General features: G+C 41.5%; 21 protein-coding genes and 6 long non-coding RNA genes across 66 annotated transcripts; 11 read left to right on the top strand and 16 right to left on the bottom strand.

Moving 5' to 3' along the window:
- Nucleotides 1-17,487: 17,487 nt before the first annotated feature.
- Nucleotides 17,488-98,593, bottom strand: USP32 (ubiquitin specific peptidase 32). Of its 6 annotated transcripts, none has more exons than XM_055719810.1 (34): nucleotides 98,500-98,593; nucleotides 75,533-75,660; nucleotides 67,253-67,358; nucleotides 66,538-66,656; nucleotides 63,070-63,229; nucleotides 52,432-52,563; nucleotides 50,806-50,913; nucleotides 49,910-50,025; nucleotides 49,464-49,526; nucleotides 47,488-47,571; nucleotides 44,645-44,706; nucleotides 44,425-44,527; nucleotides 42,449-42,641; nucleotides 41,090-41,265; nucleotides 40,200-40,340; nucleotides 36,757-36,916; nucleotides 34,337-34,491; nucleotides 33,509-33,590; nucleotides 31,677-31,751; nucleotides 30,911-31,049; nucleotides 30,522-30,627; nucleotides 29,689-29,862; nucleotides 29,017-29,191; nucleotides 28,227-28,378; nucleotides 27,377-27,488; nucleotides 26,578-26,789; nucleotides 24,953-25,137; nucleotides 24,457-24,543; nucleotides 23,449-23,569; nucleotides 22,698-22,889; nucleotides 21,806-22,097; nucleotides 20,899-21,332; nucleotides 20,460-20,552; nucleotides 17,488-19,907 (listed from the first exon to the last, which is right to left on the bottom strand). In XM_055719810.1, exons 2-34 carry the CDS (start codon nucleotides 75,593-75,595, stop codon nucleotides 19,734-19,736), a joined length of 4,746 nt encoding a protein of 1,581 aa, XP_055575785.1. In that variant the 5' UTR covers nucleotides 75,596-75,660; nucleotides 98,500-98,593; the 3' UTR covers nucleotides 17,488-19,733. The 6 variants fall into 6 exon arrangements, with proteins under 6 accessions (XP_055575785.1, XP_055575772.1, XP_055575777.1 ...); XM_055719797.1 differs by lacking the exon at nucleotides 98,500-98,593 and adding an exon at nucleotides 97,837-98,008; XM_055719802.1 differs by lacking the exon at nucleotides 98,500-98,593 and adding an exon at nucleotides 97,837-98,007 and having other exon boundaries at nucleotides 36,799-36,916.
- Nucleotides 98,594-115,363: 16,770 nt separating this feature from the next.
- CHCT1 (CHD1 helical C-terminal domain containing 1) lies at nucleotides 115,364-123,509 on the top strand. The gene is made up of 5 exons (XM_055704604.1): nucleotides 115,364-115,441; nucleotides 116,216-116,344; nucleotides 117,645-117,832; nucleotides 118,352-118,451; nucleotides 123,375-123,509. Exons 1-5 carry the CDS (start codon nucleotides 115,364-115,366, stop codon nucleotides 123,507-123,509), a joined length of 630 nt encoding a protein of 209 aa, XP_055560579.1.
- Nucleotides 123,510-133,260: 9,751 nt separating this feature from the next.
- Nucleotides 133,261-155,184, bottom strand: APPBP2 (amyloid beta precursor protein binding protein 2). Its single transcript, XM_055719739.1, has 13 exons — nucleotides 155,003-155,184; nucleotides 144,960-145,048; nucleotides 143,658-143,809; nucleotides 142,971-143,094; nucleotides 138,270-138,438; nucleotides 137,462-137,551; nucleotides 136,900-136,967; nucleotides 136,711-136,816; nucleotides 136,217-136,341; nucleotides 135,827-135,912; nucleotides 135,262-135,452; nucleotides 134,680-134,845; nucleotides 133,261-133,811 (listed from the first exon to the last, which is right to left on the bottom strand). The coding sequence occupies exons 1-13, from the start codon at nucleotides 155,141-155,143 to the stop codon at nucleotides 133,558-133,560; spliced, it is 1,761 nt and encodes a 586-aa protein (XP_055575714.1). The 5' UTR covers nucleotides 155,144-155,184; the 3' UTR covers nucleotides 133,261-133,557.
- A 7,788-nt stretch (nucleotides 155,185-162,972) lies between these two features.
- On the top strand, nucleotides 162,973-190,667 carry PPM1D (protein phosphatase, Mg2+/Mn2+ dependent 1D). The gene is made up of 6 exons (XM_055719719.1): nucleotides 162,973-163,595; nucleotides 170,000-170,228; nucleotides 172,664-172,788; nucleotides 183,070-183,260; nucleotides 184,055-184,297; nucleotides 189,227-190,667. Exons 1-6 carry the CDS (start codon nucleotides 163,133-163,135, stop codon nucleotides 189,779-189,781), a joined length of 1,806 nt encoding a protein of 601 aa, XP_055575694.1. The 5' UTR covers nucleotides 162,973-163,132; the 3' UTR covers nucleotides 189,782-190,667.
- Nucleotides 190,668-191,499: 832 nt separating this feature from the next.
- On the bottom strand, nucleotides 191,500-193,386 carry LOC129736756 (uncharacterized). Its single transcript, XR_008733776.1, has 2 exons — nucleotides 193,298-193,386; nucleotides 191,500-193,163 (listed from the first exon to the last, which is right to left on the bottom strand). It is a non-coding gene; the product is annotated as an uncharacterized LOC129736756 (long non-coding RNA).
- Nucleotides 193,387-193,486: 100 nt separating this feature from the next.
- On the top strand, nucleotides 193,487-563,709 carry BCAS3 (BCAS3 microtubule associated cell migration factor). 14 transcript variants are annotated; one of them, XM_055719601.1, is made up of 27 exons: nucleotides 193,488-193,724; nucleotides 195,143-195,230; nucleotides 198,032-198,086; nucleotides 200,079-200,154; nucleotides 202,066-202,172; nucleotides 211,704-211,785; nucleotides 220,909-220,981; nucleotides 246,082-246,189; nucleotides 250,315-250,391; nucleotides 263,196-263,272; nucleotides 264,977-265,060; nucleotides 271,448-271,618; nucleotides 281,517-281,610; nucleotides 303,157-303,290; nucleotides 314,681-314,945; nucleotides 331,765-331,915; nucleotides 339,274-339,318; nucleotides 345,998-346,122; nucleotides 346,763-346,928; nucleotides 348,107-348,207; nucleotides 363,731-363,831; nucleotides 367,462-367,658; nucleotides 369,002-369,099; nucleotides 540,079-540,246; nucleotides 547,035-547,100; nucleotides 548,680-548,737; nucleotides 562,828-563,709. In XM_055719601.1, exons 2-27 carry the CDS (start codon nucleotides 195,160-195,162, stop codon nucleotides 562,862-562,864), a joined length of 2,787 nt encoding a protein of 928 aa, XP_055575576.1. In that variant the 5' UTR covers nucleotides 193,488-193,724; nucleotides 195,143-195,159; the 3' UTR covers nucleotides 562,865-563,709. The 14 variants fall into 14 exon arrangements, with proteins under 14 accessions (XP_055575645.1, XP_055575630.1, XP_055575637.1 ...); XM_055719632.1 differs by lacking the exon at nucleotides 548,680-548,737 and having other exon boundaries at nucleotides 540,079-540,293; nucleotides 562,828-562,965; XM_055719639.1 differs by lacking the exon at nucleotides 562,828-563,709 and having other exon boundaries at nucleotides 540,079-540,293; nucleotides 548,680-548,697.
- LOC129736753 (uncharacterized) lies at nucleotides 315,152-320,652 on the bottom strand. The gene is made up of 3 exons (XR_008733771.1): nucleotides 320,509-320,652; nucleotides 318,534-318,631; nucleotides 315,152-317,804 (listed from the first exon to the last, which is right to left on the bottom strand). It is a non-coding gene; the product is annotated as an uncharacterized LOC129736753 (long non-coding RNA).
- On the bottom strand, nucleotides 559,130-577,334 carry LOC129736751 (translation initiation factor IF-2-like). The gene is made up of 2 exons (XM_055719700.1): nucleotides 576,825-577,334; nucleotides 559,130-559,834 (listed from the first exon to the last, which is right to left on the bottom strand). Exons 1-2 carry the CDS (start codon nucleotides 577,250-577,252, stop codon nucleotides 559,738-559,740), a joined length of 525 nt encoding a protein of 174 aa, XP_055575675.1. The 5' UTR covers nucleotides 577,253-577,334; the 3' UTR covers nucleotides 559,130-559,737.
- On the bottom strand, nucleotides 573,203-576,828 carry LOC129736749 (collagen alpha-1(I) chain-like). Its single transcript, XM_055719691.1, has one exon. It carries the CDS (start codon nucleotides 574,547-574,549, stop codon nucleotides 573,590-573,592), a length of 960 nt encoding a protein of 319 aa, XP_055575666.1. The 5' UTR covers nucleotides 574,550-576,828; the 3' UTR covers nucleotides 573,203-573,589.
- A 98-nt stretch (nucleotides 577,335-577,432) lies between the features above and the next one.
- On the top strand, nucleotides 577,433-587,857 carry TBX2 (T-box transcription factor 2). Its single transcript, XM_055728603.1, has 7 exons — nucleotides 577,433-578,527; nucleotides 579,154-579,421; nucleotides 581,860-582,006; nucleotides 583,146-583,222; nucleotides 583,305-583,474; nucleotides 584,727-585,340; nucleotides 586,223-587,857. The coding sequence occupies exons 1-7, from the start codon at nucleotides 578,163-578,165 to the stop codon at nucleotides 586,667-586,669; spliced, it is 2,088 nt and encodes a 695-aa protein (XP_055584578.1). The 5' UTR covers nucleotides 577,433-578,162; the 3' UTR covers nucleotides 586,670-587,857.
- Nucleotides 587,858-617,674: 29,817 nt separating this feature from the next.
- On the top strand, nucleotides 617,675-652,017 carry TBX4 (T-box transcription factor 4). Its single transcript, XM_027806305.2, has 8 exons — nucleotides 617,675-617,830; nucleotides 618,716-618,810; nucleotides 630,701-630,820; nucleotides 632,593-632,740; nucleotides 645,069-645,221; nucleotides 648,767-648,855; nucleotides 649,385-649,626; nucleotides 650,998-652,017. The coding sequence occupies exons 1-8, from the start codon at nucleotides 617,675-617,677 to the stop codon at nucleotides 651,618-651,620; spliced, it is 1,626 nt and encodes a 541-aa protein (XP_027662106.1). The 3' UTR covers nucleotides 651,621-652,017.
- Nucleotides 652,018-663,034: 11,017 nt separating this feature from the next.
- LOC114016033 (uncharacterized) lies at nucleotides 663,035-676,334 on the bottom strand. The gene is made up of 3 exons (XR_003560294.2): nucleotides 670,397-676,334; nucleotides 669,017-670,102; nucleotides 663,035-665,254 (listed from the first exon to the last, which is right to left on the bottom strand). It is a non-coding gene; the product is annotated as an uncharacterized LOC114016033 (long non-coding RNA).
- A 42,781-nt stretch (nucleotides 676,335-719,115) lies between these two features.
- Nucleotides 719,116-784,430, bottom strand: BRIP1 (BRCA1 interacting helicase 1). Of its 5 annotated transcripts, XM_055719518.1 has the most exons (21): nucleotides 784,271-784,335; nucleotides 783,637-783,719; nucleotides 782,679-782,807; nucleotides 781,769-781,880; nucleotides 781,099-781,293; nucleotides 780,693-780,820; nucleotides 779,682-779,819; nucleotides 772,992-773,285; nucleotides 772,285-772,506; nucleotides 771,538-771,737; nucleotides 767,898-768,030; nucleotides 767,226-767,377; nucleotides 766,518-766,689; nucleotides 766,235-766,372; nucleotides 765,626-765,787; nucleotides 742,074-742,233; nucleotides 741,194-741,315; nucleotides 727,627-727,739; nucleotides 725,181-725,263; nucleotides 723,184-723,510; nucleotides 719,116-722,444 (listed from the first exon to the last, which is right to left on the bottom strand). In XM_055719518.1, exons 3-21 carry the CDS (start codon nucleotides 782,769-782,771, stop codon nucleotides 721,573-721,575), a joined length of 3,816 nt encoding a protein of 1,271 aa, XP_055575493.1. In that variant the 5' UTR covers nucleotides 782,772-782,807; nucleotides 783,637-783,719; nucleotides 784,271-784,335; the 3' UTR covers nucleotides 719,116-721,572. The 5 variants fall into 5 exon arrangements, with proteins under 5 accessions (XP_055575493.1, XP_055575486.1, XP_055575480.1 ...); XM_055719511.1 differs by lacking the exon at nucleotides 783,637-783,719 and having other exon boundaries at nucleotides 784,271-784,430; XM_055719505.1 differs by lacking the exon at nucleotides 784,271-784,335 and having other exon boundaries at nucleotides 783,637-783,761.
- Nucleotides 784,431-784,755: 325 nt separating this feature from the next.
- Nucleotides 784,756-804,278, bottom strand: INTS2 (integrator complex subunit 2). Its single transcript, XM_055719534.1, has 24 exons — nucleotides 803,951-804,278; nucleotides 803,241-803,379; nucleotides 802,402-802,504; nucleotides 802,047-802,160; nucleotides 801,222-801,352; nucleotides 800,951-801,124; nucleotides 800,223-800,449; nucleotides 799,301-799,426; nucleotides 798,732-798,803; nucleotides 798,522-798,636; nucleotides 797,801-797,869; nucleotides 797,211-797,345; nucleotides 796,543-796,719; nucleotides 795,735-795,843; nucleotides 794,752-794,856; nucleotides 794,102-794,266; nucleotides 793,711-793,912; nucleotides 793,041-793,166; nucleotides 791,316-791,505; nucleotides 790,145-790,387; nucleotides 789,010-789,117; nucleotides 787,573-787,678; nucleotides 787,225-787,401; nucleotides 784,756-786,374 (listed from the first exon to the last, which is right to left on the bottom strand). Exons 1-24 carry the CDS (start codon nucleotides 804,241-804,243, stop codon nucleotides 786,205-786,207), a joined length of 3,576 nt encoding a protein of 1,191 aa, XP_055575509.1. The 5' UTR covers nucleotides 804,244-804,278; the 3' UTR covers nucleotides 784,756-786,204.
- A 135-nt stretch (nucleotides 804,279-804,413) lies between these two features.
- MED13 (mediator complex subunit 13) lies at nucleotides 804,414-863,947 on the bottom strand. Its single transcript, XM_027806287.2, has 30 exons — nucleotides 863,108-863,947; nucleotides 860,969-861,203; nucleotides 850,955-851,123; nucleotides 836,287-836,432; nucleotides 835,004-835,201; nucleotides 833,889-834,083; nucleotides 832,783-832,945; nucleotides 832,475-832,585; nucleotides 829,783-830,466; nucleotides 825,601-825,817; nucleotides 824,569-824,653; nucleotides 824,077-824,198; nucleotides 822,768-822,858; nucleotides 822,372-822,586; nucleotides 821,624-821,820; nucleotides 819,500-820,416; nucleotides 817,804-817,971; nucleotides 816,433-816,656; nucleotides 815,677-815,866; nucleotides 814,704-815,169; nucleotides 813,816-814,035; nucleotides 812,976-813,167; nucleotides 812,608-812,831; nucleotides 812,008-812,150; nucleotides 811,620-811,778; nucleotides 811,342-811,527; nucleotides 811,004-811,152; nucleotides 810,581-810,754; nucleotides 809,263-809,363; nucleotides 804,414-808,541 (listed from the first exon to the last, which is right to left on the bottom strand). Exons 1-30 carry the CDS (start codon nucleotides 863,171-863,173, stop codon nucleotides 808,409-808,411), a joined length of 6,540 nt encoding a protein of 2,179 aa, XP_027662088.1. The 5' UTR covers nucleotides 863,174-863,947; the 3' UTR covers nucleotides 804,414-808,408.
- A 204-nt stretch (nucleotides 863,948-864,151) lies between these two features.
- On the top strand, nucleotides 864,152-867,817 carry LOC129736701 (basic proline-rich protein-like). Its single transcript, XM_055719453.1, has one exon. It carries the CDS (start codon nucleotides 864,776-864,778, stop codon nucleotides 865,775-865,777), a length of 1,002 nt encoding a protein of 333 aa, XP_055575428.1. The 5' UTR covers nucleotides 864,152-864,775; the 3' UTR covers nucleotides 865,778-867,817.
- A 1,923-nt stretch (nucleotides 867,818-869,740) lies between these two features.
- On the bottom strand, nucleotides 869,741-897,024 carry LOC106631232 (uncharacterized). 2 transcript variants are annotated; one of them, XR_008733730.1, is made up of 4 exons: nucleotides 896,447-897,024; nucleotides 895,654-895,694; nucleotides 872,532-872,674; nucleotides 869,741-870,619 (listed from the first exon to the last, which is right to left on the bottom strand). It is a non-coding gene; the product is annotated as an uncharacterized LOC106631232 (long non-coding RNA). The 2 variants fall into 2 exon arrangements; XR_001334772.3 differs by lacking the exon at nucleotides 869,741-870,619 and having other exon boundaries at nucleotides 872,201-872,674.
- On the top strand, nucleotides 879,865-888,640 carry LOC129736711 (uncharacterized). Its single transcript, XR_008733731.1, has 3 exons — nucleotides 879,865-882,538; nucleotides 885,634-885,843; nucleotides 886,157-888,640. It is a non-coding gene; the product is annotated as an uncharacterized LOC129736711 (long non-coding RNA).
- A 221-nt stretch (nucleotides 897,025-897,245) lies between the features above and the next one.
- On the top strand, nucleotides 897,246-906,446 carry RNFT1 (ring finger protein, transmembrane 1). 2 transcript variants are annotated; one of them, XM_055719446.1, is made up of 9 exons: nucleotides 897,246-897,372; nucleotides 899,280-899,639; nucleotides 900,019-900,095; nucleotides 900,699-900,799; nucleotides 901,428-901,581; nucleotides 903,277-903,435; nucleotides 904,283-904,348; nucleotides 905,192-905,293; nucleotides 905,455-906,446. In XM_055719446.1, the coding sequence occupies exons 2-9, from the start codon at nucleotides 899,321-899,323 to the stop codon at nucleotides 905,587-905,589; spliced, it is 1,113 nt and encodes a 370-aa protein (XP_055575421.1). In that variant the 5' UTR covers nucleotides 897,246-897,372; nucleotides 899,280-899,320; the 3' UTR covers nucleotides 905,590-906,446. The 2 variants fall into 2 exon arrangements, with proteins under 2 accessions (XP_055575421.1, XP_055575415.1); XM_055719440.1 differs by having other exon boundaries at nucleotides 899,280-899,693.
- A 3,339-nt stretch (nucleotides 906,447-909,785) lies between these two features.
- RPS6KB1 (ribosomal protein S6 kinase B1) lies at nucleotides 909,786-926,603 on the bottom strand. 2 transcript variants are annotated; one of them, XM_055719380.1, is made up of 15 exons: nucleotides 926,364-926,603; nucleotides 923,136-923,185; nucleotides 921,944-922,064; nucleotides 921,513-921,581; nucleotides 920,939-921,086; nucleotides 920,239-920,296; nucleotides 919,121-919,221; nucleotides 918,122-918,212; nucleotides 917,827-917,917; nucleotides 917,412-917,519; nucleotides 917,048-917,110; nucleotides 916,137-916,214; nucleotides 914,377-914,484; nucleotides 913,662-913,774; nucleotides 909,786-913,101 (listed from the first exon to the last, which is right to left on the bottom strand). In XM_055719380.1, exons 1-15 carry the CDS (start codon nucleotides 926,433-926,435, stop codon nucleotides 912,864-912,866), a joined length of 1,509 nt encoding a protein of 502 aa, XP_055575355.1. In that variant the 5' UTR covers nucleotides 926,436-926,603; the 3' UTR covers nucleotides 909,786-912,863. The 2 variants fall into 2 exon arrangements, with proteins under 2 accessions (XP_055575355.1, XP_055575362.1); XM_055719387.1 differs by having other exon boundaries at nucleotides 926,341-926,576.
- A 111-nt stretch (nucleotides 926,604-926,714) lies between these two features.
- TUBD1 (tubulin delta 1) lies at nucleotides 926,715-936,098 on the top strand. 5 transcript variants are annotated; one of them, XR_008733698.1, is made up of 10 exons: nucleotides 926,715-926,867; nucleotides 928,109-928,303; nucleotides 928,905-929,052; nucleotides 929,506-929,722; nucleotides 930,266-930,497; nucleotides 931,299-931,463; nucleotides 932,166-932,306; nucleotides 932,832-933,015; nucleotides 934,020-934,748; nucleotides 935,802-936,098. XR_008733698.1 is itself a non-coding variant. In XM_055719398.1 (9 exons), the coding sequence occupies exons 2-9, from the start codon at nucleotides 928,132-928,134 to the stop codon at nucleotides 934,120-934,122; spliced, it is 1,362 nt and encodes a 453-aa protein (XP_055575373.1). In that variant the 5' UTR covers nucleotides 926,782-926,936; nucleotides 928,109-928,131; the 3' UTR covers nucleotides 934,123-936,098. The 5 variants fall into 5 exon arrangements, 1 of the variants encoding a protein (XP_055575373.1); XR_008733697.1 differs by having other exon boundaries at nucleotides 926,782-926,936; XR_008733699.1 differs by lacking the exon at nucleotides 932,832-933,015 and having other exon boundaries at nucleotides 926,772-926,936.
- An 8,489-nt stretch (nucleotides 936,099-944,587) lies between these two features.
- On the bottom strand, nucleotides 944,588-1,015,432 carry VMP1 (vacuole membrane protein 1). 5 transcript variants are annotated; one of them, XM_055719422.1, is made up of 13 exons: nucleotides 1,015,321-1,015,420; nucleotides 1,010,843-1,010,971; nucleotides 1,006,434-1,006,535; nucleotides 1,003,954-1,004,086; nucleotides 1,001,558-1,001,648; nucleotides 999,196-999,306; nucleotides 986,336-986,503; nucleotides 981,545-981,676; nucleotides 966,743-966,823; nucleotides 962,788-962,904; nucleotides 960,236-960,297; nucleotides 948,835-948,937; nucleotides 944,588-947,516 (listed from the first exon to the last, which is right to left on the bottom strand). In XM_055719422.1, the coding sequence occupies exons 3-13, from the start codon at nucleotides 1,006,507-1,006,509 to the stop codon at nucleotides 947,373-947,375; spliced, it is 1,218 nt and encodes a 405-aa protein (XP_055575397.1). In that variant the 5' UTR covers nucleotides 1,006,510-1,006,535; nucleotides 1,010,843-1,010,971; nucleotides 1,015,321-1,015,420; the 3' UTR covers nucleotides 944,588-947,372. The 5 variants fall into 5 exon arrangements, with proteins under 5 accessions (XP_055575397.1, XP_005439775.1, XP_055575402.1 ...); XM_005439718.4 differs by lacking the exon at nucleotides 1,015,321-1,015,420 and adding an exon at nucleotides 1,013,678-1,013,714; XM_055719427.1 differs by lacking the exon at nucleotides 1,010,843-1,010,971 and having other exon boundaries at nucleotides 1,015,321-1,015,432.
- On the top strand, nucleotides 1,013,726-1,015,229 carry LOC129736703 (proline-rich protein 2-like). The gene has a single exon (XM_055719458.1). The coding sequence runs from the start codon at nucleotides 1,014,434-1,014,436 to the stop codon at nucleotides 1,015,208-1,015,210; it is 777 nt and encodes a 258-aa protein (XP_055575433.1). The 5' UTR covers nucleotides 1,013,726-1,014,433; the 3' UTR covers nucleotides 1,015,211-1,015,229.
- Nucleotides 1,015,354-1,016,726, top strand: PTRH2 (peptidyl-tRNA hydrolase 2). 4 transcript variants are annotated; one of them, XM_055719476.1, is made up of 2 exons: nucleotides 1,015,354-1,015,502; nucleotides 1,016,067-1,016,726. In XM_055719476.1, the coding sequence occupies exon 2, from the start codon at nucleotides 1,016,086-1,016,088 to the stop codon at nucleotides 1,016,602-1,016,604; it is 519 nt and encodes a 172-aa protein (XP_055575451.1). In that variant the 5' UTR covers nucleotides 1,015,354-1,015,502; nucleotides 1,016,067-1,016,085; the 3' UTR covers nucleotides 1,016,605-1,016,726. The 4 variants fall into 4 exon arrangements, with proteins under 4 accessions (XP_055575451.1, XP_055575448.1, XP_055575446.1 ...); XM_055719473.1 differs by having other exon boundaries at nucleotides 1,015,438-1,015,502; nucleotides 1,016,071-1,016,726; XM_055719471.1 differs by lacking the exon at nucleotides 1,015,354-1,015,502 and adding an exon at nucleotides 1,015,773-1,015,947 and having other exon boundaries at nucleotides 1,016,071-1,016,726.
- A 1,701-nt stretch (nucleotides 1,016,727-1,018,427) lies between these two features.
- On the bottom strand, nucleotides 1,018,428-1,052,323 carry CLTC (clathrin heavy chain). Of its 2 annotated transcripts, XM_055719362.1 has the most exons (33): nucleotides 1,051,990-1,052,323; nucleotides 1,042,999-1,043,206; nucleotides 1,040,622-1,040,890; nucleotides 1,040,120-1,040,281; nucleotides 1,039,192-1,039,305; nucleotides 1,038,655-1,038,828; nucleotides 1,037,615-1,037,812; nucleotides 1,036,749-1,036,949; nucleotides 1,036,011-1,036,163; nucleotides 1,035,585-1,035,707; nucleotides 1,035,181-1,035,318; nucleotides 1,034,892-1,035,056; nucleotides 1,034,591-1,034,771; nucleotides 1,033,381-1,033,544; nucleotides 1,031,574-1,031,699; nucleotides 1,030,858-1,031,000; nucleotides 1,030,211-1,030,445; nucleotides 1,029,745-1,029,867; nucleotides 1,029,503-1,029,648; nucleotides 1,029,153-1,029,336; nucleotides 1,028,619-1,028,811; nucleotides 1,028,018-1,028,175; nucleotides 1,027,636-1,027,800; nucleotides 1,027,435-1,027,542; nucleotides 1,027,140-1,027,307; nucleotides 1,026,841-1,026,990; nucleotides 1,026,451-1,026,582; nucleotides 1,026,175-1,026,285; nucleotides 1,025,285-1,025,455; nucleotides 1,024,785-1,025,006; nucleotides 1,023,652-1,023,672; nucleotides 1,020,620-1,020,695; nucleotides 1,018,428-1,019,443 (listed from the first exon to the last, which is right to left on the bottom strand). In XM_055719362.1, the coding sequence occupies exons 1-33, from the start codon at nucleotides 1,052,029-1,052,031 to the stop codon at nucleotides 1,019,319-1,019,321; spliced, it is 5,049 nt and encodes a 1,682-aa protein (XP_055575337.1). In that variant the 5' UTR covers nucleotides 1,052,032-1,052,323; the 3' UTR covers nucleotides 1,018,428-1,019,318. The 2 variants fall into 2 exon arrangements, with proteins under 2 accessions (XP_055575337.1, XP_055575343.1); XM_055719368.1 differs by lacking the exon at nucleotides 1,023,652-1,023,672 and having other exon boundaries at nucleotides 1,051,990-1,052,322.
- LOC129736712 (uncharacterized) lies at nucleotides 1,045,100-1,051,968 on the bottom strand. The gene is made up of 3 exons (XR_008733734.1): nucleotides 1,051,186-1,051,968; nucleotides 1,049,197-1,049,422; nucleotides 1,045,100-1,046,805 (listed from the first exon to the last, which is right to left on the bottom strand). It is a non-coding gene; the product is annotated as an uncharacterized LOC129736712 (long non-coding RNA).
- A 2,104-nt stretch (nucleotides 1,052,324-1,054,427) lies between the features above and the next one.
- Nucleotides 1,054,428-1,069,108, bottom strand: DHX40 (DEAH-box helicase 40). 3 transcript variants are annotated; one of them, XM_055721108.1, is made up of 17 exons: nucleotides 1,068,906-1,069,108; nucleotides 1,068,481-1,068,626; nucleotides 1,067,985-1,068,104; nucleotides 1,066,584-1,066,814; nucleotides 1,066,317-1,066,383; nucleotides 1,065,614-1,065,745; nucleotides 1,064,122-1,064,221; nucleotides 1,063,568-1,063,654; nucleotides 1,062,876-1,063,058; nucleotides 1,062,252-1,062,332; nucleotides 1,061,424-1,061,581; nucleotides 1,059,160-1,059,274; nucleotides 1,058,763-1,058,871; nucleotides 1,058,337-1,058,431; nucleotides 1,057,710-1,057,779; nucleotides 1,057,091-1,057,319; nucleotides 1,054,428-1,055,209 (listed from the first exon to the last, which is right to left on the bottom strand). In XM_055721108.1, the coding sequence occupies exons 1-17, from the start codon at nucleotides 1,069,042-1,069,044 to the stop codon at nucleotides 1,055,073-1,055,075; spliced, it is 2,199 nt and encodes a 732-aa protein (XP_055577083.1). In that variant the 5' UTR covers nucleotides 1,069,045-1,069,108; the 3' UTR covers nucleotides 1,054,428-1,055,072. The 3 variants fall into 3 exon arrangements, with proteins under 3 accessions (XP_055577083.1, XP_055577079.1, XP_055577090.1); XM_055721104.1 differs by having other exon boundaries at nucleotides 1,054,428-1,055,212; nucleotides 1,068,906-1,069,107; XM_055721115.1 differs by having other exon boundaries at nucleotides 1,054,428-1,055,212; nucleotides 1,068,910-1,069,106.
- Nucleotides 1,069,109-1,086,584: the final 17,476 nt, after the last annotated feature.

Genomic DNA, 1,086,584 nt, shown 5'->3' with positions numbered 1-1,086,584 from the left:
CAAATCTACAGCAAAAGCTATTCAACTTAAAAACCAGTAAAAGACAGAAAGGTGTGAAGTGGGACATTCGGTTTTCTTTTGTGAAGGCAGTTATGGAAAAGTAATTTGCTGTTCCGCAGGTAGCTTCAGGTGCTGATTTTCACCAATTTTGTCTATGCTACATTTGGCATGAAACTTCTTATATTGTGAAGACACTAGGAAGCAACAGTAACTCCTGAAGAGCAAATAGGCAAGCTGTGATAATACAGGAAAGGGTGGGGGAAGGAACAGCGATATTTAGAAAGACCCAGAAAGAACAGTATTTTCCCACTTACAGAATAGTTAATGCAGAACTTTGCTAATACATTTCACATATGTCGGAGTCAGAGCTGAAGACTACTCTAGCTCCTGTGACTGAAAGCTGGAGTACAATAGAAACTGAAATAACCTGGAAACTAAAATTGTCTAGAGGTATATGTTTCAAGTTTAAAACAAAGCAGGTCTGAATCAAGTCAGAGGTAGAACATTATGTGGATTGCAGACAACCAGGTGTATGAACTGATCATGTTCATGAGTGCAGAGACCAAAGTGTTTTGGGAAATTATCAAAGTTTGGATGTAGCTTTGCTTATAAGAACTCCACCCTTTGGAAGCACCTTGCATTTTGGATTAGGGTTTGCCTGTAACGGCTGTCATGGTACACTCCAGTCACCATAAGGTTGAACAGCAGCTAAGGACTCACCAGGCTTCGGTAGGTCCTCTCCATTTCTAAATATATAGCAAGCTGGGATTACATGGATTTGTATAATGCATCCAAAAATCAATTCTTTTCCAGTTTTGGATCAGACCTTGATTTGAGTGCAAGCTTTCAGAGGCCTGAGAGGTGAAGAAGCAGATCTGCTGTATGAACACAGGTCTGGCTTCACCCTTTCACAATCATCTGGCAATTGGTTGGGGGAGCAGGGTCAGACCACAGGAGGGGCAGGCACAAAAAAAATTCCTAATACAATATGTTTTCAGCAAAACATTTTCTCAGGAAGCAGAAAGAGACAGGGAAACCTAGCCATTACTCACGAGATATATTTACATTATCCACAAAGAATTTTAACAAGCTTGCCAGCTTCATTATATGGTCAGCTCCTCCTGCTGACAAACACAAGCTCAAAATGCACTTTTCTTCCATACAGAATTAATTTTCCATGATTGCTTGGGGAAAAGAATAAAGCTTCTTGGTTTTTCCTTTCTTCCCTTGCCCATCCAGAAGTGGATTTCACAGGAAAGACAGCATTTGCTGGCAGAGCCACAGCCTTCCTGTTAAACAGATGTCATATAGCAAATCCATGTAAAACATCCCTCTATCCACCTGTAGTCAATAAAAGGGTACAGAGGAGCCTACCTAGCTTCCCAGATTGGGAAGTTTAATAAATGTGTTAGTACTAGGTGTAACAACAACAACAATCCAGAGAGGGGGAGACCTGTTGCCTAACACTGCAGTGTGTGCAGGAGATAACACCCCACCACAAAAGTTACGGTTGGATTCAACGATCCTAAAAGTCTTTTCCAACTGAAATGATTCTATAAAGGATTGTATGAAAAATTATTATGCTTGGAGATGTGAAGCTTTTTTTCAATAGATTTAAAAGTGTGCTTAGTGATTTTCTTGCCACTAAGCACTACAAATGACATGGGATTTAGAGACATTACAATGACAGAGAAACAAATGCCATGGTAGCTCTGTACAGCCAGAGGTAGCTGTGGAAAACGTTTCATATAGGAGAAAATCATATATAAATTATAAAAAAATAAAGGAAATACAGACTTTACTAGTAAATTAATGTGTATCTATGGAAAAGCCAATAAAATTCTAGCTAAGATGCACCGAAGAAATAACACACAAGGAAACCGAGACTGGCAGCCTCCTGCCACACTGCCCAGCCTGCCGGGCTGCTCCCCGCAGCACAGGGGATGGCATGGCCAACCACAATCTGGCGGGATTCTTCCACAAGAAGCATCTAGAACCCACCTCACTCATACAACACGACTCTTGCTGCCTACAGAGCCTTACAAAAGCATCTGTTCCAACATGAGGTGATGCACCCATGAGGCAGCAGCCAAGCTGCCCATCTGAGGTATCCTGCACCCCAGGGCAACACTCTGCCTGGCAAGTCTTTGTGCACCTTGGGTTTTGTCAGTGTTATTTCCTCGTTTGTCGTCTTTGCAGGCAGGACTGACTCACCGTTTTGCCATTCACAGGCTGTGGGAAGCAGCAGCGTGGCTGGGCTGGGGCCTCTCTGAGGCGGGCATGGTGGACAAGCTGCAGCACTCGCTGTCACCAAGGCCGGGTTCAAACGCCAGGCAGGGTATCCCTGCCACTGAAAAAATGAGCTGAAAGGAAAAAAGAGGGGGAATGTAAGGAAAAAAAATGGGAGAAAAGAGAAAAAGACCTTTTCAGCACAGCCGGGGGGCAGGCTAGGGGTAGGCCCCCACAGCCCTCACCTGGTGCTGGCCGCCATTTTCTGAGGGTGCCTCAGGCTGAGGGGGGCCCAGCGCGCCCGGCCACCGGAGCCCAGCACAGCCCCCGCGGCCTCCCCGTGTCGGGGTTGTACCTCGGGTTTCAGGCGGCAGAGGCACGCAGCAAACATTTCACCTCCAGGAAAACACCTCAAAAGCTGGGCTGGTGGGGGCTGGCTGGGGACCCCAGCGTGAAGCGCCCGTCAGGGGCGGCGGGGAGGAGGGTGACATGTCCAGGCCCCATGAAGGAGCTGGCCAGCACCTCGGGGTCACCAGGGTGGGGCTTGGTGCCCATCGCAGGGCAAAAAGCTATGGAAGAAGCTGGGAAGGGCCACAATGGAGACGTGTGGGCAGCGGCCACAGCGGCCAGCTCCGGCTGCGTGAGGCTGGGGCAGCTTGCCTTCCTGGGACCCTCCACTCAGCACCGACACAGCTCGCCCCAGCCCACCACCGAGAACGGGAGCAGGCAGGTTTCATTATGAAGTCTAAATATATTTCCTAAAAATAACCCCGCTTGGGGCTTTTAGTATCAGAAATAAATCCATATATACCGATAAAACCTGATTATAATTAGTCACACAAGTAAAATTATGAGTGTAATTAACTACAACAATTAATTGAAATGCCTTTGGGACATTTATTTCCCTCCTCACAGTTGAATGCAATTTGCATTTAGAGTTATATTATACAAGGCATAAGATTGTAATCAATTTGGGTTATTTTATTATCTTTTACCTATTAATATCTTCTGAAATGATTTAGACATCTAGTACGGTTCTGATTAAAAAAATTCAAACAGCTGACACTATTTTAATAAATATGGGTTTTGTTTTCCTATAATCTATCTCCTCCTCACTAAACTTTTCCATGCGCTTTTTATGATATGAAGAGAACATTCACAAAAATATATATTATTTTCCATTGACTGAAATTACCTTCCTAATGTCAACACCCATTCACTTCCCACATTACTGAGACTACTCTCTGTTCCCAGCCCATGGGAGAAAGATCTTGATTGATTACTTTCCAGATACGTGCGGTTATGAAGAATTTATGAGAGAGAAAGGAAGGCAGAAGTTTTACATTTTGCTGATTGTGCCGATGTTGAGATTAAGCCCTAAATAAATCATGGTCATTTTCTATCAAGAATGGTATATCTTGGAAAATCTAGAATCATTTGAGTTTGTTGTACGTTAAACGCTCAGCATTACACACAATGCTTTCTTACATGCAGTAAAACATAATGTTTTATGTCCTGGAACCCAACAGTCACTTCTGAACCTATGAATAATCCTGGGAGGAAAAGAGTAAATTCCCTGAGGTAAGGGAAAGCTGCTGCTTAAAAGAGCAGGATAAAGACCCAAAGTCAGCCACCAAGGTGCTGAAGTCTTCCTCCAGTTCTTTCACACAAAACTCACTGCAGCTGATGGCTCTCCATGTAGCACTGCATTCCGAACACATATAAATAAAAGGGAGGATTCTCCACTGATTTCCACATCATCAGAGAATTTCAGTGCTCCAAGTCACTGATATAACACAAACATTTTGGGAACTGGCTGTTGGGACAGTCCCGGTCCAAGGGGTGTCCCTGTGCAGAGAATGCTCAGATGAAGTCTACAAAGCAAGTTGTAAGCAGGAAAACTGCCAAAGTTCCATTTACTTCGATGGTTTTACAACAATTTGCTTGGCAGAGAACACAGTGTCTTATCATGTGCTGCAAAAAGGACTCCAGTGTCACTCATATGAAAAAAAACCTGAAATGGGTTTCTATTGTCCTGATTGTTAATATTGCAGTGCCAAAGCATAAACGGGAAGGTTTGGTTTATAATCCCACAGATATGAATACAGATGTTATGGAACAAGATTGATTTATTTAAAAAACCCCAGCTATTAAAGCTCATAAAACACAAATGTTCAAATTACATGGAAACACATTTTAAAAGTTAGTGCAATTTCTACTACAACCATAGAAATGTTTTGAGATTGTGACAAAGAAGGGTTGGTAGGACAACAGGCAATCCACAGTTGATGATTTGCAAATGTCTCACATAAAACTCATTAAAAAGAAGAATCACATGTGGCCATTTCTCAGCAAGTACCAAATGACCTCGGTAACAGATTCAGCCTCAAGAAAGAGATGTTTGTCTGGCAAAACCTTGTGGCTTGTTTTGCTCACACAAGGTAACACACGTAGGAAGTTTATAAAAGATCTGTGCAACAGAAGCACCTCTAACAGTTAAAATTTGTTTACAAACGAAAAAGAGCACGCACAGTAAGCTATATGAGATGGAATTAACTCTTCCAGAAGTCATTCCCCCAGCTGTTTGACTCAGGTGTATATGGTTAAGTCAGTCTTAACTTCTCCACAAGATAGAGCTGCCTAGTCTTCGACTTTCTGGCTAAACAAACTAAATAGAGGCTTAAAAAAACCAAAAAAGACTGAGATAAGGATAAAATAACCCAAACACACAACACAGGAGAAAGTAAAATTTTACTTTACAAATGTTATTTTGCAATAGTTGCCCCCAGCAGAGCCTACAGAAGTGGCAGTGTAACCTGCTTCTCCATTTAGAAAATCAGGAAGCACAGTATGATAATAAGATCTGCTGCTTGCATGGGCAGAGGCAATAAAAACTTCAGTATCAGTGCCTGCTTTGCCGTAACTTACTGCCAAGTTCCTGTCAAGAAAGCTGGAATGGAATGATTAACACATCCTGCACCCTCATTATAGAGCATTCAATTATCCCAGGATACTCCATGGCAAATAGATCATTTTCATACAGCACTGTACCACGCTTTCAGCCCTGTACACTCTGTAAAAGCTTGGCCAGCAGTGGTCTGCTTTTCTGCACCTGATCCGGAGGGCTTGTATGTCTTTTTTCTTGTCTTCAAACTTATCTGAAAGGGCGTTTCAGAAAGACAGGACTCTTACAGCAACGCTCTTAACACTCCTGCGTTAGGATTATTCAGTAACTTTTATAGGAACCTCCTTGCAGCACATTCTCGAGCATCAGTGCCATTTGTTCTTATTAAGAGGAATTTAATCATCACTGATGACTTCTAAGAGTACTTGACCATCAGTAACATTATTTCTAATACTGGAAGGGCAGTAGTTTCCTCTCCTCCCACCCCTTGCTCCTATTTAACCCTTTAAAAAAAAAATCCCACTCAACAGCATACAGGAAAATGCAGCATTATCAGTCTTTCATATGAGCAAACCAGAGATGTAATACAACCCTTGACTCTTGGAATTATGCCTTTTCTGGTAAGCTGGAGAAGTTATAGGAACGGATTAAATGGACAGAAGACAATCATAAGGCTCCAGACTTCTGTCTGTACTGATATAGGCACAGATGCACATCTATATACATCAGTGGAAGTAGTAACTCATGAAATAAAAGGAAACGGCAAGTATATTTCTAAAATGTAGGAGGACACAAGATACAGGGAGGAAATTGTAATATACAGCTACATCATGCACAAGAAGGAAAAGTAAAGTTTTAGGAGTAGGTAGCTGTCATCACCTATGGCTGAAAGACTCAAATCACATATAAAAAGTGCTATTATAAAAAGCTTAACTAGATGCAAGTTATAAATTGGAATGCTAGCAGCATTCCAGAAACCCGCCTGCTGCTCCTGCGTGCCGTGTCGTGATACAGCAGTGTGGGTTCATCAATTATCAGTTCATTGGCTCTCTGCAAGATGTTCTGGGACAGGGACCTGGAGAAGCAGGACAAAAATTGACCAAAATCAAATTTTTGTTCAAAAAGATGAAGGTAAATAGCAAGCCAGACTGGAAGAAATTGTCTTCCACCTAAACTACTACAATAGCAACATATTTTTTTTTAACCAACCTGTAACAATTTCCATTAGAAATGATTCTATGTTCATATTTGCTTCAATCTTCATGGGGGTAGGAGGCAGGGAAGCCAAACACCCACAGCTAATGAGACTTATTATGATGATGGGAATTTGACTCTTTTGCCAGTGTGCAGTAATGTGTGCTGGACTCCTGAAGGTGGGTTCTTATTGCCTCTACCAGACACCAGCATAAAACCAAGATTTGTAAATCACTCTGAATGCCACTGCTCCCCCCAGACCACATCTTCTCTAGAAAGCTGCTGCCCACTGTTCCTCTTTCCAGAGTCAGGCATTTGGGTACAAGGCATCGATAGCACTTTAACCCAAATCAATCTGGAACACTATTTGTTAAAGTGGGATGTTTTTTACAAATTAAATCAAAGTGATTTATGGTGTGAATCTGCAACCCAGGCAGGATCATCTACATAAAGGCCAAAGGTCCAAAGCTGATAAACTGAAGCACACAGTCAGGGAATGACCTGCCACATGAGGGTCTCTCCAGCAGATAACTGCAAAGACTGGACAAAAAAAGATAAATATTTATTCTGAAATAAAAATTCAATTAGAAACCTGACAAAAGAAATCAAGTCCCATACAGCGTACAGCACAGCACCCAGAAATTAACACAGCAACGTAGCATACGAAGGGAATGAACTCCTGCAAAGCAGAGAGCAGAGCTTTACAGTCACCCTGCTAGCAATTGCATCATGTGCTGTGACAAGTTAAAGTATCAAATACATTTTTCAGACTGACCTTACAACATTTATCAGAGTGCTGTAGCTTCGAGGCAAAACACATGCAAATCACAAGGCTTTCTTCAGTTAAACTGTGAGAGTAGATAGCACCAACCATTTAAAGAACTCCAGCAGAAATAAAGACTGTGGGGACACTTGGAAACTGGTTCACTCTCAATCTATTCACCCTGAGCCAGGGCATACAAATGTGGACGTGGAAAAACTACAAATAGTACAGATAGTACAAGTGACCTGCCTATAACCCACTCAATTTTCAGTATTCCAACTATTTGGGGGATCTAACCAGTAAAATTACTGGAAATATTTGGTACTACTTGCAAGGGATTGTCAACGTAACTCAGTTCAGCTAGGGTAGGTATTCTACATTAAAAGTGATGTGGTAAAGGCAACTGCAGGCAGGTCTCTGAAATTGTGCAGCTTGTTCCCCAGCTAACAGGACAGAACAGCCAGGCAAAACACTTCCCCCCAGAACCACCACCATCCTCCCCCCCTCCCCTTCCCAAAAATATCTGGCCACTCTCTGCAAGTATTCTTCCTCAAATACCTTCCTGTAATCTTTTATTTTAAGCAAAATATATAAACAAAAGAAAATAATGTCAGTGTTTTATTATTGTACACATGAATCCAAAATACACATTATATTAATCACCAAAATAAATTATTGTACCGGTTTCAAATGGTGGGAAACTTCAGTTTGCCTTGCATTCAGATGGAGAACATTTTATAGTAAGACATCCCTCTGGGACAATATACATTTTCATGGATTCAGTTGAAAGTTATCATATATTTTTTTCATATTAAGGCTGTGTACATTAAATTTAGGACTGTGGGAAACAGAAAAAGAGCCTGATAAGAATCTTAAGTTACCATTTAATGCAATAGAAATGAACAAAGCCATTTCCAATAGCTCTTGCAAAAGCCCCTTAAAACAACAGCTTTCCACAGATGTCTGGAAAAAAATAAAAAAGCAGATATCTGTCCAGAGAATCTATTTTCATATTTGAATGGCTGTAGTCTCTTTCTTTAGGCTAGTAACTCTGTGCATGTTTCCAGAAAGCACTTCACAGCTGAAATGTAAAACAGAGAACACAGCTAAGAAAACACTCCCCTGTCTCTCTTTTTCCTCACGACAGAGCAAAGAAAAAGTAGTTTTGTTTAACAGACTGGAGCAATCTGAAAAATCAGAGCTCAGGTTGCGTACGTGTCAGCTTTTCCATCGCTGATACTGTTTCCTTCAGCTATTCTGCATTTATTTTTAAAAGGTCATTAAGCAAGACACAAAAGGTGAAGTGCAATGTTACAGATTTATAACCTGCCCCAGCACTTGTTAGACAAAGGGTCAATCTGCCTCAAACACAAAAGCTGAGGTAAAGGAGGCGTCTGCTTTCTACCCTGAAACATCAAAGTCCAGCAGTTAAAGCGAGCAAGACCAAACCCAGCTAAGAGTGAAATATATTAGGAGGGGATATTCACATCTGTGTTCTATCCCTTACCTTCCTTTAATCAACTCTTAATATATGTTATTTATTTATTTGAACTCTACCCTTCTTCACACTCAACTTGTCTTTTGCTGCATTAGACTACCTGCCACTCACATGAAAGAGAAGGCAACTTTAAAATATAGCCAGTATTTTTGTCCCAGTCAAATCAAATAGGTTAAACAACAGTCCAAGCTTCTTATCCCTACAGATTTTTTGCTAAAAGCTAATCATTCTTCAGGACACTTTTAAGTCTTACTGCTTTAAAGTGCTGCTAGTTCACCTCGTGTCTCATTAAGCAGTCAAATCTCTGGATTACGCTAAAAGCAAAATTTAATGGCTTCTTTGATTGAGTCGCTATTTGCAAATATCACCTACACTGAAGGCAATCATAGTCTAGCTTATATTTCATTCACAACCATTTAAAAAAAATATAATTAGAGGAAAAGGTAAGAAGTTTAAACACCCAGTCTGACATCTTCTTTCACATCTCATGGTCAAATGGGTCCTGTGATATGCTGCCAACCTTTTATCGGAACGTTTCCACTAAAATTCTCTTTGTTACAAGTTAAATACTGGGGCTGTCTATGCTCAAAGAGGCTGTGGGCCCAAAGATTTATTCCCTTGCGTATGTCTTTAAACAGGAACATTTTTATATTCAAAACTGAAGATAAAAAGGCAAGACCACATGGCTAGCATACATTTACAATTCACTTGCTCGTGAGCAAAGGCATAAACATGAGCGTGTGTTAACAGTCAGTATGCATCATTTTGGTCTTCCTGTGTGGAATCCTTTCCTGCCCCTTGAAGAAGCATGCTGATACAAAGTGAATGGTTTTGATTTAAAAGTCTCCAAAGGGGTTTTATTTCACATCAAAAGGAAAACGTCACCTAATGAAAATTCATCTAACTTTCTGTTCTGTTTGCTGGTGGGTCACAAAAGAAAACCTCCAGCACCCAGGTGAGGCATTAAGCCATGATTCAAATTGCTGCATGAACTTTTGAACATCAGAGCTTAAAAATTCAGCCAGGTCTAGCCTTGTGAGTTTGGAAACAAGTTTAAATCGTAGGAGAACTCAGGCTGGCAGGGCCTGCAGAGACCTCCAGCCCGGCCCCTGCTCAGAGCAGGGTCAGCCCAGGCAGCTGAGGGGCTCAGCCAGGTGGTTCCTGAACTCCAGGGACAGAAACACACAGCTGCGGTGTCAGCCCGTCCGCTGCCACACTGCCCTCATGGTGAGCAACTTTCTCCTTGTATCAGGTCAGAACTGCTCCCACTTAAAATTTCTGACCGTTGTCTCCATCCTCCTGCCACCGAGGAGGCTGGCAGCACCTTTGCAGTTACCCCCGTGTCTGTCTTGAACCGGAGGGGGCTCGGGGGAGCGCAGGCTGTACTCTAGATGTGGCCTGATGAGTGCTGAGCAGAGAGGGGTAATCACTTCCCTCGATCTGGCCAGGCTCCGGGTCCTCTTCACCTTCCTTGCTGGCAGGACACGCTGCTGGTTCCTGCCGAGCTTGCTGTCCTCATCTTTAGTTTACTCCGAGGCTGCATCGCATCATCGTGTGCGTCTATCTAGTTCCAGTGCTGAGCTCTTCCTCCCTGCCTTGGGCAAGCCTTCAGGCACAAATCCCGTATGCTCTGCCCTCCCCACGGCATGCTCCTGCCTGGCACTGGCACCCAGCGTGGGCAATTGACAAAACATCAATGGAGCGCTGCGGAGGAGGGATCTGCCTAACAATGCAAGGGCCAGATCTCTGTCCTCACATTGTTCCTTGCATTGTCTCGTTACTCCAAACATCGTAATACAAACATCATTTGTAAGGCTTTCTTAATTTGTCACTGGTGGTGCTGGATCCTGTTTCTGGCTCTGAAGCAGCAGCTTTCCTTTGTTGTTATCCAGTACTTAACTAACACACGCTCTTCAGTTTTCCTGCAGTTTCTCATTGGGAGGCCAAGGTTTATTTATAACCCATATAAATATTTTCTCCAACAAAATGCTGCATGGAGTGAAGGGACAGTTTTTAATCTGCAAACCATCTCAGCCATTGTGTGCTACGCATAAAGAAGGTTTAGATGAATACCGTCCTTTCTATATCATATTTCAGCAAATTTTAAACCAGATTACCCACGTACTCAAAGCTACTGAAATACCTGGCAAAACTACTCTCTGATGTTAAGATTGAGCTAAGCCTGTTGCCTCAAACTATTTCTTTGATGTCAAACATAGCCAGCACACAATCCACCACCTTTCCAATTTGTCAGTTTAGTTCTTTTCTTCTACCTCAGCTTGACCAAAAACCACTCAAATGGATGGTGTAAAGACAACGTATGTTGCAAAATACTTTGAGGAAATAAGAAGCTAGAGAAGAGTTGGTAAGAAGAAGATACGCATTTGCAGAAAAGATCTGAAAGTCTAGATAAGATGACCTGGCTGTGACAGAATACTAACAAAGTAAAAAGAAAGTCAGTCAGAAAAGAAAAAAAAAATATCTTCATTTAAGCTTTTTTCTTTAATTATAAAAATATTTGGTTTTATAGCAACTGTATCAGCAAGCATTAGGGCATGCCCAAATTCAGTGATGACACTGCTTTGAGCAGGAGGCTGGACTGGATCACCTCTTGAAGTTCCTTCCAACCTGAATTATTTCATGATTCAATAGTCCTACGCAAAAATATACACCGCAATATTATTTTATTTCTATTAGGTCTATGTTACACTCTGTGGAAAAGGCAGATGGTAGAAAACAACCCTGAATCTTTCAGTTTGAGCAAAACAGCAATGTATCTGTTTCTTTCATGAGGGAAAGGGAAATCTGCCTTGGTAAGGCCCCCAAAATGCTCCCTGTGCTTCCCACTTCCTGGAAAAGGGAAAACCAAGTTATTTTAGCATGTTACACAGAACTGAGAAACAACCTACTAAGCAATGTTGAGAGGTATACCACTTCCAAAACCTGGAAAGCACAGCCATCACACACATGAGCTCCAGGAGCATTTTTACTTTGCACCCAATCAAAATCTGATGCTGAAAAAAAATTTCAGCAGTACTAAGATAAATAATATTGCTTAACCGAGTACAAGGAGTCCTGTATTTTCAGAGATCAAACACTTTAACAAAGGCTGTGAAGCATCTGCTGCTATTTTTTTTTTTTTTTTTCCAGGGAATGGAACTATACTAACTCTGATAAACAAAAGCAGCATGTGACCCAGCTAGGGACATCTGTTTGCTCTCTAGTTGTGATTTTTAAATACACTGTTAGAAGGGGAGGTTCAGTAAGTCAGGTAATGCGGGACAGGAGATTCAGCTGCCTTTGCCCTGTTTTGACAATTTTATACAGACAAGAGTCACGAGTGGCTGGAACCAGCACTGAGGTGACGGTAAAAATATGATGCTAAAACAAAAATTATAATGCAAGCAATTGTACCCTTCTTCAGGGCAGTATTTACTGCTGGTCTTATTTTTTCTTCCTTTAAAAAAAAAAACAAAAACAAACCAACCAGAAAACCAAAAAGAAAAGAGTGAATTCAAGCTAAATGTGGAGAGACAACTAACTTGATGCTTTGGAAGAAATCCTACTCATCAGCACATAGGTTTTCATTTAAGTCAAATCGCATTTGTTTAAACAAGAATTAAACATAGCCACATGGTTGGCTTTAAGGAGAGTAAGAGGCTAAGACGACTAGCTAAAGACTAAGGAAAACATCAGAGTCTGAGTTACCAAGAACTGTTAGGTATCACAGACTGTGCTACTAGCTGGAAAAATAATACACACACCATTCCTTGAAGCCATGTGATCTGTTTGTCTGGTCGCAAACGCCAATAGGAAAGTAATTACTTTGATGGAAGCCTCCGCAGCGGTAATCAGGCTGGAAACATGCAGTGGGATGGCAGCTTCGAACCCATTGAAAGGAAGCATTTAACTGTTAGAGACCTCACTGGAATGATCCTAAATAAAAATGAAAGTTGTCTTTTGCCATTATTTTTCCTCCTTTGTTTTCTACCCTATCAATTAACAGAGAGAGTCTGCTGGATGTGCTTTTGCACAAAATGGATGGTCTTTTCGCAGTTATTTATTTACCTTTCTTTTCATCTTAAAATGAGTATCCATACATGCTTTTCTTGTCTCTGCACTTCTCACAAGCTTGAATAAACGCAGGAAAGCGGCCTGGGTTGGTTTTATCCCCGTGTCCGGTCTGGGGGCATCGCTGCCACGCAAGATGCAAATGCTGCCAGCAACTGATTGCATTAAACAACGATTAATACAAGATTAACAAAGTAATGGAAGGTTTCCTTGTCATTTTCCATGAAATCCAAATAAAAGACTAAATTGGATTTTCCAGTAGCCTTTCAACTATGCCTTTAGCTGAACAACCACCTGAGCCTACGCCGTGGCCTGCGGACACCCCGATGTCCTGCTCAGTTGTCTTCCCTCAGAGCCTCTTTGTTTGCTTGGACAAAAGGACTGAATTGCAATAACTAGGAAAACTGCTCAAGTCTGTCTTAATGACAAACATTATTTAATCCCCAAAAGGCAAGAATCTGGAGTTTGTGTGTCTATATGACGAAACAGCCAGGATGTCACCCACCTGTTTTAGGTTTTTTGTGAGCTACTAAGACTCACAAAGTGAGCAACTATCATGAGCAAGAGTCATCATTTCTGGAGTATACACATACACTCAGAAAATTTCCATTTATATTAAATCCAGAAGCATCCTTAATATATTTTCTAGTTTGTGGCTCATTTTGCCAAAGGGACCTTACCAAACATTGCTTTTAATTTTCACAAACAGGAAATCTTTTACACATGAACAAGGAAGTTGGAGGCTTGTCCCAAACAAAAGGCACAATCTTCCAAGCTTCTGTCAGGTTTTCATTTTCCTGAAATGATACATCAGCAAGCATGGATGACTGCATTTTACTAACTGCTTGCTTCAATTTACTGGATCTAAGGGGAAAAGTGTAACAAAAGCTGCAATTAATACATACGCTGACGGCCCGGGGCCCTCAGCCAGCCAGGCAGCTGTGCCCGCAGTCCGTGTGCTTTCTCAGGACACTTAATGGCCCTGATCTGTAGATAATGAATAAACCTATGATACAGAGAAAAGCTGCGACACAATCTCCTGTGCTAGAGTGCAGGGAACAGGAGGATACATTCTAGCTGTAACCAGCAACTCCAGAGCAGATGCAAACAATAGATAAAGATGAAGAGTACTTCTGGAATTGGGCTTTTAAGATTTAAGGGGAAGTGACAGTGGTCAACTCCTTTTGGTAGCAGAGCATTCGCGGGAGTTTATCCATCTGTTTTTTCCATCACGCTGGTGGACATAAAGGGTTTTTGCATAAGCAGGTACTCTCCCTGCTGCGTCTTTCACCGTCTCTCCCAGGAGAAAAATCAAAAGCCATTCTGTCGGTGGACTTTACTGGAGGTTTAAAGGAAGCCTACCTAACCACCTTCAAGAGCAGGCCATATATTTTTAGCACTTCAGACACACGTAAAGGTACGTGGGCAAAATTCCAGCACAGCTTGTTTCAGAATTGCTCCCATCTTAAAAAATCCTAAATTCAGAGAACCCTTATCTGAGATGTGTACAGTTTTGACCTGGGAAGTAAAAGGCATTCAACAGGAGAAAATAGCTACATTTTTTTGGCAGTGATATGATCCCTTCATCTTTTTAATGGCCCTTGATACACTTCTGAATCAATAAAAACTCTACTACTGAAAATATCACCTGCAAACATTTTTGGTAATTAGAACTTTAATTTTTTAAAAATTGCATTTTCAATACCTAAAAGCCTTAACAGAGGAAATTCATGATAGGACCAGCCATAGATCATACTATTTGATTCAAATTACATTTTCAATATTGAAAATGTACATATCACTCAAGTGACAGTAGAATTATCACGCTTGTGAAGAGCGTCCATTGTGAACGCTCTGAGAATTTATCATGAGGCAGTGAAGACAACTGCACTGAGCAAGTGACATCACTTAATGCTGCAAATACTACAATTGCAGTTGATAAAGACAGCAAGAGATGGCTTCATTTCCAGAGACTGGCATCATCCTTGGTGATACTGATGCATGCTAATCCTTGGCTAAATATCCATTTAGAGTCTTCAAGGGTCATAAAATAAGAACAATAGTTCATTTCCAGCTAAACATAACCACACTGTTTTTGGAATCATTCAAAAAACAAACATCTCCAAGCGATATGTGACTCCTGACAGACTGGCTCGCTGTGGACTTTGGTCCAGTTGCCAACTCAACCAGATTTACTTCCTTTTTGGAAAAAAAAGCACAATTGTAGTTGCAGTAAGTCTCTCATAATCAGTGTCTGCTCAGAGGAAATGTCTCAACACTATATACAGTCAAGAAGAAAATACGTGAGCAAACACTCACAGACGTAGAAGCTGCATCAGAAATGTATCAGCACACCAAGACCGTACATGCAGTACCTTCAGATCCTTGTTTCAAAAGCACTGCTTCCAAAGCAAAACGTACATAAGGGATCATTTCACTTCTGAAACAGATTTGTTTCTACGAGGAAATGTCATTAACAGCAATACTGAACAAGGGATTCTACTGAGAAAATATGAAACTTACCTTTTGTAAACAACAGAAGAGTTTCAGATGAAAATACAGTTCAGGTACAGTCTGCTTATCAGTTATTGGAGTTACTGGTTCCTTTCTTCCTTTCTTCTCAGAAATTCCATGACACAACAATTGGATTCACCTTCTGAGGTTTTTTTATTACTTCTAACCTGCAAGCTATCTGCAAGTGCACATGTCCAAACAACAGCAAGATCAATTTTGACCTCTTAGCCATGCATGTTTGTCTTAAGAGTTGTTAGCCCTCTGGTGACCAAGTGAAAGATTTTCGCCTTTGACTTTCCACTTTGTTAAGGTAGCCCTAAGACTTGCATCAACTAAAATCTAGCAGTAGGATGTGTCAGGATACTGGCATATGTTAAAATCGTCACAACAAGCGTGCATCATGCATGGAAAAGATTCTAGATGAAATCTCATATTCAACTCTGAGGAAAAAGCCCAAATATTTTCTCAGATAAGAGTATTCTCTTCCTTTCCTTTTTAAATCTTGGCTTTATGACCTGACACAAGCAGGGAGTGTTTCCTCTAGCAGTAATGTATCAAACGAGCCACATCTCCAGTAAAATTTTCCTTGCCAAACTCAGTTTATATCCTGAGCAAAATTTTCCCAAAGACTTTTAGCCATTAGCATTAACCTTACAGTTATCTGGATTCACAATGAAGAGTGTCTTCCTAAAAAGCCATTGTTAAGTCTCTGTTTATATGATACTCCATCTTATTTCTGCAGGTGGTACCAGAAAGCGGGCTTCACAATGGCTTCAAGTTTTTCCCTTAATAAGAAAAAGAAACCTAGTGGAACCTTTGCCATAACTTGCAAAGAAAAATAAAGATAACCAAACACATCACCCCCTGTATTGACCCCAGCCACAACACAGGGAACAGTTCTGTGAGCCGAGGCATACTTTCACAAGTTAGATGGAGCAGATGACCTCCTTTTTCCCAGCCCAAGTTATTCCGTGATTTTACAGACCTAACAGGTTACAAAACAACATCAGAGGAAACAATGACCACCTGTTACAGCTTGTGACTCTTCCTTTAGCGACAGGGAAGAATTTCCTTTGCCGGCAAATGTAGCAGTTTCATTCCCCACCTAATGCAAACTGCTGTCTGGAGACATCCAGGCGCCTGCCCTGCAGCACTACGGACACTGTACTTCTGGGCCTGTTTTTAGAACTATATTTTTTAACTTGCATCTTTCCTTTTTCCTTCTGTGTCTTTTGTATGAATCATACATTGAGCATGCTATTTTTAATCTCATGAAAACAGATATTCTGCTTGACTTAAAATGCCTATCGATCAATTATACAAGCACAATTAAACGCTTATGTGCAGAACTACTAAGTGTCATTTACTTCAGATCCTATTGTAACATGAACAATGTTAAGTCCAGGTGAGGCAAAACCCTGTGCTAATATGCAATATGCAGATGATTCCCACTGCAGACAAACATCTTATTTTCTCACTTTACCAGGTCAGGAGTCAGTTTTATCCTGAGCGCAGCATGAAACACGCTGCCTGCAGAGCTGCACTGCCCCAGCTCCAGCTGAAAGCCAGAAGTCAGCCCATGCCACCATTCAAAGATTTGTCTCCTAACTTCCTATCAGACCCTCCAATGATGGAATCTTCACATGATTTTCTTATAACCCCATTATTTCTGGAACATTTTGAAGAAAACTTTTTTTTTAATCTAATCTCTTAAACTAAAAAAAAAAAAAAAGCCTTACTTACCACAGCATGAGAACCTGGAATAAAATTATTACAGCTTGAATATTAATTGTCCAGTATACTTACTAAAATTAAGCAATTAAATATTTAAAAGATACTACATTCCCCACCCCCACCCCCCCCCAATAACCTGCAGAAGGATTCTCAAGGGTAGGTAAGAAAGGACCTCACATGCAGCCACTGTGCTTCTAAGTCATCACTGAACTCTCTTCAGATCTATCAAAATTGCAACACAGAAAAATGTGAGAACTGCTAAATTAATGTGGTTTAGCACACTAGTTCTTCAGACTTATTTATAAGGAAAGGTCTCACTCTCATGTACACAGGCACACAGTTTAAAGATTAAATAGGCTAATTCTAAAAAATACTGAACAGGATGATCTCAAAAGGAAAACAACTTAAAACTCAGAACAGCTAAAATTTCTTGGTACTTCGTTCTATGCTAGACAAACTGCAAAGAACTGCTGTATGCGCACTCACACTTGTGGATTGACAAATACATATAAGCTTAATGAAAACAGTACAGAAACGTCAAAGCAGGTAAACAGCTATTAAAAATTATCTGACAAGAACTGACACTTTAATCTGCATCCACAGTATTTAATTTGTTTGAATAATATAGTTACAGATAAACAGGTTCACTCCATATACAATTACCGATACCTTTTTTTAATACAGCTCATATTCCAGTACATCAACACTATTTTATTTACAAGGTATTTATGTACATTAACATCTTTCTAAAGTCAGTGCATTGTCAATAAGTTTTATACAATAATTTACAAAGTGAATGTAGTTAATAGTTAACTTAATAAATTTACTACTAATTCATGAATTAATTTAATTTAAAAAATTAATTACAACCAATGTAACAAACACAGAAGATCAAATAACATTAGTAGATTGTGCTACCTGCTTAAATAAAACATTTTAAAGTAAATCAGTTGAAAATCTTTCACTTTTCATGGAGTTTGCAGAGGGAGGAGTAGACAAATGGGCACTGAAAAAGCTTCTAACCTAGAAATTCACAAGTCATGTTTGTTTTTCTTCAGTATCAATGTTTAGATCACTTTAAAGATAAAAGACCGTATAGGATAGGGAGCAACACTTACAAGTAAGAAAATACTTATTTTGGAACTGATCTGCTGCCCTCAAAGAGGCACAACCTCCAATAAAGGCAAGGGGTTTTTTGCCGGAGCGAAGGCAGCAAGATCAGCTGATACAATTTCTGAAATGGACAGAACTCGGATCTTTCTGGAAATTATAAACTTACTGGTAGGTTTGTCATTCTTGTAAAACACATTAAAATGAACCCAAACATTTATTTCAGAGATCAACCATGTAAATATCAATTTTGTTAGTGAAGATAAAAAATCTAAAGAATTTGGAAGATAACACATGACAAAATTAGTAAGCTGCTTAGACTCAGCTGAAGAACAAAAGGCCAAAAGGCTGAAACTTTTATTTTCATTCAGATATGCAAAAAATTTAACACTGAAAATGTTTAAAGAAATACCTGCTCAAAAAATAACCATCTTTTTTCCAGTCTCTGCTAAGACTCAGTCATGCTTTCCTTCATGCATTAAGCCTGTTGACTTAAAAGAGCTTGTTGCAAGGGCACGGAAAGCAATTCTGGTTTAATTGCAAGTATATGCATAACCTGTCGCAAAACCAGAAAATTTGAAAAGGCAACCAAATTTTTGGGAAAAAAAAAAAAGAAGAAAAAAAAGAAACTCCATCAAATTATGAAACGAATGGAAAAAAAAAATATCCATCCATGAATGCTACGATCGCTACCTGACAGCCACAGCTTCTTATTTGTTTGAAATACACAGTGGATAATTCACAGCCATTCACTCCAGAGCCCTTACAATAACAAAAACAAACTATGTTTTTGAATTTAATTATATGAATTTTTAAAAGTGCAAATTCAAAAGCAACACCAGTCATGAAACATAAGCTCAAGCATCTTTCCTTCCAAAAGCTGGGAACATTTTGTGCAATGTGCACATTTTAAGACACCATGCGTGTAATCACAACTACTCTCTTCAACCTGAAGTTTCTTCTTGAGGCATCTCAGAAGTCTGAGACAGCACTCTTCAGGCAGAAAAGCCATTCCTGAAACATGTTGATCTGCACAGCCAACACACAGAGAAAACACAATTATAATAAACCATTCAAGTGTAGAAATTAATCTCTTCTCAAATTATGATTTGGTTGTGCTCCCAACATACAGAAAGAAAGCAACTGACACACATTAGTGGTGGCAAAACCAGAAGCTTCTCTTACTCTTGATGATAATTCTTTAAGTTTGTGCACTTTTCCTTCTCTTGCTTTCCCTGTTTTGCCAATAAAATGCAATAAAACTGCAGGAAAAAGGAGGTAGCAATATCATGTTGTCCAAAAGACAACACTACAATTTTTTTCCCCATTATCTTAAACCTAAAGAGAGCCTTAGGGGTTTGTTAGAACGGTTGGTAAACTCTGCACTACTTCATTTAGCTCTTATTTGGACTATTTAATTTAGCTCTTATTTGGTCCTAGTCGGCTTTTCTCAAACCATTTTATTTAAAGGCCAATGGCAGTCTCAGCCTGATGTCTAACATCAGAAATGTTTAGAGCATGTAGTGAGATAACAGAACAAAACAATACTATCTTTATATTAACTGCTGTTTAATTAGGGGTTTCTTTTTGTGCTTTCAGATCACAGGGTACAATAACTACACTTAGGTTATCTGTTTCAGTGACATTTTTGCCAAATTTAAGTGTCAGGATGTCATCCCTCACATTCTCAAAACAGTCCATGGAAGACCATCTGCTTACTGTAAAACACAGTACTTCTTATAATCGGACTCAAAATCTTCATCCATGCTGCTCGTGTCTGCCATCTTTTTGCCATCTATCTTTGGCAGAAATTGTGCATAGTCTACCCCCTGCTGCTCGTAGAAAAGAATGTAGGCAGAGTCGGTGTCGATTTCATCAGGATGCAATTCCTGAGAAAGAGAAACAGTGTCTCAAATATGCAATGGGACAACTGCGTTACCGTCACTGAACTTAAATACACACAATAACTTAAAATACACACAACTGCCCTAGAAACAGTATTTTTAACCAGCCACTTACAACAGGAAGAATCACATTTTCTGTCTCCCTTATTATAGCTATCAGGCGCCGTTATTTACTTGAAAAGTACGGCAGATTTTATAGTGATAAATGCAAATACTTTGAAATGTCAGAACTTAATTATTCAGTAATTGAATACAAAACTGCTAGCATCATGAAGAAATATTCTTGGACTTCCATTTTTAGTCATTTTTCCATCTTTGTACAAAATAAGCATCTTTCCTTAACCACAGTAGCAGCTGATGAACAGATGTTAACTTGAAAAAAATTTCATGTAGAATTTCAGTTAACAATTTTAATATTTATCCGACACAACTTTTGAGATACTTATGATTTCAAAGAACAGTTCTCACCAGATGTAAATTTCTTTGGCTCTAGGTAACCAAGACAAAAATTATTTGCGACAAAAATAAATGGTTTACCTTACAGCTACTGTCATTGTAGCAGTACCACTTGTTGTTCGGGTTTTTGGCATAAGTGACGTAATGACCCCCTCCCATAATTCCTGAATGGCACTGAAGAAAATGAAGAAGAAAATAAATTCTAGATCAAACATCAAACCCCAGAATTCACAGAATACATTCTTCACAAATCATGATCTTTAAGTGAACAGTGCTTCATGACAATTAATACATCTGGAGCTGACTAACTTTATATATTTAAGCAGAAAAAACACTATGCAAAGATACACTTTTCAGTTGTACTTAGTTTTATGGCAAATTTACATGCTGACAATGGCCCTGCTTTGTTCTTCTCAATAGTTCCCTACTTTCTGTAGTGAAAACAGTAGAGTAAATGCATTTAGTCAAAACTAATGGCACGCAAAGATAGTTTACTTCCATCAAAAAAAAATCAACTTACCGAAATTGCATATAGATTGTAAATAGGGTTAACGCACACTTCTTCTCTTTGGTCATCTGTAATATCATCCTCGCTGTGGTTATCAATTTGACCGTTGATACTGCCATTACTATATGCATTCTGCTCACAGATGTATCCGTTGGCTAGAGTCATCTCATTGTCCTGAGCAGTATATAGTTCACTCTGGCTACCACCCAAAATCTGCCCTCTGGTAAGAGCATCACCTTGATTAGAAGTAAATCTCTGCTCCTGGTCAGTACCGTTCTCTTTACTTGCATCCAGATTTTCTTTGCTACTTGACAGTTTGTTTTTACCCAGTTGTGGTAGCCGCAGGCGCCCTTTACCTCTTCCTAAAGTCCTTGGGCTACTATTTGGGCTACTGTTTTTACTTGAAGGACAACTGGCTCCACTCTTCCTCCCCAAAGATGGAGATGCTATAACAGAAAACACGTGGACTACTAAGATAGGTGAACTTGTAGTCTACTTTTTTTTAGAAGTGTTTTTTTCAATAACCAAACATTGAAACCCACTGTTTTGCTACAACTAATAAGTAAGTACATAGAGGTAAAACTATCTTTGCATACACACATACATCCACCTATAAACCGAAATTTAACTCTCTTATGCAGGATCACATTCCTCACTCTTAATCCAGCCCACTTACACAAGCAGACAGTGCCAACATCTACTGTTACTGCATAATATTTTTTTTCCTTTCCTTTTCTTTTTTTTTCATTTAAATTATAAAGCCTCACTAAGCTTTCTACGGCACACAATAACAGAAATCGGAAACAAGCATTTCAAGGTAAATTTTGGCCGAAGAAACATTAAAACTATGTTCATAATATAATTTCCCCCCCCCTCCAATTTATCAGTATTGACTGAAATTTCCCTAATTATTACCCACCTTTGATATTATTCAAGACAGTAGTGTTAAGGGAAGATGGACTTCTGTTCAGTGTATCTCCTTCCCCAGGTGGGTAAGTGATCTGCAGATCTGCTTTTCTAGACTCCCCTTGGAGAGTCCGTAGTTCAGGAAGGCTGTCAACCTGAAGTGTTAGCTGCTTTCTTTGAAACTGACTTGGATCCCTTTGTACCAAAAAGGCACTTGGGTCAAAATTTTCTCTGGGAAATTTAACAATTTTCTGAGATTTTATCCAGCGTCCATTTACGAACTGAAATCTTTTCAGGTGAATGATCTAAGGAGAAACACATGAAAGAAAATTAAAGGGGAACAATTACATCACACTGAGTAATTTCACTGTTTAAAAATACTTTTTCATGAAACACACACATTTTTATCATACGCTGATAAAAAACCCCAGTAATAACGCTGTCTGTTACAATTTGGATTTTGGGATCAAACTGGTAAAATATGGAACTAATATTTTCATGGGGAAGTGACGGAAAAGGTTGCTTCAATTCATTGATCAGCACCGCACGTTCGGAATAACCTACCGAATTTGAAAAGTGACAAATGCAGGTGTTACACAGCTATATAAAAGATCAGGTTACTGGAAAGACTGCCTGAGTGTGAATTCTATGTCAGAACAGATGACACAATGCAAAACACCACCATTTCTTGTAATGTATCAGCTAAAAAGATTCAGAAGGATCTGAGGCTTGCTTTATTTGCCTGCATTACAGAAATGCATGAAGCAAACTACGTCAATACCCCTCCTGAGACTGTGAACAAAAGCAAATCCTACTCCGAACAAGGAGACATACCTAGCAATTGAAATTTGTGATCAATGTACTTTGGTTTTGTTGCTGTAGAGGAAAATTACACAAGCTCATACCAAAATTGGGGGAAGTCTCCAAAGATCCAGTTTTTTGGTGGCCAAACAATGGGTCTTGCATTTGGAACAGTAGTACATCTCATCCTCCCCTAGTTCTTCCTCACTGGTGAAGGCTCTAAGACAACTATCCAGATTGATGGGCTCTGCTTGGGCTCGTCGGCTTTGTTCAACACTTTCATGTTCTTCCACAATCTGAAGTGAGATAAAACTGTATCTGACTTGGAAACATATACATACTGCTCAGAGGAAGCCTCTATTCACAGTATCACACAAATATCATCATATTAGGTTTAAAGATTAAAACTAGATGCACTAAGTTTTAGCAGATACTTTATTTCAGTTATGAAGAGGCAGACATACAAATAACGCACTGTCCTTATTCTTGGGTTTTGCTTACAAAATTATCCTTAAAGCACAAGTTTATAGATTCATCTCACAAATTTGAACCGCTATTCTAGATTCATTTGCCTATAGGCTTACCTTTTGATATGTTTTGTTGACTGTCTATAGCACTGGTGTGCTTAGAAAATTTATCAAATTAACATATTTTATAATACATTGTGGAGACTAGATCCTAAGCAACACACAACATGCAGACAATACACTGTTGAGGTTTCTTAAAAGCTTCCCTTCCACATTACGGTCACGTAAGAAGTCTAACATTAAGATATTAATGTATCCAGAATGTGGTGAAATGGGCTGTGCTTCAGAGCTATTAACAAACAACAAAGGGTTTACATTGAAATTTTACCCGTTCTTGTGACGTCTGGTAGCGCAGATGGAGTGCTGTTGGATCCCAGTCTACAGCAATGTAAGCATTCCCGACACACGCTCTATCTTCTGTGCACTCAATTTTACAGCCACGGCAAAATCTAAATCAAGAAGTTAGATGTGGTAAGTAAACTGTCCAATAACTAAGTTTTACATTACATCACACTTCAATTCCGCTCCTTATTTTTTAACATATGCACTTTCAAAGACACAGGCCGTGCCTCCAGTGTAAAAGAAGAGGCATTTTTATAAAACAATAATCAGTGTCAGTTTGCTGTTTTAATACAGGATTTGAGAAATGGAAGCAGTTGGGTGAGGCTCAACCATCTACCTGTGTATAATGCTGACCAAGCCCACCTACAACACCCAAAAACTACAATGCTCTGTCTCCACACGTCTTTTACATCATGATAGCTAATGTACTTGATTTATGCAGCTGTAAGAGACTTTTTTTTTTTTTTATTTTTAATGAATATATGGCCTGAATATCTTCCAGCAAGGCTCTGGAATTTTTATTAGCATGTCTTTGTGTAGGTAAAAACCCAAGCACACTTCCAAGGTGAATTTCTAATTGTCTGTTGTAGTCCTTACTCTTCAAATGGCACAGGAACTAGCCAGGGTAGATCATTTACATCTAAAAGTTTGGCTTCATATGAAGCCCCTACAAATCATCCAAATATGTACACATACGTGCATGCATATATATATACACATGCACACAGAATATTGTAAGGGGTTAGAAGGTTTTTGATAATCACATCTGTCTCCTAATTTAAAGTTTCTGTGTCAGCATGGAGTTCAGCTCTCCAAGGCATAAAAGCTATATTACAGTGAAAGTCTGCCATGTGAGAGTTTTGCCTAAATTAGATTACAGATTCTTATTGTTTGATATTACCTCTGAAGTCTGAAATGTATCACAAACCCATTACCATAAATTACCTTTTTGCTGGAGTGATTCCCTCCCTTAAATCTAAAAAGGACAATTTACCTGTACCACGGACACCAAGCACAAGAATTTCCATCCTTCTGAACAACCCTTAGGGTGAATGGATACTGATACCCCATGCTATCATCACTGAAACAGAAGAGAACGCAACGTGAAAAGTGAGCACTCATTCAGACTGCCAATTACCTTCCTTCACTATCTTGCTATGTTTACTTTAAAAAAAACCAAAGAAAAAATTGCCCTCAAAAATCACAATTTTTATTAGATTGTGCTATAAAAACAAGACTTGCCTTTACTTCGCTCCAATTTGTCAGATACAATTAACTATCAACCACTGCATGACAATAAATCAACCGATTTGTGTAAAGCCAACCTTTAAATGCAGCTAGGAGGTACAGTACGTTTACATTAATTATTGCCATTATTATGAGAAATCATAGCTGATAAAGATGAAGGTGAATATAGTTTTAAACCTTGTCACCAAGTCTAAGCCACTGTATTATGTCATTCAAGCCAAAGACCGAGATGCCAGACTCACCAGTCCTGTGCATGATTACTGGCTTCCTGAGGCGGGAGAGGGCTGGCCAGCCTGGAAACCTGAATCCACACTGCATCATACAGGTCTCTCTTCCGTGTATGAACCGTACAAGGAACAATTAGTGGCATTCCAAAGAGACTAGGACGATTCTTCTGAGATGAAAGAAAATATAATTCTGTCCGCATCTGTGTATGTGAAATAAAAGAATGACTCAGATATGAGTATGCATTAACACACGTTACCGTAATTACTAGGATGCTGACCTTGTTACTTATTTCAGGCTTTGGCAATTAAAATAAAGCATTAATTCTCTATTGAAAGTACCCTATTTCAACATTTTTTTTCCAGTATTAAATACTGTAAATTTTGATCACTGACTTACAACTTTTTTGTGCATTTTATATATTAAGACAATGTTGTTTAGGTATTAGACGACATTAAACGTAGATCTGTAATTCAACCATGTATAATATTTTATATTTTGTATAATGTATATTTCTTTTCCCATCACATGGTAATATTGTAATGAAGACACGCACCTAATGATGCTAATGCCTGTCCCCCAGATGACCCCTACACTAGGCAAGCCAATGTTTGCTAGAGAAAGAACACTTATCTCTAAACCTAAAGGAGACACTACAGATTTGTACACAACTTATTCCAAACAGACAAATTAACCTTCATGCTACATCCCCCATTTATAAGGAAGATTTAACACACCAGTTTAATGACACTGAGGTACAGCCAAAGCTACTACATTCCACAAGTGTTATACAGGTAAGATTATTATGCATTGGTAAGATTTTTGACAATGACAAGCACGGATTTTTGGAACAGCTTCCACAAACCACTTCCACTGGTTTTTAAGCTGTATGACTAAAGCTTGTAATGGCTCAAAAGCATTATACCCACGCCTACAAGATTCTGCAAAATTTGAATCAAGGTAACAGTGGTAACAGTGGTTAGTGGCCACTGCTTGAGAGAATAAAGCAAAAGGCCCCGTACAAACACACGGTGAAGAGGGCAGTCAAATGGTCTCCTGGCCCATATCCACCAGGCTCTAAACACGACCAGGCTCTGAAGTCTGGACACAGTGCATACAGAACACGAGGCTGTCTGAGGTGTTCAGTCATCCAGCATTGACATTTAGAGTTCAACTTCAGCACTGATGCTTTTACAAAGAGTAGTTCACACCAACAGAATGACCCAGGAATGTACTATATAGCTTCACTCTGTTTCCGTGTAAGAAATAAGGCTTTTCCACATACTGGGAAAGAAATGCATTTCTAGTAGCTCCTCTAATTAGAATTTTTTCTGCTCAAAGAGTCTGGAACATTTAATCAGGGAGTTAGTGAACGCCCAAGTATGTATCTCAGCATTAAAGAACTGGGAAGCATGCCAGTACTAAGGAAAGAAAAATACACCAACGCTAGACATAACCATTTAAATTTACAAGAGTTGTGTTTCTGTAGAACTTGGCGCCCACTTAAGAGGAAAATGTATTCACTCCCTCTTCTTAAGAAATAAAGATTAATTTATCATACGGACATTGAAAAAAATCCTCACTGGCTTTCCTTCAAAGTGTGTTATGTGAACAGTTTATAACAAATGCAAAATGTACTAACCATTTTCCTGTGGACTGCAATTATATACCCTGTACAGGGACTATCCGAGAGCACGGGCACGTGACCGTTGAGAGTCCAGTTGGCAAGGTTACGCTCTGTTCCACATGGCACTACAGTATTTGGCATTCCGTTTGGAATGAGGGTTGGTTTAGGAAGGTCCCCATTCATCATTACGTTGGGTGCTCCATTAGCTGGTGGCCCAGTTGAGACATCTGTTGACAGACGATTACACCCTCAATTATCTACAGTAACCAGAACTGATCACATGATTTTTATCCTTTCCACCCTGTTCAATGCATTTCAGGAAATATCTTCTACTCTCCTTAAGACCAACATCTAACCTTTATTTGCCTACAACTTTGCAAAATCAGAGCATGCAAGAGCAAAGAACAGCAGAGGTGTTTACAACCCATATAAGAAACCACAAGCAATAAAAGCAAAACCACACACCACACTTCCAATTTTTTACTTGTCCTGCCTTAAAGCCAATCCACAAGCAATAAAACATTTTGTTCAAGACATCTTGCGTCTTGAACTGAAGTAAGTATATTGCAACCTTCAGACTGCTATTCTGGGCATGATCCTAAAAAGGATCACAGATCATCAGTAAATGATCTGAGACTGCACACAGCTCCTTTGTGGATCAGAACTCTTATTTGTCTTGTCTTTAATCTTTAATGTTTACTTAGTAATAAGTAATAAGGTTTTCTCATGAATGTCTCCAGTACGTAAGCACTGTGCATTTTAAGTGAGGATTAAATGCACTTAAATAAAGGAAAATAAGTATGTTTTGCTTTACCTGTCTGCACAGGACTTGATGCTGATGTAGGGGATCCTGGAATTGGTATTTCGAATGCACACAAAAACCCACTCACTGATAACCGGACTTTCTGGTTGTCTTGAGGAAAGTTCTTCAGCAAAAAAGGGGAAGTTAGTCAGACCTGCATATACTGCTATCCGTGACTCTGAATGTGTTCTGTTCTTTTGAAAATAACGTATCTATCAGCTCATCCTTCCCCTCCCAGCTGCTTTCTTGCACCTCTCCAGAAGGAAAAAAGGAAGCCAACAAGGACACTCCTTTGCAGATCTCTGCACCAAGACCTGAAAGAGTTATTACTGGTTCTCTAAACAGACTGACAGCCCCTAGTTTCAAGCAGCTTTAATCATATTTAATGAGAGCAAAAAAATGTACACATATATACATATGCACTATGCAGAACTAAGCCAGTCATTACTTATGCCTCCGATATCTTGAGCGTTTAAACTCATCACAGCACTCTAACTTGAGATTTATTACCTGAAGATTATTTTATCCTTTTTTTCCTAAAAATATCAGTAGTAATCAATTCAATTAAACTTCTGCAAGCTTCTACATCACTAATAATTTTGTTTACAAGTGGTTTATTTTGGTTCAGTTTAGTCTGATTTTATATCTATTTAAAGCAAGCCAAAGCATAGTTTAAGAATGAAATAGAAGTTCATATAGAGCTATAGCTAAGCTGACTTTATCATACTTTAAGTTAAATTATTTCGCAGTTCTTCTAAACAAAGCTTAATGCCAAAAAGATGGTAGTACGCCACTGTACACAAATAACAAACAAAACCACCAAAGGTATGCTGCAGCAATACTTAATTTTTTTTCTTCTTACCTTTATATTGGAGCTATGCACTTCTGCAAGTAGAATCTGTTCCGGTTTCAGCCCGCAGAGTTCACTTAACTGTTTTTTCAAACCTGTATACTTTTCATCCATGTTCAACCTCAAGCCGTATCGAACAGGAGTAGTACCATCTAATTTAATTACTTTAAAGGGGAAAAGAAACACACTGGTCAGCAAACCAGGAAAGTTTTAATGAGAACAATATACTACAGCTACTTACTTAGTAGAAAGTATTTTTTCCCCACTTGAAGATATGTTTTTTAAATATTTTTTTAACCAGTTCAACTTTCAAGGCTTGAGACAAATGTCAGAAATCTCTTGCCGCATAGGCAGTAGAAAATGGTTTCAAAATCTGTTTCACTTTTTTATCATCTTTGCTTCTTTGCCCACAATACATCAGTTTTTCATAGCATAGTTCATGACCCATAAAGTAATTTGTGTTTGTAGACTCCCCCCAGCCCTTCTTTTTTCACTCTGTGCAGATTTAAAGACAACCTTCACGACACAGTGAACAGAAGGAAAGTTCTCAGAATCTCCATTTTGTATGTTTCTGCATTAAGTCATTTAGTCAAGACTGAAATGGGCCATCTATGCTCTATTTTTAAAGGGTTTACTTTAACTGTATTCCAATGAAAATCTGGGTACTCTATTATATTAAAATGGTTACACTATTTTTAAAAGTACCACACCAACGAAATCTGGATGTTTCCTAGATGTTCTACATATACAATTTTTATTTTAGCAATGACAAGTTTATAGGGAATTAAACGCTACTACTCACCTGTAATTTCTAGGTGCATGTAGCTATCCATTGGCAAAGGCAAGGATAAAAAATTAAAAGGGTCAAATCTAACACTTATATGTCCACAAGTTTTACATTTTACTTGTGACTTCAGCTGCCCATGAAATAAATCCACAACAATGGATCTGTTTCTTCTCAGATGGTTTTCCCAGGCCTAAAGTGAAGTATGACACAACACAAAATTAGAAACTGAAGACTATTTGCTTGAACTACAGGAAGTAGTTTCATGGGAAGTCAAATGATTTCCATAGAAGTTGTTTACCAATTTCTAGTAAATAGGAAGTATTTCATTTCAACATGAATAAAGAAAAGTTAATTCAATTAACACTATAATCAAGGTACAACATCATTTAAAGTACTTCTGAAAGGACCATCAGGTATCTTGAAATATTTTGATGCTCCACAATTCTGAAAAGTTGTTCAAAGTGACTGTGAAGTATCATCTCTATACCTTTATTATAATACCTAAACCTCATTTTCAGCTCAAAGGTGAAACCGACTCCTCAGATCAGAGATATAACAAGTTCCAAAAGACAGCAGAGTCCTGAAAAAGTACTGCCACAGCCAGCCTCATCAAAAACTTAGCAGCTTAGTACTGTAAGGAAAAAAAAAAGTAAACAAACCCTAGCCCCAAAAAGTTTTAACTCATACCTCTGCTGCTACTTCCCAGTCTGGTCGACCATCACTGTCTTTCAGTTCAACATATGGCTTATCATGAACTCTGTTCAAATCCTCATGAAGACCATCCAAAAGAAAAGCCAGAAGCTCCTGTGAGTCTTGCTGTTGAAAGCCATTAAATCTTGGTGCATATTTTGCTATTGTCCACTATAAAACAAAAGCCAGAAAGTTATTTTAACGTCATGTAATAAAAGCTGTAAGAATAAATCAAAATATTTTAGACAAGACACCTGCTGTCAACGAGCACAAATTCAATTGCCAGGAATTAAAGATAACCCTCTACGCTTTCAAAACAGAAGACCATTCACAGGCAAATGCATAATCTTTTGTCCATAACAAGTGCTATAAAAGCCACATCTTATACCACAACCTCTGATTCACACCATGTAACTCCTCTGAACTTACAACCACTGAATCATGATTATATTCCACAGAAAGCGGCTCAAGTCCTGAGCACCAGGACCGATGAATCCTGGCCTCCTGGAAATGTGCACCTCACCCCTGCACAGCCCCTTCCTGAAAAACTCCCCTATGTTCCTTACAGGTGAGAAAGCAAATTCTGTGACCCGTTTCAAGTAACATCTGTGATAACGAACTGCCCAGGATACGGTCACTGGCTTCACAGCCAACTTCTAACACTTGAAACCTGTGTCCAAGTTTCCTTCCCTTTCTCTAGGGGAGATACTGATTTGAGGCCAAGAGCCACTACAATACAGGTAACACCAGGAAAAACTGCATTAAATAATTCCTGCTATTCACAGAAATTCTTGCTTTCCATCTTTAAAAAACACACATCAGAGGCTCACCCGCAGCTTTAACGGTGCTATATTCTTCTGAGTTCCGCTCCACAGCTCCTGAACCAAATCCCCATAGCACTTGGCCATGTGTCCTTTCATTCCTATTGGATTTGTCCTAGAAACCAGAAGTAATTAAGGCTGTACTAAAATTTAAACAAAGTTCATGCATAGGGATAAACAAGGAAGTGCAAAGGCTTCTTGCTGAACTGTTTTAACTCTCCCAGAAACAAAACAGGTTTCATTTTCGTGTATCTAATCTAGTATCTGCTGTAAAGCTGACAGTTGATAACACTGAACTTAAGAGGATTTATTCAACGTGTCTACTTCTGAAAGCTGGAACTCATTTTAAAGAAATGTTACAGCATCTAAAATGCCAATGGTCTCAAATAAAAAATTACCTGTTAAGTTCATAAAGATGTCTTCCAGAGATGAAATACCTTGTTAGAGGTTGTGTATTACTGACACACTGGATGCTGGAGTTCATGAAGCATGTGTTACCCAGATTGCTTAATCCAGTAGCACCCTTTTCAGTAGGAACTGAAAAAAGAAAACATAATTATACCAATTGTGCAGATGTAAACAATTCAGAATGGTATATCAGTAAAGTTAAGAATATGACCCTTTCACAGTAACCAGTTCAATTTAACCTGCTCCCAATTACAAGACTACAGCTGGCACAGATGAAACAGAGGACCAGCCTGTTCAAAACACCTTCTCTCTCTACTTAAGTTAATAGAAATTGAGGTATTTTGTTGGATCTGATCCACCACGGACCTCAGTACAATCCATACAAACTATTTTCAGTTTGTATGGATTCAGTAAACAATTATGGTACTGAAATTTCTGGATTGATTTGTTAAAATCTTAACTATTCCTTACCTTAAAAAAATTTCCCAGATAATAAACACAAACCTCGGAATTTGTTATGTACCATTTGCTAGTGCTGCATCTGAACATCTACAAATTTATCTGTCTATACATCCAACACTTGCACATTTCCAGCATCTAAGTTAATACAACAGAAAGAACAAGCCAAGCAGCACAGGTGTAAAAGACCTCTTCCGATGCTAAGCGGGCTTATACTAAAAATAATTGTTTCAACATAATATAGCCTCTCGGATTTCTCTTCTCATCATAATTCAATTACTATGCTGAAACACTTACCTTTATGTCTGTCTATTTTACTGCTGTTTGCTATAAAAGACATCTCTTCCGGCCAGCTCATGTCTTTGTTTCGAACTAGAAAGAGATATGGTATAAGGATTTTTTAAAATTCTTTGTTACTTGCTCCAGAGAGCTTATGCAGCTGAAGAGGTTTAATTAAAATTTTCTAATATTTAATTGAGAATAGAAAATTGCTTATTTTTAGTTATTATTTTTGCTAGGTTTTATTTCATTGTTTCCAATCATTATTGGAAATCATTCTAATACCGGCATCATTCCAGTAACATCTTTAGAAAGCAGCCTTGAGACTTCCAGTGGATTACAAGTTTTCAGTACTTATTCTAATATTTAGTATGTATCCCCCAGATCTGAACAGATCTGTTCACTTCATGAGTGATCACTAATATTTTTTGTTGTTATGAATCACCAAAAGATTGAAGTGCATTTCAAAAGAGGGACAAAATATATCTGTTTCAAGATAAAGCGGGACAAAAACCCACAAGCTTTTCTAAACTAGCTTTACCACCGCCTCTCCACAGGTCCCCTCTGTAGACCTCCCCCTAGCATGGACACAAGCATACAGTGAAGTGGCTTAAAGGACATGGCTGAATAGAGGAAAAGGGAGTAATTTTTCACTAGATTGCTTCTCACAGCCAGCTCCTCAGATAGGTGTCAAGTAGCTGTCCACGGGTACGGCAGCTGGCATCACAGACAGCAGAAAGGCAGGCTGGTTCTTTCGTGGCAGTGCTGACTTAAAGCCTGTTTGTTTACTGAACGACAGCCTTGGGGTTTCACCTGATACAGCAAGGTGCCGTCCCTCTCCCCTCTCACCACATAAATTCCCATTTCTTCTCTTGTGTCTGGTGATTAATGCAGGCACACAATGAACTGCATCATCCACTCTACCAATTTTAACTTGATTAAACGTGAGCTAAGCCAAATGACAAAAGGGATGAGTCCTTCCAGCACACCAGCCTGAGGTGCAATATAAAGCTATGTTAAGTTAAACTTGTACAGACACAACGTCAGACCCAGATTTCTATAGCGCCTCTGTGATGTAAGGACAATGACAGAGTGGATTAAATATGTATACTTCTGTTTCTCGTATACAAAAATTAGCCAAAAGGTCAAACTAGGCGAAAACTCAGCTGATCTGTGCACCCTGCTACCTTGGACAAAGGCTTAATATACTTGTGACTGACAGCACTGCCTCGCGTAGTAGCGCATGGCAGGAGTATGAGACACGAGAGACATAAATTGAAACAAGAAAGGCTGAGATTGTTTACAACGCCTTTTTGCCACGACAAGAGTCAGTCAAGCAGTCAAGTCCAAATGCATTAGGCTCTCTCCAGATGTGAAAATACAAGCAGCTTCTAATGAAAATCTTAGCAACAAAACTGACATGGACCGAAACACGCTGTTTTCTCCACCTTTTGCTTTATGAGTAAGAATGTATACATGCAAACACTGTAACCTGAACTCTGGTAAAACTAGTGAAAGAAAAATCAGATAATGAAAAAGCCTCAGATGCCTCATACCGCTTTTGTTTAATCTCTGGTATTTTAGTTATTACTGTAGGAATAGTGGATTATTTGAAGCTTTGGTATTTCTTCCTGTATTTCTTTCAATACATACATAGAAACAGACATCTATTTACACATACTCTTCATTCTCAAAATACTTCCAAAACAAAAATATTTTGGTATTAGGCCTATATATTTGGGTAGTTCGGGCAATTACAGAAACAGGTACTATATGCAATTTATTAACCATATATATACTTATATAAAACTATCAATTTTTAGTAAAGCATTTATAGGCCCTTTTTATACCTTCTATTACTAAATGCTGCTCATCTTGGATTTTAAGATACTCCAGTCTGTGATCTTCATCATCCAGCAAAGTAAGATAGTTCTGCAGAAGAAAAAATAATCATATAGTTACTACTTCTAGATTTAAAATACTCTGAGGATATTTTAATCTCAAAGCAATGAAATTAAAACAGTATTAACAATTTCTTCACAAAAATGAGAACACCAGTTTTTTACCTAAGTTAATTAAATACAATAGTTCACTGATCTCCACAAGCATCTAGTTCAATGCTTTAATGTTAAGTGGTATTTCTTTAGAATGAGAGAATTACACGTACTTAATGGTTTGGAGGAATGCATTCTGCTTGTTCATTGTGATTTGTTCACATGCACATTTGAAAAAGATCCTGGATGGCTGCTGGCTTCTGTGCCAACAGGAGCCTATAGCATCACGTGTGGCACTGAAAGAATATACTTCTATTTTTATTTAAAACAGTTTCTATGAAATTTCCTATCAAGCCTTTCAATAGGTCAACGAACTGCTAATTTCTAAATACACCACAAGATAATTAAATGTTTATCGGGCTAAAAGGAAAACAAAAGATAATTTTTCTGGGTTACGAACATTTCACTGTTTGGAGTGCACAAAAAAAAAAATATATCTAGAAAGCAAGTGGCAAGAGTTTTCCAACCTGGGCAGTTAAACTGCAAAGGGAACTTACATCCACTTGTTTTTGGGTTTTTTTTCTGTGCATGTACATGTAATAGTTTCTAGAAAAAAAAAAAAAAAAGAGATATACAACATCCAACAGCTGATTAAAAAAAAACACAACCCAAACCCAACATTACCTCACTATTGTATAACCAGAGGCGCATATCTTCTTCTTTTATACGTAACCTCTGGGAGAGATATTCATGTATCTCCTTAATTGTTTGCATTCGACTGAAGCAGCCAGTGTAAGCCAACACTCTTTTTAAAGGAGCATTCGGTGAAGGTACATTCCCTGGATTCACAATAATAAGAAAAGGGCAAAAGATAATGTACATACCCATAGGCCAACTGAAATCAGATCAGTAACTTAAACACTATATATACAATAAGCATATTTTGTCAAAGTAGTACAGAGTTCTAGTGCTTCTGTATATGGATAAAATAATGAGTTAGATTGAAAGGTAGTTGTTACTAACCCCTAGGGACAACAAATTTGCTATCATAAAGCAGACAGATTTACCTCCCTTCTTACCAAAACCTGGTAGAAAATTGCTCCCCAAAGATTCTCATAGAAAATAAATAACTTAAAAGAAGTTTTAAAAGACTGGACTATTCTGTTAAAGACAGAGTATCAGGGTCAATGGCAATTTTCAAAATAAAGGACTTCAAAATTTTATGAGAAATTAAATAAAAAATAAGGTAAGAGAAAATCAGTCTGACTGTTCTTGGAAGCAGTGTGACTTTGCTTCAGCTCTTCCATGGAGATGAATACTGATCTGTGAAGATGAAATCAGCCTGGCAGTTTCACAAGAAAAGTATTCCTAATAACTAAATTTCTCAAAGCATATTCTGTGAAGATGCCTAGGATTTTCACCAGAATTTCTAAACAATCTCATGTTTACAACACAAATTAATTCCATCAGTTGAGATTGTTGCTCTTTTCCATAATATGAGCTCATCTTTAAATAAAACATTCACACAAGAGGTGAGACCAACTTTACATGCTTTATTCCTTGAGCTTCCTTGGTTTAAAATTAGGAAGTTTCCAGCTCCTCAGAGAGACAGGTCTATAACACATTCATGAAAAACTTACTACACAGCCAAACCCAATCGGGTGACTGCATTGCTTAAGTAACCACAGAAGTGACACTGTTCTACTTTCACTGTCAAAAGAGTAAAATAAAATAAATAGTACCATATGAAAAGATGCAGTATTACATGCAATTTGACAAAAGAGTAAAACTAAATTGTAATCATCAGTCAGTAAAGCATCAGTTTTGCCCCAGTATACCAAGCAAAGTACTCATTTTTTTGTAGAGAAAACAAAAAAGCATTTTCTGAGATTAGGGATCAGAGGATTAGTTGTAAGATTACAGCAAGAAAGCGTATTTGAAAACTCAAAAAGATTAATAACTGATTGGACAAATAAATTAGTGCAGAGCAAAATAATTCCAAATCAAGATCAAATTTGGCACATCAGAAGATTCTCTTTATTTGAATTTGGGCATTTTAGGATGTCCAAACAAAGCACTTCCCATTTTATTAGGTCAAGTAGGAAAAATTAATTTGGGTAGCAGGCAGTTTCTGTAGCGGATCTTGATCGAGCAGGCAGCCGCTATCTACATGTTAAGTTTTAGATTCTACTGAAGCAGTGAAAAATGGAGCATCTGCATGAGATTTTTAAACATAGGTTAACACTAGCAAGACTAAAGGATTTAATTTTCCCGAAGTCAGGTGAGCCCATTTCTGGACATATGTTACTGTGGATGCAGATATACATCGGTGTGCATCCAAATGCACATGCATGTGAACATCATTTATTTCTTCAAACCTCTTGTGCAAGGCAAGTATGCAACTGTGCACACAAATGGGTAACCAAAAACAAAACCTGCAACACTTCTCAGCTGAAATGTGAAGCTGCAATCTAAAGACTATTCTTACAGCCCATTACTCGTACAATCTTCTGGCAAGCATTACCATCACAATTATGGCACATATATTTCAGTTTGAAGTTTACACTTTCTACAGTATTGTCTTTCTGAACTGCATCAAATAACAGCCTTCATATTTCATTAACTCTATCGCTTTCTAAAGAGTATTAAACAATTTGGGGCATTAAAGCCTAGCTGGCCAAGTAACTCGGAACCAACTGGCTGAACAATGATTTCATTTATTCTAGCACTGTACTATCAGATACACACACAGAGCCCAATGCACAGGTGCATCTATTCTATGGCTACAAAATTAATTACCAACAGGAATAATGAGATCTGCCCTTCTACGCTGTTTTGTTTATGCAGTGCTCATTTTTCACCTTCAGCTCACCAATTTATTTGCAGTAACTATGCAACTTAACGGACTTCATTGAAAATGCTCCCTCACGCCTCTTCCTTCCAAGAGAAGATAGCAGGAAAGCCTTTAAATCATTACCAAATGCTGTTTGTGCCTTACAGTTGATTAGCTGGTGTACAAGCACAGTGGCAGCAAGCTTCTACAGCTGTGGGTCTCGCTTTCTTAGAAACTGCGCACTTGTATTCTTGCTGCATTCTTAAGTTACCTCTAGGTAAATGCTGAGGAAACATTCTCAGGCTCATCATACCCATATTCACCCAGATGTTGGACTGCTGCGTTCGAGTGGCAGGCTGCTGTCTCAGGAAGAGCAGATAGCGAGGAAATAACTCTAGCTCAGGCACATTTGTTTTGCTGTTTTTGATCACCTAGTAAAGATGTTTAAAACATATTTTAGAGACCGCTGTTCAAACATATAGGAAATCCCAACAGGAGCAGGAAGTAATTGTTAAAGCAGATGATTAAAAATATAAACAATGTTTTACTAGGAGATGAGAAATCTTCTGAACTTCTTACGGGGTGTCTTAGGCAAATATCCACAGGAATAACAATTCAGTGATTTGTAAGGCCTTTTTGAAGCTTATTAGTGGCAAATTGTCAAAAGCAAACACCATACTCAGTGGAGCACAGCTTCCTGTGCCATACTATAGAAAAAACCCCCGAAATATATATTCCTGAAATATATGTGAATCTACAACGAACCTCAATAATTCCACACTGTGTATACTTCAATATAAAAGTTTCACAATTGTTGAAAAAACACGAGCTGAATAAGACATTTGTTCTGAAGTTTCTGAACTATGAGCTTGAATTAAAACCTTTGTATTGCAAGTTTGTAGACTGAAACTTATGCTGACAAAAACAGCTGAAACTACCCCAGAATACGACTTGCAGCTTTTCAGTCACCATTTTTACAAAGATTTTGTAGATCCATGCAAACATAGGCATACATAAATGGCAGGAATGTTCACTATTTTTGTGACCATGTGAAGCAGGAGAAAACACTCGGTTTAAGATGCGAGAAACAATAAAATGCACTGAAGTAGCATTCAGTTACAACAAAAGCAATATGATGACATTTTCTGGAAAAAAACAACATAATAGTCCCTTACTGTGGGGTGGGAAACTGGGACTGTAAGTGCCTGTATAGATGGTAGTAAGTAATCAAATGGGCTTTAAGAATTCAAGTGCTCAGATAACCAAGGGTCAAAGCGTTGCTTAATTATGGACTGTAAAGCTACAGCTTACATAGGTAGTATTTATATTTTTCTGCAGACAGGATATCCAAACTAAAATTCTCTCATTCTGTATAGATGTCTCTCTTCTAATGACCCTATTGCAAATATCTCAAGCACATTAGTTTATGTATAAAGAGATGTGGCCTTTCCTGTATCACGAAAGGTGTTGTTTCCATGGAGAATGTGTGGGAGAAAGGTAACAGAAGCCAGTGATTTTTCACTGTAAAATAATTACCACTACTATGGCTAACAGACCAAATCATCAAAAATCATACAGCTAACTCTCTCCATTTGTGACACTGTGTACTTGCAACACCAATCACCAAATCTCTATTGCTACCATTAAAAAATAAAAAAAAAAATTCAAAAAATCCCCTCACTTCCTTTTTTTAAGTGTTGTTCCTATAAGAGACCACCTGACACAGAATAAACCAACCACTATACGGAATAAATATACTCAACAGAAACTGAAGAAAGTTCCCAATGTTTCTAAGTGAACAGACCAAATTACATTCATTTTTCTTGCCTCTAACATCAGCCTACTTCTCTATAAATTCAGTTTTGATAATTCAAGGCATGCCAGCTTTAGCTCCAAATGATTATGACCTGTTAATTGTTTTGCAATATTACACACAGAGAAACAGAGAGATAGCTCAATAAATTGTGAGCAAATTGTATGATTCAACAATGGCTACTGCTATATAATTACTGCTTCTCTCTCACAAACAGTTACTGTTTTAACTGCAACCAAAAAAAAAAATATCTCATTGAGATAACACAGACTATTGGTCCACTTAGTCAATTCCTTTTAATATATGGCACTTTCATATTTGAAAATTATATTCTGCAATACATTCCGCATTGAGCCCCAAATGAATTTTTATTAAATATTTTACAGCTTTAATATATAAAATACTAGTGTTAGTTACAAAAAGTAACTTTGGTTCTTCAAGGTGTTTTTTTTTAAATAAACTGTTATGCAAAGAAGTACAAATACCACCTTATCTTTGATAGGCTCTTGCTAATTAGTTAAATTTTATTACAAGGCTTTAAGTGACTACAGGTAATTAAATAATTGTTGATATAAAAATGCAGTATTACTGATTTATAAATACATTTTTCTTACACAATTAAACACTTCTGTTAATTGTCTGTAAAACTATTTCACAATTTTATTGTGATTCATTGGCTTTTCTGCTTACTATCAAATGTAAGAAATGTGAAAATTCAATACATCTGAATTATTTCCTGACAAATAAGTATTCCTCAAATTTGGAGAAGTGTTACTGATTTTGTGCAGAAGGAGAATGGTCATCACTTGCCTCACCAGTAAGATTTTCTGGTACTCATTAGAAAAAATGCAAGGCAATTATCATAATACTAGAAGAAGAACGACACAAAAGAACTATTTATTTTTAACAAACGATCTGCTCAAAATAACAACTGGTATTCCTATGGTCAAAATATATAATACCTGCAACAAAATTCAAAGCTGAAGAATTAAAACAAGATGGGACCAACTGGATGAGCATATCAGATGAGATCCCTTTTGGTGAGGTCTTTGCTTTTAGCACAGAATACAGTTGACCATGATTGTGCTAATGCAGCCTTAGACAATAGATGCCAATTCACTTTTAGCATCTATTTCTTGAGGAATTACTTATGATAAATGCTTTATTGAAAAACCTTTGACTAAAAGCTGTACAACTTCACCAGTCTGTGCAGTACTCAAAAGCTGATATGCTCATACACAAATTCTTTTTAGGAATAACTACTCCTGCAGCTTGTAGCTACAGCTCAGAAGTGCTTCTGAGCAACCATTTTAACAAAGAAAAGTCTTAGTTTTCTTCACTGGGATCACCTATTGCTATCTGCTTTTTAGATCATCACCAAATGTTTTCTATGACACTGAACTTGAAGGACAGCAACTGTTAACTTTCCCCCGCTTCCTGAAGTTGTGAGAAAGGCAGGCGTTTTCAAAGCTGCAGGTGTCTCAGTTTTAACACTATTGTTTTTGCAGAACAGTTGAAAATTTATCTTGGCTTTTAAAGACGAGTGTTTTGATGCCAAGTCTTTTAAACTGATCTCAAGTCTACTTTTGCCTGCTTTAGTAATCATGATCATTTGAGCAGCATTTCTGTCCTCTTGCAGTATCTCCTGGGGATTATCTCCTGGGGATTGTGCCGCAAACCTCCTGGTAAATATCCACAACTTTCTATCCATGTCCATTTCTGAGACTGCTTTTTCCCAGCTTGCTCTTCAAGACTTTTCATTTAGACTACCCATTTTGAATGAAATGGGAGATGACCATAAAAGATTACCTTGTGCAACTGGCAGAAGCTTGGACACATTAGGTTGTTTGTATTATCTTGGAGGTTATGGCAAGTTAACAGCATCTATAATCACAACTTACCGGCCTGGGCAAGGACAGATTTGCTCCATACCAATGGTAAAGTGCTCTCCAGACTGGTTCTGGTACCATTATGTAGTCCTTTCCTTCAATCAGTTGTGGAGATCGCTTTAATCTTCCACCCTCCATTGTTAACGATGCAGCCTTTAAACAAAAAGAACTTTGTCAAATCTCAAGTGGAAAAAATAGCATGTAGCTGCAATGATTTTAATTCATGATCACAGAAGGCTTTTTAATTATTCAAAAAAATTTAAGCAGCAATTTGCAACTGCTTTTCACACTGAAAGATGGTATTTAAATGTAACAATAATTAAAGCTCAAGTTTCACTATTTACTATTTCTCTAAGTAGTTGTCTGGTATAAAATTCGTACTATGTTTCTTTTGTCACCTATGCTGACAACTCATATACTGCATAGAGAAATCCAATCTATGCTCATCATTGATGGTGCTGGGCTGTGTTTTATGTTTTGTTTGCATAAACACTGGGAAAACTGTCAGTTTTGTTTTACTATTTAGTTAACTATTTTCTGTTTTTATACAACAGCAATAAATACTTGTATTTAGATTGAAAATACTGAAGTGTTTAATCACTAAAATATTTTAAACTTAATGCTTAAAGCTGTGTTTTCATATGTCTTTTTCATTTATAAGTCTTGTTTAAGAACATTTTGAATACTTGTCTTCCCACAAAACACTCAGTAGTAGTAGCCTCAGAAGAGGAACACAATTTTTTCCTCTTAAGAGTAAGAAACTCAAATTTCGTTATATATTAGCACTTCTTCGTCATGTAAGTAAGCCACTAGCTGAAAAAAAACCCACAAACATAAAAAGCTGTGATAGAAGTATGCTAAAAGATACTTTTCCTACATTGACATCACTCAGATGTATTTACCTTCACTGGTTCTTGTGTTACTAGGGGTTGGTTATCAATAGCTCCTGGTTTCTGAGGATTAAGCTGTAGCAAAGTACTCCCATTGGTTCCAAGGAAACACTGGTTATTATTGTCCGAAGTATTATGCTGCCTAGCAAAGCATACATCAGTCCCTGGTGTGCCAGGGTAAAGAGTATCTGTAACAGAATACAAGGAAAAACAATAAAAATCCTCTGTTTCAGTTCATGACTCCATAAACCATAAATGAATGAGTTAAATTCTTGTATCCTTTTTCTGTTTGTTTTTAAAAAAAGATTGTTGAAGAAGTTTGCTCACTTCAGTGAAACTTGCAACTCTTCCAAACTACAGAGTGGCAAATTACAGAGTGACAAATTATTGTCAGAAAAGGTGACGAAGAGGATATATGATATCCAAATACCAAAGCAGATTATCTACACAAATACCTGTTTGAAAATAGCTTAACTAGGTTTGCCGGTACAAATGTGTTTAGCATCTGCTCATTATCTGTTGTTTGAATACCAGACTCCTGAAAATCTTGTATACAAACCTGAATATATATGAAATAATGCCCAATTTTTATTTTTTTGTCCTTGAAAAAGAAGATGTTTATATTCTGATAAAATCTCCTTTGGTTATGCAGAACACTAAATCTAAATTTCACGTTAATAAAAAGAACAAACTTATAATGTAAAACTTGTCTCCCTTCCTGCCCTTCCTCTATCTTCTCCAACACCCACCCCAAAAACAATCACAGTAATTTATCTATTTTAAATTGAAGTTACAGTTTTAAGACACAGATTTTAAAATACCAGATGCAACATTCAGCTGTCTTGTAAGAAAAAACCCAACATCTCAAATTCTCACAAGAACAAAAATCTCTTCTTTCAAAAGATGGCTCCTAGAATCTGCATAAACTCATTTAGATCACATGCCCGGTAAAATTGTAAGCATGCTTTTCCGATTTTTTTTTTCCTGCTTCTTTCCTCTTTGTAGTATCTGAGGTCATCTCGTTGGAAGACATAATACAATGCCCAATTAGGTATGACCTAGAAACAACTTAATGTGAAGAGGGGGGAAAAAAAAATCCACTCAGAAAATAAATGATAGGAGAAAAACCATCTTGAAAGCAATTCTGGAAACTACTCATAGCATAAAAGATGAATTGCTGTTTAAGCAAAACTGTTTCTTGTTTATCCACCACAGACTAAAAAATCCTAGTAATTCACCAACGTCCACTTGTAGGCCACTACTGCAATCTAAACCATGTTATCTTTTCGCCTGGAGGAATCTATGCGGCATGTAGTTTTCTCTAAACCTGTACTACATTAAACCTCCAAGGAAATAAGATGTTATGCTTACTGCTGCTAGTAGTCTCTGAGGCTTCTGATGCAGTAGAAATATTATCTGAAAACTTTTCTTCTGTTGCACTGAAGTAATTAAGACCTCCCATTTTGTCTTCTCCCTGTTCTGAAGTATTGGCTGCAGCAGCTATGAGCGAATTCTTACCTCCACTCAAGACAGACGAAGGCTCTATCACAACAGGGTTTGCATCCTAAAATTGGTAGGAAGTAGAAAAGTTAATTATAAGCCGATATCAAAGACATTTAGCACCAGCCAAACCAATCACCAAAATTCACAGCTGCATGACCACTTTTGTATATCACAGTGCGCATTATAGGAAAAAACATTTTCTACACCTACTGATGAAAAAACTGCAGAAACTAACAGTCAAAATTGTTAAACCAACTGAATAAACTCTGCCGTACAATATAAAAATGGTGAAATACCAGAATTATTTTCTCTATCTAGGTACATAAAAAGACAACCATTTTAGACAGCTGTAACTAGACTAAATATTTGAAGATTTGTCGTTGTTGAATTTCATGGGATTAAATGAGAACAGCTAGCACAAGATCAAAAAAAACCCCATGGTTTCCTCAAACCTGCAACAATTTAGTCTTCCCTAACTTTGTTTTGAAACAAAGTTCCTTCGTCTCCTTTGGAGAAAAGAATTTGCAAATGCAATCTGGCTCACACTTAGGCAAAATATAAGTGGAGAAAAAAAAAAAAATATATCTGTGTCCTCCACCAAGAGTGTAACTTGCCTGCCCAGTACAGACAACATGTAAGAAGAATCCTACTCAATTTATAGCACCAGTCACAATGAGAAACAGCAAGAAATGAGAAAACAGAAAAGGGTATTAACTGAGCCTTAAGAGAGGAAAGAAGAAAATCCACGCAATAAACATCACTATAACAACACTGAAAAAAAGGGATGTTTCCTGATTTATTTGTCCCCTATTTATCATGTAACTAAACATTATATCTTGTCAAATTACAAAACTGTGCATTAAATTGAGATGTATAAAATAAGGCTAAAATGTATGTTGGAATTAATGTAATAATTTCTAGAGTTTTACGGAAATTCTGAGTGTCCTCTTTGCTCAAGAGGCAGACAGAGTGACTAATGGCATTGTGCTATTATGCAAAGGATTAGGTATGAAACCATGTGCACAGCTGAGTGCTTATACTATGACGAGGATTAAATTAACTAGTATTTCAGGTATTTAAGCCATCATTTGTCCAATTCACTGTGCACAAAGAAAAACTAATTACATGGTTAGTTAATGCATACACTGCAGTTTTCTGAGTATTTTTAGTTATTTGATTTTATAAAACAACTCAAATACTTACATGATTACTTATCACTATATAAAAAAACCTTTTGAGAAATAGTTTATTTCCCTTGTGTAACCTGCAAAAAGTATTTATCACCACCTCAAATTTTATTAAATACGTTTTCTTTTGGGTAAGTTCATAGCCATGCTTTAACTTAAATATTTTAGTTGGTGGGTATTAAAAAGCACCCTAGAACAATACCCTTTTAGTAGGACTGCTTTGATCACCATCAGGTACTGGACTACTATTCTCCATTGCCTATAAATCCAGTTATACCAATTCTCTCCTTTATTTTTCCAGAAAATACAGTGTGTATTTGTGGCCTAAGTGAAGTCAAAACCAAAACAGGTAGCTCTATTATCAAATGGATCAAAAGACTTAATGGGAGCACTACTGTGAGACTGTATTTTTATTCAAAAAATATTTTGACATGCAGGAATGATGAAACAAAGTACAGGAAGAGATGACAGTTTAATGAGATTATAGTGAAAAGCTCACCATGTGACAATGATTCAGCAAAACAATTATTTTCCACTAAGAGACAGGAGTTGTTTGATTTCAAGCATTATTGGTTAAGCAGTCATTGGCTGCAGACTTTTTTTCCATCAACACATTCACAGAAACCCTTACTCAGTATATAGTAGTATTATACTTACGTATTTGACATATTCTTTCCACTGGTGCCACCACGGCATTGCAATAAGAAACCAGCTGTGCCCTGGCTGAAGACCATACCTGCTTTCTCTTTCTAACCAGCCTCTGTACGTAAAGAACAAACAACATGAAGTATCAGTTGAAACAAGGAAACTACAGTCCTTTTGAAAATATTCAAAGGTGATTCTGAAAACCATTTAAGATTCTGAGCAAAACACGCACCTAATAATCTGTCCTTCCTCTTCTGGAGTAGCAGGTCGTAGCCCCAAAACTATATGACACACCTGGAAAAAGAAAGTAATTCTTATTAAGAACTACACCACTATGAAACAAACATTAGGTAAACACAAGAAAAGAACAGCTAACGAAACCATTCAGAAAATTCTTTTCAATTATATAGCAAGACTACCTAAAATTGAACAAATCACTAAAAAAGAAGTGTTTTGATTATGATATTCACAACCTGTTCCCTCTATTACGACAAAAATACCAAGAATATCAAAAGCCCCAAGACAAATTAAGGTGAACAGAAAATGAATTTTCATTATTTTCAGGTCTGAAGCACATGCTATGAAAGATCACAGCAACTGACACGGATCAGACATACAAAAAGTTAAGATGCCTGTACGTACTGGAGAGAGGTAATGAGAAATTGGGAGATTACAAGATGTTAGAAGAGGATAAGCTGAAGGTTTAAAATAAAAAAAATGCAAAGGGGAAAACTGGGGAGAAGTGCTTATAAAAGGGACTGAAAGGAAAACAAGCACATGAAGAGACTGAGGGAGAAGTTTAAAGCAGGCCAACGAACCAGTCAACACTGAGAATGCTCTCAAAATTGTAGAACACTCTCTGAATGTCTGATGCTTTTTTCTTCTTTTTTTTTTTTTTCCCTTCTTGAAACAAACACAGAAGGCACCATCCCCTAGATGGCTGCCTGATCTGGGTGGAGTTTTATTCCGAGTACACAACAACAGCAGTCCCTGACGGGTAATATATTACTCCTCTCTTCCCAGTGAAACCATCCTGGCCTTGGCTGCAGCAATGGCTGGGGCTGGTTCTCCCAGCAGCATCCCAGCCACTGGGCAAGCAGCAGGGAGCAGAGGGGAACCGACTCTGCAGGGGTCTTTGTTTCCCATTGCAGGAGGAGGGTCTGCTGTCTCGTCTCTGAGACTGTTTTCAAATTGGTTGCTGCTCATAACATGATTTTTAGTCTTTTCTTTATGTCTCTTTTGAGGCTATCAATTTGCATCTCAGCTGGAAATTTCTAATGACTGGTGAGATATCTTATTTAAATTTATATTACAGTGTGAGAGACCATTCCACATTCTGAATAAAACAAAGACTATTAGCTGCTGGGAAGCAACAGATTTTCCAGCACACACAACACAGCTGGCTCTGACATTTCTTTTTAAATTCATGTAACACTGTGCTAGTATCAGATTCTTCATATAAACTAAACCCGCTACAAATAAACCAATTTGTTGACAAGCCGTCCAAGGCACTCTACTCAGACTACTTAGCTTCTCTTGTCTGCAGATGAGACACACAAGCTCATGACAGCTCAAATGAATGCCCAGACAAATCAATGGCAGACTCTGTCCTGCACGAGTATGCTGTTGAGCCCGCAGCATGAGAGTGCTTCATAAGATAAAGTTATCAAAGGAAATAAAAATCTAAAATGAAAATATAGCAATTTTCTGCCAGAGAAAAAAATACTGTAAACGAGACCTCCAACAAGCAATGTGTAACAATGGCAACGTGTAATCATCATTAAGACAAATATATTAAATGTTCATTCATTCTACTTCAGTATTGCATAGCTACTTGTTAGTTCATCAATATTAAGTTATGATGATGGATAAGGATAAGGATATATAATGCTAGACAGTCCAAAAATAAAGACAGCCCTTCCTGAGAAGGTTGCAGTGTAAGCAAAACCTGATGCAATTAGAGATAAAAAGAATTTTCAGAACTTTCTGATTTTATTCTTTTCAGCTGTGGTGCAGCTGATGGTCTTCGAGTACTCTCACTCAGTCACCCTTAACTTCTTTACAAAGAATAGTTCAAAACACAATTTATAAAGTAGTCTAGGGTTATAAACGGGAGAATCAGGAGTATGCTAGTCAGACATCCTCTCACAACAATTTAAAAAAAAACAAAAACAAAAACAAAACCCACAGCTTCCCTCTGATGAAGTATTTTTCTGGTACAATCTGCCTCATAACTAATCAAGTTTCACTGGTAACGTGAGAACGGAGCCCACCAGTTCTCCCTGGCCATCCCTGGAAGAACTGAGACTGTCATACAGGGCTGGAGGTGAACATTAGATTAGGACAAATCTTCAATGCTCCATCATTATTTATTACCATTATTATTATTATTATTTAAACTCAAAGTATCAACCTCTATGAAAAATGGGTAAGGAACAAACTGCAGTGAACGAAAATACTCTCAGGGGGTCATTTTCTGCACAAAGTGAGCCAACACTAAAATATGACTGTTTTAAGAATTTACAAAAATCTAACTCAAGCTTGATTACAACCAAATCGTATACACACTTAATCCTCAGCTTTGCAACACAATAGTGATATGAGATCACAGCTTTCAAGGACTGCTTCATTAAGAAAGCAACAAAAGGTTCCTTAAACGGCGTTAACCAAAAATGTGAAGGGAAAGCAGTTGTAGAATTACTGATACCTTTTCTCATTTCCTGTGTCACTTCCTCAGCAAAGATTTCCAGGAACAATTGTTTAAGAACACAGCCTTTTTCTAATGAAAAATATAACTGCTGATACACTGGATATTTCATTTTATGAACAGTATTGTTTATAAACATTCACTTTATCAAATTAGGCTTTAGGCATCTCCATACACTGAAAAGAATAGTAATCAAATAGAGAATCATTCCATCAAGGTAATGCACAATTGCAAAACCACATAACTCAGTGAAATAAACAAAACCATAAGCACGTTAGCACAAATGCTGATGCTGCAATTCATGGCCACGCAAAAAGCTCATGAGTTAGTGACCACAATTTTCAAGTTTAAATTTCCTCTAAACATACCTGAAAAAGCAGATTTAAAAATTCATTGGCAAGTGCACTCTTCACACTCCATATCTGGTAGTCCTCCAGAGTCAGGTGTCCAAGCTTAGTTGAAGGGAAGAGAATGGAAAGGGAAAGGAAAAAACCATCAAGCTATTAACCTATTTCTATTAAAATGTTAATTAAATGTGTCATTACAAGGCATGACAAAGCCAGTGATTTGACAAAAATTTGCATCTACCACTGATAATAAAATTTAATCCAATGAAAGAAGATAAAACAAGTTTTAGCATAACACATGTAACCTAGAAAACCAAAAAGCTTTGAGAGTACAGAGGACAAACTACACACAGGCTGTAACCTTTGCTCCAGCTCTCCATCATTCAGATTTAGTACTCATGCTCAACTGCAGTAGTCATACCTTCCCACACCACGAAACCATCAGAAGCAGTATGTGACTGGTCAGGGCAATCACTTTGCACGAAACAAGACTGAGACAATCTAAGACTCTGATTGTCCAAATAAGCTCTGCATATACAGATACTTGATCCATTCAGAAACCCACCATCTTCCTCTGTGGGCTGGGAAAAACTATTTTTGATCATCAAGTCCTTATGATCTTACCCTACAACACAAGTCCTATTGATTCTTAATCACTTGCAAAGTTACAGTAGTGTTACCACTGACAAGAGTCAGAGGACCTTGTGATTTTCAACCATACAGTGAATGGATCAAGCTAAATTGCTTATACTGTAATATAATTTATAGCCATTTTTACAGTAGTGGCAGTTACTCCACCTCTTCTTACAGACCATTTTCTCCAGAGTTCACACAGGTCAAAGCTAACATGCAAAGAGAGGTTAAACAATTTATGTAATTACTGCACCATCAGCTCTTTCCATCACTACATTCATGATGCAACTATGAAAGATATTCTGAAGACTTAATCTTCTTTCCCAACTCTTTGTGGAAAGAAGACTGCTATACACTTCCTTATAAATGACCCATTTAAAATAAACAAATAATAAAAACCTCAAAGGATGAAAGAAAGAGCTCACTGAAGCCATATTTTCTACTGCTTTGGCAATGAAAAAATTATAATAAAATATTTGCCCACCACTTTGTTGGAGTACAAGCAGGCAATACAACTATTCAAACAAGTAATTAAGCATTCCTAGACATTCTTTAAAGTTTTTCTTAAATTACTTAGTTTCCAGACACACATCTTAATTAGTGAAGTAAAGGATGAAATAATGGAAACAACTTCCACTATATTGTTTGCAGATGGTATCTTGAAAAAGCAAGAACTTAATTAAAGATTTACACACAGCTAACTATAAAGCACAATATAAGCTACTAAGACTTTTTTCTGTGTGTCACGACAGTCGTGACATGTCTTCATAGTTTAATGGATACTTAGGTCTGAAACAATATCATCATACTAGTTCACTGGTTGTATATAATGATACTGCAAACAAAGTAGTTTGAAAATGATAATGCATAAGTTACTACTGAATTAATACAGTTCTGTTCCAGCACAGGAGGTGTCTTTATACAGCATAAAGTATAAGGTAAGTTAATTCATTACCCCTTGTTTCACATGAACAATGATCTTGCAAAAAAAAAAAAAACAAACCACAAAACAAAACAAAAAACCAACCACAAACAGTTTCTCTAGAACAAGTCAAGCATCAGATTTAAAACTGGTATTAATTATGCATAGCAAAGCCTTGCAAACAGTATATGCTTCAAATTAATTTCATCTGGATATGTATTTTTGGTTTAGTCTCACGTATAAAAATGGCTTATAAAATTGAAACATGTTCTTTCTCTCACAGAACATGGAAAATCTTACTGGAAAACTGACATTTCTTGAAAGAGATTTTTCTATTGACGCATCTGCTTTAAAGAAAGCACAAGATTTTACTTTCTTTTTTATAAATCAACTGAAGATACTAGGGTATAAAAATGACAAAGAAACAAGAGCAAATTCCTACCTTTGTGGTATCATGCATATTCAAAATATCTTCTACAATTTCAGATAAATCCATGTTCAATTCCTTAGCAAATAAAGGATTAGAAAACAAGAGTTAAATTCTCACAGCACTCTGGAGCTGCATGTGTTTAAAATAAAAAATGTAACTGTAAGAAATGTTGATGATACCTCTATATAATTCACAACTGAGTGCTTCCAGACAGTTGCACTCCTGTACCTAAAGTTTCTTTATATGAAACAGACTACATTACAGTCAAATCATTCTGATTTGGTTAATGGCAGGTCAAAGTTAAGCGAGGCAAGTTACATCCAGTTATCAATACTCCTAAGCTAAAGTAGTTCAAAAGGAAGCCTGTATTTCACTGAAACCAAACAACATTCACATTCCTACTTTTGAGGATGACTTTAAGGAACAGAAGCAAACAAATAAAAACCAAAATAACGTACAGGTATTTTATCAGTACGGTTATCTTTCCAGACTTCCAAAAGTGCAACAACCATTTCTTTAAGTTCAGTGCGAGACAACACACCATCCCGGTCAATGTCAAAAACCTTGAAGCAAACTGAGAAAAAAGGAAATTACTTTTTTATGTTAGAACTACACAACAACTACTTTTTATTTCTTGCAGAACGTAAGTCTGCAGAGTCACAAGAACATGATTTAGTGCTGACAGTTTTGATGAGGCAGGATGCATGTGTGGTAGTGAGGAAATGGAGCAGCTGTGTTTAATAAACTGAAATCTAGATTCCTGCAATTCTGTGCTGTGTTTTCTAATGTGACATAGCAGGGAACATATGTGCATCCAGAAATTTCCAGTGAATGATAGCTTTTAAGTTGCAGCAATATGGCTTTGGAAAAGTATGGCACAAAGGTATTTCAAAACACAAGAATCTTGCAGGGAGCCAGCTGAAAACCGAACAGTAAGCAAGCCAGAACATGCTATTAACCACAAGACAATCAAATAGGACATTCACTTGATATAACATATAATGAATAAGTAAGTGTTTGCACTTTCTATACTGAGATACACATTTCAGCATCACAATGCAGGACACTGCAAAACAACTTCTGAAATATATTTTTTTCCCTGAAACATGTTGATAATTTATATGAAGCTATGAATAAGTTATAATACATACAGAATTATGTTTCATCATTATTGATAGAAGGAAGCCCTGGTATTTAAAAATCCTTTAATTTTTTAACTCTTAAAGTCTGTCACCTTTCACAGACACACACTTGTTCAGCGGAAAATATTTCTAAAAACGTGGAAACAACTAAACTTCAATGCTCAAACCAAAAAACTTCTCTAAAATTAACAGTTAACATTTTGCATACTTACACTTTTGTCTTTCTGCCAAGGGTCCCCTGCAACATGCTGAGAGCCCACAGGAAATTTCTTTAAAATCTATGTGATTGTCTCGGTTTTCATCAAAAGCATTAAACAAACCTGCAAACCACAAAAGCATCTCCTGTTACAGCATCTGGCTGAAACAGCTGACAATCATACTTTATATTTACATGAAAGGTTAATTGTTAACATCTGCAAAAAGAAGTATAAACACTTATGATTATAACTAATTCTTCTAAGTGTAATAAAGATATTTAAGCACTACTAAGACCATTTTTAAGGTGAATTAGATCACTCATGTATGGATAAACAAAGCCAGGGGCTGGGTCGGGGATGGAGGTGGGGGGGGAAAATGAAGAACTCTGAACCTTATTCTCACACCTTCCTCATAATGCCTGATTTATAGACAGTACATCTAAACCAGTATGGCCAGGACAAGCATTTTACAAAAGCTAAAGAACCAAAATAGCAAAAGGTACTCAGATGCCAAATGCTTCTGCTTTTCCAAAGCACCTGATAGAAACTCCTACGAAAATCACTGAATACCATTACAAATCTGGCCCTAAGTGAGTGAGCAGTTTTAGTTACCAGTCTTCAAAGGATTTAAGAGTTCTATTCATTCAGCACATACTTTTTTTTTAGCCCATAGATATTTTTTTGTGTGTGACAATGACTCAGTTGCACTATCCACAGAAGACATACATAATGACCAGAAGCTGATCAAGTTTAAGTTTCCCCATAGCACCTGTGTAAATTTCTATCACTAAGTAGGTAAAACGCACTTAAAAGCAAAAGGATGTGGGGATATATCCCTATTGAACTGAACATATGTTCTGGTGTTTTAACAGATTGCATCCACTGCAAATAAATTTCCCATCTTCTAGTTACTGCTGCCACTTGTCAGCAAAGCTGACCATTCAGTGACAAAAAATTCCCACTCTAGAACTGCAGACAAAAACTAGCTGTAAGCAGAATGTTACTTCGTGTCCTTAAGTTGTGCAGTAAATGGCAATTAAACAATTGCAACCTCCAGTTATTACCAGAGTGGCTTCAACTTGAAAGACCAGCTTGGTTATTAATATGTCTGCATTGCAACATACACATCTCCTGAACAAAATCTTCCTTAACTTACACTATTAGGGAAGATCATTTCATTGACAGCATGATACAACTTCTGACTTGCATGCTGAATTGGCATTTCAGAGATGAAACACGTTTGTCAGTTTTGAAAAGGTCTCCTATTTTATCTCATTCAAGGACAGCAGTACATTTTGTCACTATAGAATCTTAAGGAACCCAGTGAAAAGATTTAAGCAACTACAGGGCAAATTATACAACCAAGTTCAACAAATTTCCTGACAACTAACAACAATGTAACACACAGAAGCATCACTTCTTTCGTCATTCCAGATTTCCCAACAAACAGAGATTGCTCAGGTCTCTTGTCTCATTTTCAAACATTCAGAACTCAGTGAAATGAACTCTGTAATTTAAACTTAAAATAGATTTTAAACCAGGCCCCCTTTTAAAGCTGTAGAATTTGTACATCAGTAGACCATCAGGTACTGAACACCACAGCATCATCACTTCCTTGTACATTTGACCAAATTTCCATACCTTCGCTCAGAGATGGATGAATAGGAGGGGAAACTAAGGGGGCAAATGTTTCTAAATCAAAACGTCCAGTTCTTGATTGAGCTTTTAGCAGCCAGTATCGTTTTTCGAGATCGATGATGTCAGATTCTTCCACTGTATAAACAACAGAAGTAAAAGAATATTTTGGTAGTATCTGGACTGCATTAGAATTCAGTACCAAATAAAAATGCAGCATTATTTTGTCACAAAGAGAAAAATTATGTTAATCCTTTTTTTATGCCTGACACCTGCATATAAAAATTAAAAATATGAGCAATAAAGGTCCAATATTACCTTCTTTATCTACAGAATCATTCACCATCTAGGAGTTCAACATTAAAAACACATCATCACAAGCACTTAGAAATAAAGAAATGAAATCCCATTGCTAAAGGCTCCACAGTCTTCATTTTCACATATTTCTTCCTGGTGAATTGAACAGGTAGATTTTATGTGCAAAATCTTACTTTCCCAAGGTATCCAGTATTCAAGTCTTCTAAAAGGATGTGAAGTAGCATTTAAAAAAAAAATCCCAGAACTTTTTTAGAATAATAAAAAAAAAAATTAGTACTTGGCTGCTCTTGAAGAATTCCTATTTGAAATTTTTAGCCTTCTTATACAATAATAAGGCTAAATTATAATGTGACATTTAAACACTGTATCTCAGCAATAATTTTTTCCAAATATAGAATAGCTTGTTTTACTTTATTATTTATACTACAGATGCACTTAGAAACCCAGTCAACATTGGGCAGTGATTATACAAACCTAGAAGACACTTTATACAGAGGAATTTACAAGCTAATTTAAAGAAGGGGGAAAACCCCAAACCCCAAAACCAGCAATGAGGAAAACAAGGTGCTAAGTAAAGGTTAAAAAAAAAAAATACAGAGGAAGAACTTGTGTTTTCTTTCAAAACATTACATACAAACATCAGTCTCCTTATGCTTTATCCTTCAAATAAAATAAAATAAAAAAATAAATATTAAAAAATCATTACATTTCTGCTCAACAATACTTTTAACCTTTTTACATATGCAAGTGTGTCAAAACACTGCTTTAGGTCAGTGCAAATTAACTGGTTCTCAAATAGATATGTAATGACAAAGCTGTCTATATTAAGAACCACTACGTGTGATCCCATTCCCAGATGGTTCTGAGCCTTTAAATCCACGCCAGCTTTCTAATAGGTTTAACTTGAGCTATTTGGCCTGGTTTAGTCTATAGAAACAATAATAATCCTTTAAGGCTTAACAACAGAAGAGACCCAAAAAGAGTTGTATGTCAAATTGAAATTTTATTGATTTATTTTCTTATTTCTGTCATTGAGATTAGTAATTTACTGAGAATAGTAATTTAGCCTAAAAAAACCAACACAAAAAACAAAAGCAAAAAAACCCGAACAAAACAATAAACATGAACTAGTTGTCATTACCCAGCAGGCAATTCATATAATGCATCAAAACAAAAATACCATACCCTTATCAGCAGAAAGTTTGGGAAAATTTTAATGAAAGATTAATAACTGAAGCAGAGTTGAAGAAGTGGAAGGGGTTTGCAACTTCCCGCAAAATATTTTTAGCCAGTCTAACTAGAAAAGTCACATCAGTGAAAACATCCTCCCTTCCCTCTGCCCATTCCGTACAATCACTAGACAGCCTTGTGTGCAGAACCCCCACAGCCACGCTGGCGTCCTAGGGTCGCATGAAGCTAATGTAACTTCAGGCTGTGCGGAGAAAGTTTACCTTCCCCCTTAACCCCAGGCACCTGCCGCAGCATCCTGGCTTGCACCGTTATCAGCTGTCATGCACTTACATAGTGAGATAAGAGAGCTGGTCCAGAAGGAAAACCGAACTGTATTCCTTTCTCCTCTCCTCCTCCTTCCTAGATGAATCGATTCCCTTGTCTGCTTTACCATCTCCTGGCTCTGGGTCATGTTGTAATCAGAATGGTGGAGCTGGAATGGGCCCTTTAAAGGCCACCTAGTCCCACACCACCCCACACCCCCTGGCAGCGAACAGGGACACCTTCAGCTGGACCAGGTTGCTCAGAGCCCCGTCCAGCCTGGCCTTGGATGTTTCCACAGATGGGGCACCCACCACCTCTCTGGGTAACCTGTGCCAATGTCTCACCACACTCAGCACAAAAAATTTCTGAATCTGTCCTCCTCTAGTTTAAAACCATTACCCCATGTCTTATCACTACAGGCCCTACTAAAAAGTCTGTCCTCAATACATAAGGAAGCAGGAATCTAAACATATAAAGGAAAATTATTCTACTAGAAATCAAGAAGGAGAAATGCAGTAGTTATGTCTTTGAAGATCAGCCTACAGAAATGTCATAGGTGCTTAGGACTGCCACAGATGTCAGCAGCTTCATGATCCTAAGCAGAACAGCCAAGCGACGTAGAACTGCATTTGGCATGTTCCAAGAAACACAGGGGTCTCTTCACGATTTAATGATGTACCTGCCCCAAAACGGTCAGCATGTCACCAGAGGAGAGAAAATCTACCAAAATACACTCTCACTCAGGCTTGTTGCCTCTAAAGGTATCAGGATGCTACAGTACTGATATGAAAGAACTCGCAAGACATGACATTAGGACTAGAGTACTCGTATTCCACAGGAAATACAAGGAAAAGTATATTCATGGAGTTTCAAGAACAGAAATAAACAAAAAGAAAAACAACAAATGAAAGGTAAAAGATGCTTTATGAGACAGAACCTTAAGTACACAAAGAGAATCACAGTACTATGATACTACCTAAACAACTGCATATAAAGGGCAAGTTTGTACTGTCATTTAGAAGAACTGCAAATATACATTATTACTCTCATTAGCAAATACAAAAGCATTATGCTAACTCTCCTGAGCATGAGCATGTAAATCACTTTGTTTCCTTTTAATCTACCTTTGTGACTGGGAAGAATAACAAAAGTGCTAGTTGCACTTCATTCTTGAAATGATGCCACACTAAGAATATTAAAAAAAATAAAGAAGGTCACATTGTCTTTACTGAAGAGTAAATCTGCAGAAACTTGGTTTCACTGGCAGGTGCAGTATTTACTTTTAGTAATTAAGAACTGAAAGATTGTTTTATTTTCCCAGAGAACCTTTCTCAAATATCTATAGTAGAAGCTAGTTGTACTCCATTTTTTAAATTGTAATTCACAGAGAGCTTCTACAGTGCTAATTTTATTGCTTTATTACATTAATCTCAGAAAAGAAAGGTTATCAGAAAGCATCTTATCTGCATTTCTGTCAAGCAGTGGTTGAAATTATATGGTCTTCTAAAAGACAAAGAATTTTCAAATAATCATCTTCAAAAGAAGAGCCGATAAGTATTAGCGTAAGTGTTACATTGATATCATAGCCAATGCAGGTCCCCTGTACTGACTTGCTGCAGAAGAGCCTAACATTTTAGGAAGTAAAACTGACAAAGTAGTAAATAATATTCTTCACACTGATTAGACTCACACAACATAGTTTAAATACAAATAAAAATGTGACAAAAGAACACTTTTTGTTCATAGTAACAATGAATTGCAGCCCACTGCAATAGTTTCACTTACACAAAATACAGAAATATTTATTGGATTAAGCACACATGAAAGTTTAACTGTGCCGTTGAAAAGCCAGCTGTTACATAATGTGATTTCTACAGAGTGACCTCTTTGCTCAGAATCTTGTAAATCAGTCTCAGGATATATAGTGTACCATCTATTCCTCCATAAACCCAAGTTAAAAGAAATCTCTTGTGATTTATGATATATACATATCATCATATTTGTTATTGAAGTTTAAATGAAGCATGATAAAAGCAGACTGCACTTTTATCCGAACATAATGTGTACAAAAAAAATTGCCATATTCTAGAGGGTTTACATTGGAAAGGTAAAATCTTTTATCCAAGTATAAAATTTCTTTCCTGATGCCTGTTCAAATCACAGCAGGAAGTATGAACTGGGCTTTCATTCAGTAGTTCAAATTTTAAATAATTAGGATTATTTTAAAAGACGTATCTTATATAAAATATAGCCCCAAACATCAGAACAGAGTGGCTTTCTAGGCCAGTAAGTATTAATTTTTGTCAATTAAATACAACACAATTATTTGAGGTCACATGGAAATATTATGCACCTGTGAAATTTAACCATATATATGCTATTTTAGGTCTCTCTCATCACTTGTCCATTAAAAATATGAAAAAACTTTTGGATCTTTTGGCTCTGTAAAATTATCACTAGTATTTTTTAGTTCAATCTCTAAGAATTAGACAAGTATAATCAGCGGGATAACGTCAAGTACACCTCAAGCTACAGTCTTCATATTGTAAAGGAAGAATAGGCAAACATTTTCAGTAAAAATACGTATTTGAGTAACTCTACTGAAAAGAGTTAATTTAAAACCAGCTGCCACACTGTGATTGGCAGGCAGGTTGCATGTCAATGAAAAACACTAAAAAAAGTATCCTTCATTTTAATGCCATTCCCATGACATATCCACCCTTCCTAAATATTGCAGCAAGCCATGAATAATCCTGTCTTAAAAAAAAAATAATTAAACATGTGTTTTCATTTCAGTAACTGTTTATTACAACTCTTTTATAAGACCAGAATTAACTAGGCATTTCAATATATTTTAAAACTTTCATTTCTACCCACCTATTGGTACAATCCTCTCTGGTTCACAGCAGAAGCAGCATACCATATTCCCAACATTTTAACTGAAGCTTGCTTTGTTTTACCGTTTACCATGATATCCTCCATGCAAAACCCAGTCCCCAGCTGCCGAGGGAGCCCTTCATTGCGCAACGGCTGAGTCAGAACCAGAGACCAAATGACTGAACACCAAACAGGGTTTCTGACTAAGCACACTTGTTTGTCACTTTCAAATGAACACACTGAAGACTCTGGGACCTGGGTACTGAGAGCTGCTTTGCAAGATATAAAATAGCCTGGGAACTAAGAGGATAACAAAGTGGCAAGATGCAGATTAAGTGACACTGAGGCTTTTTCTTAGTGGCCTTGTCTGCTGTAATACTTTCATCTTTCCTTTGTCCTTATTGAAAAACACGCAGAGACACACAGAGAAGGGAATATTGTAACTTCAGCCAAGATCCTTGTTTGTGTCAGACACCACTATCCAGGTGTTTACCTAGCAGAACACAGATCACCAGTGCCTTAACATGAGAACATGTACAGAAGTAGTATTAAATACTGCAGTTCCTCTCAAAGTAAAAGTGTTCACACACTTGGAAAAAAAATAGCAGAGAATAAAATATGCTCTTAAAGGCACCTTTAATAAATCCATAACCTTCAGAATTGCTTTCTGTTGGCTTCCATGCATCATTAAGAGACGGCTTTTCAAGAGTGGATACCACAACTGAAGTGGGCAAGCACATACTTAATATCCAGACAGCCTTTTAACATGAGCAAAGTTAAGTGATCACTTCATTTCACTTCTCTTTTACAGACTCACATCTTCAGCTTACCATAAAGCCCTACAGGTTTATAAACCCATCTCTGCCAGAAAAGGTTACTTCCACAACATTCAGTTTCAATTTTATACTGTTTCAAGAAATCACTCTTCCATTTCAACCATGCTGTCTGGTTATCCAGGGCTTCTCTCATTTACTAGGCTAAATTAGCAATAACTCTATGTTCTAAAATATAATTATTGTACTGATTACACACTGTCTTAGCTGCATCTTGGTACGTAAGAGCTGTCAGAAAAAGCAGGAGCATTTTGATGAAATTTTCTGACAACTGAAGAGAGTCTCTTCAATTCAAAGGAGATTTAAGATGCTATTTAGTAAGAACTCAGTGACACAAAAACTGGGCTCCAAAAGAGTACAAATTACAGAGTCTGTCAGTTTGAAACCAGTAACATCTCTGACAAATGGGATTATTTTCCCCATGGACTGGAAACCTGAGCATGTAAGCCCCATCACATCACAACAAAATGACACAGCCATTAAAAAAAGGGCAACCACCACCTATGTTGCTGCATCAGCATCTCCAGCTGAGTGAAGGAGACCAATGAGGTCTCACCTGGAGTCAATATGACTGCAACCCAAGGCTGAGATGGAGCACCTTAACTGAAACAGACTTGAACTGGGCTCATTTTACTTTGGCAAAAAGTAAGACCTATTTTACAGGTAGGATGGAGTCAGTTTTGTTCTGATACTTAAAGAGAGTGCACACTACCCAGGGAAGGCAACAAAATGACATCCTCCAGTGGCTGCGAGCTGTGGTATTACTGAATTACCCCATTAGGACTTAAGAGTACCAGAGAAGATTAGGCATTTAGTTTGTAATTATTAAGTATGTATAATGATTTGGGGGAATATTCCCCTATAGAGAATTTTAGTGTTAGCAGTAGTCCCTGACAGGATTTATCTTTGATTTACATGCTTTACCATAGTGTTATTCAATACAATGGTTTAAAAATAAAATAGAATAAATTGAAAGGTACCCAATCATACTAAGAAACTGAGAAAATCCAAATGGCTGCTAGTTGGTCAGTACTCAGGCTCAGGAGAGACTCATATCCCTGAAACTGTTTTTTAAGAACAAAAGTCCAAGAGAAACTTAAGTTATTTTGGTAGCTTTCAAATGAAATGATTCATATTTATGATTTAAGTGAAATGGAACAAAATTTGATTAAAAGCAGTAAGTGCGTGCAGCTTCCTGTAACTTTAAAATTTCTTTTCTAATTATGTGTTGAGAAATATAATTAAAGTCATCTGCATACCAAAATAAATGTTATTTACAAATGAAAAATCAGAATTCCTTTGTTTCCCTGATAGCTTGGCTCATTAAACAAATTTAAATGGAGTCACTGATGCTTTGCAATAAAATGTTCGCTGTCTGTTCCTAAATCAATGTTAATAACTTCCACTATTTTTATCACTGCAATTTTTCATGTCCCTGACACATTATTCAGGATGTTTAACGGGAAGCCCACTGAGTGGAGGTAAGGCTTGGGAGGAGGATCTGAAGCTTGAGCCGGGAGAGGGCGTGCTGCAACCCAGCCAGAGTCCTGCAGCCAGGTAAGGAATTGCTAATTGCACCAGCAAGTTTCGCAAATTAGTCTTCATTTTACAGCAGAAATTTTAAAACCTTCACTCTTTCACTGCATTCTGCTAACAGTGTTTGCCTAGGTTTACTAAACATTATTTCAGTAACTACTTCTCCCCAAAGGCAACCATTATCCTAGGTAGAAGTACTAAAAACAAGCCTTCATTTAAAGAAAAGGAACTGTCACAACAGCTCTTACTGGTTTACACATTCAGCTGTGTTAAGAATACTTCTGTACTGAATTTCGTACTTTTTGCTGACCTGATTAGACTGCAATTACTTCCAAGTGCCCAAGCATTTATCTTTACTTTTGCATCTGTTGTATGAGATTCCTATACTGTCTTGAATCACAAGGGAAATCATGGAATACATCATAAAGTATTTGTCCAGACCTGGGGGAGGCGGGTTAGTTCACCAGTTCATCTTCCTACTATCTTAAATTTCAGTTATCTGTATCTGTCATTTGAAAAGGTATCGGGCTGCAGACATTGTAACACAGCACAACTACTTTCTGTTTTTCTTATTACAACATTTAACTGAAAATAATAAAAATGCAGTAAAAATCAATCTTTTCTAGAGGTCCAAACATAACTGTATTATGAGCTTTCCAAATTTGCTTAAGGATACTAAGTCTGTTGACAGTATGCAGTTTGAAACATTTTACAGAGTCAAAAATACATGTAAGTTATGTAGTTTTCTGAAATACAATTGAAAGCTTGACCTCAGACCTGACATGCACTTGAAGATTCAATAATCACTTCAAACATTCTCAAATATTTTATTTCAGGTTTTTAATCCTAGCAATGCAAAACTTGAATTTTCACTCAGTTCTACCTTCATTACACTCAGCCAATGGCTTGTAGAAGTAAGCTATCACTAAAGAAACAGAAGACCACCAACTACTAGAAAACACTGAATTTCTCAGTAGTCTGATGCAATATACAGCAAAAGAATTTTATTTTTTTTCAGAAGTTAATTTTTTTTCCCCCAAGAACATAGGTTGTGTTGAAACACCCAGCAGAGACCCAAACTCTGCAAACATAACTCACAAGTCTTTAAAAATCTAGTAACTTCTCCAACAGAACATGTAGCCATATGAAGCAGCACATGGAAAAGAACAACCACGCATACAAGTTTCCTAGAAAAGAAAGAAGACTAAACATTTCCTTCTGTAATTTGGTTTACAGTATCAGATGCCACTATACACCAGAGTGTTATGAAATTACCATAAACCAACTTGATCATAAATTAAAACCAAATACAGGAGTATTGCTTTAACTTCTGACCTTAAAGTATGAGGAATTGCAAGATACAGCTAAAAGACAGTGAGCTGATATCAGGACTGGTACTTTCAACAAAGATAATGGCTATGCTGAGGTAGGATCACTGAGTCTGCTATGAAAATTTAAAGAGCAAGACAGTTGCTTCATGAAGGAGTCAGTATACTTAAGAGCAATTAAGCAAGAATTGAGATTGTACAGTTGAAGATGTCGATGAGGCAACTGGAAGTTAGAGGGGATAATAATCATTAAATGGAAAACAGACTACACTCCTGCAGGTGTGCTCCGGGAAAGATCGTAAGGCTGAAATAGTAGCAGAGACACCATGGTTAGTTGATAGATCCCTGCAACCAAAAAGGCTCACATTTAAACTGAGATGCTCGATGCAATTTGACTTTGAGACTGATGAAGTGAGTGAGATTCTGTTAAGACAAAGGTAGGAGAAATTTGAGATGAAAAGATGAAAAGACTCTCTACAAAATGAAAAGAAAAAACCCCACCTATTACAATAGGAACAAGTATGACATGGAACCATCTGCACAATTTTTTTCCAAGAATTGGAACAGATTTTGTTCCCATTCATTTTTTTCTAATATGCTTCTCATCCAGTCTCCTTAATTTTGTTTTTAATTATAGCACTTCAGTCTTAATTTCTCCAATTCTTTCTTCAAAAAAGTTGAAAAAAGAAAGGCTTTCTTCTTGATACAAGAACATAGGTATGGGCTGGCTAAAATAGAGTATTATGCTCTTCAGTCTAAAGACCATTCTTTCTTGAATCATTTATTTTGCACATCCGAAACAGCTGGGAATACAGTTGAGGGCCTTGCTGCAGATGGTAACAGTAACAGGTGTATCAAAAACAGAAGTAGGGAGAACAACATTAAATCTGAAATAAAATCTATTTAAACAGTAGCTTTTTTTATTATAAATCTCAGTTTCAGTATAAAAAATTTTTTCACAAAATGCATAGTAGAAACTGTTGAGAAAAAGTTTCCATTTCAAAGCATTAAAAAAAAAAAAAAAAAGCAAAGCAAGCTCTGAGGTAACATCCAGAGGTTTAAGCTTTCTTTGAACACTTAGGGCAAAGGAGACTTGACAAGGTTGGAGGCATGGCAGATCTCAGTTTGATACAGCTGGAGAGATTTTTCCCAGGGCTGATGCCTAGGAAATTCAGAGGGTTGGTTGTTTTTTTCAGCATACCTCCTCCTCCACCTTGTCTATTAGACCTCAGAGTATTTAGTGGTCTTCTGTAACCTCCATGTCTACTGCAGTCTGTCATGTAATGCAAATAAATTACCTGCCTATAAACTTCTAATTTTATTATGCATTTTCATTTCAGATGGTCAGAACAGAATTTTAACGCTCAGATTTAAAACCAAGAGAAAAATCTGTATGTTGCTTTATTCAAGTAAAACACCCATTAAAGAGATTAAATGCCATGCTGACACCAACAAAGAAAATTATGAGAGTACATAAAATATAACTAGATTGCTCAAAGCACTTGACATCTCAATAGCAAACACCCTTCTCCCAGGGATACCAAAGTCCCTTAGATGCTTTACTGTAATGTATGCTTACATTATACTTGCACATCAAGTATCAGCCTTTTGTTTTTACATTTAATTTAAAAAACAGCCGCTCCTTCTTTTACATTAATACAGACATAAGGAAGCACTTGTACTTTGGAGATTATTCCTAAATGCAAATTCTGAGGAGGCTTCTCTTTAGTTAATTTAGTTCCCTGACTAGATCACATGCCAGGAATATTACTTATTCTACTGCAGAAAGCAAATTAAAAGGTAATACTTATTTTTGAAACTACCATTATTTTCAGAACCCTCAATAGTTTTACGATCTACTCTATCTATAAATATAATATAAAATGAGTATTAATGTCAAGTCACTTTAGATAAATTTAGTATTTGTCAACGAGAAGATATTTTCCTTTTTAGTTTTTATTTTTCTTAATTTACTTGGTAGCAAACTTCTACTAAAAGAAGTGTTGTAATCTCAGTATTGTTATCTCTTAAAAATAATGACCTGCGGTGTCCTTGTACATGACAATGTTTTACATGTCACTGCACAAAAAGCAGAGAACGAGTTAGCACAGAGAAGAAATTTATCTCACTGAACAAATTCCACATAACTCATCAAAGTAGTGAGGTTTAATGAACAACTGTGGAAAGGCAACAGTTTGTGTCTGTGAATTTCAAAACAGTTTTAAAAAGGCACATAATAACAAGCATCATTTACTTACAATGTGTGACTCCAGCCAGGGTTTGATAGAAGGTAGGGGTATCACTATCATCAGTGAGTGTCACATACACACCTCCAGACAGCAGCCAACGGGAAAACGTGAAAGCATCTTTGTTGTGCAGCAGCCAAACCCTGAACTTCTCATAGTTTACCTTTTCACCCTTTAAGAAAAGTAAGAAAATGTGAGCTGTTTTTCTCTGCTTTCTCAGTGCCAGTAAACAGGAACCATCCAGCTGTATGAACAAGAACTGGGACAATCTCCTATAAAAATAAGTACTAAAATATTTTTTTTTTCTTTGGAGTCATGCCTGTTTTTCTATTTCATTCTGAAATAGAGCACTGGGAAGGAAATTAGACTCCTCATCTCTCTCTGCATTTCAACCACCTACTCAATGTGGCCTTTGGAAAGTAATTTACTCTGAACCTCAGGTTAAAGGGATTAGATGAAAAATAATTAATTATGACTCAAAATAACAGAGGCTATTATTATGAATTTAAATTTATTACAATAGATAAAAGCACTTATGTGCCAAAGAACAGATGCTACAAAATCATAAACATTCTGTTATATCTGAGCAAGTATACAAACTCTTTATGCAGAAAAATTAGATTTCTGCATAACTAATGGTATGATTAATCGCTGCAGTAGCATGTCAATTTTTTGCCTCTATTGACCAAAACCCACTCTGGAGCGTACATGTGAACAAGACATTCACTCCTAACTCAGTCTCTCTTGCTGGATGTCTCATGGAACTGCCTGTTCAGAAATACACAAAACCCACAGATTCACAGAGTTTAAATGATGGAGAGGCTGTTTAAAGCATTTAGCTCAATGGTTTCCAAGCTGTGGCCATGAAATCATAGGGATCAGCAGACTAATTTCTACAAAACCTACAAAACTAACTAAAATAAAAGCAAACATCAGTAGCCAAACTTGTTAGATGGAGATCCTAATCTCCATGAAAATAAACAAGGGTCTGCAAAGTGAAAGAGGTTTCAAGTAACTGATGATTTGAACCTCCCTAATACCACAGAGCATTAAACTTCACTGAATTATACCTTAACATGGTCTAACAATTTGCATTTGCCACGGACTATCTGCAACTGCAGAAAACTGAAAATCCACTACTTCCTTTGCCAAGTTGCTTAAATGGTTAATTACCATAACTGCTAAAACATTTGCTTCATATTCCAATTGTAGTGGATTATTTCAGGATCCAGATACTCATTCTTTTTATGCCTCTCTTTCCTAGATTAAAGTGTGTTACATTTTTCTCCAATACATACATGCAGAAACACCCCAATACTTCTACCATAGACTTCCACGTGGCTGTAATTCAAGGAAATCAAGATGCGACATTGCTATTTCATCACCAATTTAATCTGTATCCACATGACTGACTGACAACACAGTCCTAACCTTCCTCTTACCAACACTGATTCTGACTCTTCATCCCTTCTCTTTTGTGACCACAACCACATTAGTGCAGTCATGTGGCAAAACAGATCTAGCTGAAAAATAACCTACAGGATTAGAAGCTACAGAAAAAGGGCTTACTTCTCAGCCAGATCAGTTTCCCAATCCAGTTCATCAAGGTATCATATAAATACTTGAACCAGCACAAAGGCAGGAGAATGAGTGACAGTCAGGAACAGGGTAACTCAACAACATGGACTTTACAGGGTTTAGCCCATAATGGAACCACTTGCTTAAGCAGAAAAACCTCAACTGCCAAATCAACAGAGAAGAAAAAAGCAGCCCACTTCTTGGTTTGGGGTTTTTGTTTTGGTTTGGTTTTGGGTTGTTTTGTTTTTTCTCTAACAGTTTGGATCAGAGGCAAGATCATTTTCTTACTGCCTGCTCCACTCTACTTTACTTTCCCTCTAGTTTTTGCACTGCTTTCTGTAAATGCAGCAAGAGCCGTGCCATGTTTCACTGTGACTCTGCATCATTCCAATTGATTAGAGGAACGACAAGGAAGAAGAGGGAGAGGAAAACTTTGGACAGGGGCTAAAAAGCATTTGAAACAAGCAATGTTTATAGCTGAGCCATGATGGAACTTGAGCAACCCCAGCAATACAGGTATCACTGAATTTGTTTCCTGTATTTCAGAAACAACAGCGAGGAAAACTCAGATTTTAAATCTTCTATTTCTAGATGACTACATGCAGTAATTCTGAAGAACAGAAGTACCTATAAACATCATCCTTGAAAGCATAAACTCATCCACCATACGGCAGGAAGGAAGGCCCACAGCAGGAACATTAAACTTTCTCACTCTCCAGCAATGACCTAGTATGATTAACAGGCCAGTAAATCCTGCTGAGTGGGTTATTACACTATTTTCATTTAAAAGAAAAATCAATATACAGCATTTTCTTGAACAGGAAAAATGGTACAAAGCCAGATTGATACTTCTCTTCCTGCGAGTCTTCATAAAGTATTTCTGGATTTCTTGGACAGTGTGCAATTAAATTTTAGGGTACAATTCATCACATCATATTGATGGGAAATTATAAATAGGAAATACTGAAGTGGGTCAGCTGCAGAAACTGGACTGCGGTATACATATGATTTATGATTTCAGCCAAGAACGAAGAATGTAATCATTGCCTACAAAGCCAACACGATACCGCTGCCAGATTAAATGAGTCTGCCTCAGCCAATGGCCACAACCAAAGTTATCTTCAATGAAGTACAGTAACATTGAAGGTAATTAGGTAATCTGATATGCACAAATAAAGATTCTAGTCAATCAGTTTTTCAGTGGAATGTATAATAATGAGTAGATTTTGCTGATGTATAGTCCTCTGATAACAAATGAAGTGACCAAAGCACAACCTGATAATTCATCAGGATCAGTAGTGCCAAAGAAGTACCTGTGAATATTTAGAAGTAGCAATAGCCTGTTTTAGAGGAGGATTTCAGCAAGCTTCATAAAGATTACATCTCTCAAAGCACCTGAAGCATAAATAAATGTTGTAGCTCCTGGCAGGCAGTGAGACAAAAGTAATACTATAAAACTATTATTTTTAAGCAACCACTGCTGGCAGGCATTTTTAAATCCAGGATGCAGATTTTCTTTCCCTTCTCAGGTCTGTGTTCTAGATTTCTTCCCCAATTGCAATAAAACGTTCACACTAATGAATAAATTTCCACTAGCAATATTAGTATTTAAATTTACTTGATAACATGATTACCCTTGGGAAATTATTCTTTTAAACTAGCACAGTAAGTACAGTACCATGGAGAATGCCTACATTTATATACCAAGCTGCTATTCACATCAATACAAATTACATGCACTATTACAACATAAAAAACTATGAGCTTTTACCCAATTTAACAAGGTCAGTTTGTTCCCGTACATGCACAAGCATGCACACATCAGAGAAAAAAACCCCAAACTACTCAATTTAATTTTCGCTTTTTTTGTAAACGTAGTCGGATAAAACCTGTATGAAATACCTCAGAGAAACATTTCTTGAGTGACTCTGGGACCTTCCCATCAACAACGTGCAGCATCTTCTCCATCTCTTCACGGACAACATAACTCCCAGATTCATTAGAAAAGAGACTGAAAATGTCTGAGAAAGTAGAGATATGTTTAAGCAATTACAGTAGTTACATTTTTCAAAGATTTTGTTTACAACTGGCTGAGAATGCCAAAGGCATTCTAGTGCAACAACTAAAGGACTAAAAACTTCGGTTGATTCAATTTCAATATAGCTCAACAAAGTTTAGGTTAAGAAATAGCTCCTTTTTCTTTTAGCATTGTCCACTAAACAAAAGGAAAATAAATACTATCAAGTCAGATTAACAAAGAAGACAAAACAACAGAAGTCAGTAGGCAGATGCTTTCATTTGTTTTGAAAAATATCAGTGCTGTTCTCCTTCCTCTGCCCACATACAGCGATCAACAGTCTTTCTGTAGGATCCTAACACTTACATTCATGATGATTTACCAAATATTTCATTTTGGTGAGTACAGAAAACAAAAATGCACTGAATTTCATAATATACAGCTTAAAAATGTCTAAAAATATTTCTACCTTTATTGGCAAATGTATTTTACATATAAATATTGGGATTTAATATACCACAATTTGTTCGCTTTATATAAGTGTATTTTACACTCACTATTGAGTATCCCGTTGTTACTGTTCTAAGTTACATTGCTTACATTTTGCTTTCTCTTCCTCTCTGCCTCTTGTAAGAAGAACTAATCCAACTATCAAGTTATTGAAGTGCAGCCCCTTGGATATTCCTCCAAATGAACAGTAGATAACCTAGAAGAATAAAATAGAAAAGTTAACCAGAAAGTTAACAGGGAGAACAGAGATGTCAGAACTAAAGCAACAACTTATACAGACTCACCTCACATTCAGCTAAACACAGTTCTAATATTAATTCTGTTACACTTTGTAGCATTTCCAGTACTGATAAAATAGCCTTGCCAGGATCTTTTATTTAGGGAAAAACAGGTACTTTTAATGAACAGCAATACATTTAAAAAAAAAAAAAAAGTTAGAATCCTCCAATGAAGACAGCTTCTTGCTTGCTCACTGGTGTTATTTCCTCAGACTACTTTATCAAGATAATAAAGATGAAATCTCCTCTGGATAGTCTCAAAACCATCAAGATGTTGTTGGAGTATCAAGTGTTTCATTACCCAGTCCCAGGAGACGCACTTCCAGTTAAGCCATCAAAAACTACTGCTTCAAAAAGATGTGACAGACAAAAAAACCCAAAACTTTCAGTCAGCTGTAACTTACTATCTTAACTTCACAACTGTTGCTAGAATGACCTTTCCAGTTTAGTACCCCACTTTAACAATAGCATTTAAATCTTTCTTCCAATAGAAAGTAATAGAAATCAAGCCGCCTAGTCAGAAGTTACTCAAAGATCCACACCAGAGCAGCTGCCAGCACCAACACAGCCAGCGGAAGGGATGAAGCATTTACCTTTCTGCACACTTCAGCTTAACTCACTCAACAGCATTTTAACAGTGATTCAACAGTGATATATGAGGTAAGAAGGAAGTAAATCATTTTAGGACAAACAGCAACTACTTTTAGTAAACAAGAATTACCAGCTCACTTATTCCAATATATTACTTCATCTTGCTTCCAATACTACAGAGCACAAGTGAAAATACATATGCTGTATTGCTCTTCAAACACAGACTCCTGCAATCCCAAATCTATTCCTACAAGCACCAGTAGTCTAACAGTACCACAAAACAGAAATCTGCATTAGGTAGTAGAATTTAAAGCAGTTAGAACGTATCAATTATTCTTACACTGAAGAATTATTTCAATGTCTTTGTCTTATAATTTGATTTTCTTATACGTATCACAGTGAGCATCTAACCATAAAGGGAAAGCATTAAGTCTAGCTGATGGGGAGCTATTACAGTGGAAGACCAGAACAAAGTGATTTGTCGCTGATCACAGTTCGGATAGCAGACTTATTTGCCGAACTTGGGTTTTATATAACTTTTTCAGAGGGAAAAATAAAGGAACAGAGATCAACTTCTATTAAGAAAAGTGTTATGCACATTTTAAATTGTATTTTCTTTGCTTGCATCTGAATTATGTTCTAAATAAACAATATTAAAACCAGGACATGCACACACAGTTATGCACTGCTTTTTAATTTTTCTCCAGTAAAGCCCTGAGTATAATCTTTATAGGAGAATTTAGCCAAATAGCAACAGCAGCAGACTTCAGAGGTTAACAGAGCTTCAGAATTATTGTGGCTGGATTCACTATTTTGTGTATCACCCACAAAGCAAAGTGACACATTAGTAAGCCATGGGATGAAACTCCACAGATCTTAACTACCACCCTCTATCTCTTTCCCCCATCTGTTTTTAAATATATGAACTACAACCAGACACAATCCTAAACAGCTAAAGCAATATTTTTAACTTCTTTTGACCTCTTAAGCTCTGTTGTGTCTTTTTTCCCTTTGAAACTACAAACGCTTGCATAATAAACTTTAGGGGTTTTTTGCAAGCCTACCAAAGAAGCCATGACACATTGGGGCCCCCACAGGCAAAAATCCACCCATCTGCAGAATTAACACACTATTTATTTTTTTTTAAGCTTCCACCATAACCATCAGGAAACATTTACATTCACAGATGATTAGAAGGCAACAGTGAGAGATGGTATGTGCAACTGGAGTGACACTTGTCTTCTAGACTATTAGCAGTGCTGGAAAAAGTGCACACTAACATTAACTTAAGTGTGTGACATCCTGTGAATCTACCTAACAAGTTACAGTTTTAAACACATCAAAACAATCTACTTTTAAACCATCATAAAACAAAATCACTACAGGGGTGTAGAAATTCTCATGTCAATTAGGACGTTTAAAAGTTGTTACAGCACAAAATCTACCACTGTATGAGGAACTCCCACAAACAGCAGAAACAGGATCATAAACCTACTGGATGTATCCAGTGAACACTCTAGTTAATAAATTTCTCTTTGAAAAAAACACGGGAATAATTCTAAACCAGGTTTAAAAATATAAATCAAAACTACATTAAAGTACAGTTAGAATTTTACCTCTTTGCAGACACCTACTGCCTACAGTTAATTTTCTTTTATGTACTTCCATCTTCTGTCTCTCTCAACACTGTAGTTTAACTGCTGTTTTAAACCACTGCTAGCTTTTCCCCTGCCCCTAGCCACTCATTCCCACCCACACTCCACTTCCAACATCTACATTTATAAACATCTACAAACAAACATTCATGCAGCACAACTATGAATGAAATCAAGGGAGCCAACCTGGGTCTGAACTAACCATTTCTATTATCAGGTTTCATTAATCTAGCCCAAATTAGGTGACCTCAAGGTGAGAATAAGTAGCCAGGATTAAGTTGACTGTGAAACTGGTACAAAATAACTACATAAATGACATTTCAAATATTACAAGAGAACTTCTATACACTACCATGTGTAATCAAGTGCAGTCTGTTATCAGTTGTGCCCTTCAAAGGAGTCACAGAGCACAACACTACAACAAAGTGTAATAAGGAGGGATCCACTTCTCAACAGGCTGAAATCCCCTTGCAAAATGTGAATGCGTGTCTCCCAAAATAAGACTGGAAAAAAATTTACCATCACACTGATGCAGATCTATATGTCAGGAAATTGTTCACCAATGAACTAACAGCTGTCAATATTTGTTATTCTAACTGTAAGCTAAAAAATCAGTAGAGCACTTCAAAAGAATCTGCGTCTTTTATACCGATAAAGAAACATGTAGCAAAATTTGTTGCCAAAAAGGTTTATTTACCTTAAAACAAATAGCTGAACACTGGAAAAAGACATAAGAGAAAGCAAAATCTTACTGCACTGTTAAAAAGAACAGCTTTTGAGATCATCTGCTGACCACTATTTGTTATTAAAAATGAAAATTTATCTTCCTTAGCAGTTTAATCACTTTCAATAATGTTTCATACTAAATTACTCGTAAATCACAAACTGACAGTAATCTGACACTTTTCAGAGACAGATCTGAGTAAAGATGGAAACAAACTGACAGCAGTTAGAGGAAACCTCTGTAAGCGGGTGCAATAAAGTCACTAGGCAGCTCTGAATCTGTAGTTTTTCCTATTAAAAAAAGGCAGAAGAAATCAGCTGAAAATTCCCAACAAATATATTATATGCCTAATAACTTCCACATCTGCAGAGGCTGGCATATGACTCCTTTGAATCTCTTCAGTATAATGTTGTAGGGCTCAAAAAAGAGCTTCAGAAATGTCCAGTGACAAAGGTCAGACAGATCTGTGTTTCCTCAAGTTCCTCAGCTGAAACGAGCTGGGATTCAACAAGAGGTTCACAAGGTTAAGTGAAACAAGAAGAAAGTTACTGCAACTAAAATCCCTCTTTCTATCCCCCTCTTTGCCCTCCAGTAACAGCAATCACAGTGCAACAGCCAGAATCCTCAAGCACAAGTGAAGGGAAGATGAAGAAAGCTGAATACCAGAGCCACGGGAATGAGTCACTGCTCTTGGTATCTCAGGTGTGGCTTCCACCTCAAGTGAAAATTAAGCCAGGACTGGGAGTGACCAAATAAAACCAGCAGTGGGCCTGGCAAGGGCACAGGATAGATCTGACTAAGCCATCCAGTGCTGTAGTGGCAAAAAGAAGAGAAGGAAATACCTAACACAGACTAACTACATTAATTTGCAACTGCCTTTTATGTTTTGGGTATAACAAGGTGCCTTTCCAGCAATAGGAAGCAGACTAGCAGAATTCATTTGCAGAAGGCGTTCTAGACAACCTCCGAAGAAGCATCAAGCAGCAAAGTAGTAAAAAATTCTAAAATTTTGTTCACCTCTCTATCACAATTATTACCAGACATAACACTGAAGCAGATTCCCCGAAGACACTTACCTCAATATAGTTCTCTGTATGTTACCTTCCATAAATCCCTTCCTTGTCCACCCATCAAGCTATCACTTTTCATTGCTATCCACTTAAGAGTATTAAAAGAAGTCTGAAGGCAAGTAAACGTAAATGAGGCCGATAATACAGAATGATCTAATTCTGCAGAAAAATTATGTAGAACCTGCAGTTTCATTCCACTGTAAGACACAGTGCTACCTAAATACATTAACTTCCCATAGGGTGCTCAGATCATCCTCTTCTATTACTGAAGTTTAATACATTTACAAATGCTTCAAGGGCTAAATTATTAAAACTAAATTTGTGCTCTATTTGCCACAATGATTGTATATGCTTCATGGACAATGTCATGGCAGAGATCTGAATTCCACACTTTCTACATCTAATCATTCTGATTTCACAAGATGCCTTCAAGGCTACACCACATATGTAAGCAATTTACCTTTATATTACATTGGAATCATTACTTTTTTAAAACTATGCAGTTATCTCTGCCACCCATTATAGTTGAAGTCTTAATATAACTAATTTTGATCAAAAAAACCCCATGAAGAGCACAAAACAGAAGGGAATTCTTACATTTCAGATTAACAAGACTTGCAAGACCAAAAAAACCCAAATTGAACAAATGAGAAATCACTGTTTTTCTTCTATAAATTCTAATAAAATAGTAACTTTTCCTTACCCTTTATTCTCCACCACTCACATTTAGCCCTTCTATGCTTTGAGACTTTTCTAACAGCTATTTCATAAACCAACTCAAATAAAGCTGTATCTTCTCTCCATCAATCTGAAAGCACATTTGTAACTCATACCCATTTCTGAGTTTTTCCACTTGCTTCTGTTGAACTCTGTACATCTCAGTTATGACACCAGCTGAATACCAAATATTACATTTATACATTATTTGAACATAACACATTGACTGATCATGATACAAACACAGAAAGGGAATTCTATGGATAATGTCCAATGTATTAGTATTTAACATAGGTTATGTAATTGCAGCCATAGGCATCTAGCACTACTTTGAATTTAGCTGCTTAATCATTCTTTGGGAAGAGTTTATGAACACTGAATAGTTATATCACAGTATATAAGGGAGATTAGTTTGCATTTCTAAGGAAGGAGCTGCACAGTTTTTCACCTTAATGTGCTATTTGGAAAACTTCTAATAAGATGCACCATCAAACTATGATGCAATTTTGTATTGTCCAAAATTACTTAATATGGTTACACCTTTACTTAAAATAGCCACACCCAGACAGTATGATAGCAATTTTCATTTCCGCATGTACAATTTAGTATAATAATATGGTACACAATCTTCTTTTTTTTTTTTTTTTTTTAAATAAAATTTCAGTCTGATGTGTTGTGTTTCATGGATAACTGAAGGTATAACAATCTGGTTCCTCTTCTGTTAAAAACAGTCTATACAAACTGTTCCCTTGAGGTCCAAATCCCTGGCCCTGTGCCCATACACTCTAGAAGTAAGCCTGCTGGAAGAGTAGGAGAGGATGCTCAAGGCATTATATTTTGGCTCCTTTCTCTACAGCATATAAAATGTCCTGAATTCTTTCCTGATTTTATTCTTATGACCCCTCTTCTCTCCCAGCCCTTGAGAAGCCTGTGTTCTTGTTCTATTGGCAGCCTCTTCAATGTGTCCTTCGTGTCCGTGCTAGCATCATCCCTCTTCTCTTTGCATTACTTAGACTGCTGCTTGTTAACCAATTAGGTCACATTTGGAGAAAAAGATGCACTGACATTTAACTACTTAGTAAGTATCACAGAATGCTGTGTATAAGCTGTCTCACAATTATAATATATGTAGGTACATATAAAAGGTATAAAACTAATTAGTCATTGAAATGACTGCACAGGCCAAAGGTAGGAGGTCCTTTCTCAACGTTCCTCTCCTCCTCAGTCTAAAATACAAAGCTACTAAAAATGCTTTCTTGAAATATTATCACCTCCTGTGGACAATATTTTTTATATTAAGGTGCCTACAACTGCATACGGTAATTGCATTATTTCCTTAGATTTAAAAGTAATTCCCGTGTTCATACATCTCTCCACTAGACCAGCTTTCCTGCAGTTAAAACAACGCAAAGACAGCACATCTCAGTTTCATTTTATTAATATCTTCAACTCCATTTTTCCAAGAGATCCTTTCAGAACATTACTGTCCTGAACATTTAAAAAATATTTTGTGTGCATGACAATCATGCAAATTGTTTGACCAAAGTTCCACTGGCTTCAATTCTCTAGTTTATGTCCCTGCTTTAAAACTCTGTGTTTTTAATTTAATGAATTCCTGAAGGCCTATCACTACTCAGATATGAAAAACTATTATTCAAAACAATGCAGAGAAGACAGCCCAGCAATCTGAGGCTCAAAATGATCAGTTTTAATGATTGAAAGGCTGAAAACTCAGAGCAAGGCTTTAAGCTGCCTGATGACTTTGCCTGCCTTTCCACATCCTGAAGCCAGGAATTAAAACACATCTCTCAACAGTATGAGCAGGATCAAATCCGAATTTACAGTGTTCAAGCTCACAGATATGACTACTGCATTGCCTAAATATGAATAGTGTAAGTACACAGTAATTTGTACCAGAATTCTGCGATGTCATCAAAATGGGCACATCGACATCAAAAAGCAATTATAATTCTTCCATTAATTTTATTTCACCACCAGCAAACCAAGAACTGCAGTATAACTATAATGAGCGTAAAAAGAGATAGTCATCACTAAAATCGTGTCTTTAAGGGGAGATTTTAAAAAAATTAAGCAGAAGGTAGCCAGCAGACGTTTGAAAACCCAGAGTCTCTATTTGTCACCAAAAGTTGACTTCATGCAAATCAGTAATTTGATCCTTAAGACTGGTATAAAAGGGATAAAAAAAAAGTACAAGTTAACTCACAAAGTAAAATTCTTAACATATTATATTATTTCAAACCAACTGTATATGGTTTGGGATACATTTTTTGTTTCGTTTTATGGGCTACTAACAGTCAAAGCATCCAGACGACACATACAGAAATGAATACTGAAGACCTGTTTTAAGCTACGGGCAGATCATATACTTTAATTAGATAGCACTAACACACATTGCAATTTTTCCTGTTAAGTGCTTGAATACCCACATTAAAAAGGAAAAAATAAAATCAAACTGTTAACTATATCCCCCTCTTTGGCAACACTTAGAAAAAACAGACAAAAGAATGGATAAATGGTTAAGCTTAGAAAAAAAGTAATTCTACCACAGCGTTAAAACATTTAGCAATGCACACTTCACTATTCACATTATCTAAACAATACTAGAAGACTTTTATGCTGCCTGTGAGGTCAATAACACTGAAGACACCAGAAATAGAAGCTGTGATTAGAAATGACATGGAGCAAGATATCATTTGAAAGGTTTGTCTAATCTTTTTCCTCTCTACCAACAATAATTTAATTTCTCTGTCAAGACAGAAGCAACACTATGAAAGAAAATAATCTTTCAAACATTAATATGCATACAGAATTTATATCCATGTAGCATATTTTGATTCTGGGTATTCTTCAGTTCATTTATACATTTATTATACATGAAATTATTGTTAAGAGCTTGTAGAGATTAATATGCACTTTAGAAAACAAAGTAAAAGCCAATGGAATCTCAGAGAAACCAACAGCAAGTGTAACTCCAGAGTAAATAAAATCCTCCATTATAATGGCTATATAGAGTGTTAAAATTTCCCATTTTACCTCCCCAAATCTACATCTGGACCTTCAGGTTTATTCAAAGTCATCTGCCACTTATTAGTTGGGACAGATCAGTAGCTCAGTCAAGCACACATCACTGACAACCCATGATCCAAGTCTGGAATATTATCTTCAGATAGATAATGTACATTGTGATATTGCAGGCAAAAGGGAAATTAAATCATATCATGTATCTGTAGAGCCATATTTGTGTGTGCACATCTATAGGTGTACATTATCAACCACGTATGCCTCCCCAGAAAACCAGCAAGTTTATAGATTACCTCAGCAACTTTTGGAGGGACTCCATCACCAAGAACTTCCCTGATGAAGCACTGTTGAGTCATATAATATGAGAGTCCACAAGTTCTCTTGAAAGCATCTTTCAGTCGCTTTAGCTCTATGTCTGTAACTGTTGAGTGAGGAGAATGAAAAAAAAAATTTGATCAGTAAAGATGACATAGAAATCTAATACCTTAAGGACTCTCAAAATCCTATATGCCTTAATTTCCCTTCCCAATAAAAAGATAAGAAGAAATTAAATGCATGATTTCACCTAAATAGTGGAAAATCTGACTACTACAAAATGAGATCTGATAATCGAACCTTCCCCAAAAGAGGGAAGTGAAGTAGACCTAAGGTTACCATCAATGATTTTAACAGTTCACTGCCTAAGTTTTCTCTGACTACAATAGCATATTACAATTTTTTCTAAATTAAACACCATTATTGTCACACAAAAGGAAAATAAGCTTGCTTTATGATCAATTTTACATTGCGTGTAAGCCAGAGAAATGATCTGTAGCCAAAAGTGATGAATATTATTAAGAGCAGCTCCAGCAGCATGCTTCAAGTAGTTTCATCTAGCAACCAGTCTACCTTTCTGTATATAAGAAAATATATTTAATCACCACTTACATGCTCATAAGACAGTACAGCGAAGCATGAATTTGACAGGAATACTACAGCTAAACTTTGGACTAAATGTATTTCTTCACCTAAGATTATCCTGCACAGTCAAAATCTTCTTGCCAGCTAAAATCTGTTCAAACTTGTTCACAATCTGTAAATGTGAAAAGTTTCATGACATCCCATTTATACTTGCACATGAGCTTCCTGAAAAGCAGAGACTGCTTTCAGGTTTTACAAGCATAAAGCAACCTTCTAACAAAGTGTTTAAGAAGGGAAGTATCTCACTGAACAAAACAAGTCCTTTGTCAAAAATCAAGTTGCAGAGAGTAACACACCATGACCTGGATCCCATGTAAGTTAATACATAGTGCAGAAAGACCTATTTACCACCTAGAAGCCAAAAGAAATGATGCTGTACATGAAAGCTGTTTCACTGTATTTATAGTAAGGCATTTTCCTTACCCTGATATAACAAGCTAGACAGAAACAACGCTGACATGGCCAAAAGCTTGTCAAGCTTTTTGTTAGCCAAAATAAAACAGAACACTTGAGAGCTTAATCCAAGCACTCTCTTTAAAACTTCTACATTTCAATTAATTCATTCATCAAAAAAAAAAAATTACTCCTTAAAAGTAAATCACACTGAAATACTCGTCCCTAATTTTAATCCTAGTCAACATTGAAACAGACTAATGTCTTCACTTAACAACTGTGTTTGAAAACAGAAATCAGGTTATGGTTCTTTTAAAATTTTGTTACAGATTCTGGGTATTTTTGAACAGAAAAAAAATAAAATCAAAGGATCTAAGAAACAAACCTGAAGTATGAGCCACACAGCACTGGTGCCATTAATTAGCAGGGATTTGGCCAAAGACAGACTCAAGATATTCTCATCACATAGCTTGTTTTAATAAAACAAGTTTACTTTAATTATGTGGCAGAAGAATGTTGGTATAACTGTTACCTGGCTTATATGGTGTTTAAATTCCCCTATTTCACATTAACATCTGTCCACAGAGTCATTTTCTTTCTTTGTGTCTTTACATGGGATGCTCTAATGAATGCTCAAACACTGTTCGGCACACCAAAGTTTTCCTCCAAGATTTTCCCTAGCTAAGGTGAAACAGACTCTCAGATACAATATTTACAACCTGAAGCAACATTTTGAATTACAGAAACAGGAAGAAAAATGAAGATTCTGCAAAGAAACGAACCTTCATGCCACAGCATTTCCTCCAAACCCTTGCAAGAAATTAACAGAACTTCTCAATCAGAGGGATGCTTCGCCTTGTCTCCTCCACACCCCCTATGTACAACGAAACTACAGCAACTTTTCAGCCAACAGGAACAACTCCCCACCACATCTTTGAAGAGTAAAAGCTTGGGATTGCTAAGAGGTAGCTTCTGGCTTCATTATTTTGGCAAGGTAAAGCAACAACCTAGACCCTACACAAAATCTAGCAACAGTTCTTTGAAGAAAGCTGATTTATTTTGTTATATGCATGTGCACGCACACACACAATTTTAATAAAACCAGACTCTACGAACCAGGTTTTTTTCTCCCCCTCTGTTAATTTTTTTGAACTACTCACCCATTAATCCAATCTGGTTTGTGGTCATTTGGCAAAAAAGTTTATATGCAAACAAAGCATTAACTAACCAGATGCTTAAAGCTTTACACATATTATAATAGACTTTCAAGTAACATGATTATTTCTTACTGTAAAAAGAAGCTTGAAACATACACAACATATACAGCCACTTAATAGAACATTGCGTCATTACCGGCGTTTCCAGGTTTAGTTTCCTGGCTGCACAGAAAATCCAAATAATTTTCACTAGAAATTTTGAGCAAAATTATTTTTTTCCCCAACATTTATTTATAACTACTCATTTTGTGTCCCTTGATCCAAGTCCTTAAAGCTTCTCCCCAGCATGACATCATAGCGCAGAGCAGCAGAGGCGGCTCTGCGTGAACTCAGATGCACATCAGCACAGTGCTGTATCTGTGCTGCACCAGCAATCCCCGCAATTTCGGGGCAGAGCAGTTTTGCACAACTCTCGTTACCTTCCAGCTGCTGTCACTGCTGAGCCGACTTGCTGCAAAAGCACTTCGCAACAGGAACACAAGTACAATCTTGCTGAGTTATACTTGTGTGCAAGTTTCTTCTAGGATTAATTAAACAAAATACAACAGCCCATTGCCACGTAAAACTTCCAATTACTGTTTTAATAGAAAATTTTATTTATCCAATAAAAGTGATATGTAATAGGCTAGAATATGAAGTGATTTTAGTCAGTCAAGTACCTTCATAATCATAAAATTTACTGGCCCTTCCTTTGAGATTTACCTGTGCTAACAGAAATTAAAAGTAATTTGTAATCTGACAACCTTAACCGCAGACCATATTAGTACTCCAGAGATATTTTATGTAGCACCTTACATTCCCAAGTGCATGAAACATCGTATGCTCCGAGTCACTGAAACGCAACCACCTTTCTGGTGACAGAACTGCATAAAGCAGTTACTTCTTGCGCTAAACTGACGCAACAAAGAGCAGTGAATTAATTTAACCCTGGTAGAGTTGCTGTTTTGCAGTGTTGCAGGACAGAGAAGGCCTCTAAGCAAATAGGTCTCACTGTATTGAGTAAAGAAGACAAGCAGAGCGATGAAACTTTGACCGACTACATCTTGGGAGTAACGTGTACTCCCAAGAGCACTGCAGGCAGCAGTCATCACTGCTTCCTAGAGCACCCACGACTGCCAAGTGTGTACTTCAGGCAGTGGTCAAGAATAGGAAATTGCCACACATACATAGCTACCGTGAAACACAGAAGTGACAGAACTCCTACTGAAGGTGAGGAGAAGGTTGGGAAGAAGGCTTGTCAATCAACACTACCAAGGCCTTCAAAAAGAACTGTCAATTTATCATTTAATAGTAGATAAGTTGATACTGCTAATCGACGTTACATTTCAAGATTAAGTTATTAGTGCTAGAGACCACTAAATATTATTGTTTGCATGCAGAAACTACAAAACAGAGCATGGAATTACAGGAAAGGTAATTACTTCCATTCCTTCCTCAGCACACATTAAAATGACTGATGCTGGCCATTTAAAATTATCTGCAAAGCTTTGTAAAAGTAAGTTCATTATACATTTAGATCCAGGCACATGGAAGTACTACTAAAATCAGCAGAGTATAAATCAAAGATACTATCAATGTTTACTGTGAGTCTGGAAGACAAATAAACCATTTCAATACAAAATCCCAACACCAAAGTACCAATTACTCAACACAGAGATATAACATGACGGCATGTTGAGAGGAAATAAAACTAGAGTCTTAAATTATGCAAGTAACATTTCTAGAAGCAATACATCTATTACTATAATAATACTAAAGATTAGAATACTCACATTCCCACAATTAACCTTTTTTCCCCCTCTGTTCCACAAGTTCTATGCAGCAAGTATCACAGACCATGGAGATATTTTTAATCCCACCTTCAAATGTAAATGTACGTCAACAACCCTGTTCCCTACACTGACCTAAGTTCCTTCATTAAGTATATTAACTTTTTCCAAAGGCACTGTCTTACCAAACACCTTCAGGAGACAGATGTCTACAAACACCTAAGAAAAGTCCATTCACAAGCTGCTCTCACTAGACAGTTAAGACAGACACTACACTATCAGATACAATGGTGCATTCATAACCTGAGAGTTAAAAACAGAACACGTAAGACTTCCCAAAATAAGTTTATGGTAGTCAACACAGCAAAAGCCATCTCCACATTTCTCCTGCCAATAATAGGTGGCACAACCTCAATATTATTGCAGAGAACGTAATGCAATTGGAAATGCGCCCCAAATTCTTTACACCTCAAGGCTATAGAAGCTTACTTTTTATTGCAAGGTTCCAATTCAAAATAATAAAAGCAAGTTTCAATAGCCAGATACTGTATTCTAATTCTAAAAAATGTATCTGCCCACTTCCAAAAACCACTGCTGAAACAAACAGTCTTTTCCACACAAGGAAAAGTCACAGGCTATGTCATTCTGTCAAGGTAACTTTACCAACACAAACCTCTTCAACGCTGCCTTAGTTGGGCAGTTTCAAATAAAGTTAAAGACAGTTTAACAGAAGATCAGTGCTGCATCTAACTCTCTAGGGAATATTCCAGCTCCAGTTTTCTTAATAAAGTTTAAGTGAAACCATGCAGTCTCAGCTAAAAATGTCACTGCAACTTAAAGTAATTGTAACAAACCTTCAGCTCATCCAACTGCTGAGGTTTTTTTTAGTTTAATAGTGTTACTTAAACATAATGATGTTTATATGGATTTATGACTCTACTATTTTTTTTAAATTCACGTCTGTCCAGGTAATGATTTGTGTAGGGCCTTCCAAAACAGTTCCGTACTGGAAACCACCCTCTCTGCACTGCTTTCACTCCACATATTTATCACCACGTCATTCTGGAGTTTTCCTTTTAGAATAACACTGTATCTGAAACCTAGGTGTCCAGCTCTAGACTTAAACCTTATTTTGCCACCCATATAAAACTGACTTGAGGGGATCCTCACCACCTGTGTCACTGATACAAATGGCAGCTGCAGGGAATCTGTCTCAGAAAAAACACATTAAATTTATGTAGAAGCCTAATGTTAGTATCTAATGTTCAGAATGTGGGTATCTATGTTCCACTTGAAAAGGAAGGCAGGGAACACAGCTGAAGTTACTGCCCTCCTTCTTAAAACTAAGAGGGGTGTGTAAAACCAGGGTTAATTATCTAAAGCATTTACTGTCTAGTACTCAAATTCTGTAATATTTACATGTGCTTAACCAACTACTCTCAAATTTAAAGCCTGTTGTATAAAAACTATAGCCCAAATAGTGTACATAAAGCGATATATCACAATGTTTCTCTTCAAGCAGCAGATACTATTCTTTTTGCTAGCCCTTCTGTAATGTTTTACTTTAACTTCAGATGTACCCGAAGTTCTGTTTAACTAAACTAAGCTGGAGGAAATCAACCCTCAGAGTGGAGCTTTGGCAAGTTTTACAGTTTTACATTCTCTGTTCACTTGAGAAACTTTTCTTCCCACATCCTGTACCACTAATCCCACCCCCATCTTCTTGTCTTTATCTTGGAAAGTTTTAAAATACATTGTGAATAATGTATGGTTCAATGTACAGCACAACCTCTGTCGCTTCAAGACAAAGGTCATACTGAAAAGCACAGGACAACTTTATGCAACAAACATCTGTGCAAAACTCAGCAAGTTGGGAAGCAAATACTTGTCTCAGCAAAAGTTACTTGGATGTTACAAGACTGCTAGTGAAATTTATTATGAGTCATCATAAAAATATGACTACATAACTAAATACACCTAATATTGATACTTTTGTTTGTTCACTTCCTGCTTTGGGAAAAGAGATAGAAGAAAATGGTTATATCAAAGCCAATTCCTCAGTAATCAAAGTACCTACATTGCAATCTTCCTTAGAGACTCATGAATCTAAGCTAAGGTTTGTACAAATTACCTCAATAGTAGGTTTTAGTTAAATACTGTAAGAAAGTAGTTAAAATCTGCCTTTTTTTTTTTTTTTTAATGATGCAACATTAGGAACACCACTGAGGTCAAGAACACAAGAAGCGCCATGCACCACAGTCTCTGCTTGGCACAAGTAACTAGCTTGCACCTAAAGCAAGAATGAACAGAGTAACTTACCTTCCCATCTTTCAGCACATGGCTCCTTTCCAACACCCTTGCAAAGAAGTTTAAAGATTTACAGATGCACTGAAGGGAAGCAACATCAAATATTACAAGCAAGCACTGCTGCTTAAGTTGCAACAGTTTACATGCACATGTTAAGCATTACAAGAAACAAATACACATTTTGAAGGGAGCTTGTCTAAAGGTTAGAAGAAGCGGTTAGTCAGGCTTAATGAATTTGTTACAGCTTATATAACATAACTACTATATACCTTGTCTGTGACATGTGCAATGAGAGAGCGCACAGGATATGTGTTTTAAATTCCCATTTACTATTTATTACGGAAGTCAGACAAGCCACCAAAATACCTTCCCTTACAATGCTTCTTCCCCTGCCCTTCAAAATCTGAGCACAATGATGTAAAATGCTGTGGTGATAGAGTATGAGATACAAAACGCAGCTTTCAAAAAGCATACAGTTGTCTGTTGGACTAAAGAATAAGAATAAAAGCATAGCATTTGAAGTCTTTTAATACTGCCTGACATTCAGGCAAGAGACACTTAACCTCTCCATGTCTTAATTGTCTCAACACTAAAATGAATATAAGTTCCAGCCTACATCAGACAGATGTTTGATAAATGATCTAAGATACTCTGTAAAAGTACTATAAGCTACTACACTGAGAAGCTGCTTTAATCAATAAAAAGGACAGAATCCCAATAGTTTAACTTAGGGTAGGTGGAGTTAATCTGCCATGGCTACTATAAACCAACAGCCAATGAACATAATCTATAACAAACTAGACACAGAAACAACCCATGTACCTGTCTTCTTTCCTTTCACCTTATTAGAGAAAGTAGTGACTGCTGAAAACAAATTAGTGATTTGGTAAGCTTGATTTACACCAGAATCACAAAAGTAACGTGCAAATCATCACTTCCATTAGTACATGTAGCAGTAACAGCACCAAAAAGCTAATAAAATCTTTATATCTCAAGAAACTAAAGTATTTCATTTGGCTACATGAAAAGAAATTATTCTAGCTTACAGTTGACCAGCCAAAAAAAGGCAAATCAAGGCAGAAGATCACAATGTAGTGGCAACGCTGGAAATCAAAACAGGAAACAAATTACTGCATAAGCAGGAAGAAAAAAAACAGAGAGGATGAAAAGTTCAGTTAAGGTGAAGGATCAAGAAACGTTGAGCTCATCTGACTAAAGTATCTTACAATATATCCAGTAGGGCTGGTACTTTTTCCCAGAATTGTAACCATCAAAATGCCCACAATAGACACACGTGCACACACACACAAATCTGGATTTCCAGTGTCACTACTGGATGAAAAACAGCTTGCTATGTCAGTGCCTTAAGAAAAACAAAATAAAAACAACAGAACCCCCCCCAAAAAAACCACCAGCCCTGCAGCTCTCAAGTATACAAAGTAAGCAATAATTTGCAACCATCAGCATAACATTGCATTTATTCTTTACTAAAAATAACTAAACCTGAAATCTAATAAAACAGACAGCTTGATCACCCTTCAGAAAGCAAGCAAAATTCACCTACCTCAAGCTCTTCCTGACTTCCAGCTCAGGTTTTAATAATTCCAATATTTTGACTTTTAAGCAACAATTTTACAGGTTCAATATCAAACTCACAGGGCATATAATTCTCTAACCAGACAATTATCTTCCCTGTAATCACTTGCTCAATATTTCCCCCAGGAATCCCCATCCTAGTTATACATGGAAATTTTATTACTTTTTTCATTAGTCTTTATTGTGACTTAATGGCTGCGGTTATGAAGATGTCAAGAACCAAAGCAATTAGTAAAAAGCTTCAGAGGTAAAAATGTGCAAGTGAACATAAAGGATGTTTGGGAACAACCCCAAATAGGAAGAACAAGCTACAAAATACAACTGAGATAAATGAACCAGCTATGACTAAAAAGACAACCTCCACACCCACCCATCCCTGCCAAAAAGAAATCCACTTGAGAATATTTTGGGGGAAAGCACATACAAAAAAATCCTGCCTCCCCTAACAAAAAAATGAATCTACCCTTAAGGAATCTTTCATAACCAGAGCATCAAAACTGGCACCATTCAAATTACACAGCACATCTTGCTAAAGACTTAACAGTCTTAACATTACATTTACTAGTAAGAGGAATTTAAGGATAACAGCAAAAAAGTTTTGGTGGTGTTTTTTTTTTTTTTTAAAATCAAATTATTCAATCCAGTTGTATTTTTTCCTCCTACCTATTCTTTGGGTTTTGGCAGTAGTGGCTCATCCTGGGGATAAAGCTTTTCTTGGTTCTATTAGACCTAACCATAATGCATATCAAAGGTTTAACATCTTGTGTGCGAAGAGCAGAAGAAGATTTAGTTATTACAATAGGATTTGCCAATTTTCTGTAACATGAATACTTAGCATTTATGTGACGCTTTTAATCTTCAAAGAGCTTACTTCTCACAGTTACCATCGTCAAAAAGAACGCCATTAAGCATTACTAGCCTGTTTTATCCATCTGTAAGGTATCTCCATCAGGGCACATAGTCACATTGCTATTTTGGATTATGTTTGCTTCAAGCACAGCTAATCAGCACAGGTTCTGTGACAACCCTCCCCATAGACTACCGTGGATAGGAATTGCTACATAATAGCCCCGACAGTGAAATAATCCTCCCACCATCTGAGCACTTAAATCTTATTGGCTATATTTTATATCCTCAAGAATTAAAGGAGCCTAGTTTTATATGCTTACCAGTCCAACCCTGCAAACCACAGAAGAAACCTGAAAGAACCTGAAAATTCAGAAACAACTGCAGATCACTGAAATAACTTTTCATGCGTACGACCACAAATTTAAGTGCAACAGACTGCAATATTAGGGACAAAAGCAATTACTGTTATCAATTAAAGAACTAGTAAGCTCATTCTCAGTGACTGAATAAAGTGATTTCTGGCCCTGATTAATCACAGGATGCCATAGTCAGAGTACTTACCACTTCTTCCAAGATGAGGTGCTCTCACTGCTCTAGATACTCTCAATAAATCATTGCTGACCCTGGAGAAAACACACTCAGCTAGCTGACCAGCACAGCCAGGCATGGAACCAGTACATAAAAAGACAAAAGGAGGCAGAGGTGCAAGTTTTAAGTGGTTTTAAACACAGAGCATAAGCTGTCTTGCAGCAACAGCACCAAGAACTCTGAACTCCCCTCCAAAAGACAGAAGCATGGACAAAAATTAATTGTGGATTAGGCAAACCCTAAAAGTAAGCAACCCTGTCTGGGATGCCTGCCTTCACCTGAACATAATCATCACCCTCTGCCCAGTTTCCAACCTCTTCATTCCTCATTTTTCTTTCATTTTCCACTACTATTTTCTTCTGATGCTTCTTCGTAGTTTATGTAGTTTGTACATGATTTCATAGGAAGATGGCTTTCACTTTCAATCTTCCCAGTACTTAGACTGGACACTTAGTCCGACTTAGATTAGAAACAAAACTCTGCTCTTCTGAGCTGTCCCATCACCAGTCTTCCTGGCAAATATACTGAAAGTTTGTATTGTCACAGGTGAGCAGAACAGCTTCTGTCACAATTCAGAAAAGCTGCTTCCACTTTATTACCACCATGAAAATCAGCTAGACATCCATGCTTGTTAAGACAAAAATAACAATGAAATTATGTTATATAACTAATCTCCAAGAAATAAACAGCCTATTAAAAAGAAAGCCAAAGGCACATGCCAACTATGTAAATGCAAACAACACATAAGAACCTTGCTACAAAATAAACTGGAATATAACAAATATTTCACACCCTGTCTCCAAACAGTGCCAAAGATACCAAATGCAGCTATACCATGAATTGTTCTTTAATTAAAAAACAGTCTAAGCCTGAAATTTTAACATTATCTGCAACTTCTGCATAGGAAGGCAGTGTTTCCTGTAGCTTTCGGTGAGGACAAAAGGCAAGGAGTTCTAATTTGCAACTGCCAATACAGTTCCGATCAAGTATTTACTCAAGTATTAGTCTTTGGCAGTTAAAAGAACCAACTTGGTTAAGCATAATACTTAAATACAAGTAAAGAATAATAAAAGATTCAGATAATATTTACACACTACTAAATCTTAATCTCTAAAGTTAGAAGAAAAGTCAAGTGTTTTGGCACAAGCACATTACACACATGTACATACATACAGCTGATGGCCAATAAACGGCTCTATTTCAAGCTTTCCTATTCTCAACTCTTGGGGATACATCTGCCTAAAATACAATCTCAAACTCAATGCAAAGTGAACTAATTTAGGGTCGGTCACATACTTCTGTCTTCTGTTACACTGTTATAAACACATGATAACAAGTTTACTACACAATCTGTGAATGGCTGAAAAATAAAAGCATCACAAATAGAGACACTAGTTTATTCAGTTAAGAAATAAAATAAAAACTAACATGTGGTTAGTTCTGGGACCCTACTACATGTTTGGTAGACCACCAAGAACTGAATCAGAGAATTTTTTTTTTTTTTAACAGACAACAGCAAACCATTAGTGTCACTATTTCCAAATTCCACTGCGGCATCTCCTGTCAAGAGAATTCTCCATTAACACCCCAGGACTAATATTTTGAAGAATTATCCTGAAAGAGGACATACTAGTTTTAAGAATATCTGTGGTCTATTAAAAAATGAATCTCTAAAAATACTCCTCATCAGATGCACACTATTCCTAAGGCCCTACACTTAGAAGAATGAGATAGCATATTTAGATACCCCATGTAACAGCTGTATGGGAAACCACCTTGCAGTTAATTTTACTGCCACTGACCAATTTAGATTGATGCAATGACTCAAATTTCAGTTTTGTATAAACACACTGTCCATTGTTTCACAGAAGAAAAACAGAAACGGTATTAGAATGACTTAACACCACAGAGCTAAGATGCCCTGAATAGCATCAGCAGTTGGAATCTCTCCCTGAATCCCTGAAGAGACTCACAAGATATCCCCAAGGACAGTACTGTCTCTATTAGAAGCAGTACATTTACATAATAAATTATCAACATTTTATATGAAGATATATTTATCAAATTTTTATATTCTGCTTTTTAACCTTTATTCTTTTAATTCTCTGACTTCTGAGGAGATCTAGCCAGTGTTCCATATCGAAATTAGTGTGTATTATGGTTCCTTCCTCTTTTAACCTATCTACATGGCAATGCACTCATTATTTAAAGAATAAAGTAAGTTCACACAAGATATTTACACAACTGCGCTTTAAGCAAGGTGATGAGAAGACAAAGCTGAATTGCAGCTAACACAAAAACATGGGGAATTTGTCAGTGGCAAAAAAGATCTATTATAATTCTTTAGGAAAATAAAAATCATGTTATTAGCTGCAAGATTGGAAAACAGGGACCAAAAAGCTCTCACATCACTTTTCCACTGATAACAACTTTCATTAACATCCTCAAAGCATACAGAGCAGGCTATACTGACTGCACTAACTGCTGCTGCTGATTTTTCTTAAGAGCAACACTGCTTCAAGGTCTGTGAGGTGCAAATCCACTTTTCTAATTTTTAAACTAAAATCCAGGATTTAGCTGTATCACAGTTAGGGAAAACATGGTAAAAATCTTTGCAAGATCAGGAAATTTCCAGTGCAGAGTAAGATTTTGTTTCTGGACTACACTTAACAACTAGAAACACGGATTGAAAGGAAGTGCTTCTTCAGCCCTAAATAGATTCATGATGCCATATTCAAGTTCATTTTTAGAACTAATTCAATCTGCAAAACTGAAGTTCTCATAATTACTATCCCAATACTTTCAGTTCTTTCTCTCTATATCCACAGACTTATTAAATCTGGCACTTCCTGTTCTGCTTGGGTTTCTGAGTTCCTTCCACATTTTTTTCATTCAAGGTTTCAGAATTTTAGAATAGATTTTCCAACTACTGCATTAAAATTGATCATTTGAAACAACTGTCAAAAAAATCCAGCTAAATCAGTCTTGCAATCATTTGCAGAGCTCCACTGAGAGAGCAGCATATACCTGTTAAAGTACTTCAGTTCATGACTTGCTGCCAAAGCAGTCTGCCACAGGACAAAACCCGAGCATTTCCATTATCACTATAAATTAAGATAAGGAATATGAATTCAAAGCACAAAAGAAATTTAAGCATACATTCCACATTAAATAGTTAACATGAAATTAAATTGTATGAGTGGATGACAACTGAAAGACCAGCACTAACAAAAAGATAGATACAATGTGAATAAAAAAAACAGCTTGTGAGGAAGAATTCAAAAGGGCTTGTAATAGGTTTTATTTTTAAAGGACAAAGAATACATTTTTATACAGAATGCAATTATCTCTTATTTTGGCCTGGTGACATTGCCTCTCGTAACTTCTCAGTCCAATCCAGACTCTAAACTAAGCAAAACAGCTTCAAAGGACCTGGACATTAAAAAAAAAAAAAAAAGAAATGTTATAGAAGACACTGAGAATTAGCTTCACTTTCCCTTTGTAGGTGATGGTTAGAAGCAAGTATGGCACTTGGACAATTGGTGTGGCTGCCTCACTCCAGACAAGTTCTACGCTGCTTTTCTCTGCAGCTCGTGACATGCACCTGCAGCGTACCTGACGAGAAGTTAAATCCCTTTTCAAGGTACAGAATGTCTCACTGACTGTTTAAAACCACGCTACAAGTCAAAACTGAAGTATATAGCCATGTGGAAAGCCTGATGGTATTTCTGCCTGTCTGACCAATGCATCCAAAGTTCCCCATTATGAGTAAGGGGCTGTCTTGTTAGTTTCAACAGCATCCTTGTCCCAGAAACTCTGGATGGTTTGCAGCACATTCCACCTTAATGCACTGGTGAACACATTAACCTATGCCAGTTATGAATACCATTCCAGAAAAGAGATCATTATTTTGCCCCAAATACACCACATGGTTAGCACAAAGAATTGTTAGCCCCATCAGCACATTTCCATGTGATAAGAGAGGCTTGTTATGTGTTGCGATAGGCTAAAAGGAAAAGGGAGAGGAGGATTTAAACACCCTAGAGATCATGGCATGTCACTTGATATGCCAACTCACCCTACCTGCGATACCTAATCACTGTAGTGGAGGTAATGATTCAGGTAAGTAACTATTTCAGTGCTTTCACTATTTTTACATTAAGTACATAATAGGAAATAAACCCTGGTCATTACAAACTGCCTTGATTGTCATTTGTCCAAACCTTTCTCAGACATATCCTGTTTTGCTTCAGAACCAAATAAGGGCCATGTTGCAAATGTTAGCATATTTTTAAAAGAAAGTAATTTTGTTAAACTGTTAATATTATTTAACCAAGAAACACACATCTCTACCTCCTAGAACTCAGCCACATGTCAGTATTACACTAAAATAACGAGCATAATTTACTTTGTTTCTTGTCATTATAATGAATGACTTAATGGTCTACACGGAAAAATGCTGTGATTGATTATAACTTGCATCAGTTTTTAAACAGATATGGTGAACCACTAAAAAACTGTATGCAGACACATTTTGTTTAAAACCAAGATTTGAACCCAGCCTATACCCATGAAGAATCAGAAATCTAGAAAAGCTTTTACACTAGTTTAATAAAACTGCAGTGCAGAAAGATGTATTCTTTCCAAACATGTCCCCACCTATAAGGACTACACCAACCCTACTCATTAAAAAAAACCCCACTCTCCGACGTGTTAAAATTCATTACGTAAAGAAGAAACGGTAAGTACTATTACACAGCTAAGCTGAAAACACTAAAGCTATACACAGTCATCACTAACAAAGGAAAGATGTCCCTGAAGAAATCACAAAAGAGAAGGTACATTAGGATTTTGCCACTCTTTCAGCAAGCAGGGTATTTTTATTCCAGTAAGTGCCAGCAATAATATAGTATTCAAAGTTTTGTGAATTAGACCCTTTCAAACTCTAAGGCAGAATCTACCTTAATGGATTTTTCTTCTACATTCATCTTTGCCTAAAGGCTTCGTTGTATCATTATGTAAATGACCTTTTCATATGAAAATTAAATGTTAAAAGATGCTTTTTGTAGTTCTTCACTACTGCAAATATCACATGGACACTCACAGTAATTCAGACTAAGTATAACTTAAAGAAAAAGTAACTGCTTCAAGCAATATAACAAATAATGAAATAACTTGGTTTTAAAATATTTAAAAATTTAAAGTCTTATTTAGAATTAACCTTAAGAACTTACTTTCCTATACAGAAAGCTAAACTAGGAAATGATCAGTTTTGTTATGAACAATACCCAAGACTAGATTGTAAAATGCCATTCCGAGAACATGCATGCAGAACTTGACAACCTGCATATATACCTCCAGCACACTTCCCATCTCCTTGGATGCTCCTTGTAGAACACAGCTAGCAGTCAACACCTACAGAGAGGTTGGGCAGTTTAGCCTCCACTGAACACCAAGCCCCACATATTATTCAAAACCATTCTGTACGTTACCACCAATTAGTTTAGTGCTGCTAGCTACCTAGGGTGCAGCAACTGAGTGGATAGCAATCACCATACTCATTACAAAGGCAAAGACTTACCATTCAAGAGCAGGCAGAAAAACACTCACACTTCTTCTTGTCATTAAGAACACAACCTCACTTCACAGGTGTCTGTAAGTACCTAACTCTATAAGGTTCTGTGGTGAGACACCAAATGTTTCTTGGTGCGCTTCCAGCCCCTCAGTCAGCAGCAGTAAAACAAGACCACACCTCCCAAGCCAAGGAGGAACACAGCACCTACCTGGCCAGCAGGACTTAAGTGGATGCAAAGCTCCCCACCAAACAAACATCTAAATTTAATAGACTACTGTTAAATAACCCAGGAGCCCTAAAAAAGCCAGCTGGGTAGCTCCAGTTAACAATAGACCATGAAATACCTTAAGTCAGTGGACAGAAACAATTCCGGTATTTGAAAATGCAGCATTTGTTCTACTCCTCCTCCATTTCTGTATGCTCACTATATTTTGAATTTCCTCTTGAACCAAAAAAGAGCAGGAGTATTTTAAAAATAATCAGTAGCTAAGTCATACAGATACTGTGATAAGAGCTAAAGGACATACAACTCATGACACCTACCTGGCATCCCTCATATACCACATTATTTAGAACACATGTATGAATTCACAACCTAACCAAAAATATACTCCATTTTTAGAAGATACTCTGTCATTTTTTAATGACAGATGTTAGAAACATCTGTTTTCTTCAAACAGAAAAAATTCATTGTCAGTCCTATTACAAAGCAGCAGTTGTATGATAACCTTAATTTATAGAATTAAATAGACATATCATGCCTCACCTAATTACATTGCTTGCTAATGCTATGTTCTGTTTTATTGTCACAAAGTTTGTCATCCCTTCACAGGCCCATTTTTTGAATGTGATATCAATTTTTTTGAGTACTATGGAGCTGAATGCCTGCCTGGCTTACTTTATGAAATGAGACAGTAGGCTGGCTTCCCTTTGAGTACAGGAAGGGGAGTGAGGGTGGTTTTACTCATTTCTCCCACAATGCCAGCATCCAGAAAGCCGGATACTGTTACAAGTCAAGTATAACAGGACTCAAGTAGCCCCCTCTTTTCTTTTTTCCCCTTTCACATTTCATTAGAAATACTTCATATCATTTTGAAAAGCTTCCTATTTTCTATTTTTGTCTTGTTTTCTCTGTAGGACACTGTCAGGTAGATTTAGGACCCTGATGTTGTATTTCATAAAAATAGGCTTTACAAAATTCAAGATGAACAGAAATATTGCATAGAATTTATCAGGCTGGAAAGTATCTCAGGAGGTCACCGAGTTCAACCTTGTGTTTGAAACTGGGTCAACACTGAACTCAACCCAGCTTGCAGAGGGTTTTGTCCAGGCAGGTCTTGAAAACCTCTAAGGATGAAAGTTCAACAGCTTTCTCTGTGCAGGTATATTTAACAAAGCAAACAAGAAGCCACACAAAGCCTGCTGTTACAGGAGTAAAAACTAGAAACTGATTAGAGAGAGGTGATCAAGAAAATAACTGATTTCATCGATTAACATACAAGAAATAAAGCAGAACAAGCAACAGTTACATGAGCTATGAGCTATATGGGCATATAATCTATGAAACAAACCTACTGAGTATTTGAGTACTCAATTTTAGTCTACATCAATACAAGAAAATACATCACAGATATAATAGCCTGATAGTGTACTTTTTGTTTATATCAAGATGTTTAACACTCAAAATGAGGATTTGTTCAGCTTATCCTTTAGTTTCCAACCACCGTGGCTGGAATGATATTATCTTTTTACACTCATTTGGCAGCTTTCCTTGACCACTTTGATTTGAATCTCAAGTAACGTGCTGACAGAACAAAAATGCATCCAATGTTATAAGACTACTACTACTTAAACACAAGATTCACCTGTTGAAAGTGAGAAACAGAGGACTCCTAACACTTACTGAATCATATTTCAAGGTTCTAAGAGCTCTTTGCTTTAAGATGTTTCTTGTTTATGAAATGCCTACATTGTTAAACCCTCCTTTATCAGACTTACGTCACTGTGTGCACATCCAACATTTCAGCGCTTACTCGACAACTCCCTGCCATGCTCGGAACAGCGGGACTTGGGAACCACCAAGAAGTACTAAAAACCTACTAAAAGGTACACGATCAGCTCCTTCAGAACTGCAGCACACAGAGAAGCCTCAGCAGAAGGCAACATCTTCTTCTAACCTTTAAGTTTGCAACTAGTATTTCGTAAAGAACTTCTAAAGACCGCAAAAGGCTTCTCAGGAAAGGAAACTTACTTGACTTAAGTTCACTACACCAATGTTCCTCATTTCCAATAGGAAATAACTTGAGCAGTTAAAAGTAAGAAGAGGTTGAAAACCACTGAGTACACTTCTTTAAACTTGGAACCTGACGTAGAAGAGGAGAAAGTGGTCACTGCAACTCAGCAGATGAAGAATTACAAATAAACAACTCCTAACAGTAGCCTCTTTTCAGCAGTTCATGGAAGTTTAGGTAAAATTCCCCAAGTCACCTGTGCATTGTAGTAAGTGTTCAGCAGAGACTGCTGAGGTATCCTCCCAAAACAAGCATCAGAACTGAATGCCAAAGTTGTGAAATAATTACTGTGAATTTGAGTAGCTACTTGCAGCTCTACGGATTTATAAACAGGAAGTGTGAAGCTATGCATTCATACCTGCTTTAATCATATGACAGAGCCCTAAAGCCATCAAATACCGGCTGACATAACAAGTCTTGCTGTATAACCTAGACCGTCTCAACAGTGGATCCATTCATTCTGATAGCTTCAAAAAAAATAAGAAGAAAAAGAGGGCTGAGAGAGATCTAGGCATTTTCAACACATGCAGCTAAAAATTCAAAACTCCTTAAACAGAAGGACACAGGTTTATACCCCTAGAAAACAACACACCCTGAAGAATGTTCGCCTACCTATGGAGTTCAAGCATGGTTTCTCAAATATGAGAGAAAAGAAAGTAGAACAACTGCCTTCATGGGATATAGAAAGAATAAAACACTAAAATGGTTCCCCGATCACTTTTCCTAAAAATGCATCTGGGGTTTATTAAGTTAATTTCATAGTCTGGAGTAATAAAAAGTAGTCTTCTGTGGGATCAAAGGCTGAGTCCATGGATTTTGTCACCAGGTTGAGATCAAGACAACCTCAAATACATTATTATATATTTGCACAAGTTTTCCATCACCCTTTTGTCAGATTTATTACATCTGTACATTTGAGGATATTAACAATCAGACATCAGATATACACGCCTTGATTTAAATAAAACAAATGTAGCTATTTTTCAAATTCAATCAAGACACAAAAGGTCATTAGCAAGATTTATCCTCTGCCCATCACATAACATCAGTCATTATTGGAAAGCATACTAACTAATATTTTTGTGGATTAAAGCAAGTTTTCATTGCTTTGACAGGCTTCTTGTTCTTCAGTTGGTAGCATCTTTGAGATTACACAAATAGGAAAGAAAACTGTCCTCAGAAACTATTTCATGACCTCCCCAGAAGCAAATCCTACGAAATTTATACACCTGCAAGTTTTGCCTCAATATTAGCTGGCATTTTAATTGCACATACATTTTTGAAAGACGGCACTATTCTTGTTCTTTCTTTTTGCTCTTTTTCTCAGAGATAATTGTACACAGAACATAATGTAACAGATCTATCAGATGCCACTCTTTTCTCCAAACAGTACTCACTGACCACACTGACGCTGTGGCAGTTCCCCCTTCTTCCATCCCAGCATACATGCAACAAAAATTTTACACGCCTTCCACTCTGGCACAAATTTGACAGATCCATGATTATTCACTGACATTTCTTTTAAGTGGTTACCCGACAATATTTAGCATACACAAGCTGAAAATGGCCTGAATTAGCATGACCTTCCCCAAGTGGCATTCACAGAAACTTTAGCAATAGATCCTATAATTTCTTAACTTCCAAGTATCTGCATAAATTTACACTCTGTCTGCAATTATGTTTTGAAAGTTACTTAAGCAGAATACATTAACAGTCACTGGAAAATACAGTTCTTAGGGAATCTGAAATAAATTGGCCATCAATACTCTGTAGCCATCTCTCTCCCAGGGAATCCTCATTAAAATACCCTATACACAACACAGCATAGTGCAGAAGCTGCTGTGTTGGAGCTCGTACAACAGTAATAGAAAGTTCCTCCTTTTATAAAGTTTTATTGGCCCGAAGACAGCTCTTTAAGAAATCAGGTGTCAAGGCTGCCAGCAGAACAAGTAAAAGATAAGGCAGACTTTAGAATGCTACCTCCCAGGCGTAAGGCAAGGCCCAGCACTAGGCGTTCTCAGAAAGAGCGAGCAGCCAGCCAGCCGGATTAACAGAATGATAGTAGAGGCGTCAGAAATCAGAGGCACACGTCGGAAATGTTACCAAACCAAAAAGGGATACTGAGCGAGCTAGGGAAGCCTGCCTGACTTGCGGTACTGCCCTAGGAAGAAAACCACTCTTGGAGCTTAGGGCTAAGAAAAAAGTGCAACAAAGTCAAGAACCACATTCACAAACTTAAATTTGATAAAGTAACCAAAAATCTTATGCCCAGTTTGGAATGAAGCACTTCTTTTACTTCACCTATAACAACCTGTCTGTGAATTTCAACTCCTTACAAAGAAGCCATGCTCAGAAGGAGGTCTAAGGGGTCAGGAAGAGCTCTTCCCTCAAGTTTGGAACCCATACCTTTTCCACAACAACAAAGTAGTGCCTCTGGCTACTATAAATAAGATGACCGTAACTTGGGAATATTCATAACAAGAGAAGAGATGCCTAAAATAGCATCCCTTACTTCTCACTCCCAAACTACACAACCGGACAGAGATTTCACAAGGCACAAGGGAAAAAGGAAGACTAAAAAGGCTCAGTGTGACCTGCACTGGTGGACACAAGACAACTTCATCATGCCTATCCACATGGCCACGTCATCCACAGCACAGTCAGCTGTCTGTGTGAACAAGCAGAAAAAAAAAATTGCAGTACCATTTCATGCTCAACACTAGACCGCTCTCAGGCTTTCATCTCCTTGAATAGAAGTTACATTTTAGCTACCGTTATTTATATTGTGAGCGTTTAACCACAAAAACTCTCCTCACCTTCACAACCTTTGATTACTCCCAAAACGGAATTGCAATAAATAAAACTGTAGCCATTCACAGCTTACAAGCCTTATTTTCTGAAGCTTACAGAACCAGCAGCACTTATTGCATTTTTCCCCAATATTCTGGGAATCTGAAATTAAAACTAGCGTCTCACTTTCTGAATCACATCTAGATTCTAGATCAGAATGTTCTGAACGATTACTACTTCTGCAAGTATAGTTCACCACTATCAATTACATATGAAGAACTCACAGTTGAAGAATTTGTACAGTATCACCTAATATAAAACTTTCTTGCTATTTAACGACCAGGACACAACATTAGAGAAGGCAGCTCTAATTAGATATAAATGTATTTGGCTTTCTTTTTTTTAGTATTTGTGTTTATCCATTATCTCTGTTTGTGTCCACAGAAATGCCACAAGTACCAGCATGGTTCTGTGCAAGTAAGAATGGCCTAACAAATAATGTTTTGATAACTAGCCTGTTTTATACACACAATGATTCACTGGTTAAGTAAACAACATAGTTATTTAGCAAAACATCAATTTATATTAGAGAGCCTAAAACAACCTTTCTGTTCTCCTACAGAAAAACAGTATTAAATGCCTCATACAGATAGAATAACATCAAAGAAAAATACTACATTCACTATGCAAGAAATAATTTTAAATAACTTGTTAAAAAAATCAATCTTATTTTTATGTCAAGTAAACTTTTAATTGTGAAACATCCAGATGAACTTCCTAGATTTTGAGGCAGTGTACCAGTTTAAATCTAACTTGAAAACTCAAAACATTTGGTTTTTCTTATTTACGAACTTTGGAACATATGTCTTGACCAAACAAATATCTTTTCCACCAAAGAGCTTATTTCAAACGCTTCTTGTTATAGTCAACTTCACGCCTCTCCAAGCTACACTTATGAGTCCAGCTCCTCTAAAAATACATATAGCAATGCTTTTGAAGACTTCCTATACTTTCACTAGATCTGAAATTCTTCAAGGCTACGTTTAAAATCTGTACCAAAAGTGAGTTTGAATTACGTATTTGGTTCTTCTGCTTGACAGTATGTTGCTCCATTTCCTATTTGACATGGCACCCCTCAGAGGTTCCACCATAAAAAAAAATAAATTAAAATACTTAATAAAAATCCCATTTCACATCAATTCGTTTGTCCTTCAATTAATGCTCAATGTTTCCTCCCACTTTTCCTTATCAATCTTTACATGCTTTTCAGATACAAGTAGAAATAAAAAGGGCAGCCACATATTGGTTTGAGCTTACAAATTTTATCAGTGCTTTAAATATCAAACAGGTGAACTGCTTCAACTGTCCGTGCTGCATCACATGAACGCACAATAGGGCAACAATTATAAAAAAACAGCCTTCCTGCAAACCATTTACTGTTGAAAATTACTGTCCCTCTTTGTCCTTGGACTTGGATATCAGTCCTGGAGCAAGGTAGCTGACAGGGTGTAGCTTGCCCGTCGCCTCGAAGCCCTGCAGCTGCGAGTATTCAGCATTCAGCTTGTTTATGTTTTCCCTTCACTAGTTCCTCTTTAAATTCTCCGGGAGCAATCTAGAAACGGACTAAACCAGCAACAGATATAACAAACCACGCCGAGCTACATCCATCTTCCCACCCAGAGATGCAGATGCGCGCTCCCTATCGCGGGCAGCGCCAAGTAAACATGAGGAGCCGGCAGGGACGAGCCATGGGCGGCCAGCGCGGTAACTCCTGTCACAGCGGAGCGGCAGGGCTGCCCGGCGCCGCCTCCCAGCCGCGGGCACGGCGAGGCCGAGCCTGCCGGGTGGCGGGAGGGTCTGGCGGCGACAGCGCCCGCCGGGTGCCCCGGCCCCTCCGCGCGCTCCCTCAGCGCCGGGCCGCGGGACGGCACCGCCGGGGGGGGCGGCTGCGACTGGAGAGACCCCCCCGCAGCGCTGCAGCCCGGGCCCCATTATTAACGTAGGGGAGATAAATATACATATAAATAAATAAATAAAGGGGGGGGGGAAGGGGGGGAAGGGGGCGGGGAAGGAGCCTGAGGTAGAGGAACGGCGCAAGTGCCTCCGCGCCGGGGTCTGTCATGGTGGTGCGAGGAGTCACCAGGCACCGCCACGCCGCCCGCTGACAGGGGCAGAGCGGGGCCCGCTCCCGCAGCCCGCCCCCCCCCCCCCCCAACGGATCACTCCGCACCTTCCCCCCCCCACCCCCCAACACGCCCTCACCCCTTCGCAGGGCCTCGTCGTAGCTGAGGAAGCCGATGCGGGACTCCTTGGCGCCCATGATGCCCCTCAGTCCATGGCCTCCCCCGGCGGCCGGCTGGGCGCCGCGGAGCCGGGCTGCGCCGCTAGCGACTCCGGAGCACAGGGCGCGGGCGGGGGGGGGCGGGGCGGGCCGCGGCGGCCGGGGGGAGGAGGCGGCCGCGCGCCCTCCCCGCTGCCGCCTCCATGGCGGGTCACGTGAGCAGCCCGCCGCGCCGCGCCACGTGACGGGGAGGGCCGCCCGCCTCTCCCTTGGCGCCCCCTAACGGGCGCCGCGCGCTTCCCGCCTCCCCCTCACGGCCCGCCGAAGGCGCGCGCCTCTCCCTCAGCCGCCGGCCCGGGCGAGCCGCTGCCCGTCCCTTGGGACAGCGGGGCCCGGCGGCGGGCGTGCAGCGCGGCCAGCGCCTCAGGCCCGGCCTGGGGGCGGCCAGCCGTGCCACGGAGGGCCCGGGAAGAGCTCTGCCCTCACGCCTCAGAACCTGCCGCTCGCCACCTGTCAGCGCTCGCCTGGGTGGGCGGGCAGGCACTGAGGGGGTGCGGGGGAGCCCGGCGGAACGGCCTTTCCCCCCACCCCGGGCAGTGCGGGGGTGGCGGTCCAGCGCCTCGGCCCTTCAGCCCCCCTCGTACCTCACAGGGGCTGCGGCTCTCCTCAGCAAGTCCCCGAAGGAGATGTCCTGCAGGTACGGGGTGACGGAAGGAAGTTCCTGTTCCATTAAAATGTCTTTTCAATGTCTGAAACAGAAACACGGACTGAATCGTAAAAGGATCAGAAATACCTCTGTCCTTTGCTTGCTCTTGAACATGTTTGGTTTTAGTATTCAGTCCTATACTTGTACAGAACGGGAGGTTTTCCCAAATGGCTTTGTTACAACATTAATCCTGGTAACGTACCCTGGGTCACTCCCAAGCAGAAAATAAGGACTTTGAAAGAAAACACTGATTTCCAAGGGCAGCTTGTTCCAAGGATTGTTCCATGCACAGAAACAAAGCTTGTGAAAACACCAGTTGCGAGTCATTCCCCGATTTACAGTTTCCGTACTGAATGATCTTACCACATCAGAGCTGGAGAAAGGTCAAGCCAAAGTTACTTTCATGCTGATGTAAGGTCACACGTAGGTATTTTTATAGCAAACATTCCAAACAAATTTCATCTCTGATATGCAAAGCCAGGAATGCTGCTCACAGAGAAGCTAGCTTGAAGGCCAAATTTCTCCTCACATAATGCTACTCAACTGCAAAGACACTGCAAATGAATTAAGCTTTGTAAAGCCTCCTTGCTTTTTTTTTTCTGCCATCATCTGAATTGTTTATCATCTTAGATCTGTGACAAAGAATATAATTATTACACTCAAGCATAAAATCTGCCACAAATAACCTTTTGTCTCTCTGGAATATAGACTATGACGGTGAGGGGGAAGCTTAAATGCTTTTAAAAATTATAAATTAAACCATTGCAAACATACTTCACCTACCAGTCACTTGTTACATACTTATCTTTTAAAGAGGTTATAAGCTCCCTTGCAGCCTCTTACTCTTATGCTGCCTTTACATATCTCTTCTCAGTGTAGTCCCCCACCCAAGCAGCTTTCAATCTAGATACAATATAAACTGTTTGGAAAAAAAAATCGGAGAGAATTAATTCTACAAACATGGCAACAGGTCAATCAAAAGCATGTCAGCAATATTAGAAACAGCTAGGGAAGTCTGTTTCATCTTGTGATTAAATAAAGTATTCCAAACCCTAACGATGGCATTCTTTTTGCCATGCTCCATTTGTGATGGACCACTTTTTTTAAGTATTAACTCACAGCTGAGGAGACATGGTTTAATTCCCCACTTCACTGTGGTATTCCTTTGTGACCTTATGTCTAGTAATAATCTTTTAATGTTTTGGTTGCTCCTCTGAATTGCAAAGATAACAATAGAGAGTCCCATTTTGCTTGGAACAAGCTGCGCTGGGATACAGCCAGACCCAAACTGCCAGAGCAGTTACAGAAAGCAATTAGAGCAGGAAACAACTACAATGGTGTTGTAACACAGCTTCACACCAATTTCTTCTAGTTTTCACGCCAATGTCTCCAGGACTATTTATCCTTGCCTCGCCTCCCTTAAGTCTGTTACTTTCAGTAGGTTGTATTATTAAACAGCAACAACCAAAACCCAAGTAACGAGGCATACCACAGAACTGACATTAACACTCCCAGGCCTGTTTCCTCAAGATGCATAGAGGTGAAGGAATCTGCGGGACAACAATTGCTGTTCAATGCTATTGCAACCCCCACAGTTTAACTGCTGTCCTGCATCTCCTCGATTCCATGTAGCAACATGGATGAATTACCAGCATCCCTTTTAGTATATTTACGGAAACCCATAGTTCTCTTTTCAGATTTCAAAAAAGCCTTCCACAAGTTAAGCTCTTCTAATTGCCCCTCTCTAATGAAGTACATCAATTCCACCAATTCTTAGCAGACTCACTCTATGCCAGTTTCAGATCACTTTTTCAAGTATGGATAACCAGACTTTTACCCCATTTTCAGCTGAGGCCCCACCATCACTTTGCAAAACTATTCCATTTTTATCTGTTAGGTCTTGACAGAGCCTCCACTTGTAGCACACACAAACCCTGTTCTCAGGCAGCAAAGATTATTAGGCAGTATAGGTTTTTAATGGCAACTGGTTCACTTGGCAAGTCATGAAAAAAAATGAATGTCTAAAATTACAATTACAGGTCAGATCCTGCCACCAGCTTGAAGTATAGTCACAAACAACGGACTGTATTTGATGCAAATGAGGAGGCAGAAACCTCTAGTGAGGAGTTCCTTCCTCTAGAAGGAAAATGGATTGGAATGATGGTTAATAATGATGGTTAACACCTCAAATGTTTTTTTAAATGCTCTTTCCAAAATGGTTAAAAGCATGTATTACTTTCAAGCTTGCTGGTTTTCATAGCTAGCTAAGTTTAGACTTACCCTATATTTTTGTACATTTTTAAAAATCCAAACTCAAGTGACATCTCTTCCATGTCCCAGAGATACAAATGATGTCTAACAAGCAGTAAAATTTTGTTTGAAGAGTGCTTTAAAATAATTTGCTTGATCCATTGTATGCACCATAGCTTGTGCCAAATTTAATAACAAAGATATTCTAGAATGGAAAAAGTCAGACTGGAGGTTTACGATGGCAGTGTCTTTGTTCAGATTAAATTAGGTATGTTCTCAAAGGCATTGAAGGAGGAACCTAGAGATAAGACTTTGTATGCTAACCATGATTAGATCTGGCAGTAAGTTTTTAATGAAGCCTTGTTGGGGAGCATAAGATTATAGATGTTGCTACTATTTAAATATTATGTCAAAGGAAAATCAAATTAAGATACAGTGAATTTATATTTGTATTAGGTGAATTGAGCTCTGCTTTTCTAGCAGAAAAGGGCTATATATGCAAATCTAACTGTAACTGGCCACGTGTCCTTTTGATTGCTGTGATTTATTTAATTATTCACTAATCACAAATCAATTCATAAGCACTTCCCAAATATCTTTTAAGTGTCTTTGCATCATTGTCAAGTATCTGGAAAAACAGACATTGCCTCCTGCACAGAAGCTGCAGGAGCTTGCAGCAACGTTACCTTCTTGGTAGAGCAACCAAGCTGTCATCCTCCTGGTGACTGGGGGGAAGAAAAGTCACACAGACTTCAGCTGAGGCTGACGTGGGCATCTGCTAGGGAGAAAGTGTTTCTTGAAACATTTGCATTGAAAAGGCCTGAACTCAACAGAGATAACCCAAGTAATTGTGGAACTGCTGCAGTGAATCAAAACCAATTCTGAGAAAATCAGTGTAAGTCCCTAGGATTTCCTGATTTAAAATTCACTGAGAACACATACCAAAAATGCAAGTTCTAGGCCTTGCTCTGTTTGCTTCTAAATCTCTGCTCCTCTTTCCCCAGTATCTGTCTCCCCACCCAAGGGTATTATTAATTTTTTAAGGATCAGTTGATTTTTGCAAACTACTTCAAAACATATAAATGTATTATGCTATTCTATGTAAATGCTGCACTCTATTCTCCAGAGAAGTTGCAATCTTTATGTTGAGGATGATATAAAAAACTGCAGGCTACTCTTTAGTATTTGTACTTAATACAAAATTAGAAAGCAGGGCTGAAGAGTTTTTCAGCACAAAGATGAAAAAATACCAGAGAGCTAAAACTAAAAGCTGAAACTGCCATAAGTGTTGTATAGGAACTGGTAGCCCAACAAACATAAAAATACAAAATAGCACGAGGGGGTGAGGAACTGATAGAATAATAGGAAAACTCATGTCAAAGGCCTAGGTCAAATAGAGCAGAAATGATCTAAATTTTGCACTTCCATAGAATAGTAGCCCATAGCACCAAAGATTCTCTAACTCTCCATATCTCATAAATGTGTCCCTATAATTATTACTTAGTTGCAATGTTTTTGTGAAGTAGCTTAAGATTATTATTATGGATTATTTAAAAAAAGGAAAATTCTGCTCAAACAGACTGCGGGATGGGTCATTTTCAGAAATTTGTATATTAGGAACACAGTAAGGGAGTTTTCTGGGTTTTTATTACTCCAGCAAGTGAGCTTCCGGTCATCAAAATCAATTTTGTGACTAAGAAAATACATGAGCGTGCGAATGCTCAATCAATCATTTAGGGTTTAAATTTTTAGGTGTCAAATTTCAGCATTTCAGTTTGCCCTCAATTTAAGAAATGTTTTTCTGCCCTGTTGTGCTACAAGCAAGTGGAGGCACGGAAGGGAAGTCCACCTGTGGCATTTAGACTTGATAAAACTTTTTTTTTTTTCAGAGAAAAAACCTAAACCTGAACAAAACCACAATCCCACACTAGAAGCATATAGAAAACTTTCTCAAACGATCACAGTTAGAGTAGAATTTGTAATTGTGTTTAATGGAGTCTGGCCAGGCAAGTCCTACTCACTACAATAGCATTTATTCTTTCAAGACATTTATGTACTTTTGAAACGTAGATCCTAAACCTCCAACACAGACACAGCTAACAGAACTATCTTCACCCCTCAGTCTGGACGGAAACTTGGTAAAGGACTACAAGAGCCAGTTACCATCTGTAAATTTGCATTTATTGCCACCAGTGAGGATTTGAGACATGGTGCTAGGCACTGTAGAAGCATGAGACAGCTTTTACCCCTTCCTGGTTCACAGACAGTCCTGAATGGAGCACAGCACAGCACGTCTCAAATATTTGGGAAGGGCAGAAGGGAGGAGAGATATCAAGGTGCAATAGGAGTATTCGTTCACTGCACACCTGCAGTGTCTTTCTAATTATAATGAATTGATAAGAAAAATACCTTGAATCGTTACCTGCCAATCTAATTTTGATGGTATCAGAGGGAGAGAGGAAAATATAAAAGGCTTCCTCAAAGAACTACATATGCAAATTGCAACTTTTATCACATCCCACATTTTCTAGGAAACAAGTGGTTTAGAATAGTAGTCAGAGGGTGACATTAACTACAGATCTATATGAACTCAGAAAAAAAAAAAGAAAAAAATAAGGAACAGATTCTTACCAGGACCCTCCTATATCGCCTTGTTATCATCTAAGCTGTACTGCCACTCTAATGCCAGCACAAACTTTGTAGTGGAACATGGCAGGGCAAAAGGCTGTGGCTTTTATGGTCAAAGTGAAATAAATAAAAAAAATAAAAAAAAAAAAAGAAGAAAAGAGATGTAATACAGATTTCAGTTTTAAAAAGCTCACTGTAACTAGCAGCAGCAGGTAAGAAAATAAGTTCTTAACATTATCTTCTTTCTCAGGAAGCCCCACCCTATTTCTAATAAATCTTGTGTTTATTTTTTAACCACAAACACTCAAACAGAATTTCTGCAAACCCAGTAATCACCCCCCTTGTTGAAGGGATGTGTTAATGAATGCAGTGCTCACCAGGGTTGGAGTGTGCTGTAGCCAGGGGACTCTCAGTGAGATGGTTTGGATTTTCCCTCCTTGTTTGCAGCACGAGGGCACTTAGCTTTGTACATCTGCCCTATGGATCCCTACTTCCCAGCACTCTTATGACTTGTTGAAGCACTTGCCCTTCTCCACCCACCTCAACACGACTGCCTCTGCCATAACAGCCAGGCCCTTCACCCCTGGGCTGGCAATTGTCCCCGGCTACTTCCTGGCAGCAGCCGACACTTCATACCTTCCTCCTTCCTGATGAGGTGATACCATATAAACAGGGTAGGGAGGCAGGAGAGAACAGCATGTCCCTCTGCTGCAAAGGGCTGAGTTCTAGTGACAGTACAGTGTGGTGATGACAGCCACTGCTACATGGGCAACAGTGACAGGAGACCTGCTATGTACACCCATGTGTGGCAAACACCATACCAGTGTGGCAGGTTGTGGCATACATGGGAAAAGGGGTTTGTTTGGACAGCAGTGCCCAGTCCTCTACAGGAAAAGGCAGCAAGGGAAGTGGGAGCATCCCACAGGCCTTATTTGAGCTGTGGACTACCTCTGTATAATTTTGCCACCCCTTTACAAGAGAATTAATTAATATTTTTGCTGAGCCACTTCCCTTTGGATGTTTTTGTTCATGGAGTTCATGACAGGTTTAATGCCACTCGGAATCACTGCTCATATTACTACTCAATACATAATTTCAGCTCATGTTATTAATAGTGTTATCTACACAACCAAAGAAAATGAGGTATGTCACACACATTCTTAGCTATTTTAAGATTTGTGGGCAAGTGATCCCCCACTTTTATTGCAGTTGCTTTCGAAACACACAAGAAAACACCATAAGGCACTCCCCACTCTTGATGTTCTCTTAAGTAAAGCTCCCCTGTGTGTGGAAGTGTGACACAATCACACTTGAGGCCCACAAAGAACAGTATAAAACCTTTTTTTTCCTTGCAGACTTTGCTGACAGGCCTCCAATCCAAAAGTAACGAGGTACCTCAGCTAATGAAAGTCACAAGATAAGTGTAATGCAATAGAAAATTTTATAAATATCATGTCCTTCCTTTTCTATCGACTTGTTTGGTTATGCCATGTACAGGGAAAAGTGTGATAGAATTAATCAGCCTGCTGGAGTGAACACTAAAGGAACAGATGAGCTTTGGCAAGGCTGTTGCTAGCATTGAAAAAGACAAACTGTGACAAAAAAAAAAAAAAAAAAAAAAAGGCAGGCCTAAATCCAGAAGCATGTCATTCAGAAAGTGAGACATCCTATGATTTATCAACGTAACAAAAATTGATGGGAACATAGATCTCCCATTTCCAAGCGTTGTCTCTGTGTAGATTAGAGTAGTATCTGTCATCAGGAAACAATGGGAAAAGAAATATGTTTGATAAAAGCCATTCTGTACTCTCTTGTAGACAGAAAACCACTGTGTTGTTGGAATGGAAGTAAAGGATTTCTCTGCAGTACCATCTTCAGCAGCAAGAGAAGTGTTGTGACAAGAGGAAGTGCAAATAATTAATAACAGAAGATCAAATGAAAGGAGTGGCTTTGCAAGAAGTGACTAATGTTTACTTTGTTTCAGAAAAGTCTAAACTGCACTGCAGAAAGAGGATGCTTGCATCGCCCCCAGAGTGCAACAGCAAACCCAGTGCACAGCAGGCAGTGGCTTACCACTGTGGCACAATGGGGCAACTTTCCCTTTCAAAGAAAGAGCTGCTTTCTTCTCGGCTCAACAGCTGCTACACACAGGGTCTCCAACATCTTAGCAGTTTGATTGTTGTATATAGAAAAAGCAATACCAAAGCATAAAACATCTAACAACTCCATGAACGTTTTGCCAGCAGCTGATACAATGGAAAGCACATCTCAAAACAGCAGGGCAGCAGAGTAAAACAAAAACTGTGGAGCCAGTACCATCATGTCGTTTGGCACATCCTTGCACTTCCCTTAATTCTGTTTCAGATCTTGGAAGGGCAGGCCGAAGCATCTTATTTGCTAATTAAGGTTTCACACAATTCAAACACTGAACAAACAAAGGACATCCCCAAACAGAGAAACCTGCCAGCCTTCGTGACCTTGCCAACAGACTGATGTCTCAGTTCAGTGCTTTCACAACACAGACAGTAAGAAAGCTCTGGACAAGTGCATATACAAATGTGTATGCACATGCACACGCACACATTTTTATGCTAATATGCACACACTACCACTGATCGTGATCCAAAAGTTACACCTCTCTGTCTAAGGACACTCCAAACACCCTACAGACAGAGGTGAAAAAAGAGACATGAAAATAACAGACCTCTATGTTACAGTGTCAAATGACTAATGACAGTAATTAAGGATTTTAAAAGTTCTTTACCAAGCAGCATTACCTAAGATAGTATCATGCCTGTAATCTGTCCAGAGTCAATGAAGAACTACTGATCAAGCCAACAAAAAAAAAAAAAAAAAGTCTGACGGCTTGCCATCTGCTTAAACCACTACATCACACCTCATTCCCCTAAATACAGTAATAAGCCACAACAGGATGCAGATGACCAGATTGTTTAGCTGTCATTTCAGCTGAATACGCAGTAGCTGTTGATGTGGTACAGTGGACTCTCAAAACCAAGCATGACATATCGCTGCTGGACAAATAGCTCCTTCAAGGTTTTGCCTTGCCATTTTTGTGGATTGATTGTACCCATGCAACAAAATAAAGCATTAGGGGATAATAAAAATTTTGCCTACTATATCAAGTATTTGCATGTGTTTTTATTATATAAAACATACTGTTAAATGATCCAGAAAAGCATTTGGCACTGACCCTCCCTTTGGTTAGAGGCTCAGCTACTGAAAGAATAGCTTTTGGCCCAGCAGCTCCTTTCAGCTCCTGTAATAAAAATTAGACTTGGACTATTGAGTAGATTCTTGAACCGATTTTTTAGCAATAGAAGACAAGTTCAGAGTAGCTGGGGGTTGCCAGATTGTTGCAGCTTGAAAAAGAAAATTGGTACATTACAGGAAGGGAGCAATTTGAAGTTCTTATAAAGCACTTGGGCCCCACAATGATAGGCAAGAGTTTCTGCACTCATTTCTCTTTCTCTTATCAGTTCCCAGCTGTTTCTTCCACTGTCAGGTAGTTTCAATTTACCCTTCCATTTTTACCCACACAGTTAACTAACAGCTTTCTAGTTGAAATTCTGCTGTTTTTAGTGATGAGGTACCAGCTGTGCATCCCTGCAAGCTGGTGCATGTATGACCTTGAAATTTTCTGTGTAGCCAATCAGAAAATGCCTTTAAACAGTGTTCCCTATCTCCAAGAGAGCATCTCTCAGTTTTTAGCATTAGATGTATATCACTATATAGCATACAAAGTGTTGTGCAAACATTAGCCAGCTAATACCAACAAAAATCACTCCCCTCCAAACCTGTACCCTGTTATTGTCTAAGTAACAGTTCCACCATTTCACTGAAGCCAGCCTAGGGAGTTCTTTTTGCCTGCTCCTCTGCAGGAATATTAAAACAGAATGAGAATGAAGATAGTTGTTAATTTTATGTCACAGCTAGGAAACTGAAGGTCTTCAGATCACACTTTCTCCTTAGTCTTTTAATTGCAAAATTATACTTCAAAATTTGACGCGTTCCTCACCTCCCTATTTTCAAGCTACTAGCAAGCAAAATCAGACACATTAAAAATACTTTTTTCTCCTAATCTGCAGAGCCTACACAATGCTTCAATTTCAAATAGGTGAAATACTGCTAATTACTAGCATATTCTAACAGTCCTTGTGATTTTCCAGAGCGCCATGTTAAACTAAACCAAATTATAGGTCAGAATGTGCCAATCTTTTCATCATTATCACTAATTCCCGTTGTGGTTTAAGCCCCCCACCCCCACCCCCTATGTGTCTAACCAGGTTCTTTGAGCCTCGGGCTAGCATTGCTCAGCCACCCCATAATTATTCATCACACTAGATCCAGCAACAAGACATTCACAGCATGCTCTTCTCACATTTTGTTTAAACATTAGGTACAATAGCAGATACTAGAAAATTGAGACTTTGAGGCAAGAGACACAGGAATTTGTGTGGAATCAGATGATTAACAGAATTTTTCATAAAAATAAGGGGTAAAAAAAGATTCTTAAGCAGACACAATGCCTTTCTTCTTTTTCTGGATAAACACTAATCTAGACCCTAGAATACTCCCACTTCTAGATACGATGCTTAGTAACCTATTCCTAACTTCATGTTAAATTTTAGTTAAAATAATGGAAATGTTCCCTAAATAAGTTACACCATGACTTCCTGTGATCCTCTTCCAGGTCCTGCAGTTTTTGCCTTTGCCATCAGCCCTACATTATGTCTGCAATGCATTGACCAGCAGTGTCCCAAGACCCTTGCCTGGCATCCCAAGTCATTTGGCTCCACCATTCCCTGCAGCCATCCAAAGCCTCTTTCCTGGCAATTAGACTCCACCTTCGAGTCCAGAGGAGGGTCACAAAGGTAATCAGAGGGCTGGAGCACCTCTCCTGGGAAGACAGGCTGAGACAGTTGGGGTTGCTTAGCCTGGAGAAGAAAAGGCTTCAGGGAGACCTTATAGCAGCCTTCCGGTACCAAAAAGGGCCTACTGGAAAGCTGGAGAGGGAACTGTTTACAAGGGCATGTCATGATAGGGCATGGGGGAATGGCTTTAAGCTGAAAGAGGGGAAATTTAGATTAGATATGAGGAAGAAATTCTTTACTGTGAGGGCAGTAAGGCACTGGGACAGGTTGCCCAAGGCAGCTGTGGACACCTCATCCCTGGAAGAGTTCAAGGCCAGGTTGGACGGGGCTTAAAGCAACCTGACCTAGTGGAAGGTGTCCCTGCCTGTGGCAGGGGGTTGGATCTAGATCATCTTTTAAAGTCCCTTCTGACCCAAACCACACTATGATTCTAAGATAGAAATGCATACGCCTATGTCTGCATAGCACCTAGCACAACAGGATCTTATCATCTAGAGCCCTGGCTGTGAATTATACAAGCAGTAAATCATCAAAACCAGTTTTTTCTGCAGATTAATGTTATGTAAGTTATGCCTGCCATAAAGCATAAACAGCATAAAATGCACCTCTTTGCATTCCAGCATGTTGTGGAAGATCATAAAAGCACTTAATATATTATTTAAGCCATTTAAGCTAGATAGCACAAGTGCCATAATTAGCAACAATTCTCCAAATCCCCATATGCCAGACGAAGGATCATGTTTAGCATTTTCAGGCTGCTAGGAGGGAATCAGAACATTGCAGAAATTAGATGGCATGCACTGGTGTTATTTTGTTTCTTCTGCCTATCTCAGCAGAGCCTACGTTTCACTACAGCTACCTCACTGCATCATCAATACAAGAGACTGAAACCTATCATGTAAAAAAGGCAGGCCTATTTTGCTTTTATTATTTTCAACACAACAGCGTGTTCAATCCTTTAAAAAAGAGAAATTAAGCCACTTCTCTTGATAGCTACATTCTGTATGCTGGAGGGGAATTTCCTTGATTTTTTCTTTTCTTTTTTGAATAAAACCAAAATTCTAAAAAAATGCCCCCAAAACCTGACTTACTCTGGAAAATCCATGAAGTGAAGTAAGTGTTAAGGTGGAAATTTAAAAATACTCCAAGCGCTAGCCATCCTTCTTGCATACAGGGTCAGGCACGGGGCAGCATGATGCAAGGCACAGGTAGGGGAGCAGGAGAAAGACAGGAAATGCAAGGCAGGATTTGCACGAAAAGGGCATCAGTGACAACACAGGGATGAGACCCTAATAATACTAGGAGCCTGCACTTCATTACCCCTTGCAACCCTGGGACATACCATGTGCCCAAAAGCCTCATCATACTGCGTGCCAGCAGGCAGCCAGCCCAGCAGCACCGGTTGCACTGGGAATCGTAGCCAGTCTGACACTTCAGTGGAAAGAGCAAAATTACTGGAGGCAGATATCAAAATCTTCTAAAGAAGCAGGGAAAGAAGATACAGATTTGAGAGCCTCTGCCATAAAGGGAGGCTTTGGAATTGAGGGTACCATGAGTCAAAAAGGGGAGAGACCTGATGCAGACAATCTCCTGGCTCCGAGCCCCAGTTGCTCCGACCAGTTGCTATTTTCTATCCTCTTCATAAGCGCAGATACAGCATGGCAAAATATTTTGCTCATTGAGTTTGTTCAGAGAAAAGCCTCAAGACTGGGAACAAAAAACAGGACAGGAGAACCCCTTCTGGTGGCCTGAAATTTCTGTATTGCAGAGAGGAAAGTCCCTTTTTATGCCTCTACTGTTTTTATTATGTTATGATTTGTTTTATTTTTTTATTCTTCTCCATTGCAAAGAAAGGAAAAGTCTCATGGGAGAGCAGCTGTTTGCTAAGGAGGGCTCACGGCATGCCCAGGGCAGAGCTGTGAACGTAGGGCACAGGGCATGCACAGGAGATCTGCAAGCTCTTCACTTCATCTCCCCAGCAGAGAGCTGTGTGCAAGGGGGCTGGCACTTTGCCCTCTGAACCAGCACAGTTTTTCACAGGAGTTAGTTTTCTTTACCACTAACTGAAAAAAAGCATCGCCAAGTTCTGTACAGCTTCCCCAAAGGCATCTTTATCCTGATGGGCATTTCTCTACCAGGTTTCTCCCTCTCTCTGTGCTTCAGGCTGTTTTCTTCCATTTTGAGACTAGGAGAGCAATTTCCCTGGCTCCCAGAGCAACTGGGTTTCCCATTTGGTTATGCCCACCTTTCCCCCATACTGTCATTTTTCAAGCCCTCTCTTCCCTCCCAAGCAGTGCTTAGTTCTCCCATCTCTCTCTCTCTCTCTTTTTTTTTTTTTTTTTTTTCCCTCCTTAACTCTGTGTTGTGGGCTCCTATTCGGCTTGTACATTCGGTGCCTCTCTGCACATTCTGCTAATCCCTGTGCAAACCCCTGCCACATTCCCCAGGCAGAGCTGACCTTTTGGCACAGCCATACCAGTCTCACAATTTTCCAGGCTTCTCTGATTCATTGCTAAGATGGTAGGTAAATTTGTTAGCAAGGGGAAGTGAGCAAGGCAGATATCACCTAGGGCAGCTCATATTACATGATCCAAAAGATTAACAAGTTAAATTATTTTCAATATTAAGACATACCAAACTTGTTATAGATTTGATTTAATAAGCAGCAAAGGGATGGCCTTATTAACATATCATTAACAATACCCATTTTAATTTGCATAAAAACCTGAAAACTTATGAAGCACAACATGAAGGAAAGCCTTTAACTATCCTGTTTTTCATAGGCTGCAAGCTGCAAAGTATGGAGGAAGCTGATAATGCTCTTTCAGTTCCTGAGAACTTAAAGCTGCTTAAACAGTTATATTACAGTAGCAAACATCAGTAATAAGCTCACTAACAGCTGGCTGAAAAGCTGAAGAGAAACATCTGCAAAACTGTTGAAGCATAAAACAATGTAGGAACACCTGAAGATAACATCAGTTGACAAGGAGGTGTCCAGCCTGTGAGGTTAGTCAGCAGTAGCTTTGGGCACTGTGGAAGTTTTGGCTGGCTGTGTCTTCCAGTATGGGAATACTTGGAACACACCTGATCAGATTTTGCAAGAAGTGGATAAAAGAAATGCAGATGTATTTGTGGCATCTACACATCACCGGTCACAAATCGTGGTTGGGTTCTTTACCATGTTAATTCAAACAAGTGATTCAATGTGCAGCTCCCAACACTTACCAAAAAGGGACACCTATGGTATATTAAGATGCCTCTAATAACGCCACATAGAAACAACAACTAGACCCAAATTATCTTTCAGATCTCTCCCCCCGATACAAGATTTATTAACTTGAGCTGTATTTATTGACATACAACTCCAGGGAGAAGACAGGTCTCCAGTTGGCTGTGAAAATTTTCACCATCCTTAAGCACCACAAAAGGAATTTCCAGATCCAATTAGAAAACCCTCCGCCCCTACAGTCTGAACAGTTGTGCTGAGTATCATTAATCACTCTATCAAATGAAGCATTCACCATCCTCCTGGTAAAAGCAGGTCACTGAAAAACAGTCCTCATTACAATTCCTATTTACTATTACAATGCAATACACCTGGCAATGAAGTTTGGTTTTTATGTTTAGCTAAGCCATGGGTACATGCAGTTGGTTTAAGTATAATGTAAAATACCTGTATATTTATCTGCTTTGATCAGCTCTCCTTCCCTGTGACCTACCAGTAAATAAATACATCAGATGCCTGCATACATTATATGCAACCTTACTCATCACAACACACATGGTATTCATGCTAAATCTGCCTAAAACAGCAAATAACAGACAGCAGCATAAACAGAGCATCTTCACAACCGTTTCCTTTTTGGCTACATGCCTACTCTTGCACTGGAAGAGCTGCTGTACTAGAGAAGTCAGTTAATGTTTGCACTTGCACAGTTCCTGGAAGACTAAGGCACTCAAACAGTAGAAATTAATATTCACAAAAGACCTGTCAGGGGAAAAGGAAAAGTTTTCCCTAAGGTGCACTGTTACAATACAGTGTGTTTGACTGGCACTTAGGCTCTCTTTCCTTCATGGGGAGAAATATAAGACACATATTCTGTACTCCTGACATTTCCCCATCCAATTAGAATATTGTTTCACAGGTCTTCTGCCCATAAATAGACAATATGATCCTATAGATCTACACAGATGTATGTGGTCTGGTTTATGCCACCTTCCAACATGATAGGTTTCAAAGTAGAAAGAAATGTTGTCTTCCAAAGCGACAGGGGCTGGGATAGAACCACAGATTTCTGAGGACTCAAAGGCATGTCTCATGCCTGCTCTCGCAGGAGGGGACTCATCCACAAGACCTGACATGAGGAAAAAAATGAACTGAAATCTGACTCAGTGCTACCAAGAAAATTCAAGAGACCAGGAAGGATCATAGCTTCAGAGGTCAGAGTACAGCTTTGAGCATTATTGTACATTTCAACAGTGAAAAAAAAGCATTTTGCAACCTCAGCTGTTCAGTCTCCTGCTCTGCCACTGTACCAAGTAATGCCAGAAAAGACTACTAAGGTTACTGCTCTGCTGTGAACCAGGTTAATGGACAACTCCTAAAAACAGTGAGATCCTCAGATGAAGGCTGGCCAGGGAAGTCCCTCTATACCTCCTGCTTGTATATGCATGGCTTTGCCCGAGCTTTGAGTGCAGCACACGCTGAAAGGTAGAAGAACAAAGACTGGGATTTTCAAGGGGAACTCAAGGCTTCCTTCATCTTCTGAAACAGTGAAGTGTACACATAAGAAGCCAAGAGAGCCACTCTATGCTGCAGTCACATGCTATGTGGAAGCTGTAATCTCACAAGGACACAGATATGGCCATGCAAATATGGGTTATGCCTATGCTAACAACTGGTGTATGTCCCTAGAGCTCCTAAGCGGCTTTTAATCTCGCTGCTAATGCGTGTGAAAGCTTGTGCTGAAGAAGCTTCATTTTTCTTGTGCTTCTGTTAGTCAGGAACGTGCCACCCTTTCATATCCTGAGTTGAGAGGTGAGTTCATAGGCTGGCAAACTTCTGGGTTTAAATTTTTGGAGGTGAAAAGGAGAGGAGCTGCCTGTCACACTGGGCACAGATGTCACAACTGCAGGCAGCAAGCACAGCAAGAGGGCAGTTGGTTACAGGCATTGAGAAACCAGCTGCATTTTCAACATCCTCTTCAACCAAACCATCTCTAACATAGTCCTCACAACACTCAGGCTGAAGCAACGAAGTACACTCATCCGTGCTATCACCACTGCTTCACTCTGCATAGCTTACCTTGCGTTAAGTAACATGTAACATACCAAAAATTCCTAGTATAGGTTAAACAAGTTGTAATATACCTCAGATGGTCAAAGCAAACCTAACTGCAGAGTGTTAGAAGGCAACTGTCTTTGTGTCTGCTCAGCACCAGCCTGTGTAAGGCTCCTGTGTCAGAGAGCTGACAGCAAGATTGCAGACATGGGGGAGGAAGAAAGCAGACACAGGAGGGAAAAATGCCACAAACATCTAAGAGGAGAGCTTGTCTTGATGGATTTTTGTCATTATTGAATTAAATCATGGATAAAGGCCAAACTTCCCTAAGACAGCCTGAAAACAAGAACCTGTCTCTGTTTCAAGACCCATCAATAGGTACTTTCCCAAGGTTACTACCTGCACCGGGCATTTGGCTCGGCAGGTGTTCAGCATCGCCAGCTGCACAGAGCAACACTTGACCAGAAGTGTCTGAGCTTCTGCCAAGAGCAGCGCCAGTCCCTCCACAGAGCCATGCCCAGGGGGACCTCAGAGAGAGGGGGCCTTTGTACAGCCCTCGAGATGACTCCCAGTGCCAGAAGTGACCTGGCACAGGAGCACAGCTGAATCACAGCTGCAGCAATTACACTAATTGTCCAAGGGACAAAACAATTGCACTTGTCTGACTGGTCAAGGCATGAGGGGAGCCCAACACATTTTTCTTTGTGAAAGCATTTCGCCGTGAAGTAAATTTCTGAAACAAAGTCCCTGTAACTACAAGTCTTTCCAGAATTCTTCCTGGCAAGTGGAATTTATTCCTTCTAAAAAGGAGAGCTTTAAACAAGACGTTACCCAGGAGAGTGAGATCTCATGGCTGTTGGCTCTCACCACCATCTGCCAAGGAGTTAACACTGAATTTCCTTTACACTGGGATGGGAATTGAGGCCTCAAAGTCAACCAGCTCCCTGAAAAACACCTACAGTGCAGCCCAAGGTCCCTTTTCCTGGTTTCACCTCTGTTCCTCATCAAATGGGACTGCTTCTGTTACAGAGACCATCCCTGGTCCTATGTGAGCCAGAGTCTCTGGCCCCTGCCTCAGGGCTGGTGCTTTCCTGCAGCACAGCTCAGCAAATGCAGTGGGACACTTGGAGAAGGGCCCATCTTGAACTTGCTGGTGCACAAGCTGTAGAGGAAAACTGATTGCTCATGCCAGGAGCTGCACCCACACTTGCAGATAAGGAGTGTGGTGCACACTGCCATGTGTGTGACTCAGGAAGAGCTGCGCTTTGTACCACCTTCAGGGGCCAAAATAATGCAGACTGATGCATGGTTACAGGCGCTGGACTTGCTCCAGGTGCAAACCCAGCACCAACAAATAGCCCAAGAGACTCCACCAAGCTCCAACAGGTGCAAACAAAGCAAAGCAGGGGACTTTTCCCTCCCATTGTCCACAGAAGCCACTAGTAGCATTGAACATCCTGACGACTACCAGCAAGGGGAAAATCCAGGGGTTTCTGCTTATATCTTTAGGACCACAAATCAATGGCAAAACTGATGGGGAGAGGCGACACTCTACTCCAGAGGGCCACAGTGTTGTGGGGCTGGAGGGCCCCAGCTGTCTCCATGGTTGCGGAGCTCTGAACCGGTGTCTGGGCACCCCAGTCTCCTTGGTCACCGCAAAATGTTTCGGTCCAGACACAGCTCTGTGGCAGTTTTCCCTTCCAGCCTGGTGTGAGTGGGGCCCCGGGCAGGGGACAGGGCGTCTGTGTCCCATGGAGGAGGCAGGCTTTAAGGATGAAGTGGATGGAGCCAGGGCAAAGGACAACAGCAGGGATGGCACTGCTGGCCAGGTGAGCACAGGGAGAGAGGTTGGCACATAGCAAGAACAAAGCAGAATCCAGCTTCAGTTTCGCCTCTGAAATGTGGTTTGGGATCAAATTTGCAGAGAAGTAATCTTCTCAAGGGAGCAGAACATGTCAGAGAGGAAAGGACTTCTCTTCCTACACACTTCAGCATATTTTAAAAGGCAACATAAGCTTGTGTTTAAGTCAGTTATATAAGTGTTGCTTTCCAGAAGATGAGTGGAGGAGTTACCTACACAAACGTTGACACAGGGAAAACAGCCACTGCCCTTTGCAAGAGAAAATATCCCTCTCCCCAGACAGTGAGGTGCAAATTCAATAGCTGAACGTTTTATTTTGTTTCCAGTGTGGCTTTGCAGCAGGTCAGCCATGGTACCTTTGCCATCAATAGAAGCTGTGTATGGAGCAGTATGGCGTTACAATGAACCCATTGTAACCACTTATTTCCACTGAACAAGTAACTGCCAGCCCATATTTGAATAATGCTATTAGGAATGAGTGGTCATTGTTTACCTTGTAATTTATTGGAGGCAGGATCTCCAAAAAGGACTTTCAAATAGGCACCTAGTTCTTATGGACTTTTAATGACAATTTAATACCTAGTTTCATTGAGCACCTCTGAAAACCCAATGTGAAATGATTTAGCAGGAAGAGAAACACTCCTGAGCCTTAGGACAGGATTTGTCCATAGCAGTCTTTTAAAGAGAGGATGCAAGATCTGCACGAACTGAAAGACTAACCTGTGGCTTTGGCAATTTGTAGACCACAGAGAAGGATTTGGCTGGCATGACGAAGGAGGCAGCCTTTGTAACGGGCAGCGAGAGTGCTCCACCATGCAAGACCCTGCTCATCTGCTGCGCAGACGGTCTTGATCAGGACACCTTCAAAATTGTGAGATACTGAATAGAATTTAGCAATAGAAGTCGTCGGTGGCATCCCAGGTTCTCAAGACAAAGGGAGCAAATAAAACCCAGGATTTAGCAGAGGGAGCAAAAAAGCAGGACAAGGCACTTCATCCTGTAGCCTTCTTCCATGTCTGAAAGTTTTTGCCTCATCACTATTTTCCAGTCATCAGGACCATCATACCTTTAGTTTAAAAGAAAAAAAAAAAGACGCCACCAGACAAAACCACAAAAAAAACCCCCAACCCAAACAAACAAAAACAACATAATCACATTTCACATATATAGTTCAGTTTTTCAGAACAAGTACTGCTACATTATCATTTCACATGATGCCACATGCTCCCTGGCTATGGTGGTTTGGTTCCTCTGCATCACTTGTACTGCAGGCACAGAGCTCCACCTGATACCATCCACCCCCACGGTGGGATATGACTTTCCTGTCCCTGGTGCATCATGACATAAACATGCAGAGGCCCAGTCAAGGCCCAGTGCATGTGGCAGACCAAAAAAAACCCAACCCAAAACCAAACCCAAAACACACACACAAAAAAAAGAAAAAAGGGAAAAAAGAAAAAAAAAAAGGGAAAAAAGAAAAAAAAAAGGAAAAAAGAAAAAAAAGGGAAAAAAGAAAAAAAAGGGAAAAAAGAAAAAAAGGGAAAAAAGAAAAAAAAGGGAAAAAAGAAAAAAAGGGAAAAAAGAAAAAAAAAGGGAAAAAAGAAAAAAAAAGGGAAAAAAGAAAAAAAAAGGGAAAAAAGAAAAAAAAAAGGGAAAAAAGAAAAAAAAGAACCACTAAAAACCAAGGCACCCAGACACAGTGTTTGCTCCTACATCACATGCATGCAGATGCTTGCAACACATCCAAGGTTTGGCCACAGAAAGAGGCAGCGTGAGAAAAGCAGTAAAACAGTTTCCTTTTCCCCCTCCCTGCAGAACAGCAGCTGTTTTGTAGCCTGAAATTTATACCTCTCAGCCTACAACATTAAAAAGGAATTCCCAGTCTTGGAAATCCCTCAATTTCCTTTTCATATCACCTTCAGCACACTTTGCCCAGGGTGTCAGCAGCCCTGGGACATGCAGGAGCGACTCCTGCAGTGATGGGAGGGCCTAACAGAGGTCCTGCTGAACACCCGTGTCAGCTTCCCCACTGTCGACACAGGAGACACCAAAACATAACACTCCTTCAGGGCTTCCCAGCCAGCGATTTAATTGGTTTATTTAGTGAAAAGGAATGCTCAAGACCTGGATTTAAAATGCTGAACACCTATGCTAACCCTTTTTCTTTACAGTGCAAGGACCTTTTCAGACCCTTTAAGAAGTCGCTTAGGAAACTGCATTTACCGCAGCACCTCCCCACAGAAAAAAAAAAGAAGTACACGAAGAAAAGTTTGACCATAATCGGGGACCGCATGGATCTGTTTCTCCAACAGTACTGCAGAGCCTCGCAAGTCAAGCACTGGCAGAAGGGTCTCATCTTGCCCGGCACCGGTAGTACTGCACTGGTGGTGCTCCCAGCATGACAGGCTCCTGCCCCTGCTGCTCCCAGCAGGCATTTAGACACATACTTTGGCCCTGCATTTCCAGGCACTGGAAATCAGGTTGGGTATCTACAGGAGACTTGCATAGCTTGCTCTAACTGCCAAATACTCACAGATCTTGCAGGTAATTTTAGCAGAGGCCATGTGGCACCTAGTCCTGCCCAGCACAAGGCCAATTTCAATGTGCTGCCCATCAGCAACATCCCTTTGCAAGTAAAGAGGCTCCTAAGTAGCCACCTGAGTTAAAAAATAACCCTTCCCGTGCTTAGGGAAGAGCAGTTCTTTCAAAGTTTATGAGCTTTGGGGAGGAAAAAAAAGAAAGAAAGAAAAAAAAAAAAAAAAAAAAGCTGTGCAAAATGTATGTCAGTGGTTACACTCACCAAGCCAGAACTAGGGAGCAAAATGAAGAAGTTGAAGTTTGTATTTACATGTACAATCTATCTCTTTCTTTTCCCAAGGATGTTGTGGCAATTTGTCTCCCTTTTCTCAGAGATGGATGGAAAGCAACTGCAGAACCTATATAAGTACATCAAAAACAACCAAATGGATAAGTTTCTGGTAAGCAAACAGGAAAGTTAATACCCCATAAGGTGTTTCTGCTGTAGTAACTTTAAGGGGATAACTATACCATGCAGCTTACATTGATCGATCCATGTCAAAGGAGAAGCCTATTACCAAGAAGTCTGTTTACCTAAGGGACACAAATCCTGCAAATGTTGGCAGTTCTTACTATAACATGGGCACTGAGCTATGGCAGCCACCCACAGCTTTCCCTGGCTAGCTCTGGGAAGCTGAGCTGGTGTCCCCAGCACCGTGATTTACAATTTTTGGAGCTGTTTGCTGATCTCATGTTTCCAGTCACGCTTTACAGACCAAATCTGATCCATAGTTTTATCTGATGATGTAAGAGTTAAACTCTGAAACAAGCACCTAGTTTAGGTAAAGGCTGTGTTTGCCAAAACAGAGTTCTGTACCTGGGCACCAGCTATACAAAGGCAGTAAATAGTAACGAACTGTTTCCCAAGAACACCGACTCTGAAGGGTTAACCCATTTAAGCACACTTATAGCAACCATAAACATATCTCCTGAGCAAAGGCTGAGTACACCAGGAAGTTCAAAGGTCCACAAGAAACACATACTTTAAGAAGTTTATTAAAAAATAATTAAAACAGATCTACAATTTAAAAAAAAAAATCAACTAGGAAATTGTTTGGAGTAAATTAGAAAACAGCAGCAGGCTAGACCTTGTCGGGTTACTGGGACACTGCTTGCTTCATGTCAAAAAGGGAGCTGTGGTCATTTAATAGCTGGCAGTGATAAAGCCATAAATAAGTTTGAGGCTGCAGGTAAACAGCTCTCTACTCCAGTTAGAGAGAAAGGGGAAAGCCAGCCGTGCAGTTTCTGCTTTTAGTTTATGGGGAAACAAAACCATCGATTTATTTTTAAGGCTCTAAAGAGATATTCCAACAATAAGGAAATCAAACCTATTGTAAAGAAAAAAGAACCCCCACACAAATTCCTGTTGCTAGTGTGAGACGCCCGTGATTAATTGGGAGACGTTAAAAAAGCAACTGGCAGCGCCAGGAGGCAGGCGGCAACAGGCGTTCCTGCTCCCTTAAATTTGTGAGCACTGCAGAGAGGGAAATTGAGCTCCATTTCCAGCACAGCCCTTCTCAGAGGCTCACGGAGCCCAGGACATGACCTCAGCTAAGGACAAGCTCTGCTCCTCCTGCAGGGCATGTGGCTGAGGGCAGCTCCCCATTGCTACCTCCAAACAAGTATTAAAAAGCAAATACCACACCCCTCACCAAGCCACCTTTCCATCCTTTTGCTCCCCTAAATAAAAATCACAACCAAACCAGACAATTCAACATCTTCCTTTCCAAGGAGAGGGAGGGGGAAATAAATAATAAAACAAAAAGCCAAAAACCAATCAGTGGGTGACAAGCATTAGTCACGCTGCGTCGTGCGCTATTGGGATGCACCGGCGTGTGCTGAGGAGTGTGCACCAACCTGCAGCCAGCAAGAGCCTGCCAGCTAGGGCTGCACAGCGCTGGGGACAAGGCTGCCTCCAAAAAAGCTGATAGAAGAAGCAACAAATTCTGCTGTTATGTAACTGTTGACAAATGCCTTTTGTTATGCAAGACAAGTGGGAGAAAAATAAGCATCTTTGCCCTTTGTGGGAAGGGAACAGCAGTCGGCTCCCTGCTAGAGCACAAACAACAGGCTGTGGATCCAGGGGGGACCGGCACGCTCAGTGCAACAGAAATAGATTATTTGCAAATGCCTTGTTATTTAGATGAGTGAGCATAAAATTACAGATTCAATATTTAATTAGTAAGTGATGGAGGTTGTCACCATGATAATTTGATAATTTTGTGAGTTTTGTTAAAGGAGAGAGGCTAATGAGCAGCCATCCACTAGCCTTGCTCATCAGTCATCTTAAAATTAGGGATCTAACTTCTCCCTCCCTCACATTTGGGCTTTTAGGCCTTTTTTTAAAAAAAAATAAAAAAATAAAAAAAAAACCCCACACATCTGAATTTAAACACTGGTCCCAACCTTGGTTTTAGACTTAGTGAAAATACCAGACCAGACTCATTTCTTAGCTTAGAGCTAGAACAGAGCATCATTTCCCTTCACAATCTTCTGGCTCCTGTACACTACTGAAAGCTGTAGAAATCAGCCTGAGAAGAGTAAAGAAATAAATCCTCTCAGCTCTCTGAGGCTCTGGGAAAGAGGTGTGGTGGGTTTTGGTTTTGTTTTTTAAAAAAAAGCCAAACTGCATAACCAGTGGCAACATGAAAATTGTTTTTCTCCAGAATTGCATAGAAGCATGCACAGCATAGGTGCCGGCTCTCCATCCAGCTCCGTGGTACCATCCTACCACCCTTCGAATGCTCCACGCAAGGACCCATCGTCACCCGCAGCCATCCTCCCAGCGCAGAGTCCCATACAGCCACAGTGACATCCAGCGGCAGCGCACACCAGTCCACAGCACCCCCCCGCACCCCGGGGCGTGGGGCTAAGCAGCACCCGTGTCCCCTTACATATGCCTGAGCCACCAAACCGCACTGTCAGCTGCTACCTGTCTCCCTAAAATGCCTGAGAAATGACATTTCTCTCGCTAGCATGCTCAGTAGGGTTCTTGCTTTAAAACACGTATTTTAGGTGCTGGGGTAGACTGGGCTGGGTGAGTCAGGCTGCAGAAATAGCTGAGCTGGGCATCGGTGCAGGGGAAGAGAGAGAACACAGAAAACACAGCTTTGTAGAGGCCAGCAGGACTCGCTGCTGGGTGGGATTAGCCTCCGATCTCAACTGCAAGGAACAAATGCTTTGCAGGGTGAGGATTCAGGCAGACAGTACAGTCATTGCTCAGCTCACTGCTGCTGCCACCCAACAGGACCATGGTTAAGCAAGAGTTATTGCCCAAGCACGAGTCAACGTATAGTGTTTGCTCATATAAATATCTTTAAAAGTGTTTTGGTTTTTGTTTGTTTCTTTTTTTTTTTTATATGCTGCCCTTCTGAAAACCAAGATTCAGTTCAAGAACTTAAAGAAAAAAAAAAAAAAAAAGCAGCTTTACATCAGCTGGGGGCCTCAGCAGAGATACAAGAGCCATGCAGGAACACCTAGGTCAAAGAGACAGTCACCACCAACACACCTGCAAAGTCACCGCCCAGTGGGAAGAACAACAGATGAGAGGCACTCACATGGTCAGCGTCATACTGGCACCAAGCAGGAAAAACATTTTCCTGCTCAAGTAGAGCCATCTACACATGGCCTTTTTGCAGGAGGATCAGCAGGTGAAGACATGATCAGTGGTGGAGCTAGAGGAGCTGGGCAGGTTGAACTGCTGTCTCAGGTAAGAGACATGGGAGTAGGGAAAACAGCAGCAAAAGAAGCTACTATAGCATTAGGCAGTAATAAGGAAGACGACATCCCTTTGTTAGCCCACATCAGTTGGCATTAATTAGTGTGTCTTTACACAGCAATCTGGATGCTCAAAACATAGCTGTGGTTTGCCTTTGGGCCCTCCCTAGCAAAGCCACACACACTTGTTTTGTGGAGCAAAAATGCAGACCAACCTGTAGCAGGCATGTTTGCTAACCAGAGCTACTGGCAGCCTGTTTAATCCAGCCAGAACTTCGGCATACACAAACCCCAACGGAGGAATGAGAAAGGGACATTAAAAGCAATTGCTGACAAGATCAGTTTTGCCACAAACAGGTGCCACAGTCTGCATGCAGAAGGAGGATTTGTCCCACGTAAGCCTATTTTCAAGCTGCTAAAATGCAATCACATGTCCTGTGGGAGTTCTCATGTACTCATAACCAACTTGCTTTTTATCTCATTTTCTCCCCAGTCTTTCTATTTACCTCTAAAAAAGTCCAATCTGGTATGTCACAGCTCTGAGGGAGCACTTCAAATCCAAATTGATAAACTAAAAGTCAAAAAACAAGAGCTAGCTAGACAGCGAGATCTGGGAGGCTGAGTAGGAGTCCCACACTAACCTGCCGGCTGCACGGCTCCAGGCAATCCTCCTCCGCTCGTCTGCTTCCCAGTAAGAACAGGGAAAATACAACCCAACCAATTCTTAGGTAGATAAATGCACCAGAGACACAAAGGGCATGAAATACCAAAAATCAGTGCAATTGAAACATAACAAACATAGCAAGGATTTGGGATTGCTGGTTGCTTGAGAGCCTGGGTGGCAAGCCATGGTGTTACTATAGATTTCTGGTGACAAGCTATTGGTGGGATTGAACCATATTCAGGATCCACCCAGTAAAGTTCATAGAGGACAGCTTGCGCACACCAGTATCAGCTCCTGTAGGAGATACAGCTTCCCAGAGGAGTTATGCCTTCTGTTTACTTTGTGGGTTTTTTTTGTTTTTAAGGTTCCCAGATGACTCCAGAGTCAATGGAAAGACAGAAATAATGTCATGCAGTATCATCACCTGAACAAAAAAGCAGGGAATAAAGACAGTCTCCATGGTTTCCTGAAACAAAAAAATACTGAAATACATGCAGCATCATAGCAACAAGCTTTGACCTAAACAAAATGAAAATGATCCTATTTTAAACCACGTGATCTTATTTATTATTATCCTAGAGCTTCCTAGCAGCTGTGCACCAGCATTGAGACCTGATTGCCGATGTGTAAGTATCAGACCTACCTTTACTACTTTGTTCTTTTTATATAAACTCGTAGGGGAAGAACAGCGTTCCTAAGGAATCAGGCAACTGCTCCTTTCCTTACTATGGCAGAAGGCCTCTTCTGACCAGAGCAGAATCTGCATTTACTGCATTTATTAAAAATATAAACACAAGCCCTCCGCATGTTGCAGTTGTACTGACCAGGGAGGAGAGAATGAAAGAAAAAGGGAAGAGACCAGCATACGGAAAACATTCTGGTAAAAAAAAAAAAGAAGTTGCATAACTTTTACACATAAACTTGCCATTTCTAACTGTTCTAGGCAAATAATGACCACGAGCCTGCACATACATCAGTGTTCTTGGGAGATGTAGCAGCTGCCATCCATTCATCCAGGTCGAGACAGCTGCAGCCCCGTTCAACTGCTGCTGCAGGAAGAGACTCATCCAAGAGCTGATGCTTCAGGACAGGAGTAGTGAGAGCAGAAAACAGTAACAAAGCTGGCTGGTTTGGGCTTCAGGTTTGGCTAGATTTGATTTACAGTGGAATCCAGGTTTTAAGAAAACAACAGAAACAGCAATAACTTGGCATAAGAATCTTTTAGTTTAACCAGTAAAAAACAAACCAACCAACCCAAAGATCCATCCATCCTTCCTTCCTACGTGCTAAAAATCAGATGGTGGGTAGGGGGCTTAGGTATTATCTTCAGATCTGAACCCAAGCAAGACAAATCCCCCCTAGATCCCTTTGGAAGGGCAGATAACACAGTCCATTTTTAGAATCAAGACAACAGATTTCCTTTTTAAATGGTATCTTGGATCACATCCACAGACCTTGGCAAGAGACTAACGTCCCTGGCTGCGCTGCCCATGAAGGCACCACTGCCAAGTGTACACAGAAAACTGTTTGGGAGAGGTTGTGAAGGAGGATGCCATGTGCTGCCTTCACCGGGCAGCAGATTTGGCTTCTCACGTTGGGTTTCATTGTGCGTAAGAGCGGATACTTGGGTGGTGCAGACCTGGTTCAGTAGCAGAATATGAGGAATTTTCTTAGAATAACAGAATATTTCTTTCAGCTTAAGGTTTCTAAGCTTTCTCCATAGCACATATTCTATAAAGCAAATGTAGTAGCACATGTAGCTGCATCAGAAAAATACTGTATGCCCTCAAAATGTCACACTTATGTAAGACAGAACTGAGCAAGATTAAAGCCTGCTTGACTTGGATTATTTTACAATTTTTCCAGTAGGACCTGAGGTGACTTAGAAGTGACAGGAAAGCTCTCAAGGAAAATTGAGCTCTGCCAGAAATAACCTCACAATTTCCCGACCAGATGACATTGGGCAAAGAGAAAAGATTTCACCTCCAAAGGTCCCTGCTCTGAACATACAAGGAGAAAATGTTTGGTGTAAACTACAGGATGCATCAGTACCACTCATGCAGTATTACAAGGATTGCTTTTTCCTGCTGTTTAATTTCGGAAGCCGACAGGCAGCGGTGCTACCAAAGCAGACTTGCTCAGCTGCAAGGCTTGTAGCCCTCAACGCACATTTCCTATCTCGGGCTGTTTGCTCTTTTCCATTTAAATGGAGCATGAGGGAATTCATGGAAGTGTTGCACAACCTTGGCTTTGGCTCTTAAGGAAACGAAGATTTTCATGTATTTTGCAAAGTGTCCATGCGTAGTGTAGAACCAAAGAAAAAAAAAAAAAGGCACAAGACATTACCATTTCCCCCTTGCAAACCACAGCCTGAAGAGATGCAAGCAGAAGCTGCTGTTGGCAGTTAAGTTCAGGACAGTAAAGCACATGTTTTGTGCCATAGGAAACAGAAACACTGTTCAGTGGGAAACAGAAGATGTCAGGAATAAGCAGAACCTGTGCTGCCCCCACAGTCCCACAGCAGTGACGTCTCATGGCAGCTGGTCACCCCAGGACAAGACATCCTAGGACAGGAGCCGTCCCTGCCAGAGACACACTAGACATTCCACCAGCCACAAAGAGCTCCCCATGCTTCAGGAAGTCCAAGGGACCATTTCTCTTAATGCTTAAAAAAAACAAACAACAACAAAACAACCTAAACCACCCACAAACAAACCAGCCTCCCCCCAGCAGCTTGCCTCAGGCCAGTTTTATGGGAATCGTGGTTACATTTTGCGAGCATGAGGAAGACTGCGATGATCCTTGCTGATGTCAGGGTTTTGGACTTTGCTCAGACTAACCAGAGGAAGAAAGTAATTACTGGGAAGCAGCTTTTACCCAGCTCGATTTGCCAGCTCCCCATAAATCAGCAGTACAGCCTCATACCTCTGTTTTCAACACCTGGTTACCTTTACCTGGGCAAGAACAGTTTTTGGGTTGCTGCTGTTAATTCTTCCTTCATACCAGCTGAAAGGAACAGACTTTTTACTGAGCCTCCTCTGTTGCTGGTTTGTGCTTGGCAGTTTGGCTTCAGCGCTCCCCAAATGTCAACGTTTCCCTCGGGAAAAGGGCAAGAATTGAGAAAGTTGCCCGAACATGCAGATGTCCGGGGACTTACATCTTTCATCCATTTACATTTGCATGGATACAATGTATTGGGCAGGACCACAAAGGGCACTGCCACAGCCCTGAGGATTTCAGCCTCACCACCCCTGGAGTCATCCTCATTTTACAAGAGGTGGACCTGGCGCAGAGAACTTACCCGGGTTCCTCAGGGTGCAGTGCCTTTGAATTGCATTTGCTTCCCTAGCAGCTGGATGAGCGTTTGAAGGCATTTTTGCCTTTCAAAATTGAAATTGCAGACCTGTGAAATGAGGAAAGACCTCTGCCTGACACACTCAAATGACTCAGAACCTGATGGTTTAAAAAAAAATATAAAAGCTCCTCTTAGAAATGCTGATTTCCAACCCATCCTGGGCTCAGGCAGCCACACGAGACTCTTGCGCTGTGACTGCTGACTTGTATGAGACACTTTGTGTTCCCGTGGCTACTTCAGGGCAGGGGAAGACCAACACGCAGGGAAGGATCCGCATCTGCCAACTAATGAGGGCTCCCACCCTCCCGTGGTTTACGCTTCGCAGGTACCCAAGAGGCTCAGTCAGTTGCTGCAGCAGCTCACAACCACCATTTCCAATTTGCCCATAAACGCTGGTATTAAAATTTTCACTTTGTACCCACAAGAGCATCCGAGTATTAAGGATTACAGCAAGTGCACAGATGAAGGTGAAGCAACGGGCACATACAGTGTATCAAAGGTAAGAGTCTTCAGAAGTGCCGTTAAGAACCAGAAACAACTTCATCATGTCACACTCTCCTGGAAATGGTCTCAGACTGCCCCATCCCAGAGAAACGTGGAGGCTTGGGAGAGGTTTCCCTGGATCTGGACATCACAAGACACAAGAGCCACCACCCCCCCCAAGTCTCACTGAGGACCTACTCTATAGACCAGAGGGAACTAGACCGGACCCGTCTGCTCCCGAGCGCAGGGCACAGACACCCGCCTGTTCCTTCTCCCGAGGCCTTGCGGCGTGGCTGGGCTACAGTCCCCTCCCAAGCACTTGTAGCTGGAGACTGGAGGCAGCCACACGGCTCTTCACCAGCACTGAGCTTGTAGGGAAATTTCCAGATAAACAACCAAATTGCCAACAAGTGAAGAGGGGAAAAAACCAGAAACAAAGCGAGCCCTGGCACCCCTCCCCATGCAGATGCTCTTATGAGAGTACACGCCTGGGAACTGGGTCTGGTCCACGGAACAGCCAGAACCACCTCCTCCTTGCAGCTCAAGACACTTCATCTTAAAACTGGTGGTGGGTTCACAACGCTGCCGAGCACAACTTCCTCCCTCAGCCAGGGCAGAACATTCTTTCCTCCTGGGTGTGTGCAGAGCTGGTTCTGGTTTTGCTTTTAAAAACAACCTTATTACAGTCAACTACCAACAGCCAAAGGTATTCTCGCACACAGACACTACCACACTGACATGGTGCAGCTGGAATTCCTGAACTATAAATACCACTTCATCTATGTTGGGAGTGCATCATCTAAAGAGTCTCATTTAAATAAATAGCATAAAAAAGCCTAAAGCCATCAAAACCCACAGCCCAGTTTCATTAAGTGCTTCTGCTTTTTTATTTAACTGCTGCAGTACCAGAAGATCCTAGGTGATAAAGCAACCACATTCACAACTCAATAGAGTATTAAACACAAGATGAAGGGGCCAGCCAAAATGAAAACACCCCCAAAGCTGTATGACCAGCCATTTATGGAAACCAAATCATCTTGCCCAAGGAAAATTAGTTAGCCAGGTACAGCTTCCTCCAGCAATAATGGCAGTAATGGCATCAGAAGTTGTCCAACCAATATTTATTGAGGTTAACTGGATAAACCAAACACTTGCAGACTGACTGCACGACCTGCTCTCCTTACGGTTTATTAATTAAACCGACAGCACTGCAGACTGCCCTCACACTCCGGGGGGCGCGCTGCAGCGAGTAGTGAAGAGGTGCAAGCTGACAGCACAGGGGACTAATCCACCCCAAGGTGTGCCGTTCTCCCCTACCAGGAGCCAGCCTGGACACACGTCAGAATTAAGGTAATGTGGGCAAAATAGCTCAGAGGAAGTGATGAACACAGACCAGACCCGCTGCAAGCCCCAGAAGCTCCGTTCAGATCGACTCAACCTCTAGCCTTGCTCTAACATACTGTTAACGAGTAGATACAGCCAAACACCCGCTTTTATACACGTTACAATAAGGTGGGGGCAAGGGGGGGGCAGTGGGGAGCCAGAGGGCAGGTAATTTGTTGAGAGCAAAGTTTTAACTCAATTCAATGCAGATACTTCAAAATGCGGGAACACTATATTTATTAGGTCAATATTTCATTTTAGCAATACAATTACAGAATATCACAATGCTGGTTACAAACATAGTATGGTTTGATGGTTACAAATAATGTTGGGCACTGCAGTCTGAGAAGTAGGATACGAAACGTTAGTCTTGACACGACAAGTAGGGTGGTCTTCAAAGTCTAGTAATGATCAAGATACTTTTGTATTAATGAGCGTGGCACTACAGGTAGAGATTCTGGTTTAGAGGTGGATTTTGTATAAGTAGTTCAATTTATACAGTTATACAGTTCAAGCAACATTTTTTTAAAATGCTATTAAATTAAAATCCCCTGTAGTTCAATAAAGTATAAAAATAGTACTGAACCTGGTAATATTCAATAAAATGTAGAGTTCATTCACATCATTAAGTAGTAAAGAAATTGTAAAGTTGTAGTTACCATGGCAATATCGCTTCCCATAAAGGAATATACATAAAAGAAAAAAGTTACACATATGGTACCTGCGACAATTATTTAGCGATCCAACACTGAACTTGTGCACCACAAACCAAGTTTCTAAATATCTCTATATATTTATATAGTATATATCTTTTTCATCTTAAAATTTACTTTTTTTTTAAAAAAAAAATGTGCACTTCAACAAACTCACTAAGGCCACTCATGCTATAGATACCTAGGATTGCAATGAAATATTGTTAAACAAGACCCTAGAGCACGCACCTTTATATCACTGAAGGGAAACCTGTTTCACTGCCTAAAACATTCCTGAGATTTAGGGACAAAAGCATTACACCAGCGCCGCCAATTTTCTATATGTAGTTTAGTTTATTTCTAGATAAAGGAAATTTCTTCCCTGCTTCTCACAGAAATCCTCGCAAGGCCAAGAAACACAACGTGCAACAGGCCAGTTGTGTCAAACACGGAAACACCCACAACAAAGAGCTGGATTTACAACTAACATTTGGCCATTAATTTTCTTTTTATAAAACATAAGGAAAAAAAAGGGAAACTATGACCTTTAGATAAAATAAGGTTTCCGCACAGGCAGCGGAGGGAAGGATCTCCGTTTAAAGACTGGTAACAGCAACATCTCCACCACGCTGTTTGCTGCTAGCCTGCGAAGTCAGATCTGATCCATGTAAATCAAGTAAAGTTTTTGTCAATAGCTTCAATCATGTTTTAGGCACAATGCATTTTCCTTTTTGTACTCTACCAATACGTAGGACTATAAAAAGGAAATCAAGTTAAATGTGCATTTTTTGTACCATGAGAAGCAGCGCAATGGCACCTTTAGCAAATTTCTGACTGCAGCACGTGTAAAGAAAAACTTCATTTTTAAAGATACAAAAGAACATCATTGTCCTAATAAGTTAGAAATCAACAACAAAACCCCTTCAAAATTAAACAAGAACTGTGTGCAAAAAAAGGAAAAAAATATCTTAAACAATAGGTATAGGTATCGATACAGAGTGCATATGAAGACGGGGATAGTCAGACACTAGGACAGGCAGACACTTACTGGTTGGAATTAAAACCTTGCTATAAAAGCAATCAAACAACTGTTTGGGGCCAAATAGTCACTAGCTGTTTTACTTCAAGTAGCTGAGGGATAGATTTATTTTCAAGTATCTTTCTGCAACTTCCCCTTTTGTTAGCTCTTGAAATCTTTGTGTGCTTTTCCCCTTCCATAACAAGTCACCCAGAACAGCCCCAGCCCTAAGAACGGTGCAGAAATCCTGACGCCACCTTCCTCCCTCCCTTTACCAGCTGCAGTGTTTGCGTAAAAGAGGACAGTCAAGTTACCGACTCGGACAACATTGTGCTGAAAATAAAATATTAAGGGTTTAATTTAAACAAGGAGTTAAAATAGTTTACCTTAAGGTGACACCTGTCCTGCCCACTTGCATCCAGTTACTCTGATGTGATTACTTACCTTCAAGAAAAACCTCGGAAGATGCCTTTCACTGGGCTTCCACTCACAGGACTCCCTGCTTAATGCCAGCACCAAACACAGCACCTGCCCAGCTAACAGTAGGTGCAGTGTGCGTCTATAAAATACCAGTAATTAATTAACTTTATATAGTGTTTCATAGTTGGCTACTTGAGTCACAGGGGGCACGAACTCTCCCAGCGTGCAAGGCTACATGTGGCCCCCATCCCAGTACTTATGTTCAGGTGTGCACCTGCTCTGGGGGTGGGGGGGGATTCCCAGTTCTGCCTCCAAGGGGAGCGAGGGAGGTGCGGGTTCACGTCGGTAAGTGCCACACTGGAAAACTGCACAGTATGGACAACGCAGGGGATCACACCTCCACTCCTCTAGCTCTGCCCGGTGCAGAAGTCATGAAATACTGAAGTAATACTAGAAGAGCTACTCCAGCCACATCGGCACGGAGGGACATGTCATTTACCTTCCCCTGACGTCATCCAGCCGGGCTCCTACTTTCTCAAAAATATCGAGCAACAACCTGTAACAGCAGGGACAGTAACGGTAATCAGCAACTAATACTGCTGCATTTCAAACAGTCTCCAGGTGCCAACACAGACACTTTCTGAGAAGATTTAGGAGATAGAGAACAAAAAACCAGAAAGGCAAGTTTTATATTATTACATGAAGAGTAATTATTACATTTGCAGCAAGGATAGCATTAGGTGAAGGTTTCAAGCTACAGCATGCAGAGCAGGCAACAGAGCATTTTGTAGGCAGCTGCAAAGCTGTTCTGCAAACTTCCTCTGCTTTAACTTCAGCCATCGGCCCCAGCTACCTTTTTCCACAATTTATGTGCCTTGGCATGACTGGAATTGCAGAGATGCTACAATGAGAAGTTCAACCCAAGAGTCAAGTCAGGGTTTAATTCAGTCACATGAAAAGCACGCCGTAATCCTCCAAGGATCACTGCAACTCCTCTCGGCCAAGTCACGTTTCTTGGCCAAAGTTCACTATCAAAGAGAATTCCGGATGACTTTTAGAACCTTAATTCCTTCCAGACAAGCCAATGCACCACAGTATAGAACAAGCCGGTGAAGTAGCTTTACGAAAGAAAGAAAGAGCACATCCACCCAGCAAGATCTGACAATAAAGCTACTGATTAAACAAATGAATGAACACACTTGGTTATCAGATAGAAGCGCAACACCTCCCTAACATGCCCCATGTTGGAAGCTCATCTGATTGCTTGAACTTGAAGGCAAACCACGAAACACGTACACAAACTAGAACTGAAATAACAGCAGTGGTTGGTGCAGACCACTTTCACTGGCATCAGTCAAAATAATGCTCCTCATCCCAAACAAAACCTTGAGATCTTTGAGATTCCCTAGGCAAAAGTTAGAAACGGAGACCCAAGACTGGAAACCCTGAGCAAATAAACGGTCTCCAGGTAATGTTAAGTGTAAACCCATGTACCCAGCCTGAAGCTTTTAAACACTTCTGCAGTACAGAAATGACACGACTTCTTTAGGACAATTTTAAACACTCCTTCCCTGCCTAAATTCTGACACTAGTATTATATACTCCATTAAATGTTAAATAGTTTTAACAGGACTTCAGAAAAGAAATCGTTAGTAATTCACCAGCGCCCTGCTGTATGGGCATTCAGGGATAAAAATGTTTTGCCTTGCAGTTAGCTGAATTTGTTCATAGTACCTAAAGCAGTCATAAACAAAAATTGCTACAAATAAATTAGATTTAAATCCATGCACAATTTTAAGTTGGATTTTCATCGAACAGCCGTTGAGAATATACTGCAGTCAAAGTCTTAATACCACAGGGTTTTTTCTATGCAAATACTTCTTTTCACGTCAGTGAAGATAATCCAAGTATGCAATCATTAAATCTGCATCCACTAATTACATAACTGCGTTTTAGAGTGGTATTATCCAGCCTTTCCCCAAAAAATGTACTTGAAGGCACCAGTATATGAACTATTGGCCTGTAAAATTTCAGTTCTTCGGAGCCATTAAGCTCGAAGTCGTGTCTGAAATTTCAATTTCTTCCTTGCACTCCTTGAAGACCATCAAGCAGCTCTCCCTACCCCAAACCTAATGAACAAATCAAAAACCAGACCCCAAACAAACCATCCAGTCAAGTCCTGCAGGAGCCGTGCTTGCTGAGCCTCAGCTCGCACCGACCCTCCATGGCCGAGTTACAAACCCCTGAAAATAGGGGGGGAAAAGGGAGAAACCCCCCAAGTGACAGAATCCTAACTACAGGAGCACTGTCTGTGCTGCTATAACAAGAACTGAGGTAACAGCACTGCGTTGTTTCTAGCTTGCTATGTTACACAGACTTTCAAATGAGTATCACCTCAACATTAAAAAAAAAACAAACAAAACCAAAACCAACACCCAAACCAAAAAAACCACACGACAAAGCAGCCCCCCCAACAGAAGAAAAATTAAGACAAGCTAGTGAGATAGGCATTGTTAAAGGATCTTTACAGCTGACTTCTGCTTTTTAAATTAATATAAAGGAATCAGTTTCTGGTTGTACTATTGTTTAATGTAGAAATGAAGCATCACAAAAAAAAAAAAAAAAAAAAAAAAAAAAGACCTGTTGTGCTTTTTGGCATTTTCCGCTGACCCCTGCAAACTGTACAATAAATTGTGTTCTCCAGAAACATAAAATTGAACTGGATTGCAATACAAAACTATTAACTGGTATAAACAAGTTACTGCCTCTATTATTAGAGTAAGCCCATTCAAAAAGGAAAAACAAAACAATAAAAAAAATGGCTGCAGCAAATAGTCAAGCATTTCTAGTTTTTGCTTGTGGCATCGACATTAATATTTGTATAAGCTTACTAGGTAAAGACATGCCATCGCAACTGCTAAAGAACGTTCACTTCCTAGTTTTGTATCTATTACATGAATATAATTTTGCACTGATCATACATCTAAATGAAATAATTCTACTGTAAAAGTGAATGCAGGGGCAGAAATATTAAATTAAAGCCACTGGTCCAAAAACTGTTTCTAGCAGGCTGGTCCACTTTTGATTTTCCTGGTCCTGTTCAGAAGATTAGCACTCTCGGTTGGTACCAAAGAAAACTAAGGTTGCTGGTCTACTGGATCTTCTATCGCTTATGGATGAACACTGGTCCAGTTCAGGATATTAAAACAACATACAGTGGCGACTTGCTCAACAACTTATCGTGGTTCGCAAAGAGTATGTTGCTCTCTAAAGCGGTTCTTTGCCACTTTTCTTCATAAGGCAGCAGCCAAGGCTAGGGCATTCTCCCTTTTCTCAATATTTACGATTAACTTTGCTACAACGCATACAGTAGAAAGACCTTTCTCGTATAACTTCTTATAGTACAGCATTTATTCTTTCTATGCATCAGAAGAAAACTCTTGATGAAACCTTCTATTCATAATAAGAATGCAACTCCTTTGAACTCAAACAGTTTTATTTAATGTTTTCTTGCAGACTTTCTGCAACGTTGCTTCTTTAGAAAGAAGAAAGAAGGGGTTTTCAGGAATACCAAATGAGCCGAACTAAACATGCCATACACATGCTGATAAGAATTTAACACACATTCATCCGTATGGGCACTCTTCAGTAGACTGGACCAGTGTTTCAATGCAAATTCCAGCCCCCAGAGAACTACATGGTTTAGATTTCACAGTATGACTTTTCCCCCTGTAACCTGGGGGAAAAAACCTTAACTGGTTAATTGACCAAGTTCTTAGCTGCTTTGTCCATCAGTGTTCTGAGACATCAGAAAAGACTGGACCACTTCTTCAGTGGATTGAGGGCTGGTGCTTACGTCCTCCAGAGCATCTGTCACTGAGAACTGCCGATCCCGCAACCGGTTCCAATTGGCCAAAATATTGTGGTACTCAAAAACTTTCTCATAGTTGCCAATGGAATTGTACAGTTTAATGAGACCTCTGTAATCATATTCAAGTCCACTGTATCCTTCGCCAAAAAGCTTCTTTCCTAAAGAAATCCAAAAGTAAACAAAATTAAGAGGCAGTCCACCCATGTGCTGCATCTTACTTCACACAGCATTTTCAAAGACAATACGAACCTTTGTGTTACGGCAGACCATCGCGTTTTTCTTATGTTAAATCAAGAACACAAGCAACATGTGAGCTTCCTGGACGAGGGTTTGAGTTCTATCTACCTTCTCCTTGGTGGGTACTGTAACTTGTCCTCAGGGACTCTACAATCAGGCCACGAACTGCACTGTGGCTTTACATACATACAACCTACCAGTCACATCATGAAGGCAGTCATTTTGTATCCCAATTTCACTCTGAATTCAATTTAAAGTGAAGTTGGTTTTCTGCCTTAAAAACATAAATTCTTCTGTAATGCACGGTACATAACTGTACGAAGAAAGATTGTCTCGAAACTGAGCTACAGCATGGCCCAAAGATGCATTTGATTTGGAACTCTTAAGTTCATTGCAAGTGATAATGGGCAAGAAAAACATTTAATGATCGTCAGGCTGATGGGCACAACAGTTTTCCATTTCTTTCAAAATTTAACCACATTCCGCACTTAAGTTCTAGCCCCAGCAGCAAAACCTAGTCTGAAGACGAACACTCAAGCTTCTAATTAGTTGGTTTCCACATGCTTTCAAGCGTGAATTCTGATAGAGTGCTGAAAATAATACTATTCCAAAATTCAGGTCCCAGAAGACCATTCAAGAAAAAGCATTATGTTTAGATTGAAAACACATACAAAATAAAACATCCTGCATTTCATTAAGCTCTTTACTAAAAACTTTAACATGCTTTTTAATAATGTTTCCTGTAGTATTAAACGCACTATATAGTCACATATTTTAAGAATCACCTACCAATTGCTATGGATCGCAAATAAAGCTTTTCAGCATTTTCGTATTGATTCATGTCATAGTTATAGAGAGAAGCTAGATGACCCACTGACAGGGCAACTTCATAATCTTCTTGACCTAGAAGCTGCTCCTTAATCTGAATTGCCTTGATGTGCATTTCTTCTGCTTCCTATGGGGATGAAATTCACATAGGTCAGTCAGACAGCACTCACCATGCCTCAGGAAGGAGGGGGGGAAAGGAAGGTTTGAAGAAACATAGTGGCTAAATAGTCTGTAACTATTTTATAAAAAGGCAAAAAGTAAGAAAGCCAAAAGCAAATCAAGTTTTCCAAATCCTTAGTTAAGTGGATCAGCAAATAGTATCACTTCCTCTGTTGTCAAACCTGCCATCATCCCGTCTCTCAAGGCACCATGCTTATTAATGGATTACTTTTGCGCAAAGCTTTGGAGAGCTGAAGTTTTCTAACCATAAAGCTACCAACTGAAGGTATGAACGGTGGACATGGAAAATCATCCTTTGTTGTGACAGATCTATAGATGTCTTGCAGATTTTAAGTCAAGGCTACTCCATCAATACAATCTTACCTTAAATTTTCTCATGGACTGATACAGTCTCCCAAGGTTGCCATAGTGTTTTGCTGTTTGTACATTAAACTCCCCGAAGGCTTTTTTAGCTAACTGGAGGGAGGACAGATGCAAGTCGTGAGCTTCTTGAAGTAACCTCTGCTCAGTCTCCTTGTTGTGACAGTCTATTGCAATCTCCTCCAGGATAAGTGCTGAGTACAGGAAAGAAAAACCAACGTTACTGTGTTCCAAACAAAGAGATGTTAACTGTAGGCAGCAGGGAGCCATCTACCCAAGACATCTCAGAAGACATCCGATCAGGCTTTGTGTTTATTCCAAACTGTTTTCAAACAGGTATGACCAGGTATCAAGCTCCTGCCATGTATTTCTCCTCTCCCTTCCCCCTCAAAGTCTTTCGGCTAAGTTTTAAAGAAGTTCTCTTGTATTTTACAAGTGTGTTGACAGAGAATATTGAAGACTACAGATATTCTAGAGTGACCTCCACATCGCTTCTGCTAGGGAACAGGATAAACAGATCTGAATGGCTGATTTCAAACTGTCCCCGTAACGCAGTGAAGGGTACTACCTTTAACTCTCTTTGAAGATGCCAAGAGAAGATGGTCTTCTGGGAGAATGTGAGTTATAATGCCAATAGCACGTTCAGCATGGAATCTGAAAGAGTTTAAATATATCATAGAATCATGTAGGTTCCAGCGCTTGACCACCCTTTCAGTGAAGACATTTTCCGCAATACCCAATCTAAACCTCCCCTGGCACAACTTGAGCCCGTTTCCTCTTGTCCTGTCGCTTGTTACTTGGGAGAAGAGACCTACAGCTGACTGATAAAATACCAGAAACATTAACACAATGAACAGATGCATTTAAATGCTAATTTGGAAGTCTGTATCGTTAAAGAACATTTTTCACCACTTACAGTACTAAGTTTGCTGCCAGTACCTCAAACCCTCGTACTCACAGTGCATTGTCAAATTTTCCAGAGCTGTACTGGTGAACATATGAAGAGTAAGCCAAGTCTTCATGAGCTGTGGCTACATGTATATTTTTACCTCCAAATACTGACTGCCGGATATCAAGAGCTGTCTGAAAGAGTTACAAGAATACCATTTCTTCAGTTAATACAGGAGAAAAGAAAAAAAAAAAATTGATCTCATTGTTAAAGGGTGATGGTGGGGGTGTAAATCTACCGGCTCTGAAATTCTGCAGGCATATACCTACATACTTGAAACAGTAAATACATAAAAACCACTTAAGAGTCAGGGGGAAAAAAACAAAGAGAAAGCAAACCCCACAGTTGGGGGTGTTTCAGTGTTTGGTTAAAGAACAAGCACTGTGGTAATGAAATCAACTGCTATCTGTCTTCGCGAATTAACTGCATGTGGGTTTCAGCAGAAACACCTGAGAAATTAGAAATATCAAGAGAAACTGAAGACATTGAGTCCGGCTTCATACCTGATAGATTGCAACAGATTGGCATATGTTGTCTACGTTGAGCAAGTAAAATCCATAGTCTAGTAGCGTATCAGAGTATTTGGGATGCTTAGCTCCAAAATGCTCCCTGTAGAAACACACTTGTATTACAAATGGAGGCAAGTTAAGTGTAATTTTAAACGTTTGTGGGGCTTTTTTAATGCTACTTACCGGGCAAGGTATACTGCATGTTTTATCAGCTGTTCAGCCTTCTTAAATTCACGTTTTACAACACAAGCCTAAACAGGTTGAGATGAAGCATGTCAAGAGATGCACAGAGAGCCCATCTCCTCCAGATACGGGCACAGTTGCTAACTACTATCTTTAATTTCAAAATATCACAGTTACTAAAGAACTTCCCTGTTATTTAAGAAAAGGGTTACAGATAACATTAGTAAATTTGTATTTTATTCTGCCATAAATGTCTAACTAAAGGGCTAGTACTGTACCTGGCCTAGATCAAACAGGGGAACAGGCCACCTTTTAATGGAATGCTCTCAGGTTAACTTTGTCACGACATTCACTTGAACCGTTGCAACTCAGCTGCAGAAAGGAAGAAGAAAAACCCCAAACCCCCTCCCTGGTCTGAGGTGGCCCAATTAAACACAAAGAACAAGCCATAAAGCTCATGAAACAGAAGTGGCTACCCAAGTATTCTAGAGGTGCTACCTATCCTCACCCATTCTTGGTAGCAATTTATTTACAAAAGAAACACGGAAGATTTAAAATTCACCTTTGAAGCTTGTCGTAAAACATCCACTACTACTTTTACAGGCAGGCCAACTGTGATCTCCTTCATAGCTTCTATACACCATTTATAAGCCTGTTGAACAGAGAGTTACCAACACAATGTTGCAACACTAAGAAAAATATTACTTAGCTCTGAAAAATATGCTAGCCATTTAATTACAAAAATTAAAAAAAAAATACTGTTTAATTGCTTATGTGTAACGAACTCGTTCAGCTATGTCTTAAAAGACAGACTTAAAGTGCTCTTAAGGTTAATACTGAATGTGTAAGTATTTTATACTAGCCTAAGGCACATATTATTACAATGATTTTTACAGACCAAAAAGTGTATTTTATAATCTTTAAGTAATCCTCACAATTCCTATTGCATAGGGCAACTTCCTCGTCAACGTACTTAGGTGCCAAAGAAAAACTGCAGTTTATACAACAGTTACGCTTATGACAGTTTTTATAAAATGGGTGCGAAGAATCATTACCGTGTTCTGCTATCTGTTTTCACCTATTGGAATAAGCTTCTTATTTCATTTACAGATGACCAACACATACTACAATCTATCACACATCATTATTTAACATTGGTCAAAACACCATTAAGAGCTGATAGACAAACTCAGAACAATACAAAGAAAAAAAAAAGTAAATAAATCAAGTATTCCTCTGGTACTGCCACACAGGTACCACAAAAGATGAGGAACTCCAGCTAGAAACATAGCATGAATACTGAGCCAGTCATGGAACATCCTAGCAGATTTCATAACCAGTTTTCTGAAGAAAAACAAAATCCCACTCACCTCATCATAGTGGCTCTTGGCAAAGAGCAGTGCACACAGCTCCCCGTAGAGCGCTGCTTTGTTTGCTTGCTGACCATGTTTTGCAAGTTTATCCATGTAAGACTGAGCAAGTTTGAATGTTTCTTCTCCCAAGTGATATTTACAGTTACCGTTTCGAACATGCAGCAACCTTAGGAAGATGTAAAGAGATCTAAGCAGTGTCTAAGCCATCTCAATACACAGCAGTGCCACGGATCTGCAGTTCGGTGTTATGCATACAATAGGACTGGGCTGTCATCCCAACGAAACTGCACTGTCTGAATTCAGCAAGACACAACTATTTACAGAATATCATTTCAGTACACCGTGCTTTGTCTCTTGCATGGCAAGAATTTTTACTGTTGGAGATGTCAAATGATTTTATGTCTTGATACAGTTTTGTATATCCAGTGTTTGAACCACTTTGGTGTGGTGGCTTTGTGTTTTATCCATTCTTCTCAATAATATCTTCTCATAAAATCCATTCTTCTCAGCACTGATAAAACCTGGTACTATACAGTATTAAATCCCTTCTACCTCCTTTCCAGAGCATGGTGAACTGAAACAGACACTTAAGTACAGACACAGCTCATTTTCATGCATCTCTGCACTTCTTCCTCAGACCTTAAGCAGCACAGTGCTTTGCAAGCAGGCACTTTTTGGTATGGGGGTTTAGAGCGGCGGGAGAAGGGGGTGTCTTCACAAGAGATTCAATCCCATTCATTCAACATGGTACCAGCGCTGACTTGGCACCACCACAGAAGACCTGCTCTGCTGACCCAGTTCACAACAACTCGAACACACCTCTCCCCCGCCCTGCCCCGTCTCCTAACCCGCTGCCTTTCCACGTCAAGGATTAACACAAGCTTCATGGAACAACAGCCGAATGCAGACAATAGAACACAGCCTTATTGAAACATACTCTTGTTTCTCTAGAGAATTAACAATTTCAGCTTCTGGCATCTATTTAAAACAAAAGTAAAGGATTTTTTCTTTCGTTAGCGTAGGCTGATGCTTATTTACTTTAAAGGCATACATTAGAAATGTGTGTATTACCATATTCCAAGCCTAAAGGGCAGAATTGTATTCCCACCCATTGCAGGCTGAGGAGAGACAGCTGTTCCTTCTCTACTGCAAATGCCTGCCATCTAGCACACACGAAATTTTGGTAAATTAACATCCATTGTCCCTCCTGGAAATCTGTTATTAGGCAATGAGCAATAGAGATTGAAAAACATCAGGCAAGCCTTCACAAATCAGAAGGACAACATAACACAGGAAGAGAAATACACGAAGTGAAGCAGAACGCAATGCTGTGTGGCAGAGGCTAAAAATCTTATAATGTGAGCTAATGAATAGGTACGGCATTTTATACCTTTTGTGATACATTATGATACATCTTCCAATAAACTGCTTAGGGGGGAGGAAGGAACAAGCAAGATTTTTGATCAGATGTTTCTCTTCTCTAAACCTCTTTCCTGTTACCATGTACTCCTACCAGAGATTTAAGTTATTGTAGCCATGCCTCCTGCAATAGCAAAGTAATACATCAACATTTACCCTGTAAATTCAGCCGGCCTCTAACATAGCCTCTTCCTATGCTTTCCCATTGAAATGTATCACAAAACTCAAGCACTAAGAAGAAAGGAAATAAAGTTCACATTTTCACAAGAAGCGGGAATTTCACATTTCACAATAGCGGGAATAGCAGGCAAGCACGCAGCAGATGTGTATTAGCCATGCAGACAGAACATCAAAAGAAAAACCTTCAAAACCCCCCTGAAACGAGCTACATAAACATCAGCTTTCCAATGAGAAACAAACACAGCAACATGGCTGAAGAACAGGGGAAAAAAAAAAGCAACAGCCACATTTTTCCTTAAATAAGGTTTGAGAACTAAACACTACGTAGGAGCGCACTCTGTTCTTGGTCAGAGGCAGCAGAAAACTATCTAACATTCAAGCAACAAGAGACAGGAACTTTAAAGAAACCAGAGAGAAAAACTAAGCAATTACAGTTTCCTTAAAGAGGGAAACTCTTTCGCCTACACCATTCAACTGGGAGCTGCTATGCAACATCAAAAATACGAAGCCCAAATCCCATGTAATGGTATAAGCCAGTAGGGATAGTACTGCAATTTAGATAAGCGCCTGGGAAAGATAATATCCAGTATCTGGATGCTTCAGTGATAGTGTCTGAAAACAAAGAAATCAACCAAAAAACCAAGCTAAACCTAACCCAATCCTCTAGGATAAGCAGAGTTTGTGTGATCCAGTTTTGAGTAACAAAAAATCCTTTGTTAATCCAAAGGAATTTTAGAAGATAAAGCCAAGAGGAAGAAAAAATGCCCTAGGACATTTATGCTAATAGCTATGAATCTTCTTTGATGTCTGCAATAATAGCTCTTGGGGAATAGCTCCCCTCCCCAAATAAAATCATCCTCTAAGAGCATACAAATGTAGCCATGTTACACAGCAGCTTAGGAAGTCTAAAAACACCAGAAAAAGCCCCAAAATCAGCAAAATGTGAGATAGTGAAGTGGGTGAAGTGGGAGAACCACATATTTGTGCCTTACTGTTCACATACAATAATGAAAGCAAACCAGAAGGCGCGCACCACATGCAGGAAAGTAGTATACAAGCCTGTAGATATCTCAAGTCTTTCATTTTCTCAAGTTTCTCCATATAATTTACTACTGCCAGTACAAAGAAACACCAAATTATGTCTAAATAACACAAAACTTTAAATGTTTTTTAAACTGCGCTCTATTAATAATGCAATATATTAAACTCCCAGAGATAAGACTTTCTAGTTTTTAGAATAAGAGCAGCTCTTTTTTTAAGAGTGTCATATTTTCAAAAGCTGGACTTAAATTTTGATCTTTAAGATCTCCACTGAACTCCAGTGCAAGCACAGTGGTAAGAACAAGATATTCCACAGTCGGGATTAGAAGGTAACAACAAGAAGTTTATCTCACTGCCTCATGACTTCAAAGCCGAGTATAACTACAGTGCTCTCCCACAAAAAGGTGGTTAGATTTTACATACTCAGCACTTCTGAAGTGTTTCAAATCCTCGCTATTTGATACATTTCCAAATAAACGATGCTGTTATTCTATTTTTTGGGAGATGCCTGGACATAAAGCAGCGTCTCCTCATTCACAGCACTGCCCAGAGGGACTTGATGTCACACGCAGGCCCATCAGCCTTCATTACGAGAACAACGGCAGTCTCTATCCCAACAGAATTAGCATCTCCAGTTCAGAAGAGCTCATTCGAACACAGGATGGTTTTTCCTAGCACAAAACTAAAGTCTTCTTTCTGTAATTGTGTGGGCTGTACGCTGTTGTCCAACAGGGAGAGTCACCTTTTTATTTTTCCCCCTTTGTTCACCTTCTTTCCTATTTGAAGAAGGGGCAGGAGTTTATTTTGTAGGCAGCTTCTCCAGATTGTCAAACAGCCCAATGCAACCAGGAAACTTTTTTTTAGATTAATTAGAAGGCAAAGGACCAAGTACTAACAGCTGTAGTACATCCATAGTTCCCCAGTTCTAGGAAGGTGTATATATGTGTGCCCAGTCTTCTCCTGGCATCATCTTATTTCTGGAATGAAAGCCAGAGGTAGCTGCCAGGGCAGAACAAGGCAGAGCAGCAACCGTTGCCATGGCCCTCTGCTTGGCAGATAAAATAAGCAGCTACTGGCAAAGCCTATTTACTCTTCGTATTTGTCCAACCATAAACAAGATGCAGGGTGGGTTTTTTGGAGCAGTTTTCCAAAACAAGTTTTGCCCTATATTCAGATAAATACAGTATATACTTTGTGGTTCATTACAACAGCTAACAAAAAAATAATCCTATTTTAACTATGCTCACTAGCACACAGGTATTCGAGCGCATACCTGTAGCATGCAAAAGAGGTCAGTTGTTACTGACAAAAACAACCTGGCTACTTGCTGCAGACTGCAGCGGTACAGCACACACCTAGAAACACAGAAGGAAGAGCAGAGCAACTAAAAACTAGAAGTGATAATCACCAAGGCCTCTGTGAATGGAATTTGAACCTCAGTGGATCCCACTACAAGCCCGAAGAAACAAAGCAGATAAACCCAGATGCCTCCTAAAAGCAAAACTTCTTTTTCCAAAAGTTTAAGCTGTGGCTGAAGGTGTCCGCAAGAACTGTGCATCTAGATATTTACCTAATCACGTAGTTAAGTAGCTCAGCATGGAGCTAGAGAATTCTTTGGATCTGGAATCAGGAAACCTATGTTTTCCTTTTATTTCTGCTCAACTGTATTTATACCAGTTGTGTTTGGATTTGGCAAATTCTTCTTGTAGTAAATATAATTTCAACAAACACCAACACATAACATTCCTTCATGTGCAAACACCCTTGGGAAAACGCTCAAGGTGCTGTATCATTACTGTCCAGCACCTGCTACCCATGACACCACGCGGAAAGGCAAAACGGTAGATTTTTTCATTAAACTCTGCTGCCAGCTGACAAGTGAAACCTCAAGGATCAGCGTAAAACAAGCACCTTCTGATCCTCAGCTCTAGCCAGGAAAGCACTGTGCTGCACCTGAATACTGAAGGGAGCATCTGAAGCTTGATGGCTCTGGGGCAGCTGGTAACACATTAATGTGTATTTCACAGTAAGACATACAAGAATTAGAGGTGAGCTCACCTTACACAACATTCTACGGCACGAAACCAATGAAGGATTTCATCATGAAGGGTGCATAACTGAAGGCAGGAAAGAAATACCTTCTCAGCATCACTGTACCAGCCTGCATCTGATAGGAACCCCCCTGGGGAAAAAAATAAAATAAATTTAAAAAATCAAGGACAAACAGAATTTGAGCAGCAGAACACCTTTTTAAGAGAAAAAGCGTTTGCTCAAGTCTTGGAAGAAGACTATTTATTTCACAGAACTGCATACTACATACGGAAGCCCTGTCCAGGTTAAACCCTGCAGTGCTGAATTGAAAAGGGTAAAATGTAAGAGTAGAAAAACTCTCCTTCAGTTAAGGATGACTTTTTGGTACTACGTAGTTTTCCTACAGTTTTCTGTCAAGAAATACTTACCGATACTAAAATTCTGCAAAGTTTTAAGGTTAAGCATTACATCCGCAAATAAATTTTAAATCTAAAACATCTGAAATACCAAAGATAAGCCTATATATTCTTAGAAAGAAAAATATATTGGATTTTAATAAAGACACCAAGTACTTTTCTGAAAGTTACATTCAAAAAAACACACGTTGTTTAAAAGAAATTACAGGCATTAACATGAAAAAAATTTAGCATTAGTTAACTGAAGCTTGCATGAAAGAAAGTATCACACTTTAAACGGCCTATCATCACCAGTTACCTAAAACAAAACCGATCTGGATTGCTTTTTCTTTCACAGCAGAATCCGATTCTGCTATGTAGGAGCACCGTCTACTGAATGAATAGGCCAGTACAGAAGCAACTTTTACTCCATGGTCCATCAAAGCCTGAAAACAGTGATGAAGCAGATGTCTGAAACAAAAGAAAACAGAATTTGATTACACATGAAGTTTTTAGAACACTGCAGTCAGTTGGCTCTTGAGTGCCATGAATTCAAATGAGTAGTGATTCAAAGAAATAACTCCAACCCTCTCTCAAACCAAAACCAGATGAATACAAGTATAATTGTCGATCTCAAGGCTAATGGATTGCACTTGTTGGATTATCCAACAAATAAAGTGAGTGTACACAAAGTTCTTTACAAGGACACCCTCCAGTGCAAGCAAAACACAAGCTACCCACACCATATTAAAACTGGAAAACCACTTTTTTAGCTAAAACTTAGAGGAAGGGAAGCCTTAAATCCACCCTCATGCCACAACTCCCACAGAAACTGCAGATAAATGCACAATGACAAATCCATTAACATCACACACACGCAAACAATGGCAGAGAAGTATGTCTAAGACTCATAGCTTATCCCGGTTAAAAAAAATCTGATCTAAAAAAGTCAAGTTCTGAGCATAACACTACAAATTGGAATATTTAATGATGGGAAAACTCTTTAAACTGGGGCAATCCTACCAGCCTGATAACCCTTTACTTAGGATTTGCTACAACAGCAAGAAACAGGTACTTTGCCACTGCTTGGGGAATGGCTGGGCATTGATCAGTTGGTGGTGAGCAACTGGGGATTTTTTTTTTTTTTTGCATGTCTTGTTTTTCTTGTTTGTGCTTTTTTCCTCCCCTCCCTCTTTTTGTTGTTTTCTTTTTCCTTAATTATTAAATTGCCTTTATGTCAACCCACGAGTTTTCACACTTTTACCCTTCCAATTCTCTCTCCCATCCCACTGGGTGGGTGAGCGAGCGTCTGCGCGGTTCTCAGCTGCCTACCGGGGTTAAACCATAGCACAGCAATAACAAAGAAAGCACTTTGGGGGCCAACTACCACAGATGACTTGGTACATTTATGCAGAAGTTATGATGGTTTTATTTTTTTTTTTTGAGACAAACAGAAAGATAGAAACTAAAAATAACTTCAAGTTACTTGAAAGTTCACCTGTAAATCTAAAGAAATATTCTTATGGTTAACAGACAGGCTAGCAAGGCATCTTCCAAATTCAAAACCTAGATCAGGAGGTAAGAGCTGAAACCAGCATTATTGATAAATTAAGATACCTACCTTTTATCTAAAGCTCGTAGCACCTTCGCAAAAACTTCTAGCTCGCAAAATTCACTACCCAGCTGGCATAAGCGACCCTGTTGGTAAAGCTGAAAGAAAAATATAAATAAAGTTTAAAATTTAAGACTGAGTTCTTCTGGGAAATTTAACTTAATAGTAAAGAGGACTTCTGATGAAATCTAGACTTAAAAGTATTGAAATACACCAGACTAAGTAGCAATAGCTCCACTATCTCCACACAGGAGGAGAACTTTACTGTTTAAAAACCAAGCACACAAGCCATGAGAGCTCCATAAGTGGTTTCAAGGGTTTTTTTAATCTATGAATGTATTTTCAAGTGTCTATGCCCACCTGTATCACCAAAACACCGCAACACAAGGTAGAAAGCCAAGACAAAACCAAGAAACCCCTGAAGTCAGCAAAAAAACCAATAGCTTCTCTGATACCAAATGCTTTGAAAACATGTTGAACTGACACAGAATCCAGCATCCAGCACTGCAAATAGATTTTATATTATATATAAATAAATATATAACTAACCCTCAAACACACAAGTTATGCAAAAAAACCTCACCAATACCCAGAGCTAAAGACAGGCATAAGCCCCAACACCATTAGTACCTGAACTTACACAAGTAATTCCTGTGTAAGTAAATAGGAAAACTCAAGTGAATCTGTTCATGCATTTATAAGAAGCAATGGCTAGTTTTATACCCAAACCGATTTGTGTCTGCAGATAAGCAAATATATCAGTTGACTTGTTCATTAAAAAACCCACCAAAACCACCATGGATGCAGTTCTTTATGCAAAGCACAGTTAAGTTGCAGAACTATCTGCCATGCTATGCTATAAAAACGAAGAATTTACACAGGTACAAAAGTGACTGTAAAAACGTAGGTCAGAAAAATCCATGGTGGGCTATTAATTCCTGGTGTCTTGAAGCCCCTGAACCCCAGGTACAGCACTGGATCCCACAGGACTGGTGCAGCACAACCATGCGTTAGTTCAGGTGTTCCAGAAAAAAAAGCACACCCCTTTTGTTTTTTAATAACAAAAATAATAACATCTTTCTATGAGGCAGTAACTCCCCAGGGAAAAAAGGAGAAGCCAGTAACTCGCATCTCACAGGCGCTTCTCTTGAGAAGCTGCACCTCAACACAGGCCAGCCAAGATCCATTCCTGTCCTTTCATGGGCACTGCACAGCAGAGACACCAGAAAACTGCAGCTTAACAGCAGACGCAAACCAGACTATACACTTGCATTTCATGCCATCGTGAGCATGCAGGTAAAGCGCTGCGGTGTTGCACTCCGAACAGTTATTCAGAAAACCCTGATCTGGAGCCCATATGCTAAAACATGGAACTGCACACTGCCAAGGCAGGCATGCCCACACCCAGAGCAAGCCCCGCGCTATCTAAGCGGGTTTTACAGCTACCAGGCACTTTGACGTGGAGTGCAGCTACCCTTACTATGTGAGCAAGAGCAAGGCCGACAGAACACATTATTTAGAGATGCTCAATTACAAATATAGATTTAATGCAAGTGTTAACATTGCTCGCGGGTTTAATAACTTCTAAAAACCTGTTATTGGTAAGCACCTTGGGTCTGGTTCACCTTTTTCTTCACAAACACTGGGAGCAGATGAATTCGTGTTCAAAACACAGCACTGATGCTGAGAACATCTCCAGCCAGAAATTTACTTTTAGTCAATTCTTATAAAAGCACAACACTGATTTTACAGCACAGCAAGTTTGTTATTTTAACAACAGAACCTAAAAAAAAAAAAATACCAAAAATACTTTGACCTAATAATGTCGATTGCCAGAAATGAATGTTTTCCTTTCAGTCGTTTCTTTCACTGGCAGGGGGAAGTCTTTTAAAAAACAGCACACGTTTGCATGCAAAGTTACTCCTCAGATAAAACAGTGCCATGTCCCTGTACTTCAAAGGGATCAGAGTTTCTTCTGAAGCTATATTCTCCCTGGCAGTGGAAGAAAATACAATCTGGTGTATTTAAAAACTACAGTCATGGTTGAGTGTTCTCATTTTCTCCCACACGGCTGTCTAACGGTAACTGTTCTATGAAACCTAAAACACATTTTCTGCAATCAAAAGAAGAGGTTAGTACATCTTGCCTAGTATTCCATGCTCAAAACTGAACAGGGATACCTTATCAATAATTGATGATACCATTTCTGGAAGAAACTAAGACACATAGCCAAGCTATTTTACTAGAGATTTAAGACAATCAAACAATTTTTTTGATTGTTTGATCAAAAAAACAAAATCAAAACCCCAAAACCAAATGTTTAAAAATTAGGCTTTCAATCAAGCCCATTATAATTTCCTCTTATCACCTTGCAGTGTTAACTACAAATCCCAGATTACTCTGGTACTAGTTTACCAAATACTAACCCTAGTAAGACTTCTTCAAATTAATATATTTAAGAAGTTAAACACATTTTGTGATGTGTTCACTGTTACATGCGATTCTTAAATTGCTAATAAATAAATGCCCTGGCTGGGTTGAAGGGGAAGCCCCCAAACTACACTCGCAGTTTTGATACGTCAGTTATTCCAGGCACATGTAAAATTTGGCTTATGGCCCAGAGGTCCGAGCCTGTTATCTGCACATCTCCTACCCCAATTCAAAGGTAAACACTTGCACCATTTGGGCATGCAAAAAACCCCAAACACAAACCAACTGATTTTTCACAGGTATAACCAGAAATACAGAGAAATACAGTATTCCTGGAACGTTTACCACACCATTCACCCCTTCCCTCGACATACTGGCAAACATTTTAAGGAACTCACTCAGCTTGGAGTCTTTTGAAACTGTTGTAGCTGTTACAGCAATATTTTCAAACAAAATTTGACATGGAAATAGTGAGTATACGTCAAACTGTAAAGCAATTCCAGGAGATTCAGTAACGCTTATTTGTTCATTGAGAAGCAATTGCAAGCACTGAAGAAATGGTTCTCTTGTTAAAGCTCCAGAGAGACAGAATTCCTGACCACAAGCCTTGCTACATAACACAAAAAACAAAACAAAATAGTGATTCAAGAAAAACATGCCCTGACAAGAATGGCAGAGGTTTGGACTTCTGAAGAACCATTCTTTTCTTAAGAAACAAATGTCTTTTAGACACAAACCTAACCTATTTGGAGCTTAACAGAGATGTCTTTTTCTTTAACTATGGAAAAATTAATGAAAGCCTGCAATACAACTTGCAACTTCATCAGCTCACGCTGACACATCAGTTCTGGCACTGAAGATGGGAATCAAGGTATAAATTTAATATACAGCCATATTATTACATGCACGCACAACCAAACTGTTTTGCATAGCTGTGAGAAAACCACCACAATCCTCCTCCAGGACCAAAGGCTTAATATTTAACCCGTAACACATCCAACTGAACATTCAAAGGCCGCGTATAGTGGAGTCCCCAATGAAACATATTAGTAACATTAACCTGTAAAATATCTCATTGTGGGTATGTAGTTCTGTTAAAATTCTTGTCAGATTTCTTGCTCTCTGGCTAGATTAAGCTGAGCTCTAACTGCTTCCTAGCAACCCCTTGAAAATAAAGACAAAAATATGTTAAATTTCTAGCAAAAGCAAAGCCGTAACACAAGAGAAAGAACTATAAAATATTTGTGTCACCAGCATTCTCAGCTGTTTCACTGTGTACAAGCACAAGATAAAAGACTTTCTCTAAACCTAATGAAAATAAAAAAATCATTTTTAAAGCAGCTGGAGATTAATTCTAAGCAGTTGTAAAAGGACCCTCTAAAAGACAAACTGCAGCATACGCAGTTGGAAAACTATGCCCTTATTGCTCCAGTTTGGAAAAGGACTGAAAAATTAATGTAGATATTTCAGTAAGAATTAAAGGTACAAGGAATTCCCCAGCACTTTTAGTAAAGTCTAATAATGTAATGTGGAATATCATGCCAGATGTGGGAAATGCTATATACTTAATCAATAAACATCAGTATTTGAGAAAAAACTTCCGATGTAACCACAATCTTCCTTTCCTACTTAACAAGGAAGGAAGGAGGAAGTTTCCTGAGTGTCAGTAGTGTGGTGTTGACAAATGATTCATTAGACATGGGTAGGGGGGCAACAGCCTTAGAAAATAATCTGCTTGAAATTTAGGTACACTTCATTCTTTTAAATCAATTTCAAAACCACCTACAAAGCCTCTGGACAAGCGCTGGTTCACATGGATATTGTCTGGGGCATTAAAAAATGCAAACTTTACAGCTTTTCTTTGAAAACATACTGCCAATTACTTTATGAACCTCAATCAAATAAATAATCAAGGAAAAAAACCCCAACCTTATTGAAAAAGCTTAACTTTAGAGACAACTTTTGGAGCCTACCACTTTCACACACAGCACACTTCCCATCTGCCCATTCATGCTGCTTTGCGTATCATAGCAGCAAAGTATTTTGTTTCACGTCTAAACAGAGTCCAACCTACGGGATACGAAGCCTTACAGTCACACACATACATGATTCTCCGCAGCAGTAATGGGGAAACCCAATTTGCTTTGAAATTAAATCAGTACAAAGGAAACGAAATGGAAATAGGAATTATTATTTCAGCAGCAGCTGAACACCTCGGTTCATGATATGACCTCATTATCTGAATTAGGATGAGTTCTAGTGTCTAAGTAAGACTCAACAACAACACTGATAAAAATGGGGAATCAGGATGAGAAAACATGCCCCATAGTTAGAGGTTCAAAAAGACCAAACAAAAAAGAAAACAGAAACCCAGTTACATGAGTTAGAAGAATGGCAAGCAACGACAAGAAGTTTCAAACCAGTAAAGACATAAGGAAAGACGCTTCTAATCTAAATTTGGACTATAGAACCAAGGCACGTGTTAAAAAGTAATAATTGGAAAAAACCTCATGAAGTTTCACTGCGAGGTTTTAATTTAAAAAGGTGATACAGAGATACGACTTACTTCAAGCAGTACTCAGCAAGTCCTAACTGCACTGAAGTCTAACCAGATGATCAGAACAGTTGTACGTGTGTGCGCGCACACGCGGAAATCATGATCGTTCCTCACACATACACAATTAATTTCTGTCCCCCAAAAATAAAGCAGCATGAGTATAATTAAGTCTCTGTGAAGTCACACTTATCGGTCACAGCAGAAGTCCTATAAAATCCAATCCATGTGCTCTGGGATTTTTTGCCTCCCTTGTAACACTGCTCGCTTGTGACCTTGTTTGCATCACTCTGGTCAGAAAACCTCAAAATCAAAGCAGCACAGCCCCACTCCATTTCACGGGTAGCTTATCCCCATCACTCATCAAATTACCCAGGAGACCGAAGCCTTGGGACAAGCTCGTTCTATTCTAATTTACAGAAATCATGCTTCCAGTGATTCTTCATCAGTAAAAAACAATCTCTGCTGCAATGCAGAGAATGGATTTTCTATTGCTTGTTGTGAACAGTCAGCAAATTCCTGTTTATTCATTTTGTTTGGTTCAGATACCTAGATATAACACCAGAGCTTTTATTAGCCATGCTTGTTCTTTTTCAGATTAGCAGAATACAGTGAGGAGACATGATATTGCAGCTACACTCATTAATATAGAAGTTGGAGCTATTGGGATCTAAACTCAAAATCCAGTATTTTGATTGACACCAAGGTAGGAGCACGGCAGAATTATCTACCACTTCAAAGAGAATGTGTGATTATAACCTCTTGGATTTTGCCTAAAAATTTTAATGCATAACAAGTCAGCATGGTGCAATTACTAAAGGTTACAGGTCTGCACTAATAAAAACAAATTAATGTCATCTTCAATTGTTCTTGTGGTTAATGATCTCATCAGAAAACATTCAAATAACATTGGACCCAAATGGGCCAAATTTTAAGAAAAATCAGTGTAAAAAGAAAAACACGCAGTCCAGAAAAGACTTTCCAGATGGAGAATAAATATTGGATGAAACTCCTTGTTAGCCAGCACAACTCGAAGATCAGCCTGCTAGTGCGTAACTGCAACAAATACCTATGGCAGAGAACACTAAAGCTAATGAAGCAGTATCTCTTCAGAAGCATCATGAAACCAAATAAATGAGATAATTACACATAATAGCATATAAAGCTGAGGCACGGGGAAAGAACTGAATTCTATGCAAGACATTAACTGAACAGTCATTGGACTGGATAGTTCAACGTCTTATTTCTGTCAACAGAAACTAGATTCTTCACAAGAACTCCCTCCAGCAGAACACTCTCCCCAACAAACTACAAAATATAATACTTTGATTTTCCTTTTTTTAAAAAAAAGTTCCAGTTGTCACCTATTTTTTAATACAGAATTTTGGCAATTGCAAATGCTGCCTACCTGCCAGGCATGTCCTATTTTAACTGAGATCCAGCATGTTTATTTCTTTGGCTTCTAAAAAACTAGGCATACACCTACCCACCCACCCCCGCAAAAAAAACCAACAAACCCAACAAAACCAAGGAAAAGAACCTAGCTAGTTCTACTAGCAAACAACACAACCAGGATATACATACTGGCAAAGACACAAAGGAAACAAAATATGGTAGGTGTGCCCGTTTTTTTCCCCCAGATGCAGTTGTTACTCGTAACAATACCAGTTATTAAGCTCTTCAGAATACAGCTGTAATTAATAAGATATTTAAATACTTTTTAGCACAAACACAGACTTGAAAGCTTCCGGGACATCCTTACAAGCATTTTGCTCTGCCTCTATTATTTTTCCAACGGTTGCAAGGAAAAGTAAAATGCCGCTTGAAAAAACAACAACCACCCAGTAACACCCTGGTAGACCAGTACAGGTTTGCTGTTTTCACTACAACCATCATTATTTGATATTGCCTTTTTTTAAGCTTTAGTCATTGTTTATGAATGCTGCAGAAAGGTAACCGTGCTTAGCATTTGGAACCTGCCTGCTCCCATCACCTTGTAGCCAAACCTACTCCCTACCAAGTCTGCAACACAGAACATTCTGCAACTATCCCAGGTTGAATTCCTCACTGCAAACTGTAAATGCACTGGTTTATAAGGCATGTCCTAGAAGTTAACAATTCTGGAATATGCAGAATCAAGAGTAACTGGATTTGTTAAGGAACGGGAAATAAAGGCAATATATTACAACAATAGAGCCAAACACTGGATCAAAGGGTACCCTGGGGGAAAACCTAGGACCAAGCAACTCTTCTAGCATTTTCCTCCCTTTGAAGTAAGAGCACATTGACTATCTCTGCTGCTGTAACAGTATCGCACCCTGCCTATGTCATCTTCATCAACGTGAATGGGTTGGCAAACTGCAAGATTTGTAAATATTAAGCACGAAGGCTCGTATCAATGAGTCTGGTAAAAAAAGTTTCGCATGGCCACAGCCAATTAACATTTGCTTATCAAAACAAAAATTGACTGATACTACCTTTTATTTTTTTTGAAAAATCAGTAACAGTTTCCCCAGCATCACAAACCATGATTAATACCTGGATAACAAACCATTAGTTACATGTGAAAGACCGCAAACACTTTTATTCCTTTTGATAATCTCAGAAAGTGATTCTCTATCTTTCTAAAGGTCTAAATGCAACTATTATTCATCACATCCTCAATTACACATCACTTTTCCTCAGCTGTATTTAAAGAGTAAGTACTATTCCATCTGATTCTATCAACTAGCTCACACCCCTCAACAGAGCAGCAACCACCACCACCACGTAGTCAGAACGAAGATGTAAAAGTCTCATACTTTGTCTTAGTTTAAAGACTGTTAGTGACTTCAGAAATTTTACTTCTGCTTTGAAGAACTTGATGGTCAGGACGTTACTGAATGTGGCTCACCAACCTGAAATGGCATTCGATACCCACAGGGTTTTGAAAATCACTGTATGCAGAACCGAAACAGTAAAACAAGCACCACACAGAAGAGTGGAAGGAATGTCCAAAGGTGCGATGCTGTCCCCAATCTAACCTAACCAGCTACATCATTTGCATTGCAGTAGCCAGCCAAACACAGAAGTCAAGAACCAGTTACGGAGTGTTGCACAGGTGCACCGAAAAATGCAAACGCTGTTCCAAAAGACTTGCAATCTGGGCTAGGCTTCGAGGCACTCACTGCAGGCAGACATCTCTGCATACAGAAAAAACACCATTTAGTAAGGACTGAGGACTTCCTCTCAGCATCCCACCCAAGGTTTAGTTACATTTACATGTAAGCTAATTTGAATGTGACTATTAAAGAGTATAGGCTCTCCTACACAGAAAAGATTTAAAAAAAAAAAAAAAGAAACAGAAGTGAAGACGTGGAAGACCAGCCTACCATTGGCAGCAGTGGCAAAACACTCACTGCACTGCATAGCCTAGGTTTATTTATTCTGTAGGTGGACGTTTCATAGATGTCTATTTGTGAAAGAAATATAGGTTCAACTCACGTATTTCAGATTATCAAACACTGTCCTGTTTCAAACACAGAAATAATAGGAAAAGCAACGCAAATTACTGTCATTAAGAAAAGTTATATGGGCTAGCAATAAGCACAACAGAAACATTATTTTGAGGACAGGTACCCAAGCACATTTATCATCATCTGCCCAACGAGACAGCGTACCAATGTGCACAAGCAGAACAAACAGAAAGTCTCTTCAGAAGTCAGACATACCGCTGGGTATCGTCACAAGGACTTTCTGTTTTCATGCTTTTAAAAGCCACAGAGCACTATCCTTTTGTGTGAATGAACATCAGGACAGGCAATGCCAAGAAAGTTTATTCATTCATGGCCATACCTACTGGCAGTTAAAAATAAACCCCAAAATATTCTTCCACGTTGTTAGTTCCATACCTTTAGTCTTTATGTGACAATTGCCATATGTCAGTGGCGTCATGACCTGTGACCATGCTCATACGTGGTAGAAAGGGGCTTCCACAGCTCTCAAATACATAAGGCACACAAATAATGGCCAGTACACAGAAACGTACGTGCCTCTTCCAGCAACGCAGAAGCAACTTCCCCGTCCCTGGAGATCAGCTTGCCTTACAAATATTACTACTCTGTATGTGTAATGGGCCACTACCCCTGGCTCAAAACGATTTGTCTAAAGAATTACTTCTTTTAGCACATCCTAGATTTTTAGAAATTAACTGGCAGAAGAAGGAAGGGTTATCTCCCATCTTAGGTTTTTTTTTTTTGGGGGGGGGGGGGGGGGTGGGGTGGTTTTTTCTTCGTTTTTTTTCACATTGTTTCGCTCCTGATGAATGCTCATTTCAGCCGTTCCGCACTCGGATGAAATGCCTATTTAGTGGACAATAGGAATTAATGGACCATCTCAGTGTACCTTCTACTCTAACTCTGGGTATTTTCGAGGCAGCTGAATGAGAAACAGCCCTTTCATGAAAGAATGATTCCAGGCTAATAAACTATATCATTAAAGGAGCCCCAATTCTTTTCATCTGGCTCCTACCAGACCATTAAAGAGGCTAGAAGAGCACGGCAAACTCAGCTCCCTCTACCACTGACATCACCTTCTCCAACACATTAAAAGCAAGAGGGGGAAAAAAAAAAAAAGGGAAAAGGAAAAAAAATAATCTATTCCAACCGCGAGAGCTGGCTGCCCCCTGCCCCCCACCGCCCCCAGCGCTCAGGCGGCATCTCCCGCCCGAGGGCCTCCCCCCGCGGCCCCCGGGCCAGGCCCCTTCCACGGGCCCCCGACCGCCCCCCGGCCAGGCGCCCGCGGGCGGAGGTAGGGGGCAGCCGCAGGCCCCCGGCCCGGCCCCAACCCCCCCCCCCCCCTCCAGCCGCGGCCCCACGCAGGCCCTGGCTCCCCCCGCCCGCCCTTCGGGCCCGGCTCCGCGCCGGCGGGGGGCGAGGCCCCCACCCCCTCCCCTCCGAGCCCCCCGGGAGAGGCCCGGGGCCTGCGGGAGCGCGCCCCCCTCCCCCTCCGCCCCCGGGCCGCTTCTCCTTCCCGCTCCCCGGGCCCGGCCAGGCCCGGCCCCGCGCGGCCCCCGCCGCCCCCCCCGCACCTTGTAGTACACGTCGAACTGGATGTTCTCGGGCAGCGAGCGGATGTCCCGGCGCCTCGCCCGCCCGTAGCTGTCCACCACGGCCGAGATCGCCGTGTTATAGAGCGTCTCGGGCACCCACTCCAGCTCCACCGCCGCCATCTTGGGTGTGCGGAGCCGCCTTCCCCCACCCGCCTCCCCCCGCCCGCGCGCCCGCCCCACCTCCCGCGCCGCCTCCCGCGCCCGCCGCCGGCCCGGGCCCGCCGACCCCCGGGGCTGAGGGCGGGGGAGCGGCCGGGCTGCGCAGAGGGATTGAGAGGGAACGCGGGCTGCGCGGCCCCCGGTGGCAGCGGCGGGGAGAGGCGGAGCGCGGCGGTGCGCGCTGCCTGGTGGCGGGAGGGCGGCCCGGCCTTCAGGTGACCGCCATCGTCCGGCGCCTTCCCCGGAGCCAACGCGGGCCTGGGGGGCCCCGCGGCTGAGCCCCCCGGCTGCCAGCCCCAGGGCGGCCCGGGCTGTCCCCTCGTCCCCGGAGAGCCCCGGTGAGGGGGGCCTTGGCGGGCGCGGCCCCCGCGGTGACCGGCTGAGGGGGCGCTAAGGTGACCGCGGCGCCCTGCCCGCCCGGGGGGTCCCCAGCTTCTGCCTCACCAGCTGCTCCCGCCCCAGCGAGCCCCTGCCCCCGGGGTGGCGCTGGGCTGGGTCAGTGTCTCATACCGGGCCGTTCCAGGCGGGATTTTCTTCCTCCTGTGGCTCCCGCGCCCCCCGCTAGGGCCGGCTGGGGTGGGACCGCTTGGGGGAGCCCAGGCTGGGGGCAGCCAGCGGCTCAGCCAGCCCCGCGCAACGCGGCCAGGACTCGGAGGTTACTATTCGGTGTGGGTTTTGATCCCACGCTCGGTTCGCATCGCTCAAGTTTGGCAGCTTCCAGCATGCTCTTGAACAACTTTCGTTCAAATAAGGGTTAAATACTTTGCGTTTTTCAAACTTTTTATCACACACGTAGATAGAGGAAACCCAAGCCCTAGATGTACTAACCGTGCTAAGAAATATTTCTCCTTCTGGCAAGTCTTATTTTGGTTTTCTTAACTTATGTAGGACTGCGACTTCAGCTTATTGTTCATTCCTTTTTATTTTAAAAGTTACAGGAGGCAGAGCTGCTGCTGTTTCACTTTGGGGATTGTTTTTAATAATAATAAATTGTTGCTATTCCTCCCCCTGTTTTGTGAGAGGACCTTATTCTTTGTCCTTTACTTGCAGAAAGAAATGTTATGGGGTGGGAAGAAAGGAATGCCACATAAACAGACCATGGGAAATTGCTTTGTCTTTTTGTTCCTTTTGCCCATTAGTGGCTTCAGGTTTTTCTTTTCTTTTCTGAGATGGTGTGGATTTTTTTCAGTTGAGGAAAGACAGCTGGTTTCTATTGGCAATTAGCCCTCCAAGAGGCAGAGGCTGTTTACCCCAGTTCCTTTCTGGAGAGCTGGTGTGGAAGGGTTGGAGGCCTATCAGGAGAGGACAGATAAGGCAGCTTTCCAGGGCAGGAAGGAAAGAGTACTGAGAATACATAGAAAATGGTAATTCTTGAACTTTATAATCTTTATTTTGCTTTAAGACTAAGTATCTACCAAGATTTCTGAAGACAGCAGCTAAAGTAAACATACTTTCTGAGACAGTGCTGTGGTGGTGGACTTTATCTTCCTGATAAGTTACTACATCTTGAAAAATAGCTAGGCTACACCTTTCACTGTCCTGTAATTTTTTGTAGACAATACTATAGCGTGCATATTCAAGGAGAAGAGATAAACATATCTATGAAAGAAGGACATGGTGTAAACTCTCCCTGGAGTATATTATGTATTCAGCCTGTAATTCATTTTGGTAGAGCCTGAGGAATAATCTTTATGACAAATGTGATTTAATCTCTAGGTAGAAATAAAATGTAGATATAGTAGCATTTGTTATTTATTAGTGCTGAATGGCTTGATGTATTTATGTATTGAACAACTTGGTGATCTTCTATTGTAGATGCAGATTTTGTTCTTAAAGGCATTACTAGAGAATTGGCAGATTCAGTGTATGTGAATTAAACATGTTAAAAGCATTAAACAAATACATGGAATCGTGTTGAGATAGGAGGTAACCATTCAAGGTACCATAGTAGCAAAGCAGACTTAAAAAAATCTGTTCAATTACAAAACTGGTTAGCTCTCCAAATACTTTTAAACTTAAAAGGTATACTATTTGTTAAATGTTTTTTTTTTTCCTTAAGCTGCATTGGGAACCTATTAGCAAAATGGCTCCATTAAATGATGTGCTTTTCGCATGCGTAAATTATTTTAATGCAATTACTCATTAATAGTTGCAGATGTTAGAAAGCCTTTCTGACTCCAGTACTTGTTGGCAGAGGTTCTGTTGGATATTCTTATCTTTGTTGGTATCATTCTCTTTTCTTTTGTCTTTTTTATATAGGGAAACATGTAGAGGACATTGACTAAACTGCCTGTGTCTGAAAGCGAAGTGGTAATGTGTGGTGTTTAAGCAAAAGCAGTCAGTCAGCCTGTCTTCTGTAATCTTGGCTTTTGAAGATGCATCTGGGTATCTGAACAACTCACATGTAAAGCGTATGGAGTGCAGTGGCTCTGTAGGTCTGTGCATCGTTGTAGTGGATGGGGGGTGCAGACAAGCCTAATAATGGGTAAATGCATCAAGAAAATCTAATCATAGTCTTTTGTTATAAAAGCTGCCCCTAGAGATCAAACGACCTCTTGGTTGTCGTAATTCCCTCTGTTGAATAACTTCATATAGAAGAGACTTTACATCTGCAAAGGAAGGTGGTTGTGTAATTTCAACAGAATGTGGTTGAAGACTGATGTTTGTCCTGCACCACTAAAAAACTCAAAAGTCTTAAAAAAACAAATAAAAATTGCAACCAAGTATTGGTGCCAAGTTACTATTTCTGGACAACAGTGAGTTGCTGAAATTCGCCTCTGCTAGTGGGGGTTGTTCACATGAGTGTTTCCAAACCTGTATGTAGACCCATGGTTTCATGGCTAACAAGTCCATTTGGTCGGCAAATTACTGGAGAAAGTAGCAGGGTTGACTTTGCCTCACAGTTTTTGACTCTGGCTGAGCTGTGAACTGGAGAGGGATTTTGGTGGCAGTGGGTTTTTCCCAGCTGTGCATGCAGATTCATATTTCAGCCAAATTAGGAGCTGTGCATTTGTTAGAGACTGTGCAAGAAGCAGCAGGATTGCCTCTTCTACTGATACATTTTTTTCACTGGTGTGTTCTTGTGTCAGGTTAAGTCACTTGCAGTTTCACCTGGCTTATTTTTAACTGGAATTAATTAGAAAGTGTTCGCATAATGAGCATTTTTGGTGGATAGGTATAGATGCTGAGTTTTTGTCAAAAGGTAGCGATTAGTGCTGGCGAGTCCTTCCATTGACCCAGTGAGGAACTGAGATGGGATGCATGCCTTTTATATGCCTATCGCAAATCATTTTGGAAATTTGGTGTAATAGTGCAACTGCTGCAATTATTCTGTTGTTTGCAGGTCAAAAGAATAAAGAGGGCTGCATAGTTTGAGATGTATAAGTGAAAAATACTAAACAAATGCTGTCTGTTTTGCAGGAGTAAAGTTCTAGAATGCCTGGATGAAAAAGATGGAATCTGTTTCATACGCTGCCAGTGCGAGACTGTTGTTTGCCAGCTTTCGGTAAACAGAAGGTTCTTGTCGAGAGCAAAAATGTGTTTGTGAAACTGATGTGTTAATAGAGGTGAAGTTTAGTGCAAATGTGGCTCAAGATTCAGGCTAACTCATCAATGGGAGATTGGGATTTGGATTACAGTCTGGCATATTTGGGTTTTTCAGATTAGACCAGCGGTTCTCGTTTTGTCATGGTTCAATTATGAGCTTGTATAAGTGAACGGTTTTATTTTTTTTAATTACTATAGCTGGACATACTTAGTGGAAGGAAAGGTTCTAAGAAAACAATAAAAACCCTGCTGAATTTTCCTGCAATGTGCTTATTTTGAAGTGGGAAGGAAGTGAACTGACATGGATAACATATGAACCTACTATATCTCCTTGATGTGGATATTAAAGGAACCTTGAGAATAGTTTATGGGGAAGTTGTTGGAGGCTTCTAATTTTAAATTCTTAACAGGAAATCATTAAACTGTAGAGAAGCCAACATAACAGACTGTTGCTCTAAAACAAGAGCTAAATGCAGAGCATTCACTTGAACTTGTCAGATCTTATTTTTAGTGCTTTTTTTTTCTTTCATGTTTACTGCAACCCAGATAAATAGCTTTTCATTTTTGTATTCTTTGAGTACATCAGTTCAGCAGTCACGTTCTGGATGAAACGTTAAAGCAACGCCGTGATGGTCATAGCTCAGGGAATGGGAAGAAACTGAGGTTGTCCTCCATCAGACCCAGAAAGCATGAACTCTTTGCAGGGTCGGGTCCTGCACTCCTTCACTGTCCAGGGAGAATCCTTTAAAACTGGGGATACTGTTCAGTTTTAGTTTGTTCTGTTACAGGAGATTCTCATGCTTGATCTGAGACTGTTGCTGAGGTGACTGGCACGTTTCACGTAGGCTATGCAAGAGCCCTGAGAGGTATAATAACCTCTGGTTGCCACCAGCTGAGTTTGTTGAAGCTTACTTAGGAAGGAGAAGGATTATTATGTGGCCGTAAGCATCGAGGCATGAAGGTTAGTCACCACAGTCAGCTGACAGGCGAAGAAGGCTGTAAGAATGGAGGTTTGCAGAAGCCAGATGGGCAGGGCTGCTTTCTGCTGTGATTAATAAGTTTGTGCCCAGGTTATGAGATATTTATGGATCTGAGCTATTGATAGCTTTGTATTTTTCATCTGTCAGACAAAATTAATCATGAATTTTACAAAATAAAACTTTGTGTAGCTTCAAAGCGTGCTACTGGAAAAGAGCGGGCAGGATGGCCGCTGGCTGCGGTGTGGGTTAGGGCAGAGCTGCGTGCACCTGTCAGGGCGCTGCTTATTGCCCGGTGTGGCTGAGGGCGAGGAGCGCTGCTGTGAGAAATGTTGGTGTGTCTGTGCGAGCTGCTGCCCTGCCACCCCTGCAGAGGAGGTAGGCTCGCTTATTCACTCGGTGGAGTGTAGATGTGTAAAATGTTCAATTCCAGATTCACAGGAGGTGTCGTTTAAGGAGCAATGTCGTGCATTGGTGCGCAGCACTTTCTTCTGTCTCTGCTACGATGCACCTCTCCTTTTTGCAGTGTTTGAGCTCCAGGCACCTCACCTTGTCCTTCTTGTTCCTCTTTGCAGGGTTTTTATTTTCCTCCTTTTTGCTTCTCAGCCTTTGAGCCTGTGGATAAGTAATCCTCAAAGGTACCTGGTGAGATCACCGATGGTTGTATCCAACAGACTGCATGATCTGTCAGCAAACATTAGGAAGTAAAATAATTCATGGGAGTCATGATGCTTTTCTTCTGATGTCAGCTAACCGAACAGATTCACCTGGGTTTAAACTACAGCTGCTTCATTTATTTTGGCTAAAGATGGGGCCATTCTTTTTTCAAAATGTAACTATAAATTAACAGAAGCCTATTTGAGAATTTTTTTTGTAAACTACAGTTAAAAGAAAAACTTTAAAACTTTTCATCCGCTAAAGAAATTGCGACCTTTAATTTTGAGGAATGATTTGAATTAGTTGAACCAAACCAAGCCATAATAATGCCTGTACAGCCACTCTGAAATGGATTTAGTTCAAGGACTGTTAGCCAGAATGAGAGCGAGCTATCATAAGGGTCAAGTAAATATCTGATTGTATTTGGTTTAGAAACACTTTATGTGGTTGTAAATCTTTTTCTATTAAAAAAAAGCCTTTAACTTTGATGAGCCAATTAGCCTAACTTTTGTGTCTGAAATAGCTGAGAGACTGTGGGCAGTTTCTGCTTCGAGTTTGGCGAGAGAAGCACCCCCCAGTTTTATATTTGAGTGAGAGGTGCATGAAAAAATGCTAAATTGCCCTTTGGTTATTGCCTGTTAATTAGGTCCTGGAGCATGGAAACTGCAGTGGTGCTCTCCATCAAACTTCATGTTTATTAAAATTCTTTTTTTCCTGCATCTTCAACTTTCATATACATGTTTCTATTTCTGCAAGCATCTGGTTTAGTTGAAGTTTCTTGTGAGCTAAAGGACTTCAGGAAAAATTAGGAAATATGGTTTCAGTTGCTGGAGGATCTGCTCGTTGTGTGCCCTGTAAAACTTGAAGCACTTTTGTTTTCCGACGGCGGTCTTGGGAATGTAGTTGTTGCATGCGAACCCATCTTTAATGTACTGTAATTTGATTACATTCGTGAGTGTAGCTATGATTTATATATGATGCTATTGTCTTGATTGTAAGAGTTGGTATTGACAGAAATGAGGCGCTTTATTCCGCTTGAAAAGACAAAAGCAATACTTGGACGTAAAAAGAAGAGACAGAAATCCCTTACAGTTTGAAGAGAAGTTGCTTCTACCGTAACCAATTATTTTTTCCCCTTTGTTTCATTAACTTCTTTACAATTGCCAGACTACCTGGAATATGTTTACATAAAGCATAGGGGGTAGGAGTTCAATCTGTTTGCTTCTGTTCCTGGAGTAGCCTGTGATTTTCCACTCTGGATTGTTCAGGAAGGTATCACCTGTACTGAACGGCACCGATCCTTACGTAGCACTGTCTCTGGCTACGTTTATTCAGCTGTGAAATAGGGATATTGTACTTTTTGGAGGTCATGGACTCCATTTGTCCCTGTGATGGCAGAGATCTGACAGTATGATTTTGTCGTTTTGTCAATAGTTCCAAGTCAATGTCCTTGTTTTCTGGCTACGTTGTATTAAAAAGTAATTGGAAAAAAAGTCTCTTCAGGGTGTTGTGGGTGTGCAGCGGTGAGGGTGGCAGCGGGGGCTGGCAGGCCGTGCACTCTGCTTTGTGCCTGAATGAAGAGAGACACAGCGATGCGTTGTGGCCTTCGGGATGGTATAAAGCTCAAATTGGTCTTTGTCTCCTTTACGCACTATACATTTCATCATATATGTGGCAAATATATAAAATACTCTTACAAAACTTGATGGGCAGATTTTTAAGGCAATTCTATATTTGGCTGATGATTTAATGATTGATGGTATAAACACCTGTAAAATAGGAAGGGATAGTTATCTTATTGGATTAGTGTGGATTAATTCATTAATGTTTGCAACAGGTTTTCAAATCCCTAGGTGCTCTGGAAATTCAAAGCTTTGTTGATATATTTCTTATTTTTTTTAAATACGGTTGACTTCAATGTGGTTAATGGAAGGAAAACCAAAGTACTTGCAGGACTGAAGCCAAACGATTATTTCTGTTTTACTGACAGTGGAAGGGCTTTTTCAAAGTTCGGTAATGGCTGCAGCCGCTTCGAGCTGGTGGTGGGAAGGAGCTCTGGGAGCTGGTTGTGGTAGGAGATCGCAAATAAAACATTGTCTGGATTTTTAGCCATAAAACTGGAATGCACAAACCCATCCGGTGTAAAGGGAACATCTTAAATATGCATAAGCATAAACTGTGCATCAGAGTGTCCTGCTGGATGTGCAGTTCCAGGGAGGTCACTGGTGGGATTCCATGCTGTCCGAGCAGGAAAGCTGGGCTTTCAGGCCAGGAGCAGGGAAAGAGTAACGGGGGCTGGAGTAACACGCTGGGATTCCTGGAGCAACGCGGGGACTCCTGTGCTTCGAGTGAGTAGCGGGTGCCCTGCTTGGAGCAGGGGAGGTGTGAAGGCAGCGGGGGAGAGGCGCGCCCCCGCGGGAGGGGGGCAGGGGGGGCAGAGGCGCGCTCCCGCGGCTGGGAGAGGCGCGCCCCCGCCGGGCTCCCGCGGCGCACGGCTGCGCGCCCGTCAGGGGGCGCCGCGGTGCCCGGCGCCGGCCCGGCCGCCCCTTCCGCCGCGGCGGGGGCCTGGCGGGGCGGGGGCGCGGCAGGGGGCGCTGCGGCGCGGGGCCGCCGCTGCCGCGGGGATTGGCGGGGGCGGGCGGCGCGGCCGTGCCCGAGTGGCGCCGCCGACGTCAACAATAGTCCGCGGCGGCGGCGGGCGGGGAACCATCGCGGGCGGGAGCGGCGGGCGCCGCCGCGCCGAGCCGGCCCCCGGTCCCCGTCCCTCCCCATGGCGGGGCCGTACGCGCTGGGGGTGAGCGTGTACTCGGACCAGGGCGGCAGGAAATACATGGAGGACGTGACCCAGATCGTGGTGGAGCCCGAGCCGGCGGCCGAGGCGGAGCGCGGCGCCCCGCACAAAGGCGCGGCGGCGGTCGGGGCCCCGCGGGCTGCCGAGCCCCTGGCCGAGAGCGGCCGGCGGCGGGGAGCGAGCCCGCGGGCGCCGGAGGAGGCGGCGCCGCCGCTCGGCCCCGGCCCTGGGCCCGGCTCCGGCCGGCGGCCGCGCCGCTCCGTGGCCTTCTTCGCCGTGTGCGACGGGCACGGCGGCCGGGAGGCGGCCCAGTTCGCCCGGGAGAACCTGTGGGGCTTCATCAAGAAGCAGAAGGGCTTCGGCTCGGCCGAGCCCGCCGAGGTGTGCGCGGCCCTGCGCAAGGGCTTCATCGCCTGCCACCGCGCCATGTGGAAAAAGCTGCGTAAGTCCCCGGCGCTGCTGGCGCCCTCCAGCCGCCGCCGGGCCTGGGCCTGGGCCGCGCCGCGACCCCCCCCGCGCCTCCCCGCGGCCGGCCGGGGGGGACAGCACCCCCTGTCCCCAGGGCCCGGCGTCCCGGAGCCGCTCGTTGCCCGGCGGCCCCGGGAGTGGGACGTGCCGCCCCCCAGTGGAGCCGCTCCGTGCCCGCCCGGGGAACGGCGGGCCGCCGTGCCGGGCGCTCCGGGGGCAGCGGGGGGGTGTGTGGGGTGGGGTACGCGCTGCGGGGCGGGGGGCTGCCGAGCTGCGATCTGCTGGCGGCGCGTTTCAAGCCGGGTCCCGACATTGGATTTTTTGGGAGATTTTCGTCTGGCTGCCGTGGGGAATTCGCATGGAAATCCCCCTCGGATTTCCCTTGGCCGCAGTATCTTAAAAAAAATAATTTTAGCAAACTGGAATGTGCTGGGATGGGACAGTGTTTGTCCCCGGACTGTGCCTGGATTGCAAGTGTTCCCGCCGGGCCCTGCCAGAAGGATTTGGGATGTGGCGGGTCCATGGGGAGGACTCGTTCAGTTGCATTGTTTGAGCATCGCAGAGCAGCAGCGTTACCTGGCACAGCAAACCCGCTGGGATGCTGAGGGCGATGGAGGCTGTTGACTTGTCTGCGTAGGGCAGGGGTTGGGCCCTACGTCGGTACAGCTGAGGGGTGAGAGGGACCAGGCCGGGGACCCTGACCCCTCTGGTGCTCTCCCTTCTCCCCCAGATGAAGCCTGACTGCAGAACTGTGTTTCTGAAAGGGATTTGTTTTTTCTTGCTAAGGCGGCAGTAGAGCATGGTGGTGGTTTGTATATCATGTGCAGAGTGTGTGTGTTGTGTATGCGGTCGTGTATCCGAAAGCCCCAGAAAGAGAAAATACAAGAAGCGAACAGCATGTGAAGGCAGGTGGGAGTGGAAGACTAAAATCGGATCAGAAAGGTGGGGATGCTGACAGCTGGGCGCGGGAGGCAATCGTGGAAAGCAAGGAATTGCAGGCAGAGCACCACCCTGGGGTTTCAACCAAGTGATTCCTGGGCGGGGAGGGATTACAGTGTCAATACAGTTTCGTTTTCCTTTTTTCTTGAATAGCAAAATGGAGAAGTTGTGCAAAGGTCAGATACTGAAGAGATGCGGGGGAAAGGAACGGCCAGGTTGTTGGACAGAAAGGAAAGGGTGTGAGATTTAGGAGCACCAGAACTTGACCAAAGCCTTGATGCTGGGGATAGGGCAGTGAGTGGCACGAGATGCCCAGAGCTGCAGGCTTACACGGTAAGGAGAAAGATGTGTGAATAGGGGAATGGGGCATGGGGGGCAAAGATAAGTTTAGTTTTCTAGTTGTAGTACCCCTAGTCTGTTGCTTGTCACTGTGTGTGAATACAAAACGCAGAGGTGGAGCGAAGTGACAGAATGCAGGAAATACTATTTTAGTAATGAGTGTTTAGTACTGGGGTTGTGGAACCCATTCAGATTGTTGTGAGAAACAACGTAGCTCTGGCTGTGAGCATCTGATAACAGCTTTAGGTGGGCCCTGTAGTAAGTTTCTACGTCGCATGTTTGGTCTTACAGACTTCCGCTGCATGTGTACAACAGCTCGAGTGTTACGGGACAGAAGCATTACTATGTCTAGTTTATAACTTATTATACTGTGTTACAGAATCCCAGTGCGAATTCTACTTTCAGTACATAATTTTCCATATTAGCATATGTAGACCAGATTTGTAACTGTGTGTTGGTGACACTGTGGATATGAAAGGGAGACTGGGTATTTTGGTAGCCTGAAACGGGGGTGGGAGAACAGTTTGGCTGTTTGGTGTAAAGGATGGAGTTGTTACTGCTTCCAGTCGATGGCCACGGGCAGAGATGCTGGTACTTGGCGGTTCTGTCAGCGCTGGGAAGCTGTGGGGTCATCCCAGTGGCCATCTCGTACGATAGACAGGAAGCTCACTGATTGTAAGAGTAACGGAAAAATTAAAACAGAAAAATGCCCCTTCGTCATTGCCGATAACTTTGGGCATTAATTATGAAGTTCTCTGTGTGCTAAAGAGCTCCTGGAGTATAAGTTCCTATTTGAAGGCCTGTTACTCAACTGGCAGGGGTAAGAAAGGTATTTACAAGGAGCATATGCGGATCAGAGGTCCCAGATTTTGATGTGACTTTACTAAGGATTGCATAGGTTTATGTTTCTTTGGCAATTCATTATTTGTATAGCCAAGAGCTTGTTTGTAAATGTTGTATTTAACTTGATAGTATTAAAAACGTTTTTCAGCACTAGTAGGTACCATTTAGAAAGAGTTGTGTACTTCTTCTTTGGTTATAACTCTTCCCATTAAATTTAATTGAAGCAATAAAAATCAAATAATATTTTCATTTCTTGTGTAATAACAAGGGTTTTTTTGTAATTCTGCTGCAAAGCTGTAATTTCAGGATTATTCTTAGAAATGTTTAAGAGTTTATGTATGTGTTCTTACCTGAAAAGCACCTGGACCACTTAAGGCAGTGCAGATTTTCAGGATAATGTTAAATTTTTAGGGTCTGTTTCTGTATTAAAAGTTTATATAGTGTTTAGGTTTTGAAAGTTTTATGAGAATTTTAGAATCAAACTAATTTGAAATGAGGCACTGTGGTTTGACTTAATTATGTAAGAACAGTGACGTAAAAATTAAATACATGTTTATCAATTTTTGATCCTGAGAATAATTCTGAATCATGCTCAAAGAAAGACAGGAACAGAACTTCCACAAACATGCTCTGGAGCAGTTGGTGCGTTTTGTATCACACACCAACAATTGCTTTTTAGGCTGTGCCAAGGTTTGGTTTTTTTTCTGTCACAGATGTGGTATCCAGCTGTAGGATCCAGGTTTTGCTGTAACAGATCGACAATACGGGACGGGTTGTATTAAACCAATTCTTACCCCTCTCTCCAGCCTCCCCACCAGAAGAAGGGAGACAAGAGTAAGAAGTTACTGCAAAAAAAAAAAAGTTGTGTAAACAACTTGCAGTCCTGGAAAGCTGCATGGACTTGTCTCTTGCAACTGTCTGCTGTTGTAAGGAACAAACTATATTATAGATCCGATGGCTTCAGATACTGCGAACAGGTGCATTCTTTTTCTTTTTTTTCTTGGAAGAGTGGGAAGTGCATCTGTTAAACTGGAATACGTGGTATTTTGTGGGCAGGGATTGTGAGAGTCTGTAACGGGCAATGTTGTTAGTACCCTGCTAGGCACATTGTGGGTTTACCTCCTACTCCCCATGCGCATCTGCCAGGTCTGTGCACTGCACTGGTTCATAAATGGTGTGATTTTCAGATCTAAAGCCCCCAGCTGCAGTGGAGTCGTGTCCATCCTGGGATGTATCGATGCTCCTAGTACATAGTTTAATAACTCAGGGCTGTAAATACAGAATTAGGGACATAGGCCCGCAAGGAAACTTTGACTTAACTTTGCTTTCCAAGAGAGCTACCTAGAGGTATTTCTCTGTTGCTAAAGTTGCTGAAGTGGGATGTCATCCAAGGACGTTTCAGGTCTGTTTTTGAAGTGTGAATTTTGTTTTGAGAGCTTTGTTGTAATTTCAGGATTTCTTCTAATGTGTCAACTTCTTGTGCTATGAAAAATGGGCAGTAATTTCCTCTGAGCTTATTGAAGCTAAACTCAAAACTGGATGGCATTTAATATTGTTATTTTGAAGGGATGTTACTAATGCCAGTTGTGTGCTTAAGGAAGAGCTTGTGTTTTTACTGGAGCTGGTGTGGCCAGGTAGGGAAGGAAGTGTTAATGTCTGTTTTTAAATAAGAATGGCAGCTGGAGCTGATGCTTCTACCAAAGGAGGAGTTTAACAGGGTATTACTCTTAACTGTTAATTAGTATATGTTCTCCGTTAATTTGTTAGAGGAGAAAATGCCTTTTGATCATATCTGATCGTTTGGACTATTGCTGTATCTTATAAAAGAAATGTAGGGCTTTTTTTTAAAGTCAAAACTGTATTTTGGTTTGTATCATGCATCGAAAGACAAGAAAAAGAATAGTCTTTAAAAACAGCATTTGGCGCGTTTTTCAGCATCATGGTAGTATGTAGGAAAGGAATTGAGCAAGGAAGAAAACTTTTCTTGATGCTAGTGTCCCGTGTATGTTTGTTTTTAGGGGTGTGTATAGTTTGCACTAAAAAGTTCTTTATTTTTTTCGGATGGATAAAGGGAAAGAAAAGGTGCAGCCAAGTCAGATGTCACGAAGCAAATCGCTTTACACTTCCTGTCCTAGGCAGCAGGTGACAATTTCAATTTGCCCGCTGACATGCCAGCTACAAAACCAGTAAAGTTACAAAAGTGAGCGAAGGGTAGTGTTTTTCAAGTGGAGGGGAAAAAATGTTTTAGAAAGATGTCTTACAGCTGAAGTTACAAGATTAATAAAAACGTGCTCCTGATATGCAGAAGAGTCAGGTAAGTGACTTTGATTTTAATACTTGAACTCAGAAGAAAACCGGGGAGTTTTGACACTTGTGTTAATTTCTGATGAGACACGATGTCTAAAGAAAGGAATATGCTATGCTATATGTAATACTTATCTCTAAACAAGAGCAAGGCAGAAACTAAAATCTCGTGATGATAGGCAGATCTAATTTCTAGTTCTGCTGGAGCCTAAAATCTGAGGCTGCTGTATCATTCTTTCTTCTCACAAGTGGGTGATTTCACTCTCTATGCTCTTCATTCCCATAAAGACTGATTTGACTCTCTAATATATTTTATTGCTATTGAGGGGTTGTTACGCTGACAGAAACTCATTAGTTGCAGCTTGTTTTCTGTTAAGTGCATGGTTGAAGTCCTTATTACCACTTGGCTTCCTCCCTCATTTGCTTTCCATTTGGAATGTGTTAGTTTTAATATCCACAGTAAAAATTGCCAGACACAGAACTTCCAATAAGCTGATTGAATGTTTCTGGTTTTTGGGGAAAAAAAAGAAGCTACTCCTAGGGCGAAAGTGTATTTTAGTACGTAGAATGCAAAGCTAGTACTCTTGTGTTAAGAGCTTAGATGTTTAGATTATGCTGGATATCTTGGTAGCTAACACTGAGGAAAGGCAGCCTTTATCGTCATGCTGTCTATGAAATCCCGCTGCTCCTTCAGCACGTCTTCCCTGTCTTCTCTTTCTTGCCTCGGGCATCCGAACATCGTGCAGTGGCACTAGAACTCAAGTTCCTAATCTTTTGCTTCTGCCTAAAACATCTGAAGTTTAAAATACCCATTTTCACAGAGAGGAAGGCCTATTTGTGTTTCGGTTTGTGTGTTTGTTGTGCCATAGGAAAATAAATAATATAGTCCTTTGGCAGCCTGGCTTGGGTATTTCCTGCAAACTGCATGTGTATCACAGTGGAATTTTTATGTTGTTCTGTGTGAGCATGCCTTGTGAAGTGCAGAAGATAGAATGTGACAAGGAGATGAGTCTCCCTTCTGAGTTTGTCTGAAGACGTGAGTGGGTGCAGTGAAGAAGAAACATGAGGTTGCTGTTGACAGTTGAAATCAACCGGTAACTGGCAACTTGAGTTGTGTTTTCTGAAGGTGCTGAAGTATAGAGGAGGGCTGGCATGGCTAATCTTTCTTAATTGGGGTGTTGTCTCAGTCGTTCTGCATCGTTTTGGAAGTAGATGAACTTGGCTGTGTAGACACAAAAACAGACAAGAAAAGAAAAGGCACAGAAGAGAAATGTGGATTGGACATGAACAGGGGAGAGCAGTGTAATAGGAAATTAACATGTTTTCAGGGCAGAGCAGCTGAGAAAGGAGGTTTCCCTAACCATGCATAGTTCGTGCTAGTGTTGGTATTTTGAATTCAAAGGATAACTTGCAGATGTGATGTTGAGTTATACTTGAAGTCTTCCTCCAAAAGGAAATGTGAATAAACCAGCTGAGATGTTACTCAGCTTAAAATGTTGTTCGGCATATAAAAGTAAAATAGCATTTTCTTTCCTTCCGAGGTGATTGGCAATGTCCAGACAAAATGACCTAATTTATAACGTTTCCACCCCTTCGGGCAGAGCAGTGAACAGTAGATCTTAACAAAATGCTGGTTCGACCCTGTTCAACACTCAAGGAGCACATCTTCCCCCATATTCTTCTAGTGATGCTTAGAATATTAAACCAGGGGAAGCAGTTTTTGAATCCTGTCTTGGTGCTTTGATGCTGGCTTTTTATATATATGTGTGTCAAGCTGTAGCTAGGGGAGTGATGTTACGAAATCAAGGGGGACCCGAGGGCACTGGCTTGCCTGGCCATACTGTAACGTTACACAAGCCTCTGACACACCCTTCATCTTGATCTTCAAAACGATACTGGTTCCACAGAATTAAAACCAAAAGTATTTTTATTTGCTTTTTCCTCTCATTGCAGCAGAGTGGCCGAAGACCATGACCGGTCTCCCAAGCACGTCAGGAACTACTGCCAGTGTGGTCATTATCCGCGGGTCAAAGATGTATGTTGCTCATGTTGGCGATTCAGGAGTGGTGCTGGGAGTCCAGGATGACCCCAAAGATGACTTTGTGCGAGCTGTGGAGGTGACACAGGACCACAAGCCGGAACTTCCCAAAGAAAGGGAGAGAATTGAAGGCCTTGGGGGCAGGTAACTGCTTTTTACTTCAGTTTTGACTTCTGGGTGCTGTCTGTGTCTTTCTGACTGAACTAGGCTTAAGGTTGCTTGTTTTGGGGGGCAGGGGGGGTGAGCAAGCTGGTGAATCTCAGTCTATTTATATTCCTTCCCTGTCTGGGCTCTGTTTTTTGTTTTTTCTAGCTTGTTGAGGAATGAGTTAGTGAGCCACTGTTACACTGTTGGGCTTTTTGATAGTGCTTTATGTTATAAACAAAATTTTAATTTCCTGGTGGATCGTGCAGCTGAGGTGTGGTTACAATTCTAAATGTTAACTGAAAACTTTGAAAGTGGAGATACTGATGTTTGACCTATTCTACATTAAATTCTGAAGAATCTGGGGGGGTTGCCTTTACATATATATGTATGAGATCTGGAATATCCATTTTGTCAAATGGTGGAAACACAGCAGTTTTGACACAAAGTAGTTTCTTACGCATTCTGCATTATTCCTGAGGTGACAATGGCAGCTGCTGAGTAGGCTCTTCAAAGCTTCTGTTTAAGGAACGTAAAAAAAATTACTAATCTTAGATTTGAAACAGGGTACTGTATTGCTGTGTTAAAACGTACGCTTAAAATGTTAGAATACTGCATTTTAATGCATATCTTTGCATTAGTAATTTTTTCACTGTCAGGAGCTGGCAGATGTTCTGACATCTTTGAGTTGTGGTTGATGCGTGTTCCCTGTGACTAAGGAGGAAAGCAGGCAGGTTTGTCAGATGGCACTAATGTTTTGAGACAAACCTCAGGGCTCGCATTTGGCGTAGCTTCACAGGAGCTCTCTGTTCTCGTGTTCTACAGTACCGCACCAGATGGATGGGCACAGTTTCCTTCTCTTAGCGGTTCAGAGGCAGAGATCACTGAAGGTTTTCCTGTTGACATCATTCATTTGAGAACCCTGTAAGCTCATGAACCTTCAGATATTTGTACCTCTAGCAGGTGGAAGTTGATCAGTTAGCTGTATTGGTGGCTTTCAGAAAGGGTAACTTGCAGATTTGCCAGGTTAGTACTTGTAAATGTATAGGTTTCTGAGTTGCGTATCTTGGAGACTGAAAGTCTTTGAAGCTTCAAAGATGAATTCCCTGGAACTTTGTATCAACAGGAAGGGTTAGATTTTATTTTAGTTTAGTTTAAATCTTTGCTTTTACTGGTTCTCCTTCTGTTTTTCCCAGGCTGGCTGTTGCAGGCTATTGTGAGGCAAATAGTAGGAGTGAGGTGGTACCATGCAGCTACGCTTATTAAAATCTCATTCATGAAAGCACATTAGGAAAAGTTAATGGGAGAGCATGGTTTCGTCTTTCATTAAAAATGGTATTTTTCATAGTAACAGTCCTGGAGTGTGGGATGAGGTCTTTCAGATAAAGACTGCAGTTAGCTTTGTGTGGTCATCAGTTGTACAAGTGGATAAGATCTGTTTTTAGGATGTGGTGTTTGTGACTTTGCTGCACTGTGCATGTGCAAGGATGGAGCTAAACATGCCCTTGTTGTTAAGGCCTTTGAAGTCTCAGGAAGTGCATCTTGAATAGCTTCAGTATGAGGAATCTTGCGGCTGTTCCAGAGCTGCTCGGTTTCTAATTACCAATGGCTGTTCCTTGGAGAAAAGCTAGCTTTGAAGTATCTAGTTCTTAACTTGGTTGGGACCAAGCTTTGCTAATTCCTTGTTTCATTCCCATTTCTTCCTTGATGGCTCATACTCTCTCTGTTCATTCTTCCCAGCTGCCCCTGCCCAACAACAGCTGCCTGGTTTACTTGCTCTGTAACTTCTTCTTTGACCCTTCTAATGCCATCTGTGAGAACTAAAGGTGGTGCTCAGTGCCTTAGAGCAGGTGTTAACATTCAAACGCAGAGCTGTTTCTTCCTGTCTCCTGCTTTCACAACACAGCAGCTATGAACAATTCCTCTTTTATATCTGCCTCATGTTGGTGCACCGCTAAAGAAGTCTCTACAGAAGGCGGCTCCTTTCTCTTATGTTTTTTCAACTAGACTTTGGTGCTCTTTACTATCAAACTGGCAGAAGGAGAAGACCGAAGGAGGAACTACAGGGTATTTCCACCCCAGTGAGCTGATGCTGATGGTCCTCGTCTGAGGAAAGCAAATTCAGTTCTGCTTTTAAAAAAGATACTCTTGCATCTGGTTGTTGCAGCCAGGCAGAATTTCTTCCAGGTCTTCGTTCCCCTGCTTTTTCTTTTCTTCTGCCCTTTCTCACTTCTCCCTTGGGCTTAATATGGAATGAAAGTATCAAAGTGATACCGTATGTTTTGAAATATTTATTTGTGCTGTGGACTTCCCTGAGGGTGCTGTCATTATTGTCCATATTTGCTGTTTAACTGGTTCTGTGTCCATTGAAAGCAACTTTCATGCTTTCATTTCCATTCCTTTTTTTAACTCCTGCCTCTTTCTGATGTTTTTAGTGTGATCAACAAGTCCGGTGTGAATCGTGTCGTTTGGAAGAGACCTCGTCTGACTCACAATGGCCCTGTGCGCCGCAGCACCGTCATTGACCAGATTCCATTCCTGGCAGTTGCTAGAGCACTTGGTAAGTCATGTTGGTGTTTGGAAAGTGAGACAGCACTGCATACAGGCCACCAGAACTGAATTATACCCTATTATATTTTAGAGGGATTTACTCACTTGCTGTGATTACAAGGGCTTCTGAAACCTGGGCCTTTTAAAAGTATTTTTAATACAATATGGATTTTGTTTTTCAAATCAAGCTGTAGAAGGTGTCATTGGTGAGTGAAGGACTTGCTCTACAACATGCAGGATTTTCAATGTCAGTCCTACAAGGCTGGTGCTTCATTTCTGTTGCAAATAAAAATGCACAAAGCAGTATGTGTTTCCAAGATGGAGAGTATATTTATTGTTTTCTTACTGAAATAACAGGACTGTAATTTTTGACTAGGTGGTTGTAAGTTTTGCTGCATAGCATCCAAATTACTCTGGTCTTCCTTTTGTTGTGAACCTGTTTTCTTTCAAGGCTTAGCATAGAATGACCAAAGGGTCAACTGTTGCCTTTGTGAGAGTATTAGTAATGGGAAACTATCTTTGAGGAACACTTTATTCAAAGGACAAAAAGGCATTTTAAAGTACCTAGCAAACTTGGTATGAGTGGTTTTGGGGAAGTATTTAGTAACTTAATCCTTGGATACTAACACTCATGGGCAAGAGGTGTCTTCTGCTCAGTTTTTTTCCTTAAATTCCAGTGCAGAATTCCAGTGTTCTGCAGTTCATTTTGTTTCTGTCCTCCGTTTGCCCCAGTGAAGAATCCTCTGTCCAGATACCGCCCCCAGTATAGATTCAGTTTTTTTGTAAATGTGGTACATGTTTTTACCTGTGAAAACTGTTCTGTGACTTAATTTCTTCTTGGCAAGCTTGACAGTTATGTGGCTGTGTTGTCAGTGTTCCTAGATCAGCTGGCAGTGTGTCATGGGAACAGTCTGTTCCTGGGACCATGATCGTCTTGATAATTGCGTAGCATTACTGTGTCTTATTTCAGAGGCAGTGCTGTCTGTTTCACATGGGTCTGTCCAGTGTTAGGAAGAATTTTGCAGTGATAACTACCATTGTAAAAGATAGTTATATATCAAGCAAGGAGTCGTAGGTGGCTAGGTGGCTGAACGGTGATCTTTTAATAAAACCAGAACTTTAATTTTATGGACATTTTTCTCTGTTTCTTAAAAGCCTTTATTATGTTATATTTTAGGCAAGATAGATGCTTATTTTATGGTTAGTAAAACTGACTCGAGAGTTTGAGTAAATCCTTTGGAGTTAATAAATGAGTAGCAAACAGATCTTCATCCACTGAGCAACATGTACCCCTCTGCAAAAAAGGGGAGAAGAGAGATGTGTTCCTCCTAGATTACAAAAAACATAGGCTTAATTTTGATGAATCTTTCATTCCTGTGATTGCGAGTTTGTTGTCTAAATAGCTCGATGACTTTCGATTCAATTCCTTTTAGCGAGTTCAACACAAGGGTTTGGCTGGGTCTTGTGTGCAGATGGGAATTCAAGGAATGATGCATCTGTTAGCTCCCTATTGCATTCTTTTCTGTTACGTGGATGAAGAGGATTACTGGAGAGTTTAAGGTCCAAGAAACAAGAGCACTTATCTCTTTAACATATCTTAGTTTCAAAAGCAGATTTGAAAGCTTAAAAAGAGGGTTTGACATCTTCAAATCATGGAGAAACAGACTTACAACGTGACAGTGCTTCAGTGTTTGCTTGCTCAGGGAGCCTCCGTAGCCTCTTCACATGCACTTCTGAGGAGGTATGACAAACCTCCTGGAAAAAGGAACACAGCTGCTTCGCTCCGTAGGACCCAGATGGTGCACAGACGCTCACAGTTTGGAAACAGGATTTAACTTCTTTCTGAGGCCAACATGCCCATTACGCTGCTTACAAAAGACCTACCATGACTAAAGCCATTTGCATTCATGCTGTTGAGGCCTGCTCGACCTCTTGGCTGGTTCCCAGATTGCTACCCTGGTTGGCACAGCACTGCTGTGTTGGAGCCTCTCCAAGCAGAGTAATAACTGTCAGTGTTGACGTATACTGGTTACCAGTACTCTAGTCAATCCTACTAAGATGTAGCACAGTGATTCTTTTTGCTAAGTCCAAACTCAGTTGTTGTTCTTGATAGAAATCCCATACAGATCCCAGACTGGACAATAATTTTGAGTAGGAGAGCAAGAAGCTCTTGACACTCTGCCCTGCACCGTGGAGAGAAACTTAAAGAGTTGTGAATTTACAGTCTTTAAAAGCGGGAAGATTGTCTGATGAAACCCCCTAAAATTTAGAACATGGGTGTCTTTTTTAAGTTTGTCTTTCTCTTACAACACTTTGAAGTATTTTGGTGTAGTCTCATCCCTCACCCATTCCTTAAGTCTAGCACTCATTTTAAGGAGTACAGCAAGGGCTTTAGAAATAGCAGGAATAAAAAAACACGGTGGAAGAGTATTGCATTGGTCAAACATTTGGACAGCAGGAGGAATACTGGTGCAGTGGAAGTCCTGGCCAGATCAGTTCTGTTGACATTCCCTGTACTGTTCTGATTGTCTGCAGTGTCTTTCTGCCCTAAAACAAGCATTTGTGGTATGCACTTTTTATTACTGCTGCTTCTTGCAACTGTAGTGGCTGCATTTAAGTAATGTTTGATTTATTTATAGCCCCATAACAAGTCAGAAATACTTAGGCTTCATATTGTCTCTATAAAGTATCTGTATGCTGCTTTTACTGTATCCAGGTTTTTTAAGTCTTCTATTTTAAACTGTAGCAGAGTATTCTGCGTTTTAAGTATAGCTACTTCTGCTAACCTTTTCTGGGTGATGAAAACATCTTTCTTTATACCAGTTTGCCTTGTAATAGATACTTAAGAATCCCGTGCAATCTCAGAACTGTTCATGTCAAGACTTGCTGCTCAAGCTGATCAGAAGAGCATTTTGTTTCCTTAGAGTGTAATCATTTAAGTCAGTTTCCTCGCACCCCTAGTTTCATGGTAACTGTCCATTTTATATGCCTGTCTCTAAAACAGGTGTGAGGTAACTCAAATTACTTCAATCCCCTTACATAAGGCAAGGCTATGAGTGTGCAGATCGATGGATACCATGGAGCAGATGCTCGGGGGCAACAACCCATCATGTAACTTGCCCGTGTGTTTCGAAGGGTCTGTGCGTGTCATTGCATCGCGTGTTAGTTATTGTCTCCCTGCGGAGACAGTAACTCCGTGTGGCACTTGGGAAGGTGGTGTAGGCTCCTGTGAACGTGCTTCCATGTGCATGTCTTGGGGAAAGAGTGCTGAGAAAGGAAATAACCTGCTCTGGGCTTGTATAACACAATAGCCAGATACACGCTAGCAGAAAGGTTACATTTCAGCTATGTTGTCTGTCTAAATTAAGTTAGACCTGCTTCTGGGATGATAAGCAAAATAAGTGTGTAAGACGATGTATGTTTCATTCTCATTGTGGAAAAAAGGAATTAAGAGTTTTGATCTTTGGAAACAGATTTTGAAGTAAAATCTGGCTGTGGGTGTAACTTTCAGAGACAGTATACAAAGTAGGGGGAATATAGAAAAACTACAGTCTGAGCTTTGAATATCTTAATGGTATAACTTGCAACAAGGACAGAATGTAGAAACAGGTAGACAAATGGTGTGATTAATCACTGAGCTTTGTAGGTTGTAAGTGTTAACTTAAACATGTTGTAGTTTAAGTGGCTATTTAAGTTCTTATCCCCAGCTGTCTGCCAGCCTGATTAAGTTGACTGGTAATGCATGGTGTGATGGCAGAAATGGGTCTTGATTGTTTTTTAAATCATATGGGATCTCTCTTGCTGGTAAATTAGTTCAGGTCTAAACCCAGTAAATCTTTTATTGACTCTGTTCCCTCCTCCTCCCCTTTTCTTGGGAACTAATCTAGAGCCAAGATCTGCAGCTGTCCAAAGGGTTATGTGGTAAGGGATTGCCTCGCAGTATTGTAGCTGTTTGGTGTCTGTGTGGGGCTTTAAATTAACAAATGATGAAACCTGAACCAAGAACCCATAGTTAAACAACTCACTCATGTGGCAACATGAAGTATCTTTTCCCTTCATGTGGAAATATAATAGACTCACCCCTATACTTCAGGTGGAATGGCCTTTACCATACAGAATTGACTTCTCCTAAGAACATGAATTTCCTGCTGACCTCTTAAGAAGAGTTATGTACCAAGCAGTGAATGTTCAATGTATAGCTGCTATGAGAAAGCTGGCTCTGACAGTGCCATGGAAGCTGTTTTCCAGAGCAACTTACTGGGTGCCAGAATTGTTTTGTGAAGCTCTCTGAACATGCATACCATGAAACCCTAGAGAAGAGGGTATGGCTGACCTCAAATGATATAAGTAGGCTGCTGTATAAGGGTTTAGGGTTTTTTTCCTGCATTTAGCTATTTTTTTTTAAAGTTTACCAAATAGAATGGGCACAGTTGCAACACAGTGTCTGCTTCTCAGTTCTTCCTTCCTGCTCACTTGTAGGTCTCACCATGGAAGATCAATCATGTTGAATTGCGTAAGCTAGTAATTTGTATTTGAGTACTGCAAGGCATTTTCCAGGTTTTAGTGATAATTGCTTTTTTCATTTTATCTATGTAAAACCAGACAAACCAGATGCATTTGGGATTCTAGTCTTGTCCTAGGGATGTCTTGCTCTAGCTCGTATAATCATCTTACCCTCAAGACAAAATATATATATGTATGCCTGTACAAAATGCAGAGTATGTACTTTGTGGGTATCTGTTACATGTCATATGGCAGTGTGTGTGGGTCCATGTAGCTCAAGTAAGAAAGTCTGGGGCTCCCCCTTACCCCCCTTGGCAGATGGCAGGTCTGTACACATGCCTCTCTTGCTCTCTCTTCTTAGGCAATGTAGAAAAGCAGTAATAAAACTTTTCTGCTAAAGGCAGAGCTTTATCCAGGTTTGGTCAGTGCATTCTTCTGCTTTACCCCTTGTTTTCGGCTAAGCAAATGCTGTCTAGGATTGTCTTTTGAGGCTTGAAATTCCACCTTAGTATTCATTTGAAGGATTTAATTCAAGGCTAGAAATTGTGAGAAGCTTTTTCTGTGCCATTTCAGCTCCTCACCTCTACTTTTGCACACTAGTTCTTGCAGGCTTTTCTCATGCAACGTGCTCTGGCGTAGCCCTAGACAAACACCTTTTTTTTTTTTTTTCTGTCTTGCCTGTGATTTTGCTAACTTACAAGCAGAGATGAGCAGTCACGCTGAAGACTGCCTTATGAGCAGCTTTTAATTCACCACCCATTTAAAATGCAATCATTTGTTTAATTTGCTGTTGAAATACAGTTCTTCTGCCTGTGCTTTCCTTTTCTACATACTGTTGAGGGGTGGCATTCTTTCAACAAGTTTGACTGAAGTAGGATGTAAAAGAAGCTCCTAAAAAAAGTACTCCTAAAGCAGCAGTGGAAGTTTTAAAGCCTCAAGTGCTTATGTGTTAAGTTTTCTGCTTGCTGATACCTTCAATTTGTCCCCATCCCTCATCATTCCAGCGTTGTGTGAATGGGACATTGCGTTGCACTCCACTTTACACTGCTGTGAAATGCCCTCTTGTGGCTGTAGGACTGGGTTGCCATGAGTTCTGCTGAAAATGTTTCCACCCCAGCTCGGTCTTGAGTGGTTACTGTCTGGATCCTTGCTGATATTTGTCTCGCTTCCATTGGGAGTGAAAAAAGTCCTGCAAGTCGTCTCTTTGTACTAACAGACCTCTTAGATAAAACTTTGATTTAAAAAGATCTGGGATTAATCAAACTGGGTTTTTGTTTTGGACTGACTTATAGAAGTCAACTTTTCTTTCCTCTATTAAAACCAAAAGATATTTTTGTATTTGAAACAGCATGATCCAGAAACATAAATGAAAGACTTGATTTATATGACTTCTGGACATACTTTTGCTGTAAGAAGGCTTTGGGCTTAATTTAATCCAGTCTACTTACATGATGGGTGTTTTTGTTTGTAACTTCAGTTACTTTCCTGGCAGCAGTTGAAATACAATACAAAAAAAAAAAGTTTTTTTATTGTATTTTAAAAGGTAATAGTAAGCAGGTAAGATAGACTGCATTTTGATATATTCTTACAGGTAGGTAAATAAAGTTTCCTGCTCCTTTATGATTTCAAACATCTATTTTTCTTTTTGTAAGGTGTAGTGTCATTTTTGTGTAGACCTCTGTATATTATTCTGGTTTTGAGTTACGACTAAGAAACAGATACGATTTTTCTGGAAGATATGGAAGGAATTACACTATTAACATTGGTTTGGAAAAGAAATATGCAAGCCTTACACCAAAAGAAATATTCCTGGTCTGTAGGATTTTGGAGAACAAGATTGTTAAAGGTTTTGTGAATGTCTGGGTTTTAATTCAGAACAAAAATAGTATGGCTCAAAGTCAAGTCTGAGAACCTGGCATTCCAGTTCTGTAATACTAGCCTTTGGCATATCACATCATCTTGCTATCTTGGCTTCCCCGTCTGCTAAAGGGTCACTTGTCTGTCTTCTTGCTTTGGGACAGAATTAAAGATTTCAGAGCACTTTGAAATGCCTAGGAAAAAGTGTACTCTGCTTTTTGGCTTACTTCCATCTCCCTTTTTCTTTCCCAGAATTGTGACAGAGGGTGCCATGTAAAGTGACTCTTCCCAAGTTTGTCATATATTCCTCAGCTGCTATGGATGCTGTGCTCTCCAGCTGGCCAGAGAAAGATACGCAGCTGACATTGGTATTCTGTCTGTGCAGCAGCTCTAAAAAGCATGAACTTAAATCTGTGGTGCTCTGCCCTTTAGGAAAAAAAAAAAAAAAAAAGTACCTCACCCTAGTGCCGTGGGTTGGCCTTTGCTGGCTTGGAGTTGAAGGATCTGTGAGAAGTATTTTTTGAAGTGAAATATTCTTTATGCAACACTCTTCTACCAAGGATTACTAGCCAGCTTGATTAGCCTGAGTTTGTGGGTTTCTGGGAGTAGACTGGTAGATTAACACTGAAGGCAATTTTCCCTGTTCTTTAAGGCAGTCACAAGTACTGTTGTTTCCTTTGAGGCTGAGGGAGGAAGAATCTGGATTTTTCTATATGCTTCAGGCTTCAAGCATACTCTGTAGAAATTTTCCTGGCTCAAAGAAAGAAGGTTTGGGTTTTTTTTTTTTTCTTTCAATTTGTGACATCTAGAGCTCCATTTAGCTTTCAGTAGCTCAAGAGTTGCCTGGAGTTGGTCAGTTAATACCTGACTGTGCTTCAATGCTGTTCCGTCGTACAACTTTGTAAATAAGTTATTGTGCATTTCCTAGCTTTTTGAGATTGAATAGATGATGAGTACAGTTGAATGTAAAACTCATGATGAGTCTGTTCTTGCTGTACATTTACAGCAACCTTGGAATGCTGCTTTGACAAGAGGTGGTGCTACAAGAGATTATTTCAAAGAATGCATTTTGCAAAAAAACCAACCCCAAACCAAAAACCAGCACGTTTAATAAACTTAGTCTTTGAAGCTGTGAGTCCTTGAACTAGTCTAGCTCTGCTTCAGCAGTTGCTTTCAGGAAAAATTACTTTCCTCTCGTGATGTCTAATTTTCTCTCTTTTCTTCACCCCCCTCAGTTAAGAATGATGATAGTACTGTAGAAGTGTAGCTTAGTTGCAGACTTGCACATGGACTCAGCCAAATATGTGGACTACTACTATCAGGTAGCCTGGTGGTAGTTCTAAGGCAGACCCAGCTGTGAAGTCTGATGTCAAGCCCACACCTCAGTGTAGGGTTCCAGTGTGGCCCTCAGAAGGGCAGCTTGTTGTGGAGGAGGGACACTGAGGTTGGAAAGCTTTCAGTGGCAGCTAGGAAGGTTGAGGTCCTGGTCAGGGGTTTGGCCTGTGATTTGTGATGTGTGGATTCATCATGTGTGTTCTCAGAATCTGTGTGCCCTTGAGGAAGTTTTTAATCCTTGGAGTCCTCCTTATAGCCAGAGTGGTATTCCTGATTATGCCCACGAGGACCTTTCTTCCCCTTGGAGGAAGAACCTCTGAAATCAGTACGATTATCACTCAGCTGTTTTCTGGGGAAGAGCAGCAGATGGGCATGATGACACGTATGTAGATGAACCAAAATTAAATAGCATCAGGTTATTTTTATCATACTGCACAGTATTTTTAATAAAAAATATGATTCAACTAATAACATTTGTCACTCCTAAATGAGTATGAACAAACTAGCAAATAAAAGCATAAAAATATTATGTGTGTTGGAAACGGATGCTGCCACCGATTCCAAGATCTGGTTGTTGTAAGATCCCAAGCTCTTGTTTATTTTACCTGCTGTGTCTGTGATAGACATGATGTGAAGATCACTCAGTGCATGAAGACTTTTTGTGGCAATTCATATACAATAATTGCTGTGCTGGAGTTCAGCTCTTCTGTTAGAGTATTGATCTCGCTGCCAGCTGGCTGGCTTTGTTGAGTCTGTGGAGGGAGAGTGCACCTCTATACAAGCAGGCTTGGCTTTTAATTAGCACTTATTAGAAGCATGTGTTTCTGCTTGCTGCTGCTGCAATGAAGGTGAATTGGTGCTTTAATGAGGATGGACCATCCTGCTTGCTATGGTGAAGTGGAGTAATTGAGTTGAAGTATTCCCTTTCCTGATTCTGGAGAAGTCTTTTCAACTGGTTGATAGCTTAAGGCAAAGCTAATGGAAGGAAGCAGGAAGACAAAAAGCTGATTTATTATCTTTAAAAGGGTGGTGATGGATGCGGAAGAAGGCTACAGGCATGCTTTCTGAAGCCAGCAAAAAGCAGAGGGAAAAAAAACCCTGACAAAACCTTACTCGTAAACTGGAGTTTTAAGCTTCTGTATGCTTTTCAGTTCTGACATTTTAATCGATTTCTACTTCTAAAGCCATGTGTTCTGCACAGGAAAATGTAGCCAGTGCTTGCAAATAATGTTACTTTTTGTTGCTTGTCACTATAGGAAGCTATTTACGAACATAAAATAAAAAGGAAGAAGAAGGTGTTAGTGCAAATTAATACCATTCTTGATTTAAAGGACCAACCTTAGAAAAAGGTTTTATTTTTTCAAGTATACTTGATAAATTAAATTGACATAAATTGATATGGAAGTGCATTTTTCTGATGGAGTGGTTTTCACTTGAGGATGGTTTGGAGGAAACACTCAAACCAGTAGTTGTTTTGATTTGAATGTGTTAGTCTGATTCAATTCGGGCCATTGTTACTGGTGACATGAAGCCAAATACATTTGCATAGCAAGAAAGATTTAAAAATAGAAAGGTTTGCTGCATGAGGCTTTGCGAGGGAGAAGCTTTAGCTCTCATTTTCTGCTTTCCTGCTGGAACCCAGGCACTACTTGTGTTCCTGTGGCTACTTTCCAACTCAGAATTTGGCACATGGTGTTCAGCTGGAAAGACGCTCTAACACAGCGCTGCATGGCTTTGAAAGCAATGCTAATGCTGTGGAAGGAGGAGGAATGGGAAATAGAAATGAGGAGAGGCTGAAGCCTTTCCCCTATTCCTTTGCCCTCTTCCTTTGTTTCTTCTCTGTGGCACCTGCATGCACAAACACACGCACAGCAAGATATAACCCTGGTTTTTTTGTATTGCTTGTGGAGGATCTCAGGTTTTAAAGAAACAAAGGGCAGTTTAGCAGCTTGAGTGTGAAAAGATGAGGTTTTTTAGTTTGCGGGGGTTTTTTGTTGTACAAGCAGGACTTGGTAGGGTGTGCAGGGCAGTGTATCATAGTGATGCTGATATAAGTCTAATACTGTATATGACATTGGGAGGAGAAAAGGTAGTATGTGATTCCGCCCCCGCCCACAACCTAGTCCTAGAAACTCTACCGTGTACGAGACAGGAGGATTCTGCTTCCAGTATTTCAACTACCAATAACTGAAAGGGCAGATTTCTGCAAGTTTGGTGTGGGTTCAACAAAGTAAAGGCTTTACTTGTTTGACATCTGTCATTGTTCAGATAGGTTTTACTTTAGAAAACAGTGAAACCTCAATATCCAGGTATTAAGGTACTACATTTCCCCTTTTTCTGAAAATGTTAGTTTCTAAGAGAGTAGAAGGTCTTCTATAAACATAGGTTTGTTTGAATGTGGTTTTATTTACGTTGCTACGTATTAATAAATATGCTTGGAAAGCAGCAGCAGATCAGTGATTGTGCTGAAATTACTTTGTATTACTGTTGGGGATTTGAGGCTGGTGGTAATTGTTTTCATGGGAACATTTTTCTGTAGTTTCCAGGATTGGTATTTTCATGTGTAACAATTCAAAAACATTTTCTTCTTGGCTAGGTGACCTTTGGAGCTACGACTTCTACAGTGGTGAATTTGTTGTGTCTCCTGAACCTGACACTAGTGTGCACACAATTGATCCCCAGAAGCACAAATATATTATCCTTGGCAGTGATGGACTGTGGAACATGATCCCACCTCAAGATGCTATCTCCATGTGCCAGGATCATGAGGAGAAAAAATACTTCATGGTGAGAGCAGCGGCAATAAGTCATTGTGCAAATTTAATACTTTTTTCTTCTAAAAATTGCTTAGTGTGGCATGTATGAACAGTACCTAACTGGTGGTGTTTAGGCATAGTCATAGTTTTGCCACAAGACAGATGTAGTTACAATGTGGCTGATACTGTGCTTGCGTATACTGTCAAAACCCATGCATGTTAACAATCTTTAAATTATTTGGTGACTATTTTTGGGAAATTTGACTACCAGGATGGTATCTGTGAGTAATAAAGATGGTAACATGTTCCTTTTCTAAGGTGATTATACAAAATACTGTCTGAAATTTAATTCACGTTAAGATGCGTGTTACAATGCAGATAACTGTTTATTGTTTTTTACACTATTTGTACAAAGTCTGAATTAAATTTTTCTCTGGTTTATTTTAAAAAACAGTTTGAGAATTTATGTAGTGGAGCATCTGAGCATCAGATACTAAATAGTATGTAACCCCCTTGAGAGACTTTTAGAAAGACTGTAGGATGTTATGGCCAGGCTATTTATGCAAGTCACTGCATTGGTTTTATGGTTTAAATCACTCATAGATACATGGATTCTACCATAAACTGATTTTAAAGTTACATTTCACTTAGAAGAAAGATATATTTCAATGGATACTTCCTCTTGTGTTTCTGAATCACATCACTTTAGTACATGATATATAGGAATATATCTCAGGCTGTGCCACATAAACTGTCCACCTTCCATGTATAAAGTGAAGTGGACCTGACTGCTTTCTCTCTCTGTCCCTTTCCTCTAATGTAAAGGGAGAGCACCGACAGTCTTGTGCCAAAATGCTAGTGAACAGAGCGCTCGGCCGGTGGAGGCAACGCATGCTTCGTGCAGATAACACTAGTGCCATTGTAATCTGCATCTCACCGTTGCAAGACAGCAAAAGCAACTTGGAAAATGAAGAAGAATTGTATCTCAACTTGGCAGAGAGTCCCTGCTATAGCAGCCCTGATATGAATGGCATGACACCCTCCCGCTGCTGTACCCCACCTGTCAAGGTAATGGGTTTTTTTCAGTGTTTTACCGAAATGTTCCACTTTTGAGTGTGGAGCCCACTAAATAAGTATCAATATCCTTTTTCTCGCCCTAGTAGTCATTTCTTTCTGTGTAGCTCACTGCGACAGGTGGGACTGGCGCCAATGGTGTAGTCAGACCCTTGCCAGTAACTGAAGTAATACTTTTAGAAACTACTGGGCTGTCAACTTAAACCACTATTTAATGTTGCTTTTGGTTTTTGGGTTTGGTTGTGTTGGGTGGGTTTTTTTCCTAACTGCAGTGGACTAGGCAGTATGTATGGCTACATAATACATTTCAGTTGTAGGACAGTACTTGACAGCAATTACCTGACCATGTCCTCAGTACTTCCATGTACAAAGCTTTGGAGACTGGATGAACATTTAACGTTTCTTAAAAGACTTTTGAACACCAAAGGCAGAGTATTAAATTATGAACTTCAGACATACAGTTTTTGTAACTCTTAAAATCCAGATCATTTAAGAATAGTTGTTGATCTCTATTCCCTCCTTAACATGTAAGAAATTATTACTATAACCCTATGCCTATAGTTTGCACAACTTTAAATGCACTGTTTCTGAAAGGTAAGTTTTCAAAGATCCTCCGCAAAATCAGAAGTAGGCTATTGAAAGGGAGGACTCAAACTGTGGGGATCAGAAGTTTAAAAAAGAAAAAAAACCCCAACACATCTCTTTAGAGAATAAGGTTGGGCTACGGTTTTCTTTCCTACCTTGCCATGTACTTCTGTAGCTTGCACAGGTGATCAATTTCAGACTGTTTGTAGATGTGTTCTTATTCTTGGTGTGGTTGGGTTTTGTTTGGCTGTGGTGTTTAGTTGGTTTTTTTTTTTTTTTAAGGTAACCAAAGGGATGATGTATTCAAATGCCCATTGCTGTAAAGAATGTTTTCTTTCTGGATCAGGAAAACTTATTATCTTCCTCTGGTTGATTTAATGGTCTTTGTTAGAGGAAAAGACATTATAATACAAGGTCTTCCTTCAGGTTAGAAGTTTCAACCATTAACAAAAAGCAGAAGTTGGTATTCAGAAGTTGGTGGGGATCTTTTTGTTCTAAGAACTACAGTGTAGTTATGAGTGGATGTTTGCTTCAGTAACTACCAGCTGCTTCTGATTTAAGTAGCTGTCCTTTGATGTTCTGCAGTATCTTTGGATAACTCTCCTTTGGGCAAAGTGAAAAGAGTAAAAATTAAAAAGGGAATCCTTAACATTCCCTTGGTAGAAACAAGCTGCTAATAAAATGGCAAGCTTAAACTTTGTCTCCTTCCTTTACATCCAGTGTAGCAAAGCATATGAAAAGAACTTAAAATCTAGTAAAATCTTGAGTGCAGAAAAATTCTTTGCATTCTAAATAATCCTGAACTTTTAAAGTTGTACCATATGTTTTGTGTGTGATCTATTATCAGTACTCACTGAATAAACATTGAGCTGTATTGACTGCAAGATGTCCAGGAAGCAGAATTTCTGGATAAGGACTTAACCGGAAAAAAAAAAAATATTTTTTTCTCCTTAAGATTCCCTCTCCCCATTGATGCAGATTCTGTTAACTGTGATATGTGAATCTAGATAAATTGCAGCAGGCATTCACAAAGAATGAAAAGATCAAAACTTTAGACAACTAAAAACTTTTGTTTGCCATGTAGATAAGGCCTTACATTTTTTTTGCTTACTGTGCCAAACGCAGAAGACATTTTTTACTAGCTATGGGTCTTCATTGATAATATATGTATAAATTCTATTTTAATGCAAAAGTTATCCCTCTTTTGGATTAAAATAGAACTGGTGTTGCCAATTTAAAAACAGATACTATTTTCTTAGTACTTGTATTTATTAAGAGTACTAATGTAACAGAGGTTTCTGCTTTAATAACAACTATCTAGCTGTCCTCACAGACTACCTGTGATTATCAGAAGTGTGAAAAGGAGGCTGAAAAGGTCATTGCACCGTTAGAACAATTTTGAAATACTTCAGGAAAACCCAAATGTCTCCAGGCAGATCATAATAAAGGAAATGTCTTAGCAGTTGTGTCTCCATGTATGTTTTTTTTGCAAAACAAAAACTTTGTGTAGTTACCTGTAAATATATTTGCTAACTACACCTAAGCAATATTATCTTTTTCACAGTACAAAGAGGTTTAGCAGTTAGAGCCACAAGGAAAAGAAAACCCCATTTCCATAAAGTTTGGTTATGTAATGGCTGGACTGTTGGCTTTTCATTTATATAGCAGTCTGGCTTCATGGGAGCCTTCTAGGTAAAACTAAGTGCATGCAGGAGCACTGTTGGCTCAATGTTTTCTTTAAAATTATGTGAAACATAATAGAGGCATTTGGGACTCTCCGCAAAAATGGTCAAATACATTGTTTCTTAGGCCTTGCCTCAGACATTAAATGGTAGCCTTATAGCAAGGTGCCAGTTTTCTTATGAAGCACAGCCACATGACTATTTAGGAATATGCTTTTTGGAATTTTTTTTTCTGATGGTGGTAACTTGTGAGAGATTCAGGAAGTGCCCTTATTTCATGATACTTTGTGATCCTAGTGATACTGTCAACCTCATGGGAGGGAAAAGCCCCATTTTGTTGATTACACAAAAGGAAGTATAGCAATAGATGACTACCCATTTGCAAAACCTTGCATAAATACCTTGATACATAGAGCTACAGGTAAATACACTTAAATTTAGGTTGGTAATTAATTCATCTTCTTACAAAATTATTGTTGAATTTAATTGAAAAGGAATCATCGTAGTTTCTGTAAAGAAACCAGAGGTGATTCCCCAGATCAGTTAGAGCTCCTGGAGATTGCGGCAGGATTATTGCCCAAAGAGGACAGATCAGCAAAAACACGAGGTGGCAACAGAAAGGATATTCGTGCCTGTTACCTTCAGAGAACTGAAAGAAGCACGAATAGCCTTGACTCTTAACAGCTGCTACCTTCCAAAACAATTAATTTGGAAATGGACGGAGACCAAAGTTTCTCAATTAAACAGAAGTATTTCTTAATTGCATATCCTTCTGGCAACAATTACTAATACCAAATCAATATTCCTGAGGCCAGTGATAAAATCTGATTGGTTAGATTGCTGAGAAATGAAATTTGTGATTCATGTTTTATTTTTCTTGTTTTGTTACATCACTCTTCAGCAGTCCATCTGACTTTGTTTGGCTTCCCTAAGCCTTGTTCAGTCTCATCTAATTCGTACCATGCAAAAGCTGTTGGCAATAACAGCCACAGTGTTACGTGTCTTGCACAACAAAAGCATAAAACCTAAGTCGTGGCTAGAGACGCAATTCCAAAAATTAAATTGAGCAGATTAAGTAGCATTGCCAGAGCTGTTCTCTGTGTGTTATCCAGCTTTCTTAGGGGTTCTGCAACAGAGGTGAAGAATAACCTCCAGAATACCATCCATAAAGGTCTTTTGTCTTGTGTTGCTACATATAGGAAGAAAGTATTATCTAGATGGTTTTACTACACATAGGGAGAAACAGGGGAGTAGAGGGGAGTGGAAGACTACGTCTAGATGCTAGAAACAATTCTGATTATTTTTTCTTTTGGTGTGCATTTTATTAAACCTTAATATTAGATTTTTCAAAAGTGCTGAGCAGTCATCTCTTCTTGAAGTTGAACTGAAGTTGTTCTGGGTTGTGACTTCAAAAGCATCTATTTATTCACCTGAGATGTTACATTGACTTACTTCCTGATTCAGCTGTGTGTGCATTTGAGTTTTCAGCATAGTATTTTCTTAAAACAGTTATCATCATTTGCCTTACGTTGATGGTATGTAGAGTAATGCGGCCTTGAAATTTACTTTTGAAGGACTTGCCAAGTAACTAGGGATTTCTTCACAATTAAATCTTTAATAAGGTCATAATTCATATCTTTAGGGCACTGCATAAATACTAATTTTCATAATCCCCCTGTGGATAGTGAAAGCAAGTATTGTCCCCATTTTCCTATTGGTAAAACTGAGAACGAGGCAAAAGCACTTATCAAAGGCTGCAGGAGACATGAGTAGCTGAAGGTATGATTAGAGTTCAGAAAGACCCTGGTTCTCAGGGCATCGTATTAAGCAGCTTCTCTTCAACATACAGAATGACTGCGCTTCGTGCAGAGTGGCTGGATGTGCTGGGAGGAATGGAGCTGCTTTCTTTACATGTTGTAGAGCATAAAGCTAGGCAATAAAATGTGTTACTTCACATAGCAAACAGTAACTATTCTCAGAATAGCTTTGTCCGATGCTCTACCTTTCTGTATGCAATCAGGACACCTACCATGAAGAGTTTGTCAGTGTCCCTGATAATCTGGTTATGCAGTAACTAAGACTTCTACATGTAACAAAGGTCAGAAGACTTTTTCTGCTATTTCCCCCAATAGTGTTTGGCTACTGGTGACATGTAAAATCCTCAAAAGGCAGTATAGGTGCATATATCACAGTGTCTGAAGGGGGGAAGTCATGTCCGCATGCTGGAAAATGCTACTTATGAGAATCATAGCACAAAGATTGCAGGCACTGCTACATGGCTTCCTAAATTAACAGCAGATGCATGCAGATTCCTGAGCATTTTATAGCAGCCAAAGGGAAGGTACACAGGCTGAGTAAGTCTGGGCAGCCCTCTGAATGAAAAGATTACACATCTGCCACTATGAGACACTTGCAAATTGGATGACTGAAGTAAATGCTTTTATGAAGTTGGTGTGCACAAAGTACCAAGTTCAGACCCACAGTCTGAATTAGTTTTCACCTCTCAGTGTGGAGAAAAGATAACTGTTTTGGAGTAGGATTCTTCTGTCTCTGACAAGGTTTAGAGAAGTTCTGTCCCACACTATCTCCACCCTCGAAGGATAATGCAGGTCAAATAATTATATTTATGCCTAAATTTTTTTTTCTTTTCCCTCAGCTTTCAGAAGATGATCCATGGCCACGACTGAATGCTTCTGAACCTATTCCTCCCCTCACACATAGCAACATGATCTCGGAAAAATACTTAGAGCTGCCAAATGAGATTGCCAAAAGCAATTTACCTTCATCAGGAGCCACCCCAAAGGATTCAGGCCCACAGGAGGAGAAGTGCAGCAAAGCGTTGGCTTTGAGGATACATGAATCCTACAATAATGGTTTGTCGGTCAGTCTCTCCCCTTCCAACTCCGCAAATTCAGGCACGGACCAAAAAGGCTTCAAGGTGTCCAGTAGTGGCCAAACAAAAGCCCAAGATGCAGAGAGGACACCCACAGCAAACTTTAAAAGGACATTGGAAGAATCCAACTCTGGCCCAGCTATGAAGAAGCCAAGACGTGGCCTGAGTCGAAGCATTAGTGTCCAGCCAGAAGGCATGTCCACAACTCCACAGCGCAAAAACTCAAACAAGCTGACCATGCGACGCAGCCTGCGGGGTCAGAAGAAGCTCAGCAATTCACTCTTCCACCCGCCCAGGAAAGCAGTCTGTGTTTGCTGAAGGGCATTTGTGTAAGGAAGTGTATTTTGGTCTGGTTAGAATTTTAAAGTTGGTGCAGAAGTTTGAAAATCTTCCTGTTTATCTTTTTTTAAAGTAGAAACTTTTTTTGGTATTGAACAGCTTTATCCCAGCCTTGTACTTGCTTGTATTATAACTGTGAATTTTGTAGATGTGTAGGGTATAAGTTACTGTAAAATGTGTGTAAATTTGTATTCCTTCATATAAATGTAGTCTCTTTTTTTCCTTGTATAATTGTTACAGCGGGGCTAAACCTTGTTTTAAAGAAAAATAATCCTTTTTGTTAATTTACTAAAGTCATGAATTTGTATACGCTTCTTGTGATGAGAATTTCACAACTTTTTAACTAAAGTAAATTATTAAACAGAATGGAAGATATGTATTTTCGTAGTACTATACGTTCCACCTGAAGTGTGTCTTTTAGAGAATACACTAGGTCTATATTTTTTTTTTAAATTTTAGATTTCTCTACTCAGAAATGAAAAGTATGTGGAAGCAGAGATGTTGAGTCTTGCTTTACACAGCTCAATGTCAATTTCTTCATGTTAATTAAACTACTATGCAGTATCTTATTTAGTTGTATTTTTTGTAACATTAATCGTCAAAGTATTTAGCAAAAAAGTGTGTGTTTTAAAACTCCAACTCCCAAAAGCATCCTATAAAGCCATTCCCATCCCTTGTTATAAATGATGGCATTTATATCCAGGCATAAAAGTATGCCCTACGGAGGCATGAATTCTCTGCTATTCCAATATTGATGGTGCTGCTAATACCTTTCAACATAAGTTCTTAAATTATTTTATGACTATTTTCATTGAGTATGTGGACCATGTGTATGTTCACCTAAATAAAACACATGAAAACTTGATGGGGGTGCATTTTTTTTTAATTTCAAGCTTAAGGTCTGTTGAGCATATTTATATTTTGTATTAATTAAAAATCTAATAATTACTCTCCCCTTCACAGTGGCTACGTGGCTTGTGAAACAAGACATTGCACATAGTTTTATTACGGAACTGATCTTGGCACTTTATACTGACCGTTTAACTGTAGCAATATATAACCTGTGGGGTTTTTTTTATTTTTTGGGAAGTAAAAGGCCAGTATTTTATTCCAATGGCTAGGGTGGTTATTTATAGAATCTTAATTCTTTATGGCTGGAACAATAAAAAATGGGTTGAAATCAGGCCTTCTATCTATGTATGTTACCATGGTTACAGAAATCCTAGGGGGAATCATATGCTTTCTGAAAATGTACAATTCTCTTTCACCCATCCTGCGAATGCAGCACTATCTTACAAGATAAAAGTAACAGTCTGTCCAAATTGCATCCTTCAAGAATTTATTTCTGTGTCCGTGGGCTGTCACTCACAGTTAACAATGAAGTTTTGCTCTAAGTGATGTTGAAATTACACACCATATATGGCAGGAAGTATATAGAGGCTAACGGCAGCTATCTGTACTTCCCTAGCAACAATCTTTGCAATGAACGAAGACAGTAATTGTCTGTTTTCAATTTTAACTCATGACATTCAACCTTTTAAAAAATATTGGTCACAATAAAGGTGCAGGTATAGCACATTAGTTAGATGAGTGTCTGCATTGCTACTACTAAATATGCAAAAGAAAAGACTGGAGAAAATTTCCCCAGGTTTTTTTGCTCTCATAGAAGCAAAATTTAAATGTTAATCAAATTCTGCTGCATTCATAAATGCAAAAATCAAGTTTTCATCAAATTCTGCTGCATTCATAATTGCATATCTTGTTCTCCCACATTTCCTCTCAACAGTTCTAGACTTCGGATTCTCCAGCTGCTGCGGCAAACATTGGCTTTTTTTTCACTCTTATAAATCTAACAAAACCTACAATTTTTCCTGGGGTAGCTGCTGAATGACAGAAAGCATTCAGTGTTTAATGCTCCTCTGCAGTACACATAAACTTACTTGCCGATACAAACTGGCAGCAGTTTACTCTTGTGTACGTTTGCCCACCTACATATCATTTGACTCAATTATCAAAGCTGAGACAGGGAAGTGTGGGAGCTTACAGCTAACATGTGAACACAGTCTCCTTTTGGCAAATATCAAGTCTGAGTTACACCAACTTTTTTTGTGTGTGTGTGAAATAATGCTCCAGTATGTGCAAAACCACAGTTCTGCATCATCAAGAAGATGCTGAAGGCATGCATGACTTGCATCGCCCTGTTACACCTTCCAAAAATATTTGTAAAAAAGCCTCTAGTGCTGTTTTTTTCCAGAGGACAATTCTTTTGTGGGGCAACCTTGGAAGCTATTGTTTTAAATTTTTTGCAGGGCGAGAGGAACAAAGAATGGTTACTCTTTGCCAACAGGTACTCTGTGGAGAAGCATGCTGTGTTACACTCTTCAGTAATTGTTTAATGGTTTTAGTATGTAGGTGATGACTTGTGGCCGCAGCAGTTGGGGTGGATGCCCAGAGCAGGTCACTGATCCTGGCTGAGGTGCCCGCTGCCTGGATCTGCAAGCCAGAGGCCCGGGCTCCCCGATAGAAACCTGACCGGGTGCGAAAAGGCAGCTCCTCGCCTCCAGCACAGCACGTTCCCCTCAGAAACGCGTGCAGTGCCAGACACCTGCAAACATCCCTCTGCCTGGGGCAGCGCTGCCAAAACCCACCAAGCTCTGAGGGGAAACCCGCTCCCCCCTGCCCGGGGCTGGTGGCTGTGAGGGCAGCGCCCCCCTGAAGCCCCCGAGGCCCCCAGGCCCCTCAGCTGCCACCTCCCACTGCCTGCTGGGATGCTGGAGTGTAACTCAGAAATGCAGATGGGTAACACAGACATACAGAACCGTTTGATTGTTTTGTGCAGGACGTAAATTGTATACATTACAAGTTTAGGCTGTAATCAGAGAGGTATGCAGTTAGCTAATATTTGGGGAAGGACACTGGAACAATTAGGCCTTGAGGAGACAGTTAATGAGGATACTTTGAGGATACTTTGGCAACTTGGCATGAAAACTCAAGGTCTGTGTACCCTTAACTGAACTACCCTTATTATCACTAAAAATCACACCCCTAGGTCAAAAAGACCCTTGCTCAGGTGAAGACCTCTCCCCTGAGCATAACAGAAGCCATATTATAATTATATGTAAATTATACATATACAAATATATATAAATATACAAATCAGTGTAAAGAGGATGGATTTGGGAATTTACTAATGCCGCAGTCTTTGTGTATAAGTACATCGCGGGAAGCCCCACTTGGCGGGCCTGTTTTGTGGAATGCTACCTGGTCCCCAGCTCTGCGCAAACCTGAAATAAATAAGCGATGTCTCCATGAACGTGTGAAAACTGACTTATCGCACACCGGTCCCCAGCTCTGCGCAAACCTGAAATAAATAAGCGATGTCTCCATGAACGTGTGAAAACTGACTTATCGCACACCGGGCCACACATACCGCTTCTCGAACAAGAGGACTGTGCCCGCACCGAGCCCCACACCGAACCCGTACCGCCGCCTCACCTCACGCCGCCGTCCAACATCTCCCGCGCACCCGCTGTACGTCACCACACAGGGCCGCGCGTCAGGTAAACACACTGCGTGTGGGCGGGGCCTGGCCCGCCAATCAGCCCCGAGGCCCTGCCCCCGCCCACGTGCGCGGGACTGACGCGGCGCCTCTCGCGAGATCCCGATGTAAACAAAGCTGCGGGTGGGGGCAGCGCCGGCTGCCGCTCGCCTCTCAACCGAGCTTTAGGACGCAGCCGCCCTCCCTGTCCCTTCGTGCCCCGCCCGCTGCTGGGAAGCGGGTCCGGGGATTGGCCGGACGCGGGGCGCAGCCCGCCTTCGGGGCTGTGTGATTGGCTAGCAGCGGGTAGTGCGCTGAGTGTCATTCCCCGTGGGGGTCCCAAACACTGTCAGTGAGGCGTCGGGCGGAGGGCAGCAGCGGCAGGTGAGGGCGCCGGGCGGCAGCGGGACCCACGCCCCCTGGGCCGAGCCCTGGGCCGGGAGCGCTGGGGCGGGCTCCGGGGGCGCGCTGGGGCCGGCGCTGAGGGCGAGTGTTGGGGATGTGAGGCCGGGCAGGGGCCGGCGCGCTGAGGGCGGGCGGGGGGCGGCGGGCAGGGCAGGTGCCGGCCGCCAGCCCGGAGCCTGTGGCAGCCACCGGCCGAAAGGGGCGGCCGGCGGGCGGGGGTGCCTCCCCGGCTGGCCGCGGCCTGATTCACGGGACGGCGGGCGGGGGAGAGGCCGGTCAGGTGAGCGCGTTTTGTTGGGGAGTTGCTCAACAGCGGGTGGCTGAGGGTGCCCGGGGCTTTGCGGCCGCCTCCCGTCAGGGTCGGAGTTCCCGCCCCGCAGGGCTCGCGCCGCCGCCCCTCAGGTGCCCACCGCAGGTGCCGACGCGGGGCGGGAAACGTGCACCGGCGGGCGCGGCCGTCCCGCCGGCTGAAGGCCTTGTATGAGGGGATATTTTATCCCTTACGTGCCATTTGTTTCCTTCTCAGGTTGCTTGGCATGTGTTTCAAACTTCAGTTGTATTGCTAATCGTTTTGTTATTAATTTCCGTGGGGCTGTTTATCCCTGCCTCGCCTGATGAGGTGGCCCTGAGGAAGACACCCAAACGTGACATGGGGCTGGTAATCAGCACCGCGCTGGGGATCTGTCTTTTCCTCTTGCTTCACGCACTTGTTCTTGTTTTGAGGCTGGGAGGACAGTGCCGTGGCTGAGTGGCGGGGCTGAAGAGGTGCCAGGGAGCTGTGACGCTCCTCAGGTGTTTTCTTGCCTTTAGGAGTGTTGCACTGAATTCTCACATGGAAAGCAGAAGTGTGAAGAAAAACTTGAAGATGACAGAAAAAGCTGACATAGAAAAAGCAGAATGCGTTCCCTCACACTTTTTGTGTTCACTTCAATGTAACCTGTTCCAGATTTTCAAGAGTACAATTCACTGCGGTTGTGATTGTACATGATTTATATATAATTATTTTCTAAGACTTTATTTTCTAAGCTCTTTAGTAAATAATGGTCTCATATAACAGTGATGATACCTGTGTACCTGTACCGCTGTCTTTAATGTACAGTTTGAAGAAAATTTCTGCTTTATCATGCAGGTCTGCATTCTTTCTTTGCTTTCACATGCATTGCAGGAGCTGTAGTGATTGAGATACTGAAAAGAGTTGTTTGGTTTGTTGTTGGTTTTTTTTTTTTCTCAAAAGTGCTGTACATAGTGTAAGTGTAAGACATAGTGTCTTACAGGTTACTGTAAGTTAAATTTCTTTCTTCAAGAGGTTTTTATCATCCTGAAGAATATGTCAAGAACTAGTGTAATAAATAATCCTGATACAAATTATTATTAAAAAGCAACGTGTTTCTTCATAGGTATCCGCAAAGAAACGATGGCGACAGAATCTCCGCGCCGCCCAAGTCGATGTACTGGAGGAGTGGTGGTTCGCCCACAAGCTGTCACGTAAGCATGTTCTAGAAGAATAGCCCTTACCTGAAATGTTTTTTATTTTCTTGTGGAAGAAGAACCTAGCCTGAATTTTCTTTCAAAGCCAGCTCTTGAGGGCTTGTGTTGACATTATGGTTTTGTTACACTGAATATTTTTCAAATAAAACAAACAGATGTTGCATTCCTGTCTCCTATAGAACTGTGCAGGTCAAACTCTTTCCCTAAATGGGATGCTTTTCACTTATACTCCAAAATTTTCAAACTTGTACGTTTTAAAGATTAATATATTGCAATGTTTTGTTGTTTGTTTAAACAATTCTGCTTGCTGTACAAACACTACACTAGCTGTAGATCAATGATTACAAATCCTTAAGCTGGAAGGAGCATGTGTGGCGTGTTCCTTTCTTGCTGTTCTTTTTAATAATACCTTGTCACAGAGGTGCATGTATGAAAACATACAAGCCTGTCATTAAAGTCCTTCGGTAAGTAGAATTGTGGATTCTAGGTGGGTTTTTTTGCTTAGGAGAACAAAACTAAGAACAGGGGAAGAAGCTACCTCTCTCCAGTCAGAACACGAAAGACCATTTTTTTTGCTTGGGCATCTTTATTTTTCTTATGTTCACATAAAAATACTTTCATGGCAAAGTAAGACAGTCTAGAAGATTTATGGTCTTGATTCTGTCTACTAAAGGATTTTTCTAGCAGTTTTTCTTTCTGGGTATGTTTATACTGCTGAATTGTTGCTGCAAAATAGCACCATATTGAAATGTTCACTGGTACTATCAATTTCAGTGGTTATCAGTTTGCCACTGAAGGTAGCTGTGTATTTTAACATCAAAATTCACTTTATTTTTACTAGGCAGCACAAGAAACCAATCTTCATAACACAGAAAGTTGTGTTGAAAGGTTTGTCTTGCAGCCATGGGCTAGAATAATCATTGTTTTATATTGCAGAATTCCTCAACAAATGTATTTCTGTTTGTAATGACCTTTTCTACAAAATATACTTAAAAATGTAATAGAAAACCACTGTAAGAATAAGACTTATCTAATATTTTATTTTATCAAATATGTTGGCCTCTTCTTGAGGTACATCTTTTCACCTCAAAAATGTCAGTCTTTTTGATGAGAGTTTGTGTTTGTTGAGCAGCATGAAGCAGCATTCTGCTGCTTAAGCTTCTAGATTCTTACTGAGGGAAGGGTTTATTTTTTGTTTTGGTTGTTTTTAAGCTCTTTAAAGAGATCTTCCTGGACCTTTTTTAACTTCAGGAGAGATTAGAGTGCATTGAAGGAAACGTTTCCCAAACATCAACTTTGTTTCAAGATGTACTTGGAGTGAGGGCAGGAAAAAAAATAGTACTCATTTCATGACCTGAAAAATGAAGACGGTATGACTCTTGCTAGTAGGCATTCCTATGAGCACTTCAAAGACTGTATTTAATACTATACCTGTAGTCAGATATTACTGCTAGGTAATAAAGGGCTCTGAAGGTATACAAGACAGTTTTGGTGACCTACATAAAGAAGAATTGACACTAGAAACCACAGCTAAAGCAGTAAACCAAACTTTAATGCAGTAATCCTTGAACTGCTGAACAAAATCTGGTTTTGTCATGAACTGGAGCAAGCTTTCTAAAATTTAAAACTTTATTGTTTAGATTTGTCTCTGTTTTCAGAGATGAGTCAACCAGTTAAGCTGATTCAGGTGTTGCAGCATTTGACTTCAAGTATCTTCTCCATCACTGTGTATAGGGCAGAGTACTTAGTTCTTCAATACTTAATACTCCAATTTCTATTAAAAGAGTCTTAGCACAGTTTCAGAAAGCACAAAGAAAACACGTGTACCTTTAGATGTCAAGAGGCTAGATTTCCTAGTTTACAATTTTTTCTCTTGGTTGGTATTGGAAATCTTGAGTTAGTGCAGGAATAATTACTACTGATATAAAAACTAATTTGGGGGATGCTGAAGCTGTTACCTAAAGAGTTAATTTAAAAAAAAAAACAACAAACCAAAACGTCTTGGACTTTATGAAGATAGTTCTTATTGCCAGCATGTTTCAGTGTTACTTATTACAGAAAGTGCAAACTTTTTGCGTAGTTTCAACACCGTCTGTCTAATATAGTCAACCCACATTGTACATTGCTCAGCAGTTACACAAGAGGCTCACCACTCATGCTGGGGAATGCTAATAAAAGCATTAGTTTAAATGTACCAGAACAAATGTATTTTGCTATATACTATTCTAAATCATTGCTGCTAATGAACTTCCAAGAAGGAATAAGCTTCCCAAGCTATAAAATATTAGCTGAAAATACCTCTCCTTCCTGTTCTTAGTTAGGGTTTTGTTCCATCTCGTGCTACCACTTACTGCATCGTTGTACATAATACATACGAGGTCTTAAAGTTTATTTGCCCCACAAGGAGAACTCCAGCCCTTAGATTAAGTCCTCATCTTCATGTTGTAATGGCCAAATCAGATAGGAAAATACTGAAGAATAATTTCTGAATGCCTGTTCTACTTCAGTCAGCCACTCAGATGTGGAGAACATGGTTTCTTTCCTCACTGTTGCCTTTTATGCTTTTCCTCCAAGCAGTTATTTCATAAACAGGTATTGCTTAGCTTTTTACAGACTTTTATGCTGCTATTTATATCATCAGAGTTTTTGGCAGTGTATTAAGTAACTGCATTGCATGCTTAATATTTTCCTTTGTGCTAAAGACTGTATGTGTTTTCTTTGGTGATGTGTCTTATTTAATATACTCATGACCACTTCTGAACTTCTGTGGTAGCTGAAATTCTCCTTCTGTTTTCAAGGGAACAGTCATACATGGAAAGTGTTGTTACATTTCTTCAAGATGTTGTGCCACAGGTATGTCTGGATCTTTAAATATATTTTTTCAGTGTACAAAGCAGTTGAAGTCTTTGTTGGGTGGACCAAAGTATCATTGAAACATAAAGCCAGATTTTTTGGTTTTTGAATGTGAATCTTGAGACCAGGGTTTTAGAAGTGTAGGCTGCATACTGTCTGAAGATTGGGCCTACAGATTTCCTCTGATAGGTCATAATTAGAAGGAGAATTTTAGTTAGAAGGGAGTTGAAGATTGCAATATAAATAGCAGGAAGAAGATTGCAGCCTTTTCCTACAATAACTTTGGCAATGTTATATAGTAGGGGAGGGGAGAGACTGGGCATAACACTTGCTCTGCCTCTTAAAAAGACATTTTTCTGGGTTGTAGTTGGAAACCTGTATGTGAACCCTGGCTGGACTGGTGTTGGAACAACGTGGTAGACACCCATTGTCACCTTAGCTTGTATCACTGGCTGAAAAGGGAAAAGTTTCTTTTGCCTTCTTTAGTCCCTTCTTTTTATCTCATTTCCTTAAATTGCCTCAGAATGTCCTGGCTGCTTTGGGACTGTGGAGCTCTGCCTAAGCTGTTGTTCTGCATCGTGCTGAGTTTTGCAAAACAGACGTCCTCCCTCTGCTTTTTTAGATATCCTGCCCCCCCCCCCCCCCCCCCCCCCCGCCATTTCTGGGATCTTCCTCTCTGGACAGTAACTATGATGCTCGTGTCTGCTCTTTGTCATAGTTTTCACAGGTGCCAGCAGCATGAAACTGGAATGGTCACTTCTGTGTTGCCCATGGGCCCCTTGGTAGCAGAGGGAAACTAATTTTGTTACTCTTTGGGAAAGCTGTGGTCTGTAGCGGAGGAGCATTGCAGCTAATTGTCTGTAGCCTCAGGAAACTATCATGATTCTTATTTGAAGGATTATCTTGGTTAGTTAGTCATTAATTTCCTCAATAATAATATAAAAAATATTTCCCCTTACTAATACCAGTTTGTAAAATGCATTTTGGGATCATGGTCAAAATTAGAAATAGTCAAAGTTTCATTTAAAAGATTGCTGCATTCCACACCCGCTCCCATTTTCCCCTCTCTGTAGTTAAAGGATACAGTCTGTGTTTTATTTTACAAATCAGTTTGCCTTGGAAGCATGGAATGTGATTTGTTTTGAAAAGTAATACCCACACTTATTTTTTAAATTTGTATTTTTACTTCATGTTATTGCTTTTCTGGCATGTATAAAATGATTATACAAGCTCTTTTCATATTTAATTCAAAATACTGCACAGTATTTTGTTATAATTCATTTGGAACTGATGGTATTTCTACTGTAGCTCACGTTCTTACTACCATAGTTTCTCCTGAGAACTGTAAAACAAAATTTGGAAATACTGTAAGTCTCCTTCACAGTTTCTTTTTGTATCTCATCTTTTTATGGGCATCTGTAGAAGAAAGAACTGAAACATGAATCTGTTCTACTGAAATTACAGTTTATTCTCTTTTAAATAGCTGTATTAAAGATGTCACAAATGTGACTAAAACGTGTCAGTAAAATAAACTATGTAGTATAGGTCTCTCCTCAATCTTGCTTACAAAGCTTTTAAGTGAATTAAAGAGAACTTTACAAGTAAAAATGCCTCAAGTGAGAACCTCCAACATGACTTTTAGAAGCAGTGTACAACTGCTAAAGTTAAAGATTGTAGAAGCCACTGTATTTTAGTTGACTAAATTGCTGTAAGTCATGTGGCATTTCTAGCCTGCTCCAGAAGGCTTTTTCTTATATATGTCTTGTCATTTCTACGTTAGTATGTATGTTATACTTCCTGAATTCTGTTTAGTATGGTATAAGTTGATTGTGGAACTGTTCATTTTTGAAACAAAACCTCACAGGAATACTGGTGACAATAACATACATGTATCTCTTTTTGTGTTTTAACTTATATTCCCTCCTGCGGTCTACGAGAGAGAAAAAAGGGTATTAAACTTGTACTGTTTCAACCCTTTTGCTTTTTGTGCAGGCCTACAGTGGTACCCCACCAGCAGAAGAGAAAGAGAAGATCATTTGGGTCAGATTTGAAAATGCAGATTTGAATGGTATGACTTTGTTTTCTCTCACTTATTTTTGTGATTTTTTGGGTCCCCGTACAATAATTTCAGTCAGCTTTACCAGTAAACATGGTTGACTCAGAATTTAGTGTATCTAGAAAAGGGAAATGAAATACTTAATTTTAAGTGAATAACTGCATTTTTGTTGAGTATTTACCAAATAGAACAAACAGGCCTTGTGACTTCATGTGAAGGCAAAATAACTGTTGCTTAGGAAGAGGGGCAAATACATTTAAAAAAAAAAAATAATCCATATTTTTTCCTTAAGGTAGTTGAAAACAAAGCGTAGAATTGAATTTCTTTTGTCTATTGTTTGATTTCGAAGCCAGATTATGTAACTGTGAATCCAGTCAAGGTCGCAGATACTTTTTCAGTGGTGTGATAGAGTTTAGAGTAACCTAGAAAGGAAGAGCAGTTGGACAAAATGAGCAGGAGATTCCATGATGTCTTTCAGGAAAATACTAGAGCAAAGCCACAAAACAGTCGTGAAATGTCATTTGTTTATCACTTCCAGAGTATCTTAATAAATCATCAGCAAAGACTACTGACTTAGTGCAGAAAACAGATCTTGAACCTTTTTAAGAGAAACTGGTGACTGTTACAAGCCTTTGCGCAGAGTGTCAAGTAGATCCCCACTTAAGATCTGAGCTGTTTTATTTGTCTGTCCTGGTTACCTGTTTTTCAGTAAGGTTAGGGACTAAATGAGAGCTGGTTGAATGCTGCTGTCAGGTAGTTACTTCTTGAATGGCTTGGAGCTGCTTGTGGCGTGTGGTATGTGCTCTTGTAGCTGGGCAGCTAAGGGACCTGCCTTCTGGAGAGCATTGGATTTAAGTCTTCCAGCAAACTGCTGTTTCTTGTCTTGTTTTCCTGTCTAGAGCTGTATGGTAAAGGCTCATTCTGGTCTCAGGTGAAGTAATAGCAACCATAGCCAGAGCTGCGATGGGGAATTTTAAGCCTTTGCAAGGGGTTAATAGGGAAGATTATATGTTTTCCAGCTGTTGAAATGGCACAGAGGCTGGCACTTCATAAATTCAGGGTTATTAGAACTAGAAAAGACCTATCAATGTGTACATGGCATTATGTCCAGCTTTAGGCTAGTTAAGGTTGGTTTGTTTGTGGGTTTGTTTTCCTCGCATGTTTGTTTTTGAAAAAACCTCTTTAGTTTCTTTTCTACAGCATAACAAAACCCTTTAGAATATCCTTTAGAATTCTTCATATTCTGTTTAAATTTATTTTTAAGCAGCCTATTGGCTGATTGGGCCTGAACACATCCTTGTTCACCATCCTAAATATCTCCTCTCTTTGATACTTACATGCTTGCGGTGAGCTTTTGTTCATTCTGTCATGGTTGAAAATGTAGTATGAGGGCTTTACTTAAGAAAGGCTTAATATTTTTAATTATTATGTCCTGTAGCACTTTTCTTCCTGGGGATTTTCTTCTTTTGGTAAGGTTGGTGTAAAGATTAATTACATAGTATCTAGAAATAGTTTTGACCAGTCTGTGCATTTGTAATTTCTGTATTTGTTAATGTTTATTTTGTTGGTCCTTTGCAAATTTTTCTCGGTTTGAAAAGTTTGCCATGTTTTACTCATCACTGGAGAAAGAATTGCAGAAGTTTTTAGAGTATTTAGTGACAACACAAATTGTAATCCAGAAAATTTTTCTCCATTGCTTTGAATTTTAATGCTTTCTAACCTCTTTGAAACTTTAATGATTCTATGATTGCCTAAAAGAATATATTTCAGTATTGTTCCAGCATAAAAATTTAAACGACTTTGCTTGTTTTTACTTAAGACAACAGAAACATGCATTGAGAAAACACCATCTAGTATAACTGACACCAGCCACAGTTGATCTGAACCTGTTAATAATTACTTTGATATTTAAATCCAATTTAGATACATCAAGGAATATCGAGTTTCATGAAATACATAGCACCGGGAATGAACCACCATTACTGCTAATGATCGGATACAGCGATGGAATGCAAGTCTGGAGCATACCTGTAAGTAGAGAGTTCACTTCGCTTCTGTGCCAGAGGCTTTTTTTTTGTTTGTTTGTAATGTTGTGTTATTACTTTAATATTTTACTTGTAATTTTTCCTATCGAAGTGGAAAGAGTCAATGTTTATCGTCAATGTCATATGGTTTGTATGGAATATGCTTATTTTAAGATTAATACTGAGCATAGGTCAAACGTGCATTCATGTACCTTCAGATTTGAGGGCTTTTTACAAAACATTTCTCTTTAAGTAAATTTTCAGAGTCAAACTGGGAATAGTGTTTGACACTATGGGGTAGTTTGTATCCCAGAAAGGACAGAAATCTTTTTAACTTACAGAAATTAGTAAGGGTAGAAGAATATGAAAAGAATTTGTTTGTCCCAGGAATGCAAGTATGACAGTATTAATAGTATTTTACAATCACGTTTGTCATGTACATGATTTGCAATTTTAATTTTATTAAAGTCTATGTATGCATATGGGTTTGATTTCATGCTGTCATACATACACCCTGCAGTTTGTGTTTCAGGGTGGTTTATGAGCACATGGTCTTAATTTGGGGAATTTCCCCCAAATTTCTTGAAATTACAGAATAAAGTTTAATACAGTAGGTCATAAAATTCTTAACTTAAAAAAAAAAATTGCTCATAACACCTTGTCCTTCAAAATAATGTGGAGAGCATGGAGTTTTTTCCCTTTGTAAAATACATTGTTTTTTTTAGAAACGTGTTTTGGGTTTTTTTTTTTTAGTAACTTTTTGGTTAGCTATGTAGGACATGTTTATATACTAGCAGATCAGCATAATAGAAAATAATGTTAATTTGTACATCAAATTGAGTTTCACTGAAGTGTGGGAGAGTTCCATTTTCCCCCTCTTGATTGTATATTGTTAGCTGGAGATGAGGAAAAAAAAAAGCAAACAGCTGAGCTTCTGCATTTGAAGGATGGTTTAATAGAAATGGAGTCAGACCTAGTATACTTTACTAAATTTCAGTATTTAGTAACTTTTTACTAAAATTTATGAACTTTAACTAAAATTTAGGAACATTGTAACTATAATACAGGAAATTTTATCTAATTGTATGTCCTGAGAAACTGCGTCTAATCCTAATTTTCATGGCTTTTTTTTAGTGGAGTAAAACGTGCCTTTGGATTAGCTTTGTATTTTGTGATTTTAGAGCAAGGACGTGTATGACACAGCAAAGCTAGCTTGCCCACTGTGTTTTTTTTTAAATTTGGGTTTACAATGGAATGAATTTGAATACTGTGAATGGGTTTATAGTATGCAGTTAGTTTTGTACACTGTTTTGAAGACTGATCAGTTTTATAGGAGCGTACAAATCAGGTTATTAAAACGGTTCAAAGGGCTTTGCTTTGGTCTTCGAGGTGTATTACAGAAAACAAACATTAGGTGTCACTAAGATACTGAGCTAAGAGAGGAAATAACAGTTACTGCAGTATCAGCAGTTAGAGCGCAAGTTGATCAATTAAGATACTGTGAGTAGTCACATAGACTTAAGCTAAAGAATTTTTATAAAACAACTTCCTTTATCCTGCTGAAATGTTCTTACCCAAATGAATGCGTGTTTTCTGACAAATGTGTGGAAGCACTTTGGATTGACGTGGGGCTTGCCCTGGCCATTCTGATAAGAGCAGCTTTGTGTCTAGCAGGTTTTTTTTTTTCCTCTGTGTGTGCATGTAGGTAACATGCCCTTGCTTTGTGGTTGGGTGAGAGTTCTGTGCAACCTTTGTAAGTGACTTTCTGTGTCCAGATGAAAGAGTGTCTCTGTCAGAGCTATCTGTATCAGTGCCCTTGAGAAATGCTATGCGGGATGGGATCTTACATGTGTAAGGAGAGCAAGAACGGAGTTTCAGTTCTTTGGTACATGAACAGATTACCTTGGTGTAACCTGTTCTGCAGTAACTGTCTGCATTTAAACTCCATACCGCGTGGTACACTGGAGTAAACATGAAGTTGTTTGTTAGTAAGCTCCATTAAATTAATGAGTTAAACTACTTTGTTTATCCTGGCTTATGTGTAGCTTACTGCTAGTAGAAGGTAGCTTATACACATTTCCTAGTGGGAAAGAAGGGTTTTCTTTGGGCTTGTGGATGTTTTTTGTTGTTGTTTTTGGTTTTGTGGGTATTTTGGTTGGTTGGTTGGTTTTGTTTGGTTTTGTTTTTTCTTTCTTGTGTCTGAATTAGTCACAGATTAGGCCACGAATACCTGATGTTACCTTCTTTTTCAGTATGACAATACCACTGGTATTTTTTTTTCTCCAGTGTATTTTTTAACTTCATAATTCCTAGATTTTGATAGTATTTAATATTTTAAGAAGAAAAAGAAAAATGAAATTTCAGGACTGCTTCTCTTAGTGTCATTTATTTTGTGCAGAGGTATTTTTAATTAGTGGGGAGGAAGTACAATGAAATGGAAACAATGCCAAATATGGGAATATTTTACCATCCATCTTGCCAACTGTAGAGATACTGCATCACTTTGTCAGCCCCTCATTAGTATATTCTGTGAAATTCTGAGACCACATCCAGAGAGGTACAGCTTTGACCTGTGCAATTTGTATGTGTTAATATAATTTCAGTGTTGGAATGGTTCCTTTGTCAAACTCTTGTTGGAGAGTTTCTCAGAGTGATGGTCTTTAACATCGATTTTAAATATGTTTTCAGAGCAGGGTTTATATATCCAACAAATTTGGAGGTAACATAACCTGGGGTTTTTTCCACATTGTTTCTCCACCTCATTTTTTGCTTACTTAATCTGAGTAAAATAAAATCTGGCAGTTATGTGACTGACTTAATATTTAGAGTTTACTTGGCAACACTTTTTTGTGTCCTTTGGTATTATACAAACCTTTCTTCTTGATCTTGCCGAGTATTTAGCTTGTAATTAAGCAATGTTATTCCAGTTAAGAAAAAAGCCCAGATCTCCATAGTTTAAAAACCTTTCAATCTGAAAAAACAACAATTTGACGTTTATGTGAAAAGCTACTCAGTAAGGCTATTATCTGTAGCATTGTGCTTTTTATTCGTACAATTGAACCTCTATTCAGCACTTAATAAAGTAATGTGTTGCAGGCAGTCCAGTTTGTGTCTGAGTGATTATGAAGTGTTTATGACAGCTTCTAAGCTGACACTCTCCGTAATGGTGTTACATTGACTTCTAAACACCTTTGCAGTCTGCCTCCAGGAGTGTGTGTCTCTTTGCAGTCTGAGTGGTTTCACATTAACATCTCCTTGGAGTAAGATCTTTGACTACAGAAGTGTTACTTGCAAATGGAAGATACCATTAGGGCTGCTTCAAAGGACTGGAATAATGTTTGGACTGCTGGGTGCTGAAGTAACGGCTGGGGTTTTGAAGTGCAGCGTCTGAATCTGTATTGCATAAGAAGCGGAAGGTGTCCATCCAAGCGACTTTTCTTTGATCTTGGTTTTGAAATAGGGGTGGGAAGGTTAAAAGTGTTCTTAAAATATGCCTCGCTAAGTGGGGAGAAATCAGGGAATATACAGAAGTATGACTAGAAGTTCCTATTTGATAATTGTGCTGTGTAGTTTTGTGTTTTATTTGGAATTTGTTTTTCCCTTGTTCCCAGTTTCGTGTTTCAAATACAATTGGAACCAGTTTCTGCCTAATGTGGTTTCCAAGTATCTGTTCTAGATGTTCCTGTTCAAGGAAATGCATGTTGGCTGGTTTTGTGACAGATAATTTTTTTGCATTGTATGCTGGAAGTTTCAGAAGTAGAAAAGTCATCTTAATGATTCATACTACAATTAAAAAAGAGCAGTCAAGTTTGAGTTGAATAAAGTAGGAACTACCAAAGGGAACTTTTAATAACAAATACAGATGTATATTTAACGAAAAATACTTGAAGGCTGTGGTATAACAACGCTGCCAGAGACCTACGGGATGTGTCAGCCCATGTGGTAGGTGACTTCCATGTGGAGACCTCTGGAATGCAGAGGACTCGTTGGACAAGGATGGCATCACACACTGCTGTTTCTCCACTGCCAGACCTTATATTCCTTTAAATGCTGCTGTCAATACCATGATTTTGAAGTTGTTAAAACAGTGGTTGTACAGCAGATGGTGAGTGCATGTGGATGTATAGATGGGTGTATATGGTGAGTCAGACATGCCAGTTCCATTTTGTTTTCTCAACTGTTCATCAAAAGCCCCATCTGCTGGGGTTCACTGTGGTAGTCTTTGTAATTCTTTCTCCTTTAGTTCTTCCCCCTTTTAGTGCTGGGAAAAGGGCTAGTCACTTACCACATAGTAAGCTGCAATTCTTCCTCTGTCCAGACCTCCTCCTGATAGAGGTACCACTGTTAAGGCTTGTATTAGTCACTTGGAAAAATATAGTAATGACCTGACCTAGTAACCCTGAAAAATGTCTAAGGAGTTTACAAAACATCTATGCAAATTGTTTTTTGAAGCTTTGATTTTTTTTCACTGAAGATGCTAGCAATGTGTAAGAAATTTTTTGGTTTTATGCTCATTAAGTGACTGCAGCACTGTTGGAAGGTGTTTTTTTCCAACTGATACCATTCTCTACACCAGCTGGGAGAAAAACCCATGTGCAGCAACCTCTGAAAAGGCTGCGGTGAGATGTATCAGAAGAGTGCAAACAGTATTTCATGTAGCTCATCCTGGCTGGGGTTGAAGCTAAAATGAAAACTCATCAAGGGTGTTAGTATCTGTATTCTACCTGCTTCCAATATTGTCTGTGGTCTTTGTGTAGAAATGAAATTATAAAAATCAATGCAGAACTGTCCCCCAACTTAGAATTTCATAGGGAGCCTATGGCCTGATCATGCTAAAACTCCTCAAAATGTATGACAAAGTGAGAACGTTGAGGAAACTAAACAAAGCCATTCCTAAGCTTTTATTATTTTTAAAATTCAATTAGCGTTGTCATAATTTTAAATGGTAGGTGCAATTTCATACTTAATTCAGTCACTAGAGTAGACATCTGTAACATTCTTTGAGCATCTAAATTCTTATAATCTGTAGATAATTACAGAGATTTGTTTTCAATGAAAAAGCAGACTGTTCAAATTTTTAAACTAAAATGATAAAATTTGTCCTTTTACTTACAGTCCTTCCTTACTCTGTCAGTAGTGAGAAGACTAGTAGTAATCTTTAACCCAGTAAGTTTATATCAAACCATATTTTGTGGTGGTATCCGTCAATTCCTTATTGTCATGTTTTAACATCTTGTAATATCATCTATATCTTATTTAAAACATGGAATATTAACAAAACCCCAAACTTCCCGGTATCTTCCCTGTGTGATGTGACAGTTCATAATATACAAGCAGTTGCCTTTTATATAGTTGCACAGTAGTTTAAACATTGAATTTCAAACTCAGTTTTGTTTCAGTTTGGTGTATGTTTGACTTCCCACCCCCCCCCCCCCCCCCCCATGTGAAAACCATTTTCTATGGTTGGAAACTATTAGTTATTCTTAGTGTGAACAAAACTTCTTTTGTTCTGTTTTTTTTTAATGGGTGCAAACTGGTATGCTCCAAACAATAAAGCTCTGTCATCAAAAATTAAGCAGTGCTCCAGAGTTCTGGTCTGTCACATTTTAAGCAGTAGCTCAAGATGTCTAAGTGGACATATCTGTCATTATTGGAAGAGAGCGAGGAAGACTTCACTGGGGGCCGGGTTTTGAATTGGCGTGTTCTTTGCTTGCAGCCTTCCATGTAGGTCTGGGGCTTGTGGTTTGGTACCAGGCACTGGGAAAGCTGAACTGCTCCATCAGACCAGCTTGGAGCCATCATTTTGGATTCACTCTTTCACAGAATGAGTACCTGAAGCTGCTTTTATAGCTTAATATCCAATTCTTAAAACCTGTTTGAAAATATTCTTGGCTTTTGGAATGGGAAAGAAAAACTTTTAAGAGCTTTGAAAGCTGCCACAGGGACTTGCTACTTAGCTGGATCAAATCCAAAATGGCAGCCACAGCCTAGTTTCTTCACAGGTGCTTTTTGAAGAATTTAGAGCTCTGTTTTCAATTCATGAAGTCTATTTATATTTTGTCTATGCTTATGAGACTGTGTAGCTCAAGGGACTGGTAATGGGATGTGGAGCCTTTTACTCAGACTTGCCAGCCCACATCTCACCCAAACTGGCAGTGACAAAGTTGTTAGCCATTTAGCAATGGGGCTGGGCTTCTGTTAAATGTAGTTCCTTGTCCCACTTCAGTTCCTAGTGGAGTAAGTTTCCCATTTGGAGAAAAGATGGGCTGTCTCAGGAGTGAGATAAGGCTTGCACTGGCAGGAAGATAGACTGTATCATCTCTCTACTCTGAAGATGGTGCTTTCAGTTTAAATTGATACATGTGCCCTCAGCAATGGTAATAAAGTTTTATGTTTGATATAGATAAATGAAGGGCATTAGCATTAACCACAGTTAATTCAGAATTTTATAAGACTGCAAATAGCAGAAGCTTCCACTGGTGGTAGTGTTTAAAAAAAGTTAATTATAAGTCAAAGAAAATCTTGAACTCTAAAGCCCTAATGTATTTTTCAAGTCCAGGCAAACCAGAGGAACAACCAAGCTTTTAATAATTCATGGCATTCAACAAGGTCCAATGCCTTGTATGATCTCCTGTTTCTATAGAAGTTAAGGACACACAACACTTTTCTTAAAGGATTTTTTTTATTATTATTTTATGGAGCTATAGTAGGTTAAGTATTAGTGTTTTAATCTGATCCATATTGTAGTGTCATGTCCAGATTTCTTGTAAATGTTTTTTATGCCTTTCACTGAATTTGGTTTTTTCTTTGTAAATGAGATGCCAGTGGTTGGGTGGCATCTTGTATTTTCATTACAAAATCTGCAGTGGGGGTATGCTCCTTTTTGGGTCCCAGGAGTCGGCAACTAAGTACGTGAGCTGCACAGATGGCTGAAGTTATGTGAACATTTATTTGCGTTTTTTCTTAGTTTTACAAAGTTTCCCCTTTCATGGGGGAAAAAATATTCTACACAGACTAAGAGGAGAGGAACTGTTACACAACAGTATTAAATATTACAGTGGTCTCAGAACAGAAGCTAACTACCTATGATCTTGTCTTCGATACTGTCAGATCCTGTGGCTTTGGTTAGTCCATCTAACCTTTCTTTCTGTAATGTCTCCCCAGTATAAAAGGATAAAATAGTTATCTTTCAAATAATAAATATCAATTATTAAAAAGTAAAAGCATTATATGCATGAAAAGAGCTGGGCTGGGATTTACATGCTAGGTGCTGAAGTACAAATTTCATTTACATTTGTACATTTTTAGGCTTTTCTTTGAAAGTCTCAACCTCAGGTTCTACAGGTCTTGGCATCACAGGCTAAATAAACACGCTCTCTGGAGTTCAGTCTATTTAAGAGCAGAAACCGAGTTAAGAAGGTTTGGCCTTCTTGGTGTATCTTACTTTTGGGACTATAACTTTATTTGAAGTAGACTGGAGTTAGAGCTGATGTGCTGGCATAGTTAAAAAAGTAGAAGGAGGTGACTGAATGGGGTTGGATTATTTTATGTGAATCACTTCTTCCATACTTTTGTTATGCTAGTTCTTTTCCCTCTTGTTTTCATTCATAGCCGTTGATGTGCATGCACATGTGAAACAGCATTTTCATGATTTGGGGGAAAAAATCTTTAATTGCCAATAATAATAATTCCAAAGCTTTCTATTTTTCTTCTCCATTTTCTCCTTTCCCTTTTCATAGAACTGGTGTGTTCTGATGGATAGAAAATGTGCTGCTGTCTTAATCTTTTTTCATCTCTTTATTTTTTTCTCTCTCTTTCTTTATATTTTCTCATTATCTGCTTAGCACTGCTCTACTTTTTTCCAGACTTTTCCAGATGTTTTTATCTATGTGCTTTTTTTTTTTCATGCTGCACTCCAAACTCATGCTCAGTTAGAAACAATCAGCAAATCTTTACTGAGTTGATCTCTGATCATCGTTCTTTTGTCTTGTATGGAATCTGATCAGCAAGCTCTTCAGAGCAGAGGCCTCTAGCTATCCCTGAGGGAGGATTAAACTTGTTTTGCAAAAGCTGGAGTACTACAGTGTTGTTCAGATGATGCTGCTAGCTGGAGGAGGAGAATCCGCTATGATTGGAACATCTGCCTAATAAAATAAGAGCAGGGTAGACTGAGGGATTAATACTTATATTGATTACAGTTTTGAAATTGTTGTGTCCATCAGGAATAATTCTGATCACATCGTTAATAGTAGTGTTGATTCATACCAATGTGGAACTGCTAGCTGCCTGCAAATCTAAAATGGCTAGGAGTGTTACTTCCCCACATTTGTGTAGCTTGAATGTTATTCCAGGCATAATATGGAAAAGCAGTAGTTCTCTACATTCTGTGTTTACTTACCATGTATGGAATGATGGGCTACCTCTGTACTGAACAGTGTTTTCAAAGTATGTTTATGAAAGACTTGTGCTTCAATGGGGTAAGTTTCATTTTGCCCCCATTATCTAAAGGAATGATAATAAATAATGAGGCTTGGGGTTGAGACCGGAAGTGAGCTAAGAGTTTGAAGAACTATACTTATGATTTGTTAGTCAAACAGTAGTAGTATTTTAACTTTTTGAACGTGTGAGCTGAAGTGCAGAAACAAGTGGGAACAACCATAAAATGACATTTCAAAAAGTTAACTTGTATTTATAGTTTATTGATTCATAAGTACCTTGTTTCAAATTTGTGTTCTCTTCTGGTATTGTAAACTGCTTGTTTGGCAAAACTCTATGACACCACGTTGGCTACGTTCGTAGTCTCATTACGTCTGTTAAGTTGTTGGTTATTTGGAAACGAGCTTTGTAATGTTTGCCATTTTCCTGAAGTTTGACATTCCATATCAGATCCATTACCAGGCAGTTATGAAAATGCATTCTGACTGACAATTTACAGGAAGTCTGGAAAGTCTTCTTAACTACTTCTGATTTAATTTTGTCAAGATTGCCATTAGTGCCAAACTTAATTAGTTTGACACCCTGTTTTTAAACAGAGTTTTAACACCTGAAGAATATGGAATGTACCAATATATCAAATCCTCTGATCTTTTACCACCAGTGTTTGCTATTCTTGATAACTGGCTGCTTAGCATTTTTCTTAGAAGCATGCACTATGTAGAATAAATGCTTATGGTTTGGATTCCTTGAATTTTTGTGAATTTTAATCAGCAGTCAACTTCAAGTCTTGTTTCTTCTAAAACACATGTAATCATTAATAGTAGGTATTGCTAGTATCTCATTCATGTGGTCCAAGGCGTATGTTTTTAGAGGCAGGCCATATTTATTGCTATAATTTGTGTTATTCAAGACCTCCAAGATATATTCTCATTTAGAGGAATTGTGGATGGTTGCTTAGAAAGGCAATGTCTTACCAACTTACTTTCTTACCTACGTTTTGTACAATGTCTTTCTACCAACTTTCTTACCTACTAAATCTATATATTTTTATACTTTTTTTTTTTTTTTACATTGTATGTTAATAAGATGCATGTTTTGCAGATCAGTGGTGAAGCTCAGGAACTCTTTTCTGTCCGCCATGGTCCAGTGCGAGCTGCGCGGATTTTACCAGCTCCACAAATCAGTAAGTATATATGGTTTGTAATTAAGCATAACTTTTTTTTTTTGCACATCTTTGTCCAAATCACTGCTACAACCTGATACATAGATTTTTCTATTACTTTTAAGTGGTCACCTTCATAATGGCTTTCTACAAGTATTATTTACGTCATTTTTATCTTCCTGCTCTGTAATCCAGCACTTTCTGCAGTTTTATCTTCAGATTTTAGCTTGGATGCTGCTTCTTTTGTAGTTCAGAGGATTTCTAGGAATATTTGTGCTAGAGATCAGTCCAGAGATGTTAAAGATTCCATTTGGAAACACTGATTTTCAATATTTTATTTCTATAAAATAATATTGAAATTGGTTTTTTATACCAAGTTGGTGATTGATAGCAGTAGATGTAAAAATTATCAACATTTGTTAAAAACTCCTGTTATGGTGCATTGTAAAGTCTATTAACAATGTGATGCCCTTCTAAACTCTTATACTTAAGGAAGTATGTATCCTTTAAGAAGGATGGTATGTTTTGTTTGGTTTTTTTTAATACCCATCTAGGAGCTGAAACTGAAACAATGTAAGTAAGATAATGCAGGAAGTAGTTGATCTAAGTAATATACTTTGTACAAAGAGAAAGTGTCCTTTTCTGATTATTTAAATATTTAATTTTTGAAGAAAATATTTTCTGAGTTGTGAAATGATCTAAATATTTTACTAGTGCATGCATTAAGTTTAGTAATTGCAGCTTTTAATGAGACTTTTAAAAAAGGCTGCTTTTGCACTCCAGTAAAATTAACAAGACAATGAAATCTGTTTTTTGGGGTGGCGCTAGCTTCTCATTTGTTCCCCTTCTGCTTATTTTATGTAAACCTTATGCAAACACTTTGACCTTTTTAGTGGTCGAACTTTTATCATCATCCCTTGAGTGCCGATAGGCACCTCCTCTTTGTTACTGCTTTAATACTGTTTTATCAAGTTCTAAGACAAGCTGCTTAGTTTGTTTACTGGGATTGTTTCAGAAATTCTGAGTTAACCCCCTGGTAAAGCTTGCTGCAGAATTAAAGCAACTATGCATAAACAAGCAGATCCCTTTAAAAAAGTACACTGTTCAATCTAAACACAAAATCTAATTGTAGACTTCTTAAAGGCCTAAGATCTGTTGGTGTCTTGGCTCATTTTTGGTTTCAGCAACGTTTTGCTTATCTACACTTCCTGTAAGTTCAACTGGCCAAGCTATTCTCTACAGCTGCTGAGTATTCTAGTTTAAATTGGTTGCCATTTTTTGCTTCATGGATGAAAGGAGTGTACTTAGAGGATGATCAAGGCTTCTTTGGATTATGCTGGATTACAAATTTTAGTGGTATATTATGAATTAATTAGTGAACTCGCAAAAATGTAGCCTAAAATCTAATTGTTTAAATTATTAAAAAAATAGTAAATTATAATAATTTTGAGTGTTTCAAAGAAAGTAAATTAAGAAAGTTAAAGGTTTAATGGACATATTTTATATTGTCTCAGTGATTTCCTGAGTAGAGAAATATACAAAGTAGTGTACATGTGGTTCTGTAATTCTATTATAGGTTAAAGTAACTTAAAGCAAAACACTTCACAAGCATGTGCCTTTTGTACTGTTTATGGAAACACTGAATAATTCCTGATGAGCTATGTTTTTTTGCTGTTATGCGTGTCATTAAGTAATGGATGTCTATGCCCATTCTGCTTTCAAAGGAAAAAAAGGAGAAAGAAAAACCTGTAAGTTCTGCTTTTCTGATAGTAAAATAGTGCTTTCTGCTTTTTCAATCTAGTAAGTTACACTGCTTATGAAGTCCTTCAAGCAGTTACTTTCTGTCTCTTAAATTGCATATATTTAGCATCTGACAATGATAGTTGTTGCATTAGAAAACTATTCAAATTAGCTCCTATTAAATTAAGCCAAACCTTTTAAAAACATGTTTTGTTCTCTTTTTACATGGCTTGGTTTAAATAAATCTTTGATTAAAAGTACATGAATGTATCATTGACCAGTATCTGGAATCAGATAAAAGTAAAGCTGTAATAAGAGGCCTTAGATAACTAACACATGAGCTTTAATGATTCTGAACAAAATAAAAGGAATTTGTAAAGGAGAAGCTGATTACCATCAGTAGGCTCAAACACTATTTTACTGTGTGAAGCTGTAAAAAGGGAATTATTGAAAATAGGACTCTCTTGGTGGATGGATTTGGCACGTTCCTAGAAACAGATCTCAGTTTGTGATAAGAAGCTCATTCCCAGGTGTGAAAGGAAAGCTCATGGTTTTAACTTGGTGACTTTACAGTAGCAGAACTTAATAGTTTGTCAACTATTTTGTTGAAATGCTCTAGTCCTTTGATGTTAGATCCTCTGCTGCATCATGCGCTTCATAGCATAATAAAGCATTGTTTCAAAAGTTATTTCATACAGGTTTATTTCATGCAGGCTTACTGCAAAGGAGGCCTCCCCAAATCTGATTTAGCAGGTTGTAAGTGGTCCTAGTAGCAGGAACATGGTGCAGTATCTGGAGCTGGCCTTGCACGCTGCCAGCTCAGATCTGGTGAGGTTTATTAGTTCAGGCTCTGTGCCATGCTGGAGCAGTTAAATGGCTCCTGGAACTGTTCTGACCTGGCAGCTATACTGCAGCATTCATGCAGGGTTTTGTCTGAGCTGACAAACCAGGCAAGATCTGACCTGGCCCAGTGCTACAGTGCTTTGATGTCTCTGTGTCCGTGGCATGGTTGGTCTGCAGCCCGTATAAGATGTCTGTAAAGAATTGAGAGATTTCTGTCAGTAACGCTGAAAAACGTAGACATTAACTCTTCTCTGTGCACAGAGAATATCTACTGTTGCTTTTGACAGTAGATGCAGCTTTGATTATTTTCTAGAGCTTGCAGTATAAATGGTCTTTTTGGAGGCTGAAGTTTTACACTGTGACCAAGTTTCAGGCTTAAGAGAGGAGGTAAAGTTGCGTAGCTAACATACAGGGTATGAGAACATCTCTGTCTGGATGCTGTCAGTCTTAGGAATAAAAATACAAAGTCCTGGCACTTTGCGTGCTACACACTGCATTATCTGCTGAGCCATCTGGTTGGCACAGCTTTTTAACTTGCCTGGCTCTTCTTCACTTTCAAATATGTATGCTTTGATTTGAGTACTTACTTGTATGTATACAGGGGCCCCGTTTGCTGGGCTCTGGATTTTTCTGTCTCTTCAGACAAAACAAGCACACGAAGATGTGTCTGAAGACAAATTGAAGCAACTTTGTGATTATTAGAAGGGAGGAAATATTAAGTGGTAGATACAAAAAAAGCTGGAACCCTGTCAGTTAATTTTAGCTACTTTCCTCTGTGAAGAGTCAACGGTTGGTAACATCATTGTAGTGAATAACAGTGTGAGAACCAAGCAAAACTCAGGGTGTATTATCTCTCTCCATTTTATGATTTGTGATGCTCTCCCTGGTACTCAAGTTACTCTGTTATTGGGCTTCCTCTCACAAAATACCTAATGGCTCTATTTAGCCACATTGACCTAATTATTCATATTTTTTCTTCAACATGTTTTCTAATTTTTCACCACTTCCTCTACATGATGCTTTCTTATTTTTCTGAGGTAACAGACTACGTGGATGTGTACATGTAGAATTGAAAAGATACCAAGTTTGAGTCCTGTATATTGTTAAGTATTCTGTCTTGGATATTCCTACATTTGTCTTTTGCTTTTTTCTCTTTGGATTAGCATTTCTGTGATACTTACAGAGACATTAAAAATATTACTTGCTTAGGTTTTCTGTATGTTCTTTGACCTATTAAGTCACAAATAAGAAAGACTGAGAATTCCTTTTTTTTTTTTTTTTTTTTTTGTCTTTTGAACTTCATTTTGAGGTCTATTGCATATTCTGAAATAAGTGCTAAGAAATAATACATTTACATTGGAAGAATGTAATATAGGTTTGCTTTTCTTTTTCCTACAAAATCAGAATATTGCTGCTTTCTGAAGTGAGTTCGTGCTAGTCTCCCGTGTTTCATTACTTATCCCAAGTCATTTTACAAAACCTTGGCTACATACCTGCTTTCTGCCTTGTGCTATCCTGTTTATTAAGGTGGGCTTGCATAGTTTAAAAGTCAATCAAACTAGGAGAAGCTGCAGGAATAGCGTTGTATGTGGTAGTAAAGGGTACACGATGACAGACTTGTGTGTTGAGGTTTAGATCAGTCATTGTCTGTAAAACCTATTTCCATGTCCCAGCATTATGAAAATAAATTCATCCAGTGAACTGAATTAATTTATTGCCATTTTCTAGATTATGCTGCTTGCAGAAAAGATGATATAATAGTCCTGTGTCTTTCAATTAATTTGACTGCTTAGTCAAATTTACTGGTAAGGAAAGGAAAAAAAAAAAGCAAATAAGAAAGGAAATACATTGGAGGTACTATGTTTAAAACAGCTATGAACCAAAGGAATGTTAAAGATGAAGGGTTGAGAACTAGAATTAACATGAAAAGGTAAAATTAATTGGAACACAGAGTAGTTTTGCATTTGAAAATCTAAAACTGTTGAAAGCTTAAATTTTGCAGCAGATTTATCTCTACTGCTTACATCTTTGATGTTGGTAAAATAAATTTGAACCTCAAAGCTGAGTCAGCTTTATGTGCAGGTATACTGAAGAGAACTCTAATATTTAGGTTGCTTTCTAAGGGAAGGCAGATGTGAGTTTTGTATGTTTTCAACCACTTGGGTGGCTTAGTGGTTTTAAGTCCCTGAAGGCCAAAAATAATTGCATAGCATGTATGGTAGGGGAGCTAGCCCTACAAGCTGAACAAGCAGTAGCAGTTGGTAGATTTGGGTTGGTGTGAGTTGGTCCTGCAGGTGTGCATTTAAGTTTTGGTGTTTTGTAACTGTTATGTGGGTTGTTCTGGTATAATGAACGTTAATGTGTATGGATTATAGAAATTACAGAACAGAATTCTCAAGCATAACAAGTAAGCCTTTTATAGATATTACAGGAAAGAATTTTGGAGCATGACATTTCAAAATACTAATTTCTTTGAAGCTGTGTGGACTGACCTGTATGCCATCATTTCAATTCTAGCCACATCACGTCAGTGCTTTAGACCAATACACCTTAAGCTTTCACCATCTTCACTGATATCTTAAGAGGTCTTTTGAAGAAGATTCAATCAAAATACTTCTATCTGTCTTCAATTAATGTGTGACTCCAGAATCATTAATCTCTAGCAGATGTTTCAAGGTCATCTTTTTTTTTTTTTTTTTTTCTTCATATAGAACCTGTGTAATTATCAGAAAATAAAACTATGGTGCTGTGCAGGAAATACAACTTTCTATAAAGATGCATAGCTCTGTCTGACAGAACTGCCAAGATAATGTTCTGCAGCCACCGTTGCTTCTTGCAACATTGCTGTCTGATCTCAGAAATGGGAGGGTGGAGTGGGCTAAGGAGGCAATAGATACGGAAATCAGCTGGTGTTGAAGGGTGTTCTAGTGTACTAACTTTTGGTATGATGCAGGTACTGGAGAGGGACTTCGAAACTTGAAATGTCTGGGTGATGCTGGGAGTGAAGGGAGATAGAATAATGTGATGTTCATGGTCTATAACATTAATCTAAAGGAGCACCTGAAGTTCTGGGATGAGGACAGCAGTGGCAGTGCCATTGATCAGGCACAATATTGAGTAAAGCAGTTGCAGCTTATCTGTGCAGGAAATGGAGCATTTATAGATGCTACCCTGAAGCTGAGCAAAGAATTCACACACTATTTTTAGCACTTACTTGAGCTTTTTCACTTCTGTTTCAAGTAGCATGTGCTTTTTTGCATTTGTGTTCAATAACAAAGCAGAACAAAATGCTACTAATTAAGAAATGTTAAGAAAAATTATTATTTTCTTTTTTTCCACTGGAAAGAAGCAGCAAGATAGGGAGGGATAACAATATGTAGTATATGCCTAATGCATTTCCAGATAACTGGTTGGCTGCTGTGCTGATGTGGGGCAGGACCACAAATGCAACACAATTTTCAAGTAACAGATAGAAATAAGAGGGGTCTAGTTGAACAGGAGGTACACTGCGTTATTAAATGGCTGTGATGGAACTTGATCAGTGGAATTACATACTGGAAAAATATACTCCATCGTGCATATATGCCATTGCTAAATAGGTCAGAAGCTGACGTTTATATGGTGCATTTCTTACTGAAGGGAAATGAGGGTCCTTTTCATAGTTTTGAGTAGCTTTTGAGTTCCTATGGAAATCACTGGGTTTTCATTTTTATTCTTCAAAAGGGTGTGCTGCTGCTGCTGTTGTTGTTACTATTATTATTGGCATTATTGAGAGGCCTTACTAGGCCCAGGAGATACCTATTCACAGTTTCGTCAGTACAGTACATAAGCTGCTTTGAGCTTATGTGTGGATAACCTTTTGACTTCATAAAGTTCTAAATGTTGATTTGTATGAAATTTCATTTAGCCACAGATATTTTTTTTTCAGTTTTAAGTGTACTAACTGGGTTTAGATTTTTTTAAAATAACATATATCATTTAGCTAAATGGAGCTGTAGATAAGGTGGTGCCTTGTTGGCAGGAAGGGCAGTTTTCATTACTTTAATTGTGTGATTTGTCAGGATTTTCAGCTTTTTATAAATGCTGTAGTGTTATATGACAGAATTAAAAGGATTTAGAATAGAAGGAGTTTAAGAAAAAGACTTTGCAACAGGATTTCAATACTCTTTGTATCTGAGGGATTTAGCTAGCTGTTTTTCATTTCAATCATCCTGCTGCATTTTGTTAAACACTGTGTGTGGAGCAGGTGTGTACAACGTCAGTATATCGCACATGCAAATAAACACAATTTTACAAATAAAATTAATCTGCCATAACTTGGAGGATTAAATCCCAGGGCAGAACTAGAGAGGGTTGCTGACTCCATTAAGCATTGCAGAGAACAGCACATGTCGCTTTTTGCAATCTCATGAATGGGACCGCTATTAACCTGATTTAATACCCTGCAGAGTCCTCAAAATAATGATCTTGTTCTACAATATTAATATTTACATTCTGAAAGTATATATTTGAAGTAGCAAATGGATATTATTATTTTTTTTAAATGAAGGCCTCAATCATTACAGACTGAAATCAGAAGTTTAAGCACCTATTGTATAAATTTCGCAAATCTGTACTGTGGGTATTAAAAACTGGTATTCCTTTTGATATTGTGCTGTTGTTACCCTTTACTCCTCACCACCTTTCTTCTTCTTGTGCCCTCTTCCTTGTTGTTAAACTTAGAACTAGACCATAAAGAAACATATGAATTCATGTCCTGATATATCCTCGTGGGGAAAAAAAAAAAAAGAAAATACAGTTAAATACTTAAGGTAAAATCCTGGCTCTGCTTAAATCAATGTCGGAACTCCTAGTAGTCAGCATTTCACCGTTAATGCTGAGAGACTAGCTAAGTGAACAGAAACAAATGGAGTTCATCTGTTACTTGTACTAAAGAAAACAAATTGGTTGCCAGGTTCAGACTATAGGTTTCATTTATCAATTTACAGGTCAGTACATACGGTACAGGTATGACTCATAAAAGACCTTGGAATAATAGGAATAAAAGGAAAATACATTTGGAGCTACTTGTAAAGCTATTGTTGATGGTGAAATTATTGACGTGACCCATTTGATGTTATAAATACCCAAATGTGTAGGAGGGAAGACTTATCCTTGTACGGATGAGAGTACTGAACAGTTTTTGTTACAAATTAATTGCAGGTACCTGAGTTATTAATAATTAACAGAGTCTGTTATGTGAAAATTTATATTGTTAATTGTTGTGCCTTTCTGAATAATTGATTTAGTGCAGCACACCAGTATTTGTGAATTAAATTTTGAACAGACTATATCACTAATATTCTTTATAGATCAAAGGGTTTGGTGTACACTGGAGAAAAAAAATAAAATTCCATTATTCACCACACACACGCATAACTATAGATAGATAATTAAAAAGGCAAAGGTTGAAAGAAAACAGAGGAAATTTAGTAGTGGTGGTGGTAGTGGTTTTTCTGTTATTTAAATTGGGTAGAAGCATACGCTGAAATTCAGTAGAATGTTCACAAAGTAGAAGAGAGATTTTTGACTCAATTTTCGTTTTATTTCTGTTTACATAGCAATAAGGTGAAGTTTTAAAAACCTTTAAAATCCCATTTTAAAAAGTGTGGTGTATTTAACAATTTCATGGTTCTGGAGTGAAGGTGTGACTGCACTTTGGCAAGACGAAGGACTGGTTTTAATTGCCTAGCTCTGGTGCCAGCGGTGGCGGCACACATGGACCCCTGGGCAGGCAGAACTATCTCAGCGGCTGAACTGGAGCAGAGGACAAGCCCATGCCAAACTACTGCTGGCGCTATGCTGGTTGTTGGTGAAGCTAATCTTAAAAGTAGATTAAAAACACTTAAAAGTGTTTTCACTTTGAGTGAACAGTAGGCATACCCTGAGTCTTGCTGGAAGTTGCTGGAGATTGCTTTCTTAGAGACTTAAATCGCATGGTGGCAAAACTTACTAAAGACTAATTTCATCTTGTATTTTCTTAGGTGCAGGGCATGGGCTGTAAGCATGGCCGTGCTTTGGGAAAACACCGGCAGCCCCCCTTGTCACGTGCTAAAGAGTGGCTGCTCTTAAGCTGCGCTCTTACAGCTGAGGCTGTTATACTCCATTTATACCTCAGTAGTAGAAATTGGAAACCAATGTATGAAACCCATGCAGAGCTGATGACAGCCTTATTACAGACAGCTTTTATAAAACAATGAAAAATCAGCAAGCGTTAGTTGTTACAGTTACTGAATCCTTAACCCCAACTGAAATTAATAGAAAATAACTCCAAAATCCTGACCAGATTTTGCTACTTGTTTTGTTACTCATTGACATCTCTTTCAAAAACAGTTCTTCTGGTGTTCATGACTCTGCCTGTTATTTTCATTTTTATCACTAATCTTGTACAGGCTAAGAGTTGTATTATGTATCCAATATCCTTCCAATATGTTGAGCCCCCACAGCATACACACCTGTATTTTGAAAAGTAACACAAATTGTAGATAGTGAATTGCTTTTTCTTGTTTTCCCTCTTATTAGGTGCTCAGAAATGTGATAATTTTTCTGAGAAGCGGCCTCTTCTTGGTGTGTGCAAAAGCATCGGATCTTCTGGGTAAGAATGTTTTTTGTGAATAAAGTCTTATGTATAAAATGTAATATAATCTAAAAACCCCCAGTAGATGACATTTTTAAAGCTCTATTCCCATTTTGCTCATGGGATGACGCTGTGAAGTGCTCTTCAAGTTTGGGTTTTTTTTCAGTGTGTCAGCACACATTTGCCTATGACTTAAGCTTTTTTAAAAGGAATAAAAAATAGAGACTCTTGATATAAAATAGATGAAGAGGTATTTTACATTTATTTTGCTCTCAGTGTGATCATGATTTTATGATTAGCCTTTTCAGATATTAATTCTGGACAGATTTATTACTGAGAAGTGTCTAAAGCAGTCACTGTGTCTTAAAAAGTAATTAAAGATGCTTTCAACCAGCAGTCATATACCAAATGAATTGCAAGCACCAAGCAATTTCATTGTTACAGCCGCTCACTGTTTATTAACAAAATACATGTTAAACCTAATTCTTTGAGTTGGAAAAATAGCTTAACACACTTGTCCTCTGTGGACAGTATTGTTCTATCACTCATCTTATAAAAGAGGACCTTAAGATATTTTATGTGCGTTTGATATGTTAATTCAGACAATGCAAATGATTTACAGCTATATCTACAGGAAAATATTTGCTTTTCGAGGGTAATCCTCTACACAAGCGAATCAAAGCGTAAACAGTTGATGTAAATCTTCTTACAGTAGTAAGCCTAATCCTGTGCTGCACCTTTTTCAATTAAGTATTTAATTACTCTGGGTGTGGAGGCAGACTATCAAGTCTGTAAATTTCTCTGTATGTATTGTTACTGTGTTAAACTAGAATATTAATGTTAGCTGACTTAAATGTTGAAAAGAAAAAACATATAGGGCAGAGAACTGAAATGTGTTTCTATTGATTTTTTTACAACTTGCAAAACTATTTGTGGTGACTTTTCTCCTTTTTCCCCAGCTCTGTAAGTGTATGTAACCTCATGAATAACTTTTTCTAAATAAGAGTGCATGTAACCAGAGATGCAATTAGTGCTCTTGCAGGAGTTTCTGTCTTAATCTAAACAGTGTATTTATTTATGTAAAGGATATGTTGGATGGAAAAAAACTTTCCTTCATACCCTTGCTTTAGAAGTTGAGGTATCTGAGAAATGAACAAACTATAAAGATTATTATTTTCAGTTTGTTATTGTATTCCTCAGTTAATGAAAATTAATTCAAAGATTACTGCTAGTTTCTGCTATTTTACAAAAAAAGCTCATACGTTTTCAGAATGAATGGATAGGTTTGTGTTACTACTTATCAGTAGTTAAATAGCTACAAATAGAAGATTTTAAATCGGGCTTTCCCGTGACCAGAAGACTGACTAGCACATCATTAAAAAAAGGGACTGTGCCACAAGCTCTCGCTTACCCTTTTAATAAAGCACCAGTTTGCTCATGGTGGTAAACCTTAACAGAAAATTCTGAAACACTTTCTTTCTACCTTTACTGTTCATTGCAATTTATTTTTGAAAGAGTTCTTACAAATTACCTATTTTGTCAGTAGCTTTCTGGTTAAGAGTTCTTTGATAGTTTGCCCTCAACTGGAGTCACACTCCTTTTAAATTGGCTCAAGTGTCACACTTGTTTTTTCTTCAGTTACATTCATAGATCATTTGATTACATTTCTATAATGACTGTTATGCATAAAAAAGAACCTGTGTAGAACACTAAAATAGCTGTGTTACAAATGGCCTCTGAACCTGAATCACAATTATAGTTCTGTTTTTAATTTGAATTTTTTTGCTTAACATTGTTTCCTGTATATCTTAATGGTTGTGGACAGATGAAACACCTTGTTTAATCATATCTGAAGAAAATACTACGTTTATTCTAGAGCGTTTATTCTAAAGTGCTTGATATTTTCACTACAGTCATCTCCTCACCTACTCTGGAGATTGTTGGCTATGGCATGAAATACTGCAGCTGTCAGCATGCTACAACGAAAGGGCAGGTAATAGGGAGCCTATTCTGCCTACTGAAATGGCAGGAGAAATAATTGGTGAAATGAGGTAGCACTGACACTAAAATATTTCCCATTGAACAGAAAGGTAAACAGAGGGCCTAAAAGACTGAATGATTTTCTGAAAAGCAACTAGTTCAAAACAAACCCAGGAGTGAAATCCAGTCTTCCAACACACAGTCTGTTATGCTGATACATTAAACTACATTGTCTTTCTTTCATTTAAACTGGTAGAGATTGGACATGGTTCTGACAACAGCACTAGTGTCCTTACCTTTGCAAGACGTCATCTCACAAGGAAACAATTCCATCACTACAGCCTCCCTGCTCTTGTACCCATCCTCACTGGGACACCAGGTTGTCACTTTTTTAGAGGAGAAATGCGTGACCTGAAGTGCTTCTGCTACTTCCAACAGTCCTCTGGGTTTCTCCGATTCAGATTTTACCCAGGTGATTGTCTAAAAATCTGTCAGAATCATTACCAAGGAGAATGATTCTGGGGCAAAAGAAGTTTGATCTCTTCAGCCTTGATGATCATTTGCATTTTCCTTAGCAATTCTTCAGAATTTCTGATTTATGGTTGCTCTGCTCAAATTTGTGACAATTATTACTCTTTTTTTGGAACATCCCCAGTAATTTTGACATTTCCAAATAAGGTGGGATTTTTTGTTTTCTGTTTATTAATAAATAAGGGGTATGGTTAACATTTTGGAAGATTTGGTGGCTGACACCATGACTTACTGTTGAGGAATATTTCTGGACCCTGCTGTGTCTGGAGGCAGTACTCTAAATTCTTTTCCCTGGCAATCATTTATATAGAATCTATTTTCAGCAGCTCTTCTAGAAAGTACTTTGAAGTTGTTAATTTTTTTGGATGGAAGGTGAAGAATAAATGTATTTTGCACCTGACCTGTGATAAAACCTCAGTAGGTTATTGACTCTTCATTACAGTTTAGGAGTTGCTGTAAATTATCGCATGCTATTCTTGATCATAAGAAAACATGTTAGAACTATTACTTATATGTAATATATATTGTAATACATACATATATAGATTTTTAAACATATATGTTAGAACTATACGATAGGTGAGTGATTCTACTTACAAATATGTTGATATGCTTCATGATTTTGTGGTCCTGTATGTGTGTTCAAATGCATAAATTTTTTTGAGAAATTTGAATTAAGCAGATATCAAAATGTCATGAGCAAGTTTTAAGTGTTAAAGATGCTGAACCATTGAAGGAATACAGATCTGATAAAATATAGTTTTTATCTAGATCCACTGCACTGTCATTTAATCATATTTTATCTTTCAGGTCTGTTTGAATGAGATATTGACACATTCAAGTTAGGAGCTGGGATTTCCTGGTTCTGACCACTAGTCTGCATTAGTGGTTACCATCAGGAAATTCTTCTCTTTTCCTTTAGCTGTAAAGTAAATACACTATAATGAGGGAAATATGATAAAAAGGTATTCTTTTTAATGTAGAACATTTATCAATCTGGAATCCAAAGAATTTTCAAGTAGTCATGAATTAATAACTTCAGAAGTATCATTTATATTGAATAATTTCAGTATTTTTAGCTGTCTGTCTAATGTGCCATGTACTTTAATAGCAAGAATTTAATGAGTAATTTTGTGTGTGATAAGATGCTAGGACTTCTTTCCTTCATTATGGAACAAAGATAGTTATGAAAATAATTTATGCAAAATAATGTTCGCCTAAAATGAATATTTAGATTTATGTTTCATTCCTGAAAATATTTTTGTTGTTATTTGCACAGTGAAAGGTCTCTTTGGTAACTTAGTAATACAATAGTTTACCATGAAGATCCCCTAATATTTTACTGAATGACAGATTTTTGACAGGTCTAAAAATATCTTATTAATTTTTGGTATGTCTCCCACAGATTTAACAATGTATTTACTTAGAAATCAACTTCTGGGTAATTTGGTGTGGGGGTTGCATCTCTTTTGTAATGTAACCTAATACCATAGTCGTTGAAATAATATATAACTGATAAAACATACGTACCTTTGAATATCAGTATTAAGATCTTAAGGTTAAGTTTAATATTTCTTAATTTTAGATTTTAAACGCTTTGTGGAACCTGCCTTAAAAAAATTTTATTGCTTCTAAAACTTCAAACTTGGCACTTTGAAACTAATACCTGGCATGTGCTTTATGTAAAAATTCTGTAGAGAGCTATACAGCACCAATCTTAATCCTTGTATTCCCCTCAATGAGTATTTTACCAGGGGAGATTAAATCTGTGTTTTCTCAACTTTTCCCTTGTATCTGAGTTTCTGACTAGGTTTTGGTACACACATTTTTGTATTTTAAAAGTCAAATTTTCCATCTAGTAAAACAACTGAAATGTGTAGCATGGGGGTTGGACTAGGCGATCTTTAAAGGACCCCTTCCAACCCAAACCATTCCATGATTCACTATATAATCTTTTCAAAACAATAGTTTTAGAACCCCCGAAGAAGGATGCAGTCTTGACACTTAAATGGGAAACAGATTGTGTTTTTTGGCTGACACTACTGTACTAGTTTAGATGTTGGTTCAGTCAACTTCAGTCTTAGATTACAAGATTTGCAAATTAAAGGAAAACCAAAAAGGAACATTTGCAAATTTTGTGGAGATTTGTAGAGGCATGCTTACTTTGTTCATGGTGATAAGATAAATAAATCTTTATACACACACAAAATGAACTGTTGGGTTTTGGTACAAGTTAATGAATTTTTTAGGTGGTGAAACATCAATCTGTAAATTGAGAGAATTCCACCACCACCGCCACCCCTGGCAAAACAACAACAACAAAAAGTAGTGGTGGCCGCAAAACTTCATGGCAGACCTAGTGAATATGTGATGTTTGGAGCTACTCAGTTTAAAGATAATTGGGTGAGACCAATTGCATGAAATGGAAATATCTTCCTGTTTTCCACGTATGGGTTGTTGAAACCATAGTTTGGAACCTACTGGATCTGTAGAACACCTTCAAATACACCAAAATACATGCTTTTTGTTCTCCTTGAATTTAAATGTACTGATACCTTTAATTTAAGTAAATGCTTCATATTAGCTAATTGAGAAGTTTGAGGGGAAATTGACCAGTATAATTTTGGTTTATTTTAGATTATTAAGAAAGAAGACATGGTTTAGAGAGTGATTCCAGATTTGCCTTTCAGTAGATGATATAGGTTACAAGAAAGCTAACAAAATAGAGCTGACCATGCCAGTAGGAAAAAAAACCCCAAAGGCACATATGTAGGTGCAGAGAAAAGGAGAGGGGAGCAGGGAAGACAGAGATGAATAACTGCAGCATCCTACATGTGAAACCACCTCTCCTGAGTACAGAATGTTTTAAATTCTTTAAACCCCAGTATCTACCTTGCCTCAAATGCCAAGTGTTCTGATGACTCAAGTGTTTACCCCATTGTGCTTAATTATGAGTTACCAAACTTTGTTGCTACTCTAAATTTTTTCTTTTGTTTTTCTTTTTGTTTTCCTTATTAGCTAAGCAGTTTATTGTACATAGGGGACAAAATCCTTGTAGTGAAATGCATACCAGCCTTGGTAATGAATTATATCAGTAGAGCTGTGGTTTTACAGCAGGTTAGGCTTTAGACTATAGCTCTGTGATTCACTGACAAGCAGCAAAGAGAGCTTAAAATTCCTACTCACCTGTGCTTGTGCCGCTGCCTCTGCGCTTCTGCTTTCTGCATCCCTGGGCTGCATCACTTCGGTTGGTTGTAGAACCATACAGAAAAGGAGATGAGAGGAATAATCAAAGTAAAAAACAATGCTCCAATTTTGTTTTTTAATGCTATGGATTATTTCAGTCACCTGGCTTACAAACAATTGCATGCAAAATTGCAAGGTGCAACTGACAACGTAGTTGATTGTAGCATAAAGGTGGGAATGAGCACAGAGGATGGAATTTCCTAGGTTAGCTTTGCTGCTAAAGCTGGTGAACTGTTGTCTCACTCGCTTGCTATAATGCTCTATTCTGTTGCCCATCCCTCTTTTAACAGAGCAAAACAAAGAAGGTAGAAATTCTGTAAGTGATTTGTTCCAGCAACCATGTTTCTGGATAGCAGTATTTCATCTTTTGTTAGTGAATCATTCAGGAGGAGATGGGGGTGGGGTGGGGTAAAATCTTGAATATCTTTTTGAAATGCAACCCAGATCTCTAAGCCAGCCTTAAAAAAAGTATTTGACACTTTGGTACACGTTTTGTCCAAATAGCCAAATATAGATGCATAAAAGCTTAGGAATGTATGAAATTCTTATGTAGGCATGTATGATAATCAGATAACTATACAAGGTATAGCTAATTGAAAGATCAGTTACAGAAGATTAAAAAGTAAGAGCTTGAGGCTAGTAGACTTTCCAACCTTCTACATTATGGAGAGTAAAGGACCTCAGTCAGTAACCTATGCAGCCAGCCTGTGGCATGTGTTAGGTTTCTAGCATGTATTTTTAGAAAGACATGTGAATTTAATGATGTCAAGTGATGGAAAATTTTGGATGACTTGAAGAATTGGATGGAGGTCATTTAAGGGCATAAGAAGCAAGAGGTCATCTTTTTTAATCATAGGAGGAGAAAGGAAATAAGGGCAAGTTAAAGAAGGAGGAGTGGTTGGAGCAAACAAAATGTGTATCTTTGGCTAGCCAGCATTTTTTTCCCCCTGCTGATCATTTTACATGGCAGCAGACTTTCAGGAAGCATGCTTTATTAACATCGCTACTGTAGATTAAAACCTACTAACTTTAACACAAGTTTAACTCGGGAATGTGTTTGTAGGAATGTTAAGGTTTAGGTAGAAAGCAGCTTTACACAAGTAAGAATAGAAGCAATGCAATTAAAGCATTATATTTTCTCACATCAGTATTGGAAAATCACAAGACCCAGTTCCTTATCTGGCAAAGTAGTTAGTTAATGCTAGAATCCAGTGCCCAGTTCTAAGCGTATGTGGCTGTTAATATTTAAAATTAGCTAGCTGTGAAATGATTTGTCAGAGGCAAATAGCAAAGCCTTCTGGAAGGATCACCCAAGAGAAGGAAATTAGCAATGACGAATGAAGTTCTTGTTCACAGTTCTCACGCTGCTCAGAGTAACTCTCCCTGAAATATTTTTACTGGAATGCCGTTGCAAATGCAGTGGTTATGCCATGGACTCACCTGGCTAAGCCAGAGACTGAATATGCAGTTGAGTGTATAAAGGGTGTATCCACTTAAAATTAAATACGGCGTGTTTTTTTCATATCACACATAAAAATGGGTTGGACAGATGGTTATGATTTTCCATTGTATTTGACATCATGAAATAGGTTTCATGAAGTTCATTAAATATTTGTGGTCTTTTATTGAGGACTACACAAAATTCAGTCATAGTTTTAATCCCTAGCCTTATTTTTTGAAGACGTTGTGGACATATAAGTTTAAATTTCTAGAAAGGAAACTTAATTGGTTTTGTTCTAAAAAGTATAGTAGAATATTTTAAGTTGGGTAAAGCTCACACGTTTCTGTTATCTTTGAAGGATTCTGTCCCAAAGGCTCTTGTACTGTTGCAAAACTGTAAAACATCATTAACTGCAAAGTGTGCCATCCAGTCAACTGCCTTACAAAGATATCCTTCCGTTCTAGCAGATGACAAACATTATTCTCTCTGGTTATTGCAGGAGAAATCAGTTTAATCTTAACAGGTTGTGTGGTAGCTTTTAAGATTCTGAGAGATGCAACCCCTGAATAAAGTAGTTTCAATTCCTTTTAGCCATGTTGGATTTGATTGTTGTGTTAGGTGCTAAAGATATTAGTGTTCTTCATCTTAAAAAGAGCTCTTTGAATCCTAGAATTTTTTCTTGTAACTTATTTCTAAAATTATATTCATGTCCTTCAATTATTTTTGCAATGTTGAAGTAATGTTTACTGGTATTTCTGTATGTGTTCTCACAGATTAAAATTTTAGGAGACATGGCTTTAATGGAATAAAGTAGTGTTTCTACTTGTAAATACCGAGGGTAGGAAAGAGCTGTTGTTCTTCTGATATACCAGATACTTGTCTGAGTGAACTATAGTAAGAAATAACCTTTGAACTGTAATAAACTGTTAATCTTGGATCAGAATTGGAAGGAAGAAAATGAGTATTAGGGGTCAAACTTTGACCAGTTGGTGAGAACCATGGGTAGTTTTGACCTTCTAAAGCTTTGATTTATTAAGCTGTAAAAAGATAAACCTTTTCTAAGCGATCCTTGGGATAGTGTGGATGTTTGGGAGAGCAGATTTCCGAGCCGAGGCATAGTTTCATTTTACTGCTGTTCCAACCCCCCGTGCGTGTAATGATACGGGGAGGAGATGGAGGGAAGGAAGTAGCCGTTTGCTAAATGCATAGCCAGACGAAACCAGCTGTAGCACATACCTTCCTTGAGTAACTTGTCAAAAGAAGCACTACAGGGAAAAGATAATGCACAGCGCCATTACAGGCAAAGCTGCTGGTTCCAGGGCCACTTTAAATTCCACTTTAAATTATTAAATACTGTAAACGCTATAAACTTAATTAGAAGAGGAACAAACTCTACAAAGATAAATGTGTTTTCAATATGTTTCTCAGGGAGGGTACAGTAGAAACCAGTGAATGAGAGGAAATTTATTTCTGGCAGCACTCTAGACATGGAACTGTGGTTGAACTTTTTACCCTAATTACGTCCCCACTAATGCCTGCAGCGGTCTGGAATCAAAGTGGCCCTTCAGGCCCTGGAAAGTCTCTGATGTGGCGAGCGTTTGTTGTGTGATGAGGGTTACTTAAGAAAAAACGGAATATTGTGACAGGATTTTTCAAAATTTCTCAGTTACCACCCACCTCACTTGTTGCCTACAAAAATAGAGTAATTGTTTGCATCTGTGTGTTTTTGTCTGTCTTAGAAATAACTGTTATAAATCAATGTGACAGACCCAGAGAACACTTGAGGATTATATTTTCTTTTCTTATATGTGTTAGGGTTATTTCTATGTTATATACTGTAAGAGGGATTTAAAGTATGTTGAAAAATAGTTAGAAATCTCAGGAATATTTAAGTTGTTCTCTTTTTTCTGAGGATACTAACACCATCAGATATTCAGTTCTCAATCAATTCCAAGAAGATGCTATTTAATATGTTTTTTCCTATACGACGGCTGTCACTTCATGTGCGTAGCTTGAGCAGCTAATTGCAAACTGCATTAAGGTACAGCCCTTGTATCTCTATTGTTACACAATTGCTGCCACTTGAGTGATTCACTACAACTTGGCGGTATTTGAACTTTGCATCTGTTACTAAATGCTGTTTTCTGTTGCACAGTGGTCTCTCTGGAGTCCTCTTTGCCCTTTTTCTTTTCTTTCCTTCCTTCAATAATATTTAATATACAGAGGAAATACCAAGGGAGTTTGCTGAGCTCAGGCATTCATGTATGGATTAGATTCTGTTAAATCTCTGAAATACAGAAAAAGACAAAACACCGTAAGTGGAATCCATTAAAAAAATTCAGATATAATTTTTTTCTTTCCTTTAGTTCTGATCTGTTTTTTTGAAGCAGAATGAATATATTTTGGTAGCTTTAAACTCTTAAATCTACAGATAATTTAAAATGCATAATGCAGTACATTTTCATCAGTAATTCAAAATAAAGGTTTAGAAGACTCCTTTATGATAAGCTGTAAGGCATGTTCTTCAAAAAAGATCTTGCTTAATCCCCTCTTTCTTTTAAGTTCTGACTACATGATATATTCAGAATATCACCTAAGAAGACCCCTTACTGCATTTTTCGATGGTTGTTCACTAACTTTGTTTTTTAAATTAATTGTGATTTAAATTATTAATAGAATATTTGCACAGTATAATTATATCATTTTACAGATGAGGCATTAATAGAATAACACTAAATGTTTTAATCAATTTTGCCTGCACAATGTGAAGGGCCGTATCTCCCATTTCAGCATCTGCTCTATTAGGTGACTGTCTCTGTGGTGAGAATGCAGTTACAGTCTGTGTGCCTTTCCTTAGGAATTGTAAGTCCTCCTGGAAGGACCAGCCACGTTTAACTATGAAATTCCTCCAAAGTTCATGAAAAGTGATCTAGTAAAGGAGGTGGCCATATCAGTGGCTTCACTGAGAGAAAGGCTTTAACATAAGCTAACACTTTTTTTGATGTTAAGCGATTCATATAGGATCTCAATTTTAAGGCTAGTTTAGAGGAAAGCAGGCTATTCGATTTGCTATTCACAGGGCTCCTTGTTCAGAGTAATTCTTTTCAGGTGCTATTTCATAAGTCCAAACCAACTTTCAGTGAGTTCAGTTACAGTGAAAATTCTGCACGTTTCTAGAACGTGATCTGCTGTGTCAAGTCATAAAGTAAATCAAGATGTAAGAACATATAATTAATGGGCACTTGTGAAAATGTTGGCCTACCTGATGTGACCAGAACCTCACAGAGACTTTGTTGTTCACAGCACTTTAAGTGCTTTAACCATAAGATCTAAGCTTATCTCTGCTTGACTTCAGTCATATGTACTCTAAAACCCTCTAATTCTTTCTTGGAAATGGGATTGTTTCCAAGCGTCTCAAAAACTGTAATTTGAGCCATATACTAGCATATAAACAATTAAGGTTTAGTAGACTCATAAGCAACTGAAAGATGTCTTATAATTATTGCTGTCATGCAATTTGAGGCAGAGGCTACTTAATACAAAGGTGATGAAGTGTTGCACAATCCCATTAGTTTCTGCTTATGTTGTTAATGACACCAACAGCAAACCTATTTTAGATAAAACAGGTTGGTACATGGTTTTGTGTTTAATGTTGAATCCAAAAAGTGGTTTTGCATGGGGGTTGGGATGGCGGGGCAGGCAGGTGTGGAGCTGCTTGCTTAATTTGGCCTTTGTTGGTAGTGATTACATGGGAGATGAGGAGATGCCAACAGGCCTGTCAGGGCCGTGAGTCATAAGGTAAAGCACAGAAAAGAAAAAGGAAATCTGAAATCTAAAGAAATTTGTTACAAGAATCAACAGGAGAAAATATTTGGTCCTTCATAATACTTTCAGCATGTTAACAGTTGCAATTAAAGATGCCTTTTAAATACTCATTGTTAAATACTCAGTCACACACAAGCTGGGGTATTTAACATATGTATATTGCAGAGGAACATGAGGCTTTGACAAGAGCTGAGCAAAGATTTGGTCTGTGTTTTTGAAGAAGCTTTGTAGTGCACTTTAGACAGATGAGTTCTGTTGACTGGCAGATTGGTTTTAGGTTTTGGTAGAATTCTTTGTTAAATGTAACCAATAATGACTCAAATATATACTACTAGTGTACATGTGCTGCAGGAATCACCTGCCATCTATATTAACTATGCTATCATCTGATATGCCATCGATCAGAAAGTATTGTCAATAAAAAAAAAAAAAAAAAGCCTGAGAATAAAGAAAGAAATTTCAATATTGATTTGGAATTTTATACATATTGGCAGGTTAAAACATTTAGGGATAGCTGTGGCTGTAAGGCTGTAAGTGGCTCCACAACAAGCTTTGTTTGGGTCCTACATGTGCTTGGTGAAGTGTGGCTGGAGCTGAGATATGTCAGCATCAATTTGCTCTGTGTTGTGCTCCCAGAAATCTGTTATTTTTCTTTTAAGCTGTGACATTTGTGGCTGTCTCTTGATACACAAAAATGTTCTACATTTTTTGATTTTTGTCCACCTTGTGTGATCTTGAAGACTAGTGTAGCATTTATTGTAATACAAATCACACGCATTTATTTCAGTGGTGAGTTCTGCTTCATTTGACAATAGGAAGCAGGACAAGACAACTCTTAAAAATAATTTCATTCTATATTTTTGGAGGAAACATGTCAACCAGATTGTAAGCTTAATCAGCTGACACAGAAATGTTAATCTTTGATAGAGGTGTGACCAATGCAGTTGTATTCTACTCAGAAGTTAATTGTCACTCATGCTCTCCAAGATTTACAGAATTGTTTTTTCCAGTTAGGTGTATGTTCATAGAATGATCAAGTACAGCCAGCACAGGTTCGTAACTTTTGTATAAAGGGGCTGTTTAGTTACACACAAGAACAAAATGTAGTCTGGAATATACCAGAAAAAATTACTCTGATCTGAAAAGTGGAGCTCCAGATGTACTTTCCCTCAGTGATAGCTATGGTCAAGTAAGCTTTGTAGATAAACAAATCTCTTGAGATGCCGCTAATCTTCCTATATTAACTAACTCCAAATATGATGGGACAGCTATGTTTTGTAACATGTGGTATGTCTCAGTGAAGTGGAAAGTGTGTCACACTCTAGTCTCTCTGCAAAAGCATGCCACAGCTGAAAAGCCAGCTTGTGCTGTATTTTACACTTCAGCGACAGGCATGCCACATGCCATAGAATGAAGCAATATAATGCAACTTGCTGCGGTACATAAAGGTGGGTTGTAGGCTATTGTATGGCTTTATTTAGCTTCATGCATTTTGACATTTAAAAAACAAGCAACAAATCTAGAAAATCTCTTCTGATGATGAGAGTGAGTAATGTTGTTACGGGCAGAAAACACAATAGTAGAAACATGTTACATACTGCTGGTAATGCAGAATGTGGGAAGAGCCATCTGCTGCCAAAACTGAAGAGTAATTTGGTGATTGCTAAGCACTTTAGTATTTTTAAGGATTCCCCTTCCCTTTTCTCTTTGAATTGATGGTACTGTTCTTGTACTGTCTGTTACAGTAATACCAATATCTGGTAACACCTCTTAAATTTTCCTCCTCTTGTTGATATATGACACAGTCTTTCTGACACCTCAACTACAGATAGGAAGCAGATGAGCTATTGATTTAATTGAACAAAAGTGGACATAATAGTTGTCCAAAGTACTCAGAACTGAAAACCTCTGTGATCTCCATCAGTTCAAAACAGCTGTTCCAGAATTGTCAGGAAAAATTGTGATTTCAGATTCTTCCCCCATACAGCCTCAGTAGTGGAAACAACTTTTCACTCTACATTCTGTCAGGGGTTTTGCCTGTCGTAGGAACTGTGGTATGTGATTGAGGGTAACCTCATTGTATCAGCAGTGGCATCTGAATGTTCACCCGAAGTTGCAGATGATGGCAGTGTGCAAAACTGGTGAGGGAATGTTTATTTGCATTGCCCTTTAGTAGGCTGGTTTATTATTTACATTGACATTAATGTTTTGATCTTCATTTATTTAACGCAAAATTGTCAGCTCTCTCAACTTGTTCTTTTCCTGTGCTCTGTGTGACAGGCATTTTGCTGCATCTTTTCCACTGACAGAGCTATGGTAAACTTCAGGAATGGGGAGGGTTTTTGTTGTAGAGGCTGCAGCAGAGAAGCCTGTATCTGTCAGCATCCAGCTAATCACAAATTTGGTGTACGATACTGTGCAAACTGTATAGTGGAAATAGCTTGCCTTTACCCATAGTTAAATAGGAGTCATTGTACAAGAAAACCCTCATAAAATTACATGAGTAGATACCCTGAAAGCGCCTGCATGTGAAGTTCAGAGTAGTGGGTACTCAATTCAGGTAACTGTATTGAATCACTTGTGAACACTTGATATGCTTTTAAAATATTTTTTGTTGAGACGGTTAATGCTCTTTGTCTACAGAAACATATCTTAAACATAATTATACTTGTTTTGATCTTTCAATTTTAAGTAAAATGTTAGGTATTATTATTTAATATTGATACTGGTTTGGTCTTTTAAATGAATGTGCAAAGCTTTATAGAGTGGTAGATCTCCCTACAGCCACCAGTCTGTTTTTAATGTTATTTTCTTCATTTGTTTAAAAAAACCCCAAACCTCAACCCCCCCGTCCCCCACCCCCTGCCAACTTTAAGTAGCTTTTATGTGGACACTCTTTTTATGTTAAAGCTTTGTTCCCATCTCTCTCTTTTCCCACATTTATCTCTTAGTAGCATTAAGTATAGCTGTATTGCACTTTTAGATTAAACTCAGAACAGTTTAAAAACTGGTATATGCTTTCTATTTTGTTTTAGAAGCTCATTTCTTTGGTGATAATTTTCATGTATTGTGATCTCTTTAAAGAAACAGATGCAGTGTATTAAAGTAGTAGAAAAGTTGTATGCAGGGTTTTTTTCTTACAGAAGGCTATATTAATTTCCAGATGAATTTGCTGATACTAGTTTTCTTTTTTCTTGTATGTAATAATTTTGTACTTATCAACAAGATGGAACATTCTTAAATATTTCTAAGGGAAAACTTTCTATATATTGCTTATAAAAAAGGGCTTGTTTTCACACCTTTTAAAAAGAAATAGCAACATCTGGAACTATACAGTTCAACATAACTACAGGTTTGGCCCATAGTGCTTTGCTTTGAGCATTTGACATGTGTCTGAAATTCTCAGATCCGAACTTTAAAAATGGGCTGGAAAGTGTTTTTCACAGATATGAGACTTATGTATTGTCTACTAAAGTTATGATGTCTGTCTGGGGGGGAGTCAATATTAAATACGGTCTTCCAGCATCTTGCGGCATTATTAATGCAACACAGTTTCCTCTTTTTTTTCCTTTACCACCTGTCTCCTTCCTCTAGTGTGTTTTGGATTATAAACCTTTTGAATTAGGACTTTTCTTGCTGTGTGTTTTTTGTGAAGTGCCTTGTATGTTCGTGCCACTGTGATAAATGCTATTTGTGGTGCATGTGTGTAGTATGTCCATTATGCTCTATTGTTATGGTAAGTGGATGCACTTGATCTCCTGGAGGGGAGTGCTGGCCTTGCCACTTACTAGTGGCACTTGACAACTGATTCATGGGATGGTAATTAGAACAGCTTCGCAGGGATCTGTATATCTAACACTCTCCACAGCAAATATCAGCTGGTGAACTGACAAATAAGGATAAAACAGTGGGGAAGAAGCCAGCTTTGAAGCCAACAGAAAACAGGGTAAATACTTTTTTTTTTTTTAATGAAAAAAGATTTGATGGAAGAAACTGAAGCTTACCATCATCTGTAATAGAACTGAGACTGAAATATGTGTAGACAGAAAACAACTTACATTTTCTCCTCAAAATCAGTGAATTCCAAATGTTAATTCATTACCTTAGCTAGCCATATGGAGAGTATAGAAGTAAACAGCATAGCAGTTTGCTGGCATGAAATTGGCTTTTAATAAAAAGTTCTTTAATCTTCTAAAGGTAGACTGTTGCAAACGTTTTACTTAAGTTAGATATCTTTTGCCATAGCTCTTCAATTAAACTGATAAGAAGTTAACAGATTATAGAAATATATGTGATTGCCCTTGAAAAGGATAGCGTGTACAGGGCTGGGTAGAACATTTTAAGACCACTTCCAAATGGTGACATATACATAAGGATAGATATGAAGAATAAGACAAAGAAATTACTTGCTTTACAATAAGCTTATTTTAATGTGCTGTTACCATTAACTATTCTTTGAACTGAGTTACAAAGCTTGTAATCATATGGCAATATAATATATTTAGTTACAAGCTTTGCCTTTTGATGAAATTTAACTTAAGAACAGTTTTTGCTAAAGGTGAAATGTACATAACTTTGGCTTAAATAGCTATGATATGACATGGTTGCTTAACACACTTGCCTGCTCTGATTTATACCTGGGCAGCTAATTATGATAGTACAAATTTTCCTGTAAGCAACAAAGGTTTATACGGTACCACACCTTGCAGTAAATGGTAGTGATTTTCACCTGAGGATAGGGATTTATGTCACTGCAGAGACAGAAAACAAGATGCTGGCAGTTTTCCTGCAGTGGTTTACAACCTTCAAGACCAATGTCAAGCCTCAGGTTCTCTCACAGACCATGACCTGAGTAACGCACGGAGACAGAAACCAGTCCTTCCTGAGTCGTTTAAACAATTAGACTCTACACTATGAAGAAATGCCTTCTTTATGAAGTAACAGAACCAAAATACCATCCTTGAAATCAAAAAAGTAGAAGGGGAAATTATTTATGTGTTTTTTTCACCATTAGCATTGCTAAGATGTAGGTATCAAGGCTTTAGATACTGTTTTGATCTTTTTCAAGAATTTTCATTGAAAGGCTTTGAAAGAAGTGGTACCTCTGTTCCGAGTTCTTTGCACTGTTTAGCCTACCTGATAGAATGTTGCACAGAAACTGATGCATGTTGACCTCTTATGTTTCCTTTGTTCAAAATAATAGTGGTTTACTTGCATATTGTACAGACAGATGGCTATACTACTTCTTGTCTAGTGGTCATTTTGGCACCATCACACAAGTCCCATCTTTTTTTTTTTTTTTTTTCCACACATGAGCAAACAGGGTAGGGTTTGTTTGGTATTCAGGCTGAGACTTGTAGTTTACCTGTAACAAAGTGGTTTCTGCAGAGTTGATGACTTTCAAAAATATGTTTGTTATTTGCCTGTGAGACTGAAGATGGTGAGGTAAGAGGGTAAGATGGAGCTTTTTTACTAGACCGATAAGCTGATAAAAATATTTGAGGAAGATGCAGGAGTAAAGTTTGTGTTTCTTGGTATTTAACACAAATATTTTAGTGTTATATCAAATAATTTCCTTCCTTGTATTTAAAGGATTAGATTCAGTAACATGGATCTAAGATTGGTACAGGTTTTTCTTATTTAAAAATAAGTGCTTCCATGCTTCTTGCAATTTGTGGTACACTTAAAATGTCTCTGCTGCTTTGTATTTCATTGCTGCACACACATTGTTGGGAAGTGTCACTTTCTCAGAAATCTTACTCTGCTTTTCCTGACTTTGAATGAATCGGCTAAGTACCATGAGTGAAAGTAAGACACTTACTTGCAGTTGAGTTTTCAAGCTTTTATTGTGAAAAGTTGGTTTGCAGAGAGCCAGGGAGCTTTAGGGCACTAGATGATGAAAGTCTTGGTGAAAGTCTTAATGAAAGCTTATTCTGTAATGGTGTTTAAGGAATAAATAACGCAATCCTTGATTTTTTTTGTTTTATGTTAAAGCTTTCATTCTGGTATGCATTCTCCAGAAAGTAAGTGAGAATACTGCAATACTGAAGAGAGCTCAGAGGGGGACTGCAAATATGCACTAGGGCTGGAAAACAAACCTCACAACTTAAAGCTTAGAAGTCTTTTTCACTTTATTGCAGATTAGACTGGATTGCTTTGGATGGTTACTGACTTATGCAAAAGATAAGTGAATGCAGTGAGCTTTTTTTGTGTTGTGACAGAGACATAAAGCTGAAAAGCAGAATATTACAAATTCTGTCTTGCAATAAGAAGTAATTTCATAAAAATAAAATTATCTAAATGTTGAAACAACTTACCATAAAAATAGAGGACTCATTGTTGCTCAAAGACTTCTAAGACAAGATTAGGTTGCTTGGTAAAAAATAATTTCTTTGAGCTTCTGGGATGTTTTGTGCGTGGCCTGGAAAGAGAAGATGATCCTTCTAGTATTGAAATCTGTTAATCTGAGCAAAACTTCTTCAGGGGCCTTGAGGAGAACAGAATTGCCTTTGTGGTCTCAACATGCTAATAATATTACTACAAAGATCATAATCAAATCTCATGCTTCAACTTTCCAGTGTAAAGGTTCAGGAAGGAATTTTTCCAATATACAATTAATTAACTCTGTACTGTGTACTCTGTTTTTGTTTTGCTTTTCTTCCCCTTCTGTGAAGCATCAGACTGGCCACAGCTAGAACAGGTTACTGGATAATCTTAACCACTGCGCTGCGGTTGAGAAATTTGTACTTGCGTCAGTGTCAGAGTCCTCCTTCCACTATAGAAATGGCTTTTTCTTTACCAGTAACTTAACTGTAGATCTGATGCTTTATAGAGGAATTTTTAAAAAATCTTTCTGGAGTAGCTTGCTGTACAGATCGTTTGGGCATACCTTGTCCAGCCAATTCCTTTGACTTGCTGCCACTTTTCTGTCTCCTGGCCCTGTACGTGACATGCTGTGCTGTATCAGGGCTGAACTGCAGTAAGGCATTTGAGCTAGGTATAAGAACAGATATCTAGGTGAAACTTAATGGCCTGCATTAGACAAGCAGAGTAGGTGATGTAATAGTCCCCTCTGATTTGCAAATGAAATAAGCTGTCTTTTGTAAAATAAGTTCTGAAGCTATATTCCATTTAAGGCACCCAGCAACTTAATGCTTACAGAAACATCTAATTTTTTAAAAATTATTATTATTATTTTTAATCCTACAGGTTTTTAAAGCTGGACCTAGTAGTAAGAGTTCATTGTACTATTCATTTTTTTGAGTCACCAAAAGTAATTAAAAAAAAAAAAGACTGGTTTTTTGTGTTGGGTCTCCTGAGCATGCAAATTGTTGCACATTGCATGCAAACAAATAAAGCATCGCATGAGGAATACGTTAGAATAATGAAGAGTGGTACTGGTTGGCCATAGTAGAATGAAACGTAAGCCTGGGAACATGCAGTGCAATAACAGATGTACACTAATGATTAGATTTTTTAGGAACAGTGAAAAGTTGTGGTTTTGAAAACTAAATTATACTTCAGCATAGATTGGTAAAACCAGTCACCTGACCTAGTGCTGAAACACTGAAATTTTAATTTTGTTGCGAAACAGAACTTTAAAGATAACAGTAAAGTCATGATAAAAAAGTCTGGCTATTATTCTTTAATTCATCATTTTATTTTTATGTAAACTAGTGGTAATGGTATAACTGTATGATAAAAGTCAAATTGTTTTGACTCGCTGTCTGAAGCTGGTTTAGTGACAACTGTTATATCTACTGATCTGCATAACGTGTGCTAGAAGGCTTGAAACTTCTCCAGGTTTAAATGTTGTTAGCCTTTCCCAGGAAATGTAATTCCAGTGTGTGGATTTGGCACTTTTTGCTGTAAGTTGGTACTCGTGTGTAAGGAAAGCAAGAATTGGCCTCCAAGGTATGGAAGTAGCATTTTCTAGCTGCTAGGAAGCAATATTCTCTAGTTGCTGCAGTAACAAATACCATTTTAGCCTTTAATAAAAGAATCAGCTGTACTTTCTGTAATTTTTTGGCATATCTGGACTTTTTGTATCTAATTTCAGAAGGTAACGGACACCGTTCTGTTGAGGTCAGTAGAGATTATATTAGGCTGCTCCTGTGTACCGTGCAGTAACTCATACCGTTACACAGCCCAGGCCCATCAAATTCAAATAAGAATTTGTTGCCTGTTGTTTAAATAACTTGCCAAATAATACCTGGAAATATCAAAATGGAAATAGCGATTAAATGAAAGACTGTTTTGTCATGTTAGATCCAAGTATGCTGATGAGTGGAAGTTTTTTTATGCTTTTTCTCATTATAGAAAACTCTTTTATGTTACCCTGCACATCAGGAAGGTCAATGCATGATGGAAGAAGAAGAAATCTTTTTCTTTCTTTCTTTTTTTTTTTTTTTTTAATGTGGAAACTATAAAAGAGAAAGAAAGGGATCATTATACGAGAAGACCTGCTGCTAATATGTGCAATATTTGTTGTGAATAAATACAGAAGGAAACGGCTTTGTAAGGGTACAGAACAAGGCAGATGTAATTCTTCATGTAATTAGAGAAAGATGGAGCCCATTGTGATACAGTTCCAACAGGCGAGAGGGACATGCAGCATACTACAGAGTGGCACCTTAGACGAGGATCAATTTATGCGTCGCAGCTGGAAATAAACTATTTCCCTTGTTCTGTCATGTGAAGTCAAGTTACCAAAAAGAGACTGGGTAGAGAATGCTGTAGTGACTGCAGACAGCTACATTGCCTTTACTAGAGGACAGCAAGGCATAAGAACTGAATCAATAGGTGCTGAAGTTAACTAATATTTAGAAGAGTTTTTTGTGACAAGCTTTGATAGGCTGTTCATAATGCTGATATTGCTTAGAATCCCTCCAATGTCATGTTCTTGAAGTGATAGCTTTTTCGATATTTGTTAGCTCAGTCAGTGTACTCTTCATGTGATCTCATTGGTAAGTTGATAGAATTTCACCTTTTTTTAAAGTTTTCATTCATTTTGTCATTCTAATATGTTAACATTGGCTGTTAATAGTAATTAATTGACTGACAGTTTTCCAAAAGAAATGTGCAAAGCCTGTATAAAGGACTACAGGTGATAGAAAATATTTTTACTTTAACAACATCCTGTACAAAGGTTGTACCTATTATTTTAGCAATTTTATTGCCATCTAAAATGTGTTATGATGCCATAACTTCTGTCATTGTTCCCAAGTGACATCATTGTGTATGTCGTCAAGCTTGTGTTGTATATATGTAGAAAAATAAAAAATAGATAGGTGGAGATGCTTCCCTTGATCTCGTTTTTCTGAAGGTTCTAGCCCTATCTTTTGTGAAGATGGTTTAAAATACACAATGATGCACTAAGTTGGCCAAACAGCTTCCATCCTGAGATTTTTTTTTTTTTTTCTTAAATGTCACATTTAACTGAAAAATGCCTCATATAAAGAATGCCTTATGGAGGCCTGGTGGTCAGCTTTTTCAGCAAAAGCTCTATTTCAATTTTATGCATCTCAAACTCACTCCCCCCTGCCCCGTGTCTGGACTCATGAGACCATTTTGTAATTGATGTCCATTTTCTCTTTGAGTGGGATGTTGTTCATCATGGGGCAGAGTGCGGAGAGGCAGCAGGGAGGAAAGTAAACACTTGTGAGCAGGCAGAGTAACATAAGGCACAGAAAAAACTGGCCTTGTGTTAGTTCCATTAGTCTTCTCCTTTTTTTTTTTTTTTTTTCATATAAAAAGTGTGTGTGTTTTGCACACTGTATTTGTCTCTGTATGCAAACATTTTATACAGAGCTTTTACAAATTGTGTGACTCATAGCTAGCAAATCTGTGAAGAGGTGATAGTTATGTCGTGATGCATAAGCACAGATGTAGTCAAGTGCCAGCTGTACAAGGCATCTGTTATTTTTCTTCCTGCACTGCCACAGTCAAATAGAAGAAGACCCAAGAGCCTGAGTATATTTGTATATTTATTAATGCTAACATTTTGAAGTTGTTGGTGAATGTGTCTATTGCCCTTGAAAAAGTTGTTGATATCTCTGCATTAAGCAGCTATTTTAAAAACCAAGATACATAATGAAAATTTGTCAATAATATGTGGGAGTAATTTGCAAGAATTTTATTTGTGACAGACTTCACTTTTTTACCAAACTGCAAAAACCAGTATTTTCACATTCCTGTCTTAATCTCTCCCCTTTACATAATCATCATTGGTACACTGAAATGTGATTGGAGCCCTTCTCACCAACGAGACGTCTGTGAACCTTCAGTCCCACAGTTTATTAGGAGAAAAAAGTCTCCTTGCTTTATTTTCTCCCAAACGATGGTAGTTGGTTAGCATAAGCTAAGATAACCCTTCAGCTAGTATATTTCAGGAACATTTACTTACAGTGTCTATATAATCCTCTGATTAAATGAATATGCATGACTACTCCTGAAATAGAGCAGGATGCAGTAATTTTAGTTTTGTGCAATTCTAAGGTTTTGAGAACTTCCAGTTGTCAAGGGATGCTTTTGCAAGTTTGTGGGGCACTTTCTTGCAATCTGGTGGTTTTGGTGGTGGTCTGTGGTAGTTTGGATACTTACGGTTTTCTGAAATTGAAATATATTCATGACACTAAATGTTATTTTTCATTCTTATTTTTAATATTTAATATGTGTGTATTTGATAATTTAGTGAAGAAAATCAAGAACAAAGCATTTTTCTTAAGTGAATTTTTCTAGAGACCCTCCAAAGGACTCCAGGATGTTTATTGATGATAATGCTTTGTCTTACTGAACACAGTAACTTTATTTTGTATTTAAATGGGGAATCTTGCTTAGTGTAAATCTTCCTGCTATGTAGTAACACATAGCAGAATAATGATGTGACATATGTGGTGTGAATGTTATGGAAGAAGGGGAAACACATTCATTCTCTGCTTTTGATCTTGATTGATTTGAGTTCTAATTCTCCTTAAATAAGGAGTTAAGAAGTTAAGATGTCTAGCTTTTGAAACCTGTACCTAGGACTCAGTCTAGATTTTTAACTTGAAGAATGTAAAGGGAACACTGTAATTGAGTCTGACTTCTGCAGTGTGGGCCATAGAAACCCCTGAATTCCCTGTTTCAAGAAGATTGGGTATTAGGAGTAGTTCAGTGGGGGTCATAAGTGTTAGAAAAAGCTGCATTGTGCTACAACTCTGTGGTGGCAAGCCAGTTCTAGCTTTTGCAGCCCTGTTGCACATCTTTTATCGCTCAGTTCATTTGCTTCTACTTCCATTCTTGCCTCCGTGCTTGTTAGACCTTTCACCAAGCCCTTTCGGTGAACTAACCTGGGGGAGAATTCCCTCTAGAGGAGAAAGAAAGGACAAAGTGTTATTTTTCTGTTTATTTAGTACACTAAAATGGGTCGATATAGAATCCATTGCATATCAGAGGCTGGGTGAGGAAAATATATCAAACCACTGAGCCCAAGCTTTTGACATCACTGAAATGAAGGAGGGAAGGATAGCTCTTGTTATTGCTTATGAGTAGTGTAGGCTAATCAAGGTACTGTTACTGTTCTTCAAGTGCCATGACAGAGAAATGAATCCTTAGATATGTAGCTATAACCCTCATTCTCCTGTTCTAGAAGAATTGATCTTCATTGAACGATGAATGAAAATCCTTGATCTTTATTCCCCGCCCACCCCCCCCCCCCACCCCCCCACCCCCCCCCAGCAACTTGAAATTATGTTACTGAGGCTTGATCAAAAAAGAAAGTGATATTATGGATCTCAGCATTGTACCATTACTCATTTAGGTACACAGCTTTTGTATTAGAATTTATAAATGTAAATTATGCTAATATAATGAATGTTGTGTCTAATGAACTGAGAGTACTTAGTAGCAAATGAGGTTTGTAACAGCCATTGCTTTGAAAAGGGAGAGGAACTAAAATAACCAGAAGAAAATGGTAGAGAAGTCTTTTCTAGTGACTGAAACTTTTTTTTTTTTACCTTTTCACCTTTGAAAAGATTGCCAGAGAAAAGAGCAAGTGCTTGTGCTTCCACCCTTTTGTCTCATAGTCAGTGGATAAAAGCATTTAGCCAAAAAAATGGGACTTTCCCAGGAAAGCATCATGGGCTATTTGAAGACTCATGATAATGCTGAGTGTGTGTGCTGCCAGAAACACAAGCATTATGGAACAAGAAGGGACTACAAGTGTGACTTTTTCTGGCTATTGGCATTTGTTTCTGCTGCTTAGGTCCTAGGAGCATCCTCAAATGTATTTGACCATGTCTGTGTATTTACTTCAGAAAATAACAAAAAAATCCCCAAACATGCATATTATTTTCCAATCATGGATTGTGGTGTACCATGGAATTAAAGGAAAAATAACATTTGGAAGGAGGACTTTTGAATTGGAGCTAGGTAGAATTTCAGAGTACTGAGCTAGTCCATGATACTTCATTATTAGCAATTGAACTCAAGTTGTGTTTTTTAGCCAGTGTGGTTTAAAAAAGCATTGGTCAAATGGTCTTACCATGATCAGCCAAAAGAAAGGTGTGACATAGTAATTATTCATGTGAGTGACAGGATTATTACCCATAATTTTGGTGGTGCAATAAGTACTAAAGGTACATACTCTTTAGTTGTAGTTACGTAGTTAGCTGTATGTCAAGTCAAAATGGAACTGTTCACCACAGGCTTATATGGAAATAGTAATCGGTATCAATTATGCTAATATGATTTTAGCTATATCAACTTCTGTGATTTCTGTTTTGAAATAAGAATCTGTGTACGCTTTTATCGAAAAAATATTTTCCTGTAAATGGTAAATGTACTTAAATCAAAAAAAGTTTGTACATAGACCTTGCTGTGGTTTTCTGTGTTTTCTAGGAGCAATGAGCTTTTAATGTAAAGTGATGAGACTTGAGTCTCACTGTTCTAAGTGTTTTTGAAGGGCCTTTGAAGTGCTTAAAAGTAATAAATAGCACCCTCTAGTTATTAGCTTAGGTATGTGCCTAGAAAAATGTATATTTTGGGAAGAATTTCAGTAGGCAAAATGTTGAAACTTATTTTTCTATTATTTCTTTGACAGTTGTCTTTCTGTGCATATATTTTATATTGTTTCTCTGCTGCATACTTATTGAATGTAATATTTTTATTATCTTGAGGCATCTGAGGTAAACAGTTGGCATTTTTACTCCAGTTCTCCAGAAAATTCTCAAGCAGCTTGAGCAGATCCAAAAGACAAGTGTTGTGTCAGGAATTGTGTTAAACTCTGTAAAATAAAACAGATATGGGCAAGGGGAAACACCCTCTTTTACCAATACTTAGTATGTGTTTGTACAGCTGGCAATTTGTGCTCCTTCATATTCGTTGACCTAGAAGTAGCCAACATTTTAATGCGTTCTTGGAGGGGAAAAAAGGTGTTATGGAAAAGAGCTGCCACATCAAAGCCTCTCCTCAGCTTGTAAAATGGTTTCCACCACTACCTTCCTCAACCCTATCGGAACACTCAGCACTTTCTCCCTCTCAAAAGAAAGCAAACCTTTTTATTAAGAAATGGCCTTGAGAGTTTTATTTATATTAAAATGATAAAAGTGACACAAAGCAGTTGAAAAGATCTATATAGTTCAAACAAAAGTCCATCAGAGATGTAATCTAAGTTCTGTGTAATGTGTCTCTATCAAATCAAGTCATATGTTTCAGCTGTTGCATAGAGTAAAGTAAGTACTCCTTTTAGGAAAGTGTTACTCTGCGGAATATTTTTTAAATAACTTGAATGTAGTCTAAAACTTCATGCTTATCAAATGACTTGTATTTTGCCTGTCAGAACTGCTGTTCCAAACTTTTATTTGTGACACAGGAAACTTAAGTGCATGATAATTAGTTGCACAATACAGGTTCTTGACCATTGTGGATATCATAATTCAATTTTAATCATACCTTGCCTTAATGTAGAATGTTTATATTAACCCTTTGCTCTCCAGCATTCTGCTCAGACTGCTGGATTTTTCATTTAGCATGCTAGATAATATGGGGCAACTGAAATAATTTTGAAATAATTTTACTAAAAATCCTTCTTCCCATTAAAATCTTTCCATTTTAGCACAAGCCCACCTTACTGCTGTGTGGACCTTTATTCTTTGCGAACAGGAGAAATGGTCAAGTCCATACAGTTCAAAACTCCTATTTACGATCTGCATTGCAATAAAAGGTAAGGATGTTTACTATACATTCTTTCTGTGTTAGGACATGTAAAATTTCGGTAACGAATACAACTTCTGGTGTATTTTCTCCCTGACTTTATTATTTTGACTTTCCTGTAAGCACAGCTTTAGTTTTCCACCTCATAAGTAATATTTCAGTTTGAATATGACAATATGCTTCTCCAGTGGCTTTCATTTAAAAAGCTCAAAACATTTTGCATGTGAAATCATGTAAGCCTCTTTTGGTTGTGATGAGGGTGAGCAGGAAACATTGGAAACCACTATCATCCACCTACAGATGGAGAAATGGGATCATCAAGAGTTTAAATAGTATAGAGCACTAAAGAGTTTGTGTCTCCCCTTAGTGTTCTGTTGTTCTGTCATATATTGCCTTCCTGTGCATCCAAAAAATTTGTAGTGTGCAGGCTGTAGTTTACAGGAAATAATGTTGCTGTGAGTCAAATAACAAAGCTGCATCTCTTAGTTGGGGTAATGTCACCTAATTTCTGAGGGAAAATGCTTAGAAGGCTGAGCATCGTCGGGTTCAATCACAATAGAATCTGTTTCCATAGAATCCAGAATTAACTTTAGATCTTCATCTCTCCAAGACACACAAAACTGAACACCCTTGTATTTACTGGATCTTTTTAAGACAGAAGAGAAAATCCAGGATCCCTACATGGGGATCTTGATGATCCCTTGGCACTCCTGGTGACAGAATTTGATGCACTGACTTTGGTCAAAGTCCATGGTTGTGCTGCTTACTTGAATGCTTCCTTCCACCCAGTTACTACTTTTTTAGTCATTTAATGTCTTTAGGTGACTTATGGAAGTTGTTGAATATGATTGCCATGTGAAAGGTAGAGCACTGAATGAAGAAATTCTGCATTTCTGTGGCAGTATGTGTTTGCTGGAATTGATGGTCCTTCAGTAAGGAAGGTGGCATAGTAACACAAATCCTTAAAAACAAAACATCAGAATGATACGTTTTATGTGCCTGTTTCGTATGGCAGTAGGTAGCATGCTTGCATATATGAAGACCACAGAAGAATATGAGCCTGTATCAAACTCATGCAACTAAGGAAAGTTAGCAGTGTTTGAGATCGGATGGGGAAAAAAAAATAATTCAAAAAACCCCAACCCTGGAAGCCACAAAGGTTTTAATTTGTCTGTCATTGTACCATCAAAATCTAAAGATTGACTACATGAGGTCAAGTAGAAATTACAGAAGAACAGTAGTACTACTGAAGAACCACCTTTAATACCACTACTAATTAATAATGAGGAAGATACTTTGATGTATGAATGTTTAAAATAGTAAAGGATGGTAGTTTCTGTTATCCCTGTCAATCTGCTTCTTATAGGATGTAGGTGTGATTATTATATAAAAAAATAGCTCCACTGAAGTGGTTTTGTGCTAAGAATAGGTCACTGTTCCTTTAAAAGCTGTCAGAAGTTCAGTACTTATCTGTGCAACTGTCCCTTGAAAAATTTAAAGTTCCCTTGTGTACACTGTGATGATAGTAAATCTTTCCAGTCTGGCCTCCTAGCAGAAGAAAAATCCAATTGTAAAAACAGTCAAAAGGCAAATCATCATTCAAAGTTTCTCCCAACTAGAAAGTCTTTCCAGGTGCTAATGTTTCTTTTCCTAAGTGGTAAAAATGGAAAAGCTACTTCAAAGCTGTGTGGCTGTATCCAGGGTAGCTGCTTTTCTGGAACATATCAGATTCTGTTGTTATCCAAGGAAAGCTCACTGTTTCAGATTGAAAATGCATTAAATGTGGCCAAGTGCAGTGCTTATGGTGCGTTAACTGTACTGTAGACTAATGGAGTCCAAAATTTGAATTTAAAAATAAAACTTGAGTTGGAGAAGGGAGAACTGTTTATTATTTATGTATTTATAGTCTAGAATCATCCAACTGGTAGGTTTCATTTATACAGAAAGACAGCACATCTTCAAAGAGTAAAAAACAAAAATCTACAGTATTGGGAAATAGTACAATCAAATATACATAGGTGTTCTATATGTACATTAAATTTGCGCGTCCATTCAAAGTCTTTCCATTTTTCATTGGTTAACTTTCTTTTAGGCCTTGTGGAAGAAGTTAGAACTGATACATTTTCTGCTGTTTTCTCCCATGCAGTTTAAGCAATTGGAAGATAAGGCGTTTATCTAAAACTATTAATTTGTCCAAAACTAACATTCATTTATACATGCAGAGTTTATAACTTTTAAAAATAGAGATTTGTAAATTAGAAGGGGGTGGGGAAGCATCTTTTTCACAATGAGAGTGCTACGAGCAAATAAGAAATCGTATGTTCATTTCTTGTATGACTTAACACATCTGAATCCCTCTTTTTGAGCTACGTGTTCTGCCCTCTCCTTTTGGCAAGTCAGCTGCTTGCTCTGAAAGCGTACATGTGCTTCCCGTGCTGGGTCTGCAAATCTGTGAATATGAAAGACTTTTATCCAAAAATGTCCATGGATTTCTGCCTTCGTTCCAAGAATTTGTACTTCTTGTTTCTAGATAGAGGCATACTGATAAACAGTGCCATGACAGAGTCCCAGGGCGAGAAGTTATAAACCAGAGTCCTGAAAGAATTTGAGACAGAGACCACTTACTGCTTTAACTAGCTTCTGTATTGGATAAGTAGAAAGTGGCTAGTATTACACCAGCCTATTGAACAGGCTTCAGGAGTCATCTTGGGAGCTACAGGTGCAATCTACGTTATTTCACAAACGTGTTGGTAAAAATAATAGCAATATTAAATCGCAGACACATGGATAAATCATGCCTATTGGAGGAGCATTAGTACAGTTTTCTAGGTGGAAATAATGACTTAAAAACTTACTTATGTGTCTGAAAACATCAGCAACACGTGGGTAAGGTGTATGTTTTGATTTTAGTGTAGTCCTTCACCAAAGAGTCTTAGAGGTAGTGAGCTCTCCTGGGCTAAGGAGGAGGTGTTCTTGTGGCTAAGCAGTTAAAAATAGGACAAAAAAAAAAAAAAGGAGGCGCTATTAGCTGGTTTTCACACTGATGGAAGATAAGCATCACCCTTTACCCAAGGATGTTTGTTGAGACTGATGTAATTCATCGTTTTAAAGATTATTATCCTATACTGTAATATGTAATCATAATTTTCAGATAAAACATTTAAGTGTGTATTTTTAATTGAGAGATGTGATTATTTTTTTCCACATCATAAGCTTTACAATTAAAACTAATGGAACAGCATTTAATAATGCTCCACATTGTCAGCCAGTTAAAAAATATAGGTTAATATTTTTCCTAATGAGAGAATAATCAGATTCTTAACCATGTCATATTGCCAAATGTTCCAGATAGCTAGTAGGTTATTATCTGTTTATTTGTTGGCCTCCTACGTGATTCTTTCATTTCAAGAGTTTAAGAACTTTGTTTTGGGAAGCTGTCAGTGTAGGAGAAGATGTATGCTAGTTCTAAAGCTTTCAAGATGCTTCGCTTTCCAGTTTGCATCTTTGGCCTCTCTTAGATTAGACAGTGCAGTATTGCATGCATAGTGATCACGTGGCTTTTGTTCTTTATTTCAAGTAATGAACAGGTATTTTACAATAAAAGCGTGTACATGTACAAGTGAATACATAAACATACACCTGTAACTTTGCTAATTGACACAGATTCTGCTTCTCTCAACTGTTTTAGTTTGTTGGTGTTCTTGGTATGAGAACATCCCCCACCCCCTGCTTTTAGTAAATAAGATGGTTTAATAAATTTGCAATGAGGTGGGCAATGGGATTATTTCAAATTTAGCTTGTGTTCTACTGATTGTTGATTTGATTGTTATTTGAGTCATTGAAAGTAATTCAGGATCCTTGCAATTCCATTCTTTCTTTTTAATGGAGCTTTTACTGCAGGAGGTATATCATAAATATGCTGTGTTGTTCTGTATCAGATCTGTGTACTTCCTGAAATGAAGGTTATGTGGTTGGGATGAGAGAGAATCCTCAATAACTGCCACGTATTGGTAACCTGGCAGTTTATCACTGTAGATTCTATATTGATGCTTTTGAAATAATTACATTTAGATATTGAATCTTTAAACCAGTGCATTTAATGTTTAAAGTACACATTCTATTTCTGTGTTTTCAGGATACTCGTCGTAGTCCTGCAAGAGAAAATTGCTGCCTTTGACAGCTGTACTTTCACCAAAAAATTCTTCGTTACAAGTATGTATACTAATTGGTTCAGTCTTCTTGCTCTAGTGGTGGAATGAGATAAAACAGTGTGGGTTTTTTTGTTTTTATTTCTAAATCCTCGAAGCAAGTCTCCATGAACTCATTCTGAGTTTAAGGAAATCTGTTGCTTCAAAAAAAAACGCAGATGTTGCGCTGTGAATCTTTGGCTCTTTTGCATATTTATCACTGCTTTAACTAGTTTCTCACTGTTGGGAGGAGCACCTACACTGACATCCATAAGTAGCTGAAAAATTCTTCTGTTCGTTTTGCACAAATATGTGCAGAAGTTTCGGGTTTTGAGTTTCAGCTTTTATACATAAGCAGCAGCTTGCAAAGGCGTCAATAGTGATTCCTTAGGCCTTTGTTTTCTGTAATGTGTCCTTACTTTAGCAGGCCCCAGAGCTTGAGCAGGTCAATGAAGTGTTACAGTAGAAAAACTATAGGCAGGTATTTGCCTGCAGTTGCTTTCACATGTATCTTGAGCATGAAGGAACAGTTTGCTCAGAGTCCCCTTTATCCCTCTGTACCCTACAACTTCCTGCTTAATAGAAGGCAACAGATTGTAATGGGTAAGGTGTTCTCCAAAAGCTGTTCCTCTACTGTAAGCGTCCCTTTGCTGCCTTAACTTCTGTAGCACAGTAACTGATATGGTAGTAGAGAAAAACGGTGTATTTTCTACTGCTTGTGCTCTGCTCTGTCACAGGACGTGGTTAGGATTAGCGTGTCATTTACCTGTTCCCAAGATTGTGTATGTTGTAATGCTAAACACCCAGGATTCACCCCAGAAAAAAAAAATATCCAAGAAGTTAGTGACTAACGCTACTGTCTATCAATTAGAATAAGCTCTTAAAATCTGTAGGTTACTGAGGGATCATAATTTACTTAAGTAGGGTCACAGTTTTATTGTCAGTGTCTGAAATTTTCTGGATGTATTTTCATTCACGGTTGGGAAAGTTTTATTATCTTTTTATATTATCTGTGTATTAAAAGAAAAATCTAGTTAGGAGAAGCTGTTTCTTGTAATAGTTTGAAAAGCAGCTTTATGCAGTAATATTAAAGTTGCCAATAGGTGTCAGTTTCTTCCTATACATGGATGTAAGATACTTGGGTTCTGCTGGGGTTTGGTGATGAGAGCCAAACGGGAAAAGGGTTGTCTATGTCCTTCTATTCCTCACTCCTCCTTTTTATCCCACCACGGAGAATTGGGGTACAAGCCTTGCTTTATTTTAGATCAAAAGTAAAAAAAAACTCCATTAAGTGTGTATTCTGACAATTCTTGTGCTCTTCTAATTCCAGTTATGGTTTGTTGTTGTTTTAAAAAATGATACTGCAATTTGTTTTTAAAAATTAATCCACTAAACTTTATTTTGAGGAACAGGGGTATCCTATTCCTGACCATAACTTTCAATTTGCAGTGCATTTTTGTGGGACAGCGGTGGAATTTAAAGAGGATAAAATAAAGCTTTTGGAGATATTTACCAAAATATTTGAAAATCCAAACTCCTGAAATGTCACTACTCACAGTGTGCTTCTCCAGCTGGGCTGTGTTTTTTAATATGAGAAGCTCAAGGCATTCTGAAACTTTGTTCTGGTTTTGGGGTTCTAAAGCTCATTTAAAGACACCCCTCGCTTTGCACTGGGCATTTTGGAAAGCTGCAGGATGTAGCAAGCGTCTGGAGCTGCTGTGGCCAGAGCCCTGCCCCTGTCTCCAGCCCAGCTTGCCTATGGACAGTGACAGGGTGTGACTGGGCAAAAAGATACGTGCTTTTTTGCTAGACGAATGGATTTCTTGGACCTGTGCTGGTGAAGAGTTGTCTGGAGCATTTTGAAGCTTAGTTGTTTCACTTAATAGCTTATGCTATCGAGCGGGTGTTATGCTCTGGCATGTTGAAGGCTGCAGAAAAGCTTTTGTCTGAGCTTTCAGATTTCATATGTGCTGAAATCTCTTCGACATAAGAGTATATCTTTAGAGGCTTAAGTTACTCGGATGTGTTTGAAATGTGATGTAAACGAGCTACCTAGTTAGCTGCATAGATTTTTGATAGTCAGCCAACTGGCCAGCAACTGAGCTCTTTCGCTCTTTCGGTGCTGCTGGGGTGGTTTTTTGGTGGTTTTTTTTTTTTTCTTTTTTAATTTAGGAAAGGGCAATGTCAGTTTAAATTGGGAAAGTAGAAATCGCTGAAAAGGAGGCCTGGTGAAAGGTCTTATAGGCCTCTTTGTTTCTATTATTGGAGTATCCCTGCTCTGTGGGACAGTCTGCCCACAGTCCATCTGGACCCATCCTGGTGCACCTCAGCTGGACAGTGGCAGTGAGAATGTCACTGGCTGCCCAGAGAGTTTTTCATCATGAAGAAGATTCTCAGCTGTGTTATCTGACTGCTTTCGGTCAGAAGTGATGGCATAAAAGGTCAAAAAACCCAAATGAGGATCACTGGCTCTTTGAAGACATTCCTGTTACTGTGTAAACCACTGCATAGAAAGTCTTTTTTTCAAGAAGATTTGGTGATGATGTGAAAATCACATCTTCCATCCATATCAGCTAAGTGGCATGGGAGCCTCAGAACTTCAATGAAACAGCTAAAAACCAAACATAATTAAGCAGAAGCTCTCATCCACTTTGTTGACTATTTATACATAGAAATTAAATGCAGAATGTACTGTTAAAAACAGTGTCAGAAATTCTGAGCTTCGGTGTTCCTCAGAAATGCTAATGCAGCTGTGTTGCACATGAGTAATATTTGTCTTTCTGTTTTTATTTTTGTGGTTAATATATTGTTGTAATAAATATACTATAAAATATTCAGGATGTAGAACATGGTCAAGTTCATGCTGCTGTTGTAATGTTTAACTCCTGCATTTCCTGATTTTTCTTGAGCAAATTTTACATAGTACTAATCTTTTTTTTTTCTGCATGTGATTAGATGGAAATGTGCTGATTTGACCTGAATGGCAGAGAGCCATCACATTCTATTTGTGTACAGGTGCTCCCGTCTTGGTGTCTGAAGTTAAGACAGGTGCTTGAGCTTGAAGGGAAAACATACTGTAGGTATTGTAGAAAAATTACCAGGGTACCCTATAATATACCCTAGATAGTATTCTCATTTTCAAATATCTGCTAAGGAAAGGTATAGTGTCAGTCTGCAAAGAACTCATGTCAGTAACTTTCTTAGGGCATTCTGTTCTCTACTGTTCTTATACTTGAGCCAACTCCATCTTGCGAAGAAAGGACTTGCATCAAGAGGAAGATAAAGCTAAACAGTAATTTTGCATCCTGCACTGTTTTAAGTACTCACGTGGCCAAACTAAAAAAAAAAAAAATTCATTTGGTGCTTACGATAAAAATGTGTTTCCTTTGGTAATTGTGATTGTCAAGGTGTGGATTTAAAATAGATTTTTAAATAGTTATGTGTTTTATTGTGGTTCACTTAAGATTTCCTTCAGAGCCTTTTTCTGAACACTGCATATGATTGAACAATCAGAAACGAAAGTGATGTACAGGCTTTCCCCCCCTCTACTTTGCTCTAAACAATAGATGCGAAAAGCTGAATTTCATTGATTTCTATTACATCAGTGCTTCCTCAACCCTTCTCCAAAAATGCTTACTTAGTGCAACATTGATGATTATGAATATGGCCTGATGGATAGTTTCTTCTCTATAAAGAATATCCTTCCCACCCCCTGGGCCCTAAGCAAAGATTATCACAGATAACATCATGCATGTGGCATCATCTTTGTGTCCGATAACTAGTGCTTGCTCAGTTTCTCTGGCCCTTCCACTCCTCATATTGATATATTTTCCATCCATTATTCTCTAGGGATGAAGACAGTTATTGCAGCCATTAGCTGGCACCACATTTCTATTGATGCTGTACAGCTAGAGCCTTAAGAGGTAATTTTCCAGATTTTAGTCAGAGTACTTTATTGTATATAAAGTCTCAAAAGACTTGCCTAACCACAAGCCAAAAGTTATTCAGTATATGTTAAATGCACCCCACCTGCACCTCTCAAAACAAATACAAAAAACCCAAACCTAAACTCTAATCTGCAGTTTGGGTTTGGTATTCCTGTTTTCACTGACATTCACATGCAAGAAATAACATAGTGGTTTCAGTTTGTCACAGGTCTGATCTGGAAATCATCTAGAGTTTTTTTGTACATTTTTGTTAGCTTTGTTAGAATTCCTTTTCCCTGATCAGCACAGAGGGAGCAGTTTGGTCTCTTTGGTTTGAAGTAAAAACACTGGATGTCTTATGAAAAGGTTTAATGCCTGAAGAGTCACATTCCTTCAGTTCTGTTTGTATATTTCCCTTCTCAACTGTGATCAGTGAGTGGCATTTATCCTGGCTGTCCCACACAGTATAATAATTGATAGGGTTCCTGTACCTGTGGAGGGAGACTTCAGTTTAGATCAAAAGTTTTTTAAGGCATATATTTTCTTGATCAGTGAAGAGAAGCCAAGTATGTTCCCATGAGTTGTTTATATAAGCAGTTTTTATTTTTATACACACACACATATATATATATATGAATGCTCACCTCTTTGTGTCATTTGTAACTGTCTTCCCTGAGAAATGTTGATTTGATCTTACCTTTACTTTTTAACAGTGTTATTTACAAAAGTGTTTTTTTCTTGAATATGGGAATCAGTGTATCAGTGTTACAGGGTGCTGTTGAAATAATTTTTTTAAGGGTCTTTAGATGGTAGATTCATGGAAACATATGTCTTCATTGCTTAGAGGGTATTTTGCTATATTGCAGAAAAGTATAAATACAACAGAAAAATTGTGTGAAGACAGAAAGCAGGCATTGATACCCAAGACATATATCTATCATATATCTTGGGTCTGACAGTTTTAAAAACCATGTGTAGAACAGGAAGTGCTTTCTGTTTCTGTGTAAGTTATTTTTATCTAAAGGACCCAAATCCTTAATGTTAAAGGCCAAAACAAAGCCATCTTACTCACATTGTCCTGTACAGAAACAACAACCTCTATAGTAACATTATAATTGATCGTTGTCCAATTCTCTGAACAAAAAAAGAAAGTAAACCCAAGATTAAAACATAGTTTGCTCTGGAATCAGCCAAATTTGTGCTAAACTAAACAACCAAGCCTAATGAACATTAAAGGCCACAGATATTTTTCGTAAAAGCTCTGGTATTGGTTTTAGACCTGTAGAGTAACAGTAGAATACTTAAAAATGTCATGAGAGAATTTACAGAGACCTCCTTTCCCTGTTGTAATAATAGTAGTAGTAATAATAATAATGGCAACAACAATAGCAGTGGTGATGATGAGAACAGTAACAACTAGAAGAATCGTGAGCTGTGGTCCTTCCCCCAGCTTGTGTGAGGAATTCTGTTCTTCCGATGCAGAACAGCACAAAATGCACCTCTTTGCATGGCTGGGTCTGTTGTGACCATGATGTGTTATGATTGTTGCCCTGCAGAGGTGAGTGATGACAGCATGTCATAGAATCATAGTGTGGTTTGGGACAGAAGGGACCTTAAAGATCATCTGGATCCAACCCCCTGCCACAGGCAGGGACACCTTCCACTAGATCAGGTCACTCTAAGCCCTGTCCAACCTGGCCTTGAACCCTTCCAGGGATGGGGCATCCACAGCTGCTCTGGGCAACCTGTCCCAGTGCCTTACTACCCTCACAGTAAAGAATTTCTTCCTCATATCTAATCTAAATTTCCCCTCTTTCAGCTTAAAGCCATGTAGCATTTGTGGCTTTACTTTTTCACTGTATTTCCAGAAGTGGAACTTTTTAGTGTTTTAATAATGATAATGTCACTATGATTTAAAAAAAAAACAACAAACAAACAACAAAAAATAAAGGCAAGCAGGATTTCACAGTAGGTTGCATCCTGCTGGTTTGCTCTTTTGCTCAGTTTTTATGGGTGATACTTAAACAGAAGGAAGTACAAGAACAATAGAAGAGTTTTGCAAGGTATATGACAGTGTGAGAGTAATAACATTTACATAGGGCCTTTCATCTAGAAGAACCCAGAGGAATTCATAAACAATATTACTTTATACAGTTTATAAACAAATAATTTTGGTTTGCTCGGTGATGCAAAAAAAAAAACCAACCACCCAACACCCCAAAACCCAAACAAACAAAAAATATTAGATAAAACAACTTATATGATTTGTTTCACTTGGAATAAACAATGCTTTTGCAACAACAGTATCACTGTACCCATTATTTATTGTACATTCCCTTTCTATGCTCTCTGTCATGGATTTGTTTTCTGGCTGCTTTGGATTGCAAGACTTAAGAATGTAGTTTTGTAATTTTATTACTACAGAGTGCTGTATGTTTCATAAGACCTAGAAAAAAAAAATCACTAATTGGTTATAAGCTACATGCAGTGACTGAAAAGCAGCATAGCTTTAGAGGTTATTGTAGCTGTTTATTTAAAAATACACAGCTTCACAGATTTTTAAAGTGATATCTGTCAAATACTTCAGATGATTAAAGGCACATAATTTTGGTTGAAAATTTAACGAGTTTTAGAATTTGCTCAGAAAAGTGTGCTTAAAAACCCTATGCACTTAAGATGGCATATGTCATAAAACCTCTCCACACACTGAAACAGAAAAACCTTGTTTTTCCAGTAACTGGCTCAGGAAGGTTTCACTTAGTTTTGCCTTAAGATGTAGGTTGGCCTTGGAGACCTCTGCCTTAACCAGTATTCCTCATATTTACTGGCTGTACCCTATCCCAATGTCATATTCATCATACTCAAAAGCAATGCAATTTCTTCCATGGTTTGGGATTAGAGACAAAATCCTAAGAAGATTTTTATAATAACATTGGCCATACCCACATATTGTATAAACACTCACACAAAGAAGTAGCTTGAATTAAAACTGGACTACATTATGCATTCCTTACAAATGAAAGGTGTGGAGTATCCATTAAAAAAATAAATTACAGTAACAATGAAGATAATTCTTAAAACTAATACCTAAAAAGGATTAATATGTATCAGTGCAGAGAAAATCAGAGAGAACTGGGGAAAAGCAAGCAATGAAAATTATGGAAAAAGGAAGTTTTCGTATTAAGCTGGTGGGGGGTGGGGAGGGGGAGGGAGACAGAAAAGAACTCACAAAAATGTTTTCCATTAAAAATTAAAAACAAAGTCAAGATACAGGGAATGAAAGCCTGGCAAGTATCAAAAACAGATAATTTTTTTTTCTGAACTATAAAAATAGGTGTAGGGAATAAGAGTTCTTACAATATGCTGTGAATTTAAAAAACAACTGGTAGTGTCTTAACATAAGCATGTTGGGATGTGTTTGAAGAAAATCAGTGTTGTTCTTGATGCTTCTGATTTGGCTTTTTCATTCCATTAGCTTTATTATTTGCAGATTAATTTGCAACACATTGCTATATGTCATTTTACAGTTTGTTTTAGTGAGGTCTGAGAAAGAAGTACAGCTGTACTCTGGGTAAGGAGCCATATTCAGTTATGAGTACCTTGTTAAGTAAACTGAAAATAAGTTCTGACTTAGCTCAGACAAGTTCTGACTGTTAGTGTCAGATTTTTCTAGAGAGAAATGGTGCCTTCTAGTGCATATTTAGGTCTGAATACTTTGCCATGATAAGATAGTCTTTGGCTTTTCATTAATGGAGCCATTGAGGCTGTGTAAGATGTTTCTGAAGAAGGACCAAGTGAAAAAATTGCAGCCTTAACTCTGTTAGTGCTCGCTTCTGGGGGAAAAATTTTATTAAAATTCTGGCCCTCCACCTGCATTGCTTTTTGGTTTTTTTTTAAACAGGTCATGTTGATGTGTATTATATTTCGTATATATGCAGAGTCCCTTAGAGTACATATATCATCCATACTTCATGAACGAGAAGGACACATATATGAAGCACACCCAAAGATATTGATTGGACTTGTAGCAGTATCATGGATAACAGATGCACAGCTCTGGTCCTCCTAAAGAACCAAGCTATTAAAAGCGTCAGTGCCCATAGACTTCTAATTGCCTGTGGGATTCTAAAGATTGTGGCCTTGGATGTGAAGCAGCAGACTGCCAAGTTTTTATGGATGTCAGGAATCCCTGCAGTCTTTAGCCCCAACTCTCCATGGCAAGGTGGTCTTTTGGGTTTATATATATATACTCATATATAAAAAAAAAATTATATATATATCTCTATATATATATGTCGGGGGTGGTGGTGTTAAACTTTTTTCTCATGAAAAAGCCATGAAGCTTGATGTAGAGCTGCCTCAATAGATATGGTTCAAGTGGCGTGTTTTGTGATTTACTGGCTTAATCCGTTATAGCTGACATGACTTTTAATGGCCCTGTTGCTCTTAGCAGTGTTTTCCCAATGCACTGTTTGTTTAAAAGCTAAGTGGGAGGAGAGGAATGTGTTGGTTTTCTCGTCTTGGCTGCTGTCTATGTATTCACACTGTCATTACTGAAGCTAGAGGATGAGCTTTTGACAACAATTTAAGATGGGACTGGAGTCTTAGTTTTCTGTAGGAGCATAAACCAATGGAAAGATCCAGAGTCAGAGAAGTGGAGATTTACGTGAATTTTCAGAGATGAGTAGAGGTGGTGATTTGGTTTATTATGGTTATGTGGATATGAATCTCCAAAGAGTGGTAGAAATTTTTGTAAAGGTAACTGAAAAATAATGTAAAATAAACGTCGTCTTTTTGCTGACTCATCTAGCAAACATTTGTGTAGCTCTTTGGAGAACTTTAAGTAACTTCTAGGATTCCTGTATTCTCAGTAAAACCAACTATATAAAGTCAGCACAGCAACAAGTAAACTAAACCAATTCTTGAATCCAAATAATCAGAAGCTATATGCTTATCTCATACTATAATTTTATAACTCAGTTATTAAAACAAAAAAATATGGGAAGAAACTAAGAAATTGTAATGCTGTGGTACCATTTTAATGTAGGTAACACTTGCATCTTGGAAATAGGAAAATCAAGGCACAGAATATGAGGTTGCAGGGTGCTGCCCGTGAAATCCTCGGCTGTTAGCAAAGTCCCTGTTCAGAGGGAACCTGGACCCCATTTCTTATCCATCAGCATTGCTTGGGCCAGCACCGACTGGAGTTCTTGGGCATAGGAAGTTAAGTTAGTAGAAAAACTTGCACTTTGATTCAGATTTTCAAAATAGTTGTTTTCTACTTTTGCCTTTTCACAGCTTTAAAGTAGTGCGTCTCCTCGGTGTGTGATTAGAAAGCACAGAGGGAGAGAGTAACTGTGTGCTTAAAAATTTTTGAATTAGTTTCCAGTAGGTTTTCACCTATATTTTTGTGGGTGATAGTCAGTAAAGTTTATTCTAAGATCAGATGTTTTTTAGTACTTGCTTGATTTGCTGTACTTTTGGAAGGACTTTCCCTGAGTGATCTTTTCTTGGATGACCTCTCCATACTGTCATTAAAACTTGGAAACTTCAGTCTTCTTGACAGTTAGTTCTGCACTCTCATTATGTTCATTCCTATTGTAAACACGCTAAAGTTGCTGCTGTTATTGCTTAGAATGGTTTTTTCCTCAGTTGTTTTGAAGTTTAGCAGAAATAGAAGTTAATCTTTAAGAGAGTTAGGCTGGTAATGATTGGATGGCCAAGCTTGATGGGTCATGCTGTGTCTGTCTTTTCATTTGCCTAGTAGATGATGTTCTGCTGACTCCAGCTATTTTTTTGGAAAGCAGAAAAACAATTTGCTTTTCCTTCCCATAAAGTATAACCCTTTGTTTATCCTTGTACTGCTGCAGTTTTCCAAAATGCAGAGACTTGCAAAGAAAAGAAAGGGAGGAAATAGCTCTTTTTTTTATGCTTTTTTTTCATACTGGCGAGTAGAGTTTAGTACTGACTTGAATTGTTGACCTCTATGGAGGTTATTAATAGAATTGGCTGATTTGTGTGTGGAGCTGTGTCTGATCAACTGCGTCCAGCTCATGAACAAACTACCTACAGTGGGGTTGGTGAAGACAGTTGTAGTTTCTTGAAGTAACGTTTTTATTATTTGATTAATTTTTCATTTGAAGAATAATACTTTTTGCATTTCTTCATTTACTTCGGTTCACTGAAGTAATTGAGAACAGCTCCCTTTTCCAAGCAAGACTTTTCTTTTTGTTATGTGTTGTTGAGTTGCTCGGGTTTTGTCATTACAGTGCATCTGCTGGCTGATACTCCTTTTGTTTTCCACTGCAAGGATGTTAGGAGGTGCTTGCAGGGTTTGGGAAACACAAGTGACTGATTCTGAAGTCACTGTAGAGATTTATATGATGAGGGCTATCACCTGATAGCTTTTAATGCTCTTTCTTATACATAAAAGGGAAGAAAAATAAATAATTTTTGGGGGGTGTGAATGTCTTTACTGACCCAGATAAGAATTACCGAAGCAGAAGTTGGCATTAAAACCTTAGTGGTCCTGATCTATAATGTCATCGGAAGAACACATTTGTATTTACAACCTAGGGTTGTCTTTACAACCTTTTTTGCTTGCTTTGTTCCTTAAGAGGCTCTGGCTACCCACATTTTATGCACTTCTGGAATGCAATAACATTTGTGGCATCATCTTTTCAGAATTAGTTTTCCTTCCTGAGATCAAGGCAGTGATTAGGCCTTACAAAATATTCACTTGGTTTTGCTTTCCTGGCCTGAGATGGATTTAATTGGATGAATTGCTGCTTTTCTCCTTCCATTGCTTTATGACCTTTGAAATAGCTTGCTATGATCTTTTGAATTGTGCAATACCTTCACTGCTGTGCTCTAAGAAGTGAAATAAAGTGCTGTTTTATCTTAGCACGGACAGTATAGCAGCTGTTCCTGCATGAGCCCAACAACGTGCCGTCAAATGTGTCTTGAAGTCTTGTCAAATGTCAGTTTAAACTTACACCTACATGCTAGAGTTAACACCCTCCCACACACCTTTTTCACCATTTGGCAAGCATTGAAAATAATGCCATTAAAGTTTTAAAAGTCTGTTGTCCTCACTAAATTTTCTGGGCTGTTTTGGGGCCTGTTCAAAAAGACCCTGGTATTTGCAAAAACAATGTGGCAAATAGGTTTGCTTTTTCTCACTGTGGATGGCATACCGGTATCAAGAGCTGGACTGTTGAGTTGGGTTTTTTTAAATATAAGTTGCTTCTTAGAATGCTGTGTAGCATTTTATGCAATAAATTGCAGTTGGTTATATGTGTTCTTCTAATACGCTGCTTGCCTGATCTCAGTGCTCCTTCTGCCTGTGATACAGGATCAGCTAACCAGGGCTCCTTTAAATCAGACACACATGTCTGTAAGTTTTTAAATGTTTTGTTTCTTGGCCAACAAGTGAGAGAATGTGAATTACTAAGTTGTCTATATTAGCCTAAGAACTGATGAAAACAGAGATTAACCATTTGCTTGATAGTCCCCTCGTTCCCTCTGTTCTCTCCCCCCCTTATGCAGTATTTCTTCTTTTATATATATATTGTAGTGTACCAGAACAGATTTAGGTCTAGTAAATGGCATTACGCATATGGCTGGCAGTCCTAGTTCACTAGCTTAAGTTTGAATGCTCAAGCTCAAATCTTGCAATCAGAGCCCTTATTAGTGAACAGTTTTGTGGCTTCATCCGTGTGCCTTCACTATCTGAACTTTCAGACTCTTACCTTGACAAAGGATCCCAGTGAAATCAGCCTGCTGGAACCACGTTGCACAGATGTTTAACAGTGTCAGAGCTCGAATACTAAAGTTCAGATACATCAGTAGGGTTTCAGGGCTAAATACAGCCAAGGGTTGTGTTTTGATGTAGGAATAGCAGCCGGCCGACCAAAAGAGCTTAATCTAAAATGAAGCAAAACAAGAGAGGAAACAGGACAAAGAAATAGGACAGTAACAGCCATTAGGATGAGGGTCACCATGCTACTTTTAATTGTGGATTGCTTAAGCTTTTAATTTATCTTTAAGCATTATCTAAATGTTTTCAATAATTTTAAATTCTGTATTTTTAATGTTAACTGTTCATAGTGTGATATTCGTGGTTGTTGGTTTGGGGGGATTTTTTTGTTCTTTAGGTTTTGTTTTTTAACTCAGGCTTCATGTATTAAATGGTGTTTAACATGAACCTGATTCATTTTAAGCCTTGACATGTTTTGGTTCACAGCTACGTTCAGTGGCTTTATAGTATAGGTAATTTCACCTTTTAATACTCAGGAATAGCACTCCATCTGAAGTTCATCTTCATGCCTGTGTATGTATCTATTTTTAATGATAATACAAAGGTGATGAAAAGCAGGTGAACAATAGAAACTTTGCCACTAATTTTAAAGGAATTATGGGTTTTCTCTCTGTGTAAAGTTAAGTGTGTGCAAAAGTATTTTGGGAGGCTAAGGGCTTGTATATAGAATTATTAAAAACAAAACCAAAAGCACAATACACCCTTTCATGCCACAGAAATGTAGAAGAGCTTGAAGTGAACAGACACTGTTGACCAATAGAAAATCAAATCAAGAAAAATTAATCAAAATATGAAGATACAGAACCAGTCCTGCCAAATTTAAATATTCCCGTCACCCCGCTGTACCAAAATGGCATTAAAAAAATGCAAACATAAGGAGAAACAAGTATTTACACATAATTAACTTTTCAAAATAGCTCATCTAACCACAGTCTTATCTTTAAGAACAAAAATGCATGTATTTACTGAGTGATATTAGCAATTGAAAATTTTGTTTAGACTTTTTGTTTTCTTGGCAATAAATAGAATTCTTTGTAAGAAGTCATTAAAATATGTCTTAATGTTGCCGTTCAAAAATTTTCAGGCTGCTATCCTTGTCCAGGGCCAAACATGAATCCTATTGCTATTGGAAGCCGTTGGCTTGCTTATGCAGAAAATAAGGTAAGGAAAGGTTTAATTTCAAAAAATACTTGGGTTCTAGATTTCATTCAAACTTTTGTATATATATGAGGGGGGGAAGAAAAGTCTCGGAAAAAAGCTATGTGAAAAAGATGATCTGTAAGAGGAGTTGCATAATGATGACAGACCTTATCTTTGAGGCACATTGTGCTTTGATACTTGTATCTGTCGTATCTTTACTCTGCACATTTGATTTAAGCTCATGAACTTGGAAGGCATAAATATGTAAGTAGTATAGGCAGGGAAGACCGCTATCAACATGTGTTTTCAGTAAGGTCACTCAATAATCAACCCATTTTGCATTTTAAAAGTTTAAAGCACTTAATTATAGACACTTCTGAAAGGTAGGCAACTGAGGATTCCTGAGTTCTGTTTGGGGAAACTGGGTCTGGACAGAGCCAGTGGGTTTGTCTGCAACAGCTCAGCAATGCACTTTGTAGATTAGGAAACAGCATTAAAATGTCCACTTTTTAACACCTTTGCTGAAAATGTTAGACTCCAGGAAAAAAATGAGTGTTGATACTTTTTCTTATTTCTAGAGGCAAAAAAAGAAAATAGATCCCAAGCAAAAAAAGTTACCACTCTTTTCACCCAGCCCTAAGCCAGAGAAGTGATTGTGTATTTAAAGCTTGAAGTGTTTGAAAACTTTAAATTCAGCTTCTAATGCCTTATTTTTATTGCAAAGCAGATGTTTTTTCTCCCTTTCACCTGTGGCTGGAATAGCTGTTTCTAGAGCTGAACCAGAAATTATCAGAGACAAACTTGAGAAATGTATTTGTTGTTACACCTTTTCAAGCACAACTGATTTCTCTCCAAATTCAGGCCTGCCTTTCTTTTAATGCCACGGTGATGTGGTTTTGTAAAACTTAAACAGTCAGCCTCGGATTTAAAAAGTACTGCTGCCAAAAATATAAGCCACTGATCAGCAAAAGAATTATATCACAAAAGGAGTTTAAATTACTTGTGTGTTCCCGAGTGTATTCACTGTGGTCTTCCCCTTTCTCCCTAGTTTAACTATATTTTTAATTTTCTTTTAGCTAAAGTAGTTAAACAGACAGCATGTTCTGTGTGCAAGCAACAAATATCTGCAGGTTTTTGCCATTTTATTTAGTCAGAAGCACAGCTTCTATTGCTAGTTAGGGTTCAAAGGCAAAAACTGCTTTTGTAGGTTGATGGCAGGTAGAAGAGTCTTGTTTTGATTTATTAATTTTGAAGGAAGGCAATATAGAGTAAACCCCATGTACGTTCCTTTAATCTATTAAATGTAAAGTTTAAAGTAGCTCTTTTCCTTTGTCATTTCTTTGCTTACTAGTCATAAAAAGGAGGGGAAAGCCACACTTGGATTCTTAGAATGTCTGATATTTAATGTTACATACACATGGCTAAAGCTTTTGATTATATTTATTTAAATTTATTTGTGGTATTGCTGCCAGACCAAAAATCCCACCATTTCAAAGTTTATGAATTCTTAGTGACTGCTCATCTTGTAATTGAAAACTGGAGTTGAATATGCGACAGTCTGGGTGGCACCCAGAAGATTATAAAAAGGGGTTAAGTGTCTCAGCAGGGCTTTTTGCTATTTGTAGGAAAAAACACAACACTGTACATGATAAATAAGAGCTATGGTAATGGGTTATGGGTTTGTGTAGTTTAATAGTAGTTACTTGGTTGCTGTCTTTCTTGTAGCTGATCCGATGCCATCAATCCCGTGGTGGAGCCTGTGGAGACAACATTCAGTCTTACACTGCCACAGTCATTAGTGCTGCCAAAGTGAGTACATCATCTGCTGCTGGGAGAGGTTATCATGTAAGATAATTATTAGGTTTCCCTGATGAATTGTACTGTGTGTCATCACCCCCAAGTCCCCAGTTCACAAAAGAGGAAAACATAGTAAGAAACATGCTAGCATTAGCACTGTGCCTGTAGTCCTGATCCTGCAAATCTCTGAGTAGCCATTGTTTTACGCAAAGTATTCCTGTCGTTCTGAACTGATTTTTGAGACATGTTATTTATTACAAACAGCTACAGTTATTCTTGTTAGTGACCCCTGGTATAGGAAAATCATAGTAAAATGGATTTGTGGAATGACTAGTCATAATATTAGAAGCTTACATGATTAGAAATCAACATTGTGAATTATTAGTTGTTTAGCATCATGAAAACTGACTTTACAAGTGCTTGGTGTTTTTTGGACTAAATCACACTAGCATTATATGTTTTAATCTCTCTGAAGGATGACAGCGCAGTACTGGAGCTAATTAATTACCTGGCAGATTTCTTTGAAGGTTAAGAGTTTATTAATGACTGTTTACATATAGGTTCCACTGCCTAGTTTTCTTAGTTCAGATGACAGTATAATATCCCTCTGTTTTCAGAGAAATGTCTGGGTTTTCATAGTATCAAAAGAAGACCGTGGCTTGGAAAATTCTTAAACGAGCCAAGGAGTATGTGGAACTGTTGTTTTACTATTCCCCCCCCAATGCTGCTCCTTTCCTTGAGGACTTGCCTGCAGCTTTTTGCCAAGTAATTTCTTTTTCTCACACACATACACACACACAAAGTGAGTTTTGGCATTGTCTGGCAAACTTCGTGCTGATTACAAGCTTTCATTGTAACCACTAGCCTTTTCATTTCTGATATGCACAACAAAACAAACCTAATAATAGGAATTAAATGACAGCACAGAACAGAAAGCTCAGCGTCACTGAAGAAAACAACAGTTACAAGAACCCACAAAAAGAGACATAGGGCATGCCATCTCATGTAAAAACAAAATAAAAAAACAAATATATTCCATCAGCATAGCTTTGAACACAATCTCACTGTGGCTGGAGGTGGAGAAAAGTCACAGTTTTTTACATTGTTGAGGAGAACTTGAATTGCTGCTCCTCTGAAGACGTCGGAAATTTGCTGTTTCTCTTTCCATACTTTCATCATCAGGGAAAAAAAAAAAGAAAAAAGAAAAAAAAAGGTGTGTGTGGGAAATCTCCCCAAACTCCTTCAATCTCAGCATCAACATGTTTTCTATAGCATAGATAAGTTTGAAAAACCAACAGGCTTAGCATGATCAGCCACAGTTTTGAACAGATGTGGTAAAATCTTACAAACGGATCACTGTGATGCCAAAGCCAAGGCTGCTCATGACTGAAGAAGAACAGGCCAAAGCTTTTTTAAACCATATAATGATTGTCAAAGCATTCCAGTAGGCATCGAAGGCTAAGTAAGCACCATTCTGTTGTAACTTTTTTTGACAGACTAAAAAAGTCTGAAAAAAGAGGACAGCTTTTATAGCCCTAACCTCTAAAAACCGTGGATAACTAGGTTTCAAAGCCAGTAAGGACCAAGGTAATGATCTTACCTGCTGAGTGGTGCTAGCCAGGGATCATAATCCAGAAATTCCCACATTAAAGTGAACGTTTGCAGCACTGAAGTAGTGATGTTGTATCATGTGAATAGATACTGAAGATAAAATGTGTTTGTAATCATAGGAAAGAGAAGGTTGTTAGTCTCTCTAGAGTGATAAATAGTGAAAGTTAGGAAAACGAATAATCACAAAGGCACAATCTCTGTCATGCTTTTTATTTTGCATAGCACGTTGCTTTTGCTCTGGACTGAATGTTAGTTGTTACTGTGATAGACAAGATTAATACTGATACTGTTTTAAGTATTCACATGATTTGGCTCTTGAGCATATCTCAGCCTTACTGTATTGATTTGTTACTCATGTCCGAGTGTGCAACACTAAGTCTGAAATGTTAGATTTTTTACTGATTTCATTTAATCTTGGTTTATCGACTGGCAGGTTTTCATCTCTGATAACTGAAATGCTTTCTTTTTGGCAAATACCTACTCCAAATATCTGTTGTTCTTTGTCCATCTCATTACCTCACCATAAACGTTACCCCTTGCTTAAATAAGACAATTTTTAAACCTCTACTGCTGTTATATCCTATCTGCCTGCAATAGTTTGTAATTTGCTTTGATCGGCAGAGGTATTGGATTTTTTGGAAGTGGTTGTCCTTTCCTGTTCCCTACAGTGTTTTTTTTGGTTCAGAAGCGATTCCATAGAAGTTCTTGTTGAGCCCTGTTATCTTAAGTTACAGCATTTTCTCTGTTTGGGTTCCAGTTTCTTTATTGAGGGAAGTGAAGGAACCTTCATATAGAGAAGAATAAAGCCGAGAGCAAAGAATAATTTCAACAGGGTCACTTTTGAGAATTACCTTTCAGATTCTCCCTAGAAGGTCTCAAAGGCAATACAGAATATTTACTTTAATGGTATTCTCTTTGATGATAAATATTTTTGAGTGTCCTGGTAGTGAATAGTGGGTTTGTCCTCAGTGCGTGTACTGCTGTGTACTATACTTGATGCAGAAAATAAATTATGTCCTTAATCAAATAACTTGGGAGTCAGAAGCTCCTCTGGTAACTGAGAGCACCAAGTTCCAAATTGTGGTCATGTTGGAGTGTGGTGTTTACTGATGCCAAAACTCTTGTTCTGGTAACATTATGAAGAATTCCTTTGTATCATCTTCCCATTTGATTTTATAATTTCTAGAAGGGTTTTATTTTGAACATTGAACTTTTTCCTGTTTTTCCTTAGATGCATCTTGTAAGAGCATTGCTTTTTGTTGTTGCTGGAAAAACACAGACATTTTTTCTTCGCTCGATCTCTTACTTTAATTACCCCACATTTGTTTGGTGGCTCTCTGTCTGATCTTGTTCTAAAAAGCTTTGGTAATTTCTGTAATTTGACCAAGCAGAAGATTTCTGGAAAGAGAAAATGTGTGAAGATTCCAATTTAGGTTAATGATTAGCAAAGGCAGAAACTGATGTGTTTGGAAAAATGAAAATATTGTTACATGTGGGATAAAGATTCTTTTCACTCTAGTTGAACAAACACGGTAGAATGGATGCAGAATATCTTTTAGAATAAACCACTTCATTACTTAATAGTATTAGTGATGGGAGAATATTCAGGTGCTTGGTTTGAGATGAGCATCCAGATGTGAAATGGCTTGTTGTAATTATCCATATTGATCCATTTTTGGATGCAGCAAGGAAGGGGAATTTAGGAAAAGACATTCTTATGTCTCCATGCTTGTTTTTTTTTTTCCCCCCTATGTCTTGTTGAAGAGAGGTTTGGTCCCACCATGCCCCTGGGTGAGTCAGGTTTCAGCTCACTCTCCGTTCAAGTAGTGCTCATGCAGACCTTCCCCATCCTAATGTATCCCAAGCGGTCACACTTGCCATGCTGTTTGAGATCAATTTCCTAACAGGTTTCTCCCTGTTCTGCCTCTTTGCAGAGTATGTGGCAAGAGCGGGGAAGGGAAGGGAAACATCTTTGTGAGGCATGAGCATTTCAACAAACATTTAGTTTGAACTGGAATCTATAATTGATAGTATGTTCATTTTGTTCAAACTAACCATTAGGCTTTCACATCTTTGACTACCAAGCCATATTTCTGTGATATCTCTTTCTGCTTTCTATAGATTTTTCATTTGTAAAGAAATAAATCATGTAAAATGTGTTTATTATGAGAAACGGGAACGATTTTGTCACTAAAAGGAGTTAAGACCTTTGTTGGAACAGAACAGCCTAACAGGCACCGAATGATGCATTTTAATTTTCTCATCTAATTAAAGTTGTACTTGTTTTTCAAATAAATGAGGTATGAGTGCATACAGTTATTTTAATTAAATGTATGTTTTTCTTCATATTTGGATGAATGAGAACAGTCTTATTTTAGGGTACATGCGAGCATACAGATACATTGTGTGTTTGTACAATGTGCATCATTACTTACAAAAGGAACTGGATCAAGTCTTTCAATTTTATTTCTAAGAAAATTTCACTGGGTATGCATTGGCAGGTTCCCATGACAAAGGAACTGGGACAGTGCAAACTTTAACCTTTTTAATTTTAAATTTATTTGGTCTGTCGAATGCCTAGCATCAAATTATAAACCAAGTTCTTCTCACCTCATAACTTCTTTAGTTGATTCTTTCTCCATATCTTTTAATCCTGTAGTGGTGAAGTGATTTAGCAAAGGCTGCATCTGTTTTCTCTTGTTACCTGATAACTTCTTAATGAGTACTAACAGCTTATGTGAGAGCGAGGTCATTAGCTCTAATGGATAGAGGGGACAGCTGATATGGCATGGGAAAGGTTAAAGATTACCAAAGAAGTTTTTGGAAATATACACATAGCACAAAGAAGTAAGTGTCGTAATGGTTTTGCACTGATATTTCTGAGCTAATGGCATTGGCCACATCTTTGTACACCTATTACTTCTCAGTAGTCCCGCAGTCACAGTCTACCATGTAATGGTAATGCATTTTGCTAGATAAACATGTTAATTTTTTTTCTAGAGAGCTATAAATATATATTTGGCACTTCGTCGTACAGTTTCTCTAGCTAAAACATTAAAAACATTTTCTAAAATAGGCCAGTTGCAGTTCTTGGTCTTTTAATTTGCATAGGTATTTTGCCATATAGTACTTCTGTTCGGATTTTTTTTTTCCTGCTGTATAAACTACCAGTGCAATTTAAATGATTGTAACTATTGGCCAGAAAACTGCCTTGTCAGTTTTTGTAGGGAAAGTTGAAATACGTTCTTGTGATGGCATTAAGTCTATTTTAGGTCTATTCCGCTGATACCATTACCTGGTACGTTTTTCAGCCTTCTGAATTTGCCACTGTTAAAATTTGTTTTGTTCTCATTTGTTGTGTCTGAGTATTAAAAGAAATAATAAGAAACAAATGGCAGGATATTACTAAAGACTTTAAACCCCAAAGACATTTCTGTGATAAAGGCATGGCTCGATTTTAAGTGGTAGTATCTCCATTAGCATTAATGGGGTAAGTACATCAGCTGAGGCATCTCAGAGGTTAATCAGGCTTCCTGGCTGGATATTGCCATCAATACAGTGTGGCGCCTAATTCTGTTGGCCCTTCAGAGGTTTTCCTGACAACACACTAACAGACTTTGTGTAAGTCATTTCCTATGAATTATTAAAACAAACGTTTGGCTGCTAATTGATGAACACTAATGTGTTTTCTAATCACTGCAGTTTGAGATTTTAGCACTAAACAAAGCAATTGCAATTGATTTGTGGCTGCTTCTTGGTTTCAGCCTGTGATCCGTACGGTTTTTTTCCTTTTCAATTTAGCAGGCAGCTTAGCTTGACTTTTTAGTTAAGAATTGGCTTGTTATAGTGTCATTCCATTCTGATCTCTTTTGCTATTTCTTGTTTATATTGCATAATAAATCTGCTCAGTTCTTTATAGGCAAATAAGGCACAGTCCTTGATTCAAGGAGAAAATATTTAAAGTTGTAGTTTGGGTTGGTTTTCTTTAAATCTGTATCTCTCCTACTGTGTGCACTCTCCCTCTTTCTCCAAATAAAATAAAGCAAAATAAAAACAATCTTCAGCATCTTTAGATGATAAAAGCTGGTGCAATGAGTGTTTTTTCAAACCCATGTCTGGAAAACATGCAGGCTATGGAAAGTCCTGTGATTTGTAATGGGATATGTGTGTACTTTGTATAGAGTTTCCCTTCTGGTGCCTTGAGGATGGCTTCTTTAATTTTGCTGGGTTTGAGTCCCATGTTCAGTTTTAATGCTGCAAAAGGCATAATTGCTGAGAAACAAGTGGTTCTGTCCTGTCTATCAGAGGCCAAATTGCTTGTCTCTTGCACTTGTGCGGAAGGCATAACTATTTCAGTATTAACCATTAGGGGCTACAAGTATTGCTCTATATAACACTGCCCTCCACACACACCCATCTTGGCTTTATTGTTTGATTCTTCTAACTGTCTGTGCTCTGTGCCTCTTGTAATAAGTAACTAATAAGTTAAAGAGAGAAAAAAATCGTAACGTTTAGGCAACATAAAAATATTTCTTTTTTCAAGAATTTTTGGAAGCATTTAATTCCAAAACAAAGATGAATACTTTACATTGATAAGATGCTAATTTTTTCCAGGGTATTTCTGTTATATCCAGCCTTTTGCAGTTTATATATCACTTATAAAAACATTTGTTTTGTGTTCTTCTGGTGTGCATGATCTACTTATATTAATGGTGTTGAGGAAAAAATTCAAGATGGATCCACAAAACAGCCCTAAACATTATTTATTGGTTCTCTTCCTTTTTATAGACGATAAAGACTGGACTTACGATGGTGGGGAAAGTAGTTACGCAGCTGACAGGGACGCAGCCTTCAGGAGCAACCGAAGAAGAAATTTTAGCTCATAGCAACATTCGTCGAAGTCCTCTGGTGCCTGGAATCATCACCATCATTGATACAGAGACAGTTGCAGAAGGGCAGGTAATAGAGTTCGCACAGAAACCAAATATGCATTCGTTTTCACAAAAATCTCAGGAAAATGTATTTTATGCTTTTGAAAATGAAAAATAGATGAGATTTTTGCTAGGTCAGAAACTCTTACAGACACACGCAGCTGTGATAAAGTCGTATTTGGGACTGAAATTAAGCCAAAATATATATTGTCCTTACAACATATTTATGTGACACTTTGACAAGATCAAGTGTGAAGTGTCACATTTTGTCTCTCTAACACTTGTTCATAATTGACATTGATTTATGCTGATCAGTTGAAATGTATATGTAGTCTGATTGCATTTATTAATATATAATGTGGCTGGAAAATGTGGTTGTCTAGAAATACGGTGACTTGTTGAATTCCAGTTTAAAAAAGAGGATGAGTGGAGTTGGATATTAAGTATAAAAACTTACAATTTTACATAAATTTGAAAACTAAAATGTGATCAAGCATGATGCTGTTTTGTGAGGCATATGCCCTGTTTTACTAGTAATATACAGTACAGTGTGTCAGGCAAAATAATTTGTTTAAAAAATCCATCCCATTATCACACAAACTTTAAATTGGTGTTTTGTACTGTCTTTATGACATAGAAGATATCTGTGCCTTTTGTGTTTGTTTCTATCAGTCATTTCAATTTTACTCTGGTCCTGGAGGTCAGTGTTTATGCAGGACTCCCATACACTTCATTATTCTTTAACTATTTTATAAAATTGTTCTCCTTATGTTGACACTTCTTGAATTTAAAAAAGAAAAATCCTGTATTTTTTCTCGTTTTCCTCCTACCTTTCTGATGCTTATTGCAGGTAAGTTAGTAAGGTATTAATGACAAATCAGTAGTCAAGTTCTTTTCTTTTCTTACCTGAGAGTAAAATGAAATGTTTTTCTTGAAAACCAACAAAACCTCCAGTATGCTGTTTGAGCTGTGGTTGTGCCTGAGAATTAGTTTTGGAAGTACTTAGCCAAGTAATGTTGCACTGAAAAGTGATTGTTCATACAACATTATAGGCCTTTTCTTGCAAAATTAAAAGAAAAGAAAAAAAGAGAATGGAAAAAAGAATTTATTTTACTTAAGGTCTTAGAGTCAGGTCTTAAAATAAGTCTGTTGGCCATGGGGTTTGTTTTTGTTTCCTGGAAAAAAAATGTCTTTTGGCTCTTTTTATACTGCCAGGGGAAAAAAAAAAAAGAAAAAAAAGAAAAAGGAAGAAAAATTCTGCTTCATAAATTTCTCATGAAGCCTTGTTTAATGCGGTCATTATTTCTGATGGTCATTGTGCTTTGATTCTTCTGCATAGGTCTAGGGGAAAAAAAATGATATATCTTAGGTTTTTAAGTCTTGTTATGTATGATTTAGAGGTTTTATGAACTTGTCCTCTGACCTTAACAATAGTAGGGAGCTATCAAGCCTAAAGGGCACTATAGAAAAGTAGTTGTAAAAATGATAACATTTGCCTTGTCCAAATACTGCTGCTGTAACATAAATAAGCCATCAGTTCTAGTAAAATATTTTTTGTCTTGAATCTCTAGGGAAGGAAGCTCTAAATTAGATATCCTAATTGTTTGTATGTCTTCTGTTTGTATTTTTGTGATCTGAAGTTTTAAAATGCTATTAAATTAATAATTTATTTTCAGTGCTGAGCCTTACTTTCAGAATTAGCACCATTTTTTTCCCCCTGGGAAAAAATGAAAGAATCTTTTTGCATTGTTAGATTTTCGTGGTCCAGACAACTTTTTAACAATCTTTCCTTACTGAAATATGCATCTAGCAAAAAGAAAGTTGATTAAAAATAAATGGTCTAAATAAAGAATGTCATTCAACACTGCCCCAGTAAAGAACCTTCTGGTGTAAGGGGTGTCGGGTGTGCTCCCAAGCCCCACTGAGTTCCCGTCCATCACTCCAGCTGTTTCCACGGCCTTTGTGCACACAGCCCTGTTGGAACACAGCAGATTCGCATTTTGGTAGTTGTGTGAATCGACTTGTCCCAGGGCGCTTGGCAGGGATCCGGTGCTTGCGTGCTGGCAGAAGGAGACAAGCATGCTAGTTTGGATGGCACGTATTTGTTACTGGCCGGGTAGTCCTGGCTACTTTTTAAAGCATAATTCAGTGAAGCTTCAGTTCAGGAAAGCGTTTCAGTGAGCCTGACCTTTAGGTGATGTGAGTATTCCCACTGAACTGAATGTGATTGCTCATCTACTTCAGCATAAACTCGTGGTTAAGCATCGTGCAGGTTGGAAATCCGTGCGGCTGTTTGAGCTGCATAGATCTTCCGCATTGCTTTAATTTCTGCAAGTGTTTTATTCTGTTGTGGCAAGCTGGTTTGATAGAAGTCATCCAAGCTACGTTATGGCTGACACTTCGGTTGAACTAGAGAAGTGATTGAGCAGGTTGATGAGTGCAAGGTCCAGCCTCACCTGTGGTTAAGAGAAAGTAGTTGCTGCACAGCAGGATCACAAACGCCTTGTATAGTTTGGCCTCTTTTCTTGATGGTGTGTGGCAGTGATTTTGCCAGTCACTGGTTTTATCATCCCAGTTTTCAGATTCCAGGTGGGAAATAAGAGGTCTGGGTGGGTACAAAGAAACACTTGGCGGCATTCCTGCTTTCTTCTACAATGAAGATGCCTTTTGGAATATTTAATTTTTGCTGGCCAGGGACGCTGCTGGGTGTCTCTGCCCGTTACCAGCGTTGGTCTTCCTAAACTGACTAGGAAACCACAAGCATTAGTAATGCCTGCCGAGTGCTTTCTGTGCTGAATTCACAGTTTGAAAGCCTTGAATACTTTTCATCATACTTGTGTGTGTGTGCATGGTTTTCAGAGGTTGTCAGCCTAATCGTAAACGAGGGGAGTTTCAGAAGCAGAAAAGAGTTACTTTCTTATCAACAGACTCCTCGTGAGAAAGGAATACCTCACCTCTTTCAGGTCAATAAAGATTTCTATCTACCTGCACAGCCTAACAAAGAATTTGGGTGTTGTAATGAAGGAAAACATTTCCCAAGTAATAAAATATATCTTTAAGATAGCATATAGTAAAAAAAAAAAAAAAAAAAAAAAAAAAAAAAAAAAAGAAGATGCCTGTTTTAAAAAGAGAGGGGAAGTGGAAGAAGATGACAGTAAATGTAACTCTAAGGCAAGCAAGCATGTCGTTTTGAAGGAGAAATAAGCACTTTTTCCACTGGGAATTAGGATTTTGTGTGTGTGTATATATATATATTTTTGTGTGTGTGTATATATATATAGGCTTGCAAAGTAATGATGCATGTGCTTGTCCATTGACTTTGAGCATAGCAACATAGATTTTAAAGATGGAGTGAACCGCTCTGTACTTGTGTATGAACATACAGATTAATTTGCCAGTAGAACAACTGAAGGAACATGTTTTGGACATGACCCAGAAGGACTAACTAAATCTCTACGTTTTCACCAATTTTTTTTTATATCTGCTGTTTCAAAGATACCCAATATGAAGAATGCGAGATGGGAGTAAATGCATTTCATGAAGTGTACTGGGCTACCATGGCAGAGGTTGAAATGCTAGCTTACCCCTGAAAAATATACAACTAAAGACCAAAGAAATCTTCTAATGTAATCTTGCAGGATTAAATCTGCAGGGAAAGTATTTTTAATAAACCTTATAAATGTAGATATTGTAGTAAAGTCTCAAACCCAACAGTTGTTTATATGATAGCTCCTACCTTCATAATTGGTGGTACTTTAAGAAAATCTGAATTATGGGGTAATTAAATGCAAAGGAATGTGGAATTATTGAAGTTGGCTGTCATGATGTATTTGTAAAGGGAGTCAAAATAATTATCGAGATGCCCAAGTAACTTTGTGGTAAACCAAAATATGTTAACAAGGTTGTGTGCTTGTTTAAACTTCCTTCTAATGAAGTGTTAGCGAACTTTTCAGTTAGATGTAATGACTATTTATTTGAATCTGTTAATTAGTTGAAATGGATAAAACTAAAGCTGTACAGATGTCCTCTTTTGCCGTAATTGGAATTAAATGTGTAAGACTTTAGTGGCTTGAGTTTTAAAGAAAAATTATTTTCTTTCGACCTTTGTTTCTGTATTCTTAATTAATTCACCAACTAGGCCACCCACATGTAGTCTGCAATAATGACCTTTCTCAAAAGTGGCCAGTTTTGTGACTGAATGTAAATCTTTTAAACATCTAACATTTAGTTGACAGAGAAATATGTGGCCATTTAAAAATACAAAACTTGATTCTTAGTGCTTTTGATAGAGCAGTGTGATTGATGAGATATCATTGTGTTGCTTTCACAGGTCATCCAAAACTCATGAAAATATTTGAGGAAATATTTTTAAAATAACTTATAAAAATAGGATAACATGTTGATCTTTTTATGTTTTAAAATGTGATTGGTGCTTTTTTCTGTTCCCTATTAACTTTTTATTGCATTAAAGAGGAATTTTCAGAAAAAAAGTTAGACTGCTGCAGTTTCAAAAGTTCATTTTCATTTCGTAAGGAGTTGATAACAATTGAACCAAATGAAGATGTTTATCAGGAGCAAGAATTGTTGTGAAACTTTGGTCTAGAGGAAAAAGAAGCTAGAAGAATAAAGTGTATTCAATAATAGAACTTCCAACTACATACGTAATTCCACTGGTCATTAACACCAGTGCTTTTATTTATAAGAACGGTTTCACAAAGGTTAATTTGATGTTCTGATGCTCATATATTTGGCATCAATTTTCTTCACTTTTTATATCTACGTGTATTACAGAAGAATTCTTTTTATATATAAATATAAAAAGAGCAACAGGATTCCCTCAGAGCATAATACTGTCTGCCTTACTTTTATTAAAGGAGATCTGTTTTTTGTCAAGAAGACATTTTTGTCTCAGATAAATGGTTCAGGCTGAGCACAAGGCTGTTTTGAGTTTATGCTGGATTCTATTAAAAGGAGTGCAGTAGTTAATGCCACAGATCTATCACTTTTAGCCCTTTTCCACTGATGTTTGACCTTAGCTATAAGTTGGGGGAGGCTAACTGGGGGGGTCGGTGTGGAGGGGGCTGGTTTTTGTGCATACGTCTTAGGAACTGAAGCAAACACTGCTCTTAACTTCAGCTATTTAAATCAATGGAGATCTTAATAAGTGTATATACAAAGATTTCTCTAGTATATAATACCCATATTTATAAATATTGCCAAACCTCTTTGTTATTACGACGATGAGATTATTCTTTCTTAATTTGATTAAGAGTAGGACCTGCGTGATTAGATTTGTGTCCATTTTTATTTGTGTTACTTTCATGTTTTATTTAAAAACATGTCTCCACTGGGATAAGTGGTGTAATTTGCCTTGAAAGATTAAAATAATTGAAGTCATAATTACTAGTGGCTTCTGTTCAGCAGTATGGAAAATACAATGAATGAAGAAAAATATGGCATAGGAGAAAAAAGCTTTGGCTTCAGCTATCTCTTGCCCTCAAAGCAAACACTGTTTTCTGATAATAAATGTAATGATCCCCTAGGTGTTTTGTCTCTTTCTGTTTTAGAGTAAGATAAAGAGGATTTGATTCATCTTTGATCAACTATGGTGTTCTGTTGAACTCTAATAGAGCTGGCTTGAGAGCTGCAGCATTGGCTCAGTGTCTCCCGCTATGGACTGGGTTGGCTGGGCAGCTTTTTTGAAAATTATGTTGCCGCTCTCTTGATAAGATAGTATTTGGGCATCAGAAACAGGCTGAATGCTCATTTACAAGGCCGTTTTGGTAGAAGAGCCTTAGTGTTTTGTTTCTTGTTGGTTTTTCTTAAAATGGTGTTTCTATTTGTAATGGTAGGGAACTCTGCAAGGAAGATACTCAAACATCCATATGAACCTCAGTGACTATGCAATTATAAGAGTATTGCTAAGATTTATGAACCTTTTTCAATGAGAGACTCTGTACGGTCTTTTACTCTTAATAGTAGAGTGGTTAGAGGCCACTGCCTTGGAGGATGAAGCTTGTTTGGGATGAAAAAGATTGCAGGCTCGGGATTCCTGTGGGATTTGTATGTTCTGTGCATTGGGAAGCTGAACGAGCTGCTTCCTTCAAGCTTTTTGACAGCACTTGCATGCATTATTAGGCAATTTGTACCACTGTTTTGACTTCCAAGAAAAATTTCCAACTCTACTCTTTTCAGTGGTAAGAAACCATAAACTGGCCGAAAGGAACTAGTTGTACAATGTGGGTATTGATTTAATGTGCCATTTGTTAGCCGACGGGCATCGTTCTCTCCAGCACCTTTGCAGATAGCGTCTTCCACTTCTCCCTTGGCAAGAAGTGGCTTCTAAAACTTGGGAAGCCTCCGTGGCAGAGCCTTGAATACTTCTTCATTCCTGTACAGCTCCAGTCTTCATCCTTGTCTACGTGAAATCTGTGCTATTTGATCTATTTAGATCTATATAAACCCTGTTGTACCAGGGCAGTTATATCCATTTAAAGGTCTCTAATACAGAAAATAATGTATTCCCATATAAAGCATCTCGTGTTATATCAGCATAATTTTGTTTTCCTTTAGGTTGTATACGATGGTGAAAATCCTACTATGATTTTTAAAGCTATGGAAGTTGTAAATTGCCATGTGAACCAGGCTTTTCTTTTGTGGCATGTTTGGAAGGGATGTTTCCAAAGAGGCTCCTCTTTGGTTGATGATGTAGTTAAGTCAGCTGCTGTAATTCCTTTGATATTTTTTTTCTCCCTTCTTTGTAGTGTTGAAATTGTAAAAAATGATGTATGTTTTCCCCAACTGTCCATGGCAAAAGTGCAAGGGAAGGACATGAAAAATCTTGCAGTGCAGCCTATAGGTTTAAATAGAAGTTGGTGATTTTAAAACGGTACTTTTCTTCTCTGTTCCACAAGGATATTTTTTTTCATGTTGATTTTAAAAAGATGAACATTTTTTCCAACTTCATCTTACCTTGCACCAGCAAGTGTTGTTTCCATGTGTGTGCTTCAGAAGCAAGTATTTCAGTTCTCTGGCCGCAGTCGGTAGGGAGTGACAGATATCAGATGTCAAGAAAGGAGGTGATGTGGCACCATCACAACCTGAGTTTCAGATTCTCCAGTATCCAAGGATCTGCAATTTTCTGAGTAATGAAGGTGCTTTTTGGGGTTTTTCTTTTTTACACCCCCCCCCCCCCCCAACTTGGCCAATGCAGGATACTAACATAATTTTACTTGAGTCTGAAAGCTCTGCATGAGTCAAGCTTTGGTGGCAGGCGAGGGTTTTCAGGATCCACAAGCTTACAGTTGCTTTTCTTTCATTCTCGATGGGATGTTATGCTGACAAGTTCTTCTTCCTTGTATTTCTATCACAAACAATGGAATTGTATAACAGCTAAAATAAGGACTGGTTTGCTGTACCTGAAAATCAGCTTTTACAGTGAAAAGAGATTTTTTAAAAAGTCCGTTTAGATTAAACACAAAGGGTGTTTTTCCAGGAAGGTAATTTTAAGCAGTGATTGAAAATAAAACATTTCAAAGTGTGGAGTCAGTTAGCATAGCATACAAGTAATAGATTTGGGCTTTAGTGTATTCTCAGATTGGTATGTCTAAGGTGTTTCACAATTTTTAATGTTGTCAGATTTTTGCTTTGTATCTTCTTTCCAGAGGAAAAATATTTAAAGGTTGTCTTACCATCCAGAGTGTTCCTTGTCTGTTAAATAGGGGTTTTATGTTGCAGGGATGACAGCAGTGGTACATTTATCATGAGGTTAAAAAAAAAAAAAAAAAAAGACCATGCTGAATTAATCCATTTTACAGTCTGTAGAAGATGATGCTATGTAACTTTTTAAGCAATGATTTAGGTACTGTTGATACCTCCCCATTTCTAGATTAATATTTTTTGTTTAACAGACTAGATTTAAAAATAAAAACCCCAACTTTTCTTTCTTTTGTAAAGCTGTTTTATGATGCTACTTTATCATTACCGTGTATCTTTAATTAGAGCAAAATGTTTAGGATAAGACTGGGTTACCTAAAAGTGGAAGCTGTGAAAAGATGTATAGGAGTTATTTAGTGCAGTTTATATAGGCTGAGAAAAGAACACTGTTCCTTTGAAAAGCTCTTAGGAAGATCTCCAGACCCTTTGGTTAGTGGTTCTGGAATAAGCACGAAATGCTGACAACGGAAAGCAAAACCATAATTGTGCTTATGTGACAGTGCCAAGTAATTTGAACATTTAAAGTAAGTCAGGCGCAGGCCTCTTCATCCATATTACGTGACTTCTTTAAACACTTAAAGATGATTTCTCTTTTTGAAGCATAAAAATATCTTCAAATTATTCTGATATCTGTTAGGAATAGGAAGTATTAAAAACCTTTCAGATTATCTTTGAAGCAGCAGACAAGTTGAAATGGGAAATTTTGCGCTATCTTATTAAGAAGGTGGGTTTTACTTACCACAGAAACTCTTTCTATTAAGTCCTTTTCTGACAGATCTTTCTCATTATTTTACTTAATTTAGTTTTTAACATGATGTAACCAAGGAATAAAATAATTTTACAGCTCCTGCATATGTTTTGTCCACATATCTTTTGGTTCTCTGCCACAGATCTAAGAATATATTTTCCTTTTCGTGCAATTAGATACTGTGTTCTTTTGGAGGTCCTTTTGTAAGTCTTCACAGTCAGCTTTAGTTTTGACTGGCCCAAGTAGTTTTATCAACTTCAAATAGCCTTTTGTTTAAATAAAATCAAAAGCTTATCCTTTGTCCCTTTCTCCAGAAGATGTTGCGCAACACAGATCTCAGTTCAGATATTTCCTTTTCCACTTAATTTCCCTCTGTTATGAAAACTCTCCTGCCTCATAATTGCTTTCTTGTTCGCAAGAAGGTATTTTGCCACAGCATGATTTTTTTGGTTTTTTTTTAAGGGGTTTTGGTTAACAACCTTTGTAATACTGTTATTTAATGTCCATCAAAGCAAATTCAAGATGGAGAAATTTCTTGTTCATTGCATATTCTGCACTGTAGCTGCTTTCATATGCGTTCCCAGTCCTTAATATTTCTTGTGTCCTTTGGAAATCCAGATACCTCAAGTCCATCACCACTTACTAGCAGGATGCAAGCTGTGGTGTTCCTGCCTATGTAACTGATGGAAAACAAACCCGCTTTCTTCATCTGGGTTTGTGGTCCGTTTTTCCACTCGTTTGCCATGTATACTTTGAATCCCAAAGAAAATACTGATTTACGTAATGGTTAAATATTCCCTTTTCTTTGAAAAACTCTATGCTACCTCTTGGGTTTTTTTCTGTTCTGTGATTTTTGTTATTGCTTAGAGAAAATAACGTGTTGTTGACAGTTAAAGACCTGCCCGTGTGCTTCAATGTAATTACACCGATCCTCCTTACCTTAGCCCAGCTGCACACTGCTGCTGAGTCTGGTGGAATGGGAGCTCCTGTCCATGGGAGAGTGGAATGAGCGAGAGACTCCTGTCACAAATTTATGAATAATAGGCCTTCTTGACTGTAGGCATACAGAGAGGTCACAACCCTTGCTTCAGCCAACGGCAGTGGAAACTGTAAATGTAGCTTCCTGGTGCACTGCCTGCAGACTTCTTTTGTGATAAGCTTCTGTGCAGCCATTGATGCTTTGTGTAGCAAACCAGTAATACTTTGCTTTATTTTAATAGGATGAATAAATAGAGAATCTAGGTGTAAAGTGTATAATTATTTCTAGTTAATAGTAGATTATTTGAGCGTGTCTCTATCTAAAAAAAATAGATTGATTGTGTTCAATTCACATGCAGTTATATTGCTAATTCATGCCACTGTGTATATTTTCTAAAACAACTCCTGTATCAGTAAGTTAGTATTTTCTCTTAGGCATATTTTTACTTCCTAAGCTTCTTTTGTCTCTATTAATATTCTGCAGGTACTTGTCAGTGAGGACTCTGATAGTGATGGTATCGTGGCTCACTTCCCTGCACATGAAAAACCTATTTGCTGCATGGCTTTTAACCCCAGTGGTAAGTTATTTTACTGTTTTAATGTGATAATTGTAAACAAGATGAAGACAGTAGAATGTCACAGGTATGTGTTCCATTGCTTTGGAGGAATTGCAGGTACCATTCTAACACATGCAGGTATCTCCTCGCTGCTGCTAGGACTTTTGACCTGCTCTGTTGAGTGTTGACTGTGCTGTACACTGGTTAATTTGGTTTCTCTGGAAATGTCAAACTTAAGCTATGTGAGAAGATTGTCTGCCACTTTGAATGTAGCAGAAGTATTAAGGAATTATCTTCTCTTGGGTATCCTGCCAGCCAGGTATCCAGGTGTTCTGATACGCGGGTATCCAGAGGATCAGCACATGTATTAAGTTGTACTCCTCCATAAATGAAAATAAAATGAATCATTTCACTGGCACTGCTTCTTAAGGTAACTTACACTGCCATTATGTGTTTTATTGATGAAGAATTTGTGATTCTACCCTCTTTCCTGAGTGAAATCAACTATAATATGAAAATACTTTTAAGAAACTCCTCAAAGTACCTATTTCTCTCCTTTCTCTTGATGAATGAACAATGACCGTGGCAGCAGAGATAACTACGAATCTTGTCTCTTAATAAATCTTAACTTGACAATTAACATGTCTATGATTCTACTTATGGGCAGGGAAAAAAAAAAGGTTTGGTTAATTGCAGTAGTAATCAATGAAACAGCCAGAGAATCAACAGCTTCTACTTGCCTAAATCAACGGTTTCTAAAATATGGCCATGAAGATCCTGAGGATGAAGTCACATTTTAAAGAATAAAACTAAATGTATGTCACTTACGTTTTCACTTTTACTGACCAGTTGGTCTTATTCTGACATCCCATCTGTTCTGTCAGAACTCTTTAATAGTGGTGCACAGTTCACAGCATTTTCACTGAGGTTTTGACATAAAAAAACTGTATTCTCATCTGGCTGAACTTTCTTCTGATACTTAAAGAGATTTTTCTGTGGAACTTTATGTATTTGACGGAGAATCAGCTATGCAGATTCCAGAACAGTAATATTTTTGCTTTGTACTCTGGTAGAAAGGTAATACCTAGAGTTGAGCAGTGCTAATTAAGTGAAATAAATACAGCTGCTTAACTTAGAGTGCTTTATAGATACTAATTAAATGTCTCCTTAAGACAATTTTTATGATTGTACAGATTTAAGGAAAATGGAATGTTTATGCAAGACCCAATTAACTTGTTATTTTTTAAATTGAAGGATATATTTGCATATTATTGACTTACTCCTATTATAATTAAGCTCTTTTGGTTTGCTCAGGTACTAACATTACAATCCTTTGTATATGATATAGCTGACTGTTACCTTATATCTAATGGTGCAGTAAGATACTTAATGGCAAAATGCTTTTTTCTAATTGCTGTTATTTTTGACTGATTGCAAATTATATATGTTATGAGATATTTGCAGGAGGGATGACTCACAGCAAGGTATTGAATCATACCGCATGTTCTGGGTACAGCAATATCAAAACAGTTGAAAACTCTTACCTCAGCTGCCTACACTCTGAAAGCAGCACTTAACGCAGGACTCTCTATTCTTTATTTAACATCAAGGCAGAATTTTGTTTGAAGCCAGCGTTGTTAGTAACATCATCTTAATCCATTATATAGTGGTATTTTGCCAATTAAACTGATCTCATTACTAAGCAGAACAAAACAAGAGGCGGCTTTTGATACTGTCTTCATCTATTGGCTGGTTGTAGTGAAAAAACACTTATTTCAAGCAGTGTATGTGATGCTGCACGGCAGCATAGCAACTACAGACTTATGCTGTAAAGGCAAACAGGGAACACTGATCTGTTTCAGTGTACTATTTTATTTTCTATGACTGATTAAATAGCTTAATTTCATCATGTCTTAACCCAAGAGCCCCTGAGCTCCACAGGTATTCAGGTCTGTAAAAACTTACAGGATTATGTTTGAAAAAAATCTAAACCAAAGCCACCACTACACTGGAAACCACTGAAGGTCGATGGATATGGAAGATGGTTATATATGAGTTTTGTGTAGTAAACCAGTAGAACAGTGCCACAGCCACTTTAAGCTGTATTTTAAAGGTATTGGTTGCCAGTAGGATACCTTTTTTGTTTGTTTGTTTTTCCTTTTCATGTTTTCTTACTGAACAAGGAGCTTTCTAGAGATAAGTTAATTGTGATAAATAATAGTGCAGAATTTATGGATATCATTGTGAAAACAGCTCCTGGTAATACATTGCTTCAATATAGTATTATCAGAAAACAATCCAGTGGGAAGGAGAGAGACTCACTAATTGTCAGTAAATGACAGTCATATTTTTTTCCCTGATCTTTCTTTTTGAAACCAAGAAGAAATCCTTTACTGCACTTACACTGTCCAAGATATGTTACTGTGGGCCTGATTGAAAGTCTTGCAATGGCAAGACTCTGGCTGGTAAGGTGTGTGTCTTTTGTTTGTTTGTCTTGCTTTGGTTTTGAGGCTTTGAGGCTTTGAGGGTTTTTTTTGTTTTTTCCTCCCAGCATGTTAAATAATCTCTGTGAAGTTCTGAGCTGGGTTCATTGACGAGGAGAGCTTGCTGTATGCATGCTCTTTTACCTTAGCTGCATTACAAAGCAAAATCCTGCAAGAACAAGCAGAGGTGTCTCTGCATAGCATTTCATTGTGCTGTATAGACATTTCTGTAGTAACTTTTGCTGGCTTTTAGGTCTACCTTGTGTTTAAATTTAAGGCAAATCTGTTGAAGTTTTTTCTGGTTTTGAGGTATTCAAAGAAAGAAGAGACAACATATAGTTAGTGGGGGGTTTTTGGGTGGTTTTTTTTTTTTTTTGTATTACATGTATGGATGCTCGGAAAATCTGGTTGAATAATAAAATAACAACCTTGAAATATCATTTCTGAGTATACTTAGGGGGCACCATAGCTGGTTTTTTTTTTAATGCTGCCTAGCATGTCCCTCTATACCTCTTCCAGACCCTTATGTTAATAAAAGCTTGCTTGAGTCAGTTGATTTTAGGGAGACTGTAAAAGTCTCAGTCAGAGACATATAGCAAATCGTGTTTAACATTAGAAAAGGGGGAAAAAAACCCCAAACAAACCACCAACCATAAAGGAGAAAAATTGCAGTTCCTGGTAGTTTAGGTTTTCTCTGTGTTTTTTCCTGTGCACATCAAATTTTAGTTTTCAAAAAAAGTTGTGATTGTTTACTATGGGGAGTGGGTTGCTGGGTTTTTCTGGGGAATGGAGGGAAGGGGAGGGTTTATACTGCAGCTGAAAATTTGTGGCCAGGCATCTCATCTGCAAAATCCCTTAGTCCTATGGAATTTCTAAAAGTCGGGACCCTGCATATATTGTTATTGCCTCTCTGCTTAACATTTTTCATTTTAATAGGTAAGATATGTAGTAGTTCAATAAAAGTGAAAAAGGACTGGTCCTCCTTTGCCATTTGTTGCTGATTGAATCTTTGGGAAACAGACATGAAATGCTAACTGGGTCCTTATTCTGGTGGTAAAAATAAAAATTATGATGTGAGTTTCCTTAATCTGTTCTCTTTGCCAGTTGTGTTGTCAGCTTTGGTGGCAGAGTTTCTGCTGGCCAGTGGGCACACTTCCTGTATAACATTCTTGTTCTGTTTCTGGAAGTGTGCTTAGTACGTCCAATTCCAAGCTTCAAGTTCAGGTGACTTGGCACTGCTGCTTGTTTTCTTTTTTTCCTTTTTAATTGCTAGAATATGAGTATTTAATGTATACTTTTCTTCCACAGGAAACTGACACAGTTTCTCTATATGCTTTATTATATGTCAAAATAGTGATTTATTTATATAATGCCATATATGCCAGGGATTGCTTTTGTGACTTATGTGAAGATAAGGTCCCTCTTTTGAAGCACTCGTGTTTTGATATTTTTAGACATCCATCCAATATTGAATAAATCAAATAAATATTATAGTAATAATTTAGCATTGCCAAGTGCCATGGATGAGATGCTGTCTATTAACAGGAAGAAGGGGTCTGATTTTGCAGTATATTCGTTTAGTAAGTAATGCATACACATGGTATTTATTTATTTTTTTACCACAGCCCCTTCCCAAGAAGGGACGCTTGCACCACAGTATGTGGCGAGGATACTTGCATGTAAGAGGAAGGAGCTGTGGGGCCCTGGGGCAGGTGATGACCAGAACTGGGCTCTTGCCAGCAGAGTAATTGGTGCAGCTAGGAAATGGCCAGCAAGCCAGATGAATTTTGCAGGGAGACGTGGCTGACAGACCGTAGGCTGGGTGCCGCAGATACACAGAGTCTTGCGAAGTGCAGTCACTGGCTGTATTTTGATCCTAGCACTGTTTTGTAGTTGACTGGGAGAATAATAATAATATTTTTTCAACCTAATTGAGAAGGATCCATGGTCGAAGAAGAAAATCACATCTTTTAGGCGTACAGAAACATTTGCGAGGGAAATGAGCTGCGTTCTGAGAATGGTTCGTTCATATTTGAACACCCATCTGATCCTCTGTGCGAAGCAGCTGCTGCAGACAGTCAAGAGCGCCATGTCCACTCCTTCATTTCTCAACAAAGGAAGGCAGCTTCTAACTTTCAGGGAGACTTCAAGCCTTTTAATAAAACTTTTCAAGATGAGAATAAATAGTAAAAGGAAGTGAAGTAATATACTGATAGACTGGGGACTTTATTAATGTCTCTCTGGCATGTATATTGATGCAGTGGAAACAAGAGGCTTATATTTACAAAGAGACTCGAAGAACAGTTACTTTAATTCACTTATTAAATGAAAATCACATTACGCTTTAGTGTGGATAATTTTACATAGTGTTAACATACCCTTGATTTATCTTAGCTTGAATATTCAGTTTTGGATGAATTGAAGGCCAATTTACAGTGGACAGACTGTCCAGACAAAAATTTACTGCTGTTACTAATTCACAGTAGGTAATTCAGATTAATTGCTCAGACTGCATCTGTGTAGATATGCTCCCAGACTTGCGCATCATATTTTTTCCTGGTTATATATTTTTTTCTGAAGAAAATCTTGATGCCTTTTTGTTTGGTCCAGGAACAAAGCCTGTCTTTACAGGATTACAGTCTATATACCTTGATCACACAAGAATAATCTCGGGTGTTGTTAGCTACGTTGAGTTGCAGGTAATTTCACCTGCATAATTTCCTTTTTTTTGATGAACATAAGTGCTCTGTTACCATGGCTTACAGGACAATGTAGCCTTCCACCATTTCTTGGAATGGTGATTTGACTTTTTCCAGGCTATAGATGTAAGACGTTTAGAAATGTCAGTTGTGTACAACCAGTAGCAATTGTACAACAGTCACCATTGTCTGTTACACATTGTCACACAGCAGTATTAACACTGCGGTCTGTGTTTATTATGGTTGAGTTTTTACCATAATTAAACTACAGCCTGGATAAAAAATTTTGGTAAATATTTCCTTGGTTATTAAGTTGGTTTTTTGTCAGTGCAACATTATGCAAGACTTTGTCATTAGGAGATTTTAAACTTTTATATGTATATAGTATTTATTTTTATATATTTAGAAATTAACTTACATAATAGAAAATCCAGGTACAAACCGTTTGCAGAATGTTACAGTTGTCACGGTATCACAGAAGAATCCTATCTGCTATGTACTGTAATAGACAAGAGCTTATTCTGCCAACTCTGAATGAAGGTGCCCTGGACTAAATTTTGGTACTTCCCGAAAGGAAGGAATACACCATAGGGGGTTACTTAAATTAAGATGTTTACAGAAAAGCCTCCAAGCTTTAAACATGTTGATGATAGTCTGCCAGGAATTCTAAGTGTATGCCAGGTCTGAAATGGGGAGAGGAAGGGAAGGGATGAAATGTTACCAATTAGAATTGGTTGCTCGATGGTAAACTGGATTAGTTTAAACTAGAGAGTGTCTAGACTGGAGACTGAAGGAACCATACAAACATCCTCGTTTTTCATTATGTTGTATTAGACGCTGTGATTTAGAAAGGAGGAAAAAACCTCACCAATTCTGATGTCAGCCGTAGTCCATTAAAACTAATTCACTTTGTTCCCTCTTCCATTGTAGGCACAGAGATGATTGCTAGTCACTGTTGTTAAAAGCAATAAATACACTGGGCTACACAGACCTCTGGCATGATCTGTTATGGAAATTTCTGTGTACGGCTTCATTCAAATGTTTTGGTTTATTGCTATTCCTTTTAATATTGGTCCAAGGTATCCACTGTTTTACTTTCATGTAAGGTCCTGGGACTGGAGCAGAGTTGTGGATGCGAATATCCTGAATTGAGACGGCACTGAGAACTGAGGCTTCAGTGTGATTTGGGAGGCATTAGGTCTGCTGCATATTTTTTTTTTTGTAAGACGTTTCAATATAGAGCCCTAAGGGTATATATAATATTTGGAAGTTGGATTTCCACATGTTTAAAAGGAATTTTTATTTTTTAATGGAAATATGCCACCCCTCCCACCCACCCCAAAAGAAACAAAGTGTTTAGTTTCGGAGGGCTGTGGGGTGCTATTTCTTATCTTTTTATATACCAGACCTGGAAACTGAGAAGAGGAGGATGTTACATATTTGAAAAACACACCAATGTGCTGTATTTTTTTGCAAAATACAATTACCTATTTTTTCCTCTACACTCAAGGAATATATTCCAAAATAAATTGGAAATTCTGGCTTTCTCACTACCCTAACTTTTAATCATCTGATTCTTTATTTATATCTACAGTTCTAAAAGGATGTGGCCTGTTTCCCTTTTCTGAATGGATTTTTTTCAAGTATGTTCAGGTTCCTGTTTCCCTATCTAGTTAGTATTTATAATCCTGTGCATTCTGGAAAGGTATTTTCATTGATTGTTATAAAGACATATTAAAAAATAATGTATTTTTTTTAAGATGTATGAATAAGTTTTGGGAGGTCCGTAGAACAGCATAAGCTTTGTGTTTCACTCCTCTATATCTAGTTCTTCCATGTGATTTTGTAATGCATTTCTAAATAGTTTCTCGAGGCATAGTTTCTAAAACATTAATCTTCTGCTCACTGGATATATTTAAATGAGCTCTGGACTGACACACATACAAACATGTATTATACATACACAAAAATATTCGGTTCCTCTTGTGTGTCAGGAAGATTATGGAAAAATTATACAAATGCTATCCGCTGCTGGTATGTGTTCTAATGAGAAACCACCGGCAAATAGTTATCCATTGTTTGCAGACCGCATCTCAAAGGAAAAGTTAAAAATACAGTAAAATTTACATGACGGAATAACACTGCAAAATGAACTCAAAAGAAAATACGGCTTGGTTGACTAGCTGGCATGCAAGCTGTGGTGTATGGCTTCTATTCATAGAAGTGAAATTAAAGGATGCAGTTAAACACAGTTGTGAAACGTCCAGTCCAACAGCTGCATTGAGTTTGTTTTTCAATTTCTAGTTGCCTTTCTTGTTTATTAGCTGTGACTCTGAGGTCAGAATTAAAACAAATATTTTAATGGCAGCATTTATGATGTTGGCAGGGAGCGCTATGGCTTAGTCCTGCGAGTTGGACAAGACTCGATCTGGGTGGTGTGAGGTAGTCCCTCCAGACTTGAAACGGAGTCACGATTGGTGAGACTTTTCAAAGTATAATGTCTGTAAATCACACAACTGATAAGCATCCTGGAATTTGCTTTTTAGTTCTTTTAGGAAACTGGACATGCTTAAAGGATTTTAGTTTTAGGAGGCCAGAAGGGAGGATGCTTTTATAGATTTTTACCATGTTAAAAACTAACAGGATTCCACTCTTCATTTTGACAGATCTAAGGTATAAAGGCCTTTATGAACTGTGATAATTAAAACCAACTTGTGTGTAAATTATACACATCTATTCATACTATAGAAATTGTTATACGTGCTTTTAAGAGTAATTTTAGAGTCTTTGGGGCTGTAGTTTTATTTCAGTAAATTGTCTTTACTTCACCACATGTAAAAGCAAATTATAGATGTTTTATTTGTGCTAAAGCTGAATATTAGTTGCTAAATACGTTGTTGTCCACACTTGTGTGAGTTCAGTACTGCCATAGATAATACCATAAAAATAGAATCCATAGGGAAGGAAATAAGATCAGTGTTTCAGAAATCAGTTCCAGACAGATAGGTTTTTACCTTATATTTACTATTTCTGTTAGCCAAATTTCATGATAAACTTTAAGTTTCCCCTCCACCCTCTAGGAAAAGAGACAATGTTACAGACACACCAAGCTTAATTAAGTTTTCTGAACAGTGAAGCTAAAAGTATCAATTTTTTTTTAATTTTAACTTTTTATTTAAATGTGGAATGTATATATTTTTAATATATAAACATTTCTCACTACCATTTTGAAGAAGGTAAAATATAAATTATTTGATTTCAAGAGTTACATAGATCAAGGGTTTAATACAGATTACACAACAGCAGAAGATACAGAATTTCATCAACAGACCTGGATGTAACTAATGACCCTTTCTTTTAATTCTGCCTGTACTTTTTTTTTTTTTTTTAGGGTAAAAGGTATTGCCTACAGTAGTATCTTTTTCCTACAAAATGTAGCTCCTGTGGGACAGAAATTTTGAAAATACTAGCTGAAAAAGGAACTTACTTTGCATTATTTGGAGTCAGTGTTGTAACTGACATGCATTCTGTTTATTTGGTATGGTTTAGGGTCATAAAACGAGGATTTTCTAGGATTTATAGAAATATGAAGCACAAGGATGAATATTCTTTTTTAGGTTGAGTTATTGATTGGACTAGATTTGAGACAACAAATAAATATGTGTTTTACCCAAGGAAAGCCTCGTTCTAGAGATACTGAAAGAGAAAAGGAAGTTGAATTGTGTATCAAGGTGTAACTAACAAATCACAATTTTTACTTACCATGTTTGAGATTTTGATTCCAATAAAAACAGTGAAGATAATGATACAGTCAAATTTTTAAACAGAAATAATGTATTTTGTGATTGTAAAACTTCTGATTGACTAAGGAAGTGCTTTCTAGTTAAGGAGATTTTTGTCGCTCAAACTTAGATGTTTGTCAACATGAAAGTTTTTACCTAACAAATGTGTGACCAAACTTGATGTTTTCCTTTCCTTTCATCTCTAGGAGAATTTTTTATAATCAATAATAGGTATTACAATTAAAACAAAAATTTACCCTACATTAAAATTACTGATCACTGCACACGTTAATCATGTGTCTTGGCAAGCTTTTTGTATGATATATGGATGATAGCTGTGGTTTATAGGTTAAATTTTAGATGGCTGGTGACAGTTTTAATGAACACTTTAAAGTCTTATTCATTTTATTGTCTCTAACATAATTTCATTCTGTGCAGTTTGCTAGTTAATGGATAGTCTGTTCATTTATCTAGTGCATGGGTCAATAAGTTTCTTTCTCCTCTCCCTGTAGAGGGGAGGGTGGGCCAGATCCTCTCTAGCTTGCAAAGGAAGGTATGTTTTATATCACTTGCTCTCCCTGACATACACGTTGTGGGATCACAGCTTTAACAGCAGTCCCACAAATGAAGGGTACTGCAGGAATGCACGCAGGCAGCGTGTGCTGTGTGTGCTGCATATCTGCTGCCTTCTCTCCCAGGCAACACTAGCTTCTTTTTTTTAAATATATATATATATAATTTTTTTTTTTAATAATGCTAGCTTCATAAGACAGAAGGGAAGCTACAGCCTGCCTGTATTTTACACTGTTCTACACCTTGGCATATGCTGCCACAGGAGAATTTCCTATGAAAATTAGGTAGAAATGCCATTTGTTGCCTGTCACAGTTAATGCATACATTTCAGTGGTGTAAGTTGTCTTAGTCAGGATTGTGGTGGAGTCAGTGGCGGTGAGGCAAGAAGAGAATGTGCTTTATAAAACTGAGAAATCTCCGTGCTTTCTGGCTGCTGGATTTGTGCAGCAGTGCTGTAAGTGGGTGTTAGGGTGAATAACCTCTGTGTCTGAAGTAAAATCCCCCCCCGCCTCCAGTTGAACTCTGGTAGGATTTTTCCAGGCGGTACGCTGAGTTTCTGCCAGGTTGCTGAGATACTTACTTCTCAGCCCTTATAGAAATTTGAGACAGTTAATTTTTGTTTTTAAAGCTGGCACCATTCCTTATGAACATTTAGCAGGGTGCCAGCTATCCACTGTGGCGACTAATCACACGGCTGTATTTCCTCTGATTTTATGTATGTCTTCTCTGCAGTTGAATTGGGATAGTCTTATACAAGGAAAGGACAATTTCTGGCTTACCCTGAGAAACAGAACCAGGCTATCCATTGCTGAAGATAAACTATATAAATCAGACCTTCACAGGACTAACATACTTATCTGGTGTTTTTAACTTTTACACAGAAAGGTACTTTGCAAGCTTTGTACTGATTACTGTAATGCTTTTTGGTCACAAGGTCTTAAGGATGCATTTGTGCGAATAAGGGGAACATGAAAACACGTATATATTATTATATATTACCCCTAAATTTTAGATACCTCCACTAAATCTGGGGTTCAAATACCAAGTTTGATTTTGGAGGTTGCTGAGCCATCTGTTACTGTTCTGTCCATCTTCGGTGGAACTGAGTGCTGCTGTTCCTCTGTAGTTCCACTTTCTGTAGAAGCCTCAAGTTATGCAAACAATGTAGCAAATAATTTTGGAGGTTAGGTTGAAGTACCGAGGCAAGCAGCACGGGAAATAGGCTTTAGGTCTTAATTTCTCTTTTTCTGTGATTAATCAATTATCTGTGATAATTGGCTGTGCAGAATCTGAACTGGCCACAGCCTTCTGTTCTCCATACGCGGTCTCTAATGCCTGTCCTGCCAAGGTTTCCCAAGGAGGTAGTCCAGGCGCTATGGACGGTGTGGTTCTAGCAGGCTGCTGTTCAGAGGCATGTGCCTTCTCCTTTCTCTCTTCTGTGGTGTATTTGGCACAGCCTTTGACATGAATTCCTTGAAAAAGTCATAGTTGCATAGTAACTGTAATAGTACAAGCCAGTAACTTATTACAGGACCTCCCAGTTTCCCATTTTCACTTTTGCTCTGAGCTGGGACTAGCCTGTTTGGTCTTGGACTACAGCATTAGACACTGCTGACGAGCAGCAGAGCCATCCTTTCTTTGCTTTTACTCCTTGTTACTGGGAGCATACCTGCAAGTGTAACTATTGTATTTGTTTTGGGAATCGGGTTAAGAGTAGAAGTTTGCACATCTATTTGAAGTTTGTTTAAATCTTATTCCTTACTCTTATTGTGAGGTTTGTACCTTGTTTCTCAGTTAAGCTGGGGAGGGATGACTTCACTGCCAAGAACTATATGTACAAAAAAATCTAGTTAGGTGGCTGTGGGTAGCCAGGAAAGATGAGAATTATCCTGTATTTGAATTTTTTTAGAGGCTGTGCTTCAATTGCCAATTTGTTAGGCAAGTAACTAGACTTACAACCTCTGAAAAGGACATTTTGTTACAAAAGCTTAGTGGTGGTCTTCTCTTGGGGCAGTGTTTTTCAATAAAATCTTTCCTCTGCACGTCTTAAATGTAGGCTTAGAAGAGTTTGCCAGCTACAGTGTTCTGTCCTGGCGTCTTGCTGTTTTAGAGGGAGCAATAGGTGCAATATTTTTCAGTACAAGCCCTTAAAAACAAAGTATGATAATTAAGTAAAACGTCAGTTGTAGCTAAGTACACCTTCACTTTGGCAGTAGCACCAACTCTTAAATTGGTGGATGGAGGAGGTCCATTCTAATACCTGTCATATATATAATTTACATACATTGCATAGAGGGGTGTGAATTCATACAGCTACCTTGCAAGTTGAGAATGGGATGTGGTTTTGGACCAAGATAGCTTCTACATAAGGCGGGAAAGATACAGGATGTAAGACTTGGTCCTTGCGGAGTTAAAGGCAAGGTGGTAAGAAAGATTCCAAAGAAATAGGTTTAGGGAGGAAGAAAGGAGTTCTCAGTGAACAAGAAGGGGGAGACTTTTCAAGCTGTGGTAGTTGGCTGAATGAATGGTGGCATAATTCCAGCAGTGCAAGGGAGAGGGGATAGAAGAGAAGTCTGCAAGCATTATAGAAAAGAAAGAGCAGAAATCAAAGCTGTGGGTGTGACTTCAACCTGGGTTATTAGGAGAGGACAGGTTAAAAAGAAAGGGTATGTTGAAAATGAACTGTAAGTACTTCAAACTTTTAGCATTAGGGGTTGAGAGTTAATTTTAGGAAAACTGAAGGATTGAGAAGCTGTCACTCACCTAAGGTCATGCAGTAACTCAGTGCTAGAGAAGAATATTACTTAGGATCCCTGATGGTTAATCCATTGCTGGAACCAGTAAATGACATGTCAAATTCAGTTCACTTTTGTACTTTGATTTTGTTGTTGTTTAATTATGGTAAATTTAATGTCAAAGAGAGACATTTTTCAAATAAAGTAATTAGTAAATAGCTAAACAATGGTGCTGTTTTATAAATACCTGGGGGTTTTTTCTTTTCAATATGGTAAATAAATGATCTGCTTTCCAGGAGTGTTACTTCTGCCAGCTTAGCAGCTGAGAGCTGTGAAGTGCAACACATCTAAAATTTTAAATAATTACGCTTCCTTGGCTCCAGAAGAGCTTTTCCATCCATTAATAACAAGAAAATTAATGTTGGACCAGCACTAAAACAGATTAAACTGTGTACCCCTTTGGATGCCTGACTGCACCTTTAACGGACCTGAAATTCCTCTGATTATTTAAATGTTCTATATTGAAATGTGATGGTGGCCTTGAGTTAATAGTTAAAGAGGTTTAAATTGGAATGTCTCTGCAGAAGGTTTTCCCATTGATCAGAGCAAGTGGGCAGAAAAATACCTTATTTGATTGTTGGGAAGCATTTATAGTTCCTCACAGATTAACAGAATATTTTTTTTTTCCTTTCTATTTTTCCTACCCAAGGTGTACAATCAGACTTTTATTAAACATGTAGATTAGTTAAGGTTTGATGACATCTTTTGCAGTGGCAAGTGCTGTATAAGCTGATTTATTGCAGTACTGATATGGCTGCAACCAGCACCTCGCCTGTGCTTGGACTCTTACAATGACTGCAGCTTTCTCCTCAAGTTTGCAAGATTAATCTCGTTCTGGAACATCTCCTTCCTGGATATGTCATCTAGAGTAAAATGAGCTGTAATTATTTAAAGACATTTGGTTTTTCTCTGTTTATATTAACAGTTGCTTTTCAACTTTAATTACTGCCTTTGAAGACAAATGTATTAAAATTAATGTAATGGCATCATATTCAATGAATTGCAATTACAAAGATTGTGTGTCTATATCACATATGCTGGGCCAGAAGGTGAGAAATAATTTATGACCTATAGCTTGCTAGCACTGCTTTATGGTTTGTTTGTGAAGGAAGAGTGTCAGTAGTGAAATTTTTTAGCAGCAAAAGTGTAAATAAGTGGAGTGTACAAAGAGAACATCTAGTCTGTTTCAACACAAACTGTGTGTTGAATGACAACAAACAAATGGTCTCATAGTGATTAGCCAGGTTGACATCAATGAGAATGCCCTTTTCATGAAATAATTTCAGTGCTGTTTTCTTCTCTAGTTTTTAATTCAATTTGTGTATGTTCTTTTTTTTCTTCTTAAATGCTTCCCTGTAGGAAACTGATTTTCATTTTATAGAAATACTTGCCCAAGTCTAGAGCATTTTCTACCTGAACGGTGAAGACTTTTAAGAATTTCCTAAATTTTCAGTATATCTTAATCATTTAAATTCTTTTTTAAATAACTACTACACTTCAGATAGCTATGATTTAGACAAGTATTGTTTAAAAACAGGTTTAAATAAAATCACTCTCTGTTTTCCATGAGTTTAACTCTGGAAGCACACAGAACATGATTTTGAATCTGAGAAGAGATGCATATGAAATCCTGTAATCAGTGCATCATGTCATTTGGGTGGAAGAAATTTATTTAAAAGAGAGGGCCAGCGTGGTGATTTGCAGTGCATTAACTCTCCTATTTTTAAATTTCAGAAATATATGTTATCAATAGCTTAAATCCATTGCTACTTCTTAGAAAACTTCTAGATATGTAGGTTTTTTCTGATCTAAGAGTGTAACCTATTATCTCTAAAGAAATTTTCCCCAAATCAGGATTAAGTAGTAGTTAGTGGCAGAAGTTGCTAGCAGTTTTGAATAGAGCCCATTTCCTCTTTGAGGAGGGAGAGAAGATAGGAAATGTTTCTCTGTCATCATCAAATTGATGTCTTCATGCAAATAAGATACTGGACTGCTGGCAAAGTGTGATTAAGTCATTGTGCTTCATCACCTACCTTTTGCTGCAGACAGAAGTCACATAAATTATTTATTTCCATCTATGTACCATTTATAAGCTCTTTTCATTACTACCAAAAAGTCTTGCTTTGATATGAGGCCTTGAGGAGGATGGTCTTAGGCCTCCTATTTTTTTTCAGTATGTCCTGCTTCTGTAATGTTTATAACGATTTCAGTGATTTTTGTAGTCTCCTATTCCTTGCGTCTAAAAGAAAGGAAATATTAGGGTTTTCGTTTCTTTAAGCATTAAAAATGTACAGTTGTCCTAATCTAACATTATCCATGGTTGCCCTCTACGCTACTGCAGAAAGTTTCATGGTTTATTGAAGGATGGTTTCTTAGCTTTCTTTTTAGGATCATCTTTTTGTAGAAATTTTAGTCACCTTTTTACAGCAATTTTACATTTTCTTAAAATTTTTCAGGTAAATAAAGTGAATTTTAATATAAAGCTCAACACGTGGGCACACCTGTAAACGTTGTTTATTTGGGTATCCCTGTTTCTGAATATACTCTGTTTGGATGCATGACAGATTTATAATTAAATCTAAAATATATTAAAATTATCAAAGCAGTCATTTAGCACAGCAGGCATTGTTAATGAGTTGTTAGCTTCCTTTCAGATTAAAGATGCAAAAATGGATAAAAAGGGTAGAACTATTTCCTCTCTTTAGTGGCAAAAGTTCTGTAGACTTCAGGGAGGTCAGCATTTTACCCTCTCTGTAACTTTGCTTTATTGTTATTCCAATGAAAAGAGGAAAACATGATAATAGGTTTCAGCGGTGAAAATGTTTACTGCAGTCTCTGCAACTAACAAACCCCAAAAAGGCTAACATGGTGTCTATGGATTCCTCTTGGAATTACAAGGAGTGTTAAAAGAAAAAGGGAATCTGTGCCCTTTGATCTTTTGCCCTCATTTACCCAGCTGTCCTCAGTGTGTGTCCTTTAGTTTTGGGAGGGAGAAACCCATCCTGATAAAGTTTTCATATTTATTGGGCCATCAGCTGTAGTCAGACAGAGTTTGAAACTAGTGAATAGATTTTTAATATATAAAGCATACAGCTGAGCCATCTGTTGGACATGGGGAATGTCTGACAGTTTCCATACATCCACCCCAAGCTCCAAATATTCAGATTAAATACATAATTGTCCTAAGCATGTAACAGTGTATAGAGTTCTCCAAAGCACAGTCATATTTATTCACATAATATTTATTCACAATTTTTTTGGTTGTTTTTTTTTTTGTTTTCCTTCTTTTGACTTGCTAGGTTTCTTTAATATTTATTTTTAAATATTTTTGATATCTTTATTCATGTTTCTTTTGTGGTGAATTTTTTTACTTCAATAGATTTTCCTTATTTAGTTACATTTTTTTGAGACCAAATTTTGCAACTGTAGTGTGTGTGTTACACTTGGAAGTGTACACGGGCTTAGTAGCATTCATGTTTGGCTGTATTTTGACTAGCATCAGCCTCAGAGAGGGGTTAAGCGAGTATAAATAAAGCTACTGTTCATAGGTCAGGTCATATGTTTCATAAAACCATGGACCATATAAACTTTGTCACATCTTAACAAGATACGTATGAGACTGGTTTTGTGAGAGAGCTGCAGAGGAATAGAAATCCGTATAATTAGCATGCAGAAGGTAGGAATGCCAAGGAAATGTGTATGGACTGAATCAGGAGCCACTGCAAGTCGGCGCGGTTCTGCTGAGCTCTCTGATCCTGTAATTCGGAAATCTACAAAGCATAATACGAGTGTTGCATGGTATCTATGCTCATTTTTTAAAAATACAATCAGAGAAATTGTTGATATTTTTTGTTGCTGTTCATGTAAATAGTGTATCTGTGCAGTGGCGGTGCTGGTCTCTACATGGCTATGTGTGCATGGAGACGCAAGTTGCATTCCTAAATTAAAGTGTATCGGTATGTTTCCTCCATGCAGATGCATGCCTGCTTTGCTAACGTTTGTGCCCTCCGGTGTTTTTAAAACAAAGCTGATGCAGCTTGAACGTGTCGAGTTGTTGGGTGTGTAATTACAGAATGACAATGTTTTGGAAAGTGGAAAAAACCTTGTGTTGCTCTGAAAGACGGCTTTATTTAAAGTGAAGTTCCTCATGAAGCTGAAACCCAAGGTGAAATTGTGTGTACTTCATTTGTATGCATATAATAAACAACATGCAATTAGATAGGTGTTATAAATAGGATGTGGTGGAGATGCTTGGGCTACTCAGGTTTCCTAGATTTTATAGCAAGTACCCAACCGAGATGTGCTGCTCTCTAATTTTGCCGTTTGGGCTAACCAGCTGACGCCTAGTTGAAAAGAGTTATGTTCCTACAAGGCCACAGAAGCCCAAGTATTCAGTCTCCGTCTCCTTTGGATTGTGGAGAACTCTGTGTACCATCAGCAACTTCAATCCCACCCTTTAGGCCAACCCTCATCTATCAAACCCGGGCTGAGAGCGAGCGAGAGGAAGCTCCCAGATAAACATACAGCAGCGCCTAAACTCCTAATCACTCTGGGCTTCCGCTTCCAGGCCCTATAATTAGAAGTCCTTCTTTTCCTTGTATTCCCAGTTGACGCAAATGCTTTTTGTGGCTTGGCACCTCATTTAGGGCGTGGGCTTAGTTTATGGCCAGGCCAGAGTCTGGTTTAGTCTTCTGATACTGCATAAATAGCTCTTAACCCACAGTCAACATCTGTACTAGTTTTTCCTTTTATGCGTGTATTCTCTGTATTTTTTAATGTTACGCTCCTGAAAGAAGCTTATTGTTTCCCAAAGAGAATGCATGGAAAGTAGGAAGCTGTAAATTAGGGCAAATGTATCTGTCAGGCAAAACAAAGCATCAGTAATTATTGTTTTTTTTTCCACCTAGGATATTTGTTCCTCTTAAACTGTATTTTAATCATCTCGGTGGATTTGAAAAACCACACAGTAAAATAGTCATTAATTTCACCTAGCTGCACCCCACATATTATGGATAAGCAAAATCAGGATTTTTGCAGTGAGATACATACTAAGTAATACCCACCTTACATATAAATGTCCACTGGGTTCTGTGTATGCAAGACTTTCAATTGATTTCAGATGTTATCTGTTAAACAGGGATTAATGCCAGTTTGAAAAATAAGCAGGAAATCCTTGAGAATTATTCACTTTTCATCTATGATTATTCATACATAAAGTACATCATAAGAGAAAACATTTTGGGCTGAACTTATGACAGCTTTAACCCGTATTTCCGTCTAAACAACTTTTTTGGAAAAACTGTCACAAGGGTCTTTTAGAAAGCTGAGTTGAAGTTTCCTGCACTTGAAAGTGAAAGTGAGGTAACGACCAAGATTCCAGTTCATGTTTCTCTACTGGGATTAGGTATTTCTGCTGGAGTGTTGCAGCAGCCTTTTGTTGCAGGGAGAGATGGAGAGAGACACGGAGTAGCTGAGCTGTAATAATTGAAAACTGTGGCTCTGCAGTGTGAAGCAATAAGAGCTGGAAAATACCACACCAAGCCCCAAGTCAAATGTTCTAAAACACCAGTGATTTATTGTTTGAATAACAGTACTAAGTAAGATATTTCAAAATGCTGTTTTATAAATACACGTTCTTTCACATCTGTGGTATTGTGCTTGGGACCTCTGTGTTGATACAAGTTCTGCAATTATTTATTTGTAATTCAACTGCGAATGTGAGTATGAAAGGTCCTCCTTTGACTTAATGAAAAATAGTTGCTAATGTGAGCGAAGGGCCTGTTTTCCCTCGGCTTTCATCTAAAAAAATGCATTGCTTCCAAACAGTGACAGACAGCAGGATTTTAGATTAGGCATGCAAAATTGCCAAATCAGATACGACCCATCTTTCTATTTTTAAGCCAATTCCTTTCCACCCACAAATGTATTATCTTTCACCTCTGTACTCCTTCTGCGAGTAAGTGAAAACAGGAAAATAAAAAAAAAGAAGCCCAAAAAACACGAAACCTAAGAAAGTTGAAGGCAACGCATGTTAATAGGGAATCAAGAACTATGTACATCATATGGAACTGATCAGACCTGCAGATAGGCAAGCACATTTCATGGCTTCATTTGTTCAGATATGGTGTATGCCATCAAAAGAACAAACGGGTAACACGGTGTGCTTTATGGATTTGTGTGACACATGTTGTAGTGTATGGTCCCAAAGTGAGCTCTCTAGCAATGCTCTGCTCGGGTTAAGTAGAGATTACAAATTTGGGAAAAAAAAATTTGTGAGGAGAAGGGTGAAATTATATCACGTCTGCGTACTGCGGGGTTTATTGCACCATCCGCAGACACCTGCATTTCTAGCCAATACTGGAAACAAGATCCTGGTTAGCTAAACAGCCGATAGATTTGATGGACAACGCAGCCTGGTAATTCCTGTGTTTGCACTGGCTCATGATGATTACGCAGCTCTCTGTCTCCAGCTTCCAGACAGATTTTTGGCTCGTTTAAAGTTGGGTTTTTTTACGATCTTCATTGCGCTGTGCCATGTGATGGGATACACATGAAGAATGCTGTGCTCAGATCTCTGGGTGCATTCAACTGTGCGTATGTATTTATAAAAGACTTCTAGCACTTTGGGGGAAGAAAAAAAAATCTACGTTTGCTGAAGCTGTCTGCTCAGTGTTGAGAGAAACCTTATGTATTCATCTCTTCCAGCTTTTCCTTCTGCAGAGCTCCTTTCTATCTGGAGTAAGAGAGAGCTCAAAGGGACCAAAAGTCGACTCAACTTCTGTATAAAGTTATCTAATGCGTGAGGAGAGGCAAACACGGGACTACAGAAAATAAATCCTTACTGTGTTGAATTAGCTCTTTTGCAATATGCTTTCTCCAGTAATAGTGGCAGCCTCATTCTAGCACACAAACCCCTGTTTGCTTCCAGCTTTCTCCACTGGAAATGCTATATATTATTGAGAGCCGCACACTTCACTAGAAGGGAGGCGATGTTTCAGAACAGAATTAATGCAAATTGTGTGCATAATCCCACACTAAAGACTTGGCTGACTTGCACTTGAGCAACTTTAGCTGTATTTCCTATCAACACAGTCACTACAAATCAGGGAAATTGCCAGTTAAGCCAACATTAACATCCAGACCAACCTCAACTCACATGCCTTACCGCCCAAACATAATACCCAAATGCACTCACAGATTTCTTAGCTCCATAACAAACTCTCTTTCATTTCTAACACTCGGCATCAGAGTCACAGCCTCTAACAGTAAAAGTGTGTCTACTGGAGGGAATCTTGCTGAGGTCAGATTGAAGATTTAGCATTTGGGTGATTTTGAGGAAATGGCTGTGCACAATGTGGGTGGGCTCACACTCTGTCCAAGCTCTACCAGCGTCGGTGGGCAAGCTGAGAAGGAAACTCGTAGGCAGTTTTGTCTCTGGATGCAATTTGGATTTCTCACCGGTCTTGTACCTTGACTGCTGGTGGCCCTCATGGTCTTGAAAGCATTTGTTTACCTTCACAAGATCCTTATTTCCGAAGAGCAAGAGAGGCATACGCCTGTTGGTGCTCACGGGAAGCCTGCGATGATGCTCTGTTATCCTGTGTGGAGGCTCCAGGGCTGGGCTGTGCCTCCCGTGAGCCCAGGCGTGTGTTCACCATCCCGCTTTGGCCTCGGAGAAGGAGGAGGCAGCACTGAGGAGTGGCGTTGGGCCCAGAAGGTCAAGGCTTTGGCTGCTGAAATGTGTCTGTTTGGGCTTAAGGGAAGGGGGATTCCAGGGTTGCCAAGGAGGGAAAACACTCGGGATGCCGATCTAGTGATGTTGTAACGGTGGTTCAGTAGAAAAGTTAATTAAACTTAACCTTTACAAAGAGAGTGTCTCTCTGCTTCTCAGTACGCAAGAGTTGTGTGTGGGTTTTTTCAGTTTAATTCTAAATTTTTGTACATGGCATATGCTAGCGCTTTAATGGAAACTTGTGAGAGCTTTCAGACTTCTACTGTATATATTTGTTTAGCAGCAGTGAGCAGAAGAGGAAAGGATTAATTGTGGAGCCATGCGTAAACAAACTGAGAAAGCGAATACTCTTTCATGACAGAAATAAGATTATCATTTATCCTTTCATTAGGCATCGTATAAAACGTGAAGACCTAAGTTCTTTTCCTGAGGGATGAAATATTTCAGTTGTGCTTTATGTGGAGAATCAACACAACAGAGCCTTGTGCAAATTCCTGCTTTTCTTTAATAGATGGGTACCTTGAAAATTATTTAGAATGCACTTCAATGTAGCTGTTCAACTGCTAAAGTCACTTTGTACTTCATGTTAATTAAATGTTGGAGGATTACTTTGCATGATAACTTCTTAAATGTCATTAATAAGCAAGGTAACATGAACATTTGTATACAGAAAAGTAGATCTGAAGTTTGTTTACTGTAGTCCTGAATCCTGCCGTGATGCTATACCTTTCTTATATGTATAAAATAATTATTTTTATGGTATAAAAACTTAAACTTTTATGGTAAATTGACTTCAAGTTTGTAAATGTTTAAAAACTGGGTTATGGACTGACAGATAGTGGGAGAAAAAAGTATATAGAAGTTACTGTGATTTTGCTGATCTTCTAATTTAATCATTTCAGTACATCCATCAGTGACCTATTTTCAATGAAGTTAGTACCTAATTTAATATTTCACTTGAAAGCTCTCAACTCTTATTTGCTGCCTTTCAAGCAATAAATCAGTTTCTTTCATATACATTTATAAGAAAGATGCTTCTTCAGGACTGCTTTTGATATGGTCTTTTTGGCTGGGTTTTGATAATGTCTTGTCTTCCAAAAATTATTATTGTGGAAACATCTATCTTTTTTATACTGGCTCTTTCCCAGTGAAGAGCGTTTTGGGGTTTCGCTCTAACATTCATCACTTCAATGCTTCATATTGGTCACACAAGTTCTCAACTTTAGTTAGTTACCCAGATTTTTCAGTTGGCTTTTGTAGATTTGTATTGTAATACTTGAGTAGTAATACTGTTAATATGGTTTCGGGTGAAGTTCTGATTCATTTTTGTGAAGTGAATCCCTTGCAATTCAGAAATTTTCTGCAACTGTTTTCTTTTGTTTCCAGAAACAAAATGTAAGCCAGGCTAGCTTTTTTAGATAGATATTCTTAAGCCTCTTCTTTCAAAGTGATTAATCTCTTGTGCTTTTGTGTTTCTTTTTTCTTTTTCTTTTTTTTACCCAGGGATGTTGCTGGTCACTACTGATACATTAGGCCATGATTTCCATGTTTTTCAAATACTGACACATCCTTGGTCATCATCACAAAGTGCCGTCCATCATTTGTATACCCTTCACAGGGGAGAGACTGAAGCCAAAGTAAGTTAAACTATTTGCTGAAGAATAATCCCCAGGCACCTTATACATTTTGTGTATGTTGGCACTTTAATATTTGTTTCAGCACACAAAGAGCCTTTCTTATGTTATAGCCACAGAAAGGATAAGAGCACAGCATTTAACCTGGACAATAATAAATTCTTGCCCTTTACAATGAGGTGCTGTCAGATTTATTCGGATATGACACTACCTCCAAAGAGCCCAGGTTATTAGCTGTGTTTGTACTTAACCTTTTCTCATGTAACATGTTAAACATTTGTCTGGTGCCCATGAAGCAACTGTCAAGGTTTGCTTGCCTTTGATGGTAAAAGCCATAGACAGACAATTAAAGAGTTGAAGAGTTAATCAAAAGGCTTTGATTAACTTTTATTTACACTTTAGCATAGTGGGGGAACCTGTTGGAGACTGTAGTGATACATATTGAACTCCCCATTTTAAAAATCTCACTCTTAAAGAGGGAAGACTAAGTTAGGCTATTAGCATAGGGTGAAAAAGCCTTAAACTCGATTTGTAAAAATGTTCACCAAACTGAATTACTGATAAAGTGGAAAAAAGTGAGAGATGACTTTTGCTAGCATCACTCTGGTAGAGGCAGTTACATGTGTTATGCTTGAATCCTTCACTGTGATGCTTTTAGGCATCAGGAGAGCCTCACCTTTCTAGCATTGAGTAACTGTTGAAGAACCTGTTTTAAATACATAAATAAAAATGTCACCACAGGGTAAGAAATGAGTATTGCACTTGCTGATGCAATTACACACTGAAAGCACAGACTTGTGACAGTCTGGCAGATGTAAACTAGTGTGACAGAGAGAAGCCTCAGGCACTGTGATTATGACCCTGACACTGGAAGCTTTGATTATTATGGTACCATGATTATAGTTCCTTCAAACCATTTTTCTTCCTGTGAGTTGTGCAGTTACCATTAAGTTTTTTGCCTTACCTTTGTAACAAGTAGAACCTGAAAGCTTGATTTAGTGTAGTAGTGGTTGATAATGTTTTGGTCTGTGCAAAGTTAAATTACTGGTAGTTTAAATACTCTGAAGCTTTGCTGCTACCATTCGGGAAAAGTGTAATTACTGTTACAGGCGGTGGTTTACTATAGGAAGGAATAACCCATCTGGAAAGTGAGAGGAAATTAGGAAAAACTGCCCATGTGGGATAATTATATATAGTGCTTACAAGTAATTTTTATAAATAATATAAAGGGCATTGAGATCTGGGTGTATACATATACTCTGTCATCTTTTTGAGCATGCACTATAATGTGTGTAATGTTTTAGAGTTATTTTTGTTCTACTTTCATACAAAAAATGGGAAACATCCTATAATCAATATTGAAACCCAAAGCATAGGACTCCAGTCACTAGGAACAAAGATGTTCTTCTGTGTTTTACAGCTGATAATTTTGTTTTTAGGGCATACATTGGAAACCAAACATAACATGTTTTAGAGAATAAACCTTTATTGATACGCCTTTTTTGGGATATAGTATTAACATCTCTGTGAAAGCGTTACATTAAAATTCTCAGAATCAACATAGTAAAGTTTTTTCTGACTTTGCCACATAGTTTTCATTTGGGATGTGAACAGTATAGCTTTTGGAATGGTATAAAATTGAGAAAATTCTAACCAGTCTGAGGCACATTGGTGGATTTCACAACTCCCTTGATAATTATCCAGCAACAATATCGCATTGGTACCCATGATTCTCAATACACATCTATCGTGTAAAATATTTACATAATATGATGGATGGTTTTCCTTTTTTATTTTACTTCTTTTTACAATAACAGTGCTTGTAGATGTTTAGTGAGAAGAGTAGTATGTGGTGCTATTCTTTTGTTCTGTAGATTTCGTGTATGAGTAGCATTAGACAAGAATTTTGGAGACACTTCAATTTAAAATTCTCAATGCATATATTCTGAGATACACACTGGAAGACACTGTACCTCCTTTCTTGGTTAGAATAGTATTTCTACATTTGTAACCAGACTTTTTTTCTGCCCCCACTTCCTAGTTTAAAGCTAACTGTGAATCAAGGCCAATGGTCTTAAAGGTCACCTTCTGTACTGGAGCTATAAAAAGTTCTAATTTGTGTTGATGGACATGAATGATTATCAGTGTCAAAATTTGTTTAGCTAGTACGCATTATAAATTGTTTAAATATCATCATTATGCCCTTGTTATATGTGGTATTTTAATGTCCATACTGAGATCATCTGCTTTTGTGCTTGAGACTCTGACCAATAGAGCTTCGCCACATATTTCCCAAAATATTGTTCTTTCACAGCCTGATGCATGATTTTTCTTTTCTTGCTTTGTGATCCATGAGCGTGTTTCTTGCAAGTACTTATTGCTGATATTATAAGACCATTTAGTTAATGGACAATGAACTGGTTCATTGGTGATGTGTACAAAAGTTTCACGTACTTGTAGGAGTGGCTGTGTGTAAGCTGCTGGACACACAGAAGTGCCCTGTATGGGATCATTGATTCTGCACAAATTGACTGTACATGGTGTACACTGTAAGACAAATTTCTCCAAGAAGTGTAGGATCTGCAGTGTATGCTTTGTGTAATACGTGGCATGCCAATTCCCCTTGGGGAGCAGAAATTTGGAACCATATATATATTGGTGTTCCAAATATTGATGGGTATATCTGGTGTTAAGAGTAATGTTTGAATTGTAATTTCAGCCAGTTTAGAATATCAGCCCTGGAGGGTATCCCATTTGGCAGGGCTGCAGAATGCCCAGTCTCCGTTGTACTTTGTCTTTAGTGGTTGGAGAGCAGACTGGTTGCTTGGTATTTCTTATCTGTCTCCTAAGAGAAGATGATAGGAAGTCCTCTCTGTCATTAATACACAGAAGCATCTTAAGTGGGTTAAGTTATATGCTTAATGTATATTACAAAAAAAAAAAAAAAAAAACAAAGCTGGTGTTGTGATTTAATAAAGGCATTTTCTGATTGATTTACTGCAATCAAGCAGTGTCTCTAAGTCACTCACCTGTCTTTCTACTGGGTCAGATGTATTAGCTATACAGTTACTGTGACTTAATAAAACGAAAGAATATATGCTGTATTATTCATTAATTTTCAACCTTCCAGACAAATTCTGGCTTGGTTTGGGGTTGAGAAATTTCAGTCTGAAAGGCCATTCCTACCTTTTCCTGACCATTTCTGAAATACAGAGACTAGTTGGAAAGAGATCTGTGGGGGTTTTGCTCCTTTCATGGACATCAGGATCTTGTCCTTAGCCAAAGAGAATTTATGCAAAGCATCTGCAAATGAGTTGGCCTCTCCAACCTGACAGTGTCACTGAAATCGTACCATTAATGAATGGGATAAAATAGAGACCTTCTATTTTGAATTTTATAAAAGAAAATTGAAAATAGATTTTAATACAGAATGTTGTGTTTACATTGACAGTCTATCCCGATAGCTATGCTTATACTATTTGAAATTTTCTGCTTGATGGAGGAGAGAAGGATGAGGCTGTTACAAGTTCCTCCACAAGATAAGCTTTGCCTGTGCTGAGATGCTGCCTGCAGCAGGTTGTACTGGTATTCAGTAGGTGAACATACGTGCTTTCTGGACAACGGACTGCCAGCATCCCTGGAGTGGTGTCCAAAGGCACCTGCTAGCCATCTTCCAGATTTTTTTGTTAGTGATCTTCTCTTTAGGGCTTGACTGCCATGCTGGTTCACTTGCTGATGGCTCCATGATGCTGAGAGAGATTTAGGTACTGAGCTTGGGTTTCTGAGCTTTCATTCCCCTTAATACACAATTAAAGGTAAGTAGTAGTGTTCTCCCTGATGTTCACAGCTAGTTTTCATAACATGGTTTTCCTTTTCTCTTTCTGCATGCTTCGAACAGTGAAACAGAGTGTTACCAAGTTTTAAAAGCGTTGTTATCGCAAAACTGTGTTGTGTTTGCTGACTTTGAGCAGCAAATATAGGAAGAAGTCTTATGTGCTGAATAAAACTTTGAGTCGGGACTGTGAAGATCACTGAGTTCCTAACAAAGCCACTTACTTTTTTGTGTGACTGAAATGATGAGGCAAGATGGAAAGTGGGCCTGTGCCTCGTAAGGAAATTGCAAGAACAACAGCCATGAAAGAATGGGAAGTGCTCAGATACTTCATTGGTTCGAGTGATGTGAGTCCCAAGGTCACAATGTTCAAAGTTACTTTCCTGCAAGAACAGAAGTCACTGTTTCAGTTACATTGGATTCATATCCTTTAGTCTTTAAGTGCCACTTATGCTTTAGAATTTTTTTTATTACTTAAGAAAATAAAAAATAGTATGTTTGATGCACTGTGTTACATCATGAAGGTTCATTGCAAGCACTGATTGTATTTAACCATGCCAGAGAGAGAGCTGAAGCTCACAGAGAATCCAGGCTTGCACAATTCAGCTGTAAAGGGGAAAAATGTGCATGTCTATGTGGTACACGTTTTGCTTAAGGATACGTTTTCTTGTCCTACAGCTCTTACATTGCGAGTCAACACTTACTGCACTCGTATTTTTACCCAAGAGCATTTTGGAAGGCTTTTAATGAAGGTATAGCATGTTCTGAACTGAGGAAGCTCATTTACTTGCAGATGAAAGTTAGACTGTCACCTGATGATCCTTTCTCTTTGATCTGAAATTGTAAACAGAAAAAAAAAAATCCCTGAAAACAGTATTATCTCAACCTAGAACAAATAAACATAATGATAGCATCAGTGGGCTGGTGGCCAGGGTCCTCTGTAATCTTCTACGCTGTCAGACTTCTGTTATTCTGACTCTCGAACTGGTGTTATAACTGACTTCAGTCAGCATAGGTAAACAGAGAGCATGATAAAAACATTCCAGCGTGGGTTGCCACAGAACATGTGCGATTTTACGCTTTTCTGGGGAATGCATGAATGTTTTTGTGATGTGGTTTCATAGAGACTGTTCAAGGTTGTGTCACATACCGTGTCCAGGTAGTGAAACACTGGAATAGTTTACAAACATTTGATGTAAACCTCCATGGGTAATAGAAGTCTCTTCCTATCTTTTGACAGACTGACATAGTAGCAATTATTTGAAATAGTCTCTGGAAGAGAGACTTCCTTATTGCCAGGAAAGGATCTGGGGACAGTCCTGAAATAACAAAGATTGATTTAACGAAGCTGATCAGTCTTTGATGAAAGCAGACAGTAAGAAACTGCTACAGTTAGGAGCAGCTTAACTATCTTGAGGAGACGGAGCTCTAAGCAAAGTGGCGTTTGCAATTTCAGTTATTAATAGAGAGCAGCTACTCTGGCTGAAGGACCCTGCGTGAATGTCTCACTATGCCCAGATTCTGCCATTGTTTTAATATGAAGCGACTCATGGAGACAGAGTTGGGTCTGTGCAGGTCTGATAAATCATATTGTGGTAGCCCATGATTTTATTATTTTTTCATTTGTGTTTGTCGCTACATAATTTCCTTGATTTTCTCAACCAAAAACAATTTTCAAATACAGACCAGTTTTCTAATTTATTTTGACCCTTACCTCCTCAGTACTGCTGCTTTTTCTCATTTTTTAATGATACTGTTTTTTTATTTCTGCCATCTCCCTACACAGCATAATGAAATACTTAAGTCATGTCCTTCAAATAATACTGTGTTTTCTCTGTGACGTTACATAGCATGCATGAAACTGGGTTAAGTTCCTATTGCAGTGACACTAGTCATGCTTTATTGTTGTTGCACTTCACTGTTGAAGTTTTAATTTGATGCAGTGAAATGCACAAGGATATACATCTTGTACCTGGTGTAACTACCCACAACTGAACAAGGGCACTAGGGAATAAAAAAAAATACAGCACTAGGAAAGATCAAAATGTGTTTTAATATTTAGTTCCTGTAATTACTATGAAAATACGTGGTTCAGTGTTGAAAATATGTGGTTCAGTGTTGTGGGCTTTGTTTCCTCACTATTGCATTATGCCCATGCATCAGGAGTGGATTTGCCTGGGGAGATACTGAGCCCAGTAAAGCTCCTTCTCCTTTCTAAGAAAATAATTGATAGTATACATTGTGTAGCAAGTTAGTACAATATTAACTTTCAGAAATATAGAGGCTGGGTATGGGCTGTCAGTCATTCTTGAGAGCAGTGGTAAACAAGGTCACTGCCTGTCCCATGTGATTGCTTGTGTAATCAGCCATTCCTCTGACTCTTCCTTTTTCATCAACTGCTTTTAAAATAATTTTCCTATGTGCTGCCCTTCTGTTTTGTTTTCTTTCCTTTCAGTTATGACTTGAATTTTGTTACTTGTTTTGTGAATAAGATGTTCTAATTAATACAGTGTTTCAATTTAGAGAAGCTGTGGGAATAAGAAAAGAATGATAGCAAAATACTTATATAGATTTCCACAAGATAAAACAAGTGAATGTATGTCAGATTTGAAGCCTTTGGTTCAGATTATTTCCTCCAGATTTTCAGAATATCAGAAATAATTTTTTGATCTGTGCGATCTTTGAAAGCTGATCTTCAGTAGAGCTGTGGACACACGTATCCTTGTAGGACTCCATATATTAAATGACCGTACTGTCTCACTCATGTCAGACTCTGGACATGGCAGCTAAATTTTCATTCCGTTTTCTGGAGGACTTGCATCACAGTGTGCAAAACACAGGGAAACAGTGTAGTGGAAGTTAAAAAGAAGCATGGGAAAAGAGTGATTGAAGGACAACAGGAGAAGGCAGTGTTAAGACTGGAAAGTTAACTTATGGAGAAGGGAATTCTTTGATGGAAAGGGCTGTGAGAAACAAATAACGGTGAGAGAAATGACAGCGCTGAAGGAAGCTACATGGTGGAGAACTGGCCGTATAATGCAAGTATATTGGAAGATTTCTTTCCTAGTACCTGTTAAGAAAACCTTTCTCAGACTGTTCCTTTCCATTGAAATACTGGATGATTCCTTTCCAAGTCATGCTAAAGCCTACCAGAATATATGAAACATTCTTTATTTGTCTCTGATAGGAAAATAATAATAATATTGTCCGTGATTCTGAAAATCATGTTGATAATTTTGTGAGGGTACTGATTTTTTTTTTATTCATTCATTTATTTATTCATTTATTTATTCATTCATTCATTTATTTATTTTATTTATTTATTTATTTATTTATTTATGGCAACAAAGTTGTTATATTAATACAGAGGACAGTCAGTAGTAGACAGTAATATAAGAGGTGCAGCATGTCTGGGCAGCCAGAAGCCCATTTGGGTTTGACAGGTACTGATTAGGATTTGTGGAGCAAGCTAATAGTCTATAAAATATGGACAAAATTTCTGCAGACCTCTTGTACCACAGGAGGCTACAATACCTGGTTTAGACATGGGCAAATTGGAGGATGCGTGCTGTTATCCTTACAACATTCTGTGGTTGTCTTAAGTGCATTCCTTTGGGCCAGAAAAGGCTGTGGTGTTTCTAATGAGGACCTTGAAGCATCCAGGGATTTCACCAAGACTTTTGGATATGCAAGAAATTTAGGTTGAAGCTTAAGGGACCAAACTGCTCACAAACTAGGAGGAAGAAAGGGTAGTAAAGCTAGGCACTGATGTTCCCACAGGTGCTCCCAAGTTAAAACAAAATCTCAGGTCTATAGTTCCCTTTCCTGGCCCAGACAGAAGAGGATAGATAAAATTTGGAAATACAGACATGAGTATTAAATCTCATGTTGACCTTGAGCTATAGATTAAACTTTGCGTCGTGAGAGATCTAGAGTACTTTGTACTTGATTAACATATATTTGTAAACAGTATGGGATTTTGATTGATCTTTAGTATCTAAACATTACATCATAATTAACAACAAATCCAGAAATATATTATAAATACATGAAATAATAGTACATTAACCTAAAGGACAGCAATAAATTGCAACGCTTAGCATAAACTTGAAAACCACTAATGGGCCACTGTGCAGTTTGTTTATATTATAAGCAGTCAAGAACTCTGTAATATACAATAACAGCGTGGAGGAGAACAGCAAGTCTGATGTGATAATTTACTTTTTTTTTTTTTTCCCATGGACACTCACAGCTGATTTTTTGAAGTAATTCCTGAGACTGCTGTAATGAGCATTCTCTTTTACAGGCTGGTCCACAGCTTTCTCCCAGGTGTACTGGAAAGTTACGGACATCTTTGCATTGCACAGATGGATTTGGCTCTTTTGATGAACGTATTTAATTCATGCCATTGTATGAAATTGGAAATATTCTCTGAATTACCTTCTTGAACTGTCTGTGGTACTGCTACTCATCGTTCATCTGTGAAAGACAAATGAGGCCATTTGTGAGACTGGTAGCAGATAGGTGGAAGTACTGCATGTGTAATGGTAGCTTCCAAAATACTTTTTGTCACTGCTCAGTAGGGTTTCATAGCTGTATTCCTATAAATCTTAACTCATTTCACACTCATCTGTCAACACTTTTTTCCTTGTTACTACTGAGTGTTAAAACCCTTTTTGTTCTCTGCCTCTGTGGTTTCAGCCGTATTTTAAGTAGTCACGACTTTGATGCCCACGCTCTTAACTGCAGCAAGTGTTTGTGATCGTTATTTTAAAGGGAATGTTTTGGATTACGTTGTTCCAAACTTTCTTCCTGAAGATCAGGAATACTTTTTAATGTTTACATTGAGAAAAAACATCCTGCAGTGATTGTTTCCCCATTTCTTGCTTTGTGTTGTCATATGCCAGGGCTGCTGTGTGCGTTTTTAGAACAACGTGATCCTAAGGATGAGTACTGAAAACTGAGTATTCGTATAGAAACATACACATTTATGTTATGCAGTACTGTGAGATGCAGTTTTTCTGTATCATCTCACAGAAACGTCCTCTAAAAATGCTGTACCAAATAACATAAGAGAGGGTACGTGGTCGATGTGAGTGGAAGCACTGGTTTAAAGCGTTTAGCTGTGAAATCAGTTGAAGTGCAGGAGTGAAGAGATTGAAGAGGCACAGGCGGCCCGTGTCGCTCCTGTAAGTGCAGCTCAGAGGTGTCAGTTCGCAGGGAGGCTGGCGAGGTCCCTTGCAGATGGCTGTGGGCTGAGGGCAGAATGCCCTGCGGGCGGGAGTGTGGCACTGCGGAGCAAGACAGAAGGCGGCTTGCGCTGGAGGGGTGGAGTGAGTGAGCAGAAGAGGGAAGAGAAAGGAAGAGAAAAGCTGTTTTCTGGAGGCTGGACAGAGAGGTGCCGTTAGAGATCAGGAAGGGAATTTAAAGCTGGATCTAAAACGAGTACCAAATATTTTTGCAAACAGTGATGCGTTCAGAGGGGTCACGACCAATGGCAAACATGGCCTTTCTTGACGTTATTGGAAAACAGGGCTTTTGATGGGATTGGAATTATATTCCAACAGCCTTAATGACTTTCTTATATTGGTGATCTTTATTGTAACTGAGAATAGCAATTTGTATACGGTTCTTACCAGTATACGGTTTCTGACCAGTAGAAATTGCCTCCTTACGTTTGGTTTCTGACCAGTAGAAATTGCCTCCTTAAACAGCAAGCATTTAAATACTCTTGGTGCCATAGTTTTTCTCTGACTCCATGGCTTTGGGGTTTCTTTTTTTGGCTCTTGTTAATCCCTGTGGGGTCTCTAATCCTTTTTGAGCAATCTATTAAGGTGAAACACTTTGTAGGCAAACTAGGAGCTCTAAGTGCTTTATGTCTTTATGTGTCTTTATGTCAGTAATACCAGAATCACTGAAAGTGCAAAACCTCTCAGATTTTGGGGAGATTGTTTAGCTGTATCATTAGCAGATCATTTGGGTATGTCACTGTGGTTGAAAAGAGCAGGTGTGTAGCCCTGTTTTTTAGTTTATCTATGTAATGTTGATGAAGCATTTTTTGTCGTGACAGTCTGTCAGCCAAATATCTTGTCACAAGTCACAAGACTTAAATCCTTTTTTTATCTCAAAGGCTTCAGGGCTCAGTTGGAAACTTGCACTTTGATGAATACTTGCTGCTTTTGTCTGGAATAGCTGGAGTGCATTTCTGGAATATTTGTCAAGATTTTATCAGTGTTTACTCCAATTTGAGTACCTAGTGTATTGTAAAACTGGCTTCAGTGAAATCTTAAAGAATTTTATTTAGTTTATGCTGTTTAATAATATAATGAAAACTAATCCTTCGTCTGTATGTTTGTTTGCTGTGTTAAATCCCACTTGCGTACGTGGTTCTTTTTAGTCAGCTTTTACCTTTAAAAACATTTTTGGCAGAATTGTTTTAGGATTATTTTTTTCCTCTGATAAATCATGTTAACCTAGACTACTTGTTTTCTTGAGTTGTCTGCCAGTACGGTGTTGGAAACAAACTTTAATCTCTCTTTTAAAGCATTCCGTCAGGAACAAGAATTTGCTTTCCATCAAAGCATTGTTTAAGGCACACTTAAAAGAGAATTAAATGCTTCTGGACTTTGTATTTGAGATCTATGGAAGGAATAACTATAGCAGAAAATATTTAACTGTATTTTTGTATTTGCTTCACAACTGACCATTTTAAGGTAAAGTAAGACTTGTGTTTCTCAAGTGGTCGATAAGTACTTGTATGCGTAAGACTAAATCTAACTGGAGCCTTTCCGGGGGACTCTTAATAGCTGATTAGTAAAGATTGTCTTGTGTGAAATGGAGTGGGTTTATACAGAGATATGGCCAAAACTGTTTGGTTTCTTCTTGACAAAATTTTAAATCCAAAGAGCATACGTCCAGGGATGCCTGGATGAATGGTGGTCCCACGGAGGGACACGCTGATAGCAGCAGGATTAGAGACCATTGCAGACAGCTTTTGAAAATACTGGGCATTGATTTTTAGCTTGCTAAGTTATACAGGACACGGTATTTCTGTTGACTTAAAATACAGTTTTGAGTGCCAGTATTTGTCAAAATTGGGCCCAGTGGTGAGATCTCTTTTCTTCTCATTCCGACCTTTTCCCCTTTCTGGGTAATCTCTAAAAATTAAAGTAAACAAGCAAATAACAAAGCATGTAATTGAAATTATTTCCAAACTCTTTTTAGAACTAAATTCTATTTGAAAATTACACCAAGCTCTTGTGGCTTTCTGTAGTACTTTGCAACATGGTTTGTTTTCATAAGTTCAGGCCTGTTGAAAAGAAAAATCTCAGAATATTTTGAAAAGTACACGGAATTTGGAACTGGGTATTATACTGCAGCTTGTATATATTGAGTACTAAGTTCATTGGTGTATATGCCAGTATTCAAGTTAGGCGTGTATCAAGTTTTTATTCACATTTCCAATTTAGCTTTGTGTCTGTTTAAAACATGACAGTCTTATTTCCTTTTAGAGGTGTGTATGTTGGTGACTACATTCCCATTTCACTCCTCTGTTTTCCAGGTACAGGATATCTCCTTCAGCCATGACTGTCGCTGGGTTGTGGTCAGCACGCTTCGTGGCACTTCTCATGTTTTTCCTATCAATCCTTATGGTGGCCAACCTTGTGTCCGAACACACATGTCACCCCGGGTGGTAAATCGCATGAGCCGATTCCAAAAGAGTGCAGGGTTGGAAGAGATCGAGCAAGAGCTGACATCTAAGCAAGGAGGACGCTGTAGCCCTGTTCCAGGCCTGTCAAGCAGCCCGTCTGGCTCACCGCTCCATGGTAAATCCCTTTTTTACTTCTTTTTCTTCCCCTTACATTGTTCAGAAACCCTTCCTCTTGAGTTGTTAATGCCCATATCCTCTAAGATGTTTCAGTACTTGCTTGCTGTGTAGCTGCCTGACTCAAAAAGATTTTTTTCCTACATACCTTTGGAGATGCTGGCCTAAAGATCCCCATAGTCTTCCAGCTTCACAACAGAAATACTGATTTTACTGGAGATCACAAGAACTGATTTGATTCATTCTGTTTGCCCATGTAGTTTGTGCCACCAACAAATGAGTTTCACAAAATAAGGTGCTGCATGTATTGTGCAAAAATATGTAATGTATGCAGATATTATAGGAATGAGCCAAGGTACAAATACTTCAGAAAGATAGTTCTAGTTTTGCAGCTTGCTTAAGTAAACTATGCTATCACAGATGTGTTAATAATTTCCACACTAAACTGAAAGTTTTGGGGTCTTCAGGTTTCGTTTCCGGCTAGCACGTGGTCAGTAATCTGGTCTATATTCAAATGCAGTTACCTAAATTTCTCACTGCTCGTCAACCTCGATCATGAAGCACATCTGGATGTCCACAGTAAATACTGTTTGAGGAGAAATATGGAAGCTAGGCAATGTGAAGTTAAAGGCGTAGACTTTTGACCACGTTTGTGTGTGTGAGCAATGTGACAAATAATGAACAAAGGGAAAAAAAATTGTAAGAACTGATCTGCACGTCATACTGCCGTGGTGGATGTGCTTTGGAGAAGCTAAAAGAACATGAAGAGGGGCTTCTAAAAAAAGGTTCAAAAATCATCATTGTCCCAGCTTCTTCAGTTTCGTCTTTGCCTTTCTTTTTGCCCTTCTCTTTCATGATGTCTGTACTAGAAGCTGCTTTGTTTGGACTGAGGATTTGCTGCATCCTTACCCCTCCTTTCTATGGGGAGTCAGTCACAGCTTCCATTGAAGGGAAGGTTTAAATAGCAGTTGGGTACGGACAGCCACCCTTTCCAGTCTGAGAGTATTAAAAATGGCAAGGAACAGTTCCTGTGCCCTAATTATGAGTTGGATTAGAAGCACTTGTGAAAGCCCAACTATGTGCTGTCATAGTCTTTGCTGCTATAGAGAGAACCTTTGTGGGATTTCTGAATCAAAGGAACATTTTAATGACTTGATGATTATTAAGGGAACCAGACTTGTCTCAGAAGAAGCCTGTGTATTTTCTCCTTTCTTTGGACTTTCCTAAACAAAGTTTTCTGCATAGCTGTTCTGGAGCCATGCTCTTCTGCCTGGAGCCACTGGAAGGCACCCAAAATGCAGTCTGTAGTTTCCTCCTCCTTGGAGACATTTGTGTATCTACCATTTTACTTTCTAACTCATCGTTGTACAGCAGCTCAGCATGTCAGGCTTGAGACGGGCTGGGGAGTGCTGTAAAGGTTTGCTGTGGCACATCCGATCCCTTTTAACTGTTGACATCATGTAGAGGAGAGGAAGGAACTATCAATTTGTGTAGCTTTCATCCAACCAATTCTGTTTTCTGTCAAGGGAAATGGCAGTAAGTTGTTGCCTTTACAGTACTCTTAGGTATGTTTGAAGTTTTGAATAGATTTGACACACTTTTTTTAGGAAGAAACAGCAGTTTCATTTTCTCTAGGATCCTCAGGGGTGGACAGATTTTCTAGGTAGGAGAAAGACATGCATAGATGAGTTACTGAGAGAAAGGCAGTAACATTTATGGGAGCATCTCAAGAGTTTTAAGGCTTCAGTTCTCAAGTGTCTGTCTTGATATATAATAAATCAGATTTTTTTCAAGATCTTTGTGCAGTTATCATTGCCTGAAAATTAGCTCTGTTTAAACAGTTAGCACCGTTTGAAGGCTGCACATGAACGCCAAGAATTAAGGCAGAGAATAAAACCTTAGTTTTTGGAGAACTTCATGCAGATTAGGCTCATCACGTTCTCACAGTGTAGAAGGACTTGAAGCTGGGCACGCAGTAAAGCTGTGTATTAGCAACTTGCAAACCTTCATAAGAAAATTTTCCATGAGGAATTTGTGGGGATTGTATGGAGGAGTTAGGAGAGTTGTCTTTAAAAATAAAATAAATTTAGTTTTAAATAATCAATTTGGTAAAATGTTGTAATGTTTTCAGTAATATTATTGTTGCTTTTTCATTTCAGTAATCTTTCAGCTTACCTGGCTGAAGGCAGGCAGGATATCGAACCATATTGTATGCCTTTTATAAAAAGCCATTTATTATCAACTTGGAAAAAAACCCACTAAAATTAACAGTGACTTTCAGTGGAGGGATTTTGTGTGCATGTGTAGCAGCTGGATTAGCCAGAGACCAGTGATTATTTTAATTTGTGAGCTAAGATGTGTTTACTCAGATTGTAACAGCTCTTTATCATATCATATTATAATGTTTATTTTTTGTTGTTTGGAGGAGTTACGGTGGTCTGGTGACAGGAGAGTAGACTAGTATTCAGAATGGAAAAGAGCGGTTCTGGGTTTAATTCTTTGCTTTACTTTTAACTCATCTGTGACCCCTAGTAAATTTTATTCAGCTGATTTTGTCTATCAGCTTTCTACTATGTAACAAGAATAACAATCTGTGTTCCCGGTGTGTGGAATTACTTTAATTTTGTAGTTTTCTTCAAGAAGAATAACTTATTTTCCTTAATCATCCCTCCAAATGCAGCTGATTATAATGGAAATAAAGCCAAAGAGGATGTCCTGGAGAACACCAGTATTACACTGGGACAAATTGTTGATTAGGTAACAGATTGGGAGAAGATGGTGATAAACTGGTTTTATCGCTGGAGAATTTCTTTTCTATGGAGTCATGTCATTATGATTTTCCTGTTACGTCCTTTGTAATCTAGGAAAGTTTCAAGAAACCTTGAGTTAGAAAAACTGCTGTTAATCCTTCTGCTAATGTTTTTCGCATTACAACAGCGTTGCTACAAGCTTAGGCCGGAAGACCGGACTTCTGTGAGTGAAGTGCTTGCTTATTATCTTCTTTCTTGGTTAGCAATTGCAACCTCTTGATGCTAACTTGTGATTAGCTGTTGTTCTTGTAAATATTTTCAGAGTTCAAGCTCTGTAATATTTTTCTCGCTTGTTTTTTAACTCCTAGTTTCAAAATGAAACTGTTTGCTATGTATATAGTAGCCAGGCAATCTATTTACATTTTGTTCAGAGTACCCTAGGAACTGTTTACCCGCACAATGTAAGCCTTTACTGGGGGTGGGGATGGGGATGATTTCATTTCCAAATGAATCATAGTTTGGCTTTGTTCTGTTTAGCAGAATGAAGTAAACTGTTAAAAAGAGGATGATAAAAAGATATTTCCTTTGCACCTTTTATAGCTAACACAGATTTTGTTTAGGCTATTCTGTCTGGTAATCCAGCGAAGTTATATTTTTGTCATTCTGTTGGATTGCCAGAGTGTGTGTCAGTAATATTGGAGTTAGGTTGGGATCCTTTTATGGGCTTTTACTATTATAAGACTATTACGACATCAGTTGGTTGTGGGGCTGAACATTAGGGTAGAATGTGGCCTTATGTGACCTTCTTACTTGTATAAAATGGGGCTTATGGTACTTACCTGTCTCACAGGTACACTGTGTGGATTCGTGGATGAGTAGTTACAACAGAACTATGTCCTGGATTCTGCAAACGTATCCCATGTTATCTTCAGGACACCTATATGTGAATAGCAAGGAGCATTTAGCTATAAAAATGTAATGCTTTACTTGGAAAATTGAAAGCTATATATAACACTTACTATTTTTACTCTGCAAATTAAAATTCACGCAATGTTATTAGCATTGCTTCTTGCACCACCAGTAAGTTAAAGTCTCTCTAGCTCTATGCGGAGGATTTTTCTGTTGTTGACTGCAGGAATTTCTACTATCGGAACAAACAGTAATACAGTAAGTTAAGCGCACATTGGGCCTATAGCTACACATCCACACCTACTGAAAACATTCAATAATTACATGATACTCTCTGAATTTGTCCAGTCATTTTGTTAGGGACTGAAGTATTTATTTGGATGGTGGAGTTTTGCCAAAAGACCATTCATAATATGCAGTGGTTCTGATTCAGATTTAATACCTATGCTGAAATGCAGCACATAAATCTAGAATTATGAAAAAACATGTCGTTCTGTATATATTGTGTTGAGACTTTTATTTAGCTCTTTATAAATATTTAGTGTAGCACATTTCATTGCAAAATCTTTTTTGATTTTAAAAACCAGGAAGGTTTTCCTCTCACTTTTTCTTCATTTGTCACAATCACAACACGATTAAAATCCAAGCATCAAGCTAGAAGTTTGATAAACATGCAGTGTGGGATGCTTTAAATATTTTCATGTTACTTTTCACTATTTCCCAGAGTGAAACTCCTTTTACTAGAAGAATTCTTATGGGAAAGCAGAGTTGAAAGGACTGACATCATCAACCCTTCCTGAAAAACAGATTGGTTTCCTTTAAGTAACACTCACTTAAGAAACCACCTATTTAGAGAGAGGCAGACAAAAATAGTTTCAAAGAAAATTAACTGTATAATAACTTAAAGCACTGGAGGGCAGTTCCTTTCCAGAGTGTAACTCGAGGGCTGCTGCTGTAAACATGAGTTGAAAACAGTTGTTTGAAAATTCTCTATTAAGCTTTAATTTTTCTCTTTGTAAACTCCAGCTTCACCGGACAGAAAATAGTTTCTAGAAATGTATAGATACAGCTGCAGGATAGGCACCATTTTTTTTAATGTGCTTTTAATATTCCTATTTGTTTAGTCACTCTGCTCTTCCACAGCATCACACAAGGCTATGTTTTTATTTAAACGTCCTTTCAAATAATTTCTTTCCCAGCTTCGCCCAGAAGTCTAAATTTGTCTGTAAATGCTTATTCCCCCCCGCCCCCCCGCTCCGCCCCGCCCCGCCCCCTCCCCCCCCGCAGGCCGGGGCCGGCCGGCAGGGGGCGGTCTCCCCCCGCCGTGCCGCCGCCCGGCCTCGCCGCCCCTCCCGCCAGCCCTAATTCCATCCGGGAGACTTTTGTGTCGCGACTCAAGCTCGCAACAGGCTGCCTCTGGGGAGCCACCGGCCCTGGGAGCCTGGAGGAGCCGTGTCGCCGTGTCGCTTGGGGCTAGCGCTGGGTCTGGCAGCGCCGGGCTGGGCGCGACGGTCTGCAGGGGCTTCGCCAGCCGAAGCGATCCTGTGGTTATATCCCCAGCGCTTCTTGTGTAGCGGTGACCCTGCAGAGCCTCCTCAGGGTGCTCCTGCTGGCTTGGTGACAGGGGGGAGACACCTCCCAAAGCGTGGGGATGGTAGTGGGCCACCTGCCTTCCTCACGCAGGGACTGTTGGCTCTCAGGCCCCTCACAGCCCCTCTGGCAGGGGCTGCCCGGCCCCTCACAGCCCCCCAGGCAGGGGCTGCCCACCCGGCCCCTCACAGCCCCTCACAGCCCCCCAGGCAGCGGGCCGTCCAGACCAAGCCGCCACTCCCCGAGTTCGTGCCCGCATTTGAAGTTTCTCTTCATGTTTTTAAGGCAGTTGGGAAATTCTTACTTTTTTTTTACCTGGTGGTAATTCTGCTAACGACTATTGGAGACCATTACTTCCTCATGGAAAGGTTGCAGGGCAGTGCGAGGGCTCATGGCAGTGGAAGGGCTGCACAAGGCCCCCGAGCCAGCAGTTACAGCAGCCCCCGATGACACAAGGGAGAGCAGGTACGAGCAGCTGACCCTGAGCACCAGCTTTGGTACTGGTCAGGAGCTTGCTGGTTGTAAATGAGCTGTGGTTTTAAGCTCCCTCCCCCCCCCCCCCCAACCCCTTTCTATTTTTTTTTGTAATGGATGGGAGAATCAGTGGAGTGAAAGAAGTGGGTGGTATATCTAGGATAGTTTCTGAAGTGGAAGAAAAAGATCCATTCCCTTCAGATAAGTAGGGAAGTAGACTGATAAATTCTGTCACAAGGGAAGTTTGTGTCTGTACATAAAGTGTTTTAGAAGTGGGCTTTTGTAAACAGTGTAGATTTGAGACTGGGGCAAATGTACGTCTGCCTTTAGATTTGAAAAAGGAGTTGCGAGTATTCCAGATAAATTGAAAATTGAAGGAGACTGACATCAGAAGGGAATTACGGTTCTTGAGATATGAATTGTAAAAATATAGGGCTGAGTGATTTAGCCCAATGAATACAGCAGCCAAAGCAAACTGTTCCAGAAAGACTGTGGGTAGGCAGGTGGAGGGGAAGTAATAGGTAGTGCACAGGAGACCGCGATGTCAACGATGGATCGTGAGGTGAAAGGAAGGTGGAAGGCAGAGAGGAGTTGGATTACCACAGATGTGAGCGTCCCACTGAAGTTTTCCTGTCAAGATGGATGATTTCAGTCTTGGTAACATCAAACTGAAGAGAATTTCTATAGGGTCAAGTGTTGATGTGTCAGAGGCATGCACTGAGGGAGTCCAAGGAGAAATAGTAACTGGATTTTTAAGTGTTTCGCTGAAAATGGCTTAATAAAATGACATTTTGGGATTCTATTGTTATTTCAACTGTTCCCTCAATTACTTCCTCTTAATATACAGGAATATACAGAAAGATGTTTTTCCATCTGCGAATCTCACCATTTAACCATGTATATAAAGGACAGGCTAGTGTATTTCCTTCTCATACATCATGAGTAATAAAGTCATACTGCATATTACACATGCCTTTTGATAGGATTTTGTAGTTACCAACTGGAAACTGATAAATAGCGACATTAGTGATGTACAAGAAGGAGGGTGCTCAACTGCTTTATGGCTTCTCAAGGTGCTTTATGGCTCTGTGCAGAGGACTGGATACCCTTGTACAGAGCTTGTTTATACCTTGTATACCCTTGCATAGAACAGTGTTTTAAGGGGAAATGAGTGTGATCAGTATAAAAGCTGTCACTGAGAGCGAGCTTTGAAATAACAAGCTGGCTGAAAAGAGTCAGTCGCTGAAGGAGTGATGCGAGGAAGGTTTTCTGAAGGTGTTCCTATCCAAAGCACAAAAGGGGAAAGGCCGGGATTAGGTCAGGAAAAGAGGTCTAGTACAGGGGAGATGGCGTGGTCCAGAAATTTGTTGGTGGGTCAAGGAATGTAAGTGGGTTGAGGGAGCTGCAATCGGTGAAATGACAAAAAGTAGCTTTGCTCACCTGATACAAGCCTGTAATATGTTTGATCAGGAGGTGAGAAAGTAGAATCTAGAGTTTTTCAAGAGACTGTATCAGCTGAAGGAGGAAGTTTAAGTATTGAGGGTGTTGTGTGACAAGTAAGGTTTGGTATGAAGGAAGGTGAAAGCATGTAAAGCTCTGTGTTAGTAACCAGTGAGGGAAAGGAATGGGGACAAGAGCTGGTGGGAACAATCATTTTATCTGATGGACCTGCTGAGTTCAAGCCCAAACACCCTGGCAGTGGCTGTTGTGGGGCACAGCCGTTGTTGAAAGGGAATCCAGGGCTGATCCCTCGTGCCTGCGGTCTGAATCAGATTCCCTGTGTATGTGATTGTGATTGATTACGCAGTAAATGGGTGCTGCCCTTGTTGTCTTTTTTTTTTGTTTATTATTATTAAGTAAGGCATTTAAATCAACCGTGCATTTTTGGTAGTCTGAAAAATGTAAACGCTTCATGGAAAGAGACGTAAGCATTAAGATTGGAAATAAAATATACTTGTATCTTTTAAAAGGTTTATCTTTACCCTTAAACATGCTGATGAGGCTTATTCTTTTTGCTAAGTCTTTGTGGGCTGTTAAAATCAGTTGCTTTTTCCCATCTCAAGGAAATGCATCTTTGACACTTCTCATGACCTGAGTCACGATGCTGTCACAGAGCCAGAAAACATCCTTAACAGTCATGGGTAAAAGAGCAGAGCTGCCGAGGGTGTGTGGTGGGTGGAAGAGGGAGAGAGATTGCTATGGTTTACTTCAGTTCCTATTCTATGGGTGTTTCAGACAAGCCGTTTATTACAATTATGCATGGATATTATTATCAAGTCCTCATACGCAGTGGTTCTCAAGGCACTTTTTTTTTCCCCCCACATAACTAAGGATAAATGCTGTGTATTCAGCCTGGATTGAATTCAGATGCTGTATTTGTGCTAATTGTTGCAGCTAGAGCAAGGGAACATAAGGTGTAGGTAAAAAGGTGGGGGTGAAAAAAAGCCTTAAGATACAGTTTATCATCAGTACTGAGTTCTAATAAGTGAAGCCCTTTTGGTAAGGGGCTGCTATTAAACTTTCCCCGTGTCCTTACCCAGCACAGCTGCATACAGAGGTGTCCTTCCCAGACCAGTCATTTTGCAGTTTCTAAGACAAAGTGACCAGTTTTTATGGCTGTGACATCCCAATACAAAAAAATTAAGTTCATAAAGATCATTTTATTTTGTATCATTTTGAAGAGAAGTCTGAGGCACCAAAATTGTCTAAAGTTCACAAAGCCAAAGCATCTCAAAAGTCATCCGTGAAAGAAAGCTTTGAATTCAAAACTGTTGATATAAATTATGATTGATAGACATGACAAGGAGCAGTAATAGTGCATACTTGTTTTCTCAAGCGCTTCATCACTCACCAGCAGACAGTGTTAGTAAAATTCCCATGTGCAAGAAATTGGAGTAACAGAGTCTTAACTCAGTGCCTAGAAGCTGCCTTGTACGATAACCTCATTAGTGGAGTGTTAAGTCTGAGCTCACATAGTCCTTCTCCTTGGAAGAGTTTGCAAACTCAAGTTCAGTGCTGTGGTAGCTACAGCCATAGCTTCTGGTCCCGAGCTGGCTTATGGCCATGCACCGGGGAGGATGGGCAGTGCACCTTCGCACTTGTTTGCAAAACATTCAGCAGCTATACCTGTAGTAGTTACAAGAAACTCATCTTGCAGTCTTTTAACCTGTGAAGAGGCGAAGGTGCAAGGTCTGGTACAAACAGGATGGGATGTCTGGACCCCACCCTGGCTGTGGCTGGCATTTACTGGCCTTTTAAGAGCAGAAAGGCCAGTTCGGCCGATTTTGCCGGTAACCACCATCTGGAGCAAACCAGCTGAAGTGTTACTGCTGCTGCCTGCTTCATGGCCGTGAAAAGTCTGGAGCCAACAGCTGGCGAACAAGTTTTGTTGTTGGTTTTTACTTCAAGTTTTGTCCATAAATGGACTTGAGCTTTGCACCAACAATATTTTTAGTTAAATAAGTCCTGAAAGATGATTATTATGCCAGACTTGCATGTGTGGTGGTGGAGGGGATGTTTTCTAAGGAAAAGCTTCAAGGCACCTTTACTGTGCAGCTCTTTTTGAGGAGCTTTAGCACAGTAAATTGGTGTCTGTACAAAATGAGGGGGGGAGACGGCAAGGGAAGAAGCAGACATTTGTGTCAGATTTTCAAGGAGACATTTTTTAGACCAGGCAGTTAACGCTGTGTATGTCCCTCGCAGCTGCCGGTAAGAGGTGCCATGGGGCCCTGGGGCACTGGTGCTTCTGGCAGAGGTGGCTTCCTCTCCTTTCTGATTACTCTGGACTGTCAATGTAATTTCTTTTCCATGCAGGGAAAGAAGAAATACCCATGTAGGTAGGTGAAATGGCAAGCCATACATCACTGATTGTGTAAATAAAGGACAGGTTCAAATCCTAGGTATAGCTTGAGGTTTGAACTGTTCTCACATAATCTGTCCTCAGCCGGGGAGAGGTAACGGGCAGCAAAGAGGTTGTAGCAGTTCCTTCTCTCTTCTAACCTTTGCTGAGGAGGTTTTCAGTTATCAGTGGGAGGCTTTGTAACGGAGAGACCAAGTTTTTGAAACCGAAGATAGTAGAAGAAAGAGAAACTTCAGGAGGAAAGGAGCATTATGAGGCCATGTTCGGATTTTGAGTGGATGACACAGATGAGCAGTTGGAAGAGCTGAAGTTGAAGGAGCTTGGGTGAGAGGGCAGAGGACCCTGCCTCCACAGCAGCTGAGACACTTGGACTGGCGCTTGCATGTCTGGGTAGAGTATTCTGACTTACAGGTTCGCCTCTCACCATCACATGCCTTGCCCGGATGCAAATGGAGAGCAAGTTCTGCTTTCTTAGGACAATCATGAGATTTAGTGCAGCTGTGTTTCAAAAGGTTAGATATCAAGCAGTTTTAAACATTGTGAAAATAACTGGCTGCTTTATTTTCTCCCATCTGTTTCAGTGGAATCAAGTTAGTGATAGGTTTTGGACTTGCACCAGTTTAGCTGAGAGAAAAATTTGCTCTAAGTAGCTAGATCATGTGCGTATATGTGCTGTAGGTAGTACATAGTGTTCTTCCTTTAGTGGGTCTACTTGTGTTGGAAATATGGAGGGTCATGGTGTGAAATAAGTCTAAATATGGTAGGATGCTATTCAAGGAAACTGTGATGTACCTTTAATTCAGAAGCAACCGTTAGCTTAAAATAATTAGTTTCCTGACTTTTTCTAGGAAAATGTGTAACATATTACAAAGAAAGATAAAACACGTTTGACTGAATAAAACAAAACTTAAAAAGCCCCCTTTGGCAGCAATTAGTGCTCGTGGTGCTGAGCATGTTTCTCGGGACGCTATTGAGTTTGTCTGTCAAGCTCTTCCAAACGATTTCTGCGAGCCAGCATTGCTTCCGCGGCGTTCTCTGTCCAGGTCACAAGGCAGCGTTTCTCACCAGGGCGCTGCTGTTTCCTCTTCCGACTGTAGTAGATTACAGATTATACTGGAACATGTCTGAGAAAAGGTCAGAAATGAGGGTGAAAGTCTTGGAACCGAAGCTGGGAAGCTTTCCATTCTCATCCGGGAAACTTTTTGTATTGAATAAAAAAGCAAAGCAAAATAAACTACCACAAGCATGACACTTCTGTTTTGCCTGCCATTTTCTGTCTGCCAGTTAGAAAGGGTTTTATTTCCCTTGCATTATATGATTAGCGAATGTTTAGTTGAGGAATCTTCAGTATTACACTAAACAGAAATAATGGCCAAACACAGTTCATTTCTGTGTATCTCGGCCTCCACAGGATTGCATAGCCTGGAGTTACTACACTTTTATTTACCAAACTAAAGATGTTTATATGTAGTGTTAATGTCAGTAGACTACGTGGTACGCTTTGAAATGTGGTCTGTTAAATACTGTAAGATATAAAAGCTAATCAAGTGGGGTTTGAATTTTAATGACGCTGCATTACTAAGCTTTTTGTATTGGAGTAATGGAAGAAAAATGGAAAAAATCAACATAGAATCACTTTAATATGAGGCTGAGAGGTGCTCGATACCACTTTGGTTTTTCATGTAAAGTGTTTAGAGAAACTAAAATCCTTGTGATCATTATTTGCCTACCAGAAAAAAACATCTGGGCCAGGTCCTTTTAGCTTTGTTCACTAACAGGGTGGAATTTCTCTGTGCAGAAGAGGATCCCACAACACTTGAATGGAGGAAATGTGCCATATACAGTTGAAACTGCCAGGGGACATGTAATGGGTAAAATGATTTACTTTCAGTTTGGTAGTAAGTTGGTGTTTGCATCCCTTAGGGTGCGCTTTTGGTTTGAAGCTCGGTTGTGAATTCCTGGATTCCCTTCCCATGTTGAGGCTGTTGCCTGCGCAGATCTGTGGTGCCAATGTATTAGAGCTAGGTTTACATCGGGGAAGAAGTGATTTGGTTGTGTTAATGTGGTACTATGTGTGGACTTGAGAGAAGGACAAAGCCACAGCAGGGCGAGCAGTGGGGCTGTGTCAACGTAATTCTTAGAGGGTCGAATGAAGCGCCTTAGCGTAACAGTGGCTGCCCCGTGCTGTGTTCACAGTGGAGCTCCTGGGGCTGGGGGGAGTGTATCTGCTGCCCTGGGGCTTGGTGTATATTTATGTCATTAGTAGCTGCAAAAATCAGGATGTTTTTCTTCCTCTCTCCTCAGAGATGATCTCTGACAGCAGTGCCCTGAAGTACTCAGTTCAAATGCTGACCAATTTGAAACCTGGCCTGAATTCATCAAGGCTTTTAGTTGATCAGAAGAGGACAAGTTTACTATATTAATTGCTCTCAGTTGGTTGAATGCTTTTTTTATACAGTGTTACAAGCTGGCAAGTCTAGCACCTAGGTGTAGCTTTCCTTTCCTATCCAAAACCACACTTTGAATACTTACAAACATCTGATTTGATCAAATCTTTAAATCCCACATGCAGGCCTTAAGTGTATTCTACAGGTTTTACAACAATTGTAAGTAAAATACCACTGAACAAAACTTGTAGCTGTCAGTAAGTTAACGTTGGGGTGGCGACAGCGGTGGGGACAGCGAGGAGGTTGAGGGCCAAGCCGGACCTGGGAGCTACTCCTGATGGCTTTTCCACAGATGTCCAGCTTTGTCAAAACCCAGTAAATCTTGTGAAGTTTATTTTCCTTATAGCATCTGTGTTTTATAATGGTGCTTTTAATTTGTTTTTCCTTTGTCTGCTGGGATTTCTTTTGTCCGGCACTTCCAGGCCTCCCTTTTTCTCTCTGTGGAAGTGAGTCTGTTAATGATGGCTGGCTTGGGAATACACCCCAGCCAGGCAGGCACGGCAGCCGCTCCCTCCATCCGACAACAAAGCCCATTGTTGTTTTCCTTCTTCACTTTTCTCCTCAACTTAATCCATTTTTTCCTTTGATTATTTGTGGAATAAAATGCCTGGAAATGTGTGGCTTGGGTTTTGGGTGGATGATACCATGGCAGTTTCGTTGCAGACCTTGAGCAAACAGGTATGAAGGCAGAACCAAGCGATTATATTTTCCATGTATCAGGATGCAGCGTTTATCTAATATAATGCTGCACTTGTAAATAAACTTCTGCTGCCTGACTACCAGAGCCACGACATCCTCAGGTTTTTGCAGCTCCCTTAGTAAAATTAATAGATTTACTAGCAGCTTAAATTGAGACATAAGACTTTTTTTTTTCTTTTATGTTTCTCCAATGGGAATTTAAAAGGCTGATTTAGGATTAACTCTAGAAGGTTTTTTGACTCATGTTTAGTCGTGATCCAGAATTTGGACCCTGAGTCTGTAATATTTGAGCAAAAATAATGCAAGTGCTTCCTTCTGCATGTGTCCTGGGCTGTGGCCCAAGCTGGAGAGGGAGCACAGGCAAGTGGGACAATGCTTACAGGGAAAATAAACCTTAGCCTAAACTGGCTTTAATGTATTACTTGCACAGCTCTTGAGCTGTCATCTGAAAATTTCTTTCGTGGCAGCCCGTGGAAAGACAGATACTTAACTGAAAGGATGTGCCTTGCATGGGGTCCTGAGGGCTGCCAAGCTCACGCTCTGGGTGTTGACCAAGGGAAAGTGCCTCCTTGCCTGGGATGATCTGCTGGAAATACTCAGACTGATTCCTAAGAGGGTGTTTGCTGTGAAATTGTGGTGATGATGATTAATTTTCTTTAAATTAATTGCAGTAGAAAATATTCCTTGAATAGTCAGTAGGATGTGATTTGTACATAGCTGTCGGTATACAGCCAAGTTAGCATTTAAAGTTAAATTGTCAGTGCTAAGTGAAGCTGCTCTATTGAAGCAATAATTCCAGGGTTTGATTCCTTATATGCATTTCCTTACAAGAATGAATATATACTGTCCACATGTGGCAAGGTAACTTGAGGACAGGATGCTGCTGTATGAAAAATGTTTGATATTTCTAGCGGACTTAAACTTTGGCTTATTTGTTGCTTGTCCTTTGACAGTGAATCAACAACTGCTTGAGCTGTAGAAATAATGTTGATGCTTGACTGCATTCTTTGTGCTCTTTTGGCCTGCTACGGCAGTCCTGTGTGCACACAACTCCCTTTTACTGCAGGAGGAGTGTCCTGCTGCCGAGGGCTGGAGGAACGGAGGGTGACTTTGTTGAATTTCTGGATTGGTACAGCAGCACCATAAAATTATGGGGTTTTAAAATGACTTATTAAACGTGACGCTGTTTTGCTCCAGTGAAATTCAGCATGCACTGTACAGCCTTTCCTGAAGGCATAGGGAAGGAGCGGCCCTAGTTGTTGGGTGCATTTACTGAATCCCCAGGGCTATGCAGTTCAGACGACAAGCATGTACCTCTCTTATAGGTCTGAGGCAACACAAAATGAATATGTAACAGTATAGAACATTTCTAAAATAATAAACATAGCTAAAAATAATTCCATGTAAATGAGAGCAAATATTTTTTCTACTAAGCACAATTTTTCTTTAGCTTTACTCATCGGCATCATTTTAATATTGTTGTAGTCAGATTTTCAAGAAAAATTTTACTGTCAGAAATAATTTTGTAGCATTCCAGCTTTTAATTTTTTACTTCTATCACTTTGTTGTTGCATTTATTTGCATTTAAGCAACTGAATGTTTCTGCAGGAAATATAGATCGGCAGGCAATCATTATTGGGACATACGTTAGATATTTACAGCTTTTCTATTTGTCATAGGTGGATATTTTTTATCATGTTTGTGCTGTGAAGTGCTGTACATTTTGAGCTCTGGCTTAGTTAGTTTTTTGATTCACGTTTGTATACATTAGATTAAGCTATACGTTTAAAAATTAGATGCTTGATTTCTGAATGTTGGTGGGTTTTTTTTCTCAAGAATCACCTTAGATTTTGGTCCCATTCAACATTTCTTTTACGTGTTTTCAGTTCTCTCTGTATAGTTTAGTAATTTTATTGTTTACTTTGTGTTTTCTTATGTGTGAGCCTAAAAATTTGTAGGATGTTGTTGCTACAATTAATAGAAAACTCCTCAGTGATGACTTAATCCTGGCGTTTTCTGAGTATGCTTAACTGCCCTGGGATTCCTCAACTTGTATGAAAATAAAGCAGCTCATCCTTGTGTAGGAAAGACATCTGCAAACGCCTCATTTCTCTGCATGCAAATATTCTGTGGAATCAGCTGGAGGTTTTGCATATGGAAAACTACATGATGTTGGGAGCAGAGGGCACAGAGTAATTAAAAGTGCCTTGAGAGAGGACTGTTACAACACAGTCATTTGGTTCAGTAGTTAATAGTTAATCATTATATTCCTAACAAGTAAAAGAAAACAAATTACAGGCATTTGGAGCCCCCCTCTGTAGATAATGTTGCTGTTTGCTGTGTAGCATGCAGTTACTCATGGTGACTATAGGGGAGAGAAACATTTTCAGAGACCTTGATTACATGCAATAGTAACTAATTAGACAATAATGCAGAAAACTATTCATGTGCCTTCCTACAAGAACGAAGAATGCATTATGAAACTAATCTTAAAATTAATTGCATCGTGGTCTTAATTTAAAACTGAGATATTTTTTGGTTTGGGTGGTTTTTGGGTGTTTTTTTCCCTTCTTTCCTGTTTCTTTTTATGCCAAGTTGGTGCAGGAAAATTGCTATTAATGAAATCCGCTCTCTGAGACTTCAATAGGCTTGTTATTCATTAAAGCCTTGCTATTTCTCTTAAAATGTATTGAACAGTGTTCAGGCCGGATACTTAACACAAAATACACTTTGTAATTTCATCATTTTTGTTATTGTGCTTTTCTAAGATGCAGAGGTCTATGGACTTTGTAGAAAAAACAAATAAAACCCCTAAGCTTACAGTTATGTGGTATTAAAAGAAGGGTAAAGGAAGCATTGAGTGTCTTTAGGATGATGAGACATTCATTAAGATTTTTCCGCCTTCCTTTTCCTATTTTAAATCCATCTGAAGTACCATTAAAGCTTTTCAGGCAGCTTCCTGTGAGAAACCCTTTTCTGTGCTGTTTTTCTTCCTTGAAAAAAGGTGGCTGCTCTTCAGTCAGATTGTATGGATTTGGCCTGGGATTTGTATAATATCTGTGTAGAATGCATCGGTTGTTTAGGAACCTAATTCCCAATATGGCTCCCTTTTGATTAAGAACAAAGCCAGCATTTCACAGCATTATAGGAACACAGAAAAACAAGTTAATGATCTAAACCTTTTAATTCATGGTTGCTTGTCTATATAAAGTACTTTTGATTCTGTTATAAACAGACTGGCCCCTTTTTTTGTTTAACTTCTTTCTTTGGTTTCTTCACATTTCTTTCTTTACTGTCCATGAAATTTGTAGCTAGTTTCCTTTTCTAACTGAAGAATGAAAGGTTGTGACTACAGAATGATACAGAAAGTAAGAAAGCGTATCTAAACTGGGCGTATGTCCAGCACAGACCTCTTTGAAACAAGCTAAATTTAGGGTTATTGCGATTTTCTTGTTACATTTTCCCCTTCCCCTTGTAAGTACCTATGTTTTGGGGTTTTCTTCTTCTTTTTTGAAGGAATATGAAGTTTGTTGCTTTTTTAATACTTGCTTGATTTTTACATGTAGTTTGGCATGGCTTTATTTTATGTAGTTACTTGTTATTTTCCTCCAGTCTTAGTTCAGCAGATTACTGTTATGTGTGCCTTTATCCATAGAGACAACAAAAGCGACCTTTTCAGGACTTTCAATTACCAACACTGTATGTGGTACTTTAGGAAAGTAATTCCCTTCCAGATTTTTTTTTTCCTGAAAGAGAATTGTAATTCAGAGTTTGTTCTTCAAATTGAACTTGAAAACTTTTTGGTGAACAAAACCGTCAGGCAAGCAGCAGCAGCATGAATAGTTTCCCTTCCTTGGAAGGGGACCTTATCTCCATATATAAAAATAAATATTTGCTGCTTCCATTGTAATTTTTTTTTTCTCTGAAAGGAATATTACTTTTTTAGATACATTTTTCCTTACAATAGGGGCTTGTTATTTCTTTTTTCCTCTCCTTTTTTTCTGGCCATGGCTTTTTTCAGGCAGCTGTAGAAATGATAAATGAAGAAAAAAAATCCAATAATTTGTTTTATTACATCTCTATCTCATCAAGGTAAATTGAACAGCCAAGACACTTACAATAACTTCACAAACAATAATCCTGGAAACCCTCGACTCCTGCCTCTTCCAAGTTTGACTGTGGTGTTGCCTCTTGCTCAAATCAAACAGCCAATGACATTAGGGACCATCACCAAACGCACAGGGTAAGTGTATGTGCGCAAACCTTTCTTAACATTGTTATTTATTATTAATATGGAAATAATTTGTTATTAGTGATACTTAGTTTTATACCTTATTTTAATTTCTATGTATGTAATTTAATCACAACATAAGGGGAGTAGGCAGAAACGGAGAGAAGAAAAGAAAACCAGTGTTGGCTAAGTAAACATAACCTGAAAACAAATGTCCACAAATTCAGCAGTATTTGGGTGGGTCATTTTCTTGCAGTCTGCCATGTGGGAAATCGTGTATGCTGAAACCGGGAGAAGTTTCACACCAGGAATTGGTATGAAACATAAGCAGAGCTGTATTCAGTCAGAATAAGTTATGGGTTTACTTTTTGTTTTTACGTTTGTTTATTTTGATTTCCAAACTTCTCAAGCAGAAATGATTTTTGACTATCAGAAGTGGAAAGACAGTAAGCCAGGTTGAGCATAAAGACACAAGTTAATCCTGCTGTTTTCTTGACCTTATTTTTCCTCTGAAGTGACTGTTCTGTACTATGAAATTCACGTGTGGACTGCCATTCTGGAGCCAGCTGCACTTTGGTACTTCTCACTGTGCCATGAGAAAGCAGTTGAAAATATTTGTTGTGAAGTGGTCTACTAAATATAGATGTATGTTATAATAACTAAGAAGATTTTGTGAGCTTCATAATAACAATTTTAAGTTGAGCTCAACAATTGATACTTTTCTCTTGCTAAATTTCAGAGCTTTGGTTTTTGCAATTAATACATAAAGCTAGTGAGTGGGTGATTATTATATTTTTTTCCCCTCTCACTTCTTGGTTGTTCAAATCCCTGAATTTTTTCTAGTTTAAAAAGTCTGACCGATCCATTAATTTACAGATGGCTTTTAAATTTTTAAGAAAAATAGACCGAGTATGGCAGGTAGTTGGACAAAACAATTGAGAATCCTACAGGGTTTGTAACATGTTTCTGTGTTTTGGCAAATGGGTGCAGGCACTGTCTTGCTTGCTTCAGTGGTTTCTTGCTCAAACCCCGATAGTGAGGTGAATTTTACCTTGTGTTTTGTGAACTGGGAATTACTTTTCAGGGGAGAACTTGTGGATATTCTCTCTCTCCCTGAGTAATTCCCATATTCTATGCTTGAGTGTTCAGGACGTCTGTAAAATCTGTTACTGTCTTGTTTAGCGCTCTAGTATGCATGGTGATGTTCTGAAGCTTGCATATGTATGCACATACATACATGTGTATCTATATGTGTCTATCTAAAATCCAGTCTTGCTCTTGCTGCTGTAAACAGGAATTTCATTAAGCTTGTTGAGCCAAATTGTGAACTACGAACACGCAGTTGCCCTAAGCACAGAGGCTGGCTGCAGATAAGTTCCTGAACTTCATAGATAATAGTAAATGGAACTTATGAAACAGTAAAGAAACCATGTGAGGGTAATTTTGTGGTTTAACTTCCATGCATACATTTCGGTTGCTTATTTTTTCCCTTCCCCCCGCCCCCCCTCCCCTACAGTTTAAACACAGGCGAGGGGAAAGTGGTAGTAATCAGGTGAATTTTGAAAGTATAGAAAGGTGTTCTCTTGTATGAGGATGGGAAGGGAGGTAGGATCAGAGAGAGGTTGGTGTGCATGGAGAGAGGCAGGAAGTTACAGTTCCTCAACAAGGGAAAACATCAAAAAGGTGACTTGAAGAGTACAGTCAGAGAAGGGCAGAAATATAATTCTGGGCTCTGTTGGTAGGCTCCTAGAAATGGAATCGACACTTAGAATAAGGTAGGACAAGACACAGAAAGAAAATAAAAATCCATTTGAGGGTCTGCCGGGGAGAAAGTAGGGTGATAGGAGTACTGGTGAGGATGATGATTTGAGAGGAAGCACTTGGTTTACAATATTAAGTCCTGCAGTGGCCTTTACAAACACAGCTTTTTTAATGCTGTGGTGATAGCGACAAACTTTTCTACATATTGCAAATGTGAAGTCTGCATTATTTTATTTAATGTTTTATTTTTAAATATCTTAAATGTATTCAGAGAGTTCTAAAGTAAATTTCTAAAGTAAATTTTACTAGTCACAAACTGTCCCTGTCCTATTATTTTGTGTTCTTCTTAAAGCTAATTAAATTTAAAATATTCAGTGAGGCTTTTATGTAAGGGGAGAAAACAACAGTCATGGGAAATACCCTGCTGTGTAAATAGAGTTTTCATGAATGAGGATCATAATTTTCAGCAAAGCCTGTGTAGATGTGTAATGCTAAGCTGAGAGCTTCCTTCATTTGTTCTGCATCCAAAATATTTGATGAAAGTACACAAAATTAACATGAAAAACTGTATTTATAAAGCAGGGATTTAAGAGGAATGCCTAGGATCCGAGAAGCCTGGCATGCCTAAAATGACCAAATTGAGACAGCAGCCTTAACTTAAACCTCCAGGGGGCAAAGCGTGTGTTTAACATATTTAACATCTGCCCTCATATTTCTAGAAACACATAGCAATGTAAGTCTGTACAGTGTAATATTTAGACAGGACAGGGACCATCTGCCTCACTCTGAGAAGTGTAGGAGGCATGTATTACTGCAAATGGCAAAAGACAGATGTATTTACACCTACATGGTCAGCACCTTTAAGCACTGCTCCGAGGAAACAAGGCTCTTCCTTGGGAGCAGCTGCTTAACCTTGTGATTGTGCAGTGATCAGAAAAGGAGATGAACTCGCTATTGGTTGGATTTTGCAGTCACTGTTTAGTGGCCCTCAAAGCAGATTCCTTTTCTGTTCTTGCTACTTGTAAAAGAATTAAAAATTTAATCTGTTGCAATACATTTCTAAAAGCAAGACTAAAAGAATACCATATAATTAGTAATTAGCAGTTCTGGATTTGTCCATTTTATTTGCTTTTAACATACAAAAAGCTTCTTTAATACTACACATCTTAATGAAGTTTGCAGGTTTTATTAACCAAGAAGTCAAGTTGGGTTTTGTTCTGCTAGTATCCAAGACAGAAAAGTATTTTTTCAGGTACTGAAAGAACTGATCAGTGCTTGCAATATCATCTGTCTCAAGCAGAACTGCAAAGCATGTCATCTTAGTTGACAGGTGGAATGGCAGTAAATTTTTTAGAAGTGTTTGCTGTAGCCCTATGGGAATGAAAGACCAGAATCTGGAGTTGTGTTGTTGCTGCGCTGTTCATCACAGATGTTTTGGTGGCTCTTTTTTTTTTCTTTCTTTTTTTTTTTTTTTTTTACTTGTAAATTTTGGAACACTTTCTGATCAGTCATTAAACGCTCTTATTCTGAATACAATATACATTCTCAGCACTAAGCATCCCAGACCATTCCCTCCCTTCTTGCCATCGTTATCACATTTCCTTGTTCCCTGCCCTCGGTTTCTTCCCTTGCTTTTTCAGGTCTCTCATTATAATTTCCACACCTTCATGAAGCACTTGATTTTTGTCCTTATATTTTGTCATCCCGTAGACTCACTTTCCTGTAGTTTGTACTGTCAGCACATTCTGAGGAGCAGATAGGCTTTCCCAAAGGGGCTCTAATGCTAATGAGTAAGGAAGTATCATATGTTTTAAAGATTAGGGGGATATAAGGCAGTAAAAGTTATATTTAATAAGTCCTTATATGTCTATGCCTCGGTTTCCCTCAAAATTTTAATAGTAATGCTGAATTCCTTCTCAAGTCTGGTGAATGGGTTAATTCATTGCTCATTTACAAAGAGCTTACAGATTTGAAAGGGGAAGAACTGTATGATCCATCTCATACTTGTCTATAAAAGGCAGTGAATCAGAATATGCCAGAAGACAGCTTTGTGCTCTGCAATAGCTTTATAAGCGATCCTTGTGTTTGCAGAATGAGTTGTAGTTAGTTTCCAGTTTTTAAGAATGTGGGGACACAGATGAGCTGTAATGGCAAGGAGGGAAATAAAAGAGACAATAATTGCCCCAAAAGAAAAACTATTATAAAAGTTGGCTTCTCTTGACAGCAGCATTTGTTTTAACTTTCTCAAGGGGTATGGTCATTATACTTGTATCATACTTCATTACCAAATTCATTATAGCTTTAGTGAAACACCAGGATGTAACCTGCATTAGTTGGGGCTTGTCAAAACAGAGACATCCAATGTATCTTACAATAAAAGGTATAAACCTTACTTTTTTTTCCATCCAAAAGATCTAGATAGTGTGTTTTTAAAGATGAAACTTCATCAGTTCTTCAACCCATCCCTCACTGCACCCCCAGTAAGGACGGGGAAAAGTAGGTAAAGTGTCTGATGCAGTTTTATCATTTTAGTGTTTCTCATTGCTTGTGCTATATGAAAATATATGTATTTTCATATAAATATAAAATATATGAAAATAACCCATTAAAATATATGAAAATCACTGATACCTGTTTGTTTTATTTTGACTTAGCTTAATTTATCCCAGGTTCTACTACTGAAGCAAACAAAAATAAGGAGTGCAAAGTCATGATGCATTTGAGTAGGGAAAAAGTAACTAAAATTGTTAAGGAAAAAACTGAAAAATAAAGCTAAAGAATTCAGTAAAATAGCTCAACTTTTCTGCGTGCTGAACTCAGACATTCTATTTCTGGCACGTTTCTCAGACATGTTTATGTCACCTTTAGCATTTATAATACATTTTGGTAATAAAGCGACTACTGTAGTGATTTGTAATTGATATGAAATACAGTTATTTGCACTGAATTCTGTTTAGATGGCACTATTTATGAAAGAATTCTCGCTATGGCAACATAGAGCAATGAGGGTTAGAATAAGTGGGTATTGCACAGCTTATTAAAAGCTTAAGTAGTTTTTATTAAACATAAAAAATCAAAGAATATTTGCGTTTTCAAGAAAGTAAGAAAATTTGTTGGAATTTTCAATCATAAATCATCTTCATTCCGTAATTTTCCTTTGAAATTTCTCACTGGCTATGAGAGCGGGGAGCCTCAGTGAGTTTTTTGCCTTGGCATTCCTCTGTTACTGTCACCGAGCATAGCCATCTGGTGCTGTCTTTTCAAGGTTGGGTTATCCTGTAATTTGCGACTTCTCTCTCACTCTCTCTCTCTCTCCATTAACATACCATCCATATTATGTGAAAGAAATAGTGAAAAATAATTGTTTATATAAATATCATAGAAAAAAAAAGGTCAACTTAAAAGAAATCAGGTCTCATGAACAGAAAGGAAATGCTAAGCTGTCTCTCTCACACAAGGCTTTTTATTAAGGCTCTGCTGTAGTCTTTGGAACTGTAATTAAATTTTCTTCATGGTACAAGATTTTGTATCCATGTTAAAAACAAAACCTTCCATTGAAGCATATATCCACCTGGGTCAATTTGTAATTAAAATAGAGATAATTTATTAATTTGCAAATATAATCAGGTCGACACAGTATGTTGTGCAAAAAAAAAAGCAACCTATGTTACCTTTTAAAATGTTCTAATGAGCTCAGCTGAATGTTATTTGCCCACTTTTTGCAGACAGAGAAACTGGGGCCGACAGAGGGAAGGGGAAGGTGTAACCTTGCCCCCTTGAAACATTCAGGACCATAATTTAGAAATTCTAAGCTCTCAGTCAGATTGGACCACTCTCCAATGACTCTTCAAATTTACACTAGATACATTCTAGATTTTAAATTATATTGGACATGGGTTATGCAGAAGAAAAATTTTCCATTAGATGAACGGTGCAATAGTGCTGAGTTAATCTTCTGTTGAGCTATTAGAATGGTCTCTGACTCAGGGACTGAATGTGTTCAATGTATAGGAGATCATACAAATTCATACAATTACACTGGGTTTTACCACTGTTCAGAGATGATATATTATAGCTAGAAAGGCAACTGGTTCTACCAAATGAGCTCTGTCCCCCAAAGCATTAAAACAAAACATTTTTTTTTTAAATCCAAACAGTTAAAGGCTAGCCTGCTACACAGTCTAAAAGATCTTCAGCATGTTTTTTGGCCTGTATTACTAATAAAAAATGGGGTGGTGGTGTCTGCAAAGTTATATTTTTATTGGTTTTTTACATTTTTGCATGTCAAAGGATATATGTCTTAGGTTTGTACCTTCACCTAAAAGGTTTTTTGAAGAGGATGTCTTCATTGATGTTGTGCTCCTGTCAAATTTAGTTCATAGAATTCTTTTTTGTCAGGCTGGTATCCTTTTAGTCGTGTAGGCATATGGTCGAGTGCTTTATGTCTTTCTGTGTTAGACCTTTTCTGTTCATTCCTTGCCAGAAAATATTTCACTTGTTTCAGCTAGCCAGAATTTATCTCTGAGTCAGAATATAAAAAGAAAAATGACACATTGGCATTTACAAAATCAATTATTCAGCAATTTTGTGGATGATGTTACATCCCAAATGAGAATCCAAGAAGCCTTGAGCATGTAAGTAGCTCTAAATTTACCTCCCATTCTTCCTTTTCAGATTTCATGCAAATGTCAGTATGGTGATGGCTTTTTTGAGGGTAATGCAAAGAACAAGGGAGATATCCATTAAAAATGTGCTAAAATTAGTGGGGTATGATACCGCTTTAAAAACAATACACTGTGCAAAATACTTGAACAAAAACTAAAATAAAATCATGGTGTAGATAAATTGTTGAGTAGCCAAAAACATTAAGCTCTCAATCAGGTGATTTTTAACATCAAATATATTTGAAGTAAGTTAGGGTTTTCTGCATTCCATGCAAGCTTTTAAGTGGAGGAATAAGATTGCTGTGTCATACAGTTGCTAAAGATTTTGAATGTAATGGTTTGCTTCTATCCAGAAAAGGGCCGAGTAATTTTCTCTAAAAGGTTGTGCTTGTACCTGTCGCTGTTTTTCCTTAGAACTTCGTCTCTTTCCAGTAAATTTGTAAAATGTAAGGTCCCGCTCAGACCTTCAGTGTTTCATGGAAAACACTTGCATATTTGTTACTTTTGATGCTAATTTACTTTTTCTATGAGTTCTGACTTCAATGTCTGTTTAAGGCTCTTAACTGCTTTTGTCTGAGATTTGTCAGCAGATTTTCAGGAAGGAGACCTAAACTGTGTCTAACTTGAATTATAACATTAAAGCCTGCTTGCAACTGATGCATTCCGTTTGTCACAGCAGTTGTGCATGAAGGGGCTCCCCGTCAGCTCCTGCTTCTGTGGGTGGTTGCGTTGTCAGTGGGACAGTTCACGTGAGCAGTTATGTTTGTGAGTGTCAGCATGCTGGTTATGTTAAGAGGTCTACATCTCTTCCAGGGCATCATGAACAGTTATAAGAAATTATTTTGTTTACCTTCTGCATAAATCTTAATAAGCATGATATACAGTGTACTTGTTGGTAATCAAGTTTTCATCTAATTTCTGTGCATTTTTCCCCTTTACGTGAAGACCTTACCTGTTTGGAGCAGGATGTTTTTCCATAAAAGCTCCATGGTGAGTTCCCAGTTCAAACCCAGCATGCCTATAAGTCATTTGCTGTCCTCACTGAAAATCACTCTGTGCTTAAACTTTTTAATTTTGGATTAATATTTTTTTTTAATTTGTTTACTTGCATGGCTGATCCATAGGTGGAAGCACTGCATAACTTCACTTTTAATGGATGCGTGTTCACCATCAGGCATTGTCAAAGAAATGCATTCACTTTTTTTCTTTTTTACCTTTGAGAGGGCATTTAATTTTTAAGTAGCAGAGAAGTTGGAAAAATAAATCATTTCCCAGTGGGCATAAATAATTGCAATATCTTTCCAAAGCAAGATGCTTTTTTTCTATATAGCTTCCTTTATTATTGTAGCACTAAGTTGCTTACAGACAGAAAACGTCGATGATGACCTCTCGAAAATAAGCCAGATTAGCAGTGAGTAGACAGTAAAGTACTGCAGTAAGAGCGATGAAGCAGCTTATCGCACTTGAGAAAAAAAATAAACTGCAGTTCCATTAAAATCAGGATATTTTAAATAATAAGGGGTTTACATTTTAATATGTAAAATTGCAGCATGTTACAAAAATAAAGACAGAAGAAAAAACAGGTTTTAACAGGTTTTCCAGTGTTGGAGCTTGGTTCAGTACTCACGCTGTGCTACATAACCTGCAGTCACCTTTTCAGAACAAGGTGGGGGTGAGGCGGTTGAAGTTTTAGGCAAAAGTAGTGGAAGAAGTTTGAACGTCTTCCAGCTTTCTTAGAAAACATCAAAACTTTCAGCTAGGAGGGTGAGGGTTTTTTGGAGGGTGGGAGTTGGTTGTTGGTTTTGGTGTTTGTTTTTTTTTAAAGTTAAGCTAAGGATACTTATTAGCTATGTCTGTCAATATCTGTTAGAACATTTGTATGTGGCTCTTGTTTCTACTACTAGAAGTTTGTTCCACATATATCACCCCCTCATGTCTCTGTCAAAATGCTGTCTTCAGCAGAAAGAACTTATTAAGAGCTATGTTAGGATACAGACTTAAGTGAACGGCAGAGGACAGCAGATGAGGGATATGGGAGCTATACCAAAGGCAAGAAAAGCAAAGGTATTAAGAAGTATGACACTAAAGAGAAGAAGGTGACATTGCTTTATTCCTAGAAAATACCCGGTTACTGGAGTAGTCTTCTTAAGAACTATTTCTAAATGTAGTTTATGCTCATCGAAGTGTTTTGCCTGATGGTGATCTAAGAACTGAAAAGGCTCTGGAAGAAGAGTTTTGAAAGTGGATTGTCTTAACAAATGGATGTGCCTGTTGCCCCCTGCATGAAGCAGCAGAGATGCTTGTCAACCAGAAATGATTTTAGATTGAGGCAAGATTAAAAGGCCTAGATTAAAGAGAGGAATATATGAAATAGACTCAAAAATTGTTGCCTGTCTTTCACAAGACTCTTTTGTGGTTTGTTTAATGCCACTGCTAGCTCAAAAATATGATCTTTACTAGCCGACAGAGAAATTAGGATAAAAAACACACTTTGGGTGGGGGAAGAAATCATGTTGTTTCCATTAAGATCTTAATGAGACCTAAATTATGTAAACAAAATGAATGGAAATTTGACAGCTTACTGCCTGGCAAATAAAGGAGCCTACCATTCTTTCCTTGCTTTTTGTTGCTTTATTCATGATTTGACAACTGGAAACATGTCTTTGTTTTCTTGGTTTAGGCACAATGGTAAATGAATTACAATGTATGTGTTTTGAGGCAGATATGCTTTTTCAGTAATTTTATGTGTAATTGCAAATTTTGTGCAGTATTTTTCTCCTGATACTTTCATTGCTGCTTACGTAGTCTAGATAAAACTTTTACCTTCAGAAATAATGCATTTCCATTTCAGTAGGTTTAGCTGTGGAGTTGTGGATAAGTACTTTTATTTTTATGAATCTGGTGTATTTGAAGCCTATTTGTTGGGAATATAAAATCACCGTGATACTCAATCTGCAGATTCTGGCTATTTGATTAATTATTTGAATTTGTAAAGCAGTTCTTTCGTATCATATATATGCAATTTATTTTTTTCAAGTCATGTCACTTTTTTGACTATGACCTTTGAGACAAATTTGAGAGTCAGCAAGCATTTTATGAGACATAAAGCTCTTTGAGGAACACTCTTTCACTGTACTGCGTAGCCTCTGGTTTTCATAGTTGACTATGGTTTTCCAAATATTTTAATAGTATTAATTCATATTAATTCTTTCCTATGTAAAGTAGAAAAATAAATAATAATAAAAAGTAAAGTAGTTGAAATATTGTTGTTAGTTTATGATTTTTATAACAAGCTAACGCATTACATTTCCAGAGATTATGGCAGAGTTTGTTTCATTACAGAAGTCAGCAAGTGGTAGCTCTTAATCTTTACTTAGTGTGTTCTCAACATGAAAGAACTCACATGCTATTGCTGAGTATCTTAATTTCTTTTTAAGATCTGACTAAGTGATGTCTTAATTTTCTTCTTTAGTTTGCTCCCATCACTTTTTGTGCCATTTCAGTAGAAAATGCTCAGATGTGGTTTTCATTGGCTGTATATGCATCTACACCTCAGTGCTTTTGCATTTAAAGTGGAAATGATCCCCCAAAATTATGTTAGAAAATTTAATTAATATCAACAACACCAATTTCCCCAAATATTGTGGCATTTAGCTGAAGTTTGGGGTTAACTTGACTTTGAGTAGGTTTGTCATTGGCTTCAGCTGGCATTAGGTGAATGTCACTGTTGGTAACTGAAATGACATGAACGTGGTCTTCAGTTGAGGCGCAGCTCTTACTAGATTTGTAGCCGAACAAGAATTATGGAATTGAAAGGGGATTTTATTACTATTATACTCCTGCTGTAGATTTCTGCACAGATGCAACTGGGATAAAAATGCTGCTGTGTTCTCATTGAATCCTTGGTGTAGTTACACTGTTGGGTAGACCCAGACAGGAAAAAGTACACAACCCTTTTATCCCCCTTACATCTTTAATATAGTGATGTTGTTTTTAGTGTGGAAGGCTGAAATTATAATGGTGAACGGTTTTGGTCCCATAAGCTTAATTTTCTTGGGTTTAGTGTTGATTCCCAACAACCTGCACTTCTTCCTGCATTGCAATCCCTTTCATTAAAAATAAGCCAAAATCTTTTGCAAGTTTCTATATTGTGAAGATTCTTTTAAAGTAACATTTTTTAAAAGTGAGGCCAAATGTGCCTTAATTTCAGTTCTTGGAATAATTTATGAAGTGCTGACAGGCTAAGAGCAAGTACAGAGCAGGAGTTCATAGCACAAACAACTCATTCACCACCTACCTTCAACATTATTGTTTTGTTATCATTTATAAAGCTGAGAGGGTGTTTGCATCTACATAATAATGAGGATTTATAGTTTCCAAGTTGTTAAAATATCACAATGACATGAAAATACATTTTTCTAATGGCATTACTGTTACTGAAAATAACTGGGCTTTTGAGGTTTACTGAAGGAAAGAAATTTGAGTTGGAATGTATTGATGAAAACTCAGGGATAAAGTAAAATGGTGGTAAAATGAAAGATTCCTTAGTTACAATAGTTTTCAGAATTGACTTTTCAGAAATATGTCTAAACCAATACAATGCACTAGTCTTCTCTTTTTGTGTGTGTGTTTGTCTTTATTTTTTAGCAGGACTAAGTTTAACCACATGAGTAATCGTGTTTTACAAGGTCTGCTCTTTCTGTCTACAAAACATCATTCTTGAAGGGAAAATGTTTTGGCACTGAAACCAACACTTAAATGCGTGCCTTGAAAGATGTACATCTTAAAGACATAATGTAAATAGAACGTAGCTTAGATTATTTCCTCTACGGTTGTTTATAACTGTATTTGGTTGAGCGTAGGTCTTGGGGCTAAGTGTGGAGAACTCTGCAAAGATGTATTGTCAGAGTACCAGATTCACTTCTGCTTAAAGGCTTGAAGAAATTTAAGTCAATTATGTCTCTAGAAATTTACTCCAATTTGTAGTTGAGAACAGCATTTGCTCCCAATTTTTTCCATTTAAAATTATTTTCATAACCTCAGATTATGCTGAGTAAAAATTCAGAATATTAAAAATGTTAGGATAGTGTAGAAATACTCTCTTTTCAGGTGTTTGTAAGAGGAAGTGGATACAAGTGAATCGTACCTATACTCATGGTTTGCTTTGTATTGATTGATGGGTAACACTGTCCTTCTGAAGAATCTTGTTCTATATTAAAACCAATAATTTATTGACTACAGTATAGATCGGTAAGTAGCAAGATTCTAATTAGTGGATACATTTATATTTTCATTCCTGAAAGAACATTAATGTACGAATGTTTGGTATGCGAGAAGTAAAAATAGTTATCGATACACAGTCTGTTACAGAATTGGTTAAAAATACTGTTTCTGTGACAGACAACTATTTCAAAGTGAAAGAAATCTATTCTGAATTTTTCTGAGCAGCTGATACATACTTAATATGTTAATAGCTGTTTAAATAATTTAATATAGACCATGAAGCGCCACTGCAAGCAAGGTAGTATAGTCAGTAACTTTCTGGAACTCAGATTTCTGACCCAGGAATCTGTAGCTGTAGTTTTAACAGTTGGATGTTAAGTGCTTTGTGGTGGTTCAATATCAGAGTTACTGACTATAAACTGCAATTGCTCTTTTGAGACGTTCTAGCTTCTCCTGCATGTGTGAGGTGTTCAGGGCTGGTCTCAGTCCATGAAGGTTTGTCTGAACCTTTCCATTGACTCTGGCCAGTGTGATGGAATTCCTTTTGAAAGGTTTGGTTTTGTTTTTGTGTTTTATTCTCTCAATGAAACGTGTGACCCTAGGCTTGCTATGTGTGTGATTTATGGCAAGTAGCTAGCTTAGCCCCTCTGTGGTTCAGTGAGTCCGCCAGTAAAGCTGGCAGAGTAACACTGTGCAAGATGTTGGGAAGCTCAGTTGTACTTTCTGTAAATCCCTTTTTAGGGGATTCACTGTCTGAAAATACAACGTGAGCGCAAGCAATTAGTTATTTCTCCTATTTTCATAATTTCATAATATGAAAATCTCATATTTTCATAAATTACCTCATTTCCGGTGTGCTACACAAGAAGTATTGCTGCTTTAGGTGAATTCAAGTTGAAGGCAGTATTAAATGATTGAAGTTGCATGACAGTAATGATGGAGGCTGTGTGTTTTTAACCATATGCCATATTTTCCACATGTCACTTACTGCAGCTAGTTGTTGGAAGGAAATTAAGTGTTTGAAATCAGCTCGAGTTTTGCCATTTATTTCATTGAGCTCAGGACTGAGCTGTAAGGGACCAAGACATAGGTCTGTGGGCAGGTGCAGTCTCTGCAGCCAGGTGCAGGAGTGTTAAAAAAGCCCAGCTTGAATAATAGTTGTAGTTTAACTTTATTTTCTTATGTTATTTTTACATTATGTTGATCCATAATCTGTTTTTGCTTTAATATCCCTATTGCTTCAGTCTGTTGAACCACTTCACCTGTATACAAGTAATTTGTCATTAGCAAAAGAAAAAAAAGTAGTATGAATTAAGTGCCATTATAATTATGTATAGTGTTTGAAATGCTTTCTGCTGTTTTAAAATATTTTTCCACTGCTTTGTTTGCACATACATATATGCGCACACACATTTCTCACAATGGAAGATCATTACTTAAAAATGGCTGGGTTTATGTGATGGTGTAGTCACAGGCTGATATATTGTGGAACAAGAAATTAATAGAAGAAAAAAGGAAAGAAGAGAAAGGTAGTCAGAGAAGGAAGCAGTGAAACAGAGTACAGAGAAATACAAAATAATCCAATTTAAAAAACTGGGAAAAGGGGAACATGGAAAAGGAGGAATCCTTTGTGAACTTCTCAAACAGCTTTTCCTTTAAGGAAAGGGTGAGATCTTAGTTTAATAAATTGAGGAAATGGGCAATGCTCTGAACATAGTTTTGAGTTTATACAAAGCCGAATGTTACATATCTTCAGATTCCTGTAAGGTGGAATGCTACATGCTGTTTCAATAAAACATAACGATAAACCTATCTGCTACCTGCACATTGTGGAGTTTCAGAGAAGAATGTATCTGAATCTCTTTTTACATAATATAATCCCTGATTTGTTTTTAACACGTAGCTCATGAGTGTATGCGTTGTTTCCCTTTCCTTGTATCCTCCGCATGTTTTTCCCTCTTGCCCTTTTGCCCATGTCATGTATATCCTAGTGGTCTCAATGGCATCAGTAATGTGCTGAGTTACACCCTATCAGTAGTCACCGTTAGCTAATTTCTAAGTTTCTTTTGAAAACACAAGAAAATATCAGCCACCTGGAATGACTGACCCAGAATCTGTATTTTCATTCCCAAAGGACTTACAATTATAAATGTTTTCACTTTGGAAGTTGTTTTTATTGAATGCAAATATTCAATATTGGGTCTTTTAAACAGTCCAGCTAATTCTCCATTATGAGCCAGTGCTGTTCTTCAAGTTAATGAGTTCAGTGATTGAGGGGAATTTGAAACCTATTACTGAGAACTGCTGAGCATCTGTAAATCCTGCTAAATCTTATGGGAACTGCAGATAGTCACCATTTCTGAATTAATATCTTAGAATGACCGTTAAGCGCAGGGCATCTTAATTTTTGAGAATTAACTTCCATAAATTTATTTTGTTCTTTAAGCAAATCCAAACCAGCTCCACAGATTTCACCCAGTAAGTCTGTGGGAGGAGAGTTTTGTGTTGCTGCAGTCTTCGGATCATCAAGGTCATGGTTTGCAAACAATCCTGGTCTGAAAAGGGAAAAAGGTTGGTATATTACAAAAGTGTGTCTTGCATTTAAATTTAAATTCTCTATTTTTCTGATAACCTCTGAGTAGTAGGTGCTTATCTGTAGTTTTACTCCTGTAACTCAGTGACAGTGGAGATTTCTGGGAATGCGGTTGGGTTGCTTTTGGTCAATAGGACAGTTTACAAGAAATTTTAATGAGTGAGATAAATCATTCATCTTTTATTATGATACAGTGACAGAAAACAAACATTGGTAGTTCAGTCCAAAGATACTGTGTGAAGTGTCACTGAAGAAGCTGTGAGGGTAAAGGTGAGACACCTTTGCTAAATAAAATGTGCAGCCACGTGTTTAGTACTGTGTGATTACCTGAACACACCTTGGTGAGAAACTGTTCCACCTTCTCTTATATGCGATACCCCCATGTTTTTTTGAAAAAAAAAAAGAAAAAAGAAAAAAAAAGAAAAAAAAAGAAAAATGGTGTGCTTTGTACAATTTTCTCTTTGTCTCTCCAGGCCTTTCACTTCTTTTAAGTCACCTTTTGCCTGCAAGCATATAAAGGCAAGAGACTTAAAAGAATGAGCCTACTATTTCTGTAAACTTTTTTTTTCTGTTTCTGCTCTGCTACTGAAATAAGATTTTCTTTCTTCCTGCAAACAGATCAATCAAAACAGTTTGTTGTGGAGTCATTGTATATTATCAGTTGTTATGGTAGCCTGGTGGAACACGTATTGGAACCACGGCCGCTCAGCACTGCTCCGAAGATTAGTGATGACACACCTTTGGAAATGATGACGTGCCCAAGAGCCAGCTGGACTTTGGTTAGGTAGCTCATTCCTTTTACTTTCTTCTTCTTTTTGTCCAGAAGATGGTAGTGATCTGTATTTTTTGGAAGGGGTGAATGAACTGCATCATGATTTTTCACCCTATTTTTATCTTAAACTTCATCTTAATGACTCTTTTTCCATTGAAAGAGAGGACTGGTGATAGAAACTTCGGGCTTGACTTTTCATGTGGTGCTGTTAGCGCTTACTTGTCTGAATAGGAGATAACCATTTAAATACCTCTGTGGCCCTGGAGCCTACAATGACCATGTTTACAGATCAATGGAGATCCTTATCAATTGGTGATTTTAAATGATCGGGTTGTAATTTAGCTTTTATGTAAGGACTAGAAACAATTATTTTAATAGTGTTAAAGTACAGAATTCTGCCATGAGACATGAGTGAGGTTTCCACAATGAGGCACTGCAAAGAATTAGGGAAGTTATCCTGTAAGTAGATGAAGGTTGCATTTCTTAAGACAGTTGGAGAAATTATTCCTGACATGTGGAAGAAAGTAAACAAAAATTGATGAGAAAATGTTGTCAGTGCTTTTGACGTTTTAAAATATTTTTCTATCGATTTTTCTTGGCTCCTATATTCCTTAGTGCTGCTTATGGCTGGACTAGATTGATCAATACTTGATTTACCAAGCTATTTAGGAATGGCCCACCCTAATTAAAATTACAACACAGACTTCTAGACCATTATTGTTGAAATGAGTAGGTTGTAATGGAATTGAAAACTCTAATTGGATCAATAGTCCATAACTTTACACAGCTTTATTTTCACAGTTTGTAAATGCTCAGTGACTTTACAGTATCAAAGCAATGCTAGTTAACAGAACAAAAAAGTTCCCCGGTTTCTGTTGTGTGTTTGTATAATGTCAGTGTGACATACAGTGGTCTTAAATGTATTTACCAACTTAATCTAAACCGCCTTCATCATTTTTTTGTGCAATACATGCTGCAGTTGACAAACAAGTATTGTCTTTGCCTCACAATCTGCGCGATTTGGTCCTGCTGCTCAACTGCCTGTGGTGTATTGCAGTGTTTGAACAAGCTAATTTAAATAATTACAAACATTTTGTGAGCTTGTATAGATAATTACATGTGATGACAGAAACACTGATTTACATTCTCTGTATTAGCTTAAATATTAATAGTCTTGTGTTTTACCTCAGAACTCCTCAGTGGAATGAACTCCAACCACCATTTAATGCAAACCATCCACTGCTCCTGGCTGCAGATGCTGTACAGTACTACCAGTATCTTCTGGCTGGCTGTAAGTAGCTGACAACTTTTTGTCTTGTCTCACGAGCATGTTTTAAGCTGAGTGTGACTTTCAGAGTTGGTTTTTCAGCCTGCATTTATTTCAGTATATGTTCAAATGCAGAGTAGGGCTGTGTGTAACTGTATTAGTAATGATAGAGTAGTGAATATAACTTCTTTTTGGTATGAGTCAAAGTTGTGAGGTTGTCACATAGCCAAAGTATGAGTGCTTGGCTGGCCTTGAAAGTGTGACCCACTTGATACCCTGAAGTCTTCACCTCATTTCTTCGCATGCTTTTAGCCATTTCCTCTCGTGAATTCAGTACTCAGTGACAAGCGAGTGCATCTGCATTTTCCCTCTCCCCTGGAACTCCTGATTGCTGGGCTACTTCCAGCCAGAGTCTCAGACAGCTGCTTCCCTTGGGAGCCTTGGCATCGCTTCCAGGGACGGCTGCCCACCTGCCTCGTCCTCTGTCTTACCCAGCCACGTTGTTCACAGGGAACCAATGTGCAGAGCATTGCCTACGCGGAAACATTTATAGACCTATATCTGCAGATATATGGTATAAGTATATTTTATATAATATATATAAAAGTCATGTATTTTATATTGGTTTATAGATAAATGAGTATTCATGTTATTTTTTTATTTTGACAATTCAAAAAAAGAGGACAATATTAACAGTGAGTAGCAAGTCTCTCTTTTTTGCCTAGGGTATAGTCAAGATTAAAGTGAGGCAACAGTCAAAGTTTCGCAAGGGAACAACTCTTGGCAGATGTAGCGGTACTCTTGGGGAAACTAGACCCTCTGCACAGTTGTCAGTGCAGCTAACGCCAGCACTTATGTGACACAGGCATTCTGAAATGCAGAAAGTGGACATCTGGGCCAAAAGGCAGTTTGAATGTGACTGGTAAAAGCAACATCGGTGCCAGATTAGATCTGTTGCTTCTACCTGTCCGTCTGTCGAATGTGCTCTAAGCTCAAAATGTTGTGGAAACCTACAGCGTTAGGGTCTTCCATTTTGCATGCTGCAGAGAAGAGGGAAGAAAACTGAAAAGGTAGAAAAGACTGTGAAAAAGTAATCAAAAGTGCACAACACTGTGTTAAATGTGCCTTTTGGCTATAAGTTTTTTGCTGGATTCTGGTGGTTTTTTACTTACAGGTATGAGAATTCTGCTTTGAGATAAAAGGGTATTGCAATGATGTATTTTGCTTATATAATATTTCACAGTACAAATACAGATCACTATTTTCAAATGAGTATGCCTAAAATTAGGTGTGCGATCCTATACTTAAATTTTCATACAAATATTTTGAAGCATTGTGTACAATCAGGTCAACAAATATATTTGTAATTTATATCAAACCTTTAACAGATGCTATTAACTGTAGAGCGTAGGTCTAATTTCATGTTGTAGTTTAAGGTAACTGCTGCCACATAGTCTGCTTATGCTGCTGATAATTCATTTGATATTTATTTTTTTATCCATTGCTTACACACCTGCTGCTGAGTAGCCCTGAAACAGTCTCTAAAACTGGCTTTATTCCACAAACACTGCCTATGTTTGCGAGTCCTTGCAGCTTGCCTCTTTGGGCCAGATTTCTTCCCCCTCCTTGCCCTCCCCAAATTCTCTGCTCTAGTTTTAGATGTCTTTGTCATCCCTGTTGGTTTCAGCTATTTCCCCTGCATACTATCAAATGTATAAATATTGTAAATACCAATTATTGTATGTAGTATGCAGTTATTGCAGTATGGGTCCAAGAGCACAGGATGCTCTCTGGAGAATTCTGGACATTTTGTAAAAATAGTTTGTCTGCTTTTTAGTTTCTGTTGAAATTAAAAGCAATGTATTGCTAAGATATGGTCTGAACAAAAGCCTTTCTGTGAGTATCAGTGCTTTTATACAGAGGTCACATTTATCCCACATACTGAAATCAGGGATTGATGTGGTTCACTGTGTATTTCATTAACAGCTCAAATACTACACATATCAAATGGGTTTGTACTGAAAAGTTTTTTAAAGGAAGAAGAAGGAGTGGTAACTTAAATTCCCACAAAATAATGAATTTGTATTATTTGAACTACAGTTAAGACTTCTAATTAAAGTTTTATTTCACATAATAGGAATTCTTTAAGATGGCTGTGGAATGTAAGAAAATGAGAATAATAATCACTGAAGACAAAAAAAGTATCTAGAGAACATAGTAAAAATGTCATTAACAGGGAAATTTGTGTATATCTGATCTTCTTTGAAGTTTTATTTGTCTTCTGGATTTATTCTATCTGAAGCTACTCAGTGAAGTTTCTGAAAAAATTGAGTCAAACCAGGATCCACACAAAAGAGTCCCGGGCACCTGTTAGCTTTCCCCCTATTAAATACATGCTAAATCGAAGTTGTCGGGCTCTGCTTACCTGCAGTAATGTAATGGGTTGACATTAGTTGAAGCCTGTGGTTTGATGTGCTATCACTTCCGTCAGTAAGTTTAATTGCCAGCAAATGGCTAAATAGGGGCTTAGGGTGAATGTTACATCTGTCTGCCACGTTAGTGGTAAGAGGAATTCTGGCGCCGTTTCAGGGTCACTATTTGTATCTGTCTATCAGAGGTAGAATACAGCAGTTTCTCTCAGTTTCTGTATAGCATTTCTGCCAATTGTTTGGCTCCATTAAGTGTGCAGGGGAAATAAAAGCCTGAATGACCAAGTCACAAGGGGGTATGGATAGACCCTTTCTTTGTCCACACTCAGAACATTGCATTAGGTCTCATTATCCATTTATAATAAGCGACCTTTGCCCCCTGGGTCATTGAAAAATACTCAGTGTGTTTTTTAGCACAGAGTACCTCTGTCAGCAGACGGACAGAACAATGAAACGTCTGGCGGTCTGGTTGGAGGGCTATACTGTGCAGGTTTTCATAAATATTCAGTTTGATGCCAAAACACAGGACCAAAATCTTCCTTAGTCTCTGAAAAGTATCAAGCAGGCCAGTGAGTTCTTGCGATAACAAGAAAATATTATAAAAATACTGCATTTAGTTACTTACATGCAGTTCAGCTTTTAATATTTTTAAAGAATCTTAAAGATCTTTGATATTCACAGCTCATAAGGAATTAACAAGGAGCCATTGTATGAAGAAATATTTTGTACAACAAGTGTCCAAGACCTTTATCCCAAGGGTATTTGTGAGTGGCTTAGCACAGCTGTTTCATTGCTTTGAGGTCAGCTGTGACATCTGCTGCAGAAACCTGGCTCGGAGTAGGCAGTTCCTACCTACCTGAGCACTTTATCACGGCTGTGGCTGGTGCAGGGAGGTGAGAAAGTGGGTAGCAAGAGATTTGGACCTTTCTGTAAGTTCATGGCTTGAAAGTGAACTTACATGTTAAATTCCACAGCTGGCTAGCCTGCAGGAAGTGTCTGTGTCCTGCTCCTAACTGTTGTGGGCTTTTTGCAGTTGTTCAGAGTGAAAAAAAACCCATTCCTAAGAATCTCCTCGCCTTCTGACAGAGCAGCTTTCAGACCTGCTTTTGTTCTCCTAAGAGATCACCCTGCAAAGCCCTGTATTTGCAGTCCTCAGGTCTTCAGTGCTGGGTGTTAGGTGCTAGATGTTTCTCTCCTACCCTTCTCAGACTTAATACGTAAATAATTTAATACATTTTACCTTACTTCTGTGTGTAGTATTCCCTCTTCATTTGCTTGTGTTCTGAGCAACCCCTAAATCTAATCACAACAGAGGAAGGGAATGTAAGTCATGTTTTAATCTACCTAGATGCTTTTCCTATACCATAAATAGCATCACCTGGTATGGTTAGACTGCCATAGCAGACCTGGCAGTGGGAAGAGAGCTGTGTGGGGCACTGTGTGCAGCCACAGGAGGGTTTCTGGTGTCCACGGGAACTTGCAGTGTAAAGGACTTTACTTTCTTCAGAGAATTGCCAAGTTTCATCATCGCTTATTCTTTACATACTGCTTGTTTCCTGCTGTTTAGTACTTAGGAATTAAGATGCTTCTGGTGGTATAAACTCTTGAGGCATGCTGTTAAGATGCACTTTTTGTGTCCATGAAATTCTGCTCTGTGTGTTCAGATTTTTTTTTCTAATGAATACTTTTTTTCTCTATTACCATGACCCAAAGTCTTGCGTGCTTGATTGACTTAACCTGTGTTTCCTTTCTCTGACTCCTGTGTCTTCCATTTTTGCATGTTTTAATTCATACAAATGTGTGCCCGGTACATAATGGCATTGCAACTAAAATAGATAACTTTGCATAACAGCAGAAAGTCTTACCTCCTCATTTCATACTTCTTACTTCCTTTCTTCCTTACTCCTCCTCTTTGAATTCAGTTTTTCATTGCACTGGAGGAATGGACTGTAGTTGGAATATCTGAAACATGGACAATTAACACATTCATGAAAAAAAACTGAAATCAGACCCAAAACTGCTTAAGAAAAGGTATTGAATAAAATGAGATATGGTTTCTCTCCTCTGGCTCTGGAAAGGGCACCTTCACATTCAAGCAAGAGTTTTGCCTCATCAGGACCAGTTTTATGGAGACGACCTGCAGTTGTCAGAAGCAGGCCAATGACAAGAATTAATATATTAACTGGTATGCAGTACTCTTTGACAAATTGCTTACTAAATACATCAAAATTGATTGGACGTTCTGTGTTTAAATTGACAAATGACTGCATTAGGGGAAGGAGGGAAATCCATTAATTACAGCTGCCCTCAACCATAGGAAATGTAATCGTATAAATATAGATTTTGTTAAAACAAAAGTCTCTACTTTACTGTAGTGTTGCTGGTAAGTGTACTTGCACCTCTCTGCTATTAAACCTCCAATAGGAGGTTTTGAAGACAGATCTTTGCAATTGGCTTTTAAATAATCAAAGACCATTTCTGTTGTGTTAAAAGAAATGATGCAGTGTTTCTTTATCCCACTCTGACCGCTTCTGGAAATTGTTTCTCTCTCAAAAAAATGGACATGTAGCCAAGGCTTCTGCTGTCTCATTAATTGTTTATTCTAAATGCGATGTAATTCATATTCCACGATGGTAGGATTCAAACCAGTACTCTGTATTCTCATTCTTTGTTCCTGTACTGGTCTCCAAGTAATACTTGCAGGGCCGTTACATATTTCTGAGTAAGAATTTGCACTTGAGTTAGGCCTGAAGATATAATCAGTTTTATAGACTTCGTTAAGGGATTCTTGAAAAGATTAAGGTCTGTATTTATAGCTGCCTTTGACTTTTGGCTGTTACAACAGATTTTCATTTCTGGACCAACTGTTGTACATATCTTGCATTTTACTGAAAATAGCTTCCATTAGAATCAAACTTAGTAACTATTCATTGTCTTCAAAGGGAGGGGGTTAGCTTTTCCTCACTGTTTGTTTGGGCTAAATGATAACACAATTTATACAGATAATCTCTGTAACTATGACATCATGTTTGCACTTCCTGTTCCCTCTAATGAAAGCTATGCACCCTGAGCAAGACTTTTGTCTCTAAGCAACGTTGTGGTTCTTTATAGCCTATTTTATATTCCTTTCATACATTCCAGTGATGGAAATAAAAATTCCGTACATAGAGCTAGCTAACACTGTGCCATGGAAAGCAGGGTTGAGAGTAAGAGTGGAGAGTATATTAAATAACTGAGCTATGAAGACAGATACTATGAAAAACAAGCTATGATGCATGTAATGGTAGCCAAAGTGCTGCCGTGTGAGTTATGCCGAGCAGGCACAGTAAGGAATCTGGTCATTCTGGTCTGCAAGCCTTTTTCCTTGCGCAGCAGAGCATGATGGTGGTCTGGTAATAGGTTGATGAACTGGGGCTGATAATTACATTTAGTGTTCTACCACTTCTCAGTCTTCTACCTCTGTTTTTCTTCTTGCACTCTTTTGTGTGTGTGTATTTAATAGCGTATTCTTTCTCACTAATATGAAAACATAGATGTTACGGTACGTGCCCCACCATACACATAACTCAGAGTGTGTGTATGTAGCATGTTCTATGAGGCCGGAGTGCTCTGTGTATGTTCAATGTCTATCACAACGGAGCTCGATTTCAGATAATAAAACTGATCAAAACCAGAGCCTGTTCTATAACAACAATTACGGTATCATGTAGTTACGAGGTGTTCAAAGCCTTTTTGCTCTGTTTCTGTGACATCTCTGCATGGCTGTGGTCGGAGGTGAGTTGGAAGCAGATTCACTGGTTAGTGCCCTTGGCTGCCCGTTGCAGCGTCTCTGCTGGGCTTTACTGGTGCTGCAGCAGCGCTGCTAGCACTTCAAAGCAACATTGGCCAGTTTCACATAATCTGCCCATGGAAGGCTGTCTAAACAAAGCTCTCTGACCTTACCCTGGAGTGGGTGAAGCCCACTTGAGTTTATATGAGCTGCTGTTCTGGGAAGCCTGGGAGAGGAGCTGGAACAAGCGGTGGTGTGTGGGTTAACATTTTAAACTGCCATGGTTTTTATGTACCGATTGTATGAATGTTACCAGACTACTGGCGTTTCAGATGTACCCATGCCCCACAGATGAGGGCCTTTCTGCAAACTTTTGTCGATTGAGTGTTACGGGCTTAAAACTGCAGGAAAATACATGCCATCCATGACCAGTCGGGGTGGTGGAGGTGGCACGGCAGAGCTGTGGGCCACCTGCAGGAAGGCACATGGGGGAGGCTGCTTTGTCAGTCTGGGCGGACGGGAAACCAGCCTTGTGGTAGACTGAGCCAGCCCCGATGACAGGACGTGTTGCATTTTGATGCTGCTGCCAGGTTCCCCCCTGATTCTCAGCAGGGGTATTACAGCTAACTCTTTGTGAGCTGTTAGCGGGATCCACTTAAAGATGGGAAACTGTCTGATGTTGTTAGTTTGGTACTGTGTGTGCAACCGGCACACAGCTGAGATTTCATGTAGTTACTTGGGTACGTATGTTTAGCTTCATTATCCAGATGGGAAAATTTTTTTATATTTTCTACATACTCAGTTTGCCATTATTATTCTTTCTACTTGAAATTGCCTCTACCTAGTGGATCATTTTCATGAAATTCTGCTTTGCTATTGCCATATAATAAAAGAATACAACATAACTTTTAAAAAGAGCTTCCTGGGTCTCTGCATCAGCAGTTTCAAAGGAGTTGTGCAAATGTCCTGTAAAAATCCAGATCCTTAGGGAAAAGATTATAGTTCCTTGAAATTCTGAGGACATTTCTATACAGAAAAATGAGTTTCAGAATTTCAGAAAATTAATTCCTAAGTGTTTATCATGACTCAAGTATTCTCTCCAAATAATACATGAAAATATGAGTGTGTGTATTTATATATATATATATATATATATATATATAAATACACGAACTTATAACTGTAAGTGATACAGGTAAAACAGGTTGTAGAACAGTTTTGGCAATTTTAAAATTATTTCATATTTGGAATTTTTTACTGTGTTTAAAACTGTTTCAGATCTTATATATAATTCATATATATAACTCATAAATGTGTATATATATTTATGTATATATTTTATGACTACAGTTAAAAAATTTCCAAGCATGCATTTCTCTTACAGAGAATGGATTCCAAGCATGCATTTCTCTTACAGAATTGTTACATGTATTTGGGATTTTCTAGCAGTAGTCGCAAACAGTGAAAATGGAATTTTCAGGTTTGCTTCTTACACTTGAAGGCGTAACAGATTGCAAGATGATCTGGATACCTTCCCATTCCAGAAAAGATGTTTCTAATGAAATTGTAGTTCATGGTACATTTTTAAGGGAAAACTATGTTTCCCTAAAACTGTAACCTGCACTTCCTGCTCCCTACAGGAAACAAGATTGAGTGATAAAGGGAAGCAGATTTAATTTCTGACTGAGAATGTGTCTGATTGGGGTAAATCAGGCAGATGCCATTTCATGAAAGAGCTGCATCACGGCGTGTGAGTGGTGGAGCAAATCAAGACACATTCTTCAGCTGTAATTGGTGTTTGTGAAATAATATAGGTGAGGTGGATAAAAATGAACTCTGTAAGGTCTGTTGGATGCTGGCAATGTATGTTAAGTTTTTGATGCATATATACACCTGGGCATGTGCGTGGCTTCATCAGGTTACTGAGTACTTGCCCATCTTAATCCGTATTTTATAAACTAAATGCTGGAAACAGCACTGCATATAGGAATTAAAATACTTTCAGATGTGTACAAACAACAATAATGAACAAGGGCACATGCTGAAATAGTTCTTTACTATTCTTACATGGTCATCTGGAACTTCTTAGAGAGGGGTCCATCAACACGAAGGGGTCAGTTTTCAAAGCAGTGTACAGGGATTTAGCCGCGCGACTCCTATTGACGTTAATGGGAGTCAAACGGGTAAATCCCCACGCACCGCTTTGAAAATTTACTACTAAGCCTCTTGACTTCTCACTACATACTTTGATTGTAACAGTAATCCATGGTTAACATAATTTTCCCGACAATAATGTCAAACATACTTTTGAAGTCAGTGAATTATAGAAATAGTTACCTCTTCCATAATTCTTTAAAGATGGCCATCAGATGGATTTTGCCATAGGTTCATGGAGTTGAAATTATTCTTAAACTTGAGAAAAAGTACGTATGTTACCCTCTGGTACAGAACCCATAGTCTGCTCACAGTCTGAGCATTTGAAATGTTGAACAGCCTTAAGATGCTCCGTACTGTAATACTATGGTCTAGCTCTGCCCAGATTTAGAGTTCATTATACTTGACTGGTTTCCTATGGGAACTTTGAGAATGGAAGCTGGAGTTAAGCACAGTGAATGTATACCAGTCCTGCACTGCAACCAGGAGTAATGGTGAAGCCTGAACACCTAATCAGCACCTTTTAGGGGAAAAAATAATATGCCAGGCTGTGGACTATCAGATCAATGTGAAGTAAGGAGCAAGTAAAGTAGTCATCAAACCTGGGAAAATCTTTGTGAGAATTCATATCCTGATTACAGATTTAGCTATTCCTTTATGATTAAAGTGCTGATACAGAGAATGGATGGTCTATAATGCACCTAATAAACTGTGGGCAATACGTAAATAACGAATGAATAAATCCATAAGTCAAATGGTGGTGTGAAATAACTGTTAGGCTGGCTAAACTCCTGGTTTACAGGGGGTTTTTAGCTTAATTTTATGATGTTTATGCATACAAAAATCCCAGAAAGTCCTAACAGGAAAAAAGAGTGGGGAGAAGTTTGGGGTAAAAGGAGATATTTTAATTTGGATGGCATGCTCCTGCAGAAGTTTACAAGCTGAAAAATGCATTAAAACCAGAACTTTGTTCAGTAACATATAGCCACAAGTAAAAATACATAGAGCATATCACCAAACTACAAACAGTTTATTTTAAACATGAGTGTAAGCATTCTGTCTAAAATGAAAATCTGGACCTTGCTTTATTTCCAAACTTGAGCAGAGTTAGAGCCAGCAGGCATAGAGCTGTGGCTGTAAGAGAAGATTTAGGAACGTGCTGCAAAACTCACTAAGCAGTTGTTGGACTTGAACTACATGGCAAACCTGACCGAGGGATACTGAACCCAACCTCTGACAGAAGTGAGATCACATCTATGAGATGGAAAAAAGGTGAACCTGTTGAATTTGAAGCGGCTGCGTGTAGACCTAAACCAGAACTGTCACATTCTACTTGTCATGGGTAACATGATGTAACTAATGTGCCAGTAGTTCCAGAAGTAGCATAAAGTAAATCATTCAAATTGTGGAGCTTAATTTTAAGAGAAGTACTCCTAAGCTTGTTGACAAGCATGTGATTACCTCAGCTGTCCAAACTGCCTATGATTATTTTAGGTATAACTTAGGAAGCACAGAAAAAAGCATCAAAATCAGATGTTAGTGTGTGATCTGTATGAAACCAGGGGATATGTAATTTTTATTCTGCGTACCTGTTTGCTGTGGACATCACTAGAGACTGCACGTGGACACAGAATAGACTTCCGACTTAATGAATTAGTTAAGAATACACCATTTCTGGTTTTGCTAGGTTTTAGAATCTTATTTCAAATTCTAAATTTTGTGTATTCAGTTGAAATAGAGGAAAGCTCCCTGGGTGTCTGCAGGCATGTGTACAGCGGACAGCACAGAACAAATAGTCTTTATAGGTCTCCAGTGCCTTTGTTTGCTCTTAATTTGGACAAACATACATCCCTCAGAGAAGAGCACATTGGGAGTTTCATATATAACTCTTAATTAAATTGAATTGTGTAAAGCTTATTTGTATAAATGAGAAAATTAAAACCTTTTGGTTCAAGAAGTACACAAAACTAGGTAAAACTAATGATTTATTGTTCACAAATTAAAACCATAAGGGCACACATTACAATTGAGCTGTAGTGGTTCTTTGTTCCAACACTTCTATGCTGCTGAAAGATGACAATTTGTAATCTTTGAATGAATAAAGATTTGTCTTAGGTCTAGGTATTTATTGTATAATTAGCCCATCTATGAACAAAACCACTGCTTGTTAATTCCAATACTTGTCAAGCATGTGTATTTGTCTAGGTCTTGCTCACGTGTCAGGAATGCCTATGCAAATTATTTGAGGTTGGTATAAATTGTTTGTTTTCTTTATTTGTCACTAAAATTCATGACAAAGTTTCAAAACAATGGGTTTTTTTCTTCATACTTGGTCATTGAACTGTGTGAATCAGGTCCTGGTGTTCCAGAGGAATATCCAGCTCAGCTGTATTTCTGCCTGTGTTTCAGCTTGTGTTGAAACTTTTGTCTCCACAGTCACTTCTGTGCAGTTTTCCTGGCACTAACAGTTATCACACAAGTGACTAAATTTGTGGGGGGAGGGGGAGCGGTATCCCAACCCTTACTTTTAATCTTTATTCAGTGTAGTGGAAAAATTAATCCTGTAACTGCAGAGAAGGCAGTATGTAAACTTCAGAATTTTACCTTAGATTATGAGTAAGCACCTGCACCTTTGATTTTGAAGGTAGAAAGTGAGCTGACAGTTTTCAAGTCATCGAAAGAAGATGAAGAACAACAGTTTTCGTTAAGATTCTGTTTCTCCTTAGTTAAACATGGAGTGATTCAGTGGAGCTAGCCAGGATGGAGGGACAGGAATACATTCCAGACTTAGAGTTGATGCAGATGACTTTTCACTTGAAGGAGGACAGAGATTAAAGTTACTGCTGTTATTTTTGAGCAGCTCAAAGATGATTTTTGCCCCTTGCCAAATATTTATGGCAAAGTTCTGATTTTTGCTGTAGGTAGGTGGTAGCACTCCGGGTTTTAAAAATTGACCTTGAATGCTTGCTTGTGGAGTTTTTTTGCATTTATAACTTTAGATTATCTTTAGAAACTCATGTCATCTTATGCTGCGTAAACAGAAGCTGTAAGTTCTAATTATCACCTTAGATTTTTAATAAACACTCATTTCCTTTGTACTTTTTTGCTCCATGTGTAATCGTACAAATTTCTGCATGCTTGTGTATTTCTAGATGAAACAAACTCAGTTGCATTCTGACACTTGATATATGTTTGTTCCAGATGTTGGTGTAAGAATAGCAAAAATTTAAAAATTGGCATAGCTTGGGCACAAAGTATTGAATTTATTGTTTTAGGAAGGTGCAAAACACCTGCAATTGCCAGTAAAATATCTCTGTGCAACAAGGGCTTGCGTGCTCCTTGTCTGTGTGCACGCCATTTGTGACTCTTCCCCAGTGAAAGACAAATTACAGGAGTGCAAGAAAAAAACGAACCACTACTTGCTGCAAAGCTTTTGAAGAATTTGAATTTTATAATTTGCTGTCCCTGCATTGTAGTGAAATTCTTTGGACATTGAAAAAACTCAGTGTTGTAGTGTAAGAATAGCTTGGCTGGTGTGTAAGAGGCTGCCTTAAATTCCAGTGTGAATTCAGATTTTCACAGAATTAAGCTGGAAGATGAAAGATTACTTTCGAGCTCAAATTCCTGGAAATGTGCCTCCAGGCCTAAATTAATCTCGTCTTGGAACTTGATACCAATGCAAGAGGTGTGTGACCCAGAAATGAAGAAAGCATCGGTTTTGTATTTTTAGGACGTATTTGTTCCTATAACTTCAAGGGCATATTTAACTTGAAGAAAATGACCTTATGTATATCTGTAACAAGCAGTACAGCGATGGCAAATCTCCAGCAAGCGTCACTTGTCTCAGAAGGTCGTATCTCCCAGAATGCTGCATGCTCCCACTGCGGGCAGTGGGAGTAGAGCTCGCTTTGCCTGTGGTAAGGCTGGGACCATCGTTATGGGATCCTGCTATCAAAACCAGACTCTCTTTAAATGCCTGCTTTTGTGATAGGTGTGGTACATAAATGCTGTTTTATTAAATAGCAAAATAAATTACTGAGGTTTGACCTCAGCTAAGGCTTTATCACTGTTGCCCTGCTGGTGAACTCTAAGGCAGAGCTTTTTCATGGAATTTAGCATGTCGTCACTTTTTGGTGGAAAGAGTTAACGCTGCACTCTGAAGCTGCACTGAAACGTGCGTTATTGCAAGAGCTGTGCAAAGCTGTGCTTCCTCAGGAAAAGGCGTACAGCGTAGGACCAAAACCGTTCTTAAATTTGAATTTCTTTCTCACTGTAAAGCCGTCTGGAATCTCCAGTGAAACATGAGTATTACACAAGGGAGAAATACGGTGACAAAGCAGGTTGGATGCTGCTCCCTGGGCTAGAGTTTTTGCAGCGAGTCACTGAATAGCAGCTTCCCTAATCTTGACAGCTCTAGTAGTTACCCTTGGGATAGCGGAAGGGGGGGGGAAAGCAGAACAGTCCATAAAGTTCCCATTGGTTCAAAAGCAAAAACATCTGCTAGAGTCATGAACAGTTTGTTAGCGGAGTTCAATAACAGGAAAGCCTGCAGTTGATCAGCTGTGCCCTCAGAACCAGGCATTACTGCAGTCAGTAGAATTTATTGTAGGGGAGCCAGGAGATATGGAGAAGATTAGGGCAACAGCAAAACGTGTCAAAATAATGTTTTTGTTTCATCGGTTTCAAATATAAACTTTACCGGTAAGGAAGAAGCGTGGTCATTATGGTTTCACATTCAGATATTATTTACTGTGAATCGTCAGCTGTTTGTAATCCAGGAAGGTATGTGTATTTTCTTAATACGAGTTTGATATGGGCTAGACAGACACATCCGTAAGTCATTGCATTAGGGCTGTCACGGTTGTAATAGAGCAGATGAATGTAGTTTCTCTATTATCTTGAAAACTGAAGAACACACACTGCTGGAATAACGTCTGTGGTTGCCGGAGTGTGTATGGACACATACATATGTGCAGGCAGAAACTGTATTGATTTCAATGAATATGGCAGATGCGTGGGATCTCACGGGAAAAACTTGACAGGCTGTAAGAATATGTCCCAATGTATATAGTACTTGGAATAATTCTTTAATAAGTTAAGCCCTGAACTGGATTTGGTATATTGCAGGTTTCAGAATAAAGACACTGCGATACAGAGGTGTTAGAAATAGCTCCATAGCTGAGGTTGGGTTCAGATAGCCACTTATACAAACAGGATGAAAATCCCTGTATTTCATATAGTGTATGGATTTATGAAAACCCTGTGCTGTTTATATTATAGAGGCGCCGTTCTGTATTTATGGTTACAATTGTGTCTGCTTTGCCATTATAAACTCCTATTATAAGGGGTTTACAACACGACTGTAAAAATTTGTAGTGGATGGAAACTTGACACATAAAGGTCAACCCTGTAGTAAGATAGTTTTCAAAAATCAATTTTTAAAACCTTGGGTCATTTTTAGATTATGTAAATATAAAAATATTGGTTCTAATTTTAGGATTGTCCGGTATCTTAATGCTACGGCATAAAACTCTCCTGTTTTACCAAAGTAAAAATACCGTTGTTGCATTTACTTCTTTTAATTTGCTTTTGTGGTGTCTGCTTTTCCCTCAGTGTGGGCATGGTTTCTTGGTATTGACTCCAGGCCTCTAACAGGCTCCTTACAGTAAGCAGGTACAAGAAAATGAGCAATTTCACCCATTTTATTGTCTGGTGTGCTTGCTTGCATTTTGCTTTTTGTAAAGTTTTTCAGGGTTCTTGGGTGTGAAGTTTTAGTTAGAGCAACATAATGCTACTGCCATAGAAAGGGAAGTAGCTAGACTGTAAGCTTTGCTAGTGTATTCAAATGACTCAAGAACCCAGCATTGTGAAATATTAATCTTCACAATAATGAGTCTACGATTCTCTCTGTTCTTCACGGTAGCATTTGAACACTGAAGTGTGATTTTTCCCAAAGCTGTATGTAGATGTGGTAGTAGCTTTAAATGTGGGTTTGGATTTACTGCAGTCCACAGAGATGAAAAACTTGCATTTTTCTGTTGTAGTGAGTCTGTATGAAGATGAATGAGAGCAGTGAATATAGAAACAAAACAAACTTAATTTTGTTCCATGAATTGAGGTTATTTAAGCAGTAGAGACTTGGGTATTTAAGTAGTTACAGTAATGTAAGATTTTCATGATGCTTCAAGGAGAAGGTTGTGGATGAGCACTGTGGACAGATCCGATGTTGAGTCAAACCAAGCATTTACCCAGTCTCGGATCTCTGGTACTGACTGGAAGCAGATGCTCCAGCATCTGGGAGTTTGGAGGTTATGAGCTTCTTGGAGGTTGTGTCTGGACCGTCGTGTTTAATAGCCACTGATGAATTTGTCCCTCAGCTTGAACTAATATATCTTTCTGGTTATCCGTGTCACCTGCAGCTGAAAAAAGTGTTTCAAAGCTGTCCAGAATTATTATATAGTATTACTGTAATACAAGACAACACTTGAATACAGAATTTCTGGTGTTCTACAGTTCAGTGAAATAATCTCAGTATTTAGTCTTTGTAGCTAATAAAACATCAACCTCTGCTTTGATACAGATTCTTAATGAAGAGATATATTGTTACTACTATAATGAAAAGGTGATAAGATGATAATGAAGCTCTTCCAATTAAATTACATAAAGTCACATCCTAAAAATCAAGTTGTTCATGAAGCCACCTTTAAATAAACTATGTTAACATCAAAATTTGGTTTGTGAGGTCTTGAAACTAGTCTGGGTTCGAAGTCAGGACATGTCCTGGTGTCCCACGATGGCTTTTGTCAGTGTGCTTTAGCACAGTTCAGATTCTGAAAAGTTTGTAGAAAAGGCTTGCATCGCTGACAGTGGCATTTCTCAGTGTTAAATTTCTTGGGACAGATGGTTGTTGGCTGTATGGGGCTGCCCTGTACATTCATTAAGTACTTAAGGTTAAAAGAAGAGGACCCAATCGGGTTATCGTAGTGGCTGTATGTATACATTCAAGTCAATGAACAGAAACCTTTTTATCACTTTTGATGTCAATATTTGAACTTTTCCTGTGGTCCAACATGTTGTCACAGATTTAGGAAAACAAAATGTATACGTTGCTGTACTGATCACTTAGTGAAAAAGCTTTTTTTCAAAAAAGCATGTAACAGTAAGTCTGAGTTTTCAATTTTCTGGTTTTTTTCAGTGGTCCCACCAGGGAGCCCTGGACCGATCACTCGACATGAGTCATACGACAGCTTAGCATCTGACCACAGTGGGCAAGAGGATGAAGAGTGGCTTTCGCAGGTATGCTTTCTGGGGGTGTCCATTCAGGAGCGAACGAGTAATAGTATCCGCTAGAAGGTAAATTGACAACTTTCCTCAAAATGGAAAGTAAGCTTCCAGTAGGCCATAGGTATTGCCGTGTGTAAAACTGACTTCACATCTCACTTGGTATGAATTTGATGGCTTATACTTTTCATACAAACTATACAAGCTCTATTAAAAACCATATAAAGCCTCCATCATTACTGGCACAAGCCATTCCTGGGAAGTTCAGGATGAAGCAGAAAGTTTCAGTTGGCAGCAGAAAGTTACCTCTCTGCCTTTTTTCTCCTGACATGGTCCTTTCCAGACATGGGATAAAGGAAGTTGGCTTGGCAAAATGATGATGCGTTTTCAGTTGTGACCTGTGATAGACTTACAACATAAAAATGATAGATTAACTGGTTTACTTCCTGTTTTTTTTCTGGTTATCAGTTGCTGCATTTCCTACCGATAATTCCTTTGAGTTATGGCTAGATACAAGTACTGTAGTGCTTTAAAATGTCCGTGCTTGGTGGAATATTTTTTGGTGGAATATTGTTATATGAGGTTAAATCTGTAGTTTTATCCATTCGTGATATGTTTCAGTCAGTGAAGCTTCTCTTTGAGGAGCAGTAGATGCTTGACTATTTGGCACAAAACATAACTTCAGTTTAAGAATGTAGGTCATGAATAATACACTGAAAATTAGTTCCTGTTAGAAATAAAAGGTTGGAGTTAAATAAATACATAAAAATTACAAATGCTGTGGATTTACCAAAGCAATTATGGGGTACCTGATACATGGAATTTATCCTGACAAATTAGGTGGGTTTCCTTTGGTTTAAGAACAGTGGTGATGGTATGTAATTGTGGAATGGTGTGGGTTGCAAGGGACCTTAAAGATCATCTAGTTCCAACTGCCCTGTTGGATTAAATGTGTTGCTGGGATGTGTGGCATAAATATTAAATACTCATGGATGTGATTTGCTTTGCCCACTGCTGAATAAATCATACACAGCATTTACCTAAAATCAAGAGTTTCTACTTCTAAGGTTTCCACCTGTACCGGTCCAGGAGCAGCATTCACTGGGGAATCCATTCATATGAACCCACTTACCTGGTCTAAGTTTTCAGATGTGGCTGCACACTGATAGATCTTATTTGCTTATGCTGCCTCTAATTTGTCAGAGCATAAAGATGGTGAAACTACTCAATCAGTGTAGCTAACAGGACTTTTACCACTGAGCTCACTGGGGCCAAGATTTCACCTGTGGTTTTCCACCTATCCTCTCCAGTACCATTTGGATAGTTTAGCTTGTTTTACCACTCTGGTGACCTTCTGGTACAGTGGGCAACCTCAGGAAAGAGGGTAAGGTAAACCCGTGTTATGGGGATTGCTTTATTAGTAATTCTTGGAAGATATAAGATGTCAAAGGAACTTAAGACCGCTTGAACTTCATCACATCTATCCTTCTAGAGGAGTAAATATATTTATAAGAGAAAAAAAAAAAGAATCCCAAATGATGTCACAGAACAGAGATAATTCAAAGAACGCTTCCAGAATGTTTAATTTTTGCTAAGTGAAAAGAGCAACGATAGCTCTTTTGAGCATGAAGATGCTCGCATTCTCTAAGCAAGCCACTTTAGATTAAGCCTAAAGTGCAAGTATGTTTTTCAAAATTAAAATGTTGTTATCAACAGTAACAGCATGCAGTGAAAAAACACTGCCCTTCACTTCAACTTTTCAATTAGAACAGTGGGTAATGTGTGCTGTCAGTGTGAAGTAGATACAATATGTTTGTCCTGCACACAACAGGAGAGTGAATAGGAACATCTGGCCGTAGCCTCAGTAAAATTGCAAAGGCATCTGTTTACCTCTCGGCTCTGTGACACTGATGGTTTCAAGCTTAAAATATACAGATTACTTTATCTGTGGCCTAATTTACACTGCTACATAAAAGCTACTTGCCTCAGAAATGTCTGCAGTCAATCTGAGTTATGCTAAGATAAATGCAAAGATGGAAATAGTGCTAAATAGGCTGTGCGTTTGCTGTCTTATGTTAGCAGAGAGCTTAGAACATTACCCAGTGTTTAAAATTGCTTCTTAAAGAGTTAAGAATTGCTACTAGTACACACCTATGTCATATATATTCAAAAATATATTTTTGTGAATTTCCTCACGAAATTACAGTTTTGCTGTGGAGCTGATCATTGTTTTAGCAGAAATTGGTAGTAATTTAATAGTCTATTTTTGTCACCTTAGAAGTGTGAGTTTACCAGAGCTTAATATTTTCATTTCGTATTTACCTTTTCTGATCTTTAAAGGCTCCTTTTGATTTTTAAAATTGTGTTACAGAAGACTTACACTTTATTTACCTTTTATTTACAAGGCCAAATTTTCCTGATCATGTGAGTTTCCAGCAATGTTAGCATCTTAAATTTTCATGGTAGATGGCTTATTTAAGAGTTTGCCAGAATTGCTACTCATCAGTATGGTGTGAAAAGAAATTTTAAGAATATTTTGGATGCTTCAATTACTGAAATAACTTATTTTTCAAAAGTTCAGATCTAGACTGTTACTGGAAGTAAATACCTTGAGGAAAATCAGAATATTTGAGATTACAGGTGGTGGGTCTAACAAATAGTGTTCTCTGTGCCTTTTAGAGGTAGGCAGGGAACTGTGAAGCTTCTGTGTCTCTGTGTATATCCATACATAAATATAAATACAGTAAATATCTCATATATACCTATTAAGTTATATGTATGTGGTTGTTTATTGCAAGTAAACACCCGTACCTCTGTTTGAGTTGTTGGAATTTTGGTTAAATCAATATGTGTGTGTGTGTGTGTGTAGCTGCCATTCTAAACTCCACATGTTGCACGTGTGTGTTTATATTCCATCTGCATAGTAAGGAGCGTGACCTGGGCTGCGCAGTGTCTCACATCGCACTTCACCTTGCGCTCTGTTACAAACCTCCTTGCTTTCCAGCAAGATGGTCTCTGCCAGCGGTATGCTCGGATATGCCAACAGTCATTATGAGCTTTGATTTGAAGTACAGTTCACACTGTATACATGTGAAGCAGCCCTGTTTAATGTGTGAACTTTACAAAGCTGTAACAGCTTGTTTTTTAAACACACATCCCTTGACCTGGTCAGGATGGAGGTTATCTGGGGAGGCAGGCTTTCAGGTCCTCTGTCTGCTCCGTGCAGACGCAGACCCAAGGGTGTTCCCCCGTTTGTGACACCACAAGGGTAGCTTTTAGCGTGTGACTCGTAGTGCGTTTCATGATGGCGAGGGAAGGAATGAACAGGCTGGTGTGAAGTGAGAGCCGGGATGCAGGGTCGGTCTTCAGAACAGCTGAAGAACTGGGGTGCAGTGTCCTCAGGCTGGTGGTTCACAGGCTTTCAAGGCTCTGCAAGAAGCTCTTGGCTTTGGCTGGAGCATCCTTTCTCTAGCAAGGACTTCTAAATTTTCCCTTGTTCAGCATTCCTCCCAACTGGTGGAACAAAACACGTTTTTTTTTCCTTGAGAACAGCAGGATTCTGGGGGTTCAGTGTAGAGAAGGAACCATTCATTATATTAAGTTGCACTTTTCCATTGAGCATTTCCCCACATTCCCTTCCCACAGGTCGAAATAGTGACTCACACCGGGCCTCATCGACGCCTGTGGATGGGCCCACAGTTCCAGTTCAAAACGATCCATCCCTCAGGCCAAACTACCGTCATCTCATCCAGTTCCTCAGTGCTGCAGTCGCACGGTCCAAGTGACACCCCACAGCCCCTTCTGGACTTTGATACAGATGATCTTGATCTCAACAGTCTCAGGTAAAAATAAGATCAATTTCCAAGCTGTTTCACATTTGTTGTGTGAATAACTCGCCTCATGCCTAAATGAGGCCATCTGTGTACAACGTGTAATAGCTTTCATCAAGCTTGTCCAGATGAAAGTCTTAGAAGAGCGTGTGACTCAACAGCAGTAACAGTTCATCCAAGCCAGGCAGCTCAGATTCGTTTCTGCTGCCCTTTCTTGTGTAAATGACAGTAAAAGACAGTACAAAGTCTGGTGGCCTTGCTCAGCCTCAGCTTGGCTTTCGCAGTTTCTGCATTGCTTAATGAATTCATTTTCTCAGACATGAGTGGGAGCTTTATGCCATAGATTTAGACGCTGACTGTGAAGTGGTCAGTGTGTTGGAACAGTAAGTGAACTTCTGGAATGTTTTTCCCCTCCCTATTTTGTTTTGGTTTTTTCCATTCCTTTGCTTCCTTCCTTGTAATTCTTTTTTCATGTATTTAATTCATCTGGGTTTGGGCATTGGCTGATTTGGAATAGGGGGCAGAGCGTGGGCCTGGGGAAGGGAAAGGAGAAGAGCGAAGGTAAATGTGGGTTTATATTTACTGATAGCTAGTGATTTTGTTGAAGCGCTTTATGCACCATGTGTTTCTGTGTCCTGTCCGGTAACCCCTCAAGATTTAACGAGTTTCCATGCTTCTGACTCTGCATGTGATTTGAAGTCCAAAGTTCTGTGGTATGGACTTGGATTGCTTGGGACTTTTGTCTGAAATTCTTATGAGTAAAACAAGAGAGGTGGATAAAATGACTAATCCCATTAAAACTGGGCAGATTGTCCTTGGACTGAAAAGACATGGGTTTGAAATGTGTGATTTCTCCTTGCATGTAATTGCTCCCACTTATATCCACCATAAGTAAGGATGTAGCTTTCAAATACATTAATTTTTTTAAACTGTATATATGTATACATATGCAGAAAGAAAGCAGAATTTTTTTAAAAAATAATACAGATATATATTACAAAAGGAATAGACAATTACAAATGTGTCTTTTCTCCTAAACTGACGAAGAAAATGCTGCTGTTCTGGAGGGTGATAGAAGCTTTGTAACCAGTTAGGGTAGGGCGAGCTTTCGCCTTCGAGGCTTGCTGAGAGAGACTTTGGGGATCTTTACTCTGTGTAGACTCTCAATCTGTCTCTGGGTGGATTATCCAGGTTTTGGCTCCACAAAGCAAAGGAATACAAAAGTTTTTCAAAGGTTGCCCGATTTAAAAATAAACAGTTGCTTAATTGGTTCAGGTGATTCAGGTTTGTGCTTTAATTAGAGCCCTTCTGAGCAACGGTTTTGACACAGGTGTTAACTATAACTTACTATTTAGGATTCAGCCAGTTCGTTCAGAACCTGTTAGTATGCCGGGGTCACCACGTCCAGTTTCTGATCGCAGAGGAGTTTCAACAGTGATCGATGCTACTTCAGGTAGAAACATGTTGATTTCGTGTTTTCTTTGATATTCGTGCCATTCAGCAATCTTGTCTTTTTTTGTCTGGTAACATGTTTACTAACCATTACCTTATACTTAAAAGGATATTGTGATTTTCAGCTGCACAATAGGGTAAGTGCTATCTTATACAAATACTTACTGAAAGCTACCTTAATGATGTCTTTTTTTTCCTCTTACCACTCAAATCTGAAGTCACAGCATTGTGGTGAGATATGAACACAATATTTACATTAAGTTTAACATGAGCTATAGAATGCTAAGAACTGCCTGAACTAAAAAGTAGAACGTTTGCAAATACTAACATTGAAATGCTCTTATTAATGAATGCCTAAAGCGTAGAATATTATGGTTCCATCTCATTTATAAAATAGCTTTCATTGAAATGTAATCATAAGTGTAATTGATTTCTGTGAACAGTCAGGACAACAGGATAGTTTAGCTAATGTTTGTGTAATAGGCACATTTTCACTAGTCCGCTCTGAAAGAGTGTGTAAATTTAATATTACAGTGATTATGTTTATCAACATAGTAATATATGACTATGAGGCTTTTTTTTTTTTTTCCCCCCTCTTAGTGGTGGGGTATAGTCTGTATAAAGAAACAAGGACAGCAGAGCTTTATATTCTAGTACAGCTGTATAGTGTCTGAAGGGTTCACACAGCAGGATTTTGTCAAATAAAATCTCTCACAAGTAGAATTATTAAACACACAGCATTAGTCAAACAGTCAAGTCAGAGAGGATTTTAATCTTTAGCGATTTGAAAATCCCTGGAGGCTGCTGATTGGATTGAGGTTAAACTGTAAAAAGAGACTGTAACACATACAGAAACTGGTTTCTGAAGGTTGTTTTAAAGGGAGTTAAAAGCTCCTGTTCCAGGCTCTGTTTGCTATTGATATAAATTCAGAGTCCAAGGTACTGCATTGTTTGCCAAATTAATTTATTTGGGTATTACAGGATATTCCTTAGATATGTTTATAACTGAGCTCAATAATAACTACATTTACTTTTGATATTGAGGATTTTCATTTTAAATTCCATTTCCAAATATTTAAAATTTGTTACATTAATTCACCTTGAGTTTAGACAAACATTTGATGCTGGTTGTTTAAAAGGAATTTTATTTGGTTTACTACATGACAAAGTAATTTTTAAAATATTTTTTTTATACAGAAGAAAACATAAAGGCATCAGTTCTGATTATTTTTTTTTTTTTACTAGTTCATATATGCCTATTACCCCGAAAGCTTACAAGCTTGAATCGTAGGAGTGCTTCTGTCTGTGCATCTGACACTTCAGATCCAGAGTGATTAATGGCATAGCTCTTCCTCACTATCAATGTGGTAATGCCAGCTGATACAGATAGAGAGATCTGGGTTATCAGGATGGGGATGTTTTTTTTTCTCTTGGGTATGAACGGAGCAGTGCCATTACCTATAGCAGGGATATATAACAATTCTGAAATGTAACCATAACGCGTTCTAAAATGGTGTTACTCCATCTACAATAGAAGCAGCAAAACACATAGGGCTGTACCTGTTCTATGCTAAACAGCCTTTCCTGAAGTGTGGATGGGGCCTTAATGTGAAATGGCTCATGTGAATGTGATGAAGCTCTATTGGTAATGCCTTTAACATGTGTGTCCATATTAAAATTGCCAAAGTCAATTGCATACATTGTTATGACACTGAAAATATATTTACTGTACAGCAGTGACTCAGTTTTGTTATAACACCTCATAAGTTTTTTACAAACAATACATGGGTTTTGTTAGGGACATGCTGATAGCAGTACTTTATTTAACTTCACTGCCAGAGAGTTTGAGTGAATTGAGTTTTGATTCAGGGACTTTACCATCTATTTGTGGTTTGCATATTGCCCAATCCCTGTCCTTTCCCATGCAGAAATTCTTGGTCCAGATTTAGGGTAACTATGCCAGATTATGTGTGATGGTATAGGGGTGTGAATTCTGCTGCAGAGTAGAGGAGACACAAGCAAAAAACATACGCTGTCTTTTGAAATCTCTTGCTGTTGTGACGAAGCCCAGCAAAGGGAAGAGGAGTACTTTTACTCGCTTTCGGCTCTTCTCACCTTTAAAGATGTGCAGGAAATGGCATTAATCTCACCTTTGAATCTACAGGTTTTATTTTTGATGGATGACACTGCATTTTTTTGTGTTATAGTCCACTACTGTAAGTATTCTCATTTCCTGCTATTACTAAGGCTTGCCCTAAATGGCTTACATTCTTTATGGAAAACAAATTTATTGGAAGATACATTTTTAGGTTTTAAGGATTTTTAAGTAGGTCATAAATTTTTACTGCCTAAACTGAACCAGGAAGTGATTCTTCAGTTATGACCCATGCATTCAAGTCTGTTGCACTTTATGAAGATGCTTATCTGGCTGTTTGATTGCCTGTTGCTCAGAGATACCACCAGCGTGGCGCCTCCTCTTATCTAACTCCATCGCTTGTTATTTCTATCAAAAGATTTCAAGTACATGTTTATCATCTTCCATTATTCTTCTGCCGTTCTTGATAGCTTCCTTCCTTCTCCCCTGTTGGTGACAACTCTGTTGTTGTGTTCGATGAGAAATTTGTGTAATTATCTTAATCATGATTTTCACATTTCTGCAGAACTATGGTATACAAATTACAATACTCTCTGGCAAGATCATTTGCAAAAACCTTCATTTAAAAAATACAAAATTCTAATACTGTTATGAATAGTGACAATTTGCAATGGCTTTTTCAAGGTGGATGGCTGTATCTGTAAAGATTACTTGGATAAGTTTAAAAAATGCATATTTTAATGTGGTTATCTTGACTTAAAATTCTCCTAAGATACTGTTCTCTGGGTTCTTTTGTGGGGTGGGGTTGTTGGGTTTTAAGTCAGATCTTTAGGGAAAGTTTGCACAAATGTAGTCACCTAAAGCTACTGGACGTTTGTCCCTCAATGCACATATTCTAGGCATGTGCATCATAGCGAGAATATACCCTCAAGGATTAAATGCACTGTAATTCCAGATGCTATTCCAGATTGGCAGTTAGAAATGTTAAAGGGACTACACTGAGTGTAAATCTTTAGAAAGCAGGAAGCCTTTGATGATAATGCAGCAAAATAACCACTGCTGTACGCATAGAAAATGCACACTGTGTGTAGCAAGCGGGTGCATGTGCGTCTCTGTGTCCATCGTTCCCGAAGAAGTGCCGAGGCTGTCGGCTGGGTGTTTTGGGTTCAGCAGAGGTGGGGTACATCTTAGTAAGTCAGGTTCCATGTAAGACTTTATTAGACACTAGAGATGAAGGAGAAACCTTACAAGTGCCCTGTCTGCAGGAGATGCTGCAGCTGAAGGTCACACTCTTTAGACAACCTAAACCATTGGACCCTGAGACAGAAATCTGTAGAGCAACAAAAAATATATTTGTTGCTGAATGACCTGGCAGTGTTTTGGAAGACCACTCTGTGGGCACAGCTTGAAAACTTTCCATTACCTGTACACATTGAATGCTCTTCCTTACTTTGACGTGTTGAGCATTAGATATGAATTTCTGTAGCTGAGGATACCTACAGAATGATGGAGACTAATCTAGAAACTATCACCATAGGCTAGACATGTAATTGAGAATTTCCAGGCACCTTTTTGAATTTTTATACTATAACCTGTGGATGAATGATGCATGTCATATATGTATATACCTGAAAAAAACAGCTATGACCAGATAGAACTCTACTACTACTAATACAGAAATTGAAGGGTATAAGAAGGTTAGGATATCTGTATGGAAAAAACAACTCAGAACTTTCAGAAATAGAAAACCTCTAGAGAAAGGATTTTGCAGCAGTTCCTAATCACAGTAAATTTGATCACAGCTGTATTGAGTCTGTAAGGGCAAGCGTTTCCCTTAAACTGTAACAAATGTGTTGTAGGGCTCAGGTACTCAGGTATGCTCAGTCATAGCTGTTAATTCAATCCTGCTTAGTTTTTTTTTTTTAAAAAAAAAAGTGTGTCCATCTGTGTGCGTGTTTATGAAAAGCCCTGTTTATTCCCTCATACAAAGAGGTTTTTGACACTTGCCCATCAGTGAAATAAAGATTTTGTTGCATTGCTAGCAGAGTGGGAGAACATAGACAAAGAAGTCTGATCTCTGTTTTGCATCAACCTTTTCCTTTCCTGCTCAGGGGAGATCTCCGTTTGTTGCTTAGGACAAATAGAGAAGTTAGAGTGGGAAGGATTTTAATGAATAAAACTAAGTTGTAGAAGAAAAAGATCCTGAGCCATTTTTTCCTCTTTGATTGTGCATGGGGCAGGGGGGAACCCTTATGTTTTTACCTAAAACATGGCATGTGCTGTGCCGCTTAGGGATGTGCGCATCATTTTTTAATGAAGATTGTTTATTACTGTTGTATGAAACTGATAATACTGAGCTCTGTTCTGGTTACTTCAATCAATGCCCACTTAAAATCGGCTTGTAATTTAGTACTTCCCTTTCTTTTGTGTGCAACTGGCTGGTCATGGACAGATAGCTTGTTGCCTGCAGAGGGATTAATGAACAGAAGAATTGTACTCAGGTTTTGTGGGGGAGGCAGTTTGCCTCCCCTCCCTCCCTCCCCTATGCCTGTGAAGGATCTTTTATTGTTCTTCACCACACCTGTGAGATAGGGACCATGGGACAAATTCTTACTGTCCAGCAATGCTCTCTCGTGGAATTTAATAAACACTTCTGCTGTCACACCTTAAACCATCTGAGCTCTTTTCTGTTGTATGCACAATCAAATATTTATTCCCAAATGCTGTACACCAGAAAGTGCTGCCTTGGAGTAGCAGAGATCAGTTATTCAGGTAGTAAAGATGTGTGAATGCAGCTGGCAGATGAAGTCACCAACATTATGAATTCCCAGGCTGTCCTTACTGCCACAGGCAATAACTGACAGGGCTGAGCGGTGGCTGGTCTCCTGTTACGGGCACTGGTAGGGCCAGGGAGGCCTGGCGTCACGGATACTTGAGCTGCCGTTCTTGTGCTTGAGTGGAGCCGGGCAGCGCTGGAGGGTCCTTGTTGCAGAGAGATGTAATCAATATGGTCTGGAGTCCTTGACCCGAACCTGTAATTACCTGGATGGTATAAAGGTAGTTTGTTGTTGCAGATAGAGATTGCACTCAGATCCTTTGAGTATAATGCTGAGCTTTGAAGCCAAGGAAGAGATTTGGCCCTTGGTCTATTCTTTGCAGCAACTGAGAGTTTTTAACAATGGCCCTATAACAAGCGGTTCTTAAAGGGCATCACCTGTTTAGTAACAGCAAAACTGCGTACTCAGCGCTGCATACTTGGTACTTCTGCGTTCTGTCAGCTTCAATTTCAACGAGTTTAACTTATGTTTTTTTCCTGGAATAACTTGTGAGCCATTTCTGTTAATATCAGACCCATTTAAAACATGTATTAGGTTACTTATCTGGAAAACATTTTTCCTAGAATAGTGATATCATGTGGGATGTATCAGGTATTTTTGTTTTCTCAGTGCAGTAGCATGTGTTTGCATGTGCTCATCCTCTCTCCATCCTATTTGTCCACATTGACAAATGTGTGTGCGCGCCTGAGCTGCATAATACAAAATTCTGCTACTTAGAACTTTTTCAACTTGATTTATTTCATCTAATTTGAGAAAATGTTTTCTGATGATTTTTGAAGAGAGCCTTAAGACAGAACTGACTTCAACAGGCTCCAAGATGCCAGTGCAGTATACATGATTACATTTAGAAACAGCTATGCCCTATAGACTGTGGAAATACAAAGAGAAATTAAAATGACCTGACACTACTGACTGGGCACTTGCTGCTGGATCAGTGCCTGGCTTGGGAAAAGACTCAGCTGCAGGGATACATGGAGTAGCATTAATGTCTTGAAACACTGGTGGGTGTTTTCTGTAGGCAGGGGAAGTATACTGGAGAGGACAAGCATGGGAACAGTGACTGAAAGGCAGCAGAATCTTTATATAGTCATTTGTTTTTGCCTCCCTGTGATGGTTGTGGGTGTGTTAGTCATTTAGTTCAGGAGATGGGAACTTGTTCTGCGCAGCATGGTGTAGTGATGTGTGGTAGCTGATACTCTGTTAGTGACAGAGGAGACTGTTGTTCGCTATGCCGGTTTGCCTTTGCTTTAGCTGAGGAGGCTCATAGTAATTGAAACAATCGCTTCTAAGGTGGTTGCGCTTTGACACATAGATGAGTATCAGTTTAAAAAAATCGTGCAATGTGCAAGTTAGTTTCATAGATGCAATTGAAAATCAACATTTTTCTAGATGCAGCTACGTTAGGTTGAATTTGACTTCAAACTTCAAGGCGCTTAATTCCCCAAAGGCTGATTATCTTGTTCATCTTGCCAATGTGATTTTTGATAGTTCACAGGGGACTTTGACAAACAAGAAACCCAGCAATTTCCATGCTGATGCTATAGCTACATGAAAGCCTAACTTTGACCTAACCGACATAACCAAATATAGGTAGTGGGGTTTTTCTTTGTACGTGAAGGCGAGCTGCAGCGAGCCCTCCAGGGGCCGTGTTACTGGCCGCTGGTGCAGTCCACTGCTGCTCGAAGACAGTTGTTCTCATGTCACACAACCTGCTTGACGCATGTACCAGTGGTCCATTAATGCAGGCGGTGGAGTGTCTTAATTGCCGAAGTGTTGCATACTAACTTTCAGCAGGGGAAGCCACCTTCAGTTCATGTAACGGTTTGTCAACCGAGAAATAGCAGTGTGCTAGAGCATGGTCTGGTCCAAATGTTTAAATGCCTTGGATTTTTTCCCCATAAGCAAACAGAAAATTTGCAATAGGTATTTTGCGTATCTGTAGCTAACACAAACTCATTCTGAATGTAAGATTGTCTTATGTACCCCTCGCTTGTCTTTCATTAACAGTTGTTAATGTTCTGTGTAGGTAGCTTTAAAGCTCTGAATAAGTGGAAAGTGCTGATTCTAATCATATCTGACACCACAATCTTCTGTGGAACAACACATGAGCTGAGATTCCCGATGGGCTCCTGTAGGATACAATATTTATTATAGCTTGAGATCTAAGAGCTCCTAGCTACTGTTAAACTTACAAGAGATCCAGAAACCTCAGTGTCTGTACTTGTGTTTTTATAGATTGCACAGAAACAACACACCATTCAGTATCTGCAAAGAAGCATGCTCATTGACATTTCTGCTCATTTTATACAGTGCTTAAAGGAATCGTTTTACAAATCTTGATATTTTTGTAAGTTTGTATTCTAAACTCATCTATTAATCAAGAGCGTTTGAAGTGTTCTCAAAATTATTAGATGCACAATTGAAGAGTATTTGAACATCCATCTGCAAATGCATTTTAGTCAGTATTGTTTCAGGGAAAGCTTTTCAGTTTTGCAGTTTTAGAACAGACATTTTTATTTAATTATTTCACTAAATTAGGCTATCCTTTGAAGTGTTTGCTTACTGTTTGCTTTGAAAAACCTCTAAATATGCTTCATTATTTCTTGTTGCAAGTGTATCTCCTCCACTCTGCACTACAGTCTCTGTCAGATGCTAGGTTTCTAATGACCAGGATTGCTTGCTGGTTCTGATCCTCTTGAGATCCTCCAGCATGTCCTCCCTTGCTTTCAGGAACTGTTCCAGAACATCAGCCGTTGTCCTCAGGGCTCTGCGGACTCTTCCTTTTGTCTCTCAGCTTCCTCCTGCCTGTGAAATACCTGTAGAGGCTTGATGTCCGTGTCCCTAGAGCACAGCAACTACCTGAATACTATAGGTTGTGATGGCCTCTTCAGAGCGATTGAATCTGTAGATGTAAAACCGGGTATGAAGCAGTGTCTGAAGAATGTTTTTTGGGTTTGGTTTTTCAAGGTCTGTTGGAAGTGTTGTAGCAGCTGCTAGGCAAAGTCTCCTAGTTTCGTACTGAATCCTGAATATTATTTTTTTTTGTCTAGTCCCATCTTTGTTAGATGGCAGAAATAGTTTTTAAAGTATGGTGGCTTGTTTGTAATTCTTGCTTTTTTCCAAGTAATGAGATAAGAGTGCTGCATTTTAAATCAAAACGCACAAAAAGGAAGGAGAAACTGAGGAGGGAGTTGATGAGCTGCTGATTTAGGGTACAGCCATAGAGCTCTCAGCTGTGCAGCATGTGAGCTGGCCACCAGTATCATACCAAGAAATTACTTTCAATGTGAATTGCTAATTTTCCTCTCGCTCGTACTTCCTCATACTACAGATAATGGGGTTTTTTTGGTTTTGGTTTGTTGTGGGGTTTTTTTGTTTGTTTGGTTGGTTTTTTTTGTATGGATAATACTTTACTATGTAATAATTGAAATGATCGAGGCTTACTATTTCCAGAGCCACAACAAATTGTTCTTTGGTCAATTACCACAGGTTTAATGTCTCATTTCAGAGCTCATCTGGTCCAGTCCACTGCTTGTGGTGGAAAGACTCTGCACAGTCTGTATCTGTACTGAAACAGCTTTAAAAAAGAACATCAAGTCCGCACATGTGGCTGTTTGTGGGTTTTTTAGTGGATGTCAGCATATGCACCTATTTTCACCATTGTTAATCCAAAATTGGCAGGTTTTAGCTATTGTTCATTGGAGTATTAATATAGACGACTGAACAGAAGTGTGGGTTTAGGTATATGCCATATAAAACTGAGCTATTTGGCATGATAAATGAGCTAGGCATTTGATCTGTTTTAAGGTGGAGTTTAATACTTCGTGGGTGTGATTACAATCACAGCCTTCTCACTCTGTCTTCTCCTTGCTGAAGTAAGGATGTTCTCAGATGGAAATAAATATTTATATCTAAGTTGAAATATAGTCTGTTGGTACTTACTTGTATATATTTTATTGCTTCAATGACGTAAGGGGTAAAAAAACAGATGGAAAATATTTTGTTTTTCTTAATTATCCCATACTGTGAAATACCCATCAGTTTGCAGTTGTCTTGGCTCCTCCCCCTGCCTTGGACTCCATTCCTGGCATGACCCCAGCCAGTTTTTTAATAGTGCTTTATCTGCTGCTTGCATTGCTTTCACTTTTTATTACAACCAAAGCTAAACTGGGGACCGGTTAGTACTCTAGCTATGGGCGGAGTGCTGCAAAAAGCCAAAGCTGGTGCCAGCGAGCACCGGTGAGCTGGGAAGGGGAGCGCGGGGTGAAAGGAGCCCCTGTTCATCACCATCTTCCTCCTCTCATCACCATCTTCCTCCTCAGCTGGTTCTTGTGAGCAAGTACGGAGTTGCTGGCTGTGCCTCCAGCTGTGGGCGCTCTGCAAATAGGAGATCTCTTACAGTCTTGACCGCTGCTGGGGACAGCCTGCCTGAGGCTTGCCTCCTTCCAAAAAGAATGCAGAGTCTTAGGGGGAGCACAGAAAGCTAAGTGCTTTGTGTACATAAACCTTCCTGTGCTGTTGCCCTTGGAAAGGTGAAAACAAGCAGGTCGAAATCAGTAAATGACAGAAAGCAGATTTGGGATTACTCACATCATTAGCACAGGGTTTCTCCAGGTAAGAGAAGTGCTATATGAGCCTCTCTTGCGTTTATGTGCAGGGCATGGTCCTTTAAAACGGAGCAAGAACGGGGAAAAGAAAAAGGTGGTAATATGACTAACATATGGGTTTGCTGGAGTTTGGCTGCAGATTTAAGGCCTCAGAGTGGATTCCTGGGGCCTTCGTATGCTATCCCAAAACCAACACAAAGGCCTTTCCAAATATATTTTATAAACTCTGATTGTAATAGTCCTATCAAAAATCCCCTGTCCCCAGGTCAAGTGGGATGCAGGCCCTCCTCTTCTGAAATCCCAGGCTTGCCAAGTCTCTCTTGCCTGCTGTTTCCCTCCAACAGCGGGCAGCCCTTTGTGCCTCCTGTGCCGGGCGTGCTGTGTAGAATACCTATAGGGGCGTCCAGCACAGCTGCTTTCCCTTGAGCTCACATCTGCTCGAAGCGCGGGACCTACACACGCTTGCTTGCCTGGGCGTTTGTCCCAGATGCAGCTGGCCCTGGCTGTGCACAGCCCACCTGTATTGCTGGATTAATCATAGAATTCGCAAGGCTTTGGCACAGAAACCAAATGCTTGCTTGTGTGTATCTGGTTGGGTTTGAGCATTAGTTTTGGTAACCAGCTCCGTCATTGTCTTTTGCATTACTTACCCTTTGCTCCAAGTTATGGTACCGTTGATGTAAGTAGGGCAGAATAGGAACTGGAAACTGTAATTCGTAGCCTCTTTTAATGTTAGGACCCTTCAGAAAGTCCTGACTATGCTACTATGGGAAAGGAAGCCTCTAGGCAAGTATACGTATGTATTTTCACCTTGCTGTAAAAAAGCAATAGAAGCCAGTGTTGTAGTAAGGATCTTGCTAGCTCTTTGCTACCAGGACAATTTCCATTAATTGAAAAAGTACCTCTTCAGACTTTCACCTATATTGTTTACAGCATTGTATGCTGAGCAAATCACCGTGTGCTGTACTGTTTGACTGTCATTTAAAATACATTTTAAAAGTAAGCATAACATCCTCAGAACTTATTTGTGATTGAATGTCAAATTCACTAAATGACTGTAGATCATCTACGAGGTTGTTTGTGTTGCTAGTGGATTTTTTTTAAAAAACAGAAAGTTGCCATGAAAGAATTTGGAGAAGAAAACAGTGTCTTGTATTAGTCTTTTGGTTTTGGTGTTTCTAGTTAAGCTTTAAAAAACACCAAACCAACAGCAACAAGCAGTATGCAGTGAAACACTTACATGGAAGTACATTTTACCACTGAAGTTAGATAAAAAATTCACTATCATAAGCGAACCATTTCCCCCTTGATTTGTGTCCAAAATACGAGGGAAAGCCTTGCAGAAGCATTATGTATTTTACAAAAGAACATATGCATGCATTTTAATCATTTACATTTCATCCTTGCTTTCTCTTATTTTTAACTCTGGTGAATGACAGAATGTTTGGAAAACCAAGGTTGAAAGCAAAGTTTAAACTTTCATGCGCAATAAGATAAACTGTAAGCAGTGCTTCACTATTACATGATTTTATTTCAAAGTTTTGCTGATGCCTTTTCCTTTCTCTCCAATGAAACCTGTGACTGAAACTTTGGGAATCTGGCTTGCAAAAAAAAAAAAAAAAACCACCACTGCAGTTGGTTTGTGCTGGTCCTACAGTGCCTGCAAAGAAAGAGAAGCCATCCTTACTGATCTTCGGGTAAATGCTCAACCATGTGCTTAAAGATGCTCTGGGTCAGGGCTCAGTGGACTTTCATCATTAGGCAGTATCAAATATTCCTCACACTATAAAATCAGTTTTGATAAGGGGGTGAGGAGGGGAGGATAGAGGGGAGCCAGCTCTGCCTGGTGCAATACCCTGACATGAGTACTTCACAGCACTCCCCTGCTGTATGTTAAACTGGCCACTTGTAACAGATCCACTTATATAGTGGCTAGCTGAAAAATAATTTGAATTTTGGGTATGATGTTTTGTTTAATGTCCTCAGCAGGCACCACGTCCACATTGCTGTGAGAGGACAAATAAAATACAGCTTTATTGACCTAGTTATAGCCTTTTAATAACACTTCAGTGAAAGATTGTGCATGCCATGAAGTGCTGACCGTGTGCTCTTAAGTGATGTAATGTGACTGAAGTACAGCGATAGCTCAGATGGGTAGCAGCCTCTAGTGCAGGTGAGGGTGCACATGCAGTCTGCCCTCCCTCTCCGAGGGGGCCAGTGAGCTGGGCTGCCGAGGGTAGTGGAAGAGCAGAAGCACAGGGCAGATGTCTCCAAATGATGCTCGGGAGCGGGGTTTGTCACCTCCTTGGCCCTGGCTGTGCCACCCACGGGCCGGCTCCCTGCAGAGCTGCCCAGCCGGCTCAGCACAGTGTTGTCCCACCGTAGGGGTTACAAGACCACAGTGCTGAGACCCGGGCTAGCTCTGTGTGGAGCCAGCTACAGTTTATTAGCTTAGGCTCAGTGCCACGCAGAGACAGATAAACTGCTGCAGACATCGGCTGGCCCTCGATCAGGGTGGCTGCGCGTGGGCCCGTTTCTGCGTGCTAACCACGTGGGACTTCTGGGCTTGTCAGAGTTCAGCACACATAGAGGCCGCAGGATTTATTTGTAGATGTGGATTTGAAAACTAGATATCTACATGTGACTCTCGGATTCAGACTTCAAAATACAGAGTAAATTTCATCCCTAACAGCTTGCGGCAATTTTTTCTCATTGTCTTCACCTTCCAGACTCTCTGTAAGAGTTAAATCCAGAGTTCTTCATTTATTTTGCTAGTAAAGATTGACTTACGATTGAGGATATCGTATGGAGGACCTATAACTTATTTGTGTATCCATCCTTCCATGTTTAAAACCAAGTCAAGAAACTAATGAGGTTACAAAAATATTGCTGATCCTGAAGCAAATACAGTTGGAGAACATATGCTTTGGTTTTACATTTCTGCCTCTAAAAGGTGACATGTCTCGTGTTTGTCATTTAATTTAACATTCTATATATTTTTAAACGGCTGTATGATTTGAAATCTCCAGATGCCATGCTTTATGCTAAATGAGGTTGACAGTTCAGTGATGTGGAAGGCCATTATCTCACCTTTGTGCTTCTAAACTATAGCCACTTGCCTTTGCCTGTTCATAATGCATTTACTGCGTTACAGCGTAGGAATTTTTAACACCTATTGAAAGCATTGAGTAGGTGTGCCATACTGATGAGCGCTTTAAGTGAAAAGCAAGCACTGATGCTGTTCTCAGAGTTCGTGTTCTCTCGTTGCTTGTACTGGGGACTCTGTAAATGACTGATGAACTCCAGTAATAAATGCTGACCGGGGTACTCTGTATTACCATATCACCTTACTCTCAAATTTCACAGTTAATAACAGTTTTCTGTGTTAGTTAGCTGGTAGTTAGGTGGTATCTTTAATATGCCACTGGAAAGTGAGTGTAAGGTGGTCACACGCCAGTGTGGCTCGGTGAGGTGTTTTTTAGATGATATAACCAAGATAACGCGGACTTCCAAGCCACGCTGGGGAAAGACCACTAGATTTTCACACATGCAGTAGAGTCACATTCCTAAATGCTGTGGTCACTCACATTGACTAGTGTATCCTAAAGGAATATGATTTGATTAAAAAAAAAGTGATTTAAAGATAAAACAGTAGAATTGTAGAGGTTTACCTTGAAGTTGATGTACTAAGAAACGCTACTCCCATTTGTAAATAGATTTGTTGATATTATATGTCCTCTCCTGCTGTTTAGTCAGTAGTGAAAGGGGTTTGTGTATTTCCACTATCTTCTGTGAACATAAAAGCTCCAGCACAAAATCTTAGCAGCCAAGAATGTGAGTATTAAAAAAAAAAAAAAAAAAAGTTCCAAGAGATTCCATCTTGTTTTTTGGGGATATCAGTACAATCCCATTCCCATAAATTGAAATCACTCTAAGAATGTATAAATTCTCTATGCCTTGTCCTTTTAAAGGGAAATAGATTCTGTTTCTTTGCATTATTTTGGTGTCATTTCAGAGGACAAGGAATACCCATAGAAACAGAAGTCCTCGTATTCCCCAGCCGCACTCGAGCAGTGAAGCCCAGGCTGCCCTCGGCTGTTGCCAAGCTGTGCCGTCCCTGGCAGTCTCCGTGAGTGCTGGTGCCATGTACGTGCTTCTCTTGACACCCCATCCCGCTGCGTGCCTGAAACATAAGGCCAAATGGGCAGGCTGTGGCTCTCGCCTCCCCTTCTTCTGTTCCCAACAAAGACTCGTGGCATGTCTTGATAAACAGCTCTAAACGGCTCTATCACTACCAACTGGTGCTATCTATACACCAATAAATGAAAATTCAGGCTTTTGTATCCCATTACCGTTGTCCTGAGTCAGCAGGTCTTGTATAGAGTCATTTTTCTATAAACTTGGAAAATGAATAATCATTACTTGGACTGTTAAAGTTCAGTAATACAAGAATAAGTCATAAATATGTCACTTGTATCTTAAAAGCTAACCAGCTAGAAGCTCTCCCTCTTGTCTAATCTGGCCTCCAGTGCCTTTGATCACCATTTTCTCCTTTTTCTCAGCACCGCAGCTAACTTCTTAGTTTTCCACATTTTCCTTTGCCGTTGTGACAGTGTTCTGCTGCAGATTACAGCTGTGCTTAGGCACCATAAGGTTTATATGATTAGTCAGCATTTGGTTTCCATATATAGCAAAAGTACGTCTGGAGAAAATATTCTTATACATATTTCCAGGCAATAGGATCAAAGACCTCTCTAGGTTCTCAATTTTAATTTATCTCTTCTTGCTCGCTGTATAAGGAACATCAAAAAGAACCCATGTTTGCGGGAGGGAAGGGAGCCTTTTGCTGGGTAGCTTTGGGAGCACCATTCATCCATGCCGGCTTCAAATCCTGGCCTTTCTTCCTCCATAGCGTTGCCAAGCTGTGAACTTTGGTTTTCGTGCCTGTGTGTTTCTCTGCAGGTGTGATTACTTTCTTTTCTTGAATTTTGTGACCTCTCCTGTTCGGTTTCCTTGATACTCAGAATTACCCCGTGTCTCCATCAGTCCAAATCGCGGCTGCTGAGCACATCTTCCTCCTTTGTCACAGCATTTTCTGTAGTTCTCAGTCTCTGCGTTGGCTCCTTTTCTGCCGTATCGTGTACAATGTTCATACATTTGCAGCCAGGCATTTGAATGCTTGTTTGTATGTCATCTGTGGATTTTTTGGTGATTACCCCCAGCCTCTCATCATACTCATAATACCCCTCCATATTCGTTTCTGCACAAGAAGTTCATCCTTCAGGTGCCAGCTGTTGAAACACGCAGACACTTCTGAAGCCCCGTCTGCAGTGATGCCTACCAGAAACGTGATAACTCACAGCGCTTCGAGTTAGCTCTGTGCAAGGAGTTGCATGTGTAGGTTTGTGTTATCGTATTAGGTGCTTCATTTATGTCAGTATTACTTGAAGCTCGAGTAGACCCTTTTTTCTGTCCCATTCATTAGACTCTTACAATTTGTAAACTTCTGCAGCACGCAGCAGCGTGGGCATGGCTGGAAACAGCCGTAGGTAATTGTCATTAGTAAGCAAACAGAATACTTTAATTATAGAAATCCATATAGCATTTTCATATGAGGACATTTTTCTGAAATACTAGGAAGTGTAGTAAGCCAAGACATTTGAGACCTTTTTGCATCACGTTTTTTGAAAGGCCTTTTTTTCTGCTGACAGAAGATCTGCATTAAAAAAAAAAAATAATTAGTTTGATTTCAGTCATCTACTCAACATTTCTAAGCTACTTGCCAAATGATCCCAGGTGTGGGATTGCAGCAGGTAATTTCCTGCGCTATATTTGTGCGGATGATTTTCTGTGTTAGAAGATGATATCGGCTCACCTGGCCTCTCAGTGACAGAGAAATCCTTTGTTTATTCATTTAGTAGGCAGATTAACCCTAATGAATATGGCTTCCTGGAAATAGATACAGGGGACAATAGCAAAGTGAGGAGTGGGGAGAAATGGGGCAAATTCCTTTTTCTTTCTTCACTTTTAAATAATGGTAGCTTTCATAGCGGGGTGTTTTAAATCAGAAAGGAATGCAAAATATGTCAACCAGAAATTCTTGATTTTAAACAAAATCTTTTTCTTTTATGGTTCAAAGAGGGTACTGGGGCTTAGTAAGTCTGGTATAATTCTGCCCTACTGAATCTGTTTGAGTGCTTTTTCCTGTCAAAAAGTAGGATAAAGCAGGCAGCTGAGATACTTGCACTGAAGTCCTTGTAGTTGGAGGACCTTGGTGTGTGTTTTATGCAGCTGCTCTTCACTGTTTTGTGGAATATGGGAGGGGTGTGTATGTATGTTAATTATTATTTCTGTGAACTGGGGGTTCATAATACAAACTTCTTTTGAAATAATTCATACATTGTACTAGGCAACTAGAGAAAAGTGTTAGTGGCTTAAATTATTTAATTCTTTCTTTTTCTTTCATGGGAGTAAAACTGTGGAATGGTGTGTTAAGTGTACATTGTGTTTGTTACCTGCCTAGCTGTATTATAAAAGAAGGCAGTGTTCATACAAAGCTTAGGATGCATGCCTTTCTTTCCCCAGTCATTCTTTCACCTTGAGATGACGCAGAAAGCTTCAAGAAAGCAGACGGTATATTTTCTAGTACTCCTGTTGTCTGATACACACAAGCATTTTGTATGAGGTTTGTGAAAGGCTGTACCATTATCCCTTTAAACACAAGGTGTAATTCCTCAGGTGTTGTTGACGTGACATTGAACTATTGTTCAGAATATAATGTGAGAATCTGCCAGAAAAGTAGTGGAGGGGAATCCAAAGCCCTAAGAAACCGAGAGGAAGATGGTCGTTGACTTTAGGGATATAAATCAGCCTTGTCGTGGTATTACATGCAGATTCGCTGCAGTATCACTCGGTTAATGTTTGAACAGCATGAATAAATTAACTTTATTCAAGCTCAAAGAGGGAATAACGTCATGGTGAATTAAGTTGTGTATTTGTTAGTATATGTGTATTTTTTAATGCATATACATGCATTAAATAACATCGTAAGTTAAAGGTAAAGTGTTTTTGTTTGCTAGCTCAGTTCACTGTTGTAAGCTACTAGTCAAAGTGTAGACATAAGTACAATGAATGGTTTTGCTACGTTTGAGAGAGGAACGATTTCTTGCATTTTTATGTGACTGGTACTTGAGATACATTATTCCCAAGGCATGGATGTGTAGACACAGATGTGAAAATCTCTTAACTTCCAACCAAACTTTTCCAGATCTTATCACTATAATTTATTCTTTACTCTCTATAGACTAGAAAAATGTCTTCTTTCACATAACTTTATACATTGGAGGGAAAAGAAAGTTCTTTTCTACCACATGGTGTTGAAGATGGGATACTGTTGGCTTTAGCATGCTGACTTTTGTAGTTGCCTGTAAAAACTCTAGAGTTTCAGAAGGGAAGCGAAAAAACAGAATTTACCTTTCCACGAAGAATAAAAGTTTCCATTGTTTCTCAGCTACATTGCTGAAAGCATAAATGTGCAGGAACAGATAATTTTTTGAAAGTATACATTTATACGTGGGTGTGTATATATGTCTATTGGACAGCAATAAATTACAACAGAATTTGTTTGCTTTGTATGGAGATTGTTTTATCCTTCTTAAAGCTACTATTTATATAACCTTTAACCAAACAGAGAGTAGCCAAAGTATTTTTGAGAGCGAGAATTGTTTTTCTGGCTGGTGTGCGTAACAACTTAATGCACTCCAATCGTGCGGTACAGCGTAAGCTCGCGCTGTGCGGTAGCTCACCACGTTGATATGCAGACGGTTTGCCAGAGATTTTTTTTTTTTTTTTTCCCCTGCATGTGAAAACTCAAAATAGATACATGTCACATTAGGTGTCATTAAAATAGAGCTTGTGATAACTAAATAATAAATGTAGTGGTACCTAATTACTTTCAAAAGATGTTGACACAGTTGCAAAAGAAGAATGTCACGGATTGCCTTTTGAAACGGTGTAGACTGTCTGTATTAGCCAGGATTTTTTTTTCCGTTTAGTGCAAACCAAAGGACAACAGTCATTATACGATTCTGTACTTTAAGTATTTTCATAATCCAACATAAATTGGCCCACCCAAGGATTATGTCTGTCTTATAAGGATGTGTTTATATAGTCATTGGGTGAAAGATTGCAGAAGTTGAACCACTAGTTTTGAAAGTCGAGCCAGACCAGGAAAAATCAGGATACAATTTGGCACTTATGGAGACTAAATGATTTCCTTTTTAGCTGCTGATTTCTACTGGGAAATGTATCCTTGGACTGAAAATTGCATCCGGAAAAATGTTTATGTAGTGTTTTTCAAATGACTGATTATTCCTCTAACCTTTAACACGCACTGTGTGTGATTTTCTTCCTTATTAACTCTTTCACAACCAAATGAGTGATTTCCTTCACTGTAAATAAAATTAAGTATATATTTCAATCATGCAATATTTTAATGATGCAATAACACAGCAAAAGGCAAGCTGGGGATTTTATTGAGTCAGTAACACAGGGAAATCCAGCTTGTCTTTTCTGTCAGGCTTTCCTAGAGGAAGGGTATCCTGCTATGACAGTGAGGCAGGTGCGGAGCACGTTGTCTTTTTATCCTGATTACTGCAGAGAAGGGGGACAAAAATATTTTTAAGATACCATTAGAAGCAGTTCTCTGCCAGTCAGGGGAGATCTCCCCAAGGTGTGTGTCTGAGGTGGAAGGACCGTGCTGCCAACTACTGGCTATTGCTGCTGAATACAGTCAATTAATTCATTGTTGGCTTGGGGTTGTCTGCAGGGGAATGGATTGGTGCAGCTAGAACAGAATAAGCAGTTTTAGAGTAGCTCCACAGACGCATGCTCTGACTGGAGCTAAAATAGGTTCAGTGGTGTCGTTTTCACATAAAGGCATACCATAATTCACTCTAGTCACACCTGTCTGTGTCCTTGTGTAGAGCACATTCATGGGGTGTCTCTTCTTGCATCCAGAACCTCAGGGATGCAGGATACGAGTTTGCATACAGGCTGTGGGAGTCCCTGCCTGTGCTGGCTTCGGTGCCTGACCATACTCCCCGTAGCTGAGCAAGGAAGCTGCAGGCAGCCCTGTAAACATCACGGGGTAGGACTAAGCCACATGTCTTTAAAAGGCATTTGACGTGATCCTGCTTTGAGTGGATCACACGTTAACAAATGAGCGGGTCTGAAACCGTAGTTTCCATTTTGGCAGAGCTGCCTGTAAATTAGGGTTGGTGTTTTCCTATGTAGAAACATGAAGAAATTTAATGATTTAATTAATCCAGTTTCTGTGAAAAGTATCATCCAGCCCATCACAAGTAATGTACTCGGTAAAAATTGCTTGAGTGGAAAAGGGGACTGAAGGAGAGCATAGCAAGAACAGCCTTATAATTGCTGCTCCTGATGGCCTTGTCGAAAGGGACAGGTTTGTGTCCTGAGAGAGGAAGGAGAGTTGGAAAGAAACTAAATTCCAGCCTTGCCAATCTCAGTGGATTCATGCTAAGTTGTCCACATCTCTGCAGCTTTCTGGGGCCTGGCGCTGGTAGCAGTGTTCATGATCAACAGGGTGATCTGTCTGTCCTTCTGACACCAGCTGTGGGATTAGATGATGAAAAATAAAAATATAAAGATGATGAAAAAAATTATATTCCTTGTGGCAATAGTATTGGTCATTCTTGGCGCAGTGGGGAGAAGAGGAAGTGCCTGGCAGCTGCTATTTTCTTTCATCTCATCTTCCAATTCTTTTTGATCAATTTCTCCTGCAAAGTTTTGGTTTTGTGCAGTTCAGGGAAGATGTGGATTTATAAGCAGACAGAGGATGCAGTCCTGCTTACCTCAGATAGCTTTTACCGGGAGCAGCGATTCCCAGGCAGTCTTTTTCATTTGAGGTAATAATGGTTTTAGGAAATTCATAGAATGTTAACAGTCAAATGTCTTTTAACCACCTATCGATGGAGTGAAATTTGGCAGATGACAGAGGAACCTCACGCTTTATTTCTAAAATCTAAATAGCCTGACCCTGACAGCTGTGCCAAGTCTCTTGCATTTATGAGATCTGAATGTTGGGGTTTGGGATTTTTTTTCATGTGGAACCCAGCAGAGTCTCTGACGGAAACTGTTGACCCTTCTTTGTGCTGTTTCTTTACTGTCTCGTCAAACATCTGGAAAGCAGCATGTTTGCAGTCATTTCACAACATAATTTTGCATTTACATCATGTGTTATCTGGTAAAAGTTTTCTTGTTTTTTCAAGGAAAGAAAAAAAAAAAAGGAGGGGGAAAGAAAAATCAGCAACTCAAAGGCTGCTGTAAGGTCAAGTGGCGACGGTGGATGCTGCCTGTACTAAACATATGTTTAGCTCAGAAAAGCTAAGGCAGTTCCCAAAAATTTGGTAACCATTATAGTACTTCCGAAGTCAGTTCCGGATGTCAGGCCCTAGGTGGAGGGGGAAGGGGCCGCGCCGAGTTCTCTGTGGCGTTCCACGAAAGGGCTTTAGTCTGGCAGCTGACGCAGCCGAGGAGCACATCACGCAAGGCAGAGCTCGACAGGAAACGCTTCTGCAAGTGCTGTTTTGAGAGAGGATCATGAGATCAGGCAAGGAGCTGTGAACTTTACATGCAACCAAGGCCAGATAGCATTGCACTAGCCACCTGAGGGCTTAGAAATAAGAAAGGAAATTAAAGGATCATTTAAGTGGAGTGGGACCAGACAACTTAAATGGCAATTTTCATCTTTGAGAAAGGAACACTGAAGTATATTGGATTCTTTGAAGTAAAGGAGGACGATTGATGTAGAGAATATCTTTGTTACATTCTGTGCTCTGGTTTAGCAGCTCTTCTAATACAACCCATCTCTAACTTCACTAAACCACCTATTTATAGCGCTCAAAAGTTTTGACTTCCAAGCACATTGTCTCTCCCTAAACTGAGCACGCTGTATGTGCCTCCTTTTAACGATCTGAAATTAGCTACTTGGGTAACTTCTGAATTCAAATGCATACTAATATAAGCACGATTAGCAGATTAGTTACTTGTGTTTTGATTAACATGAAGTAGCAAATGTTTTTATGCTGCTCAGGGTAACCCCTTTAAGCATAATGAACCTGAGGGACAGCTCGGAACCCTTCAGGAGCTCAGGCTGAGTTGACAGCAGAAGGTTCTGTCCCTTCCCCTCTGGGGGTGGTTCAGGATTAAACCTTTGGTCAGAAGCCGCTTGGTGCCAGTGGTGCTCCCTGTTGTTTTAGGAACAGTTTGACAGAGGTTGCGCAGAAAGTGACACAGGTCCTGCCAGCCCAGGTCCCCAGGATGCTGGTTAGTAACCTGACAGGGCCCTCTGCTAATGGGACGCTTGCGAAGCAGCGAAGCCTACTGCTGCTGAAGCACAGGGCCGTTATTCTTTCTTAATTTAAATTGGGGTTAAACCCAGAATCTAAAGTTCTGTTAAAACCACCATTGTATGAGACACAGAAGCTGACTTAGCTATGGCTGTACGTCCTGCCATGGAAATACCAGTGAAGCCCGTGCGAGAGACCTCAAAGTCTGGGCCATGTGGAAGCATTTGCAGGTGCTCTTCTGTACCTCCCAGCTATAACTGAATCTGTTCTATGGTTTATGTGGTCTAAAACTTCAAGGAAAAAAGTAGTAGACAACAGTAAATAATTCTGGTTTGTTGGTTTAGGACTGTAGAAAGGTTTTCTACAGTAACACTCAGTTTCAGTGCTGGAGTCTGCTCACTGGATGGGTGTGATTTCTGGACCTTCCTGAACTTTGGAAGTAGGAACAGTGGAAGAATCTTCTTTTTCTGTGATCTTTCCATGTACGGCTATAATCACTTTATCTACGTGGGCCAGGTTTCCAGGTACCATAGAGATGAGTCTTAACAGGGGAAAAAATTGTGGATGGCAGCAGTTGTGGTTTTGGAAAAGCTTGCTCTGGGATTTTTGTTTAACAGCTATTGGATAGGAGGATGCTTAGTTTGCTAATTTGGATGCCAATACTTAGTATGGTTTTACAGCTCACAGTTATTTCATAGTGGTACTGGCATCTAAGCTGCTTGGGAAAAAGCAGAAGAGGTTTGGGTGTGCATTCAGCTTTTTTTCTGTGATGTATTTGGCAAGCATTGACGCAGGCTTGGGAATTTGGACAATTTCAAGGAATAATAATGACTATTGAAATATTAATTGTTTCTGCAGTTGGAACATTGCGCAATAATTTTAAAGGGATCAGATGCAGGGAGATCATCACAAGTACAGATAACCTATGCAGGTATTTTTCCTTTTAAGATGACATCTGTTTAGCTGTGTTTATAAATAACCTTTTAAAGCAAAAGAAACAGACAAAGTACTTCACTCTTCCATGGTGATAATACAGGAGGTGTCTTGGGAGTGTGTTATCTTCTGTCAGTTTCCCTTTCCTCTTCTTTCTGTTTAAGTATATACTGATCTTTTTCTCCAGAAACCGTAGGACAGCAGCACTAAGTATCCATTGCCAAGTTTGTTTCCTTGAGTGCTTTCTAGTAGGAGGTAGAAGTGAAATACATTGAATTAGTCAAACCAAGCTCAAGGGTGATAGCGCTTTGCCTCTTTATCAATAAAGTACCCTTTATACAGCAGGAACAATTTGTGTGCAAGAGGCTTTTAAATAATATCTCCAAATGCAAGTCCTGCTAAGCCTAGAAGGTAGTGATGGTTCACTGACTTATTATTTTTATGTAGGCCGTTCTTCCTTGAGGCCACTGAGCCTTCAGGTTTCTCCAAGCCTTTAGTGGTCTGCACTTCACTGTTATTCTTTCCCTGAGAGTGCTGATTAGTGACTTGCGGTATGGATGCTGATTTATCGCAGCCGAGAGTTGCCCCTTGGGGGCTGAGCAGAAACACTCATGAAGGAGCCCTGATTAAAAAGAGTGGTAATGAAGACAAATGTTTCAGAGGGAGTCAAGAGCAAACCAGGCCCTGGCATTCCCACTGCTCCTCTGAGCTTTTGGAGAGGAGGTAACAGTGGCCAAAGGAAATATTTCCCCCTTGTTGTTTATTTCTCATGGCACTGGAAAAATTTTTCTTTTCCTCCTGGGTGTTCTAACTCTCACTTGTTAACTGCTTTTCATGCAGGGTTGCAATTAACCCTTGGCAGATACTTACCATGTTCCCTTTATATTCACTCTATACATAAAGAAGTTTTTATGTTTTGACCTGTTAACCATTTTAAGATTCTTTAAACTTGACAGTTTCATCTAATTTCTCACGTCATTAAATCGTACTTTATTTTCCAACAGTCCATTCACATGAGGTTTGGTGTTTGTTTGATATCTTTAATCATCTTTTTTCCACACTGCCCTTTTTAGTAAGGAAAAAGAATGACAAAAAGTAATGCTTACAATGAAGTTTTAAATCGGGGAGAGGTCAGAAAGTTCCTATCTAGTGTTGGACGTGTAACTAAAGAGAGATTTCAAAAGCATATTGGTAGGCTCTAGATAGTCAGACACTTCTGTTAACTAGGAATTCAAAACAAAAATAAACATAAGGATTTCACCCTATTGTAGTTTTTTTAATTCTGTGGGTTTTTCCATTTTTAAAGATCAGCATGGGTTATAATTAGTGTATGAATGGAAAAGCTGAGTACGTGGAAAAACATGCCCCGACTTTATCAGCCTTTGTATTATGAATGCAGGGATTCGGTAGGCCTATTAAAAACCATCCTAATCTCTGCAGTTATTTTCTTGTCAGATCTGTGTTCGCATGAGGATGCCGTTGATCTAGAGAGAAGATCTATCTCCTGCAGGAGCATTTATGAAAGCAGCAGTGGCTGGCACCGAGTGCCTTTGCTCTCTGCCCCCGACCAGGTGTGGTGCAGGAGCTGGTATTGCTGCAAAGGGCTCTTCCTCATGAGGTGCAAGACTCTGCACTTGTCCTTGTGTGTCCCCAGGTTTTTGTCAGCCTGTTCCCTCAAGTTCCCCTGAGTGGCAGCCCTGCCCTCGAGCATTTCAACACATCCTCCCAATTTGGTGTCGTCTGTAAATGTGACGGCAGTGCGCTCAGTTGCTTCTTCCAAGTCAGTGATGCAGATGGGAAGGAGGACAGGTCCCAGGGCAGCCCGCTGTGGTACTCCACTTGCTACCAGGTAGGGTGACCTGTTAATCACTGCTTGCTGAGCTTGATTGTCCAAAAACAGCAGGCAAAACCAGAAGCAAAGTGCAGTTGGGAAGCTGAGACGCTAATCTCGTATCTCAGACAAGTCAGTCTGCTGAATGATGCAGGAACGGGAGCATAGTGGATCTGGGAAGCGTTCCTGTGCCATCCTTATGGCTTTGATGGCTTCTTCAGGAAGCAAGCAGTGAGAATGTGTAGATGGCCCATTGTGTTCAACAAGAATGTCAGGGTACTCTCCAAACGTTAACTTTCCGTGCTGTTTTCTCTTATGCTTTGCTTCAGAACAATATTCTAACCTATCACGCAGAAAGTTTCTTTTTTCTTTCTAAAATAGTGCAATAAAGAAATAGTTCATCCAGAAAAGAACAGGGAGAAGGGTGTTCTCTGATTGACTGGCCTCGTTCATGATGCACCGAAAAGGGTCAAAGATTGTTTTGAGAAAGTATTTTAAAGGATGGGTCTGTGTTTTCTCTCTGTCCGAGAATCTACTTACAACTTCCATAGTAGTTCTTGCAGTGTTAAATAAACTTACTGAACTAGGACATCCAAGGCTACTATTTAATCAGTCTCGTACTTCAAAAGTATTAGAATGTAAACATTTTCCAGCACTAGGTTTGAAAAATGAAAACAAAAATTAAGGTTCCTTAATACCATTTTGTTAAACTGAATTATTCTGTATGGTAGTGATGTAGAATGAAGCAACACTGGGGACTCCACACCTCACAATAGATGAAAGATTGTATGTGTTTTGTTGCCAGATTTTTAAAGTTAGTGCTCAGCTACTTCACTTTGAAAATCCAAATGATGTTGGACACTTCAAAACTGGCTAAGGAATCTCAAAACTTGTAAAATTTAAGTAAGTTTTGGAAATTATTTTTGAAGATACTGTTTTGTGTACCTCCAAATTCTATCATTGTGGCCATATGAAGTTACCTAAATTTACTCCACAACTGTACAGAGTTCAGGAAAGGTTGATAATGTATTGCTAAGTGAAAAGTCGTATGAGCTTTTTTACGCTGAAAATTGTTGAGTGTAAAGGGGGAGCTACATCTCGTTATAGCAGTGTCTGGAACATTAAAAAAATCACAGCAACTGGTGTAAGCTTAGTGGCACCAGCCTTTGTCTCTGAGCCATTGCACTTTTCAGAATTTTGGAAATCTTTGGTTTTAAATCTGATTAACTTGTGGGTGTTGGAGAGTTAGTCTGAGGCTGGCATTGCTGCACTAGTCAGATTGCATCACCATCAGCTGCCCACTAATTATCAGGAAATTTATAGCTGCATTAGGTAAATGTCACTTCACTGCAGTGGCCTGGAATAAGAGCGTTTTCTGCTCTGAATTAGCACCATCGGCACGTCTCAGCGAGAGTCTATCCAAGCAAGCTAAGGGCTTTATTTATGTACAAGCATATTAGGTTTTTAAGAAAGGGTAGCTGAAAGATGTTGTATTGCTTTTGTGAACCGTAACATGTCCCATCGTAAATATGTGTTTATTCATTAGCCATAATCACATGTAAAGTGTTTAAAAATAATTTGCTAATTGCAGAGCGGCTAGGTCTGCATTCAGTAACGTAATATTCTGCATGTACTTAATCTGTAGGAGCTCTTAGAAAGGTAACCCAGAACAAGGATTGCTTGGTCTGTATTCCTTCTGGTAAGATTCTGTATTAGGTGATGTAGTAGTCCTGCAAATCTGAGCAAGTATTCTCAGATGTTGCAGAATTATGAATCTCCTGGATTCATATTTCTGAGTTGCTCAGCAGAACAGTAGCTTCGAGTGAGGTTTTGGGCAGATAGTTACCATTGTCTTTAAGTATGGAAGCAAGGGCACGCAGTTGTCTGTTGTGATGCACAAATCCCTCAAAAAGCCAAAGGATCTCACATTGTGAAAGGCTCAAGATAGAAGAGACTTGAAATAAATAAATAAATATATACGCACACACACTTTAAAAAAAACCACCTTCGTTCTTAATGCTGGAAATTAGGTTCCTAACTCTTCTCAAAAGCTTGTCCAAAAGGCCAGCATGAAATTCATCGTGCTTCAGAATGATACCAGAATATCTGAAGAGTTTGCCACTATGAATTCTTTATAAATACCAGTATGACTGATGGCTTCTATTCTATGAGTGACAACATCTCAACAATTGCACTATAAATATAGAAGGGTTCTTAGGAAATGCTGACTAAATTCTAGACAAACTTACCCTTTACATCTCTTTTAAGGAACTGAATAGCTTTAGTGGTCCTTTCGCATTTTTCTGCCATGAAATCAACCATAACTTTTGAAAATCAATTTTTTTAAAAAAATCATATGTGCCTGAGCTGTGCCTGCTATAAATTTTTCAGCTGATTTCTAAATCCTTAGTTTTTAGAAAATTTAAAGAAAATCTTTAGGCTTTCATTTACAGTATTGTTTGCTTGCTTGCTTTTTTTGCAAATAACATCCAAATGGACAGAAGTGATGTTTAACAAATTTCTGCTGGGTGATAACCTGGAATTATGTATCTTTCATATTGGTTTTGGATAGCCTCCCAAAAGACGACCTTAATTATGTCTACTTCCACAAATAATCCTGTAAAGCACTAGAGTTGCAGGCAAAGCATTACTTGTATTCACCGAGCCCCAATGCACTTTCTCGATTTCTGGGTGTTTATCCATGCAGGAAAGGCACCTACCGCTCACTGCTGTTAGTAGATTCACTGTAGTTAATTAGGAAGTAGAAGAGATTTAAAGAAAGTCGCTGTCCAGTATTAAGCACTTGACTTCCCTTCTGGTTTTACTCTTGCTGCTTTTATGGTTCAAAGTGATACAGATCAGACAAAGCTTTTGTGTACTGTATTCAGCGGGCCTTTCTTCTGGGTGAGTAACACAAGCATTGGCACAGCCCAACTGAACCACTTACTTCAAAAGGATCTTTTTATTAGATAAGAGCAGATACTTACACATCGTAGTCAGAGGAATATAATTTTTAGAAAAGACAATTCTGCCTGCAGGTCTGTTTCAAGGTTGTATTGAAGTTGCTTGCCTTTGTTCTTGGTGAGATGCAAACCCCACAACCCCCCTTCTGCCATACCTCCCAATTCCAGCATGCAAGCGAAGGACTGAAAATCTGGAAGTAAATTCAGTCTTAAACAGGTTTACTGCAGGCATTAAAACTGTCTTGTGAGAGAAGACTTCATCTCTTGCCGCCGCATAGTTAGCGGTATAGAGTTCTTCCCAGTATGCTTAGTAGGAAAGTAGTGATCGCTTTGATTGTGGTTAGATCTAGTGTGTCTTGCTGCTTAATTACCTTGACTAATGTGAGGGGCGATTTTACTTGGGAATTTTGAATTTGACTTGGGTAGAGCAAGATCAGATGACAAAAGCAGCCGTCCGTCAGCTGTACCTTGTAAGCAGCTTTCTGTCAACGTGCTGAGCATGGTTCTGGTGATCCCCATCACTTACTGAAAAGGCTGTCTTGCTCGCGGGGGTTTGCAGGGCTCCAGCAAGCAGCCGGGGGAGGCTCTGTTATCCCTTGCAAGGCTGTAGTTAACGGTTTGTATATGATACCTCAGTTAACGACAGTGAAACTTATTTGAATTACCGTTGTACCAATTGGGTGTTGGGGTAGGCAGGAGCTAGACATGAATCTGCTGTTTCTCTGTGTCACTGATGCCAGGCTTGTCAAAGCTTGGCTGAAGTGCTATGTGCAAGGGTAGTTCTTTTTCCTGGCTGGAGAAGTGCTTAGTTCACGGCAAAGTTGAAATTCCATTGATGCAAATGAGTATCTTCAGTTGTATACATCCCTAAATACCCTGGGGTTTTTGCTGGAGATACTGTTTCATCGTTTAAAGCCAGTGTTCAGAAGGACCTTGAAGCCTTTATGTGAAAGAACTTAAGAGCTGAAATAACTAAAACTAAAGGGTATGAGAGAGATTCCACTGGAGATAAAAAGTATTGTTACTATATCTTTTTATCTATATGTGTACTTACACATATCTTTCCAGTTTGCATGGCTTGCCTTGGGAAGTACAAATGCACCTCCTTGTTCGGTAAGTAGGTACCGTTTGGGTAACTTGAGCTCAGCAAAGTCTGAATTGCGTCTTTGAATGCTGATAGAGCTCCACCAAAACTTGGCAAATCACTTGTGTAAATGCGGCAGCTTCTGCAATAAGCTGATGAGCCAAGCAGGGGTTTTGCACAGCTGCTGGCTTGTTCCTTCAGCGGCAACTGGCTGCTTAGGGCCTTTCCTTAGCCATGAGCAAGAGATTATGAGGAGATAAGACCCTGACGAAACACTAGTGTGTTAAGGTGCATGCATGTGGCACGTGTAGCTTTTAAGATTACCTTTAGAAATAAGCTTTAAATCTTACCCTTGTATTTTGTAGTGTGTTAAGGGTTCACGGTGATGCTAAGCGTTGTTCCCAGTGGGAGAATCATCAGCAAAGTCTAGGTTGCCCTTGCCAAAATTCAGCGTTCCCCAGCACTCGTGATGACCTGTCCGAGGGTGGGGTTTGCCTCTAGATTCTCCCTCACTCTGGCTCTGAGCTTGGTCCATCAGAGGGCTGCATTCATGTTCTTTGTAAATGAAGATCATTCTCTGCTCCAGAAGTTAAAACATTCCTGAGACTGCAAACGGCTTACAAGGTTTGCTTCAAGAGATGCCCAATTACTCCCTGTATTTATAGCATTCATTGTACATGCTGGTCTCCAGGGAAACAGGTAAGCACAGGGCAAGTGCTGGGAGAGGGGGATGGTGCCATACACGCAGACGTAGGGAGGGACTCAGCCCCGAGGTCCGTTCGGTCCGTGACTCTGGTGGCTGGTTAATATTTTGTAGGCTGGGCGGGTTGTTGTTCTGGAATGCGGAAGTGTCACATGCGTTCGTGTAACCATCAGTGGAGGGCTTCTCATCTGCGATAGTAAATTAATAAACAGCCAGACTCTTCTTGCATAAAACTTTTATGCTAGAGCTTTTCTATAAGAAATGACCTTATATAATTAGGTACATTACAATAGTATGAATTTATTATATATATATATATATATAATGGGGCATTTGGATATTGCATGATTTAAGATCTTGTTACATTCTATTTCAGAAGTGTTCTGACAACTACTGTCTTGGTAAAAGATGCTTTTTCCTCTAAATTCAACCTGATTGATCATTTTGTAAAAGTGTCACTATTTTGCAAACAGAATACAGAATGGATAAAATAACTTCTCATACAAAACAACCTGTTGTTGATGGTAGCAATTTATTGCTAGCTTTTACCATGTGTCATATGGAGCAGCTCAGAATTAAACATGGCGCTTTAAAAATACTTTATACAGTCTTCCTCAGAACATAGGTAATTTTGAATAACTTTACTGACAATTGCTTTTTTAATGGGCCTTGATGGAAGTGAATGACAGTCTTCGCGTTCCCTGGAGGAGCATCTGTCTTTGCAGACAGCCGTTGTTGTGATTCTGTTAATGGTCTAAGTACGACCTCACCGTGTCGGACTAGTCAGGCTGCGGTGTGTGGCACGGGGATGTGGCAGCTGTCCTTCGGGAGAGCCTGTGACACTGGAGTGGAGTCGAACTTCTGTCTTACACTGTTTGTGTCGGACACAGTAGCCCGATTTCATTGCGATCCTTAGGATGGCTGCTCCCAGCCTGGCATCCTCTTACCTCGGGGCACTGCAGAGGTGAGCCCCAGTGTGTTACTTACCCACCCAGCTCTTAAATCCTCATTAACCAGCTTGACAGCATGAAAGCAAGACAGAGGACACTTGTATGTGGTCTAAGTTTTGGGCACCATTGAGCCAGTTAGTAAAGGAGAGAGCCAACATTTCAACAAGTGTCACAGCCACTTTCTTTTTTCAGAAGGAGGTGCTGGAGCAGTTCCTGCTGCACACGGCAGCTTGTTGAATGAAAGTAATGAATGTTAATCCAGCCTCATTGTTCCAGGGTCAAATGCAAAAAAAAAAAAAAAACCAACCCAAAACAAAACACCAAAAAAAAAAAAAAACCCCAGACAGGGTGACAGTGTGGTAAATCATGTTTGTTTGCCCTGAGTATTAGGTTGGGGGTTTGCCTTTTTTTTGTTTGTTTGTTTTTTGTGTTTTTGGTTTTTTTAAAAAAATTACCTATCACTTTAATGTGTACTTTTCATTCTCTTTTGGAGTGTGTATAACAGCAGGCATTCCAGCTGAGTTCAGTCTTCCTTGTGAGGTGAGGACTTTTGTCCTCTATTTGTTGTTATGCAATATTGTGCTGCTTTCAGTGATGAAGTAAAGGGGGGAAAAATTGTCTGCCAATATGACTGTGATGTTTGGATGATTTATCTCATTCCTCTTCTGAGTAACCTAACTTTGACATTATTCGTGAACTCCAAGCCTTGCTTGCGTTGTTCTTGCTAGTAGAAAACATAGCAAGGATGTAGTGGGTAATTGAACCCAGATGCACCGAAGGCTGCTCAGCCAGACTGTTATTTTAGCCTACACTAGTAGGTTTTTTAATACGAGTTTGACCTTACTTTGAAACATTCTCAAAATACCATACTTTAATATCAATTTATACACTCTTGCTTTAAGATGGGGTAGAGTCATTTGAAAAAGTAATGAAACACTTTCTACCTGTTAATATAGGAGATACATTAACTCCAAAACTCTTTCTGTATCTAAGGAACAAGTTTTACATGCTGCCTTTCTAATTGGAGCGTTATCGTGTGCCTGTAGTTGGGATCATTACTGTCAGGGAAAAGATAGCTGTCTGCTTTAACTGTGCCAGCTGCATGTGCTGCCTCTGCAGCGAGGCGGCACGTTTGGCAGGAAGGTTTTAGGCATACAGTGATATGAAGATTTACCAACTGTCCATTTCAGTAAGGTATTAAACAGAGTTTAATGGCCAAGGTACATACTCATCTTCATTATTTTTAATGGGAGGTAAATGTTCAATGCATGTGTTCTGTGAGGTTAAGCTGTGTTAAACAGCTTAGAAATGCATTCCTCATTTTAAAAAAGAAAAGAAAAAAAACCTACCCATGTCTCACTGCCAGAATGGTAGTTTGATTTTGACATACGTGTAATGTGCTTTCCATATCCACAATGTATTTTTCTAAAGGAGGAGCTGCTAACAGCAGTGCCGAGCAGAGCTGTGTTTTGCTCCTCAAGACATGCTTTGTCAGTAACAACAGAGCACGAAAAAATCTTATGTATAATTCAATTGCCTGAGAAGATGGCATACTCTTTTTCTGCTTAAACAGAGCTGGTTTTCATTTGTTATTGCTCTGGTCAGGTGGGGAAGGTTGCTACCTCTCTAATGTGTCTGCCTAATTATTCTTTGTTATGTGATGGCAGGGAGTTAAAAGTTTTGTGGCTGTACATCAACAGCTTGATGGTAAAGTAATAAAGAAGCAAGGGTTTGTGGTAGATCTTGAAGTTAAGTACTCAAATTGATTATTTTTTTCAATTTCACTTTAATTTAGGGCTAATTCTTACAACTACTCTTTGTGAAACAGAGGATGTTTAAGGGATAGCGAAAGCGAGTGGGTTGAAGTTATTTTAAATTCTTCTTAAAGCATTGCTGTACACACTCGCCGTTGATTCAGCTGAAGTGGTGCTGCCCTTGGTTTCGAACTGTAGTCCATCGCTTCGTCTAAAAACCAAAGCTTTAATTGAACTGATGGTGGCAAACTGCTTTAAACCTGTTTAGCTTTGGGCAGTGCAGCTTAAAATATAGAAAGCGAGAAATTAAAAATGCTTTAGTGTTTTTCTTTCTGTTCTCTTATCAGAAATGTTCGTTCAGACTATAACAACTGTTAGAACAAGATAACAACTTCAGGCCAGCTGTCAAATGTTTACCATTATCAAACCTCTCCCTAGGGTAAGATGCGACTTTGGCTCGCCTCACCGGCAGTAATTTAATTTTTCCTTCGTTCTGACTCGGAAATGGCAGCATTTTTCAAAGCTTCCTCCCACTGATGGCTGAAATTTTCCTTGTGAAATGATTTCCACCAGTCTTGAATCTTTCTTGCTTCTGCCGTCTTCACCTTTACTGATGGTTCTGCAACTCATCACCAGCTATGCAAACTGACAGTTCACATCCTGGGGCAGCAGCCGGGGCTGGCCTGCAGAAAGGAGCAGCCTGACCAAATTTACGCTCACAAGATCTCTTAATTCACAAAAGCATTTGCTCTAGTTCCTGTTCTCTGCTGCAGGGGCTTTTGGGGGGGGCGAGCAGGAGAGCGTTCAGAGGGGAGAGAGGCACTCTTCACACTCTGCTGAGTACACAGGCTTTTGAGATGAAAAACAGACGGAAAGAGACATTTCCAGCCATCTTGCTGATCTGTGCAGGGGTTCACTGAACTGTGCAACATAGCACCAGACCCACGTATCATTTAATGTGCTAATTTCTTCTTTCTTCTCTCTTTTTTTTTTTTTTGAGTGAGTGAGGGAGTTTTTCATTTTGTTGACAAGCATATTAAAATTAAAAGTGGAAACAGTTAAGAGAGAGCCTGAAATGTAAACTCAGTACCCACCAGTTACTTCCTCCTTTGACATTTAGAGCTCTGGAGAGATCTGCTTAGTTTTGAAAAGCCTCTGACAAATGAGAATAGTCAGAATAAGTTTTCTATTTGGTCTGAACTGCACATAACATCATGATTCCCACCACCCCCCCAAGCTGAAACATATGCCATATGCTTGCCCAAATGCTTCCCTTTCTTGCACTGCAAGACAGATACGAAACTTTTGTTACATTCTTTTCCTAGACAAATATTTTGTTCCTTCTTCCTTACAGCCACTCCCTCCCACCCAAGGCAGCTTGCAGCCAGAGGAAAGTGATGCTTTCCCCGCAGCCCTTAGCGCAGCCGGGGTGTGCTTGCTCGGTAGCAAAAGGTCATTCAAACACGTTTTTGGTATTCTTTGGCGCTCTGATGGTAGCTTTGCCTAAGAATAACCCATTTTACAGTTCTGTGATTACTTTGGAGAAGAAATGTGCAATAATACCAGAATGGGAATGGGGGGAGAACGACATTCCAAGTAATTTGATCACACTCCTATAGTATTTGCTTTGGTACTTTCCTATCATTAGCTATCCAGTTGCTTAAGGAACAGCTGCACAGTCTGGTAAATTAATATATGTTATAGTCAGAAGTTTAGACAGAAGGAAAAGTTAACTTAGTTTGTCCTAACATTGATCCTGATCTCGCTAACTGGTATTCTAATTGAAGGTGGAGGAATTTTTAGCTCTTCTGATGTGTAAAGTAGTCCTGTCTCTTGGTAATGGTGGAGTTTTACAAAATACAGATCTATTTCTAATGGCATCTCATGCCCTTAGCATTAACTCTACTTTGCATTTTCTGTTTTCTGAGCTTTTAGGCATTGTGAGAAATATGTGAGAGATTTGCAAACAGGGGCAAGGAGGGGTCAGATGTATCAATTTGCGTGGATTCCAGCAAGCAAGAGTACCCTGCCTTACAAATGGGAATTAACAGGAGAGCTGCTTTCCACATACACTTTGCGGAGCACAAAATAGCGGTAACTGGTAGAGATACTTGTGATCTTAAGAAACTGACAAAATGGAAAAATAAACATGAATCTTATCACTCTGCATTTTTGTTCGGGATAAAAGTGTTTGAAGAAAAATCATAAAGGAATCCGTGGTAGCTCAAGGAGGTTAAACTCAACAGTTGTTTCCTTTGAAGTGTATGACCACGAGGTTAATTGCCAAAACTGCTTGTGGAAAAGGTGGTAACAATTTAACAAGACTGTACAACTGCAGCAACTCAGATGAATATCAGGTGTTTGCAGATGGGGGGGGGGGGGGGAAGGAGGGTTGGTGTGTTGGGTGTTTTTTTTTTCCTTTTTTCCTAACAGGAAAAGGGGAGAAAAACCAGAATGAGAACCAGGGGACAGAGTGGGAGAAGAAAAGCCCGACTAAACAGCCAATAATTCCTTGTTTGCTTTGCCAATGAGGCTGTAATTGGCCGGGAGGTTAATCACGGCCTGTGGATTGGCGGGCAGCAGCGCTCCGCACTCACTCCATGCTGTTCGGCAGGAGACAGCAATTATTCGAGCTTTCACGTCTCTTCTTCAGGCTGACAACGACTCTGATTTATTAATCCCAGTAAGACTGCTGCGAGGAGTTTACAGTTCAAGGCATTGGTTTTGTGTTTCTGCTGCTTGCAGTCAGGTTTATCCCAGAATCTGTTTTTCCAGCTCTGGATCAGTAGGTTCATTTGTCCTTTTCCGAAACTGCCATACTTCTAAATCTTTCTTAATTTAGTGGGAACAAAGTCTTTAAACACGGAGTTCCCTGAAGCCCTCCAGAAACCCAATTAGGTCAACGCAATATCATAATTGGAAAGCTGAAATCCCTTACCATTAGTTACACTGGGTAAGCAGAGATGCGGAAGTGTGATGTAAACAGAAGGAGAAGAAATTATTTTAATGTGGCTTTTCACTTCTAGAGGGAGACCCTTTATAATTTTAACAATATTGTCAGGGCACTTTAATTTTGACATCCCTTCCTAGAATTCAGCGGTGTGTTTTTTCCATTGTTATATTTTATATCTGTAGCAATTTGTGGAACTTGGAAAATGTGTACAAAGTACAGCTTTTTCAAGCTTTTTTCATGTAGACAAAGAGTTGGCAATGCCTGAAAACAATGAGAAGGAATCTTTAAATCGTTAACCAAACTCTTTTGAGCCTCAAAGAAAGTTTATGACAGAAAGCTTGCTCACTAGTCACTAATCCCTAGTTACATAGATTTCTCTCTGTCAGATATCCTTAATGAACTGCAAGTTTTATTAACAGCAACTCAAATAATATTTTTATAGGTCAATGTGCAATGAGCAACCAGCAAAACTTTGAAACATTCCTACTACCACATAATTTATTTGCTCCACCGTAAAGCCAAAGCAGCAGGCTGAATCCTAAATTTAATGCATACTGTAATTTTTCATGTTTTGTTTTGTTGTTTTTGTATTGTGTCTTAAAAGCAAAACTTCTTCTGGGAAGAATTCTCCCTTTGCAGCAAAGCAAACTCTGTGCTCCAGCTGGAGCATCACGGGATGTTGTTGGCCACCATTCACAGCAGTCAGGAAATGTTGTGTGCTAATGTATATGATGTAATTCAAAAGATCACATCTCTTTGGTCTGGTAAAGAACCATGAATTTGGGTCATGAAGGAATCGCCCAAATAATGACACCCTGAAGTGCATTGTTTAATCTATTGCTTGCTCTTTATAAACAGACTTCATTAAATCACAGAGTCTGGGCATCTATGGGAAGTGATTAGAACCAAAGGGCAAGGTGTTCAGAGACCCCCAGTTTCATCCTTTCCTATGAGAAGTGACTGAGAGAAAGAACTAAATCGGCTGCCAAACACCTATAAATCTGCCGTAGCATCTTGCCTGTCATAAGCCATTTACATTTTTATGATTAGATTATGGCGCTCTCACTGTTCCTATGCCAGTGATGGTTTACAGGTGGCAGGAGCCCTACTTCCAACCCTCCAGAAGGTACCTGCCAGTCTTGCTTTTTTATTAAATAGATACGGGATTTATGTAACACCATTGCTATAAAGCATAATTCACACTTATGAGAAGGGCAAAAGAACTTGGTTTACAAGTGTGATCTCTCTCCAATATTGATTTAGACTCTGCTCTTGAGGACAATGGCACGTTGAAAATAAGTGTTGCTTAATATAGACCATCCTTTCTCATTTTTCAAATTAATGTGGTCTCTAATGGTATCCAGTGGGTCAGGGTGACTCGGCAGACAGAAAAGCTTCACTCTCATTGGGGTGCTAAGCAAGTCTCAGCTACAGCAAAGAGGATAAGCCAACTCTTTCAGTTTTAAACTTTAGGAATGTTTCTTCTTCATTATAAGGACACATACTCGCTAAAACACATGGGGGAAGATATTCTTCCACATTGTTCCCCCCCCTTTTTTTTTTAATAAGGGCGGGGGGGGCAGAGGCTTTGCAATCTGCATATGCAAATCCTGCCGTGTTCCTCCTAGACAGGAGGAAACTCTAACTCTCAATAGATATTTATTTTCTAAATTGGCGACAGACATGCGAGCGAGAACGTTCAAATGACTTCAGCTCTCTTTCTGCCTTCATTATGTCAGGCTAGCAGATCACATATGGCATTATGGAAATCAGTAAATGAAAACCATATTGATCAGCATTGAGAACAAATGTAAAAAAGCTGGACTAAAGGAGGAGAGGTGGAGAAGTATGCTCCACTGTTCAACCTGATAGGCCCTCGTTAAGGCCTTTAATCATTTATTAATGTAAACTCCCTCCTTCCCTTTCCACTCAAATTACCTCAGCCATAGAGCATCCTGCTCCATTTATCTTTTAATGTTTCCTTTATTTAATTTATTTTTAAGCTATACATTATACTTTTATTACAAAATCAAGGGTTTTTTTCTTTTCTTTTTTTAGAGGACAGTATTGAGCAACCAGATTTGATCTAAAGGTCCCAGCAAGCTTGCTGGAGCATTAAGGGGAAGAGCAGCGAGCAAGCCTTGCTTTTCGTTGGATGGCAGATTTGGCGTGCTGGAGAACTTGCCGTGAAAAGGAGTGTGTATTACAGAACCTCCCCCACTTCACGCTGTTTGTAATTAAGGTTGTGTCAGCATTTCCATCATAAACCCTTGTTTACAGGGTTTATAATTCAGCTGTGAAAATTTGCTCCAGGCCAGATTTGACATACAAGGGTTCAACCTCACAGTAAAGGAGACTTTTACCCTCCTTCCCCCCCCCAAATCTAAAAGCTACTTGGTTCCAAAAATATAAAAAGAAGAAAAGACACAGTGGTGGTTTTTTTGGACAATTGAAGAAAATTATTATTAACAAAAAAAAGCGCATTGGGCTAATGTCCTACTTAAACAACTCTTAAAAACTGAGACCCGTACATGACTGTACTGTGTGTCAGTTTTAGCAGAAGCAAGCTTTTTTGGTCAGGCAGTTGGATCTCTAATTTGCAGTTATTTATCAAATTCTTGAGTGATGGACATATCAATCCTGATGGCTGTTTGCTTGAATACTCCGTCATTCTCTCACAGTTTAGATAGAAATTTCCATGACAATAATTACTGGGTTCTGCTTTGAAATTCACATCGTTTTATGCTTCTGACAAAACTCTCACTGGCCCATGGGGTATTTCCCAGTACCCTCTCTGCTGCGTAACATAGTCTGTTCTTAGAGATAATAATATACTTGGAATCTGCATCTTTCCCACAGCAGAAATATTTTCACTGGCATTTTTTAATGCATTTGGTTAAAAAAAAAAAAGTCCTGATGCGTGTGCGTTTGGAGCAGTTGGGTGTCTGTCGCACGTTCATTTAAAAATAACTGATAAAAAGCATGAAGAACAGCAAGAACGGTCTCCCCTTGCCCAAGACAGCTTGAGAAGCCAGGAGTAAGCCTGAAGTTGCACTAGTTAGGCGTCTTGCTCTGTTTATGGCTCCAGCAGCACTGTGTGCCTCGTGGGCTCCAGGATCTAGGTGCGCTGGGCACACCAGTCCAGGAAGAGCTGTCAGCCTAGCCTGTGAATTTCTAGGCTGCTGTCAGTTTTAGCTAAATCCTTATCATTTTAATGTTTTTGTAGTCTGTGTGATAATGGACTTCAAACCTCAGTCATGTAGATGGCTACCGATTGATAGGCAGTGATGCTGGCGTCGCACACTGCAGTATGTACATATAATTTAAGTGGTATTCCAGATTTTGGAGGGGACGATTCCCAAGGGGCAGCGAAGATCCATACAGTGATGTATCTGTAAAATATGTGTGTAAAACGTATCCCGTCCTTCCTCTTTCTTGCACACTCACCCACTTCCAACTTCTTTTCCTCTTTGACTCGCATTACAATTCTACTTTCCTTTCTCTGCTCTCAACATCAAACAGTATATAAATTACAGCAAGAGTGCTGTCTGTGGCAGACATACAGTCCTTGTTTGTGGCAGAAGAGCAGAGCATTAAACAGTGAGTGGACTATGCAGAGAGCTCTCTCTCTCTCCCTGTTCCCAGTGGGAGTGTTGTTTATAGAGCATTATAATTTATAACTGAAGAGAGTGGATTTAATTTCAGCGGAGGGGGCTCGCCAGCAGGGCGCCAGCCTGCAATCATATGAATCAGCAAGCTGCAAACTCTATTGAATGGAAAGTATTATCGCTGGCCACAAACGGACACTGTTTCTCCTTAAACAACTCCCTCGGTGCAGGAAGACGTTGTCTTCATTCATCTATTTTACATATCTACTCCTGTTTTAATTTTGCTGTTTCCTAAAAGTCTTTTCTTTTTAGAAAGCATCTTTTCTTTTACTGCCTTACTTCCTGGTCTAACATTGGAAACTGATTATTGTGTGTATGTTGCTGATTTTTGTAGTTATTAAACTTGCCTTTTCTTTTTAGTGTGTGTTTTTGGTTTTAGTTTTTAAAATGCCATTTTCGTCTGGTGCTGTGTATGAGCAACTCTTATGGAAACCGAAGTTAAACATGCAAACAAGAGTATGATAATCCATTAGCATTAATATTGTAAAATGGTAGTCAGATTCAATCACAGGAAGTGTTATTTAATCATGGATGTTTTGTGCATTTGTCTTGCACAAATGGAAAATCTTTTTTCCCCCATCTTTAGTCTTTAAAAAGTTTAGCATTTTGTCCTTTGAAATAGGACCATCAAACCCATGACAAAGTCTGATGACTTTCCGAAATAGTTTCGAGCAGTCTTTACTCCAGTTATATTTCGTGTCAGTCGTGTTTGTGGTGTTCAGGAGAGGGCTGACTTTTGTGCAGCGCTTGGGCTGATGTTTCCTGGAGGGGTTTTATGCCGTTCTTGTAATTTATTAGACATTTGCAAGCAAAGCAGTAACACAATGCATGAACAACCTATGGCAAGTATCTGTTTTATGTTATTTGCTCCCCCCGCCCCCCCCCTGCTTCTTTTTATAAAAAAATATTTAAGCTTTAAAAACAAAAAGCAACAAACCACGGTGGGATATGCGGTAGATTGGAAGGTGTTACGGACTTGTTAGCTGGGCCCTTGGGGGCTGATTGCAGCAGCAGAAGACCCGAGAGCAGCTGCTTCTCTCCCCTCGAGAGCAAAGTTTCAAAGTTTGGGCCGATTTAAGAAACGGGATGTTTTTGTTTTCTGGTAAGCCACACAGACATCGCTGTGAGTGCCATGTCAGGCTGGGCCTGGCCAGGCTCCGTCTGCCCTCGGCAGGGAAGCTCAAAGGGCATCTCCCAGCAGAGCCGTGGAAACTTCTCTCCCACTCCTCAAAGGCGGATTTCGCTTTGTAGGAGGGAATGCTGCTTTAGGGGAGTGGATGTTAATTATACCGCTCGTGTCCCACACAGCTGGATAGGAGGATGGCCTTTCTTTTCCCTGCCCTACATACTGATCTTCAGACCTGACTTAAGGAGCTTTGTGTGTCTAGTGATGATTGAATGGTGGGGCTAACCCTTCCCCCCGCCCCATGCCGCACCACAGCAAAATCTGCCGTGGCGCTCATTTGTGCAGATTCAGGAGCGTGATGGGGCAGGCTGAACGATAATTGGCCTAATTCTGCGCTCCTTTCACGGGAAAAGCCAGAGCCTTGGGATGGCAAATCTGTTTCCGTGCAGGCATGCAAGGCAGCTCCTGGAGGTGTTGCACAGACCTCCATAAAAATACCATTCCTGTGTTGTATTTGCAGTTTTAAGCATCAACAAATAGCAGCTTATCTAATGTATTTTAAATAATTGTGGCTTTTTTGGTTACATGTGCTCTGTAGTTTTGTCTGAACAAGTTGTGCGGCTCCGCAATCTGTCTGACATCAGTACCTAATCGACGTGCCTTTTGTTCAGCATATATAGAAGTAGCATCAGTCTCTGTTTGCTTTGCATTGCATTTATGAGCATAATAAAGTTATTGCCCTCGTTTTCACAGAGAGATTGTCCTGCATTAGCAAAAAAAGCCACATAAATTATTTGCAAATGAGTGGCTTGTTTTTGCTTATTGATTTCCCAGAAGTGGCAAAATGCTTTAGCTTATGTTCACGACTATTTATAAAATGTAAAATGTATTTTTCTCTCTGCCTCTTGGCACAGACAGTGAAGTTTGTTAAAGGCTTGAAGGCTGCGTCCTACTGTTCCTCCCTTAACTGTTCCACAGGCTTTTAAACAGTCTCCTTGACTATATTTTTTACGCTCAGCTTCATACTAAATTCAAAAGGTATACAGAATAATCGTAGCTCTCTAATTCCATATCACCATACACTGCTTTTTTGGTCCCCTTCGAGGGGGGGAAATGTAGTAAAAGCCAAACCTGTAGGAAGATGGGAGAGATAGAGCTCTGTACCTTCCAGTTTCACCTCATTGCTTCTTCTGTATGTGTAAGAACACTCTGCACTACAGAACGATCATATTTTATACTGTTTAAATCTGAGTCAGAGCTAGTAAATATTTTGGGCCTACAGAGTAAACTAGTTAGTGTTTAACTTTGGACTTGCAAAAGCCAAGATGATTCACAGTGTTAACATTTTAATTTCTCATTTGTTCTGAATGTAATGGGAATGAGTTAGATTTGACGCTTTGAACCATTAAGGATTTAAGTTATATCTCATCTTTCTGTGTAGTTTTTTTAGTGCTTCGTTTGAGGAAACTTAAGATGCTGAAATACTGTGGTTAGCTTATCGTAAAAATATTTTTCATTTTGGTTGGGAAAGGGGATAGTCTGTATCTGGAGCTTGCTTTTTCTCTAGACTGAGTTGCTGCAGACATACATGAGCAAAAGCTGCTGCATATTTAAAATTAACAAGAGGAATGTCACCTGAAGTATAGTTAGATGAAATTGTAGCGTTTTGTGAGCAGCAAAACAATCTCTTAAGGAATGCTAAGTTAGGGAGGTCTGGCTGTTTTTATATAGTTCAAAATTACTTGATCAAAGAATTCTGAGAAATAAAATGGAGACCTAATCTTTATTGAAAATATACTTTTATTTTACTAGGTGACTTACTACTGTATAACACTACTTATTTTTGGTTACATGTGCTTCTGCTGTAGGTCTCGCTATAATAAAGACATTTTGGGGTTTGCTTTGATGAAACTTCACAAGAGCCGTCTGTAGGGTAGAAATACAATTTCCCCTCTGCTTTAATTGTGCTCTGTCCTGTGTTTGGCTGGGTTAACCAAATCAAGGGAACTGCATTTGGGTGATCTGAGTGGATCTTATCAGCAGTGGACTCGGGGTCATATTTTTAACTCCATGCCCATTTGAGAATTAAAATTTGCTGTGCAGTTTTATTCTCCCTATCGGCACATAAAGTGAGCCAAGCGCAGTTTGGGGGAAGGCAGTCGCACGAATATCCCCCCGTTTATGTGCCTCAAAAAAGGTCACGTCCTTATCAGTGATTGTAATTGATAACAATGTGGTGGTTTCAGTCAAATCTGTGACCTTGGTACCGCAGTGGGGCCCCTGCGCTGGTCACTGCTTTCCTCACTTGCTTCTGCTTTGATGTGATCCGGCAGCTGATAGAGATGCACGCAGGTCAGGGAGAGGCAGCTGGCTGGCAGCACCAGATTAAAATATTTCTGACCCACAAAAGTAACCAAATGCCCATATTTCTTCATTTAGCATAATTAATACCTTGTATTTCCATTGACTTTGATAAACTGAGGGTTTTTTCCCCTCTCTCTGTATTATTTTATTCCCTGTAGCTTTCAGTAATGATTGCAGGAGATCTGTAGTTAAAATGTTTTACAGACTCTGAAGAATAACATGTTTTGAAAAAGCTAAGATCAAAAGTCTCAATTAGGTCACAGCCTAGCAGGAAGCTTATAACCACATTAAAATGGGAAAGTTATTTCATTTTGAGTAGACTACATTTTGGGTAGCCAGTGTAGCAAGCTAAAGGCAAAAAGAAACATATTGGATCTCTCACCAAGGAAATCCTCGTGCTCTTACGAATGTGCAGGAGGGAAGATGATACGTACAATAAGTAAAAGTGCGCAGTGTGCTTTAATGTGTAACCTTCTTGGGAAGAACTTCCCGATATAGCTTCTAGAGGAACCGATGAAACTTTTTTTTCTTCTTCTTTTTGTCGTAAATGTTCACTGTGAATTGTCGCCATTTAAGACCACTATACAAAAAGTAGTTGAGTGAGTGCCTGCGTCTCCGTGTATGAGCTCAAGAGAATCAGTATAAAAGATCTCTGGCTAATACTGAACCTGAGAGTATCCACTCAGGACTCGAATGTCAGCTGATGTCTTTATTTAAAAAATAATAACAGAAAACAACGGCAAAGCAAGCCATCTGGAGGGCTGACGTTTGCTGTGGGCAATGATGTTTGTAGCTGCTGCTCTTTCTTTTCTGGATTTGTCGCAAGGTAGAGCGCGCAGCCCGTTTCCTTGGCCGCCGCTGCCGTGTGCTGCTGCATGCCGCTTGTAAACAAAGTCACCGGGCAGAGATTAACAGCACTGATTTGTCGTGATGAATGGAACTCAGTTAGGTTGCTCCTGTAAGGCAAGGAATATATTTTATACCATAACCAAATTTGATTCCTTTTTACCAATAAATTTTGAATTGCATTTAACAGTCAGATAAATGCAGAGCTTATTTCATTGCAGTTACGATTCTAGATATCTGTATTACATGTATTTCTATTGAACTTTACATTAAGCACAGTAGATCTTCTCTGTCAACAAATAAATTAAACTTGGACCAAGTAGTATTTTCTTGTACGTATCGTGTATCTGGTTTTGCAACATATTTTTATTTTCCAGTGATAACAGTCATCCAAATACAATACCTGTGAGGCTTACGTGTCCTGAAGTACTCCTTAAACGAAGAGGTCCTGAACTGTTACCCTTGGCAGAGCCCTTGCATTACTATAGGGAAACAGTCTTTGCTATAACTAACTGTTGTGGGGCAGGGGGGACCAAAACACACAGCCAGTTTTACTGTTATGCACAGAATGATACAGAGATGTGCAGTCGGATGGACAAGGGACCAGCAACATTAGAAGATTTAATCCCCAAAGTACTGGGGTTCAACACTCCCTTTTTTTAAAAAAAAAAAACATCAGAAGTATTTTATACATGTAAACTAAACTCGTCATACAACTTGAGTATTAGCATTTAGAAAGAAAATGGAAATAGAAAATTAATATGGTGTTTGACCAGTTTGTTATCTTTACTCTGAATAAATCGTCTTTTCTTGAACTAGCTGATACTCGCTCACCAGCCTGGATTTCCTTAGTTCTGGAGTTCTCGGCTTTTTTCACATCTCGGGTCCCTCCACCCTGCTGAGGTCTCTTGCCCTTGTAAGCCTGTGGGTACACTGGTACCTGTCCTCTGCTGGGGTGGAGACCCCCTGCTCTTATTTATTATTATAAATAAATACCTGTGGTGTCACTGTAGTGCAGTGGGTCACCGGAGGAAGCTGTGATGATGCATTTTGTGTCTGTGGTGCTCCGGTAGATGAGATGCCGCGCTACAGTCAGGATAAACTTATCATTAAGCAAGGATATTGGTTCCCTGTGCTAGCTTTAGTGTATGCACAGCTTCTCTTGCTATCAAAATTCAGCAGTTTTACTCTTTTTGTGTACATTGCATTTGAAACAACAATTTTATCCAAAAAAATAATTATAAAAATACTAGCGGTCAGGAAGGGTGGTGGTGTTCAGTTCTAGGCACTGTGCAGGCTGGCATTAGAGCTATAGAGCAAATGTACAGCAGGGATGAGTTGGGTTCAGCAGTACCAAAGCCGCTCTTGCTAGGCTGCACCTGCAGAATTGGCGTCTCCTCCACCTTCATGAAAGCTAAAATAATCCAAAATCTTTACAGAATGCAAACGTGGCTTCACGTTTCTTGTATGGCTTATTGGCTGAGTCTGAATTTACAGTCGAGTGTTCAATAAAGGGAGGGGATTGTGGAAGACTTCAGTCTGGTAGAAACAAGCCTGTGCTGACGTGTTTGAGCTTGGACTGTAAGTACAGGCAAGTTGCTCTTCAAAATCAGAGGAAGCCCCATTGGAATCTAAATTCTGTCTGAAACTGGTGTTGCTTTGATGCTCCAAGTGTCTCTCACCTCTGTCCTGGTGGCTGCAAATACAACTTTATTGAGTGTGTTTTGAGAAGTGTTGGGTGTTTGGGGTTTGTCAGCGTTTGCCATTACTGATTGCTAATTGTGAAAGTGGCAAAAAAAACAGAAATGGGGAGAAATACAGATGCAAGGGGGTCCCTTATCTTTACCCGTGACTGCAGCAATGCTCTGATAAAAATATAGCACTCACGCCGCTGCTGTTGTATTTAGCGATCCCACTAGGCTGCTGTGAGGCTGGGCACTATGTGTTACCATTTTTCCCCCTCCTGTGTGACTGTTTTTGCACATGCTGGGTACAGTCATTCTCAACATGTGCATTGAATCCAGGAAGTATCAGAGCTACCGTGCGTGTGCAGATGAGCTACTGCACATTGCACGGGCTCTGTCAGCACACTGCTCCTGGCCGGCGCAGGAGGAGGAGGCAGCAGACAGCAATTTTTGCGCAACCTGCTTGCTTTTCTTTTTTAATACCAAAGCAAAATATTGGGGGTTGCTGTCACCCCCTTGCCGTGGCTGGGCTGCCTGCGTGCTGCTGGCCCAGGGGACGCGGCTGCTGCCACTGACACAACCCCTTCAGCCCCCTGCTTGTTCCCTGGGGGCCCTAGGGAGCTGGGCCTGCTGTCAGACACGCTGCCCTGAGGGGCTGCGAGGAGCCCTGCAGCTGTACGGTTAGCACTTTCTTTTTCTGCAGCAACTTCGATATAGCTGTGGCAATGCAAGAGGGAGAGAGGAAAAAAATTAGGCTCAGATCTTGTGGACGTTTTAATAAGCGTCTGACTTTAAGTGCAAATAGTTTTAAGTCTGCGAAGCTGCTCTTGTGCTTAATAATAAACATCTGTGTAGTTTTTCATACCCAAAGATTTCAGACAAGCTAATGTCTGAAGAGCTCAGGGCTCAGCATAGGTGATTTAAAGCTCAGGTCAGTATTTATGCACAGATCACTTGGATGTTTTCTATTTTTGCTTCCCCAAGGAAACCGCGTGTTTCAGGGATGGCATTAACAGTTCTAATTCTGAGTGGGGATATGTGTCTGTAACTTGCATATTATAGAGAAATATTTAAAAAATCCCTTCAGACATGGCAAAGCCAGTATTTAACTGTTTAGTGCTAATTCTTCTAAAAGAAGCCTACATTCCAGCCTGTCTTCATTCAGTAATTTAATTGGGATGTAGGTCTTTGAGCTAGTGGCTGATTAGAAAACATGACCTGCTTGAGAGATCAAGAAGGTAAATTGATAAATGTAGCAAAGGTTAGTAATGTGTGAGAGAGTAGAAGCTGCTCTGGGCTTTGAATCACTGATCAAGGTCAGCTGCAGTTCATTAAAATCTTTAGAGATTTAGATTCATTGTAAATATACCCACATACCATAGTTTATCTTGTAAATCCTAGGTGTTGGTTGTTTAGTAATACTGCATATTATTACAGCAGTTGCATGGTAGTCAATTTACTCTGAGTACAATGCCAAAGTCCTGTAAAATATTTGAATTTGAAAGCTAGGCTGGAAGGACGGAGCCAGGGATGAGACTCGTAGCAGAGCCAGCCCCCGGCCCCCAGGCCGGCACAGCCCTTGTTCCTCCGTCTTCACGCCAGAGTGCTGCCCCCACACTTCTTGCTGCTTTGACAGTTAGAAATCTTTTAAGGTACGCCTGGTTTTGTTCCGATGCTGTCCGTTAACTCAAATAGTTTTTCCTTCCCTGGTGCTTACATCCCGGGAATGTTTGTGGGCAGTGGTCACACACTCGTCCTGGCTTACAGCTGAGCGGGGGTGAAGCCCTGCTGCTGCCTGCTTCCCTCCTCTGGCCGCTTGGTATCTCTGTCGAGTTTTCAGCTTGAACATGGGGATCAGTGTGCATCTTTGAGGTGACATCTCACCACTGTGCTGAACAACATAATATTTCTGTTTTCTGTGCCACTTGCTGGAGCAGGACCGTGCCAGCCAGCCCATCGCTGTCCTGAGCTTTCACCCCAGCCTTCCTGACCAGCAGGCACCTCGTGCTTCTGCTGATACATCTTCTGTCTCTGGAGTGATAGTCCTCAGGAGCTTCCCTCGCTTCTGAGCCGTCCATTCCTGTTATTGGTAGGTTTGTTCCTTCTCTTTCCTTGAAGGCTCCGAAAGCACGTTTGGAGGCCACGTAAAGGGCTTGTCTGGAGTCATGTTCGGCCAGCACTGTCCGTTGGACCTCTCCAGTTCATCCTGACATTGCTAGAGCTCATTTGGGTGGTGTCACTCTCCCTGTCTCTGCCTATGTCACCGGTTCCAGGCCCTGATTTCATTCCAGCCACTCGCTATCTGTTGAAGAGCGCCCATCTGCTGCTTTCATCTTTCTGGTGGTACATGCTTCAGCTGCCGCTTCTCATCCGTGGTGCAGTGTTGGCTGGGCACTGGTCCGATCGATGGACTTCTAGCTGTCTGTGGGTTTGCAGAAGCTGGGGCCACCTCACCTGCACCTCTGTCCTGCTTGAACCATCAGCACTGGAAAAGCTGCTGGGGCTGAACCCACTTGTCACTGCAGCGTATGGCCACTTTGTTGCCTGTTTCCCGAGCCGCGGTTATTGCCCAGTTGTGGCGCTTGTCCTGAGGCAGTTGGCCCCGTCTTGCAGAGGCTGTGTCTGTCCTGTCCCATCGCACGGTGCCGTTCAAACCTCAGCTTCCCGCTTGTCCCACAGGCGAACTTGGTGAAACCAAATGTAACGCAGTTTTATGTGCGCTGGCTAATGTGCGCTTTAAGCAGTTATGTTGTTAAGTAAAATGCTTTTGCAGGTATTCTGGTAAAAGCAGAGAAATGTTCTTTCAAACTCAACCAAATACCTTTCCTTTGGGTTATTCCTGACTCAAATCTGTTGCCATGATGTTAAAGTGATGTTAAATCTACTAAAAAAAGCGCCTAACAGAAATACTTTTAAAGTACTTTTCTTGAAGCATAACTGTGAATCACTTTGAGCTTAATGGTTTTAAAAAATCTAGAACAAAAGAGTTTTTTCCCTACAACAGCTGTGCAGTTTTATTAAAAATTTAAAGAAATCTTATGTGTCTAATCCTTTGAGCGGATGTGTAATTACTTGGCTTGGGCTCTTACACATGGATAACCTAGCTGTACTGTGAGACAAGATTCTTATGTTTAATTTAAAGAATCATGGGTGTGCTTTGGAGATTATCAACACCAAGCCTCGTAAAGGAACACAAAACCAGAACAACTATTATGCACTATCATTTGTTATACAGATGTTCCAAAGCATCTGACGAGCAGATAGTGTAGCTTGCAGTGGTATTGGTGAATGATGGCAGGGTACGTCAAATAAAAAATTGGGAAACTGTTTCTCAAAGATGTTTTCACTTCCAAGTTTTAGGGTTTTCCCCTGTATTTTGGTATGTGCGTTTAATACGTGTTCCCTTTAGGTGAACTTCTAGCTTTGATAATCGGTCATTCAAGCTGTGTTACCACTTTTTATCTGCAACAAGCACCTTTTCAAGTTCATTGTGGCCATTTGATGTGAAGCCCAATCCAGCAACATTCTAGAGCTGGAACAAGCTGTCATCTGAACTGTGCTATAAATGCACAGTTGCATTAAAGGGAGTGTTGTATCTGTCATAATGTAACTGCCACAGGTTGGATGCTTTAAAAATTGATGTATTTTGAAGTACAAGAGTATGATTATACAGGAACAGTTTAAAATATTTCATTTTGCTTTAGGTAATTTCATCAGGATAGGTATGGTAGATACTTTTGCCAGAATATGTATGATTTGTTACTTAAAATTTTGAAGAGCTAGCCCACATCTGAAATTAATTATAATCTCTTTCAATCAAGTTTGAGGTATCAGTCAAAATCATCCCTAATGTGAGCAGGTACAGCTCCATTGAAGTCAAGTCTGCTTACAATCAAACTGATTTTAGCCAAGGGATATTTTTTCCTTATTTTCTTTTTTTCCCTTGCTCCCCACCCCCCTTCCCACCTTAGTAGTCTTCTTTGTATTAGTTGCATTTTGTTATATTACATTTGGTTGTAGTCACTTTGGTAGGACAAACACATATCATACAATTTTCTTCCCTTGAAATCATGTGTGCACATTATTTTCAAAATCTGTATTACAAAGTCTTTTATCCTTTTATTAGTTTAGTACTTAAGCCCTAGACATAAGAAAGAAGCCTATCAGTGAAAATCAATTGAAATGCAGTTAGATACAGATCTGATGTACTGTGCAAGGAGGCTTAGACACAGCACAACAAAATCAATTAAGGCCTTTCCAGCACCGCACGGTTTTACCCATCCAATCACTTTTCACACATTCCCTCCATTAGTTTTGCAAGAGATTTTTTTTTAATATGAATTATGATGAATGAGACCCTTGTTATGAATATATAGATGGGTCATTACCCTATGAAAACCAGACTGTACTGGTGCTCAGTGATTAAGGCTTTCTGCCGCTACTGTCAATAAAGTTCAAATTCATCTGCCTCAATCTATGATAGGGAAGCTGTAGCCATTGTTGTCTAATTCACTTAACAATGTTACAATTGTGATTTGGTTTTGTTCATCACAGTAATTTACATAAACCCTTTTGTATTTGTTAATAATTTGGATTAGTCATCAAGCTTAAGGAATGTAATAGATCAAATAAACAAAAGGGAAATAATAATATATTTAAAAAAAAAAAAAACACCAGGCCTACCCAGGCAGATGTTAAGAGCAGATTAAATACTAGTTGCATACGATGCCAAAAAAAGAGAAATATTTTGGGTTGGGAATTTAAATACGTGCATACAGAGTGCAGTTAGATCATGGGACAGAGGTGTAATGCCTTACTCTCAAAACTCTTTTGCCTTTATGGGAATGGATGGCTTAGTTGAATTTGCATTTAAACTTTAAATATTAGCTGCGGCAGGGACAAGTGGCCAGACAGCTCTGGTATATGAATGTTTATGCAAATGAAGATGCAATAAAACAAGGCTCCTTGAAAAATCTGCCCTAGTAAATTAGCGGAAAATGCACCGCCATAAACAGCTGTTGCATTTTAATCAAGCATCTGTAGAGTTTATTTTGCTTTGTGTTACAAACAAAACAAAACAAAAAAACACCCAGATTGCGGCAACCTCATTTTATATTCAGAAATTAACCCATTCTGCACTGCTAAAAAAGAGTAATTCCTTTAGTGAACCAGGAGGGTGGCAGGATGTTTAACTCATTGACTTTCAGGTTACCTTGTTTAATTTAAAAAGCAATGTCTCTGAATGGAAGAATAATTAGCAAGTTTTACTTCTCTGTGATTCTTGGGATGTTTTTGTGCTCGTGCGGTCTGGTAGTTTGAAGCACGTTTTATAATGAAATTGATCAGAGTAGGTTTAAAGAGCACTTCTTCTGTACTCCTAGCTTTGCACAAATTAGAATTAATCTTGCAAAATAGTTCAGCTGTCAGGTCTTGTTAGAAAATGTCTGTTATATTAATGTGATACGAAATCATACATCTTGGTTTTCAAAGAGTTAATAAACACCCCGAGCTGTGCTGATCTTGTAGCTTTAGCGAGCCTTAATCTGTAAGCTTGATTACCTCCTAACCCTCCGTCGCCTGCCTCCCTCCTAACACAGCGGGAGTTTTACGGCAGCATTAGTGGCATTTTGCCCAGCTTTGGCTTTAGGGAAATCATTCAGTGAGAAAGAAAAGCAGAAGGACTGGATCTGTCTACTGCTGCGAGGTCATTAACGCAGCAGCATGGCCGGGCAGCGCAGGAGGAGCTCGGCCGTGGCGGTGGCAGTGCCCTCCGCTGCCGCGCAGGTGACCTCCTGCCACACTCGTACCGGGCACAGGTACGCTGGCATCAGTGGCTTCCCCAAAAGGGCTCGCAGCGCTTGCTCCAGAAGGGCCATACTTTCTTTAAATTATATATGCGGTGTACGGGCATCGGTGTGTGTGCCTTGGTCCTTCTAAGAGTCGTATAGCTACAGATTTATGTGCTCCAGGCTCTCTGTGCACGTGGAGGTAGACAGGAATATTTAGTGGAGTTTGCTCTGGCTCCAGGAAAAACTCACAAATGGGAATAATTCTTACCCGTTGTACAAGCTGGATGTGCTTTATTTATAACGCTAGCCAAAACGAGCCACCCTCTGCCTACCATACTCGCAAGGAGTCATTCTGGCTCCGCAGGTAGCACGGAGAGTCATTTTAACTTCTGGTGTGCAGTGCTGCCGTTCAGAAGGTTTGGCCAAGGGCTCCGCTGATGCTCAGCATGAGCAGTCCTGGTTTGGCCTGTTGAGTTCGTGAAGGTCCCAGCACAGTTCAAAGTGGCAACTGTTCTTGTGGCCGGCTCTCGGCACGGTTTCATGTTAACGGTTTGCAAAAGCGATTCACTTCTGTGCCCTGCGTTATCGATGTCTGCCTCTGGAAAACAGCCTCAGCACTGTGTACTGTTAACGTTCTCCCCTTCGAAAGAAACACTGCCGTTGGGCAACATGCCAAAACTTAGCCAGGAGTTTGTTGCCGGGTGGTTTGGCAGGAGAAGACCGTCTGTGTAGCGTGACGTTGTAGGTGTGGTATATCCAGCTTTGAGCAACCCCGGTTGCACCAAGAGTGACCAGCATGGGCGGTGAAGAGGCAGAGGTCTGGGCTGGACCCAAGTGCGGCTCTGATGAGGGACGTTGGGATTGGGAGCCCCTCAGAAGGAACTAGAGTTGTACCTCATTGCTAAAATGTGGGATCTAAAACCTGACAGGGGGGTTGTATTTTCAGCAACTAATTTTGTAAACAATCATAGACACTATCGTAATTAAAATTTATTGCATTCACTTTTAACCTAGGTTTTTAAGAGCACGACTGAGAGCACTGCTCTAAAATTGAAAAACAAACAAACAAAAAAACCAAAACAAAACCCCCAACCAAACAAAAACCAGCCCCCACAGTACTCTTGGTATTTGAGATCTGTTCTGGGGGAAAGCCATGTGTCTTTTATTCCTCTCTTGTATCTGAGAAGCAGAAGCAGCATGGTAACGTGCATCTTCCACTTGGCATTTTCTGCGTCTGTCTGGTGGCGGCTTAGAAATGTCTCCTGAGTTGCCAGCATGCACCAGTTCAGCTGAAGGTCTTCTGGCAACATACTGGCTTACGAAAGAAAAGCAAATTATGTAAACTCTAATTTGCATTTCTGAAATGAAGCTGTTGAGGTTGGTGATCTGTTGTCGGGAGGGTCGAGTAGCAGGTCTTAGCTGTTGGGGACCTTTGGTGGGCTCGAAGGCAGCAGTGGAGGGAAAGCAGGCTTGGTCTCCTCATCCATCTGTACTTTGGCTGTCTCCTTGCTGTAGACGTGTCTTGCCATACTTTTTTCTTCAGTGGAAATTCAGACCTAAACCCCTTGGGTACTTCCTGGTGCGGTTTGACTTGGGAGGGACTTCACAACTAGTTGGTCAAGGACGCACCTCGTCACCCTCACCTCTCTGGTGACAGAGCGTCTTGCCTGTGGGCTTTAGCTACCTTGTTTGCCATGTTTATTTAATAGAAGTTCAGCATTTGCTGCTGTTTTGAAACAGTAGGCATGTGCTTATCCTCATTTTCAGCATGCTGTCAGCAAGTATTTCTGTAAAAAAATATTCTTGTTGTAACGTTCTCTCTTCTGTTGTTGACTGTGGCACCTCTCGTTAACCAGTGAGGCGTCCGAGAGGTGCTAAGGGTGCAGTCCTGCAAATACATTAATAGGTATTTCTCCTCAAAATGTCATCTTTGTTTAATAATACTTTAGAGAAAGTGTTGATGTTACTCAGCGCTCCCCCCTGCTGAACCCACCCCTGTAGTGTGCTACTCCTGCTCGTTTGGCTGAGACTAATCAAATCTGCTTTATTATCCTTGAACTCGAAGGAATTTTCTCCTCTGGCTTTGCAGCACAGGAGCAACAAAGTGCCCGTGTCTGGGGAGAGGATGAGAATGGAGAACTTGTCTACTTGACACAGAAACAAATACCCTGGTTATCTTCACAAGTTCCCTGATGTGTACAGGGTGGATGGCAACACCTCCTTTCGATCCTTGGAAAATAATAGAGCGTGCTTAAATTAAGCGGTGAAGCTAGAGATTCCTGTTTGCTGTCTACTTTTAACCTCTTTGCTGGATTTAAACATGTACTGATGGTCCAGACTATTCCAGGTCAGTGTAGAGACTGCAGCTCAGCTGTGAGGGTTCCGCTGCTGCTCCGAGCAGACATGCTGGTGGGTTAGCACGGCTGTGCGGGCACACGCTAACCTGCCACCCAGCACAGCGCCTACTTCACGCCTGGCTTTGTACAAATGAATTTTGGTGGGTGGGCTCCGTGTTTCTGTGCATATTGCCTGAACAACCCACCAAGCAGCACAGAAGTGATACTTTTAGTGCCCCAGCTCTACCAATTACCACCAATATAATATAAGGCCTATGGGAAATAGAAGAAATTTAATTTTTTTACTGTCCTTCCAAGGAGTAGAAAATACAGTGCACTGAGGAGGGAGAGGGGTTGCTTTAAAGTTTTAACTTCCAGCCTTGCTGGTAGCTAGGGATAAATACAGAATGTTTGCATATAAATTGCATTTGGGTTTAAAATATTTTGCTTTTGATATCAGCCTGTATTTTTGCACTATTTTAGAATGCTTGCCAGCATTTAATATCCTCTGTCTTTTCGGTGACCATGCCATGACCTTTCAAAATAAAAGTTGCCGATCGGAAGTAACTGGCTGAGAATTAGTGGTTGGTATATTCCAGTTTGCATAGAAATGTCCTCAGTTAAAATATGGTTCATTCATCGGTCAAACCGTCTTTACTTCCTTTAATTGAATTAAGATGGGCAAATGAGAGATGTGTGCAAGACAGAAAAAAATTCTTTTGCAAATCACTGTTATCCTTTCAATGGTGTAAAACAAATCAATTAGGAACATGTCAAAGCATCTTTTACACATGCACAACTTTGAAGCAGAGAATATTTCATAAAAGTGGAAATTTAAATAGGAGAATGTAAATTAGATTTTACAATTACACTTAATCTAATTTTTCTTTCTGAGAAAGATAGATGACTATTATTTGATCATATTTTATAGGCTGTTGCATCTACCATAATCATTTTTATAACTCGTTCTTTTAAAAATATGCTCATGTACCTTTTGTCTCGTTGAATTTTAGCAGCAGCAACAACAACAAAAGATTTCAGCTGTTCACCATTAAAATGAGAGATTCTCCAGGTTAGCTGAGAGAACCCGCTAAGCGCTGGGCCCAGAACAGAGCTGATAAAACAGGACTTTCAGAAGTACTTACATTCTGATATCGCCCTTTTCTGCTCATCTGTCTGTTGTCAGGAATCTGCTGTTTTCTATGGTGTGGTTTTGGCTTTTTGTGCTGTTATTTCGTACAGCCTCTTAGCAGCTCGGGTTAGATGAACAGAATAGACTTGTTTCAACTCAAAAGTCTTTAAAGCTGCAATAGTCTTTAAGGTTGTAATTATTTTCTATAAATTACACAAATTTCAAACACAGAGGCCTATGTTAAGGTGCATTTGGATTTAGATAAAATATGACTGTGTATTTTGAAAACTTGAACTGCTGCTTTATAATTCCAATCTGGATTAAAATTGAATTTACAATGAAAAAACACTTAGAAACAAATCATTTAAAAGACAAAGCAAGACATCATTTTAATTTAAAAATTAAAAAATGGTGAGAGTTAGGGTCTCTCCTTTTGTCTTATTTATATGCAGAGTGTTTCTGTAGGGTTTTTTTTAAAAGTTTGCTTTGGTTAGCTCCTTCTGGGCTGTGCGGAGAACAAGAGTTTTCACAGTACCTTATAGACAGGGACTTTCAAAACCGGGGTTTTCATCCTAACCCACGTGCTCTTTCACTTTGGAGGCGTTAGGAAGGGTACCGTTCTGCCTGATCTGTGGTGCAGCATGTTTTCATGCTTTTTTTCCTAGCTGAAGGATTGCCTTGGAAGGTAGAAAATCCAGCTGTGGTCTAGTGCTAATGGTAAACCTTATCCATAGGCTGCCTTATTTTTGGCTGGCTTCCTTACTGGCAGCTTTTTGTTTGTCCCACAGGAGTAGACAGAAGGGAAAAGAGGAAAACCAGCAAAAATGACATGGCCATTGCAAGAAGCTCTAAACACATTAACAACAGATTTGGAGTTATTTATTGATGGTTTTGCCCACTGGCAGTGTAAAATGCATGTCAGTTGTCATCACCAGTAACAATTTCAGCACATTGTGTTCCTTTTTTATTTACACCAGTGGCAACATGCTTATAAACACCATCACTGGGGGTAGGTCAGGAGGTCAGTGCTCGAGGTTAAGAATGGAAGGGGTCATCGGCTATTAACCTAAGTTTAGCAGCAGATAGTGCAGCCCTGTACGTCCAGGGGCCTCAGCGCCCACCAAACTTTGCAGAACTTTACTATCTCAAATAATTTGGCTGTAAGATACTTTCAAGGGTTTGACTTTGGGGGTTTGGGGGGAGGGGTAATTACCTCTCTTACATTTTGTATCTGTGTCTCTGTGTTCTTACGGGCTTCCTGATCTTCGCACCAAAGTAAAATTATGCATTTAGTGCTTAATTCCCTTCTGCTGGGAAGCGGTGGGAGTTTTCCATTGGCTTCAGCAGGAGCAGGGTCGGACTAATCTGACATGTCGCAAAATGAAAAAGAGCGGCAGCGGCAGTGATTGAAACCTGAACTCAGAACTGATGAGGTAGAGGCTTTTCATAAAAGAAAAAAAGTGAAGTTTTTCTTTCACTTGCAAGGTTTTCCACTTTTGTCAGGTTTTTCAGGAACGTGCAAACCCAGTCTCTCCAGAAGAACCTGAAATCGGGCTTTGCAGCAGTGGCGAGTAATCTGGGTGTGCAGCCCGGCACATGGAAGGGACTCGCTTTTGGGAAAGTACAGCCCTGTAAAAACAGTTCCCATGAAGGTGTTTTCAAATGAGCACTGAGAGAGAAAACAGGCAAGTGGTGCTCATCGCTCAAAATGTCTTGGCTGATGTGTTTGCAAAGGATGGCTCGTTAGTCTCTTATTTATTCAGAGCATACATGTTGCAACTGCAAGGCTTCAAGGGAAGAGAATATTCCCCCAGGATCTTTCACCTCCTTGACTTTCATAGAAGCTTTTGCTTTAATGCTCTAAAGGCAAAGTAGTTTTTTATTATATACTTTGTATACTGTGTTTTCTGGAACCTTGCAGGGCTTTAAAAATTCATAACAAAAAAAAGGAGTACAAGCCTTCACCTATCTATTTCAGCGTGTTACCACACAGGAATGAAATCCATTGGCACTGTTAAGAGACAAAACTGTTCCCGTTAATGTTCCCTGTATTTATGAGTTACTCTGTGTTTTGAATTGTGTACAGTCCTGAACATTCTTTCGCCACTGCTCACTCTAAAATTTAACGTACCTGTCCAAAATTCCCTCCATTCCCATCTTTGTCGTGCGTTTGACACAACGGTGTTTCCCCGAGAGCTCTTTTTGTTTCCTCTGCCAGGCAATCTCTGCCACAGCATCCAAAAACTAGTTTAGAAACCTTTAAAAAAAGCCCAAAACTTACAGTTGCAGTTGAATACGTTAGCTTAGTGTTTCCAAAGATACCTAGTGGATTTGAATACACAGATCTAATGAATTTTAATGGGAATAAGCTTTGAATTATGTAAAATATAGTGAGATGTTAATCTTGAACGAAACTAAAATAATTTAAGTAACATTTTAATACACAGTTTATCTAACATAGATAATTTATATGAGTTTCTTTCAAGCCTACGTCTGTTCCGGTAAGCAGTACTTGTGCCAAAAAGCTTTTCTTTTTCATACAAGATCATGGGGTTTCTGAATTATGCTCCAAGAAAGTTACCTAACGCTGCCTTTAAATTCGCACAGCCCTGTTGTTTGGAGGTTGAGAACTTGATTTGTAAATAGAAGGTGCAGCCTGGCTCTTTAACGGGCCTTTTGCTCATCCATGAAAATGTATGTAGTATGATAGTCTTGAAAGAATTTAATTCAGAGGCTGATACGTGCTAGATAGCACTTATTGAAAGCACAAAGCTGCATTATTTATAGATATTATATTTGCATAATACATGAAAGGAGGAAAAAAAATATTTTTTTCCCTTTTCATTCTGAGGGGAGTGCTCAAAGTCAGGCTGTTCACCGTAAAGTGAATTAGTGACCTGTGCTGGAGGAGGTGGCTCCGTTCAGAGAGCGCAGAGGGGTGAATAGTGCAGGGCAGCCTGAGGTTTAGTGCTTAGTGAAATTGCTCGCTCATTACTCACACTATTTTATGAAAATGTTTTCTAAGGCTAGCATCAGCATTTTCAATCTATGTAACCTATGGGGGGAATTACAAAACCTCTGTGTTCGGTTGTGTAACAGGACTAGATTTCTGGATTGTTGCAATATGTGCACACCAATGGTGTTACTATTAATTTTCTGAATCAAATCCTGTGTGAGGAGCCAGATGGCTTGGGAGCATCTTGTCATCCCAACCATTGCAAACACATCTAGCTATAAAAAAAAGAAGATTGAACTGTGATTTCACAGATTTTTCATTAGTTAATCTGGGATAGAGAGGCTTCAAAGATCCCATCAGTTAATTCTCTCAGCACTTGTGGAAATTTCTGGCACATTGTGCTAAAGCTGGTTTGAAATCCAAGCTGAGAATCAGTGCCTTAAAGAAGCTGATCTCTTCTATCTGCTGATATTAAAAAAAAAAAAAAAAAAAAAAAAAAAAAAGCAGAAATAAAACTCCCCTTCTGTGGAATTGGACTGAAGCTGATGTTTTATAAAATACTTTGAATACCTTCAATATTATCCAGAGTAGTCAGGGAAACTGTCAGGATCTGTAATTAGTTTTGTTCCAAATGCTTCTAGAAAGTGTTTGCTAAATACAATTTTTTCTCTAAATACACAAATAATAAAGGATTCTAATTTTTTTTTTTGGCTAGCTGTAATGCCACTTTCACCTTTGCAAACAGACCTACTAAATAATAATCAGTTGCAATCTGTGAATTTCCCTCCTCTTATCAATTATTAAGTATCATAAACCTTCTGTTTGGATAATCTTGGCACCACTTTAAGCGTTAACAGTAAATTTATTTTTAATTAAATCTGTGCATTGAGAATAAAATGAGGCTCTTCTGCATACTAAACAGAACACATATGCCACCTCTACTTATTATCAAAAAATCTGATAATGCTTATGAAAGTTATAAAGGCTAGAGTTCGTTGTCTGTGTCCCATTTAACTTCAGCAGTATTAGTTAATGAGATAACACCCCGAGTGAGTTACTGCCGGTTCTTCAGAAGCATTTCCCAAGAGCATTCCCCTCTTATGGGGTACTTTTTTAAAAAATAGTTCAAAACAGCCTTGTTCCTGCCCAGAGACAGGTGACGGGGAAGCATGGGTGTGTGTCGAGGGCTGGGTGCATTTCCAGAGTGATGCTTTGGGCTACAGGGAAAGCGGTTTTCCTTGTCAGGCACATAGATCTGAAAGTTTAAAGTTATTAGCGTTGTAGGTTGCTGTGGATTATTTTTTTTTAATTATTATTATTTAGATGATTATTTCAAGGGCTTTAGTGAAAACTCATCAGCTTGCCGTTCCATGGGAGGAAAACCAGGTCTGTAAAAACAGTTCAGGAATGTTTTGAGAGTTCGGTTCTGGAAACTTTCTGCTAACTAGCATGAGATGTGGCCGAACGAAAATGCCTGTTCACGTGTGGTTTTGTGAACCTTTTTGCTATGAAGAGCAGTATCTGAAATCACCGAGCCCTTCTGCTGGGGGCAGGAAGCCTCCCGCCAGTGCTGTGAATCTCATCATTTATTTTTTCTAAGCGCCCCTTGCAGCTCGGGGCTGTGTGACATTAGCCCGAAGGGAAACACCGGTGGGGCGGCTTGCACTGGGCAGCCATTGTCTTATCTGTCCCAGCAAGAACACGTGAAGCTGTTTGCATAGCGTGCTAACTCTGTCAGGGTCAATTCCAGCCTGTGGCCGCTAAAAATGAAAAACATGCTCCAACCGGGACGAGAGCAGGGTCAACAGCTGGCAAAGGATATGGCAATCATTTATATAAATATGCTTTCTCAAGCCCGCAAAAACAAAAAACCCAAACCCAACAGCTGGGAAGGGTTGGAAGTAGCCCCAAGGCTGGTTAGTTCCCTTCCAGATGGGGAGGTTAGACCGGGGCTAGCCAGGCTGCTCCACATAGACTTCCGATTCGCATTAGGAATAAAAAGAGTGGAGGAAAGGAAAAAGGAAGAAAAGCTACAAGCATGACTGCTCTGTTTTTCACCTAACTTAATCAAATAAGTGAAGAGTTTCCGAGACGGAAGGCTTGCATTTATTGGTATTCACGCTTGGTTTTCTGTGTTTATCACGGTGTCTGATACACTCCTTAAACTGTTTAAGAGAGAAGCATATATATTATATAGAATAGTTTATATGTAATGTCATGCTCATTTGTAGACAGATTGAAGAATCATGTGAAGATTTATGCTCCGTTCATGTCTTCTGAGTATTTGTACAGTCAGATCCAAAGGAAGACGAGACAAAGAAGTTTGCTGGCCTTGCCTCTGAGTGGCAGATATGGTTTATTCCTGTAATTTGCTCTTACCCCTAACTGTGCTTTTAGCTTGTTTTTATCTGTCAAGTCAAAGAAGAAACCCAACCATAACAACTAGGTATCATGATGCAGAAAACTTTGGGTAAAAAAAAATCTTAAATGCGTCTGGTTTGCCCCTTGGAGTTCATGAAGACAGATTTCGGTTTCACGGTGCAGCGATATGTGATGCAGCAATTCCAAGTCATCACACAAATGCAGAGATCAGTGTAGGTGGACATTACATCAATTGAGCAAATACAGACCTTTACGTTCTGCAGCTTTCATCCAAACACAATTACAAGAATATTTTTCAGGACTGATTTACTAACGCTATCTTTCGCTGTTGAAGCAAAGCTCCTATAAAAGGGAATTTATACAGAAGGCAGAAGGGGTTAGATTTCTCGTTACCACAGTCAGTGCTGTATCTGTGCTTTAGCAAGAACTCTAACCTGTAAATTACTGAGGGCATCGCTCCTACCATGTGCTTTGTGCATGACTCTACCACATGCTGTTCTGTGATGCTAATTGTGCACCATCCCTCTAATCAGTGCTGGGTAAGAGATAAGGAAGTCGTAGATCACCCAGGCCTGGTTCCAAAGTTGTCCATAAAGCTGGAAGTTCACTAGAAATTCAGAGGCTGCTTTCATAAGAAAAGATCACAGTTGTTTCTTTTTCACATGAGAAATGGATTTCACATAAGAACTGAAGAAGCTGAATTTTCAGTTATTTACCATCTCTTGAATAGTAATGAATTTGTTCTTTTATTCAAAAGAACACACATCTTCTTTCTTTTAGTATTTGTAATGTGAAACATGAGACTTTCTGTCATAGGTTGAAAGTCTGTCAAACTAAAATGAAAACACAGAAGTCAGGCCCTTTATTTGCACTTTTCTGTGCTCTGTACTTTAAGGTTTTCTTCAGCAGTTTACGAGACTGGTACTCTGCAGTGACTGCCATGGTAATTTTCTATTTTACTTTATGATGGCATCTTCTGCAGATATTAAAAAAGGAAGAAAATCAGAAACCCAAACGCTGCAGCAGCTGAGCTCTTTCTGTGGCCAAAAGCAGCAGGTACATTAGAAACACTCTAGCACACCTGCAGTGGGAAACACTAAATCTCAACCTTGAGCTGGAGCAACAAGGCAAGCAGATACTTAGGTAGCCATGACATATTCTTTCCTTCAACATCATTGCCATCCACACGGTAATGTCAGGGGGTTCCTTTCACAGTTGCTTTGTCGTGTTTAGTGATGATTAATTTCACATTATGACTTTGCTTCATGCCATCTTGACCAGTGGTGTCAATACTTTGATGATCATGAAGTCATTACTTGAGCATCCAAGTTGCAAACTGGGATTTCAGTACTACTTCGTATGTGAGGAGAGGATTTCTGGCCTTTGTGCTGCACGTGCAGATGCAGAACATCCCACATGTATGGCTAAAGCTGCATATTTTGCATTTACAGTTTGTCATACACATACCCACACCTGTCCGTATTTGGAAAATGAATTGTGGTCATACAAATTCATTTTCTGGTTCCACAAGTAGCTCTTTGCAGAGAGGCTAAAGGGGTTCCTGGACAGCTTGGCAGCACTACAGCTCTTGTAAGTACAGAATCACAACTGTGGTGCAGAGGAGAGAATGTTTTTCAACTGCTGAACATTCAGTCAAAGGTACTTACGGTTGGAAAAAAAGAAGTGAAATTCACGTTAGCTGTGCGTGTATTGTATGTATATATTCATGTATGCGGTATTAATCTTCTGTGTTTGATCTTATCTCTCCCTCTTGGAAAAGACCAGTAAAACAAGGTAATTCAAAACTACCTGAACACATCCTTCCACCTTACTGTTAGCCCCTGAAGTCGTAACCTCCTGACCTCAGAGGTTATGGGTCTAGTGCTTTTTTATCCTCCCTGATTTCTCAGTATCTGCCCGCTTCCTCCTGACATCGGAGCCTTGTTATATAAGGAAATTGGAAACACGGACCGGGCTGTCCAGGGCCAGCAACCTCCGCCGGAGATAAGGGCCCTGCGCTGGTGTGGGAGGAGTGCTGATTTGAACCGGCATGCACTGAGGGTATGGGAGCAAGCTGGAGTGTCTCTGCAGTGCCCAGTTAGGAGTACGTTTGCTGAAGAAATGAATCTGCCTTTTTACCCTGATATAGTCATTTGACTTTTTTCTAATGAAAACTATACCTTGAGACTTTTACAGCTTAAAAGAATAGATGTAAAAATCAGAACACTTTAGAGAGGTTCTAGTGCCGTAAAGGATTAGCAGGAGGATTAATAGAAGTATTAATAAACTGCTTGATTTGTTTTGTAGTTGCTAGCTTCAGACTTCAGATTTTTTTTCTCTGTAGCTCTTTCTGAAGTCTGCTTATGAAGACCAAATGTTGGGGCTAATATTAGAGGGGTATGTCTGAGCAAAGCTCACCTGCAAGGCAGTGAATTTGATGGAAAAATTCAGCTTTGGATGGAGAAAGAGAACACAGTAATGCCAAAGCCAAGCAGAGTCACTTCTAAAGATTGTTGCTAGACTTCTGCCTTGACAGAGTTAATTTCCTGAAGTGCCTACCTGTTTAGCTTCTGTGAAACTAAACTCAGAATGGGATCTGGGTAGTCTAAATAGCGCAAGAAGTTTAAAGCAATAGGTCTTTTAACTTGATACACCACCATCATCCTAAGGCGGCATGTGTTGCATTGAAACCCAAAAGTAGTCATTAAGACATCTGCTTTAAAGGATATCTGTGTTTACAAAATAACAATTCAGGTATGCTTGTGTAATTTTTGTCATCTATAAAGCTTAGTATGTTTAAGACAAATGCTGTTTGAGTATGGCAGTATTGCTGCTGGAGACCCTCACAAATAACAATGATTAGAACAATTACGATAAAACTAAGTTTTGTAGATCTGTTTCTTCACGGTGTTTGAAAGAAGCAGAAAGCCAGGTGAGAGAAAATTTGAAGTATGTCAAGTACTGTTATGTGAAGTAACTGGTAGGAAGCATCTGAGACTGGTAACATCCATGCTCAAATAATTCCATGTCCAGAATCCAGGTCAAATAAACTTCTCTTCCAGGGCACACAGTCTACCTTACAAAAGCTAAAAATGTATGTTTGTTTTTCACTGTGACAAATCTGGTGCTTAGAGGAATAAGCAGGCAAATGTTACTGGAGGCCAATCCAAGGGAAGTGTGTAGCTGGGCTAAGAACGTGAGCTTTCCGTGCCGTAATCTGCAGCTCCTCAACAAAGAAAAGCCACCATCTGTAACAGCAGGGCATCATGTCAATTGCTGAACTCCGTCCGCTTCTTTTGAAGCATATTGCAGGAGAGTTTTAGCTTCATTGATAACAAATAAACAAATTCCTATTCCTGCGGACTAAGATGGGGTGGGTTGGAACCGGTCCCTAAGTATCTCAGTGACAGCAGAGGCACGAGTGTCTCTGGTGCAGAAATGGAAGGGCGGGCTCTGCATTTGCATTAAGCAAGAAGGTAGCAAAATAATACTAGGTAGCAAGAACTTTTTAGTTAGAACCTAATTTTAGTAATTAAATGGTAAACATACTGTCTGTTAATTAATATCTCTGCTGCTTGGAGAACAATTCTGAAGCGCATAAGGTGGATTGAGGGAGGTAAATTTTAACTTATGTACTGGCAGTTTAAAACACATTGTTGATTTAATCTCATTGAACTGCTCGGCAAAGCACAACTGATCCATATTACTGAGCAGAACTTGAACAGGAAAGACCAAAGAAAAAGAAAAAACTGAAAAATAAACTGTATGGTAGCAGGCGTGCTGAAAGCTTCATGTAATGAGCAAAGAAGAAGAATTCATGAAATGAAACAGTAATTCCTTTCCAGAAGATTAACCAAATGGAAATGTTCAACACACAGGACTGGTTAATTAATAGTCAGGGGCATCATTTCACTGTAGCATTTTCGGTTTAAGCAGGATCTCTTAAAACAGAGATACGTAAAATGATTGAAGTTGCAGTACTATAGTTTAATTATTTTAAGTCACTTTCAGATTTACGTACTACTAAACTAACCCTCTTGTCTTAGTGTTTCTCAGTGACTTGCCTTTAGGGTAAATTTCCTTTTCCTCCTGTTACACCGATTGGTAGAGTTCTTGTTAAATGATGATAATCATTAAGAAACTCCTGTCTCCGTAAAATATAGCATCAGAAGTGTTAGTGCCTTGCCACGTATGTATACGTACAGTTGGTCTGAATTTTTGTTACTTGGTGTGAACTTACTTGATCCATACAAAGTCCCCTATAAATGGAGCTATACTCATTAATTACTCTTTAGTGCTTTTCTGTATGAATTTCTACCGCAAATACTTTTCCTTAGTAGTCATCTTTGGTTTTGAAGTGGCAAACCCAAGTGAAAATAGTAACTTAAATGTAGCTTGAAGTCCTTTCCTTCCTGCCTTTTCCTAGAAACACAGTTTGAGAGCGCCCGCCTGCACCGGAGCTGGCAGAGCGGTGGCTGCGCTGACGGAGCCCTGTGCTCGCCAGTGCCTGCGGCACCTCTCGGAGCAGGGCCAAGCACTAGAACCGCATGGAAAAGCGGCGTTTCATTTGCCAAGCTTAAATCTTCTGCTGGGTTACCAGCCCCTCAAAACACACACACAAAAATCTCTTTAGGTAGAAGGGTTTGCTTTGGCCGGTGATGAGGAGAGCCGGTTGAAAAATTTTAACCACGTTTTGACTTTGTCCAAGACATGTAGGGTTTGGACTTGGGAGTTGTTTTAACTTAAACTTTTGCTTTATAATGAAAGCAGCAGAGCTAGGCCAAGAGAAAGGTTTCCTAGTACCAAACAAAATAATTTAAAAGAAAAAACTGCCTCGCTCAAATTGAATATATCTTTATTCATGTTTTTTTTCTCCAATACGAAGCAAAACAACATTTAACTTTGGTATTAAACTTCAGTGGCTTGATGTCATGCTGTGGTTCTTACCTACATTTAACAGGCACTGATCAAATTATTTCTTACTTAATCTCTTGCCTACCAGCTGTGCTCATACTAACTGATGTCACCGTTCTGCCACCTAAAGGAAGGAGGAGTGCCCCATGGGTCCTTCCCCAAAAAGCAAAACCTGGTTTCATTTTTCTTTTTCTCCTTAATTCTTGATTGCATTGTCCCATGACGTAGGGAACCGAGGAGCAGAACGCTTCCAAACCTCATCACCTGTGATTTAACCTCCAACACTTTAATAGAGATGTAACATAAAGTAATTGAGAAGGATTTTTTTTTTTTAAAGTCATGGTTGTACAGCATATAGGCCCCAGTCCAGCAAAGCACTTAGGTACATGCTTAACTTCAAACATGCGAGGAGCTGAAGTCAAGTATGTGCTTAAGTGCTTCCTTTACTGTATGCTGCCTGCCAGTGACACACCGCAGGGTGTTCGGTTTCTACAGTAGCAGGTGAGTCTTTTTATAAATCTCTCCATATTATGAAGTGATTTCATGACAACTTTTCAACTTGAAATAATCATTCCTGGGTTTTTTTGGCATCAGATGAATTAAACTCCCTGTATTCATACATGGGTTTGTAGCGTCTGTATTTGAAAATGTATAATTTCACCTTCTGGCTGTGCCAGTTCGCAGAGAGGCCAGATTGTTGGGGATGTTTTTTCTGCGTGTGAATTCAGAGCAGCAGCAAGAACTTAAAACTCCATCCACGAGATAAAAAGGTCAGTCGGTACCAATCTGTAGGGAAATTGTTCAGGCTGCAGAGAATTCCTTGATGCTCTTGACGCTTATGTTCTGTTTAGTAAAACAAAACCAGGTATTGAGATTGTATGACGGATGAGTGTGTCAGTCCTGGCAGACCTCATCAATTTGAAATCCTGTATTTTCCTGTTTTTAAAGAAATAGATATTTAAAAAAAAAAAAAAGACAAACTGAAATTTGGATGTGAAGAAGAATAAAGGAGAGACAAGCCTGTGTGTGTACGCCCTTTCACAGCTGGGGTTTTGGCAGAGTGTCATTCCTGCTGTTAAACATGGTGACCTTGCTGCCTATGATTTACTAACTGTTTTACAAATATTTCCTCACTCTGTGAGGTTTGATATGTTCTCCATCCTCAACAGCTCAACAGAGTCACTCAGCCACTGAGCCAAACCTGCCTTTGTTTACAGCTTTTCCGGAAATTTTCACAGAGAAAAAAACTTTCTCCTTTTCCAATGTTTTATTTTTAAGTCAACACTTTCTGTGGTTTATTTGTGCAAAGCAACATTTGGGTACAAGGTATTGCACCGTATCCAAGTGGGAATTGCTGCCTTTCTAAAAATAAATTGGGGGTCATGTGAACCAGTGCAGAAAAATCTGAAGATACCAAATATTACAGGACCTTTACATTTAGTGGTTCTTTTTTCCATAATATTCTGGGCCTGGATTTTTCTGAACTTTTTTTTTCCCACATTAGTTTCTATAATAGAACATAACGTAAAATGATGAAACACAGGAAGGAATCTTCTTTTAAACAAAATTATCAGTGTTAAAAATAACAATCCTATTTTCCCTCAGTGTGCATTTTTTCTTGTAAAGGCTTTATTTAGTAGTCTTGCTCTTAGATATAGCCAGAGTGTCCAGTATTATTCAAGTGGCGTTTTATTTAGTTAGTTAAAACTTAATTTTCCTAAACGCTAATTTGCCTAGTGTGCCTTAAAGTCTTCATTTCGTGTTTTGGGCAGGGAATTCAAAGATTGGGGTGCTTTGAGGAGAAACTTGGACAGCCGCATCTGCACTGTTTCAATGCAAAGAAACAAATTAAAATTAGAATGGGATGGGAATGTTTTTATTAAATGTTTTTGCAGTGGAGATATGTTTCATGGAAATATCCTTGTTTTGATGACAGCGTTTCTCAGGGTCAGGGTGGAATTTCTAGTGAAAAAAGAGAAGAGGAGAATAACCTGGGTTGCTTTGGCAAGGGCATGCGCGGCTGCTCCGCATCTAGGTAGCCAGTCACTCCCAGGAATGGGCATTTCTTCCCATTCTCTCTTCCCTTTCAACTTGTACATTTGTTGTTTCTACTGAAAACACTGCTGGTTTTAGCAGCAGGCGAGACATACTGTGAAACAAAATACTGGCCTATGAAAAGTCCCTTTCGGTGTTCTTTATTCTGAAATACTGGTTCTCTCTGATATTTCAGAGTAAAGAAATAAAATTAGCTGGTTTACCGAACATTTTGTTGTAAATTTGCAGTTGATGGTACAGGAGGTAAAGAAATTTGTAGATTGTGTCTTCTGCTAGGTATACAGGTCCCTAAGGGCTGGGTATTCATTTTAAATATACATTCAAGTGAGAAACCTATACTTAGTTTTCAGTCCTGCTCAGTATATTCTTTAAGCTATATCCCACTGAATGTGTTTTCAGACCTCTCTGAAATAGTAAATTTTTTCTTTGAATTTTACATCATTGAAGTAGATTGATGAAGTAAAATGTAAATGACCTACAAAGGCGTCAACATTGAACTCCTGCAGAGCAGAAATGGATACTGTCAAAATACCTTCTCGATAATGTTTTGTGTTTATATACTGTGGCTATATTACATATATTGCATTTTTAATCCTGTGAAATACAAGTGAATTGTAATTCTAAATCTTCCTTTTAAATGCATTAGATTATTAATGCTGTTAAAGGAAATACCCACAAATGGAATTATTTCTGGAGGTTTTGTTTGCTTGCTTTAATCACTGAGAATCACTCATGCATTTGAAGTGAGTTTCTCTAACAGGGTACCAAGTCAAAATGACAGGCAGAACCTTCACCAAATGAAAACAACTTTTCTGTGTAGATGAAAAAGACTTTGCAAACATTTTGTGTCTAGTAATTGTAAGTAGTAATTCAATATTTGTTATTTAATGGCGATATTTTAATGAAAGCTGTAAGCCAATGTGCTTGAATACTGTATCTCTTCAGTTTCCATACATGCATGGGATGGAAAAAAGAAAACAGAGGTGGGTGGGGGTGGGGGAAAAAAAAAAAAAAAAAAAAAAAGGGAAAGAAATCCTGAGTGCATTAGAGTCCAGTAGCCGCAGCAGGGTGCAGGGCAGCCTGGTGTCCCGCACGGCACAGCCCTGCTCTGGAGAGCACCGCAGCCTGTTTTGGTTCTTCTGTAAAGCAGTAGTGTGACAGATTGAAGAATAAGTGCCTGTTATGCGGCAGAACGTGTTCAGGAAAGTGGTTAAAAGGGAGTGGAAGTGGAAAATGGGTCTTGAGATTGGCTGCCTGAGGACTAGGAACTGCGGCGCCGTGTTCAACACATGATCCGGAATGTTGCTTGTGACTTTGGGGGGTCGTGGTGAGGTCTGCTGCTTGAGAGAACAAGCCTTCACTCAAATTATTTGATAAAATGCTGGATAAATCTCTTGGTTTGCGCCTGTCCTCTAAGAAGGAGATATTGCTAAATTTCAATCCAGATTGTCATTTTCATTCTGGTTTTATTGCAGGTGTTCTGGTTATAACAGGGAGGACGTACTAATATATCCAGTGAACTATTATTTTTTTCCCCTCAGGATGTGTTGGGGTTTTATTTCTCTCTCTGAACCTACTTTTAAAATGTTCTTGTGCAATTTGGAGGTTGCGTGACCTCATGCCAGGAAAAGCAGAGTGGCCGAAATGGCACAAGAGCATGGCAGGTCGTGCCAGACATGCCTTATCTGTATATTGAGCTAAACCCGTAGCGCTGGTGATGTTCATTGTCCCAGAAATCAAGAGAATGCCACAAGCAATGTGTGTGGCCTTATTTTTGGTAGGGGAAAGAAGCTGCTGATTAATGTCTTCTTACAAAGCAGCTGTCCGCAAATCAAGAAACCAGGTGCGAGTCCTGACCGTAGGTGTGTTTCAGAGGCAGTTGTGGATTAATCCTGCCTAATGGGAGAGAGGCGCAGAAAGGAGAAAGGGAAAATTATAGGCTTGCTTGTCCCTCGCTGTTGAAAACACAGCAGCCCTTGAAAGGCCTGGCTGCGGGCTTGAGTCAGCTCACCAATGCTCTCAGCGTGCTTGTGGTTCGAGTATGTGATATAAGTAGCGTAGAGTGGTTTTGTTGCTATGGGAAAAGTGCTAAAAAAGGCTGTATCTCTTGTAGAGCTCAGATCCTTTGGGTATTTAATCTACAATTTCTGCTAAGGACACTCAGAATTATACCTCTGATTCTAAATTGCTTAAATGTTGAAACATATGGTCTTGTGTGCTGTTCACTAGGAAACAACTGTCTGTATCCAAGCTGCCAAATTCACATAAACTCCGACTGTCAAAATGGGGAATCTGTAGCAGCTCAGCAGAACTTTAAAAAAGTGGTTTTACTAAAAAGCAAACCTGACGTATAGAAAAATGCTAATTAAACTAGGGCCATATATCAGTAACAGATAATTAAATGTTAATAGCTGAGAAGTTTTTCAATTAAAAATGAACTGTTTGTGTCCTCTTGATTTCTTCTGGGGGCCAGGTTCGTGTAGCTGTCATTTGTTGAGTTCTCTGCTACAGTAATCATTTTAATAAAATGCAATTATCTGCATAATTAATTTCTTTGACTGTTCTGCTGTGTCCTTCTTTTGCAGAGGCCAGAATGTCAAAGATCAAGTAGACTGGGGAAAATAAAAAATTCATATTGTGAAAGGATATAAAAAAATACTTGGAATTTCAATGCATTGGCTTCTATTTATCTCAAATGTCAAGGGCAGTGTAAAATGTATTTTTAAAATGTGTTTTTGTATGGTTTGAGCCCATTCTTGGCGTAGTTGCGAATCTAGAGGGGCCATTGTTCTTTGAGAGAGTTTGAGGGGGTTTCTTTGTACAAAGTGACAAAAAGAAGACTTGGAGTACTGGGCTGCCATTGTTCCTGTGCGGCGCTGTAAAATTTGATTTGAAATTAGGACCTCAGGGCAAGCTCTTCAATAGCCAGTTTTTATTTTCTGCCAGCATTTTAATCACTCTTGGGCTTAAAGTGGATGACCAACATAATGCCTCTATGTTTAATAGAACAGTTCATATCTTGAAGGCCAGTTAACTGAATTCAGGGATCTGTCATCTGCCCAACATTAGTCTTTTCTGTTTCCTGTCTATTTATGAAGATAGCTCTCCATTCCAGCCAGTGCTCAAAGAGCAGCAGCTCTTTCTTTTTCTTTCTTTCTTTCTATCTTTGTTTCTTCTTTTATTTCTTTCTGGTTTTCTATCTTCCCCCCGCCTCTGAATTTCTTCAATGTACCAACATCTCTGTCAGTGATCTCTTAAAGGAGGCAGGCAGCGATGCTGCTGTGCAGACATGCAGATGCGAGCGCTGGCTGGAGCATCAGATTGTATTAATGCAACTGCTGAATTTCACCAGATGGGGTGAGGAGGAAGGGACAGATGGAAGAATCAGATTTCGCGGTGAAACGGGATGACGGGAAGGGAAAAGGGATATGCTGGCCTAAGCCTCATGCAGCTCATTGGGGTTCACAGGGCAGAGATGTGTGAGCAGGGAAATAAGGGAATAAATGTTGGAGGTTTTAAAGAGGTGGTGCCAGAGTCATGTGTTGTGCTTGGGAGATTTGCAGAACGGTGCAACAGCAGCGTGTTTTAGTCAAATTGCCAGCAGTTTAGTGTGTTTGGATTATTCGAACATGCGGGATGTGTTCATACTGGTTGCAGGTGGTCCATGGCGCTGTGTGCTGGGAGGCTGCAGGCTCACAGCCTGGCTGTCGGCTGCACAGCTCGTGGTGCAGCTCTGGATGTTTGAGGGTCTGTAGGAGCCGGTGTATGCTGATGTGCTCATGCAAGAGAGGACAAAGTCAGAGATGTACTTGGGGTTTAAAGGCAGAGTAAATTGAAGATAGCAAATGAGGTTTACTGGTTAGAATGTAGCTGCTCTGGGAGTCGCCGTTCCTCCAGCGCTGCTCGACCAGAGGTCCTTGTGCCCAGCTGGCGTCCTGCCTCACACGTGCATCTGAGCACGCTGCAGCAGTGGGTCCTGCAAAGGGAGGGCTGGCCTGGTCTGGGGCATCAGGCGGGAGTTTGCTGCGGGGTCAAGATGATTATAAGCAAAGGTGACTTTCCAGGAGGTAGCAGTACAGTCCAAATCACACTTTTCTGAAAAACGACACAAGGATTGCAATGGATGTTCATTCAAAATTTGGGTTGTGTACACTTGGCTTTCTGCCTGCCAGCCGGTATCCCTGCCCTCTGTTGAGATTGCTGTCATGAGTGCTAATTATGACGGTAGCGGTAGGCATGATTAGGGTGGGGACTTAAACCACTAGCCTATTTCACATAGACCACTAACTAGTCATTAAGTGGTAATGACTTCTGATTCAGTTTGAACTGGTCAAAGGTGACACCAGTAGCTTAAAGTAGAAGGGAAAATGTATCATACCCCATTACTAATTACGATCTGTTACACATTAAAGTAAATTCCTAGCAAGCTTAAATTTGGTTTTAGTTTGCTCAAAATGAAACAACTTCACACACAGATTATGGTCTTCAGGAATCACTTCAGTCATGATCATCTGATCCCTTTGTTGTCTTTATTTGTATGTGATCAACAGGATCTAGGTTGTGTTCAACACTTGTGCAGATGCCGAAGAAAAGTGGCTCACCAGAGCTGGAGAACTGTAAGAGGTTAACATATTCAACATCATCAAGCACAGCTTTTCATTCACTTTCAAATGGAGCTGTGTGGGTGGCTGCACAATGTGGGAAACTCTTTTCATTGAAGAATCTGAATATTTTGTAAGGAAGTGAATAGTTGCAAATAATCTTTTCTGTAACACTGAAATAAAGAACAAATGAGCTATTCTGAGAAAATACTGAAGCATTATTGTCTTCAGTCATTTAACAGAGCTATACAGAAAAAAATATTCCAAACTTGACAGATTCATATCCTAATCTTTTGCTCCTTCATCAGGAGACTGTGTAGTTTGTGTAGCTGCTACCAGTTAAAGCAGAATGAGTTAAAGGAGTAAGTTTGCCTCAGCATTGCATGGAAGTAAACATCTTGGGAAATACAACTCAATTCCTTAAATTATAAGCGTCAGGTAGAGCTACAGTGGTCAACCTATGGCCTGTGGACTGGACACGTCCTTCAAAACAGCAGCCCACACATGCCAGCCCTTGGCCGTCTGTGGCGGAGCGGCTGCTAGCCACCTGCTTGTCCATGGCCCTGCAGCTCTTCCTCACCATGAGTCTTTTTATGCCATATTAGAATGAAACAAGAAATTTGTTCTGTTTTGGTAGTCTCTCGTCATCCTGCCATCACCTGCTGGAGATGTGGTGGAGATCTTTATGAAAAATAAAACTAAAAAAAATCCAATGTAGTGGCTACAGGAGGAGTTCCCATGCAACTTCCTCTCTTAAAAGTAATTTTACTTTCAAGTTTTGGCCACAAGACGTAGTAAGACCCTTCTGCAGAGGGGGCGAGCAGCACACCTGGCCCTGCAGCTCTCTGAAACGCGGCTGCTGGGGACGGAGCCTCCCAATCGCATCCCCCATTCCCTCTGGAAGAGCGACAGGAATGATGTGATGTCAGAATGAAATCTGATTTCATTATTTTATTGAGGCAAAGGAGTTTTTCCCTGCCTTACCGATTAACCATGTTACTGTCTGTGGGGTTTAAAGGATGGGGCCAGGCTGCAGGACTCCCCGAGTCGTCACCCACAGCCCTGGTTTCTTGTATTTCCATCCGTGATACTTGGCAGCGATGCTGCAGGGACACTGGGATATCCACCAGGAAGGTGGTACTTTCCCTGCAGTCTGCAAAGGTGAAACACTGCAGAAATTCAGGGCAGCCGCCACAGCCCCGTGTGCATCTGTATTCCCCTGTAGGTGGAACTTAGACTAAGTATGGAGCATCTCCAAGGCAAGCCTGAGTAGGTCAGCATTAGCCTTAACTAAACATGATTAACTTTATCCATCTCCTGGTGTATTTCTTTCCAATCCACTCCAGCTCTTGATTTAATTTTCCTTGTATGTAAACTCAAAGATTTAGCTTCATTAGAATGATTGCAGGGATTCACTGCATATGGCCTGCTGCCTTCTTGATCCCTCCAGGGTTTTCCTACCAAACCCTTCGGTGTGGGGGGGGCAGAATTTGAGAAGTTGATGACAGCAGGGCATGAAAGAGCTGTCATGAAAAAGTTGCTTGGAGAGGAAATCTGGTAGGTGTCCTGCTTGGAAAAATGAGCAGCAGGTGAGGTCAGGTAGGGGAGGAGAGAAGCTGGCCCTGGGACTCTGGCCCCGATGCTGGGGCTGCTCCCGGGTCAGCACAGGGTCCACTGAGATTCAGGCTAGGTGAGGCTTCTGCCTGTTTCCCTGAGCATCATGTATTTTAGGTGATCAGTAGATTTTAATTAGAAAAAAAATAGTTAAAATTAATTGTAAAATTATTTTGGAGAGATTTTGTAAAAAAAAAAAGTAATATATGCAGTTGTTCTAAATTACCTGCTTTGCATGTCTGCAGGAGCATGTCCTGTGCTACCTGAGCCTTTGTTTGGTTTTGACTTTTACAACAAGTTCAAAAACCAGCTGCAATTTTTTTCAAGTTTTAGGAGATTAATATTGTATAAGCCATTTTAGCCACCATTTTAAACTCATTTTCTTATCAAAAAAAGGACTTCTGGCTTTTTCCACAATATTAGATCTATCATATCAGAGTACTTTATTGAATATTTTATTGACCGTCTGCTTGCCCTGTGCTAACCTGCCTGACATCCCAAGTTTCTCTCTGTCTCTGGAGATGCGATGTCAGCTCTTGTTAAGCAGCTGAGCGTGAATTTTCCCTTCATATTTCCTGTGAAGAAACTCCCTCCCAGCAGGCAGACACCGGGCGCTGGTGCATCGCTGGGACGCCCAGAGCTGGAGCCAGACGCAGGCGGGGCTGAGGTGGTCTCGGCGAGGGGGTGCTGTACAGCACGGGGGGATTCCCACAGGGGCTGGCATCAGCATTTTGTATAACTGTGCTTTACACAAATGTAAAGGTATTGAAGAGGAAAATTTCTTCCCCTGGCAAGTTAATTACTTCTCATAGAGGGAAAGCTCGAAGCAAAAGTGAGGAGGAAAGTACATCATCTGCTCAAATTAAGCAATCTATCCAGGAATGCGGATTTGATTTACCAAGCAGTTGCAGTTACAAGTGCATTTTAATTGTTTCAGTTCCTTTTCCAAAATTCAATATCTGTTATTAATATTTCATTTTACTCTGTATGACTACTTTTTGTAAAATTTGAATTCTGTATTTTCTTCCTTTCTAGTAAAACAGCAGATTGTTTTGTGTCACCCTATGGTTTTATGGCCATATAAACACTTGGCTTGCAGAGTCTGCTCTTGGTGGCTGTTGGTTTTGAGAGCTCTGCACTGAGCCTGACTCCCTCTCAGTGATATGCCCGTGGTTTTTGCTGTGCTATGTGACATTTACTAAATAATTTTAATATGAAGTAGGTATAAATCTTTCATAATTCTGTAGTTGGCATGGTTAACGTAGTGGACAATTTCGTGCCCTCCTTCGTATGTAGTGACTGGCAGGCTAATTACGGTGTTGCTTAGCAAGTGTTCAGGGGAAGAAAAAAGGGAATTTTATTCAAACCCATAAAATATTTTGGGCTACCTTTGACAGTGTGTTATTTCAAAATACTGCAGGTTTGAACAGACTCTCAAAATAATTAGAAAATGTATTTTCCTTCAAGAAACACAGGTTTGCACCAGAGCCTACCATAGGACAGCTTTTGAATAGTAACTTTACCTGAGCTCTGTTATCGTGAAAGAACCCTCCGAAAGAAAGCAAATTTGAGAGAACAGATCGTTGCTTTGTGGTTTTAGGTGTGTTTCCATTGTTGTGCAGTTGAAGAGACGAACAGAGTTGGTTCAGATTATATCGCTGTGACTCCACTGTATGACAGGCCTACATTCACAGCAATGTGTCTCTAACTCAAAATGCAGTAAGAAGGGGAGAAATTTCATTTTCTTATTGTGGTTATGGAGGACTGTGGGGAAGTGGGTCTACAGGGTGCAGTCCTTGGGACATGTACTAGTTAGCTTTGGGTTTTTAATGCCTGCCTTTTTTTTCTTTTTTTTTTTTCCAAACTTGGTGTCAGATGTTGTAGGTTAATTTATTTTCCTATTAGTTTTTGCTAATGATACTAAAACCCTTTTTTAAAAGCTTGCCTAATTAATGATCTTTTTGCTCACAAACAAAAACTATATTGTCTTTGAGAAGTGCCTGAGTATTTTAAAACAACGGGCTGTTGGTAGGTTTTATTGTCTCATGAATTTAGGGTCAACACACCTATTATTTGCCAGAGTTAATTTGTGCTGGGTTATTGACTGTCTGGGTTGTTAGGGATATCTGACTCTTGTAAAAGTTACACTCATCTCAAATTGTTGTAATTTTATTCTTTGTGCTCTAATTGCATGGTGCCACAATATTTAGCTCATAAAAGAAGGGGAAACAGTTGCACAAAGGCAGGTATTTAACTTCAGGCTCGTGAGAGCCGGGGAAGTAAGACTGTTATTACTCTTTACGTTCCTTCTTTCTGACACTGAATGGTTTTAATTTTCCTTTGGATAAGGAGAGGGAACAGACAGCTTTCTAAAATCTGAAGATGTGTGAAAATGTACAAGATACTTTGGATTTTCAAGAGTGTCTAATTGGGCTTTTCAGATGGCTGCGAACCAAGTTCAGCACTCGCCTACCAAGGTGAAGTCAGGCCAGTTGCAACGAGCTCAGCAGCAGTGAAATAATGCGGCTAACACCAACTCCCCGTAGAAAAATTGAAGAGCATAGCTTCATGTATAACTCTTGGTACATCAAGGTGAAAATATACCACTCGGACTCTCCAAACTGGAAGCACAGCAGAAAGTAAAACTAGCAGCTGCGTTTAAAAATTTCATAAGAAGCCATCCCTTCTGTGTTTACAATTCAGAAATAAATTGCAGACCTGTAGAATCATTACTTCTTCTGTTTTTCCAATTGTTCGCTTCCATCACAAATCTGAGCCATATGTCCTTGGGGGGTAAAATGCTGGCTGAACTAAAATATAGTCCTTCCCTGTGAACCAGCCTTCAAATGTGTGATGGCAAGCTACAAGGCTCTTGCTGTGTCATGCCATCCAAACTTCAGTCAATGAGCAGAATCCAAATTTGCACCAGTAGGTCATGACCGGTAATGCGGGGATTGGAAAATACCCAGTTATTCTGCAGGGTGTACTGGGACATCGTGTGTTCCTGCATAGGAGGTTCAGGAGAGTGGTGAGCTTGGTCATGCTTCCTGGTATTTTCCTGGTCAGATACTTTTATATGCCCCAAGATATTATTACTGCTTTGGGTGAAAGTAATGTATTTCTAGAAATAACCTTTGCCTTGTTCTAGGCTGATAGAAACAATTAAAGATTAGTCCTGAGCATGCTGGATCTTCTGCAGATCCAGGGTATGCTTGACAGAAGTTTGTTCTGTAAGACAGTTAGTACAGTCACTTCGGATTAAGAATAGACAGCTATTCTGACCTCTAAACCCAGGACTGTTGAGCAGATGACAGTCTTAATTCTTTGCTTCATTTCGAGTGAGCTCTGTCTTTTGGCTCTCTGCAGTGGATATTTATTGTATAAAAAGGGGGAAGCATCTGATACTGGTTTAAGATGATGAGCCTGGGACTTTCACTGACTGCTGTAGCGATTCTGAGGACAGCAAGAAACAAAAGCAGCTAACGATTATCTTCCATTTAGCCGAGATGCACACAAATGCTGTCATGGCTGCTTTATAAATAACTACCCCAGTCCTCCCCCAATTATTTTTACTAGTCTTTAGTGGGTGTATAGCTTTTAATACTGGAAAACCGAAAGCTGGCTCAGTTTGTTTTCTCATGAAATTGTAGCCAGGGCAGTAAATTCATAGCTAAGTGCTTACTCATTGGCTACTGTATTATAAATAACTCTTCACCTTGGCCCTGTTTCTCCAGCCATTATTCACCGTGAGTAGCACTTACTCGTGAGCAGGGAGTAGCAGAGAAGTAAATGATTCTGCTATCATTACTCACAGTTTTAGTACCCTGGCATGTCAGGAGGTCTGTTTGCAAATGAGGCACCGCTCTACTGGAGGAGAAGTAGCAAAGTTTTCTTGCCTGGTAGGACTATATGGGCAAAAACTACCCCAAGGAATGGCTACTGTGTCGGTGCTTTCGAAAATCGAAGCAGAGACGAGTGGGGAGGAACTGCAGGTATAGATACGGGACGTTTGGAAGTGTATGTGCCTGAAAGTGTTGCTGTGGTTTGTCCTTGGGCTCTGTCAGAAGCGCAAAGCCAGGGAGCAGATTACGAGCACTGATGGGAGAGCCATCGCCTCGTTCCTCCTGCTTTCTCCTTGCCATTACGCTGCTTTGCTTTCAAAGTGTAAATTAATTTAAAGGTTCAAAGCTTTCGGGAAAGATTCCAGACCAAAGGTCGTCTTTTCTGGGTGGTTTATTGGCTGTCCTGTGTTCGCCCACATCTCTAGTGTTTACCAGCTGAGGGAGTTTATGAAATTTTGATGTAGGAATTAGGTTGTTGCTCATCTTGTACCTTCTTGCTCGTATTATTGACAGTACCACTGAACTGCTCGAGGCAGATAGTATCTCGGTGATCACTGTGCTATTTCAGCTCTCCACTGCTGACAACATCAGAAGTGTTTTAACAGGGTTTTAATGGGTAGCCTCTGTAGCTCCTTGGAGGGTTGCAAATAGCTGCCGTGAAAAACCTTTTCTGCCGCTCTGAGCTGACATGCCCTCCTTTTCTCATCCAGCTGCTGCTTGTTTATGTGGCTGCAGCACTGTTGACAAGTTCTTCTTATTTGGGCCTGGGCGCTGTGGAGACCATGCAAATTAAGCAAGTTGCTGCATCTTTCGGGTGAGCTGTGAAGAATAACAACACGGTTGCGAAACCGCTGGGAAGAGCGGCAGGATGAGATGGTAACCCAAACTGTGTTCAGCAATCCCCTCTTCGCCTCTCTTAGCGCTTTCAAAGGGTAATCGTACAAGTTAAGCTAAAGTACTATACAGAGCTAGCTTCTCTGTTTTGTTGCTCACAGCAGATTTCCAGTGAAGCCCCAGAGCAAGTTAATGATTTTGAAGAAAACAACCTTTATTTTTTAGCAGAAAACACAAAAAAAAGGATAAATAAATCACTACTCCTCAAGACAAAGCATTAATTTGATAGCAGCAGTTTCTAGCTGACTGGTTGCCTTGCTCTGCTTGTTACCAGAAATGAGGCTCTGAGCACAGCTTTCTTTGCGCTGTGTAAAAGCTTTCTCGTCCCCGTTTTGCTTAATATAACTATAATGTGCCCTTTATCACACTTCAACTTGAGCAATCCCGGTTTAGAAATAGTGCATAATACCCATGGGAAAAAGCGCTAGAAACGTACTTTATAAAAAACATACAGGCGGAGCTCAAAAGATCCACTGACATGTAAATTTAATTAAAAAATTATAGGTTTTCAATGAGGGCTTGTGTCTTCAATTTACCAGTTTCCATGACTTCTTCAGAAAAAGTGTTTCTTTTTGCATTCTTGGTGGAAAACACACTGAAGGGTATTACAGTCCCCCAGAAAAGTGACTTTTTTTTTCCCCCCTGTGTCACAGGGAAAAAAAAATTACCCAAAATTTGTACACTTGAAAAAGAAGTAAGAAAAATACCCACTTTCCTGTTTTGTTTTATTTCTATCCTTTTGGACAAAAAGTTAAACTTTCCTGTAGCCAGCCTTGCATGGAAAAGCATGTCCTAACTGTGTGACTAAGCCTCCTTTTCATTGCATGTGCAAATTTCAGGTATTTCAGATCTTTCCATGAGGCGTCTGAGATTGGATGAAGGAGCTGAAGCGGCGAGTGGGCAAGCAGGAGGGTGGCCAATGGCCAGAGGAAGGAGCAGGCTATAAATAGGGCTCATTATATAAAGTATCGCTGTTCAAAGAGGATTCTGGCTTCAATAAGAGAATCTCAAAGTTTGCTTGAAAATCTTAAGAATTGCTCCATCTGCTGCATGTTTCAAGGAAGAAATCCCCAGCAAGGCAAGGCCACTGTGCTTGGTGTGAGGAGCAGCCCCGGACGGCCGTTTGCTCGCACCGATGTGCTCAGTGCGGAGATTCTCCTCTAAAATCCTAAGTGAAAAGTAGAACGTGAATCTCTTGGCTACTAAAACTTAAAAAGGGAAACCTAAAGATCTTTGAAGCATGCCAGGATTAGATGCTCTTCTGAACTCGGTTCTTCTATCTACTCTTCTTCCAGCAAACCCCATCAGAAGCTAAACTCCTTAAATATCAGTATATTTTAAAAGCTACTTTGCTTAGTACCCGTTATTTCAGTTTTTAGTGCAGTAAAGGCAGTGGCTTTTGTGGTGCTTCATTAAGTCCAAAGCAGCCGTGCAAAGGAGCAGATCCATAGGTTAAGGGAGAGAACCTCCCCCCTTGTTCTGGAATTCCAGCCCCTCTGTAAGCGGAGGAGCTGTTTCACACTTCTTTCTGCCTTCAAGCTGGTGGGTCCTTGTGTGAGTTGCAGCACTGAAAACCACTGTGGTTTTTGTTTCTCTAACTTAATTAATAAAAATAATTCATCAGTAGCTCTGATGCCTTTCAGAGTGGTTTTTCCCTGAGTCAGCTTACTGGGGAAGGAGGTTCATTATAAATTATAATTAGAAGAAGGAAAAAAATAGGCAGAGTAAAGCCTCTGATGTGGTGGACTTCTCGTGACGTTACCGTCTCAGCCTAGTTAATATGAAGAAGCTTGTAGCCAAAATGCTGTAATCTAGTTTATATGTATTGTTCAATGTATGAAATGAAAAAGAGTGTTTAAAGTGTTTTATGAGCAAGACCAGAACTTTCTTGGGGATTATCAGGTTTAAATTCCAGAAGTTATTATCAAAACAAGTTTCTGAGATGTGCTCACCTCATATTTGGAATTACAGAATTAGCAATATTTGTCTGAGAGCACGCCTCAAGTGAGAGAGCTCTAGAATCAGCTATATGTATGTTTGTGTGACGTTTTCTACGCTCCGTATGTTATATATCTATATAGCTTATACCACTGCTGGGTTAGATGCATAAATACCAGCTTGTTACTGACCTGTGAAAGTCTTCCAGAGGCTTGGTGTACCTGCGGTGTCACCAGCTCCGGAGCCACTAACAAGAGCTGAGTGTCCTTATCCCTCTGCATGCCTCCCTGCCTGCCGTCCTGCCAGGGCCAGTGACTTGTCAGGCAGCCGTGGTGCGCGGCGAGGTGATGCTGATGCTGGGTGGTGTTCCTTTCTGTTGGGTTTCATCTTGAGTAAGGGAGGAAAAGGGAGCGAGTGCCGGTGTACATTTGTTATTATGCATATTGTTTGTCACCTTTGTTGGTTCAGTTGATGCTTTGAAGTTAGTCTTGCATTAGTGTCGTGCCTGAGGCAAAATTGTTTACTGCTTCACTGTTCATGTTATTTCTCTTGCTTTTATGTTCACTTCTATTTCATAGTTTTGCTCTGCCAATTTGAATATAATTGTATGCAACTTTGCTTTTGGTTTTATCCTGTAACTTTTTCTTATGGGAGCCATCCTTTACCACGCTACAACAGTTGTGTGAATAAAAGGCATCGGACTAACCTTGTTATTACAGAGTTTCCTGTTACAAAAACTTAATATTTTTAATCTTGTTTCTTAACATGTTGTGAACAAGGTCAAAACCAATTGGAAATCGGGCCACATTCATTCAAAAGGGCTAATTGGATGTTGTTATGCATCTTCTCTGGGTGCATGTTGTGCTTTCAGTAGATACGTAACGATCTGCCCACCCAAGCAGGTTCGGGCTTTAGCAAGATCCATACAGAGATATTTAAAAGGTGACCGCATCACTGCAGCTCTCTGTTTCAACATCATGGAACAGAAAACAGTGTACAATTGCACGAGTTTCATCACTACTTGAATTCTTTCTGCCTCCTTTCCTTTATTTCCCTCTAGCTCATGAGGAGGGGGGTACCTCAGGCTCCCCCAAGCCCTCGGACCCGGCTTTGACCCCTGCAAGACCAGAAGGCGGTGGGGGAGGCAGGGCAGGGGGCCCCTTGCCGCTGTCCCAGGCTCAGCAGAAGATTTCAGCTGCCAGTTGCTGTTTACTGTTGCTCTGTCAGGATGGGCAGGATGTGGCTGTAAAACAAATACATTTTTATCCTGCATGTCTAAGGATGGGCAAGGTACTGTATAGCCAGTAAAAGGCACTTCCTTGCCTCAGGGTTGAAGAGTTGCCCTAATCTAGACCCTCTGTGTAACTATAGGTTAATTCATCTAAAATAATTTTGAAAATTTCCTTTACATAGCATGTGCTTTTTCAGCACATGAAGCAAATGTAAGTTGCAGGGCCTTAATTAAAAAAACAGTAAAAGAAAATCTCTGTCATGCTTCCCTGCGGGGCCTCGTGCATTTAGCTGAGATTCACGTGTGTCCTGGAGCATCTCCTGCATCCACCATGCAGTCAGGGACTGTCCTGGCACAGCACCCATCACCCATAGCATAGGGTGCCCAGGCGAAGGCCATGCACTGCCAGAAGAAAGCTGAGATGCTGGTTCGTGCTTTGTAACAGCCATTTGTATGTATAGGCTGATTCTGAAGGGTATTAGATGTATAAAATATGTTTAAATGATGTATTTGACTCTTAAAGTCGCTCTGCTGTTAATGTGCTTTGAAGAGTTTTCATCACGATGTGCTTGGGTAGGAACAGACTTGTGGAAAAGCTTAGGGAAGCTGAAATTTGGGATGCGGGGTGGACTGGAGCTGCTTCCGCTGGGTGTTGCGGCAGGAGGCTGGGCTGGAGCGTGGCTGTGGGATGCCCCTGCCTGCCATGGCTGTGTCACTTCGCTTGTGGCTGCTTTGCCTCCAACTAGAGCACGCCCTGCGGCAGTCAGGTATAGAATACAGGTGTTGGCATACCTGATTTTGGATGCTTCTGGCTTGGAGAGGAGAGGCTGTGCCTGCTCGTGGCTCCGGCCGTCTCTGAGCAGGCTCCTGGGGAAGCCTCTGCCACTGCCTCGTATCCTTCAGGGGCTGGAGGGAAGGCGACTCATCCTGCAAATATCTGTAGTCACATGCTGCAGAGCTTTTAGGCAAATTTTGTTTAAGCAACTGTCGGATGAAAAGTATCAAAGCTCAGTTTTGTTCCTGTAAATCTCGGAATATTCGTCATAGGTTAAGGAGGATGAAAGCAGTCATGTGTAGCAAAGCCACACTGCTGGGCTCTTGTGTTCAGGAATTTAGAGGGAAATGAGTATTGTCTCCCTTTCATTTACTTTCATTACTGTGTCTTCCTTTTATTTCCATGTGCTGAGGTCTGGCAGTCTCGGAACTGGCCAGATCATTTCTAAAATGCAGTATTGACCCTATGCCACTTATTACCAGTCTGCATCCTCAGCGACAGAATTGATTCGGTTGGTGCTGCTGCACTTTTAATGTTACCTTTTATGTTCATGTTTGTTCCAACAGAGTGGCCACTAGCACAGACGACTTGAACTTGTATCACCCGCAAACTGACAACGCTGGAGCCACCAGTTTGTCATTATCCCTACTAGCGTATCTGATTTAATTTTGCGACAGTGGATTAATTCTTAAAATTGCAGTGCTTTTTGCTCGTTAATGGTCAGTAAATGATTCTGGGGGGTGGGGGAATGGAATTCATCAGTTTTGTAGTCGTTTTAATTCTTCTAGTTTTAAGTTGTTCTATAAATATGTCTTTATGGATGTAGTTTTACTAGCTTAAAAACATCTAATTGAAAACAGTTGCTTAAATCTCTTTGGATCAAGGAGGCAGTAATAAGCAAAGAGAGTATCTTATCCCTACAATCCAGAAACGCTTAGTGGCTGGTATACTCGGTGCATGAGTAATCAGCTTCTTGTTTCATCTAAAAACCTTAGCTCTTTTGGTGTGATTTAGTACTTCACCAGCGGCATGGTTTTTCTTGTCTGTAAGATTATCAACTAGTGAAACAAAATATAAACTGAAATGGCATAACATGAAAGAATGGTTTTAAAAATATTTAATTCATTTATGCTGTCTTGTTGTGTGTATAATGTGTTCTAGAATGTCACTGGGCTTCTGGAAAAAAAAAAAATTAGATTTGTCTTCTTGCAAATTAATGTTTTGTTGCACATTATGTAATGTTATTCTTATGACTTAACATTTGCATCAGGCAGGACTGATCTCTGCTATTTTGTAAGGTACCCGGCAGATGAACCCGTAGTGCGTAGATGAGATCAGCCTGTGCGTTTACCTATTGATGCTGCTTGTGATTCCCAAACCAATGAGCTCCGAGGGATAAAAACTCGGCTGTGCATACCTTTGTTTTCTGAAACAGCTAAATTCTGTGGGTCTGGGTTTGGTGAGGGGGTGGTTGCTTTGATTTGGGCTTGGTTCCTTGTCCTGCTTTTTGTGTAATGTCAGAAATGTGGGTCCTTTCTAGCTTACAAGATCTAATGACTGCAGATCCCATGCACAATAGTGAGATACTTTATTTGCAACACTCTAGGTTATGTTGGTAATACATGTAAACAAAAATTAGTGATGACCACTGTGGAGTTTGGCCTGTTTTTTAAAGGCTTATACCTGCATCCCTCTGGCCTGAAATGTGGTACGGTTTTCCAAAGCGATCCTCAAAAAGCGCTCTATCAAACCTCAGAAGTCTATAAATGATACGTGGCTCATTTCCAAGCCAGGAAGCAAGGAAAAGAAAGCCAGTCTGTGCTGGTGGAGAGGGAATGCAAAACCACAAGTCTTACTTCCTACTTGCATGAAGAAAACCAGGTTAACTTACACAATCTTTGCTGATCATTTCTTTGAACACCTGTGTTCATTCAAATGGCTGGGACTGTTCACATGGTCAGTTACAACATCTCATTAAGAGTTACAATTAATGGAGATGGTAGTTTCATAAATGGCAAGTACACATTTAACCGCCCAAGGTTGCATGCATCTTATTCCTAGAACAGGCAAGCTGTGACATGAACTTGCACGGGAAAACTGCAACACTCGGAAAGTTTTGTCATTTTCTTTATTCGTTTCATTTCTAAATTTCAAATAATTTCATACAGATTTATTAATCTGAAGTATTAAAAACTTGTGGTAGCATTGTGTCTCAGAGCACAGTTTGGGCAGGCTGCCTTCCCATAATATGAAGGAGCACACACTTGTGCAGCTACAGCATCCTATTCTTTGTTCAGGACTTAAAACACAGTGAGGGTTCAACCCCTGAAATTCTTTTTCCAAGTCTCTTTGAGAAGCAAATAGCACTTCACACAAGCCCATTGTTAAAAATCACTTGCTGTTTGGTAGTTTAAGAAATGCTTAAGTGTATTCTGTCAATCTAAAAGCCATCCGTTGCAAAAAATCGTCAGACATCCTTTTTTCTTGTACATTTGTGTCATCTGTGAATCAGAAGCATTTTATGTACCAAGGGCAATGTGCTTTGCTTTTGGAATTCCTGAGTTTCACTAAAACCCTGGGGCATGGTTCAGGAGACCTGAGGTGACCTGTAAATGGGAGCTGCTGTGTCCCTTTGCTGCTTAGCAAGATCATTTTAAAGAGAAACTGAAATACAGTTCCAGATACAATATAATAACATTTTAATCCAAAGAGAAAAACAGTAGGGATTTTTATACTAGTTGACCTCTTGAAAGCACATTCAGATGTTAATTCTTTCTCATAATGGAGATGGGCAGTTTCCTCATTTGTAAGTGATGAATCTGAGACAGGAGAGAAAAAAAAAAAAAAAAAAGTGGTTTTCCTGAACCCGAAGAGACTCCTTATGCAAGCAGGATGAAAGCTGAAGGGTTCCCATGCAGGCACAGGGCTAGGGGTGCTGAGCGCTCTCGGCAGGCAGGGCAGGTGTAGGAGCAAGTTGGTAGCTCTTTTGCAGATTGTTTTGCTTATGATAATGTGCTGTCTGGTCTGTGCACCGGCCTCCTGGACTTCAAATAAAGTCTTTGCTTTTCTCCTAAATCCCAGTGATGGAGTGTCTGTGAACACGCTGCCAGTCTGGACAGCAGTGAGAAATGCGCTGGCTGTGCGTGTGCCCGGCAGGAAGGTCTGTGCCGTGTCCGAGCGTGGGCTGCCGCCGTGCCGAGGCTTGTTCTTCGGTCTTCCCAGCCTTCCTGCAGGATCTCTCCTTTTGGTTTAAGGCAGCTTACAATTAATTAACGATCTTTATGGGCATTGCCTTGAAGTTGGAATAATTTTACAATCTAAATGATCTGAACCTCTCCTGTAGAGGAGACCTGAGCCTCTTCCCTCGCTGCCTCTGCGTGGGGGGGGAGGAGGTGGGACCCCCTGCGCTGCGAGGGGGGGCTGTGGGGAGCACCGCGTCCCCGGGGCTGCCTGACACCCAGCGCGGCTGCTGCAGGGGAAGTTGTCTTCCTTGCAGGGGAAAATGCAAAGGCTGGTGTTACTGCGCTGTTTCTGGTTATGTTTTTGATTTCGGAATGGCGGAGGAGATGGCAAGAGTTTTGTCCTTTGCATGAGTCAAGTTCAAACCTGGAGTTCTGGGTCAAGATGGTGATGCCTCTGAAGGACAGACAGACTTCAAATTCTTTAGGGGAAGGTGTACAGCCCACGTGCGAGTAAAATACCCAGCACCAAGTTTTAGGTTAGCAGCCAGGCCAGCCAACATATCCACCATCTGCCTTGTACAGAGGGGAGCAGATCCCCAAGGGCCTGGGCAGCTCCAGAAGTCATCTGCACCCACACAGAGACACGGATGGGTCCTCTGTGCCAGAGTGAATCCTGCAGGATCTCCGTGTGGCCCCTGCTGCTGACTGGAGTCTTCTGCAGCGAGGTGGCACATCTGTGACAGGGGCTGTGCTGTGAGCCCGGCACTGCCCCTGCTCCCCAGGGCTGAAGCAAGTGTTGCTTTTCATACTGGAAGGTGCAGCTGTGTCTCCTGGGGGTTGGGAACGCGGGACCATGGTATTCGAGGCAAATGATGCCGGGTTCCTCGCCAAACTCAGATATTTCTACTAGGTGCTGGGCTGCTACAGGTGTTCGTGAGGAGCCAGAGGGGATGGCAGGGCCCTTTGCTCTCTTAGCACACGCTGGGTAAGATTTGGCTGTAGAAAACTTAGGGCTGTTTGAAGAGAATATTCTAAAAAATACAATTAACTGCCCAGATGTTAGAACCCCAGTGATACAAATTCCACCCTCTGTGCTGGGCAGGGTGTAACATTGCAGGAGGCGGTTGGTGCGCGGCTGCCTGGTGCTGCTGGCCCTGCTGCACGGCCCCGAAGTGCTGTGGGATGAAGGAGAAGGCTAAAAGGGATGTCAAAATAGCGACCCTGTGCTCTGGGTGCTGCTTTGGTGCCCCTCTCTTGTCACCTCTAGGTACTTCAGGTGGAAGAGCAGCAGAAGTGTTTCCCTGCTGATGGTGTGCTGAGCAGAGGGCTGCTGGTCGCTTGTGTTGCTAGTGTCAAATGCAAAATGAAGTTCTCCTATCAGTTGAGAATTTGGTGGAGTTTGCTTCCATTTGACAGTGTTTCCAGATGGAAAGGAGCAACTGTCTGTTTCTGTAGGGTGCAGTTTTCATTTACTTTAAATGGGTTTGAGTCTGGGGAGCGGGGCCCGCTCCTTTGCTTTCAGTACCGTGAAGACAGATGTTATTTCACCAGATGATCCGGGAGCACTTTCTCATCCCGCAGTTTGGTTATAGGTGCGCGTCTTTTGAACAAAGACAAATTCCATTGGAAGTGTTACAAAGTTAGTTGCGCTTTTAGGTATTTAAATGATTCCTTATTTTTCTAGCACAGTAGGTTAGAAACGTGTTAAAGCTAGTGGTAAAGTAATTTATGAAGGGCAGATGGAGTTCAAAAGGTTCAAATATACAAGTTCAGTTCCAGCATCGTTTGGACCTTCACACCTCAGTGTCCCAACAGAGAAACTGGATACTGAGTTTTTACAGGTTTTACTGTAAAAACTGAGCCCTCCAGAACTTTTAGTAACTAATGGATTTTGCAGAAATGATTTGACTACCCTGGATGTCCATTAGCTGTTTTGCTTTTATGTCTTTGCTGGAAACCTAAATGGCTTTTTTTACTTGCACTTTTTATACTAGTTATATGTTTGCTAGAGATGTCTTTTGTATTACAGCAGCTGGTAGGAAAAAAGCGATGTACTCAAAAATTGTAGGAGCATTTAATCATAGTACAGCCTAACTAGAATTTAAACTGTGTGTTGTCAAGAAAGTTTCCATCTGTGGCATAGCAATCCAAAGCTGACTACGTGCAGTTTTAGTCTTCTGACTCTTGAATTCATTCTTTGTTGTGTGGCTTTGGTGGTGTTAAAATTCAATGCTCAGGAGTTACATTGTATTAAGTCTATAGTTCTCTCCTTTCCTTGCGTGCCCTACTTTATTACCAGCAATGGATTTTGAAATATCCTGAAAATCTGTTTTCCAATATGGGGATGGTTGATAAAATACCTTTCTTCCAAACAGGTATAGTTTCAGAAAGTTTGCTCTCTTATTTGTTGAGCTGTTAAGTACTTAGCAAAATTAATTCCCTGCAATATACTATTCCTGTTAGAAGTGCAAGTCTCTGATGGGCAACTCTCAAAAATACCTTGCTGATATAAAAGAACTTTTCATCCAGTTATGTTCATCGTTTCTCACTCCTACTGCTTCTCTCTATATTACATCAGGAACGAGAATGATTTTTGTACTCTAGTACCAAGAGCGACATATGCCAAATTCTGTATTGCATAACAGTGCAGAGTAAGAAAAAAAATCCATAAAAATCTATAGATTTTCAGGCACATGTGACAGTCCTGGAAATTTTACACTAGGAAAAGCTGGCTGGCACAAGAGCAGAGGAATGATAAACCCACTTCCATTTTGGAAGAGAGCGGGTAGGGTGGGTGTGTTTCTCCATGTCAGACAAGCACTTAGAAGGAAGGTAGCGCGTAGCTGGTATGGTTCACCACACAAGGGTTTTATTTTGTGGTGGAAAACCTAATCTTTCCAAGACCTTTTCTCTTGGGTATAAGTCTGAAGTCTGCTTTATATTGGGAGATTGGCATGAAATCCACAGCACTTAAGAGGATAAAGGCCTTTGTCTCCAAAATGTACGTTTTTTTGGAACTATAAAGGCAGTGGAACAAGAAATGGGTTTAGGTATATAATGTTGAGATCCAACCTTGTAATCCTTTTTCAAGTAAAAATATGTTATAGATCAATTTTATCGATTCATACTTTTTTCCCATGTGTTTTAGAAGATTCACTTAAAGAAGGGAAACCTTTCACATTTAGCTAATGATTCAAGAAGTAAAAAAAGGTGAATTATAAGGACCTACTCCAATTAGCCAGAATGACATCTTCTTCTGGTTCCTCTGTAGGCACCATTTGGTTTCTGGGAGAAGATGGGAGACTAACAACAACAACAACAAAAAGCAAGCAAACAAACAAAAAAAGAAAAACCAAAAAACCACCCAACATTTCTTTTACTGCTTTTGTCATTTTCACGGTCGCTTTAAAGGACCCCACAGCCTGTTCATACATTAGGAAATGGGGTAGCTCTTCAGCTTCAAGATACACTCGACAATATTTTGTGGGCTGTTGGGCTTGTTAAACAGTGTGCAACGTTTGAAGCCCTTCTGTCCCTCCTTGAAACGCTACAGAAAGATGGATAATAAGTTCAGGCAAAGCACAGGAACAAAACAGGGCAGGGTTAGGAAGGGAAGAACTGGGTGAGAAAAGAAGAGGTGATGCAGCGAGCTGTGGGCGGGGGGAAGGTGGCTCTGCGGAGAGACGTGTTCAGCTTTCCATTTACAGGCTATGGGGCAGAAGAAATAAAATCAAGAGGAGGAGGAGATGAAAGGAATGAAAAGACAAAAGACTTATTCAGTAAGTAAATTAGAAATTACATCAGATAAATAGATGAAAACAAGAGCAGATGCCTGACTAATGTAAGTTGTTCTGGCACCACTGACTTCAAATCAGTTTACACTAGCTCAGAACCTGAACAGACTGCCTAAGTGGAGACCAGAGACTAATTTTTTGATCTAGACTTCCTTGCTTTGCATACTTAAATTTGACATTCTTTAACATCATAAATTAATATGTAACAAAAATAGAATTGCAATAGGTTCTCACATGGAGAGAAGAGCGATACAAAAGATTGCCTGCTTGGTGTTCCATGATCTTTGATGGCAGAGGATTACAGCTGTTAGTTTATCAGTTATAATGAACATTTACATGGCTACTTTTGTCTTGAGTGGACTAGATATTCTGGCTGATGAATATTGACATGATTGAAGTGAGATGACATAGATTTTAATCAGTCAAGGTTCTGGCTCCATATTGACAGTTGTAATTTGCTTTGTTCCACTTCAACGTATTAGATTTCTTACAACAATATTAATGATTTAGGGGAACCATATGTATTTAGAGAATATTTGAATACTTAGATAACTTTTTTTCAATCTAGCCAAACTATCCAATGTAGGCAGCCGCACTTTCTGCTTCCCAAGAACCATGGCCCCTGACATTTTAAGAGTCAGTTTTACTCCTCAGAAAAAAAAACCCAGAGGAGTATTTCTTCTGTTTGCATTAAGCACCTTCTGAATTGCCAGGCAGCTTTGTGCCTGGCCCTTGTGGTTTACTGAGCCTAAGGCCCCTTACCAACATATATAAAGAATTAAGAACTTTCTGTTTCTCAAATGACTCATTTTGACGGTCAGTTTGTTGGCCAAACACTGATACACTTCCATTCAGATGTAAAATTTAGAGCAAATGATGTGCAACATATTGCTGTGGGATGCATTTTTCTGTCCATGGAGCAGTGTAATGCTTTGGCCATCCCTCCTTTTGGTTCTGTTAAGGCACCTCCTGAAGTCAGGCTTAAGCTGCTTTTAAAATGAGCCAGCATCACTTGGATGTGGGTGAGGTGCAGCAATTTGGGAATTGCTCCCAGCTGGTGGAGAAATGATTTCCAAGCAAGCTGGGTGGCTCTTTAACCGCTCTTCCCAGTAGAAGCAAGCTAAAATACGTAGAAATTGTTGCTTTGACAAATAAGCTAATGACCCACTCAAGCCGCTTTATGTAGCGCATGTAGTTGCTTGACAGTTATTATTATTTTCTAATTATGTTAAGTTATAAGTTATTAACAAGTGTTTAATTTCAGGCCAAGCAGATCCAACAAAAGGGATTTGTACAGTTATGAATTGCAGCAAAATACAAAATCGTTGAGCTTTTAGTATATGCAAACTTGGAGACCCTGGTTATTTCTCCCTCTTTCAACAGCCAGTCATGAAACTTTCTTGACCTTTTCACCTTTAAACTTTATTTGAACTTGGAAAGAAGACTTGTGAATTGTGGAGGGGAAAAAAAAAAAAAAAAAGAAAAGAAAAGAAAAAGGAAGGGGGGGGGGGGGGCTGGGGGAGGAGAAGGTCTGATTATACGTTACCGTAACAGTAATACTAGCAAAATAATCCTCCTCTTGTGCATGAGTGTCTGCTACTGCAGGCTTCAGGGTAATAAGCTCACATGACATGCCTAGAGGCTAATGCTGGCCTATGCTTTTTTTTTTTTTTTTTTGGTACATATTTAAACAAAGGCTGATTATCCAAACAAGAATTTGGACTGCATCAACTGGACCAGTTAAATTATAGTTAGTAAAACTTGGCGCCTTCAGAGCTTGGAATGTTACAATTACAGCTGGATCCTCATTTGTTAGGCAGCCTTACAAAATAATAAAAGTGGAGATTTTTATCTTTATAGGACATAGCTTAACTCTTTGAATACAGAGAACTAAGTGCCAAATATTACAGTTCCTGCTTAGACATACTATTCTGGGCCAATAAATGCAATTAGACAGTTGTATCCGTGCTCTGTAGGACGTAGGGCAAAGGGAGCTGCTTTGGCAGCACTTGGGTGGATGCTGGGGCACTTGTACTGGACATCCATTATCCTCCAGGATTTCTTTAAACACAACAAGCAATTTGTTGTTTGATCTCCCTTATCTTGCTGCTGTCTTTTTGACAGCGTTGCTGTGGGTTTATTTGAATTTCTCTTCTTTGTGTATTTCCTGTTGCTACAAATAAAGCTTACGTCCCTGTAGGATGTAGACGGTTCCTTGAGTCCGTCCAGTTTTCACCTCTCAGATGAGCTGGAAAACTGGCTTCAAATACTTAGCAAATTTTTCCCTAAACCTCCCAAGGCTGGCTCTCCCTGCCACCGTCCCCATGGGGCTGCTCGGGGCTGGGTAGGTGGCAGGCGATGTGCAGGCAGCAGTGACATTTCATTTTAACAAACTGCTGTCGACTATTCCAGACTTGTTTTCCCATCTTCCTTCCTACAGAGGGGGATTGGCTTTGATTAGGTACTTGCAAAGCCAGACTTTGGCTTTCTGGTTGTATAATGTATAGCTCTGGTTGCCAGTCAGAAAAAATGGAAGCTCTTTTCCTAAAATTAAACAAAGTGTCCTTATTGTTAGCCTAGAACAAATCAATGCCTTTGCATTAATTCATATGGAGCGGGGCCAATTTACAGCTTTCCCTGATCTGCCCGGTGGGGGTTTTTGTGCATAGGTTTATCTCAGCTTCTTTTTTAGGACAGTGTTTATTGTTTGCATTTTCTGAAAACCTTACTGAGTAATAATGCTTGCAACTTAAGCAATCAAGACTACCCAGAATGTTTGCAAGAGCCCACCTGCTAGATAATATTTACCAGCCTATACCAGGAGCTTTATCTTTTGTCATCTCTGCATAGTATAAAAGCTAGCATTCATTAAAGCGTGAAAAAGTTGGTTTCCTTTATTGTGACAGTTTTACCATGTTTCAGTGTACTTTGTCTCAGTAGTGACAAATAAATACAGATAATATATAATTGCTGCAGTCAAGATACCGTGGGAGTTACGAGAGCAAGGCGTAGGTATTTCTGAATGGAAGGACGTTGGTTTTCTTGCATTGAAAACTGAGAAGTTAAAGATTTTCAATCAAGATAAACTTGCAGATTCATAAGGTGCAACTTAGTCTGGGAGAAATGATACCAACTGGAAATAAGAAAGACCTAAGGAAAAATTGTGAGTTAATGTTTAGTCTTTTATTACTATTTTAATCGAATGACTTTACAACATGACCTTTTAAATTGTAGCTATTTTAAAAAGGAATATTTGTGTGCCGCAGGCCTGTGGAAAGCGCTGGTGGGCACAGCACCGAGCGGCTCCTGCGCTCAGCACCCTGAGCTCAGGGCTGGGTGGCTCCACGCTCGGCACTGAGCCCCACATAAGGGCTTTACAGTCAAACACACCAACGTTTTCTGGTCATGGCTCCAGGGTTCTGTTAAGGCACTTCGTCCTCCGTACCCAGGATTTTGGGCAACAGCCACTTTCCATAAAACTCTTTTGACTTTTGTTGGGGACTGCCGAGCCTAGGGGAGGTGATGCTGCAGGAGGAGGAACCGAACCCTGGGTTCGGAGGGCACATGTTTGGACTTCGTGTCCTGCAGAGGTTGCCAGCTGTGCGCGTGGGAGCCCATCGAGGCGGTGGAAAGGAGCCTGATTCTTGCTGTGTCCCTTCTGTCATGGGCTTTTTGCTTCGTTCTTAGCCGTGCCATTGAGAAGTAGGGATGCCCCAATTAGTCTTTTGCATGACAATATTTCATTTCAAGCAACAGCGTTTGGTTTCTGGCCAGAATAAATCCTTTATTTATTCCATCTGCTGTCCTTGCTTTTTTCCTGTATTGAATAGACTCACCTTGTGCCGTAGTGAGATGATTGAAATCGTGCCTTGCTGATTTAAGGGACCCAGGTTTACAGCCTAGATACAAACGTCTGTAGTACCTGTAATACCCATCAAGAAAATACCATGGTAGTAAAAGAGAAAAGAAAGGTTAGCTGATCCGGTAGGTACTGCAGATGTGATGATCACCTCGCTGTTGACAGAGGGAATCTAAAATTTTAGAACCTGCCTTCAGACGGTCTGAATATATTTTCAGCTGCCAAGAAGAAGTCAACAGGAATGATTGGTGAATAAGTGAGAGCAGCGTGCTGTATCTGCAGGAGACAGTTTCCATCCGGCAGCCTTGCTTTTCAGATATTTTCTAAAACACTAATTAAGAAACAGTCTTGGATCAGACTTTAGGTAGCCAACAGTGCATTCAGAAATTATTCCCTGTCTTAGTTTTTCTCATCTGTGGTCTTATCTAATTCATCTTCTCTTTTTTCCTCCTCCTCTGTTTGGTAGATTTATTCCTGGATCAGCAAGGGGAGTGAAGGAGAGGAAGCAGGGCAGGAGTTGCCATTGCAGAGGTCTTTTGAGCTACGGTTCCACCCTCCTTTCTTTTTCTTTCTTTTATCATGGATTTATTGTGAACTAATAATCACTTTGACCTTAAAACAATTCATGTTAAATCACAGAGAAAGAAAAGTTGATAGTGTGTGAGTTAAAGTGGTCCTCAGTAAAATGTCATCTGACAGGGCTGTGCTTGGGAGAGAAAAAGAGTTCCTCGTGGAGCCTGAGCTGTGTTCCATCAGGAAAGGAGACGCTGTCCCTCGTTCTAACCCGATGTACCGTAGCTGCTGCGGGAGACTGTGCAATGATCTCAGTTAGGGACACCCTCAGGCCGTTTCCTGTAAAGAAAAATTTATTTATGTAACTTTATTTAACATTATGTACACTCCTGCAAAGCATTTTAGAATACAAAAACTATTTTAAAAGTCGCAGTTTTATCTGTGCATGCATGTCTCGGGACTGGCTGGCGCGCACGGAGCAGCTGCAGCCTTCCGAAGCTAACGGGGATGCAGACGGTTTCGGTTTTGTTAAAATCTGATTTCTCGGTGCAGTCGTGGTCTTGTGTGAACAGCAGCCAAGTCTCTTGGTTCTTGTGGGTTGATTGTTGTTTTAAGTTTAATTAAAGTAGCTTTTGCTTAAAAAGAAGGGGGGGGGGAATTGAATTTAAATATAGGTATCTATGATAACTCTGTAATATCTTTTTCTCTCACGAATTGTGTTCGGAGTGGATGTTTACATAGATGGCCATAGCTGAAAATAAGAAGGAAATTCTATTTATGCCACAAGTTAAGAATTCCCATCACTGGCAAATCTTAATTTACTTCTTCATCTGATTTCTGATGGGAAAAATCAAATTGCTTTTGTACTGGAAATAAAGTTGATTGAACTCGGAATTTTTCCAGTGGCTAAAAAGGTTACTTCCCAAGCAGTGCTCTTTTACAAACTGCAGTGGTGTTTAATTTATCTGCTTTTTTCAGCAGATAAATGTTCAGCATTAACATATGTAGGGAAAGACAGTCTCTTAATACTGATTTGTATATAGGAATGTCATCTGACTTCCAGAATTTCACATGAAATCTCTTACTATAGGCGTGATGGCAGTAACACGCTAGAGGTGAAACTGTCTGATACAGAGATCAGCTAAATACAATTTCTGTGGTTTTCTTTGTTTCGTATCGAGCTCTGTAATTTCTTTCTTGAAGAAAATGCTTGAGAACTTTTGCTGCCGATAGGAACTGTTCAATCAGTATTAAGATGCAACTTGTCAGGAGTGCATTCTTACAAATACTTATTCAAAAGGTCCCTAGGCTTTGAACAGAAAATGTCAGACGTGAAGAACAGGGATATTTTTTTGTGTGTGTGGTTTTTAATTTTCTAAAGAAATACAATTTTTTTAATGGGCTTACAAAGCTAAAAATAGAAAATAAAATGTTCTTTGCCTTTTTATTTTTTAGAATCTTATCACGTACTTGCATTTATTCCTTGTAGTACTTTCAGCTGACCTGAGCAGTACCTGTTGGTGAGAGTGGATGATCAGCCAGCACCTTTACCATTCACCGCAGTTTGCCTTGATGAACCTATTTAACGTAATCGGTGAAAACAAGGTTTTCTAGTGAGGTTCCAGCTCTCTCTGCTTTTGGCAGATGCGGAGCTCTTTGGAGACTCGTGCTGCTGAGGAAAGTATTGCTTTTTGTAGCAATCCCAAGTAAGAGGGTTCAAAGCAGGGGTGGTATTCTTTAAACGGCAATCAGGCTCTTCAAACCTCAAAGGTTTATACCAAAAGCAGCATTTTGAAAGCTTAGGTGGGTTTTCCTTTTACCAGGATCTTTTCACAGAACTTGTTTCCCTGTCACTTCGGCACATTCCATTCAGTTATTTCAACCCACGTGAATGGATCCATCCTCGGAAATGGTTGTTGTGAGTAACGGTGCTGGATTTCGTAGCCATCAGCACCGAGAAATAGCATGCTGCTGAAAATGAGTCAACACTGCACCAGCGGCGAAGGGTGGGTTTGCCTTACAGATGGTGGAATTACTTAATTGGCAGCATTACCTCACTCAAGCAACCAGTTGGTTTTGTAATTATGGTAACATTTTTGTCTGTCAAGTGACTTTCAGTGTAGCAGGTTTAAACTGACCCAATTGGTAATGAAATTGGTGTAATTAACCTAGTCATTAATTAAATGTGTGCATGCACACTGGCTCTGTCAGTGTTTTGGGGCAGGGGGTGTTTTGCATGACCCCATTCCAGAAAGCCACTTTCTCTATATGTAATCTTTACTTAAAGGATTTGTGATGAGAGTCTCTCTGCCAGGCCGTGGGGGTGGTCTTGAGGATAACTTTGCTGATTCTCGGGGACTTGGACCTCTCATGGCTCTGCACCCCTTGGCCTGAGGTCCCAGTGTTCAGTTGCCCTTCGGAGAGCTGAGCCCCCAACAGGGATGACTGCGGCCATCATGGTGCCGAAAGATTAACGGGTGCACGGAACGGATCGGCTAATTGTAATAACGGGAACCACGACACACACTTGACAGGGTTCCCCGTGGTGTGGCTTTTTTAGTGTTCGGAGAACAGCTTAGCAGCAAGGGTCACCCATGACTGGTATCATTGCAAAACTTAAATTAAAACTGCCTCAGAGAAGACTCAGAAGAACTCCTCCAGGACGAGGGAGGCTCTCTGCAATCTGCAGAGATGCTGGTTAGACTCATGTGTGCAGCATTATGGAAAATTTTACTTAGCAGTCGCCTTCCCTGTAGTTGATTAATATAAGATTTGTGTTCCCAGTCCATTAATCTTCACAAGCACATCTGCATACTGAAAAATATTTTTAAAAACAACATAAAAAATTACAAGCGCTGATAATTCTGAAGATAAAAAGAACTAAAAGAGCAACGATAAACTGTGGTTTACTTGCGTTATGTGAATCCCAGTACGACGTGAGAGAGGGGCTTTGCCATTTAAAATATTTTAATTGCATAAAAGGAAAACTTTGAGAAAAAGTCATTGTTTTCCAAGCACTGAATGCAGTTCCCACTGCGAAATATCCTGGCCTGCATTGTATCAAGTAATAATATCTTGCAAGTCAAAAAGGTATTAGGGAGGTGTTAGAGACATCACAGTAGGAGTTAGAGTTAATGTGAGGGGGTTGAGAAAGTTAATCATCTTCAAAAGAAAGTAATAGTGAAGGTGTGTAAGAACCAACCACTGTAAAGCAGGCTTTGGTATTTTAAGGAGTGCATATCTAAAACTTGATAGCTAGAGCCATTCTTTTCTAGCACATTTGTTGATACAAACACGATAACGGTGATGTCCAGATGCCTGCTGTTTCCTGAAACGGACTATTTGTAAGGGTTCCCTTCATCTTTTGAAACTGCAGCTTAATGGACAACAAAACCCATGGTTAGTTCTGTGACCCTGGATTTCTATTTATTTTTATCAAGTACTTTTCTAGTAAGGAGATACCCAGAAAGCATGTCAGGTGACTTTGTGATCCCCTTCCCATTTATCCCGAGAGTACTAAAAGACCTTTTTGTACAGGGCAGCATCTGCTTCAAAGGAAGGTGATTCAGTGTGATAAAACCTCATCGGCTCTGCTCCCTGCTTCCAGCAGGGAACTGCATTGTGCAGCCGGGGGCTTACAGCTCAGGCGGGGTCTTGCCACGAGCCCGCCTGGTCGGGGGCTTGGGTTGGGATGCTGCCAGGCGCCTCCTGCCAGCTGCGGCAGCCATCCCATCTCCAGCGGCTGCCGCGGGGCTCGCCAGCGCAGCTCTGTGCTGTGCCCCGGCATCCCGCCCCGAGCCAGGCGCTGCCAGCCACCACAGGAGCGAAGCGCTGACGGCAAACCGGGCAGAGAAGGGCTAAAAATCCGGGAAATTTGGTTTAGCCCTTACTTAGATCAGATTTTTTTACTGAAAGTAGCTGGGTTCTAAGTTCATTTAAAGAACTAATTTTCTCGATCCAAGTGTTTTTATAGCGAGGGGATGTTGTAAAGAAGTTGTTTATAATGGAGTTTATCTTAGACTGAAACCGTTTGCCATGAGGAACAGTCTGAAAAAGCCTTACAGTGGTGGTAGCTTAAGGAAGGGGACCAGGGTGGGGGAGAAAACCTAATAAAAATAGCTGAGATCATTCAACAGTTATCAAGAAACAGATACTGCAGTTTTATAACAGAGAGCACTAAAAGTATATGCACTCCTAAAAGGCAATTAAAATGTATACTCCAAAACTATAAAACATTTTCTTTTCATCTGGAACATTGAGGGCAGATTACAACACATTAATAACGTTTTGTTTACAGTTCAGTTTCTGATGGCTTCCAAATGCAGTCTGTGTAGATTAACCAGAAGGAGTCCAGTTCTCTTTTAAGAGAGCTTGTAAAGGAAAGCAATGTGGTAAGATTGTTATGAAAAGCTAGTGTATTTAGGAAATAGCACTTAGCAGGGTCTCTCTGAATGGCTGCCAGGTCAGGAAGCTGAAGTGCAAGGCTTGGCCCTCATTCAGGCCCCCCAGTCCCGGCTCCTTGACCACACAGTACGTCAGGAGCATGTCACGGCGAGCCAGGAGCTGCACCACGCCTCCGCCGCTTGGCACATGCATTTTCACATAACCCAGGGCTCCAGAGGGGAGGGAGGCACGCCGGGGCCAAGGGAACAGGCTGCTTATTAAAATAGAAATGGATAAATAAAAAAAGCATGGGAATTGAGCGGTTGCTCAGTGCCGGTGCTGTGGTGTAGCAGGACGGGCTCCACAGGGCGAGGGCGGCCGTTCGGTGGGGGAGAGCTGGATGATGGCGCAGCGGGGGAGGTCACACCTTCCTCCCAGGAAGCTCTTCCTCTTGCCTTCCCGGCGGCCTTGCGCAAGCCGTACCTCTCAGCAGCGAGCTGGGGAGCACGGGGATGTTGTCCCATTGAGATTCCTTTGCAATACGCAGAGCACCGTCCCGCAGGGCTGGCATGGATGGGCTGTGAGCCCCGAGCCCACAGGTCGGCAGAGGCAGCGTGTTCCTCCGAGTCCTGTGCCAGGCAGCTTGTTTTTCCAGGCCTTGCTTTCCTCTCCAACAGGCTTCTGGATGGCAGGACATGGGAGCGGAGCGAGGGAGGCCGTCGAGGTGCTGGGGGCTGCGGGGCACAGGGCGGCTGGGCACTGGCACTCTGCTCCTGCCCGCCAAGGGGCACTGAAAGAATTTCTTCTCGACGTAACCACACGAATTCTCATTCTCATCCCAAAGTATTTCCTCTACATGATAGTCTTGCTGCTTTTTTAAACAACAGTAATGAGGGAAAACAGCATATTTAATCTATCCTAGTAACCTGTACCGCGTTTCCGTAAAGTTTTCCCAAGGTAGGAACTCTGCTGAGCGATCTCCGGCGAAGCCTCAAATTGTGTGTTGCCAGCCAGGCTCCGTCTGCTTTCCCTCTCCACCTCCCTGAAGCCAGTGGTGCCGGCTCTGAGGGGCTTTGCTGGGCCAGCTGCACGAGGCAGGTCTGGGTTTGTCTGGCAGAGCAAAATCCTGAGAAGTTGTGCCGTCGCAGGAAGCCCGGCAGCGCTGTTCCCACACTTCGGTTAGCCAGGGGCTTCAGCCCCAGTGTGGCCCTTTGGTACAGGTTTAGTTCAGCTCATAATACGGTAGCTGCTGGGACTTGCCGGTGGCTTTTTCGTTGCTATTTTGTATTAGGAAAAGGTCCAAATGAAAAGCACCACTGACCTGCGCATGTGCCGCTTTTCAGGATCTCCATTGCCCACACGTCCTCGTTCGTACCTTGCAGCCAGCTCTGTGCAACCCCACCAGGCGTTAAGTAAAATAATTCAGCAGAGCAGCTTTTCTTTTTCTTAAATGCTGCAGCAGTGTATTTTGTATTAAATGCAAAAAGAAAACAGTTGCTCTCCAGTCGCTCCTTCAAGACACAATTGTCCTTTGGCTGTGCTTTATTTGACTAAGTGAATGCTGATCGTTTGTAGAGGCTGTTATCGTGGCTATCAAACTGCTCTCTCACCCTTAGAAATGCATCCCCTGGTTAGCAAAAATCTGCTTTTCACAGCCACAAAGTTAATTTCAAAAATATTTTTATGGAGAGATGAGGGGGGATAAAATGCATGGTTACATTTAACACTTGGTACGCTAATAATAACTCCTGCCTTTCTTGGGAAGAGCATTGTGTGTCATCAACGTGTTGTACATTAGCGACTCGTACGTTTGATGGGAAAATCTAATAAATTGTCATTACTCAGAACTGAGTAATTATATACAAAATTAAATGTGTGCATGTGTGTATGCGAGAGAGGAACTTTAAGTTGTTATTGGTTTCAGACAGTGACTCATTAAGCCATCCTAATGCCTCGGATATGCGGCAGAAGACTCTAAATGTTAACACTTACATTCTCATCTCCATAAATGAGGATTTGAACACATAATTCCCTGGGATGAGACTATACCTCTTGATTTTTATTTCTAAATCTATGCTAAACTGGCAGATGTTGGGGAATAGCTTTTAGCATTTTTCATTTAGATTCTGATTAAAAGATAAGTTTGGGGTTTTTTTCTTAAAACCAGCAAAACTAATTGTTCATCAGCACAAAAATCATCATCCCTCACTAACAGACGTCTCAGTTCAGGGTCAGCAGCAGATAACGTGAGGTCTGTAACAACTGTTGGATCATTCCGAATGCTTCCGAGTCCCAGAATGGTGTTTCTGGTTCTCGTTATCTGAAGGAACGGAGGAGAGGAGAGAGTTCGGGGAGCTGCTCCCCCAGTGGCCCGTGGCCAGTCCATGGCAGTGCCTGGCGGGACGTGGGCTCGCTGGGAGCTGCAGGGCTTCCTCCACCTCGGGTCCTCGGGCTTCAGCTGGCCAATGATTGTTCCCCAGGACAGAAAAGCTGCAAAGTGAGAAGGAGCAGAGAAAAAGGGTTTTTAAGCTGTTCCAGGGTGACTGAATTCCTTCAGCTGCCTGTGTACTTGAAGACCTATTACTGGAATAACAGATTTCCCGTATTTATTATTCATATCCTGTCCAGTTATTGGTTATTTGTCACCACACCTTCATTACTGTCAGGAAAGTTGTTCCCCGCTGGCAGGATGAAAACGTATTCGGTTTCTCTGCTGTATTCCTGTTTTGCTTCCTGGTGTTGTGCAACACCTGAAGTGGGGATCCTTCGGGCCACTAGCAGCCGTGCCAAACCGGGCTTGTACCACAGCATGTTGTCTGAAATCCACGACTCAAAGGAAGAAAAGTGTATCTGATTTCATTAGTTGAGAGATCCATAATCCAATTATTTTATTTTTAATTTCTCGTTCCTGAGCTCTTTAGCAGATGCTGCTTTTTGGCCCGTTGACAAGAGCCTTTTAACCTTCCTTATGAAAATCACAGATTGCAGCCTTCCGTGAGGGTATTTCTTGAGTTATATAGTTAACCTGAGAAGGCAGAAAAAAAGACATTATTACATTGCTACAAGCTGCCAGCTCCTTGCTAATATTTTAAAGGTGTGGGTGCGTGTGTTGCTCTTGTGTAATATCAGTTCGCTATGATTGTGTAAACAGAACCCTGTGAACCCCGAGTACCCGAACCGTGGTGTAAAGGCAAAAGTAAAATTACTCGTTTAAGGTCATCTGTTTTTACTGACACACCAAAGGTCTAGGAGAAGGAGCGAGCAAGCATCATATTTCTCAAATACAAAATTTTACAGTGGGAACGTGTTATAAAACATTCCGCCAGTGTTGTTTCCCTTGGGATTTAGAGTGAGAGACATGCAGGCTGACAACTCTCTTCCTGTTGTAGGTCAGAGCTTCAAGGAACTCTGTAATCTTCCCACCAGCTTTACTCTCTCCTGGAACTCACGGTTAAAATTAGATGCTGGCTGAACTTTAGCAGTTCAATTTGAAAGCTTTCAGAGGCAAAGTAAAACAACTGGAGAGGAGAGCTTTCTCACAGTGCCATTTTGAGAAGCCACTTTGTACAGAGTAACATGGTTTCGCTAACCGATGGGTCTCTTGCATGGATCTTACCATAAATCACGATTAATGGGAGAGGCAACCGGGCATCATGGAAATAATCTCGCTGTGTGTTCTTTGTCTTGCAGCGAGGTACCTTTCCTTAGGATATTACATTACCTTTTGATTTGATTTTGTCCCGTGTCCCCCCCCGCCCCGTACTATTTCACCTCTTGCTCCACCGCCTGCCAGTGAGAGAGGTACGCCAGCAGTTTGCTGCCCAGCAGAATGCAAAAGATCAAACAGACACAGGGAAAAGAAAGGGTGACAAGGCCTTACGGTACGTGATGTGAATTACGAACTGCCTAACCAAGGATTAGGCTGGAGTTCCAGCGGCACGGGAAAGCCTCGGCATACAGTGCAGAAGGGTGAGGTGTTCTGCTTAGTCTCTGCTGCAGGATGCTGTACCCTTCCCGCTTATAACTCAGCCTGCCTTGATTACCCCTTTTATTCGGGACTCAAAACAGCTTGTAAATTTTTTTATCATTCCTTCCCAGATTGCGTGGAGTGTATTGTAGCCTTTGCTTTCCTTTGTCCACATCTGTTTTCCAAACTCATTACTTTCATGTTACTAGGTTCATTTAAAATACTGTGTTTATTTCCATCCCACAACTTTATTTTTTTATCTTTTGAAATAATGCAATGACTCCATCAAACGATGATTTACTTTAGAAGAGTCACTGTCTACCAATTCTTCCTGCATACTAATTGTCTCTAGCACTGGCTTTGTCAGTAGACTGATACCACTGTCAATGCCGAGGACTGTTCAGAGGTGCTGTGTTGGGAATACTATTTGTAATTGCAATTAACCTGGGATAATAATACAGATACTTAGCGTCATTTAGAAGGAAGCTCTCCCGAGAAGAGCTTTTGTCTCCCCACGTGTTTGCACAGTACCTAGCACAACATTGGCCTAATCCTGATTGAGGCTGACAGCTTTTCCTTAATACAAATATTAACCTGAGCCCGTGGCCGATCTAGCAACTACCCGAGGACACTGCCACTCCTGAAACGTGCATGACTCGCCTGCCAGCCTCGCCGTCAGTCCCGTCTCACCTGGCTGTGGCAAGCCTGCCCGTTAGTTTTGCCACCTGTAGTTTTGGGTCTCATGGTGGGGTGTTTGGGAGCTTGCTCTGTATTAATAAAATGTCAAAAAGCATTTGTTGGCCTGGGCCCTTCGGGCATAGCGAGCACAGATCCCATGTGGTGACGCGAGGTGGGGTTACCAGCGTTCCCGTGTGTTTAATCCAGCTTGGAGTTTAAGATAAGGAATGCAAGAACATGCCATATGCTGTTTATCATTAGTTTCTCCTTACTGTCATCACGACTATAGGCACTTCATAGATAGGAGAAAATTATTTCTGTGCAGTTAATCACCCGTGGAAATGCAAATCACATTTGCTGCAAAATCCGGGGAAGAGCTGCCCGTTGTCTTCCTGGTCGAGATGGGAGGGACGGACGAACTCAGGGAGGGAACGTAATCTAGGCTGGAGCGGTGGCTTTGCTGCCAGCCTTGGTGCTGACTCACTGTGTAGCTTTAGGAGACCCAGACAGGTCTCTGTAGGCCACATTCCTTTAGGGTTAGGGAATAGTTCGTTACACTAAAGGTGATTTTCACTTCTGTGAATCGGTGCGTAAATCCCTGGAGGTTTGTAGCTGTTTGTGCATACAAAGTACATCCCAAAGGCCCTCTGAAGGTATGCGCAGTAAACTTCTGACTTCAGTCTCCATCATCACGTCCTACACAGAGCCTGGTTAGACTATTGCAAAGTGGTATCAAATTGTATTTTTCAAACTTGCAGTCTGCTCCTTATTGTCCTTGGGTGCTTTTTTCTTTTTTTGTTATTCAAGATGAAGGCACTGGACATCATGTCTTATAAACGTTTGCTATCCATTAGTATACAGTAACCTGTATTTGAAGTGAAGGAGAAGCCTTTGGCAACTGTGAGCAATTGCTGGTTATTAATGCCAAAACTGTAAAAATGAAAATAGGAAGTCACTGTATAGGCTGTGAGTGTTAGTGGTGTTTACATTCCTAATTTGATTCACGTATTAACCACAATTAACATGCGAGCTAGATTTTAAGCATATGTTTCCTCTGTCACAGAATGCTTTTTTTCTCTTATGCTTTACACCAGATTATTCTTAGCTGGAAAACCTTTTAACAAATTCAGAGAGCGAGAAAGAATTGTGGTTTGCGTTATTTTAGGGAATATATTTATTGGAACTGGGGGGGGGGAGGTGTTGTAACCTTGCTGGGTACTGATGTGTGCTTCATGGACTTGCATAAATCTTCAAGCACACGGTCAGCGCTGGCTGGGGGTGAATTTCCTTCTACGTGAAGCATTTGCCTTTTTTCTCTCTGGCACTCCCAGATGGAGATGATGTTCTTGGTTGCAACTGGAATAATCGTAATAGTTCCCTGTGAGTCACATCCACTGCTTCAGTCCTGGTCTTTCCCTATTGCCAATAATCCCTCCTTTCTCACCCACCCCCCCCTTGGTCTGAACTCCCTCATCCCCCCATTTTCTTATGTAGCCCCGTGGGCTACGGAGGGATTAATTGTACCAATAAACAGAACTTTATTTTATAGTTTTATAAGCATGATTAGCTATCAAATAATCTGTACTAAAATAACATTTGCTAGTCTGTTTCAAGACAAAGTTTTGTTAGGCACAGTGGGCCTTTAATCCCTGGAGGAGTTCAGCTAACTAAATATAATATTAGTTAACATATTTTACTGATGTTAAGAAAATACTTCTGTGCTATAAGAGCGATCCTTAGTCATCGTATTTGGTTCGCAGTAATGGCTGTTTTCCTTTGTATTTAGTTTGTAAACTAGTAGAAGAATTTGGCTGATTAATTATGTTCCTCGTATTTTTTTAATGGTGAGATATCCTTTATTGGAAATTCCAGTTAGTGTTACAGAGTGAGCTTGGTTTCGTCGTTGTGCTATTAATTAAGACATTATCAGAAATTATTGTTTACATAAGCTTTTTAGAACTGACATTTAGGAACAGTGCTTCATCCCTCTTCTACCATTTTTCCACTGATCTAATTCCACTGCCTTGGTGGGGCTCTTCTAGATTTATTTCTGATACAATTGCTTCACTCCATGCCAAATACGAGGACCTTTATGAAATAACTAGGAATTTTATGGTCTGTGCAGTCAAGGCAGGCTGTGATTTTATTTTTTTGAAGATGTTGAACTGACATGTCAGCTCAGACAGACCCTGATGTTTTGGAGAAAATATATTTTGGACACTGGAGAAATAATTGTGATTGCCAAGTTGCATTAGACTACAGAGTAATCTTCCAAGTGGTGGAAACCTCACCGTGTAAGGCGAGACAAGTGTTTTTGTAGAGAGCAATACTATATTTGTTGGGGGGAGAGGTGAGATGCTCAAATAGGGTTTTCCAGTTTCTGAGTCCAGTTAGAGTTCACGTGTAAAACCACGTGAGGAAGGCTGAACCAAAACCCAAGTAAAACGTTACCAAGAAATATTCCTATGGAATATTAGCTGGAACTCAGGGGTTTTTCTTACCCGTGTGAGTGGTTGTTAGGAGCGGGTAGGTGTCTCTAGGATGGATTGCCTCTGATTGCAAGGGCTGGTTGCTGGTGAGTGTGGCCATAAGATTCTTGCATGTTAAGGACTCTCAGAGGGTAACTATCCAAAACCTTTTAAGTGACCAGATTGTTATAAAAACCATGACTCAGTGGCGCCTTTCCTTCTGTCCTCGTAGTGTTGACTGCCCTTTATGCTATGTTAGAAACTCATATGTTTTGATCTAGTATAATCCAAACGTATTTAGTCTGTATTTTATTCCACTTTGTAAACACGTTTTTTCCATAGCTGCAAATGTCTCCACAATTATTTGTTTCAATTTGTAAATTGAACAAAAGGCTTTAATAAACAATGTCCTCGGGCAGCCTCTCCTCTTCTTCTCATGAAGAAACATGATTTCTAAACGCAGCAGCCTGTAAACTCTTCAGAAATTCAAAGGGGAAACTTCCACCATTTTGTTCAGCTTGGCTGTTTAGAAGTTCAAAGCACTTCTTGCCATGAATAAACTATGTACTTGAATTTGTAAATAAAGTTTGGAATTACAAGTTGGTATTTTGGAGCCTGCTGCTGGTGGCATTGGTCTCATCCAAAACACGGCACCGTTTGCGGCAGTAGGAACTTGTTGGAGTAGACTGTAAGGCTCTTTATTGCTTGATTCAGTACTCAGAAGATACACTCTGTAGCTAACCAGAATGTTTGATTTTATACTTTGGATTTCTGCTTGTAATTGCTAAGCTGTAATTGAACAAATACAAGTTCCATCAAGCAGCTTCTGGCTATGGCTACGACAAACACACAAGCCTTGGACATCACAGTTGGAGGGGGACTGCCGGGCAGCAACAGCCAGGAGCCTTACGGCTGCAAAACATCGCTGAAAATTAAAACTTGTTTGTAGGATCTCCACAGTCCACAGCTGTTTTACTGTATTTACCAGTATCTGAGACAATCTTTAGCTTCCCTAGATCCTAAGGAATTTGTGCTGAAGAATTCCTGATTCAAAGGACAGTGAACGTTGTTTAAATCACTTTTGTGTAAGTATATTATATACTTACTCATGTGTGTTGATAACACATACACACACCCTTTCACAGAAAGGAATTAAATCTACCAAACATTGGAGTGCTTACAAAAGGAAACAAATCTTCTAATTCGGTTCATCTCAGGAGGACTACAAAGATACTGAGGGCAAAGAGTACAAAATGAGGGCAAAGAAGAATCTCCGTGCTTCATGCAGTGGGGGAAACATAGTGACAAAGGATGAGGAGCAAGCTGAGGTACGTAATGCCTTCTTTGCCTCAGTCTTTAACAGAGCAGTTGTTCTCAGGGTACCCAGCCCCTGAGCTGGAAGACAGGGATGGGGAGCAGAATGAAGCCCCCACAATCCAAGGGGAAACAGTCAGTGACCTGCCACACTACCAAGACACACACCAGTCTGTGGGGCTGGAGGAGTCACCCAAGGGTGCAGGGGGAGCTGGTGGCAGTGCTCACCAAGCCACTTCCCATCACTGCTCAGCGCTCCTGGCTAACCAGGGGGTCCCTTCTGATGGAGGGTTAGCCACCGTGGTGTCCACCTACAGGATGAGCCAGAAGGAGCATCTGGGGCGTGACGGGCCTGTCAGCCCAACCTGGGTGCCGGGGAAGGTGATGGAGCAGCTCATCTTGGGTGTCATCACAAGGCATGTGCAGGCCAGCCGGGGGATCAGGCCCAGCCAGCATGGGGTTATGAAGGGCAGGTCCTGCCTGATGAACCTGATCTCCTTCTGTGACGAGGGGACTGGCTTGGTGGATGAGGGAAAGGCTGTGGGTGTGCTGCCTGGACCTTAGTAAAGCCCTTGACGGTATCTCCCACAGCATCCTCTGGAGAAGCTGGCTGCTGCGGCCGGGCCGGGGGTGCCCTGTGCTGGGTGGCAGGCTGGGCGGCTGGGCCCAGAGCGCGGTGGGGCTGGAGTCACGTCCCGCTGTCGCCGGGCACACGGGGCTTCCCTGGGCTCTGTGCTGGGGCCGGCCCTGGGTAATGTCTGTATCGGTGATCTGGGCGAGGGGATCAAGCGCACCCTCAGTAAGGCTGCAGGCAGCGCCAGGTTGTGGTGGGAGTGTTGGCCTGCCAGGGGCAGGAGGCTCTGCAGGGGCTCTGGGCAGGCTGGGCCGAGGGGCCAAGGCCAGCTGCATGAGGTTCAACACGGCTCCGTGCCGGGCCCTGCCCGTGGGGCACACCAGCCCCAGGCAGTGCTGTGGGCTGGGGGCAGAGCGGCTGGGGAGCTGCCCTGCAGGAAAGGACCTGGGGGTGCTGGTCATGGCCAGCTGAACGTGAGCCAACAGAGTGCCCAGGTGGCCAACAGCATCCTGGCTTGTGTGCGAAACAGTGTGGCCAGCAGGACCAGGGCAGCAACCGTCCCCCTGTGCTCGCCACTGGTGGAGCCAGACCTGGAACCCTGGGTCAGTTTTGGGCCCCTCAGGACAAGGAAGCCCTTGAGGTACTGGAGCATGTCCAGAGATGGGCAGCGGGGCTGGGGAAGGGGTTGGGGGACCAGGGGGGTTCAGCCTGGAGGAAGGAGCTCAGGGGGGCCTTACCGCTCTCTGCAGCTGCCTGACGGGGGGCTGTGGGCAGGGGGGTGCCCATCTCTTCTCCCAGGGGACAAGCGACAGGACAAGAGGAAACAGCCTCAGGTTGCACCGGGGGAGGTTTGGGGAAACATTTCTTCACTGACGGGGGGGGCCAAGCACAGGCACAGGGGACACGGTGGGGTCACCATTCTGGGAGGTGTTCAAAAGCCGTGTGGATGTGGCGCTTGGGGACGTGGCACAGTGGTGGGCTTGGCAGTCCTGGGTTAATGGTTGGATTCAATGATCTTGAAGGTCTTTTCCAACCTAAACAATTCTATGATTCTGTGATCTTATAGCCAGGAGGATGGTCCTAAGTAATTTGAAGTATCAAATGGCTCTGGAGTTGAACAGTGGTAGAAGGTCTGTGGATTTCATGCCACTTGCCTCCCAAAAGGCTGGATACTCACTAAAGGACAGGTTTTACAGCCTCTCTTCTTGCAGCGTTTTTAGTTCTCCACAGACTGTAACTAGGCAAAGAAGCAGGACAGACTGCAGGTAGCCTTTCTACATGAGCTGTTGCTGCTCACTGAAAGAGAAATATTAAATGACAGAGTTACTTCAAATAAACTTCTAAAAAGGGAGTGTCATCAGGCTGTGTGCGTTACAAATGCTGCCATCCAAGGGGGCAGAATGGAAAAACAAATTTTAAAAGGGTTCAGAGTCATTTTGCGATGGTACTCTGGCTAAGACTTTAAAAGGAAGATGATGATGAAAAACAGAGGCTATATCTCAGGGAAAGTCACATATTCTAAAAAGGCAATGTGAATAGATAGAACTTGGTTGTGATGCATAGGAATAACTTGGTTTTAGCAGTGATAGTGCTCCAAATATTCTTCTTTAAGCTCCTGGGTTCACCTTTTCATCCCCCATTCCACAAAAATGCGACCTTATGCTGTAAGCTTTCTGGGTTTTTTTCCTTTGCATCTTTAAGAGTAAGAGAATGGTAATTGTTACTACTTTGCTCTTCAATTATTAAAGCTCAACTTTTTCTTGTATCAGGCGTGTTGTTTGCTACTGTAGTTTCCATGGAGTTCTGCTCAGGGGGGCTGTTTTTCACTGATCTGTCATCTTTTTATCTGTTAACACCGCATGCCATTCGGTGCTGTGGTTCGGAGCCGAGCAGCTCACGTCAGGACAGCTGCAGAGATTTCCTCCTCCCTTGCCCGCCAGCTTCCCTTCCTCTCGCCTCCAAATTCCCACCCAGCACGTAGCACCATGATTGCTCTATGACTGCTGCGTTTCTTTTCTGACATGGTGAGGTAACAGGACTCAGCAAGTGGGTCATCAGAGGAGAAGCGTGCTTAGGAATATCCGTGATGGCTGTGTGCTGCTCGTTACGTACTAACGTCAGTCGGTACCAAAGGGAGGTCCGGAGTGAACGCAGACGGACAGCCATCAGTCTGGGGAAAAGAGGAGGTGATCTGCCATTGTCAGCGCTCCCCGTTGCCTTTCTGTCTAAGTAACAACTACAGCAGTGATCCTTTTCTCATTTAGTGTTGAGGTGTAGTTTTGTCTTCCAGTGCTAAGAAACATTGAGCTGCCAGTCGTGATTTTAGGGCAGAGACGGTGAGAGGCAGAAGAGTCTGTAAAGGGGTTGTTTGAACCTTTCTGTCTTTTGATCATTGTCACCTGGAACAACCTCACCTGTCAGCGTGTTTGTAGGTATCCTGGCTGGCACCATGATGCCGTGAGTCATCACTGCTGTGGGTAAATCACGGCTCAGGTAGAGCAGCACAGATGGAACGGGAAGGGATCTCTGCTGCTGTTAAATCTGCTGTATAAAACTTCCTTCTGCTCGACAGCAGTAGTTTATTTTGCCCTTTCCAAATCACTCCTTGAGATTTCAAAATTGATTTTCAGAACAGAGGGACTGGAGCTCTGCTGACAGATCACCAGCTGGTTTTCAAAACCCTAACCCTTTATTGAAAAGAAGTTTTATATTTCTCTCCCTTGTACCTGTTGCAGACACACTGAGCTTCAGCCTATTTATATCTACCCATCTAGTCCTTGGGTTTGCTGTGAGCAAGAGGGTGGTTTGGTTTGGTTTTCTTGCATTTAATGATGGTTTTTTAGCTTTATTTTTATCAGCCTTTGCTGTGGAGGGAGTGGATAATATATAGGCTCCACGTGTGTGTTTCCCTGCTAGGTGATACTGTCTCACAAGTCTTTTGCTCGTTTTGTGCAAAATATGGCGTGTGAGATTTTTGTTTTGGTTTTGGCCAAATTCTTCTCCCATTGACTTCATTGTTAGTGCTAATAAAACCATGGGAAATGTTTTGATGGATAGGAGATTGCAGTGACTTGAGGTTTAAGCTTTGATGCTATAATGGCTGCTGCATATAATCTTTGGTAAACCAAAGATAAAAAGCATAGCTTGTTTTAGAAAGTCATGGGCTTTTCAGAATGACGCTTGGCAAATTTTGATACTCACATTGTCAAGTATTTGTCCACATATCAGTTGTTTTGTGCCGATGTTTACAGTCATTTTGCCTTGGGGCTTGTTTTACTAAGTTGGATAAAGTGTTTATTATGTGGGCTGCAAAATATGTTCCTAATCGTATACTAAACCGTGGTGCCACAGTGGCTAGCAGTTATTCGAATCTCCTGTTGTGCAACAGAGTATGGCAGGTAACCACAAGCCATGGTGTTGGCTATCTTTTCGGGAGCCTGGATGATTGCGGTAGGGCAGGACTTTGCTTTCCGCTCTCTGGGCTCCCTCGGCGTTAGCTGTTTGCTTGGTTTGGCTGGTGGCTGCTGGCAGGGTCGTGTCTCGGAGAGATCTCGGTCTCCTCCATGCCCAGAGCCTCCCCTCTTCACAGAGCAGCAGTAAACAACAGCAGCTCCGCAGAGACTGGAATTCGAATCACGACAGCGTCAAGATAGCTTTCGTGCTCATTCTTTTAGCAGATTATTAGGGGGGGCAGTAGGTAAAGGTGATTCCTGCAGCAAACCAGCAAATTACTGGTTACCCTTTAACCTCTCATGCTGGGTTGACTCGAAGCTGTTCTTATTTGCAGCCTGTTCGTAGCAGTTGTGCAGCCACTTACTGAAAGTTAGGCTGTGTTTTGGGAGTCTATTTCCATCTCACAGAAGATGTGCACATCTCCCACATGTTGTCTTTCAGATTGCTCTGGGTGTTCAGGAACTCTTTCACTTACAGATAGCTCTAACTGTAGCTCATTTAGCAACTCTTACATAATGGAGGCTAAAGAATTTATTCTAAATACGAGTTAGGACACAGTCCTTCCAGAGCCAGAGTGCCTCCTGGAGATTCTGCTTGAAATAAATAAGTGAAAAAGTTTGCTTTCCTTAATGCAATGATATGTAGGAAGGTAGATCTTGTATTAAATTACTTTATATGTGATAAGATGCGATTATAATAGAGAGATTTATGTTTACTATAAAAATGAATGTGATTGTATTATAGTTTAAATAAGTTATTTGCATTTCAGATTTATTTTGGAGTAGCGTCCTTGGGCACCAGCTGTACGTGTAGGTTCACATGCACCAGGAGCTGTGCAAAGAGCGGGAGATTATTGCTGCTTCAGGAGCCTTGAGGAAAGTTCTGGCTTCCCAGGTTGTATCCTTTTATTCTGCAGAACAAAAGTGTGTCCCTTCGCTACTGGAAAGTAAAACTTACTTTGAGAATGGAGTTAAAAGCTGTGTCATAGGTTGTTGGCCAGATCAAAACCTAGTGGGCTGTTTAGTGGGAACCCCTGAGAGGCATCTTAGGAAATCCTTTTTCTCCCTAGTTTTAAAAGGTATTGCTGTTGCAGTTATATGAAATACAAGCGTTCATCTGACAGCAGGTACAGCTGAGATCCGTGGCTGTGTAAATAATGTAGATCTAGTTGACTTGGATGAGGTGCAAATTGGGATCACACGTCTGCTGGGATGGAGTGATTTACATTCTCTAGTTACAGCAGTTAATTGTGAGTGCCCTGATAAGACTTGTTTACTGCTGGATCAGTTTGTCATATGCCTGCTGAGCATCAGGACCTGGCGATTTAAGGGTTGATTACAGATTCTGCATACTATTTCACAAAAACAGTTTAATACAGAAGGAAATCAAAATGCCTTCTGCTTTCTGCTTTGGGATTGTAGACCTGAAATTCCTATTTCAAATTCTTCTCTGCAGAGACATCCAGGGAGCAGAAGTGTTAAGGGATTAAGTCTTCTAAACATACTTGTTTTGCCAAAGACTTTTTAATTGTTGACACCTTTTTTTTTAGCCTAATGAAGGGCTGAATCTGGCAGTCTGCCCCTTTCACAACATTGTGCTGCTTATTGCCACCTCTGCATGTAGTGACCCTGCCCGTTACAGAGCATTGGAACGCTTTAAAGAAATAGCTGTGACCCTGATCAGTCCTTTTTGGAGCTAGGAAATTAAACCAAAGCTCCATGATGCTGGTCTGTAGAGGCGATTGCACAGACCACAGGGTCCGTCCGTGTGAAGAACCCGTTCTTGCCTGTTGGGCTGTGAGGGATGGTGCTGGGAGCCTCCCTGGAAAAGGCAGCGCGTTCCCCAGCTTCTGTTACCTTTTTGGTGTAATTCCCACGGAGCAGAATGGGAGCAGTTCATCTCTGCTCCCGACCCTTGACTGCGCTCTTGGTTCCAGCCTGCCAAGTTTCCACTCCTTTTGTAGGCACATGCTCGTGCATGGGGATGGGAGGGAAAGGGTAGGATCTGCGGGCAGCCTGAGCACCCTTCCTTCCCCAGAAGCTTCATGCTGCTCTCACATGTGAGGAGAAGGATGAGGCCCCGTACTGCTGCTGGGTGTGCAGGTGGTGTGAGGCACAACCTGGCTGGTGTGATGTGATCCACTGCCTTCCTACTGCCCATAATGTTTCTTTTTCCATCTTCCTCAAGAGCTTGTGGCTGCCTCTGTGTTGTCTGCAGAGTGCAAATCGACTTCAAGAAAGCAGTACCTTAAAATAAGTTGTCGTTAGGCACCATTACAGAAGGTGAACGATGCTTCTAAACCATGCCTTGCGTGAAAATGAGTCTTCACTAAAGCTTTGAAACCCCTTTCGTACATGGGCTGTTCTGTAAGAGAACGGTTGGTTGTACAGGACGGCTGGGACCCAGCAGGGACGGATTGCTGCTTTTTCCTAAATGGGAAGAAAAGGACCATTGTGGCCTGTGTTTTCTAACCCAGTCATTCTGGGTGTTTGTGGAAGCCTATGGAAAACCTTTGTGATAAAATAACATCCTGTGATTATCTTTTCTTAAGTCCAAGCTAATTTTTGTTTTAAAGTATCACTGTCTAAATTACATCTGTTCATCAGATTAAACAAAAAGAATCTAAGGTAAAAATAAAATAAAGGATTGCCCTTTGCAATTCAGTCATTGCAAATGATTGCTTCTTAGAAGCAGAATAATGAACGTTTTGCAACACCCCCCACAGTAATAACCTCCAGAAACACCGAGTGCTCGGCCCCAGCAGCTCGTGTGAGCCGTGTGCCAGCCCAGCCTGGCTGCTCCGACCATGGGAGAAGTGCCCTGTGAGCAGAGCGCAACCTCCCCGCCTAGGAGCAGCTTTAGTCTCCCAAGTTCATCCCTGAGACAGCCACACAGAGCAATTGCAGCCTCACTGGCGGGAGGAGGGGTAAGGAATGAGCTCAATCACTCAAAGGAGGATTCGGCAAACTTGAAAATAATGCGTCTTGATTGCCAATATTTTGTATAGGTCACAATATGCCGGTTAATTAATGTTAAACCAGTATGTCAATACTTCCATTCCCTAGCCTTTTAGGGAAGACATAATTTAGCATGAATCCAAAAAACTGAAACATCCAGCACGTGTTTGTGCAGGGTTCAGTTTTCAAGGGCAGCTTGGTCTGGCCAGAAAGTTTCCGGTCCCAAGTGGTGGCAGCAGTAAGATGCGGTGGCTCTTTCAGAGGTGTGGGGAACTGCAGGGTGGTTCTGCACGTGTTCCACAGCTTCTCTGGGTGTTCCTCCAAACGGGAACATCACAGCCTGGTGACGCTGTGATGCATTTTAGCTTGATTTTCTTGTTCTTATATGGGGTCCTGCTATGCTGGGATTGCTAGGGTTCTGGGGAGAGAAGACAGCCTGTAGATGGTCTGTCTACCGTGTATGTGGAGGACGGGTTAATTAAAACCCATGGCATCTCAGGTGGCCTAAATTTGGTCTACGTGTTCATATAATTTCCATTGAAACCAATTAGGATTGTGTTCACACAAGCTGCCGATGCTACAGAGTTCCGTGAAGGCTGCAGGGCTGCTATAGCTTTGCGGGGTCTGTCCCTGCCCTTTAGGGTCTGTATACCTGCTCTTTATTTGCATCCTCAGTTTTCCTAAAAGTGCTCACTGCACCCAAGGCTTGGCTGTCAAATGTACAGTAAAAACACAGAACAAAAGGGCAGCTGCTCCTGTGAGGAACTTCGAGCCTAAATAAAGAGGAGACAGACTGTCAGGAGGTACAGACACGTACATTGACCCTACAGGGAAAAACATCGCCCGACTTTATAGGCACCTGGTTATAATCGCCATTGGTCTCGGTGGGGTCACCCGCATGGGCAAAGGTGACGGAGTGCCTAAGTATTACTTCAGTGGGGTCTTAAGTTTTATTCTTTGCACGTCTAATCCTCTTGACCCAATTGAATTCCTGGTGGCGAGGTGAATCTCCCAGTACTGAGTTCATATTAGAAGTGGGTTTTATTTTTTAGATTAGTAGCAGAGGCTTCTGTGATTTTACAGTGCAGAAGCAACTGGTCATTTCCCTAAGAAATGATGAATTTGAAATCCATTAAAAGCACATATTTGTGTCGTGTGACAAGAGCTTAATAGCTTCTTGCATTTGTGTTTGGAAACATATTCTTTGAACTTTAGTGTAACGTTGAGCCAGTATAAGGCAAACATTCTTCTCCAGTTGGTAATAGGCTGTCTGCTATCTGTAATTCAGTTATTTAGCTTTAAAATTAACTGTATATATCTGTAAGTTTTTAATTAAGACGTGTTTCTACTCAGAGCTTTTCAGAGCTTACTTAGATGAGCATCAAACACTCCACAGTTTTGGTCTTTACTTTCTGCCTATTAGCTTCTCGTCCTCTGCTTATAAATTTCTGATGACAGACATAAACATTTACCTCCGTGGGCATGACTTAACTCTGAGATCACTTTGTTCTATAAATACAAATAAATAAAGCCCCCTTTAATGGGCGTGGGGGAAGCCGGCAGCGAAGTGGTTAAGGGTTTCTGCCGGCAGACTGGCCAGCAGGAGCTGGAGCGGGGGGACGCCAGCCTGTCTCTAAACTTTTTGGCCCTCCCTGAGTGCAGAGATGAAGGAAGAGCCCTCTATAAATCACTGGAGATTAGAGACCCTGTTCTTGCCGACTCTGCAGGGTTGCGCTGCTTAATGTCAAAGCCTCACGTATTACTTTAACAGCACTCCTTTTCTTTATTAAATCCACTTTGAAATAAAAAAATGATGATCTTTCCAGTGAGGGGGAGAAGGCCTAAAAGGATTTAGAAAATATCTGTTATGTTACATTACGGAGACTAATAACTGTACAGGGAGTAGGTAACATTTTTGCACCATTTCAGAAAGTAAAATGAATAGACTTTACAGAGTTTTCCTCCTTCAAAATATTTATTGCTGTTGATTTTGACTAACTTTTGCGGGCTTCTTAGTAAAGGTGGACTGAGTGTGAACGCTCACGGGGATTTCCTTCCAGGCTTGCAAAATTAAATTTGCATCTTCATTTTTGCACGTTCTGCAGCATCTGGTTTTAGATTACTTTTTTTTTTCAACTTTGGATTTCTTCTGGCTGAATTTTGTTCTGTCTTTATCTCCATCTGAGTATGATGAAGACATATTTTAAACAGCTGTATCTGTGTCAAATGTCAGTGTTTGCTCGTAGCCTCACTGTCTTGAGGACATACGGAGGCTGCTAGGCACTGCCTATTTATCTACTATTATGACCTGATTTTCTTCTGATTTGTAAAAGTCACATTAGGCAGGATATGATATTTTTTGAATGTGCAAAGTTAACGTGATTGTTTATGCATAAAGTACTGTTGTTTTTTCACACGTTAGTTACCTCATTTAATACATTGCATCCCAGCTAACAAATATTTGAAGCCAAAGGAATTGCACATATGTATATTTTCTGCACATAAGTGTTTCAGATCCTCCAGGTCATTTAGTATCCATTAGGATACTAAAGCTTCTTACTGTTTTCTCATTAATAGTCAAGTCTGTTACCACGACAAAAACAATTTCTGAGAGATGGGATTCTTTGAGAAACATCCCTGATGAAAGTCCTGGAAATCCTAACAGCAAATGTTGTCAAGTTAGATTTCAGCAAAGCGTTTCTTTTTAACTGTGCAGCATTATGTCCCAGGAATGTAGTTTTTCTTTGAGTCTCATGACTTTAAACACAACGTTGGCATGAAACCCATTAAGAAGAACAGATTTATAGGTTTTTGTTGATGGATTCTGTTCAAATGCAGTAGAATGGAAGGTGAAAATATTTTCAGTCTTTAAGCGTATGAAAAATAAACTGTGATTATTTTAATTCTGTACATTTGAAGTCATTTGCTTATTTGCAACCGTACTCGGGAGTGTTTTTCTACGCGTTCACAGTTCATTTATGGTACAGTTTTGAAGTTTGGAAATGGTTCACACCTATAAAATGTGGTTTTGCATTTGCCAGGGAAAATGAATATTGTTTTGCAATGTATCTTATCCAAAAGTTGACAAGTAACAGCTTTTTTGCTAGTTTATTCTGACAAACAGCTTGAAGGTATCACCTTTGTAGGCGGCTGCTGCAATGAATTGCAGATATTCATTTATAGCTGTTTGTACTCTGTGTGTTCTTTCATGTGTTCAGGAATATTGCCCAGTTCCAAAGTATGAGCTCTTAAAATAACTAGAAGTGGGGGTGGGGTCAAGATATTGTATAAACACAGCAAATTTCTGGGACTGGAGAGATGCAGATTTAAGAATACAGCCTCGGCGATTAACATTTCACAAGTGTACTTTTTAGCGGAGAAAAGAGCGGAGCAGGAGGTTATCACGAGGCCGTAAGCAGCGGTCCCGAAGCCGACTTTCAGACCGGCAGTTAGTGTTTTATTAGGAGAGAACAACTCTATAAAAGGAACAGGAGATTCAATCATAATATAGTGGGGTGACATGAAGGCAGCTGACAGCATGGCTTCAAAACCCATTTAAGATCCAAGAAAAGTTGCCACAAGTAATGTGCTGCAGCTGGGGAGATCGTTTTGGAAAAAGCAGAACCTGCCATAGCCCTGCGGATTTGCGTTCTGGAGCAGCCCCGTCGCCTCGCACGGAAAGGCTGGGCTGGGCGTTCGTTACCACACACAGTCAAAACTGGGAAAGATCACTCGCCCTGTGTGTTTGTGTGTGTTTTTCCTACTCTCTTCTGAAAGTGGTTTGGGGAGAAGTGGGAAGCAATGACCGGTTTGGTGGTTCGGGTTGGAAAGAGAGCGAATAAAGCATGCGCTGGGAAGTGCCGGAGCGTGTACTTCTGGAGGGGGTTTGCTGGTGTAAGCAAATGCTTCCAAGAAAGGCCATTTTGAAAAGGGAAAGTGCTCCAGTTAGGGAGTAAAAGAAGTAAAATGCAATTTCAAAGGAGAAAAGAAAAACGCAGTTTTCTTCCCCTTATTTCTTCCTGATACCTGGTGGTTTAATAAGTCACCGTTCCTTACACGAAGCAGCATTCAGCTTTGCTTGCTGGAATACCGGCTGGACCCCGGCGCTGCTGGCTGCATCTTTCTGCTCTTTCCCTTCGATACCCGTGACCATGAGCCAAGTCCTGAGAGGTGCAAAGCGCTTATAAATCTTAAGGCAAAGACTGGAACATTTAAAAATTGTAAACTTTTGTGTGCCAAAGCTGGTTTAGCTTGGGACTGCTTAAACCCAAGTAATTGGTGAATTGGAAGCATTTAGAAATGGGATACTGCGGCGTGTCTAGCTTAAGAATGTGTTTTTAGAAGCCTTGCTACTTCATTAGTTGAGGTAGACTGTTAAATTTGCATTCTTTAAACCAATCTGGGAGAAGCTTTAAGCCTGCTCTCATGTGAGGCAGGCACGCGGCAGTCTGTATCCTCGCCATAATTGGGAAGTGATTGACAGCCGCCAGGATGGACTTCCAAAGGGCGGCAGTACCGGCGAGGGTGGCATCGCTGTTCAGAGAAAAGGTTGGCCAAATGCATACTCACCTGTGACCAAAACCAAAGTTAACGTATAGTTTGGCTGAAAGTAGTATGTCGTCTATGGAACAAAAGGTCACCTGCTCCCTGGTCGAAGGTAATGTTAATTTAGGAATAAACAACATTTTTTTTAATTCTTCTTACAGAGGTTGCTATCATCCAGAAATACACTGCGTGAAAAGGGGCTCAGGGAGGAGAAGAACAATTAAAACTAGTATCACTGGGATTTCTGAGTAATTACCAGGAATTTCTATACGTTCGCTTCTAAAGGGACAACAGAAATACCGTGTAAAGGAAATTTCAGAATTAGCATGCAGGTTTGCATCGCTTCCCAACAAGGGGAAGAAGTCGCCAGTACTGAAAAAATACCTCAAACAAGCAAATCTTTCTTTTTTAATTTATCTGTACTAGACGTAGAGGCAAAATAGTTACAGTAAGTGTTTGGAATTCCTTTTTTTATTAAAAAATTCCATGCCGATTGTATTTTTTGAAAAAAAAAACCAGAAGCATAGATAGAATTAGGAAATCTAGGCTGCCACTATTGGCCTCAGCATTGCATTAAATTGACTTCAAAATGGGCACCTGGTGGCACTGACACGGGTACACAGAAAACGAGCTCCGCTGTGGAGGAGGGGATCGTCTGTCCTTCGGCAGCTCCCTGCCACCTGGGCCATCTTCTATTCGTGCTGCCGGGCATTTTGCATGGTTTGGGCCTTTCCAACAGAGAGTGCAGTTGTGAGGATGACTTGATAAAAAAACAAAGGCTGCGGTGGTCTTGCTCCTTCGGCCCCTCGATTCCTTGGGTTTCCCTCCTTTTGAAATCCCTTAGTCTCTCTTCGGTGCTGCATCCTATGCAAAGGAGATTGAACAGGAATTCGACTGATGTAAGAAGCTAGTTTTTGCATGCCTGAAAGATTGGGGTGTATTTGCCATTGTCATCTGTGTCCGTCCATCCCCCCTGTGGTGTCGTGCCCCCCCCCCTATTTGTGGCTGGCAAGGGAACGTAAAATACAGTGTGCTGCTTTGGCTCCTAGGGGATACAGCGCTGCGGGGAGGGTGCGGTTATTAGCAAAGCAAGTATCTGTCCTGAAAACAAGATGGCTTAAAGATTATGTACTGATTTCACACTTACCATAGCATAGCATTACTGGTGCAGAAAATGATGGAGAATAAGCTGAACACTCATTTGCCCATAAACCTTCAGGGGGGTAATGTCCTAAAAAGCCACTGAAATTGGATATCTGGAAAATGAACTCATTTTTAAGTGGGTCACAACATCTGTGATTATCTTGTTGGGATTACTAGCGTGATCATGCTGTGGTATCATCGGCTGCTTCCTCTGGACTTCGCCCCTCTGTGCCGAGGTTGGCAGCGAGTCCGTGCAAATGGTCTGTGGCTTGACAAGCGCTGGTGGGTCTGGCCAGCACATACACAGCCTGCCTTCGTGGGTGGGTGGAAGAAGTATGGAAGGATGGCCTAGAAGTGCTGGATGCATCATCCCTGGTTGAAACACACCGGCTTTGATTTTAAATTAGGGATAAATTCTGACCTGTTGTCTTCCCCCTATTAAAATAATATGATGCTCTTCTACGCTTTTGTCTTCCTGCTTTCTAGGAGATAACTTAGATATTCCCAAGACTTGAAAACAATTTAGAAAATAGCAGGAGATTTATTTTAGAAACTGCTTGGAGCTTTGAGCTAAATTGTGTCGTGGACATGAACCTTCCTTCTCCGCCCCAGAAGTCCTGCTGAAGCAGGATCAGTGTATTTGGGTAGGGAATAGAGTATTTTCTCTACGAGTAGTACAGATAACAGGCCTAGTGGCAAAATTAAAAACAAACTCATAATCAAAAGTCCCCCAGATAACCACATCCACATTTCTTTGGAAGGCTTAATGTTGTCAGTGCAGTTCACAGTGATATTTATTTCAGACTTCTGCATCGTTCTAACTTAGCACTATCTTGCTTTTTCAAACAGGGGACGATTGCCTTTGTTCACTCCTCTTTCAGGGTTTGTCCTCTACATGTTGGCAAGGCTTCTGAGTCACCGCTGGCGAGCACTGTCACTTGGAAGACCCACAAATGGGTTGCTCTGTAGCTCGATATAGGCTGTGTCTTCTGTTGAGGTACTGTGATTTGTCGGTCAAAAAACCTTCTCTTTTTTAGGTCGCTTGGATCCTTCTTTCACCCGAACATCAGAGCTGTATCTCATTCCTCCTCGTGAAATCTCTTCGTGAATATGTCTTTGGGGCAAACTACAAAGGATTTTAGCCTCTTAGCGGTTCTTCTTACACAGCCTTCTAAAAATGGTGCCTCTCTCTAGTCCTCGAGGCACTTTAGGCTATACATGTGGTGACTTAATCCTTGGAAGATGTGGGAATCCTCAAAACTATGTGCTGGGATTTGGGGTGGAATCTCAATTTCCTTCCTCTCAGATAGAGCACCATAAGAAAGGGCTGCGGTGGTTGCAGGGACCATCTGTTAGAAACGAGCCGTGATAACCAGGACCTGGAGCCACCATCACACCCCCGGCCAGCCTCCTGGCCTTCCAGCAGAGAGCTGGAGTCTGCTCTTCTCCCTGGCTTCTGCCAGGAGCTGAGGTGGGATAGGGGAGAAATTAGTCTTGAACTCCCAAAACCTGTGAGATCACTGTTTTTTCACTCCCTAATAGTAAGAGCAGTTTTATGACAAAGAATCCTCTTTGCTGAAGCAACCTGTGGAAGAACCTGTGCTCCCGGAATGATTATCTTGAAAGGATTTAGAAATACAGTCGACCGAAGCTAGAAAAATGCAAAACACTCACTCAGGAAAAAAGCTGCCTTCTGTTAGACTAGTTCTGTAGAAAGAAGTAAAAAAAAAAAGGGGAGACAAAAGCCAAAAATAGGGATCAGGCATTCCTCTTCTGCTTAACGCTTGGTGCGGCAGTTGGGCTGCCATCGCTGGAGCCCTCAGCCCCTTGCTGGGGGGTTGGCAGCGGGCAAATCATTACAGTTTGGAAAAATGAATCCTGGTTTTAACCATGTTGTTTTTCTCGGCAGCAGCGGTTGGGGTCACGGGCCCCCAAAGGTTATTTCCTGCCGCGGAGTCAACCAGCCAAACAACATTGTTCTTGGGGAGTGCCAACTCCAAACAACATTATGCCCCCAAGCCATTGTTTACCTAACACAGTTTTTGCTTTATTTTACTTCGCAGGCTACTTTGTTTCTGTTCAGGTTCTCACAAAAGGTAAGATAGGAAATGGTAAAATACAAAGTAGAGGACAAAGCAGTGCCAAGAAAAGATTGATGCTAGTTCAGACTTCAGGAAAAACATGATGTGTGCGAGGGTCTCGGAAACCTGCAAAGATTCAGGGTTCACGTATTGCAGTTTTGAATATAAGTGCTTCTAAGTGCGTAATTATTTTCATGCCTAAAACACAATGCAGGAAGCTGCAGAGAACTGAAATACATTGTGAGATTTATGAAGGAATGGCCCAAAGAGCTTTCATGTGTAGTTTATAAATGTCATCCACGTCTACATACACAGTGGGCTCGCTGGGTAACCCAGAAGGAGAGAGGGCTTGTCATGAAGCATGACAAAGCAATTATTGATCTCACTGAAAGGGGACGCAGTGCTAAAAAAGCACAGGGGACAACTGAGAGAAGGATGGGACGTGACAGGGAGATGGAAGGAGAGGCCAAGGACAGGTTACCAGAGGAGTGGGCCTGAATCCAAATACCCCAGATGCAAAATCCCTCCGTTTTGGTAAACTTGGATTAGCATTTAAGAACAAACAGAAGAACACAGCTGGCCTTCCAGCTCTATCATTGATTAAACAATATCTGAAAGTCTTTGAAGTCTGTGGAGAAGTTTGGGAAGCTCAGTCTTGCAGTTTATCTGGAAGGGTTGAAGTATACCTTCCTGGTTTTCTGTTCTAGCACCTCTGCAAAGGGCCTTTCTGTTGAGCTAAATATATAGAAAGGTGTAGGGAGAAACTGGGGGTTCGTGTGTGGAAAAGATCTATTTCAAGCAACCGTGTGGTGCTGGCGGCAGTTTCCAGATGCTGCACCCAGGGCCGCATGTCCTGCGTGGTGCACAGCTCCCGCTCAGTGCACAGCGTGCCTGCCGGCATCGCTTGCCTCTTCCCGCTTGGCATGTCGTGGGAGAGAATTGCTTCTGACTAGAAAATCACCTTTCCAAGCTTTATTTGTATATAAACGCGGGGTTGTTTCAGTACTGGGGGGAGAGAGGGGGATATAAAACCTGGATTTGTAGCCTGTTATCGGTGTGCGTAATTAAAAATTCACAGATAGGAGGGAAGAAACGATGTCTAGGGGTCAGAAGGCAGAAGTGAGATGCAGAAGACTGGTTTTATTTGTGGTTGTTCCACTATTTGTCATGGTATAGATTTGAATTCACCCTTCCTTCTTACAAACTGAGAATAAGACTAATTCCATACAGTGTTTAAAAATGACCACACGGGAGGCAGTAGGTGTGAACTGTTACTTATTTAGAACTGGAAAAAATCGTAGGTGTTTATGAATGCCCAGAGGCCAGGATCCATCCCATATGGGTTTCAGCACATGAGAAAAGAAGTTTGAATTGATTTCATCTTCTCCACTGACTTTTTAAGAAACTTAAAGGAACCGTGTCCGTAACTTAGTCGCCAGTTTTGTGCCTGGAGCAAGGCGGGATGAGTCTAAACCTCAGCTACTGACATATGTTTAAGTTTCCGTCTGGCTTTTCACACTGGGCTTTCTCACTGGCATGGGTTGGTTATTCTTTAGCTAGACATAGGAAGTCTTCATGCAATGAAATCTGATGCTCTCTTGATTCCACATAGCTAACAAATAGAAAAATTAGCCCACAAAATTGTAAATTTCAAACTGTATCAAGGATGAGAATTGCTCTGTTTTCATCTGGACTCCTCAAGCATTTTGTTCCATTCACTGTCATCCTCAAACCATGAGGACTTGACAATGAAGCTCCTGCCCTGTTTTAGGTACTAATGATCTTTCTGTTCTTCATGAGAAGCTATCGCTTTATGATTCAGTTTGAAGGACAATTGATAATCTCTGGAGGGCTCCTTTTGCCAGGATTGCCAATTTTTAGCCCAGTCCTGAGGGGTGTTTTGAATGCCCTTAACACTTCCTCTCAGTCATTAAGGTCTTCCTTGAATTCACCATTATTATTCTCTGCGGATTTGCTTACATAGAGGAGATTCTGTGGCTGTCAGGGTCCAGTGTGTTTGTGCAGTATCTGCCGTGAGGCAGCCAGGTAGAGGGGCGTTGTACCGCTGTTAGGAAGTTTTGGCATCGATGTGATGGAGGAGCTGAAAGCCCAGACCTTCGATGAGCTGCACGCTTAGGAAGCAGGAGTTTGGCTTGGCATTGGGAGCAGGGGTGTGAAACGCACTGGTTACTGACTGTGTCACCTCCGAGCAGCCAGTTCTCTCTGGGTAGCAGCGCTGGTGTAAATCACACTTTTACTAACTGGCTTGAGCCAAATCAAAAGACCTTTACGCAAGTACTGGGAATTTTGCTGGAGCAAAAAACCTTTGGATCTTCAGAGATGAGTGGGAGCTTTGCTAGCTCTGTTGTGCTTCAGGCAGCAAAATCCTGGGTGTAGTGAAATCACTGGCAACACCAGCGCTGCCTTCAGTGGAGGCAGGACTCCCTCCTCTGATTGAATGCTATAGGGTCATGGTGAGCATTTGGTCTGGGTTCCGAGGGAAAGTTTAAAAATGCTTAAGTCCTTAGGAAGAAAGATTATGTTTTCTTGTCTGTTGTTAGCAGTGGATGTTTCTTTTTTAGATTAGTTTACAGTGGTGTGTAATTCCAGTGTCCGAAATGCCAGCTCCCTCCAGTAGCTCGGCTGTTCTCTGCTTCTGGAGCACTTGGTTACAACTCGATGAAGGAGATCAACAGCTTCTGGCCTAAAGTTTGAGCAGTGACATTTCAGAGCCATTGTAACAGCTCTATAAACATGAATATCTTAAGCACCTTGAAGGAGATGCTCCCTACGCTGCAGCATTAGCTAGATACCTTTATTCACCATTGGTGTGAATCACTAGAAATGCTGCCTGTCTTGCAGTGGTGAACATTTCCTTGCCTTTGCGTGTATCGATGTGCGTCAGACAAGTGCTGGAAGGAAAACATGTGTTGATAAATGTTGCTGTTTGAAATACAAACTGCTGCCTTTCCCAGATGAGTGACTGCCTACTGAGGGGTGGCTTTCTGGGGTGCAGTACCCTCCTCCTTACAAGTGAGCTCTGCTCCCCTTGCCCAGGGCGCTGCACGTCGGGTGAGCTGGGACGAGTCACCTCCCTCCTGCTGCTTCAGTTTCCCCCCGTTCAAAATGAGATTGTGGTCGCATAACTTTCCTTCTTAACAGCCTTGGGATCTATGGATAAAAGCTGCTCTGCAGCCCCTGGAGTTTACCATCATCGTCAGATAATTTTATGTTTAATAGCTGACTCTTCACACAGTTCCAAATCTACAACAGCATCCCAAGATTTTGCAGTTGTCACTGAATTCTGTATGGCTAATCTGAACAGGATGTTATAAACCAACTGGATACCCCAGATGACTGTGTGCAGATGCTGTATAGAGACATCTTCCTTATCAGTTTTTTTTAAAAAAAAAAAAGTTACAAGTAAATTTTTTTAAGCCAGTACTTTCAGAAGCAATCTTAAACAGTTCTGACATTGAAGTAGTTGTCCTTTCTTTTTTAATGGAAGTAATAACCCACTTGTAGATAAGTATTTAGGATAAATTTAGTCTGCTTGCTTCAGGTAGACTTACATAGTGAGCTTTGTACCCTAAGTTCATGAAAATGGTTTATTTTGACTACTTAGCATAATAGAGTTTAGTAAAACCCTTTCATTACTGTAGCCACTGGTCTTAATATTTCAGCCCTCCCCTCTCTCCAAGGCAGGCTTCAGGGAACCCTGGTGTGACACACCAGTCCCTTCCCTCTTTCACTAGAGTGGGGTTGACTCCCACAGAATTTGAGCTCATTTGTCATATTCTGGTGCTGCATCTTCCCCGGCTGCTTTTCATGCCCTATTTTACTTCCATGTCGTTCTTCATTTGCATTCTCCTCCTCGGCATTTCTTACACTTGTGCAGGTATCTTCCCTTAGCTTTGCAGAAGAAGGTCTCTGACCACTTTGCAGCAGCACGCCGTCCATCCGCTCAGATCCTTTCTTTAACGTCTTCTGGGAAATTCTTCCTCCTTTGCTGTCATTAATATCTCTTCCACATCCTCCTGTATCATTTTTTCTGTGTCCTGTTCTCTCTTTTTCTGTCAGAGATTCTGCAAGGTAGGGAGTGTGTCTGGTCAGATTATTCTTTACCATATATACTTTAAATACGTCTTATGAAATATTGCTCATATTAGAACCTTGAGAAAGAGAATGTTGAGCCTTTATAAATATTCAGCAGAACACCTCTGGTGCTTTCTAACATCTCAATTCAAAGGGTACAAGAGGCAAAGAGACTAGCTCAGCGTCAGCTTAGCTGGCTGGTGGAGATCCTGGGTAAAGCCCGGGCTCCTGCATAGCCGTGTGGTCCGACAGCTACTCCTCTACATAAGGATAAATATTAGGAAAAAAGTACTGCTACTGTTTAGGGAATGAAGTGAACTAGCAAGTTTGATTCTATTTCAGCTACGAGCCTCGTGTAACAGGTGGAGCTGAATCTGTATTTGGTTTTGGAAATGGTATATCCAGCTGTAGGTGTGTGCCTGTATATATGTATATTGTGTGCCTGCCTTTATCTCTTCATATGTGTGCAGTGTGTCTGTGTGCATATGCAGTGCAGTAAAATGCTAAAGTAACATGACCTGATTTTTATTTTGCATGAGTGTGCTATGAAGTCAGAACCCACTTGTGTTATACTATAGTAAAAGTGGTAATAAAAAGACCGGATTTTAGGCCCATAGCTAAACGGTTAGTTACACATGAACATGCACACGTATTTGAGAGCAAAGGATAGATATGTGGGAGATAAAAGAGAACAAATGGACAACTTCTAATTACATGTATTTTTAGTTCATCTGGTATCCAGATGATCATCCTTGATTCTGACGGTTTTGACAAATCAGTTTATTAGAACTGTAAATGTAACCCAGGACTGTGCAGTAGGCAAGGGAACACCGATTCTTTTTTTTTTTTTTTTCCCTCATATTATATTCAGTCATTTCATTATCGGAGGTAAATACTGCTTGTACTTAGAAACACAACAGCTGGTCTCATGTGAGAAGGCAATCCACAGATTAACTTGCCAAATGTATTACCAGTTCATTTCACTAGACTGAGAACCTAAGGGTATTTTAATAGTTTTGACCTTGATCAGACAAGAAAAAAAAAATGCCCTCATTCTCAAGTTGAACTTGCGACTTAAACACTGATCCGGTGTACTGCAGCGTAAAGTGCCCTGGCAGCCGCCCTGCGAGGCAGGCTGAGGACTGAGTGCTTTTTAAAATAAACAGGTCAAATAGTGTCAGAAGGTATGCTCGGGATTCTCAGGTTTGCTCGGAGAAGAGAAGCATTGATTAATTCTTTTCCTGGTTTCAGAGCTGCTGGCATAGAGCAGCCATGTAAGGGCTGCTACTGTGCAAGTTTGCATTTGAACAAGGAGGAGGTTTTGGTCATATCTTCACATGTCTAATTTGGCTTGAATGTAGATTTTTACATTTCAGAAACAATTGTTTTTATTGGAAGTGAAAGGCCAGATGTGTGCAACCCCTTCACTGAGCCCAGAGCCATCCCCCTGCCATTTGCAGACCTTGCTCTCTGCAGGCTGGTAGCCCGCTCCATGCATGGTGCTGCCCGCTGGGGATGCAGAGTGCCCTGTGTGGAGAGCAGCTTCAGCGACCAGCGCTGGGCGGGGAGCTTTGGTGGAAATGAAATTGCAGTGGATCTCCCAGAAGAGACTGTCTTTTAACAGACTTTTTCCCTGTAACAGCCTTTGTTCCATGGGAGCCTTCCTCCAAGGAAGGCAGGGTGCTGGACCCTGCAGCCTCTCCTGACGGGTTGCTCTGTCACCTCCCTGGGGACTTGTCACGCCCAGATGTGCCCAGCATTGGAAACTGGGTGAGCTGAGGCTTGTTCGGCAGGAGAAACCGGCTTGATGGGGCTCCCAGGGGTCCCTGGGTTGAGGTCTCCAGTGCCTGTGCGTGACGTGGCGCGACTATCTGCTTTCCTTCAGGGAGAGTTATGAGCGCAAAGGATTTAAGGGTGGAACTTCTGAAAGCTCTTGACATTGGCCTAATTCAGTTTCCTTTGAAGTCGAGGGAGCTTTACCGTTCGTCTTGTTGGAAGCCAAGCGCGGCAGACACTGAGCACTTTCCAAGCACTGTCCTCAGCTCCTGGCGCAGAGAAAAAAGGGATTGAGCTTCCCTGTCCCGTTCAGAGCTGCGTGCTCTCATCCCAGGGGCCACCACTTCTCCCTTCCCAGTTCTGAGCCTCTCCTTTCCTCTTCTTTCTCCTCCCTTGCTTCTTTCTGCCTGCGGTGCCACAGCCAGGCACAAGTGCCAACAGATGAAGTGCCAAGAGCTGGAAGCCCCCAGCCAGTCCTGGGGGCTGAAGCCTCACCACGGGTTTGGCATCTAACCTGTGTGTTTCGTTTCTTAATCAGATCTTTTTCAAAGACTCATGGTCACTTACCATTAATTCTCTGTAAGAACTCTTAGAAAGAATCTAGTTTTGAGATGTGGGGTGGCCAAAAACACTGCAACACTTTTTCCATAAACCCTACATCTTACTTCACAGTCCTGTGACTGCTTTTTAAAATAGCTCTTCCTACATCTCCAAAATCCCTTCCCCTGCTCTGTGATCTTTGAAGTGAGATAAACCAGACAAATATCAGAATTATTTATATTTTTTTTACTTTTTATAACATTTACCAGATTAGCAAATAGGGATTTACTTTGTGCTTCCCTTCTACTGTGCTGTTTCTGTAAGAGATAAGTAAAACACTGTATTATATACAGCTCCCTCGTCTGCGAAGCATTGCGTCAAGCTATCGGTTCCTGCAAAGGAAGAACAGATCCTTGAACTTGAACCTCTGCAACAAAACTCCTTCCATTTGATCTCTAAACCTGTTTGTGCTTGCCAGATCTACAGATTACACCTTCAGATGACAACATCCGTAAAAATACACCGATTTCGCTTCAAGTAGCCAAGGCATTCTCTGTGTCCATGGCACACAACACGACTGCCGTGCTGGCTAGATCCTGCCATCATTGAGCCTATGAGTAGCTCTCAGTTTACTGAAAGTTCATTCAGTTGTAATTAAAGCATAGTTTAAAGGTACATCTTTCAGATTCTTTCGCTTAAACCTTGTGTTGGTTGCTCAGCTGTATTTCTGCTCTCAGCCTGTTCAGGAATCACTGGTCGGTATTTTGACCTGATCCTCCAGTTGTAGCGTGGATGAGATTTGCACTGGGGATCGAGAATGGGCAGCTGGAACAGGGAACTTGTGTGGTCCCTAGAGAAAATGGGTGTTGTCGTATTTTGCAGTTGGATTCAGTAAAAGTATGTTTTATTTTGGGGTTTTCTTTTGGGGAGGGGGGGAATAATTAGACCATGCAAAAAATGCTAAATTTCCCTTTAGTACCATTTCAAGTAAAAACAGAGGCTTTTTATTCCACTATTTCCTTGTGTTTAGAATAACTCCAAATCTGATTTTACTGAATGTTTGAGCTTTGTTTGATACTAAAAAGGCAAGAGTAGTTTCCTTACCGCTTTATTCTCCAACTGTGTTTACTTTTTCATAGTAACACAAATCTGTATCTCTGAAGAATTTCAGGGTGATTTAAGCATCCGCTAATATCTACTTCAACATGTTTTTACTAGTTTTGACATGTAATTTCCTGAACACACTGACACTTCCCACCCTCATATTCTTAAGGCAAACTTTGTTCCACCAACACCAATTTTTTTACTTGTTCACCAAAATTTCCTCTTTGATTCTGCTAGTTGGTGATGAAAAAAAGTTGAGTTGCCATTATCAGCTCAGATCAATAAATCTGAAGGAGAGGAAAAGAGGAAACCTCAACTCAGGGGAGTCCCAGTCAGCAAACATTTACTGATAAAGAAAACACTCGTATATCTGACGCGTCATCAGCTCCCAGTGTTTGCTTACACCCCAAGTGCTTGTTGCTACAAGGAGAAACTGAACTGCTACCAGAGCTGGGTTTCCGCAGCTCCTCCGAGAGCTTTGGTTATGGACCACCACGCAAAGAACAGTCAAAACTGCTTTTTTCAAGGAATCTGCCTCAAAAGTTGGGTGACTTTTAAGAGATGCTTTCAGAAAACACACACACACACACACACACAGTTGCACTCAGTTGATGGTTGGAAGGGAAGAGCGCTTGCTCTGGTAGCCAGGCATTGGGTGAGCTTTGCTATCGTGCTGGGTGAGATACAGAAACATCACTTCATAGTTGCTGTGGCTCATGGTTTTGTGGCCCTGATACTACAGTTAGATCGGTATTCATTGTTGTCACTGGAATTTGATTGTTATTTTTTGAAAAAAAAATCTGAAGATAAAACGATACTGGGGAGTAATGCAGGCGGAGAATTAACCTCACAGTGAGGGAGTCATCCAGTAATGCTTTTCGGTTAGCCCTGTGTCCCGGTTCTATTTCAGATAAGCTCTTAGTCTCATGAGCCGGAAAAACTTGAAACAAATACAGCAGGTTCGGTTGTGGTATCTCCACTGAGGAACGTTATCCACACAAGAAGTCCTAAGGGGATGCACAAAGTTGCTGGAGTGCTTTGGGGCTGGATTTAAATGTATTTGCACTGCAGGTATCTGGAAAGAAATGAAAACTTTGTTTATTTTGCAGTGTGTTACTTTCTTTAATTATTCAGTAGACCTCTGGCAACTGCCTGATTTATCTGCTCTTTGTCTTGCTGCTGCAGCATTGGATTTGAAGTGTGATCAATCAGTTGTTGGAGTGACACCTATGCAGATTAATTCCTTTTCCCACAAGGATGTCCATTCAATCAGCCATGTAGTGTCATGCGAATACGGTTCCTCTTTCTTGTTAATGCCTTTAAAGACCGTGGTAAATATATATAGGTTGGTGTCTGTGTGGAGGGGACCTTTGCAACAGAGTTTAAACCCATCTCAGTATCTCTTGGGACTGAATGATGTTTAATGCTGTTACTTTAGAGAGCCTGAGCATGTCATAGCAACTTTACAAATAATGTTATACCCTAAGTAGGGATTTGAGCTATAAATCTATTCTATACAACATGAAGAAGCACTTAGACAAGGCAGCTGGCTTAAGCGCCATGCTAGGAAGCACAAGGTTTGCAAACAGTTATTTGAAGTGAAGACTAGCACGGCTATGAATCTTAGCAGAGTGCTCTGGAGGGTTTGCCTACCTCAGTTTCCCTCATTTTAATTAGATTTTGTAGTTTACAGCAGAGTAGGGCTTCGCAGTACAAACTGGGTGAAAAGTTGAGATCTTCCCTTGGAAGACTGGAGGCCTTCAATACACTGATATCCCTAATGTTTGCTCATTATTTTTGCAGGCAAATAGAGATTTAGTTTTGTTTATCTGTGGGATTAGTTGTTGGGATTGGCTTTGAAGCTCCAAGGATTATATTATGATGTTTGTGCACAACTCTTTAGGAAATCTTTGCATTCCTGCAAGTATTATAAGCAGCACTCATCCGTATGGCAGAAATAGCAAAACGGGAGCCGTGCAAGTGGCAGCCGAAGCAGCCTGAATCCCACCGCGGGCTGCAGCAGGGTAGAACGAGCTGCTCTCCCTCCCTGGAGGTGCGGGATCAGCGCCCGATCTGCCACATCATTCCATGTCAGGTCAGCCCCCCATGCCCCCCCAGCTCAGCAGCCAGGGTGCCCGGAGCCTGGCCAGGAGGACCATGTTGGCTATATGGCCCCATCCAAGCAAGGGTGAGACCACCAACAAGTTCCTTGTAGGCCACGGTAGTCCCAGGTGGTAGCCACTTTCCATCCTGACAAACTGGGCTGGATTTATACCAGTGATTTAGAGCTGAAGGTCTCTCAGCTATTCCCGTGAGCCCCCGAGTACTCGGGGCACACCTCATTAGTTTGATGGGCGAGAGTGAGTTTTGCTTCTCAAAGTTCGCCCTTCTCGTCTGTTTCACTTTCTCCAAGGACTCCTGGTAAATCTCCATCTCATTTGAGATGAGGCTGTTAATTGAAAAAGGGGTCATTTCAATTTTTAAAGTCTGTTTTGTGCTCGGCCGCTGGACGGTGTTGAAACTGGTTGAAAAGATGTTTCTGATGGGGGCTGCAGTGGGGGCTCTCGGCTGTGGGCGCTGCCCCGGCGGCTCCGGTGGCTCGGGCTGGGAGCGTGTGGCACACCACTGTAAGGAGCCCGGTGGGGATGTGCCGGCAGCTTTCCTGGTGGGGTGGTGTGATGCACAGGGCATCGTGGCCCGGGCATTTGTCAGTAATTTCAGTGGGTGGGCTGCGTGGGCAGAGGCTGTCTTGCTCTCGCTTCAACTGAGTTTTACCACTGGATGCAAATATACTGACGGTAAATTAAAGTAATGATCACGTCCTGTCTGAATTTCTGTTTCTGGTGGTACGATTTCTATTTCTGGTGTACTCCGAGGAGGGGCTCTTTCCTAGAGGCATGAGTGTCTTCCTGAGCACGACTTGGTGAAGCACTGAGCAAAGTTCCCCAGGTAGAGCAGCCCTTCGCACGGTGAAGCCGGAGCTGTTTGAGCTGTACTCCCTGTGATCAAAATCAGGGTCAGAACCTAAAATGGCTTTGTAGATATTGAGAGCTGCGCGCTTTAACCACCTGTTTTGGGAGTTAATGCAGCAACAAAAAAATGTAAAGCAGAAATAAGGATATCTACTTGATAATAATACAAAAAAGCCTATCTGCTTTTTAACATTTTAATGGGGGGGGGGTGTTTAAGTTCAGCAGTTTATTAACCAGTAATGACCTAATGGGTTCCTTTTTTCCACACACACCCCTTATTATCTTCATTTTTGCATTTTAGTGTTTATTCCTTTTTCCTTATTTGGCTTAGAGCATCTCATTTTTTCTATCCTTTCCTCTAGGAATAATGAAAACCAAAAATACCACACAGTAATGAGAAACAATAGTGTACAAAGATTAACGTCACAAACCCATCACTGACCTCAATAACATTTCACAACATTTAGTTTTCATTACAGTGAAATGTTACTGCATACTTTTTACATGAACTTCTGAAGAAAAATATATGATAGGGCTTTCCAAAAATACACATATGTTGGGTAATAAGACTTTTAAATCAAGAGTTTTACACATACACTGATCACATTTGATGAATCAGATGTATGGTATTAATTACTCTGAACACACAGCAAACTGTCTTAAGCGTTTAGAAAACAAAGATTTTCTGCTTTGCTGATACAGACACGTGTCATACATTCTTCAAAAGGTGCATTCTGACTTTTAGTGCTATTTGCTCCCTTTGGATGATGAAAGAACATTCAATTTTTAAATTGTATCTGTAAAAAGTATTGCTTGGCATAGAGTTTAGGAAAGAACATTTAGAACAGGTTGATCTGTAACACCACGAGCAGTCTGTTTTCTATCAATGATTCCTAGCCAGCTTATTAAACAGATTTATACAATGAAAGAATCTAATAACAAAAACATTCACCTCCTTTATTACTTGGCATTATTTATGGCTCTTACTTTTTTTTAGCTACCTTTTTATATATCGGAATCTGCCAACATTGTATTTATAAAGTTTATGTACTAGCAGCGTTTGTTGGGCAGGGATTTGGGTTATTTTATGTTTCTTTCCTTCTACACTTATTATTACTAAATCTATATACAAATGCTTGTAAAGATTTAAAAAAGACCAACACAACACCCACCCACCCCCAAATCTGGAGAAATGGAATGTTTAAAAAATTACTTCTGGTGCAGTGGAATTTTTTACATACTTACATTTTAGATATTCTCTCAATAATAATGAAAAATAACGGTGCTTACGACAGAGCCTGTTCCGAGGCTGAATGTGTCCTCCAGAACCTTCCGTGTTGAATCATAGATCAGGAAGTGTTTACACACCACGAAATCAAAAGTTCCCCCTCTGACTATCAATTCACATCTCTAAATATCTATAATTACTACCCAAAGCACAACTTTGTCCCCAAGAGCTGCTTCCTTCCTTCCCTCCCTCCCTCCCTCCGTCCGCCCGCCCGCCCGCCGGCCCATCCGCAGCGGTGGTGCCACAATGGTGCGTTTGTCAGCGTTAATGGGGCCATTGAGCTCCTGCCGCTGGGCCCGGTGCAGCCCTGGGCTTGTGCGTTGGCTGCAGGCTGGGCCTGGCACAGGCGTTCCTGGGCCACTGAGATACAGGCTCCCTTCCCTATGGATGGTTCCTTCCTGGAAAGCCAGATCTGCAGCTTCACGAGGGGCCAGGGCAGCTCGGGGGCTGCTCAGGGACGCGGCAGCCTGGCATTAGAACGTCTTTGTTCTTCTGGCGGGCTGCTGCTCGCTTTGACGCTCCTGTGCATGCCCCAGACAACCCTTTTGTTGAAGTCAGAGGTGCCTTGAGATGCCTTCTGGGTGTTCAGAGAGAGAAATGGAGGATTGTATTTGAAGCGGGGGCTGGAAGTCCCACAGCAGCGCCGGGACCCCGGGTCCCCACGGGCAAACCGCCAGCGTGGGTGGCTTGCCCAGCCTGCAGCACCCGGCTGGGGGGAGCAGTTCAACCCAGGGGGTGCGTGCAGCAGGCGCAGGGAGCCCCTGGGTTCCCCATGAAACAACAACAGTAAACTGTTCAAATAAATAAGAAGTGAGCCATAAGGATGGGGAAGTTGTGTATTGAATTCTCTCAATTGAAAATGGATCATCCACGCTTCCCACCGGGCAGTCTGCTGGGGGGCAGCTGGGGCGGGCGAGCTTTTTTTCCGCCCCAGCACCTGAAGTTTTGTGGGTTTATAAATGCTGGGTCCAGGAACAGACACCCTGGTACCGGCTCTCGGTTTGCTTTTGTCTCCCCCTCCCAGACACGTTCCTCCCAAATGCCCGTGCTCCAGCTATTTCAGAAGAAAACCTTTATTTTTTTTTCCACTGAGGTTAACCGAGCCTCCTCCTGTTTTGCTGTGTTCAGCAGTTAAGGCCAAAGTTTACAAGAAAGGTAATTGCAGTCTTACTTTTAATTGTAATTAACTATGAGTAAAGAATCAAAATAATCCAGCTACTCTTTTGCTGAACCAGAGCATTATATATAATGTGACAAAGAAAATGGCTTGCCCTTCAGCCATTAATTTTAGCAGCTTTGTTATTCCTAAATTACACAAACCTCTGGTGTCAGAGGGGAAGGAATATGAATCAGCTCAGATATTTCTTTGGAATACGTGGCCCGTAGTTGTGTCAGAATGTGCAATGCTTTTGAAGCACTTCAGACTATGATAAATTAGAAACACATAATTAAGAAAATCGAGAACTCCAAATAAAGAGGTCATGAGTGAAAAATGCTGGTAATGAATTACAAGTGTCTGTGGGTTCATAAGATCCATATCTGAGCTCAGTCGTTTGAAGGGCGCCTTTGCCTTTTAGTGCAGAAGGCGTTGGAGAAGTGTGAGCGTGGCGAGGGAGCTGAGTACGGCGCTGGTTTCGGGGGTCGCGCTGCTGCAAGGAGATGTTATTTGCCTGTAAACAGTAGGAGAGATGTACGTATGTATATGTAGATGCACATTCAACGTGAGATGAAGATGGGAAACATTTTAGCTCTTATTCCTAACCGTAGTCATTGATTATGACCCAGGATCAAATTCTGAATGTTTGCCCCTAACTGTGACAAATGCTGCTCTTTCTGAACTCTTTATTTAACTGGAATTGAACTCTTGTTTTCTTACCTGACATTTGCCTATACTGTGGTCACTTTTCTTGTGTAAGTGATAGACGGCCAGTCCCAAGAGAACCGAGGAAGCATGAGGATCAATGGCACCACTGGTGACAGAGAAGGAAGTTGAACCAATTCTTGAAAATGCAGCAAAATGTCAGATATCCGTGTTTAAAACCCCTACCAAGGCAGATTTTACTTGTGCTGCTGGCAGTTACACAGCCAAAAATCCAAGCTGACATGGACCTTGGCAGCATTATTAGGGGGATCTTCATTTAAAGAAGAACTATTCTTGAACAATTTCTCCACTGTATCTGACACAAACAGGCTTTTCTTCAACACCAGACGTGCACGTCGTCTTGCTCCATTTTTTTCTTGAACAAACATATGTATTGTGGCCAATGCAAGGAAAATCCCACTCGCTATTTATGTTTGAGCTCCCTGTGTCCCATTAACAATATCCCAGTGTACTCGTGGCAGTATAGCATCTTGATCCAGATCCAGCACTGTTTTCCTGGATTCCCCTTTGGACACTTAAGTGCCACAAAGCAATTGGTCTTACTTAGTGACCTTCCATCCCAGGGGCTCTATTTTTTGGGCACTGAAATGGTTTCCTGTCCCTTTTTACAATTTTGGCTGAGCAGAGAGCACCTCTTATGTGATTCTGAACTAAGAATATTTATCAGGACTAGCACCAAGGCTTGGGATGTCCAGAACTTTGTTACGCTGAAGGATTTTATCTGCTGTCCTGTGATGCTTCTACACTTATGGGAAGTCTCGTTTTGGGGATGCTACTGGCCACACGCAAAGAATTACTGTTCATACACTGCTTGAATATACTTGACACAGCATATAGTTCTTCAAAGGCAAAAGCTTTCTGTAGGGAAAGGCCCCCGCTGCTGGCAAGTTTCCTTCGAGGCTGCTCTCCTTTGTTGCAATATATAGAAGCAGAAACAAATACATTGGGGGTTGGTATGTATTTTGCTATATATGTTTGGTATATGTAGTGTGGGTGCATGCATAATAGGTTTAAATGCTGGTGAGTGGTTTGTTGAGTGATTTTCGTCAGTAATAACACGGAAAAATTACAGAATAGCAACTGTTGATCCCACGGGCAGGCTTGGAGGTGAGCGAAACCGAAGCTGTAGCACTGCCCTCTCCCTGTTCACGGGGCTGTCACAGCCTGTCCCCTCACGTCGCAGCTGTATTTGGCCTGGTGTAACGCCTTCAAAAACAAACCAGTGATTTGACTGAAGAGGTTTTGGAAAACAGCAAACCAGGAGGAGAGATGGCACTTGCACCTGAGCACAAAGTCTAACAATTGGGCACTGCCGGTTAGAATCGCCTGCGTTCTTTTTAATGTATTTTGATATGTTAGATCACTGGATAGCCTATAGCTAATGCGTAAAAAAAGTAGTGTAATGAAATGGTTTTCCTTGCTGTATCCATTCAGCCTCTGTTGACGTTTGGCAGCCGAAGCCCTGAATGGAAGGCTAAGCTTTCTCGCCGGCTAGCATCGGATTCCTTGTGGTTACTTTTTGTTTTTGTGGACACAGAGATTTAGATGTCTGCAGTCCCTTGAAAACCAGCAAGATGTCTGTGAGCTGGCTGGTTTCGATTCATTCTGACACCGCGAAACATGCCCCTTCGTTTCACCTCTTTGTCAGCAGCAGAAGAGCTTGGACGCTCTGCAGAAGATTTGATGACACGGTCAAAATGTTTTCACTTGAATGCAACCCGGTGGCGACCCCACAATAAAGGCAATGGGAAGGAGCCATGCAAAGATCAGACGCTAATAAAGCCAGCAGTTAACCTCTCCAGCCTGACTTTAAGGTCCTCTCTGCCCAAGAATGTGTAGCTATATTTTAGCACCTAATGCCAAGAGATCTGCAACTAAGACCTTTCTTGGTTAATGTTTCCCAGTTTCTCTCTTTCAGCTTTTCCCCCTTCTTTTCCTTTTTTTTTTTTTTTTTTAATTCTTCTCCTTTTTTTTTCTTCTTTACCTGTTTTCTCCCTTCTTTTCCTTACTTTTTTTAATATTTTTTTCTTATAAAGGATGGTTAGGTGTACTCCTTTTTGATATAAATAAATACAGTCTTTGTACCAATTTTTTAAAAATTAATGTTATGGGCTGTCATTGCATGACATTTATTTTATTGTATGTTAATGCAGATTTATTTGGGGATGGACTCTGACTGTTTTTGTTAGCTTAGCTTTGGAAAGCTGGATTTAAAAGCTACCCTCGGCTCAGTAAGTTTTCTGTCCTGTCAATGTCAGCCATTGATTTATCCAAAAAGTCATATTGTTTACAACGGAGACATTAAATCATAAAACAACTTTCATTGTATCCTGTGCTCAGATAGGCAAAAACATTTCCTAACTGTTAAACCAGCTGGTCTAATCTTTAATGACTTTGGTTCAGTGGCCAAATCTACTTCTTTGTGCTGTTATAATGCAACATTAGATTAGTTACTGTCTCTGCAATTGCTGTCAGTCAGGCTCTGTTTATGAAGGATCAGGGTATTTTTCATAAATCATTTTTTTCTTCTTTTACTGTTTAAAGGATAATAGTACTGTAGCTTTGCAATTGTTTTATGAGGCAGTAATCTTGTTCCGATGAGGATAAACCATGAGGCCAAAGGCAGCGCTTATCTCCGGAGAAGCCAGTTATTGCTGAGGAAATCACTCCCAAACACAAATTATCACCATCACAGCGCAGGTTTCACCCCTTGGAAATACCAGCGACAAGATTTGGCGTCAAAAATAGTCCATCAAGTTGGGCCCGTTGAACCAAAATGCAATATTTGTGGGATTCCTTTGCAATTAGTTCAGAGGCTTCTGAAAGAGGTTTGCTTGATGGAAGGCCAGCATCCCCCGAGCCCACGGAGCCGCGCACGTGCCCGTGGCATGGGAGAGCCGGCTGGGCTCATGGAGCCACTGCAGCCTTCGGCTCGGCAAAGCCGCGTCATGCCCATGCCAACGAGAATGACCCGTTCTCAGAAATCCAGACGGAGAATTTCTGCTTCGCTCTTAGCTCCTTCACTGTGTCTCTAATTCAGGCTGTGAGAGAAGGGTTTTTCCAGCTGTGCTCCAAGGCTGACACAGTGCTGTACCCGGAGCATCAGCACCTTGGCAGCTCATTGCCTTTAGCTATACATTAAAAACATTTTTAGGCCTTTCTGCATTTAAAAGCAACCAGAGGAAAGCAGCTCGCAGCAGCGATGGTGGCACTGAGTCCATGTATTGCAAAAGGTGAGTGGTCCCGGGCGCGCTTCCCGCGGCGCACACGCTGGCTTGGAAGTAACGTAGCACCCAACCGGCAAACTGCTAAACGTCCTGCATTGATGCACTCTGTCCTTAAGAGGTTTATTCAATTAACAGTTTAAACTTTCATTATATTTTGCCATTTGGTGAAGAGGATTCTTATGCATTTAATAGTTTTATGCATTTACCCATTAGTCCTTTAAGTGGGCTTGCTTGGACGAGCTCTGCCATTTTCCAAGTGGCGGGGCGGGGGCATGGGGAGCTGGGGTGGGCAGAGCAGACAGTGATACATGACACGTGTCACGGCCGTTTGTATCTCCCTGACCTCCTCAATCCATCTCTCTGAAGGTTGCTGCGCATTAATCCTGCAGCAGCTGCTGGTGCAACCGCTTCTAGGTACTGGGGCAGGTAGCCAAGGGTTCAGGTAGCCACCTTGCACGCCAAGCTGTAGAAGAGCCCAGATTGGCAGTATATTTTCATCAAAACAGAAACTTAGAAGAAAATGACATATGTTCTTTAACCTAAGGACTGCTGATCAGTTTAAATACTTTAAATTAATCCAGCTTCATTTGTTAAAACTAGCATCATCTGCTTAATGACTGAGGGTACACTGCTTTATACATAAAACAGGCACCGCAACAAATCTTGCAAATCTTACCCTAATGCGTTGTGCAAGATTGTCTAAAAATCATTGTACAGCAATATTAATATGGTGCGTTAACCTTTAGCCGTATTCCTTTTTAAATTCCTACTACACTGCAGGTATCTCTGGCCCTGCTCCACCGGCACAGAAAGCTGGGCAGGTCGAGGGGCTGCTGCCTCCCGTGCAGCGAGCCGGGGTGGGGACAGCCCGCACCTCTGCTTCATCTGCAGGTGACGTCCATGCTGGATGGGCAGGTTCCTACCGCTATCGGAGGCTTCTGTAAGTTGGTTTTCCCAATCTGTTTGCCTTCTGATGGTGACCCAGACTGAAATGTTTGCTGCCTTAGGAAGGAGTTTTTTAAAAGTAAAATAAAGCAATGGCTATGTAATTACAAAAACGTTTAGAAATGCAGTAATAAATTGGATAGTTATTTCTCGTGGAAACTCCGTGGAGCAGTAACTCCCACTGGAGGCAGTTATTTCAGACCCCGGAGAAGGACAGAACCACGGCTCATTTTATTTCCGGCACTTTGTAGTGAAATAATCAGCATATCACATCGTGAACATAATTACTGCAAGGTCTCAGACCTTTGAACAGTTCTGTCCTCTCACAAACAACCCTTAAATCTACAGCCACCAGAGGAAAGGCGTTCCTGGTGCAGTGCCCTTCCAAATCGCTTCCATTTGGGTTTAATAGAGCTGGAGGCTATTCCCTTTGGGACTGTTGCCACCCTTTATTTGCCATTTGTCTCCAGTAGTGAGGCTGAAGGCAGAGAGAAGAAACAAATTTGCTAAAACCTGCTGATCATTTTTTATGCTATGTGCAGGCGGTGGCTGGTGACTCTTGTCCCAGGTTTATAGGTGCTCTTCATTTATAAATTCTCCGGTAAGGTCAGTGTCAGCAGGGATGTCGGAGAGTGTTCAGCTGCCTTAAGAAATAAGGAAAAATCTAGAAAAAAATCACCTGGGTAGAAGATTTCTGCATGTTCTCGTTGCTTCTAGTGCTTTCTCCTAGTAGTAATTGGTATAATTATTATACCTGTGTTAAATTGAGCAGATTTAATTGACGTAATTTATGGGAACATGAGTATTTGACTCGAATGCAGTTGATCTGCTGTGTAAGAAGCAGCCAGCTGATGGGGAAGGAGACATTAAGTCAGTGATTTTGTATCGACAGGCTTGAAAGGATCTACTGGATCATTTAGTTTCAGAAATAAACCCAGCTGCGCCGCACCCTGCCTGCTCGGAGCGCACAGGCGTCCCTTTCAGACCTGGCGAGGCGGTGACACAAGGCACGACGCTTTATTTGAGATGCAGTCCCTCAGAAAGATGTGGCTCTGCAGCTCGTGGTGGGGAATCGCGCAGAAACGCTGGGTGCCAGTTGCCTGTCGGCCTGGTGGCTTTGTTTTATTTCGTTTGCGGGGCTGCGCGCCGTAAGGAATGGTGCATGGAAACCCTTGGAGTGCTATGGTAGCGGAGCAGACAGCTGCTTGCCTGGTTTTTCTTGGGGTTTTCTGATTTTTTTCTTGTTTTTTTCTTGTTTTTTCTATTGCTCTTCCTTACGCTGCCATCGGTTCCCAACCTGTTGGCTCGAGCACTGTGTTCTGGCAGGTGGAGCTTCCCCGGCCGTGCCCCGTGCCCTGACCACGGCAGCTGCGAGATGAGCACCGTCAGGGTGTGCAGGGATGCTTGGCCACCACCGGGCTCCTGCCGACCTTGGGCCAGCCCAGCAGCTCGCCCCAGCCGTGCCGCGCTCCCCAGCGAGCAGCAGCCCGCTCTCACTGCTCTGCAGCAGGCTCCTCCGCTGCGGATGTATTATTTCCAGCCAAATATGACCACCTGCAAGTTTGTGCTGGTGTTAGCATTTTCATCTCCCATTATTCAAATCCAGCTGGCTTTCCTTTGAAGTGAGTTCCCTCATGTTAAATGTTAACTGTAATTTCTCTTGGCCAAAGCAGCAGATAGCGCATTCTTTCCTGTCTGTGTGATAATGGCCACAAGTGTGCTGGCTGCCTTCGGCCCGACCCGTCACTGCAGCTCCTTTCTCTCCTCCAGAAGGAATGTCAATGCTCAGCTCTGCTGCGGGGAGCGGGTTTGTCCTGCAAAAAGCTCTGGGCTGAGCCTAGCCCCGAGGATTGTCTCTACACGTTGGCTATCTGGTGTGTCCACACCGCTCTTCCAAGACTGGCATATGCTTAGGGTAGAGAAAAATGACCAAAAAATCACATTTAGGGGTAAATTCTGAACAACCCCAGAGTTCAGGGTTTTTTTCAGGTCCAGGCAGACTAATGTTTTGCTTTTTCCAGCTGTACTAGCATTTTTCTAAACTTATTTCAGTGCTTATCCTTGCATTAAGCACAATAGCAATGGAGGGGGAGACTTGTGACCATTTGAACTTGAAATCCCCAGAGAGCATTTTATTCTAATAAAACAGCAAAATATTGGATACATGACACCCCTTACATCAAACTCTATCATATTAAGGAAACCTTAGAACTCTGGTCTGCAGTCTGGCCTGATGCATTACAATTCATCTGGGATCAGTATAAGAAATAATTACATCTATTTATTTATTCCACTGTCAGAATGTTGACACTAGTTTTTCATATTGTCTCTGTCATGAAGAATCATAATTAAATAACATGTCAAATGTATTGATCATACATTTATAAATTTGTTTGATATATCATAGAGGCCTTTTGTTATTAGGAGGTATCGCAAGATTGAAGTTTGCCAAGCCATCTACTTCATTCTACATAGGACTTTTTCCTCCTAATTAACCACAAAATTCTGATGGCTTGTCATTCCGATACTGCACAAAGTAAGCTCTTCCTTTTTACTTCAGGTTCAGTATACCGTTTCCCTTTGACCAAAATCCGCCTGGATACATACAATCATATTAGGCTACGAAATGTCATACTTCTGTTGTATTTTTTTCCATTTTTCTGTCCTAATTCTTCTACTTAAGAGGCACTGTCTTATCACAAAGAAGATCAGCTAGAGCTGGCCTTCAGTTTTCCTGCTCTTTCTGCACAAAACAGAGAGCAGGAGCCTTGACCACCGTCGTTTCTTCCCCCTCTCCATAGCTGCGTGGACCCGACCCAGATACACGAGCAGATGCTGGTCGGTGCCAGTGGCCGTGAATACATGAACGTCTGCTGCAGCTCCAGCTCCCCAGCACGCTCGCACCTTTGGGAAAAACAAATTTTTAGGAAGTTGACAGGGACAAGAAAAATCAGTAACTTACACCTCTAAGTAGTACTGGTCCTTCTAGAGCAAATATAATTGCAAAGAATTATGTTCCCTGTGCATCCTACATGCTACTTCAAAGGATAAAAAGATGACAACAAATGCCTATTTATTTACCCTTTTTCATGTGTTTTCTCCTGTTTTCTGTAAGAACATAAGCTAGGAAGGTTTTACTCAGATTTGGTGGCAGAACACATGCATTAAGATTAAGTTTCTTTTTAAAATTTGCATTCTTTGCTTGGTATCTTTCCTAAATGGGGCAAGAGGGTTTCCTAGTATGTCTTAGCATTAAAATCTAAAGTAACAGACCTTCATTCTAATGAGCTTTGTAAATCTGACCTAAAAAGTGTCGCCTGGAGTCTTTGAAATGAGTTTCCTACAACTTCCTCTGATCTGATTGTGTGTTTTAGGGGAGGTTAAATGGGTTAAGATTCTTAGCTGTCCTAAAGCCATTGGAGTGATTCCTTATTAATCTTTTTCACCCCCTAAGACATCATCTACAGATCTAGGCGGATTTAGTACATAAGATAACGTAGTCAGCCCTGCCATAACTATCCACGCAGCTTCTGAAAGGACAAAAGGGTGACAAAAATATGCAGAAATCCTTCCAAAGGTTCATGTTAACAATACTTTCTAGTCTTTCCCTTGCCCATATTCAGCTCTTACTTGTTGCATAAGACAAGTTTTATCATCATAGGATAATATCTCTGTAACTTGTGATCGAAATTACAAAGAAGTTTCTTGTCCTCCTTGTCCTATGGCAAAACTTGTGAGCATAAGACAGGGTCGTCAGTTATCCGATAACCACGAGCTGCTTGTTCCTGCAGTATGGGTGCTCGGCAGCCGTGCCAGTGGTGGCTCCCTGCCTGCTCCCAAACAGCCTTTCCGATGAGTCTCCTCTTGGCCACCCTCTTGGTAAAGCTGCTGAGTCTGGGCAGAGGGGCTGTGCTGATGGGCAAACTTCCCAGAGCTTTAGTTCAGGGAGAGACATCCCCTTTCCAGCAGGGAAATGGTGAGACACTGGCACAGGTTTCCCAGAGGGGTGGTGGGTGCCCATCCCTGGAAACATCCAAGGCCAGGCTGGATGGGGCTCTGAGCAGCCTGCTCCAGCTGAAGGTGTCCCTGCTCGCTGCCGGGGGGTCGGACTAGATGGCCTGTAAAGGGCCCTTCAAACCCAAACCACTCTGTGGTTCTATTCTTTGATTCTAAATAGCAACAAAAACTAAAAAATCCAGAGACAGATGCATTTGTCTGAGTGATTGATGCTTCTGCCTCAGGCATCCTTCAACAGAACAGCATGGTTCAGGGCTTTGCTTCTGGTGGGAAGGTCATACAGTGGCATTGCCAGGCTTTTACCATAAAGATGCTTTTTTTGGAAGGAAAAGAAAAAAACTAGTTATCCTTTGACATTGACTGTATATTTTACATGATGCCTCTTTACCCTGTTCAAGTGCTGTATCTGTGTGGTAGCAACGGCGTTTCCAGTTCCACCCTCTTCTGCTGGAGCTGGTTTGCTCAGAATCCTGTGCTGTGCAATAAAACGGTAGCAAGGTCTGTGGCCGGAGGGTTTTTGTATGGCTGTCCAGGGCATAACAGCATTTGGGAACCCTAGGTGTTAGACAAATAACAGCAATATAATTTCAGGGATCGGCTGCCATTTAATCAACGTCAGGAGATTGTCAATTCCTTCCATGATTTATGGTTGTGAAAATACAGAATGATTTGTAAAATAACAAAAAGCTTTCTCCCCCTCCCCGAATGTGGTATTTTGAAAACATAGCAAACTGAAATGTGAAACTATTTTGGAAGAATTTTCTCAGGATTTTGAAGTGCTTGCCTTAGCATGGAGCTCCCTGTTGACGTAAGTGTTTCTTAGTCCTTCGCAGGTGCTACCGTAGCCTCACGGAGCTCTCCGGAACCCATTACAGTCCTTTGACCTCAAAAAAAGAAGAACACTTAAAAGAGTGAGTGGCTTCTTCAAAGCTGGAGCACCCTGATAAGTAACCTAAGTGTATGGTTTTCCATGTGTTTTAACGCTTTCTGAAATGTAAGAGCCCAGCCCCACCAACACTGGGGGGCTGGTGGTCCCCACAGTCGCCACCTTGCTGGCGTAATCGCTCCAGCCTTGCTCCGATAATATACTTAAGCGTATGCTTAACTTCTTTCATGCGATGGAAAGCTTTTAAGCACAGTTCTTAAATCTCAGTGGCTCTAAATCAAGCATATCTTTTAAAGTGCTCTTCTCAGCCGGCCGAACGTCTGGTGACAAATCTTTCAAGGCAAGGGTGCAAAGAACTGAATTTAAATAAAACATCGCGTACCTAAGGCAGGTGGTCCTGCCAGCGGGCGTGCGAGCCGGTGGGGAGGTGGGATTCTGCGGGACCCCTCCAAGCGCATCTGCAAACTCACCTGGGGCCCAGGCTGTGCCGTTCGGACTTGCTGTGCTGGTTTGCCTGTCTCAAAAATGAGACTCACGATTTTATATTCTTCCTGTGGTGCAGATATCATAGGTCTTCATATTTATAAAATGGATTCAGGGTCACCAGGTCATCAGCAACTTGTAAGTGCATGTGCTTATGGTTAGCTGCCTGCGTTATTGTGTCTGGGAGATACAGCAGCAGCAGCAGCACTTCTCAAAGGAGATAGAGCTGCTGCTCTTCCTCTTGAACAATATTCAAAACAGAAATTATTAAATTGCATGTGTATTTGAAGACCTCTCTTGTGGTTTTTCAATCTGTATTTGTTAGACCTCTTGATGGCAGAAGATGAAAAAGCTCACCCTTTTCCAGCAGCTGTGAAGCAAAACTGATGACTGGAGTTGCGCTCTGCCCAGTAAAGGCGCCCAGCTTCCATAATTCCCCTTCTGGTGCTTTTGACACCAGCATGCCAGGGATTTTTGTCTGCATGGAGACCAGCTTTGGAGTCTGCAGAGATGTTTCAGGCAGAATCTGGGAGAGCTCAGGAATGTGTGCTTTATTAAAAAAAAAAAAAAAAAAACCCAAAAAAAACGCTGGAGGCAGTTTAGGTATTTAGCCCCTGAAGCATTTTTTGTATCTCTTAATTACTTGTAATCTGACTTTTCTTTCTAATTGAGGCTCCCAGCATCTGTCTAGCTACCAATACTCTTAACTACTAATTTACATTGCAGTTGGCACCTGACCTTACATGACACATGTAAGACTCTTAGACAGATAATCCTGGCTGCTTCTTGAGACTTATGTCGCCATGGAGGGGTCAGTGGTGTGAGACAGCACAGCTTGAGGTGCGAAGTGCCGCGGCGGCTCACACACTTTACCTAGCTGAGTCTGGGAATCCCTTAACAGGCTGATCCGGGCTTTTACACAGCCAGTCCTCCTGCTTTTGTCCTGGGCAGGCATTTTTCTGCCTGTCACTTACAGGCCTTAAAGCAGCATGTCTGTGTTGGTTAATTTGCAGACATCAGTAGGCACATTTCACACTGAATTCCACCCTGTGGGGCCGTGTCTAATTGGACAAATTTGAGCAGCAGGCAGAAAAGCCACCGCAGCATGGAGCAGTGATATATGGGCACAGGCAAAGGGTTGCACTTTTAAAGACACAGCTCCTCCGCTCGCCTGCCCGCGCCCGCCAGGCTCCCACGTTTGATGCAGGACTGCCCATCAAGCGAGGTTTAACGTCCCACGGCATCACCTTGCTGCTATGAGATTTTCCGGAGCCAGCACGTCTCTCTCTGCACATTCATCCTGCTAACAAAGCACGCTCTGAAGGAGCAGGACAGCGTTTGCAACTTTGCAGCGGGGCACAGGAGCGTTTAGTGCAGCCTGAACCCCTGACAGTAAGGCTTGTTCAGCTTTAACCTGCACAGCTGCGATCCACATTAGATTTTCTTTCAGAGAATTTCCTGCAATATTGCAGCAGGCAAGGTGAAGCAGGGAGGCTCTGTTATTAGCAAAAAGAAAGGAAGAAAAAAAAAAAAGAATTTCAGAACCTTGGCAATAAAAGCGAGTTGAAGGTTGTTTCTGGTCATAGATGTTTCTTTCCCATTTTATGTTGCTTAAGCATAATAAATGTCAGATGGCTGGAGTAGCATGTTTTATTAAAATAAGTGAATTTGGAGTTCATGAAAGAGTGCTGCATTGATAGCGTTGCGCACAGGAAGGCTCTGTGCAAGGAGCAGGTAGGGGGGTCCCGTCTGCCTTTCACCCACGTTTGCAGGGACCATTTTCAGGATGGAGAAACAGCTGAAATCCTACTTCCACGTAGTTGCTCTGGTTGTGGTGTCTCTGCTGAGGCTGCAAACAAAAGTGCCATCTAATGACAACTGCAAAAAGCCGTTTGGAATGCAAAATCGAAGAATTTTATGTGGTTTAGTTGGTTTTTGGTTGGTTGGTATTTTTGATGCTTTTATTAAGTGGATTGAGACTCTTAACTCTGTTTCCATGAAGTGCAGAAGGGCCACCAGAAGGTGATGATTTCCATTGCCGTTTCTCTGTGGCTCTGGTGGCGTGGTACAGCTCAGCAAAATGGGCTCTGTGAGAAATCCAGCTCCCAAGTGTCTTGTCTTGAAGTTCTTCAGACTAATTTACAAAATATCAGCTCCACACACACCCCGTATAATTCTTAGACTGTGTTCGTACCAGTACATGCGTTTGTATTAGTGACATTTTGATCTGTTACAGGTTCACTGTTTGGGTTTTGTTATTTTAAATGTCTCTGAGAAACTGATTCTGATTTTTCACAGGTAATGGTAGTTCTGGAAAGGATGTTATTCAGCACAAAAGCAAAGTGTTGAAACAGCTTCCTAAAGGATGGCTTCGGTGACAAGTGTTTACGTTTTGCATCAGTCAGACCATCGTATCGTGGGTCTGAACTTGGACCAAAAGATATCTGCCTGATCCGTGAGAGTGCAGAGAGCTCACTGGGTGCAGCAAGCTGCTTCAGAAAGAAAGGAGAGAAAAAAGCAGTGACTTGGGGGCGTTGGAAGAGCCTGGCCAGAGTTTTACGCTAATACTATAATGTATCGATGCTCAGGGGTATGAAGAAGTATGGCGCTCCTCAGCTTTTTGTGGAAATGGAGCAATCCACAGGGCTGCTGCACACAGAGTCGAGCAGCGTCTCCAAGGGAGGCTTCTTGGCTCTGCAGCCACCTCTTGCTGCCCCAAAACGCCAAATTATGTGGATGTCACGAAAAGGTCTCTGCCGAATGGCATAGAAGTGATGGCTTCACCTGACAGAAACAGTAATTACTGTTTTTTCTCTGTGATTGATGTCTGTTTATATTTAACATAGGCACTAGATGAAAATGGAAGTCTTTGGTTAATCAGATAGGAGTTTAGAAACCAAAATGGTGTCATTCATGTGGATATGGTAGAATTTCCTCCTCTCCTTGCGACCTGTTCTTTCAATCCTGTAGCTTAGATCTGAGGGTTTGCTTTACTTAACTTTTTCCAAATTGAAATAAAAAGCAGCTTACTTTAACATATATCATGGGAGCACTGTGGATTTTTCTCCCTCTGGGCTACTCAAAACAAGCCCTAGGCCCAGCACTACTGAAAACTTGTGCGACGCTGAAAGTGCAAGATTTAATGCCTTGTAACTTTAATCTGTCTCCATAATAAATTATTTATGCAGAATGTGTCAAACACGCATATGTTGCAGAGCAGTAAAACTTGCCGCCGTGGTGGGCTGAAGGCAGGGGGGTCGTGCTGCTGCCCACCGGTGCCCTGGCCGGGTGGCAGAGACACCAGCTGCGATTCAGGATCTCCGCTCTGGTCGTGTTCTTGCTTTTCCTAGGGGAACAGTGCTGCTTCCCATCACAGCTGGTGGGAGTCTTCCAGTGGAAGCCCGCTCACTCCCTTAGAAACACCCCAACACCTATAAACACCGGAATGTCTTTAAAAATACGTGAAGCGTTAGACCAACAGCTACCGGGGTATGAACAAGAAGGTTGGAAAAAACGAGGCTAATAAATATTCAGGGGCTGGTTTGTACATTGATGGGGAAAGGCTGGTGAGCAGGCAGGGAGGGAGTCCTGCCTCCATCGCCTGCTTACTCTGCTGTCCTGCAGGAGCCACAGGACGGCTTCTGCCCTCTCCAGCTCGTGTTTCTCCGGCTGTGAACGGGGGGTATGTCTCACGTACCCGGTGGGGTGTGTGAGGAGGTGCCAGGCTCGCGCAGCCCCCAGCCCCAGCCGCTCCCCACCAGCAGCCTGCACCCTGCACGTCCGCCCGCGGGAGCACGAGTGGCTGGCGCAGAGACTTGTAAATACCAATCGCTGCTGAAGTGCCAAAATTATAATTAAAACGGTTTTCTCTTTTGGCTTTTGTCTACATACTTTCCTAATATTGTCATTTGGCAAAGCCAGGGTGTCTCTCACAATGTAATTGCCACAGAACATTTCCTTGAAAGAGCAGCAACACCCCGCCTCCTCCTAACACTTGCATGTGGAAAACACCAACTGTTTTATAGGCATTAGTGAATTATGCTTTTCAGTGCGAGGAGGTACGAACTGTCTGTGCAGCTGAGACAGCTGTAAACCAGCTTCTGGGATGAAGTGACCTGCCCGAGGCTTCACTTCAGATGCTGTAGCAGAGGCAGGAGCTGCAGTTGTGCCTCTTCCAGAGGGAAAACGTAGAGACTTTTGCAAGATAGTCTCTGTGTGCATGTGTTATTTTTCTTCTCTTCCTCCTCTGCAGGGTCTGTAGGTAGGAAGGGACCTGTCCCACCCCAGGGCAGCGATGCCGTGGGCTGCCTTCCCACGGGACCACGGCTGCCCTTACTGCAGCCTCCCCGCCGGGTTTGCGGTGGAAAGCCGGCATCGCAGAGATGCCGGGCCTGCGCCTCTCACGCCGCTGCTGGCAGTTGGCAAGCATGTAGGTTTGTAAAAAGCCGAAGGGCTCTCCTGGCACCCTTTTAAAGCGTGCCGGGTAATCCCCTTACGTAGTCACCAGCGTTTCCCTGCCAGAGCATCACCACCTGCGCGGCGGCCGGCTGAGAAGTGCAGGTGCCTGGCAGGGACTGGGTGGCAAGGAGCACCGTCGGGTTCGGTTTGTAAAAGAGCAGTTGTGGTAGTAGTAGAGTTAGTAAATAAACAGAACAGATCTTGAAAATCAGTTGCAGAGCGTACTTTCTATTTTTGGGCAAAACTTCGGAGATCTGGAAATTTTCCAACTGTTTGGAAATTAAGCCTTAAATGAAAACGATAGCTTTGGAGGGAGGTGTTTATTTTTGGGTTTTAATCTCTAGTACCAAGAAAATTAATCTTCTAGACAGGGGTTACATTTGAGGGAAGAACAGCGCACAGGCAATTAGGACTTTTTGCCCCCTTCAGACTGATGGAGTGAAGTTTGGGGTAATACGGGCTCAGGCCCTCAGCTGGCCTAAATTAGCACAGCTCCATCCAGGCTCCAGCTGTAGGCACATATTACTGCTCCATTGCAGCAGATCTCATTTATGACATGTTTTTAAAGCAGATCTGTGAAATGATCCAGCTTTAAAAAAATAACACTAATAAGGGTGTAGTTACATGAGCATCTTATCCCGCAGCAAAGCCCATTTAAGAGGCTCCCAGCCCTTCCCTGACCCTGCCTTCTCCTTCCAACCCCACAGTTCGTTTCCCCTCAGCTCTGCTGCTGAAATTTTTTGGGTTTTGTGGGTTCGGGGGTGTTTTTTTCTGCCTTTCTTGCATTGTTTCAGTGATTGAGTAGAGGTGTTTCCTTAACGCACGTACGAGTTGAACAGAGCACACGTGGTGTGCTGTAGCAGAGCGACAGCGAGGAAGGACAAGTGAGCAGCAAGCAGGGACACCTTCAGCTGGAGCAGGCTGCTCAGAGCCCCGTCCAGCCTGGCCTTGGACATTTCCACGGATGGGCACCCACCACCTCCCATGGGCAGCCTGTGATGTTGGCTGAGGCTTTGGCTCCTGGAGTTAGCAAGGCATGTAGCACAGTTGCAATCAGTTCCTGGCCCTCTGCTGAACTGGGGAAGTAACTATTAGGTTATTAACCAAATTGCACTGATGTTTTTTTGTTCCTAACAGCGGTTTGGTTTCACCAGAGCAGCATTGGAATAGAGGACAAAGTCGAGATTTCAAGGAATCTCAGAATAGTTTACCAGGAAATTCAGCCTGCTGGGATTCTGCGCTACATAGCAATGAGACCAAATGCTTTCCTAACCTATTTACTTTAAATGTATCTTGAATATTAGTAATGATGGAGTAAACAGATCTTTAAGCGCATGATGCCTGCTGAATGTCTGACACGGTATTTAATGAGTGCAGGAAGGTTTTTTCTCCAACTGCCTTTGGTCTGTGGAATGTGTTTTCTCCTTGTTTTGGCTGGACGGATCTTGTGGCTGATCTATTTAAAAATAATTAAGTGAACAGTTGCAGAAACAACGTGGTATCTTTGACCTGCACGTGGTACAGATTAGGTGGAAACACCGAGCTTCCCTTCATATGTGGTGTGGTTATCAGTGCCCTCCAAACAATGCATGCCGATAGCATTCCACATCCTTTCGAAAGGAGCTGAAAAACACGGTGACATGTAACGAAACCTCCCCGGGGCTGCAGTTTGGTGTTGGGTGGGGAAGCGGCCGGGACTTGGAGGTTTGCTGTGGCTGCTCGGGTGATACGGGGAGCTCCTATCCCTTGGCACTTGTGGGGTGAGTCCCCCCTCTGCGGCACACGGTGCTGGCAACAGTGCCCCAGCATGGGTTTGCTTGTCTGCTGCTTTCTGGGAGCAAGATGTATTACTTGCTCCTCTTTATTCCTTTATACATTACACAGAATGGAAACAAAAATCAGATCTAAACACAGAGTCCATCAATCATTACTAATCTAGAAGACAGACCATGATAGTAAATCTGCCTTTTTCTTCTTTCGGGTCTTTACACGCAGCAGTACCACACGCTGTAGTAATGCAAGAGGAAGTAAGTGCTCGCATGCATGCCAGAGTGTAAAACCAATGTCTGTACATTGGTCATGCCTTGGCTGGTGTAGCTGTCTGCTGTCCCCCTGCATGCGGCTGGGAGCTGGCTGACCCTCGCTCAGGATCCCAGGGCGGTTGCTCAAATGCTGTGGATGCAACCAAAGGGACTGTGGGACAAAGCGTAGCAATTCTTGTTCAGCTGAGTCAGCAATAAAGTGCTTAACCACCCACCCAGGTGGAGACGATGCCCAGAATAGACCCCTAAGTACAGATTGGGGCTCGTGGCTTTGCCATTTGAATTTCTTCTAGTAGTAATTTTTGTAGCAGTGCCAATGACATGGTGGTGGTGAGAGGTGCTCGTTTACCTTTGGTGGTTATTAGTGTCGTGTCTTTTTTGATGAACTTTGTGTGTACGACAGCTGTTCGCTGCAACCCGGAGGAGTTACATGATTTGAGAATTTGTGGTAAAGACACTCTAACACAAGGGATTTGAGCTCATGACATTAAGCTGGGCATGCCCAGGTTATTGCAGCACCATTTGCTGGCTTTCCTTCTTCCTCTAATTCTGTTGATACCAGTTTTATGATCATAGAATTGGTATTAGAACATTAGCAAATGCAAATGTGTAGCCACGTTCTCATCATTTAGCTTGATTTTAATCCTTTGGATAAAGTACTTCGTTTTTATCAAGTCACAGACGTGGAAGTGACAAGCCTGTTTATAACTATCAGTGATGCAGAGCAGCAGCTCCAAAAAAGCCATGGGATTCTGGAATAGGCACTGAGAAACTTTTCCATAAATGCCAGGAATAACATTATATTTGAATATTTAACCCTTACCCAGGCAATTTGGGGACTGGAAACCATATGTGCTTTTCATAAAGGGAGCCAAGATGACCCTACATAAAGATAAATATAACTACATAAAAGCATTCAGGAAGGATGGTGTTGTGGTTAAGAGCTGGGCAAGGGCTGGGGAGCTCGGAAGGTCTAATCCCAGCTCAGCCACAGGCTTCTTGGGTGATCCTGGGCATGTAACTTCATCTCATCGTGTTTCAGTTTTTCCATTTGTGAATGAGAGATAATAATCCTGCCCCACAGCCATGCCCGGAGGATAAATGCACGGCTGCTTGGGAGGTGTGGGCTTGGAGATGGTGCGGGTGACCACCAGGATGAGTCTCAGCCCAGTGCCGTGCTGAGGGTATGTGCTGCACTGCTATTGGCAGTGTTCGCAGTTTTACCTTTCCTTCTCTCGAGACTGGTGGAATTAGCTGCTGCCTTAATTAGATGGCATGTCAGACCAGGGTAGCACACCTGAAGCATCGCCTGGGAAGTCACATCATTGGCAAATGCTCCTTGTTCGAATATAATTTAAATTCAAAAACGGGGAGGGGGGGGGAGGGGGGGAAATGAGAAAAGGGAAAGCTGCTGTAGATGAGACCATCTGGTTTTGTTTGAGCGCTACCTAAGTAACTTGTGTTTATTGGTTATAGACTGGTGTTTTCTTTATACGGTCTCTGGCCAGGTAGCTGTTGTGCTCGTGACTTGGCATCCACTTCTGCCCATTGTGAGTCTTGCTCAGGAGGTATAAATCTGTCTTCTCAGGGTCTTTGGGAAGGTGGCCTATTTTAAAGTAACCATCGAGACAGAGCTTTTCTGAATTGGTCACTGAGAAGTTCTTCTTGCAGTCTGTGGCTCCCACGGGGATATCATTGCAGCAACATGGGAGCCAAGGTGATGGAGCTGATGGCACACGGGAGAGGCAGCCCCTACAGCTGTTGGCCTGAGGAGGAATCGTGTTCCTCAGGCGTGATAACGTCCCTGCTGAGATGCCATCCCTGGTAAGATGCTGTCCCTGCTAAGGTGCCATCCCTGCTGAGGTGCCGCCCCTGATAAGATGCCATCCCTGCTAAGGTGCTGTCCCTGCTGGGGCAAGTAGGCGGCAGCCTGCCGGAGGCCGGCCGGCCGGGGCTGGTGCACAGGCTGGGCTGTGTAAGGTGCGGGGGAGCGTAATCGCCCGTTGTTTGGAAGGAAGAGTTTTGATGTAATTATACCCTTCAGCCATTGCCACACTTTCCTCTCTTTCATCTTCAGGCAGGTCCACACATTCAGATGTGAAGCTGGAAATGAAACACATCTGGATATCCAAAAATGACAACAGCCTTTTATTTGCTATTTTTGGTATACAACAAAAGCTTTGTATCTTGCTAATTGAACATATGGGCTCTCAGTTGCTTTTTTTCCCCCTGCTAAACTCCAGTTTTCCATGTGTCATCATACGATTCCAACATTTGATCTGTCGAGTCCATCTTGGCCATGTGTTTGTTGTAATCTGCTACACATGTAGGCTTGTTTTCGTGTGCGTCCTGACCTCCAGTGAGAGCTGCAGTTGTTTCCATCATGGATAGTGTTGAGGACTTACACATCCTTTTTATCAGTGTATTTGGCCACCGGCAGCTCCTCACAGCGCGGATCAGGGATCCTGCCAAGCCTCTGAAAGCTGGGTGTTTAGGGGAGCCATATCTGTTTGTATTGTGATACCAGATGCTGGCTTTTTTCAGTGGAACAGAAGTAGAAAGGAAAACTGCCCCAAAATAGAAAATACCCACAGAAGTAAAACACAGCGTCTCGCCGAGAGAAGCTGAGGGTCAGCATTAGCTGGTTCGAGTTGGAGCGTAAGGAAGGGATGGAGGTGGGTGGCTGGGCGGTGGGCACTGGGCAGACCGGTGCATGCTGGGGGGTCGGTGGCGCAGCGCTCGTGTGTGCAGAAGGCAGCACAATCCTTGGAGTCTGCAGAGAACGGGCTGCTGGACAAGAAGAGAAAAGGAGTAGGGGGCTGAGCCCTTCAAAGCAGGCTGTGCCATAAATCCCCACTGGGATCTTGGCCCCACTGCACGGACGTTCGTGAGACTCGACTCATTATGAATACAGGACCTCTTGATTAGCATGAAAGATTCGTCATCAGAATTATTTTGTGCCTGTGGGGGATCCACTTACTGATTTCCAACTACAGCTCTAAATTGTTCCCATGCTTCATCATGGTTTGATTAGCTCAAATCTTAAGAGTAACTGTTTGAGGCACTTACCATAACTACAAAACAGGTGACAGCGATCAAACCCCAGGGCACGGAGCGGGGGCTGCTGGTGCTTTGGGGTACGGCAGCGGCAGGCAGCCCCCTTACGGGCTCCTGAGTGCTGGAAAGCTCTGTCATCTGCACACTTTCCAAGTGCTGAGCCCTGCTGCATGTCATTTCCCAGGATAAATGACTAATTAATGAGGAAAAAAAAAAATGGGAGGTGGGGGGTAACTGCATTTAATTGCCCACGCACACATGCATGCATGGCCCCAGCCTGTGCATCCACGTCATGTTACAGCTGTGCTAATAGTCACCTTTCCTGCAGTAAATATTGGGCCAATTTCATCACATTTGGTTTATGTTTATCAACACAGCACTTAAGCAATGGGGTTTTAGTTGCAATAAGGGAAAGAGTCCATTTCTGTCTAGCCCTGAGGTGAGGGAGTGAGAAGCCATATGCGGCGTGGCCGGGCTGGAGGCTCTCCTCCTCTCCCCATGTCGCAACACACCCGCCCAACTGCAGCAAAAATCAAATATTTGTACTCGAAGACAGAGCTGAGGCAATTTCCACCAGGAGTATGCCGTCTCTCACCGGTTGAAAAATATTATACATGCATCGAACTATTACTCTGCTCAGTTCTTGACATACACTGCCAAGCAATTTTGTCTTGGACTCCCTTTTTCTTTTTAGCCAAGAGTGTAACGTTAAACAAATCCGCAACTGCACTCAGGGACTTCCCAATCAACTGAAGAATGAACTCCAAAGCAGAAGTTGTATTTAACAAAACGAACTTACAATTATTATTCATAAATGCATATGTTATGGCTGCAGTTGTTTCACTTCTTTCTTTTACAACCCTGTAAATTGTATACAGAACATAAAGGCTTGACTTCTTAAATAAATGTTTTGCAGCCGCCATAAATTATCTTTCTTGCATTCATAATGAAAAAAAAATCACTGTTTGATGTTTTATATCCTCTTCCCTAAAATGTAAAATATGGTAGTTGGAGCCAGATTTTATCTCATTTGAAAATAAAAGAAGGTTCATTTCCTACTAATTTTTTTCAGTCTTAGGTTTGGCGTTCCCATGAAATGTTGCCCGATCTGCAAAGCAGCATTACAATAAACTCTGCTTTATCTACGGGTTCGCGTTCGCTTCGTACCAGTGTTAATAGCCGTCATCACAAAAATGAGTTATGAGCATAACCTGCAATTATTTATTTTTTTTCATCCCTAATGTTGGTTATATTTCATCTCTCTATGCACCCCAAAGCCCTGGCTGAGGACCGGCTTGTTGAACTCTCTGCGCCAGCCCTGCGAGGACCCTGCCCCACAGTGCTGTCCTGGAAGCAGGCCTCGCTAAACTCCCAGCTCACTGGTTTGCAAAGCAAACTTCAGCCTTGTACTATTTACCTTGGCAAGTGCCCGACCAGATTGATGATCTGTAAAGTGGATTTGTTATTTGGCTGTTTGCTTTGGCAGTTCTTGAAAGCAGTTTGCTGATTGCAGTCCCAGATGTCATTGCATACATTACTGTTCACTATAAGTTTCTTTTAAAGTTTTAATTTCAGCCACAAATGCTATTAAGCTTTTTGCACCTTTCTGTCTTTAACTCGTGGATATGAAGTATCAAGAGCAGGCAGCCTTGATTTCCTTAAATTTTCCTCTGATTATCTGTGTTGGCCTCCTCCAGGTATCTGTGCAGTGCCGGCAGCCAGGAGGAGAGATGCTGCTGGCTTTCCCCCCGGTTCGGTGCTGTGCCCGTCCGTGCCACAGGCACATGCAAGTTGGGCACGTGCAGAGTTTTCTAATTGTAGATAACCTGGAAAATTGACGTAGTGGTTTTATAAATTCTTGGGTTTAGCAGGACCAAATACTTGAGTCAGTAGAGTCGAGAACATCGGGAGTAAAGGTAACTCCAGTCGCCCCGTGCATCTTCAGAGGTGGCTTTTCTGGGTTATATCCATCTCCTCTAACTTTGGTCTTGGTTTTTAAAGGCTCTCAAAGCCCAGTAAGCAATTTGGCAAATCAGTAGGCTCAAAATCAGTTTGTTCCTAGTGTCGGGTAATCCCGAGTTTGGCTCTGGTGCTGGCAGTGCCTCCGTGCTCTGCTGCCGCCTGCTCCGCTTCCAGCCCTGGCTGCACCACCATTGGGATTAGGGAAATAGTAGGATGCTGTATTTCCGTGGTGCCTCAAAGGACATTTGCCCTTCTAAAGTCTAATAAAAAGCTCAGCTGGGTGTTTGCTGGTCACCCCCTGCAAGGGCGGCAGGGCTGCCTTGGGAGCAGAGCGGGTGCCTGGCGCGCTCCGGCGTGGCCACATGGTTGCTGGTCCTGGGTCTGAGCACTGAAACCATCCTTCGTGGGCAGGAGCTTTTTTTTTTTTTTTTTTTTTTCAGTGAGGGTACTTTCAGCTTTGAAATATTTTAAGTTGAAGAAGTTAATTCACTTTAAGTAAGTTTACTTTTCAAGGGGAGGATGTCATTGTAGTATTTTTGGCCACTGCTTGAAAATTCCTCTAACCCTTTACTATAATAAGCAAATTGAGCAGATTAAAGACACATTACACTGCCAAATGGTTTTTCTACCCAGGGTGACATATATTTTTTCTGTGGAAAAGGTTGTGGGGGTTTTTGTGAGCTGCTATGCTTTTTTTAGCACTTCCTGTTTTATTGTGTTTGAAGTGTCTTTGTGGTGACCTGTTGGGGTAAGATTCTTCCATATGGAAGTATTTCTTCAACTTTTAATCATTTTGTTTAAAAAAAAAAAAAAGATTTTAAATCCGATTTGCAGATGTCTCTGGTTTTGTTTGCTGAGAGCTAGTCCAACTCACTACAGTGTGGCAGAAATGTGAGTTGTGATTGTTTATACACAACGTGAAGATGACATCCACGTATTTGCACTCTTAATTTTGATACCTTCTTTAAAAAATTCATAGAAAAGCATTTGCTTGTATTAACGTATTATTCTCTTCAGAAAATCATATTTCTTTAAAGATTTGGGGTGAAGCCCTGCCTTTACTGAGTACCTTGGCAAACTCCTGTTGGTTTTGGTGGAACTGGGATTTCAGCAGTAGCCCTCGACTCTGTTGCAGGCATCTCTGAAGTCAAGTGATATCAGGAGAACAAGTGGTTTTGTCCTGTGCCTATTCCTGGAAAAAATCTTGCTAGGATTTTACATAGGGTCAAAAAAAGTTACAAGTTTATTTTTAAGTCTACGAGACAAAATTCTTCATTAATGTACAACAGAATGCATTTTCTCCACACTCATATTGGACTCACTGGGTCGTAACTGAGACCAGAATTTGGACCACTGCGTTTGCATTATAGCTGCATCCTGTTTCCTATTAGTTTTGACACCAACATCTGAATTTCAGATTTTTTCTTGTTTAGGTTTAACTGTTCAATCGGTACATACAACAGACATCTCGGGACCTCTCTGTAGTTGTCTGGCTTGCACGGGGCGCAAGGGTAAAACTTGGCATCTGCGCTGACAGCGCTGGAGCAGCCCCTGCGCTGGAGTTGGTAGAGCACAGTGTGCCATTACCCAGGCAGCTGGGCTGTCCATCAGGCATCTCCAGACCTTCCCTCTGCATCATATCCGTAAGAAAACTGGCTTCGACAGTATTTTTGAGCCCACATGTGAATACCACATGTTGAGGTCTCATGTCTGCAGTTTCACTCCTAATTTAAGTGTAGATGTAAGTACTGGGTATCGTATAAGGTCTTTGGCTCTCTGCAATTCACCACAAGCATCTAATTACCACTTCCTTTGTCTTGGACCTGTTACTTATATGAGAAGGGTAGGTGGACTCAGTCGTTACAAGTCTGTTGGATTATTATGTTCCTGAAGCTGTCATCCTGTCAAAGGTCCGGCAGAAATTTGCACCACGGGCTCTTGCTAGTTTATTAGGGGTAAAATCCCTTCCCGTGCCGAAGGCTAGCCCAAGGTCTGCACACCGCTTAAGTCTTACTAAGCCCTGAAAATGGGTCTTAAATGGTATATTGGCCTTGCGCCTGCTCTCAGCACGGAGGTGAATTGCATTCTTCATGAACAGTAGGATTTCCAGCTCAGCTTGTGCTGTTCGTCTTCGCTGCCGTGAGCGTTAGGATGGGTTCTCTAAACCTGCCTAAAACTTTTGATGCTACAGCCTGCAGAAGCCGAGCCTCATGGCCTTTCTGATCTAACAATAGGGTGGTTTGAAAAATGGCAGCTTTTTGATGTAGATGGGCACAGCACTCATCTGGTTTGGATTTTCGAGGTGTTCCAAAGTCATATTGTTAGCTCCAGGGGGTCTTATGTGAGCAGTGATACATGCTGACTTGCTACCGAGACCTCAGAGCACTCCTAGATACTTATTTTTGGAAAACTGAAGTCAAGTAGCTGTATTGTCTCTTGCCTATTACACAGGTGGAGAAATTAAGGTATAAAATGGACAAATGACTTTACTAGGCAGATCAGAGTGCTATTAATGGGATTCAGCCATGAAGCCGGAGAGTTGGTTTACTATCTCCGTTCGCTCTGGTTTCCACAGTGTTCAGAGTGTGTGGGAAGCGACCGCAGACAGGAAATCCTTGCAGCCTTATTTGCATCTACCCAAAGGTGGTCATACTGATGTAACCTCTTTAGGTGATGCTTTCCTTGGTCCCACCTGACGAACTAACATGAGATATGGGTGTGGATTTGGGACTGACTTTCAAAGTTGACATGGAAAAGATGGAATTACGTACTGGAAGGTCTTTATCGTCCCCAGGTCTCCTTTCCGCTGTGCCCTGGCAGGGCTCCAGGGGCTCTGGGGAAAAGGTGCCTTCAGCTCAGTGGCAACTCTCCAGTTTAAATATTTCACCAAAACACCTCCAACATATCCAGCTTCCTCAGTAGTTTCCAGACGGTGTCCAACTAGATGAAAATTAGCCAGTGTCTTAGTTTGTAGAGCTACAAAGGTCAAATGTCTGGGAGAAACAAGGTGCTAAGATGCTAATTCTCTCCCTTGAAATGAGAAGGCAGTTCTCTGCTTGATTAAGCAGAAAATGCAGGTGGTCTTAAACATCTGTATTTTTGCCTCCTGTTTTGAATGCAATTAAACAAAATCTGCTGTTATTGCAGGGAGGAGAACCAGCTTCCCATGCAGTCCCAAATCCTGTCCTAAGATCAGTTACGAGGCACACAGCTTGGGGAGGGAGCCCCTGCACAGGCTGCAAGTGTGCTAGCAGGGGTGCTGGGCTGGTCCCTGCCCCATCTGTCCCCAACGCGGGACACAGAGGAAGCTCATCCTCGACTTCTGTTCTCACACTGCACCTCCTACACTTCTCCTCTCGGAATCTTGTTTTCCACTTTTTGGAGATTTGTGAAACATATGCTTTGGAGGCTTCCCAGGTTTTTTCACAGCAAGAGAATTGCTCTCTGCATTGTAAAAAACCTCACGAAAAAGTACGCTCCTTCTTTATAATGGACTTGCCTGGCACAACTCAACAATCCCCATTTCTCATTGCTTTGCAGCGTACTTTTATAGGGTATAAAAATGGTGTTATGATCCATGTTCCGAAACCTTGCCTCTGCTAGCAAGAACATCAATAAACATGGCTTGATAGACACCAGAGCTGCCCCACCGTTTCCCTCGGTGCTTTGAACGTGCCCTAACATACCTTTTGAATCTGTTCTCCCTATATGAAACTACTCGTGCCTCTGTTGACCTTTTAATGTATCAAAGGTAATACTGGTGTGCTTGGGAACAGTTACTTCTCCCAGGATAGGTTTCCAGTCTGGTCGCTTACTGTACTTGGAAATCTTTTCTTCATTTCATCTCATGTCCCGCTTTTTTCTCTTTCCTTGATTTAAATTAATCTGCAGATGGGGAGGTCAGTGTACCTGGAGCTGGCAAAAGATTTTACTTCATTTCTCCCCCTTTCCTTTTTCTTCTCTCTCTGTAAAATTGTTATTGTTAGTTCTTCGGTTCATAACTGAGATGATGGGTTGATGTTTGAGCAGTTAGGCGCTCTGTTCCAGGAAATTCTGTCTTTCTTCCAAGGCTTCCAGCGCAGAGGCTCCTTTCACCTTGATCTTTCAGCAGAGCACTAAAACATTTGGCAAGTTTTTTGTCACATATTTTGCTGCTGTCCAGGGTTTTTGAGAGATTCCCCTTGGACAGCTTCCACCTTTGAGCTTGCCCGCTGGAGGAAATACTTCACTTGCATTTACACAGCCACATCATCAGACCTGGTGCATCCCTCTCATATCTTCGTTAGCCAGTACCTGACCCGCTTGCTCACCTGCTTGGGTTTGCTTTCCTCTGGTTTTAAAGCAAGTTTTTCCTCCCGATGCCTTGTGCCAAGTGTCCTTGTTAATGGCTTTGTGCTGATGGGACACAGGGACACAGGGCGGGAGGGTGGTCGCTGCGCTGGGCTCACAGGTCATCACTCTGCTGGCAGAAGGGAGGCTGTCTGAAAGCGACCCCCTCTGCAAAACATCCACCGTTTCACTCATCATTTTATACTGGAAAAGGTGGAGGATCAGCTTCTACCTGAGTTACGGGATTCTCCCTAATAATCGGATTTCTTTTCCATATTAAATTCCCCAGAAACTTGTGATTAGCCCCACTTCTGAGAGTTCACAGCAGCTTAATTCTACTGTAAAACTGTCAGCAGTGATTTTCTTTTTTTAAGATGGATTTTGTTTCTGGTACAGAACTACTTCTTGCTAAATTCCTTTTCAAGCAAACACACTTGTCATTTTGCAGCCATTAAAGACAATAAACTCCATCTTTGGATTTTTACATGCTGAACTTAGTTTGTAATGATAGATTCTTGTTTATAATGCATTGAAGATTTTTGCTAGCTTTCTGGCATAAAAATTGGAGTCTTCTCTTTTGATTCGTGCTTATTAGTAGCAGGTTTATCCTTTCAAATGTATACGAGCTATGATTTAAGTGGAATATTTCTTGTCCACGAGAATGGTAGTCTGCAGAATCCATCTTGCCTTGGCAAGCAACGTGGTTATGATCATTAAGCTATTCATATGGACTAAAGCTAGTTTCCCAGCAGGATTTAGGTACTGCAGCCCCGAAGGTCACAGGACCTGGTTTGCGGTGCCGGGGTCCCTGGGGAGAGATGGGCTGTTGTCCCCTGGCCAGACGGGCCGTGTGTCGTGGGGCAGCTCCATCGCTGGGTGGGAACGGTCCTGTGTTTGCCAGGGTGCTTGAGCCACGGGTGCTAGAAAGTGTATTTAGAGGCTGCTATAACTTGTGTGCAGAGGTGACTGGCTGAATTGGGCCCTCTGGGGGAAGCAGGCAGGGAGCAACCCCCACTTGGATCATCCCAGATGTGCTGGGAAGGGGCCACAGTGCTGGAAAAAGTGTGGCGGTTCTTCCTGGATCCAGAGAAATCTGGCAGACAGGGGCAGCGCCTGTAGGGCCAGGCAGGGGTTTGGGGTGTCGTGATTTGGACTTCCAGACACCAGAGTTTCTCCTCCATCCCTTTACATGTACCTGATCCCTTTGGGGGACTTCTGGTTGAATGGTTCATCTCAAATTACGGTATAGGTTGTGTTGCTTCATAAATCACAGCAAAGCACGTCCTTGCCATCAGTGCTCCAAAATGGGTGTTATTGAAGGAAGATAAAAAAAATCTACGATAAAAATCTCCTTCTCATGCTTCTGATTTAGAGCACGCTGCATTCCATAAATTAACAGCACAACATCAATTATCAGACTTTCCTCTTACCCTTGATTATTTTTTTTCATTTGTTTTGGGCTGATGCACCCAGTTCTGTCCTTTTCTGGTTAGTGGGACATCCATTTGTCTCAGTGATAGGGGTGAAAGGGGATGGCTGAAGCAGTGAGGCAGCTCCTTGGGGGGCAGGAGCCTGCAGGGGATGGGAGATCTGGCGTGATCCCTTCGGTCAGCATCTCCACTGGGGAACATCAGCCTCGTTTGTCTGGCGTCAGGGCATTTCACCGAGCATCTGGCAGCAGGCTGTAACCCGTGCACCAACGGTCATCTACCGTTTATTGAAAAACCTGTGTGCCGGGAGCTTTCTCGTAGGCAGTGATCTGAGGGGAGAAGACAAAGAAGTTCCAAAGATAAGGACGTTAGTAAGAAAAAAATTCATTTTAATTTGTCCCCGTAAGAATAATGCCTGTGGGCACACCCTTCTAGCCACCTTTTGTGATTCCAGAGGCCGGAGTGCCACTGTCAAGTAGAGAAGTGGTGGTGGTGTTCAAGGCAGTCACAGTCCTTGTATGACTTTTGTAAGTAGTTCTTGCTTATTCCTGAAAGCTTTGCTTTCAGCCATGAACAGCGAGCCAGCTTTGCATAGCTCCTGTTTGCATTTGGAGTTGTTACTGCAGATTGCCAAGTGCAAACACAAGGCACGTAGAAGGGTAAATCTCCTGCCCTTTGCGTACAGTCTTTGCCGAGGATGAGAGTGAGATGAGTTAAATGACCGAAAGCCTTAGGCTAGGACATGCCAGTTGCAATAATTTTTTCACTCCATCATCTCACCTTGCAATGTCGCTCTGCCTTATCCAGCCACCAGATGTTTGATGGATAATATAAGTGACAAGGGCAAAACCTCCTCAATGTATGCAGAGGAAAACTTCAGACAGCGAGGACGGGTCTGCTGGCTCCTGACCAGCTGAGTCCTGCCTGTCCCTTCCAAAGCCTGCCTGGCTGGAGCGAAATCCCTCCTTGGACAGGGTATGGTGGGGGATCAGACCTTGGTCCTGCGAGTCCCCAAGTGCTCTGGCCCCGCTCCAGCAGCACACTTAAGCAGACACACAACTTTCAGCACATGTATACTGCCATTGGAGTCACTGGGGCGGTTTGCATGCTTAAAATTGAGTATATGCTTAAGCTGGCTTGGGACCAGAGATTTCAGTGCTTTGTAGGTCCTGTCCTTGCTGGAGCTTAGATAACTAGCTCATGCAACTTGGCGCTTGCTTTTAATGAATTCATAATCGGGCCAAAAGAATTTATCTTCCCAGACTTGGAAGGCTTACAAGGTAACAACTTTTAAGGGGTTTTTTTTGAAATTTTATTATTTTCTAAACATAAAATTTCACGTTTCTCTGTAGTCCTTAAAGAAACACATTTTCCTAGTGTTCTTGGAGGAATCTAAAGACTTGGAGTGAGCAATTTCTGAAACGCCCAGAGCCGACGGAAAAGTATCCGGGACGTGCTGCAGGGCCAGGGCAGGACTCGCTGCCCCTGGAGGGGCCGGCTGTGATTTTGTGCCTTCTGGGAAGATGTGGCATTGCACTGGGCTGTCCTTAGGCAGAAGGTTTCTTTCTGGGCAGCCCTGGCACAGACTTGCCTGGTGACCTTGGGAGAGCTACTTAAACCTTGACGTTCCAGCTCTTCTCTGGCACAAGCAATAAAACTCTGGGTATCAGCACTGATAACTCGTTCTGCCTCAGCTGAGGATTTGGCCCTCTAGGTGAATTTTGGCATCTCCTCCATTCCCTGATCTTAGTCGCTCAATTAAGAAGTAGCATGAGCAGTTGTCCAAACCAGTTCCTCCTGTAATGGTGCTGTGTCCTTACGGCAGCTGCCCAGCTGCCCCGAACACAATCATTTCCATCGCTCTGATTTAATACCTGAATCTGTCTCATGCCGTTTGTGAAATACATTAAAATAACAGTAGGGATGCTGTGAATACAGCAGGCTGTGCACATAGTATCAGACAGAACCCTAATGAACTGAATGTTAACACGGCAAGATTTGCTGCAGAAAGTGCCAGAAGGTCATCGCTCCTGTTATTCCCTAAGAAAAGCCGGTTACAGCATAGGTGTGTTGGCAGCAGATTAGACCACTGACATGGACTCCCCTGCTGTAAATGACTCAGAGACGCTAATTTTGACGGTGCTGAGGAGCGCTGCGGGCAGGTATGCGGCTTCGGGCAGCAGCCCGGCGCTGCCACGCGCGTGCTGGGCAGGAAAACAGATCGCCTGGCGAGCTCTTCCCAAACACCCGGCGAGTGCCTCATATTTGCAAGTGAGATTTATTTATCCTGTGCACAAGTAGTTATTAGACAGTAGCTTGGAGCCGACGTGTACATTATCTCATAGTGAGGTAAGACAAATAAATTACAAGTTAGAGGCCCCGAGTGGGATTAGTGATGCACCTTAGGAAAATATTTGGTTTCTGTTTATATGTCAGCTGGGCTGTGAAATGTTTCATCTGGAAAAGGTGATACGAGACCAGAGAAACAGTTGTTCTTATAATGCGAAAAATATTTCAGTTTCATTCTTAACTGGTTGCTAGTGATGGAAACCAAATTTCACATTTCCTGAGCGTCGATGGCTGCTTTCCTACAGATTCTCTCCTGCAAGCTTTCTCCCAGGCGATAAGAAACTGTCCCTTTATCTCTCCTTGTTTTTGAACATTGCTCTCACGTTGCTCACAAAGAAGCAATGACCCGAAGCCCAGCAGAAGTCCATGGGAGACCCTGCGTGCGGGGCAGGAGGAGGTGGAGGATGCTCGGGCCGGGTTTGGGGCGGTGTGCCAGGCACATCCCCCCTGCTGCACAGCTCCATCAGGCAGGACTGGGGGGGGGAAGCCTTCGCCCCCCCTCTGCAGTGGGTTTAAAATGCCATTCAGCAGCGGAGGAACCATAGCTGCGATGAACTTGGCCTTTCCAAGCATTACACTGTTTCTGTTACACAAGAGTCTCCTATTACAAGTTGAGTGATATATTAGTATATAGCACAGTTCCAATGTTTTTTCAACACTAAGATTTCTTTAATTCAAATGAAACAATCAGAATTAAATTCCTTGGCTCAGACCGTTACCACTAATTCTCAAGCAATATGACAAATCCACGCTTGTGTCTCAAAGTGTAACATAAGATCTTAGTTATCCAGAAAACCCCAATGAGTTGTCAGATCTTTCCTTACTTATGGGTAAATGTGAGCTTTTTATAATCCATTATGCGTCCTTTGTACGTGTATATGTATGCGTGCATTTGCACATGCCACCAGATTGATAATAAGTAAGATAAATCTTGCTGTTTTCTTAAGGGAGGTAATATATTATTCAGGTCCCTCCAGTGGAATTGGCATATTTCTGCCTCTCGATGTGAGCTTGCTAAGACGCAGAGGATGCCTGCAAACCTCTTCCGAAGAGTTAAGAAATGACTTGGCGTATAAACAAATAAGCAAATAGGGATTGTTCTGTAGTGTCACAGAAATAGCAGATGGAGCCTTCCTGCATCTTATGCAGCTTTTCCCAATGAAGACAATGCAACAAAGGCTTCAGCATCATAATGTCGCAGCGTTTATTCAGATGAGAAGTAAAACAAAATCCTCGTCTAAAAAAACCTCCACTGAGATTTAATGGAATTCATTGTGTGTTTAAATTTCCTAGGCATTGCTGAAAATCTCAATAATCATCTTATTGTAAGCTTGGCCTAAGTCGTAGATCTTCAGAGAGTGGGAACTTTTACTAGGAGAAAAAAAAGTTACTGGATTTTCTAATTTTAACCCGGGCTGAGAATTATAAGTATGTGAATACCACAGGAGAACAGTTCCAACCTTGCAAGAACTAAAAAGTGCTGAAGATCTTTTGTGAATCCTTTTTTAATGAAATTTCCAGACCTGGAGGTTGAAAGAACATCAGGTGACGTTTTTCTGCAGTGCAGAATCGTACCTGGTAACGCGCACCCACCCCGACTTGTACAGAGCTCTCAGGTTTTCAGGACACTCTACTTTCTGTCAGGATTGAACGTAAAGAAATATTGATCTCAAAGGGGGCGTGGGGCTGATCATAGCATTCCTGATTTTTTTCCAGGCATTGTGATTCTGCAAAGCTATAAAGAGTTAAAATACGCCAGAATCTTGCTGTTCAAGGGGGGGGAAACATTTTTTTCTTGGAAATTATTTTTGTTACAAAGGGGTATTTTGTTTTTAATGTCATAAAAGCATCCAGTTATACTGTAGTTTCCGTCTCTTTTTGCTTTTAGACCGCTAAATAAATTGCATCCAGTGTTACCAAAATACACTCGTGTTACTTTCCAATGCACCATATTCCATAGGCGGCAGACGAGTCGCACCTTCTCCATGGGTGCACACAGCAGCAGAGCCTGCGCAAAGCAAGACAGCAAAGCCCTGGCCTTCGGGTACTGCAAAACCACAGCGTAAATTTCCGCTGATGACAAAAAAACACAGATTTTTTGCATTTTATCTTTTAAGTCCTGCCTTGGATGGATGTCGCAGCCTGCCTCCGGTTGTTAAACCACCCCGCGTCCTCTTGCTGACCTCGGCACCTCTGGGGAAGGCAGGGGCTCGGGCAGGGCTGCCGGCACCCTGGGTGATGCTGGGGGGCTGGGGGGGCTGCCGGCACCCTGGGTGATGCTGGGGGGTTGGGGGGGCTTGGCTCAGCTTTTGCCAGCCCAGGGCTCGGTGGCAGCACTGCGGTGACACTCGGGTCCCTCGTTTGGTGGCCAGGTGTATTACCAGCGGGCTGGTGTGAAGCTGCAGTTTGGATGGCATACAACAGTCGCAGGGAGCATTCAAGGCAAAGGCAGAGTTTAATAAATATACTTAATCATTTATGTTTTGACCTTCACCTAGACTCGTACTCAGGCACAGAAAGCGGAGAGCTGAAAACGTACTTTGTCAAGGCTCCTTTGGCTGATGCAGTGGTAAAACGGGGCAGCTTTGCTCTGAGGAAAGGCAGATCCTTCAGAAAGGAGAGTAAAAGGTCAGAACTAATCCAAAAGGACAAGCAGTGTATGTCTGTGTGTATATTGGGTTTCACATATGAAATCCAGTCATGATAAATCTGATGGCTTTAGAAACATCTACTTTGATTAATGAAAACATAGTTCCCATAGACCATGGGTTTCATACTTCAAAGTTCTCCTGGATTTAGAACCTTAGGTTTTGCTTATTCATATAACATGCAGGAAACTATTTTTAAATGAATAAGGGAGTTTAAAAAAAAAAATAGAAAAGGCAAACGTTTCAACATCGGTGGTACGGATAGACTGGATAATAAGGAGCAAAATTAACAAACAACAGACATTTTATTATGCATTTTACAATAATGTTTACATTCTTTCCTCTATATTTGTTTTTCCTTGAAAAGATTTATGTATTTATAAAAATATCTCACTGCTCCAGCTCTGAAAATTGCAGCCTCGCTCACATTTGAAAGCCTTCAGGATGGCTGTGATCGCTGGCCATGTTCCCAATCATCTGAAATGCTTCTCCTGAGCCCGTGGTTAACCCCTTGTGCAGGACCAGAGGAGAACAATGTCTGTGGGGCGGGGAGGAGGGCGAGGTGCTCCCTAAGGATCTGCCCAGCTCACACCACGGCACCACTGTGATCCTCAACGCTGCCATCCACCACCTTGGCCACTGTCCGGAGCTGGGCAGCGGCAGCGTGTGGCCACTGCCGTGTCGGACACGGGCAACGGCTGGGCAACCTCCTGCCCAACTGTCGCCTTTATCCCTGCCCTGCCGCTGGGCACGGGGGCTCCCTGGTCCACCCCGCCGCTGGGCTTGCTCCTCCCAGCAGCTGCGCATTTGCTTAAAACTCATTTAGAAATAATGACAGAGGAATAAACAGCATTTTTGTTTACCAGTCCTTAGCGCACTGAGGGGTGTAGGAACCTCTTGGCCTCGTTTAGCCAAAAGTTCAAAGGGATTTGAAAGCGTTCGTTGCCTGTGGGGTGGGTACCCCGGCTGAAGGCTCCATTAATTAAATGCACTCACAGGATACAGAGCTGGTGAGTAATGTCCTGTTTATAGCAGAACTGGGAGCGATTCTGGAAAAAAAGAAACTCTGTGGGAGGGAAAGACGACAGGGAAAGAGAGTTACTCACAAAGGCTGTAGCTCCTGCCGTGGGTTCCAAGGGCAGTAATTAACACTCACGCCCTGATTGTACAGCCACAGGCGGAGGTGGGCTGTTGCAGGGTCTGTCCCAGCTCGGGCGGTGTGTGCAGCAGGAGAGGGGCGGGCAGGCAGCGTGAGCCGTGCGGGGCAGCGTCGGCAGAGCACCGGCAGCACGTGCTGCCGAGCATGGGCACATGTTCCAACGCCAGGCACGGGACAGGGCTGGGAGGTGCCGCTTCCTCTACGCTGAGATGTCCGTGGGTCCCCAGCCGAGCGCGGAGAGCTGCTGCTGGGCGGCATTCCCCCTGGAGTAACAAAGTCGTGGTGTGGAAGCGAATTGGCAAACCCTGTAGGAAAGTTCAACCTTTAATATTTAAACGGGGTATGTTACGATTTGACTCACTACTTCGGGCAAGGAATTTCCATGTGCTGGTTCCTCACCCGCCCATGGGATTCTCACTCCCAGCTGAGGCTTTTCTGGGCAGCGCTGTCACGCTCACGCTGCGGTTACCAGCGCGTCCGGCACTGAGCGGAGTGGAGCTCCCGTCAGAGTCCGCTTCTGCTTCCCAGGGGGCCAGAAACAGCAGGGGCTTGGGATGGGTAGCCCCTCCCCTCCCTCCGAGACCGTCTTGGGCGCACCCCGGGGTCTGCGGCCCCCGGGGGTCGGACCCCCATCCCTCTCCTGAGAAGGATGCATCTTTTATCAGTTAAAATTGGCAGGTCATTTCCTCTCCTATTTACCCTGTTATTTTTGCTCACACTTATGTTGCAATATGCAAGGTGAGGCTCAAAACTGTCAGGCTCTTTAATAGAACCATTACTGTATTTTTGGAGAACGAACTCTTTTTGATTTACTGTTCCTTAGAAGACAGGAAATGGAGCTACTTGATTTCATATTTTAAACAAAGCCGTCCAGAGGTTTAATGAAAAAAATTTCCCCTGGCTTTCAAATTAAAGGGCTATGGTGAAAGATTTAGCTTAGCTATTTTGACTTAGAAAAATAACACGCTAGAAGCATTAAAATATTCTGTAAAAATATTTTTTACTACTAGATTTTTTCAGAGAAGAAAATAAGCTGCTTTGGTTTTCTCAGTCTTGGTTGGTAGGGCTGTGAAATGAAAGGACATTTCCAAGGTCTGGGTTGTTTTTTCTCCTTTGTAGAATTTATTTTCCTTTAGTATTAAAAGCCTCAAAACAATTGCAATGCAAAAGACAAATCCTGCGCTCGTAAGCAACGTAATTTGGTATGAGTAATAACAGAAGCCATTTCCATTAATAAAATGTGAGAAACGTTTAGCAGAAAGATGGGGGGCCTGATTCTGCTCCACCTAGCAGCGGCCCGAGTAAAGGGCAGTGCTGGTGGGGAGGCAGACGTCAGTGGAAGAACAGAAGTGGCAGATGGGTATCAGGAGAAAATTAAAGTTTTGATAGGAAAGCCCTGCGTGTGGAGCGGAATTAGCTTGGGGAGTGTTAGGGGCAGCGTAAAGCTAAACACGAAGCACCTTCGGCCTAGATGTTGGAGCCAAGGTTGCTGCTTGTCCCACGCGGTTTGATTTGGGGTTGGGTTTTGGTGGTAGTGCCGTGGGTCTGGGACGGTGCTTGGGCGTCGTACAAAGCGGGTGATGGTCTTGATATCCACCCGGTTTCATCTCCAGTAGATAAGGGGAGAGGTTCTGCTCACTCGAAAGCACCATGCGGTGGAATGAAATATTGGCACGGTTTTAAGTCAACAGGATTTTTTTCAGTGATTTAATGAGGTTTCACCAGGATTTCACTAGTAATTGCTTCACTAAAATAAGACCTCATTTGCTTCTTTCCTGAGTTGTTTCTAAATGAATTGCTCCTTTTAGGTGGAACCTGGTTCACTCTCAAAGCTGCCTTAGGGCCGGGGGACAAGAGGGGCTCGGCTTCACACGTCAGGGTCTGATACTGGTGGCTGTCAGTGGGACTTCAGCGTCTGTCAGTACGGGCATGGGGCAGAGCCTGCCTTCTCTCAACCCTTCCGTAATCCCTGCGATCAGCAGGAGCTTTCCCAGCCGCCTTGGTTCTGCACTTACCTTCTGGCTGCGGGTTTGGGGGATTTTGAGAGCAGGACACTCCACTGGGGTTTATTTGTAAACTTCTCTGCGGCCAATGATGGGGAATTGGATACGTTATCAACTGAGATACCGGGATTGAAAAGGGGAGAGAGAGGCAGCCAGAAAAAGAGATTACAATGTAATAAATAGCAAAGATGTGGTTAGCTGCTATCGGTGTAAGTTTAATGCCATTAGCTCGTGTGCCGTCGGTAATGACGTATGTAGGGCAGAGAACCCCAAGGCTCCTGGGGAGCAACCAGCCCATCGGCCATTTCACACGCTTGGCCAAAGAATTTCCCAAGGTGTAAAGATACCCAGGACTTCATTCTGTCTTGAAAAGAGTTATTTTACTTTGATACGCGCGCTGTCTGCTGATGCAATGGCAAGAAGAACAGGAAGGTCCATGACAGTCAGTCTTGTTTTTCCTGAAGCAGTTTTGATTTACATCAGAGAGGGACAGAGCAGGGACTTTCTGGTAGGAAGGGACCTGCCTGTTCAAGCAAGGTCCCATTTTCTACCCCCACACCCCCAGTAACCTTGGTCACACATCTGCGCATTCAGCTGTGCGTGGAACCCCTTTTATCAATGTGTATATTGAAATAAGGAGGGATTTGTGGATTCCACAGCAGCGCGGAGCAGATGATGGTGTGCAGACCTCCTCTGCCCCCGCCGCCTGTTACTCACCCGCGGGGTACAGCGGTGGCCGGTGAATCATAGCGGGATGCCTGGACGTGGATGGAATTGCCAGATGTGTGCTCCTGACACGGAGGAGGAGTGAAAAGGGAGGAAAGATAAAACTAGAGCTTCACCAGCCTTACGGTTTTTTACAAGAAAACTTTCCGTGCAGTTAATCCCTCTAACCTGCATTTGCATTAACACTTGCCACCTCACACATTGCTGCTAAGAAGTTCTGGCAGCTCTTGGCCCTGATTGCGGAGGTAACGCTGCACTTGTCTCCTTTGCTCTCACTCAAGTATCTCAGGAGCCAGAGCCCGGCACTCCACAAAGTTTCTGCCTGTACACATATGCAGGCATCTTGGCAGAGCTTCAAAAGCCATTTGCCTTATTATTCATATGTCTGCTTATAGGAGCAGAAATGCTCCCATTTCTCACTTTCAGAATAAGGGCAGGCACTAGTAAAAAAGAGATTTCTCATCTCTGGCACAACCCTGCAAACCTGTGGGAGCTCATCATCTCCCCGCTGCCACCCTGGGGCTTTGGGATGCAGATTTCAAAGCCCCCCTCCCTGATAGCTCTCCAGGTATGGGAAGAGCCCTGTCAAACCCAACTAAGATTGGTGGGGTCTTGGAGCATGTGCAGAGTGGGGATCTCAGGGTTGCACACAACCACAGAAGGATGACTTGAAAAAAGAAGCTTCGTAAAAAGACAATTTTTGCTTTTCCTCCTGCAGTTAGGATAGCTGGCAATGTGGAAGTGTTGCAGGGACTTAAACATTGTCAAAATTACTTTGCCTCCTTGCTGCATTTTCTCAAACAAGCTTCAAGAACCCTTGCTTTAAAACAAATTGGTAGACTGGAGTAACCTTACACATCCAAAGACCCATTAGAAGTTGAAATATTTGGTCATTCCTCCTCTCAGTTTAAACTGGGATTCATCCAGAGTTCAAGTGCATGTATCACATAAGAGCCACGGTCCCATTTTGTAGAGGTCCATTTTAGTGTTGATGGTTTTCTAGTGCCAGGAATCTACTCTGCAGCCAGGCAAAGAGATAAATCAAAGTTGTGCGCGCTGATGAAATTCAGGAGCCAGAAGTCACCATTGCAGCCCATATAAATCCCTGAATGCCAGCCCCGGTGCTTTAGTCCATGCCATTAGAGTTCAAAATTATCTGCCCCTCTTTGCTGATGTATGGATTAACCGGCTGCCCGAGTGTTTACTAACGGTTATCACCCGGTACTTTGGACGTTATCAGAGGAAGGGACGCCTGCCGCGGGGCTTGGTCTCTCACCCTTTCTATTACCACCTGTCAGTGGCAGGGAGTGTGCTGTGAAGCTGTACAGTCACAGACTACAAGTGTAGATAGTTTCTGACGGCTGATCAAAGGGGAAAACCAAAAGCCTGATAACAAGGACGTGTTTCATGTACTTTTAACTCTGAGAAACGTTGGCATTTGCATTTTTTCCCCTCGGTAGGCTGGCAGAAACCAGGCACAATAAACGCTGCGTATTCAGTTACCTAATAGTTGAATAAATGGTATGTGCTTGAAGCAACAAAGCATAACTGTAATCTTGTTCCAAGTGGGAATGATTTAAGTAAGCCTTTGCAGAAGACTTGCTGTATAATAAAGTAGAATAATTTTAATTTGTACTTTGAAGTGATCTTGAATTCAGAATCTAATCTCTGCGTTCAGCACACCACCATACCCTGCTGTGAATGAGGTAATAACTGCAAGTTAAGGAATTATTTTAAGTATCTTTTGTAGGTACGTGCACTCCATCACAAAAGCTAGCGTCTTCAGTGAGACACTGGTGATGAAAGGGTCTCTGTTCACTCACGTTTGACCTAACATTTCACAGTGCAGGAACGGAGAAAACCCACAGATACCCCGGGCTGAAGGAAGGGCACGCTTTTTTCCTCCAGGAGACATGCATCAAACACACAGCTGAAAGCAAGCCGTCCTTTCCTCGCCAGGCTGCTGCACTGTTGCACTGCCCTGCCGAAGAGAAGGGATTTTAGCTGAAGTTTGTGCCCACTAGCAAAGTCAAAACGGTTTGACTGTTTCCATCATCCGAGATGAGAAGGGGGAAGGCGGGTGCCCAACAGCAGCCTGGTGAAAGATCAACTTCAAAAGTAATTTCTAGTTTGTGTACTTAGTAACATACACACAGCTTTTTAATGTTACACGTCATTTTACGTCAGCATCATTACGCTGCTTTCCTGACTCTCACTACTGTGAGAGCAGAATCGAGTCTGTATTTTTAATTTAACCTTTTTGTTTACAACCACTTGGTCAAAGTTGTTCAGTACTCAGGGCTCTGCTGTTAACACCAACATTTTAACTAATGTGCCACAATTAGCTCTTCAGAAACTCCAAAGGCAAGGGCTTCTCTCTTTCCAGTGCAATAAACAACACGTATGGAAGTGGTTTGGTCCCAGAGTCTCCCAAACATCTCCCGTTTGTTTGTTGAAGGTGCCTTCGACCGGAGCGTGACCTTGCTGGAGGTGTGTGGGAGCTGGCCCGAGAACTTCGGTCTCCGCCACATGTCTTCCATGGAGCACACTGAAGAGGGCCTTCGGGAGCGCCTGGCCGATGCGATGTGCGAATCTCCCAGCAGGGACATAGTGGGATCAGGAACAGGTACAAAGAAGAGGTGTGATCAGAGATCACGTACATCTCACCCAATGGTGATTTTTTTTTTTTTTTTTTTAAGTTTTGCTTTTCCTTTTCTCTGTACGCTCCCTCTCTGATTAATTAACTTTTACTGTGATCTTGGTTAGTGTAAGAAAAGTCATTTATAAAAAGAAATTAGTAGTAGACCACATAAACACAGCCTGAAAAGCGTAAAGTAACTTGAAGAAAAATACTGGTGCTTGAAGCTTCCTTATCATACAGCTGTGATGAGGGCTCTCCTCCCTCCCCTGCCAGCTGGGGGGAATCTGAGCCTCTGTGCAGACTGCTGCCCTTGCCCACCCTGCTCCAAACAATGTCATAATCACACACATCCTCATTTTGTGTCCTGAATAGAGCCACTGCAAAGCGCTGGTTCTGTAATCCAAATTAATCCATCTTCATCAGTGTCCATTATATTGATAAATTACATCATCTGTTTAAGTAAATGGAACGGCACGTCCGAGATTATGCTGCTCAGAAGGGCCCAGTGGCAGGAGATGCTCAGAAATGCTAAAGTGCAGTTATTGCGGTTTTATTGTCTCCATTAATTTTGACTTGTTTTAAAAAATGTCCTCTAGTGAAAGGACTAGGCCCATCTTTGATCCGTGCACCTTTTGTGTTGTGACCAGCAGCTAATAGCAATGGTGGCTTCTAACATCAGCTGCCAGCTCGCTTGTCACTCTTCTGGCAGCTTGCCTGGGAATGGAAAAGAGGGCAACCTCTAGCAGAAATTTATGGGAACGCCAACCCATGGACATTACAGGAAAGCTGTGTGGAGCAGAAGCTGTCTCTTCCTTCTGCTGTCACCTTCATGTATTGCCCAGAGCCTTGTGCTGCTCCGAGCTCTCCCTGCTCCCGCGGAAGGCTCAGGGGCTCTCCCGTCAGGGCTTGGCCATCTTTGCAGGTGGGTGGCTATTGAGCACGTAGCCCACGGCAGGTCACCAAACCACTGCTGCCTCCCACAGCCAGGAGGATGATGCAAAGAAGCAGGATTGAAGCCCTGGTACCGGTACAGACAGCAGTAGCCAAGGTGCTGAGTGGTGCAGAAGCACCTTCGTAGCCCACCTTGTCACCTTTCAAACTGTCTTCCCTCTGATTTCCATCTTGAAAAAGGTGGAGGCAAGGGATTGTTTAAGATTTGGTATTAACAGAAACACTTAAGTATGGGTCTCAGTTACAGATCTGGGGCAAATTCTCGCCAGCTTGTTGCCTCGGATGTGGCACTTAACGTGTCTGTGACCCCAGTGCTCCGTCACGGCAGCGAGGGTAGAGCTGCCTCAGACTGCTGGTGTGGAGTTCCATCAGCTCAGGGCTGGGAAGGTGGAAAAACAGGCTGTGAGAATAGGCAAAGGCACGTATTTCATCACTGATTGACCCATACTGTGATCAGCCTGAACTTTGGGATGGTATCCGCTTCCGATAAGGGTTCAGCTCCCCTCAGGCTGTGTACATTAGGGGAAAGGTGAGGGGGATACTTCCCCTGAAAGCTGGAGCCATCTGGACATGCCAAATTAAGGTGACTGCCTGCCCCAGAGACTTGATGTTATGTTATATTGTAAACCGAGAGCTTTGCCATAGACAGAGGTCTGTGTTTTCCTTCCATTTTCACCAAACCCAGCTGATAGCAGTGAGTGCCAGCGTCTCTGGCATAAGATCAGGCTCACAGTGCTGCAGGTGTAAAGACAGAAAGGAACTGTTTATAGAGATGCCATCACTGAGCTAAAATTAATCCGAAGAGATTTCTCCCTGCTTTTACTCTAGACACATAAATCTTCATAACGAGCGTAAGATAGATGCCATCTCAAAGCAGCAAATGTAAGCAGCAATAGCGAGTAACATGAGCACTGACCCAACTCACCCCATCCCACCACCCTCCTCTCGCTGTTGTTACGCTCTGTGTTTTCCTGCCTCTCGTGGGATTCTCTCTGCCACTAACACACTTGATTCTCGGGATTTGGGCACATGGTGACTCAGTGCAGCAGAGCGGACCTAGCGATAAGGCTGTGAACTCCCATGCCCTTGCTGCTTCCAGCCCCCAGCGGCTCCTGAGCTGTTCTCAGCAGATGGCCAGAAGTTCTCCCCTGCTCGGATGATACCTGGAGAAGTGCACTTGCCTGGGGAGGCGGCTATGCAGCACGCGTGGCTGCACGGGCTGTGGAGCACGGGAAAGTGCTGGCATCTGTCTGCTGGTTAATTAATGGGGAAAGATGAGTTTGGAGGTACATTACCCTTGCTACAAAGAAGCAGTGTCTCTGTTGGCTCATAACAAGTAGGATAGTTTTTACTTCCCCCAGAACCACTTAGATCTTAACAAACCTAGGCTGAACCGAATTATCTTTGGAAAACATTCACTTTTCTTCCTTGGATTCTCTGCTGCCCGCTCACCTCAATGAAACGATAGCAAAGAGTTCAGCAGAGGCCACCGTAAATTTGCTTGTTGGTAGTTGATTTATATGTTGGTAGTGGTTCCAAAGGCAGTATTTATATTTCTGCATTGGATCCAAAATTATGGAAGTTGTAAACCTCCCTTTAATAATCCTAAAATGACTTCTTTAAAATTATGCATGCCTTAATGTTATGCATGCTTTTAACCCCTGCCTGTGCTCCTTGGGTCCTCTTCAGTCCTTAAATATATTTTGCAGAGATGTAATGAAACTTGCAAAGGCTTATTTGAACTGAAACCATGAATTAATGACAGTTTCTCACTCTGAATACGAAGATACGTGCCTGTGCAGTGCTTGGGTCTGCTGCGTGGGCAAAGACAAAATGGGCAGTAGGGTGGACAGTGAGACTCTATCAAGTGCTCAGCTGGTCCTGACATGCACTTAATGGCAAGAGATAAATAGATTCTTTTAATGCCTTAACTGTTAGGACATAGCTGACACGTAGATTTATATAGTAATCAGGGCTGATACGCTGCAGCAGCGTGGGGGAAACACATGCTGGTACAGAGACCGCTTTGGGGAATAGATACTCGCCCTGTCTGTCTGTCCTACCTGTCCCCTTGCACTGCGGAGCAGGGCTGGCAACGCCTCGCTGGTTCAGTGGTCCTGGCTACTGGCAGAGGCAGAAATGACCCAAAGATGGGTTACATGGGAAACATCGAACTGGGGGATGCTAAAAACATGAGGAATAATCTGGCGTTTGCAAGGAAGGGGAGTTAGATGGCCTGATGGGTCTTTTCCACCTCTGACTCCAGCTAGTTGCCAAGGGGCTGTCAGACAGCGGATGGGAGAAGAACCAGGTCTGGAAAATGACCCCCCAAAAATCTACTTTCCTTGTGACCTAAATGATAACTCCAGTCATCCAGCTAGTTGACTTGATTGGGAAACCAGCTTTTCTCCTTGTTATCCAATTATCCAGACGACCCGTGTCTATCTCAAGTGGAGGCTGCTGTACATAAGCTGTCAGCCTAGATACACATTTCATTCCAAAGAAGTCGTAAATTGGCAAAGATGCAAAAAGATGTTTTTGCTGTTTCAGTTTCTGTCAAGCTCTCACTGAAAAAAAAAAATTAGGGTCTACTCACAAAATGTTAGTGGTCAGTGACCTCTTTTGCTTGCACAGCTTTGCTTTCAAGCAGCTACAGTATTTACATTTGCAGTGTAGTTTCTGAGTATGTGCTGGAGCTTCCTATTGCATGCTTGAAAAAAATACGACAGTATTGTGATTTATGAAACTGTGCTTCCAGGAGACAAATATCCCTGACAATATTCCACACAAACTGGACATGCAGAAACTGCCAGCCCAGGCTGGAAATCTTCCCCTCCAGAAGTACTGTAATCAGTAAATCCTCTGATTTATGTATTCCTTCAACAAGTACATTTCTTATGTTTTCAAATGCCTTTTGGTCATTTCTAGGGATAATATTGAAAATTAGCCTACAATAGGGGTCCAAGCCTTTACAGTCTACTTTCTGAAATACATCCTTGGAAGACTATTTCTGTGGCTGTCCCCATGCCATGGGAGTTAAGGATGCTGAAGCCCAGGAGACAGCTTCCCCTTGTGTTCTCAGCTCGTTCGCTCTGGGCTGAGGATGGCATCCACAGCTGTGATGCTGATGTGGGTATAGATTCTTCCTACAGCAGTCTAGCATGTTCCGTGTACATCCCAGGGACACACGTTTGCTAGTCAGGTTGACTTAAGATGTAGGCTGGCCTGAAAAAAAAACAGTGGGTCAGTCGGTCCCAGGCAGGGGACACTAACCCCAGGACAGCAGCAGTGAGCGTGGAATGGAGTGGCTCTGCCTCTGGAGCACCAGGGGGGAAGATACTCTCAATCTTGCGGAGTTTGTCCCATCTTCTCCTCCCTCCTTTGACCTGGGTGAAGGGTTTAGCTGGATGTTAAGTCTAGGCACATCTTCAGGCTTGACTTTCATGTGATTACCAAATCAAAGCCCATCCTCTACATTTTCTCAGGTGTATTACTGTAAAGCACATAGCACAGTGACAGAAGGGTAGATTTATTCTTTGGGAGACACAACAGACAGGTTTCCAAGGGAGACTTGTCAATATATAAAATAAATAAGTATTTATCACTGCTCAGGTTATTTTGTCAGGATAGGCAACACTACAAACTTTAGTGATAAATGTGCAGCTGCCACCATCAGACCCCTGGTTTTTTGTGCCGCTGGGGTCAGGGCAGCTGTGGAGGTGCAGGATGGGGCTTATTGTGTGTGCAGTGTGCGATCCCAGTCCGTGCCTGGCTGCTGCGTCCTCAGTTGCAATCTGTTGGGCTGCCTGAATGTTGTACTTATATTCACATCTAATTTATTTTGACAAAGCATACCCAAATCCACATTGCTGCAGCATTTTACAAGTGGTGGAACTGTTCTGTGGACACACTAGAGCAGAACTGCTTTTTGTGGGCATGTATCCTTTGCTTTTTTTAATTCATCGTGAAATTTAGAACCGTACAATGGCTTGGTTTACACTGCAGTTTGTGGAGCAAAATGACGTTTTTCTCTATCTAGCCTGTCTGAGGAATACATATGAACTTGCAGTGGGAGCCTGTATTAAAAACTGCAGAGCACCCCCTAAATTTGGCATCTCAGAACCAGCACTGTAGGTCTGAACAGGGAAGGATGCGAGTATGGCACCATCAGGGTCAATACTAACCCACAAGATTTGAAGAATTTAAAAACAAGGTGTTTAAAGCCCATTAAAAAGTTTCAGTTTAAAAAAAAAATTAAAAAGTAAAAAAGGCTCGTTTTCTTCCAAAACTCCAAGTCTGTCAACTCCCGCCCATGGAAAGGTGCAGCAGTGAGGTGCAAACGCCGCACCGCACCCTGTGCCTGCCCATTGGAAGAAACTATCTGGATTCCTTCCAAATTTCATGAACAAATTCATAATGCGATGAAGAAAGCTCATATGTTGAAGCAAACTCTTTAACCTGATTAATGGGATGTAAGTAAGTGGAGCTAATTAGACGTGCTGTTAGGGAATAGCCTTTGCAAAACCCAGGATCAGTGCTCAGGGCGGTTGGGATCCTGGTCCCCAGCCAAAGCCATGTGGTTACACCAGCCTGAGCCTCTCTGGGGTCTTGACACCTTCGAGCTTCGCAGGGGGATGTTTTTGAAATCTTTACGTGAAATTTGTGGTTTGGAGAGATGAAGGCACACACTTTTGGGCGTGCCTGGCTGCATGGGGAGCATGCTCTGCCGCCGGAGGGAGGAGAGGGAACCGCTGCCCCCTGATCCCCTGCAAGGAGCATCCTTCCTGGGTTTCTTCAAAAAGAGAAAATGCCTGTGGTCACAAACTGTGTTCAGAGATGAGCAGCCACCTGGACGTAGATGTACCTGTACCTTTAGTGTCAGGAGCAGGATTACCCTTGTATAGAGTCAGAGCTTCAATGGGTACCTTGCCATCCCTCCCTTTCTTCTTACTTTCTTTTCTTTCCTTGCTCTTCCTTTTAATTTTTACAAAACAATTTTTCCCTTCCCTCTCCTCAGTTGGTCATAATCCCAACTTGGATATAGGAACACAGGAACACAGACCAATTGATTTTCCCTCTGAAGAGCATTTCTGCAAAGAGATTTCTGCATAGGTTCAATGCAAAATCAGCTTGGGCAGCAAACACACTGGTGTATCAGATAACGTTGATGCTAAAAGCAGCCTTTGAACTTTCAGAATATTCATCCTGGGGTCAGAGATTAAATTACCCCCTCAAAGAAGTCTTAAGAGCTCAATACAGTTCTTCCGACAAAAGATTTATTCGGATGAGCCTCGTTTAAAAGAAATGAAAATTCAGGGCTCCTTAGGAGCCACCATTTTTGAACTGCAGGGTAAGAAGAGCAGCATTTGCATTGCACACATTTTAACACCGTTTTCTTTGTTATTTCTCACGTGCAACACACAACGACAGCGCTATGGCGCTTAGTGCTCTCCTGCCCCGTCCCCAGCCCTGCCAGGGCCAGCAAGGGCACCTGTCACTTCCCAACCATTTCCCAGCTTGCCACCAGCCCCGGGAATTTTTAGGGGAATTTCTTCCAGGTCGGACGGTAAGGGGGTGAGGGGGTGGCTGCTGATACACAGACATGCCTGGTGTGGCTTTAGGTGGCTGTGTTTGTGGAGGAAGCCCACTGCTGGTTCCAAAGGGAGCGCAGGGACCGCCAGGCGGTTCTGCCTTTCTGCCATTTGATAACAAGTTGATAACTGTGTTTGCTTACTATCAGGTGTGGTGTGGGGAGATTCCTTTTCTTTTTCTTACCATTAAATCAAGGCGGTTTTTTAAGAAATATTTTATTTTTGATACAGACACAGCCGGTGAAGTAGCAGTAAAAAACATCACCGCAAAGAGGCACATGGCTTTGAAATGTTTTGGTATGTAACATAACTGTGTTGTTATCAGGTCTTAACTTTTGCACAAAGACTATTTCTCCTTGTTCTAAAAGCAAACCGTCTGTCAGCTTTGAAAGGATTATGTACATAACGTGGCCATAGGGGAACAAAACAAAAAATATCTAAGTGTCTCAAATAATTTCACAAATAACATTGTTCTATCTCCCTCCTTAAACGAACAAGAGTTTCTTTGATATTTTTTTTTAAGTCAAATTTAGGATTCTGCTGTTCAGAGCAGAGAGGTCACAAGGCCCTAATGTATTTAGCATTGACTGCCCTCTCTTGTAGTGCGTCTATTAGTCAGTAATTTGATTTGTACCTATTCATTTGCAGTCCCTGCAGGAGCTCTGAGCTGGCCCCAAGTATAATTGGTGCTGTCTCTATTTTTACATCATTAGATTAGCCCCGACTCCTGGCCACTTGTTGTCTGCGCTTGTCTGTCCATTTATACAACCTAATGTAACACAAAATTCATTACTGATCACATTACTTTCAACTCTGAAGCCAGCTTTGTGATAAACATTTTGTTAACCCTTTCTTGCCAGCATACAGACCTGGGGAATAAATGCACTTTCCCTTTGCAGAAAAATCAATATCATAATAAAACAAAGTGCAGTCACATTTCTAGATTTGTCATTCCTCCTGGAGAAAGAAATAAGGAGAAACATATATGAGATGACTAAATGATGTCTGCATCCAGGCATCTCACGCTGCTGTATACGAAATGAGCTCAGCAGTGTCCTTTCTACTGGAATATAAAGAAGTGACACAAGATAGGGCCAGCACTCTATTTAAAACTTAATTCCTTACTCATTGTTCTGCAAGTGTTTTAGCTCTTCTGTGCAGGCTGTAATTGGGTTATGACATTATTGGAACTGGACATTTTTCTTCCAGTGCTTTGTCTCAAAGTAGTTAACAGAGAAACAATTCCCTTTCTCCTTAGAGATTTGTTATTGCATTGGGTTTTGTTTTGGTTTGCTTTGGTTTGTGGTTTTTCCTCCTAATGATTAAGCAAATTAATTTTCCTACTGCAATACCCCAGTATTTCACAGGAAAATGTAAAGCTGTGTTCTGTCTAGCTTGGCTTTGCTCACATTGGATTGTTTCGCTGAGTACCTCCTAAAGCCTTAAGCTTTTTGCATCACTGAGGCTTCTGCTATTGATTTCAAGGGGAACAAGAGGAAAGCCACGGTAGGTATTCATTTAGGCCTGATTCTGTAAAGGGCTGAGCACCCATGCAGCTGTGTTTGCAGCATCATGCCCACGAGGTGATGCTTACTATTCGAAGAAATTTATTTTGATGCATGCAAAAGCTGTTGATTTTTAACAGTTTGCTTAATTAATTTTGTGTTTGTACAGCTTGGCTTGGAAATCTGTTATTTTGAGTTTTCTAAATATTTAGAAACATTTCTCAGTGTTTATTAAATCTTCCCTTTAGAAGTCCGAGTGCTGAAGCCTGCCCCACACCGAGCGGTCCCACACTGAGCAGGGTGCAGGAGACTAGGAGACTACAGGATTTTTCCATCTCTAGTTTCTATAATTACCTTGTTATTCCTTTCAGGAGTCTTTGCATGGTATTCTTATGTAGGATACGACTTACAGCAAGCGTATCTCTCTTCGTAAGTATAAGAGCCCTCGTCTCCCAGCATTTGAATCAGGACTGGTATTTTTACAGCTGTTTCGTGAGCGAAAACTTGTTGCAGCTGCTGAGGTGGTGGCAGAATAAAGAAAAGACAGTTCCTCTTACTGCTGCCCAGCCCAGCAGCCCCAGAGAGCCTTTCGGTATTTTGCTGGTTTTTACAGGAGCGATGGTAGGGGTGTGCGGCGGTGCCTGGCACTTGCTCCTAACGCCGGGATTGGCTGGGGCAGGCGCGAGTGCCCCTCGGCTCTGCTGCTCCAGCTTTGCCACCTGAGCCCCGGGGACACCAGCACGCCCTGAAATCCCTGGACAGCCTTCCATGCCTGCTGCGACCCTGACGTTAAGGACGAGCCGCAGCTGGGGTCGCAGCGCAGGGCATGCTGCGGGCTGGGGAGCTGGTGGTGTGTGGCCAGCGTGCCACCCCCCGCTGCCATCCCCCCGTCCCGCTGTCGGCACTGCCAGGCTGAGGCTGCTCCCCGTTCAGCTTGCTGCGGAGCTCCTGCGCATCTTGCGTTAACTCTGGGAGAAGTTTGAGCCTGTCTTTCTCTGAGAACAGTGCGAGGCCAGTTTGCCGGCTCCCCTTCTGTGCCCATGCAGAGCATGAACGTCCCGCTGGTGCCAGGGGCATCAGCTGTCCCCTGGCTGGTGGGAGGGTGACGGCCCGAGTCCTTGCAGAGCTCTCACAAACTGTGCATTGCCCTCACCCGGGGAGATGGGAGAGGAGGCTGTAGGATGGAAACCCATTTATGCAATAAATAGTTAAGCAGTCGAACTGTAAAATGGACGCTTCTTATTAGAGAGAGACGATGAAGTATGAGTCACCAAACGGCAAAATACGCATTAACGCAGCAAAACCCCAGCAATAAATGGAAGGTCAAAAGCTAAAACAATTAAAATGTTCCAGCGTGAGCCAGCCCCCTGGCCCTGCAGCTTTCAGTCCTCGCAGCTGCAGAGGCCCCTGTGCCACCGCGAGCTCTGCTCCTCGCACTTCGACATCGGGAGGTACAAAGGGGCTCCCAAAGTGCCACCTGCGCCCACCCCAGGGCCCTTCTCCCACCGCTTCGGGCACCGTATCACTGCCTATCGTCGTGCTGCCGTCTGCAGCCCTGCCATCACCTCTCATCACCCCTGCACGTTTCTCTAACAGAATATCAGACAAATAGTAACCTGATTTTTCTGATAATCTAGCCTTGCTATCCGCGGTGGAGCCAGAGAGCATCAGGGCTTGGGGCTGTATCCGTGCCGAACAGCAATGCCATGAGCTCTCTGATGCTTGTGGGTGCCTAGCGGGGATGGTCAGGCAGAAAGCGGGGTAGAAGAGAAAAACAAAACCCAACGGGGATTTTGGCTGGGGAAGGATCTCCCTGATCGATGGGGAGGGAGACTCCCGGGAGCGTGTCCGTGGGACCGGAGCTGGTGGCTGCCCCCAGCAGGAGCGGTGGTGTAGCCGGGTCCCTGGCAATGCTGGGAATGGTTAGTTCTGTGTGAGGTATATATCGTAATTTCTGGTATGAAAAGATTAGCTTTCCTTCCATTCCTAGCCTGCTGTCTCCCCACCATGGATAATATATAAAACAGTAGACTTTTATTCATTAACATTTATGGGAAAATGTTAATATTAAACTGTAAGTGAAAAGCCCTATCTTATTGAATTCTTCTGCTGTGTTATTGGGAGCCTAATTACATTTTGCATTTAAATAAAAACCAGATGACGTTCAGGACGGTCAGGCAAGCATTCTGTAAGTGAGAATTTATCTTGCGATCTGGGTAAACAATGTCTCATCATTTAACAGTTATTATAAATAATGGGTTTTTAAGCACTTTGCTGGGAGTTCATATTGGCTCCACACGGGTTGCACTAAGGGAGAGAGAATTTCAGTGACATCTTCCAGGCATCCGGTGAGGAGGAATCATATCCTGAGCTCACTTCTCAAGCTGCAGCAGTTTTCATCCTCCTTTGTTTATTATTGCTCAATATGCTGTGCACAATTGGCTGACAAAAAAAAACCCTAAGAGGAAGAAAAATGATAAATTGGTTGGAAGCATTTTGCAAATGGAGAAACCATCCAGGCTGCTGCCCCGGCAGGGGTGGAGGGTGTTCAGGACCCCTGCAGAGGCTCATGCAAGTGGGTGAAAGCTTCAGAGGCCTATTTTCTGTAAAAATGGTGCTGTGTAACAGTTGTGTGTTCACAGAGAATGAAAACGATGTCGAGGCAAAACGTAAAGACAGAGGGGTAATACACCGGCTGCTTTTTTCTTCGTTTCTTCTGGTGCCCTCTTAAATTACATCACTGGCAATTAGATGCTTGGTATTGCATGAGCCTATTTAGAAAAAGAGTAAAACTTCTCCAAAATGGAAATAGCTTTCTCCCCATTTCTGTTGTTTGTATTCTGCATTTCGTTCCTGTCGCTTCAGACACAGTGGCAGTGCTTTTGTTGCTGGCTGGCTTTTAGGCTTCGCTCCGTGTTCCTCCGGCGTTAGCAAGAGCCTCTGAGATCTCTCCAAGGCATTTCCCATCACAGGCAGGGAGCAGCTTCCCCGCAGGCTGTCCCGCATCCCAGGAAGGAATTAGTTTCTATGCAGACAGAAATAGGTGGGAAGGGGATGAATTTTTTTAAGCAACCATTTGCTGTTGTGAAAAGATACAGCATTTGGGAGTGCCCGAGGCTGGCTGGTGGCGTGTCAGCTCCTGACGCACCAGGAAGCCACCCACCCTGTAAAATGGCTATTCCAGGACGTAAACTATTTGTTGGCTTGTTCTATGCAAGGCATTTTATCCCGTTTTCCAAGAAGACCCCCACAGCTAAAATACCATCTTTTTTTAATTTATTTATTTTTGGTGTTTATTTGTTATTTCCTTGGTCAGCAGCTTTCCCAGTATCTCCCCAACACATGAACTCTGTGTTTACATCAAAAGCCGATGGCGTTGTGAAATTCGAAGGGACAGTATCACTTCTCCAAGTATTCCCAAGGATGTTTTTCTGGGAAGGCCGTGGCAGGAAGGTGCCGGCAGGGTCGGCAGCCCAGACCTGGCCATCCCCTCCGTTGCAGACCGGTGGCACGGCATGGGAACAAGGGGCTGTGAGCAGCTGCGGATGGTGAGCACATGCGGAGCCTGGTCGAGGGGAGCAGGACGGGCAGGGTGGCAGCTCCCTAGCAGGCACTGGCAGCCCCATGCCGGGGGGTCCAGCAGCGGTGCCAGGTGCTGTGCCGCGGGAGGATGCTCAGGTGTGCTGCTGTGCTGGTTTTCTCCTAAGCAGGCACCGCGTGCCCGTGGACAGCATCTCCCATCTACTCCCATGCGCCACACCGAGGAGCTGTTCCCGCTGGGCACACCATCGCTGAGGCCGTGTTGCCAGGTGGAAATAACACTTGGAGGCGTTCATCAAAAGACAGGTTAACCTAGCAGCCCCCCTCCCCCTCCTGCAGCTGTGGGTAGGTGAATTGCGCAGGGGCAGATCCCTAACCTGCAGTCTGCGTGTGCTCTTTTGCCTTCCCTCAGGGTTACTTTTATCCGCACACTTTAAAAAAAAAAAAACTTTAGATTATATCATGTCAAGATTGCGTTGTGTTTTCAGTTTTATCTTTTGGAAGCGTGGCTGGTCACCCATCAAAATGCAAGTGAAAAGTCTGCAAAAGCGCACAACGTGAAGAGCAGGTAGTTATATTAACTTCGCTGCCAGATGCCCAAGTGCAAGGCAGAATCTGCACAGCTTGAGATGATTTAAATTGCCTTTTATGTGGACTGTGGCCAGAGGAATGCCTTGGTTTCCCATTAGGTCTTTTAGATTTCACACGAGAGTTCTCCTCCGCCACGCACTCGTCCATAGGCTGCAGCTCATTCACACGTTTGACGGTGTTTGTAAGAGTGTCGCCAAGGAGGCAAAGTCCATTGGAGGTGGTTCTGGGAGCAGGTTTTAAAATACGACTTCTAAAAAGTGAAAACATCAAATGTACTTTTTTCAGCTGCCTTCTGGTTTCATGAGAACAAACGCTTCGGATGTCAGTTGTCAAGGCTCTTTCATATTTATTTCTAGCATCAGAATTTGGAGCTATATAAATAAGACAGAGTGTATTAAGAGCCTCAAGCAAGCCTGCAAGAGAGCAAGCTCACAAGGTTGGCCCGTTGGTTTTCCAGGCTTGGTTAATACTTACTCTAGGTGGAGATGTGATTTTAAGAGGACAACTACGAGCTTGGAGTGCTTCGTAAAATCTGTGTTTAGAAGATTGTTCTGCTTGAAGCAGCGATGCCAACATAATCTTTAAAATAATTGACCATATAGACCACATAAGTTGTGTTTGCAACTAGGATTATTTGGATGGGTTTGGAGTTTCTCAGCGACACTACAACTAGCACCAGGAAGCGAAGGGGAAGGAGGAGACCTCTGCTCCTCAGATCTCCACCTGAGCTCTTCCGACTCGAGAGCCTTGAATCGTTTAGATGAGCAGACAGGGCTCGGTCTGCGGTGACATCATTTTGTGAGCTTCAGCGAAACTCTGCTGATTTGGAGCAGCTGAGCATCTGCTCCCCCCAAACTTTTAACTTTTCCTTTGAATGAAACCCAAATTCCAGTCCGGTTTAGCTTCCTCCTCGGCATCAATCTGCAGCGGGGAGACAGCCCAGAGCCTCCCAGTAGCTTTCCTTGCTGGCCGGAAAGGCCACTTCGTGTCAGAAGTAGTGGAAGTTGTGCCAGAATTATTTTGCTTTGTAATATTATACTTTGAAAATGAACTTGGCAGTAGGTTTGTGTCAGCAGCACGCAGCGCACACGTGCGGGATGCGCCCGGGCACGCCCGGAGCGCAGGAGGTGACCTCGGGGTGCCTGGTCCTCCTCGCCGGGGGCATCGAGGAGCCTCCACCACAGAGGTGGTAGCGCAGGAGGGGGGAAAAATAAATGGGTCTTAGACATGAAAGAAACTGCTGGAGTTTGGAGGGTCAGGCATGTCAGAAATCGCCATTCAGCGTATTGGCGAGGGGCTGCCCAGACCCTGAGGTAGTCACCGGGTTTGCGGTTTTGACCTTCAGGGAGTGTTTCCTTACACAGCTCTTTTGCTGGGGCTGTTGGGCCGAGCCTGGCAGCGGAGGAGGGACCCCCAGCATGCCCAGTCATCACACTGCTGCACGGGGGCTTTGCTGCAGCCACCTTTGAGAAGGACCCCCCACCCCAAGATCTTGAGTGGCTCCAGCTCTGGTGGGATGCCCTGCTTAGATCCATGCGCTGGGTCCGAACCTGCTCTGGATAGAAGTGTGGTGGTCTTAGGAGTAGGAGCGTCGCCTCCAGAACTTCTGAGTGAGATCCAGAGAGTCTGGAGGCTGCAGGACATGGAGCTGGTAGGTGTTGTGAACACACAGATTACCCTGAATTTGTGTTTTCCTTTGTGGAGTCGGAGGCTGACGGAGAGGTCACTGCTGAGCAATCTGAGGCACTCCCATAACCCTGGGAATAAGAGACCAAACCCAGGAATTTTAATACAGTGCTTTCTCTGCAAAGGCTTTTGCTCTGATATATGCAGATGTGCTGCTTCGTAACTGAAGATACAGGATAATACTGCCTAAATATGTTAAAAAAATGCATATACACACTGGCTTGCACAGGAAAGCATGTATTACATATAAGGTACATTGTAGGAAATTACAGTAGCAACATAGCGCAGCTTTCAGGATCGGGTTGGAGAGAATTCCTTTAATCCCAAGCAAATGTATCGGCATATTCATTTTAAAACCTTTTCTGGAAATCTTGCACAAGGAGTCGTAGGTTTGCATGGTGTGGATGGACTACAGAAATTGTTTTCTATAAGCATTTGACTGTTCTAGCTTTTGAAATTTCACATACTGACTAAAATCGGCAACTCATCCTTCTGAAGTGCCATTTATAAACATCCTAAACCTCTTTACAAAAATATACAGCTCTAGGAAACTTGAGATTATTTTTTAAAAGCACTGCAGTCATTGTGAAAGTGCCTATCGCGAAGAATATTCTCCCTCTGAATGCTAGCCCTTTATCTAGTGCACTTTTAACCTTCCATAAAACACTCAGAGTCAAGCCTGGCAAGATGCCAAGGTCTTGGGTCTCCTACTCCATGGGCTCCATACGTGTGGAGGTTTTGGGGTTCTCTTTTTAAAGGAAAAAACAAGCTGCTTGCCTTTGGTTTTTTTTCTTGGTAGACAAAATTCTGTGGAAGTTGATGCATGCAAATGTTTTGTCCGTGTCTCAACGAGCTCTTCGTGCCTGAAGTAAACCCAGACGTTTATGGAAGTTCAGATGTCCTCCCCGTTTTGTGAGTGTTAGTTGGTTGGCGTCGCCACATTGAAATAAGATGCAAGAAGTGAAATTTGTGGTCTCGGAGGGGCTCTGACATTCAGAAAGCTCAGTCTTCATTCCCCCGATTATCTCCTGCCTCCTGTACCTCCTCCTCTCCTGGCTAGATCCTGCCACCTTTTTTCCAACATGCCAGGTCTCATCTCCAAGTGCACTGTCGTGGCAAACTCTGTGGATTCAGCATTAGAGCTCTTGTAAGAGAGTTTGACAGTAACTACTCTTTTACATAGGCCACTGAATTCTGGTGTCAGAGAAGTCATTCAGGCAGCGTTTGGTACTCTCTTTTTACTTTGCAATTTAATGCAGGTGCTTCTGTGGAGTCTCAGCATCTTTCAGGTTGCAGCAGGATGAAACGACTTCAGTAGGGGAATTGATTTTCAATGTTCAAATGCCGTAGCAACCGTTACGTTTGCTCTTTTGAATGGAGTTTAAAATCTGTCTTCTCAGATTGATGGGTTAAAAAAAAAAAGGGGGGGGGGGGGGGGGAGAGACATTTCTTAGGAGCAGGTTTGTCACGGCTGCCCAAAGCACGGCAGGGATCGGTCCCTGCAGCTGCCTGCGCTGGCTGCCGGAGCGCGGGGTGAGCTGGCACAGGTTAATGGCTTCGGCAGGGGCAGGGCGTGAGGCTTGGGGCAGAGAGCAGCTTTAATTGACTTTTAAACATTATAGTAACATATAAAGCTGGGAACCACCTTTCTGTCTGCGCTCCCTTTGGAAAGGAGCAATGTAAAAAATACACTTGCCAGAAATTAGGTTTCAGCCATCTCAAATGAAAAGGAGCTTGGAAAAAAAATAAGAGCTTTAATGAGTACTTGGGGCTTGCGTTTCACTGCAGTTTGATACAAACGATTTTCGCTTATCCGAGTACCCCAGCGCTCGGGTTCCCCTGGGGGTGTGGTGCCCCCCTCTGCCCTCGCCGCCAGCAGGTCCATGGGGGCTGCGGCCGCCAGCGGGGCTGGAGCCAGCGCCGCAGGTCCTCGCCTCCCGGGGTGGAGAGATGGGGTATAATTAGAGCTTCCTCGTTAGCATAATTGCATTTCAAAAAAAAAAGGGTGGGAGGATAGTCAAGAACAACCTACAGCTGCAGCAGCAGCAATGCCATTTCTGAGCTGGGGTGTCGGGGTGGTGTTTCATGACCCGTCAGTGGCTTTTGAGCCCTTTTCTGCCTTGGGCTGCACCATCCGTGCTCCAGGCAGCAGCACCAGCTCCTGTGGGGGCCGCTTCGGATGTTCGTAGTTCATGTTCGTGCAGAAATAGAGCCAGAAGCGTCCAGCTGAGTTTGGGACATTGTCTATAAACACTGAGAGACGGAGAGCTTACATGTACAAGTGCGTGTCAGCGTACAGGGGAGCGGAGGCTGCGCGTCGGGGCCGGTGTGAGCTCCTCTGGGGAAACATGTCCCGCTCCCCTCAGTAAAATAAAAATGTTTTAACTAATCCATTCACTGGGGAGCACTGTGTAAATTACAAACAGTTTAAGAGATCCTCAAGACTTCCATTGTATTAATACAAATTGCCTTTTAGTGTTTGCTCTGTATAGGATCCTTTTGAATGAGAATCCAGATGGCAGAAGCTACGTAATTATTATTCATTACAGTTAATAAGTAACACTCGGAAGCCCCAGTCAGTTCTGCAGGTCCCTTGTGATAGGCATTGGGCAAATGTAAGTTCAAAAACCGGCCTTAGTGCAGAATATTTTAGGACTTCGGTTAAGGACAAGCAGGTGTGAAGGGCCCTTGGTCCGGGTGCGCCAGGCAGGCTGTCGTTCCGTCTCACCTCTCCTCCCAACGAAGGTAATTATCTTCTGAGTTTAAAATTAGGCTCTCTTTTTGGCCTTTTAGCTGTCTTCCAGAAAACTGCCAGTGGCCGGGGAAGGTGGCCTCGGTAAGCAGCACCGTTCCTCTTCCCCGCTGCGGCAAGACGCCCCTCTCGCCTCCTGGATTTGGGGAGGGGGCGAGGACGTTCCCGTGCTCATGAGCCTGAAAAGTTCCCCAAAACAATTGCCGTGAATGACAGAAATGAAATCGAGGAGATTCAAGCCCTGCTGGCCATTACCCCACTTCCTGCATTCCTACTTGTTAATTGTCTAATTCCTAACGAGTCGTCAGGCGTCTGATGGACTTTCTGATGTGTGCTCACTCTGACGCTTCCTTCCCTCCCCTCCCTGGCCTCATCCCTCACCAGAGACCTTGTTCCTTTAAAAATGCCATCCTTAAAAATCAGAAATACTCAGCCCAGCAAAAGGAAAAGGGAACTTGACATTAGTTGAGCTTGAAAGGCTTGGTGCTGTGAAAAGTGACTGACGTGTGAAAAGAGGCTACAATTAGTTCTTTCCCCGAGCACTCTCCCATTCAGTCCAGGGTCACTCCTTCAGCGAGCTGCGGCTTTGAGGGTAATGTGTTGTGACAGTTTGAGATGATGAAGAATAATTCTTGTATTCAGAGTTGCTGCCGCTTCCCCGCTGCCCTGACACATCAGGCTGCTGTCATTGTATCATTTATCCTGGCTGCGGCTCCGCCGGGCTGTGCGGGAGCCCGGGCAGCCCTCGGTAGGTAGGAGGAAAGGGTCAGCTCTTCCAGCAAATGATTTTGGAGGATATTTTGAAACTGTGCTTAACAGGGGAAAGCAAACTGAGAGAAAGGAAAAACCATTAGAAGAAATAATGCACTGGAGATGAGATTTTTGAGTAGACATAAAGGAGATACCACGGCTTCAAGTGGACCACTACAGAGCGAGCACAAATAAGAAAGGCAGCATAATTTATGAGTGTTCCGGGCAAAAGAGGGCTATATGGATTTTCTTCAGGCATTGAATTAATGCGCCCTATAAAATGGTTTCACATTTAAGCTTGGCAGGGCTTTGTACCTTTCTGGATTTGATGGGGTCCTTTGACAGTTCCTAGAGCTTTCTGGAACTGAGGTTGCAGCCACCTCACTGGACAGGGGACAGCACCGCTCCCCCCGACCTGCGGACCTGTCCCCAGAGCAGCTCCTCATCCTCCTCCTCTTCCTCCTCCTGTCTCCACCTTGCCAGCCAGCTGGTGGAGAGCAGTCTGGTTTGGGCAACAGAGCAAGGGATGGGAGCGCCAGGCTGCGGCGTGGTGGGATGGGATATTAGCAGAGGGAACTGTTTTGTGGGAAGTTTTGTTTTCAGTTTCTCTGCAGCAGCCTGCGCCCCGCAGGAAGGCTGCGCCAGTGCCAGCCTGTGGGCACAGACCCCCGGACGTAACGCCGAGCAGAGAGCCACCAGCACTCGCTGTAGCGCCCCGTAGCTCTCCAGGCACCACCGGTGTTCCCGCAGCCACTGAGCGTGCTGGGTGCTGCAGGGCCGTGCCGGGGGACAGCAGCTCCCCAGCAGGCTGGGGACCCCGGCCGGCTGCTGGCCGTGCCACCTTCACTCCCTGCTCTCGGCAGCTGCTCCTCCCCACGCCGGCAGCCACGAGGATTTTTACTGCTGCTGCCTTCACCGCGGCGGAAAGCACGTGTGCCCTGAAAATCCCGGTTATTCTGGGACCCCGGGTGATGCCAGCGGTGCCCATTACTGTTACCGTCAAAAGCGCAGGCAGGGCTGTTCCCAGCTCCCCTGAAGTGATTTTCTCCTCATGGCTTCAGCAGATGTTCCTGCTCCTTTGCCTTTTTTCCCCGTCATTTTTTTTGTTTTGTTTTTAGGGCAGTCAGGACTTTGCAAGTCGTTTCCTCCAGGGACATGGGCAGGTTTTAGTATTTACGTTTCCAGTATTAGCATTTATTTGTATTTGTGTTTGTTTTTCACGGGCTTTTGAAAGCCTCAGGGAGCCATTTATGGGGCCAAAATAATGCAAGTGCTGGTCTTCTCACAGTATTTCATTTCCTTGATGGTGGAAATGCTACGAGAAGAGCAGGTCTCATGTTATTTTGACCCCATAAATAGCTCCCAGAGGCCCCTTTCTTCCTTCTCCCACCCACTCCCCCCCAAATCAAATATTTAGGTTTCTGCAAAGCTTGACTTCTCAACCCTGGTTATCTTGCTTCAGCAGAAGCAAATTGCAGTTATTACAAAATAGCCAGAGAGTCTATAAGGCCGAATGGGTTTTATATGATGCACAATTTGTTGGCTACTGTACAAGTTCATTAAAGTGTATCATAAGAGGTTGTTTTACTGGTACATTTAAGGAAGTTAATACATCTCGACAGTATATGCATGGGGGAATGCAGATACAATAACCCTCAGACATGCTGGGGCCAAGTCCATTCCTGGCGTAACTCCACCGAAGTAAACGAAATCACTTGCCGGGCAGCCGTGTCCTGCTCTGCCTTGATCCCTTACGGCCGCCGCTGCTCCAGGTTCTCCTGCCGCTCACCCCGTCTTTTGGGGGGGGGATCCCGGGGTTTGCTTCTATTTTGTGTTTTTCAGCCCACGTGTTCCCAGCACAGGGGAACATGGCACGTCTCACCGAGGTCTGGGAAGTATTGCATCTCCTTCCAGCTGCGCCGCAGGGCTCGGCCGCTCCGTCCCAGTGCAGCGCTGCCTGTCCGCAGGGACCTGCCTCTTCTGATACCAGGCAGCCCCACTGCACCATGGTGGCTCCTTCTGCTCTTGTTGGGTCTGTCCAGGCTCCGGGTCTGTCAGAAATCAGCCCGCCCCTCGGTTTTTACCCTGAAACAGGAAGGGTGTCCCTGTGTCATGGAGCTGTTCCTGGTCTTGTCTGAGCTTCCCATGGAGATGGCATTGATGTTCCTGTGCACATGCTTCTGCCATGCCCTGGTCTTCTGCGAGGTCTGGGGGGAAAGAGTAATAGTTTTATATTAAATATATAAATACATATATAAATATATAAAATCATAGTTTGCATAGGAATTCAACTATATTTTTTATTAATGAAACAGCTGGGAAAAAAGTGGAGTACTTTGGGGGAACGTAGGAAAACGTGCTGACTGTGGTGCTAGGGGTCATCCGTGCAGTGCGGGCAGTCCCCGGTGCCCGTGTCATGGCTAATGGCACATCTCTCATGCCCCAGCCGTGTGCGAGAGCCCGGGCGAGGGCAAGAGCCCAATTTCCTGAGCTCAGCGGTGCTCTCTGCTGCAGCGGTCAGGAGTTTTACAATGCTTTCTTAGGTATCAAAATACATGGCTCGTCTGCCTCACCGTGTAATTAGTTCCAGAGCGAGAGAGTTCGCAGTGCGGGGCTGTGTGAGAGCACGGGGACTCGCCCGCCCAGGGCAACGCGTGCGTTTCCCACCCGGAGCCCCTGGGAGGGCAGCTGGGCTGCGGGAGCTGCCTGGGTTTATCCCGACCTGCTCCAAGCCCCGAGCGGGCTCCAAGCAGGCTGGGGGGCTGGAAAACTCTCCCTTCAGTTCCTCTTGGGCCTTTGCATCACTTTTCCCCTCTCTGTTGTCCCTCCCCGTCGCTAACTGAAGGGGGTTGCGCGCCCGACGGCAGCAAGGGGAGCTCGGGGCAGCTGCGCCCGGACGGTTGGCAGGGCAGGAGCGGCGGTGCCAATGGCACGGGCAGGATGGGACCCCAGCCTCCCCAGCCAGGCTCTGCACCCACTGCTCTGCCTCCCCGACGGTCTGTCCGTGCTTTTTTCCCTGGCTGGCATCAGTCTCTGCAGTGCCACCCCCTGGCAGTCCCCCGCAGAGGTGACAAGTGCCGCTGGCTGCAGAAATCCCATAGCCCCCCCCAGAAAGCCACCCTGTGAGCCCGAATTCCCCCACATCCCATCCCACCAGGGTATGCGGTCCTGTAGAAGTCACCGAAGGACAGGCAGGAGCTCAGCCCCACAGAAGCCGGCGGGGCTGTGGGGAAACAAACGCTCCCTCGCTTTTTCCCTTCTTTTGCCGTGGTTACTGGAACCTATTTGCCTGAAAGTCAATTCTAGGTTAAAAAGAGGGAGCGAAGTAGCCCCACGAGGAGTGCAGCAGCGTTTGGGGGAGCCCAGCCTGCCCAGCACCCCGCAGCTCTGACGTGGGACGCTTAACCAAAGCCAGCTGTGTGCCGAGGGAGATAAAAGCCCCAAATCAGACAGGATAAGCACAGTATTAGTGTGGGATACGCCACTCATTTCTGATTTAAATTACTGTTTTTACTTCCTGAACTCATGGGAGAGTAAGGATGTGAGGAAAATGAAGAGGTTTAGACATGGACATTCCTTCACCAAATACTGGCAAGAAACCGTGATTAATACAGCTGAAGTCATTATCATCACTGCTTGTAGGGTGACTGGTTTCCTGCTGATTTGTTTTTCATGTATCCTGGGCAGATTATCTCCATTGCAAGTTACCTCCGTGCCAAAGGATTAAATCCCCTCACCCTGGTTTGCTAGGTGTGCGCTCGCCTGGCTGCGTCCCTGCGGTGCCCAGGCAGCAGACGGGAGCTGTGCGGCGTGCAAGGATGCTGGGGCAGGATGCTTTTTGTTATACCGAGGAACCGACTTTCTGCTTTTGGTGCACAGATAGGTCCTTATCAGGGAGTCCTGTTGCAGCAAAAGGACTGTCGTGGTGTTTGCAAAAGGTTAAATATCCCTGCGTGAGACAGAGGTGTGCAGACGGCCAAGGTGCAGTAATGCTGAGCAGAGAGCAAAGCAGGCAGCGCTCCTCCATCTCCTGCGTCTGCATCTTCTTTCCACCCTCATCCAAGCAAAACTTGTGCTGCAGGGACAGGCAAAGCTGCTGCCTCCTCTTCGGGTTTGCCCCCCCGCCCCCATGCCTTACATGCACGCCACTGCGGCACGCAGCAGACCGGAGGGATTTTTCTCTTCCCCCTTCAGCAGCAGAGGAGTTTGCCCAAAGCTTCTGTCCCCATCCCGTCCCCTCCAGCACAGGCTGCGCAGCGGCAGCCAACGGAAGTCGCACTCGGGGCCGCGTGTTGCAACTCGCCAGAACATTTCTTGTAGCCTGTCACCGCGTGTCTGGGAGAGGATTCTTGTCATGTACGTGGGGCTCTGCCTAATCTCACCGCTGCATGCCACCGCTGAGTGCCGGCCGGGGTGATGCTGCCCAGCAGCACTGCTGCACGCTGCCACTGAGTCAACTGTTGGGTTCAAGTGGCTCACAGAGAGGCCACGGTTAGGAATGATGCTCCGCATGCACAAAAATCCTCGTGTTTCAAGATTAGGGAGCAATAAAGGCTTTGGGAGGTCAGCAAGGGGAGATGTCTGGGGGTGTGTGACCAGGAGAGGGAGAGCCATAGTCAGGCCTGTGTTCTTTTTTGCTTTGAGGCACAGCTCAGGCATGTAGGAAAGGGGATATTTTCTCTTTAGCTTGAAAAAGCAGAGTTATTTGTGTCCATTTGTGCAGGATAAAGGGTTGTGGAAAGTCCCTGATGTTCCCAAGGTGGAGAATCGCAGTGGTTGTGCACTGCTGGTACACACCACTGGGAACCGGTGGTGCTGCCACTCCCTGCCATCTCAGCAGCCTTGCTACAGAGGGAAGATGTTCCATCACCTGCCACCGTACCCTCTGCACCCTGCTCAGTTCAGCCGTGGGTATCCCCACTATCGAGTCCTGACATGTCACGAGTCAGCGGCAAGGGGCTGCTCTGCCAGGCAGCATGCGGTGTCTCCGTCCGGCTCCACTAGGAGCCCGGCAGAGGAGTAGAACCAGGAGCTGGGATGCCTCTGGAGTGATTCGTCATATCACCCCAGAAAAGATGGACGAGGAGCAAACGTTAGAGCAATAATACAATAAACAGATTTGTCAATAAAGCGGCCGTCTGGTGGCACTCGGGGTTTCTCTGAAGCGCTAACCAGGACCTGCTCTCTCTTCCCATTGCAGAGCTTCAGCGAGAGGGAAGCATAGAGACGCTCAGTAACAGCTCTGGTTCCACCAGCGGCAGTATCCCACGCAACTTTGATGGCTACAGATCACCCCTCCCGACTAATGAAAACCAGCCCCTCAGCCTTTTCCCCACGGGATTCCCTTAAATTAGCCGAACATCCAAGGAGAGATCCAGACAGGGTAACGAGCCGCCTCTCCGCCTAAACAATCCCAATGTGTCTGTCACCTGCCAGTTCGCCACTGCGCTGGATGGTTCTCGTTACCCTGATAAATATTGACGACTCTTAAACCTTCCTGAAACATACTCACAAAATCTTGACTTTGTGTTCCTGTGCAATATGAAGAGACTCTGTCTTCAATCCTGATAGCTATGCGGCTTCTTTTTTCGCTGTGTTCAGGAAGAGGTTGGTTGAGAAGAAATATTTCTAAGCCATTTTTGGTCAAGCACATGGTTTCACAACCATTCTCTGCTTTTTCGTGTTGAGAGATGAAGGAAACCTCCGCAACTCAGAGGAGCTCTCGCCATTTGCAGAAGTGCCGAGCATTAATGAATGAACTGGAGAGAGTGGAAACTGGAAGACTTTCTGTGGACAGGGTTGATAATGTTATTCCTTCCTCATTGCGTCTCTTGCTGCCCTCCTTCCCCACTGATACTCATCAATGCCAGGAGTATTACAAATGGAAATGTTTCTTTTTGTTCTTCAGAAGAATTCTCTCTGTTGCTCCAGTTTTCTTCTAGTCATGTATTTTAGAAACGTACTTAATTGACTAACTGCAGTCACCAATTTCTCATATTTGGTTATAAAAGTTGTTCACTGGAACTCAGATATCTGTCCAGAAATGCATGTGTCATTGAATAAATCTAAGTTAAACAAGAAACTGCTTAAATGGCAATGTTCGTGGAGTGTTACTGGGCTGGCTGTGGGCTTTGTATATCTTCCTGGACCAGACTATGTGCATATTTACTAACTCGAAGGCTTTAATTAAAGCCATCGGTGGATGTTATGCAGCCAATCTAGCTGGGTTTTGCCTCCCTGCTTTCTTGTCCCTGTGTGCAAGGACAGGCTTTTTAAAAACGAGACTTGGGTGGTGTGCCTTGCACCCCCTTAGCCCCCCTGAAAATCAACACCCATCTCTGTTTGTGTGTCTGACTCCAGCTCCTCGCGCTGCTCGGGGTCCTGCTTCTCCATCCCACAGGCTGCGGTGGGACGAGGACCAGGCGTGCTGGACGCAGAAGCACCCACCCCCATCTGTTGCGTTACAGGATCACATATAAGAGGTTTGGCAGAGCCCGTATGGCTGCCTGAACCTGTATACCCTGCTGAACGCACACAGGCAAACCTAGCGCCGCATAACTCTGCTGATAAAACAGTCATGGGCTCACACATAGTAACCACATGAATTCCTACATCTCAGCCAACTTGTGTCGAGAAGCAGAGAGTGAGATGGGACTGTCAGCTTATGAAATTTCCTTCCCACTACTTGTTTTTAATAGAAGCCGTTTGAGTCATGGCAATGAGAGGAAACTATCTAAACCCACAAATCTTTTCACACTCTCAGAGCTTAAACCAGCCACGCTGAGTGATGCAGAGCCGACCACCCTCTTCCTACTCCATCCCCAAACACCAAATACCAAATTCAGTCTTGGGCTTGATTTTTTTGTTGTTGTTCTTAACTGTAATGCAGCAACTCAGATCTCAGAAGCTTTTTTTTTTTTTCCCCTCTCTCTTCAGGCTTGGAAACCACTAATAAAAACTGAGAGTCTGCAGCAGTAATTTCAGTTTCTTGCTTGGTTTTCAGTCAGTCCTTTCTCAAGAAAAAAAAAAAAAAAAACCTTCCTTGGGATGAAATCAGAGGAGAGTTCGCCCGTAAGTAAGTACTCACAGCTCCAGCCCGCTGGCTGTATCTGCCGTAATGCTGTGTTTCTTTTATGTCTGTAAAATAATGGCTTGAAGTAAGGGGCTGAGGGTAGGGCTGGCACTGCAGACAAATGGGACCACAGGGTCAAGTCAGTCCACACCAGTCAGGATTTTTTAACACAGTTCAAGCCAAGGTCAGCTCCAAAAGTTCAAACAAAATCCAGATTAACACATACAGAAGGGATTGTGTTGTCACCGTGATGCTTGTTTCCTTTCATGCTTTCCAAGGAGCAGCCGTAAGGGACAAAGTTCTTGCAAAGGAAGGAAGAGGGCTCTTCTCCCTGCTGCCCCGGACAGCTTGCTTGCTGGTTCGTACTGAACACACAAAGTAGGATAGCACATAACGCAGAGTGGTGTCACTGGAAATGTATTTGTTGTTGGCAGGCATTAAATCACTTTTTATAAGTGCTGCAATATGGCCATGTGGAAATTCCCAGTCTGCAAGAAGCTCCTTTGAATCAGGATGTTTTGTTTAAAGGAGGGGGGGGGGGGGGGGAACCCTACAAACTGGGGCTGTACCAAAATATTTTCAGTCTGGTTCATTGAAAAGAATGTCCTAAATTCCCCACTGTTGATAGCCCCGTAGCCAAACTGTTAAAAAAACCTAGAGCTTAAAAAAAGGGAAAGAAAAAAAAAAAAACAAAAACAAGCACTGCTATGAGGTGGCTAATTTAACTTTAATTTGATACTTTCACAGATGACCCAGCAGAATAACCACTGAGTTCCAGCTCTTCAATGAGCCAGTGAAAACTGAGTGTGTTGCAATGATAACTCCATAGGGTCTGACACAAGGATGACTCTATAAGGTCTGATACAACCATAACTATAGGATCTGATACAGTAACTCTGTAGGGTCTGATACAACAATAACTCTGTAGGGTCTGATTCAGCACGTCCGTGCACGCCTGCTCCCACCGATGGCCCCTTCCTTTAGTGCACATACAGAAGCCCCCCATTTCAAGGGGGTGCCACATGCTTTCCTGCAGCAGCACCTTCCCTCCACCTTACCCTCGGCCGCAATCCTCTTGTCAGGCACCAGGAGAGAATATTGCTGCTCCTTGATAATGTCTAGAAGCTGCTCCTAAGGGAGGTTTGCCCCTGGCTTTAATGCAGCCAGGTTTTCAGTCTAGGGACCTGATCCAAACCCCACTTAAAGCAGAAGTAGCCGGAGGCTCGTAGTCTTCACAGGACTTCAGACAAGTGTGTCCCGTCATGGTGGAAATTATCCAGGTGAGTTTCTGAAATGCCAGTTTTTCAAATGCAGCAGCTGGCGGGCAGTCACAGGCAGCCCAGCAAGAATGTTGTGCCATGATATAAACCACTGGCTCCAAAAGAGCCCAAAAGACATGCCGGACTCACAGGTTTTTAAACTGTTTCCAGTAGTAGTAAGCAGCGGCCTCCTGCTGAGTTCAAAAGGCAAAACGTCTCATTTAAAGCAGGGCGGACTGTATATCACCCTGCGCATAAAGTGGAGCTCTTCTATTAAAAGTTGAGTTCAGATTTCATGAATTAACATGAAATATTGCTTTCTTATCCTACCCTGGTTTCTGTAATACACACATGTAGTGGGCTTAAATCATGGGAGGGGAGTATTTTGCTGGTTGCAAAGTGGAAAGCCAAAGGCTCTCCAAATGCAACAGCTGGAAGGTCAAATGCAGTCGGCTGTCGGTACCAGGGGGTCCGTGGGGCACGTGGGGCTCCAGCTTCGTTGGCTTTGCTCGCGGAGCTCAGCCCTGCTGGAGCGTGGTGCTCTGCCCCAGCAGTGCCAATCCAGCCCATCCTGCTAGCCGTGCCCCCGTGGGCGCAGCTTCTGGTGGTCCTGCCCCCAGCCCCTCAGCCAGCCCCAGAGCAAAGTTTTCTGGTGATGAAGCTGGGAGAAGGCAGGCCAGCGAGGGGAACCGATCAAGGGCAAAATACCGCCGAGATCTCTGTCCTCCTGCCCTGTCAAAGAGCCCCGAGAAGACTTTTGCTGCAAAGTGCAGCTGTGAAATCCCCAGACCTGCTCCCCCTCCTCTCTGCACCTCCAAGCATGGGGGCAAACACAGGGTGCTTTCACCCAGGCTTCTTTAGTAACTTTCGGAGAATCCAAACTGCATCTGCGCCACGTCCCTGCATTTATTTTCTCGCTTCTCTGCTCTGGCTTGTTTCTGTGCAGGGTAGGAAAGTTTGCGCCATTTCCTGTTGTCTTTCCCTTATGCTCCTGAGATATTGTAAAAATGTTCGGTATCCTCCAGTAGGTTGTAATCACTTCACCCTAATGTTTCACAGCTGCTAAGTGTAACTTTAAACCCAACCATCTGAGTGCTTACAATTAGCGAGTCAATGGAGCCGAGATCAGCTCTTTGTGATTGCAAAAAGAGAAAATAAAACTTTTTTATTTTCCAAGATTTAATAGGGTAAAATGGGAACAAAAGTTGTGGAGATGAGGGGTTTTTTAATGCAATAAATGATTAGTGGCTTATGTGCTAGGAGAAAATAATTGAATCCACTGCTTGGCCTGCTTCACAGATGGAAAAGGCACCAGGACAAGCACGTGTCAGCAGTGGCAGCGCCTCTGTCCTGGGAACTGCAGGAACCCGCTGTCAGACCCGCCGCTCTCGTTTGTCGGAGTGCACCGGTGAGAGCAGAACCAGCAGGGCTCCAGGGGCTTCAGGTGCCACATTGCCGCAGCCCTGACGGCGCTGGGAGCGAGGCCAGGGAAAACCATCGGCTGGGCCAAAACGCACACGGCTGGTGAGGCGGCTGTGGGGCAAAGGCAGCCGCTGAAAGCTGGGCTGATGGCTACGGAGAGGGGCTGCCTGGCTCCCTGCGCAGAGATGGTGGCCACGGCCCCACGCAGCTTCGTAGCCAAAGCCAAAGCGAGGGGCAAAGCAGCAAGCACGCATGCCGGGACATGGGACATCACGCCATCATAAGATGGGGACATCAGCAGGGACCCCTGATCGGCAGGGACCTGTTGATGGCCCCATTTTATGCAAAGCTGTTTGTAAACACGTTCTGAGCCTTTCATAAAACAGCACAGGGGCCGCTTAATCTCATGCTGTTCCTTAACTTTACTTGATACAAGCGTAAACTGAGCCTCGTATTGAAGAGTCTTCCCAGCACACCAGGGTGGAACCTCCTTTGGCTGACGGTACGGGGTTTGCTCCCGCTCCAGCATGTGTTGGGAGCAGGTTTCAATTATACCCGAAAGTGCCTTTACCCTGGTGAAAGCAAAGGGCAGGTCGCAGCAGGGGTAACAAGTCCCCAGCTCCAGAGCTGGAGCATGGACGCAGCAGAGTTGCTGCCTCCCACGTCCTGTGCAGTGCCTGGCTGCACCCTCGTCCCAGCGCTGTCTGCAGGTGGGGACAGCGTTTGAGCTGACTTTTCCCACCGCAGGACAGGGCCTGGGGGACATGCTGTGTGTCCCCTCCGCCTGCAGACACGCAGCCGGTCCTGGCTCTGCCTGAGCATTGGTACTGCCCCATCCAATGCCAGCCTGTCACGGACTGGGCTCGGATGTAGTTAGAAGCTGTGTGTCCCGTTAGCGTGTTCCCAGGCTGAATTTTTGCCTTTCTTGGGAATTTCTGCTGCAGGAAATTAGGGGAAAATACTGATGGCCCCAGGCAGATTGTGGGCAGGTGACAGGCATGGGTGTTATCTGAGCAAGCCAAGGTAAGGTGCCTGTGCATGGCCTGTGTGTGCTGTTGCACTGGGGCCATTCCTGCAGCAGCGGAGCTGCCTGCCCCACGCCGTGCCAGGGACAGCCCTGCACCTGTGGCCAAGGCCCCGTGAGCCAGGTCGTGCAGGGTGCCCAGCTATTGCTGGGAACTACTGATGCTCAGCAGTTCTTCGCATGCGCTCAGCACCTTGCAGGATCTGGCTGTCTCAAAGGTGGTGGCTCCATCCTCCATGAGCTCATCTCCCAGCCACTCTGGCTGGGGCAACTGCAGGAGGGTGACCACTGGCCTCGCTTGGGTGGTCACTGCAGCGGGCAGGGTCGGGGGCTTGCAGCCTCCCCGCCTCCTTCCCTCCATCCCGTCAGGTTTTATCGTGTCCCTGGGGATGGGCACAATGCAGAAGGGATGCTGCTTCCTGAGAGCCCTCCCTCTGTGGGAAGCACTCCTGCCACCTGACCATAAATACTAATTAATAGCAAAGCCCTGGTCTAGATCAAGGAGGAGGCTCTGAATTTTCTTGTGAACTTCACTGTCTGAAAGGTATCTTAAATATTCTCTAGCACTCAGGCTATCAGTAGGTCAATTATACAGTGAGCAGTCATACGAAGTTAATTTCTAATTTAATACAATGTTAAAAGGTTGTCAGGTTAAAATCTAATCTATAAACAAGACACGGAACGTCTCTTTAAAACAAGTGTCATGAACCAGTCCTGGCTCAAACCACAGGCTGCTGCTTCTTTTATAGGATGTAATTACTTCCCAGTGAGTATTTACAATATTATTATAGGATGGTAATAAAAGGCCAGTGCTGGCCGTGCCCGCGCAGCAGCTCTGTGCCAGCTGGGCGCTAATCCTGCTCCCCCTGGCCCCTCTGCCTCCGGCCCCTTCTCCGCGGAGGTAAGAAGTGCCGGCTCGTGGGGCTCTGCTCCTGCTCCATACCGTGGGAAGCAGGATGGGGGAAGAACCAGTTGTGTTTTCGCTTAAATACACCTCGGGGTCAGGGTGACGGGGACCCCCCGATGTGTTTTGGAGGGACCACAAGGAGGAGGGCTCACCAGCACTGCAGCATTTCACCAGCCCCTGCGATGTGCCGTACCTGCCGGTCCTGGCTGGAAATGATGGGCGAGTGTGTTCATTTTTCAACAACCTGGGGAAAGGACTTTGGCAGGGTTTCACCGCGGGCTGAAGGTTACAAGCCACATTCAGACCAGCGGCTTCATTGAAGCAGAAAACCAGAGGCAGCACCTGCAGCTGGGGTGAAGAGCTGACCCTGTGCCCTGCCCCATCCCCCCACCTCACACCCTCTCCCCCGACTCCCTCCGTGGGCAGGACACGGGCAGGGAGGACCGGGCACATCCCACTGCCTTTCCTCCCAACCAAGGGATGCCCACACTGCAGCCACCTCTTGAGGTACGTTGAATTTTTCTCCTTTTGCTGTTGGAAGGGGAAAGTCTAACTGTCATATGGGAGCAATGGCATCGTCCCACCCGGGCAGCCAGCCGGACCACAAGACTCCTGCACCTGGTAGTCCATGGTGGCTATGGGAGCCGGGCACAATCAGGATTGCCCTTGCCAGGCTCAGCTGAAAATCACCGCGTGTCACCCCGCTGTAGGTTGTGTGATTGGCTTTGAAATCACGTGGGTTTATTTTCCAGGAGGAATCTCAGTGGCTCCAAAGCTTTGGATCAGATGTGGCCATGCCTGAGCTCTTCTGTACGCCCATGAAGCCCTGCAAGGTGGGTTTTTGTAAAGAAGAGGAAGATTTTGATAGGAGTGGGTGACGCCCACAGCAAGGGCTGTGGGGACACATGGGGTGATCTAATACCAGAGCTGAAATGGAGGGAGGTGGCGATGTGCTGGTCTGAGCCGGCCTGCAGAGCTGCAAGGGATGCGTGGGCTCATTGCAGTGGCCCCTCCGCTGGCCAGGACTCCTTCCCTTCCCTTCCCTGAGTTTTCTGGTAAATTCTGCTGCTCTTTGTAATTGAGAAAAGCTGCTGCTGCACATCTGCGCAGGCACTGTCCGCTCGGAGCTGGCTGCCAGGGTTGTTAGTGCTCGCCATGGCGGGGCTTTGATGTGCGCGTGATTCACAGGCTGGGCCGGGGCCGCCCCACAGATGCTGCCCCTGGGTGCTGCGGGACCGCACGCCAGGTGGGACAGCACCCACCGCATCCGTGCCAACAGCGGCCCCCGCTCCCAGTGCCCCGTGTCTCCTCGCCAGGGCTCGGGAGGTGACCCTTGCTGCTCCCCTCTGCAGAGGACGGTACCCGGGGGCACGGGGGGCGGGGGGCTCAGGTGCTCCCCATCACCCCCTAGCGCACGAGGGGCAGAGGGCTGGGGGTGCCTCCGCGCCGGCCACCACGGCACAGCCCCACCTTGGCAGCACGACGCGAGCGGTGGGAGCAGCAGAGCCCTGGGCTGGGGGCTGGCGGAGCCGCACACCAGGGCTTTGCTCTGCGGGCACGGGGCGGCACGGGGAGCGCAATCTGTGGCCTTAATCCCGCCGTGTCCTGCGCGCTCTCAAATCCCCTTCACTTCAATGAGCGCTTGTAGTGTCAGGCCTGCGCCAGGCGAGACAGCACGCGGGGACGGCAGGGAGGATTTGCTCAAGAGGCACTGTTTTTAAGGTGAGATTTGAAGGATGGAAGACAGATGGCAACTGGAGAGGACAAACGGATCAAGTGAAGGGTTTGTTTTCAGCATGGAGGGGAAAACACAGGAGGGAATTGCTGCTGGCTACAAAATGGGGGCTATTAATACCTGCAGCGTCTCGAGCTCCGCACTTAGCCTGGCAAGCCAGGACCCTCACGGGGCACCCACGGCGGGGGCAGGCATCGGCCCCTTTGCGGTGCAGGAGTGTGTTTTTTCTGCTGAGATGAATTGATCCCAGCGCAGTGCTGAGTGTACCCAGACAAAGCCGGGAGCGGGGTTATTAGCCAGCCGGCGGCCCTGCCATTGTCCCCACTATCTTTTCTTCCCTTTCAGCCTCCCTCCCCGTGGCCCAGGTCTCAAAGACCATGTGTCAAGAGATTAGTGACCTGCACGAAGGGCAATTGCTTGCTTTGTGCTGGCAGCCCGGCGTCGGGGCTGTTATTTACTTGTTATTTGGTGCTGCTTCCCTTGAGGTATCCATGGAAAACAGGCTGGAGAGCAATCTGCTGGGCTGCAGAGCACACAAGGGCCAGGGGCTGGGAGAGGAGGCACTTCAGGGTGCACTCTGCGTGCCCAGACCGAGACCCCCGAATCCCCTGGGGCAGCCAGTGCAAGAGCCCAGCACCTCCAGAGAAGCCAGGGAAAAGCTGGGCAGTGGGAAAATGAAAGGCAGCACAGAGGTGCCCAGGCACCTCAGCGGGCACGGTGCTGGAGCCAGGACCATGATGGGGCCTTGCCATACAGTGGATTGGGTTTGCAGACTTGTTTTAAAAATTAAAAGATGGGAAGAGTCAGTCCTGTCTGTAGAGCCCCACTCCACCTTTCCGTGCCTCTGACAGATTGCGGCTCAGAGTGCTGGGGTTTTGAGAAAAGGTGAATAAAAATTATGAGGATTGGTCATTTGGGTATACATCAAATTTGTTCATGATGAAACACCCACAAAACAGACAGGTGCAATAAGGCGGCGTTTTTCCTGCCGATGGCCAGCTCATGCTTTATTCTGGCTCGTTTATTTTCTCAGCAGCGAAACCCACTCTCCAGTAAACACCAGACAGTGATTTTCTGCAATCCTAAAAGTCAAACCTAGACCAAAACCACAACTCACGTGATGTGGCAACAGCGGCGTCAGATCCTGCTTTAGATGTGATTTCAAACCCATTCCCAGTTCGGTCTGAAGCAGCCAGGCCGGGGTGGGAGCCCCCGCCAGCCTGCGCACCCAGGGGCATTTCACTCGCCCCTCCTTCGGCGCTAGGACTCCTGTCCAGCACCCCAAACCGAGAGAAGGGGGGTGCTGGCAGCGCAGGGCCCCTGCCCTGTGGAAGGGATGGAGCCAGCTGGGCTGGGTGACCCCCATGGGGCTGGGGGCTGCCCTGCGCCTTCGCCCTTCCAGGGCCAACCGGGGGGGGACTGCACCCCCCGTTTAAAAATCAAAGGAAGGAGGGAGAGAACCCGGGGGGCAGGACACAGCCTGCGACATCCCCTGCCCCACGGGTTTTGCTGCACGAGCGGGGTCCCATTGCCCAGAGGGGGGATTGCTGGGGGCCCGCGGAGGTTGCGCCGGATGCGGACCCCCCCATGGTTTCCCCTCCGCTCCTGCCGCTGTTCCTCTCGCTTGCACGGAGCCTGCGGGGCAGCCCCGAACCGCATCTCCATCCTGCCGAGAGGGTGGGCGGGGGCCCCGCAGCGTTATTCCCTCCTGATAACGCCGTCGGCGAAGCTCTTTGGAATCGGTTTGAGGGGCGGCCCGGACGCGAGGGCAGCCCCGGCTTCGCTCGGGAGCCCGGGCGGCAAGCGGGACCCGTTACCGATAAGCGCCGATACGGCCCTCGACGCCGAGGGGGGACGGACACCGACCGCTGGGGTTCCAGCGTGGGGCGGCCCGACGGAGCTGGGGGCTCTGCGCCTCCCTTCCCCGCGGGAGCCGAGCCGCGGTCACGCGTGGCGGGGGTATGGGGGTAGGGGGGGTGGGCTCGCCCCCAGCCCCATCCCATGACGGCGATGAGGAGGCGGTAATGCCATTAGTCCGGGGATTACGGGCCCGCGCCGGGATGTGACACGCTTTCTCAAATGGAAGTTTTTTAAACAGAAGGATTTGCATGATCCCCCCCCCGAGCCCCGTCCCCGTCCCCGCCCGCCCCCCGCGGTGCCCGCTCGGGTTTCAGGCCGCGGCCCCCCCCGCGCTGGCCCGGCCCGGCCGGGGCTCCCGGCGCCTTTTAAGGCAGCGGGCTCGGTGCTCGCGAGGCGCCGCGCCCCGACGTGGGGAGCCGGGGTGCGCGGCCGGGGGGCAGCCCGCCCCACGCAGGGAGGGCCCTCCCCAATTAAAATAATAGTAATAATAATAATTAGAAAAAAATCAATCCAGCGGCGGGGCTGAGTGGGCTCCCGGATCAAAGCGGCGCGGAGGTAACGAGGGCGGGGTGCGGGAGGGGCGCGGAGGTTGCGCCCCCCCCCCAGCGCGGGGTGCGCAGCGGCCACCCGGCCGGGCCGGGGTCAGTCGCCGCCCGCCCTGACAAACAGGCTGGAAAATGTGTTTATAAATTGTTCAAACTCTGGATAAACTTCAGCGGCGTTTGTGTCTGCGTCTCCCCGCCTGTTGTTATTTTCCAGAAATCTGGATTACTGGAAATATTTTCTTTAAAGCTGGAGCGAAATCTAAACAGTCTGAGGGCAGGGGGAGCTCGGGGGGGCGGCCCGGGGGCTGCCGCGCTGGCGGGGCTCCTCGGGTTTCCCTCGCCGGGCCGCGCACGGACGGGGCGCCCGGCTCCGCGGCCGCGTAGCGGGAGGAGGGAGGAGGGCGGACGGCGGCGCCGGGGCCGGTGTCGGCTCGAGCAGCTCTCGGTGCCGGTCGGTAAAAGTGCCTCGGGCGGGCCCCGGTGCCCGGTACAACCTGGGATGTGCCCACACAGCGCGGCCGCACGCCGGCCCCGCCACCGGGCACCGGAGCACCGGGGGGGCGGGGGGTTTCCCGAGGGTAGGGGGATTCCCACCCCGCCGAGGGGTGTGGGGGGAGATGCGGCGCCCCGGGAGGAAGGGAGGCGGAGGAGAGCTGTCCCTGATGCGGGTGGGTGAGAGCAAACGAGGGCAGCTTCATGTTTATTTCCCACTCCGGGCCAAGCGGGGCCGGGGAAGCTGTCGGGGCAGCCGCTCCCCGCCCCCTCCCCGCCTGCCCCACGGCCCAGCGGTGGCGGGGCCGGACCGAAGGGGGAGGCCCCGGGGCTGAGCGGGCCCGCCAGCCGTCGGGCCTCTCCTGTGGGGCGAAGGGCTCCTGCCGGGCCCTTCTGTCTGTCCATCCTCAGGTCCCTCTGTCCAGCTGCTCCCGGGCTAGCAGCGCAGAGCCCAGCCCAACGGCACCGTCCCCCTCCCTCCACGGAGGGCCTTTTCCCACCCCCGGGTGGGTCCCCCCCCAGCTCGGAAAGGTGCGAGCGGCCTTTTCTCCGGCCCCGCCGGGCTGCCCTCCCCAGGCCCCGGGGGTAGTCCCCTTGCCGTGGCATCGGGGCCGGGAAAGGGGCGGCCCGACGGCTCGCCTTTGGCACGGAAAAAATCCCCTCGGCCTGGGAGCCAGAGCGCCCGCGGCCGGTGCGCCCCACGCAGCCCCGTCGGGGGGCAGCGCTGCCCGGGGCGCGGGGCCGCCGCAGCCCGGTGGAGCCGGGAGGAGGGGAAGGCGGAGGCCCGGCTGCTTGTGAGAATTGTTATTTTTCATCAATCACCCGCAATTTGTGTAAGTGCCCCGGACAGGACACCAGCCGTCCTGCTGGCTGGGGTCACGGAGACAGCACAGCGATGGAGAAGAGCAAATTGCATTTGCTCACCAGCTCACAGATCCAAATTACGGCCCTCGCATGGCGCGGGGAAGGGAGCGAAAGGTCCATGTGACATGAGGGAAATATGAAGGACTTTGACAGGTCTTAAACGGCCTGGCGCCAAGGCCTAAGTCTACCGGCTAAAAATAGAAAAGGGATGATGAGTGGAGATGGGCAGAGATGAAAGGGGAAAAGCGAGCAGGGCCGCGCTGCGGAGCGGGTGGTGTGCGGGGGCAGCCTGGACGGGACAGGCCCCCCCAGCCCGGCCGCCACCATCCCAGCCCGGGGACCGCTCGCCAGCACGGCGCTGGGCCCTGGGGGAAACCCTCCCTTGGAAGGGGGCTGTGCGGGGACACCTCTCGTTCCCGACCCCCGGGGCAGGGCTGGCCTCGGTGCCAGGGGCTGCTGGCTCCTCTCTCCCTGCCTGGTGCCCAGTCATGGACGGGGAGGACGGGACGACACCGGGCAACCACAGGCATGAGTCCCCCGCACCCGTCGAGCCGGTGGCCGCGGCCGGACCTGCCCCGAGCAGCGGGTGCCCCGGTCCCCGTTAGGCCCCGCCACCGGCCGTCCCATCGGCGGGCGCCGCTACAGAGGCTCGGGGAGACGAGGCTGCTCTGGATCGGTTTTATTCTGCAGGCGAGGGCGGTTGCGACGTTAGAGCGGTGCGGGGGGCGCGGCGCGGGACCCCGGGCCCGGGGCAGGAGGAGAGACGACCTTTACTCGTGGGGGCCCGGCTGCCTCCAGGCCCCAACGGGTCGGTCCCCGCGTCTGCCTTCGGAGCGCCGGGCTAGGGGTCTACGGGAGAGCCGCCCCCGGCGTGGGGCGATGCCGTCCCGGGGGCGGCGCAAGGCTCCGGCTTTGCTTTGCGAGGGGGAATTAAAGAAAGAAAAAAAAATACAAGCAAGCCCCTTTTTTTGCTAAAGCTGCCGTCAGCAGTTTTCCGTGGCGGCAAGGAAGCAAAGTCCAAATCGGGTCTAAATTTCAGTCCCCGCTCCCCGTTCCCCGTTCAATGGTCAGCGGGACCCCCCCGGCCCCGCCGCCCGGGGCAGCCCCGGGGGGGGCCACGCTGTGCCCGCCTCGTCAGGCGCGGTGCGGGGCCGGGCGGCGCAGGCAGAGATGAACCTGCCGCGGGACACGGGCAGGTTCTGGGCGCCTCGGCGGAGCGCCCGGGGCTTGGCTTTGGGATCGGCGGGGCACGGCAGCGCGGGCAAGGATCGCTATCGGCGGGATGAACCGGGGGGGGCGGGGGGGGCTAAAGAGATGTCGGGGTGGGGAGGGGGCACCCAGGAGTCCCCGCGTCCCACCCCGCCCGAGGTGCAGCCACACGCGGCCCCGTGGGCTCCGAACTGCAGCAACCGCGCCTCGCTGCGCATCCGCGGAGCGAGAGGGCCGGGGGTGTGGGGGGGCAGGCCGGGGGCCAGAGGAGGGGGCCGGCCCTCACCCCCCCGCCCCGTCCCGCCTGGGCGCAGCGGAGGCGGCGGGAGCAGGAGCCTTGGAAGGATGGCAGGGCGCTTTTTGAAGATTTGGGGGTAAATATGAAGTGACAAGAGACGGGTCTTTATTGTGAGGGCTCAGCCGCCTGGCGCCAGGGCCCTCTTCAGCCACCGCGGCCCTCAGTTAATCAGCGCAGATCTCCAAACCGACCTCTCCGCGGGGACACCCACCGCGCCTGCCGCCCCCCCGGGCCCCGGCGCGGCGGGACCGGCCCTAATCCCTCTGCAAACAGCCCCAGAGTGTCCCCCCTCCTCCTTATCTGCCTCACACACACCCCCGCCCGGGTAAACAGCCCCTCCGGCCGGGCACAGCCGCACCGGCCCCCGGCCGCGCACTCGACGCGCCCCGACGGCGCGGTCTGTGCCTCCGCCGTGGGCGCGGGGCTGCGGAAGGGTCCACCACCACCCCCCAAACCTCCGGTCGGGGCGGCTGCCGGCAGGGCGGGGGGCGACGGCAGGGAGCGACTCACCCGCGCTGGAGGTCGCCGCTCGGGGCCTCCCCGCCGCCCGCAGCTCTCCGCCGGGCCGCGCTCCCGGCGGCCGCCCCGGCGGCGGTGCGCGGCGCTGCGCGGTTGTGCGCGGAGCGACGGGCGGGGCGCGCCCCACCTCGATCCGCTCTCCAGGATCTGTCGTAAGACGGCAGCCGCCGAGCTCCCCCGGCCGCTCCCCCCTGCCCCGGCCCGCCGCCCCCGCAACGCCCGGCGGGCCCCTCTGCCGCGCCCCCCCGCCCCCGAGGCTTCGGCCCGGGCTGCCCCGGGCGCCGCTCCCCGCTCCGCCGAGGCGGCTCCGCGCCGGCCCCGCACCGGCGGCGGCCGCTCCCCGGCCGCGGCGCAGCCAGGGCTGACCCGGTATGCGGAAAGGAGCCGGGGGTGGGATTTCGAGCACTTTTCTCTGTCATTGGTTAATATTTTATTCTGTTGACATGTTTTCTTACTGCCGATGCTTCCGACACCTTCTTCTTCCCCCCCACCTCTTTTTTTTTTTTTTTTTTTTCCTTCTTCCTTTCCTCCCTCCCTCGGCGCCCCCCCCCCCCACCCGCCCCCCCGCGCCCCGGAGCTTGGCCGGAGCTGTCAAAACCACGCCTATGCAGATCCACAATTGGTCTGAAACGCGTAAAATCAGCAATCAAGGGGGCTTGGCTCATTAGCGGGCGGATCAGAGCAGGAAGGACATGTGAGATAGTCACAGTTTTACAGAGATCAGGACAAGATCTCGCCGTTCCCACTCGGGCTCCCTTGGCCATGAGCAGCCCTCGCCCCAGCGCCGTCCGCGGAGCGCGGAGCCGGGCCGGCCCCGCCGGGGCGCAGCCCGGGCCCGCGGGGGTGTGAGGGCACCGCGGCCGCCCCTGCCCTGCCGCGCCCGCGCAGCACCGCGCAGCACCGCGCCGGCTTTTGTTTCTATTTTAGTGCCGGGAAAGGACGTTACCGGGAGGGCTCGCTCCCTCGATTGCTCTCCCTCGCTGCAACAACAACAACAAAAAATAAGGACCTACTTGTCTCCCCTCCGCAGACCGGGAGTCCCAGGAGCCGGGAACTGCCTCTTTTTTTTTTTTTTCCTTCTTCTTCTTTTTCCTTTCTTTTTTATTTTTTTCCCAGATCTAGTTCCGCTGTTTTTCGGCTTTTTTTTTTTTTTTTGTATGTGTATGTGTTTTTTTTGTGTGTGTTGTTGATTTTCCTTCCTCTTCCAGAGACTCCAGCGAGTTCGCTGGGCAGGAGAGAGGGGGAAAAAAAAACCCAAACAACCCAACAAACCACACACATTTTTGTAAAGGGAATCCCTCTTTTTCTCCTGGATTTGTGGATGCACCGATGAGAGATCCAGCCTTCCCAGGGACTGCCATGGCTTACCACCCCTTCCACGCACCCCGGCCGGCCGACTTCCCCATGTCCGCCTTCCTCGCAGCCGCCCAGCCTTCCTTTTTCCCCGCTCTGGCTCTGCCCCCGGCGGCGCTGGCGAAGCCCATGCCGGACCCGGGGCTGGCCGGGGCGGCCGAGGCCGGGCTGCACGTCTCGGCCCTGGGACACCACCACCAAGCTGCCCATCTGCGCTCGCTCAAGAGCCTGGAGCCCGAGGAGGAGGTCGAAGACGACCCCAAAGTAACGCTGGAAGCCAAGGAGCTTTGGGACCAGTTTCACAAGCTGGGCACCGAGATGGTGATCACCAAGTCCGGGAGGTAAGAGCCGGCCCCGCGCAGCCCGCCCCGCACCTGCGCGGCCGCGCAGCGCCCTCGCCCCTCCGTTCCATCCCCCGGTGCTCGCCAAACCCGCCCCGGTGGACTAAGACGGCGAGTTTCGATCCCTGGAGTTTTTTCGGAGATATTTCACCCGCCTCCGAGCTTCCCCCTCACCCCCCAATTACTACTTTTCCGAGCGCGATCTCAAATTAAATTTGTGCGCGCTAATTGAGCGCCCGTAATCCCCCGCTGCATTTATTCACGCCGCTTCTCGCCGCTGCCAAACTTTCCCCGCGGCCGGGGTCGCCCCCGGCCCTGCCCGTGCCCCCTGCCCCGGTCGGAGGGCACGGAGATGGGGCGGGGGGGAATCCGGGAGGCGTCTTCTCCCCTTATTTCCCGGAATAGGATTTTTGAGCTTTTCCCCAGCTTTCTGCCATGGCGGGGGCGGCAGAGCGGGGTGGGAAGCAGTGGGGCGTGAGGGGCTGGAAACCCTGGGGGAAGCGGAACGAAAAGATGATGATTTCGGGGCGGCGGGCGGTGCGGGGAGGCTCGGCGGGGCCGCGGCCGTCGGGGGGCGGCGGCAGGCGGGCGGGCGCAGCCCTGTACCGCTCTGGGTTTCTCCGCAGGAGGATGTTCCCCCCGTTCAAGGTGCGGGTGAGCGGCCTGGACAAGAAGGCCAAGTACATTTTGCTGATGGATATAGTGGCGGCCGACGATTGCCGGTACAAGTTCCACAACTCCCGCTGGATGGTCGCCGGCAAGGCCGACCCGGAGATGCCCAAGCGCATGTACATCCACCCCGACAGCCCGGCCACGGGGGAGCAGTGGATGGCCAAACCTGTTGCCTTTCACAAGCTCAAGCTCACCAACAACATCTCGGACAAGCACGGCTTTGTAAGTGCGGCTGCGGGGCAGAGCGGAGCCCCCCACACACACACCTGCCCCCAGAGGGAACCCATGGGCAGGGACCCTCGGGCAGGCGCGGGGGTCGCCCGGGGCCGGGGCTGCCCGGCCCTGCTCTGCCCGGGGGCGACCGGGGGTGCCGCGGGGCTATAACGGCTTCTCCAGCCGGCAGCAGCGCACCCGGGGCCAGGCTGTACGGCGGGGCCTTGCCGGGGCCTGCGGTGGCCCGGCTGTCCCGTAGCCCCCCCGACCCCGCTCCTGCCCGGCCCCGGGGGGCAGCTCCCTCGGGGGAGAGGGAGGCTGGGCTGCGGGCAGCCTCAGGGTCCCCTCGGCCCGTACCCCCGACCCTGCCGGCCTCCGCGGCCTGTCCTGCCGCCTCGCCCGGCCCCGGGGCTCCGCGGGGAGCGGGGTGGGTGTGCGGGGCCGAGCCGTGCCGGGGGATGCAGCGGGGGCAGCCCCGACGGGGCGGCAGGGCTGCGGCCGGGCAGGTGCAGCCGGGGCTGCCGCTGATGGCCGAGCCGTGCCGTGCCGAGCCGTGCCGGGGGAGCGGTGCTAGAGACAGTGGCACCTGTGCTGGGTTTCCGCGGCCGGGAGCAGGGCGGGAGCCGTCGGCAGCACGGTCTGCTTCTGAAAGATTCTTTTTGTTTCCCTATTGATCTGCATCACCTTAAGGAGGTAAAACAATGTCAAAACAAAAAACAAAGCCTAAAAACTAACAGCCCAAAGAAAGAAAGAAAAAAAAAAAAAAAAAAAAGGAAGAAAGAAACCGAAGCGTGTTGGGCAGAGAGCCGCAGAAAGCAGGGTCAAAACGCGAGGGGAGCGTGATCCTGCGTGAAATGCATGGGGGGAAAAAAAATCACAGCGTGGAAGGCAGCTATCTGCGGGCCCTGGGCAAGCTGTGGGCGATAAAGGGCCAGTCCGTGGGCGGCGGTGGCGACAGGGCGGTGAGCGGGAGCTGCCGGGCTGCGGGACACGGCACCGAGGTGCAGGGCAGCTCAGCTGCTCCCGGGTAACTTTTCCTCTCTTCTTATGTGGATTTTTTTCTCTCTCTCTCTTAAAGCAGGAAACAGCATCTTTGTTAAATAATACATTGCGAGGTTATTTATAGATAGCAAGGTAAATCGATAGAGAGGGAGTCTAAAAAAATAGCTTTTTTTTTTTTTTTTAATACCGGGGGAAAAGTAGTTTGATTCAGCGTTTTTAACGGTTCGCCTCCTTCAATTAAAGATTTCTTGTATCTGTCGTTGTCCAAAATCCGGCCTCTGTGTTAAATCTGGGAGATGAGGGTTTAGCCAGTGCCCATCTGGTCAGAGAGAGATGATTTTTTTTTTTGAAGGAATGCAGATTTGCACGCCTGAATGAGACTTTTTGCACCGTTTTCATGATAAATCCCGTCTAGATGATATCAATAGAATAGCGATCCGACAGTTCATCAGCAGGTGATTATTGCTGGGGTTAAAAAAGGGGGGATTTTTTTTATTGCCTTCTAAAACGAAATGAAGTGATAATTATTTAGCCATTTGGCCGACGGTATTTGACAATAATTACTCAAGCTTTCACCGTTCCCCTACCAAGCCCGGGCGGTGAACGCTGCATTTCAGCCCGACCAGGGTTTATTTAATCGCCGTCGGGCAGGACAGCGCTGCCGGGGCGGGCAGTGAGGGGCAGGAGGTTGGAGCGGCTCGGGGGGTTCAGCCACTTCCAAAAATCCTCAGCCAAATCGCGGTGAATTCGGGTTAAAAAACCCAACCAAACAACAAGCCACAAACAAACAAACAAAAAAACCCCAACAAAAAACCAAAATGGAAAGGTAAAGAATGGCTTGGAGTGTTGGCGAAGCTTTCAGACACCTGGTTGGGGGAAAAAAAAATTAAAAATGTCTGTTCCTTCTGCAGCGTTGCTCCGAGACATAAATTTAACATGGCTCATGGTGAAATGCTCCTTTCACGTTGCAGGCGCTGGCCGGGGCTGGCACGGGTTTCTGCCGCCACCGGCTCGGATCGAGAGGCTTTTTATTTTTTTGTGGTAGTGAGGTAGGGTATTTTAAAAAAAAAAAAAAAAAGGACGGAAATGTGAAAAGCGGCGAGAAACGTGTCGAAAACTCGCCTGGCGTTTGCAGGGTTGTAATAAAACGGGGAGATCCCTTTTGCCGCTTTATTGCCGTGCTTAGCACCCGCGAAGATGCTTCTGTGCCTGCTTCCCCTGCCCTTCTTGTGTGGGGGCAGATCGTGCAGTGGCATAAACAAAACAAGAAATCTCCCTCCTTGGCATCCGCCGGCATTCCTTCCCCACGGTGAATTTGGTTTTGGTTTTTTTTTCTGGTTGATTTCGGGAGAGAAGGGATTTTTGTCGGGAGGTAGCTAGAAGCGCGCGTAATGTGGACCGTGAGGCTGACGGCAGCTGCGGGCTGTGCTCTCTCGCCCACCCAGACCATCCTGAACTCCATGCACAAGTACCAGCCCAGGTTCCACATAGTCCGGGCCAACGACATCCTCAAGCTGCCCTACAGCACCTTCCGCACCTACGTGTTCCCTGAGACTGACTTCATTGCCGTCACTGCCTACCAGAACGACAAGGTAGGGCCGGGCAGCCCCTGCCCTTCCCTTCTGCCCATGCCCTGGCCCCTGCCCCCAGCCCTGCGCCCACCCCTGTCCCATCCCCTACCCCTGCTCAGGGTGTATTTCTGTGTGCTAAGGACATGTGGGGGGAGCGTGGCCAAAAGGCAGCAACAGGAGAAAGGTTAAACACCAAGCCCTCAGAGCAGGAGGTGCCCTTCGTGCTAACACTGTTATCATTGCTATTGCTAATGCTATTATTAGTATGCTATTATTACTGTTAATATTTTCCCCCTGGACTTTGTTGCCCCTTCTGTGGGCCATGGGGGTTTGTGCTGCAGGGACCAGCACCGTGGCCTGAGCAGCCCGGGGAGAAGTTGCCCTGGGCTCAGGGTGAGCCAAAAAAGTAGCCAGAGAAGTTAATTTTAGTTGCTTTCATGATTTAGCAAGTGTTGCCCTGCGAGCAGCAGAGCCAGGAGAGCTCGGTGGGGAGTGGAGAGCCTCTGCCGGCCCCCTCCAAGGGTTGTGCGTGTGTGTGTTTTAACCCAAAAGCTGACCCCCACCTCCACCCCTGGCTGCTGATGCTAATTGACAGCTCTGTCTGAGGGTCCTGGTGGGCTTGTTTCCCTCGTAAAGTTTATGGCGAAGAGTCACAATCGATTAAAAAGCACTTTGTCTGCCCGGCCGCCGCAAGCTGCGCGGGGCAGCCGCCGGCCGGTGGGCCCCGTCGGGCGGCAGGAGGGGATGGGGATGTTGCGGGCCAGCCAGGTGGGGGGGGGCGCAGGGCTGGGCCTTTTTGCAGAGCCCCCCCGGGGCCGTATCTGGGAGCCATGAATTATTGAGCGCCCTAATGTCACTGGCCCCAGAAGCCGGTGGCGGGGAGGGATAAGAATAGCTTTTAACCAGCGCCGCGCGGCTCAGTCGCCATCTTCCCTCCGGGGGGCCGTGAAAAATAACTTCCTATCATTAAGACTCTATTAATAATTAAAGCCCAAACCTCAGCATCATTTTTAATAAAGCATGCGGTGTGTTAAAGCGGGGCCACGGCGCGTTTCGCAGCCTGTGCAGCATACCCCGGGCTCCCCGACGGTGCGGGGGGGACGGGGGGGGACACGGGCAGGGCTTCATGCCGCCTCCTTTCTCCGTCTCCCCCCCCCCAGATCACCCAGCTGAAAATCGATAACAACCCCTTCGCCAAGGGCTTTCGGGACACGGGCAATGGCCGGCGGGAGAAGAGGTAAGGGGTGCCCGCACCGCGGCCCCGCGCTCGGTGCCCACGGAGGGTCCGGCGGTGCCCGACGCTGCCTCTTGCCCCGTAGGAAGCAGCTCTCGCTGCCGTCCCTGCGGATGTACGAGGAGCCCTGCAAGCCTGACCGCGATGGCGGCGAGTCGGACGCCTCCTCCTGCGAGCCCTCGGCAGTCCGCGATGCCCTCCACTCGCCCGTGGGCACCCTCCCCAGCCCCCTGCGCCTCAAGGGCAGCGGCAGAGGTAAAGGAGGAGATGTGGGTCCCACATTGCCCCAAACGCCGGGTCTCTGCTCCCCCGGGGCCGGTTTCTTGGGGGCAGTGAGGCAAACCACCAGGAGAAAAAGGACGGGGATGGGCATGGAGGAGCCCAGGGGTTGAGCGGGCAGGAGCAGAGCAAAGGCGAGTGGCGTGCACGGGTTGCAACGTTTTCCTGTTTATACACCCATGTAAACATGAAGAAATGGCAAGGCAGCCTATGCGCTACGCATGTTTGCCCGGTTCCTCACCGCTGTGTGCCCTGCCTTTCATGGCTAGCTCACACTCCCCTGGAGAAAAAAAAAACAACAGAAAAAAAAAAGAAGAAAAAAATCAATACATTTGAAAGGGGGAAAAAATGTTGTAACTCCAGGGTTTCAAGCTAGTAAATGAAAATAAACTAGCAGTTCCCACGTTGCAGTTTTTAGATGCTGGATTTTGTCTTGCCGCACTATCAATCTGCTCTTTAAACTTTCCACCAGCCTGATTCCCTGCAAACCTTCATCAAAACTGCAACACCCCCCCACCCCCACCCCCCTCGAGCTGGTGGGAGGGTTTATTACACCCCTCTCCTCTTTCAAAGGCTTCCCTGAATATTCACCCCAGCCTGCAGAGCTTCACCTAACCCGCACCAAAATGTTTTTTTCGTTTAGTGGGAGCCAGTCGGGCAGGGGTTCCGCTCCCCTCACCCTCACCATCCCCTCGCCCCTCGTCCCCCTTCCTCCACTGAGAGCTCGATGGGTTTTTTCCAATTAAAGCCCCTTTTAGGAAGGTCTGTGCCATACCTCTTGGCTTAAAACTGCCTCTTTAACCTGCCTCAACCTGCACATTTGGAATAAATCCACGGCACGCTGTTGATCAGCTCCATGTAATTAAATATATACAGGACCATTTCCTCCAGTGCTGTCCACCCGCCTGTGTGCTCTTCATCCCCCGCTCCGCAGCCCGCTTTGAGTTTGCAGCTGAGAGCGATGCTGTGATAGATTTTGGTCCTCCATCAAACATGTTTTTCCTGTTTGGCAGAGCAACAGGACTGCTGTTGTTAATCCCCTTTCCCCAGAGCAGCGACCGTGGCACGAGGGCCCATTTCTGCCCCTGAAATGAGTTTCTCCCATTAATAATGACTGGGACTTTGCTGCCGCAATCTCGCCCCGACACCAGGGCTCTTGCAAGTGACCCGTTCCTCACCTCCCCTGGGTGCTTCTGCCCTGACCCTCTGCCCCTCCATCCCTTTGCAGAGGAGAAGCTGGGAGCTGACAGTGACGCGGAGGTGGAGAAGGCGCCCGAGGAGCGGCCGGTGGCAGCAGCCACCCCTGGCGGGGAGGATGCAACACCCCGTGGCAGCCCCCAGTGCCTAGAGGAGCGGAGCAAGGAGAGGCGCAGCCCAGAGAAGGTCAAGGATGGTGCATCTCCCCGGGAGGGTCCCGGTGAGGGCCTGTTTGGCACACGGGGCCTGGAGAAGGACAAGGTGGAAGGACGGAGGAAAGAGCCGGACCCTGGCAAGAAGGACGTGGAGGGCGGCGGGCTGGGCAAGGAGGCCTTTGCTCCGCTGATGGTGCACACGGACAGTCCCCCGCACCTGAGTGCTGGGCACCTGCAGAGCCTGGCACTCTCCGGCCTCCATGGGCAGCAGTTCTTCAGCCCGCTGGGTGCTGGGCAGCCCCTCTTCATCCACCCAGGACAGTTCGCCATGGCGCCCGGCGCCTTCTCTGCCATGGGCATGGGACACTTGCTGGCCTCAGTGACCGGCGGGGGCAGCCTGGAGAACGGAGCACTCTCGTCCGCCCCTGGCGCGGCAGGGACAGCCACCCCCTTCCCTTTCCACCTCTCCCAGCACATGCTGGCCTCTCAGGTAAGCTTCTGCGCCCACCCCACGTCCCCCTCCCCATCCCCATTGGCCAGCCTCTGGGCATTCTTCTCCGTGTGCTCCCCCAACACCCCCTGAATGAGCAGAGCACTTCGGGGATGCGGGTCAGGCCTGGCCAGCATCACGCTGGTGTGGGGACAGGTGGGGTGGTCCCAGTGCAGGTAAGGAGCTGCTGGTGCCCCCAGCCTGCCCTGTGTCCCCTGCAGCCCATGGGGATGGGGGGGTGATGCTCCCCCAGACCCCTGACGTGCTGCCTGGTGCCACACAGGTGGGACATGGGGGACATTTTGAAGATTGGCCTCGGGGCTGATGTGAGGAGGAACCGTTGATGGTTTTGCAGCTGATACTGTCCCCCCATAGGCAGGGGCAGAGTCAGGAGCTATGGCACTGCTTGACCTGGCTGTCCCCATCCAGCAGCCCCCAGTCTCTCTGTCACCCCTGAAACGGCTCCCGCAATGTCTGCGCTTGTGTTGCCTTTCCCAGCCCCTACAATGAAATATATAAAGATGTCGTTGAACTCTCCTGATTTATCAATCTTACTTAACAATGTGTTTTAATGTGGTTAAAGGTCTGTGATGCTGCACAGACAAGGATACCCAGGGTGCAGGGGGGTGCTGGGGCAGGTCCTGGAGGGGGGGTACATGCCCATTGGCACCAGCTCAGGTTAGTGCAGGGCAGGTGGGGCTCCCCAGCTGTACCCCCTCCCTCGGCCTGTCCTACAGGGATATTCCCATGCTGTGTTTTTTAGGGTGACACCAGGATGTCCTGTCTTCACCTCAGCTTTCTTGGGGGAGCACAGGGGGCAGGCAGGAGGGGGGATGCAGTGGAGCATCAGCACGGCTCTCACCCCTCTTCCTCTCTCCGCAGGGAATCCCGATGCCCACCTTTGGCGGACTCTTCCCCTACCCCTACACCTACATGGCAGCAGCTGCGGCAGCCGCCTCAGCTATGCCGGCCACCAGCGCGGCAGCCGCCGGGCCACTCTCCCGCAACCCCTTCCTGGGCAGCAGCCGTCCCCGCCTGCGCTTCAGCCCTTACCAGCTCCCGGTCACCATCCCACCCAGCACCAACCTGCTGACCACTGGCCTGCCTGCCAGCCTCAACCCCGGCTCCGAGGGCTCCAAGGCCAGCAGCAGCCGGGAATCCAGCCCCCTCCCCGAGGTGCCCCTGCACAAGGGGGGCAGCCAGCGCCCTGCTGCCTCCCCCAAGGGCTCGCTGAAGGAGTCCCTCAACGAACTGCAAAACATCCAGAGACTGGTGAGCGGGCTGGAGAGCCAGCGGGAGTTGTCACCTGGCAGGGAGTCCCCCAAGTGACCGACGGGGCGGGCAGCGAGCCCTCCCGGCGGGGCGGAGAAGCACTGGTATTTTGTACAGCACAGTATAAATATTTATTGAGGAGCGAGGGGTGGGGGCAGACGGGAAGCCGGGTGCTGGAGCAGAGGGATGGAGACCCGCCGGCCAAGCGGACCCACCGCCCCAGAGCCAGGAGCAAGAGGTGGGAGCGCAGGGCTCGCCTGTCCCTCCGGCTGTGGGACTGGGAGCAGCTCCCCCCGCCCCAGCACAGCCACAGACACCCCCCCCCCAGCCCCTCCGTTCCCTGCTCTGGGCACTGGGCAGCTCTGGGCGGGGGGGAGGGGCAGCGAGCCCATACAGAGGCACCCAATGGATGGGGCGGCCCCGATCCCAGCCCCTGCCCCGGGGAGGTGAGCAGGGCTGAAACCTCATCTGTGCAAGGGGAGGGGGGGGGGGGAAGCTAATAAGGGGGGGGGGGGGGGGAAGAATTAAGAAACAAAACATGGCAAACAAACCTCCTCGGCAGCCACCACCGCGCAGAGCAGGTACGGCGGGGAGAGCCCTGTGGGTATCCAGGCGGATATTTATGAAATAAATGGTAATTTGTGTAAATAAGCTATAAGGATCCCAGAATATGCAAATTGGTATTAATTTATTCAGAGTTGTACATTGGTGTGTACATAATATTTAGAGTTTAACTCATCGCATTTAAGTTTTTTGTTGGGTTTTTTTTTTCATTTTACATGAACATATATATTGTAAATGAAAACTATTTAGCTCTTTGTGATCGAAGGAGATGCCGGTTTCTTTAACTGTGTTTTAAAATATTGTTTATCCCGCCTGTTCTCTAGGACAATCATGTGCCACCGGTAAAACAATTTTTGGAGTCATTGAAACTAAGGGTTCAGTTCTTTAACGGACTTTTGCAAGGAAAAAAACCAAACCAAAACAAAAACGAATCCAAAACGTAACTAAAATATTGCTACAGTGCGGGGTATAGAAAATGCAGGAATAAACCTCAGGTTTTTATTTTTCACTCCAGAACAACAACAAAAAAAGTATAATAAATTTAAATATCACAGGACTGTGCTCTATATTTGTTTTAAAATAAAAAGATACATGATTTGCAACGTGCTGGTTACTCGGGTATCTGTCTGTTCAGTTTTGATGAATTCTCACATCTTTCAATAAAAAAACCTACTCGGAGAAGCCCTGCCGGCTCCTGCCTGTTTCATTCCCGCCGCCCTCCCGCCCCGTCGGGGCCGCCACTCTCCGCAGGTGCGGAGCGCCGCGGGGCGGCCTGGCCCGAGGGACCGCGTCACCCGGTGGCCGCGGAGCCTCCCGTAGCGGGGTGCGCAGTGTGCGCAGCGGGGTGCGCAGTGTACCCGCTGCCGGGCCCAGCGTTTGGTGGGGAGAGATTGAAACGCGCCGAGGTGCAGGGTCCCCGCGTCCGTGGAGCGCTTCGCAGCTGCTCCCGCGCAAGGGGAACCTCCGCCGGCTTTGCCCGTCGGGGGGTTCTGCCTTCAGGTCCTTCGTCCGCTCCACGAGTCCCCCCCCGCGGGGGCGGACCGGCAGGTGCGCAGGGCGAGGCGCGGAGGCGTCCGCGGGTGCGCTAGTAGGCGCGTGTGGGAGTTTCCCGGGTGCGGCGGGGCAGGATGTGGCGCCGGGACCCTCCGCGGGTGCGGGTCGGTCCGCACGGTCCTCGGGGGCAGAGCGGGACCGTGCGGGGGTGCGCAGGGCCCCGGCACGTCGGGTCCGTCCCGCCGTGCGGCAGGGATGTGCGTCGGTGCTGCCGGCGGCGGGAGAGGCTCAGGTGCACCCGTACCGGCCGGGGTCGGGGTGCGCTGGCCATACCGGCACCGTCGGGGAAGCGATGGCCGGGCGCCGTCGGGGATGGGGCTGCCGCGGGGCAGGGGCTGTGAGTCCCCAGGTCCCCCCCGCAGCCGGAGCCGCTCGGGGCGTTGCGGGGCGCGGCCGGGGAGGACGCAAACAGCCCTTTTCCTCACCAATTACCCTTCTCCCGTTCCGGGGAAGATTTATGAGCCCAATTGCGGGCGGGGCGGGGGGCGAGTCCCCCTCGGGCGCGGAGGCGCAGTGCCGGGCGCAGGGCGCCCTCTGCTGGTGCCGCCGCGCACCCGCCGCCTCCCGGCCCCGACGGGGAGGGTCGTGAGCGGTCGCGGCTGTTCCTTGGGCTCCCTCCCGAACCCCCGCCCCAGCGCGCCGCGGGGGCTGCAGGCAGGGAGGGGGCTGCGGACACCCCCCCACCTCGTGGCAGCATCTGAGGGGAGATGCTGGGGCTGGGTTGCCCGACGGCAGGAGAGGAGCTGCTGTGCCTCATTGAGAGGAGCAGGGCTGTTTCCGCAGGCCCGGGTGGGACACGGATGGACCGGCAGGGTGGGAGCAGCTTAACGAGGAGGAGGGAAGTGTAGTTACTAAAATTAGGCTTGCAGGATTATTTTCAAATAAACATTGCTTAGGATGAGTAACAATTTAATGGGCTCTAATTTTAGTGAGGTGGAGGCCAGTGGGGGGGCTCCCCTGGCCCTTTCCACCACCCTTCCAACCATGCTGGGTTTAGGCTAAGCTGTTGGGGTTGAGCACGGCAAGGAGATGGTGATGGTGCTGAACACCGACAGCACCGGGGGAACTTCATGCTGGGTTCCTGCCACCTGGGTGGGTTAGGGACACCCATGCTGTCCAGCTGCTCCAAGGGACGGTGAAGGTTTAAATGTCACCTCCTCCTCCTCAGGGGCTAAGCCCTGGTGCCAGCAGGGCATCCCCACCTGCCCACTGAGCACAAAACTGCTCGTCACGGGGAACAAAAAGCATTCCCTGCAGCGTGGGCTCGTGGCGGTGCCCTCGAGGGACAGTCCCAAAGGCAGGGCGCAGGGCTGCCCCCCAGCCGGGGTATGGGCAGCGGAGCAGTATGGCAGAAGCCCAGGCCAAACCCAGGCTCTGAGAAACCCCATTCAAACAGCTCGATGAGCAGCTACCGATTAGTCACGCACTGCGCTGGGATTATTTTTCTCAGCTATGAAAAGGCTCTGGGAGGCCCCGCAGGGGCACAGCCCCCCTGCCCCCCCGGCTCTGCTGCTCTGCACCCTGCAATGTACCCAACAAACCCTGATGTGGCTGTGCTGTGGTTACCCTCAAGTCACAAAAATAAAGCGCTGGGTGCTTGGGTGACCTCTGTCTGGTGCTGGTGTTTAACCGGGAGGTAATGCTGGTGCAGGGTCACCAGCACAGTGAGATCCCCCAGCACCGAGGGTTTTTGCTAGGGCTAGCAGTGGCTTTTGAATTTCTTAGCTAAATGCACAAGGTACTTGGCTTAGACACTAAAAATAGCATTCCTGCCCAGAGGGCGCCGTGGGCCCAGTGGACAAACCCTGGTGAACTTGGCCGCCACGGGCGCTGTGCAGCACAATGGCGCTGCTGGAACGGGTCCACGGGCGGGTGTTTGTAAACAGGAACACGGGTTCTGGCCGGAGCATCTCACAGCCCTGGGGAGGGGGCTGGCTGCCACGGCTCCCATCCCCACACAGGCCCGCAGTGGCTTTGCAGGACATGCCAGCCCTTGCCCGGGCTGTGCTGCTGGCCCTGTGCCTGCATGTCATCCCAGTGCCACCCAGCACGGTGGGTCACTGGTGCGTGGCAGAAGGGGCAGGGGGGGTGGCACCGTGCTGGGGGGCTCAGGCCCTGCCTGCTGGGCAGGGAGGGTGGGAAATGTGGTTTTTTTGTCACTGCTGAGAGGGGTTTATAGGACCTACCCACTGTGCACCCCAGAGGAAGCGCTGACAGGGCAGCACCCCGAGAACCATTCCATGACGCTGGGCACCCGGTGGTGCCAGGGTCCTGCCCCCGAAGGGAGCACCCCCACCCCCCCGTGGCGGGGCTCCCAGGGCCGCTCGCTGCCACACGCAGTTCGGATCCCCCTTGTGAACTGAGCCCGCCAGCCCCGGCGGTGCGAGCACGGGGCACAGTCGTCGGGGAAGAGGACCCTCAAGCGCGGATCAACGGCCAAGGGGCAGCGCCGGGGGACGCCACAGAACCCTGCACACAGACACACACACACACACGGCGCGGGGCACTCCTCGGCGCTGCGCACCCGCGCAGGGCACCTGCGCCTCGGGGCGGGGCTGCGCACCTGGGCCGGGGGTGATTTACGGGGCTGCGCGGAGCGCGTTCTGCTCTCGCTGGGCCAGGCAAGGTCGGCGGGGCTGCGGGCACCTCCTTCCCTCCGGCCCCCCGAGGGCGGCTGCGCCCCGAGGGGGTGTCCCAGAACCCCGCTGGGAGGTACAGCTTGTCTCTGCCGCAGCCCGCTCGGGTGAGCCTCCCCCGCCCTTTGTCTGCTCTAGGGTTTTCCCTTGTATTCGTCCGGGTCCTTCCCCCGAGCCCCAAACTCTAACCTCCCCCCATCCCCCGCAGTCGGTTCCAGCCCGTTAAACCCCGGAGATAGCAGCCCCGGGCCGGGGGTGCGAGAAGGACGGAACAGCCGTCCAGGCTCTTTCCTGCCACAAGGTTCCCACAGCCGCTTTAATCTGTGCGAGTGTCCGGGGCGGTGGGCGGTGGGCTTTAAAAACATTATCAGGGGAAAAGCAGCTGTTTATTTGGAAGCAAAGCCGGTTCTTAGCCGTCGGCACCGTTTGCTCCGGGGTTGCGCTGAGGCGGAGTGGGAAAGGGGAAAGGGAGTCTCTCGGTTTATTCCTGTTGTTTACGGCGGCGGGGGATGCCCCCCACCCAGCCCTGCCCGGGGCGCTCCGGGAAGGGAGGAGGTGCGGGCGCGCCCCGGCGGGTCTCTGCTCGGGACATCCGACGGGAGGGGCCGGAGGCTGCCATGGGGCGCCCCGCTGCCCCCTCCGCCCCTCTCCTCGGAGGGGCCAAACCGCTCTCAGCTCCCCGCCGAAGGGCGGCACAGGGCCGCGCCGCACCGCTTTGCTCCGGGCTCACCGGGGAAGCACAAACCAATGGGCCAGCAGAAGCAGGGTTTTCTTCCCCGGGATGCGCCTCAGCTCCCAAACGTGTCTCCAGGCCCGGGCGGCCGCCCCGTCCCAGCCCTGTCCGGCCCGGCCGTGCCCGCCGCTGCCCGAGCTCGGCCGCCAGGTGGCGCAATCGCGCCGCGCCGCGGGGGCGGCCCCGGGGGGGCAGCCGGTGGCAGGGTCCTGGGGTGCTGGTATTGGTGGCACTGCCAGTGATCCCATGGGTCTGGCTTCCCTCAGACCACAGAGGTTGGGGGGCGTCTGCAGCAGTAACTCCCCTGCATCCCCCGGCTGTGCCCAGCCTCTGGTCCATCTGTTCCTGCAGCCTGGGCCCTGCCCCCGGCATTGCTGTGGTGCACCTTGCTGAGGGCAGTTATGTCGGTATACGTTCACTTTTCCTATACGTGTGTCCTGTGTATACACACAAACACGTGTGAGCAGCCGTCCCGTGGATCGCCCAGCTTTGTGGGTTCTCCTAAAAATGTACATCACACCCACAGACCCCACCCCCCGAGAGCAGCAAACGCTTTGCTGCAAGATGCCTAAGCACAAACAAGCAGCCAGAAGTGGTGATGGTTTGTCTTGTGCACGCTGGGTTTTGTATTGTCCGAAGTATTAAGGGATGAAATCATGCAAGAAGGGCTTCTGCTTTCCCTTGCCACGTTGGCATTGCTGTAACCGGTGACATAAGCACAGGTACATCTGCCCTTTGCCTCTCATCAATTTCTGTAAATGGTCCTTGCCTTCAGCCTTGGGCCTGGCACACTTGGTAATTCTTTGGAAATAAGATCTAATTAAAATGAGACAGCACTGTCGAGGGACTACCTAATTGTCTTTGCAAAATGACCTTGTGGAGATCTTGGCTGGGTTCCCAGGAGAAAGGTGTTGTCAGTGCAAAATCCTGTGCAGTTGTGGGGAATCTGTTAAAGACTTTTGGGAAATAATGAGCTGGTGGAGACACTGCAGTGCTGTTGTCCCTGCCGTGCTCCAGCTTGAGAGCTGTCCTCCCTGCCCAGGCCGTGTCAGGGCTCGGGGACACCCTCAAAGTGGCTTTACAAGAGGCAAATCGCTCACAGTAGGGTTCAGCCAAGGTAAATACCAACAGCTGTGTATCCCCAGCATTTCCCTCTACTCCCCACATGCTAAATACATGCGCTTTCTGCCCATGTCAGTGAGGGGGGAAGGTGGTCTGGCTGTTAAAGCTTCTGAGGTCCTCGAGTGATGGATACAGCGGTGCAGCCAGCACCCAGCCTGCCCAGTCCTGTTCCTGCTTGTGCCGAAGATCCCCACTGGGCAGCAAGGGCTTGGCTCCGTGGGGATGCTGCGAGGGGCCCCTTGTTCCTGCAGGGCCCCTCACCCTTGGGATGGTTTTTGGGCAAAGACCTTTCCCAGTCTCCCAGCCAGCGAGAGAGCCCACCTCCACGAGAGGGAGCGTTTGCAGGGATTTTTATCCCAGCTGGACTGGTTTAAAACCAGTTGTTTTCAAGTAGGGACACATCCCTCCAGGTTGGGGCCAGCCTTGGGTTGACAGCCGGGGCAGTCGGAGCCCTTTGCCTGTGAAAGGCCCATTTTCCTGGGGTGGGGGGAGAACTGGGCAGAAATCTCACCTTTCCTGAGGGAATTGTGCTGTCATACTGCTGTGTGCTTCAGTGACACGAGGGGGAATCCTGCTCCTTCCCCGAGTGGGTGGCATGGTCCTGTCCCTGTGTCCCCCCGGGGGAACAGGTGGGTGTTTTCCTCCTTTTGGCCCATTCGTCAAAGGGGGGAAGAGGTCGCTCTTATTGGGGTGACCGGTGAGTGTTGTGACTGGTCTTGGTCAAGTGTGGGCCAGGGCAGGAAGCTGCTCGGGCTGTGAGAGGGTGGCCAAGCAAGCTCCCCACTGTAGGCAGCAATGATGGGGAGCACTGGAAGGTGCTTTGCTGGTGGGTAGAGTCCCCCCAGGTGGGGATGGTCAGAGGGACCCTGACTCTGGGGTATCTCGGTGTGGCTCCTTGTTGCAAAACGTGGATTTTGCAGCTCACACACTTGCCCTGTAACCTTAGGTGTTTGCTGGGACCCCACTTCAGGACTAGGGTGCCCCCCCAGTCCTCCCCTCTGCAAAGTCTGGCTGCTTTGAGACCCCACCAATGCCTATGATGCCTCCAGAACAGGCAAGGGCTTCCCAAGAAACTGCCACAAATCCAAGGCCAAAACTCCCACTTCTGGAGGCACAGGATCAGGCCCAGGCGCCTTGGTGGCCATGTGTGCTGTGGGTGGTTGGCAAAAAAGACCCACGACCAGCCCAAGCCCTCGGAGGGGGCCCAGGTCCTGCCTCCCCCTGCCCTCTCCGCGCATCCCTGGAGCCTGCAAGCGCCCAGACTACCCTATCTGCAAATTGCAGAACAGATTATCAGCAACCGCGCCTGAGATTAGAGACCCGTATTTATGTCTGCTTCCCCCAGAGCTGGGGAGGCTGGAGCTGAGTTTGGTGCAGACTCTTTGGCACCATGGGACTGATTACTGGGGTAACCTTTTCCTTTGCTGGGAGCATCTTGAGGAAGGCTTGGACAATTTTCAATTAAGGAAAGAAAAAAATAAGAGGAAAGGGAGCACACAACAACAACAACAGTTTCCTCCACCAGGGCAATGGGTAGAAACTCAGGCACATCTCTGAGGTGCTGCCAGTTTGTGCAAGCTGTGACCCACTGGGCAGGGAATGGGTTACTGGGGGGGGTGTTGATCCTCTGTGCTTCTTCAGCTGCCCTTGGGTGCTGTAAATTCTCAATTGAGATCCCAGTGAGAAGCCCAGAGATGGTGGGTTTGCAGCGCAGAAAAGCCACAGGGCTGCTCCTGCTTTGCTGTCCCAGTTGCATGTGCCCTGCAGAGCGTGCGTGGTGCAATGCTTGCGCTGGGTCGTGGAGCCCAGCACTGTGCGGGGAGGGCATCCTCATCAAACTGGAGTGAGACTTTTTTCCCCGAGGGTGCTCTGAGGGCTCTGGTTAGGTGAAATGGCAAAAATTTCTCAGTACGCTGTGTTCTCCTGGGCAAAACTGTATGTCCCTCTCCTGCGAGCAAACCTCAGGCTTTGGAGGGCGTGTGGCCGCTTTGTGGGGCCAGCCCAGTCTGCAGCTGGTGGGAGCAAAGAGCCCTCCCTGGCCAGCCAGAATGGCTTAACAGGCTTAGCACGGCATTGTTCTTACAAACAATCACGTGAATTAGTGCAAATCTCATTAGATCCGTGCTTCTCCCGGCCTCCTGTGTTCCTAATGCCAGGAGCAGCGCCTCGCGGGTTCTGTGCTGTCTCTGGACCTTTCCAACGAGCTCCAAGCTGCTGCTGTGGGTGCTCAGCGCTCACGGCTGCGTCCCCGTGGAGCCGTGGCATTTTGGGTTGGCTTTTAGCAGAACCATTTCTGTTAACCTTAATGGGTGGGAGAGCAGCAATCTAATAGGTAAAAAGCCCTTCCAGGTCCTTGGGTATTTTAAACCCGATTTAAGGCTTTGGTCACTCTGTTAGTGCAGTGACTCAGCTGCTGTTGCCCAGGGGGGCTCCTCATCTCCCTCCTTGTGAGGCAGCAGGTGCACAGGGATGTGCTCAGCACCAGCCCCACGGTGCCCGTCCCCAGCTCTCTGCGGGCCTGCTGTTGTGGGGAACGGGGCTGCTTGGGCAGGGGTTTATAGCTCTGCAGGGAAGAATTTAGCAGCAGAGGTGGCCAGTGCCCAGAAAACGGGTTTGTTTTCTGAACTGCAGGTTCAGCCTGGAGCACTTTGGGGAAGGGAATGGGGTTCTCCTGTTAGTGCCATGCCGTGCATGCCTGCTGAAGGCTGCCAGCTGCCGGGCAGCATCAGGCCTCCGTGTCTCCCATTCCTCCTCCCAAATTGCTCTGAGAAGCAATGCAGGAGTCTCCCTTGCTCCAGAACTGCAGCTGTTCCTGGGATGAAGCACCTCAGCTGGCGCTTCAGGGCCTGAGTTGGGCTCCTGGGAGTCACAGCAGGAAACGCCATGGGAGCTTCAATGACAAAAAATGTGTTTTTTACATATCTGCTGAAGGTCTGTCGCTGCTTCACCTCTTGGCAGAGGAAGGATGCGAGCGGCAAAGGACTGGGGCAGGCAGCAGAGCTTGAGAAAGATGCTCCCCAGGGACCTGGGCTCTGGCAGAGCAGCCCGGGATAAGCGAGCATGAGAAAAGCAGCCTTAGCCCTCCGGTCACCCTTCAGATGCATTTCTGGCTGCTTTTCATCTCACTCTTGAGTTTAAAAGCCATCTTATTCCAGCACCGACGCTGCCGCCAGCCCTGGCATGGCTTCAAAGCGGGGCTGACTTGGGGTGGTCCGGAGGGAGAGGCGCAGGCAGGAGAGGGAGGGCTGTGTCCCACAGTACCTGCCAGCCTCACAGGAGCCACATCCCTGGCACTGCCAGGGTCTGGCCTCCAGCGACCTCCCCGTGCACTGGGAGCCTGTCCCCCAGTGGGTCTGTGGGTTCCCAGGGAAGCACGGTGGTACAGGGCTGCTTGTGGGGGGCATGCCAGGGATACACTTTCTCCAGACGCTTCTTGTCCCACTAGCACAAAGCTCAGCCTTGCAGTGGGAGCGGGGTCACCTCTAAGCCAGGGACTGGTGACCTCCTGGAGTTTTACATCCCCTTTTTACATTCCCACCTATCTAAATTTCTTCTTCTGCCCCGTGATGCTCTGTGGTGTGGCAAGCACCAGGAGTGGTCGGTGACACCTGCTGTCACATAGCCATTTCTGGGGGAACGCTGGGGATCCCGCAGCACTACAAAGCGTGCTTGTGGGATTAGGCATTTAGACCATTTGGAAACGAGAGGACAGCGAGTGATGCAGTGCTTGGTGGAGCTGTGATGATGTTGAACATCAGGGTGTTGTGCCCATCGCAGCTCGGGTGATCCTGATGGATCCCTGCTATTACAGAGGGAATGTTGCCCGAAGTGCTGGGGCTTTCTCACAGTCTGAGTGAAGGCTGGGCGTGGGGTCTGCTCCATCCTGGGTCATGCACGAGGGATTTTGCCCCAGCAGTGCTACTCTGTGCAGGAGCTTGAGGGTCTGAATCCCGTGTTTAAGGCTGTAGGCAAGTCCTGAATTCAGTTGATGGTGATTTCTGTGGATTTACTGGAAGATTCCCGGAGTCAGCAGTCTTATTTGCTTTTCCGTTTTGTCTCTCAAGTGAGAAATACCAGATAGGCAGCGCACTGTGGTACAGGCACAGGGACTATGCTCCCAGACACCCTGCTGGGAATGATGGGCTGCAGGGGGGAGCGGAGGGGCGAGGGCAGACGCCCAGGCTGCCCAAGGAAGGATGCACTACTTTTTTCTTCCCCTAGTGCCTAGAGGATGAGCAGCAAACCTCCCTAGATGGGAACTTGCTGCCCAGACTCTTCTCTTGGCCTTTATTTGTTTGCCAACTGCCCGGATGCGATTCTCTGGTTTTTGCAAGAGCTTTTGCTTTAGCAAATCTGTCAGGGGAAATGCACTTACTGCTCAGTGACAAAACACGTTCTTGAGATGGAAAAAGCTCTTTTCAAGGAAAACATAACATTTCAATGGAAAAGTAACTTTGTATGCTGTTTCTAATTTTAAAGCTCTGCCTTGGAATGCTCCCATGGACTTTGAAATCAGAGCTGGCTCTTAGGCTTTCCAGGTTTTTATCCACCTTTCCTGGATAATTTCAAATTGCTGCCTCTGTTAACACGGCAATATTAATCCTGCCTTGGTGGATTTTGCGTACATCACTTCCCTTATCCCATCCCTTTTTTTCTGGCTGGTTTCCTCCCAGCTCTAGGCTATAAATACCTTTAGGCCAGACTCTGGGAACCGCACAAAGCCCCATACCTGGCTGATGCCTCCTGGATGGATGAATGAGTGAATGAATGTGCTTCCTGCATCGCTCTGTACGAAGATTAACTCTTACAGGCACGTGCTTCAAATTAATGCATCTGCTCATTTGTAAAGCATTTCATCTCCGTTAAACATGCTAGCATCAATTTTCCCCCGTTAATCTGGCCTGTGTCATGAGGGAGACATGCGGGTGGGTTTGTCCCCTGCATCCTGCGCGGTCCTGGTGGCCGTGCTGTGCTTAACGCCACCGAAGCGGGGAGCAAAGCTGGGAGCCGGTGCTGCGGCTGCCCGGGGCCAGCAGAGGGGAGGCGAGAGCAGAGATCCTGCTTTTCCCCGTTCATCTCGATTTCAGGAGAGGGGAGAAATGGCTACTGGCTTACTTTTATTTTTATTTCCCAAATAAGAGTGATCCGGTCAAGCTGGTAGTAGCAGTGGTGTCGGTAGCAATCGGCCCGATAGCAAAGCAGCAGTGTCAGGTGAAGCAGTGGGGCAGGCAGAGGCTGGGGGGCTTTCCCCATCCCTCGTCCCCCCCAGGTGGGAAGTCAGCCCCAGGAGTGCCAAGAGCTGCATTGCTGCTGCAACACCCCGCGGCCCCCCGGCCGCTGAACCCGCTGCTCCACCTGCCCCGGCTGGCTGGTGCGCGGCGCAGACACGCGTTCAGCCATTCCATTGCAGCGGCCGCTCGGAGGCCGCATCCTGCCCAGCCCTGCGGGACCACTGCCCACAGCACCCCGCTCCTTGGCAGCACTGCTGCCGGCCAGGTCCCTGCTCCAGGAGAGCGGGCGAGTATTTATGCTGGAAGATGGTATCGTGGTGCTGGGCGAGCTGTCCCCGAGGTGAAGCACAAACAGGGTCATTTAAACGAGGTCACCCCTTTAACAGGTTTAAGTGGGCTTCACTGTAAAATGAATTTATTTCAACAAAACCTTTTTTGATAAATTAAACTAGCACCACTCTGTATATAATTTCTATAAACAATCTTCTCTAATGTTTACCTAACCTGGGCATGCAGAAACTCTCACACGTTAAATACTAGAAGAAAAGGGGCTTTAGCTTTAATTTTTTTAATTTTTATTTTTAAAAACAAGAAAGCCAGCATGCCATGGGAAAATACTTTGCTGCTTTTGAGCTGAGGCTCTTCAGGCTGCTGCCAAGGGTGAAGGGAGGCAAGCCCCTTGTGCTGCCATGGCTTCGTGTTGGCGTTTTTTATTTCCAAAGCTGTAGCAGAGCTGTAGCACAAGGCTCAAAGGGGCTCGCTGGGCTCTGGCACCCATTCATGCACACCCCTGTGTAGCTGGAGCTTGGCGGTGCAATGGTTTATCTCCTCCTGCGTCGCCTTTGTTGGGGTCCTGGGAAGCCTGGGACTGTCATTAATTTCTGAATTAATAGTAGAGCATTCGTGAATTCATTAATTAAAGGGCTACAGCCCAGCCCTGCTCCAGGTGCTGGCTGGGGACAGCTGAGTTTGTGATTTGAAGGGCTGCGGTGTTTCGGGCTGTGCTGTCATTTGCCAAGTGGTTTGGATGCTTTGCCTCGATCATCCTGATGGCAGAGCACTGCTGGAAAAGATGGACATGACTCCAGTGGGGACAAACTGTCCAGCTCATAAAAGATAGCTGTAGTGAGCAAGAGATCTGTCTGCAACGAGACTAAAATGTGTCTGGCGGGGGACACAGGTCTGCATCTGCATGAGTCTGGGTGAATTTGTGCTGTTTGCCTCTAGCAAGAAGCAAGAGGTGAGCAGGTGGGGTCTGTCCCTGTGGAAAGCCCCGGCCCAAACAAAGTGGCCCCCTTCCAGCTCTGCTCCTGGAGGGCAGATCACTCCATTGCCTCAACTCTTTCTTGGGCTGGTCTCTTGGATTTGTAGGAGAAATCTTCCTCTTAAGCAAAGTCCTCGCTGCAGCTGACTTCTCCCTAAGACATCACTGAACCAAGTCCCAGGTCCCACTGTCGTGTGCAAATAAGAGGACTGTGCTTTGCAATTAAGCATATAGCTTAATTGGATGGGAGGGAAGACAGAAGGAACATTTTTGCTGAATAATTCATTATTTAGAGATGCCCTCACAGCACATGACCTGCTCAGCTGTGTTCAAATCCTTATCTGGAGCCTGTTAAGTCAATGATTTCATCATGAGTTAAATTATTCAGTAAAATACAGACCAAATTTGTCCCCTTTAGGGTTGCCAGAGTGTTAATCTAGCGAGCTGCACCATGGGGCTGTTTGCTTGTGGCTCCTGCAGAGACCTGATGCTGTCAGGGGAGCATCCCCCCATAACCAGCCCCTCTGCTCCCCTGGCACCCCAGAGCCAGTGACTCCCCCAGGTGGGATGCCTTCTGCTCCGTAGCGTTTTCTTTGCCTGTTGGTAAGAGTTTCCCCAGAAGTTTTTCGGGGCTATTTAGATGGTTTCCCATAGTCTGCTCAGGCAGCTGCCAAATAACCTGAAACACTCAGTGAGCTGGGTGCTGCTCGGAGTGAAGCAACGCACTGCGAGGCTGCCTGCAGGAGAGGAGTGATACACAGTGACGCAGGAGAGAGGAACGATATGAAGTGATGCAGGAGAGAGGAACCTGTAAAGCAGGTCCTGGCTGCAGGACTGGCGAGCTGGGTGAGCCCCCCTCTGCCAGGGACAGGGTGGGACCCTGCAGCCCCCAGCCACTCTTGGGACTTTTGTCATTGTCTTCAGTGCAAGCATGTAGAAACTCTTTCTTCTGTGGGCAGGGAGAGCCTGCAATGAGTTTGTGTTTCTACAGGGCTTTGTGGATACTGGGATTGCAGGATCTGTCTGAAGTGTGTGTTAAAAAGCAGCTTATCTTCCAACTAAAACCTCAAAAATTCCTGTATCTCAAAGATGTGCTTGGAAGCGATTTATTCTTTTTGCTTTTGGTGTTTCCCTGATGTTTTTCAGCATTATTTTTAATGGCACTGTGTTACCAGAGATCACTTTTGGTGGATAACATGGTATTTATGGAGAAACGAACAGCTAAATCTGGTTATCATTGACATGGCTTATAAAATATGCATAGCAATCAAGATACTGACCATGGCAGTAAATTGAAAATATATTGAAAACATAAAGCATTTTTCCAATTTATTAGTAATATAAAAAATATTCGGGCATTTTTCCCCCTCTTGTTAAAAAGAAAGATATAGAAGCTGTTATAAGTAAATCTGTAGTAGTGTTGGTCCAAATGCCGGCATGGTGTGGAGGGCGAGCGGTGTGCTGGGGTTTGTGGGCTTTCCGATAGCAAACAGCCTGCTCCGGACACGCTACGGCAGCACCAAGGGCACAGTCCCATCTGCCAGAGGGCTCCTGGAGGGAGCCCAGCCCAGAGCAGATGCTAACTTAGGGGTAACGCTGACTGCCCTGGCCTGAAGGGGTCCTGGGAACAAGTTCAGGAGCTGCTGAAGGGCTGGTGGCTTCGTAGTGGTGGCATTAAAATACGTGACTTTCCCCCACTGGCTGCAGCCCCCAGTGCGGGGTTGGGTCACCCCACCTGCCCCCACAGCACAGCACAATTTGGGTATGTTGTTGAAGGGTTAACCCCAGCAACTGCTGGGTAAGTGTAAAAATATTAATAAGGCTGCTGCGGCTTGCCCTAAAATGGGAATTTATGGTGGTAGTCAAAGCTAATGTTTTGGATCAATACAACATCCCTTCTCAGAATGAAAAAATAAATTAAACAGACTGTCATACGGAGGGTATGTAACCAAATCAATCATATTTATTGCATTTAATCAAAACTTGATTCAGTTAAATTTATTCCATATGATAGCCGTGCGCTTCGCATGGTACACACCTAGCTGAGGTTGCTGGTGCGGCTTGGTGCACTCTGCGCTGCTCACCGGAGGGAGGGCTCAGCCCCCTGTGTCATTACACATTAATAAGATTAGGGGTATTAATTTGTGTATGATGCTCTGAGCAGCAGATGGGGTGTGTGTATGTGTACCTAGGGAAATGATCACAGGGGCTTTACCATGGATAAATAGTATGTATTTAGCAACCAATATACTCCCGCTCCCGTGGCTGGCTGCATCCAGAGGGATGCGCTGCAGCTGTACGGCGTGCACAGCGTGCACCGGCACTGTCCGGCATGGCCTCGCGGGTAGGTGTGATGGGGCACAACCTGCCAAAAACCCCAGGTGGGGCCAGAGTGGGGCTGAGGGACATGGCCCAGGCACGCTGGGCTGTGCCATGCCCCCGGCAGTACAAACGGCAGCCCCCGCTGCTGTCCTTGCTATGTCGGTGCGTGGCTGGCCGGCCTCGACAGAGCCCCCTGCCCAGCTGGGCCTGGGCTGCTTTCAGCTCCACCACTGATGGAATCTACCCATCCCGGCCACTCCTTCGGGATGGCTCCTGCCACTGTCCTCCAGGAGCAGGTCCTTGGGAGCAAGGGGTGCTTGCACCTCCTCCGCGTGCCTGCACCACCGGGCACTGTGTTCCCATCCTGGAAGGAGGATTTCATCACATAAACCTTGTTTCTCCTCCTGGAAGTTAAATATTAGAATTCTTCCTAGCTGCATATATAATTCACTACATTAATCTTCCCTTAAAACATGCTCCTTCCACAAAGCCCCTCTGTATTGATCCAACAAAGACAATTATATATTATGGAGGGAGGGGGAAACAGCTGAAATATTTGAGATTGGCCCTTCAGTGGGATTTATTACGTGTCTGAACTATAGTGTCTGCCTATTTTTTATTCTAAGCCTCTATGACAGGGGTCATGTCTTCCTCCATATACTGTACAGCGCTGTGCACTCCGATGGGGCTATATTAAATACTCAGGATGATTAATCGCACTGTATAAATAACACACTTCTGTTGTGTTTGGAGGTGTGCACGTGTGTGTGCGTCAGCAACCAGAGCACTGTCTCCAGCAACAGGTACAGCTGCCCCGTGCACGAGGCACTTGTAGGGTCCTGAGCAACGTGGTCTGACCAAGGTGCTCCTTGGTGTGTGCAGAAGGTTGATCTGGAGACCCCCAAGGTCCTTTCCAGCCTAGATTTGTCCTGGTTCTCTGTTTTTTCCTGGCTCAGTTGGTTGCAGTGACCCTTCCAAGTGGGATGTAGTCCCAGGGCATCACCCAAAGGTGATGCAGAGCGTAAACCTGGGGGCTTTTCAGGTGCCCTGTCTCTGCACAGGAGCCCATCACCCCCCTCTGCCTCAGGGCATGGAGTTGCAAGAGTGCAGGGTGGATGCTCTGTAGGAGAGGGATCGTGTGCTGTCTCCATCCGTACCCCAAAGTGAGGAGGCAGAGCAGATAAGCTGAGAATGTTTGTGAGTCTGTGTTGGGAATGAGAAAATAATGAATGGCCAGGATCGGCTGTTTGTAAATGTGTGTGAGATTAATGAGCAAAGGCTTCTCCATAACACAGAAGGCATGAAATCAATCCCGCGCTCCGAGAATAATGAGGGAATCAATAGGATTACGAGGTTAAGGCTGGAGTAAACCTGAATGACAGCTGCAAAATAAATTTTATTTGGAGGACGTGGCTGGGGTTAAATGAAACGTAATAAATAATGTAGAGCATTTAAGGGGTGGGGAAATGGTCCAGAGATGTAAGGAAAAACAGAAGGCCCCACAGTCGCTAAATCTGTCCAGTTTATATCCACAGCATGTTTTTGCAGGCGTGTGATGAGTGTGACATACACCATGCCTGCGGCTGGACTAGTGGCACTGCGAGGTTGTGCCCTCTCTGCTCGCTGCCCAGGACAGGGACAGGAGCGGTGGCAGCGGTGCTGCCGGGACCTAGTGGCACCGACGCAGGACAGGGATGTGCATGCGTGAGCTGTGTAACGCAGCCCAGGATGTGTTCAGGGTGCGTATGAGCTGCAGGTTTGTCTATCCCTTTCCCCCTGTGTTTCTCTTCTGGCGTCCGATTAAAAAAAGCTGACACAACCACTGTCCCATTTCCCAGTGGCCACAGACCACCTGGAGACCTGCTGTAGGGCACTGAGACCTCCCTCTGCAGAGCCCACCACTGCGCTCAGGGCTCACACGTACCCCCGTGCACCCCCCCTCTGCATGCCGCGCAGGGATGTGGACCCTTCCAGCAGCAAGTGCCTGAAGCTGCTCCACCTTCACCCCCACGGTGGGCACATCCCATCCTGCTCTGTGCTCCATGGCGCAACCGGGAGCCCTGTGGCTACGGCTGGAGGGGTTTGGTGTCCTGCTGACCTTGGCTTTGGGGACAACAGCTGTGCAGGTGGGTGTAGGGCTGGGATTTCGGGTGCTCAGCACCTTGTGCTGTGCAGCTTGGGGGGGTGGTTGTGGAAGAGCTTGGTGTTGAGTTTGCTGCTCTCGGAGAGCTCAGCGACTTTCAATGTCTTGGTGAAAATTGAGCTGCTCTGCAAGACTGACCGCAGGGGTGGGTGCCAAAGCAGCCTGAATGCTGGGGTTGTAACAGTTGCTCTGATTTTTCTGACCTGATTAACTCCAGGTCCCGCTCCTCCCTGCTATGAGTTCTCCGGGAAGGAGATCAGGAGTTCCTGGGACATGGTCCGTGCTTTGGAGGCAGAGCCCAGCCCAGAGAGATGTCAGCTGCTTCTGCCCCTGAGGAAACACGGATCCCAGACCAGTAGGAGCAGCTCCGAGTGGGGATGGGACGGCAGAGATTTAGCCCTTGAATCTCCAGGTAAAAAAATCACCCTGCTTCCTTCTGGGGCTGGATCCCAGGGGTCCCCATGGGGCACTGCTCCCCTGGATGCTTTTCCATCAGGATACCCCATGCTGCCAGGGCTTGTCCTCCTGGAGTGGGCCGTGCATGTGCGGCGCAGCCCTGCTAATAACGGCTGCGTGTGTTTTTCCAGTCATTAAGCATATGACTAATAGAACTGTCCTGGCTACATAATGCACACTGACAACAAGGAGCCTCAGGGGAGGGGAACAGAAATAGAGGGATATGAAGAAAATGGCTTCAATTTATCCCCCAGCCATTAGATGGGTTTTCCCTGTAGGTGTTACATCCCCGCCAAGCCAGGGCAGGCAGCTGGGAAGCCCAGGTTGCTTTCTGCCACCCTCCCCAGCTGCCTGTCCATCTGTCCATCCCTGGCCACTCGATGCAATGCAGTGACGCCTTGGGCTGTGATCTGCCCCGGTGCGGGGGATGCTGTGGGCTGGTGCCCGTGGGTGATGCCCCTGTACGTCCCGACCTCACCACGCGTTCACTTCAGCTCTGGTGTCACCCGCACAGGCTGTTAATGGCAGCGCTGGGTTTCGGTATTTTATTCACTGCTGCATACTGTGTGCTCGAGGAAGAGTTTGCAACCCCCCCCCCATGCACAGGTGGGTCCCTGCTGCCTGCTCACTGCCGGTGCATCACCGCGTGCCCTTGCACACACGTGCCTGGTCCAAGGCAGCACCTCCACGCTGGGGTCCTGCAAACCCACCTGCCTCCCACATGAGACCTTTCTGCAACAGGATGCAGAAAAATGCCTTTAAGTTTCCTTTTAATAGCTCCTGTAAATCTTGTTTTATGCTAAAGCTAAAGACACATTTATTATTGTCATAAAGGAGGAAGAACTGGTGAGTCCCTGCCTGGCCCCAGACTGGGTGACTTGGGAAGAGCAGAGGCAGCAGGTTGAGGTTGTTCCTCACCATGTGACACATTTGGGGACACATCAGTGACACCAGGTGGGGCGCAGACCCCCATGCCTGGGATGGGGTCAGGGAGCCCTGGGTGCAGCATGTGGAGCTGTGGGTCAGGGCTCGGGCACCAAGCTGGGGATACGCATGTCTAAGTGCCCATTTTTGCTCCAGCACCTTCTATGCCATAAGAAGCCATGCAGGATGGGGTGGGTTTTTTTCCCCTGTTTTTATTTAATATTTTAAAACCATTGCACAGGCAATCTCCATCCCAAATCCCAGCCCCAAGGTCAGTGGAGAATTGGCCCTGCACCTGCAACCTGAAACCAGCTCTGCCTGGCTGGTGAGCCTCACGCTGTGCCTCTAATTAAGGGGTTGGGGGGGTGTTTTTCTTTTCTATTTTATTTTGAGATGCTGTTTTGAAGAGCATGGCCAAGAATGGGAATTTCATACAGTAAACAGAAAAGCTGTTCTGAAGTTATTTATTGGTTCTCTTTTCCAGCACGTGGACTAGTATTGATTTATTTTGCAGTGTCTCTAGAGGCTTCTTCAAGGTTAAAATGTAGACATCGCATGTTAGGCTGGACTAAATACTGGCAGGAAAACACATTTGGCTCTTTTAATTGGAAAAACATACTCCGTTTATCACCCTGAGGCCAAGACTCTACCACAGCAGCACAGGGAGGGCAGGGGAATGTACACAAGTGCGAGATGCTCTGGTTCATGCCTGCTCGGGGGGGTTCGGTGGGAGCACAGAGGCTCCCACAACTGCAGCCGGCTCTGGGGTCCCACCAGGCTCTGAAAGCGATTCCTGGGGGGCAGGGGAGGCAGTGGCCGTCCGGGGTGGGAAGGCTGGCTGAGCCTGCTGCTGACCTAACGCACACTGGTTTGGGAGCCCCATGGCCAAGCTTGGTCCCAGCTCCGGTTTTGCCTCTGTGAGCTCATCCCAACTGATACTGGGAGCTGACCAAGCTCCCGCAGCCTGGTGAGGATGGCTTGGTGCTGGTCCCCAGCAGCTGATGACAGGGGTTTGTCCCATGTGGAGATGCTCTGCATCAAGAGCATGTGCTGAGATCAGACCCCACCACCACCTGTTTTCAGTCCATAGCATTGCAACCTTTATTCAGCTGGAGAAGGTGATGGGAAGAGAATTCTTCAGCCCTAATAAGCATTTAGTCCTTTACGTTCTCAAGGTGCTTTCCAGCTTTCATGTACTGCTTGTGCCTCTTTCTTTGGCAGGTTAAGGGACTTGCCCCAGGCCATCAAAGGAGGCAGTGTCAGAGACTGGATGGCTGCTGCTGCCGTGGGTCCCCCTTCTCCATCACTCCTGAGCCAGTGGTGAGTGCGTGCGGCTGGGGCAGAGGTGGGGAGTTCTGCTGGGAAGGTACAAGCTGAAGTTTAGAAATCATGATGTGTGAATTGAAATGGGAAGCAACGGATCTTGGGAATCACCACAACTGCTACAAGGTGTTCCTGAAGCTGTCAGCAAGCCATCTGCCTGCTCGCCCTAGGTAAACACTGCGCTGCGGCCAGCCCCTCCTTGGAAAGCCATGAGACGGAGGGGTCCCATGGGGTGAGCCCTGCCAGGGTGGCAGTGTGGTCTGGGTGGGAATGGGAGGAAAAGGGAAAAGGGCTCCAGTGTGTGCATGTGGAGGGAACCATGCCGCCTCACTTGTGTTGGGGCTCTGGAGCGAAACCCCGGCTGCGGTGCTCGCTCCTCGTAACTCATCACATGGACACCCACAGTGGGGAGGCAGTGGGTGACTGTGCAAGGGCCGCTAGCCCTGGTGTGCAATTTATGGCTCCAGGAGGAAAATAGCAGCCGGTTTGGGAGCAGAGCAATGTGCAGGAGGAGCATACCTGGGGTCAGGTTGCTGTCTGGTTTCTCTCACTCAGAGCTACTTGTTCAAATGTTGACCCTGCCAGTTGCTCTCTTGTGCATGCCACAGCCACCCTGGCTGCATGGTGGGTGCAGCAGGGAAGGTGAGGAGCACACCTGCAGCAGGGCATGGGGTGGAAAGCACGCCATACTCCTGTCCCACTGCACATCACAGCTGCTGGCACAGCCTGGGTAGTGGGGATGTCACCCCCCACCGTGGGGACATCTGGGTCCCTGCTGCCTTTCACTGTCAGGTACCTCCATGCACCGGTGCTTGTGGTGAGCTGGCTTGGAGGCCATGTGGAGCAGTGAAATGGCCATGGGCTGGCCCCATCCACAGCCCCGACACAGCGAGGCAGGCAGGCAGCCCTGAAATGGCTGATTAAAAAAAGCTGGGTGACCTGGGATGACACAGGCAGCTGGTGAGTCAGTACGGCCCCAGAAACGCGCCCAATGGGTCGGGACTGCAGCATCTCTGCCAGCCCCAAGGGTGGGAGCGGGAGGGAGGGCCTGTGGCTGAGACATATCTGGTGGGGGAAGGCCTGCAGGGTTGGGGTGCAGCCCCCAGCCCCGCGCCTGCTGCATGCCCAGGGCTGTTAGTTGCGCTGTGCCTCAGTTTCCCCTCCGTGTGGAGGACAGCGGTGCCCCTGTCCCCATGTGCCCAAGGTGGTGGGCTGAGCTTTGCTCCATTCGGGGGCTGAGTGAGCTGGAGAAAAGCAAAACTGGGAAAGAACGAGTATTTTTGCAAAGCCAGGCAAATGGGTGCCAAGGTCCACCTGTGCCTGGCGCAGCCGTGCGGGGAGGAGTGCGGAGGGTCACGGCTTTGGGGCTGAGCCCCCTTGCCAAGGACACAGGGGTCTGCATGAGCCTGAGGCTCCCCGCAGTGCCAGCCAGCCGCTCGGTCCTGTTCACTCACAATTCAAAATAAATACCAGGAGTGAACATGACCTTAAGTGTATAATCTAAAGCTTTTAAAACTCTCCTCTAATTCTTTTAACTTCCCACACATCTATCCTCTGCACCAGCCTCCTCATTTCTCTTTCTCTACAGTAAACTTATATCCTTTCTAAAGTGCCCAGAGAAGACGCCGCAGATGAAATGTTGCTTTAGCTTAATTTCCTATTCCTAACATATGCTTTAATTAATGTCATTTGCTTTGATTTGCTGCCAGCATGCCAGTGCAGCACTTCCTTCATTTCGCAACCTTTACCATAACCTTGTGGGAATGAGTATCAGGTGTTCCCAGATGATTTCATCTGTTTCAGGGCGTTTATCTTGAGCTCTGCGGCTTTTCTGCGCTGTGTCGGTGGCACCAGCACAGAGCCAAAACCACAGGGTTCTCCTTCGCTGGAAGTGCTGAGTATGTGTGGTACGCAGAGGAGGATGCTTGTACGTAAAGCACTGACCGGTATTTATTATCCATGTTATTTACACTTTCTAGGGCTAAAGGTTAAACCCAGAGCGGTGAGGAACACTGCACACCAGGGGAGAGGAGGGATGGGACCCCTGGCTCCTGGTTTCTCTGCATCGGGATCAGCAAGGTGTCCCTGCTGCCAGCCTGGATGCATGCTCATGGTGGTGGAGCAGTGGTGGGGGTCCGGGTCAGAGCCCCTTTCACCCCCTCCCGGAGCTGGCTCCCAGATAAGTGCAGGGAATGGCGGGGCAGAAGCCCCAGGTCTCCCTCTGTAGCAGCGGTTGAGCTGAAGCTCAGTGGTGCAAACCTCCTTCATCCCACCACACGGAGCAACGGGTGTGTGAGCAAGAGCAGCATCTCCTGCTGTCCCCACTGCTCCTGCTTCTCCCCAGATTTTGTCTGCTTGATTTATGACCAGTACAGATTGACCAAGAGGACCAAGAAGCCCCTTTTCTGTCCTGCTCACTGTTCCCACTGCATGGCAAGATGCTTGTGCCCATATCATTCCACACAGCTGCGGATGTGCCATGCCCTCCCCCCAGCTGGAGCCACCCCGGCCTTGCTGCACCACCAGGTCGGTGCCCTGAGCTGCTGTGGGAGAAGGAAAACTGCTAATTTGGGGGGATCTTTTTCCTTCCCTTCTCCTGATGGAGCCAACTTGCTGCCATGCCAGGCAGAAAAGCACCATGACGCTCCCAGTGACTTTCTGTAGCTGGTATGCTTGAGAGCAGCTCCCTGCACAGCAGAGCCTGGAAGAATATTTAGCAATTGTCTGTTCTGGCCCCAAATCACTGGCACTTGCATACAGCAGGCCTGAAATGGCCCCTTTCCCAGACAGCTCTGTAAGCAAGGTTTTCCTGTCTTTATTTAATGAATCTCAGCCATCCTTTCTCTCCTTGCTGGAGCCAGGGGCAGATGCAGCTCCAGCACTTCATCTCTGCCCTCTCTCCAGTTTCCCTCCTTCTACCTGCAGCAAGTTTGGGGTCCCACAGCAAGTCATGTCCCATGAGGAGGAAATTCCCAGCTTCTCGGCCCCATCCCAGTTGGCTAGCGTTTCCCTTCCCATTTGCTCCTATTGAGAACCTCCGCCAGGACTGGGAGTGTGATGCCTTTTTGCAGCTCTGTCCCCTCTTACCACGGGGGCAAAGCCAGCCCAGAGGCTGAGCCCTGCTTCCAGAGCGAGGCTTCCAGACCTCGCTGGGCAAGGTGGAAAATGCCCAACGTAGGGAACAGCATTGGTCCCAGCTGGCCCTGCCCTGCTGCAGCCCAAGGAATGTGTTTCATTGCAGCATCCCCCAGGCAGGACTGAGGCGTGGGAGGGATGTGACTTGCAGGGAGCGAGCTGCCACATCCCGGAGGCCAGCTGGCAATGCGGGGACCAAAGCCGGCCCTAGGGTTTGCCTCTTTATTTGAGATGCTCAGGGGAAATCCTGTCCGGTGTGTCCTGACGGCAGAAGGGTGCCGTGGTGAATTTTGATGGGCTTTGCCGACCTGCTTCCTAGGAAAAGGCTTTTGTTCCTCCCTCCCTCCTCCCCACCGCCAGCTCCCCAGCAGCTCTGCAGCCTCTCAGGGCTGGGGCTGGCCCTGCAGCTGCCCCCCACCCTCATCTGTGGGGCAGAAACCGGAGGCCATAGTGCCGCCCTACAAAGCAAAACCTCTCCTCAAGGCAGCCCCTTCCCTCCGCAGCCTCCTGCTCCCCAAGACCCCTGAGCAGCTCCCTTCCTCCCTGCTCTCATCTGCCTCTCACCTCGCCTTCCTCCAGCCGCCTGGCCGCCTCCTCGCTGGCAGCTCCGCATCCGGACGCGTGTTTGTGCCTCTGTTCCAGCCTGTGAGCCCCCACGCTCGGAGGCTGGCTGCCTGCACCGCTTGCCGCTCTCCTCCGCCCTTTTAAATCACAGCTGCCTCCCCATGCCCCAAAAGCCTCATGCCCCTTAAATCTGCCCTGGGCGACCTAGTGAGGAGCCGGGACAGGACTGATGCCCAGGAGTACGATACACAGCTACCGTAGGCATCTGGCAAGTGCTTAAATCCCCCAGGTCCCTGTTTTCTCCTGGCTTAGTGTATCCCATCAGCCCAAAAAGGGCTGTCCCCCTGCTCACAGCTACAGTGCTGAGCCCTGCTTCAGCCCACCGCTGGGCTGCGGGGTCTGCCCCCAGCGCAGGGGGAAGGAGGAGGTTTCCCTCTGGGCAGCACCATGGTGGAAAGGGACTGGCCAAGAAGAGCTGCAGGCTCCAGCGGGGAGCGAGAGGTTGCATGCGCTGGCCTGGGAGGTGGTGGCTTTGCTGATGGCTGAGATGATGCTTTTGCCTAAATAGCAACTGGGACACTAAGGTAAACAGCGGGAGCGTGGGCTGCAGCCTGTGTCCCAAAGCACGGCGGTGCTCAGCAGGCGCTGCTGGCACGCACTCCTCAGTCACTGTGCTGCCTCGCTCGGGCTGTTGGTCAGCGGGGTCTGTCCCAGAGGCGAGGGTCCACGTTGGGGTCTCGTGTTTAAATGTGGCTGTTTGACCCAACCAGCCCTCGTTGCTGTGGCAGAGCAGTGTGCTGTGCCACACTGGAGACCTGGACAGGGTCTGCGCCCAGCTCCAGGGCAGACAGTGCTGGCAGCTGGCTGCCTTCATCCCTCCTGCTGAGAATTTCTCACTCAGGCCAGCATTTTCCCCTGTTCACCCCGGAGGACAGTGATTTCCCGTAGCAATAACCTCCTTCTCCTCCCCGGCACAAATGAAATAATCACTCTGCGCAGGACTCACTCAGAGCCCCTCGTTCCCTGCACAGGGCCAGGCAGATGATGCCAAGTGTGCCGTGCAGAGCCACAGTGTGTTGCTGTGAGAGTGCACTGCTCTGGTTTTGCAATACCTTATGGCAGTTTCTTGCTCGGTTGCAAGGCTCCTGAGACAAGCCTCTCCTCTTTTCTTCCTGCCTGGTGAGAACTGACTCGCGGTGTTGTCACTCGGTGGATTTATGCGCGTCTCATTTTTGCTCATAGCCCATGTGCTCCTGAGCACTTACCCAGGAGGTTCCATGCATCCTCCTCCCACTCCACCAAGGTCCCCACAGGATGCTGAGCTGCCCTGGGGCTGTTCTCCCCTCTCCGTGCGCACATGGGGCTGCCACCCCGACTCCCACCGCCACCCCAGTCCCTTCTCTCCTGGGCTGTCCTCCTCCAGGTCTCGGCCAAGGCAGCCTGGCAGTGCTGGTGACCGCAGCACGTCTAATCGGGGGCTTGTGCGACCAGAGGCACTGACCCACTGACCTGCCGTAAACGGCGGTGCCGGGGGCCGCGTGGGATGGCAGGGCCTGCTTCCCGACCCACGCGGCACCATTTTGCCTTGGTGCAGCAAGCGGAGCTGCAGCCGCTGTGGTGCTTGCAACCAGGCTGCGTAAAAATCACAATGCGCTGAGTGCCGGGCATTGTTCTGCTTTTATTTTTTAAACCATTATTCCCATTTCAGCGTGGCCCTGTTTGCCTGCTCCCACGCTCCAACATGCCGTAGCTTTAGGGCTCTTTTCATTAAAAAACAAAAAAGTAATTGCAAAGCAGATGGAGCAAATTCTTTTTGTACGTATTGAAGTTAAATCAGATCTTTGGGTAGGAAAGACCATTGGGGACTCTCTCGGTCTGAAGTTCGCCAGGGCAACAATCTCTGGGCTACTCATTCTTACACAGAGTGGTGCCGAGCGCACAGTAAAGTCTCTTCTGTACAAAACGTGCAATAGACTCAAAATGTTGTTTTTCTAGATGCTAATTTAAAAATTAACAAGACTGTATATTAAAAAATAAATATCCAGAGCTTTTAGACAAAATTAGTGTTAGTTTTAAAAATTAAAACAATTCCACAATTGTTTGCTTCTATTTGTAAAATACTTGAGCTTTTAAAAAATGTCTAGTTACAAGAATATTCGTTCATGGTTTAATTATTACTGGTTACGTAGTGAGCGTTGCCTGTTTGCATCATCCTACAGAGCTTTGCTTGAAATTACGAGTGGTAAGTACACTTGGTTCGCTGGGACAAAATTATCAAATATCCCCCAAATATTTAAAAACAAACGGGAATGTGGCTGTTCGTTTGCTTTACCCAGTTTCAGTTGAGCTTGGTGCAAGACTGAGTAACACGTTAGTTTACAACGTTTTAAAACATTCGTTAAAATATTTACTTAATGGTCTAAAACAAAGCCTTAAAGCTTACAAATGTGCCCTGGCCAGGCAAATACACGCGGATAATTCGACTGAACGATTTAGAGGCAGAGACTCACTTGCATTTAAAACCGTGCATATTTTCGATAGCCCCTTAGTGCATCTATTTTAGGCAGATGCTTAAGATTAAAGGGCCGCTTGTCAGCCCGTATCTTACCCATGGTTCCTGTCATCGTTTCTTTGCAATTTAATTTGCAAAATTAATTTGCAAAATTAAACAAAAAAAAAAAGTGTTTTTCAGCCTAGAAGTGTTTGGAGTGTTTGGTACCAGTCTCTTGGCAAAAGAGCCTGAGGAATGGAAGGGTAAAGAAATATGACCCAGCTGCTATGCACAATGAGGTTTGTAAGCCCTTGTATGGTATAAATAAGCATATTACACAGTTATTAGAAATTTGGCACTGTCCCTGTTTAGAAGCCCGAGTCCGATGCTGTGTAATTCCTCCCGAGTACATGCATAATTCAGTATTAGCACTCCATTCTTCCAGCCTTATTACTGGCCAAACTTGACAACTTTTTCTCAGTGCTCATCCATTCAAACCCTCCTCAGCGGTGTAAACCGGTGAGTTGCCGCTCCAGCCGGTCGATCTCTGCCAGGCCCTGCGGCCGGGGCTCCGTCCTGCCGTCGCAGGAGGCGAGCTCCACAGGGATCCCCCCGCCTCGCACCGGGGCTCCGAGCCGCGGCTGCCGTCGGGGGCCGTCGGGTGCGGGCTCGGGGCTCGCTTCGCCCCTCGCCTCCGTCGCGGCCGCCGGGTTTCTCTGGGGGAAGCGGAGCCGGTTTTCCCCGGGGGGAGCGGCGCTGGCCGCCGCGGCCGGGCAGGCGGCGGAGCGTCCCCGCGGATCGTAGCCCGCTCGGTTTTTCCCGGCCCGCAGCCTGAGTGTAAATATTGGAGAAAAGCGACAGTAAATTTTTATTAATCGCCGGTGTTTAGGGCCAAGGCAGGAGCGAGCTCGGTGACAGTGATGAGTGGTTTGGAGCGCCGGTCCCTGAAAGCGGGGCTTATCCTCCCCCTGCTTGCTCCTTTGACTCGGCGATGATGAGCCGTGAATAGGAGCCACTCTGCCGTCGGGGATCCGGCCGTTTATCTGCCGGGTGATGACAGTCGGGCTGGTTTCGAGCCTCGCCGTGAATTGCCGGAGCCTCGGGGAAGCGCAGGGCGCTGCCGCAGCCGGGGGACCCCGTCCGGCGGGGACGCTTCGCTCCTCGGCGTGGGCCCCAGCCCCCCGGCCAGGGGATACTGAAGCCCCCCAGCCCCGGCTGAGCTTTACCGGCACCAACCCCGGGGCGGCAGCCGGGGGGAGCCCCGAGGGGCCCGGCCCCTGCGGGCAGGTGCTGCCCGGGCTTGCGGCACTGCGGGAGAGGGCCCGCCACCGCCGCTCCGGCATCCCCGGCCGCACAGACGGGGAGGGCCGTGGGCAGGAGGGAGAGGCTTTGGCTTTGCTTTAATTAAATCCTCCTCACCTGCGGATCGCCCCCTCCTCCCTTTTTCGGTTCAAGGCCGGGGGGGGGGGGGGGGGGGGGGAAGCAGCATTTAACGCAGGGAGCCGCAGGCAGCATCCGTGATTCTCGGTGTCCGCGGATGCGGGAGGAAGGGGTGGAGGGAGACTCACCCAAGCAAAGCCGAGCAACCGGCACCAGCCGCAGAGTAAATACAATTCACCTGGCTGTGGAGCCCGGCACTCGGCGGCCGCCCCGGGCCCGCCGCACGCGGGAGACCCCGGCCCGCCGGTGGGACAGAGCGGTCCGAGCGGTACCTGGCTGCGCGCATCCTCCGCAGCTCTGCGCGGGCTCTCCCCTCCCGCGGGGTGGGGCCGGGGCCGGTCCGTGGCTCGGAGGCAGCTACGAGGCGCAGAAACTACCGCGGCCGCGTACAGGGCCGAGTGCAGCAGGTCAGCGGCGGGGAGGGGAGCTCCGGGACCCCCCCCCGGGCCGAGCCGGGCCTCCCCGCTCCGGGACGGCTCCTCGCCACTGGGCTCCCCTAGCCGCTGCGCCGTCTGTGCGGGGGCAGGACGGGTGCGGGTTCCCTCTGGCCCCGGCCCCGCGAGCGCACGTCGGGGCCTGCCGCCGGCCCGGCCTCACCTGCCGCCGGCCCCGGCCCGCCGGCTCCTGCGGGAATTGCTCGCTGCTCCTTCTCTCGCATCCCCCGGTCTGCCCGGCCCCCCCCCCCTTTTTTTTTTTTTTTTTTTGTAGGAGTGGGGAAAAGGTTCATTAAGAGGTTGACCCCAGTTTACTTTTTATTCTGCTCCTGTTCCCAATTTCGGTACCACGTGACGGTGGGAGTGAGTTTGGGTTTAAATTCACTTTCAAGAAAACCCCGATAAAAATCCTGCCCCGTGAAGCCCCGCCGGCTCATGGAGGTGTCCCTGTGAGCCCGGGGCTGCGGGGGCCAAGCGGCACCGCCGCGCCCGCCCGGGACCGGCCGCTCGGGTAAGGGGCTCCGGCCCGCCGGGTGAGCCGGGGGGTACGGGGGGAGCGATGCAGAGCAGAGCCAGGCGGGGTTGTCTCGATATAGGGCGGTGTGTAGCAGTAGCGTTGTCACGATAGGCACAGCTACAAGGGGGTAGCGCGGGAGCCTGGCCGCCTTTCGGCCGCGGCTGTATGCGAAGGGCGGCTCGGCACAGGGCGGGCAACACCGACAGACCCGCTGCGGGGGCGGTGCGTCGGGTTGTGTGTGTATTGGTAGTCGCGACAGCAGAGCTGAAGTGGCCCGTTCAGTCGCGACAGCACTCGGGGACTTTCCCGAGGGGGTTCTCCCAGTGATTTGGGGATTTGGCTTGGCCGTGGGAGCCCCGGGCAGGCGGTGCCCGTGGCCCGGAGGGTGCGTGGGCTCCTCCGCGGGGGTGTGCGGGGCCGGCGTCTCCTCTCTCCCCCGCCGCGCTCACCTCGGGGCAGCCCCGGTGGGAGCTGGCTCCAGCGGCCCGGCCTTGTCGCCGCTTTGTCTGCGGCCGCCCGGCTCCTGCCCGCCCTGAGCCAAGGCTGGGGGGCTCGGTGTCGCGATCGGGGGAGGACGGGGAGCCCTGTCCCTCTCCCCGGGCTCTCGGGGAGACCCCCCACCCGCAGACCGGCCCCAGGCCGGCGGGACGCAGGCAGTTTGGCTGCCCCGCAGTAGGGCCGGGGAAGCGGCCCGAGGCTGTGGCCCCTCCCGAGGCGTGACACCCCCCCCCAGGGCCCGGCTCTCCGCCACCGCCTCCCCGGGGCCGCGCCGGCCCTGCCGCGGGGTCCCGCCGCTCCGCACCGCCCGGCCCGCCGAGCCCAGCGCTCCGCCAGCGCGGCCTGCGCCCGCCGCCACCCCCCAGCCCCGTCGCCGGCCAGGCCCGGCTCCCCCCGGGCGGTGGGCAGCGCCGGGACCGTCGGGGCTGGGCGGGGGCGGTGGGGCTGGGGGAGGCCGTCCCCCCCGGGCTCGCTCCCGAGCAGCGAGCGGCTCCGCACGCCGCCAGGCCCGGCGCAGCGCCGAAGCAGGCCGGGGAAGGCCGGGGAAGGCCGCGGCTGGGCCCAGTGCGTGGGGCCGGGCGGTCGGTGTCCCCGGCCGGTGCCCCACGCTGCGGACCGTCGGGCGGGCGCCGGGGCGAGCGGGCCGGGCCGGGTGGAGCGGGCCAGAGCCGGTCTATGGGGACGTGATTGACAGCGGCAACGTCAGCAACAGGAGGGGAAGGGAAAAGGGAGGGGGTAGACAAAGAGGGAGGGAGTCGAAAGGCCCCAAACTGGATCTTTATGGAACATTTTCCGCCAAGATCAAGGGAAAGTGAATCCGCGCAGCGGGGGATGTCCCGCACGTCGCTGCCATCGGGGTCCGTGGAGCCGCGCCCGGCCTGAGCGCCCCGCGCAGCCGCCGCGCTGCCCCGCGGATGCCCTTCATGCCGCAGCCGCCCCCAGGCGAAGCTCGGAGCCCCCCGCTGCGCCTCCTGCCCCCCGGCCGGCCGTGTGAGTTCCCGGGGTGCGGAGGGAAGGAAGGGAGGGAGCAGGGGGTCCGCGGGTGTGGGGCTTCCCGCAGCCTGCTGAGCCCCCGGCTTGTGTCGGTGCGGCCGCCGCCAGGCTGCCCCGGAGCACCGGCGGCCGCGGGCAGGAGCCGGGCCCTCGGGGGTCGCAACCTGTGCTCCCCCGGGGCAGGCGGCCCCGCCGCGCAGGGACCATCCGGGCTGGGGCCGCCCCGTCCCCCCGGCGGTGCGCTCCGGGCCCCGCGTGAGCTGCGGTGGCCAGGGGCTGCGTGGCGGCCCGCGCCCGCGGGTCGCTCGCACGGAGCCGGGCTGGCCGTCCGTCAGTGTGGCTGCAGCTCTCCCTGAAGCTCTGCCGTGGCCGGAGCCGGGGGGTCCCAGCCCCGCACTCCGCCTCTGCCGTGGCGGCGTGGTGTCGAGGGCCGGGTGGCAGGACCGCTCCGTCGGTAGTCGCGGGTGCTGTGCGCGTTTCCCTGTAGGGAGCACCGCTTTCGGTTTCCGGGGCCGGGACCCCGCAGCCGCCTTGGGGGCTGGTCCCGCTGCCCGTCCGTCCGTCGAGCGGGGCGGGCGGCCGCGTCTCTCCGCGCTGTAAAAGTCGGGGTTGATGCGCGGCAGCCCCGGCGGAGCTGTCAGGCCTTATCTTTATTGGCTTTTCCCAGTCTCCCTCCAAGTTTAAGAGGGGCCCTTTTATCTCGGAGCCCAGCACTCCGCCTGTTTACACCGCCCGGCTCCGCCGCAGCGCTGCTCCGCGGCCCCGAGCGCTGTCGCCAAGTCCCCGGAGCCCCGACGGGACGGGGCAGGGCAGAGCGACCGGCCAGGCCGGGCTGCCCCCCGCGACGGGTACCGGCCCCACACGGTGGCAAAAAGCCGGGGTGTGGGGTGGGGGGAGAGGAGAAAGGCTCGGAGCTGGGGGGCTGCAGCCACAGCTGAGATGGTCTGCTCGGGCCTCAAGCGGGAGCGCAGCCACGCGTGGGCGGTTCCCCCGCGGCGGCAGCACGGCTCTCCCGGGCACTGCGGCTTTCCTCCGGGGCCGGGGGTGGCACGTCCCAGTCCCGCCGAGTGCCGCCGCCTGAGGAAGGACCGCGGGCCGGGCTGGGAGGGTCTGACCCCTCAGGTGGCCGTGCCCGGGACTGGGCCGGGGGGGGGAAGCAGGGGCTGGAGGTGGCCCCCGGTGCTGCGAGCTAACGGTGCGCCTCTCTCCCCCCAAGGAAATGCTCCAGGAGAAAAGCCTGTCTGAAACCGAGGAAGGGTTTCCAACAGCCCCCGCGCCCGGCCATGCGGACTCCTCTGCCGGCTCCCCCGTCCTCGGCGTAGCCGGGGGGAGCAGCACGCCGCTCAGCAGCCCGCAGCTCCCCGACCCCGAGCAGGTACGCACCGCCCGCCCCGCGCAGTGCCCCGATGGCCTTGTCCCTCGCCCTCCTTGCCAGCCCGGCCGCATCCAGGCCTCCCGCGACGGCGCATCTCCCTCGGCCACGACCCGGGGTGGAATTGCGAGGAATTCGCATTTTGCTTTACTTTTATTTTCTTTTTAAATTTTTTTCGCTGTGCAAAGCAGGCCGCCCGCGCCCGCCGTCGGTGCGGCAGGTCGGTAAGGGCGAGCCCCAGCGCCGCGAAGCCGCGGCCATCGGGGCCCGTCGGGTGACGGACCGCGGCTGCTCCTCCGAGCAGGATATGGCCTGGCGGTGGGTTTCGTTGGTTTTTTGGGGGGGGGGTGTGTGTGTGTCCCCCTTTAAATAAAAGGCAGGGCCCGCCCGCGGCCTCTTGGCACGTCGCGGCTCCTCTGCCTCCGCGCCCGGCCGGCGCCTCAGCGTTGCTCTCGGCATCCCGCGGAAGGGGCCGGGGCCGCGCGTATCGCTCAGCGGAGCCGGGGGTCCCCGCGGATGCTCCTGGCCCCGGGTTTTGGGAGCCGCGGGGCGACAGCGGGGCCCATCTGCCCCACGGGGGCACAGAAACCCCTACAGAAAAAAAAAAAAAAAAGAAAAAAAGGAAAAAAAAATCCCTTTGGCCCCAGTGTCCCGCCTGGATGTGGAAGCCTGCAATTAAAACCGTCCTCAGTTTGTTTCTCTTATTTTTGGCAAAGAGCAGTGGAATTTTTGGGACTCCATCCTCCTCCCGCACAGGCAGCACCGAGGCTAGTGTGGCTTTGCCCGGCGCCTCGGCTGCGGCGCTGGTCCGGGGTGCACAGCCTCCTGGCCCCTCTCCTCGGGTTCCTCAGCCCTTTCTTGCTATTCTCATTATCTTTATTTTTCCAGACAATAGAAAATATCAAAGTCTATCTCCATGAGAAGGAGCTATGGAAGAAATTTCATGAAGCTGGCACCGAAATGATAATAACCAAAGCAGGCAGGTTAGTGAAAATTCTCCGCGGACATGTGTTGCTCTTGGTCCATATGACATGTCCTTGTTTGCCGAGACTGGGTTTTGCAGGGCTACTGCAAGCGGTGGCATTTAAAATAATTATTATTTGACTGCAGATTTCAGTAAGATAATTTTTTCGGCATAAACTGTGCGTGTGTTTGAGTGTGCCAGCGAGCCTGGGGATGGAAGAAAGTTGCAGAGTCGTTTGTTATATTTAGTCCCCATTCACTTTGGTAATTCTTCGTTTTATTATTTGGGGTTTTTAAAGATTTTAGCGTGATTGTGGGTCTACTTTTTTTTTTTGTTTTTGTTTTTCCTTTTTCCCAAAGCAAACCCTGTTCCCCTTTTCTGCACAGTGCATTCAGACCTGTGCTGGCTTAGTTTGCACCAAAGTTTTAGCAATATGAGGGCTTAGGCTATGCTCTTAATCTCAAAACTGAGAGAGACGGGTACCGCTTTTATCCTGTGAGGTGTGGGGAAAAAAATTCTGCCTTCTCTTGGAAACAAAACTATGATTTTTAGCAGAGTGGAGCCCCCTCAGCATGCCACCCCCAGGCCCGGGCCAGAGGGAGCGCAGCCGCTTGCAGAGGCTTTGCTTCCCTGGGAAACCCATCCTGCGGCTGCTCAGGGCTCCCTTCCCACCCGGCTGCTCAGGTGGGAGAGGGCAGAATTAACGTCAGGAAATTAAACATCAGAATTAAACCTCAGACCATACCCAGCCCGGGAATCAGATGGTTCCCAACAAAACCAGCCAGCTCCCACTGTGGGCACTGCAGTATCTGTCCTTGGCTCCTGCAGTGGCGGGCTCACGTCGCTGCTGCTGGAAAAGAAAAATTGCCGGACTTAGATATTAAAATCCATTTAATTCTAACACAGCTGTATAGTTCTGCCATGCCCCATGATTGCTGATTTTACATTGTGCTAGAGAGCTGTGGAGGAGAACACTCAAATAATGGGGAGAAAGCAGAAAAAAATATAATCCTACACTATATCTATGCAGCCTTTTTCCCGATCCCTGATGCAGGGCAGCTGGGGGGCTCGGGAGGGGCTGTGTGTTTTTCTCCTCTGTTTTGTGCTCACCCTGCAAAACCCAGACCCCAAGCCCCGGCTTTGGATTTGGGGACCGCTGAGCACTTTCCCTCTGCTCTCCCCCATCCCCAGCAGTGCCGCTCTGTGCAGCAGCTGGCCAGTGTAGGGAAGCTTTACTCTAATAACCAAGATATTCCCATTAGTCTCCCTGGAGAGGGGGTGTATGTCCCGGTCCCGGGGATCTTCAATTTGTTTGCTATTTGGCCTATTTATGAAGTGATTGTGCAGGTAACCTTATCACACTACATTTTGGTGTGTAAGATCTTAGGGCTTGTTCTGTAGCGTCTACTGATGTGAAGAGCCGGATTCATTTTGATAGGTCTGCTACCTAAGTCAGCTAAGACTAGGGGATCAAGACCTCAGATATTTCACCCTTAATTTATAGTATCTGAGTGTGTCTGTGCGGGACGTGTAATATCTTTACCAAATTCTATACCCTAAGCATCCCAAATGTGCATGTTATCTCTTTGTAAGTCTTAACGTGGATTGTTTAAACAAATCCATATGTATAGGGCTCAGTCCCACATTCTTTGTCCGGTGGAGCTGGCAGTGCACACGTAGTCACCTTCCACGAGCACGGGACTGAGGGGATGGGGGGATTGACCCCGAGTTCTACAAAACGTTAAGTTTTGACTTCTCGAAGCGAGATTTCACCGTTTGTGAGCACTCAGTGCAGCACCATCAAGCTCGCCGCTGTTTTATTTATTTTTTTTAGAAACAGTTTTTAATTAAAAAAATCAACATTGCTGGTGCATAACATGAAACAAAGCAGTCGCTTCGCTGCTTTTCTCCGTGCCCAGTTGCAAATAGTGTCGAAATGAAAGGGGACGTTGCTGTTGCTGTCGGTGTTCGCGGTGAGACCGAGGGCTACCCGGACCGGGGCTGCTGCTGCCTGGGGTGCTGAGCCGAGCCCTGTCCTTATCCCAGGCCGGGCTCGCCGGCAGCCCCGATAACAAAGAAAAAAAAATGTAGATGAGCATGAGGAGGGGCAGGAAAAGGGAACCGCTCCAGCCGCGGCTGGCCCGATCCTGCCCGCCCGCAGGCAGCGCCAGGCTGAGCCACGCGTGTCCGTGTCCGTGCCCCGACGGGGCCGCCCGCAAGCTGGGCTGTGCCCGCCATCCCAGTGCAAATAACGAAATGAAAATCGTTACTTCATGCAGATTTTATTTTACCCAAGCTATTTAAATAAAAAGTAGCAATAATAAACCTCCTCTTGATCCAATTAAAAAATATAATGGTTAACGGAGATTTGTATGCACTTGCATGTAGCGTTGGGGGGCGGGGTGGGTGGGGTGGGAGGAAGAGGGAAAACGGCTAATTGCAGGCACTAATTAGGACTGTAATCCCCCTCCCAGCAGGCACAGAGATGCCCCTGAATGCAGTTAGTTGAAATCACTTAAATGTCGGTCTCTCTGACCTCAAGGGGCACAAACGAAAAGAAATTGAAGCCCGATTTTTAAATTTCAAACAACAACAAAAAAAAGTGACTTTAATGACAAGTTCACTCAATGAAGAGGAAATGTAAAGCTCAGCGGAAGCGTTAATTCCAAGGCAATGGTGTAAAATAGCCTTTTTGTATAAACAAGGCAAATATTGATAACTTAGTGGGGGGGAGAGGGGGAGTCATTTGTTTCATTCTTTGTAGAGCTCCACAGAACGAGCCAACTATAAATTATCGAGAATTTAGGGCTGAGAATTACTTTGGGGGATTATTACTCCCTCTTAGGACTGATCTGTAGGAGATATTAGGAGAACACAGCAAGCTCAGCATTGAAATAGAAATCATGTTGTTGCCAAAAAGCTTGATTTATAAAGTGGAAACATCTTTAAAATGCGCTCGCTATCTTTTTAATGTTCGCCTGCTTCATTGTGGGAGGGGAAAAAAGGAGAGATTATTTTATATTAAAAGGATCATCAAAAGATAAAAAGTTTATGTTAGCAAAGTTCCCTGAACTTTGCATAAAACCGCTCAGCAGAGCCCCCCGCCCCTGGCAGCGCCCGGGAGCGGGGCTCGGTCCATCACAACTTGTGTCTCCTTCCTCCTATTTGAGGTTTGTTCTAATTACGTTTTTTTTTCCTCCAGAGGATTTTTCTGGTGATGGTTTTTTCAAGGCTGAATTAGATGTAGCACAGAACTTGCCCGGTGGTTGCCTGCAGCTGGGGGTACCCGGGGGCCGCCTGAGCCCGACGGGAGCGGGGAGGGGACTCGCCACGGGGGTATAGAGGCGCTGGCGGTCGCCGGTGGCGTTTTGCGGAGCCGCTCGTTCGGAAGGCAGCGTGGCTCGGTGGAAACCCGCTGTGCGGGGGGGGCTGCGATCCCCGCACCGCTGCGGCTGCAGCCGCTCCCGCTCCCGGGGCGGGTGAACGATCCCAGCACCCACATCGCGCTGTGCGGGCCTGTGTTTATAAATAAGGTTATCATCGTTCACACACACCCCCCCACCCCCCCACCCCCGTTTATAAAAAAAAAAAAAAAAAAAAAGCATTTTCCAGGCGTCGAAGTCCTATTAAATAATTTTTAATTTTTAATAACATCAGTGCAGGGGCAGTGAAGGGGACAGGGACACGGAGGATAGGGATGCAGATGTGCATCCGATCTGCTCCCTCCGGCTGCGGCTCCCAGCGCACACGTTTCCCGCTGGACTGCGGGCATTCTGCAGGGATGAAGCTGTGGAAAGGGTGGGTAAAGCAGACAGCAACCGGGAGACTTCGTTATAAAGCTTGCTTTGCCATTTCATCTGCTCACTCTTATGTGCTATTATTTAACCGAACAATTGCAATTATTTTTTAACCTTGTGGCAAACCCCGCTTTGCCTCTCGTGATTCTTAGTGAAATCTCATCCTTCAGGCCTTATTTCTGCAGGGAGTTAATCTTTGCTTACACAGTCTCCTGGCTCAGGGTTTCTTTCTTTCTGTTATTTTTATTTAGCTCTAGCTGTTCCCGATTTTTTTCCAAGGTGCCAGTCTTTGCAGCATTGCAGTTTCAATCCAGAGATTGCCAGGGACCAACAGTTTGATGAAGTTTATGGCTAATCAGTAAAAAAAAAAACCAGTTCACAGGATGTCTGGTCACATTTTTCTGAACAGTTACTGAAGAGAAAATAATGTGTCATTCCTCTATGGAAATGTAACAATCCCAGAGATGTGAACAGGAGGCTCAAGATACTGAAACTGAGTTCTGGCTGGAGTGCAGGATGTGCACAGGTACAAAGATAGCTTCAGTCTTTATGGTAGCAGGTTTTAAGAAGCATATGTAGGAAAATATTGCACAGGAAAAAAAAAAATCAATAAAGCAGCTTGCATGTGTGGAAAAGACGCAAACCCCCTTTAGATGTTCAAGTTTCATTTTAAAAGTGGCTTATTTCAGTTTAAAAAAATCTGTTCTTAATCAACTTTAGTAAACCAAAATAAAACTAGTTTTTAGGACATCAAGGTCTGAAGAAGTATAAATGCTTTGGCTAAGCTGGTGCAGCTTTCCTCTGTGAATAATCCTTTAAAAGTTGAATTTTCCATGGCTCTGTAGGGCATATGGATGCCCAGTTCTCATTACAATTAAAGGGAAATATTTGTCCAGAATCTTTTGAGGCAGTTACAAGAATTTCTGCTAAAGGTTTTTGATCCAAAAGCAAACCTTTATATCCAAGATCAGTGATGGAATGTGAGCCGTCAATTTAAAACTTGGAAATAAAGTAGATATTTAAGGAATGTTTGATCTGCTTAGTCCTAAATTCGGGGTCCTGGAATTACCCTGTTCGGGCAAACTCCTGCTTTTAGAGAAAGGAGCAGGAGCAAACTGCAATGGCTCTTGGCCGTGCTGCTAAAGATGTCGACAGCTTTGGCAAGGAAGACAGAGCTTGTGCACGCCGAGTAGGGCAGGGATGGGATTCTAGTTTCTAATATGCCTCTCTCTTCAAACAGCAATGCTAGCTTTTGTTAAAGACGCGGGATGCTCACAATTAAGGGTGTTCCCAAAGCTTTCCCCGCTTGTCCTTAGGCAGCAGTGCTGGCCAGGGCTGCAGGGGAGGGTTTGGCCAAGCCCAAACCAGCTGGGGAAGATCCCCACCATCGCTTGGGCTCTGCCTCTGCATGGATTGCTCCCGGGCACAGGGGCTGCCGATCAGCTCCTGCTTGGCGCTGATGATCTGGCACATGGCCTGGCACCAAAGCCAAGGCTGCCCACGGCTTCTCCAAAAGCCCCTGCGGACCCCAGGCAGGGTCCAGCCTGGCCCAGCGAGGGGGCAAACCTGGCCCAAGACACTGCAGCATCAGGTTGCTGGCCACACTCTTGCACAGCTTCTCTCTGAGGTACCTTTGTGCCATGCTGCTGGTGTTGCCTGAGGCTGCTGGCACCCACCTCTCCATCCTCCAGCACATTGGGACCTTTTCTGCCCAACTTCAGCTGTGGCAAAATGAAAGCCCCAGGGAAGCATCCCACAGCAAGAAGCCTGCCCGTGTTTCAAGTTACTGTGGGGCAAAAAGAGGAAATGTTTCTAGACCATGAAAGCAGCCACCCAGCTAACCAAGTTCTCAAGTATGTGAGAAACAATGTTTTATTTAAAAATTAGATGCGCTAGCCAGAAGGAAAAAATACAACCTCGCCATTCCAAAATATAAAAATCCCTTAACTGTCTGACCTTCTCATCACTAGGTCATGGTCCTGCCACCAGATAAATCTCTCCTATCTGTCCATAGACTGAGAGTTCAATGTTGCTTGTGTTAGTGACAGTGAATTTGGGGCTGAAAAATGAACTACTGATGAGAACTCCTGTTGAACCTGTATTGTTTGTTATTCTGAGGCAAGGATCTGGCATGGGCTAATCCAGCACTTCAAAGTTAACTGCTCTTACTTTGTATACAGAGCGTCATAGCGGAGTGGCGTGGGTGATAAGAGAAATAAGGGACTGAGGGTTAGGATACACTGGGAAAATGGGACCCTGTTGAAAAAGTCTTTGATCTCTTTAAAGTATTTTCTGAAAGCAAGAATCTATCAAAAAGGAAATGCCATTTAAAAGGCTAAAAGAAACAGCTGACATCCCCAAATTTGTTTTAATCTGCCCCGGAGAGTATTATTTCTAAAGATGCGTTAAGTCAGTGGAAGAAATACTTGTCAGAAGAAGGGAAATCAGAAAAAAGAAGAAAGGTCATCAGAATGGAAACATGGTTCTTGAAGCCTCTGCACAGCATTCCTTTCCCTCGTAACAATGAAGACAAGGGGAAGCATCCTTAAGCAGGCATGGACAATTCTCAAGAAGAATTTGGGGTCACATTAGTCATTATCAGGCACACAGGCATGTCATCTGCCTCAGTGCTTTGAAACCATCGCTGGAGGCATCTTGGCATGCCCAGCAGCTTTTGAGGAGGTGGTCTTTCAGCTGTAATACAGCTTGTTAGCCAAGATGTTGAGTGATTTCTTGTTTTTCTGATCCTTTCACAACCTGATATGCCATGAGCATCACCCTTCCAGACAGCACCGTAAGGGAGCTTCTGAAAATCCAGTCGTCGCTTTACTTGGCTACCCCAAAATCAAGGATTGTAAAATTGCTGTCTGTGGAAATCTTTGTCCTTTTGAAAATAGGACTTCAGCTGCTGAAGGGCTTGGGGGCATTTTTACCCCCTGAAAGGACAGAAGGAAGCGCTCGGTAGTATCTGAAGCACCACCCACACCACAGGGACATGCAGGGAGCACCAGTCTCCACATTTCCATGGGCTTCAGAGAGCACCGACAGCTTGTGGTGAGGACATGACTTGGGTTGCTCCAACAGGACTTAGGTACCTTGTTTCCACACAGTTTTCTCTACAGCAATACCGGTTGAGGTCCCCATGGCTTGCCTGCTTACCACATGCTGGTTGGAGAAACCCCTTCCCAGCTAATGCATCAGGCAGGGGCATCAGAAATTATTTTTTGCATCTAAACAAGGAAGGTCAGATCAAGTCCGTGTGAGCAGGATGCGGTGAGGCCTGAGGGATTTGCAGAGGCCACCTTGTCACCCAGCAGCACCAACGCATGAGCCAGTGTCCCTGGGACACACGGGTACCGGCGTGCAGCATGGCACAGGGCGCTCAGGAGGGTTTTGAGCTCTGATCAGCTTTGACGTGCTCGGCTTTTCTGGCTTGCTGTCCCTTGCCCAGAAAATAAGACTTTATTGGACCTGGGAGCCTCGCAGCTGCCTACCTCCCCAGGACCAGCCATGCCTGCTCAGATGGGGGTTAAAACACAAGTCAGATGCCCGCGAAGTGGCCAAGCCTGGAGAGCCCGAAAGGCTGGGAACTGCTGCCCCCAAGGAAAGCAAACTTTCTTCTTATCGCTCGCTTCCAAATCCAACCGACCAATTACACATTAATTAAACTTTGTTTGAACATAATAGAGGCTTTGGCTCCGTGTCAGTAACTGCTCCATGGCTAAGGGGATTGGATAGTAATAGAATAAATAAATAAACAAGAGATGCTTATTCTAACAGTTCATTTTAAAACAATTTGTGAATATCATGTAGAGATAAAATGTGCCTAGCATAAACTTAGCTAAGCAATGACTGCTTCATTATCAGAACAAATAATTCACTCGCACATCATCTTTGAATCTTGGGAGGGCTGCAGAATTGTGCTGCTTGTTTATTTTCCTGGCTTTTACTCTTTTTGCTACATTTCATCTGTGCAGAGCTGCAGGGAAGGGTTCAGCCGGGGCTGTGTGGTGCCAGGCCCCGGTGATGCTGGTCTTGCTCCCACCGCCCGCGGTCCCCAGAGCAGGGCTGAGCCCCACTGCCCTCCCCAGGGCACCACCTGCGCTTCAGCCCCCAGTGACTGGGTGCCAGACCGTGGTGTTTTAATGCTGTCTCAGATGTCCCGCTCACACAGGAGTGGGGCACTGTAGCCTTTCTCCCATGATTGCTTTCTCTGAGGGCAGTTTTCTTGTGTAAATGTAAAAACTGATCTGTTCTCCCCTCTGAAGGGCATCCCAGTGCTGTGCCCGTGCGGGGAGGGAGGGAGGAAGGTGCCTGTCGGAGCAGCTAAGCCCAGCAGAGAGCTTTGCAGGGTGCAGGAGAGCGTCAGGATGGTGCTGAGGAGTCTGGATGGTCCCTTCTTCATTGGCTTGAGCTAGGGAGGGACAAGTGGGTTGTGAACGTGTCCAAAATTGGAGTCTTACTGACTCAGTGTTTTGCGGAAGAGGCTGTTGGGGCTGCTGCTTGTGCTGCATCCCCCGTGCATCGCCAGCTGTGGCACAGGCGTGCCATGGGCTCGTGGCCGGTCCCATGTGGGTAAGGGAGCTGTGGGGCTGCTGCTGGCTCCGTGCTCAGCGAGTGGCCCCGTCGGCTGCCCTGTGTTGGCTGGGAGCAGCTGTCACACCTAATGCATGTGGGTGGGTCAGACACCCCTCTCCTTGTGTGGCTTCCAAAAAATGAGCATAAGGGGGGAGAAATTGGTCCGGTCCTGGTCTCCTCCACTACAGGGATGCTGGCCGCATTTGCATGTTCAGGGTGTTTGCTGCAGCCTCTGGACACCGCGTCCAACCAGACTTTGGGTTTGTACAAAAGATGATGAGGCCAGGAACTGCTGCTCTTAATCTCCTGATTACTGGTGGCCTACAATTCACTAGTAGTTGGTTGATCCTGTGCTGCACATGTGCCCAGTGCTTAACATTGCTGAGCTTCCCCGTTTGCACGGCCACAGCCCGACGGCAGCTGCCTCTGGTGCAGGTGGTGTCGCTGGGGATCGGATGCCGCCTGCTTGGTCACGCTTCCTGGAAAGCCCCAAATTCCCAATTTTTGTAACTGGTTTCTGCACAGCGAAGCTCTTGCCTGGTTTGGAGTCGCGCGTGGCAGCGGGAAGGAGAGCGGGTAAAACGTGGCTCTGCACGGGTCTTGCTTCAAACCTCCCACCAAAGCCAGGCTGAGCTTTCCCAGAGCTTGGCAAGCCGTTGGCAAGGATTTATTGCAGCATTGGGCTATTCTTCTGTGGCTGCTGGTCCCCGAGCAATGGATGATGAAGCAAGCTATTGTCAGGGTTAGCTGGCCCAGGCGAAGCATCCTCTGTGGAGACGCCCATCCACCCCAGAGCTCCTGCCTGCAGAGATTTGGCAGAGGGGCTGGTTATGCAAAGCTACTACTGAGTGTAGAGCCCATGGCTGTGAGTAGCTCCATTGACCTGTAGTAAATTCGGGGAAACAGGCAGGTTTTTGGCCCCTTCCCAGGGCTGACGGGGAGCTGTATAGACCCACTGTAGGCACAGCCTCGCTCCTGGGCAGAGCTGGTGCAGCCCGCTGCCTCCGCCGTGGTTTTCTGCTCCCCTCTTTCAAATGGGACATTTAATAAGGGCCAGGACATGATATTAGGTGCTCTCTTTTGCTTTTTTTTTTTTTTTTTTTTTTAATTGAAACTCTATGACTGCATTTTCTTGGACCTAGCTCTTTGGTTTGTCATGCCTTCCCACCAGAAATGCACAACCCATGTTTGCATCGTATTGCAAAGAGATATTTACTAAATGAGTCTCTGCCAAGGGGTTGAGAAATATGTTTTCATTAAGAAAATTAAAATGACAAGTCCCTGGACAGCACATTAGTCGCATATTTTTTTTTTAAGGCCAAAATGCAGCAGCTAATAATAATGATGAAATGTCCGTGCACAGCCAAATTACTAAAATCTACCCTGTGTTTTCCTGGAAAAGAATGCGGAGAGTTGGCAAACTTGGTTGTAGCTGGGTTTGTCGACCGTTGAGCACAATGCTACTACTGCGAGATAGCGAGCGGTTTGCAAGTTAAGCAACACCTTCAATCAGATGTGAGTCCCCATTTGTTATCCTTAAAGAATTTCAGCTGTATATATTATAGTAGTACTTTGGCTCTTTGTATTTATTTTAGAGGGCTATACTAAAGAACATTATAAACTCAGGCATGTCCATGCTATATGAACTCCATATGCTGAAGCTTAATTTTAAATGCCATTAAAAAAGCACTTAACATTTACAATATATCAGTCCGGCTACTTTAGCAGCTTAGATGTACTACAGTAAATGAAATGATTGAGAAAAAAGGAAATTCAGAAGCTAGATGTTATAAAAATCCCTGATGCAGGACGTTTGCCTGGTACGAGGCAGTAACTGCCAAATCGTGTCCATCTCGTTCCTGGTTTTTAATCAATTTCTCCTCTTTTTTTGTTGCGTTTTAAAATGTCATTTAAAGGCCTAATTTAAAAAAAAAATATCTTGGCATTCAGATTGGATTCCTTATGCAATTTTTTTCAATGTGTGAATTGGGCTGTGTATTCACAAATTGAAATGTCCTACTGTATTTATCCAGGTGCTTACCTGGAGGAGGACAAGGTTAAGAGGAGTGCAGAGTTTATGAATGAAAATCAAATACGGGCATTGGTAAACCACCCCTTTTTAGCCCCGGCTAATTACATGGTAAACATCTGGAATTTATGCAGGGCGGTTAAAAGAGTCAATTGAACTGATTTCGAACAGGGCCCATTTTGTTGCCTTTTCCCTGAGCAGTGACAAAATGGTGCTGGGCCAGCCCGGCCGGGCGCGGGGGCAGCGAGCGGGGGAGGGGGGGATCGGGTGGGGGCAAAGCAACCTCGGCGCTCGATGGAGAAACGGCATCGGGATTTGGGCCCTTCTGAGTTTGGGTGATTAGAATGAGTCCGGGATGTAGCAGTTCTCATCCACCATCCCCTTCCCACGGTGGAAAGGAGAATTTTCTGTTCTGGCTGGTTGCTTGAAGGCTGCGGTGAGCCAGTTTGCTCCATTGACTTGTTTTTTTTTACTGGATGAGGAGGAGGTTGGGAAGATGGAGCCAAGAAAATAGTTACTCCGAGGATGTGAAGTGCCTGATCCTGCAGATCCTGGTTCCTGATGCAGTCTTAAAGCCCATGGCCATGCCCGTACCCATCAGGGCTATCTTTGGATCACAAGACTAGAGCATGATGGTATATACTGGTTTCATGGCCATAGATTTATAAAAAAATACTCTTTAATACTGCCGAGATTCTTTAATAATGTTTTATATATATATATAAGTGTTCTTTCATGGTACACTGGTTTACGTGACGTTCCCCGTTTGGTTGCTACGTGTCTGCTAAAGTCAGTGGTAGATCGGTGGGACGGGCGTGTTTTCCATGGGAGCTCTGCAGTGCTCCTGCCTTGGAAGAGGTTTAACAGGCTGCTGTGAGTTGGGGACATCTGGGAAAGCCAGAGGAGCAATGGCTGGCCGATCCATCGCAGGGTTTAACCCTTAGCCTCCCCCCAGGCTTTACTGATCCCCAGTTTTCAGCCTGTTGAAGGGAGCACAGGCTCAGCGTAGGCGCCGTGATGGGACGTGGTGGTGTGGACATGGGAGAGCTGCCTGTGCTTAGTTTCTGCTGAAGTGTGGTCACATCTCATTGCTTTTCACGCACTTTCATGGCAACAAGAAATCTGCATTTTTGAGGCTGCCATGAGCCCCATGGAGCCCCCCGGGGCAGTGAGGGCTCCCTGTTGGAGCCTCCTGTAAGGAGGGATGTGTTGACCCCCCGTGTATCTCTCCCTACACCCACCTTTTCCTGGCACTGGCCCATAACCCCCCTCTATATACCCAGTTTGTGCCCCATGTTGCACTAGCCCTGTGCAGCCCATGCTCTGGAAAGAGTGAGTTTAATTCAGGTGACATATAAGCAGCAATAGTGTTTTGTAGCTCATTTGTCCTAGCGTGAATTCATCACATGGTGGATCTGCCTTTTGGGGTGCTGCTCCAAGTTTCCATCAGTTCTGGCCCAGCTCCAGGTCGCTCACTAATGTGTTAACCCTTTGCTTTTCCTAAGGAGGATGTTTCCTAGTTACAAGGTTAAAGTGACCGGAATGAACCCCAAGACCAAGTACATCTTGTTGATTGACATCGTCCCAGCTGATGACCACCGGTATAAATTCTGTGACAATAAATGGTAAGAGAACATCTCTGTTTACCTCCTTTTCCATAAGAAAATTCCAATTGGATCGACCGTTTGCTGTGCAAACTCGGAAGCCAACAGAAATACCTTCCCATGGGAGGGATGCCAACATCCCAGAGCTCTCTTTGGTGGAGCAGCCAATGGCTGGAAGTTAAAACCAGACAAATATAAAATAAAATACTCTTAACAGGCTGGGTGATTAACCGCTGGAGCAAACTGCTAATGGAGGTGGTGGATTGCCTATCTCCAAAGCTCTCAAGGCTGGATGTCTTCTTGGAGGAGATGCTCTAGGCCGTGCGCAGGTGTGAGAGGGTAAAGCCGCAGCCTACGCTGTACCAGAGGCCTCACTAGGTGCTCTCATGGTCCGTTTTCACCTTAAAAATTAGGTAACGATGTGAGTCGAGAAAAGTTTTAAATTCCTTTCTTCTCTAGTAATGTTTTGCTTTTAGGAGCTCAGCTATAAAGCAGAACGTGGGGTGGTGTAAGAAGAGCCCCACTTCAGCCCTGCGGATGCGGCAGGCGAAGGGAGCAGCAAGTCCTTTCTCGCAGTCCAATGCCGGATCCTGCTTAGAGTTGTGTTTTCCTTTTAATTCATTCTTCCTCTGGAGTTTCTTTCTTTTCTATTATTCCTCCTTTCTCTGTGCCTTTGATAGCAAAGTTTCTTACCGGAGAGGCAGCTATGATTTTTGTTTTCTGACGAGGGAAATGCTGTTTTGTCTTTTGATTTTCCTCCCCAAACACGCCCGGCAGCCTCTCGCGCTGTGACTATTTGCTGTGGTTTTCCCAAACCCTTCCACCCACTGCAGCCTGGTGAAAAGACAAGCAATGGAAAATTTCATAGTCATCTTAATGGGAACGAACCTGGTGACATCCTATAAAACAGTAATAATTTACTTGCGCATTAGGCCTGCTCCAGTTTTAAGAAATCCCTTTTCCGTTCGCTTTTGTCCTGGAGTGCCGCTGGGTACGAGGAGCAGGCTGAGGGCCTCTGCAGCGGGGCGGCCACTTTGTCTTTTAAACATTAAGCCCTAGATGATGGATAGTTGTTAACTCTGTTTAATTTAGCTTTTGCCAGCCCTAGAGCTGTTTCCCCTTTTCCTTTTATTGATGCTGGAAAGTCTCTGTTACTTTTGGTAATATGGCTTTATTGGTGGTTTGTAAGAGGCGAACAATGCACAGTAATGAGGGAGCTGCCATTAAGTGATGTCCCATAGCTGGGTCGTGTCCATGGGAGGTGGTGGTGGTGGTGTGGGGGCAAGGGGAGCAGGCAGAGGGGTACGAGGAGCAGCACTGTGTGCCAGCACACAGCTCTGGGAGCAGCTCCTTCCCACCAGAGCTGCTGCCCGGCCAGGGGCTAGGGGAGCTCTGCATGTACCCGCACCAGTACTGCTCCTGCTCACAGGTACCTTCTCCTGGGGAAGGGTGTGAGACCATCTCCCCTTGCAGAATGGCCTTTGAAGGCTTCATCCTCTCCAAAAACCCAGATGAGATTTCCTCCTTGACCAATGTCAACACAAATGCCATGCAGAGACAGTGCCCCAAGGAAATACCGCATGGCAGCAGCGGTGGGGTTGCTCTGCCAGTCTGCGATGCTGGAACGAGGAGCCCTGGAAGCCCCTCGAGCCCCTCTGAGCCCTGCGCCCCAGCGCGTCCCCCCAGGGCTGGCGGGAGGGTTGCTGGGTTGAGCGCATGGACATGATGCTGTCCTGCGTCCGGGCTGGCAAGTGCTGCCGAGGTGACACAATCTGTAACCACTGTGTTTGCAGGATGGTGGCTGGGAAGGCAGAGCCGGCCATGCCAGGGCGGCTGTACGTGCACCCCGACTCACCGGCCACGGGAGCGCACTGGATGCGGCAGCTGGTGTCCTTTCAGAAGCTCAAACTCACCAACAACCACCTGGATCCCTTTGGACATGTAAGAGAGACATTCTGCAAGGGCTGTGGTCAGAGGTGGGCCTGCAGTGCTGGCTTTGTGGCTGGACTGGGATGCTGGTGGGGATGTCGCGGCTAATTTAATAACGAGGAGCGACATTTATTCTCTGCCGCCAGTGCAGCAGGGTGGGGGAGTGTTTGGCATTGAGGGAGGGGGGCCACTGTGGGTGCCTGCATGCTTCCCCTGCTCTTGGAAATGCCGCCTCTGACTTGCTTGGTTGTGTCCTGCCGGATGCCACCGACCTTTTATTTTCTGCCCCGGAACTTTCCAGGCAGCGCTGTGGGATTTTCAGCCCGGCTGTTGCTGTGCATGGTACATACAGCTCACAGAAACAGGTTGCATAAACTCATTATTTTCCAAGCTGGCTTTGGCAGCCCTGTAAAAGATGAAGTATTTTATTTGGAAAATCTTAATTCATGTGTATTGCGAATGCAGAAGTGGGATGTACAGAGTTGTCTACCACAGTGCATTTAATAACTGAGAACAAGGGTCTCTCTAGCCTGCCAGGCAAACGGGTGCTTAGATAATGCTCTTTATATAAATCTTTATATTTTTATATAAAATACAGACCTGTGTGGTTTGCACTGTCCAAGCTGAAAGTCATGTAAAAATAAACAAACCTCGCTGGCTGGAGGAAGGGAAGATAGAGTTTAAAATCCTTTTAGGTTTAGTCCCATCAGCTCCTCCTAGTACCACAGGTAAGAGAAACTGCTTTGTATTATCAAATGTGGTTTTTGACCAGCAGCAGTTTGGAGGGGTGAGGGGGGCTGTGGGAAGGTCCTGAACAAGGGTGCAGAACGAGAAGGGCTGTATCTGTCTGGTGCAAAGTGATTGTGCATCGAGCTTCTAAAGCAGCAGGCTTTCATGGGCAGTTGTTTGTCCTGATGCCACCTAAAGCTGTACAGAAAGTGCGATTCTGACATCGCTAAACCAGACGGAGCTTTAGGGGGTTGATTCCAGAGGTGGGATGACCCTACCAGCTGAAACCGCTGTAAAAAATCCAGAATTTTTGTGCCGTGTTCATAATTTTCTGCCGATTTCGAATTGTGGCAGGCAGCGCACTGGTGCCGTGCATGGGTGCTGCGGTGCTGTGGCAGAGCCGGGCTCTGGCAGCGTGACACGGGGATAACCCAGCCCTGCGCTGAGCTGTCAGCAGTGCCGGCAACTGACCCTCTTCCCCAACCTACTGACCCCAATGAAACATGTGTGAACTTCAAAGACTAATCAGGGCCATTTAATGCTGGTGTTATTAATCACAGGCGATCTCTCCCTTTCACTCTTCTTCAAGGGGGAAAGCACCACGGAAATGAAATGAAATAACTGTGCCGAGGGTTGCACAGTAAAAATTGTGTAAAGCCCCCAGATGCTGACGTTTCGGTGTCAGCAGCCGTACCGACCTGCCGGCTTTGCATGTGGCATTTTTCTACTCCCGTGTTTTTCTCTTGGTTAACTGTGCAGCTTAATATATGACTGTTTACGTTGTAAAATGTAAACCGTAAAACATACAGGATGTTCGATGTGGCCGTAAAACAAACAGGATGTGCAGCGCTGGTTTTGCAACTTTAAACGTTCGCTTTTCCTGACTTTGTGATTTAACTGTGATTTTAACACTGCATTTTAACAGGGAAGATTTTTCTTCCCTCCCCTTTTAATAGACAGCCTATTTGTCCTCCCACGGAGCTTCCCTAGTGAGGGGGGTGGGGGGCTCTGGTTTGTGTTTTGGGGCGATACCTGCAGCAAGACGCGGTGGTCGTGCTCCGGGTGAGCCCTGCGCAGCCCTCTCATGCCGTACGAGCCTGGCAGCCCACCCCGGCACGCTCTGCCTCACGCTGCTGGGAAAATGCCTGAAATAACCCATTTCAGAGTGGCCAGGTCGCTGTGCGGTTCGGGCACTGACAACCTGCCGGGCTAAATGGCATTTAGCCCTTCCTCAGACAGTTCCTCGTTAGGCTTCTAAATTAATCTGCTTTAGAGAAGTGGCACTCCACTTCTTGCTGTGCACACGCAGGAGAGCTGGGCTCTGTGGCGGTGAGGGTGGATTCTCCTCCCGGTCCACGCTGAGCACTGCTCTCCTGCGGTGGCTGGTGGCCCTGGGGCAGGCAGTGGCACGGCACAGCCCTCCCAGCCCTGCTTGTGAAGGCGTTACAGTATGAATAGTAACAGCTTCTCATTTCTAGGAATTTGTTCCCAGCGACTGCAAATGGTCTCTCAAAGCTCCCAGAGCAAAACAAGGCAGCAAACCCACAGGGTTTGTTTGCCTTCTCGTGCTCCAGCGAAGCCTGCCTGCCATTTCCTTTTGTCTTTGATTTTCTCCAAACCTCAAAACCACGCGGGGCGATGACTTCTGCAGGCTGCTGCTGGGGCTTTTTGTGGTGTGCGGGTAGCTGCCCAGCCACAGCCGGGCTGGCTCGCCCTCCCCGGCACCCTCAGCGCTGCGGGGGCCCGCAGGTGCCGTGGCACCACGCTCCCTACCTGGCTCCCACCCTCCTGGGCTCCAGCTCCTACGGGTGCCCTGAAATCCCGCGGAGCGCATCCCTGCCCGCAGCTCTTCACTGCCCGCGAGCAATCCCCTCCAGCCCACGCTGCGATGTGCGGGGCTGGGACTCAAACCGCTTGTGGCTGCTTGGGGGCAGGAGGGGCTCGAAGCCGGGGAAGAGGTGCTGGGCAAAATATCTTTGCGCTAAGTATTCCTTTTCTGCATTAACTGTGTTTAAAGTAGGCACTTGGGGGAAAAAGAAACGAAGCAAAGGAGCTTTTCCAGCTCCCTCTCTGTTTACCTGCTGGTTAATATTGAGCGTGGGGAGCTGATCCTGGGGTCAGGCTGGAGCAGGTGCGGTGTTGCGGGGCTCTCACAAGCAGGACGTGGTGGATTTTATGGGCTCATGGTGGCAGATGCAGCTGGGGCACGCCAGGCTGCTGGGCTCCATCCCCAGCCGCCACGCCTGATGTGGGGGGGATGCTGGTGTGAAGGGCAAAGATATCACAGTGTGGGGTGTAGCTCCTCTGAGCCTGGCTCCTGGGCATGGGGGATCTCACCTGAAAAGCAGACAGTCAGAAATTTTGCATCATTTCAATGAATTAATTGATAAACGAATCCCTGCCCTGACTCTGTGCGGTGTAATAGCTGCTTAACATCAGGGACGAGCAGCCCCACGGAGTTCATAAAGAGAAGTGTAGGTACATTTGAGGCTTAAAATAAGTAAGTTAAACAGCTTAATTAGTAAGCCGTGGAGCAGTAGCCCTTGCTGCAATCCACAGAATTAGATTGAAGATTATTTACTGTGCTGGCGGGAGGGGATGCCCGACAGGCTGCGCCGGGAAGCCTGTCTTTCTGACACCCAGCCCATAAACCCAGCCACCAACCGCCCCTCTTCAGCCTCGCACCCCTCCCTCCTGCTTTGATTACCGCTTATCTATTGCGTTAAATTATTAATTACAGTCAGAGGCATGGGAGGCATTTTTCAATGCAGTCAGGTAAAAACACGCAGGCTTTAAATAAAAAGAAATGAAGTGCAGGGCTCTGTCATCTGCCTGCAAACCCCTCTGGCTGAGTAGGTTTGGTGGCAGGTAAGCCAGTGCCCAGCTCACGCACCACGGCCTGAAAATGTGGGCTGTATATTTTCCTCTTGGGGGATTTTTTGACCATGAAAGGCTTCTTTCACACCAGGCTTAACAACTGCAAAATGCCCGTGTTGAGAATGGATTAAGAAATCAGCAGCCGCTGTAATGTTTAGCTGCGGCGAGGTCTATCTGATCCTAAAGAAAGCATTGTAAGCCACCTGTGCTTAGAGTAAAATCTTAATTTATGTATTTTCAAATCTTTACATGCAGAGATAATCAGCCTGATAGAGCTTGTGATTTATGTGGGGTTGCTGAGTGACAGGGTTAGTGATTCTGGCAGAGCCAACGCTTTGCTCTCTAACACCATGTGCGTGATCAGCAGCTGCGTATAGTCTGTCTGTGGAGACAAGGATGCTCTCTCCAGTGCCAGGCTGTCACATCCCTTACCCATTCCCTGTGTATTCTGCCTGGGAAGCGCCCAGCTGTGTTTTCCAGGTGAAAGATGGGAATGACTCCTTCATTGTGAACCAGGTTAGATCACTGCAAGTGCTAACAGATCAGTTGGCTAATAGCAGCTGGAGATGCTGCACAAAAATAACCTCTGTGTTGGAAAGGATAACATAATACTTGTGTTTCTTTCAGGAGGTTAATTCAGGGCATATGGGGAACTATCAAGTGAGTATCCCTGTAGTGATACATGCTCATGAATGGAACTCCACTTTCTTCAGAGGTCTGAAGTATGTAAACAGCCGGGGCAGAGGGTGACTGTGAGATCGTCCTCGTGGCCGGGAGCTGTGCTCCCACTCTGGCCCCGGCAGGTGAAGGATGCTCAGGGCGGGTGTGAAGCTGCCGAAGGGGCACAGGGGTGGTTTGCTGAGGGGCTTCAGCCCCGACCCGTGGTGAGGTGGTTCTGTGCGACTTGTTTCATTTAATTGGTTTTTTTTTGTTGTTTCGCTGTTTGGGCTTTTCTTGACTCAAGGTATGATTTAAGGTGCTGAGACTGGCAGCTCTGAAGGAAAACCCACCTTGTTTCTCTCCCACCTGCGGTGCTGGGCAGCACAGCACGCGTGCCCAGGGCACGGCGGTGGCACAGGTAGCTGTAATGACACCATAGCACATGCAGGACTTCAGCCCTGGCTCCCTGAGACCCTGGAGCAGCTGGCCAAGCTGGTGAGGGTGCCAGGAAGGTCCCTGCTCCCACGGGATCGCATGGGGCACGGGTCATCTGCTCTGCAGCACCCAACGGTGTGCCGTGCCGGGCAGCAAACAGCCAGCCCTCCTCCTAGTGGTACATAATAATGTACATAATAATGTACATAAAGATAAAGGCGTTTAATATACCTTGAGGGATGGTGAGGGTGACCAGTGTCCTTAAACACGAGGGGTGCTGCCAGGAGGCAGAGGCTGTTCATCAGGGTGGACTTTAATGTGGTTTCACACCCTGCAGATGATAGCTGGGCAGGACATGCGGACACCTTGCAGGCACCGGTGTGGCCACGAAGGGTGCCAGCTTTTGGAACGGCTCAGGTTGGGCTGCGGTGGCTCCGGAGCCGTGCTGGAGACCAGCCTGGCTGGCATCTTGCTCCCAGGGACCAGCTCCTGGGAAGGCCGGTCTCACCAGATGCAGTGCAGCTGGAAGAAAACGCAATGGTTACTCACAGACCCCCTCCCCCCGTTCTGGGCACGCTGTGAACACGCGGAGCCATGTGAAGGGCAGCACTCGCAGGCGTGTGCGGTAACACCGGAGGACGTGAAGGAGCAGGTGCGTCGTGTCAGGGGCTCCGGCTTTGGTTGTTGCTGTTAATGACTCCGCTGAAATTCTCCGTTGAAAAAAAGAGGGTTCAGCCATTCTCCTGGGCTCCTGCAGCCTGGGAAGGGCGATAGCACCACAGCAGTATTTCTGGCAGGCTTCAGCTGGGACCAGAGCAATTGGAAATTATTATTATAATTTTTTTTTTTAGAGAATATATGAAGATATTCCTGCAGGAAAAAATAAAAAGACAAGTAGTAGATGAAGAATAGAAGTAGAGGTTGTGACAAGTAATAATCCCCCCTTCAACACAGCATTGCTGAGTTTGGTTATGTTACGTACCCTGTACATACCTCACTCCTGCTGCTGCTGCCTTTTAATTGCCATAACGGACTTTATCTGCTCTTAAAATGTGGGGTTATTTTAGTTTGAGATGTGGCCTACTGAGGTTTAGAGCTACAGGGTATTATAGAGGGTCTGTCACTTGTGATAGCGTTTTAAGTGATATTGCTGGTTTTCTTGACCCAAATCTGCTATTTACTGGCTTTACGCTTTAATGCTGATGGCTTTACTTCTTTAATGCTGATGAACTTGTTATTTCTCTTCAGATTTATTATTTGCACACTTGGTTTTATTTGATTATCACTGAAAGACTTCATTTTTCCCGTAGTCTTGGGGTTTCCCTCTCATTTGTCTATTAATTCAATTTTAGCATGTTTCTGTCTTTGCTCGTCAGGCGCACTCAGCCACTTTAATTAGGTTAATCTCCTACCAATCTTATGAAACCCTGAATTTTATTTAGAAGTTTTTTTATTTGTTTGCTTTATGACTTGCGGCCAAGCAGTTTCCTCGGCGGGTGCTGGTAGTAGCTTTACGTGCTGCCTCGGCAGCTGTGGCGCGGGGATCGCCTGCGGCCAAAGGGCCGGGGTCCCGCCGGGGGGCTGCACCCTGCTTGTCCTTGCCGAGAGCAAGGCCGTAGGATCTCTGTAGCAAGACGGCTATGGCGAGAATCTTTAGTTTATTCTCAGCTAAAGATTTCTTAAATTTATATATAAGATTTCTTGTATATATATATATATGTGGTTTCTTTTCTGTATAGATATGATTTATTAAATCTATATAAGGAATATATATAATAAATATTTTTCTTATAGTTCTATAAAAAATAAGAAATATATAAGAATTTCTTATATAATATATACATGTTGCTCCTGTTACTAAACTAGCTTTTTTTCAGTCCATTTAAAACTTGAAAAAAACCCTTTTGTTGGATCCTACATTTGAAGTTAATTTTTTTGGCGCGTCACTTAAGTCTTCTACTGAAAGAATATCCGTGGAAAGGTTCTTTTGTTCTTTAACCCATCTATTCTAGGAAACATCTTACAGCTGACCTGAGAAATAGCGGTGCCCAAATAACTTACAAAGCCTGATGTGATGCTTTACATGGTCTGCTCTGCTCCTGCACGTTCCCACCCCAGGAGGGGGGCTGGGCACTGGGGGGGCTGGGTCCCCATGTGCACCTTTGGTAGCCGGGCGGGAAACGACCAGCGGGGCTCTGGGTGGAGAAGGTTTACATCTCTTGTGCTAGATCTTTTGGTTGTTACTAGTTTATGCAAGTCGAAGGCAGTGGATTTTGGTAACGTTTAGCTAGAATAAATCCCAGCTTTGGCCATTCCATAAGGAACAATTTGTCTGAGCTCACGCTGAAGCTTTTCCTAGGATTTTCCAGCCTTTTTTTGGTTTGTTTTTTTTCCCCCCCTCTTTTCCTCCCCACATTGTGCAGATTGCCAGGACAAATGTGTGGGCCTGGGAGGCTGCTCCCCCAGCTGGGGCTGGGGCTGGGGTGGGCTGGACAGACCCCTTCCCACACCGGGGCACAGCCACAGCCCTGCCCCGGGTGGCTCTGCCAGGTGCATCGTTCCCTGCGGGTGACCGAAAATAAATCGAGTGAGGTTTAGGTAATTTTAGAGCTCGTGTTTTAGGTGCTGTGGAGGTTGTTTGCGCACAGTGTTTTATTTGGTTGGACTTGATGATCCGAAGGGGTTTTTCCCAGCTAGATGATTCTATGATTTTAGCGGTTTGCGTTGGGGGGATGCAGCCCTGGGGGGGATGCAGGAGGGCAGCGCTCCCGGCGCAGTGGCACTGCGCTCCCATCACCCCTCTGGGGCAGCTCCTGTCAGTGTGTGGCATCCCTGGCCCATCCACCATAAAGTTAGCTTTGGGTGGCTTGTGCCATCAAATGCTCTAAATGTCGGTTGAGATGGACTGCCCCAGTGGCTGCCGCGCTGGAGGAGCCTCCTTGGTTAACGCGCTCTTTTTGGCGTGTGGGGGACCAAATTGTCAGGTTTTTGTTCTGGTCCTTCGCACCCCAGCTCGGTGTCCTGGTGCGGGACAGGGGCCAGCCTCAGCTTAAAGGCTTTTTCACTTTGAAAGAATAGAAGGAAGGAAGAAAGAAGCAGAAAATACATTAAAATGAGAGATTTTATATTAGTTATGTGATCCCCTGGGAGCAACCATAAAATTATGTGGCTTTTTCGTAGCCATTTACTATTCAATATAAAAAGGGTAGTTGCCATAACAACCACTGCATCATATGACATTCGATACCTTGGCGAAACAGGGAGTGCTCTTAAATCAACTCCCCAAATTTCATATGAAAGTAAATACATTTTACTGGTGATTTCAAGGCAGGTTTGCACCGCGACGAGCGATGCGGTACCATTACCCTGCTAAGCTCTGGCCTCTGGGCCCAATCCTGCAAACTGGCAAATGTCTTCAAGCCGTGAAGCCGACATTACTCAGCAGCGTGTGAGATTAGATGCTAAAGGAGTATGTTTTCCTAAGTGAAATTAAATGGAAGGAGCAAATGACACCAGGTTTTTTTTGACATTTGTTGCTGACTGGGGAATGCCAAAAAAATAAAGAAGTTGAGCTACATTACAGCTTAAGTTCCAGCTGCCAACTGTGTGATCAGCACAAAGGAGGGAGATGGGGGGGTGGGGGGTAAAAAAAAAAAAAAAAATGTTTTTGTAAGCTCACATTTGACTTTGGAGTCGGTCTCTGGCGCAATCTGGTCTGCACGTGTGATGTTGAGGGGGTAGGAGTGACATCACCTTCGAGAGCTGCTTTGGCTCCCCTCTGGCCAGCAATAAGGCGGCGAGGCAGGGGGGTCGCGGCAGGGGGAGGCACCCCTGCCTGCCCGGGCTGTGCGCCACAGTGACCGCCTTGGAGGGCAGGAGATGTAAAATGGTTCCCAGGTGCCAGAGGAGCTGTTTGGGTCCTGGCAGGCGCAGCCCCCTGAGGGTCCCTGCTGCCGGGTCCCTGCAGCAGCACAAGTGGTGCCTCACAGCCTTGTGTGCCACCCCCAGTGATGCTTTTGGGGATGAAGCGGCCGTTACCCACCTGGGTATGTTTTACCAGCCATTTTGTTATTGAAAATGTGTATTTTCCAGGCAGGGTGTGTGCTTGGGTGGCGGTGGTGGGAGATGGCATCCCCACCGGTGCCTGTGTTGGGATGTTGAGCGAAAATCCACTTCCTAAATTTGGGGATGTCCATATAATTTGAGGATTCTAGTTGGGATGTGTTTGATTACCTTTTGTTGATTTTGTTGTTTGTTTGTTTGGTCTTTTTTTAAATACAGAAAAAAAAGTATTGATTAGACTCCTAAATATGCTGCCATTCCATGTAAGCCGAGCTGTTTCTTTTGTAGGCAAACTGACAAGATCACCAAGTTGCAGGGAGAGGCTTTCAGTTACTGAGCCAGTGTGCTCAGTGCTGCCCAGGAAACACTGTTTTCCAGTTTCCCTTACTGGTTTTGTGTCCTTGTCCTTTTATCACGTTAAAATTCCCCTCTAACCAATACACCAGTAACTATTTTCAGTGGCAAGACGAGGCAAACTGTTTCTTTTTTAGCAGCTCACCTGTTTCAAACTACTTACATTTTGTAGCGAAAACAATTTAAAAATGTGCGTGACAGTGTTTGACCCTGACTTCATCTCCCTGTAGCGTTGCAGTGAAAAAGGTAAGTGCAGGAAAATATATAATTATCATTTTACCATCATCTTTGAGGCTGGGAGCTGCTGCATCACCTTCTGTCCTGCTTGGTGCTGCCACTGGAGCCCTGCCTGCCCAGCACTGCCCAGCAGCAGCTGTGCTTTGCCCTGTCAATTAAAATACTTCTCATTTTTGACACAATTCTTTAAGTTAATCTTTCCACTGAGGTTCGTCATCAGAGTGGAATTTACATTTGTTTTGTGTATTTTTAGCCAGTGACCAGTTTTCCACAGTGGCCTTGAAAACTATTTAGCCTGTATCGCTGGCATTTGGCTTTGCGCAGGCGCAGCGTTTTGCAGCTGCAGGCTGGGGGGCGGTTTTGCACGGTTTGTAGGGTTTCCGAACGCCCGAGGTGCACAGCAAGCACAAGTGGTGTGTTCCTGTGCAGCCACAACCTCTGTGCTCGTTTCAAACCTGCAAAGTGTTGGTTGTGAGTATGCAGAGGGTGGTCGCTGCCCCCCCCAAAAAGAGGTGAGGAGTCACCTGTGCAGCTGGTGGGGAGCGCAGGGAGGCGTCTGAAGCACCACAACTTCCCCTTTTCGTCCCCAATCTGACATGCTGACCGCCCCACCACATAGCCGATGGTTTTTTTTTCCTTCGTCGTATGAGAATAGACTGTTTTTATGGGGCTTTGCTTTGCTGGAAGCTGTTCCCCATCCGTATCTGTGGACGCTGACTTGATGGTTAACCTCAGGGCTCTGCAGTTCTTGTGTCTGTGACTAATGTTTCACACCCAGTGATGGATGGTAGGCTTTGATCTGGCACATCTCAAGGAGTTCTCCTTTCGTGGTCACACACTCAAAGAAATCCAGCGTTTTCCAACAGGTACTTGCACTGGGGCGTGTGGGCAAATATTCCGTTTGGTGCCAGGGACAGCAATGCCCAACCTTGTAAACGCAGGGGCTAAATTAAGGTGTTTAGGGGGGTTGTTTTCCCCCTTCCAAACATCCCACAGGTATCAAGCAGTTCACGTGAACCTCCAGGCAGGTTTGCAGTCACAACTGTATCCTTGAGTATCTGTCAAAAAGCCTTTCCTGAATGCTTCTATCAGGCTCCAAAAAGTAATATCCTGTTAGTTTTGGAAATTTTTTGGACTCCTTGAGTTTAAAAGACATTATTAAAAAACCCGAAGATTTTTAAAGGGGTCGTTAAAGCTCAGCGGATACTACTTTGGAGGGGGAATACAGACTATTCATCCAGAGTGTATCAAAACTTGGGCTCCTAATTTTCCCTTCGGAAATCTCAGTTTAAGGTTGTTTGCTTTGTTCTGCTGTTGACTTGCACTGACTCTGAGGTCAAGTCACCCATCCTTGCTAGACCTGGGCAGTTCGGGGCAGGCGGTGAGGAGCTTGGCACACCCCGGCTTCTCCTCCAGACAATGGTTATTTATCAGCTTGGCTCAACTCTTACTTATTGAAAATTAAAATGCTCCTTCTTATGAAACTCTCAGCCCTCTGGCGTTGTTCTTCTTGGCTTTGTTTTATGAGTGGCTGATACATGAAAGCAGAGAAAAGGCTCCAGCCCAAAACCTGAGCCGACCCTCTCAGATCTACACCCTGCACATCAACAGCCGCAAAGTGGTTAAGAGACTTGATGCAAAGCTGATAAAATGCCAAAAATTCCTCATTCTCTCTCTTGGGGAGCAGGGAGGGTTGTCTGGAAAATGTCAACAATAAAAATTGCATTTAAGTGGTATATAATGCAGCCAGCTACTGTGGGCAGAGTTACGTGCAGCCAGACGAAGGGGTTTAAAGAGCACCAGCTCCATGTGCTGCCTCCCGTCCCAGCTGGAGCTCCTCAGCACGGACAGGCATGAAATAGGGTTCCCGGGCACAAAAGCCAATCATGAAGCCAATATCTTCTGTTTCTTAGTAATTCTCATTTAAAATTGGCTAAATACACAATTGGTGTAAACTGCTGCTGCTGTGCTGCATTGCGTGCGTCCATCTGTCCATCCATCCACCTACCTACCACCAGGTTGATGTCACCACCCGTTGCGGTCTTGGCCCTTTGCCTGTGTCTCCATTGGGGATGGACGTGCCCTTGGCAGCCTTCAGGCACCCCGGGGTGTCAGCCTGGCTGGAGAGTCCCTCGCCTCTGGGACCAGGGGCTGGGGGGGAGCAGGCTCAGCCAGTCTGGGAGAGGGAAGAAGAGATCAGGAAGGGTTGTGCCAAGGGAACAGGGCGAAAGCAGTGCTGCTGCTTTGCCAAGTAACAGGAATAGAGGCTTTTCCTAGAACCATCCCAACTCTTAAAGAAATGCTATTTCTTAACCCCCTTTTCTTCTGCAGCATGTGGGTGCTGCCCCCCTTTGTGGGGATCTGTGCTGGGGCAGCTGAGCGGGGGCTGCAGCTGGGGGGGCTGCGAGGGGTGCCCGGACTCCGGCACCCGCCCCGAGCTGCTCCACAAACAGCAGGGGAAAAAAATCTGCTCTTTTGTAGTTTTACCAGCAGATAAAAGAAAAATAGCTTGCTTTATTTTTTTTTCCCTCCTCCTGTGGTTTCTGTGATGTTTTTTTTTTTGCCTCTGCTAAACTGTGTATTTTTCAGCTCAGTAAAGTATTTATTAGGAATCTTTACGGACCAGTCTGCTGGTGAATTATATATATTGTACAGCTTCAGCATGAGCTGGGAAAAAAAAAAATTATGACTTTTTTTCCACCCAGACTGGCTCTATCCAATAGCAATAAGAAAATGAGGGTTTACCAGGAAAGCTTTAAGTTCAGTTCTGCTTGCCAGAGCAGCAGATACCTTTTCTGTCTTGGTTCATGTGCATTTATATAATGTAATTTTCCCCTCTAATTTGAAAGCTAAGCTAAAGCTAAGCACTGGTGGGCTTTTGTGTCCTGCTAGTAAAATCTGTCAAATAGCTATGGCTCGGGTTTTTTGTTGTTTTGTTTGGGTTTTTTTAATTGGTTTTCTTACTTTAACATCAATTGTTTTTCAGATCATTCTGAATTCAATGCATAAATACCAACCACGACTGCATATTGTGAAGGCAGACGAGAACAACGCTTTCGGGTCGAAGAACACAGCCTTCTGCACCCATGTTTTTCCGGAGACGTCCTTTATATCAGTGACCTCCTACCAGAATCACAAGGTAGGCTGCTTTTCCGCCTAAAAGTGCTTAATTTCTGTTCACGGGCTTCTGCAACTCGCAGCCCTCTGCCGCCGGCGGCTGCTAAATGATCTTCCACATTGCACAGTGATGTTGCTGCAGTGCTGTGTGTCGATGAGCAGCAGCTGTTTGCTCTGAGGGGTGTTGTGCAGCAGAAAAATCCTGCTTTAAAAGGCAAGTTTCCACCCCAGCCTTACGCTGGTGATGAGCCAGGGGATGCAGCTGAGGGGCAGCGTGGGCATCGCTGGGTAACAATATCTTGGCAAACCCCGTGAGTCCAGACCCTAATGAATCGGCGTGCTCATAAACGCTGAGATGTCATTCAAAGCAGCAAGCAAATCTAATAATGACTAGTAAAGCTTGCTCATAAATCTACAGTGAAAAGTAATTATAGTATGTGTATTTAGTGAGACATACGAGGAATGTAGCCATAAAAACACAGCTAAGAGCCTGCTCTGTGGCTAGCACATGAAGGCAGGAGGGGGGTTGGGTTTGTTTTGGGGGGGAATATGAAGTACAAAGGGCTTGGTTCTGCACCGTGGGGGTGTTGCAGATACCCACGTTCTGCAGGGTTGGCTGCTCTCCTGTTTTTGAGCGTGTTGGTCGTGGCAGTGGGTAGTGTTCCTTCTGAGGATTTGCCAACCCAGGTGAAGAGCAGGATGGACAGCGGTGTGACAGTGAATTGTCACCTCCCTGTGACAGCGGGTGCGCTGTCAGCCGGGCCGGGAGTGGGCAGGGTGCCGGGCAGGGTGGCAGCATGCTGCTCCCAGTGCCTGCCTGGGCATGGGCTCCTGCTGCCCTGCACGGCTCCTGGCGGCATGCTCTGCCTGCAGGGCTGTACCAGCTGGGGGTTTTAAAGTGCAGCAGGATTCATAAATAAAGGGGCAGAGTGAAGCAGCACCGCTGGAGCCCTCCTGTCACCCGAAACGCGGAATCTGCCATGTGTGAATGTATCAGCTCCTTTTCTACACAGCTATAGGAAAATACTGCAGGAACAGGAACACATGTGAAATTCTTCCTGCCCAATAATCTGACCAGACCTTTTCCTCCCAAGCAGGGTGACTATACACCCTTTGATGCTGGAAGCATAGAGCCCTTGCAAGATTTTGCAATTAGTGAGCCAGTTAAAAGGCTCAGAGCAGGAGCATGGATGTGTGTGTTATGGTAAGACGGGGAAAAGAACCCAGACGTCCCTACTTGGACAGTGAAGTGAATCCTGTTTGAAAAGTTGTAGCTGTTGGTGTAAAATGACCAGTTGCCCAAACATGGTTAACCAAAAAGGCTCTAAAGAGCTTATTTAATACCTACTTAAAATGTCTTGTATGTCAATAGTGCCTTTCATCCCTAAGGTTCTCAAAGTGCTTCCTAAAGTTAATATTTCCACTGTCATTGCTGTACAACTGCTGCTGGGGGGAGGCTGGGAGCTGGGTGGCAGCGCAGGGTGGATGTGACAGATTTAAGGAAAATGCCCCAGACGAGCCCTAATCCTTCTGCGAAGATCCTGCGAGGAGATGGTCTTGCTTATCCTCCTAGGCATGAGCAACTGAAAACCTGCTCTGGGTATCTTTTAGAAGAAACAAACTACCAAACCATTTTTAGCTCAGAAATACCCAGTTAGCAAGAAGTATCCTTGTGAATAATCGTCTTTTTAAACAAAAAAATGAGAGTCTTGGTCATGGAGCTGCTTGTGGGCCCCCAGAGATAGAAAACTGATGATGGGGGCTACCGTGAGCACAATCAGTGAGGAAGGTGCAGGTGTTTACCCCAAACTCCCTCCCAAGTTGGATGAAGCCAGGCGAAGGTGACAACGAGGGACTGAAGCCTTGATTCTGCTTGGGTTAGAGGAAAACCACAGTCACTAAAATAAAAAAATTAAATTAAGATGTACAAACCTGCTGTCAGGCTGTGGGTTAGGAAGGGCCCTGTGTTTCTTGTGGTTCATCAGCTGATGGGCAGCAGCCACTGTGGGCTGTGGGAGCAGAGAGGAAAAGCTCTGGCCCTCAGGGCTGCTTAAATTTGGATGTCACCACCTTCCTTCTCCATCACAGATACTGGTGAGCTGTTTTCTCAGGAGTTTTTTGGTAAGGGGTATTTTTCAACTTCGTTAAAAGTGTAGTTGTTAGTTATAGCAACACTGGTGCCGAATGGTGCGAACGCAGACCTTGCTTGTCATCCTGGCCGCTGGAATGGGACGCAGGCTGGTGCCAGCCTGGCAGCAGGAGCAGGGCTGCGCTGCCGAGGGCAGAGCGGGGACCCGAGGGCAGCGGGTCCGCAGGGAGGTATGTGTCCTCACCCCCACTGCTGTCCTGCCATGCTGTCACCTCACCTGCCCCTGGGAAAGGGCTTTTCACTGACAATTGGATGCCCAGGGAGATGGTCCCACCCGCTGGCATCCCTTAGTGGGGAGGGACAGCCATGAGAGCTGGTTCTGGCCTGTTCTGGCCATAACACGTGTTAGACCTGTCTGTGACCTCCCTGTCAAAGCGCCCGGGCGTGTGGCCCTGCAGACACAAGTCCATCTCTTTGGGAGACAGACAAGGGATACTTGCAGGAGCTCCTGTGTCCCTACCAATGTTCTGGTGCTGTTCTGGCATTTTCCAGCTCCTGAAACCCTCTCCGGTGATCTCGTTTGCTGGCTGTTTGCCTTAAAAAATCCTTTGTTAAAAGAGGTGGTTCTTATTTCTCACTGAACAGCCAAGCACCTCTTCCCACATTCCTGGCCACAGTCTGGCTTTGGTTTGTACCTGCCTTGCAGAGGGAAGGGACCAGGGGGCAGGACTGGTGAGGGAGAGCGGTATTTGCTGTAAGCTGTGAGACAGACTAACGACTATTTTAAAATGAAATTTCACATGTGATTGTTTTAATAGAATTTTCATGAATTGGCAGGTCTTTCACGGTTCCCTTACAAAAGGTGAGCTCCAGCAAAATTAAGTCTAGTTAAGTGAATTCTAAGGCATTTTGACCCTTTTAATGCACCGTAACTCTGGGGAGAAAGGCATCTCTTGCCAAAACACAGCAGCTTTCTCTTGCCCAGAGATAAAGCGCTATTTGAGTTACGGTTCTTTTCACAGAGGAAAAATGACTGAATGACAGACAGAAAGATATAGAAAATTGTTGTGGGAATGCGGGAGAGCCACTCCATAAGGAACAGGGCTCTCTAACACAGAAAGAGGAAACCTTTTAAATCCGACAGATACAGTCTCGCTAACAAGAGCCCAGAATGAGAACACAGGAGCCAGAATAAGACCCAGACTGAACGAAAATCTCATTCCTGTCCTCATTTATAATTGATGATTTTGTCCCCTTTAAAAGCTGCTTCCACAAGCTCTAGCGCTGAGCTTCCCAGCTCAGTCTCAGCGCAGAATGCAGAGACACTGTCTTTAAATGCCTGAAACCAGTGGTCTCTGCCTTTCATGGGGTGTCACATAGGACGGGGCACCACGAGTCCTACAGCCACAGACCTGCGGCTGCACCTTTTGGGCTGAGCCGCTGTCACACGCTTGATGCTCGGTGTCCTACTTTTAAAGATCACCCAGCTGAAAATCGAAAACAACCCCTTCGCCAAGGGATTCCGGGGGAGCGACGACAGCGACCTGCGCGTGGCACGGCTGCAGAGGTAGGAGGGACGGTGTTGGGGAGGGGAGGTGTGGCAGCAGGGGCGCGCTCCCACCCGCATTGTTGGGGCTGGGGAGCTGCTGAAGTGGGCATGCTCGTGCACACGTGTGCGCTGACCCCAGGCAGCGCCTACAGGCAGGCGGTGGGTGACACGCGGCCAGAAGCACAGGCGTGTCCTGGGCAGAGATGCAGAAACAGGCTTTCATCCTTGGGCTGCTGCTGATGTGCTGCACCTTGTCGGGAAAGGGGTTAAAATACCTTGGGGGGCATCACGTTTCTTGTGCTTGAGGGCATTGGGGCTCTTCATGCCATTTAGGAGCTGCAAAGCTCTTCCTGTAGTTCAGTGACTGCTCAGTGTGTTGCTGTAATGCTTGCCCACACCCAGCAGCATGTGATGAGCATGAGTTCATCACGTTTGGCAAAGGGTGGTGAAGTCATCGGATGGAGATGCTCTAGAGAAGCCAAACTAATATTTCATCTTTCTGTTAATGCTGATCGCTAACTGGTAATATTTTTCTCACCTCTTTTAGCAAAGAATATCCAGTAATTTCCAAAAGCATCATGAGGCAGAGGTTGGTGTCCAGTCACGGCCAGCTTTCAACAAAGCCAGATGTTAACCCACTTCATGGGAATCACCAGACCCTTCAACATTATCAGTATGAGAACGGTGCTCACATGCAATTTGCGGCTTCAGATACTCAAGATCTGCCACTCAACACCTTCACAGCGCAGAGGGATTCAGGGCTCTTCTATCATTGCCTAAAAAGAAGAGGTAACTCGCGTTTACAGCTAGAAAAATATGACGGCAAATAAACCTAAGAGTGCGGCACTGGAAGCTCACTGCTAATTCCAATTCATTTTGCATCAGTCTCTTAGCTGTTGCTTTTCAAGGATACTGATATGATCAAAGGGTTTTGGAGGGTCAGGGTCCAAGAGCTGGGTTTTGGGGCAGTTATTAGTGCTTTTGTCCCATAAAAGGCAAATTGAGACCCGGAGTTAGAGCCGAAAAAAATAATCAGAATGCATCACTTAGACGGCATGAAGCTATGCTAGAAAATTATCCATTGTTAGGATCAGCTAAATTAATAATTGTTTGGAGGAGGCCTGATCTGTCCTGAGGTGCTCTGACACTGCCATTAGCATTAATGAAGTTATACGCATCCAGCACTTTTCCAGGATGAAGCCATTAAGCAATTCTCTCGATGCCTGCAGATTATGGGGCTGTGGTAGCTGGGTGTAAGCATCCCTTCCCTCTTCTCCACTAGTCCTCAAGTCTAAGTGAGCTGTAACTACATTCTTTTCCTTTTAGTCCTGCATCAGATGAGATCATGACATGTTTTAAGTTAAACGGAAAAATTTTGCACAGAAAAAAAATATCCTTCTATTTGCATGTCTCATTGACCACTAATTTATTTAAGCTGTGAGAGTCCTCTGATCATGGTCTAATGAAGAATCTAACAGCACCAGTAATGAGGACCTGCAAGCCAAATGTGTAATTTTAGCAGATGTTTAATCTGCAGATGAATTCACTAATTTATCTGGAGACTATTCCTTGCAAGTAGCAGAAAGCTGGGGGTAAACACAGCCGCAGTGGTGATGGGTAGGAGAGGGGCTGCAGCTCCTCTGCGTAAAGCTGAGGGGGAGGGCTGATGGCTGGGAAGGGGCGCCTTTATCTGGAAATATTTCTGCAGCTTTCAGTGTGAATATCTGGGAAATGTATAGTCATTTTTGTAACGACAGGAAGGCAGGCGGCGATAAGACCCTTTAAGGGACTTCTTGAATTTGTCAGGAGTAACACTGCGGGAGCGTCAGGGCCCCCGTTATCTGGATGAAGGTGCAGTAATCTCCGATGTGAGGCTGGTAGCCCGAGTCACTCACTTAACCTGACAAATGTCACCAGAACGCTTTGAGGCTGAGGGGATTAGCCTGACATTTGCAACATGATGTCTTTTTGATGTTGTACATTGTCTTTCCGAGCTAAAATGGTTTAACTGGATTAATCTGAAAAAGAGCACCAGTTGTCGTGCGACAGTCACGGATCGCATGCTGGGCTTTGGCGGGGACTCTGTAATGCCCCGGGCTCTTAGCAGGCGGCTGTGACAGGCTCTGGGAGCCCCTGACAATGCCCTTTTCTTGTTTGCAGAAAGTGCTCGGCACCTGGACCTGCCCTGCAAGCGCTCCTACCTGGAAGCCTCCTCTTCCGTAGGGGACGATCACTATTTCCGTTCCCCGCCGCCCTACGACCAGCAGATGCTGAGCCCGTCCTACTGCAGCGAGGTGGCACCGAGGGACGCCTGCATGTACTCTGGGTCGGGGGCTGAAATTGCTGGTGTCTCGACGGTCGATGACTTGCCACCCCCGCCTCCCCCCTTGAGCTGCAATATGTGGACTTCTGTCGCACCTTACACCAGCTACAGCGTTCAGACAATGGAAACTGTCCCTTACCAGCCTTTCCCTGCTCATTTCACTGCCGCCACCATGATGCCACGGCTCCCGTCCATCACGGGTCAAGGCTCACAGCCACCAGGTAACAGCCACTTCAGTGTCTACAACCAGCTGTCCCAGTCTCAGGTTCGGGAGCGCGTTCCTTCTTCGTCTTTCCCGAGGGAAAGGGTGCACCCGTCTGTGTGTGAGAGAAAACCCCCCTCTCCGCACCTAAACGCGGCGAACGAGTTCCTGTACTCACAAAGCTTCTCCTTGTCGAGGGAGTCGTCGCTGCAGTATCATTCAGGGATGGGGACTGTGGAGAACTGGACTGATGGGTGACTCTGACGGCCAAGCGATGCCACAGCCAACGTTACTGCTCCGGGACTGTGTTCGATCAGTGTTGATACCTGTGGGTAACTTGCACTTCGGTGAGACAAATGTGCATTTCCAGAGGGATTTGTGTGGGTGAAGAGCTTGTATCTTCAGGCACACAGAGCATTCCATCTCCTGTCTCAGCGGGCTGGATTCATCAGTCTCTGACTGACTCCTGAGTAAATTAATTCTCACATGGTCATTACTGATCCAGTAGAAACCATCTTCTTGACTAATGAGTGAAGTAGCTAGTCATTTTCTTTTGCTTATAACATTAAACATCCATGAGCAAATTTTGGCTATTGGAAAAATACGAGCTTCACTTTTATGGTACTCGGTCCATGAAGTCACAGTATCCCACCACTCCAAGGAAAAAGTGATCTGGTCAGTTGCATAGTTCAAGGACTGCTGTGGCAGCGCTGCTTTAGCTCTTTTTGCCTGTAGAAATTACTTCTTCCCCTGGAAGTGACGGAGCCGTAGGAGCGCAGGGGCCAGCAGGGAGGCTCGGCGGGGGGTCAGGGAGCTGCAGTGCCGCTCCGGTATCTCCCCGGCACAGCGCAGGGTTCGTGCCATGGCGCGGAGAAGAGAAGGCACCGATGCACAAATGTCTCTTCTTCCCCCCACAGCACCATCGTTCGTGGCTGTGGGAAACGAAGAAGTGAAGTGTTACGCCCGAGGCCAAACAGCAAATTAATTGCAGCGTTAGGAACAGACCCAGTGTCTTCAGACTCCCATCCGTTGATTGAATCACACTTGCTTATTGCAATATATTTATGAAGTTTAAGCTTAAAAGTCGCTAATACTTTCCAGAAATGATTTTTGTATTTGCTGGTCCTTGATTTCTTTCGTATTCAGCTGAAACGTGCCTTTTGTGCTATGTTTTTTTCTTTCGCAGCTAACTCGGAAAGTTGTTTTCAGCATAAAGGAGGCATAGAGGAGTATTTTCTTAATTGTGGGGTGGGGTGGGAAGAGGTCCCATTACCTGTCAGGCTTTACAGTGTACAAATATTTGTAGAACAGGTAAAAATCTGTAACCAGTGTATACATTGCTACTATTGTTTACTGTGGAAGTATCTTGAACTGACTCCTTCAGCACCGGCTTTGCCTACCGGGGTGTCCCTGTGAGGTGCGGGGGGCTCACTCAGCCGACAGCCCAGGTGAGAAGCAGCCTCGCCTGGGAAAGCAAACTGCGCTCTTTTTGGAACAAAACTCCCATTGCCTTCATCCTGAGCTGGGCTGTGTCCTCCTCCGGGCTGCAGTGTATCCATCCCACTGAGCTCCCAAGTGACACTGCCCCAAGGGATGCCACGCAGAGGTAATGCTGGGAGCCTGGTTCTGCTACAGAGCACGGTATGGAAGGTTAGTCATGCACAGCAGGGTTTTTTTTTCCCCCTCCCTGCTTCCCAAACAGGCAAAGGCAAAAAGCTGAAATACCAATTTGGAAGTTGAGAGGTGCTTCTGCGTTTTGGTGAATCCATCCCAAGGAAGAGGTGCTGATGGATGAGGGCAGCTGCTTGCAGTGAGACAAAGCGGAGGTCACGTTCCAACAGGACAATCTCATACCCCCCTTCAGCAGACTACGTGTGTGACTGGTGTGGATTTTGTCATCAGGTTTTGGAAATCACTACAATTTTTGCATGCTGAATAGCTATTTATATACATATATATTATATATATATATATATATAAAATTATATATATATCACAAATGCAGGCCACGTGTCCAATTCAGCTTTGCTTTTTACGAATGAAATACTTAATAAAAATGAATGTTGCAAGGTTTTTTTGGAAAGACATCTATTTAAGATTTTTTTTTTTTATTACACACCTTTGATGTAAAAACTAAGAATTGGTTAGATAAAAAAAACATATATGCTACAGATAAATCTTTATTAGAAACCACATTAGATAAAGGTGGTATGGAATTTTGAAATGTTTGTTACATAGCATGGACATTTTATTTTACATATCAGAACATAAAGTCATTTTACTACTATAAGCTGTCTCTGGGTGCATTTCAATAATTAGTATAAAAATGTTCTGCGGTGAATTACTGGATGCCTGGTCTCTCTTCTGTCTCCTACTGTGCGAGTACACCAACCTCACAGTTTCCCAGGGTGCACACTTGGCCCCTTTTTTTTTATCGTCCCAAAGCTACATCGTCAAATTTTAACTGCCCATGGCAAGACGAAGGGGTTTTGATTTGTTCACGACATCTTTTGTTTCTTTGTTTTAATGGACACACCAACTGATCAGAACAGCCCATGCACTGCTAGGCTAAGGTACAGGCAGGCGCAGGCCTGATAACAAGCGCACTCAAATGATGCTCCTGTACTTACGTGCGGCTCAGTTACAATGGTGATGGGGAAGAATTAAGGGGTGGAGGCAGGGAGAGAGGTCTGAGGGTGTCACTGCCCATAAGTTGAAATGCTCAGTTCATTTCTCACAGTGACACTGGATCAACACTAAACGAGACAAATGCTGCCAACTATAACCTAAAAAGTAATGGGGTCAGCAGCCCAGAGTCCAAATGACAAGCTAGGCTGGAGCTTTTGCCTGTTTTACAAATATGATTAACTGAATAATGATGTCATCTTTAATGAATAATCATTGCTTCTATTTTTAACCATTTTTCAGCTACCTTCTGCTCATCAATGCGATATTTATGATTTAAGGCAGTTTAAAAAAGTAACTCCTACAAGAAATGTTCCAGCAGCTTTAGTTAATGCAGGGGATGTAGAGGAGACTTGAACACGTAATTAATGCAGGGTTTAACTGTGAGCACACAGCCGTGTCGGGGGGCAGCCGAGGCGCAGTCTCCAACCAGCCACTGGAGCAGAGCACGTGTCCTCCGCAACCCTGTGGCAAAGCACAAGCTTTTGGTTGTAAAAATAGTACGTGATACTTGTGAGTACAGGACCTGATTGTAAAAGGCTGAGTTAGCACATAAATGTGCAAAATTTGGATATATGCTAATCTGGGCTCCTTTTATAGTCAATGGAGAGAGATCAGACATTTAGATTAAAATGGGATGAATCATTCTCTGGTGATGATTTTTTTCCACTCAGAGAGGAATCTAGCTCAGCCACTTAGGCTAGATTTCTCATTTCTATATAGCTAAAGTTAAGTTGGTGGGATCCCCCTTCTACGTGACATCGATAAAAGAATTTAGACAGCATTAAACAGCGGTCAGCTTACAAACCACATTTGACCCAGGCACAGATCCGTAGCTAGCACAACCCCAAAGCACATTCTAGTTGTATTCATTTATGGAATAGAAATGGGTCATTCTTTTTCATTTTGATTTCCCTCCCACCCCACCCCCGCCCCCCATTGCAAAATTTCTGGCCTGTGCATGTATCCAACGCCAAGAGCAAGTTCAAGGGCAAGGCAGGCGGCACTGCTCCGGCCAGATGAGGCACCCAGGTTCCAGTTAATTCCTCGTGCGTTTCACGGCTGGGCAGGTTCGGCAGCTGCTGAGTGTGCGACTCCCGGCGGAGCAGCATCGGTCCCAGTGGTGCCTGCCTGGCAGGGTGCTGCGCGGCTGCAGCCATTCGGAACCAGAGAGCGCAGCAAGAGCGAAGTATCCTTGAGGAGTTGGGCTATTTGTTTTTCAAATCAGAAACACTAAACTGTGGACATCAGTTAAAAAAAATCCCAACAACCTGCACAGCATTAAAATAGATCAAGTATGCTTACTGGGTCCGGCTTTCGTTTACTACAGTTTAAACAGCTTTTACTTCTCAAGAATGTCGAGTACTTCATGTGTGTGGAGGCTTTTTCAGCTCTAGCTCGGGTTAGATGGCTTGTGGCATTGCAGCAGGGAACGGCAAGCCAAGCACAGAAAAACTAGGTCCATTTCAAATCAGATTAAGGCAAAAAATTAGCAAGCGAGGAAAACTTGGGTACACACGAGGTCTGTTTTCCATTGATGTATTCTAATCTGTACTAAAAGGCTCAGGGATTTTTTAATTCTGTTTTTCTTGAAGGTAGATGTCCAAATTTAATATTGGCACAAGCAAGCTTAATTCCACCAAGCCCAGCAGCACTTATGCCAGCACTGCGTTTGGACTTCACTCTAAATAGAACAAATATTTGTATCAGCTTGCTGAGTATGTGAGTAATACGAATATTTGCCAAAATTTAAACAAGCTAAACTTAAGTCATGCCAAAAGCCCCACCATTCAATTTGGTATCATTGGCAGCTCACAGGCTCAAGAGAGGCCTAAGTCTGGAAGAGCTGGGGTGTTTTTGGCAAACGCTAATTTTTTTTTCCCTCTCTCTCCACATTTTGGAAAATTTGTGCCGCTCTGTATTAATTTATGATGTCATTAAATAATTCTTTTTGCAGCTTGTATAGAAAGAATGTTTCTTTTGAAGATGAGAACTCCCCTGAGGATGGTTACAGTGAAAAATTCCAGGAGGAGGGAAAAAAAAAAAGTCCTCTCTCCTTGCCAATCATGTTTCTACAGTAGTTTTTGAAGAGCAGAAAAAAAATTACAAAATTTTAATTTAAGGACCTGCTCCAAGGAGGTGCCATGCACTTGACTGTGACAAGAGGCAGCCTAAATACAATGTGATTTGAGGGTTTTTATAGCTGTGATAGTAGGTTGGAAGAGAAATCATGAGACTTGCTGGTGGAGAACATAAGAGTTTGAGCTGATTTCCTAGTCACAAAGTACAGGATCAATATTAAAAATGAACGAGAAGAAAATATTGGGAACGGTACAACAAAAGCAAAAAGTCTTGTCCAATATGAGCTGTGTTTTCATGTGAAAACACTCTCACGAGAGGAACTGCCCCTCGGGCTCTGCCTATAAAACCGTCACTGCAGGCGCTGGTGTTTAGATGGCAGCTTCACGCTAGGATTCACAGCCACTCCTTGCATCAGCGCTGCGCCGTATAGACCGGCCTCTGTTGTGTTGAAATATATATATATTTTTTTTTTTTTTAAAGTGAAGTTTAATATTAAACTTGGCATGCTTGGGTAACGGCAAGGGGAGTTAATACCCTTGGAGCCTTGTGCCATGGTGCTGGGCAGTTGCGGCCGCCAAGCAAGCCCGCGTACCTGCCTTCCATCAGAAGGACCGTTATTCCAGTCACGACCAGCAAACCTGCCTGTCTGGCCACTTTTGAGAGTGATTTTTCAAATGTCATGGTGGATTTACGGAGGGTGTGCAGCAAGGTGCCTCGGGGCTGGAAATGGCATCCTGAGCCTGAGTCCACCTTTGGAACTGGGTCCTGAGAGAAAGAAATTAAAGAAGTTATGAATTAGTGTGAAGGGCTGATAATGTTTGTTCAATTAACATCATAATTTTAATTTCTGCCAGTTAGAAACCAGTTTAACAAAAGAAAAGCAAAACCCACTGCAATGAAAACAGGAGGAATAGCTACGACAGGTCAAAAGGCTCTTGTTCCACAGAAAAATACCGATGGGTAAGAGGTCTGAGTATTTTTCAAATGCCAGCATCTTTCATCTGCTTTTTTTTGTTGCTGTTTTCCTTATTTTTCAGCAAACGCTAATTTTTGTCTTTCAGCCATACATTGTTACAGTTTTGATGAACATTTTCAATGGGGTTGTATTTACAAACTGGAAGAAGTTTGTTGTTTTTTTAAAAAGAGAATTAGGTGGAACGTCGACACCACAGCAATGATTTTAATGAATCTGAAAGGCAAAATTTGACAGATGTAGCTTCTAGTTAGGAGGTTTACATTGATAGTGCGGATCTGGGCCAAATTTGTGTACTAAGCCTTAGACACTGTCAGTGGGAATGGACGCATCTTTTAACAAGTATTTACTAGAGAACAACATGTGCAGAGAACAATATGTGCAAAACTATTTCTCCTTAACAGCCTCTGTCTTACGTAAGGCAGACAACAATGCATGCTGCAGTTCAGTGTTCAGCAGAGATGAAAAAGAATATTTTTGTGCCAAAATCATAAGGCTCAGTCCTATTTCTGTTGAAGTCAATAGGAAAACTTTTACAGACTTCAGCATAGCAAGACCAGCCCTCTAATCTGCTTTTCAACAAGCCCAGCTTGCAGCCTTGGCTGGGCAGTGTCGTTTAGGTATGAGGCACAGTGCATTTCAGTTTGATGGATGACACAGCCATACTCTGCAAATTATAGTTTACTCACGCCCAGTGCATCCGAGCAGCTACTGAGAGAATAATAAAATTCTGAATCTAATGCATTCTATTTTATTTAATATCAGTTGTGAATCTAATACACAAATCCAAAGCTCAAAACATAAGAAGAATAAGCCTCAAACCATTGATTATTCCCACTAAATCCAAGTACTTCACGTTAGCCTGAAACTTTAGAGCAGATTGCCCCAGACATGAGGAATCAATCACGAGACATCCTGGAAAGGTGATGAACTCGCTCTGTTCATCAGAAGTAATGTAAAACAGTCAGCGTGCAATGGATACCTAGCCTGAAAGCAAAGGTGGTGGCTACTGAGCCGCTATGTGCAGGACAAAAATGGAAGCGGGGACAGGTAATCAACTCAATTTATAGTAAAAAATAAAAGTAGCCACAATGTCTCACCTGCAATGATTAGATGTCTTCAGGTAAGGATTTGATCTAAGACTTATTTATGAGAACACCAAAGTGACCAAAAGGAGAAAAATGCCAAGGATTTTAGCCATATAAAAATTCTGTTTTAAATGAATCTGCATGCTTCCTTCTCAAGAAACAGCCAGTTCAAAGCTGAGATAGTGTCGTCCCCCACCTCCCCTTTCCCTCCCACCATTCATCATTATGAAGGCAAGTAGACAGGTTAGAGGTAGAAAAAGCTTCCACTGGGATTTCTGTCCAGTATCACACAGAAGGACTAGATTTATACTCGGTGTTAGAGCTGAGCACATGCCTGTTGCCTAGACGCTTGGACAACCCACAGCTTTTCTACATTTCTTCCTCAGTAAGGTGTAAGGAGCAAGATCTGTATGAACATCGCCTGAGCATGTCAAGACTGGAAGGTGCCAACGCCAGTAGGCTGGGGAGGTGTGCTTGAAAAATCAAGGTGGCAAAACCTGTACTTCACCAGATCCAGAATACTTAGGGTGAGGTGAGTGAGGGCTGGAATACTGAGGTCCCGATGGATCCACTGGCCATCCTCCCCAGAGTGATACAGAAACTCAGGAGCGGCAGAGACGTTACATCAAGAACCTAGGAAGAGCAATACCCAAAGCTCCGAGAAGCCAGGGGAAATGAGGACCCAGCGCGCACACCCCACCCAGGGCATGTCCCACCAAAGCGTGACAGGGCGCTCGCAGGGTGACCGAGTGCTGCCGCTAGCTCGCCGTGTGCTTTAACGCCTCCTGCACACATAGCTTGCTTCCCTCCTAACAAATGCCAAGTTAAACATGCAAAGAAGCTGCGACTAAGTCCTTGTTTAGACCAGCTACTAACAAAAATCAGCACGTGTGAAGCTAAAAAATATTACTTACTTGTATTCCTCTTAGCTGTGGTTTCAAAGGAGAAAACAGCTTCTGCTGCAGGCCAAGGACTCCAGTGAAATTCGGGATTTACAAACGCTACTGCCCTCAGCAATGATTCAGCCCACAGCCATCAGTGAACTACTTGCTTCTTTCATGCGTAACATGAAAATAATATTCACTCACCTCTGGGAAGTAGTTAATTAAATCGTTTTCGTCCTATTAACAGCAGGAAGTCAGTGGCCAGGAACTAGATACAAGGGAAACGTGAACTGGAAAACCAAAAAAGAGGAGAGAAAGTGAGAAATAATTAAAAAAATATAACCCCCCTCTTCTTGCAAAAGAGCAAAAGCTACTGGTAACGTGCAGGCAAGTTGCCTGAGGACCTGACAGTGCTGGTGAATGCGCACGCTTGTGCTTACGTGCTGTGAGTAACGCAGTGGCCCCGAGCACAGCTACACGCAGGGCAAGGTGAAGCTCCCAGTTCTGTGTGATGGAAGCTGGGACCCCGGTTCAACATTGCGAACTTTGGCAGTGTTGGATGAGGCTATGAGCTGTGTACACCGCAACATCACCTAGCATGGGGTCAACAGCTTTAGCGTCACGGAGACAGGTTTAGGTTCTTCTCCAGGTTCACTTGCTTTAACCACTTCTGATAGTACGTAAGGAACCGTAGGTAACACAGCCGTGCTTTGCGTGCTATGAAAAACAGGCCTCTGAAAATGTGCAAAAAAGGAGAAAAGTAACTTTTATCCTATTTAAGACAGACTAAACATGCCCCTTCCTCCTGGGATCCCTTATTACTTCTTTGGTTAAGTTTCAATTTTACAGGTACATGGGCCAGTCCTGATCATCACATTGATGCTAATACAAAAAAATATTCAGATTAATTTCAAAATGACAAGGTATTCTGCTACCACATATACTGCACGACCCTTTCCTGACAGGCTAATACAGTAATAATTCCTTACTTGGCTCCAACACCATGCTCAGATGTTTCCTTGGAAATATTTTGTTCCTTTCTGTTGTTTCTTACTGCAGATTGAGATTCTTTGTGTGGCAATGGTTCCTTGAATTGGTTTTCCACCGCCTAGCTGCTTTTGTGTCTTTCCCAGTTTTCCTTTACATAGATACTAAAGTGCACCATTTCAATGAATCATGCTTTCTTCTAATAAAATATTATCTGGATTCAATGCCAAAGCCAGATTTCTGTAAAAGAGATTCAGAAGAGCAATAAGTACAGCAAAAATGATTTTTTGTTGTTCTGTGTTCCTCCCTCCATCCCGCCTCATTTTTAGGGGGTCAGGGGCTCCTCAGAAGACCAGTAGCACTAGAGGAACTGAGCAACTCATTGCATCTGTTCTATTTTATATCCTTATTCTCATCTAAGAGCTACCTTTTCTGCTGGAGTCCGTTAGCTAGGCAGGCTAGGTATTGCTGTCGTCTGCATGCTCCTGGGCAGGGCCAGCAACAGCTCGTTCAGTTCCTGGGTCGACAAAATAGCTGTCCTCTTACTGCCCTGACCTTTCCCACCCCAGTTCCTAAAGCATACTGACAGGTAGCCCAGAGGCAGCTGCAAAGGGTCAGAGCAGAGGGGAAGGAGCAGGGGGGCCCCGGGGTAAAAGACTTTTCCTGAGCCCTCCAGGCCCCAGGGCAATCGCTCTGGTTATCCCCCTCGGTGACCCAGCGCCCACCGGAGCGCTTGGCCTGGCTCCGGACAGTTGGGGTGCAGAGCAAGGCTGGCGGGGAGCCCGGAGCGGGGCAGGGCCGGTGCCCACACCTCCAGCAGGAGGTCAGGAGGGGTTCGCCAGAAGAGTAAGGCTTTGGCTTCTGCAAGTCACTGTACCTCACCAAGAGCGCTACGAAGGCACACCGTGCCAGCGCATAGGCACCACCTCCAGAGCTTCAGCTATGAACAATGCCTTCTGCAAAGGAACAACTGGGAATTACCCATATAAAGTGATAATAACGGCTGTCCGCACGTTTTGTTTAACAGGGTACATTTCTTTTTGTAATATTACTGAATATTACTGAATATCACTAGAATATAAGCGAAATAAAAACTGTTCTTTTACTTACTGCTAATAACAGCCCGTCATACTGTCCTTGATAGCCACATATAAAAACCCATTCAAGAAATATTTTAAAATGGCTTGCTCTACGGTAAAATACTACACTATAAATGAGATTTCTGGAGATGTTACCTAAATTAGTCTTGTTCAAATGCCTTTGTGATATTTAATCGTAATAATAAAAGTTAGAGTGCTTTTGCCTTTCCATCAGAAACTGGTCTTATATGTTTTGCTAGCCCCACTCTATACATGGTGTCATGGTGTATAATTTCATAGACACAAAGACACTTCACTACCATAGCTCTCATTATTAAACAATATATTTTAATTGTCACCACCTTTTTCATATAGACATGGGCCAAATCTATCCTTATTGGCTTCAACTGAGCTACACAAGGGATGAATTTGGCTCAATATATATAAAAATACAGCAAGTCAAGTCATAAAAAGAAATGTTTGGGTTTCTTTTTTTATAGCAGTCAATGTTTTTTGCCATAAGAACACACATGCCTGGCCAGTAAAATCCCCTGATAAAGGACTAAAGTGTTTAAGACTTCATATGCAGAATAGCCCATGGTGTTTAATTACAATAGCAAAAGATGCCATGTTATAAAAGCATTTCTTACCTGGAGAAGGGATCCATGCTCTCCAATGAAGCTTAATTACCCAAGACATGCTGAGATTTTCCCTCCTGGCAATAACCTCTAACACCAATAACACTGCCATTTCTTTTGACATCTGAATAGCTGAATATTGTTAATTTTTTTCTAATTTCCTTATTTGGATTATAGCCTTCCAGGGTTTTATTTCTGATGAAAGTTTTGAACATTATAAGAGCTTCATTCCTGGGACATTCCTCTTTCTTTCTTCCACTTCTCCCCTTGGAATTCTGCTCTCTCTCAGCCCTGCTCTGGCACTCCTGCTCCCCCATCTCTTTACGCCTTCCCAGCATACTTGGGTCCAGATGTAGATTTATGCATTTCCCTTCTTGTGATTCTTTCCTGCTCCACTAGAAAGGTTTCAGCTTCATCCCAGGCCCAGAAGATCCACATTTCTGCAGCGTGAATTAAGACATTAAAGAAAATGCCAGACTGCGAGTCCCAAGCACTCCTGAGTCATTGCTTTTACAGCTCTCACACACACAGATACACAAATCCACACATGGGGCACAGTGCAGTGACTGGAATAAGCAGTGGAGCTTACAAGGAGTCCTTCTTTTACTTGTGCAAAAAACCCATCCAACTGATATTATTTTGGGGGAAACTGAGTCTTCATTATTTATTAAGTTATATCAGATTTATAGCTCAGATTTGTGCTGAACTTTTATTAATTCATAAGGAGAAGATTCAATTTTTATATAGAAAAAAATGCTTTTTTTTGAGGTGGGGATGAAACCTCTCCCTTGGAAAATGATGTGATATTGAGCCATGATTTAGAATCATCACCTGCATTATCCTCCTCATCCTCACGCCTGCATCCTCGGCTTTTGATGAAGTCAATTTCCTGAGTGCATGTGAGAGCCTGTGGCTGCAGCCTGGAACAATCCTACCTCAGTGCTTCCCTTCTGTTGTTGATCCTTTAATTTCCTCCAGCCGACTCCTGCAGGGGACTAGTCCGAAGTTAGTTTTATGCTACTCTTTTGGACTAATCATTTACGACTGACTTTAAAAAAAAAAAAAAAAAAATCACTTGCATACTGCTACTGCTAGATAGAAGGGTTACTAATTGGGATGTACTTCCAGCCAAATGCCAACATCGGTTTAGCAGCAATTCACAGGATCCTAAAAATTCTGCCCAAAGCTTTATAATCAGATCAGCTATTTAGAATCTGAAATTACAGTTGCAATCCATAAAATATCTCTGTAGTGCAAATTTTCACACCTTGAAAAACTAGGCTAGCAGAAAGTCATATAAAACTGATTAGCAGATGAAATCACAGCATCAATAGAAAGATTTCCCATTCTGATGGTTTGGGAGATGGGCTCTCACCATGGGACCCAGTTCTACATGTGAAAACCGCAAAATCGAAGAGTGTCTGAAATGAGAGACCTGAAAGGAAGACACGTGCTGGACTAGAAGTTTAAAAATACGTGCCTTAGGGGCTAACAGCTGGCTAATGACAAAACAGGAAACAACGTGAAATACAGAAGGGACAAACATTAGTTTCTCCAAGATTACTGATGTTAGTACTCAGCAAAATGAAGATCAAAACAGTAATTGTAGTATATAAGGAAAACAATATTCATTTAACACTACTTTTGCAATAAAATCTATTAAATTCCAACTTAAAGTTGAGAATCTGATGCTCATCTCTTCAACACCAGCTCTATTGTTTTGTTTTATCGCGTTGATTACGTTCTCACAGATGCACATCCTTCTAAAGAAGTTCTTTTTGAATACTGTAGCTTTTCTGAGCTGTGCTAATGAGGAATATCATTATATTTGTGAGCCAGGCTTAAACACACAGACATAAAAGGTCAATTATCATAATTACTTTTGTATTTGTACACATTATAGGTGATAAGTTTGTTCTTGAATAACTTTTTTTTATTAAAGGATAAATTTATACAACGGTTTGATATATTGTACACACCAGCTACCACTACAAACTATTGTTAAATATTAAAATCAATACAAGTACATTCCTTCAAATGAAAGCAAAGTCACACTACATTTTCAGGCACAGAAATGGGTTCTGCTGCTATTTCTGGCTGCATCTGTTAGCCTGGCTCAGGTTCACTCACACAGCGTGGCTAAAAGCTAGTAACTCAACCATTTCACATGCTCATGATAAAAATCTGAGATTCAATTAAAAAATTATTCTGGCATCCTAAATCAAACGTATTCCAAAATACTTTAGGAAACAGAAAGGAGATAGAAAGGCTGAAGTGATCATTTATATGAATGGTTATGTATGGCAGAAACAGAAAAATCTCAAGCAGCAGCCGATTTATACGCTGCTAATTCCTTCCTTAGACGATCAGACTTAGACTGGTCTGATTTCAGCAGGAAAATCTCTGCATAGAGATCAACACTGGTCTCAAGCATAAGATCCTAATTATTTGAAAGGCATTTGTTTTCATAGCTTTTTTTTTATGTGTCCAAGTCGATGGCATTTTAATGCCTTATTAAATGGTTGTTTTACAGCAGCCCGTCTGTTCAGTCTCTGTGCCCATGTCTGTACTTTGTGCTGCAGGATTTTACCTTTCATGCTAGCCAAAAAAATATTTTCCAAATTCCCTATAAAAGTTTTCGATATTTCCTAAGACAAATAGAGTGGTTTTTTACATACTCTAAAATGACATTGATACGGCAGATATGACATGTATGCCTCTCCATTTACGGTGTGCTTGCAAAAAAAGGTGAAGGTTTGTGTTCATTAAAGGGATATGCTCGCTAGCTTGGGCCCAATTTTATATGACTTTTTTTAATTACATAAACAAATGCAAATGTTTTCATTTCTGTCTTTCTTTAATTCAGCTTAAATCCCAGCAATACAAAATATGCGAACACTCCCCTACCATGTTTTTAGCCCAGACATTGCCATGGGGGGGTGTCTCTAAATGCACAAGAAATACAAAAAATGAACTGATTCAAAATTAACTTGAAATAAAAATGAAATCGATGAGAAGTTTATATACCAAGTTACTCTGAAGTGCATGTAAGGCAAACAAACATTCAAATGTGAGAAGGAAGGTAGATTTAAAAATGATGCGTTTACCAGCATTCTGACAAGGGTCCCAGTGAAATAATTCTTTTAAATGTGTGGTGAAGCCCTCGCTTTGCAGAAGTCAAATGGCAGAACCCCCACTGTCTTCAGTGGGGCCAGAATCTGTAACCAGGTAGCTCTCTCCCATCACTTGAACACCAAGACTGTACCGCCTCACCACTTGTGCTGAAGAACAGCTTTACCAGAGTTGGCATTAAATAACAAAGTCCTTTACTTATCTGTCTTATTAGTCCCGACGAACGTGTGGTATGGATCAGCAAAAATCTGTCAAGATTATACTTTATCTAAATTGCCTGTTTTCAGTTCTTGAGGGTTCTGCAGCAGCAAGCAATAACGAACAGACGATGGAAGCAGCCAGACCTACAAAAGAAATAGTATTTTAAAAGTACTGTACTTAGGGGGAAAAAAGGTTTGCCTTTGTACATAAAGAGCTCTATTCATTAAAAGAAGTTTTTACAAATGTGGTTATTTCAAATAGTCAAAAAGTGTGAAATACACTTAAAATGAGTAAAATTTGTGGGTTTTCCTATGGGTTAAATATGTGCCATACCAATAAAGCTCTCCTCACACCTCTTCCTAACTCATAGTCTTTGGCCTCATTCTGCAAGATGTTTTGAATTGAGGGAGCTCAGCACTTTGCTGGAATGGACCATTAGCCATTCGAGTCCCAGCTCTTAAGATTAATGGACTTTCAAGGGATCCAGAAGAAATCACCTAAATCTGACATTCAGCATGGCCCGCATCGCAGTGTCCTGCACCAAGCCCACGAAGTAGGTACACAAGCGAGCTCCACGTGCCTACGCAGCTCCTAGCAACTCTACCCCGAGGATCCCGCTGGAGGACAGAGCACTCCGAGCAGCAGCTAAGCAGGCACAACAAAGGGGAAGCGAGAACGGAGACCAAGGCACACAAATCAGAAACATCAAGTAACCTCAAACCTTCCTTACAGCCCCCAATAGGTCAGATTTTAAAGCACAAATTACTTTGAATTCTGCCCAGGTGCTGGGATCTCGCATTACTCCTGATACAAGCACCTCCCGCGTACACACGTGTCTGGCGTCACGGATTCGGAGGCCCCAGTTCCAGGCACACAGAGCAGCTACCCAAGCCTGCTATTTAACGGCAGCGGGCTCCCCACATTCAGAATCAGCTTTCTGATGCTCTCCTTCCCACTCCTGTTTTTAAAATGCACTTGGCACTTAAGCTGCATTAAAAACACATCAACAGCTCACACATGAAAAAAACACCCCTGCTTCATGTTTCATGAAATATACCCCCACTGAGGTAGGTCAGTATTACTGGACAACTCGTAGTAACCTAGCAGTACCGCTGATTTACATGCCAGCTTATTCAACAGAGGTTTTACAAAGTGATGAAAACCTTTACCCAACTGATTTTTCAGTGTTTTGTTCCTCCCTACTGCCTGAAGAAAGCTTCAAATAGATTTAAATTGAAAGAAATGTGTTAAAATCAGGTTATTCCTGAGTACCCACTTTTTTTAGCTTTTGACCTTTCAGTTTGCAGCTGCCTATGATGTCCTGAAGTTGAGATATCTGTGTTTTAAACAGACAAACATGTTTAAAGCCATGCACTTATTTCCCTTTGCTTCTGGAACTCTGGTATTGCAGTCTGTTGTGGCACATGTCAGTGAGACACTAGAAATTTAATGTGACGGCTCTGTGATCCTCAGGTATAGAAACCCAAGACATTTAGGAAAGCATGGCTTTAGGTACAAAAATTCTAAAGCTGGATCTCTGCTGTATCAAAAAGCCCTCAAAATGTCATAGCACTTGGTTTAACATAGCAAGAAAATTATCAATTACTGAGTTCACGTGCATGGATGCCAGAAATCATCACGATATTTTACAGATAGGTAGGTATAAAATCACATGTTTCAGCCATATGGTATTGTATCAGCCTTTCACTAAGGTACAGATCTGCTTTGCTTTGTCTAACAGTAGAGGTGGAGGATTTAATAGCAGCTTGCCTCTTTGAATACTAACAAATTGGTAAAATTCAATTTATTGTACCATATTTATGTCAGAAGAAACTAATGGATGATAGTCACGTGTTTCTTCAATACAATTATGCTTGTTTATAAAAGAAGTCGTCCATAATTCTGTGCCCAGCAGGAATCCTGTAACGGGAGATGATGCCGTTGCCCACTGCTCCAACCCCCCATCCCAGAGGAACCCAGGCACTCAGGAGGGCCAAGGTTTCGCAAGGCGACCTGTTCCGTGTTCTGGGCTAGGGCAGCGCTGGTAACGAACCTCCAGCGTTGCTCTCCAGCTGATCGTGTGCTCAAGCCTGTTTCACCCCTGGCAGCACAACTCTCCTCCCTCCTGCCATCAGGAGCAACGAGCCCTTCCGAGTCCCTGCAGCCCGTGAAGGATTTCTCCAAACCATATATCTTTTCCCAAAGAAACAGTAGTGAAAATGTTCTATAGATTTAACCACTGTCAGATGTTCTTTGAGCAGAATATTAATTTCTCTCCCGAGAACATGAACTTTTTGCTGTAATAAGCCACCATCCTCTCCAGCCCTTTGATTTCCTCTGTCAATACTGCCCCCAGACCGTAAGCGCTAGCATCTGTGTCCAGCCTGAAAGGTGTCTGAAACATAGGGAGGCTAAAACGGGAGCAGTTACAAAAGCTTTTTTTTAAAAACTGAAAATATTAAATCACACTATGCTAGCCACTGAGACTGTTTTCTTCTCCCCAAACTCATGCAGTGGTTTTACAGCATTAACAAAGCCACAAATAAACTGCCTGAAATAGCAGTATCTTTAAATCCTTAAAAAGACTCAGAAACCTGTACCTGACTGCCGTTGTCTGGTGAGCTGGTCAGGATTGTCCTGCCTCCATTTTCTTTTTGTCTGTGAAAACCATTCCCTGGCTGGCTGTGTACTCATAATTAATTACTTCTGCTTGCAATGATTCACTTGTCTTTGAATTTTATTTCAGGTTGATGACTTTCAATGTATTACAGACCATTTGTAAATACGTCAGTTCCTGTTCAAATGTTTTACTTCATACCAAGATATCATCTCGAGATAATCTGAAACAGGCGTGCTGTGCCATACCTGCTCCCCATCCCCTAAAACACAGCAGGTGCTGAGCAAAAAGACATCTTTTTAAATTGCAGTAGGTCTTGTCCTGCTCTGAAAGCTGTTCCCTCCCCGTTTTCCTGCTACTTGGCTCCACAGAATCTGCTTGGGGCACCATTTCAGTTTAATCAGAACTGTGAGTGATGTCCAAAAATCATTGAAAGCTCACTTATCCCACTCCAGTTCATTTCCGTGATGCCCAGTAGTACTCCTTGCCACTTTGCTTTTGCTAAACAGCAAGGTGTGCTGTAATGGGTTGGTTTCCCTCAGAATCAATCTGTGGCAGACCACTGTGTGCAGGCCGTGTATTTATTGGATCCAGAGAACTGATTTTCAACTGGAAAAAACTTTTAGGGAATCTAAACAGTACACCGAAACTGTAATTGTGGCACAGCCATGGTGTCTTTATCCCTGCTAGCGCAAGCACCGACACCAATGGCAACTAACATCAGTGGAGGCTCGTAAGCTCGTTGTAGCCTGGAGGTACTCAGTGGACCTCTATGACTTGTATCGATCTCCGAGCTGTTGTATTTGCAAAGTTACAGGTAGCTGTGCTAGCTGGGTTAAAGCCAGAGCAAGTACACCTACCTACATTGTCATATGCTGTGAGGAAATCACTTGAGAACATGCTGCAGGTCTGCATTTAAATGAATTTAGAATTTAAATTTCTTAGTGCAAGAGAAAATTAACCTCTCCTTCTGATCTAGCAGCTAAGCAGGTAAGTTTTCTGCAAAGGCTTGGCCCTTAAAATATGATTTCCATCACTCTACCTTTGCTTGGGTAAAAAGATACTGCAAAAGTAGCTGTTGTACTAGTTCACTGCTGTACTAGGAAAATCTGCTCATTGCAGATTAGTTATCTACAAATACTATGCTTCACCTGGGCCATGTAATCAAAGACAATTTCTGGAGACTTGATTTGTAAGACACGTATGTCTTCTTCCAGCTTATTTTTCTATTTTTCTATTATTATTCTATTACTAATCGTAATGAAATCCAAATCCTTGCATAGCTTACCCATCATTTTAGTTACTTTCTTGCTCAGAAGTGGATGAATTTTCAATATCAGTTTTCCCACTTTTTGGATATTTCATGTTTGCCAGTAGTCATTCTCCCTGCTTGAGACCAATTTATTCTTTTTCAGTCCACCTAGTCCAATAACTTCAGTTTGAGAAAGGGAACTTTATTCCATTCATTTCACAGATCTTAACATACATTCAGAAAATAGACTGACCAAACCTAGAGAAAAGCTATAAGCTTTCTCCTCATTCCTTTGGAGCTCAGCACCTTCAGCTTCATGTCTTCACATTTCCTGAAGTGATTGAAGAACCTTCTCTAATGTTTCTGAGGCTCTGACCTGGCCAGCCTCAGAACAGCTTTTATGGCCAATTTTTTCATAAGTCTAATATTTAACTGAACTGCTTCCTTTAATTTTTCCATAGCTGCCAAATTTCCTTGTTTTACAAACCAAGATTATCACTTTTCCTAATTGTACATCCAGTAAGGCCAGGGATCAGATCGGGATCACCCCTTTTCATCATTCATTTTATAAACAGTACTTGAGTTACAGGATTTGGCTCCTAGGAGCTCCAGTTTCTGTCCATCTTTTCAGCCCATAGCTCAGAAGTAGAGGGTTTGGTATTTTTTGAGCTGATCTGAAATATCCTGAGCATCAGTAAATTTCAAATGACAAGCACTGTTTTCTCCTGATTTCTCTTCTTACAGAGATCATGGACTGACAATCATTTTGTCACCCTCAGACTTCAAATGTGACCTGAGATTCTTTGATTTCATTCCAAAATTGATATTTTAGCTTATATCTTCATCTGCACCAGCAAGTTCCAGGCTGGCCAAAACTTTCCTGCTTTCTGCTATCTCCTGGTAAGCTTTCTGGGTCACGGCAGTCAGATTGCTGGATGAGACAGTGACCTTGTCAATTCAGTCTTGGAGGTCTGTATCCAGCCTTCCCATCTGGCCTGAGAATTTTGTAGATGTCCCCAGATCGATCTTTCTTGTCACAGTTCTCAGTTCTTCCAGAAAGGGCTTCCAGACACTGCAGGTTCTTGTTGAAGTGACATCTGGCCATTTTGGTTTCTGCAAGTCCTGCAGAAGACAAGGTAGTCGATGAAAAAAAAAAAAAAAGAAAAAGAAAAAAGAAAAAGGAAGCAATAGCTTTTCAGATACTGGTACTTAAAAACACTGTCTGGATGTTCTGAATTAATATTGTGTTAGAAGCAGCCAAATGGCTATATGCCAAGACTCAAGGTGTATTTTTATGGCCAAGCTATAAAACCACAAAACAAGTGGTTTATAATGGAAATTCTGACACACTTTTAATATTAAGAGCAGAAACATACTGGTTGTGGCAAGTAAGTATGTGACAGCTGTGGTACTCACCTGTCAGCTGTACTGCCCGAACAAGTCCGTTTTGATGGCAGGATCCCTCCTTTATCTCATCCTGCGTCAGCCGCATGGTTTTGGGGCAGATGGGTCCAGCCATACTCTGCAATTCATTCCCGAGCCTTTCAAAACCTTTTTCTGGCTGATTACAGGGAAAAGCAACTGGGAGTTCGCAGAGTACTGGAGCCTGCGGTGTTCTGAAGCTATATGCACTGACTTGGCTGCAGCTTTCATCAGCCAGAAGAGGAGAGTTTTCTGTTGACACCGTTCCTTTTGAGCGGCACTTCCCACAGGGTGACGGGGTGTTGTGGTCAGGCAGAACTGTGAGCCTGAGCAGATCTTCCTTTCAATTTGAAACTCAATCAGAAACCATCCGTGGAAACTTGTTGGTACCAGAGCTATGGATCAGCCCATGCATGATGGGAGAAAGGAGCAACCTTGAGTAATATTTATGGTATTCTATCAGTTTCCATAGGCGTAAAAATTATTGGCATGCAGTGAATTTGATAATAATTAAAAAAATATTGGTAATAATGATGAAGGACTAAAAAGAAACTCATAAGGCTGAAATGTCATACAAATAAATACTGTGCCTAACAAAATAACACCCTAATTTGGAAAAAGACAAGGGCCAGTTTTATTTGCAAATAAATGCTCTAACTGGTCACCCACATTAGCAGCCTCCCATCAGCATAACATTTACAGCATATCTGTATCTATACGTATCAAGGGAAAGCAGGAGGGAGAAGTGTGAAAAGGCAGAGCCATTTTCCATAAGCAATATTCAAGATGACATTGTTCAAAACAATGGAATGTGCTCTCCGTATCTGACCTGTCTGTATGGCACGTATCAAACCTGAGATTTCCAAATACAGTTAGGGGGGTTACGGATACTTTTCCCACCCCGAGCATCTTGATTTGCAGTCACGTTCTTCAGGAAAACCAAGAAAGAAATAAGGCAATCTCTGACTGGCAGGGTAGAAGTTGAGATATGCATACACACACTTACAAACACATCTTGAACTTATTTCATACTTCATACACAAGTTGGAGAGAAAAGATTGTGACTCAAAGTGAATGAAATCTAAACAGCTGACAAATAAACACAGGGTGATGGATTAAACTTTCCAAGTAGCATGCAAGCCTTCTATACTGTAAGACTAACTTTTGCTATTCTTAATGCACAGATTAAGTATGCAACAGCACGTAACAATGCAGAAAGCTTTTCCTTTTAAATAAAATGGAAAGGAAATGAAAACCAAATTACACATTACTTAAAAATAATCTATCTGGAGATGAAATAAAACATTTGTGACTATGAACCAGGTTTCATACCTTTACTTCCAACATCTTCAATTAACACCTCTAGGAAATTTAACACAATTAAATTAATGTTCTAAAGCGAATGCTGGGTCGAGGGAAGCACAGCCTGGGGCATACTAACAGGCTGCAGTCCTTAAAAGAGTCTAACAGCTTAAAGACATAAGCAAATTTTACTTGCATCTTGAGGATATTATTCATAAATTTACATTAGCTTAGTCTGGTAGATTCTAAGGGCATTTGCAGAATGCCTAGAGATTAAATCAAAGCTAAAAAAAGGCATTGTTTTGTTTCAAATGACGAGCAGGCTGCTCGTCTCAGTTTTGAAAGCCTCTGTGGGTCTCCACAGAACTTTCTGCAAAACGCAAAGATCTAAGCCAGGACTGAAACACCACTGACCAAACCAGAGAGTTGAATCCACCACAAGAATCGGGTGGGAGCTGACAGAAAGACAGCATATGAATGAATCCAAAAGAGATGCATCTAGATACATCTGTAATTAGGTCGTTGGAAGTTTCCAAAGAGCTGCACATTCAGGAGAAAGCCAATGCTTACACGAGCTTGTGCTTTCCATGCTGAAGACATTACTAGTTAGCTGAACTCAGAAACACAGCAGTGGTTGTGAGCTCTAGCGTTTTTCTTTGGAAATACAACAGGTATGTGAGACTTAAATGTCTCTGCTTTAGCCTGGATTAGGAGATCATTATAAGGTAAACACCGCCCCCCCCTCCCCCCCCTTTTTTATCAGTTACGGCCCATATTGTTTCAGAATGCGGCACAAAGTGTGTTGCCACTCTACTTACTCGATGTAGCTTTAAAGTCTGCAGACCTATGTACCTGGTCTACGTATCTTTAAGTCAATTATTTTAGTGGCCCTTTTCATGTTTCTATGTAGACAAAAGATGGATGAGGGTATTTTTAATATTTTGGTAACGGAGGTTGTGTTCAGACAAACTTCTGCCATCAACAGAAATAGAGGATCCTCCCTCCTGCTGTCATTCCGTACCTTTCCTGAACAAGTGCTACCCAGTACACTTTGCACTATTTACCCCAGTAAGCTTTTTGGGTGCTCCAAGCATACACACAGAGGCATAGTTAGAAATTAAAATTAATTTTTAAAATACAAGATCAGTTCTGATGCAACAGCTGAAGGACAGCATCAATGTGCCTAGGAAAGAGTCTTTGGCAAGAGAGTTTATTTTTCTTTTTGTGGAGATCAGGCTTTTCTTTATGATTAGTCTCATATGTTCCTTGTTGGTTAACTTAGGTTAATTTTAAAATATAAATTAATGTCTATGTTAATTTAATCTCTCTTTTTGGATGCTATTGGAATGGAGCCCCAGCGTGGGTACATGCCCAGGTCTTCTCCAGCTGTGCCTTGCAAATGAGGAAAGGGAAAGAGATTGACAGCAGCTCTTGCTGCTGCCCCGACCAGCTCTGCAAACCTCCACCCGCCACAGTGCTTTCTTTGGCCCAGCCCTCCCGCTTTTATTAGCTCCTAGCTGCTTTTCTGGGTAAGAAAATCAATGGAAAATGGATTTTTAAAAACATTTGCTTTGGTGTAAAACAAAGATAGCCCAAGAAAAGTACTTCAGGCAGAAATCTCATGACTGAAAAGTTAGACTGGTAAGGTTTTAAAACCAAGTTGAGAGTTAAGGGGTTTCTTGGTTTTACTTTCTTTGGAAACAATAGAAACTAACAAACCCTTTTTTTTGGCACAGTGATGCTTAGGACCCTGGAGGGTCTGAGTATCTCCTTCTGACATGATTTAACTCAAGAGATTTTTCTTAAGTAGTATTAACTGAATATTAAAGGAGTATACACAACTTTCACCATTGAGACGCAAAAGGTTTAACAACTCAGACCCCTACAGTCCAAGCAGCAGAAGAGCTAGAATATTTCCACGATGGCATAGGAGCAGGATGTGGAAAGTTGGAAGGTCACTGGAAAAAAGCATGTGCCACAGGAACTCCGTTTTGTTCCATTTTGAAATCATCAGGGGAAAATTGAGAGACGAAAGCCGTGAGTATGTATGCAACCCCAAGCAGGGGGAGCGCAGCTGTTGCAGCTCCGAGCCTGCAGTGGGCATTTCGGAGAGCCGCTTCGTTGGTGTTCCCCGAAACGGCCACCCTACAGCACACAAACCCCGTTTACCTGTGCATTGCACAGAGGCAGAGAACTGATCCAGCATCTACGAACATGTCGTCTGTACTCAGCGTGGATGGAGCAGAACAAACCCTAAAATCAGACAAAGATAAATGTGTTTCTCAGGCCCTGTCTAGACTATGGGAAGATGGGCTCTGTCCCCCACTGCCAGGGCTGGAGAGGATGCACGGCTGGGTACATCTGACCATGTGTATAGTTGGACAGCACAAAACTCAAAGAGCTTTGCAGAACCAGTGTTTGCTGAAAATATTATGCTCACCCTAGCAGGAGCCTTGCTGGGCGGACAATGTTAACCTGCCAAATAGAAAAAAAATCAAGTTTTGTTAAGCTACTTGTTATTAGCTGCTCAAACCTTGACTGCAGCTGAGTGAAGAAACCCCAACATTCCCACGACAAACACATGGTTTAACCAAAATACGGGAGGTCCTTTCCACAGAGAAGATGACAAGCCGAGGAATAATTGTTAAAATAAATACTTGAAAACTTGGCTCTCTTTCTTCACCTACACAAAAAGGAACAGTTAAATCCGTAAGCCAAAGTTTCTGACTAACTTTTACGAAGTATTTCTTCTTTGAAACAGTTAAACAGCATGCTTTGATCTTTGTGTATGAAATACTCCATCTTTCAGAGTAATCGTGGGCAATGTCCAGTCTCATTTGAAAGTATAATTTGTGGCTTTAATATTTACAATGTTATTTTGAGGAAACACAAAAAGATATAATTAATTCAGTGTTGTTTATGTCTGGTTTGAAGTCACAGATGTTACAAATTGAAGTTACGATATGCAAATTTTTCACATCTTTTGGAATTCTAAATTGTGCCTATGGGACAAAATTTCTTCCTTCCCAAGGCTCCTTGCCCGACTGATCTCCAGTTGCTTTCAGCATGATTTGATTTCTACCTGACATTAGAAGACAGAAATTGGCTACAAGTAAATTCTGGATCATATTAAGGATTATTTTCCTTGCCAAGGAATATTATTCTATAAGTCAATATGGTATAAACCACTATAGTAAAGGAATATTTATATATGAATTATTTCCATACAAAGAGAAATTGATTAAGAAATACAGCACATAACTTTCTTATATCAGCGTAACGCTACCGTACCACATATGTAGGACTGTCTGAAAAGGCTCAGCCTGGGGTAAAGGCTGTGGTACACGGCGGGAGAGACTACTGGGAGCACAGACTAATGGCAAATGAAGAGCACGGAGGATGCTCGCTGACTCTAGCACAAAGCACATTGACAAATTAAACACAGATCAATACAAGTAACAGTTTATATTGACAAAATCTTACCTAGTATGAGACATACCATTTTATATGTAGTAATAATTTTTTTTTTTAAAAAGGGATTGGCTTAATCCTGTGAAGTCTTTAATGGGAGTACCTGCAACATTTTCATGTTTTCCTGTCTTATTTGTGATTGTTTTTATAAGATTGGATAAACTGTACTGCCTTTAGTTGCCTTAGGAATAACATCTCTAATCTTTTGACAGTGTAAGTCATGCGATACTCCTTGTGCAAACAAGAAGGACTGGACAAGACGACAGCAGTCTCATTTTTTGGAACTACTTTACTGCATCCTCTCCAAAAGAAAACTGATATGTGCTCCTTTAGATGAGAAAATACAATATTCTTGCAAGTAGAAACCAGTATTTTATTTGTAGTAGCATTCATCTGATCCAGTTTTTAACAGAAATAAATGTAGAAGATGTCTTCAAAACCCGGAAAGAAAAAAGGCTCACGTGCCTTGAGAATCATTGTTACCAGAGAACAAGTTTTCCCAAGAGGCACCAACAAAATTAAAAATAGGTGGCAAAGATAAAATTAATTAAATGCTTATAAAAAGGAACATCCACTATCTGTGTTCCTTTCCAACAGACATCTCCATCTGGAATTTATTTTTAGGATGCTCATTCCTTCTCACAGGTTCAATGCTACCCATTTCACACCATTTAACTATTGAAAGCTCTTGAAATTCCGGACCAGAGAAGCCAGAGCCCAGTGTATTTCACAGTGATGTAGCTAATGTGTCAGACTTGTAAAATAGCTCTTAGTGGTAGACCTCCATTTAGAGAAAGACGGAAACTAGCTTTAAATACTTAAGGCTTTAATATCTAGTCCATTACGCTGCAGCAAGGTCTTGTAAAGAGTCAATTATGGGATACTTCTGATTTGATCCACATGCAAGGGAAATCCGCTTCTTTGCCTTTAAACCTCTGTAGTAAGTGTCCTGTTTAAATAATTAGTGACACTTTTTCTTTGATCAAATTGATTCACATTGTTATTCTTTTATGTTAATTTAAAACTTAATCCACGTAAAATCCAAGACAGATCTTAATCCATCATTCAGAGAGCTTTTACAAAAAGGCACTATCATGAGATTGTCCAGAAAACACGACAGGTTAAAGACAGTAGTGAACCAACTTGAAGTAAAATGCCCCCCCCCCTTTTTTTTTCTTCTTTTTTTTTTTTTTTTTCTTTTTCCTGGGAGGGGAGGCAGGGAGCCTTCTGGAAACCTGTGAATCAACAACCAAGTTAATACTAGTAGCATGGATAAGCAGTGCTACAATTTGGAAAGAATTGTAAGCGGAGACACAAAGCTAGCAGCTACTCCAGCACAGAACCTATTCTCCAGCATATTTAATGATGAAGCCAAAATCTGAGCGTTTCCTGCCATTAAGAATGTGTTAATCATGGAAAATATTTTAAAATAAACTGCAGTTACTTTTACTTATATTCTTGCTTTCTATTCAAAGCTTAGTCGTCCAGGTTACAGGGAAGTTACTAGCAACAAAGTTGGAAGGGTTTTCAGGCCAGACTGAGCTAGTTAGGGTACTCAGCCAGTAGGCTACATAGAAGAATATTTACGATTCCACATGCATGCCATTGTCTTTGGTAAGATATTTCTATAAATCTATGAATGAGAGGCTGGGAACAAAGTTACCTGCACAGTACATAAATATTTAAGTTTTGTCCAAGCCCACGCCAACCCCTTACTTGCTGTACACATTCAAATAATTTGAATTAGTATCTCTACAGTGAGGTAAAAACGAGTTTACAGTCTCAACTGAACATGAACTGATAATTTCTGGATAGCAGAGTTAGATTTTTACCATAACATTTCAGATACTTATGTGTTTCCTAATAATAATTAAAAAGTTATGCTCCTAGACAGCGGCACTGCCATTTAATGATAAATGAGGCACAGGAACTACTTTGCTAAAATACTGCTCTATGTTTCTTCAAAAGGCTTGATGGAGTAGTAATTAAACCACCCAAGTGTTTTTCTAAAATATTACTGCAACACTGTAAAAGAAATAATAACAGATAATATTTCACAATACTTAAAAAAATATTTAAGGAAAACAAGATGACCATTTTGTTTAACTGCCTGACAAAATCCTTGAGTAAAATTCTTTTATAAAATGACTAATGGAATGTAATTGCCGCAAAATTTCCAGCTGAGCATGAACAGCTAGGTCTTGAGGACCTCTGCTGTTCAGGCAGTGCACTGTACGACCGCGTGTCCAGATTATCATCTCCACTCAACAGTGATGCTTACAATTTTGCCTTATCTTTAGAAATTACTCTGGCTGCAGAGTTGCACTCAAAATTTAAAAATTATTCAATTTAGTATAACAACCTCAGCACTTTTGTAACAAAGTATCTTTTCAGCTATCTACCACTTATAGAGACTGCCATGAAAATTTAAATAGCCAGTATTTCAATTCACTTGCTTAAATTTGCATATTAACGATGAAACTTGGAGATCTGTGTATATTCCCTTTTCACCATTTCAAATAGGGTGGAGTAAAAAGAGACTTGCAGATAACACCGGAGACATGACAGCACCAAAGATACAGTAGATACAGTCTGGTGAGCTGCACTGAAGACATGGCAAACACAGCCTGGTGAGCTGTACACTGATAAATCCAACTGAAGATAAAATCTTCACAGAGTTCCTTCTGTATAGGCATAGTCTCCATCTTTTAGGACAATGGCAAATCAAAATATGTACCACCCAGAAGCTGGGGACAACGATGATAGCCCAGCGAGGCTGGCACGGCACAAGGATGCTCCCTGGGAACCACCCTGATCGATCCACCACTGACCGAACGTCGCTGGCTACAGACACCAGCCGCTCTTACACACCAAGGAGAAAGACCTAAGCTAGGGCTACAAAGGGCAATAGGGAAAAGAATATCTTGTTATTAAAGTAAGGAGGCACTTTCAGGGAGCATGAGGAAGTGAAGCGCTTTATTCTGCCCTTTACGCTTTGGGAAAACCATCGTCTCCGTGACATCTGAGCACTGTGCACGCAGAATTCATAGCCAGCCTACAGACTTGCATGTGCTACAGACTTACAAAAGCTGCTGGGGCATATGCTAATCTTGCTTAAGCTACTAATTGCCCTTTATTAAGAAACAGTTTTTATTTCTCAGGAAAAGCTAGCCGGACGGTAAAATTTGGCCCCATCACTTGCTATTTGGCTTCTGAATGCCACGTGAAGCAAGCCGGCACAAATGGGGTGCAGGCAGCGTGCTAACCCCCCCGCGGTGTCCTGCCCTTGACAAGTATTCTCCTTTTAGAGGTATTAAATCTTGGCAACATCCATTGCAGTTCCCACTTAAGCTGAAGTAAGTACATGTACAGAAGGGCTCTGTCAACATATCTGAGTGGAAAGATGTTTGGATTAACTAAGAAAACCTATTTCAAATCTCAGATAATAAAATGTCCTCCTAAATCCTAATTGCAACTTTCATCTTGTGTCTTAGGCCTTGCCACCAGCTGATGTGCCGATACAGATCAAGTGTTTAGTTTGATAAATGCGGCTTACTAGGGTCTTGGTATTGCTGACTGACAGAGTAGCTGAATAGGATCCAGGCTTCTAAAGGTGATTATCTGCCTTAAAGAAGGAAGAAGATGAATACAGGACAACCTTGTTTGTCATTTTGCGCACTTAATCAGACAAAGCTCATAATACTAAGAGCTTCTCTATACTATCAAAAATAAAACAAAAGCAGCTTTCAAATAAATTACACTACCATTTTACAGAGGGGGAAATCCACAAGCATGCATTGGAGAATTAACTTTTAGTTGCTATTTTCCAGCAAAAGAACTTCTAATTGGAACACTAAATCATATTCCCAGTCTTTTCCTTAGGCTGTTGAGTTTGGAGCTTATTGCAGCCAGATCTCACTACACAGGACACATAAAGCAGCATTCTTGTTTCAAACAATATATCCAGGTAGAAAGTTACAAGATAACAAGACCTGTCCTTTTAGTTTAAATTGTTATCTAAAAGAAGTAGAAATAAAATGTTCTCTCAAGGAAGATATCAGACTGACAAGGCTCACTCACTAACGCCCCTTTTCTGTGTTGAGATAACACCAGCAGTATGTGGTCATTGCTTTATCTTTGTGTCTGTACAAAAAAAAAAAAGCATAAAGCAATTCTAATGTAATATGACAGAGTGGTATATTTCTCACTTACGGATTTAACTTACAAAGCATTATGTTTAAAGAAGGTCAAGTGAGCAGTGTCGCATTACACCTTATTTTCAGCTTTGTTTTATATGACAAAAAAAAAGAACAATTATATTTTCGTGAAGTTCTCTCTGCTTTCAAAAGGAAAAATCTGAGAAGGGGAAAAAATGTTTACTTTTGGTTCTGTTTTAGGGTTAATATAACATCTACAGCTCTGTTACAAACTTCCGTCTACTTCGTAAAAAAAATATCTGTGACGTTTACTTTGCATTTCTTTAACCAAGAGCTTTGATTGAATACTACTATAAATAGGAGCATTAAAAGCAGAGATAATCAAAATACATACAAATAAACAGCATTGTCACTGGGGAGTACTCCACCATTTAAATGATTACTAAAACAAAAACCCCAAACCTGAAGAAGCAATAAAGATGCCTAAGTAACATGGCTTGAATACTAATATTTCAAAAAGAATGAAACGCATTCAACCCAGAAAAAAATTACACATCCAGAACTGCCAATAAATTGTTATTCCTATTATCATCACAATTTAACAGCGGTTGAATTCCTATTTCATACTGAAAGGTCCTACTCTTCAATGTATATCACATACAGCAAATATTTAAGCAGCCAATTGTCATAAAACAAATTCTGAAGTAAAGGCCATTTTCTCTAAAGCCTTTGTATGTAGCAGGCTCATCGACACCTACAGCTCTACTCACCAGTGCAGCCTTGCACGGTCCAGCGTTGACACTAAGAACTGCACTTTTTGGCTGTTGACTGGTATCAGAATAAAAGTACTTCATTTTACAATTTCAAAATTTTACAACCGATTATTGGCAGCATCATTTATTACTATTAATTTCATAGCTGAAAGGTTTTGATTATCAACCCTGTCAATCCATGCAATTTCCAAGTGTATTGTAACCAAACCTAATTCTACATCTAAATCATTAGAAGGGTAACGTTGTTATACCTGTAATGGTATTTGTCCTACTTTGAACATTACCAAACTGTGTTCTCTAATCCTTTAGGAAACGCCATAATGAGGCTCATCTAATGGCTTCAACTAGTTAGGAAGGCAAACCAAAAGATTTAGCTCCTCAGTCTGTCTCTAAATCTTCTAAAGTGAAAGATGATTTACAGTTAAGCTATGAAAAATGTGACCACTCTCAAGTCTGGAAAGTCTCAATCTGATTTCAGCAAACTTAAATCACGAGAAAAGATTGCGTCTCGCTGACTACAGATTTGCTTACCTAGGGAATCAGCATCTGGTGTGAAACATTCATTAAGTTATAAAAGGTTTATAGACTTGTCTGAGCTTCTACTAGGGAAAATTGTTAGATTTTTCACTGAAAACACTGATCTGAAAGGTTAAGTTTATAGTTTCTGTGTTTGATACTTAAGAAAATGTTTTTCTGTCCCACTTCAAAAAAACGTTATAAAATCAAATCAAAAATAAATCATTATTGTGAGAAAAACCAGAGTCATCTCAATACCTTAAGACATTTACAGAAATTAAAAGAGAAAGCGAGGGAGTTCTTGTTATGATGAAACTAAATACTCATCCTTTTGGAATTACTTGACCTGCAAAGTATTTGAGGAACAAAAGAGGATAGTCCCGACATTACAGAAGCCGTAAAGCATTTGTAAAGACAATACTACGTTTTGTTTAGAACTCAAAGATTTAGCAACTAGTAATTTTGCAGCAAGCAAATCAGGAGGTTAGAAGGGGAATAGAATCTATGTAATTTAATTAAAATATAAATTTATTTGTGCAAGCTTTTGAAGGTTGATGTTTGCCTTTTGCCTTGTCAGAGACCCATGATCCATCACACCCTAGTCCAAGCTCCATCCCCCTCTGAATGCGAACGAGTCTCTACTCAGCACTCACAAACAGGTTAGAATTTGCAGGATGGTTCCACACCCAGCAGTGCCCAGTGCAAACATCAACAGCTGCTTGGCATTAATAAAACTCAAGTCTCCAATAAACCAGTGGAAGCTGTTTTGGTGAACTGAAATTTTCATTTCATAATTAAACCCTGAGCAGAACAAAAAAAGACAAAACTGAACCTGCAGCCAACTCAAACAACAAGTCATGACCGGGACTGAGAAGCTGAATTTAACAGAAAGTTACAGTCTGGGAAAAAGAAAAAGAAGAAAAAAACCAAACTCAAACCCAACAAAACCTGAAAGAAAACAAAGAGGGAGAAATCAAGGCCGATATTGACCTATATACGGATTGAAAGAAATGGATTTCAAACATTTGTGCTGAGTCTTCACTGGTGCAAGAAGAAGCATTAATGCCTGTAGGCTTCAGACTGCCTCTCGCCCTTTAGGAACACTGCAACTGTAGCACGTGCTTGCCTCTGCAAGCTGGGACGTGTCCCTCAAGTCCCCCACACCACAAATCCACCTCAGGGACAGCAGGATGAAGCTGAAGTAAGCGCTGGAGTGGGACTGTGAAAATGACCATGGGAGGAAGCTGGGACAAACAGCCAGAGAGGGAGAAGCCCTTGTTATCAGAGGATGTGCTGGGGGAATAAAAATAACTGGCTCATGTAGGTAAATTCAGTTCTGCTGGTGGCAGAACCTTCTGCTGACCCAATGACATCAGGAGCAAAACAAGTGGTCTGCTATAGAGAGGTGTGGAAAAAATGAGAGAAAGCAACCCCGCAGAGGTAACCTCGCTGGAGATCCTCACTGTTGGTGCTACCATACAAACCAGGGAGAGCATCCTTTCTTGTCAAGATTTATAAATATTTGTGATAGTTGTTATTACTATGCTTAATTCCTTAAGAGTTCACTGTTCTTCCTAAACAAGCACACATGTTTTATTCTTTTTTTTCTTAGGCCTCGGGCTTCCTCCATCTCAGAAGATCTCACAGTTGATTTTTTGTTCGCTTAGTAAGGTGCAGCCGCACTGTCCGCAGAAAGGCAGGGATGCAGATGCCTCTGCGCTTGCCACCAGTATTTGTCCCTTAACCAGAGAAGTCCTCCTAAATGACGTGTGGGAACCTTGCACTCTAAAGCCAGAAGAGTTGGCTTCAGATATAAGCTTTTAAGTAAAACAGCCTAGGGAATATGCAAACTATGTCTCAAAGGCAATTTGGCTTTGATCCTAAGAACCACTCCTAATTAGGGTCAAAAAGAAATACTTCCTTGCAAAAATATTCTTCTATCTTAAAAATAAAGTTTTGTACATTAAACAGGAATTTTATTACTAGTTTGATGGCCAGACAATAATCACCTAGGTATATAAGCAAGTCTGCTATAGCTGACACCACTGTGCAATAGTTAAAACCCTGCTCCCCTCCCCCACAAAAGAAAAAAAAAAAAAAAAAAAAGGAAAGAAAACAGAAATGGCTAGAAAAAAAAGCACAAACTCAGAAACTTTAAAATGTTTTAGATTAGAGGTGAACGCATATCCAATCTGTTTATTTGTAAAAGCAGTAAAAAGATTTGGAATAGCCACAACATCATATTTAAATGAAAATTAAAGAAAAGATTAAAGCATGCAAGTTTAGCTCCATGGGTTAATGTGCCCATTTTACCTTCCTCCCAAGAACATATTCCAACAGAAATCTGGGAAAGAAACTGTTTTCACGGCCTGTTCAAAGGGCTGAGCATTGTGCAGTGTTGAGTGGTTTTCAGTTTGAATAGCAATATAAGCACACCTGCTGAAACATTATTCCTCAGTTAATGTTTACTTGGGGAATAAGAGTTTGGGTTTTGCAGTTTCTTGCTACAACACCATTGAAAACTTAATTTGAAAAGGTTATTTCAGTAGTACCTTTTCAATGATCTGCATCTGACTGTTGATCTGTTCTGTGCTTTTGTCTGTTGTTCTGGTGTGCTTACCCAAAGTCTTTGTTATTAGCAACTTGCTGTTCATAAAACCTGTGAAAAGTTTAGTATAACTAGTGATCAAATATAGGCATCTTCAAAAACACAGTAACTTTTGTGGCACTGGGTGTAACCTAAAATCGGAAGCTCTTCAATATTATGTATCATTACTTTAGCCCATTGATATAACTAAATTCTATATGAAACCTTTATCATACATGAAAAAGCCCTTCCAGTGCTCAAGGTATTATAAAGCCAAGTTATTATTTCTGTTCAATGCGGTGCTGACAATGACAGAGCAGGGTGCTGTATGACTAAGGCAGATGAAAACGAACATCTGAAGCAGTCCATGAAAGCTGCGAATTGCTTGCTTGTTCTAAAGAATATATTCAAAGTTTGCTTTGAACTTCCCCCTGCTGTGAATGATGACTGCAAAGAACAAGAAAAAGTGGAGAGAGCAAACACAGCCCGTGTTCTGACTTACAGCTCCATTGTCCTCAATGGCACTTCCCCCCACCCCCGCTAGGAAGAACTACAGTATTAAGGAGAAGTTCCTTTACAGATAGTCATGAAAAGGTTTGATTCATGGTCACAATCATGTCACAGCATTGCCAATCTATCCACAGTACACATCAACAAGTAATTTGTATTTATTTTGTAAATATTTCTATAGTATTTCAGATTTCTAGAAGAAACTACTCTGACAAATGGTAGACACAGTATTATTGTTTCCAGTAATGACTCCAAAGCAAAATAAGGTAAAACTACTCTCAGAGACCATACACAGAAGATGCCTATATGTTTTGCCAGAGAGACTTCATTTTTTCTCTCCTAGCTCTGATCGTACAAATTATTCACACATTCTTCAGAAAGGGATTTAGTTGTAGTCAAATGTGCCAGGTTGACAGCTCTGGAGAAAAATACTCTTGTTTAAACACAGAGCAGTTAGAAGTTATAGCAGTCTACTACGTCATACCTACTTACTAAGGTGACTTAACATGGAACAAGAGTATCTCTATAGGTTAACTCCTGGTTTTATCACCCATTCATTCATATTTACCCAGACTAGTAACAGACAATTACAACGCGTAAGATTTTCACATTGCAGATTTAAGTTTTTTTTCACTTGCTTCACAAATATACACAAAGAAACCTGACAGATACAGGTATTTACTATACTGGAGGTAGTTACCATTTTGATAGGCTTGGTGGAATCCTACTGAGACCAAAGGACATTCTCTAGGAGCCAGTTCTTCACCGTGCCCCAGAAGTACATCACACCAACCACAGCTTGTCTTTACCAAAGCTGAACAATTTTCAGAAATTAAAAAGCTGCATGAAAAAGGGAAAGAGCTCTGATCATTGAAAGCCTACAGAGAGATGTCTGTCCCATAGCAGCCCAACAGCACGGCAGCTTTCTCATCTATACAGGGGTTTCAAACTTCAGTACCAGCCTTTAGCCTTCTCAGGACATGCTAGATCAAACAGCCTTCAGTCCTTCTGAAATTTAGTTTTAGGATCCTCCTGGTTCCTGGTCCCCAAAGAGTGGCCTGTTCTCCATACCTGGGAGGTTTTGTCCTTTACAATAATTCACACGCCCGGGTCACGCAATGTTGATTTTAAGACACTGAAATGCAAACCTACTCATCAGAGAACATAAGGCAAAAAGCACTAGAAACAGTGTGAGCATTCCAGTGTGTCTGATACTTGCTCTTGCTATGAGGAATAGGCACACACAGCTAGACAACAAGCCAGTAGCAACATTTTCTGAACAATTCACCTAGACAATGTGCTCTGCAAATAGCCTCTATTTGTATTTCCCAAAGGAGAATTCACACACACACGCCATGCTTTCTAACCACATCTTTCTGCTGCTTGTCCTTATTTCACTTGCATGACACAAAAGCTAAGGGATAACTGAAAATACTCACAAGTAGGTTATATTTTGTATTGTGGTGCCACTTACAAATATTTCATCAAAATCTTACAAAACTTTACAAAATTTTGCAGGATTCTGTAGAAATATAGCTGGCAAATTACCTGCTTATATTTAAAGTTACAGTGCTAATCTTGCTAATGCTTAACATTCCCTGTTCTGGCTATATACACAACATATCACCTTGACTTACAATTCAGCGCATAAATGTATATCTGCAGGCACCAGGGTAAAAATTTTAGAACTTTGTCAGACCATAAAATTTTAGACTTTTGTCAGCTCTGTAATACTGAAAAGAACAGTTAGCCTTATTTGCAAAAAAAGAATTCAAGCTGCATATAAAAAATAAATCAACAGCATTATCAACTTTTATATTAATAGCCTCATAGCAGTCCATTTAGACACTGGGGCCGGGTAAAGATAACACTAGTGTTCTGCTGCCACCTGCAGCTGAAGGAAGAGTGCTTGTTTCTTCAGCAACACCCCAAGGCCAGTGCTTGTGTCTGAAGTTATATACTATTTTCTGTTAAAACGATCTCGTCTAGGCCATAATCCACAAACCTCTACGAGTTTTATTGTCTAGCATTACTGAAGATAAAACTGGTGAGAAATTCAAAAGGCTGGTCCACCCACTTGAGCAATTCATAATAGACTAGGAGGAGAGAAAAGTAATTTGAAGGGTATGAAATACAAGTCAATTGGACATGCAACATTTGACACTTGCAGAAAGAATTTTTCATGCAACATTTGACGCTTGCAGAAAGAATATTTCAAACTGGTCCTTATTTAACAGTTTTAAAGTTAACGTGGGTATTTTAAAACTTCCAATGTCCTTATCCATACATACCGTCATAAGCAATTTAACTCATTCAGAAGCTTTATTATCACTTTGCTAAGGAAACTGTGCAGGATGAATAAACTTTCATTTTTACGCTGAACAAAACCGATTCATATTCAGAACACAGGGGGAACAGGGGGGCAGCCAGCAGAGACTCCAAGCACGCAAGATACACACTTGTCTGCAGCTGGACTGCTCTGTGCCAACAGGAGAAGAATCACACATGTCTCTCGTTAGTCTTAATTTATTGTCTGTATACAGGGTCTTAATAATGCTTTGGGCATCTCAGGCTGCAAAACTTAAATGTTGCAGGCTCCCAAGGACAGAAAAGTATTATTGATACACATTCTGCTGTAGTGAAGCTAAACTCTCGCTGAAAACCACTGAAAGTTTTCACAAAGAACTCTAGTGGATATTGGCTGCTACAACAGCTAATCTCACTCTACCCTTCCATTTTTAAAAAATGTTGTGAATATCCATACCAGCATAAAAGAGAATATTAAAATGCGTGTTAAAAGCCATATTATAAAAATGCATTAACAAGAGACATAAAACTTCTGTATCAGCTGTGTTAACTCATTAAGCGCTACCTCTGACTTCATTTGCACAGCTGCTTGTATGGGAGGCGTTTTAGAGGATGCCGTAATATTCTGTGCTTCCTTTTGGTCTTCCCCAACAGAAACCAGGAGTAAATAGAAGAAGATATAAGAATTTATTGCTGTTCTGTATGTGCAATGACAAACAAAGTAACATAAAATTAGCATTCTGTTTCTTCAGAGCAAGCTATTAACAAAAAAAGGGTAAAGAAAGAAACCCCAGGTAAACATGCCATGCTCAAAACCTATAAGCGTTCAAAAAGAAAGGCGTTAGCTACTTGTTATTCTTATCATTTCTACAAGCTTTTAATCTATTTAACTTTTCATTAATAAAACACTCAAAATATTTCTAGAGCCATCACAAACGTACTTGTTGCAACTTCTTATGCTTTACTTGTCACCACAGTCTATAGAAATAGCTTCTTGAGATGACAGTCGTTTGCCCTGGAATGAGGCAGTAGTAGTCCTTGTAAAGATCTATTACAGCTGCCTACCACTTCCTGATACTTTTCCCTGGGCGTGTTATTTCTAAATATTTATTAACATCCAGAAATCAACCCAGCCACGTAGCTGAAATGACATATATAAGTCTTAAGACACATAGTCATAGAAATTAAATGAACAACCTCTCACTCATCTTTCAGCGTTGTGTGAAATATTCCTAATATATCTGTAATCTTTAAAATAAATAAAGCAATTGCCAAGAAAGGCACTGAAAGCTGCAGGTTAAACTAGAAACTTTCTGTAACAGATCTACAGCTTTGAATATTCAATTCTGAATGGCCTAAATTCTTATATAATGGAATTTATACATATACACATACCCAAACGTATCCTTATGCATGTATGTATATATACATTTATGTTTGTGTACACACACATTCACCTATTAAAAAAAAAGAAGCCCTAAAACAACGCAGCCCAAAGGTATTAACAACCAAAAAATTAAATAGGTCATGTCTTGTATGACTTGTCGCACACTGCTTCAAGAAGATATAAAAATCAAAGAAAATAAACAGACATCAATATTAAATCAAAACAATAGATAAACTGGAAACAAAGCATATGCTCTTCTGAAAAAATATTTTCTAATAGTAGCATGTGTTTGAAAATTAGCATAGAAAATGTGCCCAGACATCAAATAATGTGACAGGTGGTATCAGTGCGTGAAAGATAAGCATCCCGTGGAGATCCCAGAAAATGAGCAGGGACTGCTTAATATTTACTAGTCTGGGCATCCCGGCTGCCAGGCTGGAGTAGTGGCTCCTCCAGTCACTAGTGCTGTCTGCTCCTCCTGGCGTCAGAGCCACGAGCTCCACTGCAGCTTCTTAGCTCTCCTGTCAATGCTACTGTCTTACAAAATGTAGTGAACCCCTAATGGCATTATAATTTAATCATCACAAAAAGAAGAGCGACTGTCAGCTGACAGCCAGTGATCGACATGGCCTGGATTTCTGCTGTCAAAGATTTGCTTGTCAATCAACATGAACCAATATAGCATGTGTTTACAATAATCAGAAGTCATTTAGTATCAGTATCTTAGCAAAGCTTTGACAGAAATGAAATGAGATCTGTGTTCTATATTCACAGAATTGTAGAATGGTTTGGGTCAGAAGGGACCTTAAAGGTCATCCAGTGTCCCCCCCGCGGGGACAGGGCCACCTCCCGCCAGCCCGGGTGGCTCCCAGCCCCGTCCACCCGGCCCTGAGCCCTGCCAGGGACGGGCACCCACCGCCGCTCTGGGCGGCCTGGCCCGGTGCCTCGCCACCCTCATGGTACAGAATTTCTCCTTAATGTCTGATCTGAATCGCCCCTCTTTCATCCTTGTTTCCTTGTCCTTTCCCCTTGTCCTATCATGACATGCCCCTGTAAGAAGTCCCCCTCCCACTCTCCCATAGCCGCGCTCAGTATTCCCCCACACACGAATGACACTAGGACACTAGACCGTGCGGAGTTCTCAGCAGCTGAGTTAATGCACATTAATGCTGAGATGGGTTGGAGAACGCGATGCTCTAACAACAAAACCATCAGGCAACGTTTGCTTATTAAATTCAACGAGGATGCCATGTCTGCTCCTGGCACTCCATCCCATAGCTGTTCCTATTGATTTTGCAGCTTTCCATTTGATGAAATAATACATCTCCAAATGTCTATGTGTGTGAAACTCATCACCTCTGGTAATGTCATCAGCTGTGAATTATTACTGAGCTACATCTAGACTTCTTTCATAGTTTCTTTTGGCACTTCATGTGTTCACTTCCACTTTCTGTCTAAAGTATTGCAAGATCATTAGCTAAATTTGGAATGCAATTGGAGAACACTCCGGCTGAAAGAAGGATCTGAACATTAGATTCCAGAGAGAAAAATAACTTATCAGGCAGATATCCTTATTGCTTTAAGTATCTGGCATGGTGTTCACTGGGAAACCATTCTGGAAGAATGCCACAAAAACTCACATGAACTCATGCTGGTTTTATTGCAAATTCTTGATAGCAAAAAAATGCACGTCTGGTTGTAATCATAGTTGGGCACAATACCATCCTGTAATGCAATTCTGTGCACCCAAAGAGTGATAAAAAGTGTCTTGACCCTTCTTATTCATGACTGAGGAGGCCACAAATATACCAAAGTGTACTGCAAGAGCAATAAAGCTTTTTTGTCCATAAGCAAGTTTCATGTTTTTAATCCTGCCCGCACGCTGACAGATCGTATCTGAGCACTCTTTCGCACTGATATTCTGACACCCAAAAAAATAACACACCAAGACTGCAGATTGACTGTACAACAACTCCTATTTTTTGGTAATTTCTTCCTATTTCTTCTCATGGAACTTCTTCTGATGAGCGACCTGCTACAGCTGCTAATGCCCATTTTTCCAGATAAGCTGAGTATTAGTGCATGTGACATTCAAATGCAGTCAAAAAGTGTAAAGTACACTCACATTACATGTAGCCCTACCTGGACCACTCATTAGAAGATGGATAGCCATCAGATTTCCCATGTCTCTCTGGGGATGTATCTAAATATAAGACCAAATGAGTTATCCAGCAGAACAATAACAATCCCAACCTCTTTTTGATGGAAAAACATGGGGGAAATGATAGAACTGGAGGAAAACCAAAACCAAATCAAACCAAACCAAAACAAGAAAAAAGAAAGAAAAAAAACAACTAGGAAAAAGCCCAAGTTCCCACTGCTTTAACTGCCAAGTCCATGTTGTTATGGTTGTATCAGCTACTCGCGTTTCCTGCATGGTCACTTAATGAAGTAAATGGCTCACCATTTTTATCTAAATGCTAAATTTAAGTCTGAATGCTGTGTGCCTAGACAAGTTTTGCTTTTGTGTACGTATAGATATATATATATATATATACAATTCCTTCATCCTTTTACTGGCTTTAGTGCAATTCAGCAGTGACTCAGTTTGTGAAGGAGAGATGCACAGTTGTAGTTTGGATAAGAATTAACTGACTATCCAGTAGCAGCAAGTTTTTCCTTCTTGCAAAAAACGCTTTTTCATTTTAGCACATCATTCTTCCATTGTGAACCTAATCAAATAAACTAATGAAAGTAAACATCCGTAATTCAGGAACCATTTGATCACTGCCTTTCCTCTGCATTTGGATCAAGGGGCTCTTTTACAAGGTAACTGCCCTCTCCCAGCATAGTACACGTGATTACCCAATTCCTGTCGTTACAACTGACATGCTTAAACCACCTATTGTGTGTACTATCCATAATTATATTTGTGGTTTTGTTCTGTACTGTCTCCTGGTCTGTGAGCTCATGCCTCTCCTAATCCCTTTTAAATGAATGACACACAGTTCTAAGGCCCAGAGATCTTGTTACCAACAACGACCAATTTCTGCCTTTTTACAACACTTATGGAATCAAACCTACAAAAAGGATATTAAAGATCTTTCAAATACTTGAATCAATAAGTCACATTGAATTAAAAGAATTTATCAGCAACCCTTTAATAAATCTGGAGGCATTAAAACTAAGAAATATTACAGTGACCCCAGGCTAAGTACAATAAGGGAATATAGATGATGAAATACATCTAAAGATTGTTTTGAAATATGTGTGCACAAGACACACGGGAGGCTAGAAATCCCCCTCCTCCTTACTCTCCGCATAATCTATAATAATAGTACCACACTACTATTATTTTCATTGCGTCGGTACACTGTGAATGCACACAGTCCATGGAACCAATTAAAGCAAAAAGCCTATACTTTGTAACAGTAAGACTTTCAAGAAATTTGAGGTACCTGCACCCCTGCCAAGGTCTGGTCCTAAGGCATTTTGGCCACTTTGGGTGGGGTGGCGAGTATTCCCCTGCTACCAGCCCAGAACAGCTTTATTGCTATTATCCATGAGTGTAAGATGTGTTATATGAGAGAAATCCACATTTTCATATGCTGTTTGCTTAGATAAATACCTGGCAATTATCAAGGAAAAGCAAAGTCCCTTCCCACCATGGTTATATCTGCGGGGACAAGGAGGAAAGTAACTTTATTAATACTATGGTAATCCTCTGGCACATTTCTCCTGTATCATTCTGAAAACCCAGTTAAGTCTTCTCCTGGTACATTCTGCATGATTTCACCTGGCAAATAGACCCTAAACTTGTTCCTTAAGTATCAGCAGGTGACAAGTCCCTTTAATTATTACTGCAAATATTATACTATTTTTTTACAAAGTGGTTTCACTAAACTCTTCCTACTAAATGTATCCAATACGCTACACCCAAAAGACGAGCGTCGTCTGAGAGGAAAGTATTTAAAGGTATTTAGAAGAGAAAAACTATGCACGAGAATTAACTCTGACACTGAGTAACTAAATACCGTACACCTGCAGGAAAAAAGCTGACCAACCCTGCAAAAATACTATAACATGAGACAAGGATTTTCCTAACTGTTCCTGTTGCATCCATTTTATGCTAGAGCACAAATTGAGATCTTCATATATTTAACAAAAATTAAATATACATTTTATTGATAACTATCAAGTTTATTCTCTGCATTTTGCAGTACAATTTACAGGAATCAATCTAAAGTAGCAATCCCAAACTACTGAGAATTCTCCAGTTGCAAACCAGGTTGAATAACTGAGGTGTTTTATGATGTACAGCATGATTGAAATCAAAGTTGTGGAAAATCCCCTCTCTTCAAAGGTCTGATGTATTTAATGTTTTTTTTTAAATTTCATTTTAATTTCAGTCAGATCAGAACAATAAAATTAAATTCACGACACAGGGAAAAGTATAAAAAAGTAACTTCCATAATAAAGCCAGTTTTGCTTTTCTGTCACAATGTATAGAAAGCCTTATACTTTACTAAAGCTATCAAACTTCTATTGATTTTATTTATTTAAACAATCAGCTGCAGGATTACTGAATATATAAGTTACATTTCAATGAACAGTAAGCACTGTGTCCCTATGATAATAATATTCATTCCAGAGATTAATATTTTAGAAAGACCTTACTATGAAGTCAATATAGTAACTACATTCTTTCCTCAAACACAAGAGACAAATTAATATCCACTCTATGCTGACTACCACACATCAAAGCTGGTAATTTAATTGGAATATCTGGTAGAGAATTTTTTTTTAAAAGATTACAGACTGCATTGGAATACTAACAACTTCTCACAGTCCATAGTGCATGTATTTATTTATTGCTTAACTCTGATTTTTTTTTTTTATTTTCTTCCCTCTACATAGAACCTTTACATTTAAGTTGGATTTGAGAGATTAGAAATTGGCTGGAAATTTTTCATCAAAAGTGGCCAAATTCTGAGAGTCCTTATAACCGACTACATTTTAGACAGCGTGGGTAGATCTGTTTGAGCGTATACATGCATGTGAGCCTATGTGAAGTGCTTTAAGATGACAAGACTGTAAAGACTCAGGTATACACAAAATGCCATTCAGGTGAATCTACCCAGCAGTTTAATCCCCTTGCCCATCTGTAGCTGTGTCCAACACTACTGGATTCAGACTCCATCAGAACTGAGGTAACAGGCAACCACAAAATCGAGGTGTACAGTTCTGGACCCCCCAGTACAGACAGACTCTGATAAACTGGAGCGAGTTCAGCAGGGGGTCACCAAAAAGGGCAGGCTGCTGGAACGGGAGGAAGGGCAGCAGCTAGGAACTTGCTTGTTTAGCCTGGAGAAGAGAAAGCTTAAAGGGTGGGCACAACAGCAGCTTGCCAGTACCTACAAGAAGGTTACCAAGAAGATGGAACCAAGCTCCTCATTGACGCGTGGGACAAGAAACTGTATTCATCAATTAAAACTGGATGCTCTGACTGGATATAAGGAAACTCAACCAACAACAAAAAAAATTCAGAGAGGACAATTGAGCAGTACAGCAGGGACCAAGAGAGGTAGGGAATCACCTTTCCTTCAAAGTCGGTGAGACTGGACAAGTCCCAAGCAACCTGGTCTGAATTAAATCCTGTTTTGAGCAGGCAGCTGGGCTACTGATCTCCCAAGGTCTCTACCAACCTGAATAAAGCTGTTCTGGGCCAGGCTAATCATCCATCTGAATCCACAAGACCATTCTTCAGAGAGTGGCCAGAAGTGCCCAGGAAAAGAAAAAAAAATTAGGAGAATTATAATGACCCATAGCCCAGGTTCCAGTTTATGGATTTCCAGAGCTGGTAGGATGTTTTTTCTTTATTAACATCTTGTTTTAAAGTCTTGAAATAATTCAATCCATTCTTGTTGCAGAGTTTTCTTCCATGAGTATTTTTAATTGCTTTTGAAATCCATTTATGCACAAGGCACATGTTACAACCCGTTTCAAGGAGTCTCACAATTTGATTCAACAATTAAAAGTACCACAGTCTTTCATATACATAAAAAATGTCATTCATTGTTGAGCTCATTTTTTCCTCATTAGAACCCCCTTTTTTCTTACTAAGTAATCAAAATGTAATCAAGTTTGCAACAGTCACCTTGGAAAAAAGGCAGCAGAGATAAAATCCCTTTTGGATCCATAGTAGTCAATCATTTTTATCTCTTCTCTTTAAAGTTCAAATACTAAGATTAGATACAACTGAGACACTATTGGACTAAGAAGTTATTGATAGTATTCATAACAAATGCGTTTGTTCACAAAGAGACGAGTTCCCTTTTGGTTTGCTCAAGGGCTCTGTCTAAACCCCTGGATTCCAACCAGGTCTCTACTAGATTTTTCCTGAACAATAATTACAGGCAAAAAAAAGTCCTTTTCAGGTTTGGTTTTTTTCCTCTCCCCAGCCTACAGAGAGGTCTACCACTTGCTGCAGCCAGCTAAGGCATTCCAGTGCCGCTCGGTCAGCCGGGCTGCACCAGCCACAGAGCCAGGCAGGATGGGGGCACGGCAGCACAGGCAGAGGGGCACAGGTTAGGATCTGGTATTGGATGCAATTTCTTATTTTGAATATTCTTTCTCATTATGACAGTTCCAGAGAAGACATGTTAATAACAATCAAAGCCCGCTCTCAGTTGCCTTTCAACAGCTATTAGATACTCTTCTTCTGAACATTTGCACTAAATTTAACTTCACATTGTGACAGAAGCTGACTCCTCCCAAACCTTTCAACATGCATCTGATTCCCTTTCATTGAAAAACTGTTCTTTTCCTCTGCTGCTGGATACGCAAGAAATGAACTTAATTTGCAGCAAAGATTAAGGCTGCGTACAGGAAGCCCTTCTAGCTCTGGAGGTAGCACAACACGTGAGCAGGCTACCCAAGCCACCTATGCAATCTCTTTCAGTGAAGATTTTTAAGATGACAAACATTTGACAAAGATGGCCTAATTATATTTGATCTTCTCTTTGCTTAAGAGGCCAAATGTCTGCCTAGTTACATCCCTCGGTGATGTCTATGATTGATCGACTCTCTTAAAGTTTAGCTTCTGTGCATTGTGCAAATAATACTTTTATTTCAAACCACTCCAATCACTTGCTCATTCATCAGACTACAAAGTTTGTCAAAGCAAGAGACAGGGCATGCCATGCAAATTCTAAACATGTCTAAAGAAGTTTTATGCAATTCTAGTAAATCACAGGGCTCTTTTCTTTGTAAAGATAAGTATACCACTAGAATTTTGTCTTAGTCCCCTTTTAGAAGTGTCTCAATATGCTCCTCAGAGATTTATCATTCATGCGGAGACCAATACAGTCCAGGAAACTAGAAAGACATAAATTTTTAAAATCTAGTTACAGAAACAATGGCATTTACTGCACTCCCTTATTCTGCTAGCTTAAATTTGTTTTAAATTACTATGGGCTATAACTTGGCGTAAACTATTTATTCCAATATAAATAATTTTCAAAAGTTTTACTCAAGCTAGATAATTTGGTAGCATCACTTTTTCTTAGTTTGTTTTTTCTTTTTTAAGAGAGTAAGGAAAGTATAGTAATTGCAAGGTCTAACCAGAAGGCTCTAAACCAGCTCTAAACCAGAAGGCTTTGATAGGTAAAAAGGAAACACTATTCAATTAAACCTGTAGAACCAGCTTTAAACTGGAATTTTCAAAGCTGCTGAAATAAGAAATCTTGAAAATGCCATAATCGAAATTAAGACATTTGCATGTACTTTCAGAAAATCAGGAGTTATATCAAGGAGGCAAAATAGGACAAGTTAAGAACAAAACGATAAAGTGAACTATGAAGTTTGTCGATAGTTTCAACAATACATTCAGTGTTACTTGAATGTATTTTTAATATAATTTCATCTAAACACAACCCCCTTTATATTATATGCAAACCTCCACTGGGAAAAATATTCAATTACTTTCTGCATGCATAATGACACTACATAATAATCTTAAACTTACATACAAAAGGAGTTTAAGTTTTTAACTAGGGATTTAGTCACACTTCATCAGTATCATATTTACATGAGCTCAGCCAAACACACAAGTGAAAGTTTTACTGTCAACTTACTTTGCATGTTCTGTTATTAATCCACACAAAGTCCATTGAGGTAGTCCCCAAGGTACAATCAGTTTTCAAATGTTGTGAAGAGTGTTTAAAATCTAGGCTAAATGGATTTGCCAAGGTATGGATTTTGTCCTATGACAAGTTTAAAATGTGTAACACAATTAAAAAGTCTGTAGCACCAGGTACCAGCTTTAAAGATGACAGAGAGATAATGCAGGATATTAAATATGTGAACATTGTGCATCTGATTTGTACATGTATGTATATTACAGATTTGTAAATACATGCATTGTAGAAATTAATCAAATTGTTACTATGAACACTGTTTTATTCTTATTTTCAGTTGCAAATTCCCCAAAGGCACTAGAGGATGAAGCTCCGTCATATGCTACATGTAGTCTAGACAATTAAAAAATGAGCTTTCAAGAGGTTGCTATCTAGGTAGAGAAAGCAGACAAGTCCAGTTCTATTAATGGATCTATACATCCTACAGATAAAAGATACAACAAACAATACAAGCACTTATGGAATGGGGAAGCATCATAAGCCTGCATACCATTATAAATGTTTAATATATGTATTCCCTCTAAAGCAACAGTACTTTTTAGCTGTAACTATTATAAATAATCAGAGGGATGCATATATGGGAATTTAAGGTCTAGAAAGTAAGTGAATATGAGCTATTCTTAAAGTCAGTCACATAAACCTGAACATTTTAAAGCCATAAACTTCCCAGTCCATTAGAAATAAAGCACGTTTGTATTTTAAGAGGTTTTCCAAGTGCAAGTGTGATTTACATTGTTCAGACACTTACAGTTATTATTCATTTCCATGAAGCAATGCCCAGGAGAATGGCTTTGCATGATTCATCTTAAACTTGCGCCAATTCTGTACTTTCTGTTTACACCTGTGTAGGTTGCAGAGTTTTTGGTGGTGTTTTTGTGGTTTGGGTTTTTTTTTTTTCTGCCCAAAGCTGTATTTTCCCTCTGAACTACCTAAACAAACACTATACCCCTTATTTTACCAATACCTACCATTCTTACAGAATATTTGATATATTCTGCATGTTAGCTCTAAAAAATTCCATATAGTAGTCAAGAACTATCAAGGTCATTTCCTTTAGATGAGTTATGTTTTGACTGGATTTTTCATTTTTTTTTTTTTACTATGGCAACATATGGCCAATCAGAATAAGAAAAACCCATCTGTTTGCAATTGGTTTCAGCTACTATGTTTTAGTCTGCTGGTAATATTTTGCATTCTAAGCTAAGCTGGACTTAAGATTATTTTTTTTTTAAATAGACTTCTACGAAGGAGAATATTCTGAAACAGGTTTAATTCAGCAGTGATACTCTGAGAAACAATGTTAAGGTTTTCCATTCTATAATATTATCAGAATGGTTGCATTTGTATAATATCTGTAGTTCTATGAAATAAAAAAGCTCAGAGGAAGTTACAAACTCACCTACAACTGTTTGTTTATTATTTATATTATAGTCCAATACAGAATTCTTTGCATTGAGAGATCAGTAATTGTCTCAAGCTATGATTTAAGGCATTTAGAGGAAATAGTTTAGAAAAGCGTGACTGCTGCTGGCATTGAAACTACATGACACTGGACTTGTCCTACCAGTTCTGAGTGAAACTCCTCTCTCATCATGTCTCAAGAAGGCTTCCTGCTAAACACGCACCTGGGTGGGGAAAGTAGCTGGATGAACCAGGACTACAAGCCTCTGCTACATTTATTTTTACTGGATTACTGATAATCCATACCATCGCTTCTTTCTGAAACTCTTCCGTTTATATATTCTTAGAAACTTTCAGTCCAACGTATCATCACTTCTAAGCACACTTAAGCTGCTTTGAAAAACCCGCAACAGAACAGTGGCCACCAAATGATCAAATGGTACATTGACTTTTAAAAAGAAGAGGGCAATATTTATTATATTTAAGCTTATATTCACTACATGGTATATTATGTACCTCTATACCTTCTGAAGCAGCTAACCAACTGGTATACCAGATGCTATGAAAGGTGACTTATGAGATTATTATACTTGCTAGGCATCAACTAAACCAAGTTGCATATTCACAGGACAAGGAAGTCTTTAAGAATAGCATCTGATAAGGGAGTAAATAAACCATACACCAAACAGGAATAATAATCTGAGCATTTAAGTTATTAAACCTACTGTGCATCAAATCATCTCACCACTGTGTACGATGAAAACTTTTGAAAATAAACACCTGATAAATCATTCATGCAGAGACACAGTTAAATACAAACTATACAATGTATGCAACCAAATGAAAATTTCGGGACAGATTTATTAGCTTGTGGATGTTCCTAATTATTTGAAAAACTACAGTCTTACTACCAATAGTAACAGCAATCTGTAACAAGACTCTAAATCTCAGAAAAAAAGAAGTCACTTATTGAAGAAATGAATAATAAAAGAGAGAGAGAAAATTAAACTGAACTCCTAACGTAAAACAAACATATGGTGGGCAAAAGCAGTGGTCCCTTGCATCAGCACTGTTATCCTGTCACTACCAACAAGGCTTACTATAAGTATGAACTCAAAGATACAATGCAGAAGGCATACCAGAAGGAAGGCAGGGAAAGATTTATTGCATTCAATTATTTTTGTTTAAAAGTTTCCTCTGGGGCACAAGCACGTAATATATTGTACTTTCCATTACCTGGTGCAAATGTAAAACATACCTGAAAAACACATTTCATGCTTATAACATATTAAAACAACAAGAAAGATGTCATGGCATGAGTTTGATAGATTAACTGCCAGTTACTGATGTTGTACTATATTAGTTAACAGCAAATTAATATCATCAGGCATATTTCCTCTCTTATACCTAAAAAATATTAGTATGGAAACAGAGATTCCCATAAATTCTTTTCACTATATTCTAGAATAGGGCTTTTAATGTAACTTGGGACAAGATAAGCAGCAATTTATATATTTGTTTGCAAACGTATTACTCGTATTCAAAACCTTTTCTACCTCAGTTACCTTTTGCAAAGCAGAGATTTTTTTATACTATAAGCCCAAGAATCAACATAGGTACCCCCACAATTTTTTCACTGTGATACTGATTCTACTTGACACACACACACTCCTGTACTTTATGAAGTAGCCCTTAAAAAGCATTTCAACAAATTGTACTGAGTTTATGATAACTGTCCCTACTATAAAATGCAACCAGAATCTTTCATCAACACCTTTAATCTAAATTTATATAGCTCAGTAGATTCACTGTTATTCGAAGTAAAATATAATGGGAAGCCAGTATGTTCTTGTACAGACTTTGTACCACCACACTTATTTACTATATAGCCTGACCACCTGGAATTTCCTCTCATCTTATTTAATTTGTTTTGTCTTCCACACTTTTTTCAAAGCAAGGAAAGCAAAGAATAAATAGAAAGCAACTTGACGCAAAAATCAGCCACAAACTAAAGCCTAAAACGTTATCATATTGAACATATGGCTAAGTTTGATCTTTCACGCTTAGCATTCCACATGCTCCACTGGATCCGCATTTCATTTACAATTAATTGTAAATTAATAAATGACACATTGCTACACGCCTTTCCTGGCTCCACCTTCAGAATAAAACTGCAGACACATTGGTTTTGGCTAAACTACTTTGACTTCCATTCAGGCGCCACTTCAATCCATGTACAAAACGAAGCCTGTTTGACCTCACAGTGGTCAAGTCCCCCAGACCCCCAGCCACAACCGTCAGTGGGACATACCCCAGCGCTGCTCTGAGTCAAGTGTTCCTTAAAATGCTCCTCTCCAGGCCAGGCGGTTCTTCCATGTTAGATCTCTATAATCTTATGCTTCCCTTGACCTGAGAAGAACAAAGCAGTGGTGCTCTGGCACGTTTCCTAAGTACAGCGTTTTAAAATCGGAGTTCACAATCCACTGTCCCAAGCCCAGTGACAGCCCTCACAGTTTCTAGGGATGGAAGCACACCCTTCCCTACAGCCTCAGCTTTGTGGAATTGGAGACGGCATGTCGCCTCGTCAAGCGTATAACAGAAAAAGTGGACACAAGGGGTTTACTTGAATTAAAAAAAAATAAATCTCCCAATAAATATTGCTCAGCATCCCATAATTTTTGAGAATTTTCTAGGCTTCAATCAAATTTCTCAATGTTGTCCAGGATTCCTCACATCTTGGCTCATATTTACTGCCTGAATTATGAAGTTTCTCTCAATCTTTTCCTACCTCTCCCTCTAAAATAATTAATTTTCTCAATTATCACGACACTACCTCATTGCCAGAATTAATAGGCTCAAATGTAAGTGCTCCAGCATTCTCTACCAGCAGTAGCTGGACAAGGCAGCCCTTCTAGGTGGGTAATGGCGACTACAAGTACAGTCACCCTATATGACTGGATTAGGAGTAGTAATTCTATTTAAGGCAGCCTTTGGTCACCAATATAAGCCAGCAGCTGTGGCTCCACGCACCACTCCTGACCTTTGATTTATATATCAGTTTTTGGCTTAGACTTCCAGACCTTTGGCTGCTATTTTGGTTCCTGCGTGGCTCCAGAGCCTTGGCTCTTGGAAGCCTGGCTACAGCACGATTGCCTACAATCCAATCCTTCACATCAGTCAAAGGATATACTACTTCCTGGGAGTTCCCATTTGAGAAACTGTGTCCCCTCCACATTCACAGCTTTCTGTTCACTCACTATTTTAAATTGGAAATCAAAGTTTCTTTCATTGTCCCAGGTTCTGGAGATTTATTGTATAGTGTTGATACGATATGGCTGACTTCAAATTTAATAAAGCATCAAGTAATATGGAAATTTCATAGCCAAAATTCATAAGTTATGCATATATCATTGCATTAGTGACAGGGTCCAAAGTCACAGCTCTGGTCTCTGAAAGCTAGAAATAGTATAAAATGATCAGGGGTGGAAAGGACCTCTGGAAATCATCTAGGCTACAAGAATAAATTATCCATCTCTGTTTTCAGGTTTTTCAAGTATATTTGTGTTGCTTATCTTTACTGTACAATTCTGACTACCAGAAATTTAATTTAAAGAAAGCTGATATTCATACATGCACATGCACTTCTAGGAATTAAAACTGAGAACACCTAATAAAATCCATATACATTGTGTCCATAACATTACCAACAGAAAAGAAAGGAAAATAGTACGCTGGCTGTTTACAAGGAAACAGCCATCTCTTTGAAGAGCACACTGTGCGCTACCTGCACCTAAGCCTTTGCTATCACCACCAGCAGGGGTATTTCTACATTTCAAGCTTGCCTTTCAGGCAAATTTTCACTCCATCCAAGATACAATTTATTTTAAACATTTTTCTTACAGCTATTTTATGTTTTTCCAGCCATCCTCCATCCTTACTGACATCCAAATTATTTCTTCAGCAGTTTTCCCACTCCCAAATAAACTGTCATATGCCCACAACCTATCTGCTCCAAAACACACTGATGGGCATAAGCAGGATGATGCAGCAGAGATCAGGAGTCCAAACTCTAATGCAAACCAGCAAGCAAAGGTTGATTTAAGTTATTGTTAAGCATTTCAACCACAAGAAGTTTTTAGTATTATCTATGTATCTCATCTAAACTTAGTAATTTTAATAAAATCATTAATAGATGGCAAAGTCATAGACTAGAGGTAGAACTGATCTATGTCTTTTTGTTACATTAACTTTTCAGTGGTCTAATGTGGTGCCTGTAGTTTAATACAGAACACAAAGAGGAAGAAAGTGTCTTTTAAATGCTAACATTTCAACTTTTTTCTTTTGTATGCCACGAAGCATCAAAATTACTGATACTCATGTTCTTTTGAAGAAGCAGCTAAGAACACTTCCCCCTCCTTTACAAAACGACTTTTTTGTTCTAATGTGGATTAAGTTCTAATGTGGATTAAGTCCTGACAATGTAAACTCCATGGAGATGAGAGTCATGCGATTGAAAAGCACAGTAATGAAGGAAGATCCAGCCTCCAGTTCAGTGATGACAAGTGAGCTATATAAGCTGGCATTCCTAGCTTTTGCCAAATAGAAAAAGAAAATCAATAGCATCTTTAATGGCTAGCAATCATCTTTAATCAAAACAAAGAACTGGTTGAGAACCTTCCTGTGACAGGAACAGGACTGCGTTAACATAGTAAAATATATGCTATGAAGTAGAGGAACGGCTCTACAACTCCTGCTCGAAAGGGCTCCACTGCTGCCCAAGAGACAGCTGGCATGTGTAAAGCTGCAGAAAATAAAGCTTTGAAGGATCAGGATTCAGTTTATTATAAAAATATTAGTAATACGATGGTAAATAGAGGAGAAGAGAAAAATCACACTGTAGTTATATTAATTTGTTCTATAAACCCAAACGCAGAAGCAAGTAAACATGAATCTCTATTAAATCCCTATTTTCATATTTTCCAGATCCAGACCATCAGGAAGCAGAGTGTGCAGGAAGTGGGTTTGATTAATTAAAAAAGAAGCAGTACAAGACTGCAGCTGTTCCTGCTTAAGCACACAGCTTCAGAAAACTTTGTTCAGTTTTGCAACCTTGATCTCAAGGCATGCCATCCTGGTTTCCTTCAGAAGAGGATGAAGAACTTGGATAATGCTGTACAACATGGCTAACCTTTCATCTAGAATATCTTTTGTGGGTTTTGTTTTGTTTAAATAAAAGAAATGCATTTAAAAAGATTTTCTGAAAAAATCTGGTATATAAAAACACATAGCTGCTGAACTAGAAAGCAAAATTGTTCTGGTGAATTTTAATTTTAATATTTTGAAGTACTAAACAAAAACTGTAAAAAATTATCATATTGCATTTAGATTCATTTAAACAAAAAAACCCCCAAAGAACTGTGCCTGGTTTATTTAGCATCTAATGAGCGTTCTTAATGCAAAGGGGGAAACAAAAAGTTCTGTGCAGGAATCCTAAAAGAGCAAGTATCAAAAAACTAGTGAAATGTGCAGTCCAGTGAAAGGTTCAGCATCTAATGATAACAGCACAGCAGTGAGTCAAAAGCAAATAAATCCTGCTAGAATGAAAAATCAATGAGCTTTGAGAAATTCGGACAATGAAAAGGTCTCTATCCCTGTGAGATCAAGTGGAGCAGCCCCATTAACAGAGCAGCAGCCATCTGCTTTTTCCTGCTTGTTATGTACTGTTCAACCACTCGTGCTACTTTCTCCTTCATACAAGGACACCCACAATTGACCAAATTGGCCCAAAACCTGGGGAGGACATAGAAGGGTGCCAGAAAACAGCCTCTAAAATGAAACCAAAACAAATCCAGCACAGTACAGAAATCAGAGAAACAACCCCTTGCTGCAGACGCTATCTCCAGTGCCAGGGAACCAAGGAACCCCTGAGGCCCCCAGCCTGATGCACATCCCATTGAGGAAACTGACTGTTCACACGCAGAGAGATTCAACATTTGTGTAAATTCTTTTGTAAGAGTATCTGACACAGCAGCGGGCAAAAAGTTTAAAGAAGCCAATGTCAAAAAAGCAAGATTTCCCTGAATGCTACTGAATAAACTTTGAGATGAAGGACAAATTTGTGTTATTGACAAATGCTTCTCTTGACTTGCCTCCTCTGATTACCCACCATGTTAGTGTCTTGCTAAAAGCAGGCTAAATGTTTCTAATAGAAAGGCTGAAATACATACTGTGGAGGAAGAAATTTTATGAGACAGACCATGTAACAATGTGGCGGTAGATAACACAAACTTAAAAGAGAAAGGAAGTAAAAATTCCACTCTCTTGAAGAGAAAATTGGCTCCGATTCATTCCCTGAAGGTGACATTCATAACAAAATCCAAAGCAACAAGTGGTTTGGATTTGGGGTCTGTTTTATCAGCTGATAGTTGAAATCTAGCTGTAAGAAAGGAAACATTCTGGTTCCATTCATGGTAGTTCTCTTGTTGCTTTGCATGACTTTCAAAGCAACAAAATAGCTGGGAAATAAATTAATAAAAGTTAAAGAACTACTCAAATTAACATTCAGACATCTGCATTTACCAAAACACCCAAAATAAAGCTTGGTTCTTAATCACAGTCAATCATGTGGACAGTGCACTGCAGAAGAATGTAATGAGTGTTTTGGCTACAACACTAATTCTTTTCAGTGAATAAATACATTTGCTTCAAAAGTAATGCAAAACATAGATACTCCTTTCCAAGCTCCAAGTGCCTTCTCTTCTTTTCCCTTATCCTTTCTGAGGGACTGTATTTAAGGGACAAACATTGCTTCAATTTAGTAGTCTTACAGCTAATTAAGAGGGTATGCTAGTTCTTTACCACTAGAATTCAGATCTGTTTCTCTTCAACAAACTGTATTCTTCAATACAATTTATACTGAAAGTATGGTACGAGCAGACTGACTTTATGCAACGGCTCTCAAGTTTATGACATACAAAAAAGCATTTTTCTCTATTACTAAAAATTCTAATGATTTAATATTTTTTTTTAGTTCCATTGATGAACTTGCATATACAATATTGATTAAATCTTTTAAAGGTGTTAAGTAGTGCAATGCATCAGAAAAAACAAATCCTATCATTCACCAGCTTGTGGTATACTAGTTTTATGAGTTACAACAAAAATAACCTTTATTTACATATATTTTAACATTCTAGGATATTTCTGGAGAAAAAAATTGGCATGGAATATATATGTGCATCAAGCTAAATGGTATTGTACAGTGACAAAAGGGATGACAACAGTTCAAGAGATATTAACACCTGATTGTGTCCCAGAAGAATGAGGTGTAATCTCTTGGTAGAGTGGTTCAAACAAAGTAACATTTGCTCAGAAAAAAAACACCGAACTACTCTGTAAGCTACATATTTCTTACTTTTATAAAGAATGTACAGTACTATCATGGCTTACTACTATTTCTTAGATGATTTCCAAATGTTTCATTACTACATAGTATGGGATACAATTTCTGATCCAGCTGCTTAAAAGAACAAATCTAACAAAGAAACTTAATCTGAGCTAGACTTGGCAAATTTTCCAGAAAAAAAAGTAGAATGATGTTTTGGAAGCTGCTCAAACAAAAGCCAAAATGGAAATATGCCTCTTTCAACCATACCCTAGGCTGCTGTTAAAAATAAAAGGACACTTACAGTTTCCACAAGTGTGAACTGCAGCTGAGGTTTATAAAATACAAAACTTATATGTCAAAACTGCCCAAGAATAGTTCTTTACTTTTATCTAAAGCTAGACCAACTGTTTTTTTCACTGCATTAACAAAAGAAATATAAAAATGAGAGCTCTTGCATATACATGAAAGATCAATTAGAACGAAAACTATTTTTAAATGATTAAGTCTTCAAAAATAAATTGTGGAAGCATGTAAATGGTAGAAAACTGACACAGGTCCACCAAGCAATAGTAACGCATGCTCCTATATAAACTGTAATCTGCCCATTTCAAGGCACTTAATGGACACAAGCTAAATACACACAGAAGTTTTTTTCCATCTGTGTACTAGGAAACCGTAGGACAGAGAGCTCAAACATGTTTGGAGTTACGTATGATTTACGTGAATTCAAATGTGCTGAGGTATTGTTTTATCTGAGAGCCTTGTTCCTCCCCTGAAAAAAGATGCAGCTAAATCTTTGTATAGCTACGCATCTATCTATAAACACCATAAAAATCTTTAAAATCTTAGCCAATGTTTTTATTATTATTATTATTATTTCAAACCCTTCAGAGAGGAGAAAGAACCAAATTTATCCTTGGCTCCACTTACTTTGGGCAAAGAATTTGGCCAAATGTTTGTATTCCATCAAGAGGAAGAAACTATGAAGTTAAACAATAAAAATAACCAATACCATATACAAATTACATATGGAAGAATGGTGGTAATTGTCTGTCTTTCCACCCCCCTACCTTATATTATTGCGGTATGGTTGCAATTTAAGAACTAGAAAAGTTCCCAAACTAGAATTCCTACAGTGAACTAGCCAGCCTTAACTACTACAGAGAATATCCTTGCGCACTGCACACCACAGCCTGCGGCATCCGATACAACCGTGGAGTTTAATTATGTAAATCTATAATAGTATATTCTTGTCATATAAATCAATTCTATTCTAATTTCCTAGAAAGGAGGAATGGCTTACAGAACCCAGAGGTATCTGATTTAGAAAACATCTGCAACAAATCTAATTCACTCTTTCATTCTACTGCAGGCACTTGGCTCTTAAAGTGTGAAAAATGGCTATCACTTAGTAAACTTAGTGTCAAACTACTTGAAAGTACAGTCACTTTAAGAATAAAAGAAAAGTTAAATTACAAATGTTCTTACCTTGACTGGAGATTTACATTTTATGATAAAAGAGAAATATACAAGGAGGGAGAGTCAGTATACAAAATTACTGATGAGAAGTTTAGATGCATCTAGTGAAAAAAAAATTCTATGGCATTTGGATGCTTTAACTACTTCATCTATATTTTAATTACATAACAAGGTACAATAAAGTACATTTTTTCAAAAAGACATTAATATAATAATTTATACGCTACATTTAGACTCTTGTCAGTGAATTATGGAGCTTTTCATTTTTCCTGTGCATGACTGCTATTCCATCTTGAATTCACACCACAATGGCCAAGACATTTCCCATACTGATAACAAAGAGGGGTTTTGTTACTGCTGATTGAGGGGTCAGTGGCAGCTGCACTATGTGGCCGACATAATCAGTATAAAATACTAGCTTGCAACAATGGCTGCTCATTAGAATATAAAACAATCAGAATGTTGAATCTGTAATTTCAGCAGCTGCTACTGTACATTTTCCATAACTTTTAAGCATCAGCTGTCAGTGCACTAACTTGCTGCTTCTTCACATCCCAGATCTCGTTTTAGCGATAAAACCCATTTGTGGGATTCTGCCATGGGATCAGATGCCTGAAATGATCCAGTATAAAAATAATCCCACAAAAATACCAATATTCTTAATCCAAACCATTCCAGAGACGCATTTTGCAATGCAGCTCCTCAAAGAGTTGCCTTAATGTACAGAGGAACAGACCGACGCATAGATTGAGACCCAGGAGTAGCGGAAGGACAGAACCTTTCCAGCTCAGGCTTGCCTTCAAAGCCAGCTTCACCTGCAAAGATGATCTGAGTTTATATGCACAAAACTTTATTTTTGCATCAATAGAGCACTACTGCAAAGGCAGCAAGCGAAATGATTGCATTTTGCCACTCACGACTTCAGCGAGCATTGGCCTTGTCTGATGAAAGATCACTTGATTATCAGTACTAGGTAGACAATAAATCACAGCACTGGTGACTGTCTCAGCACTTTGGGAAAATTTTAATACATGTTGGGCAAGCCTAACACTAGTTTTTGTTTCCTACATTGTTAAGTTTATCTCTCTTTAAATAATATTTAAAGAAATTATGTATATTTTAAAGCAAATTTCAATATGCTGGAATTCAAACAAGCCTGATTACTAACCTAGCAGAATCTTTCTGGCAGGCAGAAAGCTAGCACAAGTAGGGAGGCACGAGATAAATCAATGCTTCATTTATGTTATTAATCTATAAAAGTAAAAAAAACCTACACAAAATGGCTCTGGAAGCCCAGCCTTGAATTTAAGAAATACTTAGCTTGTGAACACCAAACTCTTCTTTCTCTCCTGCAGGCAGTTTCTCTCAAAGACCACTTTTGTGCGGCCCCCCACAAACCGACATGCTGTCACGTGTGCCTGCCAGGCTCACTCCCAGACTGGTCCATTTTACCAGCGCAGTCCTAGAGTGACAGAGCACATGATTATGGATCTAGTACCACATCTAAACGGCAATAATCTCTCTCAGTACCAACGATAAAAACCATCCTCAACTAAAAGACCATCCTGGTAAAACCATCATATCAGATGCAATGAAATCATTGTACAATACTGAGGGGAACCTATGCATCTTGTCTCTAACCCAACAAAGGAAAGAACCTTCCAGGTGGGAAAGATAACCTACTAGTACATTTACTGGCTTCCCCAACCACTCTCACTCTTGTCTGGATTGTACCTCTGCTGACCAGCTTTCTCACTCACGTCTAACACCTGACAATCAGCAAGTTCTATCAGAGGAGACAGAAACGTGGCTGTCATCAACCTACTGAAAAACTTTACAGATAGTATCTTCTTACTGACCCTCCTAACGACACCTCACATGCATGAGGACATTTATGATTAATGAGAATTACACAGTGGAAAGAGAAGAAATGGTACTTTTGAAATTTAAAAATTAAAGACTAAGTTGTACGATGAGAACATCCAGGAGAAAGAATGGACTCAATCTAGGAGCTGGCCTCATTCCCATGCTTCACACACCAGTTTCTGCATCCTTCCCTGTATTGGGTTTACGGGGCAATACACTCCTTAACTAGTTACCCCTTCTTGTCAGTGACTGTGGAAATATACATTTGTACAAGTAAACTTTAAAGTATCTGGTACTATAATTCAAGAGAAGGAAAATTCCTGTCTTAAAAAAAAGCCATCAAAAGCACCAGTAACTGCAAGATGGCATTCATAGGTTGACACGTATTTCCCACTAAATAGGATTTAGTTTCACTTAAATATAGCTCTCAAGGAATTAATTAAAGAATAAAATATTCAGTCTCTGATACCTAGAGCTTTCAGCCTTACCAAAGAACATTGTAAGCATGGGTATGATGATAAACACATGGCAGATTTTGCAACAACAGCATGGCATACACTAGTATCCAGAGGGATTTGCTGAAACACTGTTTAGCTTCGTCCCGGAGTTATAAACCCATATTTCTTCTTTAATAAGGCCACATCTTCAGCAAACAACAATATTCACAAAGACTCTGCAAACATTCTTTTAATGAAAAAGCTAGTGGCAGCCTGCAAGTATTTTCAGAGCATTTCATACAATTCAAACAGCAGCGTCAGCTGAAAACAGCAATGACCACAGTGAGGATCGCCTCACAGAGGGAAGGAACAAACGCATTTTTGGCCAAGGGAAAATAACCATATTCAACATCAAGCATAAGAGTAAAGCAATTCAGACAGATAACTCCTGGGAGACAATTGATTCTGGCACCAGCAGAAAGAAGCTACATGAAAGACCTTTTCCAAGGTCATCTGTGGCTCTTCCCTTCTGACAGTGTGCACTCAGACTTGCTGAAAATAATTATTCCATTTAAACTTAAACTCAGGTAAGTTCCAATATCCCCTGGCCTGTCAGTATGTTATTTCCTGGAAAGTCACTTATGCAAGTGCTCAAGAATTGGTGTGGTGGGGGTGTAGTCACCTGTATGAAATAAAATCACACACTGAAAAACACACAGATAATTAAAATCGGTAACTAAACAGAACAGTTAAACTCAAAGTAGCAGGGGGGAAAAATTCAGAGCAGAAAATGCCATCTTAGAGAAACAGAAAAACATGGATTGTGAAGCAAAAGGAGAAGTGCAGTGTCAAACCATTCCAGATACAAGTCCTTTTCAGCTTGATTTAACAATTAGCTGCAACGTTTATGTATGCTTATATAGAAAGGAGTGAGTTTATATGCACTCGTATTATTTATGGTGTGCAATATTATCACTGAAAACTTGGAAATTATCACTTGAAAAGATCAAACTTAATCATAAAAAATTATGATAATCACAGTTGCAGAACCTCTATATTAATAGTGTACCTATGCCTGTTCATAGCAATACATTCCCAGACATTTCAAATAATCCATCAACTATTTTCAGTTAAGTGACTTACCAAGTAAATATCCATATGCCCAAGAGCTAACAGTGCAGAGAATTTGGTCTCTGCAGAACAATTTCATTCTGATTTTTTTGAAGTGTAAAATATGTTTGCCCTTCGTAAATATTCAGTAATGATCTGTTCCATGTTTAAAGAATATTTTACATCTAGCATGCTCCATTTCTTTTAGCTTATCTTGTATGAAGCTGCCACCATATTTAAATGGTGGTATCAGCTGACATAGGCAACACTTTAACACCAACCAAATGCAGTTAGACTCTAAAATTATTTAATGTAAGTAATGTCAGATGAATGTTATTATCCTCCTAAGTTCAAGATAACTGTTTCAATGCTCACGTATAATAAATAATTGCCAGTCACAAATACTTTTCTTCAGAAATAGTCACTATATTGTTTAGGTTATATTGTCAACAATGGTAACGTTAAGAAAGTTTAAGCTGACGTAATGGTTTTCATAGCATCTTTTTGACAACAAAGCTTGTATCTAAGATCTGACCACTCACAATTTCTAAACCAGATTATAAAGCTAAATCCATGCAAACCCTTAATGGATCTGGATTTTATTTCTAGCGTTGCAAAAACTTCAGCTGTGGCCAAGTCTTATCAGCTACAGTGGCAGACAGATTACAGAAGATGTGCCATGGATAAGTATGAAGCACTACCAGCTTAAACCAATTACACACTTAGCACAAAGTTGCCAAACTACAGATGAGTGCCAAATCCTAACATGTAATTTCTATCATGCTTACAAATTTTACGGAGAATCATACTGGATAAAAAGCCTGTAAGAAATGCAAAATATAGCTGGGAAAACATATAGTAGAAAGAACACTATTTAAAAATATGCAAGATTTTAGTGCTGTTTTAAGTAAGAAATCTATGAACTCAAGAATTACCATTGCAGAACCTACAGATTTTTTTACTAGAATCCACAGTTCGAGCTTGCTTGCATTGATTCATTGGCAGGCATATCTATTAAATTATTTGCCAGCTGAGAGTCATTTCTTTTACAATAAGCAGCATAGTGAGAGGTAACTACAAAGCAATCCGTATCTGTCCTAATTACTCTTTACAGGCAGGAAAATGTGTGAAAAGATGACTCTTTGGTGATTTACTTCCTCTGGTTTACTTGTTTCAGTACTGATAACCTGTAGCTTCCGATGGCCTTCTACAGTGCTCTTAAACCATATGAAAAAAATCCAGACAGACAATCACTGTACAATTTAAGGTACGTAATTAGCAATTATTTCATGCACACTTCACCATAATAATCTGTTATGTACCAAGGAAAAGAAACATTAATGAGCTACTTCTGGTGCTGCTCTGTGTACTGTGTTTGCATAATAATGAGGTCCAATCTGCTGGAAAACACATAAAGGACAAATTAATAAGGTCGTCATTTTTGTCTAATGATGCTTAATACAGTTTTAGCAATCTGCTCAAGACAAAAGACAGTCACTCAGACATAGCCGATTATGCATTCGCGTGGCAGATGAAATCTTTATTAAACAGAATGATGAATCTGATTAACATGCGATAACAAATATACAGTCTGCGAAAACGACCGTGCCACCTCCTGCAAGCATCCCTCACGTCGACTATTAAGGCTTTACTCAGATTGAGGTCAGACTGGTATTCCCGATAGGCGCATTAAGATAAAAGTTTGCCAAATGTGGTAACATGATGAACAAAACAATATCCTGTTATATAAAAGCTACTGTCTCAACAGCTGACTGTCTAATCAGTTATAGCAACAACTCCCTAATAAGTTTAAAAATTTAATTGTCAGTTTCATTCACCTTTTAATATACAGACAATATTACATTAGCTAAGCTAGATCTTAAAGCACCCTGAATCCCGCACATTAAAATACCAGAATATTTTTTCTAAGTTCCAAAGTACTGTCTTCTATAAAGTTGTTGCACTTGTCTTTGTGAAATGGCAAACAGGAATATACAATTATTCAGGGTATTTTAAGGAATGTGAAAAATAATTTATATACCACTGATTTTGCATAATGTCTGAATAAGTTAATGGAGGTTTCTAGGTCAATGACAAACACATGATGTAATTGAATTTGTAGAAACGTAGCAGTAAATTTAAAAATCTAATTTCCAATATAAATGTATAATTGATAAAAAAGTAGGTTAAAAAATTTACAGAATGTAATTTGTTAATCCCACCTTAAATTTAAGTCATGCAAATCGTGTTGCCTCTTTAAATGATTACCAAATCTAGAAGTAAATTACAGATATTAAATCCAGTGATTCTATTTTAAGCTTGCTTTGCTATAGCAATGTGATTTCTGTTAAATGAACCATTCCTTTCCTTCCAGAATCAACTGTACTTGATTTATAGACAGCACATGACATGAAGTAATTTAAGATGACATATGATACCTCATGACAATGTACATGATTTAACACAGGGTAGGCAGCAGTATAAGCTACAATGTTGATTTTATCTCTACAAATATGTTGCTCAACAACAGCAGGATCTTTTATTCAAGAATATATAACTGGGAGCTAAAACTGACTTAATCACAGCTTCTACACTTTAATGCATGTGTGTTTGCTCTGGTATATGATAGCATATAATAAATCACCATTTCAAACTCCTTTGACTCATTCTACATGTCTTCATTTACATTCATATATTCCCAATTACAAGAAAACAATCGCCATTTGATTTAAAGCAAAGAGATGATAAAATTAAAGTTGTATTTACCATCAATCATCCCTAGTCCATTCTACCTTTCTAAATAAGTAGTATTATTTTCTCTCTCATACACACACACACAAAATAGTAGCTTCCTTCCTCACCCCTACAGCTCTCACATTCAAGTCATGTGGCATATTAACCCAGTCATAAGGCATCCAGTTTGCAACAGATCCAAAGCATAGATGCCAGTTCTGACAATTGTTTCACAGGTCTGTTGAAGATGATGGGATATTTTTTCCCCCTGAGCCTCTCCTTGAAACAAAGACATGCATTAAGAGATTAGATGTGTCTCTACTGAAAGCCACTAGCTTTCAGAATGACTCTCCAAAGCCAGATGTGGTCTTTTTTAGCCTATGTTTCTCTTCCAGGCCTGTAAGTTTACCAAAATTTCTTTCTAGTGGGTGGAAACAGAATATAAGAAAATAATAGGAAAGGAAGAGACTTACTCAGAAAACCTGCAACAATTAACAGTGTCTTTCTAGCTAAAAGAAACAGGAGTAGTTAAATCTGCAGGCAGGCTAAGAACATAATGCTTGTTTATTTTACACTAATAAAACCACAACACTTTAAATCTAATACCAGCTGATTACACACTGTACCTGACGCACCTGGGATGAAAGACAGCCCGTTCCCCCGTCAGCTGCCTACCTAGCTAGCAGGATGAATAAAACTGCTGACAGTGTTTGGTTTGCACAGCCAGTCATGGGAAGCAACAAAGAAGTGGAACACAATGCTTCTGACTTCCTGGCAGTGTTACAGAGCCCCTTATTTTAAAGGTACAGAAAGAGACTGTTAAGAAGATAAAACAAAAACATAATTTCATTATACTGCAGAGGAACGCATTATTGCATATTCTTTCAGTATAAATTCCCTCAGTGTAACATTTCATTATCTTCGACATAAAAATGCTAAAATACCGTGAAATCTTGGTAATAGTGTTTGAAATACCAGCATGCACGGCGTATAATGCTTCATAAACTTTGTTCCATCATCACTCTGTCATATAGTGCATTTCAAATACCTTGTACAGTTGATAATGATGCACACAGGCCAAAACATAAGGATCATATTCCATATTTGGCAAAGTTTTAGTCTTAAAAATCTCTGATTGAATTCTATTGTATTTATATCCACAGTATAAATGCAGGAAAATTCAGGAAAGACATAGGTGTTCTAAGGTTACTTGCACAGCTCATTCAGGATGGAGCCTCACCCTCTGTCTTTATCTTAAGCTTAAGGCACTACTAAGAATACAGTAAAAATACCCACAGCTTTCTCATCTAGATTTCAAAGAGTTCTATTGAGAATTTAGTTTGCTAACATTGTTAGAAATACAATACCTATAAATAAATTTCTTCCTGTTGACTCTGTCAGACCTTGTCCATGTTCATCCATCAGGTTCTGATTAACACTTTTTTTAGTGCCAGAAATAACATAAAACTAGATGTTTGAAAATTCAAATCTGACTATACCACTTGTGGAAATATGTCTTGCCCTATTTTTCCTTTCTTGAAAGACACGGATCGCTATTTTCCTGTCCCTTTTCATAAGACGTAATACTATAGACACTGCATCAAATTAGGTATAGACAATTACAGATATATTAAGTGACCTGAACTCAGCTCTCATCTATAATTCCAGATCTCTGTGGTAGAAGTTAGATGAATCATGAACAATTCATTTAGATAAAATAAAATTTTCATTCTAACTTTACAGAAATAGTATTTTAATATTTACTATACAACCCATTCTATTTATTTTAATATACAAAATAATTTGACTTACCCATGACTGTACTTTATTATTGAAATGAGTAACCTCAGCTCCTATCAAAGGACATGGAGAAATCGACTGAATGACACAGCTCCTGCATTGCAAGTAACTTGTCAGAGAATATTCCTTCTCATTCCAAACAGCATTTAAAGATAAACTGGCATTCAAGTCTTTCAAAAAGAAAGAAAAACTGCTTTATATAGGCATTGAGAGATATTTTAAAACAGACAAGTGATCACAAGTTGCACTTCAAATTTCAAAATGTAATGCTCTTGTTCTGCCAGACAGTAACATGGTAAAGAATGTTTACTAATCTCTGCAGTTGTAGTAACTTCTAGAATAAAGTCCTTGTGAAAAAAAAAACCCCAACATGTATTATTAATTGTGCTACCCTAACACTAGAATTGCCCACGTATGAACAAATGGAAGTACTTCACTTTTGGTTTCTGTCACCTGAAAGCTGCTAAAGGATTAAACAGTTCATGGTCTGACACCAGGAACCATTTCACAGCAAATACACTGCTTCTGCAAAGCCCTGCTTGAACCACGGGGGCTGCTGGGTCTATGCCTCCAATTCATGGATTTTAATTTGTTATAAGAAAAGTAAATGGTTCTGTTCTCATTATCCTTACCTTTTCTTTTTGATCAGAGTACTACGTAAGAGCCCAAGCAATTTGGGAGTGGAGGGTAAACTGGTATGCATCTTCAGTGTTTGGCTAAACATGCAGAGCTCAACAAATCTCAGTGGAGTTCTGCCTGCTTCCAGTCAACCGTAAATTGTGTGTGGCACTCCTTTTGTGTGTCAACCAATGCTCTCTCAATTTGATGGTTGAGGGAACAAGATGGCATCTCAAAGGAAAAAATCTTTCCATCAACTTCCCAAAAGGTCAAAGGCAAAGGCTGTAAGTCTTGTGAATAGGCCAGTCAAGAGAAAACAAATGTATATAATGTATTTTCTTGGCCAAGGACAACTGTCAATATCCGATTTTCTGTATTTCCAGTTTCCCGAAAAAAACCACTGACCCACATAGTTTTGCTGTTTATCTGCTTTCTAGCCAAACGCTGTGCCTCGGACAGTAAGCTTCTACTGCCTTCAGCTTCCTTACTCCATAAAATGGCCAAACTCCTCCTCATAAGCTTTAAATAATGTTCCTTGTTTATTCAAGGTCAAAGATAGTATACAGTTGTCACTAACATCTTTCAACACGGTAGTATCACTTCTATGTCTGATTCACCTTCCAAATATTTCCTGCAGTTTTCAGAAACATTCACAATCCTTGGCAATGGGACACAGAAATACCGGTATCATTGAAAGATTTGGTATTTCCGTTCAGGAAAAAAATAATTTCATTTGCTTTAAGAAATAAAATTGTTCCTTTCAACAAGCTATGAAAAGGAAAGATGTTCTTGAAGGAGAAAGCAAATAACTAGGGTATTTCACCCACATGGAGTAAAGAACTACCAGACTTCCTTCAAACTTACTTCAGAGTGAAGTAGGAGCAATGGAAAGGTGTGGAAGTTAAAGAACAATGCACTCAACCACCACACTGTGGCAATAAACAAAACACTGTTAAACAAACTATCTCTTCAACAAAGATGTAACAAAGCAAGATGCTGAGAGATGAAGATCACACAAAAAATGAAGTCAGAATTACTCATCAGTAGATGGGCAAAAATCAATACCAAGACCCTCCTGACACAAAAAAGAAAAGTGTTTGCAGCAACTACACTCAGCCAATTGCTAACAGAGAAGAAAACAGGCAGAATGCATGGTTTGTAACATGGCATTCCATGTCCCTTACAGGGAGGAAACTTCCTATGAAAAAGCTTTAGTACAACTTCGAACATTCTACCTACGTAACAATTTAACAAAAGACAGGTTATAGTCTTTTTGAAAGCTCACGTGTTTCTCTTGGCTTAAAAATGTTTTCCATTAAAACTATCTGCAAAACCTGTATAGTGCTATTTTGGAGGCTACGTGGGGCAAGAGACTTGTACTTGTCCTCTCCACAGGAGGAGATTTCGCACATAGATCAAGAGATAAAAACATGTTACCAAAATCAAAAGCATCTGCAGGAAATGAAAGAAAACAATGTGTTGTATATAAAGTAAAGCTAAAGGACTTGACAAGTGTTAAGTGCTGTTTATCAGTAATCAGTAAGATTTACCTTCATTTTTCACTGGCATCTGATACACCTTCAAAGTTTCTTTAAGATGACGAAGACTTGCAGCATCTGAGATGATCAACATCATATTATCATCTTCTGAAATGGCATCTAGTTCGCACATACAATTACTAATGGAATCTTTACTCCTTATATTAGTATTTCTGAAGAGTTTCCAGATTATTTTCAGTTCAATATTACTGTAGCAAGCTTTTCTCAAAATTCCTATAATTTAAAAAGTGGGGTATAAGACTTACATATACATGGCTTTGAATACAGTACTGTTTGAACATTCTGCAAACTTTCCACATTTACAAGATGGTAATTTAGGCCCTGATCCAATACCCACTGAAGTCAGTGAAAAGACTTCTATTGATGTAAATGGACCTTGGAAGAAGGCCTTATTTAAATTTTGAACACGTTAAAAAATTTACTTTTCAACAGATAATTTTCCCCTTGCTATTACTCCCAAACTGACCAGTGAGTTTGAATCCACTTTGAATAAAGTCATTTATTTTTCATTTTCTTCAAACTGTGGCAGATTTTTTAACTTTCATCAATCAACTGACATCTGAGATTCAGTTTAAACAGCATAAAACTTCTTGCTGACAACAGACACCTTGGTAACTGTAGGCATTAAAGTACCTCAGTGATTCAGAATGCTTTCATTTAACACAGTGATTCCGTTTCACAGATTTTATACCAAGCAGCAAAGTTATGATGATGCTGATAAATTAAGGAAATGGATGAAAGTCTACTGATGAGATTACATGAGTCTTAACGGAGATTTGTTATGGTTGCTCTGGGAAAACAGAAAGGCAACAAGTGGCCTCCATCACCTGGGCTTCCCTTTACCTCTTTCACCTGGACTTTGCTAGCGGGCATATGATTTTAAAAGGTCCAGAAGCAATAGGGGTATCTCCCACTCTCCCTCAGGCTCTGCCCTGGTTTGTGAAAGAAGAGACTTGTCCTTTCTCGATTTCATCTGATCCAGATAACGCCTGGTCTAGTTTTACAACCTAATGCCCAGTTCAGCTACAATGGAGTCCTGAGCCACTAGCACATGATCCGTGCCTACAAAGCCTGCCGTCCCTCCCTTTCATTGCTGAAGAGGATGACTTTGACAAGGTGGTGGTTTGTTTTATTTTTCCTAGTGTCACTTGGATACTGGTCGATGCTTATTTCATCACTTAATGAGCTTCTGGGGAGGTGGAAGGGACCTTAGAGAAAAGGAGGGGATGTTTAAGGGTCCGGTAAGGAAGGGGCTGCCATAAACAAGATTCTGCACAAGAAACAGTTCCCTGCTCTGTGTCTAATGCACACCTCTCCATCCCTACCTCCATATCATTTCTAACACCTCCTAAAAATGTAGCATTCTGGCTTCCTTTCAAGGTCCTGAGACATACTTGCAAGGCGCACAAAACCAAATGTCTTTCACCTTCAGATTTGTAAAACTGGGGACCAGTTAAATCCTCACAAAATTCTCCTGGACAACAATATTTTATACATTGTTTAAATGTACTAAGCATCTATATCTAATTGTTTCTGCACGTAACTGATGAGAACTAGGTCATTACCACACATGGCCCAGTAGCCTGAAGATAAGCGTGCATTTTGAAAAGTAGCAGTTGTTATTGCCATTAGCAGCTTTTAGGCCTTCCCAAATTGAAGTGCCTCACCAAAACGTTGAGACAATTTCCAAGCACATCTAATCCACATTTTATGCAATGGGTCAACCAAGGACTAAAACCCAAACTTAATTAATACAAGGTAGATTACACACTGAATAACGGTGTGATCATATGGTTTTTCAGTAAAACTTCTGATAGTTTCATTAGAACTTGTATTAGATTCACAGAGTTACTGTGCCAAGATATTACCAAACTTCCAACAGCAACTGGTAGCAAATTAACACCTAACCTTTAGAAGGAGCACAGCTCCACAGCCCGGTGAATGGGCCACTATGTTACAAATAATTTCTCTCACCCTCCCATAATGACGGGAGCAGTTGCCTTCAGTTAACTCTTAAATGCCAGTCAGATTCCCATTGTACTTCAAGATAGGTCTGTGTACCAGGGCCACTGAATCAAGCAACAGAAATATGCCAGAAAGAGTAACTTATTTTCACTGAAATAAATAATAGTAACTTATTTTTCACTGAAATGACAAGCAAAAATAATAGCTGTGTTATTGTGACAACTCATTCTCCCCAAAAAAAGATTTTCTGCAGGTCGCTGGTACATGTCTAACAACTTATTTATCTGGTTAATCTCTCCACTGGATATAGCAACCAATTATTCTAAAATATCCCTCCAGTATCCAAAACTGTGGAAGTAAAAGGATGGATTCAAAATCCTATCATGCCCAGCCTGAAACAAATGACCAGATCTTACCCTCTGCTTTTGGCAGTATTTCAGCTCCACAGACAATACAATAAAGTCCTTTCCTGCAAGGCTGGTGGTGGGTTTCCTTCTAACAAGACAATATACAAATTCATATAAGTACTAGTTGGCATATAGTAACTATGCAGACTGAAGCATTTAAATATAAACACAAAAAAATACACCAAAACTGCTTCAGAGAAATGTATTACTTAAAATGCTCGAAGAAATCTATTTGAATTAATGTTTATCATTTATATCAGCTAATAATTAAAATATACAACATGCTAAAAATGCTTAACCTAACTTAAACAGTAATATTTTCACACAAAATATGAGGTATAGTGCTCCAGGCTATCGAAGATTTTGTTTGGAATTTTGCAAAGGAGCCTAGGATGATAGGTGCTCAACCCTCACTGAGTTTCAGTACGGTTATATTCTTACAATTTGTAACTCCTGCCCTAAAAATCATGTACTAACCAGAAACTGGAAGCACTGCTTTTATTCAAACAGGAATCACATCTGTAGTAAGTTCGGAGCTGGACTCTATGGGCAGTCCGTATCTGCAGCTTCTACCTGTGTTAACAGGACTTGCAAGACATTCAGAGCTTTTGATTCCCATGAGCTAAGGTATCTATCAAATGTGTAAATCACAAAGCTCTAAAGCAAACCACACAGACCGTGAATAAACTATTTACTCTGTATTATTTCACTTACAAGATTACACAATTATTAATTACAATTCTACAATTATTTCCCTTGCAACTTAACATTTAACAGCAGCGACTGCATAATAGGTACTTTATTCCATCTGCATGGTACCTTTCTCTCACAGCTGTAGCCATGTTCCCTAAGGGTAGCTTTTCTTCGTCTGCATTGTCTCTGAACTCTCAATCCTTTAATAAATTTAAGATTTTATGATTATGTTAGACAGAAGACCATACCTAACTATTATATCAAAGTATGAGAGGAATTTTCAATAATTTAGCTTTTATAGATTTGGGAAATCCAAACAAATAATTCTAGGAAAGTTGGTACACTGACTTCCCTTCTATTTGCAGGCTGGGCATCAGGTTATTTAATTTAATACTGGGAATCACCATAAATATATTAACTATAAAGAATATACTTACTACTAACATATTTAATACCATAGGTAGTTAAAGACTAATTAAGACTGAATTTTCACAGCTTTTACACCAGAAGAAACTGTCCACCACCCACCCACCAAAACCCAGCAGTAATACAAAGGATTATTATCAGTCAGTTGTCCCAAGCAACACAGCTGTGGTCAGGATTTGAGTTTAGTGAACTCGCGGATAGACACTTGTCAGGAAAAATCTAGTATCTAGTAGACCAAATGCTGATATTTCAATATAATAATTTTAAATATAAAATGTAGATGTTTTAAATTAATTCAAAATATCTGACATGAAGAAGGCCATGTTTTAAAGGATTTCTAATCAAAGCAAGATGCAAAAACACAAGATCAAGAAAGGAACAATCTGCTCCAGATAAGGAAAGGAAGATGGATTTTCTTTTTTTTAATGTTACGGATTTATAGTCAGACAAATCTTCTGAAAGACAGGAGATAGTGGTCTATGAGATGAGCAGACAAGCCACAAAGCTTAAGTGATTTCTATTATCTATTTAGATACACATAAAGATAAGAAGTGGTTTATTACAGAAAACTCATTTTAAGGAAACTGAGCTATTAGAGGCTCATGAGAATCAAGCTGATCAACTCTGGGGAGCGTAGCTGCAACGCCACCTGCCATGGGCTGCCTCAGGATTTGCTGTGGGCTATGGGACAGTTCTAGTCCAGAAGCCAGTTACAAACAGAACAGCGCCTACCCTCCTAAGTCCTGATATTCAATCAGTTACTTAAAACTAAAATACTTTTCGCTTTAGATGTGTCACATGTTTAAATTGCTGTCAATATTAGAGCCCTATCAACTGGTTCAAAACCACCAGCATCCAGTGACTAAGCAAGTACAGGGAAACCTAAACCAAGAAAACATGATCCTTATGTGGCATCAATGTAACAAAAAGGTTAATCACATGCCTTATACTAGGGACTGCAAGATAATGCTTGTTAAAGATATTCAACAGTATTCTTGCCATTCTTGCCAACAGAGTATCTAATTTTATAAAGATGCATTTATTGTGTAAGGAAAAGACAAAAATTTAACCCTATTCATATCAACACATTCACAGCTCTGTAGAGGTGGACATCAGCATGTTATTTAGATGATCTTCTACAGAAAATGACCAGTTAATAATTTCATCTCTGTTATCAGTCAAAATATATAAATACCTATGAACGGATCTTAAGGTAGTAGAAATCCTGCATCTTCATATTAATATGTGATAAAAATGAACAATCTTTTTCTGAAAAATCAGGCATAGTATTATTACAGCAACATCCTAGCTGTTTCGATCGCAGTAAATGAAGGAAATGTTTAAAACACTTCAAAAAAATAGACTGAGGAAGACCTTTATGTACAAATTTACATTGTTATATATTGCATAGAAAATGTGTTTGTAGGGCATACAAATGAGTACATGTTTTGATATACAGGAACTGACCAAAAGAAATTAGACCCACTCACAAAAAAAAATTTTAAAGCAACTCAACTTTTATATAAAACAAGTATGAGACCTCTGAAGAAGCCTCTCATCATCATCTGAGATGACATTCTGCCAAAAGAAATTTGAGGGAAACTTCAGTACTGAAGATAACATGTATTTTGGTGTCTAGGCTCAATCTATCACATGATCTGCAAAGATGCCGTTCCACATGTTTAATTGTAAAAAAACCCTAACAAATGCAGAAAAACATAACTTGATTATATGGGTGTTTTGCTTTCTGAGAACATCCCAATTGTTGGATTGTATTTAATGGTGGATTAAATCTGTAAGAGACAGACCTCCTCAGCCTATAATAAGTTAAATGCTACTTGGGCTTCTATTTAGACTTTCCACATAAGATGTCCTTTTTCCCCACAGTTAGGATGAAGAGTCTCCACTATATCTATAAAAAACTGCATGTTGTGTAACTTCCACAGTGAAAAACCAAGAAGTGTAATGAAAAATCCAAACTGTCAGCAGCATATATTAACTGAGAACTATAAAGCCATCACCATCCTATAGCGAGGCTATGTTGTAAAGGCTGCTCACTACATTTCCTATGGAAGCTGTGACTACGTGCTAGAATAGTTCAGTAGAAACGATGACACACCTTTATTTCGTGATCTGGAAAGATTGATTTTCCGTTTTTTGGTGTCCACCTCTTGAGATGCTACCTGCTGTGCTTCTATTTCATGAGTCATCTCTACATTATGAACTGCACTATTCTTACTACACTCATTTTGCATTATTCCATGTAAACTCATGCCTCTGCCATCATCATCATCTATTTTTTTAGTCACACTTTGTGTTTCCGAGGTGTTGACTGCAAAAAAATCATCAGCAACTGTGGAGTTCCCACATTCAATCTGATTCTCATTCATATTACAGGTTTGAACCAGTGGTTTGATTTTCTGCTCCTCTGATTCTACATCATCATAGAGTTCTGGTGTGTAGTAGATACTCTCATCCTCATCTTCAGCTTCTCCAGATATGTTTAACATTGAAAGTTCAGATTTCCCTCCTGCTGAAGGAAACTTACTGCAGGGCTCATCTTGAAGCTGTAGCTCATCAGGATGCTCTTCAGCAACTGGAGCCTCAGTATCTTTAACTGAAAAATTAGTTGTTTCGAAACATGATTCTGGTACACGTTTACGTTCTGAAACAAATGCTGACGGGCACTGATTTACACTATCAATAAGTTCACCGGCCATATTCACATTCTCTTGTTCACTACTAGCTGGGGACGTGCTGTTCTTGGCTACAGGCAAGGGCGTTGAAGTCAGTGGTTGAAAGCAGCAATGTTCTTTCATATCATCATCATTAGTCCGGCCATTCTTTTTCTCTCTCTCTAATTTAGTTGCTGGCCTTTTGGGTGTGGAGTCCAAATGTTTTCTTTTTTGTGTTACATGGCAAGAATGACTCTCCACATCAGCTTTCTGGCCACCTGCGAAAAATCACAAAACATTAATTAATTGTATATGCATTCTCCCTGTTGATTTACAGCACGTTTAGCACATCAAAATTACCATTGTTTAGATTAGGTTTACAGTTATTTTATAACACTCATTAAGATTCAATACAAACAAAAGCCTAGATGTTACAACTATCTTTGCACGTGAATTGTCTTAATTAAATCAATTCATTAACTGGCACATGTAAAGTTAAAGTATGACTGGATTTTAAATTTGTAGGTTTTTTGCTATTGTGCCCTTACATTATTTACATCTTTCTTGCCTGAAACGAAGTCATAAACCTTCCTAAAATTTAGGAATGGACAGATATTTACTTGTAAAGCTGGTACCAGAAGAGATTATGTGAAAGGAGTCTTACAACAACATCTAAACAACAGATGTAGCTTGAACCAAGGCACTCATCTTGCGATACTGCTAATCTTTATGTGTTTCAAATATATTATTTTCATAATTTTCAATGTTAAAAGAAATTTAAGTGAAAACATTTTTGACTCTACTATGATATTATCAAACATCATCAATTGTTTTAAGACAATGAGATGGAATAACAATCTTAAGTCTGTTGAGCACAGCTCACACATATTCGGGAATAATTATAATTTTGCACCATAGCACTTCTGTAGTTCTAAAAATAACTTGTTTCTTACAAAAAAGATGCAATTTCACATTTAAAATTGTTAATTAAGTGTTTTCCACAGGAAATTAACATACTTCGTTTCATGGTTGCCCTGACGTTACTTGGCTGATTTGATGCTGCAGGATTAACTGAGCTGATGGTTGTAGTAAAATTAATTTCTGAAACCAAATTTTGCTCTTCACTTTTAGCAGGAACATCTGGCGACAGATGAATAGTTGCCTCCAGCTGAGAGGCTTGTGACAGGTCTTTTGAATTTGAAGGCACATGGAGAAATTCACTGCTGCACTGTGATGAACTATCAATGTTTTTCTGGTTTCTTATAGCAAACGCATGCAAGGATTCAAGTGCACTACCAAAGTTTTCATGGTGTTGGATTTGTTGACGAATCCATTTAGATAATCCTAATGGGAAAAAAAAAACCCACAACAGTTACTGTAAGACTTCATAATCTAAACCAGGTATTTCATATCAGTAAATAATACCCTAATACTTCTACGTACGTATAGGCAGATTCATGAAGATTCCACAAGTTGCTCAAGAAAGATCATGCACGCCTTCCTTTCCAGGGCTGGGAATTTGATTTTAATCAATGGTAGTATTTTCATGAGTAATGCTAATAATATTCTTTTTATTTAAATACCTTTGCCTTTTTCACTAATACTTTTTTTGAAGTTCAAACTGCTGCATTGCAGAAACATCATTATACTACTTTTACACCTGTGTGCTCATTTTGCTTGTTACCATAAATCATTAAAAAGCAACTTACATAGAGTACAGCTACTTATCACCATACTGACAGGGTCTGACAAAAAATTAGAATATAATCAAGCTTTTACAACTTTTTTTCAGATTAAGTAACAATAACTCAGATATTCAGAAAGAATTGCAACTGCCCAATAGCTAAAATACAGTATGCTCTTACACAGAAATAATTTTTTCAATTGTCAAATACCAGATGTCTTGAGCATAACAGCTGTTTAGAAGATGTTGGAACACACGAGAGTGAAATAAATACTAACTTTCTTGATTTTTAAGAAGAGTTTTTAAAATATATTTAAATATTCTTTTAATATCAATTAAAATAAAACAACAGAGAACTTGACTTTTCTGTGAGGTTTTACTTTTTAGAAAAAGTACTAATGTTATCAAGTCTTGAACATATAGTTTATTTGTATTACTACATGAGCTACTTCTGTTTACTTAGATAATTTAAATGCGTTTTCAGTACAGACAGACCAGACAAGCGGTTTGACTTTTACTACAGCAGCTGAGCTCCACCTGCTGACTAGACCGCAACAGCAGCTCTTTACATCATCTTTTTGCCGGTCTCTTCTAAACAGGGAACAAACAGATACATAATGCATTCTTGAAACTCCTTTTTTTCCCCCATTTTTATTTATCAAGGTAGTGTGCATGACCTGCTTTATTTTATCTGCATTTATTTCTAGCCAGTATAAAACTACAAACAGAAAATACTTTTTTGCCTATTGAGCATTTGGTGGTGTCAAATGGCACAAGTTTTACCTCTTCTTACCTAAAAAGCCAGAATGTTAAATTCAGACTGCTACACCCTAATCATTAAAGTTCCCTATAGGCATAAAGTATACATCCACTAGAGACTTATTCGAAGACAAAATAAAAATCTAGTAATTTTTAATATATACATTTACACACACACATTAACATACACACATACATATACTTACATTATACATATTTAATATGCAAAGATTAAGAGTCCCCAAGTTTTTATAGGTCCCATTTTAAGAAAGAATTCTCAAATTCTGCACACTGAAATGTCTATATCGTTATCTATATATCCAAACGGGGAAAGAAGTTCAATTGACTGAACATTGGTACCCACGTGTTTCAGTGTATTTAATGTAATAGCAATAGACCAGGGTACAGCTTAGAGTTTTCAGTCTCAACTGCAGAATTGCAGTTCAATGGATATATTTCATTATGACTTTTCCCTACTCACTTGTATTTGTATAAGTATATTTCTGCAATCTTGATTTTTCACTATTTGTTAATACTGGGAACTTTCCCAGAAACATTTTTTAAAGCTTACCAGTTATGTACTTATTAGGGTTACTCCGGAAGCGGTCATCAACTAAAATAAGAGCACCCCAGTCATTTCTATGTCTTATACACCTGTAAGAGAGCAATAAAAAAAAAAAAGAGTGTATATATCATTACAGTGCATATAGTAAAAAACTGGAGGGATGAGACAACGATTGCAATGAGTCAGCTAGAATATGCAAAAATATACATGAAGTCTTTTCCTATTGTCTTGCACCAAAAATTGTTTTGGTTCTCACAGAAGCTTAATTTTCCCTAATTTCTTTAATTTACTACACAAAAAAAGGTAAATTAAGAAAAAAACCCAACACACACAAATATTCAGCAGCTAATCAAACCGCATGTCATTTGTTTTCCACTCTTAACTGGGTAAATACTGAAAGGAGAACATGTAAAAGTGGAAAAGAAATTGAACTGATGTAACTGCAAGCAGATTTTTAAACAACTGTGCACTTTTTAGTTTCTAAACCACATGTTATTCCTAACTCAGTGTAGAAACGAAATGGGTAACATGACAGGTCAGAATTGGGAGTGACACCACTGAGTTCATTATTCAGTTGTTAGAGGCCTACAGAAATAAACCAGCAGTCACTTTACACGCTTTCGTATTATTTTTCATGTTATTGGATTTCTATACTGTCTGCCAAAAAAAGAAAATCATTAAAGAACTGTGGTAACATAAATGAAATATGGAAAAGAATCTGCCAGTAGTAGTTTCGGATTATCATCTCCATTGTATAAGAAGAGGACAATTTTTGAAGATTATGTTTACAAATAAAGCCACAAATATATCAGTCAGGGCTTAACATGGGAGCCACAAGACCAGCTTTCCAAAGAAATATTATTATTTATATTTGAAGTCTCTCCATAATAAGAAAAGCTACCAACATATCTGCAAGAAACAGATTTCTTCCAATGTCTCATTTTTTCATTGCTTTAATACATGTTCTTTTAACTTGCAGTTTAAATGAATTATGCCCACTGGAGACATATCCCACACTTTCAGAAAAAGTGGCACTGCAAGGAATTCATAGCATGATTTTCACCTGGCCACACACATCATCTGTTGTATTCCCACAGGCTGCTATTTCATGTCATGGACCTGTGTTACTTCACATAATGTAACAGCACTAAATTAAGAGATAAGTGCCAGACTGAAGACTGTCATGCTTCTGCACACTTCTATCGCTGCAGGCCCCTTCCCAGTAAGAAGCAGCTTGCCTATCTACTATATAACTTAGTATCAACTTGGTGGACTATTCTGGTTTTATAAAAATAGTCATCATGCACTGTCATCCTTTGCCAAATCTCAGTTCAGTAAGAGGTTACTTTAATGGTATTATACACAATTTATACATTTATGTCAGAATGGAAGTCTATTTTCTCCATTTCAGTTTTGACTAGCATAATTTCAGTCAAATGAAAAATCATACAAGAAGCAATTTTCACTAAAACTAGACTTAAGTTAAAACTCATTTCACAGTGACAAAACTTCAAACTCATTTCTTACTATTAGCATTCCACAACTTTCTTAGCTTTTTCTCAACGAATTTTAACTAATGTTTTTACTCTCCAAAGAGGAATCTAAGAAATCAGACCTGTAACAACAAGAATTTACCATGAGATTTTACTAACATGGACTATTTTCTCTCAGTTTTCTTTCTAAACCTTAATTTATGTCATCACATTTGTATTAGGTCTAATTCTAATAACAAGAGTCTTCCGACTGATGTTTCTCATTTATAAATCTGTGCCTACCTCTGTGTATCTATGACAGAGGTATGGCATCTATGACAGATATGGATGACAGATAGCTATATTTATCTATGTATATGACAATTTTTGTTGGAGAAGGATGAATTAATTCTATCCTGTTAATAAAATTTGGTGGGAATTTTCTCATTTGAGAAAGTAAGCTATACCACTTCTAAACCTGGAATGAGATCAGTGAGCATGATAATTGAATTGACCTTCTGCAAAGGTCTGAGAAACTCCCCCCATCCCCCTGCTATTTCTCCCTTTCAAAAATACTTGTAGGTTAAACATCAAACAACTGCTCTGAGCCCACCAAGAGTGTGAACAATTAATACATTTGAAAGACTGAAGAGTTTTAATTTGGTTTATAAGCTAAAGAACTAGGTCTCTGCAAATGCTTTCCTTTCTGTGTATCTGGACTACAAGCAATAAAACCTGCAACAAAACTAAAGTGGATTCTGAATGTAAGACAAAAAATTTAAATTAAAACAATGCGCAAATACACGACAGACTGAAAAGCAGTTGCCAGTACAGAACAGTTGAAGACCTGATTTCTGTAAAATGAGGTTTTTGGCCTGATTTATCCCCTTCACATTAACAGTGAGGAATTAATCCTTAAAAATGTCACATAAAACGTTCTATAAATATATATTTTTTTAATCATGTTCTATTTATCTCACCTTCCCAGGGCTTGGTTCAGAGCCCTATAAGCTTGAATTTCATACCACTGACTCCCTGGTAAAAGGCCTCTTGTATTTTTGTGCTGGTCATTGTACTTCCTCTTTAATTCAACCTAGGAAAGAAATAATAAAATATTGTTTTTAATAATGATGTTGAAAAGGAAATATTCTAAAACGGGAATACAAGCAAATGTTGATTAAATAAATGAATACATAAAGTGTTCTTCAGTGTTTCAACTCTGTATTTTGCATACTGACCAACTTGGCTTTTACCCTTCTGAAGTTATTCTTAAGATGTGATCTATTCCAATAATTTCTATGTAATAACACAACAACCGCATGCTTACCCAAATCTCTGTGCTAGCAGGAAAAAGATAGGCTGTTCACACAGGCAAAACCCCAGATGCAAGTAGATGAACTAACTAGACTACAGTTTTATTTGCCTATCTGGAAGTAAATGATACAATGGTGATCTTTATCCTTTCCTTTGTCACAAATGCTGACTCCTAAGGTATTACTGGGGCCAGACCATACTTTTCTCAAATGAGGGTTAAGCAAATATAACCCCTTCTCAGGGGTTATGTTAAGTAAGTACTCTAAGAGAGAGAAGGGCCTTGCCAAAGTACCAGAAGTCAGCAACACCAACTCTTAATTCCTGGCTTGACACCACCTTCTGCAGTTTGGAAGCAAGTGTTTCACTGGCTAAATGGGAAGCAAAGGTGGCAGCTAAGGTTTGCAGGCCCATGGGCTAGCATAAGGCAGAGAAGAGCACACTCCTCTTTTTTAAAAACGCTCTCTCCTCACTGCTTCCAAAGCCAATCTAACTGCAAAAGAAATCCCTGCCTCCCCTTTCTAACCACATGGAGAACACACATAGAACGTCTGATCCAAACCTGAACAAGAATTTGTATTTGGACATTATACACAGTTCCAACATACACCAAAAGAAATTACTGTTACTGGGAGTGACTGAATTTTTTTTTTTTTAAATAAACACAAAACTGCATCAGAAAGGGTCCTTCCATTGCTCTTTTGTACAGTATTAACCTTTCTAAACTGACAAGTGAAAGGACACGCTTCAGGAGAGAAAACAGCAGACTTCTAACCTCTTCTGACAGGTAACTTTCAAGACGCATTTGGATAAGAAATTTTATTTTATGTACTTATGCCCTTTAAATTGCCTGTCAAATTTACAAATTCAGTCTTTACAGCCAGAAAGTAAATTCAGTTTGATTTCACAGATTTAATATTTGTTCCAGTCACTCAGAATTTATTGACTGGCATGTGAGGTTTCCTTTGTAATTTTCAAAACAGAAGATTATTTCTTCTGAACATTCTTGAACGTATCTGTGCATTTCTACAAATGGAAATACTATGTGGAAAAACAAAAGGGTACTCCTCACCCTTTGAAATGAGGTATGATGTCAGAAAATTTTACTGAAGTCTATAAAACAACCAATAACAACATACTCCTGTACATACTTTGCATTTGTTTTCTAGTCCTGGTAAGTTTTCTAACAATTTCCTCTTTTGAAGAATTCCTGTTTTCAGTAAGATTTTGGCCAATTTAACACATGTAGCTTTACCACAGTTTCTTACTTCATTAGCAGACTGTTCAAAACAGTATAACTAGTCATGTGTCTTACACTGATAAAATTTATACCATTGAAGTAACAGAAAAATGCAAACCAGTCAGATCATCTGCATTGTATTGCATTACCCTGTGAATAAGATACATTATTTTTACATTCTTCTAATACATGTTAGCATTATGCAAATCTATATTGCTTGTACTGTGCATAGACAACAACATTTCATATCTCAAAATATATAAAAATCTGTATTCTCTTGGTCTAAATGTAATGTATCTTTAAAACCCATCTTCTCTATCTTAATTAAAATAGGGTTAACAGAAAATAAGCATTCTGTTTTCTCACTTAAATGATCATGTCTTGGCATGAGACAACAAGTTACATTGCTGAGAGTTCAGTTTTCATTATAAGTCTACTAAAGGTAAAAGGCCAGGGCATGTCATTTTAATGCAATCAGAATCTATTTCATTGTATAACTCTTACATTATCAAGCATCAAATCAACGCCCAATTCAAAATGACATGTTACATATGTGAAAAAGCCAGTCTCTCCTGCTAGCAAATATCCTAAATGTGCAGTAAACCACAGGCTAGAAGGGATTAGTTAAAATGTCAAAAGACAGCCTTTTACTTTTACCTGTTCATCCTTAAAAATATACTCTTAGCTATCAGGCATGCTTTACAGACAAATAGCTTCAGCAAGCAGCAGCAGAAGGCCTGTGGCAAGCTCTGCCATCTTGTAGCTGTCAGACAGATTAGGCTTTGATCTGTCTGGGAGGTCATGGTCACGTTCACATTAACTGAAGTCTAACAACATTATACCTGCTAACCAGTCGTTCTTTGAATGCTTAATTAGTTCGACATCTTTCACTATAGAGTATTAACTGAGAAATATCAACAAAAAAATAAACGCCATGAACAAACTTTTTCTTTTTTAACGACTTGGAAAAAAGTTGAGGCAGTTTCTGCTACAATTCAGAAGAATTTTCAAGCATATTTTCCAATCAAAATTAGCAATACAAGTTTTTTCTTCGACAACAACATTAAACAACACTCATTATATTAGATTTTATGTACCTGCGGTAACATTGCTTCACATGAAGAAACTCAGAGTTATTCAAGTGTCTGTGATTCAAGTGATATATATAAGTACATAAAGTGGATTCATACTGTGATGACAAAGGACTGTATCAGTTAGTTTATGGCACAAAACTCAGAAGACTAGCTCAAAAACTACAGCTTGTTTTTCAACGCCAAAATAACCTGTAAATTCAGATATAGAAGACTGCAGCATGCTTTTTTAGCAACACACCAGGCTGAAACAGATTTACTCAAAAATAATAAAAACAGATATATTTAACAGCAAGGTATAAAAATAACAATGTGTTATGAACTATTTGTTTCTACCAAAAAATCCAACAGTTAGACAAGGAAATTACAGTTTCTCTTTTAAACTGAGTTCTTCCCATTCTGTAAATATAAAGCTTCTCCTTGTTTTGCAGTCACAATTACAACCAAGATAAGGAAATGTGAAGCAATTTCAGTACATTTTAGGTATTTTCAGCTAAAGGTCTGCACAGCGTCCTACATGCTATCTCAACTGTGAAGAAGTTTTCAGGAGAAAGCATTTAACCAACAAAGAATAAAAACTACTGTGCTACACAATTAATTCCTTTGTTAAAAATTTTACTTCCATAAAAACAAGCAGATTGTCCAGCAGACACGCATCTAGAATAATTTTATTTCAAGCCAAGGAACAGGACCTTAGACCTCAAGAGCTAATACCAAAGCCTAGCAGGACTGGAGAATGTGCATGTGGGGCATTCACCATTTATAATCAGAATATAGTAAATCAATTTATCAGTGCCAATATCGCAATATGAAGGTTAAATGAGCTAAACTGCGGTATACAATTTTTTATTTTGATTTAAATCAGCAAAATACACTGCAATTGGTTTTACTTCATCTAGCAAAGTTTCGAGATTATTTTTTTTTAGATGCATTACTTAACCAAATGCAGTGCTATACTTTGCTTTCTAAAAACAAACAAAAAAATCCCGAGCTGTTGCTAATAGTTAACAAGCCAGGCCTGTTCTTTGACAAGACATCACTTCACAAACATCTTCAACTGCCTCCTATTCTCTCTGGTAGATTAAAAATGAGCTCCAGTTCATAACCTGTGGGATTACAAACCAGATTACCCAGCAGTCTAAAGACAAGGCAGAAATTCGTGAATACAATGGCCCTATTGTGAGCAGTTACAAAGAGCACTCATCTAAATCTGCATTTCTCTTTACATCAGCACTTAGCAGCATTGTGATAGCCCAGGTTAAAGAAAGAGACAACTGCTGAAAGAAAAAAGGGCAAATAAACTTGGAACTGTGTCAATACACGCACACACGTTAGGTAAGTACATGTACACACACGTGTAAACTCGTGCCCTTCACTCCCCACCACTCTCCTCTATCCTCCATGGAAAGAAAAAAAAAAAATCAGAATGGATATAAATGTTTTCTAGCACTCCACTGACTTGTTTCTCTGGTTTCAGGAGAGGAAAAATAGCAATGAAAACAAAGACCATTGCTCATATAATCAAAAAACTTTAAAAGACACATTCATGTTTAACGTCTACTAATTCCTCACCTCTTAAAAACAAACAAGCAAAAAATACCAGGTGGTCATTACCTGCTTTCATCCCCGAGACACAAAAATGTTTTTTAAGCAAATCTACCGTCCTAAAAATCTCATGTGTCCAGTTAGAGTCTCTTTTCCACCTGAAATAGCAATAATTAGAATTCTTCAAGAATATACTTGTCATCTACTTTCCTCCTAATGAATGCCAAGTAATCATAAAAATTTGTAAGCGCAGGAAAGTAAAAGACATGAAAACCCATTTCTTTTCTTTTACATCTGAAAATCCTTAAATAGAAGTAGCATTAAATGGTGCAGCATTTAACTTCCCCCCCTCCTCGCTTCAAAAGCGGTAACAACATCTGCAAGACTTAAGACTAAATAATGCACGTGTAAAGACTCGGGTGAGTCATAGAACAGGCTTCAAACATCCTCGCTCCTCAGTCGGCCTACTAAAAGCTGTATCTAAACACAAAGTCTCAGTTTATTAACCCACAGGAGAAAGATGTTAGGGCAGGACTTCATCTTAAGTGCTCCAAGCATTCCAAGTGCAGCGTTAATACATATAAAACAGTCTGAACTAAGCAAATACTTATTACCTAGAATTTATCAAACTAGATTCTATATATGACAATAATTAAGTAAGGCCATTCTAACCATCTCATATACCTACAGGTGGTCACCAGACAAATACAGCGCACACTTCTGCTTTCACACACAAATACTGCATTTCTTTAAACAAAAACAGCAAACCCCCCAAACTGCAAGCATGGCAATACCATATATACTGTGACAAGACATTATCAGCTAGACACACCATCGATACTTTGCACTGCTCAGTTATCTTCCCGATGCTCTGTTACACACCTCCATCCTACAAAAGTCCCTACAGCAGGTGAGTCGCTGAGGCTGAACTCTGCCCCTCTCAGAGGCTACCAGCTCAAACTAACAGCTCATGCTTCAAAGCCACAGAAGCTTAAAAATAGCTCAGGTGACCTCTTCTGCCTGAAAATTTCCATGCGCACTTAGAAATTTACCTTCCTCAGATAATACTGAATAAAATAAGGAAAGACTTCTCTGCAGATCTAGATCTCGGACAAGCTACATCTCGCAGACTGTTGCGCCTAAGCAGTGCACCTGAAAAGGTACCGGGCAGCCATGGAATTTAAACAGCGCAATGTTTGTTGCCTGAATTAAGATACAATCAAAGCTAGAAAATGTTAATGAAATACGAAAAAACCCCCACAAAAGCAGCAAATAAAATCTATATACGGAAAAACAATGCTAGCTTGTTTCCCCGTAACCCAAAAGCTTAAATAAGAGATATGGCTTAGAAACAGAAAAGCCAAACAACCCAACAGCAAACTACCGTCCATGAGAGTCTACTAACTGGTCAATGACCACTTTCTGGGGCAGAAGACCAGCACCACCACTGCATACAAAGCTCTCATTTTGAGCTCTCAAGGTATTTTATGATGAAACGCTTCCCCAGTATTCTCACTCTTAATCCCAGTGTTAGAGAGACGGGAAGCTTACGTGATGTTGTAACCACTGAACACTTTTAGTATTGTCAACTACACCATGTGGCATCCCAGAGATCTGGAAGTTTTACGGTTTGACAAATCTTGTAGCACATTCACCCCAGGCCCATCTACTCATCTCAGTCTTGTAAGCTTTGAGGGACTTGCAACCAAAACTCTCCTCTGAAGAGAAAATTCAATCCATTTCCAGTGAAGCAGAAGTGAAAAAAAAAAAAATCAAACAGCTTCCCCTGAGGTACAACGCTGCTGCATACGCTCCGTGCTGCTGTGTGTAAGGTGAAGTAGTAAGTGTCAGTCATCCTTACAAATCCCCAAGGTGATAGCTTCACTTTTAAAGCTTTCAACATACTTTGACAGTAAAGTAAAAACTTAAAGGTCAACGCTACTTGCTAAGGACAAGATAAACACAAGAAAATCACTTTGGAATTTTTTATGGATCACAAAAGTAAACTATTAAATGTAAAGGAAAAGTTTTGATTTGCTGCGTTATTTATCCAAAGGCTTAACTTCTGGATATATTCAGGGATGATTTCTGTGATCTGTGCCAACATATTGACATTACCCTTGCACCAGTAGAAGAGAAATGCCATCCACTAGTCTTACAGGTTAAGTTGAACTTAAACGTTACCTTTCTTCGCTACACAGATGCTGTATTCCGTAGGATTTTACAGCTACTCCTACAAATTAAGCCTCTGTCATAAATATTTTTTTCTTAATTAACACAATTTCTGTTGGATGAAAGAAGACCGTGGATGCCTTTGACTTTTTATAACCATTCTTATTTCTGGAAAAGTGGGAAGTAAAAGGCTTTTGAGATATCTTACTGCTTCAAACTGATGTAAGAAATCACCAAACCACCACATGTTTACTGCATTGCTTGGGGTTTTTTTTGTAACACAGGTAGCTACACCTCCTGATAACTTCCTTTGGGGAAAATAAACAAAAAAGTGCAGATGGATATCTGCAATATCCAGCCAGTCATCTTGTTACAAAGTGATTCTGCACACTGCCTCACCCCTTAGAAAGCAGTATCACAGCAGATTGCAATAATTTACAGTGTACTGCTGCGAGACAAGAACAATGCTGGCTGAGTAGTCTGAAAGTATGCTCTTGTACAAAATTTAGAAGTACGTTGTCTCGATAATTGTTATTTATCATCTAGAGGCTTGCTGCATGGAACTGCACATTTCAATGATGTAAGTATATTTCTTATTTACATCTTTAATTAATTGTTTCAAAAAGCTACTTTGCAATTAAAATGCAAAATAAAATTGAATATGAAGTGGGGCACAGAAGACAGACAAGTGTGTGTGTATACACGTTTATATATACAAACATATACATACACTGAATAGGGTAGAAGTACAGTATTTCCCTTAGAGAATATTCAATCAATAATAAACCATGATATTTGGCTTTCCTGTAAAAGTTCCATAAATGTTTTTGTGCTCCCCACTTTATATTTGCAATTTTTTCCACCCATTGTAACAGAATGAAGAAAAAAGTAAAAGTGGCTCAGGTTTAGACAGCCATTAAGATAGACAATCAAACAAACATAAAAATCCGTCACTTTTCACAAACATTTAAATCATACTTGAAATAGTAGGGGACACTGTCTCAAGGCTTTCAAAATGAACGTCAGATTTGAACAGATAGTTGTGGCAACGTTGCTCAGAAACATTCAGCCTGCTTAAAACAATCACATCAAGAACAGAACAGTCTTATATCTCTAAAAAAATTCTTAACTTCACTGGGAATTTTAAAATTTTACTAAACACAACAATGACTTCCTCATAAAAATGTAATTTTATGTACCACTTTGTCCATATTTTAACACAATACTTTATTTTGAATAAGAAGTGAAAATATTTTTAAGTGATGCAAAGCTATGATGAAATTCATACAGTGCATGGTATGTTTCTCAACCCAGGTTAACCATCTGAAACACCAATAATTTTCTTAGAAATTTTCTTTTCCTAGAATACAGTCCAGAAGAAATGAATTATTTCAGCAACCACTTATCTAGCACAAGATTCTTTCTCTTTTCAAAGGAGAAAAAGCATATAGGCTTAAAAATTGCCACAAGGGCTAGAAATTAAATATTTGGAAAAATGCCATTATTCTGAAATGTGACAAAAACCTCCATTTGTTGAGCCCTCAAGAAAGGAGAAAGAAACTTCAGCCAGATAGCTGCAAACTCTTTGTATCATTAAACTACATATAACCTACAAAATCGTAATTGAAATTATGTGTTCCATCATGTTTCACAAATTACGTTACTGGAAACAATAAAGAAATTATTTGCTGTCGTAGTTCATATTCACGCTATGGGAAATACTTCTCATTAACGGCAAACTCAGCTACAGTTCTCAAGTAATGTCACTGCATAGAAATCCCAGCCTTATCAAGTTTGTTTTCCTTGCACATCTACTGATGTAAAAGAGTTTGACTGCATTTTCCTCTGTATTTTGGTAAAGTTCTCTTAGCTGCTGCATGATTAAGTACACTCTACTGTACTACGATCAAAAGCATCTGGAAAGGTGGAAGTGAAGAAATGCTCTCTGGGAAAGTTAGCTTAATGCTTGCACTTCAGAGTCGCCCATTATCAACATTTCATAGCGAGTTTCTTTATTTTCAGGTCCCCAAGGTAAGAACAGTAAATTATAGCTTGAACTAAACAAGTCACACTTGGCTCCAAAATCAGATTTTCCTACCTCTAGTTTCAGGTCCCAGAGGTGGGCAGAGGAAATCCTGGTCACAGCCAAAGAAGTCATTTTTGGCTCTGAAATAAATTTTCCTGCTTTACTACAGCCAAACCCTACCATTGAGAGTACCATAGCTTTAAGCAATACTTTAACATTTCTTTTATATATTTTTGCTTTAGCAACCTGATTCTTCAGCAATATGAAACCATTTTCAATAACACAGAATTAGGGTTTTGGCCTCTCTTTCTTAAATAAGTATTGCTTATTATCAAGTACACTTCTGAGCCTTCATCAGTTCTTTTTCCCTAACACGGACAGTGTTGTTGACTCTTCTCTTTGGGAAAATGAGTGAACCTAAGATACTACATGCCTAAAATCTTTAAAGTGAAACTAAATGATACTCTTTAAAGGTTCTACAGAAAATAATGTAACTTATAAAAAGCATACGTTATTTAAGGAGACCAAATGCTTGCCATTTAATACCAGAAGTTGTGGCATGTACTTAGCACAAACATATGGAGAAAATAAAATTGGATATTATACATCACACTTGACAATGAGTTTCTTGCTCAAGACTGATGTCTGAATCCAAAATGCTACAATTCAAAATATATAACAGAAGTTAATGAATAGTAAGCTAGCATCAGATAACATGTATATGGGATTACACATGTTTTTCTGACACATTATTTACGTTCTCTAATATTACAGTTCACTGGTATTCAATCAAGTTACAAATCATAAAATATATTTAGAAAGCAGGCTGATCACAGACAAGGAATATTAGTGGAGATGAGCCAACATCAAACTGCCACCATGAAATATTGGTCTCCAAAGCTATGATTCTACAAACCTTTATGATCGTGCACAGTCCTAGAAGTATTAAAGGGATTACTCACACAAGTAAAATCTATGTGCAGGAGTAAGGGGTTATGGAATTGAGTCTTAAGAGGACTTTTATTAACCCAAAAAGCAGACATGCAAGCATATTTCCTCGTAGAAGTGGAGCACTTTTTAAGTGATTTAAACCAATCCCAGAGGTATATAATTCATGGGTATTCCCAGGGAATTGGTAATCACTTGTATTTCCCATTTTTAAAGGGATGTCATTATTAACCATTAAAACATTTAATCAGTTCTTCGTTCGGTATATCAACTAACACCTATTGCTATGTAAAAGCAACAGATGTACTTGTGTTCACAACTTTATGTCTATCTAGGTGTAACTTGATTTGTGTCACTGTGTTTTGAATTTTCTTCTGTTTGCTCAAAACTAAAGCTCCTCCCAAGGATTCAAAGATGGAAGTTTTAAAATTTCCAGGTTTTAATCAGTTTTCTGGTTAGCCTACCAAATCTGAAGAAACACTAACTGACTGTATCATAAAAGCAAATGTCATAACTACCTTGTAAACTTCAACTGTTTCATTTGAGAACTTAATGTATCCTAAAATCCTACAAAAAAAAAAGATAAACTTCATGGTGTCCTTTAACGTTGAAAAAATGGAATTCTTCTAACCCGAGAAGAAAAAAAAATTCCAATAGAAAAAACTGTTAATGCAGAGAAACATTTAAAATCAGCCACCCTGGAAGAAAGGTACTTGGTTGTACTTGGAAGGGAGAATTTGTATCTTCTTTGTATGATAAGCACTACTGATATGCTTTGAAAACAACCCTGAATAGGAAAAGGTACTTGAATAGAATACTGTAATCAGTAAACAACTGATAGTTGTATCGTAAGTTATTTCTACTGTTTAATGCAAGGAGCATTTGAACATCCACTACCACTTTAAAACACAACTCTATTTCCACCACGGTTCCAAAGAATTTATATTTGATCACAAAAGTATGGTTAGAAGATGAAGTGGCTTCATAAGCAAGATGGCACAATATTATTTAACCCCCTGGCAACTGGGCTTGTGACTTTTGGATTCTAACTGCTAATGAAACAGTAACACAGCCAGCCAAACTGTAGCTGGTTAGGACAACAGGTTAAGGCTTAACTATAAACAATTGTCTGTAATTAATAAAAAAATCTCTTTTCAGGTAATACTAATAACTACCTGCTACATGACAGCATGGTTTATAGTATCCCTTCCACTCCCTACCAGTTTCATGAAACTTTTTCTCCTTATTGACAAATTAATACTCCTCCAGTTCTATGAGGTTTTACCCTCTGAAGATAACTCCAAAGCATTTAGAGGAACTATAATACAGTGTACAGGAATAAAACGTTGTTTTCCTTTGTAATGTTCAAGTGAGGTCTGTTGGTTTAGGAGGACTGAAGTAATAAATAACAGTTTGCATTTGTTAATATGCACAGACTATTAGAAATAGGAAATCACGTTGGTTTTATATAAAGTTAACCTTTTTTTTATTTACAGTGTAGTGCTTACTTTTCTGTACTCTTATAATACATTTGTTTCGTTCCATTCTGGGAAGCAATACTATTGGGTCAGCTCTCCCAGAAATATACAAAAAGAACAGTTTCAGGTGAACACTGGTGTCATGTCCCATTCTCTCTCCCCTCCCCTCTTTTTATTTTTAATTTCACATGCCAATCTTCACTTTCAACAGCCAGTTTTCCTTAAAAATATAAACCTAATTCCCTTCCTGAACTGACATGCTGGTGAAACAGATGCCTGACCTTCCAAATTTCTTTTGTAAGTGTACTTAGATTTCTACAAAGCTACTAAGTAATTTTCTTCAGAGAACAGAGTGACTATCCCTCACGCTATCCTTCTTCACGCAATTGAGCTCAACTGGTAAAAGAAATGTGCATTAATCCAGAACTGTTTGGGGTATGTGATAAACCTAAAGCCTTGGACAAAACAAAACGTCGTTCAGTTTAAAGGGAAGTGCTGCTGGCTGGATGCCACTTTAGATCCAAGTACACAAAAGACACATTTACAATAAAAAGTTTCCTCTAGCATTATTCTAGGACCACTGCCATGCACCAGACAGCACCTCAAATTTGATGCTAAGAGACTGGAGAATGCCCTTCTCTCATCTAGAATTGATCACTGCAGTGCTTTGTGCATTACCACATCTAAATATATACACTCAAATCTTTAGCTGCTTGCAATTTGGCAGCTACTGTTTCTATATCTACTTAAAAATTTAGAGCTTTTCTTCAGTCTAATTAAAAAAAAATAGTTCAACACAACACTGATTTTTTGGAATTTAGTTATCGGTAATGGGATGTACTGCCTGTGATTCTATTATGTTACATATTTGGATGAACTCAAGGCGAAATCAAATACACTATTTTAACCTTAAGGAACATAATCCCCTGTGAACATAATTCATCTTTGACACATTCTTTTCAACTTAATTGTGTATCATTTCGAGCACAAAACCACTGACTTTCTGGAAATAATTTGGAGTAAATTGTAAACGTTTCAGCCATACTACAGACCAAGTATTTCCAAAATACCATTTCAGCATATGCTTCTAAACCAAAGCATTTCCAACTCTTTCTAGAATGCTACGTATTCTTTGAATGTAAATGTTTTTATACTAGAGTGTATTATATTTCAGTAAGACAAAAAAAATGTTGTGGCTGAATAAGTGCTTCAAGAAAGTTATGCAAACATTGAAAGAACATTGTGCTAGGCAGCCACCACTAATATAACCTTACTAGTCCTTATAGGATGTGGTTTTTTTCCAGCAAGGCTGTAATTAGGCACACACTGTAGACAACAAAGAAGTCTTTGGTTGTTCCCTTAAGCTCAGAACACATCTCTAAAACCAAAGCGGAGTCTGTTCGGGCTTTAAGTGTGAACCTATGATTTTCTTGTTTGATTTGGCACTACTAATAACCAGAATCCAGCTGTTCCTAGTATTATTCTGTGATACTTCATTTTGTTTCTTAGCTTCACCAAGCAGTCCCCAAAAGCTCTAAAAGGTACATGCAAGATAAAGCAGTGACAGTGGCTATTATCACCGGAAAAAGTGCCAGCAACTGGATGACTGCTAACTGGCATCCACAGACCACTACAAAATCAGTGGTCTTACAAACTAGTCAATAATAAATGTTCTTTTTCAGTAAGAAGAAAGTCTAGAAAAAACACTTTTCAATATTCATTGGGTTTCTTTTCCTTTATGAATGCCTAGCTTCAACTACGAAGTGCCTGTTCTAATGGAACATCACCTATCTGTAAGACAAGAGCTGTTGAGCTCAAAAGGAAGGAAGTGTTGATGAGGGTAATCACACAGCAGTGCAAGCAACAGGATGCTACTTTGGCCAGCTGCTGAAAAATACAAATAGTCTCAAATTTCTTTGATTGGAGGCACTTCAAAATACTATTTTTCGAAGGCACTCTAGAAGTTTTTGCCTAAAGTTAGATGAAGCCTGAATTATCAAAATAGTAACATCCTCTGTATCAGGATGAGGTTACGTTATGTCATAATTTCATACCCCAAAATTGCAAGCTAATAAAAGCAGTGTTAGCTTCAAAAAGGTTTACAGTTTCACGCTAAGTGGCAAGTGTCATACACATAGTTACACTAAAGAAGGCAACAGAGATTAGAAAGATTATATACTGCGATCAATAATGATCTAGTGTGTGAAACACATTGCTTCATTATGTTATTATTTTATGTTACAACTATCTTCATCTTCCCAGCTGTTTTCTGATACAATCTTTTGTTCAATCTGAACTTAGAGTAGCATTTTCCTAGTGTTTACCCTAGATCTTCACAACCAAAAGCCTCACTACAGTAAGTCAGGAAGTAACTTCATTTCTATACAAATGACGTTAAGTTTCAGTGTATGAAAACAGGTAAGTGAAGATGGAAATGTACTGTTGCTTGGTAGAGTATTAAGTTAACAAGCATTTTAACAATGCAATAGCCTTCACTAGCAATGTCAGACAAAAATTTACAATACACAGAGCATGATATACATTTATTTAGAATGACATAAATGAGCCCACAAGATGTGCTGTCCTGCTCCTCCTCTTACCTGTGTAGAAGGTAAAGAATTCAAATGGGATTGAGAGGAGTCCAAGGGTGAACATTTAGAAAAAATATTTTTTGCATATTTGGTGTTTTAAACATGACATAATAATTAAGTACATCTCTTTAAATTTATATCCTACCTGAAGGTCTTTCACATTTGGAAACGGAATACCTATGGTTATAACCGCACGGGCATTCGCATCACAGAAATCCAAGCCTTCGCTAACTTTTCCTCTGCATACAGCTATAAGGAGTGCTCCATCTTGAACAAGCCAGAGAGGAATACACAAATCATTCTCAGTCATAAACTGAGTATCAGAAGAAAATTTCAGTAACATCTTTTAAAGATCTAAACAAAATACAGCATAATACATGTATCAGTCTGTAAAAGTGAGTGGATAGAAAAATAGAGACTTCTTTGTTAGAGGGACGAGATTAACTCCATTTCGATCAATAATATTGTGATTTTGAACATCAACTACCAAAATAATTTTGCACTGCATAATACAGTGGTACTTAATTATGCAAGAACCATCTGTATCCACAACAAAATATTAAATTTTAAACCTTGAATTTTGCACTCCAATAACCACGCTATTTATTTTTTTTACATACTATCATTCTTTATCCTCTACAATAATATTTAAGTATTTTGAGAAGAAATCTTATAGTGCCCATAATAGAAGATGGTAAATCACAGTTATGTGACGTACTCTAATGATTCTTTAAAAAGCCACTCTGCCCCTACTCGCTAGACACACAACTGCACATCCTTGCACAGCTCACTGCCTTTTGAATATCACTATTAGAATTATGCATCATCCTGTACTTTCCTATATCCTCATGTAACAACATAAATAGCAGTTAATCTTCCTCATTTCTCACAATACCTACTAAGCTGAGGTTTATTTAACTCTTTACCCATACCTTCTAATAGTTAAGCACTCAAAGAATAATTTTGGTGGTTTTTTTAACCTTTAAGAGTCTGTAACAGCTATTTTGTATGTCTGAAGAACATACCTTTTTCTCCTTTACATCTTATCGCATCATAGTATATATTCAGTAGTTCATCAAAGTCACTCTTTGCCCCTCCTTGAGGCTCGGCAATGACCGTCTTAATCAGCTCTAGGTTTCTCCATAAGCCAGTGTGCATCCAGCGATCTTTTAATTTGTCCAACAGCTGAAAAACAAACAGAAAAATCCAGAAGAGCCGTAATGAAAGGTCAATCACTTAAACTGTTCAAATAAAGCACAGTTTATATATAAAGTTTATATATATAAATATAAAATTTTATATAAAGTTTATAGATAAATAAAAGACAGTTATTTTAGTGAAATTATATAATTCAGATTTTGTATTTATGAATACAAGTTTCCCAACCATACACACTGTTCCACAGCTATGCAACACTTTGTAAACATGATGGCCACTAATTTTGCTAACTAGAAAAAGTGCAGATTTTTGAGTTAACAAGGCAAAATTCTCTGAATCTACAAGAGTGGTCACTGAAAAGCATCTTCTGGTATTCCTCAAAGCAAGAGGAATGTCATCCAAAGAAAAAAGGAAATTAACTGTTTTTGTGGTTACCAAGAGATCCATAAGTAAGACTGGAAGCAAATTCTAAATTAACCTGAATCATGTCTTTATATCTTAAATTCTGACAATTTAATATTTTAAAATGAACATCGATAAGTTGGGGGAGGAGGTATTGATGTAGGATTTATCAACAGCCTCCTCTGCTTCTTGAAAGGCCTGTCAGCTTTGTTGTATCTACCAGATTCTGAAGTGTGCACATTTTAGTCCAAATCAGTACGTGTTCAAATCTTGCAAGCAAATAAGCTTGTTCCACCTTTGGTATGAAATAAATTAAAATGTCTTGCATTACAAAAAGAAAACTCTAAAATTACCACAGAAACTGAAGTCTGATGGGTGGGGGTCATTTCGCAGTTAACAGTCATCAGGTGCATCAATCTCTAGACTGAATGTTATCAAGACAGAGAGCAAAACAGTCCCTCCTTCCCCTGACACATTTGTTTGATGGGGCACAATACTGCCCTCAAGACAAAAGCAAGGCAACCAACACATTTTAGAATGAACTGAGTAGATCTGGTTCAGTGGACAGAAGTAAATACCCCGCTTCACTCCTTTTACCGTTCAGTGATCATTAGTGTGTCACTAAGTACTGTGCAGTAGAGTTACTGAGTTTTGTGCGTACAGAGATTTTAAATTCACAGATTCTGTAGTAAGGGTTATGCTCTTAATTGGGCTGCACTTCCCTCGAGTCCACTCACTGAAGACTTTCTCAGTATTTGCTTCAGGCTATATAAACTGCTCCATCTGGAAGCTGCACTTGCCCCGGTTCATTCCTCAAAAAGCCACGGCATCTCTTACATCCCATGCACTTGCTTTTACTGATGCACTCCAACCAAGATCTCAGGATCTTGAATGGTTAGGTTGTTACAAAATTAATCTGTCCCATGTCCAAATACACAGTTTAAGTGTTACTGTGAAGCAGAACTAATGGTAACTAATTGTCACATTTGACTTTACAGGGAGAATACTTGCAAATTTATAGGAAACTGTTTACAAGAACTCATGCATATTTCATGTTCTCAGCATTAAAGATCTGAACTTATTCTTTGACCCTAAGTATTTGGATCGGTTCCTTCTGAGGTACATGTGGTTCAGAGCAGACAAATGCTGTGCTATTCTCAAATTTTCCCTAGCTTTGTTCAAGCCTCTACTGAGGGAATTACACTTGCTTAATACTGATGAGACACCATCATCAAGCAAGCACAGAGAGACTAAGTGATGAATAGTAGGAACAGTTTCCTACACATACAGATCTAACTGCAGAATAAATCATCTCTCCTAAATGTGTCTGTCCTACTGTTTATCCTCTTCTCTACCAGCTCTGTCATTTCCTGGCAGCATCCTGCCTGTAATCTCTTTTTATATAAAAGGTCGTAATATTATGACCAAGCAATGACTGTCCATCTTGCCATCCGCAGCCTGTCACTATGTTCAGTTCTTGGATATGATATGGAGATAATTCTGGTAAAGAAAAGAATCAAGCATATTATGCCTCTAAGTACATCCATTTGGGATCTGTTAGAGCTGCCAGTGACTGTAACATTATTAGCTTTCCGGATTTCATTCTTTCTTCTGCGAAACTGATGTCTGCCTGGGCGTCCACTTCGCAATCTATGCTAAAATCACTTCTAGCACTGCCTGCTGTTCACCATGCGTGACAAAAGGAGCCCAGTAAGATAATAGAAACAGAATATATTTGGGTGTAACTGAATCTGACATTTACATACATAAAACTATCGATGCTTTGACTTCTAAGGGTCATTTGCCCCTGACTTCTACTCCTCAAATCATCGCAGATACTGAAATTAACTGGTATTTTTCAGAAACACACCTTTATGAAGTGTTCTTAGCAGAAAAATTGTTTCTTAACTTCAGAGAATCAGAAGTCTGTTGATAATCTAAGAAAGGGCAATATTGCTTACAAAAATCACTTAATCCCTCAGTTCCATGTATTTGTTCTCTCATATTTGAAAGAACTATAATTTATATTTGAAGTTTAAAAGATGGCAGTAGAAAATTCCTCCAAATTCTTAAGAAAACACATTTTCTCTTTTGTGGGTTACCCAGCCCCTCCAGGTAACTATCTCTTAGACCAAAGTAGGTTCAGGTTTCTTATTCAATTGACAGCAATCACCACAACAGAAAAATCTACTATTTTTGATGGAAATGTGCGAATTATTCATTAAAATCTTTGGCAAGAATGGAAAAATTCATTTAGTTCACACAAAAACTATTACCCTCTTCCATTTAGTGGAGTTTGCTAGATAAGGAAACTTCTTGCATGCAGGAAAGTATGCACAAACACAATACCCATGCTATAAACACAAACACTAAAATGATGAGAATTACGGATATGACCGAATACAAATAAATAAAATATAGAGTGTATACCTGCCTCATAAGAGCCAGGAACCAAGTGCAAGTTTCTCATCAAAAATTATTTCACTTCGGGTTGAAAAAGTGCAAATGGGAGAAGATATAATCCAGGAATCAGAGGAAGCAGCCATTAATGCCCACAGTCACTTTTTCTACCCAAGGGAATAATAGTTTCTGCAGTGGAAGGCAGTCTGTGTATATTTTATTAAATCCCTTAAAAATGGATTCTCAAATGGTTTATTAACAAATGGTCTTCCTCCAGGAGAGCAGAAAATCTTGTTAAAAAGAATCTGTCATCTTTCCATGCACTGAAGGATGTTTACTTTGATAGCTTTCTCCTTTTTTTCCTTTCTGCAATTTAAAGACACCTGTAAGCTATGATCCATAGAAACTATGACTTCAGTATTTAGATTCACCATTCATCTTTGTCAGCATCCCCCTTGTTAGGCAGTTTTTGAAGCACTCTTGAAGATCCGGAATGGGGGAAACTTTTCTCAACATCTCTTGCCATTATGTTGCACTCCTAGACAAAATCCTCTCATCCTGTGTCCACCAAGGATAAGCTTTGCCCCTTTCCATTTGCCACTTTGTTTTATACAGTGCCAAAAATTGCATTAGGGTTTCCCATGTCATGAAGCAAGACCAAAGATTTGTTTAATGTCTTTTACCCTAAGGCAAGCTCATTGTAGTTTCCAGCATCTTAACAAAGTTGAGAAGTTAACTTGCAGCAATCAAGTTGCTGGGGATGCACTTTTTCTGCAGTATTTATTACCTCCTGACAGTGATTTTTGAAGTAGCAGTTACCTGAGATGAGAGAGGGTCTAACTGAAAACGCTGTAACACGATGAGTTACTTATTCTGGTTTACAGTTCCCTAGCTCTTCTCCTGCTACAAGCACCTGCTACTAAATTTCCTTACACAGAATATTCCTTGAATATTTTAGCATTGATTCACGTAGTGAATGGATTGTACCTTGCCAGCACAGTAAAAAGGCACCACAGAAACAATCCTTCCATCAGAAAGTGCTTGGGGAAGCAATGGAACACTTGAAAATACGACAGGATGTTCAAGAGTGATACAGGGCAAAAAGGATAACAACCTAAGCAGCACCTGACAGCAGAGTACAGTAACTCTGGCTTTACTGCTTAGTTTAACAACTAATGAATAATAACTATCAGTTACAATTAGACTGTATATTCTTGTGCACCTTTAAATCTATATGCTGTCTTGTTAGCCATACATTTCTATAATGATAACTGAACAAAAGTTATTTCAAGGTGCACAAAATCTACACATATCTTGTAACCTTCTTAAAAGTCTGCCATTATACACTAAAAAAACCCACTTCTTCAAACTTCAGTATTTTTTTCATCTTGTTTCTATCTAAGATATATTTTTTTTAATAACAGTATGAAGTTCTACTTTTCATTGTTATTCAGATATGAAGGGCAGCTGAGGGGGGAGAAAGGAAGCAGCCATTAGGTTTTTCTTAATAAGAAAATCACAGTATTGGCACCACTGTTAGTGCAAAGAGTCAGAGATTCCCAAGGGACTAACATTGATCTAAAAGCTTTTTCCCAAGCAGAGCTCTTCATGTGTTTGCTACCAGAATTTTCTTTTTGAATAAGCACTGCTTCAAATCAAAGTGTGTCTCCAGTGGGCTGGAAACGTGTTTGAAGGGTCAAATAGAAGTTCTACACGCAGTCAGCATAAAACTTCAGCAACAGAAAACAGACATCTCCGGCCAGCACAGAGGCTGAGCAATAGGACTTACTTCCTAGACCCCTTTTGGGTAGAACTAAGAAGGCTGTGCTACACTTGAGAATAAAAGAGCTGTTGCTTGCAGAAAACAGGGTTATCATCCAACCCACCAACATGTAAAAGTAACACACTAAGATGTACAGTACTGCTAAAATGATGTACATTTACATCATCTTTTAAGTATCAGTCTATTAACGCACATTCTACACACAGACACCAAAGTTCTACATTTACATGAAACTGAATGAGGAAGAGGTGGTGTCAGTTTTAGAAGCAGCTAAAATCTCACAATACAAACATTTTCCCTTCAATTTCAAGGCTGCAGTACATGGTAGTGTGTCTTCCTTCTTTGAAAGGTAATATAGACATCTTAAGATCATTTCCAGCTATATGTAAAAATTGAGAAGTTTGGCCTGGGCCATTCCCTGCTGCATACCTACAGCTGATTATAGAAAGTATTTCCAAAGGGAATGTAGACTAAACTAGAACACTACAGACATGCAGATTAGGGACTTCAAACATAGAATAAAGGGATCCCCAAAGCTCTGTCTGGTGGAGAAGAATATACTTTTAATCTACATCTACAAAATCGAAATACATCATTATTTTCCTAGTACACAGACCAGGGAAATCACAGATTCTCTAACTAGACATTTTCTTTTTCTACATAACTTTGGAACTGTCTTACAGATTTATTCTTTTTTTAACTCTGCAACACCAAAAACATTTTAAGAAGCTGCAGATGTATGTACCTGCACCCAGCTGTGCCTCTCTCCACATACAGGATGAACAACTATTTCAGCAACCATAATTAGATTCAGAGGGAGACAACAGAACCTGTCAAACTGAATTGTGCTCTTTAGTCCTTTCACAATATTACATTGTGAAAAAGACCATAAATTCCCCATGTATGCAAAATCAACCACAAAGTAAGGAAATTGTATCCAAAGGCAATTCGAGCTGCCTAGAAACCTAGCTAGGATAAGGGAACAAAACTAAAACCTACTCATTTAAATAAAACAATCAAACTTTTTCCATACATGGTGCTCTAATTTTAAAACTAACGCTTCTTCCACTCTCATCTGAGTCATGCTTATGAAAATGGAACAGGTGTCCCTGCACATTTTAAACATACATTAATAAGGTCTTACAAATTTCCAAAGTATGCAACATAATGTCTACTGGCATTTCCATTTCAATAACACAAAAGAGAAAAAAACACATCATAAAGTACACCATGGGAGATGTAAATCTGCATCTGATGGATACTGTAATTCAGTAACCAAAAAAGGTAAATAACCTAGAGACAGTGCTCTAAACATCTAACAAAACTTAATAGTATTAAATAATTTCTGCTCTTTGAAAAATCTTTTCAATTAGAAAAGTTTTTCATCTATCATTAAGAGTGTGGATGAATCAAAGTCTTCTAAAAACATACTATTTGACAGACCTCACTAGCAGTGTGCTTAACATTTTAAATATTTCCTTTAAATTTTAAGCCAGATGTAAATATAATTTATACTTTCTTCAGTAACAGCGGACATTAATTTCTGTATCTTTCCTCTTTCACGGATCTGTTTTGCTTCAAGACATAGAGTAACACAGGCATTCAGCGAGTGGTTTTATCTTATCTAAGCAAGAGGAGGCGGCAATGGAGTGGAGGAGGCAGAGGACTACCAATTTTATACCGAGTTTATACACTGAGTTTTATCAAAAGTTTTTGCTTCAATGCAGTGCTTGTATCTTGACAGAAAAATAACAGGTGTCAAAACCAAATGAATAAGAGACTTTTTTCCCTTTGCATCTACTGAAAACCCTTACATTCAGAGATAGTGTCAAGAAAAAAATACTGTTTTCTTGTCTTACTACAAAATGTTTCCTGTCATTTGGACTGTCTGAAAAAAAAACCCAAAAAGGACATACACACTACAAGTTGTCACAGGACAAATCAACCTGCACCTGCATCAGCTGCCTCCTCTCTTCCTTTCAGAAAGAAAAAATAAAAAAACTATACACTCTGACAGATCCTTCTGCAAATTTAAGCTATTAGGATGGAGGACATCATATTTTCCACTAAAGTAATCCTCTGATGATCTCAAGGCACAGATGTTTTAATAATGTATCTAATTCCATAGGTATTGCATTACCTTTAATAAGCTTCCAGGATGATGCAGTTTGCTGAGTCAGCTGGTTAGCTACAGCTGTAACTTTTTGTTCAAATCTGGTCTCAAAGCTCTAGAGTCTGTTCAGCATGATGTTCAGATTAATTACCTCGTTGAATGTTCTACTTGTCTTATGAAAGAATGACACTGTGTCTATATTAGTGATAATCCCCGAATATATTCAGTGATTAAATAAATGCATTTACTACATCACTTAAACACTAGTGGCCTTAAATTCATGTTATTTCAAAGCTGCCCTGGAGAATGAATCTGGCCAGACTCCACCTACTTTTTTTGTATCACTTATACACTGGTACTACAGGCTCATATTAAACTAACTTCTTCATGAACTAAGATGTTTTGGAAAAGTACAGAATTAGCAAAAGTATTTTGACAGTTCTCTGAACTAAAAGGGTTGCCAAGCATCTGTACTAAATGGCCTGGAATCCTATAAAACTGACCTCCAGGACTGTCGGAACTCTTCAGTTTGGGGGAACCAACAGTTTACAAAGCCAACATGGTGGTATGGGATCAGGAATTAATTCTGTTTCCACCTTTAGTTTAAAAAAAACACCAAACACAACCAATGAAACAACAACAAAAAAAAAACCAAACACCAAACCCAACAACAGCAGCAACAAAAAGAGTCCTTTGAGGTTAATAATGAAGACAAAGGAAACAGTAGAAAGAAGAAAGCAAACAGGGTAATGAAATTGGAATAAAAGATAGAAGGTTCAAGAGATAACTGCCTGGAAGGATTCATGTGAAAGGAAAAAGCTGAGTTTCCTTCCAAAAACAGCAGGGAAAATATTTGGGCCCACTACCCAATAAAATCTAATGTCAGTTATCCAAACGTTTAAAATAAATTTTGAATAGCACTCTAGATCTATTATAAATAGTACTATAAAAAGCACAATGTCCCTTAACAAGAATAAAAGGTCACATGTATGAAAAGAAAGCAATGAAACCCAGTAACATTTATCAACATCACCAAAAATACTACATGCTTTCAAAAGGACTGAAATACGCACTTTTAGCCACAAGTAATTTACCAAATTGGCAGAGCTAAATTACATTTCATCTTTTTTCCTTTTTCCCTTCTTAAACAACCTGTATGCATTTTTGATGGTGATTTTATTCTTAATCACATTCCTCACAAAAAAAAAAAACAAAAAAAAAACCTCAGGTCTGCTTGACACCCAGACATTTGCACTGCACTGGGCTGGGACCATACCAGCCAAGAATAACTTAGGCCATTGAATTATTTAAGCAGTTGTTCGCACTCAATTAGATTTTCATGAAAGGTTAAGTAATAGACTGATTCACAGAAACCTCTTCATGTTTATGGGCGTATCTAACGTAATACATGGAGGTATTTAAAATTCATTCTTTTGAGTGACTAAGCTGATACAAAGTACTAACATATCTAGTCACAAAGAAACACCACAAAACCAATTTTAAGCTTCAAATTCCATTTTCTACATTTCTAATCCTAGCAGATTTCATTTAAAAAGAGCATGAAAATATCTGTGCCCAAAATATTCCATTTGTGAACTAAAACCTACTTTCAAAATAGAATGTTAATTTCCCACCGTTAATGGGAAACTGGAGAAAAATACCAAATGCCCATATAAATACATATGCATAGGCAAACTTTTTTATGTGCCATAAACAAACTGATTTAATAAAGCATTTTAATGGAAACAGGCCACACAAAGATGCGATTCTTATCAAGGAGAGGCTATGCCTCCTTCCTACTGCATGTTTCCCCAACTATTTATCATCATCATGGGGCTACAACGAGCAAAGCAAAGAAGTGTTCTTTTGAACCAGACTTGGTTTACAGAGTACTAACTCCAGATGAGTTTCTATCTGATTTACTTTCCCAAAGTGTCACAGAGCCTCTGTAACGAAATGCTCCATGGCTGCAAAACAGAAAATATTAAAAAAAACCAACCAAAAAAACATTAAACATGTTCCCTGCCATCAGGAAAAAGAAAGCATTCCTATCGTAAAACCAATAATTAAAGAATACAGGGTAACACAGTATGTTCAGAGACTCTGATTTCTTTGTTTTAAGGAATATGAAGACTAGGCAACACAGGGAAGAATTTTAATGTGGAAAGACCTTAGAAAAGTCCTGAAATAAAAGTTGACATTGCGAAGTAATGAGAACAGCACATATGCTCATCTGAGTACAACTTCCAGAGGAAAACACACATTCCTCACTTTTTTCAGAACCTCTCCTTTTCAGCTGATGAGGAAGATTTTCTAATGTGTATTTAACTGCTAACCCTTACCATCTGTTACAGCAAAAAATCAAATCAAGTGCATAAAATAAGAACGCGTATATTTAAAGCAAAACTAGTTAAATGGAAAGCAATTTTAAATACTTAAATTTGCACAGATAATCATGATTCCAAAATTACAACAAAATTGCTCAGCAGGTTATTCTCTTCTATAAGGAAAGTTTCATTTTATTGGAAAGACTTCAACAGTCCAGAGACGGAATCCAGGAAGCTGCAAAGCAACCTCGACCCAAGTCACACATTTGTTCTGACATTTTACATTTCTTCCAGAGTTAAGAAGAAAGATCATACAGCCTTTTAATTTTCCTAACAGGTGGTCTATACTACGGAGTCTTTCCTCAACACATCTGGGAGAAAGCTGCCCTCAACTGGAAATCCATATCACTACTACATGTGCTGTTTCAAGAGATTTTTCACTAAGACATCTCTTACCATTTCTTCACAACAGAAAAACAAGCTTGAAGAGTAAAACTTTAAAGCCATGTAAGTGTCTATGATTTTCAAGTACTTGTGTGGAAAGTGTCTTCTTAAGTTTGGAAGTACGGTACTTATTTTCTCAAGAAAATCTTAAACAAACATGAAAGAAAAACATTTAGGACCAAGACTCATGTGTTGAGATACCTTTGCATGCTCAGAAATGCAGGATAAAATCTGTACTAGCCCACACAGGCTCGGCAGACACACTGGGGGGGGGGGGGGGGGGGGGGGGGCGGGAAGAAGAAGAGGAAAAAAAAAAAAGAAAGCTACCATCCAACTCAACTACATAATTAAACTAAACCCTGAACATGGTGAAAAACTCTTTATTATGAACAAGATTCTGATCACCATGTGCACACTCCAGCACAATAAAAGTTGAATAATTCATAATCATTTTCAAAGAAAAAGTATGCATCACTCAACTTGGGGGAAACACAGGGGATTTCACTGGTATGATTTTTCTTTAGGGACAATGACAAAGTGCCGCTCACCAGCAGGAAACTGAAGCACTGAACTGTGTTCCATGTGCCATAAATCAACACTGCAGCCTACAGGATGTCTCACTGGTACCAACATACCATCAATTTTTCAATAACCTCCTTAAATAATGGAATATGTGAGCGGCGACAACAGTAATGAAAAATGAAATGTTTTGCACGCCAAAGACTCTAGAATAACACAGTTAATATGTTGCTTCTACAGTTAAAGAAGCTTTTTTAATACAAAATCTTTTCCCCAAAACCCCAGCATGTTTTACCACAAAACAATCTGGATAGCCTTTGAAGTATGCAGTCTTTGAGCTCTGCCGCAGCTGTTTCTAAACAACCTGGTTCAAAACAGGGTTTCTTTTGTGGTTTTAAAATTAACCAAGACAACAGCTTTCTGTGTTACAAGAACTGCTTGTACATTCACCCTAGGCTATCATTACACTTTCACGTTCCAGTGAGAGAGCAATCCTTCACATAAAGAAAGCTCTCCAGAAAAATTTATTCTTAAAAGGATTGTTTAGATCCTGGTCTGGAATCAAAAACAAAATTATAAAACTGTTAATGAATGAAGTCAGCATCCTACACTGCCATCCTCTTCTTCACCAGTCAGAAAACAAGCTCAGTCATCTTTGACCTCTTTTTTTTTTTTCAGAATAGAGATAAAAAAAGACAGGGTTGTCTTAGTGGCACATCAGCAGTGAAGCACAGTACCATCTGGGAAAACTGATTCAAACAGACGTGCAGTGTAGTCCTAGGCATGAGGCCGACCAAGTCCATGAATGCTCACACAGTAAATGAGGGCAGGCAGATGCCTGTCGTGGGGAAACTACTGCAACAGTGGGACGGTAACAGGTTTCAGTTTTTAGTCCTCTATTAATACTAACAAGGAAAATACTTTTAAATTTATATGAGGCATTTTACACCTGTAGGAATTGTGTAATTTTAAGAAAGATTAGTGTTCTCTTTACTTTCTCAGAAAGATTAGTAAGTTTTCCCCTGTTATACAGCAAATCAGTGCACGTAAAAACCTAAGACACTTTCTCGGCAACAGCCCTGTATTATATGTAAGACGTTGAGCTCCAAATAGGTAATTACACAATGATAAATTATGATAAGAGGGAACAATATCAGCTCCGGTTCTTCGACATACCCAAATCCTGTCATTTGGAAAGTAGGATCACTAAACAGAAAAGTCAGTAGAGTTCCAGACTTAAGTCAAAGAATGAAGCAAATGTTAAAATACAGAAATGCAAAGTGATAAAACTTTCTGCAATCATGACAATGCAAATGACCCTCGCTAATGTCACTAATACTAGAAACACATACTTCAGTCAGCAGCCATTAAGGAGGGAACAATAAGCAATTAATCTCACACAGCAAGAAGCTATTCAATGGCTTTACTGAATGAAATTTTTACAGCAATCTGCCAAAGTTAAGTATATAACACTTCTATAACAATACAGAGATAAAATAGCGTTCAGCAGATAAAAGAGCACAAATAAGAACGAGTCATAAACTGTTTCCTATCCCACGAAAAGAATCTGATGCCAGGAAGGAAAACCTGAAAGCAGGATCCCTAAAAACCACAAACATTACCATAAATCTGCTGACCTCATTGGAACTGTGCTAAGTTATGCTAAGGAGATGTTTTTCTGGTTTGGGGTGTGGGTTGGATTTTTTTTTTTTTTTAATTAAGTATTCTTTCTTCTCTATCTGACCTTACGCAACTTGGACCATCTTTTTTCCCCACCAGTAATTTCTTGATACACTTTCACCACATATATTACACATACCTGATTCTTAGGAAAATAATTTCTCACCTCATGATCAAAAACAGGAAGAAAAAGCTGAAAACAGTTTTAATTGTAGCACACTGCCAGCTGGCTATCATCAAACCAAGTGGCTTATTGGTAAGCCAAAATCAGAAATCTTATGTTTTGTGCAAGTTATTTGTTTCAAAACATTTTTGCTAAAAACAATCCACTAATGAGCTGTGAACTTAATCAAAATGCAATGAATACTCTTTAGAATAATATGCCATCTCACCAATTAAATATTATCACCAAGAAGCTTGCTTACCCACTTAGCAACTAAGTCTAAGGCATAATTTTCTAAGACATGATTTGGTAGGCTTCCTGACTTTCCAATGAAGCAGAATTTCTCTGCATTTAAAATAGCCTAAGTATTCCTTTCAATATATTCAATATTCAGTTTCTGGTACATACTGTTACAGAACACCTAAATACATGCTTTCAAGTATATTTCATCTCACATATATTGTTTTTCACACCAGAAGGAGTCCCATCCCTGCCACATCAGGCAGCAAACCTCTCAGAAATGCCAAAGCAACCAGGAACTCTGCAGGTTGCAATGGTTCAGAACAACAGCAACGCCAAAGTAACCTGTGCAAGATAAACCTTGTTTTTAAAAAGAATGTTGGTTATGTATATTTTCCCCTATTAATAACTACTGTTTTCTATCCCGCTTTCTCTCCCCTTCATCAGAAGCTCTTGAGGAAAATCATGTGTTGACTGTAATTGTTATTTACTATTTGGACTATATACTTCACAGAGTGTAAACCTCTAGACTGCGAAAACTCAATCTCAGTGCAGTTACTACTTAAATGGTAGGAAAAATATGCAAGCAGAAAGTATTAATTACAAGGGAAAGTGAAGCATGTGTTAACTAGATACAACAATTCAGCTTGCAGCACTTTGACAAGTCAGAGCTCAGAAGTGAGAAACAATAATAGATTTTTAGTTTATTTTCCTGATGCTGTATGCTCAGGGTATTTAAACTAACAGCATAATAAAATATTAAACTGCACAGCTCTCAGGGTGTGAAGTTCACAAGCAAAACACTCATCTGCCAGTATGGCATATAATTTTTTTAGACATAATACCCAATAATCTGCCACAAACTGTCGCTACAGATTCTACTTTATACGATGTGCAGATGCTACCATAAAGTGTATCTGCTCTATGTAAAAAGCAAGTGCCACAGGGCACTTCAATAATTGCACATCCCTTGCTGGTCACTGCAGCAGTTCAGTACACCACGGAAAGTATATTTGTTCATTCTTTTCAGGCAGTAATTCAAATAGATAAGGTGGGACCCAAATCACACCTAGGAATTTCCCCGGAGCCACCAGCCCTGAACTGCTAGAACACTCGGCCACAACGGCCCTGGTGTACTTGAGGAGTGGCTGTGTGTAAAATGTCTGGTTGCAATAACTAACAGAGCAAACAGCTCCTCCATTCCCACCATTTCTGCAGGACTCCACAGAACAAGAAGTCAGAACACTTCATTCCTTTCATATCACCTCACACAAATTTCCATTCACCCAGAATATTCACCTGAGTAACTCCAGTTTATTTGGTTAATAACTGGTAAAAACAGACTCAGTTAACAATGCTGCAATTTCATACTAACAGCTTCATAACATAAACCATATTTATGTTTATATAAAATGATATATAAAAAGATCAGGATTTCCAAACGAGTATCTTTATAGATTCTTACATTAGGGTTAACCACTGAATCACATGCTTTTAAAAAGCATAGTAATGTTTCATCCCTGAGACGAAGCTCTAGCAGCAAAGCAGTAAAAGGGATGCTCATGCTCCCTTCCTTAAGCGAGCCTGCCTGATGAGCCAACTCAGCTCAAAAGGCCAGCAGAAAACCTGGGGAAGCGGGAGGAAGGATAAAAACTTTTCCTTTGTTCTGGAGATCTGAATCAGTTGACACAAAATTCAGAGCAGCACAAGAACAATCACAAGGAAAAGGGGAAGAACGTCATCGTTCAGTAGCAAGCTGCTGGATCGTCTCCTCTAACTTTTCTAAGCATACCTAATTGTCTCTTATTTCCCAGAAACCAGGAAAATTACTCCATAACCAGGGTGTATCTCTAGGATACTGTCATATTATTTAAGAAAGAAAATATGTATTTTGTGCAACTATTCAGATTGTCAGTTATCAACTCCCAAAGATAAAATTTCTTCCTTGATGTAGCCCAACATTTTTCTTGGCATGCCTTGTGAATAACATGTGGATGGTTAACACTGAAATTAGCCATCAGTAACCAAGCAGTGGGGAAAAACCCCCAAACAACTCAAGAGGTTAAAAAATCCAAAGTGAAAACATTATAACAAATGATCATAAAACAAGAATCAGCTTTAAAATTTTAGGATATTTTCAATTATTCCTTTGGTGCATAATTCAGCAGCATTCTGGTTTTCTTATTTCCAGGCTTGCTCCAGCCTCTATAATTACACACAAAATGATCTTGCCAGGGTGTGAACTGCCAGCTCCATCTTCAGATTTAGTCTGGCAGAGTAACTTGATTGAACTGATGACATGAAAGGATGTGGCTTGCCAGCATAATTTGAGGATAAAGGTTATATATGTGGTTACAGAAAAAGTCTTATTTTAATTATTTTTACATGAACTTTACTATTCTTTCAGCTACTGTTCTTCTCTTTGTACTAGTATCATCACAAGTCTTCAGTGCCTGAGGCAAAGAAAACAGCATCGTGATGGAATGGTTGAAATCTTCCATCACACAAAATGATTTTTACATGTGTGCCGCTGTGCCCAAATCAATGGGAAAAACCAAAACTGTAGACTTCAGAAATCATGTTAAGATTTACAGGAGCTATTGTAGCTCTCAGAAGACACCTCAGATAATGTACACCAAGCCTGAGAATTGTTCTTTCAGATGAATGCAAGGGCCCAAATAGCCAGACAGTTTATATTGCGGACACTTAAATGTTTAAATGACAGAAAAATAGAGAATAAAACTCAAAGTAGATATTGTATACGATTAATGGGAGAAAAAACCACTACCACCATAAAACATGAAGAAGCTGAGAAAAAGATCAGAGAGAAAACTACCAGTGCAGAGTAAGAGTGAAAAACAACCAATGAAGAAACAATAGTGGACATCAAGTAAAACAAAATTCTATCTACATTTATTAGGTACAAATGTTGAAATGTATAGATTTTGAGTCATTAGAACTTGGCTTTTTTAGATGATTTTGTCCCAAAATTATGCCCCATCGGACAAAACCCACTTTACTAAGACTTTCATCAGAGTAAGGCAAAAGATACAGCTTCAGAATCTGGCAATAAGCCTTTCTTTTCAAAGAAAAAGAAAACAAACATACAGGGTCACTTCAGTGTCATGAGCTCTACACCTCAGCCCTCTGCAAGCACGGAAAAAAACTCCAGTGACTTCCAGGGGGCATTGCAGAGAGTCGTTAGCGCCAGGAAAGAGACACAGAGTGCTTCCAACATGTTGTTTAATTAGTCTTCCATCATTTCGCTCTACTTTTATTGTTAGGTACTTGCACATAATTTGAGATAGCAAGGATAACAGAATTCTATTCCCTGAAGTATTTTCATGTTTTTAGGGGTGCTATTACAGTATGTAAGAAACGTTGCAGCTGTTTGGCTCAAACAAATAAGGCTTCTGGAGTAAGAGAATGCCTTTCCCTTGAGACTAGAAAGCAAATGCTGTGCAGAAACTGAGTATCATTATTAATTTACAATTATGTCGTAACCTACCCCTGATATGTCAGCCTCCTTTCTTTTCATCCCAATGACTGTGATGTTGGATATTAGCTATAGTTAAAACATCTAAAACTAGATGACATGTTGAAACACTCTGTCTCCTGTATCATTTTAAAGCTGTAACAGCATAAATGACATTTTCTAACATTAAAATGATGCAGAACGTTAATGCTTATGTAACTTCAAAGAGCACATTTCTGTCACAAAACCTACTTGGTATGAACAGATCCCTACATCCTGCAACTATTTACACACAGGAGTAAATCCCTTCCTCAAAGTACTCCTACAGCTGTCAACAGGAACAGCAAGGAGACTATTACTCTTGTTAAAGCATTTATCCATGGTTATAATACCCAAATACACCTAACAGAAAAATTTAAGCCATCTCATGGAACCCACCTGATGTTACTATATAATCCCTCACACAAGCACTCTGTAATCAGTGCAACTGTACCACAGAGCAACCATCTGTGGTGCAAGTAACTATTTTCCTATTTAATTTCAAAATCACCTTTTAACTGCATAAGCATAATGGTTTCCAATTTTTCCTCCATGCACATTACAAGAAAAAGACACTGTGGAATGTTTATCTCTTATCTGGATATTGTCATTTTACTGTCTCAAACTTCTTAAAACAAGCTTTTCACTAGGGAGGAAATCAGTCAGCATCAGACCTAGTGGGGAAACCCTGCACTTGCTCAATGTCTATGGCTCTTACATAGTTCCAGATGTTCAGAACATTAATAATGCACTAACTCAAAACCTCTTTTTGAAACTTTAGAATGTGCAAATTGCATTAAAACCTCTTTGCCCTCATTAATGGTATTGTTACAATCCCAGTACTCTGGAAAATGGTTTTTGGCATTTGTTTAACTTCGTGATATTGCCATTTACTCATTTTAACAGCCAGTGCTCAAATCTTAATGCTTTTAATAGGCCTGGCTAAACAGACTACCATCTTTTGCAAATTTATTGAAGTAATTTATTAAATAAGTAAAAGTTGTCTGAAGGAGCGTTGTTTTTTTTATTGATGGCAGGAAAAAAATGGGTTTCTCAATTTATTTACAAAACTGTTTCAGGAAAGTTTCAGAAATTAAAATATTCTGGTCTTTTTTCAGTGTTATGACCAATTCATTTTCTGCCACTCCGCCACTACTTCTTAAAAAAAGAAACTTCTACCAACATCATACAAATCTCAGTAAGAAAAGGGGTCTGTCTTCAACTAAGAAGAGCCAGACACTCAGAATTAATACTGAAACCATATCCCTTCCTCAGCCTGTCATATATAGGGGTGGCACGTTTACGTCCAGGAGAGGAGACAGTATATTCAAGGACTCAGGCTCACATCCAGCGCAGGGGCACTGCTGTGCTACGGCACCAGAGTGCAATAGTCAGAGGGTAAACTGAGGTCCCTCCTGTTTATTCCAAATAACTACCTACACCGAACCTGAAGGTTCTCAGTCTGTTTGAAAACAGCACGGGTTACATCTATTGCCACGCTCTGCACTGCTCGTAGCGTTAATTAATATTAAGGCCTGCTTGCCTAAAGTTGTGTAATACTGCCAAGAATGGTTTGTCAACAAAACGGTAAATAGCACTTGTCTGCAACCTCACTAAAGCTTTGATTGATACCTTAAACACGGAAAGGGAGCCAAGACAACAAACAGAAGTGTTCCAGACCAAATAGATTTACTGTCACCCAATCCTGTCCTCACCATCAGCCAAGAGAAAAGGAAAATGAGAAGAGATTCACAGAATTTAAACTCTGAACTCGCAGCTATTAAATTTATGAGATACACAGAAACTCAAATGTGAAAGTCAGTGTTTATTTTTTGCAAGTGACAAAAGTTACTATGTACGTATCATTATAACCCTACCCCAAAATTCTCAAGGGAAACTGCAAATGCTGTGCAGCATTAACTGGTCTGTATCTACACATTAATAGTTCCACTTTCCTAACCAACACAGTATGCGGCAATGCCAATTTACAATCACAGAGTGGTTTGGGTTTGAAGGGCCCTTTACAGGCCATCTAGTCCGACCCTCCGGCAGCGAGCAGGGACACCTTCAGCTGGAGCAGGCTGCTCAGAGCCCCATCCAGCCTGGCCTTGGATGTTTCCAGGGATGGGCACCCACCACCTCCCATGGGCAGTCTGTGCCAGTGTCTCACCACCCTCACAGTTAAAAATTTCTTCCTGGTATCTATTCCAAATCTACCCTCTGTGAAGTTCAAGACCATTACCCCTTGTCCTACCGAACAGGAACAAAACTCAAACCCACTCCTTAATATAGGATGTATGAGAATCTTCTGTAGCATATACCAACTAAACTTACTAGAAGTTGGGGGGGGGGGGGGGGGGGGGGGAGTCATCCACAAGAAGTGTTCTAGGAAACAAATGATTTAGACCACTTTGCTCTGAAGTTACTCTTCAATAACCCTTAGAATCATTGCAGTACACAGCACTACACAGCAAAAACTCTAGAAGGCTCAACAATTTTCCAGTAGATATTGTTTAGTTGTAAGAAAGCCTTGCTACTTTTTCATTATTCTCCACAAAGTTCTCCTAAAAACATTAATTTGCTAGAAGTTATATATACAAAAAGAATCAATGTTAATACAGTGTAAGAAACACTTAAAAATTCTGCATTCGTTTTCTTTCCCATTTCTATTATCTTCACTACTTTTGTAACTAATCATTCAGAGATAATATTCATGTAACACCACAGCTGTAAACCTCAAACAACTGTCACCTGCATTTTAAAGCTGTAACAACTGGTATGAAAAAAAGTCTTTTTTACAGACATTTGAATGCAAATACTTCATAGATAGTATAGCAAACAATTTTTGAAGCATAGATTTAGATCATTCAGCCACTTCTAAAAGATTCACAAGACAGACAACAAAGCAGTTACTATTTCTATCTTTAAAGCTAGTATTTCTTGAAATCCTCTTCGCTTTTCCAAGACATTTCCCTCTACAAAACTATTTGACACAGAAGCAAAATGGACAGCAACATTATGCAAATACTGAGTAAAACTACTACTTCACCTGAAAAGTTAAAGCTTTGTAAAGGAAAGCAGATACAAAAGAAACATATTCATCCGAATCAATAGAGAACACCACATCATAAAGGTGTAGGAGAAAAAGAAAGAAGTGTAAACAAATTTTGGATTCTCAAGAATACTGATCAGTTCATAAGTTTTAGCGTTGAAAACAGTCACTCAAACCCTTTTGAGCAACTACACTATTTTAAAAATTGTACTTCCAAGTTATGGCTCAACAATTAGCAGATAAAAATTAACCCAACAATGCCTCATAGAAAAAAAAAAAAAAAAAAAAAAAAAAAGGCCAAACCCCAGACCAAAACCCACCACCATTAACATTATTGTCCAAAGCTCATTTTGGAAAAAAGCTACTAAAGAAAGGTCAGTTAATTCATCATGATGGATTATCACTAAAATTTATAAGCATTAGCATTTTTCTCCTTGCTGGATACCTTGACTTTGATATGACACATATTGAATGAATCATCTAAGATGCAGGCACCAGGCAAGATATATCTTAATGCAGACAGGTCGGCAACATGAACCCTAATGGTCCTTATCTTAATCTTGTTTAAAAGCATCCTAGATTTCTGAGTAATCTTTTCACCTTCTGATATTCTCTTTTATAGAGTGTTTTTGTTGGAGTTGCTACTGATTTTCACATAAATGCATTTTTGTTGCATAGTATCACCAGTTTTAGTAGCCCTAAAATTATCTATGTTTGCAATTTAGTAAGTGTTAAGATCAAGCTTATTTTAAAAAAAAGAAGTCAATGTGCCAGAACTCCAGTAATGACAATAAAATTTGTATGTTATTGTAGATTACCCCATTCATGAAACATGGCATCACAGCTGTTTATAACAGACACCTATCAAATGTGGAGATGCTTATCATATGCATTGTTTTCTTCTCATCCATATATTTTCCATTGCATTATTAACCTTGATATTTTCCATATGTATAATTTAAACAGTCACTCTTCAATGAAAAATATGTTTATTCAAAATCCTCACTGAGATAAAGGGAAGTTTCTCTCCTACTGCTTTTTTCCATATTCATATTGCATCTAGTACACAGGGATAACGAGGTGGCAGACTTTTCCCACAAAACAGCACTGAGCTCTTTCTGCTACAGCTGCTTCAGTTAAAAAAAAAAACAACAAACCCAACCAACAGGGGATGATGGAAGGGCACAGAGAAAGATAACTGGTGAATTATTTTTAATTCAGGCTTTTTTGCAGTAACAGCAGTTCATACATTAGGTAAAAAGGTCTTTGGAAAGTACATTCTCAGCCTGACAAAGTATCTTCTTAAACTGTTCATTAGGAAAGGATGTAGGCTTACAATGCTCAGACTTTAAATTCTTAACAAAACAGCTGAGTAACATTTCACAGCCTATCTTGTTGTAAGGGGCGCTCCAGAGCAAAATACAGACAAGTGACTACCACTTCTTCCTGGCAGTAGACAGCTTCTTCAAAGAAATCTAGAATCTCCCAGGAAATAATCTACCTGAAGAAACACTAACAAGAGAAAAATGCAAGCCATTAATGGATGCTTTCTGCACACGTTAGCACTGGAAGAAGTATGTGACTAAAATGGTAGCTCCTGCAGCAAGGTACTCTACTGACATTTATAACATTCATCTCAGATGTTTTATAAGCATCATCCAGTTTTCTCATTTTATTATTAGGTTAATGTGGTGACATTTAGAGATTTTCACTTGTCCTCTATTTATTTGTGCATGGAAACTTTCTAGTAGGTTGGTATCTTCTAGGTGAGTATGAGGTATCTTTTTCTATTATATACTTCAGAAGTCTGAAACAAATCATTAAATTTCTGCCAGAGCCTTTTTTTCCAGCTTTAACATGAATACAGGGGTCATCACTTTCATCAGGTATTAGTGTTCACTTTTTTAATGTGTACAAATCAAGCTGAAATTCTAGACAAAATATAGAGAAACAAATATTACTCATAAAAAGCCCCTTAAAATTCTAGACTGAGAATCTCAAATGGTATCATTCATTCTATTTCTGCCATAAATTTATTTTATTTCCAACATCACATAATGAAGTTTTGAACAACAGGACAAGCAGTAAGAGAACACTGCTTGGGTGCCAGGCCTAGGGTCCCAACATCATCCTTTGCAAACAGTCTCAGGCAGCATCCCAATTTCTGCTTCCTATGACCCTCTATTCTTTCTATTCCCATAGACTGAGGCCAAAAAGTGTTGATTTACCATTCTTTCAACAAGAAAGAACATATACTTTTATTGTAGCAAAGTCAATAAAAGCCTACGAAATTCAAAGTGAAGGGAATTGAATGAAAGTACAGTAAGATGCTATTTCTGTCTCTTGCACTCTCCTTACATACAAGGAAAGTAACATACAATTTACCAACTGATTTAAATTTGTAAAGGGCTTTCCAGAAAAATAAAATTAACTATATTTACAAAACGAAATAATATAGATAATTGTCAAAGAGGTTTTCAGGCAAACAGGTAAAAACGTGCAGTGTGAGTGCTGGAAGTTGGGTACTGAGACAGAGCCATCCAAGGAGGGCTTCTGTTGGAGGTGCACAGCAAAGGACATCTTTGCCGAGCCACAAATTCTTAAAACTAAGAGAGGATGTTGCACTGAAAAATGCACCTGTAAGTGTAACCAAACTGAAATCCAATGTACAGGCCTACATTCAAGTTCCATCAAATTACCTGGATAGATAGGAGTAAAAATTCAGAGCACTGCCCTCAGCCATCCAGAACATTTAAAAAGACTGCATTTTTCACTTATTCCAAAGTTGAAACTCCAATTCATTAAACAGGTTAAACCCCTGAAAAATCTGTTTGACTCATAATTGTTAATTTAGTGAGGTACACGACCATGTATATTAATCAGATCTTGATAGCCTTGAACATTTCCTTTAAAAGCTGCAGTTTTTTAAAAAGACATAGCAATTCCCCCATTAATATCTCTGAAAATCAGCTTTGAAACACAAATGTGCAGGTAAGCAATATTCTGTATGATGATGAAAGAAAAATACCTTGTTTTCCCTGTAAATATGCTTATGCTTACATTATTCTATGTTTTCAACATATTAATCCCAGACTTAAAGGCAACCCAATCCAGAATAAAACAAGTAGAAAGAAAAAGGGCATCTGTAGAAAAATATTGGCAATGTGATTTTAAAATATCATCCTTCAATTGTCTGCAATTTATATTTATCAATACTTGCGCTAGGATCATGGAAGTGTTCCCACAAAGAAAAAGAAACACTCAACGTGTTTAGCTGGATGACCTTTCAGTAAAACATAAGGGCAGTGGGAGGGGGAAGGGTACCAGAGCTGTCCAGCAATCTCTTTTCTTCTTTATTAAATGTCATTACAAAGTCTCTCTATACTTTCAATTCAGATTACTATTCTCATAAAAACTTTCATAAATATTTGTCAGGTCTGCATACATAAGATCAACTATCATGTACTGTTCATTATACACTTTAGTAAAAGAATAATGATACTGAAAACTGAAATACGTTCCCATTTAAATTCTTAAATAAATTCAGCGCAAAATTTATTTTCGTATAATTAACTCTGCATATATGTGCCTAGTTTTGTGAGCTAGATTAAATAAACTTGCAGTCAGTAATCTGCTTTTTTCAGTGACTGCACATTACCTGGTGCAATGTGGTCACCTAATGGTTACTGTCAGTAATTGCACCGATGACTGCAATACTTTTATTGACACCCAGCAAAGAAAAAACCCTCGCCTCTTCAGTCAAATAATAAAACTAATGTGAAGGTTTTGTAAAAAATAAAAAAGTCACTTTCATTTCATTTTTTAAAATAGTCTCTGTGAAAGAAACTTAAAGATGAGGGAAATGGTGTGAAACCTTTTCCCTTTTTTTCCCATTATGTTGGGGGTTTTGTTCATTTCATAGGAATTTCTGGGGTTTGTTTTTAGAGAGGTTTGGGTTTTTTTTTTGTTGAAAAGATTCTTTAACATCATAAATGATGGTTTAAGATAAAAAAAGTCACATTCTTGCAAGCATTACAAGAAAAATGGGCATGAATTGCAAAATTATATTGCAGCTTTATATTCCTGTTCCTCACAGCTGACCATAAATAACAGTAAGCACTAGTAGACAAGAAAGCAGAACTATTGCGAGGTATAGATTAACCATAATTAGGTATCTGTTGCCAGTGAAATTAGATATTACATAATTTGAAATTGAGAAATTTGATTCCTTTCAGCCAATGCCAGTGAGCATTTCTCCCCTGCCTCAAGAAAAATATACTAGAATCTCTAATGCAGTGAAATAGAACAAGAAACAAGGGAAGAAGAAATTAACTGGATGAATACTGCATTCAAATAGCACACAAAGAACATGCAAAGGCATTCTTGCTGCCTAGTTACACACAAAGTTTCCTTTCATGATGTGTGCTTACATGGAAATTTTTTTTCTTTTAAATACTTTCAAAGCCTTCAGAAAACAATTTAAGAAAAAAATGCAGATCAGTCAGGCTTCTTTTTTTTTTTAACTAATTGAAACAATTGTACTCATTAAGATACAGATGTCTGTTGAAAAGAAATATGAACATGTTCTCTCATGAAAACAAACTTATATGCCAGCCAATATGAGATCCAAGAAATTACAATACAATATAATCACAATGTATTACTACAAGTTTATTTTATAAGCGTTTACACATGTCAATACATAAAACAAAATATTGTACAGTACATTTTCAAGCAGAGTGTGTGTGGTTTCAGGAGGAATACGAGTTAAGATTTCCTTACCTTATAGGATGGCAAAAAGCACAAAACACCTTGGCCAACTGTCTGACACACTGAAAGCAGCAGTGCTCCCACCTCGTCTTGGAACTCAAAGGTCTCTGCATGCTGGAACGTGGCACACAACTTCCGACCATTAGGGCCTGCTCCAACAGTGCCAACCCAAACCTGGCGTGTTTCATACTAAAAAAGTTAATTCTCAAATATGCAACACAAACTGTATTAAATTACATCAGGTTATATAATGAAATTTTAAGTGTGAAGGAAAATATCCAGGTATTTCTAAACAAATTAATTCCAGTACTTAAAAACAGAAGAGAAAGTGCAATAACTTATATAAGATGGCTATTACCAAAATAGCATGACTTCAACTTTTCCTGGTAGGTGTCTAAAAATTGCCCCTTTTTCCATTTTACTTTATGTGTATAAATATATACTATACAAAGTACTTTAATGTACTTTACAAGTGCTTTAAAATGCAAACAATCGTCTGTCCTGTACATTTCTTTTTACTTACAGAATGATTTTATCATCACTTTTATTTGCAAGTTATTGTTTCTTTTACAATGGTCAGCATTACACCTCAGGAGAGGGAATGATGATGCAAAAGTTTACCTGTGAGTTCCGAATAATGTGATTTGCCTCCAACTGAATAGAAAACTTCAAGCCAAGCTCTGAAGAAAATGAATCCATCGGAGAAAGTGTACCAGATGTCAGAACAATTGTTCTAACACCTCGTAGGTCTGAAAAAGCCTAGGTTGGAGAAAGAAAAGAAGGAATTTCTTTTCAGAAATTTTCAGAAAAATTTTCAGAAAATCAGTACAATCACTTTAAGATATTGTATGTATTTCTTATCACCCATATTACTTAAGGGCCTTCTACTTCACACTCAGCTTACCACGGCAGGATTCAAGCACCAGAAATTAAGCATGTGGACTTCAGTTTTCTGCCGCAAACTCCTTTTACGCTTGGGCCGTGCAAAGAAGGCACCTGTATCTGAAACATCAAGTTGGTTTTCCTCCATCCAAGCATAAGTTTGTTGTAAAGCAACTCTGTAGTCATCTGCATACCTATATAGAAATATCAGTAAAGTACAATTAAACAATCAAACCCTAAGTATTAAGGTCATACAAAGCAAAGACAGTGTCGCTACAATGCATTTACAATTTAATTATAAAAAATAATTTCACACTTTCCAAGAAAACCAGTGAAACATTACAATAATTAATATTTTAAAATAAGGCTTAAATAATAAATTTTTAGTAACTGCTGGCATTAGTAGTCAAGATATCAAGACATTCAAAGAGTAAGAGCTAAATGGAAAAACAAAACCTATGCATATTTAACTCGGCAACACATCAAGAAAATTTACACCTAACCTTCAAATACATTTCTTCAATATTTGAATTCAGTTATGAATGAAAAAAATGATTTGGTAGTGTTTAAATTCTTCCCACATCAATAGATTTTCCAAAGCTTTTGGAAATGTTAGTTTTGCTCAGAAGCCAGACACCATAACCGAGATGTTCACAAATGAAAGAGGCAGTTTGGCAACGCAGCTGAATTAAACACCACCACACAGCTCAGGCTATGTATTTGCACTGACCTGCTATTATCTTTAAAAAGACACAAAAGAACCATGAATAACCCTTTCAGCACAATCTGAGTTGCAGGGCTCACAACTGGTATCTCAATAAGTTCCTCTTTACCGAGCACTGATACTTTTTCTTCTTTTTCCAGGACTGTAGCAAGATGCTTCTGTAAGAGACAAACAAATTCCACATTAACAACATTCTAAATATCTTCTCAAAAAAAAAAAGTGAATACAGATACAAGACTACCAGCACACTGTTGTAAAAATTCACCTAAGATACCTATAAAGTCAGACTGCAGGCAGAACTGGAAAGGAAAAGTAGCAATGCGTTTAACATATTTGGCTTACACAGAAAGGAGAAATAAACTTGAAAATAGGATAAATACATTTCAACAGTCAATAAAAGCGCAGATGAATAGAACAGACAAAACTATAGCTGACTCAGTGGTTCACCTTAAATAATTGTAAATGATCAATTACATCCTTTAAAACACTGATACTACCCAGATTCCAGTAGCTCAAGTGGATTACTCCTGGGTTTCATCAGGTATCGTTTTCAGACAGCTTTTCAGTATGGCAGTAAATTAAAAGATGTGTTAAAATGCACATAAGTTAGATGCTAAGGTGTTTAATATCATCAATACTATGCACTCTAGTATTCATTTATATAGCATACAACATTACCTGTAAAATGGGAAAAGTAATACCAGTTATTCCCATTTCATGCAAATTGGTGAGCATTTCTCTTCCACTCCAAACCTTACAGGCAGTTTCATACCCTCTTTCTACGAGCTGACTAGAGCTCTTCTGTAACCAGCTGTAAAAAGAGAGAAATCAGAAGTAATTTCCGCATTTATTTTAGAGATTTAGAGATACTTTACACATACAAACCAAACCTCAAAAATTGGATCAGACTTCTATGATGATGATAAATATTTTACTGCACCGAAGTAGAGATATTCTGCTTTTCTTTATACCCGTTTTTCAGTGCTGAACTAACTTCTACTGAACTGCTCTTGATGCAGCTCACTGAAGTGAGAAGAAATTTTGTCCCTATACATTTATATTTTATCATCCTATAACAGCTTTACAATAAAGAAAAAGGATTAAAATATAATCTGCTCTTATGATATAAGAAGTCAGGCTCATTTAAGATTTCTGCTGTACTTTTAAAGCCATTCACTATCGCTCTAATGCAAGTTAGTTCAGCATCCCTGTCAACTGCAGGCTTTCCTATTAAGAACACACCTTGAGGGATGAAATGAGTACTTTTCCTATTTATACTAAGTAAGGGAAAGTGGGGCAATAAAAAGTGCGCATTTTTACCTACCTACAGGTATCTGTAACTCTGCTACAATTTGAAAATTAAGCAGAGTTATAATTGTACGTAAAATGCAAAATGTGATAGGACTTTCTAAAAACATGATCATCTCATTTGCGGCAGAGCTAAAATTATCTCTAACTGAAGGTGTCCTCCATCATCCTTGCAGTATTCCAAGACCTGCCCTCCACCTAGAAAAGCAGGCAGGTTTCCTCCCTCCCAGGAAATGCCGAAGCTGTCCGTTTCATCAACCAGCAGGAGGCATCAGAAAGACAGCTGTCATTTCTACAACAGTTCAAAATATTTACCTGTAAAATCAGTTAAACACACTCAACTAAAGCAACAAGACTTAGTGACTGTTTTGGTTCCGGATTTCCTGTCCTGTCATGGCAAATAGTCTGATTGACAGAACAATTTAAAAAAAAAACTTTCTTTTTGCCAGGTTAAATGCAAGCAAAACCCCATAAATACTACCATAACAATCACTTCTTTGGCCATAATTTGCTTTATATTATTAAAGAATAGTTATCACTAAGACAGGCAGAACTTCACCAGTGAAGTACTCTGCCCCTTTTCCTTGAACCTAACATCACAAAGACCTGGAACTAGAATTAGGAAAAGGCCACTACAACAGAAATGAAACAGATTTACAATGGATAAAACATTTCAGGAAAAGTAAAACTTTGTTTCCTTGTTATGAACTTCAAATACCATCACAACTTTTGAAATGGTCATGCTATACAAATGTAAATACAAACTCAACACAATGACCTTCCCAATACTGAAAGAGCACAAAAAAAGCAAATACAAGAATAAATTCCATCCAGCTAAATCCAACATTAAAGCAATTACTTGAAATACCTGTTAATTTATTTCTAGAGTAAAGCAGTAAGTGTAAATAAAATTAGCTTGATTTCTAGAAAGATTATCTATGATTTTGAAGTGAAAATTGGTGTTAAATCTTTTCCTGAAAATATCGCATACAGATGTTACATATCTGCCTTCAAATCAAGAAAGCTTATTTGCTCCTTCCCTCCCTACCAGCAAAACCCATTGTTGATACAGCTTACTCCATTGAACAAAGCAGTTTGTCCTGGTAAATCTGCACCTCATGAGAAAAGCCTGCCAGTATACCTCTATTGGTGTGTCTTCATATTCCTCAGAAAGGTCACTTTAGCACCTCTGTGGCAGTAAGCCCATGCTTAAGTGCTTTCTGGAATGAGGGCCCAGGATCTTTAGAACTCAAATAAGATTTTTCTAATTACCCATTGGTTTGGCAAAGCCATGTCACTATGCAACAGCATTGTACCGATTACTGGCTATTTACACCCAGTCTTCTGCTTTCCAACAACTGCTTTTCATGCTGTTGGCAGATTTGCCAAGACAATCAACCTGAGTTTTTCTGATAAGGTTAAAAAGCTTGAGGCAATCAAATCTCCAGCCATGGCGCTCTTATCTTTTACTAAAATTTAACATTTGAAATATCCAAGGTAGGAGAATTAGCTTCTGCAAAAAAGAAAAACAAAACACTCACTTCTCTCTATGACACAAACATTAACTCCCAGAATAGAGAAAGGCTAAGGAAAATGGCGAACTACTTGCTGTTAGTGTACTCCAGTCTATTTCACCAACCACTAGTGCAACAAAATGACAATTTGACATGCACTGAATCAGAGTTCAGTTACTTCAAAGCCACTTGCATCATTATTCACTTCTATTCTGCTGACTTGGTTGTTCAAGATTTCATTAGCACCACAGTTCTGAAGGCTTTCAGTCCCTGAATCCCTCATAAGAAAGGTTCAAAAATTAAGGGCTACAGAGCTGAATTCCAAATTCTCTAGTGGTGACAGACTCTTGAGAAAGTTGAAACAATGTCAGAAGTTCCCACTCCACCCAAAAGACTTTTGCCCTTGACCCCTCGTTTCTTTCTCTCCTTCCTGAGCTTCTGCCCCCCGTCCATTTCCTTTTGTTCCATCCCTTCTCATGATTTTCAACTTCTGCTCAAGTATTTCCCTTCCAATTCTGTCTCCATAGTTTCTGGGGTTTACAGTACTGAAAGAAGCAGAGAAGAGAACATTTTCTGTTTTTTTCAGCTGCTTTCCGCCTTACTCATCAACTCTTGCTTTCAAAACCACTCCCTCAATCATCCATATTTCTCTACCCACTGAACTCCATGATCCCTGTATTCCAACAAGGTAGGCACTAAGAGATTCAGCACATCCTGGATTTCAATTTCCGTACAAAACCAAATCATCAAAACCACATTCTACTGATATAGTCCAGGGAGAATGATCAGTCATCCTGTGTGGACAACTTTTGCCTAGGAATAATCAGAAATTCAAAGAGGATAATGTACGCTCTGTTCCAAGAGTTTGCTACCTGAATTCTTGAAAGACTTCAGCAAGCCTCTTCTGAGAATCTGCATGTACCCCAGTTTTTCAGACCCTTATCTCTTCACTCAAGTTCAAGTTGTTTCACAGGGAAAACAAAGGCCACGACTGATAATTTCACTTTCATCTAAGAAGAATCCAATCAGATTCCAAGAACAGATTCCAACCTGTTCCAAACACTTCCTGTCCCATACTCCAAAAGCATTTTACACATGTGAACTAATTAATGCTTTGACAAAATAATACTATTACTATTTCCCAAATAAGCAAACAGAAGCATGTGAAAGAAAAAATATATAACTTCAGTAAAATTTTCACACAGAACTTCATAAACTAGGACAGTAAGCCCCATAAAGATCAGCACACCATTCAAAAGCGTAACGTACTTTCCAAAACAGAATTTCAATGCTTCCTTAAGATGAGTATTATTTTAATTAGATCTAACACCCCTGGATTACTCAAAAGAACAAAAATCAGGCTACTGCATAGTTTGAAGTATATCTCTGTTACTGCAACCATAGTAACCAGTAAACTGCACCAGCAAAAGCAATCTACATGTAATTTTAAGAGAATACTAATCGATATAATGGCATTCAAGAAAGAGTTACCTTACTTTGTCAAAGAGCAGCACACAGCCCGCAGGGGCTCATGAGCCTTCTGTCTGATGTTGTTATTGACCATGAAATCCAGCTCTTCGCGAGCAGCTCTTAGTTGTCTTTCTGTAACACCATAGCTCACTGACTCCCGAGCACAGTCCTCAATATTATGGGCTTCGTCTAAAATGACTACTTGGTCTTTTAGGTTAATTTCCATCTAAAAAAGAAAAATTATTATCTGTAAAACAGACCAAAAGACATTAATGAGAAACAGCAGCTAACAGGACCCTGTTAAAAAAGTGCTTATTCTGCATCATGGCGCAAGTAACAAAGTTTTCAGCTTTTGATGCAATTCCTGTAACCTAGAAAATAATTAGGGGGATGAAAACAACCCAAAACCTTATCTCAGCCTGGATGAATACAGTCTGAACCTACTCGAACTTACTACAGTCTCCATAAACCAAACAACTGTGAACTTAGCAAGGGTTTCTTTTCCACTGATTGAAACAGACATGCGACTGATCAGCTGGAGTATGAGACCCACTACCTGGAATACAGAAGTGCTCATTATGGGAAAGAAAAAAAAAAAAAAAAAGAGAGAAGAAAAAAAAAAGAAGAGGAAAAATTCTTTAACCCAGGAGTTATTTTGTAGATAATATTTTGGATATAAATCAGATGTCAGTTGATTGTAGCCACTGAACATTAAGTTTTTAACTTCCCTTTAACTTCAGTTATTGTAATCTCTTTCTTATAAATATACTTACACTCTCTCGTATCTGTGGGTCGAGAAGATAATTATAAGGACAAAATATAATATCTGCGCCCACCATGAGTTCTCTGGCTGCAAAATACGCACAGGCACGAAGCTTTTTTCCCAGGCTCACTAGATCTTCAATGTCCCAAGCTTGATACATCCCATGTGCTAACTGCAGGGCATTGTGTTCACTGAGTTTACGAACACCATGATAGTAAGGACAGGACTTGCCCTAAAAACAAATAAATGCAGACAAGTTAGTGGCTACAAAAAATAATGAAAACCAAGTAAACTTAAATCTTCCAAGTTGATACATGCATTTGACTATTTCCTGGAAACATTTCTAACAGTTATTTTTTTGTGTCAGACAATAACGAAAAACATACCATGTCAGAGAGAAAACAGGCAAATCCATGTTCCTAAAAACGTGCATCAATAAAGGATGCTTCTTCATCGAGAAAACCAAAGACAATTTAAATCTTACTAAGAATGTTAACCTAGCAGTCACAAATACTATTTCTTTAATCATAATTTTTTTCAATATTGATACCGTATATCAACATTTTCTAACACCTAATTAATTTAAACCAAATTACCAGGAGGCATTTAACCAACATAGTATAAAGTAGTAAAAAATGTTACTCATTCCAACTGTTCAACTACGTTTCATTTGAATATGTTTAATGAATGCTTAATTTCTGAAATGGAATTACTCACATGTTTTCCTTCCAGCAATTCCACACACATTTCGTTCCTGTTACTACCACTACTAGATACCACTGGATGAATACAGGTATAATCCCGGCTAGAAAGAATTGTCATAGGAACACTGGAATACGCTGTTCTCTTCAGCTCTCTAGTAATCTGGGATATTTGCTTGTGTGTTCGTGTTCCAAAAAATATTTTGGGAATGAATGACCGATCTCCATTTTCTTTCTTCTTTGCATTACTAGTATCTTTACCAGTTTCTTTTCCAGAAGAACAGGAACACTCAGTGCAAGGTCCAGAAGACTGCAACCCAAGACAAAGAAAGATTAACAAAATCCCACCATAAGATGAATGTGCTAAATCTGCTTATGGTCTATTTAGAAAATGCCGTCTAGGATAGTTCAAGACAGCCGGTTAATTCACCAGGTTGGCCTATCAAACTGCAAAAAGTTTAAAAATGTTTAAGCATACACACAGTGTCTTCATGCCTGAAAAATCTTAAAAAACTGCTAGCAATCACTAGGTACGACTATCATAACGCAATTGTAGAAAGAATTATTATTCCAATGGAGTATTTACACACGTGAATAATGTAAACAAACTTCTCGTGTTTAACCGTCAGCATCAGGACACTTCTGTAACAGAGCAAGAAGTGTCCAGCACCTTCAGTGAAGAAAACCTTGGCACCAAACATCCAAACTAAAATACTGAGAACATTTTACCTTAAAGCAGAAGAAATCTAGTTTAATGAAATCTATTTGCAGATAAAATAGACTACGTCATATACTCTCCATTAGAAACATGTTTGCCGTGCCATTATGTAAAAGGCCATTTAATAACTATGAGAATAAAAGACACACAGGGAATAAATCTAACCAGAACCCAGTCCTGCAAAGTATTTGTTAAAAGCCAATTTTTTTTCTTCCTGAGAAGCACTATCTTTCATAATACAAAATACTGGAACAACTGTCATGAAATTGTAATAATTACTGTGAAAAGACACATAGAAAAACAAATGAGTAACCCGGTCCACAGATACCTCCCATAAAAAAACCAATGAATTCTGCTAGTGTAAAAGTTTGTATTTGGTTTTCAGGTGATAGTGCAAGTAACAACTTGTAGTTGCCCACTCAAATACTCCTCCCTCCCCTTTTAATTGTAATCAGTAAGATTATCCATTATCAACAAAAGCTAAGTCATGCTGTGTGTTACACCACAGTTCTGGTTCTAAAGCTCCCTTTTAGCCCCCACTCTGAGGAAAAGCAAGTTCGTATTACCCTTAGTCCCAACTCAGCCTTGTCCGCCATTAAATATGACAATACATGATAGAATGCATGTAAATGCAACCCTTCTGGAGCTGTCACTCACTGGGATAAAAGGTTCACTGATGTGCCAAATAAACAGGCCCTCAAAGCAGATAAAGTTACACCCAGGCTGGAATTGTTACATTCCCCTCTCAGGTTGCCAGTAACAGCAGATTTCATTACGGTGTGCTGCCACATTAAACAGCCAGTTCCAAATATCCTGCCTTCTATATTGAATAATTACTTATTCACTGAAAGGATAAAAAGAAGAGTTATGAATGGGGCTCTTGTCAACAGCAAAGCAGGAAAACAGCTGACATATGGTATATGTTACATATGTGGCAATACTCAACTCTGTAGTCACACAGAATACGGCAATGCAAATTGTACCTTGTTATTTCTATCATCTATATTCTGTTTTGCTCTTTGAAATAATGAAAAACACATTACCATGCTAACAATTAATATAACTGAAGCAGTTGCTGCGTAGGGCCTTTAAGAACATCTTTATCTTTCATTTCTAATTTAAGTCAAATCGTGTTTTCAGAGGTAAAAAAAATACACACAATTCCAAGATGATACCATACCACTAATACTTCACCCTATTGCTAAGCCTCACGTTTAGTTTGCCCAATAAAAGTAACAGAAAAATATTACAACCGATGGGGCAGCTATTTTGTAACAGTTGTTCTAACAACAGGAAAAGGCAGTTAAAATATATACATAAATATGAACAGAAGACTCTTCTATGATGGCTTTTAAAAAAAGATACATTTCTTTTTTATGAAAAGAGTTAAAAGTGTTCTTATGTGTAAGGCTTATACATTACAGTATTTTACAGATGGTCTTAAAAGTTTTTCTTAAAAGGTTTGAAATTGGTATAATACCGGCTTTAAGAAGCACTTTAGCCAGCATTCCAGTTTTAAAATGTTACCTTTAACTTTGAAAAAAGTTTTGTATATATATTTAAAAAAAAACCAACACTGAGAAAGTTGTAAACTCAGACTGATTTCATAGTAAATATTAAGAGTATAAAACTGCCTGCAGTGGTCATTAATATTTCTGAAAGCCACAGACAGCATTAGCCCAAAATACATAAATAAAAAAGTCAAACCTTTTTAGAAGGTTCTTTATAATGAAGAGAAACTTTAAGAAAATGGTTAAAACAGTTTAAAAGTTGAGTTCTTCATGTTCTTTGCACATTATTCAAGTTGTCAATTTGCACTTGAATTCCTTGTTATCCTTAGAAAATAGTTTGGCCATCTTTAAATTTTATTAAAGCCAAGCTATTTTAATTCTTTATTTCTATAAAAAGAATTTACTGTTCATGTCACACAGAAAATCCAACATGGTGTTCATCTCCCATTACTATAGCAAAAGGACAAAGAATACTCTCCAGCTGAACAAAGTGGTAACTCCATACAGCAGCATCCAGAGTAGCGTTGCCTCACAAAGAACAAATTTTTTAGACTCCTAACAGAGATACTGGTAACTGTAACAACATTAGAAAGTCTTTCAATTTGTTTATGAAATAACTGGGGAGGGGGAGGCGGCAGGGAAGCTGAGTAGAAATAATAGAAAACTAATTCATAATACCCTCTGGCTCCAGAACTGAACATGTTCTCAGCTGTTTTAATCTGGGATAGAGATTTTCGGGGGGGGGGGGGGGGGGGGGGGGGGGAGAGAGAAAATATACTCCCACTTCCTGCAGTATTTAATCAGAAACATCCAGTAACAGATGCTGTTAGAGATCAGATACCAGACTATATGGACCCTAGGCTAATCCAGCTTGTTTTTACTTCTGTCAGGGAGTAGATAAAACAGCCTATCACATCAATATTTATATGGCAAAAACGTGGAAGTCCGATTAAAAAAGGAATAATCAAGTCCACCAACCTGTCCTACGTGTAAAATAGAGCTAAACAAACACTGAGGCTATGATCTTTGAAACACAAAGAGGTAAGAGGAGTTCTTCATATCTTCATTTCCCAGTTACAAAGCCATCTAAATGATACAGCAGTGAATACCTCTTGTGTGAAATATCACACAAGCACAATCTAGTAAGGTATCAGCAGTGACATTACCAGGCTTTTCAGCTATTCCTTTATAAGCTCTCAAAAAGCACAGTATTCTGCTGCTGCTGCAGCCTCTTGATTAAAGTACACAAAGCAGCTGTTTATCCTCTCACAGTAACCAGCAGGTGAACCCAGTTCAATATTTATCACAGGCATTCACAGATCACTGCTAACCAAGCAAACGTTTTAATTAAGCTGGAACTTGCTTCAAAGAGCTCATTCAAAATGTCAATCAGCAGGAAAAGGATCAGATACGGTGTCAGGTGAGAGCGTGTAATACAAATCCACAACTTTCTTCATCCCATCGTGGTAAATTAGCCTATTCTGGAGTCCAGACCCTGATTGTAACAGGCTGCCAGTCTCCTGGAATGTGTAACAGAAGTCACTCAAACTCCATTGTGAAGGTTGTAAGCAATATGTTAAACTGCAATGGGCTAGCACATTAAGACAGATTCTTTTCACAGTTGTTTTTTGATACCCCAAGTGTTTGTTACACTACTCTCCATTTACTGTTTACTTTTTTAACCTAGTATAAATGGGGATTCCTTAACCCAGCTGCCCCAGTTCTCAGAGCGTATGCTCTGAGAGAAGTAATCAAGAAAGTACCATAAGGGTATAATTTCTCATTTAAACTCACACTAGAACTGCCCCCTCTTGCAAGAATTAACAGCAGAAGGACAGAAGTGGATTCCCAGGCTCTGGACTGAAAGCAGCTAAGAACAGTCGGTCACCTGGGACAGAAGACCCTCACCCACTGGACCTACAGGTGTTCCGATGCAGCAAGGCTGGGAAGCACCCCTCATTCTCTTACAACCAATCCATTCTCTCTCTTGGGCTACAAAAAAGGACTTTACAGGAAACTAAGGTTGCTTTAAGCACAGGATTGACTACAGTAAAAAACAAATTATACAAAGGCAGGGTTATCTCACTGGTTAAGAAAATATTTTTATTGCATTATTGTATCATCCTAAATACAGTGTATTATGACAAGTGTTGAACATAACCTCAGCTGACTTGATTTCATAAGCTATGCTAGAAAAGCATTTTAGTACCTAACAGCCTACGCTGCAGTACTCTTCAGGTCCTAAACTTAATGCAGTTAAGCCGCAGAACTACTAATGATAAATAAAGGCCTAACTTTCTGCAATTGTTTCTTGATATCTGACATGTTCTCAGTCTGCTGAAGTAAATTATTCATCACAGGAAAATACCACCTTATCCTTCCATTTTTAAAGACTTTTTTTTTTTTTTTTTTAAACAAAGCAATAAACACTCCTTTCATTCTAAAAAAAGAATCTCTACCAGAAATAAACACTCATTTCTTCTTAGGTTTCTTCTTTCTAAAGCAGTAGTAAATAGTATAGCATTTGAACTTTGAATAGTATACTGTACTGTCTATCTGCAAGATCAGACCCACGGACAACACATTACAACACACACATGTACAGCTCAACCACTGTTACAAAAAAAATGAACAGCTTCCTTAAAAATCAGACTACGGCTCAATATTTTATTACTTAACAGTTCGCTGATCTATACTAAAAGTCATATATATATTTATATATTTAAATATATAAATATATATATAAATAAAAGTTTTATTCACCACATGAAAGTTTTAGAAGTTGTAAATCAAGTTTTTCAGATACCCACACTGAAGTACCAAAGCAAATTTTACAATCAAAGAAGAAAGGTCTTTTTATTAGAAAATCAACAGCACACTCTGCTGGCCTTTGTATTTCAAACTACCAACTGAAGTTCAGTGACACGAGGCATTTAAAATCCTACTCAAAAATCTATGGAGCTTTCCAAAACTGATAAAAACTATTTCCCATCAAAAGTCCTAGAGCACAGATTCACTTCTGTCAAGAAAAGATGTAGCTCCCCATGTCATGAAGTAATACCAAAGCTTTTGGTTTCTTTTGTGTTTACAAAGGTATAGCAAACTGGAAAACAGCTCTTGAAGTTAAAGCATACATTGATTAAAAAATAAGCTAATTTAGGACATACAAAGAGCCAAGTGCTGTTTGAAGAGGTGGAAAGAGAATTTAAATGCTTGTTGAAACAGCATATTTCCAAACATGCATAAAAAACCCTGTACTAGAAGCTAAGCTACCTGCAGATGGGTACTACCATTAAACAACACTTACATATATGTATATTGGAAAGGGAGAATGTTCTTTGCCTTTTGAAAGAAAAAAGTAGATTTCTGCACTGAAGAAAGAAATAAAGGTCAGACCTCACTCCTTTCTTACGTTTCTCAAGCATACAGATGCATGATTTCATGGCATGCTCCTGTATTTCAACATTGATAAGAACTAATACGTCGTAGCCTTTGATAAGCATCCAAGGGAACTACATCACTAACACCATTTGCACCTGACATTCATCTCTCTCTGCTGTCTCAGATTTCTTCTTCTATTGGTTTTGCTTCAACAAACTTATGTAAAACCAGTAAGATTCAAACACCAAGAAACACAGAAAATGCCTAGCAGAAAGCTGCAGAAACAGCTGCATATTTGTATCTCAGCTTCTTATGTGATACTTCTCCTATGAAAAGTGGCGATTTAAAAAAAAAAAAAACCAAACACAAACCAACTCTAAAAACAAACCCCAAACGTAAATCTATCACAGTAACACACAGGATTTCTTCTTTATCATGCAATATTTATTACTCATTTTTGGTTATAACATATTGTAATGATCAGCTCTGACTTTCTCTCTACTACTTTCTTAAGGTCTAAAAGGCACACGCATAAATATTAAATGCTGTCTTTCATTTACTACATATGCCACAAAACAATGAATGGCAAGTTGCATAAAATCTACAAACTCTGATGTCACTTAATTTCCATGGTCCTAGTTTCAAGTTCTTCCATAATGTCATAAATCTACTATAAATTGGAATATAACACAGATTTATATTTGTTCCACAATTGCTGTCACATATCGGAAGTTTACAGGCTGAATTGCTGGGCCAGGTTCTGTGCTATTGCGGAACCACAGTGTAAGAGTTCAACCCGCTGTTTAGAAGAACATCTTTCACAGAAATAGTTTACACTTTACAAACCACGTTGGTTAGACAGCACCGTAAGGAGTACAAGCCAGTGCTGTTCTGGCTATTGGTAACGACAATATATTACTTCAAAGCAACTTATACTTGGGAAGCTTTACGTCAGGCTGTAATGCAGCCAGAAGTACAGTGTTTTCTAGGAATCCATCAACAAGTTGCATTTCATACATAATCACTTTAGGGTAATTTTTTTTAATTGCTCTTGAACTAACAGTCCTGATGTAAAACATATTACTCTATTACTTACTGTTTTGGCAGAAAAGGTAGTGGTTTTCACACTTTTTTCAGATTGAGCAATCAGCTCTCCATTATTTCTCTGATTATGAACGTTTAAAGCATCAACTAGCTGCACTCCTTTTGCAAAACAATGACGTTTTCTAACCTGCTGGGGAAAAACAGCACTGTGTTCAAATATGCTGGACAGAAGTATGTGCTTACACTGGCAGTCAGTGATTTTGTTTCCACTGTTTTCCACCGAGTCTGTTTCAGTAAGACAGTGCATCACTAATATTTCTTAGCAGTCTAACCAAATCTAAGCCACACAAAAGTCATTTGGGGAAAGCTATAAAGCTTTAATGACAAAGTTCAGCAACAACCACAAGAACAAAATCTGTAAACTATTGCTGAGCTTTTCTTCTATAATTTCCCACTGTTACCAAACAGACAGCAATTATGACATAGATATAAGCAGAAAACTTCCATAAGTAAAACAAGAAATAAATTCAAGCCATTTTGTTCTAAAAACTTAAACAGAAATAACCATCTGAGCAATACATTAAAGCAACGTCAAAGCTATTTACAAGGCACCTCTGAATACGAGTAGTAAGTCACGTGCTACCAATACCGACACAGATGAAAACATTGCAGAAATATTGCACTTCACACATTAGGCCAGAGATAACTACAACTGACAGGCTATAAAACGGAACTCTGATAGAAATAATGCTGTGAATGTATTTCTAACACATATTTGCAAGAGCACTTTCAACACTAGAATCTCATACTTTGACTTAACATTTCAAGTCAATTGGGGATAAATATACTTTGGGGCTATTAGGTGTTTAAATATGCAAGGTTAGGACATGGTATTATGAACAATGTAATGCAACAATGGACTCTTTTGTAACAATAAAAATGAACAAAAACCTGACAATCTAAACTGTGACACATCTCTGTGCCCTTCTATGATGTTGACTGATACTTGACAGCTTTATTGAGCTACAACTGCATTATTTTACTGCCAATAAACCTTGCTCACCTGCTGCTCAGTTTCTAAAGGACGAATCCTTTTCCTGTCTGCTTGAAAATCATCATTCTCATTGTCACATTGAGATAACTTTTTTTTGACAGACAATTTCGAAGCTAGCGTTTCATTTTCCTTACATTCTGTAATTAAAAATAAAAGGCACGTCCACCACGAGGAATGCATTAAATAAGGGCAACATTTTAAAAAGAGAATTTATAGTAAATACATATGATGTAGGAAATAGTATTAGACATTTCTAGACTGATTAACCACCATTTCCATACAGGGCAGAATTATGTAGGACTCCCCTATTATGATGATAAAAAAAGTGCCTGACTTGAAAGCAACAAACCCTGACATCACTGGCTACGTATTTTACTTCCAGAACAGATTTTTAACTGCCTATGTATGAAATTACCTGTGTTTGTTAGCGGGCTTCCAGGTTTTATGGAACTTCCCATTTCATAATTATTAAAAGAACAAGAAGCACCATTATTTACACTTGTTGCAGCCTCATTGCTCTTAGATTGGGAATGACACGTGCAGCGACATGGTGGTGAGGTCTCTGGCTTTCTGTCTTCCTTTTCACTCGACGACATAAGCTGTGATTTCTCTGAAGGACACAGTCATTTGTCTCCCATTAGAAATTAGTCAAGACTACACATGAGAACTACTTTCAAAACAGTTAAGAGGAAAGCTTTTGTTTAGGTACTAGTTATAAACCTTGAGTCTCTATAAAGTCTGAACAAACTGTCATTACCCTGTGAACTGCAGTGCACAGAACTGTAAAAACCTGGAGAAATGAAAAATACCCCTCTTCTTCAATTTAATCTTCATAAATACAACCTAGAAGTATTTTCTTTCAAAGTTCCAACAGCCATATAACTCCCTCATGATAACAGACACCTAAATCCAGCTTAGTATTACTAGCCATTACTGTTTTACATTGCCAATAAGGCAAGGTGGACAACAAGATGGTTAGATTCCTGAAACCACATGTTTAAAGGCTGATAAACAACAGCAACAACAACTCATTATAATATATTTTGGTAATAAAAACTGAGCAAACAGACACTAAGACAACTTACCATATAGAGACTGCTGCCATGATAATGCAGAACAAAGTAATGCCAAACTTTTGCCACTGCCTGTAGGGCTCTCCAATAAACAGTGTTGCCTGTTATTTAAGCCCTTAATAATCTTTAAGGAGAATAACAAGAACAAACACAGAATTAATAGAAAAAAAACCGAAACCCAAAAAGGATGTCTTTAGCTAAGCTAGAATTAACTTCTAAAAATATCAGGACACCTGCCATCTTGTAAAGAAAAGCAAAACCACCCTTCACCAATCACTTTTAATCATAACAGGTTATTATTAATGCAGCCTTTAGCTGTATTTCTCTCAAGAGGAACATGCCTCATTGGCAATACTGAGAGGGAAATACTGTGAAATACGTACCTGCTAACAGCAAGACCTGATGGGGCTAGCTTGCTTCCTTTAGTCTTAAAGAACCAAAACATTGAAAACATCTGTCAGACAACCAAACCATTTGTTCCAAAGAGGAAAAAATGGCTAAAACTGTTCAAATGGAAAGTATAATAATTCATCATTAAAAACTCTCCAAAAAGTCAAAACTTGGTGAACTTAGAATTCTCTGTTTAAAAGACTGATGTTTTACTAAATCATTCCCTCCTTATATAACTGCAAAATTACATACAATTTCTATTACAGTATATCTAGTTGAAGAATTGTACATATTACCTAACACACAACTTGTTTCTTAGCATAAATGTTCACAAAATGCAAAATGTACTTCAGCATTCCCCAGTCACGGGCCAGATACCATTGTGCAGCATAGAGAACAGTAAGTTACATTACAACTGAAATTGTCAAGATACTGGAGGCTCTGAATTTAACATGCTAGTTTTCTAAATGCTGATAGGTATTGGAAAGCATAAGCTATTAGTTTAGCGAACGTTAAGATAAATTCTACTTACAGCATTCATCATAGCAAGTTGTGAAGGGTAAGCCTTACAAGGGAATATGATCTTCACTCCCCCAATAGTATATTCTGACACATCAGAAGACATTGCCGCTTTATCCTCTCATTTATTTCAGGTTTATAACTGCAATAAAAGAATAGTATTAACAAGTCAACACTAACAACCAGGCAAAGCCTGAAACAACATATAGCACCAAATAAAATCAAGCAGAAACTGCTAATCTGATAAGGGGGGCTAAGCAGTTCAGGATATTAACAGAACTAGCACACGGAAACTTATACCACACACCATCAGTTCAGGCTAGATCCTTGTTACTAATAAGAGCAAGCTGCCACCATCAGATGAGTAACATCAGCAATCTAAATAAAAGTACGATAACTGCACACATCATTTCAGGTTCTACTTCTCAGACTGAATATTGGTAGAGATAAGACCCAAATCCTTGGGGGAAGGAGGGGGAAAGTCTTTTAGGATATTTAATAACTAAATATCATCAGTTTTTCAATCCTGTATGTCCATTAGCTTGAACACCATGACACTGCAAACTAGAAAGATACAGTTGACCACAGTAGCTTATACTGTTCATTTGAAAACAATGAGAAAATAAAACTGGACAATTACTTTAAAAATGAGATGTTTAAAAACTAATACTTTTCTTCTACTAATAATAGAGTAATTATTCAGGGGGAAATGAGGTGTCATTCCTTTTACTACTCTGTGTTATCTTGTATTTCTCTCATGCTGGGTAATAAAAGAAAGTCAGCTTCCGTATGACATAAAATTGTTGAAATTATTGAATTAAAAACCCTGAAGGGGCACAGACAGCTTAAAAAAAGGACAACTACATTTTTTAAACGACACAGTTGGTTTTCTTCTGATAGGTTTTCACCATTTACAGAATAAAAGAGCAATTTTGAATTAGCAGATGTGTGTGATAAATTAACTCACTAACCTGTGTCCTCATCTGACTTTTAATAAGTAAATATAAACATCAAGCAACCACGAACGCATGGCATGATTCAGTTTCATCACCAACTGCCTCAACAAGAAAAAGAAATCCTGGCAAAAAGAGATTGCTAGCGTGAGCTTACACCCCACCCCGCTGGCAGGAAGGGAACCGCAGCCCATCGAAAGGCCTTTCCCCGCCACCCGGGGAGCTCCCCGCAACGGGCGCTGCCTGGCGGCCAGCTTCGCCCCGGAGCCGAGCGAGCCCCGCCGGGGGCGGGGAAGGTTCAACCCCAGCGGGCAGGAGGCGGCGGGGGCCCTGGACCTCGGAGGGACCCTTCGTCCCGGGAGCGGCTCTGGGCGCACCGGGGCCACCCCGCAGGGAAACCGCGAGGCCGCCTCGGCCCTACTCCCGCCCTGGGGAGAATTGTTCTGCTTCTCTGCGGGCAGGGAAAGCGGCTGCCATTCTCCTCTGAGCGCCGCCCCACCCCAGCCTACACAAAGGCACCTGGGCCTTCGCTTCTTTAAGCGGCAGGGCCCCCCAAAACCCCCCTTCCTCCCTCACCCCACGCGAGCCTGGTCCCCTCACAGCCGCGCTCCGCGCCCCTTCAGGCGACCAGCGGCTGCGCGCGGCCGCTCACCTCAGGCGACGGCGGCCCTCTTCGCCGTCCGTCCTTCCCGCCTCCGCCCCGGCGCCAATCAGCTGACGGGAAGGGGCCCTGCGCCGCCAATCAGCAAATCGCACACTGAGCCGCTCCCGCCTCCCACCTCTGCGCTACGAGAACCAGTGGCGGAGGGCCTTGTTGCCTTCCGGGTTGTGCTCGTTGCTAGGCAACCACGTGTTTACCGTGGGGGAATAATAATGATGATAATATTCTAATCCAGTATATTTAATAATATCAATAATATCATTTTTTTATTTACCGTGTTTTAGGCACAGTGCACAGAAAACACTGTATTGGGAACAAAAAAAAAAAAAAAAAAGACTATTTTTAGAAAATTCAGTGGCTTTTCAATACCACCCCGCTGTTCCCATTCCAGGGGCTGCTCTGAGCTCCCGGGAGCTTCCCTCGGGGCACACCGGGTGTGCAGCTGGAAAACTTAATTTCCAAGGGAGTTGCCTATATTAAGTCACACATGAGGGTTTTTTTTTATTTCAATATCACTACAGCATACAAAATTACACTTAGAACAAAGAAAAAAAATACATTTATATTATTTACACACTTTACATCAAGATGAGCACAACGGCACAGCCGACTGGCTATGGCGTGCTGGTGAGCACAGAGCCGGTCAGTGTCTGGCAATTCTGTGTTCTCCCTCATCCATCCCTGCCCAGCACGGGTGGAAGCTCAGCTATGCAAGTCTTTCTCAAGACCACGCTAAAGATCAGACCATTATTTCTGGAATAGAAACTGGTTTTAATAAAAAAAATAACATATTTATTTATTTAAGGACCCTGGCTGCTGTCACTGAAGGGAATAGTAAGGGCTGGACTGACAATTTAGTGACCCATGCGTGTTGAATACTGTGCTTGCTTCTGGCACAGCAGCCAAACCTCGGCTTTCTTCCTCTGCCGCACACGGCACCGTGCCCCCCGCCATGCCACCCTGCTGGGCTCCTGGCTGCGCCCCATCAAACTGCCACCAGCTGCATGAGGCACCAAGGGTTCGGCCTTCTCCTGCGCTCAGCTGCACGTAGCCGCTTCTGTAGGGCTGACACCTGCCATTCCTTTCATTACAAAGAAATCTACCTTCTGCCAGTCACCCCAAACACTAATTTCTTTTTTTAATCCTATCCTGATGACAACTGAGATATCTTTCACTTGTTTCTTGAAGTCTTTCTCATTTCTACTAAGTGATGTTAAAATACACTAAACCATCTGAGCTGTGTGAAAAATACATACTCTTTAAAAAGCACCTTTATTCAGCTCATTTTGTAGTACTAGTTCTTTCTTTTCAAGAAACTTTTAAACCAGTTTCCAACTTTTAACAAAGGCTGGCTGATCTTTAAACGAAGGTCCCGATCTCATGAACTGAAACTGTGACCAATGGTTTGAAACACAAATTAAAAAAAAATAAACTATTTTCTTAGTACTCAATGTGATGCTGCAAGTTACTTACACTTTTTCAAGTCTTCCTTGGAGTGTTTTATTTCCTCTTGCTCTGCAAGGCTCTGGAACAATAGTTCATTTAACTTAAGCAAAACGCTTCAATCTCAAATTTTTCTGACCCATCATTTTACTGTTTGCTCAACAAATTAAGTATTCACTTTTCAAGAGTGTTACAAAACTCTTTTGGGTGTGTTGCTGTATCACTTCAGACACCGAGCAAGCCTGAAAATCATGCTCAGTTTCACTGGAAATTATTTACTGACACCATCAGCCTCAAAAGTTTTCACTGGAAGCAACATTTGCCTCTTTAATGAATTTTCTTTTCAGCCATAACTAGATTGAATAAATGAAAACCTTGGACTCCTTGTGCTCTGCTTCCTCAGTCCACTTCTGCAGCTTTCTCAAAATTCAGGCACCACAGACCATGGGACTAGCTACAGTACAATTTCATTTGCCTTTTTCCTAAACTCCACTTACACTCATGTTAATTATATCAATGATAGTATTTTCAACACACTGGCATAACTGAACATCGGGGTCCACGCTTGCAATGTCCCTTGAACAATTTTTGTTAGATGAATCTGTACAAAGTCCTGACATTTCATGTGGTTTCTCCTTTAGTTGCTGGAGACCTAGAAAATTAAGTAGAAGACGAAGAGCACATGAAAATAAATAATTTTTAAAACTTGTTATACCACACCCATAACACACAAACACGTGTGCTATGAAACTGCAAATTTGAGCCATCACTACTTCATGCACCGGACCTAACTCCACAAATTATTTCTAGAGACACTACAACATTCCTTTTCATTCACCTATGTCTGACTCATTTGGGGATTTTTATATTCCCTTTTACTTCTTTTGACATCAATATCCTAGCATAGATAGCATCAGGGAACCCTGTATCACATGAATGGAGCATTTGTCTCTTGACAAAAAAAGACACACAAAAACATGCTCAAGATCAACTGGTACACTTAAACAGTTAATCCATGTTCACACAGTCACTACATATTTATCCAACCATACTATGTCATGGGTAAGACTTCAGGTAGCTCATGTGACTGCATTTCTGACAGATTAGGAAGATTTATGTGGCCATTACGCCTCAGCTGAGGGGTGGAACCATCCTTGCGTTCTCAGAAGCCAGTGGCCTTTACTCACGTCTTTAATCCTTAGACTGCAATTCCAAATCCTACACACAACACCTGCACGCAGGGATACATCTTGGAATGATACAAGCAAGGAAATAAATGGAAGGGAGTACGATGTTTAATAAAAGGGGTACTTTCAGCCCCTGTAGCCTCTAAACTCTCTCCTCCAATCCAGTAAACCCACCCCTCCCTATTCCTTCTACATTACAGGACAACAGCAGTAAATTCATACTGCATTCCAACTACACTCAAACTTTTGAAACACTAACATAATATTCTCCCTGGACCATGACGCTACTTTTGAAATGCAAAGTACTGGACTTACGTGTAATAATTGGGTCGAAGTCTCTTGTCTGTGTAGCAACATCAGAGGCACAAACTTGTCCTATTTGTATCAGCAGAGACATAATATCCTCATACAAAGGAGGAAAGGCTTGACAGAATGACACCAAACAAGGCAGGGTTGGCATAAAAAAAGTATAGCGCTTCGACTGGGTTAAAACTATGAAGGAAAAGGAAATGGTTAAGTAAAAAGGAATTATTATAAAAATCCTGTCAAGAACTGTTGTACTTCTACAATCACAATTAACACAGCGGCATTTAGACACATTCAACCTAGACAAATAATTCTAACTTGCACAACCATGCACGCAGGGGTTGCTGGAGTGCTTACCTGTGAGTAGGGTCCCCATCACATTGATAGCTAAACGAGCCACGCTGAGAGATTTAGGTAGTGCGTACTGGATACACAAAAATGACAGTAACTGGATGGCAAATATCTGTTAAGTAGATGAAAGGCAAAATAGGAATAAGCAATAAAGTTACAGATTGCTTTGCACTTTCTAGCCAAAGCTCTTCACGTAACTTATGAGTTAGTAAATAGTCTCTATTTTACCAATGAGGAAACTAAAGCCTGACAAGCCTTAATAATAGTTACTCTGAATTTTTTCTGCTGACATGAAGAAAAAACCCCACAAGTATTTAACATTAATCAAAGTATGAGTGTTAGTATTTCAAAATCTCCCCCACAGACACTGTTTGTTCCAAATTAATGATGAGCAACAAAGAAACACATGATTTACAATATAACCCTTGCAGTAACTTAGTATTTGAGAAGGGATTAAATAAGAGCAACTACAAAAATGGCCTGATGCAGGAACAGGAGTCTTTAGCCCAACAAATTTCAGTTACCTACAACCAGCAAAATACGTTATCTCCCCTTGCCACAGTATACTAAATCGGGGTCTACAAATTGCTTTAGGAAGTAATAGTAATGATTATTTGCCATTTTTTTTCATAATCATCATGAGAAGACCTTAAAAAATATTGGTGAAAAATTTCAAATCAATCTCCTGACTCTCCCTTTGCCGAGCCTGTAGTAAGAAGAAACGATGACTCTCCAGACTGAAACAGTCTAACTTTGAGGAAAGCTGCACGTGTCATTCTTTGCTCTTGCTTTTGCAAGTTTGCAAAAGCTTGCTTTTGCTCTTGCAGTTAAGACCAGGGAAGGACCTGGTAAGACAACTGGCAAAGGAGAAATCTAAACTGACTTAGAAATTCATGCCTTATAGTTTTTTCCCAAGCTTGCTTCAAGAAACAGCAGTAATATTCCCTGGAAAGAGACTCGGTAGTCAAGCTTCTCATGAGAATGAAAAAAATTTTTATTTTAAGGCTGCTTCATCTGTTCTACAGAATATCTTTGCAAAAAAGGTTTTCAAAACCTAAATCTTCAGAGAAGTTCCTGTAGCTATAAAGTATCAGATGAAAACTAAGTAAGTAAAACTTTGCCAACCGACTTATACTCAACACAAAGAATGAATGAAAGTCGTTACTGAAAAGCGCTTTTGTTCATGTTCTTGAAGGTAATATTGAAATTCATGAGTATTTCCTAAGCAAGTGTACAGAGATGTGTTACAAGAGCTGTGATCTGAAGAGGATCTAAAGGCTGGGCTTTTAATTTAAGGTAAAAGTGCTCCAGATATTGCCTCAAAATCCCAGGCAAGTTAGAACAGGACTTTTTTTAGTGATCTTTTTATTTTCTCCCCTTAACCAATAATTCATCAGGTTTAATGGTTTACAGTGATTCTCAAATTAGATGACTGTACAGTACCTGCTTTTCAAGTTCAGGCTGGGCAATGAGCTCCGGTATGAAATCCAGACAGATGTGCATTGACGGAATCCCCGCCACTGTCAGTGCCAGAAGTTCACATGGATAACCCTGTGTGATTAAGAATACAGATCTGTCAATGTTTCAAAGGTGTTTTAAAAATTCTGCTTCAATTAAGACTTTAAATTAAATCTGTGTTCATGCTTTTTTCAAAACCAATATACTTGTAAATCTCTTTTGTTCAGAATTATAAGCAACAGGCTTGTATCCCAAGGTAACAAGGGGCAAGCTGGGTGACAAACCCAGGGTCTGCATCGGTTCTTTATCCTCAATACTCCATGTACGATTTGCACAGAAACTCTCCCTCCACTCCCCAGACTAAATGAGACTGCAGTGACCCTTTCCTTCTGTGTCCTTCCCATGTTCCAGACTTCACCGCAGGCCCCAACTTGCTTATTTCACAACTGCACTGTTATGACTTTTTTAGCACATAATCAGTTCCAGGTCAAGGCAAATTAACTGCTTTTAAAGAGACTGCCATCTGGCAATGAGCAATTCGACACACAATAAAAATGCATTTATATTAAAAAATTTGCTCGCTTTCCCCTCTTCTTTTTTTGAAGGTGTACAGCTGCTTTGGCAGGGACAACCTTTCTCCTTCCACTCTATAAAGAGATAAACTGTGGCCTACCAGAAAGGAAAGATAAGATGTTTACATTTGAAGCCAAATTACAGTTTTGAATAATGGGTATACTGACTTAAAAACATGGCCAGAAAAAAGTAACCCATAAAAGATGTGGAACAAGTAATTATAAGATGATTAAGCCAGTTTTCCTTGGCCTAGAATGGACAAAGTCTTTTGGCATACAAAAGGGCACAGGCACAAACAAAGCATGTGTTTAACGATGAGGAACAGACTTAGTTTAGGTGCTCCCTTCTGGGCTACAACACAGAGTCCAAGCACTGAAGCGTGGAGGAAATGTAGGTACCGCCGATTTGACAAGACGGGAAGCAGAAAAGTGGGACAGTATAATTTCTGAGGAACACAGCAGCAGCATTCAGTATGCTCTGACCACTTCATTTGGCTCTTTCTTAACCAGAGGAACCATGAAAAGAACTAAAATAGTGCAAAGCAGACCTGGAAATGAACTAGTTTGACTATGTTGGGATCAGCTATGTACATCTGATGCAGCAGACAGCAGATGAGACACTGGACCTCTCGAAGATTACACAGCAAGCTATCTTCTTCTTCTAGCTCAGGACTCTTTGGGTCTGTGGTACTATGAACAGTCTTTAGCAGGCTGTGGGTGTTACTGCTCTGGGCTTTTTCTTCTTCTGTAGGTAAGCAGATCTCTAGAAGAATCTGCACAGCAGCACTGTCCTGTGAAGAAAACAACAGAACACACATTAAAAACCCCAATGAGATCAAAGAAATCAAATACGAAGTAATGACAATTTAAGAAAGGGAAAACTGTCAGGTGGCTAGAACTTCTAGCTATAGATTTTTTTTATGTATAGATTTAAAAACAACTCAGTTCAAGAATCACAAATCCTGTAGAACATTACAAAACCCCCAACACTTCATCTGAGAAGTGAAAAAAAGCTTAAATGCAACAGATAATCATAATCACAGATAAAAAGTATGAATTCAATGGAATCTCATACTGTTTCAAAATAAACATGCCATTGTGCCTTAAAGCATCCAGATTGGAGAAAATATGCACATGGTCATGTAATTCACAGTATTCAGAGAAGACAACACTACTCATTTAAATATAAAACTTCCTATTAATTAAAAAATCATCTTCTAATAGGGACTATATATGTGACATTCTTCCAGACAGAAGCAAGAAGAGACTGTCTGTGAAACAGGGTTAGTCAAGAATTTCCGTAACATCAAGCTAAGTTAACCATTCTTCAGCCTCACACTTTACAATGCTTGCTGCTTCTCTTAAATAACATAGCTCAAAAGATTATGCATAAATCTGTCACATTTATTCATGTTTTACTGCTCCAAATCCAAGTACAGGAAAAGTTTCTGGATAACAGAAGCGACGAGGCAAAAGGGTTAGTAAGCAGAACTCTTCTATACTAACTAACAGAAAAAAACACTTACAAGGCAGTTAACCAACAGAACACTTCAGACCAGAAAATACTTTAACCATCTGAATACAGAGGCTGTTTTCATGGTAACAGAAGCCAGTAAAAAAAGAAGTAAAAAGGTCTCCTTTTTTAATTTCCTGTTTCTGCAATTCTGTTTTATCATTGTCTTTCCTTGCATCATTTAATAGCCATTTCTTCCCCCTTACCTGAGCAGCAAGCAATGCATTTTTTAATTCTTCCCTTGTAACCTCTGGGGCCTCTGGACCCATGGTATTGTTTTGCGATGGCCTAATGTCCTGCTCTGCTGTTTCTTTCAGGTGAGAATTGAGGTAAGCTTTTGAAGCCAGAAGATATCCGTTCAACATGTGCAAAGTTATATCCATCAGAGGAGGACTCCTGATATGGGAATACGTGATAAAACAAAGGCATTTCAGTAGGCAGAACAATATGAACAAACTAAAAGCATCCTCAAAGGCTCCTTTTGCTGTAGTCTGGTTCATGCTAAAGCTCTTTTCCCTAACATGGCAAAATACTAAAGGTCACAACCCCTTCTGCTGCCCTGCCATTCAGCCCTGCTCCTCTCAGGCACACCCACGGATGCATTCGCTCCACAAAACCAAGGAACTGCTGGAGAGACTGATTTCTGAGGAACAAAGGAAACCCAAAACAGGTCAGCTATACGTGAAATAAGGAAAAATAATTCTCTGAATGACAGGGACAAGTAAGGCAGACAAGCTCTGAACTACTTCCACAATACTAAGATGATAGTTTGCAAATCACATTGCATTACAAATCTCCCTAGTTTTAGAAATGTAGGATTTTTCAATTTGCATCCAGGGCTGAAGGGACATACATTTAAATATTTCACCTACGGGTTGGGGATTAAAGATGTCATCAACAGAAACTTGAGGTCTAGCAGAGTTGTAGCAACTCAAATGAAAATTGGATTCATGGCTCAATTGCTAAAGGCAAGGGGGAACAGAATACAAACAAGAATATGAAAAACAAATCAAATTGACTGTTCAGCATTTATTATGAACAAAAGGATAATAAAAAAGGAGGGAAATAAACCACAACTGACAGAAAACATGAAGAAGAATACACAAGGAATAAAGCTAGGGGCTAAAGTATGTTTAAAATGATTAACTGTATCTTTTTAGAATAACAGATGCAATTTTGTTCGTTACTATGAAAAAGCAAAGCTATAATTTACAAATTTTGACTTACTGTTTGCATTATTTTGTATTCTCCTTAAAAGCTGGTCCATTACAATCGATTATGATCATTTTCACTACTGAAATTCTCAGCTTATTGTTCTGCGTCAGAGGCACAGAGCAGCATTACACATCCTCCTCTGTCATCACTGACATCTAGAGGAACTAATTTCCAAGTACTACTGAAACACTTTCTTGGGAAATTAAGTAAATCCAACTCTGTCACACGCATCAAGCACCCACTGGCAGAAACTGTTACCCAAAAAGATGGAACACCTGCAGGCCCAGGAGGGATGGCAAAAGACAGGGTGAAATGGAAGGGTATTACAGCTACAACCTCAACCCCCACCACCACCATGTGGCAGCAGCCATTTTAAGCACGCTGCAATGTCTATGTAGAACAAAAATCACACACATACAAATCTAAAATGGACGAACTATGTACAAATCCCAAAGTTTCCAATACAGAACTGGGTGTAAGGCTGTCCAGTAGACAGCATGACATGCTGAATCAGCACGCATGGCTCACTCAGTCCCCAGACTAAGCTTAATACAAAAAAGACGGAATTTACAAGCTCATACCATTAGTTTGAAAATACATTTTGAAGTGCTGAAAGCTTTTAGAAGTTTTCTGTGAGACACTTTTCCGTTTAGCATTCACTATGTATTAATCTAAGTACCACAGCACATAAAAAGCTAAAGGAGGGAGACACTTACCTATGGACTCTCTGATCGCATCTTAGTACGATCAAAGGATCAATCATCAGATCATTCTGAGTGTATTTCTGCTGTCGGACTATTTTTCCGGAAGGCTGCAGAGCATTAACAGTCATCACCCACAACCTAAAATGAGATTATTTTTATGGTTTTCTAATAGATAATCCGTAAAACAAAAGGGATCACATAAGCATCTGGACACTCACTTCTCTCAGTTCGCTCTATTCTTCCAGGCCTATCGAGCAGCAAAAACCCTATACTTCATTTGCAGCCCCTGAAGTTAACCAAGATACAGTTAACTTACATTCACTGAAACTATAGCAAGCAACCTGTTTTCACTGCAACAGAGCATCCACTTCCTCTGAAAAGGCATGTTCTTACCACAGCGAGTTTGTGTTCATCAGTAATCTGTCATAAACGATATAAACCCTAAAACCATCCTCCTATATTTTAAGTGCACTCGTGACTTCCTTTCCCCTGAGAACAAGAAGCACTCTCCTTTTAAAGGCAAAGTTCAAAAAATTCAACAAAGCAAAATGGAATGCAACTCCAACACATTCTACTCAGTCACAGCCTCCAATTTCCTACAGGCATTGTGTCATTATTTTTGAAACAGAAAGTGGCATTCCACCTACCTGCAGCAACAAGCTCAGCAGTACTTTGAGCCTACCTTCTTGGCATCACAGTGTTAAGAACCATCCAAAGTTTATTGACAGTCTGAAGAATCCCCCGAGGGACTCCAGCATTCAGCAAGCGATACATATTGGATGTCAATACTTCTGCGTACGGGATCAATTCACCAGCTGACAGAAGTGTTAAATGTTCTAAGATCTGCATCAGCTGGGTATGATTTCCAGGCAGCATGGAAAATGCTATAAAATAAAGACAATGGCATCTTGGTAAAACTGCATTTCTGACATTTTTTTCTGACTTGGCAGCAGAAAATTTTCATGATATAAATGCAGTATGATCAAATGAATTAAATGGCTACACTCTTTCAAATCCACTATATGCCAACCAATTTGGAAAGAACGCTGTTTAGTTCAAATGAAGTTCTTTACCTTCTTGGAGCTGTTTGGGAGAGTGATTCTTTGCAATGTTTGTAAGAAGCATCCTCCTCAGCAAGGCATCAGTGCCCGTGATCTGTTCCTCACAGATCCAGTCGTCCACAATGCAGAGGTGCGGATAGTTAGTTGCAAGAAGGCGTAACAGTGCAGAATGCAAACCTTTAGGGGGATTAAGAAAGTATACATCTTAGATTTGAGTAGCTACGTCTGTCATCTGAATGTATTTGCGCCTACCGTTTCAACGACAGACCTTAACTGAATCACTGCCAAGAAGTTCAAAGAGCTTGCATGTTTACAGCCCGATATTCTAACACCAACAGAAAGGAAAAGTTACCTTTTGGAAAGGTGGAAGGACCCTACAGTAACTAACTCTTAAACTCTGTCTGGAATAATTAAAAATTCTCAGCCAATTCCTATTCTATAACCTATGCTAGATAGGCAAGACCCACTCTAAAAAGAACTGCCTTTCTCAAACTTTCACTATTACTCTTCAAACATATCTGTAAATCCCACTAGTCCCTACCAACAGATTTTCAAAGGATGGGAAAGGCAGGCACACTACGAAACAGAGGACAGCCACAGAACTAAAAAGCCCCCTTCGTCTGCCTTCTTCACGCACATCAGGCTTCCACACACAGATATACCTCCCAGTTCCTGCTGCAGTCCTTGTGCCTGCCGGATGAGGTACTTGATTGGAATCTGATCCATTAATGCTGAGGAGTAAGACTTGGGTTTTTTTTGCATGGCAGCTGTAGGGGAACAGGACAAGCAACCATGTCTAACAGTTACAGTTGGAAAAAATTATTTCCCCAACTGAATCAATAAAGAAAATGCAAAGCACTTGTCTCTATATTGCTCTCTATCCAGCTAAACAGATAAAATCCCCAATAACAGACCTCATTCCTCTTAAAAGTACTAAATTAAGCTCTTCAGGAAACCGTTTCTGTGAACATTTCCATTTACAGATCTTCCTGGCGTTTTCTGATTTGTTCGCAGGATCTCCACACTACCTTTGACCAAATCCAACTGATTCTGAGATCAAAGCCCAAATCTGCATTTTCTTTATTCAAGGTTTTTTATTCATAAAAAACCCAATTATCAGTTGGTACATGGAATTTAAACTGTTGTCACACACAACACCCCGCAGTGAGGTGGATGTTATAAATGCAGGAAGAACTGTAACTGATTTTACACTATCTCAGACTTGCTTGAATAGCATGAAGAAAACAGCGTTGCTGAATGCTGGAAGCTGCACCCTAAAAAGGGCACGTGAAAACAGCCACCAGATACAGACACCGTATTTTCACTGAAATTACACTCTGTCAATAAACTACACAACATTCTTTTAAAATTTGTTAATTGCTGCTGTACTTATTAGAAGGTCATACACATTTCTGGTAACTTTTTGGCCACCTTGGACCTTTTTTAATCTGGAAAGCAAATGGTTCAACTACAGAGTTTTAGGAGAAACTTTTATGTCCTGAATTTCCATACCAATGCTGTATTTATTACAATAATCTAAACTTCTTATGCTGTGCTTGAATCTGACAGCAACATGAATTTTGATTACTGTTTTGCATCTACTTTTCAGTTAATCTGTTTTCCACTGATGCAGTGATACACATACCTAGTATCTTTGTGCTTGCCAGAAGTGCTTCTTCGTACGACAGGACATAGTAGAGGACAAGCAATTGCGTTGTGATGCTGTATCGCTGATTAAGACGAGTATTTTCTCCCTGTACATAAAACCACATACAAAGGTCATGTTGCATTCCTGATTCTTGAGAACAAAAATTTGGATTTACCTGAGAATACGAAGAAAGGTAAGGCCTTGTATAAAAATATCAAGCCACAGGAGGTCCAAGCTGAAAGCTGCAGGGAACTTTCCTTTTTTTTTAAAAAAAAAAAAAACTTCAAACATAAAATGTATTTTGGTATCTTGGGACACTAATAAGGAGTAATCCCAGGATTCCAATACAAGTCAATGCTTGCCACTCATTCCACACATGTCAAGTGGCCATTCTCATACTTCTATCAAAATGAAAATGCTTCTTTCAGAAACAGCTAGAGTGCTTCAGTTAAATAGTATTTTTATCCAACAAGATCAAGTCAATACAAAAATTATGCAGATCCTACATAAACACCTCCACTTCTCAATCCACAGAGCGCTTTCTTTGCATTTCGAACAGCATGAGGCGGTGAGTTCCCAAGGAAAAGGGCAAACCAGGGACAACTAGCAATCCTCCTAAAAATCTGAGTAGCACTAACAAGATTCACTTTGAAACACATGACCACAACTGTAGGAGGCAGTTTACTATACAGGCGTTAAAGACAAAAAGCGAGGCAACTTACAGAATCTGCATCAAGCATATATACCAAATAGCAAACCACAGGGTCGCATTAAAGTACACAAATGAAGCAAAAAAGTTATTTACCCCAGAAAGTCCTTGAAAAACATTCAGTATCTCCTGTTCCGTGACAGGCTGATTTGTGGCCTCTGGGTTGGATTTAGAAGCAGGATTAAGAATAGAGTTAATGTAGACATCAATAAGGGGAAGCAACTGAGGATGGAGTGGAGTGGTGGTTTCACAGAGCTGCCGATAGATCCAGTCCTAGAAAAAAACATGCCATTGCAAGTTCCACTTCGAAGCTGGAAGGCAATTCTTTTTGTCTGCATGTACATCCCCTGTTAACTAGTTACAAAAAAATGATGTAGCTGAATAAGGCTTTGTCTTTGGAAGGTGTAATACCAGTTCCGAGTTGGGCTTGGTGATAAACTCTGTATCCTGGACCCTGCTCTGTCCAGACCCACCAATAAAACTTGTCCTGGCTGGAAATATCATTCTGACTATGATTTTATTAAGCGTAGACAGGGGGAAGAGAGATAACTTTCATATTATTTTTAACTTCACTAAATTGTCGTGTCTGGATTATGGAGCTAAAACCAGGTACCTTAACTTAATACACCATTCCTTATTAAATTACATGGTACTAGGCTGTAAGATTAATCGAGAATTCTGTTCCTATAATTCAACCAAAAAAACAGCTTGCAAAACCTATTCAACATTCAAAATTACAAACAGAAATAAAATTAAGGACATACCTTAATAGATACTTTGTGCTTGGTGAATGATCGACTTTTTAAAAGCTGGTAAATGCAGTGAATAGGTAAAAACCCCGTAATGTTGGCACTGAGATTGCCTGTAACAGGCACGCGAACTGCATGGGCTGTAACAACCTAAAAGAAAGTTATAATTAACAAGACAAATACCACAAATATTCAACTTCCCACAATGCACAAGCACGAGGTGACAAAGTTGCACAGCTACTTTCTTTGTGGCATTTCCTTATTTTTGGGTTTTTTGGAAGCTGAAGAACATTTTCACGTAGCTTAATACAGTATTCGTAAAACCGTAGCACAAATACTACATCACGAACAATTTCCTGCTACTGCAAAAACTAATGTCATGGTGGACAAGTTTTCTCCTTTGCTGCCTCATTATTCAAAAAAGCTAAGTGTTCAAAAAGCATAATCAGAACAGAGTACAAAAAGAAAGAACCAAGGCTCTTCAGTACCAGCAGGGCTTGGATTCTTCTTGTAGGTCAAAGTGAAACAATTACAGAAGAAGGAAAAAAAGAAAGAAAATTTAAAAAAGGGGGGCAGAGGGGAAAGACAACCTAGGCTTAAAATACCTGTTCAGTGAAAATCTCCTGTGTGAAGATTGTCTTCATTCTGCTGAGTGAGCTGGGCTTAATGACAATCTGAAACAAAGAACAAAGTACTTGTAATTTTAAGTTCTAGCTTTCTTACAAATAAGTGCTGCAAATTTGTTTTATGAACCGCTAACTTTTAAGCTTTTTCGACTTGTCTTCACTGGAATACCAGGAAAACATTCACATCTACACTTTAAATGTAAACAATGTAAACAAAAAATATTTTCAAATGTCACAAGTTCATCACTCCATGTCTTCCTTAGCCTAGAAACTACCTACCTAGCTTTTATATTTGAGAGACTGTTTCACAATAGTAAATCGAAGGCAAGTCTCCCTTGGTAATTTTCAGAAATTAACTCATATATATAGATACTTCTCTATTTAAAATAAGAAGTTTGCAGCTCAGTTTGGAAACTACTTCAACTAGTCCTCTAAAAAAGTTATTTGCAAATGATGTATTTCAACAAGTCACCGCTTTTTGGAGATACTTTCATCGTGACGTCACTTTGTATCAAGGGGTACGCATAGCGAGATGTTTTTCCACAGGAACTAATTCCCATTTTTTAACTTTACATTTGCTCTAAGTGTATTAGAAAACCCGAAGTTCTTCATATCAAAACTAAATACAAGAGCATAAATACACAGTAAAAAGTCAATTTTAACAGAGAAATGCATGTGCCAGAAAGAGCTTAAGATTTACCTTCATTCCCAAGGTGGAGCAGACCAAATCAATGATAGCACTGAGCTGATTACTATGGAAATACATGGCCACCAAGAGAAGCATCTCTCCAAAAGAAGCAGACACACCAGAAATGCTAACGACAACAAAGAGGAAGAGTTAATCTCCAATAGGACGTAAATACACGTGAGATTACTGGAATCATTAAACACAAAAGAAGCCTGCTCTCACCTTTCGAAGTAAGCTTCTTCCTTTATCATCCAACTAAGCCACATTACCATGAGTTGCTCCTGTTCTGGGGTGCTGCACAAAAAAAATCAATCATAAAAGATGCTTTTCCCAGCAACTACCGCTACTTTTACTAACAATTACTTGCAGAAAAGCCAGTATTTGAGGAATCTTATGCCAGGAGACATCCTGTCACTTTCACTTCAGCATTAAACAGCCACTAAGCACCGATATTCAGTGCAAACTCCAGTCCCATTCTCAGGCAATTTCCTGTCTTGAATGCACACAGCAGCAAGCTACATCCATGAAACACCTACACCGCTACTCTTCTGCACAGGGTCTCTAAAGAACTCAGCCATAAACTTGTTAAATGGAAAAGTGGCCTAGTAAGGCTTGCTTTAGCCTTCAAAAACCACCCCAAACTAAGCTAAGACACAAGAGCCTTCAATCAACATATGGAGATTTGTATGAAGAATTAGGAGAGACAAACTGTGCAGCTCTGGGGAGGTCATTGCCTTAACAGTGCTAGAACAGCAACATCTTTACAAAACTCCTCCTTTACCACGAGGTACCTGACAAGAGTGGAGAAGGCCAGAAGCATACAAAAGGAAAGAGATACAAAGCGAACACCAGCTGGAGTCGCGGGAGGCCGGCTGGTCATCAGCTGCAGTAGCTGCTCAGCTTCTTCATCAGTTGGCCTGAACAGGACAGAAAAAGAACAAAACCCACGCTGCTAATTCAAAAGCTGAGATTTCCAATCTCATCATAATAGTTACAGATTAAATTTTCTCTGGTTTTTAATCTGTTTATGAAATTACTATAAATAGATTAATATCAAGATTAACTGGTAATTCTTTCAACTTAAAGATATTAAAATCTGTTAGCAGAGAACACCAGTGAGAAAACTTCCCCAGGATATAATCCTGCCTATTAGTACAAAAAAATTAAAACTAACAATCCATAAAGATGCTACATTAGCACTCTCTAAAAAGTAAAAGCAAAGGAACAGAAATTCAAAACTCATACGGTGCATGTTGCTAGAGTTTTCACCTAACTTCTCTATGCACGGCTCCAACCACTTAGGCTGACTTCTTTTAAAGTCTGCAGAACTGATTTTGCAGCATTAAAAAGAGCGCTACAGTTCTTGCCTTATTTCAAATTTTAAAAATCAGCAAAGTTCATAAATAACTTTACTATTGGAGTAACAATTTTTTTCTGCTGAGAACAGTATTGGAAAGTAAAAAACATACTTGTCACCACAGACCTTAGCATGACGTAGCATTTGCTCTCTATACTATAAAGAAGAAACTTCCATCAGCTGGCACGTGAGAAGGGTCTCCCCCTGCACTAAAGCTGGCCAACCCGGCCAAGGCTGTTTCAAGGACACAACGGCACTAAGAGACAGCTCATGTTAAAAGCGCCCAAAGCTCTCAACCTCTGTTTAAACGGATGGACAGTGAATAAAAAACACAAGAGCCTTAAAACATTCATTACTTCAGCCCAGCAATTCCCATCAAAGCGCAATAGAGACGTAACAATGAGCTGGCTTTCACGACATGCTCTTCCTTCAGTCCTGAATACACAGACACATTTGGCTCCATATCAACATCTGCTTCTTCAACAATGTGTGTGCTGCGAACCGTGGGAAGGATTCCCATGAGCTCCAGGAGCAGCTGCCTCCTCATTTGCCAAAGCACAGAACTGATGTTATCTCTTTTTCTCTGTGTAAGAAGTTAAAAGATAAGAACAACAATGTAAAATTCATGCCATCAAACAATGTAATTACATAAGAGCTTTCGTAACAATGAAATCAAGGAAAAAAAAGAAGGGGGGGCAGGGGGGCAGAAATTGTTATAAAATACAATTTTCAGTACCAGGGCAACAGGCAACACGTGACCTTGTTACATCAAACCCAAGCTTTAACTAACACAACTAAGCAAGTCAAGATGCAACATCCTATTGTGAACGCTGAGGATAAACATATTTACCAGGTAAACACTGCAAACTTACAATTCCCCAGTTTCCTCACCTGACAGTCTCTCAGAGGAACAACCAAATGGCTGCCTGCAGGACCACCGTTTATAGATCTGATGGTCCCACTGCTCCAAAACACACCACAGGCTTTATATACATTCAGACAAACGCAGGTGCCCACATGCAGAAGAGTCAGGATAAGCTGCAGGAGTATTTTTTAAAAGCAGAACAGTCGAAGATATTCATACCTGTTGGCCATTTCGGATGAAAGTTCCAAACCAAGTTCGAACCTTCGCATTTGTTCCAAGTAGCAAACCACTCACGAAACACACCAGGTCGCTCACTCCATCATCTGAGGATTCGTTTTTGGTGTGATCCAAGGTCAAAGCCACACCAAGACCTGGTAGATGACACTCTTCCACCTACACAAAATGCTCAGGCTCAATCATCTTCGCTGTCTCTAAAGATCCAATAAGGGTCATAATTGCGATTCCCATGACAGACCAACGACAGACTTACCACCATGCCTCGGACCCTCAGAGCTTGGGAAGGGTTCATTTTACACAGGTGGCGAAGTGCTTCTGTTCTACGACGGCCTCCAACACTTTCCTCATCCTGCCGTTCACCATTCTTAATCAAACCTCTACAGACTAAATACCCAACAGGAGGTGTAAGCAACCCCGCCCTTTCCAACAGAAAGCCACATAAGCATAAACACACAAAGCCAAGCGGTTCTGTTCAGCTCATGATGATTTATTAGCTGGGCCACGCAAACCTTGTCTGGGCAAGAACTCATGATTACACTACATAAGAACAAGGAAATGGCCTTTCTCCTCAGAGAAATTACAGGGTCGTTACAGATTTATGTGTCATCCAATTACTACTTGTACTCTATCTAATGTAACCTGTGCATCTGGCAGCCCTGGAGACCAAAATCTTATTGAGGGGTAAGGGATGCTAAACAGGCACCACAAATACACATTTTTCACCTCATAATACTTGTCAGTCTAAGGGACAAGACCCATTAGCAAGGCTAGACCAGGTTCATAGTCTGCAGGCATTCAGTGCCTGAGCCAGCCTTTACAAAGGCGACCTACACAGGGAAAGCTACAACGTGCACACAACGAGTCCATAAGTAGGCTGCAAAAAAGGAATTAACACGATGAGCATGGGAGCCCATCAGCACCTCTGGGTATAAATGCACTCAAATTATATTTCACAAGCTAAACGCTCTTCAGTTCAAACGTGTATCACACATACTTTAACCCAGAATTAACTATACTGCTAGAAATCATTTCACACCTTTAGAAAAAGTAAGCTAGACAATACGAAACTGTAACTCACCCTCATTAAAGCTGTCGGGAACATTGGCCACCAGCAGGCAGAGGAACCAGGCTCCGTTTTTAACATGCAGCAGAGCTTCAGCCACATCAACTATCGGCAATAGTGACGGCAGCTCTGGATAAAAAGGGGGTTTTAAAAGTCATGGTGTTTCACTGGGAAGCAAATAAAACCTTGCTTTTAATATGCATTTAAATAACATGCTCAGATCAATGAATGGAAAAGCAGTCTATGATCTATTCCTTTTTCAAAGCGCTAGAGAGCTTTGATGAACCTTAAATCAGCCACAAAGGCTCCAGAAGTTATTTTGTTACAACCATAAGAGTTTAGAAAACACTGTAAATACAGAATACTACACCTGCTTGCAAAATGCAGAGAACATCTGCTGCCTCTTCCAGATAAACAGGACTCTCGAAGAGCTCAGAAGATTTCAGAAAAAACTCACCATTTGATTCTGACACCTACAAGACATTATTCATCACCACTGAACAGGTTTTATGAAACAGCTTGTCTCATCAGTCTTTTATGGCTTTAAATGCAGCAGATTGAGTAAGTTAAAAACTGTCGAAAGCATACAGTTATAAACACAGAACAGGCAAGAACAGTGTTTAGAATAAGAGACGTTTACTACTGGAAACCCTCCAATATGGCTGGTATCACTGCTTCTTTCCAGAAGAAAGAAAAATAGCTCGCTGATAGTTCTAAAAAACCAGTAAGTTTACCCAAGGAAAATAAAGTGCTGGGAGGGGTGAGGAGGGAGAGTAAAAGAAATACCGTGGCTAATATTGCAGTGCAACAGAAGTAAAGAACTGACGGAGAAAAGTCATAATTTTGCTTTCAAATATGGTTTCTGCACTGATATATTACAAAATCACATTACAGTGCAGCATATTACAGAATATAGAGTCTGAATCATATTAGAAAAGATTACCCTCATTTGTTCTGAGGAAGAAAGACTTCCCCTAGGAAGCTGGGTTCACAAGGAGTTTAATCACAAACTACCGTTAAATCACACGGACAGTTTAAGTCTTGGTAAGAACTGGAGAAGAGCGCTTGGTAAAAAGCAGGTAAGAACTGGAGAAGAGTGCTCACACACAACAGCAGCACCAGAAACAGAACCAGACAGGGTACCAACCTATCCAGAGCACATTTTCAACGACATAAAATTTGCAGCCGTCCAGATGTAGAGAAGTTTACCTTGTTCATAATCGCTAGCAATTCGCTAAGTACAAGACGAAGTCGACGAGGTGAATCGCTGTGTTCGAACTCCAGCGTCAGCCCATGCTGAAGCTGCGACACCAAGATGCTTTCCCCGCTACCTCCTCCCAGCTTGTGCCTAACAGACAATTAAAACCAACTATTAATGTTTCTGCAAACAGAGAAACGTTATCAGTTAAAGGAAGACAGTAATTCCATAGGGATTTCTTCTGTCACGCCAGCGATCGGAGAAGACTGCTGTACCCGTAGCACATCACGAAATGCGATTCAATAACAGCATACAAATTCCAGGCACCTCCATTCCCCAGCAGCACAGGCAGCCAAGCGAGCGCATCCACCCGACCTGTTCCCCCCGAGGAGGGGTGCCAGCCGCACCCCTGCCCCCCCAAAGCGGGCAACTCCCCGCCGCTGCCCCCCCGCAGCACAGCGGGAAGAAGGGCCCCCAGGCAGCCAGTCCGCCCCAGCCCCCCGGCGCTGCTCTGCCGAACCCGGGGGGCGCTGACAGGTCGTTATGGCGGGACGCAGCGCCACAGCCCAGTTTGGGCCGGGGGGGGAGCTTAGCAGAGCGCCTGGTTCCACCCCCCCCGCCAGGGGCAGGGCCCCTTCCCCCAGGCCGGGCTGCTCCGTCCCCCCCCCCAGCCGCCGCCTCAGGCCCGCGGCCCCCTCGGAGAAGCCGTTCCGCGCGGTACCGGAGTTGCTGCTCTTTGCTGGCGTCCTGCTCCAGGGCGTGGAAGTCGACGGAGAGCAAGGCCACGATGGAGTTGACGGCCTCCACGCCCGAGAGCAGCCGCAGGATCAGCTTCTTGTCCTGCGCCCAGCTCTGGCTCTGGTCGGCGGGGGCGCAGAGCGCCATGCGCACAAGGCAGGGCAGCAGCAGCCGCAGCTCGGGGTCGCTCAGCGCCGCCAGGCGCACCACGTCCACCTTCTGCATGGCCTCGAAGGCGTAGGGGCTGACGAACTGCAGGCCGGAGCACTCCGCCATGGCGGCCGCGCTCCCGGCCCACGGCCCCCTCCACCCCCACCCCCCCCCGCTTCCGGCGCGCGGGCAGCACGTCATGGCGGCGCACCGGAAGTGAGGTCACGGCGCGTGAGGCGGCCGGGCCGAGGGGAACCGCCCGCCGCCCGCCCGCTGGAAATAAGGCCACACCACAATCAAGGCTTCATGAATAATTTATTCCATTTGAAATTTTTTTAAAAAGTATAAACCTTTTTCATTTCCTCAATCACAATTTGTACAACTCAGTGTTTATGGCATTCGGCAGCAATAGTGTTTGTTCCTTTAATCGCTTTTATTTTCATTTACTTGTTGGGTTTTTTTCCTCCTTGTCATGATAAATACGACGACTTGGCCCATGGCGTGTGGCAGCTGCGTGAGAAGGCAGAACAGCTCCCTCGGAGTGACCCAGCCGTGCCGGGAGGGCGACATGTCCAGTAACGAGGCCGTGGGCTGCGTCGTCCCAACCCGATGGCGCCCCGAGGTCCTCACGTCCAGTTTGCTTGGAAAAACCTAAAGCTAGATTAGTATCGTCCTGAAAAAGTGACCCTGAGGATTGTGGTAGGTCCCAAATCCAGTTTTACTGTAAATTAAGCTTTACTCCACTGAAAAATAAAAAGTACACCCACAAACAATAATTAAGAAAAAACAAAACCAACAAACTTTAAGTATGAATGAAGCATAGCCCTGGGTCCTTTACTTAAAAAATAAAAACAGGAGGGAAAAAAAAAACAAACCACCGCCCTACAAAAAAAAAAATCCAAAACCAAACCAAAACAAAAAACCTTCCCAGCTGGAGGTTGTCGAGACAGTATCATAAAATGTCACCTAATTAATGAATTCTCAAAAGAAACCCAGATCAAAACACTGTTTATGCAGCATTACTATCAAAACAGACTGATATGCTGTTGCCATACTGTTGTGCAGCAAATTATATGGTGCAATAGCATTTTTAAAAACATTTTACTCTTATTTTTGAAAGCTTTAAAATAATGCAACATAATATTTTGATATTACAGTATTAACAAATAGTGCTTGATTAAAGACATCTGCAAGTCTTCATAGCAACACATGAAGTTAAAATTACCATCAGAGGTAAATATAGAAATACAATAATCTGCGCCATAACTGACAGCTAAGTAAGAACATAGCTGAGGATTTAAATATAAATTCATTTATCTTTAATTATTTCAGGAAATGTTAGAAAGATCTAAACGTTACACCTACTTTAAAATGTAAGGGTTGTTTGCAAGTACAATTGGTGGCCTGCTGGTCTAGCAACAGGGTTTTCAGAAATCTAATTAAAATAGTAGAGTCTAAATGGCTTAAATACAGTAATATCTAGGTTAAAATACATATTTTTAATCGGAATGGAAGGATCTCAGATTCTTCTTCCACTGGATACTTAAAAGGAGGTAAACCTCCACAGCTACTTAACAGAGCACTGTCAGGAACTATATTTTCTTGCAAGACCATTTTGAAAAGCTGCAGCTGAAATTTTCAAATATTTAAGCTTGTACTTGCTAAAGAACCCAAGTTACCGGATCGTGACAATTTTACTTAGTAACCAGCTATTATGTGCACTTAAAACAGTTAAATGAAAGTAGATAACAAAAAAGTATGCCTAATGTAAGTAGCTGGCTCCACAGTGCTGGCAGGTTTGATATGTACATTGCCGGCTGTGACTATCGCTCCAGAAATGGCCCTCCTCATCTTTTCTAGTGGTCACAATATTATAATTTAACTGCATTTTGGGGTGGGGGGGGTGGGACGGGAGGGGGACACTGGCAGCTTTCACAGTTGGAGAGTTTCACAGGGAAGGCTGTGGTCCAGGTAACAAAATACAGTTACACCAACACTCAGGCAGCCGATTCACTTACCTTTATGAATACAAGTCAGCTTTAACACAAAGAAAGCCACACCAAAGCCCAGCCCTTGGAACTTGGCTAACTGAGCCAGGGTTAAAAATGACCACTTTGCAACAGAGCTTTAAAAAAAAAAAAAAAAAAAAAAAAAAAATAGGACATATGCTTTAAAAATTCCAGTTTTAGGAGCACTTCTCCACTTCAAAAATCTCAGCCAAATGAGAAAAAACCTCCTGTAAGACAATAACGTGCTGTTTAATCTGCGGTGCGCTACCGTTATCAATATAAAGTAATTGGACAGACCCAGTTTTTAACTCTATTTATCAAAATATGCTGACTTCTGATTGCACTCATGTTATTTTGAAGAAACGACTGAAAATTTTCATCACCAATTGTACAACTTCTTTATACAAAACAAAAAAAGTTGCTGATATTGTATATACACGATGCAATGAGACTGTTTATATGAAAAATTATCTCAGGCAGGTACTTTGCATTTACAAAACATGATTTTCAATAACACAGGAAAGTTTTGTAAATGCAAGCGAATTCTTCCTTGTAGAGGATTAAGAGCGGGTGCACAAATGGATCTTAAAACTTGCTCCTTTAATGTTTTAAACCAGCGAGACAGACAGTATTAAGACCCAGGACATGGGTTATCGCACCAGGCTCATGTGAGCGCTGCAGGAGTTCAGTTTTTAATCTGGCAGTCAGATGAGGAACACAGAAAAATCCTATGCGGTTGCTCTTCAGCACCCGTAGGGGCTATTTTCGAGCAGCATCAGACATTTGGCATGTGCTAGGAGAAAGGAAGGAAACTACTGAGGAAAAAAAAACCGGTTACTGTAGAGGGAGACATTTAGGAAAGCCTTGTGATTTGTCAGTCCCTTCCTTTGGGAGGGCTAAGCCTCCTTGGCACATGCACCAGCCAGAGCCTGAAAAGGGAATATGGGGAAGGCCATACACTGATACTTGGGACCTTCACCACAGTGCCAAAAATACATGAAAAAGGAAAATGTTCAGGGTTTCGTGCTGTTTTTTACTAGTGGAATAAAATCTGAATACCAGAATTCACTGAGAATCTATATACACCACATTTTAGTTAAACACACACCAATCTTAAAGTCAAGATTGACTATTTTTGCATTTGTAAAATGGCTAGAGCTGGGCTAAATCTCAGCCTTACAGGAGGCTTTGGGTAAGATCAGTTTTCTGGGTGTTTCGTCTCAGATTCACATTTTATCACAAATGTGGAAGAAAACAACGCAGTCACCACAGTGCCAAGAATATCTAGGTAACAACAATGCTCAATAGCTATTCTTGTAATATTAAAACTTGTATATTGGAAATAGATCTGAGAATCTAGCCACAGCCCTGAACCATAACACAAACTTCATTTGAAGGGTTTATTCATTTTATTCTCACTACAAGTTAAACCACCTACAATATCACTTATATATTGCCATTGTTACTCTGTAAAGGTGTGATATAAAATGCTGTAAGACCCGGTACCTTTTCAATTTATATAAACACAGTGAACTTCATTACTGTACATGTACTCTGCAACTACAGCTTAGCTGTAAATCCCCCACACACAATGGTATGGACATTAACCCCTCTATCCCCATTAAACTGTACATCAAGACAATACAAATTTACTGTCCCCACCCACCCCTTACAAAAAAATAATACTCTAAAAGCAACCTACTGCAACTTTTAATTAAGACGATTACATATATTTTAGACCAATTGCTTTAAAGCAAGAAGGCAGTATAAACCTTCTAGGAAAATTTTTATAAAAGAGGTTAAGAAATATAAGACAATTTATACATTTAAAAACTTACAATAAATAAGAGATGCAGGCATTTTTGAATACTAGTTACTATAATCCAATACAAGAACATCTTGATGTTCTGAAGCCATAGGTTGAAACTTACTGTTCCTCATGTTTCTTCTCATCTCCATGCTTCTAATATTCATTAACCATGACTGGGTACTATGGCTCATTACTCTTCACAAATACTGTGGCTGGGGAAAAATGGTTAATTTTGCTACTAAAAATGTTATAATACACTTTCTGATCATCATTCTAAAGCGTCCCCCATAGTCAATGACTCAAAGACAGTGGGGCGGTAGGTGCCCCTCTCACAAGTCAAAACAATATTTGCTGGAAGTAACAAGGTTCATACCCCGTCACAAACAACTTGCACTGTGAGAAGAATTATAACTTAGTCCTGCAGTGAAATATCCCTTTTCCTCATTTTTGTCTTGCAAAATTCAGATGAAGATCACAGCATATTCATGATAAAGTTATACAACTGATTCAGCACCACAAAATGAATTGGGAGACACGACCGTCTGTCCTGGGTTGCAGGATCACAGGTTAGCCAGGAGAGTGCATTGTACTGTTCCAGAACAAACCTGAAAAGCAAACAAGCTCCCATCAAGCCAACAGATTTTCTCACCAGTATTTTACAGTCCTGATTTACTATAACCCAGTTTCTTTGGCGTTAAAAACTTAAAATAGGTTTGCCAACATTCTGAAATAACATGCCTTCAGGAGTATTACAAGCAGTTCAAAGCTAAACTTCCTTTCAGTGGAAAACTGTCATTTTAATTGTCTATTCTTAATTAATGTAAAGAGGTTCACGCATTTAAAAAAAAAAAAAAACACCAAAAACCACAAAGCAAAAAATCTGCCATTTTCTCTACAAGATATGTATGTTTACATGAGTCTAGACTCTCGTATTTCAGCATTGCAGTATTTCCACAAGATCGCCATGCAAGATTCTGGCTTAACTATAACTATCTTCCACTCATTTATGCACAGGTTCTGTGTTACACCTCAAACTGTCTTCTAGTCTGAAGAATTCATCATCTTTCAAATATTTTCAGTTGTAATCAACACTGATTAGTTAAAGGAGGGCTTAGAAATGTTTGGTTTTAATTGCACTGTTCTGTGATAAAGCCATTTTTTAATCACTCTAAGCACAGCAATTTAGATTGTCTCTGCGATGTGCTGCTGGTATCCTTAGTACAAAGAAAAAAAATTTACAGCAAGAAAAACAAATAGGTAGCTTCACTGCAGCAGTATTAAAAAAAGAAACGCACAATATTTTTGCAAGTGATCAATCATAAATACCTGAGCACATCAGAAGTTTGATTAGAATCAAGTGGATGGGAGTGTTTACTGTGGAGTAGCTCGTCTGATTGCACTGAAGGCACGTGGAGGTGCAAAGAGGCCTAAGAAAAGGAGGAAGATGCCAGCAGTTACCACCCGATACAACTACAGCATATTTTCTTCCCTCTGTATTGTTGACCTGTACCATGGCAGTCACCTTCTAGTCTCGTGACACACAAGCCAAAACAAATCTTATCCTTATGCCACCAAATAGTTCAGGAATTATCAGAATATAAAGGAATTGCACACAGACCTCTGCTAAAAGCACAGTGCTAGTAGTGTAATGTGTTTTAGAAATTATTCTTTTTTTTAATCCTTTTGCTATATTAAGCGATTATTAAAAAAAAAAATGAAGTGGCCCAAGATGTCTAGTAAAATACAGACTTGGAAGTTCAGTTGCTTTCCATAAGACTGGTCTATTTATATTCCATATATAGAGGCTGCTTAGGGTAAATAATAAATCCTCTATTCAAAAAAATGTCTTAGACAAAAAGTACAGCTGAGCTTAGGCCAAGAGGAACAGCTCATCCAGACACAAATAAGGCTGCGGAAGATATATCTGTATCATTAGAAAATACAGTGTAGTATTAGAGATGCTAATTTAAGTCAAAAGTGAATAATATTAATACAGAAAGTTTCTCTGTATACTAATGTATAGCCTTAGAAGTGCCAAGTACGTTCTGATTGTGCCATAAAAAGATAAGGGGATCAGACAATATCTAGGCAGATGATACAATGGCTATCACTTGGCAACAGCCAACATGGAAAATGTAGCTTTTATGCTTTGGGCAATACATAAAGAGATTTGTTCATTTATTTTTTTTTTAGCCACTGTAACTGATGTATTACATTACACTTGTGTACTTCCCTTTACCACCGGTCCCCACGGGAGTCAAGCATTAACCAGCAATCTGTCTAGAAACTCAAAACTATTCTTACAAAATACTGTAGCACAAAGCCAGGAAGGAGCCCAGACTACCACCACTACCACTACTGTGAAGAAACACACTGAACAGCAGAACCCTTCAGAACGTTTGCTACTTCCACTCATCATTTTTCTTCTCTTAAAAAAAAAAAAAAAGGGGGAACATAAAAAGCCTAAGTGCAAAAGTTTAAACCCCAACCTCTCCTGAAGCAAATGCGGACAATTCCAAGAGACATGCACCAACTTTGTTTTAAATGGAACAAGTTCTCATAACGCCAATCCCTGCACGCCGCACAGCTTTCTATGACAGACGGCCCAGGAAGACGGCCGTACAGCCTGCTGAAGTTACAGTACCTTAAGAAACAAGGGACACTGATTTTGTGCTTGAGGACACGCTGACCAAAACCAGTCAGGCAATGGACCTGCTTTGGCAGTTGACACAAAATAACCAAGGGCCAATGGCTGTTGCAGTATATTTGTTACTTCATCATGAGATTCTGTTGAAAGCAATCGATCTGTACCTTGACCCTGTAAAACAACCGGCAATGGTTTCATATTAGGAGAGCACAAAATTAATAGAAATTGTCTGTAGCTTTCAAAACACAAAGCATTTTGAAATATCCAAGCATTGCATGAATCTTGCCAAGACAATCCAATATCCAATTGCTTCAAAACATTTCATAGGAACCCTTCATTCCACGAAAGGAAATTACCAGATGGAGAAAAACCAAACCAAAACCACACACACCCCGCCTTTATATTTACTCTAATAATTACCTTGCCCATATCACCTCCGTGAGGGTAGTGGGACCCTGGAGAATGTACAGGGGATCCCGTAGGGGATGCAGGAAGAATATTTATAATATCAGGATCAAGATCGTCTCCAGTGTCTAGCAAGTCAAAGATTCCCATTCCATCTGCTCCATCTTGAAAAAGAACAAGACCAGTGAATTTCTATAGTTTCCCTACACACAGGATACAACGCATTTTGAAGTGATTTTCCACATAAATCTTGTGGTTCATTAGAATAAACAGTCTTATTATATGGGAAGCGATGAGGGGTTTTTGGTTGGTTTGTTTTGTTTTTAAAGCAACGATAAATCCAACCTACTGACCATTGTTTGTGTTGAAGGCCAGATCCAAGTTTTCAGTGGTATAAGTTGACGATGCTACTTGCACAGATGCAGATGTGGGAAACACCAGTATATGAGTGCATGATGTGTCCTGGGGGGTGTTGAGCTGAGACGTCTGCATATTTAAAGTGGTGCTGCGTCCAAATACAGAGCCGGTCGATACAGAATCTTTGGAAGAGAAATCAAGTATTTCCTTAGTTTTGCCCAACCCGAACTATTAGATCCCTTGCCAAAAAAAAGGGACAAAGTTTCTCAAATACCTGGCATAATAATGAAGGACCCCTGTGGTTCCATTGCCACCAAACAAGCACTGAGAATGCTGGGAGAGTCTGCAGCAGAGATACCACACATTCTGCACATGTCTTTTAGTCTCTTGCTAAGGGACTGAAGGTTTCGTCGACTCAGCAAACAACTCCAGTCTGAGGATACAAAGAACATTTGTTTGTCTATAAGCAAAGTGCTTGCTGCAAAACATGTATTTTACATATAATAGTGTGTGGTGCAAACCTCACAGCTGTTAATACAGAATATGCAAAGGAACTCTAAAATTATTTAGGTTTTCTTCCAGAAACAGGGACAGACACTTTACATGACTGAAAAATGAAAGCTTCAAATCAAGTTTTAGACTCTAGGAAAAGCTAATGTTACCTTTTAATTCCCCATGTCCTATTCTTCCTAAACGGCCTATTACAACTCTCCATGGCAAAGAGCTCATTTGCACAAGTCCCAAGCACCATTCCCAGAGTTTCTGAAGACCAAGTCTGCGGGCAGAACCCTTTTTCCTGCGAGCTCTAGAATTTAGAAAGAAGGGAAAACAAAGTTAGAACCCATCTGCAACAAGTTTTTATTGCCATGTTTGGAATTTCTTATTTGTATTAACCTGAACATTCACAAGAATATTAGTACTGTACTATATCAGCTGGAGCTTCAGTTTGTTTGTTTGGGTTTTTTTATTTAACCATGTTCTAACACTGATTCAAAAGACAGTGCAGGGCAGGGGGCATACGAACATGCATAAAAAACCCACTGAAGAATCACATGAAACCAAATAACGTTCTTCTTGAAATCTAACTCAAAACAATATACGCATAAATATGGAAAGTATCTATTGGCTTTAGCTACTTTTGCAACGCAGCAACTCTACGAAAAGTCAAGAGTTATTCTTACAGCATCATAAACAAACTAATTCTTCAGCGGAATGAAAGAAGATACACATCCTAAAAAACAATTTAAGAGTTTTGTTCTTACCTGTTTGGTACATCAATATTAATTATGCAAGTTTCTAACTGTTCTCCATAGAGATCTGTACAGGATGCAAGGAGCCATCTTTGATCGTGAGACAAACAGTAGCCTACAAAAAGTACATTATACTTCTGGCCAGCTTCTCCAAAAGTTTCTCCTAGTTCTGTTTGCTTGTCCTTTACAGGAGCCAGTATAAAAGGAGGGGTGTATAGTCGAATACACTCAGGTCTCTGTAAAGATGACAGAACAGACAATGAAGTTTTGCAAAGCAATTATTCCCAAGAAATCTAGTTAGTTAATTTGAAAGATGCCAGTGATTTACTAAACAGGGATATTTATCTGCATATTTACACAGTCAAGTTAATAATACTCACATCAGGGCTCTTAAGAGCAGTTTCCATGGCTAAACCTGGGCCAAAGCCAGTTAATGTTTTCACGTTGGTGGAAGTGGGAAGAGGTCTCCGACACTGAGTAAAAGCTGAAAACGCCAAAGATTTTAAATGCTGAGTGTAAATCTGCCGGTCTTCATGTTTCACAGGTTGTAGAAGGTACTGACATGGGACAATCTAGAACAGATTACAGAGGGGAGGAAAAAAATTTACTGTTTCATCATTGGAGTAGATGGTTTTTGAGATAAAGGAGCATACCCGAATGCTATCTTAGAACTCTACTTCGCAATCAATTTTCTCTGGTTCTTGGATATCTCCTGCCACTTCTTCCAAAGCTACATGGGACTTCAAGCAATTGTTCTCATTGAAATTTTCTTTAGAGAAAAAAATAATTTATTTAGAAGAGAGTCTTAATGATTCCTTTGAAAAGATATCCACTGTTAACTAGTTCTGCAGCTGCTGACCACCTTACTGTTGGGTGTCTATCAGGATGGAGCACTGTCTAAAGCCCAGCAGGTCAGGCTGGCAGTGCAGGTTCCAGTGATGGGACAAGCAGCTTTCCTATGCTTCAGTCATTATTGGAGTGGGCCACTACATTTCCTCTGAAATAAGACTGACTATTTTGGAATCTCCTACAGAATTTGGCTTTGGTTAATAATGCCCAAACTGCTCTAAAAACTATAATCTTAATGATTTAACAGCTGCAGAACTGTAGGGTAATGCTTACACAGCAAATGAAACTTTCACCTCGAGGGCATTATTGCCTCCAAAACACAGTCAAAGCCAAAATAGATACTCAGCATATTTCTATAAATGATGGCTCACCTGCACAGAAATTATATTCTTTATGTTAGAAGGAAGAACCTGAACCATCTCTAAAAAGCAGCGCAGAAGTCCAAGTGTCCACAAACTAGATGAGCTACTGTTCTCATCCTTTTTTTCATATGTAAAAGGATCAATTATGTAAACTACAATTGCAGGTGGATAGGTGATAGCATGTGAATCTCCATCTGTAGGGACTCCAACTTTATCACGATCCATAGTGCTGGAAATGAAATTGTGAGAACAGTTACAACAATTTATTTTTACTTCTAAACTCAGATCAAACTGTCAAATATCAATCTGAAATACCTTTGAGTCAACTGTAAGAAACAGTCTTTTTATTTCATTTTTGTACATGAGCTTATCAACAACTTGGTATCATTTGTCTTTTCTTTGGCATTCTTTATTACAGAAGCTCAACAGCACATAGTTCTATTGCTTCAACTGGGGAACAGGAACATCTACAAGGTCAGTCTCTCCAGCAAGAGCTGGCTTTACTACTATGACGGATACTTTCTGTTGATAACAGAAACCAGAACTTTAAGATGATGCCAGTTATCTATTCCCCACCCCCCAGCCTTAAAATACAGAAGTGAGTAGTTTAGTGAATTTTCTCCCTTTAGAGAGAAAAGAAAAACAGAGAAAGTTTATTTTTGTACCACAGCAGACACTGAGATGCAATTAGAAACTGCAGCTAAGGCTGGAACCAAAGTTCAGTTCCACCATGAATGAACATTCTCCCTAAAAAGCAGCTTGATGCCTAAAAAAGAAATACAGGATTTTTATTGAGGGGACCAGAGTGGCATTAATAGGTCCACATTAATCGAGCTGAGGGTTTGATTATTTTTTTTTTTTTTTAGCCAAAGAAAGTTTGACTCTGCAGTTGATTACCTTTCAGAAACCTCTGGGTGGGGCTGTGCAGGCGCTGAAGCAGTATCTCCAGACATCCCTGCTGTTTGCAGTGTTGGCTGTTGCTGCTGCCCTCCTGTTTGCCCATTTTGGACTGTTGCAGCCTGAGCGGGCAGGGAGGCAGAAGTGGTATTGTTCATACTGCTAAAAGGTGGAAATGAAGAAGGCTTGCTTGTTGGTATCCCGCTGCCTAGGCTGGCAGAAGAGGATGACGGGGCGGTGGTAGTCAGTGTTGAATTAGCTGTAGTAGCTGCAGAAGACATGGCACTGTTTGATGTCACTGCAATAGTACTAGTGGTGGGAGCTGCAGGAGTAGATGATGGAGTGTTTGGATTTGCAGCGCTGGCTGTCACTGGGGGCAAAGCAGAGGCTGGCTGGCTGGAGGGAGTGACCAGATTTGTTTGGGAAAGTAAAGAATTGTCCAAAGGCTGAGAAGCAAGATAAGGACCTAAAACCAGAAAAAAGCATGAATTTTGTACTGCAGCTGGTTTTAAACATACTTCATCTATTAAGTTATAGTTTTAACAGAACAGAGCAAGCCTTTAGCATACATTAAAATTAAAATACCTGCATTACATTTCAAATTCTAGTATTCTCATAAGACTCGTTCAGAAAAATCCAAAAATCAGTTTTAAAAATAATTTTTTTCAGATATGCTGAATTGCTAGAAATCACTGCTTTGGAATCTAAGTCGCCAATACAAAAAGACAACTAAGTCCCTGTCGGGCAGCAATGCTGCTATTCCCTAAAGGTACTGCTAGATGGTAAGAAGCCATTTTAGCACATATCTAAATATATGGGGGTTTTGGACAGCCCCCCACCTCCCCAAGCTTAAAACCAGAAACCTGCAAAAAATAACAAAACTCAATGAATAACTACAGTGATTTCTTTTCCTCTACTGGAATGGAGGAAGTAGTAATCGTATGAAATAAGAAGCACTAAAAAAAATTCATACCCAGCTCATATCTGCAAACTTGAGCATATAGTTTGAGTTTGGAAAATGCTTCATTGTTGGTGTTAGCTGTCTGTGAGAACCATTCTGTGACCAACTTCTCAGAAAGTTTCTTTGAAGCAGTAGGTCCAACTCTCATGATCCCATCAGGCAATAGCTTACAGATAGGTCTGTGCTGACCAAGCCTGCATGACTGCAAAGAAGGTAAAATAGAAGATGCAAGATAAGGAATTTATAAGCCTTAAAAACTGTTAAGAATCACATGAAGGATCATTTATATATAAAAAAAAGCAAGAGAACTTAGTTATGATATTCCAAAGTAACATTTTAATTCTAGAATATTACACCGGTATGAAATATTCTATAGGGACTTTATGATTTATTTTCACGTTTTCCAAAATGCAAGAAAAACGGGTCGATACATCATCTACTCTCATCTTAATCACAATGCAAATAATACGTGTATTTCATTAAATGTAGCTAAAACAATTAAAGTGGCAATACAGAGTTTTACCACTAGGCGGCGTTTATCAGATAAAGACTCTCAAAACGGCTACTACTAAAAGCAACGGTGAGCAGCCTCAACAACCCTGATCTTCCAAGTGCCCATTCCTAAAATCCTTTCCAGCTGATTTCCAAGATAGCATTCTGTGCAAATGTTTGTATCGTCTGAGACAAGCCCGATAAGTAGTTATGAGTATGTATTAGAAACAGTCTTTCAAAAATCCATTTCACTCCTAACTGCCATAAATAATGTACCTCGTATATTGCAGTCAGATCCCTAAAGAAGCTTTTTGCTCCGTTCAGCAGAGCCTCATTCTCGGGGCACACCACAACATAAGCAACATCTCTTTGAGATCCGTAAGGTTCCAACATCAGCCTCTCCCAATACGGCAATGCAAACGGAGACAGCACCAGAAAATCATAATCATATCCCAACAAAAATGTTGGGATTGGCAGTGGTTCCGGGGACTCATCAGTTCCTGGAAAAGCAAGACACATTTTCCAATATATTAAGCAGAAAGCTTAAAATTAACACTCTGCTTCTAGGAAATATGAATAGAAAAAACACTAGTGTTCCCAGCATCTAACAGGAAGTAGCACTGATTATAAATGGAATAGTTCCCATTTTAACAGATACAAATGAAAAACCTGCATGTATGATCCAACCCTCTGTAAAAAAGCATCAGCTAATTATTTTTATTTGAAATCTCTCAGGGCCTCATGAAGAAGCTCCATAGTTGTTTTAATACTTCTATCAGTATATGGACAATTAGGAACAGATCTTTACTGTCCAGGAAGCCTTTCCCACAGAGTCTAAGCAATAGGTGAATTTTTTTTTAAAAAAAAAAAAAAAAAAAAAAAAAGAAAAAGAAGAAGCGGGGGAAGAAATGCAAATAGTCTAAGCAAATACGTAAAGGACCACAGAAGGAAAAAAACTTAAGAACATGCATTTACAATACTCTAAATGTATAATTACCATGTTCTAAATATAGCTACAAAAGAGCTGCTGGTGAAAGGTCACCCTTCTACATAGTGGTAAATCAATCTCATATGCTAATGAAGTCAGTTTAAAGCTTCAGTGCACAAAATTTACCTTGTATCTGTAAATGTGCATCACGTGTTGGCCACTCCAAATATTTATCAGAGACAACACACTGGATAACCTCAGATCTTCAACATAGTTCTGAAACTACTGAGCAATAAAGCACACTTTTTCAAGCATTTAAAAGCTAGTATTTTTTAACTACACTATTTTTAGAGTAATTAAAATGGAGTCATTCTTTTGAGTAAAAAACCAGAACAGAGCAATTACTCTGTTTTCAACATTAAATCCATCTTTGCAATTTCACTCCCTCACTTGGAGAAGTGTCAGGTGTATATAAACAGTGCAATTGAAGATGTTAATTTTAAATACACATATCTTTAATTCATTTACTGTTTTAAGGAATATAAATATTTTCTGTTTTTTCCAAGAGAAGAATTCTCCCCTGTCTAATAGCTCTTGATAGCTTAAGGAAAGGTCAAATGCTGTTTAGAATTCCAATAGGCTGAACAGCATCCAGACACTAAGGTTTGGTGGCCGGATCAAGTAGAGATTAACAGACAGGAGTCTACACAGCCGTTTACCATATGAGCCTCTGCCAGCCATTTTGTGAAACTGTTGCCACGTGAGGGGTCCTTGCACACCCCAGGACCGGACCGTTCGCTTTTTCTGAATTGCGTCCTGAAGAACTGGCTGGAGCGAGAGGAGCATACGAAGGATGTCCTGGGAACACTGCATGCTCACATCCACAACTGAAAGGACAAAAAAAATCGTCAAGGCCTACTGCAACAACAGAATACAGTGAAGCCCTCCACAAACAACCTAGAATCTTAAACAACCTTGATTTTAAACAAAGTCACTCTCTTCTGAAACATCCATGCAGTCCACCCAAAGGCCATGATATAAAATGCTGAGCGCACAGATTTGGAGAGTTCTCTTCCCCTCTCAGCCATGTACAAGAAACACAGACAGATTTTTGGTGGGTTGTTGGTTTTTTTCCCCCCCTGTAGAGTTTTTTTCCCTTGCCTTATCATCTTATGATTTAAACTAAGGGAAAAAACCCTAAAATTAAAAATTAAAAAAACCAAAACCACAAAAAACACCAACAACAAAACAATAACAAAAAAACACACACAAAAAAACCCAAAACCACACACACCAAAAAACAAAAGACAACAAACAAGTTGTTCAATCCTTAAACTACAGGATTTTCCCTCCAAAGAAAGAAGGGTTAGGCAGACTGCCACCCAGTGCTCACTTCACAGAAGTCAAGGGAAGCCTCAAACAGTCACAGCCCATTTCATCAGCTCACCACCACTATGCCATTGAATGTGCAGCGTTTAACAATAAATGGCTGACACAAAATTTGGTGTGGCTATAATTTCACAGCTGTCCATTTAAAAGTATCTTTACATCTTTTTATCCTAAATATCAAGGTCACAGTAACACTAAAACTTTTCCTGGGTGCCTGAAAAAACATTGATTTATGTTTTAAAAGCTTGGGGTTTTAGACTTAATCCTCCACTAATACACAGAAACCTAGCTGTGCTTTGCTGTTAGCCCTCCTCATCCTCATTAACAACTACGAATCGCAGCTAACTGCTATCAAAGTTTCATATTTCACTCTTCACCCTGCTAGAGTTGCTACTTCTAAAGACTGTTATTGAGAAGTACGCAAATACATGCAATAAAGGGTATTCCATGAGACATAATATCATTAGTCAGGCCCTAGAAGAAAAAAAATCCAAGGATCTCTGGCAGATCCAACATACAATGAAGGCTACGATAATGCTTTACTTGCCACACATGCCATTAACTACTGCCCCCTCTTAAGGAAGGGGGAAAAGCCAACTGTATCATAGATCTTGTTTAATTCTGCCACAGTAGCCGTGACAATACAGTCACCATTTGAACCACCTACACTTCCTACGTAGGCTCATTCCACAGAGCCTCTGTAGAAGCAGTCACTAAAAACTGCTTTAAAAGAATAAGCCTAGTGAAGTGTTGTGGACAGCTACTGTGGTCTTACATTACACTTCATGTTAGGAATTTACAACCGATGGTAGCCGACACCTACGCTCTGCTTGGCGCATCGTACCAGCACAGAACGTGAAAGGAACGGTTATTCTGAACAGCACTAAAATAGATTTTTATGCAAGCGTGCAGGTAGAAACAACAGTCTTAAGCGTCCAATATTCACGAAAGAAAAACACAAAGAAAATGAACCCTCAAAAAAAATTCATAGGTGGACAAGTATAAAAATAAGCTGTTTTCACTTACCATTTCTTTTTGACCAGTGGTGCAAGCAAGTAGTTTTCACAAGTGCTTCATCAACTTTCCCTCCTGACATATTGTCCATGAACTGCCGTCCGTGTTCCAAGGCTAAGTAGCAGTCATTGCAACAATCCCTTTCTTCTACACGTACCAGGTTGCTAACTGCACCAACTCTGGGAATGGAGTCTTGATCTGCTGCTCCGAACGGCGAGAACAAGTTGGTGCATTGATCCTGCAGCAACAGTATTAACTCATCGGGCAGTTTCTCAGGTTCTTTCAGTCCTCCACCACCATGTTCAATAGAAGTAGCTCTGAGAGCTTCAAAGCGTTTTTCTGCTTCTTTGCCGCACTCTGTATTACGTCCTAGAATATCCAATTCATCTTCAAGAAACAGTCCAGAACTGTTGCCAAATTTTCTATTCATAACAGCACTGAAACCACAGGTACACCTATACTGGGCCTCTTGCGTTGGATCAGGAATGTAAACTCCAACATCAGCACCTTTGATGTTCATATTGCAAACACATATGCAGCAGCTGTCAAAGTTACAGTCTTTGAAGAGATTCATTACAGACTCTGAGAGGATGAGATTCACGTAAAGACTGTGTGCCTCTGGAATGGAAGGCACAGTTGCAGGTTCAACAGAATTAAGCGGTCTACATGTCGATGGTGTGGAAGCTGGCGAGTATAAATCAGAGTTCTCGTATTTGACTGAACCCTGTGCACTTGCAGGTCCACCAGCTCCACGAGGTGTGCGAGGAGTCCTTGGTGTTCTAGGAGTTGGGAAACGAGGGGTGGAAGGAGAAGGGAGAATTCCAGCTCCGCTGTTACTGGGAGGTGCGCTACTTGGTGGCATCCCAAATGGAGTATGAGTTTGTGGTGTGTATGCAGGGCCATACTCTTGATCCATAGTGCTTCCATCACTAATAGCGGCCACAAGAAGAAGGAAATATTTTAAGTACACAACACACTGGTTTTGAAGTTTAAGTCTCAAGTTTCTGAAGAAGGACCTTCCTAATTAATATTTGCTTTTTTAAACTAGTCTTTCATAATCCACAGCAAGATTTTCATTCCCTAAGGAACTTCAAGAGCATTTGTTCTAAATGACTTTGCAGGACTCCCACTGACAGCACTGTTAAAGAATCTTTCCCAGCCTCCTTTTGTCTTTTCCTTTGCACAAAGCTCCCAGGAAACAAATGTGGTCAGAATAAATTACAAATTCTGTGGCTGTATGGAGTCTAGAGGACACCTTTTTTGTTCATGTTTTATTTACACACTGTGTTGACACATACTAAGAAAATATACCAGATCTATCAACAGCAGATTCAACTGAATCCACAAGGAAAGTATCACCTGGAAACGTCTGACATTTTCTTTCCTAAGCAGCTGAGCATCTCCAAAGACCTATAAGGCTAATGAGACCTGGAAACATACTGCTTCTGAATGACCCTAACAGAAGCAATCTCAGCATTTACTCCAAGATTTAATATTCATATAATTTTATCAATAAATACATAGCCTCCTTGTTGCCTAATCCATTTTTACCAGCTACTAATGCAGATGAGAAAGAGGAATAAGTATTTTCTTTACAAAGAACTGCCAGCAAGACCACTACCAAATGCAGATTACAGAGATGCCCACTGCAATACCACTGTTACCAGGAAATGTCACGCTGGGCATAGCTTCCAATCAATGTTTTCCTAGTCCCAATACAGCCAAGATTACTGCTATTTAAGAAAATAATTTAAGAAACAGAAGCAACACCTACTAAGCCCTTACAGTATCTACAACACCACTGCAAAAACAAAGTCCCAAGTTTACATTTATCTTGACTGTTACCATCTTCATTACTTATTAAAACTGGACTTGCACCATTAAGCTTCCCCAAGAAACCTTTAAATGAGACAACGAATAAAATGTATGCACAGTTAAGAAGCTATTTGAGAACACAGTCTCTTACAGTAAGGTTTAATCACAAGGATTTTTTTAAAGGCTCCTGTCAGTTGTATAAACACAGCATGTCTTTACAAATCTCTCTCATTACAGATTTTTTTAAAAAAATAAATTAGAGGTACTTCCTATCCTGTGGATAACCTTACAAAGCTTAAACATTTGTGGCACAGGTCATACCCATCTTTGATGAATGGCATGGCAGGTCCCGGAGGAAGTAAATCCAACTTTCCCACAGTCCAACTCTGGCGATAAATGCATTCTTCTGGCAGTTTGATGGGAGGAAGACACTGGCTGGGAAGTGTCTTCAGTGGTGCAAACATGGAACAGCCCACCAAAGCTTGACAATTCTCAGGTTTATAAACATAAGAATAATCCTATAAGTTAGATATGGTAAAGCATCAGCATGTAAATTAGATCACTTCAGCAATTAAAATGCTTCTCAAAAAAATGTAAGTTCAAACAGTAAAACAGTAGTTCTTTAATATTAAATCCCAATATACCCACAAAAGACAAAGTTAGATTTATACACACATCATTCACACCCATAGTTCTCTAAAAAGGAACATGCCAACACAAAACTATCAACTACAGTTACTGAAATGCATTCCTTCAGCTTACTGATGGCTAAATAGCAAAATACTATTAGTACTTACTAAAATGTGCATTACCTACCCCAGTATAATGCAAGACACAAGTTAAAAACTATACATAATTCACAGAAGTGTCAGGGTTGGAAGGGACACCTGGAGATCATCTAGTCCAAGCCCCTGGTAAAGCAGGCTCATCTAGAGCAGGTTGCACAGAGTCGCATCCCAGTGGGTTTTGAACGTCTCCGGAGAAGGAGACACAGTTCCTATTCAGGATTAAGTAATAAACTGAACAATAATTATTAGAAATGTTTATCAGAACTATAAGCACTACCTACCTTTATTTCAGCAGGTTTGGGGCTGCAGAAACCCTCATCTACTTCAATTCTGAACTGAGCTCCCACACTAGAGCTATTCCCTTCAAGTACTGTTCCTCCAAGTGTAGTGTCCATACTGCCATATTCCTTATTATTCATGTTCATTGGAGAAAATCCCATAATATGTTGTTCCAATGAAGGTGGAGTCGGATACATTTTATGGAGATCTGCAGTGCCTAATTTCAGATCAGGAGGAGGCTTTAGAGCATGAAAACATTCTGAAGTATTTCGTATTTCCTTTGTCTCAAAACTTCAGTAGGACAAATGAAGCGTATGCTTCCAAATTCCCACAAAATATTAGCAATCAAATGTTTAGCTAGTCTTCTATTTAGGAAAAAAAAAACCAATAAAGCTTACTTATGCATGAGAGTGGGTCTAGATTTCCTGCTTTTGCCTCTTTGCAGTTGGATTTGTCATCAGCGCCATTCACTGTTCTTTTAGATCCAGGCTGAGAAAGAAAAGTAGTATTGTAATAAAATCACTTCAGACATGAACACATGTTCATGCTTCCTGCTAACAGGAAACTTCATGTGCAGTGGACATAAAATGCTGAGACTTTGTGTAACATTTAGAAAAATTAATATAAATCAGAAACCCAATGCTAGTAGTTAAGGTTATGCTTGTCCTCCCTTAATACTTGTAACTCAGAGAATGCTCCCCCATCAAGTCATGATGCTGTTAAAATGAAAGATCAGTTATAAAATAATTCTCAGCCTGTTAGCAGACATGAAAAAAAGAAAGCTCAACAGGGTTGCCCACAATCTATCAGGGGGGGAAAAAAAACCCGCAGACAAAAAAAACCCATACACCCTCCCAATGCCATGCTAACATTACTGATGTTACCACATGAACAGAAACAGAAATGACAGAGAAACATGAATCCTGAAAAAAGAGAGGTGCAGGGAAGAAAAGCTGCTGAAATCAAAAAACAAAGAGATACATTTTACAGTGTTTAGACAGTACTAACATCTATAGAAAATAAGTCTTCGTGTTTAAGAGCAAATACACTTGCTTTATATAATGATTACCTTTGATGGCTGTCAAGATCCTTCACAGCCCTTACTCAGCTACAGCTCCCATTAAAGTTGATGGGCATTTTGTCTGGGTAAGGGGATTTAGGATTAAGCATGGAGCAAAGTACAGTTCAGAAGAGACAACTGATTACAAATAGTATTGAAATAGAAACTAGAAAGATAATGGATTCAGAGCCATCAGAGACTGCAGGAGAAACTGTTCCAAGATAATAGCTGCTGCAATGAAGCAGCTTATTTGGCAGAATGTCCATGTGTTTAAATGCCTCTTCTCTTTCAGAAGTTTTTGTTTTATTTCAGTATTTCCTTTACTGACTAGTTAAACAGAACCTAGACCATCGGAGAAGAGCACTAGTACCACTACTGAATCTGTACAATTATAAATAAAGGTATATTTGAGAAGCATATACTGTCTGGACAGTAAGGATATAGTATTAAAAGTTTGTCTGTATCAAAAATATGATTGTATGAGTCAACTAGAACAAGTATGTCTGCTACAGAGGAGCCACAGCATGCACTTATATGCATGTTTTGCAACCTTGCCTATAAAGGTTAAAAAACAACCAAACCCCAAACCACAAAAAGACTTGCAGTTTTTTGTCTATTAGCTGCCACTAGTTTTGCACATCACTTACTGTTAGTTCATCTTCATCAGAATTGAAGAGATTGTCAAGGTCAGTGTAAGAGACCACTAAGTCTGTTTCATGGAACAGGCTAGTTGATGCAGTGCGAGCATGAGCAGCAATACGTTGGGCATCTATAAAGAAAAACAAACATTACAAAAACATTGGCAATATATATTCATTAAAAAAATAAAGACACCTTAAGGACTATCTCCACAACTGAAGAAAAAAGAAAAGGGGTGAGTGGGGGGGTGGAGAGAATGGTCTCAGTTGCACTCATCCATCTTACACATAAGCAAGGTCCCTTCAATTTCATAACATTTAGATTTTATAGCCAATGTTTATTTGCAAGGTGCAACAAAGATATGTTCCAAGCGGATTCCTAATTCTGAAGGGACAAGGAAATACAAACCAGAAAGTAAAAACTCAGTAGCCTATTAGAATCTATTGCCTGTTCGAGAGATCATTAATATAGCACAATTAAAAGGAAAAAAGTCTCTTTACCTTGCTTGACAGAAGGACTAAATAGAGACATAGCATCCTCTCCTTCGTGGGATAAAACTGTAACACTAGATGTCCCGTCCTCAGTCTATTTAAAAAAAAAAAAAAAAAGGTAGGAAAGTTTGCTTAAATTAATATGTAGGGTGGGAGGCATTTTAGCTCCCTATGGGAATTTTGTACATATCAGAGGTATCAGGTTCTCATTAGCCTTCTGGCTCACAGCAAGGTGTAGTTGGGGGGCTGGTTAGCAGTACTGGCTCAGGAAGAAGGAAGCTTGGGAACTGACAACATGCTAGCAACACGCAGACGAGGAACACACGTAGGAATGTAAATATTAGGTTTTGCATTGGGGATAAGTTTAAAGAGCAAGCTGTGGATTCCTGCTACAACACTTTACTGAAAAAACATTTGGTATCAAATGCTATACATTAACTATACTAGTTTATTGAATGAAACTCTCGATACCAGAAGCGCATATGCACACAACAGTCTTAATAAGCAAGTTTATTTCATACACAAGCTCCCAGTGCAGTTGTTAATTTCTCCTCTTTTGGAGGGCATACTTTTGTTTTAAGTAGAAGCCTCATACAGGTGGTACTGGATGAGTGGTGTTGGGGGCAGGAAATAATTCAATTCACTGTCCGGGCATCTAGTCAAGAGTTCACCTCACCTACACCCAAACCTTCCCACACATCAACAAGGCACTTGCCTTGTTCTTCCTCTGTTCCCCAAGCACCAGCTATCACCCATTTCTACAGAAAGGGTACTGAGCCATACTGATTTTTGTTCTGATCCAGCAGTGTTCTCCCAGTATAAACTATAAAGCCTAATGCAACAGCACCACCAGTGAGCCAAAAAAGTTTCAGGTGTAGTTAGAGGCATGCTGCATAATTTCATGGATCATTTTTGTTAGAATACAAATATATTTTTTTTTATCTACTTTAAATACACAGAGAAGGATTTAAGTTATATTTGGTGACTAAAGCAATTTGTTTTAAACTCATCACTGATTTGTATCCTCACTCCTTTACTCACCTTGTGTTTCTTCCCAGCTTCCCTCTCAATGTTCTGCCTATCTTTTTTACTATCAGGAAATAAGAATTCCACATCACCATCAACAAAGGCATAAGGATCGATTTCAGGTTCCTGGTCAGCATCCGTCGCTACTGCTGCTAGGTATTGGTTTTTACTCTGATACTGTTGCACAAGTTCATCTGAAACCTTTAAAGGTTTCCTACATTGCACCATTAATCTGAACAGAAGAAAAATAAAAATCACAAAATATTATTTGTCATTTATTATGTGGACATATTTCTGCTATCAGCCTTTGCAAGACCAACTTCATCTTCCTTCCCACTTGCTTCCTTTCCACCCCAGCTTCAGAAAACTTTTTGGGAAAAAGATTAAATCATTAGTCATTTAATATAACCTCCTTACACACGTCAGATACAGCAGTGTGATTCATTCTGCCCATCTTTCCTCAAGCACTGTCAATTCAGATAAAGATTAGTAATTTATCCCAGGTCACAGCTGTCATTTATTATAAAGTACAAATGTATTAAAACTATCTATATCCACTAAAAGAAACTCACCATGTTAAAAAAAATTATTCATTGCCATTCTCCATCCATGTCCAAACAAATTATTAGAAAGAAGCAATCAAACCTGGATTTTCCATATTTTAAGAATCTAATTCTTCAACCACTTACTAAAGCGCACAAATGCCGCTATGTTCAGCAGGCATTTATATCACTCCTATCAATACAGATGAAGCTTGCAACACACCAATATCTAATTTACTAATGAGGATAATAAAACCACGTTTGCCTTTGTCAGCATTTTTCTTTTCTTAACATTTGGAGCCAAAAACAGAGTTGGTAAGTACACAGAAATTAAGGTTTTTGTATCAGGATTATTAGTTTCACAGATACGACATCGCACCAGCAAAAAGCGATACTGGCAAGTAGAAAACTATGTTATGATTATTAGCCATACATACACTACTCTACCTTCCGCCCCTAAACAAACTTTGTTTCATATACCCTGATATACAGAAGGGACTATATGAGGAAGGTATTCTTCAAACAAGACAAGTATTTCAGGAGTGTCAGCCTAATGTGAGTACACAATTTCTTCTTGCTCTGAGACCCCCTTCCTCCCAAACAGCAACAGAATGACAAATGAGGAGCATTTACAGAAGAGTCACATGTGAAATGGAAGAGGGACATTGCAAGGATGAAGACTACACATGGACTCTTCAAATCCAAACACAGGTTCCAACGTACCTATTCTTTCCCTTCCCAAGCCTCTATCCAAAAGGAAACACTATCCTATAAGAAACTAACATGCCCCACAATTAGTAGGGCTTGTTTTTGACAGCCTAGATGCACACGCTAGCCTGGAGTTTAGAGTAAGATGGGCTTACATTTCTCCTCTGAGAGGCCAGGAAAAAAAAGCGCAATACAGAACAATTCAAAGAGTTCAACCTTGAAATTCTACAAAAGGCACAGTTATTCCTCAGAGTCCTCCTCGCTTTGCACGTCCCTGTCAACTATGTGGTATGAGAAAGGACACAGCACCAGTTGTACTTTCTCAAAAAGACTTCCTAGATATAAGCTTTCCAAAGAAACATCTCACAGCCAACACCACTGTCAAATCCATCCATGCCTGCTGCCCCTGCTCAGTAACATCTTGTTCCAGGCATGACTGCCCCAGCCAACAGCGCAATGGTACGGCTTTGTGTCAAGCACCACTGGCATTTCTGTCTGGAGTAGCACTCTATAGACTTAAGGACTTCCCTTTTCTAAATCTTGCAAAAATTACCATCAGGGGAAAAAAAAAAAAAAAAAAAAAAAAAAAGAGAGAAGGCAAAAAAAAAAAAGAGAAGGCAAAAAAAAAGAGAGAAGGCAAAAAAAAAAAGGAGAGAAGGCAAAAGAAAAAAAAAGAGAGAAGGCAAAAAAAAAAGATGGGAACAACTTTCTAGGAACACAAAATTAAGTACCAGGAAAAAAACACAGCAAATGCAAGTATACTGCACTTCCCAGTACCTTTAACACAAAGAGGATGAGAAGTTAATAGCCAGATAGTCGGGGGTGGGGGGGGGGGGTGGGGGGGAGGGGGGGAACATGTTCAATATTTCAGTATAAGTTCAATCAAATTAGAAACCATAGAAGGAAAGACCATGTCTTGAACAGAAAAAAAAAAAATAAATCATCAAGTAGAGCATATCTTTATCTGTTAAGGCTGAAATAAACACAAGGCAAAAAAAGGCTCTAGAAATCCTATAAATGCACATCTTGAAAGAGCTGAAACATGCACTAGCTAATGTGAACTCTCAAACAGTGAACACAAAAGACAAGGCTAGGAAAATGTGCCTGAGAACAGACCAACAGCTACAGCATATTTACTTCTTCTCCCAGCTTTCCTACACAGCAGAGCCAACGTGACTGCCATCAGTGGCTTTCCACTGCCAGCAACCAAACAGAACATCAACATACAAGTTCAGTCTCGTGAGTAGCTGCTTCAACTGTTCTACCACACATCAAGTACAGCAACTGCTAAAATATACTGATCACATTAAAAGTCTCCTTTCAGCTGAACAGGAAAACCAAATATTTTTGACCAAAAATAATGAACAGCGAGTTGATAGACACAACACTGGGTGCATTCGAGAGCCATTTTTTAATCCCTCAATCACAACCCTAAGCCAGAGTTTGTCACCTCTGCATCCAGGTCCCAATCATGTTAAGCTCAGGCTGCTGCTAAGATCACCTGTTGCTTCCCATGACCATCCTTTTTCTGCAGCATCCTCACAAGGAAGTGGTATAAAAAATGGATGTCAGGAAGAATTTCCTCCACAGTACAGCAGCTAAAGAGGCACAACCCAGAAGGACCAAGTGGTTTTGTTTCAGGATTTTTGTCCTTAAGGGTTGGGGTTTTTGGTATGACGGTGGTTTGGGGTTTCTTTTTCTGATGGTGATCTTTTTGGAGAAGTTTGGTTTTGCTTTAACTGGTAAAGAAAATCCATGTTGATTCATTCTGCAGTAAAACAGAGCTCAAATGTAAGTTTTAACACTAAAACCACTAGTGTTTCTCTTTTCGTCCATTGCCTCCAAGATCCATAATTTATTAAAACTTAGGCAGTATCAAGGAAGTGACCAATTCTTTTATCCTAATTTAAAAAAAAAAACAAACACAAAACAAAACAGCAGCAGAGAAGAACATTTTAAGACCTGGTGCTAGGTAACACTAGCTTTCAGAAATAAATTCTATTTATTCAGCAAAAACCTTTTTTAAAATAGTTAGATGCTACACATACTTGATTTCAAGACAATATTAGCTTAAGTCAAAATATAATTAAATAAGTAAATGTTCTCAAATATATTTCCTGTAGCTCAAAGGGTAAGGTTCTAATAAAGATCTAGTCTGATTGCCTCAATATTTCTTCAGGTTAGACAAGCTTTAAAGAACAAGGGTTTCCCATATGATCTGAGGTCCAAACAGTAACAGTCGACACACCAGCCTCTTGTTTTCTTTGGATGATAACCTCAAATCCTTAAGCCTTTTGAGCAACACAGACAGAACGTGCCATGTGCAACAATGCCAGTTTGTTACTTACTCCAAACAGAAATTTCTGATACAAGAAAGTAGCTGCAGCCTGCATTAAAGTTAACATCTTCCAGGAAACCAGACCAGCTTCCTCATTGTTCCCATCAGCCATTTAAATACCAGCTCTTCTGAATAAAAACAAGAGGGGAACTGAGGCAGAAGAAATTTCATCTTTAACAAGGTAAGTCTGCAACCGAGACCATCCATGCTTGCTTCAAATAATGAAGAAAACAAATGTTAAAATGAAAAAGTTATTTGGGAGGAGGAAGACAGACACTTTAAGTCCCAAATAGGCATAATTTGGCTACAGATTAATTTCACAGTAGAAAAATAAACTTCATTGCCATCTGCTAAATCAGAGTTCTAACAAGAAAAAGCTGGAAAGTCTTACTACATATTTGACTGTGCTTCATGCTCGCATTTCACAAGTGTTACCTTCTTGTATACGGCCAGCACAGCTATGCTCACACACTCAGCATTACTGCTTGGGCTGACGAAAACAACATTATGCTTTAGCGACAAGCTTGCTTACACCAAGAAACTACTGCCTTTGGCCTTTCAGTTTCCTCACTTTCTCACATTATTACTATAGAATTAAGTAGTACTTACTCTGTAACTGATGTTACATTTTCCTGTCCAGCAGGTATTACTGGATCATCTCTCAACTTATCATTTGGAAGCTGAGGCGGTAAGAATTCCACATCCTTTTTCTTTGGAACTTTATAATACTTCCAAGTACTATCAGCTTCATCTTCCTCCAGATTCACTGCAGTACCAACATACATTGTAGGCTCTATAACTTCAGGAAATTGAGCTGGAAAAGGCTGAGACAAGCCATCGAGTCTGTCTTCCATTGTTTTTGTGGGAACCAAGGGGTCTGGTGTTGGCATCTGGTAGAAATGTTGACTCTGAGGAGTAGAAGGTGCTTTAGCTACCCCTTCATCAACTACATCACACGGGTGAGGACTAAGTGGTGGTGGCTGAGGTGAATTTGCCATTTCAGCATTATGCATCTGAGGAGTCTTTGCTACATCATTAGTTCGGATATTTGAAAATCTCACTTGACTGTCTGGTGCAGTCATCACAAGCCTCTGACTTGCTGAATCTGCCTCCATGGCAACATCATCACTGATAGATACACGATGATGAAAAGGAGTCAAAGGGCGTTTCTGTGGCTTATCCCCTTTGTCTTGCTTCTCATTTGTCTTGTGCTTTGGAGCTGCTTGCTGTTGTTGGCCCACAGGTGGTGCCTGCCCCTGTTGACCTGAATTTCTTGGTTTGAGATTTTTGTGCCTGCAGAATTAATACAGGGGAAAATACTTCACATCAATCTTTCAAATATGTCTATCATGTTCTTTTTCACTAGATAAGAACCCGCTTCTAAGCCATTAAACAGCCGATTATAGAAGTCTGAAACTGACACCATTCTGAAGCAAAGCTGCCTCTTTCTGACCACGACTTGATTTGAATGACTTGAGTAGCATTGCAAGATTTTAGAATACTGGTGAAAAAACTGGAAAAGCTGTCCTATAAGCCAAACACCACATTATCCTCATAACCAAAGACACTATTTTATAACTGCTTTTAACAGAAATAGATAGTCACATGAACACGTTGTTACTTTTAACTTCTGCCAACACTGATGAATCAGTAGAACATAAGAATTTGTGAATGACTTCCTGAATTCAAGCATCAATGCTAACCAATAGTGCTGTCCAGGTCTCTATGGGTTAAACAGAAAACTAACACCAAGAATCTAGAAGCCAAGCTCAGTCCTACAGAAGCAATTTTGAAGCTTTTGTAGCTATTTACCTACAAATTTAGCAAATGTGGAAAAAAGAAAAACTCAATGCCTCGACTGCATTAATACAGTTAAGTTTCTTTCCAGTATAAATGCACTTGAGCTTAAGCATTTCATCTTGAAGTTCAAGATGCCCACTTTCTAGATCACCTGACAGAACGAGAGACAAGAAATACCGAAATCTAGAATTAAATGTTTATGATTAAGCTATTGAACTGCATGTACATTCTTAGTGCCTGGCTATTCTTTGCCACTCTTCCATTAGGAAAGTTAAGCAGCATACAACTGGTATTAAAAAAACAGGATTAGGCAGGAATAAAAAAGGTAAGAGGTATCAAAATCTATTTTTAATTTAAACTATCATACATATGTTTTTCATCACTTAGAACTCAAAATACTGAAAGCAATATGGGGGCTTAAGTCTTTGCAATTTCTCTTTAAGCAACTGCATATTTCTAATACACACCTCACACAGTTAATTGATTGTTTCTCTTAAGTAGTGCTATCGTATCTAAATTCTCCTTTAACAGAGTATTTAAACCTCCTCCATGTCTCAGCTCTTCTCAGGACACAAGTGTTTCCACATAACTTAAACCAACCATTTCAATAACGGAGGAAAAAAAATACATTTCTTCCAAAATGTTACATCCTCCAAACATTAGGTTCTTTTAGGATTCCAATATTCATTGTGAGGTAATCAGCATAACATTTAAATTGGAGAAAGCATTTAAAACCTTTGCAACACTTCAGTCACCTAAACGTTAGTATTCTGCCATAAGTACAGAAAATGAGAGTTCACTGAAATTAATGTTTCCATTTAATTTAAACACCTGCATGAACAGTCTGTGTTCCTGTAGTTTCAAAACAAAAGTCATAACAAAAACTGGAAGTTAAATTCATACTTTCCCCCTGTGCTTTGATCCTTTTTTTCCTCCAGCTAGTATAAAAAAAACATACACTGGCAATCAACTCACGTAAAAGCAGTTTTATATAAAACCACCCATGGCATGCCATATTTCCCCCCAAAAAATCAGGTTTGGGTTTCTTTTTCACATTCATCAAGACACAATGCTACAATCATCTCATAGCTGATTAACAGCTTTCTCCTTTCAAGGCTAATGCCACAGCCCTCTAGAAAAGGTTCTTGGCTCCTAAACAAGTAGGTGTTCCCTTTCCATTACAGCCCAACAAAGTTGCCCATGAGAGAGTTTCTATCCACATACAAAGGCGTAAGGAATTCTAGCCCAAGACTCAGGAATTGTCACTGAACTGCCAGTAGGTCTGCTCAGATGATTCACTTCAATAAAACCTCCGCATTACCTTACCGGGCAGAGTTTCAAGACCTACAATGACATTTAGGATATGAGATACAAATTTTGTTACAGCTTTCCTACAAGCAGCTATTGCTTAATTACACCTAAAGGAGTCATCACAAGCCCTCTCCTGAGCACTTCAATCTCAATGTACATTGTTGGACTGCCGGTTTGCCAAGTACTGTACCTTGAACAATTGCAATTTGTCCTCTGTGTGGCTTCAACAAAATCCCAGGATGCTATCTTGTCAGCAATCTCTTCATCACACAAGCTATTTGATGTAGCAGAATACTTCCTCCTATGATTCAATATCAGGAGAGTTATTTGCGATCAACATATGTTCTTTCTTTATCTTCTGTCAAACCTCAAGAGCCGTTTTGTGACACAAGATCCAGCAAAGAAATTATAAATAGCCTTTAACTAACATATTAAACTGAGAATTAAAACTACTAGTTAGGAATAAACTATTTTCAGCTTCACAAAATGAGTACATACTTGTTCTGTGCTCTGTTCATATTGCATTCTTGCCAAACTCTGTCCACCACTTGATTGGCTAGCTTTCTAGGTATTTTGCCACCATGATGGCTAGTACTGTCAGAGATAAATCCATCAGAAACTGAAGAAAACTTCACCCATTTCTGGGCAGATTGAGCATCAACTGAAAAGCAGCATCAGAGGAATTGTTTAGGCAATGAAGTGATACACTCACAACCACTATTGTTCCAATTCAACCACCAAAGGAATGTAAGTATCTTCTTAACTCAATGTTAGGAAACAAAAACAAACAGAAAATTTAGATATAGTAGCAGATTATAACAACATGGTTCCCTCTCATAGGGAGGAAGGAAAAAAAAAAAAAAAAGTACCATACATGTTTATGCTATAACTGGGCTGGCTATTCTTTATCTTCCAAGAAACTATAGACCTGCAAAAGAAGACAACTTGAGCAAAGCTACCTGTTAGCAAATTTAACAGTATTATTAAAAAAAAAAAAAGGTCAAACTAAAGTAACAGAAGACCTGGGGGACAGGAGGGGACATGGGGATGTCCCAAACAAAACCTCTTTTGCAGAACTGTATGTAAAGCCACCTGAAACCATCAGTGAGCCTTACCCGCTTTGACTTAAAGCGGTTTACCATAAGCATTACTTACGCACAGTTCAGAGGGCACACAGCCTCATGGTAACTTAAACACAAAAAATCTTCCTTGGATTGTGAAAAAAGCTGAAAACATTACCTTGCTCACTAATGACTGAGAGGCACAATGAGGATTATAAAGCTATGCCAGAATGCATACATGCACACAAACACACTCTGAGAGGTGGAAAAAACCCTAAAAACTTGACCACAGAAATTTAAAGTACTGGATAACACCAGGTACAAAAGCAGTCCTCATTCACCAACTTACAAAAGTGTTCAATTTTGCCCTCAAGTGAAGGATAAAAATTGGTTTCACTACAACAGACATATGACTAAAGAAATGGGATTTTTGGTAACAAGTCAGCTGTACAGAGAACACCTGAATCCTTACCAAACAGTGCTAGATTTAAAAAAGCAGCCGTCAAAATGATTCCTCACACGCAGAAGCTAATTGTATTATACCTGTCTGAACTTCCTCCGGGGACGTCGGTGGAGTCAGAGTTACCGAAGACATGGCAGGATCTCTTGTGGAAGCAGGCACTTGGTGGACACCCAAGCAAGTAGTTGAACAGTGCGATGCCCCTACAGTACTAGGAGCAGGGATGTCTGTCTGAGGAACTAGAACAAAGCATGCTGGGTACACCATTCGCACACCAGCTGAAAAAAAAGGAGCAAGCTGATTTTACAGTTGTTTACCAAAAGCTTACCTTTAAAATCATCAACAAATGGATCATTTTACCAGTCACTCATAAGTTTAACTACCCTTTCTACCTCCTAAAGCGCTATCCTTGGACAAACAGTCTCCGTTGTCATGTCATCCTCATCATTACTTCATGATTAGCTTTACACAGAAGATTTGGGTGAATGAATATAAAGGGCTTTGTATATACAAGCAGAGACAGCCCTGGTGTCTACATGCTACTACTTGCTTCTAACGTTTTGTTTTGTAAAGACAACTGAGAACACACTTTTTGGTATCACGTAAAACTGACAATATTCCCCTCCCCATCTTCATCAGGGTCTCCAGCCATCATTACAATACAAGCTTGTAACACTCATTACAGAGAAATGATTACATTAGCTGGCAAATCAAGGGTCAATAGCCCACAGCAAAGGAACAAACTATGGCATCCCAGAGGCTTAGATTTTAGGAAGAGCAGCAGATAAACACAATGCCCGAGTACATTAGGTTCTCCAGGACTGTGGTTTTGAAGACATCCCTGAAAGGCACGTCTGTTCCATTTGAATTTGCACAGAATCTGAAACAGCACAACATGCTTTTGATGCATCTCAGATGTCAACAGTGATAGTCTAGGGTTATTTATTTGTTTTTTAAACAATCTTGCTTCTCAGGGCACAAAGTGGAACACCTCCTACCACCAGCTCTGCAAAATCCACTTTAAGCAGCAACTCATTTAGATAGTCCTGAGCATTAAACAGAAAAACAAACCAAAAAAACTAACAGCAGATGCAAAGAGTTGCAAAAATACTAAAATGGGCTCACTTTTACATTTAGAATTTTGCAGACGTAACTGGCCGGTTTATTTCAGTAATGAAAAGGTAACTGGAGCACTCACCAACAAGGACTTCAACAGCAGCTAAAGAATCATCCTCCCAATCCATTTCTTCCTGTTTTTCCTCAGATCCCTCCTTCAAGTTTGATGTGACAGGATAGAATTGTTTCCATTCACCAATAAGCTTTTTTGTTGATGAATCGGAAAGCTTGAATGACTGCCCTGTAAGCGTGCCATTTAATCCGAAGGGACTTAGAATAACTAAAAAGATAAATAAAAATACATTGGAGATTACATCTAAACAAAATTCACTCTTCCCCACTGAAATAGCATTACAATTATTTCAGCCACACCAAGTAGACAACTTACCATTGGTAAGTCAAAATGCACCCTAATCATATTTTACTATATTGCACAAGTTTTTGGTAATAGATACACATTGTTAAGTGTATGTGTACTGTAAGAATGAAGGAACCACAATAACTATTACAAATTAATCTATTTTAACAAGCAACAAGCAAGTTTTCATCTTGGCTAGCAAGGAGTCTCTACCATACAGGTGGGATAAAGAAACACTATTTCAAATTCTGACAAAGTTAAGGTGTTTCCTCATCCTTTCATTCTGTCTGGTACAGTTCCAACAACAATGTAAATACAGGGAAGTAATCTGTTTCATGTTTAGTCTTGCCCATATTAGGAAAGTGCAGCTGCTGTTAAATTGCATTCAAAAAAAGCAAGTTTGGACACTGAGCATTAATAAACAAGGGCAGTATGTGGTCATGCAGGAGAACTGACTTCTACAGCCAACACAAGTGTGTCTAAGAGAGGGAATGATCAAACAGCCCACTAACCAGACTCAGGCCCCATCACTCCTTTGTCTTCGAGAGCATAGCCTGCATCTGCTGGTGGAACCAAAGGAATTTACAGGCAAGGAAGAGCCAAATAAAAAGGGGTAGAGGGAGGAGTGAATAGGTTAAGTACGTCAAGTCAGAAATGGATTTCTAGAAAAGGGGTTGATGAAGATATGTGGGGGCTGTAAAACATGTTACAAAAGGAAAAATATTTAAGTCACGAATAGGACAGTACTTGGAAATTAGGTTTATTGTGTCGTGAACACCAATGACATGGCTACATGCCAAGAGATGAATGTGGAAATCATCCACCTGCAGAATAGCTGAGACACACCAACTGCCTTCTGACTACGTCAAGACAGGGGACATCTGGGGAGGAACACGCAACCGATACAAAACAGGTAACGCCTCTCTGCTCCCACCTTCTAGTCTTCACCAGAAGTCCTTATTCTGAGCAACTCAAAGGGCCGATGCATTTTAATACTCAAAACCTACCTTGAAAGGGGCTGTTAGACTGCTGGGCGAGCGTGAGGTGTTCTTCACTGAGCAGGTACACAGGTTGATGCTGACTGATTTCCACACTGGTGCAAACATTGCTATCTCCATGTAAGAAGAAGGTGAACGAGCAGGACAAGTGCTCGCTGGGGAAACAGAAGTGTGAAGGGATGGAAGGGAGAGAAAAAAAAAATTCCTAAGTACAGAACTTAAAATAAGTTAATGGCTTTCTCTCTAGTTTGAAGGCATTTCCTCACAAAATATTCATTAATGAAGTAAGCAAAAATCCCTTCTATCTAAACAGCAAGAAAATGCTAAATACATGTTCCCTTGTGGCATTTACAAAGTAATCCAGCATTAAGACAAAACCAAAGATCCAGAGGAAAACTAAAACACAATCTTTAGCAAGACAAAAAAGTGTAAGTTAATACTTTTGTACCTTATTTATTTATAATCTATAAAAAATATTTCTGAACATATATTACTTTTTAATGAGGTCATATCTAGCTTCTCCTACCATATATCCACTAAGCAGAATTTATATTTGAAGATTTAGATTTAACACTAGCCAACAAAAGTCACTTATTTAAAAGCAGGAAGAAGAATGGCAACAGCTCTGAGTTTTGTTTTGGGTTTTTTGTGTGTTTAAATTTAATCTTATCTTCACGCTCCTGAAGCCAATCAATTAACTCAAAATGAAATCCCATACCTACACACAAAAGACAATCAATTAAAAACAAAACCAAAACCAAGCTCAAGTTATTGTTAGTCATTAAATCAAGTATCAATGTTTAAGATCAGATGCTTCACCGACAGCTTCTCTCAGTCCAGTGTTTTAGAAAAAAAAACAAACAAACCATACAGTCCTGTATAGCAAAAGACCCCAGAAATAAATTTCTCCCCTTCACAGAAATCTCAATTAAATGCTGTTTTGACAGTACTGTACATATTTAGTAGTTCGCAACTCCATGAAATCATCTACTTCCCAAGATAATGCTTCAGAGGCTTCCCAGTTTTTGCAATTATGCTAGCTGTTGTTTTGTTACAAAACTACAGATAAACTCCTGCACGTACAACTACTGAAATATTTTATGTTGCATCCAGATCAATTCAGTGGTTTATGTGAAATATATTTTATAAGTTTTAATTAAAAGGCAGAAATAGAGCAGGAAGGCAAAAAAAGCAGATCCCTGCCAGGATGCTGCAGAAGCAGTACATCTTCATACCCAGTTCAATCTGAAAAAAACACAACTGTTTTGTTTTGTTTTTAAAGAACTTATACAGGCACAGCAGTTTTCAGTTATTTTAGCTACAAGTTATCGCAAGTGTCTGCCAGACTAATACACTCCCATAAGAACAGATGTTTAAAAGCAAGAAGATGCTATTCACATTGAACATTAAATTAGGTCCACCATCTCAGTAACAGAAGAATGAAAGTCAAGGAGAACCTTAAAAGTGCTTCATAAACTACCGAACAGAACATAAATCCTTCTCTGTAAGGAGAGTAGCATCAAGCACCTGCTCAGTCTCAGAGAAAGAAAAAAACCCATCAAATCAAGGGAAACAGACTAAATCAGTCAAAATAGCAGATACTAGTGCATTTTTCGCAAGGTCAAATGGAAAGGTCAGTCTACGAGCTAGTGTAGCCTAAAAAGACTATGAATGCAACACCACTGTTTCCCCAAAAAATAAAATTAGACCCCATTAACTAATGCCCAGGATGGCATGCATGCTCTCTGACCTCATGAAATGCTTGCATTTCTTAGTCTACAGCAAGAGAACACAAAGCAAGTTTTGTATTCCTCAAGAACACACATTGCTCCAGGGCATGCAGAACTGACAAACTCCAAGCACCTCAGCAACCTTATTAAAATGCAGCCTCCACAGGTGCAGTTACCGGATACATCTTTAATGCCATTTCCAAGACGTTTCTTTCCTCCACCAGAAGTAAATGGTGGGACGGTTAAAGAGTAAGGGAGAAAAAGAAAAAGTTTCTGGAATTGGCAAGGTCCATTCAATCTATGAAAAGAGATATAAAGTGATTCGCTGAGTATCACCCCAAAGACTCGAAGAGCAGCCACCAGGGCAGTCAGCACAATGAGGAGAAAGGCAGCTGTAGAGTCAAATACACAGCTTTGCCTACCAGCCAATTTAAAATTAGGGACCTAGAGCACTCCAAGGATGAAAAAACCCACAAACCGTTCAAGGAGGAACAGGAAGCGCAGCATGTTTTTCATTACAGTAACTTAAAGCAGGCCACGAAGTGAACTCAGTAAGGAACTGCTCGAAGTGGATGGCCCTGACTGAACCATAACCGTTTTCCAGGTGCATCAAGGCTGCAGTGGTATGCTGATCTGCCGTTCAATTTTAATTGTGTTTTAGGAACAATAAAAGCCAGGATCCAGACAAGAGAATTAGCCCAATTCACTGACAACTACTTAGCACAACTGCTTCAGTAATCCAGCTCTAGACAGAATACTCCCTGCAGATGAAATAACATACTGGTCAGCAATCCCAGTAAACTTAGTTTCCAAAATGCAGCGACAATAGAGCCAAGCATCTTGTTGACAATTTCAAGTTCAAGTCACATGGCTAGCACACACCACTAAATTCGAATATAGAAATCTGATTAAACAGTAATCCTTATGCAAATATAGCTATAGACTGATTTTCAAATGGGTTTTTATTTTAAAATCATATTGGATGGTTTAAGGTGAAAGAGCGGATAGTGTTCTTGGCTCTGAGTGACAGGTAACAATTTAGAAGCTTGGTGTAAGTGAGGCAAAGGTTAAAAATAAAAGCACATATTCTTCAAATACACTTTAAATGCAATTAAGCTATGTCTCCTGTAAACACCACATTATCACACAGATAAAGGATAGACAATTGTAGCATAATCTGATGGAATTCAGATAAACCAAGACAAAGAGAAGCATCAGCATAACAACAGAAGCGTTTCAATTCATTACACTGCAAAACTACTTCTAAGAAGTAGCAAGGAAAATTCAAGGTCATCACACAAAAGTAAAATCCAAAACAAACAAACAAACAAACCAAATTAGAACTCTTCTCTCCCCTTTACTCAGCAGGGGAGAAGTTTCCAACAAAATAATAAAGTAAGAGAGTAGCCATTGTTGTCACTGGCATCATTCAACCAGTTCTGGCATGCAAGCTGCAAGCACGCTGCTTGCACGGCTGCACGAGCAGATCAGCTATGGCACAATTCATTCTGGAAAATCCAAACATTATACAATTTTCACTAATTCTGGTTATAAATTTCAGCGTTAAACAGCGAAGTGATGCACACCACCTTGCGTTTTTGTTTCAGTACTTCCGGAGATGCAGCACAGTCATTTTATGCACAATAGTTTCTCACAATAGTATAACATTGTTTCACAGCAGAAATACGTAGTAAAACCCATGTGTCCTTAAACTCAAGCTAAGGGAAAGAGATTTGCAGGCGGTACACACAGCACCTCCTGAAAACAGGGGTGGGCTTGGAACTAAAGGTGGACGTGAAAGGCAAAACTAACACTTTACCTACTCAAACACAACACTACATTTCTTCCTAGCTAGTCAGGCTCAGAAACTGTTTCCTCACATTTAACGTTATAATTTGTTACATTACAGAAGTTTAGGAAATATCAATGCATGTGAAATAATCACAAGAAATATAATGAAGAATCCTAATTAAAAAAAAAAAAAAAAAAAAAATCAAACCCATACTGAAGCTCTGCACGGGAAGGAGTGAAGGAGGAAGGAAAACAAAGATCCAGAGCTCTAAGTTAACTGGATGCCCCTACATACACCATTTTACCGACTTGGCAAGAACCTCTATAAACATGCATGTTTGGTTTTTTGTGGGGGTTTTTTGTTTGGTTTTTTTGTTTGTTTGTTTGTTTTTTAATACATTTGTACATTCTCCCATTCCCTAAGTTTCTAGACACTGACTGCTAGTACCCAATGCCACCTCAACCTCAGCTTGGGAAGAATCTCAAACCTTACCATAACATATTAAGAACAAAACCAAACCCAAACAAACTCACTCCACCATTTCTCTTTCTCTCATATTCTCAATAACTCACCTCACAGTCAAAAATACTAATCAAGTAAAAAAACCCCAAACAACTAGCTACTTATCACTTTGGGGTAAATAGGCAAATTACCTTTACAATAACAAAGAAAGCTGGTGGTTTCCTGCCTGCTAACAGAGTTCATTCTGTATGTTTATTTGCAGACTTTTTTTTAAGTAGATCAGACTATCATTAGATAAATTCTGCACAGCATCTTGTGATTGAAACATAAGAAAATATCTATACCTCACCACTGAGAGCTTTTGTCCTGCATGCAGGGAGAATCAGTCAAGTCCTTAACATACAGATACAGCAAAAAAAAAAATAGCAGCTTGTCTGAAGGCTTGTACTGATATTCCCCCTTCCCCCTCTCCCCCCCCCCCCTTTTTTTTTGTTATTTTACAATTATGGTGGTGTTTTATGTGTGTAAAAGCAGAGGACAGGATTTTGACAGAAAATTCTGAAAACAAAATCCTAGTTCACCCAAAAATCTCACTTTCTTGCCTGCCCCTGAACATGAAGCTGCTCCATTAGCATTTCTAATATTTCTAACTCGGGTAATTTCATTGAAGTCCTAAACACAGAACTTAAATATCAGTAATCTAGTTTCCAGCTGATCTGAACACAAATGTTAAGAGATGTCACCAGAATGAGTATTCTTTATGCATTTTTACTTGAACACACCAGAATTCAGTCAGAATGAGTTCCAATACTGAAAGCAGTTTTAAAAATATTTTTTAAAAAAAGAAATAATTAAAAAAAAAAAGACAAACTCTTTGGAAAAGCAACCTTCAGTCCTCATCTATGCTCCATAAAAAATACATTTGTACAAAACATCTCCGATTCAGCCCTGCTCTTTTCACCCTAGTGATACAAAAATGTTTTACTTTCAGAGACAAAAGGTTCTGTTTCTTTTCATATAGAATCATAAACTGATGTGGAACATTTCAATGCAATTTCTACTTCTACCTGTGTAAGAGAAACTGAAGAATAGGAGGGGAAAGCACACTAAAATTTACATATACATGAGGTTTCTACATCTCCATTAGCAAATCTGAAAATACGTTCTTGATAAAAAGGTAATTAGGTTTGTTTTTTCTTCCACATTAGTACTTAGGTAGAGCTTTGTATCTTCAAAGTGCTTCACAAACATTAGCTGCATTAGAACCTCACTAATCCACACTTCAAGAAATTGCATACTTCAAATCAGCACCACACTAGGCTGAAAGGCAAGGAGACTGCAACAGCAGAAGCCACAAGGAAGTCTCCAACTAAAAAAACCCTACAGCACATTTAATAGTAAATTCAAAAAAGCATCCAAATGTTTCAACTGAAAGAGAGAAATTGTGTTTGTTCATTTGGGGATTTTTGTTGTTTGTTTGGTTTGTTGGGGGTTTTTTTGTTAGTGTTGGGGTCTTTTTCATTTTTGTTGCTTGTTTGGGTTTTTTTATAACTACCATTCTCTTATTTTCCTAGATGGCCTTTGTAAATTACTTTTCAGTCGAACCAAGAGTGGCTTAGGGAGTCAAAGCACTGCTGAACTTATCAATTATCTACCATATCTTTAACTATATACTTTCTACTGCCGTTTCTTAGGTGCGGAAAATGAACATTGCAGAATAAAATTACTGTCCCAGAACTAATGGCTGTCACAACTAGGATTCTACTATTTCCCTTTCAATGGGGTAGAACACACCTTGCTGAGGAGTGCAAATATATCAGCTAGATTTTTAAGTCAACTAATTAATATGCATCATTATTTCAGACTGCTATGTTTGCCAAAAATTGGTACATATTGGCCAGCACCCAGCATCCCTTGGGGCATGTTGACCAAGAATCAATATATCATGACTGGCTGACCACAAAAAAAAAAAAAAAAAAAAAAAACACAAACAAAAAAACCCACACACCACACAACAAACAACACAAAACCAAAAGCAGCAGCAACAGACCTGAGAGTTCCTGACTGATGCCTCACAGCTGCCCAGATAGAAGTGCCTCCAAATAGTTGTTCTTCACTACAGACTATTTCTGTATGTCACTTAAATAAACATAAAGTATCAAAGAAGTTCCTTTTTAAAAGGTGACAGTTGCTTTCTATAGTAAATTCTTGGGCTGGAGAACAGAGTCTTACAATTAAATAGACTCTTTTGGAAATAAAAAAAGAGAAAAAAGTTTTAAGATTACACACACACATCATGAAGCCCTAAGACCCTTCATTTTCAGTTATTTGTTGGGGGTTTTTTTCTTTTTCCTTTAACCAGGTTGAGAGACACCACTATAGCGACCTGCATAGGATAGAAAACAAAATGTAACTGCCGAAGAATAAGTCTCAAGGAATTACATACCTGACCACACACACAACATGCACTACACCGTCCTCTGTTCTACAAAACGTTACACCATACGCTCTGTTCTTTGTCAGGCGACCCTCTAGGGCTTTTCATCACAGAGAAGAAAGAGTGAAGCTGCCAAGCCACTTGAGGCTTTCTGAGCTAACAGAAGAAAATCAGAAGCAACTCCCTCAAGACAACCCATCTCCCACCTTTTCTTTGTAATTGTACACTATTGTGTACAATTGTGTTCAGAATAGTTCTTTGTGACTATACACATCTTCCAGGTATAGCCATAACACTGCAATGCACTGATGAAGAGAAGCTTTCTTTTCAGCCACCTTCACACCTATGCCACTTGAACAGTCAATCTGCTTTTAAACAAGGCATCTTCAATTTCCACTCACCACCCATAATCCTGAATTATGAAACTCTACAATCTCAATTCAGACTAGAAGGGAGCAGGAAATTAAGTATGCATTTGCTGCAATAGCCAAAATATGAAATCAGTAGAATACTAAAATCAGATTGCTATATTTACACAGCACCAAAAATAATTGCCAGGAAAAACATATGAGTTTTTCTTTCTCTTTCATTTATGAAACAAAAGAAAAAAACACAGAAACAAAACCACAAGGCAAGTACACAAATTGTTTTAATCATTAAATGTTTCAGAAGCTTTCTTTGGTTTTGTTTTAGTTATTTTTGAGGGGATTGTTTTGCTTTTGAAGCGCTGGGGGCTGAGGGAAATACAGGGTAAGATAAATTAGTTCCTAGTTCTCTAGGAAGAACATGCTATCATACATACTCATTATATTGCAGTACTACTTTTTATGATAAGAGTTTGAATCATCATTAATCAATTCACAAACATGCCCTTCTTGCCCTTGGCTACAAGCTCCCCTATAACATCAGGGTTCGTATCAGCCCCATCACAACATCTGCAGACACAGTGGCATTAATATCCTTAATGTGGAAGCGCAAAGAAATGTAAACAAATGCACATCTACATTTTGCAGCAAGTTACATATTCTGTATCTTAACATGAAGTAATAAGATCTCAAAATACAGATGCTTCTCTAGCTACTGACAAAAAAGATAGAACAACAGACATTTTTCTAAGCATCTCTGAGTAACTCCCTATGGTCATGAAGGTAAATATAGCAGAAAGCTGATTTTGATGATAACACAAAGCAAAAAACATTGCTAACAGCAAAGTAAAAAAAACCTTCCAGTTCAAAGCACATCATTAATGACTACTGTCAAAAGGCTCTCCAAAATATTTTTCAAATAGCTGAGGATATCTTGATTTTAGTTAGACCTGCAAGTTAACTTGGTTATGGAATAAATAAATACTTTTATGTGCACTAAAACAAATACATATGTAGCAAGTAACCTGTATTGCAGAGTAGAGTCATATTCATCTCTAAGACTTTCAGATTTTTAAATTAACTTCATTATTAATGAGCTTAGCTTCATCCCAATAAAAGCAAGGTTGAAACAAAAAATTATTTTATTTTTGTACACTACTGAAACTATAGCATGACACCTTACAAAGAAGCAAAACTGGTTTTTTTCAGAATGCAACTAGAAGTTTATATATACACACACATAAGAAAGTATAATTTCTCCAGATCGGACGATTATAAGCAATACTGCAAAAAGAGTTTGCTCATGTTCCTGCATTTCAGAACTTAAATGAGACTCATAAATCTGTCATCTTATATTTTAGCATCTTTTAATTATTGAGGATGCAAATCACAGTTATCTGAACTTGAGCTTTCACAATGAAACATACGTGCACTATAAAGAATAAGAATTCAGAACATATTTGTAAAATGGGTAATAGCTAGACATCACTATTTCAAAGACAAGGTAACAGCTTTCAATGTATTGTTCTTTCCCATTCTGAAACATTTACAAACATCTTGTTAAGCCAGATTTTTTTCAAAGTTCAAAATGGAAATGCATTATAACATTTTCATTTAACAAAATCTGAAGGATCTGTATGGGTTTTTTATTATCTTACTCTTCAGTGAACAAAAAGAGCATAGATTTATTGTTGAAAGCTGAATACCAAGAACCATGTCATTTTTTCATTTTTACTGATGAACCAACTACCACTGTAACTTAAGCTAAGTAAGAGAAAACTGCTTTGTGATGTAAAGTGCTAAATTTGTCTGCTTGTAGTCTCTGTAGCAACCCAATATTCCAAAGAGACAATCATGTGATCAATGCTCTCAGCTCCTGCTGTTTATCCTGCACTGTCCTACTTACAGCAGCTCTCAATTCCAGCTGTCTACAGTAAAAGGAAAAACATCACCTGCTCTCCTGCCGGTACATGATGCCAGAACAGCCTCATTAGAGCTGTTGTAAAAAAAATGTTGACATTGTTTGATTTAAAGATTAACATAGGGAGGAAATTTACACTGCAAAAAGAGTTGAGCAGACTTAACAAAAAATATTCCAGCAGTATCAAGGAAAAGCCACGTAGCTCCAGCTATTAAGGTTTCAAATTAAATATATAGAAATAAACGCAAAACCTGTGGCTACATGTTGTTCTTGTATAGTTAAGTCTCAAGTATGAGGAAATCTTTGAGCTTTAGCACCCAGAAATCTCCACCTTCTATTCCTTAATAATAATTCACAGTATCATTCTAGAGTGATCAAGAAGCAAACCACTCCACTCCTATGGAGAGAGGACCCATGGGAAATGGGGAAAAGGTAACCAACCAGGGGCAATAAGGCAGACATGGGCTCAGGACTGAAAGCATAGCATTGCCTTTGTCTTAAGGGCAGCCAAGACCAGACAGACAATAGCTGATCTCATCCATGCTGTTACATTATCAATACAAACATTTCTGAAGTAGGCAGCAGCAAAATTTCCACGACCCAAGTGAAGAAAAATAGACGCCCTCCCCATCGCAGCCATGGTCATTCAAGACTGCAGATTTACCAACACATCTGCACCAAACCGGGAATCACATCCATTGTGGCTAGTTTTACCTCCTCCTCCCGGCAATATGAGGTCAAAAGAAGAAAAAAAAAATCTATTCAGAACTATGATAAGCACACCTTTAGATCAAGGTAACTACATGTACAAAGGCTTATGCAAAACCAAATTTGTATCTAGAATATTTTTCAGCGGTCATTTCCAATGAAATCATATACTTATTATTTACATCAGGTACTAAAATAGTATTTCCATGAAAACATAGAAGAACAGTGTGCTGGCATTATAAAATTCTGTACCCAGACCAACATTACCTGTGAAACCTGTGCAGCAAGTTTATTTTTGTAAGCTATGATAAGCTTATCATGTATGATTTTCCAAGTGGGGTTGTAGTTTTTTGGATTTTTTCCCCCTCATTTGTTTTGGGGGTGTGGTGGGGTTTTTTGTGTGTTTTGTTTCTTAAGTGAACCCATCAGACACAAGTTCCGGATTGCCAGCCACTGCAATTGGTTATATTATTTCCTATTTGCAAAGGGAAAAAACCCAAAACCCAGAAAAAGCAACCATACATGTAATAAAGTAGCTTTTAGTATTCCAGATTTTCAGCTGTCTATCAGACCCTCCCACAAAATCAGGATTACTCAATTATTTGCTTACTGGTATTTCAATTGCGTTAAAGTTTAGCAAGTTGTCCTTATTACCAGAACTTCAGGAGATATCCTCCACGTAAGCACTTCATACTTCAGTTTCATTAGGACTGCCAAATTTAATCTTCATTATGGAATTGTATCTAAAATTGTGTTTAATCTTACAAGTTTCCTAATACTCACTGTAGGTATTTGATCTATTTTATCATTCAGTTGGCAAGCGGAAAGGTCTCATCCAAAGGCTGATATTTGAGCAGTCTAACCAGAAAATGTAGACAGACAGCTGGATGCACCAGATCACAATCTCCGTCTCTTACATTTATAAGGTGGATTTTTGAATAAAGCAAACAACGATATTTCTGAACGTGGCAGTAACACAATGGGTTGGAAAGGAGAAAAGAGAACGTCATTCCTATTTATCAAACTTTGTAATTTAATATGCAGTCATTTAAACCACATTATTGAGCTTCTGTAAACTACCTGGCTTTAAGTGATTGAAAAAGGTTGTGATAAATAGGGAGGCAATGATTTTTTTTCCCCCCCTCCTGTTTGGTTACAGCTAAAACCATTAGCAAAACCTTCTCTTTAGTCTTTTATTCTACTGTTGTTCTCCTGCTGACCCCCATCATCCACTCCAGAAAACTGAAAATCGCCTACTTAAAAACGAGCAACAACAAAAAAGCCACCACACGTTATAGGGAGTTAGCTACTCCATTCCTGCCCTATCTATAAACAGAAGTGGAACTAGCATACTTGAAAACCTCAGACGGTTTCCTCAGGCATGGTAATCGCGACTTCTTCTAACAGATCACATTTCACCAAATACATGACTGTCTCACTTTTCTCAATGCTGGTTTTAGACTGGGGAGAAGAGGGGGAGGGAGGGAAGAGCAGGTCATGGTTATTACCTTGCTATCTTGTTAACATGCAGCATGTGACTGCATAATGCAAACACAGGAGGTTTTTACTTTTTCCATAGTAAGATTTAAGAGATATTAAACAATAATATAAGGGGTTTTTAATAAGTTTGGGGGTTTATTTTAGGAGTCACATCATTAAACATAATTAAACAACGAACACTGAAAACTGTCTAATTCTTACTTTCTTGGTCATTATTCACATGCCACAGTGGCATCAGTTGATTAATGTTAAGAACTGTCCTTTTAAAATTAAGATGCACACAACACAATGATGAAACAACTTTTTCTTTTTTTAATATAACCTTATACAAGGAGGAAAAAATAACAGAGCAACAGACAAGAAGCCACAGCTGCCTGAGAATCTGTCATCACAGCCTAACAGCTATTAGAAATCACAGCTTTATGCCTGTTGCACTACCACATACATACGAAAAGCACAACATGACTGAGTTCTATTGTTGGGAAACCCAATAACAGAAAAATCTCACATTCCGGAACCACGTGCTTTTAAACAGAACTCGGAAAATTCCAAGTGGGATCAGCTTCAAATGAAGGAAATAGCTCTATTCGCACATCCTTCAAAGAGGAAAAAAGGGAAAAGCGGGAGTAAGGTCCTGCACGCTGCTCAATCATAGCTCCAGAAAGCACATGCTAAGAAGTTACCTCCACCACCAAGAGCACCAACTACTCAGTTTCTAATCAAAGTCTTTGAAAGTGAAGATTGTCATCAAGAACAACCCACCTTACCAGAATCAGTAGTTATAATACACAGAGAACAAGTTTATATAGCAACCAGCCAAGCCCCAAAGCACAGGGTAGCATAAACTATGATCTGGAGCAGACTTTTCACATCGCCGGTATACTAAGCACCTTTAAATTATACAGGCACATGAATTCTGTCTCAGGGCTTCTGAATGTTAATGCAACAAGTAGTCCCAAAGAAAGCAAAGCATACGTAACAATATGGGATGGAAGTAGACAATGAAGCAAGATGACACTTATGCGGGGATGGATACCAGAGAGTGGGGCAAAGCCTTTCTAATTTTGGGCACACGCAGTTTCTTTCCGTAGTTCTCCCACTATTCAGTATTTTCTAAGGAAGAAAGGATAAATAAAAATATACCAACACCATCATGGGCAACTTTTTCCTTCCTTACGAATCAGATATACATTTAATCAACATAAGCAATATAGAGAAGTAATTAAAACCTTCATGAACAGAAAGGCCTTACTCCCTATGACAGATACAATATCTGCCACATTCACCTGTGGCCACTTCAGCACAGGAGCAGCACTACTTTTTGGGGAGATGATACATATCTCTAACAGAGGAAGAAACAGAAAATCTTCTCAAAAAGACTATTCTTCCTTCATCAGGAAGCTAGCATGACATGCTTTTTAGATTAGCATGATGAATACTACTATTCCTATTACTTTAAAGATGGTGAAAATGGTCAAAAGACAAAAATATAGCTTCAAAACTGTTCTGATTCTTAAGACGTGCATCCATAATCATGAACTAAAGAGTGGCTTTGGGAAGGGGCTGTTGGCAATTTGTTTTGGGTTTTAAGTCAGCCACATCTACAAAAAAAGATAAACTTAGTACAGGTCTTGTTGATTAAATGGATCCTAAGGAACAAAAAGCATGCAAGAGTTGTATTAAGGTTTAGATTTTGTTAGTTCTAGACCAGTTGTCTGGTAAGAAACACATAAGCACCCCAGGTCCAACATTCAGAGCATTTTCCAGGCTGGCTGCAAGCCCCTTTATGTTGAGTTTGCTGCAGCGTCACGCTTAACAGTTGATAAGAAATGTCCCTTTTGACTAGAAGAATATTCCAATTTATACAAGAGACCAAAATCCACTCAAACCATTACACTTGACACTTCCTCCTCCATCACAGCATGATGCACTTTCTAGCGACAGAGGTGGTATCACAAAGCACCTATTTCAATCACTTGGCTTCCCCCCCCCAGGAAGTTGCTGGGAGCAGCAGAAGCCTGAACCGATACCTCTGAACTGCCTAACTTTCCAGCAAGTACACATTATCCAAATTCTAGATATTCCTAGAAGGGATGAGCCAAATATGCCACGAGTATGCACATCTGCTAACCATTCCCCTCACTTCATTTCATAAAAGCCAGTACTTAGAATATCATGTGGTATTGAGCTATCTGGTAGGAAAAACCCGATATTTCTCTGCAATAAAACTGCCTTACACAGATCTGTCTAATCTTTCTACATATTTTTCCAGTAGTTCTGGATTACTTATGATGAAGTTGTTGTGTGGGTAAGCACACAACTCCTTCAGTTATTTTCATCAAGCATGCTGACCTTCTGACCTTCTTAAAAAAAAGAATCAAGAGTCTCCAAATTAAACACACACTGCTATTTTATTTTAAAAGCTTTCATCAGCTTTTCCAGCTGCTGTAGAGAGCTTTATAGAATTACTGTAAGAGATGCCATGACATAACTAATGCTAGTTTCAAATGGCAATTTGGAAAACCAGTTCCTCAAATGAGGAAAGACCAGACTGTGCCAAGACAATATTGGCCTAAATAGTTAAAAGTAAACTCTTTACTATTGATTTATAGCAACTGCACACAGAAGAAACGGATGGACAAGGACACCCCAGAGAGGAAACATTTTCCCTGACCAGTGTGGAGAAAAAGAGATGCTTATAACTGAAGGACAAGTTTATATATAAATTAAAAGCAGCAGTTCACAACTAATAGAAACACACACAAACATGTGCTTCTGCTTCTTTTGCTCCAAAACAGCTCTAATTTTCTTTCAAGTTTAGATTTATTGCAGAAGATGCCAACAATGGCCAACTCCACACCCAAAAAGCAAAGCCACTGGTCTCAAAATTTCCTGCATGCAAGATTAATACATACATATACACACACACACAAAAAAAACCCAAAAACCCAAACCCACACACCAAAAAAGAACCCCACCACAAACCCATACACACACACACAAAACCCCATCGTCTAAGCTTTAAATTACTTTGGATTTTAAAAGCTGATTTGGGAACAGCGATTAAACTTGTTCCAGCTAACCTAGTTTTTATTCATTTCATTATTTATTGCTAGGCAACATAGACCGTGTCAAACCATGTTAGAACCATGAGAAGAAGTCCTTCCAATTTAGATCAAAAATTCTCTTCTCGCCCTCCTCCCCCTCAGTGTGGGGGGCCACATGTATTCCTTTAACACCAGCATTCCCAGATGAAACCTTCTTTCTGACCAGGAGCTGAATTTCAAACTCTTCTCAACATCTCCCATACGATGCAATGTGATGCAAAAACTCTATGTGGTGCCTGTAAATAGCTCTCTAGATCCCGCTTGCTCAAATAATGAATTTTTCTGAGTATTTACAATCAGAATTAGTCCCAGTCACTATACTGGCAAGTATAGTGAGCAGGTATCTCTTCACACTAGTGTCCTTTTCTTCCATTCTAGAACACTCTACATTCTCTTCCAACATCCCTATTATCCATGGTCTGTATAGGAGTACCAGCACAGAACAGCTGGCCTACTACCTTTTGTATTACTTCCTTATGTCATAATGAAGTTTTGAAGAACTCTAAAAAGGCAGAAAAATAAGAACAAGTAGAGATTCAGGTTCCCAAATAAGCCATAAATGGAATGCTCTTAATTCAACATTTCTTTTAGCACATTTATTTTAGCACAAATAAACCCTACAACTTCTTTAATAAAACAAAATAAAACATCCTACCTTTTGTTTATAGGTTTTTCATCTTTCTCATAAGGCTTCACAAACCATTTCCCAATGCGTACAAAATTTCGATTCATTAAACACCTCTCCAACAGGTTGTGAACAGCTTTGAAAAGTAGAGTGCGACATTCATAAGAAAGTCCATTCTCCCAAACACCATCTTCTTCTTCTATCAGGCAGAGGGAAAAAAAAAATAAATGAGCATTGAAATTCCATCCTATTATTGCATGCACATATCACAATTTCCTTTTCTCTCCCACAAGCTTTTAAGACATTCACAGTGTAATGTGCAACCAAAAAAAGCCTGTAACATTCAGATAAGTCTACTCACTTTAGAATAGTATAACTGCTAAAAGTAATCCGCTACAAAAACATCTCGTTTCCCACAAGAAAAAAAGGCTCAACAGCTATTTGTACACAAAAAGAGACAACTAGCACCAGTTATATATTTCAGCCTGCAACATCACTGTATACCGATCTGTCTGCAAGGTGGCTAATGTTTTGAGCAGTCTGAATTACCTATCCTGAAGAGTTAGCTGACAATTACGCTTAAAAATAAATTGCCCAAAGCCATACTTTGAATATATCCCAGTGTCTTTAGCTAACACTGACTGAGGAAAGCTGGGCACAAACATCATTGATCAACTGACCCTCAGTATTCAACAATTTGCTAGAGGAGGGGGAAAAAAAAACCCACACACACTCCCCAGTTCAAAAAACTGGTAAGAGCAACCTGATTCTCCCCAGAAGACGCTCCCAACTGCAATTTTTCTTTTAAATTCAAAATTAAAAAAAGAAAAATATTTAAGCAGGCTAGTCCTGCTTTCCAACCTATACACAGAACAGAAGAGAATAAGAGCAAACAGAAAGGCAAAGCCCAGTTCATACTGATAGGATTCTGAAGTGAAACACGGAGATCTTATGTGCCCCACAAATCAGAGTCATGGAATCCAACTTACACAAGCCAAGCTGATTTGCCAAATCGGAAAGCGAGATTCATTACAAGCAGCTGTAATCTCTTCAACCACTCTGGCTCATAGTAAGCATTTGAACATAGTTTACGGGCCCTCGAAGTATATACACCGGCCCAAAGTGTTACATAGGCATTACAATTACATTGCGCACAAAAAATGAAGGACATTTGAATGCTTCTGTAGTATCTCTCAGTATGTATGTGATAACATTCATTCCCAGCAACACACTTAATATGGAGGATAACATGAGAAAGCTCACAATCTTATCCTGAAATTACTGACAATCAGGTCCTATCTTTACACCTACAATTCTGGCATATTGTGTTTTATGTATATCCCTAAGGACTGCTTCTGGTCTCCTTGGACTAACCTAGCATAGTTATTCTTACAATGCCATTGCTTTTATACTCCAGGTAGCAGCAGAGACTAGAAGACTGTGTCTGACATAGATAAGGAGACATATTTTTACTTCAGTCTCTGGATAGTCGTGGAATAATTTAGGCTGAAAGGGACCTGCGGAGGTCATCCGCTCCAACCCCCACTCAGGGTTCAAAGTTAGAACAGGTTGCTCATATCTTACATTTATCGCCCCTCACGCCATCTCCGCACACCACCAAGAAGCAAGGCTTGGGTTGAGGTTTAGTTCCATACAACAGGTCTTACAATAGTGACCTGTCTGTTCACCTCTTCTTCACAGAGGATTTTGGTTCAAATAGCTTTCCACTGGTTTGCTCGATGGGCAGAAAACCTCAGTAATACGGCCAAGTCCTCGCATTTTAAATCCCCCTTTGAAATAAGCCCCTTCACCTTTATCTGGAAGCCACTTACAAGCTTAAAAGGTTGCAATAGTATTAACTAAAGTCTCAATATCCTTAAATTAGAGAGCATGCAGAAAACCAGACACCTCGCAATTTTATTGCTGAAAAAAAACCCTAAATATTGTTTATTGTAATAATCTGTAACACAAAGATGACAGAGAAAGGAATTTCAAAATACTATTGCAACCAGAACCTGGTGGCCACATTTCTATATTGCTAGATTCCACACAAATAAAAGTACACTTCCATTCCAGATCAGTATTATCAGTTAAATAAAATTACTCCCAGCATCCTTCTCTGAGGGACAAAGTAAGCGTAAACAGACCTGCCAAATAATTTATAAGTGAGGAAGTGTCCATCATTACAGATGAATCACTGCATGAAATATTTTTCTGGTAAAGACAAGGAAAAGCAAGGAACCACATTTCCTAAACAGGAGGCCTCACCACGAATTTCCCACCCCACCACCCTATTTCAGCTTTGAAGTTCATCAAAAACTTGCTTTTGAGAACCATAAAAGCTGCAAAATAATACAGTAACTCGCTAAAGAAACATCATACAAGAAGCTTGTAACAAAAAGCAACAAAGGTCCAAAGTCAAAGGGTATAAAATGTTTGTGCCAAGAGGACACGCTTTTCCCCAGCACAGAGATTTGTAGACATACACAGAGGAGCAGCCCTATCCTACAGGCAGCTTTGCTGTTCAGCACATGCTGCTCAACTGGTGGCAAACAAGCTGCTCAATAGAGCAAACATTAACTACAAAGCTTAATGATATTGGACTTTAACTGCACAATAAACTCCACACCATTTCAAAGGTTAAATAGTTGGTTTCTATATGGCTCTCGTAATTTTAAAAAAGTCATTCTAAGAACATCCCCTGCATCAATTACCTACTGTAAGAGGAAATAGAAAAAGCTATTTCCAGCCCTTATGCCTAATTTTGTTTTGACATATTAGCGTATCAATGAGAAGAAAGATGCTGGAATTGCAATGATACTGAAGTGTAATTTAAAGCTTGCATTTTGATGGTCACACTATGGACACAAAGGAGAGGTTTTAATTTTCTGAAGACACTACAAAGTATTTAATTTAACATCAATAGTTGTGCCGACAACCAAGTTATGAACTAAAGTTTACATGCAAGAACTTGCCACGAGATTGTAATTCTGAAGTGCTCTCCTAGCTGTCTTTGGTCTACTGGTGAAACAGAGAGCTCTTAAATGAGCATATTACGTGGAGAAAGTATAAGGCATTAAATGGAAATCACAATTAAAATTCTAATATTTAAAAAGACAGCATTCTGTAAGCATGCCGACTGATCAGGAAGAATGACTGGTACGCAAAAGAAGACCATCTGTTCAAACTGAAATGCACCTTGCTATAGAAAGGGAAGGTTAAATAATGTGACAGTTAAAGATACCCTCATTTCAGAACATTATTCAAATTCATGCAAAAAAAATAGCAGCAAGTGTTCTGTGTCTTTTTGAAATCTATTTAGTCACTCCCCACCCCCCACCCCCTTTTTTTAAAGGGTGGTAGATGGAAGGAAAGAAATACAACATCTGCTCACATCTCTCAAATATTTTTCTTCTTAATTGAAACTGTTGTTTCTTAACATGAAAAAAATCCTCCTACTTAACAGGAATTGTACAAAGTAAAAAATTTTGAAAAAGAGAGGGAAAGGAAGAGACACTTTTGTCTTCTAATCTTCCTTAAACAAAAATGTTCAATCTGGTAGTGATAACTAACCAAAATAAGTTGCTGACTCATTTAAGAAGGTGTTAAGCCACAATTTCACTTCAGATGAGTGTTATCCACAAAAGTGCTCCTGAAACCTTAAAGTTACAAATATTTTATTTTTTATTAGTTCTCTTAGCTGCCCAAACCACTCAGCTCCTCTGTGACATACTTTTATGTTAACCCATTAAACAAGCTATACATGTACCACCCCAATATAATTAATTCAGTTCCCTCTCTCTTTACGCCACATATTAGGTGGAGAGTTTTCCTTAAATAAAGCTAAAAATTATCAGGAAGTGAAGAATTAACAGAAACAATGGCCAGGAAAAAGCAGTTTTCATACCACACATAAATAACAATCTTTCTCAGTCAACACCTCCTCAATACTACCACCATCCGATTTAAAAAAACACAGTTGTAGAAAATGATTTGCTTCCAGTACTTTTATGTTCTACTTTACATTCTTCTTATGGTTCACCTGAAACAGTAAAGTTCATTTTTACCGATTATGCCCTTCTGTCTTTCCAGTGTTCCTGGGCAAGCATACTGTGAGGCAGGAGTTTGGAAGCATGCTCAGAATACAAAAGCCTTGCAATTTTTAGTGAATTCTGAAAAAGCAGTATCTTTAAACCTTTCCATTTAATTCACGTCAGATGTTTTGAACCGTATTTGTTACCCAGAGAACTCTAGCCAAATTTATTAATCAAGGACTGGTAACAAATAAACAGATATTTGCTTAACTATGTTTTTTGCAAGAAAACCAATTTTTAATTTCTTAATCAATACTGTATATTTATCTGTTGCAATATTAAAAATTACATTTTCAAGAAGACTTTTGAAGAATGTGGATATTCCCCCTTCTTCCTTTTAACATATAGCTGGCCACATCAGCAAAACACCAATAAGCATCAGTTCTTGAAAAGGCTGAATATGTTTACCATACCATTAAAAATATCTTCTAATGCTCACTGAACCTCTAAAATAAACCGTGCAAAGAAACAAATCATAGTCAAGCCTCCACTTTGGACTACAACCCCTCCCCCTTCGCCCAATTACTTCAATTACAGAGAGGAAAAATCCATTCCTTAGTATGACTGAGACGCGTCTTCCAGAAGTATTACTTACCTTCATAGGCTTCCTTTCTGTCATCATTTGACAGCATGCCAGTTATAGAAATAGAATGATGCAAAACTCATTTATACGATCAAACTTCCTATGTAAGCTTCAGATTACAAGGGAAGTATAATAAGCAAAGTAGTGTGAAATTGCTGCTGTATACAATATTGTAATAATATGACAGAAACACTTCAAGTAAAGTTTTCTATTTAAAAACAATTTTTGAATTCAAATACTTTAAGATTAAATAAAATTGCTCAAAGCAAGAACTACCCAGGTAACCTACTGAAAAATAATTTTGAGGGCCTATATCCCCAACAAAATAAGCGAGAAGAAGATTTTACGTGAAAAGAGGGACTGAATACATTTTAAAAATACCAGCTTAAGAACCCAAGTGAGACAACTTAAGTTTGTTTCCATTAGAGTTGTGTCCATTATCTATATTCACTGAAAACAGCCTGGATATAAGATTCGAGATACCCAAACTAGTTGGAAGATTTCATCAACTGAGAAGGAAGCCAAAACATGAGCTACTGTCCAAAATACCATACCCGAAATATTCAGCACCATTACAAGTCAGTTTTTGTAGTGCTAGCCCTTTACCAGCATCACACATGTAAGTTTTATGCTTTCTCTACCCAGCAGAATATTTTGCTAAATATTTAAAATGTATGACCTTTTTGTAAGTTTGTGACTATGCCTGTTCATAAGGATAACAAGGTAACAGTTTTCCTTCAGTATTTGTTGAGTGCAAGTTGGGCTGGGCTGGGCTGCATAGCCACAAGAAAAGAAAAATCTGAAAAACTTTCTAGCTAAATGTTCCAATATCCTCCTCCACACTGTCTCCGAGTAATCCATATGCAGACATATTTTACTTATATTGTTAAATTTTACACTTAGTGCCTATGAAGTCATTGTTTCTACTTATACAGGTATATTATGCATGTGACCTTGTACATGCAACCAACATAATATGAGGCAAAATACTCATTTACTGTGAAAAAGTGTTTTCCACCTTACTCCACAGATATTTCACATGCATGTTGCTCTGGAGAAAAGGGAAAAAAGGAAAAAATTCAAACATCACCTTCAAGCTGGTACTCACACCAAATCACAGAAGTTTTACAAAGACCGCTTCAGTCATTTTTGCATAATGTTTATCAGCAGTTTTGCTTAAATGGACACAGCTCTAACATGGAGGACTGAAGAAATGCTAAAAGCGTCGATGCACCACGCAGCAAGGAACATCCATAACACCTTCTTTATTACATACACACGAACAGATATATCCCCCACAGACAAGTTACTTAAGCTCACTATACTAATATTGGGTGCAAAATTATTAAGGAGGTATGTTTGGGGTTTTTTGTAGGAGTTAAATGGTCTTAGGAAGCAAATGTTATTTTTTAAAAAATGCAAGCCACTAGCTGAACTATTTTCAAAGCTCACTTTGCCAACTACTTGCAACTGGCAGGCTTTTTTGCAGAACCCTCGGTATGATAACTGGCTCACACTCCAGTTTCCATTGTATTAAAAGTAATGAGACACTCAATGCTGACATCAGCACATATCAACCAATTCACAGATTTGTTTGGAGACAAGGATTTGGTCTATAATGCATATTTATCGAGAACTACACAACACAGAGAAGTCCTTGCTGCCATGACTGCTGCTGTTTTTACCATACTGTAACAACAGACAAGCATCAGTACAGATCTTGCTCCTCATTCTTTCAAGCTCTCCTACAAGCCCAGCAAGGAGCTAAGACTAGCATTATTTTCATACATTTATCTCCTGCAGAAGCATGAGGAAGACTGTTCCGCAAACAAAACCCGATTAACTTGATATATGACAGGTACAGTGAAAAGTCTTTAATTTTTAAAGTAAATTAACAAGACTTAATTGACTCCAGAACGAAAAGGACACATCTTATAGCTCACCATATAAAAGATGCAATTTGAAGGTCAAAGGCATATAAAAATGTTCCCCTATCCAAGGATTAATCAAATTGTAACCATTTCCTTGGGACTAAATCTTTACGTAATTCATACCTGACTGTTCTCAGGTTTGAGGTTATCTACTGCCAACGTAAAGAAAAACACAAACCAAATCAATCCAAGTGTATACAGGTAACCACTTTAAACCAGGAAAGAACATATCTGATAAAGTAACTGCTGATCAGACCAGTGAGACACCATTGCGTTCTGAAATTTGAAGAGATGTCCTACTTTAAGGTTTGAGTTGCAGGAATTACTATAATCAAGCCTCACTGTCACAACAAAAACATAACCTTTGAGGTTGTTAAGAGGATAAAATAACATTTCACTAACTTCTGTCTGCCTCTAGCTATGTTGGGAGTAGAAATAGACTTACAGGGTTTTTGGTATTGCATACCATAAGTAGCTTCCTAGGGAAGGAAAAGAAAAAAAATAATGATTGAGCAAAGTCAATATTACTGATCAATCAGCATCTCTGAACAAGTCTCCTTTTGACATGCCCCCAGGCAACAACAATCCCTGGCCATCAAGAAGACAGTTATCCAGCTCTTGATGCAAGAGTTCAGATATAGCCAGTAGCAGGCATTCAAACGTATCTCTAGGGCAAAGAATGAACTTCTAGAATGTACAGGCTGAAGAGAGAGAGGTATCATTTATTTTTTTCATCTGATAGGCATAGATGTACTCCCACAAAACTGTACATTCCCTTTTGAAGTGAGCTTGAGAAGGGGACAAGAGGATTCTTGAAGGCTGCCATATTTCAAATCCCTGAGGGTTGATAACCAAGATGTGTTCCAGAAACTGCGTGTTCATTGTTCACTGAAACTACAAGTCACCAAAAAAAGTCAAAAACTGTCAAAATACCAACCTCTCCTTAACAGGCATTGTCTCATACCAAAGGAAGCCAGAATCAAAAAGTTATTAATGTTGCTCTGGCACACTTCTAACTACAGCTCCTTTCAAGGCCCACTTGTATAACAGCAGCCTGTCCGTGGGCAATAAAGGACAGGCTCACAGCGACAGACTGCTCGTAGCTCCTCTCCTCCTCCCTCACCCCATCCTTCAGGACAACACTTCACCTACCAAGGAGAAAAGCTCTAAATGAGGCAGTACCTCAGCCTGCAGCAGCAAACAATTGCCAATCAATTTTGTAGGTAACAAGCCTCTGCTAAGAAGTCATTTATCTTTCCCATTGAAAAATGTAACAAGCAATCATTGGGAGAACTGGGCAATGTGAACTACTAGAAGAAATTGGCCACCAATGAAAAAAAAATCCATTAGGTCTATGACAAAGGTCAGATAACATTGTTTGGGTTCAGCCATAATTCTTTCTAATATAACACTCACATTAAGATTTTGTGAGCAGGAAAGAGAAAAAGTGCAGGTAGTCCTTAGCCACCTCCTCCACAACCCAGCTGATTAATATCTTTATCAACTTCTGGTCAGAAGAGCTAAGCAGACTAGCACACTAAGAGGTTATAATGTCTCCTTTTAATTAAAAGGAGACAAAAACATACCTGCAAGAACCAAGATGCCAGATACATCTACACACAGACATAGGTAACAGTTGCATGAGTGATAAGCATTTAGGTAGAAAAACAACTAACAGCAAGACACCCGAAAGAGCTCTACTGAAGCACGGACATCCACAGGTGACCTGAACAAAGAAAATACCCAAAACAACTGCAGAGACATGGCTGAGAGACTCTAATCCTCTCTCCCTCTCCCTTACACCCTAAGAGAAGTTAAGAGTTGGTAAGTACCTAGGATGATAACACACAAAAGTGCAATTCCATAAAAGCATAAGTGCATTCTGATCTGAAAGTTCAGCTGCAAGACACCACTGTTTTCAAAAGGTACCTCTATAGATTCAAGAGAGAATGCAAAGGAAGTTGCTCAAATAATTTTGATGGCCTGGTAGCGCAGAAATGCACTCTCCAAATGGCTTAACCTCTATTTCATCTTCCACTCAAAAAAAAAGTAACATATTTGTCTCAATGTAATCCCACCAGCCAATAGCATACAACATTCACATAGATAGTTTTGCACAAGCATTGATCCTCACTCAAGGCAAGCCCAGGCCAAAACCAGCATTTAGTCTAAGTTACATCGCAGTCTCACAATAGATGTTCCCTTCAGGTCAAGACTGAGGTTATTCATAGGGCAAAATAAGGAAGCCTTAAATGCACTAAAATATCAAGCAACCTACAATTTAACTGCCATTTAAGATGCAAAGTTTCTTGTTCCAGGACGGACAGGAATACAGTCAACATCCCAATCTTTGAAGTCAATTATTCAAAGAAATAAACATCATTTTAGTGCGTCAATTGTTTTCAGATAGTATTATTTTTGTGTGAAAATTCCACACATTATTGAATTGTTTCAAGTCAACTTCCTCAGTGGCACTTCAAACTCATATTTGTTCTTCAGCTTATCCACAAACACAGACAGCATTAACAATTTCTGGTTACCAGGTCACCAACCCTTGGTCTCATTTTACACTTCAGTAATCTGAATACTGTACATTATTTGCAAGGAAATTGGAGTAAGGTGACTTTTTTTCTTTTCTAGAATTAGTATAGTCTCACCGCTAGACTTACACAGTTTAAAAAACTAACTTCACTTTACTAAAGCAACTGGAAAGCCATCTACTTTGGGAATCGAGATCAACAAGTAAACGTTTTCAGAACAAGGTGTCAAATTTGAGGTACAACACTACTGAGAAATATAAATATTGTCAGTCCTTCAAAAGTCTAAGTCTGAAAGCAGGTACAGCAGGTTCAGAGCCCTGGGAAAGGGGCAGAGAGAAATCATAGAAATATGAGGTTTAGAGATTCTTGCACAAAAACAGCCAGCTAGTTTCAGATGCCTTCTTTTGATGGCTTCCCATCAATAATTTGGCTTCCAATCAAAACAGCTCCATACGGCTTAAGAATTGCCCAGATCTCTACAATTCCTATTGCATAATAAAAAGTGGTTTACTACTGAATTTGGAAGTTCTAATTGCCCAACAAAAGGAATCTTATCGAAACACATTTAAGACATCACTTATGAATCACAGGTACAGATTTCTTGTGAAGAAGCTGTCAAAAATATAGGCTTCAGTGGTGGTTTTTTTCCCCAAAGAAACAAACAGGGAGCAAAAATTCGTTTCCTGAAAATCTAGCAGTCCTAGACAACCTTAACACAGGCAGCAGCTGTTTGATCACTGTGCTGCCGTAATAATTTGGTGTAGTTTGTAGCAATAAATTTATCTTATCTATAGACGACAGTCCATCTAGCACGGATTTTCTAAGGGCTGGCAGAAGACAGCCCTGAGTAACAGCATCCTTTCACTGACCAAAAGAAGGTATTAATTTCTTCCTACCTGAGAGATCATGATGAATAAGGTCAGCAAAGTTGGGGTCATCACCCCACCAAAATATCCATAGCTCCCTGCGTCCAGGTCTCTGGTCTCGGCGCCAAACACTGAGTACATCCGCCTTCAGACAGCGACTGAAACTGCTCAAAATAGGGTCCTCTTCCGTGACCGGAAAGAGAATTGGGGCAGATGTTGGACCCTGCCATACGTATCGCTTCCATTTAATCCCAGTTAGATCAGCCTAAGGGAAGGAAAAGAACAACTGTCAGTCAGCAGGGTCGGTACACCCCCAACAGAAACATCCCGCTATAACAAGGTGATGGCACACGAAGAGGCGGGTGGAAGGAAAAAAAGATCAATCCAATAAAATTTAACAGAAAACATACTTGTAAGTTCTGTGTACCCCATTCTAAAAAAATCTCCTTTAATAATGGCAGCAAACCAAGAGCTGTTCATTTTCATGGCAGCTTTAAGTCAGATTTGATTTAAAATTTAAAAAGTGAAAGACAACTGAATAATGTAATTATCTGCAGGCTGCAACTGTCCAATCTGCTGAACACTTGCCTTAGCAAAGAACGTTTTTCTTTTTGCTTACTTATGTATACACTACCTTTTCAATCCAAGATTACTCTTAAGGAAATAGGTAATATGGTAAATCAACTCAAGCATACATTCTTCCAGTCATCTACTACTTCAGAAAATTTCACAAGTTTCTCAATTGTAAAAAATTCTCTCTCTCTCTCTCTCACTCTCTCGGAAAGCCTCTCAAGTACACTTATTGGTACCAAGAGCTATCAGCCTTCTCATTTCTCACACCGTTTTTTAAGAATTTAAGCCCTAGTTTTATCATTAACTTACATATCAGACTCGTGTCCACATCGATTACAATCCACTAAATGCCCTAGTTAAACGACTGCTTTATGAAGAGTTAATACTCTATGTAATGGGAAAGAGACAATTGCTGGATTATCTACAATGCAATGCCACACCAAGTTTTAGTGCTAAGTTTTTTCACATGAGGACAGTCACCTGCAGGCACGTAGGGGAGGCATCGCCCCGGGGGTTCTCCTACTACCCGGGAGAATGAGGTAGGCTGGCATTTGCCAAGAAGTCGCTATTTTGTTTTCTTCCCAATATGACAACACCGAGATTACTGCAACATCTAAGCCTAACATGGCAGCCTTCCTACCGTCAGGAGGAGAAGCAATTTAGATAAAAGGTACTCTTTGCAACAGTTGATGGTTTGGAAAGACTTTTAAGATTTAAAAATGCGCTACTAACATGGATCTGCAGGCCTGATGCAGGCTGCAGACACGTTCAGACTGCCCAGATTCCCCCCCATCCAAAAATATGAGTACCATAGCTTGGCACAGGTTTTTACTTACAACAATCTCTAGAATAATAAATCGCAGGCAGTCAGCTAAGATTAGCTGATTTGCATTAAAAAGCAGATGAAACAGCTCAGCACAGCCTCCAAAAATTGTATCACAGTCCAGTCACATCACATTTACTTTGGGAGCTACCGAAATCAACAATTTGAACAATTTTGTACTCGAATTAAGAAAAGGCTACAAAATGGTGCACAACAAAACACAAGATAACACCACTTCACGGGGAGTGCATCACCAAAAGCAGACCTCCAGAATAAAAACAAGCAGTAGAAAGAAATCACTTCAAAAGCAAGGCAGAAGGGAGGTCTCGGCTCAGATTTGTCCGGGATGTCACGAGTGGGGAGCGAAAGGAGAAAGTTCCCGGAGATGCGGGGCTGAAAGGAGGAGGAGCAGCACATCTCCTTAGCTCCTGCGAGAAATTATCACGTTCAGCAGCAGAGATAGGAAGATAGAGAGAAAGGAGGAAAAGTTGCAGGCGAGGAAAGCGAAGGAAAAGGCGAGTGCAGGGAGGATACTACCCAGGAAGAAAGCGGAGGGAGGGGCAAGGCTAGACAGACAGCGATGGAGGGGGAACCAGAGGGGCATGGGAGAGTTGGCTGGCTCCAGGCAGGGCCTACTCTGAGGACTCATCCAACAGAAGCTATGCTAAAAATGGCTGCTTTGCTTCCACTACCCCTTCCTCCCCTCCCCCAAACCTCCTCTCTCTTTCACTCTGTGTCTGCCGTGCGTGTGTGTGCCGGTGGCCGACACTTACCAGGCAGAAGAGGTTGGAATGGCAATCCTCCAGGCTGGCCCCGTTCGGCACGAAGCAGGAACTCATCCTCACAGCCACAACCCACACGCCATTATCCCACAGCCTCCGACAAGAAAGAAAGAGACAGACAGAGAGAGAGAGAGAGGGAGAGAGAGAGACAGACACCGAGAGGGAAAGGGGGGAGGGGGGACTATGCACACGCACAAATAATAATACAATTAAATAAGGGATTTACACACAGACACACACGCACGCGAAATAGTTGTGGGATAAATAACCCGGGAGGAGAGTGGTATCGGAGAGGGGGGTAAAAAAAATATTAAAAAAATAAAGAAAAAATCTAGAGAAACTCGGAACGTTTTCTCTTCTTCTAGATATCAAAAGGGGGAGGGGGGGGTCAAGCCACTGTGGAAGGGGAGAACAGAAAGAGGGAGGTGGTAAGTAATCCAACGACGACGGGAGATTAAGATCAAAATCCTCCCTGTTCCTCTTGTCTTCTCATTCGCATAAGGAGGGGAGGGAGAGGAGGTAAGGTGAAGGGGTAATTGATCCAACAAGAGAATAAAAATGGGGTAATTAATCCAGGGGGGCTAGGGGTAAAAATCAGTTGACATCCCTCCTTCCTCTCTTCTCAGATGCCAAGCAAGAGAAGTAGGGGGAAAAAAATATAAATAATCCAGTGGGGGCAATTAATCCAGAAACCTCCCTCCTCTTCCTCCTGTTTCTTTAGTCATCAGACGAGAAAGGGGCAAATTGTGGAATGACTGGGAAGGATTGCTATGGGAGAAAGAAAAATCCAGGCTCGTCTCTTCGGAGTCCGAGGGCAACAGGGTGGGGGGGGGGGGTTGGGGGGGTGGAGGCGGGGGGTCAGATTCTTCTCCCCTGCTCCAAAAATATTCCAAATAAATTAAAATTTAAAATCATAAAAACAAACTTTAAGGGCCAAAAGCAAGGCGAGTCGGAAGAATTCGTAAAGGCAGGACAAGAAAAATTTCCTGGGGTGTACCCCAAAAAAACATCTGCGGGGGCAGGGGAGGGGGGAAGGTATTCCTTGAGAGAGAAAGGCCGCAAAAGTCTCCTCAGCAGCCCAGCGGGGGATTAAATTCCCCTGTGGAAACCCCCCCTCCCCAAAACGGAATACTCTTCGCAGAGAGGGCGAAACCAAAATATCCTCCGCTGGGTAAAAATCCTTCCGTGGGGAATGGAGGGAGGGGGAGCGGGGTGGAAGGAGGAAATTGCGGGTGACCCTCGAAGTCTCTTCGGGGAAGGATGGAGGAGTCTCCCAGCAGCCGATCCCCAGTCTGTTCGGGGGAGGAGGAAGGGGTAAATCGCAGAGTCTCTTCGGGGAGGCTCGCCCCCCCCCCCCCCCCAGCTGTCCTCCGGGGCCGAGGGAGCCCCACAAAGTCCACACGGCTGGGTGGGTCTCTTCAGGGGAGCCCGGACCCCGCCAAGTTACCGCCGAGAGCCGGGGGCAGGGGGGGCTCCGGGGCACGGAGGGCCCCCTCCACCGCGCCAAACCCCGCAAGACCCCTGCGAGCGAGGGGGGGCGGCGGGGAGGGACCAGCCCAGCTGCGAGGCTAGTCCCTCAAAAAATAAAAGAGGGGGGTGGAAAAAAAAACAAAAAACAACCACGGGGCGAAGAAAAAAAAGGGAGGAGAAAAATATAAAATGATAGTCTTCACACGGAGCGGTCTCCTGCGGGGGAAGAAGACCCGGCGGCGGGGCGGGAGCCCCCGCTCTCCTCAGGTGAGGGGTCTCCGGGAGGGCCGGCGGCTGCCGCGGGAAGGCTCCGCGCCGCCCCGCTGCGGCGTCCCCGCGGGGGCAGTGGGCGGAGGGCCCCCTCCCCGAGGTCTCCTCGGGAGGGCGGGGAGGCGGCGGCCGAGCCCCGGGCTCTCTTCAGCCGGAAGGGCCGCGGGGGAAGGGGTCGGAGCCCCACAATTCCCGTCCCCGCCGCCGCCGAGACAGAGAGACGCGGCGGCCGCTGCTGCTGGCGGAGTCGGTGCCCCGAAGCCCCCGCCGGCGGGTCTCCTCCTCGCTTCCCCTCAGCGGTGCCTCTGTCGGCGGCTGCCCGGCCGCGGCATCCTGGTCCGCCAGCTCCCCCTTAGCGCGTCTTCCCCATGTCGCGTCGCGGCCGGAGCGGGGAGGGAGAGGGGGGGATTCCTCTGCCGTTTAATTCCGAGCCCCTTTTTCTTTAATGGCGGCCACAGGGACGAGAGTCGGGGCCCCCCTGCCGCGCTCCCATTGGCCGCCGCGCCGTCACGTGGGGCCGCCCGGCGATGGCCGCCGCCGCCGCTGGGGGAAGGCGGGTGCAGCGGCGCCGCGCGGCCGCTAGGCGCGTGCACGGCGAGCGAGAGCCGCGCGCCTTCCTCGTTGGGAGGCCGCCATCTAGTGGCCGCCGTGCGCCGTGGCGCAGCGGGCTGCGCCGCAGGTTTGGGCGCAGCGCGGCAGCCACCGCCGGTTCGAGGCCCGCCTCCCCCCGCCAGGCCCGCGGGCCCCGCTGCTTCCCCGGGTGCCGGCGGCGCTCCCCATCGCCCGCCACCGCGCAGCCCGGCTCTCGACTCCAGCCTCCGCCCCTTGGCAGAGGCTTCCCACGATCCGGGCTCAGTAACACCGCGCTGGTGCTTTGCACCGTGGAACAAATTCCATACCGAATCCTCGGAGCCTTTTTAAACAGACAGGCAAGTGTTGGAAGCGCTGGCATTAATATTTAATGGGAGCATTAATGCTTTCACTAGTCCCACGGACATCGTGTCTGCCGGAGCAGGACTGTATTCCAAAATTCCATTTTTCTTCATGCGCAGATCCGTAACGTGCTGTTTGTGAGGACGAAGTAGGTGGGTTCTCTGTTACTATATACACAGATTTGCAGAAGGACTTTGAGATTATTCAGAATTAAGATGCTACAGAAACAGGAAAAGCTATTTTTAAGAGATATTTGGGAATCATACACATCTTGCTAATCCTCACGTATTACAGATTTTCTGTGCAATAGTTGCATGTAGAATGTAAAATTTTTAAGTTAGTACGTACATCATTTTTTGACTGCAAAGTTCAAGTGAAAATACAAACCCATATAAAGTGCCTAAAGTAAAAGAAAGACCTGAATGTCTCAGCCAACATGACATTCACATTAAAATACGATACGTTCATGCAACAGCAGCACATTGCATCACAACTATGCAACATGATGATGTTTCAAAGGCCCTGCAAATTATTTCAGGACTCATGAACAAGACAAGCGGCAACCTTCTGCAAATGTCTTGATTGAGTGGGAGGAAAGAAGGACACTCTATAAATAAATTTATATGATAAGTCAAAAAAAAAAAAGTGAGGCTTTTTTTTTTTTTCACCAAGAGAAACTTTGAAGATTTACTCACACTAAGACTATTTTTGTACATCAGTGTAGGCAAGCAAGATTCTTCTTTTTATCTAAATAGAACCAGAGTATTTTTAACACAGGAGATTCATTCCCTCACTGCTCATCGAAACGTGGCAGCTGGGGACGGAGCCGGGATGCGGGGGGAGGGCGTGTGGAACCAAACCCCTTTCCAAGTGGAACAGATGGTTTTCTCCGTGGTGACTACAGACGAGGACCACAGTGCGAAGAGGATTTGCTCTGCGGCAGCACTCAGAACCCGCTCCTCCACGCTGCCATGGATGCCGAGGGGCACGCGAAGGCCCTCCGAAGTTTCAGCGTGCCGCTTTGGTCGTTAAAGCGATTATCTCACTGCACACAGAGAAGTTATTAAGTCACACCTCCCAAAGGAGAAATCCAGTGCTTTGAAGGCAATAAAACAAAGCAACATTCAGCATTAGTACAAAAGATCCGGTATGGTTTTCCCTCTAAAAGCAAAAAGCATCCTTTGGTAAAACTGCAATTTTGTAGCGGGAACAGAAATCCGGTGCGATGACTTGGTGTGGGCTTGACGTGCAGCAAATACTGCATACTCTTGCATTTCCCCACTGATTTCGGCATGACACCAAATTTTCACTAGCTGAGAATCCACGTCTTTTGCCTGAAACAGCACAGCTCAACGTCTGGAAGAGAGGATTAATCTAGTGTCTAACACTGGTTTTGGCACTGATTCACTTCACAGTTTTGAGGAACTCAGCTTCTGTGTCTCAGTTTACTTATTTGTAAAATGCATTTTGAGATCTGGTTCGTTAGTACTTACACATTAGTCACAATAAATACTTACACAGCATCCCAGCACCATCATGCACAGAATATAATTTTTCCAGTAAACATAAATATAGGATAAAGAACTAATAAAATATTGACAAAAGAGGAAATAAAACTAACACATCGACTAGAGATTTTTTTAAGTAATTCCCTTCCTGCTTCAATCCTGAATTACAGAACCTACACGCTTTCCCAATTACATGTACAGCACTAAGTAACAGTAGGACACACAGGAGAGCAGTCACATCCATGTTTGGCAAATTTTGGACCCGAGACATTGCTTGCCCTTTGCATACTGTATGTGCTATTTGGGAAACAAAGCCTGTTTAAAAACTGGGGAGGAGGCAGACACAAAAAAAGCCAACACCACCACTGTGGAAAAAATGCTATTGAAAATATGCTTTCTATTTTTCAGATGGGTTCTTACACAGTTCTTATGTCTGCAACTTCCAGAAGTGCATTAAGCTGCATAATTAGCATCTGTCACATGTAGCCTTTTCCTTCCCTCTTCCTCTCCCTAGAGGGAAACTGTATGAAGAAATTTTAATATAAATTTTAGTATATATACTGTTCAGTGCATTCATTGCTAGGAAAGACACAGTCAAGTAAGTTTGTGCTTGATCTGAGGTTCATCTTATAATATAATATAAATATAATATAATATAAACTTCACCAGTTTAAAAAAATGCTGTTGATCCCATCTAAAAATTAACTAGTCTTTTGGAAAGACAACGGTAGCAGGGGTGGGGTTGAGATGGAACCGGGCAGTTAACGCTAGTCACTCGTCCTGGTATTACAAACTTCTACTCTCACACACATCGAAACATCTAGCCAAAAGTAGTAGGGGATGGACGGTGTTCCCCTTTAGTCAAAGCTATTTCTTCTGAAAGGAAAAAAAACCCATATTTTGAAAAACATCACAACAAAAAGTAGGGCTTCATATTGCTTCTTCATTCACGTTTAAAGATACTCCACTGTTGAATGTAAGAAGGTCAATGGACTAGAGCATCTCCTAGTGAATCTCTGCAGACAAACTTAAAAGAAGGTGCGACCTTTAAGAAGTAAAGACTAAAAAGAAAGATATATCACTTAAGAACAACAGCAACATGAAAAATAATCACATTATTTTGCCTTTGATTTCCATTCAGACTCTCTCCTCATTTTTTCCAAGTATTTATTTTCTACTTCATTAGTTCAAAGAAAATTGAGATTATAGGATTGAGCATATTGGCAACAACCTGAAGTATGAAGTGCAGACTGAATGCTTAAACTTCAGCTACAGAGGTGGTAATTACTGTAATTGGTCCATGTGAAGCAAAAATATCAAGTAGTATAGAGTTCAAACTCATGCCAGTCAGTCTCCAGTTGGCACCGACAGTTCTATCTGGAGGATACAGAGGTCTCAGCAGGACTTACTGTTGGCAACTGTTCAACAGTTCTCTTCTCCAAATGGTTTCAAAGGGATTTGGTTGGGAAGAAAGATAATTTTTAACAAATTAAACTACCTAAAAATGGCTAAATGCCCAGAGCCACCTAGTCTGCATTAGTCACTACTACCAAACCATTTTAAAAAGAAGATTAAAAATATAATTGCTGCAAAGAAATGCCTATCTGGCTTTAACAATATGATCAAATCCCTGCAAAGTTACCCAAATATGTACTGTACACCATACCACAAGTATATATATAAACATGTCCAGAGTAAAAGGTATAGCAGAATATTTACACAGTGTGTGTTTCTCAGAAAACAACTGGCTCAAGTTACTGGAATCCAAGTATTCCTGTAAGGACATGCCATATAGTTTCAAGATATTAGAAGACCACTTACTTTCTAATTAAAAATGACAATAGCAAAACCCCCATAGGAGATAAGATTAGGGGGACAGTTTATTTCCCGTTAGTATTTATCTTAAAGCATTTGTAAGGTGTCCATAATTGTGATGTAAAACATAATTTAGATTTGCACCAAGAGTTTTCACAAGAGACACTGCTCTGTGCCATATTGATGTTCAGCTGCTTTGTTTAGATTTTGCAAGAATGCTTTTTTCAAATGGTGAATATGTCATTTTTAGCAGAGGTCTCTAAAAGAAGATTTAATGCACAGCAGTAAAAAGAGGAATATGAGAATTCTTGCTCTCTTTAGTGTCAGTTTTGGTTAAGACGTATGAATGCACATGAATAGTCTTGTCAGAATCTCTGGGGCTACTGACATTCAGGATCTAACATATTATTACTTCTGACCAGAACATTAGCTGCTGTGCAGTAAGGAGAAGGGAAAGAAAAAGTTAGGACCACTCCCTAATCAGATAGAAATTGTTACGTATTTCTCCGCTTGGAAATCTCTGAACAGAACTTTTCTGCTGTGAAAATACAATGCTCATTTTCTCCAATCTGAGATGAATGACTGTACATACTCTTTAAATCTGCAGCAGGAAAAACAAAACAAATCATCATTTAATGCCTGATCTGGCACCTTTTACTCATGGAAAGGATCCTAGTTAACTCATATAAATAAAGGCTGTACAACCAAGTATTACATCCATATAAATGACTCATGCATATCAGAAGAAAGGTTCTAGTTATCTCTAGCTGCTGACTCTTTATTTTTTACCGCTGAAAGGTTCTTTGAATTACTACTTTCAGATAAAAATAATTAAAGAATTTAGTTAAAGTAAGTTTAATTCAAATGTCAGTGTATATCAAATCTGGATAACAGTACAATGGCTAGGCTCATTCACCAGAAGCAAAAATCTTACAATGTGCTCCTGGTTGAGTTAAGAGAAAATACATTTCAGGTTTTTGTTGTTGTTGTTAACAATTTGTTGCCAAATAAACTGAAATTCTTCAAAAGCACTGAAATTAATTTAATCAGTATGTTTGTCTTCCAAAATTTGAGATGAATGAGTACCTTTCATTTACAGTGCAACAAAAGAGAACATCCTGCATTTTGCAAGTGAAACTACCTTTAGCCCACATTCACCAGTTACAGCATGTCAGACAAAGAAACCTATTTGTTTGGTGCAATAAATGATAGCAGACCTTTACATATTTGAAGTGCAACAGATGGTCTTCCAAGAAGAGCATAATGACTGGCAGACAGTACACTTCATTAGAGTGGGTTGGAATGTCTTCAGCAATTACACAGAAAGTGTTTTGGGGGGAAGCCCTGTCATCTCTATGATTCTTCTCATGTAAGTATGATATTTCCCTGTTTAGATGCTAAAAAATTGCATCTTCTAAAACCCAACAAGCTAGCCAGTGAACTGGAAAAGGACACGCCTTTGACCCTCCCAAGACTATTCGAGATGAGGCTCCAGTCATTTTGTTACCTGAGAAGAGAGATGTAAGTAGCAAAGAAAAAACAAATCAGTGTTAAGAGGAAACAACTTTGGGCACGTAGCTGTAAAACTATGAATCCATAGCCAAGTATTCCATGAAAATGTAATTTATGAAAAAAAATGAAGGTTAAAACAAGATCCTTCAGACTTGTAGAAGCTGGGAGGTCTACAGATAGAACATGCAGAATATCTAGGAAAAAAAACCCTAAAAGACTAAATTACTGAATAACAACCTCCTTCCTTTGGGAAACGGGTGACTTTCAAAGAGTTGCCAACATGAAACATTGTGGCTACAGTTCTTCAGGGCAGGGCAAAGGGAGCTTTTCTGAGGCAGTCTTCCCATTTTCATAGACAAGCTATTCCACAAGCCAGTGATTAAGAGTTATAATAAACAAAAAGTAACAAAATGCTTATCTTTAATACTGTGTATGTGGGTTAGAAAAATTTAACTTCTCTCTCTCCCTCCCTTCCCCCTAATCCTAGCATTAGTCTTTCCTGTTATAAAATCTTCCCCACCAAATTCACCCTGAGTAAAATTTTATGTGGCAACATAAACACGACCAAAACGTGTCCTTTAACAATGTAACTTAAATGTTGATGGAATCATAACTGCATTACTCCCTCTCCAATTAGCAGCAGCATTCTTTATGTTTGCTTATGAAGCGTAAACTGTTCGCTTGTCACTACAAAGACCTTCTGTAGGGGACTTAAAAAAACAGCCACAGCAATTAAAATGACAACAACAGAGGTGGATTGGTCACATTATGACGGAAAATACCCAGCTGTTTCTTTCCAGCAAGAGTATATACCAACTATATGAAATACTCTGACCAAATTTCGTCATTCTACATAATGCTGGTGCATATTCTGGCAAAAGTACAGATTTCCAAGAAAGAAACAGACCAATATAGAACTAAATCTAACCTCACAGACTGATTTATTTTTCCCACCTCATGGGGGTTATCACTCATCCTTTTTACCCATACAAATCTCCCTTTTTGCTAGAACTATAGATATTCTATTCTGTGAGAAAATCTCTAAAAATAAGAGAAATTTTGGGGTTTGTCATCCAAAACAAGCAAGGAAAAACCTGATAGAGTTAGAAGAAGTAAATTGGGGTTTAAACTTCCTTACTTCAGTTGTGTTAAAAACATTTTAAGAGTTAATTAAAACCATAAGTCTCATTACACCCAGGCTATTACTTATAAAATGCTAACCTCTGTTACAATCACATCTGTCTCTGCTGCTGGTTCCTGCCTGTTCTGCTACTACAACAGTAGTAACATGGGCAGTTATTTGTAATACATGTAGAAATTTGTAAAAATTATTTTAAACATAAATTTGAATAATAAAAAGTTTGAAAAGTAAATATTTCAGGTTAGCTTTTCCTAGTTAAGATTACAGGGACTAAACATCTGAAGGGATAAGGTAGGTTTGATTTCTAATACAGCAAGAAAGACCATGAGAAAATAACTGACACATACAAGACCAGGCATTCAGAGGGACACACACACACCCGTCCCCAGACACTGTCTGTAGAACCCACCTACAGATATGTCCTTGGAGAAAAACTGATGAGAAAATTATCAGGAAGATTTTAATTTCTGTTTCTTTTTTGCCTCTCATAACAGCACAGGCATGGCAAGTGATATGTATCAGAATTCATCCATGCATTGTATTTTGCACATCAAATTAAGCTGATTATTCATGACTTTTTAGGCAAACACAGGAATGCAGAAAACATGTCAGCTGTTATATAGAGAATATATGGGTATTTCACTCCTTAGTTTACATTTAGAAAGAGCGGCAGATAATGAGCTCAACCATTACACTGAGAATAAATTTCATTTGCAAGTTCCGAAGTATCTCTGGTTCCTTATCGGTTTTGTGAACCAGAACTTACAGGTAGCTCATAACATTGTCTTCTGAGTTGTGTTTGTCTCCAGAGTAATTTCCATAAGTGAGCAAAAGCTTTAACGTTGTCTTCTTTACACCTTCAGCCACAGTGTTTTTCACAAGGTGAGAACTTAAGACTCGGAATAATTACTGCAAAATACAGAGGACAAGAAGAAAAAAAATAAAAATCAAGAAAACCAAAAACCCTGTCTTTTTTCTTCCCTAAATTTCCAGAATTCATCTTCAGATTTCATGCCAGTAAATTAGGTAAAACATTTTCAGACCATAATATTACCCTTCTGTATGTTTCATCTGATATAATTGCTTGACAACAAGCATCTCTTTCTCTGCAAGTATTCTGCAGTGAATTTATTCACAACAGGAAAAAAAAACATTAGAAAAGTGTCTAATTTTAAAAGTTTGCAAATAAGACAGCAGTGACAAACAATTTAGTGTGACAGCATAGGCAAGACACAAACTTGAGCCATTCTACCGTTTTGTGGACACACAGACTGCCTTTTTCACCAATAGCCACAAGAAAGATTAGACTCCCAAAAGTTTGGAAATCAGCAGGTTTTGACAAACCAGTAATAAATCCCAAGCAAATAAAAAATGTATGTTTGAGCAATATCTCATAGGTGTAATTATTCTTTGCAGACATTTGCTATTTAAAACAACAGAAAGAATGTTTTCTTCCATCTGACCAAGTGGTATCAGACACCAATTTTACTAAGACAGTGAGCACAAGACTGTTCAGTCTCAAAAGGTGTAAATTCCTTGACATTGGGCTGATAAAATCATTCGAGATTTTGTAATGCATGTCATACAATAATTACATTGTACTTCGTAGTTTACAAAAATGTATTCACAAAAATACAGAAGCTTGTCACACATTCTTTATTTTCAAAGAGTATCACTTATCCATGTAAACAGTCTCATTTAAATAACTGTGATTGCTCACATATGCACATTACTGGATAAAGCAAATAGTACCTTACTGGAATGTATTGGAAACAGAAATCAGAATACCTCTTGTGACTTGTTTTGCAACCTCCTGGAAGTCATATATATCACATATACCACAGAGTGTGAAAATAAAGCTTTACAATAAGCTGGAAAGTACTTGTGTTATTGTCTTTGTTGCCTAATTCACTTAATTTGCCTCAGGAAGACCTGGCTACCCATCACTAGGTCAGAAGGGAAAGTACTGTAACAATGGCTTAGTAAGATGTCCATTGTTCCTCTGAAGTCCTAGGCTTTCATCTACTCAGGCAGCTAAAGCTTTGAGTCACTCTTACTACTCAGATACTCAAACCCAACCAGGTTTAGTAGGCATTAGGTACCAGAAATGCTATCTGCTTTCATACACAATGGGCCTTCTTGTTCGCAGAAGTCTTGCAGGATTCTGTAGTGAAATAGAAAAGAGTCCAAACGTGGAAAACTTGAAAACTTGGCCCCACAATGACTGAGAAATGTAAATAAAGCCTTAGGTTGCAACTAGGAATGGAGTTCTAGCTGGAAGTTGAATCAAACCCCTTTGTACAAAGGGAATGACTACTACCTAATATCATATTAAATAAATAAATAAAAATTCTATGACCTGACCAATATAAAACCAGGTTCTATCTGTCCATATGTCAAGAGGTTTAGCACACTTAGTCAAAAAAAGGACTTCTTTAAATAAATAACTTTCTGGAAGACTGGTTGATGCTTGTTAATTACCAGACATGGTCTGAATATTAGCATGTTTCACAAAAGGGCAACTTTCAATGTAATTCCAACAAGGTTTTAGACCTCGTAGAACTTTTACAGCAGGAAACTAGAAAGAAGGCAAAACACTTCTTGTGCTGGAAAGGCCAAAAAGATCCAGTGAAGAAACTGATGGGAAGTGCCCTTCTTCTAAATGCGGATACCTGCGTAACCACAGTAACTGCAGTGAAACAACCAAAAGGCTGTACAAATGACAAGACAACACGGCAGCCACAGAGCAGGACACTCCACTGATGTATGGATCCTGAAAATAAAACTTTTGGATTGCAGTGCCCAGAAGTACAACAGAGAATAAAACCCCGCTTCTGGCAGGTAGAGCAGGAGCCTGTGTCAACAAGAATCACACACTTATATTATTGCTCAATAGATGTATTTTTTCAAATAGCTTATCTCTCCAGTTCAAGTACATGGAAGGTATGTGCAAACTATTTTGCCTCTTGTGCTTCTTTCATTGTAAAGAAAATGCACACTAGCCAGGATTCAGAACACCTTATTCTTTTTTAAGTGAATAAAAATGAGTAAAAGAAATCTTGTCAATAGACAATCATCCAGTGTATTACAAGAAGATGGGAGGACAACCCTGATAAAGCACAAGCACAGATAAGGCCAATACATATATAAATCAGAATATAGTAAGTACACTTACCACTGAAAAAACTGTAAGTAAAGCCTTCCTTAGGAGAGAGATTTAAGACTATTTTCCTTTCTTCAAATCTACATCATCAGTGAAGAGCCGTAAAGGAGCTTTCTCTTGCAAAGTGGTTGTCTTCACTTTTTGGCAACTGCAGTAAGAACTGCCTTACAAAAAAGATCCCGTAAGTAGGTTTTATCCCTGTGAATAATCTCCTCAAAGAGTGAGGAGAAAACACGAGCTAAAATTACTTGCACAATCATGTTTCGTAACTGTTCCTAGTCTAGTGGTATTGGCCCTTCCCTTCCCCAAGTACAAAAATGCACAAACTTTTCTCCCTCTTTTACTAAGAGAAAAAACCCAAACACCCAAATCTGCTTATCCTTGGATACTTACAGAGTTTGGAGGAGCTCAAAACAATGGATCACTGTGTGCCTCACTCATCACATAGACACCAAAAAAAAAAAAAGTATGGAAAAGAATGCATGAAGTATGTAATTACTGTTTCACAAGATAATTTCATTATTAATACATCCCCAAAGATAGCATGCACAATACTGCAATTTAATTAGATGATAACTGGAGGGGGTTTGAATTTATGAGGTAGTAAATATATTTTGGACTAATAAACTCCAAGGCTGAAGTGTTTATTAATCTAGAATATAAAGATTACATAGCTGATAGGAGACAACCTCAGGTTGTGCCGAGATGCCTATTGTTTAAATATTTGAAAATTAATATTTTCCTTCTTTTGGGAGCTAGATCAGAAAGCCCAGTACCATCTACAGCATTGTGAACAATAATACAAACTGTCCGCCAACTATGTGTTCTCAAAGGCAAAGAGTGTTTAAGTCTCAGAAGATATTTTGTTTTTAAAGTTTCACCTTTTAATCAATTTCTCACCTAAACTATTAAGTACTGCAAATACACCCTCTATACTATGCCTTCTGACAGCTGTCAATGCCTTATTCTGATGGTAAGACAGGACAGATTCCCTTGTAGGATAACCAGAGCCTTTACAACAGTAATGGACCCCTCCCCTGCTCCCCCCAAACACTCAACTCTGTCTCTTTTTTCCTGCATTTGGATTCACCTGCAAGACCACATCATGTGGTGAGCTAGCACATCGATTTTAGCGTCTCATTACATTTTTTCTTTCCTCAACATTGCTCTTATAAACTTTTTGCCTAGTATAGCACATTAAGGATTTGGAAACTAACTGTTCTCCACTGTGAGGATTTATATCCCAAACAGCTGTGCCAAGAAGTTAAAGGAATCAAATGGCATAATCCATTAACTGGTCCTCAGGTAGTTACAACTAGAGCTTTATAAACTGCCACAGACTTCAGGCCATTTAAACTACATTTCTCTGTTATTCTGAAAGCGTCCATGTCCCACATACACAGCAAGACAGAACAAGTGCAGTCCAGGAAAAAGCGTGCACAATTGAAGTCAAAGACCAGGTTGCTTAAGCCAAAGTTAAGTTTAGGCCTGACACAACTACAGAGGAAGGAAAAGGAAGAAACACCACGAGGAACAGCATGTGCACCCTCTCCTTCCAGACGAAACAAGACTAATATGCAAGGGAACCCTACCCACTCACAACCGAGCGATTGCTGCTGTGGCGTTAATGAACAAAACCAAAGAGCCCAAAGAACCACGGCATGCTGGGGCAGAAGCAAGGAGAGGAGGAAACACGCAAGACACATCACATCCTAGATTTATTGGTAAGAAAAAATCCTGCTTCTCTGAGCCACTCCACGTTGAGTGACAGCAGTAAAAAAGTTGTGTTACTGAGGGCTGTAAAAGACTTACAGATATTTAAGAAGATGTTTACTGATTAGCTTAGGTGATCCAAATATAATTGGCTGTGGGTTCTGAACGGCTTCCGGTCTGGCTCCATAGGTTCAGAGCAAAGGCCTCAACACCAAACCTTGTGAAGGTGATACTGATAATTAATGGGAGATGATGATGACGGTCATTTATAAAGCTCCTGCCTTTTCATTCCCAGGCATATATACTCTCTCCAAATGAAACAAGCAACAAAGCTAACTTTCCAATATTAAATCTCTATGCAGTATGTTATTCATACAGCTTATGTAGATGTCTTTACCCTCTGGAAAAACAAAGTTTAAGAAAAATGGTTCTATCTTTGGGGAACAGTTTAAGTCTCAGGATAACTACATCAGGAAATCTAACTCTATTACTTTGTATCTTACATTTTATTACTAGATTGGTAATAGGAAATTACCAAATAAAATTGGTATTTTACTTGGTAATTTTTTTCCGTGGGCCTCGTCTAATATGAAAGATGGTGATCATCAAATTTATTCAAGTTTTCCTGTCAACAACATCATTAACCAAATCCCTCAATTTCAAAGTAAATAAAAGCATCTGGGCTTCTCGCACAGCAAGACTGACTTGCATATTTAAGCCTCATATATAGATGAATTTGCACTGGACCGAATTTGCATATTAATGAAGGACTAATTGCTCTTTGCAGTCAATTTTATGCAGATGAATTTACTCCTCTCAGTACAATTTTCATAATGTTCAGAAAGAACCAAAAAATGTAAAACTTTTTAAAAGTACACAAATGTTAGACAATCAAGGAAGAAATACCATAATGACATCAGACAGCTTTACATTAAATTGTATATAATTCATCTTTTATATTGTTGCTTTATTTTAACAGCCTCCCACAAAGAACAGAACAATTCATAGAGTAACTTAGCCTATTCCCCCTCCTCAGACTCAAATTTTAACAGCTTGTAACAACCCATTATATTATCTTGTTTCCAGCTGCAAGGATGGAGCCTGAATTTTTAGGAGAAGTTAAATTTGCTAAAAAGGAATTTATTTTCCCTCCGTCATCTTCATGCCACAGGTCAGATACCCTACCTTCCACAATTTTAAGGTAGTTTCTACCCAATCTGCGCTATTAAGAAAAAGCTCAAGGCCCAAATCCCCATTCAGTCTCTCCTTCTGAACTAAAGTACAAAATAATGAGAAAAAGAGAGGAAAGTACATGGGAAAGAGAGACATCAACAAACATCAAGAAAAAAATTGTAACATTAGGGAGGAAAAGGCAAATGTGGAGTAGAAGAGGAAAGGAAGCAGAAATGGAAGGAGAGAAAAATGATTATTCAATGTGTATATATCGGTCTAGCTAAAAAGAGGAAAACTGAAGGATTTGGGAGAAAGTTCAAGGCAAAGTAAACAAATATAAGAGAAAAATGTAGCCAAGAATGTACCCACAAAAAGAAAAAGAACAGGAAAGGTAAGGAAACAAGAAATGAAGTGAGAATCAAAGAATAGAAGATGCATAAAGAAACCAATAAAAAGAAGGTGTGAAAAATACAGTTTTTCCTAATTTTGTTGGAACATAAGGGCAGTTAGTGGAAATGCATTAGGAATATGAATTTGCATGTATAGCTTTCCTCTTGCCAAAGAGAAAAGTCTTATTTTAACTGTGAAGACTGATAACCATAATATTTATATGCACCATAAAATCACTTACAGAAGACGATTTTAATCAGAAAAGGAATAGCATAAAAAAGTTATATCTTTAAATGACTTCAAGGCCTTTTCTAGAAGGAACACGGGAATACGGTTCACAATCACATCTGCCATATCTTTGATTGCATTTGTTGCCCTGCTCTACAGCTTTTGCTGTTTTAACGTATCCTTTTTAAGGCACACAGTACTCAAGATGCAAATATATGAAGGTTTTATAGCGGTATCAAAAAGTTTCTCATGTTTGTTCTTTATTTCTTTTCTAATAATTCCTAGTATCCTACTTGCTCTCTGGACCACAGAGCATTGAGCTTACAGAGCTCCTATAATCCCCCAACCTTGTTCCTGAGAAGCAATAGGTTATAACCATCACAATATTTAATGATCAAAATAAGAGTCTTCAGTATGAATATCTTTTGACTGAGCTATAGAGTCCTCCTCAAAGAAGAATCAGAAGAGCTCTTAAGCCTTAGATGCAAGGTGGAGGGAGCACCGCAAAACCAACAGAAGGTCACTTTGCAGTTTCTCTTTTTGGTCTTTCCAACCTCAATGACAGAGGCCACAACAGATGGAGCACTCGTTAGGGATACACTCCTCCATGAGCAGTAAAGGCAATGGTTGTACTGACGCAAGAGCTAGCCATTGCAGGCCAAAAAAACCCCACCTTTAAGACAGAAGAGTTGGCAGAAAATATCAAACCAAGGGGAAGGATAGGGAAAATGACCAAGAAGCTTTCACTAGCATTCGAAAACAGAACAGACCACAGAGCAAAGACAAATAGAGTTATAAAATAATAACAGTAATAATTGGAAAAGAATGAAAAATACTCCACCAGGAAAATATTGCAATGCTACTGCTGAACAATTTTCACAGAGGAAACAAGACTTAGTTCAGCTGATCAGCTCGGAAGATTTTCTTTTACAAGTTATTTGAAAACAAACTACAGTTCTTTGTGTACTTTGAAAATACAGCTTTTATTCCGCATTACGAATTCAAAATGTCTTCCTGTTTTGCTCAATGAGAGGAATGAAGGGAAATGCATCCTCCTTATAACTTACGTATACAGCATTTGAAAACCTGCTATGGGCACTCCCCCTTTTTTTCCAAAAGATGTCTGGTTCAAGTGATTAATGCTGTGTGAATGTAAACAAAGATAATTATTCAAACAAGAACAAGATGTTCCACTCAAAATGATTAGCTTTTTCAGTGGATGAGATGCCTACTTCTAATCATCAAGAAAGGTTAACCTGACCAAATTTAATTAGCTACTTAATATAATAATAAAGATGCATACATAATTGGTGAGGAAAAGACCGCAGAAGCAACACAGAATCCAAACAAAATACCCCCGTCAAGCACAAAGTCTGGGCTGTTACTACATGATTACACTGATACAAGAATTCCCAAGTTTTTACATCCACTATACATACTTTTGCAATTGCCTATGCAAAAACTCACCTGATTAATAATAATAAACATGTATCAAACAAAAAAAGCAACAAACAACATCCCTCAAATTCAATGATACAATGAACCCAATTATTTTTCTTAACACTGTGCTTCAAACTCATAGACAAAGTCAGCTGGTTTGTACAGATTATTTGAGGACTACAGCCTTAAAGCGAAATAAGTTACCATTTCCTCATAATCAAAAGAACTAAGAAATGTTCATCACTTTTTCTGGAATCACAGCTGCTCAACTAACCCCTGGCAAAGCAAAGTTCTGACTCTGAATTAAGAGACAGCTCTTCCTGCTTAAGTGTATTTTAATAGCTATTTCTCTGCAAAACAGATGTTTTTCAAGTTTTGCAGGTACTAAAAATATAAGAACTGGGCAATACATTTTAGAGGGTAGTTCTCATTAATCTGCTAGCATCTGATTTCTGAATGGGGATTACATGTTATGGAAGATTTTATTTTATATATATATATATACACATATAAAAAAGGAGATCTCAGACAGACATTTTCAATGCAGAGTGGTATTTTCAATGGGCAAAAAAACCCCACCTAGTCTTATTGTGGAATATTTCCCTAATAATGAAATGAAAGCTTTCTATTGCCATAATAAAACAACTTGCGAATATTTAAATATTATATTTTGGAATACTGCAAAATATATTATGTTTCGAAGGATGTTAGGAGATTTAATTAGCCTTGCATCTCTGGATAACATGTATAGCACTTGCTTGTTGAGGGAGGTTGTATCTCAAAGTGTTACCAACTAGTGGTTTTTAAAGTGGAGGACTAGGCATCAGACCTTCCATTTTCTTTCAATGAAGTTTAAACATCCCTTAAAATAAACAATTCAGTGCAAACCAACGTATCTGATATTGATTTATTCTATTCATAAAAAGTAACAACATAATGGTAAATTCAATCTATTCAATGATAAGTTTATGAGCTTAAATATATCAAAAGGGCAATGAAAGCTAATATATAGTGATTAAATAACAATCTGTGAGAAAAAGACACACAACTTTCAATTCCATTATACTGAAATCATATACTGACAAAAAGCAGGCTTTTGAATTGTTTCAAAGGAAGCTGCAGCCATTTGCCCTTTTTAACAGCTTGGAAGTTCACAAGGAAAGATTAATTTATAATTTAACTGAAGTGTATCTCAAATGAAGTTTTTGATTAAAATCTACATTTCTGAGCCTCCTGGCAGTGCCAATATTGCTGAAACAGGACATCAGCTGCAACGCCAGCAATTCTGGAATGCAATGCCATAAACTGTAAATCAGTTTTGTCCTACTTTAATATTGGTTTAACAATAAAAGAAGAACTTTGATGTTTAATATTTAAATAGCATAATTATTCCTTTAGAATCAAGTCCAGAAGGACCCTTCATGGGTACACAACATGAAACAACAACAAAGAGAACATGCTTTTGCTGCACTAAGAGGCTTTAATTTGTAGGACCTGGGTGAAAGGTACAGCACAATTTCTGTGTGTTGCAGGAGATTCCACAGAAGCTCTTTAGAAGGGGAAATGCTCTCCCACGATGACGGCGATGCCAGTGGATTCATGCACAAAATTGAACAACAAAGCTTAAACACTGTCAAAGCAGAGAACTGTGAACAGTATCCACCACAGTTGCTCAGAAATCACCAGCTGGCTATCCTGGTGCCTTGGTTTTGAAACCCAGACACAAGGGTTGCTTTCTTCATCATTGTTTTTGAAGTCAAGATCTGAGCGAGCAAAGCTTCCCTTTCCCCTTTCCTCTCTCTCCTACCCTTTGTTACTTCAGGATGGGTGAAGACAGAAAAATTTAGACCTTTTGGAACTGATAGATAGAGGAATGCCTGTCATTATGAGCTAAGTATTGCCTCTGAACATTTAGTTAATTAGTAATGGTAAGATGCAATAATTTTCCTGTTCTGGAGTAAAGTTAGAGAGAAGTTCTACACCTGCACTACAACCAAGGAATGCAGGATCATTATAACTGCAATTGTCAAGTCAATCACACAGGACACTGGAAAAACATTTCCCACTACTTAAATAGATCCAAGGTACTACTGGAAATACAAAGACAAATATAATTATCTTCTGTAACAGAGAAAACTCTTGTATATTCAAGGAAATGAGAAAGATGTAATTCATTTTGACTTAGAATGCAGTTTGTCCAGACCAAGCAATTACAGAGTTACACCCACCAAGGAAGGAAGTGGGAGTGATAGAGGGATCCGGGCTGAACTCTGACTTTGTGATGCAGGGAACATTCAAAGTAGCAGAAGCTTCTGCAACACAAGACAGCCATCATAACCTGACTGCTAGTGGTGGGATCACACCAACTGCCTATGCCTACCAATACTCTTAATCCAGTGCTGTACTGTACCATGCAGTATTTGGCCACCATGTTTCATATACATTACAATACAAGCTATGTGCTGGAACTAAATCAGTTATCTAATTAAGAAGTCACTTAGCATTCAGCCTTAATTTGTTCCATAAATTAAAAAAAAAAAAAAAGGTGTAATGAATAGAAAAGGAAAATGAAAGAAGAGAAAGTTTCATGATTAAGGCAGATGAATACTATCTAGGGAACTAAATACTACCGCTATTTCTACCATGGAGTTCCAGTGCAATGAAAGGTAAGTTATATAAAGCCATGCTCTTCAACATTCGATCACTAACTGGGCTCTCAACATGAAAGCATCATTAAATGAAAAGTCTAGTTTCAGCTCTATTGCCTGGAATGGTACACTGCACAGTTCGATCACAGGAAGGAACTGTGACAGCTGGAACAAGCTCAGTAAACAGATCCATCCGAGATTTTAGTTGCTAAAGTCTATCAGTATGTTTACATAGTTGTGCATGCAGATTCTGGAAGAGATTCTCTCCTATAGTTTTCCTTCTAAAATGCCCAATTTGTAGGTATGCTTAAAATTTAGTACAGGCTAAAGTCTTTCACGCAGCAGCAGTGGAATATGATGTCTGAGATGAGGTATTCTCCCAGCTGTGCCTGTCTGCATTAACCATAAGCTGGAGCCACAGCCCGTTCTCTCTACTCTGCTACTTCACATGTCCTTTGAGTTCAGCCTGTGCGTGCACTTAAGGGGTTACTTGTAGGTACAGGGCTCATAGATCACCAGTACAGGACAGAGACCATGGTGATTCATCTACATAGCCAGGGCCTACAAAGGCTCTACTAAACACAGACTCCAAAAGAGAAGAAGGTAACTGGTACTCTTAAGTAGGCAGAGTTTGCAGTCCCACCAACAGCATTCAGAAATGCCGCTAAAAAAGTAAAAAGTCATAGTGATAATTAGCATAGTAATTGCTGTTAATATCAGAATACATATTAACATCTGAGAACTGGAATATAGCGCTCACCTTTAAAAATAATTGCAACCCTGAGTTATTACACAGAATTAATTTTGAAAGTAAGGAATCTTTATATCCGAATGCAAATAAAGACATCTACTTTATCAATGTAGTAAGAAATTGGTCACAATGAAAACAAGACGGATTGTCATTCCCTATTTATCACCGCATTCTTACTCTACAGTTTTCAAGGGCCATGTAATAGCACGGTGAACTGAAACAAAAACTAAACTGCAATTTTATTTGCTCAAGCATTACTTCCTATTTGCATTATTTCAAAATGAAAAATAACTAAATTCCTCTGTATCTTGTATATGTGTATAAATGCTCAAATATTTTATACACAATTATTCTTAGTGTTTAGTGACTTAAGTCCAGAAAGTGCATGTTACATGTACGTCTAGACAGATAAGGATCTACAGATTACATGTGTACAGAGAGGGAGTGCGCATATGCAGGCATTTGTATGTAACAAAAGTGGAGTGCTATTTACTACCTAACACGGATAAGTCACTTTGGAAATCTCTGCAGACTTGTGAAATCAGGATGACGTGTTTGGAATCCTTCCTCTCTTCTCCACTGCTGAAGTAACTCAGGCAAATGCATGTTGGCAGTTCCCTTAAAGATGCCAACTAACTCATTTTACATAATAACTTTCAGCTGCAGTAAACACAAACACACAAAAAGCAGGTAGCACAAATACTAAAAAATCTAAATTTGTATTACATTCAAAATACATAATGTCTGAACAATGAAATCATACATAAACTAAAATAATTCTTACACTAAGTTGGATTGTCTATGAGACACATTAGTCTTTCAGGAGTGAAGTCTACACCCAAAGCGAAGTTCCAGTAACAAAGCAGTGTGCTTTCCGAGGCAACTGAGGAATGGCAAATAGATCAAGACATGTCTAGGCCTACTGGTCCCTATCAAATCAACAAAAATTCAGTCTCCTGGGGTATTTATTTTAAGTCCCTGCTCGGAACAGCTCTGTCAAATGCAAAGTGCAAGTCTTCTGTATTAAAGAAGCCTCTTATTCCACAGCTCCTAATGAGCATTTGCTTCAACACTGAAGTGCATGGCTTTCATACTCCTTGTATATTAATTTATTCGTTGCTGGGCCTAAGAAAAGCTTAAATCATAACTCTCTGAAATACCAAATGAAACTAATCTATTTCCAATCTAAATTTTAATTAACTATTCTACTTCAGCATTGCATTTTATTGGTACAAATTACATGGAGGTATATGCAATAAAGAAGCTCTGTAGAACATCTAAATACATGAGAATGAATATAAAAATATTTACTTTGAAACTTTATTTATTTTTCTCCAAATTATAAAAAAATAAAAAAGTATTTGGTTGGCTGAAATAATCTAAGACAAAGTAACAGCGTATTAGGTGACAGAAGAAAATGGACCAGATCCTTGTGACTCAACTCCATTTTACCAGGCACATAAAACCAAACTAGCCTCAGCTTGATGCAACTGTTCTATCTCCAAAATGAATGTTAGACATGAAATAGCAAAAAGGCTGGTGAGCCAAATTTATCTTACAGGAATTTTTTTGCTATTATTCCCCTTCTACATTTTCAAAATAACCCTTAATGCTTTTTTCTTTCAGAAGGAAATCTAAGTCTCTCAAAATAATATTTACAATCTCAGATGCAATCTCCTTCATGGTCATTCACTCTGGCTGTTTGTTACTTTCTGTGAAGAACAGATCTGCTTGAGTTCTTAGAACAAAACAACTCTGTTTTCTTGATACACTTCATATTCAAATTATTCCAAAGTGTAGCACAGAGAAATGAATTGGATAAGGGCATAAGGAAATGGGCAATTCATACATGGCTGCCATGACGAGCTCACCAGTAATTGATACAGCTTTGAACATTAAAATAACTTTAATGAGAGATGATATTGACCTAAACGCCAGAGTTCTCACCATTTCCTTTAAAAAAACCCCAAACATTGATTTAACATCCACTTCAGTCTCCACTGACAAACATTTTAGTTTAATATCTACTTCTGATTTCGATTAAAATACCTTTAGATTGCTACTTAGATACATAAGAATTTCAAAAGCAATCTCCATCTTAGTTTTCTATAGTCTATAATTTTACACTCTCTTATAATTAATTATAAAAAATCCAACTTTTATCCCCTTTCTACCTAATTCAAAGACAGATGTAATACACTGCATCTTTCGCTACCTCCTCTCTAAATTAATAACACTGTTTCTGTGCAGCCTGTCACGGAGTTTCCAGATGAAAATAACAGTGTCTGGTGCAGGGGGTCCATCATTTCTGGTGACTACTAACACAGAACTGGACATGATTCTTTCTTTTCTACACCTACAGCTACACTGCAGTAAGAAGTGCAACCCAAGGCACACAGGTACTCTGGCTGTACAGCTGTGCAGCTGCAGCAGCACGGCCTACGACCCTTGCCCTCGGTTTCCGAGCCATTGCTCTCCATGCCAGGTGGACTGACATGAGGTTAGCTTCCCCACACTCTCCTAAGCACACACCTGACTGTTGCGGCAATGCTGGCTGCAGGAAACTGAAACTGTAAGTTAACTTTCATGATTAAGATGAGCTATCACTAATCATCTATTTTTAAGTACAGCATCCTATAAATCCTCCTAATTAGTAAACTAGATGTCTTCTTTTTAGCAAACAATCCCCAGCCTACTTCCTTATTTATCTTCTTGAATTCAATTATATTTGCCACCTGCTGGCCCAATCACCTAAATGACACATTCTGGATATAAGGTAGAAGCTGGGCCATAAACAATAATTTCATTACAGTTCAATTTAAAGTACTTGCCTGCACCTATTTGCTCTGCTTTATAAAGAATGTTTACGCTATTTCCTCCTCCAGGGCTCTGCTAGCTGCAGGACCCTGCACTCCTGTCGGGAGATGCGGCAGCAGCACCAGCAAGAATTTTGCATGGCTCCCTATCTTCCACTGCCAACTCCGTAAGGAATCAAAGCTGAGATTTTTGTGAAGGGGAGGAACCACTAGAGGCTGAATAAAGAGGGAAGGCGTAATTTCCAAACCTGGACTGAAAAATGGATAAAGGTCCAAAAAATTTAGTCGGTCACTAAAAAGCACCCCTGGTAAAATAAAGGTTAGGAAGTATTTCTTTAGAAGATAAAAATAACAGAACTTTTTTTGACATGGAAAGAAACGGAGGAGGCTGTACTCCTGTTGTTATTTAACTATCACAGGGCTCTAACATCCATCTACTCCCTAAAACCAATAATTTACATTTCCAAAAATCTTCCTAAACTAAATCCAGTCTATAAAATGCACATTTTGCAAACACTTGAGCTTGAAGCATGAATTTGAGTGCTTTGTTCAGTATAGCAGACTACTCTCAAGTTTGGTAAAAGTAAACGGGCACAGAAGCCATTTAAGGATTAAATGACATAGCGGCGGATTGCTATGAAAGTGTGAAAGTGCACGGTCCTATCATGTATGAGCAGATGGAAAGATCAAAGACTGAAATCTGTTTTGGTCCATTTTGTTCTTGACTGGGAACTCAACAACAGCCAAACCATCAGGGTTCTACAGGTCAAGTCTTCAAAGAAACCCACATTTCCTTCCATCGCCTTTCAAAATGTAACTTACAAACTGACCTTCAGAACCTCGCTGATACATTCTGAAGCCAGTATGCCTTCCCCAAAAACCACCAAAAACATGGAAAAGCTGCCCTTCTGAAACTGCATTAACAAAACTCAACGCTGTAATAGGAGACAATAAAAGCAATGGCCCAGTTAATTGAGCATTTTCCCCACTTCCCACTGCCAAAGGATACATAAATCCATGCTGCTTCCTTCATAATGGCAGAAAAATTTTCCACTATATTTTCTTATAACTAGTTAAGAATAGATATAAGCACAAGTTATTCTCTAGCAACTCATTTAGTCCATGATTCTGCATCTTTCATCTCACCAATCCTCTCCCAGATTTATCTTCCATTGACTTTCACAGTTTGAAAATCAATGTTAAGCCAATGTTGGGTAAAATTATTATTTTACCATACTTATTTTGCAATAAACAGTAATTTGAGTGAGTGTGTAAAACTGTATTATATATAAATAAAAACATTAACCAAACTGGAGGCATAGAGTCAGTTAATGCCCTAATTGAGGAGCCTTGGAGACAGAAACTGTACAGCATTTTTATGTAGCATGTGGGAAAACTGTGCAGCATGGGAGTTTTGAACGTTAATACTGCAGCTGTACTAAATCTACTGTGTCAGACACTGTCTGCAAGCAAACCAGATTTAAGGAAGTACATTTTTACTGCAACATCGGAGGCTGAAAAATGGTTAACTTGGTTAAGTTCAACAGAACTTACTTAAAGTTCAGCTTACTTAAAGAACAGACATTAATTATGTGCACCTGCTAAACAGTCATGGACAAACAGTTCTGTACATACACAACTATGTGACCTATATAAAGGTTGAAATTATGGATCAAAGAGTAATGCATTTTACAATTATTTTAACACTATGGCAATTATGCATGATAGAGAACAATTACTGTATCAGGATCCAAACAATGAAAAATACAAAACATTTCTGTTAACTATAATTTCATTGCTTAATGCCTTTTATCTGCTCTCACATCTTTCTCTGAATGTACTGTAAAATGTTAGATGGATATCAGAGTGACCCTGGGCAGGATTCACAGATATTAATTTGTTGTAGTGTTTCATATTTTCTCATACGTTAATAGAAAAAAATAAAGTTTTACTACACACAGAAATACGCACAGGAGAGATGTTGTACAGCTGCTGTTATCGCTGTGATGCATTTGAGAAATTTAAACAAACATGCCAACTCTTCTGCAAGCCTTGAATTAGTTGTTTTTCCATAAGCACGGAACACCACACTGGCCTTATGGAAGACAGTGCAGAACACGTTCTGCAGACCCTTGCTGCCAAAAGGCACAAGGAAATAGCCTCTGTATAAGGAAGTTCTGTGAGATGGGATGCACAACTGGGAAGTTTGCAAAAGTATGTATGCACACAAACACACACACAAAAGTTTTGGGCATCTAGTACATTATAGCTGGAATCCTAAAAGTGCTATGACATATTTAATTTATAGGTTAATCTACCTGTATCTGTCCCCTTTCCCTCATGCTGTTGTCCTCCAGCTCTCCCCCCCTTTCACTGAGCTGAAGAGGATCTTTTATCAGTCTGTACATACTCAACCACATGCTCCTTTGTCCACAGACCCTGCTCACACAGTTGAAATCTCCACTTGGTCTTCTCTAGGAAGCTACTGTCAAAATTATAACTGTAATGTTTTCAAAACAAACACAAGAACACACACACAAGCAGTGTGGTGTGACAAACCCAGAATCAAAAGCAGAAATTATAGAGCGGCAGACCAAACTTTTCAAATTTGAATGCCTGAAGTTACACATCCAGATCCTTATTTACACATACTAGGAAACCTGTTTTTCACCAGACATGCTCAGGCCTCCAAGTTACTAGGACTTTCTGGACCACTCAGAAAAGGCCTTTTATTTAGGCATTTGCCTATGATTTCTTGCCTAGCTTCAGACAGTCAAGTCCTACAATTTTCACTAAAACGCTGGCACTTCAACTACCATATCAATAAACATGAGCCTGCTAACTGGCTGGAGCTTGAATGGCCCTCAGCAAACTTAGTGTTTGTATTTTTGATCTATGAGCAGTCAGAGACCTGGCTGAAACTGATAGACAGCCCAGTAATTTTCTGCTGAAAATAGGGAAGACAACGCCAGACTTCAAATCATGCAAGCTTACATGCTTAATCATTATAATGTCTTCTGAAAGAAGTTATATATGAGTCTAAGATTAATTTCAATATTCCTTCACCAATGTTTTACTTTGTAAGTAGTTCTTAGTTAAGTACTTTTGTAAGTAGTCTTCCATTAATTCTTTTCTATTAATGAAGTAAAGTACCGTATGAGCTAGAACTCACTCTTAAATTAAGATAATCATTATCCAACAGATGTTTTATTTGACTGTCTGAGGGATATGGGTGTGCTGTGATTTAGTTCAGAGAGTTTAGCTCAACTGAAGATTCAGACCATAAGATTAAATTAATCAAATAACCTCACCACCCTCATCTCTAACTGTATAAATCATAAAATCACCACTCTCAGGGACAGAATTGGAGATCTTTGCAAAAAGACACTAGTTTTGTTTCATGTCATAAGTGCAAACATACTGAATCTTCTCTGCCTCCTCAGAGCTGGGTTTAAGTATGCCACTGCAAGGAAAGGGTACATCACAGCAAAATAACAAATGTGTCTTGCTTAACAAACAACAGCGTTATCTCCTTTGACCAGACACCAAGTAGATGGCACTATCTCTTAACAATATGCTGCAGACAAGGCCTCTGGCAGGTTGAAAGTCAAACACCTCACACTATCATATATTGACTTATAACTAAACCACTGAAAAATAAGCATACATCCAACTACGACATACATATGAAATGCATGGGAGAAAATTTTTCCATGGAAATGAAGTGTCACATTCGGAAATGTGGACCAGTCAACTATAAGGATCTAAAGGTCATCTGTGCATTTCCTCCTAAACCATACAAGTGTAACTACTGTATTTACTCTGACTTAATTGAAAAATGGCTATGTTTGTGCTTGCTTTCCAAAAAAACCAAATTTCAAATTAGGAAGAGGAAAGTACTTTATTCCAGAAACCTTTGCCTTCTGAATTAACACCTGCATTCTAATTTGTACAACCAAAACATCTGCATGGTTAAGCATGGGGAAGTATGAACAACTGCTTAAACGATACCAGTTTCCTATTCAGTATTTACTTCAGAAATGTGCTGCGTCTTCACCAAGGTGTTGAAGTCTATACCTGATTTTCCAGTAACTAGGGCCAAAGGATATCCATAATATCAGCAATAAGTAATACTTCATTTTGCATAATTCAGTTACTATTTTTTCACTTTTCACAAGCTACAGTGTTACTATTGCATACTATACTACCAGCCGCACAGACATCTAGAAACACATGCCTGTTGCTGTTAAGGTCAATGGGAAGTCCACCATTGATTTCAACAAGGGCACGCATGATAAAATTATAGACACATGTTTCTGTGTGATACATATCCTAACAAATTCTGTAATGAACACAAATATCAGTATCTCCTCTCCAACTAAACAATTTTTTTAATGAAATTGGAAAACAGTGAGCTATATGTGGGCATATGCAGAAGGGTTTCCTAATGGCAAAGCAGTATTTTTATTTTTATATAACACTGAGGTAAAGGGGGCCTTGACCCTACAAACTCATGCAAATAACTTCACAGACAAGAAGCCCTTATTCTAATGAGACTACTCACTTATGTATGCTAATCATATACATTTGTAAGATTATGCCCTAAAAATTACAGCAGAGGTAGACCACACTGCTGAAAGCACAGTAAAGTTCTTGGGGAAACTGTTGCCAACACATTTGAAAAATTTACTTGTTCTTTGCGTATTCAATTTTACCTACGATTCTGATAAAATTAGAGAAAAGTTATATAGCTTTGCCTCTAGAACCATAAACCTCCTTGAAAATCACAACAGGCATAGTTTCTGACACTTCTATAAACTCCAGCGGACACAGATTCCATGGTGACTCCTTTGTAACAGAAAGTACTTAGACATGGCTAGAAGTTTGTATTAAGATATATATTTATCATTAATGAATACAATAAAGCTGTATAAAAACAATTTTTTCCTCCACAACATTTACATTTTAAAATCTGTGTCCAATAGCTTCACTAGTACATGCTCCTTTTCTGAATGGATTACTTAGTTTAATTAAAAGCCTGTCAGCCTTTTCATTTATTTGTTTATTCATTTTTAAGAGTACATCAAGCATCTTCATTCAGCATTCTTTTTCAGGCAGCCTCCTCAAGTATGCTAATGCCAGACAACTTCATTGTTAAGTAGGTCTGGTCCATGAAAATCCCATTCAGCAGGGTATGCCTCATCTTATTCTAATCTAGCCATGGCTTTTCCCATCAACATCTAGAAGAGAGGTATCTTGCCCTCAGAGAGCTGGGAAGTTTCTCCTAATGCCATTTTTTACAGTTATTAATGTTTGAGCCTCCCATTATTATAAATCAAAACCAGCAGAATATGTTGGCTTCCCAGGGCTGAAAAAAATCTTATAGTGTTACATTTTGCATTACAGCAGTCATCTCTACTGATTTGTAATATACTCACAATTAATAGCTTTGACTTTTAGTTAAACCAAATCAATTCTGTTTAGGCTATTAGTCAATTTTAACAGCAACATATTGTTTGTACAGTACATTAGTAGAAAAAAATATTAACATTATTAATCTAAACATGAACAGAATACCAATGTTTTAACAAGGAAGAATTTTGCACTCTCTAATAACAGACCCCAGAAAGTTGGCATGGGTGGGAAGGAAACGAAGGAAGCACAGAAGAAATTTTCATTTAGTGATGGTCAACAAGAGCTACTGTAGAAGACATGAGTATAATTTCTTCAAAATACTGGAGTCTATTTATGACAGGGAGCAAAACAGGGTGTTCTTGAGTTTTCAAAAGCAGCCAGTGCTCACTTCTATTACACCTCTAAACTGGTAAGCGAGGGCTCTAGCTGAGCATCTAGGCATAGTGCAGGATTTCTGAAGTAAGGATACAGGCAGTGCTCACCTACAATCAGATGAGAATGTTCAACAAAATAAATTAAAAAACTGAAGAGAAGCAAAGATGAAAGCAATAGCATCATGCAAAGGCAAACTACCACAGAAGACTAAGTTTTTTCCTTTTTTTCCCCCCTCATGTTTCTTTCTCCTTTTTTAATATATCTGACCATGTACAGATTTTCAAAATGCCAACAGTAAAAAAAATATTTAAAATTAACCACCCCAAAAAACATGCCACAAAACCCAAAACCCGCAGTGGGGTTCTACAGTTCTTTCATGGGAAGTTGGATTTGCAAGAAATTAGGCACTGGATCTAGATGACAAGCATTTCCTTAAGGCATGTTGGTGAGTTACCCAAATGTATCTCTCAAAAACACTTGCATAAGCCAAAAATCTACATGGTGTTTCTGAGGCCCTCCTTAAATCTAATTATTTTATCTTATGCAAGGAACATTAAAAAACAAAATACCAAATCACCATATAACGAACAGTGACACATTTTCCTTTACCAGAGAACTTGACTGGCATAAAACAAGCAATGTGGAATTTCTAATTTACAGTCTTATATTTATTCATTTTATAATTTATATTTATTTATATAAATGTATAATACATTTGTTCATTTTCTCTTTTTTTTTTTAATTTTAATTATCCTTTCTGTACTTGTAAAATGTTATAGGCATAACCTGGATAATCTTATTATATGATGAACACGGTCTTAATTGTGGGCAAGACTTCCTAATAAACTTACACACATCTGTTAATACAAAATCTTTTTTTGTTAGAAAAAAAGTAAAAAAGCCCTCCATATCATTAGAAACAGAGAATTTTATATATTGTCACCAAACTAAAACCAGTAAGTAAATATTAACTTTGTGAAGTGCAAAACAAGTCTTATTGACCAGTGAGGTAAATATTGACTGAAGCGAAGCAAATATTTATATGCTGACGTTAGTCCCGTTCAACACGACAAACATTTTACCTACTATATTTCTGCGTTTGTATTTATTCTGAAAGTTCTGAAAAGACATATCTGGAAATCTGACAATGGTAATGTATTTTAAAAACAATTGGTTTTCCTTAGCAACTAAAATGGACATGTGTTCAGAGGGCCAGAATATTTTGACCTTGCACAAGACAGAGGTTTAACAAATTGTTTTCAGACAGAACACGTTAACTCACTTACTAAAATCTGACCAGATAGCAATGTCCAAGACCTCTGCTTAACTGATCTCTAAAAAGGTAAACAGAAATTTAGTAAATTTTCAGCCACTCATAAGCCAATTTTTTTCTTACACTTATAATGGTAACTAATGCAAGAAGATTCTTTGTCTCACCATTTGTTCAGGTTATAGTCTGTCAAATAAAACTTTTTATGGCAGACAATCTTAATAATTACAGAGAAATTTTTTCCTTCTGTGAGTTAAAGGCTGCCACCCTAACCAGAGCACACAGAAAGCAGTTGTGTAAAGCACTTACGGGGAGCAATACCTCAGCCTGAGATATCAACACAACCTGCTGCAGCAAAACAGTGTTTGCTCCTATTGACAATGTGCCACAGGAGCCCCCCCCCAATAAAACCCTTTCCCACTTGCTATAAAACTCAAACTCACCTAAATTAATAAACCAATATGTCTTCTAAACATTTCAGTTTTATGAGTTATATCAGAACATTCATTTTTTTAACCTATTTACCAAGGAATATAAAGAATAATTAAGGATATAACTATAAGCAGGTACTACAGATTGACTATAAATTAACAAACCTATCTACCCCTTTCTAGTAAATCCACTCCTGCTAGGTTTTTACATACATGAGAAGTCATTATTCAATAGAATGATTCACACAAGGATTCACACATTCAGATTAACACATTAGATTGGGAAAAAACCACCCTAATTTTGAGAAACTTCAAAGCTTCTATTGAAAATTCTGACACCTTTAATCACACCCATTAGAGAATACCAGTGTCTCACACAGTGGATGATCATTACAGTACATCTTCTGACCTAAATACCTTTGTAATGCTCTTACAACAGCAATTAACACACACCTTCTAAAATTCTTTAACAGCTGCATATTTTTGGAGTAATTGTATTTAACAGATCCTACAATGTCATTACAAGAAAAGACCAGTTCAGAAAACGGCTTCTCCACTTCATTCTAATGACCATGGGAATCGCTCTTTCTTACCGATGAAGACAGAGGCTGAGCACCCTCCTGTGCAGTGAGCAAAAATTACAACTGCCCTTTGTGGCTCCACTATCTAATTTTCATTCAAGGCTCTATCTATATACAAAACCCAAGACTCTGGGATCTAATTCACCAGTTTTAAAACTGACACCATGTCAGTGGAACTACTCTCAGTTTAGAATGACTTAACAAAAACGAGCACATTGCTGTACACAGAGAGCTAGTCAGGTTTCTGGAAACCTCAGGGAACGAGATGATGTCATTGCATTATAAGAATATCTGGTTCAAACTCTTTTTGAGTCTGCTTACATGATCAGGCTTCAACAGTGACATTCAGGTTCCTCTGCCATCACTCCAGTGATGGGTTTTCAAAACTGGTCTCTATTCTTCAGTGCCTTTAATATGGGAGTACAGTAGCTGTTTTCTTGGGCTCAAAATCCAAATTGAAGTAAAGGTTGTATAACTGCAGGAGCTAGTTTTAAAAAGATTGAGCATTCAAAGCTCAGGAAGCATTCAAATTTTCAAGGTCATTTGAACCTCCTGGCAAGACTTTCAAATTCTTCAAACAATTTAAACTAAACCCTCTTAATTTTGCAAAAGTCATCCATGCTCAAATAACATTTTGTGTAGAATGAAGACAACCAATAAAGCCTTTGACTATTCAGGACATTCTGCTTGTTTTACAGACTTGCAAAAAACCAATTTTGTTATTATATCAGTAACTATAATTCCCTTCCACATATCTGAGGTTAGTTCCTTTAAATTTCACCAAAGATATATCTGTACATCTAATTTTAAAGGACTAGTTCCTTCCATGCTTTTTGATGAAAAACAGCAATACTAGTTTATTAGGAGAAACAAAAGATGTAGATTGTAATCACTTAATCCGCTCCACGGAAGACTTCTGCAGAGCTACTTCAGGAATTAGGACTAGGATACAAAATATTTTCTTCTAATATTTCTATGTATAGAACTACCTTTCAGCAACTTTTAGTTCAGTTCAACAAAGTAACTGTTGAAAAGGTAAATATTGCACTGCCAGAGTTCTGCAAGGATCAGTGTTTGTTCCAATACAGTCTCGTCTCATGCATTTACCAACCACAGGAAAAGCAGGTATACACTGATGCAATCTGCTGATAGCATCAATTAAGAAGGTACCACCTATACCTAGGAGGATGAGAAAGCCTGGGATACCTATATCTGAGCACATACATATACCTGAAAACATGCCTGGCCATCGATTCAGCTATCTGTATGAAATTCACGGGCATCCTAGGAAGAGACTCCAAAATACAGATTGGTAAATTTATTACTAGATACTACATGACCTAATGTATGCAATACCCATGGGAAAAGACTTCCAAATTTATGTTAATAATCTCTGAAATCTTTCTTGTGTCAGGAGTTGCTAAATCCAGAGGTCATTAATAGCACCGTGACAACACATCTGTTAAATAACAGCATCACTGAAGAGTTACATACCTTCTAATGAACTGTGAATTGGAGATAAATCAGCAAGTGACCTGCATGAGCAAATGTTATTGATTAATAAGCTGACACGAATTAATTTCATATTTCCAGCGCATGTAACAATGAGAAACACTATGAGAACAACTTTGATTTAAAACTACACTTGTACTTTAATGCATTTTTTAATTACAAAAAAGAAACGGCTGAACAAGGGGTTTATATTTATACACTTTCAAGCAATGTACAGAAGGCATGCATAATTTCCAACCAGAAAATACTATTTAAAAATCAAAGATTTATAATTGCTTTTCCTGATTTGAGAATCAAATTAAATTTTTCACATTGTCCTTCATAATCCAAACACTATGCAAATGACTAACTGAGCAAAGAGTAAGAGAATGAACAAGATGGCACAGCTTAAGTCAAACTCAACAGTTTTGTGTTATCCTTGGAAGAATGAGGATATACCCATGTAATTCTTAAGAGTGCTTCCAGCCAAGCATCTGAAATCTGCATTGGTGCTGCTGTTACTCAGCAGTAGTGCGATTACTGGGCAGAAGTACTACACAAACTGGAAGCTCTTCTGAGTCCAGAGGGCTTACAGGAACAGGAGACCATGTGGGTTTTTTTAATACTTAAGTGTATCTGTAGCAAGTAGCCCAGGTTTCTTCCAAGACACCAGCTGCAGCCCAAGTGAAACGCAGAGGATACAGGGCCTGAAATTCTCAGTCAAGAAGCTCTAGATACAAGTTCCAAAACCATCAAAGTAAACCAAATTGCTGCAGATGCCTCCGTAAAAACCTACCTCCAACAGAAACAGAGACGCGTCTGGTGTTTTCAGCTTCTTCCTCAGGTATAAATGAGAAGGTTTATTGTTAGATGGTATGCGCTACCAAATGCCAGGCTGCTTAACTTCTAAAAACAATTTTCACCTCATGAGACCTGATGTCTAAGTGCCTGTCCTTTCCCTTTGCCGGGGTTACTGACCCCACAGCATTTCTGTATTTAATTTTTTTAATTAAAACAGTAGTTCTGTTTTATCTCAGAATAACACAGGCCTGATTTTCAAAACTGCTCAGATATTAGGCACCCGTTTGAGTGTGAGCTGCATACCTAAAAACTTTTAGAAAAATATCTGAGCCAAGGAAAACAGATGCCATTTCTGGATACAAACTAATTTATTCAAGAACATATTTTGAAAGAAAACCCTGTATCTATCTCATTTCAAGCTTCTCCTAAGACCTACGGCAGCAGTAACTAGGGCAGCATTTTCCTCAGGTTTCCTGGGAGGCAAAGCCAATTTCCAGGCAGCGAGGCTTCCCAGCGGTGAGCGCTAATTGCCACCGAGCAGTACATATATATATATATATATATATATATACACACACACATTTATGTCTTAATTTCCTTCATTGTTATTGCCTTCCCTAATAAATTTTAATCGAGACTTTAAATGAAAAGCGAGAGGAGCCGCTGGCCTCCCGGCCCTGCTGAGGCGAGCCCCCTCACGGCCCCGCACGGGCCTTCCCGGGCCAAGGCCTCGGCGCGCCGCGGCCGCTTGTTGACAGCGCGACGCCCAGCTCGGGGCCTTCCTCCTCCTCCCCCTCACGGCTCCTCCTCTTCCTCCCCCTGCCGCGCCCTCTCCCACCCACTCGGTCTCGGCGATGGAGGTGGCGGGCGGCCGCGGCCTGGCCAGCGGCGCCGGGCGGGAGGCGCTGGCCGCCTGACGAGGTACCGCCCGCGGGCTGCCGCCCGGCCGCGTTCCGGCAGGGGAGGGCGGGAAAGGGGCTCCCCGCGGCCGCTTCCCCTCACAGGCGGCGGCGGCGCCGGGGGGAGCGGGGCCGCCTGCGCCCTTCGCTGGGGCTTCCGCGGAGGCCCCTCCTCGCCTGGCGGGGCGCGGGCGAGGCCGCGGGAGCGGCTCCCCGAGAGCTGGGCGGCAGCGGGCCTGAGGGGCCGGCGAGGGGAGCAGGCCCTGTCAGACCCCGCCGCACCGCACCGGGCCTGAGGGGCCGGCGGGACGGGCGAGGGGAGCAGCCCCCGCCAGAGCCCTAACAATGCAGGCACAAACCTCACCGGGGCCGAAGCGGGTTCCCTGCGCGGGGCAGCCCCGGCTCCCGGCGTGGCGGCCCGCGAGGCAGAGCCCGGCCGCACTCGGGGCCCATCGCTGCTGCCCTGGAGCTGCCAGCCGTCCCGGTCTGCAGGAGCGGGCCCGGACCGCCAGCTGCAGGGCGCTCGGGAGAGATCGCCTCATTTATTCCCCTCCTCACTTACTTATTCCCCTCCTTTTACAAGCAGCATTGGTGGCCTGATCCCGCAGCCACGCTTGGTAACACTGTCCACACGAGTCAGCGCAATCTCCAGTTTATTCCCCTTTATTCATGTGCGTACAATTACATACAGCAGGTGAATTTTGGCTAGATCGAAGCACGATGTAATCTTTGGCCAGCAAAAATACAGTAGTGGCAGCAGAAGCACTTCTAAACAGTCACATTCCCATATCCATATATTGTTTGAATTAGCAATTTACTCTTCTAATATAATCTCCACTTTAAAGGCTAAAGAATTCTAAGTTTCTGCAAATATATTAAGAACTTTTCACAGTGCAAAACCAGCCTTGCTCTAACCTTTTTGCATCTCAGTGAAACTAGCTGTGTATGTATGCTAAGCTGTGGAAAAAATAATTTCAAAGAGGAATCCGGAAGGGTGTGAATTACAGAAAAAAGGATTATAACAAAATTCCCAATGTTTCATTAATGCCCTTTAGCAGTAACAACTACTGTGGCAAATCCAGCTTCAAAGCATTCTCCGAAGTCGTTACTCCGGCATCACACCAGTGCACAGAGGTAGATTTAATACTATTTGACCAGTGTCAGGACTGACGCAGAAGTGACAAACTGCCTGGGAAGACAACAGAAAGATGCCACAGGAAAGATAAATAAAACCCCATTTGGGTGGTCTCGCTGCTGGGTTACTGCTTGGTGGCTGCATTTCTTTTTTCACCTAGACCATATGGTCCAGGTTCTTTTAAATGCTTCTTAGGAAATAGACTAACCTGGTTCTGCTTGCTTACCCAGACAGGATAATCTTGTTAATCTCCTAATGGCCCTCAATTTTCAGCGTGCACTGGCTTTTGACTAGACGTGTCTGAACAAATGTTTACCATTTTATGGATGCATGTAAATGTGCTCTTTGCCTCCTTCCCATCCCTGTTTGCTCCTTCTCTGGCCTACTACTGTTACTATTTTTGTGAAATTACACAGTGCTTCCAAGATCTCTTCCATACAAGTGAGCGCTGGGCTCCTATTCAGCAGCTTTTGCTGTTCCAATCTGCACTGAAGCAACTTTAGATTTCACTAAGGCAGCCAGGTTCACTGCAGGCTAGAAAATCTGCATGTGAATGAAAGGAAGTCATTTAATATGGCACACAGAAAGCTGCCCGGTGGAGACTGGGTGCAAACCCAGCATGCCAAGCTTTCAGAACACAGAGCAACAGCATTTCCCAGAAAGACAATCTTTACTTCACGTAGACAGTCACTCAGTGCAATCTATTGTATTTTTGTGTTGGTTTTTTTGGTTTTTTTCCCCCCCTGAACTAGTTCTCTCTTCCTTCAACTGTGACTTTTTATGTCCCACTCTAGGAGACAAAAGAGCAAGAATCTGGACCCAAAAAAATCCCACCATGCAACCAAACTGCAGTCACCTCCACAACATCCAAGGCAGCGGTGATGACTCTTCATCTCAGAGCACCCACGCAGCAAGGCTGTCAGGAGAGGGCTCGTGCCATCATAGCAGCGATATTCGCATACAGCTAAATTCTGCTGTGGGAGAATCCAGAGAAAATGCGAGTTCCCGGCACTCGAGGCCAGGTTCCCAAAGTCGCTCACACGGACATGCCCACAGCGAAGCAGCAGGGCTCGATGATTCTGCTCCAGACTCAGAGGAACACAGCGGCAGCTCCCTCTCAGAGCTCAGATACCTCCTCCAGTGGCTGCACAAAAGTCTGCCGTATATCTTGATTCTGTGTGTCAAACTGATCATGCAGCATATAATTGGTAGAGTATAACAAAATAAGGTCTGAGGGAACAGACCCTCCCCCAAAGATATATACTAATAACCATGCCTGAAATATAATTCGATTTATCTTTAGCTTTATTTTTATTTGCTTTATTCATCAGAAAGAGATTTACTAAACTACATTTCAGTGGCTTCTGTTTCCTTTGCTGGCACATGTACAATGTGCTTAATTATTCTGGCTTGACAGTCTGAGTGATTAATTGTAATTACAAAGACATATAAGAAGTGGCTGTTTTTTTAACCCAGTTCAGTTTTGGGTTTTTTTTATTTTCTTGTGTATAACTGACCCTTTTTTCCTAATAGGCATTTCTCTTGGAATTGGGCTGCTAACAACTTATATGTATGCAAACAAAAGCATAGTAAATCAGGTTTTTCTAAGAGTAAGTATCACCCTATGCACCAAAAATCTGTAAGTTAACCAAGACCTTTATCCATCAGTATTTGAAACAAATGTCAATGGAGATACTGTATTATTTATCTAATAATACTAGGTGTCAGGGTTTCAAGATGGAAAGTCTTAATGCTTTTGTACAGTGCAGAGTTTCTCAGATGCGCAAGGTCTGCAAAATTCAAGGATTTCCAGCCCCCCCTCCCTTTGAATATTGAAATCACTTCAACTGATAGAAGTTTTTTGAAATTTATGGAAGAACTTCTTAACTATATTTCTGGAATCAAATAGGGCTTGACAGTTTAACCTTTCAGCTGTTTCTGTTCACTCCCAAAGGAAAATCTGGTGTTTCTTCAGAGTGGGGTGGGTTTTGGTTGTGTTTTTAGAAAAAAATTTGATATACATAGAAATTGTTATGTTGAAAACATTAAAATTACTGTTTTACCTTTCTATTGAGCTCTCTATTTTATTTGGCCTTAAACCGCTAAGATAAAAAATCCTCTAGTAGTTCAGGTGCAACAGACATAAGAACTTTGGAGATCAGATGCTGATAGTGATGCAAGGACTGTAATACATCTTTACAATTATCTTACAGGAACGGTGCTCCAAGTTGCAGTGTGCTTGGTTACTAGTATACCTAACTGGATCATCTCTCCTCTTGTATTACACCTTTCATTCTCAGTCACTGTATTACAGGTAAGTAAGTAGAGGAACATCTCTACTCGCATCATAAATTACTCAAACGTTAACTGGGAACATTTTATATGGGCTGCTGCTGTTTTTCTTTAGTTGCAGCATCAGTTTCTCTTTCATTTTAATCTCCAATCCTCCTCTTCTGCCAGACTGAACAGGTGCTGTCCTTAACAATAATATGTAGAAATTTGCAAGATTAGACCCCATACTCAATGTAATAGCACTACTATACCATGGGGAATGCACCTGGGTTTGACCCTACCACCTTGCCTTCAGAATACTGAATATGGCTCCATGGAGTTTGTGTCCAATTTATATTTTTTTCCCCTTAGCATTCTGTAGGTACGGTCTTGGCTGCAAATCAGTCAAAGGCTGTATTGCTAAAGAGACAGCAAGCCTGTCTCTAGAGGGTGGAGGTTGTGATGAGGATACAGGAAAGAAGGTTCAAAAATAGAAAGGCTGTCAGAGATTATAAATGATCAATTTACAATAAAGAGTTCATTTTCTTAGCAAATATTTTCCCTCTGTGTAAACCAGGTTTCCTTTTCTAATTAAACCTGCTGTGATAATCTCTAGTTATGCTTTCCTCTAAATAGGGTACTCCGGTAACTTCTGATACTTCTTTTTGTAGCTTAATCTTCTTAAAACCTACTGTGGATTTTATGAACTTCTGGGAGGTACTTTGGATTGTGGGAGTCACAGACTTTATTCTGAAATTCCTCTTCATGGGCTTCAAGTGCTTTATTCTCTTGGTGCCTTCTTTTATGATGTCCTTTAAATCCAAGGTAAGGAAACAAGCTATATTTTTTGGTTCCTTAGGAAGATTCTTTTATGGTCAAATTAGCTAACTATTAAAGAGAAAAGTCTTTTTAATTAAAGGTCTGTATATAATCCATCACTACACTGTGGGCAAGAAAACCCTGTGGATTTCATGTTCTTCCCTGCTTGGTGCTAAGAGGAAGGTTTACAGTCTGATCTGAAACAATTACTTGTATTATGTCGTTGGATAAATGGGTTTATTTCTGTCTCTGAGTGGGGGAGATGAAGAAACCTTTTATTTGCTGCAATGTACGAATCTGTATACAGGCAGTCAGCATCGAGCAGCGGAAGCACAGTACATTTTTTTACATGCTCGACACTAACTGACACGAGAAGATTTTAAGATCTGTGCATGCAAACACCTGTTTTTTCTGTCTCTTGAATAAATAATTCAGAATTTTCCTTTTCTTAATAAACTTAATAATTGTGTGAGATCAATGTGAATTTGATCATAGCTTAAATCCTCAGATCAGTGAAGTTTAATAAATTTTCACAGATGCCTACAGTGGTTGGTGGGGTATTTATTTGGTTCCTGAGGTGAGACAGACAAAACCCATTAAATTTTATGTCAAAATAGCAAACACTAGTACTGGTTAAAAAAGAAAAATTAACAAGTATGGTTTGTACATGGTAGCATTTAAGAGGATGTTTTGGTAGGTTTTATCTCTTAAAATGTACCAGAACAAGTTCTTCTCAGGTACAACTGATTTCGCTAAATACCAATTTATAATCAAGATCTCTCTTTTTTTTTTTTTTTTTTCTTTTCTTTCTACAGCTAGTGGTATAACATCCAAAATACAGCTAGTGAAAATTCCATTACACCAACTGTGACTTATACTGTGGCTAAATTAAAGAAGGAATCTGGTCAATATTGGCAAATTGTGGCATTATCCAGTATACATTATAGAAAGAACACTTCTTTGTTATAAGTACAGTTTTAAAGACTAACTTAAGGAAATAAATTAAGAGCTAAGCTAAATACCGGTGATTGCACACGCACATACACACACAGTGCTCTGTGCAGGATGCTTGTGCTTTGTAATTATTCAGTAATTTTTAGGGCGTCACTGAACTCCATTTACCTGTTCAGTCCAGCCACCCTAGGCTTCTTTCCTGGCCCCTCCAATTTTCTTATCACCCCATCCTATACAGGAGCTAATTGACACAAGATAAGGTTCCTTACACAGGCATGAAATAACATTTACAGGAAAACAGTTTGTAATTTATGTATGTTAATAAAAGAATGACCCTTACTCTCATTTTTTAATCCTGAATGCAGGACACTACTCTTAACGACAAGCTGATCTATATGAATAAATTTGTCTTACTTTCCTTTTTTATGTAACTTTTATTTTCTTTTTTAATGCTTACGAAATTAAGTGTGATATCATTGTTAAGTAGGTAGGCATCTGAAAAAGCCATCCTATTTCAGTCTGTTAATTTGATTTTCTGCAGTACAGCAATCAATTTTGGTTTTATACAGTTGTGGTGAGACTCATCATCTGGTCTTCATTCTTTTTCACGCTTCATATTTAGCTGTTTCAAGATACTATGGGAGAACTATAAGTTTCTCAAAAAGAATAACAATGCATCTTTTCTCTATATTTTAAAAATCCTTTGTGTTTTAAATCTTGAGCGATTCCTTTGCATGTCTTGCTTAGGGCTACTGGTACATGCTGTTAGAAGAACTCTGCCAGTATTACCGTATGTTTGTCCCCATACCAGTTTGGTTCCGTTATCTTATTGGCTATGGGGAGCTGGACAGTGTACTAGGATGGACCCTTGGGATACTGCTGGGCCTTCTCTACCTCATCCTAAAAGTAGGTAAACTTTACATTCCTCTCAAACTATTTTGCACTAATTATCAGTAGAGGGCTAGAGACATATGAACTAACATTTCTGAAAGGTCCCCTGTGTTTGAACTGACTTGCAAGTGGATGCTTCAGCGCAACTGATACGGCCTTCCAAAACTGATAGAAAACCGGCTCAGGCCACGATAAATCATCTTTTTCCTGCATCTGTTCTGGGAATGCACTGGGGTTGCACAACAAAGAACACTGTTACTATAGGTCCCCTCACATCAGACACTAAGACGACTGTTACCAGGTATCAAGGAAAAGAGCTTGCAAAAATAGTTTAAAATTCATGGCTAAAAGAATCAGCATTTTCCAGGAAGCTAGATTTTCTCTCTGATAGAGTATCCTGTGTGATGCTCAACAAGTTAAAATTAAGTGTTCATATTGGCTGTCTACTTCACCAAAGAGCTAATCTGCACCAAATGTAACCAGACTCAGTTCAAGTTTGGCTTTGAACATGAAAAAATACTTTATAATGCTACAGTATCTTAATTACAAGCCTAAAGACTATTGCATATATGATAATAATACTGACAGACTGGCACTTGAGTACTTCATTTCAAACCTTAACACTGTATTTCTTTTAAAGAGCAGATACCTACTGGGGAAAAAAAAACTTTGGGTTAAATTCTTTTTGTTTGGTACATATTAAACAACCAAAGTAGGGTCAGTCTGAACTATAGTTTTGCTTATGTTCCTGCCAACATCAAACTAGCGTGAGACTTCTAGTGTTGGAAACTGCACACTTGGAAGCTTTTCAGTTCACACAGAAAAATTCTAAGCATAACTTGGGTTTTCTTTCCCATTTCAGCTTTTGAGCTTTTTTGGACAACTGAGAAACTTCAGGCAGGTCTTACGGATATTTTGTACACGACCAGTGAGTACTGAATTCTTTTATGACAAAACCCCCAATTTACATGAAAATACTTATTTTTTAAATACCTCACTCCTATATTTGCATTGTTCTGGCAATAGACAACGGCATTATTGAAGAAAACCCTGTATACTGGTTCTCTCATTTCACAGTCTGAATTCCTTGAATACATAATTACATTGTCATCTGAACAACAACAAAAAAACCCAAACAACATTAAAAAACCTATTGTGCATGTCTCTTCAGATAAACGTATGTGAAATAAGATACCCTTTTTGTCTTGCTTCCTACTTTTTAACTGGGATAAATATTGGGTGGATGCAGGCAGAGCTTTATGCTGAAATACAGTCAGAATTGAAACTTGCCAAAATAATTGACATGCAAGTAACCTCTGTTAGAACTGTAAGTTTTTAGATAATCTTTCTCTAGTAAGAGGTATTGTTTCCAGTCTGCTATTCATTCAGTAAAATGTATAGAACGTTTAGGAGCACAACATCATTTAAAAGTACTGCACTTCTCATTTTTTAAGTGCCATCTTGATCAAATTGAAACTTACCAGAGTGTTTTGCTCAGAGGTCACTGTTAAAAGAAAACTGCTAGATTCTTCCAGAAACTGCGATCAGGGGAAGATACTAGCTAGGCAGTGTGGTAAGTAGGAGCATATAAACTTTAGGCCCCAAGAAAACTATTAAAAAACTTAACAACATTTCACTGGATTAGGGATTGATAAGTTTCCCAGCAGGGCAGCCCTTATTCCCAGTTCCTTTCTATCCTGGTATTTTTGTTTTGGGGCTTTCCCCCTCTCACCCAGAAACAAATGTCTGCTGAAAATACCTTGGTTTACAGCACTATGGGGTGACAGCTAGCAAGAGACAATGTTCTGAATCGGATGATATTTGTTCAATCTGCCAAGCTGAATTTCAGAAGCCTATTCTGCTCATCTGTCAGGTAATACACATAATCAGAATTACTTTTTGCCAACTTAAGAATATTTTAAACAAAGTTTATATGCCTTCTGACTATTTTTAGAAATCAGAATTTGAAAATAATATACCATCTTATAAATGGAAGAGCTTAGAAGCTCTAAGTTCTTATTCTTTTCATTACAGCACACATTTTGTGAAGAATGCATCTCTTTATGGTTTAATAGAGAAAAAACGTGTCCACTCTGCAGAACTGTTATTTCAGACCATGTTAACAAGTGGAAGGATGGAGCTACATCTATGCATCTACAGATTTTCTAAAGCATGTCAAACAACTTGTTTGCAGTTTGTTTGTTCAAGCTAAGGTTTTCAGCCTACTGCAGAATTAAACTGTAGGTGGCACAAGGAACAAGTTTCCAAATTCTAGGTAACATGCTTCTATGAAATGTGCCAGTATTTAAAACAGTGCAGAAAACATTCACTTGACCTTCTTAAGTAGAGAAGACTTAAGTTTTCAGAATGAATGCAGAAAAGCCAGCATTGCTTCTCTTGTGATTCTTTTAGGAAACAAGTGCTTGAAAAACGCTGCATGACTTCTTGCAGCAGCTTATTAATTCAACATTTTATTTAAAAGTTTAAGTAGAGTTCCAGACTCTACTAAATTGTATTTATCCTTCTAACATGACTCAAAATTGGTAGGCTGACCTTTTGGGTTATTAAGATTATGAGCAAATTTTATACTCTGGACTACAGTGAGAAGTAAAGCCACTTGTCACACTTGGCATTAAAGATCTTTTAATGTTTGCCCAGTAGATGAGGGAAAGCAGCTGCTTAGTCGTGCACCTGTAACAGCAACTATTTCTTACTGTACCTGGAGATAAGCCACAAGAATAAGACATTCCCTGTTTAGGTTCTTGTAGACTTCTGATGGATCTTTGGCTTAATACAGAAACCAACCACCGATGTTAGGTTTTTACTTATAACTTTATATATAAAGTTGGTATTTTTAAAACAAATCTTTAATACTGTATTTTTGTCATAACAGGAACCAGATTTTCTTACAGGGGAGAATCTATTTTATACTATATTTGCAATTTGTAGCATGGATAAAAATCAGAGAGAATAAATGCATTTAAATCTATTTGTTTGGTGCATGTTGAATAAAGAAACAAGATTCATTACTGTTTCAGTATTAACTTACATGTAAGCACACAACAACAGCTCACTGCTAGGTATACTTTTCCTGTTAAACTAATGTCTCTGAAAAACAAAACCCCTCCAGATGCTACAACTTATTTGTGACTAGTCTTTGTGTTAATTATAGAGCTAACTTACGTACAATCTTAACTTTTTTTGTGTTTGTCTTTTTTCACCTCGCTATTCAGGTAAGACTGAAAAAACCCCGACTCAAATTACCCTGTTACAGCAAAGTTAAATTGACCTGCTGTTGAGCTTGTCTTAACTGAATCCCTTTAGCAAACTTCTAAACTGGGGGGGGGAAACCAGAATTACGAAGTTAAACACTTACTTGATGAATAAAGTAGCAACTCAGAGGGCCAGGCAGACTGACTGAGTAAAGTTGCAGCTGACACAGGCAGATTTATAGCTGACAGGGCATGATGGGAGAACGCCCTTAAAGGCACAACTGAAAGTGCATTACTAGTAGTATTTAGTATTCTGAATAAAAATGTAATGAGATGGAAGAGTCAAGCTAAGAGGTATCATTTTATGTTCAGCCTGCGTTTTGCTATAGCATGCTCTGTATTTGCTAATTGTATTTTTGTTTGAAGTTTACTTCAGTTGAGTGTAAGTGTGCCCTATGATTGTTCCACCACGGTAGCTGAGTGACTGGGGAAAAAAAAAGACTCCAGCGTAAAGAAAACAGGCAAAAGCTTCTAAGTCTGTAATTGGAAACTTACGGGAGTAGAAGAGGCTGGTTCTCATGGAAGCCTTTCCCAGCAGGTGAGGTACTTAGTCTGGAGAATGTGTGGCTGAATGGCATTAAGAGCAATCCTGAGGGTGACAAAGAAGAATTAAAGCTTGGCCACAGCCAGAGCTGTGCTGTAAGGGGCTTGCACTGGTACCTCCAGTATCATCGGAACAAACCGCTCTTTATTTCCTCGGAGAGATCTAGCTATGCCTTAGCTTGCAGTTGGAACTCATACAAGATCAGAACTGTTATTTGAATTTCATCACTGGTGATATTCAGGCTGCTGTGGCAGCAGAACTTCCCTTGAGAGATGGACAGGAATTGTATCAGTCAAGGAACAAAAAAAAAAGAGCAGGGGGAACTTAAGGTTGGATTCTGAGTCTCTGATGGGCCCACAGAGACTTTGGCAGCTCACTTGGTTACACAATCAAACTTTCCCAACCTTAATCATGAATATACAGTTTAGCTAAAGAGTGGTTTAAGGTTTTTTTCTTCATACCAGTACTGTATAAATACTGTGTAAACAATGAGTGCTATATATTTAATTTAGTCATCAGGCAGCACCTTTTAAAAAGCCTTGCTTGTGTGAGTAAAATGAGTGACTGAGCCCAATACGCAGTTTATAAAGCAGATACAATAACCAGCCCTTTCTAAAATACTGGGCCGAATAACAGTTGTAACTGAAAAACTGAAAAAAAAAAACCAAACAACTTTAACTTACCCTGGATTGGCTATTAAGCAAACAGCAGCCCCATTACTTATACAGCAGGGAAAAGTGAGAAAGCAGGTTGCCGTTCCATCACAGAATCATGGAATCTGCAATTCGGTGACAGTGCAAAGCTGCAGGGGTCTGTCAGGACCAATAGCTTGTGCTGGCAGGCCTAAGATGAACTAGGAGGGTAGTTACAGATCAAGAAACACGCTACTTTACACATACACCTTCGAAGTATGCAGGGAAATTTGAAAGAAATTAACCTGAACTAAATACTCTTTTGCTATAGAACAGAAGTATTTATAAACTGCTTACTTGAACAGGTAGTTCAGTATCTGAGACAGATACTGCACACTGGAGGAATTAAGGCATCGAGGACTGTATACAAGGCCGTCATTTTTACTAAAAACTATGAAACTAATTCAAAGTATTACACTTGAGGTTAAGAAAAAAAAAAATCAACACAAGAACTCAACAGTGTCACCTGGCCTGTAAAGCTCAGCAAGACTTTGACAGAGCACAACAAAACACAGTGGCAATGCTTTAAGTCAACCCTGGACTGCTGCTGATGTCTTGGTCTACCACAGAGTAGTAACAAGCCCTTACTAGAAACAAGGGTGACTGTTGGTCTGAGATAGGGCCAGGGGAACAATTCTGTCTTTTATTCTCTCTGTGGATGCATTTTTTTTTCCTTTAAGATCCAATGAAAATTATCCAAACCCAGTAATATTATCAAACACATTTTATTAAAAACCGAAAAGCTAAAAAGATATTTTGATCAACCAGTTCAGGTTTACACTTCATAAATGAAACAAGTCGTTCTCATCTTAGTTACAGAGAGGAAAAAAAAAGCAAGGAACTTACATCCATGAATGACATCCTCTGCTCCGCTTGTCAGCATCGTGCTATTAGGGTGCGACTCTTCCTTATCCAGCCCACTCAGGCTAGGGTAGCTGCCCTGCTTTCCACTCATACACACAGTCACGCAGCACACGTCTGACTCTGCAGGGGACAGAACAGAGAAGAGGATGACAAATGGCAATCAACAGCCACTTTTTAAGAGCCCAAGAACCAAGGTGAAGGTACCAGCCCCTGGCAAGACAGATTGATCTGAACTAGCATCTGTGTGGTCCTTTTAAGTTCTAAGCAGAATTCCTCCTCCCTCCCTTTCCCTTTAAAGCTGTCATGAAAGACAACGATTTAGATGCACAGTTGTACTTAGGGCCTACCTACTTCCTAAAATAAAATTTTAAAAAAATAGGTCACTTGGATTAGCATATGTTTAAATTTGCATTTAGTTGCTATTCACATCCGTCTTATTCAGCAGTTGAATATATTTAGTTCCAGTAAACTGTGAAAGATGAAAAACAGAATGGGGATTACCTTTATTTCTACTAAGGCAGCTCAGGTCTGTTTCTTGACAGCAGCTACAAAGCCAAATTAATCTAGAAGAGAACGATCTGTACACGTTCATGCATAGGAACTGTATACAGTGTACCATCAAGGATCTGCAGGAAGAATATTTAAGTAATTTGCCTTGTTCTTAGCAGCTTCTCTTCCTTTACCCCTTAGGGAAAGGATGTCCCTGTAAACTGGGGGAAGCAAAGGAAAAGGCAACTCTCCTGCTGTAGAGAGAGAATTTTTAAAAAACACCAAATCCCAAGCATCTGTCCTAAGAACAGTAGCAGTCTCCCTCAGTGTTTGATGCACTTTTTGATTAACAGTAAGAGCAGGTTGGGAGTTATTACAAAGAGAACAGACCCAAAGTAAACATCCGCTGTATAATCAGAGTGGACTCATATTAAATGTTCTCCAGCAGTTCAGCTTTTAAATAGCAAAACCCAAAAAAAAGGGATATTCAAAAGAACAATTGACTCATTTATTTTTATCTTTTATTATGAGCTAATACCAGGATGACATTCAAATGTCAGATGGCACAATTAAGACAGTCTTGGTAGGAATTATTCCAGCATTCCCAAAATTACAATTTAGTACACGAATGGCATCAAATGTATGCATCACTCCCACAGAGAAAAATTATGAAATTCTGAATATCTTATACCAGAATAGTTTCTGCATCAAATGGGAAAAGAAAAACTGCTGGTAACACAGCTGACCTATAAACCTTTTGTGATAATGACCTGCAGAACAAAATATTCCCCTATTTAACATCTAGTAAAAAAAAATATGACTTTTGTTCAAGTTTAATACTTTTATATGGTTAGCCACAACAGGTATTAACCTCAGTTTTACTATATTTTTGTAATGCTACAAAAATCCTATAAAATCAAATTATAGTGAATTTTTCAGTGATTATAATTAAAAAAGCGCAGCTTGTACAAAATAAAAAAAATAAGATTCTATACTCTAATGAAAAATTTAAGACATTTTTAAATGAACGAAAGAAAGCACTTGTTAAGCTCTCCAATATTCAATGCATTCTGCACTTATCTGAAATAGCCAGACAGGAGCTAGATCTCCACTCCCCTTAGTTCACGACTAGTAATTTTGACACTATTATATATATATATAGAGGATCTATGTCTGATATTTTTACAAATAAATACAGGATAAACCATATTGCATAGTGTGTGCTTGCTGTCCGAGTCACACTCCAAAAGTTTCACAGTTATGGTAGGGAATTAAACTTATAATCTATGGGATGAAACAATGACAGTACATGAAATTTACTTTTAAAACAAATGATTTCTATTTGTAATGAGCAGTGAACTCAGACAAACAACTCTTGCCATTCTTGCCAGCCATATTAAACCAATTCTACTGGACAATTAAATCCAGCCAACCAAAAAGCAACTATTAGCTGTAACTAGGACCAAGAGAGATCTGCCTCCCAAGAAAAAAAAAATAATTTAAAAAAACTAAGTTCCTTTTTACCCAGTAAACATGTTAGGAAACCTATGTTAACAAGTGGCACAGAGAGGCACAGCTTGAAGTGCTGCGTATTTGCAAATATGCATAAGACAAACACATGAGCACTTGGATTTCGGTTTCACAACATGTCACCCGTGGCCACATTACCAGATGAAAAATGGCAATCTTCCGGTACGATTTGTGTCACTATAAGGTAACTTGCTTTTCCTTATAAATCTAAAAAATGAAGTTTCCCAACAAAAGTCTTATCAGGAAGAAAAATAACATACTAATTTTGCTCAATCATAACCATCTTTTTTGTTGGTTCATTGTTACTATCAACAAGGTATTGATGAATCCTTCTGACTTGCAAATTTTAAAAAAGAGCACTCTGATTGGATTCAACATGGTTAGAGTTTTATGGCTTGGATCCTATGGCTCAAAAAGATTCAGTATACACAGAGTAAGCAGAATCTATAAAAAAATCCCTACTATTGTGAAACACTAGAAGTAGACTTTGCACAGTTTGACTAAAGATAATGCAACGTGTGGCAGGCAAAAAGTGACAGGACTTGTATGCAGTTGCATGATCATATACACACACACGCACACACCATACACACTCTAACTAGTGTAAAGCTCTGCAGATATTAACCCTTTCACCAGCTATGTTCATGGAAATGCTTTCTTTAAGGCAGGAAGTATTTTAAGTAAGGTAAAGTTACCTTTATTTTATTCTTTGTACCTGTAAGTCATTTGTACAGATTGTGACAATTTCAAAAACATAAATAGTGTCCTTAGAACATGTTTCCTAAATTAAGTTGCTAAAGTTCTGACCCACTGTGGAAGACATTCACTGAAAGGCCATTTAACACTTTTCTCATACAATCAGCAAACTTATTGCCCCAGCATCGAAAAAAATGTTACTAAATTTAGAAATGTATAATGGCAGGGAACTCCCATAAGCAAAGTATGTAAAAAAAAAAAAAAAATAATCCTCAAATTCTTACCCACTGGTTACAAAAAGTTTTATCACCTTATACTATGTAGAATTCGTGTATGTTTCCTGTGGTACTTCCTATATGTTTCTAGTGACCTTGTATGCCGATGCACTTTTTCCTGATCTTTTATATGGGTAAGAATCTGAACGTCTTCAGCTGTCTCCGTCTAAGGACTAGTGTATACAAAAGTGATGTCTCCCAGTGAAATGTCTGCTGAGGACAAGGATGAAATAAGCAGGACATGTACGTGAGCCCATGGCTTCCAGTTAAGCCTAGAACATAGCAGCATTGCCGTTTGATTAGATCCGTTTGTCTTTGCAGGAACAGGTATTTCAGCTGGGTAAGCAAGTGAAACCGTTCTCTCCCACCCCACATTGCCAAGCTGGTAACTGAGTGATTTGCTTATTGATTTGTTCTTTCATGAGGAGAAGAATCAGAACTAGAGCCTTTACTTTCTTCACAGCAACCAATTATTCTGCGGTTTTAATTTTGGGATACTTTCCATAATGAGCTGAATCAAAAAGTCTATTTGAAAAATATATTTTTTTTATATATATATAAAAAACTCATTATGTTTTGAATGTGAAATACCAATTAATTTTATCTTTCATCTTTGATTCCACCCCATTGTAGGAAACAGCTTAACCAAGCTTGCATGCTAATCATTCCTCAGCCGCAAGCATAGAGGCATTTCGTACTTTGCCTAGTGAAAGGGCTAACCCTCCTGGACACATTCACAACTAGACCAGTGATTCTGAAGCAACATCCTGACCCTTAATACTGTCAGTTTCAAGCTATCAAGCTGAAAAATCCTTGATAAGGTGAGAAGATGTCACTGCGAATCAGTTAGATGATGTGCCTAGAGTTCTGCAATACCATTTTCTAAAGTTTTTTTATGCACCATTGATTGACAGAAAAAAATCTGTTTTTCTTTGCTTTCCAAGTCGCTCTGTGCAATGACTGACTCTTTGATACTGTCACTTTTTAAAAGTAAACCATACAAGCCCTCATATTTCAACTTCAAGGGGGCTTATGTCCGCTCTTTGTTTTCCACCTTCAAAGGCTTAAAAAAATTGTGTTGTCATAGATTCATGCGCAAGTGCTCTGGTCGTTTGGAAATCATGGGAAAAGCTTGTTTTTTATATGGCCCAGAGTTTGGTTGCCGGATTGGAAGTGGTGCAGAGGCCTCTCCACAGACTGTCACATCCATTTGTTCTATTCCGCTTGTCTCCATTGGATATTCCACAGGTGTCTGAGTATTTGATGCGCTGGCAGAAGCACCTCTTCCCCAGAATTCCCCAGGGGAAAACTTTACAGGGCTTTAAAACAAGAAATACAAAAATCAGAGATGAAGATACACACAGCACCAAGGTATGTCCTTTACTCTGCAGGAAGCTGAACTCAAATGCCTATTGAGAAGCATTTGTAATTCTTCCTTCCACTTCCAGAAGTCTGAGAAAGTTTCCATGTCTAGCTTCTACAACAGTCTCTTGTAAAGTAAAATTCTCTCATGTGAGCAGTGAGAATCTATGTCTAGATGATTGCAGGAGGAATTTTCTGTACTAACATGATTCTTTAGCGGCACATAAGTACTTAGGATCTTCTGAAAGAGTTCTAGAGCAATGGTCTACCAAAGTCACCAGCCTGTGAGGCTGTATCAGCACTGAACAGCAAGCAAATTAGTACTTCTTGTGCTGCCAAACACCACGGATTTGTCTCTAATAACAGTAAAACAGGATCAATGCTGCACTTCTAATGAAGTGATGGGCTTACTGAGAAGTAATGCCACGTTTTTTATTTCTAGTGCAGATCTATTTCAACTACTTGCCAAAAAGTGTAATACACAAAAAAAAGAAAAGAAAAAAAAAATCAAAGATACCTGACTGGCGTCCTAGGGCTACCTATGAATCTGCGAGGTGATCGAATTTTTGGTTCAAAAGAAAATTTCTCTTTTACGCTTTCAAGTACAGATGGAGCCACATACGTAAAACCCTGCAAAACAGGAATGAATGCACTGTAACTTACAGGCAAGATTTACATTGATGATCACTTCTGCAGTTATGATAAGCATGAAATAGTAAATGAGAATTACAAAAAGGAGAATTAAATGTAGATATATAAACTTCTACTCACTGCTTGAAGCAAACAGCAGGACTTCAGGGAGTTCCTCACCCAGGTGCCTGCACACCCCAGATACCTCTGCCCAGATCAGATTCCCACAGGCATACTCAATGTAATTAATTTTGATCTATAGAACCGACATTGTCCTCTCTGCATGAGTATGAAAGCAATCACATGTCCATGGTTCACAATGGAACTACGAATTAGAATGCTGACATTTCAGAAAGCAAGCAACATTTGTTGGCTGGTTTATCTATAAAAAGAAAATGTCAGCAACAATCAAACAAAGTATTTTCAAAGCCCTTAAAAATTTCAGACCTGCTGCAGAACATGTGTTTAAAATTAAAGAGTTTGCTTCAAGCATCAGGTGTTAAAGATTCCCTAGAAATAATTTACCTGAAATGCCCTACTGTTTCCAATTAACACAACATACCTCTCTACAGTCATTACACACTCTTCCCTGGCTCACTTACCAGAAAGACCTGGTTGGCACTTTCACTGAGAGTAGAGTCATCTGGGCTATCAACAGGTGTCTGACGTGTAAACTTTGAATCAAACTGGCTCACATCCTCTTCAGATTGCTTTGCAAAAACAAAATGATTAAGGGTTTATATTACAGATATCAACCAAATGGCTTAGCGGTGATCAGTGTAGCCTCTGGATGGAGTTCATTCCATAGGTTTTTGGCAGAGCTCTGCTGTAGTAAAACCCTGGAGTGGTGTCGGAATCCTGTCGCTGCCAGTGGGAGGTCACTATGGGCACTGACACTGAGAAATAAAGGCAAGGGGGAGGGGCAAAAATTATGGATCAAAAAGGAACACAAATTAAAAAGATGCCTTTAAAAAAAAATCTCAAATTACAAACAAAATCTTTTAGAAATACAATGCCAGCTTCTTGCAAGTTTAGCAACCAGTATAGAACAGTTGCAACTACTAGCTTTTGGCAGCCTCTCCAGATAATTTCATCCTGGTTTTGCACATAGAGAAGTGATTACACTATGAGGGATAGGTGACAGCTCTGGAGTAAGTGACTATGGAGAGTATTTATAATTCAGCCAAAGAACAACAGACATAATTCCAAGATCCTTTCTCTCATTCCTACGAAAAGGCAGTATGTATTCTGCAGGCCTTCATGCAACCATGGAAGCATGTTTTCAAAAACCATCTGGTTTGTACACATAACTTTCATAAAACTTGCTAATAGCAGAAGAACCCAAAACTATCTTCAGATAATTCATTTGGAAATATCAGTCTTGTGTCATTCTGAATTTCATTCAAAACTGTGAGGAAAAAAGGGTCTGGAGCCCCCAAGCTGTAGTATGCTCAACATTAGTGATGCCCAAGTCAGTTTAAAGTGAGATTTTTAATAGTCAGGATCTATCAGGGTGGCAGTACCCACTGCTGCTGTAGCCCACTGTACCCAGGGTGGGGTGGGTGGAGAAAGACAGACACCCCACACCATCAAAATATAACATAGGATAATAGAAGCATATTCATCACATCACTGGTTTGAGGTAAGCTTTAATTACTGCCTATAATAGACAAGATGCATTGTAACTATTAATAAGCAAACATACAAAATGCTTAATTAGGTGATTTCATTTACTTTTGCCTAGCAACTATTTATCATCTTAGTTTCATCCAAGTACGGGCTTGCTGTATAATGTTTAGAAACAGGACTCCAGAGAGAACTGCACTTGCAAGTTTGTTTAACCTACAGATTAGAAGCAGGAGGAATTAAAACTGCAGCAGAACCTTCTTCCTCCAGAAGACTTAACAGAAGGACGAATTAGCTTCTAGCCGATTTTTGCCACCTTCTCACATTAAAAAAGCAAGATCCTATTCCAGTGATGGATGAGCACCATGACCACAGAGTAATACGACAAAACAGCATGCTCATGACAGCCAGTATTTCATACTGTGTGAAGACTTAAACAGTTGGGGTTTTTTTAATGTTGATACAGCTTAGTTCTCAGGAAAAAAAAAAAAAAAAAGAAAAAAATCAGTCTGCATCAGGCAGTATATCTGGCAGATCAGGTGGCAGATCTGCCATCTCTAATTTGACAAGAGCGGATCTGAGAACCAGTAACATCAGTTGAACTGTTTTGAAGTACCAGAAAACCATGGCCCTCCAGTTTGTAAGAGTGAACATTTCTAAGTTTTAGATTCCGCATTGTTTTAAGACCTTTCCTAAAGGCATACGAGTAATATCTCACAGCACTCTGAGTACATACCAATAAGGGTTTAAAAGGAGGTTCCACCTTTCGTGCCAACAGCTCATCCCAGTTAATGTGTCTGAAGAACGGGTGAGCCTACAAGAGTCAGCAATAGCACAGAGTCATGATCCGCCTTTTGGATATAAATCACAGCAATTTAAGAATGAGGCATGTTCTTTTCAGACCATCTCTGTGGTGTCTTTCTTTCCAAAATCACATATGGGTCTAGTATAATATATTCTCTAGCACTACATCAGAGAAGCTGGAAGAGCTGAAAATTGATACCATACCTCCAAGTCAGACAACATACATCCCTATCATGTTTTCCTTGAAAGTATTAGAAAAACCAAGTTTACATGCAAAATACCTCTACATTTTTCAACTTTAACTCAGATATCTAAAAATAATGACAAAGCACTGTATTAATGACAAATTATCAGAATTGGGTAATAAGAAGGACTCTCTAACACATTATTAATCTCGTCACAAAAAAAAAAAATCAAGCTGGAAGCACAGGAACTAAGCCTCTGCCTTAACTTTTCACTGCGCAACACTGAGTGCAAACTAACAACACTGTTCCCTTGAAAGAGCTGCACTAAATCCAAGGGCTGGCAGTTATTTTGTCGGACTGCTAGAGTATCATTGCCTTTAGATAGTTGCCTGTACAATTAGCATTGTGCAACTGCAGAAAAGATCCACTGGAAGACAAGAGTTAAAGAATAAAAAGTAATTTTCAAATCTCAAATTATCAAATAGGTCGACAGCTGCTTTTGTGAAGCTTTAAAGCATTCAAATTTGCATCAGCTGTCACATGTGGCTGCCTTTTCACTCGTTACACTTCAACAGATATACTCTCCTTCCCTGATGCACCCTCAAAGCTGTTTTATTTTCAATGCACTAATACAAGAATTCTTGAGTTCCAAAGTTACCTGAACTTCTCCAGCATCTCCAGGACCAGCTCCTAGACGTGAGGCAGCATTTCTTTTTAGCAGCTTAATGAGAAATAACATCCAAAAGAGCAAAATTAGTTATGCCGTTATGACTAGCCTAGTTCTGACATGAATCATCATTTGAATGAATACCATGCAGAATGATTACAGAACAATTAGAAAAACTGCACTAACATTAGAAAACAATTGTATTTGCAAGGAAAAGCACCTTCTGTACCACACAAAACAAGGCTGGCTGACTTCGTAATAAGTCCAGACTTGGACTGAATAGCCATAGTGGTACCACTGTAATATTTCTGTTTTCTACATACGCACGTAGTACTGACATTCATTAAAATTCTACCTTTTTAAGCAGATCTCTGGCTTCTTGTGTGAGGTAGGGAGGCAAGTTGAGTTTACACTTGAGAATCTTGTCGATTGTTTTCTTTCTGTTCTCCCCAGTGAAAGGAGGCTAGAAAGCACCATTGTAACGGGAGGAAAAATGGGACTCATTCAGATCTTTTATTTGTGTACACAGAACTCACTTCAGTATTTTATAAAGCAGATAAAATTACTGCAAATGGGACTTTCAAATAAGTGTTTGGATGAGAGCATCTCACGACTGTAGCCAACATAAGTATAGCTGTAGTTTAGTTATTTCTTACTTGCAATCTGTATATATACAAATACATACGTATTTATACATGCATCTGAATTAGAATACAGGTAACTACAAAATCTATAAAGAGAAATACATGCAATTATAACTGTGCACCTACTGCTCCAGTCAGCATGTCATACATTAATGCCCCCAAACTCCACCAGTCCACAGCACGATTATGCCCACTCCTCATCAAGATTTCAGGGGCCCTATAATCAGAAAAATTGAAAATACAAAAGTATTTTAACAAGCTTAATAACTAATTCTGACTACTAGTTTCCAAACAAAACCACATTTATCAAGTAAAATTTCCCTAAGTGACTGAACATATGGACCATTAGTTGAAAAAGGCAAAATTTAGCCATTACCCCCCAGACCAGAGTAATACTTTTCTATTTCATCATGCAGCTCACATGTATTCAATTGTTCCACAGAATGTGTGTGTGACTGTTCCATCGTGAATAGATTCTTTACATAATCCGAAGTCAGTCAATTTTACATGACCTGAAATTAAATATATAAAATTTAAGACTTGCCAGAATTCTGACATTTGTATAAGTAACATTAAAAAATAGGAATTTTTAACATGAATATGTAATAACTCTGAACCACTTCCAGATACCTTCAGTTGTCTGACAAAGCAATACAGCTATAAAACAGAATGAGGTAATCACACTTACAGATAAAACCTCTGCATTATACCTGCATAACAAAGTGCTTATTCACATATAGACAAAAGTATTTAAATATAAAGATTGTGGAGCATCATTCAGACAAGAAGGCAGGCTATCAAATTTTACCGCTTGCTTCAGAGTTCAGGTAACAACCTTCAACAAATTGTAACGTGCCCTGAATAATTCAGTACAAAGACCTAGACTAAGTAAGTTGTTTAAGATAGCATGAAAATACTGGATGGTACAGATTGTCAGACTCAATCAGTGTCATATGGGCAACGTAAAAACGCATTCAGGAATAGCTACTACTGACAGGTAAAGCGTCAACAGCTCAGTCAGTCATTTCAGCTACGGATGAATTGGCACCCTACCTAAACTGCCCTTCCTAACAAATGTCTTCAGTCAGCCCCACTGACTAAAATGTCACCGACAGTACACTGAAGACACAGATCTTTATGCACTTTACAATGACCAGCAGAAGAAAAAGTCCAGAGCTGCAGAAATAGCAGGTCAACCATTAAAAAAAAGTCTGTGTGTACACACGGAGCCTGCTGTGGCCTATTAAAGCCCAAGAAGCTGTATTTAAGGGCAGGCAATTAGTTTTGGCAATTCTTCAGTTATACCAGGAGTGATAACAAACATGCCATTGTTCTAAGGAAATTCATGTAAGAGAAGTGTTGTGACCTTTGAAGAACTGTTTTCAAATGACTGGCAACGCAACTGTTACTATATTTCTACCTTGGTGATTAAGCATGATGTTTTCTGGCTTCAGATCACGGTAGATGATTCCTTTTTGATGCAAATGCCCCAGTGCCATTGAGATTTCTGCCAAGTAAAAGCTGAAAGGAAACATATGCCACAAAATTAGACATATCCAATCATGCAAAGCATCTTAAGCACTAAGACTATTATGTACATAGCAACAGTTCCTTGAAAGTATCATTAGAAGTGTATGAGAGAATAAATGAGAGAAACAACGATGCCTTTGAGGTTGGTTTGCCAAAAGGCACACAGACTCCACACTGAACTAAAATTACGCCATTAGCATTAGGTTTTCCTGTTCAGTAGCTGTTTTGCGAATATATTTGGAAGAATCTGAATCTACCAGTTAGTGGTTAAAATATGCTTCAATCTGTACTACCACGTCTGGATGGCAAAATTGAAGAAGGGAGAAAAAAAAAAAAAAAAAAAAAAAAAGGAAGCTAAGAAGGTAACCAGCAGCACCCAGAATGCTATCTGTGGAACAGTATTACAGCCCCATATGGGCATCAAAGCTTTCCTAAGGCACTATCGGGATGCACTGTGGGAAGATACGACTGTATTCACTTGTGTGAAGCTTAATCAATAAGGGATAATTTCAAGCTGTTTATATGTAAAATATCACTACTCAGAAGGCTTTTTCTCTTTCATTAGCTTAATTGCTTTTATCACTTCACAGATTTGATCATTAGAATACAGTCATCACAGTGACTTGGAAATTCTGTAACTGGCTGGTCAAATTGTGCGTGGACCAATAACAAAAAACCCCCCACCAAAACCTGCATTTACAGCAAGTCTTTCACAGTCTTGTCTTCAACACCTAAACCACCTCCTCTACCACAGCCCTATGGATTATAGCCTCACTCAGCAACCAGCAATGGACCGTCTTCTGTAGTTAGACTGGAATTACACCAGCACAAACTGGCAAGAATGGAACACATACATCTTCCCAAAACCCAGTTAACTGCTTTTTTCACTGGACTGGGAAATGAATGAGTAGTTATATGTAGTTTTTCAAGTCAGAGCTTACAGTTTAAGCACTTGGAAAAAAAACCCCATACCTGAAACTATTAATTTACCAAAATAGTTTCACTTACCAAGCTGTGTCTTCCATAAATATCCCTTCTCTCTCTAACTGCATAAATAGTTCTCCTCCTGTCATAAGAAAAATGAGGTTATACTCTATTAAAGTATCACTTTTAGTCAGTCAAACTCCCATTTTCTAGAAAAACTATAAGCAACAGGTATTCTGCTCTACAAAAAGTCGTTTCACAAAAAACAGCTGAGAACTTATTCCTCTAGCAAACTAAAGAAATGGCAGAAAAATCAAAAGAAATTAAAAAAAAAATCAAAAGAATTGCTCAAACAGCAGCATTTCTGTCCCTGTTTCTGCTGTTGTTATAGCTTGAGCAAATTGCTCCTAACCTGCATTTGTTTCCCTGTCTGTGAAATAAAGATAATACTTCCCTGTTTCACAGAGACCCTGCAAGGACTAAAACCTCAGGTACTCCTACACAGATTCTAAGACTAACATACAGGAATTAAAAGCCCGATGGAAGAAAGGTATTAAAAACCCTCCTCTCCTGTACTGTCATGAAAAGTAACTATTTTATGCTTCATTCATCTTTATTGTATTGAATTAGAAGGTTTGTGTATGTTATTCTATGTATTTTTACTAATCCATTTTACATTTTTAAGGTACCATCCCAATAGCTGCGTGGCCTTTTAGACTGAGAAATCCAAATTCTCAATTATATAAGATACCAAGAAGCAGTTAACAGAATTTCACATACTGACCACTGAGATACTCAAGGATGAGGTAGAGTTTTCCACCGGTCTGAAAGGCATAAATTAAGTCTACAATGAAGGGATGTTTCACTTCCTCCAGTATATTCCGCTCTGCTTTTGTGTGAGCTGTATCCTTTGCGTTCCTTACAATCATTGCCTACAAAAAGCAGAGATACGTGAGCACAAGAACATGCTAAACAACACAGGTTTTTATATTTAGTTCAATCCTGAGTTTACTAAACCACAACACTATGTATGAGTCAGCAACAGCATAAAAAAGAAAATTTCTCCACATACATAACGTGAGAGTCTTTTTGTGGAAGTTTAAGTCTTTATTTCACAGAATTACACAGTAATTTAGGTTGGAAGGGACATCCTTACCTATTTAAACTAGCTGCTAAGAACACCACAGACAGAAAAATTTAAAGTTAAATTCTAATTCCAACCGTACCTGTTGGGTTTTTTTTTTAGGTATCAGGTTTATTTTTAGGTATATTAAGTAATTAGGTAATTGTAAAAGCTAAATGGAGGGATAGATTTTTTTTAGATTTAGATAGCAGTGAAATGTGAACGTTTAGGTTACCTTTTTAAGAACTTTCATGGCAAATATTTTCCCGGTGTTTGCTCCAGTTACTTTTCGTACTTGAAACACCTATACAACACCGATACAAAAGCAGTCACATATTGCAACCACATTAACCACTGTAAATTAAAAAAACAACGTTCTGCAAAAGAGAAATGTGATCCCTACAAACTGCAACGCTGCCTGAAGGAGAAGAGCTAGTGACCTGAACCAGAACCAGTTTGGGACATTTCTACTGCCACCAGCCGGTGCGGCTCTGCCGGTCACCAGGCTCCCACGACACCAGCCCTAGCAGCCCTGAGGTTACCTTCTGGTAGAACAAACTTTTCAGAAAACAGGACGGGAAGATTAGACCTTGCCAAAGGCAGCGAGTGAGAGCTTTAACTGCCTTCAGTATAATGGATTTACTTCCGTAGAAAAGAGTTCCTTACCTTTCCATAGCCACCTTTGCCAAGTACGCGCAGTAACTCAAAGCACTCTGGTCGGATCTTTTCTGGACCTCTGTTTACACTAGTCTCTGAAATCTCAAATTTTTCACAATGTTCCATGCCACTGGATAAAACCAAAACAAGCATATAAGACTACCTGACACTCAAAAACAATCAAATGAAAGTAAGCAAGCAAATTACTTTCTGAAAAGCATACAGTATATCTGACATAACTGAATGACTGCTTTGGACATTTGGAGAATTCCCAGCACCAGAAATTTTACTTAGGTGTGTTGCAGTAAGTTGCAACTTGCACAGAAAAGACTGCCTGCAAATTTTGGGGGGTTATACTATCAAGATTTCCCTCAAATTCCTTCATTTTAATGCACAATAAATCCCTGTATTACACCAGAATTAAGTTTAAAAGACTAAAGCCTCAAACTGACTTAAGATATTCCTACAAGACCTCAAGCAAAGGCAAGGGTATAAGGCGTGTTGAAGTTTCAGATCACATTCAGCAGCCCCAACAGTCACAGTAAGACTTCTGTAACACAAATATTTTGCAGAGAAAGCTGTAACAAGAAAGTCTCACAACTCTAAACATGCCACAAAAGATGACTGATTCAAAATTTAATGATGCATCTAAATTATGCTACAGTTCTGCAAAAGACTTAACAGATTGATCCTCTTCAACGTAACTGAACTGTTTTAACTATCACTGCTTTCTTCTCACAACATGGTATGCTGAAACAAACTGGAAATCTATAAATGAAGCAATGCCAAACGTAGCCATCTCCTGAACATCAAATCAGAATTTCTGAATTCTCATCTGCTACAGACTGTTATGCAAATCTGCAACTGGAGCCTTTATAAAAAGAACAGAACGTACAATGTGCTGCAGACAGGGCATGAGATTCATATTACAAATACTATTCAAGTACAAGAGATATATTAGGAGAAACAAGGATTAAAAGACAAACAGCAAGTTTTGCCAGAGTTTTTTTTATTATTATTATTATTTTACTTCAAGATACAATTCACAAATTTTAATGTGAAGAAATAGTGAAACGACTAGAAACAACTCAAAATTGAACAAGAATGACAAAATTTTCTATTTAACTTAACAATGTAAGAAAATTAGAAGTCACATGTAGCTCGCATGAATGATACAGAACATTTTCTAGCAGCAACTTACAGGTCATATTGGCCAACTCCTCCATGGTCCATGCTCTCACTTAATTGACCCTGAGGATGGGAGGGGTAGAAGGAAGATTAATTATAACGGAAGAAAAAAAGAAGTGTTCAAAGTAAATGGACTGATGTGTTTTACAACTTCTTAAATTATACAGATATAAAAATAATTTTATATAGAATTAGTTTATAGTATATAATTAAATAAATCTAAAGGTCAGGAATAATAAGTTATCAGCAGAAGACAAAGAAATCTGCAAAATTCTGTGCAAGACCTGCAATACTTCCACATATCTCAAACAGGGACACAGAGAACCAACCACCTTCACCCAGCCGCATTGTTATTCAACCACTTCAGTATTAGAGGTAACAGTTTCACAGACACAAATTTTGAATTTGAAAAATGTTAAGGTACTGCATTTACAGTTGCTCTTACAAAATCCTCATTTAATACTATGCAAATTGGAACGTAAAGATTATGTGAATAGATGAACTGGGATTCATATGTACTAGAACCAAATAATCTACTGGGAAGTTTTTATTATTCTATTGGTAATCTTTACTCTGATGTTAAATACCTTTTCTGGCCAATAATCATTCAGATAGATTAACGCAAGCAAATATTACTGAAGAAGGTTCAAGCTCTTCAGCATCAGAACTAGTCATCATTAAAGAATGTAGTTAATTCTGAAGAGGTATTTTCTTCAGAGGATTTTCAACTTGATCCCTTATGCAAGATAATACTTCACTGTGATTGTGGCTCTACAAGGCCAAAGAAGTGCAAACCAAGCAGACAGCTGGAATGAATACAAATAGAATTGAATGGGCATGCTTCTAACAAGCTTTAGGTTATACCTTAACATTTTTATTTTTAAAAATATGTACATAAAATAACAACTGCAAATTAATGAGAAACAGCCCAGAACCTACAGACTGAATACCCATCTACTGAGTGACGTGTGAAATTCAGAGAAACAGAACAAAAAAAACCCCCAAAACACACGAGATCTGCAAAAAGCAGACCATGCCAAGGAGTGCATTTTCAAATATTATGTAAGTAAAAAAACTAACCAAAGAAAATCAGAAACTTTCAATAGCTTCCAAACCATTTAAAGTTTACAGAGGCTGCTTTATTTTGGTCAGCGATCTAGAGCGGAATTTAACTGCTGGTTCCAGCTACGGTTCCAGCTACTAGCACCACAAGCAATTATGGAGTCTAAAAGTTCAAGTTTGTTTCCAGCTGAGAGAGTTCCTACCTCATGTCCTCTCAATAACATTTATTAGAGAAATCCAGCCTACTGACATCTGTTTCACAATAAAACCCACTAAAGCTACCCTTGACCCTACCATTAGATGCCAACAAACCAATTAAAAAAAAAATATTCAACAAACACTGAAAATAAACACCCATCATGTTCATAGAGCAACTTCTCAAGTTACCCAATGGTTCTGGCAAAGCTGACACATGCTTTTCTTGCCCTTCTGAACTATGGTTTTTATTTTCAGTATTAACTTGAACAAAATTCACAATAGACACTGTTCTGCTATTTTAAGGATTTTTTCTCATTTCACAAAACCAAGAAACGCAATGCTGATCTGGCTGGGAGGCGATCAGTCCTTCAGTCCATGCACACTGTTTCATTTATTACAAACACAAAAATGAAGGCTGCTTTTTTAATCATAATAATTAGTGCAAACAAGCACATGGCTTATGAGCAAACACTCCATTGAAACAATTTTTCAGATTTTCTAGAATGGCCACGGCTATTCAAAACTCCAACTGCTCTGCTCTTGCTACTATTAGGCTTATAGCTTCCAGGAGGCATCAGGGGCCAGCACCACAGAGATCAGACAAGACAGTTCTGATCCTTCTAAAACACGCACAATGCCTACAGAGATAACTGTCCGTGAAACATTTTTCCCCTTCCATGATCCTGACACTTCCCCTTCTTTCCTGCTCCTATGTTCCCTGCTTTTCAGTTCCATTTTGATTTCAAGTCCATTCACACCCTCCTTTACCTGTTTGCCAAAAGGCACCTGAGAACCAGATGAGGTTGCCAACGTGCCTTCAAGTCCACAGCTGCATGATTAAAAACAGTCACTGCCATTTTTTACAACCCACAATAACTAATGAACTTCTAAAACTGTTCCCTGAGATTGAATTATTGGAACACGGCAGAGCACAAATCCAACTTTCTTGCCACCCCGCTTCGGATCTGTTCTTGGCAGCATTAACAGAGTGATGCAAGTGACATTTTTTTAAGCCAAGTACTTTATTGATTATTGAGGTGACAGTGCTTTTTCCTGCGGAATGAGAAATGGCCAAGCCTTCGGCTGTCAAAGAATGTCTCTACAACTTATACGTAGCATGGGGATCCCAACCGTGATGCATAGTATCTGGTTATCTCCAAGACTTCAAGACCGACATTAGTATTTAAATAGCAAAAAATAAATGTGGTAGCGATTTAAGCAACAGTAAATATTTAATAAGCAAGAGTATCAAAAACAAATAGCACTAGAAAAATGTGAACAGGGATCTTTTAACAAGATTCCTCCAAAGCCTGAACTGGATCTAGATGAGCACTGCAAAACGACAGACTACAGGCTGCAGGGGGAAGCCTTTGGGAAGCAGAGATGGGAGAGGCACGGACAGGCGCCCAACGCAGCACGGTGAAACTTTGCTTTTAATTTTGGCGCTAGAGCAACGACATTATGCAGTGCCAGAAAGCAAGCCCTTCTGCACCGACGTTACAACATGTGACAATTAAAAAAAATAATAAAAAAAAGAGACACACACACACAGAGAAAAAAAAACACCCCACCGCTGCGGCACTTGGCTGGGAAACCCACCGCACAACTTCCACGGGAGGGGGCTCCCGGAGCGCGGCGACCCCGCCGGCGGCGCGATCCGCGCCCGCCCGCCAGGCGGCCCTGCCCGCACCCGCAGCCGCCACGGCAGCCCCCGGGCGCGGTGGAGGCCGCCGGGCGCCCCAGGCCTGGCCGGGCCGGGCGCAGGCCCCGCCGCCCCCCCCGGGCAGGGCGCGGCCGCCTCACCTGCGCGGCCCGGGCCGGCAGCCGGCCCCGCGCTCCGCCTCGCCCGGCCTCCCGCGCGGCCCCGGCCCGGCCCGCCCCCGCCGGCAGGGCGCCCGCCGGCCGCTCCCGCCCCTCACGCCTGCCCCTGGCGCCGCCGCTCCGCTCCCGCCCCGCACCGGCTCGGGCTGCCGCCTCTCACCCCCTCCTCCAGCTCCTCGTCCGAAGCCGCCTCCTCAGGCTGGTCCAGGTCGATGTCGAACACGCCCGCCATAGCGCGGGTGCGAGCCGCGGCGCCGCCGCCCCTCCCTGGCTGCGCTGGCTGCACGGGGCTCGGGCCGCCTCATGGGCCCGCACCCCCCAACTCCACCACGGCCGCCATCACCGGCTGCCCGGCCCCAGCGCGCCTGCGCCCCCGCCCCGACTCCGGCCGCCGCGCAGGCGCACGGCCCCTTCCGCCGGCGGCCCAAGCATGCGCGGCGGGGCCCCCGCCGGGAGACCAGGCGTCGGGCTGGGGCTGCGCCTGCGCCCTGCGCGCCCGCCTGCCTCGTTCCTGGCACAGAGCATGCGCGGAGCGCGCAGCGAGGCCTCCGGTCGGGCACATGCGCAGAGCCCTCGGTGAAGCTGGCAGGCCTGACCCTTGGACCCGGCCTGCCCGGCGCCCCGCTGCGCATGCGCAGAGCGGGCCGTTCGAAGGCGCGTCCGGGTACGGCAGGGGATCGTGGGGCCGGGCGGCTGCGCATGCGCCGCGGGCGCCTCAGCGCGGGGTGCGGAGGTCAGCCCCGAGGAGGGGCCGGCGGCCAGCGGGGCGCGGGCACCCGGGGGGGCCCGAGCGGGGAGAAAGGCTGGGGAGAGGGCGAGGTGGCCGAGCGACGGGAGGGCCGGGGGGCGGGAACATGGCGGCCTGAGGGGGCGGGAACATGGCGGTCTGAGGGGGCGGGCGGCCCTGGCCAGGCCCCGGCGGGGCTCGGGGGTGTCCCCGTGCGGGCTGGGGCTGGGGCTGGGGCTGCGGCACCGGAGGGGCGAGCGACATGACAGGCGCGGGGGTGTCGTACACGAGCCTTATCTGAAAACCATTGACATAATTTTCTGCGGTGAGGCGTAGCTGGCTCTGGCAGTAACACACGCCCCGGCCGGCCGCAGGCTGCGAGGGGCGGGCTGGCAGCAGCGCTGAAATCGTGCACAGGAATCAAAAATAGCTGCGAAATGCAGCAGGGTCTGGTGACGGGCACTGACGCTTGCCCAGGAATGCTGCTGCTACAGAAGGGCTGCAGCGCAGCTCGGCAGATAATGAGCAAATAGCAGCCCAGAATAATGAAGTGCGTTTAAAAAAAATTGACGTTGTTGCTGTAAAAGGAAACAAGTGAGAAACAGGAGCTACTGCAAAATGTTGAGTGGAGGAAAAAAAGTCAAAACATACCAGTACTGCGTCAAGCGCTCTGTGCTGGCAGCAAGGGTGATGCTCTAGGGAACCCTTTTGTCACCTCAGCAGATTTTGTCATCAGGCCCGCAGCAGTACAGCACTGGAAATCGGGTCGATTTTTGAACAGGCTTCATATTTCCAAAGGCATATGGCACGTTCTTATTATGCCTTTACAGCCTAATCCTGTAACTTTGTTTGAGTTACAATTATTTGTTTCTATCCTGCCTTACTAAGCAAAAGAAAGAAACAAAAGACATGGCTTGCTGTGTGGTTGGTTTCAGCTCCCTCCAGATGTATAGCAACGGTAAACGGATTGATTTCCTATAAACTGCCATCTGCATTCTTCTGATATTCAGGAGAAAGTGCTGACAGTCTGCTTTTCCCCAGAAACAGCCAGTGGCTCTAGGGTAGCCTTTTCCTTCTCACTAGAGGTTCTCAAAAAGTTGCAAAACTGATCTATTTGTCAGAATTTCTCCCCGCCCTATCTTTTCCACAGTTACTAAAGGCATACTTTTCTTTTTTAGGCTTAAATACAAAGTGAAGAAGAATGTCAATAGTCACAGTCCAGCTTGGTCAGTGTGGTAATCAGATTGGTCGGGAGGTGTTTAACACTATCTGCAGTGACGCCCGTGGTGCGCATGGGTTGTGTTCAAAGAAGGAGAATGAATCCTACCATGATACTTGCAAAGAGCGTTTTTTCTTTGAGGAGGAATCTGAAGGTACAGCATCTAAGTGTTTCCCACAGAGAGTCTTGGTTTCCAGTCTGGTACAGATAAGAGTACAGAAATAATACAAGTCTTTTACCTTCAGTTGAAGAATGAGTTTTACCTTTGGTCTTGAAGAATTGTCATAACTATCTTCCTTCATGACATTGCTAACAACCCCAGAAGCAAAATCAGTACAGAAAAAGTGTCTGAGACCACAGAGTGAGTCTGCCAGTAACACAGCTGGAAACAACATATATATATATACACATATATACACATAATCTTTCCTTCCAAACATCTGCATTTTCTACTGTAGATAAATCATAACACAGCGTAGGACCCAGAGTATCTGAATTTGGTGTTACCAAACGCATTAAGCGGTTGCTTTCCTGAAAGACTTACAGTATTTGAATTGGTCTCTGAAACAACCAGAAATCCAGGGCATTGCCAAGTCCTCCTTTCTGTACTTGCCTGTACTGTCCCATTTATAGCCTGGCTGACGTGCGTGGAAGGAATACAGTTTGGGCCGTGGTGCAAGTCCACCCATCTTACGTAAGCAAGTTCTAACATTGGCATTATCAAACATTATTCTCTTGTTTTCCTTCCTATCCAGTACCTGTTGCCCGGGCTGTGCTTGTTGACATGGAACCTAAAGTAATTGGCCAGACCTTATCAATGGCTGCCAGGTCTGGCTGCTGGAAATACGATGATCACTCACACTTCTGTCAGAAGCAAGGGTCTGGGAACAACTGGGCAAATGGGTACGGGCAATTGTTTTCAAGCTTCACTAAGGGAACTGTAGAGGCTAATGAGCTGTCTAGACACTCTAGGAATGGTACTGTTGCAGCTGTGCAAGGTACAGAGTACATTACATTAACTTGATTTATTTTTAAGTTAAAGTAGTAATATATATAGCAGCGAAATTTCTAAACTGCTTTTTGCAAGGTGGAATTGGTATTTACAGTGAAAATGTAAAATTACAATCAAGTGAATACATTTGGTTTAAGAATAGGAAACAATAGGGACAGTTTATAAGCAGGTGGCTTGCAAAATAGATGTCACCGCTGAGAATTGTTTACTGCAGATAGAATGGATGACACGATGCGAGGTGATGTAAATAATAAAAATAAAAGTATGCTTTATGAATAGCTTCACCATTTCTGCCTTTATTTTGATATAACCTGCCACATCTTGCTCTTTTGTTTGTTCAACAGTTATTCTGTTCATGGGCCTAGACACAAAGAAGCAATAATGAACCTGGTACAAAAAGAAGCAGAGAAATGTGATCGACTCAGTGGATTTTTCACAATAATGAGCATGGCCGGTGGTACAGGATCGGGCTTGGGAGCATTTGTGACCCAGTGCTTAAGAGACGCTTTTCCAACCTCATTTATACTGAACCATGTTATCTGGCCCTACAGCACTGGTGAGGTGAATGTCATATTTCCCAGAGATATTCTACAAATTTATAATCACTATTTACTTTTAAACCTAAAATATCTGCAACTGAAATAAACAAGAACAGAGGTACATTTTACTTTTAAAAAGTTAAATGTGACAGAAAGTAACACAGCTAGTGAATGGTTTGCCTAATATTTGGCACATGTCATTTCACAAAGAAAAAAGTGCTTTATAGTCAAAGTGCTAAAGTATAATGCAATTTCATGAGGAGCTTTTCTTCATGAGAAAATCTTCTGTTATGATAGCATCTCAGCATTATAATCGGTTCCCAGACAGATTTTATTCTAGCATGTTTGTATGAAGTGAGATGGATAACATGGTTTTCACAGGTCTTGCTCTTTTTCCATTAAAAAGATCTGCTAGCTCCTGACCTCATTCTGCACTTTGGCAAATAAAATGAACCAATTCCTAAATCATAACTGAGGAAATGTCTAGCCAGAGGATTATAAACTAGAAAGAGATTAAGTTGGTTGGCTCTCATTTGTGTGTGGTTTTTTGTGTGTTTGTCTCCAGGTCATTGTTCAAAACTACAACTCTGTTTTGACTCTGTCACATCTGTACCAGTCATCAGATGCCCTTCTTGTTCATGAAAATGATGTCATCCACAAGATCTGTGCTCAGCTGATGAATATTAAACAGATCTCCTTCAGGGATGTAAATCAAGTCATTGCCCATCAGCTGGGGAGTGTTTTCCAGCCCACTTACGCAGGAGAAGGTGGCTTGCTTTATAGCAGAAACCCATTAGGTATCTAACTATAATATAGCTGCCTAATGCATTCTCACACACCTTTCTGTAATCATTTCAGGCTGTGAATATAAGTTCTTCAGTCTTCTTCCTCAAGTTTTCGGATACATCCCAAGTTTTAAGATAGGAAAAGTGAAGCAAAAGACTAAATCATAACTTCAATCCCAGTTTTGTAGCAGAGTCAAAAATAGATCCCCCAGCTTCTGGTTTCATTCTTTACTGAAAGAACCCTGTTTCTCCTTTTTCAAAAGATTACAGACACATTTCAGAGGAAATTTGTGCAGGACAGCAATTTTGGACCAAGTTTTACATTTCACATTAGGTTAGAAGTTTGTATGAACTGAAATGAAATCAGTGTTGTGTTTTGCCCAGGCAGAAGACAGGCTAGTATACAACTTAGTAGCAGCAAGCTGACCTTTGTATCTTTAAGGGAGTAGAGAAAGTTACCCATATTGCCAAGAGTTTTGCTTGTGAAATTAAAACTTTCATATTTGTCTATTGATCTTTTTAGTGGTGCATAGGGTCTTTGAGATTTTGAGCCAGACTATAAAGCAAGACAAGTCTAAATTACAAAGTAAGAGCTACTAATGTGCTTGTATAGAACTTGGTAGTACGCAGCAAGTTTGCATTACTTAGTCAGATGTGTGTCCATGTATTTGTCAAATTAAAACTTCATATAACCCACTTTTTCTTACCTTTACTTGCTAGGTCTTTGTAAAATTCCTCACTCTCTTCTCCTATTTTAGCTAGCCCAAGCAATATTTTTGTCAAACATGAGCAGCTGTTAATTTCTTCTTTCAGGAGACTTAATGGAGACGTTAGTTCCACATCCTGAATTCAAGATGTTGGGTCTTCGTAACATACCTCAGATGCCTGAAAACTCCCTCGCTTATAGCACATTCACTTGGCCCGGACTCATCAAACATTTAAGGCAGATGCTCATTGCGAATGCTAAAATGGAGGAAGGTAAAAAGCATTCATGCATCTTCCGTATCCATGACTCACTAAGCATTTATTTTTACAGATGAAATAAAGCTTATTGTTTTGTGGAGCTCACTGACTAGTTTTAGTCAGTTCAGAAGCGAGCTGCAGCCCTCAGACAGCAGGAATTTGCCCCTACATAGCCAGCTGCTCCTTTCACTATTCACTCAGCTGCCACAGCAGCTCCTGGCTTGCTCCCGTCTTTGCTCCCAGACATCTCAGTTAATTATAACTATTGAAAATGCGCAAAACAAATCAACAGTTCTTGGCCCTGCGCTTAATTTACATGATTCATTTGGAACATTCCTTGGATAGTTCATTCTGCTATGCTTTTTCTTTTTACACCTTCTACTAATAAAAAGCATGTTTAGCTCTTCCATATCATTTACATGGGGAATTCAGTGTAGTTTCCAGTTATGCAAAGAATGGGCAGGCAGATCACTAAGTATAGAAACAAGCATCCATTTTCTCTCACAAGGCTAGTGACCACCAGGCAAATACTGCTGGATTAGCACTGTTTTTCTCTGAGAATTGTGTAATTGCTGCTTAATTATCATGCAGAAGCTACAAACTAATACGATCTCAGCTTGGGGCACAATGTTGGTCACTAACTCTTCAGCTAGTCTGAATCCATATTGCATGAAACGTTAATTTGCTTTTGTATCTTTTTTGCCAAAAATCTCACAGGTATTGATTGGCAAGTACGACCACCACATCTAGGCTCCTCCATCCCCTCCGGCTGTTCCACAAACAAGCCGCTGCATTTCAATACTTCCATTGCCAACCTGGTTATCCTGCGAGGAAAAGATGTGCACAGCGTAGACTTAGGTAAGATGGAAAAACACAGTACCTCGGTGATTCTTGATTCACATCTCACTGTTTTCTTTACAACCATATCTGAGGAAAGTGAAAAAATCCAAGGCCATATATTTGACTACTAAGGTCAGTATTCCCTCTAGAAACATTTTAAAGTCCAAGGCCAAATTGTCTAATTGCTTAGGGTTGCTCTATGTACAACCAGCTTCTGTGTTCCCTGAAGCACTTCAGGGAAGGAGGAAGACACTGAAATCCACATATATGAGAGGATTCTTGGATGTATTGTCTGAAAATATATGTAGCTGCTTCTGGAATGATGAGCATAGCTTGCAGATGAAGTACTGATACAAGAGTAAGCTTCTACTTAATCTAATGAGTGTTTAAAACAGTTATATTTTCAACAGGCTGACCACTGCAGGTTTTTTTGAAGGCCTGAACTGATCTGCCAAGCATTGGTTAGGTCACACAGGACTACTGACGCCAAGATGTAGGACCTTGTAGCTTTACATTTGTTAAAAGGGCTGTATTCCGCTACAGGAAGTTTCTGGGATCCCTCGTTATATACATCATGGCTAAACCCTCAGGATGCTTTTCATGCATGGAAAACACCAAGAGCATTTAACAAGTATGAAAAGTCTGCTTCTTTGGTCAGCAATAGCCAGTTCCTGCTGAAACCTCTTGACAATGTTGTAGGAAAAGCTTGGAATATGTTTGCTTCCAAGTAAGTGAAAATAATTATGCCAATACTTCACTAATAACTGCCAGTATCTTCTTCAGTGGTAGCAAAATCATTGTGAATACAGCTTGCTCTTTCAGGAAAGTAAAGTAATGGTGAATTAGCATGGAGACTGTTCCCACACTTTAGGGGAAACATTTTTGTGCTTGAAACGTGATGGCAGGGGGAGGAACGCAGAACAGTGCTTACGTTCTGTGGCTAAGTGAGACCACACATTCTAGTGCTGTCAGTTTGGTTTCTCAGCTCCCCAAATCTAGTGCATTCCAGTGTGACCATTCTAAAAATAACATATAGAAACTCTTTTACTGATCCTATCATTTCTAAATGGTGTACAGACACAGTTCAGGAAAAAGGATCCTGCTCAATTCAGAAGCATATAGGGGATTTGCATGTTTACTAAGGCTCCTATGCTATTAGTTTGATTTTTCAATAGAACTAAGAAATCTAGAAAAGAATTGCCTCTTTACTGTGATCATCATGAAGCCAAGGTTATTCCATGTCACAGCAGATGTCTGCTAAACATGAGTTTCAAACATAGAAATTCTGCAATTAAAAGCCAAAAGAGGAAAACTGCTGCCACTAACTGTGCTCCTAGTTTTACCACCTGTTACAAAACCATCAGTGATGAGAAGCAAGCTGTCTTGCACACACAGGTTTAGGCTTTGCATCTCAAATCTAGAAATTACTTTTCTCATTTAATAATCACTTCTCTTTCCATTTCTCAGCCCAGTTTTGTTAGCTGCAATGTTGTTTCCTTAAGCAATACACAAAGTTATAAAACCTATTAGAAACAAGTCATAACTTACCAATAACATGAATTACAAAATGAGTTCAAAAGAGCACAGTAAAAACTAACCAGCATGGTTATTGGGTGGAAATCAATCATTGTTTGAAGTTTTTACAGTAACTATACAATCTGATTTCATGTGTCATAGTCTTCACTGATTTCTAATGTCTTACCCGTTTTCCAACTGTGACTTCAACACCAGAGCCTATATTCACCAGTATACTAAATACGGAATTGAAGAGGAAGATTTCCTGGACAGCTTCACAGCTCTGGAACAAGTTATTTCCAGTTACACCATCCTTTGATTATTTTTTTTTTTTAAGTGGTCTGAAATAGAGCTTTCCTGAAAGAACCCAGCACTGGAAAACCTTCGATCAGCTTCCTGAAGTATATAAATCACTGGACTGTAGCTATTTTTCAGTCTTGTAAGCAGTGTGTGCATGTGGTAGAATAGTAAGAACTGAATATATTAATATGGACAGATATTATTCATATTTCCTATAATAAATAGCTTGCTTTTTAACACATTTGCTATGTACTGTAGCTACGTCTTCAAACATAATTTTTGGCCCTTGGATATTTTTCATAAACAATGTCTATACAGAAGGATTTTTCTCCAGGCTAAACTCCCAGCATCTAAACTATCACGAACTAATGTGTGATAAAAATTAAATCTCTGCTTGACTACAGTACTAAGGCATTCTTGATCCTCCAGTTGGAATTTTTCATTGTAACACTTTGCCCTACGAATGTTTCAATACTGATAAAAATGCCCAGTATCAGAATTCTTAATCCAAATTCCATTTGGGTATCATTCAAGGTACAATAGTGTGCCACCTGTTCCTGTAAAGCCAAGTAAGACTTAAATTTTATTTTAAGGACCTCAACTTTGACAAGATCGTGGAAGTTTTGAAGCAACTTTTAAAAAAAGGTATGAAGGGTTCTTAATTTTCTTGTCATCCTCAAATTATGTTAGGGATTATAATGAGTTATAGGCTTTGCTGGCCACTTCTCTGTGCTATGTTTTCAAGTGGTGTTACCCACCACTTGAAAAAAAAATATTCCCTATAGCACATCAGAGGTCTTGGCTATTTGTTATAGGGGAACTGTAGGTTTAAGCAAAACTTCAACTCTTGCTCTTGTTCCTACAAGTTAGAAGCAGGTAGGGGTTTTAATTAATTTAAACATATTTGGGAGGAGAATTGCTGGTAGATTTCAGTTGTAAGAGCCTGTAATATAATAAACACAGTAGACTGTATAATTGTAAAAGTCAGTTTAAAAAATGGGCTCTTTTCTTGCACAATTTTACCAGCCCCACAAGGTGGTGCCCCTGCGAAGCTGCAGTCGGCGAACACTCAGCTGCACCAGCTAGACGGGAAGGGGTGACTGCAGTAGCTTGTGGGGGCACAGACTGGATGCTGCTTATAAAATAAAAGAGTACAGCAGAATTAAGGATTATGTTGGAACACCAAGCTTTCTGCTGCCTCTGTTAGCTCTTCACTTAATGGTAGGGAGAGCTTCTGGAATTCTTGCTGTTCTTCCCCTTATTCCACACTGTTCTCCCATAGAAATAATCTCACTCACTATTAAATAGGTATGTTAAAAAAAAAAAAGTTAAAACAATAAGTCTCAAGGACTTTTCCTTTGACAAATGGGCAAATCTTACAGTTTCCCTTTAGGTTTTAGTGCTGTTTTTAATGAAATAGAGGCCTTTTATTTCGGAACTTTTAACTACAAAGATGAGCATGTACATAGTATGACACTATAATACGTCAAAGACGTTTGCATTATGACTAGCAATGCCCACATAGAAATCTTGCCCTGTCAGAAATACTGATTTAGATCTTAAATCATTAATGAATTATCAGTGGTGGATGCAAAAGTGATGTTGTAACTCTGCTAGGCTTCAGTTAGAGCACAGCAGACACTCTGTGCTACCCTTATTTCCTTGCCTAGTTTAAATTACCTTTTCACTTTTGTTCAGGCCAGGTACAGAAACACTAAAATCCCCCCTGGAGCCCCTGTTCTCAAAGCAGCTCTGGCACACGCCACCTGGAATAGCAAACAGACTTCCTGACAGGATTCAAGTGACTGTACGGTTGAATCTGAAGAAAATAAGGAAGTACTGAGGCCGAGTTTGTAATGGCTCAAATACACCCTTAGTAATGGCCAGTCACCAGCATGGTTGTGTCAATGCAGGTCTCAATGGATTCTGATAAATTTCACAAGCAATGTTAATGTCATGCCTTCTCCTGCCAAAAAAATAAAAGTTTCAACTGCCTGTTAGTAGTAGGGCAACCTTCAGCACACATTAGAGTTGAGTCTAGTCCTAGTTCATGCAGAAAAATCACCTGTGTAAATTAAGAGCTATATTGGTGCTTCAACAGCTAAATCATTCAATATACAGGGGAATGAGAATTGTTCACTGGGTGAGTGGGGAGAACACAAAAGGGAAGATGAGGGGAAAGCAGATTGGGTATATTTACCCAATAACTTACAAAAAAGACACTTGGCATTTATGGCAAAACATTTTGACAATATTCTTGCAGACCACAGTACATAATCCAACAACTCGGTCTGGTTTGCTTTGTTTTCACTCAGCTCTGCCAATTCCTGTTTTAGGAACTCTCTCTCAAAAGAGGAAGGCACAACAAACATAGTTCAGCTACACAGCCATGCTTCCAGCCCTATACTGCTCAGTAAAATGGGAGTTGTTTGGAAGTTCAAAACTACATATAACTGTGGTTACAGAATATAATTTGTGATATTTAATTTTTTTTTCCCCCCACTAAATCACTTTCTGGCAGCTCAGAGCTCGGGCCTGTTCTGATCACAAGGGCTTTTCTGGTGGTGTGTTTTTTTCAGTTTCAACCATTGTCTTTAACTTGGGTATTTTCACAGAAGAAACTGGGGGAAAGATTGCACAAGAAGTTAAGATAAACAGCACAGGCAATTCAAGTTTGAAAGGAACAAAGGGTCAGGAAGGGAGACAGTATGGTAGGTTCTCCCTCTTTCAAAAGTCACAGGATGTTTAGCAACATAGAAATTATTTTCCCTAGCGTTCTAAACAAATAACAGACTGAGAACTTCTACCACTATCAGAAATGAGAATAGGTAACTCCATATCTGAAAAAATAACCAAGTCCCAGGAATGCATACTCTTTCTTCGTGTTCCACAGGACACGTAATAGATTTTTAAAAAGCTAAGGACAGCTACAGCTAGGTCCTCTCAGAAACAAGGAAGCGAGCAATGGGTTATTACACTGCTCTATCAGTAGGTAACTTTATTGCAGAAATAACCTTACGTTATCACTATCTATTTACAATTCTGAGCATGAAGCAAATACAGCAGGCGCTTATTGCGCCTATGAATGACATAGACCCGTTTATTCATTCTTTATACAAGTACATTTATTATTTATGGCTTAAAGAGGTGAATATAAAAGTGTACCTGTTGCATTAGCTGTTATAATCCCTTATATTGCTTTGGAGAAGAGATTGACAGGAATTATTTCAGGCATCTCTAGGCTTCTTCCTGTTAGTGTTTTTCACTGCTGACCTCAGTTCTAAAATTCTCACACCCTTTCCCAAACCAAGCCTTCATTTTTTGATCTATGGCTGGATTCCTCTGTGGTTTGTTTTTTTTTCCCCAGGATGTGAAGAGGGTCAAAGTGACAGGAAGTGAACAGCTGTTATCAAATATTCATCCCCTACAGTTATATTAGAAGGTGGAGTAGTCATTTTCTATTTTATTGATAAAACCAATTATGTAAATAGTCAGAGCCTGGAAGAAGGCCTTTATTTCATTAGAAATTAAAATGAATGAGGTAGTTCAAAGGTCAGCACAAGCCAGTGGCTCACTGAGGCAGGAACAAGGCCAGTGAGTGGCCTTGACCCAGCTGGTTTTAGGCAAACTACCCACAGGATGTCCATAAACCAAGGAACAATGCCTCAAATCTCACTATTGTTTTTTGTAATGGACAGGTGCAGCTCACTTGGAAGTTGATTCAAGGACTAACTATAGCAGACACTAAATGAATAGGTAACTTGTATTTGGCCAGAAACAAAAATAAAAAAAACGGGATCAAACCAACCTGTTACAAATACTTTAAACATAGTAACTGTTGGACAAGCGACAGGGCACTAATGTAGTTACAGAGACAATTTGTTTGGACTTAAGTATATACCGGTGCTTACAAGGTCAGACTGACGACCAGTACAGAAAGGACAGAATCTTAATGTAAATGTGTAAGGGGTTTTCAAGAGGATCACCTGCACAGACTTACCAGACTGAAACAGCTGGTTTAAGGACAAAAAAAATCTGGTTTCCACAACAACCAGGATTTTCTCAATAAGAAAGAAGGAAGTTACATTCAGATTACCAGCTGATACACTACCAGGAAACATTAAGGTACAAAAGGATATCGAATGAATAATGCGCTTCCCTCTGCATTTGTTAATAAATTTAGCATAGATAAATGTTATGAAATGAGGGACCAAACATCCAAAAGGAAATACTCTCAGATGTCAAAGTGTACTTTAAAGAAATCTGGATTTTGCTGGACACCACTCTAAAAACTGCGCAAGAGTCATCGGGAATGTGATTTATGGCTCTGATATGGTACAAAACACTTCCAGAAGGACTGGAGCGGCTGCCTTTCCTCCCCTGCTTTCAAGGCAGCTCAGACCAGGCTTTACCGAGGCAGCAAATTCCAGTGTGGGCTTCCTCCTCAAGCCTCCTGCCTCGCTTCCCACCCCACCTCTGCCCACGCTCCAGAAGCACAGCCTGGACACTCAGCTTGAACTCGCCTGGATGTAGAGCTGATAATCCTGAATTTTAACTACAGAGCCTTTCCGGCTCTTTCAGTCAAACTCCAAGTTCACAATGGTCCCTTCTGATTTCACATTGTATGAATCCTCTCCCTCTAGACAGCCACTTCCCCTCTGCCCGGGTGGGGTAATGAGTCACCCACCTCCGTGAATCAGCAGAACCTGCTTAACCCTTTCCCAGAAGCGCAAACAGCTGCAGAGGGTGGTGGTTCTGCCAGCCACAGAGAGCACGCTGGCAAAGGTGAAGGCAGGCCGCGAGAAAAGATCAGAGAAGCTGCTTCTGCTCATTAGAAAACTTAAAGGGAGTTTTTAGAGGTATACGTGTGTTCCGTGATAGAGATCGTGGCAGGAGTCTAAACCGTAGCCCCATGGTTCACACAAACCTGAAGGATTCTAAACAGTGACTTCTAAGAGAGTCTGGTGGTATTAAACAAAAGGCACAGGCTCCTGTACTTCTTGGTGTGAATCAGGTCGCAGAAACCTAGTCTGTTAGTCTTAAAAGGAAAATTTAAAAAAATATGGAATGTTACACTATAAGATAGAAAAATAAGTAAAATGAGGACACCCTCTAAGCCAGGATTCCTATTTTAAAAGTAAGAGCAGTAAGCACAGAAACTAGTTATAGTAAGCCTCTGTTTAATACCAAAAAAGACAGAATAAACACTGCTGGAGCTTCAGTAAGCTATAAGCTTTTGTTTCACTAGTTACACGTGATGAGAAATAAATACCATCTCATATGGTGCATTTGCATTTAAATGGGTGTGTTCTGCAAAAATGATTATTGGACATATTTGGTTACATGTTCAATGTAATGTTTATTTAAAGGCTCACAAAAACACACTTCAGTTGCCTGAGAGTGGTGTAATTGTGGTCAGATGGCATGATTTAATTTGAACTTTTGCCCAGCAGTCTCCAATATGTAATAATCATTTACAGGAGCATGTAAGCAGAACACCACTGAAGGAGCCAAATGGAAAGCAGCCTTATCCCAAACGCTGAAGGTGTAATAAAATACTGACTCTGTACTTGGCTGGCAAGGGCGGCCGTAGCTGTTTGTTATAATATCCTCAATAAGTATGGTGAGAGCTGGGCAAGAGTTCAGAGCTACTGCTCTCCAGATGGCGCAGAACAATGCCGAGGTCAAGAATACATATTTCCATGTAAGACTGCTCGCTGCTGGCTGGTGTACGACGTTTCTGCCACTTGCAAAGAAAACACTGGGAGGTTTCCTCCCCGCCCCACTTTGGGCAACTTCAGCCTGTATTATTACCTGATCAGGTCATCTCGTCAGCAGTTGTATTTATGTAGTTATCTGACATTGTAAACTAGCACTTTCTCCTTCCTAGAGTGAATTTTGGTGAAGAAACCTAATGCAACTGATCGCTGAAAACATAAATTTGGCACCTGATGAACAAAAATCCCATTAAATACTCTTCTCCCAAGGAGAAAGCTTCCGTTCCCTCCCTACCAGACATGAACTCAGGTTTCCACGTTATTTTCATCTATGATTTAGACAGGCTTCTCCACAAAGCCAGTATTTTCACAGCGCGATATTTTTATATAAAAAATAGATGCAAACCTAGTGTGTGCTGCAAAAGGGGAGCTTATTCTTCAATGACAACGTAAAGGAAACCTGAACTTGCCGCAGTACATGCGGGGTCCGGTTCAAGCTGAACAGAAACTCCAGTCAACGGGCCTGAACTTGTCCAGAAATGGCTAAGCACCGCGGACAGCCAGGGCTGCAAGGACTGCACTGCGAGGAGGGACACCAGCGACAGTTTTAAGCTAGGATTCCCAGGATCAGCTCTGCCAAACAACACCTAAAACACTGCCCCTGTTCACCTAATTGGAAGGATCCCCTCTCAGTCGCCTGGGAAATCTATTGCCAAAGGGTAGCCCAGGAGATTCCCACACTTCACCTAAAAACACGGGGCTCCTCCTAGGCCACTGTAACAATTCTAGTTCGTGCATAGATGAATACTGCAGTGGGATTTCCCACATGGTGGTTGTGCACATGCAGAAATGTTTAAAACAGGTTTATGTAGAAGTTAAAGGAGGCAACAGAATTAAAACCACCAATTGCATCAATGCAAATCTAGTAGAAATATTGCTTAGCAATTTTATTTCCATTATTTTGAACTTAACTACTGGCTTCAGGCATCTTACAAGTTTCTCTCTTCCTTGCTGCTCCCCACCTAGAGTCTTGCGCAATACACGTGGAAGCATGTGACTGTATGTCACAAGAGGTCAGCTGAACTGAGGTGAGACATAAAAATCAAGGAATCTGAGAAATGAAATCTGTTATGAAAATAGCCTGAACATTGCAGCTCTAGAGAACAGCTGCAGCAACAAGAGGCACCAAGAGAAGACTCGTTTCTGAACAGACCAGAGGGATTCTGTGACCGTGGCTAGATTGGTACAGTGCTGTAAATCTAAATGTGTGTTTTCTCTTCACGCAGGCCCAGTTTCATTCAGAGACAAAGGAAATGCGGAGCACACAAACCTTTTTCAAGCCTTTTCAACAGATGGGAAGAGCCTCAGAACATGCAGTCTCAGGAAAGACACTGTCTATTAGAACTCACATGGTTTCTACACGTACATGTAAGCCTTGAACAAAGTATTGACGTGGTTTAGTTAGAAGCAGCTTCTGCAAAAGAACTGCCAGTTTCTTTCCTGACAATATGGAAGGAAAACAGAGGTACCGCAAGGTCATTGTGTGCAGATAGAACACGCTCTGGGAAATACAACCAGTGTCTTAAAGAATTTCTTAACTTCATCAAATGGCTGGAGGCAGAGTTTAACCTCCTCAGGCACCCCTGGGCACTGGAGGTGCTTGTGCTCAAGCAGGTTAGGGCTCTGGCTGACAACTTCCCCAAAGCCACTCCACCTTCCAGGGAGAAGCCTTTAATCCTTAGAAATGTCATACAGATCAGCTGGCACCCAAGTAAGGGGACAGGCGGCTACCTACAGGTCCATGTCCTCGGTCAGAACTGTGGTCACAACCTTGTGTAAAGCCAGGCTGACGAACACTTCAGTGTAGTTCGTACGGAGATATCTTTGAGATAAGCAGCTAAAGGGCACACTACCAAGGCCACAAGGAAACAGAAAGTTCTAACCACCTCTCATGAGGAGGCAGAATCAGACCTGTGTGGCCTGCTCTGTCACATTAGGATTAAAAAAACCCAAACAAAAGCCAACCAACCCCCAAACCCCGTGGATTGTTCCTTAAGTACGTGTACTGCACAGCCAGCCCTTTCCTCGCAGGATCCCTCAAGCAGCAACAGCACAGCAGTCACCAAAACCACCAACTTGTCCTTTTTACTAGGACCAAAAAGCAGTTTCTGAGGCCATGGGGGAAGGGTGCGGCTTGCAGGGCAGTCATCAGGGCAGGGAACAATGCACCGAGCTGACAAGTCCTATCTCTTGCCTTTCATCCGGCAATAGCAGCTAGTTTCCTTATTACCAGCTGCCTGGGCAACTCATTTAAGCTTCTCGGGGAACCAGAAGAACAATTAAGCTGGCAGCAACTCCCTTGAAACAGGGAGGATGCAGCACGCTTACCCATATCTGAACAGCTCATCAAATGAGGTTTAAAGAAAGTTGACCTTTGATTTAATGCTAATGTAGTCAATGCTTTTTGAATCATTCTGTAAGTGAATAATAAAAATAATTTTAAAAATCCTCTAGCACAATAAAGGCCAGTGCTAAAGGCAAACTAAAACAAAGCCTGGTCCATTTAACAGGTTTGTATGTGCACGTTTGCTTTACCACAACTGAGCTCAGCAGTGAATGGGCTGAGTAACTTCAGAGCTCAACAGCCTCTCTGCACTGTAACTTCAGCACAGAGCAACAGTCAACTTTTATGAGCAAAACACCATTTTGCTGAATTCCTGACACATGCCAAAAGGCCTGTCACAGATTGCCGGGCTCTTCCCGCCTACCTGTACCTGAGAGCCAGAGGGCTTTTGGACATTTGATGACAGTTCCTGCAGTTGCGTTCCTTTCACTCTTCTGACAAGTGACCCAGGTTGTCCCAGCCGCTCCCACTCATGCCACTGCCCCAGCATCACTCCGCTGCCTTTTATGAAAGCCCAGTGGGTGCATCAATAAGCAAGCGAAACAGATAAAGAAAGAAATGCCAGTATTTCATGGCATCAATTAGACACTTGGATTAGGGAAGTCACAGCAAGCTCCAAGAGTTTTTCAGTGTAATCCTTTTAAAAACGAGTTTGCAAGAGCATATGCAAATATTTACCCTCGATCTAGTTCTGAACGCGTTAGCTGGGTGTTTCACAGGGAGGACGATTGCTTCACTCCCCGTTTCCTGAAGAGGCTATGGCAATCCACCACAGCTTCAGCAATTAAACCCTCCCGGGGATCAGCCTGCTCTTAGCCAGGGGTGACAGCCCAGCAGGCAGCCCTCCCTGGCTCTTGCTCGCCCACTTTCACACTGTACTTAGTGCTGCAACCTGGAGAAGGCTGGACCAAGTCCTTACTGCTTTTTCTTCTTCTACTCCAAAAAAACACCCCACCCCCTGAACCCCTGCAAAAAAACCCCAAACCACCCCAAACCCAGAAATTTACAGAAACCCCCTAGAATTTTAAATCTCAGAAGAGCAATTTCAATTAACTTACTTATAACTACATTCAACCTTTTAACTACTGATTACAAAGTATTTTTTAACCATGTGCTTCAAAGAAAAACTGAATTACTTGTACCTGCAAGGAACGCACCCAATCACCACTTATTTTTACACCTGCAATCAATTTTTTTTTTCACTAATATTTATATTTGTGCTTGATAATCAGGGAAACAGCCACAGAATTTGTGCTTGCAATTAGCACTGCCTGGAGCGAGCAGGAGGCTGGTTCTAACAAATTCAATAATGAAACCCAAAAGCACAGCAGGGAAGGACTTTCTGGAACAGCATTAAGCCACCTTCGGATATTAATGACAAGTGTCCTTCAGCATGAACAGGCAGCTGGGTGATTTCAGAGGGAGCTGCTTTAAGAAACACGGTGTGACATGGGGTGGAGGCAAGAAGCTCCAGAGAGGGGCAGCAGGAGGTTCCGATGGTTTGGATGGAGCCGAGGCAAGTGTGGAACAGGATGATTCAACCCGACAGGGCCAGTGCCAGCCTCACAGCTCAGCCTGGCACAGAGCACTGCGACCTTTTTAGCTTTGCTTACATCAACACAATTCCTGCCCTGATGGGGAACATCACACCTGCCACGGAGAGGGGCACACCAGTGCACTTACATCTCAGATGGCCTTCCAAGGCACATGTCACAGGCCAGGCAACAAGTAGTGAATTAAGAGGATTAGCTGCAACCCTACCTGACCTCAGCCCTGATGGGCTTCTCTGAATTTGTAGGCTGGAAATACAGCCAAGTTTGTTTTGCTTCCGATTTACGCTGCACCTGGGGAAGTGGAGCTTTAGCCATGTTCCACAGTTGATGAGACAAACCAAAAATCTCTATCACCTCCAAGTCGTATTTGATCTTTAACCAAACATTACTTGTTGTTACAAGGGCTGTTACTTCCCTGTGATTTTCAGTAATTCCAAGAAAAAACCAAGATACTTTATTCGGTGTCTAAACTACAAGAAGAATCAGCTAAAAATAGTGATCTATGCTAAGACTGTTTCTTTTGCAACAGAGCTTGCTTTGGATTTTTCTCTAACACACTTTATAGATGACTGGCAGCTTCCAATGTGTAACTGAAAATATGAACAACAAAAGGAAACTCTGGATTAAGGCAGCAGAAGTGCTAAAGGCTCTGGGTCTTTCTTTGAAGCTAGAAAATGCAACAGCACAAAATGTGCATCTTCCAGATTCACACTCACTGCAAAATGCCTGGGACTAAAGCCTAACCACCAAGCTCCATATACAGAAATTGAAACAGAAACTGAAACAATCCAGCTGAAATAAACACCGGGAAACAGTTATTTTTTTGTTTATTTAAGCAAACATAAAACTATCCATTTGCAAATCTCATCAAGTTTGCATAACTTTCATTTCTATTATTTTTACCTTTTGCCAAGTCTTACTATCTCCCAGCGGCTGAACAGGTAGAAGCAAGCAGAATGACCAGTCCCTTCTTTAAATAGTGTTAGAAAGCTTCAAAATAAAGCACAGCTTATTGGAATGGACACATACAATCATGAGTTGCAGAACAATAGAGATATATTTCACACTATATGTGTCTACATATATTGAAATAGAACTGGGAGAAAGCTTTCAATTTGTCTCGTGGTTTTTCAGCAGGCAAGGAGGCATCATTGTAAGGAGCCTGCTAAAGCATTCAGCAACGTGTAGTTTATTGGCTCAAGCTCTAGGAAGAAGGTTTTTTTTCTTATTAATTCTTGTTACAGTCTCCTCATTTCAATCTCACAGCATACGGGGACTTCAACAGGACATAAATGTCACTGACTCTCACAAAAGGCTTTAAGACACCACCAGAACTGTATGAAGTAAATACCAGTGTCCCTCAGGTGAATGGCAGATCTGAGGAAAAACCACTGCCACTAGAACCGGGGAAAGTGGCAAACAGCTCTTTCACTAATCCAAGTATCCTGAAGAAAAACAAAGCAGCTATGAACTGCTGATGTGATCTCTGACAAGGTGCAGAACTAAAGTTTCAGTAGACTGAAAAAAGCAAAGCAGCAAACGCTGCTGTAATCTTTTTGAACGTGTATTGTATTAGAACAAGTTCTTTGCTAAGTTATTTTCAAAGACCACATTTAGGCCAAAGAGTAAAAAAGCTGCTAGGGCCAAGAGTTAAGAAATACTGTTCATCTTTTAAAAACCAACAGGGGCAAATGAATGGCCTCTGTGCTTTTAACAATCTCATACTACCTCCCAGCACTCAGACTTATCAGTATTTCAGCAGCACTGCTGAGAGGAGTCCATACTAAAAAAGCCTCCCCATTCATTCGGTAACATTGTTTGAAGTTATATATGAAGCATACAAGAGAAACGTTACAAACCTCACACACGACTGAGATGAAACTTTAAAAGATGTTTCTTATGTAGACAGCTGCACTGCATGACTTCTGAACTCATTTCCATCTAAACTGAAAAACATTTATATGCTGTTGATGTTCAATGAAAACAGTTGGAGATGGATGAGCAAACGGTCAGATGAAAGATACCAAAATGTCAGACAGCCTACCGACTGTTGTTGCCATGAGATCCAACAGTCAACATCAGTCTGATAAGCTATCCGACAGGATGGTACAGCCATGGAGATGTCACGACGGTTGGCAACACAAGAGGACATTCAGGCAGGATTGAACAAAATATATATTCTCACACCTTGCCCTAACCTGACGCAGGGATAAATCTTCACCTCAGCAAGAGCATGATCTAACCTACTTTGTGCACATATGCCACCTTTTGATGACACTAACTGAAAGTTAAATTAATTCTTGTGACTTATCCCTAGGATAAAAATAAACAATAGTTCTAAAATTATTACAGTAGTCACACATATACAGTAGCAGTGGACTGGATACCTACTTACTGAAGAGGGAAAAGATCCAGTGTAATATCAGTCATGTTTATGTACAGTAGAACTGGAACACATCGATTCATAACACTGTTTTTAAAATACCTGACTTGAAAAGCCTAAGGTTAAGGTTCTCTGAAGTTCTCTGCATCATTGCTGGGTTTAACATCAAATCTGGTTTCAGCTGGAATCTTTATTGTAATTGGAATATTTACTATAACCTCTCTTCTTCATTGCCCACGGTGCTGTGCTCAGTGCAAACACCTGAGAGGAACTGATAGTAACGAGCACTGCTAGCTATTTAATAACTTGCCTATTTTAACCAGCGCGCCATCCTTCAAGCAAGCAATATCCTTTGCACTTCCTTCTGCTAAGTAAGAAGTTCTTAAGAAAAAAAAGGAAAGAACAAAGGGCTTCAGCACCATTTGTGCAGGAAGGATGAGTAAAGCATGCGATTCATGGGATTAAGGCTTAATAAAGAAACAAAAGAAACTGAGCATACAAAAGTGGAGAGGAAAAGAAACAGCTTAAAAAGACTGACACAAGAAATTCTGGAATGATCAAAGATGACTTTATAAAGTTTTATCTTAACTTCATTCTAAATATACAGAATAAAAAACGTCAACTTCAGCATTCTGACATCAATCATCTCTGCTAACATCATGAAGTTTAAGAGGGTGGCTTCTCCAACCGAGAGCACGTGCAATGCAATGGGACACTGGAGAATTCAGATGGAATAGCCTTACCATGAGGGACATGCAACAGTTCGTATCCAATCTGTATTCATTTATATACATTTTGATGGTCTTGGAAAGTTATGGAAAAAGCAAAACAGCCACCCTTCAAAATAAAAAGTTACCCTTAGGTCAGTCTGAAGTTAAATCAGGAAATGGAGAGTATTAAACCAGCCAGTTTAGAAGTAATTTGGATGGACAACATTTGTGTTAAACACCATTTAACATCACATTGTCCATCTTGTATAACACAACTCAGACTTGTAAAGCATTTATACCTTACCTTAACATTTATAAGTTTGTCAATGCAACGTTTGCTCTACTATCCGAATTACTTTGAAATTAAATAAAAATTTGTTATAGTTGAAAATCGATGTTAAAAAGTTTTCCCCCACTTTGAATAATGCTGATTTTTAAACATATGAAAGATGCGTCATTTTTCATGTCTGCTAAAACCCATTGCAAGGGGCTTTTTCCAAGCTCATTTGGTTTTTTCTTCAGAGTACATCTTCTGTTGCAGTCGTTTGGCATAGCTTTGGGCCATGGAGTTGATAATAGATAAGATAAAATAACAAACCATGACAATCACCAATTTTTCAAACATCCAGGATAGCCAGTTTTCCCCCTGAAGAGACAAAACAGAACGAGGAAAATGAAAATTAGTGGACGGCACAATGGAGAATTCTCCATTTTCTGGGTGAAAGGGAAAAACCTAACCATTTTTTTTTATTATGTAATTTATCAAATTAAAAACAGGAACCAAGTGCAAGCCGACAGGATTCCTGCAGGTCCCTCTGTGAAGCTGACTTTAGTCCCTTGAAAGACAATGCAGGAGGGCTTGCCAAACACACTGCAGGGCAGATGCTGAATCCTTGATCGTTACTAGTGTGCTAATGCAGTAATTTATTATTCCGAGTATTGTTTCGTCTTTGCTAACAATTCGTAGAGTTTGGAATTGGCAAACCCCTGCCTGTCATTCCCTGTCATGTTCATTGCAAAGAAAACAATAAGGTCATTGGTTAACAATGTTTTTTTCCTAAACGGCATATACTGTGTTATCTTCCAATTAGCATCCGATTCTTCTGGTGTCACTAGAAGTTAAAGCGATGACCTCGGCAGTCCCACTTCGAGCGCTTTCCACGGCTACTCTTAACTTGCATTTTTTTTGTCAAAGGAGGGCAGCAATGCACTGCACCAAAATTACTTCAATGTGCATAAAAGGAATCTGCATATTTAGTTATTCCAGCCCGATCCTCCCTAATTTAGTCTCTTTTGTGGTAAGAAATGGTCCAAGAAGTATTTGCAAGAGCTACAAGTATTACATGTGAAATGCAAGTTCGATTAATGGATTTTATCTTTATGTTTAGAATCCTAAGGAATTTAATGTCAAAGTTGCTCTGTCCCCACTGTAAGTTGAGGGAATGTTTTCTGAAATATTGTTTTTGGTTTTTAAGACTTCTTTTGTGTGAAAGAACACTTCTGCCCCTTTGTACCAGCTCTGAACACCATATTTTTCTTTTCCTTTAGAACACCCCAGGCTTGGGGGTTCTGTTTCTCTTACTTGCCATTAAGCCACAGATCCTACTGGCTTCTGAAGTGCTGGTGCTGCACAGTCTGTTACCATCTCACACATAAATGCAACTTTTTCTTGCTTAAAACTTATCTTCCCAAATAGGCAGCTGATATTACAGCGGCAAGACATGTGACTAGTCTTGCTTTATTGTTTTCTCTACTCTTGAAGAGGTTTAAGTCCCAATTTCATATAATTACAGTGTTATTTTTAATTCCCAAGTTGCTTTTAAAATGAAACTTTTATTTATTCCCTGGGCCACTACAAATCTTTGAAAAACAGAACCAAGAGTTACATCGATAAACCTGACAGGTCAACAGGCAGCCAGAGAAGGGGAAAAATTAACTGGGGAGAGAGGCAGAGAGGTTCTTACCTGTGGCACGCCACTGTCAGGTTTGTGGTGAAGTTTTATCCTCTGAGCTTCCAAATATTCTTGAAATGGCTTCTGAAGAGAAGGACCTATACTTGGAATAGCACTGATGCAAAGTTCATCCCAGAGAACAAGACAAAATAGGGGAGAAAAAAAAAAGACAAAAACAAAAAACATTTTTTTTTTCAACTTACCACTTTGACCCAAACAGAACAAAGTTCTGACTGAGCTACAGCTCAAAAAGGCATTGCTACTTGAGAAAACAGATAACCAAGAAATAAAGTGTATTTCATCTTTTTATCTGATACTTCTGAAAGGGACACGTTTCCTCAGATCCTCAAAAAGTGCTGAAAAAGAAAAATATCTCAGAGCAAGCCAGTGACACTAGAGTGCTGGTAACAGAAAGGAGCTGAGCTAGAGCATTTCCTTAAAGGCAGGGAGAAGCCAGCTGGGGCTGTGCGCTGGGGCAGCGCTAAGAATGAAATGAATGACTTCTGAGAAGTCCCACATTTATCACCAGCAGTTCCTGTAAGAACTGGTTTGAACCGATTAATAAGGAAATGACTTGTGCTTGTGTCATCCCTCCGTTAAAAAAGAAACTGCTGGCCCTATGACTTGCCCCTATCTCCTCCAAGAAGACGGCCCCTTTCTCAAACTAAGTCCTTATTAGGCCAATCTGTGCGTCATCCTTCCCCAAAAAGAATGCATTAGCAAATTGTGCAGGCCCCTCCCACCCGCCAGGGATTAACAAAGGAACAAAGAAGGAACTATGAACCCTGCTCTGAATCATGCCATGGGTTATGGCAGATGACTTGCACAAAAGCTACGACATGTTACCGAACACCTCGTTCTCCCGCCAAGGTGCCAGAGCTGACGGGGCGCTGGGGGGACGAGTGGCTCCCACCTTGGAGTGGGAAGGTGGTGGCACCGCGGCCTGCAACTGCGGCCTGGCCTGGCCGGCCTCTGATCCAAACCAACCTGGGAGACCAGCCTTCAAACCCACACCCCATGCTTTAAGCAGGAGGCCTGAGGAGCTTTAATAACTGTCACAATACTTTAAAAAAAAAATAAAAATCCCTACTACACAGCTGAGGTACAACACTAGCTGAGCTGGTGTGGTGAGAACTCACACACAAGCCGAAGGCTCCCAAGGTTTGATCCACATATATACACTCTACTCCTATATTACACTAACTCCAGCCATGGGGGAGTCCCCATTACTGACAAACACCATTTTAATTTCAAAAAGAAGAGAGATTTTAATTATTTTTTTCTAATTTTAAAGAAATTAAATATGGTGGGCTACATTAAAAACAGTCAACTAGATTTCATCACTTCAGTTTTGATTCTTTACACTACTGCAAAACACACCAGACACCAAAATACACACAGTGTTTTACAAACTATCCCTCCAAATGCCTGCGGCTGAGCTAGGTCCTTCAAATTATCTTCCTGAGTCTCCTGATGTGACATGATAGTCCCTTTTCCAGGCTAAAGACCAATTTAAAAAAACCCCAGTTTTCTAATCTTAAGAAATTATGAAAATGCACACACTGAAGAAACAAAGTAGCTCACTCTCTTCCACGAAATGTATCAGTAGCCTGGGGCAAATAATTTTTGTGAACTTATTTACAAGAAAAGGATTGCTTCCCTCATGATTCACCATCACAATGATACAAATGGGTGAGTAAATTCTGTGCCTGGACTGGTAAAGTTTTGGGGGGGGTGGGGGTGAGAAAAAAGAGCAGAGCCTAAAGCACATCTATTACACATTTTATACATGACTATGTCAACTTTTACAAACAATTTCCAGCTTTTCAGAACCGTCCCTTACGAAGCTGCGTATTCGTGGTAAAAATTCTCCTAATGACTCGCCATCGGAGCGAGTCACAGTTGTAGAAATCAGTTACATTTTGAGGTTTCTTTTTCAAGGAACACTCGGAAGCCCGGAAAAGCTACTGAAAGGTAATGTTTACTTTTAAGTTTCTGCATGATTATGAAATAAGGAATATTTAAATGATGAGAGATGAATGATTAACAGAATGGTTGTTCAAATGCCTCCATTTTTTTCTGAAAACTGAACTAAGTCAGTGCCCAATTAGCATTAAACAACAGAACAAAGACATGAAAACCAAGTTCAGAGGGCTTGAAGATCACACTGTATTTCTAATTTTTTTTTCACTACAAGTATTTAGCTTATTTTTCCTTTGTGAGCATGACTAATTAAGTGCACAATATTCATTTTATTAACGCTCTTTTGAAGAACTGTAAGATCTTGAACGCAAGGACCTTGGCTTCTGAAAGTCGGCAATATTTTGCACATTCGCAAAGACTTTAATTGTGAAAAAGTATGCATAAATTTAAATAGGGAGTAAAATGAAGGAAAGTAACATCTAGAAAATCACAAATCCACAGTACTAGGAAAAAAATTCCTGAAATCCCATTTCAGCAGCACAGTATCGGTTACTTGTACTTTTCCAACAAAATTCAATCATTTAATCAGCCAGCTAACATACACGTGTCACCTCATATCCAAAGCACAGACATAATCTTAGATCTAAAAGTCATAAAAATTGGTTTTCATTTCCTTTAACTACACATGAATAGTATCCCCCTGCAAACCTCGGGCAGTTCAGCTCACTCACCCTGTTCTTAGCAGAGGAGGGGGAAGGCTTCAGGACAAATTTTCAAAGCTTACACTCAAACTAAGGCAGGTACACAGGCAGAAGGGGCAGATTTGCATCATAATTCTGTGCCACTTAGCAATGACTTTAAAATACACCTTCAAAAGGCTGCTGCAGTTTCAGGAGTCTAGATGCAAACCACAAGTGTATTTACACATCGGACTTCAGAAAGGAAGATGCTGGAAGATAAACCTATTTGGTAGAAGAATCTAAACCCAATTCCTTGCATTTTGCTTTGAGAACCAAGCCTATTGTCTTTCAAATAAAGAATATGAAAGGATAAGAAAAAAGGACCTTAGCACACAACAGACCTCTGCTTATCCACACTTTGTAGTCTCTATCTGCCAAAACACCACACACAAAAAAACCCCAAATGCACAACCTGCTGTCCCTTCTTAAAGGCTTAAAATGTAGGTCTTGGCGAGCTGCTTAAGGCCTTCAATTGAAAAAAAATATCAAAAAATAAAAAAGTCATTCACTAGATGTTTTCTGTCCAAATAAGCAACGAAATATATTGTACTAGTTGCTATCACTTAATGAATTTTGCAGTTAATCAGGAACAAAGATGCACCCATAGGACGAGAGGTGCTGTTCTTGTGTATTCTGTAAATTCAACAAATTCGAGTAAATTCAACAAAATGTACTTGAAAAACAGAAGAGACCAGCTAGAGTTTTATCCTAAGATTCAGGAAAAAGTGCTTTGGGTTTATTTTTTTGGAAGGGGGAGGAGAGAATATTAATTTTAGATAGATTTTAGAAACAGTCAACATTAAACACAAATTTTTGTTTTATTGATTCTGATTCTCCACTACAATTGAATGTTTCACAAGGAACTGAAACTGGAAACAGACTTCCAAAAGATTGCACTAGCCTAAATTCATTAAAATCTGAATATTTCAGTAAAAAACAACGCTTGCATTCTAATACTACAACATAAACAACCATTAAGAATTTTGCTTCATGGAACAAAACACTGTTGAAGCCTGTTTTCAGAAGTCTTACCTAGTATTTGTAATTAAATAGAGGCAGCTTTGATATTTTTTTTAAGAACCATCATTTCCATCCAAATGAAAAATTATATAGATTTTTTCCCAACAAATAAAACTTCACATCTCTCTGAAGCGCCACACTACAGAGATTCAGCAAAGTTTTTGTAGGATCAGGTTAAAAGTTACACCAACTTCCAGCCTCTGACACTATGACTCCTGAAACTTCTGTTCCAGTTACAGCAAAGCCCTGTTTATTAAAATACACTGTATTTTATATATATATAAAATAGAAAAATACAAAATTGTTAATTTTGCTTTTTAAAGAATGACTGTCAGCAGTTGAACCTCAAATGCATGTCACTAGTCATGAAAGGGGGAGGAAAGATTTTGAGGAAACTTCTCTTTTTAACAGACTCTTTGGCACTACAGGCAGGAGTTTTCTCCAGCACACGTGGATGAAGCACCAAACCAAAAGGTGGGGGTAAAAAAAGAAAAAGTATTTTCCCTATGCCAGCCAGCCAACTGCATTTTTACTACTATTAAAAATACTTCTGGAAAACCATCTAATCATGATATTTGCGCTTTCGAGAGGCATTTTTTTTTCATCTTACAAGATCTTTAAGAGTATAGGTTACCCTTGAGTTACTGAAATGTCATAACCATTGCTTTTACAAGTTGTGAACGTTCAGAAATGTTAAATGGTGCAGTACAGTTTCTCTCAAATGCTGCATTTTAGTATCATTGTGCTATATTTCGCACACAAAAAAATTAATCTGTTAGTCCATAACTTGGGACATAAAGTTCCCATCTTGTACAAATGCATGTGTATATTTGCCTACTTTTCCAGAGAGAAGTGTTAGAATGAACAAGCATTTTCAAGGAACACTGAAGCTGCAGTTGTCGACTCACATTTAGGAACATTAATAGGGTGGGTTTTCTACTGTTAATGAAAGTTTCTCATTTGTAAGAGGCCTCTAACAGCAAGTGATGATTAAGCTGCTGATTAACTCTAGGTAGTACTTAAACTCCATTTATTCTGACAGAATTTAAAAATGTAAATAAGAGCTTCAGTGGCATTCAGTTCTGAATTTTATACCCTGTTCAGCAGCTCTTTGAGTCAGGAGCAACTGGCATCAGTCCCCCAGTTGCAATGATCAAGAAGCATTAAGTACTACAGGTTTAAAAATATGGAAATCTATGTTATCATGGAAATAATAATGTGAAGGGAAATAAGAACCACGGTCCTTGAAGAGGTGGTGCAAACAAGCCACCAGCCTCCCAGGCTGAAACACCGAAGCCCTGCTTGGAAAGGTGATGCAATATTGAGTCACAACCCCATTTTATGGATGATCTCTCTAATATCCACGGCTGTTAATTTGGAAAAATCGTTTAACTGTTAACAGGTTTTGTCAGACTCTCTGGCATGCACATTTTGTCCTCGTCCGGACTCTGGGGGCCTGGGGACAAACGGCATCGTATATACATTTGCTCAGATTCAGCTATTTGGGCGAGTCCAGCTACAGAAAAACATCCTTTTAGGAAATGCCAGCACTACAATTCCATACGAAGACAACAGCAAAATAAATTTTGAAACAACAGAAAACCAAACTAGGAGGGAAAGGTCATTGTGTGTTTTGTTAGCACAACCCTTGCACACATCCAGAACCCTGCTGCCCTGGCGTGAGCGTGGCCCGAGGCCAGGGATTACCTCCTTCCACAAAAAAGGAGCAAGTACCACTGAAGAATGTGACAAACGAAGGAGGAAGAGTGCTGGGCTGCAGCCTCCCCTCCCAGGACCTCCAATTCCTTTTTTATTGATTTATTTAGATCAGACTAGCTATCATAGCTAGGCCAGAGGGCCAAAGCAAAGGCTTCCACCTTCCAAACAATTATGCAAAACACCATTAAATCATCACACCCAACACCCATTCCTCCCACACAGAGTTTCTCTGTATTAGCTTCACATTTCTCCATTCCCCTGTAAGAACACGAGGAAAAGCCACCCCGCAGCTCACAAGCCGTGCGTGTGGCACTTGGCAGGAGGCACCCAACTGGGTTATTTCAGCCACCCCTCTCTCAAAAGAAACTGGAAGTTTTGCTCCAGCACGGTATCAACTTCTTTGGAAATTAGATGTTTTATAAACCTCTGAAAAATAGATTCCAAGGGAAATATTTTCACGTGGCTGGACAAGTAGCAAAACTGATTAATCTGCATTCCATATTTGCTGCCTACACAGAGCACCTTTCTTCCTGCAAGTTATCTGAACCTGCAATGGTTAATTTTTTTCCAGACAGTGATCTAAACAGGCTTAACGGTTAGTATTTTAATGAGCTGTCATTTCCTGTGCTGATAAAGATTCTCACAGTATTTAAACCATCCGTTTCCCTGAGGCTCCGCCAATACCAGGACCCTGCGGTGACTCAGTGGCCCTCGGCCCCCAGCTGATGCTGCAGCAAACCTGGACCCTGGCTGGGAGTCCAGCAGCAAAACCTGGGTTCCCCAAGCCCACAGGGATCAACCACAGCCTTCGGCTTCTACCACCGGCCTCGGCGAAACTTAGATGTTATCTGCCCTCAGCCTTCTGAAACTGCAGAAAATAAAGCTGGTTCATGGTCAGGACAAACAGAAACGTTTTGGGGGTTAAAAGGCTACTTGGCAGATTCGCTTGCTGTAAGAGATGAAGAAAGAGAGTATCTTACTTAAAGATTACTAAGCTAAAATTGTTAGATGTTTGACGTCATTTCTACCTGGAGCTACGCTCCAATACCCACGCTAACCAAGCTGGCTGTAAAACTTTCTTTCTTGGGACATTCTGTTATGTTAACATCAGTGCTTTCACAAACAGGAATTGCAACATCTCTGAACTGCTGGTTCTTAACTCAATATTGCTCTTTGCATGGCAACTTCTATTTCTGTTGTGAAGATATATTTTTGTACACAATTCAGAAAAAAAAGAAGCAGCTTGTTTGTTCAGAGTTAAGTCCTACAAGCCTTTTGCAAATAAACTCTTCTAATTCTGTTGTGATCCACTGGAAGGTTTTCAACACCAAAGTTACTCAAGTTTCATCCACATCTGTGTCCCTTTCAAGGCACTAAAGCCTTTTTTGTGCAGAGCTGTTCTATTGTGTACAGGGTGTATTACGAGGGCGCAGTCCCACAGGTTTCTGATATACTTGTGGGAGGAGAGCCGTTGATTTATTGTACCAAAAAACGTCAGGTGGATTGGTGTAACCTTCCAGAAGCGCTGCGCTCAAGAGGTTTTTAAGTCATGCTCCGTTAGCCACACTCTCAGCCACTTCAGGTCATGCTTGGTTGTATTCTGCTACACAGGTTTTATTTTAAATATTGATTGGAACCTATTTTTCGAAATATCTTTCAATGAAGACACCAATTTAACAGGATCTGGAGTTCCTGGCTTACACGCCAAGGAAAGGTCCGCCCCACCAGAAGGTGCGGCTGGCACGTGGAGCCTGGACTCGTCCATGCCACGCTGCCCAGGGCAGAGGGACACCAAGCCCTGGAGATGAGCTGGCAGAGGCCATGTGCTGCGCTCCGACCCTGCTGGAGCCCCCAGACCCAGGCAATCGCACGGCACAACATGAATCAATAAAAGGGGCTTTTCCCAGCCCAGGACAACTGACTTCTGGTGCAGCCCTTTCTCTCACGGTAGCTTCTTGACTTAAAGAAATAACCTAAACCTATATAGTAAATTATTTCGGGGAAAAAAAAAAATACAACCTTTAAGCAATTTTTCCGGTTACATCAGTCACCGTGATTTCAATTGTACTTTTTTTTGAAAGCTCCTTACAAGAATCAACCACGATGAAGTTGTGAAGCAAATAATTATGGCACAATAAATAGCAGTAAACTGGTTTGTCAAGGACACGGTTCAAGTACCTGTTACCAGAAAACTATTTTTCCTTTCAGATGTGCAGTCATTCAAACTGGCCTGCATAGCCGCTAAGCATGGAAATTGTTCCACAAACGCCACCAGGTTAAGAAACCCTCCAGAAGCAGTGGGATTTGGGGGCAGATTTCCAGAGTTCGTTCACCGCATTAACACGACTCACCCACGGAACATGGGTGCTAACTGATTAACTTTGAAAAATCTGTGGAAGTATGCAGATTTTTTACATGCATTTGACCGGCTTCTATTTAAACTTCAAATTAGTCTATTGACTCGGTTAATGAACTGAATTAGTTTCTACTTCTCTTAAAGTCAGCAAGGCATCATTTGCTACCAGCAGCAGTGCACTAGCATACCTGGTGTATCACATGAGCAGCTCCCAGGGTGCCTGCCTCCCTTCTGAGTAACTTATCACAGCCTCTGTAATTAAGACATTCTGCAGCCTACAGGAGTTTATCAGTAACTTAACAATAGTCAGAGGGAATCTCTGTGCCCTAAGGGTGGGATTTGTCCAAAAGGGATGCAGCCCTATGGCTTGCCACTGAAGTTCAGATGCTTCAGAGGTGAAGGCCACGTGCTGTCTAATGCTATATAAAACATGTTTATGATTTTTTTAGATGTCTATTGAAGTTCTAAAATTATTAGCTCATTATCACAACATACGAACAGTGTGCTGAACTACAAAAAGAGGAAAAAAATTAAGATTTTTTTTTTTCTTTCTGAACATTTAACCAGAATTGATGGCAGACAGTTTTGTGGATGGTGTGTGCTTTGAGAACTATTTCTTTAGTAGTTTTCTGGGAATTCTTAATCCACATATCAAACGGGCACTTCCAAGAAAATACAATTGTGCCTAAAAGCAATGTGCTTGGTGTGGCTTCATAAACAATCCTGCAGCTGTAGGTAAAAAAAACCAACTTAAATGGAAAAATTTAAGAGCCAAAATGAAACCCACAACACACATGATAATTAAAACGTTAAATGGGCTAGGTTTGGCCTAAACCCAGCGTCGAAGTGTTTTACAGGGATGATCAGTAAGTTAAATTCTTCTTTGGTGACAGAACACAAGACAAAACTCACACACCGTCTCTCCTCACAAAAGCTTCTGGATGTAATACAACCCGAGAGAAAACGTTCTCCTCTCCTGGCATTTTAGACAGCAACAATACAACTTGCAACTATTAACTGGTAGAACAGGTTGATAATTACCAGCCCAGTGTGAGCTACCACTGTCTTTGTAATCCTCTTCAGCTTTGATTTCACAACTCATTCTAACCAGGTTCTTAAACCCATCCATGCCTCCCTGTTCGTCCCAAGGAGACTGCTGCAGCGCTGCTGCCCTTCGCCCTGCTGCTGCCACCACCTTAGCCTGCTTTTTTTTCTTGTTTTTACCTGCTACCACCGATGCTTTCTAAATTTTTTTGTAAATAGCTTCTTAATTTCCTGCCACATTTCAATTTCTTTGCCTTTTCATTATTTAATTAATATTTAAAGTAAAATAAATAATTTAAAAATATTTAAAATAAAATAAAATATAAAAAATAAAGCAGTATTTTATGATTCTTTTGTAATGGAGACCTAGACAAAATTCTAAAATCAAATTACCTTAAATTATATTAAAAAAGCCTGGTTATGGCAGGCTTGGCATGCGATGCCAGCAGCAGCCAGTAACAGAAGTAAACAAGGTCTGCAGGTGAATCATTTTTGCTTTTTGACTAAGACTCACGTAGTTATCAAGAAATTCTCTCCGGCTTATAAAATCAAATATTCTCAGACTTTATCTCATAACTTAATCTTCTGTCTAGATTTTAGTTATCCTGTATATTAATAGGTTCTTTATTTTAAAGTATTGTGCTTAGACATTTCCTATTGTGTAAGAGCAATATCCCAGACAAAAAAAAACCCCTCCTAAGTCATTGTGTCAGACAGAATTTGATTAAAACAGTTACTGACCATTAAACAGAGCTATATTTTAATTTAATAAGGGATTTAATGCAAACCATTGTTTAACAAGTTTTATACTCCACTCTAGAAGAAATTGATGAGGTAATGCTAGCAGACAGCTTGAGAAAAGTCAAGGATACCGGGACATTCCAAAAATCTTACTGTCTCCCGAGAACATTTTTTAACTCTGACATCAACCATCTAATAAAATCTGAATCCAGCAGAGGTCTTGTGAATGCATTCAGAGTAATTTGATGCAAAATTATCTCCAAGACAGATGAAGTAGGAAAAAACTACTAGTTTTGGCTCAAAGATTTGTAGGAGAGTAGATCTTTGGAAATATACCTGACCTAGCAGCAGTGCAGATCAAAAGTTAGTAGTAAATTGTTTAGTGGGATTGATACGAAGAAAATCTAACTAACGATGGTTAAAAGTACCCACATTTCTCTTTTTTTAAATAATATTCAAAGCAACAAATTAATTTTGAAGTTTGTTACAAACCAGACACCCAATCAGAAGATCAGGAAGTAATAAAGTCAGGATTTGTTTCATTAGCGAAATGCCCTACTAGAATGTTTCTTCTGACACTCCTTTTTCTTTGTATAGCATTACTACTTCAAGTTTACATATTTTTAACAGGAATTATTTCCGGACATTCCTCCCCTGAAACTGTTCTTGAGGACTTTGGCTTTTTGAATTATATGTGAAAATAATTATTACAGTTTGGATAGCAATGTATCCATCAATTTGCCCTATATAACAAGTGAAAGACCTTGGAAAAGTAGGAACACCTTAGAATTTATTTTACAGATCCACATTAGGTATCTAGTTTTGAAAAAAAAAAAAAAAAAAAAAAAAGCAAGCACAAACCCCACAACAATAAAGCTTTCTATTTAAGACTTGTATTTAAAACTTTAAACCTGTATCCCTGACCCGAATGTGGTCCATGTACTGACAACAGGCAGCAGCCTTCCCTTGAAGAACACAATTTTTACTTTGAACAATTAAGCATGGCTTCTTGATGAAATCCATATGATTTGATCTAGTTGCCTACATGTAAATTAAGTTGCATTCTTGGTTTGCACTCAAGTAATTTGTGAAACTTCTGCATGGTTAGAGAGGCACTGTTGCGATCTTATTTGCTGGATTACCGGGCAGGAAATATTGACATTTAATGGATGTTAAAATTACACAGAATTTCAAGACTGAACAGGTAGATATGAAGAAAAAAAATCTAACCCTTCATCATCAGTATCCAATCTTCATTCAAACCCACGGAGCCATCATCTAAGTATGTTTTTTCAATTGTCTCCCCCCCCCGCCCGCCCCCCAACTGTTGTTAGCTGGGTTTTTGCTTAGTTTTCTTGTTTTAAACTGAGCTTTTAACTTAAAAGATAAAGCTCTACACACCAAATTTTTCTTTCTGACATTTTATGAGATATTTAAATATTTTAAATGTATAAGATAGCTCAAATTACTGAAGATGTTTAATGTCATCTTGGGGAACTGCGTAAATCACAACAGATCTTTCATTTTTGTCATAGGGTCACACTACAACACTGAAGAAAGTCTATAAAAAACAGTCTATTTGCAGCTAAAAGTCTAGCAATCTGCATTGGGAGAGCTGTATCATATTTCTGGGTGAAAGTTAACTGTTGGTACCATACACTTGGGCCATCTGACCTTCGGTGCTATTACATTTCTTGAAATACTTGAAGCCTTTGAGGTGAGGAATGAAGTTGCAAATAAGACCTAAATCACATGTTGGCCAAAGCTTGCACTTTGAAGCAAAACACAATTTTCAGCACATCTAATTTGACTCCTCCAGTATTTTTCCACTTAATAAGCGAAAGTATTACTGCATTAAAGAATTACTCACCCGATTAGGGACACCATCTGCTCCACTATATGTTTGCTGAATGTTATAATAACGAAAAGTTTCTGTAGGAAGGAAAACATCAGTTAGAGAAACATGGGATCAAAAGGGAAGCAGAGACAATGGGGTACGACAGTTCACGTTCCTTTCCAACCAGACAGCTTCTGCAGCAGTCACACATAGTTTTCCCTTCCCTTTTCTTTAAAGGTCTTTTTTTTTCAATACTCTCCTCAAAAAAAGGCTGGAGGGAGAAAAGCTGTTTACTTTATTATTCTATTTCCTCATAGATTTCATTTCTTGCAATGTTTTTGTAGCCTGTGTTCCTAACCATTCGCATCCTCCCAGATGTGAATTTTAAGATTCCCAGAAGCTGAATGCCACTTTACTCGGTCAACAAAGTTTTAATGGAAAACCAGTCATCACTGTGTAGAACAATTCACATCCCCTTACACAAACGCACGTACTTAAAGATCACAGAAGTGAAAAATAACGTATCTTTTACATTATTTAATGTATATGTATTATTGTAAATAGAAATATATATGTAAAATTTACATAATGTATCTCCTAGTCCGTGTGGGTGAACAACAAAGTAAGAGCCAGCGGGTACCTGTCTGTTCAAAAAACTTAACTGTCACCATCTCTAATGCAACAGACTATTTAGAACGAAGTAAAATAAATGGCAGAAACTTCTCTAACACAGCTTATGTTGCAGAAAATCCAAATGTCCATCGTTTTAGAAAAGAAGGGAGCGATAAAATAAGCTAAAATTTTGTTAAAATAGCCTTTGCTAATTCCACTTTTGTCCTATTTGACAGTTTGCTCCTTTGCAGAGTGAGCCAGACTGGGTGTAGATGCGTACACACACACACACAGTTCCCACAGTCTCCTTAGATCAATTTAAACATGAGCTAAGGAGAACTGCATTCACCAGTCTGGAAATTGGGAATGTGACTACGACTACACAAAATGATTTTGTGGTCCAGAGGAAGAGGCCAGTTAAAAGCAGTTCCAGGGTGGTCACTGCACCACTCACTCGCTTCCTGTCTAGAGAAAGATTTCATTAAAAGCCTTTTCCATGACTCTTACATTTCCGAAATTCCAAATTGCAGCAAGATCACTACAAAAATCAAGGCTATTGCACAAGAGTATGCTTGAAATCAAGCATCGCAGAAAAAAGCATTCTAATAGCTAAATGTATTACAAAATAAGATGATTTACCAACTGTACAAGACACTGGGAAATATTTTTTCCACTTACATTTGATCTGAGTGTGGAGCACTATAAATTACATAACAATCATTCTGCTAGCTAAACAAGACAAATGAAATCATTAAAGGAATATTAAACAATAACTATTCCACTTTTCTGTGTTGCCAGAACAAATTCTAACAGTACACAGACTTAAAAGAAAAAAAATTCAGATAATACAAAATTAAGTGTGGAGAAAAAGTTGTTCTATCACAGTAAATGAAAGAATATTCAGATCTTTTAGTTACTTTCTGTTTCAGGACTGGGGAAAGTGAAAAAAAAATACAAAAGGGGGGGAAAAAAAGGGTTGAAGATTGAAATATTCTGTTCAGGGCAAAAGAAGGATTTTAAAGCAGCTTGATGAGGGTACTACACGAGTAATTTTATACTACTAATAGCTTCTGCTATTTTAATGTAGTAACAGCAAAGATTTCCAAGCAATACAGCTACAGGCATGGCACCAGTCCTATGGAGATGCTAAAAAAACCAAGCCCCAGCTGATAACATTGGTTCTAATCATTACAAATAAAGGAATGTAGTTCATGATCTAGTACTAACCACCCCGCCACCAGTGAAGAATCGCCAGAGAATCAATACTTCATCTTCCACTGCACAAAACGGTGATGCATTTTCAAAGTGAGACTCAAAAATTTTGAAAGTGAGACTCAAAAAGTTTTGAAAGCAACTGGAGATTCTGATGGCCAAATTCAGAACATCCAGTAAAGCTCTGAGTTAGCAAGAAAAAACTGGCCACAGGCTGAAATCTAGCCCATTCAGGGTAACACAGACACCAAAAATTGCTGACCGTGCTTGGAAGCAACAGACAACATGGCCAGAGCCGTGCCCTCGGCCTGCTTTCTGCAGGGCCTGAAAGGAGCAAGGTTTTCTCTACACACTCAACTGAGATAAAAGGCAGCATTCAAAAGTGCCGCTTCACTGGCAAAGGCTGGTTGCAGCGCTCTTTGAAATGAGTATTTGTTACCAAAAAGTCAAGTTCATTATGAGTACGAAGTCCTGTCAGTCTGGTAAAAACCGTAGGTAAATAACTTGGCTAACCACCAATTTCCTGAGTGGTGTAGGCAGCGAGCTCATTAGTTTGTAGCTATAAATTATTCAGTTGCCTAAGTTTTGAGCCTAAGAAGCCTAGCAGATCCTTTATTGTAAATCCTTTGCACCAAATTAATTTCCATTACTTCAGGTCAGGAAGGGAGACTCCAGAATTCATTAGAGTAACACAGTGTAACAGTCAAAAAACCCCCAAAAAAGTCTTCACCCCAGAGCCCTGAGGGAGCTGTAGTACTTGCCTGGATGTGCATTTTAATTACTGCTTTCCCAATCAAGGTTGCACCAAAGAAGGTCCAGAAGGGAACCAGAAAGTGTCCACATGTTATCCCAGCCAGGTCAAACAGAGGGTTTGGAATCTATGAAGTGCAAGGGAGAGAGAAGCTCAGGAATTGCAGCATTTACCGAGATGAATAGGAATATGACAGACTTTGAAGCTTTGAAAAATGAACATTTTCCCCTTATTCAACTTGATCCAAAACTCTTGTGTCTTAATACTTATAAAAATGTTAATGTCGCACCACATAACTTAAGTCTCTGGGATTCTGCTAGACAGTGTCCCAGACAATTCCATTCTCATGGTCCCTTCCTTACCCCTGGATTTTAAAGAAGCTAACAAAAAGTTTTCCATGTGAAATGCACTGAAACCACAGTAAAGCCGTTTTGAGTGATTTATCAAATTTTCTCACTGACAAGCACATCACTCTTGGAAGCCGGTGTTCAAAATGATCCCCAGTGATTTCCATCTGAGAAAGTACATTAAAAACTGGCATTTACAGTCATATGTATCCAGTTTAAAAGCACTGATTAGATTTTATTAAGCATATGCATTTCATTTAAAATTAAAAGGGGTTTTTTTATTATTTTTAAACCATTGGCTTGATGTTTGCTATTGTGATACTATCTGTAAAATATTTTTGAAATTAAACCAAGAAAGTATCCAGATTCCAACCTTTCACACTTAGCATGCAGTACCAGGGCAGACTGTCTGAGTAAACACACGGGGTTATGTATAACTCACAGTAGCAGTGTATTACTGGGCTAATATCCTGCAGTATTTGTGTCCTTTTGTTACACAAACAAGAATGTAGATTGCTAAACACCTTAAAAAACAGTAACTTGCAACTGACTGAATGGAAACCTGAAATCTGCGAGAAAGCTTATGAGGGTTATACTTAGCTGTTATAAACTAGCAATTCGAATTTATGAGCACCCACAACACCACCTGCATAGGAAGAAATCTGAAACGGTCTCTAATCATGCCCCGAAACGGTCTCTAAACATGCTCTGCTTCAGCTAAAATGATTCTTTACCTGTGACAGCTGTCTTAGGCATGGGAGGCTAGTAAATTATTTACTTATACCACAGCCAGGTAATTTTGCTCTTCTGAGCCAAGTCTGCTCTAGGTCTCAAGTATGGTCTCTGTTGGCTAGTTTAAGGGTTTTTTTTTCCCCTAAGTTCAGAGTACATTTTAACTACTGCATCACTGTCACCTTAGAGGGAGCAGCACACTTCAGGTAGGGGTAACCGTGGATGTCACCCATACGTTACAGATATCACAGTACAAAGGTACTCGACGAGTCCACAGCAGGGTCCATCAGCAGGCCAGAGAGGTTTCTCTTTGTTCTTTTTTTTTTTTTTTTTTTTTTTTTTTTTGAAAAAACACGCACACGCAGTACTGAGAGCTGCCAAGAAAGCCCACAAAGACAGGAGGGCAAATTCTCACAAGTCACAGCAAGGATCTTCCAGGGCTAATTCCTGTTTTATTCCTTCCCCAGAGCTGCCTTTAGGTAGGAAATAAGCTCCAGACAGTAACATGGCTTTCTTATTGCCATTAAACAACATAACATTTGGTTGACTTCACTGGATAAATCTGCGCAGTTTTAAATTCAACTTGATTGTACTTTTACTGAGAAGGCACTGCTTGGCACACAGCAGCAACCTGCAGCTTATTCCCACTCCACAAGCAAGCTCCCTAATCGTAAAAAATACACTCCACTAAAATACTGTTCAAAATCTGAAAGTACGATCACAATTACAAGGGCAGCAAGTAAAGGAGACACCCTCTAGCATACGGAGAAGCAGCAACAAGCAAGAGACGCCCTGAAGCCCATGGGGGGACGCACAAATGCAGGAGCACGCACGCAGCACTGCCTTCCTCACCTACGGATGCAACAAACACATCCAACTGTGGATCCCTGTGCTTTCTCATTGCCTCTGCCATGTTGAACCTCACCCTTTTTACTGCTCCTCTGCAGTTGTTCTGTACACACATTTACAAATCCTCAAGTGGACTGTGGTGGACTCGTGATTCTGCATCCCTCCGGCAGCCCAGTTAAGCAGAGGGAAGCTGGAGCACAGAGCACGGTGAAGAACAGCACAGTAAGTAGGTAAGAAGTTAAACAAATGTTTCTAAGCAGGAATTACGAAGACTTAACACATCACCTCTTGTGTTTACCAACTCCTTCCTCATGTTCTCCATTTACCCACGCTTCACCTTGTCCAGCAACCCCAGTAACTCATCCCTGCCATCTACAAACTGTTTGGATTGCACAAGGCAGAGAGAACAGCCCATGCAGCGATGGCTCACAAGATGGTGACTAGAGAGTAATGAGTCAGAGGCAGCGAAGGAGCAGCCTAAGAGCTTACTGGAAAGATTTAAAGAACAGCTTGTACCTACGTCTCCACTCTAAACATTAAGACAGTTCACAAAATTAGTAAACAGAAGTTGTATGTCAGCAACTATAATCGGATTAATTCTTTCCAGCTAACACAAGTTACTTACATTTGAGAAAATAGTTAGCACGGTCGTCTCTACAATTTAGGAAACTAGAAGAGATGCTAGACAAGGGTGGAATTAATACCTCATCAGCTGAGCAGCTGGTTAATGGCCGTGGGTATTCCGGAAGAATGGAATCATAGGGGACCTACACTTCCCCTCTTCGCTGTAATCGCATTTCTGTGCATCACAGCCCACTTCTGTGTGTGGGATGGAAGAGTAAGGCACACCATTCTGACCAGTTCCCATTAAGCTTCCAGCAAGACATTTAAACCTCAAATGGTCCCATATTTTTCTAAGCTAAAACAACAGTATTATCCTACTTAAATACTAGAATGTCATCAGTGGAGATGCTTGTATCACCTCTTACTTAGAGAGAAAAAAAGCCACTTTTTTTCTAAGTAAGAAAGATACAAGAAAAAAAAAGTTTGAAGTTCATACAGCCATGACTCAAACTTGCTTCCTCATTCTCTCTCTCTCTCTCTGGTTCCTAATGACCCAAAGATATCGCCTGATCAGACTTAGAACAATTAATATCGATGGATACCCTAATGAGGATTTATGCAGGTAGTTTTCCGCTCTTCAGTCTACGTATACCTTTGAATTTGAAGATGTCAAGCACTGTAAGCTACAGTACATAAACACGTAAAGAAATTATTATACAGTTCCAGCAGAACCTATAGGTAGTAACACAGCTCTTGGTGTATCTTGCCAGCTAATAATCTGGGCTGGGAAGGTCTCAACAGGGTAACTGTCAGCAGGCATAAGATCTGTTCTGCCAAATATCCACTATGGCAGCGCAGTGAGCAGCAGCGTGCCTGTGCCTCCGTTAGAGAAGACACGGCCTCAACATCAAATGCAGGGAACATCCCCAGTCTGAAACGGAAACATAGAAACTTCTTGAATTTTAAGAATGCCTTAGTTCTGTCTCTTGTAAGTCCTCCTCACTGCAACAGGCCTTTTGCATCTTTAGTAAACTGACCCATTTTTATGGGGTTTCACCACACTACAAAATGAATTGCTTTATCTTTTTAAAAAATGGGATCCCTTCCCGCACCATTCTGTTCTGATGGATTAAAAAGGAAACAGCACTATCCCAAACTCATTATCTTCCAAGGAGAACTAGTGTCAAGAAGCCCAGCGATGAAGCTGAAGGAAGCAATCATGACTGTTGGCTGTGCTTTTATACAGAATTCGACGTGTTTGGTACTAATCTAGGACTGGAGTTTCTCCATGCTATTGCACTTGCCAGTCCCACAGCCATCCCGTTTCTCTAAGCACCACAGAGAACACAGAAAGAGCTAACAGGGCACAAAGATGCAAATAAAGTCAAATAAAACCGAGTCACAATTCACAGCGTTAATTTCACTGCAATACATCTGATCTGCAATTTGTGATGATAAACCAAACGAACTTACTGAAGCACAGGCCAAAATGCCGAAGAACCCAACCTTCTGCACCAGGTTCTGGACAGCCAGTTTAGCCCGGGAAGCAAAATCCTGCCAACAAGAAAATGAAGCATTAATGAGGCAAAAGTCAAAATTACCCAAAAAACCCTCAAAGAGGTCTTTTCTAACCTAAATGACTCTATGGTTCTTTGTATGTGATTTCAATGTCCTCCATACTTTGGGATTTTCTAACTGGCAATGGGAGATTTTTTAAAACAAAAAAAGCCAGTTTCAAACTCTGGGCTTAGAGGGAAGGCAGAGAAATTCACAATGCTCAGCATGAAAATCTGACCACCCACATGTATTGAGTTTTGTTTTTCAAAACTCTGCAAGTGGCACTTAGTTCACACTACTATGGAAACAGGTTTTCTAGTATTTATTTCCCCTCTCTTTGAAATGCCAGTGCTGCTTGTGCCTTATTCCTTAAACAAGCAAAGGGAACCAATTCCTGCAATACCACTTACAGGGTTAAAAAGGTACTTTCTCAAAACACAAGAACAGGATATAATGGGATAAAATATTATATATATAATTACATAAAAACATATATATTATATAATACTATATGGATATAATACCCTTAGATATTTTCTCTCAAACCCAGGATCTTAATCAAAATAGCTAATTCCAGCTATTTTCTACAACAGACCTGTAAAATTCATTAAATCTATAGAGCTGAATCTAAAATACTTTCAAAGCAAATGTGGCAGACCATATGACACCTTAGCTGTTCTTTACAAGGCCATGCTAAGAACATGCTGCCTACTTTTATTTTGTGACCATAAAACTTTCAAACAAACTTGTGACAAACTCCTGAGTCTCAAAGTTTACCAAATACACAGTAAACATTTTAAAAAGAAAAAATAAGGATTCTCACAAGCAGTTTTATTTGAATGCGAGAAGTGAATTTACATGAGAATAAAATTCTTTTGAAGCAAACCTGTCAAAGTTACACACAGGGTCAGTATTACCGATTCAGGCTTGGCAACAGTAGTTAAAGCAAGCTGACTATCTTTGGTAATAGCAAACTTTGAAAAGGGATTACAAATTCTTTTTAAAAAACCTACAGTTAAGCAATAAAAAGCTGATTTTTCCACTAGCAATGTAATATTCACCGATTTACATTTTGTACAAAACTATCAGATAAATTTCTCAAGGGAATGGCTTTAATCATTAATGACATTCTAAATTCCACACTATAGTGTAGAATTTAGAATGTCATTAATTATTAAAGCAACTACAAGATAATCCAGAAAAATTAAATGTATGCCATTGTATCTTTATTACAATTCTCTTGAAGCCTTCAATACTATACACCAACACAAGTAAATTACAACTACTTGACAATGTTCTTGCATATTATTTAAATTCTGAACTACAGAACTGACATAACTTTCTATGCTGGATGACTAATAAAAAAAAAAACCATGCTAAGGCCATTTACTATCTTTTTACACGCCTTTTTCAAACAGCAATTTTTCTCCATTACAGTGCTTTAAAAATAGTTAAATTCTCAAATTAAAAAAACCCACCAATTCTTATTGAAATCAGAGTAATGTTATTTATTATACTGCATGTTTAAGAAAATAACCCAAATTAATACAAATGTTTCAACTTAAAAAAAATGCCAAATGAATGAGATTTCCTACATCCTACAGTGGGACACAGGAGAATATAAAAAAAAACTTTAGAATATTCTGTAAGGGGAGAATTTGCTAACTTTCATCAGGAGTAACACCTTGGGATCATGTGTGTCCTACTGCAAAATGGAACAGATGAGATATTTACTCTCTGTTGAAAACTCATTCCTGATATTTTTCTGTTTAACTTCTGGGATACATACGGCAAGCGTGAGTGATTCAAACCCACTCCCAGTGAGGCTGATACCAAACACTTGAGCTTGTGTTAGCAGAAACAGGGCTAGAACATGCCTACATCCCAAGTACAGTAAATTTTTTCACGTTTTTCTGTTAAAAAGTGCATTTTGACACAAGTTGTGATAAATAACAAAACATGATCATTTACCAGTGAACCAAGTCCAAAAATCTTGCAACATCAAGGGCAGTTCCTTCTCAAACTAAAATTCCCTCACGAGTATTTCCAAGTTACTACGCAAAACTGAAACAAGGTAATACAGGATCCCTAAGAGGGTCAGCACTAAAATACTCCTCCAGTCCCACTGAGGATTTAGGACACGCAATGAAAAGGACACAACACTCCTCTGCCGACTGTGACCACACAGCTATCGGCATAGGAAATAAAACTCCCACTAAGGAGACAACAGGTATCCCGATTCCTTAACCAAGTACAGAAGTACAAATATGTCTTCAGAATTTCTCTACAAATTCATTTGAAGTGCAAAAGTGTGCTAACACAGTAACACTGTCCTTTCAGCAAGAGATTTTTTGCTTTGAAAAGGTGAACTGAAAAAGCAGTGCCTTAAGTAGGCATTTCATAAGATGTCTCGCCCTGTGCTCTATAACAAAGCTGAATGTGACCATGGTATTTTCAGTTCCTATTTTATTCACCATTTCACAATGCTCATGGGGTTAGAACAATATTTTCACTTTTATAAGGCAATAAAGATTTTTTTCACAGCTCTATAAATCTCATTGTAAAGGATCTTTAAAATAAAACACTACAATCCAATTATTCAAAATAGATCCACGATTTATTTCAGTGGAAATTGTTCCTACCCCAATTTTAACATATTTACCCATTATCTTAGACTGCAGTGCTAATACACTGTTGTATTAATTTTCACAAGCTGGCATTGGAAACAAACTCTAACAAGTGACCTATAAACTAATGCTTGCAGCACAGCTGGTTTAATAAAATATATTATTATAATTACATATAGATTGACTGTATTAACCTAGTATAAGCACATTGCACTATTTTTCATCAAATTTCTTAAAAATAAACAGCTTTCCTCACCCACATTTCCAGACTGCTGCAAAATTCAAGGCTGCTTTCAAACTAATTTTTTCCCTCCAGCTAAAAACATACAATTTTTGTTATAAAACCAATGATGAAAGTGTTGAAAAAGTGTAACAAGTCTGTCCCTCAAAAAAACCCCAAACCCAAACTAATTTCGGGGCAATTTTTCTCACCTTATTCATTCATAACTTTTTTTTAATAAAAAATATTTTTACTCAGTTTCTTCTTTCAAGTTTTTTTACATTCATTGTCTATTACAAAGTACTCTATGGAAAGCACAGCCATAGTTCTAAAAATTTCAGTCAAGAACTTCTAGTTTGTCTTCCTTTTTCAAGCTTTCTAAATAAGCTAAGAGATAAATTAAGGATCTTTTTTCCTATTTTCTATGATCTAACAATCATAGCTACAAATAATTTGCATGGTAATATACACATCAGGGCTGCAACAAAACTACATATTTGCAGTCACAACATTTACTTTAATGAAAACAAGCTCAGAAATACTTGTTTAGTTGCTTCCTTAAATTTTGTTTGTCAAATCTTTGCGACATCTGCAATAATAATAAAAAAAAAAAACTTAAGAGTTTCATTTCTCAGAGAACACAATCATCAGTTTCACAACTTTTACCTATTTCACAATATAATTTTTCTGTTATAAAGCTTGCGCAGGGAACAATCTTTTCTCTACTTTTTTAAGCATTTGAAATAGAAGCAAAACAATTTTCATAAATCAACTGATTTAAATAAAGTAAAATAAAAAGACATAAAAGTTCAGCTACTTACAGGCAAAACATTTTCCCCCCAAATTAAAGTATCTAGACAGGATCCGACTCTCAGCTAATATGATTCATTCTCTATAACATTTCAAGATCCTTTAGTTCACTATGTCCCTTTCAAAGATGATTTGGGTTTTTTTTTTTTTTTTTTGGTTTGGAAATAGATTTCCTGTGACTGCTACAATACAGGCAAAGGAAGGTTAAATGATTAAACATTACTTCATTGGGTTAATCATCGGATCTTAAGAACTGGAATAGAAGTAAGAGGCATAAAAAGATCAGTGGCGAAATACTGATTCACACGTCTCAGCTGGTGGCTTGAAGAAATTCGTTTCATATCTGCCTTCAGTAAACGGACATTTTATTGGTACCAGCATTTCATTTTTACATGTTGGCAAAGCAAAAAACCCTCCCAATCTTCCAAACATAAAGGGAGAGTAAAGAGAAATTACAAGTTTTGCTGCTCAGTAAGATTTAGCCCAACGTTCCTCCTTTCAATATGCACTATGGTGCAGTTTTGAGTGTAACTTAACATGGACCATTTGCCCCCAGGAAAAAGCCCCCCTTCTAGAAAGAGTGAACGGACAATCTTAACTACTAGGTTTCATCCCACCCCCCTGTTTATTTTGTTTCCATTTATAATTAAATATTTCTTCTTTCTCCCTTCATTGTCAAGCACATTGCACAAGCTCTTCTGTACTCGAATGAAGAACACCTCACCAGATTTAGTTAACAAGCTCGAGAGCAAAAAAATGTCAAATACCCATTTTTACTCTTTCCCCTCTGTAACACTGCTTTATTATCAGAAAAGAGAACGGGCACAATTTATTGTGTGCACCAGAACTGCAAAGCCTCTTTTCTTCTTAGTCTCAAAGAAGAGAGTCGATGGATCCATCGCAAGTACCCAGCCGATGGTTACCAAGGAACTCTGAATAATCAGCCTTGGATCGAATCCCATCGTCCTCAGAGAAACAACCCCGAGGACTTTGACAGAAGGTATTTGCTTGAAAGACTGCACAGATGGGCATATAACGATTATGTAACGTAATGGTTTATTTTCTACCATGAAGTTGCTATCAGTTTTTAGGAGCATCAAGCAAGCTATGACTGCCTATCACAACTCAACTCTTCCTCGCACGCAGCAGCGATGATAGCCGTCAATCTCTGAAAGATACGATTCAGAGTTTGAATGATTCAAGGCCCGGAAATACTCCTATCACAATTTTTTTTCCTGCTGTAAATACCTTAAGCACTTTACCAATATATGGGCAATATCGGTATATTGGTGGATATAGCACAGAGAGGAAGGCCGGTAGAGAAGGGAAGGAATCTATGAGACTAAATTCTATCCTAAGCTCAGAGCACATGCACTCCCTGCTAGCAAGAACAGCCAGTGCCTTGATGTAGGATCAGGTGGAAGTCAGTGACGGAGTATTAATGCAGTTGCTCAAGCAGGATATTAATCACCTGGCAGATGGTAGCTTTAAGAAATTCAAAATAAATTTCTGGAAGGTTTGGGAAGGGTTATACAGCATTTCTTACTCTTAACAAAAACCAGGATCGTGAATGAATGTTTACAAAAATACAGAGGCATAACCAGAGATCTCAATGGAACGTGCTGCACCTTGATGGTCCTCTACAAGCAAGTAGAATACCGAGGTTGCTGTGGAGACAGATACTCATCCGAGTGCCAGCAGACTCCCCTGATGCGAGTATGTAACTTGACTGTGAGGAAGCAGTGGACAATCCTTCAAGATTCAAATATGATTTCTACAATTCCTGTAATACGTTCTTACTAGAAAGTCTAATTATCGAAATAATAATCTGAAGAGAACTTTTTTCCCCAAAGATTGAAGATGATGTATGAAGCTACTGCCTCAGATTATTAAAATTATAAATTCCTTAACATTTAAAAAGCTGCCTACAAAGACAGTGCTCCTTTTTATGTAAAAATCTGAGTTATGTTAAAAATGAGCTGCACAATATTTTGTTTCTTCTGGCTTTCTATTACAGCACAATGGAATCAAACACAACTTATGGGAGAATGACCACTTGTGGTTAGGCAATGAACTCTAGAATTTCAGAGGACTGGGAAGAATTATTAACTCATTGAAATAACGTATTAACTGCAGAAGAGCAGTTTTAAAGAAGTCAGAGAGCTACCTACAGGCTGAGAGGTTACAACATACCTCCACGCTCAGAGAGCAGATCAGCAATGACGTTTAACAATCAACACAGTAACCCGGGGTTAAGATGAGGAGAACAGAGATCAAGATAGAGCCGATAGTCACTGCCTATCACTGTGAGTAGTTCATTACTCAGTGACCAAAGAAACCATTTCATACCTCTCCTGCAAGACATCAAAGGTAACAGATCTCATGAGTAAGGTTCCAGTAAGTTGCAAGCAGGAATATTTTGACAGTGGTTCACGGTGGTACTGATCTCCCACTCCATCAGCTGCGGTGACTCTCAACATCACAACGCCAATGGAAAGGGCTGTGGATCTCTGTTCTAGCTTTCTCAAAAATCCTTCCAGCTTAACACAAACAAGGGGCAAACTAAAAGGGGATATTTCCAGCTTGATGCCTGGGTAGAAGAGGGTGTGTGAGGTACGGTTTAAACTTACTTATCACTTGAAACTCCGGGAAAGAAAGGCCCTGTCTTGGAAACCGAGCTGTCAAAAGACAAAGTTAAAAGAGGTTTTCAAGGATTGCTGAAAGCAGCTAAGGGAAGGTGGCAGATCTAAGCAAGTAACGAAGTTTGATAAAAAGTTATTTACATACAATAGGCATAGGACAGGCATTCCAGATTAAGAGGACTGGCTAAAATTCTAAGCTGGAGAGGGAGGTAAATTTCACTTCACAAGACCTCTGGGTGTTCTGAGACACTAAATACTGGAAAAGGAACAGGGTAATCATATGGGAAAGTGACAAGCGGTCCACATTGACAATGAAAACACAGTTTTAAAAAGTACAATATGAAGACGACTGAACAGCAGTGAAACAAGGCCCTTGACATCACAGGCTTTACCAAAGAACTGTGGAAAGACAAGAGAGCAGTACCTACAAAACCTTATTAAACAGATCGTGTCAGAGACCCGAGGACTTCAAGCTAGTAAGATTTCAAACCATTATTCAGAATATTTGTAGGCAAGGATGAACATACAGTAGGTACTACATACCGATCCCAAGTCAACAAGAAATCAAATACACAGGTGAATTCTTCTACTAGCCTTTCCTAGGGCAAGAATACCGAATATAGATTGTTAAAGGACTGCACAGATTTATTTCCACATCTGTTTGTGCTCAAATTCTTGAGGCTGGCTGCATGTTAAGGGGTGACGCTGCAATCCACAAAGATAATTGGAAAGATGCTCATCTGTGGGACTTTGTAAACTCAGACATATGAGTAACTACAACTAGTTCTTGTGCCAGAAAAACTGAAGTTTTTCCATAGAAAATACAGTTAAACCTATTGTCCTCATAATCAGATTTTAAAACCGCTGTTAGAAGACAAAGACTTACAAAGCCATAGATGGAGCCGGGTGCAGAGCTGAACCTTTTGCAAGCTGTATGTGAGCAGAGCCTAACAGAATGCAGCATTCGTTCCCACAGCAAGCTTTGCTTTCCTGGTCATTTTATTTGAACCCGTTGTGGAGCAAAAGTGTGAAACTCCCAATTCATTATACATAAGTAAGACCTCCCGTTAACATGAGCAGGATCTCAGTCAACCAGCTCCAGATTAAACTATTAGCATTAGGAACTTGTAGGCATTTCCTTAATTTCATTAACTAACTGTAAATGGAAGAACATTTTACTTCCCTCACTTCTCACTCTCCCCTAGACCTTGGGGGAAGCAACAGCAAATGCTTTTTCATAATAAACTCTATCCCAGGTGCTTCAGTTTCAAGATTTTAGACTCTTACAATCCAGCACCATACACAAGTTTGGAAGCGACGTACCAAACTGAACACAGATTACAGATCTCAATGACTTAGTAAGCACTCTCAATGCCAGCATTTTCCACAACTAGAACTGAAACTCTCAGACTTTAACATAAGAAGTCCTTTTGCTTCACACTGTAAGAAATTTTGTAAAGAATAAGACACAATTAAAGGAAACCGTCTGAAGGAAGAGGAAGGAGCACGTCCTTTCAGTCTTATCAGATCTGTCCTGTACAGCAGTAGCCCTTTCAGCCACATCCCCTGCCATCTCTGCTCCTCAGTTCACGCCTGTGCAGTAGCATGAAGCAACATGTCCCCTTGACACTTTGCAATTCCACAGTGGTGCATGAAAATGTGAAATAAAACATATTATTTCTTTGCTTGCTAAAGAACTACTTTCTCTTCACATCTCGTTGGAGATCTGGCAGTGAGCAGATCCTGCAATCTATTTCATGGAAGCGAGCCGTCAGTTTGGCATGTCAGGGAAGCAGCAAGGCCGTTAGGACAGTCCAGCTTGGAAGAGATAACCTAGAGGGGCTGTGCAGCCTCCGGTCTTGGAGGGCTTCAAGACCACACTTGACAATGCCCTGAGAACCTGAGCTGATCTCACAGATGACACTGCTCTGAACAAAACAGCTGGGACTAGAAACTGCTTCAGGTCCCTGTCCAGATGATTTTTTCTGCGATTCCATAAGGAGATACTAGCAGCCACCTACAGAGAGAAGAATGAAGTAAAGCAACAACCTGTCCCTCTGGTTCCCATTGACCTCCACAGCTTTTGCTTCTACAGTTGAACGTGTGCACTGGTATTGCCTCCACTGGTGTGCCGGCTGCCTGAAATACCACTGCAGCTGCACGGTGGAGTGCTCATTTATCTCAAAGCTACAACTGCAATTAGTTATTGTGTGTGGCCACAGGGCTGCCCATCTAGTTATGTTGGCGTGACGAGCAATGCCAGGACATTGTCAGTTTCTTTTAATCCATTACAAATTATCAAGTTCTATTTTTGGGTGGTTTAAGAGCCAGACGTTACAAGGAAGGGCTCATGCTTGCTGGAATGAAGCAAGTTACTGCTTTGCTTTAGCTACTATCATCGAGAAAGGAAGGAATTTCTGATAACCAGACAAGTAGACTGACCCTTATCAATCTCTGACAAATCAGAGCCAAAATCACCAGCACTGAAAAAAAAAAAATACACTGTCCCTCCACAAAGAACTTAGAAATAAATTCAGGAAGAAAACCCACGCACAGAAAAATCATTTGTAGGATAAAAGTGAACAACTTTAACTTTAACACAGCTGACGAATCCTTTTGCACACACAAGGCTTCCTACTCAGCCTAGCCAGCAGATGTGCAGCGCTAAGCATACCTCTCGCTTGTTCTCCCTCGGAAGTAGCAGAGGTTCCCAGACAGCTTAGAGAAGTGGTCTGCATACCAGACTCTTGTACAACACAGATATTTAAACAGTGTCTGGAGCAGAGGCAAAAAAAAAAAAAGTAGCCATTTTCTTGATTACGATACCGTAATTAATTTCTATCAGTTATTGAAGGCTGCCCCTGAAAAAATATTTTTGAAGCGGTTTATCTGATCCAAACTTTTGATCTTTTATTGGTCTTTCTCAGAATAGCGGGAAGTGAAATCCCAAGTATTTAGGACCAAGTTTTTCCCTTAGAAACTTGCATTGAGCATTCCCAACACACATAGAACAGTCAAACTCTGCCATTGGATTTGCATAAGTGCTGCTCCACAACGATGGTGCAAATGCAGCTTGCAAGATTTCCAGTAAACTTGGTGGCATCCTTTCTGAAAAGGCTTTCTGTTGTAAAGTTCGAGATTTGTTACTGAAAAAATTCATCTGAGCTAGTATCCTAATATTGAGCAAAAATATTGCAAAGTAATCCAGATTTTTCCAGTGGCTAATTTCTGATGTACATGCTTACTTGCTAAACATTAAAATGACAGAGGGCCAAGTAAAGGAGTTTTAGGGAACAGATCTTATCACAAAGAGCCGTTGAAAGAAGAATGTGAAAAAGTCATCTCTCTGTTACCATTAGCAAATGCAATGTAATGCTCATTGCTGTTTTTTCCTTATCTGTAAGCAGGTGTGCAAATGAATAGAACAATGCAGGCACAAGACTGCCCTATTCTCTTGCCAGTGTCCAAAGAAATCCAGCAAGGAGGTGGCTTACACAGTTGTTACTCATAGCTCCTATTGTCCATCCTCTGCCTGTATTAACTCTTTGCTACCTCTGCTCTCAGGAAGGCTTCTATAAGGAGTTCCCTTATCTAAAGCTTTCATTGACTCGTTCCAAAGCTTATTTCAACTCAGGAATTTTGGAGAACAATTTAAAACTAAGCTGTTCCTTAGTACATTCACTGCTTCACACACCCTCTGTGGAAAAAAACCCACCACATGTCACCGTCAGTTCACTGTCAGTCTGCCATCTCACTATCAAGCATTCACAGCAAGTTTCTAAAGCAAAGCTTCAAGGTTTGATTAGTTTTGGATTTCCATTTAATTAATTAAAAGAGGTAAGATACCTCCCCTACATCTATTAACAAAGCCAGGCAATCAAACTTCAGGAATGCAGTGGGTGAAGACAAGCCTCCTGGTGGCCACCCATCAGGCAGCTCAGACCAAACACCAGCAATCTCCTTGTACCGCACAACTGATCCTGTGAGGAAGCCGAAGAGGGAAGGGGGTGACTGGAAGACTGAGCAAGAGAAATTACAAATGGAATTGGATGTTGGGTTTAAACAAGTTATTTCTGGGAAAGAAGAAAAAAAAAAAAGTAAAGCTGTTCCAGTTATTGTATGTGACTCTGCCACTTCCATTTTTATGATAACTGCTTTATAAAACCCTGCCTGTGGTCTGCTGGAACTTCTTATTTCTTCTCCCAAATACCCTGAAAACCTTTGGATTAAACAAGCCAGCAGCCAGGGAATCCTTTTCAAGCAGGAACTTATCAGATACTAGCTGTTAATTTAATCACAGGAGAGATCCATTTTTAATTGGGCCACCTTCTTTTAAACTGCTAATTAAGTAACATTTTGCTTATTAGTTGAACCTAATCATTCCATTTGAGTGAAGTCACAGTGTCATGTCAGAACACAGTGCTGGGTTCTCGAGTAACCATGGCTGGGTGTGGTAGCGTACTTTGTTCTGCTTCTGCAAAGAGAAACCCCACATGAAGATGCAGAAAAGCAACCCAGCTCAAGGCAGCAGACCCTTCAGAAAGGCTGGAAAGATGGATTTAACACCCGTCTAACTGTCACTATTGCAAAAGTTCACCAGTTTAACTCCTTGCAGACAAGAAGGCGACTCTCGGAGCAGGAAGTTGTTCGGTGGAACTCCTGACGCAATGCAAACCCGAGCAGTTGCAGCTTAGCTTAATACAAACCCTCTTGAGTCCACGTTGACAAATTCTTTAACAAGCCCTGTGGTTACAGGGAAGCTGGTTTCAGTCTGAGTCACTCCAGTTCAAACAGTTTACTGGAAATGGAGGGGAGGGGGAATTTTCAGAGAAGTCATGTGATGGCCAGACAAACCACAACCAGTAAAGGTTCAGTGGAGTCAAAAACAGGTCCCAGCAACAACTGACAGTCAGTGTGCAGATGGCACTCGATCATTTACAAACCAGTCCTGCTGCACCTCAGCATTTAGATCGATTTAACCCTTTTTCAAGCTTGTACTCCTTCAGAGGGAGGGCACAGTTTGGAATATAAACAAACAGCCCTGGCAGATAGTAACATAGGCAACTAGCAAATATTTTTACATGGAAATTTGGCTGCAGCAACGCTGCACAGAAGCAAAGCCCGATGTGTAAATCATTAGTTCTTAAGAATATGCCACTTAATGAATCCAAACACTTAGAGCCATTAACGATTAGATACACAGCAAAGATATTAGTACTTTCTCCTCTTAGCAAGCAGTACCATGCTACAGCAAGGGCCCACGCATTATGCATTATCACAAAGTACCTTGAGGGAAGCTGGCATTAAACGCTTCATTTTCACCAGAAACCCCCATCAGCTTTAAGTGTTTCCCCATGACAGCGACAAGATGAGAATGCTTAACAACCAGCAACTATTAAACGGGCAAAAGAGAGTCCCTGCACACGTGCGTGTAGACATGAAACTGTACAAAAGTATGCCTGCACCGTATTATTACCAATGTGCTGCCCCAGCACTAAGTAGTAGATTCACTTCCCCTAATTGAGAGGTTGGTTTGCACGGCAGCACTGGAGATACTCCCAGTGGCTAAATGGGGAGCTCTGATAAAAAAACCCCACAACTCCTTTGCTCTGGAATTCATCTGGAAAAGAATTAACAGCAACTGAGGTACCATTTCAAATATTCATAATTTTTAAATACTGCCTTAACGAATCAGACCCAGTTGCTCTGTTCCTATAGTGTGCTGGGCTCTGCATTGTGTGGAGCTCCGAGGGGAAAATGAAAAAGAGAGCCCTGCTTGTAAACCACACTCCTCCTCCAGGGCAAAGTCACTCAATTTTAACAAGAGCAGCCACAAGGCAAGAGAAACTCAGACACTCCCATAATGTAACTGGGACTAACTGGTGTGCACACACAAGGACGCAGAGAAAGGAGAAGTGAGTGCTCCTTTAAAATGAGGGGCTTTTTCTCAAGTATGCTAATGCAAAGTACAACAGGCTTACCCATCATCTGCAGGCTAATGAGTTTTCTCCAAATGTAGCTCAAGGAGACAGGTCACTTAGGTCTGAGATTTAGGACCGAAAATCCATCAACAGACTCTTTAAAGTAAACAGTATTTTATGCTGTGTAACACCGAATGGGGCACTAAACCTTTATGTTGTTTAATCCTTTTTTTGGTTGTTTTTTTAAAGTGCCAAGCTAGCAGGCACATTCACCCTCACAGATCCTTCAGGCTGGATATTATATTCGTGGTCTATTCTCACCATAGAAGATCCTCATCTGTTTCTCAAAATCACCATTGTTTTTGAGAAATAGCAGCGACAAGCTTTCTAAACAAAACACACGCACGCAGAAACGTCAAGGCATTTGGCTTTGCCTTGTAGGCATACAGCAGCTCAGCAGAAGTAGAGGGGGAAGCTATTCTTCAAAATCCAACACCCATTTTCATGCCTTTCAAAAAGGCAAGGATGAAGCGAGACCTTTCTACTGAAAAGAAGGCTCCTGTCACTTGACGTCAAACATTTGTAGTAGTCTCTGTGGCATGAGACACTTGTCACATCCCCCGTGTTTTAAGCATAAGGCTTCGACTTGGGAGAGTGGGAGAAGCTGCTGTAGGTAATAAAAATTGTTATTGAGCAATTTAAAAATAGACATTGTAACTGCTCATGAATAGCAATTACAGAACAAAGAGTGATAAGCTCTGCTGAAGATTGGGATTTACTAAAGGTCATAGGAAAAGGCAGGCCTGTCTCCCACAGACATCTAGCAAAAACACGATTGAAGCCAAAAGCAAAAAGGAAGTCATATTAGCAAATGGAAAAAACTGAACTGTCAGTTTTATGACTGCAATACAATTTAATCCGATTGTCAAAGCCTCATGTTAAGAGTTTTATAGAAACCAAACCACAAGTGGAGTTTAAAAAGATTTTTTCTTTTTCCTGGCCATCCATCCTCAAAACAACATGCTTCAATCCAAATTCAATTGCCAAGAAAATAAAATCAAAAGTACTGGTAAATAACACCATAATTTTTCTTAATTAATTACACAATGCCATTCGTTTACTAAGGGCAGTCAATACAGCTAGCTATATTTTGGCCTGTCCTGACAAAATGCTCTCTAGCAAAAATTTTCTTCCCAAGAATCTTACTGTGCCTTCTGGAAACCAACTCTGGCTGCTCCCACAACTGTACACGCATATAATTTGCTGGGAGAGTTTCAGTAAACACAGATAGCATTTCAGCTAGCAAGTCATGTATTCAGCGGGTTTCACTGTTTGGTTTGGGGTTTTTTTTTCCATGACTTAATTTTTATACAGTTAGGGATTACTTCGCAAAGCAAAGACTGATGATAAAAACCAAAGATATCCCCACCCTGCACGTTTAAAGAATTTACTACTTACAATAGCAGAAAAACCCTTTGGAACTTTCTAGTAGGGGGAGGCTCTCGGGAAACACAGGGTTTACTGTTAGAATTACTAGATTGCACTCAGTATTTCCAGACAAACCACTTTCTTTCATGGAAAAGCTTCACCCATTTTTTGAAAAGGAGAAAAAAAAAAAGTATATACTTATACCAAGAAAATACCCTGGCAGAACATTTTAAAGACATCAGTGGATGGTAAATAGCATCTGCTGGTTTTTTAATAGCAGTCTCATGACCTGTTTCAACTTAGTAGCAGACAAAACAGGACAAGAAGGAAAAATACAGAAGAAAAATTCAGTGGCAAGTAGTTTGAGGAAAAAACATTTGATTTCCTCTAAAACAGTATCACTAACTCATGAACAGGATCCAAACTCCAAACCTGAATGAAAAATTATCTACATAATATCTGACTCATGTACAGCATCAGTCGCAAACAATGCTGTAACACAAGCACTATTTAATCCATCAAGAAAATAAATGACAAGAGCAATAAAAAGGGATTCAGAGCAGTTTGGTTGCATCTTCACATCAGGGGAGGGGAAAAAAAAAAATAATGTATGTTTCCTCAGGCTGATGAATAGGTCATGCACTGGCCTCTGAGGGTGTTAGTGGCAAGGCAGGCAAATGTCACCTCGAGGGGATGAGCTGAGACTAAAAATCCATCTCCTGGCCCAGGGAGGCTTTAAAGGCAGCTGTAACAGCCATAATCACGGAGTAGCACCGACTGGACCACTGGTTTGTTAGCCCACTTTCTTCCTACCTTTATTGTGCTAGAAGTCTAAATAAATGCAGTATTTGTAGCAAACACTTTGGCAGCGCTATCTGTATGTGCTTCAACAAGCTGCGTTCTTGTCCTCCCATCACCAGAGGTACCTCTACCCAGTGCAGGATCTTTTTCCATCCCCCTTGCGAACTCACATCGACTGATTTTTGGCCCATTCCCATTTCGTTGGAATGATTATTTACTTCATCTAGTTGTTCTGTTTTATTAATTCTGTTGTTTTGCACTGTTCTTACTTGTGCAGTCTCTGCATGTTCCAGCATCTCCTCAAATTCCTGATACTCTTCATCATCAGGTTCAGCACCAGAGAGTCGGGCCGCCCGGGCCATAAAATATGGGGGCAGCTCTCCAATGGCTGTGCCAGCACCCTGAGAAAAAAATAATTCGGATTTATTTTTGTGTTTATTCTTGAATAGGAAACATGCGATATGCACAGTCCCGTGGACATTTCAGGTTATTAGAACTGATGAGACCACTGCTTTGAGAAGTTTGCTTTTCCCCACCAGGTCCCATTCCTCACTGTTTCAAACAGAATGCTGCTGCTCTTCCCCTTGTTTAGCACAAGGCAGCCTCTCTCAGTGCAGACCACCACACTGCAAGCCAGCGGCTCCCAAGCTGCAGTCTGCAAGGTCAGAACGCCACGGCGTGAGCATCCCTGGGGCCCGGCCGAGCTGGCAGCCGGTGGCCAGCTGTGCTGGGGAGGCTGCAGCTGGGGAGCCGGCCAGGCTGGGGGCCCTGCTCGCTGACACCATCCCTGACTCAGCACAGCGCTGCCATCTCACCCCACCGCATGATGCCAGACACATTCGCCGGCATGTGACAGCCCTGGCTTCAAAATGATCTGGGAACTCCTCCCTGGTGCCGTCACGTAGTTTACTTGTTCAGTCATGAGACCTTGTGCAAGTGTTTATTAGAAAACAGGCTCGAGTTTTACTACAGCTACGACCAAGGAAAATAAGGTTAAGCAAAGTCTGATCTCAAGTCTTCTCTCTCCTTTACATGGAATAAAGCAAGCCAAGAGAACTCGAGATGAAAGTAGCGTTGCTTTCTCACCACAGGAAAATTATATTTGTTTTCTCAGGACATCAAATGACTCATCTCAATCTTGTGGGTAAATGCAACTTTAGCTTAACCAAGGAAAAAACCAGAGAGACAGCTAAGATTGAACATATGGATAAACAGAGGCTAATGAAACAGGAACTTGGACTAAACTCAGAATGGTTTAAATATAGGACAGGTAATAGCACAATAGTCGGGCACCACACTGGAAAAGTGCTAAAACTTAGCTACATGCAGATGGCTTTTCTCTCTTAGGGTCAAGAGTGAGTAACAAATGCTTTTCCACTCCTTTGAAGCAATGTGAAAGCTTTTCAATTTCCTTTGTTCCTGCTCTATATGCAGCTGCAAGCAAGGGAGAATTCCAGCTGCTGTGGCTATTCCAAATCAACAGGTCGTGGTCTGAAAAGCCGCCGCTCTCTGTAGTTACCCAAACTGTTAAATTCTTGGTGTAAGCATATAAAGCGCACAGCCTCGTATGTTTATGCCCTTGTTTTCCACAGAAGAAAAACATTACACCAGTGCAACAAGCTGAACTTCATTAATCTGCCTATTTCTGGCACAAGGGGAGATAAGCCTGAAAACAGTAGCAACAACGTTTCAGAAAAATTAACTTGAGGTTATGTTCTCAGGGTGATGCAAGAACAAAAAGTCACATTGCTTCTCCAGCCTCCGCCAATTTGCTTTGGCTTCATTTTGTTAACCGAGGAAGAGGGCTGCATGCGTGTACTGGACATGAACTTTCTTTAAATTGGGTAGGTCACATGCTCATTATTACAAAACATTTCAAAAGTGCAACAAAAATCATATGATTTCATGTCTGCTGGAGATACGTTCTTTAAGTGCATTAAAAAAAAAGCAGCAATTAAGGGATCCAACCCAGTAACCATTTAACTGCTTTTTGTATCATTAGCTGTCCATTTTCACCATTTCACTTTGAATACCAGTTTTACATGGAGATTCCTTGGACTAACAACAAATTGGAAAGGCAAATGCTAATCAAAATTCTTTTACACAAATACATTCAGAAAAGGAAACTGGGAAATTACTCTACTAGAAAGAGTCTTTTAAACAGATTTTATCCTGGTCAGGACACAGGCCGCCTGTTCTGCTAATCCTGAGCAATTAAACATTTTTATTCTTTCCCCTTATTTCTTGTAAAAAAAACAAAAAAAGCTGCAACACATTAAAAATGTAGGGCACTATTGAATTCCTCGTCCCTGTGGGATGGAAGGCTGTGAAAACTGGCATACACCTAGCAGATTGTTTTTGAAAGTCCTTCTGCAGGCCAGGACTGGTGGAGCCAACTATTACAGTGATTGAAAAATTCATCATTTTCATTTCACCCAATAATTCCTTAGATTCAGTGATATTTAATCCTCATAACACTCATTATCAGCAAAAAGGGCTATCACTGACATGCAGGGGAACAGTAATGATTTTAATCTCTGGAAAAAAACGTACCTGGTTTAAGTTGGCTGAAACAGCCGCTGATGTTTTTGTGATCTGAATCAAATCCCTTGTGCAGATAAATCCCCACATTCAAACCTTGCAGGATACTTAGTCTGGGCAGCTTTATAGTCGGAGGTCTGCAAAGTCCCCACTGGGACCGACCTGCTTTCAACATTTCACATGAAAACTTATATTGCTACCACCCTCCTGTCTCCCTCCAAATAATCAAGGAGATTGGCAAGATTTCACGCTGGAGCCTTTCAACATAATTTCACTTTACAAGTCTAAAGGAAACGGGCTGTTGGTGGTGTTGGACCCATTCCTCACAGGGCTCCATGTGTTGCATTAGCAGCACATCTGTATACATCCAATAATTCCTTTTCTTTTTCATTTATCCAGTATTTATCATAACTTCAGATTTTACATCTAATTAGAAGCTGCTGGTCCCATAAAAAAAAAAAGATTTTGTGAGCTCATTCAATCACACCCAGATTAGGAATTAAACTTAATATTCCTGATTTTAGTTTAAAAGCAGAAAATTTTATTTTATTTTTTAAAACTAAGGTTTTGATTTGCAAAAATCAGCATTTTCCCTTTCTGGAAGTCATTGTTACTTTCCTGTTAAGTGGACATTTGGTTTGAGTGTGACAGAATAAAAAATAATTTTCTTCAACAGCTTCCATAAAAACTGAACTGGAATTAGGACAAAAGAAACATACTGGAAGAAGCAGCAGCAATTGCCAACTTGATTTGGCTTACAGGAAATTAGCAAGCAATGTTTATGTACTCATGAAACATTCCAAGAAAGCATAACATTACACTAGACACCACTGGTAGACAGAGGATGCTCCCAAGGGAAAATCTAGTGGAGACAGAGTTCAGTGAAAAGGTAGCTGACAGCGAATTTGAAGGCGAGAAGAAAGAAAGAGGGGAAAAAGTGGGATACAAACATTCCGGCTCGGTCCTATTCCCTTGGCCTTTCCCTTGCCTGAACCAAGAAACACAACTCAAACAAGAGACCCAAAGTACCATTTGTTCTCCCTCATGGCTGCTCAGAAGGATACAAGCTTTCAGGGCTTGCAGCTCCATTAACTCATTTCTAAACTACTTAATTCTCATCATAGTTCAGCTATTTTACATGCTTAAGATTAAGCAATGGATGCTTACGCTGAGCTACATTTTTATTTTGCAACCCTAGAAACGTAATTGTAAATGCCATTTTTATTACTCTAGTCCCCATTAAACAAACTTAAGCAGAGGGGGAACAGGAAGAAAATAAAAAGAAATCTTATATTTACAGTCTTAAAAGTACTTGCATGTTTAGCTACTTATCAAGCACTCCGGCAATTCTGTCTTCTCATTAGAAAAAGTGAAATGCAAGATGTACTTTGCTTCTTGAGAGGGCTTTAAGTCCACTTTCTTTCTCACTATTTTGACTTTGGTACTGCCACACATTACTTCAGTCTGCAATGCGTACAACCTAACTGGAATTTCTGTTAAGTAACACAGCTGCTGATAATTTAAAAAGTTGTAGTGACCCAAGTTGCCTTAACATTTTTTTTTTCTTCTTCATATCATTAGAAGGAATACAAGGGCAGACATGAGATACCATGTATTTTCAGAATTTCCAGTCTCTACATTTGAACTGGACAACCAAGAATTCCATAATAATATCATCAGCTAGAACAGGAAGTCAGTAGTAAAATAAAGTTCATTTGGCATGCAGTTCACAGCAGATGCGTCTGTGTAAACTGCGATTCAAAATAATCTACATGTAATGAAAAAACCATCTAATCTGACCAAAATTCTCCAAAAATCAAACTTCTATAAAAAGCTGTGGGGGGGTCAGAGGTGGTGGGGGGAGAAGGAAAATGCAAGGGAAGTTCCAATGACAGCGTTTCCTAAGACTGTGATTCACTTAAAAGCTAACGTACTTTTCCTGTTTTAAGTGAAAAGTTTGCCATAATGGAAACAGGCAGAGAAACAGAAATAAAATACATAAATGTGCAACATAACACTCTCTTATTTAATCCAATCTATTGATGCAACCCAGAAAAACATTTCAGCTATATTAGAGCCAGAGTCCTTCATACAAATAACTGCAACTTCACTCAACATACAGGCTCAACATTTTTGAAATTTATTGCTTAACTGCATGCAGTGCAAGACCTGACAGCTGCATGATCATTTGGGATGCAGATACCCTTTCTGAAACTTACCTTTTACATCAACGGCTTTGAAGTACATGTTTTCTGCTAGCATTTAGAAAAGCAGCGGATGCTGCAGTTGATAGAAAGATAGCCCAGTAACATCCTATTACTTCTCCTCAAAGGACATTAACATTATCCAGGGCTGGAAGGCTGATCACTAAGGCAACTATTCACATTGCAGATACAGACATTACTGTTGGCAGTGTAAGCCATCATTACTTTGCTAATTCAGGAATTGTTGTGTATTGCTGGACAGAGAAAATAAGTGTGTAAATTAAAATTGCTGAAGTTTTATAAACCAAACCTTACCCACATGCAGGCCTCCAGCCTGACTTTTGAGATGATGGCCCATAAAGAAATGGATCCTTCAGTCGTCTCCTCATCAGGGCAGATAATTTGATCCGGGTAAGGAGGCTCAGGAAAATTAACTGAGTTACATTCATATGCAGCAAGAGTAACCGATGCTATGTGTGGACCCTGAAAAAACACAAGTAATTTCAAATGCATTTTAGGTTAGTTAGAACAAAAGTTAAAATGAAAAGCCCACTTTTGTCCCTGATGCAAAGAGCCTAGGCTAAAACCTAGTGTTTCTCACTTTGGCCATTAATAATGTTATATATGTAAAATGTCATGCCGTTGTACAGTAGCTTGAGGTTGCCAGGGAGAAATAAGAATCTTTACTTCTTAAAAAAAAGAGGAAAATTTTCAAAACTTTAAAATGTTCTCCTTAAGGTATTTATAGCCTACAGCTTTATTAGAGCAGGTGTTTTCCCTACTGTTGCTTTTAGAGGATGGAGGCATTTAAATTCTGTTACATTTTTTTATTTTTATTTTTTACGACTGGGACTTTACAACATCTTACAGTGGACCTTCTTAACTTTTGGAACTTTCTCCAAAACACAGTTGCTTAATTTGTGTTAGATTTTCTGCATATACAAGGAAGTGACCTTACTGCTGTTTGCAAAAAATGGTTTGAAATATAAGCCAAAACCTTAAATGTTATTTGTCATTTAATTGAATTACTTCTAGTCTCCATCTTACATTAAAAGATTTTTTTGGAGAGACCTCCAAATACAACTGGTATAAAGATCTATTCAAGAACTGAACTGCTACATATGCAAAAAACCTGAAAGAATTGCCATTATTTTAATACAAAACAAGTGAGAAGCAATTCAAATCATCTATGGCCTGAACACTAGATGTTGTAATTAAAAAAGAAATCACTTGGCAAAAGGTCAGGGAAACACTGTCCAGGGAAGGAGGAGGGGAAAAAAATAGGGAGGGGGAGGAAAAACAGAAAACTACTGAGTTCAACTAAAGTCTTATCATAAAAGCACAGATTTAAATAAAACTTAAACCTTTCTTCAGGTGCAGAACAAATTGCAAACACCTTAACTTCTGCTATTTATTATGTGATGGATCTTGACATCATGCTGGGAAACATTGTCAACAATATTCTACTTTTTTTTTCCTTTAAATGAGTCATGTTTCATTAGACCAAGAAGGGAGCCTGATACCCCCAACCAAATCAAAGCTCCATTTAATACAGGGTAACAAGGGAAAATGAAATAGACCTCAGCACTGCCATTCCCCTGCACCAGGCTTCCAAAGCTCACTTTGAAATGCAGGAGCCAGAGATACATTCAGAGGACCCTGCAGGCTTCATTTGCACATTAAAGGCTGAAATTCCACAGCAGGTCTCACACAAAAGGTGAAGCTCAGCTGCTTTTTCTAGACTGGCTGGGAAGAAGATTTTAGTCAGGTTCGCTCAGTAACATTTCAGGTCCCACTGAAGAGAGCAGAGCACAATTACATCGATAAGGTCATTTTTTTAGAGGCAGTGAAATAAGGATGTTGAAAAAAACCCACGCCGGTTATATTTTTCTGTATGACAGCTCCAACTACTGTTGTCATACGTAACCAATTGAAAACAAACCCATTCTTCTGGCAAGCAACTGGTAAAGGGCAAGCTGCTCTGACACCAAGCAAATTATTTATTCCTTGTTACTTTACAGGAGACTAATTCAAAGTGCTCTGGCATACTTCAGACTATGTGAACACATAGGTGTAGCTTCCCGAGATGAAAAACGAGACACAGTCCCGCTCACAAAAAAAAAAAAGAAAAAAAGTTCATTGAAGCAGAACCGAAAAAGCGGGGATCCAGAAATTGATACACGAGTGTGACTTTGATATGGAAGGGAGAATAAAGAACGGATGAATGAACCAGTGACTAATAATGTATACTATCGACATCTCTATAGGTCTGCCCCAGTGGCAATGAGCTCCTTGTTGGTACTTGTCGCAAGATCATCCCTGTCCCCAGCAGCTTCATATCTAAACAAATGCAAGGAGAGAGTGGAAACTTTCCTAGAATTATAAAGTACACTCATGGCAAACCTGGGAACCTCTTTCTCCACCGTACTCTGACATTCAGGGACTTCAATCCCATCCCTTGCTTGCACCGCCCCCCCCCCCCCCCCCCGACGGCTCCCTTGGGGGAAAAAAAAGGGTCTCAGGCCATCTTCCTTAAATTAATGGTTTTCACCTGCAGAAATTTGCAATAAAATTCTCCTGAATAACAAATTTGCATGGAGGAAATCCCCCTCCCCCCCCCCCCCCTTGAGTTGTAAATGACCATTTCCTACCTTCCCTTGAGAACAAGGGTCAGGTTGTTGCCAAGGCAGTGAGATACAGTGCGTCAATCAAGAAGTACGGTTTTCAGTTCCACAAAATTCAGAAGACATACCACACTACAGTGTAACTACAGCCAGCTGCGGCGGCAGACTGTTGGTTTCAGTTTTCTAATAGCAAAAGACCAATTTAATCACTACTATACGAGGTCCCCATGCCCTTGCAAGGTTTCAGTGCTGGCATTAGTAGCGTTTCATCTCTAACTGCAGCGAAGGTGGCTGCCCAACCTCGGGAGAGCAAGCAATGCCAAAATGCTAGTGGGAGACAGCTCCACGAGGCTCTTACCATGAGCAGCTTCTCTCAACAGAGTTGCCATCCTTGAAATGGCATGATGGTCTCAAAACATTGGCTCCTGTTAAGGGAGCTCTCCCAGCCTCCACAAATGGCTCCAACAGGAAAAAATTTACAAGTAGCCGATGGAAAGAAAAAAAAAGGCCTTTCACAAAGCAGCTGTAAGTGGCCAACGAGCCACCTGAAGGCTACGCCAATTGAACGTAATCCTTCCACTGCAATGTACACAATTCTATAATGGAAAAAAGTTGGAGTTATGGAACCCACAGAAGCCACATTTTAACTGGAATAAGAAATAAAGTATAAACGGTTCATTTAGAGTGATGAAGTGTGGAGTACTGGAAGTCTGAGCGAGCCAAGGGAAAGGAGAACAATCCCATGTCCTCCCCTGGCAGCGGAGCCCAGCTGCCCCGCTAGTCAGACGGACAAGGGCTCCCAAGCTTGGCAGGCCGCGTGCAACTTCTCCGACATCTGCTTTTGTTCTAGCTCAGCCCTGAAAGCTTACCCAGAGCGTTATACTTCCACAACGCCTGGTTACCAAGCTCCTCAAAACAATGGTTGGCTAAACAGGACCATGGCTGCAATGGGGTGGGAGGAAGAGCGGGAGGGTCACTGGTGTTTCTTAACAGAGGTGCCCTTTTGCTTTCTGTCTAGCAAAGTGATGGTTGAACTCTGAATGGAACAGGGAACCAGCTTCAAATGGGCTTTAGGTGTCACCTTTGGAGAATCTCAGTCACTATACACTCAGATGTTTTCTCTGTACTCCTCCCCATGCCGGAAGGATTAATTCTCATACAATTTTTTAATCCTCTTCACAAATAATACCTCCTCCACCCTTTCCTCCCAGTTCTCTGCATGGGGCTGCAGTAAATACTCAGCGTTTTGCCTCTCTGCAATAGCTCAGTTTATTTCAACACTTTAGGAAAACCTGGAAGATATCCCTCCTCGAGTCCAAGTGCAGCTCTACCTTTGAAAAGGCCATTTGCAAAACTACTTCAAACCTTGTCATACCAGACAACAAATATTAAACCCAGGCAATTCAGTAGACATGTTGCTTGCCAAACCAGGAAGAGTCGCTGAAAGTCAAGGCATGTAAGATCCTGAACACCAACTGTCTTTCCATCGTCTTCTTCCAACGATTCACCCCTCCTCCCCCCCCCCCCCCCCCCCGCCTTTTAAATTGCGGGAGGCACTAACAAGAGCTAACAGAGAAGAAATTGAGAGACGTTCTGCTGGCTCAAGTGAGAAACATTTGCTTGCCACTACCGATGACCAGAAGGAGCCCGTGGTTAGGCTGGAATGCGATTTGTTAGAAATATCTGTACAATTTACAAATCAAACAAGACAAGATCTGGTCATCAAGATCAACTCAACATAAATCATCTGTTTTTTAGCAATAGTAATTTAGGGGAGTTTGGAAATCCCTATCTATACGACCCCGACGTCTCGCAGAAGGTAACGAACTCCTGAACTCACAGGCCTTCAGAGAAGTTTTAGTTCAGTGACTGAAGGCAGCCAAGTTAGAATAGACACTGCTAATCCTTAGAAGTGTTATTTTAAATACTGTAGTATGAAATTTCTAGCAAGTATAATCTTTTAATCTATAAATTATGCCTGAAAATTCATCAGTGCAAGTAGAAAGAGACGACAAGCACACGTAAAAAAAAAATCAAGTTAAACCCCTTAAAAATATGCTGATATGTATAATTCTTACAACAGAAAAATCTTTACCATAAGTGACTGAATATCCAAAATGAATAATATTTTCACATTATTAATCATTCTGAGCACCCAGACTATGAACACAAAGCTATAAACAAACTCCACATCAAGTGTTGGTTTCTCACATGCCCCTTCACAGCACAGCCACCCTGCTGAAGTGATACAAGTACACCAACTACATCTAATTTTAACCTTTTTATTTTGGGGGAAGATATAATTTTAGACTGGCTCTAATTTAGAAACATTTCTCAAAGAAAAGTGATATGTCTGCCAGCAAGAAAAATATTACACTGAACTCATTGCTGAACTTAATGCACTAAAAATCTGTTTTCCTCCATGGATACACTGCTGTTCGTACTGGGTTCAAGACTCGGCCCTTCCACAGGGGGGAAACATGTCATGCTATATTTGATTAAGATAAATTGGAAAAACAAAAGCTTGCTTCTCATGGGAAACATCCTTCAAGCCTTGCCCCAGGCTGCGACTCATCTCATACTTATCTATGAAGTCATTACACCTCTCAAGAAAGTAACACCATGTTACAGCATCTTTTTTATCTTCAAGAGCAGTGGACAACTACCCACAAAGAAAACTGCTCTGTGATTAAGAACAGAAAAGCTTGATCTGGAGGTGGCTAGTAAATATGTCAATTCAGTCTGTCTGTCTGTGCTACAAGATTAAAACGTCTCGTGATTCTATATAATGTCTGGTATGCAGTGCTGGCTGTAGTAGGGGGCTGAGAACGAAGAAGGATCCCATACCTAGAGCATCCTCAAGTGACACAGACATCCATCAAGTAGTTAGGCAGGGCTAGTTTTAGCACATTGTCATGGCATTTCAAGCAATGTATTAATTTTACAATCACGTGTTTGTTAGCAAGTTTCTATTCCCACTTCAATCAAGCCTTGCCCCCCAGCGCGGAGCTGATAGAAATTCCAAATGGTGAGCCCCAAGCTCTGAATATGACTGAACTAGAACCACCGAGGGAACAGGCACGCGGTACCACTGCATACATAACAGGGCCACGTTGCTACTTTGAGGAGTAACATGAAAAGCAGATGTTTTTTAAGGCTGTACCCATGCTACTTTCTATAGGAGCAGAGAGACTCATGTCAGGGAAAGGCACAAATGAAAGAATCCAAGTTTACGCTCCGGTGCTGACAGAATACAGATATAATCTGTCAGCATTCCCTCCTTATCCTTCCCTAGCCACCCGCTTATTAATTCTGAAGAATAAATCACAGCATCTATTCAAATTGACACGAGTAGTGACGACTGGCTTGAACATCTCCAATTAGAGATTGTCTTGCACTGTTACCATTATTTAAAACCTGTTCAAGGAAGCAGTGACATGAAAAGCACAAAGTGCAGGCTACGCATAAAAAAAAAGCAAGCAGAAACTCCAAGGGATCAAACGAGGAGAAAGCATAACGTGACCTCCTGGTAGAGTTATGAGAGAGAGAACCAGGGACGAGGAAGTCAAAAGCAGATAATGAAAACAAGGTGCCAGCATTTAAAAGGTAAAGTCCATCAGCCTTCGAAAGGAGGAGAAGAGTGTACCCATCACCTTACTAACTCCTCAGCTTGATGCAAGTTCAAATCACTACACATAGCTTAAATATTAACATGACGCTGATATTTTGCGGACTTCTGAACAGTCGAAGTAAGGTAGCTAATCCTGCACAGACAGAGGCACTTCACACGAGCTGTTCATTGCCACAGTTCCAACTTTAGATAAACCCCGCAGGCTCTGATGTGCACCACTTCCAGCAGCGCAGGAGCCATAAATGGCACTTGCAGCCACACCATCCCGGGCGCTGACTCATGAGGTCCGGCAATCCTCCGTGGGGCTATGTGGGAGGTTATTGCTTCCAGCTGTCCCACCAGCCCCTACGGCAGAGCTCACCACCCTCGGAGCAGGGCAGCGGGGCCGCCGGTGTCTGCTTGGCAGTTGCCAGGATTGTGCCCCCCAGAACCTAAACCACCAGCGCTTCCAGCTCCTGTGAACGCGCCAGGCTGGGGGCTGGGGGCTCAGTGCACGGTCCCCAGCCAGAGCCACAGCCGTTGGAGGGACCCTTCTTCCACAGCGTAACCTAAACCACAGGTGTTGGTCGTATTCTCTGCAGGTATCTATCGGTATCCGACACATACAACAACAATGGGTGCACTTAGAGGGACTAAGACTCCAAATGAATAGTTCTGTCTTGGAAAAAAAAAAAACAATTTTCATCTCAGATCTTTTAGTGCAAGCAAGCCACCAGAAGATTTAAGAAACACCCAGGTTACACAACTCATCTGGCAGCGGCGTCCAGCTTAATTCATTGGACCCTTCCAGTGGATCACAGTGCATTATTCATATCAATGCTGCGGTTTCAAGCAGAACAGAGCCCACGTGAGTTGGAAGCATGAGTTCCTGTCAAGAGATGGTTAGCAAAAGTGTTATTTATTTTTTTTAAAGTTATATGTTGATTCAAGTATTCCAGGATGTTCTAGTTCATTGCAGAAAGCTTAGGACAGCTGGAGGAAGTAGGTTTAAAGGCATGAAGGAAACACAAGTGAGAGAGTAAGAGTCACAAACAACCCTCACACAAACAGGATCCATCCCAACTGATTTCAGAATTAATTTCTGTCTCCTGTGCCCACCATGCATTTTTCTTTCAACTCTCTTAACAAGTCAAGAGCAGTAATCCGAGCACAGATAATGACAAAAAACATTTTTAAATTTCATTTGTTTTAGGCTTGCAAGTTTACATGTCAATTGAAGAACAGTATGGACTGGAAATGTACACCTCACTTAAAAATAATTCAGTGCTGGGAAGGGGAGCACTGCTGCACCCTCCCACATGGCTGAGGCAGCTCAGCTTTTGTTTCTCACTTCTTCCTTTACACACAGAACCCATAGTTTTCCATGTGGATCATTCAAAATAAGTGTGAGGAGCTCGGAAAGAGCAAAACTGGATTTTTTGTTTTTCAGCTTGTCACCTGGAGCTGACAATCACCACGAAAACACCTCTGTATTCAAGTCACTAGTAAATAAATGGAGAAAAAAGATGAGAGTAGGTTCTGTGAATTTCCAAATTATTCTGTCTGCTTCACGTAAGTGGAGTAAGCCCTGTTCTGTGAGCTTTTCTTCTTTAGATGAGCTACAGTAATTTTACGAGTCTCCTTACAAGCTCAACTCCTGGAACCAGACAACTAAAAGGAATTAAGTTTGATTTTAAAAAGTTTTCTGTAGTCCTGGCAGGAAAAGGTTTTTCTTTTTATTTGTGAGAGTTGTAAAACTATTGACATGAACAATTTCTTTTTTTTTTTTTTTTTTTTTTAAAAAAAAAGCTAGTGGGCTTATTGTCACACAAGGCGTCTGCATGTTAAATCTTCAGATAGGGTTAAAACACGACTCACTTCAGCAGCAAAGTACCACACTTTTGGGAGGCCAGAATGTGACCCCTTGCCAAAGCCAAACCCCGGAACCAATTCAGGACAGAAGCCAGACACTGAACCCTCGAGCCCAGATAAACTCCAACGGGCTCTCTAAAGCCAGCCCTGTCAATAAGAACACTGTCTTTCCAATCCACTTCTCCTTAAAGGCAGGGTTTTGTTCTTTTTCATAGCCTGAAAATATTGCCGTGCTCTCTTCCACGATGCTACAGAACACCCTAGGAAGAAAGGACAAACCCACATATCAGAGTTCTGAAAAAATTCCAACTCCTGCGTGACCTCCGCTCACAAAACATTCCTATTGTACCTTGCGCTTCCTGTTTGTGCCGCTCCGCAGCCCTGCCACCCATGCAAACCTTTTCAGCAGTTGCTCCACTTGGCTCTAGCAGCAAGCGAGCAGAGATCCACATTTCAGAAACAAAACCACAAGCAAATGCAAAAAGCTGAAGCTGGGTCTGCACTTTTGACCTGTAAGGAATTTGCTTCCATTCATCCCCCACCACTACAGACATAACGGACCATACACACAGGAGGGACATTTATCACCCGCTTCTCGCGCAAGGCTTTTTGATAGACTTTGATTCTAAGCGGAGTTTTGTTTTCCTCAGCTGCATCTGTTGCAATCCACTCGCCAGAAGTGAACTGAAACCAAATCACGAGGCAGAGCATCGGGTGAAGATGGCAATGGTGGCATGGTCCCCACCGAGCTCTCCACCTAGTGCCCCTGGCTCCACCAGAGCCTGCTGCCTGCCGGCCCTCCGCGGCAGCAGACAGATCTCCCCAAGATGTACAGAGGCATGACTTTCCCAACGATTCCCAACGAGTCACCCTGAGTCATCTTCTTTTGGTAATTAGGTGATTCGTGCCATTTATATTGTAACATACCACCAACAGAAGAGAAAACATCTCAGGACTAAAAAAAAACCTCCATGCTGCTAAAACTAGTATTTAGAGTCATTAATCATAATAGCTTTATTTCCTACAGAACCACATCAGGATTACTATTTTTAAAGTGTTGTTTTTAAAGAATTGCGAAAAACCTTTATTGGACTCTGGGAGAATAAGCCAGAAGACTTGTTTTGAAAGTGTCAGAATAAAAAGGATTCTTGGAAGAGCAGCCTGCTTCCCTATTTCTGCATTGAAGATCTGCACTGTGCCAGCCCTTAGCTCAGTGCCAATCTGCAGCAGGAGAATTGTTTCCCAAAAAGCCATGTCAAATTTTGCATTTAGTGCTGGCTACAACTACAGAAGCAGCATTAAACTGGGAATCAATACAGCAGACAACGTTCAGAGCCCTTATAATGTATAGGAAGTTCCCGAATCACAGAAATAGCAATAAAAAGCCTATTATCAAACGAACAAAGTTGACCTCTCTCTCCTACACTGAGATGTATGCAGCAAGAATGTTCTGGTGACCAACAAAATCCAAATTGGATGTGATTAACCAGGCGCAGTAACATCTCCCCCACGCTGAGACTGCTTTAGACTGTAAAATCTACTTTAAGCAAACTGTTTCCAAGTCCTCTCCTGTCAGCTAACCCCAGGATCTCCCCTGGCACTTGAAATCACGCTGCTCCAAAAAGTGGCTTGTGAGAAATTCTCTGAAGAATCCAGACAAGTGACAGTTTGCAACACTGGAAAAACAGCTAACCCAGGCAAGGGGAAGCAAGCATCCAGAGTCATTCACATACTGCAGCTATTGCGTAACTACTGCTAGATCTGCCCAGCTAACAGGCTGTGCTTATGAACAGTTTAATGTAAAAATAGTGGCATGCAGTAAATGGAAGGCTATATTTGAAAAAGATGCACCTGTGTCACAGCTGAAGAAGTGCAGGCACAGTGTCTGAACAGGTGCCTACATGCCATCAATTCTACCCCTTGGCCCTTAATGGCAGAGACAACAGCACAAGCCTCAGCAGCACATGGGTGGGCCCAAAGGCATTGTTCTCTAAGCATGTAATTGCATTCCCAACAATCTCACTGTACATAGAGATTTAAAATGAGCAATTAATTAAAAGCAATTTTAGAACACTTACTGAGCCTATTCTCTATTGCCAGCAAATCCAGGTGCTCAGGCAGAAGAGGATTTGCTGGTTTGTAACTTGTCATTTCTTTGAACCAATAGAGGAACATGTTTTACCATAATGAAGAAATGTAAAGTATATGGAACATGAAAAGTAGATATCCAGTAATGTAAAAGTTAACACAACAAGTTCCCCGCTAAACCTGTTGTATTTCTACTTTCAGAGGCAACTGCTGCACAAGTAACCAAGCAAAACAGTTTAAAACTCCTCCTTTGGAAAGGTGGAGCTCCTAATTGCATCGTTTCCAGACAGGTTAAATCCAGAACACTATTCTGAAATTATTTACCCCTAAAAGTTGCACCAGTCTTCAGTTAGCACCCTTTCACACAGGGTGTAGGCTCAAACCCCGGAGATGTGAAGCAGCATACTACCACCCTGCTGGCACCTTACACACGCGTGTCGCTGATGCAGCCGTACCGACAGCAGTAGCAGCAGGCTGCTCGGGCACTAAACCGCTGTTTTTACACTCCCACTGCCATCTAGAGGCCACAGAGCACATGGAACCCACCCAGTGACCAGCCCTTCGGTGCCCGGAAAGGGTTAACTGACCTGAATGTACAGTTCATGTTAATCACTAAATCTTGCATAGGAAAAAGAGGAAAACGAATCCCTGCTTCCCTTTCTTCCTACACTGTCTTTATGGAATTCCCTCAGTATAACAGAAGCACGCTTACCTGCCTTATATCTTTGAAGCCAACAGGTATTTCTCCTGTAGCATTACAAATTAGTTATCGGTGGTACAGTTTCATTGCATTTTATTCTATAATCACCTTCTAATTATTCAGTGCAATCTCCTTTGTTTGGTCTTCCCCTCCTAACAAAGTCACATGAATCCTCCCCTCTTTTGTTCCAAATAAATACCTTCGTTAACAATATGAAACTACATTTCTTAAGCGATACACCTGTAATCTTCAGAAGGCTGTTCACCTCCTATAAACACACCATAAGTTCTAACTTTTCTATTGGTTTATCAGTATATTTTGTATATATATTACTTTAATGTCAGCTCAGGTCATGGCCTAAATAAATCCGTTAGGTTCACATCCCGCACGGGAAAACTTAAGTGATATATTATGAAATTTCATTTGTTTTCTATTCAAGTAATTTACCACTATTTAAACATCTGGATTTTTAAACACAGAGTGAAATAAAGGTCAATTCATTCCACCTTCTTTTAGAAAAAAAAGCGGTGCTGTGCTATGAAGACTTCTTTATGTGACAAAAACATCTTGGAGTGGTGCAGGGTATAAAATGACAGCACTCTTGCTACCCTGTCAGATCAATGTACAGTGAAGAAACACTACTCACTTGCAAATACAGTTTTAAATGGTGCATTTCTTACTTACTGGTTTTCTGAGACAACGTGTAAAAATTAACAATAGGAATTGTATGATAAGCTCTCCAAACTGCTTCAAAGAGAACGTCTAAATAATGGGAAATGTTTGGTTAGCGGAAATGTAAGTTGACTCTCACTGGTTGATAGCCCAAGAAAATACACAAAAAGCAGAATAAGATTAAAATCTACTATTTAAATTGTCTCCTACTTGCTGATTTAAATCATGAGCAACTGGTTTCTACCGTAGACCTGGAATTGCTTTCCTTTCCCTTCCTCTCTCTGTGCTGCTGAAGAGCTGGTGATCCCACCCTGCTGCGCTTTCACTGCCACGGCAGGCTGGCAGAGCACCCACAGCGACTGAGTTTGGGAGCCTGACTCCAGCTCACACCCTACTTCATGCTGGTTTGCCTCTCCAGCGAGGCAGAGCACCTCAGTTCGGGACTATTTCAATTGACTCTCCCTCTGTCCAGCCCATGTGTCTTACTGTCCCTAAGCTATTAGCAGCAGCATCTCTGCAAGCCAGAAAGATCCGTGCATTGTCAATTCCCTGCTGTCCAAGCACAAGCCAGCGTTACATAAAAATGTTTAGACAGTGTGTTCATCAGCTCTACTGAATTTCCATTTCCAATCATTTAGACTGACAGCAGTATTTTTGCCTAGAAGGCTATGCATGCATAAACTTGTTCCTGTTCAGCAATAGTTTCCTTTCTCCTGCGCTTTCTACCTCCACAGTCGTGAGGCAAAAAGCTGCACTAAGAATAAGTCCAAGACTCCTGCAAACGCAGCCCATACCGATGTCGTTCGATCTCACAGGCACTGCCCTGCCGTGTAGAAAAGCACGGGTTTCTTGTTTCATGTAGCGTTTTCTGTGTTATTGTTAATGAATAAAGCAGTTCTGAAAGTAAACATCTGTAATTGTTCCAAATACAAGATGACATTTGTTGCATAAACTGGTTTTAATTATTTTGTGGCCATGAATCCTTTTCTTAAATCCAGGACAGTGGTTTCATAAACAAGGAACTAATCCAATGGCCAAAAGCAAAACACACCCAAACATTTCCCTAACTTTCCTAAGTCGAGATAAACAACATCATGCAAATTTTCAGAACAGATATTATTTTTTCATAGACATATATTTTTCTTGCTATTATTTTCCAAGCCAAAGTAATACAGACTGAACTTTAAAAGAGCTGCCTATTTCAGTGGTGTCAGCTAGAAAAATCATCATTTTAAGCTACTAAAAAAAGTATGCTGAAAAATTTTAAATGGAAACATCTGAGCTGCACACTAGAAAATGTTTAATTTAAATTATTAAATTAGAGGACAGAACTTGCAAATTTTGACTCACTGTTTCAAAGTGAGGATTAACAGCAGGGTGGTATCTACAGCTCAATAAACATATAGCACACAAACTACAAAACCAGGTTATACAATGTAGAATATTACTAGTATTCACTAGAGCCCAGAAGCATTACACCAAGTATTTCTTTTCCTTCAAAAGTACTTAATGTTTAGGATTTACAGAATATTCTTTATTTACATATTTAAAAATATGCAACAATTAAAATGTTCAATTCAGAAAAAGCACAGTATGGAAATTTCCTTACCAAATAGAGCAGAAAGGTGTGGAGACCTGTTCCAAGTCCAACAGAGGACAGAATGCCTAATCCTACCCAGTAGGCACACCAGAAGAACTTTTTCTCCATATACCGCACATACTGAAAAAGTCACAAAAAAAAGAAGAAAAAACAAGAATGGTTATATCTCCTAAGGGAGAAAGTTAAAACTACAAACTAACACAGATAATTACCACAACTGAAATAGAATCCCAGGTAATTCTATTTGTGATTTATTAGAATTACAGCACAGACACGTAAAGAAAATAGCGCACTTTCAAAAGAAAAGCCCACGTGCCTTAGAACCAGCAAGTTTCCAAGGAGATAGACGAAAAATTCAGGTTCAATAGTAGGGGGTGGAAATCCAGAGCCGGCACACTGGGTGTGAGCAGCAAGCCCCAGACAGTGGCTACTGGAGCCCAAGCAGTGAGCAGACAGCTCAGGGAATTGCCTGAACAAATTAAATAAAGAAACAGAACTAGCTGCACTCTCAGCTGGGCTGCTGAATGTTTTATCTCAGACCAGTGAGTAACCAGGTTTGTTACCTTTAAGAAAAGATTAAAATTTAGTTACGTGTTGCACATGTAAATGAGGGGATATGGGAAAGTCACAGCAAATACTGGACATAAAAAGTCCAGTTGGGTACACTGGAGAAACGGGAAGCAGTATCTCCCTCTCAGTGCCACAAAAGCAATACTAAGAGGACGAGCCAGGTCATCAACTCGTCTATCACAGCCCCAAGAGGTGCCATTTTATACCACCCATGGACCAACAGCCCCAAGATGACCTTTAGCAGTCCTTAACCAGGCTTCAATCCGCTAGCATGTAAAAAGGTCCTGAAAATGCCAAGTTAAAGCCACAAATCCACTTTGCCATTCTGAGTATGGTTTTGGAAGAAAGCAGCTCATACTCAAGAATGCATTGATGGCACAGAGATATGCAGAGGCACCAGCAGGACACGGGCTTCAGGTAAGGAGCTCTGAAGGAAAGGGGATGGACAGAGACCTGCTGGCACACATGACTGAGACCACTGATACGTGTCCTTCTCTGGTGACATTCAAAACCCGCCTGGACGCAATTCTGTGCAACCTGGTCCAGGAGAACCTGCTTTCACAGGGGTGTTGGACTAGATGATCTCCCGAGGTCCCTTCCAACCCCCCACCATTCTGTCATTCTGTGATGACAAAGACTTCCAAGCACTGTCTGGACCCTGCAGGTCACACTCCCCTCACCAGTCCCAGAGGCACAGGTTTGTTCCCAGCAGGCTCAAGGACCATGTGCTCAGCACCAGTTTGCAAGAGCCATCTAGTGGCAAATGCCGAGCGCATCACGCTCACAAGGCCACCAAGCAGGGCAGTTTTTAATGAAGCAGCTATTTGCCCATCAGGAACAGGCCACCAATTCACCATCTGCCTAACTGCTCCGCGTGTAAGTGCTTAGGTCTGAAGTGTGGGCCTGAGCGAGCAAGAACGCCACGAGCTGCAGCAACTCATTTCACTGCATTTCAAGACTTTTCCTGGGAAGCCAGAACTCCTGATCCAGACCTGCACGTCCCTCAGGCAGCCTGCGACACACCGCAGCAGTATGGATGTAAACAAGTTCTCTGAAACTGGGAACCTGCTGATTTCAGAGTCAGAGCGGTAAGATGATTCAGTTACACAAGGAAGTGCTGCACACGGTTTAAAAGGGCTGCCTGCCCTCAAGGAAAATCTGAAACTCAAAGAGAAATGGGGAGGTGAAAGGTGTAGACAACACCATCACCTTACGTTTTAAGCAATGGCTTACACTTCAAGTAATGCAAAAGCATCAGCTTCATGTACACCAAAGCACAAAGAGTTTTTAAACAACTATTTGAAAACAACAGGGCTACGAGAAATAACACAGAACCAGATTTGAACCATGAAACCACTTTATGTCTAGGTATACGCCTATCCTAGCCAGGAAACCCTTCCATAAAGCAGAAGAAACATTTCTTGGGAACCACCAAGTTCTATCATGACTCAGTTAAGGTTGGATCTGAAGAGCTTGCACCGCTATTAAAAGCTTGTTAACAGATGTGAAGGGGTGCTGCAGCACCGGAGATGTGCTTATTCAGGAACAGATGAGAAGGGGAACACCTACTGATGGAACAGAATAGATCAAACGATACAGCTGATCATTCCCCACCTCTAAAATGCAACTATCCACACACAAGAGAGAGGAGTCGTGACGTGAGAAACAAACACCCTTCACAAGCAGCAGTTCAAAAGACACATTATCATTTCATGAAGACCCATCCAATTCCCAATACATCTACATTAGCACATGGACAGAAGTATTAGTCACTAAGGAAAGTAACTTGAAAACCTCATACCTGTTGATGTGTTCCTTCAATGTAATACGTAGCTGTAAGCACTGCAAGCGTCAGTAAAAAAGACACCAAGATACTTCGCCGATGCCACAATCTTAAAAGACAAATGGCAATTAGGGTTTTTCATAATTTAGCATGCATTTCAAGGTAACTTAGTTATCGCTGTAGACTGGGTCTGCATAGATGTAGTTAGCAGGGACAAAGGCAGCTGACAAGCTGGCTATTGTAAAAGCATAAACCTCCCAAGAATATAGTTGGGGAGCCTTTATTCTTTACGGAAAATTCTCTACTTCACTGTCAAGTGAGATCAAAGTTCAGCCATGCATATTATTTTTTTTTAAATCAAGAAAAACAAAGTAACTGCCTGAAAACAAACACAATCTGAAAACAAATTATTCAGCTTCTGCAGCCAAGACAGTCTCAAACACAGGGCCATCAACAACATCCACGGTTAAGCGAAGTGCAAAGCAGGCATTGCACTGGCCCTGGGCAAGGGATGAGCTGTGGGTGGAATACAGAAGTGCTAATTTCAAACTGTGCTGGTAACAGTAAGAGGAACAAATCTTTACACTATTTTGGTTCCCCAATCTATTGAAATTATCTCTCATAACAGCTTAAAGTTTAATAAATACGTTTTATCTAATTCTGAAGTGTTCGGAAGCTACCACAGAAAGCAGAAGAAAGCATTTTCCTACGTAATCTGATAGCCAATTAATTTTGAGCCTGTTTATTCTTACAAACACATACTACCCAATGTGTATGTGGCCACACACGTTAGATCATCAAATACATTTATTATTTTTGGGGAAACACTATTATACTGTCATTAATGATATAAAAAAACAAGTGCTAGCATCAGTTGATCTCAGAGATGAAATAGCAAATTATGAACGTAACTTATCTATTTTGACAGACAAAAAAAGACAGAAATAGGAGAAATGCAATACAGGAACAGTCACAAATGCTTCATATTAAGCAAGCAGAAGAAAGTCAGTCCAACTTTCCTTTAATTTTAAAATAATTTGTGCTGCTTATGTTGGTATGACAATTGACTTTTCAAGTGACTGTCATCATTTAAATCACAATTCACTCAAGTGGAACACAGGAGATCATTAAGAGTCAATCTGAGGCCTCGACTTAATAGCTTATAATAGGCAGTGTTGTTTTCTGGAAAGATATTGTCATGCTAGTGCTAGACAACATAAACATGCTGCACAGCAGAGGATACAAGTCCTATCTGTAACAAAATGTTATGTCTAGGAAGCCAGGTAATAGTTGTCTTAAAGACCTCAAATGTCATTCCTGCTGGGTTTAAATAAATGCTTGGAGGCTGTCAGAAATGGCTAACATGAGACTCAATAAAGCAGTTCTCAAAGAAACAACTCCCAACCATGGTTGAAAGAATGCACATAGTAAAATAAGTAAACCTGGTATTTTTCATGCGTATCAATTCAGAGGATCAAAATGGACACCAGAAGTTTCTCTCAGTGGACCTGACGTGTCAGCACCTCACACCTAGCCCAGAAGGGTCAGTGCACGTAGCCCATTACCATCAATCTCAGCTCCCTGCAAAGCAGCAGTCCGACAGGATCTAGTATCACCTTGGGTGATTCTAGCTATCTTCTCACTGGGAAAATGATTGTAAACTCGGTCCCAAACACAAGCGATTCCAGTTACCAACACAAGCGCTAGGACAGCTGCTACTCCTGGCTTTTTCAGCTGCCAGTTTTACTCATGTTTGCCTTTTGGCACTCCAAGCCCTCAAGCCTAGTGCGTTAAGAAATAGCTATGCATCTCAGCATTAGTAGGGATGTTACAAATTTTCTAACTGAATAAAAGCCCATTTTATCCACTGCATAAATGATGCTTAGGGAAAGCGCTTTAATAAATCATTTCCTGCTGTGAAAGGGACCACGTAGCTTAGAAGCAAAGTCCTCCTTGCAGCATCATAAACATCACTGCAAGTTCCACGTCATCCTGAGCCCTGCCCTGGCTGAGCTATTTGAAGGTCATTCAGCGATACTAACACATACATTAATAGATCAGTACTTAACACTGCAGTCGTAAGTACAGTATCTCTTGCCTTAAGGATCCCTAAACGCTGTCCCACTCCTTCAAACTGGAATATTCAACTCTTCAGAAAGGAAGTTTGCAATTTTCTTCCACTGACACCTTACTGTGTTTATACTTATGTAATTTAGGCAGAAGGTCTGAGTACACAGCTAGAAGTGTGGTATGTTCCAGTAGCCACCTTTAAGGTACAAAAATAAGTATGCTGTCTGAAAGAAGAAATTTAAAGTTGTAAATCATCAGGGAAAGCGAGATGTCAGAATGACCTACTGAATCAGAGCATGGGTTTCCCCAGAACGCTTAGTAGAAGTTAAAGAAATGATCTTTACTTTATGGTCCATTCCTTCAAGTTTATTAGAGTTTCCAGGAAAAAATACTGCAAGGTAACAAGCGGTTGTCTCCACAGTACAATATTCAACCTCTCTTCTCGGTCCCTTCGCTTCCGTTCACTCAACAAAGAATCTGCAAATGAAAAACAATAGAAATGTAAAAGCACGGGCTGCCAGTTTAGATTCTATCCTACCTAAAAATATACTGGCTTTTTTTTGTTTGGATGTGTTTTTTTTTGTTGTTTAGGAGGTTAACGTGAGCTCCCAGTCATCTTTTCTACTCATCACAAAACTTTTGCTCCAATCACATCAGAAATCAGGTGACTTCCAGCAAAGGAAATAAGGTGGCTTTTTTCCTCCGAGTAGCTGAGGGCCATTCAAGAATCTCATTGGCCCAGGGTGCAAAAAAGTCTGGCATATCTATTAGCCTTTATGGAAGGTATTGCACTACTAGTTACAAATCAGCAAATGTATTGGCTCAAACATGATGATCGCCCACTCCAGAGACCACATTTCACTTTGAACGTCTGAATTTGGTTCTCTTCCAAAGCTATTCTCAGAGTTCTCCAATCGAACTAGATTGAATTACACATGCTCTTTATACACTTCAGCCACCGTGTAACTGGATAATCGCATCTACCCTCCCAATCAGGATCCTCAGGCCACGTTAAGACTTGCCACACTGTTCAGCTTCTCCACAACGAGCTCACCAGATTGGAAGTGTTCCCATGAGAAGGACCTGCTTATATACCGCTGCCCCTTGCTGGACTGACACTATACATTCGGTTGCTTTTAACTGCAGCGATTCAGTTGTGATGCAGAGCTCAGCACCACTGTAACACCAGTCGCTGTACACTACCCTACAAGCACAGAACAAAGGTTCTTCTAATAAACGTGTTATTTTGCATTTACAATACTAGTCAAGGCTAATAAAAATCCTAGCTGTTTTTTTGGCTGAGAATGGCTCCTTCAAAGGTCATCAAGCTAATGAGCGGTAATAGTTTTTAAACTTTTAAAGAAAATGAATTCTGAAATAAAAGAAAAAAAATAATAGCACAGAACAATGGAAAAAATACATGAGAATAACTCTTGTATCCAAACAGATAAACTTGTTTAAGCATCATTTACTGCACATATTTATTGTTTTGCATACATTTAAAGCATTGCAATAATGTTCATAAATTTTAAATTTGTAAAAAGCTGTTGCACTTAAAATATTAATCTAATCTGAATCCCCAGCATATTGTAACCCAAGATGTATTATTTCAGTCTTATTCCAGTAACTGAAACATGCTGCCTTATCAGATGCTAATATTTACATAGAAATTGCATACTTCATCAGTCACATAGTCCATCTAATTTTGTACTCTTCAGCTGTAAGCATCAATTGCTTTAGATGAATTAACAGAAAACCTACAATGGCAAATACTGGATAACACCCACATTCCCTCAGAATTACAGAATGACTTAAGCGTTTAAGTAAAAGGCTTTGATTTGTTCCATACATACATACATACAGTTCCTCTTTAAATTTTGCCACGTTCATTGCTTCATGAATTTCTATTATCTATTTTTTCACTTCGTACGTCTAATAAAAATGCTTCAATCTTGTTTTTTATGACCTTGTTTTTAGTGAAGGTCATAAAAAGACAATGGTGTAAGACTGCATACAACTTGAGAAATCACTTTGTTACAAAACTTAATTAAATATGGAACTGGCACAGTCAAAGCTGACAGGAAACAAACTAAGATGATTGTAATTTCTATCCTATACTTACTACACACACAACACAGATAATTCACTGACACAAGGCTCTTCATGAAATCTTCTCAGGTCATTTTTCATGAGTCCTAAACATTAACCCGAGCCTGCTTCAGATGTATCAGTTAGAAAAACAAGAGGTGAGCCAGGAGATAAAGTGGTTAACTGTTTTGTTGGTAATTTATCATTAAAACTGATAATTTATGGTGAAGCTAAATGTCAGCAGAAAAGCTAGAAATTGGGAAACTAATAACTGGATTTTTCCCAGCGTAAAACAGATTTTTATTACCAAGTACTAACTTTTCAGTGCCAAAGGGTGGGGCTGTATAGCCTGACTTCTACAGCCACATATTTGCCAACACAGTTCAGTTTTTGAGCTCAGTCCTCTTGCAGCCCCTGTTGGTACCCAAGTCAGCTTTACAGGGCTTACATGCATATGGACTACAGAATAAGAAGTTTGGAAGGAGAAAAGAATATAATAGAAAATGGAATGGAAATATACAGCATAAAACTACTCTACTCTACAATACATAAATCCTCCAGACTTCAGATTTAGAGATGACTGAAGCTTCCAAGATCGATTCAGGCATCAAGGCCTATTGCATTATCTGGGCATGAAGCTCAGCAACATAAATTCCTTTTCAGTATTGTGCTGGTCATTTTACCAGCATTTACACCAAGCTGACCAGCTGAGAACATTAAGTCATTTTCCACTTACCTGTGAAGTTTCCATTGTGCTGTTCTTTGATCATTCCTATGCGTCTCTGGTCACAATCTGTTCCATTCTCTGCCATTTCATAGATCAGTCACGTATGGGGATCTGATAGCAGAAGAAAACCAAAAAGCACAATGTCTCCATTTCAGGTTATGAAGACTCCATTTACTCCATAGTCAAAGGATACAAGCAAACACCCAGCAGTTCTCCAAATCCAAATCACAGTTATCCTGCATTACGCCATTAAAAGAGAGAAAGTATTTCAACTCCCACAATGACAAAGATTAAAACATTTCCACCTACAGAAATCTAAATTTTTCACTCACATGACAAAACTCCCTCACTGCTAACAAGCAAACAAAAGCTTGTTAAACAATCCCTTCTCGCAATCAGCCCACTGTTTGGGCTCCAGAAGCAGCAGAGCTTCATACAAACCTCAGTTCAGTCCTGAGAGAGAGGCATTAAGATTTGATTCTCATATTAGGAAGCATCTATTCTGGCACTAAGCCTCCAGGTTAGTTAGCAAACCTCAAAAACCTCACAACCTAAAAAATTAGCCCTCAATATGCTAACTAAGGTACAGAATTGCATCTCGTGTTTTGCTCAGTCTAGTATCTCTGAACAAAAAAAGGTAAACTCTTCAGTGGACAACAACTCTGTGATGAAAAGCTTTTTTGAGAAGTGTACGTTCTGTCTGCTCATTTAGCCCCTCTCTAGTGAGGTCAGCCTTAAAAAGCCCGAAAGAACAGCTGTGGTTTTCCTTATCCAGGAGAGTAAATAGCACAGTAATTGGAAGCCAGCATAAACCAGAATGTTGCAAGAGCGTGGTTTTTTTTCCTCTTAAAAAAAAAAACAACCAAAAACCTGAACTGCTGACAATTCTTATGCAATCAAACACAAAGAAAGTAGCCGGTCAGACCTCTTGCTTTAAAAATCCTCTCTTGAATCTTAAAACAGTTTCTGGAATTTTTATTTTGCAAAAGAGTGCGCTCAAAGCTGAAGTATCTTATTTGCATTGCATTTCTCCCTGTAAGCAAACATGATTTACAGTTTTTGATATGCTGCTTTTGTTGGAAAAAAAAGTAGTGCAATATTAAAATGACAGGTTATATAAAACTGTCTCGTGGAGGAAATTCAAGTTTTACAGAAAAAATGCTTCCCCTTTGATTTATGTCAGGCATAACAGCCATGCAGCAACTCAGGTTTGATAAAGAGGAGCGAGACTGACCCCTTGATTCAGACTGCAATAATTTTGTCAATGTTTTAAATAAAATGTTAAAATATTTCAGATACTGTATTTGTTTAATATTTCCAGGGTTTCACAAGTCTGTTTTAGACAGATGTTCCTCTAATCAGGTACGAGCCTTATGCATTACTTGTAACACAGATAAAATTGCTAGCTAGAATTATTGATCATCAAAGGGGTTTTATTTAAAACCCAATAGTTTAAAAGCATCAAGGTCTCAGGAAGGAGTTCTTCCTCCAGCACCTCCTTCCTGAAATGAAATGCGCAGAAATAGAAATCTGTCTAGTTAAACTAGCTAGCAGAAACTCATCTCTTGCATACTACAGTTTCTATTCGTTGAAACGTGGTCCCCAGAATACCCAAACCACCAGGAAAATTAATAAAACTGCTACGCAAAAGTTTGCTTCTGAAAAATACTGAAGGGCTCCATAGTCAGCCAAGGACAACAGAGGACTGACCTGCTGCAGCAGGAGCTCTACAGCATCATTCTGCAGTCACTTGCAACCGAGGGTTTGCTCTGATGTTAGTCAAACACCAGAGAAACATGAACCTCTCTCTCTCCCCAGATCAGTTTTATAGCAGCCTGACACTCTGCAAGTCAGTGAAGTTACCCCAGTACGTAGTGGAGTATAACTGGCTGGTTACTATGGTGATACAAGGATCGAATGTTCAGCCATCTCCTAATTTCATCTGGACAGTAAGTCCCTGTCGACAGTAAAGTGTTTTGTTTGTACCGACTGCACTTACTTGAGCTTATTTTTTAAATATATATTTACACATGTAATAAATATAAGCTTATATACACACACGCATATGTATATCACACACACTTCTTGCACATTCACACGCACCCCCCACCAAAGCTCCCACTGCAGAGGGAAATATTTAAACTGGGCACCAGCAGTCAGAAAGCCTGATGTTCACAGAAAGCTGCTTAGGAAGCAGAAGCCATCCCAGCCCCTGTGCACACAGCCACACTAAAAAACAGGTTCTGGTTTAGGGAACTGCAGTCACGTTTTGCTGGCTTAAAAGTAACAAATACTACTAAAACCCCAACAGCTTCAGTGGAAGTCGCATGTTCCTCATTTTAAAATTCATCTTTTCTCCTTGTGCAAATTGAGGCTTCAAAATTAAAGTCTCCATTGGCTTGGTCTCTGCTCACAGCTTAATTACATTTCAGGCAAGCAAATTTACTGTAACACAAACCACTCTCCATGTTTGATGCTAAGATCTAGCCTGTGCACAACCCTCCCTCTCCATGAGCTGAATTCCGCCACAATCCATTAAACATCTTACTGGCACATCAAAATCATCACTCCCTGGGGATCTCAGGTGCGTGCTTACATACATGTTACAGCTTTCACAAGCTCAACTAACAGAGCCAGTTTTACCCTCCCTGCTTGGAAAGGCACTAATCTGGGATTAGCTTTGCGTAACGCTACCTCAAGTGCACAAGTCAACATTTACAGCAAAGCAGACAATAATCCTCTTGCACACTTCTGTAGGGCAAATCCTTGTTGAGAAGGTCTTAAAGTTCCACCATTTTGCAGAAAAGCTCTAAAAACTTGTATTTAACGATACAGTTGACCAGAAGATTTGATACCCATCACATGGCAAATCCAAATGGGCTGCAACTCAGAAACCAAACCCTTACAGGTTTCAGAAGAAACTCCTTGGTTTACCAAAGTCTAATTATACTTAAAGCATCTTAGCGTAAGGAACTGGAGGATGTGCATCCAGAAAGCTCATCTCTTTTGATCTGTTGCTCTGGTTGACACCTGTTAGAATCCCTAGGCCTGCACTAATGTCTCCCCATAGAGATTAACTGGTGTCGGGGCCTGACCCAAAATGGTCTCATTAACTGAGTCCACATTCTCAAGTCTACACCAAATCCATGACAGCTCACCACAGGAAATTAAATTCCATCTGCTAAACAAAACTTTACTTCTTATGAACGCTGAAAAAGACAGAGTCCATATCTAAAAATAAATTTGCCTACTACATGAAGTAGTTACCAGCAAACATAAAAATAAACTATTTAAAAGAGTGAGAAAAACAACTTTGAACAGTTTTTGTATCAGGGTTGCTTAGATCATTTGTTAGAGCTGTGCTCACACAAGAACTTCTTTGTGGGGCTGAACAAATAGCCCACAAAGCACTATTCAGCTTTAGTGCAATCCATAACATTAAGTATAAAAAGACAATTATTGCTAGTCAAAAATGTAAATTGGTCAACAAATAGGGCTTATGGTAACTGTGACTGGCACTTCACAGCGTAAGTGAGACAAAGCAACACAAGCTATTAGAGCATGAGAACATAAAATTAGGCACTGCAACCTCTGCCCTCCGTAATCAGAGAAAAGGACAAAAGTGTCCTCTTTCTGAAGCTCTTGGGGAGGCCGCCGAAGCACACAAGTGTTGGGTGTGCTTACGTAAAAGGAAACTGTTCAAGACAAGGCAGCTGGGTGCTTGCACTCCCCCTTGGAGGAGCAGAATGTGGATTCACATTCTGTACCAAGGATCTTTTGAGGACTCCTTTCCAATGTGCTGGAACACCAAGGAAGCTGTTAAAACTATTTTAATGATCTCACTGCTTTCCCAGACATTGTTTGAATCGTTAATTCTTACCACTTCTAACTTAGGCAGACCCTGGAACCCTGAGTCTTATCTCCATCAGAGTTACTTGTCACGCAGCTGCTAGAACCAGATTTATAGCTTAGACCGTTTTGCTGCTGTTTCCTCCCAGCCACCTTAGCAACACACCATTTGCAGTCTTTTGTCATTTCTTGCATTTTAAGCCAAACACTCCAGTTCTGCCAGTATCCTGCTGCTTATTTTTTCCTCAACTGTCCTGATAACCATTCCTTCTTCTTTATCTACGTCACTGTTTTTCAATTACAATGAACACAAGAGTAAAAAGTAAGACTTTTTACAGGTGGGTAAGTGATTGCACTAAAGCAGACAGCGTTACACATCTGTAATACGGTTTTGTTTCAGTCATCAAATGCTCTACATATAAGCAACAATTTACACAGGGAATAAGTTAACAGTTTCTTGGCAAAGTAACAGTTTGGAGAGCACTTTCCCTCTAAAGTCAAAGACGGCCTGGCACATGAACACATTTAGGTAAAGGATGAGATCAGTCTCAAAGTGAAACATTACATACCCTTTCAGTTCCGTACAACTATATCACTCTTCACTACTTCAGTATTTGAAGCCAGTGGAACAGACAACTACGTCCTCAGCTCCGCAGACATTCAAGACCAAAGCGACTGCTCTTCCAAACCTCCTGTCCCTACAGAGTAAGATAATACTGTTCATCATGTGATACACAAAACAGACGCAGTCCCTAACTTGAAGGTTAATAACTTTCCTAAAAGACGACAGAAAATAGAAAAAGTAACTGTGTGATTTTTTTTTCCAGTCCTTTAACACTCATGGGAAGCATTCAATTAAAATAAATTAGGACACATCTGAAAGATGTTCAAAATCCCCATAGATTTAGCTGTAACGGGTTACACTTTGATAGGCGTGCATTTATTCCCATACTAAAAATGTTTTTCTAACTAAAATAGTTTAATCCCTCAAGGGAAAAGTAATTCAGTTAAAGACCACAGGTTTCAATTTTGTGGGTTATGCCTCTGTACACCAGACCTATTTTCCAATTCCTAGCCAAATACCATTTCAAAAAAATCATCTTACAATTTAGAGTTAAAATTTCCATTTTCCCAAAAAGACTTTGGGACATCTTTTAGGAAAGAATGATTTAATATTGTTGTAACATGAGTGTCAGGGATGCCGCACATTTTCATTTGAGGTGACTAAAAGTTCTGCCCCTGCCATTAAAGCCACGTATATTAAAACTGTTCTCTTTGGCAGATCTTCTCAGGTGAAACATGAATACTGATGGTTGTCTGCATAGATCCAGCAGTAGAATCACATGCTATAACAATGCAACAAAGTCACTGCACACTACAGAGATGAAAAGACATGGAAGATGGTAGAAAAGACAAAATCCACATTGTTCAGGTCTTCGCAGCGATCTCTCACCGAAAAACTTCCCTCAAAAAAAAAATTAAATAAAAGAAAGGAAAATGAAGGAAAACCGGAAACATGAACATTATCCATTGCTATTATGTAGCATCTCATGCTACCATGCAAGTCACAGATCAGTTCTGTGCTCCTCACCCTGGCAGGGGGCAGCAAGCCTGGGGTGCAGATCACAGCTCACAGAATGAGACTGCTCCTCTGCAGACTGGGATGGTGCTCAACCAGCTGCCCAGAAAACCCCTTCAAGGTTATCAGAAAGGGTGAAATAAGCTGCTGAGAGGGTGACCTGGGGAGATCACAGGAGACCTCCCCAGTGCTATTGCTGTGCTGCTATGCTAACTTCGGTTTCCCAAGTGCCCTGCTCAACTATACCCAGATATTGAACGAGACAGCATTCTAATACACTGCACTTCACATCCTCTCTCAAACAGGGATTCAGTGACAAGTACTACCACAGCGCCGATCAGCACCACAACAAACCTCTTGGGGAGGGCACATCATGTATGCCCAAGCAGCCCTTTCACCAAAATTGATGACTTGGAGAGACTGACAGAAGAGAGAGGCCACGCCACATTGCAAAGACGACTGTAAAGTTAACATTCAGGTGGCTAAACAGACACGGTATCTTTCACATCCTTAGTTCCAGAGACCTCTGTAGAAATCCACACACATACTATCTGCCAAGCTGTTTGTCTCGCAGCCCTCAGTCTGCATTCTGCATTCAGAAGGTGGCAGGCAAGCTCTCCGTCGGCCTCCCTATGCTGCCCAAAGGCACAAAGAAAGGTCACAGGAATTGTCACAAGATGATAACGCATCCTGCACAAAAAATGGCCTGCTAGAATTTGACTAGGAAAGAACAAAGAGTTAGAAACATAGGAGTACAAAACTGAAGAATCGTCACCCGACTCCTCCAGCAGCTGGGGGAGAGTGCAGATTTGGTCGGAACTTTGCCTTTATACTATCTTTTAAGTGCTGGGATACGGTTTCCCCACAAGAGGATGCTTGAACCTGCCCAACCATTATATCCGGAGTGCTTCTCCTGTAAGAGGCATGGCACTGATGAAAGGGGACAGACAGAAGTACCTAACAGACCTCACAGAAAACAGTAGCTGAAACATGCTCCTGAGATAACGACTGCTGCTTTTCATAGACATTAACAGTCTCTAACTGGAACCAGTTCGAGTTACACTATGGCTGCCCCGGCCATTCAATGAGAATAAGCTGCCTGTACAAGGTAAATCACAGAGGCTAATTCTGAGCCTTGTAAGAAAGAATACTCTTTTAACAAGTTTAAAACACACTGAACAACTGCCTGCCTCACTAATAACACCTTACTGTCTCCTGGGTCCATCTGGTCAGTGCAGCACCTAAAACAGCAAGGTGCTGCCCCATGACTGTAGTTGAATACAAAAAGCTTGGTGTGGCAACAGCTTCAGGGCCATGCCCTTTGTTCTCACAGGATAGCAAAGTCCATCCAGCTCACTCTTCTCCATAAATAACAGAAGTTAAAGTTCTAACCTGCAGATAATAGTATGTTTCCTGTCACATTTTATTATACCAGTAAAACTGGCACTGGCTTACTCTTACTATAGATCAGAAGTAATAGTTTCTTGCTTTAAAACAAAAGCTTGTTAAGAAATAAGAGCAGATCTTGAAACATGCATTAATTACACAGAACATTCTAAGGAGAGGTATTCACAAGATGTAGTCAGAAACAGCCATGACATACAAAAGATATTCAAAGACAACATCAGGAAAAAAGCTTTAAGGTAGAAACAGCGCAGAAATTCCAGCTAAGAGGCTTGCTTCCAGCATACCCTCCTCATTGCTACTACCCACTTAAAAGCTACTAAATCTCCTCCTATCCTTTCCCACAGAAGTTATAAGTACCATTGATTTCAGCTGTTAAGTAGGACAAGAAGCTTAGCTCAAATTAATAATTAGTGCTCACCTCCCCTTGCACAACTGGGAACACATTTTTTCAAGCTCTCATCTGAAAACATGGAATGAAGCCATCATTACAACTGTCACTTACGACCATTAAGGAATAAAGAAAAATCCACCTCATGCTGTAGAAATAGTGGATTGAAAGAAAGAGGACTGACATAATGAAGCGCATTTCAACAGGCAAATTAATGCATTAAGACAAGCTTATATATGCTCTCATAAGGTAAGACAGTATAAAGCATGAGAACCCCCAGTCAACCTACCTGGCAGGAAGTGGGGTGAAACAACCTTAAAGAGCACAAGTTCTAACAGCAGAACAGTATGAAAAGCCACACTCAAACGAAATACATGTGCTCCAAGGTATAAAAGAGTAATATCACACTCTCTGCGGCTCAGAGCACTCAACCCATATAATTAACATCAACTAAAGCAGGATACCCACTTGTTGGTGAACACACAGCAGAGGAAATAAGGACAGGAGAGAGCTGTGAAAAGGTGTCATACATGCAGTTCAAAGCGGATAACCTGGATTCACAGCACTTTATAGATAAACAGCCGCTATCAAACTTATTACCCCTTCCCTCAGGTCACCTACATGATTTGCCAAACATCCAAGAGGCAAAACCAGAACAAAACGGGAACCTTACTGCTTTATTATCTTCTGTAATCACTAGATGACATTTGCCAGAGAACTAAAAACCAGGGAAAGACATGCACATGCTTAACTTCAGCCAACAGAAACGAGACATTAAGGGTCTTCATGGATTTGGGCCTAAGCAGCCAAGCCTGGAAGGGAATGCACAACTATGGGAAGAAGGGCGGCCGGCAGGATGTAGAGGATGCGGTGAGCAAGCCCGCTAGCAGAGGACAGCACGTTTCTGCTGGAGAGGCGAAGACCACCGGACCGGCCTCCGACTCCTCGCAGCCAGAAGGATGGATTTCTCACTCTGCCGTGCGGCACCGTGCCCAAGCAGGGCGATTAGGCCCCGCAGGTTCCCGGGGTCTCGTCCGGCGTGACGCGAAGGTCTCGAGCAGCGCAGGTCCCGGTGGGCCGGGGGATGAACGAGCAGCAACACGGCCTCCGCCCCCAGCCGGGCCCGCACCGGCGCCGGGCTTCCACCCGCGCCTCCAGCGGCTCGGGGACGGCTCCCCCGCCCCCAGCCCCTTCACCCTCCCGGCGCTCGGCCCCGGTCGCCTCCCGCTTCCCCCACAGGCCGCCCGTCCCGCCCGCCAGCCAGCCCTCCCGGCCGGGCCTGGCCTCCCCCGCCCCCTACGTGCCACAACACGGCGCGGGCGGCCGCTGGGTCACGGTGCCCCAGGCCACCGCTCCCGCCCGCCCCGCGGCTCCCCTGAGCCCCACGGAAACATGCGGCCGAGCCTCGCGGCGCGCAGACCCCCATCAGCGCACTGCCTCCGGGGGGCCGGGGGGCCGAGAGCGCGACCCCGGGGCGGCCCTGAGGGGAGCGGCCCTGAGGGGAGCGGCCCCGGGGGCGGCGCTGAGGGGGCGGGACGGAGGAAGCCGGGCAGGGGCCGCTGAAGGGGGCGGCAGCGCAGGCCCCTACCCCCCGAGGAAGACCCTGCGACAGCCACAGCCCCAGCCTCGGCTCCAGGCCCGGCTCCAGGCGCGGCCCGCAGCGCCGCACTCACCACGCTCCGCGCCGGTAGCTCCCGCTGGGCCCGCGCCAACCCGGAAGTGCAGGCGGGGCCAGGGCCGCCCCTTCCCGCCCAAACGGGACGCATCACTTCCGGCGCGCCGCCCTCGCGCCCCGCCCTCTTGCCTCACATCCGGGCGACGGCGGCGGGGTGGCGGCCTGGCGGGCGTGTGGCAGGTAAGCGGGGCGGCGGGCCTCGCTTCCCCCGGCGGCACCACCGGTGCCCGGCCCTTCCCCTTCCCTCCGGTGCGAGCGTCCTCAGTGCGGCTCGACCTCTGCATCCGCTACCCCTTGGGCCGCCCGAGCTGCCGCAGGCCTCGGTGGGGTGGGGTGGGGTGGGGTGGGGTGGGGGCGGCGCTGCCCCGCCCCTCTCTCCCTCCGGGAAGCAGGCCTCGAGGGGCTTTTGGGTATTGAATTAAAAAACCCTTCACCGTTTTATCGTTTCTGTCACCGGTTTTAGTGTAACTGCCCCATAATTGGCGATTTTTATCTTGGTTCGGCTTCCTGAGCTGAAGCCCGTCAGCGGTGGGTTGTGCATCGTCACCGGTGACTTTGTGGTGCGGAAGGAGAGGATCATGCACCCAGAAATTTGTCTCTGAACGTCCTTTCCCAGCGCGTGAAGGTGGAATAGTACTTTTTAAAAAAAAATACAAATGCTTTGTTAGTTGTAATATAATTTTTAACAAATAAGCAGGTGCACCCTAACAGACTGAAAAATGCTCTATTCCCCCTCTTTCCTAGCCAGTCTCCAAAATCCATCATGGATTATCTCTCCAAACCCGGGTTGCTCAGTGTCATTGCCGGAGTCGCGTGTGGCATGTGCCTGGGATGGGGCATCCGTGGGAGACTTTTAAGGCAGACCAAAGCTGGAATGACTGCTCCTGTCAATAGCCTGGGGAGCGAAGCCAGCATCATGGGAGAGTCTGGGGAGTTCAAGATGGTGCTAATTGTCCGCAACGATTTGAAGATGGGAAAGGGTAAAGTAGCAGCACAGTGTTCCCATGCTGCTGTTTCTGCCTACAAGCAAGTTCAAAGAAGAAATCCTGAACTCCTGAAGCAGTGGGAATACTGCGGACAGCCTAAGGTGGTCCTTAAAGCTCCTGATGAAGAGACTCTGATCCAACTCCTGTCTGAAGCAAAGCACCTCGGACTGACCGTGAGCTTAATACAAGATGCAGGTCGTACTCAGATCGCTCCGGGCTCCCAGACAGTCCTTGGTATTGGACCGGGACCAGCTGATGTAGTAGATAAAGTTTCTGGTCACCTGAAACTCTTTTGAACGGGGACCAAAGAAATCTGAATGCATTGGGGTGTATTGGTACCAAAGGGACAAAATCCAGGTTTGGGGATTTTTGCATATATTCTCTCAGTATAAATAAAACAACCAGGCTTTGTAAGAGACTTTAATTTGCAAATCATGAGTTTCTCTAGCTTCTGTATTGTGTTCTAAAGTAGGAAAGAAAATGGCACAGTCAGTGGAGTTGAGGAGAGTAGAACTGGCAGAGTTTTACTAGCCGTAAGAAGAAACCCAGTCTAAGACTTGTGTGATTGATCAAGGATTTTGCACTTTGGCTTACTGACTCGGTTGAAGCATTAGTGGAGTTTGTCCCATGTGCTAAAAACGACAGGTTCCCCCTCCCTGCCTTGCAGGGTTTTGTTTTGGTTTTTTTGAGAGAGGTGTTCTTCAATTCAGAAAAGATCTGCTGAAGCAGTTAAAAATTGCCCCACACAGCTGGGGGTAGGCTGTAGCCAACTTCCTTCACCACCAGTTTCTAACAGAATAGCTGATGCAATAGCTTGTAAGTGGTAGGAGGGCGACCAGGCTTTACTGCCCAGACCTCACGAGCCAGGCGATAGTTCTGGGGAGCAGCTGTGAGCTGTGCTCTGTTCTAGATACTTCCATGTAGCTACTGCACCTGCAGGAATCAGCAAGCAGGTCAGCACACCCAGTTCAACTGAGGTAGGGGGTTACCCTCAAATAACAACTTGTTGCACAGGGACTAACTTAAATCCTGTTTTACTTGGAATTACCAGGTCCTCTTGGGTTTAAGGAAGCACTCTGTTACAGATTTTACTGGACAGAGTTCAGAGGACCCTGATCATGGTTTGTGTAAATTCTACCTGCGTAGCTCCAACACTAAAAGCAAGGCCCCTGCATTTCTGATTAGGTGAGCTTTCTGAGTCACACTTCTAATAAAGCTGTTCTGTGAGAATTCTGCTGTTGAGCAAGCCTTTTACAGCCTCTCAGACTTGTCTTCCAGTTGAGTCCCTACAAAACCGGTTGTAAAACAAGGAACAGAAGGATTTGGCTCTATCAGTCAACTTTACAGACCCAGAGGCAATGTCAGAGGTGTTGAAATGCAAGTGTAAGCAACAGCGAACAGAAGTTCTTTATACTGCACCTCAAACTTAGGCAGAATGCTTTTCAAAACCTGACACTACTCACTGCTTCTCTTCTGCTCTGTTACACTCTTGAACAAAGACCCAGAGTCTGCAGCAGGTTAAGCCCCACCAGATGCCACTGCAGCATGGGGCTGGCAGGATCACAATGCAGCTGCAGGGAGTGAGCAGGAAGGGGACTCTGCCTCTAGTGTGGAACCTGACACCCACAGTGGCTCCTGGTTAGGAGACTGGAGCTTCTACAGCTATCACAAGTAGGGCCAGTGCTGTAATACTTATTACACTGAAATATGACAGTATTCATAGAGGAACATTTAAGTCAATTTTATTTGAAGCTAAATATGTTTAAGGCAACTTACATACCTAGAACATGATCTCAGTTTAACTGACACACCCTACTACAATCCTAAGTATCATCTGGTCAAATATGCTGTAGTTGACTGCAGTGCAGCCAACTAGTGGAAAGTGCTATTTTCCTCCCTCTGGCATAATCCTTCTCTAGAAAAAGCGTTATGTATTTTCTTGTATTGCCCCCGCAGTGTGAGACACCACTAATAGTCTCCATTTCTGCTCCTCTAACGGCCCCTCATACCTCTGAATGAACGCACCTGCATGCCCCATAGCACTAGCACTGTAATACTTGGTTCAAGTTCAAAGGTCCTTTTTGAAGACAGTAAAGTGAAGCTACCACTATGCAGCATGTCCACAGTCCAGTAATTTATTTTTAAATTGAGTAATTTCAAATTGCACAAACAAAACTGAACAGCAATATGCTTGAATTCTCTCTTCTGTACACTCAAAACAGTGATCTAAAACACCACAATATCCAACATACACAAACCTCAGGGCAGGGTTAGTAAATACACAGATTGGAATCATGGTGCTCTGTTCCTGAATGGAATGTCCCACAAAAGCACAGGATACAGCACAACGTAAGGTCATCTGTTACATATGGAGTGAGCAAAAAGACACTAGCATTTTCTATATGCGTAACTGGAAAAACCTGCATAGGTTAAGGAAAAAAAAACCCCTTTTACTCATTTTAAGTCAGGCAAGGTTGTCTGTACGCATTTTAAATTCTTTTAGAGCTATGCAATCCAACCCAGGTAGGATATGCTGATTAGTGTTGTCTCTTGTCAGCAGTCTTGCAAGGTCAAATACAAGTATCTTCGCTTTAGCTTTCTCCGAATATACAGTGAGACTTAAATGCATTTAGAATAGACAGTACATACTGTAAGCTGCTCACATACAATGAACTTAAGATTCAGTATTAGAGTGTAACACTATAGAGTGCAAATCAGAATCTTCACAATAGACTTAATGGTAATAAGCAGTCCTGCAAAAGCCCACTTGAACGAAGTCGTTTAAACTATTCCCCTTTCAAAGTAAAGTCTAAATGACATGGAATGTGAAAAAGATTTAACATAAGTGATTCAAATAGGTTGCGCTAGAAAAAACAGTCCTTCATGAAATAAAGGTTACAAGAACACGAGGCAGAACTCTTTGCTTTTCCCTGTTATGAGTTAAAGCGGGGAGGGACGGTGGAGTTTCAGTAAGAAAATACGCTAGCTCCAAACTGACGTGTGCTGCATCTTACATGCTGTACCCAAAGCCAGGCTGTGGTTGCCCGTACGGAGGCGCAGTGTAGCCATAGCCAAAAGGTGCTTGTGGAGGAACTGCGACACTGGGTCCTGCTGTCAACATGAGCTGTGGCTGACCTGGAAGACAGAACAGCCTCATCTTTATTCCTCGGTACCAAGAGTTCAGCCAGTAAAATTCCTGCAACTTCCCTGTAGACATTTGTATGTTTAACAGTAAGTGACCTGGTTTGGGCTCCTTAGCAGCCAGAATGGATATTTCCCCAGAAAAACTCATGACAGAGTACATGGGGTAAAAACACTACACTATGAAGTATGTGGACACGGACAGATTCCTGAAATCTGGAGCAAGTAGTTTTAGTTTTAAGCTCTTAGAAATCCAATTATGAGAGAGAAGGCAATGGCTTCCTGTTCCTTCAGCATTCAACTCACCCAGTCCAAGAATCAATCAGGCTTTTGAGTAGCATTTACTGCTCCAATTGTGTTAGTAACTCTGCTTCATGTAAGGCCTGAGTCCCAGGCTACAGCAAGCCTGATGTGAAGGCTCAGGAGTGCAGGGGTCAAAGTACACAAACACCTTCTAAAACATTCTCATAAGCCATGTTCCCGACAATTGAATAGCTCATTCTGGAGAGCTACATCTTTGATAAGTGTCTGATTTTCAGCTGCTTATGATAACCATTTAATACCACAGCCCAATAGTCGGCAGCTCTAATAGCATGTTAGGCCAGGACACTCTTCCCAGACTCACTCAGCCTTATAGTAGCAATTCAAACATATTAAGAATATGAAACCTGCATAAAAACAACTTGTTACAACATTTTTTGCTTTGGAGACAGGGTAGCTTTACTGGCACATTATGTTGTGACTAGAGATGTCAGCTATACACTGGAGGCTCCTTTATCACTGGATGAAATTCATATCTGTAACTCTTACTAGAATTACCAGAATAACCTGCGTAGAAAGGAAATACCCAAGATAGGGGTAAAGTGTGTTCAGCAAGATCCAAAAATACTGCACTTGGTGGAAGTCTGGAATAGTACAGCTCTTCCAGTGCTTTTCTTTCAAAAGCTTTTCCTTAACAAGCTAGGACAGTCTTAAATCCTGCAGCCTGTATCCACTTTTAGCCACAGCAGCACTAGCACGGTACTTTAGTATTTTGGAACTCATTCTTTTAAGACTTGATTTCACATGAGAACATTCCCACTTTCAAAGACTTCCCTGGGGAAAAACGTGACTAGAGAAAGGTTGTGAAAGCAAAATGTGTTATTGACAGTACATGAACTAGAACATTACCATAAACAATAGGTTGTGTTTCTGTAGCTTGCTCCTCTTCCTTTCTCAAGGACTCTGATGCATCCAGTTTATCCACCTGCAATTGAAATCAACAGTTAAAAAAACTCCTCTAGAAAGAGGTACTTATTCATGGCAGAGAAGTGGAAAAGCCTTAGTGGTATGTTAACACCCATCAAGAAAAGGAAACCACTTCAAGTTAAAGATAAATTCAAGTAGCAATGTTGGTACTGATGCAGTCAAAATTGTCTGTTTCCTGAAAAGAAACCCTAATTGAGGGATTCGTGGAACTTCTTTGAAAGCTCACTCCAGGCTGAAGCTTTGTATGAAAGGTCCCATACTGGACTAGAGCTACTTTGACATCAGTAAGCTCATCGGTCAGCATTGCTCCAACTACTTCAAACCAAGAGCCTTAGGACACAAACTCAAATTTTAGCACCTTTGGTGTTGGAGCAGTTGCTAAGGTAACGCTCAGACCTGGAGAAGTTTCCCTGAATGGAACATTGAGGCAAAGTAATCTGAAGTTGGTATTTGTATACAGCAGACTGCAATAGCATCCGACATGTCACTTGAGCCTCAAGATTTTCACTTTCCAAACCCATTCACTCATGCAATTTAAGTTCAAATGCAGAGAATGCATGTGTATAAGACTTGCTTTTTTCCACTTTAGAACTGTGTGGCAGTCAGCCTAAACCCACAAACAGTCAACGTGTTTGAGTTTAACACACAGTAAGAAGACAAGACTAGCCAGCTTCACTCTGCTGCACAGCAAGTGCAATTGTGCTGTTAGCCCTCCCCTACAGAAAGGCAAGAGAAGAAACTTAATTCTGTAGTGAAATATTGCTTGTTTCTAAAACAGATCCAAGGAGACTCAGCATTACTACAGTCTAAGGCAGGCCCTGAAACCGAAACCACAAAAATTAGGTATCGATATTTTATTCTAAATCTTATCTCCCAGGTAAAGTCAGTCAATCCTGCCAATTACTTTTGAAGACAGTAAGACAACTCAAACCAGATTAACCTTTGATTTCATTTGTGTCCTTTGTAAAGGAGTTTGAAGACAGTTTTCCTGTACTTACACAGGGTTGGCATTACATATTCAGCTACACCAACCATAAGTTCAACAGCTTTCAGCGTAACTGCGCTACCTGAGCAAACATTTGCAGGCAGCTCTTAACAGCTTTCTTCCATTTAGTTGTGAGTTACAACATGTGGTCCATAAACCTGTTAATCTGTAACCTCAATTAGAGGCATAAATCCAGGAAGTGGCATAAGTCCTGAGCTTTATGAGTTCATTCATTGACTGGGCTTTCGTGGCAAGCCTTTTTGTTGCCTCACACCAGTATCTGCCTTGCTGCTGCCAAAGTGCACAGGAGTGTATGCCAATGAGCTTCAAGACTCGTTTCCAGACACCATGCTGAGAACTGCACTGTTTTAACTCAAACAGCAACACACTGAACACAGAAGCACAGGTTTAGAGATGCAAATCCAAGGAGAATGTGCAGAGTTTGCTATTAAGCAGAGGCATTTGGCTTACGCACACTTGGAAAGCCTCCAGCCCAGGACATTTAATGCATTTTTCACCCAGTTTTGATGCCTCCCCTCAGAGCTAAACAAGTATTTACAGTAACAAGCACGAGTTTGAAACCAGCCCACAGGATGGTTCTTACACCACTTGCTTGAGCATCACCAGGTTCAGTACCCTACACACTTGTAGCAAGATTGTTTTAAAGGCTTTTCCACAGGGACTGCAAAAAGCTGCAGAGGAAAAGTAACATGCATTCAATGTTATTGTGTTATGTGTGCATGAAAAATAGGCAAAAGTACTGAAGCAAGAGTGAGGTCTGAAGATGACTGCCATACAGGCTCCCCCCAAAAAACCACACGCAGCCCACAGCAATGCCTTGTAGCTTAAGGAATAGTGGGATGTAATTGCAATGACTGCTACACATGCGTAGTTTAGGCAAACACTGCAGTTCAATTACCTTTTTTCACACACACGCTTTCTTACTGCCTCACCTACTAGCTGCTGAAGGACCTTACACTACACATTTTAGTCAGGTTAGCCTTTAGTTCCAGTGGTGTCATTACAGACATCTTGTCACCAAGAAGCCATTTGCATTTAGTCCATCGTCTAGCTGTTTGTCAGTTTGTTCGCCCTTTGCTCAGCCACATTAGTGGAAAACTCACGCTAGGGCTGACCTCTGGTCTAAGGAGAATCCCAGTGGTATTTGTACAGAAGCAGATGGACAGAAACCTTAGAGATTGTCCTTCAGGAGGGCAAAACTGCATAGTGAAAGGCAAGCCTCAGAGTAGCCTCAGAAGAGCAATAAGCATTACCTTTTTTATTATTATTTTTTAAATGAGGTAGCAAGAGAAGTTTAGTGAAGCTGAAGAGCTTGGAAGGCAGTCTTTTTGGCACAACTACAAGAAATTTACTACAGGGAAGAGAACCACGGACTTTGTCTAATAGCTGAAGTTTTAAGTTGCCATGTGAACTAGAGCACCATGTGGTTTAGACTAGCACCATAAGAACCGGACACCTGAATAAGGAAGTCTCTTCTGAAGCAGCTAGTATCTATTCTGCCTACTGTCAGCACGCATTAGTAACGGTCAAGAGATCAGAAACTGGATCACAGTCCTTAAATGAGTAAATACCATACCGATTGACAGTTCAGAGACAGTGGTCCAAGACTTAATGGTTTCTTATCATAGGAGGTTCTTCCAGTCAGATTTCCTGTCAAATAGTAGCACTTGTGTATCCTTTTGATACCAGGTTGACTGTGATCCAACTGATCACCTGTATGCCCTTCCTGAGGATCTATAAGCTTATTAGTAGCAAATGAATCTACTTTTGTCCTACAGCACTAGCTACTTGTAGAGTTAAACAATTTGCATATGCTTTAGTGATATTTTGTTTGGGGGAAAAAGCAGTAGCAGCAGTGTAGTAAACATAGGAAAGGAAAAAAACTCATGCAGAATCCTTAGACTTAGTCCTCCAGACTTAAAGATGGAAAACAAGAATCAACTTTCACCTTTTCCTTTATTGCATCAACCTGCAAAGGAATTCAGAAGGTGCAGCTTAGAAAAAATAAAATTCCATATTTAGCATATAAAAGGTAGAAACAAAAGCGTCAGGGAAGAAATAATTAAGGTACAGGTGAGTAAAAACAAAGATACACCAGAAGTATCTGCTTTAGAAAGGCAGCTCTGCTTGTCGCTAGCTCTTAACTGCATTGATTTCATTAGCTATGCTACAGTTACATCCTAACGCTTTAGCAGATCATCAAATTTTAATCTTTTAAGAATCCCACTGCAAGACTGCTACTCTCAAGAGAGGCCTGGTATTAGCTTGGTACATCAGTCATCTGACAAGTGATGTTACTGCTTCGATAGCTCCCCACCTCCCCCAAAATACAGCATTTAAGGATAGCAGATTGGCTATGGAGCTACAGAGTAGTCCTGCCTTTAGAAGCAACAGCCAGGCAAATCTTCTAGATAAGCAGGCACTCTAGTCTTCATTGACTCTAGTTTCAGTTAAGCTTTTACTTCTCAGAGGAAGTGTCTTAATTAAGGAATTTACACCATTTCACTGGAAGATACACTAAAAGCTTCAGCTAAGCAAGTCTTGCTAGTGACAGTTGGCAATTAACTGAAATTTGGTTCAAGTCTGTCAAAACATTACTGAGTACCTTCCCCATCCTAAGTCACTTCAAACAAAAGCCGAGTCATAATTAGTGCGATTAAGTATCAGAGCCACATTTTAAGAGTTAATGCACAGCAGACCACGTTAAGTCAAGATCTAGCCATAAAAGCTTTTTTAGTATACAGTCTAGAATTTAGTTAAAGAGTTTGATCCCAGCTGGGATTCCTGACTGATGCAGCATATGAAAAGCCTGAATCCTGGAACTACTTTTAAGACACTGCCCATGGCCAGGCAAATACTACTGATGTAGGTTCTGTAATTGGTAGATAGGGTGGAGTCTGCAAGTGTTTCAGTCTCTTAGAGGGCGAAGTCTCTCCCCAGATGGACTGAAAAATAAGTGTGGACATGGACAGACAGACATTTGACAAAGCCCAGATCAATGTTAGTAGCAAGCAGACAGTCTCAAGGCATACACCACAGTGACTAACAAGCTTTCAGCATCGGAGAAGCACCTGCTCTTACCTTGGTCAAGTACTCCTTCATGACCTGAATAAAGTATGGCATGGCAAAGTCCATGATGTTGTGCCTCCACGCCGTTTCCAAGACAACATCTGGCCTTAGGAGATCGTAGCAGGTGAAGAGACAAGCACCAAAGCATTCTCTCTTGTTCTCCTGCAAGAACCACTGCAACAACTCTTCTGCCAACTCAGTATCTTTGGATTCTGAAGCATACTGCATTGCATCCTACAACAGGAGAGTCTGTTTAGCCTCAGGTGCCATAGTACAATGGCTGACATGTACGTGGTACTTCACTAAGCTGCAATCTACTACTGACATTAGTAGGAGGCATTCTAGGACTTGTTTGCAAGAAATCTGTCCATCTACTGCCACTCTGAAGCAAGATTTGCCAGATCAGCAACAGCCACCAGCTAGTAGCATCCAAAAAGGTGCAACTTTACCAGAAAGTCACAGGTCTCTGAAAAAGCCAAGCATGTTTAACCAGACCTGTGCAACGGTCTTACCTTATACAGTCTGTCTTTCTTACAGAGTTCTACACTCTGTTTCCAGCGATTGTTTCCTTTAAAGAGATAAGCAGCAATTCTTCGGAACTCTATTAGTTCATGTTTCTCCAAACGTTGAGCAAGAGAAATGTTGTCAAAGTTGTCATAAGCATCTATGGAAGTCCTAAGAGCCTGAGTTAAATAGAAAAGAAAAGTTATTCACACCTCAAGTGTACAACTGCATCCACAAAGATGCAAACATTTCCATACTCCTATTTCCAGGAGGATGAAGTACTCTAGCCAGACCTGCAGAGAGTTTTAGGTTTATCTGGGGGTTTGGTTCAGGCATTTGGTTTTTTATGAATTCAAGTTAGTATTTTTCAGTGGTGATTGCTGAGGTTAAGGAGCCTCTGAATACCAGAGTTGTTTTCTGAAACCTGTAGAACAGCTAGACATCATAACTGTTTGCCCCTTCTGTGAATTCTTTCCTTAGCACCCCCACTGTTTGCCTTAAATAAAAGCTGATCTGCCACACTCATACCAGAAGTAGCCAGTCTACCATCCCCAGGAGTGACCCAACAAGCTCCCAGAAAGTCACTACCAGTTCTCCACTTAATCCTTGTCTAATCACCACTAGTTTAGTTCGAAGCGTCAAAGAACATACATTCAAGGAATTCAAGTCAAAAGCAAGCAGGTAAAATCTACTGACAACTAGAGAGAGAGAGAAGCCCGTCTTTCTAAACATCAAATGCAGATCAAGAATATTAGTTTAAGACTGACACAGAAGCCAGCATGAAAATTTTGAAATTCAGGAATAGCTGTTTCTATTATGAAGCACATACAACACGCAAGTCGATACCCGTTCCAGATATTACTGCTGCTATTATATTATATCTTGAGACAAGACATACCTGGTAGTCTTCTTCAATAATGAAGAGGTTGTTCAGGGACTCATTCACTGATTTGTTGTTGTGATTTTGAACAGAGCGCAGGTAAGGCTTAACCAGTGGGAGCTGTTTAACCTTCAAGGAATCAGGTAGATAAGTTTAAGTCAAGATAACTTTCTGTAGAGGTCCCCTAGCATCTTCCCCGAGGCAGTGAAGTAGCTGAGCATTTTAAAGTGCTACTAAAGCTAAATGCTTTTCCAGCTGCAAATTTTCCTTTGACCTGGATAGCAGGAAAGTTACCTTTGTGAAGAAGGTGACAGCACGAGTGTGGTCAAGCCGAGGGGACAACACCATCAGCAGATCATTGAGCAACAGAGGTTTAAATTCCAAATAGAATTGAACTGCCTTGTAATACAGCTCTACATTGGCCACCTAGAGATGAGTAAGGATGCACATTCAGAGCAGAAGCTTGATCACAGAGAAATCAAAATGAAAGACAGACATAACCTTAGATATTCCAGCACAACTGACTAAGACTTATTCTTGTGTCTAGAAATCTCTTCAGTTACTGTAGTTGACTTGCTTTGAAATTGCGTGGCAATACCACAGAACTTCGCACTTTAAACAGGCTACAAGTAAGAGAAGCACACATAGCAAGAAATTTACATCCTTTCACTAGGGAAGTAATACCTTAGTGATGATATCTTTGAACTGGCCTTCTTTCCAAGCATCTGTTGGGTGATTCATCATTGTGATTATGGCGTTATCATATTCCTCATATTTATCATACAAGAACACCAGTTCAGCCCAGAGATGGGCTTGCTCTGCAGCTCTAAGAACCTAAGCAAAAGGTATATTAGAAATTCCAGTCAACATATGTTACTATCAGTGCTATGAATAATAGCTCAAAAGCTGCTATTGCAAAAGCAAGGGTACAGACAATCCCAACAGATACGTTTAAAGTTAAATTTAAGGCCTCAGACATTCACCTTGGGAATGTTGACTCTGGACCAGAACAGCTCCAAGTGCTCTCTCATCTTCTGTGGCTTGAATTTGGAGTAGAGAATTGCTAGCTCTGTAAACATCCCCATGTGGGCTCGCTCAAGGCCAAGCGCTGCTTCCAACATAGTTATCAGCTCTTCAAAGTAGCCACGATCCTAAGAGACAGATAGTTACGATACGTTTCGTATTTATTAGGAACCAACCTGAATCTAAATTTCCAGTTTTGGACGAAGTTGCCATGAAAGAATTTAGACTTTGTGTAACAGGAGTCAGTTTAATTACCTGGTAATAGTTGATTAGCTCTTCCAACTCATCTGCATGCACTACAATATGGAGTCCACACATCTGGGCCAGGCGGAACTCTTTTCCATCAACACAAGCAAAGCAGACCTGGAATCAACAATTGCATTATTGCTTACAATCAAAGCTTCTCAAGAGGCTCAGCTACAGCTTTGAAGTCCCTCAACTTATCCATAAGTTTACCTCTTTCCATGTGCGAGTACTGTTTGCTTTCCGAGCACCATCTACAGCTGCCTGGTATTCACCTAGGTGAACTAAAGTTGAAGCTAAACGGCCAAAGTTGGACACATTGTTATACAATAGCTTAGCTGCTTCATACATCTTTTCATCATAACAGCGATCACCAACCTGCAGGAGAGCATAACCAGGTTATTCTCCCAGCTTTTCAGTCAAGGGCTTACATAAAACATGTAGCATTCAAGCCATTATCAAAACGGAAATGCCTTTTGAGTTCAAGATCTAGCTACACACCCAAAGAGACAGAAGACCCAACACCCCCCTGATTAGCAAGGCCTAAGGAGCCTGCTGCTGTGATCCAGCAATACTGGAACTCAGTCTCACTCACTTGTTGGATATGTGCGTTGTTTGGTCCATTGATAAACTCCTCTAGCTCTGCTAGACGGTTTGTTTTAGCAAGAGCAAAGATTAATTCTGTTTCCACATATGACTCCCGGGCCTTCTTGCGTGCCATCTGGAGATACTTCACCAGTTCTTCCCAGTTTCCTATGGAACAAGAGTTCAGAATGCTTATTCCCTGCCATTGAGTACGCTTGTGCTTAAGCTGTACCACCAGCTCAACTTAGTTACATGTAAGTATTTCCACAGCTATTCCCAACAATCAAGACTAGCCTTCGTACTGCACATCCTAGACCAGACTAAAGTTGTCTTACAACAGACCTAACTAGAATCCTGGAATTTAACTTCATGCAAAGACCTTCTTAGTAGCAACTGCTAGTCTCCAGCTAGCTGGAGAAAGTAGTTTTAAGACCACTGAATCTGCAAATGGAATACACTATCTTTACCTGTTCTCACTTAGGGCAGTCTTTGAAGGACCAGATTCCTCTACTTGCATCAAGGTACAGATTTGGCAGAACTACAGATTGAGCAACTACACAAGAGAGCTGAGCAACATCAACAGCAATAATTTAAACAAAACTTTATCATACCACTGGCATTGGCAGCTTGAACAACTTCCATGTAGGAGGAAGGATCATCTGCTTTAATATACGAGTCAATTGCTTCCTTTACCATCCCCTTCTGAAGCTGTGCTTTAGCCAGCTGACTCCATACAGCAGGCTCATTGCAGCGTTCAGCAAATTCATATGCACGGTCCAGGTTTCCAATATGCTCTATTAATACCTGAAGAAAGGGTGACCACAATCAGCCACTATTTATAAAGGTCAGTTTTACAAGATGCTGAGCTGTGTTTTGTTACTTCTTCAATGGATCCACAGTTGCTTTTAAAATAGGGACTACTCTGCACAACCCATGCAGCCCAAGTGATTTTAGGCTTACGAAGTCTCACTTCAAGAGGATTCAATACACAGCATTCGTTCTACTTTAAGACAAGACACTGAGCAGCTTTGGTCACTTTGCTAATTGATGTTAAGTGCTGAAGTCACAAGTTAATGGCAAAGTCCTTGTGTTCACATGTCTTAAGGAGTTATAAGACCAATACAGAGACTGAGATTTTAAGATACCTGTACAGCTGATGTGTTGACATCAAATTTCCTGAAGATAGCAAAAGCCTCCTCAAAAAGCTCATTGCTAATAGCTATATTGGCTATGTCTGGAGCATCATAGTTATCCAAGCGGTTGATGTACTCCATGACACGGGTGCGATCAGCCTTAATAGCTGTAAGAATGAGAAGGTTCTGCAGATTCCTGCATAGAGGAAGAAAATATTAGTACATACCAAGTAACAATCAAGAAATTCACCCTTCCTTCTGAGGAAGGTATTAGTTTATTTGCTGTTCCACACTACAACAATTTAACAGCTGCACCAGGTATAATGTCAAGTTTCCCATGACCTAGTTTTGACTTTACACACCTGTGCTCACTGAACACAGAGTTATCAAGAACTATTTTCTCCAGCAGTTCAATAAGCTCATTAGGAAGATCTGCAGTCATGAAGGCCTTCACAGTAACAGAGACTTCCTCAGGATCCTGTGTCTCTGACAGTGCAGTCTGTACAACCTGTAGGAAGAGCCAAGCAATTGACAAATCAGTTAAGTTGGGTACTAGCAAGTGAAGTCAGGACAGCAAAGGCTTTTAAAGGTTTGTCAGCCCTACCTGGTCAATTAGCGGTCTTCTGTAGGGGTTGCTTTCCAGTAGTACGCTGGCCCACAGTTCAGGGTCTTTACGACGAACTAAGTAGCGGGAAAGACTTTTGAAGAGGGAGTTCTCATTGCACACCTAGTGAAAGGCAAAGTCTATTCAGAGTGCAGTCACAGCTACTGAATGTACAGTGAATGAACTAATTGTATCGCAACATTAAATAAGCCTGCCTGGGATGCAGATTAGAAATCTCAGGCTTTGGTGCTTCTTTTAGCCTCCTATTCTAAGATATCCAAGGGAGTCCCACTTCTTATTAAGTTGCAGAGGGAGATTAAATAGCTACCTATTCTGTTAGAAGTGAGCAGTTCCTAACTTAATACTTTTTAGGAATTAAATGCATTTGTCAGACAAACCCAACCATCTACCCCATGATACTCAGGTTAGAACTTAACCCACGAGTTCACTGCCTTGGCATACGTACATTAATAAGTTCCAAATCACACTGTCCACGCTCATAAGCCACACAGGCCAGGTGAGGGTCCCTCTTCTCACAGTACTTGCCAACAACACGACTATCATAATAAGGATTCTCACGCAGGAATCTTTCTGGGTTGTTGTTGCTATCAATGTATATTTTGGCCAGTGCATTGTGAGTCGCAGGCTCCTCACAACCCTCGTGAATTCTTGCTTCCAGCCAAGGCAGAAGCAGTTTCAGCCTAGAAGGAAGCAGTTTTCACATTAGAGAGGTTGAGTGAATAAGCAACTACCTGCTTGCACAGTTTCTTCACTATTCAAGTCAGCTTCAGCATAGGATAGACTCAGTAACTAAAGCAAAAGTTACAGTACTCCGTTTTGACCTGCATTCTAGTTCATTATTATAATGGCATAACATTCTGACACTATGAAAAACATCACATGCCAAAGGCACTCATTTTATAGAGGCCGTCTAAGGGAGATCCCCAACACCAGCCAAGAAGTAAAGCAGACTTCTGCTGCTCACTCACCAAACGGCAGCTTCTTGCTATGTCAGTACCGGCTTTAGCTACGTAAGGAGGACACGCATTGATGTAAGAGCAGTGTAACACTGCCAAATCAGTAATGGTGAAGAGATTTGTATAAGTTCAATACCTGTTTCTTTTCTCAACCTCTGCAACAAGCTCATCAGTCGAAAATTGACCTCTCACTACAAGGATAAGGTTCTTTATCACATCTTCAGAGCAATCCACATCAAGCAGTCCCCCAATAACCACAGGCAGACGGCTTGGATTCACCTGAACAGGATCATTTAAAGAAGTCAGTGTGTTGTCACGCAGCATAGGTGGCCAATACTTATCCCTAGAAGTACACACGAAGGCTGCTTATTAAGATTGACCTCATCTTCCTGCCTTTACTTGCAGCTTCCTGAAGTTCTGCACAAGCTTCAAAGTCAATTCTTCAGTCACCAGGGGTTCACACCACAGTTCAGTGGCTCGCTAATGCTCAGTCCCCAAAGGAGGAGCTCCCGAGCAAGCCAATTTGTCCCTGCAGGAAGTATAAAAAAAAAGAACTTCCCCACCCCCAACATGCTGGAAGTTAAAATTACCCTAAAAACTCCGAAGTTATTCTACCAAGTCTCCCTCCTTCAAGAGACACGTTAGCAGAGGTTACTGCTCAGCTTGACTGAAGAATAAGAGACCTGACTCACGTAAGGGCTAACTCAGGGCTAACTTAACAGAGGCCACTAACAGCTACTTAATTATGAGGCTGTTTGGAGAATACTTAAATATAACGCCTATAGTTGCATATACTATTAGAAAGATCAACCAGTTTGACCCATTAAAGCTGAGTGACAAATCGTAACTTACCTTCTGCACATAAATCTCAATATACTTTTGGAGATTATTTCTATACAAATACAGCACCAAGTCGTGGACAAAGTCAAAGCGATCACACACAATGATGAGTGGCAACTGGTCAGTGAGTTTAGCTTCCTACAAAGAGAAGAGCCTTAGTAATTCGGTTTTGTTCTTGGGCTTAGGCAGACAAATACAGTCACTTAAAACTGTTAAAGCAGCTGAATTTGGAAAGCTAAAATTCGACACTTAGCCCAATAATGATAGCTCATTGTTCAACTAATTGCTTGCAATATGTAGCAAGTAGGAGTTCTCACGCCCACTTCAGGGTCTACAGCAAGAAGCCTTCTGAACTTTAACCCTGCTCCTTTGCACAGCAGAGTATACAAAAGTTTTACAACACAATACAACTATTACAAGCCTAAGCTATGGATAGCATTCTTATCTGCCACTGGTGTTCGGTGTGCAGGATTAGCACTCTGGGATTTCAAAAGGAATTTAACCAAGACTACATTAAGTTATGGTTCACAGTGTAAAACATATATACAAACAAGTGTCTTGTGATACCTTCTAACTATGGATTTAGAGAACAGTTAAGAATCAAGCCAGTAGCAGTACTACTTAAATTGCTCATCAGATTAGTTATCTAAAAGCATTCAAACTTTCAGCGTAAGATTACAAATGATTACAGTACAGAAGCTTAGGCTATGTGGCAGACAGTATTCAGGATGCATACTTCAGATTACTTATTTGAACATGCACATCCCAGAATATAATCCTACGTATAAATTACACTTAAGGACTTTACACAGGGAGGCCTGTACTGGGAGATTTACCTGGTACATGTCCTGCACATTCCAGACATGGAACAGCACAAAAAACAATAGCTTTCATCAGGAATTTGACAGCTTGATAACATATCTTAGGTGGCTTGATCAATTTACATACCTTACACCTCGGTGACACCAGGTCATTTTTATAGTATTCTCATTTGAAGAGTTTTGCCATCTTCAGATATGATCAGCAAAATCTAAGACTATACTATGTAACCAACAAACATGAAGGCAGGAAATGTTCCCAGATAAAGTTTTCCCCTCCCACACTGTTTCTCAGTTATTTCTAGCGTGTTACATTTGTCGATAAGCTCAGCACTAACAACAGACTACAGAATCGGAACTTGGAACGCACCCTTTTTTTCCAGTCTTCAGAACTGTTTCAGCAATGCTCTGAATCCCAGCAATAACAGTCAGTTAGCATGTCCTTACACTGACTGGCACATCCTAGCAGCACTAAACTGTGGTTCACCTGGCTAAGACTTCAGTGTGTATGAGTAAGATGGATCAATCATGAACTCTGAAAGCACTTATGGAATTAATTGACAGAATTAATTTGCTGTTTCAGTAGCTGCTCAGTTGAAGCCGATTATACTGTAAATAACCATTAAGTTTTGAACTCATTTGCCATTGTGGTTGTTCTCAATCTTCAAGTTACCCATTTGCTACTTTATAGCTGACATCTGTAACAAGTTCTAGATGAGCTGGTGCTATTATTACAGGTTTAGAGTTCATGCCAGGTCAATCTTGCTAATAGCAGCAAGGAACTGATCTGACAGATTCTCCATTTTTCAGATATTGTTCCAGGCTCAAGTTTTATTAGGAGGTACTGCCAGCATGCTAGACACCTCTGGTTTAAGAGAACAGGTGGACCGTTCAGTGCAAAGGTTAAGTCTTAAGAGCTGCCTCATTTCACTGGTGACACCCACCATGTTTTCTTAGAACCCCAAACAGGCCAAGACAGTCCAGTGCTACCCAAACATTACCTTGAGGAAGTTTTTAACACGTTCAGGGTCATAGCAGTTACTTTCCCTGCAGATTCTTTCCACTTCTTTAATCTGTCCTGTCTTGCATGCAGCCTGAATATACTTGAAGTGCACATCTGGATCCTGGCTGAAGTTCACAATAGAGCCCAGGAAATAAAACAAACCTCGAGGGAAACAGTCAACATGTTATTCTGCTAAACCACTTGAGGTGGATCAGTATTAGCTTTCTAGCAAGCTTCCAAGTTATAATTACATGAAAATTTGACTCCAACTGCTGCCAAAGTTTACGAAGAACTGAAAAAGATTCAAGTGTTGCCATTTTTTTTACAAAACCCATATTGTCCTAGCTGAGTTGAGCCTGTTGTTGTTCCCCATGTACTAGGCAGACTAGCATGTTATAGGCAACTTCGTATCATCATCAATTGCCATAGGTCAGCTTTGTTAAAACATCCAACATGTGCCTTCCACACGCTCCCTAGACAGGAGGCGAGGAAGAGTTTAGAAAACCAAAACTAGTTGTGCCCAAAAGCTACTATCACACCTTTCACTAAACAGTGCAAAAGCTGCTTGCCATGACCAACAGCTAAAGTTCACTTAAAGCTGATGCCATATAATACCCAACTACTTCAGACAAGTGACTGAAGATTCATTTGGGTTTTGGAAAAAACACATATAAGGCTGCCTATGCAAGAAACCTGTCTAGAATAGCATCTTATTCCAATGAACCATTCTCCCAATTCCAAGAGTCCAAGATTATGTTGTGTTCTCAGCCTTTAAAGACGTTTTCTTTAAAGCTTAGCAAGATGCTATTCAGCCACACATCTGCAGAGGTTTGACCACTGATGTACCACCATGCTTACTAGACAACACACAGGTTGAGAAGTACAAAAGCTAAAGACCCAAAGGCTACACACATTTAAGATGACCATTTTGGACAGAGGAAAAAGGCCAGCAGCTCCTTCAGTTACCTTTTTAAATTGTCCTACAGCTCCAAGCATTTTGGTAGCATTTCAGAAAACCGAAATACGCAACACAATGTTGCACCACCACCATCCTCCATAGGACAACAGGTCAGGTTTCAAGACAGTTTTGAGATCTAGCTACTTAAGTTCAATATGGCTTTCTAAATTTCAGCAGATCCAGTCTTCATACACACATGTATAATGATGAGTACTAGCTCCTTTTGCTAGAGGCAAGAGCACAAACTTACCTTCAAAGCTCTTGAAAGACTCAAACAGCTCAATAAGTGACTGTGTTGACAACTGCTCATGGTATTTTGAAGCTACCTGGACACAGATCTGCAGGTTCTGACGAATATTAGCAGACAACATAGCACGCAGACACTCTAAAGAGTCTTCTACCGATAAGGAACCAAAATAATTCACTAGCCACTGCAAAGACAAATAAGCCATTTTAGACTCAAGTAGAACACTCTACACTCTGAAATCAAATGTTGAAATCAATTATTTATGGCCTGGCTTTTGCTGGATTCAGGATATTTAATCTCATACCTCAGGATTGAGAAGATGAGTGTGAACTACCGCACGCTTGATGTCATACAAGTCTGTGAAATGTTCAAGTGCTCTCTGTAGCAAGCCAGCTTTCTCACACAGCTGAGCTATGTGAGCCCGGTCATAGTGAGTAAACATTTGGTTCCCCAGGATAGCATCTGCAACCTAGAAAGAATAGTGAAATGTTTCATTTAGTACCTGAACGCTGTCACTAGCATTTGGTATGCACAATAACGCAGTGGCTGGTCTAGCCATAAACAAGCCTGATCCAGTAACACTGAAAGCATACCTGAGGTGCATGCATGAGGTTCATCTCAAGTAAACGTGTCTGCAGAGGACCTTCTGAGGGACGATTATTCTTCAGTGCATCCAGCAAGAAGGCTGTACATTGCTGAATTAAATTGTATTCCATAAAGACATCCACAATCTGCAAAAAACATTTGAGCTTTTGATTAGAAACTGGAAGCATTTTTAAACAAAGTAACATCAAGTGTAGCTTCCAAAGCTACACTGTTTATTCTCACCGCACTAAGCTGTCATTCAGCATTCTTAAAACTAAGCAAGAAACAGCACTGCCCTGGTACGGTAAATCCAAACTTGCAGTTCAAAATCTTTCTCTGACGGCAAGCATATGTCTCCTCTTACCAGTTTAAGGCCTTGAAGTTAACATTTCATAGCAATAAAGTTATTTACTTGTGTTATGTCTGCAAGAGGCTCTTCATCTTGAACAAGCATTTGTGCAAACTGCTGTCCTTGATCAGGGCTGATTCTCATTACATTCCTCAGCAAAAAAATCCAGTCTGGAGTATATCCAACCTGAAGAGATAATGAAAAGTAATAACTCAGCAAGAGCACACACCTCATTAAATAAAGAGCTCAGTAGAAGCTACTGTCAGTAGCTTACACAATCCAGTCAGGATTTCCTCATTTGGAAAAGGCTACCTAGGAAAGTACGAAAGGATAAATGCGTGAAGTCTAGCAGTAATTATTCATAACAAAACCTTAGGCCTAAGTAGGTACTACACAGGCTCTCAGACCTCACCACAATTACTCCTAGTTACTTTGGAAGGTATGCTAGTTATTCTTTAACACAGGACAGACACGGGCATCTCCTCTCACCTTCTTAGCATACAAAACAATCTTCTGGACTTGTCCTGTTTCAGCAAAACACTGGATGACTTTGTTTGGAACATTGGCTCTCAGATAGACACTAAGTGCTAGCGTAGGATCTACAGATTTCACAAGGTCTCCCAGCTCCTCCGAGCACTCCAGCTGTTAAAGAGATATACACACAGTCAGTCCACTCAGAGTGCCACACTGAAATGCACTACTACCTCCTTCCTCATTTGTCTTACTTTTGGACTCCTCTTAAAAAAAAAACACCACACACTCAAGGCCCAGCTTGACAGCATTATCCGACTCTTTCAGCAGTGATCTATTGGGCTCTGTTCCTTATGCTGGTCCACACGAGTTAAAGGCATTTATAGAGCTAAAAAACAATTAGGTGATGCATTGTATCAGCATCTTTCTTCAGCTAATTAGAGATATAACCACAGCTCAAAGTGGATGTAAGTCAGTACTCAAAGAAGCCTGAAGTGGTTTGGGAAGGAAAAGCAACAGCTCATAAGCTTTCCATACCAAGATCACTCTGCTGTAATTTTAAGTAGAACGAGTGAAGCTCTTCAGAGTATTTGATCAATTCTCTTGCAATAATATGGGTCAGTTACAGGTAGAGTGAACAGCCATTGCTCAATGGTTTGATCACACTACCCAACTGAGTTTTCCTGAGGAGGGGGGCTGTCAAGCAGTTATGTCCCTCCCCCTCCAGGGCTCTAAAGGTATCTACCCCAAATTTACCTTATCTTCTTTCAACCATTTTTCCAAGAGCTGTTTGCGTCCCTGCTGAAGCACAGGTCTGCAGAGTTCCAGTGACTCGTACTTATTCAGCTGCCCTTGGTCAAGCAGAATGCCGAAGTATTGGAGTAAAGGGGAAGTCTGTCCCGGCTGAGCTGGAACACTCTGGAACCGGCGTATGGTGTCTGGAGTACGCAGGATTCCCTGCCAGAAACAAGAGATGCGTTTTAGTTTTCTGTTCTGCTGTTGTGGCTTGGCAAGAGTTTCTCCAGGAAGCTGAAGTCAGAAATGCTTGCTACAGCGACATTATGTTTTGCCAACCCAGAGTAAGTCAGAAGCAGTACGGCTGAACACCAGCTCAGACACTGCCTTTGAGACATTTTGACAGAAGATGTGCAATAGTAGCCGAAGAGACTTGTTTCGGTAGCAATGCAGATTTAAGTTCAGCAGACTGTCCTACAGAATTAAGACACCCTTGTCCTTGCAAGCAAGTTCCTCAATCGGAATCTCTTAGTCCGCCCTTTTTATCCTGTTCCCAGGTGCAGCCTCAGCTAGAGGCTGTACTTTCATAGAGCCTTTTTTAATCATTGGAGACGTAAAGATACATGAGAAACATCAAACCTCATAGCCATTACTTCATCATTTATTCTGTTTCCCCTCTGCGGGCTTTACACAAGCTTTACAATCTTCCAGCATACACTCAGTACTCTCAGCACATAACTGAGAAGAACTTGTACACTAAGTACAACATCAGAACAGCAGCAACAACAAGGTTCTGGTCTTGCCACTTCGGAAATTCAGTGAGCTTTCCTGAAGCAAGAAGTTTAAACCAGTGGAGCTCAGTACTGCTCTGAATATCAGTCTATTACCTTTGGGGCATTAGCTGCCACTTTCGCTGCCTCCGAATAGTTCCCTTGTGCAAAAAGTGCATTGAATTTTCTGGCAAAGAGTTCCTCAGCACCTGCCAGGTTGTTGCGGACAGCCATTCGTAAAGCTAGGTCAGGATTCTGCAGCACATTTGTAATATACGGAATAATATTCTCTTCTTCCACACACACTGAGAGCACCTGAATAAATCAAGGAAAACTTCTAGTTAGTCCAAATATAAGACGTGACCCAAGGGCTAAGCTAACCTCTAAAAGGAAAGCTATGGCATTCATGGGAAGCTTTTTCATCCCCTGGTAACTGCAGAGTCTTCTTGCCATTTTACTTGAGAATCACACCTCTGGTTAGGAAGAACCTCTACCATCCAATTACTGCATCAAGGCAGACGACTAACAGCAGATTAAACTGAAGCATTTACAGAGGTCAGAAATCCAGGGATGTAAGCATTATCCTTCTCTAACATGTACTCAGTGTCTTCAGGATCCCAGAGGATAAACTAGGAACAAGTCTGCTCTGCATTACCCATGCTCAACAAGCAACAACATCTGAAATTAATTCAGTCTAAATGTTAGCAGACTGGTTTAAACTAGTTAAGTTAGGTGTGTATGGAGATACAGCAGCAAGTTTCCCTGGGCACTCAGAACACTGTCAGACATCAGATGTTCTGAAGAGTTAAAAGTTACTGTAGTTAAGATTTCCATTAGTAAGCGCTCTGCAAGAGGATACAATCTGCCCCCCAAGAGGTATATTCTAGTTCCATCCTCAACACCAGGACAGTGTTTAGATCCATTGACAGCCATTACAAAACCCCCAAAATTATGCAACCTGAACCAGAGTTGTAGAAGAAACTATAAGTAATACAAGCTGCCCTCCTGTTCAACTACCCAATACCACCATAACTCTCATTTTATTATTCTGTCTTGTTAATGTCTGGAAACTTTTAGACAGATGCAAATGCTACAATGTATCATTACAGGCCAGTGGGATTAGCTAAACAAGTGGTTTCCAGGCCAAGCTTCCTTACTTGTCCCTTTCTGTTTACTCCAATAATTCCAGCTGTTGCTTCATGCTGTGCAGTAACAAATATGGTCTCTCCACTTATTCTGTTCATGTAGATACAGGTACCAGTTTCCAGGTCATACAAATGAATATAGCCATATTTCGTTATGAGAAATACCACATCGTGCTTGTCGCTGATCTGCAGAACAGGAACAGATTTATCAGATTTGGTACTGGATAAAACAAGTGCATGCTTTTAAGAATCAGAAGACAGCTGTGCCATTTCTATTCTACTATTTCAGTAGAATGATGTTTTAAAAGCCTGAAAGTTAAATATATGTGGATATTTCTTCCATAAATAAGAGCACAACGTCTTTGAATGCTGCTTCAGTCTCCATGTTTACTTTAACACTACTGAAGCAGGAGCAGAAATCACAGCAGCTCAGTGCCAAGCCTCAGGTCAATATATTGACCACCTGGCTTCCAGTGTCCTGTTACAGTGTCACATCCACCAAGAGAAGCTACAGACTTGTTCTTGTGCTCTTGTTTGCAGCTCTCATACCTGCATGGCAACAGGAAAGTCATTTTGTGCTTCAGGAGGAAAGAAGACATCCACTGCTTTCTTTGGAAATGGCTGATTCCCAGTAGGTGGTGTGCCAACTTCAATGATATGCAACTGTGCAATAGATAAGATTAGTCTCTTAGTTCTTGTATTTAATTTATGTAACAATAGACTCAACAATGAAGATACAGCAATTCTTTTGCTGCTAAGTCTTAATTCCAAACTTAGACGAAGATAAGCCAAGTCAGTCTTCCTGAGTATTTTATACTGTGGCTAAGGGTCTGGCATACTGTATTCATGTATCATAGATGAGGGAAACAGTTAAGCATGATCTTCAGTTACCCCTAGCTACTTCAAAGTTTAAGAATTCAGTTAGGTCACTTTATAAGCACTCTTTTGACTTGGTTAACACTCTGCAGAGACAGTTCTGATGAGGTTTCTTTGAATCTAGCTTTGGTTTTACTTTGTTTTAGCTGTCATAAAGTAGCTCACATAATTCCAGCGCTAGTATTAGACTACTAGTTAGCCTTGTAACACTTAAGTGTTTCATTTTCATCCAGTAATTTGGAAGTAAATTAAGCCTGATACTGGGGATGAGCATTGAAGAAAGATTACAACAGCTTTCCCCTTAAGCTTAGCCTGTGAAGCTGAGAGTCACATGTTTCAGGCAGCTAATTAGGCTAGTCATGACATGCCACCTCACTTCATGACTTGAAACAGACTCCTACTACATCAGGTAGTCCCTGCTGTGAAGCTCTGTATGCCCCAATTTTCATATACATTAGTTATATAGCATCCAGACTGACACGTAGTCCTTTTTTTATTTTTTCCTAAAGGCAACTTTGTGCATTAAACCACTTGTTTTTCTGGAAGCAGATAACCAGAGTGAGTCATTAAAGATTACAGAATACTTAGAACCAAGTCTTACCTTACCCCCAGCTTGCCCTCTTACTGCAAAACAGAAGAGAGTGGATTCTTCAGCATTTCCTTCCATCTTGAACTGTGCAAAGCTAGCTGCATGTCCCTCAATTGGTTGTGATACTTTTCTATCTACAGAATATAGCTGCATTGCTCCCACAACACGATTTTGCTAGGTAAGACAGAACAAGAGTCAGAAGTAACAGGCACTCATTCCGTAATCTAATTTAAGTTAGTGTCAGTAAATATGTTGTCATATGAATCTGAAGCACCACACCATGCTTTCCCCTTACAAAGGCATCACATCAGACTTCTAACCTTGTACTATTGTTTGTACCATTACTGTAAGATTTTCAGTCACGCTTAAGTTTGTTACTTAAATATCAAGGCAACCATTTACATTCCCAACAATGTTTTAGGAAAAAACACACACACCAGTCCCGCTCCTATAGAAGGAGGAAACTACAGAAGCCCTGGGCTTCCCATAGCAGGCCTTCCTAGTAGTAAAGTACCTGTGCAGATATGCCAGTTAGCAGTAGCCATTTCTGCTTAGCATCAGTACGGTAGTTGATGATCTGGCAGCCAGCAAGACTAGAATGGCGATCAAACATTTTCACGGGCTGCGATTCCCCCTCCATACTCCAATGGTAGACTGCATTATCTGTTACAAGGGCGACAGTATTCAGAGAGATCCACTTCCAGAAGGTGACATCATCTGTCATTGTATGAGCCTTCATTTTGCTCTTCATTTCAATATTGAATATTTGAAGCGTCTTCCCAGCTAGAAAACACAACAGAGCCACGTTACAGTTTCCACTTGTTACTTCAAGCACTGGTTAAAAGTAGAAGAGCTGGACTGTGACATTAACCCTCACAACATCCTTCAAGAAAATCCTTTTATATACTGACAGTATCTTCAGCATCCAGCTATTACTTTTAACCAGGCTACACTCCTAGGGCTAATTTTACCAGTTTGCCACCACCCAGCAATCAAACAGATGTGAAAAACAACTTGGTAGGAGGCAAGCTTTAGCTACACAAACAAGTTGTTTGATACTTCATGTACATCAAAACTAGGTTACAATAATGCTGAGTGTCCTGAAAGTTGAGGAGAGCTATGCCAGTGTCATTAAAAACTATGCCCACATCTGTTTTAAGTACAAAAAAGCGCACAACATGGAACAGTCAAGTTGGCAGAGGGCTTTCGTAATTCAGACACAGTAACCAAAACCCTTAGGTTGCACTAATGGGATACACAGCTACTGGCTGCAAACCAGACTAACAGAAACCGGGCAAGGAAAGGAACCTAGTGACCAACACAAGCTCTAGAAGGCAAGAGGAAAAGTTCTGCAAATTACATAGAATGGTGCATACATACATCCTGAACAGCCACCTGCAGTCATTTCTACCAGATTTTACAATGCAGTGGCACGCAAGGAATTATTTCTTGCTGTTGAGAAGATAAGGAAGGTTCTGACCAACTTCTAGTTTTAGGAGACAGCTATTTCAACACATGCTAGTGTAGCCCAAGAGGAATATAAAAGATCTCATGAAACCAGGCACAGAACAGGTCAGAATAACTGTTACAGTTACTAACTGTAACTCAGCTTGATAAAATCAGTGCCAGATGGGCAAGTGCCTTCACTCATAGAGGATGAGTTTAGTTAGAAGCCCCCATTAGTTCAGCTATTGGCGCAAGATGCAGAGTCAGGAGTTTCTCCAGAGATGGAGCAGACCGTTTAACACTGTGTTACACAGGCTACTGTGTTTGTTTCCATATCTAGTGCAGCTGGAGCTTTAGAGTCAAAGGAGATGACATCCAGGTAAGATGCTATGTAAAGCATATTAAGAGGCAAAAATCTAGGCTTCATTCAAAAGGGTCAGTTCTGTTTATAAAAAGCTTGATACCAAGATCCCAATAGTTTAAGCACGCATCAAGTTCTTGAGTGGATTAGTTTTCTGAATTTTAAGGATTCCCTTGTTTGGGAGGGCATGAAAACCCTCTGAATTTTAGGATTTCAGTTGCTTAAACTCCACTGTTCAGCCATGTGCACCATAGATTTGAGCCATTTTATTCTGCTTCTTTTCATAAAACACAACAGGAACTAGTACAGTCAATTAAAGTAACTCACCGTCTGCACACACAAGAAAGCATTAAAGTTGTGACAAAACAGCAGCACAGTATTAAAGTCAAACTTAGATCTAACATTGAATACATATAAACCTTTCCATTCGCAAGACATGCATTTCTACAGCACCAGTATTTAAGTCTTTTTGGGGTGAGAGATCAACACTTCTGGAGACTCCAGAGGAATGCTTGTTCTCTCTATCACCAGAGATACCAAGTTAGCTGACCTTGTGCTTTATTCACCACACGAGTCTTTCCTGCATAGTTTTACTCTTCTTATCACTGACTGATACAAGAAACATGCACAAACTGGGGCACCGGCCTCTTCCAGCAAGGCCAGACTAAGGCCTTCAGGAATATTTCCCTTCCTCCCCAGTCTTAAGTGTTCCTCTCTGGAAAGAGAGGCTTAGTTGACAGCCCTTATACACTTTAGGAGATCAGGTCTCACTTCCCTCTAACATGACTCCAGAAGTATCTCAAAAGCCTGCACTTTCCTCCCAGCTCTCCCACTCAGAAGCTGTAAGCATTCTGACTGAAACCTCATTCTAATGACCAGCAAATGGCAGGTTGCCCCAGCTGAAGCTTACTGCCCAGATACCTTCAGAAGAACTGAAAATGCATTAAACTTAAGCTCCCATTAAGCTGTGGAAGACTGGTAAGGGATCCTCCCACATAAACTGCCTGAGAGACTTCAGTCATAAACTAGTCTTACAGAAAGCTCTCCATCCACTTCAAACATTTCTTTATCAGGGCTTCCATACCTTTTAATGCAATGACTTTACTGGCAGGGTTCATGATAGCACTGTCAGCTGAAATTGGTCTTCGAATAGGGTTGCTGGGGTCATTCATGTCAATGATCACCACTTGAGCCTGTTCTCCTACTTTCTCTCTTATGCAGATGAATTTGTCAGACTCCATCGTCAGAGTGCTGAAGCCAATGTTTGCTGGGTTGATGCCCAGATTTTGGAGCTGAAAGAGAAAAAAGGTTTAGCATTAAGTTACACCTCAGTAGTAGACACGAGCTTTTTTGAAAGGTACTAGGCTTCACACATCTTTGTGACAATACAACCGCACTACCCTAAAATGATATGGCACACAAATTCTTGCCACCTTCAATGGAGCCCAGCAAGCTTTCTGAAGAAGCCCAGTGTCACTCAAGTGCTGGGCACCTTGTCTTCAAGGTCCATTCACAACTTACAGTTTTGAGAACTCTACTTTTGAGCCCCTCAAATGGTTTAAGGCACGCTGAACTTGCTGGCTACTGGTAGCCGTGCCAGAGTTGCAGCTTCAGCACTCACTCTCACCAGCTTTGCTTTCAGAGCTCCAACTTATTTCATTGAGCTTGACAGCTATCACTATTTCAAGCTTAACATCACATGTGAGGCATCTGAGCTTTATCCTCATAGAGTTAAAAAAAGCTACCTGTCTAGCAATTAGCCTAGTCCTGTCTAGCAGCAAGTCTGTATTACCACCCAGGAGGCAGAGCTAACGCATACGAGATGGACATGATTGAAATCAGAAATGGCTCATCCACAGCCATACTTGACACAGAAGATTATTGATAAACCACCTCCTTTCCTGCTGAGGCACAGCCTGCTTCTGTAAGACTTTAAATGCATACCTTATAATTATAGCTCTAGTATGGCATGCAACAAAACAGCTCAGTCAATGCCACTTCATGGTGTTTGCAACAGGCTAATGTATTAGGGTGTTAGTAGTGAAACAAAGCTTATTCCATTTTTAACAGTGGAAATGCAGAATGGTTAGTTCACCTCACATACAAATACCCAGCTTGTGGGTCGATATACCTTAAAAACACAACATCAGTCTTCTACCATTATAGGAGTTACCACTTCTGGTATTTCTGATATCTTTCTTTCTGGGAGACTGTTTAAACTTCAAGCTCAAGGTCTCCCACAAAGGGCTAGACCTCCAAAGCCATTTTAGTATTATTGTACTAGTTTGAAGCAAAACACTAAGCTCTTATCAGCTGTGTTCTGTACAAGCTCCGAGATGACCACGCCTCTGCTGCTTTGTTCCTGCCTACTTGCAGCTTCTGATAAAGAGGGTGTTTTACTACACTTCCCCTTTTGCCCCAGCCTTCAGACAGCACATGCAAAGGAACAAGTAGCATCTAAGATATGGCACACCAACTTAACAGAAGCAGCTTCACAAAAGGCACTTCAGTGGATGATTTATACCATCCAGTGAATCAAGACAGCCAGATCTTGGGGCAGCTTAAGGTTGAGACTCAAAAGCAAGTCAGTTTTAGCTCCTCAGGTCTGCTTGAAGGGAGAACTGGAAGAAGATTCAGCCTTTGGGCATGGTTCTCTGGTCACTCTGCATTTAAGTCCTTTGTCCTAAAGTATGCTATTTCATAGCAGTTACCTTGCTCTTTCAAGAGAGGACTTCACGATTTGAAGCTCTTCTGTCAGGTTCGAATACTACCAAAAAAATGTTCGGGCTCTTCAAGGGCTCATTTCAGAACTAGTTTACAGAGAGCTAACACTGATTTTTTTGGTAAATTTAAGGTCAACACAGCTTTTCTTCTTCAAGAGATTTTAAGAGAGAAAAGGCTGTAAGCAGGACAGATTTAAATGTAATTCCTGATCCAGACAGCAAGCTGGTTACCTGACTGACTAGCTGAAGCCATTCTTCCAAGGCAGAAAACCAACACTTCCTGCAACTTAACACAGTGAATAGTTTTGTTCAAACACAGCTCCCTTCACATCCATCCCCCTGACAGTAAAGTCAGGAAATTTTCATGTGAAAGACAAGTGTTTTATCAGCTTTCACATGACAAAACTGTTTTGATGCTACAGCTATTAAAAAATAAAATATATTTTTTTTAAAAATCCAACTACTTCCTTGACAGGTCAGAACTCTTAACTCAAATTTAATTGAGTATTTGAGGTCCAGTATCACAGAACCTGACCACACATTCTTCAGCAACACTGATTCACTTACAATATTTCAGATTTAAGCTCAAACCTTCCTTTCACACCTTTATTTGGATAGTGTTCTCTAGGCCTGGGACTCCATACATCAGTTAGGCAGGTGTATATGCAACCCAGTCACACCCCTGCAGGCAGAGAAGGCTTGAAGATGGAAGAGTTTCATCTGGTAGAGCTGAGAGACTTACTCCAGATTACTCCAGGAAATGTGGCATTTCCTTTTGATAGGCCTGCAAGCTTGACAGGTGCAGAGTCATTTATCAAGCACTCAATTTCCTTGTTAATTTGGTAGAGAAGCACAGTTTCAGAGGGCCAAGTACTCCACCTGGCAGTTAACTCACAGCACTATACTCAAACAAACGTTGTTGACAGAACAAATCAAAAGCAGCAAGGTCTAGCAGATGGCAGACCTCTTAGGGAGGTCTAGGCATAACCACTGAATCAAAGTTGCTTAGGTATTGCAAGACAGATTTATCTCAAACACGACCAGACTGCCATCTGTTAGGTGTCACATCCGAGGTATCCAACCTTGGTTCGTAGCAGAATACGTGGCCCTTTCTAAACTTAAGACCATTTCCAAACGTCGAGTATTTCTTTGAAAAGATTTAGTGAACTGGCACTGGAGCTCTGAAGAAAGCCTGGGGAAGTTTTCTGATGGAGGCATGACCGTTACTGAGGTCTTTAAGTAAACAAGCTTTCTTCTAACATTTCATCTTCTAATCTCAACAGCCCCAAGCATACGAACTAAGCCTGCTTCGAGCCCGAGACAGGAAGCTGACTGTGACAATCTCTGCATTTGATTACACAAGAGCATCACCAGCCAGGAGTGGCACTTGCTTTGCTCAGCTGGCAAAGCTAACAGGAACTTTTCTTGCCTGCACTCAGACCTACTATACAGAACTTTTGAGAGTATAGATCAGTCCCTGGAGTATGGGTTATTTTCTTCCCCAAACAGGCTAAAGTTCAGGTGAGTAAGGCAGGAGTGTTTATAAAGCTAAGCAAAGTAAACAGAGACTAAGATTACTATTAGGAAACATGACAGGAGGTATTTCTCTGATGGCTTTTATTATGAAAACCTCAATACTATTCCACACACAAACCCCTGAGTTTGCAATACAACTGAGAGTACAGAGGTTTATGGCAGATTTTCTATCCCTTCTCCACTTACCACAGTGAAAAAAACCCCAGATGTTTAATATTGCACTCACTTAGGTTCACCAATTCACAAACAAGTTTAGAAGATTGAAAAAAAAAGAGGAAATGTTAGATACTCCTACATTATACTACAAAAAACACTTCCTTGGCTTTCAAGCAGATATGAAAGCAGAACTTGCTAGCTGTGCTTGGGCAACCAATTTACAGTTCAAATTATTTTATACCACCATTTGTTGGAAAGTTCAGTTACACTGGTCTCCCAGAAGCACGCTGAGAAGAAAGCGTTCTGTCAAGTAGCTGCTCCATTACAGCAGAACCATGAAACAGGTTGCCAGAGACAGCAGCAGCTCTTCTGTTCAGCAGAGATGTCACCATGAAGGAGCCTCATCTAACCCAAAATTGGATACTTCAGTCAACTGCAGGCTGTACTGAACCATCGAATTCTGTGATGGCATTTATCTGAACAGCATCGAGACATGAATCATTATAACACAGCAAGTGAAAAGTCTGACTAGCAAAATTATTTTTTCACTGGAAGATAATTCAAGTATGTTCTTGGTAACTTACCCAGCAACATTGTCACGTTACATGCACGTTTGACATCAAACTGAATGGTAAAATTGCTGACCAGAGTCTCTTTGTTGACCCCTTCCTGGAACATTCGCTTTCTTGTGACAGTTTGCTTAGCTGTCAAATAATTTCTCCTTGCCTACAAGGAAGGGCGCGGAACTGCTGAGTATGCATTTCACCTCAACTCTCACTCAACAGGATATAACCACTGTTCTTGTAGCCACAAGCAGCTGCTTAGTCTCTGCCCAGAGACTCCTTATCTACATGCAGCTAGAAATCATGTAGCTGGAAAATGCCAGCTAACAAAAAAACTCCCAGTCTTTTCAGAAGCACAGAGCTCTTTGACGTGCAGTTGAGTCACATTAGCTCTATTGCAAGGCCATGCTTTAGTAGGCTTTGATTGAACAAGGTGAACATCAGGCTACATTTCAACCACTTATTTAGTTCCATACATTAAAAAAGGCAAAGCAAACTTCAATCGCACAGAAAAGTTTTATCTGTGCCGATCTGTCAGAATTACTGACTGCAGCTCTGTAACACCAGAGTCCTGACACCAGTCAATGGCTCCAAAGTACTTCAAGCCTACCAGTGCAAGGTAAGAGCTAGTTTGTGACAGGCTAGGAAGTTACACTGTCATCAGATAAGAGACCTCTGTAACATTCAAGAGCTCTATTTCTATATCCTTCCTATTTTCTGCCTCACCCTCAACAGGCCGAGGTAGCCATCCGGTGTCAGCAGCCACAGGCATGCTGTGTGACTTCTTCAGTTACAAGCCACTGCTGAGACTTACCACTGAAACCCGAGTTCAGAACCAATGGCTGCCATTATTTCTCTTTGGTTAAGCACCACAGCCCCAGCACCAAGCACTGATGTGTACCACCACCAAGACAAGCAGGCCTGTTGACTTCAGTTATCTGCTGCGAGGGATGTGCCAAGAAGAATAGCTTATAAACTGCTTAACCAAGTGTTCCTATCCAATTAGTTCATACACACACGCGCGCACTCCTCAAGACACTTTGATTCCTCACAGCATCCTTTGTTACAGATTTTCCCTCTGTAAGAATGCTCCAAACTCACCAGCTTTAGGAATTCAGATTCACTAAAAAGGAGAGAGCAAGAATGCCACCAAAACAGCATTAGGCACAGCAGTCCTCCAATTCCTAACATTAAAAAAAACCCCAAAAAAATCCAAATCAAAAAACTGTATCAAACTCATGCTGTTACAGCAGAGATTTAGTGTTCTAGGATATATTCAACTGTCTCACTGCCAGCACAATACCTGGAAGCATTTTGTTGTTCATCATTGTTAGACTGAAGTAGTAGACGTGTAAGTTTTATTATATGATGCCTTGGCTGTGCAGTTTTATTCAGTTAGCTCTTTGGCATAGCTAGCTATGATTCTGAGAGCCATCCATCTAGCCACCACGCTAGAATATCATAGCCACTATTCAGGTTTGCTCCACTAATGACCAACAGATACAAAACCCCCTTTCCTAGTTTAAAAGGAGTAGTTCTGTGTCAGTAGCAAGTGCATAGCCTCAGCTGACAGTTTTCTGAACTGTCTAGACAAGTCTACACAGTAATTTAACTTTTTAAATATATCTAGGTTCAGAAGAGTATTTATTAATGCCAGTCACAGCAGCGTGCCTGGTCCAAGTTCAATTTTCATCTGTTTCAGGGTAGTGTGGCTACATTAATTGGCAATTGCAGTTCATCACCTGCTAACTAACCTTCTCACTCATCAACTTGTAATCCTAGAAAAGCTCCACACACCTAGCACAGCGATCAGTTGTGTTTTACTTTCACCCTCAAGTAAAAATTCCAGGGGCACCAGCCTATGGAATCCCTAAAACCTAGACACAAATAACCAGATTTGCATTCATTCAGCACACTGAACTCTGATCTCCCACTACATGCCCACTGGATCATTTCCTCGTGCCCACTTAAAAAAAAAAAAAAAAGGAGCACTATAAAGTTTTATAACATCAGTCTGGTAGTTTTGATAGCACAGGAATCAAGTTTCTCCTTGGAACTTCCCAAGGAAAATGTTTCTCTACAGTGTGTTGTTGATGTTCTTTTGTGGCAAGGCAGGCATCTACAATAGACAATACACAGATAACATCCTACATACTTGCAGCTACTGAGATTTCAGAGCTATGCAGTGGGACTCAAACAAAACCCAAAGTCTGTCTACACATTTTGGTTTTAGACTTCACTTAGTAACTATCCAGACAGCTTACTTAACCCTAGTAAGTTAACTAGTTGCCACACCTTACTTACCCAAACTAGATCTTTACGTCAAATTGCAGGTACAAAGCATGCTGTACTGTGTACCCAAGAGGTAACACATTCAGAAGTGCAACAGCGCAGGGCTTCCGGAGCCTGTAACTTTTCACTCCCATATGGCACAGCCACCACGCTGACAGCAACGGATCACGCCAGCGTGCCTCAAGGAGTACAACCAGGTTGGAGCTTTGTCAGAAAATGGTCATGTAACTGTCTATACCTGCAGTAGTGGATCCAGGGAGAACCAGTATCATACTACAGGTATTGCTGACTGTACAGGTATTGCTGACTGCCAGTCTTCTATATTAATTAAACACAAATTTCAATAATTATCTCACATGAACATTCTCATTCACATCCATCACCTGCCTTTTTATGAATAAGGCTCCAGCTGAGTACCTTGTCTTTTGTTAGGCATCAGCTACAAACTTACAAGTGTTGCACAACACCTGTACAACAAGTTTCCTAGACAAAGTAGGTCAGGCACAGTTCAAGAAATTGTATTGAGTCCACCAGGACCTCCTATGAAATGCTTAGAATATGCTAAAGTGCTTCTGGATAGCAAGAACGTAGCAATATCAATTTATCCGCTCTCAAAATTTACTCCAACAGCAAGTCAGAAGCTTAAGCATGAAAACAGTACCTCTGAGAATTAAGAGTTCCTTGAATTTTTTTCAATGAAACAGAATGAGGAAGTTCAGTAGGTACAGCAAACTGAAGCATTATGGCCAAGAGCCACGTATACGCAGGCTCAAAGGCTGGACACCCAGCCTCACAGAACACCAGCTCACATATGCAGTTGTAAACGATATTGGTTAAGCCAGTGCTTTACATTAAATAAGAAAGAGGGGGGGGGAATGCAAATAAACAGATAAATCAGTATTTCGTCAGAACAGTTGTGTTCTGCAATAGAGCTGGTCTGAAACCTATCAGGACTTCTGGAGTGAAGCAGATAGTTTCATTACGTAATAGTACTCATGTCATTAGAGAGCTGGTAGCGGGTCACATGCAAGGTTTGTATCTTAAATAATGTATCATAGATGCATTTCCACAATACTTTATTAAGAACTAAACTACCCAGAGGGATGAGTTTCACCAGAGTACACAAAACCTTCTCAACACCTGGTTCCAGGCTATGCCACTATCAGGAGAGAACACTTGCTCAGAGCTGAAGCTCTGGCCAGCTTGTGAGATTCTCCAGTCAGTGCTGCTTGCTGAAGAAAAGCCCAGGGCTAAACCCAAGCTATGAGTTCTGGCCTGGTTTTAAACTGATTTTGAAGTGAAATTGTCCAATGCTCAACAGTTAACTAGCTAAATAAAAGCCAATCATGGCAGCATTTTTTAAATCTAAAAATAATACTATGGACAGCAATTTGCACAGCAAAGTAAGGATTTTGCAACTGTTCTTCTAACAAGGTGTCAATAAATTAGTTTCTTTCCATTTAGGCTAGAAAAAAGCCACTACAAATCATGCAAATCCATCACTATGTTAGCGCCTACCACGGCCCCAGTTAGCTAAGCACAAACTACACACAGACACTGACATCGCCAGGAAAGAGGGCTACAGACAGGTTGCCAGAAGCCCCTGCCTAGGTATGCCAATGTCATTTTTACTATATAATTTCTGCTCAAAAACCCCCAAACGCTCCTCAGCAGCAGAGTCAAGCTTGATAGCATCACAACTACAGCAACTGTGGATGAGAAGCATGGCTTACAGTACTTCGCCCTATAGCCTGGTCAGGTAGGAAGCGCACGTTGCACAACTGTATCACGGCTTCCCACACCCCTCCCTGCATGCCAGCTGCCCCGATGGGCAGGAGAGCTGCACGCTGATTTGAGAAGGTAACCTCGCATTCCTGCAACGGAGGCATTTTATAGAGTTTGTTACTAGTGCCTTCGGGAGGCCACGTTAAAAAAAAACCTGAAGGCCGTTACTTGGAAATAATCTATCAGCACGTCGTTACGGTTTAATGAGACGCAAACCTGTAATTGTTAGAGACCAGCAGCCCTGGCACTGGGGTGCCCGCACTGCCACAGCCGTACTGCAGGGAAGCCCGCAGCAGCTTTCACCTTCCACTGCAATACGTGGTTTCTCTTCGCAGAAGATGACATTACGAGTCAGAACACCAGGAAAACGGTTTAGAACGTCCTTACAAGTCTTAGCCTCGTTAAAAAAAAATAAAATTAAGGGATACACGGGGTCAGCTCGGCCACCTCGTTCACGTGCCCCCCGGCAGACCTGCTACAGGAAGCTTTCCCCACTCTTTTTCCTGCAGCCGGCCCCTCTCCTCGGTGGCGAAGAGGAACCACCCGCACTCTCCCTCCCCGTGCCGCACCGCCCAGCCAGTGCTAGCGTGGGCACGGCGCCAGCCTCGCCTACACCGCGGGACGGCACCGCTCCGCCGCCGGGAGGGCGAGCCCAGCACCGGGCAAGGGCGGGATGCCCGGCCCCGAGGCCCCTCACCGCCCTCCCCCAGGCCTGGCAGGGCCCCGCGGCGCCCCAGCCCTTCCCCCGGCGCCCCGGGCCCGCAGGCAGGCGGCGGGCGCGCTGGAAGGTGCCCTTCGGGGCGGCACGGCGGCAGCGCCGGCAAGGCCTGCGGGGAGGCGGGCAGCCCGCCCCGGAGGGGCCTGGGCCACCCCACGAGCCGCGGGGAGGGAGCGCGAGCAGGCCCGGGGGCCCTCGCCCGGACACGGGCCCCAGGCAGCTCCTCCCGCCTGAGGGAGCGGCCCGCCCGCCCCAGCGCCCGCCCGCCCCGGCCCGGCCCCCACCGGCCCCTCGGCGCCCACCTGGAGGTGCTCCTGGAAGCGAATCGGCAGGATCTGGGCCATGGTGGCGGCGGGCTGAGGCTCCAGTCCGAGGCCGGACCGGAGTCGCACCTCAGCGGGGTCCGGGCGGAGAGGGGAAGCGGGACCGCAATGGCGGACCGGGCCAGCGAGCGGGGAGAGCCGCGGCGATCCGGAAGCTGCCCCCGCCGGCGGAAGGATACCGCCACGGAAGGAAGAAGCCTACCCTCACCTGCCGGGACCAGTCTTAACTGCGCCGGCCGGGCGGAAGGATCCCGGCGAGCGGCGTGGCTCACCCGCCGCGGGACCAATGGGAGCAGCGCAGGGATCCGCCACGGGAAGGGACTATTTCGAGACCCATCACTCCTCCCTCCCCGGCCTTTTTTTTTGCCACATCATGCGACCGAGGTGAGGCGGCGTCACTTCCGTTCCGCGCCCGGCGCCGCTGCGCGTCACGTGCAGGGGGCCGAGCGGCCGGGCAAGGTGACTCGGGCGGCGGCGGGGCCCGGGCGCGGACGGACGGGGTCGGGGAGCGCCCCCCCCCCCCGGCTGAGGGACCGGCCCCGCGCCTCGGCCGGCAGGGAGGGCAGGTTCTTGCTGTGCACTAACACATCCCAATTAAAATGAAAACAACACAACCCAAAGCACCACAAGCTGGTACCGACCGTCCTCCGTCACCGAAGTCCCGGGCCGCAACCCCCCAGAGGCTCCGGGGGGGGTGCCGAGGGCTCTTCCCCCCCCCCCCCCCCCCCCCCCGCGTTGGTAAGTACAGGGACAGAATGAAACTTCACATTTCTTTCGAGATTTATTAACTGACAATGTAACTCCGGCCCATAAAAACAGGTGAACTTAACCCTTCTGCCCCCCTCACCGCGCTTCTATGTGCGGTAAGGCTCTCTTGCCTTATTTTGCAATCTCACAGTTATTTCCTCAGAACGTTTTTGTTTTGTCTTGAATTCACAATTTAAAAACCTCTGAACACAGCCCCGAACCACAGCACGGGGGGGGGGGGAAAACCCTCCCTCCTTGCTACTAAGACAGTTTTTTAAAAAATTAGTAAGGGAGCATTAGGATGTGCCAAGATACATAGCCAGGAGCAAGAGTGGGCATTCCAGCTGCTCATCTCAGACCTAGTCTGTGGTGCAGATGCCATCTGGCTTGCAAGTGGCTATGACATTGCAAATATAAATCAAAGTAAAAGCAAAATTCAGATTACAGGTTTAGTCAGGAAAGCGCTGGCTTCTCCAAAGTAGGGCCTGAGCAACAGCGCACGCAATCACAACGCTTTTCCACCTGAACCCAGGATAAAGGGCCCAATGAAAGAGGGACCGAAAACACGCTGCTTCCTACCAAGATGGATCACAACCAGTGATCGCTCGATTCACGCATTCCCTAAGCAACTAGAAAGGCATTAATCTTGCTGCCATTCCAGCGCTCCACACACTCAGAAAAGGGGCAGGTGGCAGCAATTCTCCTGCAGTTGGAAGCTCTGTGACAGAAGCTCACAGGGCAGCCGCAGGCATCACTGCTTGCTCCTGCTATCGCCCGCTCCTGCTATTGCCCGTGACAGCTACAGTGATGCTCCAGTTAAGCCTCTTACAGCCTCGCCAAGGCAGCACTCGGTGCTGCGTGGCAACCGGCAGCGTATGCTGCAGCCTTGCCAGCTCTGCCAGGCACGAAACACACCCCTTGCTGGGTTTGGCAAGTACACAGACCAGCCTCAGCTTTTTAATTTGAATAGGTACAATCCCAGAAAGCACAACTCTAGATCTACCACCTTCTTTACAAAGAGTAGTATGATTGTATTTCCCATCAGAGAATCCCAAGGTTTTTGAAAGCTTATGATCAGCTAGAGCCTGTGCAGCACGGAGGTGGAATGCTTCAGGTTTTACACAAAGTGCTAAGGCTTATTTACAACACTGCTGGAACAGCCTCAGCTAGCTACCTGAAAAGCAGGTGATGCGTCAGTTGCGTGCACTGGGTATGAAAATCAACAGGAAGTTCCTCCAGTTTTTTGGAAGTTGTCTTATAGAAAATGTGACTTACTGAAAGTGAAAAGCAGCAAGAGACAAGCTCCACACTAGAGCACTGGAACATTTTTAAGATTATTAAGGTGACAGGAGGGGATTAGCTCTTTACTGAGAAGGAAACAATCTTTGTGATGACAAAGCATCTTTTGCTTTTTACATACTTGAGCTGAGGGAAAAAAACCTAGTATTTCCTTGTGTATTCTTTCTGCACATTTCAAACAGTCATTCTTCAGACCAGAATCCATACATTTTAAAAACACCAGTCACCAAATTCAGAAAAACAGCCCACCAGGCAGCAGGCCTGCTGGCAGCCTCCAGGACAGAACCTGGCTGAGTACGGGTTTGACTGCTGCATTTGGGGTTGGGTTTGTTTTTTTTTTTACCAAATGGAAAACACACAGTGCTAAGTCATCTCTGACAAAAATTATGCATTGTGAATGTGAAAACATTTACAAAATATTTTGCATACAAAGACATCTTCAACTAGAAACACGACTGTACACAGTACAGTACAACACAGAACAGGAACAACAACTGTTTGCAACAGAGAATGCAGGTGGCAAACGCCTTTTTGAATGTGGGTCCTGATGGTTCCATCATTAAAAGTACACTACCTACAGATTTTCCTGAGTAGTGACAAGCATGAAGACTGTACAGCCACAATTGTACAAAGTAAAATGGATAACACGCCACAGTTCCACTCCTTTAAAAAATAAAAACCTGTAAGAAAGTTTTATTAACAACGGCAGTGAGGCCACTGAGACCTTTTTACGTCAACTAAATGCCACGGAATTGGCACCACAGGGTCACATCTTCATCCACATGAGGCTCCTAAATTGTTGCCAGTGACATGTAGCAACAAAATTCAGCTTGGTAACTTTTTCCTTGCTGGATGCAGCAGAAGCAAGATTGCGTTTGTATGCTTCAGCACTCAAACTTACCACAAAGCAGAAGTTTTCCATCATTCCAGTTAGTCATTTTGCATTATGCAAACATACCCAGAACAACTGCACCAAACTGCCTTTTCTCACAGTTGGTGTAGAGCAGCCACGAGGATTACCCCATTTCTTTCAATGGCCCACTTAAACCCTGTGCTCTTTGCTGCTTTCTCTCAAGATAGCGAGCTCGGGCATCCAGTATTGACTGATCATCATTCCTTCTCTCCAGCTTCTTTGCAGAGTTGTCTGTGACTGCTTCTGGGGGGAGAGAAGAGAGAGGAATATACCCTTCATGTCAAAAAAACTAAACAGCATTACAATTCCTCCTATTTTTAGAATATCCAAAAACCCCCAACAGAATCTCAAGTGTTTTTCAAGTCCAAATCAGTCAGTTGAATGACTTCCAGAGAGGACAGACAGTACCACAAAAAGGAAGGAAAAAAAAATTTTAAAAAATTTGTGCCTTAAATCCCATGTCAATATTTGCAGCTGGGCTCATCTCAGCCCCAAATGTGTATCTTGCTTTTTACTGTAGCAGATACACTATGCATCTTGTGACCTGTGCACCTGTTCCTTCTCTAAATTACATATCTCAAACTCAGGTTTAGGCAGGAGAGGGACAGCACTGGGAGCAGGCAAAAAAAAAAAAGCAGCAGCTTAGACTAAACTATCTTTATAAATTTCTGGAGTGAGGATAACATACAGATACAGGAGTGGGGAAAGTCAACACTCCAGATCAGACATCACTAAAAATGCATGTTTTCCCACTGAGCGAAGACCTTGGGAGTGCTTCTCCCAGACGGAAAGAAATGCAGAAAATACTTTGTTTAAAATAATATTTAAAGTAATAACAGGAAAAAAATAAAATCATCCAAGGCCTCCAAGAGCCCAAGTATTGTATGAATGAAGCAGCTCCTGTAGCCTGTTCCTAGGGCTTTGGGGCTGGGCACCAGATTCTTTGATATGAGGAAGGAGCTTTAATCAGCATTCACTATTGGAACACTTGTAATTATTCTGTCATGGAGTCAAACAACAATAATTCAGCTCATGTTCCAGCCTTTCCTTCCATTGGGCATTAATTAAGCCTTTGTCAGCTACTCAGCCACCTATTTTTATGAAGCTCCCAGAAATACAGCATCTGTGAGGTCAATCTTAATCTCAAATTAATTTACAATTGCCTGGTGAAGTCAAAAAGTTAAGGGGAATGAAGAGAACAAACTTCAGCTTCTTGGACCTCAGATAAGTAGATGAGGTTCCTCTGCATTGTCCAGTAATGCAAATATCCTTTCCAGCAAATGTATAGCAAAATCCAATTCATATTTTTATCATTTTAAATGGCTGTTTTAATAATGCAGGACAGAAAGAAATGCTGGCCTGAGCACAAGAGTCTAACAATAGAAAAATAGAAAAAATGTAAAGAAACTGAAGAGAATCTATATTGCCTAGACCGTATATTAAAACAATGTTTTGAAAGGGTCAACTCAGGAGTAGAAAGGCCCTTTGAATACTTGGCTGCTTTACAAAACCTGCTGACAGAAGAATTCAAAGAATGTCAAGCAGCCAGATCAGTTAGCAGGCAGTTTTAATTAAAACTGACTGTTTAAACATATGGCATTAAATTCATTGTCAGAATGAAGACATTCACCAAAATGTGAGACTTTTTCCCTCTGTGTTTCTTTGTTTGATGTGGTTTTTGGGTTGGTGTGGGGTTTTGGTTGTTTGGGGTTTTTTTGGTGGGTCTTTTTTTACCCTCCCCCTCACACCACAGCCCTTAGGAGTTCTCTCAGAACAGTATTATTTTGGGTATCTGTAGCTAGATACCCTTTGCAAACTTAAATAATAGTCAGACTCAAACGCTTTTATTCAGCTCTGTGTTAAAGTTCTGCTCCTGTCAGCTATAGTAAACCAAAAGCATAGCAAGAACCAGCAAGTAAACAGCACTACATGCACCACAGAGGCAAGAAAATAAGAATTGCAGAACTTCAGTAAGAAAACTGCAAGAACTACACATACCAAATATATTTAGCATACTCAAATCAACACCTACTAGTCTAGAATGCAGTGACATAATATACACACGTCTACAACAACCAAAAAACTACGCACATCATAGATACAGACTAATAATGTGCTTACCATTCTGCCTTTTAAGATCCTCTTTATATTTCCACTTGGTTATTTCCTCTTCAGTTACTTCTTCCCGTGCCACACTGCTCAGTTCATATGCATCAATTTGATGCAATCTGGGCAACAAGTCTTTGACCCATTCATAGCGAACAGGACAGACTGTCCTGACATAGATCTTGGATGTCACTGTGACATCATGGAAGATGATCCACTCGAGAAGAGTCTCCTGGTTATACAGCTGCAAAATAAAAGATTTTTTCAGAACTGATACAAAAGATTTTTTATTTCTCGAGCACCTTGCACTGGAATATCTTCCAATGCTTCAGATGCAATAATGAATGAGATAAAGCTGACATCACCCTAAATTTTCAGACAAGAAAACTAAGGCATAATAACTTGCTTAAAATTGCTCAGGAAACCCAAAGAGCCGAGAAGAAGCTCAGTCTATGCCATACTTGTTTCATAAACCAAACATGTACCAAATGTGAAGAAATGAGGCTCTTCCCCACTCTCGAAATGAACACTGCACCAGTGCTTCTCCTGGCCATAACTTCGCACAAACAAAAGAAGAATTTACAGGGACCTGCCTTTTACTTTGCTACTTTATTAACAGACTTTGGTAACTTACTGTAGATGAAGGATGGATATAGACTATGCTGCCATGTCCGTCCATTGTGCAGAATGTCCTGGCTGCAGATCTGAAAGATTGGCGGGGAAAAAAAAAAAAAAAAATATATATACAATGAAACATAGTTTGCTGTGATTAGAAAGAAACACTAATCAGCAGCAGAACAGAAGAAAACTCAAAATATACAAACAGAGGAAGATCCTTCCAGAGTTAAACTGCACAAAAACTAATGAAGAATGAAATATCTGTCTGATTTACCACAGTAACACTGCAGGTAGAACACCACAATAAAACAGGGTTTGGGACCGAAGTCTGTGACAGCCGCAATAATTAGAAATTTCCAAGCTCTCTAGTTTAATATCTGGAACTACCCATCAGCTTATGAGTTCATTAGACAGACAGAAAAATTACAATTCCAAGGATGTAAGCAACTTCCCCAGGAATGTCATGAGAGTCAAAAGCAGAGTACCTGCCAGGCTTCCAGCCCTGTGCACAAACACCACCTTCTGCTGCAATTGCTACTTTTAAAAATATACGGCCTTACTATTCTGTTTCAATATACAGCTGCACCTTTAAAGAATATGCGTAATATTTTTTCCATTCAGTTCTCCAAACTTCATTACTTACCTCCTAGCTACATTGATAAAGTATCCTGCACACAGACATCTTCTTAGCAGTTCAGTTCTGGAACCTTCAAACGTCTCTTTGGGGAAATCTGGCAGCTATTGTAAAGAAAAAACAACATGAATCTGTGTCTTTCCTAAAAAATAGTGGCTACACCCCCTCCATCACATAGATTTTAAACCCTGGGTTTCTCACCTTACAGAAACCATGAGGAAAGGAGAAAAACCCTCCTTATTTATTACCACCACCATACCTGTTAGTTACACAAGCGACAGCAAGGATACACTAATAAATATGTAAGTGGATTAGTTTCTACTGGAGAAAGGCAGCAGCCATCTGGTAAAGGCTCAGTCTTTGTCTTCAGACTCAGTACATATCTTAAGTATACACTTATATAACTGAATCCTATATAAAAATTGTAATTTTTACCTGTTTCAGTTTACTGATTATTTCCCGAAGTTGCTTTTCCACACTAAAAGCAGATTTTAAAGCTCTCCAATGGATCCAGTATTTCTGGCACCAAGCTGAAGGAGACTTGCTGAGAACAGAAATACTTGTATTATAAAGAAGCCCTTTGTAAGCTGCAGGCAGAAAGTTGCCTCTATTTTTTGTTATGGTCGTACAAAGAAGGCAACCTACACAGCCAGATACTTTGTTAGTTTAAATAATACATGTCTTGATAGAAATCAAGAGATCTCAATACAGAATGTATCTGCAGTTAGGTGTAAGTACATACATGGGCATACACGCAATGTATCTAAAAACCATCAGCAGCTGGGAGTTATGAACAACGCAAAACCACTTACTCTATGGAATAATTTTATACCTTGCTTTGCACTGTTCAAAAATATTTAAGAGGGTTGCAAAGTCATTGCATCCTCCCACTTGTGAGGAAAGTTCCTGGTGTTGTAGCTCAGCTTCCTTTTGCTTCTGAGGATCACCTGAGGAAGTAAGTTATATCTCACTTTAACAAAGCGATTTTTATCACTCCTACTTCATTTTCTGTTAGCATCTCTTCAAGGTGTGTTTAACAGCCTTGGCTCTTTATTCAAGTTATTTTTAGATTTGTCTCTCCTCTACAGCTGCATTTACAGTTCCTCCTCCTTCTACTAGTGCTGAACAAGAACACGTAGATGCTATTAAATCTGTGATTGATCTCACCAGTCAACATTAGAGATGAAGAATTCTAGTCTCTCAGAAAGAAAGGTTCTACATATTTCTCCCTCACCATCAATTCAGATGCCAACATGGAAAGATAAAGGAACAGTGACGTTAAACAGCTCACAGGGATCAAGTGAAAGTTTTGCCCCAAGAGAAGAGAGAGGAAAAAAAAAAAAAAAAAAGACTGTTGAAACCACCTCATCATAGCACCACCTAATCTATTTAACTCAGCTTTTGTCCTAGTACTCAAGTGCCGCAGTAATGGCAATCTTAAAGTAAATAAGAGTCTAGAAAAAATGTGATCTGTGAGTTTAGTAGGAATTCCCCTTCACTAAATGCTAGGAATGTACTAAGCAAAAGCAACACTTCCAAAGTGTTATTTCAAGTTTTAAAGACCTAAAGAATTTTTCCCCAGCACAACCCATTTCCCTTAGTAGAGGGGAATATGGTTGCAAAAGCCAACGCATGGCATTGCTGCTGTACTGCAGACAATGCCAGAATTCTTGGGTATTAAAAGTAACACCAACGAAGTAAGGAGGCCTGTTTGTACACATATTGCACATGAGCAAGTGCCTTCAGGATGGGAGCCTCTGCGTTGGGTGCTAAGGCATGGGGTTGCTGGAGAGTAACGAACATGTGTGCATTAGCTAGCTGAACAGATAACAAGGGCATCTTGCCAGATGGAGGATGGGAAAGCAAATGGACGTTTATGGGAATCTGAAAGACCCCAGAGCAGAATCCAGGCTATCAGTACTGTCAGCAGCGTCTTTAGCTGTTGCACTAACGGGCACGGTTAATAGACTACAGAGATAACTGGACAAGAGCCACTGAGTGACTAGAAAGGACAAAGGTCTCCCACAAAGACTGTGCTACATATAAAGACTGTATGTAGCACAGTTAGGAGGGAAGGGGGGTGGCAGGCAGGAGGGGAAGGAGATAGGAAGGAGGACATGAGAGACCGAGTTTAGCACTAGTGAGAGGTGCTAGCTTGGAACCACAGCAAAATTACATTTTTCATTTAGAAAAACACAAGCAATGGAGGCAGTGACAAGCTGAGCCTCTCACAGTAACTTAACAGGTCTATTTCATTACACAGAGTTACTGAACAGAAAAGCCAATCCAGAGATGACCCCATTTGTTCAGAACAAATTAATCAGTCCCCGTTGTCTGTACTTAAACCAACAGCAAAACATCTGCTGTGATGCATTTTGGTTTTCTGGTGGTCTTGGGTTTGGTATTTTTTTGGGGGTGTGGGGGGTGTGTTGAGGTTTTTCTTCTCTTCTTTTTGCCCTGTAACACAGTTTTCCCCCTTATCACCTCTCAGCAATCCACTCACCTGTATGTTGCTTTACAGCTCACAGCCCTGGGACAAAATCAACCCAATTCCATGCTATTTTGAAGCTTTTGGAGCAGCATTCATACCATGCAATGTGGCCCAACTCCAAGACCACAGAAAGTTGTAAATACATATGGGCAAAGTGCTGTTGTGTATTTGTTCTAATCTTACCTACAGACCTGCTACAACATACTCTGAGGGACAAGGCATTGCACTTGAGGAATCCTCGCACCGCAACATAAGGGCTTTAAAGCATTGATTTCAGGTAAATACTTATGTCGCCCACCAGTGTTGGTCCCAACTAAGCAGACCAGCTTGCTCCCTGGCAGGAGTATCCTCATGCTCAAGTAAACGCTTGTGCTACCACCGTTCAAATTACAAATCAGTTCCCACTTTATAACCCAGAGATACACCTGTAAGATACTGTGGCCTCACCAGCTGGTAGCACACAAAACTACTGAGAGCAAAAACCCCTGCAGAGGGAAGCCATAGAAAAGGTCTCCAGGTGAAGCAGTGTGGGCTGCAAAACATGTCCCTGTCCAAGCAGAACTCCCCACCCACCCAAGGCTGCTTTGGGATAAGGGGCTTCCTACCTGGACGAATGAAGACGTTTTCCACAGACAACATGGCTGCTATGGGAAGTAGCAAATCTTCACAGTCAAGTGAAGCAGCTTTTATGACAGCGCAGGTCAGGTTGGGAGGGAGGGGAAACTGCACCAGGAATTCACCCAGTCTTGTCACGTGGCCTTTCCTTATCCCAGGAAAAAGATTTAAATACCAGATTCAACAGAACTGCATTTAAATGTAAATTGGAATGTGCACACACAACATCAGCCACCATATACTGATAAAGAGCATGAAAGAAGCGTTTCCCTCTGGACTGTTCTAACGCTGCAGTCTGCGTGTGCTCAGCTAGGTGCCGGAGTCATTAAGCAAGTGTCATGAGCAGAAGAATGTTTCAACTTTCTCCAGCTCGCTTATGCCTACTTCAGGGCAGGCAAAGACAGCTTTTTAAGTGTATCAGATGCTTAAGATTAAAGCTTTTTTTTTTTGCAAGAAGAATTCCTGGAAGCTCAGGATAAGATCTTGCTTCCTGTCTCAAGTTCTAAGCACCTTCATCACAAAATTATGGGATCTGCTCTCGAGCTACAGCACACAGAGTTGAGGTAATTTGTCTGAGGTCACTCAGGAACTCCAGGACAATATGGAGAAATTAGTCTGTATCTCTCAAGCCCTAAGCCATTCTCTAACCCTAATTTTACAGACAGTCTATCAACTAACCCAGCAGTTCACTTCCTGGTCTAATGAGGAAACATTCTACTGCTGAGGGAAGTCCTTTAGTCCACATTAAGAACTCACTACCACCAGTTAAACCATTAGGTTTTAAATTCTTGTAGTGACTATACTCCTTTATTTTTTACCTGTCAATAGCATCACACTGGTAAAGTTCCTTGAGAGCTTCTAAAATATGCCTTTCTTCAGGGCGGTCCAAATAGGGAAATCTATAGTGAAAAATGAAGTAAGAAAAATCTCACTGTTCAGACTCAGTATAGCTTTGTTAATTTTCAGTTATTAAAATGCTTTTTTTAACCTTACAATACATGTTTCTGACCAAAGTGCACATAAGCATCTCCTGTGTATGGGTGTGTTACTACACGTACAGCCACAAGCTGGAGAGTTTACAAACCCCAGCATGGTACATGCAAAGACTAACTACTTTCTGCACACATATGATCCTAAAATTAAACGATTCCACAGAGATGAAGCTTTTGGGATATAAACATCAGTATTTTAAAGGAACATTATTGACTACTTAATTTTGGAGAGAAGGAGCTAGTTTTGGCAGAAACTCAAACTGAACTTCAGCTCAAGATCCAATCTGGCATTAAAGACAGAGGAGAACAGCAGAAAAGCTGATTGTATCAAAGTGTCACAGTTGGCCGGGGACCTAATCCTGCCTCCTGCCAACAGGCTGTTGGTGCCTGTGCTGCCTTGCTGCTGAGACGCAGGAAGAAAATGATAATCCCCCCTGCTGTGGAGGTTACCTTATGACATCATGCACAGAAAGGCACTTCAAGGTCAGGATCACAGATGTCAGGCTGGTTCTCTTGATCTCTGGGACTGTGTGATCAGGCATACATTGCTCCCAGAATTCTTTGCTGTATAGCCGATAGCTTTTTCCAGATGATGTCCTGCCAGCTCGGCCAGCTCGTTGCCTCGCTTCGCTCCTTCCAAAACAGAAAGGCAGGGAAAAAAAAAAAACCCAACATCCCAACTCTTGATCCGTTCTGTTATTATCCAAAGAAGCGCACTGTAATTATGATAAATAGCAGCAATTTTTATGCTTGTAGATGGAAGACATATTATACTGTGCGGCAACTGAGAAATCCAGCAATGCAAGAACTAGCAGAATGTAAAAGCATTTCAATGCAAGGGAAGATTGTTTTAAGCTTCTTTGAATCAGGCTGTTGTATTCAGCAAACACAAGATGACATGTGAGCCACTGTTTAGACTACAGACAATGCACTGTCAATTCCTTCTCAATGTCTGTAACTTCTAAGAAATTATACATCCTGAACCACTTTTTATTTAGCAGCAAACAAAATTACTTTAAATTATGGAGCCTCAAAGCTACCCCCCTTTCCTTTTTTTTTTTTTTTCCTAAAGATCAACCAATATGCAGTATTATCAGAGCTACTCTGAGAAACACTGAGCACACGACCTTTTTAAAACTTACTTTGAAATGGGAACCACCTCCAGTATGTCCAAGCCGACTCGGGGGTTATGATTCAACTGCTTCACAAATCCACTATCTACTACATATCTGAAAAAGATTCATACTCTGTCAGAGAAGAAAACGACAGAGGTCTCAGTAGAGAGACAGGTCACTGACACATGAAAACCATCAGAGCCAGAAGACATTTACTCTACAATCGCTGCAAACAGGTAGTTGAACTTTGCAGGTCAGCTGCAGCCCTACAGTGGTTCAGCCTACAGGGTGTTGACAGATAACACCTCCCAGCACCCAAGGAGACCATGCTCATTTAACAGAGCTGAGATTTGATTTCAGATTAGGGTCAAACAATATTAAGCCATCTGTAAGACTATATGATAGTATCAAGGGTGTTGTGGGTTTTTTTTTTTATTCACTGCATACGCACAAAAAAGGCAACAAGTAATTATTGGACAGGTATAGTAACAGAAGGAAATCAGACATGTTTTTCCAAATCTAGTAGAACTTTCTTAATTATTCCCTCTGTTTCAGCTTTTAGAAAGAACAGGAAACAATACCTGACTCCTTCAATCGTCAGAGATGTCGCAGCAATGTTTGTGGATACCACACATTTTCTAATGCCTGCGGGAGCTGGCAGAAATATTCTTTTCTGTTGATCTAAAATGACAGGTAGTCAGTCAATTCGTTACGTCACAATGCTCCAATTTCAAACCACATCTTTAATGTTGGGCAAACTTACTCAAATGCTTAGTGAAAGTCACTTGAATGAAATTAGAAAGTGAATCACTTAACATTCTAAAATACAGATTTGGTATTATTTTAGCATATGCCAGAAATGGGAGAGTATCTTCTTTATTGCTTGCATATTCAAGAATATTTTGAGATCAAGAAAGGCCAACTCTCCTGGATGTTTCCTAAACCAGAGCTAGGAAAAACAAATAAAATCTCTGATCTTAATAGAACCTTCATGAAGGATTTGAAGGGTTTTAACCATCAGAGCAAGTGAAGGTGAACATGAAAAGATTCAGTTAAATCCCCCACGTTTCCAGCAAATCTTCTTCTAACATGGAAACTGCTTGCGCTGCTTTGTTACATTAGTTCATTTGGCTTTCCAAGGAACCAAAAAAGGAGGTGGAAATTCAGATTTCCCCTGAATTTTTCTGTTATTATACTTGAAAAATATAAAAATCTCTTTCAGGAAAAGTCTTTCTGTATTTAAAAATATTCAAATATAGTGGCCTCTGAGAAACTACCATGAAAGAAAAAAAACAACCCAAAACCCACACATTACTACTCTCAGTCAGGAATCTAACATCTAACATGGAGTAAGGAAGAAGCTAGACTTTTCTTTTACGCAACTTTTCATTTTGCTCTTTCAAGAAAGCAAAAATTTACTCTGTTACCAGATTTTTCCTCTCACCACCACTTCCAGACGGAAACTGCCATCCTGCTCTTCTGAACATTTATTCAACCTCTTGGCATTCTACATACTGCACCCACACATTTACACATCACACTCGAGTTCATCTGAAAATGCAGTCTGTGTACAGTAAAGGTCAAAAGGCCTTTGTTTTTAACTCTTCAAAACTAACGGTGGTATTGCTGCCAAATAAAACAGACTGACTCATTCTGATAACCTGTACTTTTCTACACTGTGTAACACTGTACTACTTCTATATTCTCTTACAGATCTACTCTCCTCACCAAAAACCTACTGGCAATATCTTTTCCATATAGAATAAAGCATGAGTGTCTAAAGACATCTGAACTGTCAGTTACACAATATCCCCTTCCCAAGCCAGAGACCATTCCAGTGGATATGAATTTTAACTGGAGGCTTCTGTGCAAGTACGGAGAAGGCTGAATTTTGACTAGTTTATGAATGCCACAAAAAAAAATCCCGTAATGCTATAATATTGTAACAAATGGGTTAATGAATGCCATTTTTCCCAATTACAATAGAAATATTTGCTTAGGATACTGTTTATAACAACTCATGCAGTTAATGCAGTTGTGAATTAAGTTCCTAAGGACATTATATGCCCTTACCTGTTGACATCGACCCATACAATGGTAAGATAAGCAGACCTTCAACAGACCGATCGTGTACTTCGTACCGGTAATCAATAGATTCTGCTTTCTTGAAAAGTAAGTCACAAGCTCTTTCTATCTCAATTTGACCTAAAAAAACATACAAGAGCATTTAAACGACCTATGCAGCTACAACTCTGCCTTCCTAGTTTGCAACACCTTTAAACAAAATTGTTTTGCCAGTATTACAGAGTCATCAACACCATTACAAGAAGGAAGTAGTATTTATGAGAGTTAGTTTAGGAGGCGACACCTAGTCTTTCCCCAGTGCCTCTCACCAAGGCTTTTCCTTAAAAGACGACTGCGTAAGTGCCTGGCCCATGCATTGATGTCAGGTTTTGCAGCTAAAGAATTTCTCCCTTCCTGAATTAATGAAATAAACCACATGGACAATACACAGTAAATTTGGCACAGGAAGAAAAGCGCATATGCACATTTTTAAGTTAATGTTTTGCTTATCTGATCTCATAGGCATGGATATACCTAAACACGCTGTTGAAAACTATCACTTTGCAGGACTATGTATGTCAACCTGCAACTTTCCCTTCTCTACTTACTGCTCAGGGACAAACTAGACAATCATTGGAAGGATGTACTGTTTTGCTGGCAATGCCATGCTTCACCTGGAATAACCATCAGTTGTTGAAAGAAAAATTCGCACCTGTCAGGAAAACCAAGATGTCACCTTCTGGTTCATTTAAGTGGATATCCAACGTCACTTTTACAGCCTGAAACAAACAACACACAAGCCAGTAACAGCTGGAATCTCGCTTACTCTTTCTAAACCTCATAGTACTAATTCTTTCTATATCCTGCAGAGATGCTAGGAACACAGCAATCAAGCAGCTACTCCTTGTGGTCTTTCACAGATGAACATCATACCAAGAACACAGAACACAGTACAGAAACAAAGTAAACCAGGCCAGACCTCTGTAACATACGCAGAGCTGCCTATGTCCCTTGGACTGAGCAGGTTGCAGAATATCTCCTTGACAGGATAACTTCTTCCTGGAATATGCAGCACTGAACAGTCTCCAAAGAACTCCGAAAGCTTGTCTACCTCCAGGGTTGCTGACATCACCACCACTTTCATATCCACCTTCCTGTTTGGCGGTTTCTTCTGTAGAAATAGCTTCTTCAGCAAACCAAATAAAATATCCTAACAGAAAAACAGAAGTAACTTAGATTAGTACCCCAGTTTCCTTTGAAGTGCCTGAAAAACTTTGAAGAGCCTGATTTTATCCTGCTGATACAGAGAAGACAGAAAATCACATCTTCAGGGCCTAAACATTGAGAAAAATACATACACTTAACCTGGTAATCTTTCAAGCACACCAATTGATTTCTAGAATTTAATTATTTTTTTATCAGCTCTTCTCACAGCCTATAAACACAATCAATGTAACTTAAAATCCTTTGGTTTTCATTTTTCTATTCTCAGCATCAAGTCATTTGCAAGCAGTTACGTCGGACCCATTGTAAAAAGTCATCACCTTTGTCCAACGTACATTACCTGACTGAGTGTGCACCCTCCTTTGTTGTACTATTTATTGTTATGACTTCAGGAAGTTTATTTTACTCCACAGTGCTCTGGATTAAAAATATGCTCCCTTTAGTTAGGCACAGGTGATGGAGCAGTAACTTCACCCTAGCTCAGTTACCTGCAATACCCTCAGATGCTTGAGGGCAGAACTGGGATTCAGAAAGCATTTTCGCTTTTCACCAGCTGAACTGGTAGATTGTTTGCTGGACTGGTAGTTTGTTTGGCACACAATCTCTTCAGGACTGAGTGACTCGAGTGTCACTTTGCTTGCCACAAAAAGGTCAGAGTGACATTTGATAGCTTTTGGTATTGAGGTCAGCCTAGATACTTCCATGACCCCAAAACCCATAATCTCTTTGCACAATTCATATACACACCCTAAAAAACATTAGGCCTTAGAGTGAGAGAAACATTTCAGGGTTTCATTTGTTTGTGTGTGGTTTTTTTTAATTTGGATTCTATAAAGTTTGTGTTTACTGTGCTGGCTTCAAACTCCTGGAAATTTTTGGAAAGCATGCAACAGCCAGCCAAGTTTAAACTGCTTTCAGACACAACAACTGCTACAACAATTCCAACAGGATTACAAGCCGCATCTTATTTTCAGATTGTGCAGCATGTAATAAACAAAGCAGCAATTCTATGGTCTACGACACAAAAGGATAAAGCGCATCCTTATAAAGTCAAGCAAAATCCTCAAGGATTGTGCAGCTGTGAAAGAAAGGTATAAGCAAACCTCAGTTAAGGAGAAACAGTGACCCAAAAGGACAGACTTAAGGCAACACTCACAGTGCTGAGGCTCCGCTCATGGGCTTCATCCAAAATGACGATACCGTACTTGCTGAGCAGGGGGTCTGCCAGTATTTGCCTCAATAAGCAGCCATCGGTCATATACTTGATGGCAGTATCCTGAAAGGTTTAATTAGACATTCAGCTGTTATCCTGGATTTTTACTTCAAAGTAAACACATCTACACAGATCACATATTTGTCCATAATATGGACTGAGATTGCATCCCAGGTGCTTGGCAATGTTTCACTTATAGGGTGTTCAAAAAAACTTCATCAAATGAGTTATATGATACATACAACTGCAGCTTCACCACAGCTAGGACGGATGGCTTCTCAAGACTCTGAGACCTTCTACATGCAAAGCCCCAGGAAAGGCAACAGGGCCGTGCCACTCCACGGAGAGGCCTACAAGCTAAAAAATGAGCCATAGCCCACCAACCCCCCCCCCCACCACCCTGACAACACGTAGAGGAACACAGTCCTCAGAGCCCTACCTCGGTGGTGCAGTCATCGAAGCGGACCTGGTACCCCACGACGCTCCCCAGTGAACAGCCCATCTCCTCAGCCACCCGCTGGGCCACCGAGATGGTGGCGACGCGCCGGGGCTGGGTGACACCGATAGCCCCATGCTTGGCCAGGCCTGCGGAAGAGACAGGGAGCACAGGGACACTGAGCCATGCTGCTGAGTCAGCTTATACACAGGTACCTACATAACGTACATAGGGCCTTTTTTTTTTTTTTTTTTTTAGTTTAACAAGTTTAATCAAGGCACCTCTCACCACACGCACAAGGGCACGGCCCTGAAGCTGCGCCCCCCTGGGGGACAGGGGGATTTATCTCTGCTTATCCCCCACGTTTCTGGACCCAGGCTGCAACGCAGAGGGGACTCTCAGGGGTTCCCCCCCTCCCCGGCCGTTACCTGCCTCGAAGAGGTACTTGGGCAGCTGCGTGCTTTTGCCGCTGCCCGTCTCGCCGGTGACGATAAGGAAGGGCCGCTCCTTCACGGCCTCCACCAGGGCCCGGCGGTGCCGGCGGATGGGCAGGGCAGCGCCCGCCATGACGGCTGGGCAGGGGGGCGGCCCCGCCTCCGGGGGGGGCCGGGTGAGGCCGAGGGAGCGGGCCCCGGGTGAGGCCGAGGGAGCGGGCCCCGGGTGAGGCCGAGGGAGCGGGCCCCGGGTGAGGCCGAGGGAGCGGGCCCCGGGTGAGGCCGAGGGAGCGGGCCCCGGGTGAGGCCGAGGGAGCGGGCCCCGGGTGAGGCCGAGGGAGCGGGCCCCGGGTGAGGCCGAGGGAGCGGGCCCCGGGTGAGGCCGAGGGAGCGGGCCCCGGGTGAGGCCGAGGGAGCGGGCCCCGGGTGAGGCCGAGGGAGCGGGCCCCGGGTGAGGCCGAGGGAGCGGGCCCCGGGTGAGGCCGAGGGAGCGGGCCCCGGGTGAGGCCGAGGGAGCGGGCCCCGGGTGAGGCCGAGGGAGCGGGCCCCGGGTGAGGCCGAGGGAGCGGGCCCCGGGTGAGGCCGAGGGAGCGGGCCCCGGGTGAGGCCGAGGGAGCGGGCCCCGGGTGAGGCCGAGGGAGCGGGCCCCGGGTGAGGCCGAGGGAGCGGGCCCCGGGTGAGGCCGAGGGAGCGGGCCCCGGGTGAGGCCGAGGGAGCGGGCCCCGGGTGAGGCCGAGGGAGCGGGCCCCGGGTGAGGCCGAGGGAGCGGGCCCCGGGTGAGGCCGAGGGAGCGGGCCCCGGGTGAGGCCGAGGGAGCGGGCCCCGGGTGAGGCCGAGGGAGCGGGCCCCGGGTGAGGCCGAGGGAGCGGGCCCCGGGTGAGGCCGAGGGAGCGGGCCCCGGGTGAGGCCGAGGGAGCGGGCCCCGGGTGAGGCCGAGGGAGCGGGCCCCGGGTGAGGCCGAGGGAGCGGGCCCCGGGTGAGGCCGAGGGAGCGGGCCCCGGGTGAGGCCGAGGGAGCGGGCCCCGGGTGAGGCCGAGGGAGCGGGCCCCGGGTGAGGCCGAGGGAGCGGGCCCCGGGTGAGGCCTTGGGGAGCGGCCCGGGTGAGGAGGGGGTCCCCGGCCGAGGGAGCGGAGCCCGGGTGAGGAGGGGGACGGGGGTCCTGAATGAGGCGGGAACGGGCCCCAGGTGAGGAGGGGAGCCCCCGGGCGAGGAGGCCGCGCAGCACACAGCCCCGCACACGGAAGCGCCGCCGGCGCGCACGGCGATGACGTCCGCTGTTTACGCACAGCTCACGGCCCGCGCCGGCCTCCGCGCCCCGCCCCCTCCTCAAGCCCCGCCCCCCAACGCGCAGGGCCCCAGGCCCCGCCCCTCCACGTAGGCCCCGCCTCCGGACTCTTCTCAGCCCTCAGCCCCAGGCAGCAGCTCCCCCCGTGGTTACTCAAACCCGTTACTTTTTGCCTCAGATCCGCTGCAGCTGTTCACAGCGGCGTTTGCTCCGTCCTGAGGAACGGTGCCAGCGCAGGGAAACCTAGCGGCGCCGCTCTTCGTGCCGGCCCAGGCCCAGGCCCAGTGCCTCAGCCCCTGCAGGCCTGGCACAGCTGAACTGCGGTTTGAAATCAAACGGCTCGCAGGTGGCATAACTAGTGCTTCTCACAGCAGGTGAGATAGCCCCTCACTGTGGATGCAGTGGGTTGAGGAGCCACGATGGGGGGGAAAACAGCTCCATAAAACCAAGGGTATCTGCGACGGCCCACGCTGAGGACGCCTGGATGTGCCACCCCCGGCCTGCCAGCGCCCGGGCAGCGCCCGTGAGCTCCTGTAAGGCCTGCAGGTGGCAAGCGATGCCCGCTGAACGCGGACCCAGCCTGCGCTCCGGCTCCCCAGCTCATGCCTAACGGCTGCAACTAAATCCCTTTTTCTGCTAAAGCACAATTACTGCACTGGGCTTTGTCCGGGGGCGCCGTAACGTTTGTTTCCCTTACGAGTCCCGCGTATGTTAATGTGTCACCTTCCATTATGCTCTATCAGTGACAAGAATCACACAGTAGATTTGTCATTTTACTAGGACCGGGTTTGAGCCACCTACTGACTCCAGTCACCACCCCAGTTTCTACCTCGGATACAATGGGAGGAATATTTACCTACTGGCTCAGGCTCCGTGCTGGGGGCTGAGCCGGGCGCATTCGCAATGCACTCTGAAGCTTGGAAAATGTTACAGCAGTCCCCAGTGCTGCCAACTTCGGATAGGTCTAACCTATAAATATTTGTTTAGTCTGTCTACGAACTGGCATTGTAAAAATCACAGCAGATAAGCTGTTTTTTTTGCCCTTCCTCACTAACACAGCCTGAGAGAAGAGAACATTGCAGTAACCGTTTCATTATGGTACCACAACTAGGAGAGATAGCTGGTATTATGTCTCCGGGTTTATTGCTTTGAGATGTTTGCAATAATCCCACAAAAAAAAAAAAAAAAAAAAGATAGACAGACAAATCCCTTCTCCAAAGGTACACAAACATCCATCAGCTACTGAGAAATCATCCGTATGTTAGTCTTTTTTGCAACATGCAGACTCCTACTTCAGGTAGCACTGAGGTATATAAATCTTCCAGTTCTGTCTGAGGTTCTCCTGTAGCAATTACCTAAAATAACTTAAATGCTCCTCTGTAAGCATGACAAGCGTGTCAGTCTAGCAGTAACACTACTATAACCAGCTGATAGCTCTGTTCACTTGGGTACGTAATGGGATGTGCCCATACACTGTATGTTGTTACATCCCTTTATGAAAGCATATCATATTTATTGCCTCGTGATGTACTAATGCCACATTGCCACTAGTAACTCACACAATTAATGGTGATCATATGCGGTGCTTTATTATTTCTCACTAGAAGCCTCAAACACCTCATTACAGTTTTTGGTATACATTTACTAATAAGTATTTAATGGGTTTCACAGATAAATTTGTATGCATGAATGCATGCACACTAGCACATTCTGCTTGATTTTATTTAAATCACATACTGCTTTTGGCAGACATAGGGGTAGGTAAGGTTTTTCAATTTTCTTTTTTTGTCCTCCTAGACTGGGAATAGCCAATTTGGTTTTAATCAGCCTCTTTGCAGTCTTGAACTTTGTCCTCCTGGAATACAGTGCCATTCATTTAAGGATTTCCCTCTGTCTAATAAACATTAATGAATCACACTCTACAATTCCTTTGTGATCTTATCTCAGTTTCACAGATGGGGAAAACAGAAACAAATTAAGGGGTCTGCACAAACTACAAATCAAAGGCAGAGCTGGGGGAAGAACCCACTAATCCTAGCACAATTCCCTGTTCCAATAACTCTGTAAAAATGCGTTTTTACCCATGCAGCTGCTCTGTCAGTAACTGCGTCGTACAGGGCAGCGTGGTTACTTCCAGGCTAGCCAGAAAGACTGAAATTGCCCTTTTCCTAAGGTTTAGTTTTACACGTAACTGCAGATTCTGTGAGGTGATAGAGGGCTGTAGATCTGCCAGCTTTCTGTACTGAATTATTCCTGAGGATGTCTGTTTTTTCCCTTCTGAGCAGAGGGTATCTTTTCTTTTCTGATTAGCAGAGATGTAGCGAGATATGGGGAATATTCTAGTCCCTACTTGTACACCACAGGTTTATCCGTCTTCCCATAGGACGGACCTGACTTCATGGTGAATTTTCATGTCCTTGCTTTGGGCAAAGTGGTCAATTCCATGATGAACACGGCATCCCTCGGTGCCTGTGAAGAAAACCACATCTATTAATTACATCAAGCGAGTGAAGACAGATAATTGCCTTGTGCCTGGAATCTCTTAAGTAGGGCCACTTTCTAGAAGAAAGGTCCCCAAGCTGTAATTTCAGTACAGACAAACAGAATAAACCAACATTCCCTGCAAGCTGCGCTCCTGTCAGACAACCAGCAGTTTTTTCTGACAGCCAGGATTTTTGTATCACTGGCTGTGAGTCATTATTGAAAAAGCGTTATTCTTAAAAAACAGAGGATGAGCGCTGTAGAAAGAAGGTGTTAGACACAGCAAAAAACCAAAACCCCTTTTACACCTCCATCTGCTATCTTACAGTGCTTTTCTACAAAACATTTACAAATTGACAAGTTTTATTTCAAATTTTGCTCTGCTTGCTAAAAATTGCTTCTTTTTGAAGACAGAATCAGATGCCTTAGCCTTTCTCCTACATAACAAATAGACTTGCCTTGTGTTTAGGTCCATGTAAAACAACCATTTCTACAGTGCAGCCTTTTGCCAGGACAGCCAGGTTACTCATAACTGGATTCACAGGTTTCTGCTAAAAAAGGCTGCAGGAAATACAGCACTGGCAGCAATCTGGACTTCTACTGGTTTAGCTTGCTTTGTTCAGCAGGTGGCAAGGGACAGGGTATGGCTGGATCCAGGCTAGGAATTGCTCTGCCGGAATAAAATACCACTATTTCTTTGCTGGAAAAGGATTTACAGCATCAAGCTACCCTGAGAGCACATCTCAGCCGCAATCTTGTGCATGACAGTCCCTGTAGAAGCTCCTCTGCCAGATCTCACTTAGCTACCGCCGGCACGCAGGGTAACTGCTACAGCAATTGCTCATCTACTTGCTGTTGGCCGGCCAAACCTGCAGAGCTTGCGCCCAAGGCTGTACCCTTGCCCCTTCCTGAGCCAGCTGGTCCGAGGGTGCCGCAGCTCTGTCTGCACATGGCCCCAGCCACAGACCTGACCTGCAGTGAATCACAGTTACAGATTCAGGTCTCTCTGCCCCAATCCCACAAATGTTTCTGCACAAACCTTATTGTATTCGGTAGAAGAGACCTGGCATACTCACTGCAAGCCTGAACTATAACTCTTAAAAGCCTGTTTTCTTTTTTCTTTAAAGCAGGTTCATGACAGGCTAGCAATTGACTTTGTTAATTTACCACTCTCACACGTACGCCTGCATCACCCTTTTTAAATTTAACTACAGTGTCAGATCTGCAGCTGTTTCCGAGGCCACATACATGAATGATTGCTGCTTCTGCCAGGTGCAAGTATGAATTAAAAGGTCGTGGACTGGGGGAAGGATTAGGCTTTGGCTCAGCTGTTTGCATTCTCACACGGAGCACGATCAGCCCATCCATCCGTCAGCCCGTGCACACGAACCAGACAGGTGAGGAGCTGAATACTGGAAACAATTCAGTGGCGCTTGTATAAAGATACTACCAGAGATGTGCACTGTCTGTGGTTTAAAAAAAGCTTTTACAGCAATCCTCTGAGAGCCCTTGGATCAGTGAAATTATCTGTACAGAAATATAAACGCAGAATGGCATGGGAACAGTCTCCCCGGAGACTGGGGTAGGGTAGATTGGAGAATACCTAAATCTTTGAGTGGTGCCAGAGATTTCTGTGTTAAATTGGAACATTTTCTTCCCACGCTCACCTAAGAAGATGAAGGCAGATGCCCTGACTACGGAGAGCAATCAGGGCAAAAAATTCCAGCAGGCATGGACCAGACCCATGTCCCCAGATCTCCTCCTGAAGCATTGCACTAATTCAAGGCCTTTTGTACCTGCTGTAATGAAAGCTGATGGCTATTTTAAGACCTTCTCATGCTTTTGTTACAACCCATGGGAGGCTTCTGATCTATTTCTGTATATCAGACATCATTTCTCTTCTGACTTCCTTATCAAATGTGCAAAATAATCAATAATTCACTTAGGCTCTACGTTCCCATTAGAGTGCACCACAGCTGTGATTTAAATGTATTTCTGTGGCTGTAAAATAAGCAGCTATCCTAAACTATCCTGGAGTTGTCCTCTTGTATGTGACAGCATCTCCTACCACCCAAAGTAGTTTTATTTCCCCAACTGTTAAATCTAGACAAAATAAGACTTTTTTATTCTAAATTAAGACCATAGAATAAAAGCAGCTGACCACTTTCCCAGCTTCTGCCCTCACAGACAGGAACATGGGGTGAAGAATTAACCCCTGGCATGAGCTTTTTCTCATGATAAGTCATTAAGAAGAGCCAGATCTCCTCGGTGCTCTCTCAGAATTAGATGCTGATGAACTGGAGACACCCATTGCCCTGCCCTTCCCGTAGCCCTCACCATGCACTGCAGTTAAAGACTCACCTATGATTACAGGGTGGTTTCCCTCCACAGCCTTGTTTTGAAGACCCGAGATTCATGTAGCTTAATGAAAAAGAAAAAAACAGGTATGAAACCCTCCCATCACCTACCATCAATGCTGTCACACCTCCCGAGTCAGTTATAACTTCACCCCTTACACCCCTCCGGGGTCAGCTCGTTTTGTAGTGGGGAGCTGGGCTCTAGGAGATTAAGTACCTTGGCCAAGGTTACATGTGTCACGAAGGGTGTTTGAAGCAAGAGATGCCCAAGTGCCGTGTCCCGAGTTAAGAGAGCTGGCTAGACCCAACCAGCACTGAAGCTCCTCTTCACCAGAGACAGCCTTGAGATCCAGGGACGAGGAGACAGGCCTATCAAACCAACCAACTCATGTATTTTGTCTGTGACTCCACAGAACAGAGATTGCATTTCTCACTTTCCTCTTGTCCCTATGTTTAACCCTTTGGTATCATCAGCTGTGGGTGTCCGCAGCATCTAGCGACAAGGGCGGAGCACACGGCAGCCACACATGTCCTGGTAATGACTTCATTTCTTCCACCAGCTCTGGAAAAACAAAACCAAAACCAAATCCCCAGTCCTGCATAATTGTGGCCCTGTTATTCATGGATCTTAAATTGTACTCCTTCATGAATTTTAATGTGCAGTCCATTTTCTTTCCACTAATCCTACATTAGGCTGGAAGCCTTTATAGACCGAACGTTTGCCCTCCTTAGCTCTTTATTCCCTACAGCGTGGTAGCTGCTGTGTCCCCAGGCATTGCCCTTGTCTCAGCTGGTCTGACAGCTAGGCTCAACCAACGTTAAAGTGTTTTCTTATTAGATACTCTAGTTTTGTGCATCTGTGACAAAAGCAGCAGGCCTGTTGAATAGATACCCTGCGAACAGCAGCTTATTTATTTTGCCCATGATTTGCTGATCTGTTGGCATCTGTATTAGTTGCACAGCATTTGAGACAACTCCTATCTGTGAATCTTTAACGACTATGCTTTTGTAAATGTCTTTTTTCCAGCTAACACTGTCTCGACAAGTCATCAGAAACAAGTGAAAGCCCTCCAGGAAATTATCTTTTCCAAGGGATTGCAGAATTTCTGTGTTGTTACGGCTGAGCGACAGACAAGAGCAAACCATGGACAGTTGTACACCACTGCAGACCATAAGACTCTCAACAGCCTTATTTTAAATGTTAGACTTGAAAGCCAGACAGGACCACTAGACACTCTGTTCTGATCTTCTACAAAACGCAGTTTGAGCCTGTTATTCCACTACTAATTTTAGTGATTTTTTCAGCTAGAGTGATGCTTCTAAACAGAAGGTATTTGATTTGGAAAAGTGGCAAAGGCATAGCTTCCTTCGATAAGCTGTCCCAGCAGAATCGGTCTGCCAGGTCTGCCCCAAGGAGCAGAGTCTACAATAAATTGAGGCAAGATGCTCTTTTTGTGTAAATTGCTAAGAATATATCAAGTCCTACCCTTCCATGTGTCTCACAAACCCCTTATTAGATGAAAAAGAAATATTGTACAGTCCTCAGCTATAAAGTTCTAAAAATATGGGAATTTCAATGTATAAATGCATGTTGAGGACCTTTCTGGCCCTGACTACAAATGTCCCCAGCTGCCACTAATTCCACATCACTTGCAGAACCAGTGGTAATATTTCTTTTCTGAGATACATAGAATATACTTAGCGTTTTCAGCATTCCAGCCCTGGGGATACTTTGTGCTGGCGTGTGCCATTAATGCAACAGGCAGACAAGCCCAGGCAGAAATGAATCTGACTTAAAATCAGATTTAACTTAAACAACACTGACCTTATGAGAAGTGTGGAGTCCGAACCAGGCCTGCAAATCCCATCTGTTTCTTATTTCTATAATGGGCAAGCTAAAACCCTAAATCCAAACAGCTCTGAGATTTGAATCCAAATTTTGCAGCTTGAGTCCATTATTAAGAAGGACAACTGCTAGTCCAGCATGTACCCGCTTCTTAAACTGAACACTGGGATTTATAGTACAACGTTAAATGAAGGAGACATATTGCTGATTGACTAAAAACTGATCTGGGAAGGTACTTGGAGACAGAGATTCATCGGTTGGTGAATAAGTTGACACACCTCTTTGCTCCCCATAAAATTGTTATAGCAACACTTGTGGACTTTAGTGGTGTTTTGAGGGTTAACTGCTGTTTGAGAGCCACTCAAATGCTCCTCCACTGTTAGGAGCTAATAAAAACCTGCACTAACTCTGTTAGGTATTACATTAAGTTACAGGTTTTGCTGTTTTTTTGCTGAAATTTGATGTAAAAAACTCGCATGTAATCTGTAAAGCAAACAGCTTTTTAGGATTTTTATGAAAAATAGAAGTGGGTGTACTCAGAAAAAGCCTCATCTCTGTCCTTTAATTCAAAAGAACAAAGCTGGTGAGGGCTGGTCACGGAGCATGAATGGAATTTGGCAATACCACTCCCTCCAGTGCAGAACAAACCCGTTAAATATATAATGGCTTGAGTATAATGTAGATTAGAAAAATGAGTATGGAACTATAAGAGTGCTAATTATTTTCCATCCATCTACCTGTACATGAAACACCAAGTTTTGATGCTTCCTCAGATGCTGGGTAAATTACTGAATGTAAATTATGATCTCTTTATAGAATTGCAATTACTCAGTATCAGCCTTTGTTTGGAGAAGAATCCCCATCCATCCTCACTAATGTCTTCTGATCTCATCCGACGTGGAGGATTTCCTGAGCATATTAAAAACATTATTCACTCTGCCTTTTTAGCTTAGCCAAAGATTTAATGACTTCAGCGTAAGAACTGTATGTTTTGCTGTATTTGAACTAGATTTACTCCCTGACGGCTGATGCTGTGTGCTCTGTTCCCTCCATATGTACATAGGCCCTAGAGGAGTTCTTGAACTGGTTAAATTACAGATTTTTGGGAGTAAGAATCTTCTGAGCGTATGAACCTCAAGTACCCTTAACACCTGAAAATACATCCTTGTCTCACTGCCAGGGTTGGGCAAGTGTTAGCTGTTTTTTGCGTGGCAGACCTTTTTGCCCTACCTGGACACCGCATTAAACAGCCCAGGTAGAACATGAAGCTCCTGAGACCTTGGCCGTCCAGCACTGGAGCCAGCCCAGCCAGGACAAGGCAGACCCCCACCTCCAACACAGCTCTTTCTTCACGAGGTATGAAACACCTTTCAGCAAACATGCAGGTTTTATTTACTATCTTGAAAGGTGCCGGTGTCTCACAGGTTATGTAAAGTCCAGGTTTCCTGGCTTAAAGAACGTCACGAGCCTCTGGAGTAATAAATAGTCCAAGATCAGGCAAAAAGCAGCAAAAAGCCAAGGAGATATTCAGGCCTCCTGTTGCTCTGTCCCTTCATTTGGAAAAGCTCAGAAATATTATTCTCTACACCCTGAAGCCGAACATCATAACCTTGAAAACACAGCCTGTATCTGGGATTAGGTCCTTTTGTAGTGCATGGGTTCAGTTTCAATCTCTCACTAGTATTGCAGTGCTGCATCCTGCTCCTCCCTGGCAACACTGGGACACCCAGCCCCTGGGATCTTTCCAGGTGATTTGCCACCTGAATCCATCACTCACTCCAGGATTTAAATTTTCTCTGTCATGTAGCAAACCCTGGGTGAATCACTTTGCTGACAAGTATTTGAAATCTTCCCACCCCCACCCCCTGTCTTTTGCACTTTGAGATGTTTAACTGAGACACAGCAGTACACTCCCGTAAGATGGTCCATAACCGCTTTAAAAATAGGGAATTATAGATTGTTGGTTCCACACCTGGCAGCGTGGGGCTCTGCACTAGCTCAGCTCACCATGTGCCATGGATTTTAAACCATCAGTGAGTGCAGGGGGAGTTGCAGTTACATTCTGGTTTATCTTTTGTTAAAAAAAAAAATAAAAATTGTCATATTTCCCCTCTTTCTTCAGCGGCCACCCATGTGCTTGTGATTCAAGGGATTTTTCACTAAGGTTTTTACTGCAGAGTGTTTCTTTGATCACATCTTGCACTGATTACTGTCATTTGTTTCCAGGCCTCTCCTTCCAGCCTGAACGTTAGATGCAACGTGAGGTCGAGAGGCAGCTTCGTCCACCCTGCCTTTGATCAGCAAAGAGTCTGCGTGATTGCTTTTCATTCCTACCCTTATTTATCTCTGAAAGAGCAATCAGGAAATGCAGGGTTTATGTATGTGTATTTAAGGCTTTTGGAGGAGCAAGAGCCCAGCAGACAGCAGGGAACTCCCTGCCTGCCCTGCACCTGCTGCCCAGGAGCCTTAACCAGCCTGAGAGCACCCCGGAGGGGAGCATCACCCATCCCAGCTCTCGGGGGGTCTCCTCACCCGGTGGGATAAACCCTGTCCTTAGAAAACCCCGGAGCAATCCCAAACGGAGGGACTTGCCATCCCTCACCCTGTGGCTCCTCAGGGCACAGGCTTCCCTCCCAGCTTTGGGGAGGGCTTGCTTGGGGAAGCTGTGGTGTTCACCCAGTGCACACAGGATGGAGCAGGACAGTTGCAGCCCTTCAAGTGATCTGTTCCCTGAGGAATCAAACAGCAGCTCGCGATGGCCAGATTCACTGGCTCCTCCTGTATCTCCCTGCCAGAGCTGGGCACCACCGGGTGACTTGCTGCCCTCCAGCGATGCGTCTCCAAATGCTCCAGGTCAGAATTTCATCTAGTCTAGGACATTTTGTACCTAGCAGCAAAACGCAGTAGGGGTTGCTGAGTGATGCTCTCCTGATTGTATTAACTGGACATAAACTGCTGCCTTTCAGCCTGCTGCTGCGTAACAGGCAGAAAATAAGAACAGAGGCCACCAGGGACCTCCTGGAGCCACTTGATTTCACACTAACTTCCTGAGATAAAGCCACTTCAGCACCAGATCCATCTGAAACCAGATCCATCTGATGGTCTGAAACGCCCTTGGTGCGAGTGACTTGCAAGGAGGTGCCTGGAGGGTTGAAAGAGTCCGCGGAGGGTGCTGCTGGAGCAGGTGTGCACGCCAGCTCTGCTGGAGTGAGTAATGATAGTATATTGAGTGGGTTTGATTTACCTGTTGCACAGAGACACATGGCTGGGGTGCTGGAATGCTCCATGCCATGGGGAAGAAGATGAAGACCTCTGTTTTTCAAGCAGGTGGATATCTTGCAAGCTCATTCCAGTGTGAACACATGGACACAGACCTGCTCCTCCCTGTTGTGCTGCGGGAGGGATGGGAACACCCCAAAGCAGAACAACCCCAGACCAGACACTCACCACGATGATTTTTAATGCCATCTCATAAGATGTGGAAACCAGAGCCCCGGGGGCTCGCTAGAAATCTGCCTCTTACAACAGGTACATGGGCTCCATCCTGACAGCACACAGCCCTGTCGACCGAGCACCAAAGCCCTACAGCAGACAGCCCCGAGCCAGGTGGGATTATACAGCTCTGTGTGTACATAACTGAGAGGTTTCAGCCTAATTTTGGGATGCTCACCTTCACCACACCCCCAGCTCTCCACTGTCCCCTTCCAGAGATGCAACTGCATTTTTGCTCAGTGGCATGGTGTAACGCCGGCGTGTTTCAGCCAGCCGCAACGTTTACAGCAAACCCAAATGTAAATCATTTCCAGCACACGTTAGCATGACCAGCAGCATCCAGACCGCATCGTCCTTTGGACAGGATTAGACTGCGGATGTAATTGCAGTTACTGTTTGCTAGAATGATGCATTTTCATGGTAGATTTAATTTTATTCTCTAGTACTTTATTTTTTATCTTTTCCTTAGCTTACACAGAAAAACAGTCCTGCAGGGCACAAAGGAGGGTAGACTGGCAAGGCAGGCATCTTCCCTGCCGCAGTTCCACGAGAAGAGAAGGTTAATTAGGAAGCCACAATCAGTGCCTGGGAGAGATCAGCACCCACAGCCCCAAGCACATCTCAGTGCCCTTCGCAGGGTGTCGCAGGAGGGACAGGGGTGATCTTGGGGTGCACACAGCTAATTAAGCCCACTTAAGCCGATCACTTATAAACCATCCAAACACAATTTCAGCATGGCCGTTAAAAAAATCACCTACAACAGGAGGTACCTCAGCACCCCTGCCCTACGAGCACTGTGCTCAGGCACTTCTCCAGCTCTCCAGGCTCTGCTTCCTCTAAAAAAAAAAAAAAGGAAAAAAATAAAAAACTTACGACCGAACTGCAAAATGGTGTTTCCCCCCCCCGTTCAATATGCAACCGTTGGGCCTAAACTCACCTCCATCTAAATGTCAAGCATAGCTGAACTCTACAAACAATGCACTAAAGCAGCTGTGCAACCAAAATTTCCTCCATCCATAACAATTTTCACAGGCAAAGCTCATCAGACATGACTGACACACGTGCTAATAACTCGCGCTGGTGCACACTGAATTTCTGATTTTCCCTAATCCTTTTTTTCTGTCTTGAAACATGGTCTGCTGTATCCGATGTGAATTGATCTTTTCACCCGATCTATTTGGCAGATCTACAATTTAGTACTCAATTCACATTTCAAGAACAAGCCCAGTTTGTGACGCAGGCACCAGTCCCCAGCACAAGCTGCCAATGCCCACATCGACCTGCCGTCTCACCGCACCTCCGAGCAGCCGCTGCCTCTGCTCTTACCGCCGCGAATAAAGCAAATGCAAGAACTGGGGAGATTAAAGCAGATGCAAGAACTGGGGAGATTTCCAGGGGAAAGCAGCGACGGGCTCTGGTCAGGACTGCGGGGCTTGTGTTACGGGTGTCTAAGAGGCGACAGAGGGGGCATGGCCTGGGGCGGATGGATCCCAGCGCAGGCAGCAGCGTGGGATGGATCACCTCTTGCAGGATCTGCCAGCCCTGGCTCTCTGGGGCTCTGCAGCTAAAGGGTGACCGTTTCATTTAATGAAATCTTTTGAAGTGAAAAAACCCTTAAACTGCTAATGGAAGGAGCGTAAACAGCAACTGAGAGGAGTCTCAAACACTGCTCTCTGGGGTAGGTTTCCAGAGCCCCCGGGGTGGGTTTGCAGAGCAAGTCCAGGCTTCACCTTGTGTCTGCCAACAACCCAGCCACCCTGGGGTGCTTGGGGTGCACCAGCCACGTGCCTGCCCCTCCTCCACAGCCAGCTCCCAGCCTCATCCCAATTAATCGTCTCCTGATGACTTTCTGAACGGGGAGGATTTCCTTAATTATACCATGCATTAGACTTTAATCAAGAAATCAATCTTCCACGCCACCAGAAACCCGAAAGCACGGCGCGTTCGGCAAAGAACGCGGGGCACCCTGCACACTGCACCGAGGAGATCCCTGCGATGCCACTGGCCATCCCCACACGCCACATGGCTGAGCAGAGCCCAAGGATTCCCCCGTCACGGCCCTGGGGACGATGGCATTGCCATCAGCACTGTTGTGTAACTCTCCCTTTGCTGCTGTAGGACTCTGGTGCCATCCCTGGAGCGTGAGCCGCTGACAGTCCCCACAGTCCCCAGTGATAGAGCAAAGTCACCGGCTGGGGCCGCGGGGCAGGTCACACGCAGCCGCCGGGACGCAGGCAAAGGGAACGGTGCCTGTTTACTGGGACACAAATGCAGCAGAGCTCCGCAAGGAGGGGGGCTCAGCTCGGGCTCGGCAGCTTGCCCACTTGTCCTGCCGCAGGGACCTCAAAGCAGCTGCAACAGCCGTCGGAAGGGTTTCCCCATTTACAAATACGTTGTAACAAACACGCAGGGACAGCCTGCAGAGCAAACGAACGGGCTGCAGGACAGCAACGGTTTGCTGCTACCCCACAAACACGATGCTTGAGAAGGCGTTCAGCTGTGGGCTGTTGCTCAGCCGCCACCGTGCCCTGTGGCTTTTTTGGCTTCTCCTCCTCTTCCCCGCCATGAGAAAGCCGGTGCTGCCCTGCTCGCCCTCGGCCCTGCATCGGGAGCAGAGCTGGGAACCCCCCCAGGGCCCCAGTGACTGATTTCTGTAATAGAGCAGCAGCGGCAGGTTGTAAGTGGCATTTGGAAGTGGTATGTGTCAGAGCAGAGCTCGTTACCTAATCTAGCTGGAAGTGATTTAATTAAGATCCCTACACAGCCCCGTGCCAGTGCCCCAGCTCAGCTGAGCACCGACATCCCTATATTTTCGCCGATGCAGGATGCCAGGCAATGCGCAGCCCTCATGTGCCGGCTTATAGCGCCTTTGTGCCGAGCTGGATGCGGTGCCGAGAGGATTTGCATTTTTCAGCAGCGAAGCCTCGTGCGGCCTCACCTGCTCCCACCTCACGCCGAGCCCGGCGCAGCCCCGTGTGCACCCCCTGCTCTGCAAACCCTGGGAAAAGGAGCACCAGTCCTGGGGTTGCTGTGCCATGCTCCGGTGCCAAACGCCGCGCAAGGCTGCTGCGATCCAAAGGACAGAATATGTCTATTTAAATATTAGCCTGGCTTTTTTTTTTTGTTCCAGGTTACAGGATGCTAAGAGGCTGATTGCACCAAAGGATTTATTCTGAAGGATGCTGAGCGCCCCGGTCGGATCAGACCTGCCCTGTTCGGAGCAGAGGACAGTCTGGTGGCTGGTCCTGATCCAAACCCTGGCAGCACATGGCAGCGACGTGGTGCCTCCAAGTTTGGGTTATTTCGGTGAAGGAGCCCTTGTTTCTCCCCTTGCCTGTTGATGTTATTAAGCCAGTTCCCCTCGCACCGGGGGAAGAGCATCCCCCTCCTGCGACACCCCTGTCACACAGAGGACCCTACGTTTGCCTGCATCCACCCCCAGCCCCGCTGTGCCGGAGCCAGTGCGTGCCACGGAGCCGCTAGGGACCAGGGGTCTCCCCCCACCCAGCTGGGTGCAAAACAATGACGGTGACATTTAACAGCACAACATCGCTCAGATTTTTTTGCCGTTGATTAATAGGCAGGTTTTAATTTTCTCCTTTCTAAGGAGCTCTGCTGGGGCAGCCAGCCCCAGACAGTTTTATTTCCCCCTGATACCAGTACGAATTTTTTCATGAGCTGCTGCAAAGACCCAGAAACTTAAAAAACCAAAGGAGTTCCTGCAGTTTTCACCCCCAGATTTGCTGGTGCTGGCCCAGCCCTCCGTGCACCCCATCAAACTCTCCCCATTGCAGTCAGGCAGCGGCGGTGATGGGAGAGGGAAAATAGAAAGGGCCGGGGTTTTTTCTCTCTGTTCAAAGTTTTTTTTTTTTCCCTCAAATACAGGAAGCAAAGATGTGATGAAGCAAAGTGATTTAAGAAAGTATTATGGTAATGGAAAGGAGGGAGACGGGGCCGAGCTCCGAGGTCGCCTGTGCCAGTGCAAGCGCAGAACAGCTCGGCTAAAGGCCGCCAGGCTGCTTTGGTTTTAAATTAAGGTGACGAGCAGAACATTGTGGTGCCTGTATTGCCTCTGCAGAGCCCTGCTGTGCTTTACCTGCCGTGGATGCCTTGCCCGAGCTGGGGCTGCTCAGGCACCACGTCCTTTCTCCATCTGATGCCTGCTCAGATGACGAGGCCGCTGGGCTGGGGAATGGATTTCAAGTACCTGCTGCCTTTGTGAGGAGCTAAAAATAAAAGGCGTCTGCTAAAAATAATGAATGAGCAGGAGAAAAAATGCTAAACCCCAGAGATCTCCCTGGACTCTGAGGATTAATTTTAATTTCCCTTTAATCCAAACAAACCCAGTGATGTTGCTGGAGGGTACGGCTCAGCCCCGGGGACTGAAGCAGGAGCTGTGCCCCCCTGCCCATCCCACCCAGCAGCACCCCGAGACCCCACTCGCTCCTGGCACGGCTGGGTCCCAGCACTGAGCTTTTGAGTGCATTCCAGAGGAAAACGGGCACGCTGCGGGCGGGAGGCCACGGGGCTCCAGTCACTCCCACAAGGGTCATGGCTCAAACCCCGTGGGCGCAGCTCCCACTGGCCATGGCGCAGTCAGGCTTCATGCTGTTCCGCACGCTGGGGTACAGCCGGTTTTGGGGTGCTCTGATCCTACATCACTCTACGGCCTCCAGTAAGGGCAAGGAAAGGGGCCAGATGTCCCAGATTACAGACTGGACAGTTTTAAAATAAGATTTACCAGTGCTTTTTACTTTTAGAGGGAAGAAAAACACTGATCAGTGAGCTACCTAGCTTGCAATCTTCCAAAGAGACAAAGAAAAAATTAATTCCTGAAAGCGCATTTAAAGGAGCAAAGGGTGCTCGGCGCCCGAAAGCCTGGCCTGCTTGAGCACCGCAGCCACTGCCTGCCCCGTTTGACCCCACACTCAGCCCCTTTCTCCAAATCCTCAAAAAATGTTTCCCTGGCTTTATCCAAGCAATAAAGCAGCGATAAAGCACGAGGAGAGGAGGAGCACGGGCTGGGCTCTCCCTGCACCTCCTCGCTCCCAGCTACCCATGCATACAACAGGTGAGCATCATTAAATAGAAACATTGCTCCCGGCTTACCTACTGCCTTCAGATGTATGCAAATCTATGCACGCAATGATTTACATACAGAACTCGCCTGGGACTTTGCTTTGGTGCCGGGAGGAAAATGCCCTTGGTTCCTGGGAGAAGCCCAGGGCTTGGTGCCCCCCCATAGCACTTAAATTTTGGCGGGTGGGGTGCTTGGGGGTGGATGGGCTCGAAGGAAGGAGGTGCGAGGACGTGCTCTGTGGCTCTTTGCGCAGCAAAGTTACAGCCTCAGAAATAATTTTACATGCTGAGAGCCCCTGAATAGATACAAGGGCTCATAGTCCAAGGTGTGATTTATATGCAACAGCACATAAACACCTGAAAAACGGGAGCTTTAAAAATGCCTCAGACTTCACCATAATGCTGCTACTGTGGAGCTGCAGCAGCCCCACGAGGAGCCAACACACCTCCCCAAGCCCAGCGCTGCCGGGGGGGGGGGTGGGGGTGGGGGGCGGGGGTAGGAATTAAGAAAAATCAAAGCTAACCAATTCCTATCAAGCCACTCCAAATGTGTTTTCAATTCAAGAGTCACCAGAGAGGTAAGTAAATATTTTTCTGGAAAGGAAATTACATTGTGTTTACACCTAATGCTGTTTGCTGAAGTGCTGCCTGCAGTCAGGCTCCAGCCTCCTTAATATTTACCCAGCTGTAGGAGACCAGCAGCAGCTTTTGGCCGTGCCAGGCATGACATAGGTGAGGGATTCAGCATTTGTACACCTCGGAAGCCCTGTGGTTTTGTGAGCAGCCATGCACAAGACTCAGTGTCTGTTTGCCGGGCTGTGTTTTTGGGAAGCCGCAAGCCTGGGACAAGGGGCTGCTGTTGGACTGTGCAGCACCGCGGGGAGGGTAAGGCAGATAAAAAGCAAATATTTAAGTCCGGAGGGGCCAACCTGCAGCCAGCCGGGGCTCGCAGCAGCCTGCAAGGCTCTTCCCATCATGGGGAGCTTTGCTCTGCGTGCTGGGGAGATTGTCCTGGCTTGCTTTAAGCCTCCCTGCTCCAAATGCTGGAAGGCGACCGATCCCAAATTTGCTGTTCCTGCAAAGACCTTTTTACTACCCTCCTGCGCTCAATGCAGTGATGCTGGAGGGACACA

This window comes from Falco cherrug, chromosome 1 (assembly GCF_023634085.1).
Source record: "Falco cherrug isolate bFalChe1 chromosome 1, bFalChe1.pri, whole genome shotgun sequence".
NCBI classification, from domain to species: Eukaryota; Metazoa; Chordata; class Aves; order Falconiformes; family Falconidae; genus Falco; species Falco cherrug.
This window is presented reverse-complemented; position numbering and strand designations above follow the sequence as displayed.

Bases quoted from the DNA above. Each gene is read 5' to 3' on its own strand.
- USP32 (XM_055719797.1), bottom strand. From the start codon at position 97,894: ATGGGCGCCAAGGAGTCCCGCATCGGCTTCCTCAGCTACGACGAGGCC. The intron at 66,657-67,252 runs GTAAGCAATGTA...CTACTTTCTCAG, and splicing joins AGAGGAAGAGAAAGCAAAAT to ACATTTTCAGTCTCTTTTCT. The intron at 52,564-63,069 runs GTAAGTAAATGA...TTGTTTATACAG, and splicing joins CCTGGCTGGAGTCACACATT to TGGAAGAATCTGACATCATC.
- CHCT1 (XM_055704604.1), top strand. From the start codon at position 115,364: ATGGAGGAGGCAGGCTTTAAGGATGAAGTGGATGGAGCCAGGGCAAAG. The intron at 115,442-116,215 runs GTGAGCACAGGG...GGCAATTTGTAG, and splicing joins GGGATGGCACTGCTGGCCAG to ACCACAGAGAAGGATTTGGC. The intron at 117,833-118,351 runs GCCCGGCACCGG...TCTTTTCCCAAG, and splicing joins TGGCAGAAGGGTCTCATCTT to GATGTTGTGGCAATTTGTCT.
- APPBP2 (XM_055719739.1), bottom strand. From the start codon at position 155,143: ATGGCGGCGGTGGAGCTGGAGTGGGTGCCCGAGACGCTCTATAACACG. The intron at 136,968-137,461 runs GTGAATTTTAAA...CAACCTGTTTAG, and splicing joins TTTTACGACAAGCTTCAAAG to GCTTGTGTTGTAAAACGTGA. The intron at 133,812-134,679 runs GTAGGTGATTCT...GGATTTCTTTAG, and splicing joins TTTGCGATCCATAGCAATTG to GAAAGAAGCTTTTTGGCGAA.
- PPM1D (XM_055719719.1), top strand. From the start codon at position 163,133: ATGGCGGGGCCGTACGCGCTGGGGGTGAGCGTGTACTCGGACCAGGGC. The intron at 163,596-169,999 runs GTAAGTCCCCGG...CTCTCATTGCAG, and splicing joins CGCCATGTGGAAAAAGCTGC to CAGAGTGGCCGAAGACCATG. The intron at 170,229-172,663 runs GTAACTGCTTTT...TGATGTTTTTAG, and splicing joins ATTGAAGGCCTTGGGGGCAG to TGTGATCAACAAGTCCGGTG.
- BCAS3 (XM_055719580.1), top strand. From the start codon at position 195,160: ATGGCGACAGAATCTCCGCGCCGCCCAAGTCGATGTACTGGAGGAGTG. The intron at 303,291-314,680 runs GTAAGTTAAACT...TCTGTTTTCCAG, and splicing joins GGGGAGAGACTGAAGCCAAA to GTACAGGATATCTCCTTCAG. The intron at 348,208-363,730 runs GTAAGTAGCTGA...GGTTTTTTTCAG, and splicing joins CCAGTATCTTCTGGCTGGCT to TGGTCCCACCAGGGAGCCCT.
- LOC129736749 (XM_055719691.1), bottom strand. From the start codon at position 574,549: ATGCCACGGCAAGGGGACTACCCCCGGGGCCTGGGGAGGGCAGCCCGG.
- LOC129736751 (XM_055719700.1), bottom strand. From the start codon at position 577,252: ATGACAGAGAAAAGTGCTCGAAATCCCACCCCCGGCTCCTTTCCGCAT. The intron at 559,835-576,824 runs GTGAGTCGCTCC...CTTTCCCCCCAG, and splicing joins AGCGGCGACCTCCAGCGCGG to ACCTCGCAGAAGACCAGGGC.
- TBX2 (XM_055728603.1), top strand. From the start codon at position 578,163: ATGAGAGATCCAGCCTTCCCAGGGACTGCCATGGCTTACCACCCCTTC. The intron at 582,007-583,145 runs GTAGGGCCGGGC...CCCCCCCCCCAG, and splicing joins CTGCCTACCAGAACGACAAG to ATCACCCAGCTGAAAATCGA. The intron at 583,223-583,304 runs GTAAGGGGTGCC...CTTGCCCCGTAG, and splicing joins AATGGCCGGCGGGAGAAGAG to GAAGCAGCTCTCGCTGCCGT.
- TBX4 (XM_027806305.2), top strand. From the start codon at position 617,675: ATGCTCCAGGAGAAAAGCCTGTCTGAAACCGAGGAAGGGTTTCCAACA. The intron at 632,741-645,068 runs GTAAGAGAGACA...ATTGTTTTTCAG, and splicing joins ACCTGGATCCCTTTGGACAT to ATCATTCTGAATTCAATGCA. The intron at 648,856-649,384 runs GTAGGAGGGACG...CACCTCTTTTAG, and splicing joins CGCGTGGCACGGCTGCAGAG to CAAAGAATATCCAGTAATTT.
- BRIP1 (XM_055719511.1), bottom strand. From the start codon at position 782,771: ATGTCTTCTGATGTGTCAGAATATACTATTGGGGGAGTGAAGATCATA. The intron at 781,881-782,678 runs GTAAGTAGAATT...TTCTCCTTAAAG, and splicing joins AACTTGCTATGATGAATGCT to ATTATTAAGGGCTTAAATAA. The intron at 723,511-725,180 runs GTAAGCTTTAAA...TTTTCCCATTAG, and splicing joins CCCTAATAAGTACATAACTG to GATTATCTAAATGGATTCGT.
- INTS2 (XM_055719534.1), bottom strand. From the start codon at position 804,243: ATGGCGGAGTGCTCCGGCCTGCAGTTCGTCAGCCCCTACGCCTTCGAG. The intron at 801,353-802,046 runs GTGAGTTACAGT...TTGGGTATTTAG, and splicing joins TCCCGACAGCTTTAATGAGG to TCTGTAGAGGTTTGATTAAG. The intron at 789,118-790,144 runs GTCTGCTTTGCA...TTAATCACACAG, and splicing joins TCAAACTAGTTCATTTCCAG to GGTTATCCATGTGAACTTCT.
- MED13 (XM_027806287.2), bottom strand. From the start codon at position 863,173: ATGAGTTCCTGCTTCGTGCCGAACGGGGCCAGCCTGGAGGATTGCCAT. The intron at 832,586-832,782 runs GTATGTACTCAT...ATTGAATCATAG, and splicing joins ATGAACAGAGCACAGAACAA to GAGGAAGTATTCTGCTACAT. The intron at 822,587-822,767 runs GTAAGCTTTATT...ATCTGAAATTAG, and splicing joins AGACCCACTCTCATGCATAA to GCACTGCAGATCTCCATAAA.
- LOC129736701 (XM_055719453.1), top strand. From the start codon at position 864,776: ATGATAGTCTTCACACGGAGCGGTCTCCTGCGGGGGAAGAAGACCCGG.
- RNFT1 (XM_055719440.1), top strand. From the start codon at position 899,321: ATGCAACCAAACTGCAGTCACCTCCACAACATCCAAGGCAGCGGTGAT. The intron at 900,800-901,427 runs GTAAGTAAGTAG...TTCTTTTTGTAG, and splicing joins TCTCAGTCACTGTATTACAG to CTTAATCTTCTTAAAACCTA. The intron at 901,582-903,276 runs GTAAGGAAACAA...TGTCTTGCTTAG, and splicing joins TGATGTCCTTTAAATCCAAG to GGCTACTGGTACATGCTGTT.
- RPS6KB1 (XM_055719380.1), bottom strand. From the start codon at position 926,435: ATGGCGGGCGTGTTCGACATCGACCTGGACCAGCCTGAGGAGGCGGCT. The intron at 918,213-919,120 runs GTAGAAATATAG...ATTTAATTTCAG, and splicing joins CATCATGCTTAATCACCAAG to GTCATGTAAAATTGACTGAC. The intron at 916,215-917,047 runs GTAACTTTGGAA...TGACTCTTGTAG, and splicing joins GAGATGCTGGAGAAGTTCAG to GCTCACCCGTTCTTCAGACA.
- TUBD1 (XM_055719398.1), top strand. From the start codon at position 928,132: ATGTCAATAGTCACAGTCCAGCTTGGTCAGTGTGGTAATCAGATTGGT. The intron at 928,304-928,904 runs GTACAGCATCTA...CTTCCTATCCAG, and splicing joins CTTTGAGGAGGAATCTGAAG to TACCTGTTGCCCGGGCTGTG. The intron at 932,307-932,831 runs GTAAGATGGAAA...ATTCCGCTACAG, and splicing joins TGTGCACAGCGTAGACTTAG to GAAGTTTCTGGGATCCCTCG.
- VMP1 (XM_055719427.1), bottom strand. From the start codon at position 1,006,509: ATGGCAGAGAATGGAACAGATTGTGACCAGAGACGCATAGGAATGATC. The intron at 1,001,649-1,003,953 runs GTAAAGATCATT...TTGTCTTTTAAG, and splicing joins TTGAAGGAATGGACCATAAA to ATTGTGGCATCGGCGAAGTA. The intron at 947,517-948,834 runs GTAAGAACCTCT...TTGTCTCTTCAG, and splicing joins CTGACAGTGGCGTGCCACAG to GGGGAAAACTGGCTATCCTG.
- LOC129736703 (XM_055719458.1), top strand. From the start codon at position 1,014,434: ATGGATTTGGGCCTAAGCAGCCAAGCCTGGAAGGGAATGCACAACTAT.
- PTRH2 (XM_055719476.1), top strand. From the start codon at position 1,016,086: ATGGATTATCTCTCCAAACCCGGGTTGCTCAGTGTCATTGCCGGAGTC.
- CLTC (XM_055719362.1), bottom strand. From the start codon at position 1,052,031: ATGGCCCAGATCCTGCCGATTCGCTTCCAGGAGCACCTCCAG. The intron at 1,031,700-1,033,380 runs GTAATGTTTGGG...TTCTCTTTGTAG, and splicing joins GTGTTAAAAACTTCCTCAAG to GAAGCTAAACTCACTGACCA. The intron at 1,019,444-1,020,619 runs GTAATGTTCTAG...TCTGTCTTCCAG, and splicing joins AACACAACCTATTGTTTATG to GTCAGCCACAGCTCATGTTG.
- DHX40 (XM_055721104.1), bottom strand. From the start codon at position 1,069,044: ATGGCGGGCGCTGCCCTGCCCATCCGCCGGCACCGCCGGGCCCTGGTG. The intron at 1,068,627-1,068,905 runs GTAACGGCCGGG...TCTCTTCCGCAG, and splicing joins CAAGTACCTCTTCGAGGCAG to GCCTGGCCAAGCATGGGGCT. The intron at 1,066,384-1,066,583 runs GTCTGGCCTGGT...TGTTTGTTTCAG, and splicing joins GCTCTGCGTATGTTACAGAG to GCTGTAAAAGTGACGTTGGA.